This window comes from Gopherus flavomarginatus, chromosome 3 (assembly GCF_025201925.1).
Source record: "Gopherus flavomarginatus isolate rGopFla2 chromosome 3, rGopFla2.mat.asm, whole genome shotgun sequence".
NCBI classification, from domain to species: domain Eukaryota; kingdom Metazoa; phylum Chordata; order Testudines; family Testudinidae; genus Gopherus; species Gopherus flavomarginatus.
The window spans coordinates 1,128,436-2,135,892 of record NC_066619.1 but is presented as its reverse complement, the minus strand read 5'-3'; the positions used below and the strand labels follow the sequence as shown (position 1 = coordinate 2,135,892).

At 54.6% G+C, this 1,007,457-nt stretch overlaps 16 protein-coding genes and 4 long non-coding RNA genes across 41 annotated transcripts; 11 read left to right on the top strand and 9 right to left on the bottom strand.

The window, feature by feature from the left end:
* Positions 1 to 37,613: 37,613 nt before the first annotated feature.
* On the top strand, positions 37,614 to 175,316 carry LOC127046481 (phospholipid-transporting ATPase FetA-like). Of its 4 annotated transcripts, XM_050943550.1 has the most exons (28): positions 37,616 to 38,267; positions 47,155 to 47,233; positions 65,408 to 65,466; positions 94,150 to 94,263; positions 97,720 to 97,818; positions 99,124 to 99,185; positions 111,112 to 111,184; positions 111,415 to 111,485; positions 113,090 to 113,172; positions 118,001 to 118,159; positions 119,116 to 119,204; positions 126,338 to 126,534; positions 128,653 to 128,861; positions 130,474 to 130,517; positions 131,652 to 131,817; positions 135,214 to 135,402; positions 135,892 to 136,007; positions 138,874 to 139,038; positions 141,594 to 141,705; positions 143,807 to 143,912; positions 145,775 to 145,919; positions 147,411 to 147,594; positions 152,442 to 152,665; positions 163,753 to 163,836; positions 165,417 to 165,662; positions 168,092 to 168,230; positions 170,447 to 170,577; positions 172,411 to 175,316. In XM_050943550.1, the coding sequence occupies exons 2-28, from the start codon at positions 47,191 to 47,193 to the stop codon at positions 172,624 to 172,626; spliced, it is 3,525 nt and encodes a 1,174-aa protein (XP_050799507.1). In that variant the 5' UTR covers positions 37,616 to 38,267; positions 47,155 to 47,190; the 3' UTR covers positions 172,627 to 175,316. The 4 variants fall into 4 exon arrangements, with proteins under 4 accessions (XP_050799510.1, XP_050799508.1, XP_050799511.1 ...); XM_050943551.1 differs by lacking the exon at positions 172,411 to 175,316 and having other exon boundaries at positions 37,615 to 38,267; positions 165,417 to 165,675; positions 170,447 to 170,543; XM_050943554.1 differs by lacking the exons at positions 128,653 to 128,861; positions 135,214 to 135,402; positions 135,892 to 136,007; ... (9 more) ...; positions 170,447 to 170,577; positions 172,411 to 175,316 and having other exon boundaries at positions 37,615 to 38,267; positions 131,652 to 131,666.
* Positions 175,317 to 178,782: 3,466 nt separating this feature from the next.
* LOC127046565 (uncharacterized) lies at positions 178,783 to 179,930 on the bottom strand. The gene is made up of 2 exons (XR_007773123.1): positions 179,178 to 179,930; positions 178,783 to 178,934 (listed from the first exon to the last, which is right to left on the bottom strand). It is a non-coding gene; the product is annotated as an uncharacterized LOC127046565 (long non-coding RNA).
* Positions 179,931 to 183,941: 4,011 nt separating this feature from the next.
* On the top strand, positions 183,942 to 258,236 carry RUSC2 (RUN and SH3 domain containing 2). 5 transcript variants are annotated; one of them, XM_050943532.1, is made up of 13 exons: positions 193,894 to 193,978; positions 194,804 to 195,042; positions 237,803 to 239,851; positions 247,096 to 247,875; positions 248,295 to 248,474; positions 249,701 to 249,844; positions 250,435 to 250,511; positions 252,211 to 252,385; positions 252,700 to 252,805; positions 254,532 to 254,578; positions 255,247 to 256,150; positions 256,537 to 256,710; positions 258,052 to 258,236. In XM_050943532.1, exons 3-13 carry the CDS (start codon positions 237,910 to 237,912, stop codon positions 258,230 to 258,232), a joined length of 4,710 nt encoding a protein of 1,569 aa, XP_050799489.1. In that variant the 5' UTR covers positions 193,894 to 193,978; positions 194,804 to 195,042; positions 237,803 to 237,909; the 3' UTR covers positions 258,233 to 258,236. The 5 variants fall into 5 exon arrangements, with proteins under 5 accessions (XP_050799488.1, XP_050799489.1, XP_050799486.1 ...); XM_050943529.1 differs by having other exon boundaries at positions 248,274 to 248,474; XM_050943531.1 differs by lacking the exons at positions 193,894 to 193,978; positions 194,804 to 195,042 and adding an exon at positions 183,942 to 183,987 and having other exon boundaries at positions 248,274 to 248,474.
* Positions 258,237 to 259,920: 1,684 nt separating this feature from the next.
* On the bottom strand, positions 259,921 to 269,101 carry FAM166B (family with sequence similarity 166 member B). Its single transcript, XM_050943684.1, has 6 exons — positions 269,020 to 269,101; positions 267,407 to 267,636; positions 266,268 to 266,422; positions 262,096 to 262,234; positions 261,523 to 261,720; positions 259,921 to 260,553 (listed from the first exon to the last, which is right to left on the bottom strand). Exons 1-6 carry the CDS (start codon positions 269,085 to 269,087, stop codon positions 260,465 to 260,467), a joined length of 879 nt encoding a protein of 292 aa, XP_050799641.1. The 5' UTR covers positions 269,088 to 269,101; the 3' UTR covers positions 259,921 to 260,464.
* A 22,300-nt stretch (positions 269,102 to 291,401) lies between these two features.
* Positions 291,402 to 344,261, bottom strand: LOC127046543 (chromatin assembly factor 1 subunit A-like). Its single transcript, XM_050943717.1, has 3 exons — positions 343,835 to 344,261; positions 293,000 to 293,204; positions 291,402 to 291,972 (listed from the first exon to the last, which is right to left on the bottom strand). Exons 2-3 carry the CDS (start codon positions 293,181 to 293,183, stop codon positions 291,560 to 291,562), a joined length of 597 nt encoding a protein of 198 aa, XP_050799674.1. The 5' UTR covers positions 293,184 to 293,204; positions 343,835 to 344,261; the 3' UTR covers positions 291,402 to 291,559.
* Positions 313,571 to 432,977, top strand: LOC127046476 (receptor-type tyrosine-protein phosphatase kappa-like). Of its 4 annotated transcripts, none has more exons than XM_050943537.1 (33): positions 313,571 to 313,750; positions 345,936 to 346,124; positions 346,803 to 346,982; positions 347,432 to 347,617; positions 360,713 to 360,895; positions 361,319 to 361,507; positions 363,499 to 363,681; positions 365,256 to 365,444; positions 366,076 to 366,300; positions 370,771 to 371,088; positions 371,764 to 371,861; positions 377,479 to 377,671; positions 378,977 to 379,088; positions 380,017 to 380,272; positions 383,123 to 383,162; positions 384,090 to 384,195; positions 389,017 to 389,084; positions 389,514 to 389,659; positions 390,458 to 390,545; positions 391,985 to 392,055; positions 392,765 to 392,801; positions 395,434 to 395,531; positions 396,365 to 396,481; positions 398,627 to 398,784; positions 398,862 to 398,997; positions 400,980 to 401,129; positions 408,288 to 408,387; positions 408,915 to 408,994; positions 409,653 to 409,787; positions 411,400 to 411,525; positions 426,786 to 426,943; positions 429,963 to 430,098; positions 430,694 to 432,977. In XM_050943537.1, exons 1-33 carry the CDS (start codon positions 313,651 to 313,653, stop codon positions 430,766 to 430,768), a joined length of 4,626 nt encoding a protein of 1,541 aa, XP_050799494.1. In that variant the 5' UTR covers positions 313,571 to 313,650; the 3' UTR covers positions 430,769 to 432,977. The 4 variants fall into 4 exon arrangements, with proteins under 4 accessions (XP_050799494.1, XP_050799493.1, XP_050799492.1 ...); XM_050943536.1 differs by having other exon boundaries at positions 389,511 to 389,659; XM_050943535.1 differs by having other exon boundaries at positions 389,017 to 389,144; positions 389,511 to 389,659.
* LOC127046504 (uncharacterized) lies at positions 326,599 to 584,457 on the bottom strand. The gene is made up of 3 exons (XM_050943624.1): positions 584,179 to 584,457; positions 450,165 to 451,786; positions 326,599 to 326,872 (listed from the first exon to the last, which is right to left on the bottom strand). Exons 2-3 carry the CDS (start codon positions 451,231 to 451,233, stop codon positions 326,607 to 326,609), a joined length of 1,335 nt encoding a protein of 444 aa, XP_050799581.1. The 5' UTR covers positions 451,234 to 451,786; positions 584,179 to 584,457; the 3' UTR covers positions 326,599 to 326,606.
* On the top strand, positions 393,561 to 395,427 carry LOC127046561 (uncharacterized). 3 transcript variants are annotated; one of them, XR_007773119.1, is made up of 3 exons: positions 393,561 to 393,615; positions 393,719 to 393,740; positions 394,202 to 395,427. It is a non-coding gene; the product is annotated as an uncharacterized LOC127046561 (long non-coding RNA). The 3 variants fall into 3 exon arrangements; XR_007773118.1 differs by having other exon boundaries at positions 393,561 to 393,647; positions 393,702 to 393,740; positions 394,263 to 395,427; XR_007773117.1 differs by having other exon boundaries at positions 393,561 to 393,647; positions 393,702 to 393,740.
* On the top strand, positions 477,107 to 509,932 carry TESK1 (testis associated actin remodelling kinase 1). Its single transcript, XM_050943577.1, has 11 exons — positions 477,107 to 477,408; positions 500,390 to 500,511; positions 500,872 to 500,920; positions 502,322 to 502,468; positions 503,554 to 503,636; positions 504,068 to 504,158; positions 505,088 to 505,171; positions 505,573 to 505,662; positions 506,043 to 506,193; positions 506,706 to 509,738; positions 509,906 to 509,932. The coding sequence occupies exons 1-10, from the start codon at positions 477,163 to 477,165 to the stop codon at positions 507,764 to 507,766; spliced, it is 2,124 nt and encodes a 707-aa protein (XP_050799534.1). The 5' UTR covers positions 477,107 to 477,162; the 3' UTR covers positions 507,767 to 509,738; positions 509,906 to 509,932.
* CD72 (CD72 molecule) lies at positions 512,614 to 623,978 on the bottom strand. Its single transcript, XM_050943651.1, has 7 exons — positions 623,894 to 623,978; positions 555,688 to 555,786; positions 543,928 to 544,017; positions 542,464 to 542,925; positions 540,636 to 540,784; positions 530,260 to 530,360; positions 512,614 to 512,894 (listed from the first exon to the last, which is right to left on the bottom strand). The coding sequence occupies exons 1-7, from the start codon at positions 623,976 to 623,978 to the stop codon at positions 512,732 to 512,734; spliced, it is 1,149 nt and encodes a 382-aa protein (XP_050799608.1). The 3' UTR covers positions 512,614 to 512,731.
* Positions 577,364 to 636,243, bottom strand: LOC127046534 (killer cell lectin-like receptor subfamily G member 1). The gene is made up of 7 exons (XM_050943705.1): positions 636,116 to 636,243; positions 634,723 to 634,836; positions 633,632 to 633,718; positions 633,068 to 633,216; positions 631,164 to 631,267; positions 629,109 to 629,825; positions 577,364 to 577,853 (listed from the first exon to the last, which is right to left on the bottom strand). Exons 1-6 carry the CDS (start codon positions 636,189 to 636,191, stop codon positions 629,624 to 629,626), a joined length of 732 nt encoding a protein of 243 aa, XP_050799662.1. The 5' UTR covers positions 636,192 to 636,243; the 3' UTR covers positions 577,364 to 577,853; positions 629,109 to 629,623.
* Positions 636,244 to 650,009: 13,766 nt separating this feature from the next.
* On the top strand, positions 650,010 to 655,436 carry LOC127046517 (uncharacterized). Of its 5 annotated transcripts, none has more exons than XM_050943665.1 (8): positions 650,010 to 650,024; positions 650,573 to 650,972; positions 652,192 to 652,269; positions 653,140 to 653,190; positions 653,273 to 653,320; positions 653,414 to 653,476; positions 653,933 to 654,082; positions 654,953 to 655,436. In XM_050943665.1, exons 2-8 carry the CDS (start codon positions 650,636 to 650,638, stop codon positions 655,318 to 655,320), a joined length of 1,095 nt encoding a protein of 364 aa, XP_050799622.1. In that variant the 5' UTR covers positions 650,010 to 650,024; positions 650,573 to 650,635; the 3' UTR covers positions 655,321 to 655,436. The 5 variants fall into 5 exon arrangements, with proteins under 5 accessions (XP_050799622.1, XP_050799621.1, XP_050799623.1 ...); XM_050943664.1 differs by having other exon boundaries at positions 650,570 to 650,972; XM_050943666.1 differs by lacking the exon at positions 650,010 to 650,024 and adding an exon at positions 650,058 to 650,089 and having other exon boundaries at positions 653,285 to 653,320.
* A 4,191-nt stretch (positions 655,437 to 659,627) lies between these two features.
* On the bottom strand, positions 659,628 to 749,452 carry LOC127046522 (beta-1,3-galactosyltransferase 5-like). 4 transcript variants are annotated; one of them, XM_050943677.1, is made up of 2 exons: positions 749,427 to 749,452; positions 659,628 to 662,328 (listed from the first exon to the last, which is right to left on the bottom strand). In XM_050943677.1, exon 2 carries the CDS (start codon positions 661,742 to 661,744, stop codon positions 660,710 to 660,712), a length of 1,035 nt encoding a protein of 344 aa, XP_050799634.1. In that variant the 5' UTR covers positions 661,745 to 662,328; positions 749,427 to 749,452; the 3' UTR covers positions 659,628 to 660,709. The 4 variants fall into 4 exon arrangements, with proteins under 4 accessions (XP_050799634.1, XP_050799633.1, XP_050799636.1 ...); XM_050943676.1 differs by lacking the exon at positions 749,427 to 749,452 and adding an exon at positions 665,236 to 665,285; XM_050943679.1 differs by lacking the exon at positions 749,427 to 749,452 and adding an exon at positions 664,469 to 664,674.
* On the top strand, positions 737,594 to 755,229 carry GGT6 (gamma-glutamyltransferase 6). Its single transcript, XM_050943616.1, is given in 8 exon segments — positions 737,594 to 737,685; positions 741,483 to 741,736; positions 752,764 to 752,877; positions 754,072 to 754,583; positions 754,586 to 754,732; positions 754,735 to 754,903; positions 754,906 to 755,122; positions 755,124 to 755,229. Coding segments are annotated over 8 exon segments (1,611 nt in total).
* Positions 755,230 to 756,988: 1,759 nt separating this feature from the next.
* TMEM8B (transmembrane protein 8B) lies at positions 756,989 to 797,376 on the bottom strand. The gene is made up of 13 exons (XM_050943573.1): positions 797,308 to 797,376; positions 791,741 to 791,930; positions 786,097 to 786,304; positions 782,302 to 782,435; positions 781,566 to 781,837; positions 777,806 to 778,152; positions 777,379 to 777,475; positions 776,754 to 776,877; positions 765,534 to 765,676; positions 761,993 to 762,171; positions 760,572 to 760,718; positions 758,668 to 758,784; positions 756,989 to 757,671 (listed from the first exon to the last, which is right to left on the bottom strand). The coding sequence occupies exons 1-13, from the start codon at positions 797,369 to 797,371 to the stop codon at positions 757,336 to 757,338; spliced, it is 2,358 nt and encodes a 785-aa protein (XP_050799530.1). The 5' UTR covers positions 797,372 to 797,376; the 3' UTR covers positions 756,989 to 757,335.
* Positions 797,377 to 857,520: 60,144 nt separating this feature from the next.
* Positions 857,521 to 875,106, top strand: LOC127046519 (sialic acid-binding Ig-like lectin 15). The gene is made up of 6 exons (XM_050943668.1): positions 857,521 to 857,592; positions 862,711 to 863,109; positions 863,733 to 864,080; positions 872,564 to 872,782; positions 873,324 to 873,365; positions 874,628 to 875,106. Exons 1-6 carry the CDS (start codon positions 857,553 to 857,555, stop codon positions 874,669 to 874,671), a joined length of 1,092 nt encoding a protein of 363 aa, XP_050799625.1. The 5' UTR covers positions 857,521 to 857,552; the 3' UTR covers positions 874,672 to 875,106.
* A 15,236-nt stretch (positions 875,107 to 890,342) lies between these two features.
* On the top strand, positions 890,343 to 903,973 carry TAF1C (TATA-box binding protein associated factor, RNA polymerase I subunit C). Of its 2 annotated transcripts, XM_050943567.1 has the most exons (14): positions 890,343 to 890,484; positions 891,057 to 891,150; positions 891,510 to 891,619; positions 893,151 to 893,246; positions 893,778 to 893,848; positions 894,894 to 895,144; positions 895,563 to 895,688; positions 895,949 to 896,066; positions 896,533 to 896,604; positions 897,621 to 897,756; positions 897,883 to 898,011; positions 900,259 to 900,436; positions 901,631 to 901,768; positions 902,622 to 903,973. In XM_050943567.1, exons 1-14 carry the CDS (start codon positions 890,353 to 890,355, stop codon positions 903,860 to 903,862), a joined length of 2,892 nt encoding a protein of 963 aa, XP_050799524.1. In that variant the 5' UTR covers positions 890,343 to 890,352; the 3' UTR covers positions 903,863 to 903,973. The 2 variants fall into 2 exon arrangements, with proteins under 2 accessions (XP_050799524.1, XP_050799525.1); XM_050943568.1 differs by lacking the exon at positions 901,631 to 901,768.
* Positions 903,974 to 905,341: 1,368 nt separating this feature from the next.
* Positions 905,342 to 906,800, bottom strand: LOC127046567 (uncharacterized). Its single transcript, XR_007773125.1, has 2 exons — positions 906,648 to 906,800; positions 905,342 to 905,507 (listed from the first exon to the last, which is right to left on the bottom strand). It is a non-coding gene; the product is annotated as an uncharacterized LOC127046567 (long non-coding RNA).
* Positions 906,801 to 906,811: 11 nt separating this feature from the next.
* HINT2 (histidine triad nucleotide binding protein 2) lies at positions 906,812 to 911,555 on the top strand. Of its 2 annotated transcripts, none has more exons than XM_050943731.1 (5): positions 906,812 to 906,873; positions 908,116 to 908,271; positions 909,859 to 909,963; positions 910,384 to 910,456; positions 911,379 to 911,555. In XM_050943731.1, exons 1-5 carry the CDS (start codon positions 906,820 to 906,822, stop codon positions 911,468 to 911,470), a joined length of 480 nt encoding a protein of 159 aa, XP_050799688.1. In that variant the 5' UTR covers positions 906,812 to 906,819; the 3' UTR covers positions 911,471 to 911,555. The 2 variants fall into 2 exon arrangements, with proteins under 2 accessions (XP_050799688.1, XP_050799689.1); XM_050943732.1 differs by lacking the exon at positions 906,812 to 906,873 and adding an exon at positions 907,214 to 907,279.
* Positions 911,556 to 971,193: 59,638 nt separating this feature from the next.
* LOC127046570 (uncharacterized) lies at positions 971,194 to 978,339 on the top strand. The gene is made up of 3 exons (XR_007773130.1): positions 971,194 to 971,552; positions 976,706 to 976,950; positions 978,266 to 978,339. It is a non-coding gene; the product is annotated as an uncharacterized LOC127046570 (long non-coding RNA).
* Positions 978,340 to 1,007,457: the final 29,118 nt, after the last annotated feature.

Sequence of the window (1,007,457 nt, the reverse complement as noted above, 5' to 3'; positions counted from 1 at the left end):
GTTACGAGCCCTAACCTCGGAGCCTCCTTATACAGTTTTTTTATAGGGACAAAGTGCAACTCAGACCGCACCCAAAATTCCTCCCTAAAATAGTCTCGCAATTCCATATGGGCCAGGACATTTGTTTGCCAGTGTTCTTTCTTAAACCACACATAGACCCGAGTCACCGTAGCCTGCACACTCTGGATGTCCGAAGGGCCCTGGTGTTCTATTGGAGCGAACTAAACCTTTCCGCAAGTCGACTCAGTTGTTTGTCACCATAGCTGATAGAGTGAAAGGGCTTTGGTCTCAGCGCAACGCATTTCATCATGGATTGCTGACTGCATCCGCGCTTGCTACGAGCTTGCCAAGGTTCCAGCCGCGGCGGTCATAGCTCATTCAACGAGGGCACAGGCATCCTCAATAGCTTTCCTGGCACACATCTCAATCCAGGAGATCTGTAAAGCAGCCCGTTGGTCACTGGTGCACACTTTCACAGCCCACTACACAGTCAACCAGAAAGCCAGAGATGATGTGGTGGTTGGTAGGGCTGTTCTTCAATCAATTGCTCCATGACTCCTTCCCTTCTCCTTGTGAGTAACCTAATGTGGAATGGATGTGAACAAGCACTCGAAGAAAAAGTGGTTACCTACCTCTCGTAACAGTTGTTCTTCGAGATGTGGTGTTCACGTCCATTATACTTTCCACCCTCCTTCCCTTCTGTCAGAGTCTCTGGCAAGAAGGAACTGAAGGGGGGTTGGGTCGGCAGGGGAATATATGCACCGGCGAGGAGGCACCACTCTGGCGGGCTCCCCTGCCGACCCGACGGGAGCCACTAAGGGAAAAAGTTTCCGACATCCTCAGTGTCCCCATGGCAGTTCTTAAGTATCTGGCAGAGCAAAGGGCCAGTGCACCTAAATGCCTGACACTCTGTCTCCTAGCAACTGATGGCCTGGGCCCCCCCTCTGCAAAGGTGCCAGCTGAAGGTGTTGGAGACAAAGAGATCAGGTGACCTCCTGGCCCGGGAAAGGGGCTGAGGAGAGAGGAGGGGCTGGGAGGGGTTGTTAGTCTGGAGCTGGCTGGGGTCAAGGGTGGAGGGCAGACCTGGGGGTCTGGCTCACTGCCCCCCAGAATGGACCCAGCCGAGGGGTCCGGTTCGCTGTATCTACAAGCTCTGTTTTAGACCCTGTTCCTGTCATCGAATAAACCTCTGTGTTACTGGCTGGCTGAGAGTCACGTCTGACTGCAAAGTGGGGCTGCAGGACCCTCTGGCCCCCCCAGGACCCCACTGGGGTGGACTCGCTGTGGGAAGCGCACGGAGGGGCAGAGGATGCTGAATGCTCCAAGGAGAGACCCAGGAGGTGAAGCTGTGTGAGCTTCTTGCCCTGAACAAGTCTGCTCCAAGGGAGAGGAGGCTCCCCAAAGTCCTGACTGGCTTGGTGGGGAGCAGTTCCAGAGCATCGCCTGGTGACTCTGTGACATCCCCTCATCCACAGACCCAGTTATCTCCTCATAGAAGGCAATTAGGTTAGTCAGGCATGACTTGCCCTTGGTGAATCCATGCTGGCTGTTCCTGATCACTTTCCTCTTTTCTAAGTGCTTCAGAATTGATTCCGTGTGGACCTGCTCCATGATTTTTCCAGGGACTGAGGTGGGGCTGACTGGCCTGTAGTTCCCCGGATCCTCCTTCTTCCCTTTTTTAAAGATGGGCACTACATTAGCCTTTTTCCAGTCATCCGGGACCTCCCCCGTTCGCCATGAGTTTTCAAAGATAAGAGGTAGGTAACCGTTTTATCCATCCTCTTTGGAACCCCCCTTCAGGGAGTTGAAAGCAGCTATCAAATCCCCCCTCACTCTTCTCTTCTGCAGACTAAACAATCCCAGTTCCCTCAGCTTCTCCTCATAAGTCATGTGCTACAGCCCCCTAATCATTTTTGTTGCCCTCCGCTGGAGACTTTCCAATTTTTCCACATCCTCCTTATAATGTGGGGCCCAAAACTGGACGCACTACTCCAGATGAAGCCTTACCAATGCTGAATAGAGGGAAATAATTCTTCTTCTCTGGACTTTCCAGATTTGTCCACATCTTTCCTGAAATGTTGCACCCAGAACTGGACACAATTCTCCAGCTGATGTCTAATCAGCGCGGAGTAAATCGGAAGAATTGCTTCTCATGACTGGCTTACAACACTTCTGTTAATACATCCCAGAATGTTTTCTTTTTTGCAACAGTGTTACACTGTTGACTCATATTTAACTTGTGATCCACTATCACCTCCAGACCGCTTTCTGCAGTACTCCTTCTTAGGCAGTCATGCGGAACTGATTGTTCCTGCCTCAGTGGAGCACTTTGCATTTGTCCTTATTGAATTTCATCCTGTTTACTTCAGACAATTTCTCCAGTTTGTCCAGATCATTTTGAATTTTAATCTTGTCCTCCAAAGCACTTGCGACCCCTCCCAGCTTGGTATAATCTGCAAACTTTATAAGTGTCCTCTCTCTATGCCATTATCTAAATCACTGATGAAGATATTGAACAAACCCGGACCCAGAACTGATCCCTGTGAGACCCCACTCAATATGCCTTTCCAGCTTGACTGTCCACACCTTTTGTGTGGATGGGAGTTGGGTTAGGAGCAACAGTCCAATTATACATTGGGCCAAACACTGCAGTGAAGACATGTCCATGTAGCACTTTTCATCTGTAAATCTCAAAGCATTTTACAAAAGAGGTCTGTATCATTACCCCTATTTTACAGATGGGGAAACTGAGGCACAAATGACTTGCCAACAGTCACCCAGCAGGCCATTGGCAGAGCCAAAAATAGAACCCAGATCTCCCGAGTCTCAGTATCGTGCTCTGTCCACAAGTCCACACTGCAAACCAGGTTTGTGATGAGCCTTAGAATCATGTGAACAATTGGCACAGTGGTTGCTTTATTATTAATACATTTGTATAGACAGCCTGCCCATCTTCTTGTTTTGTTTCTTGGCTTTCTGCTACATCTGGAACACTTCCTAATTTCTGGTGTTTTCCTTTTGCCAGAGAAACCTAGGGACTTTGGCTGAGCTAGAAACTTTATATCCTTGTCCCATAGTTGGTGGACTTGAAGCCTCTGACAGCTGTACGTAAGCCAGTGCTCTTGGAGATTTTCGTGTGTGTGTCTGATGTTTTTACTGAAGAGAGAATGTATCTGAATGGATGTGAAGAGCTAAGTGGACTTGCCAGTTCTCTTAATACCTGTGAAAGCTGCTGCGTCTACCCAACCTGGGAATTACACCTCCCAGCTGCCGTGTAGATATACCCTGTGTGTCTGAGTCAAGAGAAATCGTCATAACGATGGGGGTGCTTTGAGTAAAGAAGGGTTACTTGCCTCAGAAAAGGATCAGAGATTTGTGTTTCACGCTCCTTTAATGAGTAGAGAAATAGCATATTAGTGACCTTTTTTTGCCTTTTCTCCACATTTTTCTGCCCTTGTTTTGTTCCTTGAATTTCTTCCCATTCTCTGGAATTGTACTAATTCTCCTGTGGGCAGACTCCTCACTCAGGGCTGTGAAAAATGCCGTGCCTTGTGTGACGTAGTTACATCGACCTAACCCCCAACCCTGTAGATGCAGCAAGAAGACGACACTACAGCGACAGAAAAACACCTGTAGCACTTGTAGTGTAGACATATGCTCAGCAGAGAAGCTGGCCCTCTAGGTCAGGACTGAAGGTACATTGGCAGAGCAGCGTGCAAGAAGCTTACACGGCTGCTCTGCCACTGTCCTGTGGATAAATACTAAATACTTCTGCAGACAGTTGGTTCAATGAGCTCAGGGCACTTTACAGCTATTAATGAATAAAGCCTGATGTTATCGCTGAGGGGTAGGCGTATGCCATCCCTATTTGACAGAGGGGGGGATCGCTGTGCAGAGAGGGGAAGTGACTTCACCAACGTTCCACCTCCGGTGTGAGGCCGTGGCTGGGAACAGAACCCACATCACTAGGACAAGCTTCTTGTCGGCAGAGAACTTCGGTTGTCAGGGTGGTCAACTCAGTTCATCACAGCAGATCTAAATTCACAGATCAAAGCCACCACAACTATCCCCACGTTTTGTGCTTTGCTACTGGTAGTTTATATAAAACAGCCTCCACTAGGGAAGGTAAAGAGAGAAGAATCATTTAAAGACTCCTTAGGTAAGGGCTATAAACAAACACAAATGACAGGAAGGAAAATTGGACTGGGCTAAAAAATACTGAATGGAGCAACTCACAGGAAATGCCCAACTAAAACTGGATTGGGCCATACATTCTGTGTCCCTAATTAAAACCATCACATAGGGTTTCTCTTACCATCAGTCTCTGTCTTCAAGAACTGAAGAAGCTGCTGCAGTCTGAGCCACAGCCTGGCCTGCTAGTCGCAGAAGTTGGTCCAGGAAGAAATATTACCTCAGCACCTTGTCTCTCTGCTCCTTGAGAGCTGCAGTTCAGCTGTTAGGATGAGTACTCCAACCATTAATCGACTCAATGAGTTAGGAATGTTGCTTCCACTCCAGCCAGTCTCCCCTATCCTGACACTCCCTTGTAGGAAAGGTTCTAGAATCTGATTCCTATTTGTTTCCTATTTGGCAACTTTTATATGTTCACACATAACGTCCTAGTCTCTCTGGCCATTACATCTGGTAATGTTCCCGGGGCTCATTAGAGCAGTTGTGCAGGGAGTCTGGGGCTCATACTGGGGGAGATCTTATGTCTTGCATCTCCAGTTTTTACAAAGCTGGAGAGAAAGTTTTGACTTATCTTTGCAAGGTGACTTGTGTACTTGATCAACAGACATGGAAATGGGCTTAGTACTGTGCTAGGCACATCCAGAAGCTGCTGAACTGTGGCTCACCATCCACTGTCTAATGTACGTTGTATAGGACAGCTTCCATTTATTGTCTGTGATGTCCGTGCATGCACCTTTCTGCCTAGCAGGCCAATGGAAGGGCACTCTGGAATGGTGCAGCCACCACAGAGCAATGGGCAGTTTACCAGCCTGAGGAGGGCTCGGAATGTCTCCTCTCTTTCCTAGAGAGCATCTTTAGCAGAGCCCCCTTCTCTTTTCTATTCATATCTTGTATGATGAGGAAAATAAGTCTGTCTGTCTGCAACCTTCAGAAACCTCAGGTCTAAAGCAATTTGACCTGGTTTTTCTAGCTCCCCACCTTGATCCTTCATATATAAGGAGATGGGGGCGGGGGGAAGAGTTGAGTTCTGTTCCAGTGGCTACACAGCCGTTGCTGAAAAGCCAATTCTGATTTAAGCCAGTACTAAAAGTGGTCATGAGAATGGCCATACTAGATCAGACCTTCGGTCCACCTAGCCCACTATTCTGCCTTCCACGTGCCAGATGCTACAGAGGGAATGAATAGAATTATTGAGGGATCCATCCCCTGTCATCCAGTCCCAGCTCCTAGCAGTCAGAGGTTTAGGAACACCCAGAGCATGGGGTTGTGTTCCTGACCATCTTGGCTAATAGCCATTGATGGACCTATCCTCTAGGATAGAACTTATCTAATTTATTTTTTTCAACCCAATTATACTTATGGCTTTCGCAACATCCCTTGGCAACAAGTTCCACAGGTTGCCTGTGTGTGGTGGGAAGAAGTGTTTTCTTATGTTTGTTTTAAACTTGCTGCCTGTTAATTTCATTGAGTGGTTCTTGTGTTCTGTAACGGGGTAAACAACACTTACTTTCTTCACAGCAGTCATGATTTTATAGACCTCTGACATATCCCCTATTCAGTCATCTCCTTTTCCATGCTGAACAGTCCCAGTCTTCTAAATTTCTCCCTGTATTGAAGCTGTTCAGACCCCTAATAATTGTAATTGCCCATCTCTGTACCTTTTCCAATCCTATTATGTTTTTTGAGATGGGGGTCACCAGATCTGCATGCAGTATTCAAGGTTGTGGGTATACCATGGACTGACATAGTATCATTATGATATTTTCTCTTATGATGTCTCTCTCTGAATGATTCCTAACATTGTTCGCTTTTTTGACTGCCGCTGCATATTGAGCAGATGTTTTCTGAGAACTATTTTATAGGAGTTTATGCTTCTCCTTTGTGTAGCCATTTGTCAACCTCCTGAGTCCTTATTTGGCATTTCATATTCCTGTGCATGGTGGCAAACCTAGGTCAAGTCAATCTGTTTCATCAGAGGAGGAAGCTCTGTGGATGATCACAATCACAGATGTAATAAAGTCACAGAGCAGAGAGCAAGATTTTGCTCTCAAATTTTGGCAGAAGGGCAGCTGATTGCTCCCCTAAAAAGAATGAGGAAATGTAAACAATGCCTGGGTTTTCAGTACAGTTCTTTGGTCGGCTTTTTTCAGCCAGCTTTTTCCCTAAGCCTCAGAACACAGTTCATGAGCAAGGATCCCTCAGGCATTGAATATTGGCTCCTGGCAGATGGTAGCAGAGCAACCTTCAGCAAGTTGGAGATGCCAGTCCATGCTGGACACCAGCCTCTTACACGACAGTCAGCTGATACAGGCTATGATTTGTCCAGACCATCTTTCTTAAAGTTGATGACAGCTCTGATTATCTGTACAATTCCTGAGTGAGTGTGATGAAGTGGGAATGTTCGTGCTGTGTTATGTGAATGCTGAGTGGGGAGTATTGACCTGGGAAGGTTGCAGGGGAGTTGTGCTGGGACGTCCTGCACTGGGGAAGGGAGGATACCTGAGACCCCAGGAGGGGGGTTGGAGGCCAGGTAACACCTCTGTCCGGGACACTGAACAAAGGACACACAGGCTGGGGGAGGGGCTGAGTGAGAGGCTGGGGGGAGTTTTCAGTTTGAAGCTGGCTGGGAAATGGAGGGGAGCCCCGATGGGGCTCGGGCCTCCCAACGGAGCTCTGGCCTCCCTAGGGCCCCAGATGGACCTAACCAAAGGGGGTTCTGTTGTCTGTACCGGCAAGAACTGTTTTGGACTGTGTTCCTGTCATCTAAATAAACCTCTTTTACTGGCTGGCTAAGAGTCACGTCTGACTGCGAAGTGGGGATGCAGGACCCAGTGGCTTCCCCAGGGCCCTGCCTGGGCGGACTCGCTGTGGGAAGTGCATGGAGGGGCAGAGGATGCTGAATGCTCCAGGGTCAGACCCAGGAGGTGAAACCGTGTGAGCTTCTTGCCCTGAAGACAGTCTGCTCCGAGGAAGAGGAGGCTCCCAAAAGTCCTGCCTGGCTTTGTGGGGAGCAGTTCCAGAGCATTGCCTGGGGACTCTGTGACAGTGAGCCACGTGGGTTTCTCAGGGGGAGCTTGTACTTGAGTCATAGAAATTAGAGCTGGAAAAACCAAGTTGCGCACATCTCGCCTATGCCACCAAGTAGGTTTATTCCTTACGCTCTCTTCTCCAGGGAGTGTCCCGTCCATTTCTAAAAGACTGAAGTGCTGGGCTATCAGTCCCTGTCATTAGGAGCCTATATTCCTGTTCATGTTCTACAGTTGAGTAGTGCTGATAGAAAAGATGCATTGTCTCTTCACTAAAGCAAAATCTTCACTCTGCAGTTTATAGCAAACTTTTTGGCATATTACATGACTTATATCGCAGTATACCCAGGCTCTGTTCCATGCAGTGTATTTAGTTCTTATCATGGTTTGTAAAATAACCCCAAGTCTATGCAACCCAAAAAGTAACAATCTATGAATGAAATGGAAACCTCAATTTGTAAAGCAAAGCTTCATCCACCTTGGAAGTTGACTCAGTTTTCTCTTTGTGGTCTGTACCCTGAAAGTCCATCAGAAATGGCAGAAAGCCTCAGCTCTTGAGTGGGATAATGCTACGTCCACCTGCATTAAAACAAACTTATTAATCAAACTGAGATGGTAAGGTAGCCCAACATCCTACTGTAAGTCAGTGGATATGAGCCACACCTCACAGCAATTATCTGAACATTCATTGCCATAATGTCAATTATTTCATTGCAACTAAAATGTTCCTAACCCTCCCATATTGAAAAGACTAGAGCGATCATCTAGTGGTAGCATACAGCCACCCAACATATCCTAGCTGTGGTGAGTTTTTGCTAGCAAACTTCTTTTCCCAGTAATACCAACAGCAAACAAGACTCAATGTAACGAGGTACTAGGCTTAAGGCCAGAGGAGGTAGTTTGGGAGGCCAGTTACCCTATTCCATATGTTCAGGGAAAATGGATGAGGGTCAGAAAAATGACTGAAGCCGTCACTGGGGCAGAGGAAGAAGGTCCCAGGCAGCAGTTAGTATCTAGGAGAGGGAAGGTATAGGGCCATCCCAGAGCATTGTTCCTTTAAGAACCAAAGACCAGGACCCTTCCAGAGGAGGTGAGGCAAGGCTCTCCTCTCTCCCAGCCAGCACAGTCAGAGGTTTGGGGTTATTTGACTCACCTAGGGAGGATCAAGAGACTGAGTAGTTGACTTGGGTGGGTGAATCAAAAGGAGACTCCAAGCCCAATCACATGGGAACTACTGGGAGAGCACAGGGAGAGGAAGAAGTCAGCCAGGCCATAGTCCCCTAGAAGCAGAGGTGTGAAGCACCCGACACCTGAGGGGGAAGTTTACAGGCTCAGAGGCTAGTACAGGGAATGCACAAACCCCTCAAAGGAGGGCTGTGAAGAACCTGGACTTGAAGGGAGAGTTTATGGACCTGGAATTCCAGGGCTAGAAGCATCCAGCCCCAAGACGGAAGGCTGTGAAACCCTGAATCTAAAAGGAGAACTGATGAATGAGAATAAACTAGTCCTAATGGAGGGAGAATATTGTTGTTACAGACTGGGTACAAGTGCACTATTCTTGGTCCTTGGGAGACAGGGGTGGGGGAAACAGAGGCAGGATGCCTCCAGGGCCATTCCAGGCCATGGGGCAGTGCTCTGGGGACAGCACCTAACCACGGAAATGCTAATAAATTTTGAATCGTTTTTGTTCAACCACCACAATCTTCTTTTCCTACATTATCATCATGTCCCTCTCCTTGAAGCCCTCCATTGGCTTCCCCTTTCATTCTGCAGTTAGTTCCTGCTGCTTGTCCACACATTCAAGGTGGGCTGTGTGACTCGGGTCATCTCTCCTTCCTGCCATTGTACAACTCTGCGCTTACTTCCAACCTTTGCCCCAAGGAAAATATAAACATAGATTCATAGAATTTAAGCCAGATGGACTATTGATCATCTAGTCCGACCTTCATAACATAGGCCATAGTTTCACCTAGTTACCCCTGCGATGAATGCAATCACTTGTGTTTGACTAAAGCATCTTCCAGAAAGGACCCAGTCTGGATTTGAAGACATCAAGAGATGGAGAAGCCACCGGTGTCCATGGACGTTTGTTCCCAGGGTTAATCACCCTTCTGATCAGGCATTTGTCCCAAATTTCCAGTTTGAATTTTTCTGGCTTTGGTTTCCAGACATTGGGTCTTGTTTTGCCTTTCTCCAGAGGCAAAGACTCAGCAAGTCCAGCAGCATGAATCAGAACTTTTCATCCTGAGTGCTAACAACTTATTGTGGTAAACTTGGAGGTAAAATTACTGGACCATACAGTGACCAGACATTCTCCCCAGAGCCCCTTCTTTAGAGTTGGACACAAGTTTCTCCTGCACCCATGTGAATTCCAGACTTGTTTGTTTGTTACTCTCCTTTCAGCCTTTTGAAGAATTCTCTGGATCTCCCGGATCATTCTTGCCCTGCTTCCAGCACTAGGTATGGAATTTGTTTTTAATGCAACACTCAACTTCAGTGTAATCAAGCCAGTTAAAAGAGCATGTAATTAATTAGCCTCCCCATAGCAAAACCACATGGCCAGCTGTGGTAGTGATGATGGGGAACTTCAACAGCTTTAAGGGATCACTTTGGCTTTTACCCTGACAACCAGAGCCTCGTAGGCCCCTCAGAGCCTCACCCCTTCAGCAGACCCTGTGACACAGTCTCCCCTGTTGGATTAATGCCTTTTGGGGGAAGGGAGAATTGGGGACACTTGTTCACGGTTGTATGAAACATTTCTGCAAATTATTTAATGAGCTATTTTGCATATTTGTAAATGTATATAGTTACATGTATGGATTTAGTGCTGGTGCAGAAATGGGCTTGATAGCTGTGGGAATTAAGTACTTTGTTTATCTACTGGACCGCAGCAGAACAAGCTTCCCACACACTTTGCTCTGTGAACATGCCTGAATCTCGATCTGTGGGTTGGACATCCATCACGAGTCGCTTGTTCTCCATGCCCCTCTCATTTTTCAGCTCTGCCACTTCATGCAAAGCGTGGTGGTGAGCTTGTGATGGGGGTTCTGAAACGGAGATTGGTGGAGTTCAGTGATCACACAGTGCTTGCAAGAGCTTGGTTTTAATATGAGTCTAGCTCATCAACTGGCTGTGCATAACAATAACAAAAGCTTCCCCATACCATGCCCGGGCTCTGTCGGGGAAACTCAGGCCTTAAAGGGACAGACCCCCAATATCACAAGACTCACCCAACTAAGATAGGGCCACCAACCCATATGTTAGATGGGTTATGGGACCAGCCTTCAGTCTCTCTGGAGCTTGACGAGTCAGACAGACAGGCTTTGTAACCCATTACCAAGGTTCTCCCAGATTCTTAACTGGAGAGGGTGCCATGGAGATATAGATATAGATTACAAATAAAAGTCCTACTCTACAAGAACAATCAGGTTGCAAAGTCAAGTATTCAAAAGTCAGGAAATGTCAGAATTAATGTTACCCATGCACCTTTATTCTGCATCCTCATGCATAGGCTTTATGACAGTCTTTAGTTACACGATCATATATTATTTATTTCTGCATGGATTGTTAGGATTTGAACTTAGGACCTTCGAAACCATATTTGCACTAAAGGAGTAACTGGAAACACGAATGGATTGTTCTCCTATCCTGACTCACACTTTGCCAGTGTGTGATGCTGCTAGACAGTTATATAATGTTGGGTCTCCAGATTCCTGGGTTCTGTCCCTGGCTGTGGGCGTAGTACATTAGAAAAGGCCAGGACCATCCAGGTGTGCCTCTTCTTGTCAGAGCATGCACCCCAGTGCCTCCTTGCCAGGATGACCCTGTCTGTTGGTTTCCTAGTAGGTACCTCACAGCTGCATTTCAAGCAACTCTGTGTTTTTAACGTATTTCTTCTCTCCCTTATCCCTGCCCTGGCTTGTCAGGTCTTTGGTTGCTTTTTATCTAGACCCGCCCTGACAGGTGTTTGTCTAAAAACAGGTTAGACAAACACTTGATCTAGGTAATACTTAGCCCTGCCTTGAGTGCAGGGGACTAGATGACCTCTCAAGGCCCCTTTCTGTCCTACCAATCTCTGATTCCTTGGTGCAGTTCTCAGTTTCACCCAAAATACTGTTCTCCAATTCTGGGATTACCATAGTCTTTTCCGTGTTCCTGTAAGTGCCTGTGACAGGGCACTATGAGTAACAGCACCAAAGTTGCTGCAGCACTGGGGAGAGCGCAGGGTTAAAGGGAACCAGTTAGCCAGTGGGTGGCAGTTGCTGGCTTAGTGAGGCAATTGGCTCAGTAATTTGGAGGATATAAGTGGGAGGAAGAGGAAGCAGGGGGAAGCTCAGAGGCTGAGCCCAGGCTGAGGAGAGACGCTGTGGGAGCAGCTCTTGCTATAAGCCAGCAATGTGTTCTGCTTTGTACATGATGAATAAATACACACACACACACACACACACACACACCCCCTAACCTGGTTGTGTGTGTGTGTGGTTAAGAACAAAAACCAGGCCAGGCGCTGTGGCCCACTGCGCAGTGACAGAGCCGCCCTGGTACACTGCTCTTGGTGGCGTTGCCTAGCCCCCTTCTGAGGCTCAGCAGGGGCTAGGGCAGAGGTTTTCAAAGTGGGGGGCACCCCCTAGGGGACATGCAGAAACATTCGGGGGAAAAATGAGGGATGTCCCTTGTAATAAGGAGGTCTTCAGGGCAGCTGGCCTGCATGGCTCTGGCTTCCCCTTCCCTCTCCGGTCGCCCCTTGTGCCTGGCGAAAATCTACTGTACCCCTGCCTGACAGTGGGCACCGCTCCGCTGGCGAGGCATGGAGGGTGGGAGGCACACGAGGGTTCCCGCCCTGCCAGCGGAGCTCTGTCCCAGGCTATGCCATGGAGCCAGGGCCTAGGCCTGGCCGAAGCACCGGCCTCCCCCATTCCCAAGCGGGGCGCAGTGCCCCAGGGGGCCCGGCCAGCTGGCTGGGGGGGGCCCTGAGCCAACCCTGTCAGATAATGGGGGTTTGAGGTGGGGAAGAGGAGATACTGGGGAGAGGCCGGCCCAGGCAGGAAAGGGCTGAGGGGAGCGAGCTGCCCATCCCCTCTTCGGCTGTGGCGTTGCGGGATAGGCTTTGCTTTGCCAACGGCCCTGATTTTGCCCCATCCTCACGCTGTGGCCCTGAGGGTGAATCTGGGTCTGTGGCACTTTGGAGTTACCGGGGAAAAGGGGGTAACCGGGCGGATGTCAGCACAAGGCCTCATACCGAGAGGAGCTCTGTGCAGTAACCCAGACAGGGCTTTCTCTGAGCAGCCTAGGCCCACGGCAAACCCAAGCTGCTCCAGGCCATTACAGGAGCTGCAGCTGCTGCTCAGAGTCAGATCCCCATCTGATCCTTGTGGACTCGAGTTCAACTGCTTCATTTACCTCTGAAATAAACTGTCAGCGGGTCCCAGAGGTTCATTGCCCTCACACCGACTGCAGCAGGGGAGGGACGGCTTTGGGTAAAACACCTGTTTGAACTGGAGCGTGAGAGAAGAAGGTTGATGATGGTATTTCTGTTTGCTTTAGGTCTGTAAGGGTTTAATGTGGGGCCTGACCTGAGGGGAGGCGGCTGGGTAACAGGTTCTGTGGGTTACCGCATCCAGACAGTAAGGGGGTATAACTGGAGCAGTAAATAGAAAGTAACTTCCTCCATTCCCTTTGAAGCCTTCCTGAAGTGATTTTCAAAGCGAGCCCCCTTGGAGAGCTAAGCCGCTCTGTGAGTTGGAAATTCAGATTCTTTAAAGCTCCCTGGGAATTAATTTCCACCTTCTATTAGCACCAAGTTTAGAGGTCAAAGTCTCAGGTGAGTAGCGAGCCTATCACACTGACCCCTTCTCTATCCTGAGACGAGAGGAGATAAGGAGCAGTTTGATAACCTTGCGTAGCACTTCCAAATGCTCAGGCATCTAGTACAGACGCAGGAGCAGGAGCCATCACGGCATATTACAAAATGTGCTGCTTCTGAGCAAGTGATATTCTGGGGAGGGTGAGGTACAGTGCTCAGAAAAATGCAGGGCATGTGGGAAAAACGCTAACTAAATAGGCCCTCTGCTAAAAAATTTGCGACTTTTCCCGGACCTTCCTCTTTTCCAAAATTCTGCTCTGTAATCAAACTGCATTGAGGGTTTGTATATGAAGATAGTTAGAATTATTCCTCTTTCCCATTGGTGAGACACGTCCTTGGTTAAGTATTAGTCAACAGTGCTCAGGGGCAGGCGTGTTTTTGGAGGACACATTTTTATTTTTGTTCCATGCCCAGGACTATATAATAAAATCCAGAGAACAGTTAATTCTCTAAAGAGACAATGTGGCAGTGGTACCTTTCTCTCACTGAAACAATGAGGAGCCCGTGGCACCTTAAAGACTAACAGATTTATTTGGGCATAAGCTTTTGTGGATAAAAAAAAACCACTTCTTCTGTGATGCATCTGAAGAAGTGGTTTTTCACCCATGAAAGCTTATGCCCAAATAAATCTGTTAGTCTTTACGGTGCCATGGGACTCCTCATTGTTTTTGTGGATACAGACTAACACGGCTGCCCCTCTGAAACTTTCTCGCACTGTTACTGAGGTAAAAGAGCTCATTTACTGGCCAGATATGCACGGTGAAGGGAGCCCTAGACACCCTCTCTTTGCTATTTTCTTGCTAATCTACAGGAAGTGGCTTAAATCAGCTCTTGCGTGAATTGCCTGCTGTGCAAAGTGTGCTTTTGGAAGTTAGATGTGGAAGTGGGGCTCTGCGGGGAGAGGTGTGACAGTGGAGTCAGTGGATCGCCCAGAATGGGCAAAGTGAAAAGGAAGGAGGTATTTAAACAGTGTGCTGTACTTTGGTCTCCTTTGCTGTGCAAATGAACTTTTACCAAAGTCCTTTTGGTTCAATGGACCGAAGCCTCTTGGCCACAGGTTCAGGGATGACTGTGCCCTTTGGGCCAATCCTCACCTGGTGTAAATACTATAGTTCCATTCGTGACAATGAAGCTACACAGATTTATGCCAAGCCAGGATCTGGCCCTTCATCTTTTATTCTACAAGAGAGAGACTGACTCCATAAGAATGGCTGTATCGGGGCAGACCAAAGGTCCATCTAGCCCAGTATCTGTCTACCGACAGTGGCCAATGCCAGGTGCCCCAGAGGGAGTGAAGCCAACAGGCAATGATCAAGTGATCTCTCTCCTGCCATCCATCTCCATCCTCTGACAAACAGAGGCTAGGGACACCATTCCTTACCCGTCCTGGCTAATAGCCATTAGTGGACTTAACCTCCATTAATTTATCCAGTTCTCTTTTAAATGCTGTTATAGTCCTGGCCTTCACAACCTCCTCAGGCAAGGAGTTCCACAAGTTGACTGTGCACTGTGTGAAGAACTTCCTTTTATTTGTTTTAAACCTGCTGCCTATTAATTTCATTTGGTGACCCCTAGTTCTTGTATTAAAAGCAGTCTGCTCTGCATCTCCTTTGGATGGAACTTTAACTTGAGCTCCCACCAGCTCAGGGAAGATATTAAAGATCCCAGGGCACTTTTTGTGAGAACGTGAGTTGGTTCTGGCATCCTTTGTCAAAGTCCTCCTCCCCCTGAATATAAATATTCAGTGACTGTGGTGCATTGAGCTGTGTGATGTGTTAGCTATAGCCCTCCACTCCAGAACCAGCTGCAGTTTAGTGGAAAAGTAATTCTTGTGTATACCTTTTGTGCAGGGCAGGGATGTCTACACATTTTCACTGCTGTTACTCCAGTTATACATCATTGTTGCAGTGTGGTGATCCCAGGCCCTTTGCAATAGGATTGGAGTTTTTGTGCATTACTATTGTTTATAATCTCTGATGCCAGCAAGGGGCAGTGAGAATCCTGGGCATCATTGAGAGGTATACTGATGGCCTTGGCCAGATATGTTGGTTTGAGACTCAGACAATGGCATCTTTTCTTCACTTCAATGTCCTAGTTTTATTTTAAATAGTGGTGAGTGCACTGACAGGTCATCAGCCTGAGGAAGTCACTTTGTGCAACAAAACATCCAGCATGGCTGAGAACAAATCAGACTAGAATTAAACATGACAGGGAGGCCTTTTAAATTCTAGCCAGTTACTAAGTCTCATTGTTGACCCATGCTGAGGTTGTAAAGATCCACCACAACTCCCAGATCCTTGTCAGCAGTGCTGCTGCCAAGCCAGTTAACCCCCTCTGTGTTTGTGCATTTGGTTTCTCTTCCTTAAGTGCAGCACCTCACATTTGTCTGTGTTGAATTTGTTGTCTATAGAGTAGTTCTCCAATTTATCAGGATCCCTTTGAATTTTAGTTCTGTCCTCCAAAGTGTTTGCAACCTTCCCTCACCCCCTGCCAGACTTTGTGTCATCTGCAAATTTGATCAGTCTGCTCTCTACACCTACATCCAGGTCATTAATAAGGATGTTCAATAACACCAGACCCAGAGCAGATCCCTGTGGAACCCCACTTGAGATCTTCTTCCTAACTGACATCATGCCATTAATAGTTACTCTTTGTTTGCAGTTTAACCAATTATGTATCCACTTAATGGTGGTTCTACCCACCCTACATTTCTCCAGCTTACTTATGAGAATGTCCGAACACTTCAGGGGAATGGAGAGTTATTTAAATGGAGTATATCAGCTGATGAGCAGCGAGCTCATGAGCCAGTGACTCCCACCTTTCCCTCTGGGTCAGGATGACTGTCTGAGCAAAAAGAACAGGAGGACTTGTGGTACCTTAGAGACTAACAAATGTATTTCTCTAAGGTACCACAAGTTCTCCTGTTCTTTTTGCAGATACAGGCTAACACGGCTGCTACTCTGAAACCTGTCTGAGCAAAGAACCTCTGTGTTTCCAGAGCCTACTGCCCAACGTGAAATACGCTGATGGTGTGAAATACTGAGGAACACACCTGTGCTTTTGGCATCACTCCTTCGGTTAGGGAGGCTTTGTCCGCCCACTTGGACCAGCACGAGGGCTGGATCATGGTTGAGTTCTGCACTTGCAGCCATGCATTATTGTTGGGTGGAGTCCCCTTGTGATAGGAAGCACAGGGCTGTGGAGCTGGCAGAGCCAGGAGCACTGAGAAATCTTGTCAGAGGCCCCTACTGACCTTTTCTCCTGGCAAGTGCATTACACTGCAGATACTGACAGCGGTGGGCCCTTACTATAGCAAAATGTTTGTAAAGCCGGAACTGAAACTGAACACACAGAGTCAGTAATCAGCACACCAACGAAGAAACAACATTCAGTGCTGATAAGAAAAATAAATCTCTGGCACCATCAGCAGAGCAGAAACCGAAGGCAAAGCCAGGAGTGAGGGAGAGGCCAGATCTGTCAGTTCCCTTCCCTGCAAAATACACTTTTTAATCCCTCTGCTTGGGAACTTCTGGAGATAAGGCTAGGAGGAAGAAAAGGGGAAAATGAGTGATGTGGGCGGCTCTGGCAAAATGAGTTTCCATTAAACAGCAGCATTTGTCCTGCCTTTTGCCACAATTCTTGCAGTTAAAGCGAACCCTTCCTTTTTAACTGCAAACACAGGTCTCTTTCTTGCTGGCTCGTCGGCTCTGGTAGTCTGAATGGTTTAATCTCAGACTGCAGTCACGGCTCCAAATTTTGAGGCTACTGCTAATTTTAAACTGACTTTATTTTTGGTTGTGGTCCTGAAACACCGAAGAAAATAAACAATCATAATTCTGCAAACTGATCCAGACTTTGTGTGAGAGTTTCTGTACCAGCATCTTGAGTGCCTGATGGCACCATTTTAACCGTTTACCTCTGGGAGAGTATAGCATGGTATTGCTAATTTTAACTCGGAATCCAGCAGGGCTGTTGGAACCATTTGTATTTTCCCATAGAGCGGAGGAGATTACTCTTTTTAAGAACAAGAAATGGAACCGAGGAGAGAAATGGATGTTGATAAGAGAAGAGCTTTGTCTGCTCATTCGACCAGAGCATACGGCATTTGATAAATGATTCTCAGCTTTTTAAAAGTATTTTCAGGATGCCTTGAGTCAGCCCTTCTTTAGGCAGTGGAGACTCTGATTCTATTTACTTATCTGGCTCCCATTACCATAGTAACTAAGCCCGCCACAATCTTTAATGTATTTCTCCTGACATACCCCTGCGGGCTTGGGAAGGATCATTATCCCATTTTACAGATGAGGAAACCAAAGCACAAGAGGTGAAGTGACTTGCCCAAGGTGTGTCTGTCTGCAGCAGTGCTAGGAATGAAATCCAGACATTGTCCTTGGGTTGGTGGTGGTTCGATAAAAAGCCCCCATTTTAACGATTTCATGTTGTTTGGAACATAGAGGAGGAATTTTGTTTGTCTCTGGTTTTTATCATGACACTCTCCCTTTCATTCTTCCCTTTCCCTCACTAACTTTCAGGCAGGCGGTGCCAGCGTTTTTAAAGCCTATCGGTGGCTGATCCCTGTCAGTCAAACTCAAAAGGAAGGTGGTGGAAATATCCCTAGAACAAGTTAAAACGCCATAGATCAGATGAACAGGTGGACGCGGCATTACTAAAGTGTGGGGGTTTCAGGAGAGACGCTGCAGTGTGGCAGTCAGCCATAGAACGTTTTCTATCCTATGGTTTCATGCTCCCATCCATCACTCTAGTCGCTGGGCGTGTTTAACTGAACGCTCTCCCCAGCCACAACCCCTGCTGAGTCTCCCCTTTCCAGACTCCTCCACATGGAGAGAGCCTTCAGTCAATCTAGTGCCAAAGACTGAAGTGCCAGTGAGACGCTCTAGGGCAGACGTGGGCAAACTACGGCCCGCGGGCCACATCCAGCCCGTGGGACCGTCTTGCCCGGCCCTTGAGCTCCTGGCTGGGGAGGCTGTCCCCAGCCCCTCCCCCACTGTCCCCCCTCCCCCAGCTATGCCACCGCGCGGGCAACACTCTGGGCGGGGGGACTGCGTGCTACTGCAGGGCATGGTAAGGGGGCGGGGAGCAGGGGGCTTGGATTAAGGTGCAAGAGGTCCAGAGGGGGCAATCAGGGGAGATGGAGCAGTGGGGATGGTGTTCCAGGGGTTGGATTAAGGTGCAAGAGGTCCGGGGGGGCAGTCAGGGGAGAGGGAGCGGGGGGTGGGGTTCCAGGGGGTTGAATAAGGGGCGAGGGGTCCCAGGAGGGGGCAGTCAGGGGACAGGGCGCAGGGGGTGGTTGGATGGGGTGGAGGTTTGCGGGGGGCAGTCAGGGGATGGGGAACATGGGGGTTGGATAAGCGTGGGCTGTCAGGGGATTGGAGTGTGGATAGGGGTCTGGGCAGTCAGGGAGCAGGGGGGGTGGGGTTCCAGGGGGTTGGATAAGGGGCGAGGGGTCCCAGGAGGGGCAGTCGGGACAAGGAGTAGGGAGGGTTGGATGGGTCAGGGGTTTCTGAGGGAGGCAGTCGGGGCGGGAAGCGAGAGAGGTTGGATGGGGGCAGGTTGTGGCTGTTTGGGGAGGCACAGCCTTCCCTACCTGGCCCTCCATACAATTTTGTAACCCCGATGTGGCCCTCAGGCCAACAAGTTTGCCCACCCCTGATTTAGGGTGAGCATATGTCCCTATAGAATCGGGACAGTTCTGATATCCAGGGTTTTGTCTTATATAGACACCAATTACCCCCCACCCCGTGTCCCAATTTTTCACACTTGCTCTCTGGTCACCCTAAGACACTCTGACCTGTGAGTTAATTTTTATTTGCATTACAACGGTGCCCAGAGGCCTCACTCAGGTCCAGGCACCATTGTGCTGAGTGCTGTCCAGACCTACAATAACTGTTGTTTCACTTTTGAAATTCTCTACCGAAGTGGTGGCTCGGGAACCAAACCAGAGTCTGCTGAATGCAGAAGGTTGAGCACAGGATCCCTCCCCCTTGCTGCAACCTGTGTGTAGAGTGAGGTTTTTCAGGTGGTGTTTCTCTTACAAGAAATACAGAGTCCTGTTTCCGGTGCCAGTGGTATTAATACCTGATGTCATACGTGAGTCCAATGATCAATTGCTTTTTATTTACTCAGTGCTACGCAGTGCCTTGTTCCACCCACAAACCCAGGAGCCATGCTGTGTGTTTGTCTCTTGTAGCCTTTATTAACTATGCCAAGTGCCACGGGGACTCCCTGTAACTTCTGATCTGGACTAAGTGTCCCATACAGCGCGTCTCAGCACGGTCTCACCTGCAGCTCCTGGAACGAGCACTTTTCCCTGTTGGGCTTTGTACCACGGCTGACGAGTTAGAGAGAAGTTTGACATTCTGACCTATATGTTTATCTAAGGATTTTAAAAAGAAGCAGTAGCTTTTCATGTGGCGCGTAATCACATAGTGCTTTTCTTGGCAAACAACTCCAGATAGAAAAGGAGACACAGAGAACAGCCAGGTAAGTCAATTCTTGTATATGATATAGAAGAAAAATGTAAATCCTCATGTGAGAAGCCCTGATTTCAAAGCTTTCTGTTCAGGTAATTTCCTCTTCAGAATGCTGGTTTCCTCTGCTTCTGTACATGTGAGATGATGACTGGCATTCGAGTGGGTGTCTTTGACGCTTATTGGTGATAAGTTTCCTGCAGGTAATGAAACCCTGTTGTTGCAGCTTAATGACGAACTTAATGAATTCAGGGCATTCAAGTGAGGCCTGATCCAAAGCCTGTTGAAGTCAATGGAAAGGCTCCTACTCATCCTCTCTCCATTATTTTTTCCCTGTGGAGATGAACTTTTTCTTTCTCCGTGTGCTGAAGTCTGAGATCTCTTGCCATTCTCGGCGCTAGCGGCTTCATCTTTATTTTAACAGAGATTAAACTACTGGAACCACTTCACTAGTAATGTGATGGATTCTCCATCAGCTGGAGTCTTTGAATCATGATAGGATGCCTGTATAAAGATCTGCAGTAGCTCAAAAAGAAGTGATGGACTCAGCGCAGAACTGCTAGGTGACATTCTCTGGCCTATAGGAGGTCAGACTAAGTGGTCATAATGGTCCCTTCAGGCCTTAAATTTCCAGGGGAAATCCAGCTGTGCTTATGCAGAAAGCCAGTGGGAGTTTGGCCCGAGTAAGGCCAGCAGGATTAGCTCCTCTCTGTGTTAGATGCAACAGGTTTTCTGCCCTAACCCTATAGCATGACTCCACAGAACTTAGGTCAAAGTCTTTCCTCTGAATATTAGTTGAGCCCAAGTTACTGATGAAGTTATGAAAACACCCTGCTGGCACAGGTTGTGGGGCCTGTGAGTGTGAGAGACAATATTACCTACCTAAGAGCAACCAAAGGATTCATTAAACAACATTACAGCATAACAGCTTTAGATTAAATCTCAGAAAAAACTTCCAAACTGTAAGAACAGGAGGACAATGGAACAAACTGCCTCCGGAAGTCGGGAAAACTCCTTCACGGGAGGTTTGCAAAAGGAGGCTGGAGCTATCTGGTTTGGATAGTTTAGACACAAGTCCTGCACCTTGGCTGGGGATTAGATGAGATGACCCTTGCAGCCCCTTCTAACCCTATGGTTCTATGATTAAATACTTTTGGGGCTTGTCCCCATAAGGGAAGATGTGTGGCCGACCACCTGTGACAAGTTAAACTCGCCTCCCCAGGTGAGGAAAATGAAACCATGTAATGGAAGACTGGTGTCCCCTATGAGAGCACCAGGAAGCTGCAGGAGAAGGGGAATCTCAGGAAACTTCAGAGATTGTAGAGATGTCCCTGGCCCCAGGGGAGGTTTGGAAGCAGAGCCAGAAGGCTCAGCCTGGGAGTGGTGGTTGAATCAGACGAGAGGAGATGAACAGGGACCCAGCTCCAGGAAGGAGGGCTGGGGAGTCCCTACCACAGAGAGAGACTGAACTAGAGCTGGGACCTGGAGGGCCAGTGTGTGTACCTGAGGACTGAATAAATTGGATCCCAGAAGGGGAATGTTTTGAACTGTGATCTGGAGTTTTTGAAGAGTCCAAGGAGCGAAACTGTGGCAGGGTGTCTGCAAAGCGACCGCAGGCCACGAGGGGGCGCAGCTGTGGCAGTCACCCTGTTACAGGGCTTTAAAGAGGTCTCTGCCTCTCAGGTCAGAGCGAAATAACCTGCAGTGCACAAGGTCTCCTGTTGTTGTTGTTGTTGTTGTTTGTTGTTTTTGAAGTTCACAGTGCACTGGTGAAAACGTAACTCATTGCTTCCTTTAAAGTGAGTGACCTATTTTTCTTACATAGGCAAAAGGATTCTCTGTGGACATGGTTTAGCTTCTGGTATGTGATTTAGTGCATTTTAGCTTTGGGTTCTGAGTAAGTGGCTTCTTTACAACCTACATATCCTTTGACATCACCTTTCTGAAGTTAACTGCCTCTCTCTGTGCTGAAAATACTGAGAAGGAGAAAACGGCGAGTACGGCGCGGTGATAGACACGGTATCAAAGTCAAATACTCTGCTCCTTGGGAGCATATCTCTTTGCATGTCAGACTGTAACTGGCTTCCATTATCTGTGAGAAAAGTTAAACAACATTGGACAAAAATAGGTTTCTGGAGCAGACAAGTAAGGGCTCTGGCATATGCCTTGGGGGAGGGGAGGGGTTACGTTGTGCTAGGACGCACTTTCCTGGAAGTCAGTTGGTCTGTGTTTGCTGCGGCAGCCTTTCCATTTTTCATTCCATATGCTAGTGACTCTGATTAAGGGCTCCAGCTTGATTCCATTCAAGTTAGTGACTTTTTGCTGTTGACTCCAATGAGAGCAGGATCAGACATGTGCACAGCTGTGAGTCTGGGAGTGACAGTGGTATAAAACAGTGTGCAATCATAATCAGGCCCCCTAGATATATGAAGATAATACAGGCTGGAGAGCTCAGAGAGATTACAGGCTATCCATGACTGCATAGTCTGTTGCTGCAAGCATGAGACACTCACCATTAACATCCCCAGCAACCCAAAACCCAGAAACAATTCAATCTACCCAAAAAACCCAGAACCAGACCCCGAGTGAGACGTTTTACCCCAAAAATGGAGGAGATGCAGAGAAGTCCACTAGGGTCTTCATGTGCAATATCCTACGATAGTTGGTTCAGCACTGTGGCTGGGAAGTCCAAGAACAGACAAAGCAGGATGTATGTAGTGCACTTGCGTGAGATCCCTTCTGCGCTACCATCACACTTGCTTCACTGGCCCATCGGCTGCTCCATTTGCCTTTCTAGGTCATTTAACGTGTTATATTTGCCTCACATTTTGTCCTTCTGGCTCCATCCTTTGTGCCATCCTGAGTTTATTCTGCCTTTTGGAATTGCAGTCAACACCCAGAGCCACCTGGACTTAGCAAGTAACCAGCGCTGGGCCTTTCAGCTTTCCCTTCACTTCCTCTTGGTAACAGCTCCTGCTGGTTATTAAAATTGTTACCATTGTCTCACCACTTATTCCCCCCTGCACCTTGTTTTTTAAGGCTGTGCACAAGTAGGAGTTAATTTGTTTTCTTATTATCAAAATTTCTGCCTCAGCTTTACAGGTTCTCACAAGAGCTGGAGTAGGGTTACTTGAGGGAAAATGAGTATCCCCTGTGATGCTCTGCAGTGGATTCCCCCCGTAATTGTTCTTTAGCAAAGACAAGACTAGAAATACGAATTTAAATTAGACAAAAACAATCACAACTATAGGAAAAACTGTTGCAGTGGTAGAAAGAGCTGGGGAATGAAGCCAGCTTCCAGGGAGGCAGTGAAGTCAGTCACTAAATCCTTCACCGGCTGCTTGCTGGAAATGTTCTAGAGATGTTACACTCCTGCAACAGCAAGCAGCAGCCAGTGAATGGATTAGATGACTTCATGTGGGACCCTACCAATGTTAACCACTTGGTTTCACTCCCCTTCCATCCTCTGAACCCCCCACAAACTATTCTAGACATTCCAAGCAATTTTGAGCTAATGCTGTATTTCTAAAACCAGTTTCAGACATTACTCTGGAGCTTTTACACTACGATAAAGGTGTGCATTGAGCCAGCCCTGCAATGTCATTTCAGATTGATTAATAGAGCGATATACCAGTGCAGCCTGTTTGCATGGTCATGTCTCTCTGGGATGATTGCATCAGCATGTATGTGGTCAGCCTGAAAGCTTACATTTCCCATCCCATCCAGAAGGCCCTGGGCTGAGGGCAGATTTTTCAATTTTTTCATCTTGATGCACATGGATCTATATGCAAAACTCCAGTGAATGCCAATGAGAGTTCCATATGTAAATATCACACACTGTACCTGTGCATGGAGATGAGAATAATAGGTCCCTTTGTCCCTGGCTTTGGGAGCTAGGAAGATGTGGCTTTTCCCTTAAACACCTTGAGTCTAGAGGACAGAGCATGGTCTAACAGCAAACAAACTATAGTTGCATGAATGCAAAGGTGGCATGCTATTTTGAGAACAGTCTCAGGCCCTGAAACTGCCTGTATGCAGCACTGGCTAAGCTGCAGTTACTTGTAGCTGATATTTAGTGGACAGGTAATTCTGTGCAATTAAAATGAAAACTGTTGCTATACATGTAGTGAAGTGTCACCAAAGGAAGCTCCATGGAAGATAATGGACCAGTGCATACCTATACCAGTGTGAATTTGATGCATAGTCTTTTCCGTGCCATTTCAGACTCTTGGGTATTAGCTGCACTATCCCAGCTCTGGATCAGCCAGTACCTGATGTTTCAAAGCACAGTCATGTTAACCCTTCCATAATGCACCTGGCCAGTTGTGCCATGCTGTATGGAATGGGCATTTCTCACTGACCCTTCTGGCAATGATCCTCTGCCATGAAGCAGGGTTTCTATCCCTCCTCTCTGAGCTTGCAGAACTGGAGATTTTATAGGTCAGGAAGTTACCCAGCCACAGGCTTTAAGGCTAGAATAATCCGTCAGTCTGCTTGTATCTCCCGGCGTGTGTGCAGAAGTGGACACTGTTGTACACCTGTAGACAGAATGTCACACTTGCTTAAGTGTGTGCGCTCTTGTCACCCTCTGGGAACTGGATATGACTATGCAAGCTGCAGAACTGACCTCTCTGGGGTGTTGCCATTTTATCACCCTCCAGTAACTTTAGCCTACAGAGGCTATAACATTGACCTCCAAGAGACGACTCGTACCAGACAGTGAATTGCTGCACTCTGTCCCTGAAGAACGTGCATGTCTGTGGCCCAGGGGAAGATGCACTCGCACTTAGTGTGCTGAACATGGAATTGTGACTAAAGCGTTTCTGAGAATAATGTGATCTGTAAAAAGAATCCCCTCTGGGTTCTGTGCTGAGGTTCTCCTGATAGACACTTCTTTCTTGGTAGTCCATCGGTCCGATGATGACAAATCTGTGCAGATCATCTATTGTTGGTCTCATGGTGTGTCCTCTGATGACTGTACAAGCCAGTTGTAGAGGTGCACATTTTGCTGCAGATGGTGCATGGGAAGTTCGCGGTCAGTGGATTGTGCGCTGCTGATGCTCTGTGATGTCGTTTGCATGCCTCTTGTAGACGTCGGCAGCGGTCTTCCTCAAAGGCAATGCAGGTATTTCTAACTGTTGCACGCCACTGTGTTCTGTTGCTGGCGGAGTCCTCAATTCCCTAGGTTTGATACTGCTGTACTGCACATTGGCTTTGATGGTGTCCTTGTAACGTTTCCGTGGACAACCTATATGCTGGATGCCCTGGGAGAGCTCACCATACAGAAGCTGGCGGGGGATTCTGTTGGCATCCATGTGGCTGACATGACTGGTCCAATGTAGCTGTGACTTCATGATCATCATTTCAATGCTTGTCATCTGGGCTCTCTTCAGGACCTCGAGATTGGGCACTTTGTTTTGCCAGCGGATCTTCATGATGATGCGGAGGCAGCGCATGTGGAATGCTTCAAGCTGCTTGATGTGACACCTATATAGTGTCCATGTTTCACACCCATACAAAAGAGATGAGAGAACAACAGCTCTGTACACAAGCAGTTTTGTTGACATCTGGATGTTGTGGTAGTTTGACACGCAGACAGCCAAGTGCCTGGTTTGCTTCGGATATTCGTGCGTTGATCTCATTATCCAGTGATCCATCACTGGATATGACACTACCCAGGTATTTAAAGTTCTCCCCTACTTTAAGATGAGTGCCGTCAGTGGAGATACTCGGGATAGAAGTATTTGATCCAGGTGCAGGTTGATGAAGAACTTCTGTCTTTCCGAGGCTGATAGTTAGTCCGAAGAGTTGCGAGGCCTCAGCAAACTTGTTGACAATGTGCTGAAGATCATTTTCAGTGTGAACCATGAGGGCACAGTCATCGTCAAAGAGTGCCTCAAGAAGGAGTTTCTGCACTGTCTCAGTCTTTGCATTCAGGTGACGGAGGTCAAAAAGTGAACCATCGTGCCGGTATTTCAAGTATATACCTGGGTCCAGATCTTTCATTGCATAGTTAAGGATGCATGCAAAGAACAGGTTAAATAGGACACGAGCAAGAACACATCCTTGTTTCACGCCATTGGTGATGTTGAAGGGGGCTGATGTGGCCCCATCAGACAATACTTCACCTGTCATGAAAAAGGCGTATAATCTGGGCAAATTTTCTTGGGCAGCCAAGTTGTGTTAGAATGGTCCAAGGGGCTTCCCTGTTGACGGTATCAAACGCCTTTGTCAGATCTATGAAGACAGCATAGAGGTGCGTGTTCTGTTCAATGCACTTCTCTTGTATCTGTCTGACAGCAAACACCATGTCGACTGCGCTCCGGCCAGATCAGAAACCACACTGACTTTCAGGTAGATTTGCCTCAGAAATACTGGCTACTAGGCGGTTCAAGATGATGCAGGTGATGATTTTCTCTCCAATGGAGAGGAGGGATGTGCCTCTATAGTTTCCATATTCTGCTTTGCTGCCTTTGTTCTTGAAAAGAGAGACAATAGTAGCGTCGTGGAGGTCCTGTGGTATGTTCTCATCCTCCCAGATGCTGCTGATCATGCTGTGGAATACTGCTAGTGCTGCTGGACCTGCTGCCTTGTATATCTCTGCTGGTATCCCGTCTTTTCCAGGAGCTTTTCCTGAACTCGTCTGGCTACCAGCTTTCTTAATCTCATCTATAGTGGGCAGAGAGTCAAGATCTGTCAGAGCAGGTTGTTGTGGAATTTCATTGAGGACGTTATTATTCACGGTTGGTGGTCTATTGAGAAGGTTGCTAAAGTGTTCTCGCCATCTTTCGTTGACGCCTTCTTTATCTTTAATCAGCGTTGTGTTGTCTGATGAGAGCAGTGGGGTGGTCCTTGGTTTAGAAGGTCCATAGAGAGTCTTAATAGCACTGAAGAACGTCTTTGAGTTGTGAGTCTCAGCATAGTGCTCAATTTCTTTGGCTTTGCTCTCCCACCAGTTGTCCTGTATCTGACGGAGGTCTTTCTGTGTTTTGCTCTGAAGATACTTGAAATGGTCCCATTTAGAGACTGAGGAGGGGTCATTCTGCCATTCGATAAAGGCTTTTCTCTTTACTTCCAGTGCTGAGCGTATTTCTTCTTGGTTCTCATCAAACCAATCCTGATGTGTTCTTTTCTGATAGTATTTTGACCCTCAAGTAGTGTCTAAATGACAGAAACTGGGAGGGGCTGGGGACTGCCGTGAAGACCATATCCTCCCTCTCCAGACATCTCCCCTCTGGCTGACAGTGCCACCAGAAAAGCAATAGAAGCTGCTCTTTTTCTGAAATCCCATGGATCATGTTCATGCTCACAAAGGCTTTGTGCAGGAAATGGCAGGGGCGGAGGAGGTGGAAATGGAACACAATGCTGCAGAGCAGCCCTTAAGAAACTCTTCTTCCTAGCGCTTGTCTAGATCAGTGGGCCCTGCCCCTCCATGACCCTTAGTGGGGCAACTTTGAAGCTCTGAGGCCTGATCCACCTGCCCTTCCCTGACCTCCTGGTACTGCTGTCTGACAGGTTTACTCTACTCACCGCTGGATGGCGGCGCCTCCTGGGGATTTGCGTGGTGAGGCCGGCTCCCCTTCCAGCAGTTACACCCCGTTAGTTTCTCCCCTGCAGCCCCTCTCTCGCTCTCAGGAGCCACGGTGTCCTCTTCGGGACTCAGCCCTCCGACCAGGTCACTACTGTGATTTCCCCTTCTGGGGGAGCGTATCAAGGTTCCCGCTTTCCGGCAGTATCGGGCAGTCGTCTGCTTCACTGCCTCACGGTGCCGCTCCCACAGGGGAACCTGGGCCCACCCTCTACTCCGGGTTCCGGCTCAGGGACCCTCAACACAGCAGCCAAGGTCCTTTCCTGCACCTTGCTGCCTTTCCCTGAGCTGCTTCTGTACCTCCTGGCCTTCCCCGCTCCTCTGGGTTTGCCAGTCTCTTCCCTCCATCCTCCCAGGGACTAACTTTAGGGAACTCCATCTCTGCAGCCTCCAAACACTCCTCTCTTCCCAGGGGGTGACTGCGGCTTTCCCAGCTGCCCCTTCGCTGCCAGCCTCCTGGCTTTTGTAGAAACCTCCCTGTCCCTCGCAGGTGAGCGTCTATCTGATTAGCTGCCTCCAGCCTAAAGCTCCCCTGCTTGTGGCCTATTTAGCTGATTTGGGCACCCGGCCTGATTCAGCTCTTGCTGGGCCAGTGCAGAGAACACACCCCATCAGATGGTCTGTTGTGGTCTGGTGCTGTTTCCAGCTCCACATCTTGAGGGCTTGCAGAGAACTCTCCGTGGTGCCTTAGCATAGCCCTCTGTGCAGGGTTGCAGCAGGGTTTTCACAGTGCACAGATCTCATGCAGCCTCCTCAGGTAGAACTGCATCCTTACTGCTTTAGTCCTGCATCGAGTCTCTGCCATCCAAAACCCCCAGACACTTCAGTGTCACAAAGGTACCATTCTCCCTGCACACAGGGCCAGCCCAAGGCAGGTTGTACACACAGCCTAGGTCTCGTGCTGGCTCACTGGACAGGCTGAATTTCCCTTAGATGTGAGCCAGGTCTGGGCCACAGTGAGGGAGCTTCTGACTCCTCAAACACCTTGTCTTTGATAAGTCCGGCTGAGGAGGGTGCCTGTGACCGAAGGCTTAAAGGATCTCTGCGTGCGGCACGTGTGTTAGATACAGCCATTGCCTTGCAAATAGCAGCAGGAAATGTTGTGTAACACACATTTTAAGAGTGCTGTAATCTTTCTGCACTCTGACAAGCCTGGTTGTTTTCCTACCCTCAGCTAGTGATTTTCTATTCACACTGGCATGATTAGCCTTCCACAAGCCCTCCTGAGTATCCCTCGGAGGCTCACTGGGGATAATCGGGAAATGTGCACTAAACGCAGACACATTTTGGGGTTTGCTGCTGCTGCAGGTGTTAATTATTCCTTGTGGGTTTCTCTAGCAGCCCAGGTATGAGCAGCAGTTCACAGTCAAACACACATACACAGTTTTATAACACACAGTCAAATAAACACACACAGCTTTGATTTTGGCCTCCTTCAACTTGCATTGACTTCAGGGACCAGCAAGGGCACCCAGCACCCCATACAGGCCCCGTCTACTTGAGAGAGCACCTCTTCTTTTGATTGGGTCTCCCCATCATAGCAGTGAGGGTGCTGGTGAGTGTGAGAGACAGAACTTTCCTGGGAGCTGGCCCTCAGCTCCCTCGCTGACACAGAATGATCCTGGGCCTGCTTGGGCTCAGAACTAAATGCGAAACTCTGCTCTGCCACAGCGCGTTTTTAACCCCCCTCTCCTGCAGAGACTCGATTATCAACAAAGGGAAGGGCCAGAAACTGACCCTGCTCCCTTTTCTATGGGCTGGCAAAAGAGAGAGACACATTTCTATTTTAAAGCCTTGGGAGGTGTGCGTTATGATGGCAACAGGGCCACGTAGCTACCTAGGCAGATAGGACAAAGGTCAATGGAAGGAGGTCACCACTTTCCTGTGGGAAGTGCGATGTGGTTGTGTTGTGGATTTCCTGGTAATGCCATTGGGTGATCAATGGTGGTTACGGGGTGAAGTACCGCTGAGCGAAGGGCTCTGTGGAAGGCAGGGAGCGTACAGAAGGGAGTCCCTGCGTAGTTAAGTTCAGGAAGGCTGTGCCCAGTGCAGAGGGACGGCATGCAAGAAGCACAAAGGAGAGTGACAGGAGAAGGCGGCTGAGAGAGGTGGAGTAGGGATGGTCCGAGCACTGAGATAGGGCCAGGGCTCTGCTGTTCAGCTGAGCAACATCTGCCAGCAAAGAGATGGTGAACGCTGCTCTGTGATGTGATGAGGATGAAGACACGTCTTCACTCACTGCAGTAAATACAGCTAGTGTTACAAGCCAAGGGCCGAGATCCAGGCCCCCAAACTCCTGAGCTACGCTGTGCACAGCCCAACTCTAGATCTTCAATTCCCATCACTAATGTCCCTCTCTTCCCCGAGGCCAGAGAGTATATTACACACACACACACACACACACACACACACACGCCAGCGAGATGATGATGCACAATTTATTATGGATTGAAAGGGCCAAATTCAGGGGTGAGGTGGTGGGGGTGGATTACAGATTGGGACCAAGTTCTGCTCAGTTCCATTGATGTAAATCCAGAAGAACCCTGCTGAAGTTAATGGAGTTAGGATTTACACTAGGGCTTGGCCCTGGGTGCGAGAGAGGTGTAATGGCACAGTAGCTCGCACTGATCTGGTAGTGTGTGCCCATAGTGTGGCTTACACAGCTGTGGTTTCCTGGCAGGATGTTGGATGGTGCAGTCGGACAGGCCCCTTTTATCTTACACCCTCCTGTTAGAGGGTGTAGCTGGAAAAGCTGCTTTCTTCCCTGCCGTGTGTAGATTGTACTCGTCCTGTACTCCTGCTGAATTCTAATCAGTGTGAGTCCCATTATTGTCTACACACCTACTGAACCTGTTTTTTTATCAGCGCACACCTGATGTGTAACTTACATTACCCTCTGAGAGTCAGGTGTCACGGTGGTGGGCACAGTATAAGAACATAGATAGATAGATGGATAATTTGGCCCAGAAGCTTCTATTCAAGTTGCACCCAAGAAACCAGTTCTGCAAAGGTATGAATCCAGAGCCATTTCTTTGAAATCATTGGTGTTGGTCTGAATGTCCACCGGTGCCTGTGACCAGACTCTGGCTCGTTTCCTCGGGGGTTCATTTGACTGAACTTGGCCAGCCGGGGTGTGTGTGTGGAGTTTTATAGTGGATCTCCTGGGAAAGCAGGATGTGTTTTGTGATGCTCCTCTCACTCTCAAGTCACTCCACAACATCACCTTCCTGTGCCCTCTTCAGTTACTCCCACAGCAAGTCAGCCAGGGAGGGAGGGTGCGGTACAGACAGTAAGGGGAGCGGGGAGAGGATGCACCAGAGGCTTGCACGGGGGTGCCTGCTCATCAGAGCTCCAAGTGCCCATGGCAAGCGGCAGATCTGTCAGTGAAGTCCAGGGTGGGTTTACTTCTTAGCAGTCCCCAGCTCAGGAGAATCCTGACCTGTGAGGAGCTGAGTGCAGAGACCTAGGAAGATTTGTGGAGGGGGGGGGGCAGAGCAGGTAAACTAGGGGTGTTGTGGGGACAGAAGGGCTGGACAGCTGGGGAACCATCCAGGGTTCTTTAGGCATCATGTGTCTTGTGGGTTTTTTTGCCAGGCTACTTCCCTGCAGTTCTTCCAGGACCTTCCACAGCAGCCCCCCCTTGCTCTCTGAGGTTCCTTGCAAACTGAGTGGGGCACGGGGGCTGACTGAACAGGGCTGGCGAGCCTCAGGCCTCTGGCTGTTAAAGGGGCAGGTCACCCTGTCACAGCTTATAAAAACTTTTCAGTGTCATTGGCTTCCTTCAATTAACCTCAAAAATATTGCCTGCTCCTGCTGCCCCAGGAGCAGGTGAATTGGCAGCTAGCGATGAGGCTGCTGGTCACTGAGGGAAATGAGCCCTGCAGCCATTGCTTTGTAACATGCTTGGAGCAGTGAAGGGGGCAGCCCAGCTTTGCTGCACAGGCTCTAGCTTATTAAATTATTGGCCATGGAGGAAAGGTTGCTTGTGGACCTAGACATGATGGAAAATCCTGGTGCAAGTGGCCATGCTGTAACTGAATTGATAACGCTGTGCCATCCCCAGTCCTCCAGACGCTTAGTGTATGTGCTTCACGTCACTCCCATGAGCAGCATCAGTGAAGTCCAGGGTGAAAGAGTAACTGAAGAAATAAAGATTAAAAAATGGAATCCTCACCAAGGTAGGTAACGTGGATTCCAGTGTAACTGAAAAGCTGGGGAGCAAGCCAGCCTGTGGGATCTGTGAGGAGAAGGGTGGTTCAGGGCACACAAGTCGGAGCAGTTTGGGGTTAGATCCCCTTCTCTTTAAAAGGAGACAGAAGGAACAAACCTGACAAGGGAGGAGTCGTACGATGTGAGTACAAAGCAGCAGCGAAGAGAGAGTGGGAGATTCATATTATGAAATGTCATCAGCTAATGTGGTAACATAAAAAGAAAGCTGTGCCCAAGGAGAGAGGGAAACTGTCAGGCAATGAGAGAGCAGGGGGCTCATTAAATATGGAGAGGAACCAAAATCAGGTGGACCAGGGAATGGCTGAAATGGCCCTCACAAGTGTAAGGAGAATGAGACCCTTGAGAGAGCGACTGTTGCAGCTGAGCTCGCAGAAGCAGGAGAAATGCTCGTACTGGGAAGGGCAGAGAATTCCTGGTAGAACTAAGTATTTATCAGCAGGAAGTCCTGCGTGAGAATGATCCGACTCCCAAGGAGAGCGGTCCTGCCTGCTGTTTCCTAGATTGGCTGTTTGTATTAATTCTCTGCCTTGCCGTATGTGGGGAAAAGATTGAATGAAAGCTGCCCCTCATGACCCTTCTGAAAATAGACTTATTCTAGGAGCCTAACCCTGGGATCAGCAGTGACAGGCCATGTGCTTCAGAGGCTGCTTGCAGGGGTGGAGAGGTTCTCTGCATGTCCTTTCTGCACCCTGTCCCTCTGTCACCTGTGGAATGGCCCCAGTCCTGCTGCACTCAGGGTCTCCTGTGGCTCTTCCTTTGACTGGGAGATTTAGACCTAATAAACAAACACCAATTTCATTGCTAGGCTCTTCCAGGAGCACCCCCTGACCACTCTTGTGCACGTGGCCGAAGAATCCTTTGCTTTCATACTGCTATTAAGAATCAGTTAATTCATGAATGTATTTCCTTTTTTATTAGTATTCCAGCCCCACCCACTGTGAGTGAGATACTGTCCACCCACAGCGAAGTCATCGTAGCTCCTTCCCCAAAGAACACCTGGGGTAAGGAGAGAGACAGAGACGGGGTGAAAGTAACTTACAGGACTTACCGGTACTGCCAGAGTCCTGAGGGGGGCGTGGCCTCATCCAGAAGAGGCGTGGCCTAACCTGAAGAGGCGTGGCCTCAAGATTTAAAGGCCCGGGGGAACCAGCTATGGCTGGGAGACCCAGAGCCTTTAAATCAACCAGGGGCTCCCAGCTGCAGAGGTGGCTGGGAGCCCCCCCCGGGGCTCAGGAGCAAATTAAAGGGTCTGAGGTTCTGGCCACCAGGGGGAACCCCAAGCTTTGCGGGGCTGGGGCAGGGATTTAAAGGGTCCAGAGCTCCTGCTGCTGAGGGAAGCCCGGAGCCCTTTAAATCCCCGCCCCAACCCAGCCGCCGGACCCACGGCCGGGATTTAAAGGGCTCTGGGCTGCCCACAGCTGCAGGGAGCTCTGAGCCGTTTCAATTCCCGCTGTGGAAGTCGATGCAGTCCAACACAGTGTGCTGGCTCTTGCCAGTACGCCGTACCAGACCGGACGGGCTTACTTTCACCTCTCACTGTATGTATGTGTGTGTGTATGAATGTGTCACAAACAATGCAGCTGCAGCCTGCCACTGACCATCAGCGACCCCAGCAACTGGCCCCTGTGGGCTGCTGCCTGCAGAGAGCCAGCAGGTGCTGCTGGGCTGGGTCTGCCAAGGAGTAAGTAACCAAGGCAAAAAACAGCCAGCCAGCCAGCCAGCCAGGGAGGGAGCGTGGTGTGGGGAGGGAGGGGAAGTAAGGGGTGAATGAAGGACAACTGGAATAGCCTTCATGAAATATACAAGATATTTAGAGAAAGTTTTGTCAATTTCAGCCTCTGCACTTTGCAGGCAGGACAAAACAAAAAGAGATCTGAGATTGCACCCGATGTCCTAAGGACATTTCAGGTGTTTAAATCAATATATAAAGAGGGTGGATTGGAATGAAAACTACTATTTCTTTCAAAGGAGGCACAATAATTTCCCTGAATATTTAGTTTTCCTCTCCAATACCTTTGTGGTTTTGTCTATGGGGGCTATTTGCTTTCCCTGTGAATCTTTAAATAAATGAGCTTCTCCACAATGCTCCCCATACCTGGCATTCTTTAAGGAAAAAAGACTGTAAGCTGTCTAAACTCCTATGTGCCACATGGGGCCACAACCGTGGTACCCCCAACCCACCCAGCAATATCGTCAATCTATCCAACTACACACTCAGCCCAGAAGTCTGTCCTATCTCGGGGACTCTTTCTGCCCTGCCACCCCCACCAACATGATACAGTTCTGCAGCAATCTGGAAGCCTACTTTCGCTGTCTCCGTCTCAAAGAATACTTTCAGGACAACACTGAACAGGGCACTGATATACAGGTACCCTCCCACCAACAGCACAAGAAGAAGAACTCCACATTGACTCCTCCTGAGGGTTGAAATGACAGTCTGGACCTATACATTGAATGCTTCCGCCGACGTGCTCAGGCAGAAATTGTGGAAAAACAACATCGCCTGCCTCATAACCTAAGTCGTGCAGAACGCAATGCCATCCACAGCCTCAGAAACCACCTTCACATTATAATCAAAGAGGCTGATAAAGGAGGTGCTGTTGTCATCATAAACAGGTCTGACTACCAAAAAGGGGCCGCCAGACAACTCTCCAATACCAAATTCTACAGGCCACTTCCCTCAGATCCCACTGAGGAATACACTAAGAAACTGCACCATCTACTCAGGACACTCCCTACACTAACACCGGAACAAATCAACATACCCTTAGAGCCACAACCAGGGTTATTCTATCTACTACCCAAGATCCACAAACCCAGAAATCCTGGACGCCCCATCATCTCGGGCATTGGCTCTCTCACTGAAGGACTGTCTGGATATGTGGACGCTCTACTCAGACCCTATGCCACCAGCACTCCCAGCTATCTCTGTGACGCCACTGATTTCCTGAGGAAACTACAATGCCTTGGTGACCTTCCAGAAAACACCATCCTAGCCACCATGGATGTAGAGGCTCTCTACACAAACATCCCACACACAGATGGGATACAAGCTGTCAGGAACAGTATCCCTGATGATGCCACAGCACAACTGGCTGCTGAGCTCTGTGCCTTTATCCTCACAGACAACTATTTCAAATTTAATGACAATATACATCTCCAGATCAGTGGCACAGCTATGGGCACCTGCATGGCCCCACAATATGCCAATATTTTTATGGCCGACCTGGAACAACGCTTCCTCGGCTCTCGTCCACTCACGCCCCTTCTCTACCTACGCTACATTGATGACATCTTCATCATCTGGACCCATGGGAAGGAGTCTCTGGAAAAATTCCACCACGATTTCAACAGCTTCCACCCCACCATCAACCTCAGCCTGGACCAATCTACACGGGAGGTCCACTTCCTAGACACCATGGTGCAAATAAGTGATGGCCACATTACCACCACCCTATACTGAAAACCTACTGACCGCTATGCCTACCTTCATACCTCCAGCTTCCATCCCGGGCACATCACACGATCCATTGTCTACAGCCAAGCACTGAGGTACAACCGCATCTGCTCTAACCCCTCAGACAGAGACCAACACCTACAAAATCTCCACCAAGCATTCTCAAAACTACAAATACCCGCACGAGGAAATAAGGAAACAGATCAACAGAGCCAGACGTGTACCCAGAAGCCGCCTACTGCAAGACAAACCCAAGAAAGAAAACAACAGGACTCCACTGGCCATCACATACAGTCCCCAGCTAAAACCTCTCCAACGCATCATCAGGGATCTACAACCCATCCGGGACAATGATCCCTCACTTTCACAGGCCTTGGGTGGCAGGCCAGTCCTCGCCCACAGACAACCTGCCATCCTGAAACACATTCTCACTAGTAACTGCACACCACACCATAGTAGCTCTAGCTCAGGAACCAATCCATGCAACAAACCTCGATGCCAACTCTGCCCACATATCTACACCAGCGACACCATCACAGGACCTAACCAGATCAGCCACACCATCACCGGTTCATTCACCTGCACGTCCACCAATGTAATATACGCCATCATATGCCAGCAATGCCCCTCTGCTATGTACATGGGCCAAACTGGACAGTCTCTACGGAAAAGGATAAATGGACACAAATCAGATATTAGGAATGGCAATATACAGAAACCTGTAGGAGAGCACTTCAACCTCCCTGGCCACACTATAGCAGACCTTAAGGTGGCCATCCTGCAGCAAAAAAACTTCAGGACCAGACTTCAAAGAGAAACTGCTGAGCTTCAGTTCATCTGCAAATTTGACATCATCTGCTCAGGATTAAACAAAGACTGTGAATGGCTTGCCAACTACAAAACCAGTTTCTCCTCCCTTGGTTTTCACACCTCAACTGCTAGAGCAAGGCCTCATCCTCCCTGATTGAACTAACCTCGTTATCTCTAGCTTGCTTGCATATATATACACCTGCCCCTGGAAATTTCCACTACATGCATCTGACGAAGTGGGTATTCACCCACAAAAGCTCATGCTCCAAAATGTCTGTTAGTCTATAAGGTGCCACAGGATTCTTTGCTGCTTTTACAGATCCAGACTAACACAGCTACCCCTCTGATACTGTCAATCTTTAGTTGCTTTAGCAAAATTGCTTTGCCCAAAATAAACCCTAATCATCATGACACATCTTTCCAGCATGGTCTCCATGTTTTTTGTGTTTTTTTTAAACAGTAACATTTCAAAAAGGATCTGCAAGCAGTTTGGCATTACAACCATGATCCTCTGCTGTGGAGGGAATGTGATAGATTTGAACTTGGCAATGGTTCCTGAATTTGATCGTGTTTAGGAGATCCCCTCATCCCAGGGGCAGACAAGAACTGCCCCTGCCATGGTCACACACATCCAACAACAACTGGGAGTGACATTAACAAGGATGCCAGAAACGGCTCCTAACTCTGGGCACTGAACTGCACAGGGAACAGCTGAGTTTAAACTGTTCTTTCACAGGCAGCAGCAGCAGCAGCAGGCATCTCAGCCAGTGTCCCTACTGCAAGCTAGAGCCTAGAGGAGAATCCCTGCTGGCGGGGGGGGGGGGGGGGGGGGGAATGCAGAGCCTTGTCTGCAGCCTGGCTGGAGGAGGGGAGGGAGGAGATGAGAAACCAATGTGACAGTGAGTTTTCCCCTTCCACCTGCTTTTATTAGCTCTGGATTTAAGCTGTGCAGCCAAATGCTTGTATTTGTTGTGTATATTAGTATTGGAGACGAGATCCCCTCATCCCAGGGGCAGAAAAGGACTGCCCTGCCACGGTCAAACACACTCTTCCCTCGACCCCCTCCCCCCAGCTACTATGAGTGAAATTAACAAGGATGCCAGAAACGTAGCCCAGGGGGGCTGAACCATCAGGGAACAGCTGAGTTTAAACTATTCTTATGCAGGGAGCAGGCTTCTCTCCTCAGTCAGTCTCCTTTTCTTACTGGTCCTCCATACCGGCCCGTACCAGCTGACTTTCACCTCTGCAGACAGACAAATGGGATGGGAGAGGAGAAGTAGCAGCAACATATATAGGCTTTTAATTTTAAATAAATGAGCTTCTCCACAATGCTCCCCACACCTGTCCATTCTGAGTTGGCTCGTTTCTTGCAGGCATTCGGTAGATTTGGTCTTGAGGAGAGGCCAGTGGCTTCCCAGATGCATTCAGCAAGTGGCTTCCGTGTTTAAGGGGCAACATGACAGGAAGCACAAAGGTGATTGTGGGAGACACGGACACATGGAAGTGAAGGCTTGCATCAGTGGTGGAGGGTGAAGTGATGCGAGACAGGCAGATGGGGGCTGCATTGTGAAGGGTTTTGGAAGTGAGGACAAGAAACTTGTACTTGATCGGCTGGAGGAGGGGGAGCCAGGGGACAGTCAGAGTTGTGGGGGTGGTCTGAATGACTGGCCAGGAAGATGATCTTGACAGCTGCACTCCATATGTAGAAGGCAATATGGGTATCACGGAGACCAGAGAAGGAATTGGAAGAAGGTTTTATAAAGAGCATAAGCCCTCATGCTTTGTGACAAAAGCCAGCCACTAGCAGCCTTGGAGCTAGGAGGAAACCCTGTGGTTTGGTTATGACGTAGTCTGTGTGGTTTCTTGCACCTTCCTCTGTAGCATCTGCTACCGGTAACTGTTGGAGACAGCAGACTGGATGAGAAGGACCCTGGTCTTATTCTGGTATGGCAGCTCCTCTGTGCCTAAAGAGAGCTAACTGAATTTGGAATAAAAACAGACGGGCTCTCTGGTGCTCAGAAATGGATCGATCCACTCACAAGTTCCTCCTTTTGCTTCCCCCTTTTTGCTTTTTCTCTGCCCTTTCGTTTCCCTTTCTAAACCCCTCCACACTAGCATGGGATAACTAGCAAGAGCGGCAGTGGCCCGTAGAATCCAGGCTAGACGTTCCTGGGCTGGGCAGTTTGCCTTCCTGCCCGAGTGTTTCACAGCTTGGTGTGACTGGCATTTTCCTTTTTTATTTTTTTAAAGGAGCAAATCCACTTTCCCTATCTACAGGAAACAGGAGGGGAAAAAAGACAGAAGAATTTGGCAAGTAGCCAAGGCCGGTCAGTGAAGTCAGTAGTAAGGAATTAAGAGTAAATTTAGTCACCAGTTCATCACGGCACAAACCGAGTCTGCAGTGGGTTTTAACTTTGGAGAAAAACCCTATCATGCTTGTTTCCCACTTTAGAGCAACTTTGCTTTCCTAGATGCACATCCTGCGTGTGCAATAACCACAGGAGTTTGTTGATCTGGAGAGGGGATAAAGCAGCGTATAAATGAGAAGAGAGGAGTGTATTCGAGTGCTATGGAGGGCAGTAACTGTTGCTGTGACTTCTAAAAGCCTTCAAGGGTAAGATTTAATGCTTTCTTTTGCCTTGTTTGTTTTTCAGTCAGCTTCAGTTGTAGAAAGTTTGCATTTTTAGACATGGAAGCTTCTGTAAAGTCTGACCAAAATGCGTTGGTTTGGGGGGAGTTAATGACTAAACTGGCACAATTGCTGGGTGGAGCGAGCTGAACTCTGCATGCTTTTAAACACAGACTATTGGGGGAAACTCTGCTATTTGAATTGTTTCACAGTGAGGAAAGTGCAGTTTGCTTTTCTTTCTGCAAAAATCTCTCTCCGCAGCTGTTAAGAAGTAATATGAAAACCGTCGCTAGCTTGCTCAAATGTGTCCATTGCAAATCAGTACTGCTTTCCAGATGTGTCAGTTTAGGGAGTATTTTATATAGAAGCTGTTGGCTGATATTGGGTCATTACTTCAAACCGTGACAGATAATTGACTAAATCTCTTTCCCAGCAATTATCTTGGCACATTGCAGGACTCTGAGTCTTCTCATATGGACACAAGTTTATGAGTTTCCTAGCATGACATTCTGATAAAAAAAAAAATAGAACGATACAAAATGAACATAGTACATGTTCAATGGATTAAAAAATGGCTAACTGGCATGTCTCAAAATATAATTATAGAAGGGGAATCATCATCAAATGGGTGCTTTTCTAGTAGTCTCCCTCAGGAATCGGTTCTTGGCCCTGTGCTATTTAACATTTTATCAAAAACTTGGAATAAAACTTACAATTATTATGGTAAAGATTGCAGATGAGACAAAGATTGGGGAATGGTGAGTAATGAGGACAGGTCACTGATACAGAGCGATCTGGATCACTTGGTAAGCTGAGCGCAAGCAAACAATATGCATTTTAATACTGCCAAAGGTAAAGTTATACATTAGAAGCAAAGAAAGCAGCCCATACTTATGGGATGGGGGACTCTTTCCTGGGAAGCAGTGACTCTAAAAAGATTTGTGAGTCATGGTGGATAATCAGCTGAAAATGAGCTACAGGGCAACGCTGTGGCCTAAAGGGCTAACGTGATCCTGGGATGTATAAACAGAGGAATGTTGTCTGGGAGTAGAGATGTTACATTACCTTGTATTTGGCACTGGTGTAACCACTGCTGGAAGACTTTGCCCAGTTCTGGTGCCCACAATTGAAGAAGAAGGTTGATAAACTGGAGAAGGTTCAGAGAAGAGCCATGAGAATGAGTAAAGGATAAGAAAACCTGCCTTATAGTGATAGACTCAAGGAGCTCAATCTATTTATCTTAACAAAGAGAAGGTTAAGGGGCGACTTGATTAGTCTATAGGTACCTGCATGGAGAACAGACATTTGATAAAGGGCTCTTCAGTCCAGCAGAGGAAGGTCTAACATAATCCAATGACTAGAAACTGAAGCTAGACAAATTCTGACTGGAAATGTGTAACATTTTTAACAGGGGAGTCATTAACCCAAAGAACAAATCTCCATCACTGACCATTTAAAAAACCAGATAGAATGTTTTTCTAAAAGCTCTGCTCTAGTTCCAACAGAAATTAATGGAGGACAGTCATATGATCCCGTTTGACACAGGAAGTCAGTGCCATGCAGGAGGTCAGACTGGATGATCACAAAGACTCCAAGGCCAGAAGGGACCAGTGAAAACCTTCAGCTTTTGAAGAGCTCTTCAGAATGTGATCACTGAAGGGCTGGCTCAGCTCAGAGCCTCAGCAGCGCTCTCTGGTTGCCCTATTTTTGATCCAAAAGAAAACCTGTTGGGCTTCTAGGAAATATTTCAACTTGTCAGTCGGTGCTACTAGAGTACAGGTTGGGTCACTACTTCCAGCATGAGTCCCATTTGCAGAATTCATCACCTAGGTTTCCTAGAACTTATTCCAGGCTGAAATCGGTCAAACCCAGCCTCAGCCCAAGGCAGCAAGGGAGGTCCAGTGGTCGGGTTGCTAGCCTGAGGCTCAGAAGGCCTGAGTTTAATTCTGTTTTGCCACAAGCTTCCTGTGTGATTGTAGGCAAGTCACTTTGTCTCTTGGTGCCTTAGTTCCCCATCGGCAAAATGGTAAGAACAACTCTGCCTTACGTTAGGGACGTTCTGTGAGGATATGTACAGCAGGGTTGTGAGGTGCTCACACAATGCAATGAGGGAGACTAGACTGTTTTGTTTGAAGACCAAAATTTTAAAATTTCAGTTCCCAAAGAGAGAGAACCGAATCCCCCTTTACCTCTAGGCACCAATATTAACAATTTGGCTGAACTATTTAGTACTTCACATCTGCAAAGGGAGCACTTTATATAAGCATTTACTATAGCGGCACCATTACAAAGTCAGCACTGCCCACCTTTACCCTAGAGTGGTGTCTAGACAACACAGATTTCTTCTCTCCTAAACACAGGAAAGTGTGCAGTGTCTTGGAGACCACCGTGTGTGTGACACCTGCTGGTAAATGTTGTCTTTTTAGTTGCAGCAACTATAGGCAAGTATTGTGCCCACTGAATAGGTGGGTAAACTAATTTGGAAAGAATTAAAAGAAATTAGCTGGGAATTTGCCTATTCTATTTCACTCCAAAAATTTCTTGCAAAATCTCAGAGTGTCCTGTGGCACCTTATAGACTAACAGACGTTTTGGAGCATGAGCTTTCGTGGGTGAATACCCACTTCGTCAGATGCATGTAGTAGAAATTTCCAGGGGCAGGTATATATATGCAGGCAAGCTAGAGATAACGAGGTCAGTTCAATCAGGGAGGATGAGGCCTTGTTCTAGCAGTTGAGGTGTGAAAACCAAGGGAGGAGAAACTGGTTTTGTAGTTGGCAAGCCATTCACAGTCTTTGTTTAATCCTGAGCTGATGGTGTCAAATTTGCAGATGAACTGAAGCTCAGCAGTTTCTCTTTGAAGTCTGCTCCTGAAGTTTTTACTCAGACCCTATGCCACCAGCACTCCCAGCTATCTCCGTGACACCACTGATTTTCTGAGGAAACTACAATGCATTGGTGACCTTCCAGAAAACACCATCCTAGCCACCATGGATGTAGAGGCTCTCTACACGAACATCCCACACACAGATGGAATACAAGCTGTCAGGAACAGTATCCCTGATGATGCTACAGCACAACTGGCTGCTGAGCTCTGTGCCTTTATCCTCACAGACAACTATTTCAAATTTAATGACAATATATATCTCCAGATCAGTGGCACAGCTATGGGCACCCGCATGGCCCCACAATATGCCTATATTTTTATGGCTGACGTGGAACAACGCTTCCTTAGCTCTCGTCCACTCACGCCCCTTCTCTGCCTACGCTACATTAATGACATCTTCATCATCTGGACCCATGGGAAGGAGACTCTGGAAAAATTCCACCACGATTTCAACAGCTTCCACCCCACCATCAACCTCAGCCTGGACCAATCTACACGGGAGGTCCACTTCCTAGACACCATGGTGCAAATAAGTGATGGCCACATTACCACCACCCTATACTGAAATCCTACTGACCGCTATGCCTACCTTCATACCTCCAGCTTCCATCCCGGGCACATCACACGATCCATTGTCTACAGCCAACCACTGAGGTACAACCGCATCTGCTCTAACCCCTCAGACAGAGACCAACACCTACAAAATCTCCACCAAGCATTCTCAAAACTACAATACCTGCATGAGGAAATAAGGAAACAGATCAACAGAGCCAGACGTGTACCCAGAAGCCTCCTACTGCAAGACAAACCCAAGAAAGAAACCAACAGGACTCCACTGGCCATCACATACAGCCCCCAGCTAAAACCCCTCCAACGCATCATCAAGGATCTACAACCCATCCTGGACAATGATCCCAACTTTCACAGGCCTTGGGTGGCAGGCCAGTCCTCGCCCACAGGCAACCTGCCAACCTGAAACACATTCTCACCAGTAACTGCACACCGCACCATAGTAACTCTAGTTCAGAGACCAATCTATGCAACAAACCTCGATGCCAACTCTGCCCACATATCTACACCAGCGACACCATCACATGACCTAACCAGATCAGCCACACCATCACCGGTTCATTCACCTGCACATTCACCAATGTAATATACGCCATCATATGCCAGCAATGCCCCTCTGCTATGTACATCGACCAAACTGGACAGTCTCTATGGAAAAGGATAAATGGACACAAATCAGATATTAGAAATGGCAATATACAAAAACCTGTAGTAGAACACTTCAACCTCCCTGGCCACACTATAGCAAACCTTAAGGTAGCCATCCTGCAGCAAAAAAACTTCAGGACCAGACTTCAAAGAGAAACTGCTGAGCTTCAGTTCATCTGCAAATTTGACACCATCAGCTCAGGATTAAACAAAGACTGTGAATGGCTTGCCAATTACAGAACCAGTTTCTCCTCCCTTGGTTTTCACACCTCAACTGCTAGAACAAGGCCTCATCCTCCCTGATTGAACTACCTCATTATCTCTAGCTTGCCTGCATATATATACCTGCCCCTGGAAATTTCCACTACATGCATCTGACGAAGTGGGTATTCACCCACAAAAGCTCATGCTCCAAAACGTCTGTTAGTCTATAAGGTGCCACAGGACTCTTTGCTGCTTTTACAGATCCAGACTAACACGGCTACCCCTCTGATACTTGCAAAATCTCAACAATCCTTCCTACCCCCACTGCTACTGATGGGAGTTCCAAGCTCAGGGCCTCTTCTCGTGGTGTGTAGTATTACTTCTCTCAGGTCAGTTGGCTGGCACGTGCCACCAGCTGCCATGAACTTGCTCTGGCTCTCATTGGCTACACGCTTTGCCTGCTTTCAGCCCTCTAACTATTTATTGGTGAGCTAGTTAGTATTTTAATGGAAGGATATTTTTGTTCTAAAGTTTGGGAAGGTTTATAGATTCTTCATCAGATGGATGCAAATAAAACCATCCGATTACATGCAGAGACTCAATTGCTGTGGAGAGTGATCATGTGCACAAATGGCACGTGCTCTGTATTTCAAATATCACATGGCTATTTACAGTGTGAGATGCTGGCCAAGACACTGACCGCACCCTCCATTCTGGACATCTGCCCTCTGATCATGAGAGTAGTGCAAAGTCTCCAGAGCTGATTGGACTCATTGCCACTTTTGACATGCAGAGAGCGAAAAGAACAGGAGTACTTGTGGCACCTTAAAGACTAACAAATTTGTTTGAACATAAGCTTTCATGGGCTACAGCCCACTTCATTAGATGCACAGAATGGAACATATAGTAAGAAAATATATACACATAAAGAGAACATGAAAAGATGGAAGTTGCCATACCAACGCTAAGAGGCTAATTAATTAAGATGAGCTATAATCAGCAGGAGAGCAGAAGAGCCTTCTTCCACATCCAGTTTGCAGGAGACTCTGTCCTTCCTGAATGAGGAATTAGCTCCGGTGAGACATGCCTTTAGATTAGACTGTTGTACCTCACGGTAACTGGGGTTGAAGATAAAAGGCAGCTTGCCTCTTAGGCAGCTAAAAATACTTAGAGTACATTTACTCCTGAAAGAGTCTAGATCAGCGTTTCCCAAATGTGGGGCTTTTCTTGCGGCTACAGCCTACTGGGCAGTGATGGAGGAGGGGCACAGCAGTGGCCCTTCCCCTGGGGCTGCCAGCAGGGGTTGGGCCCTGTCCCCCTCTGGAGCCACAAATGCCAGAAGAACAGGCAGCCACCTTCCCAGGCTATGGGGTTTCGTGCTCTGATCACAGGTCTTTGGGTTCTGGCCCCAGGTTCGCCACCCTCCCCTCCCCGGCCTCCCTACCCATCTCTCCATCCAGGGCTTAATTTGTCCCCCAGCTGGCCAGGGTCCTCCTAGGATGATTTAGTTGGGGATTGGTACTGCTTTGAGCAGGGGGTTGGACTAGACACCTCCTGAGGTCCCTCCGAACCCTGAGATTCTATGATTCTAGGGCTGAGTAAGTCTGTTGTGAAAAACGATATTTGTACGTTTGTTAATCATTTTCACAGCCTCCCAGCTAGCTAACAAGTCTGCCATGACAAGGGATATTAACAAACTACAAATATCAGTTTTCACAGCAGCAGACCTACTAGCTAGCAAGTCTAAAAATAAAGCAACCAAAAAAGCAAAAGAAACAACAACAAAAAAGACACAGAACCTTCTTTTGTTTTTGTTCTGTTTAGATCCAGTAAAGAATTGAGGCAACTGTACATTATTTTTATTATTGAGTCTACAAAAAAACCCTACATGATTACAATGAAAATTACGATTTGAACATGGATATGTGCATATTTATTTGTTTTTCCTAAAGTTAATTAAGTGTCTTAGGAAAAATTGTCAGAGTGACCACCAGTGAGAGTTGGTGGCCGCACTCTGAGGCCACCAAAAATTTTCTTGTGAGAACCTTAGGTCTAGATTCTGGCTCTTACCTTTAAGATTTTTGAAGGCTTGGACCTAGTTCACAGACACTCCCTCTCCCCACCAAGGCCACTGCTCTCGTGGATGCTGAAGCAATATCCACAGCGAGACAGGCAGAGGCAGCGTCAATGGTCTTTGACTGTGGAACTCCTTTTTTCGGGGGGAGCTGAATGAGCCCCAGCTAGACTGTGTGCAGAATGCCATGCTAAAGCCTCTTTGCAGTAACAGGGGAAGAATTAATCCGCTATTAAACAAAACCCACCACCCCTCAGGATGCAGACTCTGCTAAATCAGTGACTGAGCTTGGTATGGTGAGCAATAGAGCATCCTAATTCTGTGTGTGATGCCGATGCTGTATGGAAGTTGGGAGGATGGAAGAAATGTTAACTGCTGTGGGATTTTTTTACGTTCCAGGCTTAATGAGTTACAGTTACTCAGGAGCAACTTTGCATTAGCATTTTGGGCAGAGAGGATCTGCCCAGAAAGTTTTGGATTCAGATCAAAGCTTCTCCAGGGATCTGGGGGATTTGTTTCTGTTTATCTCTAATTCCAGGAGGGGAGAGGAGACCAAATTAATTCTCGGCACAACTCCAATGAAGCTACACCAGGGCGGCATTTGGGCCATATACATTTTATTCAGTTCTTAGTAGAGGGAGAAAATATATACAGTCTGATGTCCCTGTCCCCTCAGGTGTCTTCACTGCAGCACACGTAGGTTTGGATGGCTAACTGGTGGTAGAATTAATCTCAAATGAGAGCTGGCTTCTCCCTGTTGAAGTTACACACACATCCCCACCCACCAGAGATGGGTCAGGGTCTTTCACATGGAATTTATTTCTGGAGGTTGTTTCAACCAGATGTTTGTATTTTCTTATTTAACAGTTTGTGTTATGAATTTGACATTATTTCTCATATTAAATACTGTACTGGTTAGATTTCTCTACAGTACAGAGAGCTGTATGGAAAACCTGAGCCAGGGCTGGATGTGGAGAATTTGGGGCAAGCTTTCTACATTTAGAAGCTTCTCTGAGGTCACCCCATTAGAGTGTCCTTCATGAGCAGTTCTGGCATCAGGATACTGGACTGCAAGGATGGGTGTTTGTATCTCAAGGCCTTCACTTCATGCTAGGCATCTGATCAGGGAGTGAGTCAACCTCAGAGTGGCAAAGCATATAGAGAGAATGGTACTTAATCAGAACTAACCGAATGCCAAGGCTTCTCCATATCAGGCTCGGCAGAAATTAGTGCTGTGCTGGGATATGAGCTGCAGAACTCACTCAGAGATACTGAAATAGTACTAGGGTACGAAGGGTATTGGCTCATTCCTGTTGTCTACGTCAGCTCTTACTACAAATGAAAGAGAAACCCTGAACATGTGGAATGGGGTGCGGGGGCTGAAAATGAAGAAATGCATGAGAACTGATAGTAATGGACATTATCCCCTGGCCGAATATGCTGACACTTGCAGCAAAGACACTGGTTGTCTGCAGCTTTGTGCTGGGACACTGTATTTCAGTGACAGTCTGTGGCTTTGTTCTCAGTGGCTGCATTTTGAGGGATCATTTCCCACTAAAGCATGAGAGCTTGTTGGCGTTGCCTCGTTGCTGTTATCCAGAAAACTTGTTTTAATAACAACCTGGGGAGTACCTGAACCTTCCCCGGCTGGCCCTGTTAGCCAGGTAAGGCTCAATTCCTCACAACAATCATGGCAAAATCCATCAAGCACACAGGAACGGAAACTCGTTGGAGTGTGGGAGGGGGCTTTGGGCTGGAGAAGGGGGTTGGAGTGTATGGTGGGGTGGACTCCGGGCAACACTTACTTCAGGTGGTTCCTGGAAGCGGCCGGCATGTCCCTGCAGCCCATAGGTGGAGATGTGGCCAGGTGGTTCTGCACACTGCCCCCATCCACAGGCGCCACCCCCACAGCTCCCATTGGCTGCAGTTCCTGGCCAATGGGAGCTGCGGAGCCAGCGCTCGGGACAGAGGCCGCACGCGGAGCCTCCCTGGCCACCACTGCCTAGGGGCCACCGGGACATGCCAGCTGCTACCAGGAGCCGCATGGAGCCAGGGCAGGCAGGGAGCCTGACTTAGCCCTGTTGTGCCACCAACTGGACTTTTAATGGCCCGGTCAATGGTAATGACTGGCAACCCTAGCTGTCACTGTGAGTGCTAGCCTCAGGCCATACCTGTGCACCCCAAGGCAATGTCTGAGAGTATGGGTGGCATGAAGGAGGAAGGTGCTTTGCACCCTGTCTCCCCCCTGACCTATTCCCTGTGCAGGATCAGAACCGAGTGGCTCCAAATGTCCCAGTCAAGTAACCTGGGTTTATGCAGGATGACCGGAAAACCTGAGATGATTGTGTAATTAATAATCACCACGGGAAGAACTGCAGCCATTGTTCGTATTGTTTAGGAATTGAACCTCTTCCATTTGAAGGCTGCAGATCTTTATTTTTTATGCGGCAGGAATCCTCATTGTAAATAATCTTCTCTTCTCTTCCCCAGAAATTCCATGGAATTGCACTGAAAGAAACTCTTGGGATGCCGCTCTCTGGATTCAAGTTTGGAAAGAAGAAATTGAAAGGTAAGGCAGAGCCAGGCAGATCCCCTTGTCTGTGGCAATCCACAGACTGTACACACAGTACCCAGTCTCTGACTCCTACATCAATGCTTGGGAGCACATCTGACACCTGTGGAGTTGGCCAGGGTGTCTAGGTACAGCCACATTCTGTTTACTTGCCCAGCACTGGGATCTCCCCCAAGGACGTGCTGTAAACTGAGTCCTGGTGAACAAGATAATGTTGAAACAGAACTGTGAAGCTTGAGCTATACCCCAGGAATGGCTGGATTTGGAAAATCTTGGGCTTGTCTCCTTGTGCACACAGCCCTGTGGCCCTGCAGCCTCCAATAGCTGACAAAACATGCTGCTGGCAAATGAAGGTGAAGGCTTGATTGCAGCCTTTTGATGATGATGTGGAATTAATGGCAATGACCCAGGTACTCCTCCCTGCTAGGAGGCAGAGGGAGGAGCAGAGAGAGTGACAAGGGGAGGCAGCAATCTGAAAGCTACAAAGCAGAGGAGTGCTAAGTACAGCAGACTCTCCAGACCCTGATCTCCCTGGGATTCCAAGTCAGAGCCTGGGACGAGAGGGAGTGGAGCTAGGAAGCAGCCAGTCTGCCCAACGTGATCTTCTCAAGACCCCATGGAGTTTCCCTTGGAAATCCATGCAGAAGTGGATGCTGCTTTGAGCAGCATGAACGTCCATTTGCACCTGCAACTACTGTTGTGGCTGGGGAATAGCAGCAGGGAGGCCAATGGCAGCTCTTCTGGGAGAGGACTGGCATCAGCTAAGCAATGCTGCAGTGGAGGTTGGCTCCTTACATAAAGGCCCTGGGATCCAGAGACTCTGCCTGCTGACTTTTGGGCTCTGAGGGCGAAGAGGCCCTGTTCTCTTTAGGTCCACGAGGCTACAAGTCACTCTCTGGCAGGAGCTTGGACAGTCTGGTCCCTTGTAGTGTCCTGTGGCCTTTTCTTCTTTCCCACAAGTGTTTTAGTGGGAGCAGAGGATGGGAACCACCAACAGGCTTTTTAAATTAAGAAGTGTGTAAGGAAGAACCTGAGGGGGAAATCAAAATGCCTTGGCCGTGTTCAGAAGCAAGTCACATGAGTGTCACTTGCACCTTCTGTCAGACCCTTGGCCAGGGTCACTGCACTAACTTCGATCCCCTGACATCATGTAACTTCCCCACTTTGCACACCTCCTTCCAGCTTGGCCCACTGAGTCTAAGGGAATCCACCTCACATACTGAGGCAGGTCAGAGAGGAGAGCAGCGGCAAAGGTATGAGAATGTGTTAAGTTCACACATCTTGTAATCCCTGGGGCCAGGTCTATACTATAAACATACACTGTTATAACTGCGTCGCTCTGGGGTGTTAAAAATCCACCCCCCTAAGTAACGCCGTTGTACTGACCTAACCCCGGTAGAGAGAGTGCTACGCCAATGGGAGGGCTTCTCACATCGACAGAGCCACTACCTCGTGGGGAGGTGGATTCACTACGCTGATAGGAGACGCTCTCCTGTCGACATAATAGCCTCTTCACTGAAGTGCTGCAGCGGTGCTGGGGCAGCTGTGCCACTGCAGCATTTGAAATATAGACCTGCCCTCGAGGTGTGCTACTCTCACTCAGGTGCCTTTAGTCTTGATTAGACTGAGCGCTTTACGTCAGGCATAAAGTTTCCTCATTCCACACCATAGATCCTAGGTGAATACCTCGCTCTCTGTCACGAGATTGTGTTGAGAGAGACCGGAGACATTTTCCCTTGCCTTTCCAGGGGTTCTGTTTGTTTCTCTCTGTCTGAAGGGGTATAAGAATATAAGAACGGCCATACTGGGCCAGACCAATGATCCATCTAGCACAGTATCCTGTCTGCCAACAGTGGCCAATGCTAGATGCTTCAGAGGGAATGAGCTGAGCAGGGTATTTATTGAGCGATTAATCCTTTGTCATCCAGTCCCAGCTTCTGGCAGTGTGAGGTTCAGGGACATCTAGAGCATGGGGTTGTTCCTCTGACCATCTTGGCTAATAGCCATTGATGGACCTGTCCTCCAGGAACTTGTTGTACTCATTTATGCTTTTGGCCTTCACAACATCCCTTGACAATGAATTCTAGTGGTTCACTGCGCATTGTGTGAAGAATAACTTTCTTATGTTTGTTTTAAAACTACTGCCTATTAATTTAATTGAGTGACTACTGGTTTGTAAAAGCAGCAAAGAGTCTTGTGGCACCTTATGGACTAACAGATGTATCAGAGCATGAGCTTTCGTGGGTGAATACCCACTTTGTCGGATGCATATGGGTATTCACTCACGAAAGCTCATGCTCCGATACGTCTGTTAGTTTATAAGGTGCCACAGGACTCTGCTGCTTTTACAGATCCAGACTAACACGGCGACCCCTCCAATACTGGTTTGTGTGTTATGTGAATGGGTAAATAACACTTCTCTATTCACTTTCTCCACAACAGTCATGATTTTATAGGCCTCTGTCATATACCCCCCATAGTCGCCTCTTTTCTAAACTGAACAGTCCCAGACTTTTTAATCTTCCTTCATTTGGAAGTTGTTCCATACCCCTAATCATTTTTGCTGTCCTCTATATTTTTTCTCTTTTCTGAGATGCGGCAACTGGAACAGCACACAGTATTCAGAATGTGGGCGTAGCATGGATTTATATAGTGTCACTGTGATATTTTCTGTCTTATTATCTATCCCTTTTCTAACGATTCCTAACATTCTGTTAGGCTTTTTGACTGTTGCTACACATTGAACAGATGTTTTTAGAGAAATAACCATGATGACTTCAAGATCTTTCTTGAGTTGTAACAGATAATTTAGATGCCATCATTTTGTTTGTACAGTTGGAATTATGTTTTCCAAAGTACATTACTTTTCACTCATCGACATTGAATTTCATCTGCCATTTTATTGCCGTCACCGAAATCGCTTTGTAACACTTCACTGTACGATTTGAATGTAACTTGAATAATTTTATATTGTTCGAAAATTTTACCACCTCACTGTTTTACTCCTTTTTCCAGATCATTTATGAATATGTTGAACAGCTCTGGTCCCAGTACAGATCCTTGGAGTACCCCATTATTTACCCCTCTTTACTGTGAAACTGACTATTTACTCCTATCCTTTGTTTCCTGTCTTTTAATCAGTTACTGATCCATGAGAGGACCTTCCTTCTTATCCCATGACAGCTTCCTTTGCTTAAGAGCCTTTGGTGAGGGACCTTGTCAAAGGTTTTCTCAAAGTCCAAGTACACTATATCCACTGGATCACCCTTGTCCACATGCTTGTTGACTCCCTCAAAGAACTCAGATTGCTGAGGCATGATTTCCCTTTACAGAAGCTATGTTGATTCTTCTCCAACAAATTGTGTTCATCTATGACTCCGATCATTCTGTTCTTTACTACTGAAGTTAGGCTTACAGGCCTGTAGTTTCCAGGATTGCCTCTGGAGGCATCTTTAAAAACCAGTGTTACATTAGCTATCCACCAGTCATCTGGTACAAAGGCTGATTAAAGAATATATTGTATACCACAGTTAGTCCTTCTGAAATTTCATATGAGTTCCTTCAGAACTCTTGGGTGATACCATCTGGGCCTGGTGACTTATTGCTGTTTAATTTATCAGTTTGTTCCAAAATCTCCTCTAATGACACTTCAATCTGGGATGCAGCCAATGAAGTGGGTATTCACCCATGAAAGCTCATGCTTCAATATGTCTGTTAGTCTATAAGGTGCCACAGGACTCTGCTGCTTTTACAGATCCAGACTAACACGGCCACCCCTCTGATACCTTCAATCTGGGAGAGTTCCTCAGATCTGTCACCTAAAAAGAAGAGCTCGAGTGTGGGAATCTCCCTCACACCGTCTGCAGTGAAGACTAATGCAAAGAATTCGGTTAGCTTCTCCGCAACAGCCTTGACTTCCTTGAGTGCTCCTTTAGCACCTCCATCATCCAGACGTACTTAAAAATGCTGTTAGTTTTGGTGTCTTTTGCTAGTTGCTCTTCAAATTACTTTTTGGCCTGCCTGTTTACACTTTTACACTTGACTTGCCAGAGTTTATGTTCCTTTCTATTTTCCTCAATAGGATTTGACTTCCAATTTTTAACAGATTTTTTTTTGCCTCTAATAGCCTCTCTCACTCTGTTGTTTAGCCATGGTGGCATTTCTTGGTCATCTTAATATTTTTTTTATTTGGGGTATACATTTAGTGTGAGTCTCTATTATGATGTATTTAAAGTTTCCATGTAGCTTGCAGCATTTCACTCTTATGACTGTTCCTTTTAATTTCTATTTAAGTAGCCTCCTCATTTGTGTGTAGTTCCCCTTTTTGAAGTTAAATGTTACTGCAATGGGTTTCTTTGGTATCCCCTACTCCCCAAGGATGTTAAATTTATTATGTTGTTGTTGCTATTATCAAGTGGTTCAGCTATAATCACCTCTTGGATCAGATCCTGTGCTCCATTTAGGACTAAATCAACAATTGCTCCTTCTGTTATGGGTTCCAGGACTGGCTGCTCCAAGAGCTGTCATTAATGGTGTCTAGAAATGGTATCTCTGCCTGCCGTCCTGAGGTGACATGTTCCCAGTCAATATGGGGATAGCTGAAATCCCCCATTATTACGGAGTTTTCTAGTCTTGTAGCCTCAAACTAGAATAGTTTGAGTGTGGGAATCTCCATCACCTCCTCTGCAGTGAAGACCAATGCAAAGAATTCTCTTAGCTTCTCCTCAACAGCCTTGTCTTCCTTGAGTTCTCCTTTTTTCTCTTTGGTGTAGATGCAAATATTATTCCCAAATTTAGGCCTTACACTACAGAAGAAGTTTAACAGCTTCCTGAAAGTTAATGTGTAACTCTTAAGAATGAATGGGATTTGTTCCTTTACAGCTTCCTGTTTTGATTCGTGCTCAGTTCAGCCCAGTGATTCTCACCAAATTTATGGGAAATAAAGAGTGAAACTAAAACTTTCAAGAGAATGAAGCATGTTTACTTTTACCCCCGAACAGTCTCTGTTAAAGGTTATTGCTGGGGCTAGCAGAAAACTCCATCCGCCACCTCCCATTTCAAACGTGTCTCGCCCCTCCCCCATTAGAGGGTCAGAAGGGAAGGGACCTTCTGGTCAGGAATGAATTCTTTGTGACTCACCAATGAGGTTTTTGAGCCTCTTCTTGCTGGAGATTAACAATAAGAGAGCCCCTGGCCAGAGCTTGGAGACCGGTTTTCATCCTGCTTGAATAATGGCTTCATAAGTAGAAAAACTAATGTTTAAACAGAGCATTGACTTTTTAAGCAGTATGGGTCTGATTCCCTCTTTGCTATCACCACTGTAACACCACTGAAGTCAATGAACATAGGATATAGATGTACTGGATTAGAACAGGCTTGGGGGTCCCTTAGTCCAGGGTGCTGTCTCCAAGCAGAGCCAACACTAGCTGGTTGAGAGGAAGGTGCAAGTAACCCCATAATAGACATGTATGGGATAATCTGCCCCCCCGAAGGTTTCATCCTAATCCTTAAGATTTAGAGACTGGCTTTTAGCCATGAAGTATGATGTCTGATATCCCTTCCAAAGAGTGCACGAGCTTTTATATTGTTGGTAACCGTATACCTGTTCAGTCCCTCTTTGAATCTTGCTAAAGTATTGACCTCAGAGCCATCGTGTGACAATGAAAAGTTACCCCAGATTACACAAATGTAAAGGAGAATGGAGTTTAGCCCTAATATTCAAATCCTGCAGCTCTGAAGCTGGCAAACCTCCCCCGATGTCATTGGGAGTGTAAGCTCTGGGCCATAGGATTTCGTCAGAAAGCTGTAGAATTAGTGAAACAGAATGTCAATGGAGGAAGTATACTTTTTCAAAGAGTCTCTCACTTAGACTCTTGTCATAAATGGTGTCTGTTCTCAGCAAGGGGACTGCTTCAGAGGTTACACTGGTGTAATTGGATTCATCCCGTTAGGATGAGAACCATTTCATAGTTTCTTCCTTGTGAGACGCGTACTGTGCCTTATGAGCTATGGCCTAAGCAAACTGAGTGGAGTTTTCTTTACATGTCACTGCAGTCCTGCTAAATGGTAACTAGATGAGAGACTGAAGCAGACGCTCTGGATGAGAATTTGTACTTCGGGGTTATTTATACAAACAAAAGGAGGGATGTATGTGTACACGGTATAAAACTAACCTTTCTAACACACGGTCTTTACATTTCATACTGTTTCAAACAGTTGCACAGAAAGCTCTGGGGAGAATGTATTGCTGGGTGGCTGGCACTTGACAATGCTGATAGAGCAGCGAGATGCAATGCTTAGTTAGAAACCAACCAGCAGTGCTACAACGGAAGGCAAATGCAGAGCTTTTCTGATCTGCAGCCACCCATACTTCGGGGGGGGGGGGGATCCCGAACTCTCACAGAGAATGGAAGAAAACAATGGTGAAGTCATGGTCTCCGTGACACCAGTGTAAATCTGGCCTGACTGTACTGATACCCAGAGAGTTATTCCAGAGTTAATGATGTAAATGAGAACAGAATTTGGCCTTGATTAATCAATGTCAGGGAAATAAATGTAATACTCCCCATATGAGCTAAGCACAAGTTGTGTTACAGGGAATACTTCTTAGCTGACTCTTGGGACACTGATCATTCCTACAAGGTTAGTCACCTTGTGTGTGGCCAATGTCTTATAGATCGTGCTGTGGTCACTAGCAGACACTGCCTTGGGAGAAGGTGAGATAGGAACAACTTACTCGCCAGGTCAGCCCTCTCTCTGAGCTGCCTGTCTCAGCCAGGACCCAGCAGGCATGAACTGGCACATATGGAGACAACTGGTGGGAGGGGAAAGTCTGTAGCCCCAAACCTCATGTCTGAACATAGAGCCAACTCTGAAGAGGTAGGCAGGGTGCTTGAGGCGCCTGCTGGTTCTCAGAGCAGGGCTGGGCCCGGGAGGCGGGAGAGAAAGGAAAGGAGGGACCAGGGCAGGGAGAGAGCTGGCCCCGTTGCTGGGGAAAAGCGATGTTAACTCAGCCTTTGTCCTTCCTGACCAAGGACAGGGTAGGCCCACTGCTCAGTGAGGAGGGAGAAACAGGAACAGGAAACTTGGAAATGGCAGAGATGCTTAATGACTTATTTGTTTCGGTCTTCACTGAGAAGTCTGAAGGAATGCCTAACATAGTGAATGCATATGGGAAGGGGGTGGATTTAGAAGATAAAATAAAAAAGAGCAAGTTAAAAATCAATTAGAAAAGTTACATGCCTTCAAGTCACCTGGGCCTGATGAAATGCATCCTAGAATACTCAAGGAGTTAATAGAGGAGGTATCTGAGCCTCTAGCTATTATCTTTGGAAAGTCATGGGAGACGGGAGAGATTCCAGAAGACTGGAAAAGGGCAAATATAGTGCCCATCTATAAAAAGGGAAATAAAAACAACCCAGGAAACTACAGACCAGTTAGTTTAACTTCTGTGCCAGGGAAGATAATGGAGCCAGTAATTAAAGAAATCATCTGCAAACACTTGGAAGGTGGTAAGGTGATAGGGAATAGCCAGCATGGATTTGTAAAGAACAAATCGTGTCAAACTAATCTGATAGCGTTCTTTGATAGGATAACGAGCCTTGTGGATAAGGGAGAAGCGGTGGATGTGGTATACCTAGACTTTAGTAAGGCATTTGATACGGTCTCGCATGATATCCATATTGATAAACTAGGCAAATACAATTTAGATGGGGTTACTATAAGGTGAGTGCATAACTGGCTGGATAACCATACTCAGAGAGTAGTTATTAATGGCTCCCAATCCTGCTGGAAAGGTCTAACAAGTGGGGCTCCACAGGGGTCTGTTTTGGGACCGGCTCTGTTCAATATCTTCATCAACAACTTAGATGTTGGCATAGAAAGTACGCTTATTAAGTTTGCAGACGATACCAAACTAGGAGGGATTGCAACTGCTTTGGAGGACAGGGTCAAAATTCAAAATGATCTGGACAAATTGGAGAAATGATCTGAGGTAAACCGGATGAAGTTCAATAAAGATAAATGCAAAGTGCTCCACTTAGGAAGGAACAATCAGTTTCACACATACAGAATGGGAAGAGACTGTCTAGGAAGGAGCATGGCAGAAAGAGATCTAGGGGTCATAGTGGACCACAAGCTAAATATGAGTCAACAGTGTGATACTGTTGCAAAAAAAGCAAACATGATTCTGGGATGCATTAACAGGTATGTTGTAAACAAGACACGAGAAGTCATTCTTCCACTTTACTCTGGTTAGGTCTCAACTGGAGTATTGTGTCCAGTTCTGGGCACCGCATTTCAAGAAAGATGTGGAGAAATTGGAGAGGGTCCAGAGAAGAGCAACAAGAATGATTAAAGGTCTTGAGAACATGACCTATGAAGGAAGGCTGAAAGAATTGAGTGTATTTAGTTTGGAAAAGAGAAGACTGAGAGGGGACATGATAGCAGTTTTCAGGTATCTAAAAGGGAGTCATCAGGAGGAGGGAGAAAACTTGTTCACCTTAGCTCTAATGATAGAACAAGAAGCAATGGGCTTAAACTACAGCAAAGGAGATTTAGGTTGGACGTTAGGAAAAAATTCCTAACTGTCAGGGTAGTTAAACACTGGAATAAATTGCCTAGGGAGGTTGTGGAATCTCCATCTCTGGAGCTATTTAAGAGTAGGTTAGATAAATGTCTATCAGGGATGGTCTAGACAGTATTTGGTCCTGCCATGAGGGCAGGGGACTGGACTCGATGACCTCTCGAGGTCCCTTCCAGTCCTAGAGTCTATGAATCATCATAGAGCCCTGAGGGTGAGTGTTTTCTGCCTTAATGTTCTCTGGGTTATTGGCAGGCAGGCACGTGGCCCATGATTGGTCCACGGCACGGTGAACAGGGTACTGACCTCCCTGCCTGTGAGAGGAGAACGTGCCAGTCTCCACCCTGCTCTGGGAGCTCTGGTGACAGGGCCCTGGAAAAGAACAGAATGGGGCTGGTAACCCACATCCTGTCCCATGGTGAGAGGGGCCCTCATCCCTCCTGCCCCCGGGCTTGGAAATATCTGGTGACAGTCAATGAGTCTTGCCATGGCTTCTAAAGCCTTTCTATGGCCACAGGACACTGGGGCTGAAACCTGGGGTGCTGCTGCCTTCTCTTTGTTTAGCTGAAGTCAGAGCTGCATGTCTGTTTCACTGGAAAGCCTAGCTAGATTCTAGGTACGGATCGTGCAAAGCAAAGGCACCCATTTGAAGTCATTTCTTCTCCTCCAGTCATCTCTCCCTGCTGGTGAGGATAATAGAAACATTTGCTTTTAAAGAGGGCAGGGCCTAATATTGCACTTTATCTTTAGGTTAAACATTGACTGATCCCAAGAAGGAAATAATTCCAAGTCACCTTGCAGGTCGAGAGTTTAGAATTTGGAGCCTACAAGCCTGCTGTGTAGAAAGAGATGGTGTTTGTACATCATGTACTTAGATACTACGTCAGTTAATATTAGCAGAATTTCCTGTTGCATTAGTGTCCTGCATTGGAATGTCTTCAGTGTTTTACCCACCTTTGCAAATTCCCATTATGATCTGATGTTTGTTTAGTGCTGGTGCTGGACTTGATTCTGTACCAGGCACAAATCAGGCAGCCTGTGCCCAAAGCAGATCACATTTTACAATATTTCTCTTTTTATCGTCTTTCTGGAGAGGAGAGAGAAATCTAGTTCCCTCTGAGGACCCTTTTGCTTTCATTAATTATGGGATACGGTAGGGATGGGCTCCAGATCAGACCTGCAGAACTAGGAGGTAGGAAAGGAAACGAGATGTTTCAGGGGGATCTTGCTCTAGGATTTTTTAAAATTTAAATCCCTGACATTTGGTACAAGTTGGTTCATTCCAAAGGTACCACACGTGATCAAGCCCCAGGTCTTGATCGTCGCTGGGAGGGGTGCTTCTGCAGCATTCAGAGAGCGGACTCTCCAGCAGAGGCTAGCAAAACTACCTGTTATGGAATTTTAACAAGGCACACCCAAGAATCCCCTCCCTCACGCTCACTGTCCTTAGGTCTCCTTTCTTCCATTATGTCCACAAAAAGGGAGTTGTCACTAATCATACAAAATCCTGCAGTGTTTGGCAGGCAGCTGTGCACGTGCCTGCTCCAAACAGCCCATGATTTTATCGCTGTGACCAGTCCCCTCCCAACTGACTGTTACTCCCACCCATTGCATCACGGCACACTTGCAGTGTCAGCCTTTCGGGCAGGCACTGGCAATCTCTCGGCTGTGTAACGCACCCAGCAGGTGTTGGAGCAATATATGAACGCCCTATCACAGAGTGAAGGGTGGACTTGTGGGTAAGGTGTTGGACTGAGACTCTGGACATCTGGGTTCAGTCCTGGCTCTGCCACAGACTGCCTGTGTGAGGTCATGTGACCACTTTGTACCTCAGCTTCCTGGCTGTAAACTGGGCACAAACCACCCTTCCTGCCATGTTTATCCGCTCTATACTTGGCCTGTGAGCTCCTTGGGGTAGGGGACTCTCTAACCATGGGCTCGTGCAGTGATCTCTGCAGGTGCTGCCATAGTACAGATAATACATCCCAATTGTACCATTGCCATCAGAGCTGTCCTTAGTTCCTCCCCAACAGGCCCTGAGATGCTATCATTGACTGGGACACCTGCCAACGCGGCAAACATGTAACCTGGTTTCTTTGGCCCTTGTGGCTGGTACAGAATGGGGAGATTCATCTGAGGGTGTAACCTGGGGTCACTACTGTTGCACCAAGGGGGAATTTTGCACATTGGTTTGTTGTAATAACCTCTCCAAAGGTGATAACTCAGGTTTCTCTCATCTCCTAAGAATGTGGCTATTCAATGATTAATCTTCTCCCCTGGAGCTGCCCTCTGGCTGCTGTCCTGAAGGTCTCCTTGTTTCAGGGATGATGTTAACAATTAGCAACTGACCCAGATTCATCTCCCTAAGGCAATAATTAATATCCCATCAACAATCTGAACAAAGGGTTGTGATTTTCCTATCCCGGTAACATGGTAGTGTCCTCTGGGGGTTGGATTAGTTGGCTGCAGCACAGCATCTCTCTCAGCATGAACAGAACCAGCAGTTTACGAGGCGCCCAAAGAATGTGACTGTCTGCAGAGGGGTGGGGTGGGTCAGGGGGGCCAGGTGTCAGGGTTTCATCACACTATTCTCATCTAATCCAAACACCTTCCATATCTCGGGGTTAGTGAGCACATAATAATGAATTAATAACGCTTGGTGCTGATTTCAGTGTTGTTTGTACACCTCTCCAGAGGCCTGCTGGGCCCTTTTCGACCCACTTGTCCTTAGAGACCCGGGCTGCAGAGGCAGGAGCCATCTTTGTGGATGGAGCATGTCCACTGCTCCTTGCCAGCGTGGCTCCAGGAGTTCTGTTGCAACTGTCTGTCCTCTGGGGGCCATTCATTCACAGCTCAGTATGGGAGATGGGCACACGGGAAGGATGCGTGTAGAGAGGCCAGTCTCCATCCTGCCCCAACCACCCATGGGGTATTCCTGCAGTGCTGGGGGTGGGGGGCTGTGCCGTGCAGCTTGCCCCTCTCATCCATGCATTGACATTGAGTTTCCCCCTGCACGCAGATCGCAGGAGACAATCCAGCCCCTGGCATGAGTGGCTGCAGGTAGGGTTCCAGAGGCTGGTTTGTCGGGCAGGTGGAGCACAGGTTTCTTGCACAGAGTCTGTGTTGTCTCTGTTCTGCTGTCAGGATTGGTGGCTGCATCACTCTTAGGGCTGAGATGGGTCTTTCTTCATGCATCCGGTGTCAGGCCTTAATTTGTGTAAAACTTGGCAAAACCATTCAGTTCCCCACTCCCCAGCAGGCACAGAAACTAATATCCACAAATTCCACCCATTGGCCTGTTTAAGGCACTGCTATCTGCACTTTCATTTATAACCCAGACAAATTTCCATGGTCCTCAGCCAGCTCTCGAATGTAACATTTCATATGACTTTTCCATGCAACTTCCCTACGTTCAGAAGACTGGATGGACAATTCTATTTATAGCTGCTTTTTGGCATGAGTTTAATGTTATTCACTCCAGATGTTGTTCTGTGGCTTAGCTCCTAAATATCTCCGCCTGAAAAAGCAGCCACTTTCCCAGAGACTCGGTTGCTGTGATTAGACCAGGGCCTTGGCACTGGGCCACAGTTACATGTGGTTAGTTTCCAGTGAATGAAATGCTAGGGAGGATTGTTTGTCATTGTTTTCAGCAGCAGCGACGTGGTAACCTGAAGCACAGACATCAGCACTGACTTTCATTCTTTCTTTCCAGTGACTCCAGTCATCTGGAGTACTGTGTCCAGTTTTGGGCTCCACACTACAAGAAGGATGTGGAAAAACTGGAAAAAGTCCAGCAGAGGCAACAAAAATGATTAGGAGGCTGGAGCACATGACTTATGAGGAGAGGCTGAGGGAACTGGGCTTGTTTAGTCTGCAGAAGAGAAGAATGAGGGGGGATTCGGTAATAGCTTTCAACTACCTGAAGGGGGGTTCTAAAGAGGATGGATCTAGACTGTTCCCAGTGGTAGCAGATGACAGAACAAGGAGTAATGGTCTCAAGTTGCAGTGGAGGAGGTTTAGGTTGGATATTAGGAAAAAATTTTTCACTGAGAGAGTGGTAAAGCACTGGAATGGGTTATCTAGGGAGATGGTGGAATCTCCTTCCTTAGAGGTTTTTAAGGTCAGGCTTGACAAAGCCCTGAATGGGCTGATTTAGTTGGGGATTGGTCCTGCTTTGAGCAGGGGGTTGGACTAGATACCTCCTGAGGTCCCTTCCAACACTGATATTCTATGATTCTATGATTGTAGCTGCTGTTCCTATGAGCAGAAAGTTGGTTATGAGTCACTTAGAGATGACAGGGGTTCCCAGCACAAAAAACCTCCCATCGGATGAGGCTTTAACCCTCCCACAGGATTCCAGAATTAACATCTGCATGATAAGCAGAGCTCAGACCTGTAGCCAGTTATTCCAAGTGGTGGGTTCCAGGTATAGTTGGGGGAATGGGATGGTCCCTTTGTGGCCCCCTCCTGGAGGCCCTGCACTCCTACTGCAACCTGCCCAGGAAAGGAGGTGTAGAGAGGCCTGATGGAAGCAGCCAATCAGAGGTCAGAAGGCTCAAATAAAAGGATTTGCATGGCCTTAGAATTAGAACATCATTTCTGGCTGGGATCTGATGGGCAACATGTGGCAAGGCATGGTGCCGCTCTCCTCTCCAGCCATAGGATTTGACTGCATTTGCTTAAGCTGAAGGAGAGAGACCCTGAGAACTTCAACCTTAAGGGGTGAAGACAAAGGGGCCATCTGGGAGAGACATGTGTCATAACATTTTTTCCCAGATCTGGACCTTAGCATCCAAAATATGGGTGTTAGCATGAAAACCTCCAAGCTTAGTTACCAGCTTGGACCTGGTAAAGCTGCCACCAGCCAGGAATTATACAGTGCCTAGCTCACTGTGGTCTTCCCAAAACCTTCCCTGGGGGACCCCCAGACTCAGATTCCTTGAGTCTTACAACAAAGGGAAATAACCCTCTCCTCTTGTTTCCTTGTTACTTCCTCCCAGGCTCCCCTCCCTGGACGACCCTAGGAGATTCCCTGCTTCCAGTCCTGGAAACACAAGTACCGAGAGATCTAATCTCTCCCCCCTTCACCCAGAGGGTATGCAAAGTCAGGCTTAGTAAATCTAACACAAAGAGATTTTCCCTTTAACTTTTTCCTTCCACCAATTCCCTGGTGAGCTTCAGACTCAATTCCCTGGAGTCCCACTAAAGAAAAACTCCAACAGGTCTTAAAAAGAAAGCTTTATATAAAAAAAAGAAAGAAAAAGTCATTAAAAATAGTCTCTGTAATAAGATGACAATATACAGGGTCAATTGCTTAAAGGAAAAAAATGAATAAACAGCCTTATCCAAAAAGAATACAATTTAACACATCCCAGCAACTACACACATGTAAATACAAAAGAAAACAATATAAACCTATTGTCTTACTATCCTTGTACTTACAACTTGGAAACAGAAGATTAGAAAGGCAGGAGATAGAAAGATCACTCTCAGAGCCGAGAGGGTCAGACCCAAGACAAAGAACAAAGAACTCACACCCAAAACTTCCCTCCGCCCAGATTTGAAAAAGTCTTGTTTCCTGATTGGTCCTCTGGTCAGGTGTTTGGTTCCCTGTGTTAACCCTTTACAGGTAAAACAACATTAACCCTTAGCTATCTGTTTATGACAACATGTCAAACCTGTGGAGGAAAATCCGCAGAAATTGGGCTTGTTTTCAGCTTAATTGGCTTGTGAGTTGCTTGTTGGCTAATTTGTGGCTTGTAGCTTGTTGCTTTTTTTTTTTTTTTTAATTGGCTCCAGGCAAGCAGGGGAGAGAGTCAGGGTGCACAGCAGGCCCACCATAGTTCCAGACTGCACACCGGAGGATCTAGTCACACAGAGTGTTGGGGTTCTTAGGGATTGTTTTGAAATGGGACTAGCTTGATTTTTGGCTTATGGTGAAAGTCGGGTGCTTATTTACCATGTGAAAGTTGGTAACTGTGATCTGGGAAGAGGCCCTGGGAACTAGCAGCCACTAATTGCAGTGAGCAGTACATGGCTGCCGTGGATAGGGTCCCTGGGTTGGAACCCAGCATAGTAGGCGCTCCCGGGTTCCTTCCCAGCCACAGTGGTGTAAACCCAGAGAAAGGGACAAGACTCGTCGGGGAGACCAAGCGAAGGACTGAATTTACAGGGCCCAGAGCCAGGGCTGATGACCCTGGTGAGGGTAGACAAACAGGTTTGTTGGACTCTTTGCTACTGTGGGGGGAGTTCATTTTGATTGTGTGACTAAGCCGGAGGAGTGAGCCACTCAAGATCTGCCAAGCGTGGTTGACTGACTATGGGGTGCCAGGAGTGGGAAAAGGCCTGAATATGACACGCAGCTGCTGGAGACACTCAAGAGAAGAGTGGACCCCCTCTCCCCGTTTCAGGGCTTCAGTTGAGTTCTTTATAGCACTCATCGGGGAGGTTTCAGTGGCCCCTGTTCCGTACTGTGCGAGGGAAAGCGCAGTTGTTAAAGCAAATGGTTGTAATTTGCTGTGTGAAGTGGTGGTAGCTGCTCTCTATAGGCAGCGACAAGTCTGGAACTCCCAAGGGAAGAATTTGAGGAAATGTGGAGGATGTTCCTTACTCTGTAAAACAATGTGCAGTGCCAGTTCAGGAGCATCTGTTCAGCCTGGAAAGGTCATTGCTGGGAGTGGCACAGCTAGTTTGCGGTAGGAGTCACATCTCTTGGGCAAAAGATAACACACAACTTCTAGCTCTTTAGCCTTGTCCTTATCTCCTCAAGAGTCATTGTGATATGGTTACTAACAGACCACATTGGCTTGTGGAACACAATAGCAGATACACACTGGCTGGGGTGCATTGCTGCCCTATGCTCGTAAAATATGATCTGTTCACCTGGGTGTCATAGGCACTATATAGCTAATGGAGATTCTCTCTTTGCTCGAGTGGGGGAGGCCTGTGCTTTCGGATGGAATGGTGGAGATGGGTGAGGTGCCTGTTTGTCTTTTAACTGTTGCAGTTGTGCCTGCAATGTCTGCACCCCTCCACTCCAGCCTTGCAAGTATTTCCAGTAGAGACCATAACGGTTTGGGCTTTGATTTTGGCTGCCTTTGTTTTGGGAAGCAACATCTTGGGGTCCCAAAAACAGAGATCACTGTTCAACTTTGGCCTGTAGAAATAGCCATGTTGAGCAGTGTTAAAGTTCCTATGGCAACCCAGGATGCTTTCAGTCTGCTTTGGGCCCAGACTGAGCAGTCGGTGCTGTGCCCGGAGGAGAGGGGGGTGGACTCAGCTGTCCATCCAGTCTGAGGTTCAGGTGGCCACTGCCTTTGTTTCCAGGGCAGGTTTACTAAGCCCTGCTGTTTTCTATTCCTACCTCACACCAAGGAAAGCACAACCCAAACAACTGTTCCCAGCTTCTGGCACGCTCTCCTAGTGAGCTTCTGCCTGAGGAAAGGTTTCAGAGTGGGAGCCGTGTTAATATGTGTCCGCAAAAAGAACAGGAGTCCTGGTGGCACCTTAGAGACTAACACATTTATTTGAGCATAAGCTTTTGTGGGCTAGAACCCACTTCATCGGATGCATGGAGTGAAAAATACATTAAGCAGTATATATATCACAGCACATGAAAAGATAGGAGCTGCCTTACCAAGTGGGGGGTCAGTGCGAACGTGCCAATTCAGTTAAGGGGGAAGTGGCCTGTTCTCAACAGTTGACAAGAAGGGGTGAATACCAAAGGAGAGAAACTTACTTTGGTAGTGCTAACGAGGCCAATGGAATCAAGGTGGCCCATTTCCAACAGCTGACAAGAAGGTGTGAGTATCAGCAGAGGGAAAATTTCTATTTGTATGACCCATCCACTCCCAGTCTTTATTCAGGCCTCATGTAATGTCGTCCAGTTTGTACATTAATTGCAGGTCTGCAGTTTCTCGTCTGTTTTTGAAGAATTGCCACTTTTAAGTCTGGGTGACCTTGAGGATGGCCAAGCTGGCAGAGTAAGGAATGCAGCCCGGCTTCTTAGCTGTGCTGTGATCAGGATCCAGTGAAAGCGGGATGGAGCTCTCCATGCCCCCATATAGCCCTCTGCAGAACTGGCTCCTTCCTCCCCTTTGCAGTCCCCATGCAGGCTACTCCCAGTGGCCCTGCTGAAGAGAAGGCAAGAGGGGAGTCCAGGATCTGGGAGCTCCCTCTCAGCCTCTCCAGAATGTCAGCAGGTGTCGTAGGTTTTGCCGTGCTGCCTGCTCCATATTGCCCCGTTCCCAGTTGAAAGGTCCCATTGTGGGGATATCAGCCAGCTCTCCTAACTCTCTAGGCTGCTCCCCACCACCTTGCAGCATCCTCTGCATAGATTCTTGCCTGGCATCCCGCTAGGCAACCCTGCCCTCTGTGTAGGGCGCTGCTGGCCGTGGTCAACATCTCTGATGCTGCCCAGGTTCCTAAGTGTACAGTGCTGGGCTCTGAGGATCTGGGCAGCAGCATTGCCATGCTTAGGCTGGATTTCCTTTGTAACATCCTCTCTAGTAACAGCTCGTTCTCCTGTGCACGCCGCTTCCTGGAGCTTGGCTGTCCAACCGCACAGTGTTTGGTTGAATGATGCTGCTCTGGCTCTTCCGTGGAGCTGAATGTTGTTTCGCCTTTCCCAGGCCCTGCCCATGCTCTGCATTTCTGTTGGCTTGTTGATTTTCTTAAGGTTTTAGTATCTCATATTTTCTTTACGATCATTTATCTCTTTGCAGCATTTACTATGGGTCTCGGCTCAGAATCGCCAAGGAGGGGTTTAGAGCAGCCCTCACTGTAGAAAAGGAATGCAGCAAGTGTTCTGAAATAGCCTTCTCTAGGTTTGCAGCTTAGATCTGCCCAGTGACTAATGGGGAATGTTTTATGGAGGGGAGTGTGACATAGTGGTTAGAGGAGGGGAGTGGAAGCCAAGACTCCTGTTTTCTATTCCTAGCTCTGCCTCTGACTCCCTCTGTGAGCTTGAGAGTCATGCTGGCTGCTCTGTGCCTCAGTTTCCCCATTGTAAAATCAGGCAAAAGAATTTTTCTGTCTCACGAAAGGGATGTAAGGATGAATGAATTACTATTTAAAGCATCTGAGTTCCTTGAATGAAAACATCTCTGCGAGCTGATTGTTCTTACACTGCTGATGCCCTGCCCTAGTCCCATGCTCCACTAGTGGTGCAGAATTAACTATAGACCTAGGGCACCAGCGTGTCGAGATTTTTATGGGGGGAGGTTGGGAGCTTGAGTCCCACTTGTCTAGAACTAATTCTGAGCCTCCAGGGAAGCTAATACGATGGGTAGGAGATCAGCATGTCCTACTGATGCCAATGCTAGGACCACAGTGAGGGATGTGATTGGAACATGGTGAATGAATGCCACATCACTCCGCACTAGCATCATGCCAGGTGGGTGTCTGCCACACCACTAAGCCCGGGCATTGGGGTTCCAGTACACAGCTTGGGTCTCCCTTGCATTCCTCTCCTAAAAGTCCCCTCTTCCTGCTGCTCCTTGATGCTTGTAATTAGTCATTATCTCCCCCCGCCTCCTCCAACGGCTATTAAGTTCTCTGCTGAATTCTAATGTGTGTGTTCTTCTCTACAGAGGAAGAGAGGCACCTTCAGGCAAACAACCGGGACTTTAATCTGGAGTTCGAATATGCTGTAAGTAACAATCATATGTTTAATGCAGAACAATTGCTTGGGCTGCTTCATGGGACACCAGCTCATCTGCAGGTTTCCTTCCAGTCGGAAGTGTATTGTGAGTATGTGGGTTTGTTATTGTAGGGTCACTCGTGCTCATGCTGGGGAGCGTTCTGTAAACAAAGTGCTGAAGTCTGTTTTGACAAAAAATTGTATACAGGTGTCTTGGACTTTATCAAAAGATCTAAATGTGGCTGGTCACTGTCTGTCCCTGGCAACCTTTCAGTAACGACATAGGGGTGCACAGGGGAACCCCTGGTCATTTGAGTCGGGCACTGGGAGTTTCACTTCTGGCATCTGTTCTGCAAGCAGGGCACTAATAAGGCACCTGATCCTGCAAACCCGTACCCTAGAGACGTCATACCTGCAGCGAGGCTCAGTGAGCTCACTCGGGTAAAGAGACTTGCATGCCTGTTTGTAGGACTGGCCCCAAGACTTTACAATAAGCTTCATGCTCACGGCAGCACAAACTGGATGTTTTTCAATGGTTCTTGGACCAAGCCAAACACCTGGGAGACTCGCATGGGACAGGACCACTGCATGCACATTGAATGCACAATGTGCGCACACAGTGAAATGTGCAGGGGGCTAGTGCAAGGCCTTTATACCACTTCCGCCCTTCGGTCTTGGTGATATGGGATTTGGAAGGTGCATTTTATGCACATGGGGCCTGGCAGTGCAGGATTGGATGTGCATTAACAGCATACAGGGCTTGGAGATCCAGGATTGGGAGAATGCCAGGCTGGGACAGGACGCTGTGCTCACGGGGCTGGGATGGAGATGTAGGGGGGAGGGAATCTGTCCTGTCCTGATGGCCTCCCCCACCTGCTCTGAAGAGAAGTGCAAGGGGTGACCTTTGCTGACCCGATCCTCCTTTTCCTCCACCTCTCCCTGAGTTCAGAAGAGCGTGTGTGTGTGTGTGAGTGTGTGTGTGTGTAGGGGAGCAACCTTTTCTGGTTCTGATATTAGTCTGACTTTCACGTGTCCCAGCATCCCTGGAGCCCAGCATAGACCGAAGCTGAGAAATTCTAGAAGAATGTCTAGAAAGCCCAAGCCCTGGAGCATGCCAGAGTGGTGGGAAACCAGAAAGCTGTCCCGAAACCATGCTAGCGCAGTCTGACTTGCGCAGAGCTGCACATCATGCCCTGGGCTTTTTATTTCCAAAGAAGCCCGGGTAACTTTTCCGTTCATTACATCCGTACTGGCGGGATGTGTGGAAAAGAGCTGGCCTAGCCCAAGTGACGTTAGACCCTATTTTTATCGGCGTTTTGGGTGTGGCTGGAAACTCCAAGGAGGAGAGAGAGGCTCCTGGCTCCTTCCCCACAGACTTGACACTCCTAACATTGTCTGCAGTGTAGTTGTAGCCATATGGGTCCCAGAATGGTAGAGACAAGCTGGTGACTGGACCAGCTTCGGCTGGTGAGGGAGACGCGCTTTTGAGCTACACAGAGCTCTTCTCCAGGACTGCTCCAGCTACATGCAAGGTGGAACACATTGCTTAGCATAAGTGGTTAACACATATTGGTCATAGGACAAAAAAGGGAGCTTCTGAGGTTTTCATGCCTAGGAACAGGAGCCTGCAATCCATGTAAAGAGTCAAATCCTGGCCTCCCAGGTGGGTACTGATGGTCCTGAACACAGTGGCACTGCAGCAGCCAGGGGTGCAGTGCTGAGGGGTTGAGTCTGGGGACCCTGCCTGTGCCTGCCACAGAGCACTGCTCAGGGGCAGTGCAGGAGCAGGCTCAGTGGGAGCGAGACCATGCACAGTGGGTCTGCGATTGCTTGGGCCCACGGGTGCGGAAAGGCAGCAGCTGCTGCTAACATCACTGGGCGATAGCATATGCAGCCCAGAGCACATGGCTTTTATGTTTATGCCACAGGATCTGTTTATGAAGTGAACACACCAGGTTGAACTGAGGAAGCTTCACTGCCATTCAGCTGCTCAGGGCCAGTGGACCCCGCAGCGGATGTGGGCACTTTCGGACCAGAGGGTAGTAGTCATCCCCCCCATAGCCCATATTGGCTGGCACTGGTGTTGGCCCTCGAGCCTGGGAGTTTGAGCAGCTCTCTGGGCACAAGAAAAGTTTCACTAGTAGCTCCTGCGTGCTAGAAGGGCCAGCTAGGACAGACTAGAATGAAACCTGGTAATTCAGCAAAGAGCTGAAGAAGCGTTGTAGCAGTGGGCTTCCTGTTTGAAGTTTGCAGCCGTGGGCAGGGTTCATTTGACTCTTTTATAGCTTAATAGGGCCATAAATTAGTTATAGAATAGGTTCTGTGTCTGGTCTGGGAGCACAGCCAGCGAGACTGTAATGGTTTTCATGGGCAGTGTGTTCTCCCCAAGGAGTTGAGAGAGGTTAGGGGAGGAAATATGCAATATGGATTTGAGGGATTGTTGTATTCCAGACAAACACCCGAGTTGTATGGGGGCAGACGGCAGTCTGTGGGTTTAAGCCCTTCATCAAATGGAAGGTTTCTCCTGGCCTGACATCCCCAGGACGAAGACTGAGCAAAGGGTGGGAGTGTCTTGTCCTTGTTTAGGCTTATTGAGGGCTGGGCAGCTGGACTGTGCTGCAAAGCCAAGCCTGAGGTGGGGATCCTGGTAGCTATCTCCCTTCGCAGCGTGTTCTCCTCCTCCACACTCTGTGGAACAGTCATGCAGGAAGATGTGAGTGAGGAGCAGAGGAGGGTGAGAAATTCAGCTTCGTGTAGGGCAAGACGCCGACTGTGAGCAGAGTCATAACAAGCTGGGCAATTGTGACGTCAGTCTCAGAAGAGCTGTCAGGAATGGCACTTCCCACCGTTTGACAGGCCCCGTTAACACACCCAAGGGAGCGCTCTGACCTTAAATAAACCTGTCGCACTTGGACTTGCGGAAAGCTTTTGGTTGCCCATCCCCCCACAGATCATCTGCACTCCCAGTAAATGTGGCAAGAGGACAAGCTACTGGCAGGGCCCTGGGGCTTCAGCTCCTGGAATGGTGCAAACGGCAGCAGAGCAGGGGATGGGAGTGTGGGGCAAGGCAGGGCTTCATTAGGACTGTGGAGTGAAATTAAGGCAGAGAAAAAGTAGGTTAAATATGAAGGCAAACCTCCTACAAGGGAGGTGGATCAGCCTGGAGACGAGTCACTTGGAGGACAGGGGGAAGGGGAAGGCCCACCCATCAGTACATTTAACACTAGACTGGACAAAGTGCTGCACAATGTGCTAGCGACTAGCAGCAGCAAATGGGAGTTTAGAGGGGGCGTGTGAGAGCCAGATGCACCTAATAAATATTCTCTAAACTTAGGCCAATAATCCCCTCTGCCCCGGAAATAAAAAACGCAACGAACAAACCAAGCCCGCAAGAGTAAAGATAATGCAGGCAGATGCCCACCAGTATCCAGATTATTGCACTGAATGCAGTATGTAGGATTACCTGCCTTGTGGGCAGGAGGCATAAATGTGCATTCGGTGCAAGCAACTATCATCCCTCTGAGACTGCGTACGGGCTCTTGAGAGCAGAGTGGCTGAATTGGAGGAGTTAAGGGAGACAGAGAGATACACAGATGAGACTTTCTGGGGCACCGTTGAGTAGTCCCATCCCCAGTCTGACAGCCTCAGAAAACTCAATAATAATGTGGGATTTCAACTATCCCCATATTGATTGGGAACGTTACCTTAGGTCAGGATGTGGAGATAAAATTTCTAAACCCCGTTAATGACTGTGTCCTGGAGTAGCCAGCCCTGGAACCCATAAGGGCAGAGGCGATTCCTGGTTTAGTTCTAAGCGAACCACAGGATCTGGTTGAAGACGTGAATACAGCTTGAACCGCTCGGTAATAGCAACAATAATGTAATTGAAATTTGAACATAGCTGGGGATAGGTCCTGCTTTGAGCAGGGGGTGGGACTAGATACCTCCTGAGCTCCCTTCCAGCCCTGGTATTCTGTGATTTATCCTTGACAGGGGAAATACCAAGAAAACCCTCCTTTTGGAAGATAAATGCTGCTATGCTGGAACTACAAAAAAAGGAGGAGTCTAGTTAAACAGGATTTAAAAGGAACAGTCATGAGTGAAATGCCTGGAAGCTGCATGGAAACTTTTAAAAAACACAATAATAGAGGCTCAAACTATGTGTATCCTAAATTATAAAACCAGCCAGGACCAAAAAGTGCCCCTCCCTGCCTCCTGGCTAAACAATAGGGTAAAAGAGGCAGTTAGTGACAAAAAGACGTCCGTTACAAATTCAAAGTTAAATCCTATGGAGGAAAATAGAAAGGAGCATAACCTCTGGCAAGTCAAGTGTAAAAGTATAATTAGGCAGGCTTAAAAGAATTTGAAGAGCAATTAGCAAAAGATACAAAAACTAACAGCAATTTTATTTAAATATATTAGAAGCAGGAAGCCTACCAAACTGTCAATGGGGCAACTGGATGGTGGAGGTGCTGAAGGAGCACTCGTGGAAGATGAGGCCATTGTGTAGAAGCTAACAGAATTCTTTGCATTGGTCCTCACTGCAGAGGATGTGAGGGAGATTCCCATGCCTGAGCCATTCTTTTTCAGTAACAAATCTGAGGAACTGTCCCAGATTGAAGTGTCATTAGAGAAGGTTTTGGAACAAATTGATAAATTATGCAGTAATAAATCACCAGGCCCAGATGGTATCACCCAAGAGTTCTGAAGGAACTCCAATGTGAAATTTTAGAAGTATTAACTGTGGTGTGTAACCTATGGCTGTAATCAGCCTCTGTACCAGATGACTAGGGCCCAATTAAATTCACAGTCCGTTGTGGTCAATTTCATGATCATAGGATTTTAAAATTAGCTAATTTCATGGTTTCAAATGTTCACATCTGAAATTTCATGGTGTTGTAACCATGAGGGTCCCAACCCAAAAGAGAGTCATAGGGGGTCACAAAGTTGTAGGGGGCTTGCGGGATTAGCACCTTCACTTCCGCACTGCCTTCAGAGCAGCCGGGCAAGGTACCCGCAGGTGGATGTGATCTCCTCTCGAGAGCAGCCCATGCAGGTGAAGAGGAATCCTGTCCTGCTCCAGTCCCACCGAGATTAGCCGCTGGAGCCCAGTGCACAGTAGGAGCCCCTGGCTGGGATACCACCAGTCCTGCCCCTTCCCCTGCCGTCCAATAGCTGGATCTCACTGGAAAGATCTGATTTCACGGTCCTGACCTGTGTTTCACAGCTGTGAATTTGTATGGCCCTACAGACGGCTGCTGAGTAGCTAACGTAATGCCGATTTTTAAAGCAGCCACCAGAGGCGATCCTAACAGTTACAGACTGGTAAGACTCACTTCAGTCCCAGGCAAACTGGCTGAAAATATAGTAAAAAACAAAATGATCAGACACAGGGATGAATATATGTTGGGGAAGAGTCAACACAACTTTTATAAAGGGAACTCATGCCTCACCAATCTGCTAGAACTCTTTGAGGGGGTCAACAAGCATGTGAACAAGGAGGATCCAGTGGATATAGTGTATTTAGATTTTCAGAAAGTCTTTGACAAGGTCCCTCACCAAAGGCTCTTAAGCAAAGTAAGCTGTCATGGGATAAGAGGGAACGTCCTCTCGGGGATGAGTAACTGGTTAAAAGATAGGAAACAAAGGGTAGGAATAAATGATCAGGTTTCAGAATGAAGAAAGGTAAATTGTGGTGTCCCCCAGTGGTCTGTTCTGGGACCAGTCCTATTCAACATATTCATCAATGATCTTGAAAAAGGGGTAAACAGTGAGGTGACAAAATTTGCAGATAATATAAAACTACTCAAGATAGTTAAGTCCTAGGCAGACTGCAAAGAGCTACAAAAGGATCTCTCAAAACTGGGTGACTACCAGAGGTTGATTATGATTTGCTGAGGCCGTGGCCACAAAGAACATTTGGGCCCCTCACACTCTGGGTTCTAGGGGTGTTGGAACCTTTGGGGGGGGCTATAGCCTCACCCACTTTTTAACATGAACAGGCAGAAAGCTCAGCCCCTGCTAGTGGCACCAGCCTCCCTCTTCCCAGTGGGAGAGGGCTGAGGTGGGCCATAGCCGCCCCTGCCACAGGACCCTGCCCCCTGCTCCTCCTCACTTCTCCCAGGCTCCTAAGAGCCATCCGGGGAGCCTGGGACACTGTGGGAAGTCCCGGACCCTCCACCTGTCCTGGGTGGCAAAGGACATGGGCTGGTTGCTGCTCTTTGGGCACCCTGGCTCCCCGCCCAGGGCAGGTGGAGGGTCTGGGGCTCTCCACAGCAGCACAGGCTCCTTGGGCAGTTCTTACCTTGCCCTGGTTCCAGCTTCTGGCCTGGCCGGGGTGTTGGGGGGAAGAGGAGGAGCAGGGGATGGGACCCTGCCTGAAAGAGGAGGAGCAGCGGAGGGGCCACAGTTCCAGCGCTGGTGGCCCTCCCCCCTTCTACACAGGTTCTGGCACTCCTGGGCCCCCCAAATAGCTGGGGCCCCATGGACCCGTGCGTTAATCCATCATTGGTGATGGCAACAAAATGGCAGATGAAATTCAGGGTTGATAAATGTAAAGTACTGCACATTGGGAAACATAATCCCAGCTATACCTACGAAATGACGAGGTCTAAATTAGCTGTTCCCACTCAAGAAAAATCTTGGAGTCGTTGTGGAGAGTTCTGTGAAAACATCTACTCAGTGTGCAGCATTAGTCAAAAAAAGCTACCTGGATATTAGGAACAATTAGGGAAGTGCTAGACAATCGGACAAATATCACAATACCACTATGATACCCCCACACCTTGAATACTGCTGCGGTTCTGGACAACCCATCTGAAAAAAGATATATTTGAGTTGGAATAAATAAAGAGAAGGGCAATAAGAGTGATTAGGGGATGGAACAGCTTCCATATGAGGAGAGATTAATCAGACTGAGACTGTTCAGCTTGGAAAAGAGGCAACTAAGGGGGCATATGAGAGACGTCTGTAAAATCATGACTGGTGTGGAGCAAGGGAATAAGCAAGTGTTATGTTACCCTTCGTGTAACATAGGAACCCAGTGTCACCTAATGAAATGAACAGGCAGCAGGTTTAAAACAAACAAAGGGAAATATTTCTTCACACAGCGCACAGTCAACCTGTGGAACTCCTTGCTAGGGGATGTTGTGAAGGGCAAAACTATAACTGGGCTCAAAAAAGAACTAGATCAGTTCCTGGAGGACAGGTCCATCAATGGCTATTAGCTAAGATGGTCAGGGACACAACCCCATGCTCTGGGTGTCCCTAAATCTCTGACTGCCAGAAGCTGGGACTGGTTGACGGGATGGATCACTCGATAAATTGCCCTATTCTGTTTATTCCCCCCAAACCATTTGGCACTGGCCACCGTTGGAAGGCAGGATACTGGGCTAGATGGACTCTTGGTCTGACCCAGCAGGGCTGTTGTTCTGTTTTTATGTGCTATAGGGACTATCCTGCATTGGCTTCAGGGAAGTGGACTGGAGGATCTGGTAGGTCTCTCTGTATAAATGGTGATGGTACCCACTGGAGGGGGAGGAGGCAACAAAGTAATTCTTATCCAAACAGTATAGTGCCCCTTACTCACACCCTGGACGGAAGGCCTATGTTACCAACAGCAGCCAGGCCTTTTGCTGCTGTACAGAGCTGGTGGTTCCTGCAAACAAGGCAGTACCATTTAGAGTGACGGGGCTGGCTCTGGGCATAGCAGTGGTTTGCGGGATTCATTGTGAAGACACGGGTTCATCATGAGACTTGTGCCCCCAAACTGGCCCAGGCCTGACATCTCTTTGGCCTCATGCTGCTCAATGAGAGATCAGTGGCTTGAGTTCACTAAAGCAAACCGAATTGTGTGCCGTGTCAATTGCAGAATTAAAAACAAACTGACGTGCTTTATCCCGGCACCAACTAGGGGAACCGCAATGCCACAAGTGATCCCACCCTAGTTAGAAATCGAGCTGATGAAGTAGAAAGTAGCCTGAATGAAACAGACTGCAGGGACCCTTAGCCCTGGAGTTAAAAATAAGAGAAATTTGTCTTTGGTCTGCCGAAAGAAAGGGTCAAATCCTGATGCCATTTTTACTCAGTTCTCACATGGGCCAATTCTTACTGACAGCAGCAGGGCTTTTGCCTGCATAAGGATTGAGTGAAAATGAAGTAAAGAGCTCAGGGCTTGATCCAGTGAAATTCAAGAGACTTTATTAAGATTCATTTTGGAGGCAGCTTAGCCCGCTGCCACTTCCCCAGTACAGTGTCAGTGTGGATTCCTCCAGGGCAGACCTCCCCACACCACACACCCCCTTTGAGCTCCAGCTGATGGGCCTGTCTCATGATCGTTGTGACTTGGTTCTGCAGAGGGTGTGGAGGAGGACATCTGCTTTGCAGGATTTTAGTGTTTGCTCTGACTCAGATTCTCCGTCCAGTTCTCCGGCTTCACTTTGGAATTCAGCACAGCTGTTCAGAGACGTCACTCGGGGCTGCACAAACAGTTCTGAAATTGGGTATCCAAGAACTGGAAAGGAAATGCAGGGCCCCTGAGGCAAAGGCAGATTTCAGCTTGCGTCAGGAACTGATTCTAATGTCAGATCGGTAACGAACCTGGAGCCCTTAATGCACACCCCGCAGCCAGTGTCTGGCCATCTGTCCCCTCTGGTGTCGGCCTCTGTTTTTCTATTCCTACATCCCCGATAAGGCCTCTAGAGAAGTCCAAGGGAGCCTCGTAACTGCCTGTGATAACTCCACGTGGCACTGGCCTGAGCCGCAGCTGGGGTGTCTCATCTGTGAGCACTGCTGTGGGAAGGAGGAGCAGAGCCAACACTCAGGGCGCTAGAATGCTGCTTTCTGTGCCTCTGCGCCATGACTCCCAAATGGGAGCAAGATGGGACTTCCATGTGGGCCAGTGTTGGTGTGTGCAATCCGGCCACACCGTGTGCCCTTTGGTCCAGCACTGAGCCAGAGAATGCTGCTGAGATATGGGCGCTGCTTCTGCGACACCCCCGTCCCCCATGACTAGTAGTGGGAAAAGTGGCCAGAAAGCCAAGGCTGCTGGCGCACTCTGCTCTGGAAGGGCAGGCTATCTAGCAGTTACACCAGAGGGCAGACATCTCTTTCCACGTCCAGGAGAGAGTCCAGTTGTCACAGCAGGAGCCTAGGAAACGGGGCACTCTTGGGATTTGTTTGTGGTGCTGGGATGGGTTGGGGGGCATGTGGCCTCATAGTTAGAACAGGTGACTGGGAGGCAAGGCTCCTGCGTTCTACTCCTGGCCATGTCACTGACTGTCTTTGTCACCTTGGACAAGTAGCACCACTTCTTTGTGCCTCAGTTTCCCCCTCTGTAAAAATGAAGATAATACTAATACCTCTTTGGGTGATTGCACAGGTTTAATAGTGTTTGTAAAGTACATTGAGATCCTCAGGTGAAAGGTCCGATATAAGTACAAAGTGTAGTCAATACATTTTCCGAAAGATTTTCCTGGACATTTAACATGTGATGCATGCATCTGACGAAGTGGGTATTCACCCACGAAAGCTCATGCTCCAGAACATGATTAGACTGTAAAACTCACTGCCACATGTTGACAGTGAAGCAAAGAATTTAATAAAATTGAAAGAGGTTTTGGATGGTTACATGATAACAAAACTTCCCAGTTATAAAGTTAATGCTGAAAGACTTTTTGGAAGGGAGATAAAACCTACTACGTCAGGTCTTAGGCCAATCTCTATTATGAATTAGGAGGAGACCTTCACGGGATCAGATTATCCCAAATCTACCCACAGTGTGGTTTCTTGAACCTCCCTTTGGTGTGTCTGATGCTGGACATTCTCAGGGGCTGGGCTTGTAGGTGGACCTTGCGTCTGTTCAGTCTTCCAGTCCTTGTGTTCCTCCTCGATTCTAGTCCTCTGGGCTGGATGCAGTGTTCCGTATACCCTGATATTTAGGCCCTTCTGTGTTTTTCATGCACCTGCATTCGTGTGATCAGGGACGAACGCTCTACATGGGGGAGTCACGTCCCTTTGTTCTGGATTACCGCAGCTAAAAGGAAAACAGTGAAATTAGTCTCCAGCAATCTTGCAGCGTGGCACCCGGGAAGGCCACTGTGGTGGTGCAGCTGCATTGATGCCCATGCATTGTAGGGAGCAGTGAGCCTGCACCTAGCAGCACTGAGCTGCATGTCAGCTACAGCTGTAGCAGAGCTGCTGTTTAGACACAATTTTCCAAATGTTATAAAGGAACCTCAGTGCTGGTATTGTAAATACAGAGGAGTCACTCTTTCCACTGCTCTCCCATCGGCCACACCCTGCCCTTTTTGGGATTCAGCCTTCAGCTCATCTAATGGGAACCATAACAGCAGCTAAATGCATCTCCTGCATTAGCTTGTTTGTCCAGAGAACAAAGGCAGAAGCCATCTGCTGAGTGTTTGCCGATGGCCTGACATCACAAGCGGAAGGGTTCTGAAAACTTGCCTGCTATAACAACTCCTCCCTCAAAGCCAGATTCGTTTAGCCATGGTCCTGAGCTGGTTTTAGGAACAGCATGTGCTGTTCTGGATTGATTTCAGGGGAGTCATGCTCATTCACAGTAGCTCTAAATCTAGCCAATTGCAAAGGAGATTAGTTAAAAAAAAATACTGGTGCTGTCGCTGTCGTATCACACTTCTCATCTGTAGATCTCAAAGCACTTTACTAAGGTGTGTAGCTGCTGTTATTCCTATTCAGCATCGGGGAAACTGAGGCAAAGAGCAGGGAGGTGACTTGCCCAAGCTCACACTGAAAGTCAGTGCCGTGCCTGAGCTGACAGGTGTCCCATCCCTCTGGATCATGCTGCTTTCGTAGCTGCTGAGGATTCTTTAATATTTGGGGCTTTTCAGGTCAGCTGAAGAGTGCTGTAAAGGAGCCTCATAGCAATGATTTGATTCCACATTAGCGGTCTCCTCTCTGTAGCCTTGTTAATATATTTGCTTGGGGTTACACCCTGACATAGTCCTTTGTGAGATCCTCTTGTTGAAGATAGCGTAAAGGAATGCTGAACTATATTATTCTGTTTAGCTACTATCTAGTACTTTTGTGTGTAAAATTTAAATGAACCTCAGGCATACCTGACAGAGCACTGAAAGAGCATATGATGAACACACCCGGTGTGTTTCTCATTTAGAAGCAAGCTCTGTAGCCAGCCCATATCTGGTGCAGAAGTACATAACATGGTGTCAGGAGTAAACTAAGAACAGAACCGGAAGGAACAAAGCAACAAAGATTGCAGGATCTAATCAACATGCTACTCTTCAGTGCCCCAGAAAACTTCAGCTTTGAAACACCTTCACAATGGACAGACTAGAGGCAATATTTTGCAAGATTTCAAATTACAAACAAACTCCACAAAAACACTGGAGATATACAGGTATCTTGCTTAATTTATGCTATGAGGAGGTAGCAGGGCCTGCTCCAGGCACCAGCGCAGGAAGCAGGTGCTTGGGGCCGCCAATGGAAAGGGGCAGCACATCCGGGTCTTCGGTGGCAACTTGGCAGCGGGTCCCTCAGTCCCTCTCGGAGGGAAAGATCGGCCGCCGAAGAATGAAGTGGTGTGGTAGAGCTGCTGCTGAAGTGCCGCTGATTGCGGCTTACTCTTTTTTTTCATCCCTTGAGGCGGCAAAAAAGCTGGAGCCAGCCCTGGGAGGTGGACCAAGCATATCTTTAAATCCTTTGACCTTACTGGAGACAGTAACGAAAAAGATGACTATGAAAAGGTTCTGGCTATGTGTGATCCATACTATATCTTAGAGAAATATGGTTTATGAAAGAGCATGTTTCCAACAGAAAATCTACGGAGCAGAGGAAAATATTGAAAATTGTATACAAGGTCTGCATACATTGGCTGAAAACTGTGATTTGAGGAATGCAAAACATGACAATATCAGAGACAGGCTGATTATGGGGTTAAGAGAAAAAAACCTTTCATGACAGCTTCAGCTGAAGTGAGATTTAACCTTAGCTGCAGCTATATAGATAGCAAAACATTCTGAACTGGTGAAACAGCAAAACTTAGAGAAACTTCACAGATTTGAAAAACCTGAAACTAGTTTAGAAACTGTAAACAGACACTGGAGTGTTACAAGTTACCATAAAACCCCTGAGGCAAGGAGAGAGAATTCCCAGGCTAAGATGAACAAATTCCAGTCTACATGTACAAGGTATGAAAAAAGTCATATCCCAAGAGCATCCAAGGCACATGGTGTAATAAATGCATGAAACGTGGACATTTTGCTGCTCTTTGCTGCACCAAAGCAGCGAGGGTGCTGACTCATACTACAGGCAGCCAAGAGCCATTGTTTCTGGGATCCATCACTTGTGATGTCTCAGAGCCTGCCTGGAAAGTGAAACTGAATATTCATGGCAAGACTATTAATGTTAAAATTGATTAAGGAGCTGATGTCACAGTCATCTCAGAAGGGACTTACAATCACCTTCAACCTTCCCAGAGCTGACGTCACCTGACTGGCTCTGACTGGCCTTGGAGGGATTCTGAACTGCATGGGCCAGTTCACCACAGAAACAAAGACAAAAGCTATGCATTGAATGTACATGATCAAAGGACCACAGACCAACAGCCTTCTCAGCCTCAGTGTGGCAGCCATGATGGGCCTAGTGAGAAAGGTAGAAGAACTTGATGGAATATTTGCTGATATTGGGATTTTGAAAGGAGATCCAGTACAAGTCATCTCCAGGGACAATGCTGAATCATACAGTGTACATACACCTCGCAGGATTCCTATCCCATTACTTCACAGAGCGGAGACTGAGTTACAGAACATGGAGCAGATTGGCATAACTGAGAAAATCTCTGAGCCAACAGCAATGTGTGCCCCAGTGGTACCAGTTACAAAGAAAAATGGAAAAATATGAATCTGTGTGGATCTTAAAAGACATAATGAAGCAGTTGTGGGAGAAAAATATCTCCTCCCAACACTGGATGGCTTCCTCCCCAAGGTGAAAGGAACTATACTATTCTCCAAGCTGGATGCCGCGAGCAGATTCTGGCAAATTCTTTTAACCAAAGAAAGTGCTAAACTGACTATATTTAAGACACCTTTGGGAAGTTTGATTGTGAAGATCATCTTTTGGGATGACCACTGCACCTGAAATTTTCCAGAGAAGGACGGCAGAACTGTTAACAAACACAAACGGAGTTGTAGCTTTTATGGACAGCATTTTGATATATGGACCTTTGATGGAAGAACACAACAAAATCCTCAATGACGCCCTAAGCCCAGTCAGTCAGTCTGGACTGAAGGTAAACAAGGAAAAATGTGTTTTCCACCTACCCCACATTGAGTTTTTGGAACAGCCAATAAACAGATGGAATCAGTCCTAACCTTGAGAAAGTAAAACCAATTTGAGAATTGAATTCTCCAACTAACGTACCGGAACTGAGCTGTATCCTGGGGGTGGTAAATTACCGTGGTCAATACCTACAAGACCATTCTACACAAACAAAACCACTTCATGAACTGTTAAAGTCCAACACACTTTGACTCTGGGGGCCAAATCAATAAATTGCCTTAAAATGGTAAAAGAAATTATCTCAACAGCTCCTATTCTCAACTACTACAATGTGAACAAACCCACAATGGTTGGTGTGGATGCAAGCAGATCTGGTGTCTTGTTCCAACAACATGGCCCAGAGTGGAATCCAGCTGCATTTTGCTCTCACTCACTCAAAGAAGCAGAAAAATGATATGCACCGATTGAGAAGGAAAGCCTGGCAAGGATATGGACATGTAAGAACTTTTACAGATATCTGTGTGTGGACAGGATCCATTTACACTGTTAACAGATCGTAAATCACGTGTAACCCTCATTAATGTAGAAGACCTGAACCAAGCACTGCTGAGATGCCAGCGTCCATTGCTAAGGTTAATATGATTTAACCCAATTGCTCCGTATGTTCCTGGGAACAATCCGGCAGTAGCAGACACTCTGTCACAGACCCCAGCATCGCACACTCTGTGAGCTCAAAGATGATGTAAAGGCGTACGTGGATGCTGAGGCTGCATACAGACCAATATCAGGAAGGAGACTACTCCAGTTACAAAAAGCAACCTTGACAGACATGCAACTACAGGAAACTCTGTTACATTGGGGCGGCTGGCCCAAGTAGGTCAAGGACAATAAGGAAGTGACAATAGACTCCTTTGCAGAGCATGGACAATCAAGTGAATCAAATGGACTCATGATTAGAGGCATTAGCATTGTAATTCCAAATGAAATGATAGAAAAAATCCTAAATCTCATCCATGAAGCACATCGAGGATTAGCTAAATGCCGCAAACAGGCCAACCAGTAAGTGTGAGCATCAACAAGGCCATAAAGAATAAAGTATCCATATGTAAACATTGCAGAATTAACAGACCAAGGCAATACGAAGAACCTTTAGTAACAACACCTCTACCAGACAGACCTTGGAAAACGAGCCATAAGTAGAACCTAAGGTGCCATGTGGGTTTACTTAAATTGCCTAATAACAAGTAAACTCTTAATTGCAGCAATAGCACTCATAACAGGGCCAGCTCCAGGCACCAGCTTATCAGGCAGATGCTTGGGGCGGCAACTCCGGAGTGGGGCGGCACTTTGAGATTCCGCTGCAATTTGGCGAAGGGTCCCTCACTCCCACTCGGAGTGAAGGACCTCCCGCTGAATTGCCGCAGATCGCAATTGTGGCTTTTTTTTTTTTGGCCTGGATCCAGCCCTGACTGATGATGCAAATCAAGGTTCAATCTGTCCATTCTGGGACAGCAATGAGATCAGATATTTATGCCTTCATGTCCTAAGTCTGATGCACAGTTCTCCTATGTATCAAAGGGTGACGTGCAATAAACAATGTATTGATTATGAGCCAGCTTGCAAAAAATCCCAGATGGAAACATTCTTGCAGGCCAGCATATGGCGCCTGTCACATGACCTGAGTGTTTAGTTGTCTTATGGGGTACTAGGAAATGGAATGGAATGAATGACTCTGGTTCATTTGCGGTTTTCTTGGCATAATTTACAAGCAGAACTAGAATGTGGGAATTGAAAGCAATCACTCCTGCTCTCTTCCCATCTTGCCTCTGCGATTTCTGGTGCCAAATCCATTTTAATGTAATTTGAGTGTCCTCGAAGCAGATTTTCCCATAATGTACATGATTCCCACTAAAGGCTGCTGACAGCTGAAGCCAGTTCCCAGTTCTCAATACTGTCCTCTTGAGTTTGGGGCCCATATTGTCTCCTTTGTACTTGGAAGTGACTGTCGATGATATTGGCCAGATGTGTGGGTAAAGGACCTTTCTAGAGGCTGATGTGAATGCCACTTGGGGCCTGAGGAAACATGCTTCTGTGGTGAAGATTCAAGACTGGCACTCAAGATAACCTATTCCTAGCTCTTTCACAGCCTCACAGTGTGACCTTGGGCGGGTCATTTAATCTTGGTGTGTGATGGGGATGATGTTATTCCATTATTTCAGGCCCTGCGATGTGGAGGGAGCCCATTTATGCACATAACCTAGAAATGACGCACTTTGAATTAACAAGCCAGCCCTTAACAGTCCCCTAAAAACGGTAACGTTCTGATCTTGTAATGGGGAACATGAGTCCCCATCTTGCCATGCCCACAGACAGCTACCTGATGGCAAGAGACATACAGCACTGTTTAAAGAAAACAAAAAGATAAACATTTTTCCAACTTTGTGGAGTGCAGCCTTGAGCTGCTAACTGGGAGATGTGTCCTGGGATTTCCATGAAGGAAGGGTTTCATCTCTGCTTTGCTCAAGCACTTCAGATTGGCTTGTACAATAGGATGGAAAATCGAGCTCCTGTTTTTCTGTCTGGACATAGAGAAGAGCTAAGGTAGCCTCTGAAATGACGTTTGTTACGGAGTTACCGGGCGATGCTTTGGAACTGCTTCCCATCAAGCCAGTCAGGACTTTGGGGAGCCTCCTTTTTCTTGGAGCAGACTTGTTTAGGGCAAGAAGCTTACACAGCTTTACCTTTTGGGTTTTTTTTTTTTGGAGCATTTAGCATCCTCTGCCCCTCCGTGCGCTTTCCACAGCGAGTCCACCCCAGCGGGGTCCTGGGGAAGCCACCGGGTTCTGCACCCCCACTTTGCAGTTAGACGTGACTCTCAGCCAGCCAGTAAAACAGAGGTTTATTCGATGACAGGAACAGGGTTTAAAACAGAGCTTGTAGATACAGCGAACCGGACCCCTCGGCTGGGTCCATTTTGGGGGGCAGTGAGCCAGACCCCCAGGTCTGCCTTCCACCCTTGACCCCAGCCAGCTCTAGACTAACAACCCCTCCCAGCCCCTCCTCTCTCCTTAGCCCCTTTCCCGGGCCAGGAGGTTACCTGATCCCTTTGTCTTCAACACCTTTAGCGGGCACCTTTGCAGAGGAGGGGCCCAGGCCATTAGTTGCTAGGAGACAGAGCGTTAGGCATTTAGGTGCACTGGCCCTTTGCTCTGCCAGATACTTAAGAACTGCCATAGGGACACTGAGGCACCAACACAGTATTTAGAGAAAACATTAAGAACTTTCCCAGTTCGTCACATCTCTCCCCCCTTTGAGACCGAACTGAGCGAGGTCACTCCAGCCAGTGACCTGGGGAAGTTCGAACCCACCAACGTTTCCATGGATGCCCCAGCATCTTTCCCATTTCTTGGTGTGAGTTACACCAGGATAGTCCAGTTTTACGCCCTTCCTTAGGTTGAGTGTGCTTGATGGCACTTGCAGGCCGCATGTGGGAAGATTTATGCGGCTTGAACCCTTTTGCTACCCCAATACCTTTGGGGTTCAAACTGGGACGGGGTCTTTTCCCAGCACTTAAGAGAGCCCATCTTGGCCTTGGCCAGCTTTGGGCTTGGGCAGCCGCTTTTCACTTTGTGGCCCAGACACAACACCTTTGCCGTCCCCCCTTACACTTTTTAGCTTTTAAGGTCAGTTCCACCTCCTTGAGGCAGCCCAGCCCCCTTTTTACCTGGGCCACCTGTTCCTCCCAGGTCTGGCTAAAGATGCACACGTTATTAGACTTCAAAGAGAAACTGCTGAGCTTCAGTTCATCTGCAAATTTGACACCATCAGCTCAGGATTGAACAAAGACTGTGAATGGTTTGCCAATTACAGAACCAGTTTCTCCTCTCTTGGTTTTCACACCTCAACTGCTAGAACAGGGCCTCATCCTCCCTGATTGAACTGACCTTGTTATCTCTAGCTTGCTTGCTAGCACACATATATATACCTGCCCCTGGATATTTCCATTACATGCAACTGAGGAAGTGGGTATTCACCCACGAAAGCTCATGCTCCAAAACGTCTGTTAGTCTATAAGGTGCCACAGGATTCTTTGCTGCTTTTACAGATCCAGACTAACACGGCTACCCTCTGATACTTGACACGTTATTAGTGTTTGCCAGGGCCAAGTTTTTTATTGCCCTTTGCTTGTTTAGAATTTCCCCAGGCCTAGGCATGGGGTCGGCATTGGACACTGTGATGGCTTTAAGCTTTTGATAGCCCCCATAAAACCAGATTATCCTGTCTCCCTTGGGGATCAGCCCCACGGGTGAGGCCCATGGGCTGTAAAACGGCTGGATCCCATTTAAAGCCAGCATGTTTCTGACCTCTCTCTTCAGGTTCTGGGCTGCTTTCCCAGTGACTTTGAATGGGGAACACCTGATGGGGAGATTGTTTCCCACCTTAGGGAAGAGATTCCCCCGGAGGTCTTTTCCCTTTTTTATTCAGTCCTTTCTTTTTAGGTTTAGGGGTCCCCTCACTTTTCTCCCATCCAGCAGCTTGAACGGGAAGAACCCTGTGGATTTCTGGGGCCCCACCAGCTGCCTTTCGATTTTCCCCAGTTTTACTTCCCCTTGGGGAGCCCATTTTTGGTACAGGAATCCCTTCTCCTGCAGGACTCTGTCCCTGCAGCCTTCCCCAAGGGGGTTTGCAGCGCAGTGGCCAGCAAGTTTTCGCAGCTTCTTTAAGGAGGGATTCCTTTGCAGCTCGGTCTGGGATTTAGCGACTGGGGCAGGGAGTGGGACCTGCTCCCTCTCGCTGGCTGGGCCTGGGGTCGCAGCCCCCCTGAGCCCTGTCCCTGGTAGCTCCCTCCCTGCTGTGTAATTACTTCCCAGCAGCACGTCTAGACCAGGCAAACCTGTTTGGCAGCCGACCTGCCCTGCCCGGGTGTCCCCCAACTCAGATGAGATCTCAGCTCCCCCCCCCACCCTGTGCTCAGCGCTGCCCTTGCTGTCCCAGTGGGGACAGGCAGCGAGCTCTCTGCTCTGGTCCCAGCATCAGAGCCAGCGTGAGCCCCCTCTCCCGTGTGCAGGGGGGCAGGGAGCATTTTTCCCTCCCACTCAGCCCCAGGGGGCTGGTTACAGGTAGGCAGGTATTTTGAGCCCTGCAGCCCCTCCCCCCTGCCAGCCAGGTTATTTGCATTTTTACTGACCATTTCCATTTTAGCCAATTGGTTTCCTGGATTTGAATTTAAACCCTCGGCTGTTACAGGAGCGGGGCCTGGATTCTGTTCCATGGGGAGACAGTCACCCCCCAACAGGGCCTCCCAGCCGATATTCTGGAGAACCCCAACGACCAGCCAGCCCAACCCCTCCTGGGTCTGCACAGGGATCTGGGCCATAGGCAGGGCGAGGGGCTTTACCTCAGGGAACTTTACCCAGGTCCCACAGTCCCTCAGCATCTGGGGCTGCACCACCACAGTTCTTTCTGTCCCAGGGTCTCGCCCCCGCAGGCGTGTTTCCCCACTAACCCCTGGGCAGCCCCCTATGTCTCTTTGATCCACCATCACCAGTCCACGCTGCTGCTGCTTTTTCTGCAGCTTTTTTTCAGGCTTTTGCTCTTTCTTACGGTCCTCTTGCTCTCTCGGGCTCTGCTCCCATCCCATCCGTCTCCAATTTTCTGATGGGGAACCCAATCGTGAAGACCCTTGTCTGATTGGGGACCAGACTCCCGGGGATGCCTGGCTGATGCTCCAGCTGCTCTCAGATTCTCTTGTAGCCCCATCTGGGCCAGGAATCTGCTCCTCAGAGCGGTGCTTCTCCTTTAACTGCACGATTAACTGTGCCTTGGTGAATTTCCCCATGCGTAACCCTCTTTTTGTGCACAGGATCACAATGTCCTTTTTAAGGAGATGGTGATAGGCCATTACTTTACCGTTCCCAAGTGGCTTTGGACTTACAGGCCTGTGTGCTCTTGGCTCCCCATGGTTTCCAGGAAGAACCCCTGGTGTGCCAGCCCTTTTTGTGATTACCACCTCTTTGCCAGGGTCGAGCTGCAGACTCCTCCGCCCCTGGGACTGCTCCTGCAATCCCCCGGGGAACCCTGCTACTGCAAAAATCCTTCTCTTTCCCAGGGTCGAGCGGTAAGCTCCTCCGCCCCTGAGACTGCTGGCTGCAGTCCTCAGGGGGACCCTGTTACTCCAACAGTCCTTCTTGCTGGTCACACACTCCCAGAGGTTAACTGCCCCCTGAAACCGTCTCTCTTTGAGCCTTTAGCATGCCTGGTCCTCATTATTCCTCCTTTGTTTTACTGCTTCCCAGTTACTTACTGCAAGCAGCGCCATTCACGGGGTGCAGTACATCCCACCGCTGCCACCAGTTGTCACGGAGTTACCGAGCGATGCTCTGGAACTGCTCCCCACCAAGCCAGTCAGGACTTTGGGGAGCCTCCTTTCCCTTGGAGCAGACTTGTTTAGGGCAAGAAGCTCACACAGCTTTACCTTCTGGGTTTTTTTTTTGAGCATTTAGCATCCTCTGCCCCTCCGTGCGCTTCCCACAGCGAGTCCACCCCAGCGGGGTCCTGGGGAAGCCACCGGGTTCTGCACCCCCTGTGATGCAGTAGGGACTGTCTGTGTGGGGAGTGGGAGAGCAGGGGAGGACTTTAGGAGATGGACGATGCCAGAGCCTGTAACCTGAGCTAGGTAAGGGAGGAGAAAGGTCAACACCTTTGCCCGGGAAGGGGACAAAGGAAGGGAGTGGCAGGAGGGAAGCAGTTGGAGTTTGGGCTTGGGGCTGGATGGGCGGAATTCAGGGTATCCTAGCTGGGATCCAAGCACCCTGAAAGCCCAGAAGGACTCGGTGGAGGGGTCCTGACTGTGCCTGCAAGCTCTGCTGTAACCTGTGTTCCTGTTGTCCAATAAACCTTCTGTTTTACTGACTGGCTGAGAGTCACTGTGGGTCCCAGGAAGAGGGGTGCAGGGCCGGACTCCCCCACACTCCGTGACAACTGGTGGCAGCGGTGGGATATACTGCACCCCGTGGACGGCGCTTCCTGCAGTAAGTGACTGGGGAGCAGTAAAACGAAGGGGTGGTTAACCCCTGGGAGTGTGTGCCCAGTGAGAAGGACTTTGCAGTAACAGGGTCCCCCGGGGGATTGCAGCGAGCGGTCCCAGGGGCGGAGGAGTCTGCAGCTCGACCCTGGCAGAGAGGTGGTGACCTCAAGAAGGGCTGGTGCACTAGGGGTCCCCTGGAAACCGTGGGGAGCGGCGAGCACCCCGGCCTGTGAGTGGTCAGCAGGAAGATGTATGCCAAGCGGCGCAAGTGTGACCTGCTGGAGCTGTGCAAGCAGAGGGGGCTGCACCCAGGGAGACGCACCAAGGACCAGCTGATTGCCCAGCTGGAGGAGGGAGACCGCATGAATGAACGGAGCCCTGTCGCTGAGGGAAGCAGCCGAGCAGATGCAGCGCAGGCACCAGTGTCTGTCCCCGCTGGGAGTGGTCAGCCGGCGGACGAGGGCTTCCCGAGACCCCCCCTTCCTAGGCGTAGAGGAAGGGCGGGGAGGAGCCCAGTGTATACCGAGGGCACCGTGACACCCCCGGCCAGCAGGGGATCTGCCCGGCGAAGCCCACCCCCCAGCAGGGGATCCTCCCGGCAACGCTCGGCATCCGTGGAGCGGATGCGGCTGGAATATGAAAGGGAGCTGAGACGGGAGGAGCTCGAGTTAAAGAGGCGAGAGCTGGAGGAGAAGGCGAAACAGCGTGAACATGAGGAGAACCAGCGCCAGCGTGAGCAGGAGGAGAAGGAGAACCAGCGTAAACATGAGCGGGAGGAGAAGGAGAAACAGCGTAAACATGAGCTGGACCTGGCCCAGCTGAGGAGCAGTGAGGCCCCAGCTGCGGTGAGTGAGGGGGGACCCAAGCCTACAAAGAGCTTTGATAAGCACTTGCTGCCCCGGCGTAAGGAGGGGGAGGACATAGATACCTTCCTGACGGCCTTTGAGAATGCCTGCGAGCTGCACAGGGTTGACCCTGCAGACAGGATCGCAGTTCTCACCCCCTTACTGGACTCCACAGCCGTGGAGGTGTACAGCCGACTGAAAGGGGCGGAGGCAGGGGACTACGAACTGTTCAAACAGGCCCTGCTCCGCGAGTTTGGGCTGACTCCTGAGATGTACCGGAAAAAGTTCCGGAGCCAGCGTAAAACCCGTGAGGTTACATACCTACAACTGGTCAACCGGGCGCAGGGGTATGCCCGCAAGTGGACAGCTGGGGCCCAAACTAAAGAGGACCTGCTTGACCTATTCATACTGGAGCACCTGTACGAGCAGTGCCCGTCCGACCTGAGGCTGTGGTTGATGGACCAGAAGCCGGAGAACCCGCAGCACGCAGGCCAGCTGGCCGACCAATTTGTGGACAGTCGGGCAGGGGATGGCAGGGAGGAGTCTCGAAGGAGCAGGCCTGCCTCAACGCAGAGAGAGAGTCAACATGGGACCTCCCAAAGGGGGCCTATGGAGAACCCCCCCAAAAGGGGAACATCCAGCGGCAGGTCCCTCTGACCCACTCAAGGGGACCCACGAGATATGGGCTGCTATCGCTGTGGCCAACGAGGTCACATACGGGCCCAGTGCCCCAAGCTCAGGGACAGACCAAGCAGACCCAACCCGCAGAGGGTGGACTGGGTAAAAACCCAATCGGAGGAGGGGCTACATTCCCAGGAAAGGGGGGTTGGCAACATACCACCTATGGATGCTCCCGGTTCCGGGTTTTTGGTTTACCGGGTGGGCGCGGGGCTGCCCCTCCGGAAAGAGTGCATTGTTTCCCTGGAAGTGGATGGGAGGAAGGTCACTGGGTACTGGGACACGGGCGCAGAGGTGACGCTGGCCCGGCCCGAGGTGGTGGCCTCAGATCGGATGGTGCCCGACACCTACCTGACCCTGATGGGCGTGGGCGGGACCCCATTCAAGGTACCCGTGGCAAGGGTACACCTGAAATGGGGGGCCAAGGAGGGCCCCAAGGATGTGGGGGTACACCAATATTTGCCCACTGACGTGTTAATGGGAGGGGACCTTGAGGACTGGCCTACTAACACCCAGAGTGCCCTGGTCGTGACTCGTAGTCAGAGTCGGCAAATGGCACTGCACCCCGAAAACGGGGAAGGTACTCGACCTGAGGTGCAGGACCCTAACTCAGGGAGCGGGGAACGCCCAGGGGCACGGTGCAGAGAGGCTGCGGCCTCAGACCCAGCCAGCAAGGGAGAGCCGGTCCCCATTCCTGTCCCAGCTGCTGAGTTCCAGGCCGAGTTGCAGAAAGATCCCTCCTTGCGGAAGCACCGGGACCGGGCTGACCTTAGTGCGGTACAGACCATGAGGAGAGGTTGCAAGGAGAGGTTCCTGTGGGAGAAGGGGTTCCTGTACCGAGAATGGGCTCCCCCAGGGGAAGTAGAGTCATGGGGGATCAGGAGGCAGTTGGTGGTTCCCCAGAAGTTCCGTCACAAGCTGTTGTACCTGGCCCATGACATCCCTCTCGCAGGGCACCAGGGAATCCGGCGCACCAGGCAGAGGCTGCTACAGAACTTTTACTGGCCTGGGGTCTTTACCCATGTCCGACAGTACTGCCAATCCTGTGATCCCTGCCAGAGGGTGGGGAAGGCCCGGGACAAGGGGAAAGCAGCTTTGAGGCCTTTACCCATCATAGAAGAACCTTTCCAGAAGGTGGCCATGGACATAGTGGGACCTCTCAGCAAGACGACCCGGTCAGGGAAGAAATACATCCTGGTGGTGGTGGATTTTGCCACTCGCTACCCCGAGGCGGTGGCCTTGTCCTCTATCGAAGCAGACACAGTGGCAGATGCGCTGCTGACAATTTTCAGCCGGGTGGGGTTCCCCAAGGAGGTCTTAACGGACCAGGGGTCCAACTTCATGTCGGCCCTGCTCCGGTCCTTATGGCAGAAATGTGGGGTCCAGCACAACTGGGCCTCAGCGTATCACCCCCAGTCGAACGGGCTGGTAGAAAGGTTCAACGGGACGCTGAAGATGATGCTAAAAACATTTATGAACCAGCATCCGCAAGATTGGGACAAGTACTTACCTCACCTGCTGTTTGCGTACAGGGAGGTACCCCAGGAATCTACTGGGTTTTCACCTTTCGAACTGTTGTATGGAAGGCGGGTGAGGGGGCCCCTAGACCTGATGAGGGACGAATGGGAGGGGAAGGCCTCTCCCGAGGGAGAGTCAGTGGTGGAGTATGTCCTGACCTTCCGGGAAAGACTGGCCGAGCTCATGGGCCTGGCCAGGGAGAATCTGGCCCGAGCCCAGAGGAGGCAGAAGGTCTGGTATGACCGCACAGCCCGAGCCCGTGCCTTCGCCACCGGGGATCAGGTGATGGTTCTCATCCCCGTGAGGAGAAACAAACTCCAGGCCGCCTGGGAAGGGCCCTTCAAGGTTATCAAGCAACTGAATGAGGTAAACTATGTGGTGGAGCTGTCAAACCGGGCACATCACCGTCGGGTGTACCATGTGAACATGATGAAACCATACTATGACAGGGGGAATGTGGTGTTGGCCGTGTGTGGACATTGGGAGGGGCAGGGAGATGACCCCTTAGTGGATCTATTCCCTGGGACAAAAACTGGTTCCCCCCTGGAGGCGATTCCCCTCTCTGATCAGAAGAGCCCGGGCCAGCACGCTGAGATCAGAGGGGTGCTGCATCTGTACAGACAGCTGTTTTCCAACCAGCCTGGACGCACTAATTTGACTGTCCACCGGGTGGAGACCGGGTCACACCCCCCTATAAGATGCTCCCCTTTTCGGGTCACTGGTAAAACTGCCCAGGATCTTGAAAGAGAGGTCAGGGACATGCTGGCTTTGGGGGTGATCCAGCCGTCTTCCAGCCCTTGGGCCTCGCCAGTAGTGCTGGTTCCCAAGAAGGATGGGTCAATCCGGTTCTGTGTGGACTATCGAAAGCTCAATGCCATCACCGTATCTGATGCCTACCCTATGCCCAGGCCTGACGAGCTCCTAGACAAGCTGGGAGGTGCACGGTACCTCACCACTATGGATCTTACCAAAGGCTACTGGCAAGTGCCGCTGGACGCAGATGCCAGGCTGAAATCGGCCTTTATCACCCCTCTGGGGCTCTATGAGTTTTTGACCCTGCCCTTCGGCCTCAAGGGAGCGCCGGCCACCTTCCAGCGCCTGGTGGATCAGCTACTGAGGGGGATGGAGAGTTTTGCCGTGGCGTATATTGACGACATCTGCGTCTTCAGCCAGACCTGGGAGGACCACGTGTCCCAGGTTAAACAAGTCCTGGACCGACTCCGAAAGGCTGGGTTAACAGTAAAGGCTGAGAAGTGCAAGGTGGGGATGGCTGAAGTATCTTACCTGGGCCATCGGGTGGGGAGCGGCTGCCTGAAGCCGGAACCAGCCAAGGTGGAGGTGATCAGAGACTGGCCTGCTCCCCAAACCAAAAAGCAGGTCCAGGCCTTTATTGGGATGGCGGGGTACTATCGAAGGTTCGTGCCCCACTTCAGTGCCATAGCCGGCCCCATCACTGAACTGTGCAAAAAGGGGAAGCCAGACAAGGTGATCTGGACTGAGCAGTGCCAGGAGGCTTTCCGGGCGCTGAAGGAGGCTCTGGTTAGCGACCCAGTTCTGGCAAACCCAGATTTTGACAAACCCTTTATGGTGTTCACCGATGCCTCAGACACGGGACTGGGGGCGGTGTTAATGCAGGAGGATGAAAAGGGGGAGAGACACCCCATCGTGTACCTGAGTAAGAAGCTGCTACCCCGGGAACAAAGCTACGCGGCCATCGAGAAGGAATGCCTGGCCATGGTGTGGGCCCTTAAGAAGCTAGAGCCATATCTCTTTGGGCGACACTTCACCGTGTACACCGACCACTCTCCCCTGACCTGGCTGCACCAGATGAAAGGAGCCAACGCCAAGCTCCTGAGGTGGAGCCTGCTCCTGCAGGACTATGACATGGACGTGGTCCATGTGAAGGGAAGTGCCAACCTGACAGCGGATGCGTTGTCCCGGAGAGGGGACCCTGAACTTCCCCAGGTCACTGGGCAGAGTGACCCCGCTCAGTTCAGTCTCGAAGGGGGGAGAGATGTGATGCAGTAGGGACTGTCTGTGTGGGGAGTGGGAGAGCAGGGGAGGACTTTAGGAGATGGACGATGCCAGAGCCTGTAACCTGAGCTAGGTAAGGGAGGAGAAAGGTCAACACCTTTGCCCGGGAAGGGGACAAAGGAAGGGAGTGGCAGGAGGGAAGCAGTTGGAGTTTGGGCTTGGGGCTGGATGGGCGGAATTCAGGGTATCCTAGCTGGGATCCAAGCACCCTGAAAGCCCAGAAGGACTCGGTGGAGGGGTCCTGACTGTGCCTGCAAGCTCTGCTGTAACCTGTGTTCCTGTTGTCCAATAAACCTTCTGTTTTACTGACTGGCTGAGAGTCACTGTGGGTCCCAGGAAGAGGGGTGCAGGGCCGGACTCCCCCACACTCCGTGACACCCCCACTTTGCAGTTAGACGTAACTCTCAGCCAGCCAGTAAAACAGAGGTTTATTCGATGACAGGAACAGGTTTTAAAACAGAGCTTGTAGATACAGCGAACCGGACCCCTCGGCTGGGTCCATTTTGGGGGGCAGTGAGCCAGACCCCCAGGTCTGCCTTCCACCCTTGACCCCAGCCAGCTCCAGACTAACAACCCCTCCCAGCCCCTCCTCTCTCCTTAGCCCCTTTCCCGGGCCAGGAGGTTACCTGATCCCTTTGTCTTCAACACCTTTAGCTGGCACCTTTGCAGAGGAGGGGCCCAGGCCATTAGTTGCTAGGAGACAGAGCGTTAGGCATTTAGGTGCACTGGCCCTTTGCTCTGCCAGATACTTAAGAACTGCCATGGGGACACTGAGGCACCAACACAGTATTTAGAGAAAACATTAAGAACTTTCCCAGTTCGTCACAACGTTATCCACCACCACGCCAGTGTGATGACACTGGCCCACTGACATGCCAATAGACACTTCCAAAGGTGATGCCGTGTGCACAGGAAAAGGACTGGATTAGTGAGCGATTGACGGTGCCCTTTGGTTCACCTTAGAAACAACTATGCTATAAGGAGCTATATACTCCACCCATTCAAATCCATCCCTGCTTGTCACTATCTAAAAGCTGTTTCTGTGCAACATCTGTTCAACTGCCCATACTGGTGGAGCCGGTACATCTCCTAGCAGAGAGACGTGCGCATCACAGCAACCATTACTGCTCCCCTTGCTGGCTTCTCTGCTGAGAATCCAAGGTCTGAATGGGCCATGGAGACATCCTTAGAGAGGACCTCTCCAGAGCAGGGTTCCGATGCCTTGGAGTGACCTTGAGCTCATGCTGCCAGTACTAACCTGTTTGAGAAGATTTCGGTCTCCAGGGCTCAGACACTTTTCACCAAGAAAAAAATCACATGAAAAGAAAATCCAGTGCAGCCTTTAAACCATAGCAAGGAGGAAGCCACTGTACTTCTGCTTGAAAGCCTATTTCGTAAAGTGTTTCCCCAGACCAAGGAAACCACTTCTGGGCCTCCCTATCCCCTAATGGTTGAGTCTTCTCTCACACCTGTGCTTGGTGCAGAGAAGCCCCCATTGGCTCCATCTCACTGGCCTTTCCCAGTGTGTCTGTTCATGCTTCGATAGAGGATCGCCACTACCTGGTGTTCTGACTCATCCCCTGAATGTGGTCCACCAACATCCTCACACAGAGCATGTCGGGCTGTCTTCTGTAAAAGAACACCTGCACCATGGTAAAAGTCACTGGGGAGATGCTGTGCATCCGGGCCTGGGCTCCCCGCAGGCAAGGCCCTGACAATGAGGAGCTGCTTGATCTCCTCCATCACGGTGAGATAAGGCCTGACCTATGGAAATGGTGACAGATGTTGTTTTGGTTACCAGCCTGCCTGCCCAGCAAGGGGCAGGCTGCACTGACAGCTGTCACTATGTAGCTTAGTGTGGTTAGGAGCAGAGACAGATCTCACTTGGAACCCCTCAGACTTTGGAGAAGTTCATCTCTGGATCCCAACTTCATGGTCTGGGCTGGGATTTTATCAGAGCGCTGGATCAGAACTCTCTGAAGCTTTGAGGAAACCCAAACCAAGATTTGTACTAAGTAGCCTGGGCCTTTCTCTAGTTTGAAGAGGTTCGAGGTAGGAATGGCTATTGGATGGAAGGCCTGTAATTAAAAGAGAAAAGATGGAAATGGGAAATGCAAGCCCAGGGCGCTAACAATTGCGAGTTGCCAAGAGAACACTGTGTTGCTGTATTAGTGGATGGCTGCTTAGGTACATATTCAGAACCATCTGTGTAGATGCCTCAGATCCAGTAGCCTTTTCAGATCCTCAAGTTACGAGCTGTTTAAGTAGCTAATCAAGTGCAGCTTGGTAAAACCTGCAGGGTCCTGTTATGGTAAACTAACAAATCCAGATATCACTGTATGAAATAAATGTGCAAAGTTGGAATGAATGTTATATTGGTGTCTGCATCAGCATGTCACTAGCAAGTGACTCGGTGGACAGGTCTGTCCAGTGCTCCAGGGACTTCTGAGCTTGGTAGTGAACTTATGCTACAGAGCCTGGCAAACTTCAGTTCATCTGGTTTTTTCCAGTTCTGCATTACCTCTACCCTGGCCTTGCGTTGCCCTTCCACTCTGCCAGCAGTGTGAGTCTCCTTCCCCCAATCGCATGCCACTGCGGCCCCTCTCCCATGGCACCTGAGCATGAAACGCTCTTATTGAGTGAAATTACAAGGCCCTCTCCTCATTCAAATCCCTCCTAAAGACTCACTCCTGCCATGAGGCCTAGAAGGGATCCAGCTGACAAAGCTGAGGATAATGATGGACAGTTTATAGAGCGTCTGTATTTTAACACCACATTAACCCTATATTGCTATGAGATGGCTGAACACATTACCCCTCCGTTGTACTCCCGCCTCCCTTTCAATGTCTGCCTCCCAGCCTGCTGTCTGTCTGTCTGACTACATTTGGAGCCCCGCAGGGTAGCAGCTGATCCCGTCTGCTGTTTGGAAAGCAGCTAGCATATTGTCGATGCTACCAGAAACAAACAAAAACAGGTAAAATCTTCGCTGTGTGCCAGTTACAAAAAGAATATAAATGCATCTCCCATAATACAGGAAAGTGAGAGAGAGAGAGAGAGAGAGAGAGTGTGTGTGTGTGTGTCATACATACCTGGAGCTGCAGTGTCATACATTTACAGTAATTGAAGTGGTTCCCCAGAGAATTCTGTTTATCAGAATTCAGTGTGAGTGACTTGGGGGAAAAGGAAATGTTTTTGAGTGGCTGCTGTGAACAATGTTATTGCTAAATTTAAATCAGTCAAACAGTGCTGAAATGGGTTGTGCTGCAATTTCTTTTCCTGTTTTACCGTCCGTTTGTTTGCTTTTTGTTTCCACAGAACAATTCAATTAAAACATCGAAATACAATTTCTTCACTTTCCTGCCTCTCAACCTGTTTGAGCAGTTTCAGCGAATAGCCAATGCCTATTTTCTGTTCCTGCTGATTCTGCAGGTAGGAATTCACTTTCCTTTTTAACAGACTATCTGGCCCCTTCCCAGTGCTTGGCTGTGGGTTGACTTGGAATAAAGCACTAGCTGTGCCCATAATGTGAATTAGCATCTTATTAAAACCCAAAAGCAGAGACATAAAATAGGGCAAGAAAGGAAACTTGTCCTGCTGAGGTCTGGCAAACGCTGTATAGTTCCTCTCTGGTGGGAGTGCCTGTTAGACATACTGGCTTGATCCCAGGGAAGGGAAGTTTTAGTTAATGTTTACAAGATGTTGTGCCCGTTTTTCGTCTCCCGTTCTACACATAAGTGCTGCTGTTGGGTTCCCTGGGATGGTTTCCTCTCGCAGCACCTAGTGAAACCTGTCCTTATCAAGCTTTTTCAAAGACAAACTGCTGGTATCTACTGTGACGGGTTGGATCACTGAAACCCCCTTGGGGCTGCCAATTCATGTGCCAAGACTATTTCTGGCCCTGCTTTCCCTGCCAGCTTGGGACTCCAGCACCCTGTCTTGCTGAGCCAGACACACCCATCTGCTCCAACACAGATCCAGGGTCTGAACCACATGCCCCAAAGCTGCAGACTTAACTGAAAGCAATATAAGAAGTGTTTCTGTCTTTAACACTCAGATGCCCATCTCCTAGTGGGGTCCAAACCCCAAATAAATCAGTTATACCCAGTATAAAGCTTATACAGGGTAAACTCATAAACTCATAAATTGTTCACCCTCTATAACACTGATAGAGAGATGCACAGTTGTTTGCCCTCTCTCCCCCAGGTATCAATATATACTCTAGGTTAATTAATAAGTAAAAAGTGATTTTATTAAATACAGAAAGTAGAATTTAAGTGGTTCCAAGTAATAACAGACAGAAAAAAGTGAATTACAAAGCAAATTAAAATGAAACACACCAGTCTAAGCCTAATACAATAATAAAACTGAATACAGATAAAATCTCACCCTCAGAGATATTTCAATAAGTTTATTTCACAGACTGAATGCCTTCCTAGTCTGGGCACAATCCTTTCTCCTGGTACTGCCCTTCTTTCAGTGCAGGTGGTAGCTCAGGGATTTCTCATGATGGCTCTCCCTTTTTTTCTGTTCCACCCCCTTATATATCTTTTGCACAAGGCGGGAATCCTTTGTCCCTCTCTGGGTTCCCAACCCCCACTTCTCAATGGAAAAGCACCAGGTTAAAGATGGATTCCAGTTCAGGTGACATTGCCTACTTGCCAGCACACACTATACAGGAAGACTTGCAAGGAAAACAGAAACATCTACAGACAATTGTCCTGGTTAATGGGAGTCATCGAGATTCCAAACCACCATTAATGGCCCACACTTTGCATAATTACAATAGGCCTTCAGAGTTATATTTTATATTTTAGTTTCTGATACAAGAGTGGTACATTTTTACAAATAGGATGACCACACTCAGTAGATTATAAGCTTTGTAATGATACCTTACAAGAGACCTTTTGCATGAAACGTATTTTAGTTACATTATGTTCACACTCATCAGCATATTTTCATAAAATCATATAGCGTGCAACGTCACATCTACCAACTGCATAAACAGAGAACCTGGGAGAGAGCTGACTTTGCAAACACGAACATTTCCATGAGACTGAGGGTGTTACAGCAAGGAGCTTGCCATTCATTTACACCAAACGGAGCAGATTGCTGCTGTGTGCTCAGAGCAGGGGATGGAATTGCATGCTGGGGCACGTAGGCTCTACAAAAGGAGGTTACAGCAGAAGGCACCAGTGTAGAACTCCAAGGGTCATACGGGGCCCTGGGTTGGAGTTTGCCCATTTCTGATAGCAATGTGTCTGCCCTAAAACTGAGCATATCTCACCAGCCTATATCAGCATCTCTGCACCTTTGTACTTTGCTCAAACAATGATAAAAGTCATGTACTTTGTCATTTTTAAACCATGTCTCTTAACCCTGGTATCAGAGCGTGGCCCTCACGGAGGACTGATTCTAAGGCAAGTCTGATGTTTGTCTTTTCAGAGTCATCCAAGCACAAACGAGCCTGGCACATTATCCTGTTTGAATCAGCTTTGCCGCGCTCAGACAACTCGGAAATGACTAAACAGAATTTTACTAAACTTAAAAACCTCCCTATGTGCTGAGAACAACCCTGGGAAATTTCAGCTCACAGGGACATTTTTCAGGAAATCATAAGACCCTAAAACCCAGGTTTACAGTGAAAGTGCCTCCTCGGCCTTGTTACTGGTATATGGCACTGTGTGTTGGTCTTTAATCTGTAGATAAGATTTATCGGCTAGGTCCCTTTATACTCATCAGCAGTGTCTTTTGCTGAACCATTAAAGGTCAACCGTAAATAAAAACTGTTTGTGCTTTTCCATTGCCTTGATCAAGATGGGCTCAGAGAAATGGCCATTGGGCTTTTACCTTTCAGTTTTTCCTCCGTTTGCCCACCACCACCACCGCCCCCTACAAATATCAGCTCCTTGCCCTTTTTTCTTGTACTCAGAGGACGCTGGTGATATTTGTAGGACTTGGAATAGGACCATGGAGCAGAACATGGAATCCCAAGCTGCATCTCTCCCATCCTGAGGGCTTTTCTGCGCTAGAAATTTGTACTGCTGTAACCGGTATAGATAAACTACACCACCCCTAGTGTGGAGAAAGTGCTTATGCCAGGGATGCTATTCCCGTATGGGAAGGGGAATAATCAGGGCTGGCTCCAGGCACCAGCTTAGCAAGCAGGTGCTTGGGGCAGCCACTCTGGAGAGAGGCGGCAGGTCCAGCTATTCGGCGGAGGGTCTCTCACTCCCAGTCGGAGAGAAGGACCTCAAGTTGAATTGCTGCAGACACAATCGCGGATTTTATTTATTTATTTATTTATTTATTGTGGCTGCTTGGGGCGGCAAAACCCCTGGAGCCGGCCCTAGGAATAATTATACTGGGAAAAGTCACGTTCACACCACTGTAACTATATCCACACTTGGCATTTGACCAGTAAAATAAATCTCCCCTCCCCCACTGAGTCAGATCAGTTTAACTCTTAAGAGTTGGCCAGGGCTAAGCCTCCTCCCATTGTTCACAATCAAGGACTGGGGGAAATGCCTGCCTTGTTTCAGCCTGTTGAGAGAGCCACCATTCGCAGCCTCCAGATGTCCCTGCCGAAGTCCTCCCGAAAAGGGATTTGATATTTCTAATGTAAAAAAAAAAAAAAAGAAGGAAATAAATCCTCTCCCTTTCCCAAGACCCCCCCCCCCCCGGCCCCTTTTTACACAAAGGATGGTTTTCCTTTGCAGGTTTGTGTGTAAATGATCGCGCAGAATTTCCATCTCTCTCCCTCTGATTTGTATACAGAGTAAAAGCTTTTAGCAGCCTCCCTGGGATCCAGTGTTTTGTTTCAGTCTATTTACTTGTTTGTTCTGTTGGCTGTAAAGGTTTTAAATCCCGGCTTTTCTTCTCCTGCAGCTCATTCCTCAGGTCTCCTCCTTGTCTTGGTTTACAACAGTGGTGCCGCTGGTGCTGGTGCTGGCTGTGTCGGGTGTCAAGGATGCCATCGATGATTTTGTAAGATGATTGGATTTCCACCCCTTAGTTCAGAGTGTGCTGTGATCTCCCAATGCCACGATGAAAGTCAATACAGCCGGAGGGGTGTGGTTGCAGAGTTTGTCTATGGCCAGTATAGGGTGCTGCGGTCAGGCCCCAACATCCTGTTGAATCACCTAAATAAGTAGCTAGATTTTCAGAAGTCCTGAGCACCAACAGCTCCCGCTGAATTCCACAGGAACTGTGGAGGGCGCAGCAGTTCTGAAAATCCGGCCACTTATTTAGATGCCTGAATATGGATTGAGGAGTCTGATCTCAGGCACCCGTGTTGGAAAGTCTTGGCTCAGCACCTTAGAGCTCACTGCAGAGCTCCTCTAGGAAAGTACATTGTGGGGGGAGGTTGGGTCAGATTGTTCAGAGGTGCTCGGCATTAGCCTACCTCTGTTCCCGTTGGAATTGGTGGTGAAAGTCCGATTGGCTGCAATGGGAGCGGAGTGAGGCCTGCTGCTGAGTGCTTTCCATTGCATGTGTGTTGGCACGTGGTTTTCTGAGCTCTAACAACTCTGGTCATTGGGTCCAGTCACACGAGGGGTTGGTGCAGTTCTGAACAGGACTGAATGAAATCTCATTCTGAAATACGGGCAGCGAAGAGCCCTCTTAAAAAATAGGGGACGCACCCAAAACCCCTTATGGCCCTTTCATGTAGCAGCAGATAAATGGATTCCTCCAAGCACCTTATCTGCAGAACTGTGGCGGTTAAGGCCAGCCTGGGGTTTTGTGGGACTCCAGGTTAAATGACACACCAGGGCCCATCTAGCTCTTTCTCCGCAGAGTGGGCCCTTCCATCCCAGGACCCTTCTTGCCTGTCAGTCTCTGTCCCAGCCAGCCCTCTGCACCAGACGCTGCCAGAGTTAAACGTGGACTTGACAATGCTGGATGGAGAGACCTCCAGAGAGGTGGAATGGAGTCTTTGGCTCATGGGTGCATATTGATGGCGAGCACCCAAAAACACTGGTTCTCTTGAAGCGCAGGGGTCAAGGGAAGTAGCCCCTGTGCAGAGTTGGCCCTGGTAATGGGTATGGGTATTTCTCCTCTTCCGTCTTTCAGAGACATCTTGATTTCTGATTTAGCTGAACGAAGTTTCCTCTAAACAGAAGGGTTAAGAGCATAGAAGGAGTTATGGCACTAGTCTGTCCTTGCATTTATGCCCTTAGCATTTTCCAGCTGGGCAGGAATCCTGAAAAGGGATTGCTTTACTCTCTGATCACACACACTTGGTTTCTGTGAAGTTTCTTCTAACAACTGGTCAACTTTTATGTTTTTCAGAATCGACACAAAAGTGACAATCATGTCAATAACCGTCCTGTCCAGGTGCTGATTAATGGCAGGTAAATCTTATTTCTTTATGGAAATTTTGGCTGAAGGTTTGTTTCCAGGAGACGCTTCTACAAAAAATCAAAATTTCTGACAACTCCAACAAATGTGACTATTAAAGCGCCCTACTATGTGCATTCTGTTGTGTGCATTCTACTTCCACTGCAGATCATGGCAGTTTTGTTTTAAGGTAGTATTTTACCTCATGCGATCCCAGAGTGTGCTCTGCTTCCCTAGAGTCTTGTTCCTTCATGCCCACCCGCCGTGCAAGACAGCTAGATTTCACTATGCCGTCTTCAGTACAAGTAGCATGACAACCGTCCCAGGAAAGTTCATTGTTCACAGTGCTGTGTGCTATTGTTTGGTTAATGTATCTGGTTAATGAGTAGCAAAAGGTAGTGTCACTTTGTCAGTGTAGGCACTAAAGCCATCAGCCCACACAGAAAAAGTTGGCTGTAGATTTTAAACAGGAGATGCCAATGGCAGATTATTTTACAAAATATCCCAGAGACACCAGATGTAGCTGCATTCATAGATTTATAGACTCTAGGACTGGAAGGGACCTCGAGAGGTCATCGAGTCCAGTCCCCTGCCCTCATGGCAGGACCAAATACTGTCTAGACCATCCCTGATAGACATTTCTCTAACCTGCTCTTAAATAGCTCCAGAGATGGAGATTCCCCAACCTCCCTAGGCAATTTATTCCAGTGTTTAACTACCCTGACAGTTAGGAACTTTTTCCTAATGTCCAACCAAAATCTCCCTTGCTGCAGTTTAAGCCCATTGCTTCTTGTTGTATCCTTAGAGGCTAAGGTGAACAAGTTTTCTCCCTCTGCTGATGACACCCTTAGCTAAGGGTTAATGTCTCTTTCACCTGAAGCACCTGACCAGAGGACCAATCAGGAAACCGGATTTTTTCAACTTTGGGTGGAGGGAATTGAGTATCTGAGTCTTTGTTTTCTGCCTGCCTGCTTTCTCTGAGCTTTGGAGAAGTAGTTCTACTTTCTAATTTTCTGTTTCTAAGTGTAAGGACAAAGAGATCAGATAGTAAGTTCTATGGTTTCTTTTCTTTGGTATTTGCATGAATATAAGTGCTGGAGTGCTTTGATTTGTCTTCTTTTTGAATAAGGCTGTTTATTCAATATTCTTTTAAGCAATTAACCCTGTGTTGTATCATCTTAATACAGAGAGCACATTTGTATGTATTTTTCTTTCTTTTTATATAAAGCTTTCTTTTAAGACCTGTTGAAGTTTTCTTTACTTCAGGGAAATTGAGTCTGTACTCACCAGGGAATTGGTGGGAGGAAGAAATCGGGGAGATCTGTGTGTTGGATTGCTAGCCTAATTTTGCATTCCCTCTGGGGGAATAGGAAAGTACTTTTTGTTTCCAGGATTGGGAACAGAGAGGGGGGAGTCTCTGTGTAGTTTCACAGAGCTTGTGTCTGTGTATCTCTCCAGGAGCACCTGGAGGGGGGAAGGGGAAAAGGATTATTTCCCTTTGTTGTGAGACTCAAGGGATTTGGGTCTTGGGGTCCCCAGGGAAGGTTTTTCAGGGGGACCAGAGTGCCCCAAAACACTCTAATTTTTTGGGTGGTGGCAGCAGGTACCAGGTCCAAGCTGGTAACTAAGCTTGGAGGTTTTCATACTAACCCCCATATTTTGGACGCTAAGGTCCAAGTCTGGGACTAAGGTTATGATATGGTGTAGCAGTGGTGGGATATAGACAGAATCAAGAAGCCAGTAGGAATATTATATTTTTCTTTTCTCTGCTAAGGGCTTTTTAGCAGAGAGAGAAACAGTTGGTTTTAAAAGGGAACCAGAGAGAATTTTTTTTTTCTGCTCTCTCTGGCAGTTTGTGGCTTGCATAATAAGCAAGAAGCCATTACCAAACTGTTAAGGGTCTTTTGTCATGCAATAGCCCTCCCATTAGGAGGCAAGTACCAGCACTTATATGCATGCAAATAAAGTGGTTTTTCTGGTTTCCTTTCATTGAACATTAGCTAGAGAGAGAAAGGGGCTAAAAGCACTGTTGCTAGGCAGACTTCAGGAGGCAACAGAACCTGCAGTTCAAAAGATAAACACCGGAGGGCACCCCAACACAAGAAAACAGGAACCATGACTTCTAAGGCAAAAATTGAGGCCGAAGGACAAATCAAAGAAGCTGAACACAGGCGACAGATGGAGATGAAAGAAAAGGAAGAAAGCATGAAACTGGCAGCCTTCCAAAGAGAACAGGCAGCCCAAGAGGCAGCACACAAAAGAAAACTAGAAGAAGAAGAGTTGGCCTACCGAAGGAAACAAGCAGAAGAAGAGGCGGCCCACCGCCGAGACATGGAAAAACACCAAAAAGAAATGGAAAAACACCAAAAAGAAATGGAAAAACAACAAAAAGAAATGGAAAAACAACAAAGAGAATGAAGAGAAGGAAAAACAGAGAAAACATGAACTGGAGATGGCAAAAGCTGGGCTGCATGTGCCAGCCAACCCTAACAACCCGGCGCCAATTATTGCTCCACAGCACAGGAAATTTCCCACCTACAAGGCAGGTGATGACACCGAGGCCTTCTTGGAAAATTTTGAAAGAGCCTGTCTTGGGTACAACATCCCCGAAGACCAGTACATGGTAGAATTGAGGTCACAGCTCAGTGGACCTTTAGCAGAGGTGGCAGCTGAAATGCCTAAGCTGCAAATGAATGACTATAAACTTTTTCTAACCAAGGCCAGATACCGAATGGGGATAACCCCAGATCATGCCCGTCGGCGCTTCAGAACCCAAAAGTGGAAACCCGAGGTGTCATTTCCCAAACACGCCTACTACATTGCAAAAAACTATGAGGCCTGGATAACAGGAAACAACATTCAAACCTTGGAAGAACTAAAACTCCTCATACAAATGGAGCAGTTCTTGGATGGTGTTCCTGAAGACATCACACGGTACATACAAGATGGAAATCCCAAAGATATCGCTGAGGCGGGGGAGATTGGAGCCAAATGGATGGAACTGGCAGAAAGCAAGAAAGCTACTGTCAAGGGGAACGATTACCCCAGGGGGCACACAGACCATAAACCCTACAACCGAGGACAGCCAAAGACCCCACATACCACCCAAGTAAAGCCACAGACACCCTACCCTTCCACCTCACCAGTCTCCAGTAACTCACCTCGGCCCAGTGACCCATCAGATGGAAGATGCTTTAAGTGTAATGAACTGGGACATATCAAGGCCAAGTGTCCCAAGAACACCATGCGAGTGCAATTCATTACACCACCATCACACCAAAGATCCCCAGGCCCGGATGCCTCTCAAATACCCTTGGAGCGAAGGGAAAATTTGAGAGTGGGCGGAAAGAAGGTTACTGCGTGGAGAGACACGGGGGCACAAGTGTCAGCTATCCACCAATCCTTCGTTGACCCCAAATTCATCAACCCAAAGGCCAAAGTTACAATTTACCCCTTCATGTCACAAGCTGTAGACTTGCCTACAGCTCAACTGCCTGTCCAGTACAAAGGCTGGTCAGGAATGTGGACTTTTGCAGTCTATGACAATTATCCTATCCCCATGCTACTGGGGGAAGACTTGGCCAACCAGGTGAGGCGGGCCAAGAGAGTGGGAATGGTTACACGTAGCCAAACCAGGCAAGCTTCCAGACCCATTCCTGTTCCTGAACCGTCCACAGACGCCCCGTCTGTGTTACCAGAGACCCAGACAGAGGTAGTGGACCCGGATTCCATGCCTACCACTGAAACAGCCACAGCATCTCCAGTCCCAGGCCCGGAACTGGAACAGCAACCAGCACCAGCAAGTGCAACTACATCTTCAAACTCAACGCCAGAGGGCGCCAGCGAGCCAAAACTGGCAGAAGCAACAGACAGCCATACCCAAAAGGCTCAGCCAGAGCCTGAAATACCCTCAGGTGCACCAGCGGAGAGCGGTTCACCAGCAACGGAAACAACCCCATCACCTACATCACTTCCAGAGGGACCAAGCCCAAGTCCACAGTCTGAGGAAGAACTGGTGACCCCAGCCTCAAGGGAACAGTTCCAGACTGAGCAGGAAGCGGATGACAGCCTTCAGAAAGCTTGGGCGGCGGCACGGAGCACCCCACCGCCTCTCAGCTCTTCTAATCGATCCCGGTTTGTTATAGACCAAGGACTTTTATACAAGGAAATTCTTTCTGGTGGACACCGGGAAGAATGGCAGCCGCAAAAACAGTTGGTGGTTCCAACTAAGTACCGGGGGAAGCTCTTAAGCTTAGCCCATGATCATCCCAGTGGCCACGCTGGGGTGAACAGAACCAAGGACCGGTTGGGGAAGTCCTTCCACTGGGAGGGGATGGGCAAGGACGTTGCCAAGTATGTCCGGTCTTGTGAGGTATGCCAAAGAGTGGGAAAGCCTCAAGACCAGGTCAAGGCCCCTCTCCAGCCACTCCCCATAATTGAGGTCCCATTTCAGCGAGTAGCTGTGGATATTCTGGGCCCTTTCCCAAAAAAGACGCCCAGAGGAAAGCAGTACGTACTGACTTTAGTGGACTTTGCTACCCGATGGCCGGAAGCAGTAGCTCTAGGTAACACCCGGGCTAACACTGTGTGCCTGGCCTTAACAGACATCTTTGCCAGGGTAGGTTGGCCCTCCGACATCCTTACAGATTCAGGGTCTAATTTCCTGGCAGGGACCATGGAAAAACTGTGGGAAACTCATGGGGTGAATCACTTGGTTGCCACCCCATACCACCATCAAACCAATGGCCTGGTGGAAAGGTTCAATGGAACTTTGGGGGCCATGATACGAAAATTCATCAGCGAATTCTCCAATAATTGGGACCTAGTGTTGCAGCAGTTGCTGTTTGCCTACAGGGCTGTACCACATCCCAGTTTAGGGTTTTCACCATTTGGACTTGTGTATGGTCACGAGGTTAAGGGGCCATTACAGTTGGTGAAGCAGCAATGGGAGGGGTTTACGCCTTCTCCAGGAACTAACATTCTGGACTTTGTAAGCAACCTACAAAGCACCCTCCGACACTCTTTAGCCCTTGCTAGAGAGAACCTAAAGGATGCTCAAGAAGAGCAAAAGGCCTGGTATGACAGACATGCCAGAGAACGTTCTTTCAAGGTAGGAGACCAGGTTATGGTCTTGAAGGCGCAACAGGCCCATAAGATGGAAGCATCATGGGAAGGGCCATTCACGGTCCAAGAGCGCCTGGGAGCTGTAAACTACCTCATAGCATTTCCCAATTCCTCACTAAAGCCTAAAGTGTACCATGTTAATTCTCTCAAGCCTTTCTATTCCAGAGATTTACAGGTTTGTCAGTTTACAGTCCAGGGAGATGATGCTGAGTGGCCTGACGGTGTCTACTACGACGGGAAAAAAGACGGTGGCGTGGAAGAGGTGAACCTCTCAACCACCCTGGAACGTCTGCAGCGGCAACAAATCAAGGAGCTGTGCACTAGCTTCGCCCCATTGTTCTCAGCCACCCCAGGACGGACTGAACGGGCATACCACTCCATTGATACAGGTAATGCTCACCCAATCAGAACCCCACCCTACCGAGTGTCTCCTCATGCCCAAGCTGCTATAGAACGGGAGATCCAGAACATGCTACAGATGGGTATAATCCGCTCATCTACCAGTGCATGGGCATCTCCAGTGGTTCTGGTACCCAAACCAGATGGGGAAATACGCTTTTGCGTGGACTACCGTAAGCTAAATGCTGTAACTCGTCCGGACAACTATCCAATGCCACGTACCGATGAGCTATTGGAAAAGTTGGGACGTGCCCAGTTCATCTCTACAATAGACTTAACCAAGGGGTACTGGCAAGTACCGCTTGATGAACCTGCCAAGGAGAGGTCAGCATTCGTCACCCATGCGGGGGTGTATGAATTCAATGTCCTTCCTTTCGGCCTTCGAAATGCACCCGCCACCTTCCAGAGGCTGGTAGATGGTCTACTAGCTGGACTGGGAGAATTTGCAGTTGCCTACCTCGATGATGTGGCCATTTTTTCAGACTCCTGGCCCGAACACCTACTACACCTGGAAAAGGTCTTTGAGCGCATCAGGCAGGCAGGACTAACTGTTAAGGCCAAAAAGTGTCAAATAGGCCAAAACAGAGTGACTTACCTGGGGCACCAGGTGGGTCGAGGAACCATAAACCCCCTACAGGCCAAGGTGGATGCTATCCAAAAGTGGCCTGTCCCAAAGTCAAAGAAGCAGGTCCAATCCTTCTTAGGCTTGGCCGGATACTACAGGCGATTTGTACCACACTACAGCCAAATCGCTGCCCCACTGACCGACCTGACCAAAAAGACCCAGCCAAATGCAGTTAAGTGGACTGATGAGTGTCAAAAGGCCTTTACCCAGCTTAAGGCGATGCTCATGTCTGACCCTGTGCTCAGGGCCCCGGACTTTGACAAGCCATTCCTAGTAACCACAGATGCATCTGAGCGTGGTATAGGAGCAGTGCTCATGCAGGAAGCAACAGATCACAACTTCCATCCTGTTGTGTTTCTCAGTAAGAAACTGTCTGAGAGGGAAAGTCACTGGTCAGTCAGTGAAAAGGAATGCTATGCCATTGTGTACGCCCTGGAAAAGCTACGCCCATATGTTTGGGGACGGCGGTTCCAACTACAAACTGACCATGCTGCACTAAAGTGGCTTCATACTGCCAAGGGGAACAACAAGAAACTTCTTCATTGGAGTTTAGCTCTCCAAGATTTTGATTTTGAAATTCAACACATCACAGGAGCTTCTAACAAAGTAGCTGATGCACTCTCCCGTGAGAGTTTCCCAGAATTCAGTAGTTAAAAAGTGTTCTTAAAATGTAGAAGTCTGTTAGTTATATACTTAGGAGTATATGTAAAGGTCTATGTGTTGTATTAATCTGTTTATTTTCAAGTTCTAGAAGGAAATCGCCGCCAGTGAGCTTCCCCACTGTCTGCAATTTGGGGGGTGTGTCATAAACAGATAGCTAAGGGTTAATGTCTCTTTCACCTGAAGCACATGACCAGAGGACCAATCAGGAAACCGGATTTTTTCAACTTTGGGTGGAGGGAATTGAGTATCTGAGTCTTTGTTTTCTGCCTGCCTGCTTTCTCTGAGCTTTGGAGAAGTAGTTCTACTTTCTAATTTTCTGTTTCTAAGTGTAAGGACAAAGAGATCAGATAGTAAGTTCTATGGTTTCTTTTCTTTGGTATTTGCATGAATATAAGTGCTGGAGTGCTTTGATTTGTCTTCTTTTTGAATAAGGCTGTTTATTCAATATTCTTTTAAGCAATTAACCCTGTGTTGTATCATCTTAATACAGAGAGCCCATTTGTATGTATTTTTCTTTCTTTTTATATAAAGCTTTCTTTTAAGACCTGTTGAAGTTTTCTTTACTTCAGGGAAATTGAGTCTGTACTCACCAGGGAATTGGTGGGAGGAAGAAATCGGGGAGATCTGTGTGTTGGATTGCTAGCCTAATTTTGCATTCCCTCTGGGGGAATAGGAAAGTACTTTTTGTTTCCAGGATTGGGAACAGAGAGGGGGGAGTCTCTGTGTAGTTTCACAGAGCTTGTGTCTGTGTATCTCTCCAGGAGCACCTGGAGGGGGGAAGGGGAAAAGGATTATTTCCCTTTGTTGTGAGACTCAAGGGATTTGGGTCTTGGGGTCCCCAGGGAAGGTTTTTCAGGGGGACCAGAGTGCCCCAAAACACTCTAATTTTTTGGGTGGTGGCAGCAGGTACCAGGTCCAAGCTGGTAACTAAGCTTGGAGGTTTTCATACTAACCCCCATATTTTGGACGCTAAGGTCCAAATCTGGGACTAAGGTTATGATAAACCTGCTCTTAAATAGCTCCAGAGATGGAGATTCCCCAACCTCCCTAGGCAATTTATTCCAGTGTTTAACTACCCTGACAGTTAGGAACTTTTTCCTAATGTCCAACCAAAATCTCCCTTGCTGCAGTTTAAGCCCATTGCTTCTTGTTGTATCCTTAGAGGCTAAGGTGAACAAGTTTTCTCCCTCTGCTGATGACACCCTTTTAGATACCTGAAAACTGCTATCATGTCCCCTCTCAGTCTTCTCTTTTCCAGACTAAATACACCCAATTCTTTCAGCCTTCCTTCATAGCTCATGTTTTCAAGACCTTTAATCATTCTTCTTGCTCTTCTCTGGACCCTCTCCAATTTCTCCACATCTTTCTTGAAATGCGGTGCCCAGAACTGGACACAATACTCCAGTTGAGGCCTAACTAGCGCAGAGTAGAGCGGAAGAATGACTTCTCGTGTCTTGTTTACAACAAACCTGTTAATGCATCCCAGAATCACGTTTGCTTTTTTTGCAACAGTATCACACTGTTGACTCATATTTAGCTTGTGGCTCACTATGACCCCTAGATCTCTTCTGCCATACTCCTTCCTAGACAGTCTCTTCCCATTCTGTATGTATGAAACTGATTGTTCCTTCCTAAGTGGAGCACTTTGCATTTGTCTTTATTGAACTTCATCCGGTTTACCTCAGACCATTTCTCCAATTTGTCCAGATCATTTTGAATTTTGATCCTGTCCTCCAAAGCAGTTGCAATCCCTCCCAGTTTGGTATCGTCTGCAAACTTAATAAGCGTACTTTCTATGCCAACATCTAAGTCGTTGATGAAGATATTGAACAGAGCTGGTCCCAAAACAGACCCCTGCGGAACTCCACTTGTTAGACCTTTCCAGCAGGGTTGGGAGCCATTAATAACTACTCTCTGAGTACGGTTATCCAGCCAGTTATGTACCCACCTTATAGTAGCCCCACCTAAATTGTATTTGCCTAGTTTACCGATAAGGATATCATGCGAGACCGTATCAAATGCCTTACTAAAGTCTAGGTATACCACATCCACCGCTTCTCCCTTATCCACAAGACTCGTTATCCTATCGAAGAAAGCAATCAGATTGGTTTGACATGATTTGTTCTTTAGAAATCCATGCTGGCTATTCCCTATCACCTTACCACCTTCCAAGTGTTTGCAGATGATTTCTTTAATTACTTGCTCCATTATCTTCCCTGGCACAGAAGTTAAACTAACTGGTCTGTAGTTTCCTGGGTTGTTTTTATTTCCCTTTTTATAGATGGGCACTGTATTTGCCCTTTTCCAGTCTTCTGGAATCTCTCCCGTCTCCCATGACTTTCCAAAGATAATAGCTAGAGGCTCAGATACCTCCTCTATTAACTCCTTGAGTATTCTAGGATCCATTTCATCAGGCCCTGGTGACTTGCAGGCATCTAACTTTTCTAAGTGATTTTTAACTTGCTTTTTTTTATTTTATCTTCTAAACCTACCCTCTTCCCATAAACATTCACTATGTTAGACATTCCTTCAGACTTCTAGGTGAAGACCGAAACAAAGAAGTCATTGAGCATCTCTGCCATTTCCAAGTTTCCTGTTACTGTTTCTCCCTCCTCACTGAGCAGTGGGCCTACCCTGTCCTTGGTCTTCCTCTTGCTTTTAATGTGTTGATAAAAAGTCATCTTGTTTCCCTTTATTCCCATAGCTAGTTTGAGCTCATTTTGTGCCTTTGCCTTTCTAATCTTGCCCCTGCATTCCTGTGTTGTTTGCCTATATTCATCCTTTGTAATCTGACCTAGTTTCCATTTTTTATATGACTCCTTTTTATTTTGTAGGTCATGCAAGATCTCGTGGTTAAGCCAAGGTGGTCTTTTGCCACATTTTCTATCTTTCCTACCCAGCGGAATAGCTTGCTTTTGGGCCCTTAATAGCGTCCCTTTGAAAAACTGCCAACTCTCCTCAGTTGTTTTTCCCCTCAGTCTTGATTCCCATGGGACCTTACCTATCTGCTCTCTGAGCTTACCGAAATCCGCCTTCCTGAAATCCATTGTCTCTATTTTGCTGTACTCCCTTCTACCCTTCCTTAGAATTGCAAACTCTATGATTTCATGATCACTTTCACCCAAGCTTCCTTCTACTTTCAAATTCTCAATGAGTTCCTCCCTATTTGTTAAAATCAAGTCTAGAACAGCTTCCCCCCAGTAGCTTTTTCAACCTTCTGAAATAAAAAGTTGTCTGCAATGCAGTCCAGGAATTTATTGGATAGTCTGTGCCCCGCAGTGTTATTTTCCCAACATATATCTGGATAGTTGAAGTCCCCCATCACCACCAAATCTTGGGCTTTGGATGATTTTGTTAGTTGTTTAAAAAAAGCCTCATCCACCTCTTCCACCTGGTTAGGTGGTCTGTAGTAGACTAGCACAACATCACCCTTGTTTTTACCCCTTTTAGCCTAACCCAGAGACTCTCAACACTTCCATCTCCACCTCAGTCCAAGTGTGTACATTTTTAATATATAAGGCAACACCTCCTCCCTTTTTCCCCTGTCTATCCTTCCTGAGCAAACCGTACCCATCCACACCAACATTCCAATCATGTGTATTATCCCACCAAGTTTCAGTGATGCCAACAATGTTATTCCATGAGCATATTCCCTTGTGTCATTCCAACAATGTAATTCCAAATACATATTCCAACAATGTTCCAAATACATATTCCAAATACATATGCCAACAATGTCATTCCAAATACATATTCCCTTGTGTCATATGTATTTGTCTTGTTCGTTAATTTCTGAGCAGACAGAACTAGACATAATCAGCAAAGACTTTTGATGCTAAATTAACAGCTACAAGAAACTTCTCTGTACACACACACACACACACGCGCGCGCACACACACACACCTGCCATCTATTGGATGGAATCAAAATTGTTCAACTGTATGTCATGGGCCCTTTACTGCTAGCAATGATTTTCCTTTTGCTCAAGTGGTAGGGTGCTGGGCTTTTGTGGCAAGTAGATGAGTTCTGTACTCACTGTTCCATGAAGACCCAGCAGCTCTTGTAGTATAGCTGGTGCAAAGGTGAAGTGCTTGGTCGTCCTATGTTTTGCACCATACTGTAGAGGCCAGTTATTGTACAAACACCACCAAATGATACAAACCATGAAATAAAGCTGGAAACCAGTGATTTATGGTGGTTGTTAGCATTTTCAGTCCAGTAAATCTGAAACCAGTCACACCGTCACTACCATCCCCACTGAACACATGCGTTTATATAGCAAAGTGCATAATTCACTTCCCCTGTCAAGCGGCCAGAGGCCACAGGTTCCAGTGTTGCTATCATTGAACTCCAGTGGAGTTTTACTAATGACTTCAAGGAGACCCAGATCAGGTCCATATGATCTGTGCAGACACATACTCAGTGCTGCCTGTAAAACTATTCACACAATTTTTCACCTCTTAAGTTTTTGCATATGCAGAAATTCTGATTTGTTCATGCAACCTGGAGGTAACAGAGAGGTAGCTGTGAGCCTGTACATCTTGCTTTGTGCATTAAGAAAAGGCATGAGCAGCAGGGATCGGAATAATTGCACATGCAGCTTTTGCAGCTGGGTTGCTGCCCTTTTTGATAGCTAGAGCTACAGAGTCAGAGCTGCCTTTGCACCGTCTGATCTTCTTTAGGGGACTTAGACAACTTAAGTAATTGGGCTAATTTCCAAGTAATTTTAGTGGTATCTGTGTAAAATGTAGAAGGGAATCTCTTCCCCAGGACCCCACCTCGATTTTGGATTTGTAGCAGAAGAGAAGAAAAAGGCAGTGTCTGTTAGTAGAATAGTGCACAGGTGCCATGTTTATATTATGGAACCTACTTCTCAACCGCATGTGTGTGTGAACCTCTCGCATTTCTTATTGACGTATATTGGTAGTGGCTAGGAGTCTGTTATGGACCCGCGCCCCTTTGTGCTACATGCTGGACAGACACGGGACAGAATGACAGTCCCTGCCCCCAACAGCTCACCATCAAGTCCTAATATTACTGACGAACAGGCTTCAAGAGCACCGCTGCCTCCCTCGGGGTCGGAGCGCTCTACACTCTGTGACTATTTAAAGGGAACTTTCTCTTGCAGATTGAAGGATGATAAATGGATGAATATCCAAGTGGGAGACATCATAAAACTAGAGAACAACAACTTTGTGACGGTGAGTGCAGTTTGTTGTAGCCACTTGCGCTGTGACTCTGGAATTACTCCTCAGACAAATAAACAAGTTATTCACTAGTGACGCTAACTGGCTCCGAGATTTTCAGATACGTTTTCCATTCACAGAAGTCAGTTGAACTTGTAGTGTAACCGTGTCCTCTGTCCTGAGATCTCAAGGTAACGTCACTGTGGCCGTGTAAGCTCATACCACCCTGGTTTATTTGTGTTCAGGCAGATCTACTGCTCCTCTCAAGCAGTGAGCCACACAGCCTGACGTACATCGAGACGGCTGAACTGGATGGGTAAGTGAGCCTAGCCCTGGGGCTGCAAACACAAGGCTAATTTTTGCATGGTGAATCCTGATGATGTGAGGTCCAGCTGCTTCTGTGTTCTCAATGCTGCCCAGTCCAGAGATGAATCCACAGAGCATTGATTGTTCCTGCCAGGAGATCCGTGACCCTGACTGCACACAGCAAGTGTAGGGTAATCGTGTTTTCTAACCCTACAATAAAATGCTCTTTCAGCACCACCTCCAATGTAAGCATCTTCTCTTTTCTATCTAGAGAACACTGTATGTCACGTGACATCTCTGCCAATGGCACGTTCTCCTGCCCCATGCACTGATCCTGTGGTTCCCAAAGGGTCACAGCTCATTTCAGTTTCCTGTTATGCATCTGAGCACAAGATGGAGGAATAATTGTTTGCCTTAAACTTGCCCTGGGTAAAGATTGCGCTCCACAGCCCAGGTCACTGCTTACTCCTCTGAACAGATCTCTGATGAGGAAGGCAGCTTTGGTTTCAATCAGTTGCCCATAACGAGTGATCTTCCGGAAAGTGTCTTGAGCCGAGTATCAATGGCTGCTTCCCCAGCAGTATCCCAGCAAAGGCCGGTGCCTCACATTCAGAGGCCTTGGCCCATTTTACTCATGCTGGCAATTCTGATAGCACCCACTGATCATTTAAAATGCCTGTTCCTGCAATACCTCACCTCGGCAGCAACAGCCCTGTGGTTTTTATGTTCTCCCCGGCTGTTCTTCTCAGCCACTATTCTGTCTATGTGAACATCAGCTGTTCCCAGCATCGCCCTGGTGACCCATTGTATTCCATCACTCTGCCCCCTGGACAGCTTGCCACAAGTCTGAGGGCCACAATCAGTTCCTGTTAGGTGGGAAAAGGTAGTGCCACCCTCGTCTGTAGGGCCAGATTCAGTGCTTACCAGTTCTTGGTGGCATGGAGCCAGCCTCAGATGTGGAGTTTGGCCTGGCTTCGTGGGCTCAGAGGCCTAAGCAAGACCTGAGAGAATGACACACCTCAGGGAAGGCTGCATGGAACTCGCATAGCCCTCCCAGCTCTCTTGCTGCCCAGAGACGGGCTGTGACTCTGCCCATGTCAGCTCTACAGGATAATGTCAGGGGCACTGAATGTTGCTGTGCTTCTCTGAGGTCCGTGGGAGAGCACCCTCCCCTACCTGGCTGCCCCACGGTTGCAGTAACTTCTGCAGGTCCCAGAGTGCAGTGACAGAGGGTCCAGAACCCACAGAGGTGCTCAGATACCACAGGGATGATTGTGGTGTAAGAACTTAGTTGGACAGAGGGCTGCTCAGAGAGCTCACGTGTCCGGCTTGACGCTTTGCAATGATGGTGTGAGACCCGAGCCCTCTGACCCTCTTCTGCACCTGGCCCAGCGTTCCACAGGATCAGCTGACTGGGTGCAGAACCAGCTTATACGGTGGCAAAGGACTATATTCCCTTTGTGGCCATGTAAAAATGGTCCTGATTTGACTCTTAATGAGGAGATGCAGCCTGCAGACCCTGCAAGCGCCATCTGGATCCTAATGAGTGAGAACAGCTCCAGGAACAGAAGAGTGACCAGTCATGTAAGAGTTTGACTCTTGCTTTTATTATAGGGAAACTAACCTCAAAGTGAAGCAGGCACTGACGGTCACTGCGGAGCTGGGAGAGAACCTTCAGAAACTGACTGATTTCAATGGTGAGTGTGCAGAAAAAATGAAGGTCCCAAAGGATTTCCCGTAAGGCCTGAATTCCACCTGAAGTCAGAATTCTCCTCTCCAAGCCGCACTGCAGGCCCCTGAGTCCCTGCCCAGGGATAGCAGCGGCATGCAGTGCAAATCAGATCTTGTGTGCTGCCATTGACTGCTGTGGGTGGGCAGTCACATGGCGAGACACATTAAGCCTGTCACTTAGTTTCTGTCTAGGCTTGTTGAGACCCCATCAAATCCTCCATGTAAGGCTCCTGCAAAGCGCCTCCTGGGAAACACAACAGGTAGTCACTGCATTGAATTCACTGACAGGGCTTGATTCTGATCTCAGAGCAGTTTTACACTGATGTAAATCCATTGACTGTAGAGCAGTTACACTTCATTTACACCAGTGTTAGGAGCAGAGGCAGCCGATCTGCATGTGGGGGGCATTATTTGGATTTCTCAGTTTAAAGCTTTGCACTTTGGTCCTTTCACTGTTTTCTCAACAGCACCAAAAAGATGAATCTGAAAATGTTTTGCTGGCCTGGCCTGGCAGCTAATACGCTGAAAGCAGGTGTGCTGTGAAACATGTCCCTGCCACATCACATGTTCCATGGTCCCTTATGTGAAATGAACGAGAAGGCCTGGGCCTGGTGGACAGGTGTCCATGTCACAGAAATCACACTTGGCACTATTTCCTCCCCTAACCACAGCATAATGGGCCACGGACAAAAGACTAAACTTATTTTTTTCCTAACCTCCTAGAGCTACAGTTCAGGCAAGGGCCTGCAAAGCTGGCTTCTCTGACTTGGCTTTCTCTAACCTAAACACTTGGCAACATGCACAAAAGAACCCCAGTCCAACCCTACAGAAGCAAAACATTCCATTCTGCACACAGGTCTCCTGCTGGTAGAGGACAGGACAGAGACCATGTGACAGATGCTAATCACATCGCTCAAAGCCCAGCCAGAAGGTGCTCTGGGTGATCAGAGAACCCAAATGGAATAGCGCAGAGCAGTGGTGTAGTTCAGCTTATAATGCTGCTCCCCCTGTTCTCTGGGGACTTTTCTTGAGCACCAGATTCAGAGGAAATAAAAGCTAAATGACTGAAATGAGTTGATGACTCCACTGTCATATCCATGATAAATGGCGGAATGGTGATCAGCTGGTCCATATTCAAAGATCTCGGACTGTCTCTAAGCTGTGCAATCTAAAGGGGCTGCTAGACACCACTCTTTCTGCAGTGGGATCTTATGGAACAATATTCTTGGTCCGATTTCTCAGCTGTTCGACACCTTATCACTGGATTTCTCTCAAGTGAGGCCTGTGGTTCTGGGCTTTCATATTTCCAGAGCTCTTGTAGACTTTTATTGCTGCACTGGGAACCCCCCTGTAAATGACGGTACTTCCCTGAGTGAGGGGTTCAAACCCTTATTTTACTGAAGAGGCCATGGCGTGTAACAATGTGGAAACCAAAATCTTCTTTTTAAGATAGAGAACTCCTTTCTCAGACAGTTTGTCTAACGAGGATCAAAACAATTGCTTTTTCTAAATGTGCATAACTTGACTCAGAACAAGATAAGCAATGGTCTCAAGTTGCAGTGGGGGAGGTTTAGGTTGGATATTAGGAAACACTATTTCCCTAGGAGGGTGGTGAAGCACTGGAATGGGTTCCCTAGGGAGGTGGTGGAATCTCCTTCATTAGAGATTTTTAAGGTCCGGCTTGGCAAAGCCCTAGCTGGGATGATTTAGTTGGGGACTGATCCTGCTTTGAGCAAGGGATTGGACTAGATACCTCCTGAGGTCTCTTCCAACCCTGATATTCCATGATTCTATGATTCTATGACTCAACAAATGTTTCAAAATCTTTTACAAAGTTAAAATTATTCCCTTATCTTATGTTTATTTTTTACAAAATCTCTAGTTTTGTTTTAAATAAAAGGGGCCCTATTTGTGATATCTAAAGTGAAAATAAAATATTTCCTGTTGTGATTAATATTTGTAAAAGAACCGGGAAGAGTGCGTGGGATTAGACCTAACCTAACATTTCTGTAGCTAACCTATGTACAAGTATTAAATATTTTATGGAGCCCTTCATGCAAGGACTTCGTGGGGCAGGAAGAGAGGAGAAGGTTGGATGGCTAATTCACAAAGGCAGTGAAGCAAAATGCTTAACCCAGAACATGGTGTGTGTTGGTCCTGTGCCGGGTCAGGTACGGGGGATTTTTCCACGATGAACTTTATTTATTGTTAGACTTGGGGAAGTGGGAGACACCTGATTATTGTTTCCTCTCATATCAGTTAGCTGCCACTGGCCAGGTCCAAGCTTCATGGGGTTTAAACCTTTCGGGTGAAATGGGTTCAGCGGGTGTCCAATAACTTCCCACCAGTCATTGTACTCAGTGCAGGATCACTGGGTGAGATATTATGGCCTCTCTTGTATGGGTCAGGTGAGATGATCACTAAGGTCTCTCCTGGCCTTACAGGCTGTACATCTGTAAGTCCCAACACAGCATAGTTACTGGAGATCACCCTAACACCGTCCTGGTTTTAACACAAGACGTTAGGGTGTTCTTGATGCTGCACCCACGAAAGCTCATTCTCCAATATGTCTGTTAGTCTAAAAGGTGCCACAGGATTCTTTGCTGCTTTTACAGATCCAGACTAACACAGCTTCCCCTCTGATGTTAGACCTTTGTCTTCTAGATTAAAAAGCCTGTTCTCAAATATTTATTTCCCACTTAGGTACTTACAGAATGGGATCAAGTCAGGTTAAGTTTCTCTTTCCTAAGCGAAATAGATTGAGCTCTTGGAGTCTGACCATAGCTGGCATGTTTTCTAATCCTTTAGTCATTCTCCTGGCTCCTTTCTGAACCCTGGGTCTAATTCTTGATTTAACTAATAGTTTTTATACTAATTGCAGCTGGGCCTTAGAGTAGTGGGTAAGCACATTTTATAAGGAGAGATAATTATAATATGGAGCAGAATCCACCCCTCTGGCCATCGGGAACTGGGTGGGTTGGCGGCATGGCCAGGGACAAGCATGTCTTCCTTCGGGTTCCGAAGAAATTCAGGGGATGGAACAGAAGAGACTAAAATAGATTGGACTGAAAGGGGACACTTGGCTATTAATTACGGCCACATGTGCAGCCATCAGACATTAATTTCCCAGTTGTGCTTATTAGAGTCTGAAAGAAAACTGAATAGGTAAATGTACCAGGCCAACAGCGTTAGCAGGAACCCTGAGTCTGCTAGCACATGAGGGTGCTGCTGGGAAGGGGCTACCGGTGGGTTTGACTCACTGTGTCAAGTGGCTCATTCCCCTACCCAGATGCAAGGGAGGCAGGGCCGGCTTCCTTGCTTGAGAGAGAAAGGGGGATCGAGAGTGTGGGCTGAACTGCCCTTGGGAGGGAACTCTGGAAATAGCTAAGCTTGCAGAGAGGACTTCAGCAGGATTTTGTGTGTTGTTTGAGCTTTGTTTGTTAATAAAATCATACTCCATGAAAGGGAGTTAAGTTCTGACCTGCTACAACTTGAGGGGACTGTGTTTAGGGCAGGGTGAGGAAACCATGAATTCGCAGGAGTCAAGTTCTTAAAATAGCTCTTCTCCCCCTTATGGAGGGTCCTCTGCAACCCTGCTAGAGCTTCAGGAATTGTTACACACATGCACTTTATTTGAAAACTCCCCAGCTTCTCGCCCATATTATGGCCATGGTCCTTTGGGCTACAAAGTCTTCGATAAAGTGCTCCCACCTGCACACAGCGCTCCCAGCCTCTGCTGCATGCAAAGATACCTGTCTCTAAGGCCTGGTTAAGCAGCGGTCACTCTGCTGCTTTGGGGGCGGGAGAGGAGAAGGCTTATATTGAAGCATGCTTATTCCTTTGCACCCAGCAATTCTTCCTGCCTTTTCACAGATGCTCTCCTTGCTTATCTTATGAGCCCTTTCCTGCTTCATTTCTTTGGGTGCCAGTATGTAGTCACTCTGTCAGTGGGGCATCCCAAGTGGTGCAGACTGCATCAGTCCAGTGTTGTAATGGGCAGAGTTACAGTACCTCTAAAGAAACCCGATCAGGTATGTTCACTGTTTGCACTATCATCTCCTCTGTTGTCCCTAGTCTGTTCCATCAGCGATGGCTGCTCTTGTGACGTAGGTTGGAAGTCCAGCCTAGTGTGGGCCTTCAGCTCACTAGCAAGGCTGCTGCAGGAGGCAGTGGTGCAGCCCATGCTTGCCAGGTCAGGGTTGTCTTCTGTGTGAGATTCTGCTCGACACAGTTGTCTGCATGTATGTGTGTTCTCAGCATGTAGCTGTTCACTGCCCTCCAGCATACTCTGCTGCTTGCAGATTATTCTCAGGCTGCTTTGGGATTATTTCATGCTGTGAAGTGTCCATCAGGTCATCTCTCCATCGGTATTTGTTGAAGTCCTCTACCACTGCTGTTCTGGGTGCTGGAGCAGGCCAGTTTGTGGCTGAGGGGTTGGCAAGCAGAAGGGCCTCTCCGTTGGGTTCTGCCAGGTGAGAGAGAGGGCTGGTGGAACTTATCAGCTAGAGACGTGACATGGCCTCAAAGGGCAGGGCACCATCCTGTGTTCAATGGCAAAGGAAAAACCTAAATATGAAAGTAATTCAGTGCAGACGATTGGATTGCTGTGGGGAAGCCGGGTAGGAGCAGTCTGCATGTGGAGCAGCGCTTGCAGTGTCCAGCAGAATGTGTTACGGGTGGACAGCTGAGGTCCTGACATGGTCACTGTGCAAGGCACAGCTGAGGATGTTGTGTGTGCTGCCCAGTGGGGGGCTAGTCCCAGGAAGGTTTTCATTGTCTGATCTCTATTTACAGGTGAAGTCAAATGTGAGGCACCAAATAACAAACTGGATAAGTTCACCGGGACTCTTACTCTCCGTGGGGAGAAATTTGCCCTGGACAATGAGAAGATGCTACTGAGGGGCTGCACCATTAGGAACACAGAATGGTGCTTTGGGCTTGTTATTTATGCTGGTAGGTGGAATACACAGAGGTGCAGAGTGAAAAAACTGTAACGGGGGGTGTGGTGAGGGGATGTAATTCTCAGTGGGCAGAGAAGAGCCACTTTTGTCCCCTTTGGAAGCTTGGTTTCCACTGGGTACGAGAACACAAGTGGAATGTTGAACCTTCCTCTTAGCCCCAAGCTAGGAACATCACAAACTCACTATGAGCAGGAAGTTTTCTAGACCAGTCCACAAGAGAGAGGAATAGCGAACCCTGTGTTGCAAAATCTCAATGCACCTTGATGGGGTTCTTTGACATAAAGACCAGCTTCTCTTCCCCTGGAGCTGGGATCAGCAAATAACATAGGTGAAAATCTCAGCCCATCCACCTGGGCAAAGAGTCCTCAAATACTGACCTGTTTGAGGGCACAGTGAGCTAGTGGAACTCAATCACTTTATCTCTCCAAGCATGTACTGAGCAGGTCCCAACTCCAAGCCAACCTGATTAGCTTAGAGAAACACAATGCTCCAGGTTACACCCTTGTACCAGAGTGTCAGAATTGCCTCCTGTATTAGTGTGGGGGAAAAAATCCACATTGTAATAGGGGTGAGATTTGGATTATTTCTGTAGCACTGGTGACATGTGACAGTGCACAATGCGGGTCACTGCTGATATAGTATCCATTATTCTCTATAAAATAAATTAAACCCACAAGGGAGGGTGCACTGGCTGCAAGAGAGAGCAGGGAGCTGGAGTCAGGAGTTCTGGTGTCTGTTTCTGACTCCCTCTATGACTTCGGGCAAGTCACATTACTGCTTTGTGCCTCAGGTTCTCCATCTGTAACACAGGGATACCAATGTGACCCTGCCTCACAGGAGGGTTGTGAGGGTTAATGTATGTTTGTAAAGTGCTTTGGCGTCTCAAAGGGAAGCAGCTCTAAAATTGAGCTGTGTTCTTAAAAATCATGGCTATGTTTGATCTACTAGGGCCAGACACCAAATTAATGCAGAACTGTGGGAAAACAACCTTTAAACGGACCAGCATTGATCGGCTAATGAATGTCCTCGTGTTAGTGGTAAGTCTGATTAATTTGTCTTCATTCCTTCAGCCATGTTCATCATTTCAGAGTGCTCCTCCCTCTTTCCTGACAAATGAGGGGACATCAAAAGAGACTAATGAGAATGGGAAGAATGCTAGAAAAGTACATTTGCATAGGGATTTCTGCAGCCCCTTTCAGACCTCCCATCCTGCAGAACTAGGCCATTAAACTGATAGCGTCCAGGACCTCTCTTCATGGTTTTTCATTTGCTGTGTTCTTTTTCTCCATTGTTGGTGATATCCACTTTGAAGCCTGTGAGTAACATTTTCCCAAATATCTTTGGTGGTTTTCCATTTAAATAAACACTGATTTTTTTCCCTCTCGCTTTCAGCCTTCCTTGATATCTGCAGTAATGTCTGTCTGCACAGCATTCGATAATTGCATGGTGCTCTCTGCTGGCTGCTAAACTGGCGCTCCTGCTTTAGAGGAAAATATTGTGTGCTCATTGATAACCAGAGACTGGTGTTTTTTAGCAAGTGGTAAATTTAAAAGCACTAAACAGATATTTACACTCCAGGGGCACAGTCTCTGACTCTCTGCTAATTAAAATGCTGCGGATCGAATTTGGGATTGAAACTTCTTGACAATTGTAACAAACTGCAGCTGCTCGCACATGGATGCAGCAGTCCTCAGCAGGGATCAGTCCTGGGGATTCTGTCCCAGGGCCTCTGTCTGGAGCTTAAAGCATGGCTCCTTTCAGCGGCTGCTGCGGGCTGGAGCCTGTCCTAGCGGCTGGGCACCGCCCCTACGGGGAGATGTGCTCACTCACACACACTAGCCAGTGCCTTATCCAATGTTGCTTGAAGAACAGCTCAGGAGCGTGCTCAAGGAAAAGAGAATTTAGCTTAGCCCAGATATTTAGCTTCTAATAGCAGCTTCTGTTCATACGTTTCAGAGAACGCCTTCATTGACATGGAGACTGTCAGTAGTTTAATGTTACGAGACTGAAATGATAACAAGCAAACCGAGATTAGACTTGTAACCCTTCTTCCAGGCCGAACTGATAGCAGCAGGGCCGGGTTCAATACATAGGGGTCCCTTCCCTACAACGTAATGCAAAACTAGCTCAAGCCCCCACCCAGTGACCTGGGAAAATCTTACACACACGTCTGGGCACCTCGAAGAGGCAATACTTCCCCTCTCGCAAGCACAGAGTCTCGGTGTAGCAGAAAAGGTTTAATTACATGAGATAAACAACAAGCACTAAATTGGGAAAACACCTTGACTAGAGTTCATAGACCAAACCGTGAGCAAAGACCCACCTCAGGAAATTGGGCCATGTCCTTTCCCCTGGGCTCTTGAGTCCAGCAACCCCCAAATCACCCCAAGACTCCAAAGTCCAATACCCCAAATGTCCCTAGAGTCCAGGAACCCAAAGATCACCCATAGTCCCAAATGTCCCACAATCCAAAAGTCTCTGTCCTCCAGAGTTTGAGAGTCTATCTGAGAGGTCCCCCTCTCCCAGCCTGGGTAGAAAGGGGCACCTTACATGATCCGGGGCCAACTGCCCTGCCTCTCCGTGGGTTCTGCTTCCGCCTTCTCCACGAACTGCTCCAGTCTACCAGCCACTCCACTCTGCTCCTCCAGCCATCCTCACAAACTGCTCTGCTCTGCTCCGCCAGCTGCTCTGCTCCACTCCAGCCGTCTCTGCAAACTGCTCAGCTCCGCTCCCTCCATGGGCCGCTCCACCCGTCCCACAGCTGCTTTGCTCCACCAGCTGTCCCATGATCCGCTCCAGCTGTCCCCACAAACTGCTCAGCTCCACTCACTCCGTGGCTTCACAAACTGCTCCACTCCGCTCTGCCAGGTGCTGTGCTCCACAGTATAGCTTCAGGCTTCCCCACTACTTAGCAGAGTACTCAGTGCTCTCAGGTCAGCAATTCCAGCTCTTTAGTGATTTCAGCTCACAGCAGGGGAGCCCCAGTGCTAGTGCACCATTAGCCCATAGTGAGTTCAGCTCAGTTACCTATATCTAGATTCTTAAGGGAATCAAAAATCAACTCTGATATTCCACAGTGGAGAGAGAAGTAGGTGGAACTGGTGCTTCTGGATCATACAAGGAGCCTACACCCCCAGGTACAGATATCTGTCTGTGGCCTTTCTCAATTCACTGGGTTTTGGAACCCATGTCCCTTGTCTAGCAAGTGCTATTTAGTTAATAGTGAAACCCATTATCATAAAACAGTTTCGTAGTTCCTCATTTACTTAATCAGGGTGACAACACTTTATTCCTCCTGCCCCAATAACAAAGAAATTGGGGATCCCACAGCTGTGAAAGTAACCATTTTAGGCTGCCGTGGGCTATGCTAGGCGGAGTGGGTGTGCCTATGCAAACACGATCAGCCTCTGAAATTCTTTTCCACACTCGCCATAACTCACCACCAGATGTCAGGGTAGAGCCCATCCTGACTCTGCTTACAGACTGGCTGCCATCAAGCCAGTGCAACACCCACAAAAGTGAACCCTTGTATGTCCGTTAAATCAGCTCCGGCCGCAGGGGGATTTGACCGTGCCAGCACACGTTAACCTTCACACATCGTGGCAGTACTCTGACTGGCCAGTTGCTTATTTGGCATTTGAACTTCAGTTTAAATCCGCCAGGCAGACCAGCTCTGGCGTTATGTGACGCACCTTTGCCAACAATTTTCCCCTTTATAAGATAAAATTAACAGTGCAGCAAACACTGGCTCCATTGCAAACACAGGGAGCAGATTGCTCGCGGGTGGAACTCCACCGACTGCAATGGTGTTACCCTGATTTGCACCAGCTGAGAACCTGGCCCAGCATCTTGAGGTCATTTTCCTTCTCAGCTTTTTGTTCCTCAGAGCCTACAGGGCTCAGGACATGGAGAGGTCTGTGAGTCTGGCCCTTGGCAGGGGGACTCTTCACAGATATTCGGATCCCAGTAATTCTCACACAGTGCCCCCGTCTCTGGCTGAGGGTGATTTTCCCCTCTTGTCATGGCGCTGTGGCTGCCATAGGAATTCTGTGAAATGCCTGTAACCTGTAGGGAGCTGGTGCTTGCACTGCCATGAGTGAGGATCTGCTCAACTCCTGCTTGTGCAGTTTGTGTCACAAGCACAGTGCTGGAGTCTGCCCCCAGGGAGTTGGGAGTGATGGCGACCGATGGGGGTTGTGTTTCTGTGCTGTTGCAGTATCTCTTGGCAGCCTTTGACACAAGAGATCAGCACATCTTGTTGAATGTGTTGGATACTCGCATTGCCTTGTAACTACCTCAGTATCTAAATGCCTTTGCCCTGCTATTTTCCACAGACTCACTTTGTTTCAGTAGGACAGCGTCTAGGGATCAGGCTGCCTCTGGCTTCCAAGGGCTCCATTCTGGAACCTGTTCTTCTGGGCTTCTTTCTTACTCTTCAGCAGGGTCCAATCCTGGGGTCTTTACTCAGTCCTTATTTAGCCATCAGCTTCAGTGAGCAGAAGAGTTGTGATTAATTAGGATACAGTAGATCCTGCAGTGTGCTTGGTACTGTATAGACGCAGGGCAGCTTTGCCTGCAGTCTGAGAAAACAGATACTGAAGGAAGCACAAGGGGAGGCATGCAACGTTCCAGCCAAAGGACCAGGACAGTGACAGGCCCCCGGCCGGCTAGTTCCAGGTCTGGTCAGCTGTTTCTGAAGTGTGACTGTGCTGCTTTCCACAGGTCACATGGCAGGCGTAGGGCGTTGGGGATTTCACACCGGGTAGTGTTTGCCAGGCGTGGCAGAAGGTGCAGATCCGTGTGTGGAAGAACGGGAGGAAAGGAGGATCAAGGCTGCGTCACTGGCAGAGTGGGGCTGGGGACACAGAAAGGGGCAGGGGCAGGGGCGATACTGCCCTTGGCAGTGAGAAGCAGTGAAGCATGCCAGGCAGCAGGATGACAGGAATCATTCTGCAGGGACTCTAGGTGGAGTTTCACAAAGGCCTAAGAGGAGGAGCTGTCAATAGAGGAGAGGGGAGCTGACAGTGTGTGGATTAGTAGTTCCGGGAGGGGAAGCACCCTGGATGTGAGGGGAGAAGGAAGGGGTTAAAGATGACCCCAGAATTGAGGGGGTGGGTGAGCAATGGCAGGAATGGAGGAGTTATCGGGGTAATGGAAAAAGGGGAGAGGTCGGGAGGAGAGAGTTCACTTCTGAGCTGTGATGAGTTAGCGGTGGCAGCAGGCCTTCTGAGACGCAGGGTCAGAGGGACTGTGGGAGAAGCGCTGGGTGGGGTGAGAGAACCCATGCCAGCTGAGGATGTCTCCTCCTCCTGACGTTAGATGGAAAAGAGGAGAGGGGCCAGGACAGAGCACCTGGGAACCCCCACAGGAAGGGGGAAAGGGAAAAAGGTGGTGTTGATTAAAAGAATGCAAAAAGCCATCATTTCCTAAATAAAAACAGAGCTAAAAATCTCTCACTTCAGGTGAAATGAAGCTTGCACAATGTAAACACAGGAAAAGCTCGTTTGTGCTTAATTGTCTGTAACTTTCTCCGTGACAAATTAATTTTTAAACAGCCTTGAAACACTGTTCAGTTTACATGCAGTCTCTTTGCCTCTCAAGTAGGTCAGGCAGAAATAACCCTCTCTCCAGGCTGACCCTCTGCCTTTCTCCATGTTTAGAAAGGTTGCTTCTGTGGGAATCTGCGGCAGGCTGTCTGTCTGAAATCAGGCCAAGAGCGAGACATCCCTCCCTAGTGAGCTCAGAAAGAAGTTAATGTTCTGCGGCTAGGACAGACCGTCCCGCAGAAGGAAGTACCCTAGCTGCAAGGCCTGTGTTTGTGCCGCAGAGGGGAGGCGGTGCTTAGCAGACTCAGGAAGGGGACACCTTCTGATGATAGAGCTGTCACTGCTGGCTGCCCAGGCCTCTCTTTTTGCTTCAAATATGGGTGCAGAACCCAAGGAGATGGCTGGAAGTCACAGTCTGATGTTAAATGTTAGCCCACGGAAATCAGCTTGCCTGAGGAACAGCTTGGGCCCGCTCCTGCAAGGCATCAGTTCTCCTTCCCCGAGGTCGGAGGGAAGCACTGCTCTAGGGAGCAAGTGTTTGCTGTCTGGGCCTGTATTTGTATACTTCCTAGTTTTCCATGTGCTGCAGCAGTAACCACAGCATACCATACAGCGTTGTTCATGCTGGTTAGTTGTGACAAAGACTACAGCATTATTTCCCTCTTACCGTCCCTCAGAGCAGGAAAAAAACTTTAGCACTGATGTTCTGCTAACAGCTCACTCCCCTCAGAGAAAACTGAGCACTGTTATTTGTATTCCTGTAGCATCTCAGAGCCCTAGTCAGGGACCAGGACCCCACTGTGCTAGGTGCTGTACAAACAGAGCAAAACGATGGAGCTTACAATCGAAGTATAAGACAACAGGTGGATAGAGACAGACCAGGAGAGGCCAAGTAAATAAGCATGTTAGTGACCCCTTGCCTAAGCATGTGTATTGCGCACACATCTAAAGTACAGAGGATGTGGACATTGGTGACAATCGTGTTAGAGGCAAAGTAGCACTTGTACCCCTGTCAGATGGGTGCTCCTGTAATATTAGGAAGTTTAGCTGCTTTCTGCTCCTTAGCCCTTGTAATACTTCCACAAAGTGTATTAATGAGTCACCCGTGTTTCCCATGATGAACTGCAGTACATCAAAGATAATCCCATGTGCTCTGCAGTGTTCCGTCTCTGTGGAGCTGTATCAGGAGGTGAGAAGGGCACTGAGAGAAAAGATAAATGATCTGGAAAAAGGGGTAAACAGTGAGGTGGCAAAGTTTGCAGATGATACAAAACTACTCAAAATAGTTAAGACCCAGGCAGACTGTGAAGAGCTACAAAAGGATCTCACAAAACTGGGTGACTGGGAAACAAAATGGCAGATGAAATTCCATGTTGATAAATGCAAATTAATGCACATTGGAAACATAATCCCAACTATACATATAAAATGATGGGGTCTAAATTAGCTGTTACCACTCAAGAAAGATCTTGGAGTCATTGGAGATAGTTCTCTGAAAACATCCACTCAGTGTGCAGCGGCAGTCAAAAAAGCGAACAGAATGTTGAGCATCATTAAGAGAGGGAGAGATAATAAGACAGAAAATATCTGATTGTCTCTATATAAATCCATGCTACGCCGACATCTTGAATACTGTGTGCAGATGTAGTCGCCCCATCTCAAAAAAGATATATTGGAATTGGAAAAGGTTCAGAAAAGGGCAACAAAAATTATCAGGGGTATGGAACGGCTTCCGTATGAGGAGAGATTAATAAAACTGGGACTATTCAGCTTGGAAAAGCGACAGCTAAGGGGGGATATGATGGAGGTCTATAAAATCATGACTAGTGTGGAGAAATAAATAAGGAAGTGTTGTTTGGTGGTCATAACACAAGAACTAGGGCTCACCAAATGAAATTAATAGACAGCAGGTTTAAAACAAACAAAAGGAAGTATTTCTTCACACAACGCACAGTCAACCTGTGGAACTTTTTGCTAGAGGATGTTGTGAAGGCCAAGACTATAACAGGGTTCAAAAAAGAACTAGATAAATTCATGGAGTATAGGTCCATCGATGGCTATTAGCCAGGATGGACAGGGATGGTGCCTCTAGCCTCTGTTTGCCGGAAGCTGAGAATGGGCAACAAGGAATGGATCACTTGATAATTCCCTGTTCTATTCATTCCCTCTTGGGCACCTGGCATTGGCCACTGTCAGAAGACAGGATACTGGGGCTAGATGGACCTTTGGTCTGACCCTGTATGGCTGTTCTTATGAGCTTCTTTGGATCAGGCAGCCTGGAGGTTCTCTAACTAGGTTCTTATATGGTGCCCATCCCCAAAGTATCAGAGCCCCTCTCGGCACCCCTCTGAGACAGGGAAGTGTTCTTTCCAATTCACAGATGGGGTAATTTAGGCATAGAGGGATTAAGTGACTTTCCTGTGGGCAACCAGGAAGTTTATGACTGAGCTGGGAAATAAATGGTCAGTCCTGCATTGGTCAGGAATTAGACCAGGTAACCTAATACCAGCAGGTCTTTCCCCGCTGTGTCTCTGATTCATACTGTACCATGTAATCAGGACACTGCTCATACACACTGAACACAAGACACTTTGTTTTCTGAAATGCATATCTTCTTGTTGCAGATTTTTGCATTTTTAGCTCTGATGTGTTTCATCCTGGCCATTGGAAACGGCATCTGGGAACATGACAAGGGCTATTACTTCCAAGTCTACCTGCCCTGGGCAGTTGGCGTAAACTCAGCCGCCTACTCTGGGTTCCTCATGTTCTGGTCTTACGTGATCATTTTGAACACCGTGGTGCCGATTTCACTCTACGTCAGGTATGTGACTGCCCTTTGTGTTACAGTGCCTGCTTGAAAGAGTTTTTTAATATTCACCTTCGCAGAGAGCAGTGCTTTCCACTTCTATGAGTGCATTACAGAGCTGAGCTCTCAGCAAAGTCATCTCTGCATACGGCTGCCATCTAGTGAGGATACCTGATGGCACGGGGTCCCACCATGGATCTGTATTGATTAGTGCCCTCTGTAAGAGCACGGACTTCACCACGCGGTCCTTCTGTGCTTGAGTCAAGCCCTTTCATCCTCTCCCCAAAACCACCATGTTAGTTCTTTGAGACTGAAATGGATTCATTAGAATAACTCTAAACCCCAGAGATGTCCCTTCGATGGGTGGTTTTCTGCCACAGCCCTGCATGGAGGTTGGTGGAGAGCTGGCTTCCCCAGGAGGAGCCCCAGAGATTGTGTGTCTCGGAGTTCCGCCGTCTGCGGTGTGCGAGTTATGCAAACTTGGAGCAAAGGCCAATGTGATTAAGCAGGGATCCCAGACATCTAAGTGTGTCCTTCCAGAAGAGCCCCCACCTAGGATGAGCTTGTGTTTAGAAGACAGGAATAGGTATCAGAAGTCCTGGGTTCTGTGCCCAGCTCTGCAGCTGGTGACCGGGTGTGCCACATTTTCACCATCTGAAAGCGGAGCTAGGAATAATATGTATTTCACAGCAGTGGCTTCGAAGTGTAAGTAATGAGCTTGGTACGATTGGTATTCCAACAGCACTTAGAGGACTCTGGGGAATCCACTGGGCTAGGCACGGTGCAAGCAGAGTAAATGACAGTCGCTGCCTTGGATAGCTGGTGAATGGGTGGGCCAGACGCATCTGTGAAGCAATTTGAGATCCTCAGATAGGAGTTGCTAGAGTGAGACAAAGGAGAGGGGTTCATTTATTACCGTTTACATCTCACTTTTCAGAGTTTTGCGATTTATTACAGTGGGACCAGGATTTGCTTCTCAGTATTTAGCATAACATTCCTAGAGGTGGTGTGGGGAGGGATTATGCTGTCAAACCACTAAGCACAGGGCTGAATTATGGCTGCTGGTTTTTCAGTAAGGCGGCTAGGGAGGGTGAATGATGGCACTGGGGATTAGGAGGTTGGAAGTTACATTCTGGAGTGTGTTTAGAGCATGCACAGAATTCATTCTTTTCCTGTCCAGTAGTTCACGCTGACAGTGAAATGGAAAGTCAAGTTGCTTACGTATGAATAAATCTCTCTCATTACATTAAATCACACGAGAGCTCACTTGCTCTGAAGGTCAAATTGCCTTGTTCAAGCTTCTTCAGAAAGGCCACCATTTCTGGCTCTCCTGCACACTGCACGCTAATTCAGGGGGCATCCTAGCTTTGCCCAGCTGAGAACACCATTAAACCCATTCAACCTGAACGCTGCACTCCAATGTGCAAAAAATGAAGTAGATCAATGCAGCTGCGTTCCCCTTCGGTCTGGAGCTGTGCCCTACACAGGCTTCAAGTCCCAGAGTGCAGTGCTGCTGGTTAATCACAGCAGGGTTAACGGGGCCTTTAGAGTCCTGCGGTGGGATTCACCTCTGGGCACTGTTCACACCACTGCCTTCCCTCAGGGTTTCTGTCACTGAAGTGCAAAGCCTGCTCCCAGGAAGGACTAACTCAACCACACCCTCTCCCCTGTCAGTACTGCCCAGTTTGGGGCAGGGCTGGCTGCCTCTTGCCCCACATCCAGGGGGTATTTTTGCAAGCCATACTTTCGGCCACCCGGGCCCTCTGCCTGGCTTACACAGACAGCATTGAGCGCCCATATAGACTGGTCACAGGTTAGGAGAAAGCAGCACTATCTCAGTCTCTCTGAAGTGCTTGTGGCTGTGAAGCTTTTGAAATCTATTCTAAAAAGGTACAAAAAACCCAGAAGGAACCTGGACTTTGGTCTAGTAGCTGTTTTCATGGTGCTTGTCATAGCAGCTTTAAAATGCATGTGACCTGCAGCCATCGCAGGATGGTCTGATGGATACACCAGCCCACCACAATGCCTGGATTCCTGTCCTAACTGCAGCTGCTGGCCCTAAAGCTGAAGAGAGAAGATCCTGTTCCCTAACCTAATGAATGTTCCATCATCTTCTCTTTCCCTTGTCCCCAGTGTAGAGATTATACGCCTGGGCAACAGCTTCTACATTGACTGGGACCGTAAAATGTATTACCCGCTGAACGATACGCCAGCCCAGGCCCGCACCACCACGCTCAATGAAGAGCTGGGACAAATCAAGTACATCTTCTCGGACAAAACAGGAACTCTAACTCAGAACATCATGGCTTTCAACAAGTGCTCCATTAATGGGAAATCCTATGGTACAAACCTCTCTGCTTTCCCTCCCTATACCTTCTGCCAGATCTCTCCTCTCTTCTTGGGTCACAGAAATGGGATACCATAAGATATCCAGAAGAAAAGGACTTGTAGGAAATGGGGGAAATTACTTTAATAAATTGTACCGTATGAAAATTACTTAACCCACCTTCACTGCATTAATCAAAGTCTGAGTGTTATTCTCTCTTTCCATCGTTTGCCCATCTTGTCTCTATTTACTGTCCACCAACCCACCACAGTAGGAAGGCATTGCATGTGCATTTTAGAAACCAGTGGAAACTGTCTGGAAGATGGACACTCAAGTCTCTCTCCTACTGTTTAGTTAATAGTGGGCTTCTTCCTTAGATCATGCTACTGGGGCATCTTCTGTTCTGGGTCTTTGAGGAAAACCACAGTAGAAAGGATGAGTGCTGGATTGTGACCTGGAGATATTAGGTTTAGGGCTGTTCCTTGGAAGCATGCTCTGGAGGGTTGGGTCAGCTGTTGAGAAGACTGCCCTCAGCTCTTGGAGGCGACACTGGGCTCTGCTAGAGGTGCTCTCCAGAGGATCATAGCTGAGGTGCAGATCAACACTGGCTTCTGAGTGTTGGCCTATTGCATTAATACTTTGTGAGTTCCAGAGCCATGAAGGAGCTATGGCAGGGATTGGGGCTCCAGTGCAGGGGTGCGTCACATCTGTAATATTCTCTCTCCAGCACGTACCATTTAAGAGAGAGGTCATTGTGCTGTGCACCACCTGTAGCTTCTCGGTGAGCTTATCTTGATAGGATGAGTTGCAGCAGTGTGTGCTGGAGGTGATGAATTCATGAACCACTGTGGCCAGGTGACTGTCCACGAGGAAGAGATGAAGCAGTATTGCTATCTGGAGAGGGGAAGAAGGGGCTTTGCATGTCTAGTATCACCCCAGAGCTGTGCCCTGTCTCCAGTGCCAGAGGGGAGAGGGCAGAGGCCCTCGGAAAGGTGGTATCAATCATTTCCTGAAAGCATTTCCCTCTGCCAGCTGACTTCCTCAGTGCTTGCTGGGTTCAGTTTGAGCCAGCTGGTCTTCATCCAGGTTCCTGTCCCCTTTGTGAGCCTGTCAGTTGCTTGGGTTTTTCATGTGCTCTTTAATCCCCTTTAATCACATTGCAGGCAGGTTAACGGAGAAGCTGTTTGATCAAATCAGCTGGCTGCATGATGGCGGGTGGCAGTTCTATCAGCATTCCCCTCCCTCTGAAAGAGCAGTAAAGCTAACCCAAACTCCTGCAGGGAAACCTTCCACACCTGCTGAGAAAGTGGCTAAGTGTTTCACCTCCTTCCTACAATGCAGAAGAATCCACTCTTGCCTAGGGCATTTTCAACAGTTCTCCAGTGTCCGCGATTGCCATCGCTTACGGGGTAGGAACAAGCAGGATGCTGCTTATTGCCCCATGCTGTGGACTCGTGCTCTGGGCAGGGACGGTGGGAGAATGTCCCAGTGCTCTGTTGTGCCTTTCACACTAGGCAGCAAAGTCTTCTTCCTGGCCCAGCTTCTCACTCCCAAGGGATGTGCACACTCAGCCTCACACTCTCAGCTGCAGTGTGTGTGTGACCTCGCTCTGTGTTTGTAACCTGCAGGTGATGTGTACGACATGGCTGGGCAGAGGACTGAGATCACTGAGGTAGGTGGTTAGCTGCCAGCAGGTTTTGTGTTCTCTGCCACCCTGCTGGTGTATGCTCCAATGGACGCATGCCATACCCCCACCCAGGTATAACATGCACCCCGCACACACACCGTCACCTACAGAGGGGAGCCCTGCATTGACAGGCCTCCTGCGATCTGCCAGAGCCTGGCTCTCCTCCTGTGGACCTGGTTCCAGCTGTGGGGGGCTGGCTTCCTGAGACGCCGCGTGCCCACCGCTCGCTCCCTTGAACTGGGGGCCCAGCACATGTGACCAGCGGGGCCTGGGTGTTCATTAAAAAGTGGAAAATTTGCAAATTGAAGCAGATGAGTGACAGTGGGGCTCTGCCCACACCCCAAAAAACCAGCATCTCCAAAGGCTGCACCTTTTTTGAAACCTCAAACATTAGAGATCCTGAAAATGAGCAACGAGGATCCAGCCAGTTCCCACTCTCTCAGGCAGCAGAATGTGAAGGACTTATTTGTTGCGGAAGATCACCCAAGTGCAGGGGAGCAGTCGTGGGGGAGGGGATCACTGGGAGTGTGGGGGCAGTCGTAGGGAAGGGGTTCACCGGGAGTGTGGGGGGAGGGCAGTCGTGGGAGAGGGAGATCATCATGAGTGTGGGGGGCAGTCGTGGGAGAGGAGATCACTGCGAGTGGGGGGCCAGTTGTAGGGGAGAGGAATCACTGGGAGTGCGGGGGAGGCAGTCGTGAGGGAGGGGATCACTGGGGATGTGGGGGGAGGGCAGTCGTGGGAGAAGGGGGATCATCGTGAGTGTGGGGGGGGCAGTCGTGGGGGAGGGTATCACTGGGAGTGTGGGGGCAGTCATAGGGGAGGGGATCACTGCGAGTGGGGGGGCAGTTGTGGGGGAGAGGGATCACCCTGAGTGTGCGGGGAGGGCAGTTGTGGGAGAGAGGGGATCATTGGGATTGTGGGGGGCAGTCGTGAGGGAGGGGATCACTGGGGGTGTAGGGGGAGGGCAGTCGTGGGGGATGGGGATCATTGTGAGTGGGGGGGGCAGTCGTTGGGGAGGGGCCCACTGTGAGTGGGGGGAGGCAGTCGTGGGAGTGGAGAGCCCTCTGAGCACGGTGAGGCAGTGAGCTGCCCGGCTGACCCTGAGCTTCACCTTTACAGCACACAGAGAAGGTCAATTTCTCGTACAACCAACTGGCCGACCCAAAGTTCGTGTTCTACGACCACAGCCTGGTGGAAGCCGTGAAGCTGGACGATGCCGCGACACACGGGTTTTTCCGGTTGCTCTCGCTGTGTCACACTGTGATGCCAGAAGAGAAGAAGGAAGGTGAGCATTGCGGAAAGCACCGATACGGCTGTCACGGCCTGTACGTCGTAGCAGTGTGCTGGGCCATCATTTCCCTGCAGACGCTGGTATGGGTCCACTGGGAAATCATCTGCAGAGAAGGTGACCAGATGTCCCAACTTTATAGGGACAGTCCCAGTATTTGGGGCTTATATAGGAGCCTATTACCTCCACCCCCGTCCCGATTTTTCATGCTTGCTGTCTGCTCACCCCATCTGCAGAGTGCTGCAAATCCGCAGAGATCCACTTTATATCCGTGGATACCCATGTCTGCAGATGTGGTAGGGTTGCCAACTTTCTAATCAGACAAAACTGAACACCCTTGCCCTACCCCTGCTCCTGCTCCTGCTCCTGCTCCTGCTCCACCCCTTCTCTGAGACCCTGCCTTCCACTCTATCCATCCTCCCTCCGTCGCTCGCTCTCCCTCCACTCACCCACTTTCACTGGTCTGGGGCGGGGGCTTGCGGTGCAGGAGGGGGGGCTGTGGGCTGGGGCCGGAGATGAGAGGTTTGGGGTGCAGGGTGGGGCTCTGGGGCTGGGGCCCAGGGGTTTGGCATGCGGGAGGGGCCTCAGCTGGGGCATAGGGTTGGGATGTGGATTCTGGGAGGGACTTAGGGTGCAGGAAGAGGCTCTGACCTGGGGCAGGGGGTTGGGGTGCGAGAGGGAGTTCAGGGTGTGGGATTTCAGCCAGACGGCGCTTACCTCAGGCAGCTCCCAGTTGGTGGAGCAGCGGGGCTAAGGCAGACGCCCTATCTGCCCTGGTTCCACACGGCATGTCCAGCTCCTAGGCACAGGGGCGGCCAGGGGGTTGTGCATGGTTTGCGCTGCCTTTGCAGCTCCCATTGGCTGCAGTTCCTGGCCAATGGGAGCTGTGGAGCCAGTGTTCGGGGTGGGGGCGGGGGCAGTGCGCAGAACCTCCCTGGCCATCCCTGCACTTAGGAGCCCGACATGCCGGCTGCTTCCAGGAGCCACATGAAGCCAGGGCAGGTAGGGAGCCTGCCTTAGCCCCACTGCGCCACTGACCAGACTTCTAATGGCCCGGTCTGAGGTGCTGGGTGGAACCACCAGGTCCCTTTTCGACCAGGAGTTCCGGTCAAAATCCAGATGCCTGGCAATCCTAAGATATGGCTGTATTGCTTGCCATCTTTCATAGAATCATAGAATATCAGGGTTGGGAGGGATCTCAGGAGGTATCTAGTCCAATCCCCTGCTCAAAGCAGGACCAACCCCAACTAAATCATCCCAGCCAGGGCTTTGTCAGGCTGAGCCTTAAAAACCTCTAAGGAAGGAGATTCCACCACCTCCCTAGGGAACCCATTCCAGTGCTTCACCACCCTCCTAGGGAAATAGTGTTTCCTGATATCCAACCTAAACCTCCTCCACTGCAACTTGAGACCATTGCTCCTTGTTCTGTCATCTGCTATCACTGAAAACAGTCTAGATCCATCTCTTTGGAACCCCCTTTCAGGTAGTTGAAAGCAGCTATCAAATCTCCCCTCATTCCTCTCTTCTGCAGACTAAACAATCCCAGTTCCCTCAGCCTCTCTTCTAAGTCATGTGCTCCAGACCCCTAATCATTTTTGTTGCCCTCCGCTGGACTCTTTCCAGTTTTTCCACATCCTTCTTGTAGAGTGAGGCCCAGAACTGGACACAGGACTCCAGATGACGCCTCACCAACGTCAAATAAAAGGGAATGATCAGGCCCCTCAATCTTTTGGCAATGCCCCTACTTATAGAGCCTAAAATGCTGTTAGCCTTCTTGGCAGCAAGGGCACACTGCTGACTCGTGGCAGATTGCATGTGGATCCATGCGGATCGCAGATTGGAGGTGGATCCAAATTTGTTTATCCACACAGGGCTTCAGAGCGGCGGTTCTCTACTGAGGATTCTTGGCCCTCTGAGGGGGCTGTGGTTTCAGGGAGTCCCTGCTGAAAGCCCTGAGCCCCAAGGGGGCTGATGCCTGGAACACTGACCTTGGTATTCCCTTCGCGGAGCTCCAGGCTTTGGCCCTGTGGGACCATGGCCCCCCCCGAAACCGGCTCATGGCTCCCCAGGGGGCCTGGTTCAGAGCTGCTGCTCTAGAGGGTGCTGGTGTGGATTGGATGTGGATCCAAATGTTTGTATCCACACAGGACTCTAATCACCTGAGTCAGTGTGTGGCTGCTCATTAGCTAGCATGGCTCTGCGGGTGCCTTGTGGGGAGAGGACCCCAGGAGACTTCCAGGCCTCGTGGCCCAGAGGAAGGGCTGGCAGCACCGGCGCTAGGGGTTTGAGCGCCCTAGGCGGACGGCAATTTCGCCGACCCGTGCACTGGTCCCGCAGCTCCGGTGGAGCTGCCACAGTGGTGCCTGCGGAGGGTCCAGTGCTCCGCAGCTCCAGTGGAGCTGCCACAGTGGTGCCTGCGGAGGGTCCGGTGCTCTGTGGCTCTGGTGGAGCTGCCACAGTGGTGTCTGCGGAGGGTCCGGTGCTCCGTGGCTCTGGTGGAGCTGCCACAGTGATGCCTGCAGGAGGTCCACTGGAGCCACGCGAGGAGCCAACCGTCCGCAGGCATGACTGCGGCAGCTCCACCGGAGCCATGGAGCACTGGACCCTCTGCAGGCATCACTGCAGCAGCTCCACCAGAGACGCCTGCCGCCCCCTCCGGCAAAACGGCACCCACCAATTATTCTGGCGCCCTAGGCAATTGCCTAGGCTGCCTAAATGGTAGCGCAGGCCCTGTGGGCTGGCCAAAGTGCAATAAGTACTCCAAGGAGTGCAAAGGGTCTGCAAGCAGAGCCCCTCAGAGCCAATGGGAATAAAGCCACACGCTGCGTCCTCCCTGCACCAGTCAGCAGAGCTGAGCTCATGCAAGGGGCGGTGCCTGCTGCATCCTGACAAATGGGGGCTCATTGGTCATGCTAATCCCGTGCTCCTGTCCCCTCAAATTCCATCTAGGGCAGAGTTCCCTTGCCCTACTGAGAGCTGTGGCAGTCCTGTCCTTTGGGGGGCATCAATACCAGTGTGGATGGTACCTGGGGTGTTGAGGAGGCTGAGCAAAGGAAACATTCCTGGCAGTGAGATCCCTTGGGCTGCGGCGTCTCCCAAGCAGAGGGAGATCCTTCCACTAGATGGAGGCTAGGAACCAGTCTTGCACTGGCTCTGGGGAATGGATTCAATGGGACGTAAGGGAGCTTCTCCGTCCCTAACGTGTGTCAGCCTGTGGCCTGTGGAGGAGTGCGTCTGTGTGCGGGTTTTATTGCATCTGGTTGGTATACGGACGGACGGGAGATGAGCAGTGGCTATAGAATGCCTCAGCCCTTGTGTTTGATTCACATCAGGAGCAGGGTGATGATATCCAGGACTGAGATGAACATACATTGTTTCTTCCTTGCATGGCAGGTAACCTGGTGTATCAGGCCCAGTCTCCAGATGAAGGAGCCCTGGTCACTGCGGCACGAAACTTTGGCTTTGTGTTTCGTGCGCGGACCCCCGAGACCATCACTGTGGTGGAAATGGGAGAAACAAAGGTCTATGAACTCCTGGCTATTCTGGACTTCAACAATGTGCGCAAAAGGATGTCTGTCATCGGTGCGTTCCCATCACTCCCCTTCCACTTTTCTGCTCGGTCAGCCTCTCCAACGTGTCCTCCTTTTGCCTGGTCTCCTTTTCTGTGGCCAACCATGCAAGGCGTCCAGATACTGCAGTGATTAGCGTGGTGTAAATGTATTGATAGAGTGGAAGTGTCCAGGAGCTTCACTGGGAGCAGGGCCAGGTCTTCATTGTCAGACTTCTCTTGGCATCTGGATATTAATGTCCTTGCCCCCCTCCCATACTACAGGCTTCAGCAGTGCGTCTGCTCAGGTCACGAGGGAGCAATGCGTGCTGGGCCTGCAGTCTGTGCCGCCACACCTCTGTATTAAAGATGGGAGTGGCTGCATTGTCCTCCATTCTGTGCAAAGCAGGTGTGAGCCTCACCCCTGGTGGGCCGAGTTTGAATGTCTCTACACACACTTGGTGTGATGGCTGCCAAATGCCATCACCTGAGTTTTGCAGAACTTTTGTTCCTGTCGCTTTTAGTGCGAAGTCCGGAAGGCGACCTGACCTTGTATTGCAAGGGCGCTGACACCATTGTCTATGAACTGTTGGATTCTTCCTGTGGATCCCTCAAGGAAGAGACCATGGAACACTTGAATGTAAGTGCCCCCTGCAGGGGAACCCCTATGCAGATAACGGGAAGGGTGGGAGTCCCCTGTTCTCTAGGAGTGTCTCTGATGCCACCATTGGAGCTGGGAATGGAACCAACAGTGAGGCTGAAAAGTGGATGATCTCTAAAGCAACCCTAAAGGCATCTCCCTGGGAGATTGGCAAATAATGTATAACTTACCATGGAAAGGAAAGAGTTATTCTGTAAAGACTCAGGCCATTGCCTGAAAAACATGTTCATCAGCTTCTTATATTTAGTCCTGTTTTGGAGTCTGGATATTCAGGCAGTTGGTAACGGGCTACTGAGCCTTTCGTCTTTTTAAATACAGCCCAGGTCAGCAGTAACCTCAGATCTGACCATTGCTCTTAGTTTTTGTGTCTTTTGCTAGTTGCTCTTCAAATGCTCTTCTGCTCTACCTAATTCTACTTGTACACATGACTTGCCAGAGTTGATGTTCTTTGCTGTTTTCTCAGAGGTATTTGATTTCCAATTTTGAAAAGGTGTCTGTTGTCTCCAACCACCTCTTTTACTCTTTTGTTTAGCCATGAAGGCATTTTTGTTTGGGATATACATAGAGCTTGAGCGTCTATTATGGGGTTGTTAAAAGTTTCCACGCAGCTTCCAGGCATTTCACTCTTGTGATTGTTCCTTTTAATTTCTGTTTAACTAGCCTCCTTTTCGGGTAGTTCCCCTTTTTGACGTTAAATGCTACCGTAGTAGGTTTCTTTGGTATTTTTCCCCTATAAGGAAGTTAAATTTAGCTCCATTATGGTCACGGTGACTTAGCTAATCACCTCTTGGATCAGATCCTGTGCTCTACTTAGGGCTAAATCAAGAATTGCCTCTCCCCTTGTGGGTTCTAGGATTAGTTGCTCTAAGAAGCAGTCATTTATGGTGTCTAGAAATTTTATCTCTGCCTCCTGTCCTGAGTAGACATGTTCTTAATGAATATGGGGACAGTTGAAATGCCCCATTTTTATTTGGTTTTCTGTTTTTGTAGCCCCCCCTAAGCATTTCACAGTCACTGTCACCATCCTGGTCAGGTGATAGTACGTTTCTGTTATACTCTTATTTTTGGAGCATGGAATTTCTATCCATAGAGATTCTGTGGTACAGTTTGATTCAATTAAGATTCTTACTATGTTTGACTCTGTGCTTTTTTTCCAATATAGGGCCACCGCCATATTCCCACCTCTGTGACCTACTCTGTCATTTCTGTATATTTTGTACTCTGGTATTAGTATGTCCCACTGATGATCATCATTCCAAGTTTCCGTGATGCCTATTATACAGTAACTCCCCACTTAATGTCCTCTCGCTTAACGTTGCTTCGATGTTACATCCCTGCTCCATTACAGAACATGCTCGTTTAAAGTTGTTCAATGCTCCACTATAACAGCATTTGGCCGCCTGCTTTGTCCATGGCTGGCAGCCCCCCATCAGCTCCCCTGTGCCCCCCCTCAGTGCCTCCCGCCTGCTGGCAGACCCTGTGGATCAGTGCCTTCTCCCTGCTTCCCCCGCCAATCAGCTATCTTGCGGCATTCAGTAGGCAGGAGAGTGAGGCTGCACACTGTGGACAAAGCCTGTATACAATGCCTTTTGTCTGGCAAAAAAGAATTTCCCTGGAACCTAACCTAAAATAATTTACATTAATTCTTATGGGGAAATTGGATTCGCTTAACATTGGTTCGCTTAAAGTCATGTTTTTCAGGAACATACCACGTTAAAAGAGGAATTACTGTATCTATATCCTCTATTAATACCCGGCACTCAAGTTCACCCATCTTAGTATTTAGACTTCTTGCATTTGTATATAAGGTGCAATTAACAAGATATTATCTGTTGGGGCCTATGCTTATCCCCAGATGACACTGGCCTCTGCTGGTGCAGTGCAGAGCCCAGGGCCCCAGGTAGTGGAAAGCCTCTCAGGAGGGGTTACACTGGCACAAGTGTCTGCAATCCCTGCTCTGCCAGACGGCCTGCAATGAGATAGCATAGTCCCAGCACAGTGAAACAGCAGCCAGGGCTGGAGGAGGAGGTGCTGAGGACGCAGCACATTCCATAGGCAGCTGCAGCTGAAAGCTGCCCTCCCCCAGCGGAAGCCACAGGAGGAGGATGGTGGCTATACCACCTGTTCTCCCCGAGGGAGAATCTGAGCTTTCCAAAAGAGAACCTTGTTGTTGGGATGGTTACAACGAGCGTTGGGGTCTAGATTTTCAGTCACTTATGCGGTGAAGGTGCCGATGTGATTGCTCATTGAAATGATGCATGCAATGACTGTTGTTCAATGCAAAGAAAGCATGCAGTCATACCAACGCATGGACGCAATTCTGAAATTCTGGGAGTAGCTCTTTTGCGTGGGTTTTACGTAGGCCTCATCCAAATACCAGTGACATAGATGCCGTGGTAATGGAAAACTTTAGAATCAAAGTGTAGGAAAACCCTTTGGATTTGGTCTTGTATGCAGGGCTGGCTCCAGGCACCAGCGCAGCAAGCAGATGCTTGGGGCGGCCAATGGAAAGGGGCAGCATGTCCGGCTCTTCAGCGGCAATTCAGGGGTGGGTCCCTCAGTCCCTCTCCGACTGAAGCGGCAGTAGAACTGCCGATCACGGCTTTTGTTTTATTTGTTTTTTTCCACTGCTTGGAGTGGCAATAGACTAGAGTTAAATACAGATCTGTTCAAAAGTAGATCTGGATTGCCAGTTGCTGGTGAGTTTATAGTGTTAGATGCAAGTTGCAGAAGTTAGGCTGGCATCTTTTGGGTGACAGGGTGTTTGTAAATAGCACTCCTTGCAGATCAAGCGAGAAGAGTGCTCCACTGCACGGACCTCACCTATCCCACTCATGTCTTGCAGGAGTTTGCAGGTGAAGGCTTGAGGACACTAGTTGTCGCCTACAAAAACCTGCAGGAAGACTACTTTCAGGAGTGGCACAAACGTCACCATGAAGCAAGCACTGCCCTGGATGGACGGGAGGAGAAGTTATCTGAGTTATACGAAGAGATTGAAAAAGACTTAATGGTTGGTCTTTCATGGAATCTGGGTCAAGCTATGGGCAGGCAGCCGGGAGGTTGGTTCATCAGTAAGCAGATTGCTATGACTTTACATGGGTTGTATAACTAAATTGGCTTTGATCATGGCAGTCCTGGGTTTTCATTGACACCTTGGTGAGCATCCAGTAGCTGGCTGGGAACAATTTTATATTAACTTATGTGGTTGTCTGATTAGGTGACTTGTGATGGGCGAGCACATTAGAGTTTGATGGAGGTGATATTTCATAGCTGCCCCTTGTATATTTCAAGCAGTTGAACTATTATTCCTCCGACTTCTAAATGATGAGCTGTAAGAGCCCTGTCCTGAGTAGCTCCTGGGTCCCTCTACATTTCTGGAGGAGCCTTTACTCTGTTCTGTCTGCCTGGGAGGAGAGAGGGGTGTCCGCAGACCAGTTTGTGTCAGCTTGAAGTGAGTGAAAGCAATGACTAAACTGTGATCTGCAAGCAGGGTCCTCCTGTGAGTGACGCTGCTGCTTTTTGAGTGCCCGTGGCGTTCACCTGTGCGTGCTAGCTGTGGGGAATGAATGAAAAGAAGATACATGCCCTATCTGAATGGAAGCGATGCAGCTTTTGCAATCACAGCAGCTCTTATGAAATCTTGGAAACTCTACAGCTGCTTTGTCATGCTCTCCAAGAAGGTTTCAATTTCCTGCTGTGGGCCTGCGTGTGCACCCTGTGAGGAAAGGACTCTACTTGCAGGAAGGAACTGGGGGAGGGATAGCCCATTTGGTGAGCGAGAGAAAGGAGAATCTGGTGTGGGGGATGCTGGCAGGGGGGCCATGAGGAAGTAGGAGGGTCCTAGGTCATGTAGTCTCATGATCCTGCTGAGAGCTGAGGACAGGAGGTTTTCTGTGCAGTGTCAGTGGCCTGTAGAAGGAGCTGGGAGGCAGTAGGGGCGGTCATGATGGAGAGTAGGGATGGAATCTGGTTAAGTTCAGAGATTTTAATAACACATGTTCAGCTTCATGCTGATTGTATTCAAAGTAAAGGGGAGAGTCCTGGAAAGGAAGCTATTCCCCTCCCCATTCCAGATCTGAGCAGGCAGACAAAGGCCAGCAGAACTCCTGACAAGGCCCATGGGGTTTCCCCACCATCCATGCACAGTACCAGATACCACAGCTCCATAGTGCTTCACTACAGCCACGGAGAGAGCCTGGCCACGGGAGAGCTCAGGCCTTCGTCCCGTGCCTGTAGCCTCAGTGTGTTGGGAATTCATGAGCATTGTGTGCGCTCTATTGAGCTCTGCTTGAGGAGGACCGAAACGTTTCCAGAAGTTTCAAAAGGCAGTGGAGGGCTTGCAGCTGCCTGGGTGAGAGAGGCTTTCACGTTACATCTATGACAGCCCGGGGTGACTCAGCACCAGGCTGCTCCTGCACGCAGTGCCTCAGAGCAGACCTTGCTCTATGCCAGGGCCGCCCAGGGGGGCAAGTGGGGCAATTTTCTCTGGGCCCTGCAGGGGCCCCCATGAGAGTTTTTTCAGGGCCCCTACAGCGGGGTCCTTCACTTGCCTTGGGGGCCCTGAAAAACTCAAGCAGGGCCTAGGCCCCTGGAGCTTCCTCCGCTCTGGGTCTTCAGCGGCAATTCGGCAGCGGGGGGTCCTTCCACCGAATTGCCACCGAAGACCCGGCACTTCAGCGGGGTGGCCCTGCTCTATGCTATGACAAGCAGGACTTGTTTAGTCTTTTTCATCTTTTCTTTTCCATTCCATGCTTCCCTCACCTGATCACTCACTAGCCGGCAGGTTAGGCCACAAGGGATCTGGAGCAAACCCCACATGTAACTGACTTAATAAGATGTGGTTCAGAGATCCAGGTAACGGTCAGCATGGGTCACAGCTCTGCATTCTGGAAAGGCGAGTGTGCTTGCTGTTACATTCTTTCTGAGTCCAAGGAACGATACAAGAACAGCTGACAGAGGAGATGTCTGCCCTTCAGGATAGCAGAGGGCTCTAAAACATAGCGTAGGAGATTTTGGTCCTGAAGCGCCAGTCAGACTCAGGCACTGGCTCAGAACCTGAGACCTGAACTCTAAGCCTCCCCCAACAGCAGATAGGAAGCTCAGTGCTCGGCTCTGCCTAAAAACCTCAGCTAGAAGCTAGAGCCGAAATCTCATTTGCATCTCATCACCACCTCCCTGGGTCACGTATCACCAAGATTCGAGGTTAATGGGTCTTCCCAGCAAGTAGAGAAAGAGACTCTTAAAAAGGTTTGTGGTCTGATACATCTGTGTGGACAATATTGCTGTGTGTAAGTTACCGCGCCGTGCTGCTGCAAGTGCAGGGCGGGTGGGAAAAGAGAGAGGCCTCCAGTCCCGTAAGCAGGTACCTGAGTGATCTGTGCAGCACACGGGTCAGTGGGATTGGCACAAGGGTTGTGGGACCGGTGCCTGATGTGTACGATAAACAGAGCTGAGCGGAATCCAGCCTGGGCTGAGCCCCAAGCACTGTGGGCACTGCTGGGTGGTCTGCGCTCTCCTCTGGTGCTGACCACTGGGAAGCTCACCCATTTCCCTCTGTCTTTGAAGCTGCTAGGTGCCACGGCTATTGAGGACAAGTTACAAGATGGAGTCCCCCAGACGATTGAAACCCTGACCAAAGCCCGCATTAAAATCTGGGTTCTTACTGGAGACAAGCAAGGTAACAGGGATGGTCTGGGACAGACACGCAGGGCTATCGGCTGCTGCCTGTGACTTTCCTCTCCTCTCCTCAGATAGGCTGTTCCCTCCATTGCCTGCATCCTGTTTACTCAGGCAAAACTCCACGGGTCTGAATGGTCAGACCCATGGTGAGTCCTGAGGCTGTGGGCACAGACAGCCCCCTTGGGCACTCCAGGCTGTCTTGCCACCCAGGAGAGCCGGCCTTTGTGATAGATGGTCCCTTACCCCAAAAATCAAAGCACTATTCAGGTTACTCTCAGCCCCAAAGGACCAGTCACTTACCCCAGGCCAGTGGTATCTTAGATCTCTCACCAAAGACAGCACTAGTAGCCAATCCTGTAATGAACTAGTTAAGGTTTATTAACTAGGAAAAAGAAATTAGAGTTGTTTACAAGGGTAAAGCAGGTAATGATGCACATTAATGAGTTACAGTCCTAGGCCTAGTCGACACTACACACTTACTTTGGTATAATTACATCACTCAGTGGTATGAAAAATCCACCCCCCTGAGTGATGTAGTTACGCTGACCTTACCCCGCAGTGTAGACAGCGATATGTCAGCGGGGAAGCTCTCCTGCCAACATAGCTACTGCCTCTCGTGGCGGTGGAGTTAAGCCGGTGGGAGAGCTCTCTCATTGGCTTAGAGCATCTTCACCAGACGTGCTACAGCTGCACAGTGCACCCATGTCAATCTGTAGGCTGGACCTGCCCTTAGGTTCCAAAAAGTAACAGAAGCTGCTGTAACGTGCAAGCCCTATATGTCCTTAGGGGTAACCCAAGCTAAGCAGCTTGGGTATCCCTTGCTTATGCTTAGAAATGCTGCCCTCTCCAAATGGCAAGCAGCATGGGGATACAGATCCTTCTGGTCGGGGATTTTACTCCCTTCCCCCACAGTTCATGCCCTGTAAGGGGACATGGGTTTGCGTATTCCAAGGGTGTGTGGGGAGCAATCCACAAAGTCTCCTGTCCACTGATGTCCCCCAGTGGTTCATCTGGAGTCTATGGGCGTCCTTGTGTTGGGGAGGAGACACCCCAAGCGGTTCACTGGTGTGTCACACTTGGTAATGCTCCTCTCCTGGCTGTGGGTGTCCATTGTCGTAGCAAACACTTCTATAGCTATCAGGAAAACCCTGCCCTATTCCCTACAGCACTGGGTGCAGCTATTACCAGTGAGATCAGTGCCGGCAGCAACTCGCACGCAGTTCATAAAGGCCAAACGCCACACACTTCCTTGGAAACGTAACATCTGTTCTAGCAATGCCAGTGCACAGGGGAGCCAGGGGGGTTCCCACCTGCGCATGTGTCAGTGTTTTCAGTGAGGCCTCGTGGCCTTGGCCTTGGCATGAGCTGGCACCTGGACTCACCGCAGCATTTTTCTGTGGAGCTTCGTTTTCCTAGCAAGAACTAAACAAGAGATGGAACCACACACCCTATAGCTGCCCCTCTGGTCCTCACAACCCCCCCACCTGCATCTGGCAAGCTGGAGAGATCGTTTCCATTACGCCTTTCTTCCCCAAAGAGGCCAAATGGCTTTTTGGACTTGGGTCAGATTCTTAGCTAGTGTAAATTGACATTGTTCCTTTGATATCAGCAAGCTCAGGATCTGGTCCTTTTTTACCTTCAGTCCTGCTGAAATCCAGCCACTTCTCGGGCACAGGGCTGAAGGCAGCACCTGGCAAAGCAGAGCAGGCAGGAGAAATGCCATCCAAGGACGTAGGGCAAAAGGCTCCTCAGAAGTGCCCTTGTATAATCAGTGTCCATGCACAGCAGACGACCCGCACGCAGTAAATTGCATGGGAAAGTCAGTGCATCCACTTCAGCAGCATAAAGAACTGAGTCTCTTGTGCCGAGATGTCAATCTCTGTGGCCCTAGGAAGCCCAGTTGTTGTGAGCCTGGTGCTAAGACCATCCAGCCAGACTCTCTGGTTCCTTTAGAACTGACAGATCTATGTGGCCCAGGCCTCTCTCTGCTGAGATGCACAGTACTTATCAGTCATGGAAATGGCCCAAGAGAGTGCAGGGTGGCTGGGTAATCGACGTCATTCCTGTCTGAGTCTGAGTGAAACTGTTGATTTTTCCAGAGACTGCTGTGAATATTGGCTACTCCTGTAACATGCTGCATGATGACATGAAGGACGTTTTCATTATTGAAGGCAACACCTCTGAGGAAGTGTTAGATGAACTCAGGTAAACAGCTAGATTGTGCATTGCCATGTGGTATGTTTGGCATAGAGAACTGGAGGGTGTTTGTGCCATTCAAGCCTTCTGTCTTCATAGGATCATAGACATGGAACAAAGGACCTCAATAAGCCATCTAGTCCGGTCCCATGTACAGTGGCAGGACTATATATTTTCTAGACCTCCCTGACAGGTGTTTTTCTAACCTGTTCTTATACATCTCCAATGACAGGGATTCCACAACTTCCCTAGGCAATTTGTTCCAGTGCTTATCCACCTTGATGTCTAACTTAAATTTCCCTTGCTGCAATTTAAGCCCATTGCTTCCTGTCCTTTCCTCAGCGGATAAATATATACTTACAGGCTATTATCATGTGCTGCCTCAGTCTTCTGTCCTCCAGACTAAACAAACCCAATGTTCTCAATCTTCCCTCATAGGTCATGTTTTCTAGACCATTATTCCTTGTTGTTGCTTTTCTCTGGGCTTTCTCCAATTCGTCCACATCTTTCATCTAACATAGTTCACCAAAAGTGAACTTTAACTCTAGACCAGCTGTCTCTGAAAGGTCTGCTCTAATTCAGCCAGCGGAGATGGGCTTGATTCAGGAATCACGGCGTGAAATTCTGTGGCCTGTGCTATGCAGGTCCGACTAGATGATTACGAATTGTCCATTCTCGCCCTAAAATTGATGTAAAAAAGGACACAGCTGACCACTCTGGATCGTCATGAGCCAGCGGGTCTGGGGTCACAATGCCTTCAGTTGTGGACATAAAGTGGTTCTCACTGCGCCAACAGGTCATCCTTGTTCTGATCCCGTAGCTGGATGCTTTTCTCAGCTCGTCTGTAGGGAGGAGCCAGATGGAGCCCTGTGATCTTGGGAAGGAGAAGGTGGTGGTCAGACAAGGAATAAAGAGATTGTTTTTGATGTCTGATGATGGGGGCCTAGGTGGGGGTCCGGTGTCTCAAAAGGCACTACCTGATGGGGAGGGGTAAAGGTAGCTTGAAACCATCTTTGTGCTTCATTGATTCTGCCTGCTCCAGACAGGGCCGCTCAGAGGATTCAGGGGGCCTGGGGCAGGGCCAGGTCTTTGGTGGCAATTCAGCGGCGGCTACCTCTTGAAGGGAAGGACCTGCTGCCGAATAATGAAGCGGTGGCGGTAGAGCAGTCTAAGTGCCGCCGATCGTGGCTTTGTTTTTTCTTCTGCCACTTGCGGTGCTTGTACTCAGCAGGCGGTTCTCCAAGACTTCGGCACCACTTCAGCGGTGAGTCCTTCAGTTGCTCCGAGTCTTCCACTGCACTGAAGGACCCACCGCCGAAGACCCGGAGCGAGTGAAGGGCCCGCTGCCGAACTGCCACCGAAGACCCGGAGCGAGTGAAGGGCCCGCTGCCGAACTGCCACCGAAGACCCGGAGCGAGTGAAGGGCCCGCTGCCGAACTGCCGCCAAAGACCCGGAGCGAGTGAAGGGCCCGCTGCCGAACTGCCGCCGAAGACCCAGAGAGAGCGAAGATCCCGCTGCCGAATTGCCCCACTTTCCCCCCACTCTGGGCGGCCCTGGCTCCAGAGGCCAGTACAAGCTCCAGGGGCTTCTGTAACTTCCAGTGGCCACCCCACAGCTTCCTACGGGCTACTCTGCACCTGCCCCAAGTAGACCCTAGGCTGGGTGCTTCAGGGGCAGGGAATCCTAGGGCCCCATGTCCTTGCCAGACACTGCTCTGTCACTAGAGGAATTCTCCCAAGGCCACTCCAGCCCTGTGTGCTGCCAGAGTCCTTCAAAACCCTCCGCAAGGAGAACGATACTAACAAGGGGGAACATGGTTTTCTTTAATAAGTTTAAGAAAATAACTTACATTTGTTTCTGTATTTTTAAGGACTGCAAGGAAGAAAATGAATCCGGATTCCTTCCTGGACAGTGATGAAATTATCAAGTTTGAAAACCCTTCCACGAAGTCAAGGATCTTACCTGAAGAGCAAGCGAATGGGGTGTATGGCCTGGTTATTAACGGCCATAGCTTGGTAAGGATGGTTTAGAGTGCCTGCTGCCGCCAGCAGTGGAAGGCAGCACCATTTTTGCTATGGTTAACTGCACAGCATCACATGACACATTGGTCTGTGTGCATGGAGGGTCATTATTGACAGGGGCAGCTCCAGGCACCAGCACGCCAAGCGCGGCAAGCCACGAGGGGCGCTCTGCCAGTTGCCGCTAGGGCGGCAGGCAGGGTGCCTTCGGCAGCTTGCCTGTGGAAGGTCTACTGGTCGCACGGCTTCGGTGGACCTCCCACAGGCGTGCCTGTGGAGGGTCCACTGGTCCCGCGGCTTCAGCAGACTCCAGGAGGTCCGCCGAAGCTGCGCGACCAGCGGACCCACCATGCTTGGGGCAGCAAAATGTCTAGAGCAGCCCCTGATTATTGAGGCTTGCATATAACATTTTGTTAGGTGAGGTTTTGGTGCATTGAGGCTCTTTTGGAAAGTCGTAAAAACTATTGCTGTCAATAGCAGGGTAAAACTGAATCACGAGAAGGGCTCTCCAGCTGAGCAAGCCTGCTGCTGCTGATGGGAGGGACGCGGGGGCGTTGGTGACTCACACTTACTGTTTTTGGAAGAAAGGAAATCCGGGCTGCTGATTTGCTGCCTTAAGTGGAAAGGGCAGCTGGCTTGCTGTATGGCTCGGGGGAGGAGGGAGTCATGTGGATTCCCTCCGTGAATGTCTGCAGAGAAGACATCAGAGCACAAGAAGCACATTCTGTAAGCAATGGGAAGAGGCAGAAATGTGTCCCTACCTGCCAAGCAGCGGCGGAGGGATGAGTTTCTGAGCAGGCGGCCGGTTATCGTTGTTGATTTCAGGAATGGAAATAACACATCCTAATAAAGTAAAAGGTCAACACTGGGAAGGCAGATTTATTTTCTTCGTCTTTTTCTTATGACCAGTTCTACTAGGCTTTTTCAAAGCCCTCCCAATTGTAAATCAGCCCATATGGGCCGTGGATTTGTCTGGGGGGGTTGGAGGCGGGGGGGGCTTGGAGCCTGTAGATCAGCCAGATGAATTTTACGTGGGTCCCGGATTTGGCAGGAAAGGGAATTATGGAGGGTCCATTGAGGAATATTCGTGGGAGTTGATTAATTGTTAGTTACAGCATGTTTATAATTGTAATAGAAAGTCAGTGCTGCAGGGTCTTCTCAGGACACAAGCCCCTACTCACAGCTTAGGAACTGAGCCAGGAGTGAGCAGAGACCCACCCACCAAAGTCAAGAGGGTAAATTCCACTAGTGTCACTGCTAGTAATGAAAAGGGGGAGCTTTGATGATAGAGGCCATTGTCATTGCTGCTCAGAAAGTCTCATCCCAGCTCTTGTTCTTGGCCTAGTAGCTCTGTGGACATCGTGCCTCCCCAGCACTTCCTCTGACACAATGGGTTAGTTATTCTTCCTTCTGCTGGTTCTGTAATTTGGGTTGGCGCTGTATCTGGGCTGACCTCACTTTCACAGCATGTTCTCCTCTGCTCCGCAGGCTTACGCACTAGAGGGGAACTTGGAGCTTGAGCTGGTGAGAACAGCCTGCCTGTGCAAAGTGGTGATCTGCTGCCGGGTGACCCCCCTGCAGAAGGCCCAGGTGGTGGAGCTGGTGAAGAAATACAAGAAGGCCGTGACCCTGGCGATCGGTGATGGGGCAAACGATGTCAGCATGATCAAAAGTAAGTCGAGGCAGCCCAGCCAGCTCTCTCCTGATGTGTTCTTCCGCACTTGCACGCAGCATTGCCCACTCTGCAAGAAGCGTGAGAGCTGCTCTGCTAGTGCAAGGCTCTCTAATCTGGAACTTGTCCTGGATCCAGATTCTTATGTGCCATGGTCACATTACAGCTACCAGCAGCCAGAGCTATCAGGCAGTCTCAAAGGCAGTCGCTTTCACATCTGTCTCTCTGCACATCCCTCTGCTTGAAGTCAAAGTAGACCTTGATCAATAAAATTGTGCCTTCATCCCCACTAGGCACCATGAGGTCTTTGAAACCTGGATGTATTCCAGACCTATAAACTTTCCTGCAGTGGTCATTTTCCTTACTGGTGCAGTTAAGTGATAGCTTTCACACCAGACTGTGTCTGAGGCCTCAGCAGAGTTCTTCCTGACTCCATCACCTTATCTTTACACTAGGAACATCTGAGCCACAATGTCCTAGTGCTTTCTAGATACCTTATTTCACTAGGCAGGGAAAGAACATGCCCTCCAGAGAGTTTCCCAAGTGACCTTCCTGCCACGTGCAGTAGTAGTTCTAAAGGAGAGAGAAGGTCCTTCACCTCATGCTCTGACCACTCCAGGTTTGTCGTCTCAGTGAGAGATGTGGCTCCATGTCAAGGTACCAGAGCTGAGAGCCATTTTTGGCCTGTGGGGGTTTTCTCCCCTTCATAAATCCAAACCTAGGTTATGATGGACAGCATCACAGCCATGCGTTACCTGGACCACCAAAGAGGGGGTTGCTCTAGCCAGTTATGTTAGGAAAATTTCCCATTCATAAAGTTCATTGTCCTCACGGGATGGGTCCAGTGTCTCCTCCACCAGGGAGAGAAGACACATTGACAGACTCTTAGAGCAGAATTGACACTTGACAGTGCAAGGGCTCTATCAAGGGCTCCATCTTGTATTATTTTTTTCTACAAGGGGGCAAATACCAGCTACGTCCTTTCCTACCAGGGTTACTGTGCTTGCCGGTGGTTCTGATTCACGAGCAAGCAAAACCGAACATCAATATTGCATTTGTTTCCTGCACCAAGAGCAGGAACTTCTCTACATGTTGCCCTGGATTGAATGTAAAGAGCTTTCCAGTGTTGGTTTAGTTGGTACCAAGTTGCCTTCAGTAGCCTTGGCAAGAGACTGGCAATTTTGTCATTCAGTATTGTGAATATGAGACTAGTATCTGAAAGTCCTGCTTTCCAGACCATTTCATCTCCTGCCTCGGAGATGAGTCGGGGTCTCCGCCAAGGTCCAGAGTTTCTCTGGTCAACAGCCAGAGTCTGGATAGTGCACTCTTGAATAGGAGCGTTTGTACTGAGGCCCAAAAGATCCTATTGGAAAGCAGGAATCTTTGATCAACCAAGCCTGCTCCATGAACTGAGAGAGGTTTCCCCATCTGAGCAGCTCTCAAGCAGGTGGTCCTGATAATGGGCTCATTGGCCATTGCATTTGGCATAGTGTAAAACAACAACAATTCTTTGATTTCTGCCAAGAGACACTTTGTCACAATCAGAGATGGCAACCGTTTCTTGTCACCCTGGAGTTACCTGCTCTGTGACCAGGTTGCTCTGTGTATCTTGAGAGCTATCTGAGGTGGTTACTTTGCTGTGAGAGCTGCAGAAAAGGAGACCTAATTCTCCATTGCAATGCCTGGGATGTGCTACAAATCTTGCGGTAGAATAGGTTCATTTGTCTCACCGGAGGGGTGTTCCCTTCCAGCATGAACTAAGGGGCTCTAATTTTTATCCTTGTAAAGCTCGTAGGTTCCATGTAAACATTAGTCAGGCTCTATTTGGTACTAAGTCTCTGGGAAGATGCCATTCTTGATAGCCCCGAGTGTTACTGAGATACCCACTAAGGGCTGATCTCCTTTCAGCTGCATGTTTACAGAACAGGTGGGCCTGCCTGCATCTCCAGCTCTGCAGTGTCTGTGCTTTCCATCTCTTTCAGACCTCTAGCTTGTCTGCATGTCCTGAATGTCTCATACTTTGCATGCTCAGAGAATTTTACCATGATTTTTGTGGGGTCAAAACTTATCCACAACTTCCCCAAACCCTATAGCCAGCCATGGGGCTGACACCAGAGGAGCCAGTCCATCATGGTCAAAGATTGTCCATGTAAAATGCACTGTTTCACCATTACCATGACTGGGCAATGGTTCAGCTTCCTGGGTTTGTCAGAGTCCTTGTCTAGGACAAAGGGAACTCCTGTGACAGGTCTTCATTGCACATGTGACATGACTGGCACTGGAGCTATGAACATGCTTTTAGCAAAGCTTTCCCTCCTTGTGACTTGTTCTAGGGAGGCAGCAGTTCGGTCACCTCTGTTTCCTTTTTGGCCCTTTCACCTGGAGCAGATGCTCGTTTTGGTGCCCTGCTGCCCCTGTTTGCCTGGAGCTGCAAAGCCTGAGGCGTCACTGCTCACTTAACTCCCACCAGGGGGAACGTGAAGACGCCGCTCAAGGGAGAAATGGAGGTTACTTACCTGGCATCGGAGTTCCTAGAGATGGAGTCTGTATTCACACTCCTGGTTCACCTTCCCCACTTCGGAGTCCCGGGCTAGGGATTCCTGACGTAGTGGAAGGAACTGAGGCTGGTTGAGGCTACTCCCCCTTTATGCCCCCAGAACCCACCAGGTTGGGAAGTGGACGGGAGTGGCCCCAGTGGATGCTGCTTTGCAGAAAGTTCCAGAAGCTGATAGCGCAGGCAACTTGATCCCACAAGTAGGACTATGCAGAGCCCATCTCGATGAACTAGGGTTACAGATAAGTAACCAAGTCAGTGCAGATATTCTGCTCTGCTTACGGGCCACATTCTGCTCCCACCCACCTAGCCCTGCTGACTTCAATGGGAATGACAGAGAGTAGAGCATGACCCTCCCTGGGCAAGAGCTAACGGCTGATCTCATTCTCATGTTCTCCTCTCCCGGCATGCATGGAACTATCACAGATCTCCTCTCCAGTCTGGCTCCATCGTGATCTTCATGAGACATCACAGGGCTGATAGCGATAGAATGAGACCTATTACTGGCCTGCTTAGCAAGGACGAATGGGCCTGGAGAGTGTAGCTCACGCTCTCGCCCCTAGGCAAGGAGACCCGGAGCAGGGTGATGAGAGCAAGTTGCAGAGCCGGCACTAGGCGGAAGCAGACGAAGCAATTGCTTAGGGCCCTGAGCAGCTCATGGGGGCCCCTATTTCCTCGTTACAAGAACTTGCCTGTTTTGGTACTGGGGGGAGGGGGTATTCCTGCCTCAGGCCCCCAGTAGGCTAGCATGGCCACTGGGCGGTTGGCACTGTCACAGTCTGGGCTGTTCCAGCTTGGAGTGTGAACAAGGATGTCAGTCTTCAGGGCTGCCACTCGGATGCCTTTCACCAGCAAGATGTTCACCTGGCCAGCAGAAACAGCCACTCTGTTCTGCAGGTGTCTGGCAGCCCCAGATCGGAGCTGCGTGAATGGGCAGGTTGTGAAGTGGGTGTTCCCTGGGTGGAGAAGTTCCCTGATCGGTTCCCAGCTGGGTACATGGCCAGCAGGGGTTGCTGATCTTTGTGGGTTTGTTTTAGATATTCCCTTTTTTTTTTTTTTTTTAAAGACTCAGGACTGAGTGGGTGCGCCCAGAGTGGGCCTGTCGGTGTTACCCTTGTCCTACCCAGTCCCTCTGCCCGTTTCCCACTCCCACTTGTTACAGGGATTGCAGACCCTTGGGGGCAGCCCTCATTCCAGGGGCCTCTGGGCACTCCTGCAGTGCAATTAATAGCTGCTGATAGGCCTGTGAGGAGTGTGAAAGGAGACAGCTTGGATACCTGTAAATGTTCTGTATAGTTTTGTGTGAATGTCTCAGCATCCCCTTGTGACCCATGGGACCCCTCTCAGCCCTGTCAGCGGCTGCATTTTAGGGCATGACCAGGAGGACTGTTTCTTTATTTGGTGCCTTATGACTATAACAATTCCTCACACTAGATTTAATTAAAGTGAGATTATTCAAAAGAGTCTCTTGCGAATCTTCCTCATGTGAATTTATACAAATTGATTAACTGGGGCCTTTTAATTAAGAAAGAAAAGACTAAGTGTGGAGCTTCCAGGGAGATGATAGGTCAGGCAGACAGTCAGAAAGAGTAAAGAAAAGCATGTTACAGTGATCACTAGACAACACCACCCCCACGAGAGGACGGGGGCTCAGAGTTCTGCTCGACTCACTATTCCATAGGAATTCCCAGCCATCGAGAACAGTGTCATTAGTTAAATCTCTATCGTTAGCTGTCATATTGAACATACGTCTCTGATTAATAAATGCAAGTGATTATTAAGGCTTTTCTGTGTAATGTTTGAACTAATAATGCCCACAGGCTGTAAGACGACTCAGGCTGGTTTGTACTAGATGGGCTGTTGGTCTGACCCAGTATGGCCATTCTTGTGTTCTTAGTGTATAGAAGCATATTATGCACCTGGGAGTGGGAGCAACCATGCACACTCACTGCATTTAAACACATCTCAAAGGTCATTTTCTAGCAATGGCAATATAATAAAGTGAGTTTGTGCTAGTGGAAAACAGACTGTCAAGGGAAAGATTCATTGTCATTAGCGCACAAATGAACTCACGTGTTGGAAATACATAAATTAGTAGTCGGAAACCAATCTGTTACTCAGCAGCCTGCAGTGTGACCGGTGGGCCAATTGTGTTCTGTGCAGGAATGTCCTCTGCGCAAGTGCGGGTGTGACCCACAAAGACTACATGTCCCAGCATGCAGCGGGTGGTCTGATAAACACCAGTGCTAACAAAGCTCTCATTGTATTGATCTGGATTCTCCTCTTGTTGCAGCTGCCCACATTGGGGTCGGGATCAGTGGCCAGGAGGGGATGCAGGCTGTGCTGTCCAGTGACTTTTCCTTCGCACAGTTCCGTTACCTGCAACGCCTGCTCTTAGTCCACGGACGATGGTCCTACATCCGCATGTGCAAGTTCCTCAGATACTTCTTCTATAAGAACTTTGCCTTCACGTTAGTTCATTTCTGGTATGGATTCTTCTCCGGCTTCTCTGCGCAGGTGGGCCAGTTTCTGTGTTCCTGTCACACTGTATATTAGACCTCGTAATAATCCTTTTCCTGCCCGAACGTCTTCCAGCAGAGGAGCCCAAAGAACTTTACAGACAGGACTGACGAGCCCCCTTCTCGTCCCGCTGTGAGGAACTCTGGGGAAGTCCAGTTAACCCCCTTTTACTGATGGAGTCACTGAAGCATAGAAAGGCTAAGGACCAGCTTTGAGTGCCTACATAATGTTCACAGTGTGGTCCTGAGTGACTTGTCGGAGGTCACACAGGGAGCCAGTGGAACCCAGTGTTCCTGACTCTCCATCCTGTGCACAAAAGTAGCTTCCTCTGCAAAATACAACCATGATGAGACAAGCCAGTTCCTTCCTTGGGCAAACATTGCTCTTCTGTTGTCATCATTCCCAGTGTTTCTGGTTGGGATACTTCTTCCCATGGGCACTGGTAGTGGATTTCCCTAGCTGCTGTTCTCACCTGTTCACAGCTTCCATTGCCGACAGAAGTGGGGTGCTCAAGGCCTGCTTAATGCCAGCAGCCACCCAGTGACATTTTTCTCTGGTGTCACGGAATTTCACATGCTCACCAGGATTTTGTGAATTGATGTAAAATTATCGAGTGTTTTGCAAATCCAGAAGCAGGGATGGGGAGGCCGTTCCATTCATGAGGGGAGCACGTGGGAAAACCTGCCAGAAGGTGGAACGAAACTCACGGGCTGGTTCACATTGTGGGCAGGGCAGGGGTGTCAAGGCAGGGACCTGGCCGGGCCTCAAGCAGATGCTGGGGCAGAGCTGGGCAATGCCATGGCTGCCTTTGTTTGTTTAAGCAACAGGCCACAAAGTTATTTGAAGCCCAAATCTCCTGTGGATTGTAGCTGCCTCCCGGGGAAGCCATGTGCTGTGACCCACCTCCCCTGCACCTGTGCGCTTAATGCTGGCTACAGGCCAGGGAACCGGTGGGTGCTTCACAGTAGCCCAGGGGAAATGCAGATAATGTGAAAATGTTTGGCCAGGAAAATGCCCCGGGGCTAAAATGCAGCGTTATTGTGTGTGCTGCTAATGGAGCAGAGAGCAGGTTAGCATTTCTCCAGTGCTTCTGATACAGGGTCAGAAGGAGCCGGCATCCCACACCTGCCTCAGATGCAATTTCTGCTACTTCCGCAGGGGCCTGTGATGGATCACTGCTGCCCCCTAATGGCTGTCGTACAACCCTGCTGCCAACTCACAAAAACCAGAGCAGTGGTTCTCAAACCGTGGGTCATGACCCCTTTTGAATGGGGTGTCAGGGCTGGTGTTAGACTTGTGGGGCCCAGGGTCAAAGCCAAAGACTGAGCTCCACTGCCTGCGGCCGAAGCCCAGGGTGGCAGGGCTCAGGCTTTGGCTTCAGCCCTGAGCGGCGGAGCTCAGGTTACAGTCTCTTTCCCCCCGTCGCTGAAGCCTTTGGGGTTCAGCTTTGCCTCTCCCCGACCAGGCAGTGGGGCTCAGGATTTGGCTTTGGCCCCCCAGCCCGGGGCAGTGAGGCTTGGGTGGGCTCAGGCTTTGGTTCCCCAACCTGTGGCCTTGTAGTAATTTTTGTTGTCAGAAGGGGGTCACAGCGCAATGAAGTTTGAGAATCCCTGACTTACGGTACGTCCAGACTGCCCGCCCTATTGGCAGATAGCGATCAATTTATCGGGGATCGATATATCATGTCTCATCTAGATGCGATATATCGATCCCCGAATGCGCTCCCCATCGACTCCGGAACTCCACCGGAGCGAGAGGCAGTAACGGAGTCAACGAGGGAGCCGCGGACATCGATCCCCTGCCGTGAGGACCCAAGGTAAATCGATCTAAGATACTTCGACTTCAGCGATGCTATTCACGTAGCTGAAGTTGTGTTTATTAGATTGACACCACCCCCCTAGTGTAGACCAGCCCATAGAGGACCAAAGAAGTGCCACCATGGCTCACCAACAGAGTAAAAGAAGCTATTGAAAGCAAAAAGACATTATTTAATAATTGGTTGTCAAATCCTACCGAGGAAAATAGAGAGAAGCATCAGCTCTGGCAAGTCTTGGGTACAAGTATAATATATATATATATATATATATATATATATATATATATATAATAGGAAGGCGAAAAAGAATTTGAAGAGCAACTAGCCAAAGACTCAAAAACTAACAGCCAAAAAATTTTCAGTACATCAGAAGCAGGAAGCTGCTAAACAATCAGAGCTAAAGGAGCACTCAGGGAAGATACAGCCATTGAAGAGAATTTAAATTAATTCTTTGTATTAGTCTTTACGGTTGAGGATGTGAGGGAGATTCCCAGACTTGGGCCGTTCTTTTTAGGTGACACATCTGAGGAACTGCCTCAGATTGAGGTGTGACTAGAGAAGGTTTTTGAACAAATTCTTAAATTAAATAAGAAGTCACAATGACCAGGTGGTATCACCCAAGGGTTCTGAAAGAACTCAAATATGAAATTGCAAAACTACTAATTGTGGTATGCAAACTATCGCTTAAATCCACTTCTGTACCAGATGACTGGAGAATAGCTAATGTGACACAATTTTTTTTAAAGGCTGCAAAGATGATCCTGGCAATTACTGACCGGTAAGGCTGATTTCAGTACCAGGTAAATTGGTTGAAACTATAGTAAAGAATAGAATTATCAGACACATAGACGAACACAATCTGTTGGGGCTTTTGTAAAGGGCAATCCTGCCTCTCCAATCTATCTGAATTCTTTGAAGGGATCAATGAACATGTGGACAAGGATAATCCAGTGGATATAGGGTACTTAGATTTTCGGAAAGCCCTTCACAAGGTTCCTCACCCAAGGCTCTTAAGCAAAGTAAGCTGTCATGGGATAAGAGGGAAGGTCATCTCATCGATCAGTAGCTGGCTAAAAGACAGGAAACAGAGTAGGAATATGCATCCGACAAAGTGGGTATTCACCCACGAAAGCTCATGCTCCAAAAAGTCTGTTAGTCTATAAGGTGCCACAGGATTCTTTGCTGCTTTTACAGATCCAGACTAACACGGCTACCCCTCTGATACTAGGAATACATAGTCAGTTTTCAGAATGGAGAGAGGTAAATAGTGGTGTCCCCGAGGGATCTGAACTGGGACCAGTGCTGTTCAATATATTCATAAAAGATCTGAAGAAAGGGATAAACAGTGGGGTGACGAAATTTGCAGAAGGTACAAAATTACTCAAGATAGTTAAGTCCAAAGCAGACTGCAAAGAGTTACAAAAGGATCTCTCAAAACTAGGTGACTCGGCAACAAAATGGCAGGTGAAATTCAGTGTTGATAAATGCAAAGTAATGTACATTGGAAAACATAACCCAACTCTACAAGGATTGGGCCAAAAGAAATCTGATGAGGTTCAACAAGGACAAGTGCAGAGTCCTGCACTTAGGATGGAAGAATCATAGACTTATAGACTTCAAGGTCAGAAGGGACCATTATGATCATCTAGTCTGCACAATGCAGGCCACAGAATCTCACCCACCCACTCCTGTATCAAATCTGCATCTGAACCATTGAAGTCCTCAAACTGTGCTTTAAAAACTTCAAGGTGGAGAGAACCTTCCAGCAAGTGACCCGTGCCCCATGCTGCAGAGGAAGGCAACCCCCCCACCCCAGGCTTCTGCCAATCTGCCCTGGAGGAAAATTCCTTCCCGACCCCAAATATGGTGATCAGCTAAACCCTGAGCATGTGGGCAAGACTCACCAGCCAGCATCCAGGAAAGAATTCTCTGTAGTAAATCAGATCCCCAGGCCATCTAACATCCCATCACAAGCCATTGGGCATATTTACCGCTAGTAGTCAAAGACGAATTAATTGCCAAAATTAGGCTATCTCATCATACCATCCCCTCCATAAACTTATCAAGATTAGCCTTGAAGCCAGATATGTCTTTTGCCCTCACTACTCCCCTTGGAAGGCTGTTCCAGAACTTCACTCCTCTGATGGTTAGAAACCATCATCTAATTTCAAGTCTAAACTTCCTGATAGACAGTTTATATCCATTAGTTCTTGTGTACACATTGGTACTGAGCTTAATTAATTCCTCTCCCTCCGTGGTATTTATTCCTCTGATATATTTATAAAGAGCAATCATATCTTCCCTCAGCCTTCTTTTGGTTAGGCTAAACAAGCCAAGCTCTTTCAGTCTCCTTTCATAAGGCAGGTTTTCCATTCCTCCAGTCATCCTGGTAGCCCTTCTCTGTACCTGTTCCAGTTTGAATTCATCCTTCTTAAACATGAGAGACCAGAGCTGCACACAGTATTCCAGAAGAGGTCTCACCAGTACCTTGTATAATGGTACTAACACCTCCTTATCTTTGCTGGAAATACCTCGCCTGATGCATCCCAAGACCACATTAGCTTTTTTAGCGGCCATATCACATTGGCGGCTCATAGTCATCCTGTGATCAACAACCAATACTCTGAGGTCCTTCTCCTCCTCCGTTACTTCCAACTGATGCCTCCCCAGCTTATAACTGAAATTCTTATTACTCCCTAAATGCATGACCTTGCACTTTTCACTATTAAATTTCATCCTATTACTATTATTCCAGTTTACAAGGTTATCTAGATCTTCCTGTATGATATCCCGATTCTTCTCTGTGTTAGCAATACCTTCCAGCTTTGTGTCATCCACAAACTTTATTAGCACATTCCCACTTTTTGTGCCAAGGTCAGTAATAAAAAGGTTAAATAAGATTGGTCCCAAAACCGATCCCTGAGGAACTCCACTAGTAACCTCCTTCCAGCCTGACAATTCACCTTTCGGTACGAACCACTGTAGTCTCCCCTTTAACCAGTTCCTTATCCGCCTTTCAATTTTCATATTGATCTCCACTGTTACAGACTAGGGACCGAATGGCTCGGTAGCAGTTCTGTAGAAAAGGACTTTAAAGAGGGCTTTAGAAGAGGGCTTTAAACTAGAAAGTTGGGGGAGATGGTTGGGAAATGTTCGGGAGATCTCCACGCCGGAATATAACCTGGAGAGGGAAGTAAACAAAGTGAGCGGGGATACCCTTGCGGCCCCAAGATTTGATCCAAGGAGGAATAGTGGAGTAGAAACCAGAGTAACGGGTGATGCTGGTGGTAGAAAGTTTGTGCACGACGGGGGAAAGAATGTCACTGACGCCAAACGCCGAAAATTAAAAGGTTTGTACACTAATGCGAGGAGCCTAGGTAACAAGATGGAGGAACTGGAGTTACTCGTGCAGGAAGTGAAGCCGGATATTATAGGGATTACCGAAACCTGGTGGAATAGTACTCATGACTGGAGCACGGGTATTGAAGGCTATGTGCTGTTCAGAAAAGACAGGAAGAAAGGCAAAGGTGGTGGAGTAGCCTTGTACATCAATGATGAAATTAAATGTAGCGAAATAAGATGCGATGGAATGGATAAGACAGAGTCCGTCTGGGCAAAAATCACGCTGGGTAAAAAAGCAACTAGAGCTTCCCCTGAGATAGTGCTTGGGGTGTGCTACAGACCGCCGGGATCGGATTGGGATATGGATAGAGACCTCTTTAATGTCTTTAATGAAGTAAACACAAAGGGGAAATGTGTGATTATGGGGGACTTCAACTTCCCGGATATAGACTGGAGGACGAGTACTTGCACGAATAATAGGGGTCAGATTTTTCTGGATGTGATAGCGGATGGATTTCTTCATCAAGTAGTTGAAGCACCTACAAGAGGGGATGCCATTTTAGACTTGGTGTTGGTGAGGACCTCGTAGAAGAAATGGTGGTAGGGGACAACCTTGGTTCGAGTGATCATGAGCTGATTCAGTTCAAACTAGATGGAAGGATAAACAAATGTAGATCTGCGATTAGGGTTTTTGACTTCTCGAGGGCTAATTTTAAAGAGTTAAGGAAATTAGTTAGGGAAGTGGATTGGACGGAGGAATTAGTGGATTTAAATGTGGAGGAGGCCTGGAATTACTTTAAGTCACAGCTGCGGAGACTGTCGGAAGCCTGCATCCCGAGAAAGGGGAAAAGAACCATGGGCAGGAGTTGTAGGCCAAACTGGATGAGCAAGCAACTCAGAGAGGGGATTAGACAAAAGCAGAAAGCTTACAGGGAGTGGAAAGAAGGCAGGATCAGTAAAGAAAGCTACCTTGCTGAGGTCAGAACATGTAGGAATAAAGTGAGGAAGGCTAAAAGCCACATTGAACTGGAACTTGCAAAGGGAATCAAAACCAATAGTAAAAGGTTCTACAGCCACATAAATAAGAAGAAAACAAAGAAAGAAGAAGTGGGGCCGCTATACACTGAGGATGGAATGGAGGTTAAGGATAACCTAGGCATGGCCCAACATCTAAACAAGTACTTTGCTTCGGTTTTTAATAAGACTAATGAGGAACCTTGTGATGATGGAGGGATGATAAACGGGAATGTGGATATGGAAGTGGATATTACTGCAACTGAGGTAGAGGCCGTACTTGAACAGCTCGATGGGACGAAGTCGGAGGGCCCGGACAATCTCCACCCGAGGATATTAAAGGAACTGGCGCGTGAAATTGCGAGCCCGTTAGCGAGAATTTTTAAGCGATCGATAAACTCGGGGGTTGTGCCGTATGACTGGAGGATTGCTAATGTAGTTCCTATTTTTAAGAAAGGGAATAAGAGTGATCCGGGTAATTATAGGCCTGTTAGCTTGACGTCTGTAGTATGTAAGGTCTTGGAAAAAATTTTAAGGGAGAAAGTAGTTAAGGACATAGAGGTCAATGGTAATTGTGACGAATTGCAACACGGATTTACTAAAGGTAGATCGTGCCAAACCAATCTGATCTCCTTCTTTGAGAAGGTGACGGATTACTTAGATAAAGGAAATGCGGTAGATATAATTTACCTAGATTTCAGTAAGGCGTTCGACACGGTTCCGCACACGGAGCTGTTAGTTAAATTGGAAAAGCTGGGAGTGAATATGAAAGTTGTAAGGTGGATAAGGAACTGGTTAAAGGGGAGACTCCAGAGGGTCGTATTGAGAGGTGAACTGTCGGACTGGAAGGAGGTCACCAGTGGAGTCCCTCAAGGATCGGTTTTGGGACCGATCTTATTTAACCTTTTTATTACTGACCTTGGCACAAAGAGCGGGAATGTGCTAATAAAGTTTGCGGATGACACGAAGCTGGGGGGTATTGCTAACACGGAGAAGGACAGGGATACTATTCAGGAAGATCTGAACCACCTTGTAAACTGGAGTAATAGAAATAGGATAAAATACAATAGTGAAAAGTGCAAGGTCATGCATTTAGGAATTAATAATAAGAATTTTGGATATACGTTGGGGGCGCATCAGTTGGAAGCGACGGAGGAAGAGAAGGACCTTGGGGTACTGGTTGATAGCAGGATGACTATGAGTCGCCAATGTGATACGGCTGTTAAAAAAGCAAATGCGATTTTGGGATGCATCAGGCGGGGTATTTCCTGCAAGGATAAGGATGTGTTAGTACCGTTGTATACGGCGTTGGTGAGACCCCATCTGGAATACTGTGTGCAGTTCTGGTGTCCCATGTTCAAGAAGGATGAATTCAAACTGGAACAGGTTCAGAGACGGGCTACGAGGATGATCCGAGGAATGGAAAAACTGCCTTATGAAAGGAGACTCAAAGAGCTTGGCTTGTTTAGCCTGGCCAAAAGAAGGCTGAGGGGGGATATGCTCGCCCTATATAAATATATCAAGGGGGTTAACGTTAGGGAGGGAGAGGAATTATTTAAGTTTAGTACTAATGTAGCCACAAGGACGAATGGGTATAAACTGGATATTAGGAAGTTTAGACTTGAAATTAGACGAAGGTTTCTGACCATTAGGGGAGTGAAGTTCTGGAATAGCCTTCCGAGGGAAGTAGTAGGGGCAAAAGACTTTCCTGGCTTTAAGACAAAGCTTGATAAGTATATGGAGGGGATGTTATGATAGAATTGTTAATTTGGGCAATTGATCTTGAATTACCACCAGACAGGTCTGCTCAATGGTCTGCGGCGAGATGTTGCATGCGATGGGTACTGAGTTGCTGCGGAGAATTCCTTCTTGGGTGCTAGCTGGTGACTCTTGCCCTCATGCTCAGGGTTTAGCTGATTGCCATATTTGGGGTCGGGAAGGAATTTTCCTCCAGGGCGGATTGGCAGGTGCCCTGGAGGTTTTTTGCCTTCCCCTGCAGCGTGGGGCACGGGTCGCTTGCTGGTGGTGTCTCTGCAGCTTGAGGTCTTCAAACCATTTTTGAGGATTTCAATAACTCGGTCCTGGGATAGGGGTTGTTATAAAATTGGATGGGTGGGGTTCTGTGGCCTGCCTTGTGCAGGAGGTCAGACTAGATGATCAGATTGGTCCCTTCTGACCTATGAGTCTATGAGTCTATGAGACCTAGGGGTTACAGTGGATGAGAAGCTGGATATGAGTCAACAGTGTGTCCTTGTTGCCAAGAAGGCTAATGGCATTTTAGGCTGTATAAGTAGGAGCATTGCCAGCAGATCGAGGGACATGATCATTCCCCTCTATTTGACATTGGTGAGGCCTCATGGAGCACTGTGACCAGATTTGGGCCCCACACTACAAGAAGGTTGTGGGAAAATTGGAAAGAGTCCAGCGGAGGGCAACAAAAATGATTAGGGGGCTGGAGCACATGACTTATGAGGAAAGGCTGAGAGAACTGGGATTGTTTAGTCTGCAGAAGAGAAGGGTGAGGGGGGGATTTGATAGCTGCTTTCAACTACCTGAAAGAGAGTTCCAAAGAGGATGGATCTAGACTGTTCTCAGTGGTAGCAGATGACAGAACAAGGAGCAATGGTCTCAAGTTGCAGTGGGGGAGGTCTAGGTTGGATATTAGGAAAAACTTTTTCACTAGGAGGGTGGTGAGGCACTGGAATGGGTTCCCTAGGGAGGTGGTGGAATCTCCTTCCTTAGAAGTTTTTAAGGCCCAGCTTGACAAAGCCCTGGCTGGGATGATTTAGTTGGGGATTGGTCCTGCTTTGAGCAGGGTGTTGGACTAGATACCTCCTAAGGTCCCTTTCAACCCTGATATTTTATGATTCTATGAAATGATGGTGTCTAAATTAGCTGTTACCACTCAAGAAAGAGATCTTGAAGTCCTTGTGGATAGTTCTCTGAAAACGTCTGCTCAAGGTGCAGTGAAAGTTAAAAAAGCTAACAGAATGTTGGGAATCATTAGGAAAAGGACAGGTAATGCCCCTATATAAATCCATAGTTCATCCACATCTTGAATACTGTCTGCAGATGTGGTCACCCCGTCTCAAAAAAGATATATTGGCATTGGAAAAGGTACAGAAGAGCTACAAAAATGATTAGGGGTATGGAACAGCTTCTGTATGAGGAGTAATTAATAAGACTGGGACTTTTCAGCTTAGAGAAGAGACGGCTAAGGGGATATGATAGAGACATTTATAAAATCATGACTGGTGTGGAGAAAATAAATAAGGAAGTGTTATTTACTCCTTCTCATAACACAAGAACCAGGGGTCACCTGATGAAGTTAATAGGCAGCAGGTTTAAAACAAACAAAAGGAAGTATTTCTTCACGCAATGCACAATCGGCCTGTGGAACTCTTTGCCAGAGGATGTTGTGAAGGCCAGGACTATAACAGGGTTCAAAAAAGAACTAGATAAATTCATGGAGGATGGGTCCATCAATGGCTATTAGCCAGGATGGACAGGGATGGTGTCCCTAGCCTGTTTGCCAGAAGCTGGAAATGGGCGACAGGGGATGGATCACATGATGATTCCCTGTTCTGTTCACTCCCTCAGGGATACCTGGCACTAGCCCCTGTGGGAAGACATGGTACTGGGCTAGATGGACTCTTGGTCTGACCCAGCATGGCCGTTCTTATGTTCTTATGTAACTTGTAGAAGTTCAGAACAATTAATGTACAGTTGCGCTGTCCCTAAAGTCATAGCATTTCACTGGTTCCTGATAGTATCGTCACAGTCCTGATCCTGACAGCATTTCTCTGATAAGAGAAATCCTGGTTTTGAGAAGTGTCTGCTGTGGGGGATTTAATTTGCATCAGGTTGAAACTCAGCTCAAAATTTTTTAAAAACAAAATGTAATTTCACTTCCCCCATTCATGACACATTCTGCACTGCCCCAGTCACTAAACACGGCTAACTGCCACCAAGAAAGGGCCAAATCCTGCAGTGACGGGGGCACGGCCCTCAAATCCCTTCTTCCTGCTCATCCCCAAAGCATTATCAGGGCTCAGTCTGTTGTAGCATGAATGTGTTCCCCTCATACAGATACAGGTGTGGGAGTCTCTAACTGATTCACATCACTGGGGTTTAACCAATAAAGAGCCCTGCGTCTGTGACTCTGTGAACCTGATAGGTCTGTTCAAACAGCCTTGTTCCAAGTTACAACTGTTACATGCTCTCCTTCCTCGCTTTCATGCAGCTAGAACTAGAGTGATCACCCTGTCTCCATTGGGAGTGGTGGTAACTCATAGCTTAGATTGCAAGCTCTCCGGGGCAGAGCCTGTCCGCTCTGTGTTTGTAACGTGCCTAGCACGAGCAGGACCCAATCCTGGTGTGACTCATAATAAACATAATAAATAATCATCGTAATCTGAAAACGGGAGAGCCCAGAGAATTCTGTACTTCAGATCATTTGTGTTTAATTATATGTATTATATATTTTCTTCAGTGTACATTTTTGGAGCTTTTTATTCATTTATTTGTTCTTTTAAAGGAAGCTGCATGATTTTGGCTCAATATTCCAGAACTGCCCAGCAGTTTCTCAGTGCTGGGCCAAGGCCAGTGAGTGCCATTTACTTTTCAGTTGCCTGCAGCAGCCTGGAGAGGGGCTGTTTGTGTCACAGATTGAATTTTGAAACGTGAACAGCAAAGGAATTGTTTTGCGACAGTTTGTGCCCTTTCTGCATGGCTTGGCGGGAGCTCAGTGTCCCGGGCATGGCCCTTAGGCTGGCCCTCTGCTCTGGCCGAATGGCACGGCACCTTCTGTGAATGAAGATGTAAAAGACTGACAGAGGGCCGGGGTCATTGGTTGCCGTTACAGATGAACAGAGGCTTCCATTTGCTAACCGACCTCTCTACTCTCTTCTAGACCGTGTATGATCAGTGGTTCATAACCCTCTACAATCTGGTGTATACCTCCCTCCCGGTGCTAGGAATGAGCCTCTTTGACCAGGTACCGTTTACTGTGAATATCCAGGCTCACTTCTAGGGGGGTTATTCCTGGATTCTTTGGCTCAGTTCTGTGATCCCTTCTGGACAGGAAGTAGGTGAATAAAACCTGTGCTAGGAACTGCAGCAATTTCCCTGCCATGAGTAGAGCGCAGAGCACAGTCCTGAAGTGTGTGGGAGCCGATTCTGTCTTATCTTGCATGCATGGCCCTGATTTGAGCATGGCTGGAGCCCTCTGGGTTGTACTGTTAGCGACGATAATGGAAAAGGTGCCCTCTGCAACCCTGGCCTAATGGGAGAATATTCACATCCTGCTGGACCTGGACCCGAAGCCTGAATCAGTCCTTAATCTTCCTTGACGAAGGATTAAACAATGGCTTCAAGATTTGGCCCGATAACCAATATTTGTAAGCACTTTACAATCATGTACATGCAACTGCCTCTGAGGTGAAGGCTGGTGACTAACAAGTGCACATGTAACATTGAGGTGGGGAATTTTGGCCAGGGACAAATGAATGAATGAAGCAGCGGTGGCAATTCGGTGGCAGGTCCTTCCCTCTGAGAGGGACACAGGGACCTGCCGCCGAATTGCCGCCGAAAAGCCTGGAGCCAGCCCTCGCATCGAGCGCAAAAATTCCTTGTTACGGCTCTGATTGAAACTCCCCTGTCATATTCATTCCCTCTGAAGCACCTGGCACCAGTCGCTGTCAGCAGACAGAATACTGGGCTAGGTGGACCTTTGGTCTGACCCAGTCTGGCCGTTTTTATATTCTTATGTCACAGACTCTGAGTATTTTCTAGTGTGACTCATTTGCACTGTTAAGAACATCCTGAGTCCTGTTCACCTTGAACTTGACCAAAGCTACCCATAGGCTATTGCTAGTCCGACCTCCTGGAGAATGCACAGATTTCCCTTCTCCTCCTTGCCCTTACTCTCCGACTCTGGTTTTAACATGCTCCCTCTTCCCCTCTCCGCATAGTGCCTTCTTTTCTTCACCCGGAAAACCCGAGCCCCAACTCGCTGCCCTGGGGCCTCATGGCCTTCATGTTCTCAATACTACGAATGGACCAGGCCCCTGCAGACCAAAGAGATGGGTTAATGCTCACAATGCCCTTAATCACCATCTGGTGTGATGGCCATAGCCAGTGCTCATGGGGGTCTCCAGGCCAGGCCCTCTATGCTGACCCCTTTCTGTGGAGCGTTTCCTACGGAGCACTTGTCTCAGTCCTTCAGAGCTGCATTTGCTGTCTTTGCCCCAGCAATATATCAGCCTGACCCTACCTGCATTGCAGAGGCTAAACATGTGGGAACTTGAGAGACGTCCAGTGGCTCACAGGCTCAGGGCTCCACGTCAGACAGTCCTGGACATTGGGCTGGAGCGTGCCTTGTAAGGCGTGTGACCCCCATTTATCCTTCTCCTCAGCACTGGGAAGGTAAAACCCACCTTGGAGAACACGCCCGAGTGCTCTGATGATGTGACCTGTTGGGCAGCATGGCTGAGTGGTGTGCTGGGGCTGAGTGGTGCCCCGGGGGGGGGGGTCCGTGTCACTGTTGGGCTGCTAGCCTCTCCCCTCTGTTCCCAGGACGTGGATGACCGCTGGAGCATGCAGTTTCCTCACCTCTATGAACCCGGGCAGCAGAATCTCTACTTTAACAAGATCGAATTTGTCAAGTGCGTGCTGCACGGGATCTACAGCTCCCTCATTCTCTTCTTCATCCCCTATGGGGCCATGTACGACACCGTGAGAAGCGACGGGAAAGCCATTGCTGACTACCAGTCCTTCGCACTGATGGCCCAGACCTGCCTGCTGATCGTGGTCTCTGTGCAAGTAATGCATCTCTGTTGGCATTATTATTTACTTATTTATTTTATTATGGTAGTGCCTGGATGCCCCAACTGGGATTGAGACCGGATTGTGTTAGGTGCTGTACATATGCTCAAGCCCCAACTGGATTGTGTTAGGTGCCGTACGTATGCTCAGGCCCCAACCCTGCAAAGCTTTAACTAGACACATGTGAGTTGCTCAGTTCTTCAGTGGCACTGTTCGTGTGAAAGTCTTTTCAGTACAGCGGCTGTAGTGAGGGACAGCTCCTGTGTGGGGGAGTTTACAGCTCAGATGGACAACACAGACTGGAGTGGGAGAGGAGGAGCATTCTGGTCCCCATTTTACAGGTGGGAATGAGGCACACAGTTGTGTATCAACTGTCTGTTTACACGGCAGTGGTGTCTGCACTAGGTGGATGACTTTCACCTCTGCAGTCTGTGGATGTAGAAACAAGCCCCATGGATCTTGGGGGGGAAGTAGTAGATGTGATGTATCTTGACTTTAGTAAGGCTTTTGATACTGTCTCACGTGACCGTCTCATGAGCAAACTAGGGACACACAGCCTAGATGAACTTACTTTATTGAATTTAACCAGCTGGATGCACAACTGGTTGGAAAATTGTATTCAGAGAATATTTATCAATGGTTCACAGTCAAACTGGAAGGACATATTGAGTGGGGTCCCACAGGGATCTGCCATGGTTCCGTTTCTGTTTGATAGCTTCATACATGGCCTGGATAATGGCACTAGAGTTCGCTTATAAAGTTTGTGGACGATGCCAAGCTGGGAGGGGCTGGAAGTGCTTTGGAGGACAGGTTTAGAATCTGGACAAACTAGAGAAATGGTCTGAAATAAATAGGATGAAATTAAATTAAGACAAATGCAAAGACTTGGAAGGAACAATCAGTTGCCTACGTACAGAATGGGCAATGACTGCCTAGGAAGGAGCCCTGCGGAAAGGGCTCTGCGGGGTAAAAGTGGATCACAAACGAAATATCAGTCAGCAGTGTAACGGAGTTACAAAAAACCCAAACATCGTTCTGGGATGTATTAGCAGGAGTGTTGTAAACATGACACGAGAAGTAATTCTTCCGCTCTGCTCTGTGCTGATAAACAGCCTCAGCTGGAGTCTTGTGTCCAGTTCTGAGCACCACACTTGGCGAAATATGTAACCAAATAGGAGAGAGTCCAGAGAAGAGCAACAGAAAAGATTAACCATTTAGAAAACATGAGCTGTGAGGGAAGATTGAAAAAACTGAGTTTGTTTAGTCTGGAGAAGACAAGACTGAGGGGGGACATAATAGACTTCAGGCATGTAAAAAGTTGCTCTAAAGAGGGGGGTGATTGTTTTCCTTATCCACTGAGAACCGTACAGGAAGCAATGAGCTTGAATTGCAGTAAGGGGGATTTAGGTTGGACATTAGGAAACATTTAGATTGGATGACCCTTTAGTCCCTTCCAGTCCTGTGGTTCTAGGATCAGCAGTGGCTCCAGGCACCAGCACTCCAAGTGCGGGTCTGGGGCGGCAAGCCGCAGGGGGCACCCTGCCAGTCCCTGTGAGGGCGGCCGTTGGGCTGCCTTCGGTGGCTTGCCTGTGGGAGGTCCCCAGTCCCGTGGATTCGGCGACAATTTGGTGGCGGGTATGCTGAAGCTGCAGGCCCAACGGCCCTCCCGCAGGCAAACCTCCGAATCCACGGGACCGGGGACCTCCCACAGGCAAGCCGCCGAAGGCTGCCTGACTGCTGTGCTTGGAGCGGCAAAAAAGCTACAGCCCGCCCCCCCCCAATCTAGGATTCTTCCTAACTGTCAGGGTGATTAAACACTGGAATAAATTGCCCAGGGAGGTTATAGAATCTCTGTCACTGTAAGAGCAGGCTGGACAAACACCTGTCAGGGACAGTCTAGATAATACTGAGCCCTGCCCTGAGTGCAGGGGGCTCGACTAGGGGACCTCTCCAGGTCCCTTCCCGCCTGACATGTCTCTGGTGCTGTGATCTTGGTCTCATTGGACCAGGCTGGCAAAGTTTAGCCAGTGCTGTGCTGAGACTCGGGTTGGGTCAGGGTGAAGCAGTGCTGATAGGACGAGTGAAATGGCTGCAAAAAATGGTGAGTTCCTCTCAGCTCCACAGCCTGAGGCTTTCCCCCTATTTCGGGGTCTTACTGGATCCTCCCCCTATTTCCTGATGGCCTGGTAACCACAGGGAGCCAGCACCGTCTCCTGTGAATGGCCAGGAGCGCACAGCCTTTCTTCTCGGGGCGGGACCTCGCCACAGCAACCTGCTGACTAAACGAGACAGGTGGCAGAACACGTTCCACCCTGGCGGGTGGGGGACAACACAGGGGAGCAGCCCTCTCTGCCTGCCTGTCTTTGGCACCTGGATGTGGGATTGTTAAAGCCACTGAGCTCCGCTGCACTGATTTACCCTTTCAGATCGGGCTGGACACTGCCTACTGGACAGCTGTGAACCAGTTCTTCATCTGGGGCAGCCTTTCCGTTTACTTTGCCATCATCTTCACCATGTACAGTGACGGCATGTACCTGATCTTCACAGCCTCCTTCCCTTTCATTGGTAAGCATTGGGGCAGCTCCCGCACAGGGCTGCGGCTCCGAGTGGCCTGAAGTACAGCCAGGATGTACCGAGGAAGTGCCCACAGCGGCAATAACACGCAGTTGATCTTATTTGTCACCATCGGGTATTTACACCACACTACAGTACATGTTCATTTTTCTCTGGTGTCCACTTGTGCATACACATGTTCATGTGCCCATTCACCAGCGCATGGTGCACACTCATGCATACCATATATGTGCACATGCCCTATACCTATATCTGCAAATGCTCCTCCAAATAAATCCATTGAATAGGATTTAATGCAGCCTCTTATTTATATGTCTTCTCCAACATTCAGCTGGGTGGAGTTTGGGCCCCACAAATATTTGGGGAATTTTTCTGTGCAAATATGTTTGTTCATATGTGAACAAGCTGGTGTATTGGTACCAGAAGGTATCGAAGTGTGGTCACCCGGTCAGGGAGAGAAGCTATGCTATGTGACTTTAGTGTGCAGTCACCCATCAAAATAGCAAATGAATGCTGGAGATGAATGATTTGTGAGCCAGCCTCTGACGGACGTTATTTTGCATAAGTGCCTGTGAGCACGTGCAACCAGTGAACAGCATCATCGGAATGAGTTCGTCCGGGGACAGGTCATGAGCAGGAGGAGGGGCTATAGCCTCAGAGAAGATATTTGCTTCAAATAATCCCACCAGCTCCAACACCTCTCTGCATCCAGCATGAATAGAGCTCAGCTGGGAGCATCTTGTCGTTTTGGAAGCCCTGAGGTTTGTTGGTTCCAGTCTCCAGTCAGCGTTTTGGCTGACACGCACTCCAGTGTCACAAGCTCCTTAACTCCTCCGGGCTCTGTTCTTTGGATGAGAGAAGTCACCAGCTCCATTCTGCCCATCTGCACTTAGCTGCCTAGGAGATAAGGTGACTGTAACAGAGCTAGACGTTGAGGCGACATGGAAAATTACAATAGAGTCATAGGTACAATGAGAGGGAAATCAGTGGTGGAATCTGCTCAGCATCTTAGATTTTGACACGCGTATGCAAGGAGTCTGGGGAAGAAACAGGATGAACTGGAAATATTAGTACATAAGCTAAAGTATGACTCAGTTGGCATCATAGAGACTTGGTGGGGAAGGTCTCATGACTGGACTGTTGGTACAGAGCGGAACAACTTGTTCAGGAAGGACAGGCAGGAAAGGGTGGAGAGGTTGCATTATATATAAAAAATCTATACGCTTGTTGTGAGATCCAGGCGGAGGTGAGAGGCAGACCAGCTGGAAGTCTCTGGGTAATGATAAAAGGAGGGGAAATAGGAATGATGTCATGGGAGAGGGAGTCTATATACACCACCGAATCAGGAGGAGGATGTGGATGTGGCACTTCTAGAACAAATAACAGAAATATCCAAAACACAAGACCTGACAGCAATGGGGGACTTTAACTGCCTCGGCATCTGTTGGAAAAGTCATACGAAAAAAATTCCAAAAAGTTCTTGGAATGTCTTGGGGACAAGCTTTGTTCCAATGGCTTTGAGCTGGTATTTTTATAGAAGAGGGTCAAGCATTGCCTCTGCCTGGCTTAGGTAGGACTGACTGAGCAGCGGGTGGACGTTTCCCTAGCAGCCTGCTACAGGCTCTCTAGGGAAACTGAGCAAACCCAACACACCGCTGGGAGGCAGGCAACCATTTAACTAGAAGGCTGTGGAGATTCCCGCAGGACCACGGTCCTTCTGCTCTTCAAGTCGGTAGCCCAGTGCTTCAGGGAATGGTGCCGGTGATTCAGCAGGTGGGGCTCTCCCTTGGCATTCCTGCAGAGCTAATGCCCTGGGTAGGGGGGGCTGCTGGAGGATGAGTATCTATGGAGGAGATCTTGACCCATGGCAGTCATTGAAGGTCCCTGGACTTTTTATAAAGTGACAAGCTGATAACACTGGCATCCAGCAAACTCCAGTTCCGGTCATTCCTTTCTGCCTCCCTAGCCCCTCTCTGCAATTGGATTATCCTTCGCCTGCTGTCTCAGACTGGTGCATTATTGCTGCTGTGTGCTCTAACCACTGCAAGTCCCAGCTCTGCTTGGGCTGGGTGTCACTGGGGGGTAACACGATCTTTGGGTGTAATTTGCATATTCCAGTGTGCCAGCAGAGTGCTTTGGGATCTGTATGAATGGAAGTGCCTGCTACTGCTGCTGTCATGGCTTTTACTGTGCTCTTGTTTTTTTAGGGACAGCTCGAAACACCCTCAGTCAACCCAATGTGTGGCTGGTGATCTTCCTCAGCATCATTCTGTGTGTGCTGCCGGTGGTTGGCGGTCGGTTTCTGAAGTCTCAGCTAATGCCAACCATCAGTGACAAAGTAAGGGGATACAGAGCAGGAGCCTGACCTCGGCTGTCACAGCCCCCCTCAGCCTGCTTCGCAGGCAGTGTCCAGGGGCCTGGGATTCTGGACTTGCGCCTGGAGCCCTGGTCGGGAAGAAGGGTTTGGCACAGTTCAGACCGTCTGCAGCCTGACTTTACTGAGACATGGATTAGACTGATCTGGGCGTGGGGGGACTGGGGAAGCAGGGCTATTTTTAGGTGCAGGGTTTAAGTGTTGTGGCTTGGTGACAAAGCAGCCGTGCATTTCACAGCCAGCAGAGCCACCCCCTGCTACTGCAGTGCAGGTGTGCAGTCTCCGGCCCGGCCTCCCAGACACACACGTCTGCTTGGGTTCTGCTGGCTGAAGGGACCTGCTTCCTCTTCTGCTAACATTCACACACTCCTCCGGAACCAGCCGCCCTCCCCACCCAGGGAATAGGAAGCAGAGGTGGGGCTGTTCCTTCTGCCGGGAGGCAGGGGAGGGCTGCAGTAGTGAGGAGAGCATGCTCAGGGCCTCCTAGAGGGAGGTGCAAGTGGGGCAATTTGCCCCTGGCCCCAGAGGGGCTTCGAAGAGAATATAGTATTCTATAGTGTTGCAACTTTTTTAATGGAAGGGGCCCCCAAAATTGCTTTCCCCCAGACCCCCTGAATCCTCTGGGCGGCCCTGAGCACGCAGACCATGCCACAGTAGTGTGAAGGACTCTCCTGGAGAGGAGAACCCCTCCAAGAAGGCTGCAGGTGATGCTCTGCTTCGCTGCTGACCGGAGCCGTTTGCTAGATGCTGCTGCGCCCCAGTGTTTCTCTTCTTCCTGCGCTCTACCAGCGTTAAGGCACAACATCCTTGAGCAAGGCCACACCACTTGATCATGCCCATGGTCCCAGCCAAGCTCCCCAGAGGCCCTGTGGGAAGGGGCGGTGACTCAGCTCGATTCTCTGCTGCTAAGGACTAGAGTGATGGTTCCACAGAAAACCATCAGCTAGAGAGACAGAAGAGGTGCCGTCCTGGAGGACACATTCATAGAATCTCAGGGTTGGAAGGGACCTCAGGAGGTATCTAGTCCAACCCCCTGCTCAAAACAGGACCAGTCTCCTGACAGATTTTTCCCCCCAGACCTCTAAATGGCCCCCTCAAGGATTGAACTCACACCTCCGGGTTTAGCAGGCCAATGCTCAAACCACTGAGCTATCCCTCCCTGCCCATTCAAACCTCCCTGCAGAGCTTAGCTGGTTCTCGCTGCTTCGGATGGGCTGACTGGTGTTCGTGGGTTTACTAGTTTATTGAACTACAGTATTGGACACGGGCCTGGCCCAGGCTCTCCGAGCAGTGCCCTGTCCTTGGCAGGGGATCTCAGAATCCCAGCTCCAGGCTATGGCTTGGGCCTGGCTCCCCACATGGGACATGAGCTGCCTGCTGAGAGGCTGTTCTGGCTGGGGAGGGGTCCCAGCTGGCTGCCAAGCTGGGACCTAGATAAAGCCTGACCCTGAGAGAGGTCAGGAGGTGCCGGGGGTCAGCATTTCTCCAGACCCTGCCACTGCTGCCCCAGCCAGAGCTCCAGCTTTGTGTGCTCACATGGGCCCTGTGTCTATAGCCAGTCTGGCTCTGAAAAGACGCCCTGGGGCTGATATTTGATAGCCCTGCCTTGTAGGAGCAAGGGGCTGCTAGGAACTGTTTGTACACTGCCTGGTTACTGCCTTCATGCCAGCTAAAGCCTCTGCAGGTACCTGCTTCTGCCTGCGAAGCAGCAGGGCTGTGGAATGTGTCCTGAGCAGAAGGCCGTTCCAAGCCCAGCTGTCTCTCCCACCTGCTGAGCGGGATGTTTTCTGATTTCAGGTCCTACGCAAGATCAGAGCGGCCAAGAAGCAGCCGCCGCCTCCCTTGCCCAAGACACGCTTGCGCCGTACCAGCACCCGTCGCTCCGGCTACGCCTTCTCCCATCAGCACGGCTTCGGCGCGCTCATTATGTCTGGGAGAAACATGCGGCCTAAACTGCCTTTCACCACAACAGGGACGTTTTCACCCAATAGTGAGAAAAACAAACACAAGTGAATGCAAGAACCAGGGCAGCCAGAAAGGAAACTGTGCCCTGCACAGCGTCCCAGCCCGCACCCACCCAGGACTGCCCTGTCAGCTACTCCAAGGAGGACTCAGGCCTTCTCTTTCCACCCAGGTGCTCACTCTAACTCCAGCTCCTGCTCCAAAGGGCACATGCTGCTCCCAGGGAGGAAAGAACAGGATGAGTCCAAGTTCTTAAATATGTGGAGTTGAGAGGGGCAAGCACAAAGCAGACCAACCCCCCCCCCCCATCCCTCTGTGGTCTGAGAGAGAGAACATGCAGGGGAACGCCCGCTCCATGCACCAAGATCATCCGTGATGCCACTGCTTCATCCCCTCACCCCCGTACCTCCGAGCACCGCGGCGTCAGGGCAGAGGGAGGGCAGAACTGTATAAGCTCATCCCATCCATGAGGCTTGTTTCTGTCATGAACTATGCCATGAAGCATTCAGAGCTGTATTCATCCCGGGGACAACTCCACTGACCCCAAGAGTGACGGGCCCAGTGCCTCAAACCCCAGCTCCCGAATCTTTGCAATCTAAGTCATTGTGCGGCCATTTGTCCATAACGTACATGGGTGTTTGGAGAGTGTGAGGTGGGAAATGACCTACCGAGCTGGGGGGTGACCCTGTCCAAGCCTACAGTCAGTGCCCCAAGTGCAGCCCCTGCCTTTGGGAGGTGCTGTAAGTTAGGGGTCAGCTCTCCAGACAACAGCTAGGGAAAGGGGCCTGCAATCGCACTACCCTGCCCTGGAGCTGCGTTGCAGAGCCACCCTGCTGGGAAATGTCATGGTTCTCAGGTTTTGCAGCCAGGCACCAGCAGTTTCTTCTAGACTTAAAACAGAAAAGCACCAAAACACTCAGTTCCTGAACTCCACAAATGCTAGAGCTGCTCACTTAAAGTGAAGCTGGGAAATCCCTCCCTGCGGGTCCCTTGGGTCATGGCTCAGTCTCACAAGGGAACCTCCATCATCAGGTAGCTTTCCAACCAGACCCAGCCAAATTCTGTGGTCCAGCACAAACGCCCAGCTCCCATGGACTTCAGTGGAACTGAATGAGAGCCTCTGATGGCAGAAATGGAACCTCCATGAGCTGCACAGGGCCGATGGGAGGGTGCAGTTTTCACCCTTACCTCTGACTGCCCAGCTCTTTAACACGCCAGCCCCCTTGTTCTGTTTCTCTCTCTCCCTCACCTCCTGAGCAATGTGGGTGAAGATTAGAAGAAACCTCCCTAGGTTCTCTGCAGTTTCCTGAACCAAATGGTTTTGCCTGCTCTTTCGATTTTGGTTGGAAGGCAAATCCATCAGACAGCTGACATGTGTGAGGTCAGAGAGCTCTGTGAGAACACCAGCAACGGGCCTGGGCAGACTAGAAACAGCTGGAGTCTTGCAGCTGCTGAGCCACTGGGCCTGGTTTTCCAGTCTGTCACACTGGTGCTTCGGGGGAGTTACCCTGGTGTAAAGCCGGCATGCTGGAGTGGAGAATCAGGCCCATCAGTGTTACTAACCCATCGGAACGGGGCTCTCTTGCCTGCAGGACAAAGCAACCCCCGTTAGTTCCTCAGCCGGGTGCTGTAACCACTTACAGAGGGTTGTAGGCCTAGTTTCGGTGCCTGCTTGGGCTGGGGTTCCTGTACATTGCACATGTTAGCGGTAACGGGGTTCTGTGCAGAATCCCCGAGGAACTGGCAGAAGGGATGTGTTACTGCGACAGGCTGGTAATGTTTCCACTTGAACTAGTCTCCTCAGAGCTCCTTGTTTTAACAGAGACTGCATGGAATTGTTTATGCTCCTCTAACGAAGGGCTTTATTCTCTGGACATGGCCCTCCTCTGGGCTAAGCACCAGTAGAGACAGAGGGCCAGTTGCACCTGGGCTCTGGGGAGTTGTTATAAACCACAGGACTGGCTTTCAGACATGGGGCTGGGGAAAGGAACATACCCTACCCCACAGTGATGTGTGCTGCATGGAGACAGCTGTAGCACCGAGCAATGCAGTGCACTGGGGCGAATCAAACTGAGCAGGGCCATCACTGCTCGCCGCCTCTCTCTGGCTTGTGGCTCACCTCAGCACGCTGATTCGGATAATGGCTCAGGACGTTAGCCTCCCCAGGGTACCGAAGGGGAGAGTTTAGATTGTTAAACTGACATCCCAGAAGGCTCAGCCTGCCAGGCTGGCGCTAGCGTGGGATGCTGTGGGCTGCAGTGCTGAGAAGGAAAGAGGCCAACTGCGAAGGAACCAGGGAAGCTCTGGACCCGACACAGCTCTGAGACGGTTTGCACACAACACACCCTACTTGGCCACAGGCCGAAGCGGGACTTACAAATGCTGCATAAGACACACAAGGGATGATCCACTTAGTGAACTGGTTCTGACTGCAAATACTTCAGCAGTTTGACAAGACCAATGTCTGTTTTTAATGCCTTGAAATTGGCCCTGGCGTTCCACAAGCGTCTCTCCTTGGTTGTAAAATACTTTTTAAATATAAATAGTGGCCAAGGGGATGAATAATGTGTGTGCAGTCTGTTCCTGGAGCCTTGGGGCGTGAGCAGGTGCATGTACGGTATTCACTGCGTGGATCTCAGGAGTGGAAACAGGGAGAGCCAGATTGCATCAGAGTGGTGAGCCATCTAAGCCAGTACCCTGACTCACAAACAACCCAGACCAGCTTTGGAGGAAAGTGGAGTGGGGCTGGAGCAGGCACGGGGTGACAGTGGGTTGGAGGGGGGGGGTTATGCAGGGTAGTTGGGAGAGGGATTGATGGGTGGTCAGAGCAGGGATGGGGAGGGTCGGGTCATGGAGGCAGTTGGGCAGAGTAACCATATTTCCCAAAGGGAAAACGGGACACTGCCCGGGGCTGGCCTGAGCAACCTTTCCCCCCACCCCGTGGGCTGCCAGCCTGCCCTGCGGCCTGGCATTGCCACTTGCCCCCCCGATGTTTCTCCATGCCCCCCTTTTTTGGCACAACTGGGCATTTGTCCTGTTTGCTCTGCCCAACTGACAATCACACAAACACCCAGTTATGCCAAAAAAGCTGGAACGTCCAGCACTGCACTGACCAAACGGGACCTATGGTCATGCTACAGCTGGGGAGGAGGTGACGGGGGAGCTGAGTGGGGAGGGTTATGAGTAGGTGATGGGGATGGGGCACCATGGGGGCAGTTGGGGGAGGTGATGGGGGGTCAGGGCAGGGGTTGAAGGGGAGGGTCATAGGGGGTAGCTGGGTGAGGGAATGATGGGGGGCCAGAGTGCGAGGGTCATGGGGATCCTTGGGGGGAGGGGTGATGGGGCAGGTGAGGAAGGGTTGATGGGGACATGGGGACAGGTGGGGGAGGGCTGATGGGGGTCAGGGCGGGGACATGGGAACAGGTGAGGAAGGGATCATGGGGACAGGTGGGGGAGGGGTGATGGGGGCTGGGACGTGGGGACAGGTGAGGAAGGGGTGATGAGGACATGGGGAGGAGGGCTGATGGGGGTCAGGGTGGGGACATGGGGGCTGGTGGGGGAGGGGTGAGGAAGGGGTGATGGGGGCTGGTGGGGGAGGGGTGATGGCGATGAGGGCGGGGACATGGGGGCTGGTGGGGGAGGGGTGATGTCGCTCAGGGCGGGGAGAGGGGGACAGGTGGGGGAGGGGTGATGGGGGCTGGGACGTGGAGACAGGTGAGGAAGGGGTGATGGGGGCTGGTGGGGGAGGGCTGATGGGGGTCAGGGCGGGGCCATGGGGGAGGGGTGAGGAAGGGGTGATGGGGGCTGGTGGGGGAGGGCTGATGGGGGTCAGGGAGGGGACATGGGGACAGGTGAGGGAGGGGTGATGAGGACATGGGGAGGAGGGCTGATGGGGGTCAGGGCGGGGAGAGGGGGACAGGTGGGGGAGGGGTGATGGGGACAGGGGGCAGGTGGGGGGCAGTGGGGTACAGAGGCGGTCCCGGTCTCTCAGCGCTCAGGGGAGGGGCCGTGCGGAAGCCCCGCCCGCGGTGTGTGTCCGGAGCCGAGGCCGGAGCTGGAGCGGCCGGTAAGGGCGGGAGCTCGCGGGGTTCGCGGCGCCGGGGCTGGGGGGCTGGTGCGGGCCGCGCCCGGGGAGTTCAGCCGCTCCGTGCCCGGCCGCGGGCACCTGCCCCCGGGAAGCGAGCCGAGCCGGGCCGGGCCGGGCCGGGCCGAGCCGAGCCGAGCCGCGCACCCCGGACGGGGCAGCCGCCGGGCGAAGGGGGAGCGCGGAGGCTCGCGCCGCTGCAGGGAATCCGGGCCCGGGCCAGACCCGCTCCCGCCCGGCTGGGAAGCGGAGCCGGAGCCCCGCCGTGTGGGGATCCAGCGGCAGCCCCGTTAGTCCGGGGGCACCTCGGAGACTGACGCGCTGGTTTGGCCGTGAGCTGCCCTGGGCGGGGGGTGCCGGAGTGGGACGTGCCGCGGGCAGAGCTGTAGGAGCCTCCCGTCCTCGCACGGGCTCCGTGTCTGCCTGGTGCGGGAGGTGCCCCCCTCCCCGCAGCCGGGTGCCCCCGTGCAAGCCCAGCAAACGCCACCTGTTCACACCCCGAACCGTGCACGTCTCAGCGTGGGGTGCCCAGGACTGCGCCCTTGCTTCTGTCAGGCTGCACTAGATCAGCAGTGGCCAAAAGGAGACCGCACTTCTTCAGGGCTTGATCAGCAGCACCGCGCACCGCGCACCGCTCAGCTGGAGTGCAGTGAGGCAGGCTGCCAGTCTCGGTTTCAGGGCACCCTAACCCAGCCCCCCAGAGTCCAGCCTCAGGGCCTGCAGCCCCCACGATCTGTAATGTGGAGCAGCGGGCGCTGGAGACTACAGCTCCTGGGGGTCGGCCGAACTTGGGGCACTGTGTGCTGGGGCTTCTTGTACTGAAGGTGAAAGACCTTCACGTTGCTTTGCACAAGTAAGTGTAGTGTTTCCTAAGCTGCGCCATGGTCCTTAGTGGGCCTGTGCGTGTCCAGGCTTTGGGTGAGGCTGCTGGTTGCTGGGGCAGGGCTCTGGGCAGGGGCGTGTGCTCCAGGGGGTGGGTAATGTGCCAGAACCAACCCGCCCTGTCCTAGGGGTTCTCTGAGTGACCCTGATCGGGAGTTCTCGTGGGCGTTCCTAATGCCAGCTTGTGTTCATTTCCCATCTCTGCTGGCCCTGGCCCTGGCCCTGGCCCTGGCCCCTGGGTGGCTGGTGAGTGATTTGCATAATTACCACATGTTTATTTCTCAATAACTCTTCAGTGAATATGCAAATCTGGATGGTGCCTGAGAGCTGGATTGTCAGGTCCTGTGCTAGCAGCCAAGGTGCCCTGTTAGCCTCTCCTGCCCATCAGCTGACACAGAGAAATGCCAGGATCAGAGGAAAAAGACACAGGCAATGGGGGTTGAAAAATAAATTAAAATCTCTCCTCTCCCCAACACAAAACAAGTCAGCCAGGCTCCAGGTCCCAGAGGAACTATCTTAAATTGCTGGGCCCACAGTTTGTTCCATCCTGGCCCCACCCCACAATCCAGCCTCCTCTCTGGGGCTGGGAGGGCCCTTTCCAGCAGAGGTGGGGAGGGCTCCTAACACTGAGTCTCACAAGGCAAAACAAAGCTACAGACCCAGCCGTGTAGCTCCCGGCTCTGAGCCTGCCTGGTGTGCTTACCCAGAGTGCACAGATGTAAGTGCTTTACACCCACCCACCCCCCCGCCTGGATTTTGGTGTCTGGCGAGGGCCCCTAGTTTCCGCAGTGTCTGAGCATTGGCTGGAAACACTTTTCTTCTTCCGGTGGGAGCGCTGCAGTGCGCCGAGACCCATCAGGGAGCGATGGTGTCGCTCCAGTCGCCAGCCCGCGGTGTTATGTCAGGGATCCATTTGGCCTGTTGAGATTGGCTCTTCCCTGCAGGGGCCACTGCAGACTGTCACTGCAGCATGTTCAGCGTTGTCGCATGGTGACTGTCCCAGGCGATGGGATTCTCGCCCAGCCTGCGCTCTCCGTCGCAGAGCATCCTCCAAGGGCGGCCATGCAGAGGGCGTAAGGTGCCCTGGGATCTTTGTGAGAGTAGGGGGCTGTGCCCAGAACATGTACGTCTTTAGCTGGCTCTGTTTTGGAGACTGCCTATAGGTGTGAAACCCTCATGCCTATGGTATCAGGGGGCAGCCGTGTCAGTCTGTATCCACAAAAACAATGGGGAGTCCGGTGGCACCTTAAAGACTAACAGATTTATTTGGGCAGCAGCTTTTGTGGGTAAAAAACCCACTTCTTCAGATGCAACCTATGGCTTGATCAGCAGCACCGTGCTTCTGGCTTTGAACAGCGCTCATCTAGAGTGCAGTGAGTCAGGCTGCGAGTCTCTGTTTCAGGGCAAATTACAACCAATAAAGACCATTTCTCTCAGCCTCATTCTGCAGTTCAGCAGCCTGCGTTCCATCACCCCCTGCTTGAAGGGAAGTGGGTTTTAATAACCCCCTGTCTGCCTGTTGTGCTGGGTGGAGCCCCTGGCTGTGCTGAGCTGTCAGCTCCCTGCCTTCCTGTGCAAAGCCAAGCCCCCCCGCCAAAGTCTTAGACTTTGGCTATAAATGGATCTGGCCTCTCACCCTGTGGGATGCAGCTGGAAACTGGATCCTGGCCAGACTTGTTCTTAATTTGGAAAGCGCGACATGCCCCTGTCGGCCCTTCTCTTCCCCACGCTGTTCGCCTGCGCGGGGTCTGTCTCTGGCCAGCCTGGCCTGGAGGAGGAATCGCTCCCGGGTTCTCTCTGCTGCCAGCCCACTGAAGCTTGTGCTGCCAGGCGGTGCACAGACTTGCCGTGTGAGATGTTGCACACCCTTAGCGCTGGTCTGTTATATAACACCATGAACAAGCATTATTTGATCTGATAAGTGCCGCTCAAGCAAAAGCCAATTCTTCCAGTCCTGGGTGCCAGCCCGGGAGCTCCCACACCCAGCATGTATGTGCAAGTGGCCTGGTTTTCAGCTGTGCTGAGCCACCCCAGCTCCCATTGCCTTCAGTGGGATCTGTGGCTCTATCTAGGAATTTATGTGGCTCCCATCACTGTGACTTCTGGGCACCTCCCAGTTGCTAATGTGCTTGTCCTCTAGCATTCCTGTACAGCAGGGAATGCTGTCACCCATTGTGCGGACGAGGAAGGGGGCCAGGGAAGATTGACTTGTCTAGGGTCACACACGGAGTCTGCGGTTGTGCCAGGAATTGAACCCAGGTCTTTTGAGTGGCAGTGCAATGCCCTCCCCACTAACCCCACTTGCCAGTGCTCAGCACCTCTGCCAGTCCATTGCCATTCAAGATCTGGGGCGAGGAGCTGGATTTTAGGCACTTGTTCGAGATGTGGTGGACCGACAGAGTGCAGGTGGTGATCTGAAACAAGAAAACAGCGCGTAAAGAAAAAGAAGTGAATCCCCTGAGTGTAGATGAAAAGAAGCAAAGCACCCTGCCAGGCAGGCAGTGAGGAAGGCCAAAGCCATCGCCCCAGACGAACTGCATGCATGATCCACTGTTAGCTGGCAAAGAGCTCTAGAGCTTGGCAGAAATGAGCTGGAAAGGAAAGGCGGATGGTCGTATAGCACCATGTGGAGGTGATAACCAGGGAGACTGCTCGTAACCCCAGAACAAGTGATGGAGAGGGAGAAACAATACTTTGAGAGGCTCTTACATGAGGCAAATCCCTTCCTGGTGGGGCTGCCAATGTGCAATCCCTAAGTGCACCTGAGCCCGACATAGCAGAGGAGGAGGTGAGACGTGCTGTCCAGGTCCCACTGCCTTACTGCTCCTCATTGCATGAAGTGGAGGTGGACGTGCTGAGCAGAGTGGTTCTAACTGTGTGGTGAGACAAGAATTCCTGAAGACTGGTGAAGTCTTTCCTGGTCCCAATACACAAGAAGGGGAGCACCATGAATGTGGAAACTGCTGAGGTTTAAAGCTATTGGTGGATAAGATTGATACTGGCACACATCTGGGATGCTCAGATTGGGAGGCGGGACACCACTTCGAGCACGAGCAGGTCAGGTTTAGGAAAGGACGAAGAACAGCATAGGCCAGTTTTGTAATTTGCCAAGGGATAGAGAAGCACCCACGGCACCGGCAGGATAGCTTCTGGGCTTTCATAGACCTAGAAAAGGCAACCGCTAAAGCGGATGGAAGATGCTGAGGAAATATGGCGCGTCTCAGGGTCCAGTAACTGATGAATGACCTGTAAAGATCCCAGCCTTCTGGAATGACAAGGCTCTTTGGAGTGAAAGTTGGACGCACTGGGGTCAGCCCTCAATCTGCTGCTGTTTCTCATATCGACGGGCTGTGTCAGCAGGATGAGCCCAGTGGGGAAAGATGAGCAGCTGCTCTATGCAAATGACAGGCAATAAGGGCATCCTCGAAAGAGCGAGAGGAAACAGTAAACCAGCGGGATGAGCAGCTAAGTTGACGTGGAGCAAATGGGCCTGATTGAGGCGGGGCCTGTGGGTCAGTAGAGCTGCCACAGGGCAATTGGCCTTATTGGTGAGAGTAAACCAGCCTGACCAGTTCAGGTACCTTGGTGGCCAAGCTATGGAGACAGCAGGCTTTGCCCTGAGATGCAGTCCAGGCTGGGGAGTGGAATAACATCTCACTGGTTGGTTATGACAAGTGTATGCCAATGAGACAGCGCCCAACTGACTGGAACCGTGGTTTTCAGCCTGTGCTCCATGGACTCCTGGGGGTCTCCAGACTATATCTGAGGGGCTCACGAGAGGTGGTTGTTACCATACAACAGGGGGTTTCAACCTGGGGTCCACAGACTGTCTAAGATTTCCAAAGGGGTCTGCACCTCCATTCGAAATGTTTCAGAGGCTCGCAAATGAAAAAAGGTTGAAAACCACAGTATAGGACAATGGTGCGCCCTGCTGTGCAATATGGTGCAGAAGCGTGGGCGATAGAGACAGCAGGGTCAACGCCTGCAGGTGTTTGAGATGAGGTGTCCTTGTGTCATAAGAGGAGTTACAGAGAGAGGAGAGATCCGAAATGAAAGCGTTCAGACACTGTCAAAGGCCAGGGCGTGGCTGACAAAATCCAGGAAGCCTGACTTCGCTGGCTTCCACCTGTGCTGAGAAGGAATGAAGGGGACCTGATGAAGACAGCATGGCGGGGGAGAGTGGAGGAAAGAGACCCGAGAGGAAAGCTGAGGAAGCAATGGATGGATTGCATCACAGAAGAAAAATGGGCAGACCTTAGTGCCGCCTCAAACAGGTGAAGATGGCGGATGCCGACCGTGTAAAACTGAGGCCTTTTCCTGTAGCCATATGAGGAGAGCAGCAGCCATTAGCAGAGAAGCAGGAAGTCATATCTGCTGCTAAGAAGGTGACCTCAACCTAATGGCACCCATGACGCCCGCGGGAGCATCTTAATGCGCCCGTGTCCTGGCCCCCGGGAGAGCACCCGCCGAAATGCCGCCGAATTTCAGTGGCATTTCGGTGGGGACGCCACTCGATGATGACACTTGTCGCCAACAAGTGATGTCATCGAGAGGCGTCGCCCCCGAATTTCAGCGGCGACGCCTCTCGGTGACGCCGCTTGTCGATGGCAAGCGGTGTCATCCAGAGGCGTCACCACCGAAATGCTGCCAAAATTCGGTGACATTTCGGCGGGTGCTCCACCGCCACAGTGGTCCTTCGTCTGGTGCCCGGCAGACTAAAAGGCTGGGGACCACTGAGCTAAAGGAACACATCTTAAGATGGTTAAAGAAAACTTAGTCTGATAGTATCTGTCTGGCAAGAAATCACTTTTCAATGGTTGTGGTTGTGAAACCCTCGTTTCTTTATTGTTTTGTCATTATGGTCCCCAGTTCCCTATTGTTTACCTGTCTGGTCTCTGTCTGGTTCTTTGATTGTTACATAATTAATGTTGCTGGATGTAAATGAATGAAGGTGGTGGGGTAGGTGTGATGCAGCAGGGACTGTCTGCATGGGGGATGGGAGAGTAGGGGGTGATTTTAGGTGATGGACAGGACCTGAGCCTGTAACCTGAGCCAGGGAGGCGGGATGGGGAGTCAACACCTTTGCCCGGGAAGCTGGACAAAGGAAGGGGCCGGCTGGAAAGGGTTTTTCAGTTTCGGTTTTGGGCTGGATGGGTGAATGCAGGGAATACCAAACTGGGATCTAAGCTCCCTGAACCCCCAGAAGGACTTGATTGAGGGGTCCTGGTTGTGCCTACAAGCTCTGCTGTAACCTGTGTTCCTATTGTCCAATAAACCTTCTGTTTCACTGGCTGGCTGAGAGTCACTGTGAGTCCCAGGAAGAGGGCTGCAGGGTCCTGACTCCCCATACTTGGTGACCGTAGGATTGGTTAGAGAATTTTGTTCCGCTATGTTAGGATGGGTTAGTAACATTTTAGTACAATGATTGGTTAAGGTGCAGCTAGAACTGACTCAAATGTCACTATATACACTGGGGTCCAAAGGAAGTTCTTTGGGAACCAACTCCAGGACACAACCCAAAATCAGAGCTGCCAGACCTCAGCTCTCCGCCAATGGCACCGGGCAGAGACTGGAGACCCCAAATGGACCTGATCCTGACTGGCCAGCAGGGAAAGTTCATCTGCCTTATCGGAAGTGGGGAGCACTGTGTGTGCAGTGTGTGCAGTCTGGTTTGGGGATTGTTAATAAATAGAGGATATGTAGGGTGTTACTGTGTGTGGCTCTTTCACTGGTAAAAGACCCCGGAAACCCACAAAAGATTAAGCCCTGAGTCCACAGGGAATGGGTGTTTGCTCTGAGTCCACAGGGAATGGGTGTTTACCCCTCTGTGGGCTCCAGGCTCTACTCCTCTGGGCTCCAGGTAAAGTTCGGTGCCTTTCACTTGGAGCCTAGGGACTGGGAAAGGTGGTGGTGGTGCCTAAATGAACCGGGTTACGCCTTGAGCCCCTAGGAACTAGGTAGAGGTGGGTGCCCCTAGAGTGTGCAAGTGACAGAGAATTTTGAGCGGGTAACAACCTGACAAGCCTGTGATGGTTGCGGCAATTGCCTGCCTGTCCTCAGAAGATCTTACTGAATTAAATTTTAAGTATCTTTGGGGTCCATTGTATTAAATGCAGTGTTTGTATTATTGTGGGCCAGGATTGCCTGTGTCCAGGAAATGTGATGCGAGCCTGGCAATTCAAAGGACTATGTTGAAAAGGTGCCAGAAAAGAATGGCGCTTGGAGACACTGTACGAAGTTGTTGTTTCCTGGAGAATCCCAAGGGAGAAGTTGGGGATCAAAAGGGTGTGAGTTGTAAAGGGAACAGGCTGATCTTCCCACTCTGGGTTCTGGTTCTGAATCTGAAGCCCTCATTAACTTGTAATCATAGGGAACCCCACCAGTGGGTTTTGAAGGAGCCCGAGGCTGGAGTTGGGATGACCTCTGGCTAGCTTTCTAGCATGCAGGTACGTTCTTCTATATTTTGTCATATGTGTTCTCTGTGAAGCTTTCACTTTCAGAATAAATATGCTTGCTTAGAAAGAGCTGGGTGGTGACTTGGTAAGTGCAGGCCATTACACGGGTCAGAACCCTGGAGAGAAAGCAAAGCGCAGACGCTGGCCTTTTAGGCAGTCTGGCTTGCTGGGACTATCACAGTGTAGGCAGGGAGCTGTGCAGCCTTTAAACCCTGCTCGCGTGGGAGAGAGACATGGAGGTGGTGAGAAGAGGGTTCATCCACTTCACAGAAGCAAGGAGGTCAGACCCTATCCTGGTGTCATTTCATTGTGTGGGCACAGACCGTAATCTCTACTGCGGCTGGCTTTGGGGGTAACTTCCCCCAATCATGGAGGATTAAGGATGAGGGAACATTGAATCCCCCAGAGATAGACGAGCTCTGGGCTATGGAGCCTGCAGCCCAAATGCTGCAGAGTTCTGCAGCAGCGCTTGCACTGGCTGTCCTCTTCTCTGCGTACAGGAGATCCCGGCAGGCAGGTTTTCTCTCCGTCCCCATGGCTTGGCTATGTCATATGCTGGCACTGCAGTCTCTGAGGGCGCATGTCCCATGCTAAAGATGAAGGCAGCTGCTCCTTTGGAAGGGAGAGAAGTACATCCTTCAGGCTGCTAGCAAACTGCCTCTTGAGGGTGGGTGACTTGTGGGCCCTTCGAAAGAAGTTCTGTGGGCTCAGAGCTTCCTGTAGCTCCACCCAGGATTAGCTCATCTGGAACTGGCTGGGACGTTTGAAGCATCAACTCTTGTACCAGAGGGGTAGCCGTGTTAATCTGGATCTGTAAAAGCAGCAAAGAATCCTGTGGCACCTTATAGACTAACAGACGTTTTGGAGCATGAGCTTTCGTGGGTGAATACCCACTTCCTCAGATGCATGCAGTGGAAATTTCCAGGGGCTGGTATATATATGCTAGCAAGCAAGCTAGAGATAACGAGGTCAGTTCAATCAGGGAGGATGAGGCCCCGGAAATCCTGGACGCCCCATCATCTCGGGCATTGGCACTCTCACTGAAGGATTGTCTGGATATATGGACTCTCTACTTAGACCCTATGCCACCAGCACTCCCAGCTATCTCCGTGACACCACTGATTTCCTGAGGAAACTACAATGCATTGGTCACCTCCCAGAAAACACCATCCTAGCCACCATGGATGTAGAGGCTCTCTACACGAACCTCCCACACACAGATGGAATACAAGCTGTCAGGAACACTATCCCTGATGATGCCACAGCACAACTGGCTGCTGAGCTCTGTGCCTTTATACTTACACACAACTATTTCAAATTTGATGACAATATATATCTCCAGATCAGTGGCACTGCTATGGGCACCCGCATGGCCCCACAATATGCCAATATCTTTATGGCCGACCTGGAACAACGCTTCCTCAGCTCTCGTCCACTCACGCTCCTTCTCTACCTACGCTACATTGATGACATCTTCATCATCTGGACCCATGGGAAGGAGACTCTGGAAAAATTCCACCACGATTTCAACAGCCTCCACCCCACCATCAACCTCAGCCTGGACCAATCTACACGGGAGGTACACTTTCTTGACACCACGGTGCAAATAAGTGATGGTCACATTAACACCACCCTATACCGAAAACCTACCCACCGCTATGCCTACCTTCATGCCTCCAGCTTCCATCCCGGACACATCACACGATCCATTGTCTGCAGCCAAGCACTGAGGTACAACCGCATCTGCTCTAACCCCTCAGACAGAGACCAACACCTACAAAATCTCCACCAAGCATTCTCAAAACTACAATACCCAAACAATACCCAAACTGGCTTCATTTGTGCAACCAGCTTCCCGCGGAACACTCACTTCTTGAGTGTGGGCAGCTGCCTGGCTGTTTTAGCCTGGGGCTCCGCGCTCATTCCCAGCCCCGTGATGTCTGCCCTGGTGCAGTCGGGAGTATGTGTGCGCGCGTTGCTTCTCTTTCCCCCGACTCTGGCACATGGGGCCTGCTTGGGGGGTTGCTCCTGGTAGCTGCTTCCTAGAAACCCAGAGAATCTCCCCCCATTCCCGTTTCCTCCTGCTCTGCTCCCCGCACCTGGGCGGAGTGATCCGGGGCTCCCCTGGCCGATTCTAACCTGTCTTGGGGAGTCACAGCTGAGAATTCGAGGGCATGGCTCCCGCTCCTGAGCCGTGCCCTGGAGCGTGAGCTGTGGTGGAGCTTGGCTCAGGGCTGCTCCGCATCCTTATCTCCCCTGCTGCTCCTGGTGACCTGCTGGTGCCTGTTCTTGCACAGACTGCCAGGCCCTTCCCCTGTGCCAGCTGTTCCCTGTGGCTCACTGCGGAGGGTGAATGTGGCCTCTTGTGTGGTGCCCTGGGGGAGCGCCAGAGAGCTCCCATCCCGCATGTGGGGACTGTCATTCTCCCAACAGCAGGCTCCCTAGTGATCTCTTCAGCCTCAGCCAGTGTAGCCCACTCAGGACCCCCAAGGCAGAGCGCCTGCTCGGGGGGCACAAGCTGCCTACTCTCCTGCTGTGCTGTGCATCTAATCCAGGTGTTCATGTGGTGCCAGCCCTGCAGTGTGTGCATGTGAACAATGAGATCCAAGGGCTTCTCTCTAGCCAGGGCTCTTAGCCGGGGGCGGGTGGTGGGGGGGGCGCCATGCCCAGGGAGACCAAAATACAAGTTCACCTGACCCAGGGCGCCATTTTCCCTAAGGTCAGCCCTGATCAGCTCCTTTCTGTCCTGGCAAAGTCTTGTGGTGACGACTGGCAGGTGTGCCTGGCATTGGGGGCTGGGGGAGATCAGTCCCTGCTGCCTGCGGTCTAAGTGAGCTCTGCGCACTGGCTGAGCCTGGGAGGGGAAGGCCGTAGGCAGCGGCAGGGTCAGTGCACCTCGATCCAGGGGCAATGAAATGACCCCGCTGTACTGGCTGTTTGTGTACAGTGACTCTGAGGACGTCCTGTCCCACCCCGTGCCAGCTGGAGCTCAGAGCTGGGATGTCCTGAGCCACCTGGAACAAGTGACTGACACCAGGTGCTAGTGCTGCTTCGCCCGGGCCCCCTGGTCCCTTGCATTGGGCAGTCACCTGCTGTCCTGCTCAGGCTGCAGAGAGCCAGCCCCTGGAGCCGGCGGGGGGTATTGGGCAAAGAACGAGGGAAGCTTATGCCTCTGTTTTGCCAGAGGGGCGGGGAACGAAGGCACAGTAAAGTCCAGGCTGCCCTGTGGGGAGAGAGAGGCAGGTAGCAGCGCATGGTGCTCCAGATGGAGCCTGTGTCCGGCCCAGGACAGTACAGCGAGCCAGGCTGCCCTGTGGGGGGAGAGGGCAGGTAGCAGCCCATGGTGCTCCAGATGGAGCCTGTGTCCGGCCCAGGACAGTACAGCGAGCCAGGCTGCCCTGTGGGGGGAGAGGGGCAGGTAGCAGCGCATGGTGCTCCAGACGGAGCCTGTGTCCGGCCCAGGACAGTACAGCGAGCCAGGCTGCCCTGTGGGGGGAGAGGGGCAGGTAGCAGCGCATGGTGCTCCAGATGGAGCCTGTGTCCGGCCCAGGACAGTACAGTGAGCCAGGCTGCCCTGTGGGGGGAGAGGGGCAGGTAGCAGCGCATGGTGCTCCAGATGGAGCCTGTGTCCGGCCCAGGACAGTACAGCGAGCCAGGCTGCCCTGTGGGGGGAGAGGGGCAGGTAGCAGCGTGCGGTGCTCCAGATGGAGCCTGTGTCCGGCCCAGGACAGTACAGCGGATCAGGCTGCCCTGTGGGGGGAGAGGGGCAGGTAGCAGCGTGCGGTGCTCCAGATGGAGCCTGTGTCCGGCCCAGGACAGCAGAGCGAGCCAGGCTGCCCTGTGGGGGGTAGGGGGTAGGTAGCAGCGCATGGTGCTCCAGACGGAGCCTGTGTCTGGCCCAGGACAGTACAGCGAGCCAGGCTGCTCTGTGGGGGGAGAGGGGCAGGTAGCAGCGCGTGGTGGTCCAGACGGAGCCTGTGTCCGGGCCGGGACAGTACAGCGAGCCAGGCTGCCCTGTGGGGGGAGAGGGGCAGGTAGCAGCGCGTGGTGGTCCAGACGGAGCCTGTGTCCGGGCCGGGACAGTACAGCGAGCCAGGCTGCCCTGTGGGGGGAGAGGGGCAGGTAGCAGCGCGTGGTGCTCCAGACGGAGTCTGTGTCTGGCCCAGGACAGTACAGCGAGCCAGGCTGCTCTGTGGGGGGAGAGGGGCAGGTAGCAGCGCGTGGTGGTCCAGACGGAGCCTGTGTCCGGCCCGGGACAGTACAGCGAGCCAGGCTGCTCTGTGGGGGGGAGAGGGGCAGGTAGCAGCGCGCGATGCTCCAGACGGAGCCTGTGTCTGGCCCGGGACAGTACAGCGAGCCAGGCTGCCCTGTGGGGGGAGAGGGGCAGGTAGCAGCGCGTGGTGGTCCAGACGGAGCCTGTGTCCGGCCCGGGACAGTACAGCGAGCCAGGCTGCTCTGTGGGGGGGAGAGGGGCAGGTAGCAGCGCGCGATGCTCCAGACGGAGCCTGTGTCTGGCCTGGGACAGTACAGCGAGCCAGGCTGCCCTGTGGGGGGAGAGGGGCAGGTAGCAGCGCGCGATGCTCCAGACGGAGCCTTTGTCTGGCCCAGGACAGTACAGCGGATCAGGCTGCCCTGTGGGGGGAGAGGGGTAGGTAGCAGCGCGCGATGCTCCAGATGGAGCCTGTGTCCGGCCCAGGACAGTACAGCGAGCCAGGCTGCCCTGTGGGGGGAGAGGGGCAGGTAGCAGCGTGCGGTGCTCCAGACGGAGCCTGTGTCCAGCCCAGGACAGTACAGCGGATCAGGCTGCTCTGTGGGGGGAAGGGAGCAGGTAGCAGTGCGCGATGCTCCAGACGGAGCCTGTGTCCGGCCCGGGACAGTACAGCGGATCAGGCTGCCCCACGCCCACACTTCCCCTGCGGAGTCTCAGCTCTTCAGAGGAAGGGGAACGGTTGTGCACGCCCTTCGCTGTCGCTGCCATCCTGCCAAGCTGACGGCCGGTCGTGGGAATGCAGGAGCAGAACTTCCTGCCTGAAGGGGAGCCAGGGAAATCTGCTTCTCTGTGGGAGAGAGGGGGATGATGGCAGGGGGCACCGGGGAGTCTGAGATGGGACAGTCCCAACCCAGCTCCCCCTGTGCTCAGGTGCCTGGAGTGGGTTCTCTGGGCCACTCGCACGTCTCAGCCGGTCCCAGTTATTGACAGGCATGTCTGTGCCCCCGAATGGAGGCTTTAACCCAGGCGATGCGTGTTAGGGTCTGTAGAAGTAACGGGGTGCGGTGCTGCCATTGGGCACCATAACCCCTTGACCCTCTGCTTCAGCTCCCCCCTGCCCAGGGCGTGGGCGTCCCTTCCTGCAGGCCACAGCTTTGGATCTTCCTCGCTGGTTGTCTGCCTCTCAGGCGGCCCTGGCTTTGCCTGACTCCTGCCCCAAATCTGCCTGCCCGTCTTCCTCCTCCTCCACCAGCCAGTCAGCCCTGATAGCTGCAGCTCCTGCTCCTCGGTGCTCAGTTCTCCTTCCATTTCTGCTGCCTGCCCGGCCACCTTCCCCCTCCGGGAACCAAGCTTCCTGCATCTGCTTAGCTCTCTCCCCACTCCTGGGCGTTTAAAATAAAAATTCAGAGATGCGAGGGCTCATGTTGGTGTTCATTAAACCCTGAGTCACCAGCATGTCAGCACCGTCGGATCGCATCTGTCACCGGGTGGGACTGTCTTGCTCACCGCAGCCAGCTCACTTTGCAAACCAGCGGCCAGCGCTCACTGCACGTGCTGCGTCTGGGCAATGAGATGTGATGAACTGGGCCTGTTCTTACTGTGGGCTGTGAATGCTGAGTGGGGGGTGTTGGCCTGGGAGGATGATCTGCATTGGGGGATGGGAGACTGGCTGGAGGGAGGAGACCTGAGCATGTAACGTGAGACCCCAGGAAGGGGTTAGAGGCCAGGTGACACCTTTGGTCAGGAAGCTGAACAAAGGCTGAGGGAAGAGGCTGGGGAGAGTGAGTTTCAGGAGCTGGCTGGGGAATGGAGGGAAGGACAGACAGGGCTCTGACCCCCGAAGGGGGCTGTGGTGCTCCTGGGACCCCAAGATGGATCTAATTGGGGAGGATCCTGTTGTCTGTACCTGCAAGACCTGTCTGGGACTGTGTTCCTGGCGTCTAAATAAACCTTCTGCTTTACTGGCTGGCTGAGAGCCACGGTGAATCACAGGAAGCCGGGGGTGCAGGGCCCTGACTCCCCGACACTCTGTGACACACCCCAAAGCCTTGTTCCTGAGGATGCACACCCAGAATCGGAATGCAGGGAGGCAGCAGTGAGGCCCAGGTGACCCGGCTTGCTCTTGGTCCTGCAGAGGGGCACGTCCTTGACCTCACACCCAAAGTCTCACTTTAGTAGCCAACCTGGGCCTGTCTGCAGAAGGAAGAGGCCGGAGCAGCCGGAACTAGCTGGCCATGCCGGACGCCGTCCAGGGACTCCGAGTATCCCAGCCTGGGGAAACCAGCCCCGCCGAGCTTAGCTGACCGTCTCGTTCTGTTACTTTGCTCCATCCCTTAATCGCTGTTGGCTTATGCTGACAAAGCAGGGCTCAGACCTAACTGTTCTCTAAGGTAGCTGGGGACGTTCAGTTCTTGTTATCCACCCCAGTGTTGGGAGAAGGCATGGAGAAGTGCCCGATCTACTGCCTCTCCTCTCCCCTCTGAACTAAACAGGCTTGATCTGCTCAGTCGGAGCCTGCCCGCTCCTGCGAGTGCTCTGCGAGGAGCAGCAGCTGGATCCCTTGTGACTCATTGAGGGCTGTTCCCCGGGAAAGGTACAAAAGTAGCATCTGGGCAGAGGACGCTGAGGCAGGTGGAGCCTGTTTCTCGCAGGGTTTGGCTCTGCCCTTCCTATCTCAGGCAGGGAGGGGGTAACAGCTGGCATGGGGTGGGAGTGTTAACCTGCAACTGGAGCCCTTGACTGAGGCGAGCCCAAAAGTTGGGGCAGTTCATGTGAACTCTGATCCCGACCGGAATTTTGCCGTAGGCTCCTGTCTCTGTAACGGGTCGAACCAGAATCCCGAGGCCTCTGAACGCTGTGATTTGAGTCTCTCGTCTGGCCAGCTAACGAGTTTAACGCCCCTGCGGTGTTGCCGAGTGCCCCATCCTCTGGAAGCTTTGTGCTCCTTATAAACAGGGCCAGTGTTTACTATCTGCTGGAGCCTTTTTAGCGTGCCCTGCTGTGCTGCTAAATCCAGCCGGCTGCTGGGCGCCTCGGGTCGGGTGGTGCTAAATCCGGCTGGCTGCTGGGCGCCTCGGCTGGGAGACCGGGACCTCCTTGATGGTGCTATTCCCGGTGACCCAGCCTGCTCCTGGGTGGGGTGAAGTTGTTGTGCATTGCTGACATTCCCAGGCAGCGCCCGCAGTCCTGCCAGCATGTGTCCAGGAGGGAGCTGCTTCAGGAACCGGAGAGCAGTGGGAAATGCTGTCTTCATCAGTAGCGCAGCTGCAATAATGGAGCCCAGGGTGAGCGCTTCCCCACAAGGTGGGCTCTGGGCAGGGAGTGAGAGTGTTCATGGATAATCTGCTTCTCTGGGATACTCATCACTCAGTACAAGGTGCGCAGATATTAACTGTCCATGAATTTACCCTTGTGTCCCTGGGAGGTAGGTCAGGATCATTATCCCCATTTCACAGATGGGAAAACTGAGGCATGGACAAGCCGGGACTTGCCTAGGCTCACACAGGCACCTGGCAGAGCTCGCAGTGGAAACTAACCTGAAAAGATTCAGAGTGCACCTGTCCGTCCCTGTGAATGGCAAGTACAACCTGTGGACACTGCACCCCGGCTCAGACGGAGATGGAGCTCTGCATGCTGAGAGCTGTAGTCTCCATAGGCTGTCTCCCCTTAATGAAGATGAGGGCAGTTCCAGGCCATGCTGACTCCATGGGCCACCCCAGCCTAGCCTGGGAGCAGATGGTGCTGCAGTGAGGTTAGTGAGAGAAGGGTTTGGGAGAGGCATTTTATGGGCATGGGGCAGGGAGAGAAGCAGGCAAAGCTTATGGCAAGACCTAGGGAGTGGGACATGGGCTGAGATGGAGGCATGGACGGAGCATGGTGGCACCATTGTGTTCCCAAGCTGCCCGGGGGAGCACTGTGCCCCGGAGGGTCAGCATGCTGTAGCCTGGGGCGAGGAGCTTTACACCCGGTCTGTGCAGGCCATGCCTCATCCAGGGCTGGGGTCACCTGTGTTGGGATCTAGTGAAGGGTCACCTTGAACGCGAGACACCCACACAAAGTGCCCCGGTTTAGTATGAGAGCAGCGATGTTAGCAGTGCTTGGGCTGGTGCTGTGTGCTCCACCCCGGGGCACCTCGCTCCAGCGCACTTGTGAAAGTACTTTCCCTGTCACATTGTATTATGGGCTGTAACACTTGGGTTCTGTGGGTTCTTGTGCACTCCAGGGTCTGTGAGGAGGGCTCGAGGGGAAGGGAGGCAGTGTGGCCTAGTGGCTAAAGCTCTGGAAAGGGTCTGTTCCCAGCTCTGCCTCTGGCCCACTGGGTGACCTTGCAAGTCACTTCCCCTGTGCGTGCCTCAGAGTCCCCACCTCCTTTAATGGCTCTACTCTGCTTTGCAAAGTGCGTTGAGATCTCTGGATGAAAAGCCCTGAATAAGAAGCTAGCTGTTATTAGCTGCTGTTATGAACCCCGCACAGCACTGGTTGCATCCAAGAGACGTCCATTACAGCCACAGGCCCCCGTGGGAACTGAGCAGGGACCCCTCCCTACGCTGGGCTTCTAGCCTTGCTTAAACTCGGTTTCTGCTAGAGCCAGGCCTGTCTTGGAGCCAAATTCCCAAAGAGCAGCCTGGAGCCTGGGCTGTTTTGAGAACACATTTAAAGCCCTTGGTTTCTGCCTGCGCGGCCGGTCGCTCCTGTCTGAGCCCAGCGTAGCTGGGACTGTAAACGTAACCCCAATGTAGATGCAGCCTCAGCAGTGTCTTGCTCAGCTGTGCCAGGGCCTGTCACACGAAGGGGAGCCTGCCTGGACTCTCCCACGTGCAGGGCTGAGCTGGGAGGGGTCCAGCTTGGCGAACCTGCCCAGAACCCACTCACCACACTGGGGTGTCAGTGCATGGAGCCTGGGGGGCTGGCAGCAGCTGAGTGGGGAGCCAGGCCTGCCCCTGGAGCCAGCCCCATCTCAGTGGGAAGCTTTCTGCTTTTGCTGTGCGGATACTGCTGCGAAAGGAACGGACTGTCCCAGCCTGGGGGCGGCTGGGCTGGGGGAGCGCTGGCCTCCCTCTCTGCAGGGACTGGCAGCCTAGGGAGCTGGCCCTGGGGTAGGGAGCCCCCCTGTTGCTCTGATAGCTGTGTCCCTCCCGGGGGACTAGGGGGGCGGTGTTGGGCTCCTCAGCCAGCGCACCTCAGAGGGGTCACAGAAGGGGGAAAGTGGGAACGTGGAGAAGCCCTTCCTCCGCCACCCCCGCCCCACAGAACGAGCAGGTGGAGCTAACGGTTGTCCCTCCCACCAGCCCAACCCAGGAGTTTGGGACTTAGGCTGGGGCCACATTGGCAGTTTGTGGGCACTGGAGGGGAGCGTTTAATGGGAGACAGGCTGTGAAGACTACAAGCCCCAGCAGGCAGTGTGGCCAGGCTGCTCTCGCTGAGAAGGAATGTTGCATGCTGGGCCCTGTAGTCTCCCTGGGCGTCCCTGCTGTCTGTCCCTGTAATCAGCAGGGTCGCTGGCTCCGGGTCTGGGTGCCTCGGTATAACAGCAGCACCCAGCATGGTCTGATTGGCAGGAGTCCTGCCCTGGACCCACAGGGGGTCCCCTGGGAACTGGCTGCTCCTGGGCATCCCCGAAGAGCACGAGACCAGCGCGATGCACAGTCCCTTTCTCTTGTCCGAAGGTTATTGCAGGGCGAGTCCTGCTACCTGGCCCTGGAGCTGGCTGCAGTGGTGACGCCTCCCCCAGACCTCAGGAGTGAAGCTGGGCCCTGCTGATCGTTGCCCGGAGTGAGTCTCTTGGGAGTTCTGGAGATTTTGTTTTGATCTGCTAAAAATGAAATTGAAAACCCCACCTCTCCAAACCCCTGCTTCCAGGGCGGCACCTTCATGTCTTCCTTTGCCATTCGCAAGCTCAATGTGGGTGGTGCTGAGATCGGAGTGGGCTCAGACACGCAGCAGGTCAGGCTGTAGCGTGGCGTGACTGGAAGGATGGGAGCCGCGGGGGCTGCAGGCGGCCTGGGGAATTCGGTGCCCAGGACTATGACGCTCTGTGCTCAGGAAGAGGGAACGGGCTGAAAGGGAGCTGAGCAGCCTCACCCACTGCGTTCACTTGGGGGGCTGTTGGGTGCACCTCTGCCCTGGGGATGATGTGGATTGGGCCAGGCAGGCTGGAGGGGGGAGTGTCTAACTCGATCTTCAGTGGGTCCCAACTGGAGAGTTTTGAGTGTCTCTGAGTTATTTAATATTCACCAGTTGCTGAGGATGGGGGCATAGGAGCACCTGGGAGAGGCTGTATCCAGGGGCCCCTCTCCCTTCAGAGGTGATAATGGGAGTCCAGGCACTGTACCCCACGGAGCCGCCTCCCCCCATCTCGGGGAGTGATGCGTGTGTTTGCAGTCTGTAACTCGAGCTGCATTTTTGCCATGCCCTTTGAGAGGGCCTCTGGACGTACACTGGGCTCTTCATTAGCAGTCTGGGCCTGGCTTTGCCAGCCAGCAGCCCGCGCCTCCGCCTGCTCGCAGGCTCGGTGAGAACACATTAGCTTTGCAGGACGGGGAGCGGGGAGCCGGGCTAAGCCCAGATCCTGGTCTGAGAAGTGCCCTGTCATTCCAGCAGCTGCTGCGGAACTTCTTCCTGACACCCGGTTACAGCCCAGAGCCAGCTGATCACTGAGCCGATGCTGGGAAAAGCTAGTTTTCCTGTGGATTATCACTGGCCCAGCAGTGTGTCTTCTCCAGCTGCTCTAATGCGCCAGGCATTGTGAGAATCTCATCACTTACGCACTGGGCACCCAGCTGCAGTGAGCCGTGACCAAGGCCTGGGGAGCCGGTACGGGGACTGCACCCAGCCAGGTAGGTGCTGAAACTGTTTGCACTGCTGGAGGTCTCCGTATGGGCAGCGAAGCCCCGTCTCCCCACCCAGGGAGTGAGAGGTGTTGTTTCCTGTGTCGCTTGTGAACATGTTCTGAACAGCAGTGTGCACGTAGTCCTGCCAGAACGAGGGGGCTGTAATGTGTGTGCTGTGGGAGGATCCTTCGTGTCTGCCTTGCAATGGGGCACAGAGCTTTCCTCTCTAGTGCCCTGTTCCAACCCAGCTCAGGTCTGCAGGGATTCAGAATCGGTCTCGTTCCCATATTGCTCAGTGTGCCGAGTGGTTGATGTGGGTGGGGGGGGGTGTCCTCCGCGCAGCCCTCCCCAGCCGCAGCGCTACCTGTCCGATTCAGCAGTGTGGGTAAGAATGGGATATGGCCTGTTTCAGGTGAGGGGAGAGTGGTTTTATGGAGAAGTTACAGGGCTGGGTTCTGTAATCACTGAAGCTGACCATAGGGAAATGACTCAAAACCGTACGGAACGGGACTGGGCCGGTTAGTAGGGGGTGTGAAAGGTTCCCATTTTCCCAGCTCCTCTAGGACGTCAACGTGAGGGAGGTTCTTGGGTGGCTGCTGGCCCTGGATGGAGGCTCTAGGGCTGGCATCTTCCCCCGCAGCTCAAGGCGTGTTTTAAACACAACAGCGTTCCCACAATGAGTATTTGTATTTAGCAACCTGCCCCCCACCCGCCCCCCGCTCTGCACCAGGAGGGCGTAAAGCGACGGGCAGGTGGCATGCTCCCCTGCCCCACCTGGGATGGGGGCATGCTTGCCTGCCTTCCTCCCACCACCACGGCCATCCTGCCCCCAGCTGCCATGTGCCTCTCCCGGGCTCCCCGCTCTCCATGGCAGGCCAAGGAGACTGTATCTGCTGCAGCGAGGGACTTGTTTGGAGGGCCAGCTTCAAACCCCAAACCATTGTGCAGGGGCTGCTCAATCCCAGCCCCCCAGACATGGGGAGCAGGGTCTCTCGCTCTCTGCAGGCAGAGGCTGTATAAATAGTGCCCGCAGGATACTATTTTGGTTCTAGCCCTTCCCAGGATGCCTCCCAAGAGTTATGTGAACAAGTGTTAAAAATAACGTTCCACGCCCTGCCCGAATGCTGGAGTTACTTCAGACCGGGCAAAACCCAGCGACCATTCCATAGACAGCAGACCTGGCCCCTGGGCATGGGGGAGCAGGCGGGACCTCAGGAGCTTTTCTGCTCTGACTCCTCAGCATCCCTACGGGGGCTGTTGATGGCATCGGTTCGCCAGGCCCACCACTGGCCCGTGGGACTAGGAGTATTTGCCAAGAGGCAAAGGGCCTCGCCCAGAACAAGCTAGGTTTTATTTCTGAGCTCTGACGGGAGACACAGGAGTTTCTGGGAAGGATCAGACCCGGGCTTCTCCCGCTGCTGCCGAGGAAGGTGCAAGAACCTGCAGCAGTGGAGTTGAGAGAATCCGTCGCCCACGTTAGATCTCCCCCGATCCCAAGAGTTAGACAGGTTTAGAAGGATTAAGGTCCCTACCACGACTTTCTTTGCAGTTGCTTTGTAGCTCTGGATACTCTTGCTAGCCACAGACATGCACGGTCCAGACAGCAAGGGGTTAACTCTGAAACCCTGCCAGCTGGCTCAGGGTCCCTGGCTCTGGATGACTTTTCCATGCTGTGGTGTGGAGGCTGCTGGGCTGCAGGGGGAGCATTGCATGCTGGGAGGTGTAGTCTCTGCTGGCTGCACTGCTTTATTAGTGGTGAGGGTGGCTGCTCATTGTCCTGTGTGGGTGAGGCCTGGCCTGCTTGTCAGCACACACGGGACAGAGTTTGGGCGCCTGTGTTTGCATGTGACTTTGCAGCGGGAGGCGCGTCAGCACTTACATTGTGACCCCCCAGACAATAGCGGTTCATACCTGGGGCAGCTTGTGTGTGACAGTGCAGCCGTGCTGGGGTCGGGTGGCGGCTTTGCTGCGGGGGGGGGGCAGGCTCGGCTGTGGTCTCGGAACATGGCCCATTCACAAAGGGCTTGTTACTGGAGTCGCTATGAAATGGAAGGATGGCGCTGACAGGGCGAGAAATGGCTCTAAAAGCCCTGGACTCACTGGTGCCATTTCCCCATGTGTGCTGCAGGGGCACTGAATAACACATGCCCTAGGGAGCTGCAGTCCTAAATGCATCCATGTTTATAACTCTAAATGTCCCTCAGCCAGGGCCAAATGAAATATCCTGCAAAGAGTTCTGCCCAGCCTTGTTCTGAGAGAGAGCACCAGACACACCACTGTGCCTGGCTCCCACCTCTCCTCCCCTCCTTAGTCACCCTGCTTGGTCCTCCCTTGTCCTCAGCCCCTACTGTTGTGCATTTGGTTGGCATTCTGCTTTCCTGGCATTGTGATTAAAGACCCTAGGGCAGGTTTTGCCTGAGTTGGAGTGTGAACCCCGACGTCCTGGATGTTTCCAACATGGGCTGTTCCATACATTTCCTCTGCGATTTCAGCTGGCTACAGTATTCACTTCCTGGCCTGAACGGAGCGGCCTTGTTGCTGTGCGTTGTGAAACAAATGCAGTGCTCTACCCTAAAGGTGACCACATTTCAGGTTGGGTTGGTTGTTCTGTTCCTTACATGTCCCTCACCTGCTTTCCCAGCCGGCTGCGAAGCTTCGCTAAGGTTTGTAAAGAAACTGAGACGAAAGTCCGTCACGGAAATTTAAAATCTCTTTGCATCTGATTGTGATGGGGTGTGGCTGGGAGGCAGGATAGCCTTTCCCAGCCTTTAAGCCCTGCATCTGCTGGCCTAGCCACTGCTGATGTCCAGCACAGGGGGTCTCTGCCCCTCAGAAGGGCTCTCCTTTCTCTGCCATTCTCACCACTGGGCACTACATAAGGCAACGTTCTCGCTCTGCTGTGAGCACCGCAGCTGTTAGCAGACATGAGCTTGTGGACCTGGGAATCTCTCTGGTGGGAGGTCCCCTGAAAGGGAGGTGGTGTGGTGTAGTTAAAGCTAGAGGGAGGTGTCACGGAGTGTGGGGGAGTCCGGCCCTGCACCCCTCTTCCTGGGACCCACAGTGACTCTTAGCCAGCCAGTAAAACAGAAGGTTTATTGGACAACAGGAACACAGGTTACAGCAGAGCTTGCAGGCACAGTCAGGACCCCTCCACCGAGTCCTTCTGGGCTTTCAGGGTGCTTGGATCCTAGCTAGGATACCCTGAATTCCGCCCACACAGCCCCAAGCCCAAACTCCAACTGCTTCCCTCCTGCCACTCCCTTCCTTTGTCCCCTTCCCGGGCAAAGGTGTTGACCTTTCCCCTCCCTTACCTAGCTCAGGTTACAGGCTCTGGCATCGTCCATCCCCTAAAGTCCTCCCCTGCTCTCCCACTCCCCACACAGACAGTCCCTACTGCATCACATCTCTCCCCCCTTCGAGACTGAACTGAGCGGGGTCACTCTGCCCAGTGACCTGGGGAAGTTCAGGGTCCCCTCTCCGGGACAACGCATCCGCTGTCAGGTTGGCACTTCCCTTCACATGGACCACGTCCATGTCATAGTCCTGCAGGAGCAGGCTCCACCTCAGGAGCTTGGCGTTGGCTCCTTTCATCTGGTGCAGCCAGGTCAGGGGAGAGTGGTCGGTGTATACGGTGAAGTGTCGCCCAAAGAGATATGGCTCTAGCTTCTTAAGGGCCCACACCATGGCCAGGCATTCCTTCTCGATGGCCGCGTAGCTTTGTTCCCGGGGTAGCAGCTTCTTACTCAGGTACACGATGGGGTGTCTCTCCCCCTTTTCATCCTCCTGCATTAACACCGCCCCCAGTCCCGTGTCTGAGGCATCGGTGAACACCATAAAGGGTTTGTCAAAATCTGGGTTTGCCAGAACTGGGTCGCTAACCAGAGCCTCCTTCAGCGCCCGGAAAGCCTCCTGGCACTGCTCAGTCCAGATCACCTTGTCTGGCTTCCCCTTTTTGCACAGTTCAGTGATGGGGCCGGCTATGGCACTGAAGTGGGGCACGAACCTTCGATAGTACCCCGCCATCCCAATAAAGGCCTGGACCTGCTTTTTGGTTTGGGGAGCAGGCCAGTCTCTGATCACCTCCACCTTGGCTGGTTCCGGCTTCAGGCAGCCGCTCCCCACCCGATGGCCCAGGTAAGATACTTCAGCCATCCCCACTTTGCACTTCTCAGCCTTTACTGTTAACCCAGCCTTTCGGAGTCGGTCCAGGACTTGTTTAACCTGGGACACGTGGTCCTCCCAGGTCTGGCTGAAGACACAGATGTCGTCAATATACGCCACGGCAAAACTCTCCATCCCCCTCAGTAGCTGATCCACCAGGCGCTGGAAGGTGGCTGGCGCTCCCTTGAGGCCGAAGGGCAGGGTCAAAAACTCATAGAGCCCCAGAGGGGTGATAAAGGCTGATTTCAGCCTGGCATCTGCGTCCAGCGGCACTTGCCAGTAGCCTTTGGTAAGATCCATAGTGGTGAGGTACCGTGCACCTCCCAGCTTGTCTAAGAGCTCGTCAGGCCTGGGCATAGGGTAGGCATCAGATACGGTAATGGCATTGAGCTTTTGATAGTCCACACAGAACCGGATTGACCCATCCTTCTTGGGAACCAGCACTACTGGCGAGGCCCAAGGGCTGGAAGACGGCTGGATCACCCCCAAAGCCAGCATGTCCCTGACCTCTCTTTCAAGATCCTGGGCAGTTTTACCAGTGACCCGAAAAGGGGAGCATCTTATAGGGGGATGTGACCCGGTCTCCACCCGGTGGACAGTCAAATTAGTGCGTCCAGGCTGGTTGGAAAACAGCTGTCGGTACAGATGCAGCACCCCTCTGATCTCAGCGTGCTGGCCCGGGGTCAGCTGATCAGAGAGGGGAATCGCCTCCAGGGGGGAACCAGCTTTTGTCCCAGGGAATAGATCCACTAAGGGGTCATCTCCCTGCCCCTCCCAATGTCCACACACGGCCAACACCACATTCCCCCTGTCATAGTATGGTTTCATCATGTTCACGTGGTACACCCGACGGTGATGTGCCCGGTTTGACAGCTCCACCACATAGTTTACCTCATTCAGTTGCTTGATAACCTTGAAGGGCCCTTCCCAAGCGGCCTGGAGTTTGTTTCTCCTCACGGGGATAAGAACCATCACCTGATCCCCGGTGGCGAAGGTACGGGCTCGTGCTGTGCGGTCATACCAGACCTTCTGCCTCCTCTGGGCTCGGGCCAGATTCTCCCTGGCCAGGCCCATGAGCTCGGCCAGTCTTTCCCGGAAGGTCAGGACATACTCCACCACTGACTCTCCCTCGGGAGCGGCCTTCCCCTCCCATTCGTCCCTCATCAGGTCTAGGGGCCCCCTCACCCGCCTTCCATACAACAGTTCGAAAGGTGAAAACCCAGTAGATTCCTGGGGTACCTCCCTGTACGCAAACAGCAGGTGAGGTAAGTACTTGTCCCAGTCCTGCGGGTGCTGCTTCATAAATGTTTTTAGCATCATCTTCAGCGTCCCGTTGAACCTTTCTACCAGCCCGTTGGACTGGGGGTGATACGCTGAGGCCCAGTTGTGCTGGACCCCACATTTCTGCCATAAGGGCCGGAGCAGGGCCGACATGAAGTTGGACCCCTGGTCCGTTAAGACCTCCTTGGGGAACCCCACCCGGCTGAAAATTGTCAGCAGCGCATCTGCCACTGTGTCTGCTTCGATAGAGGACAAGGCCACCGCCTCGGGGTAGCGAGTGGCAAAATCCACCACCACCAGGATGTATTTCTTCCCTGACCGGGTCGTCTTGCTGAGAGGTCCTACTATGTCCATGGCTACCTTCTGGAAAGGTTCTTCTATGATGGGTAAAGGCCTCAAAGCCGCTTTCCCCTTGTCCCGGGCCTTCCCCACCCTCTGGCAGGGGTCACAGGATTGGCAGTACTGTCGGACATGGGTAAAGACCCCAGGCCAGTAAAAGTTCTGTAGCAGCCTCTGCCTGGTGCGCCGGATTCCCTGGTGCCCTGCGAGAGGGATGTCATGGGCCAGGTACAACAGCTTGTGACGGAACTTCTGGGGAACCACCAGCTGCCTCCTGATCCCCCATGACTCTGGGCTCCCCCAGGGGAAGTATTCTCGGTACAGGAACCCCTTCTCCCACAGGAACCTCTCCTTGCAACCTCTCCTCATGGTCTGTACCGCACTAAGGTCAGCCCGGTCCCTGTGCTTCCGCAAGGAGGGATCTTTCTGCAACTCGGCCTGGAACTCAGCAGCTGGGACAGGAATGGGGACCGGCTCTCTCTTGCTGGCTGGGTCTGAGGCCGCAGCCTCTCTGCACCGTGCCCCTGGGCGTTCCCCGCTCCCTGAGTTAGGGTCCTGCACCTCAGGTCGAGTACCTTCCCCGTTTTCGGGGTGCAGTGCCATTTGCCGACTCTGACTACGAGTCACGACCAGGGCACTCTGGGTGTTACTAGGCCAGTCCTCAAGGTCCCCTCCCATTAACACGTCAGTGGGCAAATATTGGTGTACCCCCACATCCTTGGGGCCCTCCTTGGCCCCCCATTTCAGGTGTACCCTTGCCACGGGTACCTTGAATGGGGTCCCGCCCACGCCCATCAGGGTCAGGTAGGTGTCGGGCACCATCCGATCTGAGGCCACCACCTCGGGCCGGGCCAGCGTCACCTCTGCGCCCGTGTCCCAGTACCCAGTGACCTTCCTCCCATCCACTTCCAGGGAAACAATGCACTCTTTCCGGAGGGGCAGCCCCGCGCCCACCCGGTAAACCAAAAACCCGGAACCAGGAGCATCCACAGGTGGTATGTTGCCAACCCCCCTTTCCTGGGAATGTAGCCCCTCCTCCGATTGGGTTTTTACCCAGTCCACCCTCTGCGGGTTGGGTCTGCTTGGTCTGTCCCTGAGCTTGGGGCACTGGGCCCGTATGTGACCTTGTTGGCCACAGCGATAGCAGCCCATATCTCGTGGGTCCCCTTGAGTGGGTCGAAGGGACCTGCCGCTGGATGTTCCCCTTTTGGGGGGGTTCTCCATAGGCCCCCTTTGGGAGGTCCCATGATGACTCTCTCTCTGCTTTGAGGCAGGCTTGCTCCTTTGAGACTCCTCCCTGCCATCCCCTGCCCGACTGTCCACAAATTGGTCGGCCAGCTGGCCTGCGTGCTGCGGGTTCTCCGGCTTCTGGTCCATCAACCACAGCCTCAGGTCGGACGGGCACTGCTCGTACAGGTGCTCCAGTATGAATAGGTCAAGCAGGTCCTCTTTAGTTTGGGCCCCAGCTGTCCACTTGCGGGCATACCCCTGCGCCCGGTTGACCAGTTGTAGGTATGTGACCTCACGGGTTTTACGCTGGGTCCGGAACTTTTTCCGGTACATCTCAGGAGTCAGCCCAAACTCGTGGAGCAGGGCCTGTTTGAACAGTTCGTAGTCCCCTGCCTCCGCCCCTTTCAGTCGGCTGTACACCTCCACGGCTGTGGAGTCCAGTAAGGGGGTGAGAACTGCGATCCTGTCTGCAGGGTCAACCCTGTGCAGCTCGCAGGCATTCTCAAAGGCCGTCAGGAAGGTATCTATGTCCTCCCCCTCCTTACGCCGGGGCAGCAAGTGCTTATCAAAGCTCTTTGTAGGCTTGGGTCCCCCCTCACTCACCGCAGCCGGGGCCTCACTTCTCCTCAGCCGGGCCAGGTCCAGCTCATGTTTACGCTGTTTCTCCTTCTCCTCCCGCTCATGTTCACGTTGTTTCGCCTTCTCCTCCAGCTCTCGCCTCTTTAACTCGAGCTCCTCCCGTCTCAGCTCCCTTTCATATTCCAGCCGCATCCGCTCCACGGATGCCGAGCGTTGCCGGGAGGATCCCCTGCTGGGGGGTGGGCTTCGCCGTGGGGCTCCCCTGCTGGCCGGGCGTGTCACGGTGCCCTCGGTATACACTGGGCTCCTCCCCGCCCTTCCTCTACGCCTAGGAAGGGGGGGTCTCGGGAAGCCCTCGTCTGCCGGTTGACCACTCCCAGCAGGGACAGTCACTGGTGCCTGCGCTGCATCTGCTCGGCTGCTTCCCTCAGAGACAGGGCTCTGTTCATTCATGCGGTCTCCCTGCTCCAGCTGGGCAATCAGCTGGTCCTTGCTGAGCCTCCCTGGGTGCAGCCCCCTCTGCTTGCACAGCTCTAGCAGGTCACACTTGCGCCGCTTGGCATACATCTTCCTGCTGGCCACTCACAGGCCGGGGTGCTCGCCGCTCCCCACGGTTTCCAGGGGGACCCCTAGTGCACCAGCCCTTCTTGAGGTCACCACCTCTCTGCCAGGGTCGAGCTGCAGACTCCTCCGCCCCTGGGACCGCTCGCTGCAATCCCCCGGGGGACCCTGTTACTGCAAAGTCCTTCTCACTGGGCACACACTCCCAGGGGTTAACCACCCCTTCGTTTTACTGCTCCCCAGTCACTTACTGCAGGACGCGCCGTCCACGGGGTGCAGTATCTCCCGCCGCTGCCACCAGTTGTCACGGAGTGTGGGGGAGTCCGGCCCTGCACCCCTCTTCCTGGGACCCACAGTGACTCTTAGCCAGCCAGTAAAACAGAAGGTTTATTGGACAACAGGAACACAGGTTACAGCAGAGCTTGCAGGCACAGTCAGGACCCCTCCACCGAGTCCTTCTGGGCTTTCAGGGTGCTTGGATCCTAGCTAGGATACCCTGAATTCCACCCACACAGCCCCAAGCCCAAACTCCAACTGCTTCCCTCCTGCCACTCCCTTCCTTTGTCCCCTTCCCGGGCAAAGGTGTTGACCTTTCCCCTCCCTTACCTAGCTCAGGTTACAGGCTCTGGCATCGTCCATCTCCTAAAGTCCTCCCCTGCTCTCCCACTCCCCACACAGACAGTCCCTACTGCATCACAGGAGGTCTATTAGGCTCCTGTTTACTTCAGACCATTTCTGTAGTTTGTCTAGATCATTTTGAATTTTAATCCTGTCCTCCAAAGCACTTGCAACCCCTCCCAGCTTGGTATCGTCCACAAACTTTACAAGTGCACTCTCTAAGCCATTGATGAAAATACTGAACAGAACCTGACCCAGAACCGATCCCTGTGGGACCCTACTCATTATGTCCTTCCAGCATGACTGTGAGCCACTGATAACTGCTCTCTGGGAACGATTTTCCAACCAGTTCTGCATCCATCTTATAGTAGCTCCATCTAGGTTGCATTTCCCTAGTTTTTTTATGAGAAGGTCACGCAAGACAGTATCAAAAGCCTTACTAAAGTCAAGATATACCATGTCTACCACTTCCTCCCATCCACAAGGCTTGTTATCCTGTCACGGAAAGCTATCAGGTTGGTTTGAGATGATTTGTTCATGACAAATCCATGCTGCTGTAGCACCTTGTTATCTTCTAGGTATTTGCAAATTGATTGCTTAATTATTTGCTCCATTATTTTTCTGGGTATAGAAGTTAAGCTGACGGGTCTGTAGTTCCTCGATCTGTCCTTTTTTCCCTTTTTATAGATGGGCACTAGATTTGCCCTTTTTCAGTCCTCTGGAATCCCTCCCATCTTCCATGACTTCTCGAAGATTTTAATTGCAGATGGCTCAGATATCTCTTCAGTCAGCTCCTTGAGTAATCTAGGATGCATTTCATCAGGCCCTGGTGACTTGAAGACATCTAAGTTTTCTACGTAACTTTTTACTTGTTCTTTCCCTATTTTAGCCTCTGATGCTACCTCATTTTCACTGGCTTTCACTGTTAGATGTCCAACCGCTACTAACCTTTTTGGTGAAAACTAAAACAAAAACGTCATTTAGCATGTCTGCCATTTCCACATTTTCCATTATGGTTTCCACCCCATCCTTGGGCTTCCTCATTCTTCTAATGCATTTGTAGAACATTTTCTTGTCTCTAGCGAGTTTAATCTCGTTTTGTGCCATAGCCACTATAATTTTGTCCCTCTGTACTTGTATTATTTATTTGTTTATATTCATCCTTTGTGATTTGGCCTTGTTTCCGCTGGACTAGGACCCTCCTAGCTTTCACCACTGTGGTTTTCAAGACCATCTCATGATGTTTTGGGGGCCCTGACTCCTGGGTTTTGAGTGCCTGGGATTGTGCTGACACTACTCTGTAGCGGAAACATGGCCTCCTGGAGCTAGGCGTCACCGTGGGAAGCCTGGTCAGCTCTGGGCAGGTCACGTTACTGCATGGGTGTGAGTGACCTGCATCTTGCCTGGTGCCCTTGTTAGCACTCCTAGCCCTGGGGATGGGACTGACGAGTGCCTGGCCGGGAGACGGTCCAGGAAATCCCAGCAGCGTCGCTTGTTCGCTCACTGAGTTTCTCAAGGTTTTGCAGGTTGGCGACTCCTTAGCTGAAGAGACACATTTTTGTGCCCCCTCAAACTCCTTATAAAAGTCAGAGTAAAAGGCGACCGGTCCTAGCAGTGCTGCCCCTGGCTGGTTCGTTGTGTGCGCGTGGCGGGGGGTAGCAGAGAACCTCTGAAGGGCCCGGGGGTGGGAGAACAAGACTTCCTGTGCTTTAGACTGGAATAGAATTTTCAATGCCTGCGACCCGCCATTGCCTGTCATGTCCCCCCGGCAGAGAAACTGTTTGCTGTAGTGCACCTCCCAGGCAACCTCTGACGGGCAGACTGGCCTGAGGGCACTGACGTGTCTTGGGGGGTTCCTGTTTCCACTATGGGCAGCTGGGTGGTGGCTGAGAAGGAAGTGATCTGCTCTGGAGCCTGTGTACAAATGTTCCTTCCATAGTCCGGGGCCAGTCACTCAGCTCTCCTTCCCTGAGGCAGTGCTGGGAAGGGGGTCAACTCCAGTGACCTCTGGTCACGTGGCCTCTGGTTACGTGGCCTCCCTGCTGATTCATCCAGAGCCAGCTGGCGGATTTGTGTATTAGAATAGATGCACAGAGTCATAGGTTCCAGAGCCAGAAGCGACCATTGTGATCATCTGGTCTGACCTCCTGCATAGCACAGGTCAGAGACCTGCCCTGAAATAATCCCTAGAGCTGATCTGTTAGAACACAGCTAATCCTTATTTCAAAGTTGTCAGAGCTGGAGAATCTACCACGACCCTAGTAAACTGTTTCAATGGGTAATTACGCCCACTCCTAAAAATTTACACCTTATTTTCAGCCTGAATTTGTCCATTTTCACCGTCCAGCCATTGGATCGTGTTCAGACTTTTCGCTGCTCAATTGCAGAGCTCGTTATTAAATATTTTGTTTCCCGTGTAGGTAGTTGTAGATTGTGATCAAGTCTCCCCATGACCTTCTCTTTGGTGAGGTCAATAGATTGCGCTCTTTGAGGCAGGTTTTCCCATCTTTAATCATGCTTATGGCTTTTCTCTGACTCCCTCCAATTTATCAACAACCTCCTTGAACTGTGGGCACCAGACCTGGACACAGGATCCCAGCAGCGGTCGCACCAGACAGAGGGAAAATCACCTCCTGCTCATTCTCAAAATTCCCCTGTTTATGCTTCCCAGGATCGCATCAGCCTTTATGGCCACAGCGTCACACTGGGAGCTCATGTTCAGCTGATTTTCCACCACGGCTCCCAACTCTTTTCCAGAGTCCCTGCTTCCCAGGATCGAGCCCCGCATCCTGTAAGAATGGCCTACACTCTTTATTCCTAGATATATACATTTTCATTTCGCCATATTAAAATACATGCTGTTTGCTTGCACTCCGTTTACCCAGCAATCCAGGTGGTTCTGTATCGGTGACCTGTATTCTTCATTATTTCCTACGCCCCCAATTTTTGTGTCATCTGCAAACTTTATCAGTCACGATTAAGGCTGCAATCTTGTCCTGGAGGTCACAGAAGTCATGGAATCCGTGCCTTCCAGAGATCTCCGTGACTTCAGCCCATGGCTGCCGGGAGCTGCAGGGCCCCCCCACTGTCTGCGGCACCTGGGAACTGCAGGGCACCCCCGCTGCCCGAGCTCCGAGCTGCCGGGATGGCAGGGATACCCCGCAGCTCCCGGCCGCCATGGGCAGCACGGGGACCCCAAGTTCTGAGACGCCATGGGTGGCGGGGGTGTTTGTCCCTCCTTTTTATACTTTCAGTTTCCCTCTTGAAAAACATTTCAGCTGGGCTCCAGGAGACGAAAACCCTGTGGGGAAGGATGTTCCCTGCTGCTTTTTTCTCACTGGTTGGAGCTTCCTTTGTTTCCCTTCTTGCTTGATGACTCTGTTTGGCTACTTAAATGCAGATGAAGCAGAGCCCACATTCCTTTGTTTGAGACAGACTTGTGAGCGAAGCTCAGTTTGGAACATGTGCCGGTAACACCACCCAGTGGAATCCATAACACTTCACGTGCAATGTAGCCATGCACATTTTATCAGGATGATACTGATCAGCAGGGTCTGAGTTTTCAAATGATCCCTCACAAGGCACACTTGGTACAAAGATTATTGCAGTAGGGTGTAGGGTGTGAATACAGGTGTGTTCTGCCCCGCTCTCCTCTCGTGAATGGTTCATGGTGCTCAGTGTACGTGGGTGAGCGAGGGCAGACTGCAGCTGGGAGAACCACCTGGGATTTCAGGGTGAGACATTTCCATTCTACAGGTCACCCAGGCAGCTTTACAGCAGCTTCCCTTGGGTGCCGGAGGGCCGTGGCCTGGGCTTCTGCCCAAGAGGATAAATTCTACGGAAGCCTGATAAGCCGTAGCAGTCAGGGCCCCAAGGTTCCCTGCTCTCGTCTCACCTGCGCAGCTGGTCTTCCACTAGCCGCTGCTGCTTGCTCAGATGGTGCAGGTGGATGAGCAGGATCTTCACTGCTGTGGCGGCAAGGCCTGGTTGCTATCAGAAGGGAGTGGTGCTCCAGGCAGAGCTGTACTTACGGCCTGTCAGTCGCAGCCCCCTGCCGGGCTGAGCCAGGCCAGGCCGGGTGGGATCCTGGCCGGGTTAGGTTAGTTCATCAGGTCAGCGCGGGGTCCCCCTGGTGATGAGTGTAGCCCTGGGGGGCCAGTCGGGGCCAGGCTGGGTGGGATCCTGGCCGGGTTAGGTTAGTTCATCAGGTCAGCGCGGGGTCCCCTCGGTGATGAGTGTAGCCCTGGGGGGCCAGTCGGGGCCAGGCTGGGTGGGATCCTGGCCGGGTTAGGTTAGTTCATCAGGTCAGCGCGGGGTCCCCCTGGTGAGGAGTGTAGCCCTGGGGGGCCAGTCGGGGCCAGGCTGGGTGGGATCCTGGCCGGGTTAGGTTAGTTCATCAGGTCAGCACGGGGTCCCCCTGGTGAGGAGTGTAGCCCTGGGGGGCCAGTCGGGGCCAGGCTGGGTGGGATCCTGGCCGGGTTAGGTTAGTTCATCAGGTCAGCGCGGGGTCCCCTCGGTGATGAGTGTAGCCCTGGGGGGCCAGTTGGGGCCGGGCTGGGTGGGATCCTGGCCGGGTTAGGTTAGTTCATCAGGTCAGCGCGGGGTCCCCTCGGTGATGAGTGTAGCCCTGGGGGGCCAGTTGGGGCCGGGCTGGGTGGGATCCTGGCCGGGTTAGGTTAGTTCATCAGGTCAGCACGGGGTCCCCCTGGTGAGGAGTGTAGCCCTGAGGGGCCAGTTGGGGCCGGGCTGGGTGGGATCCTGGCCGGGTTAGGTTAGTTTATCGGCTTGGCTTGGTATGGCGTCCCCCATGTGAGGCCGCAGTTCCTGACAAAGCTGGTTAATGTCGGTGTCTGTGGGCAGGGACAGCTGCTTGGCCTGTTGGCATTGGTCCCTCGTAGCGTCGGGGTTGGCAGGGCTCCCAGGAGAGCAGGGAGAGCAGTCGAATATTTTCCATTCTGCTCCTCGCTGCAGGACTGTCTCCAGGGTAACGCCTTGCTTTGCTACAGAGGAGGTCCTGCTGTCCTGGCTGAACAGTCCTCAGCACATCCACCCAAGTCTGCCTTAATCACTGCTGACAGCACAACAGGGCAGGCCGGGTGGTGGTCTAGGGGGAAGGCTTAGCTGAGACGCCATTAATAGTCTCCTTTACTGCCGCTTGGGGGGAACAGAAAGCCCTTGAGGGGAGCAGAGAGCTAGCCCTGAACTGCCCGACACAGTTTGCTCTGGGGCTGGGAGCCTGCCTGGGCACCAGCCGGGAGAGCTCCGACCCCATGCAGGCCTCTGGAGAAACATGCAACTCGGTGCAGGAGAAGGCTGGGCCCTGCTCCCGCGATGGGCACTGAGTGGCTGTCTCCGGTCATTCTGGAGGGGAGATGCAGTGCGACCAGCAAGAGCACAGGCCAGGCACCTCAGACAGCAGAGCAGCACCCAGGGCCTCACCCCAGCCCTGGGCCTCTGGAGGTCATTTCCGTGACCCTGCCCTGCTCAGAAAGCAGCGGGGGGGCTCGTGCCCAGCTGCACTGGTACGTCGACCTTGGGAGCGGTGCCCAGGTCCTGCCTGTGCGGCGTGTCCCAGCAGGGAAGAGTTTAAATGCCAGTGCTCAGGTGGCTCCGTGAGGTCTCATCACTGCCTCCGTGAAGTGCTGCTGGGCTGGGGACCAGACTCCTTGGCCTTGCCAGCATGGAGCATTTTCTGAATCCAGCCCGTTGCCCTAGTGCTAGTGCAGCTCAGCTGGTGTCCGGGGAGTGGGGACGTGAGTGCAGACTGGCTCTGAGCAGGGCATGCCAAGCCGCTGGCAATACCACGGCTGGCTGCTCTACGCTGCTGCCCCCGAGGCGCTGCCGGTGCTATCAGCTGTGCCCACCACCTCCAGGTTCCCACCGAAACCACCCCTGAGCAGCCTCAGGCTGCGCTTTTGGCCTTGCTGTGGAGTCCAGCTGCATCGGGTGTCTCCCCAGGAGAGGAATCCCACTGCAGGGGCAGGGGAGAACTCAGATTATACAGCGATGGGCACTAGAAATCCTTCAGGAGAGCCGCTCGCCCTGCAGAGCACAGGCATCCCCTCAGCAGCTTGCCAGGAGCCTGCAGGCCACGCGAGTGTAGCCACCCCACGTGGACAGGGAGGTGACTTGTCCCAGTGCAGGGATGGAGAGGAAACCTTGCGAGCCGAGGGCTCTGGGGGCCACACATTTGTGTTGGAGATGGGGTGTCCCTGGGCTGCATCGCAGAACTGACAGGGTTTGGCTGGGCCTATAGGCAGCACGGGAACCCCCCACTTTAGATAGCTGTCGATTCAGTCGTGGTTTAAGATTCGCAGCATATCTGGGCTCGAACCCTTGGCCCCGTGATGCCTGCACTGGCTGATTGCCTGGCTGCTGCTCTCCACCCCAGAGGTGGCAGCATTTCAAGGGTGCTGTTTGGATGTTGGTTGTGGAGGCCTTTGGGGTAAGAGGCACCATGGAGAACCACAAATCTTTCCTTTCAGCTCCTCTGTGGCCCTGGTCACTTCCCCTGCTCCACACGGTGGGCCAGCCAGCACCTTCTCTCCATGGGCCATGGCTGCCCCAGGAATGGTTCTGCATGCACCCAGCAATTCCAGCTCCCTCTCTGTCTGCTGCCAAGAGAAGAGAGCAGGAGGGGTGAGACCCAGCAGCAGGAGCTGCAGCATATTTCACTGCGGAGGCTTCAGCTGGATGTGGGAGGCTGCAGGTGACCCCGAGCTGCTCCTCCCTGATTTCCCAGTGCTGATCAGAACCAGACCTCCATCTTCCAGCTGGGCTTGTTCTCTGCACACCCCTCCCCCTTGGCTGCCTCCTCCCAGTCCTTCCTCGGCTGAAGTCCCGCAGGGACTGGGGCTGAGGCAGAGTGGCTGAGCAGTGGGCATGCCTGGTCCTTCACACAGCATAACGTCACAGCAGCAGCAGGCAGAGTGGGGATGTGATTGCGCAGACCCTCTGCATTGCCAGGGATGCAGCTGTAAAGGAAATAGGAATTGACTGTGCATCCCCCCAGTACCCGGAGCTGGCTGGAGTCTGGACCCTCAGCGCTGCCGGCTGCGCTCGGGGGCAGAGGCATGAGAGGGTGCCTTGGGAAGGTGAGCTGTGGAGATGACTGGGGGGCACTTGTCTTGCTTGCAGATGGTTTTTAGGTCAGACATTTTCCTGCCAAGCGGTGGATTTTGCCAGCTCCCCGCTGGAGCTCAGAGGCGTCAGGTTTGCTTTGTCCCTTTGATGTTGTGCTGGGTGGGAGGCTGGTGCAATCATGGTTCCTGGGGTTGCTGTGCAATGTGTGTGTCCATGTAGCCGTGACACAGCAGGTAGTCGTGTCCAGGACTCCCCGGCGGATTGGTCCTGGCAAGCGGTGGTTTGCCCTGGCATCGCCCTCTCCTTGGTGCAGTAACACAGCTCCCCATTGTCTGCCATGACAGCCCAGCCCAGGCAGCTTGTTTTGGTGCTGAGCGCTGCCACGCTGTCTGCGCGTTCCTGTGCAGCGTGAAATCCGTTCTGACAGGCAGCCCTTTCATGAGAAGCCGTGAGACAAAGAACACGGGCAGGGGGAGGGAGGTTGGCCTGGGCTCGGTTTACGGGGTGGTGAATGGATGGCACAGTTGGAGCATGGGGGGCAGGTGAAAGTCCTGTTCCCTGCAGGAGGAACACACCCAGCTCTGCGGGCTGGGATCCTTTGTGCTGGCTGCCTGGGTGGCCCATTGGTGCCCGGCGGTAGCTGCTCTCTGCTTTCAGCTGGGAAAAGGGGCAATGAGTCCATCATTTTAATTGTCAGACTGGCCGTGCGGGGCCGGGACCATTTACTGGAGCTTAACTGTGAGCAGGTGTTGCACCCCACACCCCATTCACCAGCCAGGTGCCCACCAGCCACTGCCAGGGGATGAGCGCTCTAGACAAGAAGGCGGCTCTCCTAATATGTATGCGATGGAGGGATGCTGAGGTCAGCCAGAAGAGCAGGGATGAGGTGGTGCTGTAGGGTATGAAAGAGAGGAGGAAGGACCTATGGGGGGTGCAGTGGCAGGGGCTCTAGTGGAGTGTGGTGTCTATAGGGAGTGCAGTGGCAGGGGCTCTAGGGAGTGTGGTGTCTATAGGGGGTGCAGTGGCAGGGGCTCTAGTGGAATGTTGTGTTTATAGGGCGTGCAGTGGCAGGGGCTCCAGTGAAGTGTGGTGTCTATAGAGGTGCAGTGGCAGGGGCTCTAGTGGAATGTTGTGTCTATAGGGGGTGCAGTGGCAGGGGCTCCAGTGGAGTGGGGTGTCTGTAGGGGGTGCAGTGGCTAGGGCTCCAGTGGAGTGGGGTGTCTGTAGGGGGCGCAGTGGCAAGGGCTCCAGTGGACTGTGGTGTCTATAGGGGGTGCAGTGGCAGGGGCTCCAGTGGACTGTGGTGTCTATAGGGGGTGCAGTGGCAAAGGCTCCAGTGGGGTGGGCTGTCTGTAGGGGGTGCAGTGGCGGGGGCTCCAGTGGAGTGTGATGTGTCTATAGGGGGTGCAGTGATGAGCTCCAGTGGAGTGGGGTGTCTATAGGGGGTGCAGTGGCAAAGATTCCAGTGGGGTGGGCTGTCTATAGGGGGTGCAGTGGCGGGGGCTCCAGTGGAGTGTGGTGTGTCTATAGGGGGTGCAGTGATGAGCTCCAGTGGAGTGGGGTGTCTATAGGGGGTGCAGTGGCAAAGATTCCAGTGGGGTGGGCTGTCTATAGGGGGTGCAGTGGCAGGGGTTCCAGTGGAGTGTGGTGTGTCTATAGCGGGTGCAGTGACGAGCTCCAGTGGAGAGGGGGATGTCTATAGGGGGCGCAGTGGCTTGAGGTTATAGGGGATGCGGAAGTCAGTAGCTCTACTCCCCTAGACACCGGGTATCAGGTGAAATGAGTTGAGCAGCCGTACCACATCACAAACCCACTCCCCCGTTAGTGAGCTCGGCAGAGCTCATTTCAGGGGTCGCCAAAGGGCGGTTTAGATAAAACACCCTCAGAGCTGCAGGAGATCCTAGGCTAGGAAGGGCAGGCATGGGGCAGGCTGAGCTTCTCCCTGCTTTGGCAGAGCTGTGGAGGAGCTGAGAGTGAGAGCAGCAGCAGAAAGGGCTGCAGGTCAGAAATGAGGTGCCTGAACAATGCATGTGCGGCTCGGGGCTGGATGAGCAGGTGGCTGCTGCACCGGACTGGGGGCTGGAGGAGCAGTGGCAGAGGTGTGGGGGGAAATTCAGGGCTGGATGAGCAGGGGGCTGGACTGGGGGCTGGAGGAGCAATGGCAGAGGTGAGGGGGAGGGAATTCAGGGCTGGATGAACAGGGGGCTGGACTGGGGGCTGGAGGAGCAGTGGCAGAGGTGGGGGGAGGGAATTCACAGCTGGATGAGCAGGGGGCTGGACTGGGGGCTGGAGGAGCAGTGGCAGAGGTTGGGGGGGTTCAGGGCTGGAAGAGCAGGGGGCTGCTGCACAGGACTCGGGGTTAGAGGAGCAGGGCGCTGGACTGAGGGCTGGAGGAGCAATGGCAGAGGTGAGGGGGGAGGGAATTCAGGGCTGGATGAACAGGGGGCTGGACCAGGGGCTGGAGGAGCTGTGGCAGAGGTGGGGGGGAAGCAATTCACAGCTGGATGAGCAGGGAGCTGGACTGGGGGCTGGAGGAGCAGTGGCAGAGGTTGGGGGGGTTCAGGGCTGGAAGAGCAGGGGGCTGCTGCACCGGACTCGGGGCTAGAGGAGCAGGGGGCTGGACTGGGGGCTGGAGGAGCAGTGGCAGAGGTGGGGGGGTATTCAGGGCTGGAGGAGCAGGGGAATTTAAGTATTAAATCCCGAGCGTGATTCCCTCCAGCTTTTCTCCCTGTGTTCATGAAGCATGCCAGGACTCTCCCCAGCGTGAACACAGTTTTTTTTGAGGCTGGAATTGTCCTCGGCACAACGTTTTGTGCAGCGGTTTTCTGGAAGGACCATGTTATTTCTGCACATCCTTGGTCAGTCTCTGTCTCGTCCCATGTGGTCCTGTCTTTTAAACCTGGGGAGCAAGACAAAGCCAGAGCATCTGTTCAGACAGCAGAGGGGAAGAACCGAGATTCATGCAAAAGTACACGGGAGAGAATTAGTTCTCCCCAGAGCTTTAGACCCATAAATTAACATGGCATCAGGGCATTTAACCTTCTGGACTGCGAACATCCTCCCTTCGAAAACCTGCACCCCATCCCAGGGAACTCAAAGCCCTGTCTGTGTCCGATCCTCCTTCACAATCCAGAGGGACCGTGCTGCGGGAGATGCACCTGCAGGAGGGAGCTAGAGAGAACCGGCTGTGGGGCACATGCATCTGCCGGAGGCTGCATCAAGGTGCCAGGGGAGAAAACGTGCAGCAGGGGACACAGCATCCGTATCTGCCTTGAGGAGATGGCAAACCTACTTCAGAGCACAGACACGTCTCAGGAAGCTGGGGACAGTTCGCATCAGATGTGTGCGATTCTCTGCTTGCCTCGGCATGAAGAGGCTGAGGAGATTGGGGCAGATACCTGCAGCCTTCACAGCCCTGGAGAGCAGCTGCACCCTGAGGCGCAGGCTGCCTGGGCCTTGTTGGTATGTCCTGCTTGGACTGCACTGTTCGTTAAGCACTGGGAAAGCACAGGAGCGGCCCCAGGGTTTCTGACTCCCTAGGCGGACGGCCATTTCGCCGCCCCCCGTGTGTCCGGTGGAGCTGCCGCAGTGATGCCGGCGGGCGGTCCGGTGGTCTAAAGGCTCCGGTGCACCTGCTGCAGGCATGACTGCGGTAAGTCTGCCGGAGCCTTTAGACCAGCGCACCGTCCGCCAGCATGACTGCGGTAGGTCCACAGCTAAATAGCGCCCCAAAAAAATTCTGGCACCCTAGGTCATTGCCTAGGTCGCCTAAATGGTAGCGCTGGCCCTGAGAAAGCACCAAGCCACGGTCCCTACCTGAGATGCCTGAAGTCTAAAAGAGGGGCAGAATTGGTGGGGACTGGAGAGAATTTAGGAATCATTAGCTTTAAAGAAATCCTGCAAATAGCACCTAGGCCCTGGCATAGGATACCCAGCCTCGTTAGTGCCTGGAGAGAGAATGGGGCCCGGGTCACTGGTGGGTTTGAACTGGTGTCAGTGGTGGATTCTCTGTCACTTGCAGTCTTTAACCCATGGTTTGAGGACGGCAGTAACAGCCAGAGGTTGGGGATCTGTTTCTGGAGGAGGTGGGCGAGGTTCTGTGGCCTGCAATGTGCAGGAGGTCAGACTAGGGGACTGTGATGGTCCCTTCTGGCCTTTATGAGTTTGTGCAGCAGGGTCTCTGGGGAGGCCTGCGTCAGTGATTGCACGGCAGGAGATGCAGATACCCGTGGGAATATGTGCAGTGCAGCCTGCCTGTGCCCACGGCACTTCAGTGGCCAGGTCCCTGCCCCAGGGCTCTTACAATTGCACTTAGAGCCAAGTTCAACAGAACAGACCATAAGTCTAGGTGATTTGGAGTAGAAAGCCAGCAGTAACTATGGGGAGGGGAATATTGCTCCTTTGGAGAATTCAGCTTTTCTGCCGTGTAGATGATCAGCTTGGAATGAGCAGCAAAGAATCCTGTGGCACCTTATAGACTAACAGACGTTTTGGAGCATGAGCTTTCGTGGGTGAATACCCACTTCCTCAGATGCATGTAATGGAAATATCCAGGGGCAGGTATATATATGTGTGCTAGCAAGCAAGCTAGAGATAACGAGGTCAGTTCAATCAGGGAGGATGAGGCCCTGTTCTAGCAGTTGAGGTGTGAAAACCAAGAGAGGAGAAACTGGTTCTGTAATTGGCAAGGCATTCACAGTCTTTGTTCAATCCTGAGCTGATGGTGTCAAATTTGCAGATGAACTGAAGCTCAGCAGTTTCTCTTTGAAGTCTGGTCCTGAAGTTTTTTTGCTGCAGGATGGCCACCTTAAGGTCTGCTATAGTGTGGCCAGGGAGGTTGAAGTGCTCTCCTACAGGTTTTTGTATATTGCCATTCCTAATGTCTGATTTGTGTCCATTTATCCTTTTCCGTAGAGACTGTCCAGTTTGGCCAATGTACATAGCAGAGGGGCATTGCTGGCATATGATGGCGTATATTACATTGGTGGATGTGCAGGTGAATGAACCGGTGATGGTGTGGCTGATCTGGTTAGGTCCTGTGATGGTGTCGCTGGTGTAGATATGTGGGCAGAGTTGGCATCGAGGTTTGTTGCATGGATTGGTTCCTGAGCTAGAGTTATTATGGTGTGGTGTGCAGTTACTGGTGAGAATATGTTTCAGGTTGGCAGGTTGTCTGTGGGCAAGGATTGGCCTGCCACCCAAGGCCTGTGAAAGTGTGAGATCATTGTCCAGGATGGGTTGTAGATCCTTGATGATGCGTTGGAGGGGTTTTAGCTGGGGGCTGTATGTGATGGCCAGTGGAGTCCTGTTGGTTTCTCTCTTGGGTTTGTCTTGCAGTAGGAGGCTTCTGGGTACACGTCTGGCTCTGTTGATCTGTTTCCTTATTTCCTCGTGCGGGTATTGTAGTTTTGAGAATGCTTGGTGAAGAGTTTGTAGGTGTTGGTCTCTGTCTGAGGGGTTAGAGCAGATGCGGTTGTACCTCAGTGCTTGGCTGTAGACAATGGATCGTGTGATGTGCCCGGGATGGAAGCTGGAGGCATGAAGATAGGCATAGCGGTCGGTGGGTTTTCGATATAGGGTGGTGTTAATGTGACCATCACTTATTTGCACCGTGGTGTCAAGAAAGTGGACCTCCCGTGTAGATTGGTCCAGGCTGAGGTTGATGGTGGGGTGGAAGCTGTTGAAATCATGGTGGAATTTTTCCAGAGTCTCCTTCCCATGGGTCCAGATGATGAAGATGTCATCAATGTAGCGTAGATAGAGAAGGGGTGTGAGTGGACGAGAGCTGAGGAAGCGTTGTTCCAGGTCGGCCATGAAGATATTGGCATATTGTGGGGCCATGCGGGTGCCCATAGCAGTGCCACTGATCTGGAGATATATATTGTCATCAAATTTGAAATAGTTGTGTGTAAGCTTGGAATGAGGCAGCGCTGGCTGCTGGGTCGGTGTGAAGCCAGAATCTTATTCTGGGGTTTTTCTTTAACCCTCATCCCAGCTTCTCAAGAGAGTCCGGCCGGCCCGACTTTTCCTCTGCCGCTCCTTAGCCCAGATTGGAACGTTGGGAAAAGTCAGACAGGAAGCGTTCAGATTGTCGCGCCAAGGGCAGGGAGAGGGGCGGGGCCTGGGGGCTCCTCTCCCCAGCCCCTACTTTGCATGCACTCTGCTTTCTAGAGAGCAAACGTTGCGCCACCTTTAACCCTGCCGCCCTGCCCACCTGGTATGACCCCAGCACACCCACATGCCATGACAAGCCCAAGTCTGCACTGGGAGCCTCCCAGACGCTGAGCCCCTCCCCCCCCCCCGGCTTCATTCGTTAACCCGCCTGAAACGTCTAAAGTTCATTAACATGCTCTGGGGAGTTCCCAAACACACTGAACTTCTCCAAGCAGTTCAGCTGGAAGCCAGGCTTCAGGAAAGGCCAGACGCTGGCCCCCATCTCTACCCTCTGTTCACAAACATTCTGTGCTTGGACTCCTCCCCGTCGATAAAGGCTGGAAACAGTCTGAGCAGGGGGCTGGCAGTTGGCTCTGGCAGCCTGCAAGGATTGACCCCGCATGGCCAAAGGATGCTGGGGAAGGGCCAGGCTGGGACTCTCCCAGCTCTGGGGTCGCCGTCAGCCTGGCTGACCTGCAGGTCATGCTGGGCAGAGGGTCGCTTTCCGAGGGGTGCTGGGGTTTGTGCATTTCAACTAAAATAAACCCTGTGGGATGCAAAAACGGGTGTAATCAATTCCCACGAAAGGCAAATTCTGGCCAGTTAAGAGGCCAAAACTGAGAGGAAGAGTGAGGGTAGCTGTGCTTGCCAAACAGATTCCAGGGCAAATCTGTGCAGCAGGGGGATGGCTGGCTGCTCTCTCTAGGACTACAGCTGTAACAAGGCGGGGTGATGACTTTGTCCCTGCCTGTTCTCCCAGCTAATTACCCCGGCTCGTATGGCTTTGGATGGTGCTAGTGCAGTCTTTGCTCTACCCTACCCCCGCAGCATTAACCCAGTATGGCCAGCCCCAGGCATTCAAAACATGCCTCAGGCCCCAAAAAACCAAGATAAGGATTGAGACTTTTTCCTTTGCCTCGTGGATTCTGCATCTTTAAGGGACATTTGGCTCATGGTTTCAAGCTTTTTTTCCCACAAGAAGGAGAGTAGAAACTTTTGTTATTGGAAGCCAAGATTCCTACATATTCACATGGCTCCAGGAGCTGGGGATTTAAGAAAAACACCCAAACTTGGGAGAGCTGTCAACAAGTCACTCTCTGGCGTCCCAGAGGTGGGCCTTTGCCACATGGCCAGCCACTCCAGCATCCCAGAGCTGTGCCTTCCCCGCAGGGACAGCCTTCATCTGGAGTGTGGGTGCGTTAACATACACTAATTATCAATGTGCAGATCGCTTTGCACAGCAGAGACTGAGATCCTGCCCCAAAGAACTCACCTTCCACTTAGAGCCAGAGCAATGGGAGCAGACGTCAGGCCAGGGTGGAACCTCTGGGAGAACAGGGATGATTTTGGTGGACAGTGACTGCGCTAACCAATTGCAGTAAATTGTAGCCTTCAGCCAGATGGTGACTAGCTGGAAATGGAGCTTGGCCAGAGCTAGGTAGTGAATAGAACAGTAACTGATGCAGGCGGCCAATTCCTGATGGCGGGTGGGGATGGCTGCATGTGGTGTAAATAAAGTAACAATACACTGTAAGTCTCAGAGTGGTAGCTGTGTTAGTCTGTATGCGCAGAAAGAACAGGAGTACCTTAGAGACTAACACATTGATTTGAGCATAAGCTTTCGTGGGCTACAGCCCAATTCATGGGATGCACAGAATGGAACACACAGACAGAAGATATATACACATACAGAGAACATGAAAAGGTGGGAGTTGCCCAACCAATGCGAAGAGGCTAATTAATTAAGATGAGCTATTAGCAGCAGGAGAAAAAAAACGTTTGTAATGATAATCAAGATGGCCTGTTTCAGACAGTTTGACAAGAAGGTTTGAGGATACTTAACATGGGGAAATAGATTCAATTTGTGTAATAACCCAGCCACTCCCAATCTCTAGTCAAGCCCAAGTTAATGGTATCTAGTTTGCAAATTAATTCCAGTTCAGCAGTTTCTCATTGGAGTCTGGTTTTGAAGCTTTTCTGTTGCAGAATTGCCACCTTTAAGTCTGTCACTGAGGGGCCAGAGAGGTTGAAGTGTTCTCCCACTGGTTTTTGAACGTTATGATTCCTGATGTCAAATTTGTTTGGCCATACTGGACAGTCTCTACGCCAAAGATTAAATGGCCACAAATCGAATCTATTTCCCCATGTTAAGTATCCTCAGACCTTCTTGTCAAACTGTCTGAAACGGGCCATCTTGATTATCACTACGAATGTTTTTTTTTCTCCTGCTGGTAATAGCTCATCTTAATTAATTAGCCTCTTAGCGTTGGTTGGGCAACTCCCACCCTTTCATGTTCTCTGTATTTGTATATATCTTCTTACTATATGTTCCACTCTATACATCCGATGAAGTGGGTTCTAACCCACGAAAGCTTATGCTCAAATAAATGTGTTAGTCTCTAAGGTGCCACAAGGCCTCCTGTTCATTTTGTAAATCTCTCTGTCTCCATGTATATCTAGGGAGAGACATTTACAGTTTACAGCTCTGTGTATTACTCATCTTAGTCTGCAAGCCCCTGGGTGGTGTTTGTATCTGCACAGTGCCCAGGGGCCACCGATCCTGACTCAGGCTCTGAATGCTGCTGTACTACACTCCTTCTCCACTTGTAAGGTAACTCCTGTCTCTTCATGTGCCAGTATATTTATGCCTGTATCTGTAATTTTCACTCCATGCATCTGAAGAAGTGGGTTTTCACCCACGAAAGCTTATGCCCAAATAAATGTGTTAGTCTTTAAGGTGCCACTGACCTCCTCGTTGCTCTAGTAGTTAATTCTGGCCTCCACCCACAGGGCCAGGGCAGGGTTCTTCTCTGCAGGATGTTCGCCAGGCTTGGACTAGTCAGTTTTAATGACCCAAGTGCAGGAGCGTCCACCTCTTTCCTTGGCAGTATCGTTCTGGTTGGCCTCTGCGCTGCCATTGCCAGCTTGCAATTCTCGTGTGTGTTGAAATGAACGTGCTCCTGGGACCAGTCCCACTGACTTCTATGGGGTTACTTGCCTAAGTAAGTGCTGCTCAGCAGGGGTAAAGTCGGCAGTCAGGCCTTTCTGAAGAACAGCAGCCAGATGTCAACCCACAGCTTGACATGGCTCTCTGTCTCTTCAGCAAAACGTTTCCTCTCGCTCAGTTCAGTGCCTCCTTAGCCAACCCATCACAGCTTTGTCTGCTGCCAGGCACGGAGCGAGGAGGTTTGGAACACAGGGCACATGTGCTAGATCTTCGGCTGTTTGAGAATTTGCAATGATGGCTGAGAGTCGACCTCTTCCCTTTCCAGCTGTCTCCTTGGTTTCACTACCTTCCATTTTCCCAATTTACCTTTCATAAGGCACGTGCTAATTATAATTTAATTTCTTCAGCACCCACAAGGGGCTTGTTGCGTATCACTTTAACCCAAATCATCTCCCTAGTGTCTTGTGCTTTTCCTGGTAGTCCAGCTGTCCTGTAGCCACCGGTCGTGCATCATTATACGTTTGTTGGGGAATCCAAAGGCCACTGTGCTGTGATTGTGTGGGTACTCAGTGTAGGCTTGTGCCGTCTCAGTGGTTAGCTTACACAAGTAATTATTGATCTCTGTGGGTTTCTGTTCGATGCCCGTAATGGTGGTGTCTGTCTGCCTTATAAAGGTCCTAAAGTGAACTCATAAAGATCTTACTGTCTGTTCAATATTTTTATGCAGTCAAATGATGATATGTCATACGATGATGACACTTTCCATTCCATTGGTGTCTCTGGAAGATGTTAAACAGCAGCTACTAAAGTTAAATCAGCTGGTCCAAATAACTCCCATCCAAGAGTTTTAAAAGAGCTGACCGAGGAACTCACTGGACCGTTAATGTTGGCTTTCATTATGGCTTGGAACACTGGGGAAGATCCAGAAGACTGGAAGAAAGCTAATGGTGTGCCAGGATTTAAAAGGGGAAACGGGATGATTTAGATAATTAATGGACTGCTTGGCTAACATCAATCCCTCACAAGATCAGGGAGTGGCTGATATGGGACTTGATTAATAAAGAATTAAAGAAACTATAATTAATGCCAATCAACATGGGTTTATAGAACATAGATCCTGTCAAACAAACTTGATATTTTTTTTGATGAGATTACAAATTTAGTTGATAAAGATGATAATATTGATGTAAGATACTTAGACTTAGGGGTAAACTGTGAGGTGGCAAAATTTGCAGATGATGCAAAACTACTCAAGATAGTTAAGTCTCAGGCAGACTGTGAAGAGCTACAAAAGGATCTCACAAAACTGGGTGACTGGGCAACAAAACGGCAGATGAAATTTAATGTTGATAAATGCAAAGTAATGCATTACTAAATTAAATTAGCTGTTACCACTCAAGAAAGATATTGGAGTCATTGGGGATAGTTCTCTGAAATATCCACTCCATGTGCACTGGCAGCCAAAAAAGCAAACAGAATGTTGGGCATCATTTAAGAAAGGGATAGATAATAAGACAGAAAATATCTTATTGTCTCCATATAAATCCATGCTATGCCCACATTTGAATACTGTGTGCAGATTTGTTCACCCCATCTCAAAAAAGATCTATTGGAATTGGAAAAGGTTCAGAACAGGGCAACGAAAATTATTAGGGGTATGGAACGGCTTCCGTATGAGGAGAGATTAATAAGACTGGGACTATTCAGCTTGGAAAAGAGGCGACTTGGGGGGATATGATAGAGGTCTGTAAAATCATGACTGGTGTGGAGGAAGTAAATAAGGAAATGTTATTTATGCCTTCTCATAATACAAGAACAAGGGGTCACCAAATGAAATTAATAGGTAGCAGATTTAAAACAAATGAAAAGTATTGTTTCATGCAACGCACTGTCAGCCTCTGGAACTCCTTGCCAGAGGGTGTTGTGAAGGCCAGTACTATAACGGGGTTCAAAAGGGAGCTAGATAGATTCATGGTTCGACATTGGTGAGGCCTCATCTGGAGTCCTGTGTCCAGTTCTGGGCCCTGCACTACAGGAAGGATGTGGGAAAATTGGAAAGAGACCAGCGGAGGGCTGGAGCACATGACTTAGAGGAGAGGCTGAGGGAACTGGGATTGTTTAGTCTGCAGAAGAGAAGGATAAGGGGGGATTTGATAGCTGCTTTCAACTACCTGAAAGGGAGTTCCAAAGAGGATGGATCTAGACTGTTCTCAGTGGTGGCAGATGACAGAACAAGGAGTGATGGTCTCAAGTTGCAGTGGGGGAGGTTTAGGTTGGATATCAGGAAACACTATTTCCCTAGGAGGGTGGTGAAGCACTGGAATGGGTTCCCTAGGGAGGTGGTGGAATCTCCTTCCTTAGAGGTTTTTAAGGTCAGGCTTGACAAAGCCCTGGCTGGGATGATTTAGTTGGGGATTGGTCCTGCTTTGAGCAGAGGGTTGGACTAGATGACCTCCTGAGGTCCCTTCCACTCCTGATAGTCTATGATTCTATGGAGGATAGGTCCATCGATGGCTATTAGCCAGGAAGGGCATGGATGGTGTCCCTAGCCTCTGTTTGCAAGAAGCTGGGATTGGGTGACAGGGCATGGATCACTTGATGATAACCTGTGTGTTCGTTCCCTTTGGGGCACCTGCCATTGGCAACTGTCAGAGGACAGGATACTGGGCTTGATGGACCTTTGTCTTACCCAGTATGGCCATTCTTAGGTTCTTATGACTTCTGTAATTGTGTTTGATTTGGTACTGCAGGACATTTTGATTAAAAACCTAGAACAATACAAAATTAATGTGGAACACATTAATTGGATGAAAAACTGGCTAACTGTTAGGTCTCAAAATGTAACTGTAAATGGGGATCATTACTGAGTGGTTGTTTTTCTAGTGGGGGTCCTGCAAGGTTCAGTTCTTGGCCCTAAACTAACATTTTTATGAATGTCCTGAAAGAAAACATAAAATCGTCACTGATCAAGTTTGCAGATGACACAGAAATTGGGGGAGTGGGAAATAATGAAGAGGGCAGGTCTCTGCTACAGAGCAAGATGGATCATTTAGTAAACTGGGCACAAGCAAACAATATGCATTCTAATGTGGCTAAATGTAAATATATATATATAGGAACTAAGGGTGTAGGACATATTTATAGGATGGGGGACTCTATTCTGGGAAGCAGTGACTCTGAAAAAGATGTGGAGGTTTTGGTGAATAACCAGCTGAACGAGTAGCAGTAGGGAGGTGATTTTACCTCTTTTTGTGGCACTGGTGTGACTGCTGCTGGAATCCTGTGTCCAATTCAAGAAGGGTGTTGATAAATTGCAGAGGGTTCAGAGAAGAGCCATGAGAATGATTAAACGGTTGGAAACCCTGCCTTGTAGTGATAGATTGAGCTTTATGAATCTATTATCTTAACAAGGAGAAGGTTAAGGGGTGACTTGATCACAGTCTATAAGAGCCTACATGGGGAACAAATATTTAATACTGGGCTCTTTAATCTAGCAGAGAAAAGTCGAACACGATCCCAGTGGCTGGAGGTTGAAACGGGACACACTCAGACTGGAGATAAGATGTACATTGTTAACAGTGATGGTCATTAACCACTGGAACAATTTACCCAGGGTCATGGTGGCGATGTTTAAATCAAGCCTGGGTTGTTTTTTAAAAGCTCTGCTCCAGGAGTTATTTTGGGAAGTTCTCTGGCCTCTGTTACGCAGGAGCTCAGTGTGACGGTGCTGCCCGTGGGAGCCAGCTGAGATCACTCAATTAGGGTGAACTGCAAACAAAATGGGGCAGACCAACCCCAGTTGCTGGTGGTTATTCCAATACTTAGATTTACCAGCCAGCACAGAACAGCTTCTGTATTACCTCTCTGGTTACTCAGACATCCAAACAACACCGTTCCCTTAAAGTGCCCAGCCTCAGGCCTCCATCCAGACACACCTGTCAGATATGATGATGATTCCTGAAAATCTTATCTCATCATATAAAAGAAAAGGTTCTTCCAATCCCAAAGGATCAGCCACACACCCAGGTCCAATTATAACTTAGATTTTAGCCAAAATACACGCTACAGCCAATTCTTATTAACTGAGCTAAAATTTATTAAAAAAAAAAAGAGAGAGAGAGTGTTGGTTAAAAGATCCATAGACAGACAGACTTGAATTCAATTCCTGAGGTGCAGATACACAGTAGAGATGAGCTTGTAGCAGCCAAAAGTCCTTTTAGAAATAGTCCAGAGGTTACAGTCCAATGTTCATATTCAGGGTGGCTCCAGTCAGTGACTGGGGATCTCAATCCTTGTGGCTTAAGGTTTCCCCCTCTTGAAACCCAAAGCAGATTGGAGATGAAGCAGGATCATGTCCCAGAGTTCTTATACATTTCCAGCAGCCAGGGCCGGCTCTGGCTTTTTTGCCGCCGCAAAAAAAAAAAAAAAAAGGGGGGGGCCGCCAGAGAGGCAAAGCAGGGAAAAAAAAAACAAAAAACCCACAGCACGGCCAGAGCGGCAAATTGGGGTTGGGGGAACAAAAAATCGGTGTGGCTGGAACTGCAAAGCGGTGGGGGGAGGCGGGGAATGCAGCACAGCCGGAGCAGCAAAGCAGGGGAAAAAAACCAACAAGAACAACAAAAAACCACGGTGCGGTCGGAGCGGTAAAGCGGGCGGGGGGCGGGCGGGAACAAAGTCAAAAAACGGTGCGGCTGGAGCGGCAAAGCAGGTGGAAAAAAGAACAAAAACCCTGTGGCGCGGCATAGCCGGGAAGGGGGGGAACAAAACAAAAACACGGCGTGGCCAGAGCGGCAAAGCATGGGGGGACAACGGCGCGGCTGGCAAAGCAGGGGAAAAAACAGAAGAAAAACACCCTCCAGGGCGTCCGGAGCCAGGGTGCAGGGGGACTCCCTGTGCTGCAGAGTGCGCGCCTGGTCTAGTGTGGGGGAGGGAGAGGGAGCGGCCAGCGCTTCAGCGGGGAGCTCACCCCGCGGCCCCGACCGCCGTGCCGCCTGCGGGAGGGCTCCGCGCTGCTCCGGTCGGCGGGGAGGGAAGGACGCGGGCTGCCCTGCCGAGTCTGCTGCAGGGCGCTCCCCTCCTCCACCCCCTACAGGGTGACCGGAGCAGCAAACAGACAAACAAAAAAGCGGCCGTGCCGCCCTAGGTTTGGATGGAATGCCGCCCCGTAGAATCTGCCGCCCCAGGCACGAGCTTGCTCAGCTGGCGCCTGGAGCTGGCCCTGCCAGCAGCCTTTCGGCCTGAGAAAACAACAGGCTTAATTCTCCTTCCAGACATCCTGGCAATTAGCACAGGGTAATTTATCCATTAAACAGTTCAGACACAGGTCACCACAACCTTCAGAGAGACACACAGACAATAACACTATTTCCCTCAAGTATCATCATAAATGTTAATATTCCTTGTTTGATCTTTGAATTAAAGCTATAGCAATAGACAAGACTTGTTTGCTTACATCACAAGACCTGAGCAAACATCTTCCCTTCTACCTCTCCCAATGCAGACTTGCATTTCAAAGCTCTGCTCATTTACAGATCTTCCTAACCAGTCCTTAAGGTTCACCCATGGCTCAGGTCAGTCTGAGTTAATTAACTCGTTCTGGCCCTGTCACTTTCCAATGAAATATTATATTACACTCATAACATCACACTCATACCTGTTGATCACCCTGGTTCCTTCTGGCCTTGGAATCTATTAAAAAGCCCAGTATGAATTGCTTCTCTTCTGTGGACCCAGGCCCTCTGCAGCCACCTGGGAGCTCACTGCCTCCTGGGTTACATGTTTTAAATCACCAGGACTCATTCTCTTGGCCACTGATTGGGTGTGAGAGCTAACAGCAGGCATTGCACAGTTCCCCATGAGGAGCAGTGCTGTTTAATACATTTATTAATGACCTGGAAAAGGGAGGGGGCAGTGAGGTGTCAGAATTTGCAGATGACACAGTTATTTTGGCAGAGAGACCGTCGGTGGGACCTGCCCAAGCTAAGTGTGGGCAATGTGACAGCAAAAGACAGTCCAAGCAGCACATTGGAGGGTTCTAAATCATGCATATCGATTCAGAAAACAGACCCGGGCGTCATCACAGAGAGCGCAGTGGAGACCTGTTTCAAGGCGCAGCTGCAGTCAGAAAAGCAAACCAGATATTAGGCGGCATCAGGCCGGGGATGGAGACTAATGTTGAACTCTTCCAATGCCATTATGGTAATCAAAGCACTCTCCTGGGCTCTGTGTGCAGGACTGCTCGCCCCTCAGTGCACATCGTAGGAAGAGAATTGCGGAATTAGAGGACGCTCAGACATGAGCTAGGAGAATGATCAGGGGCCTGGGGAAAACTCTCATTGGAAGAAAGATTGAAAAGACTGTTTACTTTAGAGCGGAGACAAGAGAGGACATGAGACAACTGCAGCACATACTGACTAGGCTAGAGAAGGGAGATTTCATAGCATTAGAACAAAGGGACATTCAATTAAATTAAAGGTGACAAATTTAGAAGTCCTGAAATACTGTTTCACGCATTGTGTATTTAACATGTGGAACTCACTGCCACAGGATGTCAGATAGGCCAAGAATGTAGCAAGATTCAAAGGAGGATTTGACATTTATGTGAATAACAAGAGCTGTCAGTGCTTGTAGAAGGATTCTAAAACCGCCTGCCTCCAGGTTTACACCAAGCTCCACCTACTACTAGGTGTTCAGATGCACCCTCAGGGGTCACATTATCCCATCACTGTCTTTATGGAGGACAGGTCCATCAATGGCTATTAGCCAGGATGGGCAGGGATGGTGTCCCTAGTCTCTGTTTGCCAGAAGCTGAGAATGGGCGACAGGGGCTGGATCACTTGGTGATAACCTGTTCTGTTCACTCCCTCTGGGGCACCTGGCATTGGCCACTGTCAGCAGACAGGATACTGGGCTGGATGGACCTTTGCTCTGACCCAGCCTGGCCGTTCTTAAGTTCTTGTGTCTTCCTCTGAAGCCTCAGGTGCTGGCCCCTGTGGGAGACTAGATACAGGTCGAGATGGTCTGTGGCGTGGAGCCCGCCTGACAGTTCCTATGCAGCAGCTTCAGGGAGCCAGAGGCTCACAGCACGGGTTCCTTTTCCATAGGCTGGGCTGGGAGCCTGTGTATGGACCACGCTTTCCCCCAAGGGTCTGTAGAAAGATTAAAATGAGCTGGCATGATTCTCATCTGCTCAGTGTGACTCAGGGCCTTGGTGCTCTAAGCTGCTACTCAGATCATCCTGATTCCCATGCTGCTCACTCCCAGGGCCTAGCCTTCCTCCCTAACCAGAAAAGCCTTCCTGAACGGCAGCCCCTGGTCGGTGTGGGGTTCTCAGATTGAGTAGTCAAGACCCCACCAGCCAGTAGACGTCCAGTCACTCCGAGTCTTAATAGGGTTTGAGGAGCCATCTTCTGGGATGCGTCCGGACAGAAACAGCTCAGCCAGAGCCCTTCCGTCAGAGAGTTCCCTCACTCGGGGCGTGATTTTGGCCTGTCAGTGAGCTCTGTCTTTCTGCTCCCAGGGCAATCGGAGGGAGCATTTTCTGAAGGCTCTAGGTGGGCTTTTATCTGGGCTGTGATGCATTCTAATGCCATTATGGATATCGTTGCTGTGGCCTCATCTGGATGCAGGCTGCAGTTCGGGTCACATACCCCCTCACCCTCCCCCAAAAGGGGAGAGCAGCATTCAAGGGGGATCAGAGACTCGTAGTGGGAGTGATCAGGGGCCTGGAAGAACTCAGTTAAGAGGAGAGATTGATGAGATTGAAGGAGAGGAACGAGGACCAGGGTGATGTCCTCCCTGTCCCATAATGCCAGAACAAAGGGACAATCAATGACATTAAGTGACACATTCAAAACCCATTAAAGGACAGATTTTCACACAGTGTGTGATTAGCCAGTGGAACTCACTGCCACAAAATGATGTTGAGGCCAAAAACCTGGCAAGGTTCAACAAGGGTTTGGGCATTTATATGGATGTCATGGACTCACAGATTGTGCCCACTCTTGGCCCTCTGCAGTCTGGGAGCAGGAGGTGCCCCTTTCAGTGCGACAGCCCTTCTCGGGGGTCCACTGTCTCTCGGGGTTAGGCCTCTCCACCTCCTGGAGCTGCACCTCTCTGAGTCTTAGCACGTCTGTCTCTGCTGTGGGCCCCTCAGGGAGTCCACGCGCTCTGGGCCCCTGGGGCCTCCTCACTCCCTCAGGGGTTGATGCAACCCTGTTCTCTAGACCGGAGTGACTCTCAGCCAGCATAAAACAGGAGGGTTTATTGAGAGTTGAACACAGCACAGGAAACTCTCAGGGCCTCAGGCCTGGCCTCTCTCAACACAGCATATCCCAGTCCCCCTGCATCCAGGTGGGCTCTGCCTGCTCCCCCTCTCCAGCCCCAATGTTCCCCTGCAGGCAGCTGGGCCTCCGATATCCCGGACCCAAGCCCCGCCTCTGTCCATTGTCTTCTCTCCAGGTAAACAGGGTCATAAAACAGGAAGGCCTCGGTCTCCTGTCCTCTCAGCCCTCCTCTGGCCCCTCTGGCTGGAACCGGCTGGTCAGGTCACTGGGGTCCTCTCTTCGCAGCCCATTATCCTCCCACTGGCCAGAACTGGCTGCAACTCCTGAGCAGGGTCTCCAGTTCACCAGTCGCTGGGGTCTCCATCCACCAGGCCATCGGCTGGGGTCCCACGTTCTGTCGCTGGCCCTCTGTAACAACAAACTCCCTCTCCCATCACCTCGTTAAACCAGTAACACCTGGGGACACTGAGTCCCACCCCCTGTGCATGCAACCCACTGGAAAAACAAGAAAATCCCCCACTTGGTCACACTGGCCAACACTAGCCAGTTATAATAGTTAATGCTAACACATTTTAGAAGAGATCTAAACCATCTGCTTCAAGGTTTAAGGCAGTTTCTAAGGCCTGGGGCTAAAAGGAGGGTCCAGTGCAGGGCAGATTATCCTTCATCTGCCTTTGGGAGCAGTCTTGTACCTTCCCGCAAAGCACATGGCACTGGCTGTGCTGGGTACAGAACAGGGGACTAGCTGGGCCATGGCTCTGATCCAGTCTGGCAGGTCCTGCACCTGACACCAAAGTTGCTCCATGGAGGCTAAATGTGTTAGCATCTTTGTTCCTTCCTGCTCCTTCCCCCAGTTCTGAGCTAATGGCAACCATCACCCTAGATTTCCTCTCTTTTAGAACAGCTTTGCCCAGGGAAGGCTTAGAGACAGCGGCCATCTCCTGAAAGGAACCGCTAGGCTAAAGCCGTTCTCAGCCCAGTCCTGGACTTCCTTCCTACAACAGAGCTTCCTGTTGCATCAGTCCAGAAATCGCCCAGTCCAGCCCTTGCCATCTCGTGTGTGTGCCCAGCAGTGGGCCTGGCCCCCCGCCTTGTGCTCAGAGGACAGCGAACCCCTCCATCAGGTACCAGTGGCCTGAAAAGAAGTGTCCAGGCCTCATCACAGCCAGGGGAACAAAACCCCATCTCCCCCAGCAGCCGTAGCCAGCTCCGGGACCGAGACGCAAAAGGGCTTCAGCAGAAGAATTGTGTCAGGCCCTTGTATTGCCTGTACAGGGTTTGATGCAGAGGCAGTTGTCAGTGACCGTTACTGAGCGCTCTTGCTTTCTACAGGCCTTTCCTTCCCTAGCTGGGGGGTCTCCTGGCATGGGTGCAGATGGTTGAAGGGTTTCCTGCAGAATCCTGCTGTGCAGCTACAGAAAGTCTCCCCGTGCGTGCAGCCTGGCTGCCCGCCCTTTGAAGGGTTAATGCATTTTGCAGCCTTGGCAGGAATCCTGTGGATGTGGCTGCTGTTGGAAACGCCTGATAGTGAGGCAATGGAAAGGGGAACATCTAATGAAGAGAACTGGCTGCTGGGATGTTTTCCATCGGGCTCTCGCTCTGGTTGCGTTCAGTAAGCTCCATGCAGAATTGCATCATCCTTAACAAAGAAAAGTCAGCAGCCTCGCACTTCATGTCTCCCTGGCCGAGGCTCCGCTGTGCATTGCTCCTGCCAGCTCCTCTCCCCACTCACGGGGGCACAGCCACCTCGCCCCAGGCAGCAAACAGCCAGGCAGGCTGAAAATTACCGCTCTGGTGTTAAAAGATCAATCTGGCCTTACTGTAGGCATCAGTCCCAGTGTCCCAGCCACCTTCCAGCCTGGGCAATCCGCTGGGGTGGGGTGGAAGTGGGGGATATTTCTCCTCTTTCAAGGCCTTCAGCCTCTCCGTTTTCAGATGGGTATGTCCTGAGCATGCAGAGAGTTGCTGTGTGCTGTCAAATGGCGACTGTCTCACCCCAGATGCAGCTGCCTTTCGGGGGGTGATTCCTGTGGAGCCGTAGCTTGCAAAGGGCTGTGGATGAACCACCCCAGAGGAATGTTTGAGTGAGGACTGAATGCTCCTCTGAGTGTTCCTGATCCGACTGGCTGCCTAGGCCCCTGGCACTACTTCCTAGAGGAAGGCTGCAGCCAGGAAGAGATGCTGGGAGCACGCTGCCTTTGCCATTTCAGGGCTTAGCTTGACCCTCCTTCCCTACTTTGTCACCAGTTCGCGGGGATCAAGGCGGTAGGAGCCCAAGAGATACCTGACACTGAGCCCTCTGTCCCCTTCTTCAGATGACACCGCTCTGTGTCTTCCTCTCGGCCTGGACGGGGCCGTGTCTCAGCTTCCCAGGGCCTGGCTGGGATTGGGGTGGGGACCAGCCTGCCGTTACTCGCTGGCTGCAGCTGTAGTCTCAGGCAGATCTCCCACACTCATCAGGGTCCAGGCTGGTAGGTGCTGCTGGCAGGAGTTACTGGCCCCACGCTTCTCCCCAAGTCAGTGTGCAGTGGGGCCGTGGGGCAGCTCTCTGCTGAGGTATGAATGACACTGAAGTCTTGCCCGTTTTGAGGTTTTTCAAGCTCCCCTGGCAAAGAGGTGTTCGTCTTGGTATAAACGCTGCTCAGCACTTCCATTTGCGTGGAGGATCCTTCATGGCTCCCTCGCTACCCAGTTCGTTAGTGTGATTGTGTGTTGTTAAACAGCTGCTGTGCTCTCCCCAGCTGGATCCAGGGTTCCAGGAGGTGATGCCCGTTTGTGAGCGCTGTGGGCTCCTGCGGGCAGCAGGGTGCCTCGGAAATGTCACTCTGCCCGCTGTGCTATGAGTGTACTTGTGAGAGAAAGTGATGGTCGGTGCTAGCCTCTGATTTCAGCCGTGATTTCCAGGTGGCATTAGCAGTTAGACAGCCGGTCTCACTCCCCTTCGGGCGGGTTTGCGGAAAGTGTCTGGGGGGTGGGGTGGGCCGGCGGAGGGCATGAGGAGTGGATTCTGTTGGAGGGCCATGCGGCCAGAGCGCGAGTCACAACCTACGTGTGCTTGTTGCAGAGCTCTGCCCGCATGCCGGAGGGTGAGCCGCAGGCACAGGAAGGCAGAGCTGTAGAAGGCTGCTTAGATCACCCTGCCCGGCGCCCACGGGAGCTGCGGGCAGATCGGCTCCTGTTGTACGGCCACTGGCACGTTGTCCAGTCTCACTGGAAATGCCAAAGCCAGGGGCATCTCCCTTTCCAGCCTTGAGGCTTTGTTCCAGGCCCTGATTCTGGCCACCTCATGCTGGGAAGAACTTCCTGATACACACGTACCTTCTCCCTCCCAGTGCCCCTCCCAGCTCCATGACGTGCAGCCCCCAAGTCATCCCTTGTGTCACACCCCTCAGATATGTAACACATAACGTGTCCCCACCGACCCCGTAGCCATTGCTTGGCCAAGCCAGGCACTTGGCTCCCTTACCCGTCCCTCCTCCTGGCCCCCATTCCCTCCACCAGCCCCCAGTCCCTCCACCCAGCCCCCTGGCCCTTACCAGTCCCTCCGCCCTGGCCCTCCGCCCGGCCCCCCGGCCCTTACCAAGCCCTTCTGCCCGGCCCCCTGGCCCTCGCCCGGCCCCCCAGTCCCTCCACCCGTCCCCCCGGCCCTCACCCGGCCCCCTAGTCCCTCCACCCAGCCCCCCGGCCCTCACCCGGCCCCCCAGTCCCTCCACCTAGCCCCCCGGCCCTTACCAGTCCCTCCGCCCGGCCCTTACCCAGCCCTCCAGTCCCTCCACCCGGCCCCCTGGCCCTCCGCCCGGCCCCCGGCCCTTACCAGTCCCTCCGCCAGGCCCCCTGGCCCTCACCTGGCCCCACAGTCCCTCCACCCAGCCCCCCGGCCCTTACTAGTCCCTCCGCCTGGCTGCCAGGCTCTTACCCAGCCCCTCAGTCCCTTCGCCCGCCCCTCCCGGCCCTTACCCAGCTCCCTGGCCCTCATCCATCCCTCCAGTACCTCCGCCCGGCCCCCCAGCCCTTACCCAGTCCTCCAGCCCCTCCGCCCGCCCCCCCCCAGTCCCTCCGCCCATCCCCCTCGGCCCTTACCCATCCCCCCAGTCCGTCCGCCCGGCCCCCTGGTCCTTACCCGTCCCCCTAGTCCCTCCGCCTGCCCCCCCGGCCCTTACCCAGCCCCCTGGCCCTCACCCATCCCCCCAGTCCTTCCGTCCGGCTCCCTGGCCCTCACCCGGCCCCCCAATCCCTCCGCCCAGCCCCCCGGCCCTTACCCGTCCCTCTGCCCGCCCCCCCAGTCCCTCTGCCTAGCACCCTGACCCTTACCCATCCCCCCAGTCCCTCCACCCGGCCCTTACCCAGCCCCCTGGCCGTTACCCGTCCCTCCAGTCCCTCCACCTGGCCCCCCAGCCCTCTTGGAGCTGCACTGTCTCTCTGCCATGCACGTTGCTGAGGGAGCTGGTACCCATGCCAGGGGAAGCTCTATCTGTCTATCTCCACGATTTCTGGGCCCACGGAGACGAGACGTGTCCTGAGAGACCTTGAGGGGAGGTGGAGCCGTGTGTCCACGCTACATAAGTGCACGTGTAAGCAAGCCAGGCCCCAGTCACACATGCTGGCTGTGTTTCTCTCGTGCTTATTCCTAGGAGGTGTGTGGGTTATACTGGCACGGGGCAGTGACAGCTCAGTAGGGGACAGGAGAGCACCTGCTACAGGGGGGCTGGGAGGACACACACACACACACACACACACACACCCTACCCCTCGGTTGCAATCCGATGCAGGACTGAACCCAGAGTTTCCTGGAAAACACCCCAGCTTTATACTTGTAAATTCCCATTTGAGTCCATGCATTTTGCAATGTTGTTCTGTGATCGTTAGTCCTTAACTGGGGTTAATCTTGGGGTTTTCGGCTGTTATTTATCTCCCATTGTTATCTCCTATTTGTCGTCTTGCCGTGGGGTGGCAGGGAGGCTGCCTCACCTCTGAGGTCATCATTGCTGCTAACCTGTTTAGGGTGGGATACAATGGATGTTTTCTGATGATCTCCTGGTGTTTCCAAGTCTCTCACTTTTTCTTGACCATCTGGACATTTGTGATGGCTTTTCACTTATTTTTGACTATGCACACATTCCTCACTCACCCCAAACAATGTTACAGAGATTTTCAGGCAGGATAACATTTTGGAAAGGGTTATATGGTTACTGAAGGGATTACAAAAGAACCTTTTACAGCTTAGTTTGCAATGCACACAAGAAGCAAGACCTTCTAGCAAATACTGTAATGAAACCTTATCTTAAAACAGAAGGTGACCACAATCAGCCATAAGGACTATTCTGGTCTATTCCTGCCTTGAAATCAAGAAGGGTGGCTGTCAGGGCATATTAAATCATAATTATAAAATATATCAATACATACTACATTTTAAATCAAACCAGTAAAATAGGATTTTCCTGCTACAGGGGTGCAGGCTAGTGTTTGCTCGGGGGTGGGGGGGCATGGGCCTGTGCTCAGGGGGAGGGGTGCAGGCTAGTGTTTGCTCGGGGAGGGGCATGGGCCTGTGCTTGGGGAGGGGTGCAGGCTAGTGTTTGTGAGTGGGGTGGCCGCGTGGGCCAGCATTCAGGGAGGTGGGAGGAAGGGCATGGCCCAACCCGCTGGGTGCCAGGCAGTCCTGTCATTGAAACCCGGGGTGGTGCAGAACAGCCACAGATCCATGTGGAAGGGCACGTGGCCCTTTGCTCTAATGCCTGGTCTCTGTTCCCTGAGTGGCAGGGCAGGTGGCCACTGAGGGGCGCTGTGGAGGGTCCTGGCAGGCAGATGCCGAGGGAACAGGTTCTGGCCCCTCCACTGTGCCAGACGGGGCTGTTCCCACCTGGATTAAAGTGGTTTGTTCCTCTGCTGGTGCCGTGTGCGGGGTGGCACGGCAGCCGGGAGCTGCCACGTGCCTGGGGAATGGGCGAGGGGAGCCCTGACACCGTCGCCCTGCCAGAGCAGGGCATACAGAGCTAGAGATGAGACCTCCTGCAGCCCAGCTTGCTTGCCACACAGGAGTGCTCAATAGAGGAGCTGCATGTTCCTGGCCGCGTCCCCAGAAAAGGGAGTTAGGCTCATGTCGGTAAAACGAACCATTGACTCAGTGAAAAGTGTCCGTGTCCGTTGGGGTGGCCTGTGAGGCCTTCTCCACTCGGTTCCCAAGAACTCAGCTTGACTCCGAAGGCGTGGCTGAGCTTTACTGGCAGGCCATGGAACCAAACTTGGGTTGAGCCGGGTCCAGGGAACAGTGTGCATCCACTGAACGTACTCCTGAGTCAGCTCTCGGACACGGTGAACAGGACGCTGCTGGGTAATGTGTGTGTGTCTGACTTGTCGACTCCGTTTTGTGGTCAGTCCCTGTCTAGCTCAGGAGCCGTTCACGTGCTGCACAACATACCGAGCCAGAGCTGCAAGTGGTCACACATTGCGTCCTGCCCATTCTCTCTGTTCTGCCAGCTCCAGCTTTGACATATGGACAAGGGTCCTGTAGGTTCCAGCTTGTTTCCTGGCCTTGCTCCGAGTGGCCCTATGGTACAACGCCTGCCTGCCTGCCTGCCTGGGTATTTACACTTCCCTCCTTCACACGGGCTGGCGGCCCTTCCAGACACACACATCCCAGCACAGTCACAGCCACGTTTCTCCCCAGCTGCAGGAGAGCGAGGGGGAGCGCCCTGCGCGGGGACAGGGCTGGATGGCACAGCGCTGAGTGGCTGGGGACAGCCTCTCGTGGGGAGGGCAGTGCTGCAGGGCTGGTGACGCTGCTGGCTGACTTGGCCATGCCAGCTGCAGCAGGAGGAACCCGTGTCCTGTGTCGCCCCTGGGACAGAGCCCAGGGGTGAGTGGCTCAGGGCTTGGGGAGTCCATGGGAGTTTGGAAGGGGGTGGGGGTCAGTATAAATTATCTCCTGACAAATGGGTCTTAAAGGGAATCCCTTCTGATGGGCATCCCAGAAGAAATGAGGCTGAAGGAGGGATTGAAACAGGCTGAGGCTAGCGGCCTTGAGGACCAGCCCAGGATGGGGGCTCGAGCGACAGGGGCCTGCCTGAAGGGAGACAGACACCCCCACCAGGATGGGGCAGGGTCACAAAATAAGGGACATGGGTGGGTCTGGAAGGACAGGCAGAGCTACAGGACTTGGTAGACCAGAAGGAGACAATGAGCTGGGGGCTCATTGCAGTGACTGCAGTGGGGGGATGTGCTCAGTCTGTGAGCCAGGGGCTTGTTGCAGTGACTGCAGTGCAGGGGGATGAGCTCAGTGTGTGAGCCAGGGGCTCGTTGCAGTGACTGCAGTGGGGGGGGAGGGGATGTGCTCAGTCTGTGAGCTGGGGGCTCATTGCAGTGACTGCAGTGGGGGGATGAGCTCGGTGTGTGAGCTGGGGGCTCATTGCAGTGACTGCAGTGGGGGGATGGGCTCAGTCTGTGAGCCAGGGGCTCATTGCAGTGACTGCAGTGGGGGGATGTGCTCGGTCTGTGAGCCGGGGGCGTGTTGCAGTGACTGCAGTGGGGAGATGAGGTCAGTCTGTGAGCCGGGGGCTCATTGCAATGACTGCAGTGGGGGGATGAGCTTGGTGTGTGAGCTGGGGGCTCGTTGCAGTGACTGCAGTGGGGGATGTGCTCGGTTGTGAGCTGGGGGCGCGTTGCAGTGACTGCAGTGGGGAGATGAGCTCAGTCTGTGAGCCAGGGGCTCATTGCAGTGACTGCAGTTGGGGGGATGAGCTCGGTCTGCACTAGCAGATGTGATATAATCTGCCCCATCCACACTTCCTTAGGTCTCCCCCTTGGTTGTGAATGGAGAGCGGCTTAAGCCCTGACAGAGGAGGTTTAATAACCATGCCAGAATGTTTGTTATCATTAACTGCTCCAGTGCCAGATATCCTGACTGGCCCCATAAACATCCAAGCCCTTCGCAACCTTGCTAAACTCTTGGCCTCAGTAGCATCTTGTGGCAGGGAGTTCCACAGGCTATTCACACACTATGTGGAAAAGCATCGCTTGTCATCAGTTTGGACTTTTCCACCTTTTAATCTCTTGGACTGTCCCCTTGTTCTTGTGCTATGAGACGAGACAAACAGAACTCCATCTCCCTTCTCTAGACCACTCATTAGATTATAGGTGTTTACCATGCGCGCTCTTACTTGGCCCCTCTCCCCATGCTTTCAGTCTCGCTCCAAAGGGGAGTTTTGCTGGGCCCTGGGTCTCCTCTCCCCACATCTGCACCCCTGCCGTCCTGCATACGTTTTATGAGGCTGCAGTGAGCCAAGGGAGAGAGAAGCCGGGCAGCTGGGCCCCAGAGGGAGGCAAAGATACTGTGGAGGCTGCTCGGTGTGTGGGGGTGGCAGGATGAGGAAGCCAGTGTGCCTGTGATGGGGTCCTGGCGAGAGACAGGCTGCCTGATGGGTGGCACAATGAGGCTGGAGGGATTGCTAGGCCCTGCGTGGTCACAGGAGGGGTGCCTGGCGCTGAAATCCCATCCCCCTGGCCCGCCAGAAGCGCTAACGCCCACGTCCCCAGTCGCAGACTAAAGCTGGTGGGAGTTGGCTCATCTCTGGTTGGTGGCCTGTCCCCTTCCCGTGCCCTCCCATGCCGCTCTCTGCTCTGCTTTGGCACGTTCCAAACGTGAATGGCAGAGAGAGAACAACATCCGCCACGTTCCCCCTGCTGGCCAGCCCACTGCCCCATGCCGTGCGCCGCGGGAGCGTAGGAGCGCTCAGGGAACTCTGCTTGTTGGCCAGCGGAGGCCCAGGCACAGTCCCGGCAGTGCCCAAGGCGGGTGGAACGGCAGCGCTGATGGGACATACAGAGACATGATCGAAACCCGGGAGTTTGGGCTGCTGATGTGCAGAAAATGGAAAGGGGTAATTCAGCCCACCTAGCCCAAGGCTGTAAGGTGCTGGCTTTGCCCTGTAAAGCCCTCAACTGTGGGTCCGGCTCAGGGTACGCAGGCTGAGACCTCCCCCCCGCATGCCTTGCTGCCCCTGGGTCCGTGAGGAGCCCTCGGCTGTTGAGCTGTGCCCAGCACCAGAGCTGGAATTCACTGGGATTCACTTGCTTCCTTTCACCCAAGCTTTGGGCAGGGGGAGGGGAGGGCTACCTGGCCGCCGTCTGCCTGCTCCATGGGGAGGCCTGTCAGAGTTTGGGTGACGTCCCTGGTGCCGAGAGGTGGGGGAGATATTCTCAGAAAGGCGAATAAAGGGAGAATTGCATTGTGGGACGGTTGCGCTCGGAATTGAAGACGGGCAGCCTCCCAGGACTGCATGGGCTGTGTTTCGCTCAAGGGCTGCATGGTACCTGGGTCACGTGTACATCAGGAGGGGGCAGCTAGCAGCACAGATGCCCTGGCAGAGCCTGGCAGAAAGGAGGCCGGTGAGTTTTGCCCTATGCTCTGAGTCACTGTTGCTAAGCAGGCGGTGACGACTCAGCGCTGGTGCTAGGGAGAACCTAGGCTCTGCAAATGAGCCTGGAACGGCCTAAACATTGCTCCTGACTCCCTTTGTTTTCTGCCTCTCTTCAGGTCTCCAGCTCCCCTCCTGAGATGTGTTCTCCCAGCCTCGCCCGCAGCCCACCTACCTTCCATGGGTAGCGCCAGCCTGGCTGAGTTCCTGAGGAGCACTCTCAAGAATGGATAGTCCACCCAAGCTGGCAGGAGAAACACTGATTGTCCATCACATCCCCCTGGTTCATTGCCAGGTCCCCGACCGACAGTGCTGCAGTGGAAGCAAGAGGACCAATCCCTTCTGCCAGCCAGACCTGGGCATCACGCGGGCCGCCTCTCTGCCAGAGAGGGAGCTCTCGCAGACAGACTCCCTGGTATATGGCAGCTTGCTGCAGGCCTCGGATGCGCCGGCAGAGGCTGCAGAAGACAAAGAGAGGAAACCGCGAGACTCGGTCATCTCCAGCGTCACGACACGGCACAATCCCTTCCTCCTGGGTGACAGTGAGGGGCATGGTCTCCTTGGCAACAGCACGGGCCAGAAGTCCTTCCATCTGCACAGCTCCATGGTGGCCGGCAAGCCGTCCTTCCAGCTGCACGAGCTGCCGCCCTTCCACCTCCACGATGCCGGCCCCGTGGTGAAGCCCTGGAGCATGGCCAGCAGGTCTGGCGTGGTGGATGGGCAAGAGGACAAACTCACAAGTGCCGATGTCCAGAAGAGGAACAACGTTGACTGCTGCCCGCTGGCCTTGGAGTGCATGGAGCTGGACGAGTGCAGCTGCCAGCGCGGGAGCTTCTCCTTCGAGGGTGGTGACCAGGATTGGAACAATAGCTCTGACGAGTCAGGGAGGAACCCGGATGCCCTGCACAGCCGGACCTGCAGCTGTTCCAGCACGGAGCTCCAGCACTGCCGGTGCTATAGCACGTCAAGTCAGTCTGAGACCGGGGACCAGCAAATGGGGTATGTCAGCGACTCTTCTTGCAACAGCTCGGACGGGGTTCTGGTGAACTTCAGCACCCTCTACAACAAAATGAATGGCCATTCTCGCTCCAACTTGAACTCTGCCAACTTGTCCTGTGACTCTTCCTTCTGCAGCCACTCGGACACCGGGGCCTTTTATCTGGATCTGCATTCGTCACCCACGGAATCCAAGATGTCTTGTGAATCGCACAACGCGGAGAGCTCGGGGAAAGTGTGTGGGTGCCACCACCCGTCTTCACCCGTCTTCGATGCCAACTACAACTCCTACCACCTCCACTGTGAGCCGTGCACTGCAGAGAGCTCAGACCTCACCGCTTGCTTCCAAAGCCAAGCCCGGCTTGTGGTGGCCACCCAGAACTACTATAAATTAGTCACATGTGACTTGTCTTCCCAGTCTTCGCCTAGCCCTGCGGGCTCTTCCATAACCAGCTGCTCTGAAGATCACACCAAGGGGAGCCCTGTCCAGCCCTCGGAGTACTATTTGTTTCGAAAACCCAGTGCTCAGCCGCAGGAGAGCGATGGGGAATGCTTCATGGCGGAGACCCAGGGCGAAGCTGTGAAAAACGTGATTGAGGGGCAAGTGTATGTGAACGTATCCCCGCCTAACCTAAACGCTGGCCGGCCTCGCTCCAGGAGCTACGATCGGAACCTGGACCGGAGTCCCACGACCCGGCTGGGCTCCCTGGAGCGCATGATGAGTTGTCCAGTCAAGCTGAGCGAGAGCCAAGCGCTAGAGATCCAGAGCTCGCCCCCGAAGCGGGTGACTTCCTTTGCCGAGCTGGCGAAAGGCAGGAAAAAGAATGGCTCCTCCCCACCGCTCAGAACCAGCGGTGACTCCTCCTTGGAGTTCTCGCCCATCCCCGAGTGCCAGCGGGACTGCCCAGGGCTTCTCGAGGACAGAGCTCGACGCTGCCAGAGCCTCCCGCCCATGCCTTTTGGCCATTGCCTGAACCGGAGCTGCGAGGGCTACCGTGTGGAGCACAGATTTGGCGATGGCCCGAGGGTGTGTTCCAGCAAAGACTCAGGTGCCAACGGCCAGGGGGCAGCCGAGCAGGCCTCTCTCTCTCTGCTGATGGAGGCTGGTGCCAGCTTCTCAGGCAGCCCTGCCAGCGGGCATGGACAACGAGATGTTAGAGCCAGAGCAGATGGTAAGGAAACAAATACGATTAAAATAGACCAGGAAATGCTCCCCTTTGGCCCCCAGCAGGAGCAGCAGAGAGAGAGGCTCTGCGGGGAGGATTGATTTAGGGCTGTGCCATCATTTGAATCTGCCAAGGAAAAGAGCTGCCATGCGAGGACATGTAACGCCCCCACCCCCAGGCCAGAGCAGGCTTCTTGCCTGCTGAGTATTTCTGACCCTTGCTGGGTCTTGTTTCAAACCTCCCATGTGATGGGACTTGTGCAACCTACCGTGGTGCTTGCAGACTGAGGTTAACATCTCGTGTTGCCCGGGAGGTTGGTTTGCCCCCCGTCCCTCTGATGGGTGCCCTCATCACACCAGTGGCTTAATCTCAAGGGGGTCCCAGGACCTGCTGCTCCCCAGACTGTGAGCTGGGGACGCTCAGCTCTGTGCAGGGCCAGAGCCTTGGTTACCAAGAATAATTCAGTGGTTTCGTAGCCGTTCACCTCCGGAGCCCCACGTTCAAATCCTCCCCCGTCACAGTGAAAAGGGGTGGAGCGGTCGCACTACAAAACTGTCTCCCTGCGTGGCATGACTGGCATCATCTTCTCTGGAGACAGCCCGGTGTGGCATTGGCCTGGGGAGCTTGCACCATCCTGGCTCGCTCCAGCCGCGACGGCCCCGTTTTCATAAGCATCAGTTTGCTGTGATAGCGAGAGGGAGGTTTGAGTGAGCAGCCCCCAGCCCTGGCATTTCGACAGAATAAATAGCTAGTAGGGAAGTGAGGGTGGGGCCTGAGCCCTTAATGCCGATTAACGTTCCCTTTTGCATTGGCATCACGCACCAGCCTCGTGGGCCAGAGCGAGAAAGATCAACCGGGCATTGGCCAGAGGGGCCTGGTGGGTCACGCCCACCTCTGAGTTCTACGGCTTGTTGGTATGTGCCTCTCCAAAGCACAGCTCGGTTCCCCGGGCCCCCATCTGTGCCCATTCCCTGCCTGCTGCTCTGGCACTGGGGTCCCTGGCACCCTATAGTGTAGACAAGGGGCTTGGCTGGGGCTGAGGCAACATGGCCCTGGCTACGGGCCATTGTGTAAAATCCATCAGCCGTTGCATTGGTACTAAGTTCCTGTCACTGGTTACTCAGGTACCTGCTCGTTCACCCCTGCAGCAGGTGCCCTGTTACATACAGGCAGCTTTGAAAACCAGGCGAGGCTGGCTGGTACAGAGCGCAGCTCTGTGCAGGAGCCGCAGCTGACCGCAGCTGGGTCCAGCTCTGATTAAGCAATTAAAATAACAGAAGAGGCACCTAATGAAGTCTATTTAGCACTATTCTTTTAACACTGAGAAGGAAAAGGATGAGCCAGTCTAGAAAGAACCTGGGGGTGAGGGTGCAATCTCCTGACCAGGATTCTGGTTTCTCTTCCAAGTCCTTCCCCCATTTCCACAAGGCTCTGACATTTGAGTCCCTGCTTAATGAGGTTCTTCCAACTGAGGGTGCCCCTGCTTATTTGGGACAGGTTAATCACAGTCCTGCTTTCCTGTATTCCTACAATAATTAACACATTGGGAACCATATTTCACTACCCCGGCATTCAATACTAAGGTGATTTGTACCCAACATCAGCCAAAGTTGATCCCTTTTTGCTGAATACTTGAGCAGAGCAGGAGCAAACTGTATGTACATGAACACACCCAAGTCTCTCCCCCACCCCCCGGCCCAGCTTGCTGTCCGGGAAGGATTCATTCAGTCCCTGCTTACACGGGGTCCTGGACAGCGGGGGAGAGGAGGGGTAACGCATGGCCCCGCTGAGCTGGAGGGAGGCAGGTTCCTATTCGGGAAGGGACGTGGGTGAGTGTTCGCAGCAGTTCCTGTCGCCGCATTCCCACTGGCTGGTCCCTTCCCCTGCTCTGGGTCCTGGCCCCAGTGGGACGGTGCGGTGGGAGCTGGGCTTGCTAATTCTGTGCACTAGTGCATGGAGAGCTGCTGCTCGGGGAGAGCTGCCGCGCCTGCCAGTTGAATGCCACGCCTGGGCCTCAGACTAAAAGCCCTGTTCAAATCACCCTGGGGGTGAAGGCCGAAGGCCCCCCACAAGCACCAGGGGCCCAGCACGAAGGGGCTCTGCCTGGGCCTCGGGAGCTGGAGCCTTCTGGGCCATGCAGTCCCACCCGCACCCATGTCGTGCTTGTGCAGTGCCAGGTTATATGCAGCTCTGGCAGGAGGGCCCTGCCCCAAAGGCCTGCTCCAGTCCCTAGGGTTGTCAACCCTCCAGGATTGGCCTGGGGTCTCCTCGTGACTATTGAAAGCAATTGGAGATTTTTATAGGATATTTTAAGACAATTACATTATGTCCAGTTGGGGAAGAAAATATCCCAGAATAGTTTCAGTCTGAGTTGGCAACGCCACCGGTGGCAGCAGCCAGAGGGCAGGGGAGGCTGTGCAGAGCCCTGGCTCGGTGATGCTGGGAACGACCACGGCCAGGGCTCGCTCACACTTAGAATCACAGAATATCAGGGTTAGAAAGGACCTCAAGAGGTGTCTAGTCCAACCCCCTGCTCAAAGCAGCACCAACCCCAACTAAATCATCCCAGCCAGGGCTTTGTCAGGCCTGGCCTTAAAAACCTCTAAGGAAAGAGATTCCACCACCCTCCTAGGGAAATAGTGTTTCCTAATATCCAAACTAGACCTCCCCCACTGCAACTTGAGACCATTGCTCCTTGTTCTGTCATCTGCCACCACTGAGAACAGCCAAACTCCATCCTCTTTGGAACCCCCCTTCAGGTAGTTGAAAGCAGCTATCAAGTCCCCCCTCATTCTTCTCTTCTGCAGACTAAACAAGCCCAGTTTCCTCAGCCTCTCCTCATAAGTCATGTGCTCCAGCCCCCTAATCATTTTTGTTGCCCTCTGCTGGACTCTTTCCAATTTTTCCACATCCTTCTTGTAGTGTGGAGCCCAAAACTGGTCACAGTGCTCCAGATGAGGCCTCACCAATGTCAGATAGAGGGGAATGATCACATCCCTCGATCTGCTGGCAATGCCCCTACTAATACAGGCCAAAATGCCATTAGCCTTCTTGGCAACAAGGACACACTGCTGACTCATATCCAGCTTCTCATCCACTGTAATCCCCAGGTCCTAGGTTCAGGTTTCTTTTGGCCCAATCATCCAAATTGTCTAGGTCACTTGGACCCTATCCCTACCCTCCAGCGTATCTTCCTCTCCCCTCAGCTCAGTGTCATCTGAGAACTTGCTGAGGGTGCAATTCATCCCATCCTCCAGATCATTAATAAAGATGTTGAACAAAACTGGCCCCAGGACCGACCCTTGGGGCACTCCACTTGATATCGGCTGCCCTGGTATCAAGCACATGGAGCCATTGATCACTACCCGTTGAGCCCAACAATCTAGTCAGCTTTCTATCCACCTTATAGTCCATTCATCCGATCCATACTTCTTTAACTTGCTGACAAGAATACTGTGGGAGACCATGTCAAAAGCTTTGCTAAAGTCATGATACATCATGTCCACTGCTTTCCCCATATCCACAGGGCCAGTTAGCTCATCACAGAAGGCAATCAGGTTGGTCAGGCATGACTTGCCCTTGGTGAATCCATGTTGACTGTTCCTGATCACCTTCCTCTCCTCCAAGTGCTTCAAAATGGATTCCTTGAGGACCTGCTCCATGATTTTTCCAGGGATTGAGGTGAGGCTGACCAGTCTGTACTTCCCCAGGTTGTTGTTCTTCCCTTTTTAAAAGATGTGCACTACATTTGCCTTTTTTCAATTGTTCAGGACCTCCCCTGGCTGCCACAAGTTTTCCAAGATAATGGCCAATGGCTCTGCAATCACATTAGCCATTTCCGTCACCACCCTTGGATGCATTAGATCCGACCCCATGGACTTGTGCATGTCCAGCTTTTCTAAATAGTCCTTAACCTGTTCTTTCTCCACAGAGGGCTGGTCACCTCCTCCCCATACTGTGCTGCCCAGTGCAGCAGCATGGGAGCTGCCCTTGTCTGTGAAGACAGAGGCAAAAAAATCAATGAGTACTTCAGCTTTTTCTACATCCTTTGTTACTAGGTTGCCTCCCTTCATTAAGGGTCCTACACTTTCCCTGACCTTTTTCTAGTTGCTAACATACCTGTAGAAACCCTTCTTGTTACCCTTCACAGCCTTTGCTAGCTGCAACTACAGCTGTGATTTGGCCTTCCTGATTACACCCCTGCATGCCTGAGCAATATTTTTATACTCCTCCCTAGTCATCCGTCCAAGTTTCCACTTCTTGTAAGCTTCCTTTTGGTGTTTAAGCTCACAAAAGATTTCTCTGTTAAGCCAAGCTGGTCGCCTGCCATATTTGCTGTTCCCTCTGTACATTGGGATGGTTTGTTCCTGCGCTCTCAGAAAGGCTTCTTTTAAAATACAGCCAGCTGTCCTGGACTCCTTGCCCCCTCCTGTTATTTTCCCAGGGGATCCTGCCCATCAGTTCCCTGAGGGAGTCTAAGTCTGCTTTTCTGAAGTTCAGGGTCCGCATTCTGCTGCTCTCCTTTCTTCCTTGTGTCAGGATCCTGAACTCGACCATCTCATGGTCACTGCTGCCCAGGTTGCCACCCACTTCTATTTCCCCTACCAATTCTTCCCTGTTTGTGAGCAGCAGCAGGTCAAGAGGAGCACGGCCCCTAGTTGGTTCCTCCAGCACCTGCACCAGGAAGTTGTTTCCAGCACTCTCCAAAAGCTTCCTGGATTGTCTGTCTGTGTACCGCTGTGTTGCTCTCCCAGCAGATGTCAGTTCCCCATGAGAACCAGGGCCTGTGATCTGGAAACTTCTGTTAGTTGTCTGAAGACCTGTCTACCTCATCCTCCTGGCCTGGTGGTCTGTAGCAGACGCCCACCACAACATCACCCTTGTTGCTCTCGCCTCTAAACTTAACCCAAAGACTCTGAACAGGCTGTTCTCCAGTTTCATATTGGAGCTCTGAGCAATCATACTGCTCCCTTACACACAGTGCAACTCCTCCACCTTTCCTTCCATACCTGTCCTTCCTGACCAGTTTATATCCATCCATGACAGTGCTCCAGTCATGTGAGCTACCCCACCAAGTCTCTGTTATTTCAATCACATCATAGTTCCTTGACTGTGCCAGGATTTCCAGTTCTCCCTGCTTGTTTCCCAGGCTTCTTGTACAGGCACCTAAGATAACTAGCCAATTGCCCTATTTTCTCTGAGAATCAGGAGGCCTCCCCTGTTGCACCCTCCTCCTTGTCTTTCCTCCTGGTATCCTACTTCCCCACTTACCTCTGGGCTTAGGTCACCATGTGATGATGCAGTTCTGGCGGGACCCAACTGAGAGTGCCAATTCAGGACAAATCGCTTAAACAGGGCAGTTACAGCCCAAGGCTGGCGTTTTTCCACCTCTAAGGCAAACCAAACCAGCCAAAGAGGACTTTGGTCTCACCCCACTGGCTAACCACAAGTCACACAAGCGATTTCCTTAGACACTCCAGTCTCCCAGTATCACCACCAGTCCCACTCGTCCTGGGGATGAATGGTTATGAAAACCAAAACTCCAATAAAAGAAAAAGGTTCTCTCGATCCCAAAGAATCAAGCCCCAGACCCAGGTCAATATACAAATCAGATCTTACCCACAAATCACGCTGTTGCCTATCCTTTAGAATCTAAAATCTAAAGGTTTATTCATAAAAGGAAAAAGATAGAGATGAGAGCTAGAATTGGTTAAATGGAATCAATTCCATACAGTAATGGCAAAGTTCTTAGTTCAGGCTTGTAGCAGTGATGGAATAAACTGCAGGTTCAAATCAAGTCTCTGGAGAACATCCCCAGCTGGGATTGGTCATCAGTCCTTTGTGCAGAGCTTCAGTTTGTAGCAAAGTCCCTCCAGAGGTAAGAAACAGGATTGAAGACAACATGGAGAAGACGCATCAGCCTTTTATAGGCTTTTCCAGGTGTAAGAACACGTCTTTGTTCTTACTGTGGAAAGTTACAGCAAAATGGAGTCTGGAGTCGCATGGGCAAGTCCCTGCACACCCTGCAGAGTTACAAGGCGTATCTGCCTCCTCTCAATGGGTCAGTTGTGTAGCTGATGGTCCTTAATGGGCCATCAAGTAGGCTAAGCAGAGCTAACACCAACTTGTCTGGGGTGTCACCCAGAACTACAGCTCCAATTTGGAATACGGACAGCATACAGCCAATACTTATAACTTCAACTACAAAATGACACATGCATACAGACAGCATAATCATAACCAGCAACCCATAACCTGGTCTTAGACACCTTATATGACCCCCTTTACATAAGATTTGGTGCCACTACAGGACCTTGGTTGCAACCATGTTCTGTATGGTCCCAGTTTATATCAATAACGTCACACACCGTCCCCCGCGAACCTAGTTGAAAGCCCTCCTCTCTAGGTTAGCAGCCTGCCTGCGAAGATGCTCTTCCCTCTCTTCCTTAGGTGAATTCCTAGAGGTGCCCCCAGAGGAGGCACCCTTCCTTCTACTCCAGAGCTGCGGGCCGGGCACCGTGCAGGGAGGCGGGGAGATGCCCATGTTCTGGGGCCTTCCTACCCTTCACTGGCAAAGTCCTGGCCTTCCACGGCAGGCTCCTGCCCTGCATTTTCCCTGTTTTCCCTGAGCCTGGGTTGTGTCTTAGCAATTGCACCTGTCTCTGTCTCTGCCAGGGGCTTCCCCCTCCCTCCCCGGAGCTCTCCTGCCCCGCCAGCATCTCCCCCAACTGTGGCGTGCTGGGAGCAGGCCCTGCCCTGAGGGCTGCCAGGCTGAGGGCACCGATGGTGATGGAGGGAACAGGAGCAGGATCGTCGGGGTGAGGGTGACTGCTAGATCCTGAGCACTGTGTGGAGCAGAGGAGGGGGTTGTGGTGTCCCACTGGTGGTGGTGCAGGAGCTTGGGGTGAGGCTGTTCTGGGCCCCAGGCAGGGTGGAAGTGGGGTGGTTGGGGGCTTGCAGGGGAGGAGGCGAGTGAGTGGGAGCCCCGTGGGGTGGGGGGGCTCAGGGCAGGGCTGGGAATGGCGCAGCAGCTGCTGAGGGAGTAGGTCCCATGCCCCCCATTGACGACTGTCTCCCTGCAGCCCGGGGGCCCTACACAGCAGCGAATGTCAGCGAGGAGGCTGCCCTGGCCAGCCTAGTGCCAGGAGCCCCACGCGCCCGCCTGTGGCTCCAGCCTGCGGCTCCTGCCCGTCCCTGCCCTGGTGCTGGCTGGGTGGGGCTCCCCCTCACGCTCCCCGTCTCTCCCGCAGGCGGTGGCGCGGACAGCAAGGCCGTGGTGCGGTACAGCAAGGAGCAGCGCCCCACCACTCTGCCCATCCAGCCCTTCGTCTTCCAGCACCACTTCAGCAAGCAGCCCAAGGCCCGGGCCCTGCACAGCCACTTGGCTGCCAGCCTGTCGCAACTCTACAGTGCCTCCAGCAGCCGGCCCGCCAGCCAGCAGCCCTCCTCTGCTTCCCAGTCCTCCGCCTCCGCCACCTCGGCTGAGCAGCCCGGGGCCGCGGGGGGCCTGGCGCATGGCGCGCTCCTGGCTCAGCGCTCGGCGGACGGAGCCGCCTCCCTCGCCGACGGCTCCGCCAAGAAACCAGCCCCAGAGAGCACCCGGCCGTCCCCTCTGGGGAGCTACTCCCCGGTGCGCAGCACTGCCCCTTTCTTCCAGAGCCTGGACTCCTCCTGCTCGCCCACCCCGGAGAGAGCCGGCGAGAGCCACCCTCCCCGCAGCAGGTCCTGCCCGCTCTCTGCCAACCTGCTTCCCAGCAGGGCCTCCCCATCTGCAGGCGCCGCGCTGCCCGCCCAGGCTGAAGCCCTGCACCGCCAGGAGAGCCCCCGGCCGGTCCCCAGGAAGGAGGCACCGCTGGAGCAGAGGGCGCAGGTCTCCGAGTACCGACTCCATGGCGGCTCCCTCCCGCCTCTGGCATCCGAGGGAGCGAGTGCGAGCCGAGCGGGGGGCCCTGTGGAGCCCCAGTGGAGAGGAAGCAGTGAGGCTGGAAATTCGGGGTCGCTGAGCAGTGTGGGCACGCGGCCCCTCAATGGTACGTCCCTGCTGCTGGGCACTGACTGTGCGTCAGCCCCGGCCAGCACATCCCTCGGTGCCTTGCGCTGAGCGCCCAGGCCCTGCCAGAGCCGCCCCATTGCTACGCCCGGCCCTGAGCGACCCCCCGGCTCCCCTCCGGCTCTGAGCCCCCGGTGCCTGGGCTCCCTCGCCCCATCCGCTGTGGTCTGTGTGTGCCCTGAGCCGGGAGATTCTCAGCAACGGCCTGTCCTGTCCTTACTGCTCAGCTCTGGCTCCGGTTCCCTCCTCACACAAACCCACTAACGTCTCTGAAGCGCTGCTGGACTGTAACTAATGTGCTGTGTCTGTCTCTGTCCTTTTCCCTGTCTCTCTCTCCCCCTCCACCCCACACTGGTCCCCGGCCCCCTCCACCGCTAGCAAACCACCTCTCCCCTCAAGCACTGAAGTGGCGGGAGTACAGGCGGAGGAACCCCCTGGGCCTGGACCGCGGCTCGGGGCTGGCTGGCTTAGCAGGCAGCCTGGACAGGAGGCAGCAGGAGCCCCAGCTCGCCCGGAGGAACCCCATCTTTGAGTTCCCTGGTTCCCTCAACACCGCCCACGTTCACGGCAGGCTGAATGGTGCGCCCCTACCTCGCTGGGGGGGGCAACATGGGTGACGCTACCCCGGCTTCTGCCCCACAAGGCCAGGCCAGGTCAGATGGACCCTGGCCTCCGCGGGGCCTGCTGGCCCTGGCTGCGGTGCCCGTCCTGGGGGGGCGTGAGGAACACACCTGTGATCAATCGTGTGGGGAAGGGGAGGTGTGAGCTTATCCCCACAACAGGCCCAGCCGGCCACCCCACTCCGCACAGCAGGCAGGGAGCGGCTCTGAGCGCATGTCCCCCAGCTCTGGCCAGGCAGAGATGGTCCTAGGGCAGGTGCCTCAGTACCACATCAGAGCCGGCTAGGAGCCCCTGGGCCAAAAAGGAGCCTGTGGCAGCCGCCTCCATTTTCCCACAGCCCTTGGAGCCAACGGGCCCTGCGTCCCCCTGGCCGTCTGCTCAGATCCCCGCGGGGCTCTGCGGGGAGCTCCAGCTTCCCGGGGCACCGCTGGGAATGAGCAGCTGCTGCTTGGGCTGCCCTGCACTGCAGGGTGTGCATCAGTCCCCGCTGCTCCATGCCGACAGCCCCTCACAAACACCGTGCGAGGGGGAAGGGAGAGGCAGACTGGCCAAAGCAGAACAACTCCCCCACCCAGCATCCCCAGCGGCACCGTCTGGGCCAGGGGCAGAGCTTCCTTGGGGCCCCAGGCTCTAGGGACCTGCACCACCGCCAGGACAGGGCAGAGGAGAAGTACACGAATGAGCTCTGGCATCATTTTCCCCTTGGAGACTCGGGGGTGGGGAGGGGAGTGGCATGTGCCACTAGCCACTGTATGGAGCAGCGTACGGCCGGCGGGGGCGTTACTCTGTGTGTGGCTCTGCCAGGCGGTGAGCTCACGTCCTCCAGGCCAGGGGCTAGGATGCAGGGCAGCCCTGGAAGTCTGGCCTGGGGCCTGACACCCCCCAGCCTGTGAGCAGAGGGGCCAGGTTCAGCATCCCACGGGTCTGTGGCTGCTGCAGCCCGGGCCTGGCCGGTGGTTGTGTGCTGGGTGAGCCGAGGGGGTGACGGACACAGGACAGGAGGCCCATCAAGTCACTGTCCAACTAGGGGATAACGGGTGAGTGGCATGCCCCACTGCCCTGTGGTGTGCTCCTGCTGTCGCCAGGTACCTTTGGAGCCAGTCGGTGCATTCACAGCCAGGCTTGGGGCTGCCTTAGCATGCGGGCGTCTGTCTGATTGTGCTCCCTGTCTCCGGGCCCTGCAGGCCAGCCTGTGAAACAGCTCCAGCTGGGCTACCCCGACTTCTTCCCGGAGTACTTGTCGCTGGCGGACAAGCCGCCAGCCGAGTTCTGCCTCTCCCCGGATGGCAACACGGAGTCCATCTCCATCGACCTGCTGCAGAAGAAAGGTAGGGGCCCTGCCTCCCAGCCGGGGTCGGAAAGCGCAGCGCAGAGGGAGGCAGTGCGGCCTCACGGCACAGCCAACCCCGAGCAGAGTCAGTGCTTTGAAACTGCCTGCGGGCCCTGAGCCCCCGCGCCCCCTACCTCTGCCCCACAGGCCACGTCCTGTTCCCTGCTCGCCAGCGCTGACGGATCCCCAAACTGTGCCTTGTAGTAGCATCACAGCGTTCTCAATCCAGCCCTGCCCCAGGGACAGAGCCTGGCACGGCGTCCTCCCAGCCCCCAGCATGGCCCCCAGGGGCAGTCGCCCCTTCCTGGGCGCAGCCCTCGGCTCCAGCAGCAGCACCGCACGCCAGGAGCCAACAGCCAGCGCTGATGCCCTGCAACTGTGCCAGGTGAACCTGTGAAATACCCTGTGCCCTTTCGCCAGCCGGCTGCCATTGCAGAGCCAGCTGCAGGGCGCGGGGGTGAAGGGCGCTGACTCTGCTCTTAGCCAGGCATGGGGCATCCGCTGGAGTCCTGGGGAATGCGTCTGGGCGGGGAATGTGCAGGGGGCTCCCCCGCCAGGCCCCTCTCTGACGCCCTCTCTGTCCTCTAGGGCTGGTGAAGGCCATCAACATGGCCGTGGACCTGATCGTGGCCCACTTCGGAACGAGCCGGGACCCAGGAGTGAAGGTAAAGCAGCACCCGCTTCCCTGCCTTTCCTGGCCCTCCCCGCCTCCTTCCAGCGGGGCTGTCGGGCCAGGCCCTGGGGCTGGGCGGGAGGTGGGGGCGGGGCAGGCCTGTTCTGCACACACTCGGTGCCTTCCAGCCAGGGCGGTGCAAACCCAGCGGGGTCAGGGGCAAGGCCACAGTCAGCAGCAGAGCCAAGGCTGGGCGTGCAGAGTGATGCCCCCGGCAGCCTTGGCTGCCCTGTGGTGACACCAGCAGCGGGAGGAGAAGCAGCCAGCGTCTCTAGAAATTGTTTGGTTCTGACCTAGGTCCCCATATGCCCTTGGGGCCGGTGGTAATCAACACAGGCAGAGCAAGTGTCAATGTGGGGCAGAGTTAAGGCTGTTTGGGGCCCTAGCTGCATTGCCAGACCATTCCCGGCTGCGGCTGTCCTGGCTTTGTCGTGACCTCTGGGGAGCTAATGGCACCATCTGGCCCTGGCTCTGCCCTCATTCACGGCGACGGACAGAGCCGGCTCTGGGCTTGATCTGTATTTCGAGTGCTGGGTGCTGAGCATTCACCCATGGGAAAACTGCCTCTGCCCCCAGGAGTATTACTGAACCCAGCTCTCCAGGTGCACGCCCCTGCTCCGCCAGGACAGATGGGTGAAGCCGGTTTCTCTCCTCTCCCCTGAGGCCAGGGAAACGGGCAGCCCCCTGCCTGCCAGTCACAGCCGGCTCAGTGAGCTGGTCTGCAGTGATGGGTGTGCAGATGCCAACACGCAGCTCCTGGCCCCACTCCGGCAGTCGGGATCCTGCAGCCTCCAGCGGGTCTGGGGCTCTGCGTGCCCCGGGCGGGAGCCACTTTGGGTCGTTCCTTAGTCCTGCAGATGGGGTGGGCTGCTTGGCACTGCGCCCTTCAGCCCACCCCGGCGGCTGCCCGGCTGTCTCCTGCATGGCCCATGCTCGCGTCACGGAGAAGCTGGCAGGCTGAAGGAAGCCCAGGCGAGTCTGCAATGGGCTCCGTGCTGGGCAGGCTCCAGGCTGGCTTCGATGGCGTGCCAGGGTCTCACTGCCTCCTAGGGCCTGCACGGGTGGGAAGCATCCAAAGACAGAGCTGGATTTCAGCGCGAGGGCCACTCTCGGCGAGCCCAGGGCACTGGCACCCTTGCCAAGCCTGCCAGAGCACAGAGCATCTCTTCCCTGCTGCTGAGGTCATGCCAGCTCAACCCGCGGCCTCTGCTCTCCGGGGCCTCGTTCGCCAATGGCCAGGAGCCACTTCAATGTCGGGCAGGAACTCGAGGCTGAGACCCCGGCTCCGCCCCTCTAGTGAGCCCCACACAGAGCTGCTGTGGGGCACAGTGCCCAGGAACAGCAGGCCGAGGAGGAGGTGTTTGGGGCCACGGGATACATCTGTGGGGCCTACAGAGTAGCTGGAGGCCTGATGCCAGAGAGGGATAATAGAGACAGCACTGGCCTTTGCCTGAGGAGCAGCCCTTCCCTGGCCCGAGGGGCTGCGTGGGAGGCAGCCTGACCGGGCACGGCCCACTCGTTGTGAGGAGCTGCTGGGGCTCAGCGCTGCACATCTCAGAGCTGTTTGCATCGCATAGCTCCCTGCAGTGACCCAGGCAGGCCAGCCTGTCTGCACAGCCTCTATCGCTCACTCCTGGGACTCCCTGCAGCAGGAGTGACTAACCCTCTCTCTCCCACGTGCTTTCTGCCAGGCCAAGCTCGGGAACAGCTCGGTGAGCCCCAACGTGGGGCATCTCATCCTGAAATACCTGTGCCCGGCCATCCGGGACATCCTGAGCGACGGGCTCAAGGCCTACGTCCTGGACGTGATCATCGGCCAGCGGAAGAACACGCCCTGGAGCGTGGTGGAGGCGTCCACCCAGCTAGGTAGCGTTCGGCTCAGCCCCAGGCTGAGGTTTGCTCCGACGCGGCGGTTGCTTACTCCTGGGCCAAGAACCCCACTAGCTCTGCACCCCGCCAGGCAGGGCCTGGGCTGATGGCAGCCGCCCCCGGAGCAGGCTGCGGGGCTGGTCAGAGGGGGAATTTCACAGGGCCCAGACGCTTTGGGGCGCACCCTGCCCTTGTGTGAAGGGGAGTGAGCGAGGCCTGTTGGTCTGTGCGTGCCCCGGGGGTGCGAGGGGACCTGGTCTGCCCCTGCCCCTGCCCCGGGACTAATCTCTAGCCTGCCCCGTGTCTCACAGGCCCCTCCACCAGGGCTCTGCATGGCCTCCACAGCAGGATCAGCCAGTTCACCGAGCTGACCAGCCACAGCATGAGGTTCAACGCCTTCATCTTCGGCCTTCTCAAGTGAGTGAGCCCCAGTGCACCGCACCGCCGTGCTGCCACAGAGCCACCGTGGGCAGAGCAGAGGGCAGCGCCCCTCCCCGCCCGCCTGGTCGCTGCGCGCTGCCCCTGCTACCTGGCGCACTCGGGGAACCAGCCATGGAGAACATCTGCCCCACATGCCGGGGACTCGCGAAAGGGGAACCAGGCAATGGGAGGAGGAGGAGCAGTCAGAGCTCCCCGCTCCCACAGTGCTGGGCTAGGGGCAGGTTTAGCGGTGCAGACACAGGGCTGTGACCTGTCATTGGTAGCTCCCACTGTCCTTGTTCAGAGAGATGAAACTGCTAGAGCCAAACTGCCCCAGGAGGGGCTTTCAAATGGGCCAAATTTGCCTCTGGGTTATTACCCGGAGGTCAAATGGCTCTGGCAGAGTCACTCCGGATGCCCTGGTGTCACTGAGAGATGTTGGCTTGGAGCTCTGTCACGGAGTCCCCGGGCGATGCTCTGGAACTGCTCCCCACAAAGCCAGGCAGGACTTTGGGGAGCCTCCTCTCCCTCAGAGCAAGAAGCTCACAAGGCTTCACCTCCTGGGTCTCTCCTTGGAGAATTCAGCATCCTCTGCCCCTCCGTGCGCTTCCCACAGCGAGTCCACCCAGGCGGGGTCCTGGGGAAGCCACCGGGTCCTGCACCCCCACTTTGCAGTCAGACATGACTCTCAGCCAGGCAGTAAAACAGAGGTTTATTTAGACGACAGGAACACAGTCCTAGACAGGTCTTGCCAGTACAGACAACAGGACCCCCTTTAGTTAGGTCCATCTGGGGCCCCAGCGAGGCCACAGCCCTGTTGGGAAGCCCAAGCCGCGTCGGGGCTCCCCTCTCCATTTCCCAGCCAGCTTCAAACTGAAACTCCCCTCAGCCTTCCCCCGGCTCCTCTCCCAGCCTTTGTGTCCTTTGTCCAATGTCCCGGGCAGAGGTGTCACCTGGCCTCCAACCCCCCTTCAGGGTTCTCAGGTTACATGCTCAGGTATCCTCCCTTCCCCAGTGCAGCCCGTCCCAGCACAGCTCCCCTGCCACCTTCCCAGGTCAATACTCCCCACTCAGCATTCACAGAACACAGCACGAACATTCCCACTTCGGCACATGAATGCCCTGGTGTTACTGACAGGACGTTGGCCTGGAGCTCTCTTGCCATGGGGCGGGTTTCAGGGATGGGAACGCCCGGAGTTAGGGAATAAAACATGCTGGCATCATCTCCCAGCCCCTCTGCCAGGCTCAGGGGAAGCCATGGCCCAAACAGCTCAATCCAGCTGCCTGCTGTGTTCCTGCAGCTCCTCTAGGGTTGGCAGATCATGGGCAAACACGGCTCTCCATGCCAGGCACATTCTGGCACTGATGCTGCTCTGCACACAGAATGCCAGGACCCCTGGGACAAGACCCTCAGCAAAGCAGGCTGGGCCAGGAACACCTGCCGGGTTCGTGAGAGCCGTGGTTGTCACAGCAGCAGCTCACCTGCCCCAAACCAAAGCGACCTTGTTAATGCTGCCTCCCACCCCACCCCCGACACGTGTCTGCAGGCAGAGCTTGCTGCTGGGGCATTAGCCCCTGGGCCTGCATTGTGTTCTGCACCCCCGTACTGCTCCCCACCAGGCTCCCCTCCAGCTGTGCCGCTTCCTACAGAACATCTGGCAGTAACTGGGCCAAAAGGGCCTCACAGGTTCTCACCTTCACTGCTTGTGTTTCTTTCCTGCAGTGTCAGGTCTCTGGAGTTCTGGTTCAATCACCTGTATAACCACGAAGGTAAGTGCCTGGGAGGCCGGGCCAGAGCAAGGAGCCAGAGTGAGGGGGCAGGGCCAGAGCTAGGGGGCTACGTCCCCATGGCCAAGTGCCAAGCCTCTGTGCCCCTCGTGAGCTGGGAGGATGACAGCCCGGCAGCAGGGCGGGGCTGGATTCATTCGTGTTTGCAGAGCAGTGAGCTCCTAGCTGGGAGGGGCCTGGCATGGGCAGGGAGAGGCACATGCATGTGCTGGGTGAGGAGGGGTCTCGCCTCCCATCAGGAGCCCCCCGCTGGCCTCTCCAGCCCCCAGCTAACAGGTCATGGCGGCGCCTCTTTCCAGCGGGCGATTTTCATGCCAGACTCGTGGCCACGCCAGAGACGGGCCTGGTCCCAGTGTGATGGGGCCTCCCGGTGCTGACGCTCGCTGGCTGCGTCCTGGCTCCCGGGGGCTGGCGAGAGACGTCCAGGGGTGCTGATCTGTGCTCTCCATGGGGCAGAGCTGGAGACACAGCACGGCCAGTACCATGGTACTTGGCTGCTGGGTTGGGACCATCCCAGTGAGACGTGGGAGCCTGTCCCTGCGCCTGGCCCTCTGCCCAGGTGGCACCTCCAGGCTCTGCCCCTGGGCAGTGGGGTAACTGGGCGTCGGGGCAGGGCGCTGGGCTCTGATCGCTTTCCCTCTGCCCTGCAGACATCATCCTGGTGCACTACCAGCCGGTGGGCTTCCTGTGCCTGTCCCACAGCGTGTGCCAGCCCCTGTTCGAGGAGCTGCTGCTCCTGCTCCAGCCCCTGTCCCTGCTGCCCTTCAGCCTGGACCTGCTCTTCGAGCACCACCTGCTGCAGATGGGCAAGGAGCAGCAGCAGCAGAAGGAGCTGCTGCGGGTCAAGCAGGACCTGCTGCTCTCCGTTCACTCCACCCTGCAGCTGATGCGCACCCGGGGCAGCGCCGAGGAGCCGGACGGCTGGAGCACCGCCCCGGAGCAGGGCCCGGGTGGTGCCGGGGAAGAGGGGCTGTCTGCAGGCCGGGGCCAGGAGGGAGCGGCATGGGAACGGGTCAAGGGGGTGGGCGCAGACGGCGCCAGGGAGGAGGAGCAGAGGAAGGCGAAGGAGAGCGCCTGGGAGGGGAAAAGGGACAAGCAGGCCGGCTGGTGGTACCAGCTCATGCAGAGCTCCCAGGTTTACATCGAGGGCTCGGCTGAGGGCTCCAAGTTCATCCGCCTTGAGAAGAAGAAGCAGAAGGCGCCAGGAGCTGCGCCCCGGCCGGCCGAGGGCAGGAAGGCGCCCCCTCCCCGCGAGGGCGTGGTGGAGGGGGCGGAGGCCTGTCCCCTCGCTGAGGTGGCTGTGGAGGAGAAGCCCAAAGCTGCGGCAGACCCTGGGGAGAAGCCCAGCGAGCGGAGCTGGCCCTCCTGGATGGGGAGCCCCCCGGACTCGGTGCTAACAGAGCTGAAGCGCAGCAAGGAGAAGGACAATGGGGCTCCCCAGAGACAGGGGGTGGAGGAGAGCAGCCCGGGGCCCCCCGACAGCAGTCAGCCCATCAAGTGGGGACACCTGTTCGGGGCTAGGAAAGTGCAGAAGGAGGCCAGGCAGCCCAACAGGTAGGGACGTGAATCCTGGGGGTAGCGCTGGGCCCACTCACCTCCTGAGCCTCGAGCACAGACCAGGGGCCGCCCCACAGGACACAGTTCCCCCCGAGCCCTTCACCCCCCCGAGCAGCTGAGCCAGCACGGTCTGGAGCAGAATGGCTCGAGCGAGGGGGCTGGCCAAGCTGGGACGTACCCCAAGCATCTGGCTTCCCCAGAGGTGGCTGCATTTTGGGGGAGAAGCGATCCCTCTGTGGGAGCAGGGCCCACTGGGGTCTTTCAGGCTAGGAAGAGAACCTGTCCCCTTCCCGGTGGGGCCCGAGCTGCCTGGTGGGCACAGCTTCTCCTGGCCCTGGGGCCCTGGGACATGACCCCGTCTGACTCCGCTCCCTTCCTTTCAGGTTACCCTCCGGCTGGCTGACCCTGGACAGGTCCGTGTTCCAGCTCATGGCCCAGACTGTGGGGGCAGGAATGTGGAGAGAGGCGACCTCAGAGCCCGAGCGGCCACAGGCGGAGCAGCCCAGCGAGCCCCCTGAACAGCCACTGGCTGGGGGGCTGCCCCCCCAAACCCCCTGGTGAGCGGCACTGGCCTGTGGGGGGCAGAACCCTGGGGCGGGCGCAGAGCTCAGGCTGCCGAGGGATTGGTTGGGCCCCTTCCGTGCAATGGGGCTGTGCAGCACCTTCCTCCGGGGGGCACCCCTCCCTCCCCTCCTCCCCCAGCTCCGTCCAGCACCCACTGGGCAGGACCCTCTCCCTGCTAGCGCAGGTGGCTCAGTGCGGCACTGCCTGGGCAGAGCCGGGGCAGCCCCGCTGGCTGGGATCCCCCGTGCACTGCTCTGGTCTCCCCGCCTGGCGGCTCAGAGCCCGGCCCAGCGCCAGGCCCTATCTGGAGAGCCAGGGCCGCCCGCGGGCAGCCATCCCAGCCGGCTGAGACACATCCCTCCTGCTGCACGACCACGGAGCTGGCAGCTGTCCACACCCTGCGAGGTGAGCCGCAGGCCTCGCTGCCCCCTAAACTCACCCAGGGTGGTGGGCTGCACTCGGTACGCTCTGCACACCCCCGAACCCCGCCATGGTAGCCCCCTGCCCCGCGGCTGAGACACCCCTCCCCAGCCCCCAAACCCTGCCCCACGGCCGATACACCCGGCCCCAGCCCCGAACCCCGCCCCAGCGCCCTGCCCCACAGCCGAGAGATACATCCCGCCCCAGCCCCCTGCCCTACGGGTGAGAGAGACACCCTGCCCCAGCTCCGAACCCCACCCAGCGCCCTGCCCCACGGCCGAGAGATACATCCCGCCCCAGCCCCCTGCCTTACGGGTGAGAGAGACACCCTGCCCCAGCTCCGAACCCCACCCAGCGCCCTGCCCCATGGCTGAGAGATACATCCCGCCCCTGCCCCACGGCCGAGAGATACACCCTGTCCCAGCTCCGAACCCCACCCCAGTGCCCCCTGCCCCACAGCCGATACACCCTGCCCCAGCCCCTGAACTCTGACCCAGTGCCCCCTGCCCCACAGCTGACACACCCTGCCCCAGAACCCCACCTTGGTAGCCCATTGCCCCATTTCTGAGAGATACACCCCACCCCACCCCCAAACCCTGCCCCAGCACCTTGTCCCGCGGCCGAGAGATACACTTCGCTCCACCCCCCGAACTCCACCCCGGCCCTGTGGCCGAGAGACACACCCTGCCTCAGCCCCAGAACCCCACCATGGCAGCACCTTGCCCTGTGGCAGACACACACCCAGCCCCAAGCCCCTACTGCTCCGGGGCTGCCAGGCTGGGAATCATTGCAGTGGGGGTGACGGAGGGACAGTGATGGGGGGGATGGCAGGACAGGGGGGTTCTGGATGCAGGTGCCCTAAGGGGCAGCGGGCGCCTGTGCAGTGACCCACCTCCCCCCCGCTCTCTCCGCAGCGAGGTGAAAGCGCTTTGCCATCACATCGCCACCGAGGCTGGGCAGCTGAGCTTTCCCAAGGGGGCTGTCCTGCGCGTGCTGGCCAAGGTGGACAGCGACTGGTTGCGGTGCGGCCTGGGCTCGCAGAGCGGGCTGGTGCCCATCATGTACGTCACCCACCCAGCGGACGAGGACTATTGACGCGGCCAGGATGCTGCGCACAGGACCACAGGCTGCTCCGTGGGCCACCTGGCTTGGGGGACAGAGGCAGCTTCTCGCTAGTCCATACCGTGCCCGCCCTGCCCGACAACCTCGCCCAGCCCATGCACCTGCCACGGCTGCTGCACCGCAGGGGACCTCGCGCCAGGCACCGCTGTGCATGCTCCCACCCCAGGGCCTCCCGTCACCGCGCTCCATCTCCAGCACCGGATGCCAGGGCCTTGGACGTAGCAGGACTCCAGGCGGCGTCGCTCTGCAGCGGGGGCTGCCCAGCCCAGCACCTGCTGGTCTGGGGGCCCCCGGACTGGGCAGGGGCTGGACACATGAGACTACAGCCCCCAGCATGCACTGCTCCGGCTCGGTCAGAGCCAGCTGGCCCACCACACGCTGGCCGGGCCTCTGCTGCAGGCCGCCCCCTTGTGGCGTCAGGCTGCATTGCCCTGCTCTGGCCCCCTTTAGCGCAGTGGCGCTCGGCCTGGGCGGCTTGTGGCCCAATCAGCCCACGGCTGCGGCCCATGGGACAGGCTCAGGGCCATACAGGGGGGCTGTATGGTGTGGGGGCACCCACAGGACACACACGAGCTGCCCACGACGGACGCTTGGCTGTGAAGCCTGGCATGTGTGCAGCCCCGGGTGTGCACGGTGTGAATGCCAGTACCCAGCCAGCGGCCTGGCACTGCCACACCACGGGCCTCCTGCCGGCCGGGCATGGGATGAGCGTCTGCGCCGGCAGCCATTCAGTGTTAGGGGGATGAGACCGCAGGGGGCTCGTTCCAGCCCTGTGCAGCCGCAGCGCTGTGGGGTGTATGCGCCCCACGCCCCCCACAATCCGCTAGTCCAGCCATGGAGGCACTGCCTGGGGAGGTGCAGTGGCACAAGGCCATTCCCAGCGGGGGGGGAGGAGGTTTGAGGGACAGTGCTCCCAGCAGTGGGAGGGGGGCAGTGGGGGGCATTCCCAGCATGGCCAGAGCCTGGTTAAGGGCACCAGGCTCTGGGAGGGGCCAGGAAGGGGCAGGCTGTGGCTGAGTTCCCAGCTATGCCGGGGGGCGGGGGCAGGGGCAGCAGAGCCTGGTCCCCCAGCAGGAGGCGCCGCTGTCAGTTAACCCTTGTCTTGCCAGTCAGCGGCAGTATTAGTGCAAGGCCGTGCCAGTATTTGTTGCCAGGAGGGTGCAGGTGTTGGTGTGGCGTGGAGCCCGGGCTGGCTCCCCCGGGGCCAGGGTCCCGCCTGCTTGTACATCGCTTGCTGCCGCTGCACCCTGCCACGGGCGGGCCCCCCTTTATTTATTTCTCTATTTATGAGGCATATTAATAAAAAAGGTGCTGACCCAGCTCCCTGCAGCGCCCGCCTCCCACCATCGCCCCCTGCCCCAGAGCACCGCTCCGCCCAGCCTGGGGTGTGTGTGTGTGGGGGCAGAAATGACCCTTCCTGGCCCCTGCAGCCCAGAAGCAGCAGCTCCAGGGCCTAGCCTCCCCCCCCACCTCCCCAGTGTAGCTGCAACAGGGCTAGTGCCAGGGAACTGACCCAGCCGTGTCCCCCTCCCTGGGCAGGCACCGGCCCGGCCGTGTGCCCCCCAGCCCTTAGCCTCATGCTCGGGGGCGACAGGCACTGTTGGGCAGGCTGGGTTGTGCAGGCTCCTGCGTAGGCGGCTGAATGGCACAAGCCGGTGCAGGCCTGGCGCTGTGGCTCCATGGCAGCGCACAGCCGTTCTGCACACCAGCGGGCTGGCTTGGGGGCCCAGTAGGGCTCGGCCCTGCAGCACGGAGGGGCAGTGCTGCCCTTGGCTCAGGGGCAATGCCAGCCCTTGCACTATGCTGGCCCTGCCCACGCCTTGGCACCAGCCCATGTGCAGTGCAGCGCAGCATCACACCCCACGCCTGCTGGCGCTCCCTGGGGGGGAGGCTGCCCACCTTGGGTGGGGCAATTTTAGCCAGGGCTCGAGGGTGCCTCCTGAGGCTCCGGGGTGCCTGGGCCAGGGCTGTGGGGCCGGCGCATTAGCACACGCCATGGGGGGTGGGGGGCCTGCACTGATTTAACTCCCCTTCACCCGACATGGCCCCCCCCACCCCGCCAACGGTTTGCAGCACGGCCGGGCGACGCTCCCCTCGTTCTCAGGGGAGGGCAGCAGAGTTTGTTGGTCCTTCTCTTTATTGCTTGTGCCCACGGCAGGGCAGGCTCCAAACAGCTCCGAGAAGAAACTGGTCCAAGCCCGGGTGCTAGTCGGCCAGCTGCTTCTCCAGGGTGCTCAGCCCCAGGGCGTTGTGGGTGAGCTGCCCGTAAGTGTGGCCAAACTGGAACTTGTAGCCTGTGGGCAATGAGAAGGTGCCCGTGAGAGGACGCGGCGTTGGGGAGCCCACCTGGGGCGGCTGCTGCCTCGTCCCTGGGGCTGCAGCTACGGAAGGACCAATGTGGGCTGGAGAGCACGAAACACCTACCCAGCAGGGGAGCCAGCGCCCATGGGCAGGGCTGGGCACCCTGTCACTTGGGGCCTTTCATTCTAGTCTGCATAAAGCCCCAGCCCCAGCCTGGCACTGCACCTCCCCCCCCAGGGGCTGTATGAGCCACTGCCTGCAACCCCTGCGCCCTTGGCTTTAGCAGCGCCGGGGCAGCCCTGGGGGAGGGGTGCAGGAACAGCCGGCTGGGAGGCTGCCCCCTTCGTTTAACTGCTCGCTCGTTCCAGGCAAGCACTAAGCTCCAGGTCAGGGAGTGCCAGGCTCAGCCCTGCAGAGGCAGCGCTACCCAGCAAATGTCAACATCTGGACATTGTCAGGTCCCCAAAGCCCCTTAACTCTGACCAGTATCCCGGCCCGCTGTCCCCACCTGCTGGTGTCTAGGGGTTGCTGCATCGTAGCTGAAGGCTATGACCAAGTGCCACATTACTCAGGGGAGAGGTGTCACGGGGGGCTGTGAGCCGGTGTTTGGTGGGGCGCGGCTGCTGCTGTGACTGTCAGTGGAGTGGGGACTGGATCTGAGGCGGCCTTCCACCGGCGGTGGTACTTCGGGCCCCTGCTGCATGTGCCAGCCTGCCGGCACCCCCAAGGCTGGGCTTGTCTGGCAGTTCAGGGAAATGGGGCAGGGCTGTGGGCCAGGCTGGAGCCGTGGAGAGTTTGGGGGTCCAAATTAAGGGGGTTTATGGGGTCTGCTGTGAGTCCTCCCTGGTCTTTCCTGCCATGAGCCAGCTGGAGGCAAGTGTCCATGTTTCTGCAAGGAATGCGCACGGTGCTGGCTGCTCAGTCCCTTCCCAGCCGGCCGCCCCCAGGGCCGCGCCGCTCACCTGGCACGTAGCCTGCGTAGTGGGGCAGCAGCCCCATGTCTGTGGGGTACGACTTCAGCGGTGGAAGGACCGGGCTGCCTTTCCCACCCTCAGGCCTGCGCCCTCTGGCCTGGCCAAACTCCACCAGGGCGCGGTGGGTGGTCAGCGGGTAGCCTGCCCCGATCAGGAAGCGGGCACGGGGCACAAAGCCGGTGAAACCTGCCCAGATCACAGGAGGCTAAACTCAGCCCTGATGCTGGAAACAAACCCAGCCCCACCACAGCAGACTGGCTCTTCCAGCCCCAGCAGCCAGCAAAGCGGCTGGGGGACAGACCCACGGGTCGTGCCAGGGTCCCTCCAGGGGCAGCACGTTCCCACCAACCCAGCACCCCCAATTCGGGGCACCATGTCACCGCCCCCCAGAGTGCTCTGCTCAGCCCGTGTGTGACAGGCGCTGCAGAGGCAGGCCCTTGGCCAGGAGATGGTTGGTCCTTGCAGGGCTCTGGATTAAAGGATGAAGAGTGGGGCTCCTCAGGGCTCGAGGACCCCTGCACCCCCTCCCTGAATCCCACCCTGCATGCCTGGCCGGCTCACCCGAGATGAAGCACTTGTGGGGGTTGTTGTCCTCCATGGAGTAGGGGGAGCCCTGCGGTTGGAAGGCGAAGGGAGAGACGTACGAGGCAGCCACTGCCGAGCCTGCTGGGACTGGAGTCCTGCACTTGGTGGTAAGGAGCTGGGGGTGCAGAATGGGGGTGATCAGCCAGGGGCTCCCCATGGGGGGACGGGTCAGGGAGCGCTGCCCAAGCTGAGTAGGCTGGGCACATGCCACATGGCAATGCTGTGAGAGGAACCAGCCACCCCAGGCTGGAGCAGACACCGGTGTAAGAACAGGAGCCGCTACGTGAGCCGAACGCATCGGGGCAGAGCTCACCAGGGCCACCCAGACATCCAAGGAAACCCCAGACGCTGCAGGGAGTAGCGTGGGGGGCTCAGAAGGGGGCGCTCTCCCCTGGCAGTCAGGGCTGGTCCTATTGCCCTGTTCGGGGCTGTGCGTGGGGTTGATGCAGGGAGGTGTGAGAGGCTGGTGCAGGGGGGCTGTGGGGTGGGTCTGTCCAGGGCTGTCTGTGGGGTAGGAGCAGAGGGTCTGTGGGGTTCATGCGGAGGGGTGTGTGGCACCATGGGGTGGGCCTATCCGGGGCTGTGCGTGGGGTTGTTGTGTGTGGGGGGAAGGGGGTCTGTGAGGTCCATGAGAATATATTATTGCCCTTATATAAATCCATGGTACGCCCACATCTCGAATACTGTGTACAGATGTGGTCTCCTCACCTCAAAAAAGATATTCTAGCACTAGAAAAGGTTCAGAAAAGGGCAACTAAAATGATTAGGGGTTTGGAGAGGGTCCCATACAAGGAAAGATTAAAGAGGCTAGGACTCTTCAGCTTGGAAAAGAGGAGACTAAGGGGGGATATGATAGAGGTCTATAAAATCATGAGTGATGTGGAGAAAGTGAATAAGGAAAAGTTATTTACTTATTCCCATAATACAAGAACTAGGGGTCACCAAATGGAATTAATGGGCAGCAGGTTTAAAACGAATAAAAGGAAGTTGTTCTTCACGCAGTGCACAGTTAACTTGTGGAACTCCTTGCCTGAGGAGGTTGTGAAGGCCAGGACTATAACAGCGTTTAAAAGGGAACTGGATAAATTCATGGTGGCTAAGTCCATTAATGGCTATTAGCCAGGATGGGTAAGGAATGGTGTCCCTAGTCTCTGTTTGTCAGAGGGTGGAGACAGATGGCAGGAGAGAGATCACTTGATCATTGCCTGTTAGGTTCACTCCCTCTGGGGCACCTGGCATTGGCCACTGTCGGTAGACAGATACTGGGCTGGATGGACCTTTGGTCTGACCCAGTACGACTGTTCTTATGTTCTTATGTTCATGCAGAGGGGTCTGTGGGGCTGTGGGGTGGGCCTGTCCAGGGCTGTCCGTGGGGTAGGAGCAGGGGGTCCGTGTGGTCCATGCAGAGGGGTGCGTGGCGCCGTGGGGTGGGCCTGTCCGAGGCTGTCCGTGGGGTCCGTGCAGAGGGGTGCGTGGTGCCGTGGGGTGGTCCTGTCCGGGGCTGTCCGTGGGGTAGGAGCAGGGGGTCCGTGGGGTCCATGCAGAGGGGTGCATGGTGCCGTGGGGTGGGCCTGTCCGTGGCTGTCCGTGGGGTAGGAGCAGGGAGTCCGTGGGGTCCATGCAGAGGGGTGCGTGGTGCCGTGGGGTGGGGCTGTCCGTGGGGTAGGAGCAGGGGGTCCGTGGGGTCCATGCAGAGGGGTGCGTGGTGCCGTGGGGTGGGCCTGTCCGTGGCTGTCCGTGGGGTAGGAGCAGGGGGTCTGTGGGGTCCATGCAGAGGGGTGCGTGGTGCCGTGGGGTGGGGCTGTCCGTGGGGTAGGAGCAGGGGGTCTGTGGGGTCTATGCAGAGGGGTGTGTGGCGCCGTGGGGTAGGAGCAGGGGGTCCGTGGGGTCCATGCAGAGGGGTGCGTGGTGCCGTGGGGTGGGCCTGTCCGGGGCTGTCCGTGGGGTAGGAGCAGGGGGTCCGTGGGGTCCATGCAGAGGGGTGCGTGGTGCCGTGGGGTGGGCCTGTCCGGGGCTGTCCATGGGGTAGGAGCAGGGGGTCCGTGGGGTCCATGCAGAGGGGTGCGTGGCGCCGTGGGGATGGGCCTGTCCGGGGCTGTCCGTGGGGTAGGAGCAGGGGGTCTGTGGGGTCCATGCAGAGGGGTGCGTGGTGCCGTGGGGTGGGCCTGTCCGGGGCTGTCCATGGGGTAGGAGCAGGGGGTCCGTGGGGTCCGTGCAGAGGGGTGCGTGGTGCCGTGGGATGGGCCTGTCCGTGGGGTAGGAGCAGGGGGTCCGTGGGGTCCATGCAGAGGGGTGCGTGGTGCCGTGGGGTGGGCCTGTCCGGGGCTGTCCGTGGGGTAGGAGCAGGGGGTCCGTGGGGTCCGTGCAGAGGGGTGCGTGGTGCCGTGGGGTGGGCCTGTCCGGGGCTGTCCGCGGGGTAGGAGCAGGGGGTCCGTGGGGTCCATGCAGAGGGGTGCGTGGTGCCGTGGGGTGGGCCTGTCCGGGGCTGTCCGTGGGTAGGAGCAGGGGGTCCATGGGCTGGGCCTGTGCATGCAGAGACTCGCTCCCAGCAGAGCAGCCCAGCGTGTCTGTGGGTGAGGAAGGGGGAAGGGGGCAGAGCCGATCAGTAACGGACCTGGAGGGATTCGCCCCTCAGAGCGCTGAGCGCCACTAGCCTGTGCGGCGCCTCGAGGCAGCCGGCTGGCGCTGCAGGATTGATGCCGGCCCAGCTGCCTGCGCAGTCCCACTCCCCAGCGGCCAGGCTGCTCCCAGCTCAGTGCCCCCCACACCTGCATTCTCAGACTCTGGGGACATGGGAGCAGGCAGAGCGGGCACATGCATCCCCTAGCGTGCTGCTGGCATGGTGCTGACATGCTGTGTGTGGGCAGTGCCTGGCCTGGCAGCTGACGTGCTGTGTGCACCCTGGGGGGCAGGGGGCAGTTCCCAGCCTGGCAGCTGACGTGCAGTGTGTGCCCTGGGGCAGGGGGTAGTTCCCGACCTGGCAGGTGACGTGCTGTGGCCCCTGGGGCAGGGGGTAGTTCCCGACCTGGCAGGTGACGTGCTGTGTGCGCCCTGGGGGCAGAAGGCAGAGGGTAGTTCCCGACCTGGCAGGCGACGTGCTGTGGCCCCTGGGGGAAGGGGACAGTTCCTGGCCTGGCAGGTGACGTGCTATGGCCCCTGGGGGCAGGGAGTGGTTCCTGGCCCGGCTGCTGACATGCTATGTGTGCCCAGAGGGCAGGGGGAGTTCCTGGCCTGGCTGCTGATGTGCTGTGGCCCCTGGGGGCAGGGGGTGGTTCCCAGCCTGGCAGGTGACATGCTGTGTGTGCCCAGGGGGCAGAGGGCACTGGTTGGTGATGTACTGTGGCCCCTGGGGGCAGTTCCCGGCCTGGCTGCTGACATGCTGTGTGTGCCCAGGGGGAGCTCCTGGCCTGGCAGCTGAAATGCTGTGGCCCCTGGGGCCAGGGGGCAGTTCCCGGCCTGGCTGCTGACATGCTGTGTGTGCCCAGGGGACAGGGTGAGTTCCTAGCCTGGCAGCTGACGTGCTGTGTGTGCCCTGGGGGCAGAGGGTAGTTCCCGACCTGGCAGGTGACGTGCTATGTGTGCCCAGGGGGCAGAGGGCAGTTCCCAGCCTGGCTGCTGACATGCTGTGGCCCCTGCGGGCAGAGGGCAGTTCCCAGCCTGGCAGGTGACGTGCTGTGGCCCCTGGGGGCAGGGGGCAATTCCCCGCCTGGCAGGTGACGTGCTGTGGCCCCTGGGGGTAGGGGGTGGTTCCCGGCCTGGGAGGTGACGTGCTATGTGTGCCCAGGGGGCAGAGGGCAGTTCCCAGCCTGGCTGCTGACGTGCTGTGGCCCCTGGGGGCAGGGGGCAATTCCCCGCCTGGCAGGTGACATGCTGTGGCCCCTGAGGGCAGGGGGTGGTTCCCGGCCTGGCAGGTGACGTGCTGTGGCCCCTGGGGGCAGGGGGTGGTTCCCGGCCTGGCAGGTGACGTGCTGTGTGTGCCCTAGGGACAGAGGACAGTTCCCGGCCTGGCTGCTGACATGCTGTGTGTGCCCTGGGGGCAAGGGGCGGTTCCCGGCCTGGCAGGTGATGTGCTGTGGCCCCCAGGAGCAGGGGCCGGGGCAGGCTCCAGGGGGGAAGCAGCGAGATGCCCGGTTGCTCTGTTGACTTACGTTGCCCTTGGTGCCCTGGGGCAGCCGCCCTGCGTTCTGCAGCTCCTGCTCCCTGCCTGCAGCTCTCAGCTGCTGCCTGGCAAAGTCACTCCTGGCCTCCTTGCAGATCTCGGAGTAGGTCTTGGCGAAGAGGTTCTGGGCCCTGGGAATGAATCCTGGGAGCGGGGCAGCCCCAGTGCCCGGAGGAGCAAGTGAGAGAGGCAGGTTAGTAGCCCTCGAGCCCTGCTGCATGGGCTGGGGGAGGGGGCATAGGGAGTGGGTGGGGGGAGGCCTGAGGGCCACCAAGGGAGTGATGCCAGCTGGAGGGGTGGTCCCCAGGCCCAGCCTCGCAGAGCCCAGGGGCGTCATGCTGGGCACTGAGAGGAACCCGAGGGAAAGGCACAAAGACCGAGCTGGAATCTACAAAGCGGGTGCTCCGAAGGGGGGATCCCCCGGGGTACCAGAGATTTTCAGGGTGTCGGTGCCTACGATGCAATTCTCTTAATGCAATCCAGGCCTTGGGGGGGGGGAGGAATGGCAGGCCCCCACCTTCTTTTCACAATAACCAGGGGAAAGGCTGATGGTGCCTGGCTAACGCTGCCAGATGGGCACTGCCAGGGCGTGGCTCTGGAGTGGTGGCATCGGTCTGGCACAGGGCATTTTCTTTGCCCCATTAGTGGCACCACACTGGCAGCGTAGCATGTGGGGGCCTCCCTGCAGCGGCCGGGCCTCTCTTTGCTGAACGGCGCCTCCTGCTGGCAGAGCCCAGCCCGGGGCACAGGGAGAGACGCACCAGAGGGGGCTGCGTGCAGCTCCCCCATGCCAACAGTGGGCCCCTAGCCAAGGGCTCTCAGACCCCCTCAGGCTAGCTGGCTGGCCCGGGTTGATCCTGCACGATCCCTCCCATGGCCCTGGCCAGGCAGGGTGCAGGTGTGAGCAGAGGCCCTTGGACAGAGCCGGCTGGGTCATGCTCCACATTAGCTCCCCAAGAGAAGGCCTGACTGCCATTGGGGGGATCCCTGGTGCGCAGTGGAGTGGGGCGGAGTCGTGGCATGGATGGATTCCCTGGGAGAGGCAGGAGGAGTGGCCAGCAGAGCTCCCTGCCCCCCACCCCCTGTACAGAGCTCCCTGCCCCCCACCCCAGCTGCCGCGTCTCCCACCTGTGTAGCCCGGGATCACGCAGCATCCCAGTGGGCGAGCTCCTGCCCCCCAGCAGACCGGCCTCGTCCCCAGCAGCTCCTCTGCCGGCTCCACAGGCGGGGCACCAGCGCGGGGCCAAGGGGCAGGCTGCAGCACCGGCTGGCTGGAGCCGGCGACCTCGGGGCTGCTCTGGAGCTGCCCGCAGCTCTGCCCCAGGCTGCACTGGTACCGAGGGCAGGAACCGGCGTAGCTGCAAACAGCGCAGGGGCAGCAGGGCTCAGGCAGGGCCAGCGCCCAGCGGGCAGGGCCCAGAGCGAACCTCCGACCCCAGCATCCCAGAGCCGCTGAACAAATTCCCAGGTAGCCGGGCCCAGTGCCCCGCTGCAGAGAGCGACTCGCCCTGGCGCTGCTGCCCTGGCACTAGGGGGAGCACGGGGAGCAGCACCAGGAGCCGTGCCAAGCACCACCCGCCCTCAGATGGCTCCCCCCAGCGTCCCTCCCCGGGGGGCTTGGGGCAGCTACAGCCGTGCAGGAGGCAGTCGCGACAGGCCAGGGCTGAGCGCCCGGGGTGGGACCCATGTGAGACAGAGCAAAGGGGAGCTGGACGTAGGTGCTGGGCACAGCTGGGGGGGGGGGCTGTCCCCTGCCTTTCCCATGGGGCTGGGCTCCCCCTCCTGCCCCCTTCCCACCCACTCAGCTCCCCCTCCCCCTCCCATCCCCTTCCCACCCACTCTGCTCCCCTGCCCCTCCCCCCTCACTCTGCTCCCCCTGCCCCTCCCCCCTCCCGTCCCCTTCCCACCCCACTCTACTCCCCTGCCCCCCCCCTTCCCACCCACTCTGCTCCCCCTGCCCCGCCCCCTTCCCACCCACTCTGCTCCCCTGCCCCTCCCCTTCCTGCTGCGGGCTTCCCGCTCCCTCTCCGCTCAGCTGGGCTCCGCGTCCTGTTGCCATGGCAACCCCCGCACACAGCGCCGGGGGGGCTGGGCCGGGCCGGCACCAATCGCAGGACGGGCCGGGTCCCGCCCCCCTGCAGCACCCCCCGGACCTCCCCCCAGCCAGTGACCCCCCCCGAGTCCCGCCCCCCTGCAGCACCCCCCGGACCTCCCCCCAGCCAGTGACCCCCCCCGAGTCCCGCCCCCCTGCAGCACCCCCCGGACCTCCCCCCAGCCAGTGACCCCCCCCCGAGTCCCGCCACCCTGCAGCCCCCCCAGTGACCCTCCCCAGCCAGTGACCCCCCAGGGTCCCGCCCCCCTGCAAACCCCTCGGAACTCCCCCCAAGCAGTGACCCCCCCGGGTCCCGCCTCCTTTCAGCCCTCACAGTAACCCCCCCCAGCCAGTGACCCCCCCCGAGTCCCGCCCCCCTGCAGCCCTCCCAGTGACCCCCCCCCCAGCCAGTGATCCTCTGGGTCCCGCCCCCCAGCCACCCCCTGGGGACCCCCCCCCAGCCAGAGACACTCCCCCAGCCAGTGACCCCCCAGGGTCCCGCCCCCCTGCAGCCCCCCAGTGACCCCCCGGGTCCTTCCCCCCTGCAGCCCCCAAGTGATCCCGCCAGTCAGTGACCCCCCCGGGTCCCGCCCCCCCATATACTGACCCCCCCCAGGGCGCAGCGCGGGCACGGCAGATCCCCCCCTACCCGGGGCCGTGGTGCGGGTCCGGGCTCGCCAGGCTCCGGCCGAGCTTAGGGGCGAAGGCGGCGGCCATGGCCCGCGGGAGCCGCGCTGGGAGCTGCGGGCGGAGCCGGGCGGAGCAGCCGGTGCTGGGGACAGCGCCCGCCCCGCGGTGGGCCGGGCCGAGCCGAGCCGGGCCGGGCCGTGCTGGGCCAGCCCCGCTGGGGACGGGCACGCCGGGCAGGGTGCGGCCAGGCTGGCCGGAGCTGGGGGCGGCAGGTGGCAGAGCGACCCGCCGCTGCCCACGGTCCCTGCCTGGCACGGGCCGCGCCCCCCGCCCCGCCGGCTCGGCCCGGCACAGCTCCGGGACTGTGGGCCCCTTGCCGTGGGGGGCTGGACAGAAGCAGCGGCCCCAGGCTGCCAGGAAACAGCCACCTGCCCTGGGGGCTTGAGCCAGAGGAGGGTCTGGGCTCGGAGCCCAGTGGCCATGCCCGGGCTGCCCATTGAGCGCCCTCAGCATGGGCCCCCCCATCCCTGGGGAAGGCCGAGCAGGTGGCTCCATGCATAGGACATGGAGCCCCACGGCTGGACCCGCAGCCCCAGCTCGCTGCCCCCCAAGGCATGAGGCGGGGAGAGAAGCCAGCGCTCTTCTTGCCCGGCTGCAAGGTGGCAGCTTGGCAGCGAGACCCGTGGCTAGGAAAGGGCTGAGGGAGGAAAGCCCTGGGGTGCTGCACAGCCAGTGGGGGGGCTCACACTGGTGCAAAGGGGCAGGTCACCCCCCAACGGGCAGACCCCCTGCAGTTACTAATTGCAAACTTCTGTTGTTCCATGAATGTTAATGAGCTGTGCCCAGCTCAGTGTGAGCCCTGCAGCTCCAGGGCTCAGGCACGGGGGCACCCACTTTATCTGACAGCGTCTGAGATTCTGGTTCCGGTTTAGTGCTATTATATTAGCACCCAGAGGCCACAATCCGGAGTGGAGCCCCCTCATGCCGGGTGCTGCACAGACCCATAGTGAGAGAGAGAGACAGGCCCTGCCCCAGTTGAGCCTAGAGCCCCCTCGTGCCGGGCGCTGCACAGACACATGGGGAGAGAGAGACAGGCCCTGCCCCAGCTGAGACCAGCACCCCCTCGTGCTGGGTGCTGCACAGACACATAGGGAGAGAGAGAGACAGGCCCTGCCCCAGCTGAGACCAGAGCCCCCTCTTGCCGGGCGCTGCGCAGACACATAGGGAGAGAGAGAGAGACAGGCCCTGCCTCAGTCGAGCCCAGAGCCCCCTCTTGCTGGGCGCTGCGCAGACACATGGGGAGAGAGAGAGACAGGCCCTGCCTGAGCTGAGACCATGAGTTTTAGGGTGTGTCTAGATGGGAAAGGGGAATTGATCCAAGAGCTGTGTTAGGTGAAAACAGATCCTGAGAACAATATGTGAGAAACCTACCCACAAAGGAGGAGGGATAGTGTGACGAAGTGGGAGGGTTTCTTGGTTTTTCTGTGTTTTCCAGGGGGTTGCATGCACAGGGAGTGGGACTCAATGTCCTGGGTGTTACTGGTTTAACGAGGTGATAGGAGAGGGAGTTTGTTGTTACAGAGGATCCAGAGAGGGAACTTGGGACCCCAGCCAATGGCCTGGAGGATGAAGACCCCAGCAACTGGTGACCTGGTACCCTGGAGACGCAGCTCAGGAGTCACAGCCGGTTCTGGCTAGTAGGAGGACAATGGGCTGCAGGGAGAGGACCCCAGTGACCTGACCAGAGGGGCCAGAGGAGAGGAGACCCAGGCCTTCCTGTTTATGACCCTGTTTTCCTGGAGAGAAGACAATGGACAGAGGGGGCTTGGAGCCGGGGTATCGGAGGCCCAGCGGGGAAGCAGGGGGGGATCTGGGCTGGAGAGGGGGAGCAGGCAGAGCCCACCTGGATGCAGGGGGACTGGGATGTGCTGGGCTGAGAGAGTCCAGGCCTGAGGCCCTGAGAGTTTCCTGTGCTGTGTTCAACTCTCAATAAACCCTCCTGTTTTATGCTGGCTGAGAGTCGCTCCAGGCTAGAGAACAGGGGGCATCAACCCCTTCGAGGGGGAGGCCCTGGGGGTCCAGAGTGCGTGGACTCCCGGAGGGGGCCCATGGCACAGACAGACGTGCTAAGGCTCAGAGAGGTGCGGCTCCAGGAGGTGGAGGGGCCTGACCCCAAAAGAGAGTGGACCCTCGAGAAGGGCTGTCTTGCTGAAGGGGGCACCCCCCCACAGACCACATGGGGCCATGAGTGGGCTGAGTCTGTGACAGATAGCTTGGTGGTTTGAGCATTGGCCTGCTAAACCCAAGGTTGTGAGTTCAATCCTTGAGGGGGCCATTTAGAGACCTGGGGTAAAAATCTGTCTGGGGATTGGTCTTGCTTTGAGCAGGGGGTGGGACTAGATACCTCCTGCTGTCCCTTCCAACCCTGATGTTCTATGAAAGGCCCTGAAGTGCATGGACAGAGAGACGGGGTCTGAACGTCTGGTGACAGGATACTGCTCAGAGGCACCTCCTGGGGAAGTGAGGGTCCCTAGGCAAACAAACCCAACTTGAGGATAAACATGCTGAAGCGAGGTCTGGCCACAGGAACAGCAAATCAAGCGCTTCCAGCTGAAGAGAAGCAATGAACAGAACAGCAGAAGTGGAGCTGGACATGCAGCCATGGAGAGGCAAAGCTCGTTCTTCTCTGAGGTGACACAATAGCCTGGTAAGTGACCTCCTTTGTTCTTCTTAACAATGCATTTGGTACTAGGTGCACAGAGTAGCACGTACAAGCTCCCAAAGGCTAGTGAGGTGGTAACCTATCGTTTGTTGTAAGTCTTTGGTAACGTTCTGCATTATTCATGCTCCTGGTACAATTTTGGGATTTTCCCTTATAGAGTTCTAAACATTTGAAATGCTCTCTCTTCTCTTGGTTTGCCTCGGCCTCCCCTCACAGTTAGCCTCGCCTTGCCGGGTCACCACAGTAGCGTAACGCACTTTGGAAGTTAAACTGCCTGCGGGCACTTTTAGTGCACGGTATGAATGTCCACATGGAGAATTAGTGCAGAGCCAGTAGTGCACTTTCAGTTCTCCCGTTGGCTCAGTGCACACTAGCTTCCCTGTGGAGACAAGCCCCTGGATTCACCTCTTCCACTGACTGGAGGTAACGAGTCCGTGTACTTCATGCCCTATTTGCAGAGCAAGCCCACATGCTCCAGCCCAGTGGTTCTCACAAGAAAATCTTTGGTGGCCTCAGAGTGCGGCCACCAACTCTCATTGGCGGCTGCTTGGACAATTTTTCCTAAAATACTCAATTAACTTTAGGAAAAACAAATGAATAGGCACATAGCCAAGTCCAGATCATTGTATTTCTCTATGTAGGGTTTTCAAAGACTCAATAATAGAAATAACATACAGTTGTCTCTGTTCGTTACTGGACTACACAGAATAGAAACAGGTAAGCTGCTTTGCATGTTCTTGTCGCTTTTTGTTGTTTCTTTTGGTTGCTTTTTTTTTTTTTTTAAGACTTGCTAGCTTGTAAGTCTGTTTCTGTGAAAAGCTTTATTGTATGTTTGTTAATATCACTTTTTACAGCAGCAGACTGTTAGCTAGTTGGGAGGCTGTGAAAAGTGATATTAACAAGCATACAAATATCGCTTTTAACAACAGACTCACTCAGCCCTGGCAAGCTGGGGGACAAATTAAGCCCTGAATGGGGAGGTGGGTAGGGAGGCAACTTGGGGCCAGGGATTGGGGGGTATGGGGTGAGTCCAGGGACAGCTGCACAGCCGGGGACCAGGGCTGGAGGACACGGTGGGGGCTAGGGGTATCCTGTGCGGGGGGTGAGCTTCGGGCCAGCAGTCACTGCCGCATGGCTGGAGGCCAAGGCTGGATTGCATGGCCCCATGGGTGGAGTTTGAAATCCTGCCGCTGGGGGCTAGAGCCCAGGGCCAGAGGAGGTGTTGGGACAGGGGGTGAGCCTTGGGGCCAAGGTCAGGGCTCAAAACCCATGGGCAGGGGATGGAGTCTGCTGCCACACAGCTGCCAGCTGCCACCTGCTGCCTCAGGTCTGAAGCCCAAGCCCCACCACCTACCTGCCTGCTCTTCCAACGTTTGTGGCTCCAGAGGGGAATGGGGAACAGGGCCCAACCCCTGCTATCAGCCCTGAGGGAGGGACCACTGCTTTCCCCTCCCTCCATCACCACCCAGGAGGCTGTGACTGCACGAAAAGTGCAGTGGCTGCAGTTGAGAAACGCTGCTCTAGCCTCGCAGTGAGGCAAACAATAGCTCCTGTCTCTGTTTACAGGTGAGTTACCTGCCAGCAAACAGATATAAGCAGGGTCTGAATGAATTCTTCCCTGACAGCTAGCTGGGAGGGGGAGACACTTCCAGAGCAAACTGATTTACATGAACACCTACTCTGCTTAGATATCCAGCAGATAGAACAGGGCTGCTCAGAATCAACTTTGGCTGGTGTTGGGTTACAAGTCACTTTGGTGCTGAGTTCAGGGATGGTGGGGTGCTGTTGCCAATGTTGTTGGCATTGTTGTATGGGTGCAGGGGGCAGGGCTGTGCTTGACTTGTCCCAAATGAGGGGATAACCCTCAACTGAAAGGACCTTGTTAAGCCAGGAGCTTGAATGCCAGAGCCCTGTGAAAGTAAGAAAGCTGGGGAGAGATGTTGTAGTCAGCAGATGTAGACTGTCTCTCAAGGGTCCTCCCTAGTGTGGTTTAACTTGTTCCTTCCGGTGTTCAAAGAAAGATTTAAACAGGTTTCATTAAGAGTCTCTTTGTTATGTTAAATGCCCCACCAGAGCTGAAATCAGATGTGGTAGGACCAGGGCTGGATTACCCAATTGGCAGACTAAGCATGTGTTTAGGGCACCAGCGAAGCAGGGAGCACCAAAAAAAGAGAGAGGTTTTTTAATGAAAAAATTTGATATTTGATATTCATGCTTCATCGAGACAGCTTCGATGAACTGATCCAGAATTTTGCAATCAAAAAAATCTAGAAAGAAGCTATTTTAATTTCAGCAAACATGTAAGTTTTGTGTCATTTCAAAAAATGAAATTTTATTTTACGGTATAGTCTTGTTTTTATTTTGAATTACATATGAGGGGGGCACGATAATCTTTTCAGACTTTAGGGCCTCCAAAGGTCTTAATCCAGCCCTGGGTAGGACTGGGTTCCTGCCCAGCCTGCAAAGAGACGGCTGTGCAGTGACCGTAGCAGAAAGGCAGGCGGCAGCAGAAGGTAACTGACAGTCAGCTGGTGACGGAGCGGCGGGTGCAGTGGAGAGGTGCTACAAGAGGCCAGTAGGATGGCTGGTGGAGAGGGGTGGCAAGCGAGTGCCCGAGCAGTGGAGCGAGTAAGGTGCCGCCTTACCCCACTCAGGGGGAGGTGAACTCTGCAGCTGCACCTCTGAACTCTGGGTCTGCACTGACCAGTGACAGTGACAGCGAGTGGGGTGCAGAGAAGGGCCGGGCCAGGCACATTAAAGGGACTTTTGGGTTGCTGGAGTTAAGACCCCAAGGGGAAAAGGGCACTGCCTGACCTACGTGGGGTGGGTCTTTTGCTCGTGGTTTAGGTTTATGAACCCTGTGTGTGGCGGTTTCCCAAATTAACGCCATTAATTCCTTCCTTTTGTGTCTTTTCTACACTCGGACTCTGTGCTTGCAAGATGGAAGTTTTGCCTCTCAGAGGCGCCTGGGGGTGTGTGTGTGTAATTTTCCCATGTCTCTGGGTGGGGGCTCAAGCCAGTTCTGAGTTGTACGATGAAAAGGAACCTCTAGATACTGAACCCGGCCCTGACTGCAGAAGGCTTCCACAGAGATGCGGTAGCTTTGTGTGAGATGATACTTGGGGAAACTGGGTGTCACCTTGCAGCTGTCAGTTGTTGTACTGGACACACAGCTGCAATATGGGACGCTCATGGAAGGGCCCCTGGGCTCTGGCAGTGCCTTATCTGTGGTTTGCCAGTTTGGCAAAGGATGAGCCTGGCTGCAATTAGTGCGAAGAGAGAGAGGAGCAAATCTCAAACATTTGGATTCTCCCTTTCCATCAGGAGCAACTGGGTTCTCGTATCACCCCAGCAGCACTGGAGCAGGCTTGCACTACGCCATCTGGGACTGGGCAAACCGTGCAAGTTCAGGAGAGCCCCAGCTGCGGGCTGGGAGTGAGCAGCCAGGGGAACCGGGCCTGTTCAGTGAAGTGGTTAACCATGACATTAGACTGGTGCAGGCTTTTAAGTGAAGAGACCTCCCCCAGCTGCTGAATGCAAAGCCCAGAATCTGCCCCCATCTCCACAGAGATGTGGCACACCTGTCACAGGTGTAACTCACCTGCTGTATCCTGCAGCATTTGACTTTGTGTTGAGTGTAGTGGATACTCTGTTTCTTTGCACAGGTGCAGAGTGCAGGGCAGCTTAGCCCAATGGCCCCAGGAACATCTAGGACAGGATGTGACAATCCCTGGCCATGCCGGGTAGCTGTTTCTGACTCTGTAGTGTACAGGAAGTTTTCATTATGGGCAACTTGGCAGGTCACCCCCTAGTCACCCTTTGAGAGCTGAACCAGCCAGAGCACAAGTGAGAGAAGGTGAGAAATACAGGAGAGGGCATGGCTGATGGATGTAGGACCAAGAACTGTGCTTGCTGAGGTCTGGGTCCCAGTCTAGCTTGGATACAGGCTCTAGATTCCTGATTCACCCGCAGCTGAGGTGGGCCCAGTGAGCTGTTAATCCCGGGGCTGCCCTGCGGCTGGCTGGAGCTCCCCAGGTGGGGGGTTTGCTGATGGGGTTGTGAAGAGACAGAGCTGCTACTGGGTGATACGCCACGGCCCCGCCATAAGGCTGTGAAACGACCCCCGCAAGCAGATCAGAGGCCGGGGAAGCGGTTCTGAGGTGTGTGCTGAAATACACAATCATGCTGACCCCTCAGAGTTGAATGTAGGGAACAGACACAAAGCGAGAGGGGCTGTGTAAGGAACTTTTCTTTAAAACTTACCCACACTATTCCCCGTGCTGCTGCCAGCGTTTCAGACTCTTACCCTGTTTTCTGAGTGGATTCAATGTTTGTTTTCCCAAGCAAGCAGCCGATGCTCTCTCCTGGACGGTGACGGGGAGCGATTACCATCCAAGAGCTCTGAGGTTTAACTCGGTCTTGGCCAGAAGGCCTTCCCCATGGCTTTGGCCTGTGCTTGTTTGGAGAGTCCAGGCGACCGGCAGGAGTGGGTGATTTAGTGTGAGACATGACATGGCCTTTGCGTTCCCTGCGCCTTTTACAGATGCTCTCTTAGCCCATCATAACTAAACCAAACCCTTGAATTCCTGACCCACCCAGCCACCTGTGGCCATAGGCACCGACATCTTCTGGGTGCTCACCCCCCCTCTGCCCCCAGCCCCACCCTGCCCCCATTCCAACCCTTTCCCCAAAGTCCTCGCCCAACTCTGCCCCTATTTGACTCCTTCCCCAAATCCCCACCCCAGCCTCGCCTCTTCCCTGAGCACGCCTGTTTCCGCTCCTCCTGGAGCTTCCTACAGCTGTTTGGGGCGGCACGGCAAGCGCTGGGAGGAGCAGGGGCCCGGGAGGAGGTGAGATGAGGAGGGGAGCTTGGCTGCCCGTGAGTGCAGAGCACCCACTAATTTTTCCCCGTGGGTGCTCCAGCCGCAGAGCACCCCTGGAGCCAGCACCTAAGTGTGTGGACAGCCCAGCCCAGACAAACACTTAAGGGCCCCCCTGTGCTTTAAATATTCACATGAGCTATGTAAGTGAGAGGGTCACTTTGTGTGACGTGACTCATTAGCTGGTTCTTCCCAGCCCCGAGGGGCCAGAAGCGTAGATCACTCTGCTGATAAACACGTGGCCGGCAATGGGAGCGGAGCGGCTCCAAGGGAAACAAGCCTACAGACCGCTGAGCCTCCAGTGCTGATCCACAGCCAGCCCCCGCTAGTCCAGTCTGTTCAGGACCTGGGGACGTCACTGGCCTGGCAAGCTACACGCGCAGGGACGGCTTCCCAGGCAGTGCTGCTGCTGCTCCCCAATCCCAACCTGCAGCTTCCTCCATTAGCTTAGTCCTGAGTCCGCCAAGCAGCTTAGTCCCTGGCACTGCTCCACCCCCGGGTAGAACCCCCTGCTCTGCCATTGCACTCGATCCGCCTATCGGTGGGGATCCCTTAGCCGAACTGTTCAGCGTCTGGGTATCTGACTGGGTGTCTGACGCTGGCCTCTGGGGGGGCAGCACAGCATCCTGCAGCAGGCGCTCCCCGGGAGCTCTGCACAGGGGCGTGTCTTGGGGTGCTTTGTTAGGGCTTAGTGTAGTTTGGAAAGGCGAAGCCCAGCCTGGACAGCTGCTAGGCTCTGACCCCGAGCTTGGCCCTTGGTGCACCTGACAACACAGAACCAAATGCTGTGTGGCCCAGCAGCTTTGGAGCAAGAGCCGAAACTACCAGCACCCCCACAAATAGCTCACCAGGCAACAGGGCACTGAGCTTTGCCTGGGAGGAGGCCCCAGCCAGGAGGGTGTAGCTGGATGTCAGTCACAGGCTTTCTGGGCGATGGCCCCACTCCCACCCTCTTGAGATTATACCCAGAGTGCGCGGATACCCAGCAGCAGCCAGCCCCGGGGGCAGCCTGGGGCTCCGGGCAATGGAAAGACGCACACCCACTGGGTGACAGAGCCCAGGCATTGCACGGTGCGTGGGCAGTGCCGGGTGCCCTTGACCCATTGTGTTGCTGGGCTCTGCAGTAACTGACTCCCCTTGTGATTTCTCAGAGGTAACCCCAGCTCCAGGTAACCCAGCCTAGGACCACGTTGAATCAAAGATAACCCACATCACTGGGAGCGTTGCCATTGCTTATCGTACGAGCCCGTCATGTGGGATTGCACAAGGAGGAACAGAGCAGGGTGTGTTCGGAAATGGCTGCGAGTTCCTTTTCAGCTGCTTAGAGAGGAAGGGTGCCCTTGAGGGGCAGGCAGCAGATGGGGCTCAGGAGATCTGGGCTCAACCTCCTGGGTGCACTATCTCAGTGGGGAGCACTACCCTTCGCCTGCCATGTCCACTTCCTTCGCCTCCGTTTGCCAGGCTCGGTGCTGTGTCCTGCCCCTTGGAGGAGCCCGCCAGTGGGCCAGACCTCCACGGGGCCACACCCTGCCGTGTGCCTGAGCCTTGAGCTCCACCCCGCCAGGCGGATCCCTGCTCAGAGTTCTACTCCCCCAGGGAGCTTTAGCCCCACCCAGCAGCCTTCTGAGTTGGGTTTTATTCCCCAGTGGGTACCCAGCATGGGCCAGGCCGTAGGGCAGTGCAGAGAAGCCAGGCCAGGACTCCTTTGAGCCACGCTGCTGTGGGAGCCATGTTGGCTCCTCTTCGCTGTCTCCATCCCTTGGGCTAGTCCCAGACAAGAGACCAGCCGTGGCCCCAGGCGGTTCCTATCACAGCCCCTCTCCTGTGGCACCGCCACTCTCAGCTCACCTGCTGGGAGCCTCCCTTGATACTGTCCATTGGTCACTCCATTTCTGTGGTCTCTGAGGGGTCTTCCATGGTTTGGGCCAAACCCACAATGTCTCCTGCTTTGCCCCAGGGCCAGCACTGAACCCTTCTGCCCCCACCAGCTCGCAAGACCCCGTATAGGGACAGACGCGCGGACTGTAATACTTTTGTGAACTGACAGTTCCCACTTCCCTGGCAGGGTGCGAGCACTCTGGGACGTCCTCCACTCACTGCACGGGCTGCCCTAGAATAGCAGGCCAAGGTCAAGGTCTCCGTGCTGCTCAGTGGCCTGGGTTCCAGCTGAAGGCTCTGGGGTGCAGAGCGTGGCTGACAGCTGAGCTCTACAGGCACCAGGGTAAAGCTCCTCTGCGCAGAGCGGGTCAGTCCCAGGATGTGGAACGAACAACCACAGGAACCAAGGGCCACCACAGACATCACCACCTTCCAATGCACGTGCCAGGTTCACTTCTTCCTCTGGCCTGCTCTGTAAACACACAGTAAAACCCCAAACCACCCCTGTGCACACACTTCTCCCCAGGGCAGAGGCTGAGCGGCAGAACAAACCACACATGGCGGATGTTTAACGCCCTCCTGGAAGGCGCTCAGCTACTTCAGTGACCAGGGTAGGGTAAGGCCCTGTCTCGGCCAGAACGTGCATGCAGCGCCGAGCACAATGGGGCCCTGAACTCAGCGGGGCCTCAGATTCTGCTCGTTGTTCAAAGGAGATCTGTGTGATGGGGGAATATTGTGCTGCTCACTCCTGTCCTTCCCCCAACCCCACCAGGCTGGCTTCAGACTCCACTTCCATGGACATATCAGCACCCCTCCTTCCCCCTGTCTGTACCGTGCTTCTGGAGGGCCATGCCCATGGTGACAGCACTTCAGGACCCGGGTTAGGATGGGAAGGCAGTTTTAGCTGCACAGCCTTATCTGCTGAGTGCTGCCAGCCCCAGGAAGCTGCTGGACTGTGGGCAGTGTGCCAGGGCAAAGCATTTCAGGAAGCTGTGAACGAGACCCAGAGAGAACATACCCACCTCCCAAAGCCGAGCCCTCTGAGCTGGAGGCACAGGAGCCTGAGGTGTCCCACCGCCATCCCCCTCCTCCCACCTCCGAGATGACAGCCTGGGCCCTGGTGTAGAAGAGATTGTGGGGGTTCCCTCGGTGTCAGGATTTCTCACACTGCAGCACTGCTTCTGCCCTCAGGCCTTCTCCCATGTGCCACCCCTGTCTTGAGGGGATGAGGGGAGTCCTGCGGCTTGCTGGCATCCCACTTGGCTTTCAGTTTGAAGATTAAGTTCAGTTTGCACCTAGCAAAAGACACAAAAACTAATAGCAAAAAAGAAATTTAAGTACATCTGTCCGGTTTGCTCTACCCACCTCTGGGTGGTGCTGCCTCCTGGCGGTTCTGGGGATTCGCTTGTCAGGCCGGCACCCCTTCCAGTGGTTACACCCTGTCAGTTTCTCCCCTGCAGCCCCTCTCTCACTCTCAGGAGCCGCAGTGTCCTCTTCGGGACTCAGCCCTCCGGCCAGGTCACTACTGTGATTTCCCCTTCTGGGGGAGCGTATCAAGGTTCCCGCTTTCCGGCAGTATCGGGCAGTCGTCTGCTTCACTGCCTCACGGTGCCACTCCCACAGGGGAACCTGGGCCCACCTTCTACGCCAGGCTCTGGCTCAGGGACCCTCAACACAGCAGCCAAGGTCCTTTCCCTGCACCTTGCTGCCTTTCCCTGAGCTGCTTCTGTACCTCCTGGCCTTCCCCGCTCCTCTGGGTTTGCCAGTCTCTTCCATCCATCCTCCCAGGGACTAACTTTAGGGAACTCATCTCTGCAGCCTCCAAACACTCCTCTCTTCCCAGGGGGTGACTGCGGCTTTCCCAGCTGCCTCTTCCACTGCCAGCCTCCTGGCTTTTGTAGAAACCTCCCTGTCCCTCGCAGGTGAGTGTCTATCTGATTAGCTGCCTCCAGCCTAAAGCCCCCCTTCTTGCGGCGTAATTAGCTGATTGGGGCCCCTGGCCTAATTCAGCTCTTGCAGGCCAGTGCTAGGAGCACACCCCATCACAGTACAGCAGAAGCAGCAAGCCTACCAGGCAGTCAGTGCGGCCGCTGGACGATTGAGATGCTACAGGAGCGTTCAAGGACAACAAGGCCACTGCAGAGCAGCTAAATCAATTATTTTCATCGGTCTTCATGGCTGAGGACATGAGGGAGATTTCCACATCTGAGCCATTCTTTTTAGGGGACCGATCTGAGGAACTGTCCCAGATTGACGTGATTTTGGAGACAATCAGTAGTGGAGAATTTGGAACAAATTGATAAATTAAACAAGAAGAAGTCACCAGGCCCAGATGGCATCACCCAAGAGTTCTGAAGGAACTCAGATATGAAACTGGAGTGCTAGGTGTGATTTGTAAACCGCCTCTGTGCCAAATGACAAGGCTAGCTAATGTGACGCCAATTTTTAAAAAAGGCTCCAGAGGTGATCCTGGCAATTACAAGCCAGGAAGCCTAACTTCAGTATCAAGCAAATTGGTTGAAATTATGGTAAACAACAGAACTATCCAATAGATGAACACAATACATTGGGGAAGAGCCAACACAACTTTTGTAAAGGGAGATCATGCCTCACCAATCTACTAGAATTCTTTGAGGGTGTCAGCAGACATGTGGACAAGGGGGATCCAGTGGATATAGTGTACTTAGATTTTCAGAAAGCCTCTGACAAGGTCTCTCATCAAAGGCTCTTAAGCAAAGGAAGCTGTCATGGGAGCAGAGGGAAGGTTCTGTCAGGGATCACTGACAGGTTAAAAGACAGGAAACAAAGGGTAGGAATAAATGGTCAGTTTTCAGAATGGAGAGGGGTAAATAGTGGTGTCCCCCAGGGGTCTGTACTGGGACCAGCCCTATTCAACATATTCATCAATGAACTGAAAAAGGGGTAAACAGTCAGATGGCAAATTTCAGACAATACAAAATTACTCGGGGTAGTGAAGTCCAAAGGAGACTGCGATGAGTTACACAGGAATTTCACAAAACTGGGCGACTGGGCAACAAACTAGCAGATGAATTTCTAAGTCAATAAATGCAAAGTATTGCTGTGCCGAAGTGGGAATGTTCGTGCTGTGTTCTGTGAATGCTGAGTGGGGAGTATTGACCTGGGAAGGTGGCAGGGGAGCTGTGCTGGGACGGGCTGCACTGGGAAAGGGAGGATACCTGAGCATGTAACCTGAGAACCAGGAGGGGGGTTGGAGGCCAGGTAACACCTCTGCCTGGGACACTGGACAAAGGACACAAAGGCTGTGGGAGGAGCTGGGGGGAGGCTGAGTGAGAGGCTGGAGGGAGTTTCAGTTTGAAGCTGGCTGGGAAATGGAGAGGGGAGCCCCGATGCGGCTTGGGCTTCCCAACAGGGCTGTGGCCTCCCTGGGGCCCCAGATGGACCTAACTAAAGGGGGTCCTGTTGTCTGTACCGACAAGACCTGTCTGGGACTGTGTTCCTGTCATCGAATAAACCTCTGTTTTACTAGCTGGCTGAGAGTCACGTCTGACTGCAAAGTGAGGGGGCAGGACCCGGTGGCTTCCCCATGACCCCACTGGGGCGACTCGCTGTGGGAAGCACATGGGGGCAGAGGATGCTGAATGCCCCAAGAGAGACCCAGGAGGTGAAGCCGTGTGAGCTTCTTGCCCTGCAGACAGTCTGCTCCAAGGGAGAGGAGGCTCCCCAAAGTCCTGCCTGGCTTTGTGGGGAGCAGTTCCAGAGCATTGCCTGGGGACTCCGTGACAATTGCACATTGGAAAACATAATCCCAACTACACATATAGAATGATGGGGTCTAAATTAGCTGTTACAACTCACTCAAGAAAGATCTTGCAGTCACTGTGGATAGCTGTCTGAAAACAACCATTCAACGTGCAGCAGCAGTCAAAAAAGTGAACAGAATGTCAGGAACCATTAGGAAAGGGATAGGCAATAAGACAGAAAATATTGTCATGGCATTATTTAAATCCATGGTGCGCCCACACCTGGAATACGGTGTGCAGGTCTGGTTACCTCATCTCAAAATATATATCTATTGGAATGGGAAAAGATACAGAAAGGGACAACAAAAATTATGAGGGGATTGGAAGAGCTTCAGTATCAAGACAGACTTTTCAGCTTGGAAAAGAGACGACTAAGGGGGGATATGATTTAGGTCTATAAAATCATGACTGGTGTGGAGAAAGTAAACAAGGAAGTGTTATTTACTCCTCATAACACAAGAACCAGGGGTCACCCAATGAAATGAACAGGCAGCAGGTTTAAAGCAAACAAAAGGAGTATTTCTTCACAGCGCACAGTGAACCTGAGGAAATCGTTGCCAGGGAATGTTGTGAAGGCCACAAGTATAACAGGATTCAAAAAAGAATTAAGTAAGTTTATGGAGGATAGCTCCATCAATGGCTGTTAGCCAGGATGGGCAGGGATGCAACCCCATGCTCTGGGTGTCGCTAGCTTCTGACTGCCAGAAGCTGGGACTGGACAATGGGATGGATCACTTGATGATCACCTGTTCTGTTCATTCCCTCTGAAACATCTGGCATTGGCCATTGTCAGAAGACAGGATATTGAGCTAGATGGACCATTGGACTGCCCAGAATGGCCTTTTTTTTATGTTCTTAATTAACAGCCCAAACATCTATACATCATTATATGTCTAGGGACAAAAAATGAAGGCCACGCTTCCAGGATGGGGGACTGTATCCTGGAAAACGGTGACTGAAACAGACTGAGGGATCATAGTGAGCATAGAATCATAGACTATCAGGGTTGGAAGGGACCTCAGGAGGTATCTAGTCCCACCCCCTGCTCAAAGCAGGACCAATCCCCAACTAAATCATCCCAGCCAGGGCTTTGTCAAGCCTGACCTTAAAAACCTCTAAGGAAGGAGATTCACCACCTCCCTAGGTAACCCATTCCACTGCTTCATCACCCTCCTAGTGAAAAAGTGTTTCCTAATATCCAACTGTGACATTATTGATATAAACTGGGACCATATAGAACATGAGATCACAAGCTGTGTGTCTGGTAAAGGAGAATGTGTCTTTGGCTCTTCTGTATCTGTGCAGCAGACAGAAGGTGCCTTTCAGCCTGTGATGGTTGAGGGTAATTCAGTACGCCACTGTGACATTGTGGTTCTGGCGGGACCCAACTGAGAGTGCCAATTCAGGACCAATTGCTCAAACAGGGCAGTCACAGCCCAAGGCTGGGGTTTTTCCACCTCTAAGGCAAACCAAACCAGCCAGACAAAAAGGACTTCGGTTTTACCCCACTGGCTAACCACAAGTCACACAAGCAATTTCCTTAGACACACCAGTCTCCCAGTATCACCACCAGTGCCACCCATCCTGGGGATGAATGGTTATGAAAACCAACGCCCCAGTAAAAGAAAAAGGTTCTCTCGATCCCAAAGGACCAAGCCCCAGACCCAGGTCAATATACACATTAGATCTTACCCACAAATCACGCTGTTGCCAATCCTTTAGAATCTAAAATCTAAAGGTTTATTCATAAAGGAAAAAGATAGAGATGAGAGCTAGAATTGGTTAAATGGAATCAATTCCATACAGTAATGGCAAAGTTCTTAGTTCAGGCTTGTAGCAGTGATGGAGTAAACTGCAGGTTCAAATCAAGTCTCTGGAGAACATCCCCCACTGGGATGGGTCCTCAGTCCCTTGTATAGAGCTTCAGCTTGTAGCAAAGTCCCTCCAGAGGTAAGAAGACAAAATGGAGATGAGGCCTCCACCTTATATAGGCTTTTCCAGGTGTAAGAACACTTCTTTGTTCTTACTGTGGAAAGTTACAGCAAAATGGAGTTTGCAGTCACATGGGCCAGTTTCTGCACACCCTGCTGAGTCACAGGTTAGATAAATGTCTGTAGGTTAGATAAATGTCTATCAGGGATGGTCTAGACAGTATTTGGTCCTGCCATGAGGGCAGGGGACTGGACTCGATGACCTCTCGAGGTCCCTTCCAGTCCTAGAGTCTATGAGTCTATGAGTCTTTTATAAAGATGGGCACTATATACAGTACCAGGTTCACCATGGCTCCAGGCCCAGAGTCAGAAGGGGCCCTGGCCTGCCTGAGCCAGCCAGGAAGCTGCCTCCGCCCCTGCTCTGCCCCCGCCCCACCTCTTCTAACCCCTGCTCTGCCCCAGCCCCACCCCTGCTCACTGGAAACCGCCCCACACCTCTTGGGCTGGTGGCCATGGCATCCACCTGTAGGTTTCAGGCTCCCCTCCGGCCACAGCAGCCATCAGGTGACCCAAGTGAGTGCTGGTGGCGGTTTAGGGGGGCGGAGAAGCCCTGACCCTGGCAGGAGATGCAGTGCTGAAGCCTCCAGCTGCTCTAATGACAGAAGCCTTGACCCCCCTCTGGCCTGAGCCCCTCTCTCTCCCATTCCCACCTACGTGGAGCTGGCTCTCATTTTCAGGCTGTGGAGAAATTCAGCCCAAATCTTTGCACATTGTATGTTAATTTCCCCCATCATCACACAGAAATGAATGGATTTAGCCTAGGAGGCAGGCTCAGCATTAGCCCCATTTTGCAGGTGGCATCTAGGGCACACAGAGGTGAAGTGACTTTCCTGTGGCTAAGCAGGGAGTCTGTGACAGAGCAGAGAACCAAACCCAGAACACTTGGCCCCCAGGCCTGTGCCTTAGCCACTAGGCAACCCTTCCTACCCCAAGGAGGGGGAGCCTCCTCTGCGCTTTGAGTGTGTGGGTGGGCCAGGCACTAGCCTGAGCCATCAGGAGGGGGAGTAGAGGGAGAGATGGGAAAAGGGACATGGGTGGGAAGAAGAAGGTGACCCACCCCAAGGCAGGTGTTAAACAACCATTGGCCAGCAGGGGAACTATAAACAAGAGAGCAACAATTCCAGACGAGAGGGTGACTCCGTGGCTCAGCGAGGCCCACCAGGACATGCCTGGGCCAGTATCTCTCCAGGAGCAGGGATTAAGAGTATAAAATAAGGGACGGTGGCATCCTGAGAACATTGTTCTCCTCTCCTGTCTATGCTGAAGGCAACAAGAACACTGCAAGACAAAGACTTGAACTGAGGAGACCGCTCCCAGGCTGAGAAGGAAATTCAGCCTGTGCATTAAGAACTGTCACCTACCTGCAATGTCCAGTGGGTGAGAAAATCTGTTTGATTCAACACTTGCTTAGCCTAAAAGCCGCCACCGCCTCCCAGCGCCGCGGCCTGGCCCCCAGCACCCTCTGCATGGCCGCGGCTCGGGCTGGCCGGGGAGCCTGCTCTGGGCACGGACACTCTGATTAGCTGAGGGACCTGGGGGCTGGACTCTGACCTCTGTTGGCCTGTGGGGACAGATCAACAGAGCCAGATGTGTACCCAGAAGCCTCCTACTGCAAGACAAACCCAAGAAAGAAACCAACGGGACTCCACTGGCCATCACATACAGTCCCCAGCTAAAACCCCTCCAATGCATCATCAAGGACCTACAACCCATCCTGGACAATGATCCCACACTTTCACAGGCCTTGGGTGGCAGGCCAGTCCTCACCCACAGACAGCCTGCCAACCTGAAGCATATTCTCACCAGTAACTGCATATTGCACCATAGTAACTCTAGCTCAGGAACCAATCCACGCAACAAACCTCGATGCCAACTCTGCCCACATATCTACACCAGCGACACCATCACAGGACCTAACCAGATCAGCCACACCATCACCGGTTCATTCACCTGCACATCCACCAATGTAATATACGCCATCATATGCCAGCAATGCCCCTCTGCTATGTACATTGGCCAAACTGGACAGTCTCTACAGAAAAGGATAAATGGACACAAATCAGATATTAGGAATGGCAATATACAAAAACCTGTAGGAGAACACTTCACTTCAGCCTCCCTGGCCACACTATAGCAGACCTTCAGGTGGCCATCCTGCAGCAAAAAAACTTCAGGACAAGACTTCAAAGAGAAACTGCTGAGCTTCAGTTCATCTGCAAATTTGACACCATCAGCTCAGGATTAAACAGAGACTGTGAATAGCTTGCCAACTACAAAACCAGTTTCTCCTCCCTTGGTTTTCACACCTCAACTGCTAGAACAGGGCCTCATCCTCCCTGATTGAAGTACCTCATTATCTGTAGCTTGCCTGCATATGTATACCTGCCCCTGGAAATTTCCACTACATGCATCTGACGAAGTGGGTATTCACCCACGAAAGCTCATGCTCCAAAACGTCTGTTAGTCTATAAGCCACAGGATTCTTTGCTCCTGTTTACATTTTACTTTCTTAAGATAACTATCTCTGAGCCTTATGCCTACCACATAAAATCACTTAAAATCTGTCCTTCTGTATTTAATAAACTTATTTTCATGTTTTACCTTTCCCAGTGAGTTTGGTAAATCTGCTCTGGTTACAAAGGTTGGTGCATGTCCACTGTCCTTTGATGAAGTGGAGAGCCACTTAATAAGCTCACACTCTTCAAGAGAAGGTTTTGAGCAGTGTAAGACAGTGTATTACTGGGGTGCTGGCCTCGCTTTGTGAGGGAGGCAGCCCAGGGTGGAGAGTTGGGGGCACAGGTTGTACCCCAGGGATCCCAGCAGAGTGGCCCAGTGAGCAGGGTTGCTCAGCCGTTGAACTAAGTGAGATTTCTGCACTGGTGTAATGATTTGAAGTGTGATGGCTGAGAATAGTCAAAGAGAAGGTTACAAGTGCATTGTTTTCTATTTGCTTATTTCGGGGAAAGGAAATAGGAACAGAAAGGCATAAAGATGAGCCAGAGTGAAACAGTTGCAAAGTTAGAGATGTGCCAATTACAGGCAGAGGAAAAAGAGAGACCCCAAGAGTGTCAGCTGGAAATGAAAGAACTGGAGATAAAAGGCGAAAGAGGCAGAGGCTGCCAGGGAGAAGGCAGCAAATCATTGGGTCCTAGAGGTGAAAGCCAGAGAAGCTGAGAAACAGAGAGAGCAAAACCACCAACTGCATGTGCTAGAGAAGCAGAACCAGAAACCACCAAGCCCAGCAGTTCCCTCCACACTTGGGACCAGTTACATAAAAGGAAACCGACAGTATCACAGAATATTTTACTACTTTCGAGAAGCTGTGTGTGCAGTACATGAAATTCCTGCTAACAAGGAAGTCCCTGGTTGCAAAGTTAACTGGTAAAGCTCTAAATACATTCAGTGAAATGGCAATTGAGGATGCTTTAAACCGCTGTAAATTTAAAAATACTGTTTTTTGCAAAGGTTTCAAATTACCTCTGACACATATAGGCAGAGGTGAAAGTAAGCCGGTCTGGTTCAATACGGTGTACCAGCAAGAGCCAGTACACTGTGCCGGACCACACTGGCTTCCGAGGCGGGGATTTAACGGGCTCTGGGCTCCCCACCACTGCTGGGAGCCCAGAGCCCTTTGAATCCCAGCTGCTGGGGCTGGATTTAAAGGGCTCAGAGCTCTCTCTGCTGCAGGCAGCCAAGAGCCCTTTAAATCCCACCCGCTGCTCTGGTGACCAGGCTGGAGCTGGATTTAAAGGGTTCAGAGCTGCGTAGCGTCTGGAGCCCCGGGCCCTTTAATTTGCCCCTGAGCCCTGGGGGCTCCCAGCCACTTCTGCAGCTGGGAGCCCTGGGTTGACTTAAAGGCCCTGGGGCTGCCAGCCACAGCCAGTGCCCCAGGGCCTTTAAATCTTGAGAGGCCCCGCCTCTTCCGGTTGAGGTCACGCCCCCTCAGGACTCCGGCAGTACCGGTAAGTCCTGTAAGTTACTTTCACTCCTGCATATAGGGCAAAATTTAGAAATCTTAAGAGGGGTGCTGGTCTGAGTAATGGTGACTATGGAAACAGGATGAATGATCTGATAAGAAAATGGGTCAGGGGAAAAGGCACTGAAAACCTTGAGCCACTAACTGATCTCATTGGTCAAGTACATTTCTTAAGCACATGTAAAGATGATGTAAAATAGTGCTTGTGGGATAAAAACGTGAAGAGTGTGGAGGAGAGAGCAGCTCTAGCTGATGGCTTTGAGTGGACCCTGGCATCTATTGAAAATAAAGCACAAACAGGAGTTTAAACCTGGTGGGAAGGGAGGTTCCTGTTTTACTCCTGGGAGAAAGGAGGGTGGGAGAGAGGTGGGGCACTCACCTCCCCAGAACCATTCGTCTAATTCCCATCCCCAACGTCCTGTGCAAACAGAAGGGCCCAAAAGCTGCTATCACTGGCATTCCACTGATCACCTGAGGAATAAATGCTCTGTGCAAGAAGGAAGCAGCCAACAAGTAACCCATGGTAATGCTGCTGTCCTCAGCACAGATGCCTCTGAGGCACCTGAAACTCGTATTGGTTTTTGTAGGATTGGATTCCGCAGAACCAAACATGGAGCAAATAAAGGTTGTCAAAATTAATGGCGGGAATACTTAGGATGGGAAGATAAAGGTGAAGGGATCTCTGTGGTTAAGCAAAGTGTAATACAAGAAGGTGACACATTGCCAGAACTTTTATTAGTAGGCAGGTGTAACAATGGGACACTTTTGAGAGTATCAGTTCAGGACAAATTGCTCAGAACAGGGCAGTTGCAGCCCAAGGCTGGTGGTTTTCCACTTCTAAGGCACCAAACGAACCAGCCGGAGAGGACTTCGGTCTCACCCCACTGGCTCACCACAAGTCACACAAGCAATTTCCTTAGACACTCCAGTTTCCCAGTATCACCACCAGTGCCACTCGTCCTGGGGATGAATGGTTATGAAAACCAATACCCTAGACCCAGGGCAATATGCAAATCAGATCTTACCCACAAATCATGCTGTTGACAATCCTTTAGAATCTAAAGGTTTATTCATAAAAAGAAGTATAGATGAGAGCTAGAATTGGTTAAATGGAATCAATTCCATACAGTAGTGGCAAAGTTCTTGGTTCAGGTTTATAGCAGTGATAGAATAAATTGCAGGTTCAGATCAAATCAAGTCTCTGGAGAACATCCTCCGCTGGGATGGGTCATTCAGTCGTTTGTTCAGGGCTTCAGTTTGTAGCAAAGTGCCTCCACAGGTCAGAAGCAGGATTGAAAACAAGATGGAGGAGATAACAGCTGCCTTTTATAGTTTTTTGCCATATGGCCTCTACTTTCTTTGGGTATGTCTACACTACGGGATTATTCCGATTTTACAGAAACCAGTTTTGTAAAACAGATTGTATAAAGTCAAGTGCACATGGCCACACTAAGCACATTAATTCAGTGGTGTGCGTCCATATACCGAGGCTAGCGTCGATTTCCGGAGCGTTGCACTGTGGGTAGCTATTCTGTAGCTATCCCATAGTTCCCGCAGTCTCTTCTGCCCCTGGGAATTCTGTGTTGAGATCCCAGTGTCTGATGGGGCAAAAAGCATTGTCGCGGGTGGTTCTGGGTACAGCTTCACCCCTCCCTCTGTGAAAGCAGCAAACAACCGTTTCGCGCCCTTTTTCCTGGGTGAACTGTGCAAACACCATAGCACAGCAAGCATGGACCCTGCTCAGATCAAGACCACAATCGTGGACGTTGTAAACACCTCGTGCATTCTTATGCAGTCTGTGCTGAACCAGGACCTGCGAACCCAGGCGAGGAGGAGGCAACAACGGCAGAACGGCAACGAGAGTGATGAGGACATGGACACAGAATTCTCTCAAACCGCTGGCCCCTGCACTTTGGAGATCCTGCTGATAATGGGGCAGGTTCTAGCCATTGAACACCGATTTTGGGCCCGGGAAACAAGCACAGACTGGTGGGACCGCACAGTGTTGCAGGTATGGGACAATACCCTGTGGCTGCAAAACTTTCGCATGTGTAAGGGCACTTTCATGAAACTTTGTGACTTGCTTTCCCCTGCCCTGAAACGCTGGAATACCAAGATGAGAGCAGCCCTCACAGTTGAGAAGCGAGTAGTGATAGCCCTTTGGAAGCTTGCAATGCCAGACAGCTACCGGTCAGTCAGGAATCAATTTGGAGTGGGCAGATCTACTGTGGGGGCTGCTGTGATGCAAGTCGCCAAAGCAACCATTAAGCTGCTACTACAAAAGGTTTTGACTCTGGGACACATGCAGGTCATAGTGGATGGCTTTGCTGCAATGGGGTTCCCTAACTGTGGGGGGGCCATAGATGGAACCCATATCCCTATCTTGGCACAGGAGCACCAGGGCACCCAGTACATAAACCGCAAGGGGTACTTTTCAAGAGTGCTGCAAGCACTGGTGGATCACAAGGGACGTTTCACCAACATCCACGTGGGATGCCAGGAAGGGTTCATGACACTTGCGTCTTTAGGAACACTACTCCGTTTAAACGGCTGCAGCAAGGGAATTACTTCCCAGACCAGAAAATAACAATTGGGGATGTTGAAATGCCTGTCATTATCCTGGGGGACCCAGCCTACCCCTTGATGCCATGGCTCATGAAGCCATACACAGGCAGCCTGGACAGTAGTCAGGAGCTGTTCAACTACAGGCTGAGCAAGTGCGGGATGGTGGTAGATTGTGCATTTGACCGTTTAAAGGGACGCTGGCGCACATTACTGACTCACTCAGCCAAACCAATGTCCCCATTGTTATTGCTGCTTGCTGTGTGCTCCATAATCTCTGTGAGAGTAAGGGGGAGACCTTTATGGTGAGGTGGGAGGCTGAGGCAAATTACCTGGCCGCTGATTACGCGCAGCCAGACATCAGGGCGATTAGAAGAGCACACCACGAAGTGGTACGCATCAGAGAAGCTTTGAAAACGAGTTTCATCATGGGCCAGGGTATGGTGTGACTGCTGCGTTTGTTTCCCCTTGATGACCCCCGCCCCCCTTGATTGATTCATTCCCTGTAAGCAACCCACCCTCCCCCTACGATTACAGTTTGCTTAAGGAAATAAAGTCACTATCGTTTAAAAATCATGTATTCTTTATTAAAAAGTCATTATAAAAAAAGAGAGAGAGAACTGACAAGGTAGCCCGGGTGTGGTTTGGGAGGAGGATAGGAGGGAAGGAAAAGACCACTAAAAAAATTTCAAAGTAATGACAGCCTTTTGGTTGGGCTGTCCACAGGGGTCGAGGGGGCGGGTGCACGGAGCCTCCCCCCACGTGTTCTTACACATCTGGGTGAGGAGGATGTGGAACATGGTGAGGGGTGAGGGTGGTTACACAGGGGCTGCAGCGGCACTCTGTGACCCTGCTGCTGTTCCTGAAGGTCCACCAGACGTCGGAGGATGTCAGTTTGATCACGCAGCAGCCTAGCATTGCATCCCGCCACCGTTGATCTTCCTGCCGCCACCTCTCATCTCGAGCGTCCCTCCTGTCCTCGCGTTGGTCCCTCCTGTCCTCACGTTCACTGGCATCTTTCCTGTACTTTGATACCGCGTCCTTCCACTCATTCAGATGAGCTCTTTCATTGCGGGTCACTTCCACGATTTCCGAGAACATTTCGTCTTGCGTCTTTTTTTTCCGCTCTCTTATCTGAGATAGCCTTTGGGATGGAGTAGGGAGGCTTGAAAAATTTGCAGCTGCATGAGGGAGGGAAAAAAGGGAGAGAAGTATTTAAAAAGATACATTTTACAGAACAATGGTTATACTCTTTCACAATGAACAACACTATTCATCTTACATAGCACATGTGATTTCACTATAAGGTCGCATTTTGCATCTTAATATTAAGTGCCTGCGGCTCTGGTGTTAGAGATCTCACAGACGCAGGTCCGGGCAGCAGAATTCGGCTTGCATGTGGCCATGGTGAGCCATTGTCTTTCGGCTTCTGCAGCCTTCATATACACAGTGCCCTCCTTTCCCAAATAGCAAGCAAAGCCTGTTCAGTGCTGCTTCTTTCCTGTTAACATGTAGCAGCAGAAACCACCCCCCCATCCAATTCTCTGGGATGATCGTTTTACCCCTCCCCCCACTGCATGGCTGGTATCATGGAAGATCACTGCTAAACATCCCACTTCCTCCCCCACCACGTGGCTGGTAGCAGGGAAGATCCCTGCTAGCCAAACGCGAAAAAGCTCAGCGCCATTACCCGCCCTTCTCTCCCCCCGCTTGGCTACCTGCAAGGAAGGATTTCTTTTAAGCAACAGGCAAACAGCCCAGTAGGAATGGCCACCTCTGTCCCCTTAATTAAATTCCTGAATTTCAACCAGGTTACCATGAACGATATCACTCTCCTGAGGATAACACAGCGAGATAAAGAATGGATGTTGCTTGAATGCCAGCAATCACCGGGACCATACACAGCTAGGCTTTGTCATGCAATGATACCAGATTACTTGCTACATGCATGGCGTGGTCAAGTGTCCTACGATGGTGGATGGAATAAGGATGTCTTGCCCAGAAACCTTCTGCAAAGGCTTTTGGAGTACCTCCAGGAGAGCTTCATGGAGATGTCCCTGGAGGATTTCCGCTCCATCCCCAGACATGCTAACAAACTTTTCCAGTAACTGTACTGGCCGCGAATGCATCTCAAGTCCTCAGGGCAAATCAATCATTAAAAAACGCTTGCTTTTAAACCATATTTTATATTTACAAAGGTACACTCACCAGAGGTCACTTCCATGGCTTCATTGTCTGGGCTACTGGCTTGGGAGGGCTGGGAGGGTAATTCCGTCAGGCTGAGAAAAAGCTCCTGGCTGTTGGGGAGAACGGAGTGCTGTGTGCTCTCTGCAAGTTCGTCCTCCTCTTCTTCCTCCTCCTCCTCTTCCCCGTCCGCAGAATCCTCAGCCATGGCTGAGATTACCACCCCCACCTCGGAATCCACGGAAGGGGTGGGGTAGTGGTGGCGGACCCCCCAAGAATTGCATGCAGCTGAGCGTAGAAGCGACATATTTTTGGCCCTGCCCTAGATGTTCTGTTTGCTTCTTTGGTTTTCTGGTAGGCTTGTCTGAGCTCCTTAACTTTCACTCTGCACTGCACTGAGTCCCTGGCGTGGTCTCTCCATCATGGCCTTGGAAATTTTTTCAAATGTTTTTTCATTTTGTCTTTTGGAACGGAGTTCTGTTAGCACGGAATCCTCTCCCCGTACAGCGATCACATCCAGTACCTCCCATGCGGTCCATGCTGGAGCTCTTTTTCGATTCTCAGGAGACTGCATTGTTACCTGTGCTGATGAGCTCTGCGTGGTCACCTGTGCTTGTGAGCTCTGCACGCTGGGCAAACAGGAAATGAAATTCAAAAGTTCGCGGGGCTTTTCCTGTACCTGGCCAGTGCATCCGAGTTTCCAGAGTAGTCACAATGGTGCACTGTGGGATACCGCCCAGAGGCCGATACTGTCGATTTGCGTCCACACTAACCCTAATCCGATATGGTAATACCGATTTCAGCGCTACTCCTCTCGTTGGAGAGGAGTAGAGAAACCAGTTTAAAGATCCTTTATATCGATATAAAGGGCCTCGTTGTGTGGACCGGTGCAGCGTTAAATCGGTTTAACTCTGCTAAAATCGGTATAAACGCGTAGTGTAGACCAGGCCTTTGTTCCAACTACAAGCTACCCAGTACGTGGCCTGGAAAAACCTGAGTTCTGTCCATAGGCCTGTCCCTGCCCTGCTGAGTCACAAAGTATATCTGCTTCTCTCAATGGGTCAGTTGTGTAGCTGATGGTCCTTATTGGGCCATCAAGCAGGCCAGGCAGAGCTGATGCCAAATTGTCTGGGGTGTCACCCAGAAGCACAGCACAAGTGTGAAACACAGACAGTCTAGAGCTAATACTTGTAACTTTAAATACAAAAATGATACATGCACCCAGACAGCATAATCATAACCAGCAAACCAGAACCTTGTCATAACACTGGTCCTGTCTCTAAGTCAAGATGCAGGAAGTTGAGTCCAGGAGGCTTCCAGGAAGCAGCTGTCTATAAGCATGCAAATGACCCAGCTGGCAGAGGGGAAGGGGACTTCCCCCGGCTGGTAAGACACAGTAAGCTGCTGAGGGACAGCTACTGGGAACAGAAATGTCCCGTCAAAGAGCAAGCACTCTTAACCCAGAGACCACAGATCACAACCTTCTAGGAAGAGGCGGCAGGGAAGGACCCAGTGCTGGGAGTTGGGAACACATGGTAACCCCAAGAGAGGAGATGGAGTTTGTGCATATGTACAGTCCTGGCATTGGGGGACAGCTCCAGGAAGTGCCAGCCAATATACAGGATCCCCCTTATCTCACCAGACCGGAGGGATCAGAATCCCAGAGACAGGAATGGATTACAAACCCAAACAGATGGGGACGCTGTAGTGAAAGGAAAGCCAATACATTACATGCAAAGGTTTGTTGGTGTCACTAGGCATAAATTTAGGCCTTAGTGAACCAAAGCTTCTTCATGTTGAACTTTACTTGATCTAGAAAGCTAGCAGCTGTGAAATTAAATGTGTAACAGTAAGTTATTAGTTGCAGCACAGCTTAAACCGGTATAAAGCAGTGATGATAAGGCCTGTGCATTTTTAGCAGAAGGACAAGATAACTTGCAGAAGGAAAACTTAGTAACAAGCTGCCGTGGCCAAGATTACTTATGCACCTGCGCTTACATAACTGCTACAGGGGGAGGAAGGAGGAGGAGGAGGAGGGGAGAAAAAAAACGTATACAAAGGGAAAAGCCGCTTGTGTAGGGGTGCGTGATTTGAGGCGTTCGTCTCCTTGCACCACTTTGAGATCTCAAATAAACTTTGCTTCTCCACCCTGGTGTGTTTATTAGCGTGAAGTACACCGGGCAACGAACCGCTGTTGCTTGGCCTCAGGCACTATCTGTGCCGGCAACAGTTCTTGGCGTCCCTGGGTGGGCTCGAGGCTAAAATTAGCCTTGCCCAGATCCCTCCTGGTGGTCAACGGATCACGGCGATGACTGACACCCAGCGCGCACCGGTGACTTCACCAAGGGCCTCGCAGAGACGCAGTTCGACCGACCCCGGAGGGCACAACGATGCAACGCGCTCGAGTAGTGGAGAAGGAGTTGAGGGCGACGGTGAGGAACCGGTCCCTTGGATAAGGTAGGAACAGTCCAGTAGTGTGGACTTGTACCCGAGGCTGGGGACGCCCAGTCGTTGCAATTCGAGGCTGGGGATGCCCAGTCGTTGTAATTCCCATTAGATGATAGAGCATCATATAATGGGTCAAGGGCATGGTGTGGGGCACCAGGTACAGTGTACACCCCTAGAATGCATTCTAGTGAATTGGAAGGTGTTTGGCTCGGATCCGATGACTAAGAATAAACTGAAAAAGTTCTGTACAGTAGACTGGCCTCAATATCAACTAGAGGACCAGAAAGGTGGCCACTGGAAGGATCACTTAATTATAACACGATCCTCCAATTACTCCTGTTTTGTCAGTGAACGGGTAGCTTCTGAAGCTGTTTGTATGGAGAGCTCTTGTAAAAAAAATCCCCCACCGTAGCTCCTGTTCTTCCCCCTGTCTGGCGGAGTGCAAGGATTCAAAAGCAGGTTAGGGATAGTGCAGGGACAAAGGAGGGACCTGTCTAGAAAGGGGAGACCCTGTGTCCTAGTGCACTCTCTCCCTGTTGTAGCTAAAAAGCAAGATCAGATGCAGAAGGGTACTGGGGGCCAGTGTGAGTGACTGTTACCGGAAGATGCCCAGAGTACCCTGTGAAGCGAAAGCTCGTGACCAGGACTACTCTAACGCAAGCCTGGTAACCAGTGGATCTTTAGGAGATCCGACCCACGGTGGGCTGACTCGGCCTGGCATCGCCCGGTGAGGAAGCTACCTGGGTCTAGGAGCGTGTGTACCCATCTTCCCTTCCCCTTTCCTTTCCGTATGGGCTTCTGACAGTCTGATCATCTCACTTGATGCAATCAGAGTAAGTGGCACCATCTCCCAGAGACTAGCCGACGCTCTTTGCTGAAGGGAGGTGTAGGAGGGTCGTGGCCATCCTCATTAGCCTCTCCTGTGTGAGCACCCTGTAGGGAAAAATCCTTAGTTTATGAGCCGCTAGCGTGGACAGGGCACCCTCCCTGTGTGTGTAAGTGGAAAATGGGGGGGGGAGGCGCCAGTCTAAACATTCCATCTCACCCCCTAAGGGTACTCCCGCATATTACATGTACGTACATTATGGTTCATCAACCTGCAGGTATTTAGAGAATTGGAATACTTACACGTGTGAAAATCCATCTAAACAGTGCCCACTAGAAGGTACCTTCAATCTAAATAAAATCATACATCTAAGAGGAGCGTTTAATCACCAAAAAGTCCTGACACAGCGTGAGCAAATTTGTCTATTAAGGAAAGGAACGGGTTAATCTGAAATTCAGCTTGGTCCAGGGATAAAAAGAAAGTTGCTCTGCTTTCAAGGTCAAGAATCAACGCAGATTATGCTAAGTACAAAGAAAAACTGCTTTCGGCCCCAGCTGGCTGTGAAAAAAGGAAAATTGACAGAGGCAAACCAAAGGCAATATAAATTACAGAACTGAGATTACATTTGCAAAGCTTAACTGTCCAGTAAGATCCAACGGTGTGCCTTTGTGACCCCGGAGCCGGTGTGGCTTGGTGACACCAAAGAAGCCACAGGCAGCCGACCTGGACTGGAATCTCTGGAAGAGACGCCGCAGAAGATTCCAGGGTGTAAGAGAACAACCCTCCCAAGAGCAGAAGCATGCTGGAAATTCTGGACAAGCTGTATACAGAATAATCTCCCGTCCACCTCTCCCCTTTCTCTGAACATTATACATAGAAGTGGCCAGTCTGGACGTACGTGTGTGAGTATGAAAAGGGCTTAGGGCTTGGGGCATTAATGTTTTCCTGAGTGATGTGGGAGTGTTCCCAACACTCTCTGTTGTTGTTTTATTATTTTATTAATGGAGCTTTAAAAATTCAGTTATGTGGTGTGTTTTCTTTATCTTCCCCCAACGATCCTGTAGTGTCAGCCTGATGACCTGACCTGGTCTAGACAGTATTTGGTCCTGCCATGAGGGCAGGGGACTGGACTCAATGACCTCTCGAGGTCCCTTCCAGTCCTAGAGTCTACGAGTCTATGAGGGATAGATTGGTAACAGAAATTTGTTACAGGTTGGTGAGCTATTAAGAAGGGGGGAGCCCTGCAGAATTTACACCATCTATTTGTTTTACCCTTGTTATTTTATGTTTGCTTTGCTTGGTACTGTTGGTGTTATATGTTGAGAACTGCATAAGTAAAAATGAGCCCTAATAGAATAAGGAAACGCTATCTGGTTCTGGTTCTGTTCTGTTTAACCGGTTACTGTTGTTTTTCTGCTCTGTTCATTTGGGCGTTAGGAGTGTTGGTGGAACTGAACCTCTCGTTCGTAATTCCTCGGAGTGGAAGCCATGCGTGCGAGGAAGCTCGAAGGTCGAACTGAGATCCTTCTGTCCCGTCCCCTGTAGCGGTCAGTGTATAGAAGTGGGAAAGCCTGGCTTAGACTGTAAATTCCTCTGCTCTGTGTAATTCTCTTTTCTGTTTAAGTGTCAGCAGGCAGATGGGTGAGTCTCTGGGTAAACCCTCTAAAGGGATTTGAATTATATGTTAAGTAAATGGCCTTTGCCCAATGGGCCATGTGTTTTTGTCCAGGTGACAAGCCTCACGAGGGAGAACTCGGGTAGTCTTGTAAGTAAAAATGTTTAAGGAAAAAGACCAGGAGGGGTGGGGGCTAGTTCAGAAGCCCACCCTCCTAGCTAAACTGGTAGTGAAACAAGTTGGTGCCCATGGAAGGGACGGTTCAGCAAGAAAAGCAGGATAGGGCCCAGGCGGGCAGGCAACAGACAAAGAGATTAGAAAACAGGTTGAAAAACTTTAAGGGTGCAGTGGAAGGAAGGAGTCAGTAAGTGTAAGCATGGGGATTTCAAATACCCAGGACTTACTTGGAATGGTGAGTTAAGTTAATAAAAGTGGCTGTTGGGAGACAAGCAAGTAATTTAAGAAAAAGTGAAAAATTAATTCTGTAGTTGCTGGAGGAAACAGCAGTTGAACTTTGTAAAAATGCTAAAAAAAAAGTTCTTGGTGTCTGTAAAATGTTTGTAAATAAACTCAGGCAAAGAAATTATTGGATTGCAATCATTTGGTTTGGCTATGAACAATTTAGTTGAATTAGCTGAAGAATGTACACAGTGTTATGTAATTGAAAACCTGGCAGCCTATAAAACAAATACAAGAAAATATGGGGTAATTCCTCTGTTTTGCCTGAAGTCAACAAGGGTATTTGTATATTTTAAGCAATAATTGTCTGCCTAGAAGGAGTAGACCTCTGTTTTTTTGTCTTTCAGATAATCAAAAAAACCTAATGCCAGCTGAACAGCATTCAACGTACCATGCATTTACTGACACAATAAGAACACAAAACATGATTCCATGTGCTGTCTTGTAGTGTTTGTCTTGTGGCTGGAATTGTTGTGTTTAATATTTTCATAAAATAGTCTAGTTTAAAATCAAACAAAAAGGTTAAATTAAAATGCAGATACTTGTTAAAGGTTAAATTAAAATGCATCTGACCAAGTGAGTATTCACCCACGAAAGCTCATGCTCCAAAACGTCTGTTAATCTATAAGGTGCCACAGGACTCTTTGCTGCTTTTGCAGATCCAGACTAACACGGCTACCCATCTGATACTTGTTTTGTTCAACTTGGAATACAAAGTGTTTAAATAAATCAAAAGAATGTGATATACTAAAGTCTAATGCATTTCCTTAAGTAAAAAAAAAAAACCTTCATTGGCCAAATTGTTAATTGCAAAAATTGTTGTTAAAATTTGCATACCAACAGTCTTTAAAAGCAAAGACATAAAAAGTTAACCCACTCCCCATATTGTACATAGGATCTTTCTGGCTACCTCAGATTTCTAGCCAGAGGGCTGGGGATGGTGAAAAGCTATTGAACTAAAGGTTGAATTGAATGAACTCCTCAAAGTGGGTGTGTTTGCTCTAGCTTGTTGCTCCAAAGTTCTGTAATAAGGTTATTTTAGTAAAAAAAGTATGTGTGGCATATATTAAATAATAAAACTAATGTACTGTATAATAACAATGTGTATGTATTCATTGTTAAAAAAGAGGTGTAAAAATAAAAAGGGGACGTTTCCTTTGCAGGTTAAAAAAAGCCAAAAACAAAAACAAAAACAAAAAACAAAATAAATTAACTGAAAAAAAAATTAATTAGCTAGCAAGCTCAGGCTATAAATAAGACACTGACTCCATTCAAGGACACTGCTCACAGTTAAAACTTGGCTAACAACCAGGAAAAGAAGAGCTTGAATTTGCCCACTCAGCTATAAGGTTTGCAAAACACTGCTAGGCACTAATGAAGTGTGTTAGGTTTCTTTTCTCACAGGTAAAGAAGCGCTACCCAAAAACCCTAGCAGCCCTGCCACTCCTTGGAACCAGGAGACGGAATCAATGTAAAGGTCCACCAACAAAAGACTGCTCTGGCTCCACGCTGGAAAGGCCCTTATTAAGTGCTGCTGACTACCAACACCTCTGTGAAGTGCCAAAGACTGACTGCCTGTACCCATAATTCTCACTGCAAAAAGACCCCTCCACATCGGGAGAATTCGCCTACTAATAATTAGCCTATTTCTCCTTCTAGCTCCACTGTGCCTTCTGGACAGCAGGGAAAAAGTACAAGGTGAAGTGCTAGTAACCTCTCCCTTGTCCACTGACAGATCTACTGTGCCTTTGAATTTTTCTAAAAAAAATCAAAACTATTACAGGGTGACGTGCTGGTAACCTCTCCCCTGTAGGATGCTGAACCACGACTGTGACAGGGAAGAAGGAACACTCAGTCCACTGAAATTGCCATTAAGTCCAGAAATTCCTGACTAAAAAGGACATTCAAAACTGACCCTGGTGAAGAAACAAAAAATTATACACTGGTGGGAGGACATTTGTGGGACCCATGCTTGAAAATGTGGTATTAATTGAATTTTGGGGTTTATTCTACAGGCTGCGCCCTGTGTTCTGAATAAATCCCTCAGCATATATTGCTCTCTCTAACTGGATTTTAAATAACAAGTACCCAAAAAGTTTATTCTGCCACTAGAAATTTTACCCGTATTAAAAACCATTCCAGTGACTAGTAATATAACCCCTTCCTATGTTTTTAATGTTAATGCCTTTTAAAAGTACCTAAAAATAGTTTAATAACAAATGTAATATAGTACTACACCAACAAAAATAGTATTAAATATAACTAAGGCTGAAAAGGCATTGCAGTAAAGTCTAGTATGTTTAAAAATTCGGGATTTCCTGAATGACCAGCTGATGGCCATTCAAAGTAATCTTGAGTACCAGACTTGGCCCACTGCCCTTACAGACACATCAGGAATACCATCTAATCTGTGATCATGGAGACATACGTGGACACTTCCTGGGTGGAAGTGTGGCTTCACAGGGCAGGGTGTGCGCCCTTATAGGGGATGAATGCTGTACTTATGTCCCACAAAACACAAAAAATATTAACAAGCACGTCCTGTGAGCCAAAAAGGCTTTTGAACAGTGGAAGGCCCAGGAAAGGAAACCCACTACTTCTGATTCCCTCTGGGGCTGGTTACCCAACCTGGGGAACTAGGGGAAGGCATTGTTCGCCTCCTGCCCACTGGTGTGGTGTTGTGTGTTGTTACTCTCCTCTTGCTTGCTTGCTGTAAAGCACTCCAGCTCCATAGAGCTTAATCGCTTTTTGTCCTCAAAGTATAAAAAAACTCAGCCAAAAGTTTAAGTATTCTCAAAGGAGGGAGTTGTTGGTGTCACTAGGCATATATCTAGGCCTCAGTGAACCAAAGCTCCTCCATGTTGAACTCTACTTGATCTAGAAAGCTAGCAGCTGTGAAATGAAATGTGTAACAGTAAGTGATCAGTTGCAGCACAGCTAAAACCAGTCTAAAGCAGTGGTGATAAGGCCTGTGCACCTTTAGCAGAAGGACAAGATAACTTGCAGAAGGAAAACGAGCTGCCGCGGCCAAGATTACTTAAGGCACCTGCACTTATGTAACTGCTACAGGGGGAGGAAGGAGGAGGAGGAGGAGGAGGGGAGAAAAAAAACCGTATACAAAGGGAAAAGCCGCTTGTGTAGGGGTGCGTGATTTGAGGCGTTCGTCTCCTTGCACCGCTTTGAGATCTCAAATAAACTTTGTTTGCTTCTCCACCCTGGTGTGTTTATTAGCGTGAAGTACACCGGGCAACGAACCGCTGTTGCTTGGCCTCAGGCGCTATCTGTGCCGGCAACAGGTTCAAGAAGGAAAAGACACAATGGGTACTGACCTGTAGCCAAACGAAGCCAAGTGTGGCGCCGCCAGCTTCTTGTCTTGGAATTAATTCTTTTCCACCATACGGACACCCTCTGCAGGGTGGGGTCTCACCTGCTGCTGGCTCCGTGTCCCTCCCAGACCCCAGTGCCCTTTTACCTCAGGGTTCTGCCCCAGCAGTACCCTCACTCTCTGGGTCCATGCTCTGGGTCTCCCCTCCCTGGGGAACCTCCAACCCTCTAAACCCACCTTGCCTCAGTGGGTGCTGCCAGTCACCATCCAGTCCCTGCTCCCTGGGGCTGACTGCAGTGTAAAGGCCACACATCATGAGCAATCATTGGGGTAGGACCTTGTCATGGAGTCCCTGGGCAATGCTCTGGAACTGCTCCCCACAAAGCCAGTCAGGACTTTGAGGAGCCTCCTCTTTCTTGGAGCAGACTGTTTTCACAGTTTGTCACAGATCTACTGCCTTTGCCTATTCCTAGGCTGCCCCTCTGTACCCTAGTATCTCTGTAGGCATTCAACGAGGCCTGCAGCCTGGGGGGTTACCAGGCTGGAGCTCCCGAGCTCCCTTTGCCCTTCCCCAGCACTGCTCTGCTTCTGGTACCTCCTCTCAGGCAGGCAGTGTGACGAAGTGGGGCAGTTCTTAATGCTTCCTCTGAATACTATGTGGGGGCCTCAGTTTCTGGATGACCCTCTGTCTCCTGGCAACTAATGGCCCAGGCCCTTCCCCCCCTGCAAGGGGATGCTAAAGATGTGGGAGAACAAAGATCAGGTGACCTCCTGGCTCGGGAAAGAGACAAAGACCAGAGAGGAGGGGCTGGAGGGGGTTTCAGTTTGGGGCTGGCTGGGGACGGGAAGCAAGGGCAGACATGGGTGGCTGCCTCACTGGGCCCCAGAATGGACCAGGCTGAGGGGTCCAGTCCTCTGCACCCACGAGCTCTGTTTTAGTCTGTGTCCCTGTCATCTAATAAACCTCTGTTTTACTGGCTGGCTGAGAGTCACGTCTGACTGCGAAGTGGGGGTACAGGACCCTGTGGCTTCCCCAGGACCCCGCCTGGGCAGACTCGCTGTGGGAAGCACACGGAGGGGCAGAGGATGCTGAATGCTCCAAGAAGAGACCCAGGAGATGAAGCCGTGTGAGCTTCTTGCCCTGAACAAGTCTGCTCCAAGGGAGAGGAGGCTCCCCAAAGTCCTGACTGGCTTTGTGGGGAGCAGTTCCAGAGCATTGCCCGGTGACTCCATGACAACTGGTGGCAGCGCTGGGATGTACTGCACCCTGTGAATGGCGCTGCTTGCAGTAAGTGTCTGGGGAGCAGTAAAACAAAGGGGGGATAATGAGGACCAGACATGCTGAAGGCTCAGAGAGGGATGGTTTCAGGGGGCGGTTAACCTCTGGGAGTGTGTGACCAGCGAGAAGGACTGTTGGAGTAACGGGGTCCCCCTGAGGACTGCAGCGAGCAGTCTCAGGGACGGAGGAGCTTGCTGCTCGATCCTGGGAGACAGAAGGATTTTTGCAGCAACAGGGTTCCCCTGGGGATTGCAGGAGCAGTCCCAGGGGTGGAGGAGTCTGCAGCTTGACCCTAGCAAAGAGGTGGTGACCATGAAAAGGGCTGGCACACCAGGGGTTCTTCCTGCAAACCATGGGGGAGCCAAAAGCACACAGACCTGTGAGTCCAGAGCAACTTGGGAACGGAGAAGTGACGGCCTATCACCATCTTCTTAAGAAGGTGTGACGAACTGGGAATGTTCTTAATATTTTCTCTAAATGTGGTGTGGGTGCCTCAGGTTCCTCCATGCAGTTCTTGAGTGTCTGGGTGGTGTGATAAGGGGGTATGGTTGTTGCAGAGCAAAGGGCCAGTGCACCGAAATACCTGACATTCTGTCTTCTAGCAACTGATGACCTGGGCCTCTCTTCTGCAAAGGTGCCAACTGAAGGTGTTGGAGACAAAGGGATCAGGTGACCTCCTGGCCTGGGAAAGAGACAAAGCCCAGAGAAGGAAGGATTGAAGAGCTGTCAGCCAGATGGGTGGGGTGCTGGTGCCCTGAGAGGGGGATGTCATGGGCCTGGCACAGCAGCTGGCAGCGATACTTCCGTGGTACCACCAGCTGCCTCCTGATCCCCCTGATTCCATTTTCCCTGGGGGAGCCCATTCTCGGTACAGGAATCCCTTCTCCCACAGGAACCTTTTCCGGCAACCTCCCCCCATGGTCTGTACCACACTGAGGTCAGCCAGGTCCCTCATCTTCCGCAAGGAGGGATCTTTCTGCAACTCGGCCTGGAACTCAGCAGCTGGGACACCTGTTCTCTCTCACTGGCTGAGTCTGAAGCTGCAGCCTCCCTGAGCCATGTCCCTGGGCGTTCCCTCCCCCTCGGGCAAGGCACCCTCCTCATTGTCAGGGCACAGTGCCCCTCGCCAGCTCTGGCTACGGGTCCCGACTAGGGCACCCTGAGGGTTGCTGGGCCAGTCCTCCAGGTCCCGCCCCATCAACACCTCAGAGGGCAAATGCAGGTATACCCCCACTTCCTTCTGGCCCTCCTTGGCCCCCCACTTCAGGTGTACCCTTGCCATGGGCATCTTGAATGGGGTCCCTCCCACCCCTGTCAGAGTCAGGTAGGTGTTGGGCACCACCCGATCTGAGGCCAGCACCTCCCTGTCATATTCCAGCCGCATCTGTTCCAGGGACGGAGAGCTCTGCCGGGACGATCCCCTGCTGGCTGCAGGGGTCAGGGTGCCCTTGGTATTCACTGGGCTTCCCTCAACCCCTCCCCTAGGTATAGGTAGGCAGGGTCTCAGGATGTCCTCAGCAGCAGTCTGGCTCCTCCCAGCCATGTCAGGTCCCAGGGCCCACACTGCATCTGCCAGGCGGCTTCTCTCAGGGACAGGGCTCGGTTCACCCAAGCAATCCTTCTCCTCCAGCTGGGCAATTAGCTGTCCCTTGGTGGACCTCCCAATGCAGAACCCCCTCTGCCTGCACATCTCAACCAGGTTGCTCTTAAGGCATTTAGCATACATCTTCCTGCTGGCCACTTGCCGGCCTGTGCTCTCAGCTTTCCACTGTTCCAGGGAGACCCCTCATGTACCAGCCCTTCTTCAGGTGACCCCCTCTCTCCCAGGGTCAAGCAGCAAGCTCCTCCGTCCCTGAGACTGCTCCCTGCAGTCCTCAGGGGGACCCTGTTACTCCAACAGTCCTTCTCGCTGGTCACTCACTCTCAGGGGTTAATCACCCCCTGAAACCGTCTCTCTCTGACTCTTCAGCACACCTGGTCCCTGTTAATCCCCCTTCGGTTTACTGCTCCCCAGTCACTTACTGCAGGAAGCACCGTCCATGGGGTGCAGTACATCCCACCGCTACCACCGGTGGTCATGGAGTGTGGGGGAGTCAGGGCCCTGTACCACCTGCTTCCTGTGATTCACCATGACTCTCAGCCAGCCAGTAAAGCAGAAGGTTTATTTAGATGCCAGGAACACAGTCCCAGACAGGTCTTGCGGGCACAGACAACAGGATTCTCCCCAATTAGATCCATCTCGGGGTCCCAGGAGCACCACAGCCCCCTTCGGGGGTCAGAGCCCTGTCTCTCCTTCCCTCCATTCCCCAGCCAGCTCCTGAAACTCTCTCTCTCCAGCCTCTCCGCCCCCAGCCTCTGTTCAGCTTCCTGAATAAAGGTGTCACCTGGCCTCTAACCCCTTCCTGGGTTCTCACATTACATGCTCAGTATCAGAGGGGTAGCCGTGTTAGTCTGGATCTGTAAAAGCAGCAAAGAATCCTGTGGCACCTTATAGACTAACAGACGTTTTGGAGCATGAGCTTTCGTGGGTGAATACCCACTTCGTCAGATGCATGTAGTGGAAATTTCCAGGGGCAGGTATATATATATGCAGGCAAGCTAGAGACAATGAGGTAGTTCAATCAGGGAGGATGAGGCCCTGTTCTAGCAGTTGAGGTGTGAAAACCAAGGGAGGAGAAACTGGTTTTGTAACTGGCAAGCCATTCACAGTCTTTGTTTAATCCTGAGCTGATGGTGTCAAATTTGCAGATGAACTGAAGGTCAGCAGTTTCTCTTTGAAGTCTTGTCCTGAAGTTTTTTTGCTGCAGGATGGGCCACCTTAAGGTCTGCTATAGTGTGGCCAGGGAGGTTGAAGTGTTCTCCTACAGGTTTTTGTATATTGCCATTCCTAATATCTGATTTGTGTCCATTTATTCTTTTCCATAGCGACTGTCCAGTTTAGCTGATGTACATAGCAGAGGGGCATTGCTGGCATATGATGACGTATATTACATTGGTGGACGTACAGGTGAATAAACCGGTGATGGTGTGGCTGATCTGGTTAGGTCCTGTGATGGTGTCTCTGGTGTAGATATGTGGGCAGAGTTGGCATTGAGGTTTGTTGCATGGATTGGTTCCTGAGCTAGAGTTCCTATGGTGCGATGTGCAGTTACTGGTGAGAATATGTTTCAGGTTGGCAGGTTGCCTGTGGGCGAGGACTGGTGTGCCACCCAAGGCCTGTGAAAGTGTGGGATCATTGTCCAGGATGGGTTGTAGGTCCCTGATGATGCGTTGGAGGGGTTTTAGCTGGGGACTGTATGTGATGGCCAGTGGAGTCCTGTTGGTTTCTTTCTTGGGTTTGTCTTGCAGTAGGAGGCTTCTGGGTACATGTCTGGCTCTGTTGATCTGTTTCCTTATTTCCTCATGCGGGTATTGTAGTTTTGAGAATGCCTGGTGGAGATTTTGTAGGTGTTGGTCTCTGTCTGAGGGGTTAGAGCAGATGCGGTTGTACCTCAGTGCTTGGCTGTAGACAATGGATTGTGTGATGTGCCCGGGATGGAAGCTGGAGGCGTGAAGGTAGGCATAGTGGTCGGTAGGTTTTCAATATAGGGTGGTGTTAATGTGACCATCACTTATTTGCACCGTGGTGTCTAGGAAGTGGACCTCCCATGTAGATTGGTCCAGGCTGAGGTTGATGGTGGGGTGGAAGCTGTTGAAATCGTGGTGGAATTTTTCCAGAGAGTCCTTCCCATGGGTCCAGATGATGAAGATGTCATCAGTGTGGCACAGGTAGAGAAGGGGCGTGAGTGGACGAGAGCCGAGGAAGCATTGTTCCAGGTCAGCCATAAAAATATAGGCATATTGTGGGGCCATGCGGGTGCCCATAGCTGTGCCACTGATCTGGAGATTATATATTGTCGCTAAATTTGAAATAGTTGTGTGTGAGGATAAAGGCACAGAGCTCAGCAGCCAGTTGTGCTGTGGCATCATCAGGGATACTGTTCCTGACAGCTTGTATTCCATCTGTGTGTGCGATGTTCATGTAGAGAGCCTCTACATCCATGGTGGCTAGGATGGTGTTTTCTGGAAGTCACCCATACATTGTAGTTTCCTCAGGAAATCAGTGGTCTCACGGAGATAGCTGGGAGTGCTGGTGGCATAGGGTCTGAGTAGAGAGTCCACATATCCAGACTGTCCCGCATGAGGAAATAAGGAAACAGATCAACAGAGCCAGACGTGTACCCAGAAGCCTCCTACTGCAAGACAAACCCAAGAAAGAAACCAACAGGACTCCACTGGCCATCACATACAGTCCCCAGCTAAAACCTCTCCAATGCATCATCAGGGACCTACAACCCATCCTGGACAATGATCCCTCACTTTCACAGGCCTTTGGTGGCACGCCAGTCCTCGCCCACAGTCAACGTGCCAACCCGAAACATGTTCTCACCAGTAACTGCACACCGCACCATAGTAACTCTAGCTCAGGAACCAATCCATGCAACAAACCTCGATGCCAACTCTGCCCACATATCTACACCAGTGACACCATCACAGGACCTAACCAGATCAGCCACACCATCACCGGTTCATTCACCTGCATGTCCACCAATGTAATATACGTCATCATATACCAGCAATGCCCCTCTGCTATGTACATGGGCCAAACTGGACAGTCTCTACAGAAAAGGATAAACGGACACAAATCAGATATTAGGAATGGCAATATACAAAAACCTGTAGGAGAACACTTCACCCTCCCTGGCCACACTATAGCAGACCTTAAGGTGGCCCATCCTGCAGCAAAAAAACTTCAGGACCAGACTTCAAAGAGAAACTGCTGAGCTTCAGTTCATCTGCAAATTTGACACCATCAGCTCAGGATTAAACAAAGACTGTGAATGGCTTGCTAACTACAAAACCAGTTTCTCCTCCCTTGGTTTTCACACCTCAACTGCTAGAACAGGGCCTCATCCTCCCTGATTGAACTACCTCATTGTCTCTAGCTTGCCTGCATATATATATACCTGCCCCTGGAAATTTCCACTACATGCATCTGACGAAGTGGGTATTCACCCACGAAAGCTCATGCTCCAAAATGTCTGTTAGTCTATAAGGTGCCACAGGATTCTTTGCTGCTATTACATGCTCAGGTATCCTCCCTCCAGCCAGTCTCCCATCCCCCAATGCAGATCGTCCTCCCAGGCCAACACCCCCCACTCAGCATTCACAGCCCACAGTAAAAACAGTTCCAGTTTGTCACAGTGTGTCTTTAGCCAGACCTGGGAGGAACAGGTGTCCCAGTTGAAGAGGATGCTGGGCTGCCTCAAGGAGGCAGGACTGATGGGAAAAGCCGAAAAGTGCAAGGTGGAGATGATCAGAGATTGGCCCATTCCCCAGACCAAGAAACAAGTCCAGGCCTTTATCAGGATGGCGGGGTTCTACCAGAGGTTTACACCCCACGTTAGCCCCCTAGCTACCCCCATCCCTGTGCTATGTGAGAGGGGAAGCCAGACGAGGTGGTCTGGACTGAGCAATGCCAGAGGGTTCTCTGTGCACTGAAGGAGACTCTAATCCAGGGCTCGGTAAATCTGGTAAACCCAGACCTTTGCAGGGTTCAGTGATGCCTCAGACGCAGGGCTGGGGGCGGTGCTGATGCCAGCCGATGCTATGTGGGGGAGACACCCCATCGGGTACCTGAGCAAGAAATTGCTGCCACGGGAGCAGAACTCTGCAGCCTCAGAGAAGAAATGCCTGGCCACGGTGGAAAGCTGCAGCTGGCTCTATTTGGGCAGCACTTTACTGTCTATACTGACCATGCTCCTCCGACGTGGCAGCATCAAATGCAAGGGGCTGATGCTGAGCTGCTGGTGATAGAGACTCCTTGGCCAAGATCAAGATGGGGGCTCTTAACCAAGAGAGCCCCACTTGCAGGCCTCCAAACTGGAGTGCTGGGAGAAGACCCAATCCCAGTTTAAACCCCAGGGGTATTGCGGTGGCAAAAGGGCACAGGCTGCATAAACCTTCTCACGTGCGGCCTGCAAGCGCCATCAAGCACAACAGACCCAGAGGAGGGCCTGAAACTGGACTGTCCTGGTGTAACTCACACCAAGGAATGGGGGAGATGCTGGGGCATCCATGGGAACGTTGGTGGGTTCGAACTTCCCCAGGTCACTGGCTAAAGTGACCTCACTCAGTTCGGTCTCGAAGGGGGGAGAGATGTGACAAAGTGACACTGCTTTTAATGTTCCCTCTGAATACTGTGGGGGGGCCTCAGTTTCTGGTCGACCCTCTGTCCCCTGGCAACTAATGGCCAGGCCCTTCCCCCCTGCAAGGGGACGCTAAAGGTGTGGGAGAACAAAGAGGTCAGGTGACCTCCTGACCTGGGAAAGGAACTCAGCAGAGAAAGAGGGTCTGGAGGGGGTTTTGAGTTTGGGGCTGGCTGGGGATGGGGAGTGAGGGCAGACAGGGTTGTCTGGCTCGCTGGGCCCCAGAATGGACCCAGCTGAGGGGTCTGGTTCTCTGTACTTACAAGCTCTGTTTTAGATCGTGTTCCTGTCATCTAATAAACCTCTGTGTTACTGGCTGGCTGAGAGTCACGTCTGACTGCGAAGTGGGGGTGCAGGACCCAGTGGCTTCCCCAAGACCCCACCTGGGCAGACTCGCTGTGGAAAGCGCACGGAGGGGCAGAGGATGCTGAATGCTCCAAGGAGAGACCCAGGAGATGAAGCCGTGTGAGCTTCTTGCCCTGAAGACAGTCTGCTCCAAGGGAGAGGAGGCTCCCCAAAGTCCTGCCTGGCTTTGTGGAGAGCAGTTCCAGAGCATCGTCCGGGGACTCTGTGACAGTCAGCCCTTCTCTTTCCAGGCCTGGAGAGAAACTCTTCCAGCTCCTGGTCCACAGCTCTCTTATCAGGGCCAGTTGGGCCCAAACTGAGCTGGCCACAGCTGTGGCTGCTTTCCAAATCAGCTCAGCTTGGCTGCTTTTAACCCCTGTTCTGCAGGAGTGGGGCAGCTGCCCTGCTACATGACCAAAGCACCCTCAGAACCAAACAGCCTGAACAGAGGGTGTGCTATGATAAAGGTACCTGCAAAATGCCAATTTGTTATAAAAAATTGGTATTAATGTTAAACCTTGTGATAAGACACATTATGTACAATTGTTGGAAAAAGTCTTTGGACACGCTAAGAAGGTAACTGGGAACACATGTAATGTCAAGAAGCCTTATGGTAATGCTGCTTCTCAACTATCACCTGTAAATAGACTTAAAGCTTGTCACAATAGAGAAATCATAATGAACATGGTGTGCTGTGTGGAAGGAGAAACTGAGGCACGCCAACTCATTGCTTTGATGGCTGGATGCCAAGATACCTACTGTAGTGAGGCAGCCTGGCTCCCAGCCGCCCCAAAGAGGGCCGAGCCCCTACAGATGGCAAAGTGGGCGGAGACATTGGAGCCTGTGCCTGCCCCCCAGAGGTCAAGGTGCAGGGCAGGAAGTATAAAAGCCTAGCCCCAGGGCTCAGAAGCTGCCTGGCCCCCGGAGAGGTCAGACGCTGGTGCCCTAGCTCCTGCTGGGGAATACTCCTGCTGCCTGTGACCGACCCGAGGACTGGCTGGACCTGCGGAGCCTGGACACCGACCAGGTGCTGGAAAAGCCCCTATGCTGGCCTGTTCAAAGGGACCCCGAGGAGCTGCCCAGTTTACCCCTTGCTCAGTATCCCGAGGAGTCCATGATGTGGGACGCTGCGGAAGACGCCGCTGAGACACAAGTACTGGTAGAGGGGGAGGTTGGAAGTAGCCTGGGGGCAGCCGACCCCAGTCTGGCTGCAGCACACCCAGAGCCAATATCACTGTGTTGCGGCCAGGATCCCCACTGACATAGCAGCAGGCTGCCTGCTGCTATTCGGGCCCCGGGCTGGGACACAGAGGAGTGGGTGGGCCTGCGTCCCCCTGCCACCCCACTCACAGGTGGCAGTCTCCCCCTTGCCCAACGCTCAGGCCCAGGAGCCTGGGCTTAATATACTGAACTGTTTGCTCAGCCCCTGCCTGAAAGGTCTGAGCTCGGAACTGTTGTTTGTTGCCTGCCTTGACCTAGGGTCTGGGCTTAATATCTCAAACTGTTTGTTCAGCCCCTGCCTGGGGGTCTGAGCCTGGAACTGTTGTTTGTTGCCCCAGGTAGTGAGGTGGCCTGGCTCCCAGCTGCCCTGGAGAGGGGCAAACCCCAACAGCGCACGTTTACACCTACATACTGGAAAACATTAATATCTATGTTGAGTTTATAACAGTGGAGAGAGCAGAAGAGTTAACAGTAATGCAGAGGTACAGAGAGATGCTTTCTAGGAACCCAGATAAAACACACTTTGTAACTTATAAGTGTGATGGGATCCCCAGGGTACAACCTGGAACTGTGGAATCTCTGTGCCCCCTCAACTCTCCAACTTGGGCTGTCTCTCATAATGTTTTGCCAGTGACAAGCAGCAAACCCCTCCAGGCGCTGTGATCACTCAGCCACCAGCATGCAGAGGCAACTGGCAGAGCTGGCATGCGGGTGGAGGCAGCCTGTGCAGCTGGAAGGGGAGTTGCTGTTGCCCTTCCAGGGAGCCCTCCTGCATGTAAGCACTGCCCCCCACACCAATCCCCAGTCCTGAGTCCCCCCACACCTAAATTCCTGCTGCTGTGGGGTGGGGGGCCTGAGACTGGTCCAAGGGCTGCCCAAGCTGCTCAGGTGGCTCCCGGGCCAGCTGTGTAGACTACTGCAGAAGTCTGTGAGCTTTGTGACAAACACGGAGCCTTAATCATGGGACATGTAATGTGACTAGGGAGCCCAGCCTATAGAGAAGCATGTGCTATGCAGAAGGTCAAACTATACGATCACAACAGTCCTTCCTGGCCTTGGAATCCATGAATCTGTTAGAACAACTCCCATGAGGCATTGTGGCAGCTTGTCCAAATAAAACTATTTTTGTTCAATTTTTTTATGGAAAAGTTGATTTTTGTCAGGCAAGCTGAGTTCCCCGCCTGGTCTGGATCATATGGAGGCAGATGCATGTCAGGGAATGCACAGCAGAGGGGACTGGCTGAATCAGCAGAAAGCAAGGTTAGGCTCCAGGCTAGGGAGTCCCAGGCCAGCCCCCAATGGCACAGAAAAGAGGAAGCTGAGCGCAAGGCACAGAGTCGGTTCTGGGAATGACAGGGAGACAATTCAGGACTCCAGATGCTGAAGAGTTTCACTTCCTCCCCGAGTCCCAGCTGCACACTGCAGCAGCATGTGAGAGGGAGAGAGGGGGAGGGAGTGCAAGCCAGGCTGCTCCAGCGCTGGTGGGGCTTGGCCCCTGCCCTGGAGTCAGACACAGGATGAGTTACTCCACCTTTGCCATAGGTTGGCTCTGAGGGTCAGGTTTGCCAGTGCTTCCAGACCGCACCTGCCTGAGAGAGAAGGGTTGGAGGAATTCCACATTCCCTTCTGCTCAGCTGCCACTCTGCGGCCATCATCCTGAGGTTTGTCCATTGACCACTCTCCTCCTGGGAACGCTGGGCTTATGCCTCCTTTCTTGAGTGCTTCCTTAAGCCTCTGGACACTGGACATGGCAGGGGGCACTGAGGAGTCCCCTCGAGGCCTCCACATGACCCCATAGACCCTTGGGTAGCTGGTGCTTGGCAAAGCTCTCTCTCCAAAGCCCCCTGTGCGTTAAGCACACACCTGTGTTCATCCCCAAGCCCAGGAAATCACTGGGGCGGAACCAGGGACTGTGCTCCAGGGACTCCTGCTCCCCACAACTCTCTGGCCAGTATTTTCCTCATTCTTCCCATTTGCTCTCAGAAGCCTCAGCCAATGATGGCGTCCAGCGTCAGATATCCTGTGACTGTCTTCTAGTTCATGTAACTATCTGCTTGTACTTTAACTTTTCCTAGCCTGGGCCCATGGGACACAGGCTCGGATTTCACTGGCTGATGAAGACCAGCACCCATGCAAGGGGGAAGGCGTATCTTCGGCCCAGCACTTTGTGTCAGTAAAAAGGTGGGGAACTTTGTTCCTGAGCTTGGAGGGCCTTACCCCCTAAATCATGGGGTTCTTTCTGTGAGCTCTAGGGCAGGAGGGAGACACTTCACTCCAGGGGCACCACACCATCTGAGCAGTGACTTCATGGGACTCTCCAGAGCACCCATCCTAAACCAGCTCCCTATCACAGCCCTGGCACAACCTAGCCATCTCATCTGATGAGGGGAGGGTTCAAAAACCCTTGTAAGTCCTGTCCTATGGACCTCAGGATTCACGAGCTGTACCATGATCTAGCAGCTGCTGGCACCCTGGAAGCCCACATCCTTCCTGGAACTCTGGTCCATGGCTTGCGTTATAACGCTAAGGCCCAGCTGCTCTCACGTTCCCTGACTGCCCCTCCCCAGCGCCGCGAGCTGGGCATGGGCCAAAGGGACCCAGGAGTCCTGGCCCAGCAATGAGGGGAAGCAGCAGATTGTGTTCCCCTCAGAAATCTGACAGCTCCCAGAGCAACGAGGTTCCAGAACAGGTCTGGAGCCACGCGGGGCCCCAGCACACCCGGAGAGGAACCAGAGCAGCTCTGACAGGAGTTTCCATCTCCAAGGAGGAAGCTCTTGCACCACATACGATTTCTGTGTGTCTGGCTGTTTCCTTTCGTCACTGGTCTCTGTCACGCTGAGCTCACACAGGAGCTGAGCTGCGAGGCAGAACGTGTGGGGTTGAGCTCTGCCCTGGGACCGTCTGGGAACATGGCCCTGCAGGTGTCAGCTCTGGCCCTTCTCCTGGCCCTTCTGCCCCTGCTGTCTGCCCAGGGAGCGGCACCCAGTCCCAGCCCCACCAAGACTCCAGGTAGGACCCGCCTCAGGTGTTGCTGCTCCCCTGCCTGCCGGTGGCTGCTGCGCTTTGCTCTGTCAGTCTGGCTGCAGTTGCCCCGGGAAGGGGCTGCCCTCCCCATCCCTGCCAGAGCCTGCGGGGCTCAGCACCAAGCGTCGCTCAGAGAGCCGAGGTGCAAGGCAGCTGGGGCTGACACTGGGGCAGGAAACCGTGTTCCCCTGGGGGGGCCCAAGGGAGAGCTGCAGCTGTGCGCCTCTCTGGAAAGCAGGTCCCTCCCCTGGGAGCAGCAGACAGGTCAGCCTCTGTCTCTGGACTGGGGAGAAGAAGCCCAGGGAAGTGGCCTTCAGGCTACCCTACAAATAGTATCACCAGTGCCCTGTGGGGCAGGTGTGAGTCCCACACATGTGAGGGGGAACCTGTCGCGTTCTGTTTCTGTTCTGCGAACGACTCTGGTACCAGGAGTAGGAGTCCAGCCAGCCACCCTGCGCTGCCTGCTCCCTCTGAGCCATGCAGACCCTCCTGGAGCCCCCAGCACAGTAGGCTCATTCCTGTAATGAGTTCACTGCGTTCTCCAGTGCCCACTGAAGGGGGGGTACCTGGTATGAGCGATGGGCCCATGCAGCAGGGATTCATTTCCATAGCAGATGCACGTTGACACAGGCGCTGTACTGTGGGGCTGGCAGCTTTCTGTACAGAGCGCCAGTAACCACCCCTCTCTGCCAGGGGAGCCTGAACTCTGAGTCATTGTCTGTGGTGGAAAATGGTGGTACAGAAGTGTCTTGCCATAACAATTCCCCTGTGTCACATGGCCTGCGATACCCATCTCTGCTCACAGAGGGGACCCTCCCTTCTGCCGAGGTGCAGCTTTCATCCTCCCCTCAGCAGGGCAGAGTGCCTGCAGGCATGAACCCGGGCAGGGAGAGTGGCTCACGCCAGCCTTGTGTCCTGCATTGTTGTGCCAGCCCAGTCATTGGGGAGGGGGATGGAAACATGGCTCTGAGAGGGCATTTGGGCTGGAGCAGAGTGGGACTGCCTCAACCTATGTTCGTTAGCTGCGGTTTGTTTCCAGGGAGGATGTAGCACCCTGCCCTGCAGATCAACGGCTTTTGACAAGATCTTTTTTAAATCAGTTGTTTCTTGAAAGGGATCTGTCTGGAAAGAGCTGAGAACCCTGGTAAATTAGGAGCAGTTTGCATCGTAGTCACCACCAGCAGAGTTGGCTCTGGGCTGGACCCATTTAAAAGTGCTGGTGCTTTAAGGGCCCTGCAGGTTGGCTCAGGAGAATGGAGATGGGCCTGTGGCCTGCAGGCTCCTGGCTTTCATTCAGCCAAAGAGGTCCTGACTTGCCAGCTGTCTCAGGCTCGTGTGAAACGAGCTGCTGCATCTCAGTCAGGTTCCTGGTGGACAGGTGTCCACACTATAGCACACAGCTGTGCTGGCAACCTCAGCAGGGAGCCCAACTGCCTGTGCCTTGGGGGCTCAGCTCCCCTCCCCCACTGTAGCTTCCTCTAGCTCAGGGCAGGCCACGCAGCGTTCGGGGAAGCTGGCGCTGCCTGGGCTCGAGTTACCCCAAGGAAAAAGGGAGGTTTCCTGTCCCCGGGGCCTGAGGCTGGCAGTGCTATATTGAGTAAAACCACTTGTGCAGCCTGTGAAACGGCTCCCGGCTGGGGCCATGGTACCCACGGTGGCACTGACTCCCTCACACAGGGCATCAGACTCAGGCCAGGAGCCTGAGGGAGCAAGGCAGGTCCTGTCCTGGCACCCCAGCAGTCAGAACCCTTTGGGTGTGTCATGAGGAGCTGCTGGCATGAATGGTGCCCAACCCCAGGCAGAAGCGGGAGAGGCTGCCCTGATCTCTCACGCTGAGGCTGAGCTGAAAGTTGTGCTGTGTGTGAAAAGAGGAACCATGCATAAACAACCCCAGCCCCACCCAGCAATGCGACAGGGCCCAGCTAGGCTGAGAGGAGTGGCCAGCCCTAGGCGGAGATGTGAACCATCTCCCCCAGGGCCCAGCTGAGAGATGTGGCCAGCCCAGTCCCCCTCAGAGACACGAACCATCTCCCCCAAGCCTGGCCAAGAGACATGGCCAGGCCCCCTTGGAGACACGCACCGTCTCCCCCGGGCCCAGCTGAGAGATGGGGCCAGTCCAGCCCCCTGTGGAGACACAAACCATCTCCCCCAAGGGCCTTGGAGTGGGGTGGTTACCTGCTCCAGCCTGGACAGGGTTAAGACCAGCCCTGGGAGAGGGCTGGGGCTGTAAGGAAAAAGCCAGGCTGCTTGGGAAAGCAGGCACAGCTGGGGCCATGCCCCAGACAGAGCACAGCAGGTCCTTATAGAAGGCTGCTAGCTTGGAGCTAGGGTCTCTCTCTCTGGTCTTAGAGGGAGCAGGGCCTGGCTGTTGGTAGCAAAGGTACCTGGGAGTGAAGCAGGGCTGGGGAAAGGCCAGAGAAGCAGGGAAGCTCTAGGCTGGCGACCCCCCAGGCTGCAGGGCCTGGTCCTAGGCCCACCCCTGCGGTACTGGGTGGTAGAGGAAGACAGCAGGGCCTACCCCCTTGCCTATGATGACTGGCTCTTATACTGCAGCCTGCCCCAGGGAGCAGTGGCTCATTGCTGACTGGCAGTAGCCACCGAGTGAGGCAAGGTGGGATTAGGAGGTTGGGGGTCCCTGGGTAGGGGAGACCCTGAGAGTGAGGGGTTACTGCCAGGGAGCAGCACCCCCGATAACAGGGCACCGGAGTCCAGGAGGGACATGGGGGCCAAGCGGTAGCGGGACATCGGCCGGCAGAGGGTGCTCTGATGACCTGAGATGACCAGCAGGAGGCGCCGCAGGGATGAGTCAAGAGATGTGGCCAGGCCCCTCAGAGACACGAACCATCTCCCCAAGCCCGGCCGAGAGACATGGCCCAGCCCCCACGGGGACATGAACCATCTCCCCAGGACCCGTCCGAGAGACATGGCCAGGCCCCCTCAGAGACTCGAACCATCTCCCCCAAGCCCGTCCGAGAGACATGGCCAGGCCCCTCAGAGACACGAACCATCTCCCCAAGCCCGGCCGAGAGACATGGCCCAGCCCCCACGGGGACATGAACCATCTCCCCCAAGGGCCCGTCCAAGAGACATGGCCAGGCCCCTCAGAGACACGAACCATCTCCCCCAAGCCCGGCCGAGACACATGGCCAGGCCCCCTCAGAGACACGAACCATCTCCCCAGGGCCCGTCCAAGAGACATGGCCCAGCCCCCACGGGGACATGAACCATCTCCCCCAAGCCCGTCCGAGAGACATGGCCAGGCCCCCTCAGAGACACGAACCATCTCCCCAGGGCCCGTCCGAGAGACATGGCCAGGCCCCCTCAGAGACTCGAACCATCTCCCCCAAGCCCATCTGAGAGACATGGCCCAGCCCCCACGGGGACATGAACCATCTCCCCCAAGCCCAGCCGAGAGACATGGCCAGGCCTCCTCAGAGACACGAACCATCTCCCCCAAGCCCGTCCGAGAGACATGGCCAGGCCCCCTCAGAGACACGAACCATCTCCCCAGGGCCCGTCCGAGAGACATGGCCAGGCCCCCTCAGAGACTCGAACCATCTCCCCCAAGCCCGGCCGAGAGACATGGCCAGGCCCCCTCAGAGACATGAACCATCTCCCCCAAGCCCGGCCGAGACACATGGCCAGGCCCTCTCAGAGACATGAACCATTTCCCCCAAGCCCGGCTGAGAGACATGGCCCAGCCCCCATGGAGACAAGAACCATCTCCCCCAAGGGCCCGGCCGAGAGACATGGCCAGGCCCCCTCAGAGACACGAACGATCTCCCCCAAGGGCCCAGCTGAGAGATGTGGCCTGGCCCCCTCAGAGACATGAACCATCTCCCCCAAGCCCGGCTGAGAGACATGGCCCGGCCCCCATGGAGACAAGAACCATCTCCCCCAAGGGCCTGGCTGAGAGACATGGCCCGACCCCCGCGGAGACACGAACCATCTCCCCCAAGGGCCCAGCTGAGAGATGTGGCCTGGCCCCCACAGAGACATGAACCATCTCCCCCAAGCCCGGCCAAGCCCACCTCAGGAGCTGCCCGGAGCCCAGTGCAGCCCCACCGGAGCCAGTGGGGCAGGAGGATTCTGGGGTCAGAAGGCTTCCCCCCCACCCAGGGGGCTGAGAGAGCGGACAGGGCCCCCCCACCCGGGGGGACAAGAGAGCGGACAGGGCCTCATTGCCCACACACACTTGCAGCATCGCCAACTGCAAAGGTTAAAAAATCACAAGCCAGACCCAAACTCCATGAGATGTTTTAAGGATGAAGTGGTTGTTTTGTTCCATACCTTGATTGGTGACTCCCCCTTCCCCAGTGTGTGGTTGGCTAGTAGTGCCACCAGCACTCCCAAGTGTATAGAGTGAGGTGACTTGGGGCTGTCTTCTCCCAGCAGCTTGTTCCCAAACAATTGTTACACCCATATACTTGTTGTTCAAGGAAGTTCACTCCTGCAGAACTAGACTGGAACTCCTGGTGACACAAACCACCTTTGCAGAATGGCAGCACTGCCTGGGAGGAGCTCGCGACCTGGTCCAGGTATTCGCTGATCATAAAAATCTGGAATATCTATGTAGGGAAAAAGCCTTCGATCAATGGCAGCTTCAGTGAGCCCTGTTCTTCTGATAATTCGATTTCATTATCACATACCTCCCTGGATCCAAAAAGGCAAGACTGACACACCAGCCCCGAAGACACTCATGAGGCCTCAGCCAGGAACAACCTGCTGTGACACAGTAGGGACTGTCTGTATGGGGGATGGGAGGGCAGGGGATAACTTTAGGTGAGGGACAGGACCTGAGCCTGTAACCTGAGCCAGGCAGGGGGATAGGGGGAGTCAACACCTTTGCCCGGGAAGCTGGACAAAGGAAGAGAGCCTGTTGGAGAGGGTTTTTAGTTTCGATTTTGGGCTGGCTGGGAAGAGGTAGGGAACCCCGAGTCTGGGGTCTAAGGTCCTTGCCCCCAGAGGTACCTGACTGAGGAGTCCTGCTTCCTGGTTGTACCTACAAGCCCTGCTTGGGACTGTGTTCCTGTCATCTAATAAACCTATTGTGTTCCTTGCTGGCTGAGAGTCACGGTGAATCACAGGAAGTCGGGGTTGCAGGGCCCAGACTCCCCCACACTCCGTGACACCCACATTCTCCAGTTCCATAACTTTCTCAGTGCCACTCGTCACCAGGATTTTCTCAGAATGATATACTCAGCCTCCATCTCAGGAATTCCACCTGATGAGTAATCTATTATCTACAAGCAACTGCATGACTCCCAGGAAGGGATCACATACGTGAGGAAACGTGTCTCTGTTCCCCCTGGACCCACCAGAATTGAAGTCTTGCATCTATGCCATGATTTTCCCCTAGCAGGACACTTGGAGTGCTTCAAGACTCAATGAGTAATATCCTGCTCCTTTTGGTGCCCCCGGATATGACCGATGATGCTGTCATTCATTGCCTCCTGCGCTGTTTGTACCTGTACCAAGACATCACTCCACAAGTCCTGTGGTCTCCTCCAGCCCATGGACACCCCATCTTGAGCTGGGGGGCCATTACATAGACCTTTGTGTAGAATTACCAGCGTCCAACAAATTTACAACATATTTCACGGTAGCAGACCACTGTACAAAATGGCCTACTTCATCCCTTGCACAGATCTCCCCACAGCTGAAAAGACAGCCCTGCTATGGATTAGCCATACAGACCAGCTCCATGGCCTTCCAGAGTTCACAGCCTGGTTCTGCTGGGGGCCTGGTTCTGCACATCCCTAGCCCAAAAGCCAGATGGAGAAGGCCAAACAAACTCTTGAGCAGTATCTGCAATGCTACATCCGTCATCACCAGGATGATTTCCCTTTTACACGTCATCGCAGACCATGCGTGTACAGGTCAAGGTCCCTTTCTTACCACCTGTGGGTTCCACCCCTGATTCATCTGCAATTACCCACTTCCTTTCCCAACCTGGCTGCCTCAGACCTAGTGCAGCAGATTTGTCTGGCCCAGGAAGAAGTGAATAAGCACCAGGAAAAAGCAAGAGCAGACTATAAGTGGCGCGCAGCCAAGCATCAACAGTGAGGTCCCACCTACTCTGTAGGACAAAAATTATGGCTCTCTACGGAGCATCGCCATGTCAACAGACCCACTCACAGCTGGGCTTTCAGTTCTTGTCTCTTTTAAGATCCTGTGACAGGTTAATCCAGTCAGGTTTGAACTTCAGCAATCCTGCTCTCTGAAGATACACCTAGCATTTCGCATATCACTTTTGAAGCCCCACACAAAAAAACCTTTTCCCTCACATGACCCAACCGCCTCTTCCACCAGTACAGATACAGGACCATGAGGGGTACGTGGTTCGCAATATCCTGGACCTTAACCATAACTGTGGCAGGCTTTGGTATCTTATAGACTGGGAGGGGTATGGTTGTAGGAGCACCCCTGGGAGCCTACAGAAAATATACACCTGTCTACACTTGTGCAAGCACTCAGCTGAACAGCCTGGCCCACATCACCCTAAGGAAGTAGGAGGTGATATCAGGGACTGTGGGTCTTGAATCCTAGTCTACATAGCTCTTAAGAGCTAAGCAGGCCCTGCCTGATCTACTAGCAAGTGCTAGAATAGCAGCTGAACTCTAACAGAGGATGCCAGTCTGAGATCTGAATGGTGAAACCCTGCGGGTCATGACAGGTCCCCAGCCTCGATTTAATCCAAGCACAGGAACAGAAGTTGATGATGCAACTGAGTTCTCCCTGCTCAGGCCTGGTTCCCCGCAATAGGTGTGCCTGCTCTCCTTGTAACCTGACCCTGCCTGACACTGACTCTGTTTGCCCTCTGGCCTGTCTTGGCCTCTGTTCTCCAGGTATCTGAGCTGGCCTGGCTCTTGTTCTGTCCACTAGGTCAGACCGCCCAAGACCCCATTGTGACGGTGGGGAGGGGAGGAACAGAGGAGCTGTTCCTATTGCTTATGGGGCAGAGGGGGTAGTGGAGCCATCCTGAGCTGCTGGGCTCTTTCTGCTCCTCCCACCCTTCCTACAAGACCAGGGCTGCCTCCTGTGGGGAGTGGGGGCAGCTCTGCATGCCTCCTGCAGCAGCCATGATTGGCTGCTCTTCCTCAGGAGGCGGGGCAGTGGCGTACCTCTCAACATTTCAGGTGGCCACAGTGGGATGCAGTGCAATCAAATCCATATAGCGACGACATTCCTGGGGAAGGTTTAATGTAACACCTGTAACAATGACACCTTCAAAATAATGAAAGAAACTAAGACAGGCAAATGTTTCTTCATCTGTCTTCATGACTGACAGACAAATTTTGAAAAGACTGTGAGCTATCGGATTTTTTTTCATGTTTACCGCTGGGTTTGGATAGAACAAAAGTAAGTATTTATGTACATAAAAGTGCCTGCTTCCGTTACTCTGCAGAGTGTTTCCTTTTGTCTGAACAAGCTGGTATACGTGGCAGACTTTGCCTTTTTGCACAGTTCAGGTGGAGGCTGCCACTGGTGACATCTCGTGTGGGAAAAGAGATTGATTTTTGCTGCCAGCATAGCATGTAGTGTGTCCCACTCTTGCCTCTTCATACACATTGGGCCCAGGGGTTGCTGGGTGAGTTGTGTTTCTCCCCCTCCCCCAAGGAACTTCTCATACTGGTTAGTGTTTCTGAACTATGCTGAATAGTCTTTACCATGAAGTGTTGCTGTGGGAGATTAAACATTTGAATGTTACAAGTTTTCAAAGCACAGAGACTCTTGCCTCTCCACTTACTGGGTTGTTCATTTGAGACCTTGTATGCCAAAACCCATCAGTTCTCACAGAGATGTCATGTTCAGGACACGCCTCACAGATTTGATAATCCCTAAATTTGGAAAGCAGAGGATCCAGTTGTTGCATGCTGAGCGCATCAGGTCCAGGAAATCAATCGCCAACTCCATATCACAGAAAGATACTGATAAACAGCTGGTTGGGTTAACAAAACCAGGCTCTTAAGTACAGGGTCTTCTCGCTGCATTGCCTACTTTGTGTAACCCAGTGCTTCTTGCAAAAAAAGGAGGAGGGGGAACCACAAACTCCACAGCTTCAGCCAAGACTGTTTTTACATGGCTTTGTATTAATCATATTTTCCTTTCTTGCACGGTTACATATCTCAAAGCCTACAAATAGTTCAGGTGCCAGTGACCGCACAGAAGAGTCTTTGACGTTTAGTTCCATAACATTTTCACTTGCAGCTAGCGCAAAGGACTGCACAAATCTCAAAATAATAACTTTTGTGTAGCCCTATCACTGCTGAGTTCAAAAGATGTATCACTGGTGCTTCGGTTTGGAGAACATTTAACTCAGGTGTCGGTAAACTTTCAGAAGTGGTGTGCCGAGTCTTCATTTATTCATTCTAATTTAAGGTTCTGCGTGCCAGTAATACATTTGAACGTTTTTAGAAGGTCTCTTTCTCTAAGTCTATAATATGTACCTAAACTATTGTTGTATGTAAAGTAAATAAGGTTTTTAAAACATTTAAGAAGCTTCATTTAAAATCAAATTAAAATGTAGAGCCCCCCGGACCGGTGGCCAGGACCCAGGCAGTGTGAGTGACACTGAAAATCAGCTCGTGTGCCACCTTCTGCATCCATGCCATAGGTTGCCTACCCCTGATTTAACTTGTTAAACGTGGGCAGCACCGCATGCAAAAACACTAAATACGCCTTTGTCAAAGGATTCTTTGTTCCTGTGGTCCAACAGCAGCTCTTTGCTCTTCCTCGTCAAAGGCACAGACAAAGCAGTAGTAGAGCCCATTGCGATTAGCCAAGGTGCGTTCAGTAGATCCCTCCAAAGACAGCAACGTATTTTCATATGCTTCAATTTTCTTCACACTAGTGTTGCAAAATGCCCTGTATTCATTCAGTGATGCCGCTCTTTTGACACGTCTCTGAAAGTGGTAGTAAATGTCCATATCAAATGCTCGTCATTCATCTGCAGTGATGTTGAGGCATGCTTGGCCATTAGGTGCACAGGCTGGCAGAGGCACTCCCCTGTATACTGTCACGGAGTGTGGGGGAGTCCGGCCCTGCACCCCTCTTCCTGGGACCCACAGTGACTCTCAGCCAGTCAGTAAAACAGAAGGTTTATTGGACAACAGGAACACAGGTTACAGCAGAGCTTGCAGGCACAGTCAGGACCCCTCCACCGAGTCCTTCTGGGCTTTCAGGGTGCTTGGATCCCAGCTAGGATACCCTGAATTCCGCCCACACAGCCCCAAGCCCCAAACTCCAACTGCTTCCCTCCTGCCACACCCTTCCTTTGTCCCCTTCCCGGGCAAAGGTGTTGACCTTTCCCCTCCCTTACCTAGCTCAGGTTACAGGCTCTGGCATCGTCCATCTCCTAAAGTCCTCCCCTGCTCTCCCACTCCCCACACAGACAGTCCCTACTGCATCACATCTCTCCCCCCTTCGAGACTGAACTGAGCGGGGTCACTCTGCCCAGTGACCTGGGGAAGTTCAGGGTCCCCTCTCCGGGACAACGCATCCGCTGTCAGGTTGGCACTTCCCTTCACATGGACCACGTCCATGTCATAGTCCTGCAGGAGCAGGCTCCACCTCAGGAGCTTGGCGTTGGCTCCTTTCATCTGGTGCAGCCAGGTCAGGGGAGAGTGGTCGGTGTACACGGTGAAGTGTCGCCCAAAGAGATATGGCTCTAGCTTCTTAAGGGCCCACACCATGGCCAGGCATTCCTTCTCGATGGCCGCGTAGCTTTGTTCCCGGGGTAGCAGCTTCTTACTCAGGTACACGATGGGGTGTCTCTCCCCCTTTTCATCCTCCTGCATTAACACCGCCCCCAGTCCCGTGTCTGAGGCATCGGTGAACACCATAAAGGGTTTGTCAAAATCTGGGTTTGCCAGAACTGGGTCGCTAACCAGAGCCTCCTTCAGCGCCCGGAAAGCCTCCTGGCACTGCTCAGTCCAGATCACCTTGTCTGGCTTCCCCTTTTTGCACAGTTCAGTGATGGGGCCGGCTATGGCACTGAAGTGGGGCACGAACCTTCGATAGTACCCCGCCATCCCAATAAAGGCCTGGACCTGCTTTTTGGTTTGGGGAGCAGGCCAGTCTCTGATCACCTCCACCTTGGCTGGTTCCGGCTTCAGGCAGCCGCTCCCCACCCGATGGCCCAGGTAAGATACTTCAGCCATCCCCACCTTGCACTTCTCAGCCTTTACTGTTAACCCAGCCTTTCGGAGTCGGTCCAGGACTTGTTTAACCTGGGACACGTGGTCCTCCCAGGTCTGGCTGAAGACGCAGATGTCGTCAATATACGCCACGGCAAAACTCTCCATCCCCCTCAGTAGCTGATCCACCAGGCGCTGGAAGGTGGCCGGCGCTCCCTTGAGGCCGAAGGGCAGGGTCAAAAACTCATAGAGCCCCAGAGGGGTGATAAAGGCCGATTTCAGCCTGGCATCTGCGTCCAGCGGCACTTGCCAGTAGCCTTTGGTAAGATCCATAGTGGTGAGGTACCGTGCACCTCCCAGCTTGTCTAGGAGCTCGTCAGGCCTGGGCATAGGGTAGGCATCAGATACGGTGATGGCATTGAGCTTTCGATAGTCCACACAGAACCGGATTGACCCATCCTTCTTGGGAACCAGCACTACTGGCGAGGCCCAAGGGCTGGAAGACGGCTGGATCACCCCCAAAGCCAGCATGTCCCTGACCTCTCTTTCAAGATCCTGGGCAGTTTTACCAGTGACCCGAAAAGGGGAGCATCTTATAGGGGGGTGTGACCCGGTCTCCACCCGGTGGACAGTCAAATTAGTGCGTCCAGGCTGGTTGGAAAACAGCTGTCTGTACAGATGCAGCACCCCTCTGATCTCAGCGTGCTGGCCCGGGGTCAGCTGATCAGAGAGGGGAATCGCCTCCAGGGGGGAACCAGTTTTTGTCCCAGGGAATAGATCCACTAAGGGGTCATCTCCCTGCCCCTCCCAATGTCCACACACGGCCAACACCACATTCCCCCTGTCATAGTATGGTTTCATCATGTTCACATGGTACACCCGACGGTGATGTGCCCGGTTTGACAGCTCCACCACATAGTTTACCTCATTCAGTTGCTTGATAACCTTGAAGGGCCCTTCCCAGGCGGCCTGGAGTTTGTTTCTCCTCACGGGGATGAGAACCATCACCTGATCCCCGGTGGCGAAGGCACGGGCTCGGGCTGTGCGGTCATACCAGACCTTCTGCCTCCTCTGGGCTCGGGCCAGATTCTCCCTGGCCAGGCCCATGAGCTCGGCCAGTCTTTCCCGGAAGGTCAGGACATACTCCACCACTGACTCTCCCTCGGGAGAGGCCTTCCCCTCCCATTCGTCCCTCATCAGGTCTAGGGGCCCCCTCACCCGCCTTCCATACAACAGTTCGAAAGGTGAAAACCCAGTAGATTCCTGGGGTACCTCCCTGTACGCAAACAGCAGGTGAGGTAAGTACTTGTCCCAATCTTGCGGATGCTGGTTCATAAATGTTTTTAGCATCATCTTCAGCGTCCCGTTGAACCTTTCTACCAGCCCGTTGGACTGGGGGTGATACGCTGAGGCCCAGTTGTGCTGGACCCCACATTTCTGCCATAAGGACCGGAGCAGGGCCGACATGAAGTTGGACCCCTGGTCCGTTAAGACCTCCTTGGGGAACCCCACCCGGCTGAAAATTGTCAGCAGCGCATCTGCCACTGTGTCTGCTTCGATAGAGGACAAGGCCACCGCCTCGGGGTAGCGAGTGGCAAAATCCACCACCACCAGGATGTATTTCTTCCCTGACCGGGTCGTCTTGCTGAGAGGTCCCACTATGTCCATGGCCACCTTCTGGAAAGGTTCTTCTATGATGGGTAAAGGCCTCAAAGCTGCTTTCCCCTTGTCCCGGGCCTTCCCCACCCTCTGGCAGGGATCACAGGATTGGCAGTACTGTCGGACATGGGTAAAGACCCCAGGCCAGTAAAAGTTCTGTAGCAGCCTCTGCCTGGTGCGCCGGATTCCCTGGTGCCCTGCGAGAGGGATGTCATGGGCCAGGTACAACAGCTTGTGACGGAACTTCTGGGGAACCACCAACTGCCTCCTGATCCCCCATGACTCTACTTCCCCTGGGGGAGCCCATTCTCGGTACAGGAACCCCTTCTCCCACAGGAACCTCTCCTTGCAACCTCTCCTCATGGTCTGTACCGCACTAAGGTCAGCCCGGTCCCGGTGCTTCCGCAAGGAGGGATCTTTCTGCAACTCGGCCTGGAACTCAGCAGCTGGGACAGGAATGGGGACCGGCTCTCCCTTGCTGGCTGGGTCTGAGGCCGCAGCCTCTCTGCACCGTGCCCCTGGGCGTTCCCCGCTCCCTGAGTTAGGGTCCTGCACCTCAGGTCGAGTACCTTCCCCGTTTTCGGGGTGCAGTGCCATTTGCCGACTCTGACTACGAGTCACGACCAGGGCACTCTGGGTGTTAGTAGGCCAGTCCTCAAGGTCCCCTCCCATTAACACGTCAGTGGGCAAATATTGGTGTACCCCCACATCCTTGGGGCCCTCCTTGGCCCCCCATTTCAGGTGTACCCTTGCCACGGGTACCTTGAATGGGGTCCCGCCCACGCCCATCAGGGTCAGGTAGGTGTCGGGCACCATCCGATCTGAGGCCACCACCTCGGGCCGGGCCAGCGTCACCTCTGCGCCCGTGTCCCAGTACCCAGTGACCTTCCTCCCATCCACTTCCAGGGAAACAATGCACTCTTTCCGGAGGGGCAGCCCCGCGCCCACCCGGTAAACCAAAAACCCGGAACCGGGAGCATCCATAGGTGGTATGTTGCCAACCCCCCTTTCCTGGGAATGTAGCCCCTCCTCCGATTGGGTTTTTACCCAGTCCACCCTCTGCGGGTTGGGTCTGCTTGGTCTGTCCCTGAGCTTGGGGCACTGGGCCCGTATGTGACCTCGTTGGCCACAGCGATAGCAGCCCATATCTCGTGGGTCCCCTTGAGTGGGTCGGAGGGACCTGCCGCTGGATGTTCCCCTTTTGGGGGGGTTCTCCATAGGCCCCCTTTGGGAGGTCCCATGTTGACTCTCTCTCTGCGTTGAGGCAGGCCTGCTCCTTCGAGACTCCTCCCTGCCATCCCCTGCCCGACTGTCCACAAATTGGTCGGCCAGCTGGCCTGCGTGCTGCGGGTTCTCCGGCTTCTGGTCCATCAACCACAGCCTCAGGTCGGACGGGCACTGCTTGTACAGGTGCTCCAGTATGAATAGGTCAAGCAGGTCCTCTTTAGTTTGGGCCCCAGCTGTCCACTTGCGGGCATACCCCTGCGCCCGGTTGACCAGTTGTAGGTATGTAACCTCACGGGTTTTACGCTGGCTCCGGAACTTTTTCCGGTACATCTCAGGAGTCAGCCCAAACTCGCGGAGCAGGGCCTGTTTGAACAGTTCGTAGTCCCCTGCCTCCGCCCCTTTCAGTCGGCTGTACACCTCCACGGCTGTGGAGTCCAGTAAGGGGGTGAGAACTGCGATCCTGTCTGCAGGGTCAACCCTGTGCAGCTCGCAGGCATTCTCAAAGGCCGTCAGGAAGGTATCTATGTCCTCCCCCTCCTTACGCCGGGGCAGCAAGTGCTTATCAAAGCTCTTTGTAGGCTTGGGTCCCCCCTCACTCACCGCAGCTGGGGCCTCACTGCTCCTCAGCTGGGCCAGGTCCAGCTCATGTTTACGCTGTTTCTCCTTCTCCTCCCGCTCATGTTTACGCTGGTTCTCCTTCTCCTCCTGCTCACGCTGGCGCTGGTTCTCCTCATGTTCACGCTGTTTCGCCTTCTCCTCCAGCTCTCGCCTCTTTAACTCGAGCTCCTCCCGTCTCAGCTCCCTTTCATATTCCAGCCGCATCCGCTCCACGGATGCCGAGCGTTGCCGGGAGGATCCCCTGCTGGGGGGTGGGCTTCGCCGGGCAGATCCCCTGCTGGCCGGGGGTGTCATGGTGCCCTCGGTATACACTGGGCTCCTCCCCGCCCTTCCTCTACGCCTAGGAAGGGGGGGTCTCGGGAAGCCCTCGTCCGCCGGCTGACCACTCCCAGCGGGGACAGACACTGGTGCCTGCGCTGCATCTGCTCGGCTGCTTCCCTCAGCGACAGGGCTCCGTTCATTCATGCGGTCTCCCTCCTCCAGCTGGGCAATCAGCTGGTCCTTGGTGCGTCTCCCTGGGTGCAGCCCCCTCTGCTTGCACAGCTCCACCAGGTCACACTTGCGCCGCTTGGCATACATCTTCCTGCTGGCCACTCACAGGCCGGGGTGCTCGCCGCTCCCCACGGTTTCCAGGGGACCCCTAGTGCACCAGCCCTTCTTGAGGTCACCACCTCTCTGCCAGGGTCGAGCTGCAGACTCCTCCGCCCCTGGGACCGCTCGCTGCAATCCCCCGGGGGACCCTGTTACTGCAAAGTCCTTCTCACTGGGCACACACTCCCAGGGGTTAACCACCCCTTCGTTTTACTGCTCCCCAGTCACTTACTGCAGGAAGCGCCGTCCACGGGGTGCAGTATCTCCCGCCGCTGCCACCAGTTGTCACGGAGTGTGGGGGAGTCCGGCCCTGCACCCCTCTTCCTGGGACCCACAGTGACTCTCAGCCAGTCAGTAAAACAGAAGGTTTATTGGACAACAGGAACACAGGTTACAGCAGAGCTTGCAGGCACAGTCAGGACCCCTCCACCGAGTCCTTCTGGGCTTTCAGGGTGCTTGGATCCCAGCTAGGATACCCTGAATTCCGCCCACACAGCCCCAAGCCCCAAACTCCAACTGCTTCCCTCCTGCCACACCCTTCCTTTGTCCCCTTCCCGGGCAAAGGTGTTGACCTTTCCCCTCCCTTACCTAGCTCAGGTTACAGGCTCTGGCATCGTCCATCTCCTAAAGTCCTCCCCTGCTCTCCCACTCCCCACACAGACAGTCCCTACTGCATCACATATACACATTCCCTCGTTCGTTGTTTGCTTGGCTTCAATTTGAGACAATATACTGTTGTGCTTACTCTGCATGCTTGCAGCATTATCTGCTGACTATGTAGCACATTTAATCCAGTCAGCATGTTGTTTTGGTAGCACATTGGTTCCATCAAACAATTCCTGAGAGTTATTCAGTGTTCAATAAAGGACTGGGCCAAAAGAAATCCGATGAGATTCAACAAAGACAAGTGCAGAGTCCTACACTTAAGAAAGAAGAATCCCATGCACTGCTACAGGCTGGGGACCGACTGGCTAAGCAGCAGTTCTGCAGAAAAGGACCTAGGAATTACAGTGAACGAGAAGCTGGATATGAATCAGCAGTGTGCCCTTGTTGCCAAGAAAGCCAACAGCATATTAGGCTATATTAGTAGGAGCATTGCCAGCACATCGAGGGAAGTGATTATCCCCTCTATTCTGCACTGGGGAGGCCATCTGGAGTGTTGGATCCAGTTTTGGTCCCCCCACTACACAAGGGATGTGGACAAATTGGAGAGAGTCCAGCGAAGGGCAACAAAAATGATTAGGGGGCTGGAGCACATGACTTATGAGGAGAGGCTGAGGGAACTGGGGTTGTTTAGTTTGCAGAAGAGAAGAGTAAGGAGGGCTTTGATAGCAGCCTTTAACTACCTGAAGGGAGGTTCCAAAGAGGATGGAGCTCGGCTGTTCTCAATGGTGGCAGATGACAGAACAAGGAGCAATGGTCTCAAGTTGCAGTAGGGGAGGTTTAGGTTGGATATTAGGGAAAACATTTTCACTAGGAGGGTAGTGAAGCACTGGAATGAGTTCCCTAGGGAGATGGTGGAATCTCCATCCTTAGAGGTTTTGAAGGCCCTGCTTGACAAAGCCCTGGCTGGGATAATTTAGTTGGTGTTGGTCCTGCTTTGAGCAGGGGGTTGGACTAGATGACCTCCTGAGGTCTCTTCCAACCCTAATATTCTATGATTCTAAGAAACAATAGCTAAAAACTCTGTCACTGTACAGCCGATTTCTGGGTGTTCATATGTAACCAAGACTGGAAAATGCTTCTCAGACTTCTCCAAACTAGCATCCAGTGCCAAACTGTCATTCAGGGCCTTCAGTCCCACCTTGTACATTGTCAGGTGTTAGGTGCGATTTCCCCTTGTGTAACATGGGTTGTTTTGGGGGGGAGCATGCTCATAGCTCTTGGCAATTTTGGAGTCTGGGAACATTTTCTTGACTAAAGATCGAACATGATCGCTGCTAGCACAAGGGATGTCCTACTCCCAAAGAAATCCTCTAAAACTTCAGCCTTGGTTACACCATCATGCATGTTTGACCCAGCAGGTGGGAAAAAAGCTGCTGCTGATTGTGACTATGGTAGCTGTGGCACAGCTTGCACGTTTCTCTGTAGCAATATGGTGTGAATACCCTTGTATCCACTAGGATTACCAGCTCACAAAAACCAGTGTTAGCCCTCTCCTTGATTTCTCTAGGAAATGGTCTTATTCCTGCCACGAGTCTTTAAACTGATAAAGACTTTTTACATTTTCCTTTGGTGGAGCCTGGGTGTCGTCATCCATCATTGCTGCCATGGAGTCTTTGCTTTTCTTTGTAATCTTTCGATTTCTCAACTATGTGCAAGTTGAATGTTTAGTTACTGGAGACAGCACTACCACTACGGCAGGCCTATCCCTACTGTTCCTCCTTTAGCACTCAGGTCTTGCGGCTGGTTGTGGCTTTCTGAACTACTTCTCGGGTTACAACTCTCACACAATTACTGCTGGATGTGATGTTTAAGCTGGGTGTTGAGTTTTTAATAACACTGAGGGTGAGAGCCATTTAAACAAACAGTGAGAGTGTCACCTGAGAGAGGAATATGGCGTTGTGACTCTGCACAAGAAATGAACTACAATTTTGTGACTACGTGCGCGCACTCAGTTGTAACGGTATTTTTGTTCACCCATGGTAATTGATTCGTCTTTAAGGTAGCAAGGTTGATGTGGGAAATGTTCTACTTCAACCAAGCCAGGGGTTTGGGGGCCAAAGCAGGACAGTCCTGCAAAATTCAGGCCTGTTGTGAGGTATGCAGTGGGGCAGGCAGCTGGGGCAGGCAGACAGGGTTTTTCCCTAGACCAGACTGGCATTGGCAAGAGGGCTGGACCCATGTAGGGCAGTGGGAGGGCAGACTAGCACTTTCCCCACCCACCCAGGCATGATGGGTCCCATGTGGGACATGGCTTCAGAGGGCACTGGGCAAGACCTCTGGCAAGGTGATGGTGAAATGAGGGTCTTGCAGCCTTTCTCTAATGGGTGTTGGGCAGTCCGGGGCCAGGCCCTTTTCAGCACTGGTGAAGCAGGAGCTGGCCAGGGTCAGCCATAGACTCATAGACTCTAGGACTGGAAGGGACCTCGAGAGGTCATCGAGTCCAGTCCCCTGTCCTCATGGCAGGACCAAATACTGTCTAGACCATCCCTGATAGACATTTATCTAACCTACTCTTAAATATCTCCAGAGATGGAGATTCCACAACTTCCCTAGGCAATCTATTCCTGTGTTTAACTACCCTGACAGTTAGGAACTTTTTCCTAATGTCCAACCTAAATCTCCCTTGCTGCAGTTTAAGCCCATTGCTTCTTGTTCTATCATTGGAGGCTAAGGTGAACAAGTTTTCTCCCTCCTCCTGATGACACCCTTTTAGATACCTAAAAACTGTTATCATATCCCCTCTCAGTCTTCTCTTTTCCAAACTAAACAAACCCAATTCTTTCAGCCTTCCTTCATAGGTCATGTTCTCTAGACCTTTAATCATTCTTGTTGCTCTTCTCTGGACCCTCTCCAATTTCTCCACATCTTTCTTGAAATGCGGTGCCCAGAACTGGACACAATACTCCAGCTGAGGCCTGACCAGCGCAGTGTAAAGCGGAAGAATGACTTCTCATGTCTTGCTCACGACACATCTGTTAATGCATCACAGAATCACGTTTGCTTTTTTTGCAACAGCATCACACTATTAACTCATATTTTGCTTGTGATCCACTATAACCCCTAGATCCCTTTCTGCCGTACTCCTTCCTAGACAGACTCTTCCCATTCTGTATATGTGATACTGATTGTTTCTTTCTAAGTGGAGCACTTTGCATTTGTCTTTATTAAACTTCATCCTGTTTACCTCAGACCATTTCTCCAGTTTTTCCAGATCATTTTGAATTATGACCCTGTCCTCCAAAGCAGTTGCAATCCCTCCCAGTTTGGTATCACCTGCAAACATAATAATCTACTTTCTATGCCAATATCTGCTATGGCAGATGCTGTTTCTCAACCAAGCGGCATTTCCTGAGTGTGGCTGCTGTCTTAGTCTTTCTTGAAGCAAACTGTGCCTGGGATCCCTTGGGGGGAACCCTCCCCTGGCTTTGGGGGGTGGGAGTGTGTGTGTTGGGGGGGCTTATATTCACACGGGTCTTTCATCCCAGTCCTGGTTGTAATCGATATTAATTCTTGAAAATCAATTCAGGTCACTGTGCCTCTCTGGGCCAGGATAGCTGGGGCCAGAGGAGCTCTGTTCTCCCTGGAAAGTGCAAGGTGCAGCACAATGTGACATCTGCACAGCGCTGGGGGCACCATGGGCTGCATATGCCAAGTGCAGAGAGGTGTTTTGCTCTGAGGGTGAGGTTGCCAGAGAGTGAAGAGCAGCTGCAGGGACAGGATGTGGTCTCTGTGCATGATGCCTTTGTGAACTGCAGAGGCACTTCTTTGTTCACACTGCCCAGGATTTGTGCATGTGCTTCAGGGGAGGGAAGTACAGGGCATTGCACTTTAGTGATGGGGAGTGTGCCATGCCTGAAGGGTAAAGACGGGGTGTGTGTGTGTGTGTGTGTGTGTGTGTGTGTGTGTGTGTGTGTGTGTGTGTGTGTGTGTGTGTGTGTGTGTGTGTGTGTGTGTGTGTGTGTGTGTGTGTGCAGAGCTTACCTTGACCTGATCCCTTGGGTCAAAGCTACAAAGTACCTTGTCTTCACTAGCATTTTCCCTCATGTCAGTTAACACACGTCAGTTAACACCAGGTAAGAACACGCCTCTTTTTCTAGTGAGGACAGGGCCCAAGACACTCAGGCACCCAGGATGAGTAGCAGGGACATCTGATTTCTGTTACCCTTCCTTACCCCCCAGTCCTAGGCTAGATTAGAGCCTGACTAACCCATAATACAAGAACTAGGGTCACCAAATGAAATTAATAGGTAGTAGGTTTAAAACAAATAACAGGAAGTTCTTCTTCACACAGCGCACAGTTAACCTGTGGAACTCCTTGCCTGAGGAGGTTGTGAAGGCCAGGACTATAACAGGGTTTAAAAGAGAACTGGATAAATTCATGGTGGCTAAGTCCATTAATGGCTATTAGCCAGGATGGTAAGGAATGGTGTCCCTGGCCTCTGTTTGTCAGAGGGTGGAGCTGGATGGCAGGAGAGAGATCACTTGATCATTGCCTGTTGGCTTCACTCCCTCTGGGGCCCCTGGCATTGGCCACTGTCGGCAGACAGATACTGGGCTGGATGAGCCTTTGGTCTGACCTGCTACGGCCGTTCTTATGTTCTTATGTATGACTAAGCTCGTCATCTAGACTGTGAGTTCTTGGGGGCAGGGCCCAAAGCTCCATATGTTTTCTGTAGAATTCTTAGCCCAGCTGAGAGTGCCACAAAATAAAAATAATCAAATTAAATAAGGGAAAATATAACGATTTCTGATTGCCTCAGGCAAATGGCTGAATCTCTTATCAATACGATTTACAATAATCCCTGGCTAGGAATGTAGCATTCACCATTTTCAATTTACTTCCCCTACTTACATGTTATAAAATCTGCCTGTTTCATCATATCTAACACCTGTTTTCAGTGCTGAAATGCCCTTGGGTCTGACAACCACTGTCCTACTGCTGGTTGTGGAGGGCTTGGCCCGTGCTGCTTGTTGTACAGACACAACAACACAGGATCTTTTCAGGGGGCAAGACAAAGATGCCACATTTATTATAATAACAATCTGATTTATGACCAATAACTAATATCTTAATCCTTATACACTCACATTATACCTAATACACACACACACACACACACACACACACATCCATCAGACGTTCTGCAGCTGCTGCATAGTTACCAGTCCTGAAGAAAGCTTTGGTTCATGGCTTGATTTTGCAGCTTGGGTTTGTAGCTTGTGGTGGTAACTGGCCAGGAAAGTCGGGCGCAAGGACGAGCTGGGTCTCTGTTGGGCTTGCACCGATGCCCTTCCATGTTGGCAGCAGAATGTTACCCTCCAACGTCTTCCATCTCACCCATCCTTTGTGTAGATTTTAGTTTGAATCCAGAGTCTCTAGGTCTTGCTGTGTCAGGCTGCCTCTGGGTTTGGTGACTGATCACCCCTCAATTGCAGGCCTGACTTTCAGCCTGGGACCTGGCTTTGATCTTCCTTCTATTGCACCTTTTCTTTTTAGGGTGGACTCTGCTTACTTTGTTAGAGCTCTTGTCTGCATCTTCAGCCAGTGGGGTTTGAACTCTGTTTCATCAGGACAGGCTGGGGCTGGAGGTTGATTCCATCATCCACACATACCTCAGTCACACATCTAAACTAAACTAATAAGAGTACAGCAGGGTTTGCAAAAATGAAGGTTGGAGGAAGCTTTTACAAAATGGAGTGAGTGTTTTAAAATGGGGTTTGAATTACAATATGGCAAACAGTGAACAGAAGTTACAATATAGACAAGTGTAGTCGATGGCAAACAGTGAACAGAAATTACAGTGTAGGCAAGTGTAGTGAATGGTGAACAGAAGTTACATTAATGAAGTGAACAATTAAAAACAATTTCATTTATCAGTTCTACATGCTGAGGATGGGAGGGACTTCTGATGTGGTGCAGAGGTAACTGAAAGAAAGCTGGGGGCAGTTTTCTCCCTCCCCTAGCTCCTGTTAGTCACTGCTGAGCCCAGCCCTGCTGAATGCCTCCTTGTGACTTTCCCTGTTCTGACTGAGCACGGTTCCTGCTCTAGCTACACCGACACTTGGAGTCTCAGGAGGGGTCCATCTCCTTTTGCATGACTGGTGAATTCCAGATGGCTGACACTGAGATGACTCTGCCAGTTACAGTCTGACTAACTTAGACTCAATGTGCACATTTCCCAGCAGTTTACATTGAGTAATCTCATCTGCAAACACATATTCAGCTACCATCTCTATGCTGACAACTCACAGATCTGCCTCTGTGCTCCAGACCTGTCTCCTTCTCTCCACCTAGAACCTCAACCAGTCTCCCTGGCATCTCCTCCTGGAGGTCTAGCCATCATCCTGACCTCAGCATGGCTAAAACCCAGTTCCTAATCTGCCCTCCCTGCTCCCTCTCTTCTCTATCATTGTGGACAACACCACCATCATGCCTCTCACTCAGGCCTATAACCGGGACGTCATCATTGACTCAGCCTGGAGGTGAGGATCTAGGTCCAGGGCAAAAGCTTGCCAATTCTTTCTGAGTAGCATCTCTAAGATAGGCCTTTTCTATCCATCCCCACAGCTACACCTCTCCTCCGGGGTCTCATCATCTCAGTATTGCAACATCCTTCTCTCTGGCCTTGACAAATGCAGTCTTAGACTCATAGAATCATAGAACTGGAAGGGACCTTGAGGGGTCTCTAGTCCAGTCCCCTGCACTGGAGGCAGGACTAAGTATTATCTAGACCGGGGTCCCCAACACGGTGCCCACGGGCACCATGGCTCCCATGGGGGTGTCTAAGTGCATCCACTTACTGATTGACGGATGAGCACCCACTGAAATGTGACCGAAATTCTGTGGCATTTTGACGGTAATGTCTCTGGATGACACCACTTGCCGCCGACAAGCAGCATCATCCAGAGGCATCGCCGCTGAAATGCTGCTGAATTTCAGCAGCATTTCAGCGGATGCTCATCCATTGCCATGGTCTTTCGTCTGGCTCCTGCCAGAGGAAAAAGTTGGGGGCCACTGATCTAGACCAAACTTGACAGGTGTTTGTCCAACCTGCTCTTAAAAATCTCCAATTATGGAGATTCCACAACCTCCCTGGGCAATTTGGAGTCTCGGGTCAAAAGGCAAGCGAGATGGCCAAAAACAGAGGTCCCATTTTCCTCAGCTTTACCAGTGAATGAAGGATGACCTGCCTGGCTCCATTCAGGGATGCCTCTGAGCACGTCTGCACGGGGGCTGAGGTGTAATTTTCAGCTCGAGCAGGCATACCTTTGCTAGATCTGATCAAGCTGGCATGCTAAAAGTAGCAAAGTAGCAGCAGCAGGAGACGCTAGCTGCCTGGGTACATGCTCCGGGTCTCAGTCAGGCGGGAGTCCACTCGGGGTGGCTCAACTGTCCCACCGGTTGTGCCATCACAACTACACTCCTGTTTTTAGCACATATCTAGCGCAGGTGCATTTGCTCAAGCTGAAAATTACTCCAGTGTAGACCTACCCAAAGAGAGACAAAGCCTGAGACCTTCCAGTCCTGCAGCAAGGAAAGCAGAGATTTCCATAGCCTCTGCCCTCAACGCCTATTGGAGCCATAGCAACACCCAAGGGCACCTGGTGGTTCGCCTGGCTGCTCTGTGCTGTGCTGCACCAGCTCTCTTACGGTGCCCAGCAGCACTGAGCACCCTGCAATGTGGAGGCAAGTGCTGAAGATGCTTCAGCTGCTGGGCCCTCTGGGAGCTCACCCTGCAGGGTTCTGGTGACCACTTGGACCCCCAGCTAAAGTGAAGGGGCCTTTGCTAGGGCTGGCTCAAAGGAGAAGTTGCCAATAGCCTACACCTCAAGGTCCAGCACTGCGGTTCCTACCTTGGCCCCTAGGGCCATTCAGCAGAGGGATTCGGCTTCTCCAGCCTCCAGCCTCATGCCGGCGGAGCCCTCCCCAGGATCCCCTATTGCAGGCCATCAGCTGGCAGTGGCTGTCCTGGCTGGGATCAGTCCAAGTGTGTACCATTACAGGCTCCCCCACGTGTCACTGCCTAGCTCCGGCTAGCAGGATGCTCCAACTGTGGGGGACATTGGGCTGCAAGCCCCGGCACAGTCCCTGCTGGGTGTATATAACCTGTACAGCAGCCCCTTCTCCTGGGCTCAGCCCCAGAGTGAGCACGCTGCCCACTTCCCAGGCTCATCCCCTGTGTCTAGGGCACCGTAGCTGCAATAGCCATCCACAGGCTCCTGCCCCTTAGGCTGCCAGCTGGCTATGTCCAGAGAATTCACTCTGGGCCTGCCAGGGTTCCCCCCCACACACTCTGAACTCTGGGGTACAGATGTGGGGACCTGCATGAAGACCCCCTGAGCTTATTTTACCAGCTTAGGTTAAAAACTTCCCCAAGGCACAAATCCTTCCTTGTCCTTGGACGGTATCACTGCCACCACCGAGTGAGTTAGACAAAGATTCAGGAAAAGGACCGCTTGGAGCTCCTGTTTCCCCAAAACATCCCCCTAAGCTCCGTCACCCTCTTTCCTGGGGAGGCCTGAGAGTGACCAAGGTGAGGACAGACCAGCCCGTTGGGTTTTTAGGACACTAAAACCCCAATCAGATTCTTAAAAAACAACTTTATTATAAAGAAAAAGTAAAAGATGCTCCTCTGTAAAATCAGGATGGAGGGTAATTTACAGGGTAATCAAATTGAAAACACAGAGGATTTCCCCTCTAGGCAAAACTTTAAAGTTACAAAAACAGGGATAAATCTTCCTCTTAGCACAGGGAAAATTAATGAGCTACAGCAAGGGGGAGGGATATCTCTGTGGTTTGAGCACTGGCCTGCTAAACCTAGGGTTGTGAGTTCAATCCTTGAGGGGGCCACTTAGGAGTCTGGGGCAAAAATCAGTACTTGGTCCTGCTAGTGAAGGCAGGGGGCTGGACCCAATGACCTTTCAAGATCCCTTCCAGTTCTAGGAGATAGGTATATCTCCTATTATTATAACAAAAGCTAATCTAATTAATTTTTTGCTATTACTTATTATTTCTGTAATATTAGATGCTTAGTTCAGATATGGCTTTGGGAGATGTATTTTCCCTGCCCTGGTTCCTCTCTGACCCGGAGAGAACAAAGGAACACAAAACAAACACCTTCCCCCACAGATTTGAAAGTATTTTCTCCCCTTATTGGTCCTTTTGGTTAGGTGCCAACCAGGTTATTTGAGCTTCTTAACCCTTTACATGTAAAGGAGGGATTAACCCTTTACAGGACAAGGAGGGATTTTATGCTACCCTTAGCTATATGTTTATGACAGGGCCCCTCTCTGTTCAGTCCCCTGCTGGGTCTTTTCAGCTTCCCACCAGTTCTGCACAGATCTACAGAACACCTGTCCAACACCCCAGTGAACCACATGGCTCAGAGAAATGAGAAAGCCGAGGGCTGAGATCTGAACACACCTGCATTATTATAGCAGTGGTGTCAGAAGAGGTTTTCTCTGCCTTTTTTCTATAGCACCCATCACTATACTAGCTCCTGCTGGCAGACCTCCCCAAGGTCCTAGTGCAGTAATATTACCCCCCAAAACCTTGCTCAAATATCAGAGACAAGAGACACCACACTCCGGGCACCACTAGCAGAGGCAAGGACAGCGCAAGTCCTGCTAGCTTCATTAGCAAAGGCAGTTGCACATTCCTCGGGGGCCGGCACAGAGCGGGCTGGAGAAGAAGGAAGATGAAGCCAATAGAAATGAAGGTGCCATTTCAAAAATTCCATAAAGTTCCACGACCACGTTTCAGAACAGCCTGTGCACAGCAGTGTATGGAAATAGACGTGCATGATTTGCATACATGCGTGTTACAACTGCCCGCACGATGCAGTCACTGTGCCCCCAGCTGACAGCTCACGGGACCTAAACCAGGCCTGAGACACCTCTCTTTGTGAGGGGGTGGGGCTCATGGATTGCAGTCATGGGCATCTGTCTCTGCCCAGTCCCTGTACAGGGAGCCCAGGTGCCACACTCTGCTCTGTAGATCCCAGGATGTTCCTGTAGTTTTCTAGGCACCTAAAAGTGAAGTGCAGTGACACTCTGCATTGCAACGCCTTCGTCTCCTTGTGGTTCCCCCCGATGACCCTGTTCCTGTGCTCACCAGATCAGGGGCTGGGGCTCAGAAAGAGGCAGGGGCGGAGGCAGGGGATCTGCTAACATGGCAGACTTGCCTTGTGTAACCCACACACCTCCTGGGGGTGGAGTCTGTTCCATCTTGTGGCACTGAGACTGTGAAGTTATGAGTGTGATATAATATCTCATTGAAAGATGACAGGGCCAGAAAGAGTCGATCAACTCACAGATTGACCAGACCCATGGGTGAACTGTAGAGACTGGTTCCGAAGATCTGTTAATGAATAGAGCTTTGAAATGCAAGTCTGCATTGGGAGAGGTAGAAGGGTGGATGTTTGCTCAGGTCTTGTGATGTAAGCAAACAAGTCTTGTCTATTGCTATAGCTTTAATTCAAAGATCAAAAAAGGAATATTAGCATTTAGGAAGATACTTGAGTGAAATAGTATTATTGTCTCTATGACTCTCTGAAGGTTGTGGTAACCTGTGTCTGAACTGTTTAATGAATAAATTACCCTGTGCTAATTGCCAGGATGTTTGGAAGGAGAATTAAGCCTATTGTTTTCTCAGGCCCAAAGGCTGCTGGAAATGTATAAGAACTCTGGGACATGATCCTGCTTCATCTCAGATCTGCTTTGGGTTTCAAGAGGGGAAAACCTTAAGCCGCAAGGATTGAGATCCCCAGTCACTGACTGGAGCCACGCTGATATGGACATTAGACTATAACCTATGGACTATTTCTAAAAGGACTTTTGGCAACTACAAGCTCATCTCTCATATGTATCTAACTTCAAGAATTGAATTCAAGTCTGTATGTATGTGGATCTTTTAACCAACACTCTCTCGCTTTTCTTTTTTAATAAATTTTAGTTTAGTTAATAAGAATTGGCTATATAAGCATGTATTTTGAGTCAGATCTAAGTTATAATTGGACCTGGGTGTGTGGCTGATCCTTTAGGATTGGAAGAACCTTTTCATTTATATGATGAGATAAGATTTTCAGGAATCATCATCATATCTGACATGTGTGTCTGGATGGAGGCCTGAGGCTGGGCACTTTAAGGGAACTGTGGTGTTTGAACTTCTAAGTAACCAGTGAGGTACTATAGAAGCTGTTCTCTTCCAGCTTGGTAAATCTAAGTATTGGAACAACCACCAGCTTTTGGGGTTTATCTTCCCTGTTCTGTCTGCAGTTCACTCTAATTGAGTGACCTCAACTGGCTCCCACAGGCAGCACCGTCACAGAGACCATTTAGGGCATCTACACTACGGGATTATTCTGATTTTACAGAAACCGATTTTTGGAAACAGATTGTTTAAAGTCGAGTGCACACGGCCACACTAAGCACATTAATTCAGTGGTGTGCGTCCATGTACTGAGGCTAACGTCGATTTCCGGAGCATTGCACTGTGGGTAGCTATCCCATAGCTATCCCATAGTTCCCGCAGTCTCCCCCGCCCACTGGAATTCTGGGTTGAGATCTCAATGCCTGATGGGGCAAAAAACATTGTCGCAGGTGGTTCTGAGTACAGCCTCACCCCTCCTTCCGTGAAAGCAACGGCAGACAATCGTTTCACTCCTTTTTTCCTGGGTGAACTGTGCAGATGCCATACCACGGCAAGCATGGACCCTGCTCAGCTCAAGACAGCAATCATGGACGTTTTAAACACCTCATGCATTATCGTGCAGTCTATGCTGAACCAGGACCTGCAAAACCAGGCAAGTAGGAGGCTGCTATGGCAGCGCGGCGACAAGAGTGATGAGGATATGAACACAGAATTCTCCCAAACCATGGGCCCCTGCGCTTTGGAGATCCTGCTGGTAATGGGGCAGGTTCTAGCCTTTGAACACCGATTTTGGGCCCAGGAAACAAGCACAGACTGGTCGGACCGCACAGTGTTGCAGGTATGGGACAATTCCCAGTGGCTGCGAAACGTTTGCATGCGTAAGGGCACTTTCATGGAACTTTGTGACTTGCTTTCCCGGCCCTGAAACGCCAGAATACCAAGATGAGAGCAGCCCGCACAGCTGAGAAGCGAGTGGCAATAGCCCTGTGGAAGCTTGCAAAGCCAGACAGCTACCGGTCAGTCGGGAACCAATTTGGAGTGGGAAAAACTACTGTGGGAGCTGCTGTGATGCAAGTAGCCAAAGAAATCACTGAGCTGCTGCTACCAAAGGTTGTGACTCTGGGAAGTGTGCAGGTCATAGTGGATGGCTTTGCTGCAATGGGATTCCCTAACTGTGGGGGGGCGATAGATGGAACCCATATCCCTATCTTGGCACAGGAGCACCAGGGCACCCAGTACATAAACCGCAAGGGGTACTTTTCAATGGTGCTGCAAGCACTGGTGGATCACAAGGGACGTTTCACCAACATCCACGTGGGATGGCCAGGAAGGGTTCATGACGCTCACGTCTTCAGGAACACTACTCTGTTTAAATGGCTGCAGCAAGGGAATTACTTCCCAGACCAGAAAATAACAGTTGGGGATGTTGAAATGCCTGTCGTTATCCTGGGGGACCCAGCCTACCCCTTGATGCCATGGCACATGAAGCCATACACAGGCAGCCTGGACAGTAGTCAGGAGCTGTTCAACTACAGGCTGAGCAAGTGCAGAATGGTGGTATAATGTGCATTTGGCAGTTTAAAGTGACGCTGGTGCACGTTACTGACTCGCTCAGACCTCAGCCAAACCAGTGTCCCCATTGTTATTGCTGCTTGCTGTGTGGTCCACAATCTCTGTGAGAGTGAGGGGGAGACGTTTATGGCGGGGTGGGAGGCTGAAGCAAATTGCCTGGCCGCTGATTACGCGCAGCCAGACACCAGGGTGATTAGAAGAGCACACCAGGAAGTGCCGCACATCAGAGAAGCTTTGAAAACCAATTTCATGACCGCGAGGGTACAATGTGACTGTTGTGTTTGTTTCTCCTTGATAAAAACCTGCCCCCTTGCTTAACTCATTCCCTGTAAGCAACTGACCCTCTGCTTTGATCACAGCTTGCTTTCTAAGGAAATAAAGTCACTATCATTTAAAAACCATGTATTCTTTATTAACTGATTATAAAAAGAGGGAGAGAACTGACAGGGTAGCCCGGGTGGGGTGTGGGAGGAGGATAGGAGGGAAGGAAAAGGCCACTTCAGAAGTTCAAAATAATGACAGCCTTTTGCTCCACTGGGGTGGAGTGGGTGGGTGCACGGAGCCCAGGGGCAGCTCCAGGCACCAGCACGCCAAGCGCGAGCCTGGGGCGGCAAGCCACTGGGCGTGCTCTGAGGGTCGCCGTGAGGGCGGCAGGCAGGTTGCCTGAGAAGGGTCCTCTGGTCCCACGGCTTCAGCGGACCTCCCGCAGGCGTGCTGCCAAATCCACGGGACCGGGGACCTCCCGCAGGCAAGCCACCGAAGGCAGCCTGCCTGCCATGCTTGGGGCGGCAAAATACCTAGAGCCACCCCTGACGGAGCCTCCCCCCAAGTGTTCTTACACGTCTGGGTGAGAAAGATATGGAACATGGTAAGTGGTGAGGGTGGTTACACTCTGTGACCCTGCTGCTGTTCCTGAAGCTCCACCAGACGTCGGAGGATGTCAGTTTGATCACGCAGCAGCCCCAGAGTTGCATCCCGCCACCGCTGATCTTCCTGCCGCCACCTCTCATCTCGAGCGTCCCTCCTGTCCTCGCGTTGGTCCCTCCTGTCCTCACGTTCACTGGCATCTTTCCTGTACTTTGGTACCACGTCCTTCCACTCACTCAGATGAGCTCTTTCATTGCGGGTCACTCCCATGATTTCCAAGAACATTTTTGTCTCGCGTCTTTTTTTTCTGCCGCCTTATCTGAGATAGCCTTTGGGATGGAGTAGGGAGGCTTGAAAAATTTGCAGCTGCACGAGGGAGGGAAAAAAGGGAGAGAATTATTTTAAAAGATACTTTTTACAGAATAATGCTTATACTCTTTCATGGTGAACAACACTACTCACCTTACATAGCACACGTGATTTCACTACAAGGTCGCATTTTGCATCTTAATATTGAGTGCCTGCGGCTCTGGTGTTAGAGATCTCACAGACGCAGGCCTGGGCAGCAGAATTCGGCTTGCATGTGGCCATGGTAAGACATTGTCTTTCGGCTTCTGCAGCCTTCATAAAACCAGCACCCTCCTTTCCCACATACCAAGCAAAGCCCATTGACTGCTGCTGCTTTCCTGTTAACGTGGAGCAGCAGAAACCAAAATAACCATCACCCTCCTGCATTCAATTCTCTGGGATGATCGCTTTACCCCCCCCCCCACCACCACGTGGCTGATATCAGGGAAGATTGCTGCTAGCCAAACGCGAAAAAGCTCAGCGCCAATCCCTCTTCCTCCTCCCTCCCTCCCTCCCCCCCCCCGCTTGGCTAACTGCAGGGAAGGATTTATTTTCAGCCACAGGCAAACAGCCCAGTAGGAATGGCCATCTCTGTCCCCTTAATTAAATTCCCGGATTTCAACCTGGTTACCATGAACGATATCACTCTCCTGAGGATAACACAGCGAGATAAAGAATGGATGTTGCTTGAATGCCAGCAAACACCGGGACCATATGCAGCTAGGCTTTGTCATGCAATGATACCAGATTACTTGCTACATGCATGGCGTGGTCAAGTGTCTGACCATGGAGGACGGAATAAGGCTGCCCTGCCCAGAAACCTTCTGCAAAGGCTTTTGGAGGACCTCCAGGAGAGCTTCATGGAGATGTCCCTGGAGGATTTCCGCTCCATCCCCAGACATGTTAACAGACTTTTCCAATAACTGTACCGGCTGCAAATGCATCCCAAGTCCTCAGGGCAAATTAATCATTAAAAAACGCTTGCTTTTAAACCATATTTTATATTTACAAAAAGGTACACTCACCAGAGGTCCCTTCCATGGCTTCATTGTGTGGGATAGTGACTTGGGAGGGCTGGGAGCATAATTCCTTCAGGCTGAGAAAAAGCTCCTGGCTGTTGGGGAGAACGGAGTGCTGTGTGCTCTCTGCAAGTTCGTCCTCCTCTTCCTCCTCCTCCTCATCTTCCCCGTCCCCAGAATCCTCAGCCATGGCTGAGATTACCACCCCCACCTCGGAATCCACGGACAGGGGTGGGGTAGTGGTGGCGGACCCCCCTAGAATTGCATGCAGCTGAGCGTAGAAGCGGCATGTTTTCGGCCCTGCCCCGGACCTTCCGTTTGCTTCTTTGGTTTTCTGGTAGGCTTGTCTGAGCTCCTTAACTTTCACTCTGCACTGCACTGAGTCCCTGGCGTGGTCTCTCCATCATGGCCTTGGAAATTTTTTCACATGTTTTTTCATTTTGTCTTTTGGAACGGAGTTCTGTTAGCACGGAATCCTCTCCCCATACAGCGATCAGATCCAGTACCTCCCGTGCGGTCCATGCTGGAGCTCTTTTTCGATTCTCAGGAGACTGCATTGTTACCTGTGCTGATGAGCTCTGCGTGGTCACCTGTGCTGGTGAGCTCTGCACGCTGGCCAAACAGGATATGAAATTCAAAAGTTCGCGGGGCTTTTCCTGTACCTGGCCAGTGCATCCGAGTTCAGATGGCTTTCCAGAGCGGTCACAATGGTGCACTGTGGGATACCGCCCGGAGGCCAATACCGTCTATTTGCGGCCACACTAACCCTAATCAGACATGGCAATACCGATTTCAGCGCTACTCCTCTCGTCGGGGAGGAGTACAGATATCGATATTAAGAGCTCTTTATACCGGAATAAAGGGCTTAGTTGTGTGGATGGGTACAGCATTAATTTGGTTTGATGCTGCTAAATTCAAGATAAACTCGTAGTGTAGACCAGGCCTTAGAGAGTGAGAGCTTAATGAGTTTGCTCTACAGCCAGCTGGCTTTTAGCTCACACAGTAGAGGCTTCAAGTATCAGAGGGGTAGCCGTGTTAGTCTGGATCTGTAAAAGCAGCAAAGAATCCTGTGGCACCTTATAGACTAACAGACGTTTTGGAGCATGAGCTTTCGTGGGTGAATACCCACTTCGTCGGATGCATGAGATGCAGTAGAGGCTTATGCACTAAGCTTTAGAGGTCCCTCGTTTGATCCTGCCTGCCAGCGTATGGGTTTGTCAGGATTACCCTTGGACTCTGCCATGTTATTTTTTCGTGTGACGTTTTAGGATCTCTTGTTGCTGCCAATTTTCCCCAGCTCTGGGGTCCCCCACAGCCTCCTGCCACTGTCATCCCCACAGGTTTGCTCAGTGTGTGCCTGGGGTAGTGTGACTGACAGCAGGCCTTGTGCCAGCCCTGGGGCTCCCTTCTCCTGCTTGGCAGCACAACTCCAAGGACCCACACGACTTGGACCTCCCTTGGGCAAGGCAGCCCCCAGGTTCTTCTGCACCACAGCTGGCAACGCAGCTAGTGATATACTCCGCAGGGCTGGTGAGGGGTGCTGTGCACCCACCTTGCCCCTGGGGTGTCCCCACCCAGGGCAGGCCCAGCCACTTTCTGGACCCTGCCCACCCAGAGCTCACTCCTCCTCCCCTTCTGAAGGGTGCGGGGCGGGGAGGGACCCTCCTCTCCTGTGCAGGGCAGGGAGCTCTGTGCATGGAGACCTCTAGGCCAGAGAGATGCAAACAGAGATGGGTGAATCCTGCTCTGATTTACCCCTGCAGCCTCGAGTAGGTGATGAGGATGGGCAGGGCAGGGTTTGCCCCTGGCAGCTAACAGAAGGGGGCCCTTGATAGGAACAAGTGCCCACTGAACTGGGTGCTGCTGTCTGCTCCATGCGCTCACCTGGCTTAGGTGATTCCCATCCCCTCCCCTACCTGTCTGGGTGGCAGCTATTGGGGCAGGGACCTGCGGGTGCAGCTGGAGTTGGGCGGGTCAGTGAGAGGGAGGAATCCCGCCCTGTTCAGGACCATTCTGGTGCAGGGGGCCGGGAAACAACCTGCCCCTGGAGCTCCCTTGAGGAACTGCTGAGGACGCTCCCCCCTCATCCCCCCGCTGGGCTCTGTCACCTCTGGGTGCTGGGCCCCTTCTCTGACCTGACCAGTGCCCCTAACCTGCCCTCTCTGCACCTCCGGGGGCACTGGGAGCAGGTGCTGCTGCTTGGGCCGTTCCCAGGACGTTTCCTCGGTCTCTGGGCAAGCCGCAGAGGTGCTAAGGTGGTGACCAGGGTCCATCTCCAGCCAGACCTCAGCCTCTCGTTCCCCTCATCACAGGCACGTGCAGGAGGGAGGGAGCCTGGACCACGAAGGTGACATTTCCCCCCGAGCAGACGGAGGTTCGGGTGAATGACATGGTGCTGGTGACGTGCACTGAGGAGAATGAATCCGGCACATACCCTGCAAACTGCACAGCGCTGAAGGACCGTGGGGCAGTCTGGGATATCAGTGGAGTCAAGTGTCTCAGTGAGTGTTCGGAGACTGATACAGCCCCCGTGCCCACCCCCCGGGCATGGGGCCAAACCTCCCCAGCCAGCCCAGGCATGGGGCTGCAGCCAGTTACGGGCAGGAAATGGCCAGGGAAACCGAGCCGGTGATAACCAGCCACTGGAGACCAGTGGTGTGATGCCAGGAGTGGGAGACCTGGGGGTGGCAGTTTTGGGAGGCCATGACAATGGGCAGAGAAAGGGAGACCTCCTCCCTCAGCCTGCCGAGAAACCTCGCACATGGCTGTCACCGTGGGCCCTCCCACAAACACAGGCTCCCCCCCAGTGCACACGGCTCCCACCAGGCCCTGAGGCGGCTGCTGGTGGCTGTGGCCTTGGCCTGGCAGGTGTCTCAGCCGGGCACTGCTGGGCAGCTCTGCGAGGAGTGAAACTCTGAGGCCTGGGAACTGATCTCATCATTTCTCAGGCTGGTTCTTCCAATACCGTTTCTGAGAGCAGCCAGGCACGGGCCTCCCGGACACGCGGTCCCCTCCCTGCCCCAGACTCACTCCCCAAGCCTTCCCCGTGGTCACAGGGCCATTATATGCTGGGCCGGCCCCAGCATCTGCATGACCCTGGGGCCGGCTCCCCAGAGCCAGGGGCCGTCAGACCGCAGGGCAGACGCACCCCCATGGCCGCTCTCCTGTTCCTTTCACAGGGATGTGCAATGACTGGGTGAGGCAGGTGGATTTTGACCCTGCACAGACGGAGTTCGGCGTCGGGGCTGAGGGTCGGGTGACCTGTCGTCAGCAGTTCCAGCAGAACTCGTTCAGTGTGACGTGCAGAGAGACGGAGTCGGGACGCTTCGAGTGGGATTTGGGTGCACACAAGTGTGTCAGTGAGTGCGGGGAGCCGGCCCTGGGGCTGGCTGGGCGCCGTCTGGCTTGAGAGGGCTCCATCCAGGCTGCTGAGAGGCTGTGGGGAGAGTCCTGCTGCAATGAGCAGCTTCCCACCCAAAGTGTCCCCAGGGGGGCAGGCGCGTGGATCTGATCCCGGCTCCTGGCCCTACTCACCGTGTAGGAGCAGCAGAGACCAGGAACACCGTTCTCCCCACGGCCCAGTGGGGCTGGCTGGTCTGCACTCGCCCTCCCCACGGTGGCCCTGAGCGTGTGCACGGAGTAAATGTACCTGAGCACGTGGGGCCTGATCCTGAGAGGGGCTGATCCTTTCAGCCCTACCCCCCCAGCTCTTGTGGGCACCCAGGATGGTTCAGTGTCAGCCCATAATACCCAGTGGAGTCTGCCTGGTTCCAGCGACCCTCAGTGCTCTGCTCTCCTTTACCCACAGAAAAATGTAAAATACCCAAAACCTGGAACTCCAGATTGCAGTTTGCCCCCAAGACGCAGTTCTATGCCCCGGATGAATCGGTGACTCTGAACTGCTCTGAGGGGTATCGGCCGTCACCGCCTGTGATCAAATGTGTCAGAAATGGGAGCCAGGCTGTCTGGAGTGAGACACCAACCTGCCAGCAGGGTGAGTGCGGGACCCCCCGAGTCACTGTGAGCAAGGGGGGTATTTATGTCCTGAACGTTCGGAAAAGTATTAAACGATGGTGACAGCCAGGGTATGAGGCAGCTAGTGCAGAGCAGCCCATCTGGGTGTGTGTCAGGGTGTCCGTGTGTGTCAGGGTATGGACTGGTAGTGCACATACTGTGTGTGTGGAGGCGCTGTGTCAGGGTGTGTACATGTGTATTGGGGTATCATAGAATCATAGAATCATAGAATACCAGAGTTGGAAGGGACCTCAGGAGGTGTCTAGTCCAACTCCCTGCTCGAAGCAGGACCAATCCCAACTAAATCATCCCAGCCAGGGCTCTGTCAAGCCTGACCTTAAAAACCTCAAGAAAGGAGATTCCTCCACCTCCCTAGGGAACCCATTCCAGTGCTTCACCACCCTCCTAGGGAAATAGTGTTTCCTAATATCCAACCTAAACCTCCCCCACTGCGACTTGAGACCATTGCTCCTTGTTCTGTCATCTGGTACCACTGAGAACAGCCGAGCTCCATCCTCTTTGGAACCCCCTTCAGGTAGTTGAGGGCTGCTATCAAATCCCCCCTCACTCTTGTCTTCTGCAGACTAAACAATCCCAGTTCCCTCAGCCTCTCCTCATAAGTCATGTGTTCCAGCCCCCTAATCAGTTTTGTTGCCCTCCGCTGGACTCTTTCCAATTTTTCCACATCCTTCTTGTAGTGTGGGGCCCAAAACTGGACACAGTACTCCAGATGAGGCCTCACCAATGTCGAATAGAGGGGAACAATCACGTCCCTCAATCTGCTGGCAATGCCTCTACTTATACAGCCTAAAATGCCGTTAGTTAGCCTTCTTGGCAACAAGGGCACACTGTTGATTCATATCCAGCTTCTCATCCACTGTAACCCCTAGGTCCTTTTCTGCAGAACTGCTTCCTAGCCGTTCGGTCCCTAGTCTGTAGCAGTACATGGGATTCTTCCCTCCTAAGTGCAGGACTCTGCACTTGTCCTTGTTGAACCTCATCAGGTTTCTCTTGGCCCAGTCCTTTAATTTGTCTCGGTCCCTCTGTATCCTATCCCTACCCTCCAGCATATCTACCACTCCTCCCAGTTTAGTGTCATCTGCAGACTTGCTGAGGGTGCAGTCCACGCCATCCTCCAGATCATTAATGAAGATATTGAACAAAACCGGCCCCAGGACTGACCCTTGGGGCTCTCCGCTTGAAACCGGCTGCCAACTAGACATGGAGCCGTTGATCACTACCCTTTGAGCCCGACGATCTAGCCAGCTTTCTAATCACCTTATAGTCCATTCATCCAGCCCATACTTCTTTAACTTGCTGGCAAGAATACTGTGGGAGACCGTATCAAAAGCTTTGCTAAAGTCAAGGAATAACACGTCCACTGCTTTCCCCTCATCCACAGACCCAGTTATCTCCTCATAGAAGGCAATAAGGTTAGTCAGGCATGACTTGCCCTTGGTGAATCCATGCTGACTGTTCCTGATCACTTTCCTTTTCTCTAAGTGCTTCAGACAGGGCTGCCCGGGGGTGGGGAGGGGGCAAGTGGGGCAATTTGTGTGTGTGTCGGAGTATGGGCTGGCAGTGCACATACCGTGTGTGTGTAGGCGCGGTGGCCCCCCACCACTGAATTACCACTCTTTAGCAACGGGTCCCGCTTTGGTGGTAATTCAGCAGCAGGGGACCCCCACCGCGGGTCTTCGGGGCACTTTGGCGGCAGGTCCCGGATCGGAAGGACCCTCCCGCCACCGAAGTACCATCGAAGTGAGGGCCTCCCGCCGCCGAAGACCCCAGGCCCTCTGAATCCTCTGGGTGGCCCTGACTTCAGAACTGATTCCTTGAGGATCTGCTCCATGATTTTTCCAGGGGTTGAGGTGAGGCTGACTAGCCTGTAGTTCCCCAGATCCTCCTTCTTCCCTTTTTTAAAGATGGGCACTACAGTAGCCTTTTTCCAGTCATCCGGGACCTCCCCAATCACCATGAGTTTTCAAAGATAACGGCCAATGGCTCTGCAATCACACCCACCAACTCCTTTAGCACCCTCGGATGCAGCGCATCCGGCCCCATGGACTTGTGCTCGTCCAGCTTTTCTAAATAGTCCCAAACCACTTCTTTCTCCACAGAGGGCTGGTCACTCCCTCCCCATGCTGTGCTGCCCAGTGCAGCAGTCTGGGAGCTGATCTTGTTTAAGAAGACAGAGGCAAAAAAAGCATTGAGTACATTAGCTTTTTCCACATCCTCTGTCACTAGGTTGTCTCCCCCATTCAGTAAGGGGCCCACACTTTCCTTGACTTTCTTCTTGTTGCTAACATACCTGAAGAAACCCTTCTTGTTCCTTTTAACATCTCTTGCTAGCTGCAACTCCAAGTGTGATTTGGCCTTCCTGATTTCACTCCTGGAGCCTGAGCAATATTTTTATACTCCTCCCTGGTCATTTGTCCAATCTTCCCCTTCTTGTTAGCTTCTTTTTTGTGTTTAAGATCAGCAAGGATTTCACTGTTAAGCCAAGCTGGTCACTTGCCATATTTACTATTCTTTCTACACATCAGGATGTTTTTTTCCTGTAACCTCAGTAAGGATTCTTTAAAATACAGCCAGCTCTCCTGGACTCCTTTCCCCCTCATGTTATTCTCCCAGGGAATCCTGCCCATCAGTTCCCTGAGGGAGTCAGTCTGCTTTTCTGAAGTTCAGGGTCTGTATTCTGCTGCTCTCCTTTCTTCCTTTTGTCGGGATCCTGAACTCGACCATTTCATGGTCACTGCCTCCCAGGTTCCCATCCACTTTTACTTCCCCTACTAACTCTTCCCTATTTTTGAGCAGCAGGTCAAGAAGAGCTCTGCTCCTAGTTGGTTCCTCCAGCACTTGCACCAGGAAATTGTCCCCTACACTTTCCAAAAACTTCCTGGATTGTCTGTGCATTGCTGTATTGCTCTCCCAGCAGATATCGGGGTGATTAAAGTCTCCCATGAGAACCAGGGCCTGCGATCTAGTAACTGATGTTAGTTGCCGGAAGAAAGCCTCATCCCCCTGGTCTGGTGGTCTATAGCAGACTCCCACCAAGACATTACCCTTTTTGCTCACACTTCTAAACTTAATCCAGAGACTCTCAGGTTTTGGGCTGGCAGTGCACATACCGTGTGTGGAGTCACTATGTCGGGATGTGCGTGTGTCAGGGTGTGAGCTGGCAGTGCACAGACCATGTGTGTGGAGGTGCTGTGTCGGTGTGTGTGTGTGTTGGGATATGGGCTGGCAGTGCATATACCGTGTATGGAGGCGCTGTGTCGGTGTGTGTATGTGTGTGTATGCGTCAAGATGTGCCCTGGCAGTGCATATACCGTGTGTGTAGAGGTGCTGTGTCCGGGTGTGCATCTGTGTTGGGGTATGGGCTGGAAATACACATACAGATAATGGAGCAAGTAATTAAAGAAATCGTCTGCAAACACTTGGAAGGTGGTAAGGTGATAGGGAAAAGCCAGCATGGATTTGTAAAGAACAAATCGTGTCAAACTAATCTGATAGCTTTCTTTGATAGGATAACGAGCCTTGTGGATAAGGGAGAAGCGGTGGATGTGATATACCTAGACTTTAGTAAGGCATTTGATACGGTCTCGCATGATATTCTTATAGATAAACTAGGAAAGTACAATTTAGATGGGGCTACTATAAGGTGGGTGCATAACTGGCTGGATAACCGTACTCAGAGAGTAGTTATTAATGGCTCCCAATCCTGCTGGAAAGGTCTAACAAGTGGGATTCCGCAGGGGTCTGTTTTGGGACCGGCTCTGTTCAATATCTTCATCAACGATTTAGATGTTGGCATAGAAAGTACGCTTATTAAGTTTGCGGACGATACCAAACTGGGAGGGATTGCAACTGCTTTGGAGGACAGGGTCAAAATTCAAAATGATCTGGACAAATTGGAGAAATGGTCTGAGGTAAACAGGATGAAGTTCAATAAAGACAAATGCAAAGTGCTCCACTTAGGAAGGAACAATCAGTTTCACACATACAGAATGGGAAGAGACTGTCTAGGAAGGAGTATGGCAGAAAGAGATCTAGGGATCATAGTGGACCACAAGCTTAATATGAGTCAATAGTTTGATACTGTTGCAAAAAAAGCAAACGTGATTCTGGGATGCATTAACAGGTGTGTTGTAAACAAGACACGAGAAGTCATTCTTCCGCTTTACTCTGCGCTGGTTAGGCCTCAACTGGAGTATTGTGTCCAGTTGTGGGCACCACATTTCAAGAAAGATGTGGAGAAATTGGAGAGGGTCCAGAGAAGAGCAACAAGAATGATTAAAGGTCTTGAGAACATGACCTACGAAGGAAGGCTGAAAGAATTGGGTGTTTTTAGTTTGGAAAAGAGAAAACTGAGAGGGGACATGATAGCAGTTTTCAGATATCTAAAAGGGTGTCATCAGGAGGAGGGAGAAAACTTGTTCACCTTAGCCTCCAATGATAGAACAAGAAGCAATGGGCTTAAACTGCAGCAAGGGAGATTTAGGTTGGACATTAGGAAAAAGTTCCTAACTGTCAGGGTAGTTAAACACTGGAATAAATTGCCTAGGGAAGTTGTGAAATCTCCATCTCTGGAGATATTTAAGAGTAGGTTAGATAAATGTCTATTAGGGATGGTCTAGACAGTATTTGGTCCTGCCATGAGGGCAGGGGACTGGACTCGATGACCTCTCGAGGTCCCTTCCAGTCCTAGAGTCTATGAGTCTATGAGTCTATATCAAGTGTGCGGAGCTGCTGTGTCGGGGTGTGTGTGTGTGTCTGTCGGGGTATGGGCTGGAAATACACATACCATGTGTGTGGAGGCGCTGTGTCGGGGAGGGTGTCGAGGTGTGTGTTGGTGTATGGGCTGTCAGTACACATACCGTGTGTGTGGAGTTGCTATGTCGGGGTGTGCGTGTATGTCAGGGTATGAGCTGGCAGTGCACGTACCCTGTGTGTGGAGGCGCAGTGTCAAGATGTGCGCTGGCAGTGCATATACCGTGTGTGTGGAGGTGCTGTGTCCGGGTGTGCATCTGTGTTGGGGTATGGGCTGGAAATACACATACCATGTGTGCGGAGCTGCTGTGTCGGGGTGTGTGTGTGTGTGTTGGGGTATGGGCTGGAAATACACATACTATGAGTGTGGAGGCGCTGTGTTGGGGTGTGTGTGTGTGTGTGTTGGTGTATGGGCTAGCAGTACACATACCATGTGTGTGAAGTTGCTATGTCGGGGTGTGCATGTGTGTCAGGTTTTGGGCTGGCAGTGCACATACCATGTATGTGGAGGTGCTGTGTCAGGGTGTGTGTGTGTGTGTCGGGGTATGGGCTGGAAATACACATACTATGTGTGTGGAGGTGCTGTGTTAGGGTACGTGTGTGTGTCAGGGTATGGGCTGGCAGTGCACATACCGTGTGTGTGGAGGCGCTGTGTTGGGGTTGTGTGTGTGTGTCGGGGTGTGGGGTGGCAGTGCATATACCGCTTGTGTGGAGGTGCTGTGTTGGAGTATGTGTATGTATGTCGGGGTATGGGCTGGCAGTGCACATACTGTGTGTGTGGAGGTGCTGTGTCAGGATGTGTGTTGGGGTATGGGCTGGCAGTGCACTTACCGTTTTTGTAGAGGCGCTGTGTTGGGGTGTGCATTTGTGTAGGGATATGGGGTGGCAGTGCACATACTGTGTGTTGGAGTCGCTGTGTCTGGGTGCGTGCATGTGTGTCGGGGTATGGGCTGGCAGTGCACATACCACGTGTTGGAGTCGCTGTGTTGGAGTGTGTGTGTGTGTGTGTTCGGGAATGGGCTGGCAGTGCACATACTGCGTGTGTGGAGGTGCTGTGTCGGGGTGTGTGTGTGTGTGGGAGGTATGGGCTGGCAGTGCACATACCGTGTGTGTGGAGGCGCTGTTGTGACGATGCGGTTCTGGCGGGACCCAACTGAGAGTGCCAATTCAGGACCAATTGCTCAAACAGGGCAGTTACAGTCCTAGGCTGGGGTTTTTCCACCTCTAAGGCAAACCAAACCAGCCAGACAAAAATGACTTCGGTTTCACCCCACTGGCTAACCACAAGTCACACAAGCAATTTCCTTAGACACTCCAGTCTCCCAGAATCACCACCAGTCCCACTCGTCCTGGGGATGAATGGTTATGAAAACCAACACCCCAGTAAAAGAAAATGGTTCTCTCGATCCCAAAGGACCAAGCCCCAGACCCAGGTCAATATACAAATCAGATCTTACCCACAAATCACGCTGTTGCCAATCCTTTAGAATCTTAAATCTAAAGGTTTATTCATAAAGGGAAAAAGGTAGAGATGAGAGCTAGAATTGGTTAAATAGAATCAATTCCATACAGTAATGGCAAAGTTCTTAGTTCAGGCTTGTAGCAGTGATGGAGTAAACTGCAGGTTCAAATCAAGTCTCTGGAGAACATCCCCCGCTGGGATGGGTCATTCAGTCCTTTGTTCAGAGCTTCAGTTGGTAGCAAAGTCCCTCCAGAGGTAAGAAGCAGGATTGAAGACCAGATGGAGATGAGGCATCAGCCTTTTATAGGCACTTCCAGGTGTAAGAATCTCTCTGTTCTTACTGTGGAAAATTACAGCAAAATGGAGTCTGCAATCACATGGGCCAGTTCCAGATTATATCAATAACATCACAGCTGTGTCGGGGTGTGTGTGTATGTTGGGGTATGGGCTGGCAGTGCACATACCGTGTGTGTGGAGGCGCTGTGTTGGGGTGTGTGTGTGTGTTGGGGTATGGGCTGGCAGTGCATATACCATGTGTGTGGAGGCGCTGTGTCAGGATGTGTATGTGTGTTGGGGTATGGGCTGGCAGTGCATATACCATGTGTGTGGAGGCGCTGTGTCAGGATGTGTGTGTGTGTTGGGGTATGGGCTGGCAGTGCATATACCATGTGTGTGGAGGCTCTGTGTCATGGTTTGTCTATAGGGATATCGGGGTGATGATGTCTGGGACGTGTATCCCTGTGTTTGTAGGAGGGGCCGGGGTAGCGGTGGTGGTTAGCATAGGACGGTTTGGGCATTTTCAACAGGGCGTGCTCCGCTCCTGCCTTCCAGACCCACAGAAACTGCTCATTCTCCACCGGTCAGATCTCCACACTGAGCTGTTGATGTCGGATCCCGTCATTAGCAAGGGCTCAGGCATGGCAGGGACGTGCCATACAGGGCCCTAGGCAGACAGACAGAGCTTGGGGGCAGGGGGAGCTGAGGCTCTTTGTGATCCGATAGGGAGCATGGCGGACTGACCGGGGAATGGCATCTAGTTTTACTGGCACTGTCTGCATGGGGCAGGGCCGCCCAAAGGATTCAGGGGGCCTGGGGCAAAGCAATTTTGGGGGCCCCTTCCATAAAAAAAATTGCAATACTATACAATACTATATTCTTGTGGGGGCCCACGCAGGGCCCAGCACAAATTGCCCCACTTGCTTCCCCCCATGGGTGGCCCTGGGAAAAATAAACCTTCCGCATCTTGGCACAAACCCAGTTTTGAGAAAACTTCTTTACAAAGTATCACTGGTTCTCAGCATCAGCTAGTGCTAAAAGGCACTAAAGCTCATTAAAAGGGTTGGACAAATATTTTCCGTCAAAACTTTTTCTGGATCGAAAACTAGGGGTTTTTAAAAAGCAGAAAAAAATCACGGACAATGTCTGCTTTCCTTCAAAATTTGTTGTGGGTTTTTTTAATTGAAAAGCTGAAATTAGTCTGCCAAAACCTGAACATGGTTTGGAGTTTCAGAACTGTGTGGCCAAATATTTGCTGCTTGCTGTGTTTGATTGTTTAAAGAAACAATAAAAAAAATTTTGTTTAAAAAAAATTCAAAACTTTTGAACCACCTCAGCTTGTGACCAAACGCCTGAGCCCATCCAGAGATTTTTCCAGGTTTTTGATACTCTGCTGGCTTCCTTGACTTATATCTGTCTCCATAACTTTGGGTTCATTTAGCTTAGAACATAAGAACAGCCATATTGGGTTAAACCAAAGGTCCATCCAGCCCAGTATCCTGTCTACCGACAGTGGCCAGTGCCAGGTGCCCCAGAGGGAGTGAAGCTAACAGGCAATGATCAAGTGATCTCTCTCCTGCCATCCATCTCCACCCTCTGACAAACAGAGGCTAGGGACACTATTCCTTACCCATCCTGGCTAACAGCCACTGATGGACTTAACCTCCATGCATTTATCTGTTTCCTAGAGACTGGCTCCATGGGGTCCCTCACAAACTGGAGACGGTTACTGTGGGTTTGTCTTTAGTAGAGCTTATGTACATACTCCACGAACTGAGCATTTGAGCTTGTTCCAGAGTGTGGGATGAGCCTATGTTGTGAAAACTGAAATGCTGAAAATAGCACATGCATGTGAATGGACACAGGGTGCTAAAATTAAATTAACCCAGGGGTTCTCAAACTGGGGGTCGGGACCCCTCAGGTTGTCACAAGGTTGTTACTTATCAGAAGGGTAGCCGTGTTAGTCTGGATCTGTAAAAGCAGCAAAGAATCCTGTGGCACCTTATAGACTAACAGACGTTTTGGAGCATGAGCTTTCGTGGGTGAATACCCACTTCTTCAGATGCATGAGGTGGAAATTTCCAGGGGCAGTATATATATGCTAGCAAGCAAGCTAGAGATAACGAGGTCAGTTCAATCAGGGAGGATGAGGCCCTGTTCTAGCAGTTGAGGTGTGAAAACCAAGAGAGGAGAAACTGGTTCTGTAATTGGCAAGCCATTGACAGTCTTTGTTCAATCCTGAGCTGATGGTGTCAAATTTGCAGATGAACTGAAGCTCAGCAGTTTCTCTTTGTAGTCTGGTCCTGAAGTTTTTTTGCTGCAGGATGGCCACCTTAAGGTCTGCAATAGTGTGGCCAGGGAGATTGAAGTGCTCCCCTACAGGTTTTTGTATATTGCCATTCCTAATGTCTGATTTGTGTCCATTTATCCTTTTCCGTAGAGACTGTCCAGTTTGGCCAATGTACATAGCAGAGGGGCATTGCTGGCATATGATGGCGTATATTACATTGGTGGACGTGCAGGTGAATGAACCGGTGATGGTGTGGCTGATCTGGTTAGGTCCTGTGATGGTGTCGCTGGTGTAGATATGTGGGCAGAGTTGGCATTGAGGTTTGTTGCATGGATTGGTTCCTGAGCTAGAATTATTATGGTGCGGTGTGCAGTTACTGGTGAGAATATGTTTCAGGTTGGCAGGTTGTCTGTGGGCAAGGACTGGCCTGCCACCCAAGGCCTGTGAAAGTGTGGGATCATTGTCCAGGATGGGTTGTAGATCCTTGATGATGCGTTGGAGGGGTTTTAGCTGGGGCCTGTATGTGATGGCCAGTGGAGTCCTGTTGGTTTCTTTCTTGGGTTTGTCTTGCAGTAGGAGGCTTCTGGGTACACGTCTGGCTCTGTTGATCTGTTTCCTTATTTCCTCGTGCGGGTATTGTAGTTTTGAGAATGCTTGGTGGAGATTTTGTAGGTGTTGGTCTCTGTCTGAGGGGTTAAAGCAGATGCGGTTGTACCTCAGTGCTTGGCTGTAGACAATGAATCGTGTGATGTGCCCGGGATGGAAGCTGGAGACATGAAGGTAGGCATAGCGGTCGGTAGGTTTTCGATATAGGGTGGTGTTAATGTGACCATCACTTATTTGCACCGTGGTGTCAAGAAAGTGGACCTCCCGTGTAGATTGGTCCAGGCTGAGGTTGATGGTGGAGTGGAAGCTATTGAAATCGTGGTGGAATTTTTCCAGAGTCTCCTTCCCATGAGTCCAGATGATGAAGATGTCATCAATGTAGCATAGGTAGAGAAGGGGCGTGAGTGGACAAGAGCTGAGGAAGCGTTGTTCCAGGTCAGCCATAAAGATATTGGCATATTGTGGGGCCATGCAGGTGCCCATAGCTGTGCCACTGATCTGGAGATATATATTGTCATCAAATTTGAAATAGTTGTGTGTAAGTATAAAGGCACAGAGCTCAGCAGCCATTTGTGCTGTGGCATCGTCAGGGATAGTGTTCCTGACAGCTTGTATTCCATCTGTGTGTGGGATGTTTGTGTAGAGAGCCTCTACATCCATGGTGGCTAGGATGGTGTTTTCTGGGAGGTGACCGATGCATTGTAGTTTCCTCAGGAAATCAGTGGTGTCACGGAGATAGCTGGGAGTGCTGGTGGCATAGGGTCTGAGTAGAGTCCATAAGGTTGTTACTGGGGCCGCGAGCTGTCAGCCTCCACCTCAAACCCCACTTTGCCTCCAGCATTTATAATAGAGTTAAATATATAAACAAGTGTTTTCAATTTTAAGAGGGAGGAGTCGCACTCAGAGGTTTGCTATGTGAAAGGGGTCACCAGGACAAATGTTTGAGAACCACTGAACTAACCCCTCTGAAGCCTCAGGGAATGCTGGGGAGGGGGTTCTCCCTTGGTAGGGCTGGGAAGGATATTGCTCTTCTCATGTGATCCCTCCCCCAGTGGCTAATTTGAAATGAAGCTACCCTCCTCTGACATGAATCTCCCTATGGCACTGAAATTAAATACAGACTATAATTTGGCATTTGAGAAGTGAAAGGGGTGGCAGCCCTAATGGAAAAGCTAACAGCTTGGCTCTTCTGCAAGCCTCAAACTGCTGAATGAGCTTTAGGGTAGGGAAGGTGCCTCCCCAAACAGCCTGGCCCTGGCCCCTATCCGACCCCTACCCACTTCCTGCCCCCCGACTGCCCTTCCCCCTCAGAATCCCCGACCCATCATGCTCCTTGTCCCTTCACCGTCCCCCAGAGACTCCCCCCAACCACCACCCCAGAACCCCACCCCTGCTCCCTGTCCCCTGACTGCCCCGACCCCTATCCACCCCCCCTCTGAGTCTTGACAGATCCCTGGAACGCCTACAATCCAACCCCCCCATTCCCTGTCCCCTGACCGCCCCCCCAGCCTCTGCCCCCTCCCTGTCCCCTGACTGTCCCCCAGCCCGGGCCCCTTACCCCCAGCTCCCCCCACACCCAGAGCCTCAGCACTCTGCATCCAGGAGCGTCCCTGAACAGCTGCAGTGTGGCTCTGGTGGGGCCCCTGAGCCCCTCCCTGCTCAGAGCCGCCTGGTGGGGGGGCAGGGCTGCGAGCTGCAGCGGGGCCTGAGCTCCCTCCCTCAGCCTGGAGCTCCGAGCCCTGCCCCCTCACCAGGCGGCCCAGCGGGGAGGGGCTCAGGGGCCCCACCGGAGCCTCACGGCAGCTGTTCAGGGACGCTCTTGGATGCATTGAGGCTCTGGGAGAGGGTGGAGGTGGGGTCGGGCTGGGGCTGGGGCCAGGGAGGAAACCTCGGTCGTTCCCGTGGGGGCCCCTGTGGAGCCTGGGGCAAATTGCCCCACTTGCCCCCCCGCCCCAGCTGGCCCTGGCATGGGGGATGGGAGAGCAGGGGATGACTTTAGGTGAGAGAGGGTGTGAAGAACTGGGAATGTTCTTAATGTTTTCTCTGAATACTGTGTTGGTGCCTCAGTGTCCCCTGTGCAGTTCTTAAGTATCTAGGTGGTGGGATAAGGGTGTGTGATTGCTACAGAGCAAAGGGCCAGTGCACCTAAATGCCTGACCCTCTGTCTCCTAGCAACTGATGGCCTGGGCCCCCCCTCTGCAAAGGTGCCAGCTGAAGGTGTTGGAGACAAAGAGATCAGGTGACCTCCTGGCCCCAGGAAAGAGACAAAGCCCAGAGGAGGAGGGGCTGGGGGGGTTAGTTTTGAAGCTGGCTGGAAATGGAGGGATGGCCCAACAGGGCTTGGGCTTCCCAACAGGGCTGTGGTCTCCCTGGGGGCCCCAGATGGACCTAACTAAGGGGGGTCCTGCTGTCTGTACCGGCAAGACCTGTCTGGGACTGTGTTCCTGCCGTCCAAATAAACCTTCTGTGTTACTGGCTGGCTGAGAGTCACGGTGAATCGCAGGAAGTGGGGGGGCAGGGCCCGGTGGCTTCCCCAGGACCCCGCTGGGGCGGACTCGCTGTGGGAAGCGCACGGAGGGGCAGAGGATGCTGAATGCTTCAAGGTCAGACCCAGGGGGTGAAGCCGTGTGAGCTTCTTGCCCTGCAGACAGTCTGCTCCGAGGGAGAGGAGGCTCCCCAAAGTCCTGCCTGGCTTTGTGGGGAGCAGTTCCAGAGCGTCGCCCGGGGACTCCGTGACAGGCAGTACCTGAGCCAGGAGTGGGGTGGGATGAGTTGACCCCTTTGCCAGGGAAACTGGACAAAGGAAGAGAGCCTGCTGGAGAGAGTTTTGGTTTCAGTTTTGGGCTGGCTGGGAAGAGGCAGGGAACCCCAAGTCTGGGGTCTAAGCTCCTTGCCCCCCAGAGGGACCTGGCTGGGGGGTCCTGCTTGGGACTGTGTTCCTGTTGTCTAATAAACCTTCTGTGTTACTGGCTGGCTGAGAGTCATGGTGAATCGCAGGAAGTGGGGGTGCAGGGCCCAGACTCCCCCACACTCTGTGACAGTCTGTTCTACTGAGACTCCTAGAGCTGCCCCCAGGAGCCAGAGCTGCAGCCTCGGTCACTGTGCCAGTCCCTTGGACGCTATGGGGTGGGGCTCCATAATGTGCAATGTTTTAACAGTGAGGGTCATTCCCCAGGGGAACAGCTGCCCCAGGGACGAGTGGGGTCTCTGACACATGAAGGGTTTATATCGAGAGTGGCTGCTGCCTTTCTAAAGATTCACTCTGATTCAACCACCAGTTACTGAGTGTGACAGAGTTGCTGGCAGAAGGGGAGATGATCCCCCCTGCAGGGACCCCCTGGTGGGTCTCTGGCCTGGACAAGGCAATAGGTCAGACTGGATGGTCAGAATGGGCCCTTCTGGCCTTGACACCCAGGGAAATACAGCGACTCAGTTGGGCTGACTCACCTGCACTCACCCTCACTCATCCCACCCCCGAGGTCCCAAGCACGTGTGAATCCTGTAGAGAGAAATGGGGGAGATAGACGTGATCACAGAGGAGCTTATCCTGGCAACCCCTGCTGTAGTGTGGGTGCCCAGCATGGCTCAGGATCGGGCCCATAATGGCTGTGGGAAGCCACATGACTGAATAACCCTCAAGAGTCTCCCCTTATTTCTTTGTTACACAGAAAATTGTGAAATATCCAGAACCTGGGACTCTGGATTGCAGTTTGCCCAGGAGGGGCAGTTCTACTCCCTGGGTGACTCAGTGACGTTGAACTGCTCTGAGGGGTATTGGCCGTCACCGCCTGTGATCAAATGTGTCAGAAATGGGAGCCAGGCTGTCTGGAGTGAGATACCCGCATGCCGGGGTAAGTGTTAGCCCCGCCCCGAGTCACCGCAGGCACAGGGGCCGGACTGGCAGCCAGACTCCGTGACACTTTGGTATCTCCGGATCCAGGTGGATTCTCGCCCCATAAACTCTCTGGTTCGTTTTGGCCTCTCAGCCTTTCGTATGGGGACACTAACCTTGCTTCAAATGCAGGGGCCCTGAGCCAGACCCCACCCATCCCACGAAGGCCCTGGGCCCTGGGGCCAATATGGAAGGGCAGGAACAGGCCAGAGACTCCCTGTCACCAGCGTGTCCATGTTTCTCGCCTTTCCCCAGCCCTTTGCTCTGCTGGGTTCTCCAGGGCTCCCTTTGGCTCAGCTCTGCTCCAGGATCACCCGGGGCAGCCAGCTGCACCTTTCACCAGAACAGGATCCACAGAGACTGGACATTTCTTTCCTTCCAGGCGTTTGTACGATGGCAGGAAACTGGCCCTCGTCAGTCTCTGCTGCCTCTGCACGGACAGAGTTTGCCGTTGGCGAGAGCGTTCTGGTGACCTGTCGCCCGGAGCAGTACGAGGGGAGCCCGGCTTGGGTGCGATGTACGGAGACGGCTGGGCACGTGGAGTGGGACACGAGGAATGTGAGCTGTGTGGGTGAGTTCTGCCCAGACGGGCTGCAGGGCGGGCTGGGGGGCAGGATCCAAACCCTGGGACACCGAGAGCCTCCAAAGAGGCCCTGCAACTTCCTGGGGGCATCTTTATGTCTTAGGTGTTCAGCTCAGACCTTCCGAAGGGCGTGAAGTGACCAGGGCCAACTCTAACATTTTTGCCACCACAAGCAAAAAATAATAAAAAAAAAGAGCCCCGCCCCGCCCCAGCGAGTGTTGCGCTGCCCAAGTCCCTGCCCCCGAGTGTCGTGTCACGTTGCCCAAGTCCGCGCCCCCCCGAGCGCCGTGTTGCCTAAGCCTCCCACCCCCCCCGAGCACCGCACCCCGCCGCCCAAGTCCCCGCCCCTCCCAGCGCCACCCGGCCAAACCAAAGAAAACAAAAACAAACCCTGAGCGCTGCCCCGTCCTCAGGTTGCCCCCGCAAGCACGTGCTTGGTAGGCTGGTGTCTGGAGCCGGCCCTGGAAGGGACAGTGACAGCGAATGCAGCCTGGGGGGGGAGAGTGTGGAGGGAGCGTGGGGGGGTTCTAGGCTGTGTTGGAGGGGTGTGAGGGGATGTCTGTGGAGTGTATCAGTGTGTGTGTGTCGGGGGTTGTGTGGCTAAGTATTATAGCGGTGTGTATATGGGGTTGTGTGCAGGGACTTGAGGATATACCAGGTGTCTGTAAGATGTGGGAGATGTGTGTTAGCTTGTAACGGTGTGTATTGCTGTGTCTGTGCGCTGTAGGAGGCGTTAGGGTGTGTCATTGTGTATCAGGGCATAGGCGCCAACTTCCTCAGTTCCTGGCGGGGGTGCTCAACCCCCCATTCTTCCCCAAGATGAATGCTCCAAGGAGAGACCCAGGAGGTGAAGCCGTGTGAGCTTCTTGCCCTGAACAAGTCGGCTCCAAGGGAGAGGAGGCTCCCCAAAGTCCTACCTGGCTTTATGGGGAGCAGTTCCAGAGCATTGCCCGGTGACTCCGTGACACAGAGTTAATGTGCAGCCAGGCCATGAAGTATTCCCTCTGCCCAGCAGGGAAGTTGTGTCTAAAGGCTGAAGACGACACAGTGAGAGCCCGCCAGACCCACACACACACACACACACACTCAGTTCCCCAGCCAAGCGTGTGGTGTTGAATCCTGGGGTGGGAGATAAACGAACTAGTCATGTTGTGTATTTGGTTATCTTGGTAATAGAATCTTGTGTTGCTGTGGCAACTGAGTTAGATTATTAGGGGCTAGACTGCTCCAGGGTTTACAGCTCTCTGTATCTCTAGTAATTTCTTCCTATAGCGGTTGCCCCCAAGGATATAACAAGTCACGATCATAATGGCCCGTGGGCGTGAAATCTGTGGGAGAACAGCAGAGGTGAAAGTAAGCCGGTCTGGTTCAGTACGGTGTACCGGCAAGAGCCAGTACACCATGCCGGACCGCACCAGCTTCTGCAGCGGGGATCCCAGAGCCCTTTGAATCTCGCCCGCGGCTCTGGTGTCTGGGCTGGGGCTGGATTTAAAGGGCTCAGAGCTCCCTCCGCTGCGGGCAGCCCAGAGTCCTTTAAATCCCGCCTGCGGCTCCGGCAGCCAGAACTGCGGTGGGCATTTAAAGTGCCTGGAGCTCCGCGGCAGCCCAAGCCCCGGGCCCTTTAATTTCCCCTGAGCCCCGGGGCTTTCAGCCACTTCTGCAGCTGAGGGCCCTGGGTTGATTTAAAGGCTCTGGGGCTCCCAGCCATAGCCAGTGCCCCAGGGCCTTTAAATCTTGAGAGGCCTCGTCTCTTCCGGATGAGGCCATGCCCCCTCAGGACTCCGGCAGTATCGGTAAGTCCTGTAAGTTACTTTCACTCCTGGAGACCAGCCAGCCAAGCCCAGCCCAGGCCCTGCGGAGGTGACAGCGGGCAGCCTGTGGAATGGTAACAACACATGTGGCTCTGCCAAGGTGCCCCGAGAGGCCCCTGTTCAAAGCATGTCTCAGCCCCCTCACCCCCATCTCACTCCTGTGTACAGAAAAGTGTAAAGCTCCAGACACCCGGGACTCCAGGGTCCGGTTCGCCCTCGAGCAGCAGTTTTACAGCCCAGGGGACTCGGTGACATGGAGCTGCCCTGCGGGGTACCGGCCCTCGCAGTTTGACATCAGATGCACTAGACAGGGGAGCCAAAGTGTCTGGAGTGGGACAGCCGCCTGCACTGGTGAGTGTGAGCCCCTGGAGTCACCACGATCACAGGGCTCTGGCATCCCTCCCTCTAGCACCTCCCAGCTCCCGAGTGACCGGCCTTCGTGCCCCCCGCCGCTCTCCTGGCGCCAGCCCCTGGCTTCCAAGTTGGCGTCTCAGCCTGTGTCCTAATGAGGGGTGTCCCCTTGTCTCTGGCCCTGGCAGCCTGATATGAGTCTCCTTCTGCCAACACCCCCTGCGGTGCAAACCCTGGGCCAGCCCCAGCGAGGGGTGAGTGCAGGGTCTGGGGGGGTCAGTGGGGGAGGAGGGAGGCAGGGACACTGGCCAGACCCAGCGAGGGTTGAGTGCAGGGTCTGGGGGTGTCCGTGAGGGAGGAGGGAGGCAGGGACACTGGCCAGACCCTGCCGGGCTCTGTGGGCCCAGCTGGGAGCCCGGCAGGCTTGGGCAAAGGAGGCAGGAGCAAACAGCGAGAGTCAGGGCCCTGCGGGACATGGGGGACGAGGCCGAGATGCTGCAGGGGGAGGTTCAGAGAGTGGAGAATCTGAATTCAGCCCTGGTGTGACCGTGACCCCAGCTCCTCGGCCCAAGAGAGGGGCTGCTCTAGGGGGAGGGTCCTCGGGGAGCAGCACCCAGCAGCGGGCAGAGGGCTGTGGGGAGAGGTGTCAGGGGGCTGGGATCTGTCTGGGGCACAGAGGAGGGAGCAGATGTTACCCAGGCAGGGGTGCCAGGGCTGAGTGCCAGGGGCAGGTAGGTGGCTCAGGAGACACTGAGCTGCTATGGGGACACTGGGGCAGGAGCTCAGTTGCCATAATGATGTGTGCAGCATGGGGACCCAGAGGGTTGTGTTGGGGGGTGTTCGTGGTCTGGGGTGTGGGCGAGGGACATTGGCTAATGTGGGGAGAGGGGGAGACGCGATGGGATCAAGACCGCCCAGAGGGGGGGGTCAAGTGGGGCAATTTGCCCCAGGCCCCGGGCCCTGCAGGGGCTCTCATGAGAGTTTTTCGGGGCCCCTGGAGTGGGGTCCTTCACTCGCTCCGGGGGCCCTGGAAAACTTTCGTGGGGCCTGGGCCCCCAGAGCTTCTTCCACTCCAGCTCTTCGGCGGCGGGGGATCCTTCTGTTCTGGGGCGGAAGAACCCCCTGCCGCCAAATTACCACTGAAGACCCAGCTCTTCAGCAACGGGTCCCGCTTTGGCGGTAATTCGGCAGAGGGGGGCCTCCACTGCGGGTCTTTGGGGCACTTCGGCAGCAAGTCCCGGAGCGGAAGGACCCCCCCACCACCGAAGTACCACCAAAGTGGAGGCTTCCTGCTGCCGAAGACCCCAGGCCCCCTGAATCCTCTGGGCAGCCCTGAATGGGATTGAGGGGCACCGGCCAACAGGTGTCAGCACCCCCTTAGGTGACTGGGGTGGGGCCCGGCCTGGGCAGATGGGCTGACGGCCCCTCTCACAACATTTTGGGGCTGGGGCGGTATCAACACTGGGTGCCCCCGGCCCAGGATAGGGCGCAGTCCAGGTCGCTCTGCTGGGAGGGGAGGATGCAGTTGTCATGAGGGAGGGATCTGCTGAGACTGGACATTTCTTCCCCTCCAGAGGTTTGCACAAGGGCAGGAAACTGGCCCCCGTCGGTCTCTGCTGCCTCCCCACAGACAGATTTTGCCGTTGGCGAGTGGATTCAGGTGACCTGTCGCCCGGAGCAGTACGAGGGGAGCCCGGCTTGGGTGCGATGTACGGAGACGGCTGGGCGCGTGGAGTGGGACACGAGCCGTGTGAGCTGTGTGGGTGAGTTCTGCACAGACGGGCTGCAGGACAGGCTGAGGGGATTTGAACCCAGGACCCGAGCTCCCCCATGAGGCTCTGTGCGGGCGCAAGGCCCATGGGCCTCAGGGAGCTGGATGGGGTGGAGGTCTCTGCTCTCGGTGACATTACCCTGCTGTCAGGAGAGCGGCACCAAGGGCCCAGTTCCCATCTCAAGTCCCCAGCCATTGGGGTGGGCATGTGCCCTGCCTGACCCCAGGCTGGGCAGAGGGCAATGCCCCAAGGACATAAACCTTCTGCAAGGAGCCTTGTGCCCTCACCGCCCCCACCATGAGCTGCCTGAGTCAGCCCCTATCCCTGCTGGGCTCTTCCAGGGTGTTCAGACCCCTGGTGCTTCTACCAGCGGCTGCGTCCATTCATGGCCCTGCCCTATGAGGGGGCAGGTGAGCCCTTGTGGGGGCCAGTGAGAGTCGGGATAGCCCGGTTAGACACCCCCCCCAGGGCTCCACAGGCCGGGCCTCGTGCTCCAGCCCTTGTTCTAAATGGCCCAGGCCAGGGGGCGCCAGCCCGTCCCGGGGTGATTATCTCCCAGCCTGACGTCCCCCAGCCGGGCTGTCCCCAGCCCTTACAAACACCAACCCCTTCCCTCTGGCAGAGACATGTCCCAGGCCGCAGTGGGACCCCAGACTCCAGTTCGTGCCAGACCGGCCGTTTTATGGCCAGAATGACCAGATGACACTGAGCTGCTCTGGGGGGTTCCAGCCTTCGCCCTCTGTGATCAGATGTGTCAGATGGGGTCATACCTGGAGTCACTGGAATGCCTGGTCTGTGTGTGACTGGGGCGCCTGCCACCGTATCACAGAGAACGTTACCTGTGCAGGTGAGTGAGGACACAGCGGCTCTCGGCACTGGCCAGCTCCCTGCTCATGCGGCTGGAGACACAGCTGGGGCGTGGGGTAACTGAGAACCGTCTGGGCACAGAGGAGACCACAAGGCCCAGGCACATTGGGGTCGGGTTTTAAGGGTATTTTTTAAAGACTTGCAGCACTTAGAGCCGGCAAAGCCGCCTTGGGCCCAGCCAGCCCATCTCCAGGGCAGGATTGTTCCCTACAGGGAGTTCCCTAGCGATGTGAGTGGCCCAGTGTTAACCGCTCCCTCTCCCCTCCCCCCCGAGAGGATTCCACAGCTGGGGGGTGTCCCTGTCCGGACGTCGGTCACAGGAACAGGCAGCGCCGGGCTGGACCAGAGCTGTGCTCCATCGAGCCCCGGATCCTGGGTCTGAACTAGCGGCTTCAGACAGAGACGTAGGAGCCCCCCAGGAGGGAGCAATGGGGTCAGCTGCCCCAGGGAGAGTCCCCACCCCCAGTTAGAGATTGGCTCACACCGTGGAGCAGGAGGGGCAGGTCTTTTCCCAAACATTTGTCCTGGTGTTCAGTGTAAGCTCTCCTCGTTCCACTCAGTGCTGCCAGCTACAAACCCACAGGCACGAGGCTGTCTGCAGACTCAGACAGACATCACCGAATCACTCACGCTCAGGGCACGTTTTCAAGTTCTTCTTTGCAACTCACAGGGCTAGAAGCAATGTTTTTAATGAGCATCGGGATTGTCATCATTCCGTGACAGGGCCTTAGGCAGGCGCCCGCGGTGCCTGGGCCTTAAACCAGGCCTGCCCCAGGGCATGTCTGGCCCCTCTGACAGGACCCACGCCCTGGTAGCCCAGCAGCAGCCCCTATTTTCAACAACCCCAGAATCCACTGTGAGTGGCCTCTAGGGTAATATTTAAAACTGGACCCTCCAGCAGAAGTGCTGGAATCACCTCTGCTTTGCCCCTTCCCCCCAATACTCCACCCCGTTTGCTCACTGCTGTTCCCCTGTCTCCCCTGCCTGGGTGGGGAGGGATTCGCTGGCAGAGCCACTGCTGGGAGCTGCAGCCTCCCGATGCAGGTGGGAGGCAGCCCCGGCTGAGGAGAGGCTGATGCGGGTGGTGATTCAGCATCTCCCTGCCGCTCTCACCCGCAGTAACTGGACTTTGTATGTCCGGTGAGTAGATATGACCAGACACTGTCGGGTCCCCTTTTCGACCAGACTTTCAGGTTGAAAACCAGGCACCTGGCCACCCTAGTGGTCTCTGAAGTGGATGGAGCTTGGCTTGTGGGTGGAGCTTAGAGAATGCCATAATTCCCCCCACTCCAGCTGCAGCTCTGATTATCCCCCATTTTACAGAGGGTGAAACTGAGACAGGGAGGTGAAGTGAGGGTTCCCAGGTCACCCATCAGAGGGGTAGCCATGTTAGTCTGGATCTGTAAAAGCAGCAAAGAGTCCTGTGGCACCTTGTAGACTAACAGACGTATTGGAGCATGAGCTTTCATGGGTGAAAACATGCATCCGACGAAGTGGGTATTCACCCACGAAAGCTCATGCTCCATAATGTCTGTTAGTCTATAAAGTGCCACAGGACTCTTTGTTGCTTTTACAGGTCACCCAGCGAGTCAGTTGCAGAGCTGGGATCAGAACTCAGAACCTTCTGACTCCCAGCCTCTGAGCTCCCTTCTCTTTGGCAATACCTTTGTGGGAAAAGGGTGTCCACATACAAACACAGTGTTCCCGAGGGGGCATGTGAGAGCTGTCTACACACGATGCCACTCTGATCCTTTACATTAATAGTGATTGTTATTTGTGATAAGTCTGTGGTCTCCCAGCTGCACTGGCCTTTCTAGCTGCCCAGACAGTCCTACTGCAAACTCATGTCTCGTGCTCTCTGCTTTCTCCCTGACTCTGAGCCGTTCCTGCTCCCCCGTAGCTGTGGTACAGGTTATTCTCCCCAGCTGCATTAGCTGCATTTCCCATGTCGACTCTCCTGCTAGTTCCAGCCCAGGTGTTAATCTCTCCAGATCCCTTTGGCTCATTTCTGCTCGCAGCTCCTCCCTACTAAATGACACCTGTGAATTCCCTTGTATATGGTCTGTTCTTGCCCTCAGACCTGTGCCCTAGACACCTCTCCCCCTTCGTACTTTGCCATTTCTCACTCTCCTGGTGCCGGAGCCTCTGCTTTGGCCACAGAAACCCGGGATTTAAACCAGTGGGTCGGATCCTCCAGCAGCTTGTGGCCATGAAGCAGCAGTGCCCAGTGTCACAGAGTCCCCAAGCGATGCTCTGGAACTGCTCCTCACCAAGCCAGGCAGGACTTTGGGGAGCCTCCTCTCCCTTGGAGCAGACTGTCTCCAGAGCAAGAAGCTCACACGGCTTCACCTCCTGGGTCTCTCCTTGGAGCATTCAGCATCCTCTGCCCCTCCGTGCGCTTCTGTCACAGAGAGTCAGGGCCCTGCACCCCCAGTTTCCTGCGATTCACCAGGACTCTCAGCCAGCCAGTAAAGCAGAAGGTTTATTTAGATGCCAGGAACACAGTCCCAGACAGGTCTTGCAGGCACAGACAACAGGACCCTCCCCAATTAGGTCCATCTTGGGGTCCCAGGAGCCCCACAGCCCCCTTGGGGGGTCAGAGCCCTGTTTGTCCTTCCCTCCATTCCCCAGCCAGCTCCTGAAACCCTCTCTCTCCCCTCAGCATCTCCTCCCCCAGCCTTCGTTCAGCTTCCTGGGCAGAGGTGTCACCTGGCCTCTAACCCCTTCCTGGGCAGAGGTGTCACCTGGCCTCTATGTTACATGCTCCTCCCTCAAGGCCAGTCTCCCATCCCCCAATGCAGATCGTCCTCCCAGGCCAACATCCCCCACTGAGCATTCACAGCCCACAGTAAGAACAGGCCCAGTTCCTCACAGCTTCCCACAGCGAGCCTGCCTCAGTGGGGTCCTGGGGAAGCCACAGGGTCCTGCACCCCCACTTCGCAGTCCGACGTGACTCTCAGCCAGCCAGTAACACAGAGGTTTATTCGATGACAGGAACAGGGTCTAAAACAGAGCTTGTAGATACAGCGAACCGGACCCCTCGGCCGGGTCCATTCTGGGGGGCAGTGAGCCAGACCCCCACGTCTGCCCTCCACCCTTGACCCCAGCCAGCTCCAGACTAACAACCCCTCCAGCCCCTCCTCTCTGCTCAGCCCCTTTCCCGGGCCAGGAGGTCACCTGATCTCTTTGTCTCCAACACCTTCAGCTGGCACCTTTGCAGGGGAGGGGCCCAGGCCATCAGTTGCTAGGAGACAGAGTGTCAGGCATTTAGGTGCACTGGCCCTTTGCTCTGCAGCAATCACACACCCTTATTCCATCACCTAGATACTTCAGAGCTGCCTAGGGGACACTGAGGCACCAACACAGTATTCAGAGAAAACATTAAGAACATTCCCAGTTTGTCACACCCAGCCCCAAGAGTGTCGCATGCTGCGAGGGGCCTGTTCCATGGAGCAGAGCCAGCACAGAGGGCTTGGTTCCGATGCTCTCCCGGCGGCAGGGCAGGGCAGGGGCACAGCCGGAGGACAGGGGTGAAGCTGGGAGGCCCCTCACCTGCACCAGTTCCCAGCTGCAGTTCTAACCCCTTGGAGCTGAACCAGTTTGATCCCTGGACGGAATCTCCTGTGTGTGGCCAGCCAGAGCCGGGGCCAGTGCCTGGGGTCAGTTGCACTAACAGGTCCCATGCAGCCCAGAAGGGAGCCACTGGGTCCCTAGCGGGACACATGGGGCTTAGACTCGGCACCTCTCACTATGTGACTGGCGCCCCAAGGGATGTTACTGTCGTGTGGGTGGCAGGGGACCCATGTGGTTGGCATCCTCTGTGGCCTTCACGCCAGCACCCCCTCCATCACTCTCAGACCTGGCCCAGCCAGGGCACGGAGGGGCTGGCTGGAAGCCCAGGGGCTGCACCTAATTCACAGCAAATAGAGATGAAATAGAATAAAATGTGTGAATTAAATGTGTCCTGATTATTAACAGAGAAGCACGGCCCAGGGAGACTCCAATCCCAGCATGCACTCTGCTGCCGCTCGGGACCACATGCCGCAAGGCACCTGTAGTCTCCATGGGCTGCGTCCCTGTCTCACTGCAGCCTGCTGTCCCTTGGGGCAGGGAGCTCCAGCTCCCAGCTCCCGCAAAGGGCCGTGTCCTGCTTGGCTGCCGAGCGACAGAGGTACCCATGGGAGCACGGGGGGTGGGGAGGTGTGTTTGCCTGGAAGAAGAGGAAATCAGGCTTGGATCAGAACGCTCCTGGGCTCAGTTAGGCGATGCTGATGGTAATCCTGTGTCCTCTGCGGTGCCTTCCACCCGAGGAGCTCAGAGGTTGGTGGGTTCGGCCCCTCACCCCGCTGTGTGTGGGGAGCAGGGGCGATGTGACTGGAGCCCCTTTGCAGAGCTCTGTGCGTCCGGAAGGGGCAGGAAAGTAACCCTCATGCTGGTGCTTATTCTCTAGTGACCCCCCGGATCATCCCAGGGTCCCTGGAGATTTCACCCACCACCATCAAACTGCACTGGACTTGTGAGCCCCTCAAATCCTGCCAGGGCAGCTGGAAGATACGGGCCCAATGCCAGCTGGATGGACCCCTGTCAGGCCCCTGCCAGAGACAAAGGCTAACCAGAGAGCAGCCGTTACAGGGACTGGATGGAACAGTAACGTGCAGCTCCCTGCACCCCTTCACCTCCTACAGAGTCACCATCTTTGGGGGCTACCCAGCGACCAGACCGCTCAGCACTGTCCTTTATAGACAGCGGGTCACCACGAGTGAAATAGGTAGGGCAGCAGGGGAGTCATCCTATAGCTGTGAATCCTGGGCTTGGTGCTGACCTTGGGGGCAGATGGGCCCCTGTTGCTCTGCAACCCCACCTGCCTGTCCAAGCAACTGAGCAGGTTGAGTGGGTGATCGGGGTCCTGCCTGGGGGTAGGGGGCTCCCCAGAGCAAACAGAGTCCCCCAACCCTGTCTCCCTCCCCGTCTCCTCAGACAGGCCTGTGGGGTCAGCCTGGAACTTGAGGCTCAGGGGGTGGATCCCACAGGGAGTTTGAGGCTCTGAAGGCCCAGGAGTGGGGGTTGGCAGAGGACCCACTAGCTGTCCTAGCCCAGCTGGTCGGCTGCCCACCTTCCCAGCAATCCGTCCATCCAGTCCAGCCCCGGTACCAAGCCCCTCACTGTGGTGTCTGAGCACCTCGTGCAGCTGGAGCAGGGACAGGAGTCTGTGTCTCTGCTGCCAGGGGCTGTGCAGGAGGAGCTGTAGGATGCTGCCAGCTCCTCGTGCCCAGCCAGGCAGCACCACCCAAGAGAGGTGGCAGGGCCTACTCCTCGCCCTCCTGCTGTAGGGACCGTCCAGAGCTCTGATTCCTGTGCTGGGAGCGCTGATTCCTGTGCTGGGAGTGCTCTGCGCACGGGGGCCTCAGGCCCGGTCAGTGACCTGGGATTCCTTCGCTTTCAGCCCCAGACAAACCCGAGATTGAGCCGCTGGATCTCAGCACCAAAACCCTCAAGTGGAAGCAGCTGCTGCCCTGCAAAGGGGCAATCGTCGGGTATCAGGTACCGGGGCAAGTGACTCGCTAGGCAGCCTCTGGAGGGCGTTTTAGCCCAGAGCAGGGTCTGAGTGGGCAGGGACAGCGAGAGAGGGAGGGAGCATCAGGGGGCATCGTCCAAGTGTCATTAACCATCACTGCTGCCCCTCCCGGAGTACTGATCCCTGTCCCAGAGCGAGGGGCACCTCGCCCCCACTCTCCAGCTCCCCCAGGCCCTCCCTGAGCTTTCCCTCTTTAAGGCCAGTTGGGAGTTTAAAACTACCCAATCCCTCCTGTCTCCAGCATTGCATACATCTTGCTGCATGCCCCTGTGCTGCAGGCTCTCACCCGGCTCCTGCCTGGTACAGCCTGCAGCTCCGTGCCCCTGTGCTGCTGGCTCTGACCCGGCTCCGGCCTGGTGCAGCATTCGGCTCCATGCCCCTGTGCTGCGGGCTCTCACCTATTAGTCTTTGCTGCGATCCGGGGAGTTGCTTTTCACCTGTAATCCCTGTCTGGGTTAGGCCTTGGTCGCTGCCAAGGGTCCGCCTCTCCCAGCTGATCCTGGGGTGGATAAGCTCAGCTGAGATGCTGGAATAGGCACTCTCTGAGGGGGATGGGGCCAGGGCATTCTCCATAAGGGGTCCTTGGCTCTGGAATTCACTGCTCCTGTGGTCCACCCTAGCCCACATGATATAAATTCTGTGTGGGGCCCAGCCACTCCAGCTGGGAGGGGAGAGGGGTCTGGTGGAGCTGAGGGAGGCCACTCAGATCTCCTGATGCTCATTGACCTGGGTCCAGGCCAGTGTTCGGAGCAGAGCCTGCCCTTGTTGTGGTGACTGAGGTCTCGTAGCAATGGGAACGCCCGGGGCCATGCGGGTACCCCTCGATGTCTGGCTGCCTCCTCTGCCACTGGGGGCTGCTGGGCTGGCTCAGCGTTCCCTGATGGGAGCTCCCAAAGGGTAAATGGCTCGTAGCCCAGGGGCACTTGGGTGGGGTTCCCTGCCTGCCTCCCTGCTGCCCCAGGAGGCTGGTGGGAGCGAGGGAGCAGGCAGCCTGCAGGTGACCCTCGGCTCTGTGTTTTCATCTCTGCTGACCGGCTGAGCTAGAGCCCCTGGTGTAACAGCAGGCAGCGCTGGCAGGAAGTTCTCTGGAAGGGCCCTCTGGCTCTGGAATCCCCTCCCACCTCCGGTCCACAGCAGTCCCGGGGTCCTTTCTCCCCGGGGCTGGGTATAGCCAGGCCGGGCTATGGACGTTTCATTACGTGCCGCTGGCGGGCAGGGCGAGCTCGGGACATGTGTCGGGCACTGTATTCTGAGCTGAAAGACAAGCACCTGTTCTGCAGCACTCTCTTTGCACTCGGCCCCTGTCATAAACAGATTGTTAAGGGTTAATGTCTCTTTTACCTGTAAAGGGTTAACTAGCTTAGTAAACCTGGAACACCTGACCAGAGGACCAATCAGGAGACAAGATACTTTCAAATCTTGGTGAAGGGAAGCCTTTGTTTGTGCTTTTTGGGTTTTTCTTTGTTCTCTCTTGGGTTTAAGAGAAGCCAGACATGTAAGCAGATTTCTCCAATCTTCTGAAACAGCCTCTTCTGTTCAATTTAGTAAGTACCAGTTAGAAAGGCGGTTGAGTCTTTTGATTGTTTTCTTTATTTGCAAATGTGTATTTTGCTGGAAGGATTGTATCTCTGTTTGCTGCAGCTTGTATTTGTGCTGGAGGGAGGATTCTCTCTGGTGTCTATAAGCTGAAAGACCCTGTAACATTTTCCATCTTGATTTTACAGAGATAATTTTTACTTTTTTCTTTCTTTTATTAAAAGCTTTTCTTTTTAAGAACCTGATTGATTTTTTTATTCTTGTGTAAGACCCAAGGGGAGGGGGTCTGCACTCACCAGAGAATTGGTGGGAGAAAGGAGAGAAGGGGGGAGGAAAAGCCTGATTTCTCTCTGTGTTAGGATCACTGTCTCTCTCTCAGGGAGAGTCTGGGAGGGGGAGAGAAGCGGGGGAAGGTGAATTTCCTCTCTGTTTTAAGATTCAAGGAGTTTGAATCACAGGGTTCTCCCAGTGTAACCCAGGGAGGGGAGACTCTGGGAGGAAGAAACGAGGGGGGGAATGGTTTATTTCCCTTTGTTGTGAGACCCAAGGAGTTTTGGGCCTTGAGGTCTCCAGGGAAGGGTTTGGGGGCCAGAAAGTGTCCCAAAACACTATATTTTTGGGTAGTGGCAGCTCTATTGTTTCTAAACTAGTAATTAAGCTTAGAGGGGTTCATGCAGGTACCCCATCTTTTGGACGCTAAGGTTCAGAGTGGGAAATCATACCTTGACATGGTGGCAGAGGTGGGATAAGTCAGTGAGTTTAAAAGCAAAAGCCAGTAGGATTTTTTTTTCTTTTCTCTCTGCTAGCTGTTTGTAAGCAGGCAAGAGGAGGGGGTTTAAAACTACAGCCAGAATTTTTTTTTTCCTTTTCTCCTTTCTGGTTGTACAGAAAGACAGCCTGAAGGCAGAGGCATTAGGGTTTAACAAGGATCTTTGTTAGGCAAAGGGACTCCAGCTGTGAGTCAGCAAACACCAGCAAAACACATTTGCAAATGAATGTTTTTTTTTCTTTCTAACTCTACGGGCAAAACTAGCTAGGAAGTGTTAGAGAGACTCTGTTGCCAAGCAACCCTGAGGGTGCAGCCAAAGCTGAAACATTCCAGGCACTGAGCAGCAGAGGGCACACCCAGCACAAGAAAGCAGGAAAAATGAGTTCCAAGGAACGGGCAAGACTGGATGCAGAAGAACAAGCCAAAGACACTGCCCACAACAAAGCCATGGAAAGAAAACAAAAAAAAATAGAAATGAGAGAAAAGGAGATGGAGATAAGAGAAAGAGAAGAACACGCCAAAGAGGCGGCCCACAAAAGAGAACAAGAAGCCAAAGAGGCGGCCCACAAAAGAAACATGGAAAGGCAACAAAAAGAGGTGGAAGAGAGGGAAAGAGCGAGAAAGCATGAACTGGACTTAGCAAAGAATAAGCCAGATGTTCCAGCCAATCCTAACAACCCTTCTCCAGTTATTGTTCCCCATCCCAAGAAATTTCCCACCTACAAGACAGGTGATGACACTGAGGCCTTCTTAGAAAATTTTGAAAGGGCCTGCCATGGGTACAGCATCTCTGAAGACCAGTACCTGATAGAACTGAGGCCACAGCTCAGTGGACCCTTAGCAGAGGTGGCGGCTGAAATGCCTAAGGAGAACATGAACGATTATAAACTTTTTCAAACCAAGGCCAGGATCAGAATGGGACTAACACCTGAGCATGCCCGTCGGCAGTTCAGAGCCCTAAGGTGGAAACCAGATGTGACAGTTCCCCGACATGCCCACCACATTGGAAAGAAATGGGATGCCTGGATATCAGGAACAAAGGTTAAAACTCTAGAAGAGCTGTCCCTTCTGATGCAAATGGAGCAGTTCTTAGAAGGTGTTCCTGAGGAAATAGAAAGGTACATCCTAGATGGGAAGCCCAAAACTGTAACCGAGGCAGGGGAGATTGGAGCCAGATGGGTGGAAGTGGCAGAAAAGAAAAGAGCTACTGTCAAGGGTAGCGAATATCACAGGGGTCACACCGACCATAAACCCTACAACCGAGGGCAACCCAAGACCTCACTTACAACCCAAGGAAAGCCCCAGACTCCCTATTCTCCCACCTCACCAGTCTCCAGTAACCCACCTCGGCCCAGTGACCAGTCAGCTGGGCGAAGCTTTAAATGTAATGAACTGGGACATATAAACGCCAACTGCCCCAAGAACCCCAACCGAGTGCAGTTCATTACACCACCATCACACCAAAGATCCTCAGGCCCAGATGGCTCTCAAATACCCTCGGAGCAAAGGGAAATTTTGAGAGTGGGCGGAAAGAAGGTTATCGCGTGGAGAGACACGGGGGCACAAGTGTCAGCTATCCACCAATCCTTCGTAGACCCCAAATTCATCAACCCAAAAGCCCAAGTGACAATTTACCCCTTCATGTCAAAAGCTGTAGACTTGCCTACAGCTGAACTGCCTGTCCAGTACAAAGGCTGGTCAGGAATGTGGACTTTTGCAGTCTATGACAATTATTCCATCCCCATGCTACTGGGGAAAGACTTGGCCAACCAGGTAAAGCGGGCCAAGAGGGTGCGAATGGTTACACGCAGCCAAGCCAGGCAAGCTTCCAGACCCATCCCTTGTCCTGAACCGTCCACAAAGGCCCTGTCTGTGTTACCAGAGACCCAGACAGAGGTAGTGGACCCAGATCCCCTGCCAACGACTGCAACAGCCACAGTGCATCCAGTCCCAGACCCGGAACTGGAAAAGCAGCCAGCACCAGAACCGTTGCCAGCACTGACGACAGTGCTTGCAAATCCATTTTCAACCCCAATGCCAGAGGGCATCAGCGAGCCTGAACTGGCAGAAGCAGCAGACAACCACACCCAAGAGGCTCAGCCAGAGCCTGAAATACCACCTGGTGCACCAGCGGAGAGCGGTTCACGAGCAACAAAAACAACCCCATCACCTACATCGCTTCCAGAGGGACCAAGCCTAAGTCCACAGTCTAAGGAGGAACTGGTGTCTCCAGCCTCAAGGGAACAGTTCCAGACTGAGCAGGAAGCAGATGACAGCCTTCAGAAAGTTTGGGCGGTGGCATGGAGCACCCCACTGCCTCTCAGCTCTTCTAACTGATCCCGGTTTGTTGTAGAACAAGGACTTTTATACAAGGAGACTCTTTCTGGTGGACATCAGGAAGACTGGTATCCGCAAAAACAGTTGGTGGTTCCAACTAAGTACCGGGGGAAGCTCTTAAGCTTAGCTCATGATCATCCCAGTGGCCATGCTGGGGTGAACAGAACCAAAGACAGGTTGGGGAAGTCCTTCCACTGGGAGGGGATGGGCAAGGACGTTGCCAAGTATGTCCAGTCTTGTGAGGTATGCCAAAGAGCAGGAAAGCCCCAAGACCAGGTCAAGGCCCCTCTCCAGCCACTCCCCATAATTGAAGTCCCATTTCAGCGAGTAGCTGTGGGTATTCTGGGTCCTTTCCCAAAAAAGACCCCCAGAGGAAAGCAGTACGTACTGACTTTCGTGGACTTTGCTACCCGATGGCCGGAAGCAGTAGCTCTAAGCAACACCAGGGCTAAAACTGTGTGACAGGCCCTAACAGACATTTTTGCTGTGGTCGGCTCCTCGGGGGCTGGGCTTGGGGTGCTGGAGGGGCCCAGCTAAACACAGCGAAAGTGATAACAGAACAGAGCCAGTGTCGGTGCGGGAGGGTTCCGGGCCAGCGGCTCCTGAGTAACATTGAGCCTGGTCCAGCCCAGCACTTCCCCTGGGGACACTGACAAATGGGGGACCCCTGTGATGGGGAGCGGCCCTGGGCATTCACCCTACCTGAGCAGTTCCTGTCCTGCTGCCCAGGTGGCCGTGTCGACTGCCGCAGAGGAAGGAGAAACTCCCCGGTGCTTCTGGGCTGGGCAGCTCTGCTGTGCAGGGGCGGGGGTAGGGGGTGAAGTTCCTACTGGCACAGGGGTGCTCAGACGATGCCCTGCAGCTTGGGGCTTGTGCCCTGTGTATCAGGCGGGGCTGGGGGTAAGAACCGCTCCTCTCCAGAGCCCTGTTCCTTTCTCTAGCTGAACATCACGGCCAGGAGAGAGTACGACAGCGATTTCCTCGAGGTCAAGGTGCTGCGGGTGAATCAGTCGGTCACCAAGTACCTGCTGCAGCCCTGGAGACATGGGACCAACTACACAGTGACAATCCAGGGCCTCACGGCTGCCGGCCTTGGACAGGCGTCGCACTGGGACTTTGAAACCGACATCTCTGGTAAGGACCTCTGAGATGTTATTGACATAAACTGTTCTGTCTGTGTGCATGTATCATTTTTGTATTTGAAGTTATAAGTATTGGCTCTATCCTGTCTGTGTTTCACACTTGTGCTGTGCTTCTGGGTGACACCCCAGACAATTTGGCATCAGCTCTGCCTGGCCTGCTTGATGGCCCATTAAGGATCATCAGCTAATGCAACTGACCTATTGAGAGAAGGCAGATACACCTGGTGACTCAGCAAGGCAGGGACAGGCCTATGGACAGAACTCTGAGGTTTTTCCAAGCTATGTGCTGGGTAGTTTGTGGTTAGAACAAAGGAAGCACAAGCCACATGGCAAGAGACTATAAAAGGCAGCTGCATCTCCTCCATCTTGTCTTCAGTCCTGCTTCTTGCTTCTGGAGTGTCTATGGGAATTGCTTGTGTGACTCGTGGTCAGGGCTAGCCATTTTGCCGCCCCAAGCACGGCGGCACGCTGTGGGGGGCGCTCTGCCGCTCGCCGGTCCCGCGGCTCCGGTGGACCTCCCGCAGGCATGCCTGTGGATGCTCCACCGGAGCCATGGGACCAGCGGACCCTCCACAGGGATGCCTGCGGGAGGTCCACCGGAGCTGCCTGCCGCCCTCCCAGCAACCGGCAGAGCACCCCCCGCAGCATGCCGCCCCAAGCACGTGCTTGGTTTGCTGGGGCCTGGAGCCGGCCCTGCTCGTGGTTAGCCAGTGGGGTGAGACCAAAGTCCTCTCTGTCTGGCTGGTTTGGTGTGTGTTAGTAATACAGGACCCCAGCCTGGGGCAGTGACTGCCCAGCTCTGAGCAATTTGTCCTGAACTGATACTCTCAGTGCTCTCCCACTAGAGGCAGCAGCATTACAACCTCCCTGCTCTAGGATGAGTCTGAGGGGGCTGAGGACCAGGGCACGGTCCAAAAGCGACTCCCAGAGCTCTCTGGCCTGGCTCCTGGCCCCTCTCCTTTCCCTCTGTGCTGTGTCCCAGGAGAGCACGGGCTCAGCACGCCCAGCTCAGCCGGGTGTGGCTTGGTGCTCACCTCCATGCTGTGCACTCCCTCCACCCCAGGCCAGGCTCAGCACGGCAGGAGCAGGGGGGTTTATGCCCAGACAGCCTGGCAGTGTTCCTGAGCCAGGCCTGGCAGCACCTGACTCAGGAACAAAATGGGCAAGTGCAGACTGAGACCCGGCGTTGGCTCCAGGGCAGTTCTGTGTATCTGGCTGTCAGATGGGCCCTTCCTGTCTCCCCAGACAGCGTGCGATGCTGCCCATTGACGCGTTGCCCTTTGGTTAATCCCTGCAGAGCCAGACATCCCCACCAACGTCACCGCCCTGAGCATCTATAGCATCTCCCCATCGAGTGGGACGGCTCTGCTCCCCCTGCAGCCCTTCCCTGAGCTCCATGGACCCATCAGGTACGTGCAGCTCAGCAGGGAGTATTGCTGCTACTTGCAGGAAAACAGCCCCTGGAATCAGCGAGGCGTCTTGCAGCCAGAGGCCTCAGCCGCGCACAGCACATCACCATGCCCAGGGGTGTGCTTAGCCCACCCCGGCCTGGGCGCAGCTTCCTCGGCTGCGGTCACGTGGCTGGAAGGTGTCCGGAGGTGCTGCCGGTCATTATTAGTATAGCAGCCAAAGGGGTGCTGGGCACTTCCCAGAGGGAACAGGGCACCCAGACCCCTTCCCCATGGAGCTTTCACCGAAACTCCAAGCAGCCCCCGCGGGTGGGGTGTCTAGCAGTAGGGGGATGGGCTGGGGAGGTTTGTTCTCCACGGCTTTGTGCAGTCTGGTGATAACACCGAGCGATGGGCTTCCCCATTCCCAGAGGGTTCCCCAGCTTGGCCCAGCCTGTGCCAGGAATTTTCCCTGACAATCACCCTGCGTTTCCCCTGTCACCCCCCAGCTGGCTAACCCCACCCCTGCCCCGTTCAGTTCCCTGTTCCCCCTCAGCCCCCATCTGGCTAACCCCTCTCCTGTTCCGTTCAGTTCTGCTGTTCCCCCTCAGCCCCCATCTGGCTAACCCCTCCCCTGCCCCATTCAGTTCCCCTGTCACACATCAGCCCCCGTCTGGCTAACCCCTCCCCTGCCCCGTTCAGTTCCCGCATCACCCCCCATCCGGCTTACCCCTCCCCTGCCCCGTTCAGTTCCCCTGTTCCCCCTCAGCATCCAGCTGGCTAACCCCTCCCCTGCCCCGTTCAGTTCCCCCTCGGCCCCCATACAGCTAACTCCTCCCCTGCCCCGTTCAGTTCTCCCTCAGCTCCCATCTGGCTAACCCCATTCCCCTGCCCCGTTCAATTCCCCCATCTCCCCTCAGCCCCCGTCTAGCTAACCCCTCTCTTGCAGGGAGTATCAGATCATTGTATCTGCGATGCAGAATGGCAGCGAAGCAGACACCTGCCGCTCGCCAGGTCTGCAGCCATTCAACTCCAGCCTGGAGCGCAACGTGTACCTGGCTGCTGTGCTCCCCGCGCACAACCTCACAGGCCCGACTGACTTCGTGCTGGGCAACGGGGCCCGTCACTACGGGTACTACAATGCTCCCCTCCGCCCCCACAGGAACTACACGGCCTTCGTCCGCGTCGTCAGCCGCTGGAAGCAGGTACCTCTCGATTCCCCTGGCACGCTGACCGCTCCTCTGGGCTTCGGCTCCTCCCAGACCAGGAGCCGCTTTGCTCAGGGCAGCCCATGCTGCAGTGGGCAGGCTGGAAGGTGGTAGCCAAGGGCTGGGGTATCAGACATGGGGAGGACCTGGTTGCCCACCCCATGCCCGTCTCCAAGCAGTGCAGCGGGATGGCCCCTGTGGGTGGGATACTGCTCCCGCCCCTTTGCACCGTGGTGGCTGGGAACGGCCTGTTGGCCACATCTGGTCCATCCTTTGCCCATCCCCCAAGCTCCACTGGGCCCTTTTGTTAGGATTTGTCCAGCCCAAAGCTAACTCCTGAGATGGGGCTTTCATCACTTGCCCTTGGGAGCCCATCCACAGGCCGAGACAGTGCGGGGAGTGTGGTCTAATGGTTAGAGCAAGAGGCTAGCAGCCAGGACTCCTGGGTTCTCTTTCAGGCCATGCTGATGGTTTGCTGGTGTGGTCTGGGCAAAGCTGAAGTAATAGAATTTATTTTCTCTAATTTAAGCTAAACTTTAGGATTTTAGGGCACCCATCCCGGTAATTTTCAGGTGCAAAGTCACTGAGCCCAGCTCTGCCTTGGTTTCCCCATCTGTAAAGTCAGGACAATATCTTACAGGGAGATGATTAAGGCTGTCAATTAATCGCCGTTAACTCACACGATTAACTCAAAAAATTAATCAAGATTAAAAAATTAATCACAATTGCAGTTTTAATCGCACTGTTAAACAATAGAATACTAATTGAAAGTTATTAAATAGTTTTGGATGTTTTTCTACATTTTCAAATATATTGATTTCAATTACAACACAGAATACAAAATGTACAGTGATCACTTTATATTGTTGTTTTTTATTAGAAATATTTGCACTGTAAAAATGATAAACAAAAGAAATAGTATTTTTCAGTTCACCTCATACAAGTACCGTAGTGCAATCTCTTTATCATGAAAATGCAACTTACAAATGTAGATTTTTTTTTTTTTTGTTACATAACTGGACTCAAAAACAATGTAAAATTTTAGAACCAGAAAGTCCACTCAGTCCTACTTCTTGTTCAGCCAGTTGCTAAGACAAATAAGTTGGTTTACATTTATGGGAAATAATGCTGCCTGCTTCTTATTTATAATGTCACCTGAACGTGAGAACAAGCATTCTGTGATGCAGTAGGGACTGTCTGTGTGGGGAGTGGGAGAGCAGGGGAGGACTTTAGGGGATGGACGATGCCAGGGCCTGTAACCTGAGCTAGGTAAGGGAGGGGAAAGGTCAACACCTTTGCCCGGGAAGAGGAACAAAGGAAGGGAGTGGCAGGAGGGAAGCAGTTGGAGTTTGGGCTTGGGGCTGTGTGGGTGGAATTCAGGGTATCCTAGCTAGGATCCAAGCACCCTGAAAGCCCAGAAGGACTCGGTGGAGGGGTCCTGACTGTGCCTGCAAGCCCTGCTGTAACCTGTGTTCCTGTTGTCCAATAAACCTTCTGTTTTACTGGCTGGCTAAGAGTCACTGTGGGTCCCAGGAAGAGGGGTGCAGGGCCGGACTCCCCCACACTCCGTGACACATTCGCATGGCACTTTTGTAGCTGGCATTGCAAGATATTTACTTGCCAGACATGCTGAACACTTGTATGCCCTGCATGCTTCAGCCACCATTCCAGGAGACATGCTTCCTTGCTGATGATGCTTGTTTTAAAAAAAAATACGTTAACTACATTTGTGACTGAACTCTTTGAGGGAGAATTGTATGTCTCCGGCTCTTTTTCCCGCACTCTGCCATATATTTCATGTTATAGCAGTCTCGGATGACGGCCCAGCATATGTTGTTCATTTTAAGAACACGCAGCAAAGAGTCCTGTGGCACCTTATAGACTAACAGACGTATTGGAGCATGAGCTTTCGTGGGTGAATACCCACTTCATCGGATGCAGTTTTAAGAACAATTTCACTGCAAATTTGACAAAACACAAAGAAGGTACCAATGTGAGACTTCTAAAGATAGCTACAGCACTCGACCCAAAGTCTTAAAAAAGCAACACTCTGACGTGGAAACTACAGAACCCAAACCACCAAAAAGGAAAATCAACCTTCTGCTGGTGGCATCTGACTCAGATAATGAAAATGAACATGTGTTAGTCTGCACTGCTTTGGATTGTTATCAAGCAGAACCTGTCATCAGCATGACTCATGTCCTCTGGAATGGTGGCTGAAGCGTGAAGGGATACATGACTCTTTAGCGCATCTGGCACATAAATATCTTGCGATGCCAGCTGCAACAGTGCCATGCAAATGCCTGTTCTCACTTTCAGGTGACATTGTGGACAGGAAGCGGGCAGCGTTATCTCCTGTAAATGTAAACAAACTTGTTTGTCTGAGCAATTGGCTGAACAAGAAGTAGGTCTGAGTGGACTTGCAGGATCTAGAGTTTTACATTGTTTTGGTTTTGAATGCAGGTTTTTTTGTACATAATTCTACATTTGTAAGTTTAACTTTCATGATAAAGAGATTGCTCTACAGTACTTGTATGAGGTGAATTGAAAAATACCATTTTTTTAATGTGCAATTATTTGTACTAAAAATAAATAAATATAAAGTGAGCGCTTTGTATTCTGTGTTATAATTGAAATTAATGTATTTGAAAATGTAGAAAACATCCAAAAAGATTTAAATAAATGGTATTCTGTTATTGTTTAACAGCACAATTAATGGCTTGACAGCCGTAGAAGTGATGTTTGTGAAGCACGCAGCGATCCGTGCCTGGAGCCCTTATCTCAGGGATCGCAAGGCATTGATAGAAATGTCTGTTTCGGACTCATCCCTCTCTGTCTTTTCCATAGATGGAGAAATCCAGCTGTGTGCGCTATGACTTCTCCGTTGGTAAGCAGCCTGTTGTGGCTTGGCTTTGACCCAGTGCCAGGGAGAAATCCCCTCCATCTCCTTCCTTTTATTGGGAACTGTCCTTTACTGCAGAGTAGAACTAGCTTGGACCCCGACAAATGGGCTCTGCCATGCTGAGGCAGGCGGCCCACCCCCGAACCTGGCAGACGAGGTCAGCGCCCCAGGGGTGGGTAGAGCCAGCCCCATCATGGCACTTAGCCTGGGCACCCAGTACTGTGGAAATCACCTGGAACCCGAGGGCCACTTGGCTGGGCACAAAGGGGCAGATTGCAGCTCCCCCTCGCCTCGAACAGGGAGCTGCTGCCCGCAGGGACCAGCAGTCCCAGCATGCTGTGCTCAGGCTTGGTCTGATGGTCATACCACAGAGACCACCCGTCCCAGCACTGGCTTCAGCCTGGCTATGTGGTCCAAGGTGACGCATTGCACGCTGGGTTGCATGGTACTGAGTCACATGGTGCTGGGCAGTCCAGCAGATGGGGGCTGCACCGGCACCCAGATTGAGCTGGGTTTAGGCCCAGTTCTGCCACGGACCGTCTGTGTGACCTCGGGCAAATCACTTCACTTCTCTCCCTCTCCCTATCGTTGTCCTTGTCTATTCCAGTGCAAGCATTTCAGGGCAGGGGCTGCCTCCCTGCATGTGTGCATGCAGCACCCAGTGTAGGGGCCCGGAGCCTGGCTGGGGCCTCTGGGCATCACTGTGAAATGACATGGACCCAGTCTCAAAGGCCTGAGAGTAGCCAGTGTCTGTCCTGGGCACCTAGCTACGCTCTGTGCCTGGCTGAAGCCCATGGCAGCGGTGTACTGTGCATGCCGTGGGTCTTCCAGGGACCTGCAAGATGCAGACTGGCTCAGCGACCAGGCAAGAGTCTGCTACATGCCCACTGGTTCTGGTTCTGTTGCTTGCAGGAGAGGCCCAGACTCCCCAACCTGGGGGCCTGGTGCTAGCTGTGGCGGTGCCGGTGCTGGTGCTGCTGGCCGCAGGGGCCCTGCTGCTGTGGTTCGTGCTTGCCAGGTCAGTGTGACTTAGTGGGCCCCAGGGGTCCCATCCTGCACCGGCTCCTGCTCGGCTCCTCTAGCTGTACGGCTGGTAATGGCAGGTGGCTAATCCCACGGGGTGTGACGGGCAGCGCCTGGGGTAGTGTGTCCCTGAGTCCCTCGACCCTGTCGCTTGGTGGAAAGCTGCTAAGGGGTGTCGGGCTCAGGCCGTTTCTTTTCACGTAGCCCATGGCTGAGCCAGACACACCTGCTGGTGATGCCCCATGTCGTTGGCCTGATAACAGGCCTTGATGTGCCTGAGGACAGAGTACCTGGCACTGCTGGCTGAGCAGGGGACAGAGCCTCTGATATCGAATAAACTCCAGCTCCACGCCAGCCACAGACGGAAGTGACTGAGTCACCGGTGTCCCTGACCCGTTAGTGACCTCCCCACGGCGTGGGAAACCCAGTGGGGGTGGCAGCAACCCACTTCCTAGGGCCAGAGTTTAATTTGTAATGAAAGCAGTGCCAGGGCTCAAGCAACTTTTTTAGTTTCATAACTGATGGGGCAAACCCGGAGGTGCCGGGGCTCAGCCCTGCCCGGCCCGGAGGTGCTGGGGCTCAGCCCTGCCCGGCCCAGAGGTGCCGAGGCTATGAACTGCCAGGCCCAGGGATGCCGGGGCTCAGCTCTTCCAGGCCCAGAGATGCCGGGCCCAACCCTGGCAAGGCCTGGCACAAATGAAGCCCTGCCTAATGCACAGACAGTGACATCCCAACCACCCGTCCCAGAGGACACGGATCTGCCCCTTGCTGGCCATCTCAGTGCAGTGGCCAAGGGCTGAACAGCCATGCAGTCCGACTGCCCTGTTAGCCCTAAGTGTGGCCCGGTGGGTCAGGGTCAGGGCACATTGGCAGGGGCTGGGGGGAACGCGTGCTTTGCGGAGCTGGGCATGAACAAGGCTGCCAGTTGGGCTGCAGGGCTGCGAGCTGATTGCTTTCAGCAGCACCACAGCAACTGTAATTCACAAAGTACAGCCCCTCCCTGGGCGCGGCTCCCCAGCGGCCTGGCCTGCCCAGCGTGCCCCTGCCTGGGCAGCAGAGCCACAGCCACCCGAAGGCCCAGGCAACTCTGGGGAGCTGGCCTAGTCCCATACCCTGCACAGCGCGGGCCTGGGTGTTGTGTATTTGGTTGTCGTGATAATAGAATCTTGTGTTGCTATGGCAACTGAGTTGGATTATTAGGGGATAGCCCAGCCTGTTTGGGTGGCTGTTGGTTAGTTCTGTGTGTGGCAAGAAACAGCTGCTCCAAGGTTTACAGCTCTCTGTCTCCAGTGATTTCTTCCTAAACTGCTGCCCCAAGGGTATAACAAGGTGGCGGCGAGGATGGGATCCCTGTGCTGTCCCAGCAACAGAAGGAGGTAGAAGTTAAGGTACAAAAACAAACAAACAAATCTGTTTGCTGGTGGATGGGGATGAGAACTGGCTTGTTTGCTCTGACTGTGCAAACTGAAGCTAAAACCATGGCTACACTTACAGGGCCACTGGATCCTTTTGAGGAGACTATAGTGCAGTGGCCTGTGTATACAGAGCGTTTGGAGCTTTTTGTTATTGCAAATGACATTACAGAAGACAAGAAGGTGCCAATATTCTTAAGTGTTGTAGAGGCTAAAACCTACTCCCTGCTACGCAGCTTACTACACCCTGTTAAGCAAGAGACTAAATCTTACAGTGACATTGTGGAAATCCTGGGGTCCCATTTTTCTCCAGAACCACTGGTAATTGCTGAAAGATATTGGCTCCACAAAAAAGACCAGAAAGAAGATGAAACAGTTGTACAATTTGTAGCAACTCTGAGAAAGCTTGCAGAACACTGTGAATTTAAGACGTTAAATGATGCCCTGCGTGACAGGTTAGTGTGTGGCCTGCCCGGTGAAGCTATATGGAAGCGCCAATCGACAGAGGCTCAGCTTACCTTACAGAAGGCTGTTGATATTGCTGTCTCCATGAAACTGGCTACAAAGGAAGCACAATCCATTGGTGAATCCCCTAGGGTGCATAAGGTGTCACAAGACCTACCCACAAAACTGTGGGGAATCAGGAATGTTACCGCTGTGGTAAGCCGGGTCACCCTGCATCAGAATGCTGGTGTAAGGACCTGATGTGTCGGCACTGGGGCAAAAAGGGACACATTGAGTGTGCCTGTCAACAAAAGAAAAAGAAGCCTGTGGTCTGGCCAACCAAAAAAGGAAATCTGCATACCCTCGAGCAGACCCAGGATGGCCAAGGAGATGCCTCCTCACAAGAAGAAGAGCCATTCCACGTTTTGTCTTTGGCCGTGGGCTCACATGAATACTGGGTGGTAACCCCGTTGTTGGACGGCAAACCTATACGCATGGAACTGGACACCAGTGCAGCCGTCTCACTGGTCTCCGAGACTGTGTATTAAAAAAAGCTACAGCATCTTCCTCTTAAAGCAACAAAAACAGTGCTGAAGACATACATGGGAGAAGCTGTGCCCATGTTGAGTACTACTGATGTTTAAGGTGGAGCTCAGTGGACAGGCTGCTAAAACCACTTCACGAACTCCTTGGGCAGAGCAAGGCCTGGAAGTGGACTGAAGCCTGTGATGTTGCATTTAACAAAGCTAAGGATGCATTGCTAAATTCTGAAGTTCTGACACACTTTGATCCATACTTACTTCTACAGTTGGCCTGCGATGCGTCCCCTTATGGAGTGGGAGCAGTCGTGTCACACATACCTTCGGGAGAAGAGAGAGCTATTGCTTTTGCTTCATGCACTCTAAGCAAAGTGGAAACTAAATATGCCCAAATCGAACATGAGGCATTAGGAATTGTTTTTGGAATTCGGAAGTTTCACCAGTACCTGTTTGGATGGAAGTTTACTCTTCTCACAAACCATTGACCCCTGACTTCAATTTTTATACCCCACACAGGCATTCCTCCATTAGCCGCTAGTCATATGCAACGGTGGGCATTGTTGCTTTCCGTGCACACACATGAAATCAAATACTGGAAATCCACTCTGCATGGCAATGCGGATGGTCTCTCAAGGCTGTCTTTGCCAGTTAACCATCGAGATATTGCCCAGAAGGAAATCTTTTACTTTCAACAGGTAGAGAATACACCCATCACCGCTACTCAGGTAAAGAAGGCAACTTGAGATGACCCAGTATTGTCCTAAGTTATGGACCTGGTGATGCATGGAACATCTCAACAAACCTCTCTGGTCTCACCCGACCTTGTTACCTACATGTCTGGGAGGATGGCGTTATCGGTCCAATCTGGTTGTTTGTTGTGGGGGAGACGTGTCATTATTCCACCACCACTGAGATCACAGATGTTAGAACAGCTACATTCCGGTCACTGTGGAATAGTGCGCATGAAGGAAATTGCACGAAGCTATTTTTGGTGGCCTGGATTGGACAGTGCTATTGAAGAGAAGGCAAGATCTTGTATGTCATGTCAGGGTGTGAGGAATGCACCCCAGTGGGCACCCCTACACCCATGGGACTGGCCTGAAAACCCATGGCAACGTATTCACTTTGACTTTGCTGGCCCCCTTGAAGGAAACATGTTCTTGGTGGTGGTAGATGCCCATTCTGAGTGGCCAGAAGTCTCTATAATGCAGTCCACTACTGCAGAGAGTACTATCCAAAACCTGTGAGGACTCTAGTCATTTCGGTCTGCCAGAAAAACTTGTGAGTGACAACAGACCGCAGTTCATCTCTCGGGAGTTTCAAAAGTTTATGAAGGCAAATGGGATACACCACATCACTTCAGCACCATATCCTCCATCCACCAATGGATTAGCTGAAAGATTTGTGCAGACAATGAAACAAGCTTTGAAATTGGCAAGGGGACTATTATCCATTCAAAAGCGTCTGGACACCTTCTTATTATCCTACAGAAACACACCTCATGCTACGACCCAGGCATCCCCGGCCTTTCTAATGATGGGACGACCACTGCGCACTTGCTTTGATCTGCTGAAACCTTCTGAACCCTGACAAACTGTGCAACGTCAGCAGCAATATCAAATCATCAGGCGTGCACCCAGAGCAAAAGACCGAACCTTTAGGCTGGGACACCCGGTTTTGGCTCGGAATTATACTTCTGGAGCTAAATAGATCCCTGCCACTGTCATCGCTCAAACAGGACCTGTTTCCTACACAGTCCGGACTGCAGAGGATCTCACCTGGCGGCAACATGTAGGTCAGCTGCTGCCAGGTCATACCAGTCCTCAGGACACGTCTTCAACTGAGTTGCCTGACTTCACCACCTCCAGCGAGACACCGAATCGAGAGTCACCTGTTCCTGACTTTTCTCCTCCATTACTGCCAGCGGCAGAGATACCCCTCTGCCTGGCACAAGCTGATACCCCAACCTTGTCACCACGTTGTTATATCCTTGGGGGCAGCAGTTTTAGGAAGAAATCACTGGAGACAGAGAGCTTTAAACCTTGGAGCAGCCATTTCTTGCTACACACAGAACTAACCAACAGCCAGCCAAACTGGCTGGGCTATACTCTAATAATCTAACTCAGTTGCCAGAGCAACACAAGATTCTATTACCACGACAACCAGATACACAACACTGGGGGTAAGGCTTGGGCACTGGGGGCCAGGCTCTGAGCAAGGCAGTGCGCTGCATGCTGGGGGCTGAGGTGTCTCTCCCTGGACGGGCCAGGCTGTTCAAAGCCATTGACAGCAGGGCTGTTACATGGGCTGCCTTTGGCCTGCAAGCCCCAGGAGAAGCCACGGCCAGCTGGGGGCATTCCCGGGGCGTCGGGGGACATGCTCTCCGCCGCTCATCCCGGGTCTCACCTTGCTAATCTGCAGGAAGAAGCGGAACGACGCAAATGACCACAAGAGCAATGGGACAATCCCCCTGAAGAGGAACCGAGGAGGTGTGGGTGGAGTGAGGCCAATCCTGGCCCTGTCTGGATGTGCTGGCATCTCAGTGCACAGTCCGAGGGCTCCTAATGCCCTCCCTGGGACTGGGGACTGGCCGGTGGGGGAGGGTGATGCCCTTACAGAGGCTGGGGGGCCCTGGCTGGAAGGGAATGGTCCTGCCCTCGCTGGGACCAGGGCCTGCACTGGTCAGTGGGGGGAGGGACACCTGCACAGGGAGCGGGGGCCCTGGCTGGCGGGGGGTGCTGACACCCTCCCAGGGATTGGGGGGCCCTGGCTGGCGGGGGGTGCTGACACCCTCCCAGGAATTGGGGGGCCCTGGCTGTCAGGGTTGGTGACACCAGCCCAGTCTGAATGGCAGAGCTCCAGCGCCTTGCAGCCAGGCCCCAGGGACAGGCTAACCCCTGCTTTCCGGATCCCAGCAGGTGCAAGCAGGCTGCGCACGCAGATCCCAGTGGCTGAACTGCTGGAGTCTCTGAAGCGGTTTAAGAGAGCGGAAATGGAGGAGGAGGGAGCAGAGGACGACGCAAATCCCGAACGGCCCCCAGCGGGGCGCAATGCGGAGTACCAGGTCGGTGAACTCACTGCACATTCCAGTCTCACTATGCTGCAGCGGAGCTGTACGGCACGTCTACGTGGGGAAATGCTCCCCCTGGGATACTCTGATTCCAGAGTGGCCACTGTGTTAGACCTGCAGTGGGGGCCTGTTTATGGGACGGGGAGCAGGCAGTGCTGGTATATAATACTTTACGTACTTTTTATTGCTTACAAAATAAACCTTCCATACTTTACATTTATACCCTAAGCATTCTACCCCCGAGTTCGTAGTTAGAAGTTCCGATGGTTAGTTGAGGTTTATTTTAATTATAAGGTGCGGGGAGTTCACAAGTACTGCACCATATTTAAACTGGGTTTTGGATTAATAAATGACTTTAAATTGCCAATGTGTGAAGCCTTCATTTACAATTTACTTTGTGATGTCATTAGTTTTTGTTTTTGTTGTTAACACGTAATGCACGTACTTATGTTGAGCATACTTCATTTACACTGGGCCTTAATAGACTATAACACATTAATGGATATATATATACACACGTCCCAGCAACATGGGGCGCTGTTCCAGAGTGGCCACATGGGGTGCTGTTCCAGACTAGCTGGAGCTATACAGCTATAGCGCTTGACCCTATTCTGGAATGACTCCGCCATGTAGACAAGCCTCTATCAGCCATGCTAGCTGAGCTGTGCTGGCCGCCTGGGTCATGCTCTGGCCCCAGTGCCCTGGCGGGTGTGGTTCCCTCAGGCTGGCCCCTGTGCTGATAGGGCTGGCAACTGGGCATTTCTAACCTAAGTCCTGTCTCTTCCCCTGCAGAAACTGGTCTCAGGTTTACTGCACCCAGGCCATGCTGGCAAGGAGCCCTGCAATCAGGCCAAGAACCGCTACAAGAGCGTCATCCCATGTGAGCAGAGCCTCTTCTCCCATCTTTGCTGAGCACTGTGTAAACACTTCATTTTACAAAGGAGATGCTGCAGCCAGGCTACCTGGGCTGGGATCCCAGTGGAGCACAGAAGTCAGGCAATGCTGGGCCTGGGTGCTGCTGCAATTGGGAGACTGCCAAGGAAACCTAGGTGCAGCAGGGAGCGGGGCAGGTGACTCAGTGGGGTGCTCTCTGTTAGGAGAGAGTGCTGAGTGCAACGCCCAGGCTTGGCACTAGGGGGCGCTGTGCAGCGGGGAGCAGGGTGGGTGACTCGATGGGGCTTGCTGTCCCCTCCAGGTCCATGCTGACCTCCATGCAGTGCTGAGCGCCCTGTGTTGCTGGAGGGGCCATATATTGGCTGCTGCGTAACATGGAGCCCTTCACCTCTCGTGGTCGTTCTAGATCTCACGCACATTTCCCCAGAGTCGGGGTCAACCTGCCGTCCTGATCAAATATCAACTCCGATAATTCTGTTCTGCCCCTGACATTCCCCTACCAGTGCCGTTCCTTGCATGTATGAGTCTCTCTTCATTCTTGCCCAATGTAGATTTGCAATGTAGCTAAGCAGCTGCCACCTCGCTTGCCAGAGGTGGCTGCCCTGTGTGGTGGGCAGGGCTGCTGTCCCCATTGTGCAGGTGGGGAACTGAGGCACAAAGAGGCTATGGGACTTGCTGTCACGGAGTCCCTGGGCGATGCTCTGGACCCAATCCCCACAAAGTCAGTCAGGACTTTGTGGAGCCTCCTCTCCCTTGGAGTAGACTTGTTCGGGGCAAGAAGCTCACACGGGTTCACCTTCTGGATCTCTCCTTGGAGCATTCAGCATCCTCTGCCCCTCCGTGCGCTTCCCACAGCGAGCCCACCCCAGCGGGGTCCTGGGGAAGCCACAGGGTCCTGCCCCCCACTTCGCAGTCAGACGTGACTCTTAGCCAGCCAGTAAAGCAGAGGTTTATTCGATGACAGGAACAGGGTCTAAAACAGAGCTTGTAGGTACAGAGAACCGGACCCCTCGGCTGGATCCATTCTGGGGGGCAGTGAGCCAGACCCCTACGTCTGCCCTCAGCCAGCTCCAGACTGAAACCCCCTCCAGCTCCTCCTCTCTGCTCAGTTCCTTTCCCGGGCCCGGAGGTCACCTGATCTGTCTCCCACACCTTTAGCATCCCCTTGGAGAGGGGAAGGGCCTGGCCATTAGTTGCCAGGTGACAGAGGGTCGGCCAGGAACTGAGGCCCCCCCACAGTATTCAGAGGAAACATTAAGAACAGCCCCACTTCGTCACAACGGTGAAGCTGGGCCTGGCGCTGCTAGGGGCCCTGGCTCCGGGCTGTGGCCTGGCCATGTCTGTCTGTCTGTCTGCAGCATGGGCAGGAGCCTGCCCCTCAACTGGGCTTGTCTGGTCAGTGATTGGCCCCCCTTTGTCTTTCAGACGATCACTGCCGTGTGGTGCTGCAGTCCGCCAGCCCGGGAGCTGATTACATCAATGCCAGCTACGTCGATGTAGGTACCCAGGCAGCGACGGCAGCACTGCTGCTGCCCTATGCGGGGAAAGGGGGCAGGGGATGTTCTGGGGCACCCGGGGCAGCCCCAGCTTCCTGGCACCCCAGGAAGAAACCCTCCATGCTCTGAGCACAGCCGCCCTCCCTCAGCCCTGCTCCAGTCAAATGGGTACTGGGCAGCGGCTGCACACAGGGCCCTCCAGGCTGCACCGGAGCTGGGCAGCGTCTCTCACAGAGAGTGACCCGGTAACAAGGGGGAAAAACGGGGATTTTTTTCCCCAGGGGATGGGGGGGGCGGTATAACTCCATATGTAAGACAAGGCCCCTGCTGTTGGGACCGCCAGTCACTCTGCTTACACACTCTGGAGACATTTCCCCCCGAGAATGCCAGATACGGCAGGAGCTGGAGAATCTCCTGCTCCGCCTCAGCACCTGCGTCCGAGGGGCCCCGGAGCAGTGATCTCCTTGTCAAAGTGAAGTGCACGTGGGCCCAGAGAGCCGTGGGTAGCTCCCAGCGGGCAGAGGGCTTGGCTACGGGGGGGTAGGGGTGGGGGGAGGTGCGTGGGAACTGGTCCTGCCCTGTAACCCAGGCACACAGCCCAGCCCAGGGCTGGCCCTGGGTATTTCATCTCATACTCCTGATTTGCTAAGTGTTGAAATCACGTGACTAACGCCATTGCTGTCTCTCCCCCGCCTCCCCCCGCCCCCAGAGCTACAGGAGCCCCTGCTTCTTCATCGCTGCTCAGGGTGAGTGCTCCCGACTGGGGACAATGGCGGAAGGGGGGTCGGGTGTTGCTTAGTCCAGTGTGTGGCACTTTCTGGGCCAGGGCAGTCAGTCCAGACGTTCTCAAGACGTGTGGAGCTGGCACACGGCTGCCAGCCAGCCTAGTCCAGGGCCCATCTAGCCTGGGCTCCTACCTCTTGCAGTGGACAATGCCCGGGACCAGGAATGCAGTGGCTAGCCAGAGGAGACATCTCTTCCTAACCTGCTTCCAGTGGGGCTGGGTCATGCCCAAGGCAGCAGGTGTTAGACCCTGCTATGGCGTTATTCCCTCGGAGGCAATGCTGGCGGTTCTCACCCTCCACACTGCACTGAGCCCGGGCTGACTGCCGCTGTCAGTGATACCTTGTAGCCGTGAGTTCCACAGGCTCATCACCTCTCGTGCACAAAAAGGGCTTCCTCTGATTAGTTTCAAACATGCAGCCGCTCACTTCCAGGGGCCATGGCCCTGCTCCTGGGTTCTGAGACGGGGTGAGTAGGGGCCTCTGTCTGAGCCCCTCTATCCCAGTCATGGTCTGCTCAGCAGGGTGACCAGGCATCAGCAGCTACAGCATCGCAGCCAGAAGGCTCCTGAGGAGTTTGGAGGAGAGGGAGGGCGATGCACTAAGCAACAGAGACTGAACTGCTCCTGCCCTGACCGTGCGGCCAGAGCCCTGATCCCTTTTAACAGCAGACAGGCGCACAGATTAGCGCAGACAGGCACAGCACCTAGACAGGCACAGACAGGCGCACAGATTAGCGCAGACAGGCTCAGACGCACCTAGACAGGCACAGACAGGCGTGCAGACAGGCGCACAGATTAGCGCAGACAGGTGGAGACGCACGTAGACAGGCGTGCAGACAGGCGCACAGATTAGCGCAGACAGGCGCAGCACCTAGACAGGCACAGACAGGCGTGCAGACAGGTGCACAGATTAGCGCAGACAGGCGCAGACGCACCTAGACAAGCACAGACAGGCTCAGACAGGCATGCAGACAGGCGCACAGATTAGCGCAGACAGGCGCACAGATTAGCGCAGATTAGCAGACGCACGTAGACAGGCACAGACAGGCGCACAGATTAGCGCAGACAGGCGCAGACGCACGTAGACAGGCACAGACAGGCGTGCAGACAGGCGCACAGATTAGCGCAGACAGGCGCAGACGCACGTAGACAGGCACAGACAGGCGTGCAGACAGGCGCAGCACCTAGACAGGCACAGACAGGCTCAGACGGGCGTGCAGACAGGCGCACAGATTAGCGCAGACAGGCGCAGACGCACGTAGACAGGCACAGACAGGCGTGCAGACAGGCGCACAGATTAGCGCAGACAGGCGCAGATGCACGTAGACAGACACAGACAGGCTCAGACAGGCGTGCAGATAGGCGCAGCACCTAGACAGGCTCAGACAGGCATGCAGACAGGCGCACAGATTGGCGCAGACAGGCACAGCACCTAGACAGGCACAGACAGGCGTGCAGAGTAGCGCAGACAGGCGCAGACACATGTAGACAGGCACAGACAGGCACACACTGGCGCACAGTCAGGTGCAAAGATAGACGTGTAGACAGGCGCAGACAGGCACAGATACGTGCAGACAGGCGCAGGCTAATCCTACGTGCCCAGGGGCTCACAGGGCTAATCAGTGAAAGTGCTGGGAGCTTCCCCCTCCAGATGCCACCTCGTGCAGCCCCTGGCTCTGTGCAGTGCCCGGGTCCGGGTCTCCAGGCTCCTGTGCAGATAGGAGACACCCCAGCGTGAGGCCCCCTGGCCCATGGAATCGGCCTGGCATTGAGCTCCGAGCCAAATCACGTGCTACTGCAGAGACGGTGCTTTCCCCTTTGGTCACTGGACTGTGGGAGACAGCTCAGAGCAGCACCTTCCTTGACACCCCCCCTTCCCGCCCCGGTGCCTGGCTCTGGCTCATCCTAATCCCTGCTCTGCTTGTGCCCAGCCCCCACACTGGGCCATAGTCAGGGCCCTGCACCCCCGGCTTCCTGCAATTCACCGTGACTCTCAGCCAGCAAGTAAAAGAGAAGGTTTATTTAGACGACAGGAACGCAGTCCCAGACAGGTCTTGTAGGTACAGACAACAGGATCCTCCCCATTAGGTCCATCTTGGGGTTCCAGGAGCACCACAGCCCCCTTGGGGGGTCAGAGCCCTGTCTGTCCTTCCCTCCATTCCTCAGCCAGCTCCTGAAACCCTCTCACTCTCCAGCGTTTGTCCAGCTTCCCGGGCAGAGGTGTAACCAGGCCTCTAACCCCTTCCTGGGGTCTCACGTTACATGCTCAGGTCTCCTCCCTCCAGCCAGTCTCCCATCCCCCAATGCAGATCGTCCTCCCAGGCCAACACCCCCCACTCAGCATTCACAGCCCACAGTAAGAACAGTCCCGGTTCGTCACACCTGGCACCTCTGACCTCAGGCCCTGCGCTCTCTGGGCTGCCGTGCTGCTCTGCATTGCTCTGAGCTGGAGTCCTCAGGGGACAGGCCATGGGCAGTGTGACTGGGCTTCCTGGTCCGTTAGCACGGCAGCTTCCAGGGTAGGCGGTGGCGCATCCCCTCAGTCCCTCCTGAGCCCTAGGACAGGTACTGACGTGCTATGTTCCTCTGCCCAGGCCCGCTGCCTGGCACCGTGGTGGATTTCTGGCAGATGATCTGGCAGGAGAAGACCTTGGCCATTGTGATGTTAACTGGCTTGGTGGAGCAGAACAAGGTAGACAACCCAGCTTCCTTTGGGGCCCAGGTCCTCAAACAGCCCCGCCCCTCCCAGCCGGGGTCCACGCTCAGCTGGGGCCTCAGCCAGCCCAGCCAGGCCACTGGCTTTCCCTGGTGCATAGCTGTCCCCATGCGGGAGGGGAAGGCCAGCCCAAGGTGAGACGTGCTCCAGGAGTGAGCCCTGTCCTGGGGCATCAAGGGGGAGCTGAGCAGAGACATGAGAAACGGAGAGTCCTACGCGGACCAGCAACAGAGGGGAGGCTAAGGGATTGGTGCCCTGAGAGGATCCCAAGTTCTGGGAGGAGAGCTGGAGCCAGGGTGGAGAAAGACAGTGCCTCCGGCTGGGCAGCTGCGGGGAGAGGGGAAGAAATTCCAGACCAACTTCCCAACGCCAGCGCGTCTGCCTGCCAGTCAGGGGCCAGCGATCCTTGGGCCTGGCATGGGGTGATCCCTGCGCCCGTGGATGGGAAGGGGACTGGGCCATTCCGCTCCCCACTCTCCGCACGGTGGGGAGCTGTGAGGGGGCTGGCCTGCGCGCTGGGCGGAGCGCGGCGGGGAGCTGTGAGGGGGCTGGCCTGCGCGCCGGGCAGAGCGCGGCGGGACTGCAGGCGTGTGCAGTGGAGAGAGCACCGGTAACACCATGGTGATGCCAGACATTTCCCATGGCCAGTGTCCTGGGCAGGGCAGGCCCCACAAGCCCAGCCCCAGAGGTCAGGCCAGGGTCGTTTCCTGCCAGGGGCTCCCCTCCCCCTCCCCAGCACAGCCCTAGCGGCGGGTGGGGGGTGCAGAGTGTGGGTTTGTCAATGCTCAGGGGTCGCCCGCTGTTAACAGACCAAGTGTGAGCAGTACTGGCCGGAGGACGAGCAGGTGTACGGGGACTTCACGGTGACACTCAGCAACACCTGGACAACCACGGGCCTGGTCACACGCACCTTCTGCCTGCAGAGGGTAAGGAGGGGGGTGGGGGCCAGAGCCTCCTTGGGCTTCACCCACAGCCTGGCAGCCCTGCCCCTCCAGGGCCCCAGGGACTCCCCAGAGCTGTGGAGTGGGGTGGCGATGCGGGGAGGTGGGGCCGTGGGTTGGGAGCGCCCTCTGCAGTCCACGATACACTCACAAGCAAACCTAACCAAGAGCAGCTGTTGCAGCATGTGTAAATTCAGTGTTGGGGCGCGGGCGTTTCGCGGGGCGCAGGCGTTTCCCAAGGCCCAGCAGCTGGCTGGGAGGAGCTGCTGACCCGTCACTCGCCTGGGGACCCTGCCCCCCTAAATGCAGGACATGCCCTGTGTTGCTGTTGTGCCCGGGAGACGCAGGCAGGCCCCTGGAGAATACCACCCTGTGCGTTAGCCCATCCGGGAGTCAGCTCCAGCCACTGCCCTGTCTCTAGCCTGCGCAGACGGGAGAGCTGCTTGTGGGCAGATCCCAGAGGTGAGTGCGCAGGCCCCTGCAGCCCCGCTGGGCAGGTGAGGCTGTCTCAGCCCGTGCAGTGTGGCTGGGCCCTGGTGGCTCTAGATCAAACAGCCTGTGTAGCATAGCCTGGCTGGGCCCTTAAACTGGCCTGCACCTGCCAGCCAGCCCCACTCCATCAGCCCAGCCCTCCTGGTGTGGGGACTCTCCTGCAGCTCCATGTGTGGCGAACTGGGAATGTTCTTAATGTTTTCTCTGAATACTGTGTTGGTGCCTCAGTGTCCCCATGGCAGTTCTTAAGTATCTGGCAGAGCAAAGGGCCAGTGCACCTAAATGCCTGGCACTCTGTCTCCTAGCAACTGATGGCCTGGGCCCCTCCTCTGCAAAGGTGCCAGCTGAAGGTGTTGGAGACAAAGAGATCAGGTGACCTCCTGGCCCGGGAAAGGGGCTGAGCAGAGAGGAGGGGCTGGAGGGGGTTGTTAGTCTGGAGCTGGCTGGGGACGAGGAGTGAAGTGCAGACTTGGGGGTCTGGCTCACTGACCCCCAGAATGGACCCGGCCGAGGGGTCCGGTTCGCTGTATCTACAAGCTCTGTTTTAGACCCTGTTCCTGTCATCAAATAAACCTCTGTGTTACTGGCTGGCTGAGAGTCACATCTGACTGCGAAGTGGGGGTGCAGGACCCTGTGGCTTCCCCAGGACCCCGCTGGGGTGGGCACGTTGTGGAAAGCTCACGGAGAGGCAGAGGATGCTGAATGCTCCAAGGAGAGACCCAGGAGGTGAAACCGTGTGAGCTTCCTGCTGTGAGCAAGGCTGCTCCAAGGGAGAGGAGGCTCCCCAAAGTCCTGCCTGGCTTTGTGGGGAGCAGTTCCAGAGCATTGTCCAGGGACTCTGTGACACCATGTTCTCAGGGCACTGGGGCTCCTGGGAGCCTAGCCACAGGGATTGCTGGTTGTCACGGATTCCCCGAGGGATGCTCTGGAACTGCTCCCCACAAAGCCAGGCCGGACTTTGGGGATCCTCTTCTCCCTCGGAGCAGACAGTCTTCAGGGCAAGAAGCTCACACGGCTTCACCTCCTGGGTCTCTCCTTGGAGCATTCAGCATCCTCTGCCCCTCCATGTGCTTCCCACAGCGAGTCCACCCCAGCGGGGTCCTGGGGAAGCCACCGGGTCCTGCACCCCCACTTCACAGTCAGACGTGACTCTCAGCTAGCCAGTAAAACAGAGGTTTATTCGATGACAGGAACAGGGTCTAAAACAGAGCTTGTAGGTACAGCGAACCGGACCCCTCAGCTGGGTCCATTCTGGGAGGCAGTGAGCCAGACCCCCACGTCTGCACTTCACTCCTCGTCCCCAGCCAGCTCTAGACTAACAACCCCTCCCAGCCCCTCCTCTCTGCTCAGCCCCTTTCCCGGGCCAGGAGGTCACCTGATCCCTTTGTCTCCAACACCTTCAGCTGGCACCTTTGCAGAGGAGGGGCCCAGGCCTTCTGTTGCTAGGAGACAGAGTGTCAGACATTTAGGTGCACTGGCCCTTTGCTCTGCCAGATACTTAAGAACCGAGGCACCAACACAGTATTCAAAGAAAACATTAAGAACATTCCTAGTTGGTCACACTGGTGCTGGAGGGAGTTCTGAGTGCTGGGATCCCCTGCTCAAGTCCCCCACATCTCCTGTCTGCCCTCTCCTCAGGTCGGTTCTCCTCTCCAGAGACACATACAGCAGTTTCACTACCTGCTGTGGCCAGACCATGGGGTCCCCAGCAACGCGGCCCGGCTCCTGCAGCTGGTGGAGATGGTGAATGAGAGGGTGTCGGAGGTGCCTGCCGGCCCCGTGCTCGTGCACTGCAGGTACTGGGCAGAAAGGGCTGGGGGTGGGGGACAGGCCCAGGGCCCAGCGAGCACCTCATTCCCTTCCCATGTCCCAGTGCAGGGATCGGCCGCACAGGCACCTTCATTGCCCTGGACATCCTCCTGAAGATGGCGCGGGCCGAGGGCAGCGTGGATGTTTTCCACTGTGTGCAGAGGCTGCGGGAGCAGCGGGTCAGCATGGTGCAGACAAAGGTGAGGAGCTGATCTGGGTTCCCAGGGTAGCCGCTGGGGCTGCCTGAGCAGGAGGTTGCTGCCCACCCGGCCCGTAGTGCCCAATTCAAAGGGCAGGTACTTTCAGAGTACCACCCTCCAGCTGCTGACCTCAGGTCCTGGGGTGAGGCTGGTTACTCCCCTCCCAAGGGACTCTCCACATGGATTTGGCCCTGCAAGGCCAGCCCAGCCATGTGGCAAGTGGCCCAGCTGCAGGGAGCCAGCACTGAAGCTGCCCAGAGACTAGATTTTGGGATGCTGTCTCTGAGGGGAGGTCTGAGTCCCGCGGGTGCTCGCAGAACCCCCATGCTGGGATCTGAGAGCATCCTGGACAGGTCCCCGGCTCCCACAGGCACTCCTGGGATGGGAACCCTCATACATGTACCTGCAGGGAACTGCTCACCAGGCTGAGGCTAGAGGGGCCTGCACCCAGGGCACGATCCTGGGGGATTGTCTCCTTCCTCTGGAGGATGAGCATGGGGTCACAGGGGGGCTCGGCTCTGCTGGAGGGGTGTGGCTGTGGATGGGGCTCCTGTCATAAACAGATAGCTAAGGGTTAATGTCTCTTTCACCTGGAAAGAAGTAATCTGAACCACCTGACCAGAGGACCAATCAGGAAACCAGATTTTTTCAACTCTGGGTGGAGGGAAGGTTGTGTCTGAGTTCTTTGTTTTCTGTCTGCCTGTATGCTCTCTCGGAGGAGGAGTGATTTCTATTTCCTGCTTTCTAATCTTCTGTTTCCAAGTTGTGAGTGCAAAAAGGGTTTGTTGTTTTTGTATTTACATGTCTATAGTGGCTGGAGTGCTTTGATTTGTATTCTTTTTGAATAAGGCTGTTTATTCAATATTCTTTTAAGCAATTGACCCTGTATTTGTCACCTTAATACAGAGAGACCATTTGTATGTATTTTTCTTTCTTTTTTTATATAAAGCTTTCTTTTAAGACCTGTTGGAGCTTTTCTTTAGTGGGGAACTTCAGGGAAATTGAGTCTGTACTCACCAGGGAATTGGTGGGAGGAAGAAGTCAGAGGGAGATCTGTGTGTGTTAGATTTATTCGCCTGACTTTGCATACCCTCTGGGTGAGGGGGGAAAGAGAGATTAACTCTCGGTAATTCTGTTCTCCAGGACTGGGAACGGGGAGGGGAGAGTCCCTCTATTTAGATTCACAGAGCTTGTGTCTGTGTATCTCTCCAGGAGCACCTGGAGGGGGGAAGGGAAAAGGTTTATTTCCCTTTGTTGTGAGACTCAAGGGTTTGGGTCTTGGGGTCCCCAGGGAAGGTTTTTGGGGGGGACCAGAGTGCCCCAAAACACTCTAATTTTTTGGGTGGTGGCAGCAATACCAGGTCCAAGCTGGTAACTAAGCTTGGAGGTTTTCATGCTAACCCCTATATTTTGGACGCTAAGGTCCAAATCTGGGACTAGGTTATGACATGGTGGCAGCGTTTATGGGAAAGATAGAATCCAGAAGCCAGTAGGAATATTATATTTTTCTTTTCTCTGCTAGGGGCTTTTTAGCAGAGAGGGTTTGGTTTTCAAAGAAACCAGAGAGAATTTTTTTTTCTGCTCTCTCTGGCAGTTTGTGGCTTGCATATTAAGCAAGAAACCATTAAGAGACTGTTAAGGGTCTTTTGTCACACAATAGCACTCCCATTAGGAGTCAAATACCAGCACTATATACATGCAAATAAAGTGGTTTTTCTGGTTTACTTTACCTTGAAAACAAAGGGAAAAAGGCACTGTTGCTAGGCAGACCCCAGGAGGCAACTGAGCCTGCAGCCAGAAGTCTGTTCTGTTGGCACAAGAGTGCCTGGTGTAGGGCTGGGTCTCCAGCCTGCCCTCAGGGTGCAGTTGATGGCACATGGCATCTGGGCTCCCCCCAGCACTTGGCATCACCTTCTGGCCCCGTGCGCTGGCCCCCTGCTGCGGGCTGGGCTCTGGGCCGACGCCTGTGTTCCCCTCCCCAGGAGCAGTACATCTTCCTCTACGAGGCGCTGCTGGAGGGCCTGCTGTGCGGGAACACCGGGGTCCTGGTGAACAGCGTCGCCAGCCACGTCAGTTGCCTGCGCCAGCCTGACGCCCAGTCGCAGAGCAACGGGTTCTCGCGGGAGTTCAAGGTACCTGTGGGTGGAACTACGGGGCTGACCCAGGGGCTGGGACTCTCCTTCTCCCCTGAGCCAGGAAACCAGGGGGCTAGGAGCCAGGCCGTAGGAACGTGTCAGGTGCTCCGTTTCATCTGGGAGCAGCGTTTCCCAGGCAGTGGTGACATGTCAGGTGCTCAATGTGGTCTGGGAGCAGCGTTTCTCAGAACGTGGTGATGTGTCAGGAACTCGGTGTTGTGCGGGAGCACCGTTTCCCAGGCCGTGGGAATGTGTCAGGTGCTCCGTTTCATCTGGGAGCAGCGTTTCCCGGGACGTGAGGCCATGTCAGGTTCTCTGTGTTGTCTGGGAGCACCGTTTCCCGAGCTGTGGGGATCTGCCAGATGCTCCGTGTCATTTGTGAGCAGCCTTTCTCAGGACGTGATGACGTGTCAGGTACTCGGTGTCGTCTGGGAGCAGCGATTCCCAGGACATGGGGACGTGTCAGGTGCTTGGTGTCATCTGGGAGCAGCGTTTCCAAGGCTGTGGGAATGTGTCAGGCACTTGGTGTCGTCTGGGAGCAGAGTTTTCTATACTGTGGCAACGCGTCAGATTTTCGGTGTCGTCTGTGAGCAGCGTTTCCCAGGCTGTTGGGATGTGTCAGGTTTTTCGGAGTCGTCTTTGAGTAGCGTTTCCCAGGCTGCTGGGACGTGTCAAGTCCTCCTTGGTGTCTGGGAGCAGCGTTTCCCAGGTCATGGGGACTTGTCAGGTCCTCCGTGTCATGTAGGAGCAGCCTTTCCTGGAGTGTGTGGATGTCTAAGGTGCTTGGCGTCATCTGAGAGCAATGTTTTCCAGGACGTGGTGACATATCTGGTACTCGGTGTCATCTCGGAGCAGCGTTTCCCAGGCCATGGGGACGTGTCAGGTTGTCGGTGTCACCTGGGAACAGCGCTTTCCAGACTGTGGGGACATATCAGGTGCTCGGTGTCGTCTGGGAGCAGCGTTTTCCAGGCTGTGGGGATGTCTAAGGTGCTCCGTGTTGTTGGGGAGCAATGTTTCCCAGGCCGTGGGGACGTGCCTGGTACTCTGTGTTGTCTGGGAACAGCGTTTTCCAGGCTGTAGTGAGTGTCATGTCCTCCGTGTCGTCTGGGAGCAGCATTTCTCGGGATGTGGGCATGTGTCAGGTGCTCCATTTCATCTGGGAGCAGCATTTTCCAGGCTGTTGGGATGTGTCATGCACTCGGTGTCGTCTGGGAGCAGCGTTTCTCGGGATGTGGTGACGTATCAGGAACTCAGTGTTGTCTCAGAGCAGCTTTTCCCAGGCTGTTGAGATGTGTCAGGTCCTCCTTGTTGTCCGGGAGAAGCGTTTCCCAGACTGTGGGGTCATTTCAGGTGGTCAATGTCGTCTGGGAGCAGTGTTTTCCGGTCTGTGGGGACGTCTAATGTGCTCGGTGTTGTCGGGGAGTAGCGTTACCCAGGCCGTGGTGATGTGTCAGGTCCTCCGTGTCGTCTGGGAGCAGCGTTTCTCTGGATGTGGTGACGTGTAAGATGCTCCGTGTCGTCTGGGAGCACCGTTTCCCAGGCCGTGGGGACGTGTCAGGTACTCCGTTTCATCTGGGAGCAGCGTTTCCCGGGCTGTGTGGATGTCTAAGGTGCTCCGTGTCGTCTGAGAGCAACAGTTGCCAGGCTGTGGGAACGTGTCATGTGCTTCGTTTCATTTGGGAGCAGCGTTTCCTGAGCCGTGGGGACGTGTCAGGTGCTCGGTGTTGCCTGGAAGCACCGTTTCTTGGGAGGTCAGGTTCACTGTGTCATCTGGGAGCACTGTTTCTCGGGCTGTGGGGATGTGTCAGATGCTCCATGTCATCTGTGAGCATTGTTTGTCAGGACATTGTGACGTGTCAGGTACTCGGTGTCATCTGGGAGCAGCGTTTTTCAGACTGTGGGGACGTGTCAGGTGGTCAGTGTCATCTGGGAGCAGCGTTTTTCAGGCTGTAGTGACGTGTCAGGTCCTCCGTGTCGTCTGGGAGCAGCGTTTCTCAGGATGTGGGTATGTGTCAGGTACTCAGTGTTGTCTGGGAACAGCTTTTCCCGGGCCATGGGGACATGTTAGGTGGTCGTTATCACCTGGGAGCAGCATTTTCCAGACTGTGGGGACGTGTCAAGTGGTCGGTTTCATCTGGGAGCAGCGTTTTCCGGTTCGTGGCAACATATCAGGTTGTCAGAGTCATCTGGGAGCAGCATTTCTCAGGATGTAGTGACATGTCAGGTACTCGGTGTTGTCTGGGAGCAGCGTTTCCCAGGCTGCGGGGTCATTTCAGGTGGTCAGTGTCATCTGGGATCAGCGTTTCTCAGGCTGTGGGGATGTCTAAGGTGCTCGGTGTTGTCGGGGAGTAGTGTCACGGAGTATGGGGGAGTCCGGTCCTGCACCCCTCTTCCTGGGACTCACAGTGACTCTCAGCCAGCCAGTAAAACCGAAGGTTTATTGGACAACAGGAATGAAGGATACAGCAGAGATTGTAGGCACAACCAGAACCCCTAAATCAAGTCCTTCTGGGGTTCAGAAAGCTTAGTCCCCAGCTAGGGAGTCCCTGAATTCCAACCACCCTGCCCAAAACCGAAACTGAACTCACCCCACTCCCTCCAGCCGGCCTCTTCCTTTGTCCAGCTTCCCGGGCAAAGGTGCTGACACCCCTCTCCCCTGCCCAGCTCAGGTTACAGGCTGAGCACCTGTCCCTCACCTAAAGTTACCCCCTGCTCTCCCGTCCCCCACACAGACAGTCCCTACTCCATCACAAGTAGCATTTCCCAGGCTGTGGGGATGTCAGGTACTCGGTGTCATGTGGGAGCAGCCTTTCCCAGGCTGTGTGGATGTCTAAAGTGCTCGGTGTCGTCTGAGAGCAACATTGGCCAGGCTGTGGGGACGTGTCATGTTCTTCGTTTCATCTGGGAGCAGCATTTCCCGAGCCGTGGGAACGTGTCAGGTGGTCGGTGTCTCCTGGGAGCAGCATTTTCCAGGCTGTGGGGACATGTCTGGTACTCGGTGTTGTCGGGGAGCAACGTTTCCCAGGACGTGGTGATGTGTCAGGTCCTCCGTGTCATGTGGGAGCAGCGTTTCCCAGGCTGTGTGGATGTCTGAGGTGCTCGGTGTCATCTGAGAGCAACGTTTTCCAGGTTGTGATGACGTATCAGGTACTCGGTGTCGTCTGGGAGCAGCGTTTCCCGGGCCGTGGGTATGTGTCAGGTGGTCGGTGTCGCCTGGGAGCAGCATTTTCTAGGCCGTGGTGACGTGTCAGGTCCTCCATGTTCTCTGGGAGCAGCGTTTCTCAGGATGTGGTGACGTGTCAGGTACTTGGTGTCGTCTGGGAGCAGCGATTCCCAGGCTGTGGGGACATCTAAGGTGCTCCGTGTTGTTGAGGAGCTGCGTTTTCCAGGGTGTGGTGACGTGTCACGTCCTCTGTGTCATCTCGGAGCAGCGTTTCTCAGGATGTGGTGTGGTGTAAGGTGCTCGGTGTCATCTGGGAGCAGCGTTTCCCAGGCTGTGGGGACATCTAAGGTGCTCGGTGTCATCTGAGAGCAGCGTTTCCCAGGCTGTGGGAATGTGTCAGGTACTCGGTGTCATATCGGAGCAGCGTGTCCCGGGCCGTTGGAGACGTGTCAGGAGATGGGTGTCGCATGGGAGCAGCGTTTTCCAGACTGTGCATACGTGTCAGGTGCTCTGTTTCATCTCGGAGCATCATTTCCCGGGCAATGGTGACGTGTCAGATGCTCAGTGTGGTCTGGGAGCACCGTTTCCTGGGAGGTGAGGCCATGTCAGGTTCACTGTGTCGTCTGGGAGCACTGTTTCCCAGGCCGTGGGTACATGTCAGGTCCTCCGTGTCGTCTGGGAGCAGCGTTTTCCAGGCTGTGGGGACGTCAAAGGTGCTCGGAGTCTTCGGGGAGCAACGTTTCCTAGGCCATGGGGACGTGTGTGGTACTCGTTGTTGTCTGGGAGCAGCATTTTCCAGACTGTGCGTACATGTCAGGTGCTCCGTTTCATCTGGGAGCATCATTTCCCGGGCAATGGTGACGTGTCAGATGCTCAGTGTGGTCTGGGAGCACCGTTTCCCGGGAGGTGAGGCCATGTCAGGTTCACTGTGTCGTCTGGGAGCACCGTTTCCTGGGCCGTGAGGACGAGTCAGGTCCTCCATGTCATGTGGGAGCAGCATTTCCCGGGCTGTGTGGACATCTAAGGTGCTTGGTGTCATCTGAGAGCACCGTTTGCCAGGCTGTGAGGACGTGTCATGCTCTCCGTTTCATCTGGCCATAGCGTTTCCCGGGCCGTGGGGATGTGTCAGGTGATCTATGTTGTCTGGGAGCAGAATTTTCCGGATCGTGGGGATGTGTCTGGTACTCGGTGTCTTCTGGGAGCTCCGTTTCCCAGACCTTGGGGACGTGTAAGGTGGTCGGTGTGGTCAGGGATCACCCTTTCCCGGGTCATGGGGACATGTCAGGTCCTCCATGTTGTCTGGGTGCAGCGTTTCCTGGGCTGCGGAGACGTCTAAGGTGCTTGGGGTCGTGTGGGAGCTAGGGTTTCCAGGCCGTGGGGACATGTCTGGTACTCGGTGTCGTCCGCGAGCAGCGTTTCCTGGGCCGTGGAGACATCTAAGATTCATGGTGTCGCCTGGGAGCAACGTTTCTCAGGGCGTGGGGACGTGTCTGGTACTCGGTGTCATCTGAGATCACCTTTTTCTAGGCAGTGGGGACATGTCAGGTTATCGGTGTCATCTCGGAGCAGCATTTTCCAGGCCGTGGGGACATGTCAGGTTTTCATTGTCATCCGGGAGCTCCGCTTCCCCTGCCATGGGGAAGTGTCAGGTCCTCCATTTTGTCTGGGAGCAGCGTTTCCAGGGCTGTGGGAACGTCTAAGGTATGTGGCATTATCAGGGAGCATTTTTGTCAGGCCATAGGGAAGTGTCCAGTATTCATTGTTGTCTGGGAACCCGTTTTCTAGGCTGTGGGGACTTGTCAGGTACTCGGTGTCATCTGTGAGCAACGTTTCCCAGGCTGTGGGGACGTGTCTGGTTGTCTGTGTCGTGTGGGAGCAGTGTTTCCCGTGCCATAGGGGCGCGTCTGATAGTTGGTGTCATCTGGGACCACCTTTTTCTAGGCTTTGGGGACGTGTCAGGTGCTTGGAGTCGTCTGGGAGCAACGTTTCCCAGGCCGCGGGGATGTGTCAGGTCCTTCGTGTTGTCTGGGAGCACTATTTCCCAGGCCGTGAGGACGTTTCAAGCCCTCCTTGTTGTCCGGGAGCAGCGTTTTCTAGACTGTGGGGACGTGTAAGGTGCTCAGTCTCATCTGGGAGCAGCGTTTCCGTGTCGTCTTGGAGCAGCGTTTCCCGGGCCCTGGAGACGTCTAAGGTGCATGATGTTGCCTGAGAGCAACGTTTTCCAGGCCGTGGTGACGTGTCAGGTGCTTGGTGTCATCTGGGAGCACCGTTTCCCAGGCCATGGGGACATGTCAGGTGCTCCATTTCATCTGGGAGCAGCGTTTCCCAGGCTGTGGGGATGTGTCAGGTCGTCTGTGTCATCTGGGAGCAGCATTTCCGGGCTGTGGGGACGTGTGAGCTCCTCCGTGTCATGTGTGAGCAGCATTTCCCAGGCTTTGTGGACGTCTAAGGTGCTCGGTGTCATCTGGGAGCACCGTTTTCTAGGCCGTGGGGACGTATCAGGTCCTCCATGTCGTCTGGGAGCAGCGTTTCCCAGACTATGGGGACATGTCAGGTGGTTGGTGTGGTCCAATAGCACCGTTTTCTAGGTTGTGGGGACGTGTCAGGTACTCGGTGTCATCTGGGAGCAGCGTTTCCTGAGCTGTGGAGACGTGTCAGGTCGTCTGTGTCATCTGGGAGCAGCGTTTCCTGGGTGGTGTGGACGTATCAGGTGCTGCGCATCGTCTGGGAGCAGCGTTTCCCAGAGTGTGGGGATGTGTCTGGTACTCGATGTCGTCTGGGAGCAGCGTTTCCTGGGCCATGGTGACCTCTAAGGTGCTTGGTGTCGTCTGGGAGCAACATTTTTTAGGCTGTGGGGATGTGTCAGGTCGTCTGTGTCATCTGGGAGCAGCCTTTGCCGGGCATTGGGGACGTATCAGGTCCTGCGTGTTGTCTGGGAACAGTGTTTCCCATACTCTAGGGACGTGTCAGGTGGTCGGTGTCATCTGGGAACAGCGTTTCCCAGGCTGTTGGGACGTGGCAAGTCCTCCTTGTTGTCTGGGAGCAGCGTTTCTCAGGACTTGGTGATGCGTCAGGTCCTCCGTTTCATCTGGGAGCAGCGCTTCCTAGGCTGTGGCTGTGAAGAACTGGGACTGTTCCTAATGTGATCTGGGAGAACGATCTGCATTGGTGGATGGGAGACTGGCTGGAGGGAAGATACCTGAGGATGTAACGTGAGACCCCAGGAAGGGGTCAGTGTGGTCTGGGAGCACCTGGGAGGCCAGGTGACACCTCTGCCGGGGAAGCTGAACAAAGGTGGGGAAGGAGATGCTGGGGAGAGAGAGTTTCAGGAGCTGGCTGGTGTAATGGAAGGAAGGACAGACAGGGCTCTGACCCCCCAAGGGGGCTGTGGTGCCCCTGGGACCCCAAGATGGACCTAACTGGGGAGAATCCTGTTGTCTGTGCCTGCAAGACCTGTCTGGGACTGTGTTCCTGTCGTCTAAATAAACCTTCTGCTTTACTGGCTGGCTGAGAGTCACGGTGAATCGGTGAATCGCAGGAAGCCGGGGGTGCAGGGCCCTGACTCCCCCACACTCCGTGACAGTGGTGACGTCTCAGGTGCTCAATATCGTCTGGGAGCAGCAGCGTTTCCCAGGCTGTGGGGACGTGTCAGGTGATCAGTGCCCCAGGCTGTTGTTTATTACACGAACCCTGCAATGGAATTGGCGCTGACCCACCTTTCACTTCTCTGGGCTGCCTGGGGGCAGCTGTGTGCAGTGAGGAGCGGCCGCTCTGCCAGCCCCTCTCCTGAGGTGCTGAACAGCAGAGTCCCCCTCACGCTCGCTGCCCCATGGGGCCCCGCCCTGGAATCCCAGGTGGAATCCGCTCCATGGCATGAGCCCCGGGGCGGCTGAGATGCGGCTTGGCGCCGGGCCTTGGGTGCTATCGGGTCTGGATTGGGAGCAGAGAGCCGCGGCTGGGAGCTGACTCCGCTGCACCCTCCCGCCCTGCAGGCCTTGCAGAAGTTTTCCGAACTCTTCCAGCTCTCCCCGTGCAAGGAGGCCCAGCAGCCCAGCAACCAGCCCAAGAACCGCAAGCCGACCATCCTGCCAGGTACCATGGTGGGGCCAGGCCTAGCCTGGTGCGAGTGGGTGGGCACCATGGCCCAGGAGTGCTCAGGGACCTGGCTTTCCTGAGGACCTGGCAGGGCTCTGTGGAGACTCGCTGCTCAGGGAGTGCCCTGCATCTCAGCCCTCCCTGCCCCTGTCATGGGCTGGAGAGCTCCCAGCCCGTGCTCCACCAAGGGCCCCAGGCCCCAGCCCAGGGGGGTTTTATTCTCTGTTCAAATCCCTCTGTCCTTCTGAGTCCATGGCCCAGCCCCACCCACCATTCACCAGCTGGTACCCCTGCCCCCTGCCGCCAGCCCCCCACCCCACGCATGGTGTAAGAGGCGAGCGCTGAGCGCCAGGACACTGGAAACCGAAGGGGTCTGCTCCCCGCAGCTGTGCTGGGCCAGGCCAGGCACAGACGATGTGAGCGTGGGAGGCTGGGTGCTTTACATGGTGCTTCTCGGCCCAGGCCAGAGACTCCTGCCCGTGTGAGGGGTGTGACACGACCTCTCTCCTTCCATCCCCTCCCAGCGGATTGCAACCGCCCCATCCTGATGTCCTCGCTGAATGCGGATGGCTCGCCTGGCTACATCAACGCAGTGTTTGTCGGTGTAAGGTTCTGTCTGTCCTGAGCGTGGGCGTGAGCAGCGAGCACAGGACCGCCCCAGCCCCAGCCCTTGTGTCTCTGCCAGGGCGTCGTCTGCTGCCATTGGCAGTGCCCAGCGATGGGGCTGCTGAGCACCAGGCTTCCCTGGGGATCCCCCAGACAGGGGGCCTTGGCACCAGTAGATGGTCCCCGAGGATAGGCGTCAGTCCCCTCTCCCCCAGCCCAGCTGTACCGCATCCCCTCCTTTCTAGCCCAGATGTGCCGAATCCCCTCCCTCCTCCTCCCCCACAGTCCAGCTGTGCCGCATCCCCTCCTCCCCCAGTCCAGCTCTGCTTCATCACCCACTTTGCCCTTGGCTTGCTGGAGTGAGCCCTGTCGCTGTGTCTGGGCTGGGGACCCTGGCAGCTCTGACTGGGGGCCGGAGGGACCCAGAGCGTGAAGCTGGGCTGGTACCTTGGGGCTAGGGGGAGATGCTCCGGGGCAGTATCTCAGCCTGCGTGTTCCTGGGTTCGGGTCACGCTTCCGCTCGGCCGAGCCCCGGCTGCTTCCCGCCATGACAGGGCTGGGGCCAGCAGCATGGCTGGCGGGCTGAAGGCTCTGAGTGGTGCCCGAGGCAGGGGCGCTGGCTAGTGGCTCCCACCAGGTCGGTCTGTCTCTTGCAGACGTACGCAGAAGAAGACAACATCATTGTCACCCAATTGCCGCTCAGGGAGACGCTGGTGGATTTCTGGGCCCTGCTCTGGGACTACACCTGCACCATGCTGGTCATGCTGAACCGCCTCGAGGAGCTGGACCAGGTCAGCCCTGTGCCATCTCCCCTGCACAGCCGGGGCCTCCCCCGGCTCTGCCAGCCCTGGGGCCTGAGCAGCTCGCTGAGGGGTGGGGTGGCCAGCTGAGAGCTCGGAGCACAAATGGGGGATGGAGGGGGCTGATCCAAGCAGCTTAGTGGCTGGAGCTTGAAGGAGAACCCCCTCCTCACCACAGTGACAGGGTTTCCCTCCCTGCCATGGGGCTGTCTGCCCACGCTGTAACCCCCAAGCTGCCTTTCTCACTCCCGGGGGCACAGATCCTCTGGCAGAGCCGCCTGGCCAAGCCAGGCAGCGGAGGGTCCTAGGGGTGCCTGGGTGCATTCGTGTGTGGAGTGGGGTTGGGGATGGGGGATGGTGTCTGTCTGTCTGTGGGGCTTTGCTGCTTACTCTTCTCTCACCATCACACACTGGCACCCTCCGCAGAGAGACTGGGGCTAATCCGTGTGTCCGTGCGCGTCGGGCGGCTGCAGCCTCCCAGTTCAGGGGGGCGCTGTGCCACCTCCCGCTCTGCTCTCCGTACTGGCAGGGTGCCTGGCATGGAGCTGCAGACTGGGCACCCCTGTCCTAGCAGTGGCAGCCCAGGCTCCTCCACCCCATCCATCGCCTGTGCTGCAGCTCCCTGGCACTGCCTTCCTGCTGCCCTGTGTACCTGAGACCCTCCCGGCTCACCCAGGGCGTCTGCCAGGCCCCAGCCCCGAGGGAGCTGTGCGGTCCCAGCCGGTGGAGTGGGACCCCGGGGCTGGCTGAGACACAGGAGGTGCAGGCCTGGGGGCACACAGCTTGGCCAGATTGCTGGGGTGCAGTTGCACGCGTGGGCCCTGGCGCCAGTGGTTCCCGTAGCTGTATGAGTGTATGTGCGTGAGGACGCCAGATGCCTGTGCCCTGTCTCTGGTCGGGCTGGTGTGTGGGCACGCGTGGGGGTGGGGGCTGCTTTGTGCATCAGAACACTCAGGGCCGGCTGTAAGCCGATTCCCCCGATGCCCCGGAATCAGGCCCTGTGCCTAAGAGGGCCCCACGCCTTAGGCATCTTTTACATTTTTTTTTTAAACTCATCCGGCGGTGGGGGGGTGGGTGGTCCTCTCCGGGGCTTCGGCAGCATTTTGGCCTGAGGGGATGGGAGGGTCCATTCTGGGGCTTCGGCAGCATTTCAGCAGCGCACGGGGGGGGAGCGGGGGGAGGGTCCGCTCTGGGGCTTTAGCAGCATTTTGGCCTGGGGGAGGAGGGTCCATTCCGGGTCTTTGGCAGCATTTCAGCAGCGGGGGGGGGGGTCCTTCAGTGCGGCAGAAGACCCGGAGTGGACCCGCCCCCAAAGTGCCGCCGAAGTCCCAGACCACTGCCGGGTATTCAAATCGGGCCCCACCCTTCATAAACTCGGCCCTGAAAACACTGCTATGAACGCTTCCCGTGTGCTGGCGTTAGGCCTGTGTCTGTGCGTGTGCAGAGTCCGTGCGTGCCCTGTGAGCACATGTCTGTGAGCAGGCCCTTGTGTGGGGTCTGAGCATTTCCCATGTGCTGGTGTTAGGCGTGTGACTGCGTGTACTGGTTCCCTGTGTGCCCTATGAGCACGCGTCTGTGAGCAGGTCCTGTGTTCACTCCCCAGACATACCTGACGTTCTGGCCTGTGTACGGAGAGGCCTCTTATGGCCATTTTCACGTCGAGCTGATCTCGGAGGAGCTGGGAGCTGGCTTCATCATCCGCACACTCGCTGTAACCAACAGGCAACAGGTAGGTGCTGCCCCAGAGTGGGGTGCCTGGGAAGGTTCTGGGTCTTCCTCTGAGGGGTCATGGAGTCCCCGGGCGATGCTCTGGAACTGCTCCCCACAAAGCCAGGCCGGACTTTGGGGAGCCTCCTCTCCCTTGGAACAGACTGTCTCCAGGGCAAGAAACTCACATGGCTTCACCTCCTGGGTGTCTCCTTGGAGCATTCAGCATCCTCTGCCCCTCCGTGCGCTTCCCACAGCGAGCCCGCCTCCGTGGGGTCCTGGGGAAGCCACAGGGTCCTGCACCCCTACTTCACAGTCAGACGTGACTCTCAGCCAGCCAGTAACACAGAGGTTTATTTGATGACAGGAACAGGGTCTAAAACAGAGCTTGTAGATACAGAGAACCGGACCCCTCGGCCGGGTCCATCCTGGGGGGCAGTGAGCCAGACCCCCAAGTCTGCACTTCACTCCTCGTCCCCAGCCAGATCCAGACTAACAACCCCCTCCAGCCCCTCCTCTCTGCTCAGCCCCTTTCCCGGGCCAGGAGGTCACCTGATCTGTCTCCAACACCTTCAGTTGGCACCTTTGCAGAGGAGGGGCCCGGGCCATCAGGTGCCAGGAGACAGAGTGCCAGGCATTTAGGTGCACTGGCCCTTTGCTCTTCAGCAATCACACACCCTTATCCCACCACCTAGATACTTAAGAACTCCACAGGGGACACTGAGGCACCAACGCTGTATTCAGAGAAAACATTAAGAACATTCACAGTTCGTCACATGAGGTCAGCCCTCAGGGCCCTGCCCCCCAGGAGAGCCGTGGGTGGCCCAGCAGGACAGGGCCTTCCTTAGGATTTATGGGGTCCTAGGCAGTATTATTAAACTGGTGCCGCTATGCCCGATGGCAGCCCGAGCTCGCAGCCCGGCGGGGGCGGGGGCAGGGAGAGGGGGAGAAAGGATAACAAAACACCTGGCCTGCCTCACGGTGGTGGAGAGTCACTGTTCCCCGCAGACACCCTGTACCCTCTTCCTCACGCAGAATGGACGTGCAGAAGGTACCTAATTAAAAGCACTAAACTTGGGAATAAAAAATGTCAGTCACAGTGTCAGGGAGTATGGGGGAGTCAGGGCCCTGCACCCCTCTTCCTGGGACTCACAGTGACTCTCAGCCAGCCAGTAAAACAGAAGGTTTATTGGACAACAGGAACACAGGTTACAGCAGAGCTTGGAGGCCCAACCAGGACCCCTCAATCTGGTTCTTCTGGGGATTCAGGGTGCTTGGATCCCAGCCTGGGATTCCCTGAATTCCAGCCACCCAGCCCAAAACCGAAACTGAACAAACCCTCTCTAGCCGGCTCTCTTCCTTTTCCAGCTTCCTGGGCAAAGGTGTTTACTCCCCCTCCCGCCTACCTGGCTCAGGTTACAGGCTTTGATCCTGTCCCTCACCTAAAGACATCCATGGCTCTCCCATCCCCCACACAGACAGCCCCTACTGCATCACATCTCTCCCCCCTTCGAGACTGAACTGAGTGAGGTCACTCTGCCCAGTGACCTGGGGAAGTTCAGGGCCCCCTCTCCTGGACAAGGCGTCCGCTCTCAGGTTGGCACTTCCCTTCCCATGGACCACGTCCATGTCATAGTCCTGCAGGAGCAGGCTCCACCTCAGGAGCTTGGCGTTGGCTCCTTTCATCTGGTGCAGCCAGGTCAGGGGAGAGTGGTCGGTGTACACGGTGAAGTGTCGCCCAAAGAGATATGGCTGTAGCTTCTTAAGGGCCCACACCATGGCCAGGCATTCCGCCTCGATGGCCGTGTAGTTCTGCTCCCAGGGTAGCAGCTTCTTACTCAGGTACACGATGGGGTGTCTCTTCCCCTTGTCATCCTCCTGCATTAACACTGCCCCCAGTCCCGTGTCTGAGGCATCAGTGAACACCATAAAGGGTTTGTCAAAATCTGGGTTTGCCAGAACTGGGCCACTAACTAGAGCCTCCTTCAGCGCCCGGAGAGCATCCTGGCACTGCTCAGTCCAGATCACCTGGTCTGGCTTCCCCTTCCTGCACAGCTCAGTGACGGGGGTGGCTATGGTGTTAAAGTGGGGCACAAATCTTCGATAGTACCCTGCCATCCCAATAAAGGCCTGGACCTGCTTTTTGGTTTGGGGGGCAGGCCAGTCTCTGATCACCTCGGCTGGTTCCGGCTTTAGGCCCAGGTAAGATACTTCAGCCATCCCCACCTTGCACTTCTCAGCCTTTACGGTAAACCCAGCCTCTTGGAGTCAGTCCAGCACTTGTTTAACCTGGGACATGTGGTCATCCCAAGTCTGGCTAAAGACACAGATGTCCACATATGCTACAGCAAAACTCTCCATCCCCCTCAGTAGCTGATCCACCAGGCGCTGGAAGGTGGCCGGTGCTCCTTTGAGGCTGAAGGGCAGGGTCAGAAACTCATAGAGCCCCAGAGGGGTGATAAAGGTTGATTTCAGCCTGGCATCTGCGTCCAACGGCACTTATAGAATCATAGCATATCAGAGTTGGAAGGGACCTCAGGAGATCATCTAGTCCAACCCCCTGCACAAAGCACGGCCAATCCACAAATGCCCCCTCAAGGATTGAACTCACAACCCTGGCTTTAGCATGCCAATGCTCAAACCACTGAGCTATCCCACCCCCTTGCCAGTAGCCCTTTGTAAGATCCATAGTGGTGAGGTACCAAGCACCTCCCAGCTTGTCTAGGAGCTCGTCAGGCCTGGGCATGGGGTAGGCATCAGATACGGTGATGGCATTGAGCTTTCGATAGTCCACACAGAACCGGATTGACCCATCCTTCTTGGGGACCAGCACCACTGGCGAGGCCCAAGGGCTGGAAGACGGCTGGATCACCCCCAAAGCCAGCATGTCCCTGACCTCTCTTTCAACATCCTGGGCAGTTTTCCAAGTGACCCGAAAAGGGGAGCATCTTATAGGGGGATGTGACCCGGTCTCCACCCGGTGGACAGTCAAATTAGTGCGTCCAGGCTGGTTGGAAAACAGCTGTCGGTATAGATGCAGCACCCCCCTGATCTCAGCGTGCTGGCCCGGGGTCAGCTGATCAGAGAGGGGAATCTCCTCCAGGGGGGAACCAGCTTTTGTCCCCGGGGAATAGATTCATTAAGGGGTCATCTCCCTACCCCTCCCAATCTCCACACATGGCCAACACCACATTCCCCCTGTCATAGTATGGTTTCATCATGTTCACATGGTAAACCCGTCGGTGATGTGCCCGGTTTGACAGCTCCACCACATAGTTTACCTCATTCAGTTGCTTGATAACCTTGAAGGGCCCTTCCCAGGCGGCCTGGAGTTTGTTTCTCCTCATGGGGATGAGAACCATCACCTGATCCCCGGTGGCGAAGGCGCAGGCCCGAGCCGTGCGGTCATACCAGACCTTCTGCCTCCTCTGGGCTTGGGCCAGATTCTCCCTGGCCAGGCCCATGAGCTCGGGCAGTCTTTCCCGGAAGGTCAGGACATACTCCACCACTGACTCTCCATCGGGAGCAGCCTTCTCCTCCCATTCGTCTCTCATCAGGTCTAGGGGCCCCCTTACCCGCCTTCCATACAACAGTTCGAATGGTGAAAACCCGGTAGATTCTTGGGGTACCTCCCTGTACGCGAACAGCAGGTGAGGTAAGTACTTGTCCCAGTCCTGCGGGTGCTGGTTCATAAATGTTTTTAGCATCATCTTCAGCGTCCCGTTGAACCATTCCACCAGCCCGTTGGACTGGGGGTGATACGCTGAGGCCCATTTGTGCCAGACCCCACATTTCTCCCACAAGCACCTGAGCAGGGTCGACATGAAGTTGGACCCTGGTCCGTTAAGACTTCCTTGGGGAACCCAACTCGGCTGAAAATGGTCAGCAGCACATCTACCACGGTGTCTCCTTCGATAGAGGACAAGGCCACTGCCTCGGGGTAGCGAGTGGCGAAATATATGACCACCAGAATGTATTTCTTCCCCAACCGGGTCGTCTTGCTGAGAGGTCCCACTATGTCCATGGCCACTTTCTGGAAAGGTTCTTCTATGATGGGTAAAGGCCTCAAAGCCGTTTTCCCCTTGTCCCGGGCCTTCCCCACCCTCTGGCAGGTGTCACAGGATCGGCAGTACTGTCGGACATGGGTAAAGACCCCAGGCCAGTAAAAGTTCTGTAGCAGCCTCTGCCTGGTGCGCCGGATTCCCTGGTGCCCTGCGAGAGGGATGTCATGGGCCAGGTACAGTAGCTTGTGGCAAAACTTCTGGGGAACCACCAGCTGCCTCCTGATCCCCCATGACTCTACTTCCCCTGGGGGAGCCCATTCTCGGTACAGGAACCCCTTCTCCCACAGGAACCTCGCCTTGCAACCTCTTCTCATGGTCTGTACTGCACTGAGGTCAGCCCAGTCCCTGGGCTTCCGCGAGGAGGGATCTTTCTGCAACTCGGCCTGGAACTCAGCAGCTGGGACAGGGATGGGGACCTGCTCTCTCTCGCTGGCTGGGTCTGAGCCCGCAGCCTCTCTGAGCCGTGCCCCTGGGCATTCCCTCCCCACCAGGTTAGGGTTCTGCACCTCGGGCAAGGTACCCTTCCCATTGTCAGGGCACAGTGCCCCTCGCCGACTCTGACTACGGGTCATGACCAGGGCACCCAGGGCGTTGCTTGGCCAGTCCTCCAGGTCCCCGCCCATTAACACATCTGTGGGCAAATGTGGGTGTACCCCCACATCCTTGGGGCCCTCCTTGGCCCCCCACTTCAGGTGTACCCTCGCCATGGGATCCTTGAATGGGGTCCTGCCCAGGCCCATCAGGGTCAGGTAGGTGTCGGGCACCATCCGATCTGAGGCCACCACCTCGGGCCGGGCCAGCATCACCTCTGCGCCTGTGTCCCAGTACCCAGTGACTTCCCTCTCATCTACCTCCAGGGGAACAAGGCACTCTCTCTGGAGGGGCAGCCCCGTGCCCACCATGTAAACCAAAAACCCTGAGTCTGGAGCATCCAGCCCCCCAGAGGAGCTGACCTGGGGACCTCCTCCCTCCTTCACAGGTGGTACGCAGCCAGCCCCCCTTTCCTGGGTATGTTGCCCCTCATTCGACTGGGTCTTTACCCAGTCAACCCTCTGTGGGTTGGGTCTACTCGGTCTGTCCCTGAGCTTGGGGCACTGGGCCCATATGTGGCCTCGTTGGCCACAGCGATAGCAGCCCATGTCTCGTGGGTCCCCTTGAATGAGTCGGATGGACCTGATGCAGGATGTTCTCCTTTGGTGGGGGTTCTCCATAGGACCCCGCTGGGAGGTCCCATGGTGACTTTCTCTCTGCGTTGAGGCAGGCCTGCTCCTTCGAGACTCCTCCCTGTTGTCCCCTTCCCCACTGTCCACAAATTGGTCGGCCAGCGGGCCTGCATGCTGCAGGTTCTCCGGCTTCTGGTCCATCAACCACAGCCTCAGGTCGGACAGGCACTGCTCGTACAGGTGCTCTTGTATGAATAGGTCAAGAAGGTCCTCTTTAGTTTGGGCCCCAGGTGTCCACTTGCAGGTATACCCCTGTGCCCGGTTGGCCAGTTGTAGGTATGTGACCTCACGGGTTTTACGCTGACTCCAGAACATTTTCTGATACATCTCCGGAGTCAGCCCAAACTCGCGGAGCAGGGCCTTTTTGAACAGTTCGTAGTCCCCTGCTTCCGCCCCTTTCATTTGGCTGTACACCTCCACGGCTGTGGAGTCCAGTAAGAGGGTGAGAAACTGGAGCCTGTCTGCAGGGTCAACCCCGGTGCAGCTCGCAGGCCTTCTCAAAGGCCGTCAGGAAGGTATCTATGTCCTCCTCCTCCATACGCCGGGCCAGGAAGCACTTATCAAAGCTCTTTGTAGGCTTGGGTCCTCCCTCACTCACTGCAGCTGGGACCCCGCTGCTCCTCAGCCGGGCCAGGTCCAGCTCCAGCTCATGCTGGCACTGGTTCTCCTCATGTTTATGCTGGTTCTCCCGTTCCTTCAGTTCTTGCCTCCTTAACTCGAGCTCTTCCCGTCTCAGCTCCGTCATGTTCCATCTGCATCCGTTCCAGGGACGGGGAGCTCCGCCAGGACGATCCCCTGCTGGCAGCCGGGGTCAGGGTGCCTTCGGTATTCACTGGGCTTCCCCCAACCCCTCCCCTAGGTATAGGTGGGCAGGGGTCGGGGTGTCCTCAGCAGCAGTCTGGCCCCTCCCAGCCATGTCAGGCCCCGGGGCCCACGCTGCGTCCGCTGGGCGGCTTCCCTCAGGGACCGAGCTCGGTTCACCCAAGCGATCCTTCTCCTCCAGCTGGGCAATTAGCTGTTCTTTGGTGGACCTCCCAATGCGCAGCCCTCTCTGCTTGCACAGCTCCACCAGGTCTTTCTTAAGGCACTTAGCACACATCTTCCTGCTGGCCACTCGCCGGCCTGTGCTCTCAGCTTCCCACCGGTTCCAGGCAGACCCCTAGGGCACCAGCCCTTCTTCAGGTCACCCCCTCTCTGCCAGGGTCGAGCTGCAGACTCCTCCGTCCCGGGACTGCTCCTGCAATCCCCCGGGGGACCCTGTTTCTGCAAAGTCATTCTCACTGGGCACACACTCCCAGGGGTTAATCGCCTCCTGAAACCGTCTCTCTCTGGCTCTTCAGCCCACCTGGGCCCTGTCAGTCCCCCTTCGTTTTACTGCTCCCCAGTCACTTACTGCAGGAAGCGCTGTCCACTTGGTGTAGTAGATCCCACCGCTGCCACCAGTTGTCATGGAGTGTGGGCGAGTCCAGTCCTGCACCCCTCTTCCTGGGACTCACAGTGACTCTCAGCCAGCCAGTAAAACAGAAGGTTTATTGGACAATAGGAACACAGTCTACAGCAGAGCTTGTAGGCACAACCAGGACCCCTCAATCAAGTCCTTCTGGGGGTTCAGGGAGCTTAGATCCCAGTTTGGGATTCCCTGCATTCACTCACCCACCCAGCCCAAAACCGAAACTGAAAAACCCTTTCCAGCCGGCCCCTTCCTTTGTCCAGCTTCCACGGGCAAAGGCGTTGTGGTGAACTGGAAATGTTCTTAATGTTTTCTCTGAATATGGTGTTGGTGCCTCAGTGTCCCCTAGGCAGTTCTTAAGTATCTGGCAGAGCAAAGGGCCAGTGCACCTAAATGCCTGACACTCTGTCTCCTAGCAGCTGATGGCCTGGGCCCCTCCCCTGCAAAGGTGCCAGCTGAAGGTGTTGGAGACAAAGACGTCAGGTGACCTCCTGGCCCGGGAAAGGGGCTGAGCAGAGAGGAGGGGCTGGAGGGGGTTGTTAATCTGGAGCTGGCTGGGGACGAGGAGTGAAGTGCAGACATGGGGGGTCTGGCTCACTGCCCCCCAGAATGGACCCGGCCGAGGGGTCCGGTTCTCTGTATCTACAAGCTCTGTTTTAGACCCTGTTCCTGTCATCGAATAAACCTCTGTGTTACTGGCTGGCTGAGAGTCACGTCTGACTGCAAAGTGGGGGTGCAGGACCCTGTGGCTTCCCCAGGACCCCACTGGGGCGGGCTCACTGTGGGAAGCGCACGGAGGGGCAGAGGATGCTGAATGCTCCAAGGTCAGACCCAGGAGGTGAAGCCGTGTGAGCTTCTTGCCCTGGAGACAGTCTGCTCCAAGGGAGAGGAGGCTCCCCAAAGTCCTGCCTGGCTTTGTGGGGAGGAGTTCCAGAGCATCGCCCGGGGAACTACGTGACAAGTGTTGACTCCCTCTCCTGCCTGCCTGGCTCAGGTTACAGGCTCAGGTCCTGTCCATCACCTAAAATCACCCCCTGCTCTCCCATTCACCATGCAGACAGTTCCTACTCTATCACACGCAGGTTTTTTGATCTGCCCTGAAGTTTGTCAGAGATTTATTTGTAAAAACTTTGTAGTAAGGGCAAGGCAGCTGTCCTGCTGACTACAACATTCAATATTATAGAATGCACAAGGCAGCTCTTCTGTTTTCCCTTTTCTTAATCAGTATTTCTAAACTGCTTTTATATTTTAAATGTACCCTTAAGCCGTCATGAAGTACTCATTCCAGCTTACTACATATTTAACTCACTGAAACAAAAACATTCTTTTAAATTAATCAGGCACAGAGGTTTAGTGCGTTCATGATAACGTTCGTTGCTTTCAGAAAAAGGCAAACTAATTTACTGTGTGTGATCTCCATAACAATAGACGTTTATGAAATGTCACCACCTTTAAAAAAGATGTTTCCCAAGATTTTAGGCATAACAAAGGATTTTATTTCTCTCTAGGGACTGATTTTGCTGGAGGGTTCTCTTAAAACTAGTTCATCAGATAGAAGTAAAGAAAGAGGAACTCTTTGTCCAGCTATCTGGAAGGAAAGGGATGTTGTCCCTTAAAGGGCTCTCTTCAATGGCGGGTGGGGGGAGAAAGAGTGAAGGGAGAAAGGGAAGGACAGAAAGACTTTGGAAGCAAGTTTTTTTTACTATAGTAATTAAAATGTGTATTTTAGCTAAGGAGGGTGTTCTGAAGGATTTATTTAAAAAGCTGTATGTCTGAAGATCTCAGCATTTAAGGCTAAAGATGATTGTGCATCTACAAATCTATACAAGGAATTTTTAGAGATGTGATTTTATAATCTTCACTGACACACTAATGAAATATTTTTAAAGCAAATCTTAAACCAAGGTCCTGTAGAGTAAGATGTTCTGAGTAAATATGACAGTCATGCTATCACGGAGACCCCAGGTGATTCTCTGGAACTGCTCCCCACAAAGCCAGGCAGGACTTTGGGGAGCCTCCTCTTCCTCGGAGCAGACAGTCTTCAGGGCAAGAAGCTCACAGGGCTTCACCTCCTGGGTCTCTCCTTGGAGCATTCAGCATCCTCTGCCCCTCTGTGCACTTCCCACAGCAAGTCCACCCAGGCGGGGTCCTGGGGAAGCCACCGGGTCCTGCACCCCCAACTTTGCAGTCAGACGTGACTCTCAGCCAGCCAGTAACACAGAGGTTTATTCGATGACAGGAACAGGGTCTAAAACAGAGCTTGTAGGTACAGCGAACGGGACCCCTCGGCTGGGTCCGTTCTGGGGGGCAGTGAGCCAGACCCCCACGTCTGCACTTCACTCCTTGTCCCCAGCCAGCTTCAGACTGAAAACCCTTCCAGCCCCTCCTCTCTGCTCAGCCCCTTTCTCGGGCCAGGAAGTCACCTGATCTCTTTGTCTCCAACACCTTCAGTTGGCATCTTTGCAGAGGAGGGGCCCAGGCCATCAGTTGCTAGGAGACAGAGTGTCAGACATTTAGGTGCACTGGACCGTTGCTCTGTAGCAATCACACACCCTTATTCAAGCACCTAGATACTTAAGAACTGCACAGGGGACACTGAGGCACCAACACCGTATTCAGAGAAAACATTAAGAACATTCCCAGTTGGTCACACATGCATAACTGGTTTTGTCAATACATTCAGAAACTGACAGTCTATACCTGGGGTTTGGCAAATGCCTGTTACATGGTGTCACGGACTCACAGATCATGCCCACTCTTGGCCCTGTGCGGTCCGTGGGGGGTGCCCCTTTCAGTGAGACAGCCCTTCTCGGGGGTCCACACTCTCTCGGGGTCAGGCCCCTCCACCTCCTGGAGCCGCACCTCTCTGAACCTTAGCACGTCTGTCTCTGCCGTGGGCCCCCTCCAGGAGTCCAAGCGCTCTGGGCCCCTGGGGCCTCCTCACTCCCGCAGGGGTTGATGCAACCCTGTTCTCTAGCCCGGAATGACTCTCAGCTAGCGTAAAACAGGAGGGTTTATTGAGGGTTGAACACAGCAAAGGAAACTCTCAGGGCCTCAGGCCTGGCCTCCCTCAGCTCCGCACCTCCCAGCCCACTGCATCCAGGTGGGCTCTGCCTGCTCCCCCTCTCCAGCCCAGATCCCCCCCTGCTTCCCAGCTGGGCCTCCGATATCCCCGGTCCCAAGCCCCCTCTGTCCATTGTCTTCTCTCCAGGTAAACAGGGTCGTAAACAGGAAGGCCTGGGTCTCCTCTCCTCTCAGCCCTCCTCTGGCCCCTCTGGCTGGAACCAGCTGGTCAGCTCAGCGGGGTCCTCTCTCTGCAGCCCATTGTCCTCCCACTGGCCAGAACTGGCTGTATCTCCTGAGCTGGGTCTCCAGGTCACCGGATCACCAGTCACTGGGGTCTCCATCCTCCAGGCCATCAGCCGGGATCCCGAGTCCCTCTCCGGTCCTTTGTAACAACACACTCCCTCTCCCATCACCTCGTTAAACCAGTAACACCCAGGGACACTGAGTCCCACCCCCTGTGCATGCAAACTGCTGGAAAACACAGAAAACCCCAAGAAACCCCCCCACTTGGTCACATTTCTCCCCCCTTCATGGCTGAATGGAGCAGGGTCACGTAGCCAGTGACCTGGAGAAGTTCAGGGCCCCCGCCCCGTGATAAAGCAGTGGCTATAACATTGGCCCTCCCTCTCACATGAACCACCTCCATGTCGTACCCCTGGAGGAGCAGGCTCCATCTCAGCAGCTTGGCATTAGCCCCTTTCATTTGATGTAGCCACGTCAGGGGCGAATAGTCCGTGTACATGGTGAAGCGCCGCCCAAATAGCTACGGCTGCAGTTTGTTGAGGGCCCACACCATGGCCAGGCATTCCTTCTCGATGACCGCGTAGTGCTGCTCCCGGGGCAGCAGTTTCTTGCTCAGGTACACGATGGGGTGTCTCTCCCCCTTCATATCAGTTTGCATCAGCACCGCCCCCAGCCCTGTGTCTGAGGCGTCGGTGAACACCAGGAAGCGTTTGTTAAAATCCGGGTTTACCAGCACCGGGCCCTGGATAAGTGCCCCTTTCAGGGCACAGAGAGCCCTCTGGCACTGCTCGATCCAGACCACCTTGTCTGGCTTCCCCGTCCTACACAGCTCCGTGAGGGGAGCTGCCAGGGAGCTAAAGTGGGGCACAAACCTCCGGTAGTACCCCGCCATCCCAATGAAAGCCTGGACCTGCTGCTTAGTCTGGGGAGCGGGCCAGTCCTGGATCGCCTCCACCTTGGCCGGCTCCGGCTTCAGGTGGCCACCCACCACCTTGTGGCCCAGGTATGAAACCTCCGCCATTCCCACCTTGCACTTTTCAGCTTTTATAATCAGTCCTGCATCCTGGAGGCGACCCAGCACCCTCTTCACCTGGGACACATGGTCTTCCCAGGTCTGGCTAAAGACACAGATATCGTCAGTGTATGGCAGAGCAAAGTCCTCCATCCCCTTAGCAACTGAGCCACCAGGCACAGGAAGGTGGCAGGTGCCCCCTTGAGACCAAAAGGCAGGACCAGGAACTCGAAAAGCCCTATTGGGATGGTGAAGGCAGACTTCACCCGGGCCTCCGGGTCCAAAGGCACCGGCCAGTAGCCTTTGGTAAGATCCATGGTAGTGAGGTACCGGGCGCCCCAAAACTTGTCTAGGATCTCATCGGTCCTAGGCATGGGGTAGGCATCGGACACTGTGATGGCATTGAGCTTCCGATAGTCCACAGAACCGGATCGACCCGTCCTTCTTGGGGACCAGCACCACCGGCGAAGCCCAGGGGCTGGTGGACGGCTGGATCACCCCTAAAACCAGCATATCCCCGACCTCTCTCTCCAGGTCCTGGGCTATTTTCCTAGTGACCCTGAATGGGGAATACCTGATGGGAGGGTTGGTTCCCGTCTCCACCCGGCAGATGGAGTACGGCCATTCTGGACGTGGGGCCCTGCCTTTCCCTGCTGGCCTGGCCTGGCCTGGCCTGGCTGTCCCCTCCCCCTGGCCCAGCGGTGCCCCCTCTCGGTGGACTTCCACCCAGTTAACACCCCGCAGGTTCTGCTTGGCCGCCATTTCCTTCATCTTCAGGCGCTGGGCCACCTTGTGCCCCTTTTGGCCACAGTAATTACATTTCAGGTCCCTCAAGTCCTATGCGGGGGATCAGCCGCCCTGGCATTCCCGGCCCCCCTGAGCTGGGCTTCCTGGAGTCCCATCTTTGAGAAGTCTCTGGGTGACTCCCCTTCTGAGCCCCCGATGTGGGTTTACCTCCTGCTCCCGATCTGCTGTCCACAGACTCATCCGCCAGTGACCCCGCCCTGCGCAGATCCTTAGGCTTCTGGTCCACTAGTTACATCTTAAGGTCTGGAGGGCAGATGTTGTACAGCTGCTCCAGTCCCACCAGGTTATACGCATCCTCTGCGGTGGTGGCTCCTGTGCCTTTCCCACACTTGCGGAGATATTCCCCCAGCAGGTTGGCAACCTCCTTGTAAGTGACACCTGAGGTCTTGCGCACACCCCGGAATCATTTCCTGTTCCTCTCGGGGGTCAGCTCAAACTTCATCAGCAAAGCCTGTTTGAACAGGTCACAGTCCCCCGTCTCAACACCATCCATTTGGCTGAACGCCTCTATGGCCTTGGGACCCAACAGGGGGGTCAGACAGCGCAGCCTGTCTGTGGGATCAATCCGGTTCAGATCACAGGCCTTCTAAAAGGCTGTGAGATGGGCATCAATATCCCCCCCCCCCCCCCCGAACTGGGGCAGTGGTTTGGTGTCTAGAGTCCCCACACCACTGGCGTCTCGGGGCCCTTCCCCACTTACCCCCTGGCAGGCTCTCTTGGCCCACGGCTCCTCCAGCTCCAGGTCCTCTCGTTCTCTCTCTCTGTCCACCAGCCTCCGCTCCTCTAGTGCCAGCTCCTTCTCTTTCACATCCAGCTCTAGTTTCCGCAGCTCCTTGAGGGAGGAACCTGACTGGGGTCTCCCTATGCTGACTGGGGAGTAGGGTCTGACACCCTCCCGGTCGCTACACAGACTGCCCCCACAGCTACTCCCCAGCTCACCGGGCACCCCGGGAGCCCCCCTGGGGTCTGGAGCCTGTTCCTCAGACTGGTCATTCTCTACAAGCTGAGCAATCAGCCGCTCCTTAGTGAGCCTCCCCATGCTCAGCCCTTCTCCCTGCCCAGACCTGCCAGGTCGCTCTTACAGAGCCGGTTCTAGGCCATTTCCAGGCTGGTTCCGTTCAATACCCTCGTTCTATCGCTGGCAGCCACTCGCTGCAAAGCGCCTGCGCCCGCAGCCAAACAACTACAGGGGGCATCTGCCAACCATCCTCTGCTACCACGTTGTCATGGACTCTCAGATCGTGCCCACTCTTGGCCCCATGCGGTCCGTGGGGGGTGCCCCTGTCAGTGCAACAGCCCTTCCTGGGGGTCCACTCTCTCTCGGGGTCAGGCCCCTCCACCTCCTGGATTCGCACCTCTCTGAGCCTTAGCACGTCTGTCTCTGCCGTGGGCCCCCTCTGGGAGTCCACGCGCTCTGGACCCCCAGGGCCTCCCCCTCGAAGGGGTTGATGCCCCCTGTTCTCTAGCCTGGAGCGACTCTCAGCCAGCATAAAACAGGAGGGTTTATTGAGAGTTGAACACAGCACAGGAAACTCTCAGGGCCTCAGGCCTGGCCTCTCTCAACACAGCATATCCCAGTCCCCCTGCATCCAGGTGGGCTCTGCCTGCTCCCCCTCTCCAGCCCCAATGTTCCCCTGCAGGCAGCTGGGCCTCCGATATCCCCGGACCCAAGCCCCGCCTCTGTCCATTGTCTTCTCTCCAGGTAAACAGGGTTGTAAACAGGAAGGCCTGGGTCTCCTCTCCTCTCAGCCCTCCTCTGGCTGGAAACAGCTGGTCAGGTCACCGGGGTCCTCTCTCTGCAGCCCATTGTCCTCCCACTGGCCAGAACCGGCTGTGACTCCTGAGCTGGGTCTCCGGGTCACCAGGTCACCAATCGCTGAGGTCTCCATCCTCCAGGCCATCAGCTGGGGTCCTGAGTCCCTCTCTGGTCCTCTGTAATAACAAACTCCCTCTCCCCTCACCTCATTAAACCAGTAACACCCAAGGACACTGAGTCCCATCCCCTGTGCATACAACCCACTGGAAAACACAGAAAACCCCAAGAAAACCCCCCACTTTGTCACACATGGCATCATTACCCCTTGACTGGCTCTTTAACAGTTTCAGTGTTGTGCTAATAGGGCTGCAGGCTGGAGGCTTTTTCACTTTTAACTACTAGATCCCCTCCCAAGGAGACTCCCCAGGCTGCAGCACCGGCTGCAGCACCAGCTGCAGGAGCCCAGATTTTCAGGTGCCCTACGCAGCTGCATATGTTGCGAATGCTTAAGGACGGCCCTGCAACAAGGCTCCCAGCTCAACGGAGACCCAGCTGGGAGCTGAGATTCAGGGCTAGCTACTGATCCGACCACAGAGATCAAGCCGCTATCGCTGCCCTTAGGGTGACCCTCGCCTGGCCAGGCCCCTGGGCGACTCCAGGTGGGACCTTTGGAGCAGGGCTGGGCCCTCGCCCACCTAGAGAGTGATTGCTGCCCCCAGAGGATGGGACTGTGCAGGGAGGGTGTTGGGGAGTCCGGCTGCCTTTCAGAACCATCCTCTGTGAAAGGCAGCACGGCAGTCAGGCTGGAGAGAAGGCAGTGCCCACACGGTATCATAGCTTCCAGTTGTCCTGCTCTACTCGGCCACGTGAGGCCTCAGCTGCCGTCCTATGCCCACGTCTGGGTGCCCCGCACTTTGGGAAAGGGGGGCAAGCTGACGAGAGGCCAGAGGAGAGCAACACAAAAGAGAGACGGTTGAGAAAACCTGGCCAGTGGGGGCAGGTTCAAATAACGGCACGTTCAGGGCTGGGGGGACCTGAGAACAGCTTTCCAAGCTGAGCCCTGTTCTCCAGAGGATGAGGATCAAGTGTTCTTTGTGGCCACGGAGGTAGGACAGGAAGTGGTGGGCGTAATTAGCAGGAAGGGAGCTGTCCATTAGCTATCAGGAAAATCTTTTTGACTCTCAGGGTAGTTCAGCTCTGGAAGCAGCTCCCAAGGGATGTTGTGGGATCCCCGTCACTGGAGGGTCCTAGGCTAGGTTGGACAAACCCGTGTCAGGGCTGGTCGAGGGTTCCTTGGTCCTGCCTCCGCGAATGGGGCTGGACTTGGCGAGGTCCCTTCCAGCCCCACCTTTCCCAGAGTCTGGTTTGTGGCTCTGGAGGGCTGGGGCCAGGCTGTTCGGAGACACAGGCTGTCACCACTGGGACGGTCACTTCCCCAGGTTTGCGTCAGGGTTTGATACAACCTAGGCCTGCCCCTGTCCCGTAGCTCATCCTTGGGCTGGGGGCCAATGGCTGAGCTTGTGGAAGGGTCTGATGGCAAGTAGCCCCCTCCTCTCTCCAGGCCTGCCCCCTTTCTGCCCTGAATCTCCCACCGGCCTCGCCACCAGGGTTTCTGCTCTGCCCGAGGCTGACTCTGCTGCGGTTCCTCCCCTCCTCACTAGCCCAAGAAGCCCGCACGGGAGATCAGGTTGTGGCAAGTAGACGACTGGCCCATGCAGCAGCAGCTCCCCCCATGCCCTGCCACCATCATCAGCTTGCTGGGGGAGGTGGAGCGGAGCCGGCGGACGAGCCAGGACAGCCACATTCTCGTCACTTGCTGGTGAGTGAGGGCTCTGGGCTGGGCAGCCCTGGCGCGATAGCCGGTCTGTGGTCCCGGCTCCAGCAGCACCCGGCGCGACAGGCTGTCTCTGTGCGGTGTGGAGCAGGAGCTCACGCCCATCCCTGCAGCAGGAGGTGGCTGAGCGCAGCGGGCGCCGAGCACAGACTCTCCCGGGTGGAGGCTGGCGTAGACTGGGACCGTCGATGGGTGTGGAACCGGCAGTAACCGCTGGCAGAGCCGGGGTCAATACCTGGGGGTTCCTTTCCATCGACACAACACAGAGCTGCTCGTGCCCCCACCCAGTGACCTGGGACAATTACACCCACCCCAGGTGCCTCTGAGAGGCAAAACTTCCCCTCGCAAGCACAGAGTGTAGGAAAGACACTTTTCATGAAAGGAGGGAAGTCACCTGACATTAACTAGGGAAAATGCCACAAGCAGGATTCATAAACAAACTGTGAGGACGCCCACCCAGAGTGCATGGGGCAGAGCTTCCACCTTGTGTTCCGTTCTACAGCCGACCGTTCCTTTTCTGTGCCCCCCCTGCTCCCTCACCGCACCCCACTCACAGGGGGTGTCCTGGGTCAGTGAGGACCCAGGGTTCAGAGGTGCAGCTGGGTGAGTTCCCCTCCCACCCAGGGAAGAAGGTGCCTGGCTTGCTCTGGCCACTGAGCACTTGCTCTGGCTGGCCGCCCTGCCAGCCACAATTCCTCTCTGCTAGCCACCCAGACAACCGCTCGTTCTGCTCACCACCATACCAGCCACTCAATCACCAGCTGACTGTCAGTCGCCTTCTGCTGCTGGGACCTCAGCACATCTGTCTCTTAGTGATTGTCAGCTCTGCACAGGCTGGGCAGAGACACGGGCCCATCTCAAGTGATTGCCGCTCTCAGGGATTTATAGCTCTGCGTAGGCGGGGCAGGAACACAGTCCTACCACCTCTGGTTCCAGCTCTGATTGGGCATTTAACAGAACAAAGAGACTCCCAATGAAGCTCTTTCTTTAAACAGGGGCGGGAACAGGTTAAACCAGTCTAGGAACCTTTAGGGAGACACCACACCCCCTGGTGGGAAACATGCCCACCCCTCTTACTTTCCCCAGGCTCTGGCATTCAAGCCCCTGTCTTAACGAGGATTTTTAAGCTGAGGGCGACCCCCTCATTTGAGGAAAGGTAAGCACAGCCCTGCCCCACTTTGCTCCTACAACAAAGACAACAACATGGATAACAGCATTTCACCCCCCTGCAGTCAGTACTAAAGTGATTTGTAACCCAACAGCAGCCAACGTTGGTCACTTTGGGCAACACACGGCTCTGTCTGCTGGTGTAACGATGCTGTCTCTGGCGAGACACAACTGAGAGTATCAGTTCAGGACAAATTGCTCAGAGCAGGGCAGTCACAGCCCCAGGCTGGTGGTTTTCCACCTCTAAGGCACCAAACCAGCCAGACAAAGAGGACTTCGGTCTCACCCCACTGGCTAACAACAAGTCACACAAGCAATTCCCTTAGACACTCCAGTTTCCCAGTATTACCACCAGTGCCACTTGTCCTGGGGATGAATGGTTATGAAAACCAACACCTCAATAAAAGAAAAAGTTTCTCTCAATCTCAAAGAATCAAACCCCAGACTCAGGTCAATATACAAGTCAGATCTTATCCACAAATCACGCTGTTGCCAATCCTTTAAAATCTAAAGGTTTATTCATAAAAGGACAAAAGATATAGACAAGAGCTAGAATTGGTTAAATGGAATCAATTCCATACAGTAATGGCAAAGTTCTTAGTTCAGGCTTGTAGCAGTGATGGGATAAACTGCAGGTTCAAATCAAGTCTCTGGAACATCCCCCGCTGGGATGGGTCATTCAGTCCTTTGTTCAGAGCTTCAGTTTGTAGCAAAGTTCCTCCAGAGGCAAGAAGCAAGTCTCTTGCCATGTGGCCTCTACTTTCTTTGTTCCAACCACAAGCTATGCAGCATGTGGCCTAGAAAAACCTCAGAGTTCTGTCCATAGGCCTGTCCCTGCCTTGCTGAGCCACCAGGTGTATCTGCCTTCTTTCAATGGGTCAGTTGTGTAGCTGATGATCTTTAATGGGCCATCAAGCAGGCCAGGCAGAGCTGATGCCAATACTTGTAACTTTAAATACAAAAACGATACATGCACACAGACAGCACAATCATAACCAGCAACCCAGAACCTTGTCTGAGACACCTCACTTGACCTCCATTGTACAAGAGTTGGTGCCACTACAGGACCTTGGTTGTAACAATGATCTATACGGTCACGGTTCACGTCAGTAACGTCACAGCTGGGTACCTAGGCCGAGCAGGTGTGTTCATGTAAATACAGTCTGGTCCTGAAGTCCCATCCCCCCGGCCCTCCCCCAGTGAGGTGTCAGGGGAGAATTCATTCAGACTCTGCTGACAGTTAATAGACCCTTCAGCCTCCAGGTCCTCATCAGCTGGAACGGCCTCACTACAGCAGAGCCATCTCTGCTCCCTCCCCTGGGACTTGCACCCAAACCGCCCAGCGCAGTGCCCAGGGCTGCCTTCTGCGAGCCCCCTCGAGCGCCTGGCTGGCAGGAGCGGGCTGCTGCAAGCCCCCGCCCCCCAGTGGCCGGCAGGAGTGGGCGGCTGCAAGCCCCCCCCCCAGTGGCTGGCGGGAGCGGGCGGCTGCAAGTCCCCCCCCCGCCCCCCAGTGGCCGGCGGGAGTGGGCGGCTGCAAGCCCCCCCCCCAGTGGCTGGCGGGAGCGGGCGGCTGCAAGTCCCCCTCCCCCGAGTGGCCGGCGGGAGCGGGCGGCTGCAAGCCCTCCCCCCCAACCAAGTGGCTGGCAGGAGCAGGTGGACAGGGCACCCCTGTCTGAGCTGCAGCAGCCCAGGCTGCCCTCCCGCCAGCCATAGCCCGGGCCACAGCTCCCTGGTGCACCAGCCATGTAGAACAGCGGCAGATCTGGGCACTGGCAGCTCGGTGCCATTGGGCGACCCCTGGCCTGTGCCGATCCACACGTCCCTTCTCCCCCCGCAGGGACGGTGCCAGCCGCTGTGGGCTCTTCTGTGCCGCCAGCTTCATGTGCGAGCAGATCCGCAGCGAGGGGCTGCTGGACGTCTCTCAGGCGGTGAGAATGCTGAAGCGACGGCGACGGCAGATGATCAGGGACGTGGTAAGTGCCCCAGCCTGGCCCAGAGAGGCCGGTGCTCCTGCTGCCAGCCCCAGGGCCAGGAGCCACAGCTCAGGCAGCCCCTAGAACTGCCCATCACCCTGGGACAGTCACACAATCAAAGCTCCTGCCGCCCAGCGTCCTGTGCGCTGCTCTCAGTCCCTCCCTCCCCGGCTCTGTGGGCCCAGGCTGATTCCAGAGCCCCCAGAGAGGGAAACAGACCCCAGCCCCTGCTGCCTCGGGGTGGTGGGGAGGAGTGAGACCTGCAGCCTCTGGGGATTGTGCTTCACGTCAGAGGCTATGGTGATGGGCTCTGTTAGAGCCAAGACAGCATGGCAGGAGTGGGGGAGCTCCTCCGGGTCCGGGCTCCTGCCAGGTCCGGCTCAGGGAGGCTGCGGCCAGGGGCTGGGGGCTGGGCTCCTGATGGAGGCTGGGTTTCTGACCCTAGATCTGGCAGGGGGGACACGCCCAAGCATGGCTTGCTCAGGAGCTGCGAGACCCACAGCCGGCCCTGCATGCCGAGGAGTGAGAGCAGGGGCACGTGCGGGTGGGTCTGGGCCTGGCACCTGGGGTGCTCATGTGCAGCTTCTCTCCCCAGGTGCAATACACGTTCTGCTACGAGTTAGCCCTAAGCTACCTGGACTCATTCAAACTCTATGGGAATTTCAAATAGAGGGGAGCAAGGGACCGTCTAGAGTCAGGACCTGCCGCTGCTGCTGCTTCTCGTGGCACCTCCATGCTGCTCTGTGCCAGGGCAGAAGCCCTATCCTGGGGGGCGAGCTGGGGCCATGGAACCTGGCAGAGACGAGAAGGGCCTCGGCGGTGCCTGCTGGGACACTCTGGACTCCTGACACTCCGTACCCTGGAGCCCACGCAGCTGGCTGAAGCCGACGATTTCCTCAGGGATCATTTCCAGGGCGGGGGTTGATCCCAGACTTTGCCCAGCCAGGGACTGGGGCGGTAACTTACCTGGAGCCAGAGTGAGTGTGCACTGTCACTTCTCAGGGTTAGCCGAGGTGTCTGGGGAGAATCGCTACCACTACTCACAGCGGGAGGGAGCCCTGGCCATACCCACCAGGAAAACTCTCCCCAAGTCCTGGCTGCCAGTAACACGAGCCGTCCACGCTGGGCTCCGCGAGCCCTGTGCCTTCCCTCTGCAGGCTGCTCATTTTCCGTGCCTTGTTCCACTCCCAGGCCTGATGCTGTGTCCCCTGGACCCCAGCGACACACACCGAGCTGCTGCCCTGTGGAAACGGGGCCTCAGTTTACCAGCTTCACCTCGGGTTTAGGTGCAGCCCAGCCTGTGGTCTTGTAAGCAAGGAGCATGGCCCAGGGCTGGGGCAGCGGCTGTGCCAAGGAAAACCCAGTCCCCAGGTTCCTGTTTGTTCCTTATCGTCATCAAAACAGGGGTCCTGGTGGCACCTCAGAGACTATAACACATTGATTTGGGCATGAGCTTTCGTGGGCTCCAGCCCACTTCATCGGATGCATAGACTGGAACATACACTGAGACATATATGTGCTCAAATAAATGTGTTCGTCTCTAAGGTGCCACAGGGACTCCTGTTCTTTCTGCGGATACAGACTAACACGGCTGCTACTCTGACGCTTATTTTCATTGGTTATCAATTCTGGCAAAGCTCAGACACATTAACACGCTTCCAGGCTGCACCGTGGACTAAGGTTGCACTTGTGCAGGGGCGGCTCTAGGCACCAGCAAAGCAAGCAGCTGCTTGGGGCAGCATATTTGCAGGGGCGGCAGTTGGCAGGGACCAGCCTGGGAGCTGAGAACCAACAGGGGGCCCTGGCAGCTGGAGTTCCTGGGTTAGCTCCCTGCCTATAACAGCAGCAAAGAGTCCGGTGGCACCTTACAGACTAACAGACGTTTTGGAGCAGGAGCTTTTGTGGGTAAATACCGACATACACATGCAACTGACGAAGTGGGTATTCACCCACGAAAGCTCATGTTCCAAAACGTCTGTTAGTCTCTAAGGTGCCACAGGATTCTTTGCTGCTTTTACAGATCCAGACTAACACAGCTACCCCTCTGATACCTGCCTATAGCACCAGCCCTGCAGCAGGGAAAGAACTACATTTCCCAGGACTCCCTTGGCTGCTATCAACAGGAACGGGAGGGGGAGTGAGGTAGGTGAGATGTCATGCTGCAGTTTGCTGTCAATAGAGAGCTCACTGCTGGAGTGGGATGGCACTGGGAATGGGGAAGGAGTGTGCCCAAGGAGTAGGAGGCTTTGCCCCAGATATCCCCTTCGGAAGACATCCCCAGACTGGCTTAGGGATACTGGTGTGACCCCACCTTGCAGCCCCCAAAGAAGGAATTGGATGGACTCTATGGACAGTGCCCCTCTCTATCTGAAGCCTAGCAAGGGAGGTACGAGGTTCCCACTAGAATTTAAAATGAAAAGTAAGGGAGGGGAGGCTCTACTGGACCTGGGCAGCTTTAGATACAGTACCAGGCATGTAGGAGGATTTCCCCTTCTGAGTCATGGAAGCAGAAATTGACTTTTCCTTTCCAGATGTAGCTAATATTCCAAAAGGGAATCTAGCACCTGCCTTCCAGATCTGAACACCTCCAAATTCAGCAGTGCTCACGCTCAGTCTGGGCAGCTGGTACTTCATTTCTCCCAAATCAAATATCCTGATCCACTGTAACTTGCTGTAGAAAAAATGGGATAAAATTGAGCAAGAAATGCTTCCCAGTGGTTATTAGGGCTGGGACTGCTATTTTCAACAGCCATTGCCTTTGTTTGTTTGTTTGGTTGGTTCGTTGTTCAAAAGGAAGAAAGTGATGCTGCATTGGCAAATTCCCCATAGAAAGAAAGAGCGGAACAAAAGAATAATAAAGGCACCTCAACTTTTCCTCATTTCTGGAGGACAGTCTCATAATCTGCATCCAGAGATCCTCCAGTCACACAAGCTGAAAATTGTTCCACTTTACTGCAGCTCTGTAAGCCTATGGGAGCCAATCCTGTCTGTGTTTTGTGCACATCCAAAATTCCTGCTGAATGACCCACCCTGGGAGCGAGTTACCAGTGACCCAGGGCTGGGGTGGAAGGAAGGTGCAGGTGTGTGGAGGGGAGAGCCCGGGGCTGGGGCAGCAGGGAGGCGTGTGGGTGGGGGGGACACTGGTGGGAGGGAAGGAGGGAGCCCAGGCCTGGGGCAGCATGGGGTGCAGGTGGAGGGGGGGGAGCCCAGAGCTGGGGCGACAGAGTGTTTGTGTGTGTGTGGGTGGGGGGCACTAGTGGGGGGGAGTCCAGAGCTGAGGCAGCGTGGGGTGGGGGGGAGAGCCCAGGGCTTGAGGTGGCAAAAAACCTGAAGTCGGCCCTGGTCTTGTGTTCAAGGCCCTGCCCAGGGGGTGGGTGCCGCCATTGAACAACTCGGTATAAATGGGACAAGTTTAAACAGCGAAAGCAGCCGATTAAAGCCCAGTTTAAAGCTCTCTTGGGCCCCCATTGCCTGGGCTCACAGGGTGAGCACACACCTGGCCTGAGTTCAAATCCTACCTGGGTCCCACTACAGCGGCACCTGCACGAGTGACCCTTCAGTTACTGCTAGGAGCAAGCCGGAGAAATCCGAGCTCTGACCTGAAATCTCACCACTCCTTGGCCTGTGACCTGGGGGAAGGGAGGGCTGGGCCGAGCATGTCCCCTTAGGCCTGTGACCCGGCGGAGGGGAGGGCAGGGCACAGGGCTGGGCCGAGCATGTCCCCTTAGGCCTGTGACCCGGCGGAGGGGAGGGCTGGGCACAGGGCTGGGCCGAGCATGTCCCCTTAGGCCTGTGATCCGGCGGAGGGGAGGCATCAGCAAAGCGCACAGAGCTGCCTGGTTCCAGCAGGGCTGCAGCCTGTCTGGGTCCGTGGGAGGAGGGGGCTCTGCACAGGGCCTGACCAGCTGGCGTGCAGCTCTCAGCGCGCTGGGTCTCTGCTGCTCTGCTTGGGTCCAGTGGAAGGTGCCAGTGGGTAACTGCATCTTCTAGCCGGGAGGGTGAGTTTGTTCCCTGGGCCATGAGTCAGAATCCACCCAGCCCAGCACCGGGACCCCCCTTTTCAGCAATGTCCTTTAATGTTCCAAAGTTACCCGCTGGTTCAGTGCTGAGATCTTTAGATGCTCAGTGAGTCAGGAGGTCACGTCTAGACCCAGGGAATTGTCTTTCCCCTCCGGTGCGGAACAATTCCTACCTCCTCTATTGTGCGCCGGGTGCTGCACACGCCACCAAACACAGATCACCTCTGGTTCCTACCCCCATTACATCCGGTGCCTTCAATGTCACCCCCTCCCGCCAGGTGCGCACAGGCTGGGGAGGCCCAGGAGCCGAGCCAGACGGAGCGCTGAGTCACAAGACAGCCCGACGGAGGGGCTGGGTGAATGGGGGGAGGGCTGGATTTCTTGGGGCAAGGGGGATTTGCCTCATTTGACCTTCACTTTTCTGGGTCTCACTGCAAGCAATTGGTAGCAGGGCCGGCTCCAGGCACCAGCTCAACAAGCAAGTGCTTGGGGTGGCCAAGGGGCAGGGGTGGCACATTGGGCTCTTCGGTTGCAATTTGGCAGCGGGTCCCTCAGTCCCTCTCGGAGGGAAGGACTGGCCACCGAATTGCCGCCGAAGAAGAAAGCAGCATGGTGGAGCTGCCGCCGATCGTGGCTTGTTTTTTTTTTTTCACCGCTTGGGGCTGCAAAAACGCTGGAGCCACCCCTGATTGGTAGGTGGTTTAACGCCCATAGCCCCATACTCAGCCCCGGCCCTGTGTTTGCACACGGGAGACAACAGGGCACCCGGCCCAGGAAAAGGGGCAGTTAGTCTTGCCTGGGGCCGGCAGGCTGCTCAGTAGCTGGCCCAAGAGATGGGGGGCTGCCCCACATGGGACACATGGAGGCTGTGCAGGGAGGAGCTCACAGCTGGGGGATCCCCAGGCAGGACCAGGGAACGGTGTGTTTGAACCTTAGCGCAGTCAATGCTCCCAGGTGAGACGCCTGTCTGGCAGGATGGGCCTATTGCACCTCAGGGGCTGTACCTCCAGGGGCAGCGCTGGGTTTGGGACGTGCATAGGGGGTGCTGGCAAGCGTAGGCACTACAGACGGGCAGCGGCAGCTGTTCTGACACCTCCCCTTCACACACTCCTCACCTCGCTGGGCCTATCTCACTCCAGGAGCCATTGCTCCAGCTCCCCGTGCGTCTCGCTTCTCCTAACTGCTCCCCGGCTCACCCCAGGAGCCGGCCTCACACTGGGCTCCATAGCCTGGGTGCAGCCACACGAGTGACCGGCCTCTCGCCTCTGGGACTCAGTGGCTTTGGTGCACCAGTGCGACGTCGTGGCAGGCGGCCAGACACAGCCATGGGATGGGAGCCAGCGCCCTGGAGGGGAAAGGCCCCGTACCCCCTTCCCAGATCCCTCAGCCCCTGCGTTTCCTCTCTCTACTCAGACATGTTCCTCGGTGCCCGGCTTGGCCGTGGGCCCTTTAGCGGGAGCAGAACTTCCCCTCCCCCCAAGCTCGGGGGCCTCTGTTCATCCACTGATCCTGGGGTAGGTCCCGGCTGCTCGGTCAACGGTGCCGAGGGGAGAGGGTGTCACAGAGTGTCGGGGAGTCAGGGCCCTGCACCCCCGGCTTCCTGTGATTCACCGTGACTCTCAGCCAGCCAGTAAAGCAGAAGGTTTATTTAGACGCCAGGAACACAGTCCCAGACAGGTCTTGCAGGCACAGACAACAGGATTCTCCCCAATTAGATCCATCTTGGGGTCCCAGGAGCACCACAGCCCCCTTGGGGGGTCAGAGCCCTGTCTCTCCTTCCCTCCATTCCCCAGCCACCTCCTGGAAACCCCTTCTCACTCTCCAGCCTTTTGTTCAGCTTCCCGGGCAGAGGTGTCACCTGGCCTCCAACCCCTTCCTGGGTTCTCATGCTGCATGCTCAGGTCTCCTCCCTCCAGCCAGTCTCCCATCCCCCAATGCAGATCGTCCTCCCAGGCCAACACCCCCCACTCAGCATTCACAGCCCACAGTAAGAACAGCCCCAGTTCGTCACACCTCTCCCCCCTTCAAGACCGAACTGGGCAGGGTCACTTCAGCCAGCGACCTGGGGAAGTTCGAACCCACCCACGTTCCCAGGGATACCCCAACATCCCTCCCATTTCCTGGTGAGAATTACACCAGGCCCTTCCAGTTTCCCACCCCCCTTTAGGTCGGGGGTGCTCGGTGGCACTCGTAGTTCGCACGTGGGAAGGCTTATGCGGCCCGTGTCCTTTCCCCACCCCAATACCCCTGGGGTTCAAGGTGAGCTGGAGTTTTCTCCCCGCATTCCAGTCTGGGGGGCTGTGATTCGGGCTCTCTTGGTTCAGAGCCCCCTTTTGACCCTGGCCCCCCTCTGGAAAGGCTCCTTTGTGCTGGGCAAGGGTCCTACAGCCATTTTCCCCTTGTCCTGGGCCTTCCTCGCCCTCTGGCAGGGGTCACAGGAGCGGCAGTACAGCTGGTCATTAGTAAAGACCCCAGGCCAGTAAAAGTTCAGTAGCAGGCTCTGCCTGGTGCGCCGGATTCCCTGGTGCCCTGAGAGGGGGATGTCATGGGCCCGGCACAGCAGCTGGCAGCTATACTTCCAGAGTACCACCAGCTGCCTCCTGATCCCCCCTGACTCCATTTCCCCTGGGGGAGCCCATTCTTGGTACAGGAACCCCTTCTCCCACAGGAACCTTTTCCAGCAACCTCCCCCCATGGTCTGTACCACACTTTAGTCGGCCAGGACCCTGGTCTTCAGCAAGGAGGGATCTTTCTGCAACTCGGCCTGGAACTCAGCAGCTGGGACAGGGATGGGGACCGGCTCTCTCTTGCTGGCTGGGTCTGAAGCTGCAGCCTCCTTGAGCTGTCTCTCTGGGCGTTCCCTCCCAACCAGGGTAGGGTTCAGCTCCTCGGCCAAGTACCCTTCCCGAGGTCAGGGAGCAGTGTCCCATGCAGGCTTGGGCTGCGGGTCACGACCAGGGCACCCTGGGGGTTGCTTGGCCAGTTCTCCATGTCCCCCCCATTAACACCTCAGTGGGTAAAGGGGGATGTACCTCCACTTACTTGAGGCCCTCCTTGGCCCCCCATTTCAAGTGTACTCTTGCCACGGGCGCCTTGAATGGGGCCCGCTCGCCCCCGTCAGGGTCAGATAGGTGTTAGGCATCACCTGATCTGGAGCTACCACCTCGGGCCGGGCCAGCGTTACTTCAGCGCCCGTGTCCCAGTATCCACAGACTTTCCGCCCATCTACCTCCAGGGGAACAAGGCACTCGCTCCGCAGGGACAGCCCTGCACCCACCCTGTAGACGGAAAACCTGATGTCCAGAGCATTCAGCTCTGCGGAGTTGTTGGCTTGGGACCTTCGTCTCTCCTGAACAGATGATAAGCTGCCAGTCCCCCTTTCCGGGGAAGCCTGCCCCTCATCCAGCTGGGCCGCTACCCAGTTAACCCTCTGTGGGTCCAGTCTGCTCGGTCTGTCCCTGAGCCAGGGAACTGGGTCCATATGTGGCCTCTTTGGCCACAGTAATAGCAGCCCATGTCCCATTGGTCCCCCCGAGCTGGTCGGTTGGCCCTGATGCCAGATGTCCCCTTTGGGAGGGGATTCTCCACATTTTCCTTATGGGAGGTCCCAGGATGACTCTCTCCTTGCATCGCGGTGGGCCTGTTTCTTTCGGACTCCTCCCTGCCCCCCCCCCCCGACTGGCACTTCACAAATTCATCAGCCAGCCGCCCTGCATGTCACGGGTTCTCTGGCTTTTGGTCCCTCAACCGCAGCCTCAGGTCGGATGGGCACCGCTCATACAGTTGCTTCAGTACCAGCAGTTTAACCAGGTCCCCCTTCGTCTGGGCCCCATCTGCCCACTTGCTGGCGTATCCCTCCATGCGGACGGCTAGCTGCAGATATGAGACCTCAGGGGTTTTATCCTGACTCCGGAACCTTTCCCGGCACATCTCAGGAGTCAGCCCAAACTCGCGCCCAGGGCCTGCTTGAATAGTTCGTAGTTCCCTTTCTCCTCCTCTCCCAGCTGGCGGTACAATGCCACGGCCTTGGGGTCCAGTAAGGGGGTGAGAACCCGGAGCCTGTCTGCCAGAGCTACCTGACGATCACCCCTAAAATCGTCCCTTCGTTTTACTGCTTGTGATGCAGTAGGGGCTGTCTGTGTGGGGAATGGGAGAGCAGGGGAGGACTTTAGGGGATTGACGATGCCAGGGCCTGTAACCTGAGCTAGGTAAGGGAGGGGAAAGGTCAACACCTTTGCCCGGGAAGGGGACAAAGGAAGGGAGCGGCAGGAGGGAAGCAGTTTGAGTTTGGGCTTGGGGCTGTCTGGGCGGAATTCAGGGGATCCTAGCTAGGATCCAAGCACCCTGAAAGCCCAGAAGGACTCGGTGGAGGGGTCCTGACTGTGCCTGCAAGCTCTGCTGTAACCTGTGTTCCTGTTGTCCACTAAACCTTCTGTTTTACTGGCTGGCTAAGAGTCACTGTGGGTCCCAGGAAGAGGGGTGCAGGGCCGGACTCCCCCACACTCCGTGACAACTGGTGGCAGCGGCGGGAGATACTGCACCCCGTGGACGGCGCTTCCTGCAGTAAGTGACTGGGGAGCAGTAAAACGAAGGGGTGGTTAACCCTTGGGAGTGTGTGCCCAGTGAGAAGGACTTTGCAGTAACAGGGTCCCCCGGGGGATTGCAGCGAGCGGTCCCAGGGGCGGAAGAGTCTACAGCTCAACCCTGGCAGAGAGGTGGTGACCTCAAGAAGGGCTGGTGCACTAGGGGTCCCCCTGGAAACCGTGGGGAGCGGCGAGCACCCCGGCCTGTGAGTGGCCAGCAGGAAGATGTATGCCAAGCGGCGCAAGTGTGACCTGCTGGAGCTGTGTAAGCAGAGGGGGCTGCGCCCAGGGAGGCTCAGCAAGGACCAGCTGATTGCCCAGCTGGAGCAGGGAGACCGCATGAATGAACGGAGCCCTGTCTCTGAGGGAAGCAGCCGGGCAGATGCAGCGCAGGCACCAGTGTCTGTCCCCGCTGGGAGTGGTCAGCCGGCGGACGAGGGCTTCCCGAGACCCCCCCTTCCTAGGCGTAGAGGAAGGGCGGGGAGGAGCCCAGTGTATACCGAGGGCACCGTGACACCCCTGGCCAGCAGGGGATCCTCCCGGCGAAGCCCACCCCCCAGCAGGGGATCCTCCCGGCAACGCTCGGCATCCGTGGAGCGGATGCGGCTGGAATATGAAAGGGAGCTGAGACGGGAGGAGCTCAAGCTAAAGAGGCAAGAGCTGGAGAAGAAGGCGAAACAGCGTGAACATGAGGAGAACCAGCGTAAACATGAGGAGAACCAGTGTAAACATAAGCGGAAAAAGAGGGAGAAACAGCGTAAACATGAGCTGGACCTGGCCCAGCTGAGGAGCAGTGAGGCCCCGGCTGCGGTGAGTGAGGGGGGACCCAAGCCTACAAAGAGCTTTGATAAGCACTTGCTGCCCCGGCGTAAGGAGGGGGAGGACATAGATACCTTCCTGACGGCCTTTGAGAATGCCTGCGAGCTGCACAGGGTTGACCCTGCAGACAGGATCGCAGTTCTCACCCCCTTACTGGACTCCACAGCCGTGGAGGTGTACAGCCGACTGAAAGGGGCGGAGGCAGGGGACTACGAACTGTTCAAACAGGCCCTGCTCCGCGAGTTTGGGCTGACTCCTGAGATGTACCGGAAAAAGTTCTGGAGTCAGCGTAAAACCCGTGAGGTCACATAGCTACAACTGGTCAACCGGGCGCAGGGGTATGCCCGCAAGTGGACAGCTGGGACCCAAACTACAGAGGACCTGCTTGACCTATTCATACTGGAGCACCTGTACGAGCAGTGCTTGTCCGACCTGAGGCTGTGGTTGATGGACCAGAAGCCGGAGAACCCGCAGCATGCAGGCCAGCTGGCTGACCAATTTGTGGACAGTTGGGCAGGGGATGGCAGGGAGGAGTCTCGAAGGAGCAAGCCTGCCTCAACGCAAAGAGAGAGTCATCGTGGGACCTCCCAAAGGGGGTCTATAGAAAGCCCCCCCCAAAAGGGGAACATCCAGTGTCAGGTCCCTCCGACCCACTCAAGGGGACCCACGAGACATGGGCTGCTATCGCTGTGGCCAACGAGGTCACATACGGGCCCAGTGCCCCAAGCTCAGGGACAGACCAAGCAGACCAAACTCGCAGAGGGTGGACTGGGTAAAATCCCAATCGGAGGAGGGGCTACATTCCCAGGAAAGGGGGGCTGGCAATATACCACCTGTGAAGGAGGGAGGAGGTCCCCAGGTCAGCTCATCTGGGGGGCTGGATGCTCCAGGCTCCGGGTTTTTGGTTTACCGAGTGGGCGCGGGGCTGCCCCTCCGGAAGGAGTGCATTGTTTCCGTGGAGGTAGATGAGAGGGAGGTCACTGGGTACTGGGACACGGGCTCAGAGGGGATGCTGGCCCGGCCCGAGGTGGTGGCCTCAGATTGGATGGTGCCCGACACTTACCTGACCCTGATGGGCGTGGGCGGGACCCCATTCAAGGTGCCCGTGGCGAGGATACACTTGAAGTGGGGGGCCAAGGGGGGCCCCAAGGATGTGGGGGTACACCCATATTTGCCCACGGATGTGTTAATGGGAGGGGACCTCAAGGACTGGCCTAGTAACACTCAAAGTGCCCTAGTCGTAACTCGTAGTCAGAGTCGGCAAAGGGCACTGCACCCCGACAACGGGGAAGGTACTCGACCCGAGGTGCAGGACCCTAACCCAGGGAGCGGGGAACGCCCAGGGGCACGGTTCAGAGAGGCTGCGGCCTCAGACCCAGCCAGCGAGAGAGAGCCGGTCCCCATCCCTGTCCCAGCTGCTGAGTTCCAGGCCGAGTTGCAGAAAGATCCCTCCTTGCGCAAGCCCAGGGACCGGGCTGACCTTAGTGCGGTACAGACCATGAGGAGAGGTTGCAAGGAGAGGTTCCTGTGGGAGAAGGGGTTCCTGTACCGAGAATGGGCTCCCCCAGGGGAAGTAGAGTCATGGGGGATCAGGAGGCAGCTGGTGGTTCCCCAGAAGCCGCAGAGGTGCTAAGGTGGTGACCAGGCTGCATCTCCAGCCAGGCCTCAGCCTTTCGTTCCTCCCATCACAGGCACGTGCAGGAGGGAGGGAGTCATCCCCCAGCATCCCAATGTCTCCGTCCTTCCCTGAGCGTGGCTGTGGGTCCTCCCAGGGAGACCTGGGCTGGGATTGAGGGCACAAGACATCCTGACAGGGATCACAGGATGCGAGAGCAGGATTTGTTACATCTCTTCTGTCCTTCCCCAGCAGGATAACAGGAGACTTGGCCACACGCTGTGACCCCTGACCCACTGGACCCTCTTACTGGTGCTCTCCCCTGCTGGCATCTCCAACCAGCCTTCACTAATCCAGCCTCATCAGCATTCTCATGGGCAGCTGCCTGTTCCCAGGCCTCCCTCGCTTCTGCTAATCAGCTTCATTTCCCTCCCCGCAAACCCACAAGGTGCCAGGAGCTGCTCGCTTCTCCCAGATCCATTCCACTGCCAGTACCGCCCGGGTGTGGGGGCTGGTTGGTTCTGCAGCGTCTCAGAAACTGCTGCCCAACACAGAGCTCAAAACCCAGAGAACTGCAACTGCCTGTGTCAACGTGCATCTGCCATGGAAACGAATCCCTGCTGCATGGTCCCATCGGTCACACCAGGTACCCCTCCTCCAGTGGGCACTGAGAACGCAGTGAACTCGTTACAGGAATGAGCCTACTGTGCTGGGGGCTCCAGGAGGGTCTGCATGGCTCAGAGGGAGCAGGCAGCGCAGGGTGGCTGGCTGGACCCCTACTCCTGGTACCAGAGTTGTTCACAGAAGAGAAACAGAACGCGACAGGTTCCCCCCACCCCAAGTGTGGGACTCACACCTGCTCTCGGGGGAACTGGTGATAATGTTTTCAGGGTGTCTCAGAGTGTGGGGGAATCAGGGCCCTGCACCCCTCTTCCTGCGATTCACCGTGACTCTCAGCCAGCCAGTAACACAGAAGGTTTGTTAGATGAGAGGAACACAGTCCCAAGCAGAGTGTGTAGTACAACCAGGACCCCTCAATCCAGTCCTTCTGGGGGGTTCAGGGAGCTTAGACCCCAGCCTGGGGTTCCCTTCATTGCACCCCAAGCCCAAGACTGAAAACAAAACCTCCTCCAGCAGCTCTCGTCCCCCTTCCCCAGCTCCTCCTCTCCTTTGTTCAGTCTCCCGGGCAGAAGGTGTCACTTCTCCCCACCCCCATCCTGGCTTCTTCAAGGGAAGTCCCCCATCCCCAGCGTAACTCCCCTGCACCATTCCCAGGTCAAAGCTGCCCTGCTCCATCACATAGGGTAGCATGACGGCCACTTCCCTGGGCTTCTTCTCCCCAGTCCAGAGGCAGGTGCTGACCTGTCTGCTGCTCCCAGGGGAGGGACCTGCTTTCCAGAGAGGCGCACGGCTGCAGCTCTCCCTTGGGCCCCCCCAGGGGAACACGGTTTCCTGCCCCAGTGTCAGCCCCAGCTGCCTTGCACCCCGTCTCTCTGAGCTGCCCTTGGTGCTGAGCCCCGCAGGCTCTGGCAGGGATGGGGAGGGCAGCCCCTTCCCGGGGCAACTGCAGCCAGACTGACAGAGCAAAGCCTAGCAGGCACCGGCAGGCAGGGGAGCAGCAACACCTGAGGCAGGTCCTACCTGGAGTCCTGGTGGGGCTGGGGCTGGGTGCCGCTCCCTGGGCAGACAGCAGGGGCAGAAGGGCCAGGAGAAGGGCCAGAGCTGACACCTGCAGGGCCATGTTCCCAGACGGTCCCAGGGCAGAGCTCAACCCCACACATTCTGCCTCTCAGCTCAGCTCCTGTGTGAGCTCAGCGTGACAGAGATCAATGACGAAAGGAAACAGCCAGACACACAGAAATCGTATGTGGTGCAAGAGCTTCCTCCTTGGAGATGGAAACTCCTGTCAGAGCTGCTCTGGTTCCTCTCCGGGTGTGCTGGGGCCCCGCGTGGCTCCAGACCTGTTCTGGAACCTCGCTGCTCTGGGAGCTGTCAGACTTCTGAGGGGAACGCACAATCTACTGCTTCCCCTCATCGCTGGGCCAGGACTCCTGGGTCCCTTTGGCCCATGCCCAGCTCGCGGCGCTGGGGAGGGGCAGTCAGGGGATGTGGGCGCAGCCAGCCCTCTACACTAACCCCTTTGTTCTGCATATGAAGGGGTCTCTTGAGACATGGTGTAAAAGGTTTTAAAATCATATTATGAAATAGTACAAAGATGCCTCATATGTATTTCTTACTGTACATTTTTCAGCAGCTGAGCGATGGTTCTTCAGAAGACTTGAAAGTTCTGGCAGGGCCGGCTCTACAGTTTTCGCCTCCCCAAGCAGCGTGGCAAATTGCTGCCGCAGGTGGCGGGGGCAGTCCGTGTGCCCTTAGGGCGGCAGGCATGTTTCCGCGGTAGTGGCAATTCAGCGGCAGCTTCTATATTTAGCTGAAACTGCCGCGGATAGCTAAACATAGAAGTTGCTGCCAAATTGCCGCCACTGCGGAAACGCACCTGCCGCCCTAAGGACACATGGACTATCCCTGCCATCCGCGGCGGCAATTCACCATGCTGCTTGGGGGAAAAACAACAGGGACTGCCGCCCCTTGCAGATTGCCACCGCAAGCACCAGCTTGGAATGCTGGTGCCTGGAGCCGGCCCTGGGTTCTGGAAACCGACAGCTCCAAAGGGCCAAGCGGATTGGACCCAATCTGGTTTTGCCCAGACCAAAAACCAGATGCTCAACAGAATGCTCCTGGTAGAAGAATTGGTAGGGGACGTAGAAGTGGGTGGCAGCCTGGGCAGCAGTGACCATGAGATGGTCGAGTTGAGGATCCTGACACAAGGAAGAAAGGAGAGCAGCAGAATATGGACCCTGGACTTCAGAAAAGCAGACTTTGACTCCCTTAGGGAACTGATGGGCAGGATCCCCTGGGAGAATAACAGGAGGGGGCAAGGAGTCCAGGAGAGCTGGCTGTATTTTAAAGGAGCCTTATTGAGGGCGCAGGAACAAACCATCCCGGTGTGCAGAAAGAATAGCAAATGTGGCAGGTGACCAGCTTGGCTTAACAGTAAAATCTTTGGTGAGCTTAAACTCAAGAAGGAAGCTTACAAGAAGTGGAAAATTGTACAGATGACTATGGAGGAATATAATAATATTGCTCAGGCATGCAGGGGTGTAATCAGGAACGCTAAGGCACGACTGGAGTTGCAGCTAGCAAGGGCTGTGAAGGGTAACAAGAAGGGTTTCTACAGGTACGTTAGCAACAAGAAGAAAGGGAAAGTGTGGGCCCCTTACTGATTGGGGGAGGCAACCTAGTGACAGAGGATGTGGAAAAAGCTGAAGTACTCAATGCTTTTTTTGTCTCTGTCTTCACAGACAAGGTCAGCTCCCAGATTGTTGCACGGGGCAGCACAGTGTGGGGAGGAGGTGAGCAGCCCTCAGTGGTGAAAGAACAGGTCAAGGACTATTTAGAAAAGCTGGACATGCACAAGTCCATGGGACCAGATCGAATGGCTCTGAGGGTGCTGAGGGAGTTGGCTGGTGTGATTGCAGAGCCATTGGCCGTTATCTTTGAAAACTCGTGACAATAGTGGGAGGTCCTGGATGACTGGAAAAAGACAACTGTAGTGCCCATCTTTAAAAAAGAGAAGAAGGAGGATCCGGGGAACTACAGGCCAGTCAGACTCACCTCAGTCCCTGGAAAAATCATGGAGCAGGTCCTCAAGGAATCAGTTCTGAAGCACTTGGAGGAGAGGAAAGTGATCAGGAACAGTCAGCATGGATTCACCAAGGGCAAGTCATGTCTGACTAACCTAATTGCCTTCTATGGGTCTGTGGATATGGGGAAAGTGGTGGATGTGATATATCTTGACTTTAGCAAAGCTTCTGATACAATCACAGTATTCTTGCCAGCAATTAAAGAAGTATGGATCGGATGAATGGACTATAAGGTGGATAGAAAGCTGGCTAGATCGTCGGGCTCAGCGGGTAGTGATCAATGGCTCCTTGTCTAGTTGGCAGCTGGTGTCAAGCAGAGTGCCCCAAGGGTCGGTCCTGGGGCCGGTTTTGTTCAACATATTCATTAATGATCTGGAGGATGGTGTGAACTGCACTCTCAGCAAGTTCTCAGATGACACTCAGCTGAGGGTAGGGCTAGGATACAGAGGGACCTAGACAAATTAGAGGACTGGGCCAAAAGAAACCTGATGAGGTTCAACAAGGACAAGTGAAGAGTCCTGCACTTAGGACAGAAGAATCACATGTACTGCTACAGGCTGGGGACCGACTGGCAAAGCAGCAGTTCTGCAGAAAAGGACCTGGTGATTACAGTGACGAGAAGCTGGATATGAGTCAAAAGTGTGCCCTTGTTGCCAAAAAGGCTAACTAACGGTATTTTGGGCTGTATAAATAGGGGCATTGCCAGCAGATCGAGGGATGTGATCATTCCCCTCTGCTCAACATTGGTGAGGCCTCATCTGGAGTAGCGTGTCCAGTTTTGGGTCCCACAATACAAGAAGGATGTGAAAAAATTGGAAAGAGTCCAGCAGAGGGCAACAAAAATGCTTATGGGGCTGGAGCACATGACTTATGAGGACAGGCTGAGGGAACTGGGCTTGTTTAGTCTGCAGAAGAGAAGAATAAGGGGGGATTTGATAGCTGCTTTCAACTACCTGAAAGGGGGTTCCAAAGAGCATGGATCTAGACTGTTTTCAGTGGTGGTAAATGACAGAACAAGGAGTAATGATCTCAAGTTACAGTGGGGGAGGTTTAGGTTGGATGTTAGGAAGAACTTTTTCACTAGGATGGTGGTGAAGCACTTGAATGGGTTCCCTAGGGAGGTGGTGGAATCTCCTTCCTTAGAGGTTTTTAAGGTCAGGGTTGACAAAGCCCTGGCTGGGATGATTTAGTTGGGGATTGGTCCTGCTTTGAGTAGGGGGTTGGACTAGATACCTCCTGTCACGGAGTGTGGAGGAGTCCGGCCCTGCACCCCTCTTCCTGGGACCCACAGTGACTCTCAGCCAGCCAGTAAAACAGAAGGTTTATTGGACAACAGGAACACAGGTTACAGCAGAGCTTGCAGGCACAGTCAGGACCCCTCCACCGAGTCCTTCTGGGCTTTCAGGGTGCTTGGATCCTAGCTAGGATACCCTGAATTCCGCCCACACAGCCCCAAGCCCAAACTCAAACTGCTTCCCTCCTGCCACTCCCTTCCTTTTCCCCTTCCCGGGCAAAGGTGTTGACCTTTCCCCTCCCTTACCTAGCTCAGGTTACAGGCTCTGGCATCGTCCATCTCCTAAAGTCCTCCCCTGCTCTCCCACTCCCCACACAGACAGTCCCTACTGCATCACATCTCTCCCCCCTTCGAGACTGAACTGAGCGGGGTCACTCTGCCCAGTGACCTGGGGAAGTTCAGGGTCCCCTCTCCGGGACAACGCATCCGCTGTCAGGTTGGCACTTCCCTTCACATGGACCACGTCCATGTCATAGTCCTGCAGGAGCAGGCTCCACCTCAGGAGCTTGGCGTTGGCTCCTTTCATCTGGTGCAGCCAGGTCAGGGGAGAGTGGTCGGTGTACACGGTGAAGTGTCGCCCAAAGAGATATGGCTCTAGCTTCTTAAGGGCCCACACCATGGCCAGGCATTCCTTCTCGATGGCCGCGTAGCTTTGTTCCCGGGGTAGCAGCTTCTTACTCAGGTACACGATGGGGTGTCTCTCCCCCTTTTCATCCTCCTGCATTAACACCGCCCCCAGTCCCGTGTCTGAGGCATCGGTGAACACCATAAAGGGTTTGTCAAAATCTGGGTTTGCCAGAACTGGGTCGCTAACCAGAGCCTCCTTCAGCGCCCGGAAAGCCTCCTGGCACTGCTCAGTCCAGATCACCTTGTCTGGCTTCCCCTTTTTGCACAGTTCAGTGATGGGGCCGGCTATGGCACTGAAGTGGGGCACGAACCTTCGATAGTACCCCGCCATCCCAATAAAGGCCTGGACCTGCTTTTTGGTTTGGGGAGCAGGCCAGTCTCTGATCACCTCCACCTTGGCTGGTTCCGGCTTCAGGCAGCCGCTCCCCACCCGATGGCCCAGGTAAGATACTTCAGCCATCCCCACCTTGCACTTCTCAGCCTTTACTGTTAACCCAGCCTTTCGGAGTCGGTCCAGGACTTGTTTAACCTGGGACACGTGGTCCTCCCAGGTCTGGCTGAAGACGCAGATGTCGTCAATATACGCCACGGCAAAACTCTCCATCCCCCTCAGTAGCTGATCCACCAGGCGCTGGAAGGTGGCCGGCGCTCCCTTGAGGCCGAAGGGCAGGGTCAAAAACTCATAGAGCCCCAGAGGGGTGATAAAGGCCGATTTCAGCCTGGCATCTGCGTCCAGCGGCACTTGCCAGTAGCCTTTGGTAAGATCCATAGTGGTGAGGTACCGTGCACCTCCCAGCTTGTCTAGGAGCTCATCAGGCCTGGGCATAGGGTAGGCATCAGATACGGTGATGGCATTGAGCTTTCGATAGTCCACACAGAACCGGATTGACCCATCCTTCTTGGGAACCAGCACTACTGGCGAGGCCCAAGGGCTGGAAGACGGCTGGATCACCCCCAAAGCCAGCATGTCCCTGACCTCTCTTTCAAGATCCTGGGCAGTTTTACCAGTGACCAGAAAAGGGGAGCATCTTATAGGGGGGTGTGACCCCGTCTCCACCCGGTGGACAGTCAAATTAGTGCGTCCAGGCTGGTTGGAAAACAGCTGTCGGTACAGATGCAGCACCCCTCTGATCTCAGCGTGCTGGCCCGGGGTCAGTTGCTCAGAGAGGGGAATCGCCTCCAGGGGGGAACCAGCTTTTGTCCCAGGGAATAGATCCACTAAGGGGTCATCTCCCTGCCCCTCCCAATGTCCACACACGGCCAACACCACATTCCCCCTGTCATAGTATGGTTTCATCATGTTCACATGGTACACCCGACGGTGATGTGCCCGGTTTGACAGCTCCACCACATAGTTTACCTCATTCAGTTGCTTGATAACCTTGAAGGGCCCTTCCCAGGCGGCCTGGAGTTTGTTTCTCCTCACGGGGATAAGAACCATCACCTGATCCCCGGTGGCGAAGGCACGGGCTCGTGCTGTGCGGTCATACCAGACCTTCTGCCTCCTCTGGGCTCGGGCCAGATTCTCCCTGGCCAGGCCCATGAGCTCGGCCAGTCTTTCCCGGAAGGTCAGGACATACTCCACCACTGACTCTCCCTCGGGAGAGGCCTTCCCCTCCCATTCGTCCCTCATCAGGTCTAGGGGCCCCCTCACCCGCCTTCCATACAACAGTTCGAAAGGTGAAAACCCGGTAGATTCCTGGGGTACCTCCCTGTACGCAAACAGCAGGTGAGGTAAGTACTTGTCCCAATCTTGCGGATGCTGGTTCATAAATGTTTTTAGCATCATCTTCAGCGTCCCGTTGAACCTTTCTACCAGCCCGTTGGACTGGGGGTGATACGCTGAGGCCCAGTTGTGCTGGACCCCACATTTCTGCCATAAGGACCGGAGCAGGGCCGACATGAAGTTGGACCCCTGGTCCGTTAAGACCTCCTTGGGGAACCCCACCCGGCTGAAAATTGTCAGCAGCGCATCTGCCACTGTGTCTGCTTCGATAGAGGACAAGGCCACCGCCTCGAGGTAGCGAGTGGCAAAATCCACCACCACCAGGATGTATTTCTTCCCTGACCGGGTCATCTTGCTGAGAGGTCCCACTATGTCCATGGCCACCTTCTGGAAAGGTTCTTCTATGATGGGTAAAGGCCTCAAAGCCGCTTTCCCCTTGTCCCGGGCCTTCCCCACCCTCTGGCAGGGGTCACAGGATTGGCAGTACTGTCGGACATGGGTAAAGACCCCAGGCCAGTAAAAGTTCTGTAGCAGCCTCTGCTTGGTGCGCCAGATTCCCTGGTGCCCTGTGAGAGGGATGTCATGGGCCAGGTACAACAGCTTGTGACGGAACTTCTGGGGAACCACCAGCTGCCTCCTGATCCCCCATGACTCTACTTCCCCTGGGGGAGCCCATTCTCGGTACAGGAACCCCTTCTCCCACAGGAACCTCTCCTTGCAACCTCTCCTCATGGTCTGTACCGCACTAAGGTCAGCCCGGTCCCTGTGCTTCCGCAAGGAGGGATCTTTCTGCAACTCGGCCTGGAACTCAGCAGCTGGGACAGGAATGGGGACCGGCTCTCTCTTGCTGGCTGGGTCTGAGGCCGCAGCCTCTCTGCACCGTGCCCCTGGGCGTTCCCCGCTCCCTGAGTTAGGGTCCTGCACCTCAGGTCGAGTACCTTCCCCGTTTTCGGGGTGCAGTGCCATTTGCCGACTCTGACTACGAGTCACGACCAGGGCACTCTGGGTGTTACTAGGCCAGTCCTCAAGGTCCCCTCCCATTAACACGTCAGTGGGCAAATATTGGTGTACCCCCACATCTTTGGGGCCCTCCTTGGCCCCCCATTTCAGGTGTACCCTTGCCACGGGTACCTTGAATGGGGTCCCGCCCACGCCCATCAGGGTCAGGTAGGTGTCGGGCACCATCCGATCTGAGGCCACCACCTCGGGCCGGGCCAGCGTCACCTCTGCGCCCGTGTCCCAGTACCCAGTGACCTTCCTCCCATCCACTTCCAGGGAAACAATGCACTCTTTCCGGAGGGGCAGCCCCGCGCCCACCCGGTAAACCAAAAACCCGGAACCGGGAGCATCCATAGGTGGTATGTTGCCAACCCCCCTTTCCTGGGAATGTAGCCCCTCCTCCGATTGGGTTTTTACCCAGTCCACCCTCTGCGGGTTGGGTCTGCTTGGTCTGTCCCTGAGCTTGGGGCACTGGGCCCGTATGTGACCTCGTTGGCCACAGCGATAGCAGCCCATATCTCGTGGGTCCCCTTGAGTGGGTCGGAGGGACCTGCCGCTGGATGTTCCCCTTTTGGGGGGGTTCTCCATAGGCCCCCTTTGGGAGGTCCCATGTTGACTCTCTCTCTGCGTTGAGGCAGGCCTGCTCCTTCGAGACTCCTCCCTGCCATCCCCTGCCCGACTGTCCACAAATTGGTCGGCCAGCTGGCCTGCATGCTGCGGGTTCTCCGGCTTCTGGTCCATCAACCACAGCCTCAGGTCGGACGGGCACTGCTCGTACAGGTGCTCCAGTATGAATAGGTCAAGCAGGTCCTCTTTAGTTTGGGCCCCAGCTGTCCACTTGCGGGCATACCCCTGCGCCCGGTTGACCAGTTGTAGGTATGTGACCTCACGGGTTTTACGCTGGCTCCGGAACTTTTTCCGGTACATCTCAGGAGTCAGCCCAAACTCGCGGAGCAGGGCCTGTTTGAACAGTTCGTAGTCCCCTGCCTCCGCCCCTTTCAGTCGGCTGTACACCTCCACGGCTGTGGAGTCCAGTAAGGGGGTGAGAACTGCGATCCTGTCTGCAGGGTCAACCCTGTGCAGCTCGCAGGCATTCTCAAAGGCCGTCAGGAAGGTATCTATGTCCTCCCCCTCCTTACGCCGGGGCAGCAAGTGCTTATCAAAGCTCTTTGTAGGCTTGGGTCCCCCCTCACTCACCGCAGCCGGAGCCTCACTGCTCCTCAGCCGGGCCAGGTCCAGCTCATGTTTACGCTGTTTCTCCTTCTCCTCCCACTCTCGCTGGCGCTGGTTCTCCTCATGTTTACGCTGGTTCTCCTCATGTTCACGCTGTTTCGCCTTCTCCTCCAGCTCTCGCCTCTTTAACTCGAGCTCCTCCCGTCTCAGCTCCCTTTCATATTCCAGCCGCATCCGCTCCACGGATGCCGAGCGTCGCCGGGCGGATCCCCTGCTGGCCGGGGGTGTCACGGTGCCCTCGGTATACACTGGGCTCCTCCCCGCCCTTCCTCTACGCCTAGGAAGGGGGGGTCTCGGGAAGCCCTCGTCCGCCGGCTGACCACTCCCAGCGGGGACAGACACTGGTGCCTGCGCTGCATCTGCTCGGCTGCTTCCCTCAGAGACAGGGCTCCGTTCATTCATGCGGTCTCCCTCCTCCAGCTGGGCAATCAGCTGGTCCTTGGTGAGCCTCCCTGGGTGCAGCCCCCTCTGCTTGCACAGCTCTAGCAGGTCATACTTGCGCCGCTTGGCATACATCTTCCTGCTGGCCACTCACAGGCCGGGGTGCTCGCCGCTCCCCACGGTTTCCAGGGGGACCCCTAGTGCACCAGCCCTTCTTGAGGTCACCACCTCTCTACCAGGGTCGAGCTGCAGACTCCTCCGCCCCTGGGACCGCTCGCTGCAATCCCCCGGGGGACCCTGTTACTGCAAAGTCCTTCTCACTGGGCACACACTCCCAGGGGTTAACCACCCCTTCGTTTTACTGCTCCCCAGTCACTTACTGCAGGAAGCGCCGTCCACGGGGTGCAGTATCTCCCGCCGCTGCCACCAGTTGTCACGGAGTGTGGGGGAGTCCGGCCCTGCACCCCTCTTCCTGGGACCCACAGTGACTCTCAGCCAGCCAGTAAAACAGAAGGTTTATTGGACAACAGGAACACCGGTTACAGCAGAGCTTGCAGGCACAGTCAGGACCCCTCCACCGAGTCCTTCTGGGCTTTCAGGGTGCTTGGATCCTAGCTAGGATACCCTGAATTCCACCCACACAGCCCCAAGCCCAAACTCAAACTGCTTCCCTCCTGCCACTCCCTTCCTTTTCCCCTTCCCGGGCAAAGGTGTTGACCTTTCCCCTCCCTTACCTAGCTCAGGTTACAGGCCCTGGCATTGTCCATCTCCTAAAGTCCTCCCCTGCTCTCCCACTCCCCACACAGACAGTCCCTACTGCATCACACCTCCTGAGGTCCCTTCCAGCCCTGATGTTCTATGATTCTATGGTTACACTTTGACACCTATAATTGGACTAGCTGGTTGGAGAGAGGGACGGGCTGTGATGAACTGGGAATGTTCTTAATGTTTTCTCTGAATACTCTGTTGGTGCCTCAGTGTCCCCATGGCAGTTCTTAAGTATCTGGCAGAACAAAGGGCCAGTGCACCTAAATGCCTGACACTCTGTCTCCTAGCAACTGATGGCCTGGGCCCCTCCCCTGCAAAGGTGCCAGCTGAAGGTGTTGGAGACAAAGGGATCAGGTGACCTCCTGGCCCGGGAAAGGGGCTGAGGAGAGAGGAGGGGCTGGGAGGGGTTTTCAGTCTGGAGCTGGCTGGGGATGAGGAGTGAAGTGCAGACGTGGGGGGGTCTGGCTCACTGCCCCCCAGAATGGACCCAGCCGAGGGGTCCGGTTCGCTGTACCTACAAGCTCTGTTTTAGACCCTGTTCCTGTCATCGAATAAACCTCTGTTTTACTGGCTGGCTGAGAGTCACGTCTGACTGCAAAGTGGGGGTGCAGAACCTGGTGGCTTCCCCAGGACCCCGCTGGGGTGGACTTGCTGTGGGAAGCGCACGGAGGGGCAGAGGATGCTGAATGCTCCAAGGAGAGACCCAGGAGGTGAAGCCGTGTGAGCTTCTTGCCCTGAACAAGTCTGCTCCAAGGGAGAGGAGGCTTCCCAAAGTCCTGACTGGCTTGGTGGGGACCAGTTCCAGAGCATCGCCCGGGGACTCCGTGACACTGCGTGACACATGTACCCCCCCCTTCACTGGAGGACGTGGCTGGCTGAGCTCCGGGGGCCCAGGGGTTCCTCTGGAGTAAGCTGGTCATTCTAGCCCCCAGCTGGGCTGGCCTGGCTCACACAGAAGCCTTGCCCAACCCCCTGTTCTGCCAACAGGGGCCCCTTAGGGCCCCCCTTGCCAGATGGAGGACAGAGCCATGCTGGCCGGCCAAGCAAAGACCCATCCTGCTGGCTGAGGGAAGGGACAGGTGGGAACCCTTGGGGCAGCTAGAGCCCAGCCCCAGAGGCACTCGCCTTCCTCCCACCTTCCCTGGCTCTCCCCCCTGCTGGGAACAGCTGCAGTCACTCTGTGGGGCAGGGGAGCGTGGGGTGTGCCACAGGTAGGGTGTGACAGAGTCTGTAATATTTTTATGGGACCTTGTAATGCGGCAATGCTCATCTCCACAGCGCCTCCTGCTGGCCGTCCATGGAATTAGCTTGCAGCCGCTAGGGCACCCTCTGCCGGCCAGTGTCTCACCAGTCACTGGCCCCAGTGTCCCTCCTGGACCCCGCTGCCCCTTCCCCTTAGGGACTGCCCCCTGGCAGTACCCCCCATTTCTGGGTCTCCCCACCCAGGGGAACCCCTAACCACTGTCCCCACCTTGCCTCAGTATCAGGCTACTGCCAGTCACCATCTAGCCCGTTCCCTGGGGCCAACTGCAGTGTAAAGGCCACTCATCACCAGCAAGGGGGGGGTTGGACATGCTGCCGCTGCCTCCCTTGGGCTGCCCTCTGCAACTCCAGTACCTGTTCTTGGCCTTTAACAAGGCCTCAGCCTAGGGGGTTTCCAGGCCAGAGCACCCCCAGGCCTGCTCCAGTCTCAGTACCCTATCAGCTCCTAAGCAGTCAGGTCCCTCCCTCTCTAGAGATAGAGACTGACAGTGCCCGGCCCACTGCCCTCTTATAGGGGCCAGCTGGGCCCTGACTGGGGCATGGCCACAGCTGAGCCTATTTCCCCAATCAGCCTGGGAACTGCTTGCTCCCAGCCACCGCCCTCTCCTGGGCTCTTTTAAACCCCTCAGGGTAACCACCCTGCTACAGGCCTGTTGTGCCTCAGTTTCCCCATATGCTGCATTGTTACCTGGTGGGTGGTAGGGGACTGCTTGTTCTCAGAGCAGGCTGACACACGTAGGTGCAGGTGTCCCCGAGCTGTCTGGGCCTTAGTCTCCACATCAGTGGAGGATCTGAGAAGAGAGGGCAACTCCAATCAACAGGACTTTGGTGCCTAGCATCCAACGACCCAGGGATATGGACTGTCCCAGCTCTCCTTAGGGAAACTGAACAATCCCCAGTTCGAGATCAAAGGATTGGGGAGGAACAAGGTGGGGGAAGGATAGCTCAGTGGTTTGAGCATTGGCCTGCTGGGCCTAGAGTTGTGAGTTCAATCCCTGAGGGGGCCATTTAGGGAAGTGGGGTAAAAATCTGTCTGGGGATTGGTCCTGCTTTGAGCAGGGGGTTGGACTAGATACCTCCTGAGGACCCTTCCAACCCTGATATTCTATGATCAGAGCGGGCAGCTGGGAGGAGTCAAGCTCTCACCTGGAGTCTGATCTACAAGATCAGACAGAGCTTGACCCAAAGGGACCCCTACAGCGTGGCTGAGTGCTGGACTGGCCAGACTGGAGGATGCTCCAACCGTCAGTTCTCTGGGCTACCCTAAGGGCTCCCTGTGCTGTGTCCAGGTGACGGACAGACCCGGTCACCCGACTGTTCTGGCAACGCTGGGTGAGTGTCACTGCAGATGCTGGGCGAGGTGCATTAATCCCTGCGGAGTGGACAAGTCTCCACCAGGGTCTGTCTCAGTGGATACTCGCTAACCAGAGCTCACGGGGTGAAGCAAGGGGGCTGCAGGCCCAGAGGTCCAGTCTCAGGAGGCAGAGAAGCCGCATGGCTGACCCTGGAGGAAGAGTGAGGCCCATAGGGGGTCTGGCCCACTGACGGGTTCCTCCTACAGACCCTTCCAAAGCGGGGGCCTAGCCCTGACCCTGTGGGTCTGTGACGCCTCTGTGCCAAGGCAGCCGGTACAGCAGGGCCTGGGAGTGCTGCTGAAAGGCAGAGGTAACAATCCTGCCCTGCCGGGGCCGCAGCACCCCTTTGCCTGGGTATCTGTCACGGGCTGCAGCCAGTGCTGACACACTTGGCTCACCATGAGCACTGGCTCGCACACACATGTGTAAAGCCCCTGGCCTGCTTGGATGCTAATTGCCTCTGGGAGATGGTTGGAGACCTGTTTGTCCAGAGCCAGGAGAACCCGCCTACCCAGGAGCCCTGCAGGAATCAGCAGGGTGGGGCAACTGACGCCTTGAAATAGGGCAGGAGAGAAACCAGGCGACAGCAAGTCTGGTTATTTATTCATGTCAGGGAGGCCCTGGAGCCCCAGCTGGGAGCAGGGCCCTGTTGCGCCAAGTGCTGCACAGACGCAGTGGGAGACTGGGCAGTGAGAGGCGGCACAGCGGGGAGAGTGCTGGTGTCCTATCTACACTAGGGGCCCCCTGCGCTAGCCCAGACACAGCTACTGAGCTGCACGGCTGGGGGCTCTGGCCATGGGTGGCGCCAGGCTGTTCTCTCACCCAGCGCCCCACACGGCACACACCTTCCTGGGGAGCTGGGAACATGGGCACAGTTTGAACCCTTTTCCTTCCCCATGTATAGCCTGCCTGCTCCTGTAGGGATATTAAAAAAAAAAGGTTTATATTAAACAGGGTTTATGTGAGAAATGATTTATTGATTTATTGTTAATTAATACTTCATAACTTAAGGTTTGTTAGAAGTAAATTTGGGATGATTTATTGATTTATTGTTAATACTTTATAACTTAAGGTATGTTAGAAGTAAATTTGTAATGATTTATGGTTAGAAATAGCTGTGTCTGTCTGAAGCCTGCTCAAAAGAGATACTTTGTCGCCTGTTCGCCAAGTGAAACTTTGTAGTCGCTACTTTAATTTGTAATGGCCGCTGTAAACTGCTAAATTGGTCAATTGACTCAGCGCGGGAGCTGTTAATTGACCCTGTAAGCTGCTAAATTGGTCAATTGACTCAGTGCTCAAGCCGTCAATTGACCCTATGCCACAGGCAAAACTGTGTAATTACTACAAATAGACACCCCCACCTCTGTAAATTCATTTTTATCTAAAGACAGGGAGTGTCACACCCCAAAAGATAAAGAGTGAATGTGAATGAGTGCCTAGTTGAAATGAATGAATGGTTAGGGAGTTACCAGCCTGAAAAATTCAGTGTCCGCGGAAGAAGGTGTCAAGTGGAATCAACCAGATGACCCCCGGAGGGCAAAGTGGAATCCACCCCAAGGACCTAACAAACATCTGACAGAATGGAGCCAGCCACCTGCTGATTGATCTAGCAACAGCAGAATGAAAGAACTGCCATGAACTAACCTAGGGAAAAATCCCTATGAAACTGGACTCTAAAGACTGAGGACTTTGAGTCTCTGATTCTGCTGCCAGCCTCCAGGAGCATCCGGTGCACCTGACCCGGACTCGGCTCCACTCTTGTGTACAGGGTACCTGGCCAGTATTCTGTCACGAGCAACTTAGGCTGGTAACTATAATATCTATACAGAACTTGTATGAATGATTGTGTGAATGGAGATATATATATATATATATATATATATATATATATATATATATATATATATATATATATATATATATATATATATATATATATATATATATAAGTAATCATAGGAATAAGTAGCCAAACAACATTGTTTGCTGTTATCTTTTATTTTATTATGGTATTGACAATAAATGTGACAAATGTCTTGTCCCCTTTAATAAGATCCTGCTGGTTTTTACTGGTCTAAAATAATTGGTATAACACTCCGTGCAGCAAGTGGCTCTCTAGCCTCCGTGTCAGAGAGACCCTGGCGAGGCCAGCATCCTCCCCAGCCCCCAGAGAGTCTCCCTGCCTGTCCAGGCTGTGGGACCAGGCACACCTGGCCAGGTGGAGGGACAAGGGATGCTCCTAGCTGCCAGCTAAACTTCAGTGAAGGCTCTGCCTGGGCGGGTTGGGTCTCATCCTCCGGCAGCGGGGAGCTGCCTCGGTGCTGCGGGGTGCAGAAGAGGAGGAAAATGTCAGCGAGCGATGCTGTCGCTCATTAAGCGCCAAGTGGGATTTGCCAGGCCGGGAGAAGCAGTAAAGGGCAGTACCAGCCTTGGCTGTGAGCAGCGACAGAGCCAGTGGCCTCCCGCGCCAAGCCCCCGTCCAGCCCGCCCCCCACTCAGCTCGGCCTTCGGGGCTCTGGGATGGTCAGTGGGGCGCTCTTGGGGAGCTGGGGGGCCGAGTACTTTGCCTCAGTTTTTAATAAGACTAGTGAGGAACCTTGCGATGATGGAGGGATGATAAACGGGAATGTGGATATGGAAGTGGATATTACCGCAACTGAGGTAGAGGCCGTACTTGAACAGCTCGATGGGACGAAGTCAGAGGGCCCGGACAATCTCCATCCGAGGATATTAAAGGAACTGGCGCGTGAAATTGCGAGCCCATTAGCGAGAATTTTTAAGCAATCGATAAACTTGGGGGTTGTGCCATATGACTGGAGGATTGCTAATGTAGTTCCTATTTTTAAGAAAGGGAATAAGAGTGATCCGGGTAATTATAGGCCTGTTAGCTTGACATCTGTAGTATGTAAGGTCTTGGAAAAAATTTTAAGGGAGAAAGTAGTTAAGGACATAGAGGTCAATGGTAATTGTGACGAATTGCAACACGGATTTACTAAAGGTAGATCGTGCCAAACCAATCTGATCTCCTTCTTTGAGAAGGTGACGGATTACTTAGATAAAGGAAATGCGGTAGATATAATTTACCTAGATTTCAGTAAGGCGTTCGACACGGTTCCGCACAGGGAGCTGTTAGTTAAATTGGAAAAGATGGGAATGAATATGAAAGTTGTAAGGTGGATAAGGAACTGGGTAAAGGGGAGACTCCAGAGGGTCGTATTGAAGGGTGAACTGTCAGGCTGGAAGGAGGTCACCAGTGGAGTCCCTCAAGGATCGGTTTTGGGACCGATCTTATTTAACCTTTTTATTACTGACCTTGGCACAAAGAGCGGGAATGTGCTAATAAAGTTTGCGGATGACACGAAGCTGGGGGGTATTGCTAACACGGAGAAGGACAGGGATACTATTCAGGAAGATCTGAACCACCTTGTAAACTGGAGTAATAGAAATAGGATGAAATACAACAGTGAAAAGTCCAAGGTCATGCATTTAGGAATTAATAATAAGAATTTTGGATATACGCTGGGGGCCCATCAGTTGGAAGCGACGGAGGAGGAGAAGGACCTTGGGGTACTGGTTGATAGCAGGATGACTATGAGTCGCCAATGTGATACGGCTGTTAAAAAAGCAAATGCGATTTTGGGATGCATCAGGCGGGGTATTTCCTGCAAGGATAAGGATGTGTTAGTATCGTTATATAAGGCGTTGGTGAGACCCCCATCTGGAATACTGTGTGCAGTTCTGGTGTCCCATGTTCAAGAAGGATGAATTCAAACTGGAACAGGTTCAGAGACGGGCTAAAAGGATGATCCGAGGAATGGAAAAACTGCCTTATGAAAGGAGACTCAAAGAGCTTGGCTTGTTTAGCCTGGCCAAAAGAAGGCTGAGGGGGGATATGCTCGCTCTATACAAATATATCAAGGGGGTTAACGTTAGGGAGGGAGAGGAATTATTTAAGTTTAGTACTAATGTAGGCACGAGTACGAATGGGTACAAACTGGATATTAGGAAGTTTAGACTTGAAATTAGATGAAGGTTTCTGACCATTAGGGGAGTGAAGTTCTGGAATAGCCTTCCGAGGGAAGTAGTAGGGGCAAAAGACTTTCCTGGCTTTAAGACAAAGCTTGATAAGTATATGGAGGGGATGTTATGATAGGATCGTTAATTTGGGCAATTGATCTTGAATTACCACCAGACAGGTCTGCTCAATGGTCTGCGGGGAGATGTTGGATGCGATGGGTACTGAGTTGCTGCAGAGAATTCCTTCTTGGGTGCTGGCTGGTGACTCTTGCCCACATGCTCAGGGTTTAGCTGATCGCCATATTTGGGGTCGGGAAGGAATTTTCCTCCAGGGCGGATTGGCAGGTGCCCTGGAGGTTTTTCGCCTTCCCCTGCAGCGTGGGGCACGGGTTGCTTGCTGGTGGTTTCTCTGCAGCTTGAGGTCTTCAAACCATTTTTGAGGATTTCAATAACTCGGTCCTGGGATAGGGGTTGTTATAAAATTGGATGGGTGGGGTTCTGTGGCCTGCCTTGTGCAGGAGGTCAGACTAGATGATCAGATTGGTCCCTTCTGACCTATGAGTCTATGAGTCTATGAGCCCAGCAGCTCTCCCTGCTGCGCCCCTGGCACAGGAAGCAGCGGCTGTGGGCAGCATGGGGGCTGGGTGCCTTATGCTAACGCTCTCACCGTTTGTGGTTGTTCCTTAGCAACATCCCCCAAAGTGCCCTGCCCACATGACGCCTCCTCCACCCCACAGGAGGGGGTGAAGCACCACGCTGTGTGCCCCCCCAGGCCCCACGGTGCTGGGCTAACACTCTTAGCCAGGGGAGGAGATGGAGCTAGGAGTAATGAGGTGAAATGCACCATATCCTGGGGCATTCTCCTGGGCCAAGAAGCTGGCAGCTCGTGGGGGCTCAGCACAGACCCACGGAAAGGATCCCCCCACAGCCAAGCTGCCCCAGCTGCTGCCCTCATCTGAGCCTGGGACTGCCTGGCTAGTGAAGGGCAAACAGGGGTGAGATCGGCTTCCTCTACTGCTGTGACTTCCCCTCCCTGAGCCTATCCCCTCGTCCTCAGCCCTGCCCTGCTCTCGGCTCCTGCTGTCAGTGCCACTCACCTTCACTCTGCCCCCTGAGCCCAGCTGGCACCAACTCCCTTGGGCCCTATGCCCAGAGCATGCCCGGTGCCTTGTCTCGCCCCAGAGTCACTCCTTGGGCCCCCTCCCATCTGGGCTGCTCCTGGGCTCAGCACCTGGGTACCTGCCACGTGGGAGGTCGGGGCTGGGAGGGTCTGTCCAGAGCTCAGAACTAGCTGTTTCCTGGTCACTGCGGGATCCTAGCCTGGCGAACATCTGCAGAGCTCTGGGCCCTCGTGAATGCAGGCAGAGGTGAGACCTGTCAGCTGCCTCCCTGGGAATAACTGATATCCCTGACCCAGCCCCGCGCAGTGTTTATGGCCGGGGAGGTGCAGGCCGAGCGCTGACCCAGCCAAAGGGCTGCGACCAGAAGAGAAGGAAGAGGATACAAATGTTACCCATTATGGAGGCAACAGAGAGCCGCTCTCTGCACAGAGTAGGCAAGTTAAAGACATATGGGCTGGACGAAGGGACTATAAGGTGGATCAGCTGGTATCAAGCAGGGTGCCCCAAGGGTTGGTCCTGGGGCCGGTTTTATTCAGTATCTTCATTAATGATCTGGATGATGGGATGGATTGCATCCTCAGAAAGTTTGCAGATGACACTAAACTGGGAAGAGTGGTAGATATGCTGGAGGATAGGGATAGGATACAGAGACCTAGACAAATTGGAGGATTGGGCCAAAAGAAATCTGATGAGGTTCAACAAGGACAAGTGCAGAGTCCTGCACTTAGGACAGAAGAATCCCATTCATTGTTACAGACTAGGGACCAAATGGCTACACAGCAGTTCTGCAGCAAAGGACCTAGGGGTTACAGTGGACGAGAAGCTGGATATGAGTCAACAGTGTGCCCTTGGTGCCAAGAAAGCCAACAGCATATTGGGCTGCATTAATAGTAGCATTGCCAGCAGATTGAGGGCAATGATTATTCCCCTCTATTCAACGTTGGTGAGGCCTCATCTGGAGTACTGTGTCTGGTTTTGGGCCCCACACTGCAGAAGGGATGTGGACAAATTGGAGAGAGCCCAGTGGAGGGCAACAAAAATGATTAAGGGGCTGGAGCACATGACTTATGAGGAGAGGCTGAGGGAACTGGGCTTGTTTAGTCTGCAGAAGAGAAGAGTGAGGGGGGATTTGATAGCTGCTTTCAACTACCTGAAATGGGGCTCTGTCATAAACAGATAGCTAAGGGTTAATGTCTCTTTCACCTGAAGCACCTGACCAGAGGACCAATCAGGAAACCGGATTTTTTCAACTCTGGGTGGAGGGAAGTTGGTGTCGGAGTCTTTTGTCTGTCTGCCTGCTTTCTCTGAGCTTTGGAGAAGTAGTTTCTACTTTCTAGTCTTCTGTTTCTAAGTGTAAGGACAAAGAGATCAGATAGTAAGTTATATGGTTTCTTTTCTTTGGTATTTGCATGAATATAAGTGCTGGAGTGCTTTGATTTGTATTCTTTTTGAATAAGGCTGTTTATTCAATATTCTTTTAAGCAATTGACCCTGTATTGTATCATCTTAATACAGAGAGCCCATTTGTATGTATTTTTCTTTCTTTTTATATAAAGCTTTCTTTTAAGACCGGTTGGAGTTTTTCTTTACTTCAGGGAAATTGAGTCTGTACTCACCAGGGAATTGGTGGGAGGAAGAAATCGGGGAGATCTGTGTGTTGGATTTGCTAGCCTGATTTTGCATTCCCTCTGGGGGAATAGGAAAGTACTTTTTGTTTCCAGGACTGGAAACAGAGAGGGGGAGTCACTCTGTGTAGTTTCACAGAGCTTGTGTCTGTGTATCTCTCCAGGAGCACCTGGAGGGGGGAAGGGAAAAAGGATTATTTCCCTTTGTTGTGAGACTCAAGGGATTTGGGTCTTGGGGTCCCCAGGGAAGGTTTTTCAGGGGGACCAGAGTGCCCCAAAACACTCTAATTTTTTGGGTGGTGGCAGCAAGTACCAGGTCCAAGCTGGTAACTAAGCTTGGAGGTTTTCATGCTAACCCCCATATTTTGGACGCTAAGGTCCAAATCTGGGACTAAGGTTATGACAGGCTCCAAAGAGGATGGATCTAGACCAGAGGTAGGCAATCTATGGCATGCGTTCGGCACGCGAACTGATTTTCAACAGCACTTGCACTGCCTAGGTCCTGGCTACCAGTCCGGGGGGCTCTGCATTTTAATTTAATTTTAAAAGAAGCTTCTTAAACATTTTAAAAACCTTATTTACTTTACATACAACAATAGTTTAGTTATATATTATAGACTCCTAGAAAGAGAGCTTCTAAAAATGTTACAATGTATTACTGACACGCGAAACCTTAACTTAGAGTGAATAAATGAAGACTTGGCACAGCACTTCTGAAAGGTTGCTGACCCCTAATCTAGACTGTTCTCAGTGGTGGCAGATGACAGAACAAGGAGCAATGGTCTCAAGTTGCAGTGGGGGAGGTCTAGGTTGGATATTAGGAAACACTATTTCACTAGGAGGGTGGTGAAGCACTGGAATGGGTTACCTAGGGAGGTGGTGGAATCTCCTTCCTTAGAGGTTTTTAAGGCTCAGCCTGACAAAGCCCTGGCTGGGATGATTTAGTTGGGGTTGGTCCTGCTTTGAGCAGGGGTGGGACCAGATACCTCCTGAAGTCCCTTCCAACCCTGATATTCTATGGTTCAATAAAAGGTGGATCCCAGCTGTTAGGAGAGGACAGTGCCCAGTGGACTGACGGGGGGCGGGGGCAGGACTGTGTGAAGAGGTGTGGGCTCCAGGTTGCATGGTAAGTTTTTCTGTTCTCTACAGACAGATCTTTTCAAACCTTTTGTTTGAATTTCTATCTCAGGCTCTGGTAAATAATGTCAGTCGGGTTTGACTGGGAACCTGTCTAGGTGCCTGGTGCTCCGGAGAGCTGAGCTGCGGTGAGAGTGGGGACTGGGGTCACTGCTTCCCCCAGGGCAGTGGGTCGGTGGGCACGGCGGTGGCACTTGAGTGTAGCAAAGAGGGTGTGTAAGTTGCGAGCCTGCAGACTAGACACCGTCATGCTGCGAGCAGGTGGTAGCAAATCACCCTGGCCCTGGCTCCCCCAGTGATGGCACAGGGCCACGGTGAGGGGTGCGAGATGTGGGTGGTCAATATAGAGGTGAGATAACACCGAGCGTGTGAGAGGACAAACCCGCCCGGCTCCCCCTGGGATGCTTCCTGGGGCACAGGCCAAAGCCAAGGGCCGGTCCCGGGGCTGTAACAGCTCCCAGCAGCAGCCTCTCCATGGCGGAGTCTGCGCTGGAGTTCGCACCCTGGCTTGGCGGGGGCGCGGGAGCTGGAGCTGGGTTCTGCTGGAGCCTGGTAGGGAGCAGAGGGGAAAGGAGCCGCAGGAGACCCAGGGGCGGAAGGTGGGGAACGGCCAGGGGGCAGCGCCGGGGAGAAGGGCTGAAGACCCTGGGGCGGAGGGTGGGGAATGGCCAGGGGGCAGCGCCGGGGAGAAGGGCTGGAGACCCTGGGGCAGAGGGTGGGGAACGGCCAGGGGGCAGCGCCGGGGAGAAGGGCTGGAGACCCTGGGGCAGAGGGTGGGGAACGGCCAGGGGGCAGCGCCGGGGAGAAGGGCTGGAGACCCTGGGGCGGAGGGTGGGGAACGGCCAGGGGGCAGCGCCGGGGAGAAGGGCTGGAGGCCGGGGGCCGGGAGGGAAGAAGGCTGCGCCCTACAGATCACAGCCAGGCCTCGCTAGCTACAGCGAGTGTCGCAGGAGCCGGAGAGTGGGCGGGTGAGGCTGGGGCCGCAGTGGGAAGGACTGTGTCAAGGTGCTCCAGCTGAGGAACGGGCTCTAGGAGGATCCCTTCAGTAGGTCAGACCCCCCGGGGCCGCTCTTCCGTCGGGCTGAGGGCAGATGCTGCAGGCGGGGGCGAGCGCTCCCTGTGGGTGGGGTGACCCTCTCCCCGAGCGGCGGGAGAAGCCATCACGCTGCCTGTCTGGGGGCTGAGGGCGGCATGTCTGCACATGGTTTCCCCGTTACACCCACGTAATTCTGCAGTGTAGATGGGGGCTCCAGCCTCCTGCCAGCCCCGGAGCCCTGCCCAGAGGCCCACTGAGCCAGACCCTGGGACTGACGCACCCAGCCCGGCCCTGCAGGGACACCCGGCAGCCTGGCCCAGTCGGAGCAGGTTTGTCAGTCTGTAGCCAGGCAGCTGCAGGATCCATTCCCTGGCTCTGCCTGTCCGCCAGTCCCAGCGAGAGCTGCCGAGTCTCCTGAGCTCAGCTCTTCATACGGACACCCCCTGACACTTCTCTGGCCACGGCCCTCTGCAGCCCCACGCGGGGTCACGGGCTTCTGTCCTCAGGGCTCCCGCTGTGCTCCGGGAACCCCCAATCCCCCCATCTCCCGTTCCCCTCTGCGCCCATGGGGGAGCAATGCCCTATCCGGCCAGGCACTGCCAGGCTCAGGAGTCACATGGACATCACAGACAGGCCTCACAAGGGGGGGTTCTCACTTACCCCCAGGCAGGGTCCCCCAGAGGAGTGGAGGGAGCGGGGGGTTGCTCTTGAATGTTTTCTCTCACCTGTCTCAGAAGAAAACAGCCTGAAATTCACCAGAATGTGAGCAGTTCCCAGATCCCACCCCTAAGAGAGCTCACCTCCCACCCCAGATAGCTCCCAGATCCCACCCCATCCCACGGACCCCTGTCTCCCCAGCAGCCCCCAGATCCCATCCCACCCCACGGACCCCTGTCTCCCCGGCAGCCGCCAGATCCCACCCCAGGGACCCCTATCTCCCCAGCAGCCCCCAGGGCCCTCTCCCAACTTCCCCTTGGCATGCCCCCCATTGTGGTGCCCGGTCTCATGCTGTATTTGGAAGTTTGTCCCAGGCACATTTCTTCCCATCTGAGCACCTCTGCTGCCGTACGTGCCAGACACGGGCCCAGGAGCAGGAGCAGCGTGAGGGGCTCTGGTCTAGGGAGAAGGTCCCAGCTTCACTAAACTCCAGCTAAAGCAGGGGCCCAAGGCTGCTTGGGGATGGGGGACCCATGGAGACTACAGGCCCCGGCATGCAAAGCATCAGCCAGCTCTGAGCAGCCTGGCCCCGCTGCATGCTGGGATCTGCAGTCTCACCCTGCACATCTACTGTGAGCTTCTGCAACGAGGTTCAGTTCCTGGCTCAGCCTCACCTGTGCCAGCGAGCGGCTCCCTGCAGCCCTCCAGCTGCCAGGCCAGGCGGACAGGAAGTGGCTGGGAGCTCCAGGGCCTTCGTTATCAGCCTGGGGCTCATTATCAGTCACTCAGGCATCACGGTGCTCAGCTGATCTGTGCCATCTGGCCAGCAGGCTGCTGACACATGCCTGGTTAATGAGCCTCCTGCACATTGAGACGCTTTTATCTCCTGCTATCACACGCGATGCCAGTCCCTGCACCCCACGGGCAGGGCTGCCTCTGGGCTCCGAGCTGCGCTGGGAGCAGCCAGGGACCCGCGCCAGTCCAGGCCCCCTGCACATCCTCTGCGCTAGCGAGAGAAGGGACCGCAGTGCCCTGCATGCAACGGGCACCAGGAGAACCTGGCTGGCCCTAACCCTCAGCCTTGATGAGCAGACTGGCCCTGCAGCCCCTTCGGACCAGCCTTGGTCTGAGCAGCGTCCATGCAGCCAGGCCAGCCTGCCAAGGCGGCGCTGAGAGAGCCAGGACCAGCCGGCCGCTGCTACGGCCACCCCACCTCCATGGTTGACTGGTCAGAGTCGCTGAAGTCGAGGGACACCCCATCAGGTGATCTGGCCCATCCCCCGTGGCCTAGGGGGCTGCTCTCACCCTGGCAAAGGGCTCCAGCTCTCCCCTCACTGCCCACTGCAACAGAGGGTCCCTGAGGACCTGCCCTGCCCTCTCCATGGAAAGGGGGCTCACAAGTTTTCACAGCCGCGGTCTCTTCCAAACAGCCCCTCTGCAAGCCACTCGCCTGGCCTGACGCCATGGGGCTGGTGGAGCCCAGCGGCAGAGCAGAAAGGTTCAGGGCCTCCTGGCCAGTCATCTCAGTCATTTTTCTGCCCCAGGAAGCGGGCAAGGTGCTGGTGTGCCAGGCTGTGAGCCCGGAGCACAGGCAGCCCAGGAGCTGGAAGGAGGGGCTCCCTCTGGCGCCCCCCATGCATGGCAGGTGGATTGGGGTGTAGGGCCAGTGCTGAGCCTGCTGGGGGTCGCGTGAGACGGACACCCTCCAAAGGGCTGGATGGAGGCTGGGGGCCCAAGAACAAATCCAATAACCAGCTGGGCACAGGCCAGAGGTGAGTTTTCTTTGTGCCTGTGCAGGGCAGAGGCCCCTGTCCCAGGGTGCCCCCCCACCCATGGTTGGCTGCAGAGGGGGTGGGGCCCAGCCTGCTTGGTCCTGGCTTTCCCTGAGCTATTCTGCATGGGCAGCCCTGGGACGGATGCTGGGGCATGGGGCAGTGCAAACAGGTGGACAGCGAGGTGTTACTGGAGGTCGACCCCCACCAGGGCTGCAAGAAGCTGGGGCAGGGGGACGGCGCAGGAAACAGGTGTGTGCTGGGCTGCCATTCCCATGAGCGCTGAGCCAGGCTGGGCTCCCGGGTGAGATCCCCACAGTCCCCCATCTGCTCCGCTCGCAGCCCTGCCAGCCAGTACGGAGCTCTGTGCCCACTGGCGACGAGCCCCCCACTCACGCCCCACGCCCCCAGGGCTGTTACAGAGCCCTCGCCCCAGCACACAGGATGTAACTAGTGGAAGCAGCAGGGTACGGTGGGGAAACACCCATTGGTAATTAGCACCTAGCCCTTCTCATGCCCCGGTCTCAGGGCGCAGGGCTGTCAGCCCATTCGCAGAGGGGAAAGTGAGGCGAGGGAGGGACTTGCCCAGTGCCACGTGGTGAGTCAGTGGCAGAGCCAGGGTAGCATTTTGGTGCGCAGGAGCTGGAGTGGGCAGCGCCGAGGTGAGCCACATGCTCCCGGCTCTCCCATCCTGGCAGCACAGCAGGGCAGCGGGCCCTGGCTGCTGGAAGAGGCAGCACGGCTGGGACCTGCATGGGCTGCTAGGCTCTCTGATGCTACAGAGTGTGTGGGGCCGCGTTTCAGAGCATGCATGAATCCGCAGGAGGCCAGCCGTTGGCGTGTCCATAGGGCACCATGAGAAGGGGTTGAAGGGCAGGAATGCCCCTCCCTGGCCTGTGGCAGTGTTTGCTCCTATCCTCCTCCCCGTGCTGCCCACCCCCAAGGGCATCCACTCCCCACCCACGGCAGAGGAGCTCACTCCCTCTGGATGGGGCAGGCTGCAAAGGCATTGCCCAGGGCTGGGGCTGAGCCCGGGCAGGAGGAGAAGGACTCTCTGCCCCCTGCGTGGAAGGGCAGAGCTGCCCTGACCCAGTGTCTGCTTGGGCAGGATCTCAGGAACCCTGCTCCCCACGGCGTGGGGGATGATCAGGCTGTTGAAGGCACCGAGCCCTGCGGAGCTGCCTCTATGTGCCCCCACCCGCTGCCCCGTGGCCGCAGGATGGAGAACACGGGGTCAGGTGGCAGGGTGCCCAGGCTGCCTGGATAGGCAGGACCCATGGCAGCCCCTTCCCCAGGCACCTGCCATCAGTCTCCCAGCCAGGCTAAGACACCGGAGGCTCCGAGCCACGAGCCACAGGACTGAGCTGCTATTTGCCATGCAGCCTGCAGCCTTTGTGGGACGGGCATGGGCAGAGCTGCCCAGTTCACAGCTTCCCTGGAAATAACAGAGTTTGCCCTTCCGTACACTCACTCACTCTCCAGGAGGGGGCGCTGTCACTAGACGGGAAAACCGAGCCTCAGAGAAGGGACGTGACCTGCCTAAGATCACATGCTGAGTCAGCGGCAGAGCTGGGGTGAGAACCCAGGAGTCCTGGATCCCAGGTCCCTGCTCTAACCACTTGGCCCCACTCCCCTCCCAGGGCTGGGGATAGAACCCAGGAGTCCTGCCCTCTCCCCGCTTTATCTAGGTGTCATGGATGCACAGGATGTGTGCTGAGCCCCAGCTTGTAAACAGTCCCTTGGAGGATCCCTTCAATGGGCCAGGACCCCACAGGGCCCCGCTCTGGGAATGGGCGACGGGATGGATCACTTGCTGATTCCCTGTTCTGTTCACTCCCTCTCAGGCACCTGGCATTGGCCACTGTCGGCAGACAGGACACTGGGCTGGATGAACCGTTGGTCTGGCCCAGTCTGGCCGTTCTTGTGTTCTTCCTTCCCCCAGCCCTGCAGCCCCATTGCCTCTGAGTCTGAGCCCTGGGCTCCAGCCTCCTGCTCCACCCCGGGCCCTGCCCAGTGAGTCCCACCCAGCCAGCCCCTGGGCGAGACGAGTCCCCTCCGCAGGGACCGATGCCCCCAGCCAGGGTCTGCAGCGGCGCCCGGCAGCCGGTTCCAGCCAGAGCAGGGTTTGTCCGGCACCTGGAGCCCCCTGGGCAGCCCTGAGCTCAGCCCAGAGATCTTCAGGCTGAAGCATCGTCCACCTGGCCGAGAGAGCAGCTCCCCAGCCAGGCTGGCCTGGCCCAGCTCAGGCGCTGGCCCCCTCTTGCTCCCTCGGCAGGTCAGGCTCAGGAGCGAGCAGCCAGCTCCCTCCAGGAGCCCGCCCTGTACCCCCTGCCTGGCCTGTCTTAGCCCTTTGTCCTTGAGGAGGGATCTCTGCCCAGCTTCCCTGCTGAGAGCTGGGGGGACCTCCTGCCCCTTGGCCAGGGGTCCCTGGGTGTCCATGTGCTGGGCACTGGGGGTGCCATGGCCTCACTGGGATCCAGCATCATCACGGGGTGCAGCCAGCTCCTTAACAACCCTCTGCACTGGGGCCCAGACAGCCCGGGACACCCCCTCCTGTTCTGCGCTGCCCCTGGAGCAGACTTACCCCACCCCCCTCACTGGGTAACAACGCAAAGTGCAGCAGGAAACTGAGGCACACCTAGGAGTCATACAGACTGCGATGAAGTGGGAATGTTCGTGCTGTGTTCTGTGAATGCTGAGTGGGGAGTATTGACCTGGGAAGGTTGCAGGGGAGTTGTGCTGGGACGGGCTGCACTGGGGAAGGGAGGATACCTGATGTGACGATGCGGTTCTGGCGGGACCCAACTGAGAGTGCCAATTCAGGACCAATTGCTCAAACAGGGCAGTTACAGCCCTAGGCTGGGGTTTTTCCACCTCTAAGGCAAACCAAACTAGCCAGACACAAATGACTTTGGTTTCACCCCACTGGCTAACCACAAGTCACACACGCAATTTCCTTAGACACTCCAGTCTCCCAGTATCACCACCAGTGCCACCCGTCCTGGGGATGAATGGTTATGAAAACCAACACCCCAGTAAAAGAAAAAGGCTTTCTCGATCCCAAAGGACCAAGCCCCAGACCCAGGTCAATATACACATCAGATCTTACCCACAAATCATGCTGTTGCCAATCCTTTAGAATCTAAAATCTAAAGGTTTATTCATAAAAGGAAAAAGATAGAGATGAGAGCTAGAATTGGTTAAATGGAATCAATTCCATACAGTAATGGCAAAGTTCTTAGTTCAGGCTTGTAGCAGTGATGGAGTAAACTGCAGGTTCAAATCAAGTCTCTGGAGAACATCCCCCGCTGGGATGGGTCATTCAGTCCCTTGTGTAGAGCTTCAGTTTGTAGCAAAGTCCCTCCAGAGGTAAGAAGCAGGATTGAAGACAAGATGGAGATGAGGCATGAGCCTTATATAGGCACTTCCAGGTGTAAGAACATTTCTTTGTTCTTACTGTGGAAAATTACAGCAAACTGGAGTTTGGAGTCACATGGGCCAGTTTCTGCACACCCTGCTGAGTCACAAGGCGTATCTGCCTCCTCTTAATGGGTCAATTGTGTAGCTGATGGTCCTTAATGGGCCATCAAGCAGGCTAAGCAGAGCTAACACCCACTTGTCTGGGATCTTTCCCAGTAACACAGCACAAGTTTGAAATACAGACAGTATAGAGCCAATACTTATAACTTCAACTACAAAATGATACAGACATACAGACAGCATAATCATAACCAGTAACTCATAACTTGGTCTTAGACACCTTATATGACCCCCTTTACATAGGATTTGGTGCCACTACAGGACCTTGGTTGCAACCCATGTTCTATATGGTCCCGGTTTATATCAATAACGTCACACCTGAGCATGTAACCTGAGAACCCAGAAGGGGGGTTGGAGGCCAGGTAACACCTCTGCCCGGGACACTGGACAAAGGCTGGGGGAGGAGCCGGGGGGAGGTTGAGTGAGAGGCTGGAGGGAGTTTCAGTTTGAAGCTGGCTGGGAAATGGAGAGGGGCCCCGACACGGCTTGGGCTTCCCAACGAGGTTGTGGCCTCCCTGGGGCCCAAGATGGACCTAACTAAAGGGGGTCCTGCTGTCTGTACCGGCAAGACCTGTCTGGGACTGTGTTCCTGTCGTCTAAATAAACCTTCTGTGTTACTGGCTGGCTGAGAGTCACGGTGAATCGCAGGAAGCCGGGGGTGCAGGGCCTAGTCTCCCCCCACACTCTGTGGCACAGACATTACAGACCATCCCCCTTTATTACAGTGGGTTCATTGTGGGGGGATCTGGGCCCCATCCCTCAGCCCACGCTGCCTCCCCAGAGCAAGCTGCCAGAGTGGTGCTGGGAGAATCTCTGCCTTGGCAGCACCGTGGCCTGGCAGCCTCTTGTGTGTGCCAGCCTCAACTCCCGGCTGCACACGGCCCTGGCCGGAGCACGTGGCCTTGCGGGAGGACATCGCAGCAGTGCCGGCTGGGCCGGGGGTCTCTGCGCTGGCGTTCCCAGAGCACAGAGTCCAGTCACCCTCCTGGCTCCGGATCCGCTCAGCCCATGGGCTCAGGGGCCGTTGGTAAATGGCTGGAGCTATGCACGGGAGGCCGGTTAGGCCAACGGGGAAGCAGAGCACAGAGTCCCCGAATGACTGGAAAAAGGCTAATGTAGTGCCCATCTTTAAAAAAGGGAAGATGGAGGATCCGGGGAACTACAGGTCAGTCAGTCTCACCTCAGTCCCTGGAAAAATCATGGAGCAGATTCTCAAGGAATCAATTCTGAAGCACTTAGAGGAGAGGAAGGTTATCAGGAACAGTCAGCATGGATTCACCAAGGGCAAGTCATGTCTGACTAACCTAATTGCCTTCTATGAGGTGATAACTGGGTCTGTGGATGAGGGGAAAGCAGTGGATGTGTGTAAACCTTCTGCCTCTCTGAGTTGGCAGCAACAAGGGCCGGGTTCAATATTCAGTGGTTCCGTTTCAATAACACAATGCAAAACCAGCTCAAGCCCCCACCCAGTGACCTGGGACAATTACATACTACCCCCCTGGTCGCCTCGAGGAGGCAATACTTCCCCTCTTGCAAGCACAGAGTCTGAGTTTAGCAAAATCCTTTTAATAAAGGAGGGAAACAATGCGGCATCACGTTGGAGAAACACCACAAACAGGATTATAACACAAACCTTAAGCAAAAACCCACCTCCAAGTACATTTGGCAATGTCCCTTCCCCCTTAGGGTCTTAAGTCCAATCACCCCAAAGTCCAACAACCTGAAAGTCTCTGGTCAGTGCCACCCCAGAGTTCAAAAGTTTATCTGCAAAGTTTTACCCCCCCCCCCAGGGTGTTAAGGGGCACCTTACATGGGCCAGGGCCAACTGCTCCGCCTCTCCGTGGAGTTCTGCTGCAGCCTTCACCATGACCAGCTCCACTACACCAGCTGTGCCGCTCCTCCAGCCAACCCGTGAGCCGCTCCAGCCATCCCCACAAACTGCTCCCCTCCGCTCACTGTTCCATGGGCTGCTCCAACATGCTGCAAACTGCTCCACTCTGCCAGCCACTTAGCAATAGGTCTTCAGGTTCCCCCACTAGTTAACACAGCCCTCAGTGATTTCAGCTTGTAGTAGGGGAGCCCCAGTGCTGGTGCACCATTGGCCCAACGTGAATTCAGCTCAGCAGCCTTTAGATGGACTCCTAATGGAATCAAAATTAGCTCTACTCTTTAACAGTGGAGCGGCTCGGGCTCGGGCTAGGGCTCGGGCACCCCAGTCCCCAACCTCTCTCAATTCACTGGGTTTTGGAACCCATGTCCCTTGTCTAGCAAGTACTACTTAATTTAGGTTGAATCATCTCTGTCATAAAGCAGTCTCATAGTTCCTCATTCACATAATCAGGGTGACAACACTTTATTCCTCCTGCCCCAATAACAAAGAAATTGGGGATCTCAGAGCTGTCAAAATAACCATCCCAGGCTGCCGTGGGCTGTGCTAGGTGGGGCGGGTGTGCCAATGCAAATACCTGAAATTCCTTTCCACACTCCCTGAGATTCTTTCCACACTCCCCATAATTCACCACCAGATGTCAGGGTAGAGCTCATCCTGACTCTGCTCACATGTGATAGATCTTGACTTTAGCAAACCTTTTGACATGGTCCCCCATGGTATTCTTGCCAGCAAGTTAAAGAAGTGTGGGCTGGATGAATGGACTATAAGGAGGCTAGAAAGCTGGCTAGATCGTCGGGCTCAATGGGCAGTGATCAACGGCTCCATGTCTAGTTGGCAGCCGGTTTCAAGCGGAGTGCCCCAAGGGTCGGTCCTGGGGCCGGTTTTGTTCAATATCTTCATTAATGATCTGGAGGATGGCGTGGACTGCACTCTCAGCACGTTTGCCAATGACACTAAACTGGGAGGAGTGGTAGATACACTGGAGGGTAGGGATAGAATACAGAGGGATCTAGACAAATTAGAGGATTGGGCTGTGACAAAATGGAGGAGTTTCTTGGGGTTTTCTGTGTTTTCCAGTGGGTTGCAGGCACAGGGGGTGGTAGTGACCCCGGGTGTTACTGGTTTAACAAGGGGAGGGGAGAGGGAGTTTGTCGTTACACAGAACTGGAGAGGGAACTCAGGACCCTGGCCGGCCAATGACCTGGAGGATGGAGACCCCAGCGACCGGTGACCCGGAGACCTAGCTCAGGAGTCACAGCCGGTTCTGGCCAGTATGAGGACAAGAGGCTGTGAAGAGAGGACCCCGGTGACCTCACCAGCCGGTTCCAGCCAGAGGGTCCAGAGGAGGGCTGAGAGGAGAGGAGACCCAGGCCTTCCTGTTTATGACCCTGGTTACCTGGAGAGAAGACAATGGACAGAAGCGGGGTGTGACATTATTGGTATAAACTGGAACCATTTGGAATATCGTTTGCAACCAAGGTCCTGCAGCGGCACCAAATCTTATGTAAAGGGGGTCATATAAGGTGTCTAAGACCAGGTTATGGGTTGCTGGTTATGATTATGCTGTCTGTATGTCTGTATCATTTTGTAGTTGAAGTTATAAGTATTGGCTCTATACTGTCTGTATTTCAAATTGGTGCTGTAGTTCTGGGTGACTCACCAGACAAGTTGGTGTTAGCTCTGCTTAGCCTGCTTGATGGCCCATTAAGGACCATCAGCTACACAACTGACCCATTGAGAGGAGGCGGATACGCCTTGTGACTCAGCAGGGTGTGCAGGGACTTGCCCATGTGACTGTAGACTCCATTTTGCTGTAATTTTCCACAGTAAGAACAAAGAAATGTTCTTACACCTGGAAGAGCCTATATAAGGCTGATGCCTCATCTCCATCTGGTCTTCAATCCTGCTTCCTACCTCTGGAGGGACTTTGCTACAACCTGAAGCTCTACACAAAGGACTGAATGACCCATCCCAGCTGGGGATGTTCTCCAGAGACTTGATTTGAACCTGCAGTTTATTCCATCACTGCTACAAGCCTGAACTAAGAACTTTGCCATTACTGTATGGAATTGATTCCATTTAACCAATTCTAGCTCTCATCTCTATCTTTTTCCCTTTATGAATAAATCTTTAGATTTTAGATTCTAAAGGATTGGCAACAGCGTGATTTGTGGGTAAGATCTGATGTGTATGTTGACTTGGGTCTGGGGCTTGGTCCTTTGGGATCAAGAGAACCATTTTCTCTTTTATTGGGGTGTTGGTTTTCATAACCATTCATCCCCAGGACGGATGGCACTGGTGGTGATACTGGGAGACTGGAGTGTCTAAGGAAATTGCTTGTGGGACTTATGGTTAGCCAGTGGGGTGAAACCGAAGTCCTTTCTGTCTGGCTGGTTTGGTTTGCCTTAGAGGTGGAAAAACCCCAGCCTAGGGCTGTGACTGCCCTGTTTGAGCAATTGGTCCTGAATTGGCACTCTCAGTTGGGTCCCGCCAGAACCGTATCGTCACACTGGGCTTGATGCCAGGGATATCAGAGGCCCAGCTGCGAAGCAGGGGGGCTCGGGGCTGGCGAGCGGAAGCAGGCAGAGCCCACCTGGCTGCAGGGAGACTGGGATTGCTGGGCTGAGATAGGCCAGGCCTGAGCCCTGAGAGTTTCCTGTGCTGTGTTCAGCTCTCAATAAACCCGCCTGTTTTATGGTCGCTGAGAGTCACTCTGGTCTAGAGAACAGGGCACATGGGGGGAGGGGCATCAACCCCTGCGGGGGTGAGGAGGCCCGGGGGGTCCAGAGCATGCGGACTCCCTGAGGGGGCCCATGATGAGACAGACATGCTGAGGCTCAGAGAGGTGCGGCTCCTGGAGGTGGAAGGGCCTGACCCCGAGAGAGAGTGGACCCGCAAGAAGGGCTGTCGCACTGAAAGGGGCACTCCCCATGGACCGCATGGGGCCAAGATTGGGCATGATCTGTGAGTCCATGACATGGGCCAAAAGAAACCTGATGAGGTTCAACAAGGACAAGTGCAAAGTCCTGCACTTAGGACGGAAGAATCCCATTCATTGTTACAGACTAGGGACCGAGTGGCTAAGAAGCAGTTCTGCAGAAAAGGACCTAGGGGTTACAGTGGACGAGAAGCTGGATATGAGTTGACAGTGTGCCCTTGTTGCCAAGAAGGCTAATGGCATTTTGGGCTGTATAAGTAGAGGCATTGCCAGCAGATCGGAGGGATGTGATCATTCCCCTCTATTTGACATTGGTCAGGCCTCATCTGGAGTACTGTGTCCAGTTTTGGGCCCCACACTACAAGAAGAACGTGGAAAAATTGGAAAGAGTCCAGCGGAGGACAATGAAAATAATTAGGGGGCTGGAGCACATGATTTATGAGGACAGGCTGAGGGAACTGGGCTTGTTTAGTCTGCAGAAGAGAAGAGTGAGGGGGGATTTGATAGCTGCTTTCAACTACCTGAAGGGGGGTCCAAAGAGGATGGAGCTCGGCTGTTCTCAGTGGTGGCAGATGACAGAACAAGGAGCAATGGTCTCAAGTTGCAGTGGGGGAGGTTTAGGATGGATATTAGGAAACACTATTTCCCTAGCAGGGTGGTGGCACTGGAATGGGTTCCCTAGGGAGGTGGTGAATCTCCTTCCTTAGAGGTTTTTAAGGTCAGGCCTGACAAAGCCCTGGCTGGGATGATTTAGTTGGGGTTGGTGCTGCTTTGAGCAGGAGGTTGGACTAGACACCTCCTGAGGTCCCTCCCAACCCTGAGATTCTATGGAGCAAGGCTGACAGGATATGGCGGGGGCTGGGGATGCGTTTGGGGGGGCTGGGACCTGAGGGCAGGTCTAAGACCCGTCCAGGCTTGTAGTGGAGACACCCTCACGCCAAAGAGCCATTTCTGTCGCTTTTCAATTCGAATGTAACGTTTGGGGGATGGGGCAGCAGCAGGAGCGGCCCCAGGGTTTCTGACGCCCTAGGTGGACGGCCATTTCGCCGCCCCCCACGGGTCTGGTGGAGCTGCCGCAGTGATGCCGGCGGAGGATCCGCTGGTCTAAAGCCTCCGGTGCACCTGCTGCAGGAGTGACTGCGGTAGGTCCACCGGACAAGCGTGCCGCCCCCTCGGCAAAATAGCGCCCCACCCCCAAATTCTGGCACCCTAGGCCATTGCCTAGGTCGCCTAAATGGTAGCGCCGGCCCTGGGCAACAAGGAACCGGGGATTTGTAGGGGGCTTTATGGCATTTTCTGTCTTAATAGCTAAACCTTAAACACATGGGACCCGTCCCGGGCAGGCGCTGGGATGTTGCCTGTGCCCTGCCCCGTCTGTGCGGCCCTTTGCAGGGCATCTGTCTGGTCAGGTCAGAGGCTGGACCGGAGCAGAGGGGACAGGAGCAGGGAGGGAGCCGGGGGAGCGCAGCGGGGGGCCGGGGCAGGGACTGGGGAGCGGGGCAGGAGCCGTGGACGGGGCAGGGGGATGGGGCAGGAGCCGGGGGAGCGCGGCGGGGGACGAGGAAGGAGCCAGGGCAGGGGGACGGGGGAGCGCGGCGGGGGGCCGGGGCAGGAGCCAGGGAGTGCGGCGGGGGGCCAGGGCAGGAGCCAGGAGGGAGACGGGGTGGGAGCCAGGGAGTAGGGCAGGAGCCGTGGATGGGGCAGGGGACAGGGCAGGAGCCAGGGAGCACAGCGGGGGGACGAGGAAGGAGCCGGGGCAGGGGAATGGGGTAGGGGATGGAGGAGCCGGGCAGGAGCCGTGGACAGGGCAGGAGCCGGGGCAGGGGCCGGGGACCGCGGCAGGGGGGACGGGGCAGGGACCAGGGAGCAGGGCAGGAGACGTGGACCGGGCAGAGGGAGGGGCAGGAGCCGGGGGAGCGCGGCGGGGGAACGGGGTAGGGGACGGAGGAGCGGGGCAGGAGCCGTGGACGGGGCAGGGGGAGCGCGGCAGGAGCCGGGGCAGGGGGACGGGGTAGGGGACGGAGGAGCGGGGCAGGAGCCGGGGGAGCGCGGCGGGGGAACGGGGCAGGGACCGGGGAGCGGGGCAGGAGCCCTGGACGGGGCAGGGGGAGCGCGGCAGGAGCCGGGGCAGGAGCCGGGTGTGCGCGGCGGGGGGCCGGGGCAGGGACCGGGGCAGGAGCCCTGGACGGGGCAGGGGGATGGGGCAGGAGCCGGGGGAGCGCGGCGGGGGAACGGGGTAGGAGACGGAGGAGCGGGGCAGGAGCCGTGGACGGGGCAGGGGGAGCGCGGCAGGAGCCGGGGCAGGGGGACGGGGTAGGGGACGGAGGAGCGGGGCAGGAGCCGGGGGAGCGCGGCGGGGGAACGGGGCAGGGACCGGGGAGCGGGGCAGGAGCCGTGGACGGGGCAGGGGGACGGGGTAGGCGACGGGGGTGCGCGGCGGGGGTCGCAGCAGGAGCCAGGAGGGAGCCGCTGCAGGAGCTACCGCGGAGGCTGGTACCCAAGGAGTTAAGGGCTCGCCCCGCCCCGGCTCCGCCTCTCGGGTCAGCTCCGCTCTCAGGGCCGCGCTCTGAGCCGCGGAGACCCCGAGCGGCAGAGCCGAGCCCGGCCGGGCCCCTGGCGAGCCCGAGCCCCGCTGCGCCACGGGGCTGCCCCCCGCCCGCGCGTCCTGCTCCCGATCCCCCGCCCCGGCCGCCCCACTCCGGCCATTGCCGGGCCTGCTGCACCCCCCGGCCCCACCCCAGGGCATGGCCCCCCCCATCCCCACCCCGCCCCTGAGCCTGGTGCCAAGCCCCCCTGGGCCCCTCCTGGCCCTGGAGCCCCCCGGCCCTGGGGCCCCTGAAGGCCCCTGCGCCCTGGCAGTGCCCGCGCCCGGGCAGGACGCTGCGCTCCCCGCTGGGGCGAGGGGAGCTGTGCCCGGGCAGGGGCCGAGCCGGGCACGATGTGAATGGCGCTGGGGGTGCTCAGCGCGCCCGACATGGCCTGGGAGAAGCCGAGCCGGCGGCCCGGGCTCTCGCTGCGGGTGGACCGGCTGGACGAGGGTGACGGGGAGCCCCCGGCCGCCTGGCAGGGCTGTGGGCGCCTCCGGCCCTCCTCGTACCGGGCCCTGCGCAGCGCTGTCTCCACCCTGGCCCGCATCGACGACTTCTACTGCGAGAAGATCGGAGCCGGCTTCTTCTCCGAGGTCTTCAAGGTGCGGGCACGGGCACGGGCACCTGGGCCGGGCAGCGCGGGATGGGCAATGTGGGATGGGCACCCAGGGCCGGGCAGCGCGGGATGGGCAATGTGGGATGGGCACCCAGGGCCGGGCAGCGTGGGATGGGCAAAATGGGATGGGCACCTGGGACGGGCAGCGCGGGATGGGCACCCAGGGCCGGGCAGTGCGGGGTGGGTACCTGGGGCTGGGCAGCGCGGGATGGGGACAGGCACCCGGGGCCGGGCAGTGCAGGATGGGCATAGGCACCTGGGGACAGACAGTGCGGGATGGACATCCGCGGATGGGCACCCAGGGACAGACAGTGCAGGATGGGCATCTGGGGATGGGCAGCACGGGACGGGCATGGGCAGCACGGGACGGGCACCCAGGGACGGACAGTGCACGGTGGGCACCTGGGACTGGGCAGCGCAGGATGGGGACCGGGCACCCGGGGACTGGCACTCAGGGACGGGCAGCAGGGGACGGGGACGGGCACCTGGGGATGGGCAGTGTGGGATATGCACCTGGGGATGGGCAGTGTGGGATGGGCATATAGGGATGGGCAGTGCCAGATGGGCATGTGGGGATGGGCAGCGTGGGACGGGGACGGGCACTTTGGGGACTGGGCAGGTGTGCGGGTTGGACTGTGGGGTTGGCCCATCACATGAGGGGCCATGGGTTCACGGGCTGTGGGGTTCGTGGGCCGTGGGGTTGGTCCATTGTGCCAGGGACTGCAGGGTTCATGGGCTGCAGGGTCCGCCCATCGCGCCGGGGGCCGCAGGTTCATGGGCTGCTGGGTTCATGGGTTGTGGGGTTGGCCCATCGCACCAAGGACCGCGGGTTCGTGGGCTTGGCCCATGGGGCTAGGGGCCGCGAGTTCATGGGCTGCAGGGTTGGCCCATCGCACTGGGGGCTGCGGGTCTCTGGGCTGTGCCGTTGGCCCATTGCACGAGGGGCTGCGGGTTCGTGGGCCATGGGCTTGGCCCATGGAGCTGGCCGCTGCGGTTTGTGGGCTGTGGGGTTGGCCCATCGTGCCAGGGGCTGCAGGGTTTGTGGGCTGCGGGGTTGGCCCATTGCACAAGGGGCTGCGGGGTTCGTAGGCTGTGGAGTTGGCCCATCGCACGAGGGGCCGCGGGTTCGTGGGCTGCGGGGTTGGCCCATCGCACCAGGGGCTGCGGGGTTCGTGGGCTGCAGGGTCGGCCCATCGCACCAGGGGCTGCGGGGTTTGTGGGCTGCGGGGTCGGCCCATTGCACCGGGGGCTGCGGGGTTCATGGGCTATGGGGTTGGTCCATCGCACCAGGGGCTGCGGTTCGTGCACTGCGGGGTTGACTCATCACTCCAGGGGCTGCGAGGTTCGTGGGCTGCAGGGTCAACCCCTCATCCAGGGGCTGCGGAGTTTGTGGGCTGCAGGGTTGGCCCATCGCACGAGGGGCTGCGGGGTTCGTGGGCTGCAGGGTTGGCCCATCGCACCAGGGGCTGCAGGGTTCGTGGGCTGCAGGGTCGGCCCATCGCACCGGGGGCTGCGGGGTTCGTGGGCTGCGGGGTTGGCCCATCACACCAGGGGCTGCGGTTCGTGGGCTGTGGGGTTGGCTCATCACTCCAGGGGCTGCGGGGTTCGTGGGCTGCAGGGTCGGCCCATCACGCTGGGGGCTGCAGGTTCGTGGGCTGCGGGGTTCATGAGCTGTGGGTTTGGCCCATCGCACGAGGCGCTGCGGGTTCGTGGGCTGTGGGGTTGGCCCATCACACTGAGGGCTGCGGGTTCTTGGACTGTGGGCTTGGCCCATCGCAATAGGGGCCGCGGGTTCATGGGCTGTGGGGTTGGCCCATTGCACCAGGGGCTGTGGGGTTCGTGGGCTGCGGGGTCGGCCCATTGCACCAGGGGCCGCGGGTTCATGGGCTGTGGGGTTGGCCCATCACTCCAGGGACTGCGGGGTTCTTGGGTTGCGGGGTCGGCCCATTGCACCAGGGGCCGTGGGGTTCGTGGGCTGGGGGTTGGCCCATCGCACCAGGGGCCACGGGTTCGTGGACTGCGGGGTTGGCCCATTGCACCAGGGGCCGCGGGGTTCGTGGGCCATGGGATTCATGGGCTGTGGGGTTGGCCCATTGCACGAGGGGCTGCGGGTTCATGGGCTGTGGGGTTGGCCCATGGGGCTGGGGGCCGCAGGGTTTGTGGGCTGCAGGCAGCCGGGTTGTGGCACCGGTTCATTGCCAGCGAAGGTGTTTCTGGAGGAGGGTGCGGCGGGGTCCAGCCTGAGCTCTCAGCACGGCCTGTGTCACCACCACAGGGCGCTGCTTGTTTTCACAGCAGCTGTTGTGGTGTGGGGAGGGGCCGCTCGGCGAGGGAGACTCCTTCTCTGTCCCTCCCTCAGCAGTGCCTGCGCATGTGAGCATGCCCGGGCTGTTTTGGCAGCGTAAGGCATGAGGTGTTTGAGGCGCCCACAGGCCGTGGGTGGGTTAAACCCTCCACCCCCCCATGCCTGGCCACGTGTGGCTTTATCCCTGGGGTCCTTCTGGGGGGAGCAGAGCTGAGAGGGGCTCCCCGGGTGCCTGTGGGTGCTGCCCAGCATGACAGCACGAGCTCCACCCCCATTCGCAGCACTCCTGGGGGGCACAGGGTCAGCCTGAGTCCCGTGGTGCTCGCTACCTCCGTGCCTGGAAGAGCCCCTTTAAGGTCCCCCTGCCCTGGCCTCCCGCCGTGGCCTTGGCACCTGGGCCTGGATTGCAGGGATCTGGGTCTGGCATGCTCCCCCCCTCCCCCGGGAGGTGCTGTTAGAGGTGGAAGCCCTGGGGCCCTGCCCCTCTCCTAGGGCCCAGCAGAAGGGCTGGCTGCCTGCCGTGGGGGCAGCTGTCTGGGTGACGCTGGCCGTCCCCAGGAGAGGCTGGCCCAAGCAGGCTAAAGGTGGCATTTAATACAGCCAGGCGGGCGGTTGGCTACTCAGGGAATATGGCTCCATCTAATAATGACTCCTGACAGTTGGCGGGGATCCTCGCACCCCCCCTGCGCTCCCAGCCGGCAGAATCCCCATGCCCCTGCACTCCCAGCCGGCAGGATCCCCATGCCCCTGCGCTCCCAGCCGGCAGGATCCCCATGCCCCTGCACTCCCAGCCGGCGCGATCCCTGCACCCCACGCTCCCAGCCGGTGGGATCCCTGCGCTCCATGCCCCCAACTGGTAGGATCCCTGCCCCCCCAGCTGTTCGGCCAGACCAAGTGCCTCTCCCACCTTGCCAGTGCTGCGCCCAGCCTGCGGGGAAGCCATTTGCATGGCTGAGTTTGTCCCCACTAGTGATTTCCCCAAACGAGAACTTGGAGGGAGTGGGCACTGGAAAGGGGTTGGGGTGGGTAGTGGCAGGGGAAGAGCGGAGTGGGGGTGGGGTGACGGTGGAAGGGGAAAGCAGCATGTTGGGATGGGCAGCGGTGGGGGAAGGACACAGTTTGGGTTGGGGCAGCGGGGGAAAGGCAGGGGGTTTGGGTGGGCAGCGGCAGGGAAAGGGCAGGGGATTAGAGTGGGCAGCGGCAGGGGAAGGGCAGGGGGTTTGGGTGGGCAGCGGCAGGGGAAGGGCAGGGGGTTAGGGTGGGCAGCGGCGGGGGAAGGGCATGGTTGGGGCGACGAGGGAAGGGCAGGCGGTTAGGGTGGGCAGCGGCAGGGGAAGGGCACAGTTTGGGTTGCGGAGACCGGGGAAGGGCAGCTGGTCGCCGTTCATTGTGCAATGGGGAGGCTGCTCCAGCACCTGGCTTTGGTCATGCAGGGACTCGGCGTGGGTCTGGGTGCATAAGCGGTGTGCTCCCCGTGGCCTGGCTGGGCCCTATGCTGTATGCGGGGGGCCCCTCTCCCTGCCAGCGCCCCCCAGGTACAGTCGTGTGTGGGCTGCGTACCTGGGGCAGTCGGGGGGCCCAGCCCAGGGCCAGGAAGGTGTCAGTGGGATCCGGAGGCGCTGGCCAGAGGGGACCTGAGGTCCTGCTTAGCCCAGCCCGTTACCCCCATGCTGAGCCCAGTCGCTGATTTAACCAAAGCCCCTCCCAAGGACCCTGGTGTGGCTCGGCGACACGAGCCGGAGAGTCCCTTGGCAGCCTGTGCCCGCGGGAACCACCTCCCTGGCACGCTTTGGGGCTTGTTTCTAAGGTGCATTTCTCTGGCCTCAGCCTCCAGCTCTTGGTCTCTCGCTCGTTTTCACCAGGCCTTGAATACGTTTTGTCTCGTCTTTGCACCTCTCCAAGTTGTCAACGTCTTTTTAATACTGTGTCCACCAGAGGTAACATCCCGCCCCGCTCCCGCTCTCCTGTTCATACACCCCGGGATCACGTTAGCCCTTTGCAGCACAGCCTCACGCTGGGAGCGCTTGGTTGGCTACCTGCCCAGTGGGAGCCCCGGGTCCCTTTCCGAGTCGCTGTTTCAATCCCATGTTGTTTGAATGGGCCCAGTTTAGCGAGTGAGTCAGATCACGCTGGGTGTCACCCTGTCCTCATTACTTGCTGCACCACCCCTCTGGCTGCTGATGACAAAAATAATCCCTGACTTTTTCCTCAGGAGCTCTCAAAGCGCTGCACAAAGGAGGGCGGGATCAGTCTCTGGTTTTACAGGTAGAGAAATTGAGGCACAGCAGGGCAGGGAAGCGACTAGTCCCAGGTCACCCAGCAGGCCAGTGGCCAAGCTCAGGATAGAACCCAAGTTTCCTGAGACCCAGCCCAGTGCGCTAGTCCAGTATTCTAGCCACTTGGCCAAGCTAGTTACTCTTATGGTGACTAGTGTCAGGCATAGAACCAGTCCCAATAGAAGCACCCCCATTCAGTGATTCCCCATCAGAGACCACTTCTTGAGATCCATCGTTAGCCAGTCCTTAAGCTATTCAGCATGTGCCTCACTGATAATGTACAGTGCTCGTTTTTAACCAGAATGTCACACACCTTCCAACAGTCTGTTCCATCTGTGCCGTCGTTACCTTCGTTAACTCAACTTGGAATCTCATCAAAGGCTGAAATCAGACGGGTTAGAAAAGACCTGTTTTCCATAAAACCTATTTTCCTGTCCTTCTGTCCTTTGTCACTTGAATCCCATTATTTTGTCTGGGATTGATGTCAGGCTAACCAGCCTAGTGTTACTCGGGTCATCCTGCTTCATCTTTTTGAATATTGACGCAACATTAGCACTTTTCCAGTTTTCTGGATTTTCCCCAGTATTCCGGGTTTTATTAAAAAATTAACATTAGCAGGCCAACTCTTTTAGGACTCTTGGGTGCTAGTTACCAAGACCTGCTGATTTAAAAATGTTTATCCCTAGTAGATGTTGTCTAACATCATCCTCAGTTACTATTGGACTAGATAGTACTTCGTTTTTGTGTGATAAGAGTATGTCATCCTGCTCCTTTCCAAATACTGAACAGAAAGGTTTTTTGAATGCTTTTGCATTTTCTGCATCATTATGAAAAACCTTGCCATCTCCATCTAGTAATGTGCCTATGCTGTTGCTAGAGTTTCTTTTATTCCTGACATACGTAAAAAAACTCTCTTCTTTTTATTGTCCTTGGCCCAGCTAGCCATGGATATTTCCCCTGATGTCTTTAGCTTCCTTTATCAATTTTCTATTCTGTATAACTTCTATTTATATCAGTTGCAATCTGCTTGCCCCCATTCCCGTTCCCCATTCTGTTCCCCTTATTTCCATTTGTTAGATATTGCATTTTTATTTCAAATTGCATCGCCACTGAACCTTGAGGGGAGTTTCGCCCATGTTGGTAACATGCCTAGAGCCAGAGGTGTAAACTGGCCTCCATGCTGAAGCACATAAGGAGTCCTGGCATTAGGGGCAGGAGCTATGCACGCTGGGACAGGTGGTTGTGCTGCCACAGGCCCATGCTGCAGCTAACAGGTACCTGCCACATTGCAGAACCCCATGGGCCATGCTCTGGGACCCAGCAAGGGCTGGAGGGCACAGCACAGCTGGGGGAGTTCCAGTCCCCCAGAGCCTGGCCGTGCCCAGAGGAGGAGCTGAATACCAGAGCCCAGAGAGGCTAACCTGGAGCATGGCAAGTGGCTGGTACCCATGCGGATGGGAGGGCACCGGTGGGCCCCAGGCAGTGCCAAGCCCAGGCACGGAGACGTGAGGGCGAAGAAGGCTGATGGGGGAGGGGCAGGCTGTGGCTGCTGACGGGGATCCCGCACTCAGACTCTGTCCTAGCGGGCGGGATCAGCCTGGTGCCCGGGCTGGGGATGTGAGTGGCTTGGCGGGGGATGGATCTCGGAGCCAGTGTGTGCCAGGGGCCCAGTGCTGAGGTCTCAGTGCTGGATTAACAAGAGCAGACGGCTAGTGCTGTGGGCAGCAGCATGGCCCCAGGGCATGGGGGGAGTCACAGGGTGCCAGGCTGGGAGCACTGGGTGCCAGGCGGGTGCCACGTAAGGAGGAGCAGAAGGGCCTGTCCAGCCCTGTGGGTGGTGGGCAGGAGCAGGCTGCCTGCCCGTCACCCAGAGCAGGGCTGCGTGTGGCTGTCCGGCTGAGCTCAGCTCTGGGGAATGTGCCAGGATTCCAGGGCATGGTGCCAGTGCACGGGGAGGCAGGGGCGGGTGACGTAGCTTATCTCTGCTCCCCCCATGCTCTGGGCTGCAGGGGATCAGGCAGCCTGCCTGCAAGGGCTCTGCCGGCAGCTCCCATCTCATGGGGCTGCCCCTGCCAGAGGCTGTCCCAGGGCTGAGGTGCATTAGACCCTGGTCGTGCCCAGCCAGGGCTGGCAGAACCTGCCTGTTCCCTGGTGTTGCCCACTGGGGAGTGAGCACGCAGCTGGGGGAGCCTTGTCTCTGCACAGGCCACCGCACCCCCATGGGGAAGTTGGGGAAGGGAGCTGGAGTTGCAGCACCCAGAGATGGCCCTGGGGTTTCCTCTCTCCGAGTGTCATGCTGGGGTGGGCTCTGGCAGGTGAGGTGCCCCATGGTCCTGGGGAGCAGCGGCTTGGGGGCCCAGCAGGTGTGTGGTCCAGCTGGAGCTATAACTGAGGTGGGTGCCAGGCAGAGGAGGTGCCCCGATGCCAGTGACAGGTGCAGGGAATGGGGGTCAGGCAGCCCCACTAGAGGCACCCGAACCCTGGCTGCTCCCTGGAGCTGAGCCCAGGCCGGGGGTGCCGTGGCCACACCCCGCACTCCTGGCACAGGCGAGCAGGACGCCAGCCGCGACTGCAGCCGTGTGTGGGAGGCTGGCTGCACGTACGCAGCCTTAACCCTGTCACCACTGGCCCGGGGTGCCCGCAGGCTGGGGGTGGGGGTCATGCTGGGGGCGCTGGGCAGGGACCGGTAGTGATGTGCCCATCCAGGCTCAGGCACCAGGCAGCCTGGGCAGGCCGCTGGGCATGTGGGAGCTGCATGGGGAGGGGTTTCTGGGGAGCCCAGCTGATCTCTGGGTCCTGGGGGCAGGGAGCAGGGATGTGGGGGGGAGCTGGCCTCCCCAGGGTGGGGCTTGGGCAGCTCCTCAGGCAGCCGGCTGGGAAGAGGCGCTTGATGTGGGGTGCTGTGTGGAGGGGGGGTTCCTGTGTTGTAGTGAGGGAGGGGGAGGGGCAGAAGCTGCCTCGTCTCAGTGGGTTCATGAGGTGCCTGGGGGTTGCCATGGTGGAGGTCCCAGCAGAGGGAGGGGTCAGGGAACATGCACTGGGGGGGTACGCGCGTGGTATGGGGGCCCAGCTGGTCCCTCTCCATGCTGAGGGAGCTGTCTGTGGGTCTGCAGGGAGTCCAGCCCGCCCTGCTCCCCTGGCCTGGGAGGGCTGGGCAGGGCACGAGCCGTCTCTGTCCCTGGGGGAGTCACTGTCCTGGTTTGGTACCTTCCACACCCAAGGCAGTTTTGTTTCCTAATTTCATGTGTTGTTTATCCAGCAGCCAAGAGGTGGTGGTTAGCCGCTGCCCCAGATTTTATGTTGCTTTTAGGTTTTTTAGACCTATTTGTGCCAAATCCACAGTAGTGTTTGCCTGCTTGTGAGGGAGATGCTCCCACAGCTGTGCCAAGGAGTGGAACTCGGTTGTACTTACCTCTAGGGCTCCAGTATTTCCAGTTTTTGCTTTACATTTAAGAGTTTTTACTGTAGCGTTTGCTGCATTTTGTTTTGCTCGGCATTGGGAGTGTTGATGAGCTTTGATTTAGGCTGTTACAATAGGAAGGGAGAAGGAGGGACAATTTAGACACGTTTAACTGAGTTTAATTTATACCAGTTTTTATTTTTATTAAGAGTGGATTTAACAAGACTTTTCCTGGGTCACTTTGAGTTACAAAGAACTTTGGGTTTTTCTTTTAATTGCGGTTCCTTTCTTGAATGAAGAGGTTTTGGTCCAGGTTCTGGTGCATGTGTCTGGGAACCAGCGATTCAGTTCAGGGCGGGGTATTGGGCTGTACCCCACAGTAACTGCTAGTGTTGTCCCTGGTGTAACAGGCTTATTTTAGTGATATGGTAATTGTGGGCAGCTGGAGCTTCAGGTAGTGTTTTCATAGGGGCCCTTTATTTTAGTCTCTGTTTCCCTGTGGTCTGGTATTTCCATGGGGTGTCCCTGCCCAGGAACACACACACACACTGATATTTCTGTGGGGTTTCCCTGCCCACACACACACACACACACACACACACTGGTATTTCTGTGGGGTGTCCCTGCCCAGGCACACACACACACACACTGGGATTTCTGTGGGATGTCCCTGCCCAGGCACACACACACACACTGGTATTACTGGGGGGTGTCTGTGCACAGGCGCGCGCACACACACACACACTGGTATTTCTGACAGGTGTTCCTGCCCAGGCACACACACACTGGTATTTATGGGGGGTGTCCCTGCCCAGGCACACACACACGCTGGTATTTCTGACAGGTGTCCATGCCCAGGCACACACACACACTGGTATTTCTGTGGGGTTTCCCTGCCCACACACACACACACACACACACACACACACACACACTGGTACTTCTGTGAGGTGTCCGTGCCCAGGCACACACACACACACACTGGGATTTCTGTGGGGTGTCCCTGCCCAGGCACACACACACACACTGGTATTTCTGGGGGGGTGTCTGTGCCCAGGCGCGCACACACACACACACACTGGTATTTCTGGGGGGTGTCTGTGCCCAGGCACGTGCACACACACACACACACACACACACACTGGTATTTCTGTGGGGTGTCCCTGCCCAGGCACGCACACGCACACACACACTGGTATTTCTGTGGGGTGTCCCTGCCCAGGCACACACACACGCTGGTATTTCTGAGGGGTGTCCCTGCCCAGGCACACACACACACTGGTATTTCTGTGGGGTGTCCGTGCCCAGGCACACACACACACACACACTGGTATTTCTGAGGGGTGTCCCTGCCCAGGCACACACACGCACACACACACTGGTATTTGTGGGGGGTGTCCCTGCCCAGGCACACACACACGCTGGTATTTCTGAGGGGTGTCTCTGCCCAGGCACACACACACGCTGGTATTTCAGAGGGGTGTCTCTGCCCAGGCACACACACACACACTGGTATTTCTGAGGGGTGTCCCTGCCCAGGCACACACACACACACTGGTATTTCTGTGGAGTGTCCGTGCCCAGGCACACACACGCACACACACACTGGTATTTCTGTGGGGTGTCCCTGCCCAGGCACACACACACACGCTGGTATTTCAGAGGGTTGTCCCTGCCCAGGCACAGACACACACTGGTATTTCTGTGGGGTGTCCGTGCCCAGGCACAGACACACACTGGTATTTCTGTGGGGTGTCCCTGCCCAGGCACACACACACGCACACACTGGTATTTCTGAGGGGTGTCCCTGCCCAGGCGCACACACACACACTGGTATTTCTGAGGGGTGTCCGTGCCCAGGCACACACACGCACACACACACTGGTATTTCTGTGGGGTGTCCCTGCCCAGGCACACACACACGCTGGTATTTCTGAAGGTTGTCCCTGCCCAGGCACACACACACACTGGTATTTATGTGGAGTGTCCCTGCCCAGGCACACACACACACACTGGTATTTCTGTGGGGTGTCCGTGCCCAGGCACAGACACACACTGGTATTTCTGTGGGGTGTCCCTGCCCAGGCACACACACACACTGGTATTTCTGTGGGGTGTCCGTGCCCAGGCGCACACACACACACTGGTATTTCTGAGGGGTTTCCCTGCCCAGGCACACACACACAGTGGTATTTCTGTGGGGTGTCCCTGCCCAGGCACACACACACACTGGTATTTATGTGGAGTGTCCCTGCCCAGGCACACACACACACGCTGGTATTTCTGAGGGGTGTCCCTGCCCAGGCACACACACACACTGGTATTTCTGTGGGGTGTCCGTGCCGAGGCACAGACACACACTGGTTTTCTGTGGGGTGTCCGGGCCCAGGCACACGCACACACTGGTTTTTCTGTGGGGTGTCCCTGCCCAGGCATGCACACACACTGGTATTTCTGAGGGGTGTCCCTGCCGAGGCACACACACACACACTGGTATTTGTTAAGGGTTTTAAGACTGAGCTAGTGTTTTTGTTGTACCATTCCATGAGGATTACCAGATCCCAGCTGGGGATTTATGATTGGTTGGCGGGAGTGAATTATCCCTTAAATATTGGCTTATAAGGAGGGCTGCGTTGGGGTGCGCGCTGCAGGGAGGCGGTTGGGGAGAGGGCCCAGGAGGCAGGGGGAAGGTGCTCGCAGTGGGATGGGGGTGTCTTTGTTCTGGGGTGCTGGGCTCACCCAGCCCTCTGGCAGCGGAGTGGGTGGGGGGCGCAGGCTCTGTCTGTCCCAAGCAGCCCCCTGCCCAATCCGTGGGAATCTGGGCTCTCTACTGCCTCTGCCACTGGGGCTGGCTCCTGGCCATCAGAGCATGGCAGCCGTGTGCTCTGTCCCCCGCTGTGTCCCCTCTTCTGTCGCCCCCCCCACTGTGGGATCCTGTTACGGATCCAGTGACCTGCAAGGAGTTGGGGGGCAGGGATTGACACAGAGCTGGGATCTCCCCTGCCTGTTCCCTGCCCCATGGGCCCCCAGGGTGTGGAGGAGGCTATTTGGGAAGGTTTAGGGGGCAGACCTGGGGGGTGAGTGACCTTGGCAGGAGATGGGACAGGGCTGGGCTGGCCCATGGGAGGAAGTTGGGGCAGGGAGGGGTCTGTGCCCGGCTGGCTGACCCCTTGGAGATGGCCCCACACGCCTGCTCTATCCTGCTGCCCTGGGCTGGCTGGCCCAAGATATGCAGGGATCCCAGGGGTCCTGCCCCCAGTGCAAGGGGAGTGTCTCATCTGGGCCCTGCCACGTGTAGGCCCCCAGCATGTGCAGGCCCCCACCCTTCCCCAGTTCTGCAGCGCTTGGGGGCCACCCTCCCCTCTCCCTGTCCCTGTACAAGGGGATTAGGCAGCATTCGTCTCCATCTCTCCTGGCCAATTACCAAGGGAGGAGGCTTATTAGAAGGAATGAGGCTGGGGGCTTCCCAGCCAGCAGAGCCGGAGGAGCTCCCCCATGGCAGAAGGCTGCCCGCTTGTCCCTGGGCCCTTCCCACCCCGTGTGGGATTCTGCTCCCTGCCCTGCTGCCGGGGTTACCTGGGCATTGGGGTGCCTGGGCCCGTCTGCACTGCCCACTCTCGCCTGCTGGCACCTCGGCTGGCTGCGCACTGCGGGGGCCTTGCTGCTCCTGGCGCAGTACAGGGGGGCTGGAACGTCCCCTGCCGGTGAGCAGGGCTCTCGCAGGCCTGGCACCTGGGCATGCATCCCAGTCCCCAGCCCGATGGGCAGGGGCCCAGACTCCCCCAGAGTGCACTGCCATGAACAGTGGGCCAGGGCGCATGCATGCGTGTGTATACGGGTTTGTGCATGCGTGTGTATATACGAGTGTGTGCGTGTGTATATACGAGTGTGTGCGTGTGGATATACAGGTTTGTGCACGCCTGTGCGTGCAGCTTCCGGCACAGCGGGGCCCGGTGCTGACTGGGCCTGCTCCTGCCTCTCGTGCTGATGGGCCTTAGCTGGCGCTTGTGTGCCGGGGCAGCTCTGCTTGTGCCTCTCTGCTGCACCTGCCCAGCGCGGGGTCGTCCCCTCCCTGCAGGACAGTGCCCGTGGGCACCTCTGCCAGGAGTGCTGTGGGGGGAATGCGCTCACTGCTTGATGGCACTTCCAGCTCCGGCCTGACTGCCCAGACCCCGCAGGGTGCCAGGCTGTGCCCACGGGCTCCCCCCGACTGCTGTGCCCTGGATGCTGGGAAGGGGGCAGCTGGGCCATAGCCCCGTCCCCGCCCTCTGTCACTCTCCTCTGTAAAGCGCCTGTGCCCGCAGCCCCAGGTGTCTTTCTGCATCCAGGTTGTCTCTGCCCCGCCATGTCCAGGCCTCTCCCCATCAGGTCGGCAGGGCCAGAATTGTTAACGGACCCTGAGGGGATTAAATCACCTTTGCCAACGAATTGAGATCCCAGATAAGAACACGGGGCCGGACGTCCTAGTCTGTGTTGTGCAACAGGCCCTGATCCCGGCCTTCAGACGAACATGGGAACGGTCCTACTTGGCCAGACCAACGAGCCAGGGGCAGAAAGGGCTGTTTGCTCTCAGGCAGGCTCCGAGACACACTCTGACTGGTGCTGAGCCCACTGAGCTGGAGAAAAGGCCTGGCCGAGGCTGCCCCACATCAGTGGAGGAGCCCACAGACAGTGGAGATCCCGGTCACCAGGGCAGTGACACTGGCCCCCCAGGACCCGAAGGGGGAGGATTTCCCCTCTCTCCATGGGGAAGCAGAGCTCAGACCCCAGCTCGAGAACAAAGCACCGAGTTTTGAGGTTGGGGATGAGGGTTGGCTGCTGGGAGGAATCTGGGCTCTCGTCTGGGAACTGGCCAAGGCGATCAGGTGGTGAGAGACCCAGAGCCTGAACATGGAGTCACTACAGTGTGACTGGGCTCTGGGCTGGCCAGACTGGACGATGCTCCAACCATCAGTTCTCTGGGCTACCCTAAGGGCTCCCTGCGCTGTGTCCAGGTGACAGACAGACCCGACTGTTCTGGCAGTGCTGGGTGAGTGTCACTGCAGATGCTGGGTGAGGTGCATCAATCCCTGCGGAGTGAACAAGTCTCCATCAGGGTCTATCTCTGTGGGACTTGCTGGGCAGAGCTCACAGGATGAAGCAGGGGAGGTGCAGGTCCAGAGGCCCAGTCTTAGGAGGTGATGAGGTCGCATGGCTGACCCTGAGGAGTGAGACCTCTAAGGGATCAGACACACTGAAGGGTTCCTCCTAGAGACCGTTCGAGAGCTAGGAGTGTAGGACCGATCCCGTGGGTCTGGGACAAGTGGTGGGAGCAGTGGGATGCTGAATGCACCCGTAGTATTTTGCAGTAAGTGACATGCAACAGTAGTAACAAGGTTAGTGTGATGGTGCTGTTCTGGCTGATGGGGTGGGCTCTCTTTGCTAACAGCTATTAGCAAGTCTTTCTTCTCCCTGCCAGTCAGATAATTTGCATCAACACAGACACTAACTTTTAGATTTTTAGTTGCTACCAATTCCAAGGCTGGACTCTGTCTTACCACACAAATCCAAATAGTCTGAGGGTGAGAGTCTGTTTGCTCTTCCCTGCATCCTCAATTGTTCAGACATAAAACCCTTTAGCTCTGAAACACCAGCAACTAAATCTGTCCTCAGACCCTGAAACACAGACTGCTCACTCACAGAATTGGCATGGAGACAGTCCTGTTCCAACACCATTGTCTTCCCAACCAGCTGGTCAAACCCAGGCACTTGGTTATAGGGCTGCTCAACTTTCTTAACAGCTTCTGCTCCATCTGAGACCTTCTCAAAGCTCCCCACACTGGATCTTTCAAAAGGAAAGTCAGTGGATCCATTCACCACAGAAAATTTCTGGCTGTTAGGAACTGAAACTTCCTTGATTAACTCACCTTCACACCCTTCAGTTGCAGTAAACTGCTTGCACAGGCTACCATGAGGATTCCTTTCCCTATGAGATTTTCTAAGCAGCAATTCACCCCTCTCAGAACTTCTGCCCTTACCCTCTTCACCTAGGGCTTGCTCTAAAGGAACACTTCTCTGAGCCCCCACAGACTCTTTCTGGGTCTCACTTACATCCAGAATCACCTCTGGCCCATCAGGCAGATTCCTACACAATCCTCTTTCAGGCAAACGTACAGACTTTCCAGCAAACAGGCTAGAAGCCTTCTCCTGTCCTTGGCCATGAACAGGTTCAGGAATCCTTTCCTTCTTGCTACAAGTTGTCAAACTGTCAGTAGGTAACACAATTAAATCACCTTTTTGCTCTCCTTGTGCCCTGGCTAGGGTATTACCCTGAGCAGACAGAGCTGCTACACCCTTTTCCAGCCACACATTAGCAACTGGCAAATTACAAGCACCAGAATTGTCTGGTATCTGGGATTTTGCTAAGACACTAACTGGATGCACCCTAGTTACAGTGCCATTTTCCTCAGCAGGCACAAATTTAGGACCATTCCCTTCCTGGGCTTTAGCTGTATTTACAAACAACTCCGAGACAACTGAATCACCCTCAACCATCACAGGCTGAAAGGCACCTTCTGTCTGCTTCACAGACACAGAAGAGCCGAAGACACATTCTCCTTCACCAGACACACAGCTTGGGATTTCCTTTCCCTTGTCACAGCACACAGTGATGATGCAGTTCTGGCGGGACCCAATTGAGAGTGCCAATTCAGGAACAATTGCTCAAACAGGGCAGTCACAGCCCTAGGCTGGGGTTTTTCCACCTCTAAGGCAAACCAAACCAGCCAGACGCAAATGACTTCGGTTTCACCCCACTGGCTGACCACAAGTCACACAAGCAATTTCCTTAGACACTCCAGTCTCCCAGTATCACCACCAGTGCCACCCGTCCTGGGGATGAATGGTTATGAAAACCAGCACCCCAGTAAAAGAAAAAGGTTCTCTCGATCCCAAAGGACCAAGCCCCAGACCCAAGTCAATATACACATCAGCTCTTACCCACAAATCACGCTGTTGCCAATCCTTTAGAATCTAAAATCTAAAGGTTTATTCATAAAGGGAAAAAGGTAGAGATGAGAGCTAGAATTGGTTAAATGGAATCAGTTACATACAGTAATGGCAAAGTTCTTAGTTCAGGCTTGTAGCAGTGATGGAGTAAACTGCAGGTTTAAATCAAGTCTCTGGAGAACATCCTCAGCTGGGATGGGTCATTCAGTCCTTTGTGCAGAGCTTCTGTTTGTAGCAAAGTCCCTCCAGAGGTAGGAAGCAGGATTGAAGACAAGATGGAGATGAGGCATCAGCCTTATATAGGCTCTTCCAGGTGTAAGAACACTTCTTTGTTCTTACTGTGGAAAATTACAGCAAAATGGAGTCTGCAGTCACATGGGCCAATTTCTGGCGTATCTGCCTCCTCTTAATGGGTCAATTGTGTAGCTGATGGTCCTTAATGGGCCATCAAGCAGGCTAAGCAGAGCTAACACCCACTTGTCTGGGATCTTTCCCAGTAACACAGCATAAGTTTGAAATACAGACAGTACACAGCCAATACTTATAACTTCAACTACAAAATGATACAGACATACAGACAGCATCATCCCAACCAGTAACTCATAACCTGGTCTTAGGCACCTTATATGACCCCCTTTACATAAGATTTGGTGCCACTACAGGACCTTGGTTGCAACCCATGTTCTATATGGTCCCAGTTTATATCCATAACGTCACAGTTAGTCAAAGGCAACAGCAAGAAAATGGCGTGTAACCACCTCCCCAAGAAGCACCTCGCGAACCTGTGCGATGGTTAAAGATTGGGACGTTCGACGGGCTGGAGAAGGGTGATTGGTTCAAGGAGCAGAGTCCAGACCCACGTGGGTTCCAAGAGGGTCAGAGAGCAACGGCGGCTGCAGCCGGGCATCCTCAAGCCCCGGTTCCTGTCCAGCAGGGTCTCCTGGGATCCCATCAATAGATCTGAAGCGCTGGGAGCTGGAGCTGAAAGTGAAGGAGCTTCAGTTAGAGCAACGGAGACTAGCAGCCCATGGGAAGCAGTGGAAACACGCACTGGAGATGGAGAAGTGCAGGAGCAGCAGGGTAAGTGGGGAAAGGCCCTGCGGATGCCAGTTCTGCAGCAGCCTAGGTCCCGAAGGTTGTCTCAGCTGAAAGGAAGAGGCTATCGAGTCCTACCACGCTGTCTATGGGGAGGCCTGTGATCTGACTCTGGCTGGCCCTGCGGACCGGCTCCATGGCTCACCGTTTGCTTGGCCCCAGAGCTATCGAGGCACACAGCCAAGTGGATGGACTTGATACTAGGCACCATGAACAGTCTGAAACACTGCTGCTGCTGAAGGTTGAACTCACATCTGAGGCTCGTAGGAAAATGTTTTGGGTTGTGTAAAAGCCCCAGGGTGTGACACTGTGACGAAGGGGGACATTTTTGTAATATTTTTATGAAGCCTGCACGTGCCTTGGTTTCCCCTATGTGCTGCATTGTTATCCATGGGGAGAAAAGGTCTGTGCACTCTCAGGGCAAGCTGAGACACAGGTACAAGTGTTACCGAGCTGTCTGCACCTTAATCCCCACAGCAGTGGGGAGCTGAGAAGACAACAGCAAATCACCTAGAGACGAATGCCTTGGAAGGATGTGGACTTCCCGCCTCTCCACAGGGCTCTGGATGGCATCTTCCCAGCTGCGGGTGTGAGGTGGAAGTGAAGTGTGGGCTGTGGAAAGCAGTCGAGGGGCACCTGGGAGTCTGACGAGGAGAGCAGATGGTCATGGAGGGGCTAACTCATCCGCTACCCAGCCAAGGCAGCCTGTAGCTCAGGCTCAGAGGGTGACAGATGCGACTGAGCGTTCGGAGGGAAGCAGCCACCCAGCTAGCTCCTTGGGGGCACAGGGTTGGTGGTAGATGGGCTCCCACATGCCCTGTTGGACTCTCCTGGGCTCAGGCGCATCTGAGCCCCAGTGGGAGTGGAAGGGGGTGGTTAATGGGGAGACATTGTTGGGGTGGAGAGTCTGGAACAGCGAGACAACCTAGTGACAGAGGGTGTGGAAAGAGCTAAAGTACTCAATGCTTTTTTTGTCTCTGTCTTCACAGATAAGGTCAGCTTCCAGCCTGCTGCACTAGGCAGCACAGTATGGGGAGGAGGTGAGCAGCCCTCAGTGGTGAAAGAACAGGTTAAGGACTATTTAGAAAAGCTGGACATGCACAAGTCCATGGGTCGCGATCGAATGCATCCCAGGGTGGTGAGGGAATTAGCAGATGTGATTGCAGAGCCATTGGCCATTATCTTTGAAAACTCATGGCAATCAGGGGAGGTCCCAGACGACTGGAAAAAGGCAAATATAGTGCCCATATTTTAAAATGGGAAGAAAGTGAACCCTGGGAACATCAGACCAGTCAGCCTCACTTCAGGCCCCGGCAAAATCATGGAGCACTTGGAGGAGAGGAAGGTGATCAGAACAATGAACATGGATTCACCAAGGGCAAGTCACGCCTGACCAACCTGATTGCCTTCTATGAGGAGATAATTGGCTCTGTGGATGAGGGGAAAGCAGTGGATGTGATAGATCTTGACTTTAGCAAAGCTTTCGATACGGTCTCCCACAGTATTCTTGCCAGCAAGTTGAAGTATGGGCTGGATGAATGGACTATAAGGTGGATAGAAAGCTGGCTCAATCGTCGGGCTCAGCGGGTAGTGATCAATGGCTCTGTGTCTAGTTGGCAGCCGGTTTCAAGTGGAGTGCCCCAGGGGTTGGTCCTGGGGCCGGTTTTGTTCAACATCTTTATTAATTATCTGGATGATGGGATGGATTGCAACAAGTTCGTGGATGACACTAAACTGGGAGGAGTGGTAGATACGCTGGAGGGTAGGAATAGGATACAGAGGGACCTAGACAAATTGGAAGATTGAGCCAAAAGAAACCTGATGAGGTTCGACAAGTGCAGAGCCCTGCACTTAGGACGGAAGAATCCCCTACACTGCTACAGACTAGGGACCGAATGGCTAGGAAGCAGTTCTGCAGAAAAGGACCTAGGGGTTACAGTGGACAAGAAGCTGGATACAAGTCAGCAGTGTGCCCTTGTTGCCAAGAAGGCTAACGGCATATTGGGCTGCGTTAGTAGGGGCATTGCCAACAGATTTAAGGAAGTGATTATTCCCCTCTATTCGGCACTGGTGAGACCACATTGAGTCCAGTTTGGGCCCCTCACTACAGAAGAGATGTGGACAAATTGGAGAATCCAGCGGAGAACAATGAAAATGATTAGTGGGTTGGGGCACATGACATATTAGGAAAGGCTGAGGGAACTGGGCTTGTTTAGTCAGCAGAAAAGAAGAATGAGGGGGGATTTGATAGCTGTGATGTCCGTTTGGGGAATGACTGGATCACTCTAAGACAAAATTCAGTCCCTGTTTCAGTCCTCGCCAGGGGCTGAACCCAGCGAGCCAGCAGGCCGGGAGTGGAGATGCCCGGGAAATGCAAACAGCCTGGTTGGCAGGGAGAAGACGGGTTGCTTGCAACACTAGGGAATGGCTATGAAGCTCAGGGCACCTTCCTGTCTGCAGCAGACCTGGGCCTGTGGGGGCAGAGGAATGCCCCCGCCCAGCTCCACGCTGGAGCTGTGAGTCACACAGGCTCAGGGGTAACTGCCTGATGCTGTGACCAAGGGAGCCGCTCATGGGGTCTGTGGTAGCTGGGAGCCCAGCTCAGCGTGGGGAGAGACGGGCAGGGCAGGACGGCTGCCAGACCTTGCCAGGGTCAGAGCCGGACACTATCTAGCCCAGCGTCCTGTCTCTGCCAGGTGCCCCAGAGGGAGTGAACAGAACAGGGGGATTTATCGAGTGCTCCATCCCCTGCCGCCCAGTCCCAGCTTCTGGCAGTCAAAGGTTTAGGGACACCCAGAGCAGGGGGTTGTGTCCCTGACCATCTTGGCTAATAGCCATTGATGGACCTGTCCTCCAGGAACTGATCTAGTTCTTTTTTGAATTATACTTATACTTAGAGTTATATTTTGGCCTTCACAACATCCCCTGGCGAGGAGTTCCACAGGATGACTGTGCATTGAAATACTTCCAGTTCTTTGTTTCAAACCTGCTTCCTATTCATTTCATTTGGTGAGACCTAGTTCTTGTGTTATGTGAAGGAGTAAATAACACCTCCTTATTCACTTCCTCCACACCAGTCATGATTTTATAGACCTCAATTGTATCCCCGCTTAGTCGCCTCTTTTCCAAGCTAGAAAGTTCCAGTCTTATTAATCTCTCCTCATATGGCTGCTGCTCCACACCACTAATCATTTTTGTTGCCCTTTTCTGAACCTTTTCCAATTCCAATAGATTTTTTTTTAAATACGGCGACCACATCTGCACGCAGTATTCAAGGTGTGCACATACCATGGATTTATATAGAGACAATAAGATATTTTCTGTCTTATTATCTCTCCCTTTCCTAATGATTCCCAACATTCTGTTCGCTTTTTTGCTGCCGCTGCACATTGTGTGGATGTTTTCCAAGAACTCTCCACAAGGACTCCAAGATTTTTCTAAAGTGGCAACAGCTCATTTAGACCCCATCGTTTTGTATGTATCACTGGGATTACGTTTTCCAATGTGCATTTCTTTGCATTTATCAACATTGAATTTCATCTGCCATTTTGTTGTGCAGTCGCACAGTTGAGTGAGATCCCTTTGTGACTTCGGCACATGGTGTGACTGTGCGGGGGGGGGCAGTGGTGCACCCGCGGTCTGTGGTCCAGGGTTGTGCTGTGGGGAAAGAGATCTGAGGAAGTGGAAATTTTCTTGAGTGTTTTTATGAAGCTGATGTGTGCCTCAGTTTCCCTCTCTACATTGTATTGTTACTCAGTGGGCACAAAAGGGTTAACGCTGCCCCTGACCCAGCACAGGGGACACGGGGGGGGGGGGAAGGTGTCGCCTGATGTCGGGGTGCAATGAATCGGGTCCTTACGGAACCGGCTGGAAGCGACCCAGACTAGGGCTCCAGATGGACCTCGCCAGCTGCGAGGTCTCAGCAGCAGTGGCTCCGCGGGGCAGCTCTGGTGCACACAGCAGGGCAAGCCCTGGGAGGGGCCAGGCCTGGTGCTCTGAGCTGGCGAGATCCCCTTGGGCCAGGCCTGGGTCTCTGTCTGGCCGCTCCCCTGGGGCCAGGGGGCTCCAGAGGAGCGTGGGTGAGTGGGCGTTAAGCAGGGAGCTGTGGAGGGGGCATCACCCTAGGGGGTCGCTGCCCTTAGCACCCGGGCCCCTGGGTGGCACAGGTGCCGGGAGCTGGCTGGGAAGGCGACACTGGTGAAACACGAGCACCCAGGCCGAGGGGCTGCTGAATAATGCAGGGCCTGGGGGAGATATGAATGGAGAGGCAAGCGAGGCCATGGGGGCCCAGAGAAGACACCCGGCCTTGGGACAGGGGGCGCCAGCCTGGCAGTGTGTGTGCTTTGGGGGTGTAGCCTGAATCTGCCCCCCCCAAGCCATGGGGATGAGCACAGGGTGCCGTGAGGAGGGTGCACCTACCCTAGGCCCCATGCACCATGAGCATAGCCACAGATGTCTGTCCCGCCCGGCGGCTGGGGGGAAGAGGCACCTAGTCTGCCTCTTGGTGCCCCACCTGGGCCAGGCACGGCAACTCCCAACCCCCCGCAGCCTGGGAGGGAGGGGGTCAGGCAGCAGGAGGAGGCAGGTTCATGGTGTGGCCCCATTTACCCAAAGTGCTGCACAAACTGTATGTGAGGCACCCTTGCCCAGCACTGGCATGCAGCCACCTCTGGGGCAGACCTGGCAGCTCGCTCACAGCTCACAGCCACACCGCACAACTGCTCAGGACAGCAAGGGAGGCGGGAAGCCGTGTGCTGCGAGGCTCCTGCCCCCTTCCTGCCCCTCCCTTGGGAACTGCCCAGGGCCTGTCTGCATCTGCCCCCCAGCCAGCTCCCAGGCCCTGCTGTACTGACTGGGGGAGGCAGACTCTGCCTAGAGCCCGGCAGGGGGGCAGCCTGGCTGGGGGCGGGCCGGGCCTGGCACAGCCCAGCAACTCAGAGCAGCATTGACTAAAAAGGGCAGGAGAGGGGAGCTGACAGCAGCGCTGAGGAATGCCTGAGCCCTCCTGGGGCAGGGGCTCCTCCGTCAGCTGCTGGGTCCCCCCGGCAGGCAGCTGGGCTGGGAGGGAGGAGGGGGGGAGGGGGGCTCTGCACTGCTCTCCGGAAATGGGGCGAGGCCCCTTTTTCTTCCCAGCACCCGCCAGAGCCAGGGACCCTCCCAGGGAACTGGAACCCCCTGGGCAGAGTCTGAGCCTGTGTGCCGGAGGGGGCTCTGTGCATGTGTGCGTGTGTGTGTGTGTGAGAGAGCCGTATGTGTGTGCAGTAGGAGTCAGTGTGTGCATGTGTCAGCCGTGTGTGTGTGGCAGGTGGGGACTCTGTGTGCATGTATGTGTCAGCTGTGTGTGTGTGGCAGTGGGGGTCTGTGTACGAGAGATGGAGGCTCTGTGGGCTGTGCACTGCGGGCTCCGTGTGTGTGTGTGTGTGTGTCAGCTATGTGTGCATGTGGTGGGGGCTCTGTGTGCATGTGTGTGTCAGCTATGTGTGCATGGGGCAGGGTCTGTGTGTGAGAGATGGGGCTCCATGTATGGGTGTGTGTCATCCGTGTGTGTGCGTGCAGCAAGGTCTGTGTGTGAGAGACACGGGTTCCGTGTGCATGGCAGTGGGGGCTCCATGTGCATGTGTGTGCCAGCTGTGTGTGCATGTGGCAGGTTCCATGTGTGTGCGAGGGGCGAGGTCTCTGTGCAAGAGATGGGGGTTCTGTGTGCATGCGTGTGCCAGCCATGTATGTGTGCAGCAGGGTCTGTGTGCAAGAGATGGGGGCTCTGTGTGTGTGTGTGTGTATGCGTGTGCGCCAGCCGTGTGTGCGCACAGCAGAGTCTGTGTGCGAGATATGGGGGCTCCGTGTATGCATGTGTGCATGTGGCAGGTTCCATGTGTGTGCGAGGGGCGAGGTCTCTGTGCAAGAGATGGGGGTTCTGTGTGCATGCGTGTGCCAGCCATGTATGTGTGCAGCAGGGTCTGTGTGCAAGAGATGGGGGCTCTGTGTGTGTGTGTGTATGCGTGTGCGCCAGCCGTGTGTGCGCACAGCAGAGTCTGTGTGCGAGATATGGGGGCTCCGTGTATGCATGTGTGCCAGCTGTGTGTGCATGTGGCGGGATCTGAGTGCGAGAGACGGGGGCTCTGTGTGTGCTGGGAGGACAGACCCCGGCAGCCACCTCCCCTCTGGCATCCCTAGAGCAGCCCCAGTAATGAGGATCACATGGTGGCCTCCGCTCAGAGCAGGCTAAATATACCGCGCTGCTGCGGCTGGCAGGACTGGGCGCTGAGTCCCCGCTCCCTGCGGCTCACCCAGGCAGGACTCCCGGCTCTGCCAGGGCCTGGTGCTGGCCAACACTGCACTTTGGGACAGTGGTTCTGGTCAATCTCCGAGTGCTGAGCTCCCGGCTCCTTCCCCCGGGGGCCTTGCCGGGCTCCAGGGGCCATTCAGCCTCTGCTAAGGGGCCTTGTTAATACAATGGCACTGATGTGCCCAGAGCTGGCCATCCGCAGGGTGCTTGCAGACCTTCCTCTCCAATTCACATGGGGAAACTGAGGCTCCTGGCAGTGTGGGACCCAGCAGGTCCATCTCAGCACTCAGGGTCCTGGCTCCCAGTCCTGTGCTCTGCCCACTAGGCCATGCTGTGTCCCGCCTTTACAATCATAGAATATCAGGGTTGGAAGGGACCTCAGGAGGTATCTAGTCCAACCCCCTGCTCAAAGCAGGACCAACCCCAACTAAATCATCCCAGCCAGGGCTTTGTCAAGCCTGACCTTAAAAACCTCTAAGGAAGGAGATTCCACCACCTCCCTAGGGAACCCATTCCAGTGCTTCACCACCCTCCCGGTGAAATAGTGTTTCCTAATATCCAGCCTAGATCTCCCCCACTGCAGCGTGAGCCCCTTGCTCCCTGTTCTCTGCTCCCCAGGTGCGGCACCGCCAGTCCGGCCAGATCATGGTGCTGAAGATGAACAAGCTGATGAGCAACCGGGGGAACATGCTGCGGGAGGTGCAGCTCATGAACCGCCTCTCGCACCCCAACATCCTCAGGTGAGGGGCCCGCAGTGACCCCCCCAACACCCCTGCCACCAGATGGCCCCTGGGCAGCCGGCGTCTGCGACCCCCGCTCCCATCAGAGCGGGGCCCCTCCTGGCCTGGCCCGGCCCGGCTGCTGGGCCTGGCTCTGTGGCCCTCGCGGAGGCCCTGGCTCTGCCCGTGTGCCTCTACCCAGGGCGTGGGGAAGCCGGCTCTGGCTAGGGGGTGAGGTCCCTCCCCCGGATTGGCATGTGCTGGGCGGAGGGTGCCGGTCCCTTCTCCACCTGGATTCTCTCTCTCCGCGGGGGGATCTGGCCTGTCCAGGGGGCAGGTCCCCGGCGCTGCTGGTCTAACCCGCTCCCCTCTGTGTCTCAGGTTCATGGGGGTCTGTGTGCACCAGGGGCAGCTGCACGCGCTCACAGAGGTACGAGGGGGGCACCCAGGGGGCCCGAGGGGTGCTGCGCTGGGGCCCATGCAGCTGTGTCTGCCCTGGCAGGGGCACCTGTGCTGGGGCTGGTGGGGAGGCAGGCAGGGCAGGGCAGGATGGGCAGACAGGCCCCATAGCGGAGGTGGGCAGGGCAAGACGGGGGGACTGGCCCCATGGGGGGTGGGGGTGGGGAGGTGGGCAGGGCAGGAGGATGGGGGATGGGCCCCATGGGGGAGGCGGTGGGGAGGCGAACAGGGCAGGAGGATGGGGGATGGGCCCCATGGGGGAGGCGGTGGGGAGGCGGGCAGGGCAAGAGGACAGGAGACAGGCCAATGGGGGAGGCAGGCAGGGTAGGGCAGGGCAAGGAGGGGGACCGGCCCCTTGGGGGGTGGGGTGGGGAGGTAGACCAGGCAGGAGGATGTGCGAGGCAGTGGGGAGGCGAGCAGGGCAGAGGGATGGGGAATGGGTCCCATGCGGGAGGCAATGGGGAGGCAGGCAGGCAGGGCAGAGGGTCAGGAGACTCTCCCATGGGGAAGGCAGTGGGGAGGCAGGCACGGCAGAGGGACGGGGCACGGGTCCAATCGGGGAGGCAGTGGGGAGGTGGGCAGGGCAGGAGGATGGGAGACCGGCCTGATGGGGGAGGCGGGCAGGGCAAGGTGGGGGGCCGGCCCCATGGGCAGGGAGGCAGGCAGGGCAGGAGGACTGGGGACAGGCCCGATGGGGGAGGCAGGCAGAGCAGGGCAAGGTGGGGGGCCGGCCCCATAGGCAGGAGGACTGGGGACAGGCCAGATGGGGGAGGTGGTCAGGGCAGGAGGATGGGGGACCGGCCCGATGGGGGAGGCGGGCAGAGCAGGGCAAGGTGGGGGGCCGGCCCCATGGGTGGGGAGGCAGGCAGGGCAGGAGGACTGGGGACAGGCCCGATGGGGGAGGTGGGCAGGGCAGGAGGATGGGGGACCGGCCCGATGGGGGAGGTGGGCAGGGCAGGAGGATGGGGGACCGGCCCGATGGGGGAGGTGGGCAGGGCAGGAGGATGGGAGACCGGCCCGATGGGGGAGGTGGGCAGGGCAGGAGGATGGGGGACCGGCCCGATGGGGGAGGTGGGCAGGGCAGGAGGATGGGGGACCGGCCCGATGGGGGAGGTGGGCAGGGCAGGAGGATGGGGGACCGGCCCGATGGGGGAGGTGGGCAGGGCAGGAGGTTGGGAGACCGGCCCGATGGGGGAGGTGGGCAGGGCAGGAGGATGGGGGACCGGCCCGATGGGGGAGGTGGGCAGGGCAGGAGGATGGGGGACCGGCCCGATGGGGGAGGTGGGCAGGGCAGGGCAGGGCAAGGCCGGGAACCGGCCCCATGGGGATGCTGGGGGCTGACGGCCCGCTGCCCGTCCCCTCTCCCTGGCAGTACATCAATGGCGGGAACCTGGAGCAGCTGCTGGACAGCCCGGTGCCTCTCTCCTGGGCCGTGCGCGTCCGGCTGGCCCTGGACATCGCCCGCGGCCTGCGCTACCTGCACTCCAAGGGCATCTTCCACCGCGACCTCACCTCCAAGGTGGGCAGTGCCCCTCCCTCCAGCTGACAGACCCCTCCCCGCTTCCTGGCCCCCCGGCGCTCTCGCCCGCCCGCCCACGGCACGGGGTCTCGGAGGAGCCAGCCCAGCCATTGCCCAGCCCATGGGACGCGCCGGGGCTGGCAGGGTGCTGAGCCCGAGCCTCGCTCTGCCGCCGGGGGCTGCCCTGACGGGACGGTGTGAAGGGCTCGTTGTCACAGGCTCCCAGCCCCCTACGGTCCCTCCTCCCCCTGGAATTGCACTTCTCTGAGCCTCCGTGGGCCCCCTCAGGGCATCCCCTCACTCTGGACCCCCAGGACATCCTCTCCCAGACAGAGCAATGCAACCCCGATCTCTAGCGCGGAGCGACTCTCAGCCAGTGTAACACAGGAGGGTTTACTGAGCGTCTGCACCCAGCGCAGGAAACTCTCCAGGCCTCAGGCACAGCACATCTAGGTCTGTCCAGCCTCCAGCGGGGCTCTGGCTGCTTTTCCCTCCCAGCCCAGACACCCCCCTTCCAGCCAAGGCATCCTGTGTCGTCTCCCCCACAGCTCCTCCCCTGGCCTTTCTCTTCGGTCCCAGGGAAACAGGTCGCTGGGGCTCCTCTCCTCTCCTCCATCCTTTGCACCCCTCTGGCTGGAGCCGGCTGGTCAGGTCACGGGGTCCTCTCTCCGCAGCCCATTGTCCTCCCACTGGCCAGAACCGGCTGCGATTCCTGAGTTGGGCCCCCAGGTCACCAGTTGTTAGGGTTCCCCGTCTCCAGGCCATTGCCCAGGGGTCCCAGCAGCCAGGCAAGGTCACACCTGGTCCCCTGCAGCAGCAAACCCTCTCCCAGCCCCTTGTTAAACATGCAGCACACAGGGAAACTGAGGCGCACACGCTATTAATGTAAAACACGACAAAATCCCCAACTTCATCACATGCTGGATCCCCTGTGCTCCCTTAGGTGCTCGCTGCCCTCCCCCGGGACAGCAGGGTGAGAATGCCCCTGCCCGCAGCCCTCTCGATTGCTTGTGGGGGGCAGTGCTCCATGGGGCAGGTGCCAGGCGGGGCGTGTGTCGTGACGTCTCCTCTCCTCTGGTTCTCAGAACTGCCTAGTGAAGAGTGAGGACAACGGCTACACGGCCGTGGTGGGGGACTTCGGCCTGGCGGAGAAGATTCCCACCTACAGGTGAGTGGGGAGCTGCCCCCACCCCAGAGTGGGGCACGTCACCCCAACAGATCTAGGCAGAAGGGCCAGCGGTCCCCTCTGGACCCTTCCCCACCCAAGGCAGGGCGGCACCCACCCCCTCCTGGAGGTCAGAGCTGGCTGGGGGAGGGAGATCTGGCGTAGTCTGGGTGGGCTGTGGGTCGCCCCTGGCTGGAGGGGGGATGGGGAGGGCTTTGGAGGGCTGCGAGCTGCCCCGCCTTGGGGCAGGGACCCATGGGAATGGAGGTTGCCCTGGCTGCAGGCAGGGACTGGGGTGCTGGGGATTGTCCCAGCTGGGGCAGGAGATGGGGCGGGGGGCTGGGGTTTGCCCCGGCTTCGGGCAGGGCCCTGCAGGGGTTGGGGTTGCGCAGCTGGGAAGAGGGCCGGGCTAACCCTGCGGCTCTGCCTCCCAGCGAGGACGCTCTGAAGGAGCCGCTGGCCGTGGTGGGCTCGCCGTACTGGATGGCCCCGGAGGTGCTGCGTGGGGAGCTGTACAACGAGAAGGTGACTCGCTGAGCTGGCACCGGGGGCTGATTGCCTTTGCCACGCCTGGGCTTGGCCATTTCCAGGGGCAGTGCCAGCCTGGGGCGGGGGGGATGTATGCGATGGTGGGTCCTGGGGGTCAGCAGGGGGGAGGTGCTGGGAAGCAGCTGGGTGGGGTGTGTGAAGGGGCCAGCAGGGTGTGTGGGAGGAAATGGGGGGCAGAGTGTGGGGGGAATGGGGGGCAGTGGGACATGGGGGAATGGGAGGTGACAGGACATGGGGGGCGAGGGGTCTGGCAGGACATGGGGTGTCAAGGGGGTCGGCGGGGGGGAGCGGTGGAACATAGGGGGTGCAGGGGGGTGTTAGGGCATGGGGGGGGCGAGGGGGCTGTGTGGTCACTGACACTCTTCTCCCAGCGTTTCCTGGAGAGTGTCCTGAACCTGTCACTCCCCTGGCCAGTGCCCACCCCCACATCCTCCTGCTGGGAGAGGCCGGGACTGGGGTAGCTGGGAGCCCCCCAGCCAGTGCCCCATCCCGCCCCCCATAGCACCCCCTGCTGGGAGAGGCCGGGACTGGGGTAGCCAGCAGCGCCCCCCAGCCAGCGCCCCACCCTGCCCCCCATACCGCCCCCTGTGGCAGTGGCCGGGACTGGGGTAGCTGGCAGCCCCCCCCAGCCAGCGCCCCACCTCGCCCCCCATATCTCCTCCAGTGGGAGAGGCCAGGACTGGGGTAGCCGGCAGCCCCCCCCAGCCAGCACCCCACCCTGCCCCCCATAGCGCCCCTGCGGGAGAGGCCGGGGCTGCAGAAGCCGTGATGTGCCACGCTGTCCGGCTGGGCCGTGGCCCCGGCGGGAGCCGTGGGGATGTCCTGGCTCGTGCGTGCCCGGCGAAGGGCTGTAGCGTTCCCCTCGGCGCCGCTGACACACCCTCCCCTCCCGCTCCTCTCCGCAGGCAGACGTCTTTGCCTACGGCATCATCCTGTGTGAGACCATCGCGCGGGTCCCCGCCGACCCGGACTACCTGCCCCGCACCGAGGTAACCCTCGGCCAGGCCGCCTGCTGCCGGGGGTGAGGCGGAGCGTGGCGGGGGTGCACGTGGCGGAGGTGCTCGTGGCAGGGGTGAGGCAGAGTGTGGCGGGGGTGCGCGTGGTGGGGGTGCGCGTGGCAGGGGTGCAGAGGCCTGCAAACCCCTCCCTCCCCGGAGCCACGGGCCCCTGCTCCCCGGCTCCAGGGACGGCTCCTGTGTGGGCAGGGCTTTGGGGCACTTCCTGCCCCCAGTGGTCGGCGACACCTCTGGCTGGGATCCCCGTGGGGTGCCATCTGGGGCAGGAGCTTGATGCAGAGGGGCGCAGGGGCACAGGAGAGGGGGGCAGGACGCATGGCCTGGGCCCTGTGATTCAGGCTTTGTCGCTGACCTCCCGTCGTCTCCCCGGGCAGGATTTTGGGCTGGACGTCGCCGCTTTCTGCAACATGGTAGGGGACGACTGTCCTGCAGCCTTCCTCCAGCTGGCCTTCCACTGCTGCAGGGTACGTGTCCCCCTCTTCCCTTCCCTCCCCCAAGCAGGGTTCCTGGGCCTGCCCCCCGCACCAGACACCGAGACACGGGGCAGCTGGGTGATTGATTCCTGGTGCCAAGGCCTGCCCCCCTTCCAGCCTGCCCCCGAATGGGGGCTCCTGGCACCACAGAGCCACCGGGATCCATGCCTGTTCTCCCCTCCCTCGCCCCCAGCATGCAGGACAGGGGCAGCACAACCGAGCTGCCCCCTGCTCCAAGGGGGCGCTGCCCCCATCTCCTGCCCAGCAATTCCTCCCGAGTCCCGCGAGCTGGGGGGCCCTGGTGAAGCTGGGCAGGTGGGTGAGAGTTGGTGCCCTGTGGCCATCGGTGACGTGGCGACTCCCCCACCCAGATGGAGCCGACAGCCCGACCCGCCTTCGTGGAGATCACGCAGCGCCTGGAGGGCATCCTGCAGCACCAGCTGGGAGTGGGGGGCACCGGCGTCGACCCGCAGAGTGATGGGGAGAGTGTGCCCCCGCCTGGGACCCCGGCCACGCTGAATGGTACCATGACTGCCCCGCCCCCGGCCTGTCCGTCCTGCTGCCTCCCCCACTCCCCTGGGACCCACTTGGCACTGGGCTGGGCACTGCGGGTGCTGAAGGGATCGCTAGGGCATGTGCTGCCCCCATGTGGCCAGAGCTGGGCGCTGCGGACACTGAGGCTGACCCCTGGATAGCACTGCAGCAAAGGGGTCCGTGGGTGGCCTGCTGGCTGTCCCCCCGCGGGAGGGGTACGTGACCCGTCTCACCCCACTGAACTAATGGGGAGGCCCCACAGCCCTGGGGTGGGCTCAGGCGGAAATGCCAGCCCCACTCTACGGGGCGCGAGGGGGGGTGATGGGGCTGGCGGGACGCAGACGGCCTGGCAGCGGGGTGCCCAGGGGGTTCTCCCACCCGGTGCCCAGAGCCCCTGGTCGTGCATTGTGCCAGGCGCTCTCCAAATGGGCGGGCGGGGGCTGGAGGCAGTGGACCCAGTCCAGCCGGGGGCTGCCAACCCGCTGTCTGTGTTGTGCCAGGCGAGGCAGCGAGCGAGTCCGCGCTCCCTGAGCAACGTCCGCCGCGTGATCTGAGCTGGTCGCACCTCCAGCCCGACCCCCGCCTCGCCCGCAGCCGCTCGGACATGTTCCCGCCCAGGTCCCAGGCCCAGCTGCTGCCCCAGGAGCCCGACGCAGGCGCCCGCCCCAAGGAGCTGCCGCCGCGTCTCAACCCCTTCTCCCAGCGCCAGGACCTGAAGGGTGGGAAAATCAAGCTCTTCGACACGCCCAGCAAGTCGCTCATCTCGCTGACCTTCGCCCTGCCGCCGCCCACCCCCTACCAGCTGGGCACACCCATCACGCCCGAGCCCGTGGTGGAGGCGCAGTGCGACTTCTCTGCCCCCCTGCTGCTGACACGCAAGTGCCGTTCGCTACCCACGTCCCCCGAGCCGGCCCGCCGGGGGTGCCTGGCTCTGCGGGGGGAGCCGGCCCACGCCTGCTGCCGGGAGGAGACCCCAGCGTGTGGGGAGAGCCCCCAGCCTCACAGCCCCTTCCCAACTCGGAGCTGGGGGACAGCGGGGGAGGTGGCAGGGCGCTCACCCCTTACCAGGCCCCCCACAGTGGAGCAGATGGACTGCAGCCCTGACAGCCCCGAGCCAGAGCCGGCGCCCGCCCCACCGCTCACCCACAGCACCTTCATCAGCACATCAGCGTCGGGTGCCCAGTCCTGGCCGCCGGGGCCCCCCAACGGCCTGCCCCTCAACAACAACAGCGTGGTGGTGAGCGCCCCATCCGGCTGGGGCCACGGCCTGGAGCGCGGCTTCTCGGAGCTCAGCATCCCCTGCACGGGGGCCTTGGAGTGGACGGAGCACTCGAGCGCGCTGCCCCGGCACGCCTCCAGCACCGGGCTGGAGCAGGACGAGGTGCTGGCCTGCCCTGGCTGCTGCCTGGGCCCCTTCAGCTTCAGCTTCGCCTCTGTCTGCCATCGGCCCACGCCCAGCCCGCCCCGCTACCAGCACCTCACCTGCGAGGCCAAGAGCCTCCTCTGCCAGGACAAACACCCGCCCAAGCCCAGCCTCAAGCTGCCGGAGGCACAGTCCTAGTGCTGGGCAGACGGGACGATGGACACGACCCCCCGCGCGGCTCCGGCTCCCTGCCACGGCCTGCGCTGAGCAGGGCCCGGAGCCCTGAAATCCCCACACCTCGCCCACGTGCCGGGACCCGGTTCTGCCCTGGTGACATGGCTGCCCCTAGGGCCACTCGCTGTGTTGGTGAGACCATCAGCCATTGCCAAGGCCACGCACAACCTGGGCTCACGTCCTGGCTGGCCCAGTGTGACCAGCAGGCGGGGAGGGGGGCTCGTGCAGGGAGCTCCAGGCTGGGCACGGACCCAGCAGCGAGGTGGTGCCAGCTCTGAGCGGGGCTGGCTCCCTGCAGTGGCACCAGGGGCCGGTGAGTCGAGCTGGGCTGACATGCAGTAACATGGCTGCCTCGTGCGCACGGCCACATCGGAGCCGGCGCGTCCCCTAGGAGGGGGAGTGGTGCCGGTTCATGCCGCACCGTGGGGACGGGGCTGGGTGGAGGGGCTCTGCACCCCCCTGAAAGCTGGGGGCTCCGGTGAGCAGCCACTGAGGTGCAGTGCTGATGGACCAGCAGGGCACGGTGCCACCCGGGAGTCTCTGGGAAGGCATGTGGGGGCAGGTGGACCCTCCATCCTGCCCTCCCTGCCCGCGGCTGTGGGGAGAGGAGTGGCACAATCGGGGTCATTCTGGGGCCTGGGGCTCCTCCCTGGCCGCCTGTCCCTGCGCGTCCGCTCCCCGGCCCCCGCAGTCAGAGGCGATGGGAGCACAAGCTGGAGGGGGCGTGGTGGGTGTTGGGGGGCCGCACTGTGCACTCGAGGCTCTCCTCTCTCCATCACACACGGGTAAGGGGCTGGGTAACGGGTGAGCCGGGCACTAAGCCGGGGTGACAGCGTGACGCCCTCCCCCATGGAGCCCACCTGTCCGGGTGGGGGGCAGGACCTGCGCCTGCTGGGCACGGAGCAGACTGGATGCCAGTCACTGGTGAGTGGGGATAAATACCCCCCCTTCACTTCCTGGTTCAGGCCCTGCCCCCTCCGTGGCAGCTGTGAAGTGGCCAGTGGGGCAGATCTTTGCAATATGGTGGCTGGGGTGTGCCCCCCCCGAGCTGTGTCCCCAAGCTCCCCTGCCGGGGGCAGCACCCGGGCTCCCCCCATCCAACGTATACGATGCACTGGTGAATGCAAACTCTTGGTTTTTATTCTGATAATAATTGCTAGTAATATATGCGACTGATTTAAGGTGTTCATCAGCGTCCCCTGTGTGTGTGCCGTGCGGGGGGGGGGGGCTGAGCTGGCTGGCTGGTCACAGGACAGGGACAGAGCCGGGCCTGGGAGCGCAAGTCAGGAGAGCCCACCTCAAAGGAGACCCCTCGGTGCTGTGCCTCGGTTTCCCCATCTGTGCCCTTAGGACTGCACAGAGCCCTGGGGGTGGGGAGCGTGTCAGCAGCACTGAAGGCTGTTCCAGCCCCATGGGGCCCCTGGTTGCAGCGTGGGGTGGAGGAGGTGGTGGGGGGCAGGCACTTGGGCAGTGGGGCAGGTAGGAGATGCAAAGGGAGGTGTTGCTGTGGAGGGGGCTGGTCCCTGCCGCCCTCCCGCTGGGCCCAGGGAGGTCCACTGGTGGGAGGGATGGAGCCGGTCCTGTGCTGGGAGCACGCTGGGGCCACCCTGCCTCTAGCCTGGCACCAGCATCTCGGGGTGGGGCATGAGCTCTGCCCCCTGGCCCTGCACTGCCCCCTCCGCTCAGCCCAGCCCCACTGCAGCGCGGCTCCCACACCAGCCTGGCCCCAGGCACATGGCCAGCTCCCACCCCCCCGGGCTCACCGCTCAGTGACCCTCCTTGGTCATAAACTTCCACACGCCAGCGCAAGCCAAACTCCCAGGCCTGCCCTGCCCTGCCCCCCTGCCCTCAGCACCGGCCCCCTCCCACGCCCTCTGCTCGCCGCCAACCTCTGGCCGCGCTCGGCCCTGCACTGCCCGGTGGTGGTGGGGGAGGCGTGTTCTGTTTCTGACGCCCGGGGGCAGGACTGTGGGTGCCGTGTTCTGTCTCTGAAAACCGAGGGGTGGAGGGGGCGTGTTGAGTCTCTGACCCCCAGGGGAGCGGGGGGGGGTACGGGCACGGGATGTGCTGTGTCTCTGAAGCCCAGGGGGGTGGGATGGGGAGGTGTTCTGTCTCTGAAGTCTGGGGGCAGGACTGGGGGGTGCCATGTTCTGTCTCTGAAAACCGGGGGGGGTGGGGGGGGCGTGTTGAGTCTCTGACCCCCAGGGGAGCGGGGGGGGACGGGCACGGGATGTGCTGTGTCTCTGAAGCCCAGGGGGTTGGGGTGGGGAGGTGTTCTGTCTCTGAAGTCTGGGGGCAGGACTGGGGGTGCCATGTTCTGTCTCTGAAAACCGGGGGCAGGACCAGGGGTGCCGTGTTGTGCTCACCCAGCCCTGACCTGCTGACCTATCAAACGCCGGGTGCGGAGAGGGGGGGCGTCTCTCACCCCCCATGCACAGGAGGCCCTGGGCCCAGGCCGTGGGTGTCCTGCCTCACTGCTCTGCTGCTCCCAGCTGCCGGGCAGCGCCCCGATCCCAGCCATGCCCGGCTGTGGGCAGCAGAAATCGCCCCGCACCAGCGACAGGCCCGCCTGGGAGCCCGACACCGTTAGAAAGGGGCAGGCTGTTTGCCCTGCATGGGGCAATGCCCACAGCCGTGGGGCTGCAGGAGGGTCTGGGGGGCAGAGAGCAGCTTCCTGCACCCTCCCCGGAGCCCACCCCACTGGGGCATTTAGTGCAGCGGGGCGGCCGGAGCTGCCAGGGAGCCCACGCTCGGCGGGGCCGCTCGCCCCCATGGGACCCAGCCCCACTTGCGGGAAGGGGGCTGGCTGTCTGCTAAGGGTGGGTGGCTCTTTTCCTGGCCATGATGCCCCCAGCCCTGCCCAGCAGGCAAGCTGGCACATGCCGGGGGGGCCGGGCTCCAGGCCGGAGCAGGGGGCAAGGCTGAGTGTGGTGGGGCCGGCCCTCGGGTGCTGCGTCCTCGGCACTGGGAGCAGGAGCTGAGCCTGGAGCAGCGGGAGCTGTAAGGGAACAAACAGGGTGAGCTGGGCCGGAGGGTCTGTCCCCCGCCCGCGCTGGGCCAGGCCTGAGACCCAGACGGCTGGAATGGCAGCGCCAGCTAGGTCGGGCCTGTGCCCCTCCTACAGCTTGGGGGGCGGGGGCCGACCCTGTGGCTCGCCGCTGCCAGGGGAAGGGGGCGAGTTGGGGCCCCAGCGCCAGCTGATTTGAGGCAGGCCGAGGGCGACGCGAATCTCCCCAACTGGTGCCGTGGAGCCCGCGGGGGAGCCCGGCTGGTGCTTTCGTTCTCACACGTTCGCAGTTGTACGGAGCCGGGATCTGCACCAGTGAGGAGGGGGACGGGCGCTCTCATGGGGCCCCCACGGCCCTGTCGCCCCAGCACAACCCACGACACCCACAGCTGACCCATGTGCCCTGCTCGACCAGCACTGCCCCGCAACCCACCCGCCTCTGCCCCCCATGTGCTCTTCCCCCCAGCCCCACCCTGAAGCCCCCCCCCCGCCTGCCATGTGCCCTGCTCCCCCGGCATCGCCCTACAACTCCCCCCATCCTTGCCCCCGACTGCTCTGCTTCCCCAGCCCCGCCCTACTAACCCCCCCTGCCCCTGCCCACAACTGTTGTGCTCCCCCACCCCTGCCCCCATGTGCCCTTCCCCCAGCCCCACCCGCAACCCCCCTCCCCTGCCCCCAACTGCTCCCCCAGTACCGCCCCGCAATTCCCCACGCCGCTGCCCCCGACCGCCCTACTCCCCCAGCACCACCCCGCAATCCCCCCACATCCCTGCCTCCCGTGTGCCCTTCCCCACAGCCCCACCCTGAAACTCCCCCATGCCCCTGCCCGCCATATGCCCTGCTCCCCCAGCACCACCCTACAAGCCCCCCTGCCCCTGCCCCCAATGTGCCCTGCTCCCCCAGCCCCACCCTGCAACCCCCAACACCCCTGCCCCCCATGTGCCCTGCTTCCCCAGCCCCACCCTGCAAACCCACTGCTCCCCCAACCCTGTGTGCCCTGATCCCCCAGCACCTCCCTACAAACCCCCCCACCCGACCCCCACTGCTCTGCTCCCCCAGCACCACCCCGCAACCCTCCTCTGTGTGCCCTGCTCCCCCAGCATCGCCCTACAAACCCCCCATGCCCCTGCCCCCCATGTGCCCTGATCTCCCAGCCCCACCTTGCAACCCCCCATGCCCCTGCCCCCGTGTGCCCTGCTCCCCCAGCACTGCCCCACAACCCCCCAACACACCTGGCCCCCATGTGCCCTGCTCCCCCAGCCCCATCCTGCATACCCACTGGTCTCCCGACCCCGTGTGCCCTGCCCCACCAGCACCGCCCCACAACCCCTCCCACAACCCTCCTCCCATGTGCCCTTCCCCCCAACACCACCCTGCAAACCCACTGGTCCCCCAACCCCATGTACCCTGCCCCCCCCCCCATCACCCTACAAACCTCCCCACCTCTGCCCCGACTGCTCTGCTCCCCCAGCACCGCCCCACAACCCCCTCCACACCCCTGCCCCCTGTGTGCCCTGCTTCCCCAGCCCCACCCTGCAAACCCACTGCTCCCCTGACCCCATGTGCCCTGCCCCCTGGCACTGCCCCACAACCCCTCCCACAGCCCTGCCAGGCATGTGCCCTTCCCCCCAGCACTGCCCTGCAAACCCACCACTCCCCTGACCCCCCAGCACACCCTGCAAACCCCCTGCTCCAGTGCCCCCCATGTGCCCTGCCCCCCCCAGCACCAATGTGCAACCTGCCCATCCCTGTGTGCCCTGCTCCCCCAGCACCACCCTGCAAACCTCCCGTTCCCATGCCCTTGTGTGCCCTGCTGCCCCAGCACCGCCCTGCAAACCTGCACCTCTCCCGGGATGTCCCCACTACGGGGATTGTGTCCTGACTTACAGGAGGGTCCTGTAGGGCTCTCACTGATTGTCTCTTCAGGGACTCCAAGGAACCCACGGCCTGTCTGAGCTGGGTTGGCTGGATGCCTTCTCACAGATCCCTGGCTGCTTCTGATAAGAATAGCATCTGTCACTGCTTATGACACCATCTCTTATTGCTCCACACGACTTATAGTTGTCACTCTGATCGCTCCAATCTCTGGAAAGAAAAGGGGCATTACTGAGACGGCACGTCCCACAGTGCACTGGCTGTCAGCTGTGCCATCCTGGCGTTCCAGCGGGCGCACTAATGCCAGCGCTCCATCGATTTCCAGGCCAGAGCCACTTCACCCAGTGACACCTGCAGCCAACCCAGGAGCTTCTGCTTCAGCTGGACTGGAGCTTTGCAAAGCAACACCCACTCGGCACTGAAACCCATGGGCTGGAGACTCCACCGCGTGCCTGGGTGAGCTGGTCCATTGCTTAATTCCCCTCCCAGTTTTCTTCCTTTGTTTTTTAAGTGCCTCATTGTGACATTATTGATATAAACCGGGACCATATAGAACATGGGTTGCAACCAAGGTCCTGTAGTGGCACCAGATCTTATGTAAAGGGGGTCATATAAGGTGTCTAAGACCAGGTTATGGGTTGCTGGTTATGACTATGCTGTCTGTGTGCATGTGTCATTTTGTAGTTAAAGTTATGAATATTGGATCTATACTGTCTGTACCTGAAACATATGCTGTGCGTCTGGGTGACACCCCAGACAAGTTGGTGTTAGCTCTACTCAGCGGCCCATTAAGGACCATCAGCTACACAATTGACCCATTGAGAGGAGGCAAATACGCCTTGTGACTCAGCAGGGTGTGCAGAAACTGGCCCATGTGACTGCAGACTCCATTTTGCTGTAATTTCCACAGTAAGAACAAAGAGGTTCTTACACCTGGAAGAGCCTATATAAGGCTGATGCCTCATCTCCATCTGGTCTTCAATCCTGCTTCTTACCTCTGGAGGGACTTTGCTACCAACTGAAGCTCTGCACAAAGGACTGAATGACCCATCCCAGCTGTTTTCTTTTATTGGGGTCAGGGGAGGCTCTAGGCATTTCACCGCCCCAAGCACGGCAGGCAGGCACGCCTGCGGGAGGGCCACCTAAGCCACGGGACCAGCGGACCCTCCGCAGGCAAGCCCCCGAAGGCAGCCTGGCTGCCGCCCTCGCGACGACTGGCAGAGCGCCCCCTGCAGCTTGCCACCCCAAGCACACGCTTGGCGTGCTGGGGCCTGGAGCCACCCCTGATTGGAGTGTTGGTTTTCATAACCATTCATCCCAGGACGGGTGGCACTGGTGGTGATACTGGGAGACTGGAGTGTCTAAGGAAATTGCTTGTGTGACTTGTGGTTAGCCAGTGGGGTGAGACCGAAGTCCTTTTTGTTGGCTGGTTTGGTTTGCCTCAGGGTATGGCTACACTTGCACTTCGAAGTGTGAGTGTGGTGGCAGCGCCAGCGCTGGGAGTTCTCTCCCAGCGCTGCACGTACTCCACCTCCTCATGGGGATTAACTTGCAGCGCTGGGAGCCGCGCTCCCAGCACTGGGGCACTGTTTACACTGAGGCTTTACAGCGCTGTATCTTGCAGCGCTCAGGGGGTGTTTTTTCACACCCCTGTGCGAGAAAGTTGCAGCGCTGTAAAGTGCCAGTGTAGCCATGGCCTTAGAGGTGGAAAAACCCCAGCCTAGGGCTGTGACTGCCCTGTGTGAGCAATTGGTTCCGAACTGGCACCTCAGTCGGGTCCCGCCAGAACCGCACCATCACAGTGGTGTAGTCAGCAGGATCCACAGAACCAGGTCAATTAAGCTTTGGGTCAGAACCCCACGCTATCCGAATTCGAATTTTGGTTTTGAGGGTTTGATTGGTTAAAGAGCTGCTGCAATGGCTGAGCAAAAACATATGGGGGATTTGGCAGAAAAGCCCTGGAAAATTTGTGTTCAGAAAAGGGGACAAGCTTTAGAAAGAAAGCTGCAAATGAAGAACTCAGAAATCTGTTAATGGCTAATGATCAGGGGGCAAGAGCGCAGCCCCTACCTGAGGATGCAGAAAAAAATAGAGGGCAAAAGGCAACAGATAAACTGCAGCTTGAGCATGAATGGAATCTAACAGATCTTCGCTTGCTGGAGAAGCCAAAAATAGCTGAATTAGAGAAAGAGGCTGATGAGAGAGAAGAGAGAGCTCATAAGGGGCGTCTGGAGCTGCTGGCTGCTGAACAGGAGACTCACAAGATGCAACAGGAGACGGCCAAACTGCAGCTCCAAGTAATGGAAGAGTAGAGAAAGTCATTACCACCTGGTACTCCACATACCCAGCTGTCACAGAGTCCCCGGGCGATGCTCTGGAACTGCTCCCCACCAAGCCAGTCAGGACTTTGGGGAGCCTCCTCTCCCTTGGAGCAGACTTGTTCAGGGCAAGAAGCTCACACGGCTTCACCTCCTGGGTCTCTCCTTGGAGCATTTAGCATCCTCTGCCCCTCCGTGCGCTTCCCACAGCGAGTCCACCCCAGCAGGGTCCTGGGGAAGCCACCGGGTTCTGCACCCCCACCTTGCAGTCAGACGTGACTCTCAGCCAGCCAGTAACACAGAGGTTTATTCGATGACAGGAACAGGGTCTAAAACAGAGCTTGTAGATACAGCGAACCGGACCCCTCGGCCGGGTCCATTCTGGGGGGCAGTGAGCCAGACCCCCAGGTCTGCCCTCCACCCTTGACCCCAGCCAGCTCCAGACTAACAACCCCTCCCAGCCCCTCCTCTCTGCTCAGCCCCTTTCCCGAGCCAGGAGGTCACCTGATCCCTTTGTCTCCAACACCTTCAGCTGGCACCTTTGCAGAGGAGGGGCCCAGGCCATCAGTTGCTCGGAGACAGAGGGTCAGGCATTTAGGTGCACTGGCCCTTTGCTCTGCCAGATACTTAAGAACTGCCATGGGGACACTGAGGCACCAACACAGTATTCAGAGAAAACATTAAGAACTTTCCCAGTTCGTCACATCTCTCCCCCCTTCGAGACCGAACTGAGCGAGGTCACTCCAGCCAGTGACCTGGGGAAGTTCGAACCCACCAACGTTCCCATGGATGCCCCAGCATCTCTCCCATTCCTTGGTGTGAGTTACACCAGGACAGTCCAGTCTCACGCCCTCCCTTAGGTCGGGTGTGCTTGATGGCACTTGCAGGCCGCATGTGGGAAGGTTTATGCAGCCCACACCCTTTGCCACCCCAATACCCCTGGGGTTCAAGCTGGGATTGGGTCTTTTCCCAGCACTTAAGAGCCCCCATCTTGGCCTTGGCCAGCTTTGGGCTTGGGCAGCCGCTTCCCACTTTGTGGCCCAGACACAACACCTCTGCCGTCCCCCCTTACACTTTCCAGCTTTTAACGTCAGTCCCACCTCCTTGAGGCAGCCCAGCCCCCTCTTCACCTGGGACACCTGTTCCTCCCAGGTCTAGCTAAAGATGCACATGTTATCAGTGTCTGCCAGGGCCAAGTTCTCCATCCCCCTCTGCTTGTCTAGAATCTCCCCAGGCCTAGGCATGGGGTTGGCATTGGATACGGTGATGGCATTGAGCTTTCGATAGTCCACACAGAACCGGATTGACCCATCCTTCTTGGGGACTAGCACCACTGGTGAGGCCCAAGGGCTGGAAGACGGCTGGATCACCCCCAAAGCCAGCATGTCCCTGACCTCTCTTTCAAGATCCTGGGCAGTTTTACCAGTGACCCGAAAAGGGGAGCATCTTATAGGGGGATGTGACCCGGTCTCCACCCGGTGGACAGTCAAATTAGTGCGTCCAGGCTGGTTGGAAAACAGCTGTCGGTACAGATGCAGCACCCCTCTGATCTCAGCGTGCTGGCCCGGGGTCAGTTGATCAGAGAGGGGAATCGCCTCCAGGGGGGAACCAGCTTTTGTCCCAGGGAATAGATCCACTAAGGGGTCATCTCCCTGCCCCTCCCAATGTCCACACACGGCCAACACCACATTCCCCCTGTCATAGTATGGTTTCATCATGTTCACATGGTACACCCGACGGTGATGTGCCCGGTTTGACAGCTCCACCACATAGTTTACCTCATTCAGTTGCTTGATAACCTTGAAGGGCCCTTCCCAGGCGGCCTGGAGTTTGTTTCTCCTCACGGGGATAAGAACCATCACCTGATCCCCGGTGGCGAAGGCACGGGCTCGTGCTGTGCGGTCATACCAGACCTTCTGCCTCCTCTGGGCTCGGGCCAGATTCTCCCTGGCCAGGCCCATGAGCTCGGCCAGTCTTTCCCGGAAGGTGAGGACATACTCCACCACTGACTCTCCCTCGGGAGCGGCCTTCCCCTCCCATTCGTCCCTCATCAGGTCTAGGGGCCCCCTCACCCGCCTTCCATACAACAGTTCGAAAGGTGAAAACCCGGTAGATTCCTGGGGTACCTCCCTGTACGCAAACAGCAGGTGAGGTAAGTACTTGTCCCAATCTTGCGGATGCTGGTTCATAAATGTTTTTAGCATCATCTTCAGCGTCCCGTTGAACCTTTCTACCAGCCCGTTGGACTGGGGGTGATACGCTGAGGCCCAGTTGTGCTGGACCCCACATTTCTGCCATAAGGACCGGAGCAGGGCCGACATGAAGTTGGACCCCTGATTCGTTAAGACCTCCTTGGGGAACCCCACCCGGCTGAAAATTGTCAGCAGCGCATCTGCCACTGTGTCTGCTTCGATAGAGGACAAGGCCACCGCCTCGGGGTAGCGAGTGGCAAAATCCACCACCACCAGGATGTATTTCTTCCCTGACCGGGTCGTCTTGCTGAGAGGTCCCACTATGTCCATGGCCACCTTCTGGAAAGGTTCTTCTATGATGGGTAAAGGCCTCAAAGCCGCTTTCCCCTTGTCCCGGGCCTTCCCCACCCTCTGGCAGGGGTCACAGGATTGACAGTACTGTCGGACATGGGTAAAGACCCCAGGCCAGTAAAAGTTCTGTAGCAGCCTCTGCCTGGTGCGCCGGATTCCCTGGTGCCCTGCGAGAGGGATGTCATGGGCCAGGTACAACAGCTTGTGACGGAACTTCTGGGGAACCACCAGCTGCCTCCTGATCCCCCATGACTCTACTTCCCCTGGGGGAGCCCATTCTCGGTACAGGAACCCCTTCTCCCACAGGAACCTCTCCTTGCAACCTCTCCTCATGGTCTGTACCGCACTAAGGTCAGCCCGGTCCCTGTGCTTCCGCAAGGAGGGATCTTTCTGCAACTCGGCCTGGAACTCAGCAGCTGGGACAGGAATGGGGACCGGCTCTCTCTTGCTGGCTGGGTCTGAGGCCGCAGCCTCTCTGCACCGTGTCCCTGGGCGTTCCCCGCTCCCTGAGTTAGGGTCCTGCACCTCAGGTCGAGTACCTTCCCCGTTGTCGGGGAGCAGTGCCATTTGCCGACTCTGACTACGAGTCACGACCAGGGCACTCTGGGTGTTACTAGGCCAGTCCTCAAGGTCCCCTCCCATTAACACGTCAGTGGGCAAATATTGGTGCACCCCCACATCCTTGGGGCCCTCCTTGGCCCCCCATTTCAGGTGTACCCTTGCCACGGGTACCTTGAATGGGGTCCTGCCCACGCCCATCAGGGTCAGGTAGGTGTCGGGCACCATCCGATCTGAGGCCACCACCTCGGGCCGGGCCAGCGTCACCTCTGCGCCCGTGTCCCAGTACCCAGTGACCTTCCTCCCATCCACTTCCAGGGAAACAATGCACTCTTTCCGGAGGGGCAGCCCCGCGCCCACCCGGTAAACCAAAAACCCGGAACCGGGAGCATCCACAGGTGGTATGTTGCCAACCCCCCTTTCCTGGGAATGTAGCCCCTCCTCCGATTGGGTTTTTACCCAGTCCACCCTCTGCGGGTTGGGTCTGCTTGGTCTGTCCCTGAGCTTGGGGCACTGGGCCCGTATGTGACCTCGTTGGCCACAGCGATAGCAGCCCATATCTCGTGGGTCCCCTTGAGTGGGTCGGAGGGACCTGCCGCTGGATGTTCCCCTTTTGGGGGGGTTCTCCATAGGCCCCCTTTGGGAGGTCCCATGTTGACTCTCTCTCTGCGTTGAGGCAGGCCTGCTCCTTCGAGACTCCTCCCTGCCATCCCCTGCCCGACTGTCCACAAATTGGTCGGCCAGCTGGCCTGCATGCTGCGGGTTCTCCGGCTTCTGGTCCATCAACCACAGCCTCAAGTCGGACGGGCACTGCTCGTACAGGTGCTCCAGTATGAATAGGTCAAGCAGGTCCTCTTTAGTTTGGGCCCCAGCTGTCCACTTGCGGGCATACCCCTGCGCCCGGTTGACCAGTTGTAGGTATGTGATCTCACGGGTTTTACGCTGGCTCCGGAACTTTTTCCGGTACATCTCAGGAGTCAGCCCAAACTCGCGGAGCAGGGCCTGTTTGAACAGTTCGTAGTCCCCTGCCTCCGCCCCTTTCAGTCGGCTGTACACCTCCACGGCTGTGGAGTCCAGTAAGGGGGTGAGAACTGCGATCCTGTCTGCAGGGTCAACCCTGTGCAGCTCGCAGGCATTCTCAAAGGCCGTCAGGAAGGTGTCTATGTCCTCCCCCTCCTTACGCCGGGGCAGCAAGTGCTTATCAAAGCTCTTTGTAGGCTTGGGTCCCCCCTCACTCACTGCAGCCGGGGCCTCACTGCTCCTCAGCTGGGCCAGGTCCAGCTCATGTTTACGCTGTTTCTCCTTCTCCTCCCACTCACGCTGGCGCTGGTTCTCCTCATGTTTACGCTGGTTCTCCTCATGTTCACGCTGTTTTGCCTTCTCCTCCAGCTCTCGCCTCTTTAACTCGAGCTCCTCCCGTCTCAGCTCCCTTTCATATTCCAGCCGCATCCGCTCCACGGATGCCGAGCGTTGCCGGGAGGATCCCCTGCTGGGGGGTGGGCTTCGCCGTGAGGCTCCCCTGCTGGCCGGGGGTGTCACGGTGCCCTCGGTATACACTGGGCTCCTCCCCGCCCTTCCTCTACGCCTAGGAAGGGGGGGTCTCGGGAAGCCCTCGTCTGATTGGGGGCCAGACTCCCGGGGATGCCTGGCTGATGCTCCAGCTGCTCTCAGATCCTCTTGTAGCCCCATCTGGGCCAGGAATCTGCTCCTCAGAGCGGTCCTCCTCCTCCAACTGCACGATTAACTGTGCCTTGGTGAACGTCCCCATGCGTAACCCTCTCTGTGTGCACAGGATCACAATGTCCTTCTCAAGGAGATGGTGATAGGCCATCACTTCACTGTTCCCAAGTGGCTCTGGACTCACAGGCCTGTGTGCTCTTGGCTCCCCCATGGTTTCCAGGAAGAACCCCTGGTGTGCCAGCCCTTCTCGTGATGACCACCTCTTTGCCAGGGTCGAGCTGCAGACTCCTCCGCCCCTGGGACTGCTCCTGCCATCCCCTGGGGAACCCTGCTACTGCAAAAATCCTTCTCTCTCCCAGGTTCGAGCGGCAAGCTCCTCCGCCCCTGAGACCGCTCGCTGCAGTCCTCAGGGGGACCCCGTTACTCGGTGGTAGCGGTGGGATGCTCTGGAACTGCTCCCCACCAAGCCAGTCAGGACTTTGGGGAGCCTCCTCTCCCTTGGAGCAGACTTGTTCAGGGCAAGAAGCTCACACGGCTTCACCTCCTGGGTCTCTCCTTGGAGCATTTAGCATCCTCTGCCCCTCCGTGCGCTTCCCACAGCGAGTCCACCCCAGCAGGGTCCTGGGGAAGCCACCGGGTTCTGCACCCCCACCTTGCAGTCAGACGTGACTCTCAGCCAGCCAGTAACACAGAGGTTTATTCGATGACAGGAACAGGGTCTAAAACAGAGCTTGTAGATACAGCGAACCGGACCCCTCGGCTGGGTCCATTCTGGGGGGCAGTGAGCCAGACCCCCAGGTCTGCCCTCCACCCTTGACCCCAGCCAGCTCCAGACTAACAACCCCTCCCAGCCCCTCCTCTCTGCTCAGCCCCTTTCCCGGGCCAGGAGGTCACCTGATCCCTTTGTCTCCAACACCTTCAGCTGGCACCTTTGCAGAGGAGGGGCCCAGGCCATCAGTTGCTAGGAGACAGAGTGCCAGGCATTTAGGAGCACTGGCCCTTTGCTCTGCCAGATACTTAAGAACTGCCATGGGGACACTGAGGCACCAACACAGTATTCAGAGAAAACATTAAGAACATTTCCAGTTCGTCACACCAGCGCCACGAGAAAAACTGGGAAAGGATGTGTCCCGTCTGCAATGATACTAAGGATATAGAGGAGTTTTTTGTCTACCTTTAAATGCCTCTGCCATCTGTACCGGATCTCCGATGATCAGCGAATGCCTGTCCTGCTGACCAGACTGACTGGAAAAGCCAGGGAGGTATTTAATGACTTGAGGGAACAAGAAGCCTTAAATTATGAGCGGTTTAAAGATTCTGTGTTAAGGAGGTTCAAGGTTATTCCTGAATCTTACAGAGTTAAATTTAGAGAATTTAAGATGTGTAATGACTGTACTTTTGTAGAATGTGCTCATAAGCTGATGGGTTTTGTTAAGAAGCGGGTGATGGGAGCAAAGGCACATGGGAGTTTTGAAAAGCTGCTGGATTTAATAACTTTGGAACAGTTCTTAAACATTGTGCCTGACCACGTGAGAGCAGCTGTGTGTGATAGGGACCCTGAGTCAGTCCTATGGGCTGCAGAGATTGCGGATGCCCATACCCAAAACAGGGCTTGGGAAGGGTGTGAACCCCCAGGGAAAAATAATCACCATTCACCCCAGTTCAAGAGGAGGGAAAGATTTAAAGGTAAACCTGGCCCTGGCTCTTCTAAAGGGGGCCTGGAGGGTAGGAACTTGCATCCCAGGACAGAACAGGTAACGTGCTATCACTGTGGTGTGACTGGCCACATAAGACCTGATTGCCTGACACTGAAGGGCAGCCCAAAGCCAGCAGTAAATGCCAACACCATTACCCTGAGCACCCAGGCTGAGCCAAGCCACAACAGCACAACCTTGAGTCCAGGGGCAAGCACAGCAGTGGGTAATGCCAACCCCATCATCTCCAATGGTCTGGGGGAGGTGATGAGCTCACCAGTTATGTCAGGACTGAGGCTTGGCAAGGGAGTGAGATGTTTATTATGGAGGCAAAGGCCAGTGGTGTTGAATGCATGGGATGGCGAGACACTGGCTCAGGTGTAGCTATAGTCAAGGGACATCTGGTGAAGCCAGAGGACATGCTGCCAGGGGAATATGTGACGATAGTGGCACTGAGTACTCGGTGGACCTGCCGATGCCTAGAATCCACCTTGAGTGGGATGGCTTTAAAGGAATTGTGAAGGTTGCTGTCCGGGATTTGATTCCGGCTGATGTTTTGGTAGGAAATAACATACTGGGGGTGCCTGGCCAAGTGAATGTGGTGACCAAGTCACAGAGAGAGTTGGGGTCTGTGGCAGATGCCCTGACTGATGGCAGTGAGGGGGACGGCGAACAGACAGAGAGTGTCTCTCAAGATGGATCAGGCGAGGGTTTGTCTGAAATATCAGAGATCGTTCTGAATTCAGACAAAACCCAGAGTGAATTCATTGTGGCCCAGCAAAGTGATGTATCTCTAGAGAGAACCAGGAATGATGCTCAGAGTCAGGTCCCAGCCAGTGAAGAGAGAGGCAGGTTCTTCATGCAGGATGGGCTGTTGTATAGGGAGCCTCCCAGGGGAAAGAGGAATTCCCAAGCTGCAGCTCGCAAACAGCTTGTGGTACCTGAGAGTTACCGCAATGAATTGTTGAAGTTGGCTCATGATGGTCCATTTGCAGGACATCTGGGTGTAGGCAAAACGTGTGACAGGCTGGAGCAAAATTTCTAGTGGCCTCACCTCTTTGAGGCGGTGAGAGATTACTGCAGGAGCTGTGAACTGTGCCAGAAGCGTAAGGGATTAAAGGGGGCCTAGCAAGGTGCCCCTCCAGCCTCTGCCCATTATAGGGGAGGCTTTTGCCAGAGTGGCTGTGGATATTGTGGGGCTATTCCCAAAACCTTCCAGAAATGGGAAGAAATACATCCTGGTGGTGGTAGATTTTGTTACCAGATATCCTAAGGCTGTAGCCTTGGCTAATATTGAGGCAGAGGCAGAGGCAGAGGCAGTGGCCTTGTTCTCTATTTTTAGCAGAGTGGGTTTTCCTAAAGAAATATTGTCTGACCGTGGGTCTAACTTCATGTCTGTGGTTTTCATGCAGTTGTGGGAGTTATGTGGGGTGAGGCACCTGAAAGCTGCTCCCTACCACCCCCAGACTAATGGCCTACAGGAAAAGTTCAATGGAGCCCTGAAGTCGATGTTGAAAATGTCTGTGGATAGAGGCCAGAATGACTGTGGTGTTATGCTGCTGTATCTATTGTCCCCCAGGGAGCGTGCCCCAAGAGTCTACAGGGTTTGCTCCCTTTGAATTGCTCTATGGCAGGCAGGTCCGGGGGTCCCTGGATTTGGGCCGTGACTCGTGGGAAGGTAATGCTGAGGGGACAGAGCAGCCGGTGACTGAGTATGTGGCTCAGTTCAAGGAGAGTTTGCAGGAGATGATGAAGTTGGTTGAGCGGAATCTGGAAGAGAGCCAGGATACTCAGAAAGCCTGGTATGACAGAGATGCTCAGGAGAGAGCGTTTGAAATAGGGGACAGAGTGTTGGTGCTGGATCCTGTCCGGAAGAACAAGATGAAGGATGTTTGGACTGGACCCGTGGAGGTGGTGGAAAGGTTTAATGAGGTTACCTATGATGTGAGAAGACTCCATGGCCGGGGAAGTGTGCAGACAGTGCATGTGAACAGAATGCAGGCCTATCATGCAAGGGAGGTAAATGTGAACATGATCTGCAGTGCTGAGGAAGAGGCAGGGTCCGTCCCTTTGATTGACATGGTTGCTGAAAGCCAGGAGGAGACACCTCTCGAGAGCATTGAGATGGGGGAGGATTTAACCCCCCCTCAAAGGAAGGAGTTGCTGATGTTGTTAAGATACCACAAGCGAACATTCTCCAACAGGCCAGGGCTCACGGATAGGATGACACACTCCATTCAGATAGTGGATCCCCGCCCAGCCCCTAGCAGAGCTTACAGGGCAAAGGCAGATCCAGGAAGAGGTGGAAAGCATGTTGACAATGGGAGTAATCACCAGATCCATGAGCCCCTGGGCCTTTCCCATTGTAATGGTGCCAAAAAAGGATAAGACCATGAGGTTGTGTGTGCATTATAGGAAGCTAAATGCTATAACTCAGCCTGACCCTTACCACACACCCAGAACAGAGGATCTATTGCATACACTGGGAGGGGCACAGTTTATAAGCACCCTGGATCTGACTACGGGGTACTGGCACATACCCCTAGATGCTGATACACAAGAAAAGTTCACTTTCACAGTGGAATCTGGCCTGTATGAGTTCAAAGTGTTGCCCTTTGGGATGCAAAATTCTGGGGCTACTTCCTGTACCGAGAATGGGCTCCCCCAGGGGAAGTAGAGTCATGGGGGATCAGGAGGCAGCTGGCGGTTCCCCAGAAGTTTTGCCACAAGCTGCTGTACCTGGCTCATGACATCCCTCTCGCAGGGCACCAGGGAATCCAGCGCACCAGGCAGAGGCTGCTACAGAACTTTTACTGGCCTGGGGTCTTTACTCATGTCTGACAGTACGGCCAATCCTGTGACCCCTGTCAGAGGGTGGGGAAGGCCCGGGACAAGGGGAAAGCAGATTTGAGGCCTTTACCCATCATAGAAGAACCTTTCCAGAAGGTGGCCATGGACATAGTAGGACCTCTCAGCAAGACAACTCGGTCAGGGAAGAAATACATCCTGGTGGTGGTGGATTTTGCCACTTGCTACCCTGAGGCGGTGGCCTTGTCCTCTATCGAAGCAGACACCGTGGCAGATGCGCTGCTGACAATTTTCAGCAGGGAGGGGTTCCCCAAGGAGGTCTTAACGGACCAGGGGTCAAACTTCATGTCGGCCCTGCTCCGGTCCTTATGGCAGAAATGTGGGGTCCAGCACAACTGGGCCTCAGCGTATCACCCCCAGTCCAACCGGCTGGGGGAAAGGTTCAATGGGACGCTGAAGATGATGCTAAAAACATTTATGAACCAGCACCCGCAGGACTGGGACAAGTACTTACCTCACCCACTGTTTGCGTACAAGAAGGTACCCCAGGAATCTACCAGGTTTTCACCTTTCGAACTGTTGTATGGAAGGCGGGTGAGGGGGCCCCTAGACCTGATGAGGGACGAATGAGAGAGGAAGGTCACTCCCGAGGGAGAGTCAGTGGTGGAGTATGTCCTGACCTTCCGGGAAAGACTGGCCGAGCTCATGGGCCTGGCCAGGGAGAATCTGGCCTGAGCCCAGAGGAGGCAGAAGGTCTGGTATGACCGCACAGCGCGGGCCCGTGCCTTCGCCACCGGGGATCAGGTGATGGTTCTCATCCCCGTGAGGAAAAACAAACTCCAGGCCTCCTGGGAAGGGCCCTTCAAGGTTATCAAGCAACTGAATGAAGTAAACTATGTGGTGGAGCTGTCAAACCGGGCATATCACCATCGGGTGTACCATGTGAACATGATGAAACAAAACTATGACAGGGGGAATGTGGTGTTGGCCATGTGTGGGACATTGGGAGGGGCAGGGAGATGACCCCTTAGTGGATCTATTCCCTGGGACAAAAGCTGGTTCCCCCCTGGAGGCGATTCCCCTCTCTGATCAGCTGATCCTGGCCCAGCACGCTGAGATCAGGGGGGTGCTGCATCAATACTGACAGCTGTTTTCCAACCAGCCTGGACGCACTAATTTAACAGTCCACCGGGTGGAAACCAGGTCACATCCCCCTATAAGATGCTCCCCTTTTCGGGTCACTGTGAAAACTGCCCAAGACCTAGAAAGAGAGGTCAGGGACATGCTGGCTTTGGGAGTGATCCAGCCGTCTTCCAGCCCTTAGGCCTCACCAGTGGTGCTGGTCCCCAAGAAGGATGGGTCAATCCGGTTCTGTGTGGACTATCGAAAGCTCAGTGCCATCACCGTATCTGATGCCTACCCCATGCCCAGGCCTGACGAGCTCCTAGACAAGCTGGGAGGTGCTCGGTACCTCACCACTATGGATCTTACAAAGGGCTACTGGCAAGTGCCGCTGGATGCAGATGCCAGGCTGAAATCAGCCTTTATCACCCCTCTGGGGCTCTACGAGTTTCTGACCCTGCCCTTCGGCCTCAAGGGAGCACCGGCCACCTTCCAGTGCCTGGTGGATCAGCTACTGCGGGGGATGGAGAGTTTTGCCGTGGCGTATATTGACGACATCTGCGTCTTCAGCCAGACCTGGGAGGACCACGTGTCCCAGGTTAAACAAGTGCTGAACCGACTCCGGGAGGCTGGGTTAACTGTAAAGGCTGATAAGAGCAAGATGGGGATGGCTGAAGTATCTTACCTGGGCCATCGGGTGGGAAGCGGCTGCCTAAAACTGGAACCAGCCAAGGTGGAGGTGATCAGAGACTGGCCCACTCCCCAAACCAAAAAGCAGGTCCAGGCCTTTATTGGGATGGCGGGGTACTATCGAAGATTTGTGCCCCATTTTAGCGCCATAGCCGGCCCCATCACTGAGCTGTGCAAGAAGGGGAAGCCAGACAAGGTGATCTGGACTGAGCAGTGCCAGGATGCTCTCCGGGCGCTGAAGGAGGCTCTAGTTAGTGGCCCAGTTCTGGCAAACCCAGATTTTGACAAACCCTTTATGGTGTTCACTGACGCCTCAGACACGGGACTGGGGGTGGTGTTAATGCAGGAGGATGAAAAGGGGGAGAGACACCCCATCGTGTACCTAAGTAAGAAGCTGCTACCCCGGAAGCAAAACTACACGGCCATCGAGAAGGAATGCCTGGCCATGGTGTGGGCCCTTAGGAAACTGGAGCCATATCTCTTTGGGCGACACTTCACCGTGTACACCGACCACTCTCCCCTGACCTGGCTGCATCAGATGAAAGTAGCCAACGCCAAGCTCCTGAGGTGGAGCCTGCTCCTGCAGGACTATGACATGGACGTGGTCCATGGGAAGGGAAGTGCCAACCTGATAGCGGACGCAGTTGTCATGGAGTGTGGGGGAGTCCGGCCCTGCACCCCTCTTCCTGGAACCCACAGTGACTCTTAGCCAGCCAGTAAAACAGAAGGTTTATTGGACAACAGGAACACAGGTTACAGCAGAGCTTACAGGCACAGTCAGGACACCTCCATCGAGTCCTTCTGGGCTTTCAGGGTGCTTGGATCCCAGCTTAGGATATCCTGAAGTCCGCCCCACAGCCCCAAACCCAAACTGAACTGCCCCTCCTCCCGCCGGCCGATTCCTTTTGTCCAGTTTCCCCGGCCAGGGTGCTAACCTCCTCCCCTCTATCTGGCTCAGGTTACAGGCTTAAAGATCCTGTCCCTCACCTAAAGACATCCCCAGCTCTCCCATCCCCCACACCGACAGTCCCTACTCCATCACAGAATGGAAAAATTTTGATCACACCCCCACAGATATTCAGGACTATTTAGAAAAGCTGGATGAGCAGAAATCCATGGGGCCAGATGCGCTGCATTCGAGGGTGCTAAAGGAGTTGTGGGATGTGATTGCAGAGCCATTGGCCATTATCTTGGAAAACTCCGGGCCATCAGGGGAGGTCCCAGATGACTGGAAAAAGGCTAATGTAGTGCCCATCTTTAAAAAAGGGAAGAAGGAGGATCCAGGGGACTACAGGTCAGTCAGCCTCACCTCAGTCCCTGGAAAAAATCATAGAGCAGGCCCTCACGGAATCAATTCTGAAGCAGTTAGAGGAGAGGAAAGTGATCAGGAACAGTCAGCATGGATTCACCAAGGGCAAGTCATGCCTGACTAACCTAATTGCCTTCTATGAGGGCATAACTGGGTCTGTGGATGAGGGGAAAGCAGTGGACGTGTTATTCAATGGGTAGTGATCAATGGCTTCTTATGTAGTTGGCAGCCAGTTTCAAGCAGGGTGCCCCAAGGGTCGGCCCTGGGGCCGGTTTTGTTAAATATCTTCATTAATGATCTGGAGGATGGTGTGGACTGCACCCTCAAAAAGTCTGTAGATGACACTAAACTGGGAGGAGTGGTAGATATGCTGGAGGGTAGGGATAGGATACAGAAGGACCTAGACAAATTAGAGGATTGGGCCAAAAGAAATCTGATGAGGTTCAACAAGGACAAGTGCAGAGTCCTGCACTTAGGACGGAAGAATCCCATGCACTGCTACAGACTAGGGACCGAATGGCTAGGAAGCAGCTCTGCAGAAAAGGACCTAGGAGTTACAGTGGACAAGAAACAGGATCTGAGTCGCCAGAGTGCCCTTGTTGCCAAGAAGGCTAATGGCATTTTGGGCTGTATAAGTAGGGGCATTGCCAGCAGATTGAGGGATGTGATCGTTCCCCTCTATTCAGCATTGGTGAGGCCTCATCTGGAGTACTGTGACCAGTTTTGGGAACCACACTACAAGAAGGATGTGGGAAAATTGGAATGAGTCCAGCGGAGGGCAACAAGAATAATTAGGGGGCTGGAACACATGACTTATGAGGAGAGGCTGAGGGAACTGAAAAAAGCAAGAGTCCTGTTGCATCTTCTAGACTAACAGACGTACTGGAGCATGAGCTTTCGTGGGTGAATACCCACTTCCTCAGACATGTGCCAGGGAACTGGGCTTGTTTAGTCTGCCGAAAAGAAGAGTGAGGGGGGATTTGATAGCTGCTTTCAACTACCTGAAGGGGGGTCCAAAGAGGATGGAGCTCGGCTGTTCTCAGCGGTGGCAGATGACAGAACAAGGAGCAATGGTCTCAAGTTGCAATGGGGGAGGTTTAGGTTGGATATTAGGAAATGCTATTTCCCTAGGAGGGTGGTGAAGCACTGGAATGGGTTCCCTAGGGAGGTGGTGGAATCTCCTTCCTTAGAGGTTTTTAAGGTCAGGCCTGACAAAGCCCTGACTGGGATGATTTAGTTAGGGTTGGTCCTGCTTTCAGCAGGGGCTTGGACTAGATACCTCCTGAGGTCCCCGCCTTATAACCCTGATATTCTATGATTCTAAATTGAGGTCAGATTGCTTTCTAGAAGATATGTTTTAGTGCATCTTCGGGTAGCAGTGCTCTGGACTGTGTGTGATGGATGTCAGGCTAGATGAGCATCATGGTCCCTTCTGCTCTATGAATAAATTACTGGTTGGGCGTGTCCTCTGTGTGCCCACACTGAATGTGCTCAGGTCATGATCACTGGTCTCTAGACAACCATCAGCTTCCAGTCTAGTGATGAATTCAGCTGTATCCATCAGAATGAGACCAAAATAGCTACCTCGTGCTGGGGGTAAGAACATCAGAATGGCCACACTGGGTGAGACCAAAGGTCCATCCAGCCCAGTATCCTATCTGCCGACAGCAGCCAGTGCCAGTGCCCCAGAGGGAATGAACAGAACAGAGAATCATCAAGTGACCCATCTCCTGTCACCTATTCCCAGCTTCTGGTGACAGAGGCTAGGGACACCATTCCTGTCCTTCCTGGCTAACAGCCATTGATGGACCCATTCTCCATGAACTTATCTAGTTCCCTTTTGAACTCTGTTATAGTCTTGGCCTTCACAACATCCTCTGGCAAAGAGTTCCACGGGATGGCTGAGTGTTGTTTGCAAAAAAATACTTCCTTTCGTTTGTATTAAACCTGCTGCCTATTAAACACCCCAAGTTGTGTTACAATATTATCACTAATGTTTAGAAACTTAAATGAGGTTTTACTAGTGGCTGCAGGAGACCTCCTGCACTTCTCCCAGACTGAAGTCCCCCATAACACAGTTTTTCTTCCCATGTCACAGATAAGTGGTTAGTGAGTATCCCATTCTGTTCTCTGGTTTGGTTTGGGGTCTGTAACAGACCCACCAGTACACCCGCTGGGCTTTGTTAGCACGTTCAGCCATAGGCATGATCCTGCCCTTGTGAGTTAGCAGTACCTCTAGAACAGGTGATGCTGCCTGCGATGCAGAGTGCCCCCCAAACCTTCCTAAGGAGGCTGCAACCAGTGAGTATAACATCCCCGTCCTGTGACTCATCCCACTGCGCCTCGGTGATGACAATTATACCGAATTCTTCTCATCGGTGAGAATTTCCAGTTCCTCTGGTTTGTTACCCAGATTCCAAGCATTGGGTCAGAGACCATTAAGAAATGTCTCCTCTTCATGTCCCTGGCAGCACCGCTCAGTACGGTCCTGACATCTGGATCTGTGTTTGACACTCATTTGCTCTGTGGTTTTCCACTTGGCCTCCCAAGAAATCACCTCACTTACTCTTGGGCACTACGGGTAAAGAATTTACTCAGAGGACTTGAAACGGCTTTAAACTCGTTATTTGGCAGCTTTTGAGCACACGGAGTTGCTCTAAATATTCCCCTCTAGCAAAGCGTCCACATGAGGAACTGCAGGCTGGTTGGTTCCATTACGGGGAAGCCACTAACCCTTCCAGCACACTTTAGTCAGAGGCTTTAGCTACAGTTACTAACGTGCCTGTTTCTTTTGGATGGTGCCAGTGGTTAGCAAATGGAGCATCTATCTGAAGAAATAAATATTGTACTTACTTTTCAAAGGGAGAGCCATCAACCCACTTCCACTGTGATCCTGCATACCAGTCTCTCCTGAGTCCAATCCAATACTGCATACCAGTATGTTTCAGAAAATTCTAGGAAGAAAAGAGTTACGTAATGGCACCCCTGCATTCAAGTGACAGCTGAGAAGAAGTACAGCACTGCAGGGAAAGGACTAGCTGGTGGAGAAAAGGATGTTCCCATGAGCACCATCACATTACTCCAGAAGTGGGGTTACCCAGCTAGCCAGGTGTGTGGCAGCTAACAGCATCCTCCCAGCGCACCCTGCTATTGGTTATCCATTGTACTGGATCCCACTCACCCCAGCCCACCAGAAATGAGAGGCCCTGGGTACTTTCTCTGCCGGGACCTGCTAGGATAACTGGGCCCACGAGTTTCCCCGAAGTGGGAGCTCAGCCGTGAGAAGTGAGTGATGGTTCCTAGGATGTCATGATACCCCTAGGACAACAAATGAGATGGGAAAAGATGCAGAAAGGAGACAGAGATGGAATTAGTCCAAACAAAAAGGCCCCCTTATATACTTACTTTTCAGAGGTTGAGTCATCAACCCACTGCAGGCCCTACCAGATTCACGGGGCCATGAAAAATGTGCCACGGGTCGTGAGATCTGGTGTTTTGTGAGCTTTTACCCTACGCTATACAGATTTCACAGGGAAGACCAGAGTTTCTCACACTAGGGGTCCTGACCAAAAAGGGAGTTGCGGGAAGGGTCACAAGGTTATTTTAGGGGAGTCACGGTGTTGCCACCCTTACTTCTGCACAGCTCTATTCAGAGCTGGGCGGCCGGAGAGTGGCAGCTGCTGACTGATGGCCCAGCTCTGCACGCAGCAGCACAGAAGTAAGGGTGGCAATACCATCCCAGGCCATCCTTCCTGCTGCACTGCTGCTGGTGGCAGCTCTGCCTTCGCAGCTGGGCTTCCAGCCAGCAGCCACCGCTCTGCAGCTGCCCAGTTCTGAAGGCAGCGCCACCGCCAGGAGCAGCGCAGAAATAAGGGTAGCCTGCCTGAGCCCTGCCGCACCGCCAGCTGGGAGCCGCCTGGGGTAAGTGCCTCCCGGCCGGAGCCTGAACCTCACACCCCCTCCTGCACCCCAACCTCCTGCCCCACATCAGAATCCCCCTCCTGCACCCAAACTCCCTCCAAGACCCTGCACCCCCTCCTGCACCCAACCCCCTGCCCCACATCAGAATCCCCTTCCTGCACCCAAACTCCCTCCAAGACCCTGCACCCCCTCCTGCACCCCAACCCCCTGCCCCAGGTCAGCATCCCCCTCCTGCACCCAAACTCCCTCCAAGACCCTGCACCCCCTCCTGTACCCCAACCCCCTGCCCCAGGTCAGAATCCCCCTCCTGCACCCAAACTCCCTCCAAGACCCTGCACCCCCCTCCTGTACCCCAACCCCCTGCCCCAGGTCAGAATCCCCCTCCTGCACCCAAACTCCCTCCAAGACCCTGCACCCCCCTCCTGTACCCCAACCCCCTGCCCCAGGTCAGAATCCCCCTCCTGCACCAAAACTCCCTCCAAGACCCTGCATCCCCCTCCTGTACCCCAACCCCCTGCCCCAGGTCAGAATCCCCCTCCTGCACCCAAACTCTCTCCAAGACCCCGCACCCCAATCCCCTGCCCCGGCCCCTTCCTGCACCAAACTCCCTCCCAGGAAAATGACTTGCATACAGAGGCCCCATCAAATCTAGTAGCCGTGGGCCCACAGGAGAGTTCATCTGGTCCTGACTAGAGGTCATGGTATATGAAGAAAATGATGACTTAATTGGCATTACAGCGACTTAGTGGGACAGCTCCCATGACTGGAGTACCAGCACTGAGGGCTACAGCTTGTTCCCGAAGGACAGGTATGGGGACAAAGGAGGAGGTGTTTGCTATACGTCAGGAACGGGCACACTTGTGGTGAGGCGATGTGCGCAGCAAAACTACGGAGAGTCCCCGGGTGCGGATCACAAGGGAAAAGAACAGCAGGGAAGTTATGGATGGGGGTCGTCTGTTAGAGACACCACATCAGGAAGAGGAAATGGATGAGTCATTCTACAAGCAGGTAACAGGATTAGCTAACACACATGAGCTAGTATGAATGGGGGATTTTAACTTCCCTGGTATCTGTTCAAAGACTATTACAGCAACGCAGAACACATCCTGCAAGTTCTTAGCATGTGCAGGGGACAGCTTTCTGATCCAGAAAGAGCTGAGCAAACAGCTAGGGGGTGTGACGAAGGGGTACTGTGCTTAATACTTCCTCTGAATACTGTGTGGGTGCCTCAGTTTCCCCTATGCATTTCTTAAGTCTTTAGGGGCTGAGATTGTTGCCGAGCAAAGGGCCAGTGTGCATAAATGGCCGGCACTCTGTCTCCTGGCAACTAATGGCTGGGGCCCTGCCCCCCTGCAAGGGGATGCTAAAGGTGTGGGAGAACAAAGAGATCAGGTGACCTCCTGGCCCGGGAAAGGAACTCAGCAGAGGAGGAGTGTCACGGAGTGTGGGGGAGTCCGGCGCTGCACCCCTCTTCCTGGGACCCACAGTGACTCTCAGCCAGCCAGTAAAACAGAAGGTTTATTGGACAACAGGAACACAGGTTACAGCAGAGCTTGCAGGCACAGTCAGGACCCCTCCACCGAGTCCTTCTGGGCTTTCAGGGTGCTTGGATCCTAGCTAGGATCCCCTGAATTCCGCCCACACAGCCCCAAGCCCAAACTCAAACTGCTTCCCTCCTGCCACTCCCTTCCTTTGTCCCCTTCCCGGGCAAAGGTGTTGACCTTTCCCCTCCCTTACCTAGCTCAGGTTACAGGCTCTGGCATCGTCCATCTCCTAAAGTCCTCCCCTGCTCTCCCACTCCCCACACAGACAGTCCCTACTGCATCACATCTCTCCCCCCTTCGAGACTGAACTGAGCGGGGTCACTCTGCCCAGTGACCTGGGGAAGTTCAGGGTCCCCTCTCCGGGACAACGCATCCGCTGTCAGGTTGGCACTTCCCTTCACATGGACCACGTCCATGTCATAGTCCTGCAGGAGCAGGCTCCACCTCAGGAGCTTGGCGTTGGCTCCTTTCATCTGGTGCAGCCAGGTCAGGGGAGAGTGGTCGGTGTACACGGTGAAGTGTCGCCCAAAGAGATATGGCTCTAGCTTCTTAAGGGCCCACACCATGGCCAGGCATTCCTTCTCGATGGCCGCGTAGCATTGTTCCCGGGGTAGCAGCTTCTTACTCAGGTACACGATAGGGTGTCTCTCCCCCTTTTCATCCTCCTGCATTAACACCGCCCCCAGTCCCGTGTCTGAGGCATCGGTGAACACCATAAAGGGTTTGTCAAAATCTGGGTTTGCCAGAACTGGGTCGCTAACCAGAGCCTCCTTCAGCGCCCGGAAAGCCTCCTGGCACTGCTCAGTCCAGATCACCTTGTCTGGCTTCCCCTTTTTGCACAGTTCAGTGATGGGGCCGGCTATGGCACTGAAGTGGGGCACGAACCTTCGATAGTACCCCGCCATCCCAATAAAGGCCTGGACCTGCTTTTTGGTTTGGGGAGCAGGCCAGTCTCTGATCACCTCCACCTTGGCTGGTTCCGGCTTCAGGCAGCCGCTCCCCACCCGATGGCCCAGGTAAGATACTTCAGCCATCCCCACCTTGCACTTCTCAGCCTTTACTGTTAGCCCAGCCTTTCGGAGTCGGTCCAGGACTTCTTTAACCTGGGACACGTGGTCCTCCCAGGTCTGGCTGAAGACACAGATGTCGTCAATATACGCCACGGCAAAACTCTCCATCCCCCTCAGTAGCTGATCCACCAGGCGCTGGAAGGTGGCCGGCGCTCCCTTGAGGCCGAAGGGCAGGGTCAAAAACTCATAGAGCCCCAGAGGGGTGATAAAGGCCGATTTCAGCCTGGCATCTGCGTCCAGCGGCACTTGCCAGTAGCCTTTGGTAAGATCCATAGTGGTGAGGTACCGTGCACCTCCCAGCTTGTCTAGGAGCTCGTCAGGCCTGGGCATAGGGTAGGCATCAGATACGGTGATGGCATTGAGCTTTCGATAGTCCACACAGAACCGGATTGACCCATCCTTCTTGGGAACCAGCACTACTGGCGAGGCCCAAGGGCTGGAAGACGGCTGGATCACCCCCAAAGCCAGCATGTCCCTGACCTCTCTTTCAAGATCCTGGGCAGTTTTACCAGTGACCCGAAAAGGGGAGCATCTTATAGGGGGGTGTGACCCCGTCTCCACCCGGTGGACAGTCAAATTAGTGCGTCCAGGCTGGTTGGAAAACAGCTGTCGGTACAGATGCAGCACCCCTCTGATCTCAGCGTGCTGGCCCGGGGTCAGTTGATCCGAGAGGGGAATCGCCTCCAGGGGGGAACCAGCTTTTGTCCCAGGGAATAGATCCACTAAGGGGTCATCTCCCTGCCCCTCCCAATGTCCACACACGGCCAACACCACATTCCCCCTGTCATAGTATGGTTTCATCATGTTCACATGGTACACCCGACGGTGATGTGCCCGGTTTGACAGCTCCACCACATAGTTTACCTCATTCAGTTGCTTGATAACCTTGAAGGGCCCTTCCCAGGCGGCCTGGAGTTTGTTTCTCCTCACGGGGATAAGAACCATCACCTGATCCCCGGTGGCGAAGGCACGGGCTCGTGCTGTGCGGTCATACCAGACCTTCTGCCTCCTCTGGGCTCGGGCCAGATTCTCCCTGGCCAGGCCCATGAGCTCGGCCAGTCTTTCCCGGAAGGTCAGGACATACTCCACCACTGACTCTCCCTCGGGAGAGGCCTTCCCCTCCCATTCGTCCCTCATCAGGTCTAGGGGCCCCCTCACCCGCCTTCCATACAACAGTTCGAAAGGTGAAAACCCGGTAGATTCCTGGGGTACCTCCCTGTACGCAAACAGCAGGTGAGGTAAGTACTTGTCCCAGTCCTGCGGGTGCTGGTTCATAAATGTTTTTAGCATCATCTTCAGCGTCCCGTTGAACCTTTCTACCAGCCCGTTGGACTGGGGGTGATACGCTGAGGCCCAGTTGTGCTGGACCCCACATTTCTGCCATAAGGACCGGAGCAGGGCCGACATGAAGTTGGACCCCTGATTCGTTAAGACCTCCTTGGGGAACCCCACCCGGCTGAAAATTGTCAGCAGCGCATCGGCCACTGTGTCTGCTTCGATAGAGGACAAGGCCACCGCCTCGGGGTAGCGAGTGGCAAAATCCACCACCACCTGGATGTATTTCTTCCCTGACCGGGTCATCTTGCTGAGAGGTCCCACTATGTCCATGGCCACCTTCTGGAAAGGTTCTTCTATGATGGGTAAAGGCCTCAAAGCCGCTTTCCCCTTGTCCCGGGCCTTCCCCACCCTCTGGCAGGGGTCACAGGATTGGCAGTACTGTCGGACATGGGTAAAGACCCCAGGCCAGTAAAAGTTCTGTAGCAGCCTCTGCCTGGTGCGCCGGATTCCCTGGTGCCCTGCGAGAGGGATGTCATGGGCCAGGTACAGCAGCTTGTGACGAAACTTCTGGGGAACCACCAGCTGCCTCCTGATCCCCCATGACTCTACTTCCCCTGGGGGAGCCCATTCTCGGTACAGGAACCCCTTCTCCCACAGGAACCTCTCCTTGCAACCTCTCCTCATGGTCTGTACCGCACTAAGGTCAGCCCGGTCCCTGTGCTTCCTCAAGGAGGGATCTTTCTGCAACTCGGCCTGGAACTCAGCAGCTGGGACAGGAATGGGGACCGGCTCTCTCTTGCTGGCTGGGTCTGAGGCCGCAGCCTCTCTGCACCGTGCCCCTGGGCGTTCCCCGCTCCCTGAGTTAGGGTCCTGCACCTTAGGTCGAGCACCTTCCCCGTTTTCGGGGTGTAGTGCCATTTGCCGACTCTGACTACGAGTCACGACCAGGGCACTCTGGGTGTTACTAGGCCAGTCCTCAAGGTCCCCTCCCATTAACACGTCAGTGGGCAAATATTGGTGTACCCCCACATCTTTGGGGCCCTCCTTGGCCCCCCATTTCAGGTGTACCCTTGCCACGGGTACCTTGAATGGGGTCCCGCCCACGCCCATCAGGGTCAGGTAGGTGTCGGGCACCATCCGATCTGAGGCCACCACCTCGGGCCGGGCCAGCGTCACCTCTGCGCCCGTGTCCCAGTACCCAGTGACCTTCCTCCCATCCACTTCCAGGGAAACAATGCACTCTTTCCGGAGGGGCAGCCCCGCACCCACCCGGTAAACCAAAAACCCGGAACCGGGAGCATCCATAGGTGGTATGTTGCCAACCCCCCTTTCCTGGGAATGTAGCCCCTCCTCCGATTGGGTTTTTACCCAGTCCACCCTCTGCGGGTTGGGTCTGCTTGGTCTGTCCCTGAGCTTGGGGCACTGGGCCCGTATGTGACCTCGTTGGCCACAGCGATAGCAGCCCATATCTCGTGGGTCCCCTTGAGTGGGTTGGAGGGACCTGCCGCTGGATGTTCCCCTTTTGGGGGGGTTCTCCATAGGCCCCCTTTGGGAGGTCCCATGTTGACTCTCTCTCTGCGTTGAGGCAGGCCTGCTCCTTCGAGACTCCTCCCTGCCATCCCCTGCCCGACTGTCCACAAATTGGTCGGCCAGCTGGCCTGCATGCTGCGGGTTCTCCGGCTTCTGGTCCATCAACCACAGCCTCAGGTCGGACGGGCACTGCTCGTACAGGTGCTCCAGTATGAATAGGTCAAGCAGGTCCTCTTTAGTTTGGGCCCCAGCTGTCCACTTGCGGGCATACCCCTGCGCCCGGTTGACCAGTTGTAGGTATGTGACCTCACGGGTTTTACGCTGGCTCCGGAACTTTTTCCGGTACATCTCAGGAGTCAGCCCAAACTCGCGGAGCAGGGCCTGTTTGAACAGTTCGTAGTCCCCTGCCTCCGCCCCTTTCAGTCGGCTGTACACCTCCACGGCTGTGGAGTCCAGTAAGGGGGTGAGAACTGCGATCCTGTCTGCAGGGTCAACCCTGTGCAGCTCGCAGGCATTCTCAAAGGCCGTCAGGAAGGTATCTATGTCCTCCCCCTCCTTACGCCGGGGCAGCAAATGCTTATCAAAGCTCTTTGTGGGCTTGGGTCCCCCCTCACTCACCGCAGCCGGAGCCTCACTGCTCCTCAGCCGGGCCAGGTCCAGCTCATGTTTACGCTGTTTCTCCTTCTCCTCCCACTCACGCTGGCGCTGGTTCTCCTCATATTTACGCTGTTTCGCCTTCTCCTCCAGCTCTCGCCTCTTTAACTCGAGCTCCTCCCGTCTCAGCTCCCTTTCATATTCCAGCCGCATCCGCTCCACGGATGCCGAGCGTTGCCGGGAGGATCCCCTGCTGGGGGGTGGGCTTCGCCGGGCAGATCCCCTGCTGGCCGGGGGTGTCACGGTGCCCTCGGTATACACTGGGCTCCTCCCCGCCCTTCCTCTACGCCTAGGAAGGGGGGGGGTCTCGGGAAGCCCTCGTCCGCCGGCTGACCACTCCCAGCGGGGACAGACACTGGTGCCTGCGCTGCATCTGCCCGGCTGCTTCCCTCAGAGACAGGGCTCCGTTCATTCATGCGGTCTCCCTCCTCCAGCCGGGCAATCAGCTGGTCCTTGGTGCGTCTCCCCGGGTGCAGCCCCCTCTGCTTGCACAGCTCCACCAGGTCACACTTGCGCCGCTTGGCATACATCTTCCTGCTGGCCACTCACAGGCCGGGGTGCTCGCCGCTCCCCACGGTTTCCAGGGGGACCCCTAGTGCACCAACCCTTCTTGAGGTCACCACCTCTCTGCCAGGGTCGAGCTGCAGACTCCTCCGCCCCTGGGACCGCTCGCTGCAATCCCCCGGGGGACCCTGTTACTGCAAAGTCCTTCTCACTGGGCACACACTCCCAGGGGTTAACCACCCCTTCGTTTTACTGCTCCCCAGTCACTTACTGCAGGAAGCGCCGTCCACGGGGTGCAGTATATCCCACCACTGCCACCAGTTGTCACGGAGTGTGGGGGAGTCCGGCGCTGCACCCCTCTTCCTGGGACCCACAGTGACTCTCAGCCAGCCAGTAAAACAGAAGGTTTATTGGACAACAGGAACACAGGTTACAGCAGAGCTTGCAGGCACAGTCAGGACCCCTCCACCGAGTCCTTCTGGGCTTTCAGGGTGCTTGGATCCTAGCTAGGATCCCCTGAATTCCGCCCACACAGCCCCAAGCCCAAACTCAAACTGCTTCCCTCCTGCCGCTCCCTTCCTTTGTCCCCTTCCCGGGCAAAGGTGTTGACCTTTCCCCTCCCTTACCTAGCTCAGGTTACAGGCTCTGGCATCGTCCATCTCCTAAAGTCCTCCCCTGCTCTCCCACTCCCCACACAGACAGTCCCTACTGCATCACAAGGAGGCAGTGATGAGCTCCCAAAATATTAACAACCAGTTCCCTCCTCTTCACCCCATGAAGGGGTCGTCCCCTTCCCCGCCCCCCGGGACTCGTGCCCCATCCAACCTCCCACGTTCCTTGATACACCACTCCCAGGACCCCTGCCCCATCCACCCCCCTTCCCTGTCCCCTAACTGCCCCCTGCCACCACATCCAACCCCTCTTCTTATTCCTGATGGCCTTCTAAGACCCCCTGCCCCATCCAACCACCCCTTCTCTGTCCCTACTGCCTCTGGAACCCCTGCCCCTGACTGCCTCCCACCGCCCCATCCAACCTCTGGTCCTTCCTGATTGCCCCCCCAGGACCCTTGCCCCCATTCAATTTCCCTGTTCCCTGCCTTCTGACTGCTCAGACTCCCGACCCTAATCCACCCCCTGCTCTCTATCGAACACCCCCCTGCCTGGAGCTGTGCCACCAGGCCGGCTGGAGTCGGGGCCGGGGTCCGGCCTGGAGCTGCGCCGCCCAGCCGGAGTCAGGATCGGAGCCGGGGGCCAGCCCGGAGCCGCGCCGCCCGACCGGGGTCGGGGTCGTGGCCGGGGTCGGAGATGCGCGGTGCTTCAAGCCCTCCTCATGCCCCCTCGCCCCAGCTCACCTGCAGGAAGCTGCTGCTTCCTTCTCAGCCCTGCCAGCCTTCCCGCGCTATCAGCTGATTGGCAGGAAGCCCGGGGAGGGAGCCTTCAGAGGAGGAGGCAGAGGCAGAGGTGGAGCCAGGTGAGCTGGGGCCGGGGGCAGGGCAGGGCAGGGAGCTGCTGGAGCTTTCCTTAAATTTAAAAGCCCTTTACAACCGGTTCTAAAAGGGTTTCTATATTTAACAACCGGTTCCCACGAACCGGTGGGAACTGGCTCCAGCTCACCACTGGGAGGAGGGGCTGGCGGGGTTCAGTCTGGAGCTGGCTGGGGACGAGGAGTGAAGTGCAGACGAGGGGTCCGGTTCACTGTATCTACAAGCTCTGTTTAAGACCCTGTTCCTGTCATCTAATAAACCTCTGTGTTACTGGTTGGCTGAGAGTCACGTCTGACTGCAAAGTGGGGGGGCAGGACCCTGTGGCTTCCCCAGGACCCCGCCTGGGTGGACTCGCTGTGGGAAGCGCACGGAGGGGCAGAGGATGCTGAATGCTCCAAGGTCAGACCCAGGAGGTGAAGCCGTGTGAGCTTCTTGCCCTGAACAAGTCTGCTCCAAGGGAGAGGAGGCTCCCCAAAGTCCTGCCTGGCTTGGTGGGGAGCAGTTCCAGAGCATCGCCCGGGGACTCCGTGACAGGGGGTCGTCCATTTTGGATCTGGTGTTGACCAACAGGGATGAATCAGTTGTGAAGGTGAAGGTGGGCGGGAGCTTGGGAGGAAGTGACCATGATCTGATGGAATTCAAGATCCTAAGGAAAGGAGAATACGAAACCAGCAAAACTAGGACACTGGGCTTCAGAAAGGGGGATTTCTACAGACTCAGAGAAACAGTAGGGACCCGTGGAAGGAAGAGGAGTTGAAGGGGGTTGGCAGTTCCCAAAAGCTGTAATACTAGGGGCCATTCCCACGCAGAGGAGAGAGAAGAGAAGCCGCAGGAGGCCAACGTGGCTGCACAAGGAGATTTTTAGCTCTCTACAAACCCCATAGGGATGAATACAGGGACTGGAGGGTGGGGCACGGCACCAGGGGAGTACACAGGGGAATAGTGCGAGCACCAAGGGACAAAATCAGGAGAGCCAAGGCAAGGAACGCGGTACAGATGGCAAGCACTGTTAGAGGGAGCAGGAAGGGGAGTTCTTCAAATCTGTCAGACAGGGGCAGTGTGGGGGCGCTGCTCAGCGGGGGAGGTAAGCTGGCCACGCTCCTCCAGCCCCTGGATCATTGCCGTTGCTCTGCTCTGAGCCCCCGCCTGTTTGCCAACACCCCCGACCCCCCTCACCCAGTATGGGGACCCCCTCTTTACGCAGTGTTCCAGCTGCCGTCACACCGGCCGTGCATGTACCGTACCGGCGTTGTCTCCGTGTCCCAGGATTTGGCAATGAGAAGCTGAGCAGATTTCCGTTCACACTCTTTTCTGCTTTCTTCCCAATTCGTCTTCTCCTTCGAGACGAACAAGCACTTTCCTCTGTACAACACCCAGTCTGCTGGGCAGCAGTCTGGAGGGAAGACAGGGTGAGAAGCTCAGACACTGTCCTGGCCCTGAGTGCAGCTAACGAGTTCATGCCCTGGGCTGTACAAAGAAGGCCTGGTCCCTCTCCAGGGGCTCCCACTCCCCCAGACTCATGGCTGCCCCAGAAGGCTCCGAGCTGTGGTGTGTGTGTGTAAAGGGGGAGTTCTCAACGGTTTGGGGCAGGCTGGGAGCTGAGTCCAGGGCTCAGATCCAAGTGTAACTTTTCATGGGGTTCAGGGGAGCCCCCAGCGTTCCCAATGTGTCCTGCAGCCCCTGATTCGCCCTTCCAAAGGTGTGAACCCTCCAGTACCGCGACCGTCAGCCCCAGCCGACTCCGCTGCAGCTCTGTGGGGAGCATTTCACTGGTGGGGTAAATGAGCCCCGTCTCACTGGCCTTTCGCTCTCCCCTGCCCCAGGGGTTCAGCCACCGGGAGGACGTGGGCACTGCTCCGTTATAGCTCTGGCCGGAGGGGGGCAGGCAGCAGGCAGGACAGTAATGCGCAGACAGACTGAGCCGTTTCCCTCATTCTGACAGAGCTCCTTGTTCAGTGTGAGCAGACAGCGACTCGCTGCCCTTGTCACCTGGCAGCCGCCTCCTCCCCGTGTCCTGCTCTGCCCGTGTGGGAGGCCCCAGGCTGTCTGCAATGGCGCGTTATCCTCGGGGCTGGGATTCTGCCCTTGGTGAGGGTGCAGGGCCGTGGCTGGAGAGTCGCCCAGCTCGCCTGCCAGGGAGCCGGGGCAGGACTGGCAGGGGCAGTGCCACCTTCAGGGAAGCTGATCTCATTTTTTAAGGCCTGGGTTAGTTTGTTTGCCTGGGGTGGGCGAAGCACCGAGAGCATTGCGGGCACAAAATGTGACTCAGCCTGCCCTGTGTGTGAACGTTTGCTGCAAAAAATCCCAAAGGCAAAGAGGTCCGTTGTGCGCTGGTCCCCATGTTCTGAACACGTGGGAGAGAGGCCTGAAGCGAGGCCTGGCCTGGATCGTGGGGCTGCAGGTCAGGTCTGAGGAGCACCAGCAGATCGGGGCGGGGGGCAGGGAGAGCAGGGGGTGCAAGCGGAGCTCAGCGGTGGAGAAGCAGCACTCCCACTCCGAATTCATTTAGTCCAGGTGTTAGCTCTTCGCCAGACTGAATCGTGGGATCTCGGCTGACTAATGATCATGTTCATAGTTTGTATTTAGCCAGCACCTTTTCTCCAAGGCCCTAGCTTGGTTCTACACATAAACCGTTAGACCAGCCACATGTAGGCCTTGCTTCATGCACCCCTGAAATGCAGCCACCTCTGGGGTGGGATGCAGCATCTTTAACAGCTGAAACTGCAGGGGGATTTAGGGGAGCCAGTTGGAACTGGCCCAGGACAGCGAGTTCATGTCCCAACTCTTATTCCATGGAACCGGCCAGTGCCCCGCCACCCTGGGTTTCCTGTCTTGTCTCCAGAACTGCCCCCCACAACACACACACACACACACACACACACACTCCCCTGCACCATGCAGACCTGGGGGCCAGCGCAGCTAGGGGAAGAGTTGCCCCTCCTGAATGACCAGAGCCGCTTGTTTTAGCTCAGCCCTGGCTCTGGGTGTCCCCCTCTCCCTCCCAGGGCTCAGCTGTCCCTGCTGGGCGGTGGGGCACAGCAAAGACTGCCACCCCAGGTGGAAAGGCAGTACCTGTCTGCTTGCAGGGGCAGATGCTGGACAGGGTGCTCTCCATTTTCTTCAGCTTCTCTTTGATTTCTCTCTTCTCCTCCTGTACCCTCACCAGCTCCTCCTTCGTTTCCTTTAACTCAGCCTCCCGCTGTCGCAGCTGATCCTGGGTGCTGCTTTTCTCCAGCCGCATCTGCTCCAGCTCCTGCCTGGCCTGCCCCAGCTCCTGCCTCACCAGCTCCAGCTCCTTCCCGGCCTGCTCCAGGTCCCGCCTGGCCTGCCCCAGCTCTTCCCTAGCCTGCTCCAGCTCCTGCCTCACCAGCTCCAGCTCCTTCCTGGCCTGCCCCAGCTCCCGCCTGACCTGCTCCAGCTCCCTCGCCATCTGCGCCAGGGTCGCGCCCTTGGTGCTGACTTGCTGGGAGAGGCGGCTGCTCTCTGCCTCGTGTGCTCGGGACGCCTGCTGCAGATGCTGGGAAACCTGCCAGTCTGCAGGGGACAGACAGCGTGAGCCTGGGCCGGGCGCAGGGACGCACGAGCTCCAGCACAGGCCAACGGGCACGTGTTAGCAGGTGCCAGCAGGGCAAGGCCAGGCTGGGAGTGCGACTCGAGAACTGGGCTCACACATCCACCCCTGCAGGGCCCCAGGGGGACGGGGACCCTCCCGACCGTGGAGAACAGCCCTGTAATGCTGGGCGGGGGCTGTTCAAACTGCTGGGAGGCGAGTAGGTGCTGCAGCCAGCGGGCAGCCTCCGAAGTACAGGGCCCCACCTCTCCCCCCATGGCCCCTCCCCAGAGAGAATTCCCTAACAGAGCCCCCCATGGCTTCCTAGTGACAGCCCCCCCGCGCCTGCCCCAGGACAGGGTCCCCCACATCTCCCCGGTAACAAGCGCCTCCCACCTACCCCAGGACAGCCCCCCCCACATTTCCCCGGTAACAGGGCCCCCCTGCCTGCCCCGGGACAGGGTCCCCCACATCTCCCCGGTAACAAGCGCCTCCCACCTAACCCAGGACAGCCCCCCCACATCTCCCCGATAACAGGCCCCCCCACCTGCCCCAGGACAGCCCCCTCACATCTCCCCGATAACAGGCCCCCCCGCCTGCCCCAGGACAGCCCCCCCCTTATTTCCCGGGTAACAGGGCCCCCCGCCTGCCCCGGGACAAGGCCCCCCACGTCTCCCCGGTAACAAGCCCCCCGCACCTGCCCCAGAACAGCCCCCCCACACATCTCCCCAGTAATAGGGCCCCCGCTTGCCCCGGGACAGCCCCCCCCCATGGCTCCTCAGCTGGATCCGTGTTGCTGCTGGGGAGGTTTCCTGAGCTGCAGCCTGAACTCTCCTTTGCTCGGGTTCAACTCCCCCGCCACCGCGCCCTGAGCCCCCCTCACTCTCCCTGGGGTCCCCGGCCCCCCACACCATCACTCCCCTGCCCTCTCTCCCCTGGCCGGGCGTTTCGTTGGCAGGTGCCCACAGCCCGGGTCCCCGACTCACAGCGAACCCCCAGGCCGATGGTGGTGGCCAGGAGGAAGAGGCAGGTCCCCAGCAGGCCGAGGGGCAGGTACCGCGTGCTCCACCCGGGCTCTGCGGGAGAGAACCGGCTGCGTTAACGAGGGAGCCCTGGGCACCAGCTCCTGCCCCTCTCCCCCGAGAGGGCCACGGGCCTGGGAACTCAACCCCACGGCCAGCTCCCCCCTCAGGGTACCCAGGCAATGGGGCTCGGCCCCCCAGGAGGGCAGTGGGAGCCAGGGGAGAGCTCCCAGTGCCCTGGGGCCTGCAGGGACACAACCCAGGCTTAGGCTACCAGCTCCAGTTCCCCCCCAGTGCGTGGCTGGCAGCCGGGGAGGCGGGCGCCGGAACCCTGCCCCTGCCATGGGCCATGCGCTCAGGCTTTGCCCCGTGCTCCTGCCAGCCCAGCTGGGGCCTCCTCCCTCCCCCAGCCAAGCGCCCCCACTCAGTGCCCATCCCCACCAGGAAAGGGGACACCCTGCCCTGGGGCTGGGCCAGGCTCCTGGGGGCATGGCCAGCCCAGCTGCTGGAGTGCAGGGGAGCGCCCCTGGGCAGGTCTGGGCTAACCGCAGGTGCTGGGTCGTTCTGACCTGATCCCTGAGCCAGCCGGGCGTGGACCCCACAGACAACAGAACCCCAGCAGCAGCCCCAAGCCCGTCCTCTGGCCCAGGCCAGGTATCACCCCCCGCCTGGGGCCTGGCCCAGCCTCCTGGGGACACGGGCTAGTTCACTATAGCACTTGCCCCTGCCCATGAGGTCTGTTCTCCCTCGCTCGGAGCCTGATGGGGGCCGTGTCGGAGGGGGCTGTGTGGGAGTCTGAGCCCCCGTGAGTGGCTCCCTGCCCCTCGTGTGGGCTCTCCCCACGCACGCCCCACCAGCCGCTGGATTTCCACTCTGTGGCCAGGCCAGCCTGCTGCAGGCACTGGGCCTGGGGCCTGGCTGGCTACACTGGGCACTCACAGCTGCACTCAGAGCCGGGTGAGCGGCAGGGGAGACAGCTCCAGCCGAGCTCCCCCAAAGGAGGCTCCAGCGAGCGTCGGCCGCAGCAGCTCCGTAGGGCTCCACGCCCAGGGCTGTTACGCAGGGGCTCTGCAGCCAGCGGGGACACAGGACACAGCCCTTATGATCATATACGGCAATTCGCTACCAGGCCGCTCGTGTGCAGGTGTCTGCGGGTGTAGCTCTTGTACCTGTCATATGTGTTACCCTTCTGCCTGTCTAAGTGGGCAGCAACATGGGCTGGGTTCAGTAGCCAGGGGTTACATTTGAATAACACAATGCAAAACCGGCTCGAGCCCCCACCCAGTGACCTGGGACAATTGGATGTAAGCAGAGTCAGGATAAGCTCTACCCTGACATCTGGTGGAAAGAATGTCAGAGAGTTTATTTGCATAGACACGCCTACCCTATCCCAGATTGCTGAGCGGTGGGACTGCTTGGTGACAAATGACTCACCCTCAGTTGGGTGGTACTTGCTAGACAAGGGTCATGGGTTCCAAAACCCAGTGAAGTAGAGAGGCTGGGGACAGGTATCTGTGCCTGGTGGTGCAGGCTCCTTGTGGAGCCAGAAGCACCAGTTGCACCCCCTCCTCTCTCCACTGTGGAATGTCAGAGTTGATTTTTTTATTCCCTCAAGAATCTAAATACAGGTTACTGAGCTGAACTCACTTTGGGCTAATGGTGCACTCGCACTGGGGCTCCCCCACTAAGAGCTGAGATCACTAAGAGTTGAAATCACAAAAAAGCTGAAATGACTGAGCTGAGAGCACTGAGCATTGTGCTAACTAGTGGGGGCGCCTGAAGATATGCTGTGGAACAGAGCAGCTGGCGGAGTGGAGCAGTTGCGGGGACGGCTGGAGCGGATCATGGGACAGCTGGTGGCAGCAGAGCGGCTGGCAGAGCGGAGTAGCTGCGGGACGGGTGGAGCGGCCCACAGAGTGAGCGGAGCCGAGCAGTTTTGCAGAGCAGCTCATGGAGCAGAGCAGCTGGTGGAGCGGAGCAGTTCCTGAGGACGGCTGGAGGAGCAGAGTGGAGCGGCTGGTGAAGCGGAGCAGTTCGTGGAGAAGGCGGAAGCAGAACCCACAGAGAGGCAGGGCAGTTGGCCCCGGACCACGTAAGGTGCCCCTTTCTACCCAGGCTGGGGGGAGGGACCTCTACAGATAGACTCTCGAACTCTGGGGTGGCATTGACCAGAGACTTTTGGGTTGTTGGACTTTGGGGTGATTGGACTTAAAACCCTAAGCGGAAAAAGGACAGTGCCAAACGTACTTGGAGGTGGGTTTTTGTTTATGGTTTGTGTTATAACCCTGTTTGTGGTGTTTCTCCAATGGGATGCTGCATTGATTCCTTCCTTTATTAAAAAAGATTTTGCTACACTCAGACTCCGTGCTTGCGAGAGAGGAAGTATTGCCTCCTAGAGGCGCCCAGGGGGGTGTGGTATGTGAGTGTCCCAGGTCACTGGGTGGGGGCTCGAGCCGGTTATGCATTGTGTTACTGAAACGGAACCCCTGGATACTGAACCCGGCCCTTGTTGCTGCCAACTAGAGGGGCAGAAGGGTTACATTTTTGGGGGCTCGTCCGGGATCCCTGGGTCAGTACCCCTCGCAAGCACTTGTTGAGTGTTCCACTGTATTGGGAAATAATTATGTTTATATTTTGAGGAAACTACTGTTTGTATAATGGCTAATATGTCGGGTTTGTTGGGCCCCAGTCCTGCAGCCTCTAGCTCAGGGGCGGCAGACTCAGCCTATGATTGGGCAAAAGCACTGGGGCATATATTGGAAAAGATTGTGTTGGCCTATGCTACATCAAACTCTTGTCGTAAGTTAAGGTTATTTGATGGGGAAGAGGAGTTTGAACTTTGGTCGGAGCATACTACTGAAATGCTGCGGGAGTGGGCCGTACCCGATGTAGAAAAACGACGATGTCTAATAGAGAGCCTTAGTGGCCCAGCATTAGATGTAATTCGCACCCTGAAGCTCACTGACCCTGAGGTCAGTGTGAAGGACTGCCTAGAGGCCCTTGATAATACCTTTGGGAGCGTAGAGGGCCCTGAGGATAGTTACTGTAAATTCATTAATTCCCGACAGCAAAGGGGTGAGAAAATTTCAGCCTATATACAGAGGCTGGAGAGACTACTTCAGAGAGCTGTTATGAGGGGAGCAGTGACTGCTGAGCAGATGGATCAGACCAGACTGGCTCAAGTTGTAAGAGGGACTCAGTATCGGAACCCAATCCTACTTCATCTCCGACTAAGAGAACGGCAGGAACATCCCCCAAGTTACTCCCAGCTGATAAAGGAGGTCAGGGAAGAAGAAGAAAGGCAGGCAGCCAGCGAGTGTTGGGAAGCCCAAACATTGGAACGAGCCAGTACGACGCCACCGCCAATGGCCAGTGTACTGATGGTGAGCACCACAGAGGAACTTGCCCAACAAATGCAGGTCCTGACAGAACGGATAGCTGAGCTGCAAAGCATCATTGACCGAGCTAAGACTTCCCGGAATAAGGAGCCTCAGACTGTGATGATAGAGAAGTCAGTATCTAGAGTCACCGTCCCACCTCACCGAATGGGGAAAGTACACTTCTTTTGCTACCGGTGTGGTCAGGATGGGCACAGTGCTGCTAACTGCCATAAGGAAGAGAACCCCTCCTTAGTGTATGAAAAGCTGAGGATCAGTTGGGAGAGATCCAGTAGCTGCCAGAAGGTCCAGGGACGGAGACCATCTAGGCCTAGAGGATTTGAAGATTCCCCCAGAAGAGACCAACCAGCTGGGATCCCTGCAGGACTGATAGGGCCTCGAGCAGAGGTCATGGTGAGGATTGAAGGGGCGGAGTGTAAAGCTGTGCTTGACACTGGATCTCAAGTGACTATTATATTTCAGTCATTCTACCAACAGATGCTTAGGCACCTGCCCATACAGCCACTGACTGGCATTGGTCTGTGTGGCCTCAGCATGGATGAATACCCTTATCAGGGCTATGTCATAGTACACCTGGAATTCCCAGAAGAGATTGCTGGGGTAAGACAGGAGGTGGACACTGCTGCTTTAATATGCCCTGACCCCAAAGGAGCCTCTGATGTGTCTGTGCTAATAGGGACCAACTCCAGCCTCTTTAGGATACTGGCCGATTACTGCAGACAGCAAGCAGGAGACCAATATCTGAATACCTTGGTGATACACACACACTGTGCCGAGGCTTACAGAAAAATTGAGGACACGAGAAAAGTGATGCCTGATTTGCCAGTCGGAGCACTGAGGTATGCGGGCCCGGTCCCTTTAGTGGTGCCTGCCATGTCAGAAAAGGAGGTGATTGTCAGGAGTACCTGCCTAAAAGGCAGTAAGGAAACATTAGCTGTGGTAGAGCAGCCAACCAAGGGAGGGCTCCCAGAAGGAGTGCTGGTTCTCAGCGGAGTCATAACCCTACCTGCTGAAGCCCAGGAGGAGGTGACGATACTGGTTGCTAATGAAACACGCCATGATGTGTTTGTAAAACCAGGGCAGAAGATTGCAGACATTTTTGAGCCTGAAAGCGTTGTGAGACCCCAGTGTGAAGCTGAAGTTCCAATGATAGATCCTGCGAAGTTTGACTTCGGGGACTCACCGCTGTCTGAGGAGTGGAAGGATCGCCTGAGGAAGAAGCTTTGCGAGAGATCCAAGGTGTTCTCACTACATGAGTGGGACGTGGGATGTGCAAAGGGAGTGGAACACCATATCAGGCTACAAGATCCCCGACCCTTCAGGGAGAGGTCTAGGAGGATTGCCCTCTCTGAGATGGAAGACGTGCGCCATCATCTTCAAGAGCTGATCGCGAATGGTATCATCACAGAGTCACGAAGCCCCTATGCCTCACCCATTGTGGTCGTTCGTAAGAAGAGTGGAAAAATCCGGATGTGTATTGACTACCGCACCCTAAACAGGCGCACTACAGTTGATCAGTACACCATGCCTCGAGTACAAGATGCCTTGGACTGTTTGCTGGGTAGTCAGTGGTTCTCTGTGTTGGATCTTCGGAGTGGATACTACCAGATCCCTCTGGGTGAAGAAGATAAGGAGAAGACAGCCTTCATCTGCCCATTAGGGTTTTATCAGTTCGAACGCATGCCCCAAGGGATTTCTGGAGCACCTGCCACATTTCAACGTCTTATGGAAAAAGTCGTGGGAGACATGAATTTACTGCAGGTGTTAGTTTACTTGGATGACCTGATTGTGTTTGGAAGAACCCTGGAGGAACATGAAGAAAGACTTCTTAAAGTGCTCGACAGGTTGGAGGCATACGGTTTGAAGCTTTCAATTGATAAATGCCAGTTCTGCCAAACCTCAGTGAAGTATGTAGGTCACATCGTGTCCCAAGAGGGTGTGAGTACTGACCCCGATAAAATAGAAGCACTCACTACCTGGCCACGTCCCATTAACTACAGAGAACTCAAGACGTTTCTTGGATTTAGTGGTTACTACCGCAGATTTGTGAAGAACTATGCTACGATTGTAAAACCTCTGAATGATCTTACCAGGGGATACCAGTCCAACAAGAACAAATCTAAGACCCAGAATAAGCGGAGGCCTCCAAAGCCGCCTTTGCAGAGACACTATGGCCCCTTCGAACCATTTGGGCCGCGGTGGGATGAAAGATGTGAGAGAGCTTTTCGGGAAATCATTACTCGCTTAACTCATGCTCCCGTCCTAGTCTTTGCTGACCCAAGCAAACCGTTTATCCTGCATACTGATGCCAGTTTGGAGGGTCTGGGAGCAGTACTGTATCAGGAAGTGGAAGGCAAACGCAAACCGGTAGCCTTTGCCAGCCGAGGACTGTCTGACAGTGAAACTCGCTACCCCATCCACAAGCTGGAGTTCTTGGCCTTGAAATGGGCCATCACTGAGAAATTCCGAGACTACTTGTACGGTGCTCAGTTCCAGGTGTGGACAGACAACAACCCACTGACCTATGTGTTAACAAGTGCTAAATTGGATGCTACAGGCCAGAGATGGGTGGCCGCCTTGGCTAGCTATGAGTTCAGCATTCAATACCGATCAGGGAGGAGCAATGTAGATGCAGATGCCTTGTCCAGACGTCCGCAGGCACCTGATGTTGCTGTGATACCCACGGATGGCGTGAGAGCTATTTGCAGTGTGAGTCGCCGAGAGCCGGAGGCCCATGAGAGCCTTCATGGATGTGTTGCTGAAGCTTTGGGCCTACCCCCTGAAGGCGTGCCTTCTGCTTCAGTGAACTATATTGCTTTGGACCAATCTCCCTTGCCCATGCTCAATACGGCTGACTGGCAAGAGGCCCAACTACAAGATGCTGACATTCGTGATACACTACTTGCCAAAAGAGGGGGGCGAGGCCCAGCTGAGGTTGTCCCACCTACCCCAGAGGGCAAACTACTATTGAGAGAATGGACCAAACTAAAACTGATTCAGGGAGTGCTACACCGCACGACCACAGACCCTCTACAAAAGCAACGGAATCAACTAGTGCTGCCGAAAGAGTACAGAGCCTTGGCCATGAGGGCCCTGCATGATGACTTTGGACATTTAGGGATGGAGAGGACCCTGGAACTTATCCGCAGTAGATTCTATTGGCCACGGATGGCTGAAGATGTTCGCCGGAAATGTGAGACCTGCGCGCGATGTGTGCAAAGGAAAACTCTGCCCACAAGGGCCGCATATCTGAAGAACATCACCAGCAACAAACCTCTGGAGCTGGTTTGCATTGATTTCTTGTCTTTAGAAGTGGACAAGAGGAATATTGGGAACATCCTAGTAGTGACCGACCATTATACGCGATATGCGCAGGCATATCCCACACGTGATCAGAAGGCCACTACCGTCGCTCGAGTACTGTGGGAAAAATATTTCTCAGTTTATGGATTCCCAGCCCGGATACACTCGGATCAGGGACGAGACTTTGAGAGTCACCTTCTGAAGGAGGTGCTGAGGATAGCAGGAATTAAAAAGTCAAGGACAACGCCTTATCACCCACAGGGTGACCCTCAGCCAGAGAGGTTCAACCGAACCCTGTTAGATATGTTAGGGACTTTGCGGCCAGAGCAGAAGGCAACCTGGAGCCAACATGTCGCATTTCTAGTGCACGCCTACAACGCCACAAAGAACGACGCTACGGGAGTCACCCCATATCTCTTAATGTTTGGGCGAGAACCAAGATTACCCATAGACCTGTGCTTTGGTGTATCCGAGGATGGAGATAGCTATGAAACTCACCAGCAATATCTATCCCGTCTACGAGAAAAGCTGCGGGATGCTTATCACTTAGCTACATCTGCAGCTCAGAAGAATGCAGGCCGCAACAAACATCGATATGATGCTAGGGTACGTCTGCAAGAGCTCCAGCCAGGGGACAGAGTCCTGCTGAGAAATTTGGGTATTGCTGGCAAACACAAGATAGCTGACAGATGGAAGGCAATACCTTACTTAGTGATGGAAAAGCTAGGAGACCTGCCGGTCTACAAGATAAAACCTGAAGAGGGTCCAGGGCAGACCAAAACCGTGCATAGAAACCTTTTGCTCCCTGTGGGAGAATTGGTAAGCAGCCCTTATGAGGTGGGCCACAACAGGGCAACTGGGCAGAACAAAGGTGCTGTACCAAAGCCGCCTTCCAATGTGGACAGCCGGCCTCCTGCAGCTAACCTACCCCTACTCGGCACATCTGACAGTGAGTCTGAGGAGGAAGACACAACCATGGTGTATCCTGGGATGAAGACAAGATTTCAGTCTCGATCCGCTGAATCAGAAGAGAGCACATCCTCTTCCGCCCTAAACCCTATGGCAGAAGTATTTAGGCCCATTCCTGACATCCCTGAGCCACTGGTGGGACCCCCGTGTAATGACTTACACAGGCTATTGAACAATGGTGACATACAGATGGAGGATGTCCAGAGCACCTGCGACCCTCCACTGTTAGAACTAGAAATGCAGGAGCCTATGCCAGTATCTGAGGGGAACTCACAGGAAACCTCCCCATCCGGCACTCAAGAGGATGTCCCCCCTACCATAGCAACAGAGATTCTTAATAGGCGAGACAGGGTAATAAGACCAGTGAAATGGTTAACTTACGATGCACCTGGGGTGATTAGTGAGGAGCCTATACATTTAGCACACAGGTTTGTGAAAGCTAAAGTGGGCTATCTAATGCCTTTTGGAGGGGACCAATAAGTTGGTATAGTAGGGAATGTGATTTGTCGGGACGACAAATTCTTGGCTGGGGGAAGGATGTAAGCAGAGTCAGGATAAGCTCTACCCTGACATCTGGTGGAAAGAATGTCAGAGAGTTTATTTGCATAGACACGCCTACCCTATCCCAGATTGCTGAGCGGTGGGACTGCTTGGTGACAAATGACTCACCCTCAGTTGGGTGGTACTTGCTAGACAAGGGTCATGGGTTCCAAAACCCAGTGAAGTAGAGAGGCTGGGGACAGGTATCTGTGCCTGGTGGTGCAGGCTCCTTGTGGAGCCAGAAGCACCAGTTGCACCCCCTCCTCTCTCCACTGTGGAATGTCAGAGTTGATTTTTTTATTCCCTCAAGAATCTAAATACAGGTTACTGAGCTGAACTCACTTTGGGCTAATGGTGCACTAGCACTGGGGCTCCCCCACTAAGAGCTGAGATCACTAAGAGTTGAAATCACAAAAAAGCTGAAATGACTGAGCTGAGAGCACTGAGCATTGTGCTAGCTAGTGGGGGAGCCTGAAGATATGCTGTGGAACAGAGCAGCTGGTGGAGTGGAGCAGTTGTGGGGACGGCTGGAGCGGATCACGGGACAGCTGGTGGCAGCAGAGCGGCTGGCAGAGCGGAGTAGCTGTGGGACGGGTGGAGCGGCCCACAGAGTGAGCGGAGCCGAGCAGTTTTGCAGAGCAGCTCATGGAGCAGAGCAGCTGGTGGAGCGGAGCAGTTCCTGAGGACGGCTGGAGGAGCAGAGTGGAGCGGCTGGTGAAGCGGAGCAGTTCGTGGAGAAGGCGGAAGCAGAACCCACGGAGAGGCAGGGCAGTTGGCCCCGGACCACGTAAGGTGCCCCTTTCTACCCAGGCTGGGTGGAGGGACCTCTACAGATAGACTCTCGAACTCTGGGGTGGCATTGACCAGAGACTTTTGGGTTGTTGGACTTTGGGGTGATTGGACTTAAAACCCTAAGCGGAAAAAGGACAGTGCCAAACGTACTTGGAGGTGGGTTTTTGTTTATGGTTTGTGTTATAACCCTGTTTGTGGTGTTTCTCCAATGGGATGCTGCATTGATTCCTTCCTTTATTAAAAAAGATTTTGCTACACTCAGACTCCGTGCTTGCGAGAGGGGAAGTATTGCCTCCTAGAGGCGCCCAGGGGGGTGTGGTATGTGAGTGTCCCAGGTCACTGGGTGGGGGCTCGAGCCGGTTATGCATTGTGTTACTGAAACGGAACCCCTGGATACTGAACCCGGCCCTTGTTGCTGCCAACTAGAGGGGCAGAAGGGTTACATACATACTACCCTCCCAGGTGCCTCTAGGAGGGAAAACTTCCAGTCTCGCAAGCACAGAGTCTGAGTGTAGCAAAAATCTTTTAATAAATAAATAAACAAACAATGCAGCATTATGTTGGGGAAACACTGCAAACAGGATTCATAACACAAACCATGAGCAAAAGACCCACCCCCCAAGTAAGTTGGGGAGTGTCCTCTTCCCCTCAGGGTCTTAAGTCCAGCAACCCAACCGTCACCCCTCCCACAGTTTCTGTCCTTGGTCAGTGCAGCCCCAGATTTCAGAAGCTCACCTGCAGGGTTTGCCTCCCAGCCCGGGGGAAAGGTATGGAACACCGTACATGCTCCCCTGCTCAGGCCCTCAACAGCCGATTGCCAAGCTGCTCTGTGTCCTCTCTGCCAGCCACACTGCTCCACTAACCATCCCTCTCCACCAGCCACCCAGGCCTCTTTGCCAGTCACACACCAGTATGACTCCAGGCCCCCCATAGTTAATAGCTCTCAGTGGTTTCAGCTGTCAGCAGGGAAGCTCCACTGCTCATGCACCTAGAGAAGCTTCTAACATCAGAAGCACGAGCCCAGGATAAGTCTAACACTTAAACCGAGGGACCAGTGATGTCAGCTCTGCAGGTGGTAACAACACTCTTATTGGAGTCTAAATTAGCTCCACTACATCTTGGGGGAGCAGCACTATCACACTAGCATCAGAAACCTATGTGCCTGTGGAACCCATGTCTCTTGCCTAGGGAGTGCTACTTAGTTGAGGGCGAGTCCCTCTGTCATACAATACCAAGAACGGTTCTACTGTCCTTGATTCACATAACCAGGATAACAACACTTTATTACTCCTCCCCAATAACACAGAGACTGGGGATCCCACAGCAGCCAAAGTGACCATTTGGGCCAGCAGTCCCTTCATGCTAGGTGGGGTGGGTGGCCCCATGCAAACGAGATCAGTCCCTGAACTCCTCTCCCACAGCTCAGCTCCAGGTGTCAGGGGAGAGCTCGTTCTGACTCTGCAAACAGATACGCCAGTTCACTGCCATGATGCTGTGGTGGTGGGTTGTCCCTGTAGTCAGAATTTCCCCTTAAATCCTCTATTTTCAGCTCCCCAGTACCCGGGGTTTCCGCTGGGCTGTTCATAGGCCTCCAACTGTACGCTCACTGCGGAAGCTAACGTCTTACAGGAGATGGGCCCACAGGCTCCTCGCGTTACTGCCAAGCCAAACCCTTTGTGGAGATTCCTGCAAATTGTCCCCTCAGCCCCACAGATTGGCTCCCCCTGGTCCTGAACCTCTCCTCCAGCCCTCTGGCAGTGGGGCTGCTGCAATGGGGCAGGGAGTGGAACAGGCTGTGCTAACCTGTGCCTGGGGGCAGAGCCCTAGTTGGCCATGGTGGCTCCAGCACTTTCCTGACAGGGATCAGTCTCCATAGGCACTGCTGCAGGGTGTGATGCTGAGTGGCTCTCCTCCCCAGAACCCCCGGGGCCCAAGCCCTGCAGAGCTCAGCTGAAGGCTTGGGGGCCATGCTAAGGGCAGGGGGCCCCTCAGGGCACAGCCAACTGGGTAAGGTCCCCTCACGGGGCGGGGGGAAGCCAGCACAGCAGGGGCCCTAGAGTTGGAGCCCAGGTCATGGGCTCACACCTGGCCACCTGGACCGAGCCCAGGGATGGGGCTGACTAACGCATGCCCCAGACAGTCGCCAGGCTGAGGCGGAAGCCACCAGGAGACGGTGAACTCACCACAGCCCCTGGCTGGTTGTACCAAGGGTCAGTGACCCTCAGCGTTAAACGTGGGATGGTTCCAAACTGGCATTTGTGTGGCTCCTGCTTCCAGCCCTGGGCTCTTGTCCTGCCTGGCCCGGCTAGACCAAGGAGCCCTTCAGCACCGGTTCTCTGGCTGGGCCGGTGTCAGACGCTGAGCGCGTCACCTGGCCAGCTGCTGCCGGAGGGCGTCTCACTCACTCCCCGGCGTTTCCTCCAGCCCTCCGGTCATTGCTGTGACACTTCCCGGCTCCCAGTAACCCCTACTCCCCTTCCGAGTCGCTCTCCCTGGATACAGCCCTGCCCTGCCCGCCGGCTGCAGTCCTGCTCCCCAAGGGGAGGGCTCTGCCGCTGTTTGCCTGGGCCCAGCTTACAAAGGGATCCCGCTCGCTATGTGTGCGAGGCCTGGGGACGGGGCAGGGTCCCTGCAAAGGGAGTGGGAGGCCCTGGGTACCTGCCCGGCTTGCTGCCCCCCAGGACCCCTGGGCTGGGGGTGGGGGGAACAGCCACAAACTCACCTTTGCTCTGCTCTGCCCCTAGCCCCTGCTCCACCTCCCCAGTCTGGGCCAGCTGGATGTTCTCGTAGGTGAGCTCCGCATCGTCCTCGTCTGCGGGTGCTGCGGGGGGGCAGACAGGAGGGGGCGCTGGTTAGTCTCCAGGCCTGGATCAGGGCAGGGGCGGCACCACGCAGGGGGCACGTCAGCTCTTACCTGTCTCCTGGGACCTGGAGCACGTGCTGTTCCCCCGAGGGGCCTTCACGAACCTCAGGTCTGCATAAATGACGCCCTGGGCCATCGGAGGGCTGGCTGTGCCTGTGGGACTCCCTGGGGAGGGGCTGGCTGTGCCAGCGGGGCTCACTAGGGAGAGACTGGCGGAGCCTGTGCGGCGCTGGCTGGAGAGGGACCGGCTGCGCCCGCGGTGCCGGCACAGGAGGGACCGGCTGTGCCCACGGCGCTGGCAGAGGAGGGACCGGCTGCGCCTGCGGCGCTGGCTGGAGAGGGACCGGCTGTGCCCAGTCAGTACTGGCTGCGGAGGGATCGGCTGTGCCTGCGGTGCCGGCAGAGGAGGGACCGGCTGTGCCCAGTCAGCGCTGGCTGTGGAGGGACCGGCTGTACCCACGGCGCTGGCAGAGGAGGGACTGGCTGTGCCGGCGGCGCTGGCAGAGGAGGGACCGGCTGCACCCGCGGTGCCGGCAGAGAAGCTAGCTCACTTGCTCTGAGGCAGAAGAAAAGTGATCTCACAGACAGCAGGAAGCAGAAGTTTGCATGGGGCTCTGAGCAGCTGGGGCCGGTCAAGCGCAGACGGGCTCTCGCCAGCAGCCAACTTCCCTTTTACTGGCTCCAAGCAGAGAAAGTCCCGACTCCTCCCCTGCATCTAATGAACTTACAGGGAAGGCCCCGGGCCCAGGCCAGGAGCAGGCTGGGGGGCTGGAGCAATTTACCCCACGCTCTGTACGGAGATGCCCAGCCTGGCGAAGGCAGAGTCGCTCCAGACCCCACTGGGGTTACCGGGCAGGGACCTCTGTGGCTGGGTGACTCGGGGGGAGAGCAGAGCAGCTTGTCTGCTGGCAAGAGCTGCAGCATTGATTTCCACCCCTGGCCATGTGCAAGGTGCTGCTCAGCCAGGGACGGAGACGCTGTCCCTGCCCTGGGAGCTACGCCCCGGCCCCGGCTCCATGCAGAGGGCAGGGCACTGGGAAGAGAAGCCTCTGGCTTGGTCTGTGGTTGAAGCTGGAGAATTTGTGAGTCGCTGCCATGGAGGGCTGGGGCCGACACTGACCATTCTGCCAGCCTGGCTCTATAGGCTCAGAGCACGAGGACGTCACCCCGACCAACATCGCCGTGCCAGCAAAGCACCAGCGTGGATGTGGTTATCCCGGTTCCAGGGGCCGTAGTCAGGACTGTGTATTCACTCCAGGGCACTGGTCTAAGCTATGTTGGGAGATGCACCCTTTGGTCAGCCCAGCGGCATCTCACGAGAGTCAGTGTCTGGTCTGGCAGAGCCTACCAGGGCAGACAAGGGCTCTGGGGCCTGTGGAGGAGGAGCAGCAGGCAGGGCCCGGTGGGGTTGGGGCTGGGCACAGGGAACATGCAGGCTTGGAGCAGGCAGTGAGACGTTTGACTTCAGGGCAATAGCACGGGGCAGCCGGCCCCTGTCTACCTGCGACGGGCTTCTTTCAGGAGAACCAGCCCGTCCCAGCCCAGCTGTGAACAATTAACCGGCTGCTATCTGGCAGCTACCTGGCTAATGAGCCCCTGGGCCCGGTACTAGGCTACGAGAGGTCAGCTGGATGAGGGGGTCCTAGAGAGACACTCCGGGAAGGGAGGTGGGGTGAGAGCTTCCCGAGAGCTGCGGGAGAAGCTGCAGGAAGGCCCCAGCTCCAACGACGGGATCGCAGGGGGTTCTGCCTTTATCACGGAGTCCCTGGGCGATGCTCTGGAACTGCTCCCCACAAAGCCAGGCAGGACTTTGGGGAGCCTCTTCTCCCTCGAAGCAGACTGTTTTCAGGGCAAGTATCAGAGGGGTAGCCGTGTTAGTCTAGATCTGTAAAAGCAGCAAAGAATCCTGTGGCACCTTATAGACTAACAGACGTTTTGGAGCATGAGCTTTCGTGGGTGAATACCCACTTCGTCAGATGCATGTAGTGGAAATTTCCAGGGGCAGGTATATATATGCTAGCAAGCAAGCTAGAGATAATGAGGTCAGTTCAATCAGGGAGGATGAGGCCCTGTTCTAGCAGTTGAGGTGTGAAAACCAAGAGAGGAGAAACTGGTTCTGTAGCTGGCAAGCCATTCACAGTCTTTGTTCAATCCTGAGCTGATGGTGTCAAATTTGCAGATGAACTGAAGCTCAGCAGTTTCTCTTTGAAGTCTGGTCCTGAAGTTTTTTTGCTGCAGGGTGGCCACCTTAAGGTCTGCTATAGTGTGGCCAGGGAGGTTGAAGTGCTCTCCTACAGGTTTTTGTATAATGCCATTCCTAATGTCTGATTTGTGTCCATTTATCCTTTTCTGTAGAGACTGTCCAGTTTGGCCGATGTACATAGCAGAGGGGCATTGCTGGCATATGATGGCGTATATTACATTGGTGGACGTGTAGGTGAATGAACTGGTGATGGTGTGGCTGATCTGGTTAGGTCCTATGATGGTGTCGCTGGTGTAGATATGTGGGCAGAGTTGGCATCGAGGTTTGTTGCATGGATTGGTTCCTGAGCTAGAGTTATTATGGTGCGGTGTGCAGTTACTGGAGAGAATATGTTTCAGGTTGGCAGGTTGCCTGTGGGCAAGGACTGGCCTGCCACCCAAGGCCTGTGAAAGTGTGGGATCATTGTCCAGGATGGGTTGTAGATCCCTGATGATGCGTTGGAGAGGTTTTAGCTGGGGACTGTATGTGATGGCCAGTGGAGTCCTGTTGGTTTCTTTCTTGGGTTTGTCTTGCAGTAGGAGGCTTCTGGGTACACGTCTGGCTCTGTTGATCTGTTTCCTTATTTCCTCGTGTGGGTATTGTAGTTTTGAGAATGCTTGGTGGAGATTTTGTAGGTGTTGGTCTCTGTCTGAGGGGTTAGAGCAGATGCGGTTGTACCTCAGTGCTTGGCTGTAGACAATGGATCGTGTAATGTGTCCGGGATGGAAGCTGGAGGCATGAAGGTAGGCATAGCGGTCGGTAGGTTTTCGATATGGGGTGGTGTTAATGTGACCATCACTTATTTGCACCGTGGTGTCTAGGAAGTGGTTGATGGTGGGGTGGAAGCTGTTGAAATCGTGGTGGAATTTTTCCAGAGTCTCCTTCCCATGGGTCCAGATGATGAAGATGTCATCAATGTAGCGTAGGTAGAGAAGGGGCATGAGTGGACGAGAGCTGAGGAAGCGTTGTTCCAGGTCAGCCATAAAAATATTGGCATATTGTGGGGCCATGCGGGTGCCCATAGCAGTGCCACTGATCTGGAGATATATATTGTCATCAAATTTGAAATAGTTGTGTGTAAGTATAAAGGCACAGAGCTCAGCAGCCAGTTGTGCTGTGGCATCATCAGAGATACTGTTCCTGACAGCTAGTGTTCCTGACAGCTTGTATTCCATCTGTGTGTGGGATGTTCGTGTAGAGAGCCTCTACATCCATGGTGGCTAGGATGGTGTTTTCTGGGAGGTGACCAATGCATTGTAGTTTCCTCAGGAAATCAGTGGTGTCACGGAGATAGGTGGGAGTGCTGGTGGCATAGGGTCTGAGTAGAGAGTCCACATATCCAGACAGTCCTTCAGTGAGAGTGCCAATGCCCGAGATGATGGGGCGTCCAGGATTTCCGGGTTTGTGGATCTTGGGTAGTAGACAGAATAACCCTGGTCGGGGCTCTAGGGGTATGTTGATTTGTTCCGGTGTTAGTGTAGGGAGTGTCCTGAGTAGATGGTGCAGTTTCTTAGTGTATTCCTCAGTGGGATCTGAGGGAAATGGCCTGTAGAATTTGGTATTGGAGAGTTGTCTGGCGGCCTCCTTTTGGTGTCAAACCTGTTCATGATGACAACAGCACCTCCTTTATCAGCCTCTTTGATGATAATGTCAGGGTGGTTTCTGAGGCTGTGGATGGCATTGCGTTCTGCACGACTTAGGTTGTGAGGCAAGCGATGTTGTTGTTCCACAATTTCTGCCTGTGCACGCCGGCGGAAGCATTCAATGTATAGGTCCAGACTGTCATTTCGACCCTCAGGAGGAGTCCATGTGGAGTTCTTCTTCTTGTGCTGTTGGTGGGAGGGCACCTGTGTATCAGTGCACTGTTCAGTGTTGTCCTGGAAGTATTCTTTGAGTCGGAGACGGCGAAAGTAGGCTTCCAGATCGCCACAGAACTGTATCCTCTCTTGGTTTTCACACCTCAACTGCTAGAACAGGGCCTCATCCTCCCTGATTGAACTGACCTCATTATCTCTAGCTTGCTTGCTAGCATATATATACCTGCCCCTGGAAATTTCCACTACATGCATCTGACGAAGTGGGTATTCACCCACGAAAGCTCATGCTCCAAAACCTCTGTTCATCTATAAGGTGCCACAGGATTCTTTGCTGCCTTTTCAGGGCAAGAAGCTCACACGGCTTCACCTCCTGGGTCTCTCCTTGGAGCATTCAGCATCCTCTGCCCCTCCGTGTGCTTCCCCCAGCGAGTCGCCCAGGCGGGGGTCCTGGGGAAGCCACAGGGTCCTGCACCCCCACTTTGCAGTCAGACGTGACTCTCAGCCAGCCAGTAACACAGAGGTTTATTAGATGACAGGAACAGGGTCTAAAACAGAGCTTGTAGGTACAGAGAACAGGACCCCTCGGCTGGGTCCATTCTGGGGGGCAGTGAGCTAGAACCCCACGTCTGCACTTCACTCCTCGTCCCCAGCCAGCTCCAGACTAACAACCCCCTCCAGCCCCTCCTCCTCTCTGGGCTTTGTCTCTTTCCCGGGCCAGGAGGTCACCTGATCTCTCTGTTCACCTTTAATATCCCCTTGCGGGGCGGGAGGGGAAGGGCCCCAGACATTTGTTGCCAGGGAGACAGATTGTCTGCCGTTTATGCACACTGGAGACTTAAGAAATATCTAGTGGAAACTGAGGCACCCACACAGTATTCAGAGGAAACATTAAGAACAGTCTCACTTTGACACACCTTGAGGGGACGGCCAGGATGTGGCACTGCCGGACTCAGCCAGAGGTGTCTGGGGAAAGGTCTTTCTCGTGTTTCTGGGAACTGTCTGTTAATGAAACCGGTGCCTCCGAGGGGGGCTGCTGTTCGTCTGATCGCAGCCTGGCTGAACCTACGGGCGGAGACACCCGCCTGGGCCCCCCTGCTCTCCGCACCCAGCCTCAAGGGGTGCGCGGGGCAGCATGTGCCTTTAGCAGGGCGTGAGAGGACAGAGAAGGGGCTCAGGGCAGAGCAGTTTGGGGGCCCTTACAGTGAGGATGGGGGGTGGAGTTCCAGGTGGAGGGTAGTGGGAAGGCAGGGCTGGGTCTGGGCACACAGACGATGATCCCTGGTGCCTCAGCTGCAGGGTTGGCCTGCACAGCTGCCCCATTCGGGGCCGAATGCACCTTCCGTTCAACAGCCCATGGGCCTCACCCGTGGGGCTGGTCCCCCAAGAAACCAAAATAATCTGGTTCTGTAAAAACCATCAAAAGTGTAAAGCCAACAACCATGCCTAGGTCTAAAAAATTCTAAACAAGCTAAAAAAAATAAAAAACTTGGGTCTGGTGTTCACTAACAACATGGGTGTCTTTAGCCAAACCTAAAAAAACACGTGTCCCAGGTAAAAAAGGGGCTGGGCTGCCTCAAAAAGGTAAAACTAACTGTAAAAACTAAAAAGTGCAAGGTAAAAAGCAGCTGGCCAAGGCCAAAATGGGGGCTCTTAACCAAAAGAGCCCAAATCGCAAACCAAAGTGCTAAAAAAAAACCAATCCCAGTTTAAACCCCAGGGGTATTGGGGTGGCAAAAGGGCACAGGCTGCATAAACCTTCCCACATGCGGCCTGCAAGCGCCATCAAGCACAACAGACCTACAGGAGGACCTGAAACTAAAATGTCCTGGTGTAACCCCCACCAAGGAATGGGAGAGATGCTGGGGCATCCATGGGAACGTTGGTAGGTTTGAACTTCCCCAGGTCACTGGCTGAAGAGACCTTGCTCAGTTCGGTCTCGAAGGGGGGAGAGATGTGATGAAGTGGGGCTGTTCTTAATGTTCCCTCTGAATGCTGTGGGGGGGCCTCAGTTCCTGGCCGACCCTCTGTCGCCTGGCAACTAATGGCTCGGCCCTTCCCCACTGCAAATGGATGCTAAAGGTGTAAAAAAACAGAAAGGTCAGGTGACCTTCTGGCCAAGGAAAGGAACTAAGCAAAGAGGAGGGGCTGGAGGGGGTTTCAGTCTGGAGCTGGCTGGGGACGAGAAGTGAAGTGCAGACATGGGGGTCTGGCTCACTGCCCCCCAGAATGGACCCAGCCGAGGGGTCCGGTTCGCTGTATCTACAAGCTCTGTTTTAGACCCTGTTCCTGTCATCAAATAAACCTCTGTGTTACTGGGTGGCTGAGGGCTTGGCTACACTGGAGAGTTGCAGCGCTGGTGGTGGGTTTATAGCGCTGCAAGTTACTCACCGTCCAAACTTGCAGGGCACATCCAGCTCTGCATCTCCCTGGCTGCAGCCCTGGCTGTACTCCTGCTCTGCCTGGGGTATAGCGATTGCAGCGCTGGTGATGCAGCGCTTCTCCGCCAGTGTGGCCACCAAAAGCTCAGTAATTGGCCTCCAGCGGTATTCGGAGGTATCCCAGAATGCCTGTTCAGCCACTCTGCTCATCAGGTCGCACTCTACTGCCCTGGCCTCAGGTGACCCGCCCTTTAAATGCCCCGGGAATTTTAAAAATCCCCTTCCTGTTTGCTCAGCCAGGTGTGGAGTGCAATCAATCAGTGACCATGCCTCCACGCGCCAAACGAGCCCCAGCATGGAGCAATGGCAAGTTGCTGGATCTCATCAGTGTTTGGGGGGAAGAAGCTGTGCAGTCCCAGCTGCTCTCCAGCCGTAGGAATTACGATACCTATGGGCAGATCTCAAGGGCCATGCTGGAAAGGGGCCATGACCAGGACGCGGTGCAGTGCAGGGTTAAAGTGAAGGAGCTGCGGAGTGCCTATTGCAAAGCCCGCGAGGGAAACTGCCGCTCTGGCGCTGCCCCCACGACCTGCTGTTTTTACAAGGAGCTGGACACGATACTTGGGGGTGACCCCACTGCCAATCCGACGACCACGATGGACACTTCAGAGTGGGGGGGGGAAGGTGGGGGAGAGGAGGTGGGGGGAGAGAAAACTGAGAGTGAGGGTACTGGGCTGGGGGGAGACACCCCGGAGTCCCAGGAGGCATGTAGCCAGGAGCTCTTCTCAAGCCAGGAGGAAGGTAGCCAGTTGCAGCAGCCGGTACTTAGTGAAGGACAAGCAGAGGAGCGGGTTACCAGTAAGCGGCTTTTATTTTCAGGATGGAAATGTTTCGGGAGAGGAGTGGGGGTTAGGGCTGCATGCATGCCTAGATGTGGAACAGCCCATCGATGTGGTCTATCACGTCGCGGTAATTGGCCTCGGTAATCTCTTCAAAGGTTTCTGCCAGAGCGTGGGCAATGCGCTTGCGCAAGTTTATAGGGAGAGCCACCGTGGTCCTTGTCCCAGTCAGGCTAACGCGTCTGCGCCACTGTGCCGCAAGGGGTGGGGGGACCATTGCTGCACACAGGCAAGCTGCATAGAGGCCAGGGCGGAATCCGCATTGCTGTAGAAGACCCTCCCGCTCTTCCCAGGTGACCTGCAGCAGCGAGATAAGTTCCAGGATTAACTCCTGTGGAAAATGTTGGGAGAGTGTTCAGTGTAGATGCCCCCTGCAGCAGTTTGCTTTCCCCAACACACAGAAACCCCTGCACAGCCCTGAAGCAATCAGTCCCCCTTACTCACCATTTCCTGGCTCCTGTGGGTTAGGTGCGCTCTGTTTGGTATGGGAAAAGTATGCTAAATAGAAAACTGTAAACTCCTTCACTGTGTGGGAATAACTGTCTGGGTGAGATTATAAACAATACTTCCTCTGTTAACTGTTGCCATATTTGCCTTTCAAAAAGTGTCCTTGACTACTCGACTGCCCGTATCATCGACTGCTCAGAGGCTACAAAACCTCAGGAAGAAGCCGCGAGAAAGCAAAGACGGCATGCTGAAAGCAGTTATGGATCACTCTGCCAGAGAGAGTAAAAAACTGCAGGACTGGAGGGAAAGGGAAAGCAGGATCCGCCAGAGAAACGCAGCGGCTAAGAAGAAAAGCACAAAGCAGCTGATAAGCATCCTGGCGCGCCAAGCGGACTCTATCCAGGCACTCGTAGCCATGCAGGCAGAGCACTACCGTGCCGTGCCCACCCCCGTCCCAAAGCTCTTTCCCTTGTGCCCCAATGTCAGCTCCAAACCCCCTTCCCCAGCATCCAGGTTCTTACCATCACCAGCTGCCCCCAACATCTGTACGTTCACCAACCAGCCCTGAGAACTACGGCCCTTACCCTCTGCACTCAACCCCCATCACCATGCAGTATAGCCATCCTGAAGTGCAGCAGTCATTGCACAGCACTCCAGACAGGACATATTCAAACCTGTGACTGTACAGTTCACCACCCCACCCCCCTGCCCTTTTAGGTTCCCAAAATGTTGTGTGTCTGTCAAGAAAGTTATTTTCATTTCAATAAATGAATTCTTGGCTTTGAAAACAATGTTTATTATTGCAGAAAGTGAAAGATACCATAGCCCAGGAAAGAAACAGGCACTGCAAATCATTTTAGGAAAAACAGATTCCTACTAACTTTGTAACCACTGCACTTCACTCCCGTGCAAGGCACCAAACATTACTGTTGGTTTTCAGCCTCAAATTCCTCCCTCAAGGCATCCCTGATCCTTGTAGCCCTGTGCTGGGCCTCTCTAGTAGCCCTACTCTCTGGCTGTGCAAATTCAGCCTCCAGGTGTTGAACCTCGGAGGTCCATTCCTCACTGAACGTTTCACCCTTCCCTTCACAAATATTATGGAGGGTACAGCACGCGGATATAACCGCAGGGATGCTGCTTTCCCCCAAGTCTAGCTTCCCATACAGAGATCTCTAGCACCCCTTTAAACGGCCAAAAGCACACTCCACAGTCATTCAGCACCTGCTCAGCCTGTAGTTGAACCGGTCCTTGCTCCTGTCAAGCTTCCCTGTATACGGTTTCATGAGCCAAGGCATTAACGGGTAAGCGGGGTCTCCAAGGATCACAATGGGCATTTCGACGTCCCCTACTGTGATCTTGCGGTCTGGGAAAAAAGTCCCGGCCATCAGCTTCCTGAACAGGCCACTGTTCTGAAAGATGCGTGCATCATGCACCTTTCCAGGTCAGCCTGTGTTAATGTCAATGAAACGCCCACAGTGATCCACAAGTGCCCGGAGAACCATAGAGAGATATCCCTTCTGATTAACGTACTCGGATGCTAGGTGGAGTGGTGCCAGAATAGGAATATGCGTCCCATCTATCACACCTCTACAGTTAGGGAACCCTATTTGTGCAAAGCCATCCAGAATGTCCTGCACATTCTCCAGAGTCACGGTTCTTTTTAGCAGGATGAGATTAATGGCCCTGCAAACTTGCATCAACACGATTCCAAAGGTCGACTTTCCCACTCCAAACTGGTTCGTGACCGATCGGTAGCTGTCTGGAGTTGCCAGCTTCCAGATTGCAATAGCCACCCGCTTCTCCATCGGCAGGGCAGCTCTCAATCTCTTGCCCTTGCGCCGCAGGGTGGGGGCGAGCTCAGCACACAGTCCCATGAAAGTGACTTTTCTCATCCGAAAGTTCTGCAGCCACTGCTCGTCATCCCAGACTTCCATGATGATGTGATCCCACCACTCAGTGCTTGTTTCCTGAGCCCAAAAGCGGTGTTCCACGGTGCTGAGCATTTCCGTGAATGCCACAAGCAATTTACGCGTCAGGTGACTCGATATCATCGTCGGACTCCTCACTGTCACTTTGGAGCTGAAGGAATAGCTCAACTGCCAAACGTGATGTGCTGGCGAGACTCATCAGCACACTCCTCAGCAGTTTGGGCCCCATTTCCCACAGAAATTGCACTGCACAGAAACCGTTGGGAGAGTCACAATGGCGCTAAACATGAATGGAAAAACAGTGACTGCTGGGATGTGAATCGATGCACCATGGGGCGTTGGGACAGGAAGCGGAATGACCCGCACCCTTCCGTCCCCTTCCCACAACCCACAGCCCAAAATGGGACGAGGTGCTCTGTGGGATAGCTGCCCATAATGCACCACTCCCAACAGCGCTGCAAATGCTGCAAATGTGGCCACACTGCAGCGCTGGTAGCTATCAGTGTGGCCACACTGCAGCGCTTTCCCTACACAGCTGGACAAAGACAGCTGTAACTCCCAGCACTGTACAGCTGCAAGTGTAGCCAAACCCTGACAGTCACGTCTGACTGTAAAGTGGGGGTGTGATATTATTGATATAATCTGGGACCATATAGAACATGGTTGCAACCAAGGTCCTGTAGTGGCACCAAATCTTATGTAAAGGGGGTAATATAAGGTATCTAAGACCAGGTTATGGGTTGCTGGTTATGATTATGCTGTCTGTGTGCATGTGTCATTTTGTAGTTGAAGTTATGAGTATTGGCTCTATCCTGTCTGTATTTCAACTTTGTGCTGTGATTCTGGGAGACACCCCAGACAAGTTGGTGTTAGCTCTGCCCAGCTTGCTTGATAGCCCATTAAGGACCATCAGTTACACAACTGACCCATTGAGACGAGGCAGATACACCTTGTGACTTAGCAAAGTATGCAGGGACTTGCCCATGTGACTGCAAACTCCATTTTGCTGTAATTTTCTACAATAAGAACATAGAGGTTCTTTCAGCTGGAAAAGCCTATAAAAGGCTGATACCTCATCTCTATCTGGTCTTCAATCCTGCTTCTGACCTCTGGGGAGACTTTGCTACAAACTGAAGCTCTGAACAAAGGACTGAATGACCCATCCCAGCGGGGGATGGACTCCAGAGACTTGATTTGAACCTGCAGTTTACTCCATCACTGCTACAAGCCTGAACCAAGAACTTTGCCATTGCTGTATGGAATTGATTCCATTTAACCAATTCTAGCTCTCATCTCTATCTTTTTCCTTTTATGAATAAACCTTTAGATTTTAGATTCTAAAGGATTGGCAACAGCGTGATTTGTGGATAAGATCTGATTTGTATATTGACCTGGGTCTGGGGCTTGATTCTTTGGGATCGAGAGAACCGTTTTCTTTTATTGGGGTGTTGCTTTTCATACCCATTCATCCCCAGGACGAGTGGGACTGGTGGTGACACTGGGAGACTGGTGTGTCTAAGGAAATTGCTTGTGTGACTTGTGGTTAGCCAGTGAGGAGAAACCAAAGTCCTATTTGTCTGGCTGGTTTGGTGCCTTAGAGGTGGAAAAACCCCAGCCTAGGACTGTAACTGCCCTGTTTGAGCAATTGGTCCTGAATTGGCACTCTCAGTTGGGTCCCGCCAGCACCACATTGTCACAAGGGGTGCAGAGCCCTGTGGCTTCCCCAGGACCCCGCTGGGGCAGGCTCACTGTGGGAAGCACACGGAGGAGCAAAAAGTGCTGAATACTCCAAAAAAACCCAGAAGGTAAAAACGTGTGAGCTTCTTGCCCTAAAACAGTCTGCTCCGAGAGAGAGGAGGCTCCCTAAAGTCCTGCCTGGCTTTGCGGGAAGCAGTTCCAAAGCATCATCCAAAAACTCCGTAACAGGGGTCCGCCTGCACAGATGCCCCATTTGGGGCTGAGTGCACCCTCAGCTTGCAGGCGGGTGGTGGCACAGCACATCCATGGGAATACAGCACACACTCCGCAGGCCCAGGGACGCCGGGGACCCCCGGCCTGGTTGCCCTCCTCTGGGTTTTGCACAGATGGGTCCTGCCCATGCCCTGCCCTATCGGTGCTGGTCTGGGGCTCCCCTGGCAGCCTGCTTCCATTGCACATCGTTCTGCTGCCTGGCAGAGGCCTTTCCTAGGGCCAGGCCCTGCCTCTGCGGGACCGTCCCAGACCTGCCCAGCAGTTGGCCCAGGAGTGAGCCACAAATGGACTTGTTAGCTGCCCCCAGTGGCAGGGCAGTGAGTGGGACTAAGGAGTGCTTGATGCCAACTGCCAGAGGCTCAGGGGTACATGGAGTACAGGGATCCCCTGGCTCACCGAAAGGGGTCATGTAAGGTCCCTAATGAAAGGCTGTGTCACACTGGTCATCATAGTCCTTGCGAGATGTACGTACGGAAAATGTAAGGAGGTGTGTGTGTGTTTGTGTGTGTGTGTACAGGTCACTCAAAGGGAAGATGTGTGACTGGGATGAAGTGGGAATGTTCATAATTTTTTTTCTGAATACTGCATTAGTGCCTCGGTTTCCTTTATGCAGTTCTTAAGTCTCTAGGTGGTGGGAGAAGGGGGTGTGATTGCTGCAGAGCCCTAGGAAGGTGTGATGGTGTCTGCACAGAGAATAGCCGACACTCTGTCTCCTGGCAACTGATGGCCTGGGCCCCTCCTCTGCAAAGGTGCCAGCTGAAGGTGTTGAAGACAAAGAGGTCAGGTGACCTCCTGGCCTGGGAAAGAGACAAAGGCCAGAAAGGAGGAGCTGGAGAGGTTCAGTTTGGAGCTAGCTGAGGGGTCCCATTCTCAGTACCTACAAGCTCTGTGTTAGACCCTGTTCCTGTCATCGAATAAACCTCTGTGTTACTGGCTGGCTGAGAGTCACGTCTGACTGCGAAGTGGGGGTGCAGGACCCTGTGGTTTCCCCAGGACCCCGTTGGGGTGGGCTCACTGTGAGAAGCGCACGGAGGAGCAGAGGATGCTGAATGCTCCAAGGTCAGAGCCAGGAAGGTCGAAGCCGTGTGAGCTTCTTGCCCTGGAGACAGTCTGCTCACCAAGAGGAGACTCCACCAGAGTCCTGCCTGGCTTGGTGGGGAGCAGTTCCAGAGCATCGCACGGGGACACCACGACAGTGACTAAGTGGGAATGTCCTCTAATAGTTTTATGAAGCCTATGTGTGCCTCAGTTTCCCCTATATTTTGCATGGCTGCCAGGGGTGGAGGAAAGAACTGTTTGCTCTCAGGACAGGCTAAGAGACATGGGGGAGTGCACCTCCCTGGCTGAGCCTAAATGAGTCATTTGAAAGGACTGGGCCAGGCTGCCCCATATCAATGGAGGAACCCAGCAGACAGTGGAGAACCCAATCACCAGGGCAGTGACACCTGGCCCCCCAGGACCTGGGGGGCAGGATTTCCCCATTCTCCACAGGGAAGCGGAGCTCAGACCCCAGCTCAGAACAGAGGAGTGGGAAGGTGGGAGGAGCTGCAAGGAGACAACTGTTGGCCTTTGGAGGAAACTGAGGGCTCTGGGAACTGACTGAGGAGGACAAATGGAGAGAGAGCAAACAGTGCCCTTCCACCCACCAGGTAACAATGCAGCAGACCGGGGAAACTGAGGCACACACAGGCTTCATACAAATATTACAAACTATTCCCAATTTGTCACTGCAGACACTGGCTGGGTGCGTCAGTCACTAAAGAGTGGACACGTCTCTCCCAGGGTCTGTCTGAGTTGGATTCGCTGGGCAGAGCTCACAGCGCGAAGCAGGGAGGCTGGACCCCCAGAGACTCAGTCTAGGAGGCAGTGACACCACGTGGCTTACTCTGGAGGAAGACTGAGACCCTCCAGGGGGTCTGGCCCACTGACAGGCTCCTCCAAGAGCCCGGTCCAAAGCTGGGGGCGTAGCACCGACTCTGTGGGCCTGGGACCGCATGGCTTGAGACAAAGCTCTCCAGTCGAGGCAGGGTGGGGGACAACTCCAGCGTGGACCATTGTGCATTGCACGTCCTGCAATAGGTGTCTGTTAGCATTCAAAGTCAGACGCTGCTAACGAGCTGGCAGAGATGCAGAAGGACACTAACGAGAAGAGGTAGATAGCGGGGTGGGGATGGGGACCCTAGGTGAACATCACAGGTCTGGTCTTGTGCATTTGGGGTGCAGGCAGCCTGGCATCCTTCACCTAGGCAGTGATCTGACAGCAGATTTTCTTCATGGTAGTTCGGTTCATGAGAACACGTCTTCTGATGTTGTGTACGGAACCGTTTGCTCCCATCTCTCTCGCTGGTTTCTATTTGAATCGCTGTTCTCTTCAATCCATTCCCTGTCATGTAACTGAACGCAAGCGCGGTGTGTGGTACAGGGATGGGAGCGAAGGTGAAGCTCCTTTGGGAACAGGGGATCTTGGATTTCTTGGGGTCCCAGTGATTGGGGCTGGATCACAGAGCAGAGGGGACACTGCAGGGCCCTGGGGGCTGGGTGTGTCTGTGAGCAACCTGCAGGGCAAAGGCAGGGCTGGTGCAGCCCAGTGAGAGGGCTGGAGGGCTGCCAGGCTGCGGGTGGCAGCGGGCTGGCACCGGCAGGGATAAGGCGACTCTCAGCCCTGGGTGCCCTGAGAGACGTCACAGTGTTTGCACCCTGTCCAGGCCGAACCCATCTGCCTGGGGCTCTGGCCTGCATCTGCCTCACAGGGGGACATTTCTCCCAGGGTCATGAGGGCCCTCCGTTTTCTCCATTGCTCCCACTTCACGTTGGCCTTTCTCCTGGCTAGGGCAGCATCAGTCCCCAGCCATGTGGCTTCTGCTGCTCGTCCCGAATTCACCAGGGCTGGCTCCCTGGCTCCCCCCGGCTCTGCAGGTACAGCTCTCCGCCCTGGCTCTGCCGGCAGCTCAGGCCATGGCACCGGTGGTGGGGAGACTGGGCGCTGGCACAGGGATGCTGCAGTGCAGCCTAGCTCTGCTCTGCCTCAGTTGCTGCAGCTTGCAGCTGCCTCTGGGTGGGACTGCAAGTCAGCCAGACATGCTGTCACGGAGTGTGGGGAAGTCCGGCCCTGCACCCCTCTTCCTGGGACCCACAGTGACTCTCAGCCAGCCAGTAAAACAGAAGGTCTATTGGACAACAGGAACACAGGATACGGCAGAGCTTGCAGGCACAGTCAGGACCCCTCCACCGAGTCCTTCTGGGCTTTCAGGGTGCTTGGATCCTAGCTAGGATCCCCTGAATTCCGCCCACACAGCCCCAAGCCCAAACTCAAACTGCTTCCCTCCTGCCACTCCCTTCCTTTGTCCCCTTCCCGGGCAAAGGTGTTGACCTTTCCCCTCCCTTACCTAGCTCAGGTTACAGGCTCTGGCATCGTCCATCTCCTAAAGTCCTCCCCTGCTCTCCCGCTCCCCACACAGACAGTCCCTACTGCATCACATCTCTCCCCCCTTCGAGACTGAACTGAGCGGGGTCACTCTGCCCAGTGACCTGGGGAAGTTCAGGGTCCCCTCTCCGGGACAACGCATCCGCTGTCAGGTTGGCACTTCCCTTCACATGGACCACGTCCATGTCATAGTCCTGCAGGAGCAGGCTCCACCTCAGGAGCTTGGCGTTGGCTCCTTTCATCTGGTGCAGCCAGGTCAGGGGAGAGTGGTCGGTGTACACGGTGAAGTGTCGCCCAAAGAGATATGGCTCTAGCTTCTTAAGGGCCCACACCATGGCCAGGCATTCCTTCTCGATGGCCGCGTAGCTTTGTTCCCGGGGTAGCAGCTTCTTACTCAGGTACACGATAGGGTGTCTCTCCCCCTTTTCATCCTCCTGCATTAACACCGCCCCCAGTCCCGTGTCTGAGGCATCGGTGAACACCATAAAGGGTTTGTCAAAATCTGGGTTTGCCAGAACTGGGTCGCTAACCAGAGCCTCCTTCAGCGCCCGGAAAGCCTCCTGGCACTGCTCAGTCCAGATCACCTTGTCTGGCTTCCCCTTTTTGCACAGTTCAGTGATGGGGCCGGCTATGGCACTGAAGTGGGGCACGAACCTTCGATAGTACCCCGCCATCCCAATAAAGGCCTGGACCTGCTTTTTGGTTTGGGGAGCAGGCCAGTCTCTGATCACCTCCACCTTGGCTGGTTCCGGCTTCAGGCAGCCGCTCCCCACCCGATGGCCCAGGTAAGATACTTCAGCCACCCCCACCTTGCACTTCTCAGCCTTTACTGTTAACCCAGCCTTTCGGAGTCGGTCCAGGACTTGTTTAACCTGGGACACGTGGTCCTCCCAGGTCTGGCTGAAGACGCAGATGTCATCAATATACGCCACGGCAAAACTCTCCATCCCCCTCAGTAGCTGATCCACCAGGCGCTGGAAGGTGGCCGGCGCTCCCTTGAGGCCGAAGGGCAGGGTCAAAAACTCATAGAGCCCCAGAGGGGTGATAAAGGCCGATTTCAGCCTGGCATCTGCGTCCAGCGGCACTTGCCAGTAGCCTTTGGTAAGATCCATAGTGGTGAGGTACCGAGCACCTCCCAGCTTGCCTAGGAGCTCGTCAGGCCTGGGCATGGGGTAGGCATCAGATACGGTGATGGCATTGAGCTTTCGATAGTCCACACAGAACCGGATTGACCCATCCTTCTTGGGAACCAGCACTACTGGCGAGGCCCAAGGGCTGGAAGACGGCTGGATCACCCCCAAAGCCAGCATGTCCCTGACCTCTCTTTCAAGATCCTGGGCAGTTTTACCAGTGACCCGAAAAGGGGAGCATCTTATAGGGGGATGTGACCCGGTCTCCACCCGGTGGACAGTCAAATTAGTGCGTCCAGGCTGGTTGGAAAACAGCTGTCGGTACAGATGCAGCACCCCTCTGATCTCAGCGTGCTGGCCCGGGGTCAGTTGATCAGAGAGGGGAATCGCCTCCAGGGGGGAACCAGCTTTTGTCCCAGGGAATAGATCCACTAAGGGGTCATCTCCCTGCCCCTCCCAATGTCCACACACGGCCAAAACCACATTCCCCCTGTCATAGTATGGTTTCATCATGTTCACATGGTACACCCGACGGTGATGTGCCCGGTTTGACAGCTCCACCACATAGTTTACCTCATTCAGTTGCTTGATAACCTTGAAGGGCCCTTCCCAGGCGGCCTGGAGTTTGTTTCTCCTCACGGGGATAAGAACCATCACCTGATCCCCGGTGGCGAAGGCGCGGGTCCGCGCTGTGCGGTCATACCAGACCTTCTGCCTCCTCTGGGCTTGGGCCAGATTCTCCCTGGCCAGGCCCATGAGCTCGGCAAGTCTTTCCCGGAAGGTCAGGACATACTCCACCACTGACTCTCCCTCGGGAGCGGCCTTCCCCTCCCATTCGTCCCTCATCAGGTCTAGGGGGCCCCCTCACCCGCCTTCCATACAACAGTTCGAATGGTGAAAACCCGGTAGATTCCTGGGGTACCTCCCTGTACGCAAACAGCAGGTGAGGTAAGTACTTGTCCCAATCTTGCGGATGCTGGTTCATAAATGTTTTTAGCATCATCTTCAGCGTCCCGTTGAACCTTTCTACCAGCCCGTTGGACTGGGGGTGATACGCTGAGGCCCAGTTGTGCTGGACCCCACATTTCTGCCATAAGGACCGGAGCAGGGCCGACATGAAGTTGGACCCCTGGTCCGTTAAGACCTCCTTGGGGAACCCCACCCGGCTGAAAATTGTCAGCAGCGCATCTGCCACTGTGTCTGCTTCGATAGAGGACAAGGCCACCGCCTCGGGGTAGCGAGTGGCAAAATCCACCACCACCAGGATGTATTTCTTCCCTGACCGGGTCATCTTGCTGAGAGGTCCCACTATGTCCATGGCCACCTTCTGGAAAGGTTCTTCTATGATGGGTAAAGGCCTCAAAGCCGCTTTCCCCTTGTCCCGGGCCTTCCCCACCCTCTGGCAGGGGTCACAGGATTGGCAGTACTGTCGGACATGGGTAAAGACCCCAGGCCAGTAAAAGTTCTGTAGCAGCCTCTGCCTGGTGCGCCGGATTCCCTGGTGCCCTGCGAGAGGGATGTCATGGGCCAGGTACAACAGCTTGTGACGGAACTTCTGGGGAACCACCAGCTGCCTCCTGATCCCCCATGACTCTACTTCCCCTGGGGGAGCCCATTCTCGGTACAGGAACCCCTTCTTCCACAGGAACCTCTCCTTGCAACCTCTCCTCATGGTCTGTACCGCACTAAGGTCAGCCCGGTCCCTATGCTTCCGCAAGGAGGGATCTTTCTGCAACTCGGCCTGGAACTCAGCAGCTGGGACAGGAATCGGGACCGGCTCTCTCTTGCTGGCTGGGTCTGAGGCCGCAGCCTCTCTGCACCGTGCCCCTGGGCATTCCCCGCTCCCTGAGTTAGGGTCCTGCACCTCAGGTCGAGTACCTTCCCCGTTTTCGGGGTGCAGTGCCATTTGCCGACTCTGACTACGAGTCACGACCAGGGCACTCTGGGTGTTACTAGGCCAGTCCTCAAGGTCCCCTCCCATTAACACGTCAGTGGGCAAATATTGGTGTACCCCCACATCTTTGGGGCCCTCCTTGGCCCCCCATTTCAGGTGTACCCTTGCCACGGGTACCTTGAATGGGGTCCCGCCCACGCCCATCAGGGTCAGGTAGGTGTCGGGCACCATCCGATCTGAGGCCACCACCTCGGGCTGGGCCAGCGTCACCTCTGCGCCCGTGTCCCAGTACCCAGTGACCTTCCTCCCATCCACTTCCAGGGAAACAATGCACTCTTTCCGGAGGGGCAGCCCCGCGCCCACCCGGTAAACCAAAAACCCGGAACCGGGAGCATCCATAGGCGGTATGTTGCCAACCCCCCTTTCCTGGGACTGTAGCCCCTCCTCCGATTGGGTTTTTACCCAGTCCACCCTCTGCGGGTTGGGTCTGCTTGGTCTGTCCCTGAGCTTGGGGCACTGGGCCCGTATGTGACCTCGTTGGCCACAGCGATAGCAGCCCATATCTCGTGGGTCCCCTTGAGTGGGTCGGACGGACCTGCCGCTGGATGTTCCCCTTTTGGGGGGGTTCTCCATAGGCCCCCTTTGGGAGGTCCCATGTTGACTCTCTCTCTGCGTTGAGGCAGGCCTGCTCCTTCGAGACTCCTCCCTGCCATCCCCTGCCCGACTGTCCACAAATTGGTCGGCCAGCTGGCCTGCATGCTGCGGGTTCTCCGGCTTCTGGTCCATCAACCACAGCCTCAGGTCGGACGGGCACTGCTCGTACAGGTGCTCCAGTATGAATAGGTCAAGCAGGTCCTCTTTAGTTTGGGCCCCAGCTGTCCACTTGCGGGCATACCCCTGCGCCCGGTTGACCAGTTGTAGGTATGTGACCTCACGGGTTTTACGCTGGCTCCGGAACTTTTTCCGGTACATCTCAGGAGTCAGCCCAAACTCGCGGAGCAGGGCCTGTTTGAACAGTTCGTAGTCCCCTGCCTCCGCCCCTTTCAGTCGGCTGTGCACCTCCACGGCTGTGGAGTCCAGTAAGGGGGTGAGAACTGCGATCCTGTCTGCAGGGTCGACCCTGTGCAGCTCGCAGGCATTCTCAAAGGCCGTCAGGAAGGTATCTATGTCCTCCCCCTCCTTACGCCGGGGCAGCAAGTGCTTATCAAAGCTCTTTGTAGGCTTGGGTCCCCCCTCACTCACCGCAGCCGGGGCCTCACTTCTCCTCAGCCGGGCCAGCTCCAGCTCATATTTACGCTGTTTCTCCTTCTCCTCCAGCTCTCGCCTCTTTAACTCGAGCTCTTCCCGTCTCAGCTCCCTTTCATATTCCAGCCACCTCCGCTCCACGGATGCCGAGCGTTGCCGGGAGGATCCCCTGCTGGGGGGTGGGCTTCGCCGGGCAGATCCCCTGCTGGCCGGGGGTGTCACGGTGCCCTCGGTATACACTGGGCTCCTCCCCGCCCTTCCTCTACGCCTAGGAAGGGGGGGTCTCGGGAAGCCCTCGTCCGCTGGCTGACCACTCCCAGCGGGGACAGACACTGGTGCCTGCGCTGCATCTGCTCGGCTGCTTCCCTCAGAGACAGGGCTCCGTTCATTCATGCGGTCTCCCTCCTCCAGCTGGGCAATCAGCTGGTCCTTGGTGCGTCTCCCTGGGTGCAGCCCCCTCTGCTTGCACAGCTCCACCAGGTCACACTTGCGCCGCTTGGCATACATCTTCCTGCTGGCCACTCACAGGCCGGGGTGCTCGCCGCTCCCCACGGTTTCCAGGGGGACCCCTAGTGCACCAGCCCTTCTTGAGGTCACCACCTCTCTGCCAGGGTCGAGCTGCAGACTCCTCCGCCCCTGGGACCGCTCGCTGCAATCCCCCGGGGGACCCTGTTACTGCAAAGTCCTTCTCACTGGGCACACACTCCCAGGGGTTAACCACCCCTTCGTTTTACTGCTCCCCAGTCACTTACTGCAGGAAGCGCCGTCCACGGGGTGCAGTATATCCCACCACTGCCACCAGTTGTCACGGAGTGTGGGGGAGTCCGGCGCTGCACCCCTCTTCCTGGGACCCACAGTGACTCTCAGCCAGCCAGTAAAACAGAAGGTTTATTGGACAACAGGAACACCGGTTACAGCAGAGCTTGCAGGCACAGTCAGGACCCCTCCACCGAGTCCTTCTGGGCTTTCAGGGTGCTTGGATCCTAGCTAGGATCCCCTGAATTCCGCCCACACAGCCCCAAGCCCAAACTCAAACTGCTTCCCTCCTGCCACTCCCTTCCTTTGTCCCCTTCCCGGGCAAAGGTGTTGACCTTTCCCCTCCCTTACCTAGCTCAGGTTACAGGCTCTGGCATCGTCCATCTCCTAAAGTCCTCCCCTGCTCTCCCACTCCCCACACAGACAGTCCCTACTGCATCACACGTGCACACACCCACACCCACATACACCTGCCAACACCGCGCCCTCCCCAGCACGAGCCCAGCACCCCGCCTCCCGCCGCCGCTATCCAGCCTCTGCTGGCGCACGGGCAATGGAACGTCCCTCGCATGAGTGAGGCGGGGGCCCCTTGCCTGCTACCCAGCAGCCTCTCTGGTGCAGGCTACTGCCCATCCTGGCAGCGCGGGGTGAGTCCAGCGAGCCCAGCAGCCCCAGCCAGCAGAGGCCTGGCCCCAGAAAAGGCCTGGGACAGGGGGCTCAGCTACTGCCCGGCTCTGTGCTGTCCTGGGAGGAGCCGCCAGCCGGGTGCCTGTCGCTCACCCTCTGCTGAGAGGTGGGTGTGGGACTGATGCTCCACGCTGCGGCTGGGCTCTGAGCCCCAGTGGCTGCATGAGGGAGAGGTTCCCTGGATATGCTCAATGGGATCGATGCAGGGTCCCCCCTCCCTGACACACCGGCTCCCCAGAGAAGGTGACAGGGCAACATTTTCAGGGTTTATTGGTGAGCGGTACAGAGGTGGAGGAAACAGCCCCCGGTGCCCCCCAGGCTGCTGCTGCTGCCCATCACCGTTGCATCTGGGTGCCTTCTCCATCAAATCTAGAGTGACAGCGCAGTCCCTGGGGGGCTTCATGGAGCCTCTGGCACTCTTCCCTTGGGGATAGAATCTGTGCTTGGGGCAGAGCCAGGAGTTGGGGGAGTGGGACTCAGCACTGTGAGAGTTTCTCGTGTGGGGAAAGCCTTGTCACAGAGGAAGGTGTTGCAGAATTCCCTAGAGAGGCTCTGACTCCGGATTCACTTGATCTCCAGAAGCTCATACCGCAGCCGGTCCCCTCACCCAGGCATGCTGGGTCCCAGCTCACGTGCTGTGCCCTGGTGTCACGGAGTGTGGGGGAGTCAGGGCCCGGCACCCCCAGCTTCCTTAGATTCACCATGACTCTCAGCCAGTCAGTAACACAGAAGGTTTATTAGATGCCAGGAACACAGTCCCAAGCAGGGTTTGTAGGTACAGAACACAGGACCCTTCAGCCAGGTCCATCTTGGGGGTAGGGAGCTTAGACCCCAACCTCGGATTTCCGTCCGATTCCCCAGCCAGCCCAAGACTGAAAAAAAACAACCCTTCCACCCATCTCACTCCCCCTGCCCCTGGCTCCTCCTCCAGCCTTTGTCCATTTTCCCAGGAAAAGGTGTCACCTGGCTCCAACCCCCCTCCTGGCTCAGGTTAGAGGCTCAGGTACCATCCTTCACCTGAAGTCACCCCCTGCTCTCCCATTCCCCATGCAGACAGTCCCAGCTAAACTAGACACGTTCCCCGGTCAATCCGCCCCACTCCCCACTGCATCACACCTGGACCCTGCAGTCTGCATTGCCCCAGAGGAGTGCAGCTGTCAGGGGGCCAGAGAGTGACATTCTGGCTCTGACGGAGCGGGGGATTGACCTGGTAATTGCTCTGACGCTTAGGGCCTGGGCAGTACCTGGGGCTGCTGGACGGAGTGGAGCATGGGCCTGACGGGCTCATGGGAGCCCCAACCCCGGGGGCAGGCGACAGCCGCAGTCTGGGCCAGCAGGAACCTGGGCTGAGGCTGGGATGTGCCAGGAGCTGCTGCTGTTCGTGTGTCGATGCTGCGCCGTGCTCAGCCTTGCCCTGCGCTCCAGCCCGGGATCAGACACAGCCAGTGCTGTCATGGTCTAGTGCGGCAGAGCACACGCTGCAGGGCATGTCCTGGGCAGCTGGGGACCTGGGGAGGCAGGAGTGTGGGGCCTCCGTTTGGGGGGGGTCTGGGCCTGGGCAGCAGGCTTCCTGGTGGGGGCCAGTCTGGGGAGGGGAGACAGTGCAGCAGGCTCCTGGGAGTGGGGGTGTATGGGTCACCAGGGTCCTGAGGGGAGGAGGACTGGGAGCAGAGGGGAGCAGGTCACCAGGGGCAGGGTCCCAGGGTTGGGCCCTTGGCCGCTCTCACTGGGGATCGATGCAGGTGTAGGTCGTGTTCCCCCACAGGAAAGTGGGAGGGGCAGAGCCGAGGCCCCACTGCAAGGTGAGGGCACTCTGCTCACAGATCCAGCGGCAGGGGTCTGTGCACAACCCGTCCGACAGCCCTCGGCCCGACACCCTCCCACAGGCCAGGTAGGAGGTGGTGGAGCGCGTCACAAGGAAGAGCCTGGGCAGAGAGAACACAACAGGCAGCGTCAGCGACTGCTCCATCAGGACCTATCCTGGGGCCTCCTTCATGGAGATCCCTGGGGGCAACACCCAACCCTCCACCCCACAGGGGCTCTGACAGAACTGCCTCGCAAACCCACCAGTCCTCTGCCCCGTGTGCCTGCTCCCCCAGTGCCCCCAGCAAACTGCCCGCTCCCCTGCCCCCCCATGTGCTCAGCACCCCCTGCAAACCCACCTCTCCCCTGCCCTTGTGTGCCCTGCTTCCCCAGCAGCACTCTGCAAGCCCCCCACTCCCCTCCTCTGTGTGTCCTGCTCCCCCAGTGCCCCCTGCAATGCCCCCATTCCCCTGCCCCCCCGTGTGCCCAGCACCTCCTGCAAACCCACCACTCCCCGGCCCTGTGTGCCCTGCTCCCCCAGTACCGCCTGCAAACCTGGACCTCACCCAGGATGTCCCCACTACGGGGATGGTGTCCAGACTCACAGGAGGGTCCTGTAGGGCTCTCGTTGATTGTCTCTTCAGGGACTCCAAGGAACCCACAGCCTGTGTGAGCTGGGTTGGCTGGGTGCCTTCTCACAGATCCCTGGCTTTTCACTGTAGCATGTGTCACCGCTTATGACACCACCTCTTATTGCTCCACACCGGTCATATTTGTAACTCCAATTTATGGAAAGAAAAGGGGCATTACTGAGAGGGCACATCCCACACTGCACTGGCTGTCAGCTGTGCCACCCTGGCGTTCCAGCGGGGGCACTAATGCCAGCGCTCCATCGATTTCCAGGCCAGAGTCTCTTCACCCAGTGACACCTGCAGCCAACCCAGGAGCTTCTGCTTCAGCTGGACTGGAGCTTTGCAAAGCAACACCCACTCGGCACTGAAACGCATGGGCTGGAGACTCCACCGCGTGCCTGGGAGAGCTGGTCCATTGCTTAATTCCCGTGACGAAGTGGGGCTGTTCTTAATGTTCCCTCTGAATACTGTGGGGGGGGCCTCAGTTCCTGGCCGACCCTCTGTCGCCTGGCAACTAATGGCCAGGCCCTTCCCCCTGCTAGGGATGCTAAAGGGGTGGGAGAACAAAGAGATCAGGTGACCTCCTGGCCTGGGAAAGGGGCTGAGCAGAGAGGAGGGGCTGGAGGGGTTGTTAGTCTGGAGTTGGCTGGGGACGAGGAGTGAAGTGCAGATGTGGGGGTCTGGCTCACTGCCCCCCAGGATGGACCCGGCCGAGGGGTCCGGTTCGCTGTATCTACAAGCTCTGTTTTAGACCCTGTTCCTGTCATCTAATAAACCTCTGTGTTACTGGCTGGCTGAGAGTCACGTCTGACTGCAAAGTGGGGGGGGGCAGGACCCTGTGGCTTCCCCAGGACCCCGCTGGGGCAACTCGCTGTGGGAAGTGCACGGAGGGGCAGAGGATGCTGAATGCTCCAGGGTCAGACCCAGGAGGTGAAGCCGTGTGAGCTTCTTGCTCTGCAGACAGACTGCTCCAAGGGAGAGGAGGCTCCCCAAAGTCCTGACTGGCTTGGTGGGGAGCAGTTCCAGAGCATCGTCCGGGGACTCCATGACAACTGGTGGCAGAGGTGGGATGTACTGCACCCCGTGAATGGCGCTGCTTGCAGTAAGTGACTGGGGAGCAGTAAAACAAAGGAGGGATAATGAGGACCAGGCGTGCTGAAGGCTCAAAGAGGGATGGTTTCAGGGGGCAGTTAACCTCTGGGAGTGTGTGACCAGCGAGAAGGCCTGTTGGAGTAACGGGGTCCCCCTGAGGACTGCAGCGAGCAGTCTCAGGGGCAGAGGAGCTTGCCGCTCGACCCTGGGAGAGAGAAGGATTTTTGCAGTAGCAGGGTTCCCCTGGGAATTGCAGGAGCAGTCCCAGGGGCGGAGGAGTCTGCAGCTTGACCCTGGCAAAGAGGTGGTGATCACGAGAAGGGCTGGCACACCAGGGCTTCTTCCTGGAAACCATAGGGGAGCCAAGAGCACACAGGCCTGTGAGTCCAGAGCCACTTGGGAACGGTGAAGTGATGGCCTATCACCATCTCCTTGAGAAGGACATTGTGATCCTGTGCACAAAGAGAGGGTCACGCATTGGGAAGTTCACCAAGGCCCAGATAATCGTGCAGCTGGAGGAGGAGGTCCGGTCTGAGGAGCAGATTCCTGACCCAGATGGGGCTACAAGAGGATCTGGGAGCAGCTGGAGCAGCAGCCAGGCATCCCCGAGAGTCTGGTCCCCATCCAGACGAGGGTCTTCACAATTGGGTTCCCCATCAGGCGATCAGAGACGGATGGGATGGGAGCAGAGTCTGAGAGAGCGAGAGGACCATGAGAGAGAGCAAGAGCCTGAGGAAAAGCTGCAGGAGAAGCAGCAGCAGCATGGACTGGTGGTGGTGGAGCTGAGAGGCATAGGGGGCTGCCCAGGGGTCAGTGGGGATAGACCTTGGGCTGCCAGTTCCGCAGGGACTGCCCCTGGTTAAGGAGGGAGGGGATGTAGATGCCCACCGTACTGCCTTCAGACAGGCGGGTGATTTGAACCAGGAGGACCCTGCGGAAATGCCCCGGTATCTAGCTCCCTTGCTAGGTACCAAGGCCATAGATGCAGTCAGCCAGATGGGTGGGGTGGTGGACAGGCTCCCACCCCTGGCCCTGGCCTATATGTCTGCGAGGAGTCTCTTGGGTTCAGGCCCTTTGGACCCCAGGGGGCATGGAAGCTGGGGGTCAGTGGGGAGACCTGCCTGGGGTGGCGAGACCCTGGGACAGAGAGAACTGTGGTGGTTCAGCCCCAGATGCTGAGGGGCTGTGGGACCAGGGTGAAGGTCCCCGGGGTGAAGCCCCTCTCCCTGCCTATGGCCTGGATCCCTGTGCAGACCCAGGAGGGGTCGGGCTGGCTGGTAGTTGGGGTTCTCCAGGATATCGGTCCTGATGTCCTGTTGGGGGGTGACTGTGTCTCTTTGGGACAGGATCCAGGCCCTGCTCCTGTAATGGCCGAGGGTTTGAATTTGGATCCAGGGAACCAAATGGCTAGGATAGAAATGATCAGCGAAAATGCAAATGACCTGGCTGGCAGGGGGCAGGGGTTGCTGGGCTCAGGATACCTGCCTACCTGTAACCAGCCCCCTGGGGCTGAGTGGGAGGGAGAGATGCTCCCTGCCCCCCTGCACACCGGAGAGGGGGCTCATGCTGGCTCTGATGCTGTGACTAGAGCAGAGAGCTCGCTGCCTGTCCCCACTGGGACAGCAAGGGCAGCGCTGAGCACAGGGGGAGCTGAGACCCCAGCTGAGTGGGGGGACACCCAGGCAGGACAGGTCGGCTGCCAACCAGGTTTGCCTGGTCCAGACGTGCTGCTGGGAAGTGATTACACAGCAGGGAGGGAGCTACCACGGACAAGGCTCAGGGGGGCTGTGACCCCAGGACCAGCCAGCGAGAGGGAACAGGTCCCACTCCCTGCCCCAGCAGCTGAATTCCAGACCGAGCTGCAGAGGGATCCCTCCTTGGAGAAGCTGAGGGAACTTGCTGGCCACAGCGCTGCAAACCCCCTTGGGGAAGGCTGCAGGGACAGAGTCCTGCAGGAGGAGGGATTTCTGTGCCGATAATGGGCTCCCCAAGGGGAAGTAGAACTGGGGGGAATCGAAAGGCAGCTGGTGGTGCCCCAGGAATCCACAGGGTTCTTCCCATTCGAGCCGCTGTATGGGAAGAGAGTGAGGGGACCCCTGGAAGGAGAGGATTGGGAAGTGAAGGGGGAAGACCCCCTGGGGGATCTCTTCCCTGAGGTGGGAGCCAATCTCCCCATCATGTGTTCCCTGTTCAGAGTCACTGGGAAAGCAGCCCAGAACCTGGAGAGAGAAGTCAAGGACCTGCTGGCTTTAAATGTGATCCAGCCATTTTACGGCCCATGGGCCTCACCCGTGGGGCTGGTCCCCCAGGAAGATGGGATGATCTGGTTTAGTGGGAGCCTTTGGAAGCTTAAAGCCATCACGGTGTCAGATGCCGACCCCATGCCTAGGCCTGGGGAGATTCTAGACAAGCCGAGGGGGACGGAGAGCTTGGCCCTGGCAAACACTGATAACATGTGCATCTTTAGCCAGTCCTGAGAGGAACAGGTGTCGCAGGTGAAGAGGGTGCTGGGCTGCCTCAAAAAGGTGGGACTGATGGTAAAAGCTGGAAAGTGTAAGGTGGAGAGTGGCTGCCCAAGCCCAAAGCTGGCCAAGGCCAAGATGGGGGCTCTTAACCAAAAGAACTCAAATTGCAGCTCTCCAAACTGGAGCGCTGGGAAAAGACCCAATCCCAGTTTAAACCCCAGGGGTATTGGGGTGGCAAAAGGGCACAGGCCGCATAAACCTTCTCACATGCGGCCTGCAAGTGCCATCAAGCACAACAGACCTACAGGAGGACCTGAAACTAAAATGTCCTGGTGTAACCCCCACCAAGGAATGGGAGAGATGCTGGGGCATCCATGGGAACGTTGGTAGGTTTGAACTTCCCCAGGTCACTGGCTGAAGAGACCTCGCTCAATTCGGTCTCGAAGGGGGGAGAGATGTGATGAAGTGGGGCTGTTCTTAATGTTCCCTCTGAATACTGTGGGGGGGCCTCAGTTCCTGGCCGACCCTCTGTCCCCTGGCAACTAATGGCCAGGCCCTTTCCCCCTGCAAAGGGATGCTAAAGATGTGGGAGAACAAAGATGTCAGGTGGCTTCCTGGCCCGGAAAAGAGACAAAGCTCAGAGAGGAGGTGTGACATTATGGATATAAACTGGGACCATATAGAACATGCTTTGCAACCAAGGTCCTGTAGTGGCACCAAATCCTAGGTAAAGGGGGTCATATAAGGTGTCTAAGACCAGGTTATGGGTTACTGGTTATGATTATGCTGTCTGTATGTCTGTAGCATTTTGGTAGTTGAATTATGAATATTGGCTGTATGCTGTCTGTATTTCATACTTGTGTTGCGTTACTGGGAAAGATCCCACACAAGTTGGTGTCAGCTCTGTTTAGCCTGCTTGATGGCCCATTAAGGACCATCACCTACACAATTGTCCCATCGAGAGAAGGCAGTTACGCCCTGTGACTCAGCAGGGTGTGCAGAAACTGGCCCATGTGACTGCAAACTCCATTTTGCTGTAACTTTCCACAGCAGGAACAAAGACGTGTTCTTACACCTGGAAAAACCTATATAAGGCGAAGGCCTCATCTCCATTTTGTCTTCAGTCCTGCCTCTTACCTCTGGAGGGACTTTGCTACAAACTGAAGCTCTACACAAAGGACTGAGGACCCATCCCAGTGGGGGATGGACTCCAGAGACTTGATTTGAACCTGCAGTTTACTCCATCACTGCTACAAGCCTGAACGAAGAACATTGCCATTACTGTATGTGATTGATTCCATTTAACCAATTCTAGCTCTCATCTCTACCTTTTTCCTTTTATGAATAAACCTTTAGATTTTAGAGTCTAAAGGATTGGCAACAGCGTGATTTGTGGGTAAGATCTGATGTGTATATTGACCTGGTGTGATGCAGTAGGGACTGTCTGTGTGGGGAGTGGGAGAGCAGGGGAGGACTTTAGGAGATGGACGATGCCAGAGCCTGTAACCTGAGCTAGGTAAGGGAGGGGAAAGGTCAACACCTTTGCCCGGGAAGGGGACAAAGGAAGGGAGTGGCAGGAGGGAAGCAGTTTGAGTTTGGGCTTGGGGCTGTGTGGGTGGAATTCAGGGTATCCTAGCTAGGATCCAAGCACCCTGAAAGCCCAGAAGGACTCGGTGGAGGGGTCCTGACTGTGCCTGCAAGCTCTGCTGTAACCTGTGTTCCTGTTGTCCAATAAACCTTCTGTTTTACTGGCTGGCTGAGAGTCACTGTGGGTCCCAGGAAGAGGGGTGCAGGGCCGGACTCCCCCACACTCCGTGACACCTGGGTCTGGGGCTTGGTCCTTTAGGATCGAGAGAACCTTTTTCTTTTACTGGGGTGTTGGTTTTCATAGCCATTCATCCCCAGGACGAGTGGCACTGGTGGTGATACTGGGACACTGGAGCGTCTAAGGAAATTGCTTGTGTGACTTGTGGTTAGCCAGTGGGGTGAAACCGAAGTCATTTTTGTCTGGCTGGTTTGGTTTGCCTTAGAGGTGGAAAAACCCCAGCCTAGGGCTGTGACTGCCCTGTTTAAGCAATTGGTCCTGAATTGGCACTCTCAGTTGGGTCCCGCCAGAACCGCATCGTCACAGGAGGGGCTGGAGGGGGTTGGCAGTCTGGAGCTGGCTAGGGACAAGTGGTGAAGTGCAGATGTGGGGGTCTGGCTCACTGCCCCCCCTAATAGACCCGGCCGAGGGATCCGGCTCGCGGTACCTACAAGCTCTGTTTTAGACCCTGTTCCTGTCATCGAATAAACCTCTGTGTTACAGGCTGGTGGAGAGTCACATCTGACTGCAAAGTGGGGGGGCAGGACCCTGTGGCTTCCCCAGGACCCTGCTGGGGCGGAGTTGCTGGGGGAAGCGCATGGAGGGGCAGACGATGCTGAATCTCCAAGGAGAGACCCAGGAGGTGAAGCCGTCTGAGCTTCTTGTCCTGGAGACAGTCTTCTTCAAGGGATAGGAGGCTCCCCAGAGTCCTGACTGGCTCAGTGGGGAGCAGTTCCAGAGCATCACCCGGTGACTCCGTGACAGAGGGTGATTAGCCAGTAGGACAGCTCCCCATGGGAAGTGGTGGTGTCTCCATGGCTTGGAGTCTAAATCGAGGTCAGATCACTTTCTAGAAGATATCTTTTAGTGTATCTTTGGGCAGCAGTGCTCTGGCCTGTGTGTGACGGATGTCAGGATAGATGAACATCATGGTCCCTTCTGCTCTATGAATAAATTACTGGTTCGGCCTGTCCTCTGTGTCCGCACTGAATGTGATCAGGTCATGATCACTGGTCTCTAGACAACCACCAGCTTCCAGTTTAGTGATGAATTCAGCTGTAGACCGAGGGCCAAAATAGCTACCTTATGCTGAGGGTAAGAACATCAGAACAGCTAGAATGGATCAGAACAAAGGCCCATCTAGCCCAGTATCATGTCTTCTGAGAGTGACCAATGCCAGGTGCCCCAGAGAGAATGAACAGAACAGGGGAATCATCAAGTGATCCATCCCCTGTCGCCCATTCCCAACTTCTGGCAAATAGAGGCTAGGGACACCATTCCTGCCCAACCAGGCTAATAGCCATTGATGGACCTAGCCTCCATGAACTTCTCCTGCGACATTACTGACATGAACTGTGATAGTATAGATCCTTGTTGCAGCCACTGTTATATATTTGCAGCAAATATTGTTCAAACGTTGTCAAGTGAGGTGTCTATGAAAAGGTTGTCGTTTGCTGATTATAATTATGCTATAATTATGCTGTCTGTATGAGTGTATCATTTTTGTATTTGGAGTTATGAATATTGGCTCTGTACTTGTATCATAAGATGTTTGATTCTAAGTAGCCTCAGTGAAGCATTTGGTCAGCTTCTTTAGAAGGGACAATTCTCAGTAAGTGCCCAGTCAAGAAACACTTCACTGACAATGGACTTTTGGAGACGCCAATCCACAACTGAGCTTTCCTGGGAATGTTCAAACTAACATGGAAACAATGGCGTCAGCCTGTAAACTGAGTCATGCATGGACACGTGACTTGCCCATGTGACTCCAGACGCCATCTTGCTGCTGTGATTTTCCACAGTAAGAACAAAGGGGTCCTTCCACATAGCAGAGGATATAAATGGCCCTGGAGCAGGATAGTTGTGCAGTTAATCTCTTGAGAATGCAGGGGAGCGCAAGTAAACTCTCATCTCTAGAAACTTTGGATATGACCTGTAGTCTCTCATTTCTTTCTTTTTATGAATAAATGTTTAGATTTTAGATTCTAAAGGATTAGCACAGCGTGATTTGTGGCTAAGATCTGACTGGTATATTGACCTGAGTCTGGGGCTTGGTCCTTTGAGATTGGGAGAACCTTTTTACTATTATTGGGGTATTGGTTTTCATAACCATTCATCCCCAGGACAAGTGGCACTAGTGGTAATACTGGGAAACTGGAGTGTCTAAGGGAATTGCTTGTGACTTGTGGTTAGCAGGTGGGGTCAAATCGAAGTCTTTTCTGTTTGACTGGTTTGGTGTGCCTTAATAGTAAAGGAAACCCAGCTTTTACATAAGGACATAAGAACGGCCGTACCAGGTCAGACCAAAGGTCCATCTAGCCCAGTATCTGTCTACTGACAGTGGCCAATGCCAGGTGACCCAGAGGGAGTGAACCTAACCGGCAATGATCAAGTGATCTCTCTCCTGCCATCCATCTCCATCCTCTGACAAACAGAAGCTAGGGGCACCATTCCTTACCCATCCTGGCTTATAGCCATTTATGGACTTAACCACCATGAATTTATCCAGTTCTCTTTTAAACATTGTTATAGTCCCAGCCTTCACAACCTCCTCAGGTAAGGAGTTCCACAAGTTGACTGTGTGCTGCCTGAAGAACTTCCTTTTATTTGTTTTAAACCTGCTGCCTATTAATTTCAATTGGTGACCCCTAGTTCTTGTATTATGGGAATAAGTAAATAACTTTTCCTTATTCACTTTCTCCACATCACTCATGATTTTATAGACCTCTATCATATCCTCCCTTAGTCTCCTCTTTTCCAAGCTGAAGAGTCCTAGCCTCTTTAATCTTTATTCATATGGGACCCTCTCCAAACTCCTAATCATTTTAGTTGCCCTTTTCTGAACCTTTTCTAGTGCCAGTATATCTTTTTTGAGGTGAGGAGACCACATCTGAACACAGTATTCGAGATGTGGGCGTACCATGGATTTATAAACAGACAATAATATATTCTCAGTCTTATTCTCTATACCCTTTTTAATAATTCCTAACATCCTGTTTGCTTTTTTGACTGCCTCTGCACACTGCGTGGACATCTTCAGAGAACAATCCATGATGACTCCAAGATCTTTTTCCTGACTTGTTGTAGCTAAATTAGCTCCCATCATATTGCATGTATAGTGGGGTTATTTTTTCCAATGTGCATTACTTTACATTTATCCACATTAAATTTCATTTGCCATTTTGTTGCCCGATCACTTAGTTTTGTGAGATCTTTTTGAAGTTCTTCACAATCTGCTTTGGTCTTAACTATCTTGAGCAGTTTAGTATCATCTGCAAACTTTGCCACCTCACTGTTTACCCCTTTCTCCAGATCATTTATGAATACATTGAATAGGCTATGTGCTGTTTAGGAAAGATAGAAATAAAGGCAAAGGTGGTGGAGTAGCATTGTACATCAATGAGGAGGTTAACTGTAAAGAAATAAGAAGTGATGGAATAGACAAGACAGAGTCTGTCTGGGCAAAAATCACACTGGGAAAGAAATCTACTAGAGCCTCCCCTGAGATAGTGCTTGCGGTGTGCTACAGACCGCTGGGATCTGATTTGTATATGGATAGAGACCTCTTTAATGTTTTTAAGGAAGTAAACACTAATGGGAAATGTGTGATCATGGGAGACTTTAACTTCCCAGATATAGACTGGAGTACAAGTGCTAGCAAGAATAGTAGGGCTCAGATTTTTCTGGATGTGATAGCTGATGGATTCCTTCACCAAGTAGTTGAAGAACCGACAAGAGGGGATGCCATTTTAGATTTGATTTTGGTGAGCAGTGAGGACCTCATAGAAGAAATGGTTGTAGGGGACAACCTTGGTTCGAGTGATCATGAGCTAATTCAGTTCAAACTAGATGGCAGGATAAACAAAAATAGATCTGGAACTAGGGTTTTTGATTTCAAAAGGGCTAACTTTAAAGAATTAAGGAAATTAGTTAGGGAAGTGGATTGGACTGAAGAACTTGTGGATCTAAATGCGGAAGAGGCCTGGAATTACTTTAAGTCGCAGCGGCAGAAACTATCGGAAACCTGCATCCCAAGAAAGGGGAAAAAAACCATTGGCAGGAGTTGTAGACCAAGCTGGATGAGCAAGCATCTCAGAGAGGTGATTAAGAAAAAGCAGAAAGCCTACAAGGAGTGGAAGAAGGGTGGGATTAGCAAGGAAAGCTATCTTAGTGAGGTCAGAACATGTAGGGATAAAGTGAGAAAGGCTAAAAGCCAAGTAGAGTTGAAGCTTGCAAAGGGAATTAAAACCAATAGTAAAAGGTTCTATAGCCATATAAATAAGAAGAAAACAAAGAAAGAAGAAGTGGGACCGCTACACACTGAGGCTGGAAAGGAGGTTAAGGATAACCTAGGCATGGCCCAATATCTAAATAAGTACTTTGCCTCAGTCTTTAATAAGGCTAATGGGGAGCTTAGGGGTAATGGAAGGATGACAAATGGGAATGAAGATATGGAGGTGGATATTACCACATCTGAGGTAGAAGCCATACTTGAACAGCTTAATGGGACAAAATCGGAGGGCCCGGACAATCTTCATCCGAGAATATTAAAGGAACTGGTGCATGAAATTGCAAGCCCGTTAGCGAGAATTTTTAATGAATCAGTAAACTCAGGGGTTGTACCATACGACTGGAGAATTGCTAACGTAGTTCCTATCTTCAAGAAAGGGAGAAAGACTGATCCGAGTAACTATAGGCCAGTTAGTTTGACATCTGTAGTATGTAAGGTCTTGGAAAAAATTTTGAAGGAGAAAGTAGTTAAGGACATTGAGGTCAATGGTAATTGGAACAAAGTACAACATGGTTTTACTAAAGGTAGATCGTGCCAAACCAACCTGATCTCCTTCTTTGAGAAGGTGACAGACTATTTAGACAAAGGAAATGCGGTAGACCTAATTTACCTCGATTTCAGTAAGGCATTTGACACGGTTCCACATGCGGAATTATTAGTCAAATTGGAAAAGGTGGGGCTCAATATGAGAATTGAAAGGTGGATAAGGGACTGGTTAAGAGGGAGACTACAACGGGTCGTACTGAAGGGTGAACTGTCAGGCTGGAAGGAGGTTACTAGTGGAGTTCCTCAAGGATCGGTTCTGGGACCAATCTTATTTAACCTTTTTATTACCGACCTTTACACAAAAAGCGGGAATGTGCTAATAAAGTTCGCGGATGACACGAAGCTGGGGGGTATTGCTAACACGGAGAAGGACCGGGATATCATACAGGAAGATCTGGACGACCTTGTAAACTGGAGTAATAGTAATAGGATGAAATTTAATAGTGAAAAGTGGAAGGGATTTACAATTACTTAGGGATTAACAATAAGAACTTTAGATATAGATTGGGGACACATCAGTTGGAAGCAACAGACGAGGAGAAGGACCTTGGGGTATTGGTAGATCACAGGATGACTATGAGCCACCAATGTGATATGGCCGTGAAAAAAGCTAATGCGGTTTTAGGATGCATCAGGCGAGGTATTTCCAGCAAAGATAAGGAGGTGTTAGTACCGTTATATAAGGCGCTGGTGAGACCCCACCTGGAATACTGTGTGCAGTTCTGGTCTCCCATGTTTAAGAAGGATGAATTCAAACTGGAACAGGTTCAGAGATGGGCTACTAGGATGATCCGAGGAATGGAAAACCTGTCATATGAAAGGAGACTCAAAGAGCTTGGCTTGTTTAGTCTAGCCAAAAGAAGGCTGAGGGGGGATATGCTTGCTCTTTATAAATATATCAGAGGGATTAATATTAGGGAGGGAGAGGAATTATTTAAGCTTAGTACCAATGTAGATACAAGAACGAATGGGTATAAACTGGACACTAGGAAGTTTAGACTTGAAATTAGACAAAGGTTTCTAACCATTAGAGGAGTGAAGTTCTGGAACAGCCTTCCAAGGGGAGTAGTGCGGGCAAAAGACATATCTGACTTCAAGGCTAATATTGATAAGTTTATGGAAGGGATGGTATGATGGGAGAGCCTAATTTTGGCAACTGATCTTTGATTATCGCCAGATAAGTATGCCCAGTGGTTGGTGATGGGATGTTGGATGGGATGAGTTACTGCAGAGAATTCTTTTCTGAGTGCTGGCTGGTGAGTCTTGCCCACATGCTCAGGGTTTAGCTGATCGCCATATTTGGGGTCGGGAGGGAATTTTCCTCCAGGGCAGATTGGTAGAGGCCCTGGAGGTTTTTCACCTTCCCCTGTAGCGTGGGGCATGGGTCACTTGCTGGTGGATTCTCTGCAGCTTGAGGTCTTCAAACCACAATTTGAAGACTTCAATAACTCAGGTATAGGTTAGGGGTTTGTTATAGAAGTGGATGGGTAGGGTTCTGTGGCCTGTTTTGTGCAGGGGGTCAGACTAGATGATCACATTGGTCCCTTCTGACCCTAGAATCTATGAATCTATGAATCTATGATTGGTCCTAGGACTGACCCTTGGGGAACACCACTAGTTACCCCTCTCCATTCTGAGAATTTACCATTAATTCCTACCCTTTGTTCCCTGCTTTTAACCAGTTCTCAATCCATGAAAAGACCTTCCTTTTTATCCCATGACAGCTTAATTTACGTAAGAGCCTTTGGTGAGGGACCTTGTCAAAGGCTTTCTGGAAATCTCTGTACACTATATCCACTGGATCCCCCTTGTCCACATGTTTGTTGACTCCTTCAAAGAACTCTAATAGATTAGTAAGACATGAGTTCCCTTTACAGAAATCATGTTGACTATAAAAGCATCAAAGAGTCCTGTGGCACCTTATAGATTAACAGACGTTTTGGAGCACGAGCTTTTGTGGGTGAATACCCACTTCGTCAGATGCATGTTGACTATTGCTCAACAATTTATGTTTTTCTATGTGTCTGACCATTTTATTCTTAAATATCGTTTCGACTAATTTGCCCAGTACCGACATTAGACTTACCGGTCTGTAATTGCCGGGATGACCTCTAGAGCCCTTTTTAAATATTGGCATTACATTAGCTAACTTCCAGTCATTGAGTACCGAAGCTGATTTAAAGGACAGGTTACAAACCTTAGTTAATAGTTCCGCAACTTCACATGTGAGTTCTTTCAGAACTCTTGGGTGAATGCCATCAGGTCCCGGTGACTTGTTAATGTTGAGTTTATCAATTAATTCCAAAACCTCCTCTAGTGACACTTCAATCTGTGACAGTTCCTCAGATTTGTCACCTACAAAAGCCAACTCACGTTTGGGAATCTCCCTAACATCCTCAGCCATGAAGACTGAAGCAAAGAATCCATTTAGTTTCTCGGCAATGACTTTATCGTCTTTAAGCGCTCCTTCTGTATTCCGATCGTCAAGGGGCCCTGTCATAAACAGATAGCTAAGGGTTAATGTCTCTTTCACCTGACGCACCTGACCAGAGGACCAATCAGGAAACCGGATTTTTTCAACTCTGGGTGGAGGGAAGTTTGTGTCTGAGTCTTTGTTGTCTGTCTGCCTGCTGTCTCTGAGCTTTGGAGAAGTAGTTTTTTGTTTTCTAATCTTCTGTTTCTAAGTGTAAGGACAAAGAGATCAGATAGTAAGTTATATGGTTTCTTTTCTTTGGTATTTGCATGAATATAAGTGCTGGAGTGCTTTGATTTGTATTCTTTTTGAATAAGGCTGTTTATTCAATATTCTTTTAAGCAATTGACCCTGTATTTCATCACCTTAATACAGAGAGACCATTTGTATGTATTTTTCTTTCTTTTTTAAAGCTTTTTTTTAAGACCTGTTGGAGTTTTTCTTTACTTCAGGAAATTTGAGTCTGTACTCACCAGGGAATTGGTGGGAGGAAGAAATCAGGGGAGATCTGTGTGTGTTGGATTTGTTAGCCTGATTTTGCATTCCCTCTGGGTGAAGAGGAAAGTGCTTGTGTTTCCAGGACTGGGAACGGAGAGGGGGAGTCACTCTGTTTGGATTCACAGAGCTTGTGTCTGTGTATCTCTCCAGGAGCACCTGGAGGGGGGAAGGGAAAAAGGATTATTTCCCTTTGTTGTGAGACTCAAGGGATTTGGGTCTTGGGGTCCCCAGGGAAGGTTTTTCAGGGGGACCAGAGTGCCCCAAAACACTCTAATTTTTTGGGTGGTGGCAGCAAGTACCAGGTCCAAGCTGGTAACTAAGCTTGGAGGTTTTCATGCTAACCCCCATATTTTGGACGCTAAGGTCCAAATCTGGGACTAAGGTTATGATATGAGTAGCAGCGGTTGGGATATAGACAGAATCCAGAAGCCAGTAGGAATATTATATTTTTCTTTTCTCTGCTAAGGGCTTTTTAGCAGAGAGAAACAGTTGGTTTTAAAAGGGAACCAGAGAGAATTTTTTTTTCTGCTCTCTCTGGCAGTTTGTGGCTTGCATGTTAAGCAAGAAGCCATTACCAGACTGTTAAGGGTCTTTTGTCACACAATAGCACTCCCATTGAGAGTCAGTACCAGCACTATATGCATGCAAATAAAGTGGTTTTTCAGGTTTACTTAACATTGAAAATTAGCTAAAGGCACTGTTGCTAGGCAGACTTCAGGAGGCAACAGAGAACCTGCAGTTCAGAAGATAAACACCGGAGGGCACCCCAACACAAGAAAACAGGACCCATGTCTACCAAGACAAAAATGGAGGCCGAAGAACAAGTCAAAGAAGCTGAACACAGGCGACAACTGGAAAAAAGACAAAAAGAGGTGGAGCTGAAAGAAAAGGAAGAAAGCATCAAACTGGCAGCCTACCAAAGAGAACAGGCAGCCAAAGAGGCAGCACACAAAAGAAAACTAGAAGAAGAAGAGGCAGCCCACAGAAGACAGATAGAACTCCAGAGGGAAGCCCACCAACAGGCCATGGAATTAGAAAAGGCTAAGCAACAGACTCCAGCCAATCCTAACAACCCGGCGCCAATTATTGCTCCACAGCACAGGAAATTTCCCACCTACAAGGCAGGTGATGACACCGAGGCCTTCTTGGAAAATTTTGAAAGAGCCTGTCTTGGGTACAGCATCCCCGAAGACCAGTACATGGTAGACTTAAGGTCACAGCTCAGTGGACCTTTAGCAGAGGTGGCAGCTGAAATGCCTAAGCAGCAAATGAATGACTATAAACTTTTTCAAACCAAGGCCAGATACAGGATGGGGATAACCCCAGATAATGCACGTCGGCACTTCAGAACCCAAAAGTGGAAACCAGAGGTGTCATTTCCCAAACACGCCTACTACATTGCAAAAAACTATGAGGCCTGGATAACAGGAAACAACGTTCAAACCTTGGAAGAACTGCACCTCCTCATACAAATGGAGCAGTTCTTGGATGGTGTTCCTGAAGACATCACACGGTACATACAAGATGGAAAACCCAAAGATATCGCTGAGGCGGGGGAGATTGGAGCCAAATGGATGGAACTGGCAGAAAGCAAGAAAGCTACTGTCAAGGGGAACGATTACCCCAGGGGGCACACAGACCATAAACCCTACAACTGAGGACAGCCAAAGACCCCACATACCACCCAAGTAAAGCCACAGACACCCTACCCTTCCACCTCACCAGTCTCCAGTAACTCACCTCGGCCCAGTGACCCATCAGATGGAAGATGCTTTAAGTGTAATGAACTGGGACATATCAAGGCCAACTGTCCCAAGAACACCATGTGAGTGCAATTCATTACACCACCATCACACCAAAGATCCCCAGGCCCAGATGCCTCTCAAATACCCTTGGAGCGAAGGGAAAATTTGAGAGTGGGCGGAAAGAAGGTTACTGCGTGGAGAGACACGGGGGCACAAGTGTCAGCTATCCACCAATCCTTCGTTGACCCCAAATTCATCAACCCAAAGGCCAAAGTTACAATTTACCCCTTCATGTCACAAGCTGTAGACTTGCCTACAGCTCAACTGCCTGTCCAGTACAAAGGCTGGTCAGGAATGTGGACTTTTGCAGTCTATGACAATTATCCTATCCCCATGCTACTGGGGGAAGACTTGGCCAACCAGGTGAGGCGGGCCAAGAGAGTGGGAATGGTTACACGTAGCCAAACCAGGCAAGCTTCCAGACCCATTCCTGTTCCTGAACCGTCCATAGACGCCCCGTCTGGGTTACCAGAGACCCAGACAGAGGTAGTGGACCCGGATTCCATGCCAACCACTGAAACAGCCACAGCACCTCCAGTCCCAGGCCCAGAACTGGAACAGCAACCAGCACCAGCAATTGCAACCCCATCTTCAAACTCAACGCCAGAGGGCGCCAGCGAGCCAGAACTGGCAGAAGCAACAGACAGCCATACCCAAAAGGCTCAGCCAGAGCCTGAAATACCCTCAGGTGCACCAGCGGAGAGCGGTTCACCAGCAACGGAAACAACCCCATCACCTACATCGCTTCCAGAGGGACCAAGCCCAAGTCCACAGTCTGAGGAAGAACTGGTGACCCCAGCCTCAAGGGAACAGTTCCAGGCTGAGCAGGAAGCAGATGACAGCCTTCAGAAAGCTTGGGCAGCAGCATGGAGCACCCCACCGCCTCTCAGCTCTTCTAATCGATCCCGGTTTGTTATAGACCAAGGACTTTTATACAAGGAAATTCTTTCTGGTGGACACCGGGAAGAATGGCAGCCGCAAAAACAGTTGGTGGTTCCAACTAAGTACCGGGGGAAGCTCTTAAGCTTAGCCCATGATCATCCCAGTGGCCATGCTGGGGTGAACAGAACCAAGGACCGGTTGGGGAAGTCCGTCCACTGGGAGGGGATGGGCAAGGATGTTGCCAAGTATGTCCGGTCTTGTGAGGTATGCCAAAGAGTGGGAAAGCCTCAAGATCAGGTCAAGGCCCCTCTCCAGCCACTCCCCATAATTAAGGTCCCATTTCAGCGAGTAGCTGTGGATATTCTGGGCCCTTTCCCAAAAAAGACGCCCAGAGGAAATCAGTACGTACTGACTTTAGTGGACTTTGCTACCTGATGGCCAGAAGCAGTCGCTCTAGGCAACACCAGGGCTAACACTGTGTGCCTGGCCCTAACAGACATCTTTGCCAGGGTAGGTTGGCCCTCCGACATCATTACAGATTCAGGGTCTAATTTCCTGGCAGGGACCATGGAAAAACTGTGGGAAACTCATGGGGTGAATCACTTGGTTGCCACCCCGTACCACCATCAAACCAATGGCCTGGTGGAAAGGTTCAATGGAACTTTGGGGGCCATGATACGAAAATTCATCAACGAATTCTCCAATAATTGGGACCTAGTGTTGCAGCAGTTGCTGTTTGCCTACAGGGCTGTACCACATCCCAGTTTAGGGTTTTCACCATTTGAACTTGTGTATGGTCACGAGGTTAAGGGGCCATTACAGTTGGTGAAGCAGCAACAGTTGGTGAAGGGTTTACGCCTTCTCAAGAAACTAACATTCTGGACTTTGTAAGCAACCTACAAAGCACCCTCCGACACTCTTTAGCCCTTGCTAAAGAGAACCTAAAGGATGCTCAAGAAGAGCAAAAGGCCTGGTATGACAGACATGCCAGAGAACGTTCTTTCAAGGTAGGAGACCAGGTTATGGTCTTGAAGGCGCAACAGGCCCATAAGATGGGAGCATCATGGGAAGGGCCATTCACGGTCCAAGAGCGCCTGGGAACTGTAAACTACCTCATAGCATTTCCCAATTCCTCACTAAAGCCTAAAGTGTACCATGTTAATTCTCTCAAGCCTTTCTATTCCAGAGACTTACAGGTTTGTTAGTTTACAGTCCAGGGAGATGATGCTGAGTGGCCTGACGGTGTCTACTACGACGGGAAAAAAGACGGTGGCGTGGAAGAGGTGAACCTCTCAACCACCCTGGAACGTCTGCAGCGGCGACAAATCAAGGAGCTGTGCACTAGCTTCGCCCCATTGTTCTCAGCCACCCCAGGACGGACTGAACGGGCATACCACTCCATTGATACAGGTAATGCTCACCCAATCAGAACCCCACCCTACCGGGTGTCTCCTCATGCCCAAGCTGCTATAGAACGGGAGATCCAGAACATGCTACAGATGGGTATAATCCGCTCATCTACCAGTGCATGGGCATCTCCAGTGGTTCTGGTACCCAAACCAGATGGGGAAATACACTTTTGCGTGGACTACCGTAAGCTAAATGCGGTAACTCATCCGGACAACTATCCAATGCCACGCACCGATGAGCTATTGGAGAAGTTGGGACGTGCTCAGTTCATCTCTACAATAGACTTAACCAAGGGGTACTGGCAAGTACCGCTAGATGAACCTGCCAAGGAGAGGTCAGCATTCGTCACCCATGCGGGGGTGTATGAATTCAATGTCCTTCCTTTCGGCCTTCGAAATGCACCCGCCACCTTCCAGAGGCTGGTAGATGGTCTACTAGCAGGACTGGGAGAATTTGCAGTTGCCTACCTCGATGATGTGGCCATTTTTCAGACTCCTGGCCCGAACACCTACTACACCTGGAAAAGGTCTTTGAGCGCATCAGGCAGGCCGGACTAACTGTTAAGGCCAAAAAGTGTCAAATAGGCCAAAACAGAGTGACTTACCTGGGGCACCAGGTGGGTCGAGGAACCATAAACCCCCTACAGGCCAAGGTGGATGCTATCCAAAAGTGGCCTGTCCCAAGGTCAAAGAAACAGGTCCAATCCTTCTTAGGCTTGGCCGGATACTACAGGCGATTTGTACCACACTACAGCCAAATCGCTGCCCCACCTCTGGGTGAAGAGGAAAGTGCTTTTTGTTTCCAGGACTGGGAACGGAGAGGGGGAGTCACTCTGTTTGGATTCACAGAACTTGTGTCTGTGTATCTCTCCAGGAGAAATCAAAGGGAATCAAAACCAATAGTAAAAGGTTCTACAGCCATATAAATAAGAAGAAAACAAAGAAAGAAGAAGTGGGGCCGCTATACACTGAGGATGGAATGGAGGTTAAGGATAACCTAGGCATGGCCCAACATCTAAACAAGTACTTTGCCTCAGTTTTTAATAAGACTAGTGAGGAACCTTGCGATGATGGAAGGATGATAAACAGGAATGTGGATATGGAAGTGGATATTACTGCAACTGAGGTAGAGGCCGTACTTGAACAGCTCGATGGGACGAAGTCGGAGGGCCCGGACAATCTCCACCCGAGGATATTAAAGGAACTGGCGCGTGAAATTGCAAGCCCGTTAGCGAGAATTTTTAAGCAATCGATAAACTCGGGGGTTGTGCTGTATGACTGGAGGATTGCTAATGTAGTTCCTATTTTTAAGAAAGGGAATAAGAGTGATCTGGGTAATTATAGGCCTGTTAGCTTGACGTCTGTAGTATGTAAGGTCTTGGAAAAAATTTTAAGGGAGAAAGTAGTTAAGGACATAGAGGTCAATGGTAATTGTGACGAATTGCAACACGGATTTACTAAAGGTAGATCGTGCCAAACCAATCTGATCTCCTTCTTTGAGAAGGTGACGGATTACTTAGATAAAGGAAATGCGGTAGATATAATTTACCTAGATTTCAGTAAGGCGTTCGACACGGTTCCGCACACGGAGCTGTTAGTTAAATTGGAAAAGCTGGGAGTGAATATGAAAGTTGTAAGGTGGATAAGGAACTGGTTAAAGGGGAGACTCCAGAGGGTTGTATTGAAAGGTGAACTGTCGGACTGGAAGGAGGTCACCAGTGGAGTCCCTCAAGGATCGGTTTTGGGACCGATCTTATTTAACCTTTTTATTACTGACCTTGGCACAAAGAGCGGGAATGTGCTAATAAAGTTTGCGGATGACACGAAGCTGGGGGGTATTGTTAACACGGAGAAGGACAGGGATACTATTCAGGAAGATCTGAACCACCTTGTAAACTGGAGTAATAGAAATAGGATGAAATACAATAGTGAAAAGTGCAAGGTCATGCATTTAGGAATTAATAATAAGAATTTTGGATATACGTTGGGGGCGCATCAGTTGGAAGCGACGGAGGAAGAGAAGGACCTTGGAGTACTGGTTGATAGCAGCATGACTATGAGTCGCCAATGTGATACGGCTGTTAAAAAAGCAAATGCGATTTTGGGATGCATCAGGCGGGGTATTTCCTGCAAGGATAAGGATGTCTTAGTACCGTTGTATACGGCGTTGGTGAGACCCCATCTGGAATACTGTGTGCAGTTCTGGTGTCCCATGTTCAAGAAGGATGAATTCAAACTGGAACAGGTTCAGAGACGGGCTACGAGGATGATCCGAGGAATGGAAAAACTGCCTTATGAAAGGAGACTCAAAGAGCTTGGCTTGTTTAGCCTGGCCAAGAGAAGGCTGAGGGGGGATATGCTCGCCCTATATAAATATATCAAGGGGGTTAACGTTAGGGAGGGAGAGGAATTATTTAAGTTTAGTACTAATGTAGCCACGAGGACGAATGGGTATAAACTGGATATTAGGAAGTTTAGACTTGAAATTAGACGAAGGTTTCTGACCATTAGGGGAGTGAAGTTCTGGAATAGCCTTCCGAGGGAAGTAGTAGGGGCAAAAGACTTTCCTGGCTTTAAGACAAAGCTTAATAAGTATATGGAGGGGATGTTATGATAGGATCTTTAATTTGGGCAATTGATCTTGAATTACCACCAGACAGGTCTGCTCAATGGTCTGCGGGGAGATGTTGCATGCGATGGGTACTGAGTTGCTGTGGAGAATTCCTTCTTGGGTGCTAGCTGGTGACTCTTGCCCACATGCTCAGGGTTTAGCTGATCACCATATTTGGGGTCGGGAAGGAATTTTCCTCCAGGGCGGATTGGCAGGTGCCCTGGAGGTTTTTCGCCTTCCCCTGCAGCGTGGGGCACGGGTCGCTTGCTGGTGGTGTCTCTGCAGCTTGAGGTCTTCAAACCATTTTTGAGGATTTCAATAACTCGGTCCTGGGATAGGGGTTGTTATAAAATTGGATGGGTGGGGTTCTGTGGCCTGCCTTGTGCAGGAGGTCAGACTAGATGATCAGATTGGTCCCTTCTGACCTATGAGTCTATGAGTCTATGAGTCTATGAGCACCTGGAGGGGGGAAGGGAAAAAGGATTATTTCCCTTTGTTGTGAGACTCAAGGGATTTGGGTCTTGGGGTCCCCAGGGAAGGTTTTTCAGGGGGACCAGAGTGCCCCAAAACACTCTAATTTTTTGGGTGGTGGCAGCAAGTACCAGGTCCAAGCTGGTAACTAAGCTTGGAGGTTTTCATGCTAACCCCCATATTTTGGACGCTAAGGTCCAAATCTGGGACTAAGGTTTGACAGGCCCCACTGGTTGTTTAGCAGGCTTCCTGCTTCTGATGCACTTAAAAAACATTTTGTTATTATCTCTGGAGTTTTTGGCTAGCTGATCTTCAAACTCCTCTTTGGCTTTTCTTATTACATTCTTGCACATAATTTGGCAGTGTTTATGCTCCTTTCTATTTGCCTCACTAGAATTTGACTTCCACTTTTTAAAGGAAGTCTTTTTATCTCTCACTGCTTCTTTTACATGGTGGTTAAGCCACGGTGGCTCTTTTTTAGTTCTTTTACTGTGTTTCTTAATTTGGGGTATGCACTGAAGTTGGGCCTCTATTATGGTGTCTTTAAAAAGCACCTTGCAGGGATTTCACTTTAGTCACTGTACCTTTTAACTTCTGTTTAACTAACCCCTCATTTTTGTATAGTTCCCCCTTATGAAATTAAATGCCACAGTGTTGGGCTGTTGCGGTGTTCTTTCCCACCACAGGGATGTTGAATGCTATTGTATTATGGTCACTATTTCCAAGCGGTCCTGCTATAGTTACCTCTTGGACCAGCTCCTGCGCTCCACTCAGGATTAAATCTAGAGTTGCCTCTGCCCTTGCGGGTTCCCGTACCAGCTGCTCCATGAAGCAATCATTTAAAGTATTGAGAAATTTTATCTCTGCATTTTGTCCTGAAGTGAAATGTTTCCAGTCAATATGGGGGTAATTGAAATCCCCCACTATCATTGGGTTCATAATTTTGATAGCATCTCTAATTTCCCTTAGCATTTCATCATCACTATTACTGTCCTGGTCAGGTGGTCGATAATAGATCCCTAATGTTATATTCTTATTAGACCATGAGATTTCTATCCATAGAGATTCTATGGAGCAATTTATCCTGAATTGATACTCTCCGTTGTGTCTCGCCAGAGTCCGCCTCATTACACCTCCATGAACCTATTTAGTTCCTTTTTGAACTCTGTTATAGTCTTGGCCTTCACAACATCCTCTGGCAAAGAGTTCCACAGGATTGCTGAGTGTTGTTTGAAAAAAAATACTTCCTTTTGTTTGTATTAAACCTGCTGCCTATTAAACACCCCAAGTTGTGTTACAATATTATCACTAATGTTTAGAAACTTAAATGAGGTTTTACTAGTGTCTGCAGGAGACCTCCCGCACTTCTCCCAGACTGAAGTCCCCCATAACACAGTTTTTCTTCCCATGTCACAGACAAGTGGTTAGTGAGTATCCCATTCTGTTCTCTGGTTTGGTTTGGGGTCTGTAACAGACCCACCAGTACACCCGCTGGGCTTTGTTAGCACGTTCAGCCATAGGCATGATCCTGCCCTTGTGAGTTAGCAGTACCTCTAGAACAGGTGATGCTGCCTGTGATGCAGAGTGCCCCCCAAACCTTCCTAAAGAGGCTGCAACCAGTGAGTATAACATCCCCGTCCTGTGACTCATCCCACTGCGCCTCGGTGATGACAATTATACCGAATTCTTCTCATCGGTGAGAATTTCCAGTTACTCTGGCTTGTTACCCAGATTCTCAGTATTGGGTCAGAGACAATTAAGAAATGTCTCCTCCTCAAGTCCCTGGCAGCGCTGCTCAGTACTGTCCTGACATCTGGATCTGTGTTTGACACTCATTTGTTCTGTGGTTTTCCCCTTGGCCTCCCAGTAAATCACCTCACTTACTCTTGGGCACTACGGGTAAAGAATTTACTCAGAGGACTTGAAACTGCTTTAAACTCGTTATTTGGCAGCTTTCGAGCACACGGAGTTGCTCTAAATATTCCCCTCTGGCAAAGCGTCCATGTCACGGGGTCACCGGGCGATGCTCTGGAACTGCTCCTCACCAAGCCAGTCAGGACTTTGAGGAGCCTCCTCTCCCTTGGAGCAGACTTGTTCAGGGCAAGAAGCTCACACGGCTTCACCTCCTGGGTCTCTCCTTGGAGCATTTAGCATCCTCTGCCCCTCCGTGCGCTTCCCACAGCGAGTCCGCCCCAGCGGGGTCCTGGGGAAGCCACCGGGTTCTGCACCCCCACTTCGCAGTCAGACGTGACTCTTAGCCAGCCAGTAAAACAGAGGTTTATTCAATGACAGGAACAGGGTCTAAAACAGAGCTTGTAGATACAGAGAACCGGACCCCTCAGCCGGGTCCATTCTGGGGGGCAGTGAGCCAGACCGCCAAGTCTGCACTTCACTCCTCGTCCCCAGCCAGTTCCAGACTAACAACCTCCCGCAGCCCCTCCTCTCTGCTCAGTTCCTTTCCCAGGCCAGGAGGTCACCTGATCCCTTTGTCTCCAACACCTTCAGCTGGCACCTTTGCAGAGGAGGGGCCCAGGCCATCAGTTGCTAGGAGACAGAGTGTCAGGCATTTAGGTGCACTGGCCCTTTGCTCTGCCAGATACTTAAGAACTGCCATGGGGACACTGAGGCACCAACACAGTACTCAGAGAAAACATTAAGAACTTTCCCAGTTCGTCACAGTCCACATGAGGAACTGCAGGCTGGTTGGTTCCATTACGGGGAAGCCACTAACCCTTCCAGCACACTTTAGTCAGAGGCTTTAGCTACAGTTACTAACGTGCCTGTTTCTTTTGGATGGTGCCAGTGGTTAGCAAATGGAGCATCTATCTGAAGAAATAAATATTGTACTTACTTTTCAAAGGGCGAGTCATCAAGCCACTTCCACTGTGATCCTGCATACCAGTCTCTCCTGGCTCCAATCCAATACTGCATACCAGTATGTTTCAGAAAATTCTAGGAAGAAAAGAGTTACGTAATGGCACCCCTGCATTCAAGTGACAGCTGTGAAGAAGCAGAGCACTGCAGGGAAAGGATTAGCTGGTGGAGAAAAGGGTGTTCCCATGAGCACCATCACATTGCTCCAGAAGTGGGGCTACACAGCTAGCCAGGTGTGTGGCAGCTAACAGCATCCTCCCAGCGCACCCTGCTATTGGTTATCCATTGTACTGGATCCCACTCAGCCTACCAGAAATGAGAGGCCCTGGGTACTTTCCCTGCCGGGCCCACGAGTTTCCCCGAAGTGGGAGTTCAGCCGTGACAAGTGAGTGACGATTCCTAGGATGTCATGATACCCCTAGGACAACAAATGTGATGGGAAAAGGTGCGGAAAGAAGACAGAGATGGAATTAGTCCAAACAAAAAGGCCCCCTTATATACTTACTTTTCAGAGGTTGAGTCATCAACCCACTGCAGGCCCTACCAAATTCATGGGGCCATGAAAAATGTGCCACGGATCGTGAGATCTGGTGTTTTGTGAGCTTTTACTCTACACTATACAGATTTCACAGGGAAGACCAGAGTTTCTCAAACTAGGGGTCCTGACCCAAAAGGGAGTTGCGGGGAGGGTCACAAGGTTATATTAGGGGAGTCACGGTGTTGCCACCCTTACTTCTGCACTGCTCTCTTCAGAGCTGGGCAGCCGGAGAGTGGCAGCTGCTGACTGAGGGCCCAGCTCTGCACGCAGCAGCGCAGAAGTAAGGGTGGCCTGCCTGAGCCCTGCCGCACTGCCGGCTGGGAGCCGCCTGGGGTAAGTGCCTCCCGGCCGGAGCCTGAACCTCACATCCCCTCCTGCACCCCAACCGCCTGCCCCACATCAGAATCCCCCTCCTGCACCCAACTCCCTCCAAGACCCTGCACCCTCTCCTGTACCCCAACCTCCTGCCCCACATCAGAATCCCTCTCCTGCACCCAAACTCCCTCCAAGACCCTGCACTCCCTCCTGCACCCCAACCCCCTGCCCCAGGTCAGAATCCCCCTCCTGCACCCAAACTCCCTCCAAGACCCTGACCCCCCTTCTGCACCTAACCCCCTGCCCCACATCAGAATCCCCCTCCTGCACCCAAACTCCCTCCAAGACCCTGCACTCCCTCCTGCACCCTAACCCCCTGCCCCAGGTCAGAATCCCCTCCTGCACCCCAAGTCCCTCATAGGCCCCGCACCCCCTCCTTCACCCCAACCCCCTGCCCCAGGTCAGAATCCCCCTCCTGCACCCAAACTCCCTCCAAGACCCTGACCCCCCTTCTGCACCTAACCCCCTGCCCCACATCAGAATCCCCCTCCTGCACCCAAACATCCTCCAAGAACCTGCACCCCCTCGTGTACCCCAACCCCCTGTCCCAGGTCAGAATCCCCCTCCTGCACCCAAACTTCTTCCAAGACCCCGCACCCCAATCCCCTGCCCCGGCCCCCTCCTGCACCAAACTCTCTCCCAGGAAAAAGACTTGCATACAGGATGTTACGGAGTGTGGGGGAGTCCAGCCCTGCACCCCTCTTCCTGGGACCCACAGTGACTCTCAGCCAGCCGGTAAAACAGAAGGTTTATTGGACAACAGGAATGCAGGTTACAGCAGAGCTTGCAGGCACAGTCAGGACCCCTCAATCGAGTTCTTCTGGAGTTTCAGGGTGCTTGGGTCCAGCATAGGATCCCCTGAATTCCCCTCACCCAGCCCACAACCGAAACTGAACTGCCCCTCCTCCAGCCGGCCAAGGTGCTAACCTCCCTCCCCCTACCTGGCTCCGGTTACAGGCTTAAAGATCCTGTCCCTCACCTAAAGACATCCCTGGCTCTCCCATCCCCCACACCGACAGCCCCTACTCCATCACACAGGGGCCCATCAAATCTAGCAGCCCTGGGCCCACAGGAGAGTTCATCCGGTCCTGACTAGAGGTCATGGTATATGAAGAAAATGATGACTTAACTGGCATTGCAGCGACTTAGTGGGACAGCTCCCATGACTGGAGTACCAGCACTGAGGGCTACAGCTTGTTCCCGAAGGACAGGTATGGGGACAAAGGAGGAGGTGTTTGCTGTACGTCAGGAACGGGCACACTTGCGGCGAGGCGACGTGCACGGCAGAACTGAGAGTCCCCGGGTGCGGATCACAAGGGAAAAGAACAGCAGGGAGGTTATGGATGGGGGTCGTCTGTTAGAGACACCACAGCAGGAAGAGGAAATGGACGAGTCATTCTACAAGCAGGTAACAGGATTAGCTAACACACATGAGCTAGTATGAATGGGGGATTTTACCTTCCCTGGTATCTGTTCAAAGACTCTTACAGCAACACAGAACACATCCTGCAAGTTCTTAGCATGTGCAGGGGACAGCTTTCTGATCCAGGAAGAGTTGAGCAAACAGCTAGGGGGTGTGACGAAGTGGGACTGTTCTTAATACTTCCTCTGAATACTGTGTGGGCGCCTCAGTTTCCCCTATGCATTTCTTAAGTCTCTAGGGGGTGAGATTGTTGCCGAGCAAAGGGCCAGTGTGCATAAATGGCCGGCACTCTGTCTCCTGGCAACTAGTGGCTGGGGCCCTTCCCCCCTGCAAGGGGATGCTAAAGGTGTGGGGGAACAAAGAGATCAGGTGACATCCTGGCCCTGGAAAGGAACGGAGCAGAGGAGGAGGCAGTGATGAGCTCCCAAAATATTAACAACCGGTTCCCTCCTCCCACCCCACGAGGGGGTCATCTCCCCCCGCCCCCTGGGACTCCTGCCGCATCCAACCTCCCACATTCCTTGATACGCCACTCTCAGGACCCCTGCCCCATCCACCCCCCTTCCCTGTCCCCTAACTGCCCCCTGCCACCACATCCAACCCCTCTTCTTATTCCTGATGGCCTCCTGGGACCCCTGCCCCACCCAACCACCCCTTCTCTGTCCCAACTGCCCCTGGAACCCCTGCCCCTGACTGCCTCCCACTGCCCCATCCAACCCCTGGTCCTTCCTGACTGCCCCCCCAGGACCCTTGCCCCCATTCAATTTCCCTGTTCCCTGCCTTCTGACTGCCCAGACTCCCGACCCTAATCCACCCCCCGCTCTCTATCCAACACCCCCCTGCCTGGAGCTGTGCCACCAGGCCGGCCGGAGTCGGGGCCAGGGTCCGGCCTGGAGCTGTGCCGCCCGGCCGGAGTCGGGATCGGAGCTGGGGGCCGGCCCGGAGCCGCGCCACCTGACCAGGGTCAGGGTTGGGGCTGGAGACGCGCGGCGCCTAAAGCCTTCCTTGTGCCCCCCCGCCCCAGCTCACCTGCAGGAAGCTGCTGCTTCTCAGCCCTCCCAGGCTTCCCGCGCTATCAGCTGATTGGCAGGAAGCCCGGGGAGGGAGCCTTCAGAGGAGGAGGCAGAGGCAGAGCTGGAGCCAGGTGAGCTGGGGCCGGGGGCGGGGCAGGGCAGGGAGCTGCTGGAGCTTTCATTAAATTTAAAAGCCCTTTACAACCGGTTCTAAAAGCGTTTCTAAATTTAACAACCGGTTCCCACAAACCGGTGGGAACTGGCTCCAGCTCACCACTGGGAGGAGGGGCTGGCGGGGTTCAGTCTGGAGCTGGCTGGGGACAAGGAGTGAAGTGCAGACGAGGGGTCCGGTTCACTGTATCTACAAGCTCTGTTTAAGACCCTGTTCCTGTCATCGAATAAACCTCTGTGTTACTGGTTGGCTGAGAGTCACGTCTGACTGCAAAGTGGGGGGGCAGGACCCTGTGGCTTCCCCAGGACCCCGCTGGGGCGGACTCGCTGTGGGAAGCGCATGGAGGGGCAGAGGATGCTGAATGCTCCAAGGAGAGACCCAGGAGGTGAAGCCGTGTGAGCTTCTTGCCCTGCAGACAGTCTGCTCCAAGGGAGAGGAGGCTCCCCAAAGTCCTGACTGGCTTTGTGGGGAGCAGTTCCAGAGCATCGCCCGAGGACTCCGTGACAGGGGGTCGTCCATTTTGGATCTGGTGTTGACCAACAGGGATGAATCAGCTGTGAAGGTGAAGGTGGGCGGGAGCTTGGGAGGAAGTGACCATGATCTGATGGAATTCAAGATCCTAAGGAAAGGAGAACACGAAACCAGCAAAACCAGGACACTGGGCTTCAGAAAGGGGGATTTCTACAGACTCAGAGAAACAGTAGGGACCCGTGGAAGGAAGAGGAGTTGAAGGGGGCTGGCAGTTCCCAAAAGCTGTAATACTAGGGGCCATTCCCACGCAGAGGAGAGAGAAGAGAAGCCGCAGGAGGCCAACGTAGCTGCACAAGGAGATTTTTAGCTCTCTACAAACCCCATAGGGATGAATACAGGGACTGGAGGGTGGGGCACGGCACCAGGGGAGTACACAGGGGAATAGTGCGAGCACCAAGGGACAAAATCAGGAGAGCCAAGGCAAGGAACGCGGTACAGATGGCAAGCACTGTTAGAGGGAGCAGGAAGGGGAGTTCTTCAAATCTGTCAGACAGGGGCAGTGTGGGGGCGCTGCTCAGCGGAGGAGGTAAGCTGGCCACACTCCTCCAGCCCCTGGATCATTGCCGTTGCTCTGCTCTGAGCCCCCGCCTGTTTGCCAACACCCCCGACCCCCCTCACCCAGCATGGGAACCCCCCCTTTACGCAGTGTTCCGGCTGCGGTCACACCGGCCGTGCATGTACCGTACCAGCATTGTCTCCGTGTCCCAGGATTTGGCAATGAGAAGTTGAGCAGATTTCTGTTCACACTCTTTTCTGCTTTCTTCCCAATTCGTCTTCTCCTTCGAGACGAACAAGCACTTTCCTCTGTACAACACCCAGTCTGCCGGGCAGCAGTCTGGAGGGAAGACGGGGTGAGAAGCTCAGACACTGTCCTGGGCCTGAGTGCAGCTAACGAGTTCATGCCCTGGGCTGTACAAAGAAGGCCTGGTCCCTCCCCAGGGGCTCCCACTCCCCCAGACTCATGGCTGCCCCAGGAGGCTCCAAGCTGTGGGTGTGTGTGAGTGAAGGGGGAGTTCTCGAGGGTTTGGGGCAGGCTGGGAGCTGAGTCCAGGGCTCAGATCCAAGTGTAACTTTTCATGGGATTCAGGGGAGCCCTTCCAAAGGTGTGAACCCTCCAGTACCACGACCGTCAGCCCCAGCCGACTCTGCTGCAGCTCTGTGGGGAGCATTTCACTGGTGGGGTAAACGAGCCCCATCTCCCTGGCCTTTCGCTCTCCCCTGCCCCAGGGGTTCAGCCACCGGGAGGACGTGGGCACTGCTCCGTTATAGCTCTGGCCGGAGGGCGGGGCAGGCAGCAGGCACAGGCTGGACAGTGATGCGCAGACAGACTGAGCTGTTTCCCTCATTCTGACAGAGCTCCTTGTTCAGTGTGAGCAGACAGCGACTCGCTGCCCTTGTCACCTGGCAGCCGCCTCCTCCCCGTGCCCTGCTCTGCCCGTGTGGGAGGCCCCAGGCTGTCTGCGATGGTGCATCATCCTCGAGGCTGGGATTCTGCCCTTGGTGAGGGTAAAGGGTCACGGCTGGAGAGTCGCCCAGCTCGCCTGCCAGGGAGCCGGGGCAGGACTGGCAGGGGCAGTGCCACCCTCAGGGAAGCTGATCTCATTTTTTAAGGCCTGGGTTAGTTTGTTTGCCTGGGGTGGGTGAAGCACCGAGAGCATCGCGGGCACAAAATGTGACTCAAGCTGCCCTGTGTGTGAGCGTCTGCTGCAAAAAATCCCAAAGGCAAAGAGGTCCGTTGTGCGCTGGTCCCCATGTTCTGAACACGTGGGAGAGAGGCCTGAAGCGAGGCCTGGCCTGGATCGCGGGGCTGCAGGTCGGGTCTGAGGAGCACCAGCAGATCAGGGCGGGGGGCAGGGAGAGCAGGGGGTGCAAGCGGAGCTCAGCGGTGGAGAAGCAGCACTCCCACTCTGAATTCAGTTAGTCCAGGTGTTAGCTCTTCGCCAGGCTGAATCGTGGGATCTCGGCTGACTAATGATCATGTTCATAGTTTGTATTTAGCCAGCACCTTTTCTCCAAGGCCCTAGGTTGGTTCTACACATAAACCGTTAGACCAGCCACATGTAGGCCTTGCTTCATGCACCCCTGAAATGCAGCCACCTCTGGGGTGGGATGCAGCGTCTTTAACAGCTGAAACTGCCGGGGGATTTAGGGGAGCCAGTTGGAACTGGCCCAGGACAGCGAGTTCATGTCCCAACTCTTATTCCATGGAACCGGCCAGTGCCCCCCCCCCGGAGTTTTTTGTGTCATCTCCAGGAGTGCCCCCTACCAATGCACACACACTCGCCAGATTTGGGGGAAGAGCTGCCCCTCCTGAATGACCAGAGCCACTTGCTGCAGCAGAGCCCTGGAGCTGGGTGCTCCCTCCCTTCCCCCACAGGGCTCAGCTGTCCCTGCCGGGGCCTGGGGCACCCCAGTGACCCCCGCCCCGGGAAGGAAGTACCTGTCTGCTCGCAGGGGTGGATGCTGGCCAGGGCACTCTTCGTTTGGTTCAGCTTCTCTTTAATTTCTCTCTTCTCCTCCTGTACCCTCGCCAGCTCCTCCTTCGTTCCCTCTAAAGCAGCCTCCTGCTGTCGCAGCTTTTCCTGGGTGCCGTTCATCTCCAGCTGCATCTGCTCCAGCTCCTCCCTGGCCTGCCCCAGCTCCCACCTGGCCTGCTCCAGCTCCCTCGCCATCTGCGCCAGGGTCGCCCCCTTGGTGCTGACTTGCTGGGAGAGGCGGCTGCTCTCTGCCTCGTGTGCTCGGGACGCCTGCTGCAGATGCTGGGAAACCTGCCAGTCTGCAGGGGACAGACAGCGTGAGCCTGGGCCGGGCGCAGGGACGCACGAGCTCCAGCACAGGCCAACGGGCACGTGTTAGCAGGTGCCAGCAGGGCAGGGCCGGGCCGGGAGTGCGACTCGAGAACTGGGCTCACGCATCCACCCCTGCAGGGCCCCAGGGGGACGGGGACCCTCCCGACCGTGGAGAACAGCCCTGTAATGCTGGGCGGGGGCTGTTCAAACTGCTGGGAGGCGAGTAGGTGCTGCAGCCAGCGGGCAGCCTCCGAAGTACAGGGCCCCACCTCTCCCCCCATGGCCCCTCCCCAGAGAGAATTCCCTAACAGAGCCCCCCATGGCTCCCTTGTGACAGCCCCCCCGCCCCTGCCCTAGGACAGGGTCCCCTACATCTCCCCGGTAACAAGCGCCTCCCACCTACCCCAGGACAGCCCCCCCACATTTCCCCGGTAACAGGGCCCCCCTGCCTGCCCCGGGACAAGGCCCCCCACGTCTCCCTGGTAACAAGCCCCCCGCACCTGCCCCAGAACAGCCCCCCCACACATCTCCCCGGTAACAGGGCCCCCCCGCTTGCCCTGGGACAGCCCCCCCCCCCATGGCTCCCCAGCTGGATCCGTGTTGCTGCTGGGGAGGTTTCCTGAGCTCCTTTGCTCGGGTTCAACTCCCCCGCCACCGCGCCCTGAGCCCCCCTCACTCTCCCTGGGGTCCCCGGCCCCCCACACCATCACTCCCCTGCCCTCTCTCCCCTGGCCGGGCGTTTCGTTGGCAGGTGCCCACAGCCCGGGTCCCCTACTCACAGCGAACCCCCAGGCCGATGGTGGTGGCCAGGAGGAAGAGGCAGGTCCCCAGCAGGCCGAGGGGCAGGTACCGCGTGCTCCACCTGGGCTCTGCGGGAGAGAACCGGCTGCATTAACGAGGGAGCCCTGGGCACCAGCTCCTGCCCCTCTCCCCCGAGAGGGCCACGGGCCTGGGAACTCAACCCCACGGCCAGCTCCCCCCTCAGGGTACCCAGGCAATGGGGCTCGGCCCCCCAGGAGGGCAGTGGGAGCCAGGGGAGAGCTCCCAGTGCCCTGGGGCCTGCAGGGACACAACCCAGGCTTAGGCTACCAGCTCCAGTTCCCCCCCAGTGCGTGGCTGGCAGCCGGGGAGGCGGGCGCCGGAACCCTGCCCCTGCCATGGGCCATGCGCTCAGGCTTTGCCCCGTGCTCCTGCCAGCCCAGCTGGGGCCTCCTCCCTCCCCCAGCCAAGCGCCCCCACTCAGTGCCCATCCCCACCAGGAAAGGGGACACCCTGCCCTGGGGCTGGGCCAGGCTCCTGGGGGCATGGCCAGCCCAGCTGCTGGAGTGCAGGGGAGCGCCCCTGGGCAGGTCTGGGCTAACCGCAGGCGCTGGGTCGTTCTGACCTGATCCCTGAGCCAGCCGGGCATGGACCCCACAGACAGCAGAACCCCAGCAGCAGCCCCAAGCCCGTCCTCTGGCCCAGGCCAGGTATCACCCCCCGCCTGGGGCCTGGCCCAGCCTCCTGGGGACACGGGCTAGTTCACTATAGCGCTTGCCCCTGCCCATGAGGTCTGTTTTCCCTCGCTTGGAGCCTGATGGGGGCCGTGTCGGAGGGGGCTGTGTGGGAGTCTGAGCCCCCGTGAGTGGCTCCCTGCCCCTCGTGTGGGCTCTCCCCACGCACGCCCCACCAGCCGCTGGATTTCCGCTCTGTGGCCAGGCCAGCCTGCTGCAGGCACTGGGCCTGGGGCCTGGCTGGCTACCGTGGGCACTCACAGCTCCACTCAGAGCCAGGCGAGCGGCAGGGGAGACAGCTCCAGCCGAGCTCCCCCAAAGGAGGCTCCAGCGAGCGTCGGCCGCAGCAGCTCCGTAGGGCTCCACGCCCAGGGCTGTTACGCAGGGGCTCTGCAGCCAGCGGGGACACAGGACACAGCCCTTATGATCATATACGGCAATTCGCTACCAGGCCGCTCATGTGCAGGTGTCTGCGGGTGTAGCTCTTGTACCTGTTATAGACGTCAGCTCATTGCCATGACACTGTGGTGGCAGGTTGTCCCTGTGGTCAGAATTTCCCCTTAAATCCTCTATTTTCAGATCCCCAGTACCCGGGGTTTCCGCTGGGCTGTTCATAGGCCTCCAGCTGTACACTCACTGCTGAAGCTAACGTCTTACAGGAGATGGGCCCGCAGGCTCCTCACGTTAGCGCTGACTATAACAGCAGTGTGACGTTATTAACATAAACTGTAACCGTATAGAGCACGGTTGCTACCACTGCTATATATTTGCAGCAAATATCTGGTCTCCCATGTTTAAGAAGGTCAAAGATGAATTCAAACTGGAACAGGTTCAGAGACGGGCTACTAGGATGATCCGAGGAATGGAAAACCTGCCTTATGAAAGGAGACTCAAAGAGCTTGGCTTGTTTAGCCTAACCAAAAGAAGGCTGAGGGGAGATATGATTGGTCTCTATAAATATATCAGAGGGATAAATACCAGAGAGAGAGAGGAATTATTTAAGCTCAGTACCAATGTGGACACAAGAACAAATGGATATAAACTGGACACTAGGAAGTTTAGACTTCAAATTAGACGAAGGTTTCTAACCATTAGAGGAGTGAAGTTCTGGAACAGCCTTCCAAGGGGAGTAGTGGGGGCAAAAGACATATCTGACTTCAAGGCTAATCTTGATAAGTTTGTGGAGGGGATGGTATAGCCTAATTTTGGCAATTAATTGATCTTTGACTATTAGCAATAAACATGCCTAATGACAGGATGAGAGTTACTACAGAGAATCCTTTCCTGGGTGTCTTGCCCACATGCTCAGGGTTTAGCTGATCGCCATATTTGGGATTGGAAAGGAATTTTCCTCCAGGTGGTTTTTCCACCTTCCTCTGTAGCATGGAGCACAGGTCACCTGCTGGAAGGTTCTCTGCATCTTGAAGTCTTTAAACCACCATTTGAGGACTTCAGTGGCTCAGACACAGATTTGATACAGGAGTGGGTGGGGTGAGATTCTGTGGCCTGCATTGTGCAGGAGGTCAGACTAGATGATCAAATGGTCTCTTCTGACTTTAAAGTCTACGATTCTATTGTACAAAGGTTGTCATGTGAGGTGTCTAAGACAAGGTTATAATTTGCTGGTTATGATTATTCATATATGGAGATATACCGATCTCATAGAGCTGGAAAGGGTCCAGCCCCCTGCTTTCACTAGCAGGACCAAGTACTGATTTTTGCCCCAGATCCCTAAGTGGCCCCCTCAAGGATTGAGCTCACAACCCTGGGTTTAGCAGGCCAATGCTCAAATCACTGAGCTATCCTGCCCTTGCTCTCTAAATGCCTGTATCATTTTTGTATTTAAAGTTATAAGTATTGGCTCCATACTGTCTGTATTTGACACTTGTGCTGTGCTTCTGAGTGACACCCCAGACAATCTGGCATCAGCTCTGCCTGGCCTGCTTGATGGCCCATTAAGGATCATCAGCTAATGCAACTGACCCATTGAGAGAAGGCAGATACACCTGGTGACTTAGCAGGGCAGGGACAGGCCTATGGACAGAACTCTGAGGTTTTTCCAGGCCACTTGCTGGATAGTTTGTGGTTGGAACAAAGGAAGCACAACCCACATGGCAAGAGACTATAAAAGGCAGCTGCAGCTCTTCCATCTTGTCTTCAATCCTGCTTCTTCCCTCTGGAGGGACTTTGCTACAAACTGAAGCCCTGAACAAAAGACTGACTGACCCATCCCAGCTGTGGATGTTCCAGAGACTTGATATGAACCTGCAGTTTACTCCATCCCTGCTACAAGCCTGAACCAAGAACTTTGCCATTACTGTATGTAATTGATTCCATTTAACCAATTTTAACTCTCATCTATATTTTTTTCTTTTTAGAACTAAGCTTTTAGATTCTAAAGGATTGGCAACAGCATGATTTGTGGGTAAGATCTGATGTGTATATTGACCTGGGTCTGGGACTTAGTCCTTTGGGATTGAAAGAACCTTTTTTCTTTTACTGGGGCATTGGTTTTCATAACCATTCATCCCCATAACGAGTGGCACCGGTGGTGATACTGGGAAACTGGAGTGTCTAAGGCAGCGTTTCCAAAACCGTGTTCCGCAGAACACTGGTGTTCCGCATGATGTGAATAGGTGTTCCGTGAAAGAATTGTAATTAAAAAAAGGGTCTTTAAACTTTCTTAAATTTTAAATTTGGCATATTTGAAGCGTAGTTTACTATTCTTTTTGAATGACTATAATTAACATAAAATTCTTTTTCCAGTTATTGATAGATCTCGTATTGAATATCATGGTGTAAATTGAAGCAGCATGCAAGAATGTTGGTATCTACTCCTTTCAGGCATGTTTCAGTTAGCGACGTCATACCCCTTCCGCTCGAGGCTGCGCGAACTGCTGCGGTATGCACACACCATTCTCTTTACGCCATGTTGAATATAACATATTCACTCAACACATTCAAACCTGTGGGTCTTTAGCGTGTGTGCGATAAGCACAACTAAACTAGCTTCGTTCGAAACAATATAAATATTTGTGACAAACAACATTTGACAAAAATCAGTATTTCTAAATATTGTTACTAAACCTAATCACCATGGATCTGTGGCTAAAAGAAGGAACTTTAAAACGAAAAGCAAGTTCTTCTGGTACTCCAACTGTGGCTGAAATAAACGAGCAAAATATTGTGACACTTCAAAGTGGGGATGAACAATCGCAGTCTTTTGTTGCCAAAAAATCTGTTAGTACTAGTGAGTTATCCAAGATGAAAGAATTTCCACCGAAGTATATCAAAAAACAAGAAGAAGCAGGTGTTAAAAGACAGAAGCGAAAGTATGATGAAAGTTATTTGTCTTTTGGTTTTACGTGTGTTGGAAATAAAGATGTTTCTGATGTGCAGTGCGTTGTGTGCAACAAAATACTAGCAAATAGTTCATTGGCTCCTGCTAAACTTCGTAGCCATTTGGAAACCTGCATGCTGAATACAAAGACAAAGATATAAGTTTTTTCAAGAGGGAGCATGACTCACTTGGAAATTGTAAACTTTTGATGATTAAAATTGCTAAAACAGACAACAAAAGTGCAACAGAGGCATCTTATCAAGTAAGTTACTGTATAGCATTTGCCGGAGAAGCTCACACTATTGGAAGAACGCTTATCAAGCCTTGTATGAAAGATACTGTAAGGTGCATGTTGAGCGAGCAGTCTGGTAAAAAAATTGATGTTGTATAGTTGTCAGATAATACTGTTGTATTCCGTATTAAAGATCTTGCTGATGACATAGAAAAAGAGGTAGTTTGCTGACTGAAAATTTGCCATGAGTATTCATTGCAGCTAGATGAGTCCACTGACGTTTCAGGACTTGCTATGCTACTAGTATTTGTCCAATATAGATTTAATAATATTATTGAAGAGGACCTGCTCTTTTGTGAATCTCTGCAAAGCAACATGACTGGAGAAGAAATATTCAACTGCATCAACAATTTTATCAGAAAGCATGAAATTAGTTGGGGAAAATGTATTGATGTATGTACTGACAGTGCTCGGGCAACGATCGGGAAGATGAAGGGAGCTGTAACGTAAATCATGTGTGGCACCAGAAAGCATTAAGAGTCTTTGTGTTCTACACAGATGAGCACTTGCAGTTAAAAAATTACCAGCATCTCTGAAAATTGTGCTTGATGAAGCAGGACAAATTATCAATTTTGTCAAATCTCAACCACTTCAAGCCAGGTTATTTAAAATTTTGTGCAAGGAAATGGATAGTCAGCACAAAACGCTTCTTATACATACAGAAGTGAGGTGGCTCTCCAGAGGAAAAGTGCTTGTGAGGCTTTTTGAGCTTCGTAGTGAACTACTGGTATTCGTCACTACAGATAATTCAGGATGAAAATTTAATGACTGACAATTCCTCCTGGCTAATGAGACTTGAGTATCTTGTAGATATTTTTGCAAAATTAAATGAAATTAATCTGTCGCTGCAAGGAAAGAACGTGACCATTTTTACTACAATGGATAAAATGTTGTCGTTAAAAAAGAAACTGGAATTCTGGGCATCTTCTGTAGAACAGAATAACTTCGACTGCTTCCCTGCAGCACATGAATTTCTGACTGGAATAAATTCTACAGTCCATGAAGACGTTTCCAGCACCATTTTACAGCACTATGTGACTTGCAGGCCTCTTTATTAGAATATTTTCCTACAACTACTGATGATAATGCTTGGGTTCGAAATCCATTCGTAATTACAGCCAAACCAGTCGGCTTTACTGCACTCGATTATGAACACCTAATTGATGTAATTTTTGACTCTGATTTGAAATAAAAGTTTAAGGAACTTCCGCTGAATAATTTTTGGAGCAGGCTAATAGAAGAGCACCCTAATGTGGCTAAACGTGCAGTTCGAGTGCTCCTTCCTTTTGCTACAACTTATTTGTGTGAGATGGAATTTTCGTATTATACTGCAACAAAAACCAAATATAGGAATAGACTGTGCCTGACATGAGGATTCAACTTTTTGGCATTATTCCTAATATTAAGGGAATTTGTGATAGAAAAAGGCAGAAACACCAATCCCAATAAATCCAAATTTGTATTTCTGTTTATAAAAATAGATTTCCTAGTAAAAATCTAATTTGTTTGGTGTTTGTGTATATATAAAAACAGGTTTTTTTAAAGTTTTTAATTTTGACTCTTGCACTTGATTTTTGTCTTACTTTGTACGCGCTTTCCAGTTAGAAATTGTTAGTTCAAGTGATTTAAAATTTGTATTTTTGCTTTGTTTTATAAAATAAAATATATTTGAGCATAAATAACCCAATTTTTTATTTGAAAACCAAACAACTACAAAATAATATGATAAATGTTCCGTAATAGGCTAAAAAGTGTTCGTGGCTGAAAAAGTTTGGGAAACGCTGCTCTGAGCAGTTTTCTGTATTTAACTCTTTATACTATTGTGACAAACTGGGACAGTTTCTTAACGTGGTCTTTGAATGCTGAGTGGGAAGTGTTGGCTGGGGAAGGGGGCAGGGGAGTTTTGCTGGGATGGGCTGCACTGGGGAAGGGAGGATACCTGAGCTTGTAACCTGAGAACCCAGGAGTGGGGTTGGAGGCCAGGTGACACCTCTGTCTGGGAAACTGGACAAAGGACACAAAGGCGGGGGGAGGAGCCACGAGAGGCAGATTGAGAGGCTGGAAGGAGTTTCAGTTTGGATCTGGCTGGGAAATGGAGAGGGGCCCCGACGAAGCTTCAGCTTCCCGACGGGGCTGTGGCCTCCCTGGGGTCCCAGATGGACCTAACTAAAGGGGGTCCTGTTATCTGTACTGGCAAGACCTATTTTGGACTGTATTCCTGTTGTCTAAATAAACCTCCTGGCTGACTGGGAGTCACGGTGAATCACAGGAAGCCGGGGGTGCAGGGCCTTGTGTCCCCCAACACTGCGTGACAGCTATGACCAGGTGGAGGGGGGGCTCTAACCTGGTGGGGAAATAGCTGTTTGTCTGTGCATGAAGTGTCTGAATGTCTGTCTAGTGTTTCAGAAGTGAGTCTGGAATTAGTTCAAGTGCAGAAAGAATGCATTGGTCGGGAAAATGTTTCTCAGGAGTAGTGTAGCAGGGTAGTTACCCTGCTCCTGAAAAAGGCTAGGCTGATTGCGGAAGCGGCCACAGCTGGGGCCACGCCCCAATCAGGCCACAGCTGGCCCTATAAAAGGACTGTGAGCCAGGAGTGGAGTCAGTCTCTCTCTCGGTGTGGAGAGAGAGAAGGACCTGGCTGCCTGGGAGAAAAGGGGACCTGAACTGGAGCAGAGCTGGGGAGCTCCAGCCTAGCAACTCCCCAGGCTGACGCCTTGGTGAATGCCCAAAGCAGGTAGTGGGGTTGCAGAGGTGCGCCCAGGGTTAGGCAAAGGCAGCAGGTCCAACCCCCGCCCCATGCCACTGATGATTGGTTCTCAAACTGTGTCTGCCTCAGTGAGCAGGTGACCGGCAGTAGCCACTGAGGCAAGGAGGGGATACAGGGTTGGGAGTTCCCCTGGGAGGGGAGACCCAGAGTGTGGGGGCACTGCCAGGGGGCAACACCCCAAGGTAAAGGATGGATATAAACTGTTCAGGAAGGACAGGCAAGGCAGAAAAGGTGGGGGAGTTGCACTGTATGTAAGAGAGCAGTATGACTGCTCAGAGCTCCGGTATGAAACTGCAGAAAAACCTGAGAGGCTCTGGATTAAGTTTAGAAGTGTGAGCAAAAAGGGTGATGTCATTGTGGGAGTCTGAACAGACCACCAGACCAGGGGGATGAGGTGGACGAGGGTTTCTTCCGACAACTAACATCAGTTACTAGATGGCAGGCCCTGGTTCTCATGGGAGACTTTAATCACCCCGATATCTGCTGGGAGAGCAACGCAGTGGTGCACAGATAATCCAGGAAGTTTTTGGAAAGTGTAGGGGACAATTTCCTGGTGCAAGTGCTGGAGGAACCAACTAGGGGCAGAGCTCTTCTTGACCTGCTGCTCACAAACTGGGAAGAGTTAGTAGGGGAAGCAAAAGTGGATGGGAACCTGGGAGGCAGTGACCATGAGATGGTCGAGTTCAGGATCCTGACACAGGGAAGAAAGGAGAGCAGCAGAATATGGACTCTGGACTTCAGAAAAGCAGACTTTGACTCCCTCAGGGAACTGATGGGCGGGATCCCCTGGGAGAATAACATGAGGGGGCAAGGAGTCCAGGAGAGCTGGCTGTATTTTAAAGAATCCTTACTGAGGTTGCAGGAAAAAAAATCCTGATTTGTGGAAAGAATAGTAAATATGGCAGTGACCAGCTTGGCTTAACAGTGAAATCCTTGCTGATCTTAAACACAAAAAAGAAGCTTACAAGAAGAGGAAGACTGGACAAACGATCAGGGAGGAGTATAAAAATATTGCTCAGGCTGCAGGAATGATATCAGGAGGCCAAATCGCACTTGGAGTTGCAGCTAGCAAGAGATGTTAAGAGTAACAAGAAGGGTTTCTACAGGTATGTTAGCAACAAGAAGAATGTCAAGGAAAGTGTGGGCCCCTTACTGAATGGGGGAGAAAACCTAGTGACAGAGGATGTGGAAAAAGCTAATGTACTCAATGCTTTTTTTGCCTCTGTCTTCACAAACAAGGGCAGCTCCCAGACTGCTGCACTGGGCAGCACAGCATGGGGAGGAGGTGACCAGCCCGCTGTGGAGAAAGAAGTGGTTCGGGACTATTTAGAAAAGCTGGACGAGCACAAGTCCATGGGACCGGATGCGCTGCATCCGAGGGTGCTAAAGGAGTTGGTGGATGTGACTGCAGAGCCATTGGCCATTATCTTTGAAAACTCATTGCAATCGGGGGAAGTCCCGGATGACTGGAAAAAGGCTAATGTAGTGCCCATCTTTAAAAAAGAGAAGAAGGAGAATCCAGGGAACTACAGGCCAGTCAGCCTCACCTCAGTCCCTGGGAAAATCATGGAGCAGGTCCTCAAGGAATCCATTTTGAAGCACTTGGAGGAGAGGAAGGTGATCAGGAACAGTCAGCATGGATTCACCAAGGGCAAGGCATGTCTGACTAACCTAATTGCCTTCTATGAGGAGATAACTGGCTCTGTGGATATGGGGAAAAGCGGTGGATGTGATGTATCTTGACTTTAGCAAAGCTTTTGACACAGTCTCCCACAGTATTCTTGACAGCAAGTTAAAGAAGTATGGGCTGGATGAATGGACTATAAGGTAGATAGAAAACTGGCTAGATTGTCGGGCTCAACGGGTAGTGATCAATGGCTCTATGTCTAGTTGGCAGCCGGTTTCAAGCGGAGTGCCCCAAGGGTTGGCCCTGGGGCTGGTTTTGTTCAATATCTTCATTAATGATCTGGAGGATGGCGTGGACTGCACCCTCAGCAAGTTTGCGGATGACACTAAACTGGGAGGAGTGGTAGATACGCTGGAGGGACCTTCTGATGATGCAGTTCTGGCAAGACCCAACTGAGAGTGCCAATTCAGGACCAATTGCATAAACAGGGCAGTTACAGCCCAAGGCTGGGGATTTTCCACCTCTAAGGCAAACCAAACCAGCCAGACAAAGAGGACTTTGGTCTCACCCCACTGGCTAACCACAAGTCACACAAGCAATTCCCTTAGACACTCCAATTTCCCAGTATCACCACCTGTCCGGCTCGTCCTAGGGAAATGGTTATGAAAATCAACACCCCAGTAAAAAAAAAAAGAGTTCTTCTGATCCCAAAGAATCAAGCCCCAGACCCAGGTCAATATACAAATCGATCTTACTCACAAATCACGCTGTTGCCAATCCTTTAGAATCTAAAAGCTAAAGGTTTATTCATAAAAGGAAAAAGATAGAGAGGAGAGCTAGAATTGGTTAAATGGAATCAATTGTATCCAGTAATGGCAAAGTTCTTAGTTCAGGCTTGTAGCAGTGATGGAATAAACTGTAGGTTTAAATCAAGTCTCTGGAGAACATCCCCCGCTGGGATGGGTCATTCAGTCCTTTGTGCAGAGCTTCAGTTGGTAGCAAAGTCCCTCCAGAGGTAAGAAGCAGGATTGAAGACAAGATGGAGATGAGGCATCAGCCTTATATAGGCTCTTCCAGGTTTAAGAACCTCTTTGTTCTTAGTGTGGAAAATTACAGCAAAATGGAGTCTGCAGTCACATGGGCAAGTCCCTGCATACTTTGCTGAGTTACAAGGCTTATCTGCCTCCTCTCAATGGGTCAATTGTGTAGCTGATGGTCCTTAATGGGCCATCAAGCAGGCTAGGCAGAGCTGACACCAATTTATCTGGGATGTCTCCCAGAAGCATAGCATAAGTTTGAAGTACAGACAGTATAGAGCCAATACTCATAACTTCAACTACAAAATGACACATGCACACAGACAGCATAATCATAACCAGCAACCCATAACCTGGTCTTAGACATCTTATATGACCCCCTTTACATAAGATTTGGTGCCACTACAGGGCCTTGGTTCCAACCATGTTCTATAGGGTCCCAGATTATATCAATAACGTCACAGACCTAGACAAATTAGAGGATTGTGCCAAAAGAAACCTGATGAGGTTCAACAAGGACAAGTGCAGAGTCTTGCACTTAGGTCAGAAGAATCCCATGTACTGCTACAGACTAGGGACTGAGTGGCTAGGCAACAGTTCTGCAGAAAAGGACCTAGGGGTTACAATGGACAAGAAGCTGGATATGAGTCAGCAGTGTGCCCTTGGTGCCAAGAAGGCTAACGGCATATTGGGTTGTATAAGTAGGGGCATTGCCAGCAGATCTAGGGGCATGATCTTTCCCCTCTATTCGACATTGGTGAGGCCTCATCTGGAGTCCTGTGTCCAGTTCTGGGCCTCACACTACAAGAAGGATGTGGAAAGAGTCCAGCGGAGGGCAACAGAAATGATTAGGGGGCTGGAGTACATAATTTATGAGGAGAAGCTGAGGGAACTGGGATTGTTTAGTCTGCAGAAGAGAAGAACGAGTGGGGATTTGATAGATGCTTTCAACTACCTGAAGGGGGGTTCCAAAGAGGATGGAGCTCGGCTGTTCTCAGTGGTGGCAGATGACAGAACAAGGAGCAATGGTCTCAAGTTGCAGTGGGGGAGGTTTAGGGTGGACATTAGGAAACACTATTTCCCTAGGAGGGTGGTGAAGCACTGGAATGGGTTCCCTAGGGAGGTGGTGGAATCTCCTTCCTTAGAGGTTTTTAAGGTCAGGCTTGACAAAGCCCTGGCTGGGATGATTTAGTTGGGAACTGATCCTGCTTTGAGCAGTGGGTTGTAGATGATCTCTTGAAGTCTCTTCCAACCCTGATACTCTATGATTATGCTGTCTGGGTGCATGTATCATTTTTGTATTTAAAGTTATAAGTATTGGCTCTATCCTGTCTGTGTTTCACACTTGTGCTGTGCTTCTGAGTGACACCCCAGACAATTTGGCATCTGCTCTGCCTGGCCTGCTTGATGGCCCATTAAGGCCCATCAGCTACACAACTGAACCATTGAGAGAAGGCAGATACACATGGTGGTTCAGCAGGGCAGGGACAGGCTGTCATAAACAGATAAGAAAAGTTAATAGCACAGAAGTACTTTATATTTCTCTGACTGTAAAGGGTTAACAAGTTCAGTGAGCCTGGCTGTCACCTGACCAGAGGAGCAATCAGGGGACAGGATACTTTCAAATCTTGAGGGAGGGAAGTTTGTGTGTGTGCTGTTAGTGTTTGGTTGTTGTTCACTCTGGGTTCTGAGAGTGACCAGACGTGCAACCAGGTTTCTCGCCAATCTCTCCGATACAGGTTCTAATAGATCCAGAATAGTGAGTACTAGGTAGATAAAGCGAGTTAGGCTTATGGTTGTTTTCTTTATTTGCAAATGTGTATTTGGCTGGAAGGAGTTCAAATTGGTATTTTGCTGAAAAGAATCTAATTTGTACTTGTATACTTAGGCTGGGAGAGTATTCCCAGTGTCTATAGCTGAAAGACCCTGTACCTATTCCATTTTTTAAATTTACAAAGATAATTTTTACTGTTTTTTCTTTCTTTAATTAAAAGCTTTTCTTGTTTAAGAACCTAATTGTTTTTTTATTCTGGTGAGACCCCAGGGGACTGTGTCTGGATCCACCAGGGAATTGGTGGGGAGAAAGGAGGGAAGAGGGAGAGAGAGGCTGATTTCTCTCTGTGTCAGGATTACTTTCTCTCTCAGGGAGAATCTGGGAGGGGAAGAGAGAGGGAGGGGGGAAGGTGCATTTTCCTCTCTGTTTAAGATTCAAGGAGTTTGAATCACAGTGATCTTCCAGGGTAACCCAGGGAGGGGAAGCCTGGGAGAGGCAACGGTGAGGGAAAGGGTTTACTTTCCTTGTGTTAAGATCCAGAGGGTCTGGGTCTTGGGGGTCCCCGGGCCAGGTTTTGGGGGGACCAGAGTGTACCAGGCACTGGAATTCCTGGTTGGTGGCAGCGCTACAGGTTCTAAGCTGGTAATTGAGCTTAGAGGAATTCATGCTGGTACCCCATCTTTTGGACTCTAAGGCTCAGAGTGGGGATTATACCATGACACAGGGCCTATGGACAGAACTCTGAGGTTTTCCAGGCCATGTGATGGGCAGCTTGTCTTTGGAACAAAGGAAGCACAAGCCACATGGCAAGAGACTATAAAAGGCAGCTGCATCTCCTCCATCTTGTCTTCAGTCCTGCTTCTTACCTCTGGAGGGACTTTGCTACCAACTGAAGCTCTGCACAAAGGACTGAATGACCCATCCCAGCAGGGGATGGACTCCAGAGACTTGATTTGAACCTGCAGTTTACTCCATCACTGCTACAAGCCTGAACCAAGAACTTTGCCATTACTGTATGTGATTGATTCCATTTAACCAACTCTAGCTCTCGTCTATATTTCTTTTTATGAACAAACTGCTCCGGCAGTGGGGCTGCTGCAATGGGGCGGGGAGTGGGACAGGTTGTGCAAACCTGTGCCTGGGGGCAGACCCCAAGTCAGCCATGGTGGCTCCAGCACTTTCCTGGCAGGGATCAGTCCCCATAGGCACTGCTGCAGGGTGTGATGCTGAGCGGCTCTCCTCCCCAGAACCCCCGGGGCCCAAGCCCTGCAGAGCTCAGCTGAAGGCTTGGGGGCCATGCTAAGGGCAGGGGGCCCCTCAGGGCACAGCCAACTGGGTAAGGTTCCCTCACGGGGCGGGGGGAAGCCAGCACAGCAGGGGCCCTAGAGTTGGAGCCCAGGTCATGGGCTCACACCTGGCCCCCTGGACCAAGCCCAGGGATGGGACTGACTAACTCATGCCCCAGACAGTCGCCAGGCTGAGGCGGAAGCCACCAGGAGACGGTGAACTCACCACAGCCCCTGGCTGGTTGTACCAAGGGTCAGTGACCCTCAGCGTTAAACGTGGGATGGTTCCAAACTGGCATTTGTGTGGCTCCCGCTTCCAGTCCTGGGCTCTTGTTCTGCCTGGCCCGGCTCGACCAAGGAGCCCTTCAGCGCCGGTTCTCTGGCTGGGCCGGTGTCAGACGCTGAGCGCGTCACCTGGCCAGCTGCTACCGGAGGGCGTCTCGCTCGCTCCCCGGCGTTTCCTCCAGCCCTCCGGTCATTGCTGTGACACTTCCTGGCCCCTGACATCCTGTATAGAACCAGCCCCCAGAGCTGGGCGCAGGATCCCGGGTCGGCCTCACCAACGCCGTGTACAGAGGTTACCCCTCCCCTGGCTACTCCCCTGTTTGTGCACCCCAGGGTCGTGTTACCCCATTGTGCCGCAGCATTGCGCTGGGCGCTCGTCTTCCATCCGTCCACTGTGACCCCAGCTCCCGTTCCGAGTGGCTCTCCCCGGATACAGCCCTGCCCTGCCCGCCGGCTGCGGTCCTGCTCCCCAAGGGGAGGGCTCTGCCGCTGTTTGCCTGGGCCCAGCTTACTAAGGGATCCCGCTCGCTCTGTGTGCCAGGCCTGGGGACGGGGCAGGGTCCCTGCAAAGGGAGCGTGAGGCCCTGGGTACCTGCCCGGCTTGCTGCCCCCCAGGACCCCTGGGCTGGGGGTGGGGGGAACAGCCACAAACTCACCTTTGCTCTGCTCTGCCCCTTGCCCCTGCTCCACCTCCCCAGTCTGGGCCAGCCGGATGTTCTCGTAGGTGAGCTCCACATCGTCCTCGACTGCGGGCGCTGCAGGGGGGGCAGACAGGAGAGGGCGCTGGTTAGTCTGCAGGCCTGGATCAGGGCAGGGGCGGCACCACGCAGGGGGCACGTCAGCTCTTACCTGTCTCCTGGGACCTGGAGCACGTGCTGTTCCCCCGAGGGGCCTTCACGAACTTCAGGTCTGCATAAATGATGCCCTGGGCCATCGGAGGGCTGGCTGTGCCCGTGGGACTCCCTGGGGAGGGGCCGGCTGTGCCTGTGCGGCGCTGGCTGGAGAGGGACCGGCTGCACCCGCGGTGCCGGCAGAGGAGGGACCGGCTGCACCCACGGCGCTGGCAGAGGAGGGACCGGCTGTGCCTGTGCGGTGCTGGCTGTGCAGGGAACAGCTGCGCCCGTGGTGCCGGCAGAGGAGGGATCGGCTGCGCCCACGGCACTGGCTGTGCAGGGACTGGCTGTGCCCACGGCGCTGGCAGAGGAGGGATCGGCTGTGCCTGTAGCGCTGGCTGGAGAGGGACCGGCTGTGCCCAGTCAGTGCCGGCAGAGGAGGGACCGGCTGCGCCCGCGGCGCTGGCAGAGGAGGTACCGGCTGCGCCCGTGGCGCCAGCAGAGGAGGGACCGGCTGCACCCGCGGTGCCGGCAGAGGAGCTAGCTCACTCACTCTGAGGCAGAAGAAAAGTGATCTCACAGACAGTAAGAAGCAGAAGTTTGCATGGGGCTGTGAGCAGCTGGGGCCGGCCAAGCGCAGACGGGCTCTCGCCAGCAGCCAACTTCCCTTTTACTGGCTCCAAGCAGAGAAAGTCCCGACTCCTCCCCTGCATCTAATGAACTTACAGGGAAGGCCCCGGGCCCAGGCCAGGAGCAGGCTGTGGGGCTGGAGCGATCTACCCCACGCTCTGTACGGAGATGCCCAGCCTGGCGGAGGCAGAGTCGCTCCAGACCCCACCGGGGTTACCGGGCAGGGATCTCTGTGGCTGGGTGACTCGGGGGGAGAGCAGAGCAGCTTGTCTGCTGGCAAGAGCTGCAGCATTGATTTCCACCCCTGGCCATGTGCAAGGTGCTGCTCAGACAGGGACGGAGACGCTGTCCCTGCCCTGGGCGCTACGCCCCGGCACTGGCTCCATGCAGAGGGCAGGGTGCTGGGAAGATGAGCCTCTGGCTTGGTCTGTGGTTGAAGCTGGAGAATTTGTGAGTCGCTGCCATGGAGGGCTGGGGCCGACACTGACTGTTCTGCCAGCCTGGCTCTGTCGGCTCAGAGTGAGAGGATGTCACCCTGTGTGACATCACTGTGCTGGTGTGATGAAGTGGGATTGTTCTTAATGTTAGCTCTGAATACTGTGTGGGTCCCTCAGTGTCCCCTATGCATTTCTTAAGTCACTAGGTGGTGGGATAAAGGCCAGTGTGCATAAATGGCCGACACGCTGTCTCCTGGCAACTAATGGCAGGGGCCCTTCCCCCCTGCAAGGTGACAGCCAAAGGTGTTGGAGAACAAAGGAATCAGATGACCTCCTGGACCGGGAAAGGAACAAAGCAGAGGAGGAGGGGCTGGAGGGGTTGTTAGTCTGGAGCTGGCTGGGAAATGGAGGGGAGCCCAGATGGGGCTTGGGGTTCCCAATGCGGCTGTGGTGTCCCTGGGGCCCCAAGATGGACCTAACTGGGGGAGAGCTTTGTGACATTATTGATATAAACTGGGACCATATAGAACATGGTTTGCAACCAAGGTCCTGTAGTGGCACCAAATCTTATGTAAAGGGGGTCATATAAGGTGTCTAAGACCAGGTTATGGGTTGCTGGTTATGACTATGCTGTCTGTGTGCATGTGTCATTTTCAGCTGAATTTATGAGTATTGGCTCTATACTGTCTGTATTTCAAATTGGTGCTGTAGTTCTGGGAAACATCCCAGACAAGTGGGTGTTAGCTCTGCCCAGTCTGCTTGATGGCCCACTAAGGACCATCAGCTACACAATTGACCCATTGAGAGGAGGCAGATACGCCTTGTAACTCAGCAGGGTGTGCAGGGACTTGCCCATGTGACTGCAGACTCCATTTTGCTGTAATTTTCCACAGTAAGAACAAAGAGGTTCTTACACCTGGAAGAGCCTATATAAGGCTGATGCCTCATCTCCATCTGGTCTTCAATCCTCATCTCCATCTGGAGGGACTTTGCTACAGACTGAAGCTCTGCACAAAGGACTGAATGACCCATCCCAGCTGGGGATGTTCTCCAGAGACTTGATTTGAACCTGCAGTTTACTCCATCACTGCTACAAGCCTGAACTAAGAACTTTGCCATTACTGTATGGAATTGATTCCATTTAACCAATTCTAGCTCTCATCTCTATCTTTTTCCCTATATGAATAAACCTTTAGATTTTAGATTCTAAAGCATTGGCAACAGCGTGATTTGTGGGTTTGGGGTGTTGGTTTTCATAACCATTCATCCCCAGGAGTAGTGGGACTGGTGGTGATACTGGGAGACTGGAGTGTCTAAGGGAATTGCTTGTGTGACTTGTATTTAGCCAGTGGGGTGAGACCAAAGTCCTCTTTGTCTGGCTGGTTTGGTTTGCCTTAGAGGTGGAAAAACCCCAGCCTTGGGCTGTAACTGCCCTGTTTATGGAATTGGTCCTGAATTGGCACTCTCAGTCAGGTCCAGCCAGAACCACATCATGACAATCCTGTTGTCTGTACCTACAAGACCTGTTTTGGACTGTGTTCCTGTCATCTAAATAAACCTTCTGCTTTACTGGCTGGCTGAGAGTCATGGTGAATCGCAGGAAACCGGGGATGCAGGGCCCTGTCTCCCCCACACTCTGTGACCCCTGGACACAGCACAGGGAACCCTTAGGGTAGCCCAGAGAACTGACGGTTGGAGCATCGTTCTATCTGGCCAGCCCAGAGCCCAGCCACGCTGTAGGGAACCCTTGGGGCAAGCTCTGTCTGTCTCTGTCTGATCTTGTAGGTCAGACTCCAGGTGAGAGCCCGACTCCTGCCAGCTCTGATTGCCCACCTCACATCCCAGTCCTTGTCTCCAGCTGGGGATTGTTCAGTTTCCCTAAGGAGAGTGGGACAGTCCATACCCCACTCGGTTGTTGGGTGTTAGGCTCCAATGTCTTGGCGATTGGATCTGCCCGTGTCGTCTCAGATGCTCCACTGATGTGGGGATTAAGGCCCAGACAGCTAGTCCCAGCCCTATGTCTGTTCACCCTCCGTGAGAGCAAACAGTCACCTTCCATCCACCAGGTAATAATGCAGCAGATGGGGAAACTGAGGCACACACAGGCTTCATACAATTACAAAGTATTCCCAATTTGTCACTGCAGACACTGGCTGCGTGTGTCACTCACTGAAGAGTGGACGCGTCTCTCCCAGGGTCTGTCTCAGTTGGATTCACTGGGAAGAGCTCACAGTGCGAAGAGGGGAGCTGGAGCTGAGAGACTCAGTCTAAGAGGCAGTGATACCACATGGCTTATTGTGGAGGAAGAGTGAGACCCCCAGGGGTCTGGCCCATTGACGGGCTCCTTGTCTGCCTGGGGGGGGTCTGGCCTGTGTCTGCCTCGCAGGGGGACATTTCTCCCAGGGACATGAGGGCCCTCCGTTTTCTCCATTGCTCCCACTTCACGTTGGCCTTTCTCCTGGCCAGGGCAGCATCAGTCCCCAGCCAGGTGGCTTCTGCTGCTCGTCCTGAATTCACCAGGGCTGGCTCCCTGGCTCCCCCGGCACTGCAGGTACAGCTCTCCGCCCTGGCTCTGCCGGCAGCTCAGGCCATGGCACCGGTGTTGGGGAGACTGGGGGCTGGCACAGGGATGCTGCAGTGCAGCCTGGCTCTGCTCTGCCTCAGTTGCTGCAGCTTGCAGCTGCCTCTGGGTGGGACTGCAAGTCAGCCAGACATGCACACACCCACACCCACACACACCCGCCAGCACCGCGCCCTCCCCAGCACGAGCCCAGCACCCCGCCCCCCGCTGCCGCTATCCAGCCTCTGCTGGCGCACGGGCAATGGAACGTCCCTCGCATGAGTGAGGAGGGGCCCCCTCGCCTGCTATCCAGCAGCCTCTCTGGTGCAGGCTACTGCCCATCCTGGCAGCGCGGGGTGAGTCCAGCGAGCCCAGCAGCCCCAGCCAGCAGAGGCCTGGCCCCAGAAAAGGCCTGGGACAGGGGGCTCAGCTACTGCCCGGCTCTGTGCTGTCCTGGGAGGGGCCGCCGGCCGGGTGCCTGTCGCTCACCCTCTGCTGAGAGGTGGGTGTGGGACTGATGCTCCACGCTGCGGCTGGGCTCTGAGCCCCAGTGGCTGCATGAGGGAGAGGTTCCCTGGATATGCTCAATGGGATCGATGCAGGGTCCCCTCTCCCTGACACACCGGCTCCCCAGAGAAGGTGACAGGGCAACATTTTCAGGGTTTATTGGTGAGCGGTACAGAGGTGGAGGAAACAGCCCCCGGCGCCCCCCAGGCTGCTGCTGCTGCCCATCACCGTTGTATCTGGGTGCCTTCTCCATCAAATCTAGAGTGACAGCGCAGTCCCTGGGGGGCTTCATGGAGCCTCTGGCACTCTTCCCTTTGGGGATAGAATCTGTGCTTGGGGCAGGGCCAGGGGTTGGGGGAGTGGGACTCAGCACTGTGAGAGTTTCTCATATGGGGAAAGCCTTGTCACAGAGGAAGGTGTTGCAGAGTTCCCTAGAGAGGCTCTGACTCCGGATTCACTTGATCTCCGGAAGCTCATACCGCAGCCGGTCCCCTCACCCAGGCATGCTGGGTCCCAGCTCACGTGCTGTGCCCTGGTGTCACGGAGTGTGGGGGAGTCAGGGCCCGGCACCCCCGGCTTCCTTAGATTCACCGGGACTCTCAGCCAGCCAGTAACACAGAAGGTTTATTAGACGCCAGGAACACAGTCCCAAGCAGGGTTTGTAGGTACAGAACACAGGACCCCTCAGCCAGGTCCATCTTGGGGGTAGGGAGCTTAGACCCCAACCTCGGAGTTCTGTCCGATTCCCCAGCCAGCCCAAGACTGAAAAAGAACAACCCTTCCACCCACCTCACTCCCCCTGCCCCTGGCTCCTCCTCTAGCCTTTGTCCATTTTCCCAGGCAAAGGTGTCACCTGGCTCCAACCCCCCTCCTGGCTCAGGTTAGAGGCTCAGGTACCATCCTTCACCTGAAGTCACCCCCTGCTCTCCCATTCCCCATGCAGACAGTCCCAGCTAAACTAGACACGTTCCCTGGTCAATCCGCCCCGCTCCCCACTGCATCACACCTGGACCCTGCAGTCTGCATTGCCCCAGAGGAGTGCAGCTGTCAGGGGTCCAGAGAGCGACATTCTGGCTCTGACGGTGCGGGGGATTGACCTGGTAATTGCTCTGACGGTTAGGGCCTGGGCAGTACCTGGGGCTGCTGGACGGAGTGGAGCATGGGCCTGACGGGCTCATGGGAGCCCCAACCCCGGGGCAGGCGACAGCCGCAGTCTGGGCCAGCAGGAACCTGGGCTGAGGCTGGAATGTGCCAGGAGCTGCTGCTGTTCGTGTGTCGATGCTGCGCCGTGCTCAGCCTTGCCCTGCGCTCCAGCCCGGGATCAGACACAGCCAGTGCTGTCATGGTCTAGTGCGGCAGAGCACACGCTGCAGGGCATGTCCTGGGCAGCTGGGGACCTGGGGAGGCAGGAGTGTGGGGCCTCCGTTTGCGGGGGGTCTGGGCCTGGGCAGCAGGCTTCCTGGTGGGGGCCAGTCTGGGGAGGGGAGACAGTGCAGCAGGCTCCTGGGGGTGGGGGTGTATGGGTCACCAGGGTCCTGAGGGGAGGAGGACAGGGAGTATAGGGGAGCAGGTCACCAGGGGCAGGGTCCCGGGGCTGGGCCCTCGGTCGCTCTCACTGGGTATCGATGCAGGTGTAGGTCGTGTTCCCCCACAGGAAAGTGGGAGGGGCAGAGCCGAGGCCCCACTGCAAGGTGAGGGCACTCTGCTCACAGATCCAGCGGCAGGGGTCTGTGCACAACCCGTCCGACAGCCCTCGGCCCGACACCCTCCCACAGGCCAGGTAGGAGGTGGTGGAGCGCGTCACAAGGAAGAGCCTGGGCAGAGAGAACACAACAGGCAGCGTCAGCGACTGCTCCATCAGGACCTATCCTGGGGCCTCCTTCATGGAGATCCCTGGGGGCAACACCCAACCCTCCACCCCACAGGGGCTCTGACAGACCTGGACTGGGGCCCCAGAAACCAGATGAGAACCATGTGACGTTATTGATATAATCTCCAGACTCCATTTTGCTGTAATTTTCCACAGTAAGGACAAAGAAGTTCTTACACCTGGAAAATACTATAAAAGGCAGAGACCTCATCTCCACCTGGTCTTCAATCCTGCTTCCTACCTCTGGAGGGACTTTGCTACAAACTGAAGCTCTGGACAAAGGACTGAATGACCCATCCCAGCAGGGGATGTTCTCCAGAGACTTGATTTGAACCTGCAGTTTACTCCATCACTGCTACAAGCCTGAACCAAGAACTTTGCCATTACTGTATGTGATTGATTCCATTTAAACAGTTCTAGCTCTCATCTCTACCTTTTTCCCTTTATGAATAAACCTTTAGATTTTAGATTCTAAAGGATTGGAAACAGCGTGATTTGTGGGTAAGATCTGATGTGTATATTGACCTGGGTCTGGGGCTTGGTCCTTTGGGATCGAGAGAACCTTTTTCTTTTACTGGGGTGTTGGTTTTCATAACCATTCATCCCCAGGACGAGTGGCACTGGTGGTGATACTGGGAGACTGGAGTGTCTAAGGAAATTGCTTGTGTGACTTGTGGTCAGCCAGTGGGGTGAAACTGAAGTCATTTTTGTCTGGCTGGTTTGGTTTGCCTTAGAGGTGGAAAAACCCCAGCCTGGGGCTGTAACTGCCCTGTTTAAGCGGCTGGTTCTGAATTGGCACTCTCAGTTGGGTCCCACCAGAACTGCATCGTCACAAACCATGGGCCCATCTAGTCTGGTCTCCTGGCTCTGCCACAGCCTCGCTGAGGCCATGGGCAAGGCAGGCACTGCCCCTCCTGGTGCCAGCTGTAGGATGGGGGCACCTGGGAGTGCAAACAAATCCACCATGTTAGCGCAGTTCAGGCAGGACAGGATGTGAGGGGAGCCCCCAGGGATCAGCTACAGCCTGTTGGAGAACCTGCTCCCGGCCCCTTTCTGAGCATGGAGGGGATGTGTGTGGGACGGTGGGGGGAGCTCTCTGCAGCCTGCGTAGCAGGCAGGGAGGGTGGGGGAGCTGAGGAGAGCTGGCTGCTGGCAGCTCCTCTGCCTCGCAGGAGCATGTGCGAGTGTCCCAGCAGCCCAGGGTCCTGGAGGAGGCCTCAGGGGGCAGTTCTCTTGGCATCCCTGGTAGGGGAGGGCGCTGGGGCCGAGGTCTGGGGCGTACCTGTTCAGTACGGAGCCGTCCACCCACTTCCAATCAAGCCTAGCACGTTCCTTCTTCAGCCCAATGTGGAACATGTTGCTCTTGGACACGCGCTGCAGGAAGGCCTGCCACACAAAGAGCTGGTGAGTGTGAGCCCCAACTCCATGTCACATGTGTGCAGATACTCACACACGTGTGCACACGCATGCACACGCTGCGCTATGCAGCCCAAGCAGCTGCAGGCAGAGCAGTGTGGACGAGTGGACAGGCGCCATCCCAGGGGCAGCTGGCTCTCACTGGCACGAGGTGTGGGCACTGCCTGCCTGCACAGAACAACCATTTGCCTGGTGAGCAGCCGTGGTCTTGGGCCCAAACCCAGCAGGCTGGGAGAACGCAGGACTCTGTCTGCAGGGAAGGACGCCGGCCCGGCTGCTAGGAGCCACCATTGTTAGTAAGCTAGTGGGAACAATGGGGTTTGGGCAAATGCCCAGTGCCTCTGTGCTTCTCACGCCGCCTGCACTGGGCACGGCCGTCGGTGCCTTGACTGTGTGTCTCAACGGCACCTCTAGCGGCACCGTGCCCCTGGTGCTCTGCTGGGCCAGCAGTGACTCCCACGGGCCAGCACCCTCCTCGGAGCGCCCCACACAGGGACCCCACTTGCCCGGTTTATACCGACACCCTTTTTTGGGCTGCATTGTCTCCTGGCCAGAGCTGGGACAGAACCAGACATAGGATTTCCCGGTATCAGAATGCCTGTGCAGGGAGAGCGCGTCCTGCTGAGCCCCCTGCTCCCTGCAGCGCAGCACCCCCCACACAGCCCTGACTGTGCAGGGAGAGCGCCTCCTGCTGGGCCCCCTGCAGCGCAGCACCCCCCACGCACCCCTGACTGTGCAGGGAGAGCGCCTCCTGCTGGGTCCCCTGCAGCGCAGCACCCCCCAACACAGCCCTGACTGTGCAGGGAGAGCGCCTCCTGCTGGGCCCCCTGCAGCGCAGCACCCCCCAACGCAGCCCTGACTGTGCAGGGAGAGCGCCTCCTGCTGGGGCCACTGCAGCACAGCACCCCCCCACGCAGCCCTGACTGTGCAGGGAGAGCGCCTCCTGCTGGGTCCCCTGCAGCGCAGCACCCTCCACACAGCCCTGACTGTGCAGGGAGAGTGCCTCCTGCTGGGCCCCCTGCAGCGCAGCACCCCCCAACGCAGCCCTGACTGTGCAGGGAGAGCGCCTCCTGCTGGGCCCCCTGCAGCGCAGCACCCCCCAACGCAGCCCTGACTGTGCAGGGAGAGCGCCTCCTGCTGGGCCCCCTGCAGCGCAGCGCCCTCCACGCAGCCCTGACTGTGCAGGGAGAGCGCCTCCTGCTGAGCACCCTGCAGCGCAGCACCCCCCAACGCAGCCCTGACTGTGCAGAGAGAGCGCCTCCTGCTGGGCCCCCTGCAGCACAGCACCCCCCGCGCAGCCGACTGTGCAGGGAGAGCGCCTCCTGCTGGGCCCCCTGCAGCGCAGCGCCCCCCAACGCAGCCCTGACTGTGCAGAGAGAGCGCCTCCTGCTGGGCCTGCTCTGCTCGCTGTGGCATGTGAGTGTTCCCTGGAGAACTCCCATCACCTCGTGTGGAAAGGACGCCCTCTCTGTCTACATGCTGGAATTACACTGGCAAAGGCAAAATCCTCTGTGCAGGAGTGACCAATGAAATCTGCCAACAACCGGCCAGCCCAGTGCCAGACCCCTCCTCCCTGCACTAGGCCTTGCCCCGGAGAGTGTGTGGCAGGGGCCTGTACTCCCTTTGCCGGCTCCTCCAGCGTTCAGCACCATGGCCGGGGAGGGGAGGGTGTCTGGGTGCAAGGTCAGGAGCAGGTCTGGGCTGCGTGGGCAGCGCCCCAGTCCATGGCCCCACAGTGCAGCTGGCCTGGCCCTCACGCCGAGCACTCACCAGCGTGGCATTGGCTCTGATGGTGACGAGCTGGGCGCCGCGGGAGCAGCAATCCTCTTTGCTCTTCGCCCAGTCCCTCTTGGCCGAAGAAAAGTAATAGCACTTCCCAGCGTCCTCGAGCCAGCCGGCTGGGCAGAACCAGCACCGCCCTGTATGGAGAGAACCAGGGAGCCCAGCCCACACTACGGCAGGGCCAGTCAGAGCAGGAGGGAGCTCCAGACCTGCCTGCCCCAGCCCTGGGGCGCGTACTGCTCTGCCTCGGCCACGGAGGGGCCCACCCCAAGGGGGTCCTAGGGTCAGCCAGGGGGCCTCCCAGCACTCTGGCTCCCAGGCCGTTCAGGGCTTGGTGCTGCTTCCTGCCCAGGAGGTGGTGGGCAGCCAGGCAGAGCTGGGGGCGAGGGGGCGTGCAGGAGTGCTAGACACGAGGCCTAGATTGTGGGTGCCCACAGCCAGTGGGGAAGGACTCTGGGCTCCCCACTCCTACAGGGCTGGGAGTCGGGCTGACTCTGGGGGACGGCGAGACCCTCCCCAAGTCTTTCCCAGGACCCTGCCCCACTCGCGTACCTGCCAGGAATCTCTCCTGCTGCTGCAGCCTGTGTTCGAGGCTCTCCTCCATGCTCCTCAGCTTCGGGGCACAGCTCCCCACTCGCCCTAAAGTTGCAGACTATGAACACAGGAACTGCCAGCCTGGCTCGGCCCAGGGACCCCTCTAGCCTGGCCGCCTGGCTCTGGCACTGCCCAGCACCCGCTGCGTCAGGGGACAGGACAGGGAGTTCCCCCATCCTGCCAGTTAGGGCTGGGCTCAGGCCCTGCGGTCACAGGGATTACATCCCATTTCAAAGCTCGTCTCCTCTCTGCTGGAGCGCTGGGTGCCCGCGTTAGCCACGCAATGTTTAACCCTCATTTGGTTCCTGCTGAGCTTTTGGGCTCAGTGTGTCATGGGGCAGAGAGTTCCCCAGGTACACGTCAAAGGTGTTTCCTTGTCTGTTTCAGGTTTGTTGCCTCAGACTCCCTGGCAGAGCCCTTGCCCCTGTGTTATGAGCCAGGGAGAAGAGAAGTTCCTAGTGTCCCATCCCTACCCGGCAGGTTAGTCTGGGCCCCTTTGTCCTTCTCAGGCCTCTCCTCCGTATCCCGCACAGGCTCAGCCTTTCAGCTCTTCTGAGGGCAAGCTGGCCAGGCGGTGACTGGTCTCTATTGCTAGTCTCTGAACACCCTCTGACCGTGCAGTGCCAGCATCCCAGGGGCTGGCGGGCGGCCCGCTGAGCTGTACGATGGCACTGGAGAATTCTCCAGCCAGGGTCTTTTGCAGTGGATGTTTTGCACACGCAGGTTTGGTGGAGGAGTTCGAGTGACTCCTTTCTCTGGGCACAACTTTGCATTGGTTGTATTGAATTTCATCTGCCACCCTGCAGCCCAGGCAGCAGCTGGTGAGAGCGCCCCTAGACGTGCTGGGAGGGGTAAGGGGGGGCTGCAGCTCCCCCTCTTGAGGGGCTGAGGGAGGAGGCCAGAAGCTGGCTATGCCATGCAGCTGCTTTGTGGCTACTTGCCCTGGGCTAGTCCTCTGGGACCCTCTGGTCCTGGCTCCGAGCAGGATCCTGACCCCCCTGGGCCATGTGGGGCAGGTACTGCAGTGCCTGGCCGCTGCCCATACTCACGGTGCAGGTGCAGGTGCAGGCCTAGGCCGAGCAGCGCTGCCAGGAGCAGGATGCACAGGAGAGCCAGGCCGAGAGCCACCTGCCGCCAGGATGACGAGGGAAGCCGCTGCAGGGCTAAAGGAGAAAGAGTCCGGCTGGATCACCGCTGGGGGGAGCTCTGGACAGCAGGGTCCCCCAGGTAGCAACTAGAGGAGCTTTCGGGAGGCCTCAGCATGGTGGGTTCCCCCTGGGTCCCAGCACACGGATTGCCGGTGGGGGGGCGGATCCCTGGGCAGGGACTCAGCATGATGGGTTCCCCGTGGGTCCCAGCACACGGATTGCCAGTGGGGGTGGGTGGGAGATCCCTTGAGGGGAACTCAGCATGGTGGGTTCCCCCGGGTCCCAGCACACGGATTGCTGGGGTGGGGGAGATGCCTGGGGGGGGACTCAGCATGGTGGTGTCCCCCTGGGTCCCAGCACACTGATTGCTGGTGGGGGAGATCCCTGGGGGGGACTCAGCATGGTGAATTCCCCCTGGGTCCCAGCACACGGGTTGCCGGTGGTGGGGGCGGATCCCTGGGCAGGGACTCAGCATGATGGGTTCCCCGTGGGTCCCAGCACACGGATTGCCAGTGGGGGGGGGGAGACCCCTTGGGGGGAACTCAGCATGGTGGGTTCCCCCGGGTTCCAGCACACAGATTGCTGGGGTGGGGGAGATGCCTGGGGTGGGACTCAGCATGGTGGTTTCCCCCTGGTCCCAGCACACTGATTGCTGGTGGGGGAGATCCCTGGGGGGGGACTCAGCATGGTGAATTCCCCCTGGGTCCCAGCACACGGGTTGCCAGTGGTGGGGGGGGAGATCCCTTGGGGGGGACTCAGCACGGTGGGTTCCCCCTGGGTCCCAGCACACAGATTGTTGGGGGCGGGGAGATGCCTGGGGGGCTCAGTGTGGCAGGGTCAGGCTGGGGGAGGGCTGCCAGCCCAGGCTGCCCTGTCAGGGAATCCCCTTTGGTTGAGTCTCTGCTATAGGGTGTTTTGCCCCTTCCCTCGCTCTGGCTGCCCGCCCAGCAGGGAGCTCACAGCTTCACAGGCATCAGGGCCCCGGCCCTGGGAGAAGCACTTCAGCACCCTCACCGCTGCAGCCTGGGGAAACCCAAGCAGGGAGAGGGGCTGGAGCTCGCCCAGGGCCACAGAGCTGGGAATAGAAGTCAGATCCGCAGCGCCTTGGCCCCTGCTCCGAGACCTCCCAAGAGCAGCAGGTCTCACGGGCAGGGTGGCTGTGTCTCTGGAGTGAGGGTCCCTTGGCTGTGACCCCAGCTTTAATGATCCCCCCAGTGCCTCCCTGTCCCCTTCCCAAGCCGCCAGCACCTTTGTCGCAGGCCTAGCCCTCTGAGAGGCGGGAGGGGTCCATTACCTGCTGTCGGAGCAGGTGGGGGGAAGGAGATGGCGGCGTACACGACCCCCTCTGCCATCTCCTGGGCTCCAGCCATGCTCCCTGCCACTGGGACGGCAGCACCCCCGCACTCGCGCAGCCTGGCGTGGTGTGAAATGGAAAGTATCACTGCACGTTTCCGTCCCCTCCGTCCCCGGAGACGCCAGCTGGGCCGGCGAGTGCACACGGGGGCGGCAGTCAGCTCAGCACAGCCCTAGCAGCTCTCCCAGGGGGGCAGTCCCAGCGGAGACCTGCCCAGCCGGGGAGACAGGGACTCCCACAGAGCCCGGGCACAGGGCACTGGCTAGGCTGGCCACGCTGGGCTCCAGCTGCTCTGTCATGTGCCCCACACAGAGCTGCCCCAAAGGCGCCAGAGCCCCCCTGCCGCTGCCTGGCTGCTCTGTGATGCGGCACTCACCTGCCAGGCCCTGGTTTCCCCGTCATGGCTGGCGGCTCATGCATGGAGCACATGACAGTGGCCTTGCGAGGACAGACAGATGTGTCGTGGGCGGCTTTCCTGCCCCCGGCCACCACTGCCACAGGCTTCATGCTCAGGGGCCCCTCAACGTGCCCAGGACTGAGGGGAACAGGGCCAGGGCAGGAGAAAGTGAGCAGGGAGCTGGCTGCAGGCCTGCCCATCAGGGCCCCCTGCCCGGCCCTGGCGAGGGGAGCCCAGCTCAGCCCTGCCCATCACGGCCCTGTACCCAGCCCTGGCGAGGGGAGCCCTGCTCAGCCCTGCCCATCAGGGCCCCGTGCCTGGCCCTGGCGAGGGGAGCCTGGCTCAGCCCTGCCCATCAGGGCCCCGTGCCTGGCCCTGGCGAGGGGAACCCGGCTCAGCCCTGCCCATCAGGGCCCCGTGCCCGGCCCTGGCGAGGGGAGCCCAGCTCAGCCCTGCCCATCACGGCCCTGTACCCAGCCCTGGCGAGGGGAGCCCGGCTCAGCTCTGCCCTGCCATTGGGGCCCCGTGCCTGGCCCGGCCCTGGCGAGGGGAGCCTGGCTCATCCCTGCCCATCAGGGCCCCGTGCCCGGCCCTGGCGAGGGGAGCCCTGCTCAGCCCTGCCCATCAGGGCCCCGTGCCCGACCCTGGCGAGGGGAGCCCGGCTCAGCCCTGCCCATCAGGGCCCCGTGCCCGGCCCTGGCGAGGGGAGCCCGGCTCAGCCCTGCCCATCAGGGCCCCGTGCCCGGCCCTGGCGAGGGGAACCCGGCTCAGCCCTGCCCATCAGGGCCCCGTGCCCGGCCCTGGCGAGGGGAGCCCAGCTCAGCCCTGCCCATCACGGCCCTGTACCCAGCCCTGGCGAGGGGAGCCCTGCTCAGCCCTGCCCATCAGGGCCCCGTGCCTGGCCCTGGCGAGGGGAGCCGGGCTCAGCCCTGCCCATCAGGGCCCCGTGCCCGGCCCTGGCGAGGGGAGCCCTGCTCAGCCCTGCCCATCAGGGCCCCGTGCCCGACCCTGGCGAGGGGAGCCCGGCTCAGCCCTGCCCATCAGGGCCCCGTGCCCGGCCCTGGCGAGGGGAGCCCGGCTCAGACCTGCCCATCAGGGCCCCGTGCCCGGCCCTGGCAAGGGGAGCCCGGCTCAGCTCTGCCCTGCCATTGGGGCCCCGTGCCTGGCCCGGCCCTGGCGAGGGGAGCCTGGCTCATCCCTGCCCATCAGGGCCCCGTGCCCGGCCCTGGCGAGGGGAGCCCTGCTCAGCCCTGCCCATCAGGGCCCCGTGCCCGGCCCTGGCGAGGGGAGCCCGGCTCAGCCCTGCCCATCAGGGCCCCGTGCCCGGCCCTGGCGAGGGGAGCCCGGCTCAGCCCTGCCCTGCCCATCGGGGCCCTGTGCCCAGCCCTGGCGAGGGGAGCCCTGCTCAGCCCTGCCCATCAGGGTCCTGTGCCCAGCCCTGGCGAGGGGAGCCCGGCTCAGCCCTGCCCTGCCCATCGGGGCCCTGTGCCCAGCCCTGGCGAGGGGAGCCCGGCTCAGCCCTGCCCATCAGGGCCCCGTGCCCGGCCCTGGCGAGGGGAGCCCGGCTCAGCCCTGCCCATCAGGGCCCCGTGCCCGGCCCTGGCGAGGGGAGCCCGGCTCAGCCCTGCCCTGCCATTGGGGCCCCGTGCCTGGCCCGGCCCTGGCGAGGGGAGCCCGGCTCAGCTCTGCCCTGCCATTGGGGCCCCGTGCCTGGCCCGGCCCTGGCGAGAGGAGCCCCGGCGTGGCCCTGCCCACACAGGCAGGTCCCGAAGGGCCCGTCCCAGGTGTCTCGCTGTGGTCCAGCGTCTCTCTGCTGCTCAGTGGCCCGTGACCTGTGGTTGGAACAAAGGCTGAGGCTGTTGTGTCTGAACCAGACACCGGGGCCCGGGGCAGAGGGAGTGTGACTGCAACTGCCACCCCCAGGGAAACCCTGTGTAAACAACCCCCTGCCCCCTCGGGGCCTGTGCGGGGCCCAGCTACAGCCTTTACCCCCCCCCCGGGGCCTGTGCGGGGCCCAGCTACAGCCTTTACCCCCCCCCCCCGGGCCTGTGCGGGGCCCAGCTACAGCCTTTACCCCCCCCCCCCCGGGGCCTGTGCGGGGCCCAGCTACAGCCTTTACCCCCCCCCCCGGGGCCTGTGCGGGGCCCAGCTACAGCCTTTACCCCCCCCCCGGGGCCTGTGCGGGGCCCAGCTACAGCCTTTACCCCCCCCCCCCGGGCCTGTGCGGGGCCCAGCTACAGCCTTTACCCCCCCCCCCGGGGCCTGTGCGGGGCCCAGCTACAGCCTTTACCACCACCCCGCAGGGCCTGTGCGGGGCCCAGCTACAGCCTTTACCCCCCCTCCCGGGGCCTGTGCGGGGCCCAGCTACAGCCTTAACCCCCCGCCCCGGGGCCTGTGAGGGGCCCAGCTACAGCCTTTACCCCCCCAGCCCGGGGCCTGTGCGGGGCCCAGCTACAGCCTTTACCCCCCCCCGGGCCTGTGCGGGGCCCAGCTACAGCCTTTACCCCCCCCCCGGGGCCTGTGCGGGGCCCAGCTACAGCCTTTACCCCCCCCCCGGGCCTGTGCGGGGCCCAGCTACAGCCTTTACCCCCACCCCCCAGGGCCTGTGCGGGGCCCAGCTACAGCCTTTACCCCCCCTCCCGGGGCCTGTGCGGGGCCCAGCTACAGCCTTTACCCGCCCCCCGGGGCCTGTGCGGGGCCCAGCTACAGCCTTTACCCACCCTCCCGGGGCCTGTGCGGGGCCCAGCTACAGCCTTTACCCCCCCCCCCGGGGCCTGTGCGGGGCCCAGCTACAGCCTTTACCCACCCTCCCGGGGCCTGTGCGGGGCCCAGCTACAGCCTTTACCCCCCCCCCCCGGGGCCTGTGCGGGGCCCAGCTACAGCCTTTACCCACCCTCCCGGGGCCTGTGCGGGGCCCAGCTACAGCCTTTAACCCCCCCCCCGGGGCCTGTGCGGGGCCCAGCTACAGCCTTTACCCCCCCCCCCGGGGCCTGTGCGGGGCCCAGCTACAGCCTTTACCCCCCCCCCGGGCCTGTGCGGGGCCCAGCTACAGCCTTTCCCCCGACCCCCCCGGGACCTGTGCGGGGCCCAGCTACAGCCTTTACTCCCACCCCCCCGGGGCCTGTGCGGGGCCCAGCTACAGCCTTTACCCCCCCCCCGGGGCCTGTGCGGGGCCCAGCTACAGCCTTTACCCCCCCCGGGCCTGTGCGGGTCCCAGCTACAGCCTTTACCACCCCCCGGGGCCTGTGCGGGGTCCAGCTACAGCCTTTACCCCCCGCCCCCCCCGGACCTGTGCGGGGCCCAGCTACAGCCTTTACCCCCACCCCCCAGGGCCTGTGCGGGGCCCAGCTACAGCCTTTACCCCCCCCGGGCCTGTGCGGGGCCCAGCTACAGCCTTTACCCCCCCTCCCGGGGCCTGTGCGGGGTCCAGCTACAGCCTTTACCCCCGCCCCCCCCGGACCTGTGCGGGGCCCAGCTACAGCCTTTACCCCCACCCCCCAGGGCCTGTGCGGGGCCCAGCTACAGCCTTTACCCCCCCCGGGCCTGTGCGGGGCCCAGCTACAGCCTTTACCCCCCCTCCCCGGGCCTGTGCGGGGCCCAGATACAGCCTTAACCCCCCGCCCCGGGGCCTGTGAGGGGCCCAGCTACAGCCTTTACCCCCGCCCCCCCGGGCCTGTGCGGGGCCCAGCTACAGCCTTTACCCCCCCCCCGGGGCCTGTGCGGGGCCCAGCTACAGCCTTTACCCACCCCCCGGGGCCTGTGCGGGGCCCAGCTACAGCCTTTACCCCCCCCCCCCCGAGGCCTGTGCGGGGCCCAGCTACAGCCTTTACCCCCGCCCCCCTGGGCCTGTGCGGGGCCCAGCTACAGCCTTTACCCCCGCCCCCCCTGGGCCTGTGCGGGGCCCAGCTACAGCCTTTATCCCCCCCCCCCCCCCGGGGCCTGTGCGGGGCCCAGCTACAGCCTTTACCCCCCCGGGCCTGTGCAGGGCCCAGCTACAGCCTTTACCCCCGCCCCCCCGGGCCTGTGCGGGGCCCAGCTACAGCCTTTTACCACCCCCCCCGGGGCCTGTGCGTGGCCCAGCTATGGCCGTGACCCCCCTTATCCTCCCCAGGCCTGCAACTACAGCCCTTACCCCCCCCACGGGGCCTGTGCGGGGCTCAGCTACAGCCTTTACCCCCCCGCCCGCGGCCTGTGCGGGGCCCAGCTACAGCCCTGACCCCCCCTTAGCCCCCCCCAGGCCTGCAGCTACAGCCCTTACCCCCCCACTGGGGCCTATGCGGGGCCCAGCTACAGCCTTTACCCCCCCTGGGGCTTGTGCAGGGCCCAGCTACGGCCCTGACCCCCCTTACCCTCCCCAGGCCTGCAGCTACAGCCCTTAACCCCCCGGGGCCTGTGTGGGGCCCAGCTACAGCCTTTAACCCCGCCCCCCAGGGCCTGTGCGGGGCCCAGCTACAGCCCTGACCGCCCTTACCCCCCCAGGCCTGCAGCTACAGCCCTTACGCCCCCCCCCCCCGGGGCCTGTGCGGGGCCCAGCTACAGTCCTGACCCCCTTTACTCCCCCCAGGCCTGCAGCTACAGCCCTTACCCACCCCCCGGGGCCTGTGCGGGGCCCAGCTACAGCCCTGACCCCCCTTACTCCCCCAGGCCTGCAGCTACAGCCATTACCCCCCCCCTCCCCGGGGCCTGTGCGGGGCCCAGCTACAGCCCTGACCCCCCCTTACCACCCCAGGCCTGTGCGGGGCCCAGCTACAGCCTTTACCCCCCCCAGCCTACCCTCACCCTCACCCCTGGCCTGGGGGGCCCCAGCTACAGAGGGTGATCATACATCCCTTTTGGCCAGGATAGTCTCTTTTTTAAGCCCCGTCCCGGCCGTCCCAAATGTTTTGGCAGAAGTGTGTATTTGATCAGTTGGGAAGAGTAAAGGGGCAAATGCTCCCTTGTGTTAAAAAAGTGGGGTGCAGAGGAACATGCAGGGGGTGAGTGGCAATGCCAGCCCCCTTCTCTGAGCTCCCCCTGCAGAGCGCCAGGAGTGCATTGCAGAGACCCACTGCCTCCAAGCACCCACCCAAGAGCTGGCTTCAGAGAAGGGAAAAGATTGTTGCCCTAGAGACCAGATCCCTCCGCTCTCTCTGCTTCACTTTATCATCCATCCCCATATACACCCACCTCCCTCTCCATCCAGCCATCCCCACATCCATCCATCTATTGATCCAGCCAGCCACCTCGCCATCCCCACAGCTCTACTCCCCCCAGACACAGCTCTCAGTTCATCCAGCCATCTCCACATCCATCCATCCCCCAGACACAGCTACCAGTTCATCCAGCCATCTCCACATCCATCCACCTCCCAAAACAGCTCTCAGTTCATCCAGCCATCCCCACATCCATCCATCCCCCAGACACAGCTACCAGTACATCCAGCCATCCCCACATCCAGCCATCCCCCAGACACAGCTACCAGTTCATCCAGCCATCCCCACATCCAGCCATCCCCCAGACACAGCTACCAGTTCATCCAGCCATCCCCACATCCAGCCATCCCCCAGACACAGCTACCAGTTCATCCAGCCATCCCCACATCCAACCCCCCAGACACAGCTCTCAGTTCATCCAGCCATCCCCACATCCATCCATCTCTCCAATACAGCTACCAGTTCATCCAGCCATCCCCACATCCATCCATCTCCCCGATACAGCTACCAGTTCATCCAGCCATCCCCACATCCATCCATCTCTCCGATACAGCTACCAGTTCATCCAGCCATCCCCACATCCATCCACCCCCCAACACAGCTCTCAGTTCATCCAGCCATCCCCACATCCATCCATCCCCCCGACACAGCTACCAGTTCATCCAGCCATCCCCACATCCATCCATCTCCCCGATACAGCTACCAGTTCATCCAGCCATCCCCACATCCATCCATCCCCCAGACACAGCTACCAGTTCATCCAGCCATCCCCATATCCATCCATCCCCCAGACACAGCTACCAGTTCATCCAGCCATCCCCACATCCATCCATCCCCCTGTCATAAACAGATAGCTAAGGGTTAATGTCTCTTTCACCTGAAGCACCTGACCAGAGGACCAATCAGGAAACCGGATTTTTTCAACTTTGGGTGGAGGGAATTTTGTGTCTGAGTCTTTGTTTTCTGTCTGCCTGCTTTCTCTGAGCTTTGGAGAAGTAGTTTCTGCTTTCTAGTCTTCTGTTTCTAAGTGTAAGGACAAAGAGATCAGATAGTAAAACCAATGGCTTGGTGGAAAGGTTCAATGGAACTTTGGGGGCCATGATACGAAAATTCATCAACGAATTCTCCAATAATTGGGACCTAGTGTTGCAGCAGTTGCTGTTTGCCTACAGGGCTGTACCACATCCCAGTTTAGCGTTTTCACCGTTTGAACTTGTGTATGGTCACGAGGTTAAGGGGCCATTACAGTTGGTGAAGCAGCAATGGGAGGGGTTTATGCCTTCTCCAGGAACTAACATTCTGGACTTTGTAAGCAACCTACAAAGCACCCTCCGACACTCTTTAGCCCTTGCTAGAGAGAACCTAAAGGACGCTCAGGAAGAGCAAAAGGCCTGGTATGACAGACATGCCAGAGAACGTTCCTTCAAGGTAGGAGACCAGGTTATGGTCTTGAAGGCACAACAGGCCCATAAGATGGAAGCATCATGGGAAGGGCCATTCACGGTCCAAGAGCGCCTGGGAACTGTAAACTACCTCATAGCATTTCCCAATTCCTCACTAAAGCCTAAAGTGTACCATGTTAATTCTCTCAAGCCTTTCTATTCCAGAGACTTACAGGTTTGTCAGTTTACAGTCCAGGGAGATGAGGCTGAGTGGCCTGATGGTGTCTACTACGACGGGAAAAAAGACGGTGGCATGGAAGAGGTGAACCTCTCAACCACCCTGGAACGTCTGCAGCGGCGACAAATCAAGGAGCTGTGCACTAGCTTCGCCCCATTGTTCTCAGCCACCCCAGGACGGACTGAACGGGCATACCACTCCATTGACACAGGTAATGCTCACCCAATCAGAACCCCATCCTACCGAGTGTCTCCTCATGCCCAAGCTGCTATAAAACGGGAGATCCAGAACATGCTACAGATGGGTATAATCCGCTCATCTACCAGTGCATGGGCATCTCCAGTGGTTCTGGTACCCAAACCAGATGGGGAAATACGCTTTTGCGTGGACTACCGTAAGCTAAATGCGGTAACTCGTCCGGACAACTATCCAATGCCACGCACCGATGAGCTATTGGAGAAGTTGGGACGTGCCCAGTTCATCTCTACAATAGACTTAACCAAGGGGTACTGGCAAGTACCGCTAGATGAACCTGCCAAGGAGAGGTCAGCATTCGTCACCCATGCGGGGGTGTATGAATTCAATGTCCTTCCTTTTGGCCTTCGAAATGCACCCGCCACCTTCCAGAGGCTGGTAGATGGTCTACTAGCTGGACTGGGAGAATTTGCAGTTGCCTACCTCGATGATGTGGCCATTTTTTCAGACTCCTGTCCCGAACACCTACTACACCTGGAAAAGGTCTTTGAGCGCATCAGGCAGGCCGGACTAACTGTTAAGGCCAAAAAGTGTCAAATAGGCCAAAACAGAGTGACTTACCTGGGGCACCAGGTGGGTCGAGGAACCATAAACCCCCTACAGGCCAAGGTGGATGCTATCCAAAAGTGGCCTGTCCCACGGTCCAAGAAGCAGGTCCAATCCTTCTTAGGCTTGGCCGGATACTACAGGCGATTTGTACCACACTACAGCCAAATCGCTGCCCCATTGACCGACCTGACCAAAAAGACCCAGCCAAATGCCGTTAAGTGGACTGATGAGTGTCAAAAGGCCTTTACCCAGCTTAAGGCAACGCTCATGTCTGACCCTGTACTCAGGGCCCCGGACTTTGACAAGCCATTCCTAGTAACCACGGATGCATCTGAGAGTGGTATAGGAGCAGTGCTCATGCAGGAAGCAACAGATCACAACTTCCATCCTGTCGTGTTTCTCAGCAAGAAACTGTCTGAGAGGGAAAGTCACTAGTCAGTCAGTAAAAAGGAATGCTATGCCATTGTGTACGCCCTGGAAAAGCTACGCCCATATGTTTGGGGACGGCGGTTCCAACTACAAACTGACCATGCTGCACTACAGTGGCTTCATACAGCCAAGGGGAACAACAAGAAACTTCTTCGTTGGAGTTTAGCTCTCCAAGATTTTGATTTTGAAATTCAACACATCACAGGAGCTTCTAACAAAGTTGCTGATGCTCTCTCCCGTGAGAGTTTCCCATAATTCAGTAGTTAAAAAGTGTTCTTAAAATGTATAAGTCTGTTAGTTATATACTTAGTAGTATATGTAAAGGTGCATGTGTTGTAGTAATCTGTTTATTTTCAAGTTCTAGAAGGAAATCGCCGCCAGTGAGCTTCCCCACTGTCTGCAATTTGGGGGGCGTGTCATAAACAGATAGCTAAGGGTTAATGTCTCTTTCACCTGAAGCACCTGACCAGAGGACCAATCAGGAAACCGGATTTTTTCAACTTTGGGTGGAGGGAATTTTGTGTCTGAGTCTTTGTTTTCTGTCTGCCTGCTTTCTCTGAGCTTTGGAGAAGTAGTTTCTGCTTTCTAGTCTTCTGTTTCTAAGTGTAAGGACAAAGAGATCAGATAGTAAGTTATATGTTCTAGACTTGATTTTAACAAATAGGGAGGAACTTGTTGAGAATTTGAAAGTAGAAGGAAGCTTGGGTGAAAGTGATCATGAAATCATAGAATTTGCAATTCTAAGGAAGGGTAGAAGGGAGTACAGCAGAATAGAGACAATGGATTTCAGGAAGGCGGATTTTGGTAAGCTCAGAGAGCTGATAGGCAAGGTCCCATGGGAATTAAGACTGAGGGGAAAAACAACTGAGGAAAGTTGGCAGTTTTTCAAAGGGACGCTATTAAGGGCCCAAAAGCAAGTTATTCCAATGGTTAGGAAAGATAGAAAATGTGGCAAAAGACCACCTTGGCTTACCCTTGAGATCTTGCGTGACCTACAAAATAAAAAGGCGTCATATAAAAAATGGAAACTAGGGCAGATCACGAAGGATGAATATAGGCAAATAACACAGGAATGCAGAGGCAAGATTAGAAAAGCAAAGGCACAAAATGAACTCAAACTAGCTATGGGAATAAAGGGAAACAAGAAGACTTTTTATCAATACATTAGAAGCAAGAGGAAGACTAAGGACAGGGTAGGCCCACTGCTCAATGAGGAGGGGGAAACAGTAACGGGAGACTTGGAAATGGCAGAGATGCTTAATGACTTCTTTGTTTCGGTCTTCACTGAGAAGTCTGAAGGAATGTCTAGTATAGTGAATGCTTACGGGAAGAGGGTAGATTTAGAAGAGAAAATAAGCAAAGAGCAAGTAAAAAATCACTTAGAAAAGTTAGATGCCTGCAAGTCACCAGGGCCTGATGAAATGCATCCTAGAATACTGAAGGAGTTAATAGAAGAGGTATCTGAGCCTCTAGCTATTATCTTTGGGAAATCATGGGAGACGGGGGAGATTCCAGAAGACTGGAAGGGGGCAAATATAGTGCCCATCTATAAAAAGGGAAATAAAAACAACCCAGGAAACTACAGACCAGTTAGTTTAACTTCTGTGCCAGGGAAGATAATGGAGCAGGTAATCAAAGAAATCATCTGCAAACACTTGGAAGGTGGTAAGGTGATAGGGAATAGCCAGCATGGATTTGTAAAGAACAAATCATGTCAAACTAATCTGATAACATTCTTTGATAGGATAACGAGCCTTGTGGATAAGGGAGAAGCGGTGGATGTGATATATCTAGACTTCAGTAAGGCATTTGATACAGTCTCGCATGATATTCTTATAGATAAGCTAGGAAAGTACAATTTAGATGGGGCTACTATAAGGTGGGTGCATAACTGGCTGGATAACCGTACTCAGAGAGTAGTTGTTAATGGCTCCCAATCCTGCTGGAAAGGTATAACAAGTGGGGTTCCACAGGGTTCTGTTTTGGGACCAGTTCTGTTCAATATCTTCATCAACGATTTAGATGTTGGCATAGAAAGTACGCTTATTAAGTTTGCAGATGATACCAAACTGGGAGGGATTGCAACTGCTTTGGAGGACAGGGTCAAAATTCAAAATGATCTGGACAAGTTGGAGAAATGGTCTGAGGTAAACAGGATGAAGTTCAATAAAGATAAATGCAAAGTGCTCCACTTAGGAAGGAACAATCAGTTTCACACATACAGAATGGGAGGAGACTGTCTAGGAAGGAGTATGGCAGAAAGAGATCTAGGGGTCATAGTGGACCACAAGCTTAATATGAGTCAACAGTGTGATACTGTTGCAAAAAAAGCAAACGTGATTCTGGGATGCATTAACAGGTGTGTTGTAAACAAGACACGAGAAGTCATTCTTCCGCTTTACTCTGCGCTGGTTAGGCCCCAACTGGAGTATTGTGTCCAGTTCTGGGCACCGCATTTCAAGAAAGATGTGGAGAAATTGGAGAGGGTCCAGAGAAGAGCAACAAGAATGATTAAAGGTCTTGAGAACATGACCTATGAAGGAAGGCTGAAGGAATTGGGTTTGTTTAGTTTGGAAAAGAGAAGACTGAGAGGGGACATGATAGCAGTTTTCAGGTATCTAAAAGGGTGTCATCAGGAGGAGGGAGAAAACTTGTTCACCTTAGCCTCCAATGATAGAACAAGAAGCAATGGGCTTAAACTGCAGCAAGGGAGATTTAGGTTGGACATTAGGAAAAAGTTCCTAACTGTCAGGGTAGTTAAACACTGGAATAGATTGCCTAGGGATGTTGTGGAATCTCCATCTCTGGAGATATTTAAGAGTAGGTTAGATAAATGTCTATCAGGGATGGTCTAGACAGTATTTGGTCCTGCCATGAGGGCAGGGGACTGGACTCGATGACCTCTCGAGGTCCCTTCCAGTCCTAGAGTCTATGAGTCTATGGTTTCTTTTCTTTGGTATTTGCATGAATATAAGTGCTGGAGTGCTTTGATTTGTATTCTTTTTGAATAAGGCTGTTTATTCAATATTCTTTTAAGCAATTGACCCTGTATTTTGTCACCTTAATACAGAGAGACCATTTGTATGTATTTTTCTTTCTTTTTTATATAAAGCTTTCTTTTAAAACCTGTTGGAGTTTTTCTTTACTTCAGGGAAATTGAGTCTGTACTCACCAGGGAATTGGTGGGAGGAAGAAATCAGGGGGAGATCTGTGTGTTGGATTTGCTAGCCTGATTTTGCATTCCCTCTGGGTGAATAGGAAAGTGCTTTTGTTTCCAGGTCTGGGAACGGAGAGGGGGAGTCACTCTGTTTGGATTCACAGAGCTTGTGTCTGTGTATCTCTCCAGGAGCACCTGGACGGGGGAAGGGAAAAAGGATTATTTCCCTTTGTTGTGAGACTCAAGGGATTTGGGTCTTGGGGTCCCCAGGGAAGGTTTTTCAGGGGGACCAGAGTGCCCCAAAACACTCTAATGTTTTGGGTGGTGGCAGCAAGTACCAGGTCCAAGCTGGTAACTAAGCTTGGAGGTTTTCATGCTAACCCCCATATTTTGGATGCTAAGGTCCAAATCTGGGATAAGGTTTATGATACCCCCAGACACAGCTACCAGTACGTCCAGCCATCCCCACATCCATCCATCCCCCAGACACAGCTACCAGTTCATCCAGCCATCCCCATATCCATCCATCCCCCAGACACAGCTCTCAGTACATCCAGCCATCCCCACATCCAGCCATCCCCCAGACACAGCTCTCAGTACATCCAGCCATCCCCACATCCAGCCATCCCCCAGACACAGCTACCAGTTCATCCAGCCATCCCCACATCCAGCCATCCCCCAGACACAGCTACCAGTTCATCCAGCCATCCCCACATCCAGCCATCCCCCCGACACAGCTACCAGTTCATCCAGCCATCCCCATATCCAGCCATCTCCCCAGACACAGCTACCAGTTCATCCAGCCATCCCCACATCCATCCATCCCCCAGACACAGCTACCAGTTCATCCAGCCATTCCCACATCCAGCCATCCCCCCGACACAGCTACCAGTTCATCCAGCCATCCCCACATCCATCCATCCCCCAGACACAGCTACCAGTTCATCCAGCCATCCCCATATCCATCCACCCCCCCAACACAGCTACCAGTTCATCCAGCCATCCCCACATCCATCCACCCCCCCGACACAGCTACCAGTTCATCCAGCCATCCCCATATCCATCCATCCCCCAGACACAGCTACCAGTTCATACAGCCATCCTCATATCCATCCACCCCCCCAACACAGCTACCAGTTCATCCAGCCATCCCCACATCCAGCCATTCCCCCAACACAGCTCTCAGTTCATCCAGCCATCCCCACATCCATCCATCCCCCAGACACAGCTACCAGTTCATCCAGCCATCCCCACATCCATCCATCCCCCAACACAGCTCTCAGTTCATCCAGCCATCTCCACATCCATCCCCCCAGACACAGCTACCAGTACATCCAGCCATCCCCACATCCATTCATCCCCCCGATACAGCTACCAGTTCATCCAGCCATCCCCACATCCAGCCATTCCCCCAACACAGCTCTCAGTTCATCCAGCCATCCCCACATCCATCCACCCCCCCAACACAGCTACCAGTTCATCCAGCCATCCCCACATCCAGCCATTCCCCCGACACAGCTCTCAGTTCATCCAGCCATCCCCACATCCATCCACCCCCCCGACACAGCTACCAGTTCATCCAGCCATCCCCACATCCATCCATCTCCCCGATACAGCTACCAGTACATCCAGCCATCCCCACATCCAGCCATCCCCCCCGCATACACCTGTCAATCGTTCCAGCCAGCCTCATCTCCATCCCCCCATTTCCATCCATCTCTTGCTCCACCAGCTGCCAATCCCCCTTTCTATCCATCCCCCCCCATCTGTTTGTCTCCTATCCATCCACCCGTTGATCCCCATGTCTAGCCACCTCCCAGTGTATGTAGCTATCAATCCATTGTGCCGTCCCCGTGTATATCCATCCATCATCTGTCCCTCACTCTCCACCATCTGGCCATTCCCAGATCTGTCTGCCCCCGTCCATCTGTCCGCCCATTCCCAGATCTGTCTGCCCCCGTCCATCTGTCCGCCCATTCCCAGATCTGTCTGCCCCTGTATCTATCCACCCGTCTGCCCCTTATCTACCTGTCCCCCTATCCGCCTGTCCGCCCGCACCGTCCCGCCTCCCGAGCCCAGCTCTCTGCACCCCCGGCTGTGGGGGGATGGCGGGGCGGGGCGGGGAAGGACCCACCGGCCCGGGGCCGCCCCGGGACTACGTTTCCCAGCGCCCCGCGCTCGGGCCGCGCCGAGCCGCACATGCTCGGTGCCCGGGGCGAGCGGCGGAGGCGGAGCGGGACCGGCCGGGAGGTGGGTGGCGCCCCGGGCTGCGGGCCCGGCCGGCGGCTGCAGTGGGCTCCGCGGGCGGCGCTCGGGTGCGGGGCGGGTCACTGCGATGGGGCAGCCTGGGGGTCGGGTCCAGGTCCTTGCGATGGGTCAGTTCGGGGGGTCAGGGCCCCATCATAGAGCATCCCAGCCACCTGTGTACTGTGGCCTAGGGGGCAATGGGGTGTCCCGGAGGGGGCTGGGTCCCTACGGTGGGGCAGCCCAGCCAGCCTGGGGATCCAGTGGGGGGGGTCCCTGCAATGGGGCAGCCCAGCCAGCCTGGGACTCCAGTGGGGGGAAGGGGTCCCTGCGGTGGGGCGGCCCCCCCAGCCTGGGGATCCAGTGGAGGGAAGGGGTCCCTGCGGTGGAGTGGCCCAGCCAGCCTGGGACTCCAGTGGGGGGCAGTCCCTGCACTAGGGCGGCCCAGCCAGCCTGGGGATCCAGTGGGGGTACGGGGGGTCCCTGCGATGAGGTTGGGGCAGGGCTTGTACTCTCCCCACCAGCTGCCTGAAGGGCGTCTCTTGTCTCAGCAGGTGCCCTTCCCGAGGACCCCCGCGCAGCGCAGGGGTTGGCACCCAGACCCCAACCTGTGAACGATGCCCAGGGGACGAGCCTGGACCCAGCAAGAGATCAGCTGCCTCCTGGCTCTCATCAAGGGCTCCGGGGAGGTGACGCTCCTGATGGCCTCCACGTCTCGGCCCAACGAGGCCCTGTGGCGGGAGATCTCCCAGGGGCTGGCAGCTGCTGGCTACAGCCGCAACGTGGCGCAGTGCCGCTCCAAGTGGAAGGCGCTCAAGCAGGCCTTCTACTCGGAGTGGGAGACCTGCCGGCAGGCCGGCGGCCACTCGCCACACTTGCCCCCGCACTACAAGACCATAAAAAAGATCTGGAAGGCGGCAGGACGACCCGTCTTTGGGGAGCGGCGCCTCCCAGGTAGGGGGCCCTGGGCCCGTTACCAGCGGACCCTTGTTGCTGGGCGTTAGGGGTGCTGGAACGGGGAGGCCAGGAGGCCAAGGCTCTCCCACTTTTTAACATCCATAAGGGCAAGTGGCAGGGGAATGGGGCGGAGAGGAGCGAGCCGGGGGTAAGGGGCAGCATGGGGGCAGGGCTGTGGTTCTGGTGTCCGTGGGCTCCCCCACTTTTAGGGACCTTAGAATCATAGAATATCAGGGTTGGGAGGGACCTCAGGAGGTGTCTAGTCCATCCCTCTGCTCAAAGCAGGACCAACCCCAACTAAATCATCCCAGCCAGGGCTTTAGCAAGCCGGGCCTTAAAAACCTTCTGCCACTTAGCAGCCACGGTCGCTGCAGGAATGGCCTCTCTGCATCTCCAAGGTGCCGGGCTGCGGTCTCTCCTGTCCCGGGGCAGGGGGTGTCCTGGGGCCATCGTGCACAGGCTGAGAATGGAGGCTGACGCTGGCACAGGTGTGCGGCAGGACCGTTACTCCCTGGCTGCGGTTTCCATTGCCAGGCGACTTTGCTGGCTCAGTCGTTCCCTGCCCTGGGCTGAGCCACCCTTTCTTTCCAGAGCTGGTGAAGTTACCTCCCGAGAAGCAGAGGCCACGGCTCGAGGCCCAGCCTCCATCCTCACCAGGTACCCGTGGGGCAGGGGAGATGGGGCGTTGCCCGTTGTGACATGGCGGGACATGGGGATGCCATAGGGCAGCAGGGCTGTGTCCTGCCCCCGTCCTGGAGCAGCGCCAGCACCTGAGGGGCAGGGGACAGTAATACTAAGCCAGGGAAGGGGCTCTTGTTCCTCCCCTCCCCGCAGGGTGTTCCCTCTCTGCCATCCCCCCCCAGCCCCAAGCATGTTCTTGGCTCCTGCACCCCCAACCCGTTCTGCCAGCCCCCCTGCTGTGCTCTACCCCACACTCCTGCGGTGCTGGCCCTTTGCTCTAGCTCATTTGGGTAGTGTGGGCCCTGAGCCAAGCATGCTGCTCTGTGTGGCTGGGGCCCGCCCCGCGAATGGTGCCCGTAGCTCCGTTTGGCTGGTTCACTGGCTCTTGTGTTCAGAGGTGGTGCTGATCCAGCAGGCAGGGCGCTGCCTGGGAGCCCGTAGCTGCTCCTGGAAGATGAGTGTGTCATGCCGCATGGGTCTTTCCTCCCAGCCTGCTCCCACTGCACTGTGATGCCCTTTCTTTTCCCATGTGCAGGGCATGTCCTCCACCCGGAAATCCCGAGCAGGCCACCGTCTGCACTGGGGCAGTGCACCAAGAGCGAGCTGGGGAGCCGTAAGTACCGCGCGGCCCGCCAGGCTCCTGGGAAACGGAGCCCGGCCTTATGGAGCAGGACAGCAGGGAATGGAAACCTTGGGGCCTGCCTGGCTCAGGACTCTGGCTCCAGGCCGCCCCGGGGAGGGAGGGGGGACTGACTCTGGGGTGTGTGGAACGGGATATGGGGCCATTTCACTTTAAGGGGCGCTGGCTTGATCTGGCCCCAGGGGGGTAGTAAGTAACCGAGTAGTAACATCAGATGGGGGAGGGTGAGTCCATGTCACAAGACGACCATGCAGCTGCCCCCTAGAATGAAGCAGCAGGTCGCCCGCGTCAGAGGCGCCAGGAGCAGCTGTCTGGGGCTGGGAAATGATGGTGGTGCCATGTCTGTTGTTTGGCCTGACTCAGTGCTCCAACAGGGGGCACTGTGCTCTTGGAGCGACAAGACAGTCCTTGCAAGAGGCATACCATAGAGGTCTTGGCCCTTAAAGATCCCACCACACTTCTCACAAGTCAGGGCATGAACCCTGCTGTCCCGGCTAGATTCCATATTGGATAATTACATTCTGTCTCCCTAAATTCCCCCTGCAGTTTCAAGTGGATTTGGGATTCTCCTTCACTTCCTGTCCTAAACTGTTGTGTAGCGTTGCTGTGTGCTGTTAAACAGCTGCTACGTTCCACCCCAGAGGTGGCTGCATTACAGTGGTGGGTGAGTGACTCCTGCTTTTGTATATAGCTTGTAAAATGCTTGAGACCCTGCAGGGCTCTGTGGAGCTGTGAGTAGGGCGTCAGCCTGCAAGGCTGGCTGCAGCAAGGGTTCCAGACCCTGTACTGGTTGTGTTCTCTCTGCAGCCCCCTTCAGGCCAGGTGTCTCATCTCTCCCAGCAGCTCACATGGCCAAGGCATCCCAGGTGCAGACAGCTCCCTCTCCTGTACCAAGACAGACTTTCTTTACACTCCTTTGCCCAGTAAACTCCCAGCTCCATGAGTAGAGGGTGCTATGACCTTAATTCTATTCTAGTTCTCGTTGCAGACGCCGGGCCCCCGTTCGCTCCCCTCCCCACCTTTGGTAAGTATACCACTGCCTGCTCCGCAATCTTTTGCTCACACCTGGGACCGGGATGGCACCACCTCTTACACGCAGCCTCTGCTCTCCTTGCAGACTATCACCCGGCCTTCACTGCCTCCCCACCCATGAAGCAGGAGAGTGCGGAACGGGAGGCTGGTAAGAGACCCCGCTGCTTCTCCCCATGTGCTCTGGCTGGGCGGGGTGCTGGGGCCGGCGCCTGGCATCTGGCTCCTACCCGGGGTGGGGTTAGGTGTCGAGCCCGTGGCCACTTGCTGGTGGTGGCTCAACTGGGATTTGGGGCTGCCAGACCCAGCTAGTGAGGGCTGCGCGCCTTGGAGCTGTGTGAGCCGCTGGGCTCTGCCCTTCGCCTTGCAGCTGCACTTGGTGGCCCTTTGGTGCCACGTGGCTGGCTGATCACACGGCGGGTGACTGTGTGAGACCCAGTGGCTGAGGCTGCTTTGGAGCCAGTGGCTGTTGGCTAGTGAGTAGCTGGCCTTGGGGTCAGTGGGGCTGGAGGGGGGCTTGTTGAGCAGGGGTCGGGGGCCTGACTAAGGGAGACTTGCTCTCTCCCCATGTGGAATGGTGCTTGCGCTCTCTCTGCGAACTGCACAGACTCTCCTGTGGCGTGCCAGGCGCCCGCAGGGCAGGCGGCAGGGGAGCAGGTGCTGCCAGTCACCGTTGGAGACCAGGGCTCACCTGGGACAACACCTGGCGGTGAGCACCCCGTGCTGGGTGACCAGGCCTCGGCTACAGACCTACAAGGTACGGTTCCCCTGCCACACCCATCCCACTGGCCCCCACCCCAGCCCTGAGCCGGCCACGCCCTGTGGGCACCTGGTGCTGGTTCATCTGAGCCCTGAGCGGCTGTGCAATTAGGAGCCACTGTCTGTGCTGTGCCCACCCCAGCGGGCATCTCTGGCCCTTTGCTCCAGTTTGGCCACCTTGGTACTGTCCAGGGCCATTCCCATGTGCAGCGAGTTGGCTGGGACTCAGTCTAGTAGAGACCCGGCATCACTGTGAGCGCTGACTTCCCCGGCACAAACCAGAGAGGCCCCCAAGACTGGGCTGTAGCCCCGTCCCTGCCCCCAGGGCACTTCTCCCACTAGCCCCCGCCACGCCTGTTGCAGGAGCAGGGCTGGGCCGCGCTGCTCCTTCTCCCGGGATCTGGATGGAAGGGAACCTCGATGCTGGTGGGGAGGGGTGCAGTGGAGGGTTGTCTATGCTGCCCCTCAGTGTTGTCAGGGAGAGGCATGGCAATCTACGTGCTAACCCCTGGGGTTAACAGGATGGGGGTCTGCTTCTTACCCCATGGTGCTGGTGGGGGGGCTTGCCCTGTGGCGCTGATGGGGGAGGGATGCGGGGGGGGTGTTGCCCTGTGGCACTGCTGGGGGAGGGATGCAGGGGGTCTGCCCCCTGGCGCTGCTGAGGGAGGGATGCGGGGGGTCTGCCCCCTGGCGCTGCTGGGGGAGGGATGCGGGGGGGGGGTTGCCCTGTGGCACTGCTGGGGGAGGGATGCGGGGGGTCTGCCCCCTGGTGCTGCTGGGGGAGGGATGCGGGGGGGGCTGCCCCGTGGCACTGCTGGGGGAGGGATGCGGGGCTCGGCACGCTCACCCTGGTGCCGTCTCGTTGCAGGCCCCAGCGTGGTGAGCCTGCTGCAGAGCATGCAGCAGCTCCTGGTGCAGATCCTCCACACCTCGCAGCAGCAGCAGGTGCTGCTGGAGAGCCTGGCCAGCGACACTGTCTCCCACCTCCACCTCATCTCCGACAACCTGGTGCAGGTGGGTGAGACCCTGCACGAGTTGCTGCTCCAGGCTCACGCCCGCTCCGCCGATCTGCCCACCCCACTCAGCCACTACCCCAGCCACACACCCCCCCTTCTGCCCATGGTGCCCCACTGGCCCTGTACCCCCAACCCCCCTCCCAATTCCCCCTACCACAAAGAGGAGCCTGTGGTGTCATCTGCCTCCAGATTCCAGCCCCACCAGCTGGCCCCCCCGTGAAAGCCCCTGCAGAGACTCGGTGCACACAGCAGGGGGCTGTGGGGGTGCCTACCCCTTTGTAAACGTGGACAGTGGTGGAGGATTTTACAGAGCTTTCTAGCAAAGACCCTGAGATATTTTGGACATTTTTATTTTTTTTAATAAAATAAAGGGTTTTTTTAAACTAGTAAAAATAATTATCCCCCCCCCCCCGCCCTGTGGGATCCTCTGCCCTTTCTCCCTCAAGAGGAAAGCGCTTAAGCCAGAGCAGTGAGAGGAGCCTTCTCCATCTGACATCAGCAGGCTTGGTCCCAGCCACTCCCATGGTGCCCCATCTCCAGGGGCACGAGGGAGAGAAGCCAGGCCAGGCTGGAAAGGGAGAGGTCCCAGCCCGAGCAGCGCATCGAGGGGAGGGCAGCCCAGCACGGGACCGTGTGGCCCTGGGGACAGGAGCCTGCAGCTCCAGAGAGGCTGGCTAAAGCACTGGCCTGGGTCTTGACTCTCCTTGGGGCCAGAGGAGCAGGAATTTATCGGAACACTAAACTAGCCTGCCAAGGGCAGGGCTGCTGAGGTGAGCGGCCCCGGGGCAGGCAAGGGGAAAGCACCCTTGTAGCTGGGCCATCCCTGGCATGGCAGCTCCTTGGCAGAGGCCTGTAGCAAAGCAGCTGCCCAGGAGCCCTCGCTGTGGGCTCTGTCCTCACGCTGCCCCCAGCCTTGCCTCAGCCCGTCACAGCCCCTGCTTGTCCATGTGCCAGGACCTAGGGAACTCAGGGATGCAGCTGGGCTCACAGAGAGCCCCCTACACTCCTGGAGAGGAGCATGGGGCCAGGCAGGAGAAGCCAGGCCAAAGCTCCCAGGGGTGGCATTTCAGTCAGGCAAGAATGACCCCAGCCCCCTAAAAAGCACTTCTCCCATTGGCAGCTCTTGGTAACCTTTATTGCAGGAGAAAGCCCCAGTGAAAGGCAGCTGTTAGCTACCATCTCCCTCCAACAGCTCTGTCCCTTCGACCCTTCAGAGAAAACAGCATCTAGCACTGCCTGCGGCCCTCCTGCTGCCCGGACTGTGGCTGACACAGACCGGCCCCTCGCTCGCTCGGCAGCTCTGTGCCGAGTGACCAGGCCCACCCCGAGGGAAGCCGTGTGGCTAGGAATGTTTGATCCCGCCAGGAGTAGCTGCACCCGACTTCCTGGCAGAGGGGGAATGGGTTGTTTGTACAGTACCTCACGCTCGGGGTCCTGGGCCGCAACCAAGGGGCTACAGTAATGCAAGAGCTCTAGGCCTTAGGGTCCGGCTCTGAGCAGACTGCAGCCCAGGTGGGAGCAGCACACCCAGCTGGCAAAGCACCAGGGTTGAATTGTGTTTCCATCCCCCACTTTTCCCTACAACTTACTGGGCCCCAAGTTCATCAGTAAGGCTGGGAGGCAGAATGAGGCAGGTCCCGTCCCCCTAGCAAGGGGACCCCAGCTGCACAATAGTGGCAAAAGCAGGAGGTAATGCTGTTGGGCAGTGGTAGGGCTGGGGACCATGGGGCAGGCTGAGCTGGTGTGGGTTTGGCACCTGCTGCTGGGATGTCTCATAGACTCCAGGACTGGAAGGGACCTCGAGAGGTCATCGAGTCCAGTCCCCTGCCCTCATGGCAGGACCAAATATTGTCTAGACCATCCCTGATAGACATTTATCTAACCTACTCTTAAATATCTCCAGATGGAGATTCCACAACTTCCCTAGGCAATCTATTCCAGTGTTTAACTACCCTGACAGTTAGGAACTTTTTCCGAATGTCCAACCTAAATCTCCCTTTCTGCAGTTTAAGCCCATTGCTTCTTGTTCTATCATTGGAGGCTAAGGTGAACAAGTTTTCTCCCTCCTCCTGATGACACCCTTTTAGATACCTGAAAACTGCTATCATGTCCCCTCTCAGTCTTCTCTTTTCCAAACTAAACAAACCCAATTCCTTCAGCCTTCCTTCATAGGTCATGTTCTCAAGACCTTTAATCATTCTTGTTGCTCTTCTCTGGACCCTCTCCAATTTCTCCACATCTTTCTTGAAATGTGGTGCCCAGAACTGGACACAATACTCCAGCTGAGACCTGACCAGCACAGAGTAAAGCGGAAGAATGACTTCTCGTGTCTTGTTTACAACACACCTGTTAATGCATACCAGAATCATGTTTGCTTTTTTTGCAACAGTATCACACTGTTGACTCATATTAAGCTTGTGGTCTACTATGACCCCTAGATCTCTTTCTGCCATACTCCTTCCTAGACAGTCTCCTCCCATTCTGTATGTGTGAAACTGATTGTTCCTTCCTAAGTGGAGCACTTTGCATTTATCTTTATTGAACTTCATTCTGTTTACCTCAGACCATTTCTCCAATTTGTCCAGATCATTTTGAATTTTGACCCTGTCCTCTTAAGCAGTTGCAATCCCTCCCAGTTTGGTATCGTCCGCAAACTTAATAAGCGTACTTTCTATGCCAACATCTAAATCGTCGATGAAGATATTGAACAGAACTGGTCCCAAAACAGACCCCTGCGGAACCCCACTTGTTATACCTTTCCAGCAGGATTGGGAGCCATTAACAACTACTCTCTGAGTACGGTTATCCAGCCAGTTATGCACCCACCTTATAGTAGCCCCATCTAAATTGTACTTTCCTAGCTTATCTATAAGAATATCATGCGAGACCGTATCAAATGCCTTACTAAAGTCTAGGTATATCACATCCACCGCTTCTCCCTTATCCACAAGGCTTGTTATCCTATCAAAGAACGCTATCAGATTAGTTTGACACGATTTGTTCTTTACAAATCCATGCTGGCTATTCCCTATCATCTTACCACCTTCCAAGTGTTTGCAGATGATTTGTTTAATTACCTGCTCCATTATCTTCCCTGGCACAGAAGTTAAACTAACTGGTCTGTAGTTTCCTGGGTTGTTTTTATTTCCCTTTTTATAGATGGGCACTATATTTGCCCCCTTCCAGTCTTCTGGAATCTCCCCCGTCTCCCATGATTTCCCAAAGATAATAGCTAGAGGCTCAGATACCTCTTCTATTAACTCCTTGAGTATTCTAGGATGCATTTCATCAGGCCCTGGTGACTTGCAGGCATCTAACTTTTCTAAGTGATTTTTTACTTGCTCTTTTTTTATTTTATCTTCTAAACCTACCCTCTTCCCGTAAGCGTTCACTATATTAGACATTCCTTCAGACTTCTCAGTGAAGACCGAAACAAAGAAGTCATTAAGCATCTCTGCCATTTCCAAGTCTCCCGTTACTGTTTCCCCCTCCTTACTGAGCAGTGGGCCTACCCTGTCCTTGGTCTTCCTCTTGCTTCTAATGTATTGATAAAAAGTCTTCTTGTTTCCCTTTATTCCCATAGCTAGTTTGAGCTGATTTTGTGCCTTTGCCTTTCTAATCTTGCCTTGTCAGTAACACTGATTGAGTACTGAGCCCTAGAGCAGGGAGCTCTCCTCCCTGGGCCAGAGGGGAGCCTTTCTAGGCACTGTGGGGCAGGGATCAGGCCCCATGGGCTAGCTCACTCTTCAGGCTAACTAGCCATAGCCTCCCTGTGCCCACGGGGCAGGAGGCCAGTGCCATGACCAGCTTCCTCTCCCCAGCTGGCTGCTACCGGGCAGTGCTGAAGGAGGTGGGCCTGGTGAGTGCTGGTTTGTAAAAGCAGCTATTTCCACTGCAGTAGCACCCTGCACAGGGCTCGTTGGAGGAGAGCACCTTGATATGTGAGATCAGGGGGAGTTTGGCTTCACCCCCTGCCTGGGGAAGGGAAACTGAGGCAGAGAGCAGGGATGTGACTTGCCAAGGGTCACTCTGAGCCCCAGCCTTTACTTAATACTGTTTTGTAGTAGTAGAAGCTGCATAGATTAACCCTTTCCTAGTGTCCTTTCAGTCTGGAAAGTGCTCCAGGCTTGTGAGAACAACAGACCCCAGTATGCACTGCTCAGGAAAGCGAATACCATTTACAGCTGCCATACATCATTAGCACCCATGGGGCCTGGCAGCCTGGCCCAGGTGCTGGTGAAGTGCAGGCCACCCTGGGCCTTCCCTCAGCAGGATGCAGCATGAGAAGGTGCAGTTAGTTTTGCTAGTGCTACTGCATCAAGCACAGATAAATCCTGTCCCATCCCCCTACCCTGGGAAGGTGATAGAGAGGGGGGGGAAAAACAGCATCACTCCCTGCAAGGGTGCTGGGCTACCGTAGTGTTTTCCAGCCTCACCAGCAGCACTAGTGATGCTGCTGCTTTGGTAAGTCACACATCCAGCAACCCCCCTTCATAAGGCAGCACGGGAGAGCCTCGGCCGGGGGAGGGCTGGAGACTGGGCATAAGGAGAGTCCTCTTCCGGAGGCAGAGGCCAGCCCCACTCCCACCTGTCAGCTGCAAGGCTCACCATGCCCTGCGCCCCAGGGCACTGTAGTGTTAGAGGCAGCCAAGTCCTGGTGACCTGGCACCTTCCAACTTAGCTCAGCTCAGGGCTGTCAGCAACTGGCCAGCAACTGAAGCAGCCAGCAGCCAGCCTGTGGGCTACAGATCCTAACATGCCACGATGCATCTGGATGGCAGGAGCCTCAGGCAGGCATGACATACCGAGACCGTGAGTCCCTCTGTATTGATGTTTGGCCCCTCCCACACCACTTTTCAAAGCCCTACAGACAGGGCCGGCGCTTCCATTTAGGCGACTAGGTGGTCGCCTAGTGCGCCAGGATTTGGGGGGGGGGGGCGCGGTTGGCATTTTGCCGTTCTCGGCAGCAATTCGGTGGCGGGGGGTCCTTCCATGTTCCTGGTTTTTGGCGGCAATTCTGCGGCGGGTCCTCACTCACTCCAGGACCCACCACTGAAGTGCCCCAAAGACCAGGAGCACGGAAGGACCGCCCCCCCGCCACAGAATTGCTGCCGCCGTCCAGGAGCGCAGAAGAACCCCTGCCTAGGGCACCAAAAACCCTGGCACCACCCCTGCCTACAGACATGAACCAATTAATCTCCACAGGCTCTAGGAGCTGAGTCAAATAGTTATTCCCACTTTACAAGTGGGGAAACTGAGGCACAGGATCGGTCAGTTACTGGCCTGAGGTTAGTAGCAGAGCTGAGACTCCCACTCCAGAGCTCCTGACTCCCAGCCCCAACCTCGTGTTTCTGTGGCGAGTAAGATGCTGCCTGCCAGGCAATCCAGACAGGGCCATTTCACTCTCTGGAAGCCCGTAACAATGGAAGGGTAAGACAGCTGGGGTGCCTGGCAAGAGTGTATCGCAGGGGCTGACCATGACTCCCACCCCAGTGCCTGGGATGGGGCTTGGGGGGATTAAACTGAGCACCAGTTGTATAACCTCCTCAGACTGTGCTACAGGCATGAGGTTGCCAGGTCCCTTGCCAGCCCTCCTGGCAGACAGTGGCTCACTTCCACCTGGTGACCTCCAGGCTGTCGTGGCAGGCACTCCGAGCCTGCAGCATGCTCCCCTTGGCCACCTCCTGCTCATGTGGGCTCAGGTGATGAATCACCATCAGGTAGCGGTAGTTACACACCCGCCACCTCACATTGTGCTTGGCGAAGCGCGCGCTGGATTTCACCTGGATCCCAGCCCTCTCAGCCAAGATGCCCACGTAGGCATCTTCCACCGGGATGGGGTGGACATGTTCTGCTGCCCACAGGATCCGCTCAACGGCATCCAGAGACAGGATGTAGCCGATGCCACTGGCATACGGCGGGTATTCGTCTAGGTGGTAGTCTTGCCTGGAGACATACCATTTGCTGGAAGGCTCTCTGATGACCTGCCGCTTCTCCCGGGAGAAGAGGGATCCTGCATACAGGCCCGTCTTAATAGTGTTGTGCTCCAACAGGAACTCCGGCAGCCGGTCTGTGTTGACGAAGCAGTCGTCATCCGTCTTTAGAATGTAGCTGGGCCGGCACCGCTCAGCCACCCACTTAAACCCATGCATGACCTTCAGGGTGAGGTTCCGATAGGTGTCCTGATAATTCCCAATCAGGATGTCCCCAAACTCCTGCTGCTCTCTCTGGATGCCCTGGGCTACCCCAATGTCTGCAGACTGGCCGACTAAGAACACGGACTGCCATTGGGGTGCTCTCGGTCCCTCGTGGGCAGCCCAGGTTCTCCTGATCACTTGCCTGGGCTCTGAATTCCCTGGGGCTGAAGTCACGAGGATCAGGAGCAGCTGTCCAGGCTCACAGTGAGGATCTGTGTGAGAGCTGGTGAACAGAGATGGAAAGTCCACCCCTCTCTGGACAGCTTCGATGGCCCCAAAGCGAGACCTTCTGGGCAGCTTCCCTTGGAAGATGGGGAAGCGACTGGAAAGCTGCCATCTCTTCTGGACGTCAGCTGTCATGACCAGCAGGCACCAGAGCAGGATGAGTGAGAGAAGGCCACTGACACACATCAGCCCTTTTAAGCCCCACGGATGCATCAGTGCCATGGGAGATGGAAACAACAGGCATCGTAAGCACCACAGCTCCAACAATTACACCAGCCCTGCCTGGCTAGGGAGAGAAGACAAGGCAGGGAGGGAATTCCTCAGCACCATGCATCCCTCCTGCAGCGAGCCTGCGCAAGAGCCAGTGAAGCACATGGAAGAGGCTTTACTTAGCAGGGTCTCATGCATTCGCTGCACCAGAGGGTAGGTGTGATGGAAAGGTCATCTGGAACACGCATGGGCAAAGCAGTCAGAAAGGACACAGCGATCCAGCTATTGCAGGGGGGGCAGGACACACGGCTCACACCAAGTCTGGATCATTGCTGTTCAGTGACTACGGGCTCCTTTCATGCTGGGCTGCGGAGCCTGATCTGACTGGAGAAGGCAAACCAACTCTCACTGTGATTCCTGGGCCCTGAATAGTTCTGAGTGGATTCAGTGCAAATCACATGGATGCTATAGGGACTGCAGCTGATGGTCTCCCCCTTGGCTGGGACTAGAGAGCTTTGAAAGAATTTCAGGAGGTCCAGTTACTCCTTGTAGTGTCTTGTTCTGGGCTTTGTCCCACTGCACTCTGGCTTTGCTTCCTGAGAGAGAGAGAGAGGGGAAATCAAACTCCTGAGACTGGAGACCTTGCGTTCCCAGGCAGAAGAGACTGCATCTTCAGGTCAATAGTTACTACAAGCCCCAGATACTATAATGGACGAAAGATTCTCCAGCCCTAGCCAGAGTGAGATCAGAAGTGGGAGAATTCAGCCAGAGACGCTCCAAGGGATCCCCCTCACCACAACTCTTCTCAGAGTTCTCTGGTAACTGTAGTAATAAATAAGTAATCACCCCTTCCCTCCTTCTGTCTGAGGAGCTCAAAGCACTTTACTAACACTAACTGTCATGTTCCTTTGGTAAGAGGGACAGGATTGTCACTCTGACTTTACAGATGGGGAAACTGAGGCACTGAGCGAGGCCAGGACTGACCTGAGTTTACATGGCGAATCTGTTCCATTAGCCATTTCTAAGCTTTCAAGAGCAAGGAATACAAAGTGACTGTCTCCCACTCCTGGGCTTTAGTCACAAGCCCAAACAAGGGGCTTGTCACTTGCAAAAGGTGCACGAGGCCCATTGTGACAGGATGTCAGAGAAGGTCAAGACCAGGAATGTGGAGTCCAGTTGTTTTATGAGAAAGGGATCCTGAGCTCAGTCACATGGGAAGGGAAGGAACCAGTCCCCCTCCAGGCACTGTCTTGCCAAAGCCACAATGGGATCTGCCTCCTCCCACTCCAGCATGGCTGTTTGGGTGGGACAGTGCAACCATATGGAGGCTGCACTGTTGTTGGGAGGTCTGGCCTGATTGTTGTCTGGGCCCCTGTGTCACAGAGTCCCCAGGCGATGCTCTGGAACTGCTCCCCACAAAGCCAGGCTGGACTTTGGGGATCCTCTTCTCCCTCGGAGCAGACTGTTTTCAGGCAAGAAGCTCACACGGCTTCACCTCCTGGGTCTCTCCTTGGAGCATTCAGCATCCTCTGCCCCTCCATGTGCTTCCCACAGCAAGCCCGCCTCAGTGGGGTCCTGGGGAAGCCACCGGGTCCTGCCCCCCCACTTTGCAGTCAGACGTGACTCTCAGCCAGCCAGTAACACAGAGGTTTATTAGATGACAGGAACAGGGTCTAAAACAGAGCTTGTAGATACAGAGAACTGGACCCCTCAGCCAGGTCCATTCTGGGGGGCAGTGAGCCAGACCCCTACATCTGCACTTCACTCCTCGTCCCCAGCCAGCTCCAGACTAACAACCCCCTCCAGCCCCTCCTCTCTGCTCAGCCCCTTTCCCGGGCCAGGAGGTCACCTGATCTCTGTCTCCAACACCTTCAGCTGGCACCTTTGCAGAGAAGGGGCCCAGGCCATCAGTTGCTAGGAGATGAGTGTCAGGCATTTAGATGCACTGGCCCCTTGCTCTGTAGCAATCACACACCCTTATTCCACCACCTAGATACTTAAGAACTGCACAGGGGACACTGAGGCACCAACACAGTATTCAGAGCAAACATTAAGAACATTCCCAGTTCGTCACACCCTGCACTGCTGCCCTTCAAGTAGCACCTGCATACAGGTCTCCCATATTGCCCCTTACACCGGGGAGGCGTTTGCAGTAGACATGCACAAAACCACCTCATTGCCTCCTGCAAATGCTCCTTTGTTAGATGCCTTGCACACTTGGCAATGTGGGCTACTGGCGTAGAGAGCCCACAGCTGTCATGCTCACCAGTACCATCTGTTTCGTTATGCTCCCATAGAACTCTGCCTGTGGCTTGTTGTATTCCTGAGACTGCAAGCTCTTCGGGGCATAAGCCACCTTCTTGCTCTGTCTCTACTGTGCCTAGCACCAGGGGTCCTGCTCCAACACTAGGGCTCCCCACTGAGCAGTTCTGTTGCTCTTCTCTGAGCTCCCCAGAAGAAAGAATTTCTCTGGTGTTAAGGTGGGCAGAGTGGACAGCAACAGTCCATGGGTGGTCATGCGAGAGCCAGCATCAGTTCTGTGGGGATGCCTTAGCGGCCAAAGATTTGGAGCAGTCACATCAAATTGGGAACACCTGTCTCATTTCCTACCCACTCTCACTGCTGGGTTTCTCTCAGCTATGCTGAGTTGCTGGGATTATCTTCCCCTGGATGGCTCTCCAGAGCCCTGACTCCCTTGCCCTCCCTCCCACCTACCCTCTCGCAGGCGTCACTCACCTGTTTGCTCTCCGCATCTCGGGTGTTACAGGAAATGGCTTTACAGGTGAGGACTCCCCCAGACTCACCCCGTGCCCCCCTCTGGGCTCAGCCCCTGTCTGGCGGTGGGCTGCAGCAGAGTCACTGCAGGAAGCCCTCCCGGCCCCGCCCTGCTCTGTGGCTAGCTACTGGGGCTGGTGCCTCAGGCCCTGGGCTTGGCGAGACTGTCACAGGGTTGGTGCAAGGGAGGAGTATCCCCAGCACCACTGCCCCCTGGCCCAGCCCCTGCCCCACAACCTGTTCTTAGTCCTCCCTCCCTTGGCCCTCCCCAACACATTCCCCGGCCCAGCCCCTGCCTTTGCAGCACCCTTAACCCCTGCAGCCTCAGCCCCAACCCCCTGCTCGTCCCTCCCCCGCACCCCAGCCCCTGCTCGGCCCTTTGCAGCACCCCTGACCCCCCAACCTCAGCCCCAACCCCCTGCTTGTCCCTCCCCCGCACCCCAGCCCCTGCTCGGCCCTTTGCAGCACCCCTGACCCCTAACCCCTGCAGCCTCAGCCCCAACCCCCTGCTTGTCCCTCCCCCGCACCCCTCCCCCCCGCGGCCCAGCCCCTGCTTGGCACCCCTCCCCCGGCCCAGCCCCTGCCTTTGCAGCACCCCTGACCGCCCCATCCCCCCTTGGCCCTCCCCCCGCTCTCCATCGCGCCCGGCTGCAGGTTCGCGGGGGGGGGGTGGAAGGAGACGGGGTCTTTCCAGGGGGGGGGGGTCACTCGGTCTCCGCGTTACTTACGGGACACGCTCCCCGACCAACCTTTGCTCCAGCTCGAGTGACTGACAGCGCTGGCGACAGCCAATGGGGGCTCGGCGGGCAGGGGATGGGCGGAGCCGGAGGGAGACCAGACCAATCCTGAGGGATACTGAGGGGGCCGGGCTGGATAGGGCGTGGTCTCTGAGTCTGGACCAATCCAAGGAGAGTCCGAGGAGGAGGGGCTGGACCACTCCGAGGTGGAGCCAACGCTATGGGGCGGGGTCAGAGTATCCCGGGCCAATCCAGGGAGGTGTTCTTGGAAGTGGGCGGGGCCCAAAGAAGGGAGGATCAGATTACCCAATCCGGATGAAAAGGGCGGGCCCGTGCGCTTCAGACTCATTAAGGCCAAAGTGGGAGGAGCTTTGAGATTGCCGCGGCCGTGGCCAATCAGAGAGCGGGCCGGGAAGCAGAGGGGACGGGGCGCTAACCCGCCGCGAGTGGTGAGGCGGCGCTCGCGACGCAGCGGGTCTCGCTGGCCGTTGGGGGCGGGGCCGGGCCGGCTGAGGGGAGCGCGGGGCCCCCCGGGCTGTGTGGGTTGGGCCCCGCCCCACCCCCTGCCCGCAGGCTCCTGAGGGGGCTCCGGCCCCGCCCCCTGCCCGGGGCTTGGCGGGATCCGCGAGCAGGTGCCCGAGGGGATCCGGCCCTCCCCAAGCCGGCTGAGGAGCGGGCAGAGTCACGGGCTGGGGGGGGCCTCAGGGGGCGTCTGGTCCAACCCCTGCTCAAAGCAGGACCAACCCCAGCTCGGCCCGCCCGGCCCGGCCCGGCCCGCCTGCCAAGGCTCGGGGGGGGGAGATCCGGGGGGCAGGTCCTGGGCTGGGGATTGGGGTGCAGGAGGGGGTGAGGGGTGCAGGCTCCGGGCCGGGGCAGGGGGTGCGTGTGCAGGAGGGGGTGAGGGGTGCAGGCTCCGGGGCGGGGGGGTGGGTGTGCAGGAGGGGGTGAGGGGTGCAGGCTCCAGGCTCGGGCAGGGGGTGGGTGTGCAGGAGGGGGTGAGGGGTGCAGGCTCCAGGCTCGGGCAGGGGGTGGGTGTGCAGGAGGGGGTGAGGGGTGCAGGCTCCGGGCCGGGGCAGGGGGGTGGGTGTGCAGGACGGGGTGAGGGGTGCAGGCTCCAGGCTGGGGCGGGGCGTGGGTGTGCAGGAGGGGGTGAGGGGTGCAGGCTCCAGGCCGGGGCAGGGGGTGGGTGTGCAGGAGGGGGTGAGGGGTGCAGGCTCCAGGCCGGGGCAGGGGGTGGGTGTGCAGGAGGGGGTGAGGGGTGCAGGCTCCAGGCCGGGGCGGGGGGGTGGGTGTGCAGGAGGGGGTGAGGGGTGCAGGCTCCAGGCTGGGGCAGGGGGTGGGTGTGCAGGAGGGGGTGAGGGCTGCAGGCTCCAGGCCGGGGCAGGGGGTGGGTGTGCAGGAGGGGGTGAGGGGTGCAGGCTCCAGGCCGGGGCAGGGGGGTGGGTGTGCAGGAGGGGGTGAGGGGTGCAGGCTCCGGGGCAGGGGGTGGGTGTGCAGGAGGGGGTGAGGGGTGCAGGCTCCGGGCCGGGGCAGGGGGTGGGTGTGCAGGAGGGGGTGAGGGGTGCAGGCTCCGGGCCGGGGCAGGGGGTGGGTGTGCAGGAGGGGGTGAGGGGTGCAGGCTCCGGGCCGGGGCAGGGGGGTGGGTGTGCAGGACGGGGTGAGGGGTGCAGGCTCCAGGCCGGGGCAGGGGGTGGGTGTGCAGGAGGGGGTGAGGGGTGCAGGCTCCAGGCTGGGGCGGGGCGTGGGTGTGCAGGAGGGGGTGGGGGGTGCAGGCTCCGGGCCAGGGCAGGGGGGGTGGGTGTGCAGGAGGGGGTGAGGGGTGCAGGCTCCGGGCCGGGGCAGGGGGTGTGTGTGCAGGAGGGGGTGAGGGGTGCAGGCTCCGGGGCAGGGGGGTTCGTGTGCAGGAGGGGGTGAGGGGTGCAGGCTCCGGGGCGGGGGGTGGGTGTGCAGGAGGGGGTGAGGGGTGCAGGCTCCAGGCCGGGGCAGGGGGTGGGTGTGCAGGAGGGGGTGAGGGGTGCAGGCTCCAGGCCGGGGCGGGGGGGGGGGTGTGCAGGAGGGGGTGAGGGGTGCAGGCTCCAGGCCGGGGCAGGGGGTGGGTGTGCAGGAGGGGGTGAGGGGTGCAGGCTCCGGGCCGGGGCAGGGGGGTGGGTGTGCAGGAGGGGGTGAGGGGTGCAGGCTCCAGGCCGGGGCGGGGGGGTGGGTGTGCAGGAGGGGGTGAGGGGTGCAGGCTCCGGGGCGGGGGGTGGGTGTGCAGGAGGGGGTGAGGGGTGCAAGCTCCAGGCCGGGGCGGGGGGGTGGGTGTGCAGGAGGGGGTGAGGGTTGCAGGCTCCGGGCCGGGGCAGGGGGTGGGTGTGCAGGAGGGGGTGAGGGGTGCAGGCTCCAGGCCGGGGCAGGGGGTGGGTGTGCAGGAGGGGGTGAGGGGTGCAGGCTCCAGGCCGGGGCGGGGGGGTGGGTGTGCAGGAGGGGGTGAGGGGTGCAGGCTCCGGGCCGGGGCAGGGGGTGTGTGTGCAGGAGGGGGTGAGGGGTGCAGGCTCCGGGGCAGGGGGGTTCGTGTGCAGGAGGGGGTGAGGGGTGCAGGCTCCGGGGCGGGGGGTGGGTGTGCAGGAGGGGGTGAGGGGTGCAGGCTCCAGGCCGGGGCAGGGGGTGGGTGTGCAGGAGGGGGTGAGGGTTGCAGGCTCCGGGCCGGGGCAGGGGGTGGGTGTGCAGGAGGGGGTGAGGGGTGCAGGCTCCAGGCCGGGGCAGGGGGTGGGTGTGCAGGAGGGGGTGAGGGGTGCAGGCTCCAGGCCGGGGCGGGGGGGGTGGGTGTGCAGGAGGGGGTGAGGGGTGCAGGCTCCGGGCCGGGGCGGGGGGGTGGGTGTGCAGGAGGGGGTGAGGGTTGCAGGCTCCAGGCCGGGGCAGGGGGGTGGGTGTGCAGGAGGGGGTGAGGGGTGCAGGCTCCAGGCCGAGGCAGGGGGGTGGGTGTGCAGGAGGGGGTGAGGGGTGCAGGCTCCGGGCCGGGGCAGGGGGGTGGGTGTGCAGGAGGGGGTGAGGGGTGCAGGCTCCAGGCCGGGGCAGGGGGTGGGTGTGCAGGAGGGGGTGAGGGGTGCAGGCTCCAGGCCGGGGCAGGGGGTGGGTATGCAGGAGGGGGTGAGGGGTGCAGGCTCCAGGCCGGGGCGGGGGGTGGGTGTGCAGGAGGGGGTGAGGGGTGCAGGCTCCGGGGCGGGGGGGTGGGTGTGCAGGAGGGGGTGAGGGGTGCAGGCTCCGGGCCGGGGCAGGGGGTGCGTGTGCAGGAGGGGGTGAGGGGTGCAGGCTCCGGGCCAGGGCAGGGGGGGGGGGTGTGCAGGAGGGGGTGCTGGGTGCAGGCTCCGGGCCGGGGCAGGGGGTGTGTGTGCAGGAGGGGGTGAGGGGTGCAGGCTCCGGGGCAGGGGGGTTCGTGTGCAGGAGGGGGTGAGGGGTGCAGGCTCCGGGGCGGGGGGGGGGTGTGCTGGCGGGGGTGAGGGGTGCAGGCTCCAGGCCGGGGCAGGGGGTGGGTGTGCAGGAGGGGGTGAGGGGTGCAGGCTCCGGGCCGGGGCAGGGGGGTGGGTGTGCAGGAGGGGGTGAGGGGTGCAGGCTCCAGGCCGGGGCAGGGGGTGGGTGTGCAGGAGGGGGTGAGGGGTGCAGGCTCCAGGCCGGGGCAGGGGGTGGGTATGCAGGAGGGGGTGAGGGGTGCAGGCTCCAGGCCGGGGCGGGGAGTGGGTGTGCAGGAGGGGGTGAGGGGTGCAGGCTCCGGGGCGGGGGGGTGGGTGTGCAGGAGGGGGTGAGGGGTGCAGGCTCCGGGCCGGGGCAGGGGGTGCGTGTGCAGGAGGGGGGTGAGGGGTGCAGGCTCCGGGCCAGGGCAGGGGGGGTGGGTGTGCAGGAGGGGGTGCTGGGTGCAGGCTCCGGGCCGGGGCAGGGGGTGTGTGTGCAGGAGGGGGTGAGGGGTGCAGGCTCCGGGGCAGGGGGGTTCGTGTGCAGGAGGTGGTGAGGGGTGCAGGCTCCGGGGCGGGGGGTGGGTGTGCAGGAGGGGGTGAGGGGTGCAGGCTCCAGGCCGGGGCAGGGGGTGGGTGTGCAGGAGGGGGTGAGGGTTGCAGGCTCCGGGCCGGGGCAGGGGGTGGGTGTGCAGGAGGGGGTGAGGGGTGCAGGCTCCGGGCCGGGGCAGGGGGTGGGTGTGCAGGAGGGGGTGAGGGGTGCAGGCTCCAGGCCGGGGCGGGGGGGTGGGTGTGCAGGAGGGGGTGGGGGGTGCAGGCTCCAGGCCGGGGCAGGGGGGGGGTGTGCAGGAGGGGGTGAGGGGTGCAGGCTCCAGGCCGGGGCAGGGGGTGGGTGTGCAGGAGGGGGTGGGGGGTGCAGGCTCCAGGCCGGGGCAGGGGGTGGGTGTGCAGGAGGGGGTGAGGGGTGCAGGCTCCGGGGCGGGGGGGTGGGTGTGCAGGAGGGGGTGAGGGGTGCAGGCTCCGGGCCGGGGCAGGGGGTGCGTGTGCAGGAGGGGGTGAGGGGTGCAGGCTCCGGGGCGGGGGGGTGGGTGTGCAGGAGGGGGTGAGGGGTGCAGGCTCCGGGCCAGGGCAGGGGGGGTGGGTGTGCAGGAGGGGGTGCTGGGTGCAGGCTCCGGGCCGGGGCAGGGGGGTGGGTGTGCAGGAGGGGGTGAGGGGTGCAGGCTCCGGGCCGGGGCAGGGGGTGTGTGTGCAGGAGGGGGTGAGGGGTGCAGGCTCCGGGGCAGGGGGGGGGTGTGCAGGAGGGGGTGAGGGGTGCAGGCTCCGGGCCGGGGCAGGGGGGGTGGGTGTGCAGGAGGGGGTGAGGGGTGCAGGCTCCGGGCAGGGGGTGGGTGTGCAGGAGGGGGTGAGGGGTGCAGGCTCCAGGCCGGGGCAGGGGGGGTGGGTGTGCAGGAGGGGGTGAGGGGTGCAGGCTCCAGGCTGGGGCAGGGGGTGGGTGTGCAGGAGGGGGTGAGGGGTGTAGGCTCCGGGCAGGGGGGTGGGTGTGCAGGAGGGGGTGAGGGGTGCAGGCTCCAGGCTGGGGCAGGGGGTGGGTGTGCAGGAGGGGGTGAGGGTTGCAGGCTCCGGGCCGGGGCAGGGGGTGGGTGTGCAGGAGGGGGTGAGGGGTGCAGGCTCCAGGCCGGGGCAGGGGGTGGGTGTGCAGGAGGGGGTGAGGGGTGCAGGCTCCAGGCCGGGGCGGGGGGGTGGGTGTGCAGGAGGGGGTGAGGGGTGCAGGCTCCGGGCCGGGGCAGGGGGTGGGTGTGCAGGAGGGGGTGAGGGGTGCAGGCTCCAGGCCAGGGCGGGGGGGTGGGTGTGCAGGAGGGGGTGGGGGGTGCAGGCTCCAGGCCGGGGCAGGGGGGGGGTGTGCAGGAGGGGGTGAGGGGTGCAGGCTCCAGGCCGGGGCAGGGGGGTGGGTGTGCAGGAGGGGGTGGGGGGTGCAGGCTCCGGGCCGGGGCAGGGGGTGGGTGTGCAGGAGGGGGTGGGGGGTGCAGGCTCCAGGCCGGGGCAGGGGGGGGGGGTGCAGGAGGGGGTGCTGGGTGCAGGCTCCAGTCCGGGGCGGGGGGGTGGGTGTGCAGGAGGGGGTGAGGGGTGCAGGCTCTGGGCCGGGGCGGGAGGGTGGGTGAGCAGGAGGGGGTGAGGGGTGCAGGCTCCGGGCCGGGGCAGGGGGTGGGTGTGCAGGAGGGGGTGAGGGGTGCAGGAGGGGGTGCTGGGTGCAGGCTCCGGGCCAGGGCAGGGGGGGTGGGTGTGCAGGAGGGGGTGAGGGGTGCAGGCTCCAGGCTGGGGCAGGGGGTGGGTGTGCAGGAGGGGGTGCTGGGTGCAGGCTCCGGGCCAGGGCAGGGGGGGGGGGGTGTGCAGGAGGGGGTGAGGGGTGCAGGGTGCAGGCTCCAGGCTCGGGCAGGGGGTGGGTGTGCAGGAGGGGGTGAGGGGTGCAGGCTCCGGGGCGGGGGGGTAGGTGTGCAGGAGGGGGTGAGGGGTGCAGGCTCCGGGCCAGGGCAGGGGGGGTGGGTGTGCAGGAGGGGGTGCTGGGTGCAGGCTCCGGGCAGGGGGGGGGTGTGCAGGAGGGGGTGAGGGGTGCAGGCTCCGGGGCGGGGGGGTAGGTGTGCAGGAGGGGGTGAGGGGTGCAGGCTCCGGGCCAGGGCAGGGGGGGTGGGTGTGCAGGAGGGGGTGCTGGGTGCAGGCTCCGGGCAGGGGGGGGGTGTACAGGAGGGGGTGAGGGGTGCAGGCTCCGGGCCGGGGCAGGGGGTGTGTGTGCAGGAGGGGGTGAGGGGTGCAGGCTCCGGGGCAGGGGGTGGGTGTGCAGGAGGGGGTGAGGGGTGCAGGCTCCAGGCCGGGGCGGGGGGGTGGGTGTGCAGGAGGGGGTGGGGGGTGCAGGCTCCAGGCCGGGGCAGGGGGGGGGGTGCAGGAGGGGGTGAGGGGTGCAGGCTCCAGGCCGGGGCGGGGGGGTGCGTGTGCAGGAGGGGGTGAGGGGTGCAGGCTCCGGGGCGGGGGGTGGGTGTGCAGGAGGGGGTGAGGGGTGCAGGCTCCAGGCCGGGGCGGGGGGTGGGTGTGCAGGAGGGGGTGAGGGGTGCAGGCTCCGGGGCGGGGGGGGGGGTGTGCAGGAGGGGGTGAGGGGTGCAGGCTCCGGGCCAGGGCAGGGGGGGTGGGTGTGCAGGAGGGGGTGCTGGGTGCAGGCTCCGGGCCGGGGCAGGGGGTGTTTGTGCAGGAGGGGGTGGGGGGTGCAGGCTCCGGGGCAGGGGGGTTCGTGTGCAGGAGGGGGTGAGGGGTGCAGGCTCCGGGCCGGGGCAGGGGGTGTGTGTGCAGGAGGGGGTGAGGGGTGCAGGCTCCGGGGCAGGGGGGTTCGTGTGCAGGAGGGGGTGAGGGGTGCAGGCTCCGGGGCGGGGGGTGGGTGTGCAGGAGGGGGTGCTGGGTGCAGGCTCCAGGCCGGGGCAGGGGGTGGGTGTGCAGGAGGGGGTGAGGGTTGCAGGCTCCGGGCCGGGGCAGGGGGTGGGTGTGCAGGAGGGGGTGAGGGGTGCAGGCTCCAGGCCGGGGCAGGGGGTGGGTGTGCAGGAGGGGGTGAGGGGTGCAGGCTCCAGGCCGGGGCAGGGGGTGTGTGTGCAGGAGGGGGTGAGGGGTGCAGGCTCCGGGGCAGGGGGGTTCGTGTGCAGGAGGGGGTGAGGGGTGCAGGCTCCGGGGCGGGGGGTGGGTGTGCAGGAGGGGGTGAGGGGTGCAGGCTCCAGGCCGAGGCAGGGGGGTGGGTGTGCAGGAGGGGGTGAGGGGTGCAGGCTCCGGGCCGGGGCAGGGGGGTGGGTGTGCAGGAGGGGGTGAGGGGTGCAGGCTCCGGGCCGGGGCAGGGGGTGGGTGTGCAGGAGGGGGTGAGGGGTGCAGGCTCCGGGCCGGGGCAGGGGGTGGGTGTGCAGGAGGGGGTGAGGGGTGCAGGCTCCGGGCCGGGGCAGGGGGTGGGTGTGCAGGAGGGGGTGAGGGGTGCAGGCTCCGGGCCGGGGCGGGGGGGGGGTGTGCAGGAGGGGGTGAGGGGTGCAGGCTCCGGGCCGGGGCGGGGGGGGGGTGTGCAGGAGGGGGTGAGGGGTGCAGGCTCCGGGCCGGGGCAGGGGGTGGGTGTGCAGGAGGGGGTGAGGGGTGCAGGCTCCGGGCCGGGGCAGGGGGTGGGTGTGCAGGAGGCGGTGAGGGGTGCAGGCTCCGGGCCGGGGCAGGGGGGTGGGTGTGCAGGAGGGGGTGAGGGGTGCAGGCTCCAGGCCGAGGCAGGGGGGTGGGTGTGCAGGAGGGGGTGAGGGGTGCAGGCTCCGGGCCGGGGCAGGGGGGTGGGTGTGCAGGAGGGGGTGAGGGGTGCAGGCTCCAGGCCGGGGCAGGGGGTGGGTGTGCAGGAGGGGGTGAGGGGTGCAGGCTCCAGGCCGGGGCAGGGGGTGGGTATGCAGGAGGGGGTGAGGGGTGCAGGCTCCAGGCCGGGGCGGGGGGTGGGTGTGCAGGAGGGGGTGAGGGGTGCAGGCTCCGGAGCGGGGGGGTGGGTGTGCAGGAGGGGGTGAGGGGTGCAGGCTCCGGGCCAGGGCAGGGGGGGTGGGTGTGCAGGAGGGGGTGAGGGGTGCAGGCTCCGGGCCGGGGCAGGGGGTGGGTGTGCAGGAGGGGGTGAGGGGTGCAGGCTCCGGGCCAGGGCAGGGGGGGTGGGTGTGCAGGAGGGGGTGCTGGGTGCAGGCTCCGGGCCGGGGCAGGGGGTGTGTGTGCAGGAGGGGGTGAGGGGTGCAGGCTCCGGGGCAGGGGGGTTCGTGTGCAGGAGGGGGTGAGGGGTGCAGGCTCCGGGGCGGGGGGTGGGTGTGCAGGAGGGGGTGAGGGGTGCAGGCTCCAGGCCGGGGCAGGGGGTGGGTGTGCAGGAGGGGGTGAGGGGTGCAGGCTCCGGGCCGGGGCAGGGGGGTGGGTGTGCAGGAGGGGGTGAGGGGTGCAGGCTCCAGGCCGGGGCAGGGGGTGGGTGTGCAGGAGGGGGTGAGGGGTGCAGGCTCCAGGCGGGGGCAGGGGGTGGGTATGCAGGAGGGGGTGAGGGGTGCAGGCTCCAGGCCGGGGCGGGGGGTGGGTGTGCAGGAGGGGGTGAGGGGTGCAGGCTCCGGGGCGGGGGGGTGGGTGTGCAGGAGGGGGTGAGGGGTGCAGGCTCCGGGCCGGGGCAGGGGGTGCGTGTGCAGGAGGGGGTGAGGGGTGCAGGCTCCGGGCCAGGGCAGCGGGGGTGGGTGTGCAGGAGGGGGTGCTGGGTGCAGGCTCCGGGCCGGGGCAGGGGGTGTGTGTGCAGGAGGGGGTGAGGGGTGCAGGCTCCGGGGCAGGGGGGTTCGTGTGCAGGAGGTGGTGAGGGGTGCAGGCTCCGGGGCGGGGGGTGGGTGTGCAGGAGGGGGTGAGGGGTGCAGGCTCCAGGCCGGGGCAGGGGGTGGGTGTGCAGGAAGGGGTGAGGGTTGCAGGCTCCGGGCCGGGGCAGGGGGTGGGTGTGCAGGAGGGGGTGAGGGGTGCAGGCTCCGGGCCGGGGCAGGGGGTGGGTGTGCAGGAGGGGGTGAGGGGTGCAGGCTCCAGGCCGGGGCGGGGGGGGTGGGTGTGCAGGAGGGGGTGGGGGGTGCAGGCTCCAGGCCGGGGCAGGGGGGGGTGTGCAGGAGGGGGTGAGGGGTGCAGGCTCCAGGCCGGGGCAGGGGGTGGGTGTGCAGGAGGGGGTGGGGGGTGCAGGCTCCAGGCCGGGGCAGGGGGTGGGTGTGCAGGAGGGGGTGAGGAGTGCAGGCTCCGGGGCGGGGGGGTGGGTGTGCAGGAGGGGGTGAGGGGTGCAGGCTCCGGGCCGGGGCAGGGGGTGCGTGTGCAGGAGGGGGTGAGGGGTGCAGGCTCCGGGGCGGGGGGGTGGGTGTGCAGGAGGGGGTGAGGGGTGCAGGCTCCGGGCCAGGGCAGGGGGGGTGGGTGTGCAGGAGGGGTGAGGGGTGCAGGCTCCGGGCCGGGGCAGGGGGGTGGGTGTGCAGGAGGGGGTGAGGGGTGCAGGCTCCGGGCCGGGGCAGGGGGTGTGTGTGCAGGAGGGGGTGAGGGGTGCAGGCTCCGGGGCAGGGGGGTTCGTGTGCAGGAGGGGGTGAGGGGTGCAGGCTCCGGGGCGGGGGGTGGGTGTGCAGGAGGGGGTGAGGGGTGCAGGCTCCAGGCCGGGGCGGGGGGGTGGGTGTGCAGGAGGGGGTGGGGGGTGCAGGCTCCAGGCCGGGGCAGGGGGGGGGTGTGCAGGAGGGGGTGAGGGGTGCAGGCTCCAGGCCGGGGCAGGGGGTGGGTGTGCAGGAGGGGGTGGGGGGTGCAGGCTCCAGGCCGGGGCAGGGGGTGGGTGTGCAGGAGGGGGTGGGGGGTGCAGGCTCCAGGCCGGGGCAGGGGGTGGGTGTGCAGGAGGGGGTGAGGGGTGCAGGCTCCAGGCCGGGGCAGGGGGTGGGTGTGCAGGAGGGGGTGAGGGGTGCAGGCTCCGGGCCGGGGCAGGGGGTGGGTGTGCAGGAGGGGGTGAGGGGTGCAGGCTCCAGGCCGGGGCAGGGGGGTGGGTGTGCAGGAGGGGGTGAGGGGTGCAGGCTCCGGGCCGGGGCAGGGGGTGGGTGTGCAGGAGGGGGTGGGGGGTGCAGGCTCCAGGCCGGGGCAGGGGGGGGGTGTGCAGGAGGGGGTGGGGGGTGCAGGCTCCAGGCCGGGGCAGGGGGGGGGTGTGCAGGAGGGGGTGAGGGGTGCAGGCTCTGGCCCGGGGCGGGAGGGTGGGTGAGCAGGAGGGGGTGAGGGGTGCAGGCTCTGGGCCGGGGCGGGAGGGTGGGTGAGCAGGAGGGGGTGAGGGGTGCAGGCTCCGGGCCGGGGCAGGGGGGGTGGGTGTGCAGGAGGGGGTGAGGGGTGCAGGCTCCAGGCTGGGGCAGGGGGTGGGTGTGCAGGAGGGGGTGCTGGGTGCAGGCTCCGGGCCAGGGCAGGGGGGGTGGGTGTGCAGGAGGGGGTGAGGGGTGCAGGCTTCAGGCTGGGGCAGGGGGTGGGTGTGCAGGAGGGGGTGCTGGGTGCAGGCTCCGGGCCAGGGCAGGGGGGGGTGGGTGTGCAGGAGGGGGTGAGGGGTGCAGGCTCCAGGCTCGGGCAGGGGGTGGGTGTGCAGGAGGGGGTGAGGGGTGCAGGCTCCACGCCGGGGCGGGGGGGTGCGTGTGCAGGAGGGGGTGAGGGGTGCAGGCTCCGGGGCGGGGGGGGTGGGTGTGCAGGAGGGGGTGAGGGGTGCAGGCTCCGGGCCAGGGCAGGGGGGGTGGGTGTGCAGGAGGGGGTGCTGGGTGCAGGCTCCGGGCAGGGGGGGGTGTGCAGGAGGGGGTGAGGGGTGCAGGCTCCGGGCCGGGGCAGGGGGTGTGTGTGCAGGAGGGGGTGAGGGGTGCAGGCTCCGGGGCAGGGGGTGGGTGTGCAGGAGGGGGTGAGGGGTGCAGGCTCCGGGGCGGGGGGTGGGTGTGCAGGAGGGGGTGAGGGGTGCAGGCTCCAGGCCGGGGCAGGGGGTGGGTGTGCAGGAGGGGGTGAGGGTTGCAGGCTCCGGGCCGGGGCAGGGGGTGGGTGTGCAGGAGGGGGTGAGGGGTGCAGGCTCCAGGCCGGGGCGGGGGGGTGCGTGTGCAGGAGGGGGTGAGGGGTGCAGGCTCCGGGGCGGGGGGGTGCGTGTGCAGGAGGGGGTGAGGGGTGCAGGCTCCAGGCCGGGGCGGGGGGGTGGGTGTGCAGGAGGGGGTGAGGGGTGCAGGCTCCGGGCCGGGGCAGGGGGTGGGTGTGCAGGAGGGGGTGAGGGGTGCAGGCTCCAGGCCGGGGCGGGGGGGTGGGTGTGCAGGAGGGGGTGGGGGGTGCAGGCTCCAGGCCGGGGAAGGGGGGGGGTGTGCAGGAGGGGGTGAGGGGTGCAGGCTCCGGGCTGGGGCAGGGGGTGGGTGTGCAGGAGGGGGTGGGGGGTGCAGGCTCCAGGCCGGGGCAGGGGGGTGGGTGTGCAGGAGGGGGTGAGGGGTGCAGGCTCCGGGCCGGGGCAGGGGGTGGGTGTGCAGGAGGGGGTGGGGGGTGCAGGCTCCAGGCCGGGGCAGGGGGGGTGTGTGCAGGAGGGGGTGCTGGGTGCAGGCTCCAGTCCGGGGCGGGGGGTGGGTGTGCAGGAGGGGGTGAGGGGTGCAGGCTCTGGGCCGGGGCGGGAGGGTGGGTGAGCAGGAGGGGGTGAGGGGTGCAGGCTCCGGGCCGGGGCAGGGGGTGGGTGTGCAGGAGGGGGTGAGGGGTGCAGGCTCTGGGCCGGGGCGGGAGGGTGGGTGAGCAGGAGGGGGTGAGGGGTGCAGGCTCCGGGCCGGGGCAGGGGGTGGGTGTGCAGGAGGGGGTGAGGGGTGCAGGCTCCGGGCCGGGGCGGGGGGGTGGGTGTGCAGGAGGGGGTGAGGGGTGCAGGCTCCAGGCTGGGGCAGGGGGTGGGTGTGCAGGAGGGGGTGAGGGGTGCAGGCTCCGGGCCAGGGCAGGGGGGGTGGGTGTGCAGGAGGGGGTGAGGGGTGCAGGCTCCAGGCTCGGGCAGGGGGTGGGTGTGCAGGAGGGGGTGAGGGGTGCAGGCTCCAGGCCGGGGCAGGGGGTGGGTGTGCAGGAGGGGGTGAGGGGTGCAGGCTCCAGGCCGGGGCAGGGGGTGGGTATGCAGGAGGGGGTGAGGGGTGCAGGCTCCGGGCCGGGGCGGGGGGTGGGTGTGTGCAGGAGGGGGTGAGGGGTGCAGGCTCCAGGCCGGGGCGGGGGGGTGGGTGTGCAGGAGGGGGTGAGGGGTGCAGGCTCCGGGGCGGGGGGGTGGGTGTGCAGGAGGGGGTGAGGGGTGCAGGCTCCAGGCCGGGGCAGGGGGTGGGTGTGTGCAGGAGGGGGTGAGGGGTGCAGGCTCCGGGGCGGGGGGGTGGGTGTGCAGGAGGGGGTGAGGGGTGCAGGCTCCGGGCCGGGGCGGGGGGTGGGTGTGCAGGAGGGGGTGAGGGGTGCAGGCTCCGGGGCGGGGGGGTGGGTGTGCAGGAGGGGGTGAGGGGTGCAGGCTCCGGGGCGGGGGGGGGGGGTGTGCAGGAGGGGGTGAGGGGTGCAGGCTCCGGGGCGGGAGGGTGGGTGAGCAGGAGGGGGTGAGGGGTGCAGGCTCCGGGCCGGGGCAGGGGGTGGGTGTGCAGGAGGGGGTGAGGGGTGCAGGCTCCGGGCCGGGGCAGGGGGTGTGTGTGCAGGAGGGGGTGAGGGGTGCAGGCTCCGGGGCAGGGGGGTGGGTGTGCAGGAGGGGGTGAGGGGTGCAGGCTCCGGGGCGGGGGGTGGGTGTGCAGGAGGGGGTGAGGGGTGCAGGCTCCAGGCCGGGGCGGGGGGGTGCGTGTGGAGGAGGGGGTGAGGGGTGCAGGCTCCGGGGCGGGGGGGTGGGTGTGCAGGAGGGGGTGAGGGGTGCAGGCTCCAGGCCGGGGCGGGGGGGTGGGTGTGCAGGAGGGGGTGAGGGGTGCAGGCTCCGGGCCGGGGCAGGGGGTGGGTGTGCAGGAGGGGGTGAGGGGTGCAGGCTCCAGGCCGGGGCGGGGGGGTGGGTGTGCAGGAGGGGGTGAGGGGTGCAGGCTCCAGGCCGGGGCAGGGGGTGGGTGTGCAGGAGGGGGTGGGGGGTGCAGGCTCCAGGCCGGGGCAGGGGGTGGGTGTGCAGGAGGGGGTGAGGGGTGCAGGCTCCGGGCCGGGGCAGGGGGTGGGTGTGCAGGAGGGGGTGGGGGGTGCAGGCTCCGGGCCGGGGCAGGGGGGGGGTGTGCAGGAGGGGGTGCTGGGTGCAGGCTCCAGTCCGGGGCGGGGGGTGGGTGTGCAGGAGGGGGTGAGGGGTGCAGGCTCTGGGCCGGGGCGGGAGGGTGGGTGAGCAGGAGGGGGTGAGGGGTGCAGGCTCCGGGCCGGGGCAGGGGGTGGGTGTGCAGGAGGGGGTGAGGGGTGCAGGCTCCGGGCCGGGGCGGGGGGGTGGGTGTGCAGGAGGGGGTGCTGGGTGCAGGCTCCAGTCTGGGGCAGGGGGGTGGGTGTGCAGGAGGGGGTGAGGGGTGCAGGCTCCAGGCTGGGGCAGGGGGTGGGTGTGCAGGAGGGGGTGAGGGGTGCAGGCTCCAGGCCGGGGCAGGGGGTGGGTGTGCAGGAGGGGGTGAGGGGTGCAGGCTCCAGGCTCGGGCAGGGGGTGGGTGTGCAGGAGGGGGTGAGGGGTGCAGGCTCCAGGCCGGGGCAGGGGGTGGGTGTGCAGGAGGGGGTGAGGGGTGCAGGCTCCAGGCCGGGGCAGGGGGTGGGTATGCAGGAGGGGGTGAGGGGTGCAGGCTCCGGGCCGGGGCGGGGGGGTGGGTGTGCAGGAGGGGGGTGAGGGGTGCAGGCTCCGGGGCGGGGGGTGGGTGTGCAGGAGGGGGTGAGGGGTGCAGGCTCCAGGCCGGGGCAGGAGGTGGGTGTGTGCAGGAGGGGGTGAGGGGTGCAGGCTCCGGGGCGGGGGGTGGGTGTGCAGGAGGGGGTGAGGGGTGCAGGCTCCGGGCCGGGGCGGGGGGTGGGTGTGCAGGAGGGGGTGAGGGGTGCAGGCTCCGGGGCGGGGGGTGGGTGTGCAGGAGGGGGTGAGGGGTGCAGGCTCCGGGGCGGGGGGGTGGGTGTGCAGGAGGGGGTGAGGGGTGCAGGCTCCGGGGCGGGGGGGTGGGTGAGCAGGAGGGGGTGAGGGGTGCAGGCTCCGGGCCGGGGCAGGGGGTGGGTGTGCAGGAGGGGGTGAGGGGTGCAGGCTCCGGGCGGGGCGGGGGGTGGGTGTGCAGGAGGGGGTGAGGGGTGCAGGCTCCGGGCGGGGCGGGGGGTGGGTGTGCAGGAGGGGGTGAGGGGTGCAGGCTCCGGGCAGGGGGTGGGTGTGCAGGAGGGGGTGGGGGGTGCAGGCTCCGGGCAGGGGGTGGGTGTGCAGGAGGCGGTGGGGGGTGCAGGCTCCGGGCCGGGGCAGGGGGGGTGGGTGTGCAGGAGGGGGTGAGGGGTGCAGGCTCCGGGCGGGGCGGGGGGGTGGGTGTGCAGGAGGGGGTGAGGGGTGCAGGCTCCGGGCAGGGGGTAGGTGTGCAGGAGGGGGTGGGGGGTGCAGGCTCCGGGCCGGGGCAGGGGGGGTGGGTGTGCAGGAGGGGGTGAGGGGTGCAGGCTCCGGGCCGGGGCAGGGGGTGGGTGTGCAGGAGGGGGTGAGGGGTGCAGGCTCCAGGCCGGGGCAGGGGGAGGGTGTGCAGGAGGGGGTGCTGGGTGCAGGCTGCAGTCTGGGGCAGGGGGGTGGGTGTGCAGGAGGGGGTGAGGGGTGCAGGCTCCAGGCTGGGGCAGGGGGTGGGTGTGCAGGAGGGGGTGAGGGGTGCAGGCTCCAGGCTGGGGCGGGGGGTGGGTGTGCAGGAGGGGGTGAGGGGTGCAGGCTCCAGGCTGGGGCGGGGGGTGGGTGTGCAGGAGGGGGTGCTGGGTGCAGGCTCCAGTCCGGGGCAGGGGGGGGGTGTGCAGGAGGGGGTGAGGGGTGCAGGCTCCAGGCCGGGGCAGGGGGTGGGTGTGCAGGAGGGGGTGAGGGGTGCAGGCTCCGGGCCGGGGCAGGGGGGGGGGTGTGCAGGAGGGGTTGCTGGGTGCAGGCTCCAGTCCGGGGCAGGGGGTGGGTGTGCAGGAGGGGGTGAGGGGTGCAGGCTCCAAGCCGGGCCGGGGGGTGGGTGTGCAGGAGGGGGTGAGGGGTGCAGGCTCCAGGCCGGGGCAGGGGGGTGGGTGTGCAGGAGGGGGTGAGGGGTGCAGGCTCCAGGCTGGGGCAGGGGGTGGGTGTGCAGGAGGGGGTGAGGGGTGCAGGCTCCGGGCCGGGGCGGGGGGGTGGGTGTGCAGGAGGGGGCGAGGGGTGCAGGCTCCAGGCCGGGGCAGGGGGTGGGTGTGCAGGAGGGGGTGAGGGGTGCAGGCTCCAGGCCGGGGCAGGGGGTGGGTGTGCAGGAGGGGGTGAGGGGTGCAGGCTCCAGGCTGGGGCAGGGGGTGGGTGTGCAGGAGGGGGTGAGGGGTGCAGGCTCCAGGCTGGGGCGGGGGGTGGGTGTGCAGGAGGGGGTGAGGGGTGCAGACTTTGGGATGGAGGTTGGGGGCAGGAGGGAGTGTGTGGAAAAGGGTGGACGCTCTGGGAGCGAGTTTGGGGATAGGAGGGAGTGCATGGGTGAGGGCTGTGGGGCTGAGAATGAAGGGTTCATGATGCAGGAGGGGCTCTGGGCTGGGGCAGAGGATGAGGGGTTTGTGATGCAGGAGGGGGCTCAAGGCTAGGGCAGAGGATTAGGGTGCAGGGGGATTGGGGCTGAGGGGTTTCGGGCATTGGAGAGGCTCAGGCTAGGGCAGAAGAGCAGGGTAAGGGCAGCCTGCCCTGCTGTTAGGGAAGGAGGGGGTGCTAGGACCCTGGGGCAGCAGACAGTAGTTCACCCCTAGGAATGTGCTACACCAGCAGCACAAGCAGGAATGGGAGAGGGACGCGCCACTTTCTTTCAGGCAGGGACATGGGGTGGGGCGGATGCGTAGGGGAGTGGGGGCCAGGGCCCAATCTAGGCAGGGCTGGGGGAGAGACCCAGCTCCAAACATTGGTGGAGCAAGGCCCCCAGCCCTGAATATTCCTGGTGCCTGAGCACCACAAAAGTATATAACCTACTGCCTATGGCCAGGGCTTTGTCAAGCCAGGCCTTAAAAACCTCAAAGAAAGGGGATTCCACCACCTCCCTGGGTAACCCATTCCAGTGCTTCACCACCCTCCTAGTGAAAAATTTTTTTCCTAATATCCAACTTAACCTCCCCCACTGCAACTTGAGACCATTGCTCCTTGTTCTGTCATCTGCCACCACTGAGAGCAGCCGAGCTCCATCCTCTTTGGACCCCCCTTCAGGTAGTTGAAAGCAGCTATCAAATCCCCCCTCACTCTTCTCTTCTGCAGACTAAACAATCCCAGTTCCCTCAGCCTCTCCTCATAGGTCATGTGCTCCAGCCCCCCTATCTACTCCTCCCAGTTTAGGGACAGCAGGAGAGGAGCCACGAGTAGCCTCCCTGGCCAGGAGCTCAGGGGCCAAGCAGGATGGTCCCATGGGCTGGATGTGGCCTGCAGGCTGTAGTTTGCCCACATCTGCCATACAGCATGGCTCTTTTCTGGCTTCTGTTTGAGGGCTTTGGCTGCTCACCAATGAAACCAGACCATTTAGATTGTAAAATTGTCCAAGCCTCCCTCCCATGTTCCCTCCTTCCACATATTGTCACCACTGGCCATTTTCTGGATCACAGTCTCCATAGGCGACCCTTGCATCTCCCTCTGTGATCTACAATTCGCCCACATGCACAGAGTGTAATAGAACTACGGTGGGGTTATCACCGCTGAAGATAATCAGGACTCGAGTTGTCCCACCAGCAGGCTTGAGGCCGCTCCCATTGGAGCTAGGGGAGTGTGAGCAGTTCCCCAGCGCACTAACCTGGTTCTGCTTTACAGGGTGGGGGGTGCCCTCTTCCTCAAGCTGCCCTGGAGCGCCACTTACTGGCCCCATCACGGTACAAGAAATGGCACCAAGCCCTGTCAGGCTCAAGCTTCCCTCAGACCCTGAGCTTGCGCCCCAGACAAACCCTTCCCAGGTTCCGTAGACTCGGGCTCTTATCCCCGAGGTCTCACTACGAGACAGGCCGCCTTAGAGTGTTCAGCCGCGGGTAGCTAATCCGCCAGTTGCCTCCCTAATCGGCCCTCCCCTCCTCGGCCCGAGCCCAGCTGAGTATGAGGCCCTGACAGTTCCCTAAGTGGTGCCTTGCACCAGTGCTGTCCTGGAGTCGTTCCAGTGATAACCCTTGGGGGACTTCCCCTATGAGGTCTCAACAACCCAGGCTGCTTCCATAGGCTGATCAGCTCAAAAACTCCTGGTAACTGATCCCTACAAGCTGATTTCTCTGAATGCCGGCTGTCTTTTCCGCTCTGGTGGAACCACCGATGTCTGATCGCCAGCTACCTATTCCCTCCACCAACGGTCCGAACCCACACACGTGGTCTGGGGCTATCACACTGCAGACACACTCCACTCACTCTAATCCATTGGGATTTACTGTTCAGTATAACAGAACCATAAAAGGGTAATTTAAATAGTAGAAGGGGAGGGAAACCTTATCACGGCTTAATTAATTATTAACCTAAGGGTCCTACTGCGGTCACCAGTACTGTTAGGTTATTAGTCTTTATTATTTGAGGATTTCAGGACCCTACTTCCGGAAGACTGCAAGGAGCTAGCAGAAGTCTCCCAAGATTCCCTCAGTATAGCCCATCTATCAGAGCTTATCCGAATTAATCACAGAAACCACAACTTAAACTAACTAGCGAATTAGGACTAGGATAGGCAAGAAGGGAATGTGGAGGGAGGATTAAATAATGCTGAACAGATTTTATAACCGTACACTCTTTCACACAGGGATTACAAAAGGGTAAATGATGGCTGCTCTATACCATGTCCAGACGCTGCTGCTCCCGAGACCAGGATCCGATGGATGACTCCCCGGACCACGATCACCGCTGGAACAGGACAGGACTACCATTCCGGAGAATGAGGGTGAGGAATCAGATAAGAGGCCTAATTAATTTCCCACCCTAATCCCTTTTGCGATGTCCTGTCTGTCAGTAAGTTCCCTAGCCACTGGAGGTGGAAAGCCCGTGGATGGAGATATGCTTCCCTTAAAACAATAAACTAGATCCTTTCCCACACAATTAGAGTTGAGCTGTTATCTAGGCAGATAACTGGTGTCAGATCTCTTTCCAAGCCACAGCTCTGGAAAGAACCTCCTCTCTTCTCTCCAAGGTAAGAGCAGAGGAAGAACCCCTTCCCGCTCTTTCCCAGCATATATGATCCCTCCCATTGCCTAGCAAGATGCCACTAGATTTCCCGCTCTCTCCTAAGGGAACAAGAAGGCTGTCTAATATGGCAGACTACTTGTCCTTTACAAACCAAAATAGCGGACAATAAACAAAACTATATTAAACACCATTACCAAGTAACATGTCATAATGTGATTGGGGTGGAATTCACAGCGTCTTCCTAGACATTTCCTGGCCTAGTTATATATCTGGGGTTTTAAATGAGTAGTTTCTTGGTATGATGCTTATGATTTTTTCATACCTGACCCAAGCTTCTTACAATATAGCTATTGCCCTGTCTGCCTCTCCCCAGGAGAACAACAGACAGACAGACAAAGCGGAGTTTTTTTTTTTCCAATTTTAAAATGTTCTAGCCTTCCCACTGGCTCTTTTGGCCAGGTGCCCACTCGCTGCCTTTTACCTATGCATAGCAGTGAGACTTTTTAATCCTTTACAATAGCGCAAGTAGAGAACAGCTCCTAAGAGGGATTTTATAGCTACTGACTGGCTGGGTGTCCATAAAAGGGAGATACCCCTCCCCCCCTTCATTTATCACACATGCAGACAGCTGGAGCAGCCTCACCTGCCCCAGAGGTCTCAGCCAAAGTCACACCGCTATTCCCACCACCGAGGTATTGGTGCAGCACACAGGAAAACTGAGGCAAACATTATTCATGCAAAATGGTAAAATTCACATAGGCTCAACAGTAAGACTCGCATACAACATAACAAGGGAAAATCCCCACTTCGTCACCTCTCTCCCCCTATCGACACCGAACTGAGCATGGTCACTTTAATCAGTGGCCTGAGGCACTTCCCTCTCCATGGCAAAGCGTCAGCTATAACATTTGCACTCCCCTTAACATGGATCACCTCCATTTCATACTCCAGGAGGGACAGCATCCACCTCAGGAGCTTAACATTGGCCCCTTGCATCTGGTGCAGCCGTGGCAGGATGTGTGGTCAGTGCACACAATGAAGTGGTGCCCAGATAGCTCCGGCTGCAGCCTTTCAAGAGCTCACTCCAGGGCCAGGCATTTCTTCTCTATGGCTGCATAGCTCTGCTCTCGGGGCAGGCACATGATGAGGTGTTTCTCCCCCTTTGCATCAGCACCACACCCAGCCCTGTGTCAGGGGCATTGGTGAGCACCATAAAGGGCCTGTCAAAGTCTGGGTTTCCCAGCACCGGGCCTTTGATCAGATCCTCTTTCAGTGTGCAGAGAGCCCTCTGGCACTGCCCGGTCGAGACCAGCTTGTCTGTCTTCCCCTTCCTGCATAGCTCAGGGATGGGAGCAGACACAGAGCTAAAGTGGGGCACAAACCTCTGGTAGTGTCCTGCTGTCATGGAGTGTGGGGGAGTCCGGCCCTGCACCCCTCTTCCTGGGACTCACAGAGACTCTCAGCCAGCCAGTAAAACAGAAGGTTTATTGGACAACAGGAATGCAGGTTGCAGCAGAGCTTGGAGGCCCAACCAGGACCCCTCAATCGAGTCCTTCTGGGGGTTCAGGGTGCTTGGATCCCAGCATAGGATTCCCTGAATTCCAATCACCCAGCCCAAAACTGAAACTGAACTGCCCCTCCTCCAGCCGGCTGAGTCCTTTGTCCAGCTTCCCGGGCCAAGGTGCTAACCCCCTCCCCCCTACCTGGCTCAGGTTACAGGCTTAAAAATCCTATCCCTCACCTAAAGTCCTCCCCGGCTCTCCCAACCCCCACACAGACAGACCCTACTGCATCACACCCGCCATCCCAATAAAGGCCTGGGCCTGGTTCTTAGCCTGGGGAGCAGACCAGTCTCTGATCGCCCCCACTTTGGCCAGCTTTGGCTTTTGGCAGCCACTCCCCACCCTGTGGCCCAGGTCTGTGATGCCTCTGCCATCCCTACCTTGCACTTGCCAGCTTTTACAGTCAGCTCTGCATCCTTGGGGGCAAGTCAGCCCCCTCTTCACCTGGGACACATGGTCCTCCAAGGTCTGGCTAACAAAACAAATATCATCAATGTCCATTAGGGTAAAATTCTCCATCCCCCTCAGTTAGCTGATCCCCCTGGTGCTGGCAGGTTACCGGCACCTCCTTGAGGCCGAAAGGTAGGACCAGGGACTTGTACAGCCCCAAAGGGGTGACAAAACTAGATTTCAACCTGGCATCTGGATCCACAGTCACTTGCCAGTAGCCTTTGGTGAGATCTCTGGTAATGGAGTTCCGGTCCTGCCCAGCTTGTCTGGGATCTCATCAGGCCTAGGCATGGGCAGGCACCAGACATGGTGATGGCATTGAGCTTCTGATAGGCCACACAAAATCAAATTAACCCATCTTTCCTGGGGGCCAGTACCATGGGAGAGGCCCCTCAGGCTGGTGGATGGCTGGATCACCCCTGAAGCCAGCATGTCTCTGACCTCCCCCTCCAGGGCCTGGACTGTGTTCCCAGTTACTGTACTCTGAATGGGGAACACCTGATGGTAGTGTCAGCTCCCGTCTCCACCCAGTGGACAGCTCACTTAGTGAGCCCACGTCAAACAGCTGTTGGTACGAATGCAGCCTCTCTCCAATTTTTGGCTGCTGGGCAGGGGTTAGCTCAGGGGTGGGCAAACATTTTGGGCCGAGGGCCACATCTGGGTGGGGAAATTGTATGTAGGGGCAGGGGGTTGGGGTGCGGGAGGGGGTGTGGGAGGGGTTGTAGTGTACAGGAAGGGGCTCAGGGCAAGGGATTGGGGCAGAAGAGGGGTGTGGGGTGCATGAAGGGGCTGAGGACAGGGGATTGGGGTGCAGGAGGGGTGCGGAGTGCAGGAGGGGCCCCAGGGTGGCAGCAGCCTGCACCGGGGCTAGGGCAGGCCTCCTGCATGCCTGCCCTGTCCCTGGCTCCGCCTCGCTCTAGGAAGCACTGCGGCCCCTGAGGGAGGGAGGGTGGAGAGCTCTGCATGCGCTGCCCTTGTCGCGCCTCCAGGTACCTCCTCTGAAGCTCCCGTTGGCCGTAGGTCCCCGTTCCTGGCCAATGGGAGCTGTGGGGGGTGGTGCCTGGAGGCAAGGGCCCGGGGCCACAGGGATGTTGGGCCGGCCACTGCTGAGGGCGGTACAGGGCCCACGGCGCCACTAGGGGGGCAATCCCGTGGGCTGGATCCAAAGCCCTGAGGGGCCAGGTCCGGCCTGCAGGCCATAGTTTGCCCACCCCTGGGTTAGCTTGTCAGAGCAAGGAATTGATTCCAGCAAGGGCTGACTCCTGTCTCAGGGAAGAGACCCACCAGGAGATCTTCCCCCTTCTCCCACTGGCCACTGTCATAAACAGATAGTTAAGGGTTAATGTCTCTCTTACCTGTAAAGGGTTAACAAACAGGGTCCCCAAACATCTGACCAGAGGACCAATCAGAAGACAAGATACTTTCAAATCTCATGGGAGGGAAGCCTTTTGGATTTGGAAGGTTTTGGGTTTGGCTTTGTTCTCTCTGGGTCCTGGATGGGATTAGAGATGCAACCAGGTTTCTGCCAATCTCCCTGCTACAGTCTCTTATCTATTCAGAATTGTAAGTAAGAAAAGGCGGTTATAGTCTTTTAATTTTTTTTTTTCATTTACATATGTGTACTTGCTGGAAGTAGCTTAAATTGTGTTTCTGCTGGAGAAAGTTTCTTTCTATTGTTTATAGTTGAAAGACCCTGTAACTTTTTACCATCTAAAGTGCAGAGATAAACCTTTTACTTTTTCTCTCTTTCTTATTAAAAGTTTTGCTTTTAAGACCTGTTTAATTTTTTTTCTCCTAGTTAAGGTTCAAGGGAATTGGTGGGGAGAAGGGAAGGATAAATTTTCTCTTTGTGTTATATTCACGCAGCTCGTATTGCCTCTGGGTGAGGGGGAAGGTAAAACTCCTCTCTGTGTGGTAATTCAAAAAGTTGAATCAGGCGATCTCCTAGTGTTCCCAGGGCGGGAAGGAGCTAGGAGGAAGAAGGGACGGGGGAGGGAATGGCTTATTTCCCTTTGTTGTGAGACTCAAGGAATCTGGGTCTTGGGTTCCCCTGGGAAGGTTTTGGGGGGACCAGAGGGTATCAGGCCCTAAAAATTCCTGATTGGTGGCAGCCTATCAGATCTAAGCTGGTAATTAAGCTTAGGGGAATTCATGCTAGTACTCATATTTTGGACGCTAAGGTCCAGAATTGGGAATTATACTTGACAGCCACACGCAGCCAGTACCAGCCTCTCCCTGTCACAGTTCGGCTCCATCATTTTGACCTGGTTCCTTCAGTGGCTGTGAGCCTGGCTGGGCAGTTCCACCACATCGTTCTCTTCATTCAACTGCTTGATGACCTAGAAGGGCCTGTCCCGTGCAGATTGCAGCTCATTCTTATCCTTCCTCACCAGGATGAGAACCCTCACCTGCTCCCTGGTGCCATAGGCTGAGCGGTCATACCAGACTTTCTGCCTCCGTTGGGCCCTGGCTAGGTTCTCCCTGGTCAGACCCATGAGCTCAGCAAGCTTTTCCCGGAAAGTCAGTACATGCTCCACCAGTAATTCTCCATCGGGGGAGGCCTTCCCCTCCCATTCATCCCTCACCAAGTCCAGGGCCACCTTCTGAAAAGGCTCCTCTGTGACAGGCAGGTGTCCCAAGGCTGCTTTACCCTTGTCCCAGGCCATTTGCACCTCTGGACAAGGCAGCTCTGGTGGCAGCTGTCCCGTCCTGGCTGTTGGTCCCCACACTCAGCTGGGGTCTCCGATTCCCCTGGGCTCAGCTTTGCTCGGGCTGTCCCAGTGAGGGCAGGCAGCAAGCCTGCATGGCTGCATCAGAGCCAGCATGAGCCACCTCCCCTGTGTGCTGAGGTATCTCTCTGTCCCTCTCTGTTCCAGGGCTCTGGTTCCAGACAGGTGTCCTGACCCTAGCTGCTCCTCCCCACTGCCAGCCAGTTCATTTGCATTTTCACTGACTGCTTCTGTCTCAGCCGATTGGATCCCTGGATTCAAATTCAAACCCTCAGCCGTTACAGGAGCAGGGCCTGGATCCTGTCCCAAAGAGAGACAGTCATCCCCCAGCAGGGCCTCCCAACCGATATCCTAGAGAACCCCAACGACCAGCCAGCCTTGTTGCCGGCACTCAGTGCCCAAGGTGGCAACGGTTGGGTTCCTTGCCCAGTGTGCGCCACGCCAATAGGACACACCAGGGTGGAGAAGTAAACAAACTTTATTTGAGATCTCAAATAGGCGTCAGGAGCCACGCAGGGCTCAAATCAAAAGCACGCGAAACAAGAAACTCACATACTTTTTATACTTCAACCAAAACAGTAACTTGTTACAATGCTTTCTGTAACGTAAACTGTACCCGCCCAGAACCAAGTCTGCCCAGCAACTATTTCTCGCCCAGGGCCAAGTCTGCCTAACGACTAACCGGTTCTTACTGGTTCTTTCCGAGAAGGAGTAGCCCCTTCCACAAGGGCAACTCGAGGTCAAACATGGAGGCTAGAGGAGAGCTGGTACACTATGGCTCAGAGCAAGAGGACTTCATCGGCTCTCGTGGCCTTCCATTCTCTCGAGTTACCTGGTTTATGCCAAGTGCGTCCCCGACAATCCCTCCTTTGAGAATACTCAAAAAGCTCCTGCTTGAGTCTTCTCATAATACGATGACAGCACTTGGTTTAAATCTGGGCCTGGGGGATGCTGAGGTGGACCAGCCATCAGCATTTGTGTGGAAGAAGTGGCAGAGCAAACTCTACCAATAACAACTTTACAACAGATAAGTAACAATAGAACAAATAAACACAACACTACCCCCATTAACAAGAAGCGTACCAGTTCTGTACCCACCCCACCAAGGTCAGGCAACCAACTAAAGAGAGAATCAAAAAGGGAAGGAACCTGTTCCTGAGCCTTCCACTGGTTAAAGGCTTGTTCAGCAGATAGAATGTGTTTATTAATATCCACCGAGTTATCTGGGATATATGTACAGCATTCATCCCCAAAAAGGGCACAGACTCCACCTTGAGAGGCCAGGACATAGTCCGGGGCCTGTCGATTCTGTAAAGCCAAGAGTCGAAGTTGGTAAAGTTCAGAGCTGAGGCTCTTTTCTATGGCCAGGGTCTCATTGGCAAACCGGTTTAAGAATAGCGAAAGTCTGTGGTAGAGTTGGGCCATCCGTCCTACCCCATAGGATGGGAAGAGGATCATACCCAGCCTATCTCCCTCTTTAATGGGCTCTGGGGTAGCTCGCAGAGACCTGCGCTGCCTGAGGCAACCAGGTGGAAGTTGGGCTAAGCCATGAAGGGGAGGAGCAAGGAATCCTTCTTAGCAACTTCCATGCCAATGATGGGGCAACCACTTATAGGCAAATTTACCACAGATATAAAAGAATTGGCCATTTGCCACCATACCGTTAAATTCCTGCTGAATCATGAGAGAGCTATTAGCAAAGAAATATAGGAACCCTTCTCCCGTGTCCTGACCTGAGGCATTAAAAAGAGGAATAGAAACATTGGCCATAGAGGACAAATAATACTGACAAGTACTATTACCAACAAACCAGGTGTGATTTGCTGTTGCAGATTGCTGATAGCAGAGGAGCCCTGATGGAACCAAACGCAACCTGATAGGCTGCGGGAAGTGTGAGGCATTGCCAAAAGGACACCAAGAATCATTACTTAAGACATACTGTTGTTCATGGGTGCAATTTTTAAACAAATTGGGTAAACTGGGTTCTAATCCGGGAACATTATGTGTGTAACGAGACTCATTTCCCCCAGTAGCAAACCACCATTGGCAATAATGGGATTTTCTTGGGAATTGCTCTCCAGGGCAGCCCTGCTGCATGATAAGGGATCTGAGAGCATATCCAGCAGCTGGAAAGATTAAATTCACTGGCAAAAGCGACCTCATATGTGTTAATTGTTAAATCAGGAGTGTTAGGACCCCAACCAGCATGCATTTGGGTTTTAATTAGGGAGACCAAACCCAGGAGCATAAAAAGTGCTCTTCCAAGGAAAAACAATAACAAAACATACTGAGGGCTTGAACTCATAACGTTTCCCTGGGGTGAGGGGTAGGGAACAAAACACTGTGAACTCGGGGTTCAAAGTCACAATCAACAAAGATTTACACAATTCACCACACTTTAGAGGGTGAAGTGTCCTCTTTTGGACCTTTGTGTCGTTTAAACAGCAATCTAAGTCCAAGGTCAGTGTTGTCTGAGTTACCAGCAGGCTGGACAGTCCCCTGATCCGATGACAGGGAATTCTTTACTGCCTTGAGCCGGGAATGATGTATCCAGGTCTTATGTTCCTCTACCTTGGCTGCCGTGTGGGATACCAGCAGGACAGTATGTGGTCCCTTCCACCGTTCCTGCAGGGGTTCATCCTTCCAGGTGCGGACGAGGACCGAGTCACCAGGCTGCAGGGAGTGGACAGGCACGTCTAGCAGGAGGGGTTGCGAATCCTTGGTGAACCTGTGAAGAGAAAGAAAGACAGCAGACAACGAGCACATATACTGAGATAACATTTTATCCCCTATCACCCACTTTCCTGCCAGTACCGGTATTCCATTCATAGGCCATGGTTGCCCAAACAAAATTTCAAAGGGACTTAACCCTAGCCTACCCCGGGGGAGAGCACAAAGACGGAGCAGAGAGGAAGGCAATGCCTCTGGCCACTTTAAGCTGGCTTCTTGGCAGATTTTTGAAAGATGTCTTTTGAGAGTTTGGTTGGTGCGTTCCACAATTCCACTGGCTTGGGGTCGCCATGGGGTGTGGAGCTTCCAGGGGATGCAGAGGGTGGTAGCCACATACTGGACAACTTGTGAAACAAAATGGGGCCCATTGTCTGATTCCATCCACTGGGGTAATCCAAAGCAGGGAATAACTTCCTTAACAAACTTGAGGGCTACCGTCTTGGCAGTGCAGTTGTGACATGGAAATGCCTCTGGCCATCTTGAAAAATGGTCCACTAAGACAAGCAGGTACCGGAATCCCTGGGTGTGGGGCAATTCGGTAAAGTCTATTTGCCACACCAAGCCCAGACCTGGCGTGGGCGGCAAGGTGGCTGGTGGTTCCGGATGTCCCGACCTAGGGTTGTTCTTCTGACACACCAGACAGTCTGTTTGTACTTGGGATGCCGAAGGTTGAAGTCCACTGGCCAGGAAATACTTTTCCGCTAACTGGACTAGGGCCTGTCTTCCCGCATGAGTGGATTGGTGCAGGGTTTGTAACACCTGCCGGGTGAGGGCCTTTGGAAGGAGCACCTTGTTGTCAGTGGTGTAAAACCATCCATCCTTTTGCTTTAAGTCCAGATTATTAGCTAACTTGTGTTCCTCCTGCATATACTGAGGGGTTGGGAGGTCTTCTATTGTTGGGATGAGGGCTTGCATGGAGGCTTCCATAGTTTGCAGTGGCTCTAAGGTGGCAGCTCGTTTGGCTTCTCTGTCTGCCCGACATTCCCTTTTGCCATGTCTTGGTCTTCCTTTTGATGAGCCTTGCAGTGTATTACCGCCACGTCTGAGGGAAGTTGTACTGCAGCCAAGAGTCGGAGAATTTGAGGGCCGTACTTAACCTGGGAGCCTTGAGCTGTTAACGTCCCCCTCTGTTTCCACAAACCTGCATGAGCATGCAACACCCCAAAAGCATACTTGGAATCGGTGAAAATATTGATTCGTTTTCTTTGTGACAGCTCAAGTGCACGAGTTAGAGCTACCGGTTCTGCAAGTTGGGCTGATGTTCCAGGGGGTAATGAGTCTGCCTCCACAGTATCATGAAGGGTTACAACAGCATATCCTGCCCTCCTTTGTCCATTAACAACTGTGCTACTTCCATCTGTATACCACGCATAGTCCGTATTCAGGAGGGGCTGGTCTTTGAGATCAGAGTGGCTGGAATACTGGGCATCTATGGTTTCAAGACAATCATGCTCCTGTTCCTCTGTTCCAGGCAGGAGGGTGGCTGGGTTAAGGGAAGAGCAGGTCTGTATGGTGACTTCAGGGTTTTCCAGGAGCTTGGCTTGGTACCAGGCTACCCTAGCTTGAGTAAACCAGAGGCCTCCTTTTGTGTCCAAGAGAGCCTGCACCATGTGAGGAGTATATCTCTGCACAATTCCTCCTAAAGTTAACTTTTCAGCCTCTTCGAGTACTATGGCCGTTGCTGCTACTGCTCTTAGACATGCTGGCCACCCTTTTGCTACCTGGTCAAGTTGCTTAGAGGAATAAGCCACAGGACGCTTCCAGGTGCCAAATAATTGGGTCAATACTCCTAAAGCCACTCCCTTTCTTTCATGTACATAAAGCTGAAAAGGCTTATGGAGATCCGGCAGACCCAGGGCAGGAGCCTCCATTAGCTTCCTTTTTAAGGTTTTGAATGCTTTATCCTTTTTTGCAGACCAGTGGAAGAGATCTTGCTCTGTATCCTTGAGGCCTTCATACAGTGGCTTAGCCCACAGCCCGAATTCTGGGATCCATATTCTACAAAAACCCGTAAGAAATGCTCTAAGCTGCTTGCTGTTGGTCGGTGGGGGAATCTGATAAATGGCTTCTTTCCTCTCATTTGAGAGTTGCCGCTCCCCTTGCCTTATATGAAAACCTAGGTATCGAACTTCTGGGAGTGCTATTTGAGCTTTACTTTGAGCTACCCGATACCCTCGGAGTCCAATAAAATTTAGAAGGTTCACGGTGGCTTTAAGGCACTGAGTTACTCCTATGGCAGCAATTAACAGGTCATCTACATATTGTAGAAGGAGGACCTTTTCCTTATTACTCCACTCCTCCAGGTCATTGGCCAGGGCTTGGCCGAAAAGGGTGGGCGAATTTTTAAACTCTTGTGGCAAGACTGTCCAACAAAGCTGCTTTTTTATTCTGTTACTACCCTCCCATTCAAATGAAAAGATTTCTTGGGAGGAGGTGTCAACTGGAATTGTGAAAAAGGCATCTTTTAAATCGAGGACCGAGAAATGGGTATACTGCGTTCCTAGAGAGGCCAACAGGGTATATGTCATAAACAGATAGCTAAGGGTTAACGTCTCTTTCACCTGGAAAGAAGTATCTGAAACACCTGACCAGAGGACCAATCAGGAAACAGGATTTTTTCAACTCTGGGTGGAGGGTTTTTTGTGTGTGAGTCCTTTGTTCTTGGTCTTCTGCCTGTATGCTCTCTCGGCTATGAGAAGGGATTTCTGTTTTCCTGCTTTCTAATCTTCTGTTTCCAAGTTGTGAGTACAATATAGTAAGGCAGTAAGGTTTCTATTGGTTTTCTTTTTTGTATTTACATGTCTATAGTTGCTGGAGTCCTTTAAATTGTATTCTTTTTGAATAAGGCTGTTTATTCAATATTCTTTTAAGCAAATGACCCTGTATTTGTCACCTTGATACAGAGAGACCATTTTTATGTCCTTTTTCTTTCTTTTTATATAAAGCTTTCTTTTTAAGACCTGTGGAAATTTTTTCTTTAGTGGGGAACTCCAGGGAATTGAGTCTGCAGCTCACCAGGGAATTGGTGGGAGGAAGAAGTCAGGGGGAAATCTGTGTGTGTTAGATTTACTAGCCTGACTTTACATTCCCTCTGGGTGAAGAGGGAAGTGCTTGTGTTTCCAGGACTAGAAATAGAGAGGGTGGACTCATTCTGTTTAGATTCACGGAGTTTGCTTCTGTGTATCTCTCCAGGAACACCTGGAGGGGGGAAGGGAAAAGGTTTATTTCTCTTTGTTGTGAGACTCAAGGGATTTGGGTTTTGGGGTCCCCAGGGAAGGTTTTGGGGGGACCAGAGTGCCCCAAAACACTCTAATTTTTTGGGTGGTGGCAGCTTTACCAGGTCCAAGCTGGTAACTAAGCTTGGAGGTTTTCATGCTAACCCCCATATTTTGGACGCTAAGGTCCAAATCTGGGACTAGGTTATGACATGGTGGCAGAGGTGGGATAGAATCCAGAAGCCAGTAGGAATATTATATTTTTCTTTTCTCTGCTAGGGGCTTTTTAGCAGAGAGAAGCAGTTTGGTTTTAAAAGGGAACCAGAGAGAATTTTTTTCTGCTCTCTCTGGCAGTTTTTGGCTTGCATATTAAGCAAGAAACCATTAAGAGACTATTAAGGGTCTTTTGTCACACAATAGCACTCCCATTAGGAGGCAGGTACCAGCACTATACTCATGCAAATAAAGGGTTTTTTTCTGGTTTACTTTACATTGAAAAGATTAGCTAGAGAAAGAAAGGGAAAAAGGCACTGTTGCTAGGCAGACCCCAGGAGGCAACAGAGCCTGCAGTTCAGATGATAAATACCGGAGGGCACCCCAACACAAGAAAACAAGATGTCACAAAAACCAGATGCAGTACAGCTCGAAGCAATGGAAAAACAGATAGAACTGCTCAGAACACAGATGGCCAGAGATGAGGCAACTCACAAACAAGAGATGGAAAGGCTACAAAAACAAGAAGAAGCCAACAATGCAGCCCACCGCCGAGACATGGAAAAACAACAAAACGAAATGGAAAAACAACAAAAAGAAAATGAAGAGAAGGAAAAACAGAGAAAACATGAACTGGACTTAGCGCAAGCCGGGCTGCATGCGCCAGCCAATCCTAACAACCCTTCGCCAATTATGGTTCCACATCACAGAAAATTTCCCACCTACAAGGCAGGTGATGACACTGAGGCCTTCTTGGAAAATTTTGAAAGAGCCTGTCTTGGGTACAGCATCCCTAAAGACCAGTACATGGTAGAATTGAGGCCACAGCTCAGTGGACCTTTAGCAGAGGTGGCAGCTGAAATGCCTAAGCAGCAAATGAACGACTATAAACTTTTTCAAACCAAGGCCAGATACAGAATGGGGATAACCCCGGATCATGCCCGTCGGCGTTTCAGAACCCAAAAGTGGAAACCAGATGTGTCATTTCCCAAACACGCCTACTACGTTGGGAAAAATTATGAGGCCTGGATATCAGGACACAATGTTGAAACCTTGGAAAAACTGCACCTCCTCATACAAATGGAGCAGTTCTTGGATGGTGTTCCTGAGGACATAACACAGTACATACAAAATGGAAAACCCAAAAATCTCGCTGAGGCGGGGGAGATTGGAGCCAGATGGATGGAAGTGGCAGAAAGCAAGAAAGCTACTGTCAAGGGGAACGAATACCCCAGGGGGCACACTGACCATAAACCCTACAACCGAGGACAGCCAAAGACCCCACATACAACCCAAGTAAAGCCACAGACACACTATTCTTCCACCTCACCAGTCTCCAGTAACTCACCTCGGCCCAGTGACCCATCAGATGGAAAATGCTTTAAGTGTAATGAACTGGGACATATCAAGGCCAACTGTCCAAAGAACGCCATCCGAGTGCAATTCATTACACCACCATCACACCAAAGATCCCCAGGCCCAGATGCCTCTCAAATACCCTTGGAGCGAAGGGAAAATTTGAGAGTGGGCGGAAAGAAGGTTACTGCGTGGAGAGACACGGGGGCACAAGTGTCAGCTATCCACCAATCCTTCGTAGACCCCAAATTCATCAACCCAAAAGCCAAAGTGAGAATTTACCCCTTCATGTCACAAGCTGTAGACTTGCCTACAGCTGAACTGCCTGTCCAGTACAAAGGCTGGTCAGGAAGGTGGACTTTTGCAGTCTATGACAATTATCCTATCCCCATGCTACTGGGGGAAGACTTGGCCAACCAGATGAAGCGGGCCAAGAGAGTGGGAATGGTTACACGTAGCCAAACCAGGCAAGCTTCCAGACCCATTCCTGTTCTTGAGCCGTCCACAGACGCCCCGTCTGTGTTACCAGAGACCCAGACAGAGGTAGTGGACCCGGATTCCATGCCAACCACTGAAGCAGCCACAGCACCTCCAGTCCCAGGCCCGGAACTGGAACAGCAACCAGCACCAGCAAGTGCAACCACATCTTCAAACTCAACGCCAGAGGGCGCCAGCGAGCCAGAACTGGCAGAAGCAACAGACAGCCATACCCAAAAGGCTCAGCCCGAGCCTGAAATACCCTCAGGTGCACCAGTGGAGAGCGGTTCACCAGCAACGAAAACAACCCCATCACCTACATCGCTTCCAGTGGGACCAAGCCCAAGTCCACAGTCTGAGGAAGAACTGGTGACCCCAGCCTCAAGGGAACAGTTCCAGACTGAGCAGGAAGCAGATGACAGCCTTCAGAAAGCTTGGGCGGCGGCACGGAGCACCCTACCTCTGCAATTTGGGGGGCGTGTCATAAACAGATAGCTAAGGGTTAACGTCTCTTTCACCTGGAAAGAAGTATCTGAAACACCTGACCAGAGGACCAATCAGGAAACAGGATTTTTTCAACTCTTGGTGGAGGGTTTTTTGTGTGTGAGTCCTTTGTTCTTGGTCTTCTGCCTGTATGCTCTCTCGGCTATGAGAAGGGATTTCTGTTTTTCTGCTTTCTAATCTTCTGTTTCCAAGTTGTGAGTACAATATAGTAAGGCAGTAAGGTTTCTATTGGTTTTCTTTTTTGTATTTACATGTCTATAGTTGCTGGAGTCCTTTAAATTGTATTCTTTTTGAATAAGGCTGTTTATTCAATATTCTTTTAAGCAAATGAGCCTTGATACAGAGAGACCATTTTTATGTACTTTTTCTTTCTTTTTATATAAAGCTTTCTTTTTAAGACCTGTGGAAGTTTTTTCTTTAGTGGGGAACTCCAGGGAATTGAGTCTGCAGCTCACCAGGGAATTGGTGGGAGGAAGAAGTCAGGGGGAAATCTGTGTGTGTTAGATTTACTAGCCTGACTTTACATTCCCTCTGGGTGAAGAGGGAAGTGCTTGTGTTTCCAGGACTAGAAATAGAGAGGGTGGACTCACTCTGTTTAGATTCACGGAGTTTGCTTCTGTGTATCTCTCCAGGAACACCTGGAGGGGGGAAGGGAAAAGGTTTATTTCCCTTTGTTGTGAGACTCAAGGGATTTGGGTCTTGGGGTCCCCAGGGAAGGTTTTGGGGGGACCAGAGTGCCCCAAAACACTCTAATTTTTTGGGTGGTGGCAGCTTTACCAGGTCCAAGCTGGTAACTAAGCTTGGAGGTTTTCATGCTAACCCCCATATTTTGGACGCTAAGGTCCAAATCTGGGACTAGGTTATGACAGTATAGGGGTTCGGAACAAGGGGGTGTAATGTCTTGACACGCTCGTTGACTGCTCTTAAGTCTTGTACCAACCGATATGTACCATTGGGCTTCTTTACTGGCAAAATGGGGGTGTTCCAGGCCGACTGACATTCTCTAAGTACACCGTACTTCAAGAATTTATCTATGATGTCCTGCAGCCCCCCTTTTGCTTCCCTGTTGATCGGGTACTGCTGAATTCGCACCGGGCTTTTTCCAGGTAGGAGTTGGACAGTAACAGGAGTCACATGGGTAGCCTTCCCTGGGATCCCCACTGCTCGTACCAGTGAGTATACTTGATCTATCCATTGCCTCCACTCGGGGGCTTGCATAGCTGGAGGTTCAAGTCTAAAGGCCATCATCCAGGCGTTCTTAGGGGGCAAGGTGAGGGTTATTTCATCTGGGGTGAAGTGCATGGTGGCTTCCAACCGACAAATCAGATCTCGTCCCAGTAATGGAGTTGGACAATCAGGGAGGTAGACCAATCGGTGAGAGATATTTCTATCTCCCAAGGCGCATTCGGGAGGAGCATACACTGAGCACTTGGTTCCCTTCCCCGTGGCGCCTATTACGGTTAAGGAATTTTCAACAGGCAGCTTGAGGGGTTGGTTGACAACTGTCCTCGCTGCCCCTGAGTCTACCAAGAAGTCCATTTCCAGCTTTCCCACTCGCATTTTTACTCGGGGTTCCGGGGGTGGGATAGTCCATCTCCCCTGATACCCCTAGTCCTTACCCTCCATTCCCATCAAGGGGATGGGTCCCCTGGTAGGGCACTTGTTCTTCCAGTGTCCCTCCTTGTGACACAAGGCGCACTGGTTTCGGCCTAGGCGCCTCTCCTGTGGGCCTGGACGCCCTCGCCCACGGCCTCTCATGCCTCGACCCCTTCTCCCTCCTTGTGGCCTTTCCTCAGTGCCAGCCCGCACTGCTGCGAACATCAATTTAACCTGCCTTTTTTCCTTTTCTCCGTCCCTTAGGGCATATGCTTTATTTGCAGTCTCTAAAATTTGGGCCATGGACATGCCCATTAGGTCCTCCTTTTTCTGCAGCTTTCTTTTAATGTCAGGGGCTGCACAGCTGGTGAAAATGCCCTTTATAATTGCCTTGGTGGCCTGATCATCGGGATTCGCATTAGTATTTTGCCTGATGGTATCCCGAATACGCTGTAAAAAGGCGACTGGGCTTTCCTTTGGCTCCTGCGTTACCTCATAAGGCTTGGCCCAATTGTTATGCCTAACTGTAGAATGTTGGAGACCATATAGGAGTAATTCTTTGTAAACAGTTAAATGGGTATAATCCAAGGAGTTGTTAGGGTTCCACCAGGGGTCTCTCACAGGGACCATATCTGCAGGGTCAGGGACATTCTGTGGGTCCTTCTCATACCTGTGTCGTGCCTCCTCCCTAGCCTTTGACACAACCTGATTGCGTTCAACCTCCGATAACAAAGTTTTCCGAAGGATATTACAGTCATCCCAGTCCAGCTTATGGCTAGCTAAACACCCTTCAAAAACTGAGATGAAACAACTAGGGTTCGTGGAAAACTCCCCAGCTTGTGCTTTAAATGCAGCCAAGTCCACAAGGTTAAAGGGTACATGAGTATAGACTTGCATGGTGGTGGCTCGTCACCCCTCAGCTCCCTGCCGGGCAATCACGGTCTCAGTAATAAGGGGATATAGGCCCGTAGCCGCAGTAACCAACACGTTCCTATTACACATCGACTCATAAGATGGCGGGGGTGCAATAGCCGAAGGGGACACCGGTTCTGGCATTACAGTTTTGAGGGGGTTCTCAGTAACCGCGGGAACCTCGACCGATGATCCAGTCGGATCCAAATCACAAACATGCAACAAATTACAAACATGCAATATATCCGACCTGCTTCTCAATAACATAAACAACTGCGCATACATATGTTCCATCCATTTGCCAATTCTTTGACAAAATAAAAGCAACTGAAGGATCGTGTTATACTTAAGTGATCCTTCTGGTGGCCACCTCTCCTGGTCCTCTAGTTGATATTGAGGCCAGTCAACTGTACAGTACCTCTTTAATAGACTCTTCCTGAGCGGGTCTGACCCAAAAACCTTCCAATGCCTTAGAATGCATTCTAGCGGCGTACACTGTATCTGCCGCCCCATACCATGCCCTTGACCCATTATATGCCAATAAACCAATAGCTAATGGGAATTACAATGACTGGGCGTCCCCAGCCTCGGGCAAACACTCCAGACAAGCCAGAGACAGACCAGAAATAAACCAGAAAGTAAATAAACCAGACTGGTCTTACCTTATCTAGGGGGACCGGTTCTCCACCATTGTCCACCTTCTAGAGGAACCAATCTAGCCCTTCTCCCCCTTACTTCTCCACTATACGATCGCGTTGCACCGTTGTGTCCTCCGAGGTTGGCCTGACGCGTCTCTGTCGAGGCCCCCAGTAAACTCACTGGTGCGCGCTGGGCGTCAGCTGCGACCGCCATCCGCCGGAGGAGTCTGGGCAAGGCACAATTGGGCCTCGAGCCCTACGTTGGGCGCCAAAAACTGTTGCCGGCACTCAGTGCCCGAGGTGGCAACGGTTGGATTCGTTGCCCGGTGTGCTTCGCAACCAATTAAATACACCAGGGTGGAGAAGTAAACAAACTTTATTTGAGATCTCAAATAGGCGTCAGGAGCCATGCAGGGCTCAAATCTAAAGCGCGCAAAATAAGCAACTCACATACTTTTTATGCTTCAACCAAAACAGTAACTTGTTACAATGCTTTCTGTGACGTAAACTGTACCCGCCCAGAACCAAGTCTGCCCAGCAACTATTTCCTGCCCAGGGCCAAGTCTGCCTAACGACTAACCAGTTCTTACTGGTTCTTTCCGAGAAGGAGTAGCCCCTTCCACAAGGGCAACTCGAGGTCAAACATGGAGTCTAGAGGAGAGCTGGTACACTATGGCTCAGAGCAAGAGGACTTCATCGGCTCTCATGGCCTTCCATTCTCTCGAGTTACCTGGTTTATGCCAAGTGCGTCCCCAACAGGCTGACCCCTCCTATGTCTGCAAAGGGATTTGCACCATAGGCAGGGCAAGGGGCTTCACTCCGGGGACCTTCACTCAGGGCACACAGCCCTGCAGCAGTGCGTCTATATCATGAGGCCAACTTTTCCCAACCTAGCGCTCAAAATTTCCCAAATCTGGTGAAAAATTCCCAGATAAAGTTTTTTATTTCAAAATCTCAAAGGAACATAATATGTGTGTTTTTAATAACTATATAATATATCTTATATCCAAATTATTTGTATTCATTCAAGATATTTCACATTTATTATAATTTTTATACGTGTAGACATTTTTTCAATTTTAAACTTATGTTACTTATACAGTAAATAAAATATTTATCACATGAGGAGTAGGATTGAAATGATAGAGAACAACGTATTTTGCACAAATTTCACTATTTTAAGAACAAAAGTATTAATAAGTACAGAATGTGCCCTGCAATGTACTATACATCAACGTTACTTTGAAAAAATAAAAAGTAAACATATGATTATAAAATAAGATAAAAAAGCAAGCACGAAGAACAAATAACACTCTTTTATATAATTTTCCTTAGTATTATAATTTCTGAGTTTTATCCATTTTCTGACTTATGGTCTGAGCTGTCACTAGGACCATCATTAATATTTTTACTATTTTTATCACTGTCATTTTTACTGTACATATTTTTACAACGTAAATACAAGTGCTTAATAGTAATCACAAAATTAGAACTTTTCTCTTGCTTTGCTTTCAAAGCTGACCTTATAACTACACTAGAATTGAGTGTTTAATGTGTTTTGGTAGTCAAACAGTTTCTTTTTTTGGTTTTTATGTCAGTTACCATGGAAAACATTATTTCACATGCTGCATTTGAATGTGGTAATGTGAAAACCCTTTTAGCCAGTTCAGATATATTTGCAAACATGAATTGACCTGAATAATCTTTGATTTGTGAAATCTTTTGCCACATTTCATCAATTGGTTTGCTTTTTAAAATTGCAATTTGATTTAATTCAAGAGATAATGGCAGGACTCCGAGTTCACTCTGAGCAGCGTTGAAATCAACATTAAATATGGCACAAAGTTTAGTGATATTTTTTTTCTCTTTGGCAACATTAACATTAAGGCATATTGCAGGATCTACAAACTGAACTTCAGTGAAAACAACAGAATCAAGTGGCAGTCTGCGCTGCATTTCTTGACAGCAAGTGATGTAATAGTGTAGGATATTCTTTCTGACAACCAAAGCTGAGTTTGGATCAATAGATTTTCAGTAGTTTTCGCATTCTGGGCCAATGTAAATATCTTCAGTTTTTAAAAGATTTGAGGTATGTGCTACATTAATTTCTAATAGTTCTTCATTCAGTAAATTTGGCTTTAAGTAATTTGCTGCTGTAAGCTTAAAAAGTTTCACAGATTCCGGTTTGATGCCATGAATCAGCGGTCTTGCTCTTTGGAAAAGAGCATTGAATTTGTTCATAAAATAGATTAATAGATTGTAGGGCTGGAAAGGACCTTGAGAGATCATCGAGTCCAGTCTCCTGCCCTCATGGCAGGACCAAATACTGTCTAGACCATCCCTGATAGACATTTATCTAACCTACTCGTAAATATCTCCAGAGATGGAGATTCCACAACCTCCCTAGGCAATTTATTCCAGTGTTTAACTACCCTGACAGTTAGGAACTTTTTCCTAATGTCCAACCTACACCTCCCTTGGTGCAGTTTAAGATCATTGCTTCTTGTTCTATCATTAGAGGCTAAGGTAACAAGTTTTCTCCCTCCTCCTGATGACACCCTTTTAGATACCTGAAAACTGCTATCATGTCCCCTCTCAGTCTTCTCTTTTCCAAACTAAACAAACCCAATTCTTTCAGCCTTCCTTCGTAGGTCATGTTCTCAAGACCTTTAATCATTCTTGTTGCTCTTCTCTGGACCCTCTCCAGTTTCTCCACATCTTTCTTGAAATGTGGTGCCCAGAACTGGAAACAATACTCCAGTTGAGGCCTAACCACCACAGAGTAGAGCGGAAGAATGACTTCTCCTGTCTTGCTCACAACACACCTGTTAATGCATCCCAGAATCACGTTTGCTTTTTTTGCAACAGCATCACACTGTTGACTCATATTTAGCTTGTGGTCCACTATGACCCCTAGATCCCTTTCTGCCGTACTCCTTCCTAGACAGTCTCTTCCCATTCTGTATGTGTGAAACTGATTGTTCCTTCCTAAGTGGAGCACTTTGCATTTGTCTTTATTGAACTTCATCCGGTTTACCTCAGACCATTTCTTCAATTTGGCCAGATCATTTTGAATTATGACCCTGTCCTCCAGAGCAGTTGCAATCCCTCCAAGTTTAGTATCATCTGCAAACGTAATAAGCTACTTCCTATGCCAATATCTAAGTCGTTGATGAAGATATTGAACAGAGCCAGTCCCAAAACAGGCCCCTGCGGAACCCCACTTGTTATACCTTTCCAGCAGGATTGGGAGCCATTAATAACTGCTCTCTGAGTATGGTTATCCAGCCAGTTATGCATCCACCTTATAGTAGCCCCATCTAAGTTGTATTTGCCTAATTTATTGATAAGAATATCATGCGAGACCATATCAAATGCCTTACTAAAGTGTAGGTATACCACATCCACCGCTTCTCCCTTATCCACAAGACTCGTTATCCTATCAAAGAAAGCTATCAGATTGGTTTGACACGATTTGTTCTTTACAAATCCGTGCTGGCTATTCCCTATCACCTTATCACCTTCCAAGTGTTTGCAGATGATTTCCTTAATTATTGGGTCCATTATCTTCCCTGGCACAGAAGTTAAACTAACTGGTCTGTAGTTTCCTGGGTTGTTTTTATTTCCCTTCTAATAGATGGGCACTATATTTGCCCTTTTCCAGTCTTCTGGAATCTCTCCCGTCTCCCATGATTTTCCAAAGATAATAGCTAGAGGCTCAGATACCTCCTCTATTAGCTGTTTGAGTATTCTAGGATGCATTTCATCAGGCCCTGGTAACTTGCAGGCATCTAACTTTTCTAAGTGATTTTTAACTTGTTCTTTTTTTATTTTATCTTCTAAACCTACCCCCTTCCCATTAGCATTCACTATATTAGACATTCCTTCAGACTTCTAGGTGAAGACCGAAACAAAGAAGTCATTAAGCATCTCTGCCATTTCCAAGTTTCCTGTTACTGTTTCTCCCTCCTCACTGAGCAGTGGGCCTACCCTATCCTTGGTCTTCCTCTTGCTTCTAATGTATTGATAAAAGTCTTCTTGTTTCCCTTTATTCCCGTAGCTAGTTTGAGCTCATTTTGTGCCTTTGCCTTTCTAATCTTGCCCTTGCATTCCTGTGCTGTTTGCCTATATTCATCCTTTGTAATCTGACCTAGTTTCCATTTTTTATATGACTCCTTTTTATTTTTTAGATCATGCAAGATCTCGTGGTTAAGCCAAGCTGGTCTTTTGCCACAATTTCTATCTTTCGTACCCAGCGGAATAGCTTTGGGCCCTTAATAGTGTTCCTTTGAAAAACTGCCAGCTCTCCTCAGTTTTTTTTCCCCTCAGTCTTGATTCCCATGGGACCTTACCTATCAGCTCTCTGAGCTTACCAAAATCCACCTTCCTGAAATCCATTGTCTCTATTTTGCTGTACTCCCTTCTACCCTTCCTTAGACTTGCAAACTCTATGATTTCATGGTCACTTTCACCCAAGCTTCCTTCTACTTTCAAATTCTCAATGAGTTCCTCCCTATTTGTTAAAATCAAGTCTAGAACAGCTTCCCCCCAGTAGCTTTTTCAACCTTCTGAAATAAAAAGTTGTCTGCAATGCAGTCCAGGAACTTATTGGATAGTCTGTGCCCCGCGGTGTTATTTTCCCAACATATATCTGGATACTTGAAGTCCCCCATCACCATCAGATCTTGGGCTTTGGATTATTTTGTTAATTGTATAAAAAAAGCCTCATCCACCTCTTCCACCTGGTTAGGTGGCCCATAGTAGACTCCTAGCAAGACATCACCCTTGTTTTTTACCCCTTTTATTCTAACCCAGAGACTCTCAACACTTCCGTCTCCTATGTCCATCTCCACCTCAGTCCAAGTGTGTACATTATTAATACATAAGGCAACACCTCCTCCCTTTTCCCCCTGTCTATCCTTCCTGAGAAAACTATACCCATCCACACCAACATTCCAGTCGTGTGTATTATCCCACCAAGTTTCAGCGATGCCAACAATGTCATAGTTGTATTTATTTATTAGCACTTCCAGTTCTTCCTGCTTATTACCCATACTTCTCGCATTTGTATATAGGCATCTATGATCCTGGTTTGATTTTGCCTCCCAGTTTTGCCCTGACCCTCCTTTCTCTCTGCCATTATAGCCCGTGCTCCCTTCTATTTCCGACCCATCTCCCAGGTCTCCATGTTCTCCACTTACCTGTGGGCTTTGCTCACCTGTCACTGTCAAACTTAGTTTCCTTGCAAGCCACAATGAAATCACAACTACTGGCTACTGCAAGAGTCGGGTTGCTGCTCCAGCCATGGTGAGTAAGGCCATGAGACATGGGCAAGAGGTCTTGTGCTTCTGCTTTTGTGACAACATCCTTGGGAGCACAGTTTGGCACTTGAGTAATGCCCGTTTTCCCCTAGGAACCTGGTTGGTGCTTGAGGACAGTGTAAACCTCCCAAAATAGCTTGTATTTTACAAAAGCAGCACCGGGCTGCACTACATGGTGATCCCTTCCAACCACAGCCACGGCATGTTAGGGAAAGTGTGGTTGCTTGACCCAGATTTCACCAAAGGGGGGCAGATGACTTGTTCAATTGTTTGCAGTTCAACAGCTAGCACTGAAAACTTCCCCCGTTTCCCTAGGTCAGGGGTTCTCACAATTTTTTTTGTGGCCTCAGGGTGCGTCCACCAACTCTTGCTGGTGGCTGCTCAACTGTTCCTAAAATATTTAATTAACTTTAGAAAAAAAGAAATAAATTTGCCCATGTATGTGTTCAAATCATAGTAATTTATTTATGATGGGATTTTTTGCATACTTAATAATAAAAATAATGTCCAGTTGTCTCTATTCTTTACTGGATCTAAACAGAATAGAAACACAAATAAGGTACTTTGTATGTTCTTGTCTTTTTTGTTGTTCTTTTGCTGTTTTGGCTGCATTTTTTAGACTTTCTAGCTAGTAAGTCTGCTTCTGTGAAAAGTGGTATTTGTATGTTTGTTAATATCGCTTTTCACAGCAGCAGACTGTTAGCTAACTGAGAAGCAGTGAAAGGTGATATTAACAAATATACAAATATCACTTTTCACAGCACACTCACTTAGCCCTGGCAAGCCAGGGAACAAATTAAGACTTGGATGGGGAGGTGGATAGGGAGGCAGCAGGGGTGATGAGTGGGGTAGTGAGCCTGGGGATGGAGCCTTGCAGCCGAGGGATGGAGGCCATTGCTGAGTAGCCAAAGCCTGGAGTCCAAAGCCCCGTGATCAGAGCCCATGGCAGGAGCCCACTGCCACACGGCCAGAGCCTGCCACTCACCACACCAGGGCTGAAGCTAGACTCCTGAGCCCCATTGCCCTGAGAAGGTGGGGAACTCACACCAGCTGTCTGCTCCTCCGGTGTTTGTGGTTCCAAAGGGAGCAAGGCCCAACCCCTCCTGGCAGCCCCAGAGGAGGGACCACTGCTTGGCTTGTCTTCCCCCTAATTCACCACCCAGGATGCTGTGACCGCAAGAAAAGCCCCTGGTGGCCGCATTTGAGAAACATGGCCCTAGGTGACCCTAGGTGTTATCACTCTCCTGAGGGTAACAGGTAGCAAGGGAGGAGATGCTGCAAGTGTCTGGGTACAGACCTGGTCCTTATGCTGCAATTCTGTGTGCTGCAATGATGCCAGCAGAGTTAATACTAGAGTGATGTGGGAAAGTGTCCTACCGTGGTAAAAGAAATAAGGCAGCTCTTCCCAGAAACCTTCTGCAACCTCCAGAAACCTCCAGGGCTAGTCAGAGCTGGGCCAGGTGACGTCAGCTCTGGGAAAATTGAAGATAATTATAAGTCCCTTCTAAGAGGACTGTGACATCAACTCCTGAGTCACTGTTAACGTTAATAGTCTTGCCAGGATGTCACAGAGTCACAGACCAGATGCCCTGGGACTGCTCTGTGTGAAGCCAGCCAGGACTCTGGGGCAGTGTGACTCCCCTCAGGGCACGCAGTCCAGGGCAAAAATCCTCCTCAGCTATGGCCTTTCTGGGTCTGACCTCAGAGCATTCACCACCCCTGTTCTCGCTGTTCACTTCCCACAGTGAGTCCACCTTGGCAGGACTCCTGGGCAGCCAGATGCCCTGCACCCCAACTCCGCAGTCAGCCATGACTCAGCCAGCATGTAAAATGGAAGGTTTATTAGTCGAAACCCTAAGGGAGCTCATCAGCACAGTCACAAGGTTCCCCATGACCACAGTCAGAGCGTACCTCCAGCTCCTAGGTCACATGTCGGTGTGCACGTGCATGCTTCGTCACGCCAGACTCAGGATGTGGCTCTTCCAGCTCTGGTTGGCCTTGGTATTCTCCCAGTCCAGAGACAGGATGGACAAAGTCCTCACTGTGCCCAAACCAGTGATCGCTTCTCTGTGATGGTGGTCCTCCCCGGGGAACATGCTCCAAGGGGTCCCGTTAAGGGGCCGACCCGTGTCTGTGGAGCTGGTATCCGAAGCGTCGGACCTGGAATGGGGATCCCATGTGGGAAATGTCCAGACACACAGGACTTTGCCCTTCATAGAAACGTAAAGGAGCTCAGGGCAGTCTGTCTGGCATGTGTGGCCTTCCGCTCACATCTGAAGGGCAGAGTGGTCAGGGTTCTTATGGGCAACAGGGCCTTGATGTTCTACATCAACAGGCAAGATGGGGCCTGTTCCTCAGCCCTCTGCCAGGAAGCTCTCAGGCTGTGGGACTTCTGCATAGCCCACGATATTTACCTAGAAGCCCACCACTTACCGGGTACCCAGAATTCTCGGGCGGATCGCCTGAGCCAAGACTTCTCTTAGCATGAGTGGTCACTGCACCCAGAGGTGGTGCACAGTATTTTCCAAATGTGAGGCACTCCCCAAGTGGACCTTTTTGCAACATGGCCGAACCACCGGTGTCACCACTTCTGCTCCAGGGGAGGTTGGTCATGGGCACCATCTCTAACTCTTTCTTTCTGTCCTGGTCGGGCCAACTTTTCTATGCCTTTCCCCCTATTCCACTGATCGGCAAGGTCTTGGAAAAGATAAAAACAAACAGGGCCCAGGTCTTCCTGATCACCCTGGCACGGCCCAGACAACATTGGTACAGGACTCTTATGAGCCTTGCAGTCGCCCCGCCATGGCTATTGCCATCCTGCCCGAACCTGCTCTCCCAGGACCAGGGCCGCCTCCTCCACCCCAACCTAGCAGCACTCGACCTCGTGGCATCGCTGCTCAATGGTTAGGCCGGGAGGATAGGACTTGCTTGGAAGGGGTTCAGCACATCGCCCTGGAAAGCAGACGACCCTCCACAGCTTTGTCAGGCCTACCTGGCAAAATGGTCTCTGTTTTCCCGGTGGGCCGCTCATTGGGGCGTTTCACCTGTGGCTTATATTAGACAATCTCCTTCACCTTAGAGCCCAGGGCCCAGCACCTTCATCTGTCAAGGTGCACTTGGTGGCCATATCGGCCTTCCACCCACCGGTGCAGGACCCGCACGGTGTTCTCCCATGCTATGACTGGCCAATTCCTTAAGGGGTTGGATCGCCTCCTCCCCTATGTTAGGCCCCCAAGTCCTGCAGTGGGACCTGAACGTGGTGCTGGCAAGGTTAACTGGTCCTCCATTTGAATCACTAGCTACATGCTCCTGGTTGCACCTCTTGTGGAAGGTGGCCTTCCTGGTGGTGATCATGTCTGCTAGACGGGTCTCGGAACTCCGGGCCCTGACCTCTGAAACCCCATACACGATGTTCCTTAAGGATAAGGTCCAACTCTGACCACATCCTTCATTCCTCCCTAAGGTGGTCTCTGCCTATCATATGGGTCAGGACATTTTCCTGCCAGTGCTCTGTCCCAAACACCACATGTCCAGTGAGGAGCACCACCACCACATGCTGGATGTGAGGCGAGCTCTGGCTTTTTACCTGGAACATACAAAATTGTTCAGGAAGTCCTCAGCGGAACGCATGAGAAGCCGGCCAGTCTCCACTCAGCGGCTCTCCAGCTGGATCACCTCGTATCCGTACCTGCTACGACCTGACGGGAGTCCCCCCGCCGCCAATAGGAGGGCACGCTCCACTAGGGCACAAGCCTCGTCAGCTGCCTTTCTGGCCCATGTCCCCATCCAGGACATTTGTAGGACTGCCACATGATCATCGTTTCACACGTTCACCTCGCACTATGCGACTGTCTCCCAGACCAGGTATGACGCCGGGTTTGGTAGGGCTGTGCTCTGCCCCAGGTGTCTGTGAACTCCTACCCACCTCCAACAGGTATAGCTTGGAACTACCTATTGTGGGATGCTCATGAGCAATCACTCGAAGAAGAAAGGACAGTTACCTGTTCCGTAACTGGTGTTCTTTGAGATGTGTTGCTCCTGTCTATTCCACATCCCGCCCTCCTTCCACTCTGTCGGAGTTGTCTGGCAAGGTAGGGGGAGTGCGCAGCTCCCTTTATACCACCCCAGGCCGGCACCATTCCAGGAGTTGCTAGGGGCACTCCCCTCCTGCGGGTACTGCTAGGAGAAAAACTTCCAGCACTAGTGCACGTGGAGAGTACGCACACCCATTGTGGAATGGACGTGAGCAACATCTCGAAGAACGCCAGTTACGGAAAAGGTAACTGTCTTTTCTCATTTACCACTTACGTCTTTCACATTGATGTTGCACTCTTGAAACAGGAGGTTGAAATTGTTGCTAGAAGTACAGCCGATTGATTCTGACTACACTGCATTCTATATCAAAAATGTTCAGGACACCAAATAACCAAACGCAACCAACGTATTGTCTTAAGACAAAACAGTACAATAGGAAAAGAAGGTGTGCATACCACTCTCTTTGGGAAGTTGTTTCTCACAGCACACAGTTCACCTTACCCAGACGCACTCTGAAATACAACCTCCAGACTACCTCTATTGATATCAGAGCTGAAAGCATTCTGCATGTCACCCAAGACTAACATTTATCAGTTGGATTTTTACCATTTGTCTGCTCCCATTGCGTACCTTTCCGCCTCAGTGTTTTGGATACTAACATTCTTATACCCTGCACTTCATTGTGTTTACATCCCAAAAACAGAGTAACCCCTTGTGGTTTTAGTCTCCAGTGCCTTCCCGGGTTGACTTCTCATCCTCATGTTGACTTGGAATACAAATGCAGCTCCCTGTGACGGGGGTGAACACACCCCGCACTGGACAGTTCCTCTGCCTACTGGTTAACTCTTCACCGTAGGCAGAGGAAGCCATGTCCCACATCCCTACAGGTCATGCTCCAGGTGCAGCAGCGGTATAAGAGAGAGCAGCCTGGCTCAGGCTGGGTTCCTGCCCAGGAACCATTGGAGCCCCGGAGCGCAGAAGCCAGAGGCGCCGAGACCCACACGGAAACCCAGGTACCTGTGGACGCCCCAGGAAGGTCTGAGCTACAGGGGGTGGCACTGGCCAAAAACCAAGAGACCCCAAAGACGCACCGATCACAGACTGGAGTGACAAGGTAGGAAGTAGCTCATGGGGGACACAAGCCATTGTCCTGAGGCTGGTCAGCCTGATGTGGACAGATCCCCACTGACCCAGTGTCAGACAGACTTGCCATTGCAAGGGCTCTGGGATGGGACCCAGTGGAGCAGGGAGGGCCTAGGTCCCCCAACCTCGCTGCTCCCCTGCCTCGAGTGGTACTGCTCCCCAAGAAACCACTTAACTATACAGCCCCGCTCGGAGGGCAACTCTAGTGACTCCGGCAGCTAGCAGAGAGGGGCAACCCCCCAGATGTGGGTCACGTGACCCTATTGCCCTGTGGAGCAAAGCAATTCCATAGGCTCTGGCCATTGGGCCCTAAAGCCCTGCCGATCAGGGCACTTCTGTGGGCTCATGCCCTTAGGTCTCATGGCCTAAAGATAGAGGGAGCTTGAAGGAGGGGTTGAACTCACCCCGCCCTGGATGGGGTCTCTCCACCCCATCACACTCCCATTGTGTCTGGCTTACAATTAACATCATGGACTGAGAATAAACATGCTTTGTCTGCCTGGTTATGTAGTTTAAAGCATTTTTGCAGGTGCACATAACTCCGTACCCACCATCCATTCATACTTCTCACAGTGACAATGGTGACCAGTGTGTCAGTGGCTTGCAGTTGTTACCTTACAGGACACTACTTATGGACAAATACCATGAAAGCAGCATGTTGGGGTGGTGAGTTTCTCAGGCCTGCCAGGAGTTGCTGACCCAGAGTAGTGAACCCTTTGCCAGCTGGCATCAATGGGCCTCCGTGACCCCGGTCTCAGCGCGATTGTAACCACAGCTAAAGTGCAAGGTGTGATCAGACTCCCAGCAACTGTGTGTTCTCACTGACACCCTCTGAAAGTGGCACCTTGCAGTAAGTGCACGTTTTGTCACATCACTGGTGTGGGACAGCATCTGGTTTTGACTCAGCTGACTTTTCCTTTGGCAGGCCCTGAGTCTCCAAGTGTTTTGACGGACAGGGTTTTTCTGTGTCCACAGGCTGCACTGGTTTTCACTGTCCTTTCACTGGCAAAAAGCATGTTCAGTGTGTTTCTCCTACTTCCTTTTTAATTAGCCTGCAAAGCGCATTTGGCAAGTGTGCACCATGCGGAGACGTTACCGGTTTCCAGTGATGAAATCCCTTCTGCAGCTTCAGAGTTACTGAATAAAGCTGAAGAAAAGCACAGTGTCTTTGTGAGGACACGAAGCTCAGTGACATTGCACAAACACGTACCTGTGCCACATGCCCGTGCTTTGCTGCAAAGGGCAGGTTGCTATGGCACTGGAAGGTGAGGCCAGGTCAGAACATTAAGGCTGTACGAGGCAAGGTCTGTCAGTGTGTTTGCAGGTTTGCTGTGGTAAAATAACAGCCCTTTGAAGCTTTCCTGCCTATCTCTGTGCGGCCCTGCCTCATGGCCTCTGCGCCCCCTCGCTTCCATGGCCTCTGTGCCCCCCTCCCAGGGCCTCTGCACCCCCTTGCTTCCATGACCTTTGTGCCCCCCTCCCATGACCTCTGCTGCTTCCCCCTCAGGGATTGCAACCTACAGGCTGGGAAATGCTGGCACTGCCTTTGTTCCAGCTCATGGGAATCCCCTTGGGAGGAGCTGGGAGATCTGCCTGGAGGGGCCTCTGGCTGAAGAGGAAATCCCAGCCCAGGGAATGCTGTTTGCCTTCAGCAGAAGAGAGACTTTCATTCATTAGTGAGGAGAAATACTTGCACACTTGTTTGGGATGTGTACGGAAGCCAGCAGCAGCCGTTGGTGTCTATAGGCAGGCGTGTGGGTCCCCAAAGCACTCCCCTGATAGCAATACGGCTCTGCTTATAATTTCTTATGTAATAGGCTGCTGCCTCCCTGCTTCCTTTGGTGCCCAGCCCCTCTGGTTCTCTCTGGCATATGACAAGGTGATTTAGAATCTTATCCACTGTTCTGTGCAGGATTTGACCTGCTCTTTCTGAAATGGGTCCATTTGTAACTTGCCAATTGCCCCAGCTATCCTAATGCCACTCTTGCGTTCTTTCTCTTTTATAGCCTCATGCAGGCTGATGCTCCGGGGCCAAAGGTGAAGATTTCTATCATGCACTCTCCAGACTGCGATATGTTCACTCTCCCCCCTTCCTCTCTTGGAATAGCCCAGGAGGAACACAAAGGTACTGGGCGAATGTGTTCAGATCAGCGTCCTAGCCCACAAAAAGCGGTGTATAAAGTGCGGATCAGCCCCTGGGAGAGCAAGGACAAGAGCCTTCACAATATTTTAAAAATGGATTCCTTATTTTATGACTGACAAAACTAACCCGAACATTAATTAATCAACACATAGATTCATAGATTCTAAGGTCAGAAGGGACCAATGTGATCATCTAGTCTGACCTCCTGCACAAAGCAGGCCACAGAATCCTACCCATCCACTTCTATAACAAACCCCTAACCTATGCCTGAGTTACTGAAGTCTTCAAATTGTGGTTTGAAGACCTCAAGCTGCAGAGAATCCACCAGCAAGTGACCCATGCCCCACGCTGCAGAGGAAGGCGAAAAACCTCCAGGGCCTCTGCCAATCTGCCCCGGAGGAAAATTCCTTCCCGACCCCAAATATGGTGATCAGCTAAACCCTGAGCATGTGGGCAAGACTCACCAGCCAGCACTCAGGAAAGAATTCTCTGCAGTAACTCAGATCCTATCCCATCACCACTGGGCATACTTATCTGGCGATAATCAAAGATCAATTGCCAAAATTAGGCTCTCCCATCATACCATCCCTTCCATAAACTTATCAATATTAGCCTTGAAGTCAGATATGTCTTTTGCCCGCACTACTCCCCTTGGAAGGCTGTTCCAGAACTTCACTCCTCTAATGGTTAGAAACCTTTGTCTAATTTCAAGTCTAAACTTCCTAGTGTCCAGTTTATACCCATTCGTTCTTGTATCTACATTGGTACTAAGCTTAAATAATTCCTCTCCCTCCCTAATATTAATCCCTCTGATATATTTATAAAGAGCAAGCATATCCCCCCTCAGCCTTCTTTTGGCTAGACTAAACAAGCCAAGCTCTTTGAGTCTCCTTTCATATGACAGGTTTTCCATTCCTCGGATTATCCTAGTAGCCCGTCTCTGAACCTGTTCCAGTTTGAATTCATCCTTCTTAAACATGGGAGACCAGAACTGCACACAGTATTCCAGGAGGGGTCTCACCAGCGCCTTGTATAACGGTACTAACACCTCCTTATCTTTGCTGGAAATACTTCACCTAATGCATCCTAAAATCACATTAGCTTTTTTAACAGCCATATCACATTGGCGGCTCATAGTCATCCTGTGATCTACCAATACCCCAAGGTCCTTCTCCTCCTCTGTTGCTTCCAACTGATGCATCCCCAATCTATATCTAAAGTTCTTATTATTAATCCTTAAGTGCATGACCTTGCACTTTTCACTATTAAATTTCATCCTATTACTATTACTCCAGTTTACAAGGTCGTCCAGATCTTCCTGTATGATATCCCGCTCCTTCTCCGTGTTAGCAATCCCTCCCAGCTTTGTGTCATCCGCGAACTTTATTAGCACATTCCCGCTTTTTGTGCCAAGGTTGGTAATAAAAAGGTTAAGTAAGATTGGTCCCAGAACCGATCCTTGAGGAACTCCACTAGTAACCTCCTTCCAGCCTGACAGTTCACCCTTCAGTACAACCCGTTGTAGTCTCCCCTTTAACCAGTTCCTTATCCACCTTTCAATTCTCATATTGATCCCCATCTTTTCCAATTTGACTAATAATTCCGCATGTGGAACCGTGTCAAATGCCTTACTGAAATCGAGGTAAATTAGGTCTACTGCATTTCCTTTGTCTAAATAGTCTGTCACCTTCTCAAAGAAGGAGATCAGGTTGGTTTGGCACGATCTACCTTTAGTAAAACCATGTTGTACTTTGTCCCAATTACCATTGACCTCAATGTCCTTAACTACTTTCTCCTTCAAAATTTTTTCCAAGACCTTACATACTACAGATGTCAAACTAACAGGCCTATAGTTACTCGGATCACTCTTTCTCCCTTTCTTAAAGATAGGAACTACGTTAGCAATTCTCCAGTCGTACGGTACAACCCCTGAGTTTACTGATTCATTAAAAATTCTCGCTAACGGGCTTGCAATTTCATGCGCCAGTTCCTTTAATATTCTTGGATGAAGGTTGTCCGGGCCCTCCGATTTTGTCCCATTAAGTTGTTCAAGTTTGGCTTCTACCTCAGATGTGGTAATATCCACCTCCATATCCTCATTCCCGTTTGTCATCCTTCCATTAGCCCTAAGCTCCCCATTAGCCTTATTAAAGACTGAGGCAAAGTACTTATTTAGATATTGGGCCATGCCTAGGTTATCCTTAACCTCCTTTCCATCCTCAGTGTGTAGCGGTCCCACTTCTTCTTTCTTTGTTTTCTTCTTATTTATATGGCTATAGAACCTTTTACTATTGGTTTTAATTCCCTTTGCAAGGTTCAACTCTACTTGGCTTTTAGCCTTTCTCACTTTATCCCTACATGTTCTGAACTCACTAAGATAGCTTTCCTTGCTAATCCCACCCTTCTTCCACTCCTTGTAGGCTTTCTGCTTTTTCTTAATCACCTCTCTGAGATGCTTGCTCATCCAGCTTGGTCTACAACTCCTGCCTATGGTTTTTTTCCCCTTTCTTGGGATGCAGGCTTCCAATAGTTTCTGCAGCTGCGACTTAAAGTAATTCCAGGCCTCTTCCACATTTAGATCCACAAGTTCTTCAGTCCAATCCACTTCCCTAACTAATTTCCTTAATTCTTTAAAGTTAGCCCTTTTGAAATCAAAAACCCTAGTCCCAGATCTATTTTTGTTTATCCTTCCATCTAGTTTGAACTGAATTAGCTCATGATCACTCGAACCAAGGTTGTCCCCTACAACCATTTCTTCTATGAGGTCCTCACTGCTCACCAAAACCAAATCTAAAATGGCATCCCCTCTTGTCGGTTCTTCAACTACTTGGTGAAGGAATCCATCAGCTATCACATCCAGAAAAATCTGAGCCCTACTATTCTTGCTAGCACTTGTACTCCAGTCTATATCTGGGAAGTTAAAGTCTCCCATGATCACACATTTCCCATTAGTGTTTACTTCCTTAAAAACATTAAAGAGGTCTCTATCCATATCCAAATCAGATCCCAGTGGTCTGTAGCACACCCCAAGCACTATCTCAGGGGAGGCTCTAGTAGCTTTCTTTCCCAGTGTGATTTTTGCCCAGACAGATTCTGTCATGTCCATTCCATCACTTCTTATTTCTTTACAGTTAACCTCCTCATTGATGTACTATGCTACTCCACCACCTTTGCCTTTATTTCTATCTTTCCTAAACCGCACATAGCCTTCAATACCCGTACTCCAGTCATGACTACTATTCCACCACGTTTCTGTTATCCCTATAACATCTGGTTTCACTTCCTGCACCAGTAGCTCTAGTTCCTCCATTTTGTTCCCTAGGCTCCTCGCATTAGTATACAGACATCTTAATTTTTGCCGTTTGGCTTCACTCACATTCTGTACCCTATTAGACACAGACATTCTACCACCAGCATCACCTGTTAGTCTGCTATCTACACTACCCTTCCTCCTTATGCCAATTCTTCTGTCCATGGCTGTATCCCCTCTTACTTTGTTTACTTCCCTCTCAAGGTTAAATTCCAGCGTGGAGATCTCCCGAACATCTCCCAACCATCTCCCCCAAATTTCTAGTTTAAAGCTCTCTTAATCAGGTCGGCGAGCCTCCATCCTAGAAATCTATTTCCCTCCTTACTCAGGTGAAATCCATCCCGAGAGAACAGTCTTCTGTCCGTAAATGCTTCCCAGTGGCCATACATCCCAAAGCCCTCCTTATAGCACCACTGCCTGAGCCATCTGTTGATCGCCATAATCTTGTCACACCTTTGTCGCCCTTCTCTAGGAACTGGCAGAATCCCACTGAAGATCACCTGAGCCTCGATTTCCTTAAGTGTCTTCCCCAGTCTGGCGTAGTCTCCCTTGATACATTCCAGAGAGTATCTCCCCGTATCATTCGTTCCCACATGAAGGACAATCAATGGATTCTTCCCCGCTCCCGCTAGGATCCTTTTCAGCCTCAGGTCCACATCCTGTATCTTAGCACCTGGCATACAGCACACCCTTCTGTTCTCCCCATCAGCTCTAGTCACAGGCCTGTCTATTCTTCTCAGTAAGGAGTCTCCAATCACGTAGACCTGCCTTTTCCTGGTGACAGTGCGCTTCTCCGGTCTATCTTCTGCACCCACCGGCTGCAAGTCCTCTCGATTCCTATTCCCCCTTGCAATCCTCCTGGGGCTTTGTCATGGTACAATTCCCCACTCTGAACCTTAGCGTCCAAAAGATGGGGTACCAGCATAAATTCCTCTAAGCTCAATTACCAGCTTAGAACCTGTAGCGCTGCCACCAACCAGGAATTCCAGTGCCTGCTACACTCTGGTCCCCACAAAACCTGGCCTGGGGACCCCCAAGACCCAGTCCCTCTGGATCTTAACACAAGGAAAGTAAACCCTTTCCCTCACCGTTGCCTCTCCCAGGCTTCCCCTCCCTGGGTTACCCTGGAAGATCACTGTGATTCAAACTCCTTGAATCACAAAACAGAGAGGACAATTCACCTTCCCCCCTCCTTTTCTTTCCCCCTCCTAGACTCTTCCTGAGAGAGAAAGTAATCCTGACACAGAGAGAAATTAGCCTTTCTCTCCCCCTTCCCTCCTTTCTCCCCTCCAATTCCCTGGTGGATCCAGACCCCGTCCCCTGGGGTCTCACCAGAACAAAAAACAATGAGGTTCTTAAACAAGAAAAGCTTTTAATGAAAGAAAGAAAAAAACAGTAAAAATTATCTTTGTAAATTAAAAAAAAATGGAACAGGTACAGGGTCTTTCAGCTATAGACACTGGGAATACTCTCCCAGCCTAAGTATACAAGTACAAATTAAAATCTTTTCAGCAAAATACCAATTTGAACTCCTTTCAGCCAAATACACATTTGCAAATAAAGAAAACAACCATAAGCCTAACTCGCTTTATCTACCTAGTACTCACTAGTCTGAACTTATAAGAGCCTGTATCGGAGAGATTGGAGAGAAACCTAGTTGCACGTCTGATCCTTCTGAGCCCCCAGTGTGAACAACAACCAAAACTAACAGCACACACACAAACTAACAGCACAGCACAAAAACTTCCCTCCCTCAAGATTTGAAAGTATCCTGTCCCCTGATTGCTCCTCTGGTCAGGTGACAGCCAGGCTCACTGAACTTGTTAACCCTTTACAGTCAAAGAGATATAAAGTACTTCTGTGCTATTAACTTTTCTTATCTGTATGACAGGCTTATATTGTGTTGCTTCCATTGACTCCTCCCCTCCTCTTGTAGGACTATCAGCTCTTCTCTTTTTCCTTGCCCTCTCTCCTTCAGCGGCCACCTGCTGTGCCCCTTCTTCATTTTCCAACTCTGCAAACCTGTTCCTGAGTTCTATTTCTCCTTCGCTGGCCTGTCTTTTCCTCTGCCTGGTTCTCTCAGTCACATGCTTCCACCCTCCACTGTCCTCACCCAGCAGTCTCTCCTCTGAATTCTTTGGTCCTGCTTCCATCTGCACGTCTGAGCTTATCCCTTCAGCCCCCTCGTGTCTGTGCTCCATCGTCTGCTCAAACCCCCTTCTGAACTCAAGCAGAGTTTGCACCTGCATCTCCAGTCCTCAGATCTTCTCTTCCATCAGCTCTATCAGGCGGCACTTCATGCAGACAAAGCTCTTCTCAGGCTCCCCCTCCAAGATCATGTACATGCCGCAGCTTCCACATCCAGTCATCCTCATTGTGTCTTTCACTGCTGCCTCTGTATCAGTCATGGCCTTCCCACCTAAAGCCTGGTAGTGCACGGAACAGAACACAACACAAGCCCCCAGCAGGCACCAGACCACCACCCTATCCCTTAACTAGCTTGTCGGTTCCTCTGTCTTAGACTCCCCTGCAAACTCCCTCTGAAACTCCCCTGTTTACAGCCTGTTTGCTGGCTCCTGTGCCGCTGCCTGACTGGCTGGCTACTTATATAGGACCCCTAATCAGGTAAGCCCCGCCCCCTAATCAGGGCTCCGCGGCTCTCCCAGCACACTGCCCCTAGCAGCCTCCACGCACACACACACTCTACAAACTACAAACTACAAACTACAAAAACCTGCTCCTCCAACAGAACTTCCACTGAAACTCCCCTGTTTACAGCTCTGTTTGCTGGCTCCTGTGCTGCTGCAGCTGTCTGGTGGTTACACCTGTATTATGGGGAGTGTTGTCACTGAGCCACAGTTGTTCTCAGGCCTTTGGCTGTGACCTCTTCAGGGTGGGAACCTCTCCCTCCAGACCAGAGGTGTAGGGCTGCAGCCCCCTGCAAGGACTGTGCTATCCCAGCAGGTCTGAGATTAAGTCCGCTGCTCTCTCTTGGGGCCAGGGACCAGCCAGCTGTCACAGAGCACAAGACATTGATTTAGAACCAAAGCCGATAATTCGACAGTATGTCTGCACCCCTGCCAGACTGACCAGGTTCTATCCCTCCTGGTAGGTGTGTGCACAGTCTTGTCAGTTCAGTGTGCCAGGGTGAGGCTGACCCTGGGTCAGATCAGGGGGGCTCTTTATACAGTTTTTGGGGCCGTTGGCTCCTAGGCCTCCTGAGCTAGTAACCATGATGCCATTTCCCCATGGGGTGAAGCTTCAAGGGGCTGGGTATCTGCCTGGCACCCATGGGCACTTTGCACTGATTGCCCTCAGAGGTTCAAGATTTCACAGGAAGCCCACCAGTTAGCCAGGGACACGGATACCTACCCTGCTTACTGCTACAATAGCCTGTGAGTATCCTGTGTGCCCATAGCGCCTGGCATAATGGTGGAAATTTCCAGGCTTCCAGCTGCTGTATTGGCCTGTGCTTAGTGAGATCGTTGATGTATTTGTTCAATGTGGTGGCTGTTACTGCACGTGATTCAGGCTCTCCTTGCCCCTGCAGTGAATTCCTGTCACGTTGTTCTCAGCTGGCAGGAGCTTGAGGATCTTGTTTGACTTTCTCCCGGCCCGCTCCCCACGCCACACAGCCCTGTATTTTAATTGCGACAAAAATGAAAAGCTTCAAAACTGAGCTGCTGTCAGTGCTCGCTAATGGGAGCTCTTCTGGGAGAGAAGCAGTGTGAGAACAGAAGCCTCTGATGCCAGAGATTGTATTTAGCTAATAGCCTTGTAAGGAGGAATGATGGGCCGGGGTTCTGTGGAGCCCTCAGTTCTCATTCTGTTTCTAGCACTGACTCACTGTGTGACCTTGCGTGAATCATTTAGCATTCTGTGCCTCAGTTTCCCCCATTGTAGAATATGAATGTCTCTCACAAGGATTTAACCTGGGAACCGCCACAGCCGATCAGACAGCTGTCCAGTATCCTGTCTCTGACAATGGCCTGCAAGAGAAAGTGTAAGAGCCCTGCAGAAGGCAGATTATGGTGTAATCTTCCCTATGTAGCTCTCATTTTGTTCTTTAATGGAGATTGGCTTAATCCTTCATTGTCATTAATTATAACAACTCTGGAATATTGATAATAGCCTTATAAATGGTCATTCCCTTTTTGACTCTTGTTACATTTTTGACCTCAATGGCTTCCTGTGGCCATGACTTCCACAGCTCTATTACATGTGTACAAAAGTATTTCCTTTTACTGGTGCTAGAGACAGGGGAACATCACCGTTAACTCTTGTACAGATTTGTATCATGTCCCCTCGGTCCTAAGGTAGTAAACCTAGTCTGCTCAGTCTCTGGTCATCTGAGTTTCTCCAGGCTTTTGATCATTCTTGTTGCTTGTCCCTGAGCCCCCTTCCAGTCCTGAAATGTCCTTGTTGAGGTGAGGCTGTGCTGCACAGTTTTCCAGGGGAGTTTGCCCCACTGATTTATGTAAAAGCATTAGAATATTTTAGATATCGTTCTTCATCTCACTCCTTATGCATCCTAACATCACGTTAGCTTTGATCACAGCCATACAGTGAGCAGAGGTCTCCACTGAATGTCTACAGTGAGGTCAAGGTCTCTTTCTGGATCGATACAGCTCATTTAGACGTGTAAGAGTCGTTTAAATTTTTCTCTTCATGAGCGTTGAGACTCCTGAGTGCAGCAATCTGCTGAGAGTGTCTGTATAGCTTGAAGGCATCAGGGGAGATGTCCCGGCACTTTGTGGACTACAAATTACACCCCAAGAGTAGTAAAACCTGGTGGTTGCGATTCCTGAGACAACACACTTGGTCAGACCTGAGACTTGCGCCTGCCAGCCGAGCCAACCAGCCGTCACCATCCACCCCAGAGCCCGAACTGGGAACAAAAGGCTTGCAGCACAGGCTAGAGCGGGAGTTTTCACGCAGCCGTACGCATGTGGCGCTTGCAGACATTTAAGAAATGTGCCCAGCTGAAGCTTTTACGCTGCTAAGCCCTAAAATATTAGCATTGAAACTGCTGACGTTGGCCACCTGTCTTTTAGAGGAGCAGACGCCTGCCAGCTGAGGTTTACAGCCAGAGAAGGGGATTATGTATCTCTGAATACCCTCAACTAAACTAAAAAGCACTTCAGAATCAAAACCATGGCCGAGGCTTTTAATCATTTCTAAACATGATGCTAGACTTGGAGAAAAACGTTCTCCGACAACCCAGGTTTGGAAAAGAGAAGGAAGGGGCCAGTGAACCCCATAACTCCCCTATTCCAAGAAAACTGAAAGGTTACTGGCTCATTTAGGCTGGTACATGATACACACTTACTGAACTGTGACACGGAACTAAACCAATGAAAAATCGCAGAATGGTAAAAATAAGGGTTTGTTAGTTTACTAGTTTATAATTATGGACAGTGCATGAGCTTGGCAGGGGTAATACTTATGCCAGCGACATGGCCTAGGTTTTGCCTGACATGAGTGTTGTCTCCCCGGTCCATTTCTTTTATGTAGGCTTGTTTAGATAATGCTTACAGCTCACAGGACAAAGGTGACTTTGCTATTGTGTGGGACGACTGAGATAAGAGGAAGTTAATTGATATAATAAATACACAAAATGTTATGCTAAAAGTCCCTATGTTGGGAAAAGGAGGGATAAGGTGACATGAAGACATAATGGCATGAAAATAGCATAGTCAGCAAAAGTTGTGCACATTGAAGCATGCGCATGTGTATTGTACAGGTTACATGAGATACAATGCTTAATGCTGATTGGAGGAAAGCTAATGAATATGTAATATGAAAAGGTATAAGAAACCAACTGAATAAGGGTCCAAGTCAGAGAAATACCAGATCAGAAACTGATGGAACGAGACTGAAGGAGCAGAGACTGAAACAACCATGGAGGGCAGGAGAGCTCCCCGGTACCCAGAGCTTGGTAACTTGGGTCCCTACCTGTTCCACCTTATCTGCTTATTCTCTGTCATAAATAGATGATCAGAAGATTGTCCCATCCACCAACAGATGGTGGTCCAATAGAAGATATGACCTCATCTCTCTTAAAAAGATAATGACACCTAATTCTTTACTCACTATAAACCGTAAAGTTATGGGGAGGATGAAGTGGACACACCAACTCAGAGCAGCAGCAGACCCTGCCAGAACAGCAGATGCAAAACCTGCCAATGTACCTCCACTGCTGCAGTGATCAACACCTCCACATGACAACTTACAGGATTTATGGATCCTGCACATACCTGTCACAACACGTGGTGTACCTCATCCCGTGGACCAAATGCCCCAACTACAGCTACATGGATGAAACCAGACAATCGCTGCTCTCGAATGAAATCACATGGAAAAATGATAAAAGACAAATACACTATATTTAGAAGGTCACTTTCTGTAAGTCTATAATATATAACTCAACTATTGTTGTATGTAAAGTAAATAAGGTTTTTAAACTGTTTAAGAAGCTTCATTTAAAATTAAATTAAAATGCAGAACTCCCCGGACTGGTGGCCAGGACCTGGGCATTGTAGTGCCACTGAAAATCAGCTCGCGTGCGCCTTTGGCACCTGTGCCATAGGTTGCCTGCCTCTGCTATATAACATGGGAGCGAACATTTTTTGCAAAGCAATCTCTCCATGTCTGACCTCTCAGTCCTCATCCACAAAGGAAACCTGCACAACACCTTCAAAAGACGAGATTGGGAACTTATAATTCATAACTCTGCTCCCACAACAAAACTACGGACTAAACAGACACCAGGTTTATGGCTCATTAACAATTTGTTACAGTGCCTGCTAACCCTTAACTGCCCTCTTCTTCTCAAGTGGTCTCCTACAACCTGTGTGAACCCATTATGCTTAACAATCTGGCCCCCTTGTATTTACCTCAGACTCATGGATTTCACCAGCTCTCACTGGGGAAGCGGAGCAGAGACCCCAGCTTGGCAGCAAAAGGCTGGAAGGTGTGAGGTGGTTTCTGGAGGATGCTGGTTGCTCTGTCACCTGGAAACCAACTAAGGAGGTCAGACTGAAAATGGAGTCACTGCAGCTTGGCTGGGCTCTGGGCTGACCAGAATGGATGATGCTTTAACCATCAGTTCTCTCTGCTAACCTAAGGGCTCCCTGTGTTGCATGCCCCGTGACTAACAGACCTGACTGTTCTGGCACGCTGGGTGAGCGTCACTGTAAATATTGGTGACGTGCCTCTGAAGGGCGTACGAGTCTCTCCCCAGAGTCTGTCTCCGTTGGACTCGCTGAACAGTGAAGCAGGAGAGTCGAAGCCCCAGAGTTTCTGTCTCAGGAGGCTTTGAGGCCATGTGGCCTGCCCTGTAGGAAGAGATAGAGCCCTTGGGGGTCTGGCAGGTCAAAGTGATTTCCCCAGAGAGGCTGTTTCAAAGCCAAGGGTGTAGCACTGATCCTCCGGATCCATGATACTGGTTCGCTGGAGACACGCAGTTCTGTGAATTTACTCTCAAGTCCAGAATGATGTTTTAGTCCAGGAATTCATAACTGAGAATTCGGAGGGTCATTATCAACATCAGTGTCTGTAACAGTGGAAGGGTTGGTAAAAAGAGCCCCAGTGCTCTAAAATCTTCCATCAAAACTAACATGAATCTAATAGGGATGAACCTGCATGGCAGTGTTTCTCATAATTTATATCCTCATCACTATCAGTTCTTAACTGTAGCAAATAAATCAACATCATCATGGCAAATCCCAAAGGGATGTTGTCTCCTTGCAGATCAAACACCCCCTGGCTTGATCTCTAGCTAGGTCCATAAAGTGGTCTGTCAGTGGTAATTTTATTGTGCTGGCAAATTTTTGGCAACCGTGCGATCACTGGCCTTGTAGTGGCATTCCTTGGCAAATGCACTTTGTAATTCATTAGTCCTCTATCCGAATATGCCCATACTGAAAGAGCCTCCGAAGCCAAAGTCCTACTGATGGGAGGAGTTGCTGGATTTGACTACGAAAATCGTCATTACTGATCTTGTCCTGCCACTTACCAGGGAGCAGCTGTGGAAGACAATGAGACACAAAAACCTCAGTCTGTTCAGCCATCTGCAGTGCCCGCATTTCACTGCGTACAATAGGGTTGGTATAACTGTGGTTCTGTAGAGCTTGATGTTGTGACATCTCCACAGGGGCCACCAAAGGGCCCAAAACACGGCAGCAGGTGCTGCTATAGAGTGTCCACCTCTTTGGGGGAAGCCGCCAGTGCTGTCTGTGATGCTGTCCAGCTATCTGACAGCTGCCACATCTCTCCAACCTATTCTGAGACAAACTGTTTTGAAAGCGTCTCAGTTTTGACATAAAAGAGGCAACTCAATTAAACAATGTAGCGAAAAGGCAGTCCTTCCCCCAGAGATGTGTGCTGAGATCTGGAACAGTAGAAGCTCCCTAAAAGTGTGCATGGAGGCCGCTGGTGCCTGAACCATGGCTCAGCCCCCCACGCCGTCCCTGAGCCCCCACCATCACACTGCCCTTTCCCCCGAGGTCCCGCTCCCGCACCACCTGTTCTGCACACTTTTACAAGTGATGAGGCCGTGGCCCCCCTGTGACAGTGTACCCCATAAGGCTTTATGGGGGGTGCTTATAAATATATGTATGATATAACTTGAATAGGGTTTTGCTACATATGCCATGTAACATATCTATGTAAAGGTTATCATCTAAGGGTTATGTTCATCCTAGTTGTATGCAGGCATCATTTGTGTGTTCAGAGTTATGAACATTGGCTGTATAATTGCTTGATTTCTAAGTAGCCTTAGTTAGAACATTTGGTTACTTCTTGGGAAAGAAATGTGCAAGTTAAGTGCTCAGTCAGGAAGCACTTAACAGACAAAAGAGCTTGGAAAGCTCCAATCCACATAAGAAGTCTTCCTGGAGACATACAAGAGACCATGTGTAAATTGGCTTCTGCTTGTAAAGACTGAGTCATGAACGGACATGTGACTTGCCCAGGTGACTCCAGAACTCCATCTTGGAGCTGGACTTTGTATAGGAGTGAGGAGGGGGTCTCCACCCACAAGAGAGAGTCTGTTTAAACCCGGGAGAGACCCCTCCACTTGGTCTTCAGCTGACTAAAGAGTGAGCCTCTCCACCCCTCAAGATACTTGAAGGAATCTGGAACAAAGGACAGTAACTACAGGGGTGTGAGTGGTTGCTGGACCCAGGCTAAAAGGAGATTAGTCTGTGAAAGGGAGCATTCTGAAACTGGTGAGGCTCTTATCTGTATTCAGTTTGATTAGACACAGATTTGCCCATTTTATTTTATTTTACTTGGTAACTTACTTTGTTCTGTCTGTTACTGTTACTACTTGGAAACACTTAAATCCTACTTTCTGCATTTCATAAAATCACTTTTTACTTATTAATTAACTCAGAGTATGTATTAATACCTGGAGGGAGCAAACAACTGTGCATCTCTCTATCACTGTTATAGTGGGTGAACAATTTATGAGTTTATCCTGCCTAAGCTTTATACAGGGTAAAACGGATTTATTTGGGTTTAGACCCCACTGGGAGTTGGGCATCTGGGTGCTAAAGACAAGTACACTTCTGTGAGCTGTTTTCAAGTAAACCTGCAGCTTTGGGGCAAGTGATTCACACTCTGGGTCTTTGTTGAAGTAGACAAGAGTGTCTGGTTCAGCAAGATGGGGTTCTCAAGTCCCAAGCTGGCGGGGAAACCAGGGATAGAAGTAATCTTGGCACATCGGTTGGCAGCTCCAACCCGTCATACCCGACCCCCCCGTTCCAGTGCCCCTCGACTGAGATTGAGATGAAACATAAGGTTTGTAAGGAAAGCCAGTTGCTCATCCAGTCCTTGTCTCCTTCAGTTGCCTGTTGAGGTGGATGCATTCATCTGTGAACGAATCCTCCAAGTCCTCATTGAACTCTGCTAACAAATTAACAGCGCCTGTCGAGATTTCTGGTATATTCAACGTCTTTAACTTTTCTAGAAAACTGAGGCGTTCAAACAGTATGTTGTAAGCCTCACTCCGTCACCGCACCTCTTCACATAGTCTATCCGTCACTACAGTCAATGTGTTAATACGATAATTGTCTTGACCTGTTTTCAGTAATTCGTCTTCTTTGTTATCATCAGACCTGGGGTTATGTTTCTGCTTCTGTTATGGTCATATTCATATTCATTAAGTCCAGATACTGATTTAGCAAGTTGTTTGTAATTATCAAAATTGTCTCTCATGCTTGTCAGAAATTTGGAAAGAGAACTGTACAGCTGAATAATTGTTCCCAAATCAATCTGGACACTCTGCAACTTTACACTGACTGCTTTGAATGGCTGAAGTAGGGTTCTCCAGACATTCGTCATTATTGAAGCCTCCAGGCCTTCGAGTTTATCAAGAATATTCCTTGATTCATTTTGTATCATTGCCTTTTCAGTGGCATTAGCTGAGATGTGTGTAAGGGCATTAATAATATCAGTCCAGCCATCTTAAAGAGCCTGGCATGCATCTTGTCTCGCTGACCAATGTGTTTGCTTTTGTAAGCTTTTAACAACACGTGTACCGGGTTTGACACAAGACATTATTCTGCCCCAACGATGGGTGGAAGCAGTGAAAACGTCATACAGTCGTTGCAAAGTACAGAAATAAGACATTGTTTCCTTGCAGCACTCGTTGGCATATGATCCCATGAGGTGAAGTGAATGAGCTGCACATGGGATGTACTGAGCCCACCCATTCACTTCCCTTATTCTAGCTTGTACTCCTGAGTATACACCAGAGATATTGCTTGCGTTATTGTAAGACTGACCATGGCAGTCCTTAGTGTCTAGCCCACAGGTGTCCAAAGTATTCAGTACAGTCTCTGTGAGCTGCCGAGATTTATGCCCTGCACTGGGCATAAAGCCCACAAATTGTTCTATGGCTGGGCCATCTTCTTTTACATATCTTATTATGAACATTAACTGGTCCATAGGTGAAATGTCTGGAGTTGAATCAATGCTTATTCCATAATATTTTGCAAACTTAACTTCATTCAGAATTTATGTAGTTAGTTTATCACGCATTAGCTGAATAAATTCATAGCACACCGTTTTAGAGAAGTACAAAGTGTGCCTGCTATCATTTCTCCATACAGTTGCAAGTGTTCTGACAGAAACCGATCAAATTGTGTAGAGTCAAATTCACTGCTGTGAGAAGTGGCAAAACCCAATTCAGGATACTGAAATACAGAATGAATTTAGGGGACTGTAGCATGTCGTAGATATTCTGGCAACTTGTTCTATAATTTAGTGATCCATTCCCAAATGACTCTCTCTCAAAGTATTGCACTGGCTTGAACCTATCGCTGCAGGCAGCCAAACTTAACCAGCTAATTTTTTTGCAGCTAACCAGATTTGAATATTCCTCTTCATTCAGCTCCCAGATCTGTCTAAACTCCTTTTTTCTCGCAGCCCCACTGAAATGTCTAAGTGTCGCTTTGATCGTTGTCTTCCACAAAGTCAGATAGGACTGATTCAGCATCTCTAGCCATGAAGGCTTGACAGTGGGTCATACAGTGCTGGATGAATAAATCACTGTAGCAATCTTTCAGTTGCTTTGAAATGCTTTCATGTTGGGCTAGCATTACAGGTGCCCCGTCTGAAGTAAATCCCACAATTTTCTCCACGGAGTAGTTGTTCTGGTCATTTTCCACACAACCAACAATAGCTGCATTCAGATTTTCAGCATTATAGCATTCAGCTATTTCAATTTCGCTCAAAAACTCAGAGCGAATTTCACTTGTGTCAACATTCACAAAGTGATGGTAAATAATAAGCTGACTCTCGTCGCTGTGGTCAGTGCTCTCATCACACATTACGTTAACAAACAGAGCTAGTTTCTAAGATGCCACAAGGACTCCTCATTGTTTTTGCTGCTTTACAGTTTCACTGTAAAGATAGTCACCTGAATCTTCGGTGTTTCTTGCCACAGGCCTGGTCTCCACTACGCGTTTATACCAAATTTAGCAGAGTTAAACCAATTTAACCCTGCACCCGTCCACACAATGAAGCCGTTTATATCGATATAAAGGGCTCTTAAAACTGATTTCTGTACTCCTCCCCGAAGAGAGGAGTAGCACTGAAATCGGTATTGCCATGTCGGATTAGGGTTAGTGTGGTTGCAATTCGATGGTATTGGCCTCCGGGCAGTATCCCACAGTGCACCATTGTGACTGCTCTGGAAAGCCATCTGAACTCGGATGCACTGGCCAGGTAGACAGGAAAAGCCCCGCGAACTTTTGAATTTCATTTCCTGTTCGCCCAGCTTGGAGAGCTCACCAGCACAGGTGACCACGCAGAGCTCATCAGCACAGGTAACAATGCAGTCTCCTGAGAATCGAAAAAGAGCTCCAGCATGGACCGCACGGGAGGTACTGGATCTGATCGCTGTACGGGGAGAGGATTCCGTGCTAACAGAACTCCGTTCCAAAAGACAAAATGAAAAAACATTTGAAAAAATTTCCAAGGCCATGATGGAGAGACCACGCCAGGGACTCAGTGCAGTGCAGAGTGAAAGTTAAGGAGCTCAGACAAGCCTACCAGAAAACCAAAGAAGCAAACGGAAGGTCCGGGGCAGGGCCGAAAACATGCCGCTTCTACGCTGAGCTGCATGCAATTCTCGGGGGGTCCGCCACCACTACCCCCCCCTCTTGTCCGTGGATTCCAAGGTGGGGGTGCTAATCTCAGCCATGGCTGAGGATTCTGTGGATAGGGAAGATGAGGAGGAGGAAAAGGAGAACGAGCTTGCAGACAGCACACAGCACTCCGTTCTCCCCAATAGCCAGGAGCTTTTTCTCAGCCTGACGGAATTACCCTCCCAGCCCTCCCAAGCCACTAGCCCAGACAATGAAGCCATGGAAGCCACCTCTGGTGAGTGTACCTTTGTAAATATAAAATATGGTTTAAAAGCAAGCGTTTTTTAATGATTGATTTGCCCTGAGGACTTGGGATGCATTCGCGGCCAGTACAGTTACTGGAAAAGTCTTTTAACATGTCTGGGGACAGAGCAGAAATCCTCCAGGGACATCTCCATGAAGTGCTCCTGAAGGTACTCCAAAAGCCTCTGCAGAAGGTTTCTGGGCAGGGCAGCCTTATTCCGTCCTCCATGGTCGGACACTTGACCACGCCATGCATGTAGCAAGTAATCTGGTATCATTGCATGACAAAGCCTAGCTGCGTATGGTCCCGGTGTTTGCTGGCATTCAAGCAACATCCGTTCTTTATCTCACTGTGTTATCCTCAGGAGAGTGATATCGTTCATGGTAACCCGGTTGAAATTCCGGAATTTAATTAAGGGGACAGAGATGGCCATTCCTACTGGGCTGTTTGCCTGTTGCTTAAAAGAAATCCTTCCTTGCAGGTCCCCAAGCAGGGGAAAGAGGGGTGGGGGTGATTGGCGCTGAGCTTTTTCGCGTTTGGCTAGCAGGGATCTTCCCTGCTACTAGTCACGCGGTGCGGGGGCGGGGGTGTTTAGCAGTGATCTTCCATGATACCAGCCACGCGGTGGGAGGAGGGGTAAAGCGATCATCCCAGAGAATTGGATGGGAGGTGGTTTCTGCTGCTGCATGTTAACAGGAGAGAAGCAGCACTGAACGGGCGTTGCTTGCTATTTGGGAAAGGAGGGCACTGTGTATATGAAGGTTGCAGAAGCCAAAAGACAATGGCTCACCATGGCCGCATGCAAGCCGAATTCTGCTGCCCAGGCCTGCGTCTGTGAGATCTCTAACACCAGAGCCGCAGGCACTCAATATTAAGATGCAAAATGCGACCTTGTAGTGAAATCACACGTACTATGTAAGGTGAATAGTGTTGTTCACCATGAAAGAGTATAAGCATTGTTCTGTTAAATGTCTCTTTTAAAATACTTCTCTCCCTTTTTTCCCTCCCTCATGCAGCTGCAAATTTTTCAAACCTCCCTACTCCATCCCAAAAGCTATCTCAGATAAGGCGGCAGAAAAAAAAGACGCGAGACAAAATGTTCTCAGAAATCATGGGAGTGACCCGCAATGAAAGAGCTCATCTGAATGAGTGGAAGGACGTGGTATCAAATTACAGGAAAGATGCCAGTGAACGTGGGGACAGGAGGGACCAACGTGAGGACAGGAGGGACGCTCGAGATGAGAGGTGGCAGCAGGAAGATCAGAGGTGTAGGCAGGAAGATCAGCGGTGGCAGGATGCAATGCTGGGGCTGCTGCATGATCAAACTGACATCCTCCGACGTCTGGTGGACCTTCAGGAACAGCAGCAGGGTCACAGAGTGCCGCTGCAGCCCCTGTGTAACCACCCTCACCATGTTCCACATCCTCCTCACCCAGACGTGTAAGAACGCTTGGGGGGAGGCTCCGTGCACCCGCCCACTCCACTCCCGTGGACAGCCCAACCAAAAGGCTGCCATTATTTTGAAATTTTTTAGGCGCCTTTTCCTTCCCTCCTATCCTCCTCCCAAACCACACCCAGGCTACCTTGTCAGTTCTCTCCCTCTTTTTATAATGAATTAATAAAGAATACATGATTTTTAAACGATAGTGATTTTATTTCCTTGTTGCTTACAGGGAATGAGTTAATCAAGGGAGGGTTTCATCAAAGGGAAACAAACACAGCAGTCATACCGTACCCTGGCCCGTGATGAAACTCATTTTCAAGGCTTCTCTGATGCGTACCGTTTCCTGGTGTGCTCTTCTAATCGCCCTGGTGTATGGCTGCGCGTAGTCAGCGGCCAGGTGATTTGACTCAGCCTCCCACCCTGCCATAAAGGTCTCCCCCTTACTCTCACAGAGATTGTGGAGCACACAGCAAGCAGCAATAACAAAGGGGACATTGGTTTGGCTGAGGTCTGAGCGAGTCAGTAATGTGCGCCAGCGTGCCTCTAAACAGCCAAATGCACATTCTACCACCTTCTGCACTTGCTCAGTGTGACGTTATTGATATAAACTGGGACCATATAGAACATGGGTTGCAACCAAGGTCCTGTAGTGGCACCAAACCTTATGTAAAGGAGGTCATATAAAGTGTCTAAGACCAGGTTATGGGTTACTGGTTATGATTATGCTGTCTGTATGTCTGTATCATTTTGTAGTTGAAGTTGTAAGTATTGGCTGTATGCTGTCTGTATTTCAAATTGGTGCTGCAGTTCTGGGAAACATCCCAGACAAGTGGGTGTTAGCTCTGCTTAGCCTGCTTGATGGCCCATTAAGGACCATCAGCTACATAATTGACCCATTGAGAGGAGGCAGATACGCCTTGTGACTCAGCAGGGTGTGCAGGGACTTGCCCATGTGACTCCAAACTCCATTTTGCTGTAATTTTCCACAGTAAGAACAAAGAGGTTCTTACACCTGGAAGAGCCTATATAAGGCTAATGCCTCATCTCCATCTTGTCTTCAGTCCTGCTTCCTACCTCTGGAGGGACTTTGCTACAAGCTGAAGCTCTACACAAGGGACTGATGACCCATCCCAGCTGGGGATGTTCTCCAGAGACTTGATTTGAACCTGCAGTTTATTCCATCACTGCTACAAACCTGAACTAAGAACTTTGCCATTACTGTATGTAATTGATTCCATTTAACCAATTCTAGCTCTCATCTCTATCTTTTTCCTTTTATGAATAAACCTTTAGATTTTAGATTCTAAAGGATTGGCAACAGCGTGATTTGTGGGTAAGATCTGATGTGTATATTGACCTGGGTCTGGGGCTTGGTCCTTTGGGATCGAGAGAACCTTTTTCTTTTACTGGGGTGTTGGTTTTCATAACCATTCATCCCCAGGACGGGTGGGACTGGTGGTGATACTGAGAGACTGGAGTGTCTAAGGAAATTGCTTGTGTAACTTGTGGTTAGCCAGTGGGGTGAAACCGAAGTCATTTTTGTCTGGCTGGTTTGGTTTGCCTTAGAGGTGGAAAAACCCCAGCCTTGGGCTGTGACTGCCCTGTTTGAGCAATTGGTCCTGAATTGGCACCTCAGTTGGGTCCCGCCAGAACTGCATCATCACAGTGGCGTAGTCATGCTAGGATCCACAGAATCAGGTCAATTAAGCTTTGGGTCAGAACCCCACACTATCCAATTTGAAATTTGGGATTGAGAATTTGGTTGGTTAAAGATCAGTGACCATGACCCAGAAAGCATCAGCAAAAGCAATGAAACTGCAAGCCCTGATGGACAGCCTGCAGTTTGAATATGAGCAAAAACTGGCAGAAATTCGAATGAAAGAGAAACAGCCTTGGCCCAGCTGGAGGAAGAGGCTGCTGAGAGAGAGAAAAAAGCTTCTGAACGAGAGAGAGAAGCTGCTGAAAGAAAGAAGGAGGCTGATGAGAGAGAAGAAAAAGCTCGTAAGGGGCGTCTGGAGCTTCTGGCTGCTGAGGAGAAAACTTGACAGATGCAACATGAAACTGCCAAGCTTCGGCTCCAAGTCAAAAAAGCAAGGGAAGAACAGCAAAACTGCATCCTCTTGACAATCCAGTTTATAACTGTCTTGATATGTGGTATTACTTTGGGCAGTTTTCTGTGTGTAACCAGTTTTGCTATGGCCAAGGAGAGGGGAATTCTAACCTGGTGGGTAATAGCTGTTTGTCTGTTCAAGAAAGCAGTGTGTCTGTGAATGGAGTGTCTGAATGTCTGTCTGATGTCTCAGAAGTGAATCTGGAGTTAGATCAAGAGGAAAAAGATCTCATTGGGGAGGAAAATGTTTCTCAGGAGCAGATTAAAGTAGATGGTCAGGCGGAAGCCCTAACTGAGGAAGGAGAGGGTAGATTTGTGATGGGTAATGGATTGGTGGCTAGTACAGCTTGTAAAAGTAAACCTGAAATGGGTAACTGTGATTTGCTGAAAGTAGCTCAGTGTAGTGAAAAAAGCAGCAGCTTATCTGTAGGGAGTGGCAACGTGCCTGGTAGGGAAAGTTTGGAGGAGCCTAGTCAGCCTTCTGAGCTGATGGTTTTGTCTAGTCAGCAGTTTTGGAAAACAAGGATAGTGGAAGATGAGTGTCCCTATCTCTTACCTGTTTCCTGTGTGGAGAAATGTGACAGTAAAGGAAATGTGCCTGTGTCTGTCGGGGATATTGACTTGCCTATGGAGGAAGCTACCCCGGTTTCCAAGCAGTTGTCTGTAAACAGCTTAGTGTGCTGGGACAAGGGAAAGGAAATCCCAGGCTGTGTGTCTGGTGAAGGAGAATGTGTCTCCGGCTCTTCTGTGTCTGTGCAGCAGACAGAAAGTGCCTTTCAGCCTGTGATGGTTGAGGGTGAGTCAGTTGTCTCAGAGTTGGTTGTAAATACAGCTAAAGCCCAGGAAGGGAATGGTCCTAAGTTTGTGTCTGCTGAGGAAAATGGCACTGTAACTAGGGTGCATCCAGTTAGTGTCGTAGCAAAATCCCAGAGACCAGACAATTCTGGTGCTTGTAGTTTGTCAGTTGCTAATGTGTGGTTGGAAAAGGGTGTAGCAGCTCTGTCTAATCAGGGTGATACCCTAGCCAGGGCACAAGGAGAGCAAAAAGGTGATTTAATTGTGTTACCTACTGACAGTTTGACAAGTTGTAGCAAGAAGGAAAGGATTCCTGAACCTGTTCATAGCCAAGGACAGGAGAAGGCTTCTAGCCTGTTTGCTGGAAAGTCTGTACGTTTGCCTGAAAGAGGATTGTGTAGGAATCTGCCTGATGGGCCAGAGGTGATTCTGGATGTAAGTGAGACCCAGAAAGAGTCTGTGGGGGCTCAGAGAAGTGTTCCTTTAGAGCAAGCCCTAGGTGAAGAGGATAAGGGCAGAAGTTCTGAGAGGGATGAACTGCTGCTTAGAGAAGCTCATAGGGAAAGGAATCCTCATGGTAGCCTGTGCAAGCAGTTTACTGCAACTGCAGGGTGTGAAAGTGATTTAATCAAGGAAGTTTCAGTTCCTGACAGCCAGAAATTTTCTGTGGTGAATGGATCCACTGACTTTCCTTTTGAAAGATCCAGTGTGGGGAGCTTTAAGGTCTCAGATGAAGTAAAAGCTGTTAAGAAAATTAAGCAGCCTTATAACCCCGTGGCTGTGTGTGACTAGCTTGTTGGGAAGACAATGGTGCTGGAACAGGAATGTCTCCATGCTGATTCTGAGGGCTTGTCTACATCACAAAGTTGCAGCGCTGGTGAGGGGGTTACAGCGCTGCAACTTAGGAGGTGTACACATCTACAGGGCATCACCAGCGCTGCAACTCCCTGTTTGCAGCGCTGGCCATACTCCCGTTTTGTCTCGGGTGTAGAGGATCCAGCGCTGGTGATCCAGCGCTGGTAATCAAGTGTAGACACTTACCAGCGCTTTTCTTGACCTCCGTGGAATAAGCAGGTATCCCAGCATACCTGAGGAAGCCTCTCCTTCAAGCAGGTCTCTTTCCCTGCGGTTTGCAGGGGGGTCCGGGGAACGCGAGAGCAAACCGCGGGGAAGCTGGTCTCCTTCCCTGGTTTGCTCTCGCGTTCCCCGAACCCCCGAGCAAGCAGTTCTCCTTCCCTGCGGTTTGCTCTCGCGTTCCCCGAACCCCCGAGCAAGCAGTTCTCCTTCCCTGCGGTTTGCTCTCGCGTTCCCCGAACCCCCGAGCAAGCAGGTCTCCTTCCCTGCGGTTTGCAGGGGGGTTCGGGGAATGCGAGAGCAAACCGCGGGGAAGCTGGTCTCCTTCCCCGGTTTGCTCTCGCGTTCCCCGAACCCCCCTTGAAGCCGCCCAACAGCGCTGCAGTGTGGCCACATCTAACACCACCTGCAGCGCTGGTTGCTGTAAGTGTGGCCACTCTGCAGCGCTGGCCCTATACAGCTGTACTAATACAGCTGTAACAACCAGCGCTGCAAAATTGTAGATGTAGACATACCCTGAGAGTGAGCAGCCTGTGCTTCAGGATCTAAGGACAGATTTGGTTACTGGTGTTTCAGAGCTAAATGGTTTTATGGCTGAATGCTTGAGGATGCAGGGAAGAGCAAACAAACTCTCACCTTCAAACCCTTTTGATTTGTGTGGTATCTCTGTAAGACAGAGTCCAACATTGGAATTGGTAGCAGCTAAGAAGTTAAAAGCTGGTGTTTGGGTTAATGCAAATTACCTGACTGGCAGGAAGGAGAAAGACTTGCTAACAGCTGTTAGCAAAGAGAGCCCACCCCATCAGTCAGTGAATTTGGTTAAGCAAGAGAAATCAGGGTTTAATCCTGCAGGACAAGGAGAAGAGAAAAAACTGAATTTTGCAAAGGGAAGCAACAGGTTAACCCTAAAATGCCCAAACTCCAATGGTATCAATCCAAGGGTGTGGCAGGACAAACATGATTGTAGATGGACACTTGCAATGAATTTGTTGTTACTGCTAATGGTAATTTTTGTAACTAGTGTATTGCTATTAACAAAAACTGTAAAAATATACAATGTGCCTAATCTTTTGAAAAATCCCTTGAACATGTTAAGAGAAATACATAAGAACATACTTTATGTTAAAAGGCCTTGTTATACTGATGTTTCACTGCTAGTGCCTGTAAGCAGTCTTGGAACTTTTCACAGAAGAAAAGACATTCCAGACCTGATGTGCTGTATGAAAAGGGAAACTGAGGCACACTGCCAGATTGCTTTCATGGCTAAATGCCAAGATTGCTATACTGTAAACAACATTAATATCTATGTTAATTTAATGTTAATTGGGTTCCAAACATTTGCCAGAGCTTGTATAGATAAAATAGCTAGTTTCTTTAGCTCTTGGCAGGATCATATAAGACATACAGGAATCCTGCTGCAAGAGCAGATCCAATCCACTGTTGTTCAAACTAAGTGTTACCTTGAATTTGTAAAGAGATTCAATCATGCTGTTGAACATGACTTTGATAAACCATTTCTGTTATACACTGATATGGCTTCTAACTCAACACTAGCTGTAGTGAGACAGACCCAAGGATGGGGAGCTCTTGGAATGCAGTCAGTAATGTTTGTGTCATCCCTTCCTGCATCAATTTTGCATTGGGAGTGTGACATTATTGATATAAACTGGGACCATAAAGAACATGGGTTGCAACCAAGGTCCTGTAGTGGCACCAAATCTTATGTAAAGGGGGTCATATAAGGTGTCTAAGACCAAGTTATGGATTACGGGTTATGATTATGCTGTCTGTAGGTCTGTATCATTTTGTAGTTGAAGTTGTAAGTATTGGCTGTATACTATCTGTATTTCAAATTGGTGCTGCAGTTCTGGGAAACATCCCAGACAAGTGGGTGTTAGCTCAGCTTAACCTGCTTGATGGCCCATTAAGGACGATCAGCTACACAACTAACCCATTGAGAGGAGGCAGATACGCCTTGTGACTCAGCAGGGTGTGCAGGAACTGGCCTATGTGACTGCAGACTCCATTTTGCTGTAATTTTGCACAGTAAGAACAAAGAAGTGTTCTTACACCTGGAAGAGCCTATATAAGGCTGATGCCTCATCTCCATCTGGTCTTCAATCCTGCTTCCTACCTCTGGAGGGACTTTGCTACAAGCTGAAGCTCTACACAAAGGACTGAATGACCCATCCCAGTGGGGGATGTTCTCCAGAGACTTGATTTGAACCTGCAGTTTATTCCATCACTGCTACAAGCCTGAACTAAGAACTTTGCCATTACTGTATGGAATTGATTCCATTTAACCAATTCTAGCTCTCGTCTCTCTCTTTTTCCTTTTATAAATAAACCTTTAGATTTTAGATTCTAAGGGATTGGCAACAGCGTGATTTGTGGGTAAGATCTGATGTGTATATTGACCTGGGTCTGGGGCTTGGTCCTTTGGGATCGAGAGAACCTTTTTCTTTTGCTAGGGTGTTGGTTTTCATAACCATTCATCCCCAGGACGAGTGGGACTGGTGGTGATACTGGGAGACTGGAGTGTCTAAGGAAATTGCTTGTGTAACTTGTGGTTAGCCAGTGGGGTGAAACCGAAGTCCTTTTTGTCTGGCTGGTTTGGTTTGCCTTAGAGGTGGAAAAACCCCAGCCTTGGGCTGTGACTGCCCTGTTTGAGCGGCTGGTTCTGAATTGGCACTCTCAGTTGGGTCCTGCCAGAACCGTATCGTCACAGAGGGACCCTCCACCGAATTGCCGCGGAATCCCGGAAAGTGCCGCCCCACTCCGGAGTTGCCGCCCCAAGCACCTGCTTGATAAGCTGGTGTCTGGAGCCGGCCCTGGTTTCCAGATCCTCCGACTTGCTTTGGTTTCACTCTACCTGGTAAAGAAACGTCCGCTTGGCTTACAGTGACCCTGCCTATGAGCCGGGTGCCCAGGAGAGCTGGACAGGGGAGACCGATGACCCCGAGGCAGTGGATCTGTGCCCGGCTGGTGTGCGGAGGACAAGGGGCTGGGCACTGGTGTGACAAATGAGTGTGCAAAGCTCTAGCCTGGAGGGAGTGAGCAGGGCTCCCAAACCCGGAGAGCGGAGCGTCTGTGCTGCCTGCCGCTGGCACCTGGGCAGCATTTCCCTGGTGGGCACAGCCCTGAGCAGGTGGCAGCGACCCGGTGCCCCAAGATGTGTCAGCCCCCTTTGGGCCCATGTGTCCTGCCGAGCCTGCAGGGCCAGTGCAGGGCGGCAGGCAGGATTTAGGGCTAATAGCCATGGGGCCTTTGATGCCAGCCCCAGTGTGCCCCCCCCCGCCAGCCCAAGCCCCCCGTGCAGGGCCGAGGCCCAGACCCCCTCCCCCGGGAAATCCCCTCTCTCCCTGGGGTGGTGGCTGCTGCTCCCTGCGGGCTCCCCGTGCCCCAGCCCGCCCCAGGTCTCAGCGGCGCCCGTCACCGAGGCATCGGGGCGGGGGATCCCCAGACAGGGGCGGACCTGGAAGCCGCGACAGGTGCAGAGCCCGGCCGGCATGGAGGCGGCATCCCCGACCCGGTACCAGCGGCTGGGGGACAGCGACAGCGACGGGGAGGAGGCGGTGGAGCTGCGGACTAGACCGGGCCGGTGAGTGCGGACCAGAGCGGAGCGGAGACCAGCCCCGCCCGCCCGCAGGTCCCCGGCAGGTGCCGCCTGCCCCCCCCCCCAGGCCGAACCTCCCAACACCGCCCAGCCTCCACCTGGCCCTATAACCGCCCCCTACTCCCATGGGGGCCCCGCAGTCCCGGGGCTGTCCCCCGGCCCACACGTGCCAGCTGCAGTGGGGGCTGCGCCCTGCCTGGCCCTACAGCCGCCCTACACCGGGCCGGGCAGCTGCTGGGAGGCCGGGCTGGCTGTGCAGGGCACCCCCCACCCCCCATCAGAGATTGGCCCCCGAGCGTTAACGAGGGAGCTGTGCCACCCCCCTCGCCCATCCCCCCTGTCCCCCTCTCCCAGCCCCTGGCTGGCCCCCTCCCCGCCTATCACCCCTGCCCCCCACGCCCAGCTCAGCCCCTGGCTTGCCCCCCCCCGCCCAGCCCATCCACTCTGCCCCCCACGCCCGGCCCCTGGCTTGCCCACGTTGCCCCCAGGGGCCGATAGGCTCCTTGGACCCCCATGGGGCCAGGGCTCCCCTCCAGCACAGGGACGTTCGGCCCAGGTGAGCCGCTCATGGCAGCACATGCGTGTGGATCGTCAGGCCCAGCTGGAGCCCAGGAGCTGCCCTGGGACTCGGGGGCCCTGGGAGACGCAGCCTGGCTCCGTGGAGCCAGCCAGGTATTTAATGAACCATTCACCCCTGCTCGGGGGCCCTCAGCCAGCAGGGGAAGGGGCCGCGCCCCGACTGCTGGGGGCCAAGGGGCCAGCTCCCCCTTCCCGGGGACCACTGGGATGGCGACACAGACCCGGACGGGTAGGGAGAGGTCAGTGCCTGGGGCTGGACCGGCAGCACGGACACCCAGACTGCAGCTCTGGGGCCCACGGCTCCCAGCGAGAGTGCGGAGCTGGTGAGCCCCGGCTGGGCCTGGGGAGAGCCTGCCTGAAACCCCGTCCCTCGGCCAGCGCTGGCTCTGCCCACCACTGCCCCTGGCCCCTGGGCTGTGCCGAGTCAGGGCCCGGATCCCGCAATGGAACCACTTGGGCCCAGAGCCCGGGCACAGGGGTCACCCCACTGCAGGGCCTGTGGGCACTGCGAGCAACAGCGCTGGGGATGAGCACGGCTGGCTGGGGGCTGCCCAGCATACGGGGGGGGGAGCTAGGCGGGGCTGGCAGTCGCCCTGCAGGGGAGTGCCTGGAACGGCCCAGCCTCCCTCTGCCTGCTGGCGCTGGGGGGCCTGGCCTGTATGCCAGGCTGGATGACGGTGTGACGCTTCTCGGGGCACCCCAGTCACCTTGTTACCCCTGCCTGCAGCGGGAGGGGGTCATGCCAGTTCCCTGCCACCCTCACCCCTCCAGCCCTCTCGCTGGGCTGCACCAGCCCTGCCTTTGCCCTGCAGGCTGCCCACGGATCCACCCAGCCCTCGAGGCCCTGCAGTGTCCCCTGTGGGATCCAGCCCCGGTCACTGGATCCTCCAGAAATCCCACCCCCCAGACCTTTCTGGGGTGTTGGAGCAGTGCAGAGTGGAGCAATACGCTGCAGCACGGGCTAGCCGGGGAGGGGTGACAGCACCGCGACATGTGCTTCCCCGGTGACTCGCTCTCACTCCCAGACCATAAGGGCATAAGTCTCAACAAAGTTCCCTTAGCCCTTCAGTCTCGCCCGCCGCGGGCACGTCTCCCAGGGCCTGAGTGTCGCTATGTCACCTCGCCCGCTGCCCTTCGGGACGGGCACCATGGCAGTGGGGGGGAGCTGCAGCGAGGGTGCCCGATCTGAGGTCGGAGAGCTTGTAAAGAACAGCGAGCACTGTGCCAGTGGCACCAATGGGCCCGCGTCCCAGACGGGCGCTGGCCCTGCCGCAAGCTACGTGGCTTTGCCCGACTCTGGGCACTGCTGGGGCGGGACCAGACAGGCAGCCCAAGGGAGCTGCAGCGGGAAGGGCCTGGACCAGGGCCCCGTGTCTGCCCCAGCGAGGTGCTGGCTGTGCTGCTGGGAGCGCTCAGGCCAGTGGCAGGGAAGGGGTACGTGTGACACACAACACCCCGGGCCCTTGGCCTCAGGGGAGGGGGTGGGGACACTGGCTCAGCTGGCCCCTCCCCGGGCCTGGAGTCTGGGCGGGTGGCTCAGCCCTTTGGTGCCAGGCCCAGCTCCCCCCTCCCTAGATTGCACCAGGCGTGAGGCACCTGCATGGGTGCAGATCGAGTGGCCTGCCCCACCCCTTGCCTCTTCCTCCCTGCCCCACCTGCCCCGGGAGCCCCCTCCCACTCAGCCCCCCGAGCTCTCTAAGCCCCTGGCCTTGGCTGCAGCTCGGCTCCTGGCGGCTGGTGAATTTGGCTGTAATCCTATTACGGGAGCTGAATGGGCCTCACTAATCCCATTAGGCAGCAGCAGATCTCCCAGCTTCCTCCCAGCCCTCCTGGGGCAGGGGGACAGGCTGGCGAGTGGAGCTGGCTCCTAGCCCTGGGCTCCCCCCATAGCTCTGTGGTGCCCCTCCGTCCTGACCCCCCCCGGCTCCCCCCCCCGGGCTCCCCCCATAGCTCTGTGGTGCCCCTCCGTCCTGACCCCCCCCGGCTCCCCCGCCCTGGGCTCCCCCCATAGCTCTGTGGTGCCCCTCCATCCTGACCCCCCCCGGCTCCCCCCCTTGGGCTCCCCCCATAGCTCTGTGGTGCCCCTCTGTCCTGACCCCCCCCCCGGCTCCCCCGCCCTGGGCTCCCCCCCACCGCTCCGTGCTGCCTCTCTGTCCTGACCCCCCCGCGCTCCCCCAGCCCTGGGCTCCCCCCCACACCTCTGTAGTGCCCCTCCGTCCTGACCCCCCCCACAATCCCCCAGCCCTGGGCTCCCCCCCACTGCTCTGTGGTGGCCCTCTGTCCTGACCCCCCCGGCTCCCCTGCCCTGGCCTCCCCCCCACCGCTCTGTGCTGCCCCTCTGTCCTGACCCCCCCGCGCTCCCCCAGCACTGGGCTCCCCCCCACACCTCTGTAGTGCCTCTCCGTCCTGCCCCCCCCCACGCTCCCCCAGCCTTGGGCTCCCCCCCACAGCTCTGTGGTGCCCCTCCGTCCTGACCCCCCCCCGCACTCCCCCAGCCCTGGGCTCTCTCCTACAGCTCTGTGGTGCCCCTCTGTCCTGACCCCCAGCCCTGGGCTCCCCCCCACAGCTCTGTGGTGCCCCTCCATCCTGACCCACAGCCCTGGGCTCCCCCCACAGCCCTGTGGTGCCCCTCCATCCTGACCCCCCCCCGCGCTCCCCCAGCCCTGGGCTCCCCCCCACAGCTCTGTGGTGCCCCTCTGTCCTGACCCCCAGCCCTGGGCTCCCCCCCACAGCTCTGTGGTGCTCCTCTGTCCTGACCCCCCACCGCACTCCCCCAGCCCTGGGCTCTCCCCCACAGCTCTGTGGTGCCCCTCCGTCCTGACCCCCCCCCCGCTCTCCCAGCCCTGGGCTCTCCCCCACGGCTCTGTGGTGTCCTGCCGTCCTGACCCCCCCCCCGCACTTCCCCAGCTCTGGGCTGCCCCCCCTAGCTCTGTGGTACCCCTCCGTCCTGACCCCCCCCCCCCGCTCCCCGAGCCTTGCACCTCTAGCTCTGCTGATGCCCCTGCGTCCTGACCCACCCCCGGGTGTTCACCCCTGGACTCCCACCCGTGCACCCATAGTTCTGCGGCTGCCTCCGTCCTGCTCTCCTGCGCCCCTCGCAGTCTGCCGGGAGCCTCCCTCCCGGGCGCAACCCAGAGCACAGGCTGCACAGCTGTCTGGCTACCGCGGGGGCTGATCGCTCTGTTCTCTCTGGCTCTCTGCAGATCCCCGCTTCAGCAGCACCACCGGGAGACCTGCGCCCGCATCTCCTCGGCCCTGGTGCTGCTGGCGCTGGCCTTGGCCTTGGCCTTTTACCAGATGACCGTGGGTGCCTCGTGGCTGGGCGGCGCCCAGGCTCACAGGCAGGATGGTGGCACCGGGCAGATGGAGGCACAGAAGGAGCCTGGAGACGTCCCATCGGCAGCTCACATGCCCCCACGGGGTGTTTACCATCATGCCACCCTCATCAGCAGCTCAAGTGAGCATCGGGTACAGGCACCCAGAGGGCACCGCTTTCTCCTGCTGTGTTCAGGCTGGCTACCCCTTGGGTCACTGTGATGGGCTCCCCGGGGTACAACCTGACACTGGGGTACTGCTGAGCCCTCTGTCTCACCAAACCTGGGCTCCCTCTCGCACTGGGATGCTGTGACAGTCTGCAGACCCCTCCAGGTCCTGCACTCACACAGCTACTTACAGACAGGGACACTCCCAGCTGAGTTGCATGAATACTTTCAGCAGCCACTCATGAACCAACAAGAGAGAGGCTCCAGCCAGTTCCCCCGACCCCCGCAGCCTAGGACCCCAGAGCTGTGCCGACCAGAGTAAGTTATTACCCAGTCTGCCCTCCCTCAGTGTGTAGAGGACAATGCACCAGCCCCTATTCCTGAGCAGATTTCCCTTTGCGCTTCAAACAACACCCTGTCTTAGGTAAAAAATATAAAACAGATTTACTACTTACAGAGAGCGAGATTGTAAGTGATTAGTAGTAATAGTTAACAGATCAGAGTTGGTTACCTAAGAAATAAAACAACAACACAATCTGAGTTCTATACACTAGGCAGGACTTGACTCCAGCAGTGTCTCCCCTGATGGTACAGGGACTTCCTAGATCCTCCATGCACAGGTTGGAAATGCTCCTTTCCAGCTGGGCCCCCTCCCACGTTCTAAGGCTTTTCCCTCTAGCCGTGTTTCCAGGTGTTGAGTTGGGGGCAGGGGGAGTGAGGCCAAGTGATGACGTCCCTTCCCCCTTTTATAGCTTCTCCCATGTGGAGGGAACTTCCTTGTCCCAAACAGAAGCCCCCAGCACAGTTTGTGGCAAGATACAGGCACAAGATGGAGTCCAGCGTCACATGATCTGGCCACCTGTCCTCACATGCTTCCCTGTGTCACAGCAGCCATTATCCATGTCCACAGGAAGGCCCCCCAGGTGGAGAGAAGCTTCTTCTATTGTGTTTCTTAATGGCCCTTTGTGACGTTATTGATATCAACTGGGACCATATAGAACATGGGTTGCAACCAAGGTCCTGTAGTGGCACCAAATCCTATGTAAAGGGGGTCATATAAGGTGTCTAAGACCAGGTTATGGGTTACTGGTTATGATTATGCTGTCTGTGTGCATGTGTCATTTTGTAGTTGAAGTTATAAGTATTGGCTCTATACTGTCTGTACTTCAAATTGGTGCTGTAGTTCTGGTGACACCCCAGATAAGTTGGTGTTAGCTCTGCCTAGCCTGCTTGATGGCCCATTAAGGACCATCAGCTACACAACTGACCCATTAAGAGGAGGCAAATACACCTTGTGACTCAGCAGGGTGTGCAGAAACTGGCCCATGTGACTGCAGTCTCCATTTTGCTGAAATTTTCCACAGTAAGAACAAAGAGGTTCTTACACCTGGAAGAGCCTATATAAGGCTGATGCCTCATCTCCATCTTGTCTTCAGTCCTGCTTCCTACCTCTGGAGGGACTTTGCTACAAACAGAAGCTCTGAACAAAGGACTGATGACCCATCCCAGCGGGGGATGTTCTCCAGAGACTTGATTTGAACCTGCAGTTTACTCCATCACTGCTACAAGCCTGAACTAAGAACTTTGCCATTACCTTATGTAACTGATTCCATTTAACCAATTCTAGCTCTCATCTCTATCTTTTCCCCTTTATGAATAAACCTTTAGATTTTAGATTCTAAAGGATTGGCAACAGCATGATTTGTGGGTAAGATCTGATGTGTATATTGACCTGAGTCTGGGGCTTGGTCCTTTGGGATCGAGAGAACCTTTTTCTTTTATTGGGGTGTTGGTTTTCATAACCATTCATCCCCAGGACTAGTGGGACTGGTGGTGATACTGGGAGACTGGAGTATCTAAGGAAATTGCTTGTGTGACTTGTGGTTAGCCAGTGGGGTGAGACCGAAGTCATTTGTGTCTGGCTGGTTTGGTTTGCCTTAGAGGTGGAAAAACCCCAGCCTAGGGCTGTAACTGCCCTGTTTGAGCAATTGGTCCTGAATTGGCACTCTCAGTTGGGTCCCGCCAGAACCGCATCGTCACAGTGGTGTAGTCGTGCTAGGATCCAAAGAACCAGGTTAATTAAGCTTTGGGTCAGAACCCCACGCTATCCAAATTTGAAATTTGGGATTGAGAGTTTGGTTGGTTGAAGAGCAGTTGCAATGGATGAGCAAAGAGCATATGAAGGTCTTGACAAAAAAGCCCTGGAAGATTTGTGTTCAGAAAAAGGGACAGGCTTTAGAAAGAAAGCTACAAATCAAGAACTGAGAGATCTGCTAATGGCCAGTGATCAGGAGGCAGAAGCACAGCCCTTACCTGATAATACAGAGACTGCAGAAGCAATTCGAATGAAAGAGGCAGCGAATAAACTGCAATTCGAGCATGAACAGAAACTAGCAGACCTGCGATTGCTGGAAAGGCAGAAAATAGCTGAATTAGAAAGAGAAGCTGCTGAGAGAGAGAAAGAAGCTGCTGAACGAAAGAAGGAGGCTAATGAGAGAGAAGAAAAAGCTCGTAAGGAGCATCTGGAACTACTGGCTGCTGAGGAGAGAGCTTGACAGAGGCAACAGGAGACTCACAAGATGGAACAGGAGACGGCCAGACTGCAGCTCCAAGTAATGGAAGAGCGGAGAAAGTCATCGCCACCTGGTACTCCACATACCCACTGCCAGGAGAAGAACTGGGAAAAGATGTGTCCCATTTACAATGATACGGAGGATATAGAGCAGTTTTTGTCCACCTTTGAGCGCCTCTGCACTCTGTATCAGATCCCCAATGATCAGCGAATGCCTATCCTGCTGACCAGACTGACTGGAAAAGCCAGGGAGGCATTTAATGATTTGGGGGAACAAGAAGCCTGGATTATGGGCGGTTTAAAGATTCGGTGTTAAGGCGGTTCAGGGTTACTCCTGATTCTTACAGAGTTAAGTTTAGAAAGTTTAAGATGTCTAATGATTGTACTTTTGTAGAATGTGCTCATAAGCTGGTGGGTTTTGTTAAGAAGCGGGTGATGGGAGCAAAGACACATGGGAGTTTTGAAAAGCTGCTGGATTTAATAACTTTGGAACAGTTCCGAGACATTGTGCCTGACCACGTGAGAGCAGCTGTGTGTGATAGGGACCCTGAGTCAGTCCTACGGGCTGCAGAGATTGCGGATGCCCATACCCAAAACAGGGCTCGGGAAGGGTATAAACCCCAAGGGAAAAGCAGTCACCATTCTCCCCAGTTCAAGAGGAGGGAAGGATTTAAAGGTAAACCTGGCCCTGACTCTTGTAAGGTGGCTCCCGGGGGCGCAGAGAGTGGGAACGCTCACCCCAGACATAAACCGGTTACATGCTATCACTGTGGGATGCTTGGCCACATAAGACCAGATTGCCCAACCCTAAAGGGCAGCCCAAAACCAGCAACCCCAAAAGCCACAGTAGATGCCAATTCCATGACTCTGAGCACCCAGGCTGAGCCAAGCCACAACAGCACAACAGAAGCTTGGGTGAAAGTGATCATGAAATCATAGAATTTGCAATTCTAAGGAAGGGTAGAAGGGAGTACAGCAGAACAGAGACAATGGATTTCAGGAAGGCGGATTTTGGTAAGCTCAGAGAGCAGATAGGTAAGGTCCCATGGGAATCAAGACTGAGGGGAAAAACAACTGAGGAGAGTTGGCAGTTTTTCAAAGGGACATTATTAAGGGCCCAAAAGCAAGCTATTCCGATGGTTAGGAAAGATAGAAAAACTGGCAAAAGACCACCTTGGCTTAACCATGAGATCTTGCGTGACCTACAAAATAAAAAGGCGTCATATAAAAAATGGAAACTAGGTCAGATTACAAAGGATGAACATAGGCAAACAGCACAGGAATGCAGGGGCAAGATTAGAAAGGCAAAGGCACAAAATGAACTCAAACTAGCTATGGGAATAAAGAGAAACAAGAAGACTTTTTATCAATACATTAGAAGCAAGAGGAAGACCAAGGACAGGGTAGGCCCACTGCTCAGTGAGGAGGGGGAAACAGTAACAGGAGACTTGGAAATGGCAGAGATGCTTAATGACTTCTTTGTTTCGGTCTTCACTGAGAAGTCTGAAGGAATGTCTAATATAGTGAATGCTTACGGGAAGAGGGTAGGTTTAGAAGATAAAATAAAAAGAGAGCAAGTAAAAAATCACTTAGAGAAGTTAGATGCCTGCAAGTCACCAGGGCCTGATGAAATGCATCCTAGAATACTCAAGGAGTTAATAGAAGAGGTATCTGAGCCTCTAGCTATTATCTTTGGGAAATCATGGGAGACGGAGGAGATTCCAGAAGACTGGAAGGGGGCAAATATAGTGCCCATCTATAAAAAGGGAAATAAAAACAACCCAGGAAACTACAGACCAGTTAGTTTAACTTCTGTGCCAGGGAAGATAATGGAGCAGGTAATTAAAAAAATCATCTGCAAACACTTGGAAGGTGGTAAGGTGATAGGAAATAGCCAGCACGGATTTGTAAAGAACAAATCGTGTCAAACTAATCTGATAGCGTTCTTTGATAGGATATCAAGCCTTGTGGATAAGGGAGAAGCGGTGGATGTGATATACCTAGACTTTAGTAAGGCACTTGATACGGTCTCGCATGATATTCTTATAGATAAACTAGGAAAGTACAATTTAGATGGGGCTACTATAAGGTGGGTGCATAACTGGCTGGATAACCGTACTCAGAGAGTAGTTGTTAATGGCTCCCAATCCTGCTGGAAAGGTATAACAAGTGGGGTTCCGCAGGGGTCTGTTTTGGGACCGGCTCTGTTCAATATCTTCATCGACGATTTAGATGTTGGCATAGAAAGTAGCTTATTAAGTTTGCAGACGATACCAAACTGGGAGGGATTGCAACTGCTTTGGAGGACAGGGTCAAAATTCAAAATGATCTGGACAAATTGGAGAAATGGTCTGAGGTAAACAGGATGAAGTTCAATAAAGATAAATGCAAAGTGCTCCACTTAGGAAGGAACAATCAGTTTCACACATACAGAATGGGAAGAGACTGTCCAGGAAGGAGTATGGCAGAAAGAGATCTAGGGGTCATAGTAGACCACAAGCTTAATATGAGTCAACAGTGTGATACTGTTGCAAAAAAAGCAAACGTGATTCTGGGATGCATTAACAGGTGTGTTGTAAACAAGACACGAGAAGTCATTCTTCCGCTTTACTCTGCGCTGGTCAGGCCTCAGCTGGAGTATTGTGTCCAGTTGTGGGCACCGCATTTCAAGAAAGATGTGGAGAAATTGGAGAGGGTCCAGAGAAGAGCAACAAGATTGATTAAAGGTCTTGAGAACATGACCTATGAAGGAAGGCTGAAGGAATTGAGTTTGTTTAGTTTGGAAAAGAGAAGACTGAGAGGGAACATGATAGCAGTTTTCAGGTATCTAAAAGGGTGTCATCAGGAGGAGGGAGAAAACTTGTTCACCTTAGCCTCCAATGATAGAACAAGAAGCAATGGGCTTAAACTGCAGCAAGGGAGATTTAGGTTGGACGTTAGGAAAAAGTTCCTAACTGTCAGGGTAGTTAAACACTGGAATAGATTGCCTAGGGAAGTTGTGGAATCTCCATCTCTGGAGATATTTACGAGTAGGTTAGATAAATGTCTATTAGGGATGGTCTAGACAATATTTGGTCCTGCCATGAGGGCAGGGGACTGGACTCGATGACCTCTCGAGGTCCCTTCCAGTCCTGGAGTCTATGAGTCTATGAGTCTATGAGCACCACCTTGAGTCCAGGGGCAAGCAGAGCAGTGGCTAATGCCAGCCCCCTCGTCTCTGGTGCTCTGGGAGGAGGGGATCAGCTCATCAGCTATGTCAGAACTGAAGCTTGGCAAGGGAGTGAGAGGTTTATTATGGAGGCAAAGGTCAATGGTGTTGAATGCATGGGATGGAGAGACACTGGCTCGGGTGTAACTATAGTCAAGGGACATCTGGTTAAGCCAGAGGACATGTTGCCTGGGGAATATGTGATGATAGTGGCATTATCTGAATACTCTGTGGACCTGCGAATGGCTAGAATCCACCTTGAGTGGGACGGCTTTACAGGGAATGTAAAGGCTGCTGTCTGAGATTTAATTCCGGCTGATGTTTTGGTAGGAAATAACATACTGGGGGTGCCTGGCCAAGTGAATGTGGTGACCAAGTCACAGAGAGAGTTGGGGTCTGTGGCAGATGCCCTGACTGATGGCAGTGAGGGGGACGGCGAACAGACAGAGAGTGTCTCTCAAGATGGATCAGGTGAAGGTTTGTCTGAAATGTCAGAGATGGTTCTGAATTCAGACAAAACCCAAAGTGAAATCATGATGGCTCAGCAAAGTGACGTATCTCTAGAGAGAACCAGGAATGATGCTCAGAGTCAGGTCCCAGCCAGTGAAGAGAGAGGCAGGTTCTTCATGCAGGATGGGCTGTTGTATAGGGAGCCGCCCAGGGGAAGGAAGAATTCCCAAGCTGCAGCTCGCAAACAGCTTGTGGTACCAGAGAGTTACCGCAATGAGTTATTGAAGTTGGCTCATGATGGTCCATTTGCAGGACATCTGGGTATAGACAAAACGTGTGACAGGCTGGAGCAAAATTTCTAGTGGCCCCACCTCTTTGAGACGGTGAGAGATTACTGCAGGAGCTGTGAACTGTGCCAGAAGCGTAAGGGATTAAAGGGGGCCTAGCAAGGTGCCCCTCCAGCCTCTGCCCATTATAGGGGAGGCTTTTGCCAGAGTGGCTGTGGATATTGTGGGGCCATTCCCAAAACCTTCCAGAAATGGGAAGAAATACATCCTGGGGCTGGTATACTTTGCTATCCGATATCCTGAGGCTGTAGCCTTGGCTAATATTGAGGCAGAGACAGTGGCAGTGGCCTTGTTCTCTATTTTTAGCAGAGTGGGTTTTCCCAAGGAAATACAGTCTGACTGTGGGTCTAACTTCATGTCTGTGATTTTCAGGCAGTTGTGGGAATTATGTGGGGTGAGACACCTGGAAGCTGCTCCCTACCACCCCCAGACTAATGGCCTAGTGGAAAGGTTCAATGGGACCTTGAAGTCTATGTTGAAAATGTCTGTGGATAGACTTCAGAATGACTGGGATGTTCTACTGCCATATCTATTGTATGCATACAGGAGTGTACCCCAAGAGTCTACAGGGTTTGCTCCCTTTGAACTGCTCTACGGAAGGCAGGTCCGGGGGCCCCTAGATTTGGTTCGTGACTCATGGGAGGGTCAGGTGGAGGATACAGAGCAGCCGGTGACTAAGTATGTAGCTCAGTTCAAGGAGAGTTTGCAGGAGATGATGAAGTTGGTTGACCAAAATCTGAAAGAGAGCCAAGATGCTCAGAAAGCCTGGTATGACAGAGATGCTCAGGAGAGAGCGTTTGAAATAGGAGACATGGTGTTGGTGCTAGATCCTATCCGGAGGAACAAAATGAAGGATGTTTGGACTGGACCCATGGAGGTATTGGAAAGAATTAATGACGTTACCTATGATGTAAGAAAACCCCATGGCCGGGGAAGTGTGCAGACAGTGCATGTGAACAGAATGAAGGCCTACCATGTGTCACGGAGTCCCCGGGCGATGCTCTGGAACTGCTCCCCACAAAGCCAGGCAGGACTTTGGGGATCCTCTTCTCCCTCGGAGCAGACTGTCTCCAGGGCAAGAAGCTCACACGGTTTCACCTCCTGGGTCTCTCCTTGGATCATTCAGCATCCTCTGCCCCTCCGTGCACTTCCCCCAGCGTGTCCGCCCAGGCGGGGTCCTGGGGAAGCCACAGGGTCCTGCACCCCCACTTCGCAGTCAGATGTGACTCTCAGCCAGCCAGTAACACAGAGGTTTATTCGATGACAGGAACAGGGTCTAAAACAGAGCTTGTAGATATAGCGAACCAGACCCCTCGGCCGGGTCCATTCTGGGGGGCAGTGAGCCAGACCCCCCACGTCTGCACTTCACTCCTCGTCCCCAGCCAGCTCCAGACTAACAACCTCCTCCAACCCCTCCTCCTCTGCTCAGTTCCTTTCCCGGGCCAGGAGGTCACCTGACCATTTTGTCTCCAACACCTTCAGTTGGCACCTTTGCAGGGAAGGGGCCCAGGCCATCAGTTGCCAGGAGACAGAGTGTCAGGCATTTAGGTGCACTGGCCCTTTGCTCTGCCAGATACTTAAGAACTGCCATGGGGACACTGAGGCACCAAGACCGTATTCAGAGAAAACATTAAGAACATTCCTAGTTCATCACACCATGCAAGGGAGGTAAAAATGTGAACATAATTTGTTGTGCTGAGGAAGAGGCAGGGTCCATCCCTTTGATTGACATGATTGCTGAAAGCCAGGAGGAGACGCCTTTCGAGAGCATTGAGATGGGGGAGAGTTTAGCCCCCCCTCAAAGGGAGGAGTTGCTGATGTTGTTAAAACACCACAGAGGAACATTCTCCAACAGGCCAGGGCTCATAGATAGGATGACACACTCCATTCAGATAGTGGAGCCACGCCCAGCTCCCAGCAGAGCCTACAGGGCCAAGGGAGAGATGCAAAGGCAGATCCAGGAAGAGGTGGAAAGCATGTTTGCAATGGGGGTAATTACCCAATCCATGAGCCCCTGGGCCTCTCCCATTGTGATGGTGCCAAAAGGATAAGACCATGAGGTTTTGTGTGGATTACAGGAAGCTAAATGCTATAACTCAGCCTGACCCTTACCCCACACCCAGAACAGAGGATTTGTTAGATACGCTGGGGGCGAGGGGGGGGGGAGTTTATAAGCACCCTGGATCTAACCAGGGGGATTGGCAAATTCCCCTAGATGCTGATGCACAAGGAAAATCCGCTTTCATAGTGGAATCTGGCCTGTATGAGTTCAAGGTGTTGCCCTTTGGGATGCATAATTCAGGGGCTACTTTCATGAGACTTATAAATGAGGTCCTACGGGGATTAGAATCTTTTGCCAGGGCCTATATAGACGACCTGGCCATCTTCAGCAGTTCGTGGCGAGATCACCTTAACCACATAGGAATTGTGCTGCACCAGCTCAGGGAGGCCAATCTAACTGTTAAGGTTTCTAAATGCAAAATGGGAGCTGCTGAGGTGACCTACCTGGGTGACAGGGTGGGCAATGGGCAACTGCGCCCTGAGCCTTCAAAGGTGGAGGCCCTTAAGAACTGGCCTATCCCAAGAACTAAGAAACAGGTCCAATCGTTCATTGGTCTAGCCAATTATTACAGGAGGTTTGTTCAGGGATTCAGTGACATTGTTGCGCCCATGACAGACCTAACGAAAAAGGAAAAACCAGACCAGGTGCAATGGACAGAGGCCTGTGAGCAGGGATTTCAGAGCATAAAGAGGCTTTGGCCAAAGAGCCTGTTTTGGCCAGCCCACATTTTGAAAAGCCTTTTTCGCTGTGTACCGATGCTTCCAATACTGGGCTGGGGGCAATGCTAATGCAAGAGGGGGCGGGGGGTAAGAGACATCCCGTGGCGTACCTAAGCAAGAAATTGTCCCCCACTGAGCAAAATTACGCTCCCATTGAGAAGGGACGTTATGCCATTGTCTGGGCTGTCAGGCAGCTTAAGCCCTATTTGTGCAACCAAAAATTCACTGTGTTGAGTGACCAGACCCTTCTGGTCTGGCTGCACAGGGCCAAAGGTACCAACTCCAGGTTGCTGCACTGGAGTTTAGCCCTTCAAGAGTATGAAATGGATGTAATCCACATAAGGGGGAAGGAGAATATTGTAGCTGATGCATTGTCCTCAATAGGGGATCCTTAGGATGCAGTCAGTATGTCTGTGTCATCCCTTCCTGCATCAATTTTGCGTTGGGAGTGTGACGTTATTGATATAACTGGGACCATATAGAACATGGGTTGCAACCAAGGTCCTGTAGTGGCACCAAATCCTATGTAAAGGGGGTCATATAAGGTGTCTAAGATGAGGTTATGGGTTGCTGGTTATGATTATGCTGTCTGTATGTCTGTATCATTTTGTAGTTGAAGTTATAAGTATTGGCTCTATACTATCTGTATTTCAAATTAGTGCTGTAGTTCTGGGTGACACCCCAGACAAGTTGGTGTTAGCTCTGCCTAGCCTGCTTGATGGTCCATTAAGGACCATCAGCTACACAATTGACCCATTGAGAGGAGGCAGATACACCTTGTGACTCAGCAGGGTGTGCAGGGACTTGCCCATGTGACTCCAAACTCCATTTTGCTGTAATTTTCCACGGTAAGAACAAAGAGGTATTCTTACACCTGGAAAAGCCTATATAAGGCTGATGCCTCATCTCCATCTGGTTTTCAGTCCTGCATCCTACCTCTGGAGGGACTTTGCTACAAACTGAAGCTCTGCACAAAGGACTGAATGACCCATCCCAGCTGGGGATGTTCTCCAGAGACTTGATTTGAACCTGCAGTTTACTCCATCACTGCTACAAGCCTGAACTAAGAACTTTGCCATTACTGTATGGAATTGATTCCATTTAACCAATTCTAGCTCTCATCTCTATCTTTTTCCCTTTATGAATAAACCTTTAGATTTTAGCATCGTCACACCCTTCCCCTCGAATGGTTCATCCACAAGGTGCTGGCCAGGCTGGATGTGAATCACGTGCTGGGTGTTCCCCCGGAGCAAACACCTCTGAAATATTGGCACATCGTCAATATTCATAACTTTAGATAGAAAAATGAGGCATGCGCAGAGCCAGGCTAATCATATTCAGTAAACGCGAACTTTTCCATTGATCCCTGTGTGACATACTCCGTAGAGAACATGCCGTAGCCCTATCGCCCTGGGAACTGCGGGGTGCCAGGGTGTTGCTGTGGGGTACCGAATGTCATAGCTGGGCTGCCGAGGGCCATGAGGAGCCGGGGGGCTGTGGGCAGGGCAATGGGCCCATGCTACCCCCGGCAGGAGGGTGTGGGGAGTGCAGGACAGGGGGTCGCACAAGCTCTGCCATGCCAGACTGGCCCCACAGTGCCCGTGCCACCCGTCCCTGACGCCCAGGCCTGTCGGTGCCTTGCAGAGACCTGCTCCCTCCTGGGGAAGGACCTGCTGGTGGCCGGAGGGAACATGGTGGATGCTGGGATTGCAGCTGCGCTCTGCCTGGGGCTGGCCCACCCGCATGCTGCAGGGCTGGGTGAGTGCGGGGCGAGGACAAAGGGGTGGAGCTGCCCCCAGGCCTGTGCAACTAGGGTCACTGCTCCCTGTGTGGGGAGCTGTCAGCCCCGGGGTCCCCCTCACCCCACCATAGCCAGAGCAGTGGGATGTGGAGGGGGGCCTGGGCATGGCCTGGGCGAGCTCTTAGAGAGGGACCCTGACAGGGTCTGAGGGGCTGCAGTTGGGGTGCTGGTGGGGGTGCAGTGGGGAGGTGTCTCGGGGTGCTGGTAGGGGTGCAGTGACAGGGTGTCTCAGGGACGCTGGTGGGGGTGCAGTAGGGGGGTTTCTTGGGGCGCAGTGGGGGGGTGTCTCGGGGTGCTGGCAAGGGCACAGTGGGGAGTGTCTCAGGGGTGCTGGTAAGGGTGCAGTGGGGGGTGTCTCAGGGGTGCAGTGCGGGGCTGTCGGGGTGCTGGCAGGAGGCACAGTGGGGAGTGTCTCAGGGGTGCTGGTAGGGGTGCAGTGACAGGATGTCTCAGGGACGCTGGTGGGGGTGTAGTAGTGGGTGTCTTGGGGTGCAGTGGGGGGTGTCTTGGGGTGCTGGCAGGGGGCACAGTGGGGAGTGTCTCAGGGGTGCTGGTGGGGGTGCAGTGGGGTGTGTCTCGGGGTGCAGTGTAGGGGTGTCGGGGTGCTGGCAGGGGGCACAGTGGGGAGTGTCTCAGGGGTGCTGGTGGGGGTGCAGTGGGGGGTGTCTCGGGGGTGCAGTGTAGGGGTGTCAGGGTGCTGGCAGGGGGCACAGTGGGGAGTGTCTCAGGGGTGCTGGCACGGGGTGCAGTGAGGACTATCTTGGAGGTGCTGACGGGGGGGTACTGTGAGGGGTGTCTCAAGGGTGCTGCTGGGGGTGCAGTGGGGGAGGTGTCTCATGGTCCTGGGGGGGTGCAGTGAGGAGGTATCTCGGAGGTGCTGATGGGGGTACCATTGGGGGTGTCTCAGGGGTTCTGGTGGGGGTGCAGTGGGGGATGTCTCGGGGTGCTGGCAGGAGGGTACAGTGGGCAGTGTCTCAGGGGTGCTGCTGGGGGTGCAGTGGGGGTGTCTCAGAGTCCTGGTGGGGGGTCCAGTGAGGGGGTATCTCGGACGCACTGACGGGGGCTACCATTGGGGGGTGTCTCAGGGTTCTGGCAGGGGGTACAGTGGGGGGCGGTATCTCGGAGGCAGTGATGCGGTCTGTCTCTTGCAGGCGGCGTGTTCTCAGCCCTGCTGCACGCCTCGTCGGGCCGCACCGTGGTGCTGAACGCCGTCCCGCGCTATGGCTTCTCCCGGCACTATGGGCTCCCCGTGGCCCTGCCAGGCCTGCAGCTGCTGCACCAGCACTTCGGCCGCCTGGCCTGGCCACGCCTGCTGGAGGGGCCGGCGGCTCTGGCGCAGTGAGGCGTCAGCATGGACCGGGAGCTGGCTGCGGCCCTGCAGGAGAGCGCGGGTGCGGTGAAGGCCTCAGGCCTCTGCAGCCTCTTCTGCGATGGGGCCGGGGAGCTGAAGGGCCAGGGCACGCTGGTCACCCAGCCCCGGCTGGCGGCCCTGCTCCGGGCGGTGGCATCGGGGGACGAGGCCCTGCCCCAGGCCCTGGCCCTGGCCCCTGCCGAGCGGGAGCCCTTCCTGCAGGCCATGGGGGACTTGGGGCTGGAGCTGCAGAGCCCCCTGGCCATGCAGCTGGGTGACACCTGGCTGCATGGAGCCCCGGCCCCGGCCCCCGCCGCGGCAGCCTGCTGGCCGGCGTCCTCGAGGCGGTGCGGGGAGCCGAGCCCAGAGCCGTGCCTGAGCTCTGCTTGAGGGCCCTGAGCGCGGCCTGGCGTGGCTACTCCGGGGCGCTTGGGGGGGCCGTGGCTGGGGGCCCCTCAGCCCGGCCCCCTCGCCCGTCGGCAGCCACCTGGCAGTGCCAGACAGCCAGGGGAACGTGCTGCTGCTCTCGGCCTCTCTCAGCAGCTCCTTCGGCTCCAGATTCCTGGCGCCTGCCTCGGACATCGTGCTGAGTGACCTGACAGCGCCCGCGGGGCCTGGCCTGCTCTCCTGGGCCTGGGGGAGGAGGGGACAGTGGTGGGGCTGGGGGCCACAGGGGGCAGTGCAGCCCCCCTGGCCCTGGCCCTGGCCCAGGCCATTATAAACCAGGTGTACCTGGGGCAGCCCGTGCAGGAGGCGCTGGAGAGCCCACGGCCGCAGCTCAGGGGCAGGGGGGATGGGGCCTCCCAGGGCTGTGGGCCAGGCACCCCGTCAAATGTGTCCAGTGGCGAGTGGGGGGGGGCCGCACGCGGGCCCCTGGGTGCTGCAGGTGTCATCACAGGGTGAGCACGCACATGCCTTTGCCGCCCCGGCCACGTGCTGCCATCACGAGGGGTATTAGCCCCAGGGGCCCTGCTCAGAGCTCGGGGCACACGACACTGGCGTGGGCACGGCTGGCATGCCCAGTGCGCCATGGGCCCCAAGCTGGCTCTGCCCATGTAATGCCGGGGGCACAGGGTGCGTGGCTGGTTCTGGCAGCCCCGGTTGGACTCCCCCACCCAGGGCCCGGTGCCGCACTCCTGGCAGGCCCTTTTCCCCCCTTGCTGGGTGGCAGGGCTATGCAGGCCCCGTGACGGGGGGTCGGACTGCTGCCCTGTCCATCAGGCCGGGTTTGGGGCTGGTTCCTCCCTGCTCTCAACTCCGCCTGGCACCTCTCTGGCGCCGGCCCCACTGCCCCCTCCCCGATCCCTGCCAGACACTCCTGGGTCCTGGCGTGACGGGAGCTGCAGCTCTGGTGGTGGGCACGACCCTGGCACTGGCTGTACCCGCAGCCCCATGCGCACACGGGGGTTGGCTGAGCGGAGTGGCAAGATGGGCTGCGGCTGGGGAGAAGTGGCAGCTGCTCCCCCCGGCCCTGGCGAGATGGGTTGGCTGGTGGCACAGGCTCGGGGCGGGGGGCTTGTGGGCTCTCTCTGGTGTGTCCGTGAAGAGAAATAAACCCAGTGGGAGCCAAGCTGCCTGGTGTGTTGCTCAGGGCGCGTTGGCCCTGCGGCCACTCTGCCCCCAGCCCAGGGGCCTGGTGATCCAGCCAGGGAGAGCGGGGTGGGAGCCCTTGGGGTGAATCCCCCACCTGACCAGCAGCTCTCAGGCCGGGAGAGCCTGGGGCATCTCGGGGTCCTTGGCCAGGGGGTTAATGTGAGGACACTAGGGAAGGGACCAGCCCCGGTTGCCTCGTCACCCATCCCCAAGCTGCTGTAACCCAGTCCCCCCTCCCCCTGGCTGGGGTGGTGCCCGCTGCTCTAGGATCTAGACATGCCTGTCTCAGGGCCAAGGGGTGGCCCAGTGCTCACGGGGAGTGGGGAGGGAGCCCGGACACCTGGGTTCCATTCCCACCATCTCTCAGGGGCCTTCCCTCGGCCTCAGTCTGCCCCGTGTGATATTGCCAAGCGGGCACCGGGGGGCAGGGCTGCATGGAGGCTCTTGGGCCAGGCCCTGCTGTGCTGTGGGTGTCGGTGCTGACAGGAGGGGTGGCTGCCCCGGCTGCTCCTGCCTGGGCACGCGGCTGTCCGCGAGGGGAGGGGCTTTGAGCGGGGTCATTGGGCCAGCAGGCGAGAGCGGCTCCCTCTGGGGCGGTGCCCACGTGTGGGGCACTAGACACCTCCCTGGACTTGGTGCCCGTCTCTGCCTCATTGTACAGGGAGCCCAGGTGCCCAGCACAACTGTGTGCATCACAGCCTGGGCCCGAGGCCTGTGGCAGCCCAAGGCCATGGGGGCAGCAGGTCCCCGGGGCCCTGGCCTGCTGCCAGAGCAGGGCGATGGGGTTGCCTGTGGCTCAGTGCCACCCAGAGCCCAGCCTGGCAGGATCATCTGGCTGCTCGGTCGCTGTATCTGCTGGTCCCGTTCCAGCCCCTGCCCTCGGGCTCCCAGCCCTGCACTCGCCCCGGGTGCCCCCCCGCAGCTGGGAGCCAGCTCTCCACGCAGGAGCAGCACGGCCCCTGCCTCCTGCCCCGGCTCAGCCCAGGGCCACGCTGCCTGCGTCTGGATCCAGTTTTCCAGCCTCTCCCACCTCAGGCCCTGGCAGCGCCCCCAAAGCAGCGGGCAGCTCCCAGCATCCTTGGCTGCCCTGCCCGGCGGAATAGAGCTACACCGACACCAGGGGCCCAAGTTCCATGGGGCTGTAATTGCCGTTACACAGCAGAGCCCCCGGCCTGGGAGGCAGGTGACCTGGCACGGGCAGGGAGCCAGGCTGTGCTGGGCTTGGCGTGTTGCCCCGTGGCAGCCCCATAAGTGCCCCAAGCAGGGGATTTGCAGCCCAGTCACCGTGAGCAGAGGGCTGAGCCAGTCCGTGGGGCAGCAGCAGGCAGAGACCACCCGGGGGTGCCATGGGGCTCAGGCCCAGCGGGAGGCTGGGGTGGGGGATGCCCCTCGGTGTGGGTCCGTCGGGGGGCTGGGCTCTGTCTGTCGCCCCCAGCGTGGTGCCCGCGGAGGCCAGGCGGGCGTGGCGCTGTCAGCTGGCACAGACGCTGCTGATGGAGGCCGTGGCGGGGCCCACCAGCCCCAGCTCCTCCTGCTCGTTGACGCAGAGCTGGTAGCCGCAGCCCTTGTGGCGGGGCAGGGGGCCCAGGCGCCCGGAGGGCTTGGGGCGCGGCGGCAGCAGGAAGCCCACGCTGCCCGCGATCAGCATGTGCCAGATGCTGTGGATGTAAAAGTAGTTCTCCTCCGTCTCCACGCAGGCGTAGAGCAGCAGGGCCCCCGCCGCGATCAGCGCGCCCGGGCACAGGCAGAAGGCCCAGCGCTGCCACGTGGGCGGGTAGCAGTGACGCCGGTGGATGCTGCGCGCCGTCTGCGGGGCAAGAGACGGGGTGAGACGCCGCCGGGCAGGGACCCCAGGGCATGGGGAGAGGGGCACAGGATGGATGGGGGGTTGGAAGTGGGGGGATGCTGCAGGGCAGGGAGTCGAGGGCCTGGGGGAGGAGTGCGGGGGGAGGGGCAGAGGATAGATTGGGGGTTGGGAAGTGGGGGGGATGCTTCAGGGCAGGGACCAGAGGGGATGGGGGGAGTTAGGGGCATGGGGGGTGGGGGATGCTGCAGGGCAGGGACCAGAGGGGATGGGGGGTGTTAGGGGCATGGGGGGAGGGGCACAGGATGGATGCGGGGGTTGGAAGCGGGGGGATGCTGCCGGGCAGGGACCCCAGGGAATGGAGGAGGAGTGTGGGGGGAAGGGCACAGGATAGATAGGAGGGTTGGAAGTGGGGGAGGATGCTGCAGGGCAGGGAGAGAGGGGATGGGGGAGGAGTGTGGGGAGAGGGGCACAGGATGGATGGGGGGGTTGGAAGCAGGGAGATGCTGCAGGGCAGGGACCCGAGGGGATGGGGGGTTCAGGGGCATGAGGGGAGGGGCACAGGATGGAAGGGGGGTTGGAAGTGGGGGGATGCTGCAGGGCAGGGACCTGAGGGGAGGGGCACAGGATGGAAGGGGGGGGGGAAGCTGCCGGGCAGGACCCGAGCAGATGGTGGAGCAGTGTGGGGAGAGGGGCACAGGATGGATGGGGGGGTTGGAAGTGGGGGGGATGCTGCAGGGCAGGGACCCGAGGGGATGGGGGGTCAGGGGTATGAGGGGAGGGGCATAGGATGGAAGGGGGGGGAAGCTGCAGGGCAGGACCCGAGGGCTTGGGGGGGGAGACACCCTAGGAAAGGTGCTGAGTGGGTGCATCTGGAAGAGTGGAGCTGCAGGAGAAGCTCACAGAAGGGGAAGCCGAAGGGGGCAGGGAACACAGTGGGGGGGGCAGCAGCCCCTGTAGCTCCCAGGTGCCCCCCCAACTCCACCCCATGGGCCTCACCCAGGCGACGGCCATGATCCCCACAGCGAAGAGGCTGGGTCCGAGGAGGTTCCAGAGCCCGTGGCGGTCCAGCTGCAGGGCCATGGAGAGCAGCATGGCGCCCAGCAGGTACAGCACCTGGCGCGGAGAGCAGGCAGGGTGAGCGTGGGGGCAAGCAACATACGAGCCCCCTGGGGCGGGGGCAGGGTGGGACTGAGGGCGAGGGGTCTGGGGGACACAGCCCCAGGCTGGCTGGGCAGGAACGGCAGAACCAGCTCTGCCAGGCCTGCCGGCGCCCACGGGGCAGAGCCTGAGCTGCAGCGCACTGGCCAGTGTGCCAGCACCTGGGTCCTAGGGCTGCGGCTGGGCACAGAGGGACGAGGGGAAATGGGGGGCTGAGGAGAGCAGGGATCGGGGGCCCAGCTCCCACCACCTGGCCTGTGTCCGGGGTTCACCCACCCCCCAGCTGAGCTAAGCCCCGTCTGACGCTGGCTCCCAGGGGCCAGTCCCTGGCTACTGCGTCTCCTGAGGGCTGCAGGAGGTGCCGGCTCCTCCCCGGGAGCGACACGCCAGCCTGTGGCGGGTGGCATGAGGGTGTTCAGGAGGGCAGGAGTCCCCCAGGGGACAGGGTCCGGGGGAGAGAAAGAGTCCAGGGAGGCAGAGGTCTCATGGAGGCAGGAGTCCCGGGGGGGGGATGACAGGGTCCTGGGGGAGAGCAAGGGTCCGGGGAGGCAGAGGTCTCGGGGGGTCAGGAGTCCCGGAGGGACACACAGGAGTCCCAGGGGACAGGGGTCCTGGGAGGGGGGCCAGGGGTCCCGGGGGCAGAGCCGCTGTGATGTTATTGATATAAACTGGGACTATATAGAACATGGGTTGCAACCAAGGTCCTGTAGTGGCACCAGATCTTATGTAAAGGGGGTCATATAAGGTGTCTAAGACCAGGTTACGGGTTACTGGTTATGATTATGCTGTCTGTATGTCTGTAGCATTTTGGTAGTTGAAGTTATGAATATTGGCTGTATGCTGTCTGTATTGCAAACTTGTGTTGTGTTACTGGGACAGATCCCAGACAAGTTGGTGTCAGCTCTGTTTAGCCTGCTTGATGGCCCATTAAGGACCATCACCTACACAATTGTCCCATCGAGAGAAGGCAGTTACGCCCTGTGACTCAGCAGAGTGTGCAGGAACTGGCCCATGTAACTGCAAACTCCATTTTGCTGTAACTTTCCACAGCAGGAACAAAGGAGTGTTCTTACACTTGGAAAAGCCTATGTAAGGCAGAGGCCTCATCTCCATCTTGTCTTCAATCCTACTTCTTACCTCTGGAGGGACTTTGCTACAAACAGAAGCTCTGAACAAAGGACTGAATGACCCATCCCAGCGGGGGATGTTCTCCAGAGACTTGATTTGAACCTGCAGTTTACTCCATCACCGCTACAAGCCTGAACTAAGAACTTTGCCATCACTGTATGGAATTGATTCCATTTAACCAATTCTAGCTCTCATCTCTATCTTTTTCCCTTTATGAATAAACCTTTAGATTTTAGATTCTAAAGGATTGGCACCAGCGTGATTTGTGGGTAAGATCTGATGTGTATATTGACCTGGGTCTGGGGCTTGGTCCTTTGGGATCGAGAGAACCTTTTTCTTTTACTGGGGTGTTGGTTTTCATAACCATTCATCCCAGGACGGGTGGCACTGGTGGTGACACTGGGAGACTGGAGTGTCTAAGGAAATTGCTTGTGTGACTTGTGGTTAGCCAGTGGGGTGAAACCGAAGTCCTTTTTGTCTGGCTGGTTTGGTGCCTTAGAGGTGGAAAAACCCCAGCCTAGGGCTGTGACTGCCCTGTTTAAGCGATTGGTCCTGAACTGGCACTCTCAGTTGGGTCCCGCCAGAACCACATCATCACAGCCGCCCCCTCTCACCTGCTTGGCGAGGGGCTGGAGCCGCGCCATGGCGATGACGGTGACCCAGACGGACATGAGGGACCCGAGGAAGTCGCAGAATTGCAGCACATCGTACTCCATGATGCAGAACACGGCGATGCCCGGCTGGTCGCAGGCGTGATAGAACTGGGGAGAGACCACGGCTCAGCCCCCCACTGCCTGCCCCTGCCCCTGCCCCTGTTCAGCCCCCCGGCGGGCAGCCCCCCACCTCCTCCCCCTGCCCCTATCCAGCCCCCTGGCGGGCAGCTCCCCAGCGCCTCCCTCTGCCCCTGCTCAGCCCACCGGCGGGCAGCCCCCCACCGCCTCCCCCTGCCCCTGCTCAGCCCCCCGGCGGGCAGCTCCCCACCGCTTTCCCCTGTCCCTACCCAGCCCCCCAGCAGGCAGCCCCCCATTGCCTCCCCCTGCCCAGCCCTCCCAGCGAGAAGCCGCCCATCACCTCCCCCTGCCCCTTCTCAGCCCACAACTGCCTCCCCCACCGGCTCCTCCTGCCCAGCCCCTCACTGCCTGTCCCCCGCCCGCCTCTGGGTGAAGCCCGTCCCACGCCCACACCCGGCTCTGGGTGAAGCCCGTCGCCCGCCCATGTCTGGCTCTGGGTAAGGCCTATCCCCCGTCCCATGCCCGGCTCTGGGTGAAGCCCATCTCTTGCCCGGATTTGGGTGAAGCCCGTCGCCCGCCCATGCCCAGCTCTGGGCGAAGCCCGTCACCCGCCCATGTCTGGCTCTGGGTAAGGCCTATCCCCTGTCCCATGCCCGGCTCTGGGTGAAGCCCGTCCCCCGCCCATGCCTGGCTCTGGGTAAGGCCCGTCCCCCGTCCCACGCCCGGCTCTGGGTAAGGCCCGTCTCCCGCCCACGCCCGGCTCTGGGTGAAGCCCATCCCCCGTCCCACGCCCGGCTCTGGGTGAAGCCCGTCTCTTGCCCGGATTTGGGTGAAGCCCGTCGCCCGCCCATGCCCAGCTCTGGGCGAAGCCCGTCCCCCGTCCCACGCCCGGCTCTGGGTAAGGCCCGTCTCCCGCCCACGCCCGGCTCTGGGTGAAGCCCGTCCCCCGCCCATGCCTGGCTCTGGGTACGGCCCGTCCCCCGCCCACGCCCGGCTCTGGGTAAGGCCCGTCCCCCGCCCACGCCCGGCTCTGGGTAAGGCCCGTCCCCCGCCCACGCCCGGCTCTGGGTAAGGCCCGTCCCCCGCCCACGCCCGGCTCTGGGCGAAGCCCGTCTCCTGTCCCATGCCCGGCTCTGGGTAAGGCCCGTCCCCCGCCCACGCCTGGCTCTGGGTAAGGCCCGTCCCCCGCCCACGCCCGGCTCTGGGTAAGGCCCGTCCCCCGCCCACGCCCGGCTCTGGGTAAGGCCCGTCCCCCGCCCACGCCCGGCTCTCCCAGCGCAGGAGGCGCCGCGGCCCCGACTCACGGTGGAGAAGAACATGGTGAAGACGTAGACCGAGGCCTCGAGCAGGTAGCGGCTGCGCAGGGCGATGGCCACGGGCGGCAGGAACATGAGGTTGCTGAGGCAGAGCAGCAGCGTGGCCAGGAGCTGGAAGCCGTAGGAAAAGGCCTCGGCGCTGTCCGTGCAGCCCCAGCCGTTCCAGCCTGCGGCGAGGTCCCGTCAGCCGGGGCGGGGGGGGCCGTGCCGCAGGCAGTGGGGACCCAGGCCTGCCTCGGCGGCGCTGCGGCTGAGGGAGGGGGGCTGCCAGGCTGGGGGTCCTGAGGCCACACGGAGGTACCAGGGCTGGGGGTGATGGACACTCCAGCCACACGGCTCAGCCGGGGGGGGAAAGGGGGGGTCCGGTCCTGGCTCCCAGACGATGGGCCCAGGGGGCTTTGCCAGTAGTAGTGTGACTGGGTACGGGGGTGACGTGCTGCCGGGGGCTGATCCTAGACTCTGTGGAGCTGCCCTGGGAGGCTGCCCCCATCCACCCCCACCTCCCTCACCTGCCCCGCCCACCCCCACCTCCCTCACCTGCCCTGTCCTCACCTCCCTCATCCCCTCACCTGCCCCCACTGCCTTCCCTCATCCACCCCCACCTCCCTCACCGCCCCATCCCCTCACCTGCCCCCACTGCCTTCCCTCATCCACCCCCACCTCCCTCACCGCCCCATCCCCTCACCTGCCCCCACTGCCTTCCCTCATCCACCCCCACCTCCCTCACCGCCCCATCCCCTCACCTGCCCCCACTGCCTTCCCTCATCCACCCCCACCTCCCTCACCGCCCCATCCCCTCACCTGCCCCCACTGCCTTCCCTCATCCACCCCCACCTCCCTCACCTGCCCCATCCCCTCACCTGCCCCCACTGCCTTCCCTCATCCACCCTCACCTCCCTCACCTGCCCCGCCCTCACCTGCCCCCACTGCCTTCCCTCATCCACCCCCACCTCCCTCACCTGCCCCATCCCCTCACCTGCCCCACCCTCACCTGCCCCCACTGCCTTCCCTCATCCACCCCCACCTCCCTCACCGCCCCATCCCCTCACCTGCCCCCACTGCCTTCCCTCATCCACCCCCACCTCCCTCACCTGCCCCATCCCCTCACCTGCCCCCACTGCCTTCCCTCATCCACCCCCACCTCCCTCACCTGCCCCATCCCCTCACCTGCCCCCACTGCCTTCCCTCATCCACCCCCACCTCCCTCACCTGCCCCATCCCCTCACCTGCCCCCACTGCCTTCCCTCATCCACCCCCACCTCCCTCACCTGCCCCGCCCTCACCTGCCCACACTGCCTTCCCTCATCCACCCCCACCTCCCTCACCTGCCCCATCCCCTCACCTGCCCCCACTGCCTTCCCTCATCCACCCCCACCTCCCTCACCTGCCCCATCCCCTCACCTGCCCCGCCCTCACCTGCCCCCACTGCCTTCCCCCATCCACCCCCACCTCCCTCACCGCCCCATCCCCTCACCTGCCCCGCCCACCCCCACCTCCCTCACCGCCCCATCCCCTCACCTGCCCCCACTGCCTTCCCTCATCCACCCCCACCTCCCTCACCTGCCCCATCCCCTCACCTGCCCCCACTGCCTTCCCTCATCCACCCCCACCTCCCTCACCTGCCCCATCCCCTCACCTGCCCCTCCCCCTCACCTGCCCTGCCCTCACTTGTCCCCACTGCCTTCCCTCATCCACCCCCACCTCCCTCACTGCCCCATCCCCTCACCTGCCCCGCCCTCACCTGCCCCCACTGCCTTCCCTCATCCACCCTCACCTTCCCTGTCCTCACCTCCCTCACCTGCCCTGCCCCCCTCACCTGACCCCAGTGCCCTCACCCCCACCTCCCTCACCTGCCCTGTCCTCACCTCCCTCATCCCCTCACCTGTCCCCACTGCCTTCCCTCATCCACCCCGACCTCCCTCACCTTCCCCATCCCCTCACCTGCCCTGCCCTCACCTGCCCCCACTGCCTTCCCTCATCCACCCCCACCTCCCTCAGCTGCCCCATTCCCTCACCTGCCCTGCCCTCACCTGCCCCCACTGCCTTCCCTCATCCACCCCCACCTCCCTCACTGCCCCATCCCCTCACCTGCCTCGCCCTCACCTGCCCCCACTGCCTTCCCTCATCCACCCCCACCTCCCTCAGCTGCCCCATCCCCTCACCTGCCCTGCCCTCACCTGCCCCCACTGCCTTCCCTCATCCACCCCCACCTCCCTCAGCTGCCCCATCCCCTCACCTGCCCTGCCCTCACCTGCCCCCACTGCCTTCTCTCATCCACCCCCACCTCCCTCACCTGCCCCATCCCCTCACCTGCCCCCACTGCCTTCCCTCATCCACCCCCACCTCCCTCACCTGCCCCATCCCCTCACCTGCCCTGCCCTCACCTGCCCCCACTGCCTTCCCTCATCCACCCCCACCTCCCTCAGCTGCCCCATCCCCTCACCTGCCCTGCCCTCATCTGCCCCCACTGCCTTCCCTCATCCACCCCACCTTCCGCAGCTGCCCCATCCCCTCACCTGCCCTGCCCCCTCACCTGACCCCACTGTCCTCACCTGCCCCATTCCCTCACCTGCCCCTCCCCCTCACCTACCCCGCCCTCACCTGTCCCCACTGCCTTCCCTCATCCACCCTCACCTCCCTATCCCCTCACCTGCCCCGCCCTCACCCACCCCCACCCACCCCCACCTCCCTCACCACCCCATTCCCTCACCTGCCCCGCCCTCACCTGTCCCCACTGCCTTCCCTCATCCACCCCCACCTCCCTCACCACCCCATTCCCTCACCTGCCCCGCCCTCACCTGCCCCCACTGCCTTCCCTCATCCACCCTCACCTGCCCTGTCCTCACCTCCCTCATCCCCTCACCTGCCCCCACTGCCTTCCCTCATCCACCCCCACCTCCCTCACTGCCCCATCCCCTCACCTGCCTCGCCCTCACCTGCCCCCACTGCCTTCCCTCATCCACCCTCACCTTCCCTGTCCTCACCTCCCTCACCTGCCCTGCCCCCTCACCTGACCCCAGTGCCCTCACCCCCACCTCCCTCACCTGCCCTGTCCTTACCTCCCTCATCCCCTCACCTGTCCCCACTGCCTTCCCTCATCCACCCCACCTCCCTCAGCTGCCCCATCCCCTCACCTGCCCCTCCCCCTCACCTGCCCCGCCTTCACCTGTCCCCACTGCCATCCCTCATCCACCCCCACCTCCCTCACCACCCCATCCCCTCACCTGCCCCGCCCTCACCTGCCCCCACTGCCTTCCCTCATCCACCCTCACCTGCCCTGTCCTCACCTCCCTCATCCCCTCACCTGTCCCCACTGCCTTCCCTCATCCACCCTCACCTCCCTCACCTGCCCTGTCCTCACCTCCCTCATCCCCTCACCTGCCCCCACTGCCTTCCCTCAACCACCCCCACCTCCCTCAGCTGCCCTGTCCTCACTTCCCTCACCTGGCCCTCCTCACCTGACCCCAGTGCCCTCACCCCCACCTCCCTCACCTGCCCTGCCCCCCTCACCTGCCCCCACTGCGCTCACCTGCTTTGCACTCGCAGGCCGCGTACAGGTAGTTGTTGGTGCGAAGCAGCTTGCACTGGCCGTAGGGGCCGCAGTCGTCGATGCAGGGGGAGAGGTAGGTCCGTAAATACACCTCCGCTGTCACGTTAGCGCAGGGCTCGAACCTGCCACACACAGCCTGGCGTCAGCGTGGGGGAGGAGACAGGAGTGGTACAGGGGACACGAGACTCATGCGACAGACGCTGCCACGCCCCTGGCCTCCCCATGCCCAGCCCCCTAAGCCTGCCACACGTCGGGTGCCAGGGCCAGGCCACGGGCACCACACCACCGCGCAGCACCTGCCAGAGATGCCAAGTCAATGAGTCACCCACCACCAGCCAGCAGGGCCCCAAACCCACGCTGACGCTGCCTGGCTCTGGCACTGACCTCAGACAGACGCACGGGGACAGAGACCTACACTCAGAGGCCTTGTCTTTCCTGGGAGGAAAGGATATCTCCAGCCCTGTGTGACGGTATTAATATGAACTGTGACTGTACCGGATCAGAGGGGTGCTCGTGTTAGCCTGGAGCTGTAAAACACGACAGAGTCCTGTGGCACCTTATAGACTAACAGACATTTTGGAGCATGAGCTTTTGTCGGTGAATACCCACTTCGTCAGATGCATGTAGTGGAAATTTCCAGGGGCAGGTATATATATGCAGGCAAGCTAGAGATAATGAGGTTAGTTCAATCAGGGAGGATGAGGCCCTGTTCTAGCAGTTGAGGTGTGAACACCTAGGTAAGAGAAACTGGTTTTGTAGTTGGCAAGCCATTCACAGTCTTTGTTTAATCCTGAGCTGATGGTGTCAAATTTGCGATGAACTGAAGCTCAGCAGTTTCTCTTTGAAGTCTGCTCCTGAAGTTTTTTTGCTGCAGGATGGGCCACCTTAAGGTCTGCTATAGTGTGGCCAGGGAGGGTGAAGTGTTTTCCTACAGGTTTCTGTATATTGCCATTCCTAATATCTGATTTGTGTCCGTTTATCCTTTTCCGTAGCAACTGTCCAGTTTGGCCGATGTACATAGCAGAGGGGCATTGCTGGCATATGATGGCGTATATTACATTGGTGGATGTGCAGGTGAATGAACCGGTGATGGTGTGGCTGATCTGGTTAGGTCGTGTGATGGTGTCGCTGGTGTAGATATGTGGGCAGAGTTGGCATCAAGGTTTGTTGCATGGATTGGTTCCTGAGCTGGAGTTCCTATGGTGCGGTGTGCAGTTACTGGTGAGAATATGCTTCAGGTTGGCAGGTTGCCAGTGGGCGAGGACTGGCCTGCCACCCAAGGCCTGTGAAAGTGTGGGATCATTGTCCAGGATGGGTTGTAGATCCCTGATGATGCGTTGGAGAGGTTTTAGCTGGGGACTGCATGTGATGGCCAGTGGAGTCCTGTTGGTTTCTTTCTTGGGTTTGTCTTGAAGTAGGAGGCTTCTTGGTACATGTCTGGCTCTGCTGATCTGTTTCCTTATTTCCTCGTGTAACGAACTGGGAATGTTCTTAATGTTTTCTCTGAATACTGTGTTGGTGCCTCAGTGTCCCCTATGCAGTTCTTAAGTATCTAGGTGGTGGAATAAGGGTGTGTGATTGCTGCAGAGCAAAGGGCCAGTGCACATAAGTGCCTGACACTGTCTCCTAGCAACTGATGGCCTGGGTCCCTCCTCTGCAAAGGTGCCAGCTGAAGGTGTTGGAGACAAAGAGATCAGGTGACCTCCTGGCCCAGGAAAGGGGCTGAGCAGAGAGGAGGGGCTGGGGGGGGCTGTTAGTCTGGAGCTGGCTGGGGACGAGGAGTGAAGTGCAGACGTGGGGGTCTGGCTCACTGCCCCCCGGTTCGCTGTATCTACAAGCTCTGTTTTAGACCCTGTTCCTGTCATCGAATAAACCTCTGTTTTACTGGCTGGCTGAGAGTCACGTCTGACTGCGAAGTGGGGGTGCAGGACCCTGTGGCTTCCCCAGGACCCCACTGGGGCGGGCTCGCTGTGGGAAGCGCACGGAGGGGCAGAGGATGCTGAATGCTCCAAGGAGAGACCCAGGAGGTGAAGACGTGTGAGCTTCTTGCCCTGAACAAGTCTGCTCCAAGGGAGAGGAGGCTCCTCAAAGTCCTCACTAGCTTGGTGGGGAGCAGTTCCAGAGCATCGCCTCGTGCAGGTATCGTAGTTTTGAGAATGCTTGGTGAAGATTTTGTAGGTGTTGGTCTCTGTCTGAGGGGTTGGAGCAGATGCGGTTGTACCTCAGTGTGACATTATGAGTGTAACTGCTAAGGAAAGAAATCCTCCTGATAATCTGTGCAGCAGTTTGGTACAACTGAAGGGTGTGAAAGTGATTTAATCAAAGAAGTTTCAGTTCCTAACAGCCAGAAATTTTCTGTGGTGAATGGATCCACTGACTTTCCTTTTGAAAGATCCAGTGTGGGGAGCTTTGAGAAGGTCTCAGATGGAGTAGAAGCTGCTAAGAAAGTTGAGCAGCCCTATAACCACGTGGCTGTGTGTGGCCAGCTTGTTGGGAGGACAATGGTGTTGAAACAGGACTGTCTCCATGCTGATTCTGGAGTGAGCAGTCTGTGCTTCAGGGTCTGAGGACAGATTTGGTTACTGGTGTTTCAGAGCAAAACAGTTTTATGTTCGAATGCTTGAGGATGCAGGGGAAAGCAAGCAAACTCTCACCCTCAGGCTATTTGGATTTGTGTGGTAAGACAGAGTCCAGCCTTGGAATTGGTAGCAGCTGAAAATCTAAAAGTTAGTGTCTGTGTTGATGCAAATTATTTGGCTGGCAGGGAGAAGAAAGACTTGCTAATAGCTGTTAGCACAGAGAGCCCACCTCATCAGCCAGTGAATTCTGTTAAGCAAGAGAAATCAGGGTTTGAGCCTGCAGGACAAGGAGGAAAGAGAAAACTGAATTTTGCAAAGGGAAGCCACAGGGTAACTCTAAAATGCCAAAACTCCAATGGTATTGAGCCAAAGGTGGGCATGACAAACATGATTGTAGATGGACACTTGCAGTGAATTTGTTATTATTGCTAATGGTGATTTTTGTAACTGTGTTGCTATTTCCAAGAACTGTAAAAATGTACAATGTGCCTAATCTTTTGGAAAATCCCTTGAACATGTTCAAAGTGATACATAAGAACACATCTTATGTTTAAAGGCCTTGTAATGCTAATGTTGCACTGTTAATGCCTGTAAACAGTGTTAGAACTTTTCACAAGGAAAAAACATTCCAGACTTGATGTGTTGTATAAAAAGGGAAACTGAGGCACACTATCATATTGCTTCCATGGCTAAATGCTAAAATTCTTGTACTGTGAACAACATTAATATCTATGTTGATTTGATGTTAATTGGGTTCCAAACATTTGCCAGAGCTTGTATAGATAAAATAGCTAGTTTCTTTAGCTCTTGGCAAGATTACATGAAACATAAAGGAATCATTTTGCAAAAGCAGATCCAATCCACTATTGTTCTAACTAAGTTTTACCTTGAGTTTGTAAAGAGATTCAATCATGTTATTAAACATAAGTTTGGTAAACCACTTCTGTTATACATTGACATGGCTTCTAACCCAGTATAAGCTGTAATGAGACAGAACCCAGGATGGGGAGGTTTTGGGATGCAGTCAGTGATGTTTGTGTCATCCCTTCCTGCATCAATTTTGCGTTGGGGGTGTGACGTTATGAGTGTAATATAATATTTCATTGGAAGGTGACAGGGCCAGAAAGAGTTAATTAACTCAGACTGACCTGACCCATGAGTGAACTGTAGAAACTGGTTAGGAAGATATATAAATGAACAGAGTGCTGAAATGCAAGTCTGCATTGTTAAAGGTAAAAGAGTAGATGTTTGCTCAGGTCTTGTGATGTAAGCAAACAAGTTGTCTATTGCTATAGCTTTAATTCAAAGATCAAAAAAGGAATATTAACATTTAGGAAGATACTTGAGTGCAATAGTATTATTGTCTGTGTGTCTCTTTGAAGGTTGTGGTAACCTGTGTCTGAACTGTATAATGGATAAATTACCCTGTGCTAATTGCCAGGATGGTTGGAAGGAGAGTTGAGCCTATTGTTTTCTCAGGCCCAAAGGCTGCTGGAAATGTATAAGAACTCTGGGACATGATCCTGCTTCATCTCAGATCTGCTTTGGGTTTCAAGAGGGGGAAACCTTAAGCTACAAGGATTGAGATCCCCAGTCACTGACTGGAGCCACCCTGAATATGGACATTGGACTATAACCTATGGACTATTTCTGAAAGGACTTTGGGCAACTACAAGCTCATCTCTACTGTGCATCTGAACCTCAAGAATTGAATTCAAGTCTGTCTGTATATTGATCTTTTAACCAACACTCTCTCGCTTTTCTTTTTTAATAAATTTTAGCTTAGTTAATAAGAATTGGCTGTAGCGTGTATTTTGGGGTAAGATCTAAGTTATAATTGGACCTGGGTGTGTGGCTGATCCTTTGGGATTGGAAGAACCTTTTCTTTTATATGGTGAGATAAGATTTTCAGGAATCATCATCATATATAACAGGTGTGTCTGGACGGAGGCCTGCGGCAGGGCACTTTAAGGGAACTGCATGGTTTGGACTTCTAAGTGACCAGTGAGGTACTATAGAAGCTGTTTTCTGCTGGTTGGTAAATCTAACTATTGGAATAACCACCAGCGTTTGGGGTTTGTCTGCCCCATTTTGTTTGCAGTTTACCCTGATTGAGTGATCTCAGCTGGCTCCCACAGGCAGCACCGTCACACTCAGTGCCTGGCTGTAGACAATGGATTGTGTGGTGTGTCCAGGATGGAAGCTGGAGGTATAGTGGTCGGTGGGTTTTCGGTATAGGGTGGTGTTAACGTGACCGTCACTTATTTATACTGTGGTGTCTAGGAAGTGGACCTCCAGTGTAGATTGGTCCAGACTGAGGTTGATGGTGGGGTGGAAGTTGTTGAAATTGTGGTGGAATTCTTCCAGAGTCTCCTTTTCATGGGTCCAGATGATGAAGATGTCATCAATGTAGCGTAGGGAGAGAAGGGGCGTGAGTGGAAGAGCTGAGGAAGCGTTGTTCCAGGTTGGCCATAAAAATGTTGGCATATTGTGGGGCCATGCGGGTGCCCAAAGTGGTGCCACTGATTTGGAGATATATATTGTCACCAAATTTGAAATAATTGTGCGTGAGGATAAAGTCACAGAGCTCAGCAACAAGTTGTGCTGTGGCATCATCAGGGATACTGTTCCTGACAGCTTGTATTCCATCTGTGTGTGGGATGTTGATTTTAACAAATAGGGAGGAATTCGCTGAGAATTTGAAAGTAGAAGGAAGCTTGGGTGAAAGTGATCATGAAATCATAGAGTTTGCAATTCTAAGGAAGGGTAGAAGGGAGTATAGCAAAATAGAGACAATGGATTTCAGGAAGGTGGATTTCGGTAAGCTCAGAGAGCTGATAGGTAAGGTCTCATGGGAATCAAGACTGAGGGGAAAAACAACTGAGGAGAGTTGGCAGTTTTTCAAAGGGACGCTATTAAGGGCCCAAAAGCAAGCTATTCCGCTGGGTAGGAAAGATAGAAAATGTGGCAAAAGACCAGCTTGGCTTAACCACGAGATCGTGCATGATCTAAAAAATTAAAGGGAGTCATATAAAAAATGGAAACTGGGACAGATTACAAAGGATGAATATAGGCAAACAACACAGGAATGCAGGGGCAAGATTAGAAAGGCAAAGGCACAAAATGAGCTCAAACTAGCTATGGGAATAAAGGGAAACAAGAAGACTTTTTATCAATACATTAGAAGCAAGAGGAAGACCAAGGACAGGGTAGGCCCACTGCTCAGTGAGGAGGGGGAAACAGTAACAGGAAACTTGGAAATGGCAGAGATGCTTAATGACGTCTTTGTTCCAGTCTTCTCTAAGAAGTCTGAAGGAATGTCCAATATAGTGAATGCTTACGGGAAGAGGGTAGGTTTAGAAGATAAAATAAAAAAAGAGCAAGTAAAAAATCACTTAGAACTAAGTTAGATGCCTGCAAGTCACCAGGGCCTGATGAAATGCATCCTAGAATACTCAAGGAGCTAATAGAGGAGGTATCTGAGCCTCTAGCTCTTATCTTTGGAAAATCATGGGAGACGAGAGAGATTCCAGAAGACTAGAAAAGGGCAAACATAGTGCCTATCTATAAAAAGGGAAATAAAAACAACCCAGGAAACTACAGACCAGTTAGTTTAACTTCTGTGCCAGGGAAGATAATGGACCCAATAATTAAGGAAATCATCTGCAAACACTTGGAAGGTGGTAAGGTGATAGGGAATAGCCAGCATGGATTTGTAAAGAAGAAATCTTGTCAAACCAATCTGATAGCTTTCTTTAATAGGATAACGAGTCTTGTGGATAAGGGAGAAGCGGTGGATGTGGTATACCTAGACTTTAGTAAGGCATTTGATATGGTCTCGGATGATATTCTTATCAATAAACAAGGCAAATACAACTTAGATGGGGCTAAGGTGGGTGCATAACTGGCTGGATAACCGTACTCAGAGAGTAGTTATTAATGGTTCCCAATCCTGCTGGAAAAGGGGTGTCCACAGGGGTGTGTTTTGGGACCGGCTCTGTTCAATATCTTCTTCAACGACTTAGATGTTGGCAAAGAAAGTACGCTTATTAAGTTTGCAGATGATACCAAACTGGGAGGGATTGCAAATTCTTTGGAGGACAGGGTCAAAATTCAAAATGACCTAGACAGATTGGAGAAATGGTCTGAGGTAAACCGGATGAAGTTTAACAAAGACAAATGCAAAGTGCTCCACTTAGGAAGGAACAATCAGTTTCACACATACAGAATGGGAGGAGACTGTCTAGGAAGGAGTATGGCAGAAAGAGGTCTGGGGACTAGGGGTCATAGTGGACCACAAGCTTAATATGAGTCAACAGTGTGATGCTGTTGCAAAAAAAGCAAACGTGATTCTGGGATGCATTAACAGGTGTGTTGTAAACAAGACACGAGAAGTCATTCTTCTGCTCTACTCTGCACTGGTCAGGCCTCAGCTGGAGTATTGTGTCCAGTTGTGGGCACCGCATTTCAAGAAAGATGTGGAGAAATTGGAGAGGGTCCAGAGAAGAGCAACAAGAATGATTAAAGGTCTTGAGAACATGACCTATGAAGGAAGGCTGAAGAAATTGGGTTTCTTTAGTTTGGAAAAGAGAAGACAGAGAGGGGACGTGATAGCAGTTTTCAGGTATCTAAAAGGGTGTCATCAGGAGGAGGGAGAAAACTTGTTCACCTTAGCCTCCAATGATAGAACAAGAAGCAATGGGCTTAAACTGCAGCAAGGGAGATTTAGGTTGGACATTAGGAAAAAGTTCCTAACTGTCAGAGTGGTTAAACACTGGAATAAATTGCTTAGGGAGGTTGTGGAATATTTAAGAGTAGGTTAGATAAGTGTCTATCAGGGATGGTCTAGACAGTATTTGGTCCTGCCATGAGGGCAGGGGACTGAACTCGATGATCTCTCGAGGTCCCTTCCAGTCCTAGAATCTATGAATCTATGAATCTATGTTTGTGTAGAGAGCTTCCACATACCTGGTGGCTAGAATGATATTTTCTGGAAGATCACCAATGCATTGTAGTTTTCTCAGGAAATCAGTGGTGTCATGGAGAAGGCTGGGAGTGCTGGTGGCGTAGGGTCTGAGTAGAGAGTCCACATATCAGGATAGCAGCAAAGAGTCCTGTGGCACCTTATAGACTAACAGATGTATTGGAGCATGAGCTTTCGTGGGTGAATACCCACTTTGTCATGCATCTGATGAAGTGGGTATTCACCCACGAAAGCTCATGCTCCAATACGTCTGTTAGTCTATAAGGTGCCTGTCATAAACAGATAGTAGGAGTTAATAGAACAGAAGTACTTTATATCTCTTTTGCCTGTAAAGGGTTAACAAGTTCTGTAAGCCTGGCTGTCACCTGACGAGAGGAGCAATCAGGGGACAGGACACTTTCAAATCTTGAGGGAGGGAAGTTTGTGTGTGTGCTGTTAGTGTTTGGTTTTTGTTCTCTCTGGGTTCTGAGAGGGACCAGACGTGCAACCAGGTTTCTCTCCAATCTCTCTGATACAGGTTCCTATAGGTCCAGAATAGTGAGTACTAGGTAGATAAGGCGAGTTAGGCTTATGGTTGTTTTCTTTATTTGCAAATGTGTATTTGGCTGGAAGGATTTTAATTTGTATTTGTATACTCAGGCTGGGAGGGTATTCCCAGTGTCTATAGCTGAAAGACCCTGTAACATATTCCATCTTCAATTTACAAAGATAATTGTTACTGTTTTTTCTCTCTTTAATTAAAAGTTTCTTGTTTAAGAACCTGATTTTTTTTTATTCTGGTGAGACCCCAGGGGACTGGGTCTGGATCCACCAGGGAATTGGTGGGGAGAAAGGAGGGAAGGGGGAGAGAGAGGTTAATTTTCTCTCTGGGTTAGGATTACTGTCTCTCTCAGGGAGAGTCTGGGAGGGGGAGAGAGAAGGAGGGGGAAGGTGCATTTTCCTCTCTGTTTAAGATTCAAGGAGTTTGAATCACAGTGATCTTCCAGGGTAACCCAGGGAGGGGAAGCCTGGGAGAGGCAATGGTGAGGGAAAGGGTTTACTTTCCTTGTGGTAAGATCCAGAGGGACTCGGTCTTGGGGTTCCCCGGGCAAGGTTTTTGGGGGGACCAGAGTGTAGCAGGCACTGGAATTCCTGGTTGGTGGCAGCGCTACAAGTACTAAGCTGGTAATTGAGCTTAGAAGAATTCATGCTGGTACCCCATCTTTTGGATGCTAAGGTTCAGAGTGGGGAATTATACCATGACAGTGCCACAGGACTCTTTGCTGCTTTTACAGATCCAGACTAACACAGCTACCCCTCTGAAAATTGATATCAAGATAGTCCTTCATGAGAGTGCCAATGCCCGAGATGATGGGGCGTCCAGGATTTCCGGGTTTGTGGATCTTGGGTAGTAGATAGAATAACCCTGGTCAGGGCTTTAAGGGTATGTTGATTTGTTCCAATATTAGTGAAGGGAGTGTCCTGAGTAGACATTGCAGTTTCGTAGTGTATTCCTCAGTGGGATCTGAGGGAAGTGGCCTGTAGAATTTGGTATTGGTGAGTTGTCTGGCGGCCTCCTTTTGGTAGTTAGACCCGTTCATGATGACAACAGCACCTCCTTCATCAGCCTCTTTGATGATAATGTCTGGGTGGTTTCTGAGGCTGTGGATGGCATTGCGTTCTGCACGACTTAGGTTATGAGGCAAGCGATGTTGTTTTTCCACAATTTCTGCCTGTGCATGTCAGTGGAAGCATTCAATGTATAGGCCCAGACTGTCGTTTCAACTGTGAATGGCTAGCCGACTACAAAAGCAGTTTCTCCTCCCATGGTGTTCACACCTCAACTGCTAGACCAGGGCCTCATCCTCCCTGATTGAACTGACCTCGTTATCTCTATACTGATGCTTGCCTGCATATTTATACCTGCCTCTGAAACTTTCCATTACATGCATCTGACGAAGTGGGTATTCACCCGTGAAAGCTCATGCTCCAAAACGTCTGTTAGTCTATAAGGTGCCACAGGACTCTGTCGCTTGTGAGTGTATAGATCATTGTTCCAACCCAGGTCATATAGTGGCACCAAATCTTGTACAATGGAGGTCAAGTGAGGTGTCTCAGACAAGGTTCTGGGTTGCTGGTTATGATTGTGCTGTCTGGGTGCATGTATCATTTTTGTATTTAAAGTTATAAGTATTGGCTCTATCCTGTCTGTGTTTCACACTTGTGCTGTGCTTCTAGATGACACCCCAGACAATTTAGCATCAGCACTGCCTGGCCTGCTTGATGGCCCATTAAGGACCATCAGCTAATGCAACTGACCCATTGAGAGAAGCAGATACACCTTGTGACTCAGCAGGGCAGGGACAGGCCTATGGACAGAACTCAGGTTTTTCCAGGCCACGTGCTGGGTAGTTTGCGATTGGGATAAAGGAAGTGGAGGCCACATGGCAAGAGGCTATAAAAGGCAGCTGCATCTCATCCATCTTGTCTTCAATCCTGCTTCTGACCTCTGGAGGGACTTTGCTACAAACTGAAGTTCTGAACAAAGGACTGAATGACCCTCCCAGCTGGGGATGTTCTCCAGAGACTTGATTTGAACCTGCAGTTTACTCCATCACTGCTACAAGCCTGAACTAAGAACTTTGCCATTACCGTATGTAATTCATTCCATTTAACCAATTCTAGCTCTCATCTCTATCTTATTCCTTTTATGAATAAACCTTTAGATTTTAGATTCTAAAGGATTGGCAACAGCGTGATTTGTGGGTAAGATCTGATTTGTATATTGACCTGAGTCTGGGGCTTGGTCCTTTGGGATCAGGAGAACCGTTTTCTTTTATTGGCGTTTTGGTTTCATTAACCATTCATCCCCAGGATGAGTGGGACTGGTGGCAACACTGGGAGACTGGAGTGTCTAAGGGAACTGCTTGTGTGACGTGTGGTTAGCCAGTGGGGTGAGACTGGCGCGCACAGGCTGGCTGTGGAGTTGCTCTGCAGTGATGGCTGTGTGGACCCATCGCTCTAGCTGGTGGGGGCTCCAAGGAAGAGCAGGTGCCCAGGGGGACAACTGGGCCAAGGGGGGGGGGGCTGTCAGGGGGGACCCTGGGAAGCCAGCCTGGCACAGGCCCCGGGATGCTGCAGAAGCCAGGCTGGGCTGTGCCCCTCAGGGTGGCCGGGCAGTCACTGGCAGACCCAGCTGTTTTCCCCACTGCTCGGAGTAAGCAGCGCTGTGGGGTTGGGCAACCAGGCAGCACACTCCCGGCTCCCAGCCCCCAACGGCCCTGCCGGCTCAGCACGTGCCCGGATCCCAGGCCCGCCCTGGAGGAGGGAGAGGGGCAGGGCTCCCCACGGGGCGGCCCCACTGGAGGCAGGCACAGCCAGCTCTGAGCTGCCACTCGGCTCCACGGGCCAGTTCAAGTAGCCAAGTACAATAAGGCCCAGAGAGTCCCCCAGCCCCCACCCTCTTGCCAGGGCCGCCCCGCCAAATGCCCCCTGCCCATGGGCCATCCCCCGCTGTGAGCCGAGGGGCAGCGGGTCCCACTCCACCCTCAGCTGCAGCTCACACCCCTGAGCTCCACCCGAGCCCCTCTCCATGCCCCAGGCGCCCCCCAGTGCCAGCCCAGCCCCGGCGCGGCCCCTGGCGTGGGGCTCCCTTACCCGTGCTCCGTGGCGCAGAGCGAGCGCAGGCTCAGGTACCAGCTGCCAGTCTGGGGGTAGGGGATCCGTACGCGGGCCAGGCTGGCCGTGCTGTTGGCAGACAGCAGGAATCCAGCCAGGGACCCTGCAGGGAGGCAAGCGGCAGTGAGCAGGGGCTGGGGTGCAGGACCTCCCTGCTCTGTCCTGGCAGCCCCACAGGGGCCATGCAAAGGGAGGCGCGCTGGGGCTTGTGGGCAATGGTGTGGGGGGGGAGAGTCCCCCACTCCCCGTTATGCCGCGTTTCCCATCCCAGGCCCCTCCCCGCCTGTGGGGTGTGGGGCAGCCCACGCTGTAGTGATGGGGCCCAGCTACACCCAGAGCCGCTCCGAGCTCTCCCCCCACGCAGCAGTCGGGGTGTCACTGGGGCCGGCTGGGAACACCTTTCACTGAACCACAGCCGCTGGCTGCAGACGGCTCTGCCTCCACACAGGCTGTTCGGAGTTAGCTGGCCTGGTCTAAGCCAGTGACCCCCTCCTGCTCCAGCCCCTCACCTGCAGCGCCCCCCGCTGGGCGCCCCGACAGCCCCAGGCCCACCCCTCTGGCGCCACCTACTGGGGAGCATGGAGGTGGGCGCAGGCAGCCTCACCTGTCTCACAGGTGACAGACGCGTTGTCTCCTGCCATCAGCGGGACCCCGTGGGTCAGACACCCAAAGACCGTCACGTTCTCCCCCCGCAGGGATGACTGAAAGGGACAGAGCCCAGCAGTGAGTTCCTGACATTCCAGCCTGGGCCCCCCACAGCTCTGCCAGTGCCCCCCATCCCTAAGCCACAGCCCCCCTCATCCCAGCCCCGGGCACCCCATAACCCCACAGCTCTGCCAGTGCCCCCCATCCCTGAGCCACAGCTCCCCCATCCCAGTCCTGGGCTCCCCACAACCCCACAGCTCTGCTGCTGCCCCTAAACCTTGAGCCACAGCCCCCCCCATCCCAGCCCCGGGCACCCCGCAGCCCTGCCAGTGCCCCAGCCCCTGAGTCATGCTGCCCTGCCCTCGCCATGGGAGGGGGTCACTCACCACATTGAGTTTGAGCTCCAGGTTGAGCACCCCCCCGCTGTCCAGCACTGGCAGCAGGCTGATGCCGAAGACTGCGGGCCGGTCGGGTGGCACCGAGACGTTGGGCCCGAAGAAGATGTAGAAGTGGACAGAAAAGGTGTCCAGCTCGTTGCGCAGTGTGGGCCGGATGGGCCAGCAGCGCTCGCCAGGGGGTGGCACAGCTGGTGGTGGCTGGGTGCTGTTCGGTGCCACGGAGGGCAGGATCTCCCCCAGTGACAGGCTGACCAAGGCTCCAAAGGACTGGGGCATGTTCATGGCAGCAGCGGGGAGCAGGACAGGCGCTCGGGACAGGCCGGGCCTGGAGCAGTCTGCAGGGGACAAGAGCAGTGCCATCACCGGGCTCCCCGGGCTGCCCTCCCTGCCAGCCTCAGCACGTGCCCTTCTGACACCCTGGCCCCATCCCTGCCCCCGGGTGAGTCTCTCTTCCCAGAGAGTCTCAGGCCAGAAAGTGCCGCTGTGACCAGTCTCCCCCAGCATCGCCCAGGCCAGGAACCCACCCACCCCCGTGCTAACCCCTGGGCATATCTCTCAGAAACCAGCTGTGACGTTATGAAGGTTGTGACATTACTGACATGAATTCAGTCCGTATAGACCATGGTTGCAACCAAAGTCCTGTAGTGGCACCAAATCTTGTATAAAGGGGTTCAAATAAGGTTTTTAAGACAAGGTTATGGTTTTTGGGTTATAATTATTCTGTCTATATGTGTGTATCACATATGTGTGTAGTTGAAGTTACGAATATTAGCTCTATACTGTCTGTATTTCAAACTTGTGCTGTGCTTCTGGGTGACATCCCAGACAAGTTGGTGTTAGCTCTGCCTAGCCTGCTTGATGGCCCATTAAGGACCATCAGCTACACAATTGACCCATGGAGAGAAGGCGGATACGCCTTGTAACTCAGCAGGGTGTGCAGGGACTTGCCCATGTGAATCCAGGCTCCACGTTGCTGTAATTTTCCACGAGAACAAAGAGGTTCTTACACCTGGAAGAGCCTATATAAGGCTAATGCCTCATCTCCGTCTTGTCTTCAATCCTGCTTCCTACCTCTGGAGGGACTTTGCTACAGACTGAAGCTCTGCACAAAGGACTGAATGACCCATCCCAGCAGGGGATGTTCTCCAGAGACTTGATTTAAACCTGCAGTTTACTCCATCACTGCTACAAGCCTGAACTAAGAACTTTGCCATCACTGTATGGAATTGATTCCATTTAACCAATTCTAGCTCTCATCTCTCTCTTTTTCCCTTTATGAATAAACCTTTAGATTTTAGATGCTAAAGGACTGGCCACAGTGTGATTTGTGGGTAAGATCTGATGTGTATATTGACCTGGGTCTAGGTCTGGGTCTTGGTTCTTTGGGATCGAGAGAACCGTTTTCTTTTATTGGGGTGTTGGTTTTCATAACCATTCATCCCCAGGACGACTGGGACTGGTGGTGATACTGGGAGACTGGAGTATCTAAGGCAGGGGTCCGCAACCTTTCAGAAGTGCTGTGCCGAGTCTTCATTTATTCACTCTAATTTAAGGTTTCGCGTGTCAGTAATACATTTGAACGTTTTTAGAAGGTCTCCTTCTATAAGTCTATAATATAGAACTAAACTATTGTTAAAGCAGCAAAGAGTCCTGTGGCATCTTATAGACTAACCAATGTTTTGGAGCATGAGCTTTCATGGGTGAATACGAATGCATCTGACGAAGTGGGTATTTACCCACGAAAGCTCATGCTCCAATACATCTGTTAGTCTCTAAGGTGCCACAGGATTCTTTGCTGCTTTTACAGATCCAGACTAACACGGCTACCCCTCTGATACTAAACTATTGTTGTATGTAAAGTAAATAAGGTTTTTTAAATGTTTAAGAAGCTTCATTTAAAATTAAATTAAATTGCAGAGCCCCCCGGACCGGTGGCCAGGACTCGGGCAGTGTGAGTGCCACTGAAAATCAGCTCGTGTGCCGCCTTCCGCACCCGTGCCATAGGTTGCCTACCCCTGGTCTAAGGAAATCGCTTGTGTGACTTGCGGTTAGCCAATGAGGTGAGACCAAAGTCCTCTTTGTCTGGCTGTTTTGGTTTGCCTTGGTGTGCACAGAAACCCCAGCCTTGGGCTGTAACTGCACTGCTCTGAGCAATTTGTCCTGAACTGGCACTCTTAGCTGTATATTGATCTTTTAACCAACACTCTCTCTCTTTTTTTTTTTAATAAATTTTAGCTTAGTTAATAAGAATTGGCTCTAAGCATGCATTTTGGGTAAGATCTAAGTTATCATTTGACCTGGGTGTGTGGCTGATCCTTTGGGATTGAAAGAATCTTTTCTTTTATATGATGAGATAAGATTTTCAGGAATCATCATCGTATCTGACGTGTGTGTCTGGATGGAGGCCTGAGGCTGGGCACTTTAAGGGAACTGCATGGTTTGGACTTCTGAGTAACCAGAGAGGTACTGTAGAAGCTGTTCTGTGCTGGCTGGTAAATCTAAGTATTGGAATAACCACCAGCGTTTGGGGTTTGTCTGCCCTGTTCTGTTTGCAGTTCACCCTAATTGAGTGACCTCAGCTGGCTCCCATGGGCAGTATCGTCACACCAGCCAATCTGGATTTCACAACTGTCAGGGATGGAGACACCACCCCAGCCCTTGTGGAGTTGTTCCAGTATGTTAATGACTCCGTTTCCCTGGGGAGGGCTCTGCCTGGCTGGTGGGGGTGGGGGTGGCTGCGTTTGCTGCTAGGATGCTGCTAGGATGCAATGTCAGGCATTGGGATGAAGTGGGCTTTCTTGGTGATTTTTTTTTTAGGATGCCTGTGTGTGCCTCAGTTTCCCCCTACACTTGCATGGCTACCCTGTGGGGGGAAGGATTGCATTTGCTCTCAGGGCAGGCTAAGAGACATGGAGGGGAGGAGTGTCGCCAGGCTGACTGAGCTGTAGGCCCCCTAGCAATGGAGGATCTGTCACCAGGCTCCCAAGGACCCAGAGGAGGACGATTTCCTCTCTCTCCGTGGGGAAGCAGAGCTCAGACCCCAGCTCAGAACAAAGGAGTGGGGGACGGGAGGTGACCGTGGGACCATCACCAGGGAACTGACAGAGGAGGGCCAGAGAGAGACACGAGCTGGAACATGGGCTCACCACAGCCTGGCGGGTGAATTGCTCTGGGCTCAGGTGCTTCACCCTTCAACGGACAGACCCGACCGAGCGCTGCTGGGCCCTGCACAGGGGACATGTCTCTCCCAGACTCTGGCTGGCAGGCAGGGCTCCGGGGGCTCCATCTCACAGGGGACAGGGCTGGGGGCTCCCTGGAAGAAGAGAGGGGCCCCATGGGGGGCTGGCACAAGGAAGAGTCCCTCCAGCAAAGCTGGGGCCACAGCCCTGGTGCTGAGGTGACTTGAGCACCTGGCGGGGGGCGGGGGGGGGGCGGAGAGCTGCTTCGTGAAGCTGGTTCTGCTGCCAGCAAAGACAGACCTGGTGCTGCCCACACCTGGTCTCAGACATGGCCTGCCCAGCCCAAGTTCAGTGCTGGGGAGAGAACCCAGGCATCCTGGCTTTCAGCCCCCACCCCCGACACCCTCCCAGAGCCAGGCGAGAACCCAGGAGCCTGGGCGGGGGCCTCTGTGCACAGGGGCCCAACCCCCATCCCCTGGACTCTAGTGGGGGCTGCACAGGGTCAGGTCCTGGGGCCCTGGGGTGGTTCCCCTGCCAGTTGCCCCACGGCCCTGCCCCACGGCTCTCACCTGTGAGCTGCACGGTGAGCTGGAAGTGGATGGGGCCCGGCACTCCCAGGGCCTTCTCCAGCAGCACATAGTACCAGTGCTGCCAGAGGGGCAGCTCCAGCGCCAGCTGGCAAGGCGCCCGCTCCCGGCAGTCCAGGCCGCTGGAGTTGTGCAGCGGGGGGGCCTTGGCTCGCACCGTCAGCCAGAGCGGGCAGCCCGCGGCGCTGTGGTTCCCAGCCCGGCAGCCCAGCACCTGCACCAGCACCCGCGACGTGTGGCTGGGCACGAAGACCCTGCAGAGGAGGGGAGCGTCAGCACTGTGGGGCCCCCATGGCGAGACTGGCACTGCCCCCCCTAGAGACCACGTGCCCAGCGCCAGGAGCCAGGCCCCCTCCTGTGGGCCACACACAACCCAGGACGTTCCCACGCCACCCGCTCCTGCCCCACCCCTTTGGCATGGGAGCCGGGGCCCTGTAACCTCCAGGCAGCGGGAGTTTAGACTGAGTCTGCCCATGGGGGAACCCGCTCGGGGCAAGGCGTCCCCTGAGAATGGGGAGGGGGCTCAATGATCTGCTGCTGCCGCCCCCCAAAGGAGGGGCCACCTTCACCGCCGGCTAGGCGCAGTTATTGGGAGGGGCAGGAAGTGGGGAGATCCCCTGCCACTGAAGGGGACCTCAGCCTCAGCCCCAAGCAGGGAGCTGGGAGAGCCCCCGGCACAGAGCAGTGACCCCCCAGCAGGGCCCCCCACCCCCCTCACTTGTAGAGGCTGGAGCGGTTGTGGGGCGCGATGGTCTGGGTGCTGACATAGCCGGGGTACAGCACGGCGATCCCCACGAGGCGCTGCACGATGAGCTGGGGCTGAAACAGGTACTGGCACTCTTCGTACAGACCCTGGGGGTGAGAGGGGGGCGTCAGAGTGGGGCTGGGCACTGAGCCTCCCCACCCCCTCATGGCCAGGTCTGGGCACCCCGAGCCCTCCCCCACCAGCCTCCCCACCCCTTCACAGCCAGGTCCGAGCACCCCGAGCCCTCCCCCACCAGCCTCCCCACCCACTCACAGCCAGGTCCGGGCACCCCGAGCCCTCCCCCACCAGCCTCCCCACCCCTTCACAGCCAGGTCCGGGCACCCCGAGCCCTCCCCCATCGGCCTCCCCACCCACTCATGGCCAGGTCTGGGCACCCCGACCCCACCCCCACCGACTTCCCCACCCCCTCACGGCCAGGTCTGGGCACCCCGAGCCCTCCCCCACCAGCCTCCCCATCCCTACACAGCCAGGTCCGGGCACCCCGAGCCCTCCCCCATCGGCCTTCCCACCGGTTCACAGCCAGGTCCGGGCACCACGAGCCCTCCCCCACCAGCCTCCCCACCCCTTCACAGCCAGGTCTGGGCACCCCGAGCCCTCCCCCACCAGCCTCCCCATCCCTACACAGCCAGGTCCGGGCACCCCGAGCCCTCCCCCACCAGCCTCCCCACCCCATTCACAGCCAGGTCCGGGCACCCCGAGCCCTCCCCCACCAGCCTCCCCACCCCTTCACAGCCAGGTCCGGGCACCCCGAGCCCTCCCCCACCGACTTCCCCACCCCCTCACGGCCAGATCTGGGCACCCTCGACCCCTTCCCCATCGGCCTCCCCACCCCCTCACGGCCAGGTCCGGGCACCCTGATCCCTCCCCCACCGGCCTCCCCACCCCCTCATGGCCAGATCTGGGCACCCCCGACCCCTCCCCCACTGGCCTCCCCACCCCCTCATGGCCAGGTCCGGGCACCCCTCTCCCCCACTGAGTCTCCCCACCCCCTCACGGCCAGGTCCGGGCACCCCACTCCCTCACCATCTCACAGCCGGGTCTGGGCACCCCTCCCCCTCACGGCCAGAACTGGGCACCCCCAGCCCCACCAGCCTCGCCACTCCCTCACGGCCAGATCCAGGCACCCCTCCCTCTCCCCCATGGGCCCCCCCTACCCCCTCACAGCCAGATCCGATCGCCCTGCCCTGCAGTCTGCTGTAACAAAGTTGCATGTTGTGCATGAATAAGGTGTGCGCCTCAGTTTCCCCTCTGTGCTGCATGTGTAACTAGGTGGTGGCAAAAGGTGATTTATTCTTGCAGGTGTGGCTGCCGCCTGGCTCAGACCATGGCCTGGACATTTTGTAATCCAGCAACTGCCGGCCCTGGGGCCCACCCTCTGCAAGAGGCCAGGTGCCCGCGACTAGCTGGAGAACAAAGAGCCGAGGGGGGAGCCAGGTGACCTGACTTGCCCAGGAAAGAGCCCATGGGACGGCGGAGAGGACCGGTGGTGGTTAGTGCCTGGGCCGCGGGAAGCAGGACACGTGCTCCTGGATGGGGACTCGAGGGGGTCAGGAGGACTCGGGGCTTTGCTGTAACGTTCCAGTTGCTGCTCAGCACTGTCTGCACGTGTCCCAGTCAGGACCCACCCTGCTGCTGCCCCGCTGGCTGGGAGTCACTGCAGGCAGGAGCTCGGGGGGCTCTGCTCCCTTTGGGGGTGCAGCCTCCCCAAGGGGGCCAGTCCAGTGGACTCGCTGCAGGATCCTGGCTCCCAGGGGTGCTGGAGACTCTGAGGGTCGGTCCCAGGAGGGGACTGAGGGGCTGACCCCAGTGAGAGTGTGACCCTCAGGGGGCTGACACACTGAAGGGATCTGCCTGGGACTGTTCCAGAGCCTGCAGCTCCGTGACCCCTGGCCTCTCTGCAGGGTCCTTCCCATGGGGCTCGTCCTTCCACGACCAGCAGGGACTCCCAGCCCTTCTCCTGGGGCTGGGCCTCCGGCCGCGTCCCCAGCCCACCAGCCTCCAGGCTCCACAGAGCTCCTGGACCCGCACTTCAGCCCCTTGGTTCTGGGGCCCCAGACCCCTACCTGGGGCTGTGGCTAAGGCAGGCCACCCCAGCCCTCCTGACCCCCTGCTGAGTCCCAGCCCAGGGAGCCGCTCCCGCAGATAGCCAGCTGGCCACCCTCCTGGGGGTACCCCAGCAGCTGGCTTGATCCTGTTCAGGAGGAGGCTCCAGATTTATATCTGGCCCCATTTCCCCAGCAGATCTGCTGCTCCACCGAACACCTGTATCCTTAAAGAGAGCATGTCCCAGATCAGAGGTTGACTGGCCCCAGGGCCCACTACCCTTGAAAGGGGACAGACCCCCAGTACAGCACTCCTCTGCCAACACATTCATGGGCCACAGCTTGGCAGCCTCTGCCATAGGTAATGATGAGAACTCCCTGTCCCTCCCTGTGACCTTAGGAGTGTGATCTAATATCACTGAAAGGTGACAGGGCCAGAAAGAGTTAATTACCTCCCAGACTGACCTGAGCCAGGGCCAAACTTTAGAGACTGGTTGGGAAGATCTGTAAATGAGCAGAGCTTTGAAATGCAAGTCTGCATTGGGAGAGGTAGAAGGGGAGGTGTTTGCTCAGGTCTTGGGATGTAAGCAAACAAGTCTTGTCTATTGCTAGAGCTTTGCTTCGAAGACCAAAAAAGGAATATTAACATTTAAGAAGATACTTGAGTGAAATAGTGTTATTGTCTATGTGTCTCTTTGAAGGTTGTGGTAACCTGGATCTGAACTGTTTAATGGATAAATTACCCTGTGCTAATTGCCAGGATGGTTGGGAGAAGGAGTTAAGCCTATTGTTTTCTCAGGCCAAAAGACTGCTAGAAATGTATAAGAAGCCTGGGACACGATCCTTCTTCATCTCAGATCTGCTTTGGGTTTCAAGAGGGGGAAACCTTAAGCCACAAGGATTGAGATCCCCAGTCATTGACTGGAGCCACCTTGAATATGGACATTGGACTATAACCTCTGGACTATTTCTAAAAGGACTTTTGGCAACTACAAGCTCATCTCTACTATGTATCTGAACCTCAAGAATTGAATTCAAGTCTGTCTGTATATTGATCTTTTAACCAACTCTCTCTTTTCTTTTTCAATAATTTTTAGTTTAGTTAATAAAAAGTGGCTAATAGTATGTAGTTTGGGTAAGATCTAAGTTATAATTGAACCTGGGTGTGTGGCTGATCCTTTGGGATTGGAAGAACCTTTTCATTTATATGATGAGATAAGATTTTTCAGGAATCATCATCATATCTGACAGGTGTGTCTGGACGGAGGCCTGAGGCTGGGCCCTTTAAGGGAACTGCATGGTTTGAACTTCTGAGTAACCAGAGAGGTGCTGAAGAAGCTGTTCTGTGCTGGCTGGTAAATCTTAAGTATTGGAATAACCACCAGCTTCTGGGGTTTGTTTGCATGTTGTGTTTGCAGTTCACCCTAATTGAGTGACCTCAGCTGGCTCCCCCGGACAGCATCATTACACTCCCTCAGACAGAGCAATGGGGAATCCCTCACCTGTCCCCCAGGTAGAATGGAGAACCCCCTGCCACTCCCCCAGAGACAGCCCTGGGGAATCCCCCTCCCCTAGTCAGAGCAACAGGAGCCTTGCCCTGCACTGGCCCAGCCTGGGGCAGCTTTAGCGCCCTGCAGGGCATTGGCTTGTCCCTGCCTCTGGTGTCGGGGGCACGGCCATTAACCTTCCCCTGCTGGCCCCTCACCTTGACGGAGATCTTGCCCTCATCCTTGGGAAGGTGGGCGGCCAGGAACCAGTCTCCGGGCAGCGGGCTGGTGATGTTGAAGACACCGGTGGTGCGGTTCGGCAGACTCCAGGTGAGGGTGAGAGTGAAGGAGCCGGGGACGGCCGTGTCCCGGGGAAAGTGGGTGTGGAGGGGGGCGATGACGGGGGGAGCCCCGGAGCGGAAATACCTGCAGGACAGAGAGCATGTGAGATGGGAGCAGGCGGGCAGAGAGAGCAGCCAAGTGGCTGGCAGGTGGGGATGGTGGCGCCAGCAGCAGGATCCTGACACCAGCAGCCCTCACGGACGTTGCGCCTGGGCAGATACAGCCCAGTCCCACCCTCGCTGTGCCGAGGCCCCACAATCCCGACCCGAAACACTCAGGGAAGCACGACTCCGGCATGTCACAGGGAGAGACTCCAGGGTTCCAACATGGGGTAGGGCCCCCCATGCCATACGGGGTCAGTATCAGGCTGAGGGAGGGCTGCAGGAATAGCCCACCCTGGCCAGTTGCCAGCTGGATCTTACAGCACCTCAAAGGGCTGGAGGGAGCTGTGGGAATGGGAGGCTGTGTGTGTGTCTGTGTGTCTGTGTGTGTGTGTGTGTGTGTGTGTCCATAGACTCATAGACTCCAGGACTGGAAGGGACCTCGAGAGGTCATCGAGTCCAGTCCCCTGCCCTCATGGCAGGACCAAATATTGTCTAGACCATCCCTAATAGACATTTATCTAACCTACTCTTAAATATCTCCAGAGATGGAGTTTCCACAACTTCCCTAGGCAATCTATTCCAGTGTTTAACTACCCTGACAGTTAGGAACTTTTTCCTAACATCCAACCTAAATCTCCCTTGCTGCAGTTTAAGCCCATTGCTTCTTGTTGTATCCTTAGAGGCTAAGGTGAACAAGTTTTCTCCCTCCTCCTGATGACACCCTTTTAGATACCTGAAATCTGCTATCATGTCCCCTCTCAGTCTTCTCTTTTCCAGACTAAACAAACCCAGTTCCTTCAGCCTTCCTTCATAGGTCATGTTCTCAAGACCTTTAATCATTCTTGTTGCTCTTCTCTGGACCCTCTCCAATTTCTCCACATCTTTCTTGAAATGCGGTGCCCAGAACTGGACACAATACTCCAGTTGAGGCCTAACCAGCGCAGAGTAAAGCGGAAGAATGACTTCTCGTGTCTTCTTTACAACACACCTGTTAATGCATCCCAGAATCACATTTGCTTTTTTTGCAACAGTATCACACTGTTGACTCATATTAAGCTTGTGGTCTACTATGACCCCTAGATCTCTTTCTGCCATACTCCTTCCTAGACAGTCTCTTCCCATTCTGTATGTGTGAAACTGATTGTTCCTTCCTAAGTGGAGCACTTTGCATTTGTCTTTATTGAACTTCATCCTGTTTACCTCAGACCATTTCTCCAATTTGTCCAGATCATTTTGAATTTTGACCCTGTCCTCCAAAGCAGTTGCAATCCGTCCCAGTTTGGTATCGTCCGCAAACTTAATAAGCGTACTTTCTATGCCAACATCTAAATCGTTGATGAAGATATTGAACAGAGCCGGTCCCAAAACAACCCCCTGAGGAACCCCACTTGTTATACCTTTCCAGCAGGATTGGGAGCCATTAACAACTACTCTCTGAGTACGGTTATCCAGCCAGTTATGTGTCCATGTGTGTAGGGGTGTGTGCATATGCGTGCGTGAGTGTGTGCATGTGTGCATGCGCACAAGGTGTGACAAAGGGGGATGGTCTGTAGTATCTGCATGACTCCTATGAGTGCCTCCATTTCCCTCTGCACTTTGCATTGTTACCCGGGGGGGTGGTAAGTCTGCTCCAGGGAGGAGAGGGTGTCCTGGGCTGTCTGGGCCCCAGTGCAGAGGGTTGTTAAGGAGCTGGCTGCACCTCGTGGTGATGCTGGATCCCAGCGAGGCCATAGCACTCCCAGTGCCCAGCACATGGACACCCAGAGACCCCTGGCCAAGGGGCAGGAGGTCCCCCCAGCTCTCAGCAGGTAAGCTGGGAAGAGATTACCGCTCAAGGACAAAGGGCTGAGACAGGCCAGGCAGAGGGTACAGAGCGGGCTCCTGGAGGGAGCTGGCTACTCGCTTCTGAGCCTGACCTGCCGAGGGAGCAAGAGGGGGCCAGTGCCTGAGCTGGGGCCAGGCCTGGGGAGATGCTCTCTCGGCCAGGTGGACGATGCTTCAGCCTGAAGGTCTCTGGGCTGAGCTCAGGGCTGCCCATGGGGTCTCCAGGTGCCAGACAAACCCTGCTCTGGAACAGGCTGCCGGGTGCCGCTGCAGACCCTGGCTGGGGGCATCGGTCCCTGCGGAGGGGACACGGCTCACCCAGGGGCTGGCTGGGTGGGACTCGCTGGGCAGGGCCCGGGGTGGAGCAGGAGGGAGGGAGCCCAGGGCTCTGGTTGGGAGGTAGTGGGACTGTGGTTCCTATGCTGGAGGAACCTCTTGGGGGTCTGGCCCACTGACCGACTCCTCCAAGGTGCTGCATGGTGCCAGCTGGCTGAGGGGTGTTTGGTCTGTATGGGGATCCCGAGGTCAGATATACACCCATTCACACCTGGCTGGTATGAGAGGGCCCTGCCGAGAGTTAGCAGCCACCAGCTCTCAGTCCCAGCCACACGACTGCATGGACAATATTTAAGGAGTTGTGTGTCTATCCTGGCGATTATGCTCATAAAGCCTGGGGGTGAGAACAGCGCCCAGGTGACAGGCCTCTGCAGGCTCCCGTCAGGGGGGTAAGACGCTGCTCCCTCTCGTTGTTTGGTGTTGTGCATTGTGTGTCTCACATGTAGGTGCGAGGTTATGAGTGTAATATAATAGCTCATTGAAAGGTGACACAGGGCCAGAAAAAGTTAATTACCTCAGAGGTTTCAGAGTGGCAGCCGTGTTAGTCTGTATCAGCAAAAACAACGAGGAGTCCTTGGGGCACCTTGGAGACTAACACATTTATTTGAGCATGAGCTTTTGCGGGCTACAACCCACTTCATCAGATGCATGCAGTGGAAAATACAGTAGCAGGATTATTTATACATAGTACATGAAAAGATGGGAATTGCCTTACTAAGTGGGGGGGTCAGTGCTAACGAGACAATTCAATGAACAGTAGAATACCAAGGGAGGAAAAATCACTTTTGTCTTGGTAATGAGGGTGGCCCATTTCAAACAGTTGACAAGAAGGTGTGAGTATCAGCAGGGGGAAATTAGTTTTTGTAATGACCCATCCACTCCCAGTCTTCAGTCGGACCTAATTTGATGGTGTCCAGTTTGCATATTAGTTCTGCAGAACTGGAATTAATTTGCAAACTGGACACCACCAAATTAGGCTGGAATAAAGACTGGGAGTGGATGGGTCATTACAAAACCTAAATATACCTGCTACTGTATTTTTCACTCCATGCATCTGATGCAGTGGGTTCTAGCCCACAAAGAATTAACTCACAGACTGACATGACCCATGGCCGAACTTTAAAGACTTGTTGGGAAGAGATGTCTATTGCTATGATTTTGATTCAAAGATAATAACAAAAAAGGAATATTAACATTTAGGAAGACACTGGAGTGAAATAGTATTATTGTCTATGTGTCTCTTTGAAGGTTGTGGTAACCTGAATCTGAACTGTTTAATGGATAAATTACCCTGTGCTAATTGCCAGGATGGTTGGAAGGAGAGTTGAGCCTATTGTTTTCTCAGGCCAAAAGGCTGTTGAAAATGTATAAGAAGCCTGGGACACGATCCTGCTTCGTCTCAGATCTGCTTTGGGTTTCAAGAGGGGGAAACCTTAAGCCACAAGGATTGAGATCCCCAGTCACTGACTGGAGTCACCCTGAATATGGACATTGGACTATAACCTATGGACTATTTCTAAAAGGACTTTTGGCAACTACAAACTCATCTCTGCCATGTATCTGAACCTCAAGAAATTGGATTCAAATCTGTCTGTATATTGATCTTCCAACCAACTCTCTCTCTTTTCTTTTTTAATAATTTTTAGTTTAGTTAATAAGAATTGGCTGTAAGTGTGTATTTTGGGTAAGACCTAAGTTATCATTTGACCTGGGTCTGGGGCTTGGTCCTTTGGGATCAGGAGAACCTTTTTTTTCTTTTCTTTTACTGGGGTGTTGGTTTTCATAACCATTCGTCCCCATAACAAGTGGCCCTGGTGGTGATACTGGGAGACTGGAGTGTCTAAGGGAATTGCTTGTGTGACTTGTTGTTAGCCAGTGGGGTGAGACCAAATTCCTCTTAGTCTGGCTGGTTTGGTGCCTTAGAGGTGGAGAAACTCCAGCCTGGGGCTGTGACTGCCCTGCTCTGGGCAATTTGTCCTGAACTGATACTCTCAGTGCTGTCCTGCTAGAGGTTGCATCGTTACAGTATGTCCAGGTGCTCACGGAGCCACTGGCTAACCAAGCCTGTGAAATCTACCCGGAAGGAAAAACAACAGGCAGGGGCATCTCGCTCATGAATGGGGACAATGGACCCTTTGGCTACAGCGAAGGGTGCAGAGACACCCGGAGCACGTCCTGGCTCATGAGACGGGGCTCACACCTGTCGGGCTGGAGAGCATAGAGCTTGGGGGGCATGCGGGTAGCTGGATTATTAAACCTAGACTTGCGTGGGATGATTTTATTTTACATGTAACCATCTGTTTCCAAGACTTCCTTTTGCCATCACTTAAATCTCTACTTCGTGAAATAAACTTAAGATGAGAACAGCCCCGCTGGGTCAGACCAAGGGTCCATCCAGCCCAGTGTCCTGTCTCTGACATTGGCCAGTGCCAGGAGCCCCAGAGGGAATGAACAGAACTGGGCAATTTATCGAGTGATCCATCCCGTCATCCAGTCCCAGCATCTGGCAACAGAGGTTGAGGGATGCCCAGAGCATGGGGTTGTGCCCCGATCATCCTGGCTAAAAGCCATTGATTGACCTATCCTCCAGGAACTGATCTAGTTCTTTTTTGAACCCAGTTATACTTTTGGCCTTCACAACATCTCCTGGCCGTGAGTGCCACAGGTTGATGGTGCGTTGTGTGAAGAAATATCTCCTTTTGTCTGTTTTAAACCTGCTGCCTGTTCATTTCATTGGTTGTCCCCCTGGCCTTGTGTTATGGGAAGGGTAAATAACACTTCCCAATCCCTTTCCCCACACTCACCATACACTCGTATACTTGTTTGCACTACACACCGAGCTCCGAGCTGCGTGCTAGGTGCAGCGCTGGTGTGAGGGGAAGCTGAGGTGCACAGCCTCCTGGGGCGCAGGGTCTGAACCCTGGGTGTCTGGTGGACCAGGGGTTGGGCATACCAGGGGGACACTTGGAGGGAGACAGACAGCGGGGCCTGCGCGGGTGGAGAGGGGCACGTTGTGTTGTCCATGGCAGGTGGATTCAGGAAGGTGGCCCTGGTGGGCACAGCCCAGGCTCCTTTGTGCTAAGGGCAGGTGGGAGAGAGCGGCCTTGCAGCCCTGGGGGAGAGTCACGTGTTCCCAGAAGGGGGCCAGCACCTGCACGACAGTCCCTATGTGCCAGCCCAGCTGGGCCCCGCCCCAAAGAATCCAGGCACCGGAGTCCCAGGCCCACGCTGAGCTCTCAGCCCCCCTGGCACTCACACGGTGACGCTGCGGTCTGGGCACTGGTCCCCGAAGGTGCCGCCCTGCTCCTTGAAGGTGATGAGGTTCCAGACGGCGACCAGGGTGTCCTCGGGGATGCGGAAGTGGAAGAGCTCGATGCTGGCGAAGGAGCGGAAGGGGTTGAGCTTGCGCGGCGTGCGGGTGAAGTAATCGGTCACGAAGAGCCCGTCTGCAAGAGGGCATGGGGGGGAGGGGAAGGAAGAGGGGCCATGAGCCAGCGTGGGCTGCGATGTAGGAAGCCCCAGCCTGCCCAGCCCACGGGCCCATCGCGCCTGGACTCCTGGCTCTGCCAGGGCCCCGCACCAGCCACCTCAGAGGGAGGGGCAGGAACCCCGCTGTGGCCAACGTGGAACAGCTTGTCCATGGGGAGCTCCCCCAACGTCCCCGCTGGGGCAGGCTCATCTCATGCCCCTTCCATTCTCCTCCTCTCCGATGTGCCTGGCAGGCCTCCTGCTCCCCAGGAATGGCCAATCCTTGCCTGAGCCCTGCTGAGCTGGAGGCTGCAGAGATCCCTTGTGGCGGTGAGTTCCGCAGGCTGATGGTGCACCATGTGCAGAAAGTGTTTCCGTTGCCCCATATGAATTTGCTGCCCTTCAGTTCCTGGAGCGCCCCCTTGGCTGGTGTCAGGGGGCAGGTGACAGCCAGCCCCAGCCTCCCATCTCTAACCGCTCGTTACCCCGTGTCTCTGTCACATCCCAGTTCTGATTCCTTCCAGATGCTTTGGGGGGGGGGTTCTCCTGGCCCAACTCTGAGCCTGCCTCTGAGCCCCTTGAATTTCCAGCCTCCTAGAGAGAGGTGACCCGCACCCGGGTCCATCACACCCTGTGACTCCATCAGCATTACAATGCTTCCCTGACCCCGTCCTGCCCCGTGCGCTCCCCGGCATCACTCACGTCCCTGTCCCGTGCCCAGTTGCTGCATGACACCCTGTTCTGTCCTGCCCCATTCCCCCTGCCCATCGATCCGGCTTTCCCAGGTATCTGAGCCCCCCTGCCCCCAGGCCAGGACACATGGCCCCACCCCCCGCACAGCCAGCTCAAGGGCTCAGTGCTTTGAACTGACATGAGTTTGGAAACTCCACATCTGCAGAGTCAGGGGGTCTCCCCCCACCCTCCCCCGGTGCTGAGCGACCAGGTACAGGGCCTGCCAGGGGCTCAGCGCTGACTGGACCCCAGCCTGGGGGGCCATCTGGCTGCCTGCTTTCAGGCTCCCAGTTCTGCCCTCCTCTGGGGCACCTCGGGGGGTACCTGTCCCAGCACTCTGGGACTGATCCCCTTCGTCTTCAGAGCCTCCCGGTCTTGGGAGGGGGTGAGGGGACAGGGCAAGCCACGCCGGGAGCGCTGCCTGCCGGGAGGTGGGAGACACGAACTGCACAGGGCGTGGTAACACCAGCCAGGTATGTGCGCCCCGCACCCACAGCAGCCCTAGGGAGAACCCTTCTGTGCCCCTGCACGGAGTCAGGGGAGAGCTCCGAGCCAGGCCTGGATCGCTACAGCCCCTACAACAGCTCTGGCCTCAGATTCACAAGACGAGGACACATGCATGTCCTGTGCCTTGTACTATCTACCATTCCAGGCTGTGTGGGCCATGCACCCTGTGCCAAGCCAGGCTGTGAATGCCGCGTACCATCTGCCATGCCAGGCTGTGAATGCCATGTACCATCTGCCATGTCAGGCTGTGTGGGCCGTGCACCCTGTGCCATGCCGGCCGTGAACGCCGTGCACCCTGTGCCAGGCCGTGAACGCTGTATACCATCTGCCATGCCAGACTGTGTGGGCCGTGCTCCCTGTGCCATGCCAGGCCGTGAATGCCGTGCACCCTGTGCCGGGCCGTGACCGCTGTATACCATCTGCCATGCCAGGCTGTGGGCCGTGCACCCTTTGCTATGCCGGGCCATGAACGCCATGCACCCTGTGCCATGCCGGGCCGTGAATGCTGTGCACCCTGTGCCGGGCCATGACCGCTGTATACCATCTGCCATGCCAGGCTGTGTGTGCCATGCACCCTGTGCCATGCCGGGCCGTGAATGCCGTGCACCTTGTGCCGGGCCGTGACCGCTGTATACCATCTGCCATGCCAGGCTGTGGGCCGTGCACCTTGTGCTATGCCGGGCCATGAACGCCATGCGCCTGTGCCATGCCGGGCCATGAACGCCATGCACCCTGTGCTGGGCCGTGAACGCTGTATACCATCTGCCATGCCAGGCTGTGTGTGCCATGCACTCTGTGCCATGCCGGGCCGTGAACGCCGTGTACCATCTGCCATGCCAGGCTGTGTGGGCCATGCACCCTGTGCCATGCTGGGCCGTGAATGCCATGCACCCTGTGCTGGGCCGTGAACGCCATATATCATCTGCCATGCCAGGCTGTGTGGGCCATGCACTCTGTGCCATGCCGGGCCGTGAACGCCATATACCATCTGCCATGCCAGGCTGTGTGGGCCATGCACTCTGTGCCATGCTGGGCCATGAAAGCCATGCACCCTGTGCTGGGCCGTGAACGCCATATACCATCTGCCATGCCAGGCTGTGTGGGCCATGCACCCTGTGCCATGCCGGGCCGTGAACGCCATGCACCCAGTGCTGGGCCGTGAACACCATATACCATCTGCCATGCCAGGCTGTGTGTGCCGTGCACTGTGCCATGCTGGGCCATGAACGCCATGAACCCTGTGCCATGCCGGACCATGCATGCCATGCACCCTGTGCCACACATGGCCATGAACACTATGTACCATCTGCCACGGCAGGCTGTGTGGGCTGTGTGCCCTGTGCCATGCCAGGCCGGGAACGCTGTGCACCCTGTGCCATGCCAGGCCATGCATGCCATGCACCCTGTGCCATGTGGGGCTCTGCTGTGCTATCCATGCATGCAGACCCATGCTGGACTATTGTCCCAAGAAGGCCACACTCCTGGTAGCTGGGGCATGGTGTGTTTGGATAGGAGCTTCATTCCCAGCTGCCTGCCTGCTCCATGCACCGAATAGACCCAGTGGTGCTGCTATGCCCCTGGCACCAAGCAGCTGGTACCGTATGGGCTCTGCCCGGGTAGAGATGTGCCCCCAGCCACTCGTCCTGCACCACGTGGAGTTCTGCTGCTCCGTGGCTGATGGGCAGCACCTCTCCCCAGGCACAGGAGCATGTGTCTTGGAATGTTTCAGTGGGCACCTTGTGGCATCTGCTCCTGGGGCAGGAAGCCCGGGTGCGACTGATGCCTATGCCTCATGCTGGGCCCCTGCAAGGCCAACTCTGCCCTGCAGGCCTGTTGACTGGGCAGCCTCGTCCTCACTAAGGTACATGCTGCCAGGTTTCCACAGGGCTCTGCCCCATGGCACCAATGCGGGAGTCCTCTGACAGCTCTGCGCCATCTGCTGTGCCATGGAGTGAGCTGGAGAGCCCCCCACCCCAGCCAGGCTGCAGCTGTCCCAGCACACAGCATGCCAACGGCGACGTCCTGCTCCCACCACCTCAGGTTGAGTCCAGTCCCGGCTCTGGCTGGGACTCGCCTTCCCCAACACCAGTCCCGTGCCAGAGCAGCGGGCGTGGGGCTGCCGGGGCTGCTCTGCCACAGCGCAGTGACAAGGAATGAGACCACGGTGAAATGGAAGCAGGGCACAGGGAGGCACCTCCATGTCCAGCCCCATCCAGAGGGCACAGGGCAAACCGCACGGGCTGCGTTCTCAGGGCGGGGGGGGATGACAGTCACATGCGGGTGTGTCTGGGGGCCGGTGACGCCAGGCTGTGAGGCGATCTCTCCGTAGAGCCCCCTCGGCAGCGTGCCTTCGCCGGCTCAGCTGACCTGCGGCTGGGGAATATTGCTGTGCCCAGCCCAGGCATTCTCCCGCCAGTCAGGACAGAGGCTGCTCTGCCAGCCCTGGCCCTGGTGATGCAGCCTGGGGAGCAGATGCCCCATGTCTCCTGCTGTCGGCCTGGAGGAGGTGGGATCTGGCTCCCAGAACTGGCTGGGCTGCCACGGGCCTGGCAGCAACTGCATCAAAGCAGGAGGCTGGTGACGGGAGCTGAGCTGAGCATCACTGTCCCTGGTGGGACCGAGCGTCCAGTGCAACCATCCCAAGAGCCAGAATGATCACGGCCAAATGTTCCTCCCTGGGAGCTCGCCAGGCAGCCCCCAGCAGCTCTCCCCCCCGGCTCCAGGGCTGATATGAATGACAGCCCCCGCCAGCAAGCCTGCGAGCAGGAGCCACTCCTGGGCAGGGCCCTCAGGCCCGGTGCTGGGGCTGTCACCTGCCTGTCTGCTCAGCACAAGTCAGCTCAAGGGAGCCAGCTGGAGCGAGAGGTGTCCGGGCACTGAACCCACCACTCCTCGTGCTGCGTGTGCACGTGGGGGGTGCCTGTGTACAGACGTGTGCAGACACAGCCGGCTGTACCCTGACGTACACACCTAGCCAAGGCTGTGCCTTCAGCTGCCCTCGCCATCAGTACCAGCGCTGTCACCCTGAGCCATAGTTCAAGGGGGCACATCCAATCTCCTGCTCCGCCCTCCCCACAGAAACGCGCCCGTCAGGTGTGCCCAGCGCCAGCCATTCTGCAGTAACCACACGCCCTGGGTGCCGGTGGCAATATCTCCACTTCCACCCTGGGGATAAACCCTGCTCCTGCTGTGTGTCACCTGCCCCTGCCCTGGGGAGTCGTGACCCCACACAGCCAGGCAGGGCGACTCCCCAGGGCTGCCTGAGGGCTCTGGACCCTGGCCAGACCCCCGTGGGTGGGGCTCCCCATGGACGGAGGCAGAGTCACACCCCCGCTGAGAGCACGGGGCCAGGCAGGGACTGAGCTGCCAGCAAGAGCCAGGAGGCTGGGCAGTGACACCACCCAGGGAGCGGGTGGGTGGCAGGGGGTGTGACATGGGGACACTACCGGGGAAGGGACAGCTCCCCCTCACCTCTCTGGGGATCAGCACCGGGGTAGAGACAGCTCCCACCCCGGGGATCAGCACTGAGGCAGGGACAGCTCCCCCCCCCCCCCCGAGGATCAGCACTGGGACAGGGACAGCTCCCCTCCTCACTGGGGATCAGCAGCGGGGCAGGGACAGCTCCCCCCCCCGGGGATCAGCACTGGGACAGGGACAGCTCCCCCCCCCGGGGATCAGCAGCGGGGCAGGGACAGCTCCCCCCCCCGGGGATCAGCACTGGGACAGGGACAGCTCCCCCCCCCCGGGGATCAGCACCGGGGCAGGGACAGCTCCCCCCCCCGGGGATCAGCACTGGGACAGGGACAGCTCCCCCCCCCCCGGGGATCAGCACCGGGGCAGGGACAGCTCCCCCCACCTCTCTGGGGATCAGCACCGGGGTAGACAGCTGCCCCCCCGGGGATCAGAACCAGGGCAGGGACAGCTCCCCCCACCTCTCTGGGGATCAGCACCGGGGCAGGGACAGCTCCCCCCCCCGGGGATCAGCACTGGGACAGGGACAGCTCCCCCCCCCCCCCCCCGGGGATCAGCACCGGGGCAGGGACCCCCCCCAGGGCAGGGAGTCCCCCAGGCCCCTCTAGGGCCCCCCAGCCCCTGCGGCCCCCCAGCCCCACTCACCGGGCAGGGGCCCCGCGCCGAGCAGCAGCAGCAGCAGCACCAGCAGCCGCCGCCGCCGGGCCATGCTCCGCGCCGCGCTCCCCCGGCCCGCACCATCCCCGCAGCGCCCGCAGCCATGACGTCAGCCGAGCGCCTGCCCATTGGCCCGGCGCACCTCGAGCACCCCGGAGGCCGCCGCCGATTGGCCGAGCCGCTGCCACTCACCGCGCCGCCCGCCCCTGCCGCTGCCGCTGCCGCGGATGGGGCTGGTGGGCATGGGGTGAGATGGGGCGGTGCTGGGGCAGAGCAGGGGAGGGAGGCAGGTTGGGTGGGATGATGGAGGTGGGTCGGAGCGGGATGGAGCAGGGTGGATGGGGTGAGATGGGGCGGTGGTGGGGCAGAGCAGGGGAATGGAGGAGGGTTGAGGGGGTGTAGGGTAGAGCGGGGGATGGAGACAGGTTGGGTGGAGGTGGGATGAGAGGAGGCTGTGGGATGAAGCAGGGTGGATGGGGTGAGATGGGGCAGTGCTGGGGCAGAGCAGGGGAGGGAGGCAGGTTGGGTGGGATGATGGAGGTGGGTCAGAGCGGGATGGAGCAGGGTGGATGGGGTGAGACGGGGCGGTGCTGGGGCAGAGCAGGGGAGGGAGGCAGGGATGATGGAGGTGGGTGATAGAGGTGGGTCGGAGCGGGATGGAGCAGGGTGGATGGGGTGAGATGGGGCGGTGGTGGGGCAGAGCAGGGGAATGGAGGAGGGTTGAGGGGGTGTAGGGTAGAGCGGGGGATGGAGGCAGGTTGGGTGGAGGTGGGATGAGAGGAGGCTGTGGGATGAAGCAGGGTGGATGGGGTGAGATGGGGCGGTGCTGGGGCAGAGCAGGGGAGGGAGGCAGGTTGGGTGGGATGATGGAGGTGGGTCGGAGCGGGATGGAGCGGGGTGGATGGGGTGAGATGGGGCGGTGGTGGGGCAGAGCAGGGGAATGGAGGAGGGTTGAGGGGGTGTAGGGTAGAGCGGGGGATGGAGACAGGTTGGGTGGAGGTGGGATGAGAGGAGGCTGTGGGATGAAGCAGGGTGGATGGGGTGAGATGGGGCAGTGCTGGGGCAGAGCAGGGGAGGGAGGCAGGTTGGGTGGGATGATGGAGGTGGGTCAGAGCGGGATGGAGCAGGGTGGATGGGGTGAGACGGGGCGGTGCTGGGGCAGAGCAGGGGAGGGAGGCAGGGATGATGGAGGTGGGTGATAGAGGTGGGTCGGAGCGGGATGGAGCAATGTGGATGGGGTGAGATGGGGCGGTGGTGGGGCAGAGCAGGGGAATGGAGGAGGGTTGAGGGGGTGTAGGGTAGAGCGGGGGATGGAGACAGGTTGGGTGGAGGTGGGATGAGAGGAGGCTGTGGGATGAAGCAGGGTGGATGGGGTGAGATGGGGCGGTGCTGGGGCAGAGCAGGGGAGGGAGGCAGGTTGGGTGGGATGATGGAGGTGGGTCGGAGCGGGATGGAGCAGGGTGGATGGGGTGAGACGGAGCGGTGCTGGGGCAGAGCAGGGGAGGGAGGCAGGGATGATGGAGGTGGGTGATAGAGGTGGGGCGATGGAGGTGGGGCGGAGCGGGATGGTGCGGGGTGGAAGGGGTGAGATGGGGCGGTGGTGGGGCAGAGCAGGGGAATGGAGGAGGGTTGGGTGGGATGATGGAGATGGGGCAGAGCAGGGGGATGAGATGAGGCAGAGATGGATCTGAGCAGGGAATGGAGGCAGATTTGGGTGGGATGATGGAGGTGGGTCAGAGCGGGATGGAGCAGGGTGGATGGGGTGAGATGGGGCGGTGCTGGGGCAGAGCAGGGGAGGGAGGCAGGTTGGGTGGGATGATGGAGGTGGGTCGGAGCGGGATGGAGCGGGGTGGATGGGGTGAGATGGGGCGGTGGTGGAGCAGAGCAGGGGAATGGAGGAGGGTTGAGGGGGTGTAGGGTAGAGCGGGGGATGGAGACAGGTTGGGTGGAGGTGGGATGAGAGGAGGCTGTGGGATGAAGCAGGGTGGATGGGGTGAGATGGGGCGGTGCTGGGGCAGAGCAGGGGAGGGAGGCAGGTTGGGTGGGATGATGGAGGTGGGTCGGAGCGGGATGGAGCAGGGTGGATGGGGTGAGACGGAGCGGTGCTGGGGCAGAGCAGGGGAGGGAGGCAGGGATGATGGAGGTGGGTGATAGAGGTGGGGCGATGGAGGTGGGGCGGAGCGGGATGGTGCGGGGTGGAAGGGGTGAGATGGGGCGGTGGTGGGGCAGAGCAGGGGAATGGAGGAGGGTTGGGTGGGATGATGGAGATGGGGCAGAGCAGGGGGATGAGATGGATCTGAGCAGGGAATGGAGGCAGATTTGGGTGGGATGATGGAGGTGGGTCAGAGCGGGATGGAGCAGGGTGGATGGGGTGAGATGGGGCGGTGCTGGGGCAGAGCAGGGGAGGGAGGCAGGTTGGGTGGGATGATGGAGGTGGGTCAGAGCGGGATGGTGCGGGGTGGATGGGGTGAGATGGGGCGGTGGTGGGGCAGAGCAGGGGAGGGAGGCAGGGATGATGGAGGTGGGTGATGGAGGTGGGGCGGAGCGGGATGGTGCGGGGTGGATGGGGTGAGATGGGGCGGTGGTGGGGCAGAGCAGGGGAATGGAGGAGGGTTCGGTGGGATGATGGAGATGGGGCAGAGCAGGGGGATGAGATGAGGCAGAGATGGATCTGAGCAGGGAATGGAGGCAGATTTGGGTGGGATGATGGAGGTGGGTCAGAGCGGGATGGAGCAGGGTGGATGGGGTGAGACGGGGCGGTGCTGGGGCAGAGCAGGGGAGGGAGGCAGGGATGATGGAGGTGGGTGATAGAGGTGGGTCGGAGCGGGATGGAGCAGGGTGGATGGGGTGAGATGGGGCGGTGGTGGGGCAGAGCAGGGGAATGGAGGAGGGTTGAGGGGGTGTAGGGTAGAGCGGGGGATGGAGACAGGTTGGGTGGAGGTGGGATGAGAGGAGGCTGTGGGATGAAGCAGGGTGGATGGGGTGAGATGGGGCAGTGCTGGGGCAGAGCAGGGGAGGGAGGCAGGTTGGGTGGGATGATGGAGGTGGGTCAGAGCGGGATGGAGCAGGGTGGATGGGGTGAGACGGGGCGGTGCTGGGGCAGAGCAGGGGAGGGAGGCAGGGATGATGGAGGTGGGTGATAGAGGTGGGTCGGAGCGGGATGGAGCAGGGTGGATGGGGTGAGATGGGGCGGTGGTGGGGCAGAGCAGGGGAATGGAGGAGGGTTGAGGGGGTGTAGGGTAGAGCGGGGGATGGAGGCAGGTTGGGTGGAGGTGGGATGAGAGGAGGCTGTGGGATGAAGCAGGGTGGATGGGGTGAGATGGGGCGGTGCTGGGGCAGAGCAGGGGAGGGAGGCAGGTTGGGTGGGATGATGGAGGTGGGTCGGAGCGGGATGGAGCGGGGTGGATGGGGTGAGATGGGGCGGTGGTGGGGCAGAGCAGGGGAATGGAGGAGGGTTGAGGGGGTGTAGGGTAGAGCGGGGGATGGAGACAGGTTGGGTGGAGGTGGGATGAGAGGAGGCTGTGGGATGAAGCAGGGTGGATGGGGTGAGATGGGGCAGTGCTGGGGCAGAGCAGGGGAGGGAGGCAGGTTGGGTGGGATGATGGAGGTGGGTCAGAGCGGGATGGAGCAGGGTGGATGGGGTGAGACGGGGCGGTGCTGGGGCAGAGCAGGGGAGGGAGGCAGGGATGATGGAGGTGGGTGATAGAGGTGGGTCGGAGCGGGATGGAGCAATGTGGATGGGGTGAGATGGGGCGGTGGTGGGGCAGAGCAGGGGAATGGAGGAGGGTTGAGGGGGTGTAGGGTAGAGCGGGGGATGGAGACAGGTTGGGTGGAGGTGGGATGAGAGGAGGCTGTGGGATGAAGCAGGGTGGATGGGGTGAGATGGGGCGGTGCTGGGGCAGAGCAGGGGAGGGAGGCAGGTTGGGTGGGATGATGGAGGTGGGTCGGAGCGGGATGGAGCAGGGTGGATGGGGTGAGACGGAGCGGTGCTGGGGCAGAGCAGGGGAGGGAGGCAGGGATGATGGAGGTGGGTGATAGAGGTGGGGCGATGGAGGTGGGGCGGAGCGGGATGGTGCGGGGTGGAAGGGGTGAGATGGGGCGGTGGTGGGGCAGAGCAGGGGAATGGAGGAGGGTTGGGTGGGATGATGGAGATGGGGCAGAGCAGGGGGATGAGATGAGGCAGAGATGGATCTGAGCAGGGAATGGAGGCAGATTTGGGTGGGATGATGGAGGTGGGTCAGAGCGGGATGGAGCAGGGTGGATGGGGTGAGATGGGGCGGTGCTGGGGCAGAGCAGGGGAGGGAGGCAGGTTGGGTGGGATGATGGAGGTGGGTCGGAGCGGGATGGAGCGGGGTGGATGGGGTGAGATGGGGCGGTGGTGGGGCAGAGCAGGGGAATGGAGGAGGGTTGAGGGGGTGTAGGGTAGAGCGGGGGATGGAGACAGGTTGGGTGGAGGTGGGATGAGAGGAGGCTGTGGGATGAAGCAGGGTGGATGGGGTGAGATGGGGCGGTGCTGGGGCAGAGCAGGGGAGGGAGGCAGGTTGGGTGGGATGATGGAGGTGGGTCGGAGCGGGATGGAGCAGGGTGGATGGGGTGAGACGGAGCGGTGCTGGGGCAGAGCAGGGGAGGGAGGCAGGGATGATGGAGGTGGGTGATAGAGGTGGGGCGATGGAGGTGGGGCGGAGCGGGATGGTGCGGGGTGGAAGGGGTGAGATGGGGCGGTGGTGGGGCAGAGCAGGGGAATGGAGGAGGGTTGGGTGGGATGATGGAGATGGGGCAGAGCAGGGGGATGAGATGGATCTGAGCAGGGAATGGAGGCAGATTTGGGTGGGATGATGGAGGTGGGTCAGAGCGGGATGGAGCAGGGTGGATGGGGTGAGATGGGGCGGTGCTGGGGCAGAGCAGGGGAGGGAGGCAGGTTGGGTGGGATGATGGAGGTGGGTCAGAGCGGGATGGTGCGGGGTGGATGGGGTGAGATGGGGCGGTGGTGGGGCAGAGCAGGGGAGGGAGGCAGGGATGATGGAGGTGGGTGATGGAGGTGGGGCGGAGCGGGATGGTGCGGGGTGGATGGGGTGAGATGGGGCGGTGGTGGGGCAGAGCAGGGGAATGGAGGAGGGTTCGGTGGGATGATGGAGATGGGGCAGAGCAGGGGGATGAGATGAGGCAGAGATGGATCTGAGCAGGGAATGGAGGCAGATTTGGGTGGGATGATGGAGGTGGGTCAGAGCGGGATGGAGCAGGGTGGATGGGGTGAGACGGGGCGGTGCTGGGGCAGAGCAGGGGAGGGAGGCAGGGATGATGGAGGTGGGTGATAGAGGTGGGTCGGAGCGGGATGGAGCAGGGTGGATGGGGTGAGATGGGGCGGTGGTGGGGCAGAGCAGGGGAATGGAGGAGGGTTGAGGGGGTGTAGGGTAGAGCGGGGGATGGAGACAGGTTGGGTGGAGGTGGGATGAGAGGAGGCTGTGGGATGAAGCAGGGTGGATGGGGTGAGATGGGGCAGTGCTGGGGCAGAGCAGGGGAGGGAGGCAGGTTGGGTGGGATGATGGAGGTGGGTCAGAGCGGGATGGAGCAGGGTGGATGGGGTGAGACGGGGCGGTGCTGGGGCAGAGCAGGGGAGGGAGGCAGGGATGATGGAGGTGGGTGATAGAGGTGGGTCGGAGCGGGATGGAGCAGGGTGGATGGGGTGAGATGGGGCGGTGGTGGGGCAGAGCAGGGGAATGGAGGAGGGTTGAGGGGGTGTAGGGTAGAGCGGGGGATGGAGACAGGTTCGGTGGAGGTGGGATGAGAGGAGGCTGTGGGATGAAGCAGGGTGGATGGGGTGAGACGGGGCGGTGCTGGGGCAGAGCAGGGGAGGGAGGCAGGGATGATGGAGGTGGGTGATAGAGGTGGGTCGGAGCGGGATGGAGCAAGGTGGATGGGGTGAGATGGGGCGGTGGTGGGGCAGAGCAGGGGAATGGAGGAGGGTTGAGGGGGTGTAGGGTAGAGCGGGGGATGGAGGCAGGTTGGGTGGAGGTGGGATGAGAGGAGGCTGTGGGATGGAGCAGGGTGGATGGGGTGAGATGGGGCGGTGCTGGGGCAGAGCAGGGGAGGGAGGCAGGGATGATGGAGGTGGGTGATAGAGGTGGGGCGATGGAGGTGGGGCGGAGCGGGATGGTGCGGGGTGGAAGGGGTGAGATGGGGCGGTGGTGGGGCAGAGCAGGGGAATGGAGGAGGGTTGGGTGGGATGATGGAGATGGGGCAGAGCAGGGGGATGAGATGAGGCAGAGATGGATCTGAGCAGGGAATGGAGGCAGATTTGGGTGGGATGATGGAGGTGGGTCAGAGCGGGATGGAGCAGGGTGGATGGGGTGAGATGGGAGATGGAGGCGGGTTGGGTTGGATGATGGAGGTGGGGTAGAGCGGGATGGGGCGGGACGGGGTGAGATGGGAGATTGGGTCGGGTTGGGTTGGATGATGGAGGTGGGGTAGAGCGGGATGGGGCGGGACGGGGTGAGATGGGAGATTGGGTCGGGTTGGGTTGGATGATGGAGGAAGGGTGGAGCGGGATGGGGCGGGATGGGATGAGATGGGAGATGGAGGCGGGTTGGGTTGGATGATGGAGGTGGGGTGGAGCGAGATGGGGCGGGACGGGGTGAGATGGGAGATGGAGGCGGGTTGGGTTGGATGATGGAGGTGGGGTGGAGCGGGATGGGGCGGGATGGGGTGAGATGGGAGATGGAGGCGGGTTGGGTTGGATGATGGAGGTGGGGTGGAGTGGGATGGGGCGGGACGAAGTGAGATGGGAGATGAAGGCGGGTTGGGCTGGATGATGGAGGTGGGGTGGAGCGGGATGGGGCGGGACGGGGTGAGATGGGAGATGGAGGCGGGTTTGGTTGGATGATGGAGGAGGGGTGGAGCGGGATGGGGCGGGACGGGGTGAGATGGGAAATGGAGGCGGGTTGGGTGGGATGATGGAGGAGGGGTGGAGCGGGATGGGGCGGGACGGGGTGAGATGGGAGATGGAGGCGGGTTGGGTGGGATGATGGAGGTGGGGTGGAGCAGGATGGGGCGGAACGGGGTGAGATGGGAGATGGAGGCGGGTTGGGTTGGATGATGGAGGAGGGGTGGAGCAGGATGGGGCGGGACGGGGTGAGATGGGAGATGGAGGCGGGTTGGGTGGGATGATGGAGGTGGGGTGGAGCGGGATGGGGCGGGACGGGATGAGATGGGAGATGGAAGCGGGTTGGGTTGGATGATGGAGGGGAGGTGGAGCGGGATGGGGCGGGACGGGGTGAGATGGGAGATGGAGGCGGGTTGGGTTGGATGATGGAGGAGGGGTGGAGCGGGATGGGGCGGGATGGGGTGAGATGGGAGATGGAGGCGGGTTGGGTTGGATGATGGAGGAGGGGTGGAGCGGGATGGGGTGAGATGGGAGATGGAGGCGGGTTGGGTTGGATGATGGAGGAGGGGTGGAGCGGGACGGGGTGAGATGGGAAATGGAGGCGGGTTGGGTTGGATGATGGAGGAGGGGTGGAGCGGGACGGGGTGAGATGGGAGATGGAGGCGGGTTGGGTTGGATGATGGAGGAGGGGTGGAGCGGGATGGGGCAGGACGGGGTGAGATGAGAGATGGAGGCGGGTTGGGGAGGCTCCTGGCACCTTACTGTGGGATCAGCACATTGCAGTACTGGGGCAGGCGCGGGGCCCCGGGCCTCGTGTCTCCTGCCGAGAGATTTGCTCTGTGCTCAGGACGGGCTGTTCCGGTGGCTGGGTGGGTGGAAGTGGAGGCTGCACACTGGCCTGGAGCACATGGCTCCCCACTGCTGGGATCTTGGCACAACACTGCCCCCAGAGCTCCCCCCAACGGAGGCGGCTGGGGGTGCAGCTGGGCTCCCGCATTAGTGTCAGAACGTCAACTTGAGTGTTCAGCCTCCGTTCACACTCAATGCCTGGAGAGGGCCTACGGCTCCACCATTACCAGGAGAGGCCCAGTGGTGAGACCTAGCTGGGACCCCAGAGGCCTGGGCTCTATCCTCTGCTCTGCCCCAGAGCCCAGCTGCTCCCCTTAAGGTCAATGGGAGAGAAAGGAGGAGTCGAGGGGTGAGTGTGAGGTCCTGGGGCCCTGGTCTCATGTCATAGAGTCCTGGGGTGAGGTGATGGAGCCTTGGGGTGAGGTGATGGAGCCCTGGGTGAGGTCCTGGGGCGAGGCCCTGGGGCCCTGGGGTGAGGTGATGAGTCCTGGGGTGAGGTGATGGAGCCCTGGATGAGGTCCTGAGGTGAGGTCTTGGGGCCCTGGCCGTGAGCACAATGGGTGTGTTTGTCCCTGTGTCTGTAACATCCATCAGTCTTGTTGGTCCAGGGCCTAACCACTCTAGGCTCCCCGCACCGGTACACTGGCGCTGGCCCCAGTGGAAGCTGTGCTGGCTGGCGGACTGACTGACCCCGTGGCTCTGGTCCCCCGAGGAGATGGCCCCGCCTCGCCAGCCCTTCTCGCTGCTCTGGGCCAGTGCTCGTGGCGCTGGCTGCACAGATGCAGAGGGCGGCTCTGGGCCAGTGCAGGTGTCTGGGCTGTGCAGGGGGGGGCAGGAGTCCGGGAACGCACAGCTGCCCATGGCCTGTCCCGGGACCCTTCCTCAGCCGAAGCTGCAGTCTCTGGAGTGGGGGCCTGGCGGGGTGACCCGTGCTCCTGGGATTTCACAGCAGCCCTCACTGGAGAGGGCGCTCGGGTGGCCAGGCCAGGCAGCGGGAAGGTGCCCGCCAGGCCCTGCTATGCAACCATAGGGACTGAAGAGCAGGGGCCGTGTGAGAGGCTGGGGCTGGGCATGCTGCAAACACACTGCAGAGCGCTGGGCCAGAGCAGGGCATCAGCACTTGGGGGGCACAGTGGGCCCAGTCACTGTGGGAGAAGGTCCTGGGGCATGTGCAGTGAGGCCCAGGGAGCTGGGGCCAGGGTAGTGCCACCACGTCACTGTCAGAGACTGGAGACCCTGTCCCCTGGGGACACTTACCCCTGTCTGGCCATTGACAGTTGGCAGCACTTGCTCCATCAGCCCAGGGCCCTTCCTATCCGCCCCAGTCCCATTGGCCCCATTCCCACCAACTCCATCAGCCCTGGGGCCCTAATCCCAGCCAGGTTCTCTGAGGCACCCAGAATGATGGGCCCCTGATCCCTCTGGGGCTGTGTAGGGCGCCAGGCCTCACGTGGCTCCAATCCCAACTGAGAATCTAGCGGCAGCAGTGTGACGTTATTGATATAAACTGGGACCATATAGAACATGGGTTGCAACCAAGGTCCTGTAGTGGCACCAGATCTTATGTAAAGGGGGTCATATAAGGTGTCTAAGACCAGGTTACGGGTTACTGGTTATGATTATGCTGTCTGTATGTCTGTAGCATTTTGGTAGTTGAAGTTATGAATATTGGCTGTATGCTGTCTGTATTGCAAACTTGTGCTGTGTTACTGGGAAAGATCCCAGACAAGTTGGTGTTAGCTCTGTTTAGCCTGCTTGATGGCCCATTAAGGACCATTCAGAGGAGGCGGATACACCTTGTGACTCAGCAGGGTGTGCAGAAACTGGCCCATGTGACTGCAAACTCCATTTTGCTGTAATTTTCCACAGTAAGAACAAAGAGGTTCTTACACCTGGAAGAGCCTATATAAGGCTGATGCCTCATCTCCATCTGGTCTTCAGTCCTGCTTCTGACCTCTGGAGGGACTTTGCTACCAACTGAAGCTCTGCACAAAGGACTGAATGACCCATCCCAGCGGGGGATGTTCCAGAGACTTGATTTGAACCTGCAGTTTACTCCATCACTGCTACAAGCCTGAACTAAGAACTTTGCCATTGCTGTATGGAATTGATTCCATTTAACCAATTCTAGCTCTCATCTCTATCTTTTCCCCTTTATGAATAAACCTTTAGATTTTAGATTCTAAAGGATTGGCAACAGAGTGCTTTGTGGGTAAGATCTGATGTGTATATTGACCTGGGTCTGGGGCTTGGTCCTTTGGGATCGAGAGAACCTTTTTCTTTTACTGGGGTGTTGGTTTTCATACCCATTCATCCCCAGGATGGGTGGCACTGGTGGTGACGCTGGGAGACTGGAGTGTCTAAGGAAATTGCTTGTGTGACTTGTGGTTAGCCAGTGGAGTGAACCAAAGTCCTCTTTGTCTGGCTGGTTTGGTTTGCCTTAGAGGTGGAAAAACCCCAGCCTAGGACTGTAACTGCCCTGTTTAAGCAATTGGTCCTGAATTGGCACTCTCAGTTGGGCCCCGCCAGAACCGCATCGTCACAAGCAGCAATATTAATAATGATGGTTAATGCCTTTGTTTCACTCTGGTAACCCCATGACTAGTTGGCCGCACTAGTTGCCAGCGGGCCCTACGGCTCACAGGGGGAGGCTGCGGGGGTTCAGATGCTGCGCAGGGAGGGAGACCGGGGGCAGGGGTATGCAGAGCCCACAGTCCCCGGTTAGCTGGGGTTGGTTAGTCTGGAATGTGCCCCAGAGACCTGGCCCCACAGTTCCTTAGTTCATGTTGGGTGCTGAGCGCGGGATCCCCGGTCAGGCAGTGTCCCCCGGTGGGGGAACAGCACAGAGCCAGCCAGGATGCACAGACCTCTTCTGCCAGCAGTAAAACAGACCGGCCTCCTGACCCCAAATCACAGCACTATTCCCATTACTGCCAGGGCCAAGGCCTAGTCACATACCCCACGTCAACTGCACCACAGAATGGGAAGTGTGACCCAGTTTGAGTCCGAAGGAACAGGGACGTATGAGCCCGTTAGACCCACTGAGAGCCCGGTGGAACAGGGACATGTGAGTCCTTTAGAGCCTCCAAGAGCCCGGTGGAATGGGGATGTGTGAGCCCCTTAGAGCCCCTGAGAGCCTGGTGGAACAGGGACGTGTGAGCCCGTTAGAGCCCCCCGAGAGCCCAGTGGAAGGGGACGTGTGAGCCCTTTAGAGCCCCCTGAGAGCCTAGTGGAACGGGCACGTGTGAGCCCCTTAGAGCCCCTGAGAGCCTGGTGGAACAGGAATGTGTGAGCCCGTTAGAGCCCCCCGAGAGCCTGGTGGAACACGGACGTGTGAGCCTGTTAGAGCCCCCTGAGAGCCCGGTGGAACGGGGACATGTGAGCCTGTTAGAGCCCCCCGAGAGCCTGGTGGAACAGGGACGTGTGAACCTGTTAGAGCCCCTGAGAGCCCAGTGGAACGGGGACTTGTGAGCCTGTTAGAGCCCCCCGAGAGCCTGGTGGAACAGGGACGTGTGAGCTTGTTAGAGCCCCCCTGAGAGCCCTGTGGAACGGGGACGTGTGAGCCTGTTAGAGCGCCCTTGTGACATTATTGATATAATCTGGGACCATATAGAACATGGGTTGCAACCAAGGTCCTGTAGTGGCACCAGATCTTATGTAAAGGGGGTCATATAAGGTGTCAAAGACCAGGTTATGGGTTGCTGGTTATGACCATGCTGTCTGTGTGCATGTGTCATTTTGTAGTTGAAGTTATAAGTATTGGCTCTATACTGTCTGTACTTCAAATTTGTGCTGTGTTTCTGGGAGAGATCCCAGACAAGTGGGTGTTAGCTCTTCCTAGCCTGCTTGATGGCCCATTAAGGACCATCAGCTACACAATTAAGCCATGGGGAGAAGACAGATACGCCTTGTAACTCAGCAGGGTGTGCAGGGACTTGCCCATGTGAATCCAGACTCCATTTTGTTGTAATTTTCCACAGTAAGAACAAAGAGGTTCTTACACCTGGAAAAGTCTATAAAAGGCTGATGCTTCATCTCCATCTTGTCTTCAGTCCTGCTTCTGACCTCTGGAGGGACTTTGCTACAAACAGAAGCTCTGAACAAAGGACTGAATGACCCATCCCAGCGGGGGATGTTCCAGAGACTTGATTTGAACCTGCAGTTTACTCCATCACTGCTACAAGCCTGAACCAAGAACTTTGCCATTACTGTATGGAATTGATTCCATTTAACCAATTCTAGCTCTCATCTCTACCTTTTTCCTTTTATGAATAAACCTTTAGATTTTAGATTCTAAAGGATTGGCAACAGCATGATTTGTGGGTAAGATCTGATGTGTATATTGACCTGGGTCTGGGGCTTGATTCTTTGGGATCGAGAGAACCGTTTTCTTTTATTGGAGTGTTGGTTTTCATAACCATTCATCCTCAGGACGGGTGGCACTGGTGGTGATACTGGGAGACTGGCGTGTCTAAGGAAATTGCTTGTGACTTGTGGTTAGCCAGCGGGGTGAGACCAAAGTCCTCTGTCTGACTGGTTTGATTTGCCTTAGAGGTGGAAAAACCCCAGCCTTGGGCTGTAACTGCCCTGTTTTAAGTGATTTGTCCTGGATTGGCATTCTCAGTTGAGTCCTGCCAGAACCGCATCGTCACAGGGATGTGTGATCCCTTTAGAGCCTCCGAAAGCCTGGTGGAACAGGGAAGTATGAGCCCGTCAGGGCCATTGCAAGGATGTTTCACACCCTAGGCAAAACTTTCACCTTGCGCCCTCCCCCGTCCCTGAGCCCCAGCCCTTAAGTGCCTTCCTCCCACAGCAGCTTCCTGCCTCCTCCCTGAGGCCCCCCCTACGGTAGCTCCCCACCCACCCCTAAGCTGATCAGCCTCGCAAGCCCGGGAGGCGGGAGAAGTGAAACAGCGACGGGGTGCTCGGAGAGGAGGCGGGGCAGGGGTGAGCTGGGGCGGGGAGTTTCCCTGCATGCCGCCCCCCTCCCTTATTTGCTGCACGTGGCCCTCCCCGCACCTCCCTGCCCCATCTCCCTCCACCTAAATGCTGGCGGCAACCACGGCAGCCAAAGATCCGGCCACCGCGGTCACTGCTGAAGAAAATGCTGCCGCCCCAAATCCTAGTGCCCTAGGCGACCCACTAGGTCACCTAATAGGTTGCACCAGCCCTGGAGCCCGTTAGAACCCCGAGAGCTCAGTGGAATGGGGACGTGTGAGCCCCTTAGAGCCCCCCGAGAGCCCGATGGAATGGGGACGTGTGACCCCGTTAGAGCCCCCCGAGAGCCCAGTGGAACGGGGACGTGTGAGCCTGTTAGAGCCCCCCGAGAGCCCGATGGAATGGGGATGTGTGAGCCCTTTAGAGCCCCCCGAGAGCCCAGTGGAACGGGGATGTGTGAGCCCCTTAGAGCCCCCCGAGAGCCCGATGGAATGGGGATGTGTGACTCTGTTAGAGCCCCCCGAGAGCCCAGTGGAACGGGGACGTGTGAGCCCATTAGAGCCCCTGAGAGCCCAGTGGAATGGGGACGTGTGAGCCCCTTAGAGCCCCTCGAGAGCCCGATGGAATGGGGATGTGTGAGCCCTTTAGAGCCCCCCGAGAGCCCAGTGGAACGGGGACGTGTGAGCCCCTTAGAGCCCCCCGAGAGCCCGATGGAATGGGGACGTGTGACCCCATTAGATCCCCCCGAGAGCCCGATGGAATGGGGATGTGTGAGCCCTTTAGAGCCCCCCGAGAGCCCGATGGAATGGGGATGTGTGAGCCCTTTAGAGCCCTCCGAGAGCCCAGTGGAACGGGGACGTGTGAGCCCCTTAGAGCCCCCCGAGAGCCCGATGGAATGGGGACGTGTGACCCCATTAGAGCCCCCCGAGAGCCCGATGGAATGGGGACATGTGAGCCCCTTAGAGCCCCCCGAGAGCCCGATGGAATGGGGATGTGTGACTCTGTTAGAGCCCCCCAAGAGCCCAGTGGAACGGGGACGTGTGAGCCCATTAGAGCCCCTGAGAGCCCAGTGGAATGGGGACGTGTGAGCCCCTTAGAGCCCCTCGAGAGCCCGATGGAATGGGGATGTGTGAGCCCTTTAGAGCCCCCCAAGAGCCCAGTGGAATGGGGATATGTGAGCCCCTTAGAGCCCCCCTAGAGCCCAGTGGAATGGGGACATGTGAGCCCCTTAGAGCCCCCCGAGAGCCCGATGGAATGGGGACGTGTGAGCCCCTTAGAGCCCCCCTAGAGCCCGGTGGAACGGGGATATGTGAGCCCCTTAGAGCCCCCCTAGAGCCTGGTGGAACGGGGATATGTGAGCCCCTTAGAGCCCCCGAGAGCCTGGTGGAACGGGGACGATGTGAGCCCGTTAGAGCCCCCCCGAGAGCCCGGTGGAACGGGGACATGTGAGCCCATTAGAGCCCCGGGAGCCTGGCTCCTGGTTTCTCTGTCCTGCCCTGCCAGGAGCCTCACATCACAGCTTGGGGGCTCTGTCATGGATTCACAGGACTCGGGGTCTCTCCCGGCCCCGTATGGTCCCTGGGGGAACCCGCTTCAGTGCAACAGCCCTTGTTCAGGGTCCACTCTCTCTCTCTGGGGCTAAGCCCCTCTGCCTCCTGGAGCCGCACCTCTTTGAGCCTCACCACCTCTCTGCCATGGGCCCCCTCAGGGCATCCCCTCACTCTGGACCCCCAGGACATCCTCTCCCAGACAGAGCAATGCAACCCCGATCTCTAGCTGTCATAAACAGATAGCTAAGGGTTAATGTCTCTTTCACCTGAAGCACCTGACCAGAGGACCAATCAGGAAACCGGATTTTTTCAACTTTGGGTGGAGGGAATGTTGTGTCTGAGTCTTTTTTTTCTGTCTGCCTGCTTTCTCTGAGCTTTGGAAAAGTAGTTTCTGCTTTCTAATCTTCTGTTTCTAAGTGTAAGGACAAAGAGATCAGATAGTAAGTCATATGGTTTCTTTTCTTTGGTATTTGCATGAATATAAGTGCTGGAGAGCTTTGATTTGTATTCTTTTTGAATAAGGCTGTTTATTCATATTTCTTTTAAGCAATCAACCCTGTATTTGTCACCTTGATACAGAGAGACCATTTGTATGTATTTTTCTTTCTTTTTTATATAAAGCTTTCTTTTTAAAAACCTGTTAAAGTTTTCTTTACTGGGAAATTTCAGGGAAATTGAGTCTGTACTCACCAGGGAATTGGTGGGAGGAAGAAATCAGGGGGAGATCTGTGTGTGTTGGATTTGCTAGCCTGATTTTGCATTTCCTCTGGGTGAAGAGGAAAGTGCTTTTGTTTCCAGGACTGGGAACGGAGAGGGGGAGTCACTCTGTTTGGATTCACAGAGCTTGTGTCTGTGTATCTCTCCAGGAGCACCTGGAGGGGGGAAGGGAAAAAGGATTATTTCCCTTTGTTGTGAGACTCAAGGGATTTGGGTCTTGGGGTCCCCAGGGAAGGTTTTTCAGGGGGACCAGAGTGCCCCAAAACACTCTAATTTTTTGGGTGGTGGCAGCAAGTACCAGGTCCAAGCTGGTAACCAAGCTTGGAGGTTTTCATGCTAACCCCCATATTTTGGACGCTAAGGTCCAAATCTGGGACTAAACTTATGATACTAGCGCAGAGCGACTCTCAGCCAGCGTAACACAGGAGGGTTTACTGAGCGTCTGCACCCAGCGCAGGAAACTCTCCAGGCCTCAGGCACAGCACATCTAGGTCTGTCCAGCCTCCAGCGGGGCTCTGGCTGCGTTTCCCTCCCAGCCCAGACACCCCCCTTGCAGCCAAGGCATCCTGTGTCATCTCCCCCACAGCTCCTCCCCTGGCCTTTCTCTTCGGTCCCAGGGAAACAGGTCACTGGGGCTCCTCTCCTCTCTTCCTCCCTTTGCACCCCTCTGGCCAGAACCAGCTGTCTTCCAAGCTGGGGCGGCCTCTTAGTCACCAGGTCACCAGTTGTTAGGGTTCCCCATCTCCAGGCTGCTGTCCAGGGGTCCCAGCTGCCAGGCAAGGTCACACCTGGTCCCGTGCAACAGCAAACCCTCTCCCAGCACCTTGTTAAACATGCAGCACACTGGGAAACTGAGGCAGACACATGCTATTCAAGTCAAACACTACAAAAATCCCCAACTTCATCACATCTATCCCTCCTTGGAGGCTGAACTGAGCAGGGTCACTTTAACCAGTGACCTGGGGAAGTTCAGGCCCCAGTCTCCATGACAAAGCATCAGCTATAATACTCGTGCTCCTCTTAACATGGACCATCCCCATCTGATCCTCCTGGTGGATCAGACTCTGCCCTAGGAGTTTGGCATTGGCCCATTTCATCTGGTGCAGCCACGTCAAGGTGAGTGGTCCGCGTACACCATAAAGCGCCGCCCAAATAGCTCCGGCTGCAGCATTTAAAGAGCCCTCCCCAGGGCCAGGCATTCCTTCTCATAGACTTTAGGGTCAGAAGGGACCAATGTGATCATCTAGTCTGACCTCCTGCACAAAGCAGGCCACAGAACCCTACCCATCCACTTCTATAACAAACCCCTAACCTATGTCCGAGTTATTGAAGTCTTCAAATTGTGGTTTGAAGACCTCAAGCTGCAGAGAATCCACCAGCAAGTGACCCGTGCCCCACGCTGCAGAGGAAGGCGAAAAACCTCCAGGGCCTCTGCCAATCTACCCCAGAGGAAAGTTCCTTCCCGACCCCAAATATGGTGATCAGCTAAACCCTGAGCATGTGGACAAGACTCACCAGCCAGCACTCAGGAAAGAATTCTCTGCAGTAACTCAGATCCCATCCCATCCAACATCCCATTACCGACCACTGGGCATATTTATCTGCTGATAATCAAAGATCAATTGCCAAAATTAAGCTATCCCATCATACCATCCCTTCCATAAACTTATCAAGCTTAGTCTTAAAGTCAGATATGTCTTTTGCCCCCACTACTCCCCTTGGAAGGCTGTTCCAGAACTTCACTCCTCTAATGGTTAGAAATCTTCATCTAATTTCAAGTCTAAACTTCCTAGTGTCCAGTTTATACCCATTTGTTCTTGTGTCTACATTGGTACTAAGCTTAAATAATTCCTCTCCCTCCCTAATATTAATCCCTCTGATATATTTATAAAGAGCAAGCATATCCCCCCTCAGCCTTCTTTTGGCTAGACTAAACAAGTGAAGCTCTTTGAATCTCCTTTCATATGACAGGTTTTCCATTCCTCGGATCACCCTAGTAGCCCATCTCTGAACCTGTTCCAGTTTGAATTCATCCTTCTTAAACATGGGAGACCAGAACTGCACACAGTATTGACCTCAATGTCCTTAACTACTTTCTCCTTCAAAATTTTTTCTAAGACCTTACATACTACAGATGTCAGACTCTGAGCATCTCAGTATTAGAATGTCTCTCTTATCATTTAGAAGCCTGTCCATCTGGTGTCTTCCTAAGTAGCTTTCTATTGCGCACCTCTCCTGAAGTCAACTTAGTTGATCTCAAAGACCTGTCATTATGATGTACCACTAAGTAGTGGATAAATCTACAGTCTCCAATTCTTGGATAATTTCAGGGAAAATGCAGAAAATCTGATGCCAAAAATATTGAAAAAGGTCTGGAATGAGTATTTGTTCTGTTCATTAGTTTTTCACAAGACTCCTACGTAATGAAATTCTTTGTGTGAAGAAGTCATCTTTAGCATATGTCAGTCAATAGTCTTTCAGAGCTGTCTCAGATTTTTATAATTGTATGATAGATAGAGTGGCCGCATAGTTCTGCTCCCGGGGTAGCAGCTTCTTGCTCAGGTACATGATGGGGTGTCTCTCCCCCTTTTCATCCTCCTGCATTTACACTGCCCCCGTCCCATGTCTGAGGCTTTGGTGAACACCACAAAGGGTTTGTCCAAGTCTGGGTTTACCAGCCCCAGCCCCTGGGTTAGAGCCTCCTTCAGTGTGCAGAGCACCCCCTGGCACTGCTCGGTCCAGACCCCCTTGTCTGGCTTGTCCAGCTTACCAATCTTCACAACGGGATCTAAAGTGGGGTACGACCCTTCAGCAGTATCCTGCCATCCACCAGAGGCCTGGGCCTGTCTCTTGGGTTGAGGAATAGGCCAGTCTCTGGTTACCTTCACCTTGGCCAGCTCTGGCTTTAGGCAGCTGCTTCCCACCTTGTGGCCCAGGTATGACATCTCTGCCACCCTCATCTTACACTTCCCGGTCTCTATCATCCGTCCTGCATGCTGGAGGCATCCCAGCCCCGCTTCACTGGGACACACGGTTCTCCCTGGTCAGGCTGAAGACACAGATATTATGAATGTAGCCAGGCACGGTCCTTCACCCCCCTCAGTAACTGACCCCCTGGCACAGGTGCCTCCTTGAGGCCGAAAGGTAGGACCAGGAACTCAGAGCCCTATGGGATGATGGGAGATGATTTAAACCCAGAAACTGGGTCCAAAGGCACCTGCCGGGAGCCCCTGGTGAGTGTAGTAAGTGAAGGCCCTGATAAAGGGCCAGTATGAGGCCTGAGGCCTGAACTAAAGTAATGGTCAAGACTCTGCTAACATAAAGCAGAGTGAAGCTGTGAGCCAGAGGCAGGCCCTGCTCGCAGAAGCTGGCAAGGAAAGGGCTGATGCTGCAAGAAGATACGTACCTAAAAGGTACTGAACACTAGAGATCAGAACATTCACATACTTGCACATTCCACACAGATAACAAGGAACAGTCTGACCCATCCCAATGACAGGGGCAAAAGGGTAATATGATGGATAGAGTTGTTTTGATCGAACCAACATGTACAAGGTGAGAGGCGGCACCTTACTACGTAGAGGGGCTGCACCTCAATACGTCAGGAGTGATGTGTAATTTGTTTGTACCTGTGTATAAAAATGTATCCCTGGGGCGATGTCTTTGTCCGGCGTAGGGGGCAGTGGAAAGTCCCGCCACTAACTGAGCCGAGTCCATTGCCAAGAGGCACTTTCTCGTAGTATGCCCTGAGTTAGGCTCAGAAACCTACAGGGAACTGCAATTGTGTCCGAGTGCAATAAACCTGGCCGACGTGCCTTCGTACCTTACTAGACTGTGTGGTCATTGGGGGTTCTCTTCGGGTCTGCTGTGTCAGCTATCTGCGCAGAGCTGGGCCAGCACACAGAGGGAACACACGCACGCAGCCGAGTGATACCAACAAGGAGAGAGCAGAGCAGAGCACCACACCGGTAGCATCTGACAACAACACACATCTGACAACACTGGTGACCCCGACCGCTGATCTGGTGAGTAAGCGAGCTGTCCACTGTAGGAATCGCGATCTAACATGACAGAAAACCTCAAGCTAGGGAACCCCCTGATCCCCTCCCTTTTAATCCCCATGGAGTTTTATAACTCATGGACCCGCTGGATTCCCAGTAAGGGGGGTCCATATGAATTGAGGAATGGGGAAACAAGGACTGGCATATGTAGAGCGATGGTAGAAACCGAGGCTCTGAAAAATACTAATAAAAGTAAAAAAGTAAAAGTAACAGTAACAAAGAAACAGTTAAAAGAATCAAAAGAAGCTACACAGCCCTGGAATGCTCCCACCGCCCTTGCAGGGTGGCAAGCAGCCCAGAGACAACCAGTACAGGAACAGAGTGAAACACTGGAAACAACTGTAAGGAACCTACAAAAAATACATGTGCCGTCCCCTGTTATAAATATTGGTGGTAAACAGCAGGCTTCAGGTAGCTACCCTGTGCCTGAAGAATGGGGACAGAAGTGGAAAGAGGTGGTCCTAGTAAAATTAAAACATGAAACTGGGTCCACTGCATTGCAACCACCACCTTATGATAAAAGCCGGGTTCCAGTTAAACTTAAACCGGAACCTAGACTGGTGCCTGTCAGAATGGGACAAGTAAGTGCACAGAAGGAAAGAGTAGCAAACAATACTCTCATTGAATTGGTAAATCAAATGAAGGAAAAATTGGAACAGTTCACAGAGCACATTAGGAGACAGGAGCTGAGACTTGATCTCAGGGGAGTGAGTAAAAAAGAATTTCAAAGTAAAAAACTAAAATTAAGCGGGTTAACACCTAGAATTGATGCATTAACACATGGAGTTGCCCAAAAACAGTTAACTGCAGCAAAAAAGGGCACTCCCACTATCCATTTGGCATGCACACAAAAGCAACAGACACTGGGGAAACAAATTCAGGTTTTACAAGAGCAGGTAACTACCCCCAATCTCCTCTCAGAGCCAGGATAAAAACCAGGGGTGCAATCCCCAACTGTGCAGGTTCCCAATTGCTTTGACCCATGGAACCACACTCCGCGCTCATATCTGAAAATAAAACCTTCTTTCTCAAATATTTTTACATACCAGTTAAGTTTTGTCTTTTATATGTTTTCTCAGTTTCCTAAACTTGCTGCTGCTGTCTGTACTTTCAAATGCCTTGATAGAGTTAATCTCTCTTGGCTCAGGTCTCGCTACCTATCTAGGTTGCTCTTCACCTACTCCCTCTTTTTCCCCCACCTCTCTTCACTTCTACTTTTTTTCTTTGTTTTAAAAGTTAAAAGTTATAGTTTTTACAGAAACCTCCAAAAGATAAAGCAATAAAAACAGAACAAAACAAGAAACAAAAAGAAAATAAGGTAAAAACTTTAAATCCAGTAAATTAATTATTTTAACCCTTCAGGAATGCAACAGCTGGAATTATTCCTAACTTTCTTAAAGATATGGTTGCCAAGCAGCAGAAATGCACTCTCTGCATCTAATCCTAACCACTAACTAATATTTGAAATATGGGCTTTTCTTATTCCATAGAGCAGAGTTTTAAAATAAGGTTAAATATGAAGTAATGCAAAATTCCTTGTTACCAAATTAATACAATACATTTGGCAAATATTAAGATATGTTTTATTAAATTCATGCTACAAGTTTTAAATAAGGTAATAACTTGTTTATTCAAATGTTTAACCCTTTTTACTTTTATTTTTGGTGGTGTTATTTTGTATAGTTATGAATAGAATTCTGGCGCCATTTGTTTTTAATTGTAAGTTTGTCCTGTATGTCCTGTGTGTGTGTCTTGTGTCTATGTTGTGTGTGTCACGTGACAATCTTTTTTTTAATTATTTTTATTTTTATTTTTTGTTGCAACAAAAGTCAATTTTATACCCTTTTAAAAAAAAAGATATTGTTGATTACAGATTGCTCTCACCCCTCGCTCCACCGATATGGCCACCAGGTGCCCGTTATCTACCGGGTAATGAGCGTTGGGGTAGGGCGGAGGTTCGATCACTGGATGCCCTGGGGGGGGGGTGACAAGTGCCCAAGGGTAGCGACGGGGATAACGCAAGCAATCAGTCGTAGTGTTAAAGATTGAGGATTTATTAAATGAGTCACAGATAAGGATAAGGGACCATACGATTAGTTACAACTTGGGCTTACAATATAATACTAGAACAAATAACACAAACACTACAATTACAAATAGAAGCTGGCCCTGGTATTTTTCTAAGTCCCAATAATTATGCAGGTCGTCCCAGGGGTTAATAAAAGTGATATTGGTACTATTAGTAACCATAAATGCAGCAACTAATCTCACTAAACACAGGTCGTGAGGCTTGACTGGCCCCCCTTGCTTTCAAGGGTTCCTGGTCAACGGGTTTCCCCTAGCAGGAACCTTGGGGCGGCTGGAACCAGTCTTTGCCTCTTATCTAGCAGCACAGTTATACTTAACAGCTAATTCTACTTACACATACAAACCACGAAAGTTTCATTACGGCCGGCAAGCAGTCAGGCTTCAGGAAACGCGTGAGCCGAGAGAGAGATCTTCAGGGTGATCAGGCCTGGATACGGTTCAACGGGAATTCGTGTTCTCTCCACCCGTCCCCGGGAGGGGGCCGGCAATATATAAGGAATTTTTCGTCATAATTTATGATAAGCCAATTGCGGGGTCGCGAGTGGCTCATGCCCATACAAGGGAGGCAATCGGGCCCCATCATCTCTACCCAGGAAGCGACTGTCGTGGGGGAACTTCCCCTCCTCAGGTCGGCCGACCGCAAGGTGCTGTTTCCTGTTACAAGTTCTGCTTTCTGAGCAGCTACGTGATCAGTGGCAGTTCTGGGGGCTGGGGGAAAATTCCGTTGGGGGGTGGAGGCCGGAGCACCCGCTGTCTGGCCCTGGGGCCTAACTTGGGGGTCTAACAGATATGAGATGTGGTACCACACTATTTTAAAATCATGGTTGGGGTATAATCCTAGTATTATTAACACCAATTTTTTGTGCAAAGTTCAAAAAGGTTTCAGTTACAAATATATGTACATATATTTCTGTCTCAACAAATAATGCAATTGCAAACAAAAACAATTCTCTTATCAATCACAGGTTTGTTTTTTAAGTTTTTTTTTTAATTGTTATTCAGAGAAAAATGTAAGGGGAAACCTCAACATTATGATAAAGATAATATTAATAAAATGTCAATTTCTTGTTTGGGCTTTTTATAAATTTGTTTGCACTGTTAAATATAGTTATAAGACTGTCATAACCAAAATGTTTTAAAATAACAATTTATGCATGAAGCTAACCAAACAATTTCAACAGGTTTCCACGTTTTTAACAGGTTTCCACCTTTGGCTCCTAAACATAGCAAAGCATTTTGAAAGTATACCCTCAAATACCCTCAAAGTATTTGCATGTATCTGTATTTAAAATTTATTTTGGTTTAATTTTATAGTTGATTTAATTTTATATGCTTTTCTTTTGTTTTGTTATGTTCATGGGGAGCAATGGTTGTTAAGGTTTGTGCTTCTAAACAGTTAACAAGAGTAAAATTGGTATCACAAGCAAATTAACTCTAACTCTAAAAAGCTTGTTGAAGTTATGTTACTAAACCAAAGTGTTCAGCAAGGGAAAGCAATAACCCTTCTCATAAAAGATTGTGAGCATTTATTTTAGCTGTTAAGCATTAAATTTAGTGTTAAATATTCGTAATGCACCCCAAATAAAAATAATTGTCTATCCCAAATGAAAATGAATGTCTATACAACAATTGCAAAAGCATGGCTTGTGTTATAAAAGGCTCGGTCCCTATTACATTGTTCTTATTACATTGTAAACAAACTAAGTTAAAATTGTGTATTCAGTTTGGGTTACTGAAAACAAACAAACAAACAAACAAACAAACAAAAAACTTTGCTATGTTAACTAACAAAAGTTGTTTAAGTTGCATTCCACAGACCAAAGATGCCATAAAAATCACAGCCTGAAGACACCAGATAATAACTGTATACAGTGAAGAAACCTCCAAGCATCAAGAAAAGAAAAAAGCTTTATAAATAACAAATTGTTCAAATACCCTTCTATCTACCATACATGGACAATTAAGTTAACAATCAGACAAAAACCACTAGCTGGATCAAAAAAACTGTCATTTAATTTTAACTTGATTACTGTGTAAAAACAACTGAATTATTGCTGTACTACTGTACTATCATTGTACTGCTGTATTATTGCTGTATTGTATTATTGCTGTACAACATCTACAATGTGTATAACCTTGCTAAACTGTTTAACCAACCCACAGGTAAAAATCAACAAACGAATGGCAGCAAACACCATGAAGGCAAGAAAAAAACAAATTGGTAAAGAAATTAAGTTACATAGTAACTATAAATTGGGTAAACAAATTGCCTGTTAGTACCAGTCATAATTTGGGTCAGTGACACTGATCCTAACTGAGGCACATGTTAGTCAAAACAATCTTGTTTAGTATCTGGGTACCAATATTAAATCCTGACACAGCAATATTTGATAAGTTGGTTACTGTCCATTCAGTAGGTTATCTGGAAGACAGCATCCATAAGAAACAACTGGCTCTACATCAACTACTGGGGTATCACAGAGCAGTTCAACCAATGGAACAGAGAAGCTACCCACTTCTGTTTCCTGCCCAGTAAAGCTGACCAGATGGTGACAACCAGCCTTAAGGATAACCTATAATATGAATGGACAGTACTGTGTAGTAACTAATTACAATATATTTATATATATAAAGGCCTCAGTGGTGGTGTCACTACTCCACATTTCTGTTTTACTTCTCATATACATAGCACTGTGGGACACACTATCACAATCCTACCCCAGTATTTTAAAACACTTAGCCTACTACTAATGATTAGACACATGATAACTGGAATTGCCCTAATGGAAGTGTGTTTCTATCTGTGTCACCAAAGTAAAAGGGCCAGAGTACACCAGCCGCCTGGAAAAACATGGTTACACTTGAATATAAGTTGGTGTCATATGTACACACACATACTATACATATATGCCCATACACACTACAAATATATGCTATATCCATATAATTCATATTAATTATTTAGAAGTGCCTCTAAGGATCAATCATAATATTACATTCCTCAGTCATGGTCCCGGGCCTAACATTCCCAGGCCCACCATAAGGGACTAAAAAATAATTGGATAATAAAATCTGTCTCTCAGTCGTACGAGGGAATGTGCAGACTAAACAGACAGATGGGGCATGAGTGTATGGATGGTAAAATAAGGTAACCACATAACAGTGTTTAGCCCACTGGGTTATCTTTAGTCCAAGCATTATGCTTTTCTGGGACAATGGGTAAACATCCTCCCCATAAAAAGACAAAAAGTGGGGGAATGTAGTAAGTGAAGGCCCTGATAAAGGCCCAGTATGAGGCCTGAGGCCTGAACTAAAGTAATGGTCAAGACTTTGCTAACATAAAGCAATGTGAAGCTGTGAGCCAGAGGCAGGCCCTGCTCGCAGAAGCTGGCAAGGAAAGGGCTGATGCTGCAAGAAGATACGTACCTAAAAGGTACTGAACACTAGAGATCAGAACATTCACATACTTGCACATTCCACAGATAAGAAAGAACAGGCCGACCCATCCCAATGACAGGGGCAAAAGGGTAATATGATGGATAGAGTTGTTTTGATCGAACCAACATGTACAAGGTGAGAGGCGGCACTTTACTACGTAGAGGGGTTGTACCTTAGTGCGTAGAGGGGTTGCACCTCAATACGTCAGGAGTGATGTGTAACTTGTTTGTACCTGTGTATAAAAATGTATCCCTGGGGCAATGTCTTTGTCCGGTCTAGGGGGCAGTGGAAAGTCCCGCCACTAACTGAGCCGAGTCCATTGCCAAGAGGCACTTTCTCGTAGTATGCCCTGAGTTAGGCTCAGAAACCTACAGGGAACTGCAATTGTGTCCGAGTGCAATAAACCTGGCCGACGTGCCTTCGTACCTTGCTAGACTCTGTGGTCATTGGGGGTTCTCTTCGGGTCTGCTGTGTCAGCTATCTGCGCAGAGCTGGGCCAGCACACAGAGGGAACACACGCACGCAGCCGAGTGATACCAACAAGGAGAGAGCAGAGCAGAGCACAACACCGGTAGTGCTTCTAACAACAACACCTCTGACAACAGTGAGATTCACAGTCATGAGGTAACACCCCCAGCACACACCTTGTCTAGGGTTTTGTTAGTCCTAGGCATGGGGCAGGTGTTGAACACGGTGTGACGGTGCTGCCCGTGGGAGCCAGCTGAGGTCACTCAATTAGGGTGAATGGCAAACAAAACGGGGCAGACCAACCCCAGAAGCTGGTGGATAGTCCAATACTTAGATTTACCAGCCAGCACAGAACAGCTTCTACAGCACCTCTCTGGTCACTTACCTAAGCAGAGTCAGGATGGGCTCTACCCTGACATCTGGTGGTGAATTATGGCGAGTGTGGAAAAGAATTTCAGGGGCTGATTTTGTTTGCATAGGCACATACACCTCGCCTAGCATAGCCCACAGCAGCCTGAAATGGTCATTTTTACAGCTGTGGGATCCCCAATTTCTCTGTTATTGGGGCAGGAGGAATAATGTGTCATTACCCTGGTTATGTGAATGAAGGACTATGAACCTGTTTTATGACAGAGTCTCACCATCAGCTAAGTAGCACCCGCTAGACAAGGCACATGGGTTCCCATTCCCAGTGAATGGAAAGAGGTTGGGGAGTGTGTGTGTGTGTGTGTGTGTGTGTGTGTGTGTGTGTGTGTGTGTGTGTGTGTGTGTGTGTGTGTGTGTGTGTGTGTGTGTGTGTGTGTGTGTGTGTGTGTGTGTGTGTGTGTGTGTGAGTGAGTGAGTGAGTGAGTGAGTGAGTGAGTGAGAGAGAGAGAGAGAGAGAGAGAGAGAGAGAGAGAGAGAGAGAGAGAGAGAGAGAGAGAGAGAGAGTAGGCTTAGGTCCCCTTTGAGGGCCTGGAACACCAATTGCATTTTCTCCACTGTTGAAGAGCAGAGCTAATTTTGATTCTATTAGGATTCTAGCTAGAAGCTGCTGAGCTGAATTCACTGTGGGCCAATAGTGCACCAGCACTGAGACTCCCCTACTACAAGCTGAAATCACTGAGTGCTGTGTTAACTAGTGGAGGAGCCTGAAGATCTATTGCTAAGCAGCTGGCAGAGTGAAGCAGTTTTCAGGACGGTTGGAGTGGCCCATGGAACATGGAGCTGAGTGGTTTGTGGGATGGCTGGAGCAGCCCATGGAACAGCAAGTGGAGCAGAGCAGAGCAGTTTGTGGGGATAGCTGGAGGAGAGGAGCGGAGCGAAGCGGAGCGGCTGGTGGAGCGGAGCAGGTCATGGTGAAGGCTGCAGCAGAACTCCATGGAGAGGTGAGGCAGTCTGCCCCAGCCCACGTTAGGTGCCCCTTAACATCTGGTGTGCCCCCTCATTTCCACCCAGGCTGAGGGGGTAAAACTCTGCAGGTAAACTTTTGAACTCTGGGGCGGCACTGACCAGGGACAGAGATTTTTAGGTTGTTGGACTTTGGGGTGATTGGACTTAAGACCCTAAAGGGAAAAGGATATTGCCAAATCTTATTTGGTGGGTCTTTTGCTCATGGTTTATGTTATGAATCCTGTTTGTGGAGTTTCCCCAATATGATGCCACATTGTTTCCCTCCTTTATTAAAAGGAGGGAAACAATGTGGCAAGCTTTTGCTAAACTCAGACTCTGTGCTTGCAAGAGGGGAAGTATTGCCTCCTAGAGGTGACGGGGGTGTGTGGTATGTGAGTGTCCCAGGTCACTGGGTGGGGGCTCGAGTCGGTTTTGCATTGTGTTATTGAAACGGAACCCCTGGATACTGATCCCGGCCCTTGTTGCTGCCAACTCAGACTGGCAGAAGGGTTACACTTAGATATTCAAACATCGCAGTTCCCTTAAAGTGCCCAGCCTCAGGCCTCCATCCAGACACACCTGTCAGCTATGCTGATGATTCCTGAAAATCATATCTCATCATATAAAAGAAAAGGTTCTTCCAATCCCAAAGGATCAGCCACACACCCAGGTCCAATTATAACTTAGATTTTACCCAAAATACACGCTACAGCCAATTCTTATTAACTGAGCTAAAATTTATTAAAAAAAAAAAAAAGAAAGAGAGAGTGAGTGTTGGTTAAAAGATTCATATACAGACAGACTTGAATTCAATTCCTGAGGTTCAGATACACAGCAGAGATGAGCTTGTAGCAGCCAAAAGTTCTTTCAGAAATAGTCCAGAGGTTACAGTCCAATGTCCATATTCAGGGTGACTCCAGTCAGTGACTGGGGATCTCAATCCTTGTGGCTTAAGGTTTCCCCCTCTTGAAACCCAAAGCAGATCTGAGATGAGGCAGGATTATGTCCCAGAGTTCTTATACATTTCCAGCAGCCTTTCGGCCTGAGAAAACAATAGGCTTAACTCCTTCTCCCAACCATCCTGGCAATTAGCACAGGGTAATTTATCCATTAAACAGTTCAGATCCAGGTTACCACAACTTTCAAAGAGACACACAGACAATAATATTATTTCACTCAAGTATCTTCCTAAATGTTAATATTCCTTGTTTGATCTTTGAATTAAAGCTATAGCAATAGACAAGCCTTGTTTACTGACATCCCAAGACCTGAGCAGACACCTCCTCTTCTACCTCTACCAATGCAGACTTGCATTTCAAAGGTCTGCTCATTTACAGATCTTCCTAACCAGACCTTAAGCTTCACCCATGGGTCAGGTCAGTGGGTGAGGTGAGTTAATTAAGTCTTTCTGGCCCTTTCACCTTTCAATGAGATATTATATTATACTCATAACGTCACACACGGTGATGGCATTGAGCTTCCAACAGTGCACACTGGGTCTGATCAACCCGTCTTACTTGGGGTCCAGCCCCACAGGGGAGGCCTAGGGCTGGTGGGCGTCTGGATCACCCCCAACGCCAGTGTCATAAACAGATAGTTAAGGGTTAACGTCTCTTTTACCTGCAAAGGGTTAACAAACAGGGACCCCAAACACCTGACCAGGGGACCAATCAGGAGACAAGATACTTTCAAATCTCGGTGGAGGGAATCCGCCTTTGTTTGTGTTTTTTGGGTTTGGCTTTGTTCTCTCTGTGTTCTGAGAGAAACCACACGTACCTACAGGCTCTCTAATCTTCTGTTCAAATTTAGTAAGTACAAAGGTAGAAAGGCAGTTTAGTCTTTTTGATTGTTTTCCTTTATTTGTAAATGTGTATCCGGCTGGTAGAGTTTTAATGTGTATTTGGCTGAAAGTATTTTAAATTGTATTTCTGTTGGAGAAGGCTTTTTCTCCAGTTTCTATAAGCTGACGGACCCTGTAACTTTTACCATCTAAAGTACAGAGACACTTTTTACTTTTTTCTTTCTTTTTATTAAAAGTTTTGCTTTTAAGACCTGTCTGATTGTTCCCCTTGTTGAGGCTCAAGGGAATTGAGTCTGTACTTAACAGGGAAGGAGAAGGGAGGGGAAGTGTGGAATCCCTTTGTTTTAGATTCACAGAGCGTGAATCTGTCTATCTCTCCAGAAGACCTAATTTCTCTGTGTTGTGATTCAAGGAGTTTAAATCATAGTGATCTTCCAGGGTAACCCAGGGAGGGGAAGGCTGGGAAAGGTAACGGTGAGGAAAGGGGTTTACTTTCCTTGTGTTAAGATCCAGGGGGACTGGGTCTTGGGGGTCCCCAGGGAAAGTTTTGGGGAGACCAGAGTGTATCAGGCACTGGAATTCCTGATTGGTGGCAGCTTATCAGATCTAAGCTGGTAATTAAGCTTAGAGGAATTCATGCTAGTACCTGAACTTTTGGACTCTAAGGTTCAGATTGGGGAAATATACCATGACAGCCAACATGTCCCTGACTTCTCTTTCCAGATCCCAGGCTGGATCCCGGGCTTTTCCCCCTGTGACTGTGAACCGGGTCCCCTCCTCCTTCCACACACCAACTCAATAGGGTGGACCCATGTGAATTTCCAGGGCAGTAAATGTTCTGTAGCAGCTCTCGCCGGGTGCACTGAACCACCTGATGTTTAGAAGATGGGACAGGATCCTTCTGTGGCCAGGTCTAGAATTCAGCTGCTGGGTTCGGGGCCCAGCCCTCGCTGGTGGATCTTAGTTTCCCCACCTCGGGACAAGGCCTTGGTCTCAGCCCTGTAAGCCCTGTCTCTGTCACCTCACTTCCCCCCATTGGAGGTTCCACGCCTCCCTGCTGTGTGGATTGCGGGTGCCAGGCCGAGTGCCCTCCCTGACCTCAGCCGCAGGCAAGGACCAGGGCACCCTCTGGCCAGTCCTTCAGTCCATCCCCCATCAGCACCTCTACAGGGAGCTGGTCCTGCACCCCAACCTCTTTGGGGCCCCATTCAGATTGTCCTTGCTATAGGGCCTTAACTGGGGTCTGACCACCCCCAGCACCCGTGCCCCCGTGAGGGTAAGGAGCAAGCCCACTGCTTTGGTTGCTGCACCAGAGCCAATATGAGTCCCCCTCCCCTGGGCAGGACTGTTGTCACACTCAGCTCCAGGGCTGGCTACAGACAGGCAGGTAACCGGAGCTTTGCAGGTCTTCCCTGGTGCTACTAGCTGGGGGGAAAGTCCCCCCCCCCACCTGCCGGCCGGGCCAGTTATGGGCCATTCACATGTTCACTGGCTCCTGCCCTCTCCACCTTCTGATCTCCGGGTTCAGCTCTTTGGTCATTACTGGCACGGGGTCTGGATCCTGTCTTAGAGAGACAGTCATTTCCCAAGAGTACGCCAAAGCTGATATGCTCAAACAGGGCAGTCACAGCCCAAGGCTGGGGTTTTTCCACCTCTAAGGCAAACCAAACCAGCCAGACAAAAAGGACTTCGGTTTCACCCCACTGGCTAACCACAAGTCACGCAAGCAGTTTCCTTAGACACACCAGTCTCCCAGTGTCACCACCAGTGCCACCCGTCCTGGGATGAATGGTTATGAAAACCAACACCCCAGTAAAAGAAAAAGGTTCTCTCGATCCCAAAGGACCAAGCCCCAGACCCAGGTCAATATACACATTAGATCTTACCCACAAATCACGCTGTTGCCAATCCTTTAGAATCTAAAATCTAAAGGTTTATTCATAAAGGGAAAAAGAGAGAGATGAGAGCTAGAATTGGTTAAATGGAATCAATTACATACGGTAATGGCAAAGTTCTTAGTTCAGGCTTGTAGCAGTGATGGAGTAAACTGCAGGTTTAAATCAAGTCTCTGGAGAACATCCCCCACTGGGATGGGTCATTCAGTCCTTTGTGCAGAGCTTCAGTTTGTAGCAAAGTCCCTCCAGAGGTAAGAAGCAGGATTGAAGACAAAATGGAGATGAGGCCTTTGCCTTATATAGGCTTTTCCAGGTGTAAGAACACTCCTTTGTTCCTGCTGTGGAAAGTTACAGCAAAATGGAGTTTGCAGTCACATGGGCCAGTTTCTGCACACCCTGCTGAGTCACAGGGCGTAACTGCCTTCTCTGGATGGGACAATTGTGTAGGTGATGGTCCTTAATGGGCCATCAAGCAGGCTAAAGGGAGCTGACACCAACTTGTCTGGGATCTTTCCCAGTAACACAACACAAGTTTGCAATACAGACAGCATACAGCCAATATTCATAACTTCAACTACCAAAATGCTACAGACATACAGACAGCATAATCATAACCAGTAATCCATAACCTGGTCTTAAACACCTTATATGACCCCCTTTACCTAGGATTTGGTGCCACTACAGGACCTTGGTTGCAACCCATGTTCTATATGGTCCCAGTTTATATCAATAACGTCACATCCCCCTACCTAGATACCTAAGAACTGCATAGGGGAAACGGAGGCACCAACACAGTATTCAGAGAAAACATTGAGAACATTCCCAGTTTGTCATATCCCCACCTGCTGCTCCCACTGGGGACCAGAGGGGCCTGAGCCCAGGAGTCATATCTGCTGAGCTCAGAGGGGAAGCCCATCTGCCTTCCCATCTCCCCTGGCCAGCTCTGCCTCAGGAGCTGGCTGGGTGACCGGTTCCCAGCTCACTCTGCTCTCAGAGGCTGGGTTACAGGCAGTCTCCCCTTTGCCTGTTAACCCTTTGAGGGGTCCCTTGGGTGAAAATTCCCCGTGTGTTTGGGCATGACACCACCTTGTGTCCTTTTGCCTGAAGTAATGACATCTCAGGTCCCAAGGAGGGGGTCTGCCTGTTCTGGCATTCGTGGGCACCACCACATTGGGCTTCCTGGAGTCTCACCTCTGCGAGGTCTCTGTGTGACTCCCCTTCTGAGTCCCCAACGTGGGTCTCTCTTCCCCACCCCATCTGGTGTCCATAGCCTCAAGTCTGCCAGCGTACCTGCACTTTGCAGGGCTTTGGGCTTCTGAGGGCAGATGTCCTACAGCTGCCCAATCCAACCAGATTATACATGTCCTCTGCAGGAGTGGCCCTGCACCCTTTCCCCCCTTGCAATGCTGCAGTCTGGGAGCTGACCTTGTCTGTGAAGACCGAGGCAAAAAAAGCATTGAGTACTTCAGCTTTTTCCACATCATCTGTCACTAGGTTGCCTCCCCCATTCAGTAAGGGGCCCACACTTTCCCTTTCTTCTTGGTGTTGCTAACGTACCTGTAGAAACCCTTCTTGTTACCCTTCACAGCCCTTGCTAGCTGCAACTCCAGTCGTGCCTTAGCGTTCCTGATAACACCCCTACATGCCTGAGCAATAGTTTTATACTCCTCCCTGGTCATCTGTCCAAGTTTCCACTTCTTGTAAGCTTCTTTTTTGTGTTTAAGATCAGCAAGGATTTCACTGTTAAGCCAGGCTGGTCACCTGCCGTATTTACTATTCTTTCTACACATTGGGATGGTTTGTTCCTGCAACTTCAATAAGGCCATGGCTACACTTACAGTTCTGCAGCGCTGGTAGTTACAGCTGTGTTCGTACAGTTGTGTAGGGCCAGCGCTGCAGTGTGGCCACATTTGCAGCACTTGCAGCGCTGTTGGGAGTGCTGCATTGTGGGCAGCTATCCCACAGAGCACCTCGTCCCATTTTGGTGCTGTGGCTTGTGGGAAGGGGACGGAAGGGTGCGGGTCTTTCCGCTTCCTGTTCCAACGCCCCGTGGTGCTTTGCTACACGTTCCGAGCAGTTTGGCAGCATTGTGAGTCTGCAGTGCGATTTCTGTTACAAATGGAGCCTGAGCTGCTGAGGACCTTGCTGATGAATGTTGCCAGCACATCACGCATGGCAGTGGAGCTATTCCTTCAGCTGCAAAGTGACAGTGAGGAGTCAGATGATGATATTGATTCGCCTGACGCTCAAGACAGTAAATTGCTTGTGGCAGTAACAGACGTGCTCAGCACCGTGGAACGGCGCCTTTGGGCTCGGGAAACGAGCACTGAGTGGTGGGATCACATCGTCCTGCAAGCCTGGGATGACGAGCAGTGGCTGCAGAACTTTCGGATGAGAAAAGCCACTTTCATGGGACTGTGTGCTGAGCTCGCCCCTACCCTGCGGCGCAGGGACACGAGATTGAGAGCTGCCCTGCCAGTGGAGAAGTGGGTGGCTATTGCAATCTGGAAGCTGGCAACTCCAGACAGCTACCGATCGGTGGCGAACCAGTTTGGAGTGGGAAAGTCCACCGTTGGAATGGTGCTGATGCAAGTTTGCACAGCCATTAATCGCACCCTGCTAAGAAAAACTGTGACTCTGGGGAACGTGCAGGACATTGTGGATGGCTTTGCAAAAATGGGTTTCCCTAACTGTGGAGGGGCAATAGATGGGACGCATATTCCTATTCTGGCACCACCCCACCTGGCATCAGAGTACATTAATCGCAAGGGGTATTTCTCTGTGGTTCTGCAAGCGCTTGTGGATCACCGTGGGCGTTTCACTGACATTTACTCAGGATGGCCTGGAAAGGTGCATGATGCACGCATCTTTCGGAACAGTGGCCTGTTCAGGAAGCTGATGGCCGGGACTTTTTTCCCAGACCGCAAGATCACAGTAGGGGACGTCGAAATGCCCACTGTGATCCTTGGAGACCCCACTTACCCCTTAATGCCATGGCTCATGAAACCGTATACAGGGAAGCTTGACAGGAGCAAGGACCGGTTCAACTACAGGCTGAACTGGTGCAGAATGACTGTGGAGTGTGCTTTTGGCTGTTTGAAAGCCCGCTGGCGTTGTCTTTATGGGAAGCTAGATTTGGGGGAAAGCAGCATCTCCGCTGTTATATCCACGTGCTGTACCCTCCATAATATTTGTGAAGGGAAGGGTGAAAGATTCAGTGAGGAATGGACCTCCGAGGTTCGACGCCTAGAGGCTGAATTTGCACAGCCAGAGAGCAGGGCTACTAGAGAGGCCCAGCAAAGGGCTTCAAGGATTAGGGATGCCTTAAGGGAGCAATTTGATGCTGAGAGCCAACAGTAATGTTTGGTGCCTTTGCTGTGCTCGTTTTTCCCTTGGGGTACAGTATTTACCACTTTCTGCAATAATAAAAACTATTGTAAAAGCCACGAAATCCTTTATTCAAAATACAGTACATAAAAGGGCAAGGGGGTAAGGTGGTGGACTGTACATTCAGAGGTTTGAATATGTCCTGTTTGGATTGCTGTTCAATGTCTGCTGCACTTCAGGATTAATATGCTGCAGTGTCATGGGGGTGGAGTGCACAGGGTAAGGATTGTAGTTATCAGGGCTGGTAGGTGATCGTACAGGTGTTGGGGCAGCTGGGGGTAGTAAGAAACAGGCTGCTGGAGAAGGGTGTTTTGTGCAAATACTGGGGAACAAGAAAGAGAGCTTTGGGAGGGGTGTGGGTTACCACGGTACAGATCTGCTTGCATGGCTACGAGAGATTGGAAAGAGTCAGTTTGGCGAGCCAGGAGGCTTATCAACTGCTTCGAGGTTTTTCTGGTAGCCAATTCCTTTCTCCTGCTTTCTGTTTGCCTCCACTCATGCATTTTCTCTCTCCATTCCTGCATCTTCCTACTTTCTCTGGCGTACTGATTCATAACTGCTTTGATCAATTCTTCTTTTGATTTTCGTGGATTTTTCCTCAAGTTCTGCAAGCGACGGGCAGGTGGTGATCCGTCTGCATTATTCAAGGTCACTTAAAAAAACATAGATAGAAACATGTAATACACAGAGGCTACATTGTTTATTATCACACAGTGAAGGAGTTTGTAGACTTTTTGTAGCATCATTCCCACATACCTAACATAACACAGAGAGGCCAGCGAAGTGAAGGCATGGCGAGCAATGGGGTGAGTGTTTCTGCCCCGACTTCACTTGGGAAGGGGAACTGCCTGATGGCTCACTGGAGTTTCTCTGCACTGGGTAGAGGAGGGAGCTGGGGGCCTGCACAGGGGACAGGAGGGAACAGGAAGCTGGCGACCTGCAAGGGGGGGGGACTGCGAAGCTGGTGACCTGCAAGGGGGGGGGACCACGAAGCTGCCGACCTGCGGGGGGGGGCGGACCGCGAAGCTGCCGACCTGCAAGGGGGGGGACCGTGAAGCTGCCGACCTGCAAGGGGGGGGGCGGACCGCGAAGCTGCCGACCTGCAAGGGGGGGGGCCGGGAAGCTGCCGACCTGCAAGGGGGGGGACCGCGAACCTGGCACCCTGCACTCAAGTATCCCTAAATTCTCAACAGGGTTTCCTACTGCCAGATATATCACTGCTGCATGTTACCTGGGAAGAGAGGGAGGGTCTTCTACAGCAATGTGGATTCCGCCCTGGCCCCTATGCAGCTTGCCTGTGTGCAGCCATGGTCCCCCCACCCCTCGCTGCACAGTGGATCGGACGAGTTAGCCTGACCGGGACAAGGACCACGGTGGCTCTCCCGATAAACTTGCGAAAGCACATTGCCCACGCTCTGGCTGCAACTTTTCAAGAGATTACCGAGGCCAATTACAGAGACGTGATAGAGCAAATCAATGGGCTATTCCACATTTAGGCATGCATGCAGGCAGCCATAACCACAACCCTCCTCTCCCAAAACATAAAAATCTGCTTACCCCGAGCACGATCCTCAGCTTCTTCCTCACCAGCAACTTCCAGCTGCTGCGACTGGCTAGCTTCCTCCTGGCTTGAGAAGAGCTCCTGGCTGCATGTGTACTGGGACTCCGGGGTGTCTCCCTCCACGCCAGTAGCCTCACTGTCGCCTTCCTCTACACCCTCCCCCACTTCTCCCTGCTCTGAACTCTCCATCGTGGTCTTCGGATTGGCAGTGGGGTCACACCCAAGTATGGCATCCAGCTCCTGGTAAAAATGGCAGGTCGTGGGGGCAGCTCCTGAGCAGCGATTACCCTCACGGGCTTTGCAATAGGCACTGCGCAGCTCCTTTATTTTTACCCTGCACTGCAACGCGTCCCGTTCATGGCCCCTTAGCAGCAAGGACTTTGATATCTGCCCATAGGTATCATAATTTCTCCGGCTGGAGCACAGCTGTGATTGCACAGCTTCCTCACCCCAAACACTGATGAGGTCCTGCAGCTCAGAACTGTTCCATGCTGGGGCTCGTTTAGGGCGTGGAGGCATGGTCGCTGATTGATTGATTGATTGATTGCACTCCACACCTGGCTGAACAAACAGGAAGGGGATTTTTAAAATTCCCGGGGCATTTAAAGGGGGGGTCAGCTGAGCCCAGGGCTGTGGAGTGTGAAACGCTTACCAGAGTGGCTGAAAAGGTATGCTGGGATACCTCCTTATACCCCGGAGGCCAATAAAAGCGCTGTTGGTGTCCACACCTGATGACCAGCGCTGGATCACCAGCGCTGGAATTGCTACACCTGAGGCAGACCAGGTGTATAACCAGCACTGCAACCAGGGAGTTGCAGCGCTGGCTGTGCTTTGCAAGTGTGGCCACATCCTGAGTTGCAGTGCTGTAACCCCATCTCCAGCGCTGCAACTCTCCAGTGTAGCCAAGCCCTAAGACTTCTTTAAAATACAGCCATCAACCATCATCTGCTACCAACCTTATTAAGTCAGGGGCTTGAATGTCAGTGGCCTGAGAAGATAAGATGGGTGGGGGTAGGGATCCCTAGGCAGGAGGCTGTACTCACTCAAGGGTCCTCCCTGGTCTGGTTTAACCTGTTCTCTCCACTATTCAAAGAACAGAGCTAAACAGGCTTCATTAGGAGCCTCTTTGTTAAGTTAAATGCCCAGTCAGAGCTGGAACCAGCAGTGGTAGGACATCACTTGAGATGGGGCCGTGTCTTCACCCACCAGCAGAAAGGCAGGCGGCAGCAGAAGGTAACTGACAGTCAGCTGGTGACGGAGCGGCGGGTGCAGTGGAGAGGTGCTACAAGAGGCCAGTAGGATGGCTGGTGGAGAGGGGTGGCAAGCGAGTGCCCGAGCAGCGGAGCGAGTAAGGTGCCGCCTTACCCCACTCAGGGGGAGGTGAACTCTGCAGCTGCACCTCTGAACTCTGGGTCTGCACTGACCAGTGACAGCGAGTGGGGTGCAGAGAAGGGCCGGGCCAGGCACATTAAAGGGACTTCTGGGTTGCTGGAGTTAAGACCCCAAGGGGAAAAGGGCACTTTCTGACTTACGTGGGATGGGTCTTTTGCTCATGGTTTAGGTTTATGAACCCTGTGTGTGGCGGTTTCCCAAATTAATGCCATTACTTCTCTCCTTTTATTACAAGTATCTTTTCTACACTCGGACCCTGTGCTTGCGAGGGGAAGTTTGGCCTCTCAGAGGCGTCCAGGGGTGGGTGTAATTGTCCCAGGTCACTGAGTGGGGGCTCGAGCCGGTTCTGTGTTGGATCGATGGAAAGGGACTCCTAGATACTGTTTGCTGCCGGCTCCACCTGGCAGAAGGGTTACATAAACAACACTAACACTGCATCGACCTAAGTACGTGGACCTAAGCACTACCCTAACCCTGCCTGATCCTCCTTCCCATTGTCCTGTTGCTATGGAGATGGACCCACTTCCTGTTGTTGTGCTGTAGTGCTCTGCTGGGGCACCAAGCCCCCCTGCCCGGTCGATTAGCATCCCTGTGTAACCTAGACAGAGCCTGGGAACAAAACCCAGGAGTCCTGGCCCCAGCCCCCTGCTCTAACCACTACTCCACACTGCCCCTCCTAATTAACACGTCACGCTGCTCCCCAGTAACCTCTGGCCCCTCCAACCCCACACTTGCCTCCCTCACCTGTCAGTCTCCTGCACCCGTCACTCTGGTATCTGATTCCCACCAGGCGATCATGAAACCACCACTATGGCCCCACATCCCTGCAGGGAACTGGGGTGCTGCCCCTGTGGCCCCGCAGCCCTGTCCCCCCTGGGGCTATCAGAGCTGTGCCAGCCAGGGGGCATCACCCAGCCCAGCCCAGCCCTGTTCTCTCCCCAGCCCATCCCTGGGCTGCTCCCAGAGTCACTATGGCCACCGCAGTTACCTAGCAACAGACAACAGCCGTTACCTAGCATCCAACAACAGCTGGCCCCAGGCCCCAGGCTCCGCTCACCCTGTTTGTCTGGGCAGAAACAGCCATGGAGGGTGAGGAGTCCAGCATGGAGGGCATGGGGGGCTCGTCCTCCCAGCCAGGCCAGGAGCCCTCGGGCTCATTTCCCCCTGCGGCCGAGGAGCCCTCGGGCCCGTCCCCCCCGCCAGGCCAGGAGCCCTCGGGCCCGTCCCCCCCTCTGACCAAGGAGCCCTCGGGCTCATCCCCCCTGCCAGGCCAGGAGCCCTCGGGCTCATCCCCCCCTCCGGCCGAGGAGCCCTCGGGCCCGTCCCCCCTGCCAGGCCAGGAGCCCTCGGGCCCGTCCCCCCCTCTGACCAAGGAGCCCTCGGGCTCATCCCCTCCTCTGAACAAGGAGCACTCGGGCCCGTTCCCCACTCTGGCTGAGGAGCCCTCGGGCCCGTCCCCCCCTCTGAACAAGGAGCCCTCGGGCCCATCCTGCTCGCTGGCCAAGCCGCCGGCTGGGGCTGGGGTGGGGGCCGACGAGCAGGAGGACAAGGAGGAGGTGGAAGTTACCGACAGCCACACCCAGACGAAGCACAAGCCTCAGGGGGGTGCAAAGAAGAAAGCAGCCAAGAAAGCGGCTGTGGGTACGTCACCCCCCCCACCCTGGGAGTGACCCAGATCTGGCGCTGGGGCTGGCAGTGCCACGGGGCCCATCTCCCCTTTGCTGGGGTGGGGGCTCGATGGGGTGAGCTGAGGCCTCGGGATCCAGGGCTGCGAAGCTGCGTCCAGCACCAGCGCGACCTCCCAGCTCTGAGCCAGCCGATCTCCCACCCTGACCCCGAGCCCCAGTCCCAGCCAGGCTCTCACCTCCCCTCCCCGCCAGGTAAAGGCCAGGGGGAAGGGAAGGGCCAGGAGAAGAGGGTGCAAATGTGCCCCAGCACCCAAGACTATGAATGGGGATTGAGGGGTCCAGGAGCAGCGTGAGCCCATTGCTTGGGTAGCAGGGCTGCACGTCGGGACTGAGGGGCACCAGAAGGGCTGAGTTTGGGAAGCCTAAGGATGGGTGAGCAGGGGCCATGGGTCAGGACTGAGAGGCACCGGCAGAGCTGTGGGGAGGGGGAGCACAGGGCTGGGCGAGTGGGGGCCGTGGGTCAGGACTGAGGGCCACCTGCAGAGCTGTGGGGTGGGGGAGCACAGGGCTGGGTCAGCGGGGGCTGTGGGTTGGGATTGAGGGGCACTGGCAGAGCTGTGGGGTGGGGGAGCACAGGGCTGGGCGAGTGGGGGCCGTGGGTCAGGACTGAGGGGCACCGGCAGAGCTGTGGGGAGGGGGAGCACAGGGCTGGGCAAGCGGGGGTCGTGGGTCAGGACTGAGGGGCACCGGCAGAGCTGTGGGGAGGGGGAGCACAGGGCTGGGCGAGCGGGGGCTGTGGGTCAGGACTGAGGGGCAGCGGCAGAGCTACGGGGAGGGGGAGCCCAGGGCTGGGCAAGCGGGGGCCGTGGGTCAGGACTGAGGGGCAGCGGCAGAGCTGGGGGGGAACCCAGGGCTATTCTAGCAGGGGGCTGTGGGTTGGGATTGAGGGGCACTGGCAGAGCTGTGGGGTGGGGGAGCCCAGGGCTGGGCGAGCAGGGGCTGTGGGCTGGGATTGAGGGGCACCGGCAGAGCTGTGGGGTAGGGGAGCCCAGGGCTGGGCGAGTGGGGGCCGTAGGTCAGGACTGAGGGGCAGCGGCAGAGCTACGGGGAGGGGGAGCCCAGGGCTGGGCGAGCGGGGGCCGTGGGTCAGGACTGAGGGGCAGCAGCAGAGCTGGGGGGAACCCAGGGCTATTCTAGCAGGGGGCTGTGGGTTGGGATTGAGGGGCACTGGCAGAGCTGTGGGGTGGGGGAGCACAGGGCTGGGCGAGCGGGGGCCGTGGGTCAGGACTGAGGGGCACTGGCTGGGCTGCGTGTGACAAGCGTGTAAAGACCCAAGCAGTGCTGAGCGTGGCCCCCACGGACTCTCTGGGAGCCCCAGGCCAGGGGACACGGAGCCGGCCCCTCTGCGGTCCAGGCACAGCGCCAGGGAGGGCCGGCTGCCAGCTGTGCTGCCCGGAGTGGAGGCTGCTCCCCACCAGAGCCAGGGGCCGGGGAGCCAGTCCCATGGGTCGGGGAGGGCCCCTGGAGCTGCAGGGTCCCCCCTGGGGAGGCTGCCCCTGCCCGCTCACCCTGCCCATCTCTGCCCAGGCTACTCGGTGCGGCCCGTCGTCCCGGCCAGGAGGGCCGAGCTGGTGGCCGTGGCCAAGGCCATGCACCGGGAGCGGTTCGGCCCAGAGGTGCAGGAGCTGTTCCACCTGGAGAGGGAGGCGGCCCTCCAGGCCATGCAGACAGGTAGGGCCCTTGGTGGGGGGCACGGGACCCCGCTGCTGGCTGGGGCTGGGGGGCTCAGGAGAGGCCAGGGAGCCTGGCCTGGGACTGAGGGGGAGCAGCACGTCACTCAGGAGCCCAGGGGCTGGCTGGGGGGCACCAGAGCAGGGGCTGGGGGATCCTGGGCAGGGCTGACCCCTCCCACCCGCAGGTCTCTACATCGGCTGGCGCTGCCCTGAGTACCTGTGGGACTGCTTCCGCGTGGGGGACCTCTCCAAGTGCTTCTGCGGGCACCTCCTACGGGAGCACCAGGTCTATGTCGGTAGGTTCAGGGTGCTTGGGCACCGTGGGGCACAGTTGGCAGGGCACCAAGCCTATGTTGCTGAGTATGGGGTGCCCAGGTGCCGTGGGGCAGGTTTGGCGGGGCCTGGGGGGGAGGGCACCAGGCCTGTGTCGGGGGTCTGGGTACCCGGGTGCCGTGGGACAGGGTTGGTGGGGTCGGGGGGGCACCAGGCCGGGGTCGGGGGTCTGGGGTACCCGGGTGCCATAGGGAAGGGCTGGCGGGGCCTGGGGGGGGCACCAGGCCTGTGTCGGGGGTCTAGGCTGCCCAGGAGCCATGGGGAAGGGCTGGTGGGGCCGTGGGGGGCACCAGGCCTGTACTGGGGGTCTGGGTGCCTGGGTGCTGTGGGGCAGGGTTGGCAGGGTCTGGGGGTAGTGTGCGAGCTCTCCAGGCACCAGTTCCCCCCTTGGCCCTGCTACCCGCCAGCCCCATGCACTCAAGGCTGGTAGCGATGGGTCAGCCCCACTCTGTCCCATGGAGCCTGTGTGCCCATCCGCCAGGGCCAGCGCAGGGGTCCCCCATTGCTCACCCAGCTCCAGTCCCCTCCTGCTGCCTCTGAGCTTGGCTGCTCCTCTGCTGCGCCTGGGCTGTGGGCAGGGGTGCTGGGGTGGGGCCCTGCACAGAGCAGGCAGGTCTCTTTAGCAGCAGCCTGGCCATGTTCAAAGGCTGGGCTTTCTCTGGGGCAGAGGGGACCCCAGGGACAGCCAAGCCACTAAGAGATTGTCCCCCTTCCTATACCAGACTGCCAGCTCAGAGCCTGTGCCCTACTCCCCACCTGGGGGGCTCTATGGGGCAGTGCTTCCCATGGGAGCCAGCTGAAATCACTCAATTAGGGTGAACTGCAAACAAAACGAGGCAGACAAACCCCAGAAGCTGGTGGATATTCCAGTACTTAGATTTACCAGCCAGCACAGAACAACTTCTACAGTACCTCTCTGGTTACTCAGAAGTCCAAACCATGCAGTTCCCTTAAAGTGCCCAGCCTCAGGCCTCCATCCAGACACACATGTCAGATACGATGATGATTCCTGAAAATCTTACTTCATCATATAAAAGAAAAGGTTCTTCCAATCCAAAGGATCAGCCACACACCCAGGTCCAATTATAACTTAGATTTTACCCAAAATACACGCTACAGCCAATTCTTATTAACTGAGCTAAAATTTATTAAAAAAGAAAAGAGAGAGAGAGTTGGTTAAAAGATCAATATACAGACAGACTTGAATTCAATTCTTGAGGTTCAGATACACAACAGAAGTGAGTTTGTAGTTGCCAAAAGTCCTTTTAGAAATAGTCCATAGGTTATAGTCCAATGTCCATATTCAGGGTGGCTCCAGTCAGTGACTGGGGATCTCAATCCTTGTGGCTTAAGGTTTCCCCCTCTTGAAACCCAAAGCAGATCTGAGATGAAGCAGGATCGTGTCCCAGGTTCTTATACATTTCCTGAGCCTTGTGGCCTGAGAAAACAATAGGCTTAATTCTCCTTCCAAACATCCTGGGAATTAGCACAGGGTAATTCATCCATTAAACAGTTCAGATCCAGGTTACCACAACCTTCAGAGAGACACATAGACAATAACACTATTTCCCTCAAGTGTCATCATAAATGTTAATATTCCTTGTTTGATCTTTGAATTAAAGCTATAGCAATAGACAAGACTTGTTTGCTTACATCTGAAGACCTGAGCAAACACCTCCCCTTCTACCTCTCCCAATGCAGACTTGCATTTCAAAGCTCTGCTCATTTACAGATCTTCCCAACCAGTCTCTAAAGCTGGGCCCTGGGTCAGGTCAGTCTGGGAGGTAATTAACTCTTTCTGGCCCTGTCACCTTTCAATGAGATATTATATCACACTCATAACATCACAGCCAGGGCCGTCCTTAGGATTTATGGGGCCCTAGGCAGTATTATTAAACTGGTGCCCCTATGCCGGATGGCAGCCCAAGCTCACAGCCTGGTGGGGGAGGCGGCAGAGGGACTTGACAGCAAAGGATAATGAGATGCCCAGCCTGCCTCATGGTGGCGGAGAGTCACAGTTCCCTGCAGAGACTTCCATGCACTCTCCCTCATGCAGAATGGACATGAAGAAAGTACCTAATTAAAAGCACTAAAATTTGGGAATAAAAAATTTCAGTCACAGGTTTTTTGATATGCCCTGAAGTTTGTCAGAGATTTATTTGCAAAAACTTCATAGTAAGGATGAGTCAGCTGTCCTGCTGAATACAACATTACATATAATGGAATACATGATGCAGCTCTTCTCTGTTTTACATTTTCTTCATCAGTATTTCTAAGTTGAATTTATATTTTAAATGTACTCAAATCTTAAGCCAGCATTCCAGATTGCTACATATTTAACTCACTGAAACAAAGACATTCTTTTAAATTAATCAGAGAGGTTTAGTGTGTTCATAACAATGTTCATTGCTTTTAGAAAAAGGGAACAGTAATTTACTTTGTGTGATCTCCATAACAAGAGACATGGTTATGAAATTTCACCAACTTTAAAAAAATATGTTTCCAAAGATTTTAGGTATAACAAGGATTTTGTCTTACTAAGGTACTGATTTTGCTGGAGGGTTCTTTTAAAACTAGTTTGTCGGATAGTCAGAAGTAAAGAAAGGGAATTCTTTGTCAAGCTATCTGGAAGGGAAGGACTGTTGTCCCTTTAAGGGCTCTCTTCAGTGGGGAGTGGGGGGAAAGGTGGTGAAGGGATGGACAGAAAGGACAGGAAGACTTGGAAGCACTTTTTTTTTAACTATAGTAATTAAAATGTGTATTTTAGATAAGGGAAGTCTTTTGAAGGATTTATTTAAAAAACTCTGTGTGAAGATCCACACATTTAAGGCTAAAGATGATTGTACATCTAAAACTCTATGCAAGCATTTTTTAGAAATGTGATTTTATAATCTTCACCAGCTCACTAATGAAATATTTTTAAAGCAAATTTTAAACTAAGGTTCTGTAGACTGACATGTTCTGTGTAAATATTACATTAATGCACAACTGTTTTTGTCAGTAAAGTCAGAAACTGACAGTATAAAAATTTATTTGGGCATAAGCTTTCGTGGACATCTGATGAAATGGGTTCTAGTCCACAAAAGCTTATGCCCAAATAATTTGTTAGGGTATGGCTACATCTGGAATTTCAAAGCGCTGCCGCGGCAGCGCTTTGAAGTGTGAGTGTAGTCAGAGCAGCAGCGCTGGGAGAGAGCTCTCCCAGCGCTGCATGTAAACCACATCCCTTACGGGTGTAGCGTGCAGCGCTGGGAGCCGCGCTCCCAGCGCTGCTGCCCTGATTACACTGTCGCTTTACAGCGCTGTATTTTGCAGCGCTCAGGGGGGTGTTTTTTCACACCCCAGTTGCAGCGCTGTAAAGTGTGAGTGTAGCCAAGGCCCGAGTCTTTGAGGTGACACAAGGACTCATCCTTGTTTTTGCTGATACACACTAACAGGACTACCATTCTGAAACCTGTCAGTATATACCTTGGGGTTGGCAAATGCCTGTTAAATGGCTTTATTACCCCTTGAATGTCTCTTTAACAGTTTCAATGTTGTGCTAATAGGTCTGGCAGGCTGGAGGTTTTTTCACTTTTAACTACTAGATTCCCTCCCAAGGAAGACTCACCAGGCTAGAGCAGCCATCTGTGGGTGCCTGCAGGAAGGGTCAGAACAGGGTAGGAAAACAAGAGGGTGGACACTAAGACCCAGTGGTGCCCCAAATTTTCAGGTGCCCTACGCAGCTGCCTATGTTGCCTATGCCTAAGGACGGCCCTGGTCACAGCCCCCCTCCGCCAGTCCCTGAGCAGCCATTCTTGGGGTGGGGAGGGCTCAGTGTGTGCGGCCCGAGGGGTGACGGGCCCATGCTCTGCAGAGACGCGTGCGTGGGTGCCCTGCACCGTGCCCAGCTGCAAGTGCCAGAGCTTCATCTTCATCCCCTCCCGGCCCGAGGACGTGAGCGAGTTCTGGCTGAGGAAGAGAGTTGGCTTCGACCCCTCCACCTGGCGGGCCACGTGCCGCTGCAAACACAGCCACGAGGAGCATGCGCCCAGCGCCAGCCGCACCTGTCGGGCCGCAGGTGGGTGCAGCTATGGGCAGGGGGTGCAGTGGTGGGGGAGAGAGTGTGCATGCCTGCATGGGAGTGTGTGCACGTGGGCTGTCACTGTGTGTGTGTGTGTCTGTGGGTTGTCACTGTGTATGTGTGTGTGTATGCACATGAGCTGTCACTGTGTGTGCATGTGGGCTGTTACTGTGTGTGTATGCACATGAGCTGTCACTGTGTGTGTACATCTGTGTGTGTCTCTGGATTGTCACTGTGGGCAGAGCAGGCTCTAACTTTTTTGCCGCCTCAAGCAAAAAAAAGGGCGCCGCCCTGCCGTAACACCCACTCCGTGAGTGCTGCCGGACCCCCCCCTGAGCGCCATGCTGCCAAAGCCCCCCACCCCCCAAGCACTGTGCTGTGCTAGCCGAGTCCCCGCCCCCCCGAGCACTGTGCTGCCCAAATCCCTGCCCCCCCGAGCACCGCCCTGTCAAACCAAAATAAAAAAACCAAATCCCCGAGCGCTGCCCTCCCCAAGGTGCCACCCCAAGCATGTACTTGGGCGGCTGGTGCCTGGAGCCAGCCCTGACTGTGGGTGGCTGGCACTTAGGGTGACCAGATGTCCCGATTTTATAGGGAAAGTCCTGATTTTGGGGTCTTTTTCTTGTATAGGCTCCTATTATCCCTCAACTCCTATCCCAATTTTTTACATTTGTTGTCTGGTCACCCTACTGGCACTGCATATCCCCTGGGCATTTCTGTGTGTGCCAACCCCTGGCACAGAAAGCATCTCCCTGGTGCCTGTGGCTGGGTGTGCTCTGGCCGGAGGCTGCCGGTGCTATGGGGAGGGGGAGGGAGGATGCTGGGGATCATTGGGTGCTCTGGCAAAGACCCAGGGGCCCCGAATCCCCGCCAGGCTGATCCCTGCCCTCCCCCGCACAGGCTGTTGGTGCGTCAGCTTCGAATCCAACTTCCTGTGTGCGGCCTGCGACCGGCGCTGGGAGGAGCACGAGACCTTCTTCGAGACGGCCGAGACGCGGCGAAAGGGGGGCCGGCCCTATGGTACGCCCAGTGTGGGGGGTGCACATGCCTGGCCTCTGCCCCCCTCGCTCCCATGGCAGCACGGAGGGCCTGGGCCAGGGCATCCCCTAGCCCAGCCCTGGCCCCAGCCGCTCAGTCATCTCAAGCATCAGGGCTTGTCACCCTGGGGAGAACCACCCTGCCCCGCCCCATGGCAGTGCTGTCACCCCCAGCATAGCCCAGGGACACGCCTGTCCTGGAACAGAGTGACTGGCATGTCTGCCCCCCCGCCACACCATTCCCCCGGCACAGCCCCCTCCGGCACTAGGCCCTGGGCTGCACTTTGCACATGGGGACGCGCCGTGGCCCCCCCACGCTGAGCCCCACCACTTGCTATGGCTCCCACCCCAGTGGCACAGAAGTGACGCGCCCAGCAGGGATCGGCCTGTTCACGCCGTCCAGCAGCAAAGGGGCCGGAATGGGCAAGCGAAGCCTGTACAGGCGTCAGGTGCCCCGGAGCCCAACTGCCCCGCTCTGGCAGCCAGCTCCGGAGAGCTGCTCCTGACCCCTCAGACCTCGGGCTCTGTCCCCTCTGTCGTGGAGCCACAGGATGGGGGCTACACCCCGGCGGTTAGACAGTTCCTTGGAGGATCCCGGGGGCTGGGCCACCCTTCCCTCCCCCAGCCCCACAGCCTCACCACCTCGGAGTCTGAGCCCCTGGGCTCCAGCCTCCTGCTCCACCCCGGGCCCTGCCCAGCAAGTCCCACCCAGCCAGCCCCTGGGCGAGACGAGTCCCCTCCGCAGGGACTGACGCCCCCAGCTGGGGTCTGCAGCGGCGCCCGGCAGCCTGTTCCAGCCAGAGCAGGGTTTGTCCGGCACCTGGAGCCCCCTGGGCAGCCCTGAGCTCAGCCCAGAGACCTTCAGGCTGAAGCATCGTCCACCTGGCTGAGAGAGCAGCTCCCCAGGCCTGGCCCCAGCTTAGGCACTGGCCCCCTTTCGCTCCCTCGGCAGGTCAGTGCCAGGAGTGAGCAGCCAGCTCCAGGGCCGCCCAGAGGATTCCTGGGGCCGTCGGCGGCAGGCAGCTCCGGTGGACCTCCCGCAGGCGTGCCTGCGGAGGGTCCGCTGGTCCCGCAGCTCTGGTGGAGCAGCTGCAGACACGCCTGCGGGAGGTCCACCGGAGCCGCAGGACTGGCAAGCAGCAGGGCGCCCCCGCGCGGCAAAATGTCTAGAGTCGGCCCTGTTCGGCAGCGGGGGGCCCTTCCGTTCCAGGACCCGCCACCAAAGTGCAGCCTGCTCTTCGGCAGTAATTCGGTGGCGGGGGGCCCCCACTGTAGGTCTTCAGGGCACTTCGGCGGCGGGGCCCGGAATGGAAGGGCCCCCCGCCGCCGAATTACCGCCGAAGACCAAGTTGCACTTTGGCAGCAGGTCCCGCTTCGGCGGTAATTCACTGGCAGGGGATCCTTCCACCTCGGAGCGGAAGGACCCCCCTGCCGACGAAGACCGAGAGCGGAAGAAGGTCCAGGGCCCAGCCCCGCAAGAGTTTTCCTGGCCTCCCGGAGCGAGTGAAGGACCCCGCTCCAGGCGCCCCGAAAAACTCTCGTGGGGGCCCCTGCGGAGCCTGGGGCCTGGGGCAAATTGCCCCTCTTGCCCCCCCGGGTGGCCCTGGCCAGCTCCATCGAGGAGCCCCCACTGGGTTCCCCTCGGTCACCTCCCATCCTTTAGTCTCCAGGCAGGGCCATGCTGCGTCCCAGCTCCCGCGCCAGAGCTCCCCCACAGAGCCACTACTGCTGAGTCCTCGCAGCTGGCAAGGTCTCTCCCAGAACCCTAGTCTGGGTTGCTTCCAGCTAGTTTCGTAAGGACCCGATTCATTGCACCCCGACAGCTGGCGACACCCCCCTCCCCACCCTGTCCCCTGTGCTGGGCCAGGGGCAGCGTTAACCCTTTTGTGCCCACTAACAATACAACGTAGAGAGGGAAACTGAGGCACATATCAGCTTCATTAAAATATTAGCAAAAACTCTTGCTTCATCAGCCCTCCCATGGTGTTGGGGTGTGCCACGCCCCGTGGCCACTGGCCACCAGAAGTTCCTAGCTGGTCATCAAGTTAACACCATTCCCCAATGCAGTCACCTACTGCCTCCTACCCCATCCCTGTCCCAGGACAGAAATTAACCCCTTCACTCCCAGAGGATTACAGTACAGAGTGAGTGGGGAAATTGAGGCACATTTATTTTGTCCATAAAGTCAATACAGTGTTTTCCTACATCCTCCACCCTGGCCTTCGCTGATGTCACTTTGAGGGGGATTGAAGCTAAGCCAGAAAAATGCCACTCACGCCAGAGTCAGAGTGTCCACACAGGTTTTGTACTGGCTCAGCGCCAGGGGTATCACAGTGCAGTTCTGTGGGGCGCTGTCCCCATGTCACACTCACTCTGCAAAGCTCAGCCCCAGACCAAGCCCCTGCCCCGTGTCCTCAGCCCCACACCACCTCCCGCCTTCCCCTGAGCCCCCCCCTCAGAGGTGGGGGGGGCACCAGCTGATGAGCACAGCAGGGACTCCCTCCTGGGGGGCCGGGATGGACCCATTGGGCTGTTCGGGGTGGGGGACTGTGCTGGATGGGCCATTAGTTTGATCTAGGGGAGGATCCTGGACTGGATGGGCCCACTAGGCTTATTGGGGGTGGGGAAACCCTGGGCTGGATGGGCCCATTGGTCTGGCTGGGGGCGAGGGCAGCGGGAAATGCTATGGGATGCTGGATCTATTGGGCTCTAACCGTCTGTGCGGCCCCCAGGCCAGGCCTTACTCTGCTTCCTGCCGCCTGGGCAGGTGTCACTATACAGGGCCCACATCCCTCCCCGTGTTACTCCCACACCCCGTGTTACCCCCACACCCAGTGGGCACCTCCCTCCCTGTGTTATCCCCACACCCCGTGGGCACCTCCCTCCCCGTGTAACCCCCTTCCCGTGTTACCACTACACCCAGTGGGCACCTCCCTCTCTGTGTTACCCCCACACCCCGTGGGCCCCTACCTCCCCGTGTTATCCCCACACCCAGTGGGCACCTTCCTCTCTGTGTTACCCTCACACCCCATGGGCACCTCCCTCCCTGTTACCCCCACTCCCCGTGGGCACCTCCCTCACCATGACCCCACCTTCCCATGTGGGTTGCCAACTTTCCAATTGCAGACAACTGGACCCCCCGCCCCACCTCTTTCCCCAAGGCCCTGGCCCCCACTCGCTGCTCTCTCTCCTTCCCCACCATAGTTGGCTCCTCTCCAGCTGCCCATCCCTTCCCCCTACCCCCCTCCACCTGGGATCCCTCTGCTCCGGAGCTGCAGGCTGATGCAGAGCCTGCCCAGGAGATGCAGGTAGAGGCGGCCCCAGCTGAGCAGGGGCTGGTGTGCATTGATGACCTGGCACCTCCCACAGCCCGCGGTAACTGGACTATTGGTGTCCGGTCAGTATATCTGACTGGACACTGCCTAGGTCCCTTTTCAACTGGACTTTCCAGTCGAAAACCAGGCACCTGACAACCCTACGTGTTACCCTCTCCCCACCTCCTGAGTTACCCTTTTACCCCCATCCCACGTCCCTGTCTCTCCTCATGTTTCCCCTATACCCGTGTCTGCCCTCCACTCCTCTTCATGTTACCCCCACTGCCATGGCCCCCGTCCCTTGCTGTTACCCCCAGGCCCTGCAGCCCCCATTCCATGGCTCTGACCCTCTCCAGGGCCTCCATCCTCCCCGTGTCACCCCCCGCCTGTGGCCTCCGTCCCATGCCTGCCTCTCTCTTCTGCCCCCAGGAGAAGCCTACTTGCCCTTTGCCGAGATGCCAGAGCTGCGGAACGCCGTCCTGCTGGGACACCCGGGGCACAGCTCTGCCCCCCAAGCCCAGCTGGGGGAACTCCCTGCCCCGCCCTCACATGCTCTGCCTTTTCCCTCCCCAGGACTGCGAAGCCCGGCCAAGCAGAGTGGCAAGAAGGCGTGAGGCCCGCCCCGCAGCAGCCACCAATAAAGGGACTTGGCTCTGCATGTGTGGAGGTCGGGCGTGGGGCAGATCTCTGGGCCGGGGAGCGCTGCGCGAGGGGCGGAGCAGGGACGGAGTGAGCGACCCAGCTGGGGGGTACCCTAGGAGCAGCCCTGTGTGCTGCCAGCCTGGAGGCAGAGCTCCAGCTCCTGGCACAGCCCAATAGCCCAGCCCGGAGCTGCTTGGCACTTGTGTGAGTTGCTGCCATGTGCTGCCAGCCTGGCCGTTAACCTCACAGCCAGGCTCCCCCATGAGGCACCGAGAGCCGGCCTGGGGGAGTGTGACTCCCACAGCTTGCGAGAGAGAGCCCCAGCGATTTCAGTGGGGGAAGAGCCTGGTGCCATGGATGGGGAGCCCACAGCAGCTCTCACTGCACCAGATGGCAGGATGAACAGGCTTGCGGCCCCCAGCCCCGCCCTGCCCATCAGCTGTCCTGGGGGCACTCTGGGGCTGGGGGGTCTCTGTGGCCAGGATGGTCGGGGGGGTCTCAGGAGAGGGGCACTCTGGGGCTGGGGTCTCTCTGGGGCTGGGGGTGGTTGGGGGGCTCTCAAGGGAGGGGCACTCTAGGCCTGGGGTCTCTCTATGGCCAGGATGGTTGGGGGGCTTTTGGGGGAGGGGCACTCTGGGGCTGGGGTCTCTCTGGGGCTGGGAGTGGTTGGAGGGCTCTCAGGGGAGAGGGACTCTGGGGCTGGGGTCTCTCTGGGGCCGGGGGTGGTTGGGGGGCTTTTGGGGGAGGGGCACTCTGGGGCTGGGGTCTCTCTGGGGCCAGGGTTTTGAGAGGGGAGGAAGTGAGTTAAAAAAAAAAAGGGGTGACCACAATGCCACCCCCTGGAAATGTGCCGTCCCAAGCACCTGCTTGTTTTGCTGGTGCCTAGAGCCGGCCCTGCTCCCCACTCAGCTTTCCCTCTTCCTCCAAGGGGGGCCCCGCAGCCCCAGCACCCCCTAGACTGAGCCCCTAGGCTCCAGCCTCCTGCTCCACCCTGGCCCTGCCCAGCGAGTCCCATCCAGCTGGGCTTCAGCCCTCAGTGAGCCTCAGCCAGTGTCTGCGGTGACAGCAGCCGCCTGTGCCCAGGGGGTGGCTGGGCCCCAGCCAAGGGGAAGCCACCCAGCAGGCCAGCCAGCTCCCAGCTCCTCTCGCCCGGCTGCATAGGAACCACCTTGGCTTCCCTCCTCCTTGCACCAAGTCCCTGCTGAGAGCCCTGGTGTTGAGTGAGCCCAGCCCCCTCGCTGCCTCCTGCCCCCTGGCCATGTGCCGCTCGGCCCTTGTGCCGCTGTCCTGTCGCTAGCCCACGTTGCCACCTGGGCTCTGCAGGAAATGTACAATCCCTGCTGATCAACCCTCCGATGGGCCGGGCCGCGGAGCCGCAGCTCAGGGCAGCCCTGCAGAGCGGCTGGCCCCGCGACGCGCTCGGCCCTTTCCAGCAAAACGTGTTAATAGAGCCAGGCACCAGGGAACCAGGAATGCAGCCAGCCCTAATGCCGGGGGCTCTGCCCTGGGAAGCAGCAACTCTCACCAGGCTGTCACAGCTCCCCTGGATCCGGGCTATGCCCCAGCTTTGGAACAGTCTCTTGGAGCCCGGGCCAGACCCTCCCCATCCCTGGGGGTCCTACCTGCCCTTCAGGAGAGACCACGAGGACTCAGCCCTCCCAGCCAGAGCCCCTGGGCTCCAGCCTCCTGCTCCACCCCGGACCCTGCCCAGCGAGTCCCACCAAGCCAGCCCCTGGGCGAGCCGTGTCCCCTCCGCAGGGACCGACGCCCCGAGCCAGGGTCTGCAGCAGCGCCCGACAGCCTGTTCCAGCCAGAGCAGGGTTTGTCCGGCACCTGGAGCCCCCTGGGCAGCCCTGAGCTCAGCCCAGAGACCTTCAGGCTGAAGCATCGTCCACCTGGCCGAGAGAGCAGCTCCCCTGGCTTGGCCCCAGCTCAGGCGCTGGCCCTCACAGGTGTCGGGATGGGGGACACAAACCCCGCCCTGGCAAGCAGGGGCCAAGGAACTGCCCCAGGCCCAGCCCCACCCCGCAGGAAATGCTTCAGCTGGCGGAGGAGCTACAAGGCAGGGGAGCAGCTCGTGGGGGCAGCCCAGGGGACAGCGCAGATCAGCAGAGAGCGGAGGTGTGACGATGCGGTTCTGGTGGGACCCAACTGAGAGTGCCAATTCAGGACCAATTGCTCAAACAGGGCAGTCACAGCCCTAGGCTGGGGTTTTTCCACCTCTAAGACAAACCAAACCAGCCAGACAAAAAGGACTTCGGTTTCACCCCACTGGCTAACCACAAATCACACAAGCAATTTCCTTAGACACTCCAGTCTCCCAGTGTCGCCACCAGTGCCACCCGTCCTGGGATGAGTGGTTATGAAAACCAACACCCCAGTAAAAGAAAAAGGTTCTCTCGATCCCAAACGAACAAGCCCCAGACCCAGGTCAATATACACATTAGATCTTACCCACAAATCACGCTGTTGCCAATCCTTTAGAATCTAAAATCTAAAGGTTTATTCATAAAAGGAAAAAGATAGAGAGGAGAGGTAGAATTGGTTAAATGGAATCAATTCCATACAGTAATGGCAAAGTTCTTAGTTCAGGCTTGTAGCAGTGATGGAGTAAACTGCAGGTTCAAATCAAGTCTCTGGAGAACATCCCCCGCTGGGATGGGTCATTCAGTCCTTTGTTCAGAGCTTCAGTTGGTAGCAAAGTCCCTCCAGAAGTAAGAAGCAGGATTGAAGACCAGATGGAGATGAGGCCTCTGCCTTACATAGGCTTTTCCAAGTGTAAGAACACTCCTTTGTTCCTGCTGTGGAAAGTTACAGCAAAATGGAGTTTGCAGTTACATGGGCCAGTTCCTGCACACCCTGCTGAGTCACAGGGCGTAACTGGCTTCTCTTGATGGGACTATTGTGTAGCTGATGGTCCTTAATGGGCCATCAAGCAGGCTAAACAGAGCTGACACCAACTTGTCTGGGATTTTTCCCAGTAACACAGCACAAGTTTGAAATACAGACAGTACACAGCCAATATTCATAACTTCAGCTACAAAATGCTACAGACATACAGACAGCATAATCATAATCAGTAACTTATAACTTGGTCTTAGACACCTTATATGACCCCCTTTACCTAGGATTTGGTGCCACTACAGGACCTTGGTTGCAACCTATGTTCTATAAGGTCCCAGTTTATATCAATAACGTCACAGGAGGGAAGGTAGAATCTCTCCCCAGGACAATGGCCCCTCCCGGAGGGCCTGCCGTAGAGACCGCCAGGGGAGGAGCGTCCCCCTGTGACAAAGTAGGGACGTTTCTTGTTTTTCCTTGTTTCCTATGTGGGAGTAGCTTGGTTTTCCTAGGGTTTGCATGCAGAGGGGGTGAGACTCAGTTTCCCTATGTGCTATGGGTTTAACGAGGTGAGGGGAGAGGGGGTTTGTTGGTACAGAGAACCGGCGAGGGAACTCAGGACCCTGGCTGATGGCCTGGAGGATGGAGACCCCAGCGACTGGGGACCTAGTGACCCGGAGACACAGCTGGTTCTGGCCAGAGGGAGGACAATGGACGGTGGGGAGAGGACCCCGGTGACCTGACTAGCTGGTTCCAGCCAGAGGGGCCAGAGGAGGGCTGAGAGAAGAGGAGACCCAGGCCTTCCTGTTTATGACCCTGTTTACCTGGAGAGAAGACAATGGACAGAGGGGGCTTGGGGCCGGGGATATTGAAGGCCCAGCGGGGAAGCAGGGGGGGATCTGGGCTGGAGAGGGGGAGCAGGCAGAGCCCACCTGGATGCAGTGGGCTGGGATGTGCGGAGCTGAGGGAGGCCAGGCCTGAGGCCCCGAGAGTTTCCTGTGCTGTGTTCAACTCTCAATAAACCCTCCTGTTTTATGCTGGCTGAGAGTCACTCCGGTCTAGAGAACAGGGGGCATTAGCCCCTTCGGGGGGGAGGAGGCCCCAGGGGCCCAGAGTGCATGGACTCAAGGAGGGGGCCCACGGCAGAGACAGACGTGCTAAGGGTCAGAGAGGTGCAGCTCCAGGAGGTGGAGGGGCCTGACCCTGAGAGAGCGTGGACCCCCGAGAGGGGCTGACTTGCTGAAGGGGGCACCCCCCACAGACCGCAGAGGGCCACGAGTGGGCACGATCTGTGAGTCCATGACACCCCGTCTCCCCACAGATGGAGTCTGAAGTCTGGTCATTCCCCTTGGCTCTGTTGGGCTACCCCAGCAGGGACGGCCCGTGGACTGCGCTGGCCCGGGAGGGCCGTACCGCGGGAGGAGGCCACTGCCGATGAGAGAGGAAGAGAGCTGCCCGACTACCTGCAGCCGCCGAGGGGGCCTGGAGGTGAGCAGACACCCTCACGCTGCCTTCCCCCGGACAGCGACCTGGAGACGAGCACGGGGGATAGGAAGAGGCCCGGGAAGGGCAGCCGTACGCAGCCTCGGGCTGTCAGAGCACTGACTGTCCTCGTGGGGCCTGGATCGGAGTCCGGTGGAGCGGGAGATCCCCAGCTCCCCTACCATCAACCCCCCTGCACATCACGGGCCTAAGCCCTGACCACTAGGTGATGCTACCTGACAACACCCCCGAGTGAGGGAGCAGGGGGGGGGTTTACCCGTGTCCTCGGTGTTGGGGAGACCGATTCTGGGCCCTGCGCCCAGGTCCGGTGCCCACGGATTAAACAGGGTGTTGTCAGATTGGAGAGGGGGCAGGAAAGAGCCCAAGGGTGATTGGCCGGGTAGCGCGTGTGAGAAAGCTCTGCCCGGTTAGCTCCCAGTCAGCCGCTGGCGCGGTGACGTGCTCAGGGTGTGACGCTGGTGTTGCAGGGGGGCAACAGTTGGGGTTCGTTTGCCCGGTGTGCGTATCCCCAATGACCACACCGGAGTGGAGAAGCAAGTATCTTTATTTGAGTCAAATAAGGTGCAAGGAGATATAAAATCTCAGATCATGCACACATCACTATCCGTTGCCATGTCTTATATACCTTACTTGTTTACAAAGATGTTCACAGGTGCTACAATTCATCATTTACAATTCATTAACTACCGGATCTTTTAATTAACTATATCCTTAACCCATATTACTGACCCCCCCTTTGATCGATTACATCTTGTACCATAAACAAAAGAACACAAGAAAATGATAAATGATTACATGTACTCATGCTAACTTTAAAGGAACATATTGTTTAGCTCGAAAGGCAGTCGTAGGCCTGAGAATGTAAACTTCTGACCCCACGCCATATTGCCAGTTACCTGGAGCACTGCACCCCCCAACAATCCCCCCTTTGAGAATACTCAAAGGCCTTTCGTTGAGTTTTCTCATATTCATTACTTAGAATAAGATCAAAGGGCAAGCCACCTGATGTTGGCAGCGAGACTGCCCTAAGGGGGTACATTTCTGTTGGCTGACGGAGGGCAGAAAGACAGATTTTACAACAAGGCACTCCTATCTGCAGACCACAGCAGAAGAGCAAACCAATTGCTATTACCACTAGCAGGGAGGTAAAAATGCTTTTAAGCCACCCAAACCAATTACCAAAACCCCAAGAACCCCACCAATTATTGTCACTATTTTGCGTTATGTGAGTGACAATGTCACGCAACTTAGCCAGTCTATTTTTAATGCTTTGGCTGTGATCAGAAAGGTTAAAGCAACAGAGACCCTTAAATTCCTCACAGCCATGATTATGCCCTTAAGAGGAGGTAATTTATTACAGCGCGATTTTGGAGTACCTTTCTCGGACCCCTGTGAGTTCCGAGGCCAAGTCAGAGATTAAAGTAGAAGTTAGATTAATGAACTTGGCAAGGGCACAGGCCACTTTAGCAAGCTGGAACTCTGCATCTAAGGCCAGGCCTGGGACTCCGACCAATGAAGTAGCAAGGGCTATGGCCTGAGATTTAGACACCAAGTTTACCTTAGAATCACATGTTTCATCCAGAGGCTGGCCACGCCGAGCCCTCTGGGCTCGGATAGGTCCAGGTGTCTTTAAAACTAGAGCATGGCCAGGGACAACCCCCATGGTTAATCGTCCGAGAGAACAAGGGCCTCCCGAACTGTTAGCTGGGACATAGGTAAATGCGGTTAGTCCGCAGAGCAAAAACCACCCACGGGGAAGGTATAAGTGTGCAAAAAATAAGAAGTCGGGATTGGGGAAACAGAAGAATTCATCTCATGGTTGGTTAAATTAGTATCAACCTTCTGTGCCCCTACAATAGTAAAACAGGAAGTAACATTTGAGGACACGGCCATTAGCCTAATCTGAAGACGATGCTGGTTTGTATAGGGCTTAGGACTTGCGATAGAACCAAACCGAGACAGATGCCCAGCTGTCAATTTAATATTGAAACCAGCAAGTTTAGCATATTTGTGAATTTCTTGCAAGGGCATAGCCACCCCCACAGAACAAGTAGTAAATACAGACCCTAAAGTGTAACCACTCCCTACACAAAAGTGGGAAGAATTAGAGGCTGTGACAGCTAAAAGGACCCATCAGTTATTTTCTGGGGAGCGGAAGGATAAAGGGGCTAGCTGTCCAGAAACAGTAAACACCCATACAAGTATTAAAAACATGGCCAAATTAGAGTGATTTGCGTTTAAACAATAACTTGAGTCCCAAATCTTCCGATTCTCTGGTTCCGGTAGGCTGAACCGTCCACTGCTTAGTGTCTGGATTCTGCGGTGAAGGTAAAGCTTTTAGTCAGGAGTAGTGAATTCAGTTTTTGTGTCCCTCTACTTTAGCTGCCGTGTGGGAAACCAGTAAGACGAGATAGGGTCCTTCCCACTGTTCCAGGAGGTGTTCGTCCTTCCAGGTACGGACAAGGATGAAGTCACCTGGCTGTAGGGAATGGACAGGTGCATCCAAAGGGAGTGGCTGAGAGTCCTTAATGTACCTGTAAAAAGAACATAAAACAGCAGACAGAGAACACATATACTGAGACAAATGTCCACACCCAGCCTCCCGTTCCCCTAGCAGGATCGGGGTACCATTCATAGGCCATGCCCTTCCAAACATAATCTCGAAGGGGCTTAAACCAGTTCTACCCTTAGGAAGAGCTCGAATGCGGAGTAAAACCAAAGGTAGGGCATCAGGCCACTTTAAAGACGCTTCCTGACATATCTTGGCTAGATGCCTTTTGAGTGTCTGATTAGTGCGCTCTACCACTCCACTGGCCTGTGGCCTCCAAGGGGTGTGAAGTTTCCAGTTGAGCTGGAGGATATCCGAGACATTCTGGACAATTTTTGAGGTGAAGTGTGTTCCCTGGTCAGACTCCATCCATCGAGGCAGGCCAAATCTAGGAAAAATCTCTTTAACAAGTTTAAGAGCCACAGTCTTAGCAGTGTTCCTCGGTTAATACTGTGATCCTTCTTTTGATGAGCCTGTAGTGCATTACTGCTACCTTTAAGGGGAGTTGTACGGCCTCCAAAAGCTGAAGAATTTGTAACCTGTGCTTGACCAGGGAGCCTTGAGCCGTCAATAATCCCCTTTGTTTCCATAAACCTGCGTGGGCATGTAGTACACCAAAAGCATATTTAGAGTCTGTGAAAATATTAAGCCTTTTCCCTTTTGACAATTCAAGCGCATGAGTTAAAGCCACTATTTCGGCTAGCTGGGCTGAAGTCCCGGGGGCAGGCTTTTTGCCTCCACAGTTTCATGGAGAGACACCACGGCATAGCCCGCCCTTCTAAGTCCATTTACAACAGTGCTACTGCCATCCGTGTACCACTCATAGTCTGCGTTAGCAAGAGGTTGATCTTTTAAATCCTGACGGCTGGAATACTGGGCATCTATAACTTCCAAGCAGTCATGCTCTTGGCCCTCTGTTTCTGGCAGCAAGGTGGCTAGGTTAAGGGAGGGGCAAGCCTGCAGGGTAACTTAGGGGTTCTCTAAGAGCTTAGCCTGATACCGGGCTACCCGAGCTTGGGTGAGCCAGAGACCCCCCTTTGTGTCCAGTAAGGCTTGGTCCATATGTGGAGTGTATACTTGAACAGCTCCCTCCCACCCCCAAAGTCAGTTTTTCTGCTTCCTCTAACACCAGAGCTGTAGCTGCAACTGTCCGTAGGCATGCCGGCCACCCCTTAGCAACCTGATCCAATTGTTTGGAGAAATAAGCCACTGGGCGTTTCCAAGAGCCCAATAACTGTGTAAGTAGTCCCAGGGCCACCCCTTTTCTTTCATGTACATACAATTGAAAGGGCTTAGAAAGATCGGGCAGACCCAGGCCTGGGGCTTCCATCAATTTTCTTTTTATTAAGGTAAAGGCATTATTTGCCTCTGATGTCCAGTAAAACGGTTTCTGATCGGTCCCTTTAACACATTCATACAGTGGCTTAGCTAGTAGTCCAAACTCTGGAATCCATATGCGGCAAAATCCTGCCATTCCCAGGAATACTCTGAGCTGCTTGCGATTTCGGGGAGTAGAAACTCGACAAATAGGTTCAAGCCTCCCCCTTGAAAGCTGGCGTTCCCCCTGTCTGATCTGGAAGCCTAGGTAACGTACTTCGGGGAGGGCAATTTGGGCTTTATTTCTTGACATGCTATACCCCCGCAGCCCGAGAAAGTTTAAAAGACTTACAGTTGCCTGGAGACATACTTCTAGTCCCACTGCTGCGATTAATAAATCATCAACGTACTGTAGGAGAAGGACTTTGTTCTCATTTTCCCATCCTTCCAAGTCCCGGGATAAAGCCTGACAGAAAAGAGTGGGGGAGTTCTTAAATCCTTGTGCCAGCACCGTCCAACATAGTTGCCTTTTATTCCTGTTTGCGTCTTCCCATTCAAAGGAGAAAATTTCCTGGGACCCTGTGTCCACCAGAATTGTGAAAAAGGCATCCTTTAAATCAAGAACTGAGAAACATGAATACTGTCCCCCCACAGAGGCTAGCAGCGTATATGGGTTGGGCACGAGGGAGTATAGAGTCTTAACCCTCTCGTTGACTGCTCTTAAGTCCTGCACCAATCGATAACTGCCGTCCGGTTTCTGGACTGGTGAGATAGGGGTATTCCAAGCTGAGTGACACTCCTGTAATACCCCACACTGCAGGAATTTATCTATAATTTTCTGTAATTCCTCCCTGGCCTCCTTCTAAGTATCAAGACTTTGCTCATATCTTCATTCTGCTTCTGCCCATGCCTTAGCTGAAACCTGGTTTCGCTCCACTTCAGAGAGGAGTGTTCACAGAAGTACCTGGCAGTTATCCCAGTCAGGTTTATGACTAACCAGACAGCCTTCAAAAACTGAAATAAATCGGGAGGGGTTGATAGAAAATTCCCCTGCCTGCACTTTGAAAGCCGCTAGATCCACAGAATTAAAAGGAACATGAGAGTACACCTGCATAGTGGTTAACTCCTGAGTAGCCGTAGCATTGCGAGCGATTCAGGTTTGAGTAATTAAAGGGTACAAACCTGTGGCGGGCTCAATTGGCGGGGCTGAGGGGACTTTGTCACCATACAATGGGGGTGCTGTGGCCAAATGTGACCCCGCTCCTGCTATTACAGTAAATAATGAGTTTTAAACATTTTCACAACTCTTCCCTAAGCCTGTTGGAATCAAATTACACTGCTTCAAAATATCTGTTCTGTTCCATAATGACATAAATATCTGACCATACATAGGCTCATTCCATTTACCAGTTCACTGACAAAATAAAAGAAGTTGGAGGATCGTATTATAATTAATTGAACCCTCCGGTGGCCACCGTTCCTGGTCCTCTAGCTGATATTGAGGCCAGTCTATTGTACAATACCTTTTTAGTTTACCCTTAGTTAGTGGATCCATTCCAAAGATTTTCCAATTACCGAGAATGCAACCAGAATGCATTCTAAAGGCGTGCACGCTACCTTATCCTGTGACTGTCCCTGTCCCATTCCTTACCGGGAGACCCTGGGCGTCCCCAGGTCTTAGCAGGTGACAGATTAAACCCTTTAACTTTTATCCTACCTTATCCCCGAGACCGGTTCCTCACCGTCGCTCAGGACCAAAGCTTCTCCACCTTCTGGGGCGTTGCACCGTTGTGCCTCCCGGGGTCGACCGTACCAGACTTCGCTGAGGCCCCCGGTGAAAGCACCGGTGCGCGCTGGGCATCAGTGACTGTCTCAGTCCGTCGGCCACCGGAGAGGGTCCGGGCAAGGCTAATTTTTCAGCCTCAGACCGTCCTGCCGCGGTCGCCAAAGCTGTTGCAGGGGGGCAACAGTTGGGGTTCGTTTGCCCGGTGTGCGTATCCCCAATGACCACACCGGAGTGGAGAAGCAAGTATCTTTATTTGAGTCAAATAAGGTGCAAGGAGATATAAAATCTCAGATCATGCACACATCACTATCCGTTGCCATGTCTTATATACCTTACTTGTTTACAAAGATGTTCACAGGTGCTACAATTCATCATTTACAATTCATTAACTACCGGATCTTTTAATTAACTATATCCTTAACCCATATTACTGACCCCCCCTTTGATCGATTACATCTTGTACCATAAACAAAAGAACACAAGAAAATGATAAATGATTACATGTACTCATGCTAACTTTAAAGGAACATATTGTTTAGCTCGAAAGGCAGTCGTAGGCCTGAGAATGTAAACTTCTGACCCCACGCCATATTGCCAGTTACCTGGAGCACTGCACCCCCCAACACTGGCACAGCCAGAACCCCCGGCGCTGACCTGGGTGCTGAGCGACTGTTTCTGACAAGCAGCAAAGAGTGAAAAAGGGAAGCACCTTCCCTCTCCATCGCCCTGGGCCCCAGAGTGTAACACCCCCACCACCACACACAGCTCAGCCACAGCGATCGGGGGTGGCGTGCCCGAGGCCCCCCCACGGTCTGCCTGTGCCCTCTCCTAGACCAAGGCTTGCGAGGCAGGGACAGGCTGCTACTGCCTGGGTTGTGAGGTGGGGGCGGGCGTCTGTGCCCCCCCATCTGTGGGCCTCTGGTGGCCCCCCTCCCCCCTCGTGCTCCAGCCTCATTCCCCGAGGGTGAGACTGTGGTTTTGCTGTCTCATGGGACAGGACATAATGAAATAACCAGTCGGGGACTTCCCCTTCCGTCTGAGCCCAGACCCTCCAGCGCCCGGAGCAGACAGCACCCAGCCCTGCCCGGAGCCATGGACCCCCGCTGCCTCTGGCTCTGGGGTCTGCTCACAGGTGGGTCTGGCTCTCACCCCCGCCCAGAGCGACGGACCCCCGCTGCCTCTGGCTCTGGGGTCTGCTCACAGGTGGGTCTGGCTCTCACCCCCGCCCAGAGCGACGGACCCCCGTGCCTCTGGCTCTGGGATCTGCTCACAGGTGGGTCTGGCTCTCACCCCCGCCCAGAGCGACGGACCCCCGCTGCCTCTGGCTCTGGGGTCTGCTCACAGGTGGGTCTGGCTCTCACCCCCGCCCAGAGCGACGGACCCCCGTGCCTCTGGCTCTGGGATCTGCTCACAGGTGGGTCTGGCTCTCACCCCCTGCCCGGAGCGGCGGACCCCCGTGCCTCTGGCTCTGGGATCTGCTCACAGGTGGGTCTGGCTCTCACCCCCTGCCCGGAGCGACGGACCCCCGCTGCCTCTGGGTCTGGGGTCTGCTCACAGGTAGGTCTGGCTCTCAGCTTCTGCCCGGAGCGACGGACCCCCGCTGCCTCCGGGGTCCGCTCACAGGTGGGTCTGGCTCTCACCCCCCCACCCGGAATGACAGACCCCCGCTGCCTCTGGCTCTGGGGTCTGCTCACAGGTAGGTCTGGCTCTCACTCCTTGCCAGGAGTGACGGACCCCCACTGCCTTTGGGGTCTGCTCACAGGTGGGTCTGGCTCTCACTCCACACCTGGAGTGACAGACCCCCGCTGTCTCTGGGGTCTGCTCACAGGTGGGTCTGGCTCTCACCTCCCGCCCGGAGTGATGGACCCCTGCTGCCTCTGGCTCTGGGAGGTGCTCCGAGGTGGGTCTGGCTGGTCCCCGTTCTGCCCCCGGGGGGTACAGGCAGGTCAGTGCTGTGGGTGAGGCTGGTGGTGGGAAGCAAGGCAGGGTCTGGGCAGTTCCCATCACCCAAGATGCCCAGGGCAGGTGGCTCCTCTGGATGGGGCGGGATGACGGGGCCTTGTGCACATGCAGTACACGAGGGTGCGAATTCGCACTCATGCCGGGGCAGAGGCAGAAGGGACCTAGTGCAGGTAGCGCAGGCCTGACTGGTGCTCGGTCCAGCACCCCTCGCAATGGGGGCTGGGGCCAGGCCGAGCCCTGCAACTTGGAACAAGGCTCCTTGTGCTTCTCTCTCCAGCTCCCCCAGCCTCTGCTGCCAGCTTCTCTGAGCCCCCTGCTGCCCCAAGCCCCTACCCCAACGCTACCCCCCACTGCTGACATATGTCACGTGGCCCCTGGTCCCACAGCCCAGGCTCTGTGCCCCATGGCCCTGCCCCACAGCCCTGCACCCCACAGCCCTGCGCCCCACGGCGCTGTACCCCACAGCCCTGCCCCACAGCCCTGCGCTGCCTCTGCCATGTGCCACTGCACCTGTACCCCAGGATCTGTGCCCGTCCTGTACCTCACAGCTCTGTGCCCATAGCCCAGTGCTGCCCCTGCCATGTACTGTGGCCCCTGCACCCACACACCTGGCACTCCCCCGCCAGCTCTGCACAGACTCAGCCGCACAGGCCCAGGGATGACATGCCATTGAACACCTGCTTCCTTCGCATTGTGGGGAACGTGGGCTCCTAGTAATAGGACGAGAATCATGTCTCATTCAGACGGCTAAATCCTGCTGCAGTGACGTGTGGCCCATTGTCCGTCACTGGCTGCTCTGGATACCAGCGTAAGCAAAAGTGCAGGTGGGTTTCTCAGTCCCACTGCGAGATGGCCTGTCTTTCAGGTATGTTATTTCTATGTACCTGGAGAACCAGCGAGCAATGTCCAGGTAACGATGGCCTCTGAATTCACATCAGTCTGCAGCTTGTCTCTGCCAAGGTGGCTCTGGCACCGTGTGGCTCCGCGTTGTCTCTGGATTTGTACTGGGTCTCCTCGCAAAAGTTCAGTCTCATCAGCTCCTCTCTCGAGTTCCTCCACCTTTCTCGCTAGGCCCATCATGGCTGCCGCGCTGCAGCTGAGAAGTTTGTTGGGCTTTGATCCTTTGACCACATGCACGGTGAATTTGCAGCCTTTGTCTCTGTAAGTTATTTCTGTGGTGAGCTGGCCCCGGCAGCTCAGAAACCTCCAGGGCTAGTCAGAGCTGGGCCAGGTGACGTCAGCGCTGGGAAGGTTGAAGGTGATTGTAAGTCCCTTCTCAGAGGACTGTGAGTCACTGTTAACGTTAATAGTCTTGCCAGGATGTCAGAGTCACAGACCAGATGCTCTGGGACTGCTCTGTGTGAAGCCAGCCAGGACTCTGGGGCAGCGTCCCCTCAGGGCACGCAGTCCAGGGCAAAAATCCTCCTCAGCTATGGCCTTCTTGGGTCTGACCTCAGAGCATTCACCACCCCTGTCCTCACCCTGCGCATCCCGCAGTGGGTCTGCCCGGGCAGGGCTCCTGGGGAAGCCAGAGGGCCCTGCACCCCAACTCCGCAGTCAGACGTGACTCTCAGCCAGCGTAAAATGGAAGGTTCATTAGTCGACAGTGTCACAGACTCACAGATCGTACCCACTCGTGGCCCCATGCGGTCCGTGGGGGGTGCCCCTTTCAGTGAGACAGCCCTTCTTGGGGGTCCACTCTCCCTCGGGGTCAGGCCCCTCCACCTCCTGGAGCCGCACCTCTCTGAGCCTCAGCACGTCTGTCTGTGCCATGGGCCCCCTCAGGGAGACCATGTGCTCTGGACCCCCTGGGCCTCTTCACCCCCGAAGGGGTTGATGCCCCCTGTTCTCTAGCCCGGAGCGACTCTCAGCCAGCGTAACACAGGAGGGCTTATTGAGAGTTGAACACAGCACAGGAAACTCTCAGGGTCTCAGGCCTGGCCTCCCTCATCTCCGCACATCCCAGTCCCCCTGCATCCAGGTGGGCTCTGCCTGCTCCCCCTCTCCAGCCCAGAGCCCCCCTGCTTCCCAGCTGGGCCTCCAATATCCCCGGCCCCAAGCCCCCTCTGTCCATTGTCTTCTCTCCAGGTAAACAGGGTCATAAAACAGGAAGGCCTGGGTCTCCTCTCCTCTCAGCCCTCCTCTGGCTGGAACCAGCTGGTCAGGTCACTGGGGTCCTCTCTTCACAGCCCATTGTCCTCCCACTGGCCAGAACCGGCTGTGACTCCTGAGCTACGTCTCCAGGTCACCAGGTCACCAGTCGCTGGGGTCTCCATCCTCCAGGCCATCGGCTGGGGTCTCGAGTCCCTCTCTGGTCCTCTGCACCAACAAACTCCCCCTCCCCTCACCTCGTTAAACCAGTAACAGCCAGGGACACTGAGTCCCACCCCCTCTGCATGCAACCCCCTGGAAAACACAGAAAAACCAAGAAAATGCCCCACTTCGTCACAGACAGGAACACAGCCTGGAACAGAACTTGTTAGCACAGAAATCAGTGACTTTCAGCCAAGTCCATCTGGGAGAAGCCTGGGCCAGATGCCCTGGACTCTGAGTCCCCCACCGCAGACCGAACTGGACCCAGCTGCCTGGCCTCTGACATGTCCATGGCCCCTCCTCTGATCTTTGTCTGGCTTCCTGGGCAAAGTGTCACCTGGTCTCATCCCCTTCCTGGTTCTCAGGTTACGAAGGGCACCGTCCATTACTTCTGTGCAGGCAGCTGGGCAGCCTTACCTGCCCCCGAGGGCCACAGCAAAAGTCACACACCCTTATTCCCACCACCTAGGCATTGGTCCAGTACCCTGGGAAATTGAGGTACACACAGTAGTCATACAAGATAGTAAGACTCACATACAACACAACAAGGGAAAATCTCAGTTCCTCACATCGGAATATTCTGGTTCACTCTCCAGACAGGCTTGGTGTCATCACAAGTGATAGATCCCAGAAACAACAGCTCTTGATTGTAGGTAATACCAGCCAACTCCCTGACTGCTTTGGTGTGGCAAACAGCTGGAGAACGTCCATATTTCATGTGTTTTTTACACCGTGTGCCTGTGCTGGACATGCATCATCTCTTGGGACATGACTTTTTCCACACCTTGTGCATGTAGGCTGGAATTTGTCCCTCTTAGTCAGAGACGTTCTCTCTCCTTTCCTCGGGGGTTTTTATAATTATGACCTTTTACAAGTGTCTGTTTACAGTTTCTAAGCTAGTTTCAGGTGTTTCAAGTTGCTCCTGCCTTTTGTTCTATTGTTTGACTAGCGCAGGCTGCTTTGCTATCTGTTCAGCTGTGGCTACGTTTAAATCTTGGTTCAGCTGTATCTGCTGTGAAAGGTTTTTATCGGTTAACCCAGTAACCAGTCTGTCTCTGATATTGCCATGTTCTACATCCCCAGATCAGTTTCCAGGCAATGTATAGAGCTCTTATAAAACACTCAATATTTTCCCCTGCTCCTGGAATTCTCTGGTGAAAACACACTCTTCCATGGACCTCATTTCTCTGCAGTATAAAGTGCACATCAAGCACAGCCAGAACCCTTTCCTAGCCATCTTTGTGTCTGTCTTCAGTAAAGTCAAAGGATTTAACTATCTGCTCTGCCTGCTTCCCCATCGCACACATTAAAGTAGATACCTGTGTATCTCCAGTGTCTTTGTGGAGTTTGTTTGCAATTCAAAACCTTGCAAAATACTGATCTCAAAGCTGAAGTTCTCTGGGTCATTGGCGAGCGGCATGTTGATTAGATTGTGCAGCTTTTGTTGCTTTGTTCCTTCTGTTTGCTGCCTCACTTGCTGTTTTCTTTCTATCTCTGTTCTTAGTTTACTCCTGACATCATGTTGGTCTGTGCCAGATATGGGCTGAGTACAGAGCTTCCTTCCCACAGAGAGACACTCCAGATGTGTTAAAGCAGCAAAGAGTCCTGTGGCACCTTATAGACTAACAGATGTTTTGGAGCATGAGCTTTCCTGGGTGAATACCCACTTCGTCGGATGCATGTAGTGGAAATTTCCAGGGGCAGGCACATGTATGCAAGCAAGCTAGAGATAATGAGGTAGTTCAGTCAGGGAAGATGAGGCCCTGTTCTAGCAGTTGAGGTGTGAAGACCAAGGGAGGAGATGTGTTGTGCCAGATATGAGACACTCTAGATGTGTTGATCGTAAGATCCTCTAATGCTCTGATAGGTAGGGCCCAGGTTAGCTTAGACAAGGTGTGTTACCCTCAGCGCCCCCGAGTGGCTGAACAGTGTAATACAGTTCACATCCCACCCCACCTTCCGTCTATGTCTCTAGGGGGCATGCTGCGGGGCGGCTGGGCACGGCCCAGCTGGGACATGTATGTCCCCCCCCAGATAACGGGGCTGAGAGGAGATTCCATTGTGCTGCCCTGCAACTTCACACACCCGGAACCCAACTACAGGGGTGACATCCAGGTGATCTGGAAGCCCGATATTTTCCAATGCCTGGTGAGCAACAGCAGCACCGAGACCAGGAGCTTCGACAACTGCACGACGGGGCAGGGGCCGAGTGGGCGCTACCGCCTGGCCGGGGACCCCCGGCGGCACAACCTCTCCCTGCACATCACCGGGCTGCGCTACGAGGACAGCAAAGGGTACAGGTGCCGCGTGGTTCTCCGACAAAATCCGACTTGGGCCTACGAGAACAAGATGGCGATAATGCTCAGTGTGGAAGGTACCGTGCCCGGGGTCAGGGTGCTGTGCCCTCAGAACCCGTCTAGGCAATCTCGGGGTCATGCACTCTCTGCCAGCCAGGGCCCTGCTGCTGGCCGCAGCCTGTGCAGGGGGGGAAGGATGTATATGGTGCCAGGGGCCCTGGGGTCTGTTCGCTCCCAGAGCTGGCGCTGCTCCCCTCTGAGAATGGCCCCGAGTGGAGCCCCCATGGCCTGGAGCCATCTGCGGTCGGAGTGCAGCATGCATCGGCCAGGCCTTTGTTTCAGGAGTGGGTGGGTGAGATTCTGTGGCCTGCGTTGTGCAGGAGATCAGACTAGATGCCATAATGGTCCCTTCTGACCTTAGATCTATGAGTCTATGGAGCCTGTCCCCTGGCTGCTGTGGGGTCAGATGGGCAGCTTCCTTGGCAAGTGCCGCCTGGGCCCCTGTGCTGCGTACCCAGTCAGGGCCTGCCCTGGGGATTGCTCTCGGCCAGGGATCACCCACCCTGAGAGGCCCCAGGCCTTTTCCCTGCCCCAGTGGGGGGTGTCTCCGTAGTGCCCAGCCCCAGGGCAGATGGGGGCAATCCCAGCACCCCATGGGCTGCCTGCTCCCCCATCGGTGCCTCCTCTCCTCTCCCCACAGCACGACCCAGCATCCTCAACCTCACACTGCTCCCCGGGCCCCTCCCTGTGCGGGTGGCCTGCACAGCGGAGGGGAACCCCGTGCCCAACATCACATGGCTGGGGCCGGCGGGGAGCGAGGTGGGGCAGCTGCAGAACACCACTGGGTCCCAGTACCAGACAACGCAGGTGCTGTCAGTGAGCCAGATCGGGACCTACACCTGCCGGGTGGAGAACGTGCACGGCCAGGCTGAGCGCTCAGCACTTGTGGGGCCCACAAGACCACCCCTGCTGCTCATCATCCTCCTCCCAGCAGCCCTGCTCCTGCTTGCTGGCCTCCTGCTGCTCGTCCTCTGCTGCCGACGGAAAGGTAGGGGAGTGGTGCACCCAGGCCAGCCCCCGCAGCGGGCCCGGGCCAGGGCAGGCGTCGTCTGGAGTGGCTGCAGCGAGGGCCTCAGCTCAGCACCACACCCCAGAGCCCCCAGCAAAGCAGGCCACGCTGCAGTGAAGCCCTCCCTCCGCCCCACGGTGCGCTGCCCACGCAGGGCGACCCCTGTCAGCCCCAGCCCAGAGCACAGAACCCGACGGGCCCTGTAGGTGCCTGGGGGCTGAGTGGGGAGGGGGTCCTGATGGGCCCTGCAGGGGTCCCAGGGCTGAGGGATGGGGCTCCCTCCCCAGATATCCCCTGCACCCCGGTGCTGTGGGGTGGGGGTGGATCCCTGTGTGACGGTGCTGCCTGTGGGAGCCAGCTGAGGTCACTCAATTAGGGTGAACTGCAAACAGAACGGGGCAGACAAACCCCAGACGCTGGTGGATATTCCAATACTTAGATTTATCAACCAGCACAAAACAACTTGATATTACCATACAGGTTACTCAGAAGTCCAAACACCACAGTTCCCTTAAAGTGCCCAGCCTCAGGCCTCCATCCAGACACACACCTAAGATATGATGATGATTCCTGTCCCTCAACTAAAGACATCCCCAGCTCTCCCATCCGCCACACAGACAGTCCCTACTCCATCACATAGGCACATTGTGCATTTTTAACTTTCTTAACAGCCTTACTCCATCTGAGACCTTCTGAAAGCTCCCCACACTGGATCTTTCAAAAGGAAAGTCAGTGGATCCATTCACCACAGAAAATTTCTGGCTGTTAGGAACTGAAACTTTCTGGATTAACTCACCTTCACACCCTGCTGTTGCAGTAAACTGCTTGCACAGGTTACCATGAGGATTCCTTTCCCTAGAAGCTGTTCTAAGCAACAATTCACCCCTCTCAGAAGTTCTGCCCTTACCCTCTTCACCCAGGGCTTGCTCTAAAGGAACACTTCCCTGAGCCACCACAGACTCTCTGGGTCTCACTTACATCCATGATCACCTCTGGCCCATCAGGTGGATTTCTACACAATCCCCTTTCAGGCAAACTCATAGACTTCCTAGATAAAAGATTAGAAGCATTCTCCTTCCCTTTGCCACACACAAGTTCAGGAATCTTTTCCTTCTTGCTACAAGTTTCCCAACTGTCAGTGGGTAACACAATTAAATCACCTTTTTGCTCTCCTTGTGCCCTGGCTAGGGTATCACCCTGGGCAGACAGAATTGCTACACCCTTTTCCAACCACACATTAGCAGCTGGCAAACTATAAGCACTAGAATTGTCTGGTCTCTGGGACTTTGCTACGACACTAACTGGATGCAACCTAGTCACAGTGCCATTCTCCCCAGCAGACATGAACTTAGGACCATTCCCTTCCTGGGCTTTAGCTGTATCCACAACCAACTCTGAGGCAACTGCACTATTCTCAACCCTCACAGGCTGAAAGGCAGCTTCTGTCTACTCCACAAACACAGAAGAGCCGGAGACACATTCTCCTTCACCAGACACACAGCTTGGGATCTCATTTCACTTGTCCCAGCACAAGGGGCTGTTCACAGACAACTGCTTGGAGACCAAGGTAGCTCCCTCCATAGGCCAGTCAATACCCCTGACAGACACAGGTACATTCCCTTCACTGTCACATTTTCAGGACTGGCGCTAGGGGTTTTAGCGCCCTAGGCGCACGGCAATTTCACCGGCCCGCGCCCTGGTCCTGTGGCTCTGGTGGAGCTGCCGCAGTGGTGCCTGAGGGAGGTCCACCGGAGCCACGGGAGCAGCCGACCATCTGCTGGCATGACTGTGGCAGCTCCACCGGAGCCGCCTGCCGCCCCCTCCGGCAAAATGCCGCCTACCAATAATCCTGGCGCCCTAGGCGATTGCCTTGGCCACCTAAATGGTAGCGCCAGCCCTGCACATTTCTCCACACAGGAAACAGGTAAGGGATAGGGACACTCATCTTCCACTATCCCTGTCTTCCCAAACTGCTGACTAGACAAAGCCATCGGCTCACAAGGCTGCCTAGGCTCCTCCAAAATCTTGTCCTCCTCCCCCTTGTCTTGATCTAATTCCAGATTCACTTCTGAGCCATTAGACAGACACTCAGAAACTTCATTCACAGAAGTTTCTGTGTGTCTGTCTAAACAGCTATTTCCCACCAGGTTAGAATCCCCTCTCCCCGGCCATAGCAAAACTGGTTACACACAGAAAACTGCCCAGAGCAATGTAATATATCACCATAGTTATAAACTGGACTTCCAGGAGGATACAGTTTCTGCTGTCCTTCCCTTGCTTCTTTGACTTGGAGCTGGAGTCTGGCAGTTTCTTGGTGCATCTTGTGAGTCTCCTGTTGCCTCTGTTGAGTTTTCTCCTCAGCAGCCAGCAGCTCCAGACGCCCCTTATGAGCTTTTGCTTCCAATTCAGCCTTTTTTTGCATTTCCAGCAATCGAAAATCTGCTAGATTCCGTTCATGCTCCAGTTGCAGTTTATTTGCTGCCTTTTGCATTCTAATTGCTTCTCTGTCATCAGGTAGGGGCTGTGCTCCTGCCTCCTGATCACCGGCCATTAGCAGATCTCTCAGTTCTTGATTTGTAGCTTTCTTTCTAATGCCTGTCCCCTTTTCTGAACACAAATCTTCCAGGGCTTTTTTGTCAAGACCCTTATATGCTCCTTGCTCATCCATTGCAACTGCTTGTTAACCAACCAAACTCTCAATCCCAAAATTCGAATTCGGATAGCGTGGGGTTCTGACCCAAAGCTTAATTGACCTGGTTCTGTGGATCTGCTGACTACGCCACTGTGACGGTGCTGCCCGTGGGAGCCAGCTGAGGTCACTCAGTTAGGGTGAACTGCAAACAGAACGGGGCAGACCAACACCCTGGCACTGCCCCTTGCTCACAGCCATGTTTCCATGGCACCAGACTCTGCAGTGCCGCAGGCTCCAGAACTGTGGGGGTGAGCAGGGGATGCAGGACAGAGCCCAAGTTGGCACCGGCACCATCTCTGACGTCTCCACCTTGTTCTCTTACAGGCCAATGCCGGGTCCCGGGGAGGTGAGTGTCCTTACAGAGCCTGTGTGTGTCAGTGGGTGTGCAGGGCTGTGGGTGTGTCTAGGCAGGTATGTCAGTGGGGTGTATCTTGGCTGGTGTCCGAGGACATGGTGTGCATAGTGGGTGGGTGTGCAAGGCCTGTATGTGTGTGCCTGAGTGGGTATGTGAAGGGGTGTGTGTGTGTGTATCTGGGTCGGTATGCAAGGGCAGGGTTTGTGTCAGTGGGATTGTGTCTAGGTGTGTGTGTGAGGGCTGGGGGTGCATAGTAGGCAGGTGTGCAAGGCCTGGTTGGGAGTGTCAGGGGGTGGGTGTGCAAAGGCAGGGGCTGTGTCTGGGCAGGTGTGTTTAGGCAAGTGTGTGAGGGCAGGGTGTATGGAGTGGGTGTGTGTGAGAGGCCTAAGTGTGTGTCTCAGTGGGTAGGTGTGTGTGATGCAGTAGGGGCTGTCTGTGTGGTGAGCGGGAGAGCAGGGGAGGACTTTAGGGGATGGACGATGCCAGGGCCTGTAACCTGAGCTAGGTAAGGGAGGGGAAAGGTCAACACCTTTGCCCGGGAAGGGGGACAAAGGAAGGGAGTGGCAGGAGGGAAGCAGTTGGAGTTTGGGCTTGGGGCTGTGTGGGCGGAATTCAGGGTATCCTAGCTAGGATCCAAGCACCCTGAAAGCCCAGAAGGACTCGGTGGAGGGGTCCTGACTGTGCCTGCAAGCTCTGCTGTAACCTGTGTTCCTGTTGTCCAATAAACCTTCTGTTTTACTGGCTGGCTGAGAGTCACTGTGGGTCCCCGGTGGGGTGTCAGCAGGTGTCTGTGTCAGTGGGTGGTGGGGTGTGGGAAGTGCATATTGGTCGGTGTGTCTGGGTGGGTACGTGAGGTCAGGGTGTGTGGGTGGGTGGGCAGGTGTGTGAGGAAAGGGTGTGTGTATGGGTGCATGTGCGAGGACAGGGGGTATCAGTGGGTGGTTGTGTGTGTCTGGGCAGGTGTGTAAGGGCAGCGTGCATGTCTGGGGAGGTGTGTGTGGGCAGGGGTGTTCCTGGGTGGGTGTTCAAGGGCAGGAGCTGTCAGTGGGTGATGTATGTATGTCTCGGTGTGTGTTTGAGGGCAGAGTGTATGTGTGTGTGCGCGCAAGGATGGGGTGTGTCTGGGTGGGTGCGCAAAGACAGGGTATGTGTCTGGGCAGATGTGCAAGGGTAGGGGGTGCCAGGGTGTGTGTGTGAGGGCAGAGGGTGTCAATGTGTGGTTGTGTGTGTCTAGGCAGATGTGCAGGGGCAGAGAGGATGCCGAACTGTGTGCACAAGGGAAGGGTGTGAGTGTGAGCGGGTGTGTGAGACAGGGTGTGTGTGAGAGCGGGTATGTGAGGGCAGAGGGTGTCAATGGGTGGGTGGGTGTGCGAGGGCAGATGTGTGTGTGTGAGTGGGTGTGTGAGGGCGGGGGGGTCTGTGACGCCATGTTCTCTGCACCACTTTGTGCCACTCACCCACTCGTTCCCTTGTGCCCCATGCTGGTGCTGCCCCCTGCAGACTGGTTCTTTGCACCCCCGATCACAACAGGGCGCAGGGCTGTGCTGGGGACCTTGCTCTGCTCATGGCTGGAGTGAGACTACATCCCCCCCAGCGGACTCGTGGGGCCAGGCGGTCGGTCTGTCTGGGCTGGGCTGGCCCGGCAGGGTGGCGCCCCACAGTGTGTGCCAGGGATGGTGCTATGGGGGGCTGGGCTGGGCCTCTCCCAGGGCAGTCAGGCCGAGCTCCCGTGTCTAACCTGCTTCCTTCGCCCAGGGAGCCAGCAGCCCCGGCGGGCCCCACCCAGGATGCACCTTGCACAGGTAGGAGCCGGGCATGGCCCTGGGCCAGCTGCATGGGGCTGGGGTGGGGGAGGGCGCTCAGGGTAGGTGCAGCACAGGCAGTGTGCCAGGCCAATGGCACCTTGCCGCACCTCTCGTGTGTGGGCATGTGGGGGGCTGGAAGCATGTGGGGGGCTGGGGAGGGCGCGTGGGACATTGGGGGTGTGGGGGAGGGGCATACCAAGTATCTGCCAATTCCCCTCCCTTCCCAGAAGTACCAAAAATTAGTAACTTTAAAAAACAAAATATTCTGGCATCAAAACTTGCTGCCTACCTGTGACGGTGCTGCCCGTGGGAGCCAGCTGAGGTCACTCAATCAGGGTGAACTGCAAACAAAACGGGGCAGACAAACCCCAAATGCTGGTGGTTATTCCAATACTTAGATTTACCAACCAGCACAGAACAGCTTCTACAGTACCTCTCTGGTTACTCAGAAGTCCAAACCATGCAGTTCCCTTAAAGTGCCCAGCCTCAGGCCTCCGTCCAGACACACACGTCAGATATGATGATGATTCCTGAAAATCTTATCTCATCATATAAAAGATAAAGTTCTTCCAATCCCAAAAGATCAGCCACACACCCAGGTCCAATTGTAACTTAGATCTTACCCAAAACACACGCTACAGCCAATTCTTATTAACTGAGCTAAAATTTATTAAAAAAGAAAAGAGAGAGAGAGTTGGTTAAAAGATCAATATACAGACAGACTTGAATTCAATTCTTGAGGTTCAGATACACAACAGAAGTGAGTTTGTAGTTTCCAAAAGTCCTTTTAGAAATAGTCCATAGGTTATAGTCCAATGTCTATATTTGGGGTGGCTCCAGTCAATGACTGGGGATCTCAATCCTTGTGGCTTAAGGTTTCCCCTTCTTGAAACCCAAAGCAGATCTGAGATGAAGCAGGATCGTGTCCCAGGTTCTTATACATTTCCTGCAGCCTTTCGGCCTGAGAAAACAATAGGCTTAACTCCTTCTCCCAACCATCCTGGCAATTAGCACAGAGTAATTTATCCATTAAACAGTTCAGATCCAGGTTACCACAACCTTCAGAGAGACACATAGACAATAATACTATTGCACTCAAGTATCTTCCTAAATGTTAATATTCCATGTTTGATCTTTGAATTAAAGCTATAGCAATAGACAAGACTTGTTTGCTTACATCACAAGACCTGAGCAAACACCTCCCCTTCTACCTCTCCCAATGCAGACTTGCATTTCAAAGCTCTGCTCATTTACAGATCTTCCTAACCAGACCTTAAGCTTCACCCATGGGTCAGGTCAGTGGGTGAGGTGAGTTAATTAACTCTTTCTGGCCCTGTCACCTTTCAATGAGATATTATATTATACTCATAACGTCACACTCCCCTCGACCAATCTGAATGAGCCAGGCAGGCCCAGCCCCATGCACAGCCCCCGACAAAAGTGCAAGTTGACAGGGCCTTCACCAAACCCAGTAGATTTGACCAGCTGCCCCATTGCCATGTGTGTGTCGTGCCTCCCTGGGGAGCTGCATGGAAACAGGTGTCACCTCCCTGCCTCCACAGGGTGCAAAGGGCTGCCCAGACCTGCCCCCCCAGCCTCCCTCCCAATTCAGCCATTCCCTGCCTGTACATAAAAGCGGCCACAATGGGTCAGACCAAAGGTCCATCTAGCCCCATATCCTGTCTGCCGACAGCAGCCAATGCCAGGTGCCCCAGAGGGAATGAACAGAACAGGGAATCAGCACGAGATCCAGCCTCTGTCGCTCATTCCCAATTTCACAGCAGTCAGAGGTTTTAGGGACACCGGGAGCAGGGGGTTGCATTCGTGACCACCTTGCCTAGTAGCCATTGATGGATCTGTCCTCCAGGAACTTTGTCTGTTATGAACCCAATTATACTTTCAGCCTTCACAACATCCCCTGGCAAGGAGTTCCGCTGGTTGACCATGTGAAATATTTCCTTATGTTTGTTCTAAACTGGCTGCCTATTAATTTCATTTGGTGACCCTTGGTTCTTGTGTTATGAGAAGGAGTAAATAACACTTCCCTTTCTCCACACCAGTCATGATTTTACAGACCTCAATCGTATCCCCCCTTAGTCGTCTCTTTTCCAAGCTGAAAAGTCCCAGTCTTATTGATCTCTCCTCATATGGCTGCTGCTCCACACCCCTAATCATTTTTGTTGCCCTTTTCTGAACCTTTTCCAGTTCCAATAGATCTTTTTTGAGATGGGGTGACCACATCTGCACACAGTATTCAAGATGTCGGCGTAGCATGGATTTATATAGAGACAATAAGATATTTCCTGTCTTATTATCTCTCCCTTTCTTAATGATGCCCAACATTCTGTTCACTTTTTTGACTGCAGCTTCACATTGCGTGGATGTTTTCAGAGAACTCTCCACAGTGACTCCAAGATCTTTCTTGAGTGGGAACAGCTAATTTAGACCCCATCATTTTATATGTAGAGTTGGGATTATGTTTTCCAATGTGCATTTCTTTGCATTTATCAACATGGAATTTCATCTGCCATTTTGTTGCCCAGTCACCCAGTTTTGTGAGATCCTTTTGTAGCTCTTCACAGTCTGCCTGGGACTTAACTATCTTGAGTAATTTTGTATCATCTGCAAATTTTGCCACCTCACTGTTTACCCCTTTCTCCAGATCATTTATGAATTGTTGAACAGCAGGGGTCCTAGTACAGATCCCTAGGGCCCCCTGCTATTATCTCTCTCTGCTGTGAAAACTGTCCATTTTTCCTACCCGTTGTTTCCTGTGTTTTAACCAGTTACTCATCCCTGACAAGACCTTCCTCTTATCCCATAGCAGCTTACTTTGCTTAAGAGCTTTTGGTGAGGGACCTTGTCACAGGCTTTCTCAAAGTCCAAGTACACTATATCCACCCTGGTCCACATGTTTGACCCCCTCAATGAATTGTAATAGCTTGGTGAGGCATGATTTCCCTTTACAGAAACCATGTTGACTCTTCCCCCAACAAGTTATGTTCTTCTGTGTGTCTGACAATTCGGTTCTTTACTAAAGTTTCAACCAATTTGCCTAGTACTGAAGTCAGGCTCACCAGCCTGTAATTGCTGGGATCGTCTCTGGAGCTATCCACTAGTCAGGTGGTATAGAAGCTGATTTAAATGATAGGTTACAAACCACAGTTAGTAGTTCTGCAATTTCACATTTGAGTTTCTGCAGAACTCTTGGGTGATACCACCTGGTCCTGGTGACTTGTTGCTGTTTAATTTATCCAAAACCTCCTCTACTGACACCTCAGTCTGGGACAGTTCTTCAGATCTGTCACCTAAAAAGAATGGCCCAGGTGTGGGAATCTCCCCCACATTCTCTGCAGCGGAGATTGATGCAAAGAATTCACTCAGCTTCTCCGCAATGGCCTTGTCTTCCTCGAGTGCTCCTTCAGCACCTCCAGCATCCAGTGGCCCCACTGATAGTTTGCCAGGCTTCCTGCTTCTGATTTACTTACGGAATTTTCAGCTGTTAGTTTTTGTGACATTAGCTCGATGCTCATCACATGCTTTCTTGGCCTCATTACACTTACACACGTGCCTTCCCGGAGTCCATGCTCCTTTCTCTTTTCCTCGCCAGGAGGAAGGGAGAGTGCAGGGAGAGCTCAGCCTGGTGAGGCCAATACTTGCTCTCCCCGCCAGCCAGCTGCTCACGCCGATGGGCTGCCTCCTGCCCAGGCCCTGTCCCAGCCTGGGCTCAGCTCCCCTGTAAGGCAGCTGCCTGTGTCTCCAGCAGAGAACCCAGACAGCTGCACCTATGCAGATCTGATCTTCCCCAGCACTGGGGCCGGCAGAAGAGGTGAGTGGACGAGCCGGGCTGGGGAAGGATCCCAGACTATCCCTGCTCCGTGCCAGGCTGCAGGGGATGGTGCCCCACCCAGCCCCGCAGCCCCATGCGGAAGCTGTGCTAACCTGGCACCGGCCCCATGCCCTGCACACCTTCCCTCTGTATCAGCGCTGGCCCACATGGACCAGGCGTGACCCTCCTGACCCAGCCCTGCACTATCTGTGCCCGCGGCCCATGCCCAGAGCATGATCCCTCGCCAGGCCAGGGCTGGCAGACACTGGCATGGAGCTGAGCATTGGAGCGTGGGGCTGGGTGTTGGAGGGCGATCCCGCCTGCCCTGCTGTGCCAGGGCCTGGGCCCAGGCCCTGTGAGCATGGGGGCTGGAGGGGGAGCGGCTGGCATGGCAGTGTTTGCTTCTCCTGCAGCAGTGGGCCCCAGGTGGGAGCTTGTTGGGGCAGCATGGCCGTGGGGAGGGGTAGCACCCAGAAGGGGGCAGGGTGTGTGGGGCCTTTCCCTGGCACCCATTCTGCTAACTGCAGTTCCTCTGCCTCAGGTCCCCAGCCTGCAGCCCAGAGCCCCCCAGCACCAGCAGAAGGTAAGTGGTGCTTCTGGCCACAGTGGACTGGCCTGGTGGGAGCATCCGGAGACAAATATCCCCCGGGGGAACAGCCTGGCCAGCAGCCTGGGTCATGCTGACTCCCCCCAGGGCCCCATTGCAGGAGAGTCGCTGGTTTCCTGTGGCCCTGCTGGGCACCGCCCCCTCGCCACACGTTACCAGCGGGAGCTCTACACGCCATCCGAACGACCCCACACCCCATGGGGAGAAGGGACACCCCCTGCCATGGCCTGACAGACGCCTCCTTCCCCACACCACAGGCCTGGTGGGAGGCAGCTCCAGCGAGTCACCCCGTGGGGGCAGGGACTGGCGAGGGAAGCTGTGGTTCAGCGTTGCTGTGTGGTTATTAAACACCAGAGGCATCTGGGTGAGGGATCCCTGTATAAACAGCCCCTGTGCCTCACCCCAGAGGGGCTGCATCTCTGCACCAGGCAAGGGGTCCCTGTATAAACAGCCCTTGTGCCTCACCCCAGAGGGGCTGCATCTCTGCACCAGGTGAGGAGTCCCTGTATAAACAGCCCTTGTGCCTCACCCCAGAGGGGCCGCATCTCTGCACCGGGCAAGGGGTCCCTGTATAAACGGCCCCTGTGCCTCACCCCAGAGGGGCCGCATCTCTGCACCGGGCGAGGGGTCCCTGTATAAACAGTCCCGGTGTCCCACCCCAGAGGGGCCGCATCTCCGCACCGGGCAAGGGGACCCTGTATAAACAGCCCCTGGTGTCCCAGTCCACAGGGGCTGCATCTCCACACCAGGCAAGGGGTCCCTGTATAAACAGCCCGTGGTGTCCCAGTCCACAGGGGCTGCATCTCCGCACCGGGTGAGGGGTCCCTGTATAAACAGTCCCGGTGTCCCACCCCAGAGGGGCCGCATCTCTGCACCGAGCGAGGGGTCCCTGTATAAACAGCCCCTGGTGTCCCAGCCCACAGGGGCCGCATCTCTGCACCGGGTGAGGGGTCCCTGTATAAACAGCCCCTGGTGTCCCACCTCAGAGGCAGGCGCGTCTCCACACTGAGTGAGAAGTCCTTGTGTAAGCCTTCCTGGTACCCCCACCCCAGAAGCAGGCGCATCTCTGTGCCAGGCGAGGGGTCCCTGTACAAACAGCCCCTGATGTCCCACCCCAGAGGCAGGTGCATCTCTGCACCAGGCAAGGGGTCCCTGTATAAGCAGCCCTGGTGCCCTCACCCCAGCATTGGGCAAGGGGTCCCAGGACCGTTTTCTAACTCATTCAGGTCTCTCTGCAGAGGTCACCTATTCTGAGCTGATGCCATCCAGGGGACCCAGGTGAGCTGTCCATCCCGGCACCCTCCCTGCCCCGTTCCCTGTGAAGTTACCGCACAAGGCACTGCCGCCTGGAGCAACCCACCTCAGCGAAGCAACACTCAGCAGCCTTGCCTGGGGCTGTGAGCGCAGCCACCCGCCCTCCCTGACATGTTCTTCTGTACCAGACACAGGCCAGCTACAGCGCTTGCTTCTAGGCCGGCTGTGCTCAGCAGCAGGTCCCTCGTTCTGCCAGCGCTCGCTGAGTAACGTGATACACACCTGTCATAAACAGATAAGTAAGAGTTAATAGAACAGAAGTAAAAGCAGCAAAGAATCCTGTGGCACCTTATAGACTAACAGACGTTTTGGAGCATGATACTTAACAAGATCAGTGAGCCTGGCTGTCACCTGACCAGAGGACCAATCAGGGGACAGGAGACTTTCAAATCTTGAGGGAGGGAAGTTTGTGTGTGTGCTGTTAGTGTTGGTGGTTGTTCTCTCTGGGTTCTGAGAGGGACCAGACGTGCAACCAGGTTTCTCTCCAATCTCCCTAATACAGGTTCTTATAGATTTAAAATAGTAAATACTAGGTGATAAGGCGAGTTAGGTTTATGTTTGTTTTCTTTATTTGCAAATGTGTATTTTGCTGGAAGGATTTTAATTTGTACTTGTATACTCAGGCTGGGAGGGTATTCCCAGTGTCTATAGCTGAAAGACCCTGTAACATATTCTATCTTAAATTTACAAAGATAATTTTTACTGTTTTTCTCTCTTTAATTAAAAGTTTCTTGTTTAAGAACCAGATTGTTTTTTTATTCTGGTGAGACCCCAGGGGACTGGGTCTGGATTCACCAGGGAACTGGTGGGGAGAAAGGAGGGAAGGGGGGGAGAGAGAGGTTAATTTCTCTCTGTGTTAGGATTACTGTCTCTCTCAGGGAGAGTCTGGGAGGGGGAGAGAGAAGGAGGGGGGATTTTCCTCTCTGTTTCAAGATTCAAGGAGTTTGAATCACAGCAATCTTCCAGGGTAACCCAGGGAGGGGAAGTCTGGGAGAGGCAACGGTGGGGGAAAGGGTTTACTTTCCTTGTGTTAAGATCCAGAGAGTCTGGGTCTTGGGGGGCCCGGGCAAGGTTTTGGGGGAACCAGAGTGTACCAGGCACTGGAATTCCTGGCTGGTGGCAGCGCTACAGGTTCTAAGCTGGTAATTGAGCTTAGAAGAATTCATGCTGGTACCCCATCTTTTGGACTCTAAGGCTCAGAGTGGGGAATTATACCATGACGTGGTGTGCAGCGTGTGGGATAGATAGATAGATAGATAGAATCCAAAAGCCAGTGAGGTTTTTATTTCTCTCCCTGCTAGCTATCTGCAGGCAGACTGAGGTTTGGGTTTAGAAGCAAAAGCCAGTAGGATTTTTTCTTTCTCTTTCCCTGCTAGCTGTGTGTAAAGCAGGCTAGAGGAGATTGTTTTTAAAAGCAAAGGTCTGCAAGTTTTTTTGGTCTCTCCCTTCTGAGTACTCTGAAGGCAAAGGCACTAGGGTTTAACAAGGATCTTTGTTAAACAGAGGGACTCCAGCTGTGAGTCAGCAAACACCAACAAAACACATTTGCAAATGAATGGGTTTTTTTTCTTTCTAACTCTGTCGGGAATAGCTAAGTAGAAGGAGTTAAAAAAAGACTCTGTTGCTAAGCAACCCGAAGAAGGCAACAGAAAAGCAGCATTTCATGCAGTAAACACCAGAGGGCGCCCCAACACCAGAAAGCAGGAATCATGAGTGCCAAGGATGCCCTGAAACAGGAACGAGCGAGACTGGAGGCAGAGGAACAAATCAAAGACGCAGACCACAGGCGAGACATGGAAAAGAAACTACAAGAACTAGAAATAAAACAAAAAGAGATGGAGCTGAGAGAAAGAGAAAGAGAGGCTGCCCACAGGAGAGAGCTGGAGATAAAAGAAAAAGAGTGGGAAAGAGAGAGGGAAGAGAAGGAAAAAGAGAGAAAGCATGAATTGGAATTAGCGCAGGCTGGGCAGCATGCTCCAGCCAACCCTAACAACCCTTCGCCAGTTATTGTTCCACATCCCAGGAGATTTCCCACCTACAAGGCAGGTGATGACACTGAGGCCTTCCTAGAAAATTTTGAAAGGACCTGCCATGGGTACAACATCTCTGAAGACCAGTACCTGATAGAACTGAGGCCACTGCTCAGTGGACCCTTAGCAGAGGTGGCGGCTGAAATGCCTAAGGAACACATGAACGATTATAAACTTTTTCAAACCAAGGCCAAAATCAGAATGGGGCTAACACCTGAGCATGCCCATTGGAGGTTCAGAACCCTAAGGTGGAAACCAGATGTGTCATTCACCCAACACGCCTACCACATTGGAAAGAATTATAATGCCTGGATATCAGGAGCCAATGTTAAATCTCTGGACGACATGCACCTCCTAATACAATTGGAGCAGTCCTTAGAGGGTGTTCCGGAGGAAATAGAAAGGTACATCCTAGATGGGAAGCCCAAAACTGTCACCGAGGCGGGGGAGATTGGAGCCAGATGGGTGGAAGTGGCAGAAAAGAAAAGAGCTACTATCAAGGGGAGCGAATATCATAGGGGGCACACTGACAATAAACCCTATAACCGAGGGCAACCCAAGACCCCACTTACAACCCAAGGAAAGCCCCAGACTCCCTATTCTCTTACCTCACCAATCTCCAGTAACCCACCTCGGCCCAGTGACCAGTCAGCGGGGCAAAGCTTTAAGTGTAATGAACTCGGACATATAAAGGCCAACTGCCCCAAGAACCCCAACCGAGTGCAGTTCGTTACACCACCATCACACCAAAGATCCCCAGGCCCAGATGCCTCTCAAATACCCTTGGAGCGAAGGGAAACTTTGAGAGTGGGCGGAAAGAAGGTTACTGTGTGGAGAGACATGGGGGCGCAAGTGTCAGCTATCCACCAATCCTTGGTGGACCCCAAATTCATCAACCCAAGGGTCCAAGTAACAATTTACCCCTTCATGTCACAAGCTGTAGACTTGCCTGCAGCTGAACTGCCTGTCCAGTACAAAGGCTGGTCAGGAATGTGGACTTTCGCAGTCTATGACAATGATCACATCCCCATGCTACTGTGGGAAAGCTTGGCCAGCCAGGTAAAGCGGGCCAAGAGAGTGGGAATGGTTACACGTAGCCAAGCCAGGCCAGCTTCCAGACCCATCCCTGTTCCTGAGCCGTCCACAGACGCCCCGTCTGTGTTACCAGAGACCCAGACAGAGGTAGTGGACCCGGTGTGATGCAGTAGGGACTGTCTGTGTGGGGAGTGGGAGAGCAGGGAAGGACTTTAGGGGATGGACGATGCCAGGGCCTGTAACCTGAGCTAGGTAAGGGAGGGGAAAGGTCAACACCTTTGCCCGGGAAGGGGACAAAGGAAGGGAGTGGCAGGAGGGAAGCAGTTTGAGTTTGGGCTTGGGGCTGTGTGGGCGGAATTCAGGGGATCCTAGCTAGGATCCAAGCACCCTGAAAGCCCAGAAGGACTCGGTGGAGGGGTCCTGACTGTGCCTGCAAGCTCTGCTGTAACCTGTGTTCCTGTTGTCCAATAAATCTTCTGTTTTACTGGCTGGCTGAGAGTCACTGTGGGTCCCAGGAAGAGGGGTGCAGGACTGGACTCCCCCACACTCCGTGACACCCGGATCCCCTGCCAACGACTGCAACAGCCACAGTACTTCCAGTCCCAGACCCGGACCTGGAAACGCAACGAGCAGCAGAACCGTTGCCAGCACTGACACCAGCGCTTGCAAACGCATCTTCAACGCCAACGCCAGAGGGCACCAGCGAGCCTGAACTGGCAGAAGCAGCAGACAACCACACCCAAGAGGCTCAGCCAGAGCCTGAAATACCACCTGGTGCACCAGCGGAGAGCGGTTCACCAGCAACAAAAACAATCCCATCACCTACATTGCTTCCAGAGGGACCAAGCCCAAGTCCACAGTCTAAGGAGGAACTGGTGTCTCCAGTCTCAAAGGAACAGTTCCAGACTGAGCAGGAAGCAGATGACAGCCTTCAGAAAGCTTGGCCGGTGGCACGGAGCACCCCACTGCCTCTCAGCTCTTCTAACCGATCCCGGTTTGTTGTAGAACAAGGACTTTTATACAAGGATACTCTTTCTGGTGGACACCAGGAAGACTGGCATCCGCAAAAACAGTTGGTGGTTCCAACTAAGTACAGGGAAAAGCTCTTAAGCTTAGCCCATGATCATCCCAGTGGCCATGCTGGGGTGAACAGAACCAAAGACAGGTTGGGAAAGTTCTTCCACTGGGAGGGGATGGACAAGGACGTTGCTAAGTATGTCCAGTCTTGTGAGATATGCCAAAAAGTGGGAAAGCCCCAAGACCAGGTCAAGGCTCTTCTCCAACCACTCCCCATAATAGAGGTCCCATTTCAGCGAGTAGCTGTGGATATTCTGGGTCCTTTCCCAAAAAAGACACCCAGAGGAAAGCAGTACATACTGACTTTCGTGGACTTTGCTACTCGATGGCCGGAAGCAGTAGCTCTAGGCAAAACCAGGGCTAAAACTGTGTGCCAGGCCCTAACTGACATTTTTGCCAGGGTAGGTTGACCCTCCGACATCCTTACGGATTCAGGGACAAATTTCCTGGCAGGGACCATGAAAGAACTGTGGGAAACTCATGGGGTGAATCACTTGGTTGCCACCCTGTACCACCATCAAACCAATGGCCTGGTGGAAAGGTTTAATGGAAGTTTGGGGGCCATGATATGTAAATTCGTGAATGAACACTCCAATAATTGGGACCTAGTGTTGCAGCAGTTGCTCTTTGCCTACAGGGCTGTACCACATCCCAGTTTAGGGTTTTCACCATTTGAACTTGTGTATGGTCACGAGGTTAAGGGGCCATTACAGTTGGTGAAGCAGCAATGGGAGGGGTTTACGCCTTCTCCAGGAACTAACTGTGACGAACTGGGAATGTTCTTAATGTTTGCTCTGAATACTGTGTTGGTGCCTCAGTGTCCCCATGGCAGTTCTTAAGTATCTGGCAGAGCAAAGGGCCAGTGCACCTAAATGCCTGGCACTCTGTCTCCTAGCAACTGATGGCCTGGGCCCCTCCTCTGCAAAGGTGCCAACTGAAGGTGTTGGAGACAAAGGGATCAGGTGACCTCCTGGCCCAGGAAAGGGGCTGAGGAGAGAGGAGGGGCTGGGGGGGGTTGTTAGTCTGGAGCTGGCTGGGGTAAAGGGTGGAGGGCAGACCTGGGGGTCTGGCTCACTGCCCCCCAGAATGGACCCGGCTGAGGGGTCCGGTTCGCTGTATCTACAAGCTCTGTTTTAGACCCTGTTCCTGTCATCGAATAAACCCCTGTTTTACTGGCTGGCTGAGAGTCACGTCTGACTGCAAAGTGGGGGTGCAGAACCCGGTGGCTTCCCCAGGACCCCGCTGGGGTGGACTCGCTGTGGGAAGCGCACGGAGGGGCAGAGGATGCTGAATGCTCCAAGGAGAGACCCAGGAGGTGAAGCTGTGTGAGCTTCTTGCCCTGAACAAGTCTGCTCCAAGGGAGAGGAGGCTCCCCAAAGTCCTGACTGGCTTGGTGGGGAGCAGTTCCAGAGCATCGCCCGGTGACTCCGTGACACTAACATTCTGGATTTTGTAAGCAACCTACAAAACACCCTCGGACACTCTTTAGCCCTTGCTAAAGAAAACCTAAAGGATGCTCAAAAAGAGCAAAAGGCCTGGTGTGACAGACATACCAGAGAGCGTTCCTTCAAGGTAGGAGACCAGGTTATGGTCCGGAAGGCGCAACAGGCCCATAAGATGGAAGCATCATGGGAAGGGCCATTCCCGGTCCAAGAGCGCCTGGGAGCTGTTAACTACCTCATAGCATTTCCCAATTCCTCCCTAAAGCTCAGAGTGTACCACGTTAATTCTCTCAAGCCCTTTTATTCCAGAGACTTACAGGTTTGTCAGTTTACAGCCCAGGGAGGAGATGACGCTGAGTGGCCTGACGGTGTCTACTACAAAGGGAAAAGTGACGGTGGCGTGGAAGAGGTGAACCTCTCCATAACCCGGAAACGTCTGCAGCGGCAACTGATCAAGGAGTTGATGCACTCTCCCGTGAAAGTTTCCCAGGATCAACTGGTTAAAAATTGTCCTTGCAATGTGAAGGATTTTGTAGTTGTACATAATTAGTAGCATATGTAAGGGTGCATGTGTTTATTAATCTGTTTATTCTAGAGTTCTAGGGAGAAATCACTGCCAGTGTGGTTCCACACTGTCAGCAATTTGGGGGGGGGGGGAGTGTCGTAAACAGATAAGTAAGAGTTAATAGAACAAAAGTGCTTCATATCTTTTTTGCCTGGAAAGAGTTAACAAGATCAGTGAGCCTGGCTATCACCTGACCAGAGGAGCAATCAGGGGACAGGATACTTTCAAATCTTGAGAGAGGGAAGTTTTGTGTGTGTGCTGTTAGTGTTTGGTTGTTGTTCTCTCTGGGTTCTGAGAGGGACCAGACGTGCAACCAGGTTTCTCTCCAATCTCTCCGATACAGGCTCTTATAAGTTCAGACTAGTGAGTACTAGGTAGATAAAGCGAGTTAGGCTTATGGATGTTTTCTTTATTTGCAAATGTGTATTTGGCTGGGAGGAGTTCAAATTTATATTTTGCTGAAAGGATTTTAATTTGTACTTGTATACTTGGGCTGGGAGGGTATTCCCAGTGTTTATAGCTGAAAGACCCTGTACCTATTCCATTTTAAATTTACAAAGCTAATTTTTACTGTTTTTCTCTCTTTAATTAAAAGTTTCTTGTTTAAGAGCCTGATTGTTTTTTATTCTGGTGAGACCCCAGGGAACTGGGTCTGGATCCACCAGGGAATTGGTGGGGAGAAAGGAGGGAAGGGGGAGAGAAAGGTTAATTTTCTCTCTGGGTTAGGATTACTGTCTCTCTCAGGAAGAGTCTGGGAGGTGGAAAGAGAAGGAGGGAGGAAGGTGAATTGTCCTCTCTGTTTTGTGATTCAAGGAGTTTGAATCACAGTGATCTTCCAGGGTAACCCAGGGAGGGGAAGCCTGGGAGAGGCAACGGTGGGGGAAAGGGTTTACTTTCCTTGTGTTAAGATCCAGAGGGTCTGGGACTTGGGGGTCCCCGGGCAAGGTTTTTCGGGGGACCAGAGTGTACCAGGCACTGGAATTCCTGGTTGGTGGCAGCGCTACAAGTACTAAGCTGGTAACTGAGGTTAGAGGAATTCATGCTGGTACCCCATCTTTTGGACGCTAAGGTTCAGAGTGGGGAATTATACCATGACAACACTGCTGCCTGGTGGCTGGACAGCACAACGCAGGTTAGCATCCCCTCACATCTCCCCCTTCCAGTTCTCCGTTCTCCCGTTTCCCATGGTTACAGGATCGCGCTGTCTGGGAAGTGCAGGACAGATCAGTCTGGGAAGCGTCTCTGCATCATCCTGGTTCTCTAGTTCCACGACTCGAACACGGTGGCTCGCTGGTCAGGCTGACTGTTAGTTACAGTGAGTAGCTGTGGCCGATTTGGAATCCTTGAGTCGTCCTGTTCTGCATCCGCCATCTGCTGAATCTGCTCTGTCGATGGTTCTTTCTGCGGAACAAACTGCAGCTGTTGACGGTTCCTGTTGGACTCCGCACGTGGGGCTCGGTCTCTCATGAGCTGGGCACTGAATTCTCTGTCTTTACGACAGCTGGAGCTGCCCATCCAGTTTGACATGGACACAGCCATGAGGTGCTAAACCCGGCAGCTCTGTAACCACACGGTGTGTGTTGTAAAAGCGTTCGCAAGTTCTTCTAGCCTTTTTAGCCGATTTGGTTGCTCTCTGCATGTCTGGTCACTTCAGAGATAGATCCCCCTCCCACCCTAAAAAAGCTGGAACAGTAGTTCTGGGTTGTCTTCCTGTCAGGAGTTGTGCTGGGCTGTATCCAGTACTTGCTGTTGGTGTTGATCTGTAACTCAGAGGAGCAAGGAGTGGATCTTCCTGCTGCAGGATTTTCTTGGCTGCCTGGACAGCTCTCTCAGCCTCTCCATTTGCTTGTGGGGAATGTGGGCTGCTAGTAACAGGATAAAAATCCTATTTTGTTCCAAATGACTTAAATCCTGCTGCAGTGCACTGTGGCCTGTTGTTCGTCACAAGTTGTTCTGGAATATCGAATGAGCACAAGTGCACTTCAATGTTAGTACCTGCGACATGTTATTTCCATATACCTGGAAAAACAGGCCCTATGACCTGTCATAAACAGACAGTTAAGGGTTAATGCCTCTTTTACCTGTAAACGGTTAAGAAGTTCACCTAGCCTAGCGGACACCTGACCAGAGGAACCAATGGGGGGACAAGGTGTTTCAAAAGGAAGGAGGGAAGTTTCCTCTGTTTAGAGTCAGTTTCAGTTTCAGCCGGAGTGAAAAGATCAAGGAACGAGCCTCTTATCAGACTTGTAAGTTTTAGAAAGGGATAAATAGGTTTATGTTTATTTTCTTTTGTAACTTGTCTTTGTGCAATTAGGGGAATAATCAAATTTGGATATTCTTGTGTGTACTAAGGTTTTTGCCCAAGGGAACATCCTGTGTTTTAAATCTGTTGTCTGTGAGATCAGCTTGTATGCTGTCTCCCAGTGGTTTTTTTCCTTTACCTTTCTTTTCTTTAATTAAAAGCCTTCTTTTTAAGAACCTGATTGATTTTTCCTTGTTTTTTAGACCCAAGGGGATTGGATCTGGACTCACCAGGAATCGGTGAGGGAAAGCAGAGGGCTGGTTAAATTCTCCTTGTGTTAAGATCCAAGGGGCTGGATCGGTGTTCACCAGGGACTTGATGGAGAAGTCTCTCAAGACTATCCAGAGAAGGGAGTCAGTATTTGGGAGTGGTGGCAGCAAGACCAGATCTATGCTGGTAGTTAAACTTAGAGGTGTTCATGCAGGTCCCCACATCTGTACCCTAAAGTTCAGAGTGGGGGTGAAACCTATGACATAACCAGATAGGGATGTCCTCTGAACTTGCATAAATTCACAGCTAGTCTCTTCCAAGGTCTCTCTGGTAGGGATGTCTGTACACTCTGTGGTTCATTGTCTCTTAGAGGTGATTTGTACTGGGTGTCCTGTCAAAAATCCAATCTCATCAAGTCCTCCATCCAGTTCTTCCCCCTTTCTCACTAGGCCTATCATGGCTGCCGCGCTGCGGCTGAGAAGGCTGTTGGTCTTTGATCCTTTGACCACAAGCACGGTGAATGCGCAGCCTTTGCTTCTAAGGTGAACTGGCCTATGCAGAACACCTCCAGGGCTAGTCAGAGCTGGGCCAGGTGACGTCAGCTCTGGGAAGGTTGAAGGTGACTGTAAGTCCCTTATCAGAGGACTGTGGCATCAGCTCCCGAGTCACTTTTAAAGTCAATAGTCTTGCCAGGAATATTCAGGTTCACTCTCCAGGCAGGCTCGGTCTCACCACAAGTGATAGATCCCAGAAACAACGGCTCTTGATTGCCAGTAATACCAGTCAACTCCCTGATGACTTTGGTGCAGCAAAGAGCTGCAGAATGTCCATATTTGCAGGCATTTATTACACCGTGTGCCTGCGGCTGGACGTGCATCATCTCTTGGCATATGATGTTTTCCACATCTTGTGCACATAGGCTGGAATTTGTTCCTCTTAGCCAGGGAGTTCTCTCTCCTTGCCTCATGGGGGTTATAATAACTTTTAACAAAGGTACTCTTTACAGTTTCTAAGCTAGTTTCCAGTTTTTCAAGTCACTCCTATCTGTTGTTGGTCTAGTTCAGACTGCTTTGCTATCTGTACAGCTGGGTGTAGGGTTAAATCTCTGTTAACTGTGTCACAGAGTTTGGGGGGATACAAGGCCCTGCACCCCAGGCTTCCTGCGAGTCACCGTGACTCTCAGCCAGCCAGTAGAACAGAAGGTTTATTAGATGACAGGAACACAGTCCACATCAGAGCTTGTAGGCATAAACAGGTCCCCCTTAGTCAGGTCCTTTTGGGTAGTAGGGAACTTAGTCCCCAACCTTGGGGTTCTCTACGATTCCCCGGCCAGCCCAAGACTGACCCTCTCCAACCTCTCCTTTCTGGCCTTTGTCTCTTTCCCGGGCCAGGAGGTCACCTGATCTCTTTGTTCACCTTTAGCTATTCCCTTGCAGGGCGGGAAGGGCCCCGGCTATTTGTTGCCAGGAGACAGAGTGCCAGCCATTTATGCACACTGGCCCTTTGCTCTGCAACAATCTCACCCCCTAGAGACTTAAGAAATGCATGGGGGAAACTGAGGTACCCACACAGTATTCAGAGGAAACATTAAGAACAGTCTCACTTCGTCACAAGCTGTAAAAAGGCTTTTATTTGTTAACCCAGTGTCACGGGTTCCCGGGTGTCAACTCCCAACTCCCCTCCTGGCTCAGGTTACAGGCTCAGGTCCTGTCCCTCACCTAAAGTCACCCCCTGCTCTCCCATCCCCCATACAGACAGTCCCAGTAAAACTAACCGACATTCCCAGGTCACTCCGCCCCACTCCCTGCTGTGTCACACCCAGTAACCAGCCTGTCTCTGATATTTTCATGTTTTGCTTTTCCCAAGTCACAGTGTTCAGCCAATGTACAGAGCTCTTATAAAACACTCAACATTTCCCCCGATCCTTGAAGTCTGTGGTGAAAACGTGCTCCTTCATAGACCGCACATCTCTGCAGTATAAAGTATGAATCAAACACAGCCGGAACCTTTTCATAGTCATCTTTGTAACTGTCTTCAGTAAAGTCAAAGGATTTAAAGACGTCCTTTGCAGGCTTCCCCATAGCATAAATTGTAACAGAGACCTGTATATCTTCAGTGGTTTTGTGGAGTCTGTTTGCAGTTCAGAATCTTGCAATATATTGCATCCAGTGTGCCCATTGGGAAGGTTTGTCAAAGCTGAAGTTCTGGAGCACTGAAAAGTGGCGTGTTGATGAGATCCTGCAACCTTTGTTTCTGTTCTTAGTTACTCCCGGCACCACGCCATGTTCCTCTGTCCCAGATACCGACTGGCGACCGAGCTTGCTTACAGGCCAGCTGTGTTGGTCCTGAGACCCTTTAATGCTCCGCCAGGTATGGCTGAGCATCGTTTAAATAAGGTGTCATATACACAGCACCACCTGGTGGTTGAACACCGTAATGCAGTTTAGCATCCCATTTCACTCCTGTGACCCAAAACACCTTCGCATTCACTCTACACACCACAGTGAACATCTGTGTATGACATATACCTTGGGGGTGTCATCTGAAAACTACTAACCCACTGGTCAATAATATCACGGAGAAATGACTATAGCACCAGTATATGTAAAGTCATGAATTCCCCCGTACGATGTTCAAACGGGCAGTCCTGCCAAGGCACAGGTTGTCAGATGGGCATATCCCCAACCAAGGAATGTGTGTTTACCTCCATTTACATATGTAGGTGAACAGGGTCTGCCAGACAGCAGCGGTAGGAGAGGGCTGGGAACAGAACAATCTGCATTTCAGCAAACTCAAGAAAGGGAAGAAATAGTACAGAGCTCCCTTCCCCACCAGGCTCCATGTTGCCTTCCTCACAGCTTGAATAAACTTTACTTTGAGAGTAACCCGCAGAAGAATCCACGTCAAAGTTTCACTGAACGATAATGGCAAGAGGCAGAGAACCCTCAGTTCTCTCTCTTTCACCTAAAAAGACAAAGGCCCCAGCACCTTCGGTCTCCTGGCAGAGATCCAGAGCGAGGAGCGGGTCCAGCACCATCTTGCTGGAAGACCAGGGGGAGAAGACCAGCTTAAACAAAGCCTGGAGCCAAAACTTGCTAGGTTACGTTTCAGACTGTCAGATGCATGTTTTCACTTTTATTTGCTGCTAACCGTCTCTAACTTTAGCTCTTATACTTGAATTCACTTCAGATCCTGTCTTCTTTTGTTTTGTTTTGAATCCAAACCAGCCCAGTGCTGTGTTTGAACTGAACTGTTTGGTAGTTCCACTTAAATTAATTGTCATGTACATGCAGATAAGGGTAGCGCAAAATCCCTCCTGGGCAGCTGTACTGAATCTTTACCTGTAAGGGGATAAGAAGCTCAAATAACCTGGTTGGCACCTGACGAAAAGGACCAATAAGGGAAGAAGTTACTTTCAAAGCTGGTAGGGGGAGAGGTTTTGTTTGTGCTCTCTTCATTTGTTCCCTCTCTGGACAGAGAGAGAGACCAGGCAGGTAAAACATCTGAAAACATACTTGAAATGATCCAGCTAAGATTACAAAAATTGTAAGTAAGGGCAAGGAAATGCGTTAGATTTTCTTTTGTTTTGGCTTGTGAATTTTCCCTAAGCTAAGAGGGAGGTTTATTCCTGTTTTTGTAACTGTGAAGCTGAGCCTAGAGGAGAATCCTCTGTGTTTTAAATCTTTTTATTACCCTGTAAAATTACCTTCCATCCTGATTTTTCAGATGTGATTCTTTTACTTTTTCTTTATAATAAAGTTCTTCTTTTAAAAACCTGATTGATTTTAGTGTCCTAAAGATAAAGGGTCTGGTTTGTACTTACATTAAAGGCAGTTGGTTGATATATTATTCTTAAGCCTCCCCAGGAGAGGGGGTGAAGGGGCTTGGGGGAATATTTTGGGGGAATAGGGACTCCAAGTGACCCTTTTCCTGAATTTTTGTCTAACTCACTTGGTGGTGGCAGTGACACTGTCCAAGGACAAGGAAGGATTTGTGCCTTGGGGAAGTTTTAACCTAAGCTGGTAGAAATAAGCTCAGGGGGTTTTTCATGTGGGGTCCCCACATCTGTACCCCAGAGTTCAAAGTGGGGAGGGAACCCTGACAGTAATAAACTGTTGAATATTGACTCCTTACAGGGCCAATGAACCTTAATATCCCCCTGACTGTTCCAGGAAAGGACTGGACATTTTAGAACACGTTTTGGGGAAAACTCGGGCTGCCAAGAGCATGGAGCCACCTTAGTTGTTAACCCCAGCTGGTGGAAGCCAGTGGGAATCTTGGGTCAGAGCTGCCCAGTAGGCAGAGACACCTGGTGTAGGCTGTGGCCATCCCAGGCAGAGCCACAGTGGCACAGCAGTGAGAGGCACTCGGGGTCACAGGGTAAGAGGTGCCACAGCCCCTCACTGGTTTGGGCTGCACCCCAGAAAGTGACCACTGCCCATTACACTTCATCCCAGCTCAGGGAGTGGGGCGTGGGCAGAGGTCAATGGCTACGCTGTGGAAGCGCTGCAGCTCGACACAGAGGCCCATGAGTGGTCACTACCCTCTATCAGCCACGCGTCAGGCCTGACGTACTCCCTCCACCTACCACACTGGGTCCTTCAACCAGGGGGCTGCGGGCTGGGGACAAGGGGTTCGGAGTGCGGGAGGGAGTGTGGGCTCTGGCTGGGAGTGAAGGCTCTGGGAGGGGTCCAGGGATGAGGGGTTTGGGGGCAGGAGGAGGCTCCAGGCTGGGGTAGGGGGTTGGGGTGTGCGGGCTCCAGCTGGGGGCTTGGGCTCTGGGGTGGGTCCGGGGATCAGGGGTTTGGGGGGCAGGAGGGGGCTCCTGGCTGGGGCAGGTGGTTGGGGTGTTGGAGGAGGTGGGCTCCAGGAGGGAGTTTGGGTGCAGGAGGGGACTCCGGGCTGGGGCAGGAGGTTCGGGATGTGGGGTCCCAGCTGTGCTTACTGTGGCCAGAGCCAGCTCCAGCGTTTTTGCTGCCCCAAGTGGCCAAAAACAAAAAAACAAAACCAAAAAAAAGCTGCAAACGTCTTTGATGGCAATTCGGTGGCAGGTCCTTCCCCCTGAGAGAGACTGAGGGACCCGTTGCTGAATTGTCGCCGAAGAGCAGGACGTGCCACCCCTTTCCGTTGGCTGCTCCAGGCATCTGCTTGCTGCGCCGGTGCCTGGAGCTGGCCCCGACCGTGGCTCCCAGGATGCGGCCACCAGGTGCCTGCAGCACCTAGTGGTGGTGCATGTGTGGCCAGGGAGGTGCCGCACACTGCCCTGGTGCCTGCAGGCACTGCCCCCACAGCTCCCATTGGTTGCGGTTCTCAGCCAATGGCAGCTGTGGAGCTGGCACTAGGGGTGGGGGCAGCATGTGGAGCCTCCCTGGCCGCCCATGCACCTAGGGGCCGCAGGGACCTGGCAGCCGCGGAGCCATGTGGAGCCATGTGGAGCTAGGGCAGGCAGAGAGCCTGCCTGAGCCCCGGGTCCCTGCGCAGCTGCAGACCGGACTTTTACTGGCCCGGTCAGCGGTACCAATCGGAGCTACCAGGGTCCCTTTTCCACTGGCTGTTCCAGTCAAAAACCAGACTCCTGGCAACCCTACCAATGCTGGAGCTGAGGGCGCCACGGGGAGTGGGAGGGGGCAGCCCGAGCTGTACCACTGACAGGCCACTGAGTGCAGGATCTGCTCAGCCAGGGACCAAGGGGTTTGCCCCCCACCTCCACGCTGAGGGCCATGGTTCCTCACATGGGGCAGCTGGGGGGTGAGGAGGATGCAGGGGCCCCTGGCACAGGGCGTGCCTGGGTTGAGGCATGAGATGAGGGAGCCAGCTCCCAGTCCCTCTCTGCCAGCCAGCCAGTGGATATCTGGGGGAGTGGCTGGCTGGCGGCCGGGGGCAGCAAGGTGGCAGGGTGTCATGGACCCCCAGCACTCATATGCTCTCCTGGCTCCGTACAGTCCCTGGGGGAGCCCCCTTCAGTGTGACAGCCTTTCTGGGGGGTCCACTCTCTCTCGGGGTCAGGCCCCTCCACCTCCTGGAGCCGCACCTCTCTGAGCCTTAGCACGGCTGTCTCTTGCCGTGGGCCCCCTCAGGGAGTCCATGTGCTCTGGACCCCCAGGGCCTCCACCCTGAGGGAATAATGCCCCACCGCCCCGCCCTCTTCTCCAGACTGGAGTGACTCTCAGCCAGAATAAAACAGGAGGTTTATGGAGTGACTGAACCCAGCACAGGAAACTCTCTGGCATCAGGCCTGGCCTCCCCCAGCACCTCTAGGTCTGTCCAACTCCGGGTGCTCTCTCCTCCCAGCCCAGAGACACCCCCTCCTGCCCACTTCCAGCTGGGCGTCCGATATCACCAGCCCCCAAGTCCCGCCTCTGTCCTTTGTCTCTGTCCCAGGTAAACAGAGACACCTGGGCCTCCTCTCCCCTCCATCCTTTGCACCCCTCTGGCTGGAACCGGCTGGGCAGGTCACCCGGGTCCTCTCCCTGCAGCCCATTGTCCTCCCACTGGCCAGACCCGGCTGCGACTCCCGAGTGGGGCCTCCCGGTGCCCAGGTCACAGTCGCTGGGGTCCCAAGTTCCCTCTCCGCTCCCTCGTTAAACCAGTACCACCCAGGGAAACTGAGTCGCACCCCCTCGGCCTGGGAGCCAGTGAAAACAACAAGACCCCCCCCCGGCTATGGGGCCAGGCTGCCCCAGGTGCCCAGGCTGCTGGGGCAGGGCGGGGCGGGGTGGGCACCGGGCGGGGTCCCCAGCAGAGCTGCGCCCCGGGACCCCCTGACTCCCCCGCCCTCCTGTGACCCGGGGGCGGGGCTGCGCCGAGGCCCCGCCCAGCTCGTGCCGCGGGCTGCGGGCGGAGTCTCCCCCAGGCCGCCAGGGGGCGCGATGGCTGGTCCCTGCCGGCGCCGCTCTATGGTCCCCGCCGGGCGCTGATTGGTGGATCCGGGGGCGGGGCTCTGTGGCGCCCCGCCCCATCCGCTCCCCGGCGGGGTCGGGCCCCGCCCATGGAGTTCCCGGGGAGCCTGTTTCCCGCCTTCTGCAGCGCCGGGCCCCCCCGCGACCTGCCCGGCCCCGCCCCCGCCCCGCTCGCGGGCTGGGGGGGCTGCGGCGCGGTGCTGGGGCCCGGCGCGGGCCAGGTGCGCGGGGGGGCCGGGGAGTGAGGGGCACCGGCCGGGCTGGGGGGGCTGCGGGTCGGGAGTGAGGGGCACCGGCCGGGCTGGGGGGGCTGCGGGTCGGGAGTGAGGGGCACCGGCCGGGCTGGGGGGGCTGCGGGTCGGGAGTGAGGGGCACCGGCCGGGCTGGGGGGGCTGCGGGTCGGGAGTGAGGGGCACCGGCCGGGCTGGGGGGGCTGCGGGTCGGGAGTGAGGGGCACCGGCCGGGCTGGGGGGGCTGCGGGTCGGGAGTGAGGGGCACCGGCCGGGCTGGGGGGGCTGCGGGTCGGGAGTGAGGGGCACCGGCCGGGCTGGGGGGGCTGCGGGTCGGGAGTGAGGGGCACCGGCCGGGCTGGGGGGGCTGCGGGTCGGGAGTGAGGGGCACCGGCCGGGCTGGGGGGGCTGCGGGTCGGGAGTGAGGGGCACCGGCAGGGCTGGGGGAGATCCCAGCTGTGGGTCGGTGTGGAGCTGCCTTGGCCAGGCTGTGGAGGGGGAGGTCGGGGTGCATCGTGCAGGCGGGGGGGGCTGTATTAACTTCTCTATGTTGTGCTCGTCAGCCCCAGGAGAGGTTTATTCCACTTCGCGGGAAGAAGGGCGAGAGCTGGGCCCCTGCCGAGGCGTGTGCGGTGCCGTTCCTGCCCCCCAATGCGAGTGAGAGCCCCCCCGGCCAGGGCCTGCGTGGAGGGGGGGTTGGGAGCCCTACCAGGGAGGGGCCCGCCTGGCCCCAAGCCTGGTACCACGGGAGCCATTTGTTAATTGGTGTCTGTGTGGGGTGGGTGCGGACCTGTGTCATGAATTTGCCCTGGGGCCCCTGATCTCTTCCTCCTCGTAACCCCCGGGGGCTGGCAGAGCTGCTGGTGCATGGGCAGGGGTGGGGTAGCACTGCCCCCACCCCACCCATGGGGGGCGTATGCCTGGCCCTCCCCCTCCCCCTCCCACGCCAGGTTGGGATGTGATGTCTTCCCTCGCCCGCTGTGGTAACTACCTGGCCCTGCCCGTCTCTCACGCAGGCAGCCGTGTCCCTACACTGACGCCCCACGACATCCTCTACGTGGGGCAGATTCAAAGGAAGCACCAGGCCGGCAAGACTGTGGGGGCTGCGCTGGACTTCACGGGGCAGGTAATCCCGCAGGCGGCAGTGTGCTGAGGGGTCTCCCTGCCGTCCCTGCTCCCTGGCAGGCGGGGTCCCCGTGGGCCCACCCAGCAGCTCCTGACAGACCCTGCCTGACGAGTGGGCTCCAGGGGTGCGGGACTGGGGTGGGGAGCAGCCCCGGGGGGTGTGATCCAAGGCACCTCTCACCACAGAGAGGGCATCTGGGAGCTCCCCATGGGCCGGGGGGAGAGCGAGAAGTGGTGGTTCCTCAGGCCCTTCCCCACCACAGCCCAGTGGCTGGACCCCGAGGAATCCATGGCAGGGCCCAGGCTCCAGCTCTGCCCAGCCGGGCGCTCCAGGGAGCTGCCTGTCGGTGACGGCTCCGCAGAGCCTGTGCTGAGCCCCAGCTTGTTAACAGGCTCTAGGAGGATCCCTTCTGTGGGCCAGAGCCCCACGGGGGCCGCTCTTCCTCCAGGGTCGAGACAGAGCCCCTGGGCTCCAGCCTCCTGCTCCACCCCTGGAGCTCTGCCCGTGAGTCCCAGTGAGCCAGACTCCAGGTGAGACGTGTCCCCGGCGCAGGGACTGATGCCCCCAGCTGGTGCCCAGCCCTTCCAGCTGAGCAGGGTTGTCAGGCGCCTGGAGCCTGGCCCTGGAGGTTTGTGGGGCAGCCCAGGGAAGCAAAGGTGAAGAGAGCTCAGTCTGGCCTCCCCCCGCCAGCTGTTGTAGGATCTCCGTCCGTCTGTCCCGGGTGAGAGCTGTGTGTCTCCACCGGCCCTGGCACCGTCCCCCGTTGCTCTCCCGCCCGGGCTTTGGGGAAAACCGCCCTCTCCTGAGTGATTGGTTTCCAGGTGTGACGGTCCTGGCCCTGGCGCTCCCCTGTCTGATCCTCCAGTGAGACGCCCCCACGGCCTCTGCTGTGCCTGGGAGCCCCTTTAACTGCTCTGTGCCCTCTGGGGAGCAACCGCCTGGCAGGCACAGGGTTCAGACAAGTGTCATGTGGGCCTAGCATGCATTGCTCCACAGACTGGCCCCATTGCACGCTGGGCCCGGTCCTCTCTGTGCAGCACGTCCCTAGTGGGGCTGGTTTGGGAGGTTCCCCGTCCCCATTGACCTTGGTTCTCTGGTGTCCAAGCCTCCCGGCTGTTTCCGTAGTGCCCCCCTCTGGCTGTCGTAGATGCCAAGGCCAGAGGGGTCGCTGGGGCCAGCTAGGCTGAGCCCTGCCCCCCAGGAATCAGCAGCTCCACTCGTGCTCAGCTGCGAGGAAACCAGCCCCTCTGGATGTGTAACTGGCTGGCGGTGGAGAATCCCCCAGCCCGTCACTCGCTCTGCTTAATCTCCTCGTCATTCGATGCTGATACCCTATCGCCAGGCTATGCTTGTCTGGCTTCAGCTCCCAGCCCCCAGGTCGGGTCAGCCATGCTCTGCCCAGCTCCGTACCCACGTGCTGCAGCGCCCAGGGACAGGGCCAAAGTCCCGCGGGGAGCTGGCTGAGCTGGGCATGAAACGTGGTCCCCCCAGGCCAAGCGTGTCACACTGACCCTGCCTCTCTCCCCGGCAGCTGGCTCGTTTCTTCCTGGATCACCCTGAGGAGGCCTTCGGCGCCATGGGGCGGCTTCTTCAGGAGAACTTCTACCTGGGGGAGGCGCGGCTGCGGGTGAGCGTCCCTCACCGGGGCTCCTCTGTGCCTGACCCGGAGACAGGATGGGGCAGCACCCACCGCGCTGCGTCTGCTGCGTGGGGAGCTGCTGCGACTCCCAGACCCTGCCCCCAGCTGTGGGAATAACCCCTTCTCCCGCATGCACTCAGGGGACCCACTGCGCTGTGCACCGTGCAGACGCAGAACAAGGGCGCTGCCCCTCCACTGCCCCTGGGCTCACACTCACAGATGAGCCCAGGAGTCAGTGGGGCAGTACGGTCAGCACAGCGGGCAGGTCTCCTGCTGGCATGTATGCACTGTGCCCTCCCCGTGTGCCCTCTGCCCGCCCCAGCAGGCCCACCTTCCCTGCCCCACCTCGTGTGCCCTCTGCCTGCCCCAGCACCCTCGTTCCCCTCCCTCACCTTGTTTGCCCTCCACCCATCCCGTGCTCTCATTCCTTTTCCCCCATCGCGTGTGCCCCCCAATGCCCTGGTACCCCTCCCCTAGCGCGTGTGCCCTGACCTCGGCCTGTGCCCTCCCTCCCTGCAGAGCAAAGCACGGGAAAACACCATCTCGGTGAAGACCCTGGTCCAGGAGCTTGGCCGGAGGGAGGGCAGGCGGTGAGTGGTGCCCAGGCACTGCAATTTCCCCTCTGTTCAGGGTGCCGTGGGCACAGCTGGTGGACAAGGGGTGCAGAGCCGGGCTCAGCCTCCAGGCACCGTGTGCCTTGGGCTTGGACAGCACTGACCCTGTGTGCCAGCGTCCCCGGCCAGCACAGCTCTGAATGGTGCTCCCCGGGCTCCTGCATGGCCCAGGGCGGCTGGGGAGACCCCACAGAAAGGCTGTAGTGTGGGGGTAGCTGGGGAGAGGCCAGGGGCTGTTCCCAGGGCCTAGACATCCCCTGCCTCTGGTGCCCAGCCCCAGTGGGGGCGGTTTGTCTGTTACACAGTGTGGGCGGGGGGGGCTGCGGGCTGGGCCCAGCAGTCAGGGGATAGCATCAGTTTGTGGCACTGGGGAGGAGCTGTTCGGGGGCCCCTCCCTGCACGTCTGTCCTGGGCAGCAGCCTCCCTGCTGCCCGGCTGGCTGAGGGCTGGCTGGGCTGAGCTGTCCCCGATGCCCGGCTGGCTAGGGGCTGGGGAGGGGCAGGGCTGAGCTGTCCCCGATGCCAGGCTGGCTGGGGGCTGGGGAGGGGCATGGCTGAGCTGTCCTCGATGCCAGGCTTGCTGGGGCCTGGGGAGGGGCAGGACTGAGCTGTCCTCGATGCCAGGCTGGCTGGGGGCTAGGGAGGGGCAGGGCAGAGCTGTCCCCGATGCCAGGCTTGCTGGGGGCTGGGGAGGGGCAGGGCTGAGCTGTCCCCGATGCCAGGCTGGCTGAGGAGGGGCAGGGCTGAGCTGTCCCCGATGCCCGGCTGGCTGGGGGCTGAGGAGGGGCAGGGCTGAGCTGTCCCCGATGCCTGGCTGGCTGGGGGCTGAGGAGGGGCAGGGCTGAGCTGTCCCCGATGCCAGGCTGGCTGGGGGCTGAGGAGGGGCAGGGCTGAGCTGTCCCCGATGCCCGGCTGGCTGGGGGCTGAGGAGGGGCAGGGCTGAGCTGTCCCCGATGCCAGGCTGGCTGGGGGGTGAGGAGGGGCAGGGCTGAGCTGTCCCCGATGCCCGGCTGTCCCCGCAGTCACTGCCCCCAGCTCCAGCCCAGCCCGCGGCTGCGCCGGTTCTCCTGCCTGTCCCGGGACTGGCTGTTCGAGGTGCCGCTGGGCCTGCTGGCCGAGTGCATCCATGAGGAGCTGGCGCTGCAGTGTGCGAAGCTGCTGTTCGACGACGCCCCGACTGGGGGAGCACTGGCCTGGCTCCCCACTGAGGACGTGGCTCCTGCCCTCAGAGGCTGCTTGGTCTACCCAGGAGGGGAGGCCATGAATCTCCTCTGTATCCTTCTGCAGACAGGCTGGGCTGGCGGTGCTGGTGCAGGGCACTGCTGAGCGTGGCCCCAGCCTGGGGGGGTGGCTGGGGGAGGCAGAGCTCATTGCTGGGGGCATCAGGTCCCTGTTGCACCCCTGGGGATGGGGGGTTTGATGCCCAGGACCTGGCTGCTCTGTCACTGGGGATGGGATGGGCACGGCTCGGCTCCATTGCTGGGGCCTCTGGGGAGGCGGGGAGGCTGGGGGCTGGCACTCGGGGCTCGCTGGGCTGGAGGGGCTGACTGTTGTCTCCGGGCTGGGGGCTGGGCTGGGAGGTTTGCCGGGCCGGGGACTGGCTGGCTGTTGTCCCCGGGCTGGGGCTGACCCTCTGGCATGGGGCCAGCCATGGCCCTTCAGGCGATGCGTGGCCCTTGACATGGTGCCAGGTTTCCAGGAGGTGGCTCTGGAGCAGGTGGCCGGTTGCCTGCAGCCCCGCGCCCACGGCCGCCCGGCACAGTTCGAGCTCAGTGGCCGGGTCCGCCAGGTGGCTGCCACGCGGGTGGCTGGGGAAGGTGAGTGGGCCCCCGGGGAGGTGCCAGGCTCTGCTCCTGGCTCTGGCACTGGCTGCGTGTGGTCCTGGAGAGCTGCCTGCTCCCTGGAGGAGGGCTGAGACCCTCGGTGCACGGGGCAGGGAACAGCCTCCCGTGGGGGGCGGGCTGAGGCGCTAGGCCCACCTGCCCCTGTCCTGGGGCCCCCCTGCCCTGTGGGGCCGGCCCTGGTCAGCAGCCATTGCCCTCAGGGCTTACTGCGGCGTCTCCTCCCCCACGTGCAGCCCTCGTCGGCGTTCGCTCGGATTATCACTGTGGTGCCTGGCGGCTCCAGACCGACGCCGCCCCTGTCCCTCTCCAAGTCATTCGCACCGACGCGCCCGCCTCCTGTCTCACCGTCAGGTACGTGCCTGGGCTGGCCCGGCTGGAGGAGCCGCGGGCCTAGGGGAGCTGGGGGCAACACTCCCTGTGGGCCCCGGACTGGGGTGCCCCTCGCCCCCCCTCCCCCTGCCCTGGGCGGGAGCTGGCCCTGGGAATGCAGAAGTCTGTCCCGTTGCTTCTGCGGTGCAGGGGAAGAAAGGGGCCCGTCTGCCTTCCTCGGCCGTGCCAGGTCAGCCACTCCGCGCCCAAGGCTGGTGCTCGGTTCCCCCCGCCGCCCAGAGCTCCCTGCCCTGGTCCAGGCTGGGCTCAGGGAGCACCAGTGCGCGTGACTCACGGCCGTGTACCGCGGGTGTGCTGCGCTGTCGGTCCGTCCCTCCCACCACGGGCCTGACACAGCAATGAGCCTTTAAACCGGGTTTGCTGGACCCGTCCGTCCTGTGCCCGAGGGGAGGTCTGCCCTGCGCTGACTCTCTGCCCTTCCCTGCAGCCCCCACCTCCCCGGGGAGCTGTCGGTCTGCACCCTCAGCGGGGCCCTGTACCTCTGGAACGTCGAGACTGGGTAAGGGGGGCCAAGGGCTGGAGCCTGGGAAGGGGGGCCACCTGGGAATCCAAGAGCTTGCATGGGTGAGGGTGGGTGCTCCTGGGTGGGGGGTGGTGTGGCTTTTCCTAACCACTATGAAGCCTGGTGCGTATCCCCCTCCCACTGCAAACAGCCAGGGACCGGCCCAGGGAGGGGGCATCATGCCCATCATCGTCCCCCGCCCAGGTGAGGTGCTGATCACTCTGCCCAGTGTCCTGTCCTGTCCTCCCCTTCCCCACACGCCAGCCCAGACAGTGACCCCTGAATCCTGTGCATCGCACCCCCCTGTCACCGAGTCCCCAGGCGATGCTCTGGAACTGCTCCCCACAAAGCCAGGCAGGACTTTGGGGAGCCTCCTCTCCCTTGGAGCAGACTTGTTCAGGGCAAGAAGCTCACACGGCTTCACCTCCTGGGTCTCTCCTTGGAGCATTCAGCATCCTCTGCCCCTCTGTGCGCTTCCCACAGCGAGCCTGCCCCAGCGAGGTCCTGGGGAAGCCACAGGGTCCTGCCCCCCCACTTCGCAGTCAGACGTGACTCTCAGCCAGCCAGTAAAACAGAGGTTTATTCGATGACAGGAACAGGGTCTAAAACAGAGCTTGTAGGTACAGAGAACCGGACCCCTCGGCCAGGTCCATTCTGGGGTCCTGCGAGCCAGACAACCCCGTCTGCCCTCACTTCCCGTCCCCAGCCAGCTCCCAACTGAAACTCCCCTCAGCCCCTCCCGGCTCCTCCCCCAGCCTTTGTGTCCAGAGGTGTCACCTGGCCTCCAACCGCCCTCCTGGATTCTCAGGTTACCTGCTCAGGTATCTTCCCTTCCCCAGGCAGCCCATCCCAGCACAGCTCCCCTGCCACCTTCCCAGGTCAATACTCCCCACTCAGCATTCACCGAACACAGCACGAACATGCCCACTTTGGCACCCCCCCCCCCTTGGGCTGGCCCAGCGGTGATCTCCCCACCCCCAGTGCTGGCCCACTGGAGATTCCTGTGTCCCCAGGCTGCAGCGACTGCGCCAGGACCCCGAGACGGCGTTCTTCCGAGAGGCGTCACCGTGGCGCTGGAGTGAGTTCACCTCCCACCCACGGGTGCTGAGCTGCGCTGACCGCACTGGCCTGCAGTGCTTCGACGTGCGGGTGAGGCTGCCTGGGTGCAGCTAGCGGGGAGGGCAGGACGGGCATGTGGGGAGGGAACTGGGGCTCACGGGGGGTAGGGGGTCTCCCTCACTTGGCGCTCACATGCCCTCGTCTTTTCCGCTCCAGGCTCCCACCAGTTGCCAGTTTGATCTGTTCAAGGTGGGCGGAGAAGCCGAGTGCCAGAGAGGAGAGCGAGTGATGCTACCCATGTACCTGGGCAGGGCCCACCCCTACCAGCACCTCGTCGCCACGCAGGTGAGTGCCCGGGCAGCTGGGTGGGCGACGCTCCAGCCCCTCAGCGCTGGCGGGAGGCGGGGCAGCCAGGCTGACCCTGCGGAGCCCGGGCCAACCTGTGGCTTGGTGGAGGGGAGGGGAGCAGCCCGGAAGCTCTCTGGGACGTTCTCACTGACATACCCTCCCTCCCCCTGCCCCTGGGACGCTCTCACTAACCCCCCCTCCAGTGCCTTGCCCCCCCCTCCCCCCCCCGGTTACAGGCAGGGGAGGGGAGCAGCCCTGGGGCTTTCTGGGACACTCTCACTAACCCCGCCCCTCCGGTGCCCTGCCCTGCCCCCCCCGGTTACAGGCAGGGGAGGGAAGCAGCCCGGGGGCTCTCTGGGATGTTCTCACTGACATACCCCTCCCTCCCCCTGCCCCCGGTGCCCTGCCCCCCCTACCCCCCCATTACAGGCAGGGGAGGGGAGCAGCCTGGGGGCTCTCTGGGACGCTCTCACTCACCCCCCCCCTCCGGTGCCCTGCCCCCCCCGGTTACAGGCAGGGGAGGGGAGCAGCCCTGGGGCTTTCTGGGACACTCTCACTAACCCCGCCCCTCCGGTGCCCTGCCCTGCCCCCCCCCCCGGTTACAGGCAGGGGAGGGAAGCAGTCCGGGGGCTCTCTGGGATGTTCTCACTGACATACCCCTCCCTTCCCCTGCCCCCGGTACCCTGCCCTCCCTCCCCCCCACCCCCCCCTTACAGGCAGGGATGGGGAGCAGCCCGGGGGCTGTGACGATGCGGTTCTGGCGGGACCCAACTGAGAGTGCCAATTCAGGACCAATTGCTCAAACAGGGCAGTTACAGCCCAAGGCTGGGTTTTTTCCACCTCTAAGGCAAACCAAACCAGCCAGACACACATGACTTCGGTCTCACCCCACTGGCTAACCACAAGTCACACAAGCAATTTCCTTAGACACACCAGTCTCCCAGTGTCCCCACCAGTGCCACCCGTCCTGGGGATGAATGGTTATGAAAACCAACACCCCAGTAAAAGAAAAAGGTTCTCGATCCCAAACGACCAAGCCCCAGACCCAGGTCAATATACACATCAGATCTTACCCACAAATCACGCTGTTGCCAATCCTTTAGAATCTAAAATCTAAAGGTTTATTCATAAAGGGAAAAAGATAGAGATGAGAGCTAGAATTGGTTAAATGGAATCAATTCCATACAGTAATGGCAAAGTTCTTAGTTCAGGCTTGTAGCAGAGATGGAATAAACTGCAGGTTCAAATCAAGTCTCTGGAGAACATCCCCAGCTGGGATGGGTCATTCAGTCCTTTGTTCAGAGCCTCAGTTTGTAGCAAAGTCCCTCCAGAGGTAAGAAGCAGGATTGAAGACAAAATGGAGATGAGGCCTTTGCCTTATATAGGCTTTTCCAGGTGTAAGAACACTCCTTTGTTCCTGCTGTGGAAAGTTACAGCAAAATGGAGTTTGCAGTCACATGGGCCAGTTTCTGCACACCCTGCTGAGTCACAGGGCGTAACTGCCTTCTCTCGATGGGACAATTGTGTAGGTGATGGTCCTTAATGGGCCATCAAGCAGGCTAAACAGAGCTGACACCAACTTGTCTGGGATCTTTCCCAGTAACACAACACAAGTTTGCAATACAGACAGCATACAGCCAATATTCATAATTCAACTACCAAAATGCTACAGACATACAGACAGCATAATCATAACCAGTAATCCGTAACCTGGTCTTAGACACCTTATATGACCCCCTTTACCTAGGATTTGGTGCCACTGCAGGACCTTGGTTGCAACCCATGTTCTATATGGTCCCAGTTTATATCAATAACGTCACAGGGGCTCTCTGGGATGCTCTCACTAACCCCCCCCCCCGGTGCCTTTCCCCCCCGGTTACAGGCAGGGGAGGGAAGCAGCCGGGGGCTCTCTGGGATGTTCTCACTGACATACCCCTCCCTTCCCCTGCCCCCAGTGCTCTGCCCTCCCTCCCCCCCACCCCCCCCATTACAGCAGCGGAGGGGAGCAGCCTGGGGGCTTTCTGGGATGCTCTCACTAACCCCCTCCCTCCGGTGCCCTGCCCCCCAGTTACAGGCAGGGGAGGGGAGCAGCCCAGGGGCTCTCTGAGATGCTCTCACTAACCCCCCCCCCTCCGGTGCCCTGCCCCCCCCCCCCCCCCCCGGGTTACAGGCAGGGGAGGGGAGCAGCCCGGGGGCTCTCTGAGACGCTCTCACTAACCCCCCCCTCCGGTGCCCTGCCCCCAGTTTTCGGTGTACGTGCTGGACGAGCGCTTCCCCCTGGTGCCGATGCTGCGCTGGGAGCACATGCTGGAGGCCCCGCCCGTCTTTGCCCATCTCGCCCCGGGCCGGTCTCAGGAGTCGAGCCACAAGGTGCTGCTGGGCGCCCACCGCACGCAGGAGCTGCTGCTGCTGCAGTACACGGGTGAGCGGGGGCATGGGAGTGGGGGGGCAGGTGCTGCAGTACATGGGGGACATGGGGACTGCTGCAGTACACGGGTGAGTGGGGGCGGGAGGCATGGGGGGCTGCTGCAGTACATGGGTGAGCGGGGGCATGAGGATGGGAGGGCAGGTGCTGCAGTACATGGGGGACATGGGGACTGCTGCAGTACACGGGTGAGTGGGGGCGGAAGGCATGGGGGGCTGCTGCAGTACATGGGTGAGCGGGGGCATGAGGATGGGAGGGCAGGTGCTGCAGTGCATGGGGGACATGGGGGGATTGCTGCAGTACACGGGCGAGCGGGGGCGGAGGGCATAGGGGGCTGCTGCAGTGCATGGGTGAGTGGGGGCATGAGGCGGGGGGGCAGGTGCTACAGTACCTGGCGGGGGCGGAGGGATGCGGGGCTGCTGCAGTGCATGGGTGAGTGGGGGCGGGGGCATGGGGGTGGGGGGGGGCATGTGCTGCAATACATGAGGGGGCGGGGGGCTGAGAGCTGCTCATGCTGCAGTCCCTGGCTGGGGGGTGGGGCTGTTTCCGGCAGGGAGGGGGATGGGGGATGGTATAGGGCAGAGATCACCAAACTGGGGTGTGCTCCCTAGGGGGTCACAGAGGAACGCTCAGGAGGGCTCAGCAAGCCCAGGCCAGCCCCCGTGGGTGGAGGTGGGAAGGAACGCCACCCAGCCCCACCCCCTGCTGCAGCCCCAGCCTTGGCCCCCTTACCCCTGTCTACAGCCCCCCACCCTGGGAACCCAGCCCCATTCCTGGCTCCGGCAGGGGGGAGGGTGTGCCCCTGAAAAGTTTGGGGACCTCTAGTGTAGAGGGGTCTCTGGCGTGTGTGCACATGTCAGCATGGGGGTTCCCCGGAGCCGGGGTGCCCCTCCCTCAGCCACACAGGGCTCTGTCTAGGGGCTGAGTTACAGGTGGGGGGGGCTGGGGCTGGGGCTGTGGGGTCAGAGCTGGTGGGGCAGTGTGAGGGGGGCTGCGGAAAGGGGCTGGGGCTCTGGGGTCAGAGCTGGTGGGGCAGTGCGAGGGGGGCTGGGGAGGTCTGTGCTGGGGGGGGCAGTGCGGGGGAGCTGGGAGGGCAGAACTATGGGAGGGTTGGGGGGGTCCAAGCTTTGAGGGGGCAGCTGAGGGAAGCAGAGCTCCTGCACAGCTTTTCACACTCCCCCTCTCGCCCAGGTGGCAGCCATTCAGCCTGCCAGCTGACAGGGCCCCCCCGGCGGCTCCATCCCATCTCCCAGGGTCTGCAGCACCTTTCCCCGCAGGTGACCCCCTGGCAGGGCCTGCTGCGCCAGAGGCTGGCCGCGCCCGCAGCTGGTAGGTGGCTGGGAGTAGGGTGGGGGTGGCCTGGCATGGAACCCCCCTGTCACGGAGTGTGGGGGAGTCAGGGCCCTGCACCCCCACTTCCTCTGATTCACCGTGACTCTCAGCCAGCCAGTAAAGCAGAAGGTTTATTTAGATGCCAGGAACACAGTCCCAGACAGGTCTTGCCAGTACAGACCACAGGACCCCCTTTAGTTAGGTCCATCTGGGGCCCCAGCGAGGCCACAGCCCCGTTGGGAAGCCGAAGCCCCGTCAGGGCCCCTCTCCATTTCCCAGCCAGCTCCAAACTGAAACTCCCTCCAGCCTCTCACTCAGCCTCCCGCCGGCTCCTCCCCCAGCCTTTGTCCAGTGTCCAGGGCAGAGGTGTCACCTGGCCTCCAACCCCCCTCCTGGTTCTCAGGTTACATGCTCAGGTATCCTCCCTTCCCCACGGCAGACAGTCCCAACTCCCCTGCCCCCTTCCCAGGCTAATATTCCCCACTCAGCACGAACATTCCCACTTTCACACCCCCATGTCCCAGCAGTCCCAGGCCCCCATTGCTGGGGTGCAGCCAAAGGGAGGGGCCCTGGCTCTGACCTCCCTGTGCCTCTGACAGCGGGCTCCAGACAGCTTGGAGGGGCGGGACAGGGATCTCCCCTTGCTCCTGGGGTGGGGCTGTGTGTGTGGGCCCCGTGGGGGTCTCCCCAGCTGTCTGTGTGGGGCTGCGTGGGCTGAGGGGGGGTCTCTCCAGTTCTGTGTGTGGGGCTGCCTGGGCCTGAGAGGGTCTTTCCTAGCTCTGTGTGGGGCCCAGGAAGGGGTCTGTCCCCAGTCACTGCACTCAGCCCCCTCACCTCTGTTTCCCCCCAGGCGTAACGGCCGCCCCCGCCGAGCAGGAGCCACTGGAGCCCTTGCTGGTTTTCCAGCTCTCTGAGGCCGGGGACCTGTTCTACCAAACCCTGGTGCCTGAGCCACCGGCAGAGAGCGAGTCGTCGGAAGCCCCCACCTCGCCCCCATCCCTGGCAGTTCCTGCTGCGGCCGACCAGCCCTCGCCCACTTGGGGCGCCTCCCTGGGCTCGGGCAGTGAGGAGAGCGGCCGCCTGCCAGGGCCTGTCTCCGAGGGCAGCGCCCATGCTGGGCAGGCAGCAGCCCCAGAGGAAGCCGTGCCCAGCGTGGGCCGGGCAGCTGCTGCCCCCTACGGCTGCTGGCTGACAGCTCTCATCAGGGCCTGGAGCCGGCGGCCGGAGCAGAGCCAGCCCCAGCGCCCCCCCGCCATCGGCCATCAGCGCCTCTTCACCCATGGGGAGCTGAGCCAGCCGGCCGGGGCCAGCCCCCTGTACCGCCAGGCCTGCCAGCTGCTGCGCCGCGCCATGCGGGAGCGGGCCTGCCTGGCACCCTGGGCCCTGGGGCTGCCTCCCACCCCCCTGGCCATGCCCCACCCCGTGGAGCCCAGGGCCTGGCCCGACGACCTGAGCAAGCGGCTGACGGAGTCGTGGGCGGGCGGCTGGGGCGAGTGGTGGGAGGAGAAGCTGGGCGTGACCAGGGCCCACAAGCTGCACGCGCTGAGGGACCGGAGACGACGCCTGAAGCAGGCGCGGAGCCGCCGCAGCCTGTTTGGCAGCTTCACCTCCTCTGTCACCTACCAGTCTGACCTCAGTGACTTCTCCGCCTGCAGCCAGCCCCCCAGCGAGCCCCTGGGCCAGGCCTGCGAGGGGCTGCAACCCCCGGCCCCTGTGTGCCGCCAGGACCTTTCCCCACCAAGGGCGGGAAGGGGGCACCGGCCCCCAGCCCCTGGGCAGGACTGGCCGGCCTCCCCGCTGGCCAGCAGCTCCCAGCGCAGCGGGCAGGAGGCCTGGGGCAGCCAGGACACAGAGGACTCTTCCCAGCTGCTCTCGTCCCAGACCCTGAGCTCGCGGGGCATCCCCAAGGAGCGCAGGAAAACCCTGCGGGACTACCTGGCCATCTTCACCCAGCCCTGCCCGGAGCCACCAGCCGAGCTGCCTGCGAGCCAGGTCTCCAGCCTGGGCAGCCAATGCTGGGGCCCCTCCTCCCAGAGCCAGCGCTCCGCAGGGTCGCAGCCCCCCCGCAAACGGCCCCGCATGGGCTTCTGAGAGCCGCTGCGGGGACGTTGTCTGGATGGGCGGTGTCTGTGCAGCCATGGCCTGGCCCCTGGCCCTGGGGCTGTTGGCCGGTGCAGGTAATGCAATAAACGGAAAGGCAGCGCCTGGGCATTGTCTGTGCCGTGGGGATGGACTCGCCGGCTGGGGTTTTCTGGAGCAGGCCTGACCACCAGCAAGTGGCAGCAGGTTCGTGGGGCCCAGGGGCTGTCGGCTGCTGCAGTTTCTCAGGCACCAGGCAGGGTGGGTGGAATGCCGGCATTGCTGCCTGCTCCTGCCCTGTGCAGGGGTGAGTGGCAAGCTGAGCTCGGCCCATGTCCGGTTCCCCGCCAGGCTCCCTGCTCCGACCAGCTAGCCCCACACTGCAGCTGGCAACAAGGAGAGAGAGCCAGAGCCAAGCTGCTGCATGACTCCCCCACTGCCTCTGCAGGGCTCGTCTGGGGCAGGGCTTGCCACCGCTGCCAGGGGAGCTGGGCACGGGCAGTATGGGGTGCAGAGGGCTGTCCTGCTGTGCAGGCATGGAGAGCCCAGGCCTGTGGGTGTAGCTGGGACAGGGTGTTGGCACACACTTCACCAAGGGGAGCCGTGAAATGCCTGTATCCTGAATGCTGCTCCCACTAGCCCTCTAGGGTCACGGGAGCAGTGGGGGCTCCCAGCCCTTTCCACAGGGCTGGGGGACTGACCCTGGGGGCACGGGAAAACCAGCAATGAGCTTGCTTCTGAGTAACATGCAGTATGTACGTGCCCTGCGGACCTCTCTGCCACTGGATCTCCCATCATGTACATTCAGCCTGCCTCAGTGGCTGTGGGAAAGGCCCCGTGGGGCAGGATATTCCAGAATTGCCCCTTTGGGGGGTTTTCTGCCCCTTTCTCTGCAGCAGGAGCAGCAGCGAGTCCTGGCTCCCGTCAGATCAAGCTGTATGGGCTGCTGGGCTGAGGCTTTTCTGTGACAGATACTAGAGAGAGATGGGCTCTGGCCCCCATCTACTGGGCCGGGAAGGGATTGGGGGCTTTGTCCTAGCCCCCTCCCACTCTGTGGGGCCCCCAGTGCAATGGACACATACTGGAGCTCCCCCACCCTTCTCATCTCCACTGTCCCTCGGGCGAGCAAGCTGTGCCGAGTGCCAGCTCTGCCGGGCAGGACCTGCCCCCCAGCCCCCTCTGACAAGCAGAGAGCCCAGGAGGCCTGGCCGGAGCTTGGTGTGCTCCACGGCCAGCTCCACGGGCCCCCCAGGGGCAAGGGAAGGCGGCGGGAAGGCAGCAGGGCTGTGCACAGAGGCGCCTTGGGGGCTAGGCGAGAGGTCTGTCAAAGCATGAGTGGTGCAGACACAGTGACTAGGGATGGGATATTTTCCCCCTTCTAACACGCCCTGGGGTCACCCCAGCAAAGGACCAGGCAGCGAATTTCAGACACACAAGGGAGCGTTTCCTCCTCCAACACCATCCAGCCTGTGGAACTGGGTTCAAAACTCACCGAATGTTCCTGCAGGCCAGGTGCCTCAATGGCTATTAGCCAGGATGTCCGGGATGCAGCCCCCTGCTCCGGGTCTCCCTAGGCCTCTGGCTGCCGGACGCTGAGACTGGATGACAGAGGAGGATCACTCGAAATTGCCCTGGTCTGTTCCTTCCCTCTGGGGCACTTGGCACCTGTTGGCAGACAGGATGGGGCGGGGGGAGTGCACAATCGGTGCTGTGGAAGTGAGCCGAATGGGGAAAGTCTTTCCACTTATTTTCATTCTGGGAAGTATTTTGGGGGGATATGTCCTGGCAGTGCCAGGGCTGCACCTGTACCCGAGGTCTGGATGCGGGGCTGTCGCAATCTGCAGCTGCTGGGTGCTGGTTTCCCAGCTCTGCCCGCTGTTGGTGTTCCTTGGCGCCTGGAGACGGGAGCTGTTCCTGGGGGCTGCAACGAGGAAGAAGCTGCCCTGGCCACGTGCCCCCCACATGGAGAGGCGGTGGTGGGCTCAGGAAATTCTGTGATGTTCATTGTGGGGGAAATACTGGCAGTGCACATGCCCCCGGCCCCCTCCATGTTCAGTCCAGAGGGGCTGGGCCCTCCCTGGCTTTCCATAGCGCTGCAGGCCGCTCAGGCTTCCGGACATGGCCCCACCAGCATCTGCTGTTGCCCCAGGGTGCCCCTGCCTCCTACGTGTCCCGCTCTGGCCCCACCCTGCCAGTGTGAGTGCTGCCACCCCTGGGACTGGCCCAGGGAGCTGCTGGGTGCCCTGCCAGAGCCGCCCCAGCACCCAGGGCTGTGTGGTGGGGTGCACAACCACGGGTGGAGGCATGACAAACATGACCCCCATGTGCCGTGGTGATTCACTCCCTGGGGCACACACCCAGTGGGTCAGACCCAAAGGTCTGCGGCACACGGGGCTGCCCACCTCCTGCAAGCCACCCTCCAGCCCACGAGCCCCAGGGAGATGTGTAAACACGGCCCCGAAACCTTCAGTTTGACAGGGAATGGCCACCAGCCCGAGCCTGCATGTGTGTGCACAAACAGCCCTGCACCAGTGTGTGCGCACAGGGATGTGTGCACGTGCATCTGTGCACCATGTACACATACACGCACACACCAATGTGTGCACACACACGCACCAAAGTGTGCATATATACTGTACACACAGAGTCTATAAGGAGCCACAGGGCTTTTTGTCGCTTTTTACAGTTCCAGGCTAACGTGGCTACCCCTCTGATACTTGACACACACACACACAGACACCAAGGTGTGCACGTGCTGTACACACACACACACCCCAGGCACCGTGTGTACACGTACCATACACACACACACACACATGTGTATGTCCCCGCTGCCTCCATGGGAAGGATGGCACCGGCACCAGCTGGGAAACTGAGGCACGGCTCTGGCCCCTCCCCACGCCCCGGGTCCGGAAGGCGGACACGGGCCCTTTAAGGGGCGGGGAGTGAGCCCCGCGGACGGGCTCAGCATGGCGGTTGCGGCGCTGCGCGGGGCTCGGGGCTTGGCCCGGTGCTGGGGGCAGGTAGCGCGCGAGACCCGGACTCCTGGGTCCCTTCCCGGCTGCGGGGTAGATGAGGGGGAGGGGCTAGGAGCCGGACTCCTGGGTCCTATGTCGGCTGCGGGGTAGAGGGCTGGGAGCCGGACTCCTGGGTCCTATCCCGGCTGCGGGGTAGGGGGGGGGAGAGGCTGGGAGCCGGACTCCTGGGTCCTATCCCTGTTGCGGGGTAGAGGGGCTGCGAGCCGGACTCCTGGGTCCTATCCCGGCTGCGGGTTAGAGGGGGGGAGGGGCTGGGAGCCGGACTCATGGGTCCTATCCCGGCTGCGGGTTAGAGGGGCTGGGAGCCGGACTCCTGGGTCCTATCCAGGCTGCGGGGTAGATGTGGGGGTCGGCTAGGAGCGGGACTCCTGGGTCCTATCCCGGCTGCAGGGTAGAGGGGGGGTGGGGCTGGGAGCTGGACTCCTGGGTCCTATCCCCGGTGGGGTGGGGGGCCTTGGAGCCTGGTGCCTGGGGCATTGGCCTCGCGCCCGCAGCCCTGCACCTCATGGTGACCGTGGGGGCAGCGAGCCGGTGAGGGCACCGCTCCGGACCCACGGCTCCCGGGCAGGGCAGCGCTCCGGTGGCTCGGCTCCGGCACTGCCATGTGGCCGCTCTCCGCAGCGAGGGATGGGGGTTCTCCAGCCGTGTTGTGACCCCCTGCGAGGGGCAGCAGGTCGCTGGGTGCAGGAGCTCTTCCCCCGCCAGGCTGCGTCTGCGTGGGGATCGGGTACCCGAGGGCAGGGCTCAGCCCCCAGCGATGGCCCTGGCCCCTGCCCGCTCCCCCCGGCTGTGTCACGCTGGGGGGCTGCTGCTCGCCACTCCCCCAGCTCTGGCACAGCAGTGCCTGCAGCTCTTAGCCCCGCCGGGCCTGCCTGGGGCAGCTGGCGAGCGCTAGTGTGGCACAGCCCCTTGGCTCTCCCGCGGCCCGTTAGGCTTGGCCTGGGCAGGACGTGCCCTCGGCTCCGTGCCGCTCGCTGAGCAGGGCCCCGCCGTGGCCCCACCCTGGTCACGGCTCAGTACGGAGCAGCCTGCGGCCCAGATCATGGGGATTGTGCTGCTGGCTTCAGCCTCCTCTTGCTAGCTGTGGGGTGGCCCGAGCAGGGTGGGAGGCAGGGGTCTGGGCCCTCCACAGCTGTGTCTGTGGGGCTGCGCTGTTCCCAGGGTGAGGGTGTGCAGGGCAGGGGGTACAGCTGGCAGTGCCCCTTAGCTGATGCCTCTCTTCCCCAGAGATGCTACGTGGCTGCTGGGGGGCAGGATGGGGAGGTGCAGAAGGCTCAGCGAGCAGCCAAGGCCAGTGAGGAGCCAGGCCAGCGGCCCCCAACCATCTTCAGCAAGATCATTGACCGCACCATGCGGGCCGACATCCTCTACGAAGATGACAAGGTGACCCCCTCCGCCTCATTCAGGGACATCCTGTGCTGCCCTGCAGCCAGGCCTGCCCATCACTGTGCAGGGGCCACGCTGCTGCCTGCCCTGGGCACACCCTGCTGAGGCCTTGCCCGCTTGGCTCCCAGCATGGTGGGTGGGACTGGGGGGAGGATGCCATGGCCTGGGGCTGGGAGATCAGCTCCCTTGGGCCCAGAAGACCAGGTCCTGGGGTGAGGCAGGGGCAGGCCCAGATCTCTGCCATAGAATCACAGAATATCAGGGTTGGGAAGGGACCTCAGGAGGTGTCTAGTCCAACCCCCTGCTCAAAGCAGGACCAATTCCCAACTAAATCATCCCAGCCAGGGCTTTGTCAGGCTGAGCCTTAAAAACCTCTAAGGAAGGAGATTCCATCACCTCCCTAGGGAACCCATTCCAGTGCTTCACCACCCTCCTAGTGAAAAAGTTTTTCGTAATATCCAACCTAAACCTCCCCCGCTGCAACTTGAGACCATTGCTCCTTGTTCTGTCATCTGCCACCACTGAGAACAGCCGAGCTCCATCCTCTTTGGACCCCCCTTCAGGTAGCTGAAAGCAGCTATCAAATCCCGCCTCACTCTTCTCTTCCGCAGACTAAACAATCCCAGTTCCCTCAGCCTCTCCTCATAAGCCATGTGCTCCAGCCCCCTAATCATTTTTGTTGCCCTCCGCTGGACTCTCTCCAATTTATCCACATCCTTCTTGTAGTGGGGGGCCTAAAACTGGACACAGTACTCCAGATGAGGCCTCACTAATGTTGAATAGAGGGGAATGATCAGGTCCCTCGATCTGCTGGCAATGCCCCTACTCAGACAGCCCCAAATGCCGTTATCCTTCTTGGCACCAAGGGCACCCTGGCGACTCATATCCAGCTTCTTGTCCACTGTAACCCCTAGGTCCTTTTCTGCAGAACTGCTTCCTAGCCACTCGGTCCCTAGTCTGTAGCAGTGAATGGGATTCTTCTGTCCTAAGTGCAGGACTCTGCACTTGTCCTTGTTGAACCTCATCAGGTTTCTTTTGGCCCAATGTTCTAATTTCTCTAGGTCCTTCTGTATGCACAGGGGGCTCTGAGTCCGCCCTGCTCCTGGGGCAGCACCCGCCAGCCCCTTCACCCCTCAGCCCCTGGCCAGGGCAGGGGGACTCCAGTTGGGCCCCCCCCTTTGCTGGGAACAGGCTGCCAGAGGTAGGAGAAGTCAGCCTGGCTGGGCTGGGTGATGGCCGAGGGGTGAGTGCCCCCCTGCCTCCCAGAGGGCCCCCCCCCGAGCTCCCTGGCCCAGCCCCCTTGCTTCCCTGCAGCCCTGGGTTTAGCTTCCCAGTGTGGAGGGCAAATGCTCTGACACTTGGCATGGACCCCAACCCCGTGGGGTGTGGAGCAGGGCTGGGGGTGATGTGACCCCTGGAGGGGGAGGGGGAGGACTGTGACCTGCAGGGAGTGTGTCAGTGGCCCCGTGGGGGAAGGGTCGGGGGGCAGTGACCCTGCAGTCCCAGCCCTGGCTAAGCTGGCGCTTGCCCCCCCAGTGCATGGTGAGTACCCTGGCAGCAGTGCTCACGGTGCTCTCCCCGCAGTGCCTTGCCTTCCGGGACGTGGCCCCGCAGGCCCCCGTGCATTTCCTGGTGATCCCCAAGCGCCCCATCCCCAGGCTGAGCTGCGTGGCCGTGGGGGACGCAGAGGTGAGCAGAGCGACTGGACAGGGCCCCTTCCCCAAGGTGCCTCTGTCCCACTGGGAGGCTGGGGTGGGGCAGGGAGCGCAGCCCAGGGAGCAGCGAGGGTCATGGGGAGCCGAAGGGCTGGGCATAGGAAGGGGGCTGGACAGCCCCATGTGCTGGCTGGAGGGGGTGCTGGCACCAGAACCACGGGGCGGGGAGTGTTGGCTCCAGCCCCGGTACGGACTGGCTGTGACCTTGGGGGGGCACCCTCCCTCCTGAGCCCAGCTGACCCTGCCTGGCTGTCCCCCTGGGGCTGGGTGCGAAGGTGGGTGCTCTGGGGAAGGTTCAGGGCTGCGGCACTCTAGGTCGCTGGGGAGGGGTTCTGGGGGTGCTGCCTGGGGTGCCCATTCCACCCCCCCAACCTGCCCCTCTGCTCACACCCAGCTGCTGGGGCACCTGCTGCTAGTGGCCAGTCAGACGGCAAAGGTGGAAGGGCTGGTGGATGGCTACCGAGTGGGTGAGTTGCTGGGACCCCCTGGGCTGGGGAGCGCCCGGCTGCCTGCCCTGCCCTGCCCTGCCCTGCCCTGGGGTTTCCCTGGCGCTCATCAGCGTTGCCCGCTGCCAGCCCAGCTGTGACCCTGCCCCAGACGTGTGTGAGCCACTGGTGCCCTCCAGCACTTCCCTGCATCCCTGCCCTGGAGCGTCGTCTCCTCATGGCGCTCATGGGCTGGGGCCCTGTCTGTGACCCCCCCATGGCCCTGTGGCTTCAGCATGTGTTGTACCCCCCACCGCTGCCCTAGCACCCCGCTCTGGGTAGAGGGGGCCGGCCTGCCCGCAGGGGGCTGGCCCCACCCTCTTGCCCAGCCCATCAGGGGTCAACCTCGTCCGCCTGCCATGCCACACCTGTAGGCGGACGGCCTTGCCCCACTTCACCCATAGCAGGCTGGGCCCCACCCTCTCGCCATGCCACGCCTGCAGGGGACGAGCCCCCACCCCACTCACCTCGCCCCACCCACTGGCCCCCATGCTCACGCCATGCCACGCCTGCAGGGGGCTGGCCCCGCCCCCTCGCCCAGCCCATAGGGGGCCAAACCCGCCCCACTTTCCCCAACCCACCCATAGCAGGCCAGGCTCCACCCTCTTGCCATGCCACTCCTGCAGGGGACCAGCCCCTGCCCCACTCACCCCGCCCCACCCACTGGTCCCCATGCTCACGCCATGCCACACCTGCAGGGGGATGGCCCTGCCTCACTTGCCCCAGCCCACCTGGCTCAACTTGCCTGCAGGGGCTGGCCCCACCCTCTCATGCCACCCCACTCGCCCTGCCCACAGGGGGGGCCAGCCCCACCCCACATGCCCTGCCCACACGGGGGCCAGCCCCACCCCACTTGCCCTGCCTGCAGGGCCTGGCACACTCACCCCGTGTCTCTGTCTTTCAGTGATCAACGATGGGAAGCAGGGGGCTCAGTCCGTCTACCATCTGCACTTGCACGTGCTGGGCGGGCGTCAGATGGGCTGGCCCCCGGGCTGAGCTGCAGCTGGAGAAACGGGAGCAGCGGACGCAGCGCCAGCCCCACTGGGCAAACCCGTTCCTCAATTAAAGTGCTGTCAGAGGGCCCATGTGATCACTGGCCTGTCTGTCCCGGTGCCCGTCCCCCGGCTGTCTGGGGCTCACACTGGGCAGGGGGGTCGGCCTCCCACTTGGCAGGAAGAGGCTGTGCTGGGGGAGGGGAGCACACGATGCCCAGGGCAGAAGAGGGAGGGGAGGGGAGGAGGTAGCATGTGATGTCCAGGCCAGGGAGAGGACAGGAGGGACCATGCGATGCCTGGGGTTGGGGGAGTATGTGATGCTCAGGCCAGAGGTGAAGGGGGGGCGGGCGTGTGATGCCTGGTGAGGGAGGGAATGGGGGGGGAGCATGTGATGTCTGGCAGGGGACGGGTGAGCCTGTGATCCCCAGGCCGGAGGGGAATGGGGGGGACTGTGTGATGCCCAGCAGGGGAGGGGGGAGCCTGTGATGCCCAGGCCAGAGGGGAATGGGGGGACCGTGTGATGCCCAGGCCAGGGAGGAATGGGGGGACCGTGTGATGCCTGGCTTGGGAGGGGGACCGTGTGATGCACGGGCTGTGGGGCTGCAGCTGCCCGTCTACCCTGGGCTGTCCAGACTCTGCTCCTGCGGCATCTGGGTGCCTCGCCCAGGTGGGAAGCCGCATGGCTGCGGTGTGTTCTCCTGGCCCCGGGGGAGGATGCACCAGGAGGGTTGGGGGTTTGGTCCAGTTGGTGCTGTCACTCTCCGCCTTGCTGCAAGGGGCTGTTTGCCCACTGGGGGGGCCAGGCCGGGGCAGTTTCCAGCCGGGAGTTGTGTTGGTGTGTATAGAGCCAAAAAGCTGCCTGGCCCTGTCAGCACACGCCCACCTCTGTTGCAGCCACAGCCAGTGCCCTGCTCCCCCCCACCCCCCCGGCCTTGCAGGGATGGGCGCAGGAATCCTAAATCGGATGGTCCTTCCGAGTGCGGCGGAAACGTAGCCTCAGGGCCGTCCATGTGACTGAGCAGCAGCAGGCCAGGGGCTCAGCCAGTGGGGATAGAACACGTGACGGCGAGTCGCCGAGCATGCGGCTACGGCACACGACACCCTAGCCAGAGCATCCCAGCATCACCCAATAGTGCCTCTCTCTGCCATAGACCGGGAACAGCACGGACAGACGGGCTAGCCCCATGGTGCATTCCTGTCACAGAGTGGGGGGAGACCAGGCCCTGAACCCCCGGCTTCCTGCGATTCACCGGGACTCTCAGCCAGCCAGTAACACAGAAGGTTTATTTAGACGCCAGGAACACAGTCCCAGACAGGTCTTGCTGGTACAGACAACAGGACACCCTTTAGTTAGGTCCATCTGGGGCCCCAGCGAGGCCACAGCCCTGTTGGGAAGCCCAAGCCCCGTCAGGGCCCCTCTCCATTTCCCAGCCAGCTCCAAACTGAAACTCCCTCCAGCCTCTCACTCAGCCTCCCCCCGGCTCCTCCCCCAGCCTTTGTCCAGTGTCCCGGGCAGAGGTGTCACCTGGCCTCCAACCCCCCTCCAGGGTTCTCAGGTTACATGCTCAGGTATCCTCCCTTCCCCACTGCAGACAGTCCCAACTCCCCTGCCACCTTCCCAGGCTAATATTCCCCACTCAGCAATCACAGAACACAGCACGAACATTCCCACTTTGGCACAATTCCCCAGTCCAGGCCCTGGGTTTAGACACTGAGGAGGTGTGTGCCCAGCTGGGCGTACGTCAGTCTCTTCTCTCTAAGCGGGCGACCTCACACGTCAGCGGGTGGTGCTAGTGATCTTTCCTTGTGCACGGCTGCTCTCAGGCACTGGGCTCTCCTCTTGGCATTTGTGCCTGCCAGTGGCTGGTGCAAGTGGCTCATTAGCCCTCAGTGCCCAGATCTGGGTGAATTGTTTCTGTCTCTGGTGCAGGCAGCATCTGGTACCATCTGTCACAGAGTGTGGGGAGTCCGGCCCTGCACCCCTCTTCCTGGGACCCACAGTGACTCTCAGCCAGCCAGTAAAACAGAAGGTTTACTGGACAACAGGAACACAGGTTACAGCAGGGCTTGCAGGCACAAGTCAGGACCCCTCCATCGAGTCCTGGGCTTTCAGGGTGCTTGGATCCTAGCTAGGATCCCCTGAATTCCGCCCACACAGCCCCAAGCCCAAACTCAAACTGCTTCCCTCCTGCCACTCCCTTCCTTTGTCCCCTTCCCGGGCAAAGGTGTTGACCTTTCCCCCCCCTTACCTAGCTCGGATTACAGGCCCTGGCATCGTCCATCCCCTAAAGTCCTCCGCTGCTCTCCCACTCCCCGCACAGACAGACCCTACTGCATCACATCTCTCCCCCCTTCGAGACTGAACTGAGCGGGGTCACTCTGCCCAGTGACCTGGGGAAGTTCAGGGCCCCCTCTCCGGGACAACGTGTCCGCTCTTAGGTTGGCACTTCCCTTCCCATGGACCATGTCCATGTCATAGTCCTGCAGGAGCAGGCTCCACCTCAGGAGTTTGGCGTTGGCTCCTTTCATCTGGTGCAGCCAGGTCAGGGGAGAGTGGTCGGTGTACACGGTGAAGTGTCGCCCAAAGAGATATGGCTCTAGCTTCTTAAGGGCCCACACCATGGCCAGGCATTCCTTCTCGATGGCCGCGTAGCTTTGTTCCCGGGGTAGCAGCTTCTTACTCAGGTACACGATGGGGTGTCTCTCCCCCTTTTCATTCTCCTGCATTAACACCGCTCCCGTGTCTGAGGCATCGGTGAACACAATAAAGGGTTTGTCAAAATCTGGGTTTGCTAGAACTGGGCCGCTAACCAGAGCCTCCTTCAGCGCCTGGAAAGCCTGGCACTGCTCGGTCCAGATCACCTGGTCTGGCTTCCCCTTTTTGCACAGTTCAGTGATGGGGCCGGCTATGGCACTAAAGTGGGGCACAAACCTTCGATAGTGCCCCGCCATCCCAATAAAGGCCTGGACCTGCTTTTTGGTTTGGGGAGCAGGCCAGTCTCTGATCACCTCCACCTTGGCTGGTTCCGGCTTCAGGCAGCCGCTCCCCACCCGATGGCCCAGGTAAGATACTTCAGACATCCCCACCTTGCACTTCTCAGCCTTTACTGTTAACCCAGCCTTTCGGAGTCGGTCCAGGACTTGTTTAACCTGGGACACGTGGTCCTCCCAGGTCTGGCTGAAGACACAGATGTCGTCAATATACGCCACGGCAAAACTCTCCATCCCCCTCAGTAGCTGATCCACCAGGCGCTGGAAGGTGGCCGGTGCTCCCTTGAGGCCGAAGGGCAGGGTCAGAAACTCGTAGAGCCCCAGAGGGGTGATAAAGGCCGATTTCAGCCTGGCATCTGCGTCCAGCGGCACTTGCCAGTAGCCCTTTGTAAGATCCATAGTGGTGAGGTACCGAGCACCTCCCAGCTTGTCTAGGAGCTCGTCAGGCCTGGGCATGGGGTAGGCATCAGATACGGTGATGGCATTGAGCTTTCGATAGTCCACACAGAACCGGATTGACCCATCCCTTTTGGGGACTAGCACCACTGGCGAGGCCCAAGGGCTGGAAGACGGCTGGATCACCCCCAAAGCCAGCATGTCCCTGACCTCTCTTTCAAGATCCTGGGCAGTTTCCCCAGTGACCCGAAAAGGGGAGCATCTTATAGGGGGATGTGACCCGGTCTGCACCCAGTGGACAGTCAAATTAGTGCGTCCAGGCTGGTTGGAAAACAGCTGTCGGTATAGATGCAGCACCCCCCTGATCTCAGCGTGCTGGCCCGGGGTCAGTTGATCAGAGAGGGGAATTGCCTCCAGGGGGGAACCAGCCTTTGTCCCAGGGAATAGATCTACTAAGGGGTCATCTCCCTGCTCCTCCCAATGTCCACACACGGCCAACACCACATTCCCTCGGTATACACTGGGCTCCTCCCCGCCCTTCCCCTAGGCCTAGGAAGGGGGGGGTCTCAGGAAGCCCTCGTCCACCGGCTGACCACTCCCAGCGGGGACAGACACTGGTGCCTGCGCTGCATCTGCCCGGCTGCTTCCCTCAGAGACAGGGCTCCGTTCATTCATGCAGTCTCCCTGCTCCAGCTGGGCAATCAGCTGGTCCTTGGTGAGCCTCCCCGGGCACAGCCCCCTCTGTTTGCACAGCTCCAGCAGGTCACATTTGCGCCGCTTGGCATACATCTTCCTGCTGGCCACTCACAGGCCGGGGTGCTCGCCGCTCCCCACAGTTTCCAGGGGGACCCCTAGTGCACCAGCCCTTCGTGAGGTCACCACCTCTCTGCCAGGGTCGAGCTGCAGACTCCTCCGCCCCTGGGACCGCTCGCTGCAATCCCCCGGGGGACCCTGTTACTGCAAAGTCCTTCTCACTGGGCACACACTCCCAGGGGTTAATCACCCCTTCGTTTTACTGCTCCCCAGTCACTTACTGCAGGAAGCGCCGTCCACGGGGTGCAGTATATCCCACCGCTGCCACCAGTTGTCACGGAGTGTGGGGAGTCCAGTCCTGCACCCCTCTTCCTGGGACCCAGAGTGACTCTCAGCCAGCCAGTAAAACAGAAGGTTTATTGGACAACAGGAACACAGGTTACAGCAGGGCTTGCAGGCACAGTCAGGACCCCTCCACCGAGTCCTTCTGGGCTTTCAGGGTGCTTGGATCCTAGCTAGGATACCCTGAATTCCGCCCACACAGCCCCAAGCCCCAACTCAAAACTGCTTCCCTCCTGCCACTCCCTTCCTTTGTCCCCTTCCCGGGCAAAGGTGTTGACCTTTCCCCTCCCTTACCTAACTCAGGTTACAGCTCCGGTGTGGTCCATCCCCTAAAATCCTCCCCTGCTCTCCCCTTCCCCACACAGACAGCCCCTACTCCATCACACCATCCCATCGTGCCAGTCACCTTCACTCCCGCTGCCTGGTGCACCGGACTCCCCATTCCTGTCCTCATTTGCATCCCGTGTGCGAGCGTGCTGCGTTCCCCGCGTGGTCTGTGGCAGTGGCTCGGAGGGTGGTGGACTGTGCACGGCAAGCTGTCACAGAGAGTGCAGGATAGCGGGGGAGAACTGTGACGCATTCTCTTCCAGCGTCCAAAGGCTGCCTGACTGCCTGTACTCACAGGGCGAGCCCATACCCTAAATGACCTACGTCTTCAACACGAACAATCCTCCTGCAGCTATCCCATAATGCCCCATTCCCTGTGCCAGTGACCACTCTGGGTACAGGTTTGCACTGCACTACCCAAGGTCAGAGACCAGAAACCCCACTCCCCCCACATTTAAAACCTGTGTTCTTCATCTGTCTTCTCCTGGTTGCCTGCCTTGGGAGCACCCCCAGCAACTCCCCCGTAGTACCTGGCCACGCCGGCTCCACGCACTGACGCTCCTGCCTGGAGCAGACAGGGAGTGTTGCTCTCCGGGCCCTGTGGGGAGCAGAGGCTGAGCAGGCTCAGCCATGGACCAGCCATAGCGATGTGGGCATCCAGGGGCACGTTGCACGGGGGCTGCAGACAAAGGGGTCTGAGCGGGATCAGCAGCATGGTAGCAAAGGCACGCAGGTGTCTAGGGGTGGCTGCCTTATTCTTCCTCGGCAGCAGGACACGTGCCCACGTCTCTCTGCAGTTAGTTCAGCTGGCACCATTGCAGCAAGCAGGAGTGATGGGGGCTTCACTGCTCTTTGTCAGCAGCTCATCGGGCCCAGCGTGCTCACTGGGCCTCACACAGTGGGGTTCTGAGATCGGCATGTCAGATCCTGGTATATGTGATGTGTGTACAAAGGGTTATAGGTGTGTATTCGACAAGCCATGCACCAGCCCAGTCTGCCTGAGACAGAGGAATGTGCTTTTGCTTGTCTGAGCAGCCTGGCCGTCAGGCTGAGACAAGGGAGGTACATTTACATGTAAGGGAAGCCAAGCAGGGGAGAAGACAACACAGCAGCTATGCCCCAGCAAGAGAGAGGGGTTTTGTCTGGTTTTACGTGGCAAAGAAAACGTTTTGGAGGGAGGGTTACTGGCCACCGCGGGGAGAGTGTTGTGGGGAGATTGGGGGCTAGGAGGTGGTAGTGTCCCTGCAAACAGTAACGGCGCTGGAAGCCGGGTGATCTGCAAGCTGGTATGTGGCTATTGGGGGCGAGCTGTGAGCAGAGCAGCGTAGCACTGAGGGCCCCCCGAGCGGCAGGGCAGGCAGTGACAGCCCCTCCCTGGCCTGGATTGAACCCCAGACATTACAACAGCCGGGGTCCTACGGGTCCAGGCAGCTTCCAGACGCCAGCTGGAGCAGTGCTCCCTGCGCCTTTGTGCCCCTCAGGCCTGTGGACAATAACGCCCGTGTGCAGTGCCATTGCCGTCTGCAGGGTGCACTCTGGGGCGAGACGGGCTGCGTGCACCGTCTGTCGCCCCAGTGCTGCCAATCTCTCCGCTCTGCTCTTTGCGTTGCTGGGAGTCACAGCGGTAGGGCAGGAGACAATCAATGGCCCTGCACACTCACGTGCCAATGGCCCCCGCCATGGATTTTCCAGCTCCACAATGAGCTGGGAGCTAGCCAGGGTCGCAGGCTTCCATGGGGCAATGGCCAATGCAGCTCCCATTCTGTTGTCCCTGGGCTGGTGTGAGCTCAGCACAGCTCCGGGACCGGGACCTTGCACATCCAAAGCTCTGCAGCCACCACTCATCCCACACCTGCACTGCCATGTGATCCCAGCAGTCAGTGCCTGTTTCTTGGGCTCAGTTGTGGCGTTCCACCAGCTGCAGCTGCTCTGGGAACACCACCAAGCTTGAATTGTTTTTGCTGTCTCTGTCATCAAACGACCCTGGAAGAAATCCGAGTCTGCAAATCCAGAACAGTCACGCGGCCTGTGTTTGCAACGTTGCTGGGGAAAGTGCAGAGCTCTGCAGGCTCCATGCTTTCGTCACAGCTGGCAACCTTCTGCATAAATTCTATTCAAACTCTGCCCTTTGGTCCTGATGGAGCATTTTGGGGGAACCAACATCATTGAAGCTCTTGTCTGCCGCGGTCTTGTCTGGCTTGGAGAAACCTAGTGACGCGATACCCTGACTAACGTACCCAGAATGTCCCTCGTGTCATCTGGACACAAGTCCAGTGTGGTTCTGTTCTGGGATTGAAGCTCTGGGAACTGTCGAGGTTTCTTTTGCTTGACGTGTGTACAGACTCCAGTGACATAATGTCTGATTGTCCTTTTCATCTGTGGCCAATAAAACCACTCTCTTGTGCGACCAACTCCCCGCTGGGCCTCTGATTCCGCCGCCCCCCACCACCTGCCTTTTCTATTGGTCGGGTAAGACCAGTCGATGATGTAACTTGGGTTTTTTATGAGGTTTTCCATCTGTTTCCAGAGGCAACCGTGACCTTGCATGCGCCGGGGCGTAGAGCTCACCGCATCCTCCTGTGTCCTCTTGGTCATGTGGTTTGTGCCCAAGCTGGAGCTTCCTTCGGAGCTGCCTGAATGTTTTTCTCATGGGCCAGGCTTCAGGGTGCAGTTAATGCCCTTTGTCATGGTATAAATCCCCACTCTGAACCTTAGCGTCCAAAAGATGGGGTACCAGCATGAATTCCTCTAAGCTTAATTACCAGCTTAGTACTTGTAGCGCTGCCACCAACCAGGAATTCCAGTGCCTGCTACACTCTGGTCCCCACAAAACCTTGCCCGGGGAACCGAAGACCCAGACCCTCTGGATCTTAACACAAGGAAGGTAAACCCTTTCCCTCACTGTTGCCTCTCCCAGGCTTCCCCTCCCTGGGTTACCCTGGAAGATCACTGTGATTCAAACTCCTTGAATCTTAAACAGAGAAGAAAATTCACCTTCCCCCCTCCTTCTCTCTCCCTCTCCCAGACTCTCCCTGAGAAAGACAGTAATCCTAACACAGAGAGAAAATTAACCTTTCTCTCCCCCTTCCCTCCTTTCTCCCCACCAATTCCTTGGTGGATCCAGACCCAGTCCCCTGGGGTCTCACCAGAATAAAAAAAACAATCAGGTTCTTAAATAAGAAAAGCTTTTAATGAAAGAGGGAAAAACAGTAAAAATTATCTTTGTAAATTGAAGATGGAATATGTTACAGGGTCTTTCAGCTATAGACACTGGGAATACCCTCCCAGCCTGAGTATACAAGTACAAATTAAAATCCTCCCAGCCAAATACACATTTGCAAATAAAGAAAACAACCAGAAGCCTAACTCGCCTTATCTACCTAGTACTCACTATTCTGGATCTATAAGAACCTGTATCGGAGAGATTGGAGAGAAACCTGGTTGCACGTCTGGTCCCTCTCAGAACCCAGAGAGAACAACCACCAACACTAACAGCACATACAAAAACTTCCCTCCCTCAAGATTTGAAAGTATCCTGTCCCCTGATTGCTCCTCTGGTCAGGTGACAGCCAGGCTCACTGATCTTGTTAACCCTTTACAGGCAAAAGAGATATGAAGTACTTCTGTTCTATTAACTCTTATTTATCTGTTTATGACACCCTTGTCTGCGTTTCCTGCTGCCGAGGGCTGGCAGTTACCAGGATCCAGTCCCCATGAACACAGCACCACCGCTACAGGGCTTAGGGGGCCTCTAACTGCGAGGGGCACGAGGGGGTCCCTGGGGCGCGGATGCCATCCCTGGGGGTTCTGATGCCCCTCTGGCAGGATGGGGCACTGGGCTGGGTGGACTCTGGCTCTGATGCCCTCTGACTGTTCCAGGAGTAGGAGGGCACCATGGGGACAAGTTGCTGTGCCGGATGAGGGCAGCAGTCCCAGGCTCTTGGGAGGGGAACGCCCGCCAGGGTAAATGCCTCCTTCCTCCCCTGCCTTGGGGGGAGCCAGGCCACAGATCTGCACAGAGGGCTGGGAGCAGCTTCCCAGCCACTGCAAAGAACCCAGATCTCCCCAACAGATGCAGCTGCGCCCACACCCAGGGCCGCGCCCGGTGGGGGTTGCGCCACCAGCCCGGGCTAGGGAGGGAAGCACACGATGCCCCGGAGGGGAGGGGAGAGGAGGGGGTAATGCCCAGCCCAGGTGGCGGCTGCTCTTGCTGCGGGTGATGCCATCACCAGCTCGTTTGAGCCGTGGCCCCGGCAGGGCGCTGGCAGGAAAACCGAACCGGTGATGTGTGCGGACTGTGAGCTGGGGGCTGGGGGCTGCAGACTGCCCGCTGGCCCAGGAGCCCCTGAGCAGAGACTCCTAACGGCAGGTAAGTTCAGTGCAACGTGTTATTACTTCAGACCGACCTGCAGTGTCCTCTTCTTCCCACTCTCTTCTTCTTCTTCTGTCCGAGCCCCCGGCTCCTCAGTCCTGCCAGTGCCCCTCTGTCCTGCTCCCGGCTGCCCCAGCCCTGGGCTCCTCTGTCCTGCCAGTGCCCCTCTGTCCTGCTCCCGGCTGCCCCAGCCCTGGGCTCCTCTGTCCTGCCAGTGCCTCTCTGTCCTGCTCCCAGCCGCTCCAGCCCTGGGCTCCTCTGTCCCGCTCCCGGCCGCCGAGCCCTGGGCTCCTCAGTCCTGCCCCCAGCTGCCCTGCCCTGGGCTCCTCAGTCCTGCCCCCGGCCCCCCCCGCCCTGGGCTCCTCAGTCCTGCCCCCAGCCCCCCTGCCCTGGGCTCCTCAGTCCTGCCCCCAGCCCCCTGCCCTGGGCTTCTCAGTCCTGCCCCCAGCCGCCCTGCCCAGTGCCCCTCAGTCCTGCTCCCTGCTGCCCCCCTGGTCTTCTCAGTCCTGCCCCCGGCCGCCCCAGCCCTGGGCTCCTCAGTCCTGCCAGTGCCCCTCTGTCCAGCTCCCGGCCGCCCCACCCTGGGCTCCTCAGTCCTGCCAGTGCCCCTCTGTCCCGCTCCCGGCCACCCTGCCCTGGGCTCCTCAGTCCTGCCAGTGCCCCTCTGTCCTGTTCCCGGCCGCTCTGCCCTGGGCTCCTCTGTCCTGCCCCCAGCCGCCCCACCCTGGGCTCCTCTGTCCTGCCAGTGCCCCTCTGTCCTGTTCCCGGCCGCTCTGCCCTGGGCTCCTCTGTCCTGCCAGTGCCCCTCTGTCCTGTTCCCGGCCGCCCTGCCCTGGGCTCCTCTGTCCTGCCCCCAGCCGCCCTGCCCTGGGCTTCTCAGTCCTGCCCCCAGCCGCCCCAGCCCTGGGCTCCTCTGTCCCGCTCGTGGCCACTCCAGCCCTGGGCCCCTCTGTCCCGCTCCCGGCTGCCCCAGCCCTGGGCTTCTCAGTCTTGCTCCCGGCAGCCCCAGCCCTGGGTTTCTCAGTCCTGCCAGTGCCCCTCTGTCCTGCTCCCGGCCGCCCCAGCCCTGGGCTCCTCTGTCCTGCCACCGGCCGCCCCAGCCCTGGGCCCCTCAGTCCTGCCTCCGGCTGCCCCAGCCCTGGGCTTCTCAGTCCTGATCCCGGACGCCCCAGCCCTGGACCCCTCAGTCCTGCCCCCGGCCACCCTAGCCCTAGGCTCCTCAGTCCTGCCCCCGGCCGCCCCAGCCCTGGGCCCCTCAGTCCTGCCACTGCCCCTCAGTCCTTCCCCCGGCCGCCCCTGCCCTGGGCTCTTCAGTCTTGCCAGTGCCCCTCAGTCCTGCCCACAGCCGGCTCAGTCCTGGGCTCCTCTGTCCTGCCTCCGGGCACCCCAGCCCTGCGCTCCCCAGTCCTACTAGTGCCCCTCTGTCCTGCCCCCAGCCGTCCCATCCCTGGGCTTCTCAGTCCTGCCACTGCCCCTCAGTCCTGCCCCCGGCCACCACAGCCACCTGCCTGCCCAGTCCAGCCCCATGCCACCCCAGCCCTGGGCTCCTCTGTCCTGCCCCTGGCCACCACAGCCCTGGGCTCCTCAGTCCTGCCCCGGCTGCTCCAGCCCTGGGCTCCTCTGTCCTGCCAGTGCCCCTCTGTCCTGCCCTCGGCTGCCCCAGCCCTGGGCTCCTCAGTCCTGCTTCCGGCTGCCCCAGCCCTGGGCCTCTCAGTCCTGATCCCGGACGCCCCAGCCCTGGACCCCTCAGTCCTGCCCCTGGCTGCCCCAGCCCTGGGCTCTTCTCTCCTGAGCACCGTTGGCCAGGTGTGGTATGTTGGCTGCAGTAATGAGGCTGCATCCTGTGTCTCTGGGAACCAGCCTCATGCTCTCCTCAGTGCAGGAGGCACCGAGTCTCAGTTTCTCAATAAGGCCTCAAAGCTGCCAGGCTGGGTCAGAGGGCAGGGCTGGGGCAGGGATGAGAATGAAGTCCTCTCTGTCTGGTTGGTTTGGTGCCTCAGAGGTGGAAAACCACCAACATGGGGCTGTGACTGCCCTGCTCTGAGCAATTTGTCCTGAGTTGATACTCTCACTGGTGTCCCGCCAGAGGCAGCAGCATTACAACTCGTTTGCTCCTTTCCCCCTGCCCAACTGTGGCCCCAAGACTGGAGAATCTCTGTCCCCCCGCAGGATCCTGGGGCTGCACTGGGGAGTGAGAGGTCCTCCAGTCCCAAGGCACAAAACAAGACTAAACTAGTCAGAGACAAGAAAACATTTTACAAATACATTAGAAGCAAGAGGAAGACCAAGGACAGGGCAGGCCCGTTACTCAGTGAGGCAGGGAAACAATAATGTAAAATGTGGAAATGGCAGAGGTGCTAAATGATGTCTTTGTTTTGGCTTTCACCAAAACCTTTCATAGCGGTTGGATGTCTCACTGTGAATGCCAGTGAAAATATGGTCGGATCAGAAGCTAAAATAGGAAAAGGACAAGTTAAAAATTACTTGGACAAGCCACCAGGACCTGATGAAATTGCATCCTAGGATACTCAAGGCGCTGACTGAGGAGGTATCTGAGCCATTAGTGATTATCTTTGGAAAATCATGGGAGATGGGAGAGATTCCAGATGACTGGAAAAGGGCAAATACAGTGCCCATCTATAAAAATGGAAATAAGGACAAAGCAGGGAATTACAGACCAGTCAACTTAACTTCTGTACCCAGAATGATAATGGAGCAAATAATTAAGCAATTTGCAAACAGTTAGAAGATAATAAGATGATAAATAACAGTCAGCCTGGATTTGTCAAGAACAAATTGTGTCAAACCAACCTGATAGCATGAGCAGTGGGTATCATAGGCTGGGGGAGGCTGAGCCCCCCAAACAGCCAGGTGTGGCCTTACCCACACTGCATCCCCAGTCCCCCTCCTACTTCCCACTCTGCGGGCTGCTCTTCCCCTGTGCCATGGCCCCAGCTGGGGCTGCGGCTGCACTGCCCAGCCTCCTGGCACTCTGGGGCTGGGGCTGCACTGCCTGCCCTCCAGACACTGGGACTGCACTGCCTGGCGTCCTGGCACACCAGGGTTGGGGGGTGGGACCATGCCACCTGCCCTCCAGACACTCTGGGATTGCACTGCCTGGCCTCCCTGCGCTCCAGGGCTGGTGGGGGCTGGGACCATGCCACCTGCCCTCCTGGTGCTCCAGGGCAGGGGGGCTGGGACCATGCCACCTGCCCTCCCCGCACTCTGGGGCTGGGATCACGCTGTCCGGCCTCCCAGCGCTCCAGTTGAGGTGGGGACTTTGGGGAAGGGATTGGAATGGGGGCAGGAAAGGGGTGGGAAGAGGTGGGGGCAGGGCCAGGGCTTCATGGCCGGGGTGGAGTGGGGGCAGGGCCGGGGGCAGCGAGGGGTGTGTGTCAGTGATGTGGCCCTCGTGGTCATTTGAGTTTGAGACCCCTGGTCTAGATAATACTTAGTCCTGCCCTGAGGCAGGGGACTGGACTAGAGACCCCTCGAGGTCCCTTCCACTCCTATGTTTCTATGTTAAACAGCCCTGGACCCAGAACAGATCCTTGTGGAACCCTACCCAAGACCTCCCTCCAATCCAACATCATTCCATTAGTAGCTAATCTTTGTTTGCGATTGTTTAACCAATTATGTATCCACATAATCGCAGTTCTGTTGAGCCTGCATATCCCCAGGTTCGCTATCAGAATGTCACCGGAGACTGTGTCAAAAGCCTTGCTGAAGTCCAGGTATACTATGTCCACTGCATTCTCTCAGCCACCAACCCAGTTACCCTCTCAAAGCAGGAATCAAGCTGGTTTGGCAGGATGTGTTCTAGGTAAATCCAGGCTGGCTGCTGGTGATCACCTTCCATCCTGCCGGTATTCGCAACTGAATGTTTTAGACATGGCTCTAGTATCGAGGTCAGGCTGACTGGTGTGTTGTTCCCTGGCTCCTCCTTTTCCCCTACGTTAGCCCTTCTCCAGGCTTTCAGGACCTCTCCTGTCAGCCACGAGCTTGTAAATATCGTTGTCAGTGGCTCCGAGAGTTCTTCAGCTAATTTGTCTGGTATCCTGAGGTCAATAGCATCCGGCCCCGCTGATTTGAATTCACTCAGATTGGTGAGAAGAGCTGACATGTTCTTTACTTGGCCTGATCTGCATCCTTTCCACTGGGTTCTTTTCAGGGCAGCTTTTAACGCGATTAGTATTTCTCATTTCAGGACACTGGCATATTCTTAACCAACCTACAATTTATAAATTCCCCCAGCCCCACTTTCCTATGCAATCAGGAGTTCCCCACTCAGACGGAGACACGGCCAGTTGTGTGCACTACGTGCACAATCCAGTTCTGCAAGCAATTATCACAGCCTAGGGCTGAAACTCAGCAGTTGTACCGAGGAACAGTGCAAACCACCAAGATTTCTTCTTGCATTTCCTTATGCTCGTCAGTTCTGAGTTCTTTAGTACGTCACACATGGGTCCCACTTCCCAGGGTGCGCGTGCCTTGAAGGCACTTGGAAAAGGCTGGTTACGTCTCTTTCACCAGACTGGTCCGAAAGGGGCATGTTTAGAATATTAAAAGCAATTGCTTCAAACAATTCTTTCCAAGCTCTCTTAGGTCAACTTTCTTGGACTTATGGAGCAGTTAAAAGCTGAAATACAGTTATGTGAGGTCTCTCTCAAGAGCAGACTTACCAAGAGACCCCACAGCCATCGATGTTAAAGACCAGCAGAGGAAACACAAACTTTGGCAGGAAATCTCACCACTTTTCTCGTTACCCCTGGGCTGGGGGAGAGTCCTGGCTGCATGGCTGGGCCAGGCGATGGGTCGCACGTACGATTCTGCAGCTCCTGCTCTTGGGTGCACTCAGCTCTCTGTAGCTCCTGGTGACCTGTTCATACACCCTCGTCTCAGGGCTTCGGCGGGTGGGGTGGGGGTCACCTGCTGAGCCTCGCTGGACACGTGCCAAGTGACTGCTCCAGCTTCAGCTCTTCCAGTTTCTTTGCTGCTTCCGTCTGTCTCCAGTAGATGGTGATGGCGTGTAACCAATTCCTTCAATCCGCCTCTTGGAAGCTTGTTAAGTTGAGTCATTCAAGGATTGTGTTTCAATATCAGCCCCCTGCTGTCAGCTGGGCTCCCCCAGGAGGCAGGCCAAGCACAGGGCAGCCCGCTACTCGGTGAGGACAATGTGGAGATGGCAGAAGGGTTAAATTCCTTTTTGTTTTGGTTTTCGCCACAAAGGGTAGTAGTGGTTGGACGTCTAACACGGTGAAAGCCAGTGAAAATGACTTAGACAAGTTAGATGTCTTCAAGTCACCAAGGCCTGATGAAATCCATCCTAGGATACTCAAGGCACTGACTGAGGAGGTATCTGAGCCATCAGCGATTATCTTTGGAAAATCATGGGAGATGGGAGAGATTCCAGATGACTGGAAAAGGACAAATATAGTGCCCATCTATAAAAAGGGAAATAAGGACAAACTGGGGAATTACAGACCAGTCAGCTTATCTTTTGTGCCCAGAAGTGTAATAGATCAAATAATTAAGCAACTTGCAAACACTTAGAAGAAAATAAGGTGATCAATAACAGTCAGCCTGGATTTGTCAAAAACAAATTGTGTCAAACCAACCTGGTAGCTTTCTTTGACAGAGTAACAAGCCTTGGGGATGGGGGGAAGCAGTAGATGTGGTATAGCTTGACTTTAGTAAGGCTTTTGATACTGTCTCTCCTGACCTCCTCATAAACAAACTGGAAAATGCAGCCTAGATGGAGCTACTATAAGGTGTCAAGTATCAGAGGGTAGCCGTGTTAGTCTGGATCTGTAAAAGCAGCAAAGAATCCTGTGGCACCTTATAGACTAACAGACGTTTTGGAGCATGAGCTTTCGTGGGTGAATACCCACTTCCTCAGATGCATGTAATGGAAATATCCAGGGGCAGGTATATATATGTGTGCTAGGAAGCAAGCTAGAGATAACGAGGTCAGTTCAATCAGGGAGGATGAGGCCCTGTTCTAGCAGTTGAGGTGTGAAAACCAAGAGAGGAGAAACTGGTTCTGTAATTGGCAAGCCATTCACAGTCTTTGTTCAATCCTGAGCTGATGGTGTCAAATTTGCAGATGAACTGAAGCTCAGCAGTTTCTCTTTGAAGTCTGGTCCTGAAGTTTTTTTGCTGCAGGATGGCCACCTTAAGGTCTGCTATAGTGTGGCCAGGGAGATTGAAGTGCTCTCCTACAGGTTTTTGTATATTGCCATTCCTAATGTCTGATTTGTGTCCATTTATCCTTTTCCGTAGAGACTGTCCAGTTTGTCCGATGTACATAGCAGAGGGGCATTGCTGGCATATGATGGCGTACATTACATTGGTGGATGTGCAGGTGAATGAACCAGTGATGGTGTGGCTGATCTGGTTAGGTCCTGTGATGGTGTTGCTGGTGTAGATATGTGGGCAGAGTTGGCATCGAGGTTTGTTGCATGGATTGGTTCCTGAGCTAGAGTTATTATGGTGTGGTGTGCAGTCCCTGGTGAGAATATGTTTCAGGTTGGCAGGTTGTCTGTGGGCAAGGATTGGCCTGCCACCCAAGGCCTGTGAAAGTGTGGGATCATTGTCCAGGATGGGTTGTAGATCCTTGATGATGCGTTGGAGGGGTTTTAGCTGGGGGCTGTATGTGATGGCCAGTGGAGTCCTGTTGGTTTCTCTCTTGGGTTTGTCTTGCAGTAGGAGGCTTCTGGGTACACGTCTGGCTCTGTTGATCTGTTGCTCCAAAACTCATGCTCATGCTCATGAGCTCATGCTCCAAAACGTCTGTTAGTCTATAAGGTGCCACAGGATTCTTTGCTACTATAAGGTGGGTACAAAACTGGTAGGAAAATGGTTCCCAGACAGTAGTTATCAGTGGTCCACAGTAGTGCTGGAAGGGCATAACGAGTGGGGTTCCACAGAGATCAGTTCTGGGTCTGGTACTGTTCAATATCTTCATCAATGATTTAGATAATGGCATACAGGGTACACGTATAAAGTTTGTGGATGATACCAAGCTGGGAGGGGTTGCAAGTGCTTTGGAGGATAGGATTAAAATTCAAAATGATCTGAACAAACTGGAGAAATGGTCTGAAGTAAATAGGATGAAATTCAAGAAGGACAAATGCAGAGTGCTCCACTTAGGAAGGAACAATCAGTTGCACACCTACAAAATGGGCAATGACTGCCTAGGAAGGAGCACTGTGGAAAGGGCTCTGGGGGTCAGAGGGAATCACAAACTAAATAGGAGTCATGCATCTGAGGAAGTGGGTATTCACCCACGAAAGCTCATGCTCCAAAACGTCTGTTAGTCTATAAGGTGCCACAGGATTCTTTGCTGCTTTTACAGATCCAGACTAACACGGCTACCCTCTGATACTAAATAGGAGTCAGCAGTGTAACGCTGCTGCAAAAAAAGCAAACATCATTCTGAGATGTATTAGCAGGAGTGTTGTAAGCAAGACACGAGAAGTCATTCTTCTGCTCTGCTCTGTGCTGATTAGACCTCAACTGGAAGCCGGGTGATCTGCAAGCTGGTATGTGGCTATTGGGGGCGAGCTGTGAGCAGAGCAGCGTAGCACTGAGGGCCCCCCGAGCGGCAGGGCAGGCAGTGACAGCCCCTCCCTGGCCTGGATTGAACCCCAGACATTACAACAGCCGGGGTCCTACGGGTCCAGGCAGCTTCCAGACGCCAGCTGGAGCAGTGCTCCCTGCGCCTTTGTGCCCCTCAGGCCTGTGGACAATAACGCCCGTGTGCAGTGCCATTGCCGTCTGCAGGGTGCACTCTGGGGCGAGACGGGCTGCGTGCACCGTCTGTCGCCCCAGTGCTGCCAATCTCTCCGCTCTGCTCTTTGCGTTGCTGGGAGTCACAGCGGTAGGGCAGGAGACAATCAATGGCCCTGCACACTCACGTGCCAATGGCCCCCGCCATGGATTTTCCAGCTCCACAATGAGCTGGGAGCTAGCCAGGGTCGCAGGCTTCCATGGGGCAATGGCCAATGCAGCTCCCATTCTGTTGTCCCTGGGCTGGTGTGAGCTCAGCACAGCTCCGGGACCGGGACCTTGCACATCCAAAGCTCTGCAGCCACCACTCATCCCACACCTGCACTGCCATGTGATCCCAGCAGTCAGTGCCTGTTTCTTGGGCTCAGTTGTGGCGTTCCACCAGCTGCAGCTGCTCTGGGAACACCACCAAGCTTGAATTGTTTTTGCTGTCTCTGTCATCAAACGACCCTGGAAGAAATCCGAGTCTGCAAATCCAGAACAGTCACGCGGCCTGTGTTTGCAACGTTGCTGGGGAAAGTGCAGAGCTCTGCAGGCTCCATGCTTTCGTCACAGCTGGCAACCTTCTGCATAAATTCTATTCAAACTCTGCCCTTTGGTCCTGATGGAGCATTTTGGGGGAACCAACATCATTGAAGCTCTTGTCTGCCGCGGTCTTGTCTGGCTTGGAGAAACCTAGTGACGCGATACCCTGACTAACGTACCCAGAATGTCCCTCGTGTCATCTGGACACAAGTCCAGTGTGGTTCTGTTCTGGGATTGAAGCTCTGGGAACTGTCGAGGTTTCTTTTGCTTGACGTGTGTACAGACTCCAGTGACATAATGTCTGATTGTCCTTTTCATCTGTGGCCAATAAAACCACTCTCTTGTGCGACCAACTCCCCGCTGGGCCTCTGATTCCGCCGCCCCCCACCACCTGCCTTTTCTATTGGTCGGGTAAGACCAGTCGATGATGTAACTTGGGTTTTTATGAGGTTTTCCATCTGTTTCCAGAGGCAACCGTGACCTTGCATGCGCCGGGGCGTAGAGCTCACCGCATCCTCCTGTGTCCTCTTGGTCATGTGGTTTGTGCCCAAGCTGGAGCTTCCTTCGGAGCTGCCTGAATGTTTTCTCATGGGCCAGGCTTCAGGGTGCAGTTAATGCCCTTTGTCATGGTATAAATCCCCACTCTGAACCTTAGCGTCCAAAAGATGGGGTACCAGCATGAATTCCTCTAAGCTTAATTACCAGCTTAGTACTTGTAGCGCTGCCACCAACCAGGAATTCCAGTGCCTGCTACACTCTGGTCCCCACAAAACCTTGCCCGGGGAACCGAAGACCCAGACCCTCTGGATCTTAACACAAGGAAGGTAAACCCTTTCCCTCACTGTTGCCTCTCCCAGGCTTCCCCTCCCTGGGTTACCCTGGAAGATCACTGTGATTCAAACTCCTTGAATCTTAAACAGAGAAGAAAATTCACCTTCCCCCCTCCTTCTCTCTCCCTCTCCCAGACTCTCCCTGAGAAAGACAGTAATCCTAACACAGAGAGAAAATTAACCTTTCTCTCCCCCTTCCCTCCTTTCTCCCCACCAATTCCTTGGTGGATCCAGACCCAGTCCCCTGGGGTCTCACCAGAATAAAAAAAACAATCAGGTTCTTAAATAAGAAAAGCTTTTAATGAAAGAGGGAAAAACAGTAAAAATTATCTTTGTAAATTGAAGATGGAATATGTTACAGGGTCTTTCAGCTATAGACACTGGGAATACCCTCCCAGCCTGAGTATACAAGTACAAATTAAAATCCTCCCAGCCAAATACACATTTGCAAATAAAGAAAACAACCAGAAGCCTAACTCGCCTTATCTACCTAGTACTCACTATTCTGGATCTATAAGAACCTGTATCGGAGAGATTGGAGAGAAACCTGGTTGCACGTCTGGTCCCTCTCAGAACCCAGAGAGAACAACCACCAACACTAACAGCACATACAAAAACTTCCCTCCCTCAAGATTTGAAAGTATCCTGTCCCCTGATTGCTCCTCTGGTCAGGTGACAGCCAGGCTCACTGATCTTGTTAACCCTTTACAGGCAAAAGAGATATGAAGTACTTCTGTTCTATTAACTCTTATTTATCTGTTTATGACACCCTTGTCTGCGTTTCCTGCTGCCGAGGGCTGGCAGTTACCAGGATCCAGTCCCCATGAACACAGCACCACCGCTACAGGGCTTAGGGGGCCTCTAACTGCGAGGGGCACGAGGGGGTCCCTGGGGCGCGGATGCCATCCCTGGGGGTTCTGATGCCCCTCTGGCAGGATGGGGCACTGGGCTGGGTGGACTCTGGCTCTGATGCCCTCTGACTGTTCCAGGAGTAGGAGGGCACCATGGGGACAAGTTGCTGTGCCGGATGAGGGCAGCAGTCCCAGGCTCTTGGGAGGGGAACGCCCGCCAGGGTAAATGCCTCCTTCCTCCCCTGCCTTGGGGGGAGCCAGGCCACAGATCTGCACAGAGGGCTGGGAGCAGCTTCCCAGCCACTGCAAAGAACCCAGATCTCCCCAACAGATGCAGCTGCGCCCACACCCAGGGCCGCGCCCGGTGGGGGTTGCGCCACCAGCCCGGGCTAGGGAGGGAAGCACACGATGCCCCGGAGGGGAGGGGAGAGGAGGGGGTAATGCCCAGCCCAGGTGGCGGCTGCTCTTGCTGCGGGTGATGCCATCACCAGCTCGTTTGAGCCGTGGCCCCGGCAGGGCGCTGGCAGGAAAACCGAACCGGTGATGTGTGCGGACTGTGAGCTGGGGGCTGGGGGCTGCAGACTGCCCGCTGGCCCAGGAGCCCCTGAGCAGAGACTCCTAACGGCAGGTAAGTTCAGTGCAACGTGTTATTACTTCAGACCGACCTGCAGTGTCCTCTTCTTCCCACTCTCTTCTTCTTCTTCTGTCCGAGTCCCCGGCTCCTCAGTCCTGCCAGTGCCCCTCTGTCCTGCTCCCGGCTGCCCCAGCCCTGGGCTCCTCTGTCCTGCCAGTGCCCCTCTGTCCTGCTCCCGGCTGCCCCAGCCCTGGGCTCCTCTGTCCTGCCAGTGCCTCTCTGTCCTGCTCCCAGCCGCTCCAGCCCTGGGCTCCTCTGTCCCGCTCCCGGCCGCCGAGCCCTGGGCTCCTCAGTCCTGCCCCCAGCTGCCCTGCCCTGGGCTCCTCAGTCCTGCCCCCGGCCCCCCTGCCCTGGGCTCCTCAGTCCTGCCCCCAGCCCCCCTGCCCTGGGCTCCTCAGTCCTGCCCCCAGCCCCCTGCCCTGGGCTTCTCAGTCCTGCCCCCAGCCGCCCTGCCCAGTGCCCCTCAGTCCTGCTCCCTGCTGCCCCCCTGGTCTTCTCAGTCCTGCCCCCGGCCGCCCCAGCCCTGGGCTCCTCAGTCCTGCCAGTGCCCCTCTGTCCAGCTCCCGGCCGCCCCACCCTGGGCTCCTCAGTCCTGCCAGTGCCCCTCTGTCCCGCTCCCGGCCACCCTGCCCTGGGCTCCTCAGTCCTGCCAGTGCCCCTCTGTCCTGTTCCCGGCCGCTCTGCCCTGGGCTCCTCTGTCCTGCCCCCAGCCGCCCCACCCTGGGCTCCTCTGTCCTGCCAGTGCCCCTCTGTCCTGTTCCCGGCCGCTCTGCCCTGGGCTCCTCTGTCCTGCCAGTGCCCCTCTGTCCTGTTCCCGGCCGCCCTGCCCTGGGCTCCTCTGTCCTGCCCCCAGCCGCCCTGCCCTGGGCTTCTCAGTCCTGCCCCCAGCCGCCCCAGCCCTGGGCTCCTCTGTCCCGCTCGTGGCCACTCCAGCCCTGGGCCCCTCTGTCCCGCTCCCGGCTGCCCCAGCCCTGGGCTTCTCAGTCTTGCTCCCGGCAGCCCCAGCCCTGGGTTTCTCAGTCCTGCCAGTGCCCCTCTGTCCTGCTCCCGGCCGCCCCAGCCCTGGGCTCCTCTGTCCTGCCACCGGCCGCCCCAGCCCTGGGCCCCTCAGTCCTGCCTCCGGCTGCCCCAGCCCTGGGCTTCTCAGTCCTGATCCCGGACGCCCCAGCCCTGGACCCCTCAGTCCTGCCCCCGGCCACCCTAGCCCTAGGCTCCTCAGTCCTGCCCCCGGCCGCCCCAGCCCTGGGCCCCTCAGTCCTGCCACTGCCCCTCAGTCCTTCCCCCGGCCGCCCCTGCCCTGGGCTCTTCAGTCTTGCCAGTGCCCCTCAGTCCTGCCCACAGCCGGCTCAGTCCTGGGCTCCTCTGTCCTGCCTCCGGGCACCCCAGCCCTGCGCTCCCCAGTCCTACTAGTGCCCCTCTGTCCTGCCCCCAGCCGTCCCATCCCTGGGCTTCTCAGTCCTGCCACTGCCCCTCAGTCCTGCCCCGGCCACCACAGCCACCTGCCTGCCCAGTCCAGCCCCATGCCACCCCAGCCCTGGGCTCCTCTGTCCTGCCCCTGGCCACCACAGCCCTGGGCTCCTCAGTCCTGCCCCGGCTGCTCCAGCCCTGGGCTCCTCTGTCCTGCCAGTGCCCCTCTGTCCTGCCCTCGGCTGCCCCAGCCCTGGGCTCCTCAGTCCTGCTTCCGGCTGCCCCAGCCCTGGGCTCTTCTCTCCTGAGCACCGTTGGCCAGGTGTGGTATGTTGGCTGCAGTAATGAGGCTGCATCCTGTGTCTCTGGGAACCAGCCTCATGCTCTCCTCAGTGCAGGAGGCACCGAGTCTCAGTTTCTCAATAAGGCCTCAAAGCTGCCAGGCTGGGTCAGAGGGCAGGGCTGGGGCAGGGATGAGAATGAAGTCCTCTCTGTCTGGTTGGTTTGGTGCCTCAGAGGTGGAAAACCACCAACATGGGGCTGTGACTGCCCTGCTCTGAGCAATTTGTCCTGAGTTGATACTCTCACTGGTGTCCCGCCAGAGGCAGCAGCATTACAACTCGTTTGCTCCTTTCCCCCTGCCCAACTGTGGCCCCAAGACTGGAGAATCTCTGTCCCCCCGCAGGATCCTGGGGCTGCACTGGGGAGTGAGAGGTCCTCCAGTCCCAAGGCACAAAACAAGACTAAACTAGTCAGAGACAAGAAAACATTTTACAAATACATTAGAAGCAAGAGGAAGACCAAGGACAGGGCAGGCCCGTTACTCAGTGAGGCAGGGAAACAATAATGTAAAATGTGGAAATGGCAGAGGTGCTAAATGATGTCTTTGTTTTGGCTTTCACCAAAACCTTTCATAGCGGTTGGATGTCTCACTGTGAATGCCAGTGAAAATATGGTCGGATCAGAAGCTAAAATAGGAAAAGGACAAGTTAAAAATTACTTGGACAAGCCACCAGGACCTGATGAAATTGCATCCTAGGATACTCAAGGCGCTGACTGAGGAGGTATCTGAGCCATTAGTGATTATCTTTGGAAAATCATGGGAGATGGGAGAGATTCCAGATGACTGGAAAAGGGCAAATACAGTGCCCATCTATAAAAATGGAAATAAGGACAAAGCAGGGAATTACAGACCAGTCAACTTAACTTCTGTACCCAGAATGATAATGGAGCAAATAATTAAGCAATTTGCAAACAGTTAGAAGATAATAAGATGATAAATAACAGTCAGCCTGGATTTGTCAAGAACAAATTGTGTCAAACCAACCTGATAGCATGAGCAGTGGGTATCATAGGCTGGGGGAGGCTGAGCCCCCCAAACAGCCAGGTGTGGCCTTACCCACACTGCATCCCCAGTCCCCCTCCTACTTCCCACTCTGCGGGCTGCTCTTCCCCTGTGCCATGGCCCCAGCTGGGGCTGCGGCTGCACTGCCCAGCCTCCTGGCACTCTGGGGCTGGGGCTGCACTGCCTGCCCTCCAGACACTGGGACTGCACTGCCTGGCGTCCTGGCACACCAGGGTTGGGGGGTGGGACCATGCCACCTGCCCTCCAGACACTCTGGGATTGCACTGCCTGGCCTCCCTGCGCTCCAGGGCTGGTGGGGGCTGGGACCATGCCACCTGCCCTCCTGGTGCTCCAGGGCAGGGGGGCTGGGACCATGCCACCTGCCCTCCCCGCACTCTGGGGCTGGGATCACGCTGTCCGGCCTCCCAGCGCTCCAGTTGAGGTGGGGACTTTGGGGAAGGGATTGGAATGGGGGCAGGAAAGGGGTGGGAAGAGGTGGGGGCAGGGCCAGGGCTTCATGGCCGGGGTGGAGTGGGGGCAGGGCCGGGGGCAGCGAGGGGTGTGTGTCAGTGATGTGGCCCTCGTGGTCATTTGAGTTTGAGACCCCTGGTCTAGATAATACTTAGTCCTGCCCTGAGGCAGGGGACTGGACTAGAGACCCCTCGAGGTCCCTTCCACTCCTATGTTTCTATGTTAAACAGCCCTGGACCCAGAACAGATCCTTGTGGAACCCTACCCAAGACCTCCCTCCAATCCAACATCATTCCATTAGTAGCTAATCTTTGTTTGCGATTGTTTAACCAATTATGTATCCACATAATCGCAGTTCTGTTGAGCCTGCATATCCCCAGGTTCGCTATCAGAATGTCACCGGAGACTGTGTCAAAAGCCTTGCTGAAGTCCAGGTATACTATGTCCACTGCATTCTCTCAGCCACCAACCCAGTTACCCTCTCAAAGCAGGAATCAAGCTGGTTTGGCAGGATGTGTTCTAGGTAAATCCAGGCTGGCTGCTGGTGATCACCTTCCATCCTGCCGGTATTCGCAACTGAATGTTTTAGACATGGCTCTAGTATCGAGGTCAGGCTGACTGGTGTGTTGTTCCCTGGCTCCTCCTTTTCCCCTACGTTAGCCCTTCTCCAGGCTTTCAGGACCTCTCCTGTCAGCCACGAGCTTGTAAATATCGTTGTCAGTGGCTCCGAGAGTTCTTCAGCTAATTTGTCTGGTATCCTGAGGTCAATAGCATCCGGCCCCGCTGATTTGAATTCACTCAGATTGGTGAGAAGAGCTGACATGTTCTTTACTTGGCCTGATCTGCATCCTTTCCACTGGGTTCTTTTCAGGGCAGCTTTTAACGCGATTAGTATTTCTCATTTCAGGACACTGGCATATTCTTAACCAACCTACAATTTATAAATTCCCCCAGCCCCACTTTCCTATGCAATCAGGAGTTCCCCACTCAGACGGAGACACGGCCAGTTGTGTGCACTACGTGCACAATCCAGTTCTGCAAGCAATTATCACAGCCTAGGGCTGAAACTCAGCAGTTGTACCGAGGAACAGTGCAAACCACCAAGATTTCTTCTTGCATTTCCTTATGCTCGTCAGTTCTGAGTTCTTTAGTACGTCACACATGGGTCCCACTTCCCAGGGTGCGCGTGCCTTGAAGGCACTTGGAAAAGGCTGGTTACGTCTCTTTCACCAGACTGGTCCGAAAGGGGCATGTTTAGAATATTAAAAGCAATTGCTTCAAACAATTCTTTCCAAGCTCTCTTAGGTCAACTTTCTTGGACTTATGGAGCAGTTAAAAGCTGAAATACAGTTATGTGAGGTCTCTCTCAAGAGCAGACTTACCAAGAGACCCCACAGCCATCGATGTTAAAGACCAGCAGAGGAAACACAAACTTTGGCAGGAAATCTCACCACTTTTCTCGTTACCCCTGGGCTGGGGGAGAGTCCTGGCTGCATGGCTGGGCCAGGCGATGGGTCGCACGTACGATTCTGCAGCTCCTGCTCTTGGGTGCACTCAGCTCTCTGTAGCTCCTGGTGACCTGTTCATACACCCTCGTCTCAGGGCTTCGGCGGGTGGGGTGGGGGTCACCTGCTGAGCCTCGCTGGACACGTGCCAAGTGACTGCTCCAGCTTCAGCTCTTCCAGTTTCTTTGCTGCTTCCGTCTGTCTCCAGTAGATGGTGATGGCGTGTAACCAATTCCTTCAATCCGCCTCTTGGAAGCTTGTTAAGTTGAGTCATTCAAGGATTGTGTTTCAATATCAGCCCCCTGCTGTCAGCTGGGCTCCCCCAGGAGGCAGGCCAAGCACAGGGCAGCCCGCTACTCGGTGAGGACAATGTGGAGATGGCAGAAGGGTTAAATTCCTTTTTGTTTTGGTTTTCGCCACAAAGGGTAGTAGTGGTTGGACGTCTAACACGGTGAAAGCCAGTGAAAATGACTTAGACAAGTTAGATGTCTTCAAGTCACCAAGGCCTGATGAAATCCATCCTAGGATACTCAAGGCACTGACTGAGGAGGTATCTGAGCCATCAGCGATTATCTTTGGAAAATCATGGGAGATGGGAGAGATTCCAGATGACTGGAAAAGGACAAATATAGTGCCCATCTATAAAAAGGGAAATAAGGACAAACTGGGGAATTACAGACCAGTCAGCTTATCTTTTGTGCCCAGAAGTGTAATAGATCAAATAATTAAGCAACTTGCAAACACTTAGAAGAAAATAAGGTGATCAATAACAGTCAGCCTGGATTTGTCAAAAACAAATTGTGTCAAACCAACCTGGTAGCTTTCTTTGACAGAGTAACAAGCCTTGGGGATGGGGGGAAGCAGTAGATGTGGTATAGCTTGACTTTAGTAAGGCTTTTGATACTGTCTCTCCTGACCTCCTCATAAACAAACTGGAAAATGCAGCCTAGATGGAGCTACTATAAGGTGTCAAGTATCAGAGGGTAGCCGTGTTAGTCTGGATCTGTAAAAGCAGCAAAGAATCCTGTGGCACCTTATAGACTAACAGACGTTTTGGAGCATGAGCTTTCGTGGGTGAATACCCACTTCCTCAGATGCATGTAATGGAAATATCCAGGGGCAGGTATATATATGTGTGCTAGGAAGCAAGCTAGAGATAACGAGGTCAGTTCAATCAGGGAGGATGAGGCCCTGTTCTAGCAGTTGAGGTGTGAAAACCAAGAGAGGAGAAACTGGTTCTGTAATTGGCAAGCCATTCACAGTCTTTGTTCAATCCTGAGCTGATGGTGTCAAATTTGCAGATGAACTGAAGCTCAGCAGTTTCTCTTTGAAGTCTGGTCCTGAAGTTTTTTTGCTGCAGGATGGCCACCTTAAGGTCTGCTATAGTGTGGCCAGGGAGATTGAAGTGCTCTCCTACAGGTTTTTGTATATTGCCATTCCTAATGTCTGATTTGTGTCCATTTATCCTTTTCCGTAGAGACTGTCCAGTTTGTCCGATGTACATAGCAGAGGGGCATTGCTGGCATATGATGGCGTACATTACATTGGTGGATGTGCAGGTGAATGAACCAGTGATGGTGTGGCTGATCTGGTTAGGTCCTGTGATGGTGTTGCTGGTGTAGATATGTGGGCAGAGTTGGCATCGAGGTTTGTTGCATGGATTGGTTCCTGAGCTAGAGTTATTATGGTGTGGTGTGCAGTCCCTGGTGAGAATATGTTTCAGGTTGGCAGGTTGTCTGTGGGCAAGGATTGGCCTGCCACCCAAGGCCTGTGAAAGTGTGGGATCATTGTCCAGGATGGGTTGTAGATCCTTGATGATGCGTTGGAGGGGTTTTAGCTGGGGGCTGTATGTGATGGCCAGTGGAGTCCTGTTGGTTTCTCTCTTGGGTTTGTCTTGCAGTAGGAGGCTTCTGGGTACACGTCTGGCTCTGTTGATCTGTTGCTCCAAAACTCATGCTCATGCTCATGAGCTCATGCTCCAAAACGTCTGTTAGTCTATAAGGTGCCACAGGATTCTTTGCTACTATAAGGTGGGTACAAAACTGGTAGGAAAATGGTTCCCAGACAGTAGTTATCAGTGGTCCACAGTAGTGCTGGAAGGGCATAACGAGTGGGGTTCCACAGAGATCAGTTCTGGGTCTGGTACTGTTCAATATCTTCATCAATGATTTAGATAATGGCATACAGGGTACACGTATAAAGTTTGTGGATGATACCAAGCTGGGAGGGGTTGCAAGTGCTTTGGAGGATAGGATTAAAATTCAAAATGATCTGAACAAACTGGAGAAATGGTCTGAAGTAAATAGGATGAAATTCAAGAAGGACAAATGCAGAGTGCTCCACTTAGGAAGGAACAATCAGTTGCACACCTACAAAATGGGCAATGACTGCCTAGGAAGGAGCACTGTGGAAAGGGCTCTGGGGGTCAGAGGGAATCACAAACTAAATAGGAGTCATGCATCTGAGGAAGTGGGTATTCACCCACGAAAGCTCATGCTCCAAAACGTCTGTTAGTCTATAAGGTGCCACAGGATTCTTTGCTGCTTTTACAGATCCAGACTAACACGGCTACCCTCTGATACTAAATAGGAGTCAGCAGTGTAACGCTGCTGCAAAAAAAGCAAACATCATTCTGAGATGTATTAGCAGGAGTGTTGTAAGCAAGACACGAGAAGTCATTCTTCTGCTCTGCTCTGTGCTGATTAGACCTCAACTGGAGTCTTGTGTCCCGTTCTGGGCGCCACATTTCTGGAAGGATGTGGACAAATTGGAGAAAGTCCAGAGAAGAGCAACAAAACTGATTAAAGGTCTAGAAAACAGGACCTAGGGGGGAAGATTGAAAAAACTGGGTTTGTTTAGTCTGGAGAGGAGAAGACTGAGAGGGGCCATGATACCGGTTTTCAAGTACACAAAAGTTGGTACAAAGAGAAAGGAGAAGAATTGTTCAGGTTAACCTCTGAGGCTTGGACAAGCAGCAATGGGCTTAAATTGCAGCAAGGGCGGTTTAGTAGGTTGGACGTTAGGAAAAACTTCCTAACTGTCAGGGTGGTTAAGCACTGGAATAAATTGCCAGGGAGGCTGTGGAATCTCCATCTCTGGAGATATTTAAGAGTAGATTAGATAAATGTCTATCAGGGATGGTCTAGCCCAGGGGTCGGCAACCTTTCAGAAGTGCTGTGCCGAGTCCTTCATTTATTCACTCTGATTTAAGGTTTCGTGTGCTAGTCATACATTTTAACATTTTAGAAGGTCTCTTTCTATAAGTCTATAATATATAACTAAACTATTGTTGTATGTAAAGTAAATAAGGTTTTTAAAATATTTAAGAAGCTTCATTTAAAATTAAATTAAAATGCAGAACCCCTGGACTGGTGGCCAGGACCTGGGCAGTGTGAGTGCCACTGAAAATCAGCTCCTGTGCGGCCTTCTGCACGCATGCCATAAGTTGCCTACCCCTGGTCTAGATAATACTTTGTCCTGCCCCGAATGCAGGGGACTGGACTAGAGACCTCTGGAGATCCCTTCCAGTCCTTAGATTCTATTATTCTATTATTTTAAGTATCAGGGGGTAGCCGTGTTAGTCTGTAGCCACAAAAACAACAAGGAGTCTGGTGGCACCTTAAAGACTAACAGATTTATTTGGACATAAGCTTTCGTGGGTAAAAACCCCCACTTCTCCAGATGCATGGAGTGAAAGTTACAGCTACAGGCATTATATAGTGATATGTGGAGAACCAGGGTTGACAAGGCCAATTCAGTCAGGGTGGATGTAGTCCACTCCCAATCCCAGGAGAGGCAAAGTTACTTCTGTAATGAGCCTGCCACTCCCAGTCCCTATTCAAGTCCAAATTAATGATCTTAAATTTGCAAATGAATTTTAGTTCTGCTTTTTCTCTTTGAAGCCTGTTTCTGAAGGTTTTTTGTTCAAGAATAGTGACTTTTAAATCTGTTATTGAATGTCCAGGGAGGTTGAAGTGTTAATGCCCCGCCTTAATCAGTGAGCTGGGCATTAACTCAGGCCAGGGCTTTATAAAGCCACGCACAAGCGATCAGGGAACTTCCAAACAGGGGCTGCTAACAGGGAGTTTTGCAAGGGAGTTTGGAAGGGGAGTTGGAAGGGAGGGGAGGTCCTTTGTCGGTCCTACCTGTTCCCCTGTAGTCCCCTTAAAACCTGTAATCCAAACCATATTCCAAAACCCATTTCTTTAAACCACCCTTTCATTAACTAGGAGATGATGCAGGCAGAAGCCCAGCAGCAGAGTGGGGGCTATCCAGTTTATTGCACTGAGTGTAGCATGTATGATTACTTGCCTTGTGGGTGGGTGGCATATGTGTGCTGTCGGTGCAAGGAGCTCCTGGCCACGTACAGGCTTTGGAGGCCAGGGTGGCGGAACTGGAGGAGCTAAGCGAGGCAGAGAGGTATGTCGATGAGGCTTTCCGGGACACTGTGGAATTGTCCCACCTCCGGTCAGACAGCCCCTGCGCTGTTGAGGAGGAAGAAAGGCCCAGGGAAGCAGAGCAGTCAATGGGAGCAGAGGGAAACCTTCCCATAATTGGGGCCCTCCTTCCAAATGGTGCTGGGGTTGCCTCTCGCACTGAGGTTACCTCTCCGGGGGAGGGAACTCCAGTTTCTAGGAAAAGGCAGGTGTTAGTAATGGGAAATTCGATCATTAGAAATGTAGATAGCTGGGTTTGTGATGACCGAGAGAACCGTATGGTGACTTGCCTGCCTGGTGCGAAGGTTGCGGATCTCCCGAGGCATCTAGACAGACTTATGTATAGTGCTGGGGAGGAGCCGGTGGTCGTGGTACATGTAGGTACCAATGACATAGGGAAGGGTAGGTGAGACGTCCTGGAAGCTAAATTTAGGCTGCTAGGGAAGAGACTGAAATCCAGGACCTCTATGGTGGCATTCTCAGAAATGCTCCCAGTTCCACGCGCAGGGCCAGGTAGGCAGGCAGAGCTTCAGAGTCTCAATGCGTGGATGAGACGATGGTGTAGAGAGGAGAGGTTTATGTTAATTAGGAATTGGGAAAACTTTTGGGATGCGGGGAGCCTGTACAGGAGAGATGGGCTCCACCTAAACCAAAGTGGAACCAGGCTGCTGGCACTAAACATTAAAAAGGTTGTAGAGCAGTTTTTAAACTAGGAGATGGGGGAAAGCCGACTGCTGCAGCAGAGCATGTGGATTGGGCTCAGACTTCTCTTAGGGGAGAATCTGATGATAGGGAATCTCCAGGTTATAGTCAGGAACAGAGGACGGAAGAGGATAATGTAAGGGCCAGATCAGATGATAAACATTCACATAAAAAAGAATCTGACTCATCAGAAAAGAGCACACAAATAAAGAGGGACAAGTTTTTAAAGTGCTTGTACACAAATGCTAGAAGTCTAAATAATAAGCTGGGTGAACTAGAGTGCCTTGTGATAAAGCAGGATATTGATATAACAGGCATCACAGAAACCTGGTGGACTGAGAGCAATCCATGGGACACAATCATTCTGGGGCACAAAATGTATCGGAAGGACAGAACAGGTCGTGCAGGGGGAGGAGTGGCACTATACGTGAAAGAAAATGTAGGTTCAAATGAAGTAAAAATCTTAAGCGAATCCACATGTTCCATAGAATCTCTATGGATAGAAACTTCATGCTCTAATAAAGATATAACATTAGGGATCTATTATCGACCCCCTGACCAGGACAGTTATAGTGATAATGAAATGCTAAGGGAAATTAGAGAGGCTATCAAAATTAAGAACCCAATGATAGTAGGGGATTTCAATTATCCCCATATTGACTAGGAACATTTCACTTCAGGACAAAATGCAGACAGAAAATTTCTCGATACTTTAAATGATTGCTTCATGGAGCAGCTGGTACAGGAACTCACAAGGGGAGAGGCAACTCTAGATTTAATCCTGAGTGGAGCGCAGGAGCTGGTCCAAGAGGTAACTATAGCAGGACCACTTGGAAATAGTGACCATAATACAATAGCATTCAACATCCCTGTGGTGGGAAAGAACACCGCAACAGCCCAACACTCTGGCATTTAATTTCAAAAGGGGGAATTATACAAAAATGAGGGGGTTAGTTAAACAAAAGTTAAAAGGTACAGTGACTAAAGTGAAATCCCTGCAAGCTGCATGGGCCCTTTTTAAAGACACCATAATAGAGGCCCAACTTCAATGTATACCCCAAATTAAGAAACACAGTAAAAGAACTGAAAAAGAGCCACCGCGGCTTAACCATGTAAAAGAAGCAGTGAGAGAGACAAAGACTTCCTTTAAAAAGTGGAAGTCAAATCCTAGTGAGGCAAATAGAAAGGCGCACAAACACTGCCAGCTTTAGTGCAAGAGTGTAATAAGAAAAGCCAAAGAGGAGTTTGAAGAACGGCTAGCCAAAAACTCTAAAGGTAATAACAAAATGTTTAAGTACATCAGAAGCAGGAAGCCTGCTAAATAACCAGTGGGGCCCTTGACCATCGAGATACAAAAGGAGCGCTTAAAGACGATAAAGTCATTGCTGAGAAACTAAATGGATTCTTTGCTTTAGTCTTCACGGCTGAGGATGTTAGGGAGATTCCCAAACCTGAACTGGCTTTTGCAGGTGACAAATCTGAGGAACTGTCACAGGTTGAAGTGTCACTGGAGGAGGTTTTGGAATTAATTGATAAACTCAACATTAACAAGTCACCGGGACCTGATGGCATTCACCCAAGAGTTCTGAAAGAACTCAAATGTGAAGTTGTGGAACTATTAACTAAGGTTTGTAACCTGTCCCTTAAATCGGCTTCGGTACCCAATGACTGGAAGTTAGCTAATGTAACGCCAATATTTTAAAAGGGTTCTAGAGGTGATCCCAGCAATTACAGACCGGTAAGTCTAACGTCGGTACCGGGCAAACTAGTTGAAACAATAGTTAAGAATAAAATTGTCAGACACATAGAAAAACATAAACTGTTGAGCAATAGTCAACATGGTTTCTGTAAAGGGAAATCGTGTCTTACTAATCTATTAGAGTTCTTTGAAGGGGTCAACAAACATGTGGACAAGGGGGATCCAGTGGACATAGTGTACTTAGATTTCCAGAAAGCCTTTGACAAGATCCCTCACCAAAGGCTCTTACGTAAATTAAGCTGTCATGGGATAAAAGGGAAGGTCCTTTCATGGATTGAGAACTGGTTAAAAGACAGGGAACAAAGGGCAGGAATTAATGGTAAATTCTCAGAATGGAGAGGAGTAACTAGTGGTGTTCCCCAGGGGTCAGTCCTAGGACCAATCTTATTCAATTTATTCATAAATTATCTGGAGAAAGGGGTAAACAGTGAGGTGGCCAAGTTTGCAGATGATACTAAACTACTCAAGATAGTTAAGACCAAAGCAGATTGTGAAGAACTTCAAAAAGATCTCATAAAACTAAGTGATTGGGCAACAAAATGGCAAATGAAATTTAGTGTAGCTAAATTTAAAGTAATGCACATTGGAAAAAATAACCCCAATTATACATACAATACGATGGGTGCTAATTTAGCTACGACGAGTCAGGAAAAAGATCTTGGAGTCATCGTGGATAGTTCTCTGAAGATGTCCATGTAGTGCGCAGAGGTGGTCAGAAAAGCAAACAGGATGTTAGGAATCATTAAAAAGGGGATAGAGAATAAGACTGAGACTATATTATTGCCCTTATATAAATCCATGGTATGCCCACATCTCGAATACTGTGTACAGATGTGGTCTCCTCACCTCAAAAAAGATGTACTGTCACTAGAAAAGGTTCAGAAAAGGGCAACTAAAATGATTAGGGGTTTGGAGAGGGTCCCATATGAGGAAAGATTAAAGAGGCTAGGCCTCTTCAGCTTGGAAAAGAGGAGACTAAGGTGGGATATGATAGAGGTCTATAAAATCATGAGTGATGTGGAGAAAGTGGCTAAGGAAAAGTTATTTACTTATTCCCATAATACAAGAACTAGGGGTCACCAAATGAAATTAATAGGCAGCAGATTTAAAACAAATAAAAGGAAGTTCTTCACACAGCACATAGTCAACTTGTGGAACTCTTTGCCTGAGGAGCTTGTGAAGCCTGGGACTATAACAATGTTTAAAAGGGAACTGGATAAATTCATGGTGGTTAAGTTCATAAATGGCTATTAGCCAGGAAGGGTAAAGAATGGTGTCCCTAGCCTCTGTTCATCGGAGGATGGAGATGGATAGCAGGAGAGAGATCACCTGATCATTGCCTGTTAGCTTCACTCCCTCTGGGGCACCTGGCATTGGCCACTGTCGGTAGACAGATACTGGGCTAGATGGACCTTTGGTCGGACCCAGTATGGCGGTTCTTATGTTCTTATGTTCACCTGCTGGTTTTTGTATGTTACCATTCCTGATGTCTGATTTGTGTCCATTTATTCTTTTGCGTAGAGACTGTCTGGTTTGGCCAGTGCACATGGCAGAGGGGCATTGCTGACACATGATGGCATATATCACATGGGTAGATGTGCAGATGAATGAGCCCCTGATGGTGTGGCGGCTGATGTGGTTGGGTCCTATGATGGTGTCACTAGAATAGATATGTGGACAGAGTTGGCAACGGAGTTTGTTGCAGGGATTGGTTCCTGGGTGAGTGTTTCTGTTGTGTGGTGTATAGTTGCTGGTGAGTATTTACTTCAGGTTGGGGGGCTGTCTGTAAGTGAGGACTGGCCTGTCTCCCAAGGTCTGCGAGAGTGAGGGATCGCCTACATCTGTAACTTTCACTCCATGCATCTGAAGAAGTGGAGTTTTTTTCCCACAAAAGCTTATGCCCAAATAAATCTTTAAGGTGCCACTGGACTCCTTGTTGTTGTTTTTATGATTTTAAGCAATTTCTCTTGATATCTCAAAGTTACACCCGGGTTTTTATCTTTTAACACTTCTGCTTCCTTGTGCCAGACAATTCCCATTACTTCTGGAGTGCAGCAATTATTTACAATGACAGTGAACCAAATCCTTATAATCCCCATTTGGAGATTCTTTGATTGTACGCAAGCGTTTCAACTTACTTAGCACTTACACTACAGCGAGACACTTCCCAGTCCCAGAAGGACGTAGATCTGACTCACAAGGCAAACAAATGTGCCGATTCTGACCTGGGTGAAAGACCGATTATCCCCGGGATATTCGATGTACGAGGAACACAAGGGATAGGTTAACATTTGCTCTTGGATTTCTTGGGGTAACAGGCATTTCGCCCTCTTTGGCATCACATTTCTGCTTTGCTTCGTGTGTAGCTTCGCCACCTATCTCTTGATCTCCGCGCAGCGAGGCACTGTGCGGGGGGAAGCCGGCTGTGACCCGGCCTTGGTACCTGTTCTCGCTCAGGCTCTTGGCAATAATCTCATTTAGCTGCTTTCATTTCTGACATGGGGGAGTGGAACTGCTGGGCTCAGCTGATCTGTGGGGCCTTAGACAAAGTGTCTACCAGGATGTGAACATTTCCTTACTGGCTCTGCTTCCTAAGGGGATCCTGGGTTGGGGGTATCGGGGGTGGGAGGGAGGAGCTTTTTGAATTGTTGGGGGCCACAAGGCACCAGCAGTTATTAGTCACTCATGGCCCCTCTGTTTCGTGCTCCTGCAGCTTACGAAGCCCAGAATTGTGGCCTGTGCAGTGACCAGGCAGGCTGGGGGTGCCCGCCCTGTGCTGACATGCTGCCCTCCCACCTGCCCAGTCCTTCCCCTCTGCCCTGCCACCTGCCCAGCCCTACCCCTCTGCCCTCCTGCCTGCCAGCCCTGCCCTCTGCCCTCCTGCCTGCCCCTCTGCCCTCCTGCGTGCCAGCCGTGCCCCTCTGCCCTGCCCCCTGCCCTCCCACCTGCCAGCTCTGCCCCTCTGCCCTCCCTTCCTGGCATATCCCACGGTGAAGCTGAAGTGCCCAGTGGGTATGAAAATGTACTAGGAGGTGATCGGCCACTTCTACCAGGACTGGAGTCACCTGCCGCCCTTGCCCCCAGCTGTGCCCATCCCTCCACCCCAAACTCTTGCCCTGAATGTGCCTATCCCCACATTACAGCTGAGCCTGTCTCCACCACCCTGCCCCAGCTGTGCCCATCCTCACCTTGGCACTGCCATCCCCCCAAATGCACCCACTCCCACACACCCCACGGTAGCTGTGCCCATCCCGACCCCAGCCAACGCCTCCCTCCCTCCTGGCTGTGCCCATCCCCACCCCTGGCCAACTCCTCCCTTCCTCCCTCCCAGCTGTGCCCATCCTCACCCCACCCAACGCCTCCCTCCCGGCCGTGCCCACCCCCATCCCTGGCCAACTTCTCCCTCCCTCCCAGCCGTGCCCATCCCCACCTCAGCCAGTGCCTCCCTCCCGGCCGTGCCCATCCCGACCCCCCAGCCAACTCCTCCCTCCCTCCTGGCCGTGCCCATCCCTGCCCCCGGCCAACTCCTCCCTCCATCTCGGCCATGCCCATCCCCACCCCCGGCCAACTCCTCCCTCCCAGTTGTGCCCACCTCCACCCCCAGCCAACACCTCCCTCCCTCCCAGCCGTGCCCATCCCCACCTCAGCCAGTGCCTCCCTCCCGGCCGTGCCCATCCCGACCCCCCAGCCAACTCCTCCCTCCCTCCTGGCCGTGCCCATCCCCACCCCCGGCCAACGCCTCCCTCCCTCTCAGCCATGCCCACCCTCACCCCCGGCCAACTCCTCCCTCCCTCTCAGCCGTGCCCACCCCCGCCCCCAGCCAACGCCTCCCTTCCAGCTGTGCCCATCCCCACCCCCGGCCAACACCTCCCTCCTGGCCTTGCCCACCCCAATCCCCGGCCAACTCCTCCCTCCCGGCCGTGGCCATCCCCACCCCCGGCCAACGCCTCCCTCCTAGCCATGCCCATTCCCACCCTTGGCCAATGCCTCCCTCCCTCCCAGCTGTGCCCATCCCCACTCCCGGCCAATGCCTCCCTCCCTCTTGGCCGTGCCCACCTGTGACATTATTGACATTTTCATAGCATTCTTTCTCAAATCTGAACCTTAGAGTCCAGGAATGAGATACTAGCATGAATTTCCCTGAGCTTAATTACCAGCTTAGATCTGATCAGCTGCCACCACCCAAAAATATAGTGTTTTGGGGCACTCTGACCTCCCCAACCTTCCCTGGGGACCCCTAGAACCCAGATCCCTTGAGTTCTTAAAACAAGGAGAAATAAACCATTCCCCCACCCTCCCCCTCTCAGAACTTCCCTCCCTGGGCTATCCTGAGATACTGATCCAACCTCTTAAATCACCACACAGAGAAGCATCTCCCTTCCCTTCCACAAAGAGGCAAACAGATTCAAGGAAAACAGAGAGAGATTTTATCTCTCCCCCTCCCGTCTCCCCACCCGTCCTGGTGAGTTATCCCAATCCCCTGGGACAAACAAGGGAAACAGAGAAAAAATAATCAATCAGGTTCTCTAAAAAGAAATCTTTTAATGAAAGGAAAAAGTAAAGAATCATCTCTGTAACTTCAAGATGTAAATATTACAGGGTCTTATAGCTTACAGACACCAGAAAGAGACTTTCCCACCAGTACCAATACAAATCAAAATATTCCCAGCAACTACACATATAAAAGTTAACCAGCCAGATCCACAAATGCAAATAGTGTAAAACAATTAAAAAGCCTAAACCGCCTGTTTTACTTACTATATGAAAAGAAACTTAGAGAGCCTGTAGTAATGTCTGGTCTCTCTCCGACCCTCCGAGAGAAGAACAAAGAACAAAGAACTCACACCCAAAACTTAAAAGTATCTTGTCTTCTGATTGGTCTTCTGGTCAGGTGTCCAGTTTCCTGCTTGTAACTCTTTACAGGTATAAAAGACATTAACCCTTAACACTCTGTTTATGACAGACATGAACTGTGACCGTATAGATCATTGTTGCAACCAAGGTCCCATAGTGGCACCAACTCTTGTACAATGGAGGTCAAGTGAGGTGTCTCAGACAAGGTTCTGGGTTGCTGGTTATGATTACGCTGTCTGGCTACATGTACCATTTTTGTATTTAAAATTTTAAATATTGGCTCTATCCTGTCTGTATTTCACACTTGTGCTGTGCTTCTGGGTGACACCCCAGACAATTTGGCATCAGCTCTGCCTGGCCTGCTTGATGGCCTATTAAGGACCATCACCTACAACTGACCCATTGAAAGAAGGCGGATACACCTTGTGACTCAGCAAGGCAGGGACAGGCCTATGGACAGAACTTTTAAGCCTGTGCTGGGCAGCTTGTGTTTGGAGCAAAGGAATCACAGGTCACATGGCAAGAGACTATAAAGGGCTGCTGCGCCTTTTCCTTTTTGTCTTCAATCCTGCTTCTTACCTCTGGAGGGACTTTGCTACAAACTGAAGCTCTGCACAAAGGACTGAATGACCCGTCCCAGCAGGGGATGTTCTCCAGAGACTTAATTTGAACCTGCAGTTTACTCCATCACTGCTACAAGCCTGAACTAAGAACTTTGCCATTACTGTATGGAATTGATTCCATTTAACCAATTCTAGCTCTCGTCTCTATCTTTTTCCTTTTATGAATAAACCTTTAGATTTTAGAGTCTAAAGGATTGGCAACAGTGTGATTTGTGGGTAAGATCTGATGTGTATATTGACCTGGATCTGGGGCTTGGTTCTTTGGGATCGAGAGAACCTTTTTCTTTTACTGGGGTGTTGGGTTTTCATAACCATTCATCCCCAGGACGGGTGGCACTGGTGGTGATACCATGAAACTGGAGTGTCTGAGGGCTTGGCTACACTGGAGAGTTGCAGCGCTGGTGGTGGCTTTACAGCGCTGTAACTTACTCCCCGTCCACACTGGCAAGGCACATACAGCGCTGTATCTCCCTTTCTGCAGCACTGCATGTACTCCACCTCGACGAGAGGAATAAAGAGAACAGCGCTGGGGTGCCAGTGTAAACAGTGATTAATCTTACTACGCTGTAACAGACCTCCGGAACCTTCCCATAATGCTTTTAAGTAAAGATAACACTCTTTGTTTTGTTGTGAACTCAGGGCTCCCGGAGCTGCTTATCTAAAAACCAAACACAGCTCATTTGCTGGGAATGAGGCAGGCAGGCGGATCCCTTTGGAATGTCCAGAGCTAGTGTTTGCCTGAGGAGAGAAGCAGCACGGCGGGCAGGGAGCGGGTGGAGGGGTCCGTTTCGGAGCAGCTGCTTATCTGGTCTGTGAGTTAAAAACCAAAGAGGGCTATTTGCATTTAGTGAATGAGAGAGGGGTGGGGGAAGGGGTCGGAACTTGCAAGGCAGGGAGCTGACACAGTGTCGGCTCCAAAAATCCACTCGCTCTGTCTCCCCCACGCTCCCTGTCACACTCCACCCCACCCCCCTCTTTTGAAAAGCACGTTGCAGCCACTTGAACGCTGGGATAGCTGCCCACAATGCACCACTCCCAGCAGCGCTGCAAATGCTGCAAAGGTGGCCACACTGCAGCGCTTTCCCTGCACAGCTGTACGAAGACAGCTGTAACTCCCAGCGCTGTACAGCTGCAAGTGTAGCCAAACCCTAAGGGAATTGCTTATATGACTTCTGGTTAGCCAGTGCGGTGAGACCGAAGTCCTCTCTGTTTGGCTGTTTGGTGTGCAAAGGACCTCCAGCCTCAGGCTATGACCAGGGCCGGCTCCAGGCCCCAGCATGCCAAGCACGTGCTAGGGGCGGCATGCCGCAGGGGGTGCTCTGCCGGTTGCCGGGAGGGCAGCAGGCAGCTCCGGTGGACCTCCCACAGGCATCCCTGCGGAGGGTCTGCTGGTCCCATGGTTCCGGTGGAGCATCCGCAGGGAGGCCTGAAGGAGGTCCACCAGAGCCGTGGGACCGGCGAGAGGCAGAGCGCCCCCCGTGGCGTGCTGCTGTGCTTGGGGCTGCGAAATGGCTAGAGCCGGCCCTGGCTATGACTGCCCTGCTCTAAACAATTTGTCCTGAATTGATACTCTCAGTAGTGTCCCACCAAAGGCAGCATTGTTACAGAGGTGTAGTCAGCAGGATCCACAGAACCAGGTCAATTAAGCGTTGGGTCAGAACCCCACACTATCCACATTTGAATTTTGGTATTGAGAGTTTGGTTGGCTAAAGAGAATTTGCAGTGGGTGAAGCACCTGAAAGCTGCTGCTTACCACCCCCAGACTAACGGTCTGGTGGAAAAGTTCAATGGAACCCTGAAGTCAATGTTGAAAATGTCTGTGGATAGAGGCCAGAATGACTGGGATGTTCTGCTGTCGTATCTATTGTATATGTACAGGAGTTTGCCCCAAGAGTCTACGGGGTTTGCTCCCTTTGAATTGCTCTGTGGCAGGCAGGTCCGGGGATCCCTGGATTTGGGTCGTGACTCGTGGGAAGGTAATGCTGAGGGGACAGAGCAGCCAGTGACTGAGTATGTGGCTCAGTTCAAGGAGAGTTTGCAGGAGGTGATGAAGTTGGTTGAGCAGAATCTGGAAGAGAGCCAGGATACTCAGAAAGCCTGGTATGACAGAGATGCTCAGGAGAGAGCATTTGAAATAGGGGACAGAGTGTTGGTGCTGGATCCTGTCCGGAAGAACAAGATGAAAGATGTTTGGACTGGACCCGTGGAGGTGGTGGAAAGGTTTAATGAGGTTACCTATGATGTGAGAAGACCCCATGGCCGGGGAAGTGTGCAGACAGTGCATGTGAACAGAATGCAGGCCTATCATGCAAGGGAGGTAAATGTGAACATGATCTGCAGTGCTGAGGAAGAGGCAGGGTCCGTCCCTTTGATTGACATGGTTGCTGAAAGCCAGGAGGAGACACCTCTCGAGAGCATTGAGATGGGGGAGGGTTTAACCCCCCCTCAAAGGAAGGAGTTGCTGATGATGTTAAGACACCACAAGCGAACATTCTCCAACAGGCCAGGGCTCACGGATAGGATGACACACTCCATTCAGATAGTGGATCCCCGCCCAGCCCCTAGCAGAGCTTACAGGGCAAAGGCAGATCCAGGAAGAGGTGGAAAGCATGTTGACAATGGGAGTAATCACCAGATCCATGAGCCCCTGGGCCTCTCCCATTGTGATGGTGCCAAAAAAGGATAAGACCATGAGTTTTTGTATGGATTATAGGAAGCTAAATGCTATCACTCAGCCTGACCCTTACCCCACACTCAGAACAGAGGATCTATTAGACACACTGGGAGGGGCACAGTTTATAAGCACCCTGGATCTGACTAGGGGGTACTGGCACATACCCCTAGATGCTGAGGCACAAGGAAAATCCGCTTTCACAGTGGAATCTGGCCTGCATAAGTTTAAAGTGTTGCCCTTTGGGATGCTTAATTCAAGGGCTACTTTCATGAGACTTATAAACGAGGTCCTGCGGGGATTAGAATCTTTTGCCAGGGCCCATATAGACGACCTGGCCATCTTCAGCAGTTCGTGGCGAGATCACCTTAACCACATAGGAATTGTGCTGCACCAGCTTAGGGAGGCCAATCTAACTGTTAAGGTTTCTAAATGCAGAATGGGAGCTGCTGAGGTGACCTACCTGGGGCACAGGGTGGGCAATGGGCGACTGAGCTCAAACCTTTCAAGGTGGAGGCCATTAAGAACTGGCCTACCCCTAGAACTAAGAGGCAGGTCCAATCATTCATTGCTCTGGTCAACTATTACAGGACGTTTGTACAGGGATTCAGTGACATTGCTGCTCCCATCACAGACCTGACGAAAAAGAAAAAACCAGACCGGGTGCAATGGACAGAGGCCTGTGAGCAGGGATTTCAGAGCATAAAGAGGCTTTGGCCAAAGAGCCTGTTTTGGCCAGCCCACATTTTGAAAAGCCTTTTTCGCTGTGTACCGATGCTTCCAATACTGGGCTGGGGGCAATGCTAATGCAAGAGAGGGCGGGGGGTAAGAGACATCCCGTGGCGTACCTAAGCAAGAAATTGTCCCCCACTGAGCAAAATTACGCTCCCATTGAGAAGGGATGCTATGCCATTGTCTGGGCTGTCAGGCAGCTTAAGCCCTATTTGTGCAACCAAAAATTCACTGTGTTGAGTGATCAGGCCCCTCTGGTCTGGCTGCACAGGGCCAAAGGTACCAACTCCAGGTTGCTGCACTGGAGTTTAGCCCTTCAAGAGTATGAAATGGATGTAATCCACATAAGGGGGAAGGAAAATATTGTAGCTGATGCATTGTCCCGAACAGGGGATCCTTAGGATGCAGTCAGTGATGTCTGTGTCATCCCTTCCTGCATCAATTTTCTGTTGGGGGTGTGATATCACTGGCACAAACTATGACCATCTAGACCACTGTTGCAACCAAGATGCTGTAGTGGCACCAAATCTTATACAAAGGGGGTTAAGTGAGGTTTCTAAGATGAGGTTCTGGTTTGCTGGTTATGATTGTGCTGTCTGGGTGCATGTATCATTTTTGTATTTCAAGTTATAAGTATTAGCTCTATCCTGTCTGTATTTTACACTTGTGCTGTGCTTCTGGGTGACACCCCAGACAATTTCGTGTTAGCTCTGCCTGGGCTGCTTGATGGCCCATTAAGGACCGTCAGCTAATGCAACTGACCCATTGAGAGAAGCAGATACACCTTGTGACTCAACAAGGCAGGGACAGGCCTATGGACAGAACTCTGGTTTTTCCAGGCCATGTGCTGGATAGAATCATAGAATCATAGAATATCAGGGTTGAAAGGGACCTCAGGAGGTATCTAGTCCAACCCTCTGCTCAAAGCAGGACCAATTCCCAACTAAATCATCCCAGTCAGGGCTTTGTCAAGCCTGACCTTAAAAACCTCTAAGGAAGGAGATTCCACCACCTCCCTAGTAACCCACTCCAGTGCTTCACCACCATCCTAGTGAAATAGTGTTTCCTAATATCCAACCTAGACCTCCCCCACTGCAACTTGAGACCATTGCTCCTTGTTCTGTCATCTGCCACCACTGAGAACAGTCTAGATCCATCCTCTTTGGAACCCCCTTTCAGGTAGTTGAAAGCAGCTATCAAATCCCGCCTCATTCTTCTCTTCTGCAGACTAAACAAGCCCAGTTCCCTCAGCCTCTCCTCATAAGTCATGTGCTCCAGCCCCCTAATCATTTTCATTCCCCTCCACTGGACTCTTTCCAATTTTTCCACAACCTTCTTGTAGTGTGGGGCCCCAAACTGGACACAGGACTCCAGATGAGGCCTCACCAACGTCAAATAAAAGGGAATGATCATGCCCCTCGATCTGCTGGCAGTGCCCCTACTAATACAGCCCAATATGCCATTGGCTTTCTTGGCACCAAGGGCACACTGTCGACTCATATCCAGCTTCTCGTCCACTGTAACCCCTAGGTCCTTTTCTGCAGAACTGCTGCCTAGCCACTCATTCCCTAGTCTGTAACAGTGAATGGGATTCTTCCTTCCTAAGTGCAGGACTCTGCACTTGTCCTTGTTGAACCTCATCAGGTTTCTTTTGGCCCAGTCCCCTAATTTATCTAGTCTCTATCCCTACCCTCCAGCATATCTACCACTCCTCCCAGTTTAGTGCCATCTGCAAACTTGCTGAGGGTGCAGTCCATGCCATCCTCCAGATCAGTAATGAAGCTATTGAACAAAACCGGCCCCAGGACTGACCCTTGGGGCACTCCGCTTGATATAAGCTGCCAACTAGACATGGAGCCGTTGATCACTACCCGTTGAGCCCAACGATCTAGCCAGCTTTCTATCCACCTTATAGTCTGTTCATCCAGCCCATATTTTTTTAACTTGCTGGCAAGAACACTGTGGGAGACCGTATCAAAAGATTTGCTAAAGTCAAGGAATAACACATCCACTGCTTTCCGCTCATCCACAGACCCAGTTATCTCGCCAACGAAGGCAATTAGGTTAGTCAGACATGACTTGCCCTTGATGAATCCATGCTGACTGTTCCTGATCACTTTCCTCTCCTCTAACTGCTTCAGAATGGATTCCTTGAGGACCTGCTCCATGATTTTTACAGGGACTGAGGTGAGGGACTGGCCTGTAGTTCCCCAGATCCTCCTCCTTCCTTTTTTTAAAGATGGGCACTACATTAGCCTTTTTCCATAAATGCTAAATTAAGGGGGGCTTGTGCTCGCATCAAAAAAAATATTGTTTTTATATTAGTCACTCTAGCTTAATTAAAAAACATTTACAAGCTATTAAAAATGTTGCTATTGTTTTTCATGCTGTATCTCTTAATCACACCTTTAATTTTAAGGACCTCCTCCCAGACCTTGGGTCACGGTTTACAAAACTCTTGCAAACAACTGTTAAGTAAATCATTTTCCTTCTCTTTCTTCTATGTATTGTTTAAATAATAATACTATCTAAAAAATATTTATATAATGCTGTAACCCAAGGCTCTACTATCCAAAAAACCCCAGTATCTGTCCCTCCAGCTTAATCGCAAATTGCGTAACGGGCCTGACAATTTAAGCTTGTCAGGCCCGAAGGGGGGACTGTAAAAGTTACTGGCGACCCCCCTTAACAGCTAGCAGGCAGCCACTAAAAAAAAGCAAAAGCCTCACATACACAATAACCTAAACTTTTAAACTGTCTTCTCTCCTCTGCTTTGAGGCAGAGGAATCTGGCTCTAAACGGGTTTTCACTAACCAAATAGCAAAAGTACGGGGTCTGGCAACCACCAATCAAGTATTAACACGACAAAGGTCTTTGTCTAAAAATATATTAAAAATTTTGTAAAATTTGTATAAAACAAAGTCTTTGTACCAAAATGCAAGGCTCTCCTTTTTCCTGCAAAATAAAGCATCTTTTCCTTATCCTTGTCAGGCTGTTATTAGCTCTCAGCTAGGCAGACCCAACATTTTGGTAACAATCCGGGACCTCCCCCGATCGCCATGAGTTTCCAGAGATAATGGCCAATGGCTCAGCAATCACATCCGCCAACTCCTTTAGCCCCTCGGATGCAGCACATCCGGCCCCATGGACTTGTGCTCGTCCAGTTCTTCTAAATAGTCCCGAACCACTTCTTTCTCCACAGCGGGCTGGTCACCTCCTCCCCATGCTGTGCTGCCCAGTGCAGCAGGCTGGGAGCTGACCTTGTTTGTGAAGACAGAGACAAAAAAAGCATTGAGTACATTAGCTCTTTCCACATGCTCTGTCACTAGGTTTTCTCCCTCATTCAGTAAGGGGCCCACACGTTCCTTGACTTTCTTCTTGTTGCTAACATACCTGAAGAAACCCTTCTTGTTCCTTTTAACATCTCTTGCTAGCTGCAACTCCAAGTGCGATTTGGCCTTCCTGATTTCACTCCCGCAGCCTGAGCAATATTTTTATACTCCTCCTTGGTCATTTGTCCAATCTTCCCCTTCTTGTAGGCTGCTTTTTGTGTTTAAGATCAGCAAGGATTTCACTGTTAAGCCAAGCTGGTCGCCTGCCATATTTACTATTCTTTCCACAAATCAGGATGTTTTTTTCCTGCAACCTCAATAAGGATTCTTTAAAATACAGCCAGCTCTCCTGGACTCCTTGCCCCCTCATGTTATTTTCCCAGAGGATCCTGCCCATCAGCTCTCTGAGGGAGTCAGAGTCTGCTTTTCTGAAGTCCAGGGTCCATATTCTGCTGCTCTCCTTTCTTCCTGGTGTCAGGATCCGGAACTCAACTATCTCATGGTCACTGCTGCCCAGGTTCCCATCCACTTTTGCTTCCCCTACTAATTCTTTCCGGTTTGTGAGCAGCAGGTCAAGAAGAGCTCTGGCCCTGGCTGGTTCCTTCAGCACTTGCACCAGGAAATTGTCCCCTACACTTTCCAAAAACTTCCTGGATTGTCTGTGCACCACTATATTGCTATCCCAGCAGATATCAGGGTGTTTAAGGTCTCCCATGAGAACCAGCTTGTCTTTGGAACAAAGAAAGCAGAGGCCACATGGCAAGAGACTGTAAAGGGAGCTGCATCTCCTCCATCTTGTCTTCAATTCTGCTTCTGATTCTGGAGGAACTTTGCTACAAACTGAAGCTGTGAACAAAGGACTGAATGACCCATCCCAGTGGAGGATGTTCTCCAGAGACTTGATTTGAACCTGCAGTTTATTCCATCACTGCTACAAGCCTGAACTAAGAACTTTGCCATTGCTGTATGGAATTGATTCCATTTAACCAATTCTAGCTCTCATCTCTATCTTTTTCCTTCTATGAATAAACCTTTAGATTTTAGATTCTAAAGGATTGGCAACAGCGTGATTTGTGGGTAAGATCTGATGTGTATATTGACCTGGGTCTGGGGCTTGGTCCTTTGGGATCAGGAGAACCTTTTTTCTTTTACTGGGGTGTTGATTTTCATAACCATTCATCCCAGGACGGGTGGCACTGGTGGTGATACTGGGAAACAGGAGTGTCTAAGGGAATTGCTTGTGACTTGTGGTTAGCCAGTGGGGTGAGACCAAAGTCCTCTCTGTCTGACTGGTTTGGTGCCTTGGAGGTGGAAAACCACCAGCCTGGGGCTGTAACTGCTCTGCTCTGAGCAATTCGTCCTGAATTGGCACTCTCAGAAGTGTCCCACCATCATTACACCATCACCATCCATGGCCAACGCTTCCCTCCCGGCTGTGCCCATCGCTGCCCCGGCCTGCATCACATCTCCCCTCCCCAACAGTGAGTGGGGCTCAGGGTGGCAGGTCTCCCCCGGTTCACCCCGCTAGTGCCCCTCACCTCGAGGTGTGCCTGCCTTTCACACTCTGCCAGGATGCTGCTCCCCAGGGGACCCCAGACCCACTAGCTGAGTGTGTGGCCAAACAGCCTCTCCCCCGGCAAACCCGTTCCGGCTGGGAGCCAGGCGTGTCTAGAGCTAAGGTGCCTCTGGCACTGGTGCCCTGCGGACCTGACTAGTCTCAACGACAATGGGTCTCCGGGGGCTGCTGTGCCCTGGGGCTAGTGGGTAGGTGCTGGGGTGTTGGTGGTTTGTGCTACACAGGAGTCAGACGGGGAGATCTGGGGGGGCCCTTCTGGCCTCTAGCTCTGACACTTGAAGAGAATGACCCTCTATTGCTCCCGCTTTGCCACTGGCTGTGGGGCGCACAGTCAACACAGAGGCAAATGAGCAACAGAGACGGGCAGGGGCTGCACCTGCCGCTTGGACCATGCAGCTGTAGAGATACAGACATGCTCCCCAGGTGGCCAAGTCTCCACCAGGGTCTGTCTCAGCGGGACTTGCTGGGCAGAGCTCACAGGGTGAAGCGTGGGGGCTGCAGGCCCAGAGGTCCGGTCTCAGGAGGCAGAGAGGCCGCATGGGGGTGACCCTGGAGGAAGAGCGAGACCCTCGAGGGTCTGGCCCACTGACCGGTTCCTCCTAGAGACTGCTCCAGAGCTGGGAGTGTAGCACCTCTCCAGTGGCTCCGTGACACTCCTAGATCATCCTCTTCCGAGTCTCTACGGTTCCCGCCCTGCCCGCCGGCTGCGGTCCTGCTCCCCAAGGGGAGGGCTCTGCCGCTGTTTGCCTGGGCCCAGCTTACCAAGGGATCCCACTCGCTCTGTACGCCAGGTCCGCCCCCATCGCTCTGCGCCAGGCTGCATGTCAGCCGCACACTCACGCCGCTGGCTCTTGTATTTACTGCCAGCTCCAGGATGACAATGCTGAGCAGCAGCAGGGCTAGAACTGCCCACAGTGGGTGAGCATGGGAGGGGCCGGGATTCAGGCAGGGCTGTGGGGTGAGAGGGCTGGAGAGGGGCAGGTGCAGCTTGGGGGCGCAGGGCTGAGAGCCCCGCATGGGGGGAGGAGCTGCACCCGGCCACGCCGAGGAGAACCCCACGGTGCCCGGCCGAGCACTCAGGGCCTGCCCTGCCCCCGCCTGGCCCTGCGGCTGCAGCTCAGACATGCAGCAGCAGGGCCCCCGCGGCCAGTTAGCGCCCAATTAACGGGCTCTGCTGCAGGAGGCCGAGCAATTAGGCTGGCAGCTGTGGCCAGGCTGCGGGGAGGGGCCCGTTCCAGGCCCTGCTGCCGGCCAGCTCAGCAGCTGCCTCCCCAGCCCCACTGCTAAGAATAGCCCAGGGCCTGTAGCAGTGACGCCAAGGGACTTGCATCAGACCCCGTGTGTTCCCCCCCCGCCATCTCCAGGCCCCCAGGGCCATGCAGCCACCCAGCACATGCCCCCTCCTGCAGGGAGGCGGGGGGTAACCCCCGGACACAGGGAGCCCCTGGGGGGTCCCCGCTCCAGCACAGCCTGGCACAGCTCGTCCGTGGGCTTGAGGGGCGGGCAGGGAAGCGGGGCGGGGGAGTGCCAAGGCCTCAGCTAGGGCTGCCAACTTGGGCTGGACATATCCCTGGAAGTTTCATCCCATGACTTCATCTTTAATTAACAATTAATTAATTCCTGGAGACCCCAGGACTATCCTGGAGGCTTGGCAACCTGCCAGCTCAGGGTTTCACCCCGCAGAGGAGCAGTGAGAGCCCGGATATGGTGCCCCTGTCCATCAGGCTCTCCCCACCCCCACAGTCTGAGTGCCCCCTCCCCGATCCCCTCTCCCAGCCTGTGCTCCCCACACCGCCCCCCCGAGCCCAGCCCCCAGCCTATGCTCCCCAGATTGCCCCCTCCCATGATCCTCCCTCCTGGCCTGTGCCTCCCACACTGTCTACCTCTTAATGTTTTGTATGAATGCTGTGTGTGCCTCAGTTTCCCCTATGTGCTGTGTGTCTAAAGAGGTGGTGGGCGAGGGTGTTTGTTGTTGTGGAGTACCAGATGTGACCTTGCCTAGCAGCCTGGATACAGAAAGTTAGCGACTGATGGCCCAATGCTGCTTGTGACCCACAGGAGAACCAAGGGTGAAGAGAGATCCCAGGTGATGCATTTGCTGGAAGGAAGACAAAGGAAGGAGGAGGGGCTGGGAGGTGGTTCAGCGTGGGCCACTGGGAGGAGGTGGCTTTGGGACTGAGGACAAAGAGCGACCTGAGCCCCATAAACCCTGCTGAGAGTCACTGCAGGCTAGAGAGTGGGGGGCATTGCTTCCTCTGCCTGGGAGTGGAGGCCCCGGGGGGCCAGAGCAAGGGGCCTCCCTGAGGGGGCCCACAGCAGAGACAGGCTGCTGAGGCTCAGAGAGGTGCGGCCCCAGGGGGCGGTGGAGCCCAGGAGACACAGAATGGGACTCCCAAGAAGGCCTGTCACTCTGAAGTGGGTTCCTCCCAGGGTCTGCACGAAGCCGAGAGAGCACATGGCATGTGAATCTGTGATACGGCCAGACTGGGTCAGACCAATGATCTCTCTACCCCAGTGTCCTGTCTGCTGACAGGGGCCAGTGTCGGGTGCCCCAGATGGAATGAACAGAACTGGACAATTTATCAAGTGATCCATCCCCAGTCCTCCAGTCCCAGCTACTGGCAGTCAGAAGTTTAGGGACACCAAGAGCATGGGGTTGTGTCCCTGACCATCTTAGCTAATAGCCATTGATGGACCTGTCCTCCAGGAACTGATCTAGTTCTTTTCTGAACCCTCTTATACTTTTAACCTTCACAACATCTCCTGGCAAGGAGTTCCACAGGTTAACTGTGCATTATGTGAAGAAATACTTCCTTATGTTTGTTTTACACCTGCTCCCTATTAATTTCATTGGGTGGCCCCAGTTCTTGTGTTACATGAAGGGGTAAATAACACTTTCTTATCCAGTTTATCCACACCAGTCATGATTTTATAGACCTCTATCATATCCCCCCTTAGTCATCTCTTTTCCAAGCTAATTGTTCCCAGATTTATTCATCTCTCCTAATATGGAAGCTGTTCCAAACCCCTAATAATTTTCTTGCCTTTCTCTGAACCGTTTCCAATTCTCATATATCTTATCTGAGATGGGGTGATGAGAACTGTATGCAGTATTCAAGATGTGGGCGTACCAGGGATTTATATAGAGGCAATATATTTTCTGTCTTATTATCTCTCCCTTTCTTAATGATTCCCAACATTCTGTTCCCTTTTTTGACTGTCGCTGCAGATTGAGTGGATGTTTTCAGAGAACTCTCCACAAGGACTCCAAGATCTTTCTTGAGTGGTAACAGCTAATCTAGACCCCATCATTTTATATGGATAGTTGGAATTATGTTTTCCAATGTACAACTTTGCATTTATCAACACTGAATTTCATCTGCCTTTTGTTTCCCAGTCACACAGTTTAGTGAGATCCGTCTGTAGCTCTTCGCAGTCTGCCTGGGACTTAACTATCTTGAGTAATTTTTATTGTCTGCAAATTTTGCCACCTTGCTGTTTACCCCTTTTTCCAGATCATTTATTAATACATTAAAGAGCCCTGGTCCCAGTACAGACCCCTAAGGACACCACTATTTACCTCTCTCCATTCTGAAAACTGGCCATTTATTCCTACCCTTTGTTTCCTGTCTTTTAACCAGTCACTGATCCATGAGAGGACCTTCCTTCTTAACCCACGACAGCTTACTTTGCATAAGAGCCTTTGGTGAGAGACCTTGTCAACGGCTTTCTGAAAGTCCAAGTACACTATATCCACTGGATCCCCCCTTTTCTTCATGTTGACACCCTCAAAGAATTCTAGTAGATTGGTGAGGCATGATTTCCTTTTACAAAGCCATGTTGACTCTTGCACAACAAATCATGTTCATCTATGTGTATGACAATTCCATTTTGGGTTTTTTTTAAGAACAGATTTAAAATTTGTATTAAAGTTAATATTTAAAATTAAATATACACAAGTTAAGAGGGAAGGTACTATACATCTGGGGTCCGGCTTGAGTTATGAGGGATTACAGGTATCAGTTGCAAGGATCACGAGATACATACATATCATATAACCAGCATAGACCAGTTTCAACTAATTTGCCTGGTACTGAAGTCAGGCTTACAGCCTGTAATTGCCAGGATCCCCTCTGGAGCCTTTTAAAAAAATTGGTATTACATTAGCTATCCTCGTCATAAGCTGATTTAAATGATAAGTTACAGACTACAGTTCTGCAATTTCACCTTTGAGTTCCTTCAGAACTCTTGGGTGATACCACCTGGTCTTGGTGACTTGTTGCTGTTTAATTTATCAGTTTATTCCAAAACCTCCTCTAATGACACCTCAATCTGGACAGTTCCTCAGATCTGTCACCTGAAAAGAACGGCTCAGATTTGGGAATCACCCTCCTGTCTTCTGCAGTGAAGACCAATGGAAATAATTCATTTAGCATTTCCACAATGGCCTTGTCTTCCCTGAGTGCTCCTTCAGCACCTTGATCCTCCAGTGGCCCCACTAGTTGCTTGGCAGCTTTTCTGCTTCTGATGTATTAAAGACATTTAGTTTTTGAGTCTTTTGCTAGTTGCTCTTCAATTTCTCTTTTGGCCTGCCTAATTATATTTTTACACGTGACTTGCCAGAGTTTATCCTCGTTTCTCTTTTCCTTGGTAGGATTTGACCTCCAGTTATTAAAGGATGCCTTTTTACCCTCTAGCTGCTTTTACCTTTTCGTTTAGCCATGGTGGCACTTTTTTGGTCCTCTCACTATGTTTTTTAATTTGAGGTATACATTTCATTTGAACCTCGATTAAGGTGTTTTTAGAAAGCTTCCATGCAGCTTGCAGGCATTTCACTTTTGAGACTGTACCTTTTAATTTCTGCTTAACTATCTCCCTCATTTTTGTGTAGTTCCCCTTTCTGAAGTTAAATGCTACCGTGGTTGGCTTCTATGCTCTCCTCCCCACCCCCAAAGATGTTCAATTTAATTACATTATGGTCACTGTTACTAAGCGGTTCAGCTCTGTCCACTTCTTGGACCAGATCCTGTGCTCCACTTACGACTAAATCAAGAGTTGTCTCTCCCCACCTCCCCTCCCCTCCAGGACCAGCTCTGGAGGGGGCGAGCAAGGCAATTGCCTGGGGTGCATGAGGGGTTCCTGCCGTCAGCTTGTCTGGCTGACAAAATTGCACTGGAAACCTAATACTGCGGGATCCACAATTCCACCATATTGCAAATGAAGTAGGGCCTTACTGATAATCAGTCTGTGCCAGCATCGCTGCAATTTGATAGCACTGGTGACATTTCTAGTCAACATCATTATCTTCGTCTTGTTCATCGTTCTGATCTCTGCTGAGTGTGCGGCTTACCACAGTCTCTGTTGCCTTGGCAGGGACACAGTTCAGTGCAGGGCGGATTGTTCTGACTACAGACACCGTTGATATTCTCGAGTACTTTCCATGGCACATTGGTTCTGGACGTGTTCTAGGTTTTGCGAATGCTGTGCATTGCAAAAGAGCTATAACAGGGCTCAAAAAAGAACTAGGTAAGTTCATGAAGGATAGGTCCATGAAGCTAGGAATGGGCGACAGGGGCTGGATCACTTGATGATTCCCTGTTCTGTTCATTCCCTCTGGGGCACCTGGCATTGGCCACTGTCAGAAGACAGGATACTGGGCTAGATGGACTTTTGGTCTGACCCAGTACAGCCGTTCTTTTGTTCTTTTGAGACTCTGATTGCCAGGGGAGAGTAAGTGCCTTTTCTTTCCCACCCGTCAGTGTTATTTTTCGGGGTGCCGGCTCTCGGAGTTCTTGAAATCCCCCCTACCCGTTGATGGAAGGTGCTCTTCCCGTCAGTCGCTCTGTGCTGATGTCGATATGAGTCTCTCCTTCCTAGAAGAGATTCCACCAGCATGACATGGCACAATTCCATTTGGAATGAACAGGCTTCCCTGGGTCTTTCCACCTCTGTGTTTGCCGCGCTAGTGATGGACTGCCTCGGCTCCGTGTACGGGATGCAGAATCCATGATGATACCATCTGCCAATGAAAGTGTGAGCTCCAAACTCATGGGGCAGCTGTGCAGGCAGCCTTGTGTGCAGTGGGGAGAACACCCTGGAACTGCTGAATACTAGGCACTCTGCAGCTGAGTGGCACCGTCTTTGAGTGTCTTCTGAAGGCTGGTACTCAATGCTGCTGAATTATCAGTTCTTTATCTATCAACCAAAGGCCAACCTCTGTCTCTGTTGAGGCTCACACCTAGCTGGGCTCTGTAGGCCACAATCACCTGGCTTTGGCTGATGTTCGGAGGCTGGCTAGGATTGCAGAGGGGTTGTACAAACCCGCTGGCTTGTTTGAAAGCTCTTCGTCAGGCTCACTTGCCAGAAGAATGTCCACAAAACATGTGGATAACTAAAGTTCCTGCTTCTGATTACCAGCAGCTTGGCTCACGTCAGCAAAGAAGGAAGGCATGTTGGGTGATAACTGTGTGACACTTTGTACCCCAGGGGAGTGCCCTGTAACGCCCATAAAGGCATGTTGGGTGATAACTGTGTGACACTTTGTACCTCGGGGGAGTGCCCTGTAACGCCCATAAAGGCATGTTGGGCGATAAGTGTGTGACACTTTGTACCCCAGGGGAGTGCCCTGTAATGCCCATAAAGGCATGTTGGGTGATAACTGTGTGACACTTTGTACCTCAGGGGAGTGCCCTGTAATGCCCATATTCCTCATTTGTATCTAATTGTGATATTGCATATAAAGCCTCTGTGATGCAGTAAGGACTGTCTGTGTGGGGAGTGGGAGAGCAGGGGAGGACTTTAGGGGATGGACGATGCCAGGGTGTCATAAACAGATAGCTAAGGGTTAATGTCTCTTTCACCTGAAGCACCTGACCAGAGGACCAATCAGGAAACCGGATTTTTTCAACTTTGGGTGGAGGGAATTGAGTGTCTGAGTCTTTTGTCGTTTGTCTGCCTGCCTGCTTTCTCTGAGCTTTGGAGAAGTAGTTCTACTTTCTAATCTTCTGTTTCTAAGTGTAAGGACAAAGAGATCAGATAGTAAGTTATATGGTTTCTTTTCTTTGGTATTTGCATGAATATAAGTGCTGGAGTGCTTTGATTTGTATTCTTTTTGAATAAGGCTGTTTATTCAATATTCTTTTAAGCAATTGACCCTGTGTTGTATCATCTAAATACAGAGAGAACATTTGTATGTATTTTTCTTTCTTTTTATATAAAGCTTTCTTTTAAGACCTGTTGGAGTTTTTCTTTACTTCAGGGAAATTGAGTCTGTACTCACCAGGGAATTGGTGGGAGGAAGAAATCGGGGAGATCTGTGTGTTGGATTGCTAGCCTGATTTTGCATTCCCTCTGGGGGAATAGGAAAGTACTTTTTTGTTTCCAGGATTGGGAACAGAGAAGGGGAGTCTCTCTGTGTAGTTTCACAGAGCTTGTGTCTGTGTATCTCTCCAGGAGCACCTGGAGGGGGGAAGAGAAAAAGGATTATTTCCCTTTGTTGTGAGACTCAAGGGATTTGGGTCTTGGGGTCCCCAGGGAAGGTTTTTCAGAGGGACCAGAGTGCCCCAAAACACTCTAATTTTTTGGGTGGTGGCAGCAGGTACCAGGTCCAAGCTGGTAACTAAGCTTGGAGGTTTTCATGCTAACCCCCATATTTTGGACGCTAAGGTCTAAATCTGGGACTAAGGTTATGACACAGGGCCTGTAACCTGAGCTAGGTAAGGGAGGGGAAAGGTCAACACCTTTGCCCGGGAAGGGGACAAAGGAAGGGAGCGGCAGGAGGGAAGCAGTTTGAGTTTGGGCTTGGGGCTGTGTGGGCGGAATTCAAGGTATCCTAGCTAGGATCTAAGCACCCTGAAAGCCCAGAAGGACTCGGTGGAGGGGTCCTGACTGTGCCTGCAAGCCCTGCTGTAACCTGTGTTCCTGTTGTCCAATAAACCTTCTGTTTTACTGGCTGGCTGAGAGTCACTGTGGGTCCCAGGAAGAGGGGTGCAGGGCCGGACTCCCCACACTCCGTGACAGCCTCCCTTGTTAGGTATCATGGGAAAGGCTACGGTCTGCTGAAACCCACTGTTCTATCTAAATAGGTACATCATTATTGTATATGAAGTTATGAGAATTGTGTTCTGTGGTTGTCATTAAAATATGCTGTAAATTGGGAAATCAGCCAGAGATTAGCTTCCTAGACACAACAGCAAGGAAATCAACCAATGCCCGAGTGGGTGTCAAAATAACCATCACCAGCCATTGTCCAGCAAGGGAGTTACAAGGCAATGACTCCCCTGCATGAGGCCACACCAGGGGAATTGTTCAACCTCACCTGGGGACTCAGCAGTGCCCCAGACATGCCTGAACTTGTGTTCTCCAAGCGCATGGACTGAGGGTATAAAACAGGACACGGGGACCCCGTGATCAGCCTTTTCTCCTCCCCCCACCTATCTGCAAGCAACAAGGACACTCAGAAGACTGAAGACTCCAACAGAGGAGACTGGCCCAGGTTTCAAGGCTGAAATCTGTGTACTATGCACTGCAATATCCAGTAGAGTGAGAAAAACTGCTTAATTTAGATGTTGCCCAGTCTAATAGGGTTGGGAGTTTAGACTGCGGGCTTATATTTTACTTTATTTTAGTAACTGACTCTGACTTTTTGCCTATCACTTAAACAAATTTATTGAGGACAAAAGATAGATTTTAATTGTTTGTCTTTACCAGTGAATTTGCCTGAAGTGGTTGGTAAATCTGCTCAGGTTACAAAGGCTGGTGTATAACCACTTTCCGTTGATGAAGTGCTGAACCAATGAATAAATTTGCACTGCTCATCCTGAGCAGTGCAAGATGGTATTTTCCTGGGGTACAGTGCTGGGAGCTGCGGGGGATTCAGCTGGTGCCTTTCTCTGGGTGATTCATGAGTGGCTCTGGGAGCATTCATGCGACAGAGCTGGGTGTGCGGCGCCACGTGCGGCTGTGCTGAGTGATGATACCACCTGGAGGGGTTTGCTGTTGGTCACTAGCAAGGCATTGTGAAAGACAGCCCAGGTGAGAGAGAGTTCAGGGGGCACAGTGGTCCCACAGTCCCAGGCTACACCTGGGGATCCCATCACAAACTGCATCGTTAGCAATCAAGTCTTCCACAGATCTTCTGCACAGCAACAGCAGCAGCTTCTCTTTGAAATGCTGCCTCACTTAGATTGGTTGTGCTCTCAGATGTTTCTATTTTATGAAGTTTCTTGTCTGTCCTGTGTGTTTTTCTCAAGCAAACAACGCAAAAGGACCAGTTGCTGGAGGACGTGCTTGCTCTGATGGCTACAGAACTGGTGAACGTGATGCTTTCTGATCAGACTCAGAGTCTGTTTTCTTTTCTGGGTACAGTACAACTCTAACATGTGCCAAATCAACTTGCTTGTGTATTTCTGAAAACAACCCCTGTGCTAGAGGATTGATGGCACATCATCTGAATGAGAAACCTCGTCCAGTAGCTACAATTCATCTCTCTTGCTTCTGCGGCCAGAAGCACAGAGTTCAGTCCTACACTGTTCTTATATTCTTATGATACCACTTTGCAGAGAGGTTACACTAGAATATTTTAAAGCAGAGGTGGGCAAACTACGGCCCGTGGGCCACGTCCAGGCTGCGGGACTGTCCTGCCCAGCCCCTGAGCTCCTGCCAGGGAGACTGTCCCCCTCCCTTGCAGTGTCAGCTCGCCGCGTTGCCAGCACTCTGGGCAGCGGGGCTGCGAGCTCCTGACGGGCAGCGCAGCGGCATGGCTGGCTCCAGCTGGTAAGGGAGTGGGGAGTGGGGGGTCCCAGGAGGGGGCAGTCAGGGGACAAGGAGTGAGGGGGTTGGATGGGTTTGAGGTTCTGAGGGGGGCAGTCAGGGGGCAGGAAGTGTGAGGGGCAGATAGGGGGCAGGGGCCCAGCTGTTTGCCCCCCCCCCCATTTTAAAGGCTAATACCGCCTTCTACCAAGCACGTGCTACATTATCTGTGCAAAGGCTTACAACTGTAGATGCATTACATTAGGAATTCACATCCATTTATATCTACCTACGGTGCAGTGCAAGCTACGGGCACATGATCTGGTGCTACTGGTGCACAACCCGCAGCGTGACACTGAGCTGGTCCGCAAATTTCAATGGAAAATAGAGAAAAAATAATCACTTATGAGATACTCTGAAAATGAAGCATATGAGCCATGAAACCATTTAAGGCTAGTATATTGCAAAGTGTTGATATTCCCCACTTTTGTCACATGCTAAACAGCTTCAGCATCTCTGGAAAAAACCCATGGCAAAACCAATGAAAATCTTCTCACACATGGCTGTGTGGTAGCTTTGGCCAATAAACCCCGCAATCAGATGTTGACATGAACATGACCAGGACAGACTGCAGTCAGAGCCATGTTGCAGTGGTTCTGGAAATGTGCAGAAAATGGCACGTTCTCATTCTGCGCCTGGCACCCCTTGACAGCTCCAGCACACATCCTCACCACACCTAAAGAAAGCTCTCAAATGACCGTGATGTGGGCATGTGTAGGGTGGGTACAGTAAACTGCAAACACATGGCCCTTTTCGGAGAACGACAGTTCCTCCGCATTGTTATTGCTCATTCTGCCATTTCCACTGGGTCATGGACGAATACCATTGCTAGGATTTAATATGCTTAAAAACCTCCCCCTTATCCTCCTCAGAGCTGCTGGCCATAGCAGTCTCCATGTGTCCTTTTGCTCCCCTTACCAATTTTTTCCAATCCATAGCTTTTGATTTATATGAATTACCATCACCTTCCTCTTTCTTCCATTTATTGCATATTATTTTTCTATTTTTTATAGTTGCCTTCACTTGCCCTCTAGCCCAGGTGTGTGTTTTAACCAGCCTGGCCTTCTCCCTACATTGCGGCTTTTGGGGCACCTCGGAAGATGTTCATAAACAATTCCCAATTGTCATTCACACTTTTCTGATTAAATTCTTCCTCCCAGCTGAGCTGGCTCAGAATACTTTTCAGCTTTGTGACACTGTCCCTTTTAAAACACCAAGTATTCGTGTTATGGGTCTGGATGTCATTCTGCTCACATATTATAACTGTGATCAAGTCACGATGCCTTGCTCCTAAGCCATCATTCACTTTCAGTTCTGTGACCAGTTCCCCTTTATCTGGTAGGACAAGCTCTATCATAGTGGCACTCAAACTTTTCTACTGGTGTCCCCTTTCACACAGCAAGTTTCTGAGTGTGACCCCCCTCTTATAAATTAAAAACACTTTTTATATATTTAACATCATTATAAATGCTGGAGGTAAAGAGGGGTTTGGGGTGGAGGCTGACAGCTCGCGTCCCCTCAGATAATAACCTTGTGACCCCCTGAGGGGTCCCGACCCTCAATTTGAGAACCCCCGAGGCTTTGTCTACACAAGCAGTTTTGTCAGTCAGGGGTGTGAAAACACACCCTCCTGACCGACGAAACATTCACCGCCAGAAGCACTGGTGTGAACAGTGCTATGTTGGCGGGAGACGCTCTCCTGCTGCAGACACAGCTACTGGTGCTTGTTGCCAGCAGGACAGCATCTTCCGTCGGCAGGGAGCAGCTACCCGGGAGCAGTGCAGCAGCCGAGACACAAGGCCAGTGCAGACGGGGCCTAGCACAGAATTCCCCACTTTTGGCTGCAGCTCGTGTGGCGTCTGGAGGTTGCCGCCTGCGATGGTGAGAAATTCCAAGACTGTTTTAGTTCTGGCAGCAGCACGGCCCTCGGGTTGACGTTCCCCATGGGACACACGTGCATAAGGAGCCGCTCACCCTGGTCCCTCGTGTGCGCTGGGCTCTGGAGCAGACAGTAACTAATGCCATTCTCAGCCATTGATCCGTCAGCATTCATGCCCCTTGGCTTCCCAGCTCTCAGCACCTCGGAAACAGGGAATGCCAACTTTGATGTAGAGTGGCACCCTTTCCCCTCTCCTTTCTACCCACTTGATCCTTCCTAACAAGGTTACAGCCCTTGATTGGAACATTCACCAAGCGAACCCTCCTGCAGGTCTCAGTAATAGCAGCTAGATCAAGTCTGTGCTCGTCCCTGAGCAATTCCAGCTCCTCTGTTCCCAGGTCCTGGAACTAGGGTAGAGGAAATGTGAGAATTTCTTCTATGTAGCCACCCATTGAAGAATTACCCTCACTGCACACTTCTGGGCCAGGCCTAAGTCCTGAGCCAGGCCTCCCCCTCAGAGTGTGTGGGGGGGCCATGCCCTTGGAACTAGGAGGTCCTGTCTTGGGTTTGCTTATTGGGGCTAGACTTATGTCATGGATCCACAGGCCTGGTGCTCTCGCATGGTGTGACGTTATTGTGACATTATTGATATAAACTGGGACCCAACCAAGGTCCAGTAGTGGCACCAAATCTTATGTAAAGGGGGTCATATAAGGTGTCTAAGACCAGGTTATGGGTTGCTGGTTATGATTATGCTGTCTGTATGTCTGTATCATTTTGCAGTTGAAGTTATGAATATTAGCTCTATCTTGTCTGTATTTCAACTTTGTGCTGTTGTGACGTTATTGATATAAACTGGGACCATATAGAACATGGGTTGCAACCAAGGTCCTGTAGTGGCACCAAATCCTATGTAAAGGGGGTCATATAAGGTGTCTAAGACCAGGTTACGGATTACTGGTTATGATTATGCTGTCTGTATGTCTGTAGCATTTTGGTAGTTGAATTATGAATATTGGCTGTATGCTGTCTGTATTGCAAACTTGTGTTGTGTTACTGGGAAAGATCCCAGAAAAGTTGATGTCAGCTCTGTTTAGCCTGCTTCATGGCCCATTAAGGACCATCAGCTACACAATAGTCCCATCGAGAGAAGTCAATTACGCCCTGTGACTCAGCAGGGTGTGCAGAAACTGGCCCATGTGACTGCAAACTCCATTTTGCTGTAACTTTCCACAGCAGGAACAAAGGAGTGTTCTTACACTTGGAAAAGCCTATATAAGGCAGAGGCCTCATCTCCATTTGGTCTTCAGTCCTGCTTCTTACCTCTGGAGGGACTTTGCTACAAACTGAAGCTCTGCACAAAGGACTGAATGACCCATCCCAGCGGGGGATGTTCTCCAGAGACTTGATTTGAAGCTGCAGTTTACTCCATCACCGCTACAAGCCTGAACTAAGAACTTTGCCATTACTGTACGGAATTGATTCCATTTAACCAATTCTAGCTCTCATCTCTATCTTTTTCCCTTTATGAATAAACCTTTAGATTTTAGATTCTAAAGGATTGGCAACAGCGTGATTTGTGGGTAAGATCTGATGTGTATATTGACCTGGGTCTGAGGCTTGGTCCTTTGGGATCGAGAGAACCTTTTTCTTTTACTGGGGTGTTGGTTTTCATAACCATTCATCCCAGGATGGGTGGCACTGGTGGTGATACTGGGAGACTGGTGTGTCTAAGGAAATTGCTTGTGTGACTTGTGGTTAGCCAGTGGGATAAAACCGAAGTCCTTTTTGTCTGGCTGGTTTGGTTTGCCTTAGAGGTGGAAAATCCCCAGCCTTGGGCTGTGACTGCCCTGTTTGAGCAATTGGTCCTGAATTGGCACTCTCAGTTGGGTCCCACCAGAACCGCAAAGTCACAGTGGCATAGTCGGCAGGATCCACAGAACCAGGTCAATTAAGCTTTGGGTCAGAACCCCACGCTATCCAAATTTGAATTTTGGAATTGAGAATTTGGTTGGTTAAAGATCAGTGACCATGAGCCAGAAAGCATCAGCAAAAGCAATGAAACTGCAAGCCCTGATGGACAGACTGCAGTTTGAATATGAGCAAAAACTGGCAGAAATTCGAATGAGAGAGAAGCTAGCTGTGGCCCAGCTGGAGGAAGAGGCTGCTGAACGAGAGAGAGAAGCTGCTAAACGAAAGAAAGAAGCTGATGAGAGAGAAGAAAGAGCTCGTAAGGGGCGTCTGGAACTGCTGGCTGCTCAGGAGAAAGCTCGACAGAGGCAACAGAAGATGCAACAAGAAACTGCCAGACTTCAGCTCCAAGTCAAAAAAGCAAGGGAAGAACAGCAGAAACTGTATCCTCTTGAAAGTCCAGTTTATAACAGTGTTGGTATGTTGTATAACTCTGAGCAGTTGTCTGGGTGTAACCAAATGTACCCCAACACTGCCACCTTTTATGTCAATGCTGTTACTGTGGGTTCAGTAGAAGGTGGGTCCATAAATTGTGCCAATGCTATGTATGAGAAGGGTAATGAAGAATTCATAGAGTGTGTAAAAGTCAATGGTAAAAGCTGTTTAGGGCTAATGATGGCATCTAACATCACTCTTGTTAAAGCAGATCTGGTCAAAGAGGAAGATTATTTACCAAATCAGAGTGTGAATGTTGTGATCCTTTATGAGTTTACTGTCCGTGTGCCTTTAGCCAGAATTCACCTCGAATGGAATGGGGCTAAGCATGAAGTTATAGCTGGGGTAAGGAAGTTATTGCCTAAAGATCTTTTGATTGGGGAAAATGTCAAAGCTTTGTTCAGTTCAGGTAGCCAGTCACAGGACAGGAATGATCTTACACCTGTGCCTATTGTGGGCAATGGTTGGCCTGAGGAGGGTTGCTCCAAAGGTTTGTCTGTGCAAAAAAGCAGTTTATCTGTGAATGGAGTTTCTGAATGTCTGTCTGATGTCTCAGAAGTGAATCTGGAGTTAGATCAAGAGCAAAAAGATCTCATTGGGGAGGAAAATGTTTCTCAGGAGCAGATTAAAGTAGATGGTCAGGCGGAAGCCCTAACTGAGGGAGGAAAGGGTAAATTTGTGATTGGTGATGGATTGGTGGCTAGTACAGCTTGTAAAAGTGAACCTGAAATGGGTAACTGTAATTTGCTGAAAGTAGCTCAGTGTAGTGAAAAAAGCAGCAGCTTAGCTGTGAGGAGTGGCAATGTGAGTGGTAGGGAAAGTTTGGAGAAGCCTAGGCAGCCTTGTGAGCTGATGGTTTTGTCTAGTCAGCACTGTGGGAAGACAAGGATAGTGGAAGATGAGTGTCCCTATCCCTTACCTGTTTCCTGTGTGGAGAAATGTGACAGAGAAGGGAATGTGCCTGTGTCTGTCGGGGATATTGACTTGCCTATGGAGGAAGCTACCCCGGTCTCCAAGCAGTTGTCTGTGAACAGCCCTGTGTGCTGGGACAAGGGAAGTGAGATCCCAAACTGTGTGTCTGGTGAAGGAGAATGTGTCTCCGGCTCTTCTGTGTCTGTGCAGCAGACAGAAGGTGCCTTTCAGCCTGTGATGGTTGAGGGTAATTCAGTTGTCTCAGAGTTGGTTGTAAATACAGCTAAAGCCCAGGAAGGGAATGGTCCTAAATTTGTGCTTGCTGAGGAAAATGGCACTGTAACTAGGTTGCATCCAGGTAGTGTCTTAGCAAAATCCCAGAGACCAGACAATTCTGGTGCTTGTAATTTGCCAGTTGCTAATGTGTGGTTGGAAAAGGGTGTAGCAGCTCTGTCTGATCAGGGTGATACCCTAGCCAGGGCACAAGGAGAGCAAAAAGGTGATTTAATTGTGTTACCTACTGACAGTTTAACAACTGGTAACAAGGAGGAAATGATTCCTAAACTTGCGTGTGTTGAGCCTGACAACTTGCAAGTTGCCAGTGACTATAAGGAAAGTTGCAGAGGGAAGGAGAGTACCTCTAACCTTTTATCTAGTGAGTCTATAGGTTTGCCTGAAAGGGGATGGTGTAGGAATCTGCCTGATGAACCAGAGGTAATTCTGGATGTAAGTGAGACCCAGAAAGAATCTGTGGGGGCTCAGAGAAGTGTTCCTTTAGAGCAAGCCCTGGGTGAAGAAGGTAAGAGCAGAATGTCTGTAAGGGGTGAATTGTTGCTTAGAGAAGCTGCTAAGGAAAGAAATCCTCATGGTAACCTGTGCAAGCAGTTTGCTGCAACAGAAGGGTGTAAAAGTAATTTAATCAATGAAGTTTCAGTTCCTAATAGCCAGAAATTTTCTGTTGTGAATGGATCCACTGACTTTCCTTTTGAAAGATCCAGTGGGGGCAGCTTTGAGAAGATCTCAGATGGAGCAGAAGCTGTTAAGGAAGCTGCGCAGCCATATAACCGCGTGCCTGGGTTTGACCAGCTGGTTGGGAAGACAATGGTGTTGGAACAGGACTGTCTCCATGCTGATTCTGTGAGTGAGCAGTCTGTGCTTCAGGATCTGAGAACAGATTCGGTTACTGGTGTTTCAAAGCAGAATGGTTTTATGGATAAAGGCTTAAGGATGCAGGGGAGAGCAAACAAACTCTCACTCTTAGACCCTTTGGATTTGTGTGGTATCTCTGTAAGACAGAGTCCAGCCTTGGAATTGTTGGCAGCTAAGAAGTTAAAAGCTGGTGTTTGTGTTAATGCAAATTACCTGGCTGGCAGGGAGAAGAACTTGCTAATAGCTGTTAGCACAGAGAGCCCCCCACATCAGCCAGTGAATTTGGTTAAGCAAGAGAGATCAGGGTTGGATCCTGCAGGACAAGGAGGAAAGAGAAAACTGAATTTTGCAAAGGGAAGCCAAAAGTTAACCCTAAAATGCCCAAACTCCAATGGTATTGAGCCAAAGGTGTGGCATAACCAACATAATTGTAAATGGACACCGGCAATGAATTTGTTGTTATTGCTAATGGTGATTTTTGTAACTAATGTGTTGCTATTACCGACAATTGTAAGAATGTACAATGTGCCCAATCCTTTGGAAAGTCCCTTGAACGTGTTGAAAGCAGTACTTGAGAACACACTTTATGTTAAAAGGCCTTGTTATACTGATGTTTCACTGCTAGTGCCTGTAAACAGTATTGAAACTTTTCACAGGGGAAAAGACATTCCAGACCTGATGTACACAAGTAAAGGGGAAACTGAGGCACACTACCATATAACTTTCATGGCTAAATGCCAGAATTCCTGGACTATGACCAACATTAATATCCACATTGGTTTAACGTTCATTTGGTTCCAAACATTTGCCAGAGCTTGTAAAAATAAAATAGCTAGTTTCTTTAGCTCTTGGAAAAATCATATGAGACATACAGGAATCCTGCTGCAAGAGCAGATCCAATCCAGTATTGTTCTAACCAAGTTTAGCCTTAAGTTTGTAAAGAGATTCAATTATGTTATTGAACATGACTTTGATAAATCATTTCTGTTATACACTGTTATGGCTTCTAACCCAACACTAGCTGTAGTGAGACAGACCCAGGGATGGGGAGCTCTTGGGATGCAGTCAGTGATGTCTGTGTCATCCCTTCCTGCATCAATTTTGCGTTGGGGGTGTGACGTTATTGATGTAAACTGGGACCATATAGAACATGGGTTGCAACCAAGGTCCTGCAGTGGCACCAAATCCTATGTAAAGGGGGTCATATAAGGTGTCTAAGACCAGGTTATGGATTACTGGTTATGATTATGCTGTCTGTATGTCTGTAGCATTTTGGTACTTGTAGTTATGAATATTGGCTGTATGCTGTCTGTATTGCAAACTTGTGTTGTGTTACTGGGAAAGATCCCAGACAAGTTGGTGTCAGCTCTGTTTAGCCTGCTTGATGGCCCATTAAGGACCATCACCTACACAATAGTCCCATCGAGAGAAGGCAGTTACGCCCTGTGACTCAGCAGGGTGTGCAGAAACTGGCCCATGTGACTGCAAACTCCATTTTGCTGTAACTTTCCACAGCAGGAACAAAGGAGTGTTCTTACACTTGGAAAAGCCTATATAAGGCAGAGGCCTCATCTCCATTTGGTCTTCAGTCCTGCTTCTTACCTCTGGAGGGACTTTGCTACAAACTGAAGCTCTGCACAAAGGACTGAATGACCCATCCCAGCGGGGGATGTTCTCCAGAGACTTGATCTGAACCTGCAGTTTACTCCATCACTGCTACAAGCCTGAACTAAGAACTTTGCCATTACTGTATGGAATTGATTCCATTTAACCAATTCTAGCTCTCATCTCTATCTTTTTCCCTTTATGAATAAACCTTTAGATTTTAGATTCTAAAGGATTGGCAACAGCGTGATTTGTGGGTAAGATCTAATGTGTATATTGACCTGGGTCTGGGGCTTGGTCCTTTGGGATCGAGAGAACCTTTTTCTTTTACTGGGGTGTTGGTTTTCATAACCATTCATCCCAGGATGGGTGGCACTGGTGGTGATACTGGGAGACTGGTGTGTCTAAGGAAATTGCTTGTGTGACTTGTGGTTAGCCAGTGGGGTAAAACCGAAGTCCTTTTTGTCTGGCTGGTTTGGTTTGCCTTAGAGGTGGAAAAACCCTAGCCTTGGGCTGTGACTGCCCTGTTTGAGCAATTGGTCCTGAATTGGCACTCTCAGTTGGGTCCCGCCAGAACCGCAACGTCACAGCTGTGCTTCTGGGAGACGCACAAGTTGGTGTTAGCTCTGCCTAGCTTGCTTGATGGCCCATTAAGGACCATCAGCTACACAACTGATCTATTGAGAGGAGGCAGATACGCCTTGTAACTCAGCAGGGTGTGCAGGGACTGGCCCATGTGACTGCAGACTCCATTTTGCTGTAATTTTCCACAGTAAAAACAAAGAGGTTCTTACACCTGGAAGAGCCTATAAAAGGCTGATGCCTCATCTCCATCTTGTCTTCAGTCCTATTTCTTACCTCTGGAGGGACTTTGCTACAAACTGAAGCTCTGCACAAAGGACCGAATGACTCATCCCAGCTGGGGATGTTCTCCAGAGACTTGATTTGAACCTGCAGTTTACTCCATCACTGCTACAAGCCTGAACTAAGAACTTTGCCATTACTGTATGGAATTGAGTCCATTTAACCAATCCTAGCTCTCATCTCTATTGTTTTCCTTTTATGAATAAACCTTTAGATTTTAGATTCTAAGGGATTGGCAACAGCGTGCTTTGTGGGTAAGATCTGATGTGTATATTGACCTGGGTCTGAGGCTTGGTTCTTTGGGATCGAGAGAACCTTTTTCTTTTATGAGGGTGTTGGTTTTCATAACCATTTATCCCCAGGACAAGTGGGACTGGTGGTGATACTGGGAGACTGGAGTGTCTAAGGAAATTGCTTGTGTTACTTGTGGTTAACCAGTGGGGTAAAACCGAAGTCCTCTCTGTCTGGCTGGTTTGGTTTGCCTTAGAGGTGGAAAAACCCCAGCCTTGGGCTGTGACTGCCCTGTTTGAGCAGTTGGTCCTGAATTGGCACTCTCAGTTGGGTCCTGCCAGAACTACACTGTCACAGTGGTGTAGTCGTGCTAGGATCCACAGAACCAGCTCAATTAAGCTTTGGCTCAGAACCCCACGCTATCCAAATCTGAAATTTGGGATTGAGAGTTTGGTTGGTTAAAGATCAGTGACCATGAGCCAGAAACCAACAGCAAAAGCAATGAAACTGCAAGCTCTGATGGACAGCCTGTGGTTTGAACATGAGCAAAAACTGGCAGAAATTCGAATGGAAGAGGAGCAGCCTTGGCCCAGCTGGAGAAAGAGGCTACTGAGAGAAAGAAAGAAACTGCTAAGAGAGAAGAAAGAGCTCGTAAGGGGCGTCTGGAGCTGCTGGCTACTGAACAGGAGACTCAGAAGATGCAACAAGAAACTGCCAGACTCCAGCTCCAAGTCAAAGAAGCAAGGGAAGAACAGCAGAAACTGTATCATCCTGGAAGTCCAGTTTATAACTATGTTGACATGTGGTATTACTCTGGGCAGTTTTCTGTGTGTAACCAGTTTTGCTATGGCCGGGGAGAGGGGGATTCTAACCTGGTGGGTAACAGCTGTTTGTCTGTGCAAGAAAGCAGCGTGTCTGTGAGTGGAGTGTCTGAATGTCTGTCTGATGTCTCAGAAGTGAATCTGGAGTTAGATCAAGAGCAGAAAGATCTCATTGGGGAGGAAAATGTTTCTCAGGAGCAGATTAAAGTAGATGGTCAGGTGGAAGCCCTAACTGAGGAAGGAAAGGGTAGATTTGAAATGGGTAATGGATTGGTGGCTACTACAGCTTGTAAAAGTGAACCTGGAATGAGTAACTGTGATTTGCTGAAAGTAGCTAGTGAAAAAAGCAGCAGCTTATCTGTTGGGAGTGGCAATGTGCCTGGTAGGGAAAGTTTGGAGGAGCCTAGGCAGCCTTGTGAGCTGATGGTTTTGTCTAGTCAGCAGTTTGGGAAGACAAGGATAGTGGAAGATGAGTGTCCCTATCCCTTACCTGTTTCCTGTGTGGAGAAATGTGACAGTAAAGGAAATGTGCCTGTGTCTGTCAGGGGTATTGACTTGCCTATGGAGGAAGCTACCTCGGTCTCCAAGCAGTCAGGGCCGGCTTGAGGCCGATTCAGTCAATTTCCAGGAATCAGGCCCTGCGCCTAAGAGGGCCCCGTGCCTTAGGAGCCTTTTTAAATTTTTTTACTTACCCCAGCTGAGGTCTGCTCCGGGGTCTTCCATGGCCCCACTCCCTCTGACCAAAGTGCCAGCGGGAGCGCGGCTGCCCCGCAGCCCCGGCTGGAGCTACGCCAGAGCGTGGCAAGCCCCGTGGCCCTGCTCTCCTGGCTGGAGCTCCGGGCCCTTTAAATAGCCCCCAGAGCCCTGGGATAGCGGGGGGCTCTGCGGGCTATTTAAAGAGCCAGGGCTCCAGCTGCCTCTGCCACCCCGTCCTTTAAATAGCTGCCAGAGCCCCGCCGCCCCCATGCATTCCCCAAGGCTCCCATGGCTATTTAAAAGGTCTGGGGCGGAGTAGAAGCAAGGGAGCCCCGGGCCCTTTAAATAGCCCCCAGAGCCCTGGGATAGCGGGAGGCTTGGGGGCTATTTAAAAGGCCGCGGCACCAGCTGCCTCTGCTGCACCCCCTGCTCTGCCTGCACCAGCCCCGCCCCCGTCTGCAGCCTGCTCTGCACCCCGTGCCCACAGCCAGCCCCTGCCAAACCCCCTGCCCTGTCTCCAGCCAACCCCTGCCACACACCCCTGTGGCCCTGCCCAAAGCCAGCCAGCCCCCCACACATTCCTGCCCACACCAGCCCTGCACACCCTGCCCTGCCCGCCCTGCCCACACCCAGCCCCGCACCCTCTGCCCTGTCTCCAGCCAACCCCGCTGCACTCCCCTGCCTGAAGCCAGCCAGTCCCGCACTCCTCTGTCTCCAGCCCTCTCAACCCCTGCTGCATCCTCCTGCGGCCTTGCCTGAGGCCAGCCCGTCCCACACCCTCGTCTCCAGCCAGCCCTGCACCCCTTGCTCTGCCTGCAGTCAGACCCTACCTCCAGTCAGCCCCTGCCCTGCCTCCAGCCAGCCCCATGTCCACTGCTGCCCTGCAGTTCCCAGGGCAGTAACCCTGCACACCTGATTCAATGAGGGGGGCAGGGAGCAGCTGGGACCCACACATGTGCACACCCACAGAGAGTGGCAGGGACCCACACATGTGAAATGGTGGTCATTAGTAACCAATCAACAGCATATATGATGCAATGTACATAATATATAATTGTATTATTTATATAGTTATGGAAAGTAAATAATATATGGAAGAAATGACAGGCTTTTTTTTACACGTATTTTTTTTTTTAGTCATCCCTGCCAGGGCCCCGCTGAAAATGTTCGAATTGGGCCCCGCACTTCCTAAAGCCAGCCCTGCAAGCAGTTGTCTGTGAACAGCCCTGTGTGCTGGGACAAGGGAAATGAGATCCCAAGCTGTGTGTCTGGCGAAGCAGAAGGTGTCTCCAGCTTTCCTGTGTCTGTGGAGAAGACAGACGGTGCCTTTCAGCCTGTGAGGGTTGAGAATAGTGCAGTTGTCTCAAAGTTGGTTGTGAACACAGCTAAAGCCCAGGAAGGGAATGGTCCTAAGTTTGTGTCTGCTGGGGAGAATGGCACTGTGACTGGGTTGCATCCAGTTAGTGTCGTAGCAAAATCCCAGAGACCAGACAATTCTGGTCCTTGTAATTTGCCAGTTGCTAATGTGTGTCATGGAGCGTGGGGGAGTCTGGCCCTGCACCCCCTCTTCCTGGGACTCACAGTGACTCTCAGCCAGCCAGTAAAACAGAAGGTTTATTGAACAACAGGAATGCAGGATACAGCAGAGCTTGTTGGCACAGCCAGGACCCCTCCATCGAGTCCTTCTGGGGCTCAGGAAGCTTAGTCCCCTGAATTCCAACCACCCAGCCCAAAACCGAAACTAAACTCAACTCCCTCCAGCCGGCCCCTTCCTGGCCAAAGGTGCTGACACACCTCCCTGCTCCCTCGCTCAGGTTACAGCCTTAGGTCCTAGTCCCTCACCTAAAGTCCTCCCCTGCTCTCCCATTCCCCACACAGACAGCCGCTACTCCATCACATCTCTCCCCCCTTCGAGACTGAACTGAGCGGGGTCTGTCTGCCCAGTGACCTGGGGAAGTTCAGGGCCCCCTCTCCAGGACAACACATCCGCTCTCAGGTTGGCACTTCCCTTCCCATGGACCATGTCCATGTCATAGTCCTGCAGGAGCAGGCTCCACCTCAGGAGCTTGGCGTTGGCTCCTTTCATCTGGTGCAGCCAGGTCAGGGGAGAGTGGTCGGTGTACATGGTGAAGTGTCGCCCAAAGAGATATGGCTCTAGCTTCTTAAGGGCCCGCACCATGGCCAGGCATTCCTCCTCGATGGCCGCGTAGCTTTGTTCCCGGGATAGCAACTTCTTACTCAGGTACACGATGGGGTGTCTCTCCCCCTTTTCATCCTCCTGCATTAACACCGCCCGCAGTCCCGTGTCTGAGGCGTCAGTGAACACCATAAAGGGCTTGTCAAAGTTTGGGTTTGCCAGAACTGGGCAACTAACCAGAGCCTCCTTCAGCGCCCGGAGAGCCTGCTGGCACTGCTTGGTCCAGACCACCTTGTCTGGCTTCCCCTTCCTGCACAGCTCAGTGACGGGGGGGGCTATGGTGCTAAAGTAGGGCACGAACCTTCGATAGTACCCTGCCATCCCAATAAAGGCCTGGACCTGCTTTTTGGTTTGGGGAGCGGGCCAGTCTCTGATCACCTCCACCTTGGCTGGTTCTGGCTTTAGGCAGCCGCTCCCCATCCGATGGCCCAGGTAAGATACTTCAGCCATCCCCACCTTGCACTTCTCAGCCTTTACGGTTAACCCAGCCTCCCAGAGTCGGTTCAGCACTTGTTTAACCTGGGACACATGGTCCTCCCGGGTCCAGCTAAAGACGCAGATGTCGTCAATATACGCCACGGCAAAACTCTCCATTCCCCGCAGAAGCTGATCCACCAGGCGCTGGAAGGTGGCCGGCTCTCCCTTGAGGCCAAAGGGCAGGGTCAGGAACTCGTAGAGCCTCAGAGGGGTGATAAAGGCCGATTTCAGCCTGGCATCTGCGTCCAGCGGCACTTGCCAGTAGCCATTTGTAAGATCCGTGGTGGTGAGGTACCGAGCACCTCCCAGCTTGTCTAGGAGCTCGTCAGACCTGGGCATGAAGTAGGCATCAGATACGGTGATGGCATTGAGCTTTCGATAGTCCACACAGAACCGGATTGACCCGTCCTTTTTGGGGACCAGCACCACTGGCGAGGCCCAAGGGCTGGAAGACGGCTGGATCACCCCCAAAGCCAGCATGTCCCTGACCTCTCTTTCTAGGTCCTGGGCAGTTTTCCCAGTGACCCGAAAAGGGGAGCTGTCATAAACAGATAGCTAAGGGTTAATGTCTCTTTCACCTGAAGCACCTGACCAGAGGACCAATCAGGAAACCGGATTTTTTCAACTTTGGGTGGAGGGAATTGAGTGTCTGAGTCTTTTGTCTTTTGTCTGCCTGCCTGCTTTCTCTGAGCTTTGGAGAAGTAGTTCTACTTTCTAATTTTCTGTTTTAAGTGTAAGGACAAAGAGATCAGATAGTAAGTTCTATGGTTTCTTTTCTTTGGTATTTGCATGAATATAAGTGCTGGAGTGCTTTGATTTGTCTTCTTTTTGAATAAGGCTGTTTATTCAATATTCTTTTAAGCAATTGACCCTGTGTTGTATCATCTAAATACAGAGAGAACATTTGTATGTATTTTTCTTTCTTTTTATATAAAGCTTTCTTTTAAGACCTGTTGGAGTTTTTCTTTACTTCAGGGAAATTGAGTCTGTACTCACCAGGGAATTGGTGGGAGGAAGAAATCAAGGGGAGATCTGTGTGTTGGATTGCTAGCCTGATTTTGCATTCCCTCTGGGGGAATAGGAAAGTACTTTTTGTTTCCAGTATTGGGAACAGAGAGGGGGAATCTCTCTGTGTAGTTTCACAGAGCTTGTGTCTGTGTATCTCTCCAGGAGCACCTGGAGGGGGGAAGGGAAAAAGGATTATTTCCCTTTGTTGTGAGACTCAAGGGATTTGGGTCTTGGGGTCCCCAGGGAAGGTTTTTCAGAGGGACCAGAGTGCCCCAAAACACTCTAATTTTTTGGGTGGTGGCAGCAGGTACCAGGTCCAAGCTGGTAACTAAGCTTGGAGGTTTTCATGCTAACCCCCATATTTTGGACGCTAAGGTCCAAATCTGGGACTAAGGTTATTACATGGTGGCAGCGGTGGGATCTAGACAGAATCCAGAAGCCAGTAGGAATATTTTATTTTTCTTTTCTCTGCTAGGGGCTTTTTAGCAGAGAGGAACAGTTGGTTTTAAAAGGGAACCAGAGAGAATTTTTTTTTCTGCTCTCTCTGGCAGTTTGTGGCTTGCATGTTAAGCAAGAAGCCATTACCAGACTGTTAAGGGTCTTTTGTCATGCAATAGCCCTCCCATTAGGAGGCAAGTCCAGCACTATATGAATGCAAATAAAGTGGTTTTTCTGGTTTACTTTCATTGAACATTAGCTAGAGAGAGAAAGGGAAAAAAGCACTGTTGCTAGGCAGACTTCAGGAGGCAACAGAGAACCTGCAGTGCAGAAGATAAACACCGGAGGGCACCCCAACCCAAGAAAACAGGAACCATGACTTCTAAGGCAAAAATCGAGGCCGAAGAACAAATCAAAGAAGCTGAACACAGGCGACAGATGGAGATGAAAGAAAAGGAAGAAAGCATGAAACTGGCAGCCTTCCAAAGAGAACAGGCAGCCCAAGAGGCAGCACACAAAAGAAAACTAGAAGAAGAAGAGGTGGCCCACCGAAGGAAACAAGCAGAAGAAGAGGCGGCCCACCGCCGAGACATGGAAAAACACCAAAAAGAAATGGAAAAACACCAAAAAGAAATGGAAAAACAACAAAAAGAGAATGAAGAGAAGGAAAAACAGAGAAAACACGAACTGGAGATGGCAAAAGCTGGGCTGCATGTGCCAGCCAACCCTAACAACCCGGCGCCAATTATTGCTCCACAGCACAGGAAATTTCCCACCTACAAGGCAGGTGATGACACCGAGGCCTTCTTGGAAAATTTTGAAAGAGCCTGTCTTGGGTACAACATCCCCGAAGACCAGTACATGGTAGAATTGAGGTCACAGCTCAGTGGACCTTTAGCAGAGGTGGCAGCTGAAATGCCTAAGCAGCAAATGAATGACTATAAACTTTTTCAAACCAAGGCCAGATACCGAATGGGGATAACCCCAGATCATGCCCGTCAGTGCTTCAGAACCCAAAAGTGGAAACCAGAGGTGTCATTTCCCAAACACGCCTACTACATTGCAAAAAACTATGAGGCCTGGATAACAGGAAACAACATTCAAACCTTGGAAGAACTAAACCTCCTCATACAAATGGAGCAGTTCTTGGATGGTGTTCCTGAAGACATCACACGGTACATACAAGATGGAAATCCCAAAGATATCGCTGAGGCGGGGGAGATTGGAGCCAAATGGATGGAACTGGCAGAAAGCAAGAAAGCTACTGTCAAGGGGAACGATTACCCCAGGGGGCACACAGACCATAAACCCTACAACCGAGGACAGCCAAAGACCCCACATACCACCCAAGTAAAGCCACAGATACCCTACCCTTCAACCTCACCAGTCTCCAGTAACTCACCTCGGCCCAGTGACCCATCAGATGGAAGATGCTTTAAGTGTAATGAACTGGGACATATCAAGGCCAACTGTCCAAAGAACACCATGCGAGTGCAATTCATTACACCACCATCACCCCAAAGATTCCCAGGCCCGGATGCCTCTCAAATACCCTTGGAGCGAAGGGAAAATTTGAGAGTGGGCGGAAAGAAGGTTACTGCGTGGAGAGACACGGGGGCACAAGTGTCAGCTATCCACCAATCCTTCGTTGACCCCAAATTCATCAACCCAAAGGCCAAAGTTACAATTTACCCCTTCATGTCACAAGCTGTAGACTTGCCTACAGCTCAACTGCCTGTCCAGTACAAAGGCTGGTCAGGAATGTGGACTTTTGCAGTCTATGACAATTATCCTATCCCCATGCTACTGGGGGAAGACTTGGCCAACCAGGTGAGGCGGGCCAAGAGAGTGGGAATGGTTACACGTAGCCAAACCAGGCAAGCTTCCAGACCCATTCCTGTTCCTGAGCCGTCCACAGAGGCCCCGTCTGTGTTACCAGAGACCCAGACAGAGGTAGTGGACCCGGATTCCATGCCAACCACTGAAACAGCCACAGCACCTCCAGTCCCAGGCCCGGAACTGGAACAGCAACCAGCACCAGCAATTGCAACCCCATCTTCAAACTCAACGCCAGAGGGCGCCAGCGAGCCAAAACTGGCAGAAGCAACAGACAGCCATACCCAAAAGGCTCAGCCAGAGCCTGAAATACCCTCAGGTGCACCAGCGGAGAGCGGTTCACCAGCAACGGAAACAACCCCATCACCTACATCGCTTCCAGAGGGACCAAGCCCAAGTCCACAGTCTGAGGAAGAACTGGTGACCCCAGCCTCAAGGGAACAGTTCCAGACTGAGCAGGAAGCAGATGACAGCCTTCAGAAAGCGTGGGCGGCGGCACGGAGCACCCCACCGCCTCTCAGCTCTTCTAATCGATCCCGGTTTGTTATAGACCAAGGACTTTTATACAAGGAAATTCTTTCTGGTGGACACCGGGAAGAATGGCAGCCGCAAAAACAGTTGGTGGTTCCAACTAAGTACCGGGGGAAGCTCTTAAGCTTAGCCCATGATCATCCCAGTGGGCATGCTGGGGTGAACAGAACCAAGGACCGGTTGGGGAAGTCCTTCCACTGGGAGGGGATGGGCAAGGACGTTGCCAAGTATGTCCGGTCTTGTGAGGTATGCCAAAGAGTGGGTAAGCCTCAAGACCAGGTCAAGGCCCCTCTCCAGCCACTCCCCATAATTGAGGTCCCATTTCAGCGAGTAGCTGTGGATATTCTGGGCCCTTTCCCAAAAAAGACGCCCAGAGGAAAGCAGTACGTACTGACTTTAGTGGACTTTGCTACCCGATGGCCAGAAGCAGTAGCTCTAGGCAACACCAGGGCTAACACTGTGTGCCTGGCCCTAACAGACATCTTTGCCAGGGTAGGTTGGCCCTCCAACATCCTTACAGATTCAGGGTCTAATTTCCTGGCAGGGACCATGGAAAAACTGTGGGAAACTCATGGGGTGAATCACTTGGTTGCCACCCCGTACCACCATCAAACCAATGGCCTGGTGGAAAGGTTCAATGGAACTTTGGGGGCCATGATACGAAAATTCATCAACGAATTCTCCAATAATTGGGACCTAGTGTTGCAGCAGTTGCTGTTTGCCTACAGGGCTGTACCACATCCCAGTTTAGGGTTTTCACCATTTGAACTTGTGTATGGTCACGAGGTTAAGGGGCCATTACAGTTGGTGAAGCAGCAATGGGAGGGGTTTACGCCTTCTCCAGGAACTAACATTCTGGACTTTGTAAGCAACCTACAAAGCACCCTCCGACACTCTTTAGCCCTTGCTAGAGAGAACCTAAAGGATGCTCAAGAAGAGCAAAAGGCCTGGTATGACAGACATGCCAGAGATCGGTCCTTCAAGGTAGGAGACCAGGTTATGGTCTTGAAGGCGCAACAGGCCCATAAGATGGAAGCATCATGGGAAGGGCCATTCACGGTCCAAGAGCGCCTGGGAGCTGTAAACTACCTCATAGCATTTCCCAATTCCTCACTAAAGCCTAAAGTGTACCATGTTAATTCTCTCAAGCCTTTCTATTCCAGAGACTTACAGGTTTGTCAGTTTACAGTCCAGGGAGATGATGCTGAGTGGCCTGACGGTGTCTACTACGACGGAAAAAAAGACGGTGGCGTGGAAGAGGTGAACCTCTCAACCACCCTGGAACGTCTGCAGCGGCAACAAATCAAGGAGCTGTGCACTAGCTTCGCCCCATTGTTCTCAGCCACCCCAGGACGGACTGAACGGGCATACTACTCCATTGATACAGGTAATGCTCACCCAATCAGAACCCCACCCTACCGAGTGTCTCCTCATGCCCAAGCTGCTATAGAACGGGAGATCCAGAACATGCTACAGATGGGTATAATCCGCTCATCTACCAGTGCATGGGCATCTCCAGTGGTTCTGGTACCCAAACCAGATGGGGAAATACGCTTTTGCGTGGACTACCGTAAGCTAAATGCTGTAACTCATCCGGACAACTATCCAATGCCACGCACTGATGAGCTATTGGAGAAGTTGGGACGTGCCCAGTTCATCTCTACAATAGACTTAACCAAGGGGTACTGGCAAGTACCGCTAGATGAACCTGCCAAGGAGAGGTCAGCATTCGTCACCCATGCGGGGGTGTATGAATTCAATGTCCTTCCTTTCGGCCTTCGAAATGCACCCGCCACCTTCTCCAAGGCTTGAGAGAATTAACATGGTACACTTTAGGCTTTAGTGAGGACATTGAATTCATACACCCACTTTATTTGCATTCATATATTCAGAATTTGCAGTTGCCTACCTCGATGATGTGGCCATTTTTTCAGACTCCTGGCCCGAACACCTACTACACCTGGAAAAGGTCTTTGAGCGCGTCAGGCAGGCAGGACTAACTGTTAAGGCCAAAAAGTGTCAAATAGGCCAAAACAGAGTGACTTACCTGGGGCACCAGGTGGGTCGAGGAACCATAAACCCCCTACAGGCCAAGGTGGATGCTATCCAAAAGTGGCCTGTCCCAAAGTCAAAGAAGCAGGTCCAATCCTTCTTAGGCTTGGCCGGATACTACAGGCGATTTGTACCACACTACAGCCAAATCGCTGCCCCACTGACCGACCTGACCAAAAAGACCCAGCCAAATGCCGTTAAGTGGACTGATGAGTGTCAAAAGGCCTTTACCCAGCTTAAGGCGACGCTCATGTCTGACCCTGTGCTCAGGGCCCCGGATTTTGACAAGCCATTCCTAGTAACCACAGATGCATCTGAGCGTGGTATAGGAGCGGTGCTCATGCAGGAAGCAACAGATCACAACTTCCATCCTGTCGTGTTTCTCAGCAAGAAACTGTCTGAGAGGGAAAGTCACTGGTCAGTCAGTGAAAAGGAATGCTATGCCATTGTGTACGCCCTGGAAAAGCTACGCCCATATGTTTGGGGACGGCGGTTCCAACTACAAACTGACCATGCTGCACTAAAGTGGCTTCATACTGCCAAGGGGAACAACAAGAAACTTCTTCGTTGGAGTTTAGCTCTCCAAGATTTTGATTTTGAAATTCAACACATCACAGGAGCTTCTAACAAAGTAGCTGATGCACTCTCCCGTGAGAGTTTCCCAGAATTCAGTAGTTAAAAAGTGTTCTTAAAATGTAGAAGTCTGTTAGTTATATACTTAGGAGTATATGTAAAGGTGTATGTGTTGTATTAATCTGTTTATTTTCAAGTTCTAGAAGGAAATCGCCGCCAGTGAGCTTCCCCACTGTCTGCAATTTGGGGGGCGTGTCATAAACAGATAGCTAAGGGTTAATGTCTCTTTCACCTGAAGCACCTGACCAGAGGACCAATCAGGAAACCGGATTTTTTCAACTTTGGGTGGAGGGAATTGAGTGTCTGAGTCTTTTGTCTTTTGTCTGCCTGCCTGCTTTCTCTGAGCTTTGGAGAAGTAGTTCTACTTTCTAATTTTCTGTTTCTAAGTGTAAGGACAAAGAGATCAGATAGTAAGTTCTATGGTTTCTTTTCTTTGGTATTTGCATGAATATAAGTGCTGGAGTGCTTTGATTTGTCTTCTTTTTGAATAAGGCTGTTTATTCAATATTCTTTTAAGCAATTGACCCTGTGTTGTATCATCTAAATACAGAGAGAACATTTGTATGTATTTTTCTTTCTTTTTATATAAAGCTTTCTTTTAAGACCTGTTGGAGTTTTTCTTTACTTCAGGGAAATTGAGTCTGTACTCACCAGGGAATTGGTGGGAGGAAGAAATCAAGGGGAGATCTGTGTGTTGGATTGCTAGCCTGATTTTGCATTCCCTCTGGGGGAATAGGAAAGTACTTTTTGTTTCCAGGATTGGGAACAGAGAGGGGGAATCTCTCTGTGTAGTTTCACAGAGCTTGTGTCTGTGTATCTCTCCAGGAGCACCTGGAGGGGGGAAGGGAAAAAGGATTATTTCCCTTTGTTGTGAGACTCAAGGGATTTGGGTCTTGGGGTCCCAGGGAAGGTTTTTCAGGGGGACCAGAGTGCCCCAAAGCACTCTAATTTTTTGGGTGGTGGCAGCAGGTACCAGGTCCAAGCTGGTAACTAAGCTTGGAGGTTTTCATGCTAACCCCCATATTTTGGACGCTAAGGTCCAAATCTGGGACTAAGGTTATTACAGGAGCATCTTATAGGGGGATGTGACCCAGTCTCCACCCGATGGACAGTCAAATTAGTGCGTCCAGGCTGGTTAGAAAACAGCTGTCGGTACAGATACAGCACCCCTCTGATCTCAGCGTGCTGGCCCGGGGTCAGCTGATCAGAGAGGGGAATTGCCTCCAGGAGGGAACCAGCTCTTGTCCCAGGGAATAGATCCACTAAGGGGTCATCTCCCTGCTCCTCCCAATGTCCACGCACGGCCAACACCACATTCCCCTGTCATAGTATGGCGTCATCATATTCGCATGGTACACCCGGCGGTGATGTGCCCAATTCGACAGCTCCACCACATAGTTTACCTCATTTAGCTGCTTGATAACCTTGAAGGGTCCTTCCCAGGCAGACTGGAGTTTGTTTTTCTTCACGGGGATGAGGACCATCACCTGATCCCCGGTGGCGAAGGCGCGGGTCCGCGCTGTGCGGTCATACCAGACCTTCTGCCTCCTCTGGGTTCGGGCCAGAATCTCCCTGGCCAGGCCCATGAGCTCGGCCAGTCTTTCCCAGAAGGTCAGGACATACTCCACCACTGACTCTCCCTCGGGAGTGGCCTTCCCCTCCCATTCGTCTCTCATCAGGTCTAGGGGCCCCCTTATCCGCCTTCCATACAACAATTCGAAAGGAGAAAACCCGGTAAATTCCTGGGGTACCTCCCTGTACGCGAACAGCAGGTGAGGTAAGTACTTGTCCCAATCCTGAGGGTGCTGGTTCATAAATGTTTTTAGCATCATCTTTAGCGTCCCGTTGAACCTTTCCACCAGCCCGTTGGACTGGGGGTGATACGCTGAGGCCCAGTTGTGCTGGACCCCACATTTCTGCCATAAGGACCGGAGCAGGGCCGACATGAAGTTGGACCCCTGGTCCGTTAAGACTTCCTTGGGGAACCCCACTCGGCTGAAAATGGTCAGCAGCGCATCTGCCACTGTGTCTGCTTCGATAGAGGACAAGGCCACCGCCTCGGGGTAGCGAGTGGCGAAATCCACCACCACCAGGATGTATTTCTTCCCTGACCGGGTCGTCTTGCTGAGAGGTCCCACTATGTCCATGGCCACCTTCTGGAAAGGTTCTTCTATGATGGGTAAAGGCCTCAAAGCCGCTTTCCCCTTGTCCTGGACCTTCCCCACCCTCTGGCAGGGGTCACAGGATTGGCAGTACTGTCGGACATGGGTAAAGACCCTAGGCCAGTAAAAGTTCTGTAGCAGCCTCTGCCTGGTGCGCCAGATTCCCTGGTGCCCTGCGAGAGGGATGTCATGGGCCAGGTACAGTAGCTTGTGATGAAACTTCTGGGGAACCACCAGCTGCCTCCTGATCCCCCGTGACTCTACTTCCCCTGGGGGAGCCCATTCTCGGTACAGGAACCCCTTCTCCCACAGGAACCTCTCCTTGCAACCTCTCCTCATGGACTGTACCGCACTGAGGTTAGCCAAGTCCCTGGGCTTCCGCGAGGAGGGATCTTTCTGCAGCTCGGCCTGGAACTCAGCAGCTGGGACTGGAATGGGGACCTGCTCTCTCTCGCTGGCTGGGTCTGAGCCCGCAGCCTCTCTGAGCCGTGTGCCTGGGCGTTCCCTCCCCACCAGGTTAGGATCCTGCGCCTCGGGCAGAGTACCTTCTCCGTTGTCAGGGTGCAGTGCCCTGCGCTGACTCTGACTAACGGGTCACGACCAGGGAACCCCGGGCGTTGCTTGGCCAGACCTCCAGGTCCCCCCCATTAATACCTCTGTGGGCAAATGTGGATGTACCCCCATGTCCTTGGGGCCCTTGTTGGCCCCCCACTTCAGGTGTACCCTCGCCACGGGCACCTTGAATGGTATCCCGTCCAAGCCCATCAGGGTCAGGTAGGTGTCGGGCACCATCCGATCGGAGGCCACCACCTCAGGCCGGGCCAGAGTCACCTCTGTGCCCGTGTCCCAGTACCCAGTGACCTTCCTCCCATCTACCTCCAGGGGAACAAGGCACTTTCTCTGGAGGGGCAGCCCCGCGCCCACTCTGTAAACAAAAACTCGGAGCCTGGAGCATCCAGCCCCCCAGAGGAGCTGACCTGGGGACCTCTTCCCTCCTTCACAGGCAGTACGTGGCCAGCCCCCATTTCCTGAGAACGATGCCCCTCGTCCAGCTGGGTCTCTACCAAGTTAACCTGGTGTGGGGTCGGTCTGCTCAGTCTGTCCTTGAGCCTGGGGCACTGGGACAGTATGTGGCCCCTCTGGCCACATTGATAGCAGCTCATGTCCCGTTGGTCCCCTCGAACCAGTCGCTTGTCCCTGACACTGGGCGTTCTCCTTGGGAGGGGGTTCTCCCTATTCCCCCTTTGGGAGGTCCCAGGATGACTCTCTCTGCATTGCGGCGGGCCTGTTCCTTTGAGACTCCTCCCTGCCACCCCTCGACCGGCTCTTCACAAACTCATCAGCCAGCTGCCCTGCATGTCGTGGGTTCTCTGGCTTTTGGTCCCTCAACCGCAGCCTCAGGTCGGATGGGCACCGCTCACACAGTTGCTCCAGTACCAGCAGTTTAACCAGGTCCCCCTTTGTCTGGGCCCCATCTGCCCACTTGCTGGCGTATCCCTCCATGCGGACGGCTAGTTGCAGATATGAGACCTCAGGGGGTTTATCCTGACTCCGGAGCCTCTCCCGGCACATCTCAGGAGTCAGCCCAAACTCGCGCAGCAGGGCCTGCTTGAATAGTTCGTAGTTCCCTCTCTCCTTCTCTCCCAGCTGGCGATACAATGCCACGGCCTTGGGGTCCAGTAAGGGGGTGAGAACCCGGAGCCTGTCTGCCGGAGCTACCTGGTGCAGCTCGCAGGCCGTCTCCAAGGCATCCAGGAAGTCATCCATGTCCTCCCCCTCCTTACTCTGGGTCAGGATGCACTTCTCAAAGCTCTGCGCAGTCCTGGACCTCCCCTCACTCACTGCAGCCGGGGGCCTGCTGCTCCTCTGCCTCGCCAGTTCCAGCTCATGCTGACGCTGTCGCTCTTTCTCCTCCAGTTCCCGCTGTCTTTGTCTCTCCTCATGTTCCCTCTGTCTCTCTTTCTCCTCCTGCTCATGATCCTCCAGCTCTCTCAGTTTTAGCTCTCTCTCCCATGCCAGTCGCTTCTGCTCCATGGATGCCAAGCGTTGCCAGGAGGATCCCCTGCTGGCCGGGGGGGTCACGGTGTCCTCGGTAGCCGCTGGCCTCCTCCCCGCCCTTCCCCTAGGCCTAGGAAGGGGGGGTCTCGGGAAGCCCTCGTCCGCCGGCTGACCACTCCCAGCGGGGACAGACACTGGTGCCTGCACTGCATCTGCCCGGCTGCTTCCCTCAGAGACAGGGCTCCATTCATTCATGCGGTCTCCCTGCTCCAGCTGGGCAATCAGCTGGTCCTTGGTGAGCCTCCCCGGGCGCAGCCCCCTCTGCTTGCACAGCTCCACCAGGTCACACTTGCGCCGCTTGGCATACATCTTCCTGCTGGCCACTCACAGGCTGGGGTGCTCGCCGCTCCCCACGGTTTCCAGGGGGACCCCAGTGCACCAGCCCTTCGTGAGGTCACCACCTCTCTGCCAGGGTCGAGCTGCAGACTCCTCCGCCCCTGGGACTGCTCGCTGCAATCCCCCGGGGGACCCTGTTACTGCGAAGTCCTTCTCACTGGGCACACACTCCCAGGGGTTAATCACCCCTTCGTTTTACTGCTCCCCAGTCACTTACTGCAGGAAGTGCCATCCACGGGGCGCAGTATCTCCCGCCTCTGCCACCAGTTGTCACGGAGTGTGGGGGAGTCTGGTCCTGCACCCCTCTTCCTGGGACCCAGAGTGACTCTCAGCCAGCCAGTAAAACAGAAGGTTTATTGGACAACAGGAATGCAGGATACAGCAGAGATTGTAGGCACAGCCAGGACTCCTCAATCAAGTCTTGCTGGGGCTCAGGAAGCTTAGTCCCCTGAATTCCAACCACCCAGCCCAAAATCAAAACTAAACTCAACTCCCTCCAGCCGGCCCCTTCCTTTGTCCACCTTCCCGGCCAAAGGTGCTGACACACCTCCCTGCTCCCTCGCTCAGGTTACAGCCTTAGGTCCTAGTCCCTCACCTAGAGTCCTCCCCAGTTCTCCCATCTCCCACACAGACAATCCCTACTCCATCACAATGTGTGGTAGGGTATCACCGTCTGCTCAGGGTGATACCCTAGCCAGGGCACAAGGAGAGCATGAACGTGGTTTAATTGTGTTACCTACTGACAGTTTAACAACTTGTAGCAAGAAGGAAAAGATTCCTGAACTTGTTCATGGCCAAGAAAAGGAGAATGCTTCTGACCTGTTATCTAGAAAGTCTATAAGTTTGCCTGAAAGGGATTGTGTAGAAATCTGCCTGATGGGCCAGAGGCAATTCTGAATGTAAGTGAGGCCCAGAAAGAGTCTGTGGTTGCTCAGGGAAGTGTTCCTTTAGAGTAAGCCCTATGTAAAAAGGGTAAGCGCAGAAGTTCTGAGAGGGGTGAATTGCTGCTTAGAAAAGCTCATAGGGAAAGGAATCCTCACGATAACCTGTGCAAGCAGTTTACTGCAACTGAAGGGTGTGAAAGTGAGTTAATCCAGAAAGTTTCAGTTCCTAACAGCCAGAAATTTTCTGTTGTGAATGGATCCACTGACTTTCCTTTTGAAAGATCCAGTGTGGGGAGCTTTGAGAAGGTCTCAGATGGAGTAGAAGCTGTTAAGAAAGTTGAGCAGCCCTATAACCACGTGGCTGTGTGTGGCCAGCTTGTTGGGAGGACAATGGTGTTGAAACAGGACTGTCTCCATGCTGATTCTGGAGTGAGCAGTCTGTGCTTCAGGGTCTGAGGACAGATTTGGTTACTGGTGTTTCAGAGCAGAACAGTTTTATGGCCGAACACTTGAGGATGCAGGGAAGAGCAAACAGACTCTCACCCTCAGACTATTTGGATTTGTGTGGTATCTCTGTAAGGCCTGGTCTACACTACACTGTTAAACCGATTTTAACAGCGTTAAATCGATTTAATGCTGCACCCGTCCAGACAACACTGCTCTTTATATCGATTTAAGGGGCTCTTTAAATCGATTTCAGTACTCCTACAAAACGAGAGGAGTAACGCTAAAATCCATATTACTATATCGGATTAGGGTTAGTGTGGACACAAATCGACGTTATTGGCCTCATTATTTTACAGTAGCTACCCACAGTGCACCGCTCCAGAAATTGACACTAGCCTGGGACCATGGACGCACACCGCCGAATTAATGTGCCTAGTGTGGACGCGCACAATTGACTTTATAATATCTGTTTTATAAAATCGGTTTAAGCTAATTCAAATTTATCCTGTAGTGTAGACGTAGCCTAAGACAAAGTCCAGCCTTAGAATTGGTAGCAGCTAAGAAGTTAAAAGCTGGTGTTTGTGTTAATGCAAATTACCTGGCTGGCAGGGAGAAGAAAGACTTGCTAATAGCTGTTAGCACAGATAGCTCATCCCATCAGCCAGTGACTTCTGTTAGGCAAAAGCAGATCCAATCCACTGTTGTTAAAACCACGTTTTACCTTGAGTTTGTAAAGAGATTGAATCATGTTATTGAACATGACTTTGATAAACCATTTCTGTTATACACTGGTACGGCCTCTAGCCCAACACTAGCTGTAGTGAGACAGACCCAAGGATGGGGAGCTCTTGGGATGCAGTCAGTGATGTTTGTGTCATCCCTTCCTGCATCAATTTTGCGTTGGGGGTGTGACGTTATTGATATCAACTGGGACCATATAGAACATGGTTTGCAACCAAGGTCCTGTAGTGGCACCAAATCTTATGTAAAGGGGGTCATATAAGGTGTCTATGAACAGGTTATAGGTTGCTGGTTATGATTATGCTGTCTGTATGTCTGTATCATTTTGTAGTTGAAGTCATGAATATTAGCTCTATACTATCTGTATTTCAACTTTGTGCTGTGATTCTGGGAGACATCCCAGACAAGTTGGTGTTAGCTCTGCCCAGCCTGCTTGATGGCCCATTAAGGACCATCAGCTACACAACTGACCCATTAAGAGGAGGCAGATACACCTTGTGTCTCAGCAGGGTGTGCAGAAACTGGCCCATGTGACTGCAGACTCCATTTTGCTGTAATTTTCCACAGTAAGAACAAAGAGATTCTTACACCTGGAAGAGCCTATAAAAGGCTGATGCCTCATCTCCATCTGGTCTTCAATCCTGCTTCTTATCCATGGAGGAACTCTGCTACAAACTGAAGCTCTGGCCAAAGGACTGATGACCCATCTCAGCGGGGGATGTTCCAGAGACTTGATTTGAGCCTGCAGTTTATTCCATCACTGTAGCAAGCCTGAACTAAGAACTTTGCCATTACTGTATGGAATTGAGTCCATTTAACCAATTCTAACTCTTATTTCTATCTTTTTCATTTTATGAATAAACTTTTAGATTTTAGATTCTAAAGGATGGCAACACCGTGATTTGTGGGTAAGATCTGATTTGTATATTGACCTGGGTCTGTGGCTTGATTCTTTGGGATCGAGAGAACCGTTTTCTTTTATTGGGGTGTTGCTTTTCATACCCATTCATCCCCAGGACTAGTGGCACTGGTGGTGATACTGGGAGACTGGAGTGTCTAAGGAAATTGCTTGTGTGACTTGTGGTTAGCCAGTGGGGTGAAACCGAAATCTTCTTTGTCTGGCTGGTTTGGTTTGCCTTAGAGGTGGAAAACCCCCAGCCTAGGGCTGTAACTGCCCTGTTGAAGCGATTGGTTCTGAATTGGCACTCTCAGCTGGGTCCTGCCAGAAACGCATCACAGTTATTGATATAATCTGGGACCATACAGAACATGGTTGCAACCAAGGTCCTATAGTGGCACCAAATCTTATGTAAAGGGGGTCATATAAGATGTCTAAGAACATTTTATGGGTTGCTGGTTATGATTATGCTGTCTGTATGTCTGTATCATTTTGTAGTTGAAGTTATAATTATTGGCTCTATACGTCTGTATTTCAAATTGGTGCTGTAGTTCTGGGTGACACCCCAGACAAGTTGGTGTTAGCTCTGCTTAGCCTGCTTGATGGCCCATTAAGGACCATCAGCTACACAATTGACCCATTGAGAGGAGGCAGATACGCCTTGTAACTCAGCAAACTGCAGGAACTTGCCCATGTGACGGCAGACTCCATTTTGCTGTAATTTTCCACAGTAAGAACAAAGAGGTTCTTACACCTGGAAAAGCCTATATAAGGCTGGTACCTCATCTCCATCTTGTCTTCAATCCTGCTTCCTACCTCTGGAGGGACTTTGCTACAAGCTGAAGCTCTGCACAAAGGACTGAATGATCCATCCCAGCGGGGGATGGACTCCAGAGACTTGATTTGAACCTGCAGTTTACTCCATCACTGCTACAAGCCTGAACCAAGAACTTTGCCATTACTGTATGTGATTGATTCCATTTAAACAGTTCTAGCTCTCATCTCTACCTTTTTCCCTTTATGAATAAACCTTTAGATTTTAGATTCTAAAGGATTGGCAACAGCATGATTTGTGGGTAAGATCTGATGTGTATATTGGCCTGGGTCTGGGGCTTGACTCTTTGGGATCGAGAGAACCTTTTTCTTTTATTGGGGTGTCAGTTTTCATAACCATTCATCCCCAGGACGAGTGGAACTGGTGGTGATACTGGGAAACTGGAGTGTCCAAGGAAATTTCTTGTGTGCCTTGTGTGACCAGAGTTGTTGGACTGCATGAGTACTGCCAAGATTTTCACCAAACTAGATCTGAAGAGGTGTGACAAAGTGGGACTGTTCTTAATGTTTCCTCTGAATAGTGTGTGGGTGCCTCAGTTTCCCCTATGCATTTCTTAAGTCTCCAGTGTGCATAAATTGCCAACACTTTGTATCCTAGCAACAAATGGCTGGGGCCCTCCCCCCGTTCCTTGCAAGGGGATGACTAAAGGTGAACAAAGAGATCAGGTGACCTCCTGGCCTGGGAAAAAGACAAAGGCCAGAAAGGAGGGGCTGGAGGGGTTTCAGTTTGGGGCTGGCTGGGGACGGGAAGTGAGGGCAGACGGGGTTGTCTGCCTCGCTGGGCCCCAGAATGGACCCGTCTGAGGGGTCCGGTTCTCTGTACCTACAAGCTCTGTTTTAGACCATGTTCCTGTCATCTAATAAACCTCTGTTTTACTGGCTGGCTGAGAGTCACGTCTGACTGCAAAGTGGGGATGCAGGACCCTGTGGCTTCCCCAGGACCCCACCTGAGTGGACTCGCTGTGGGAAGTGCGCGGAGGGGCACATGCTGAATGCTCCAATGTCAGACCCAGGAGGTGAAGCCATGTGAGCTTCTTGCCCTGGAGACAGTCTGCTCCGAGGGAGAGGAGGCTCCCCAGAGTCCTGACTGGCTTTGTTGGGAGCAGTTCCAGAGCATCGCCCGGGGACTCTGTGACAAGGGGGCACACAATCTAGTGTGCATAAGGGCTGGGGATGAATGGAAGAGCATGTTATCTACCCAATATGGGTGTGACAAAGTGGGGACTTTCCCTTGTTATGTTGTATGTGAGTCTTATTGTTTTGCATGAATACTGTGTGTGCCTCATTTTCCCTGTGTGCTGCACCGAAGCCTAGGTGGTGGGAATAGGGGTGTGTGATTTGGCTGACACCCTTGGGAACAGGTGAGGTTGTCCAGGTGCCTGCATGTAGGCTATGACTGTTGCCTTTCATAACCTGAGACCCAGGAGAGGGATGCAACCAGGTGACTCTGCCCAGAAGCGAGACAAAGACAAGGAGGAGGAAACAGGTGTCGGAGTTGCTGGAAGAGGAGGAGCCCAGGATTCCCCAAGATGGACTTGGCTGAAAGTCACTGATTTCTGTGTAAACAAGTTCTGCCCTACGCTGTGTTCCTGTCAACTAATAAACCTTCCATTTTACGCTGGCTGAGAGTCACATCTGACTGCGGAGCTGGGGTGCAGGACCCTCTGGCTTCCCCAAGAGCCCCACCCAGGCGGACTTGCTGCGGCAAGCGCATGGTGTGAGAATGGGATGCTGAATACTCTGAGGTCAGACCCAGGAAGGTCGAAGCTGTGTAAGCTTCTTGCCCCAGTGATTCATCCCCAACTTATCTGAACAGCCTCCTCCATATAAGAACCTGCTGGATTAGAACTTGGGACCCTGGGGCCACCAGGCCATAAGACTTCTGCATCGTCTTGTGAAGCTAGACACTGCAGGACAAACCGCCCAGTGGGGCTGGAGTGGTTCCCTCCAGATTGGCCCATGGCAGTTGTGACAAACCGGGACTGTTCTTAATGTTTTCTCTGAATACTGTGTAGGGGCCTGAGTTTCTGGCCGACCCTCTGTCGCCCGGCAACTAATGGCCAGGCCCTTCCTCCCCTGCAGGGGATGCTAAAGGTGTTAGAGACAAAGAGGTCAGGTGATCTCCTGACCCAGGAAAGAGACAAAACCCAGAGAGGAGGGGCTGGAGGGGGTTGTTAGTCTGGAGCTGGCTGGGGTCGGGGAGTGGAGGGCAGACGTGGGGGTCTGGCTCACTGCCCCCCAGAATGGACCCCGCCGAGGGGTCCGGTTCGCTGTACCTACAAGCTCTGTTTTAGACCCTGTTCCTGTCATCTAATAAACCTCTGTGTTACTGGCTGGCTGAGAGTCACGTCTGACTGCGAAGTGGGGGGGCAGGACCCTGTGGCTTCCCCAGGACCCCGCTGGGGTGGGCTCGCTGTGGGAAGCGCACGGAGGGGCAGAGGATGCTGAATGCTCCAAGGAGAGACCCAGGAGGTGAAGCCGTGTGAGCTTCTTGCCCTGAACAAGTCTGCTCCAAGGGAGAGGAGGCTCCCCAAAGTCCTGACTGGCTTGGTGGGGAGCAGTTCCAGAGCATCGCCCGGTGACTCCGTGACAGTGACCAGACAGCAAGTGTGAAAAATCGGGACGGGGTGGGGGGGTAATATGACCGTATATAAGAAAAAGATCCAAAAATCAGGACTGTCCCTATAAAATCAGGACATCTGGTCACCCTACCTGCAGCACCCAGCCTGGGAAGGGGGGTGAAGAGCCCTTGGAGCAGAGAGGAAGATGGGGAGGGGGGCTGTCATGGAGTCCCCGGTCAATGCTCTGGAACTGCTCCCCACCAAGCCAGTCAGGACTTTGGGGAGCCTCCTCTCCCTTGGAGCAGACTTGTTCAGGGCAAGAAGCTCACACGTCTTCACCTCCTGGGTCTCTCCTTGGAGCATTCAGCATCCTCTGCCCCTCCATGCGCTTCCCACAGCGAGCCCACCCAGGCGGGGTCCTGGGGAAGCCACAGGGTCCTGCACCCCCACTTCGCAGTCAGACGTGACTCTCAGCCAGCCAGTAACACAGAGGTTTATTCGATGACAGGAACAGGGTCTAAAACAGAGCTTGTAGATACAGCGAACCGGACCACTCAGCCGGGTCCATTCTGGGGGGCAGTGAGCCAGACCTCCACATCTGCCCTCCACTCCTCGTCCCCAGCCAGCTCCAGACTAACAACCCCCTCCAGCCCCTCCTCTCTCTCAGCCCCTTTCCCGGGCCAGGAGGTCACCTGACCTTTTTGTCTCCAACACCTTCATCTGGCACCTTTGCAGGGGAGGGGCCCAGGCCATCAGTTTCTAGGAGACAGAGTGTCAGGCATTTAGGGGCACTGGCCCTTTGCTCTGCCAGATACTTAAGAACTGCCATGGGGACACTGAGGCACCAACACAGTATTCAGAGAAAACATTAAGAACATTCCCAGTTCGTCACAGGGGCAAAGCTGATATGGGGACGGAAAATTATTTGCCAGGTGTGGGGAGGGGCAGGATTAATGAGAACATTGGGGTTTGGGGAGTAGGTGGGGCCCCCACACCAGCCGGCAGCTGCATGAGCCCCTTGCTCTGGGAGTGGGGGGAGCTGGGACTCTCCTGCCCCTCCCCCCACAGATGGCACCGGGGGCGGGGGCTCAAAAGAGCAACCAAAGAACCCAATATCCTCACTGTGAGGGTCTAACTCATGCCAGCTGTACATTGGGGGTCACCTGTGCTGGGGCCAGCCAGGGCAGGGGATGAGGATGGGGCCTGATGTACTGGGGCTGAGGCTGGCTGTGCTGGGTGATGGGCAGCAGCAGGGGCCCTGGGATGCCTGGGGGGCCAGGCCGGCCCTTGCTCGGGTCCCTACGAGCTGACCCCGTCCGCTCCCCGCTGGCAGCGTGCCCATGCATGGCTCTCGCTCCCCGCGAGGAGCTGCCCTGCTCAGCCTGACAGGAAAAGGCCGGGGATCCTGCCAGCCTGAAGCTGCAGGCTTCTGCCATGCTGCGCCAGCCATGGTAAATCCTCCCTGTGGTGCTCGGTGTCCACAGCACAAGGGAGCCGAGCCCCAGGGAGGCAGGAGGGACCCGGTGCCACCCTGCCCAGCCCCCTCGTCCTTCACAGGCACGGGCAGATGGCTTCGGGCCTCACAGCAGCAGTTTGGCTTAAAGCCCAGATGTTATTTTTGATCATGTCCTGGCTCGTCCTCGTCAAGGGCACAGCATGGCCCCGCATCAGAATGGTTCAGCTCAGCGCACTGGGGCCTTCCCCCCACCCCCCATGCACCCCTTAGGCCCAGCCCCTGGGCCAAGCATACTGGGCCATTCCCGCACTCCACCCACTTAGGCCCAGTCCCAGGGCTCAGCACACCGGGGCCTTCCCCCCACCCCTGGCCCAGCCCCTGGGCTCAGCACACTCGGCCCAGCACACTGGGCCCTTCCCCTGCCCCACCCACTCAGGCCCAGTCCTTGGGCTCAGTGAATGGGACCTGCCACGCTCTAGACCTGGTCCCGGGGCCAGCGTGCTCACACTCACCTGGTCACTGCACTGCACACATCACCCTGGCACACAGTGCCACACACACGCACTAGCACCCCCCAAGCCCAAGTCGGCTGGACCTGGAGTGTTGTGAGGCCATTGTATGTGCGCTCGGCAAGAGCCAGCAACCGTCACGGGGGGCTGTGTGCAGAGCCGGAGCCGTCATGGGGGGCTGTGTGTGGAGCCAGAGCCATCACGGGGGGGCTGCGTGTGGAGCCGGAGCCGTCTCCATCACGGGGGATGTGTATGGAGACAGAGCCGTCGCGGGGGGCTGTGTGCAGAGCTGGAGCCATCACGGGAGGCTGCATGCGGAGCCGTCGCGGGGGGCTGCATGCAGAGCTGGAGCCATCACAGGGGGGCTGCATGTGGAGCCAGAGCCGGAGCCGTCTCCGTCACGGGGGGATGTGTGTGGAGCCAGAGCCGTCACAGGGGGGCTGTGTGTGGAGCCAGAGCCGTCACAGGGGGGCTGTGTGTGGCGCCGGTGCTGGCAGCCGTCATGACTCACGGGGGGGCTGTGTGTGGAGCCGGAGCTCCACGGTTGTTTGTTTCTCTTTCCCAGCAGCTGTTTAGCAGATGGACACAGATGAGATGTGTCCACTTGGAGCCCCCTTGGCTGGCGGGGCTGGCAGCATCAACAGCCCTTAATGTTTTCCACTCAGCTCCCAGCGTCTGCCTCCAGCGCCATCACCACCTCCTCCTCCTCCCTCCCAGCCAACACCCCCTCCCCAGGCCCAGCGTCGCTGGGAGCTGGGTCCCTCCAGCCATTTCCAGTTGCTCCCATCCAGTGGCCAGCAGGAAGGTCTGTGACTGCTGCTGGCCCCCCAGGCTGCTCTGCCCCTAGCTTGCAGAGGGCTTCCCAGCATGCTGGGGGCAGGAGGGACAAGGGAGGCAGAGCCAGGCTGAACAGAGTCCTCCAGCCCCTTGCTGGTGCCCCTCACACAAGGTCCCCCCTTCAGCACACACCGCAGAGCTGCCTGGAATAACAGCCTGCGTCAGGCGCCCAGCACATTCCAGCAGGAACCTGCCACTCAGCTATCAAAGGGCCTTTCTTCTTCCCGGCGTGCAGGATTCCAGACGGCACCACGCTGGGCGGGATCCGGGCAGGCCCCAGCCAGCCCGGGCAACATGGGCACCAAGCACCAGCATGCCTATTGCAGGCTGTTTGCACCCACTCTGCACTGAGAGATGCGACACACCAGAAGCGGCGCAAGGAGCCTGTGTGCGTGGACTGATCGGAGACGTCCAGGCTGAAAGGGCCCGTTCTGACCATCTGGTCTGCCCTGCTGCATGGCACAGTCCAGACTCCCCCAGGCTTCCTGGGCAGAGGCCTCGGGTGAGGCAGAGTGTTGTGTGTGTGTGTGTGTGAGAAAGAGAGACTCTGTGTCTTTGGCCCAATTCTTATGCCAGCAGAGAATTTGTCCCTGGGTGTGTGGGTGTCTCTCGAGAGGGCAGCCAGACTAGGCAGAGGGGTGTTCTCCCCAGCACCTAGCCAGGTGGGAACTGATGGGGAAAGGTACTGCCCCTGCAGGGCTGTGGTTTTCTCACAGATGAGCTGGTTGTGGTGAATCAAGCAGCCTCAGCTTACCGGGCCAAGCTCCATCTGCTAACACCACAGCTGCCATGGCCACTTGGGACAGGTCCCCAGGGTAGCTGGCTCACATGCAGTGCGAAGGCACCTGTTCCTGGTGAGGACACACAGTGGCACCTGTTGAACCAACGGTGTGAATTTAACGCAGGTGAGGGGACGCTCGGCCCTTGGGGAAGCAGCTCCTCTTTGGGGCGTCGCTGGAGTCAGTCAGGAATGAGGGTGAGCGTAACCACAATGAGCCGCTTAGAAACTGGCCGAAGAGCAGCCTATGTGTGGACGCTGAGTCTAGCCATGTCTTGGGATGAGTGTGTGGGCTGGGCTCTGGGTGTGCAATGGGGATTGTGCATGAGTGGGTGTGGCGGGTGATCCATTGACTCACTGACCACACTTGCACAGCCATACGGTCAGCTCACAGGCATTTTCCTGGCTGCCAATTCCACAGCAGCTCCAGGCCCCAGGTCCAGGGATGGTCGAGACAGTTGTGGGCAGAGCCTGTTGATTGTGGCGAAAAGCGGAAAGCTGGAAGGGGGCAAATGAGGCAGACACGGAGCCCCTGGAATCTGGTTAGCAGAACCACCAGCCAAACTGCCTAGAGAGCAAAGGCCCTTGCTAAGAAGAAGCCCCAGCTCAGCTCTGCCCTTGTCCGGTGGAGTTCAAAGGGTGACTTCCGGCATGAAAGAAGAGTCCATAAGAATGGTAGGAGGCGGGAGAAATGGGGGACCCCAATATGGGGAGGGAAGGGGAGAATCGGGGCACACAGAACTCGTGACATGGGGGGAGAATGGAGTCCCTGGGATGGGGGAGAGGGGAACGTGGGGGGGACGCAGAGCCCCTGACAGCAGGGGGTTGCAGGGCATTCCTGAAATAGAGGGGAGGGGTGCTTGTGGGGGGATGGCAGGACACACAGAGCCCCTGTCCAGTGTGATGAGCTCGACCTGCAGAAGCACTGAGCTGTGTGACCCTCTCATATGTAGCTGCCAAAGAGAGAGGGTCCCATTAGGAACATCCGAGCTGACTGGCCCGCCTGCCTTGTCCAGGCAACCAGCCCCAGGCAGGGGTTCCTCCAGCCGCACTTCTGGGAGAGCCAGTGGAGCTTTTAGAAGGAGATACCAAGTCTTGGTTTCAACAAACCTCCCAGCAATGGTGAATCTGGATAAGTTGCTCCCGCGGTTAAATTCCCATCACTGCTAAACATTGGTGCCGTATATCCAGTTCGATCTGTCTGACTCTGTTTCCGGCCATTGGAGCTCGTTCTGTCTTCGTCTGCTAGGATAAAGAGGCAGCTACTGTCAGGAAGCTGCACCCCATGTCCGAAGTCACCACTGACATTTCGTTTTGCTAAGCTAAATGGATTGAACGTCTTTGGTCTCTTCCAGCCAGGCAGGTTTTCCAGACCTTGAATCATTCTTGTTGCTCTTTTCTAAGCCCTTCTCCATTGGTCAGCGGCCTTCTGGAAATGTGGCTGCCAGAACTGGACACAGTAGCCAGTAATAGTCTCATTAATGTGTATACAGAGGTGGTTTCTCCTCTACCTCCATCTTCCCCTGCACATACATCCAAGGATCCACCACATTCTCTGTCGTAGCTACAGCATCATGCTGGGAGCTCATGTCCAGCTGGTTATCTAGCAGGTCCCCAAAGTCCTTTTCATTCACTGCTTTCCAGGACAGGGTCCCCACCTACGGCTTCTTGGTTCCTCACCATATGACCTTGCAGCTGACTGTGTTAAAATGCACGTTGTTCAAATTAGCTCAACTTGCCAAGTGACCAAGGCTGCTCTGTATAAAAGGCCAGTCCCCATCAGAATTTGCCAAACCCCCCAATTTTGTTTCCTCTGCAAAAGTTAGTAGTACTGACTTTATATTTCCTTCCACATCATTGATAAAGACAGTGCTGCCCTTTCTCGACCCAAGCAGCCAGTCAGATTTTGGGGTCCTGGGGATGTTCTGGCTGGAAGAAATGGACACTGTCTGGTGTTCTCTTTGTTTATTTACAAGCAATGTACAAAGTCCTGCTTCCCTGAACACAGGAGGAACCCAGATCAAAAGGAGCAGCTTCTTCGTTTACAGCCTCAAACCTCTTTAGCCAGCACCAGACCCCAAAGTTCTCTCGCTTTTTCCAGGCTCACACTGTGCTCACAGGCTCCTGCTTCTCCCACTCTCTGTTCATTTGTTCTCAATTTCTCGATAACCTCCCTGTACACCCCGACCCCTAAAAGAGAACTCAGCCAAAAGCCTCTGGGCTGGTGTACACCCCCTGTTTTGTCTTGAGTAGGGGTTTATGCTTTCAAGGGTGAGTTCACACCTATCAATCTCAACGGGATTTAATTAACGTCATAACAAGGTGTCATCCAGCTCACAACAACATTGAATGGATCCCTGCAGGACCCACTAGAAACACCCCATGAGATGACGACTCCCCATGAACAGTTACTAGTGACAGTGAGAGTGTTTTGCAAACGGGTATGACAAGGACTTGGGGGGATGTAGTGAATTCAGTGAACAGCTGTGACAGTGGTTATGTGCAGGTGTCATGTCTGGGTGTGACAGTGGTTGTGTGCAGGAGTTGCGTCGGGGGTGGTGACAACAGTGATTATGCACAGGAGTTGCATCCAGGGGTGAATGTGGGTGATAGTGATTGTGTGTGGATGTTGTGTCTGGGTGTGATGGTGATTGTGCATGGGTGTTGTGTCTGGGCGTGACAGTGGCTGTGTCTGAGTGTGACAATGGTTGTGTGCAGGTGTTGTGTCGGAGGTGGTGATGACAGTGATTATGCACGAGAGTTACGTCCGGTGGTGAATGTGCGTGACAGTGGTTGTGTGTGGGTGTTGTGTCTGGGTGTGAATGAGTTTGACAGTGAGTGTGGGTGTGTGCGTGCTCCTATCCTGCAGTCCCCTGTGGGAGAGGCGCCTTCGACCATCTGTGGTGCCCTCACTCCTTGGGCCATGGTGAAGCCCTGCCTCTTGTTCTTGGTGCAATGCCATGATGGACGCCCCTACGCAGAGCTACCCGGGGACATGACCAGCGATGGTGCATATGCCCAGGGCAGTGGATCCTGGCGTCAGAGCTGTGGGACCCCAGCTGGGTGGGAAGGGCAAGGTAGGAACCTCAGAGTATTCACAGCCCCATCTCCTGAGCACAGTCCTTGCATCACCGGGTTTCACACACACAGCCCCTGAGGGCAGCAGGATCTGCCCTGGGGTGCTAAGGCCAGATCCCCCCCAGCCTGGTTGGGTCTGTGCTCTCGGGCGCTAGGACTGGATCCCCTGCCCAGCCCGGTGGGGTCTGTGTACGGGGGGGGGGGGGGGCTGGTGCTGGGATCCCCCCCCAGCCCAGTGGGGTCTGTGCACTGGGGGGCTGGTGCTGGGATCCCCCCCAGCCTGGTGGGGTCTGTGCCCTGGGGGGGCTGGTGCACAGGCTGGCAGCTCAGTTCACTGCTCTGAAACCCCATCAGGGCCATGCGGTGGCCTGGCCGGCTGGGCAGAGACCCCGCGGTGCCCCCTGCACCCCAGGGCCGGGAGCAAAGCCGCCCTCAGGACCTGGGCATTGCAGTGGCTGGGGCCGGGTGGCGCTTGCTCTGTACACACAGCTCAAGGCACTGCTTGTTGTTATAAATATCCCGTGTGGCAGGGGGAGCTGATGCCCGGGCTCTGTGGGATTTGGCTGGGGCTCAGGGCTCCTCCCGGGCCCAGCCAGCCCTGCTACTGGCTCTGGGCTGCCGGGGGCTCCTGGCCAGGGGCCCACTTGTGGGTTTGGGGAGGGGAGGCAGCTGGTTTCTCTCAGCTCAGCTCTGGGGACGTTCCTGCTCCCAAAGAAAACACCCGGCTGGGTATTTATATCAGCCAGCACGTGGCCAGCCTGCAGCGTGGCGCCGGGCCCGGCCCGGCCATGTGTGGAGCAGACGGGCTCGGGCTGTGTGGATTGTAGGGTGTGTCGGTGTGTATGGGGGTGCGGGAGAGGCAGCACATGCTGGCTGTGGATTTAATGGGGGGGTGCATGTTGCAGGGGGGCTCACTGTGTGGTCTGTGTGTGTCGCTGGGCGTGGTGGTGTGGCAGGCAGCCTCCTGGAGGTGATGATGTGTCCCATGGGCAGGCCGTGGGGTGTGTGTGGAGTGGGGTGTGTCCCAGGGTGTAGGGGGCTGAGTGTGTGGGTGGCAGGCAGCCCGCTGAGGGCAAAGGCATGTCCCAAGGCAGGGTGAGGTGGCGGGGGACAGGGTGAGGTGCGTGTGTATCACAGGGTGAAGTGTGCGGAGTGGGGTGTCAGGGTGGGGGCAGGCAGCCCGCTGAGGGCACGTCCCAGGGCAGGGACACCGACTCCGCAGGGATGGAGGTGAACACAGGGCAGTGTGGGGAGCAGATGGTGCGAATGGTACATGGCTGAGGCCGGCTCCCCCCAGGGCAGAAAGGGCGGGGAGGGGCTGATCCTGCAGGGCTGTCTGGGGGGACCCCTGCCACCTGCTGGGCTGAGACGCTTGTCTGGGTGTCACGGAGTGTGGAGGAGTCAGGTCCTGCACCCCTCTTCCTGGGACTCACAGTGACTCTCAGCCAGGCAGTGAAACAGAAGGTTTATTGGACAACAGGAATGCAGGTTACAGCAGAGGCTCTGGGAGTACGGGATAAGGAGTTTGGAGCGCAGGTGGTATTCTCTTCGATTCTTCCTGTTGAAGGTAGGGGCCCGGGCAGAGACAGATGCATCGTGGAGGTGAATGCCTGGCTGCAAAGATGGTGTCGCCAGGAGGGCTTTGGCTTCCTCGACCGCGGGATGCTATTTGAGGAAGGACTGCTAGGAACAGATGGCGTTCACCTTTCGAAGAGGGGAAAGGCCTTATTTGTGCACAGACTGGCTAACCTAGTAAGGAGGGCTTTAAGCTAGGTTCGACGGGTACAGGTGAGCAAACCCCACAGGTAAGTGGGGAACAAGACTTGGGAGATGGGTTAGAAACAGGAGGGAGCACGGGCTATAATGGCAGAGAGAAAGGAGGGTCAGGGCAAAGCTGGGAGGCAAGATCAAACCAGTATCTTAGATGCCTATATACAAATGCGAGAAGTATGGGTAATAAGCAGGAAGAACTGGAAGTGCTAGTAAATAAATACAACTATGACATTGTTGGCATTACTGAAACTTGGTGGGATAATACACACGACTGGAATGTTGGTGTGGATGGGTATAGTTTGCTCAGGAAGGATAGACAGGGGGAAAAGGGAGGAGGTGTTGCCTTATATAATAAAAATGTACACACTTGGACTGAGGTGGAGATGGACATAGGAGACGGAAGTCTGGAGAGTCTCTGGGTTAGGCTAAAAGGGGTAAAAAACCCAGGTGATGTTGTGCTGGGAGTCTACTACAGGCCACCTAATCAGGTGGAAGAGGTGGATGAGGCTTTTTTTAAACAACTAACAAAATCATCCAAAGCCCAAGATTTGGTGGTGATGGGGGACTTCAACTATCCAGATATATGTTGGGAAAATAACACCGCAGGGCACAGACGATCCAATAAGTTCCTGGACTGCATTGCAGACAACTTTTTATTTCAGAAAGTTGAAAAAGCTACTAGGGGGGAAGCTGTTCTAGACTTGATTTTAACAAATAGGGAGGAACTTGTTGAGAATTTGAAAGTAGAAGGAAGCTTGGGTGAAAGTGATCATGAAATCATAGAATTTGCAATTCTAAGGAAGGGTAGAAGGGAGTACAGCAGAATAGAGACAATGGATTTCAGGAAGGTGGATTTTGGTAAGCTCAGAGAGCTGATAGGTAAGGTCCCATGGGAATTAAGACTGAGGGGAAAAACAACTGAGGAAAGTTGGCAGTTTTTCAAAGGGACACTGTTAAGGGCCCAAAAGCAAGTTATTCCGATGGTTAGGAAAGATAGAAAATGGGGCAAAAGACCACCTTGGCTTACACTTGAGATCTTACGTGACCTACAAAATAAAAAGGCGTCATATAAAAAATGGAAACTAGGTCAGATTACAAAGGATGAATATAGGCAAATAACACAGGAATGCAGAGGCAAAATTAGAAAAGCAAAGGCACAAAATGAACTCAAACTAGCTATGGGAATAAAGGGAAACAAGAGGACTTTTTATCAATACATTAGAAGCAAGAGGAAGACTAAGGACAGGGTAGGCCCACTGCTCAATGAGGAGGGGGAAACAGTAATGGGAAACATGGAAATGGCAGAGATGCTTAATGACTTCTTTGTTTCCGTCTTCACTGAGAAGTCTGAAGGAATGTCTAGTATAGTGAATGCTTACGGGAAGAGGGTAGGTTTAGAAGAGAAAATAAGAAAAGAGCAAGTAAAAAACCACTTAGAAAAGTTAGATGCCTGCAAGTCACCAGGGCCTGATGAAATGCATCCTAGAATACTCAAGGAGTTAATAGAAGAGGTATCTGAGCCTCTAGCTATTATCTTTGGGAAATCATGGGAGACGGGGGAGATTCCAGAAAACTGGAAGGGGGCAAATATAGTGCCCATCTATAAAAAGGGAAATAAAAACAACCCAGGAAACTACAGACCAGTTAGTTTAACTTCTGTGCCAGGGAAGATAATGGAGCAGGTAATCAAAGAAATCATCTGCAAACACTTGGAAGGTGGTAAGATGATAGGGAATAGCCAGCATGGATTTGTAAAGAACAAATCGTGTCAAACTAATCTGATAGCGTTTTTTGATAGGATAACGAGCCTTTTGGATAAGGGAGAAGCGGTGGATGTGATATACCTAGACTTTAGTAAGGCATTTG

What these genes read in the sequence shown, in the direction of transcription:
- LOC127046534 (XM_050943705.1), bottom strand. Translation starts at nt 636,191, where the DNA reads ATGGCTGGAGCCCAGGAGATGGCAGAGGGGGTCGTGTACGCCGCCATC. An exon ending in CCCACCTGCTCCGACAGCAG is followed by an intron (nt 634,837 to 636,115) that starts GTAATGGACCCC and finishes TTTCTCCTTTAG; the next exon opens with CCCTGCAGCGGCTTCCCTCG. An exon ending in TCAGAGCCAATGCCACGCTG is followed by an intron (nt 631,268 to 633,067) that starts GTGAGTGCTCGG and finishes TTTGTGTGGCAG; the next exon opens with GCCTTCCTGCAGCGCGTGTC.
- RUSC2 (XM_050943531.1), top strand. Translation starts at nt 237,910, where the DNA reads ATGGATAGTCCACCCAAGCTGGCAGGAGAAACACTGATTGTCCATCAC. An exon ending in CGACCTGCTGCAGAAGAAAG is followed by an intron (nt 249,845 to 250,434) that starts GTAGGGGCCCTG and finishes TCTGTCCTCTAG; the next exon opens with GGCTGGTGAAGGCCATCAAC. An exon ending in GAGGCCAGGCAGCCCAACAG is followed by an intron (nt 256,151 to 256,536) that starts GTAGGGACGTGA and finishes CCTTCCTTTCAG; the next exon opens with GTTACCCTCCGGCTGGCTGA.
- FAM166B (XM_050943684.1), bottom strand. Translation starts at nt 269,087, where the DNA reads ATGGCCGCCGCCTTCGCCCCTAAGCTCGGCCGGAGCCTGGCGAGCCCG. An exon ending in CCCAGGGCACCAAGGGCAAC is followed by an intron (nt 262,235 to 266,267) that starts GTAAGTCAACAG and finishes CTGCACCCCCAG; the next exon opens with CTCCTTACCACCAAGTGCAG. An exon ending in CCACAAGTGCTTCATCTCGG is followed by an intron (nt 261,721 to 262,095) that starts GTGAGCCGGCCA and finishes TGATCTGGGCAG; the next exon opens with GTTTCACCGGCTTTGTGCCC.
- LOC127046519 (XM_050943668.1), top strand. Translation starts at nt 857,553, where the DNA reads ATGGACCCCCGCTGCCTCTGGCTCTGGGGTCTGCTCACAG. An exon ending in GATAATGCTCAGTGTGGAAG is followed by an intron (nt 863,110 to 863,732) that starts GTACCGTGCCCG and finishes CTCTCCCCACAG; the next exon opens with CACGACCCAGCATCCTCAAC. An exon ending in CCCCCCAGCACCAGCAGAAG is followed by an intron (nt 873,366 to 874,627) that starts GTAAGTGGTGCT and finishes GTCTCTCTGCAG; the next exon opens with AGGTCACCTATTCTGAGCTG.
- HINT2 (XM_050943731.1), top strand. Translation starts at nt 906,820, where the DNA reads ATGGCGGTTGCGGCGCTGCGCGGGGCTCGGGGCTTGGCCCGGTGCTGG. An exon ending in TCCTCTACGAAGATGACAAG is followed by an intron (nt 908,272 to 909,858) that starts GTGACCCCCTCC and finishes CTCTCCCCGCAG; the next exon opens with TGCCTTGCCTTCCGGGACGT. An exon ending in GGTGGATGGCTACCGAGTGG is followed by an intron (nt 910,457 to 911,378) that starts GTGAGTTGCTGG and finishes TCTGTCTTTCAG; the next exon opens with TGATCAACGATGGGAAGCAG.
- LOC127046504 (XM_050943624.1), bottom strand. Translation starts at nt 451,233, where the DNA reads ATGTATGCCAAGCGGCGCAAGTATGACCTGCTAGAGCTGTGCAAGCAG. An exon ending in GGCCGACCAATTTGTGGACA is followed by an intron (nt 326,873 to 450,164) that starts GTCGGGCAGGGG and finishes ATTTGTGGACAG; the next exon opens with TCGGGCAGGGGATGGCAGGG.
- TAF1C (XM_050943567.1), top strand. Translation starts at nt 890,353, where the DNA reads ATGGAGTTCCCGGGGAGCCTGTTTCCCGCCTTCTGCAGCGCCGGGCCC. An exon ending in CTCTGGAACGTCGAGACTGG is followed by an intron (nt 896,605 to 897,620) that starts GTAAGGGGGGCC and finishes CTGTGTCCCCAG; the next exon opens with GCTGCAGCGACTGCGCCAGG. An exon ending in GCTGCTGCTGCAGTACACGG is followed by an intron (nt 900,437 to 901,630) that starts GTGAGCGGGGGC and finishes CCTCTCGCCCAG; the next exon opens with GTGGCAGCCATTCAGCCTGC.
- TMEM8B (XM_050943573.1), bottom strand. Translation starts at nt 797,371, where the DNA reads ATGGCCCGGCGGCGGCGGCTGCTGGTGCTGCTGCTGCTGCTGCTCGGC. An exon ending in CTCTGCGCCACGGAGCACGG is followed by an intron (nt 765,677 to 776,753) that starts GTAAGGGAGCCC and finishes TGTGTGTGGCAG; the next exon opens with GTTCGAGCCCTGCGCTAACG. An exon ending in GGATCATGGCCGTCGCCTGG is followed by an intron (nt 757,672 to 758,667) that starts GTGAGGCCCATG and finishes CTTGCCCCGCAG; the next exon opens with ACGGCGCGCAGCATCCACCG.
- LOC127046543 (XM_050943717.1), bottom strand. Translation starts at nt 293,183, where the DNA reads ATGGCTGAGGATTCTGCGGACGGGGAAGAGGAGGAGGAGGAAGAAGAG. An exon ending in AGCCATGGAAGTGACCTCTG is followed by an intron (nt 291,973 to 292,999) that starts GTGAGTGTACCT and finishes TCCCTCATGCAG; the next exon opens with CTGCAAATTTTTCAAGCCTC.
- LOC127046476 (XM_050943535.1), top strand. Translation starts at nt 313,651, where the DNA reads ATGGCCCTGCAGGTGTCAGCTCTGGCCCTTCTCCTGGCCCTTCTGCCC. An exon ending in CCCGTGCTCGTGCACTGCAG is followed by an intron (nt 398,785 to 398,861) that starts GTACTGGGCAGA and finishes CCCATGTCCCAG; the next exon opens with TGCAGGGATCGGCCGCACAG. An exon ending in TCAGCATGGTGCAGACAAAG is followed by an intron (nt 398,998 to 400,979) that starts GTGAGGAGCTGA and finishes TCCCCTCCCCAG; the next exon opens with GAGCAGTACATCTTCCTCTA.
- CD72 (XM_050943651.1), bottom strand. Translation starts at nt 623,978, where the DNA reads ATGGCCCAGGGCATCATTTATGCAGACCTGAAGTTCGTGAAGGCCCCT. An exon ending in CATCGGCCTGGGGGTTCGCT is followed by an intron (nt 542,926 to 543,927) that starts GTGAGTCGGGGA and finishes TGTCCCCTGCAG; the next exon opens with ACTGGCAGGTTTCCCAGCAT. An exon ending in GATGGCTCTCCCTTTGAAAA is followed by an intron (nt 512,895 to 530,259) that starts GTAAGTACAATA and finishes TTTTCTTTCCAG; the next exon opens with AGATTGGAGCGATCAGAGTG.
- LOC127046522 (XM_050943677.1), bottom strand. Translation starts at nt 661,744, where the DNA reads ATGGCACTGATGCATCCGTGGGGCTTAAAAGGGCTGATGTGTGTCAGT.
- LOC127046481 (XM_050943550.1), top strand. Translation starts at nt 47,191, where the DNA reads ATGCCGCTCTCTGGATTCAAGTTTGGAAAGAAGAAATTGAAAG. An exon ending in ATCTGGAGTTCGAATATGCT is followed by an intron (nt 65,467 to 94,149) that starts GTAAGTAACAAT and finishes TTGTTTCCACAG; the next exon opens with AACAATTCAATTAAAACATC. An exon ending in AGAGGACTGAGATCACTGAG is followed by an intron (nt 130,518 to 131,651) that starts GTAGGTGGTTAG and finishes TCACCTTTACAG; the next exon opens with CACACAGAGAAGGTCAATTT.
- LOC127046517 (XM_050943665.1), top strand. Translation starts at nt 650,636, where the DNA reads ATGCCCAGGGGACGAGCCTGGACCCAGCAAGAGATCAGCTGCCTCCTG. An exon ending in TGGGGAGCGGCGCCTCCCAG is followed by an intron (nt 650,973 to 652,191) that starts GTAGGGGGCCCT and finishes TCCCATGTGCAG; the next exon opens with GGCATGTCCTCCACCCGGAA. An exon ending in AGCTCCCTCTCCTGTACCAA is followed by an intron (nt 653,191 to 653,272) that starts GACAGACTTTCT and finishes ATTCTATTCTAG; the next exon opens with TTCTCGTTGCAGACGCCGGG.
- TESK1 (XM_050943577.1), top strand. Translation starts at nt 477,163, where the DNA reads ATGGCGCTGGGGGTGCTCAGCGCGCCCGACATGGCCTGGGAGAAGCCG. An exon ending in TCGCACCCCAACATCCTCAG is followed by an intron (nt 500,512 to 500,871) that starts GTGAGGGGCCCG and finishes TCTGTGTCTCAG; the next exon opens with GTTCATGGGGGTCTGTGTGC. An exon ending in AGCTGCACGCGCTCACAGAG is followed by an intron (nt 500,921 to 502,321) that starts GTACGAGGGGGG and finishes TCTCCCTGGCAG; the next exon opens with TACATCAATGGCGGGAACCT.